This window comes from Lineus longissimus, chromosome 9, assembly GCF_910592395.1.
Source record: "Lineus longissimus chromosome 9, tnLinLong1.2, whole genome shotgun sequence".
Classification (NCBI taxonomy): Eukaryota; Metazoa; Nemertea; class Pilidiophora; order Heteronemertea; family Lineidae; genus Lineus; species Lineus longissimus.
Genome location: NC_088316.1, coordinates 564813 through 1696278, shown reverse-complemented (window position 1 = coordinate 1696278; position 1131466 = coordinate 564813). Strand labels below are relative to the sequence as shown.

The 1131466-nt window shown below is 41.6% G+C and overlaps 56 protein-coding genes and 9 long non-coding RNA genes across 161 annotated transcripts; 28 read left to right on the top strand and 37 right to left on the bottom strand.

Annotated features, from left to right (window-relative positions):
* The first annotated feature begins 15746 nt into the window (after positions 1-15746).
* On the top strand, positions 15747-23096 carry LOC135494114 (proton channel OtopLc-like). 2 transcript variants are annotated; one of them, XM_064781873.1, is made up of 7 exons: positions 15747-15832; positions 16853-17009; positions 18461-18581; positions 19021-19429; positions 20354-20514; positions 21008-21149; positions 21588-23096. In XM_064781873.1, the coding sequence occupies exons 2-7, from the start codon at positions 16909-16911 to the stop codon at positions 22574-22576; spliced, it is 1923 nt and encodes a 640-aa protein (XP_064637943.1). In that variant the 5' UTR covers positions 15747-15832; positions 16853-16908; the 3' UTR covers positions 22577-23096. The 2 variants fall into 2 exon arrangements, with proteins under 2 accessions (XP_064637943.1, XP_064637942.1); XM_064781872.1 differs by lacking the exon at positions 15747-15832 and adding an exon at positions 16406-16590.
* Positions 23097-23112: 16 nt separating this feature from the next.
* LOC135494113 (glutamate receptor 1-like) lies at positions 23113-132614 on the bottom strand. Of its 7 annotated transcripts, none has more exons than XM_064781865.1 (13): positions 131966-132614; positions 50844-50972; positions 45361-45597; positions 44033-44071; positions 40516-40572; positions 34954-35144; positions 34415-34468; positions 33680-33886; positions 32674-32904; positions 31819-32022; positions 30718-31547; positions 27265-27552; positions 23113-25153 (listed from the first exon to the last, which is right to left on the bottom strand). In XM_064781865.1, the coding sequence occupies exons 1-13, from the start codon at positions 132141-132143 to the stop codon at positions 25117-25119; spliced, it is 2682 nt and encodes an 893-aa protein (XP_064637935.1). In that variant the 5' UTR covers positions 132144-132614; the 3' UTR covers positions 23113-25116. The 7 variants fall into 7 exon arrangements, with proteins under 7 accessions (XP_064637935.1, XP_064637937.1, XP_064637934.1 ...); XM_064781867.1 differs by lacking the exon at positions 44033-44071 and adding an exon at positions 43356-43379; XM_064781864.1 differs by lacking the exon at positions 44033-44071 and adding an exon at positions 38729-38770.
* On the bottom strand, positions 72174-77154 carry LOC135493626 (uncharacterized). 3 transcript variants are annotated; one of them, XM_064781100.1, is made up of 3 exons: positions 75739-77154; positions 74715-75481; positions 72174-74344 (listed from the first exon to the last, which is right to left on the bottom strand). In XM_064781100.1, exons 2-3 carry the CDS (start codon positions 74970-74972, stop codon positions 73334-73336), a joined length of 1269 nt encoding a protein of 422 aa, XP_064637170.1. In that variant the 5' UTR covers positions 74973-75481; positions 75739-77154; the 3' UTR covers positions 72174-73333. The 3 variants fall into 3 exon arrangements, with proteins under 3 accessions (XP_064637170.1, XP_064637172.1, XP_064637171.1); XM_064781102.1 differs by having other exon boundaries at positions 76191-77154; XM_064781101.1 differs by having other exon boundaries at positions 74715-76536; positions 76880-77154.
* Positions 108104-115215, bottom strand: LOC135494115 (uncharacterized). Of its 3 annotated transcripts, none has more exons than XR_010448347.1 (5): positions 114815-115215; positions 114194-114474; positions 110081-113025; positions 109153-109725; positions 108104-108506 (listed from the first exon to the last, which is right to left on the bottom strand). It is a non-coding gene; the product is annotated as an uncharacterized LOC135494115 (long non-coding RNA). The 3 variants fall into 3 exon arrangements; XR_010448346.1 differs by having other exon boundaries at positions 114194-114772; positions 115066-115215; XR_010448345.1 differs by having other exon boundaries at positions 114194-115215.
* A 1211-nt stretch (positions 132615-133825) lies between the features above and the next one.
* LOC135493684 (uncharacterized) lies at positions 133826-137596 on the bottom strand. The gene is made up of 7 exons (XM_064781193.1): positions 137502-137596; positions 137036-137211; positions 136384-136507; positions 135810-135909; positions 135113-135265; positions 134740-134846; positions 133826-134309 (listed from the first exon to the last, which is right to left on the bottom strand). Exons 2-7 carry the CDS (start codon positions 137203-137205, stop codon positions 134229-134231), a joined length of 735 nt encoding a protein of 244 aa, XP_064637263.1. The 5' UTR covers positions 137206-137211; positions 137502-137596; the 3' UTR covers positions 133826-134228.
* A 1907-nt stretch (positions 137597-139503) lies between these two features.
* Positions 139504-144371, bottom strand: LOC135493446 (uncharacterized). Its single transcript, XM_064780801.1, has 7 exons — positions 144265-144371; positions 143427-143596; positions 142811-142919; positions 142245-142362; positions 141339-141488; positions 140643-140749; positions 139504-139840 (listed from the first exon to the last, which is right to left on the bottom strand). The coding sequence occupies exons 2-7, from the start codon at positions 143588-143590 to the stop codon at positions 139766-139768; spliced, it is 723 nt and encodes a 240-aa protein (XP_064636871.1). The 5' UTR covers positions 143591-143596; positions 144265-144371; the 3' UTR covers positions 139504-139765.
* Positions 144372-152959: 8588 nt separating this feature from the next.
* On the top strand, positions 152960-159990 carry LOC135493742 (protein ABHD18-like). Its single transcript, XM_064781284.1, has 11 exons — positions 152960-153038; positions 153706-153874; positions 154214-154399; positions 154758-154836; positions 155394-155478; positions 155757-155784; positions 156066-156204; positions 156661-156750; positions 157114-157218; positions 157414-158198; positions 158782-159990. Exons 2-11 carry the CDS (start codon positions 153789-153791, stop codon positions 158906-158908), a joined length of 1710 nt encoding a protein of 569 aa, XP_064637354.1. The 5' UTR covers positions 152960-153038; positions 153706-153788; the 3' UTR covers positions 158909-159990.
* A 516-nt stretch (positions 159991-160506) lies between these two features.
* On the top strand, positions 160507-184216 carry LOC135493978 (la-related protein 1-like). Of its 3 annotated transcripts, XM_064781685.1 has the most exons (19): positions 160507-161572; positions 162068-162118; positions 167637-167701; positions 168027-168246; positions 168820-169116; positions 169418-169571; positions 169884-170049; positions 170375-170555; positions 170718-170926; positions 171215-171517; positions 171769-171810; positions 172113-172257; positions 172498-172750; positions 173531-173670; positions 174322-174466; positions 175365-175474; positions 175661-175794; positions 176204-176325; positions 176573-184216. In XM_064781685.1, the coding sequence occupies exons 1-19, from the start codon at positions 161197-161199 to the stop codon at positions 176763-176765; spliced, it is 3306 nt and encodes a 1101-aa protein (XP_064637755.1). In that variant the 5' UTR covers positions 160507-161196; the 3' UTR covers positions 176766-184216. The 3 variants fall into 3 exon arrangements, with proteins under 3 accessions (XP_064637755.1, XP_064637756.1, XP_064637757.1); XM_064781686.1 differs by lacking the exon at positions 162068-162118; XM_064781687.1 differs by lacking the exons at positions 160507-161572; positions 162068-162118 and adding an exon at positions 165286-165406.
* A 6829-nt stretch (positions 184217-191045) lies between these two features.
* On the top strand, positions 191046-196776 carry LOC135493275 (uncharacterized). Its single transcript, XR_010448218.1, has 5 exons — positions 191046-191218; positions 191608-191680; positions 192109-192324; positions 193054-193301; positions 193665-196776. It is a non-coding gene; the product is annotated as an uncharacterized LOC135493275 (long non-coding RNA).
* Positions 196777-198618: 1842 nt separating this feature from the next.
* LOC135493179 (CREB-binding protein-like) lies at positions 198619-222211 on the bottom strand. Of its 4 annotated transcripts, none has more exons than XM_064780222.1 (25): positions 221674-222211; positions 220170-220828; positions 217561-217777; positions 217030-217143; positions 216556-216825; positions 216141-216244; positions 215466-215659; positions 215114-215231; positions 214623-214773; positions 213524-214360; positions 213065-213183; positions 212188-212358; positions 211654-211811; positions 210122-210232; positions 208534-208590; positions 206315-206392; positions 206017-206084; positions 205547-205694; positions 205020-205166; positions 203769-203882; positions 203282-203447; positions 202755-202970; positions 202308-202466; positions 201600-201881; positions 198619-201308 (listed from the first exon to the last, which is right to left on the bottom strand). In XM_064780222.1, the coding sequence occupies exons 1-25, from the start codon at positions 221807-221809 to the stop codon at positions 199269-199271; spliced, it is 6834 nt and encodes a 2277-aa protein (XP_064636292.1). In that variant the 5' UTR covers positions 221810-222211; the 3' UTR covers positions 198619-199268. The 4 variants fall into 4 exon arrangements, with proteins under 4 accessions (XP_064636292.1, XP_064636291.1, XP_064636294.1 ...); XM_064780221.1 differs by lacking the exon at positions 208534-208590 and adding an exon at positions 207619-207675; XM_064780224.1 differs by having other exon boundaries at positions 210122-210202.
* Positions 222212-225647: 3436 nt separating this feature from the next.
* LOC135493181 (adenylate cyclase type 9-like) lies at positions 225648-279509 on the bottom strand. 2 transcript variants are annotated; one of them, XM_064780225.1, is made up of 6 exons: positions 277324-279509; positions 236479-236562; positions 235855-235982; positions 232486-232557; positions 230366-230456; positions 225648-229888 (listed from the first exon to the last, which is right to left on the bottom strand). In XM_064780225.1, the coding sequence occupies exons 1-6, from the start codon at positions 278786-278788 to the stop codon at positions 228243-228245; spliced, it is 3486 nt and encodes a 1161-aa protein (XP_064636295.1). In that variant the 5' UTR covers positions 278789-279509; the 3' UTR covers positions 225648-228242. The 2 variants fall into 2 exon arrangements, with proteins under 2 accessions (XP_064636295.1, XP_064636296.1); XM_064780226.1 differs by lacking the exon at positions 232486-232557.
* A 552-nt stretch (positions 279510-280061) lies between these two features.
* Positions 280062-327934, bottom strand: LOC135493274 (C-Jun-amino-terminal kinase-interacting protein 4-like). Of its 34 annotated transcripts, XM_064780432.1 has the most exons (36): positions 327475-327934; positions 321347-321467; positions 320677-320747; positions 318251-318342; positions 317757-317780; positions 316924-317189; positions 315907-316185; positions 315558-315639; positions 314871-314959; positions 313718-313750; positions 312100-312135; positions 310756-310776; positions 309797-309820; positions 308647-308704; positions 308068-308272; positions 307715-307753; positions 306691-306893; positions 300577-300756; positions 299025-299042; positions 297659-297676; positions 295013-295253; positions 294533-294685; positions 294010-294196; positions 293529-293741; positions 292201-292374; positions 289618-289680; positions 287872-288136; positions 287447-287527; positions 287138-287205; positions 286731-286882; positions 286371-286542; positions 286066-286179; positions 285580-285774; positions 285176-285208; positions 283793-283921; positions 280062-283610 (listed from the first exon to the last, which is right to left on the bottom strand). In XM_064780432.1, exons 1-36 carry the CDS (start codon positions 327775-327777, stop codon positions 283495-283497), a joined length of 4518 nt encoding a protein of 1505 aa, XP_064636502.1. In that variant the 5' UTR covers positions 327778-327934; the 3' UTR covers positions 280062-283494. The 34 variants fall into 34 exon arrangements, with proteins under 34 accessions (XP_064636502.1, XP_064636510.1, XP_064636512.1 ...); XM_064780440.1 differs by lacking the exon at positions 297659-297676; XM_064780442.1 differs by lacking the exon at positions 299025-299042.
* Positions 327935-331158: 3224 nt separating this feature from the next.
* On the top strand, positions 331159-340567 carry LOC135493693 (uncharacterized). 2 transcript variants are annotated; one of them, XM_064781216.1, is made up of 17 exons: positions 331159-331370; positions 331844-332014; positions 332224-332354; positions 332756-332785; positions 333900-333988; positions 334450-334549; positions 334876-334919; positions 335176-335253; positions 335608-335804; positions 336026-336197; positions 336652-336757; positions 337109-337208; positions 337405-337444; positions 337660-337711; positions 338061-338244; positions 338805-338928; positions 339235-340567. In XM_064781216.1, exons 1-17 carry the CDS (start codon positions 331166-331168, stop codon positions 339419-339421), a joined length of 2010 nt encoding a protein of 669 aa, XP_064637286.1. In that variant the 5' UTR covers positions 331159-331165; the 3' UTR covers positions 339422-340567. The 2 variants fall into 2 exon arrangements, with proteins under 2 accessions (XP_064637286.1, XP_064637287.1); XM_064781217.1 differs by lacking the exon at positions 332756-332785.
* A 1078-nt stretch (positions 340568-341645) lies between these two features.
* On the bottom strand, positions 341646-342679 carry LOC135493699 (uncharacterized). Its single transcript, XR_010448276.1, has 2 exons — positions 342509-342679; positions 341646-342125 (listed from the first exon to the last, which is right to left on the bottom strand). It is a non-coding gene; the product is annotated as an uncharacterized LOC135493699 (long non-coding RNA).
* Positions 342680-343562: 883 nt separating this feature from the next.
* LOC135493478 (uncharacterized) lies at positions 343563-349375 on the top strand. The gene is made up of 5 exons (XM_064780843.1): positions 343563-343620; positions 343751-343887; positions 347212-347382; positions 347654-347782; positions 348269-349375. The coding sequence occupies exons 2-5, from the start codon at positions 343854-343856 to the stop codon at positions 348343-348345; spliced, it is 411 nt and encodes a 136-aa protein (XP_064636913.1). The 5' UTR covers positions 343563-343620; positions 343751-343853; the 3' UTR covers positions 348346-349375.
* Positions 349376-352195: 2820 nt separating this feature from the next.
* LOC135493449 (uncharacterized) lies at positions 352196-361281 on the top strand. 2 transcript variants are annotated; one of them, XR_010448244.1, is made up of 4 exons: positions 352196-352276; positions 353700-353761; positions 358750-358927; positions 359227-361281. It is a non-coding gene; the product is annotated as an uncharacterized LOC135493449 (long non-coding RNA). The 2 variants fall into 2 exon arrangements; XR_010448243.1 differs by lacking the exon at positions 352196-352276 and having other exon boundaries at positions 352440-353761.
* Positions 361282-362148: 867 nt separating this feature from the next.
* Positions 362149-371232, bottom strand: LOC135493182 (ribose-phosphate pyrophosphokinase 2). Of its 2 annotated transcripts, XM_064780227.1 has the most exons (7): positions 371041-371232; positions 370015-370198; positions 369513-369736; positions 368989-369162; positions 368447-368606; positions 366929-367045; positions 362149-363614 (listed from the first exon to the last, which is right to left on the bottom strand). In XM_064780227.1, exons 1-6 carry the CDS (start codon positions 371229-371231, stop codon positions 366953-366955), a joined length of 1026 nt encoding a protein of 341 aa, XP_064636297.1. In that variant the 5' UTR covers position 371232; the 3' UTR covers positions 362149-363614; positions 366929-366952. The 2 variants fall into 2 exon arrangements, with proteins under 2 accessions (XP_064636297.1, XP_064636298.1); XM_064780228.1 differs by lacking the exon at positions 366929-367045.
* Positions 371233-371419: 187 nt separating this feature from the next.
* On the top strand, positions 371420-377066 carry LOC135494007 (ubiquitin-conjugating enzyme E2 K-like). The gene is made up of 6 exons (XM_064781735.1): positions 371420-371625; positions 372462-372611; positions 373129-373211; positions 373497-373660; positions 374024-374094; positions 374713-377066. Exons 1-6 carry the CDS (start codon positions 371551-371553, stop codon positions 374791-374793), a joined length of 624 nt encoding a protein of 207 aa, XP_064637805.1. The 5' UTR covers positions 371420-371550; the 3' UTR covers positions 374794-377066.
* Positions 377067-377692: 626 nt separating this feature from the next.
* On the bottom strand, positions 377693-381289 carry LOC135494005 (bifunctional phosphoribosylaminoimidazole carboxylase/phosphoribosylaminoimidazole succinocarboxamide synthetase-like). The gene is made up of 7 exons (XM_064781733.1): positions 381166-381289; positions 380412-380788; positions 379974-380181; positions 379540-379709; positions 379092-379269; positions 378787-378945; positions 377693-378456 (listed from the first exon to the last, which is right to left on the bottom strand). The coding sequence occupies exons 1-7, from the start codon at positions 381185-381187 to the stop codon at positions 378257-378259; spliced, it is 1314 nt and encodes a 437-aa protein (XP_064637803.1). The 5' UTR covers positions 381188-381289; the 3' UTR covers positions 377693-378256.
* Positions 381285-383361, top strand: LOC135494008 (mitochondrial import inner membrane translocase subunit Tim10 B-like). The gene is made up of 3 exons (XM_064781736.1): positions 381285-381459; positions 381788-381883; positions 382243-383361. Exons 1-3 carry the CDS (start codon positions 381418-381420, stop codon positions 382507-382509), a joined length of 405 nt encoding a protein of 134 aa, XP_064637806.1. The 5' UTR covers positions 381285-381417; the 3' UTR covers positions 382510-383361.
* Positions 383362-385315: 1954 nt separating this feature from the next.
* LOC135494006 (probable G-protein coupled receptor AH9.1) lies at positions 385316-388457 on the top strand. Its single transcript, XM_064781734.1, has one exon. The coding sequence runs from the start codon at positions 387350-387352 to the stop codon at positions 388370-388372; it is 1023 nt and encodes a 340-aa protein (XP_064637804.1). The 5' UTR covers positions 385316-387349; the 3' UTR covers positions 388373-388457.
* A 1-nt stretch (position 388458) lies between these two features.
* LOC135494004 (uncharacterized) lies at positions 388459-402440 on the bottom strand. Of its 3 annotated transcripts, XM_064781729.1 has the most exons (20): positions 402268-402440; positions 401064-401228; positions 399051-399172; positions 398428-398484; positions 397083-397247; positions 396732-396892; positions 396392-396548; positions 396098-396181; positions 395671-395801; positions 395156-395216; positions 394702-394819; positions 394483-394556; positions 393702-393833; positions 393316-393379; positions 392900-393036; positions 391886-392095; positions 391472-391507; positions 390410-390463; positions 390135-390224; positions 388459-389836 (listed from the first exon to the last, which is right to left on the bottom strand). In XM_064781729.1, exons 2-20 carry the CDS (start codon positions 401140-401142, stop codon positions 389615-389617), a joined length of 2154 nt encoding a protein of 717 aa, XP_064637799.1. In that variant the 5' UTR covers positions 401143-401228; positions 402268-402440; the 3' UTR covers positions 388459-389614. The 3 variants fall into 3 exon arrangements, with proteins under 3 accessions (XP_064637799.1, XP_064637800.1, XP_064637802.1); XM_064781730.1 differs by lacking the exon at positions 391472-391507; XM_064781732.1 differs by lacking the exon at positions 393702-393833.
* A 2257-nt stretch (positions 402441-404697) lies between these two features.
* Positions 404698-406547, bottom strand: LOC135493689 (uncharacterized). 2 transcript variants are annotated; one of them, XM_064781203.1, is made up of 4 exons: positions 406496-406547; positions 405877-406044; positions 405545-405679; positions 404698-405328 (listed from the first exon to the last, which is right to left on the bottom strand). In XM_064781203.1, the coding sequence occupies exons 1-4, from the start codon at positions 406517-406519 to the stop codon at positions 404966-404968; spliced, it is 690 nt and encodes a 229-aa protein (XP_064637273.1). In that variant the 5' UTR covers positions 406520-406547; the 3' UTR covers positions 404698-404965. The 2 variants fall into 2 exon arrangements, with proteins under 2 accessions (XP_064637273.1, XP_064637275.1); XM_064781205.1 differs by lacking the exon at positions 406496-406547 and adding an exon at positions 406228-406413.
* Positions 406548-419098: 12551 nt separating this feature from the next.
* LOC135493721 (uncharacterized) lies at positions 419099-428203 on the bottom strand. Of its 2 annotated transcripts, none has more exons than XM_064781253.1 (5): positions 428088-428203; positions 422755-423544; positions 422209-422517; positions 421942-422083; positions 419099-421785 (listed from the first exon to the last, which is right to left on the bottom strand). In XM_064781253.1, exons 2-5 carry the CDS (start codon positions 423533-423535, stop codon positions 419637-419639), a joined length of 3381 nt encoding a protein of 1126 aa, XP_064637323.1. In that variant the 5' UTR covers positions 423536-423544; positions 428088-428203; the 3' UTR covers positions 419099-419636. The 2 variants fall into 2 exon arrangements, with proteins under 2 accessions (XP_064637323.1, XP_064637322.1); XM_064781252.1 differs by lacking the exon at positions 428088-428203 and adding an exon at positions 424529-424681.
* A 7006-nt stretch (positions 428204-435209) lies between these two features.
* Positions 435210-443729, bottom strand: LOC135493927 (uncharacterized). The gene is made up of 7 exons (XR_010448321.1): positions 443625-443729; positions 442951-443114; positions 440944-442187; positions 440477-440548; positions 439834-440049; positions 438858-439105; positions 435210-438494 (listed from the first exon to the last, which is right to left on the bottom strand). It is a non-coding gene; the product is annotated as an uncharacterized LOC135493927 (long non-coding RNA).
* On the top strand, positions 440793-443067 carry LOC135493928 (uncharacterized). The gene is made up of 3 exons (XR_010448322.1): positions 440793-440822; positions 442565-442646; positions 443016-443067. It is a non-coding gene; the product is annotated as an uncharacterized LOC135493928 (long non-coding RNA).
* Positions 443730-446759: 3030 nt separating the features above from the next.
* On the top strand, positions 446760-451178 carry LOC135493418 (lipoyl synthase, mitochondrial-like). The gene is made up of 9 exons (XM_064780757.1): positions 446760-446866; positions 447029-447186; positions 447488-447581; positions 447810-447890; positions 448246-448402; positions 449204-449390; positions 449538-449683; positions 450088-450270; positions 450583-451178. Exons 1-9 carry the CDS (start codon positions 446762-446764, stop codon positions 450678-450680), a joined length of 1209 nt encoding a protein of 402 aa, XP_064636827.1. The 5' UTR covers positions 446760-446761; the 3' UTR covers positions 450681-451178.
* Positions 451179-451490: 312 nt separating this feature from the next.
* Positions 451491-460521, bottom strand: LOC135493781 (calpain-15-like). Of its 4 annotated transcripts, none has more exons than XM_064781345.1 (13): positions 460353-460521; positions 457703-458829; positions 457088-457293; positions 456620-456803; positions 456216-456360; positions 455924-456002; positions 455327-455452; positions 454922-455083; positions 454451-454612; positions 454001-454197; positions 453494-453636; positions 453105-453283; positions 451491-452789 (listed from the first exon to the last, which is right to left on the bottom strand). In XM_064781345.1, the coding sequence occupies exons 2-13, from the start codon at positions 458789-458791 to the stop codon at positions 452609-452611; spliced, it is 2853 nt and encodes a 950-aa protein (XP_064637415.1). In that variant the 5' UTR covers positions 458792-458829; positions 460353-460521; the 3' UTR covers positions 451491-452608. The 4 variants fall into 4 exon arrangements, with proteins under 4 accessions (XP_064637415.1, XP_064637414.1, XP_064637416.1 ...); XM_064781344.1 differs by having other exon boundaries at positions 460360-460521; XM_064781346.1 differs by having other exon boundaries at positions 460433-460455.
* A 193-nt stretch (positions 460522-460714) lies between these two features.
* Positions 460715-490139, top strand: LOC135493213 (GRB2-associated-binding protein 1-like). 5 transcript variants are annotated; one of them, XM_064780310.1, is made up of 7 exons: positions 460715-460891; positions 469330-469356; positions 479427-479721; positions 480832-482031; positions 482606-482696; positions 484096-484216; positions 486444-490139. In XM_064780310.1, exons 1-7 carry the CDS (start codon positions 460796-460798, stop codon positions 486777-486779), a joined length of 2166 nt encoding a protein of 721 aa, XP_064636380.1. In that variant the 5' UTR covers positions 460715-460795; the 3' UTR covers positions 486780-490139. The 5 variants fall into 5 exon arrangements, with proteins under 5 accessions (XP_064636380.1, XP_064636379.1, XP_064636378.1 ...); XM_064780309.1 differs by lacking the exon at positions 469330-469356 and adding an exon at positions 464857-464922 and having other exon boundaries at positions 480832-482013; XM_064780308.1 differs by lacking the exon at positions 469330-469356 and adding an exon at positions 464857-464922.
* A 3702-nt stretch (positions 490140-493841) lies between these two features.
* On the top strand, positions 493842-496167 carry LOC135493701 (uncharacterized). 4 transcript variants are annotated; one of them, XR_010448278.1, is made up of 4 exons: positions 493842-494119; positions 494740-494939; positions 495312-495486; positions 495703-496167. It is a non-coding gene; the product is annotated as an uncharacterized LOC135493701 (long non-coding RNA). The 4 variants fall into 4 exon arrangements; XR_010448280.1 differs by having other exon boundaries at positions 493846-494119; positions 494828-494939; XR_010448277.1 differs by lacking the exon at positions 493842-494119 and having other exon boundaries at positions 494545-494939.
* A 12414-nt stretch (positions 496168-508581) lies between these two features.
* LOC135493960 (uncharacterized) lies at positions 508582-518395 on the top strand. The gene is made up of 6 exons (XM_064781655.1): positions 508582-508782; positions 509496-509536; positions 512604-512806; positions 513508-513803; positions 514071-514131; positions 514424-518395. Exons 3-6 carry the CDS (start codon positions 512647-512649, stop codon positions 516445-516447), a joined length of 2541 nt encoding a protein of 846 aa, XP_064637725.1. The 5' UTR covers positions 508582-508782; positions 509496-509536; positions 512604-512646; the 3' UTR covers positions 516448-518395.
* Positions 518396-520202: 1807 nt separating this feature from the next.
* On the bottom strand, positions 520203-521854 carry LOC135493920 (large ribosomal subunit protein uL6-like). Its single transcript, XM_064781584.1, has 4 exons — positions 521784-521854; positions 521150-521400; positions 520811-521021; positions 520203-520357 (listed from the first exon to the last, which is right to left on the bottom strand). The coding sequence occupies exons 2-4, from the start codon at positions 521396-521398 to the stop codon at positions 520245-520247; spliced, it is 573 nt and encodes a 190-aa protein (XP_064637654.1). The 5' UTR covers positions 521399-521400; positions 521784-521854; the 3' UTR covers positions 520203-520244.
* LOC135493918 (protein YIPF5-like) lies at positions 521855-667038 on the top strand. Its single transcript, XM_064781581.1, has 7 exons — positions 521855-521955; positions 524267-524404; positions 525376-525551; positions 525740-525774; positions 664535-664645; positions 665040-665221; positions 665657-667038. The coding sequence occupies exons 2-7, from the start codon at positions 524274-524276 to the stop codon at positions 665817-665819; spliced, it is 798 nt and encodes a 265-aa protein (XP_064637651.1). The 5' UTR covers positions 521855-521955; positions 524267-524273; the 3' UTR covers positions 665820-667038.
* LOC135493914 (leucine-rich repeat-containing protein 24-like) lies at positions 526102-531337 on the bottom strand. The gene is made up of 2 exons (XM_064781566.1): positions 531267-531337; positions 526102-530119 (listed from the first exon to the last, which is right to left on the bottom strand). Exon 2 carries the CDS (start codon positions 529968-529970, stop codon positions 528267-528269), a length of 1704 nt encoding a protein of 567 aa, XP_064637636.1. The 5' UTR covers positions 529971-530119; positions 531267-531337; the 3' UTR covers positions 526102-528266.
* On the bottom strand, positions 540796-630487 carry LOC135493912 (leucine-rich repeat-containing protein 24-like). Of its 3 annotated transcripts, none has more exons than XM_064781563.1 (2): positions 630356-630487; positions 540796-548778 (listed from the first exon to the last, which is right to left on the bottom strand). In XM_064781563.1, exon 2 carries the CDS (start codon positions 544234-544236, stop codon positions 542233-542235), a length of 2004 nt encoding a protein of 667 aa, XP_064637633.1. In that variant the 5' UTR covers positions 544237-548778; positions 630356-630487; the 3' UTR covers positions 540796-542232. The 3 variants fall into 3 exon arrangements, with proteins under 3 accessions (XP_064637633.1, XP_064637632.1, XP_064637634.1); XM_064781562.1 differs by lacking the exon at positions 630356-630487 and adding an exon at positions 575384-575446; XM_064781564.1 differs by lacking the exon at positions 630356-630487 and adding an exon at positions 575170-575241.
* A 962-nt stretch (positions 667039-668000) lies between the features above and the next one.
* On the bottom strand, positions 668001-672035 carry LOC135493811 (protein YIPF6-like). The gene is made up of 7 exons (XM_064781391.1): positions 671976-672035; positions 671215-671322; positions 670911-670989; positions 670689-670731; positions 670357-670488; positions 669894-670051; positions 668001-669679 (listed from the first exon to the last, which is right to left on the bottom strand). Exons 1-7 carry the CDS (start codon positions 672003-672005, stop codon positions 669561-669563), a joined length of 669 nt encoding a protein of 222 aa, XP_064637461.1. The 5' UTR covers positions 672006-672035; the 3' UTR covers positions 668001-669560.
* A 17-nt stretch (positions 672036-672052) lies between these two features.
* Positions 672053-675019, top strand: LOC135493810 (coiled-coil domain-containing protein 134-like). Its single transcript, XM_064781390.1, has 6 exons — positions 672053-672262; positions 672562-672683; positions 672971-673058; positions 673178-673356; positions 673656-673727; positions 673972-675019. The coding sequence occupies exons 1-6, from the start codon at positions 672142-672144 to the stop codon at positions 674095-674097; spliced, it is 708 nt and encodes a 235-aa protein (XP_064637460.1). The 5' UTR covers positions 672053-672141; the 3' UTR covers positions 674098-675019.
* An 800-nt stretch (positions 675020-675819) lies between these two features.
* On the bottom strand, positions 675820-680561 carry LOC135493740 (telomeric repeat-binding factor 2-interacting protein 1-like). Its single transcript, XM_064781282.1, has 11 exons — positions 680443-680561; positions 679835-679890; positions 679586-679696; positions 679182-679307; positions 678797-678911; positions 678507-678645; positions 677259-678250; positions 677060-677132; positions 676871-676932; positions 676467-676569; positions 675820-676058 (listed from the first exon to the last, which is right to left on the bottom strand). The coding sequence occupies exons 1-11, from the start codon at positions 680497-680499 to the stop codon at positions 675913-675915; spliced, it is 1980 nt and encodes a 659-aa protein (XP_064637352.1). The 5' UTR covers positions 680500-680561; the 3' UTR covers positions 675820-675912.
* A 2016-nt stretch (positions 680562-682577) lies between these two features.
* On the bottom strand, positions 682578-712992 carry LOC135493090 (arfaptin-2-like). 7 transcript variants are annotated; one of them, XM_064779955.1, is made up of 9 exons: positions 712855-712992; positions 697722-697961; positions 697074-697097; positions 696758-696790; positions 694517-694933; positions 694273-694366; positions 693634-693808; positions 690491-690635; positions 687909-688047 (listed from the first exon to the last, which is right to left on the bottom strand). In XM_064779955.1, the coding sequence occupies exons 2-8, from the start codon at positions 697936-697938 to the stop codon at positions 690516-690518; spliced, it is 1080 nt and encodes a 359-aa protein (XP_064636025.1). In that variant the 5' UTR covers positions 697939-697961; positions 712855-712992; the 3' UTR covers positions 687909-688047; positions 690491-690515. The 7 variants fall into 7 exon arrangements, with proteins under 7 accessions (XP_064636020.1, XP_064636021.1, XP_064636022.1 ...); XM_064779950.1 differs by lacking the exon at positions 690491-690635 and having other exon boundaries at positions 682578-688047; XM_064779951.1 differs by lacking the exons at positions 690491-690635; positions 696758-696790 and adding an exon at positions 696030-696059 and having other exon boundaries at positions 682578-688047.
* Positions 712993-713487: 495 nt separating this feature from the next.
* Positions 713488-716298, bottom strand: LOC135493688 (gem-associated protein 8-like). 6 transcript variants are annotated; one of them, XM_064781199.1, is made up of 5 exons: positions 716203-716280; positions 715352-715526; positions 714743-715220; positions 714385-714453; positions 713488-713906 (listed from the first exon to the last, which is right to left on the bottom strand). In XM_064781199.1, exons 3-5 carry the CDS (start codon positions 715218-715220, stop codon positions 713683-713685), a joined length of 771 nt encoding a protein of 256 aa, XP_064637269.1. In that variant the 5' UTR covers positions 715352-715526; positions 716203-716280; the 3' UTR covers positions 713488-713682. The 6 variants fall into 6 exon arrangements, with proteins under 6 accessions (XP_064637269.1, XP_064637270.1, XP_064637268.1 ...); XM_064781200.1 differs by having other exon boundaries at positions 715405-715526; XM_064781198.1 differs by having other exon boundaries at positions 715409-715526.
* A 5599-nt stretch (positions 716299-721897) lies between these two features.
* LOC135493687 (TBC1 domain family member 19-like) lies at positions 721898-728489 on the top strand. Its single transcript, XM_064781196.1, has 16 exons — positions 721898-722403; positions 722798-722870; positions 723083-723204; positions 723332-723406; positions 723589-723652; positions 724056-724155; positions 724479-724539; positions 724671-724782; positions 725025-725137; positions 725562-725699; positions 726077-726239; positions 726537-726646; positions 726832-726923; positions 727361-727476; positions 727651-727721; positions 727876-728489. The coding sequence occupies exons 1-16, from the start codon at positions 722305-722307 to the stop codon at positions 727942-727944; spliced, it is 1578 nt and encodes a 525-aa protein (XP_064637266.1). The 5' UTR covers positions 721898-722304; the 3' UTR covers positions 727945-728489.
* A 1099-nt stretch (positions 728490-729588) lies between these two features.
* LOC135493911 (protein dachsous-like) lies at positions 729589-775362 on the bottom strand. Its single transcript, XM_064781560.1, has 18 exons — positions 772989-775362; positions 749095-749281; positions 743750-743977; positions 743363-743596; positions 742834-743009; positions 741560-742655; positions 740169-741164; positions 739780-740019; positions 739460-739594; positions 738931-739140; positions 738460-738829; positions 738011-738209; positions 737418-737820; positions 736677-737174; positions 736146-736432; positions 735871-736009; positions 735527-735698; positions 729589-735200 (listed from the first exon to the last, which is right to left on the bottom strand). The coding sequence occupies exons 1-18, from the start codon at positions 774762-774764 to the stop codon at positions 732500-732502; spliced, it is 10047 nt and encodes a 3348-aa protein (XP_064637630.1). The 5' UTR covers positions 774765-775362; the 3' UTR covers positions 729589-732499.
* Positions 775363-777675: 2313 nt separating this feature from the next.
* On the top strand, positions 777676-782701 carry LOC135493915 (E3 ubiquitin-protein ligase RNF14-like). Of its 5 annotated transcripts, none has more exons than XM_064781571.1 (7): positions 777676-777808; positions 778254-778439; positions 778827-779002; positions 779374-779937; positions 780144-780372; positions 780750-780922; positions 781272-782701. In XM_064781571.1, the coding sequence occupies exons 2-7, from the start codon at positions 778262-778264 to the stop codon at positions 781470-781472; spliced, it is 1521 nt and encodes a 506-aa protein (XP_064637641.1). In that variant the 5' UTR covers positions 777676-777808; positions 778254-778261; the 3' UTR covers positions 781473-782701. The 5 variants fall into 5 exon arrangements, with proteins under 5 accessions (XP_064637641.1, XP_064637642.1, XP_064637639.1 ...); XM_064781572.1 differs by having other exon boundaries at positions 777689-777808; positions 778208-778439; XM_064781569.1 differs by having other exon boundaries at positions 777689-777859.
* A 2250-nt stretch (positions 782702-784951) lies between these two features.
* On the bottom strand, positions 784952-791878 carry LOC135493913 (multidrug and toxin extrusion protein 1-like). Its single transcript, XM_064781565.1, has 14 exons — positions 791744-791878; positions 790676-790892; positions 790281-790382; positions 789879-789996; positions 789391-789490; positions 789128-789170; positions 788758-788802; positions 788048-788145; positions 787712-787809; positions 787358-787539; positions 786953-787061; positions 786614-786759; positions 786054-786281; positions 784952-785768 (listed from the first exon to the last, which is right to left on the bottom strand). Exons 2-14 carry the CDS (start codon positions 790874-790876, stop codon positions 785349-785351), a joined length of 1890 nt encoding a protein of 629 aa, XP_064637635.1. The 5' UTR covers positions 790877-790892; positions 791744-791878; the 3' UTR covers positions 784952-785348.
* Positions 791879-793204: 1326 nt separating this feature from the next.
* Positions 793205-874132, bottom strand: LOC135493917 (glutamate receptor-like). 3 transcript variants are annotated; one of them, XM_064781578.1, is made up of 12 exons: positions 873647-874132; positions 872915-873070; positions 870048-872569; positions 827840-828004; positions 825904-826152; positions 813537-813742; positions 812333-812386; positions 810169-810330; positions 809256-809453; positions 808039-808146; positions 800264-800374; positions 793205-800066 (listed from the first exon to the last, which is right to left on the bottom strand). In XM_064781578.1, the coding sequence occupies exons 3-12, from the start codon at positions 870127-870129 to the stop codon at positions 799902-799904; spliced, it is 1500 nt and encodes a 499-aa protein (XP_064637648.1). In that variant the 5' UTR covers positions 870130-872569; positions 872915-873070; positions 873647-874132; the 3' UTR covers positions 793205-799901. The 3 variants fall into 3 exon arrangements, with proteins under 3 accessions (XP_064637648.1, XP_064637647.1, XP_064637649.1); XM_064781577.1 differs by having other exon boundaries at positions 872915-874132; XM_064781579.1 differs by lacking the exons at positions 872915-873070; positions 873647-874132 and adding an exon at positions 849969-850004 and having other exon boundaries at positions 870048-870083.
* Positions 833690-834753, bottom strand: LOC135493921 (uncharacterized). Its single transcript, XR_010448320.1, has 3 exons — positions 834613-834753; positions 834248-834313; positions 833690-833838 (listed from the first exon to the last, which is right to left on the bottom strand). It is a non-coding gene; the product is annotated as an uncharacterized LOC135493921 (long non-coding RNA).
* Positions 874133-879494: 5362 nt separating the features above from the next.
* Positions 879495-898851, top strand: LOC135493916 (large neutral amino acids transporter small subunit 1-like). 4 transcript variants are annotated; one of them, XM_064781573.1, is made up of 11 exons: positions 879495-879621; positions 882824-883370; positions 891815-891940; positions 892270-892369; positions 893488-893532; positions 893764-893887; positions 894280-894383; positions 894620-894716; positions 897084-897233; positions 897742-897919; positions 898100-898851. In XM_064781573.1, the coding sequence occupies exons 2-11, from the start codon at positions 882842-882844 to the stop codon at positions 898171-898173; spliced, it is 1527 nt and encodes a 508-aa protein (XP_064637643.1). In that variant the 5' UTR covers positions 879495-879621; positions 882824-882841; the 3' UTR covers positions 898174-898851. The 4 variants fall into 4 exon arrangements, with proteins under 4 accessions (XP_064637643.1, XP_064637644.1, XP_064637646.1 ...); XM_064781574.1 differs by lacking the exon at positions 879495-879621 and adding an exon at positions 880429-880544; XM_064781576.1 differs by lacking the exons at positions 879495-879621; positions 882824-883370 and adding an exon at positions 887967-888423.
* An 89-nt stretch (positions 898852-898940) lies between these two features.
* LOC135493919 (uncharacterized) lies at positions 898941-907343 on the bottom strand. 2 transcript variants are annotated; one of them, XM_064781582.1, is made up of 7 exons: positions 906812-907343; positions 906124-906311; positions 902800-902923; positions 902088-902184; positions 901831-901989; positions 900967-901076; positions 898941-900062 (listed from the first exon to the last, which is right to left on the bottom strand). In XM_064781582.1, the coding sequence occupies exons 1-7, from the start codon at positions 906812-906814 to the stop codon at positions 899991-899993; spliced, it is 753 nt and encodes a 250-aa protein (XP_064637652.1). In that variant the 5' UTR covers positions 906815-907343; the 3' UTR covers positions 898941-899990. The 2 variants fall into 2 exon arrangements, with proteins under 2 accessions (XP_064637652.1, XP_064637653.1); XM_064781583.1 differs by having other exon boundaries at positions 901843-901989.
* Positions 907344-909635: 2292 nt separating this feature from the next.
* Positions 909636-914622, top strand: LOC135493970 (zinc finger and BTB domain-containing protein 41-like). Its single transcript, XM_064781671.1, has 7 exons — positions 909636-909768; positions 910162-910364; positions 910991-911068; positions 911188-912054; positions 912339-912454; positions 912607-912856; positions 913025-914622. Exons 2-7 carry the CDS (start codon positions 910226-910228, stop codon positions 913840-913842), a joined length of 2268 nt encoding a protein of 755 aa, XP_064637741.1. The 5' UTR covers positions 909636-909768; positions 910162-910225; the 3' UTR covers positions 913843-914622.
* Positions 914623-914968: 346 nt separating this feature from the next.
* Positions 914969-917346, bottom strand: LOC135493637 (F-box only protein 39-like). The gene is made up of 2 exons (XM_064781123.1): positions 917224-917346; positions 914969-916922 (listed from the first exon to the last, which is right to left on the bottom strand). The coding sequence occupies exon 2, from the start codon at positions 916888-916890 to the stop codon at positions 915424-915426; it is 1467 nt and encodes a 488-aa protein (XP_064637193.1). The 5' UTR covers positions 916891-916922; positions 917224-917346; the 3' UTR covers positions 914969-915423.
* A 236-nt stretch (positions 917347-917582) lies between these two features.
* LOC135493474 (zinc finger CCHC domain-containing protein 10-like) lies at positions 917583-948483 on the top strand. 2 transcript variants are annotated; one of them, XM_064780838.1, is made up of 4 exons: positions 917583-917634; positions 925639-925800; positions 945439-945486; positions 947179-948483. In XM_064780838.1, the coding sequence occupies exons 1-4, from the start codon at positions 917597-917599 to the stop codon at positions 947429-947431; spliced, it is 501 nt and encodes a 166-aa protein (XP_064636908.1). In that variant the 5' UTR covers positions 917583-917596; the 3' UTR covers positions 947432-948483. The 2 variants fall into 2 exon arrangements, with proteins under 2 accessions (XP_064636908.1, XP_064636907.1); XM_064780837.1 differs by lacking the exon at positions 917583-917634 and adding an exon at positions 924841-925034.
* Positions 948484-951213: 2730 nt separating this feature from the next.
* Positions 951214-959008, top strand: LOC135493886 (leucine-rich repeat-containing protein 74A-like). 2 transcript variants are annotated; one of them, XM_064781528.1, is made up of 10 exons: positions 951214-951499; positions 952521-952858; positions 953290-953501; positions 955249-955353; positions 955880-956023; positions 956263-956430; positions 956667-956957; positions 957181-957462; positions 957868-957953; positions 958130-959008. In XM_064781528.1, exons 2-10 carry the CDS (start codon positions 952537-952539, stop codon positions 958725-958727), a joined length of 2208 nt encoding a protein of 735 aa, XP_064637598.1. In that variant the 5' UTR covers positions 951214-951499; positions 952521-952536; the 3' UTR covers positions 958728-959008. The 2 variants fall into 2 exon arrangements, with proteins under 2 accessions (XP_064637598.1, XP_064637597.1); XM_064781527.1 differs by lacking the exon at positions 951214-951499 and adding an exon at positions 951751-952094 and having other exon boundaries at positions 958130-959007.
* Positions 959009-959048: 40 nt separating this feature from the next.
* LOC135493888 (malignant T-cell-amplified sequence 1 homolog) lies at positions 959049-962726 on the bottom strand. 2 transcript variants are annotated; one of them, XR_010448313.1, is made up of 7 exons: positions 962661-962726; positions 962066-962218; positions 961610-961710; positions 961135-961268; positions 960686-960753; positions 959464-960460; positions 959049-959193 (listed from the first exon to the last, which is right to left on the bottom strand). XR_010448313.1 is itself a non-coding variant. In XM_064781529.1 (6 exons), exons 1-6 carry the CDS (start codon positions 962669-962671, stop codon positions 960379-960381), a joined length of 549 nt encoding a protein of 182 aa, XP_064637599.1. In that variant the 5' UTR covers positions 962672-962726; the 3' UTR covers positions 959394-960378. The 2 variants fall into 2 exon arrangements, 1 of the variants encoding a protein (XP_064637599.1); XM_064781529.1 differs by lacking the exon at positions 959049-959193 and having other exon boundaries at positions 959394-960460.
* A 1299-nt stretch (positions 962727-964025) lies between these two features.
* On the bottom strand, positions 964026-969800 carry LOC135493245 (ras-related protein Rab-9A-like). Its single transcript, XM_064780381.1, has 2 exons — positions 969648-969800; positions 964026-968320 (listed from the first exon to the last, which is right to left on the bottom strand). The coding sequence occupies exon 2, from the start codon at positions 968194-968196 to the stop codon at positions 967555-967557; it is 642 nt and encodes a 213-aa protein (XP_064636451.1). The 5' UTR covers positions 968197-968320; positions 969648-969800; the 3' UTR covers positions 964026-967554.
* Positions 969801-970306: 506 nt separating this feature from the next.
* LOC135493244 (uncharacterized aarF domain-containing protein kinase 2-like) lies at positions 970307-976517 on the bottom strand. The gene is made up of 11 exons (XM_064780380.1): positions 976422-976517; positions 975143-975989; positions 974808-974910; positions 974525-974626; positions 974056-974237; positions 973513-973662; positions 972888-973118; positions 972431-972511; positions 971927-972097; positions 971347-971475; positions 970307-971181 (listed from the first exon to the last, which is right to left on the bottom strand). Exons 2-11 carry the CDS (start codon positions 975911-975913, stop codon positions 970999-971001), a joined length of 2103 nt encoding a protein of 700 aa, XP_064636450.1. The 5' UTR covers positions 975914-975989; positions 976422-976517; the 3' UTR covers positions 970307-970998.
* Positions 976518-976794: 277 nt separating this feature from the next.
* On the top strand, positions 976795-980646 carry LOC135493457 (methylmalonic aciduria type A protein, mitochondrial-like). Its single transcript, XM_064780820.1, has 7 exons — positions 976795-976817; positions 977073-977729; positions 978114-978236; positions 978339-978509; positions 978792-978878; positions 979128-979276; positions 979609-980646. Exons 2-7 carry the CDS (start codon positions 977168-977170, stop codon positions 979963-979965), a joined length of 1449 nt encoding a protein of 482 aa, XP_064636890.1. The 5' UTR covers positions 976795-976817; positions 977073-977167; the 3' UTR covers positions 979966-980646.
* Positions 980647-981344: 698 nt separating this feature from the next.
* Positions 981345-983221, bottom strand: LOC135493770 (DNA-directed RNA polymerases I and III subunit RPAC2-like). The gene is made up of 4 exons (XM_064781320.1): positions 983145-983221; positions 982372-982472; positions 981940-982096; positions 981345-981698 (listed from the first exon to the last, which is right to left on the bottom strand). The coding sequence occupies exons 1-4, from the start codon at positions 983184-983186 to the stop codon at positions 981636-981638; spliced, it is 363 nt and encodes a 120-aa protein (XP_064637390.1). The 5' UTR covers positions 983187-983221; the 3' UTR covers positions 981345-981635.
* Positions 983222-985883: 2662 nt separating this feature from the next.
* On the bottom strand, positions 985884-989105 carry LOC135493969 (uncharacterized). Its single transcript, XR_010448326.1, has 3 exons — positions 988969-989105; positions 988202-988289; positions 985884-987256 (listed from the first exon to the last, which is right to left on the bottom strand). It is a non-coding gene; the product is annotated as an uncharacterized LOC135493969 (long non-coding RNA).
* A 1767-nt stretch (positions 989106-990872) lies between these two features.
* LOC135493476 (multidrug and toxin extrusion protein 1-like) lies at positions 990873-1001093 on the top strand. Of its 2 annotated transcripts, XM_064780841.1 has the most exons (19): positions 990873-991086; positions 991591-991670; positions 992097-992198; positions 992399-992467; positions 992804-992852; positions 993161-993260; positions 993470-993512; positions 993860-993904; positions 994170-994267; positions 994780-994877; positions 995328-995441; positions 995613-995680; positions 996250-996358; positions 996680-996755; positions 997383-997452; positions 997665-997797; positions 998249-998343; positions 999222-999294; positions 999658-1001093. In XM_064780841.1, exons 2-19 carry the CDS (start codon positions 991599-991601, stop codon positions 1000029-1000031), a joined length of 1788 nt encoding a protein of 595 aa, XP_064636911.1. In that variant the 5' UTR covers positions 990873-991086; positions 991591-991598; the 3' UTR covers positions 1000032-1001093. The 2 variants fall into 2 exon arrangements, with proteins under 2 accessions (XP_064636911.1, XP_064636912.1); XM_064780842.1 differs by lacking the exons at positions 990873-991086; positions 991591-991670; positions 992804-992852 and having other exon boundaries at positions 992100-992198.
* Positions 1001094-1001505: 412 nt separating this feature from the next.
* Positions 1001506-1006469, top strand: LOC135493805 (tolloid-like protein 2). Its single transcript, XM_064781383.1, has 6 exons — positions 1001506-1001805; positions 1003278-1003365; positions 1003656-1003761; positions 1004556-1004680; positions 1004958-1005116; positions 1005383-1006469. The coding sequence occupies exons 1-6, from the start codon at positions 1001791-1001793 to the stop codon at positions 1005655-1005657; spliced, it is 768 nt and encodes a 255-aa protein (XP_064637453.1). The 5' UTR covers positions 1001506-1001790; the 3' UTR covers positions 1005658-1006469.
* A 1175-nt stretch (positions 1006470-1007644) lies between these two features.
* LOC135493479 (protein ZNRD2-like) lies at positions 1007645-1009116 on the top strand. The gene has a single exon (XM_064780844.1). It carries the CDS (start codon positions 1007866-1007868, stop codon positions 1008577-1008579), a length of 714 nt encoding a protein of 237 aa, XP_064636914.1. The 5' UTR covers positions 1007645-1007865; the 3' UTR covers positions 1008580-1009116.
* A 1073-nt stretch (positions 1009117-1010189) lies between these two features.
* LOC135493615 (putative aldolase class 2 protein PA3430) lies at positions 1010190-1012748 on the top strand. The gene is made up of 5 exons (XM_064781088.1): positions 1010190-1010476; positions 1010757-1010865; positions 1011063-1011231; positions 1011590-1011834; positions 1012179-1012748. The coding sequence occupies exons 1-5, from the start codon at positions 1010196-1010198 to the stop codon at positions 1012338-1012340; spliced, it is 966 nt and encodes a 321-aa protein (XP_064637158.1). The 5' UTR covers positions 1010190-1010195; the 3' UTR covers positions 1012341-1012748.
* Positions 1012749-1014061: 1313 nt separating this feature from the next.
* Positions 1014062-1018483, bottom strand: LOC135493955 (mitochondrial ornithine transporter 1-like). 3 transcript variants are annotated; one of them, XM_064781645.1, is made up of 6 exons: positions 1018465-1018483; positions 1017420-1017682; positions 1016860-1017265; positions 1016335-1016507; positions 1015953-1016105; positions 1014062-1015479 (listed from the first exon to the last, which is right to left on the bottom strand). In XM_064781645.1, the coding sequence occupies exons 2-6, from the start codon at positions 1017505-1017507 to the stop codon at positions 1015355-1015357; spliced, it is 945 nt and encodes a 314-aa protein (XP_064637715.1). In that variant the 5' UTR covers positions 1017508-1017682; positions 1018465-1018483; the 3' UTR covers positions 1014062-1015354. The 3 variants fall into 3 exon arrangements, with proteins under 3 accessions (XP_064637715.1, XP_064637713.1, XP_064637714.1); XM_064781643.1 differs by lacking the exon at positions 1018465-1018483 and adding an exon at positions 1018100-1018221; XM_064781644.1 differs by lacking the exon at positions 1018465-1018483 and adding an exon at positions 1018035-1018112.
* A 513-nt stretch (positions 1018484-1018996) lies between these two features.
* Positions 1018997-1021865, bottom strand: LOC135493713 (arylsulfatase B-like). The gene has a single exon (XM_064781243.1). It carries the CDS (start codon positions 1021224-1021226, stop codon positions 1019595-1019597), a length of 1632 nt encoding a protein of 543 aa, XP_064637313.1. The 5' UTR covers positions 1021227-1021865; the 3' UTR covers positions 1018997-1019594.
* A 7305-nt stretch (positions 1021866-1029170) lies between these two features.
* On the bottom strand, positions 1029171-1125239 carry LOC135493473 (putative carbonic anhydrase-like protein 2). The gene is made up of 10 exons (XM_064780836.1): positions 1125016-1125239; positions 1060475-1060522; positions 1046352-1046488; positions 1045488-1045679; positions 1043086-1043181; positions 1037955-1038021; positions 1034509-1034663; positions 1034186-1034314; positions 1033536-1033575; positions 1029171-1033322 (listed from the first exon to the last, which is right to left on the bottom strand). The coding sequence occupies exons 1-10, from the start codon at positions 1125074-1125076 to the stop codon at positions 1033300-1033302; spliced, it is 948 nt and encodes a 315-aa protein (XP_064636906.1). The 5' UTR covers positions 1125077-1125239; the 3' UTR covers positions 1029171-1033299.
* Positions 1125240-1131466: the final 6227 nt, after the last annotated feature.

The following is a 1131466-nucleotide window of genomic DNA, read 5'->3' as shown; positions in this document are numbered from 1 at the left end:
TGCTTACCTTGCTGGCACCCCGCTGGAATGAAAGTTCAAGCTGTAAGTTATATCAAGAATCTGACTATCATTTGCGTATTTCACAAGCCTGATATATGCGTTTAAATGATTTCCAAACTAAGGTTCTTAGGTCAACACAAAATCCAGCGTCAGTCGGCTTTATATGGCAGTCACATTTGGACACGACCTCTGTTTTCAGAATGATATCATGGATTTTCGAGTGCCATCCATAATCAAGCGTCTGACTTAGTTTTGACAGTTTTATTACATTTATTACCTCGCCCAGATATTGAACACTTTGCGTAGACGCTGATGACAGAAACACTAACACTATTAAGGCAAGGTTTGAAAACTTTGAGCAACCTAAGCTATTTTGATGAATATATACAAAAATGTGACCCATCACAGCAAAACCAGGCGCATGTCGCACAGAAGATGAGCCTAAATGACACCAGGAGATAATGGAAGAAATTGATGTGCTCATATTTCACAATAGGCAGACAATAGAGAAATGAACAAACAGTCCGTCTCAACCTGCCAAGCTCAGAGCGACATGCGCCTGCTTTTGCTGTGACGGGTCACAAATGGATCTATTGGTTGTCAAACGTAAATGTAGGTAATATCACAGGCACACCTCGCCAGGCCAAACCTTTGGACGAAATGACTGGCAGTTTCACTTTTGATCTTACCTTTTTTTGTGAATTGGATGTTGGGTCCCTCTATACTCTGCAGCTCCTTCTCTAGACAAGTACTAAACTGGAGGTAGCAGGAGCCATACGAAGTATCACGGTAATGAAACCCCTTGCACTGAGGGTCCTTCGAACATAGTTCCCTACATGGATAGACGCCCCCAATGGAACTGATGACGTTTTTAAGGCTATGGCCACTGCAGTGTGCATACTGGAAGTCGTATTTGCACGTGGATACCTCTGCAATGAATAGAAACTTCCTTTTTAGTCTTTTTTTCGCCAAGGTGCCAGTGCCAGAGCTCATCACGAAAAACCTTTGCTCGTCCAAATAATAGTTTGCCTATTATTTCAAGATACACTGTGTAGACTGCATTGTGTAAGACAATGAGCTACTTAACTAGATTAATTTCTAACTAGAATTTCTTCAGATGCTAATTAGAATGGTAGCAGTCAGTATGCACATTTCTTGATGTTTCAAAGCTCTCATGCTTAAGGGTAGAATTCTAGAAGGTCTGTTTACTCCTAGGATTCATAAAACTATATTCAATGCAAACCACTTGTTCTTTACTATAAGCTTTCCCGGATTTTAGCCTCAATCAAGAGAGACAAATCACGATTTTTTTTAGTATTTGAAAAAAATTAAAAAATTTTTTGCATTCAATCAACATAAAAAATTGGAAAAAAAAATTTTCCCCTTAATTTCCTTGTACTGCACAAATAAAAAGACACGAAAATTTGGCCGTTTGGAGTATTGGAGAAAATAACACTCCTGGAGGCTTTTGACTTTATTCTATGGCTGATCAGTCTATGGCCACGGATCAAAAAGTAACAGAAGTTTGAAAAAGATTTACCTGTTGTGTATGTACAGTTGTCTGAAACAGATGATTGATTTTATTAAGAAAATGGGATATTTTACTTGTTTTGACAAGGATGATTTTTTCTGTCATATGAAATGTATAAGTGATGATTACTGTGAAGTTCACATTCAACATATTATTTTCTTATCAAACAGTTCATCAACAATTGGCAATTTAAGATGGCCACTGTGGTTCAGTAAAAAAAGGTAAGAAAAAGTACAAGAATCAGGTCACTGCAAGTTTTTGTTTAACATCTTTAATCACTTCTATTTTATTATAACGATTCAAATTGAACTCATCTGCGAAAAAGGGTACACATATTCGTACTTTCTAACCAGATTTTGCAATATAAAGCCAGCTAGCGAGGAACAGAACTCTCTAATCCAGTCGGATAATGTCGTTTTGTATATTCACGCTTCAACATGGTAGAAGGGCGTATTAAAATACGTCAGTCTGTACTCACCAAATGACGTGAGGGTATACTCCCTAACCCAATCCGCATCTCGGTTCAGTAATTTAGTCTCTGGGACGATCGTCTTCCCCAGTTTACATTCTCGTCCCCAGTAACTGAACCCAAGGCAGTCGATGCGGTTGCTGCATGCTAGCTTACACGTGTCCAAGTCCAAACCGTTAAGGGTGGTGAGGGCCGCATTAGGATTCTGGCCAGGCACACTAGTGAACGTGCATCTTCTCACTGAAGATGAAATACAAAACGCCACGGTACAATATGATAAACTGATGAATTATTAACTTCGAATATCCTAGAGTGAATATCATATGTTACTTTAGAATTCCGCTAGGCAAGACATGATGAAGATAATATTGTTAAGTTTGGAGTAAAGTTGACTGAATCGTCAAGGAATTTGCATTACGAAACAAAATTACTCTCCTTAAACAATTTGACAGAAACAACTTACCTGGTTTTAACAGTGAAAAGTCTAGAAAACAGAAAATGAAAAGAACATGTTATAGGATTTGTTCAGTTTAATTTTATTAAAGTTTGATCCATGGCCAGGTCTTACGTCGCCAACATACGATAGGCAGGTTACGCAACCCCTACAAGCGACGAACCATGACAGTATGTTGCGTGATCAAGTTCTATCAAAAAACATATACGCGGCACTCGTTGAGGCTTGACCATGGGTACCATCATATTGTCTATAACTCGAAATTCTAAAGCAACAAGAAATCTTTCAAAACTAAGTGAATTGCAATTTCAGCTGTGGTATTTAACTGTACGTCTGCCCTGTTTCCCAGATCTTAACCAAGTGAAGCATGGAGTCCTTACTTGTGTCTTTGGTAGCCATATTGATAGCAGGAGGAGCAACCTTGGTTCCTTCTCTTGGAATATATAGGGAGGAGGCTGAACTTACCCTTTTTTACATAATATCTATACGTCCCTGGCACGGTTGTGGTTGCTTTATTTTTTAGTTCCGTAGCCTTGCAGATGGTAGATTTGAGATGGCAATGTCTATCGCTTAACCGATGTAACAATGATTTACAGTCCAAGCGGTCAGCACAAAGAAGTTTACACGTGTCGATGTGGATATTAGCATAGGAAATGAGATCTGAATCAACACAGTTTCCATCAACAGGTGGTTGGAAGTTTGCAGATCTTTCATCTGGAAATAATATGAGTTACAGCAAATACTTCATTGCCTACACTTCTCTGATCTAAGCTTGTGGTATCAAAGTGACCAGCTTGGAGAAGGTTCTTAATCCAGATCATCATCCTGCACATCAATAAGATGTACAGTTACTTGGACAGAAATCTCGTTTGCCCCCCCCCCCCCCCCAACCCCCCCTATATTTACGACATTGGTTTAGGCTAAAGCAGGTCACCATTCTCTTCAGAATGTTACAATTTGTTACAGGTATTGCATTACCCTTAGTCGCCATTGGAAATTAGGTTGGAAATGAATGTTGTCCTAATTCTATCTCAGACCATATTATTGTTGTCTTTGTCTAGGTAAAATGAATACTCCTTTGAAGTCTTTGAATCATTACCACCATCAGGCAGAAGATGGGCAAAAGTCTCTGAATTTTGTTACCGATTAGGCCTATGATTGACTTCATGGGAGTTCTTTTTTAAACATACGTGCAACCGGATTCAAAATCTAAAATTAACCTCTGCCACACGTAGCGATGATACGAAGTTCTCAAAGGAGGAATTACTGGGCATATTTCTACTTGGACCCTTTTGAGTACCTCTCTTACTTACATTGAGATTGTTCAGCATAGTTGTCTGCCAAAAAAGTAATAAGTGTAAAATAAGTGAAGGAAAAAAGGTAAACAGGTACAAACTGATTATAGACAACTACAATTTCTTGGAAAGACCCTTTTGGTTATATGCAACTTGAATCCATACCTCATAATATATTCGTTTCTGATAGATTAAGAGCATTATCGTTAATGGATGAATTTTGATTTGACGGGCAGATTGAGGGATGAATTCCAAGACATGAATATTCAGTCACCTCAAATAGTAATCTGTTATGATGGTCCATAGTTACCATTATACTACTTACGATGGTTCTCATGTGACCCCTATACTACTTACCTACTCTCTTGAAATACTTGTAGCGCCGTACATCCTCCGCTGTTGCATATTTCATATCCTTTGTCTGGCATATATAATATTTCAACCAACACCAAGTTTCGCGGAACTCGAACCCAAGACAGTTGATGGTCTTGGAACACTCAACATCACACGCCTCGACTGTTGATGATGCTAATGTTTTGACGTCCGGCTGATTTTTCTTCGTTAGAGGATGTTGGCAATAGCCGTACTGGAATTGATATGTCGCGAGTTTTGCTAAAAAAAGAAATTAAATGAGTACGTTGGCAAAGCAAGACAGCAGATATAATCTCGTTTCACCAGTCTAGGACCAATTCTGAATATTCAATTCAAGCTACATATTATGCACATGGTCTTTTAATACCATTCAACACGTTCAGTTTGGAAAAAAATGGGATGGCGACAGCCGTTTATCGAATGGTCTTGATACCATGTTTAAACATGGCACAAAAGCTGAAGTCAAAGAGTTTTGTTTTCTTACAGATGATAGTAAGCTAAAAAAAACAACATTTGGAAAAAGGGGATAGAAACAATTACTCTATTAAACCTCGACAAAACTGGTGTTTTTATATATAGATCTAGTACGGACCTACCTGGTGGACACACGGCTGAAAAACAATCGTACAGATTTTAGTGAAATTTTCAAAAATAAATTTCACGAATTTTTCATTATTCTTGAAAAACGGAAAGAAATGAATGGTTACATGACTCTGAGTGGTTACATGGTTCTGAAGAGAACCTCTGAGATGAAAATCTCGGAGATATTGATGCTCATGAGCTCCATAGAACTATATTCCATAATCTAACAGGGCAGGACACTTTTACAAGGCAAACATTTTCGACTTCTACACCGGCATAAGCTTACAACAAAGTAGCTCACATTCTTTCAAGCACTTACATGTTTTTTCAAAATATTGATACACATACTTCCCCTTGTCAGTAAGCTCATCATCAGTACAGACCGTGTCTTTCAATTTGCAGTTTCCATAGGCGAAATTGAAGCTCTTGCACGTGGTGTGTTTGTCGCACCAGAGCATACAGCTCCACATGTTTATAAATGCTTTATTTGCGAGTTTTCGTCCTGGGCACCGGGCTCGGACTGGTGCCTTGTACTTGCACTTTCTCATGCTCGTCGAAACTAAGTCAAAATAATAAAAAATGATTATTATTCATAAACATGATGATGATTATAAAGAAGAAAAAAAGAAGATATAATTTTCGTTTCTCCCTCCTGATTTCTTTTGTTAAGGAAGTTAAATATTCCTTTTATGAATTAAATAAAAAGGGTCTCAAGCAAAGTAGACGAACGCCATATCTAACTTATTTCCTTCTAGGGTTTAAGGATATAAGGATATTGATCATACGAAGAACAGTCTATCTATACAAGTCAGAGTTAATTCGACTAACCACTTTCATTTCATGGTGGATGATTTGTAAAATGTGTATTTGACTTCCCTTTAAAAAACCCGAAGATGTCGTTTTTTGCATTGGATCTGACCTCTTTTTCCTCACCTCAACAAACACTTTTAGCTTTAAAGAGTTCTACAAGTATACGCATATCTGCATTGAGCACATCCTATCAACTACATGTATGAATTGAATATGCCCAAAAAATGGAATTATGGCTGCAGTCAACAATGATGTCCAACAGTTTGTACCATTTAACTGGTTAAGTAATCAATCAAATGATACGTACGGGGTCTCCGGATACATGAAGATACTGAAAGAAAAAAAAAATCTTGTAAGAAAATAATTCTTATGACTGAATGGTGTACAGAGCTTTGGATGATCAAGAATGATAAATGATTCAAAAAGTTGTTTGTTCACTTATAACAACATAATCCACGCTCTTCTTATTATGTCATAAGCGTGGGATTTGTAATGAACAAATGATTTTCTGATTGGATCTTATTATTCGTTCATTAACAAATTCATCATCCGATAAGTTTTAATATTGTATTCATATCATCCTTAATAAATTCATCAGCCAACCAGTTTTAGTTTAGTATCCATACGGATCTTAACAAATTCATTAACCTATCAGTTGTCATGTTGTATGAATTCACAGTTCAACTAATTAACGTGTTATCTTCATACCGCCCTCAATGAATTCATCAACCTGCCAGTTGCCGTGTTGTATTCTTACTGCCCCTAATAAATTCATTGAGCTACTTATGTTTTCGTACAGTCCTCAATAGTCCATTAACCTACCGGTTTTAATGTTGTAATCATACCGGCCTTCCCCTTTCTTCGTCAGAGTGGCATTGGTGCATATTGCAGTTTGTAACACGCATTTTCGATCCTGCTTGTCATAACTGAAGCCAACACATTGGTGTTCTCTGAAGGAGCACTCGTTCGTACATATATCAAGCTCGACATCTGTGTAGGTCTGCCAGTTCCCACTGCTGCAGAGGCCATCCAATTTAGTGTAATCGCAATCCATTCCTGTTTGAAACATGAGATTATCAATCAAAGGTACTTAACAGGGAATCTAAAGAAGGAGAAATCTGGCAAGTTATTGATCAAAATGATGTCATTCAATGTGAATTGAAGGTAATTCTTCGCGTACAACTAATAATGAAGGTCTCGCAAGGCTGACGATATGCCTTAAGAAATTTAAATGTGGTTGAAAACGTTGCTTTGGGACACCCTAATGTGTTCTAATGTGGTTTGTTAAATGTGAGAAGACATGCGTGATATTTCGCTTGATTTCTAACGACACCGCCGATCACTCCTTTCGCATTCAGCATTTCATTATCGGCGGTGCGAAGCTTATCAATCTTAGCTCCTTCCTTAAAGACAAGTGACACGAGACGGATGATAAATCGCAAGCCATTCAGCCATCTTCCATAGTCTTAAGTCCGAATATGATTTTTTAATCCTACATGTTTAACATGTTCAAAATAATACCTGACCTGGGAAAACACAGGACGCTGAAACAGTATGAAAAAAGTTCATTAGTTTAAAGTAACACTTGAGGATGTTCATTGAATAAAAACCAGTAAATACTTTAAAGGAGGATCTAGTAAGGATAACTCGGGATAAGAAAGGCCCGCATAAATTAGTGATGCATAAAAGGCAGTTGTGTGCGGTTACAAAAAAATGTTTACAGACATTCTACAGATTGTTTGAAGACTATGAACTGCAATAAACAATGCACTAGAACGGGTTGTCACATTAGGCCTGCCTGAAATTCGCAAGTCAGGACCCCAAACTGCCTTCCAACACTGGTGAACATCGTTATCAGAGAACGGCATCAGTGTAGTACTACAAGTGGCGGCGCATGGTGTCAAGTTGGCACATTATCTTCCTGGCCAGGTTAATCACACGCCCAAGTTGTCCCTTTAAACAATGAGGGCAGAAACGAAAAGAATCAAAGAACATTAAACTCTCAGACAGGCTTTTTTTCTCGAAGCTTCACAAAAGATAGTAATCCAGTCTATTCAAATGAAAAAAAACCATTATGATAAAATGACGTAAGAATATCCTATTCTAGAATGAAACAAATGTCCTTTTCATTAATAAGAAAAAAGGCAATAATGGGTTTAAGAAATCAAACTATGCCAAAAAAATGATAACGGAATATACCTACATTCCTTGACATACATGTAGACACCAGCCATCGCATTGATTTGAGCGGCTGTGCACACATACTTCTTCAAGTAGCAGGCTTTGTTCCCTACATGAATGTAGCTGACACAGTCCGACCGCGACGTGCAGAGAAGCGCACAGGATCGCGAAGTAATGGGGTTTGCCGGCTCTTGAGGGTTCAATATGTCATAAGTAGGGCAATCTCCCGCAACTTTTTGTGGGAAGCTGCATGGTTGGACTGTAAATGAAAAAAGATAGTTTCACCGCCCGAAGACTACTTCATTGATTACTACAACCTCGACACAAATGTCCTGACAGAACACAACGACATGACCATCGGAAAAGGATTGGTCTCACCGACCCGTTGTCTATTCGAAGTGATCATTGTAAAAGCTATATCACTAGTTGGAAGCTTTTTCCGACATCTTAACGCCTTCTCTAACTTTTTCCTGATTAATCAAACGAATTTCCGACATTGTCCGACTTTTCCCTGAAAGGTCTGATAGGGCTTCCCAAAATAGGGCAATAAAGATCAAAGGCCTATATTAAATCGGGTTAATGACGTGTGAACCAAACACTCGGAGTGAACCAGAGTGTGAATACTAATTAGCACACTCAATCAGGTCAGCTCATTAACCCTATTCCACATTGGCATTTGATCTTTAAGCCCTATTTTGGGTAGATCTACTTTTTCACTTATTTTCGAAAAATTCGACCTTTTCGAGAAAATTCTACAATAATAATAATAATAATACGAGTCTTATATAGCGCAGTATCCAACCATTAACTGGCCGCTCAAATGTCGGACTTCTGTCAGAAAAATCAGGAAAAAGTCAGTGAAACTGTTAAGAAGTCGGAAAAGCCTCCTACTAGTGTAAGGATTCTTGACAATACAAATGTTAAAAGGTCTGAGTTGGTCCTTTAAGCAAGTAGGGATGTTTTGCTTACATTATACATGTACATCTATTACGAACTTTGAAGCAAAAGTTGCGACTTGTATGAGGAGGATAAGTGAAGTCCGTGAAATTTTGAATATACTTATTCGGCTTCTTGGGATTGATTCAGCTTCATTGACCATATTGTTTTCATTCACTTACCAGAAATAGGACATGCATCTAAAAAGAAAAAGAACGGATTATACCAGGTGTATGTTATTTTCTTCTGAAAGTTATATGATTTGTGTAGGTTTAATGGTGTGTCAACGAAGATAATGATCGCAAGAACAAGAAAGTCGGTGATGGTGGAAGTTTGCAGTGTTTTGTTTGTAGGTAATAGTAGAAGTTTGTACTGGTGTTTGTGGATAATGGAAGACGTTGGTACTGTTTGTGGGTAATGGAAGAAGTTGGTACTGTTTGTGGGTAATGGAAGAAGTTTGTACTGGTGTTAGTGGGTAATGGTAGAGGTTTGAACTGGGTTTCGTGGGTAATGGAAGAAGTTTGTACTGGTGTTTGTGGGTAATGGAAGAAGTTGGTACTGTTTGTGGGTAATGGAAGAAGTTTGTACTGGTGTTAGTGGGTAATGGTAGAGGTTTGAACTGGGTTTCGTGGGTAATGGAAGAAGTTTGTACTGGTGTTAGTGGGTAATGGAAGAAGTTGGTACTGTTTGTGGGTAATGGAAGAAGTTGGTACTGTTTGTGGGTAATGGAAGACGTTGGTACTGTTTGTGGGTAATGGAAGACGTTGGTACTGTTTGTGGGTAATGGAAGAAGTTTGTACTGGTGTTAGTGGGTAATGGTAGAGGTTTGAACTGGGTTTCGTGGGTAATGGAAGAAGTTTGTACTGGTGTTAGTGGGTAATGGAAGAAGTTGGTACTGTTTGTGGGTAATGGAAGACGTTGGTACTGTTTGTGGGTAATGGAAGACGTTGGTACTGTTTGTGGGTAATGGAAGAAGTTTGTACTGGTGTTAGTGGGTAATGGTAGAGGTTTAAACTGGGTTTCGTGGGTAATGGAAGAAGTTTGTACTGGTGTTTGTGGGTAATGGTAGAATTTTGTACTGGGTTTTGTGGGTACTCTGCTATACCCATGGTATCCTCTTTCGTAAAATGCTGAAATACTCTTATACCAGAACACTTACCTGATGACGTCCTCCCATTAACTGAAAAACAAAATGAGAAAAAATCATGACCTAGGCGCAAGACAGCCGGCCATCCGGTTTGATAATGATGGAATATAGCCTATCCATACTGTAAAAACGCATTTAATAACATTTTGATTCTTGTATCTTGTAATGACATCAAACTCATTAGCCCTACATAATTTCTCTCTCTGTGAATGCTAATCATTCCGTAAATATATTGCTTACGATTTTTAAGTGTCATCTGAAGTGTAGCCAGTTAGCAAGGACTATACGTTGATTTAACCGTGTCCAATACAACTGGCATTCGAAATGAGAGATCTTGCATTGAAGGGCGACCTACGTCGAAACAAACGGACCCTATTGTCGACGGAAACGCATGTCAAAGTTCGCTTCCCTCTACCGAATGGTAAAAGCCGTCCATAGTGACGCGTCACGCATACATGTTCAGTTCAAAACAAACTTGGATCAATTACGGGCATTAAAGAGAACTTTTGGGGACCATACTTACTTAGTTTGTTCCAAAGTCTATATCGATGCTCAGTCTGCTGTGAAACCTTGTCCGGATAATTTGCTCCAAATGGTACTTTCTTCAGATAACAGTGTAAATGAATGACTGTGAAGATGATGGCCGCACAGCCAGACCGTAGAGAGCACTCGTACTTGCATGTCTCTTCAGTTAGCTGTTTTATTAAGATTATCGTTTGTTCACTGGAGAAACCATAGCTTTCGAACTTGAATGTGCAGGTTACTGGGGAAAAAAGAGTACACATTAGAATCATGGAATAAGAAGTCAGCCGAGCTATCTCGGCACAGAGCAATGTTTTGAAGTGACTAATGCACAACCTTTGAAAAAGATGCTTTCGGACCGCGATTTTTTTGATATGACTCATTATCATAGTTTTTTTCCTTGCTTGAACATGGTGTGGGCCATACCATATAGACTCAAGTGTGACATACAAGGGGTCCATTGAGAGGAGCTGATTAGTATTCACATTATGGCCACTCTGCGTGTTTGGTTCACAACTCATTACCTAATAATAATGATAATGATAATTATAATAATAATAATAATAACAATAATGATAATAATAATAATAATTATTATTATTATGAATGATAATAATAATAATTATCATTTATATTTTTATTATTATTGCCCTATTTTGGGAAGACCTAGTTATTTTTGCTGTTTTTTAGAAATCCGACCTTTCAGGGAAAAGTCGGACTTTGTCGGATAAATCAGGAAAAGTTTAGAGAAACCGTTATGAAGTCGGTACGTTTTATGAGCAACTCAGTGTCTCAGTAGAGACTTATAAGGATAGAGACAGATCCTAAAGCCGCCGCTGTTGTAATAGTGTGTTATCCTAGTAACACACCACCTTGATATTGAATTGAGGGTTTTGTGACGTAAGGTACATTCATGCAAACAAATCGATTTAAAACTTGTCAAAACTTGTATATTTTCAAGTGCTCTAACTTCGTGTGACAAAGTTTTGTTGAGAGTCGAGTCGATTTTGCTGCCCCACTTGAAGTGCACATTATTCGTCATAATACTTGAAATAAGTCCAAATATTTTTTTCACTTGTTTTTTTTCTGCTCAAACCAGTAAAAAATGGAGAGCCTTTGAAGTACCAGACGAAAACTATGTCAATTTGCAGACACAGAAGCCCAAGATGGGGACCAGGGTAATCACCTCAACAATTCTCAAAGGAATCGATATCCAAAACCGGATGACCAGAACTGACCTTATCGGTGACCCAGACATATGAATACTTATGCACAAAGGGTGGCCTCGGGATATATGACTGGTGAATTGCTCAGCTAAATTTATCATCAGTTTAGCAGTTCAACAGAAACTCGAATGATTGGCTGTGATAGTGTACGCCTTCAAACTGAGAGGGACAATATGCAGAAGGGTCAAATTGGTCATCGCCGTCATTTAGTCGATAGTTTGTCGTATTGATATAGCTCTCCGTGATTTCGAGGGAGAACTTGAGTGTAGGATTTAGGTGACCAGGAGGAAAATGCACCTATTCGCCTCCATGTGCCTTCTCATGTAGCAAAAGACTAAATGCTGATCACTAATAACGATTTCCGCAAGTGTTGTGAGGTGGTTTTGGACATGTCTAGGAAATTCTACAGTTACATTCAGTTTTGGTGAGATCTTCGCTGCAGTCTGAAATCAGTGTGTACTTGAGTTTGTAAAGTTCGGGTTCAGGGGTTTTCAAGATAAAAATGATATTGATATTAATGATGAATATATATGTACATGAATGAAGTAAATAAAGCGAAAAAAAATGTTGAGGATACACGGGGAGTCGAACCCGTGACCACCAGACCGAAAGTCCAGCATTCTAACCGTTGAACCACAGAGGTTTTTTATGTTTGGGTGGAGATTTTCTTCGTGTTTTATAGCCAGGCTATGGCGATATGAACCTTGTGTGAAATAGAGCGCCAATTTTACTTCACACTAGCTTCAGATCCTGATGATGTTGAATTCGTTGAGAATTTTTTGTGTGGTTGTCACTTTGATGGAGGACCAGCCAGCAATGAATTATACAAATGTACATCAATTTCTTCAATTATCTCCTGGCTCATCTTCCTTGCGACATGCGACTCATTTTGCCGTGCTGGGTCACAAATATGCATGATGTATCATATCAAAAACTTATTACTTCAAAGTAATGAGTTTTTGATTATATGTATTACTTATTGTGTTCTATCCGAAACGACGATATAACCAAAAATCACCAAGCTGCCGCAGCACAGTTAAATTCATAAAGTTATATGAATAATTATATGAATAACTCTGACACTTACATGTTTCAACTGTGATTGTCCGTAACACTAGAAGGAACAAAAGGACCAAGAACGTCATTTTGGAAGATACCATCTTGATATCATGCATCTCTTCAGACATGACTGTAAATGAAAACGAAAGATAAGCTTGAATATTTAAAGAGGAAGCGTTCAAAATAGCCTAACTATTGCATGTTTTTGTTAATGTTAATGTTTGCCTATTGTGGCTTACATAAGGCTTGAACTGACATATGCATAAGTGCAACTGATAACAATTTGACATAGGCATTTGCCATCACTGACTTAGGCATTTTCCATCACTGACTTAGGCATTTTCCATCACTGACTTAGGCATTTTCCAACAAATATAATGTGATATAAATGTAAGCTTTTACTGAAAAACTTTATGTACATTTACACTGGACCTTTCTGTAAAACGCTGAAGAATAAGCATTTGATAGTCTTAGTTCGTACTCACCCGATTGTTTCGAACCAGCATGTAGATAGCGTTAGGTGAGAAACTAACATTTTTCCTTATTGACTTAGTAATATTTCAAACGATACTGTAGATAACGTTGGAAAGTTACGTGTGTCCTCCTTCACTTTGTTATATCATCAACAGTATTGTAGATAACGTTGGAAAGTTACGTGTGTCCTCCTTCACTTTGTTATATCATCAACAGTATTGTAGATAAAGTTGGGAAGTGTGTCCTCCTTCACTTTGTTATATCATCAACGGTCTTGTAGATAACGTTGAAAAGTGACGTATGTCCTCCTTCACTTTGTTATATCTTTAACAATCTTGTAGATTGGAATGTTATGCCGGTTATCCTTGACTTTACCTGTTATTTCTGACGACCTCAGAGACAACTCCATTGGATAACACTCTTCTGCTGTTTGTGGCATTTCCGATTAGAAATGAAACAACAAAACAACACGTGACCTCTTCAGCCTAAAGTGCATGCTAAATAATCTTGTCAGCAACAACCGATGTTGATCAGCAGAAAACGAAGTGGTCATGGGTGTTAATATTGATATGGGTGTCCTCACGATCGCCGGCTCGTTAACCAAGGATGGAACGAAGTACGATCGGTTCGGTGAATGGTATTCACAAATGTACCCAAAACACCAATGCCATGAATAATCTAAGTCCTTACGATAAAGTGTTAGTTCAATGCAGTTTTTCTTTGGAAACGAATCGATGGATTTCGCTCCACACGCTGTAAATAAAAATTGGCCATTGGTAATTCATACAATAAGTAAGCCAGGATATATAAATATTTGATAGAGACAGACGACACACGTTTTGTATTGTCCTTATCGAAACAATCGAAATATCTAGTCGTTTTACAAATTGTTTATGCAATGCTAATTCCACGTTGATTGCATTGTGGACATCACCAGAATTATCTCTTGTACTTGTACTATAGTGGAACCCCGGTAACACGACCACTCATGAGACCGAGGTTGAACGGTTGCGTTACCGGGTGGTCGCGTTAGCGAAGTTGAAAATCCGGGGACAAAATACATAATTGGGTTTTCCCGCCAAAATTGCCGACCGTTAGTGTATGCTGCTCGTCCATGAGTCAGATCAATACCAGCGCATGATCATCTAAATTTACTCCAATCCCGCAGTCCGCTCTTGGACCCCAAGTCCACCTGAACAATCGACAAGAGTCTCCTCCATAAAATTAAAAACGTTACCAACCAATCATCCAGCAATTAGATTCGATTACCATTCAGACATTGACCAATGAAACTGTAGGTCATAGTAACCAGCGCAAACATGACATTGGGACAACGTATTGACATATTTTGATTACCCGCAGACTTGAGTCCAAGAAAACCCACTCGAACTTTAGCAAATCCGCCAGGACTGACATTATTGGTGCCAAAAACTTTATCTTTATGTAACTTTTCTAATAGCGTCAAGAGTGTGCCGAAATCTCCCAGCCAAGCTACTATAGGACAGGACAGAAAAAGTGTCCCATCCTCGGTCAGTCTCTGTGTCTGCATATTGACATAGTTTCCGTCTGGTTCTTAAAAGGCTCTCCAATTTCTTACTGGTTTGAGCAGAAAAAAAACCAAGTGAACAAAATATTTGGACTTTTAATTTGTTCATCTTTCAATGTTGAATTTTTTCATAAGTTCAAAATTCTGAAAATGTTTCGAAGCCAAACTGTTTTGGGGGCTGACGATGCTTCTTCATTTTGAGAGAGAGTAAGTGAGAGTAAGCCAAAAGGTGAATGATGTAGTGTACCATGACATTGATATTGTTATTATAAAGGGCGTAGCACATTCCGGCTTCCATCTCTAATGCTCGAACCCTTACTCACTTTATTGAACCAATTTTGAGATAATGCAAAAACAAGAGCCACTTGTGTTTTGCTTCTGAGTCCTGCGAGAGTATGTCGAGCTGTTTGACTTTATCAAGCCTACCAGAACATGTAAAGTACATTCAAGAGTTTGACGTTGTCTGCTGTCATCCATAATTTGGGTTTTGAGAACAGCAGAAGTGCTCTTATCACTAGGCATGGTAAGGATGCTTCCAGCCTAATTTACTGCGATTCATGTTCGTTATATACAATTCATGAAGTGATTCGTCACTGTGGGCATAGGGCCAGAGTCCTGCATTGGTGTTTGCATACAATCTGTGTACATTCTGTGTACATAGAATTTGGTCAAAAGTACTCCTATGTTGTTCCAATCATTACCATAATTTATATGTGTCATGATGAACCATTTAACAAAACAATAATGAAATTTCAATACCTAATGTCTGAGAAAAAGCGATTTGTGTAAATCGCCTCAACAAATTGACGCCTGGAGTCTAAACAGGTGTGGTCAAGCTGGCCTGTTTAGACTCGAACTCGTATTTTAGACTCGAACTCGTATTTTGGCTGGCAGTAATCACTGCGCAGGCGTCAATTTGTTGAGGCGATTCACACAAATCGCTTTTTCTCAGACATTAGGAATTGAAATTTCATTATTGTTCAAGCTCAAGCCACAATGGCACTCCTTGCTTTGAATTGGCCTGGAGTTATAAACATTTGTTCGGGCCTGATCTGTTTTTCAAACGCAACGGTCTGGCCCACTTGTTACTTTATCAATAACTCTCAAAACATGTTCAACGATATTTAAGAAAATACGTCTCGGGGCTATATAGATGCATTGTACAGGTTCTAGTTCAACAGCACATACTTGTCTCGCGAGTGAACCGGAGAGTTTTCCTACGACTCAGGTAGGCCAAGGAATGTATTGACCTGATGAGGATACCTAGCTCCATCATTACTATTGCATTTTATCTTATACCACCTGGTGATAGGCCCAGTGCTGAGAGCCTTTAGAGTGATTAGATTGTGCATGCAAAGAGAATAGGAAGAATACTTTAGTAGACAGGTTAGAAATCGCCGATAGTTGCTCTGTTATCTCATATCAGAATTGTTCACATTGTACAATTTTTAATCACCTTGTCAAACCAGGCCTTATCATATAGTAGTCAAAGTAGATACCACTATTTAACCCTCCTAGCCAGCTTCCTCCAACACTGTTAAAAATGAAGGTGTTTGCGCTTTTGAAAAAATATACACCCTAGAAGTTTTTTCAGTGTACAGTCGTCCTTTAAGCCACTATCCTAAAGTCATGTCAACCTGCTGAGTAGGCATATCCTGGTTATATTTCACGTTTTTTTTAACCTTAGTGGCCCTGTGTGATGTGCACAAATGTGACCTGCAAGTTCCTAGATAAAACATGCTCGATACCAAGGTCTAGTTCATCATTTTATCAATTCAGGTCATATATTCTTATATTCTAAACTGCGAATATCACACCTTTGTGTTTCTTTCGATGGTATTTCACTGCTCAGTGTATAAGGATTTCGATCGATGTGCTCAACAGATGTCAGTGCTTGTTTGTGCTTCGTCTGTGTTCAGGGCAGTAACATCTTTGGATTTCGAATTGGGACCTACATATACACGGCTCCATTGCTGAGTCAATTTGGTGAATAGTTTTACTATTTAGCAGTGCAAGCGTTCCAAATTAAATATACTGGTGACGGCTGCCGGAAATGATGGGCTAATGAAATTAGGGGGGTGGGGGCGAAAAAAACCGACAGGCGTGCCTTTTCACCATTTCGCCCCTCAATTTCACCAGCCCAGACAGGATTCCGTCGAGTCCATTTTCTATTTCCGGCGGCCCGTAAGCAGTATATTGATAATTAATCGCCACACTGAGTGCCCGTACGGCGCTTCTTTTTTCTCAGACTATGGATTTGATTTTTCTCGTCGTCGGCTGATTCATGCGTGACGTATTCCCGATATGGAGCAGAGAATGTGTCGTCAATCTTACCACAGCAAACATGAAAAGTACGATGACTTTAAATGGAGGCAGCATCACAGGCCAGTTGGATCGAAAGAAAGGTGAGTTGTTTTGCATCAATTTCGGCATATTGTTATCAAGAACATATACATGCATAATGCAGTCGTCCAGATAACTACAAGCGCTGGTTTGAGGTTTTTATCAACCCGAGACGGAGGGTCTATTTTTGAGATATCAAAAACCTTAAATGTGGAGAAATTATTTTAAATTCTGGTCAATGCCAAAAAGCAGTACCGCCGCTACTACACTCTGGACGCAGTGGACCAGCCTCGTTCCTCGCCATCAGGAGTCCAAATTAGGATGACGCAATGGACTGCCCCGGGAGTCTATTCCACGAACCAATTCCAATAATGGGATTTCCTTGTCCGACATGCAACATGTTTGATATAAAATAAACATGGTAAAAATGTTCGCAAATACGGACAAAATATTCTTGACGGAATTAGGGCCATATGAGCGTGAAGGTAGCACCCCGGAGAATTGATATACCAGACATTACGAGATTGGTTTGGATTTGCAATATGAGCCAGACCTATTTCGGTTTGCACAGATTAGAGCTAAGGGTTACCCATTAAATCTGACTTTGGCAGCAAAAGGGCTAATACACTCACTGTTAATATACTCTATTCACAACAGACGAGTTTTTGATGCTGTACACTCCGATCCCAGGGGATACTGAGAATGATCTAAATGTAATGCTCATTGTGTACCAATTACATGTGTTGTCCCAAAATAACTTTCAAATTTGAATATTTCATCGAAATGTTAGTTCGGAAATGTTTATGATAAAGATCAGACAATATTATGAAAAAACAATACCAGAGTGAATGTCTCGACCAAAATCATTGTCATGTCTGGTCCTGCTCATCGATTCCCACGGGTAACACGAGCTGATATAAAAGTCAATGAACACATGACTTAAATGTTGATTTTCTGAACTGCCGCTGGTTGTTTTGAATGCTGATCTAAAGTTGACCCAGACTTTGTCTTTCTTGACACCTGCTGATGAACACAATTAGGCGAATGTCTTAGTTTCGTGAACCACCTCGGGGTAGTTTCAGTTATCAAAACTCTCGCGCATCTTGCGCTCAGTCAGATCTGCCATACCTCAGCAACCTCCTCAGTCGCTCCTTTTCTGATATCAACTCCAACTGCTACCATGGCCGAGTCTTTCAAGTGAAACATCACCGCGTTCTTGCCATTCGGACAGGAGGCTGAATATCATTTTTTACCAACAGACTGTGTGACCTGATGTGTAGCATTCGTGGCAGATATATTCATGATTAAAGGACCCTCAAACCAACTACGACATCCGAGTGCCGATATCTGAAATCCCGTCACGGTCGGAATTGAAATTGATAGTCCAACAAAGATGGCGGATCGCACGGTTCCTTTAAAGTGACTCTTTATGCATGGTCTAAGGTTCAATATTTCTCTCTCATTATTTTCAGTCAAGCTTAAATTACTTTAAATGAATTCATATTTGTTCCAGGTCTGGTCTTACCAGGACATTATGCGGTCTCTATTGCATGATCATGAGCGTATTCGGCACTGTGTTCCCTATCAGTGATGCATTGTCCAAGACTGAAGGAGTCCACACATATTACACTGAAGTAAGTAAAAAAATTCGTAAGATCAAATGTTGCCGATTTTTTACAGTTCAAAGAAGGTGCTCCTAACATGGTTTTACTGTTTTTGATAAGGGATCCTTTCAAATGCAAGCACGATTTTGACCAATTTCTCGTTGCTAACCTGGATATACACAGGAGAATATCGCATAAGCAATGTGTTTTTACTGTTCATTGCGTTAATAGTCAGGGCCGTATTTAACTCACTGGTCTGGGAGGGGGCTAGGTACGGCCAACCTAGTAGGCCACTGAGAGGGCAGCCTACTCAGAAAGGCTCCATCATTAAACAGACAAACAGTCATCTATTCGTTGATTCTCGAGTAACTCGCCGTAATGTTCTACTTTTGACTGTTGTATCATCAAATTCCAATCAACAGATCAAATGCATGAGTACATGTTAATTTTCTTTTCCACTCTTTGGCAGATTTTCCACACTTTCCTGTACAGCGTCTCTGTCGGCATGCTGGCCTATTTACTATTCTACCTCCTGCGCCAGAGAATTGACCCAAACGGCGATATGCAAATGAGCAATACGTCACCACCTCGTACACCAGAATTCGTTCCGAGCGATACAAAACAACGTGAAAGTGTTCCAAATGTGTCGAATCTAGATCAATCAGTGGACCAACTAACCAAAATAACGGACTCGCACGACTCCGAAATTTGGAAACAAGAGTCACATGAACAAATTACTGATGTAGCCACTCTTCCGTCAAAAGGACCGGTTTGCTATAATCATGACGAGTCCTGCAGTGAGCCACTTCCACCATCTCTGATTGGTGTGACCTTCGATTCAGAGGGACTTAATTTCTATCTGCGTTTAGGAGCCGTTGGTGAGTGGCGACTAAGAATGTTGAGTCATATAAGATGGAATACATTTGAAAAGATTCGAAAACATCTTTTTCCTAGAATCACTTTCATCGACAAGGTATATAGTCCAAAAGTATAAAAACGCAAAGGAAATTAAAAGTTCATTTTAATTCGTTCTATGACTGTCTTCTTTTGAAGATGGATAGACCTCAGTTTCGTCATTATTTCATGACTGAAACAGCTTGGAACACAAACCACAGAACTGGTTAAAATTGCTTGCAAGTCTAGTAATTTCTTCCCCGGAATAAAATAAAAGGATTTCCTTACCATTGGCGATACCACAACCATATCACATATACTTCAAAGTAATTTGTTATTGCTATTACTTGTATTCTCATACCAATACTACTCATCCTACCAATACTGCATTGCTAGGTCTAGTGTCAAGTAACAGAATGCTGAACAACTATTTGCACTTTGCACTGAGCGCCAGCTGCTTTCTGATCTAGTTTAGTAGGCCCCTCCTGCAGGCATTATTGTAGTGATATTTGATACTGAAGGAAATCAGGTGGCAGTATCCGCCGTACGTTGAGCAAAAGAGAACATAATATGGTCTCTCATATACATGTAGTGACAAAAAAGTGTATGATATTGTTAATTTCCTTTTCTGAATTTATATTACCTCTCCTGTTTCCGCCCTTATACGTTTTTTTTGCGCACTTTCCAATAAAGCCGTACGTCATTCTATTGACATTTGAACAGTTCAAATGATTTGTCCAGAGCGAGTTTATGTGTATATCTCCACACGTACAGCAGGCGAGCTCATAAAGGCGATTTTGTCGCGTCACATATGCTAGGGTTAAATCTGAACGCAGAAGAAGAAGAAGAATCATGCGAGCTTTTCATGCATATCCCCGATGATTAAAACATATACTTCTTTGTTGCAGGTTTTGGTTTAGGGAGTATGGTCCACAGCGGATTCAAGATATCTGAACCTTTTGAGAATCCAGCAGCAATGCGCTGCCGAAGTATACCATTCTTCGTCAATGCCCTCCTGTACCTGATACTTGTCTTCATGCAGACGTTCTTCATCTTCAAATACCACAAGGTAAGGCAACTGTGAACTGGTGTCTCTATTGCTCTTCAAGAGGACAAGTGGTAGTGTAGTATCCAGGCATCGTCTTCATAGCTGGGTACCATCTTGGTTTTTGATTAATCTTGGGCATGGTAGGCAAATCCGCCTTTGATTATACCTTTTATTTATGTGTATCTTTCAACATTTGTCCGAAAGCAGGTGCGCAAGGTTCGTTTGTAAAGTTCGGGTAAAGGGGTTTTCAAGATAATAACCATAATGATAATGATACTACTATATGAATAACAAGAAAATGAAGAGAAAAATGTAGTTGAATCACGGGAAGTCGAACCCGTGATCACCAGATCGAAAGTCCAGCATTCTAACCGTTGGATTTTCACGAAAATGAAGATCGGGTGGACTATGAAAAACGTCCTGCTTTTAAAAATTGAATATCTAAAATGTTATTCCATAATGTGCTATATTACAAAGTACAATATATAGCGATATGAAAATTAAACTTTTGCAGGTGATCATCAACAAGCATAAGCCTTTTGTCCGAATGGGTCTTGTCCATTTGATCGCTACTAATCTGGCTGTGTGGTTATCAACAACAGTTAATGAGACAGTTGAAGACATTGGCAGAGTGTATGCAGAAGAAAGGGCTGAATGCAAGTATCATTGAGTATTTACACAAGCATCGTATTTCTCACCTCAAGTTTAAAGTAGGTCACCAGTATAAAACCTGTACACCTGTATCTGATGTATACAAGTGATACGTGACCTACTTTAAAGTTAAGGCGAGAAGTTCTTCAACAATTATTCCTGTACATGCGGAGTACCTACTTGCATATGATCGACCATGGATTGCTACTGCGACAGATGAATAGGTGGTCATATTTAAAGACTGGGCCTTTACGCCATCCCTTAATAACGGAATCATTTCCTCACAGGGAAAACCAGCATGCCTAAGTGAAAAATAACCCCAAAGTTTTCGTTGTCGCAACTTCTATTGAATATCTCCAGATGCAATAAAAGCATAAGATTAAGTAACCCTTGTGAAGTGTTTTTGATTACTGTAAGAGAATTTAGTGCTGTATTTTTTTCAGTGAATAATCAAACACAACAGGGGGCGGAAGTGCACGTATCCAACACCACGTCGTTTCTACAGTTCGACACAATCATTGGAGCACACAATCAGGACACTAGCTGCCACGATATTCACACCCTTTCTGACAATTCATCAGGGTATTTGTTCCCGTGCCTGATTGAATACAGTCTCATTGCAGCCGCAGTTTCGTACAAAACCTTCCAAAATGTCGGCCGAAACGTGATCCTGAATGCGGAACGAGAAGAGCGAGACGTAGAAATGCCGGAACAGATTGAGTGTCACAAATCCAATTTAGGCCTATTTGCCGGGCTGACCATGATTTTGCTGACCTTGATCAGCATTGCATTGTTCTTCGTCTTCCAAGATTACAAGCATTTAAAACAGGTGTCCGCCGTCATATTCCTCGTCTCAGAAATCTTCTTGTTTTTACTTGGGATCTTCGTGTCAATCAGCGGCCTCATCAGGACGAAAAGACTTCACTATGTCGGTCAAACTGAAGGAAGTTTTGATGACAAGCTTCTCCTGGTGGCTCTATTTGGAAACTACGCACTAAACACGTGCATCGGGCTGTCGTCTGCAAGTCATCTCATGTCCGGTAAACATCTCGGACCGGAAGAACATAGTCACATGATTTCTGCGTTGTTCCTCGTAATGGCGTCGCTGAATTTCATCGAATCGACGACGCAGTCGATGTTTATACTTGATGGACTGCGGCGGTGCGCAAAACGTGAAGAAGACATTGAAAGGAAGCCTGGGCGATCGATAATTACATTTCTTCTCGTTTGCAACCTTGCGATGTGGATGATCAACACCTTTGAGATGAAGAAATCGAAAGGTGCTGCCGTCCACGTCAATTTCTATAACTACTTACCTTGGAGTATCATTATGCACTTGTGTCTTCCTCTAGTTATTTTGTTTCGGTTTCATTCGAGTGTGTGTCTGTCCGATATTTGGCAGAAAGCCTACGTCATGGTAAAACAACATTGAAGAAACTCCATGGCAAACAGTACAATGAAAGCTCCCTTGTAGTGGACACCTCTGTTATGCAGGACAACCTCTCTATCAAAAGACACGGATATTTGTCCAGAATAGGGCATTGTCATTCAGGCAGACCTCTCGTCACCGCCAATTGCGCCAAACGTAAACTTTACGTCCGCTCAACGTAAACTGTGTTACACTCCATGATTAAAGACAGTACAAGATGGTTCCAAGAGCCCTTTAAATGGATACGTGAACTATATCGCAGTACAATTATGGAAACGCTTAAAATTGAACGGCTCGGTTAACACAAGGCAGGAATAGGCTTACTTTGATAAATGTTAGCAGTTTCGAGTTCCTCTCAGGGAGTTGATCATGAGAGCTTGCGTCAGGTTATTACATGTATTGCATAATGTAATGGACTCCAGTCAATGAACTACGCAAGAGGCAATCTCTATTTTTTCTGTTATTTATCCTACCATTCACGTACATACCTCACTCTAAATAATTAAATGAATAACAAATCAAACCAATTTGGCTTACAAATATTTTATTGGCAAAACCTTACATGTTTTATACTTTACAATATCACTTCGAAACATTACTATAACAAAGGTCAGCATCTGCAACGCCCTCGGTTTGGTGAGGGAAAATCTGTTCACCAGACAAATATCAAGAATTTGTAGACTAGTCTTTATTAATTCTTGCAAATATTGACAACAAATCGCCATGATTGGTACAAGAACGCAGCACAGATTTGTGGCTAGATCAGTCGTTTTCGTCGTTGTAATATAAACTGTTAGGACCTGTTCCGTTCGACCCGTAATCTGAAAGACATCTAACTCATAAGACATTTCAATACGATAATTATTTTTGAGTATTTTAAGATATCCTACAAAGGGGCCTACAAAACGTTTACGTACAATGACGGAGGGCGTGTACAACATTAACAGAAATGTGTACAAGCGAGAGCTAGGTTGTTCAAAACAACGTTAACTTAAACGGCGTCGTTAAAATTTCAATGGAATCAACTGAAAGAGATATCATCGTTAAGGTCACTTAACCGTTAGGGATGACGTGACTTTTGTGCTTTTGAACAACCGGGCCCTGTATAAGTTGTCCCTAATTTGAAGTATATCGGGACAAACACTATTCCTATCTGCGTGAAAGACTCCACAACGTTTCGCAGTCGACCGAGCCTCCTGGCCCAAGTGGTATTATTTCACACACGAATTTTATTGCTTTTGTTTAGAAACACATGTATGTACATCTTGATTAAACGTTTAGGTTCGGGCGGCAGACCGTCCCGGGATATTGGAAGACATACCATCCATGGGATATCCTGCCAGTTGTAACAACACCTTTTTGATATATAAATGAGAAGGAAGGGAAACAAATATCAAATGGGGACCATATTTTAAACTTTTTATGTACGTAAGTCAAACATGTATATCAATAGGACCGCCGAGTGCAGAAATAGTCTTGTTCGCACAATATATAGTTTTCGGCTTCTGGAAGGGGCGGTACCACTTGAGGCGTTTTATTTTGAAAAGTATGCAGGATTTTGCTCACTCCGCCCTATTTTGCTCACAGGTTGAACGGTGACCTTGTTTCTTTCTGGTTTGCCATAGACCAGATCAGCCAGTAAAAGATATCGAAAGCTGAAATTCCTACTAAAACACAGAGAATTGGTGGTTTGTATGGGTTGGAATATCAACCGACCCTAAACTGGTTAAAAGACTTGGAGAATACAAAGTCTCTCTGTATAGAGGTATGGGTTGGAATATCAACCGACCCTAAACTGGTTAAAAGACTTGGAGAATACAAAGTCTCTCTGTATAGAGATGAGCATAAGCAAACCGAAGATTGTCTAGCTAATGTTTATGTGGCCCGCTATGATGCTGTAGCTTCATTCAGGTGAAATGTTCCCCTCACACTGTCACCCACGATAGACCCACCAAAGAAGGGTGCACGCACTGAAAACGTGCTCTCGTGAGCCGGCTAGGTCTCCCAATGAGCTGTCGACAGAAATAGATCGACTGCCGAAAAAGGTACGACGAATTAGAAATCCCGCTTTTAAACGCATTGAATGCACGATCCTGTACAAGTTGAGAGGACGTAAGACCGAGCTTTACCTCGCAAGAAAGGATAAGACAGAATGTTTACCCATTTTATAGAGAAACTTGATGCATTAGTCGTGTGCCCCGTTTTAAGCAGTCTCTAGTTTTTTCACTCGTTTGGTTCCAACATGAAGTCAATTTACTGGTGGCGTTCATTCTACCCTGAAATCGGCTGACGATGCGCTTAACGGGAGTTTAAAGCCCATGTGGATTATCCACATTATGACATGACGCTCAACCCAAACAGCGCCACCGCCTGTATGTGGCGTCGGTTCAGTAAACAAATCAGTTGCTCGAATATTGCATAGCACGGTTCAAACACTCGTACAACTTGATTTTCTCATTGTCTCTGAAGAAATATTTACAATTTGAGCACCATGATTGTAACAAAGAATATCTTGAGTGATTTCTAAGTCCGTATTCCTTTTCCTACATTGGGACGTCGTCCATGTTAACCGCGTAGAACCTGAAAGTACGTTTCTAAACTCTACTAATCCGAATGCCGAAGGATCCTAAGAAATAAATAATAATTACGTAATCACAAGATAGATAACGATAACTGAATGGCATACATGTAGTAAGAATAAAGTTATTGTACTATCACGTAAGCGTCCCGATTCGTTATAGGACCGCAGTGTTTTCTTTCAAATGCACAAGTATCATTATTTACGTGCTATATTATCCTTGCTTATAACGTAACAATTAGGGCTATAGCGGGACACATGCTTGCCATACTAAACACAATGGTTCGGGCAACAGTAAAAGTGATGGGAAAGCATGAAATAAGTACAGGCATTTCAAACTTTGGCACTGGTCTTACTATGTTGACCATCCTTACGACGAACGACGAACGAACGATTGTGGGACACTCGTAAATCGGCTCCCGTACTTACACCACTAGGACGCTTCTTCCGACTTCTCAACGGTTTCTCTAACTTTTTCCTGATTTATCCGACAAAAGTCCGACTTTCCCTGAAAGGTCGGATTTCTAGAAAACCTGTGACAAATACTAGGGCTCCTCAAAATAGGGCATTAAAGATTAAAAAACCCGTCGTCGTCAAAATACACCTACATGTTTCGCACTTCGTCGTTCGTAGCTCTTCGTAAGACTATTGACAAATTGGTACAAAACATTTACAGGGAGATGGTGGATACATTTAAAGGTTGACATAACGGCGAGGTTGGCGATACAAAGTCATGCTTCTGACAAGTGGTTATTTCTTAGCTTGAAAATGACTCTGGTCTAATGACTCTGTTACTTCCCCCTATCATCTCGCTTTTAAAAAAGAAGGCGTTTCAAGTGCGCGGTGAAAGCTAGAACTCGAAACACGACTAGATTGCATTGCAGTGTCCGAAGTACTCTTAAACCATAAAAAAGTAATTTTTAAAACCGTCCGTACTTTCTGTCTTTTGTACATGGTTCAGATAAGCACAGCCACACTTAATGCGGTTCCTTTCAAATACATCCTGACTTATCAGGCCATTTCACTCGATACATACTTACACTCGTTCCCTTCGGAACACGCGGCGTAAGGGTGGACTCCTACCGTACACCACGTTTGTAAGAGACTGTTCAAATGCAGTATAAACCAGAATCTCTTTCAAGCACAAAGTACACCAAATAATGTATTCGAATCCTTGGCATTCGGTGACTGTAAACATAAACTAGGATGATCGAAAAGGTTTAGGTCAACATTGAACACATACTGAGATCGCTATCGTCAAAAGTACTTGAAATACGTACTCTGCTTTCACCTCTATAAGGTCAGTACCAAATATCAACATCATTGCCCCTAACAATTTATTTTGCATCAAACATGCTATTGTCTGTGGAGTACAATACGTAATCTTGACAACGAATGAATTGATCAGGTCTTGATATTGTGGCTAATGCAGTGCATGATTCTGATGAGGTTGTTGATATAAAACTCGCCTGACCTTATACAGGTGAACCTAGAGTATTGTCGCTGGTGTAAGCGACAGACTGATTAACAACAGCAAGAGGGATCAAACAGAGATAGGCCTATTTACATGATGGAAAAAGCAGGTCGTGGTCAAACCCTAAAGCTGATGAATGTATGTGTGCATTAGAAGATGGGTCGACTACCATCATTGTGGCCGGCTAGAATGATTGTCTCTCTGAACTTTTGGCATAAGGACATGATCTTGCCCCTAGGTCAAATCAAGGGTCAAATTATGGGTTGACCCAACCATTTTAGCTGGAACTTGAAATCCTAAAGGAACTAGAACTTCTTCAAAAGGAAGTGATTGCCGATTTAAAATCTCGGAGGCTGTTATCTAGAAAACAAAGAATTGACTTCCACCCTAGAAATTGCAGCCAGAAAAGGTTACTTTAGAGAAAAACAAAGGGGAATGCAGATTTTTGCTTTTGAGTGGCCACATCTTATTACTCGCTGAATGACGTCACAGCATCATTGTTTACCTGTTCGATATACAGACAATACGTGATGGAGGTGGAGGGTGGGGACTGCCAATGAAGCCTAGAGCAGCCATCAGCCTAAGGGGGACTACGACCAGGTTGTAAAATCATGGCAGAGCTAAACAGGGTAACCGTACTCGGAATTGCCGTATTCGGTATTATAATTCAAGCGACGGAGTTCCTTGCTCTCTGAGTTATTGTCCGAGTTGGTGTCGGCGTGAGCTGCCAGTCCCCGTTTTTTCTCTTGCTGTTTCTTCACCCGCTTTCTCAAGTATTTAATTTTGTGCTCCACTCCCCAACCAAGGAAGGAGAACATGATGCCGCCGACGAAGACGAAGAAGACTCCCGCTACGTTCTCGAGATCTAGTTCAGGCGTCTCCTCGGGGTGCGGAGCCTCATCGGAACACGAGGAAACGGCCCACCATCTGAAACACCAACAACGATATTTGATTGTTTTAGTCTTGTCGGCCATTTTGGCTTCGAATTACAGTGACCTACGTTTGACGTTTATTTCATGAATAAATATTCCTAACGAGAATACAGTGCTGTATTTTCTTTAAATGCTGTCCTTTTCAACAAAAAAGGTTTATTTCTCATCATTCCTCAATAAAGTAAGATGGTAGAAAGAAAGTTCAACGGTCTTTCAATCTTTTATTTTTATATTGTTTCGGTCTAGAGCAGAGTTTCTAGAAATTATACCTCTGTAAATCTAATTTTATTGCCAGACAATATTCGAGGCTTATGCAGAGTTTGTATTAAAGATTGCAAACACTTTTTTTAAATTGGCGTCATCAAGTCGCGACTGTTTTCAGTATAGCTGTGTAAAAAATGACAATTCAATATTATCAACGAAGAAATCTAACCTACACCCCTACAGCTAACGTTAAATATTAGTATTAGTATGCTTTAACATATAAAAGCTTACCAAAATCCTATGCTGCTTATACTTACGGACGAGGCCATTTCTCTCTGGAGGGGATGGGTACAGTTAAGCCAATACCACTACCTACCGTTACCACAACAAGTGGGACTGAAAAAATCATGCTGGATGATATTGTAAAAACGATAAACGTCATCCAGCGAGCACAAACGGTAATGACGTGATGCACAAGCATTGATGACGTCACTCAAGCTGCCACAGGAACGAGCATGTCATCGAAGCCGTTAATTGCAGGTACACAGGGTATGACAACGAGATATGGAAAACAGACATATCCCATCTGCTCTCGTAAGTGTTAGAGCGTGAATTTGCCCTCCATTTCAAACGCATTTCCTTGCAAGACATAAAAATAAATCATGTAATTCTCGATTTCTGTCCATGGGTGATATACATTCGTTTCCATATTAAACGATGTGTTTTTTTGTAGACAATTATTTTACGAAGCTAGTAATATTGCATGACATCATTTCCTGTCTGGTAACGTACGCAGCGCCCTCTTTGATAGGTGGCAGCCTTTTGGCAATTGATAGTGAATAAGAGTTCTTATATAGCGCTTTTCCATGTTTCCCTGTTCAAAGTGCTTTTGTGATACGATATAATTACCCCGGTCTCCACAGAAATCAATCAGGGGTTTCAAGGAGCAACCCGAACGCACTCACTTGAACTTGACCAGTAGGGCACCCAATGAGTGAGTCGGCCGGGAGTCGAAACCACGACCTCTTGATCATGAGGCCGACTTTCGTCCACAACGCTACCGCTACCCCATGGTGTCTTATTCAATACATACCAGGTGACAGCAGTGTTCAATATTGAAATTATAAGTCTAACTCACTACATGTAGAAAATCCACTTAATAATGCTTTTTAGGGGTGAAACTTAATAATAAACGCTCATTTTTCAGAGATATTAACAAACTAGCATTTGACCAAGTATGATTCAAAGCACATCAAAGAACACTTAAAAATTGCCACGACGTCGATAGAACAGGAAATGATGAGCATGCCAAAAGTTTGAAATATCTAATTTGTAAAGAAAATAATTTAGATTTAAAAAAGAAACATTATTAAAAGCCCAACACATATTTTGAAATATGAAGTCGTCCATTACCCATGCCAGAGAAACTATGGATGTTCTGCCTACCTAGGAGAGATATCTAAAGTTTTGAGTTGTACTTGTTTGAAAAAATAGTGTCTTAATGCGGTTATTACGTCAATGCATCAGCGTTAATGTGTTAATGAATAAAACTATTATAAACGGTGTGATGCGTAGTGAGTGAGTGATGAATTGTTATTTGTACCATTGCCACAAACTGTCAAATATTGGTAGTGTAATGCTATCAGTCTTGCTACTGCTAAAATTGATTCAAAGATATGCAGGAACTGTGTGCGTGCGTGGACAGTGATGAACAAGTATTCATGAAAATGCCAGTGTGTGATTTTGGGCACGCGAGTAAAATATGCAAAGTATAATATGCTAGGTCTTTGGGTGTCCATAATGCGTTTCTAATGCAAATCAAAATGCATTGGTCGGTGTATGCAAGGATGCAATGAAGTCGCTCTTAATTCGCCACTTTCCTCGAGCTGAAATCATGCAGGACTTCCTGTCAGGTGGCAGGTTTTGACCAATCAAAACCCCCGAATGGCCGTGCCGTACAAGCATGATAGCTTTCTTCTGATTGGCCAATACCTGTCAGCAATTGGTCCAAACTGCTGCTTGAGGAAAGTGGCAAATGCTCATAATCTGTTTTTGTGTGGATAAAATGTAAGTTAAGTGGAGAGAGCAGTGACAGATTAGCTAAATTTTCGAAAGATCTAACCCATCACCTAAAGTCGTGCCATACCCCGAGGAACATCCTCGCATGCGCAGTTCAGAGCGCGGCCAATCCCGAAGGCAAGATTCAGTGGTCCAATGCGGAGCGAGTATTTTAATTTGAGAAAATAGGTTTCAAAGAAAACTGTATTGCTCTGTTATCTCAAATAATTCAATGCCTAAAATGCTCGTCAATAAAAGCTAAAGACTATCTACAACTGGTGGTAGGCTTTAGGAAAAGCAAAGAGCTTTCGCATGTTTTGGTATAATTACTTCAAATAATTACCATCGCTCGACATGGGATGGGGCCATGAATCAGTTGGGGGTCAAAACGATGCTGGATTGACGGGTCAAATTGATGCTTGTTTGTTATTCTGACATCAGGACGAGTCTTGATACGCTGCCGATTTTATGTGCAAGCGACGAAAGCCCCTCCAACGACAGATACGGTAGGTTTTCTAAGATACAACAGTTCTTGGTTGGTGTTTCAGTAATAGTTTAAGTATAGTTTTAAATACAGCTATAGAACTAGACAGTAGTCCAGACGTATTAAGGACAGGGCGAGTAAGATCAAATTCAAATACGAATCGTTATTTGCAAGTTACGAGACACCAAAAAGCAGTAAATGCTAATTACTAAGCTTTAAAATTCAGATACTGATAAAAAATCTGTTAGGAGCAAAAAAACCCCAGTAACTTTTTGATTAACTCCACTTCATATTTGCCTAGTTTTTCAATTTTATATTGTATCGACCCGTTCTGATGACGCATGCGCCCACGGTTATGCCGCTTGAAATGGGATTGGAAACGCTCTAGCCCGAACGAGTACAATTGACCTATACCTGTTTTCTATTTCCGCCAACTTTCCTGTGTCGCTGAGGTTCAAGATGGCCATGGTAAGATCGTCTAAGTAGGGCGCCCCGGGAGGGATACCTATCCCAAAGCCTTTCATATCAAAGGCTGGGTTTATCTCGACCAACGTACAATCCTGGTTAGCCTCGTATTTATTCACAGTGCTATCCCAAAGAAAAGCATAATTTCCCTCCTTAACTTTCTCATAGCCTTCCTTTGAGTTATTTACCATCGAGTTTGGCTCGAATTCCTCCATTTGCGCCCACATTTTAGCGAATACTTCAATTTTTGAATGTCTTAAAAAGTTCGTTATACCCGAATCCTTCACGGTCCCGTAGCGGATTTTGTTTTGAGAGACTAACTCCGAGACGGAAGATATCGGCGCGTTTATTTTTCTGACTGTTAGAAATGCGGCCAAGTTGGCAGTATAAGAAGAGATGAGGATAAGAGAAAAGAACCACCAGGCGCTAGTCAAGATTCTCCCGGGGACAGTCACTGGGGTAGTCTCCGTGCTACCCTGGGCGATGGCCCCGAGCGAGAACCACAAACTCTCACTCAAGTCAAACATCACAGCGTCACCGCGAAGCTTCTTAGAAGCAGTTTCAAAGAAATAGAGTAATAATGCAAAAACGACTATTGCAAGAAGAACACATATCCAGACTTTGCTGTCCAGAGGGTTGAGAAATTGGAAATATGAAGTCTCTGGCCTGGTTTTCTTCATAAGGACGTTAATCCACCTTGTTTTGAATGGCTTTGTGAAGTCTACTGCCCGCTCTCGTTCCGCATTGATACTGAGTGGGGCAACGGACATGGTAGCGTTCTGAAGAGAGACAAGAAAAAGAAGAGAAAAAACATAAGAATTAGCTGCATTCGCTTCGAGCGGTTTGGAAAAGATGACTCTGTCGATTTGGAAACCAGATGTTGATAATGATATTGCATGATCAGTCGTTTGCGGTCAAATTCGCCCCGTTATTCTGCAAGTGATATATTGCCTCTTCTCTTACCCTGACCCTGATCATAACATCTCCATGGGCACAACAAAATTATTGTTGATAAATCGAGAAGAAAACGTCATATTTTCAAGTCCTTACCCCTATCAATAATTCCCTTATGATTCCATTCCACTCGCCAGTGGAATTCCTTGCTCCAAACTTGCCATCGGGCACCTCGTAGATAGTATACTGAAACTTTAACATCTTACTGATTTCCTCTATCAGGTCAATTGAGAACCCTTCGTATCGTTCATTACCCTCGTACTTGTCTGCGTCCTTCTTCAACATGATGAACGGTCTCTCCTGGAAAGTGATACGAAATAACGCTGTGGGTTGAGTCCGAAAAACAACTTAGGTATATTCTCACGTTGACAGAGTCGTTATTACTGTGACGAATTGACACTAGTAGGATACTTTTTCCGACTTCTTAACGGTTTCTCTAACCTTTTCCTGATTTATCCGACAGAAGTCTGACTTTTCCCTGAAAGGACTGATTTCTAAAAAATCAGCGAAAGAAATAACAGAGCTTCCCAATTTTGGGCATTAAAGATCGAAGGAATATGTTGAATGGGGTTAATGAAATGTGAGTCAAACACTTAGAGTGACCTAATTAGTGTGTGAGCTAATTAGTATATACATTTAGGGCACACTGAGTGTTTGGTTCACACCTCATTAACTCCATTCCACATAGGCCTTTGATCTTTATTGCCCTTTTATGAAGCCCTCGTATTTTTGGTCGAATTCTGGCCTCGGTTAGTACACGGTCTATTGTCTTTAAACAAAGCCTGTTCGCACCAAGGCCTAAATTCCCATTGTTCTACTATCTTATCAAAGGCTTATCAGGACAAATCTTGATAACATCGACCCCCCACGAAACAACTTCCACGGCGGTCGATAGGTTTAAACTGGCAAGTGCAAATAAAAGTAATGACTAGAAAGTGGTGATATACCCACCAAGATCACCACAACTTTCGCCTTTGTGATCCGTAGTGTCTGTTGGTCTCTGTCCTGCGTTGAGGCCTCCAGCCATTTTATCCGACTGTCAAACACTGTCTCGCGTTGCGTTTTCCACTCTCCAACCTTATCACGTTTTGGAAAGAGAAAGGTTTCAAGAGACAGCACGTAATCTTCTCTCTTTCCGTCTTGGTTGAACTTTATGTGGCCTGTAAGACCGGTGTAGTTTCTCTGGAAATTAAACTGTATGTGTGAGAACATTGCTCGATGCGGATGTGTGTTCGATTATTACTAATATCAGGATAGTATCGTTGAGCATGGCACGTAAGCCAATCAATAGGGGTTTTTCGCGAAGTCCCATAAAGGCTAACCCACTTTATTGTTCGGCATCTTGATAACAAATGTCGAACAATTGGATAGGCGTTGACGTTGACGTTTCGGGGGATTTGCGATAACTCACTAATAAGTCCAAACTGATAACGCCTATGGCAATGTAGTCAATAATTCGGTAATGGACCAGCAGGCCCAAGTATGCTTCGCCGGTACTGCCATGTTCAAGAAATTTAGCCATCTTGACAATGGTGTTTGATGGCCCAATCCTTACTCCTGGAGACTTTCTCTGTTCCTCATTCGACACGCAAGTGGCTGCATTCGTTGGCATATATGACAATATGATTGAAGACCCATTGATAATGAGTTATCGGTGTTGTTACAAAGTGTATCACCTCAGGTTCTCGATCGATGGCCTTCGAACCCCTCGCCCGTGCGTGAAATTACATGTCACAGCTGTATCTGGTGAGAAACACTCATCTAAGAAACACCTGAACTCGTCCATAATCCATAAAATGGTAAAAATTATCACTCGGATGACATTGTCACCTTTGGTCTGCATGGCCTCCGAACAATATTTGTGTGATTTTTGGTTTTTGAAAGAGTTCTGGTGTTCCTTAGATTGGTAAAATGGAGGCTCTTTTGTTTCACCTTAACACTATAATCGTTGTCATACCTCTCTGAGCTCCTTCCTGATAAACGACGTCTCAACGGGTCCTGACCTGGCGTCTTGCCGGATGTTCTCAATCACCTGCACCGCGTCTCTCATCTCCAGGACATTCCGCCCCATCGTCGGCTCTCGCAGGGTGTCTTGAACCATGTTAATCTGGGTACAGTTGGCTATCAAGCTCTTGAAGACATCGAAGCCAAAGTCCTCAGATCCCTTGAAATGTGAGAAAGAGGGTTGTTTCAATAAAAAAAAACTACTTAGTATTTGGCCTACTTCCACTCCTGACCATCGTTTACCGGCTACGTCGCCGCCGCGGAAGAATCTACTTTCGGCCAAAATGGTAATGTGATGTGGATTCAGTGTATCTCTTCACGATTTCATCGGTCCGTTTCGCTACTTCCTGATACGTACAGTCTACCCATTTGAGAACTTTTAATTAGCGCCACTTTCGTTGGTTTGAAATGATTGGGAATAGAATATCCACTGGGTTTTTTATCCGTTACGCATGTGCATGGGCGAGAACGGTAGCAGAATCTCTTATATATTAGCTCATGCGCATGCGTATACTTTAACTGAATACAACATCTGGTAACTTCTCTAACTTCTGCCGATCACGATGCTGATTTTTACAGTCCTCGAAGGATAATGATACTGTCATAACTTGTTTTTATCTTCTGTAGGTTTGCTTGAGTTGTCTTTTGTTTAATCTAGATCAAAACAGATTCAACTGCAACTACATACCAAGTTAAGAACTATCCACCGGTAGTGTACTCCAAGTACTGTGAGGTAACGGGCCTGAAAAGATTTAAAAATCTACTGAATATCAAGAAAATATCTTGATATCCTGTAAATTCACGTTTTTGAGAATCTTGGAAAACGAATATAGCGCTCGGGTCGTAAGTTGAATATGGTGGTCAACGCACAGTCAACGGTGGTCAACAGTCTCGGTGAAAGAGATTCTGGTGTATCAAAGACTGTTGACTGTGGTAGTTAACAGCCTTCGACAATGATTTTAGAACACATATTACCATTTTGACAATCATCTGTCATTGATATTGATTTCGCAACACGAAATTTGCCATATACCATTTTGATAGTGATCAGCCATCTGTAATGATGTCTCAACAAAATTACCATTTTTGATAATCATCAGTCATGTGTAATCAGTTTAAATCAAGAAGTTTCCTTTGATCATGGCAGACATTTGTATTGAATTCACAACTCGATTTACCATTTTGGCAGCGATCAGTCATTTGCAATGACGTCACAACACAAATTACCATTTTTAATATCCTGCCCGTAAGTCTTGCGCCGGTCAGTGTGACGAAGTTTGATATCTGCAGCCTAAATGCGAGCTGCATAAGTACGAGTTTGAGGTCCCGGTCCGAGAGGTTTGGGTTCAAATGTCTGCTTGTGATGGATCGGGCCTCCGCGGCCGGCTTGGACATGATGTTATGTTTCACTTTCCCCCCTGAAGAAGTAAAAAAAAATCATGTCCTAGTTATATTGTAAGTGATGGTGTCCGGTTAATTAGGGACTGGCAAAATTAAGGCCGTCGCTATGTGGCGCTGGCTGTCACTAGGATATTGCATTATTGTGAAAGAGAAGGGACATCAAGGTATTGCTTCATCTAGCCTCAGAATTTAAACTTGAAGGTTATGTTATGACCTCAGACATTAAAAATCCAAGAACATTCTTAAATTGTTTTAACATCTTCGTTGATAGCCTTCAGCGCCTGCCCAGCGCTTACACGTCATCTAACTTTGAAAACAATGTTCATTTGCAATGTGATAAAAATGGTGATGGCGTATTTGAATTCGGTTGGACTGAATCTATCGTAGAATGGGAGTAAAAAGACGTAAAATGTCCAGCAAAACACCATTTATATGATGACAACTGTGATTTTTTTTCCTCCCTTATAAAAAATCTTAGATTTCCCTTTTTTCTCAAAAGGTTGTGAAAGTAAGTACTAAGTTACTAGGTTCTTCCAACCGAGTTTCATCATCTCCAAGTTACATATAACTCGCCAGCCTGCAAGAAATCATACATAAAGTTGAGAGACTATCTGCCAAAATCTGAAAAAGCCAAAACCCAATATTTCATCTATCAAACGCCTATAAAGCAGAAATGGTTAATGAGAAGACGTGCATTAAAACTGCCTCTAAAACCAACTATTAAATTAAATGTTAAGCTGAGTGCGACATGTACAAGGCACATATTTATGGTAAGACAAGTGCAAACATGTCCTGAAAACAGAATGCAGCCACGATGCACGGTAACATGCACAGTACAGATGACGCACAGAGTGCAGACATACCCAGACGGGTAGGCCTGGGGCACACGACGCATATAGGACGGTTACGCTCTTAGAAATAGAGCGTTTTGGGCTTTTAAAAACAGCCTACACACACTGAATATCCCGATGCACCCCATTTGAAGCTTTCCAAGAAAATGAAAACAAACTGGAGGTTTTTGAGAATCTGATAACCCCCCCCCCCCCTCAATTGTTTTTCATTTCGCTCTCAAGAGCATATATGAGTTGGCCGAACTTTAAAAACAAATTATTTCTAAGAGCGTACCCAATTCAATCATTTACGATTCATGATAAATGAGTTCTGTGAAACAGAGATGATATGATATCTGATTGGTTCACTGAAAAAGAATTCCCTTCAAGATTAAACAATCAATGATTAATATTGCAAGAATACTGAAGTTTCGCAAGATTTTTGCGCTGACGCTGCGGCAATGAGACTCGAGCCAAGAAAAGCGGCACTGTACCCCTCACTCCGTTACCAGAAAAATACAAGTCTAGATGCCTGTACGCATCCCAGTGTCCTTCTTCATTGTACACGCACATGTACATTTATGTTGATCGGATATATACTTAGTAGTCTCCGTATTTTGAATATAATAAATACCGGATATTATAGTGCCTTGTACAAGCTAAGCATGCTCCAAGGCACTTTACAATGGAGTTAGAAGCAAATATTTGGATTTAAAACAGTTTGATAGTGGTAAAACAGATTGATTAAAAAAAAAAAAAAAAAAAGTTAACATTGCTTCGATTCTCTTGAGACAAATACATTTCCCACATAGTGCATGTATATTTCTTTTTGGGGGCGATTATATGGGCATAAAACTAATTGTTGGCATAAGAATTGCCAAAGGCAGTTTTTAAGATCATGCTTCGAAGTTGTAAGTCATGCTAGCAATAGTTTTATTACAAATCGTCTAACCTGGAGTAACCAGACTACTCTAAGGTCAAACCAGCTCAAGTAATACATGCGCCAAATATGCAAGACCTTTGTTGTCTAGTGTAATTTTACTGCATTGTGCATTCCAGTGTGTACTTATTAACTGGTGGTTGCAATTTATCATATGATATTCAAGGTACCTTCTTTTTGTTTTTCTTCTTGGATTTTTTTTCACAATTTTAAATTTTCAATGGTGAGGTTTTTTGTTGTCGTTTTTTGGGAGGGGGGTTATACATGTTATAGGACCCATGCTAGATTGAATAACCAGCACTGTTCTGTTTGTAAGCAGAGTACGATAGAGGGCGAAATGTTTTTGTAGTAGTAATAGAAAGAAGATACATGTAGGGAACGAATATAGAAATCGAAGAAAACTTTTGTCAAAATTCATGTTTTTTTCAGAGATGGTTAAACATGTATCACCTTTCTAAAGGTTTTTCAGAATAGCAAAAATCCTTCATCAGATTTTTATTTCGCTGAAAACCCTTTAAAGAGTACATATTCTTGTTGGCCATGAAACCTTAAATACATTTTAAATGGTCACAAAAACCTTTATTTCTAAGTGTTCAGGGCAAATTTACCCGAAATAACTGGTGCTACCGAAGAGTTCTCTCCCACCTATTGCCGTTACGTCGTTTTTTGCATCATCATAGATACTCTTTAACGTATTTATGATGATATCAATCAGGGAATAGCTGAGTGTGCCAGCTTAAAAAATTCTCGCTCTGGGACCGAAGGCAACAACGTGAACAAGAATGAGACCTGAACCATTTCGGCCCTGCGATAAATATCAATCCAAGCGATTACCGATTACCCACAAACGAGAGACATTTTGTCGCGAATTGTAGGGATTACAACACTGCAGGTTACTGCGATGAAAATCGCTCGTTTGCGTGGCGCTTTAGCACCGAAGGCCTGATTCTACAGAGGCGTCTTCCACCTGTGGTCAAAGTGTCCGCTCTCCGCACCAGTAAGAGAGTTACATGACATGGAGGATGGTGTCTTTCAATGATTCTACACCCCCCCCCCCCCCCCCCACCCCCACCGCTCTTGTGGGGCTTCGAATTACCAAACACCAAATTGGGAAGGGCGTAGTAGTTCTTCCCGCTGCGGTGTCCTTGGCCGAAAAAAGCCTCCGTGGAATAGGGCCTGAACGAAGACTACAAACTGTACTTAAGTGTTACTCACGCACACAACTCTGTTAGTGTTTTAATCATGGGGAAGCGGCTAGTTTAGCCAGAAAACCTTTTTCTTCGTCAAAGCGAAAGACTGGTCTGACATTATAATATTTTCCTTGAAAACAATTTGACAATTTCCAATGCAGGTTCTTCAAAATAATTAACTAAAATATGGCAATTAAAATCTTATAAACATATTATACCCAGTTTCGTTATTTTACCAACAATTACCGTTTCGACGAAGAAAAGTTTTCAGTAATAGTATCTAATTTCAGGCAGAACAAAATTTTGAAGAGTTAAGATTCGTGAGGTTTTGCCAAAACTTTAAAATCATCAACCCATTCGCAATTAGAATGCTACCCTTCCGCCAAAAATGTATCAAATATATATAGGTCTCCCTGAAACTTTAATCATGGTTTTTCCGAGGCTCCAAAACCTTTATTTTTAAGAGTGTGGTGTAGGTTTGTAGAGGCGTGGGACTTGGGGTGGGTTATGGGTAAGTGATTTAAGTCTGGGAGTTTTTAAACCAGTGTCCAAGCAACAAGCTATTATGCAGAGCATGTGGACCTACATGTGTCCATTATCTATATAGCATACTTCTTTTTGAATTCGAATGTAACACTTACCACCGGTTTTTTCACCATCTTTGTTTAAACCGTAAAGCTTGGCTTAAATAAATAATTAGACAGGTGAGGGTCGACAATGGAACCACTAGAGACGCTCATATCATTCTCGTTCTAAAAACGGCGATAGATTTCTAAGGAACTACAAAGCAATGCTAGTTTATATTACAAAACATATCTTACATATTTTATCATACCAGATATTAGATTCATTAACGAACAAGATACGTGTTTGAACATCCCACCACTCTGAACTTTAGAATAGTGCATGGTGTATGGGCGGTTATTTCCGCATAAATAGAGGTTGTCTCAAATAGACATTTTATGTCGTGTAATGACTCAAATAGACGGTTACCAAGAGGTTCGACTGTAGCAAGCAGTGTTCAGATGTTTACAACTTGTTTTGGGAGAGCAACATCCGTGGCGTTTAAGTGGGTCGAAGTAAACAATGCTCGATCTGATTAATTGATGATTGGTCGTCATCTGTTTCTTCACTGATTTTGTAAGCACTTGAAACACACTTGTCTGTAGTTGCTGTAGCTGGTTTGGGAAATGAGACTCAGTCAGCAAGTGTGAAAATGTCTGCTAAAATCTCGAAAAGTATTTTCTCCCTCTTTGACATTTCAAACATTTTTCTTGCTCGAATATGGATCCGGCCTGCCAACCCAAACATTGTTTTAGAAGTAAACTTCACAAGTGCATCTCTTGACGTAACCGGGAGCGTGTATGCACAAGTTGATTCTTATAAGATATTATCAAGAATAACAAGTAATATTCTTGATGTTAGCAAAGCATATCTTGCAAGTTTTTCTCTGCTAACTAAATTGTACTGCATGGTGTCACTGATAAAAGTTTTTAGTTGTATGATAATCGCAAGTCAATGACTGACATTACGGCTGACCTTGTTTTAAACCTACAGATAGGATATTACCTGATACATATACAAATATACACCAAAACATCGACTTCACATACGGCATAGAACGCAGCAAGAACGCGTAGACGCCGAATACGCCCGATCCTCACTCCAATCGCATGTTACCACATTCGATTCTAGTCGCCTGGGCCTTAGAGCTGACTTCAGTCGCCTGGGACATACGGCGGCTTCCGATCGCCTGTGACACACGCTCATCGGAGTAGGAATCGGCCTGAAGCGTGCAGTTGGTGCATACATTGATTGTCAACAAAAAAAACAGAGTGCTGGGGTTCTGGCCATTCTGATTTCCATTTAAGGTTAATTATGTTCTCAGTAATGTATATCTATCATATTATCTGGTGATGCATTGTGGATGAGCCAGGACTGATGTTGTGATCAGGGCCCGTTTGTTCAAATCAATTCCGGCGCTAACTAGGCTTTGAAGGAGTAAGTTTGTAATTACTGGTGGTCAAGGAAAACATAAATCCAGTTGTACACATGATGCCGTAGTGCAGTTATGATGTACGAATCTGCTGAAACTTGAAATTTATATATTAAGTACAGTGTATGTGTATATCTGTCTACATGACGATAATGCTGAAAGTTATATCTAGTTCGTATTTACCCATAATTGAAAATTTTCAACTTCAATTACAAGTTTCAAATTTTCAACAAACGGTGTTGGCCTTTAACTTGAACACAGTACAGTAGTGGACTTATAAGCCAAGTTAAAGTTAATGCCAACTGAGGACTTAACCTCCATCAATGCATCACCAACAATGACAGTTATCTTGATACATGTATATAGTTGAAGGTTTTATAGATTGGGCTTTGATTGTGAATGAGTTGTGCGATACAAAGTGCTCTTCCCTACCTGAGAGCGCCACCATATCCTCTATGTGCTTTCTCGCACTGGCAATAATAGTTTCACCTGAAACATGAACGTAACGGAAAAGGTGGAAGGTTACACAGAAAGCGAGCAGAGCCAAAATGAACAAGACTGACAGGGGCGACATTTATGCTGCGAGAAATCATAGTTTATGCTTTCCGAACTGCAGCAGAAAGCTCACGAGACAAATTAACGTGTTTTGGAGCGTATTTTGCTGAAGAGAATGTGAAAATTGTTTAAGGTTGATCGAGTATTACAACTATTTGTGTGTAGATAGAATTGGGTGCTGGTGAAGATAGAATTGGTGTGAACTGAACATGTAGAAGTGTGAGTAGCTTTTAGAAGTTGTTTCAGAAATGTGTGCAATTTGTAAATGTGTATACGAGTGTAACTGCATTAGTGTGATATGTGAAGTTTTTTAAAAAGTGAGAAAAAATCACTGACTTCATTGTAAATGAGATACGTGTGCAACCGTGTTAAAAAACCTGTCGACCAATGCACGTTTCTAAAACCGGCCATGAGAAAAACCCGACACCACTTTGACCGTCTGACATTACACGATCGTCAGCAAAAAAGTGCAGTAATAAAACTGTCCTGCTAGAATTACAAAAATAAGGTCATTCCATCCCAAATTTAGTAATTGTGTTACCATTTTGTAATCTGTTTATGAATTCGTTCCAGCTCTTGGCACCAACTTTTTCACTTGGGTCACAATAGTTCGTATTCTAAGCATCAACTAGTCATAGCGAACACCAACTTGATGATAGAGTTACGAATGCTTTATTGGATAATCTAAGAAAAGATTATTACATTATGGCGTCCTCCATCCATTTCATTCTTGGAACAAAGACCACAAGTGAGATATACTATTTCGAACTCAATAAAAATTGAGTCAAGAAGCCTGAATTCATGTACATGTTACTTCTTTGACATCGCTAGCACGACTTTTAAACACGTGATCAAGACGCAGCATTCTCATTGGGCAATTCAAATTTAATCGGGTCGCGGCGCCACTCTCCAAGCCTCGCAAGTGGTTACCGTCGCTAAGGTTGAAAAGGACGGTGAGGGAATAATCAATGTCATGTCACACAGCCAAGCAGTCTCCACACATTGCCACCATCAGATACGAAAAAAACGTTACATGTAGCTACCCACCTGTCATCCCGTCATCAGCCGTTGTTGAAATGAAATAATGCCTAACACTAATTCTGAGCAAGGGTTCTAACATAACGAGAGTTTAAACACTGAGGAGGTATAAGCGAAACCAAATGGACGCCACTTTTCTTCTACCGGGTACTATTTCTTTTCTAGTGGAAGAAAAAAAAACCAAATCGAAAAATGCAAAAAAGTGTCAGCTAAGTGCAGTTAAGTGTGATTCTTTTTCATTGGGTCACCCGATATATCGCGAAACTTCGTTACTACGAAGTTATGTCACCTTTTGAGAAATTTCGTAAATTGCATTCCCAACTTCATGGCGAAATTATGCAGTTTTGAAAATCAATTTGTTACAGGGGTGTTGTTCGATATGAGTGATGTGTGTTTATCAAATGAGTGTTTTTCTTTACGTGTACGTAAATATTCATGCACATAAAAAATATCATGTCCATATTCATGCACATTAAGAAACTAGCTGTGTCAAAAAAGTTCTAGTATTAAACAACAGTGTAGTATACAAAATGTAGTACCCTATATAATATCAGAAACAGAATTTCAATGTGAGGTACCCTAGCCACGTCTATTTTCTATTTCTAAACAACTGAAATATTCATGCGACTTCATAAATCTACTTCCTATTCATTCGCGAACAAGGGGCTAAAACTTTATTCAGATGATGTAACCGCATACGTCCCGATACTTTTGCAAGACCGATGGACTTGGGTTTCATCTCGAAGCAAGACCACTGTACATTCTCGCATCTATTTACAACCTTCTTACTTGACAGAATGTATTCAGTTCTTACAATGCAGTCACTAGCAGGAGACTTTTTCCGACTTCTTAACGGTTTCTCTAACTTTTTAACCCCATTCAACACAGGCCTTTGATCATTATTGCCCTATTTTGGGAAGCCCTAGTATTTTTCACAGGTTTTCTAGAAATCCGACCTTTCATAGAAAAGTCGGACAATGTCGGACTTTTGACGGATAAATCAGGAAAAGTTAGGGAAACCGTTAAGAAGTCGCAAAAAAACTCCAAATAGTAAGTACAACCTCGCTATATCTAACGCCTTGGGATCCTAGCAAAATAGTGTTCGTTATAGCAGGCTTCGTTATAGCGAGGCTCGCTGTAGCGTTATAACGAGGGAAAACGCATTGTAGAAATATTCTGAGTCGTGAGTAGGAATGATGCCACCACTACATATGCATTGCTCAGGTGTTGACAATGGACAATGGCCATGTACAATGTATGAACGATACATGCATTGCTCAGGTGTGGACAATGCACAATGGCCATGTACAATGTATAAACGATACATGCATTGCTCAGGTGTGGACAATGCACAATGGCCATGTGCAATGTATGAACGATACATGCATTGCTCAGGTGTGGACAATGCACAATGGCCATGTACAATGTATAAACGATACATGCATTGCTCAGGTGTGGACAATGTACAATGGCCATGTACAATGTATGAACGATACATGCATTGCACAGGTGTGGCCAATGCACAATGGTAATGTACAATGTATAAACGCTACATGCATTGCACAGGTGTGGACCTGACTACCAGGATGGAACTCACGTTTCCATGACGTATGCGATGGACACCAACGTCAATGAGACAACGGTACTACAAAAAACTACGAGGGTACCAAGACACCTACTTTCAAAAGACCGCATTGCATGCGCTGTTTCAGATAAAAAGGGTCGAAAAATGACATTTCAAGCAGGGTTGGATTAACTCTTTAAAGGCTGGAGGCGCTTGAAAGGTTTTTAAAACAGTATGGCGATATCGCGTAGTTCAGAATAAAAAATATATACCCGTACTTCATCATTCTTTCCTTATTTTGTGGTTATCCCCTTCTTTTGAGTTCGTCAAAGACAAAATTAGATAACGAAATAGAAATCAAATGTTGATGAAATTGAGGGATGCAAAGTTAGTCTCTTTTAGGCCCAGTTCCTCTGAGCCCTCAAAGAGAAATCGAAAACGATAACTAACGGCCTACTGCTATCGCAAATGAACGATCACATAGAAAAGGCTCTCAGTGTAGTAACAAAGGCCGTCCTCCTAACTTTTTTTTCATACAACTTGGACAATGGCTTTTGGGCAAGTTCCGTCTTGTTTACGAATATATTCCATTCTCAGATAATTTCACAACATTCAAAGCTCCACGTAACTAACAATTATGGTTTTGAAAACTGTGCACACGTTCCACGAAGTGTATACGACGCCATACAATTATTGCACCAAGTGACGTATTGTGATGACGTCACAGTCATAGCAATCATATGATCACGTGCAATGACGTCATCACCTTACCCACTCTGGTATTTGACTAACCTTCCATTATCTTATCCCCCAACTTTTCAGAGTTAATCTCTTAAATATCAATATAAAAATGCTCGATAAAGATTAATGTATTTTACATCTCATCAAATCATGTTCAATGAAATTATGATGTGGCTTGACTGGTGTGTGGGTCACATGGTTTTATACAGAATAACTGGAATTGCACTGTTGATTTGGTAAATAAAGTTCCATGAAGTAATGCGATGCTGTTCTCCACATCATTTGAACAAAAGTATGATTAGAAAGTGAGAGCATCTGCCACAGGCAATTGCTCAGATATCTTTAACCGTATTTTCCGCCGACTCTTTGTTTAATTTCACATCTCATGTTTCAAACTAACAGACGCCAAGGATACAGCGATTTGAGTCGTTTATGATTTTTGTTACATCAGTTATGGATGTTTGATATTCAACCAGCTATTTTAACGGAGCCATTGTATAAATTATATACGATAACATTACGATTATCTCCATTTGGCATATTGGGCAGGTTATTTGAAGCAACAGAATTCTTTCTCACCATGGACTGGTGTATGACCCCATTGCTGGATTTGAAACAACTTTGGTGTACAACATGGAACTTCAGAAATTATGCCTTTGGTTCGATAATCAGTTTTTTCTGCAACTATCTTGATAGACCTTCTTAAAGCAAGTTTAGTTTCGAATCATAATCTTGCAGAAGCTTCAAAAACAAGCGAGACTAAAATGCCTAAAAATGTATTCAAAAACAACTGCTTTAAACGTCAGCAAACCTAGCTCTTTGAAATATTATTTGAACCGCAGAATAGAAAAGAGAGGTTAAGAGAGAAACCATTCAGCGCTGGCATGAACCTATACGTAAACGTTAAGTATGCGTCATATGGATTGTTTCTCAACCTCTCTTAAACATAGATAAATTGTGTTATCACTGACAACCACCTAAATACAACACCCACAATGTTAGTAGAATTGGAAATGCATAGAAGGACACGAAATACTCCCAGTGAGTATCATGGAACAAGACGATGCTATTGGCGGAAACGTGTTCTTGCATTTCCGGCAAGGAGGGTAGCGTAACTGCGTCACGTCGAGGTTCTGGAGTACTTGACCTATGTCATTTTGTGACTATTTCTGTATCGGTACGGTCTTCATCTCGGTCGACGGAGAAGATAATAATATCGTGAGTGACCTGAATCGACAGAAGAGCTCATCTGTGGTCCTGTGTGCAAAATTGTTTACACGAAGAACTCGGAAGTGACGTTGTCACGCTCTCCTCCATCTGTTCCCCAGAAGCAGAAGCACGATGAATTGTGTTCATCAAATGAAATCGAAAATGCTCACCACTCTCGTCACTGTACAGTATTGCTATATTTGGCACGTTGAAGTCCATGACCATGTCTACAATAGCCTGGGCAACCTCATCTGGGGACGGGAGTAGACAAAATTGGTTGTTGTTCGCACAATTCTCTATTGACGTCACTAAGTATGGGATTCTCCTATTGGCTGTTGCTAAGGCGATGGAGTCGTCGGCAGGGCCAACCACGATGGCGACTTTTCGATCATGTAATGTCTGATGAACTGGAAAGATACGAAAGTAGACATTTTGGCGTAAATTTACGAAGACTCCCACGATGCAGCTTTGCAAAAATGAATGCCACGAAAGCTGAAATAAATACTATTCAACACTCATTATAGGCCCCGTGCTGGAATATATTTTCTCGTTTTTCTTCGAGTTAATCACACCTTACTATTTCCTAAATCAGAGAACGAACTGGGAATTATCTTTTTCCCTCTGGACCAGCTACCCGAGTTCACTCGACACGGACCTCAATTACCATATCAGGCTAAGCGAAAGAAATTGAATTGTAGCGAATTGGGTAATTGCCCAAGAGATTTGAGCATGTTGGTTAAATATGCAGCGATTTTTCAACTGCGGGCTTGTGTTAAGCAGTGACAGTTGATGGACCGGAAGGTTTCAGGGCCGCATTGAGTAATTTTGCATCTCTATTTTTTTAAGGAGTATCATACATGTACATATTTTGACTGATCGCAGGGGAAAACGAAATAACACTGCTATCAACCCTGTGACTGCCCTTAGTTTTGGCTTCCGATCAACACATTTTCCCGGTTTAGCAAAAGAGCTCTGAACACCGTAATTTGACTGGCCGCGGTCCATCTTTAAACTTAGGTTAATAAAGCAAATATTCATTGCACCATATGACCTTTTCACCTCATCTTCCTCCCGGAGTTCGCTAAAGTGCCAAAATCAGCGAAGATGGAGGTTGTTTCAACCACAGTCCATGGCGTTCACGTCCCGTTTGCAATCCCGATAATGGACAACCTTGTTAGTGAGTGTTTGCGAGTCCTTGGTAATCGAATGAACTGTCGTGATACGGTAATTAGGCAGCTGCCCATTACCCAGTGACGTCCATCACAGATTTATTGTCATCATCAAACATATCGTTTACGCCGACAGTCCAGAGCAAAATGATGTCATCTAGCGTGACAAATCAGTGGAAGTATGCTCAGCATCATCACCCATTAGCTTAACAACACGAACTGTCATTGTTGTTCACTTATCATCGATGTTTTTCAGGCGTTCTGACGAGCTGCTTAGTAACGTATTAATGTAAATTACACTTTAGAGAGAAATTAGTGATTAGAGATTATGGTCATTTGCAAATGGGGCGTCATATATGTCTTAACAGAATGTCGTGAATCCTTTTGAAATTTGAATAACGTAGCATTCGAAATTTAGCACTATGTCATTTAATGCGATCATGATAGTGCTTAGCTCAATTTGTCAGATTATTAGTGTATCTATTATTGGCAATATCTTAAATACCTCTTGTTTAAGTAAGGGTTAACTTGGACATTCCAAGTCGAGTACCATTACCTTAATAGACGATGTTCATCATGGTGATGATCTAATGACTGTCCAAGTCGTCAAATAGACGGATAAACCCGTTTGACCACCTTCAAATCTCTTATAGACGTAATATTCATTCCTCTTGTACATGACCGCTTTAGTTTATTGGCATGGACATGTAATGGTCAGAAAGGATGTCCAGCAAAATAGTTTTGATGCGCTGAGGAAGTAATGATGCGAACATTTAGCGTGGTTCTTTTTTAAAGGTAACCAATTGAGTGATCATGATCATCAATCGGACAATCAGCATAAATCCTGATAACATTTTTCAAGTATAGAAAATATTTTTGAAAAAAAACCCAGCCTACTAAATGTAATAAAGTCTGCAGACCGAGGACCTGTCCTCCTGGTTTCCACTGATTCCTACCAGTCCTCTTTTCCTTCGTTTCCTCTGATTCCTCTGTTTCGACGTGGCCCTCGTGGTTACTGATATACTGTTTCTTAAAAAGCGTTATTCAGCTTTACAAGTAGCAAGACTCTTTTTGATAAATCAAGACTCTTTTTGATAAACCTTACTATCGTTGTTGTTTAGCTCGCTTTCAATAACTTGGATGCCAATGCATCCAAATGTTGCCTGTTACCAGCATCGTTAAAAACCAATATAATCCACATTAAAGAAACACCTTTAGTGCAGATTACCCTATAACACAAATGTAACCATACATCAGGGACATTTTCCCGATTTCTTAGTAATCTTCCTCATGTAGCGAACGTGACCAGCATGAGGTTTTTTGTGGCGCCGATAAAGGGGAGTCTGGTTTTATGTCTCATTACTAAGGATTTATAATTCACTGATTGGCCCATCAATTCATGATGAAATTGTAAGCCGCGGGGGGGGGGGGGGAGTAAGGGTACACTCAGACAAGAAAATACTGATCAGTATCTTTTAAGAACCCAGGTTTATTTTACTTTGAACGAATCTAATACAACACCCCGAGGTGTTATCGTAAAGAATTTCATGTAAGATACGAATGTCACTTCTCGAAAGAATCTCGTATGATCTTGTAATCGTTTTTTACAACCTTATGAGAAACTCGTAAGATCGTGATATCATTAGATTATTGTAAGATTATGATGTTATCTTCATAAGAAGCTGGTGAGGTCCCGGACTCATATCATTAGATTATTGTACAAATTCCTGGCTTCATTCTTATTAGAATCTTGTCATCTCTTCACATCATTGAAAAGCACTAGTCGGAGGTTTTTTCCGACTTCTCAACGGTTTCTCTAACTTTTTCCTGATTTATCCGACAAAAGTCCGACATCGTCCGACTTTTTCCTCAAAGGTCGGATTTCTAGAAAAACCTGTGAAAAATACTAGGGCTTCCCAAAATAGGGCAATAAAGGTCAAAGGCTATTGTTGATTCAGGTTAATGAGGTGTGAGTCAAACACTCACAGTGACCCTGAGTGTGAATACTAATTAACTCACTTAATAAGATCACCTCATCTTCATATCATTATACTCTGGTGAGAACCTGAAATAATTTCTTGTGAGAAACTTGTAAGATCTTGATGCGATTCCTCATAAAAAAATCGTGCAAGATCATGAAATGATATGAGAGAATTTGCCGTTTGAATGTCGTATACATATGATACTCTTTTTAATACCATGATTAACTATATATGTTTGTCTCTGCGTTTGACATTGAATCAGAACCATGGCAGTCATGTTTCCAGTATAAAAAATGACAGCTTCATCCAGATCATCTCTCTGATGTCATGTCGCTCGATTGGTTTTGCCGAAATCTTTGTATTTTGTCTTACATTGGTCAGACGACAAATCAGATATGAAGAAATCCACTGACGTGTTTCCATCGCAACTGTCCAAAATAACAGATGCCATGTCAAATGACTTGGGCGAAATTGGCCTCTAAAACGGTTATGTGGCGTTTGGCCTTCAGCCGATACCAAATCAGCTTGAACTTTCTGACTTTCAGCCGGACGGGTACTGCAGGGAATACTTATAATTGACCTCTGAAAAATATGACACTTAGCTTTCCAAATGGGCTTTAAAGTACTGCCATCCTCCTAGATCAACTGAGACTAAAGTTATGGCATCTTTTTTGATCATCAAAGGGTGCACACCCAAAGTCATACAATTTAGTTATGTCACAGTGATTCCTAATATGACCCCATTATGTTTATTGGGATTGTTTAAGGGGACATTTTCTGTATTCCCATTAAGTGGTTGTCACACTGATAGATCGGATGTTTCGGACAATATTAGATTTGGGATGGCCATCTATTCGCTGTTCGGGGATGGTAGAGATCTAGATAGATCTATTGATATTGCATGATATTGTTTGTTTTGGCGTAAGTACAATGTAGTGTTTCTTTCTTATCTAGGGATCGAGCGCTATGGGTGTATTCGCTGGAATTTGGTAAGTTTTGGCCCATCAGGGAAAGACTTCGGCGAGATGCTGCTTGAATAACAAGTCTTGATTATGAAAAATAACTCATGTCATAAATCACAGAATAAAGCAAGTAACTGACCAGTCGCTCCTTCTAGATCATGATTATGTCTATCAGAAATCAAACCATCAAAGCCGTTAACCCCTTAATCATTGTGTGCGTGCTCAATATAAAGATACAGGAAGGCCGGGATTATTAGTAGGCATCAGCATCAGGTCTTCCAATTACACTAATAGTTATTGCCTATTCTTAAAGTATCCAGCACCCTTAGATCCTGGTCCTAAATAACTATGATTCCCAGATTGGATCTTAGTGAGGATTTATGGTCGCGATCGCCATATCTGGAAATCCTCACGAATCCTGTTGGAAGGTTCCCAAGGGGTGTTGTGAATTTATGACAACGTTGGAGTCTTCACTGTCGAGCGTGGTTCCATTTACTCCAGGCTGATTACAACCCCAGCAAAGTTGGTGAGCGAGGGATTGCCGTTTATACTAGAAAACTGTCAACAACTTCTTATTCTTATTCTTCTGCGTAGAACTTTTTCAGATGCACGCCAGACAGTCAGTCCGTTTTCGGTAATGAAGTCGGCTGTCCTAGAGAGTTCCGCCACAGAGCCCTAGTCCGAGAGCGGTGTCCTCGGCCAGAACTCCTCTCTATTCTTCATTAGGGAGCAGGTCTGAAACACATGAGCTGAAAACTTGCCAAAGGACATTTTGTGACTTTTCCGTTTTAAATACCGTGTTGGCAACAACCCAATAAATAACATTAAGCGTTATTAAGCCGCCTTCTTGATAGCGTTCTGAGTAATGCGAGCCCTGGGGTACATTTGGGGGGGGGGGGTCTCTCATGTCCTGATCATCGGGCGAAGCGGAGCTCATCAGCAACAGTCGAATCGCGAATAAGGCTAGATATTGAATTCATTAGGGATGTTAATGCCTTTGCAACTCTACTTTATCCGATCGAGCAGACGAGGATCGTCAATCACAGTTCATTAGTTTGCCCAGAGGTCAAAGCAATCAGCTGATGTTTTATGCACATTTCGAAAAAGCGGATGTAAACACTATATACATTTATAGGTCCGATATGTTGCTGTTCATCTTGGTAAAGGTCTAATGAACCGCTTCTCCATAGTTCTACCACCAAGGTTAGCACCACAGTATGACTGCTAGTCTTTTCATTGGAAGATCCTACACTCTTCGAAACTTACAATGGTTTTTGAGCATTGAAAAAAACCTTAGAGGGTCGTTCGGCCGACACAAATATGTACCACAAAGCTTTTTCAGCGAAATGAAAAACCTTTTAGGTTCTGCGTTATAACAAAAACCTTTAGGGTTTTTCAATCTCAAAAGCCTTTATGAGGACATTGTAATGGTTTGGCGATTTTACCAGTTTGACCCGCAGATATAGTTTGTCGTGCATAGCGATTATAATCGCAAAATCGCTCGTCTGCGGGAATATCAAGAGTGTAAAATTAGTCCTACCTTGCGTTAGTCGTGTGTACTCCTCCTTTGGGTCGTTAGCACGCATTTTAAGTGGCACCAGTTCTATGTTTGATATGCTGCGATTGGCTAACACTTCTTGTACTAATGAGACATCACGTTCTAAAACACCTGCAGAAAGAGAAGAGGAAACGTATCGTCAAATTGATGAGATTTTAACGAACTTCAGTTATAGAGTTTGTTTAGGATTAGGTTAATGGGTCTTACTTTGATGGGTGAAATCCAGCTGCAAAGCAAATTAGGTTACAGAACTGCAAGGCTGATTGAGTCGTGCGTACGGCAGAACTCATCAAAGGGAATAAAATCATTTCTTATAATTTTTTATGAAAACCTAAAAAACCAACGATTTAAAATGCGTTTTTTTTGTCGTCCCAAGAATATAATTTCAGTAGAACCTCTCTATTAAGGACACCCTTTGGGACTGACAAGTGCTGTCCTTAAAGAGAGGTGTTCTGATAAGATAGGTCAAATTGAATGGAAACGACCGATTTGGGACCAAAACTAGTCTCCTTAATAGAGAGTCAGTCCTTGATATAGAGATGTGTCCGCTAAGGGAGGTTATACTGTATTTGTGATGAAAAGTGTCGTTTTTGTAGTTGTATATCAGCGTACACAACGGCATTGCTAAAATTGATATTAAGTGGTATTTGCACCATTGAACATTTCCACAGTCATGTTCAATATTTGACAAAGTTTAGTAAGCAGTTATAAATGAGTGATGGTTAGGCGGATAAATATTTAAAAATATCCACCAGCAAAAACAATTATCAAGTGAACTGCCTAGTTTTAGCGAGAGAAGTCTTCAAGATGATCAGACGGACACTATACGTTAATTTGTGTTGCTCACTGTGCTACTGCCGTATGTATTTCTGATTACCTGTGGGACATATAAAAACAGGATAAACAAACGAACCTCCTCTTTAAATACGGTAGTTCCATTCCTATTGTTCTGAGAGCTCGTCACAAGTAAAAAATAAGACACTCCAGGCGTTGAAGGAGAGGAATGTTGCGGAATATTGAAGATGGTATATATTTTGAACAAAGACATTATTTCCCAGCCAACAGCGAGGAATGCAAATAACGTGAAGATGACGCTAACTATCACGGTATATTTCCCAAGAGTCGCCATTTTATGTAGTGGTATTTAATTGCTTGCTACAGGCAGTAACATGAAACCTAGACGGGACTATTGGTTGTCTGTCTTGGAAAGGTCATTGTGCCGAGTTCATCCCGAGTGACTTCGGAATTGCCGAATGTAGTGCTCTTCGGAGCCAAGGCATTCATTATTCGCTGTTAATCCAAATGGTAAAAGTGTTCCATATTTCCGATTGCGAGATGAGGACTTGCTTGCCACTTCATGAAAAAAAAACTATCGACTGATTCAGTCCATAGTTTTTTTTCAAATGTTTTTTAACAATTTACTGCAACTTATCACACTGGTAGCGGAAAGAGTGAATCGTCTAAAATCCCAAGGTGTTGCCAAAAGTTTCATTCGGCAACCTGCGCGTGTCCTAATTCATGCTCGGAAATGGTCGGGACAACTACTCGGCTGGGTGATGTCATCAGCCACATCAATGTCACCATTAATCATATTTGATAGCTGTTGAGAACGATGACCGATGAAGCACTGATCACTTGCCATTCATCATTTAAGCCATTTTGAAAGGTGTCAGGGGGTATTAGCACGAGGTCGGCTTGATTATCTGGACCACTCCGGCACACTCATCAAACGGATTTCCGACCAGATATTTCTAACTTTTCTGTCAATTACCATGGCAGATGACATGTTATATAAAATTAAACTAAAGGTGACGATGATTATTGACATTTCCCATTAGGGCTTTCGTTTAGGAAGTTGATAGCATCAACGGTCGTCCGAACAAGTGACAACCGGGGTCGTCTCGGTAAAATGTGTTTGGATTAGGTTGGATACGGACACTCGTAATAAATAGGCCGCGGTTTTGGAGAGTCGAAACATGTTCAGGCTGAAGCCCTTGTTTCGTTTTTAAAACTTAAACCAGTCAACTAGTGCATTGAACCAATCCCTGTTTCCATGTCCTGAGGGGAAGGACGCTATCTTGTTTGCGCTTGTTCATTTTGGTTGGAATGTTCTCGGACCAGAAAAACATTCTTAATATTGACACACAGCCAGGAAGTAAACTCGTCTCATCCGGATGCATGAGCTATCAACCTCCTTTATCTTTCCTCAGGCAGACAGTTCGAAGTCGTTTCTTGTCAGTGATAATCCGTTGGCCGGATCTAGGCCTGGCCAGCGGTACTACTTAGTATTAGGAGCATTGTCGTGGGTATTGTAAGCGGTGAACTTTCATGTTTCAGTATCTAGAGATACAAAAGGTCATCTGCTTTACCATGCAGGAGAGACCTTGTCTGTGGATCAGACAATAATTAACACCCTTATCAGTCTGCAGGTCCGATTGTGGACCAATTCCTAGGAACAGATAGACAATTTATGTTGGGGAACTGAAGAATAAAAGCTGCTGAGCTATACTTATCTCCATTAGAACGAATCGAAGCAGAAGTAATGAACACCTAAATTATTTCTCTCTCACTTGAGGATCGATCCTGTTATCTTATCACTAGTCGAGGGTAGGTTTATGAATACGTTAGCCAAGTATGCCTTGTGCCACTCTTCCTCGCCGTGAGACCATTTTCTGTTGCCGTAATTACGAGCTGAAGTAGTCATATACTCTCCAGAATAAAAAGAAGTTTGCCAAAGTCGCTCTTTGAAGCGTATTGTGTCGGGGAACTGCCAGATTAGCCTTGCTACTTCACAGGCGTCGAAATACCTGTATTACCATCAGTGTGATTGCCCCTTCACAGGTCGCCTCGGACTGAATAGGACCTAAGTGGTGAGATTGCTCCTTCACCCTACTAGATTACATGGAACCTGAGCAGCATCACTCAGTAGGCTAGACGCAATGCTTTTTATTTCACAGCGGTCCAACATATCAGATATGCGCTGTTGCTCTCTGATATCGCGAGAAACCATTGGGGCTATACGAAGACTATTAAAAAACGCATGGGTGTAGTTTATCTAGTAACTGATGCCAAGTGAAGATTACTAATTTCGTCTAATGCTCTTGTATGTAATAGGCAGTTTGCGGTTTGGAAAACGCTCAATTCTTTTCTAAAAGCAATTTTCTCTTAAAGTCGGGCAAAAACATGTGGCTGGTTCCTTTCGTATTTCTGAATTTCTGGAAATATACCTAGCTGTTTTGTAATCTTCAGCGAGGAGGAAATAAAGATAGATATAATGAGAGTAGTCTACGTCAACGATATTAGCCAATGAGATGGCGGCGCTTTATTAGCTCCGCTGTAGTATCTGTAGTTGCAGAGACCATGGCTTTTCAAAATGGGGAACACGGATAAACGTGTCGATCTATCTTTCACCGTTACCAGACAACGAGAGGACCTCAGAAAGAGAAACACTAAAAAACGTTACACTGGGGCCAAGAGTACGCCAAGTCGATCACTCAGCGACAGTTACAAACTTTGGGAGTGCGATATTACTGCTGAAAATCTTTATAAATCACCGACTTCCTCTTGAATAACTTCACCAGACGTCTCACATAACTGCTCCAATGTAGTTAATTCGATTTAAATCAGAACTTTAAAGCATGATTGATCGAGAGATCTTGCGTAGGCTTACAAGTCTTGAAATATGTCTCTAGCGGATTCTTGAAAAAAGAATTCATGATCAGGTTGGGGGATGTCATGATTTATATCATAAGCCGTGCCGATTAAATAGCTTCACGTCCAAAAAAATATCTTTTTTACACACCGGCTGTACCATCCTGATTAAATCTATTTTTCGCCAAATCCGATCTAAGCCTTAAATTGGCTTCTTCCCCTACCAAATTATGCCGATAAAATTTCCGACAGCCGAAACTACCACTATAAATGTGTTACCTTAAATGAAGTACTAGCATCGCAATTCGGCGATATCGACATTTCAATCGGTACCACTAATGAAGATGCTACTCCGCATGAGCGGCGGTCGATGCTTCTCAATCATACTCGAGGAACGGCTGGTGTAAAACTTCTCGAAAGATGATTGAATTTAAATTAGTTCTGACAAGGTGTATACGGAAATATCCTGAGATTTAACGAAGACTCATCTTGGGAATAAGTTTTGATCAAATGTGTTCAACAAGAAATTGCTACCGGGACAGACGACAGTCCCTAAGGGATCATTAAGGTGGTTGTGGTGAACCACGAAATCAACAACTGAGTCAACTGTTGACCTGACAATAAATGGTCGCATGGCTGCTTTTAAAAGTTCTTTTTAACTAAGTTTCATTAACATAATGAATTTGGCAACCCAAATCTTCTAAAATGGACAATCTACCAATGAACCCAATTTAAAGGACTGTGTGCCTGTGTTTTGTTTTGCAATGATTCAGAAACTACTCCCCAGCCTGCGTGCTGTAAATCAAGATGAATCTTCGATCAACTTTCTGCCGCATCTCTATGGTTTTTGGAATAAGCAGAACTTTTTTTATATAGATTATAACACGGAAAACTTTAATCAATACTCGGTTGGCTAAAGAGTAGCGTATATTTTAAAGAGCTGGCGTCGTTTTCCCACCGACGTATCATCGATAACGTGCGAAGATATTTTCACTGGTTAAAACAGCCACCGTGATTGACCGAAAGCAATTGAAGTGTTTTTTATGTTCAAACATTGATCTTCAGTTTCGATGATCGTAGATCGAAATTAGACGATGGTGGATTTTTTCTAAGTGTCAATATTTGCAAGATGGCGTCATCAATACTGATTTCGAAGGAGGCTGTTTGTAAAGAGAAATGACGCAGAAGATAGTGTGGGGGTGTAAACAAATTAGGCCGTTAACTCTATGGACGTGTTATCTTCGCCGTTATTCTTTTTAGAGCGAATTTATTCCCTTATTTACTTGAGAGTTGATGACTGAAGAAACCAGGCATCATTAACTCTTAGTTCATTCCTGTGTTATTAGGTGAGCTAATTGGTGTCCTGTCGTCAAATTACGACTTTCGCCGGGTGGTATGTTGATTCGGCGGAAGTAACAACTGGAGTATGACCCTACGCATGCACAAAAGAAACGAATCCCCAATTGGTTATTTGACAAGATTTTGACGGGACAGTATTCTTCAGAATGTCAAGTCGAATATGAAATCACTGCGCAGTAATTAAAGTGAGATTCCCTTCCCACTACTAACTGAGTCCCTTGATAACATAATACCACAGGACGTCCTGCTGCAAGGTCATATCTAGTTGTCGAGAATTTAGCAACACATCGAGTCGGTCAGCTGTAAACACCTTGTTAGATTAGAAAGCTGGGCCTCACTCTATAAGATAAGAATACGAATTGTCTAAACCACAATTTCCTTTCTTTTCTTTTGCTATCTTTACCGTCAGTATCCTACCAAATGGCCAGCGAGACATTTCGTTCACCGAATCACTGATTGGCCAACATTTCACCATCCGCATTCATTACCATTCCAATCTTTGCTCGATATTGACTAGCATGTAGAGCGAGTTACTTTGCTACAAGTGGCTTCAACAACATATTATTGCTGTTGGGAATTGGCGAGTCTACCTGAAGTTTTCTTCGAAAGCGAACAATAGTTTATTGGTGTCAGAAAGTTATCTCAAAGCATGTTTCTCAGGCATAGCTACTATCAAAAGACGCTTGGTTACAGCGTTCATTCAACAAGTTGTATCTGATCAATCAATTTAAGATTAGTTTCTCTCAATTCAAGCCCCTGAGGATACCAACTGAACCGCAAGTGTCTGGCCGCCATACCATGAAAGGAGCCTGTATCCCGTGACGAATGAAGTCAGTAGCATTCGACGACTTCGCGTCAGAAATAACTCTCCGTGTCAGACCCCTGTGCTCATTTTTGATTAACCTTCTGAGAAATACGTTTTCGCACATCTGCGCACCAATCTCCCAATGGGAGGACAAGCTTCCATTTGCTGCCCAGAAGTGACCAACCGGAAGAGGTCAAATGTACGCTATGGTAAATGTCGATGAGATTTAGCGAGATACCGCACTTTTTCATACATGTATGTGTGAAATGCTGTACATGCTGGAGATTCGACCACGTGTCGGAACAGCTTTAGTGTTAGCTATCTCCGTCACACTGGTAAATTGAGCTTCGCAGGAAGAGCTGACTATCGTCGCTATTTCTTCTTCGCCAAAGCGAGTGGAAGATGCTTACAATTAAAGCAGCGACGACAGCTGGAAGCAGCGTGAATCACTTCGAGGATTCTTGCCTTACTGGTTAGCTTCACCAGATTCCGATCGCATCAGCTTCACACCATGGTCTCCAAAGTAATTCCTGGAAGTCTTTACAAGTTCGAACTGAATTACGAAGCAATTCCGATGAAGTGTTTTTCATCGATTCTAATGCATATTCATTTCGTCCGAAGTGTAATTCATCACGCAAAGCGTCTTAGCCAGATCCATCCGGTGCACGCGAGTGTTAGCTTTACATATTGGCGAAGTAACTTGTTACAGGTCTCTCAAATACAAATGGCCTGGAACGCAAACTGTACTTAAACTACCATGTATCTATCTACCTGTGCTGTGACTGAAAAATTATCAGCTCAAACTTTCATTTTTTTTCTCAACAGTTTAGAGCCAGGTAATGAGAAGGAGGAGTGGTCGAACATTGGGGAAAATTTGATCGGAAGGCAAACTTCAAAAATAAGACTTTTTCAGTAAAATCCAGGTACAAGGGACCACGGCTTTTAGTCTCATCCGACAGACCCTCAACTATTTCATACGTTTTTAATATACGTGTTGTGAAGAGCCAGGAATTTTAGTTCCTTGAAAGCCACGCCGGTTCATCCGGAAATACAATCCTGGGTTCTCTCCGGGATCGAACCCGGGCCCTATTGCGTGATAGCCAGCAGTGTTAACCACTAGGCTATGAGGCTCCTTACTAATATCTTCTGTCAAAAATCTGCTATCCTTCTCGCAATAGAGATGTTACTCAACTAAGTTGTCACGAAAAAGCACTTGGCCAGCTTATTTTACTGGCTTCCTCAGAAAAACCAGTGGGACTTTACAAGATTGCTCTATCTCGGTTGACATGAGATTTTATTGATGGCAGTAGAAACAGGCATGTCCGAAAACCCCAAAGATCAATTCGACAACAATTGCGGGTGCCTAAAATTCATGCTAAATAAACTCAGTTACTCAGCGACCACGAGGAATACATATTTAACAAGGTTGTTAGGCAGAACATGGTCCCAGCTGGTGGTGGCCAAAGTAATCGAACAGAAACTTGATAATTTGACTAAATGTTGCATCGAAACAGCATTACGTTGGCGTTGTCGTTACAGGGAATGGCCTCAACACATTTGGCGTCCCTGTTGTGCTTTCTAAGTGCCGTCAGTGATTTGTACTGGTAAATATGGCATATGTCAGGTCCTTCGACCGACATTTTTTACAAATAAGCATGTTTGCAGACCTGCCAAGTTACAATGTACAGGCTTGTACCTGTACATTGCTCTGTATACATTTACTTGTCTCTCACGCGCAAGCATTGTTTCCTTCCCAAACGTCTTGGCATTTAAAACCAATAAAGGACTAGTTGCTTGCATGGTCCGCGTCAACCGCTAAAAATGGCATCAACTACTCAATTTTTGCGACATCTCCTTCATCAATTCCATACACAGCGTTAACAGGTAACACCAGCGTTCTAGTGTTAATATTAACGCCAATAGTGCAACTCGGCCACGAGTCGATGTTGAGGAACCATCTTCGGGGAAACTCGAGCAGCAGCTGACCAAGGTTATTCGTTACATGAACACCACAACACGGAACTCGGCACCATGTTTATAGCCAAAGCTTGGTCGCTTTATCTGTTGATCCTTGAACAACTTACCTTGTTGCAGAGCTATTCAACAAGCCTATTTGTTATCAATCATCAAGAAAGAGGAACCTTTCCTTTGCGCTCCACATGTTGTTGCGATAGATATGAATGGAAGCGAAACAGTTTAAGGTACTCCGATATTTTTTCCAAGAAACATTTGCTATTTCGATTGTTGACCTTGCGTTTAGCCAGCTACTTGTTTTTCCCTTGTTTTTGTAAATTTTTGCCTATACCATCACGGTGGGTAAAGGTATTGGTTTACTTTTGCAACACAATAGAAACAAGGCCCTCCCATTGCAGTGTTGGAGGGGTACAATCGGATAAAAATAATAAATGCGGGCCTTATACCCCTCAAAATGAACTAATCTGTTCCGTTTGTGTCGTCATTTTTCTCTCTCCTCTCCGATACCTGTAGCCACCCTGTACACACGTTACAATATAGGAGGTACTGCCAAGTTCTTCTTTACCAAATAGAAGAAGTCGGCTGGTGACTGTTTGATTTATGCATGCAAAGTAATCAACACGCCACGCTGCCGCTGTGCTACATCGCATATAGGCAAACGGATGCTTGGCAAGCACGTTAAACATTGCATTCTTCTGCAATATTTTCGTGTAACTCTATAGCAGTAACTCTATAGCAGTAACTCTATAGCAGTAACTCTATAGCAGTAACTCTATAGCAGTAACTCTATAGCAGTAACTCTATAGCAGTAGCACCTGTGCCGTAAAGAGATGACAATAGCTGACTCATTTGGCTTTGACCCCTGTCTCATCACCTCACGCTATGTATTTGTTTAACATGCTGCGATGAAATTTCAGCAGTAAACCTAAACAAGAGAGATACAAGTTTCATATTCTAGACTATACAGTGGCCAGATAGCTATTAGGGTAGACGAAGGGATAATTAGCAAAGGTAGACGAGTATATGAGAAACTACAGTGTAATTCCTAAGCCACGGGGCAAGCATGTTGAAAGCAATCTTTGTTTTGCTTACAAAACACCTTGGTCGGTTTTACTTTCAAAAATGCCAAAAGCAATTTCGCTGAATGTCAATTTTGTTTCATTTCACTGGAATTCAAGTACATGTACGAATTGAAAATGTTAAGCCCAATCAAATAAGGGAAGATGTCAGCCTTTCGACGCTTTAGCATGTTACCCCAGTTACACGGCTGGGCAGCCTTGAGGCTAACTCGAGATAATAACCTTTTCAGTGGTTGACAATACTGAAACCTTGTAAAAGGACCAATTTGTGATTTGAGTGTGTTTAGTAGTTTCAGTAGGCTACACTAATAAGAATCCACCTCTACAATACAGATGTATGTAGTGATGCGGTAACGATGATCGGAATATGATATTTGTTAAATGTGTCCTTTTGTCCTTAAACACGCCCTAAATGGTTGAGCCCTTGCAAGTTTAGTCCTATCGACCACCATGAAAGCTGTCTCGTGGGGGTCGATGTCATTAAGATTTGCCCTGCTAACCCTTGAAGGGTAGAACAATGGGAATTTAGGCCTAGTTGCGGCCAGACTACGTGTAAAGACAACATACCGTGTATTGGGCCTTCCCTGCGAAGTAAGGGGCAAAATAACGCTATGTTTGCCCTCCCGGTCAGTAACACATCTTTCGAATATTTCGTTCTAAGTCAATGAATAATATTGGCTTTCTTCAGCGGTCAACCAAGGTTAAGATCTTTGGTCGAATCGGAGAGGTAAGACGACCTGGAGTATTACGGAAAAACATCCTCTACCGAAGTCTAGCCCTTGAGATAGTAGAGATAAGATTTCTGTAACATGCACCTTATCTTTCACCAAACACTTCACATTCATTGTACAAAGACGAGGGCATGTTCAGAAAAATGTCAAGGACTCCCATAGGAGCCATGGAATGAATAAGCCAAGATAAATAGTTACAACGGCTGCATAACATGCTTGTGCAAAATGGCGTATTGGTAGGCGTCGTCGAAACCGCCGCTCTGTATCAGGATGACGCTGTTGTTTCACCTAGCTGCCTGCGATTGTAGCAGCTGCTTAGTACGTCAGAAGGATATCTCGTCTTCGGATAAAACCGGTAATCGCTTGTTTTGATATTGACTCGCATGTTGTCGCTGCGACCTGCGATGACAACCGCAAACGAGCGATTATCGTCGCATGCGATCGCGATATAAATCGCAGGTCGCACCAGTTTAAATCGCTTGTTTGCGCGGCAATTTGAAGAGCCGTCTATAAAACTGTGATGCAAAAAATTACACGCAGTACGTAGTTTGTTCAAGTTGTTTTGTCTGACGTTTTCAGTACTAATAAAGCATCACAGTAATCATGTCTGCCTCGTACTAGTCTCTTCTTTTTCCAAGCGAGACAGGTAAGTTTATCTGTTTACATACATGTAACATGTATTTTGATATGTTTCCTACATGGAAAATGAATCATCGCTCCCCAACCTCTGTTCTGTAAGTTTATATGAGGCAGGCAATGTTCATGACGGACTCTAAAAAGTACTTATAGCAAAGTCCCTCGTGCACACTGAGCCACTAATTAAAGCATTTCTGCCTCCCTCAAGAAATGTCTGACCTATAACATGTATAGATATAAAATGTCTGGCCAATATTTCTGTCTGTATGTGAATACTCATGACATTTAATTGGTTTCTGAGCTCTCATTCCGTGACTTCGTTGTTGAGGAGTATTTCCGTTCAAGTATGCTGAACGGCTTTTAGATTAGGTTTTTTTTAATGAACCTAAAAGGGGCTTGAATAGGCTAACATGTCGAGATGTTGATATTAATTGCGGATGCATTTGTCTTACGAACCAATGGTACCGAATGTTGTAATAAAACTTACGGGAGGTTACTTTTTCCGATGCTCAGTTGAACGAAAAAGCAACCCTCAAGAAGCCCGTGTTCTTGGACAAAAATGATTCCAGACTATATAGTCGGCGACAGAAAAGGATTCACTGCCAAAAGAGACATAAATTTGATACTATGTTTGGGTCCCAATGCGCAAACTTCCCACTGCGTATAAAATATCCCGAATCTTGTGCAGACATTCAAGCATGGGACTTCAGCAAACTTATTCAAACGCAATTACCTTTCATTTTAGCTATCATCCTGAATCTGAGATGCTTTAAGTGTCAGAGCCAATCACCTAAGAGCCATAAACGAAGAAAAAGAATGAACAAGTTGCGAAAATTTATCCTGTATCCGGGCGATGAGCCGTCTGTTTCGTTTTCAACAAATTTTTTTATTGTTATTCCTTGGTGTATTTGTGGATTCATACACCACCATAGGTTCTCGAAACTGAATTCCTGTATAGAAGGATTGTTTACAGAATACGTCATTCCAGCGTTGGTATATTCTCTGTTTAATATCTATTACCTATCTTGCCTTATTTTTAGTATCCCGTCACCTTAAAGTATCTATATATTGGACGGGTCGATCACTTTGGATTAAAATCATACGGACCCGACCAGCAAAAAATGCGTTTGGTTCAGTACTTGTTCAACTGTGCCGTGACTTCAATGTGAATAACATGTACTATACAGTACACTCGCCAAGATGCTACTAAACCGAAACTGAAGTATATGTTGAAGTATATGTAAGTCGCGTTACACAAACTTGATAGAAATCGGTTAATTTGAAAGCGTCTGCTTGTCGTGCTAAGCTCTTGTAACTTGTTTGGTAAGTAACGAGCTCCTTTTATCCCGAAATTGGCGGTCTTAGGTCAAAGGATCAAGTCTTGGCGAAGTCTACCAAAACCCAATTTGAAATTGGTTTCTCATTTCTTATCCCTTATTCCCGATTCTCGAGTAAATTACTTATTTCTCGTTCCCAATGTGAGTCAGTAAGTCATTAGTCTGTTGCTACATGAGGAGGCGTATGGAGGTGAATAGGCACATTATCCTCCTGGTCACATAAATCCCACACCCAAGTTATCCCTCTAAATCACAGTGAGCTATATAAATACGATAAACTAAGTATATGCAGACTTGATTCCAAGACTCAAACTCGAATGTAGATTCGTCAAAACTTGAAGCCTTCATAATTTCCTAAAAGCCACATTCAGATGGCGTGCGTTTTTCTCGATATGCAAATGTGGCATGACATGTATAACAGCCAATCAGAATACGTCTGACAGACGGAAATGAAATCAACCTTAACTGCACGTAAATTTACTTACGTTTGGCAGCAAACGGTATTTTCACTGGGGGATCTATTCAATCATGACAATTTATGAACGGGAAAGATGCCTGAATACGTGTTTGTTTTTAATATTTATTACACCAGAATGAACCTTTTCGATAAAGACAAGCCAGGGCCCAAAGAAAAAATGCGCATACTCAGAATACGTCAGATGGCCTATAAGCAGACAATGTCATTAGCCACTTTGACCCTTGTTCCAAGTGAAAGGCACGACTGGTCAGCCCCCAAACAAACTTTTTTGAAAATATCTATAAAAACTAAGCAGTGCAACAGGCAGCCCTGAATCCAAAATGTTGTGTGATCATGGGTATAGAGTCTCAAAAACCTTTTGGGCTTTTTTATGGGGTTAGATAAGGGGTGCACTGTCTTAGCGAGAAACCTTTATGTTTTTTTTCAAAAGCTCAAAAACGCCGGCCAAGAATTGAAGTATATAGGCATTCTCTACAGACTCTTGCTACGCAATTACAACCAGTAAAGCGTGAAATTCAACAACCCAGTCAGGTAACGGTTCCAGAAGGATTACATCTAAACCTGTTTTTTCTGCAACATTTTTTTGTCTGGAAACCAGCCAATTCCAGTGAGCTTAAAAACCCCGGTTTCATTTCCTTGCATTAATGACAGATGTACAAAATGAACTAAATTTAAATAAGTTCTCGCCTGCCGATGCTCCAGGCTTTGCCGCTGAACTTTTCAAATCTTGAAGCCAATTTTTCTTTTCACACTTTATTGCAAGTTCTCAAATACCACTAGGGATTTAAACATTAAATACATTTGGTAGTGATGTGTGGAATGTTCTAAGGATCCAGTGCGAAACGTACTGACAGGAGCAGAACTGTTTACGACCTCATGCGTTTGCTAGAGGATGATCGTGATTTTCCCCCTCTGCGTGAAGATTAGTCAACCAATGTGTTGCCTATAAATAAAATTAAAGTTCATGCCTTGCCTCAATCGACGCAGAGTCAGAGAGTGCGAGCGCTGCGAGTTGCATATTAGAGGTTGGCGATAGGTTCCATTCTAGTAGGCATCTCAAGCCAGGAATCTCATGCCAGTACAGTTGTTTCCATCCGCAACACGTGTGGATGAGACCTTAGTGCCATCTATATAATTGAGGGTCACATTCCTTTTTCCAATGCATAGAGGGGGAGGTCCCCAGGAGATTCCAAACGAACGTTCACCAGATCAATATATTCTGCCTGATACAGCGCTAGATATATTGAGAAGTATACTCTAGGTGACTAAATTCTGTTTGCAATTGATCACACCCCGGCGACTCTAATGAACCTCGGACCAATACATGCACTCAAGAAGAGACGAAGAATAACATTCACTTGTAATCCCAGATGAAGCTAATCTTGGCTGATAGCAATTGTTCGTGCTTTAGGCGACTTTTGTTTTTGTTGTGATGTATATATGCGGTCATAGGCCAGGCAGACGATGATTGCCCCCCCCCCCCCCCGGGGTAAATTGGTAACAATGCTGATGCCTGGCCGGTAATTGACACGAGGCCATGCCTGTAATGCCTTTTGGTCTGATTGTCCGATAGAAGGTCTTGGGGTTGGGAGCATATTTGGTGTGCTTATCGAGAAAGACCGCCCATCACAGACTATTTCTGCCCATCTCTCCATCCCGCAGTAGCATACATTTCACCTTCAGAAGGTCACCACCTGCAGACGGACCGACGACTGCGCAATCCATGCTTTAGTTCAACCTTTCTTTGTTATGGCTATGGAGTTTCTTCCAGTCCCGGCCTGATATGAGGATCAACGCTTGACCCGAGAACGCTCTGTCAAAGGCGCTCTTCCAAGGTCAAACCATACGGATAATTGTTTTTATCTTCAGACCATTCGGAGTAGTTCCTGTCGTTGTAAAGTAAATTACACAGCGAAAGGTGTGAAGGCTATTCTTCGTCATAGTTTACAAATAGCGACTATTCCAGCTGACGCTCAGATTAAGGCCTCACAGAATTAGTGTGGCTGCTGCGTCTCAATGTATTAACTGAGCCACAACTCACCTCATCCGTTAAATTACTCGAAACCGATATTTAATCCTGCAAATCTGTCATTTTTGATTGCATGCCCCAAAGGCTGCGCTACTGGCAAATTAGATATAGATTTCAGTCATGACGAGTCAGTCAATTCGATGTTGACTACTTTGGTAATTAATCACCCTGTTATTAATTTAACGAAATCGGAGTACATGTATATGGCATTGGTGTGAATAAGTCAATGTGCTGCATAATGCAAAGTGTGCCGAAAAAGATTAGTGAGAATTGTATATGATTGCTTCTTTAAAAATCTTTGAACCTGGAACCAGATGATTTGCATATCACGTGACACATCATGTGACAAACACACTTTGGTTTCACCGACTGAATATTCGATGTACTTGAGACATTATGCACTGGTCACTTGGCGCCATTCAAAATGTCCAATATCGATAAACAGTGGGTTGGCAACACCAATTTTCAGAACGCTCAGACATGTCAGAGTGACCCTAAATGTGAATACTATAAAATACATGTAGCTCACTCAGTTAGGTCACTCTGAGTGTTTGGCTCACACCTCATTAACTTCATTCAACTTAGGTCTGTGATCGTCTTGATAGCCCTATTTTGGGAAGCCCTGGTATTTTTCGCAGGTTTTTAGAAATCCGATCATCAGGGAAAAGTCTGACTTTTGTCGGATAAATCAGGAAAAGTTAGAGAAATCGTTAAGTAGTCGGAAAAGTCTCCTTCTTGTGCATTTTACGGCTTAACGTTTTAGTTGATGGCATAGGCGTCATCACTCTCCTAGTCCCCAAAGACACATTTATTTTGTGTCTGTTAACACGGACTGCCATTACTTAAAAGGTCAATATGTGAAGATGTACTATAAAAGCATCTGCTAGAATCCACATAAGGCACTTCAAGTTCTTTTACGTCAATACTCGTTATTTCGAGCTAGAACGTAGCACGGATGAAAAAAAAATCTATGCAGGCAGCCATCTTATGAAATCAACTCGTTAGCCAAGTAATTCTCAGCATAATGGGAAGGTTGAGTATCGCAATATGCATAACGAGGACAATAACCCTCCTGAATATTTTTACGGTTGTAATTACAGCAAGGAGATGTCCGTTTATTGTCATATAACATTTACAATGTGATTAAGGACGAGTAATCCGACCTGTCGCGGGATGATACCGAGTTCTTGGGATAACAAGTCGTGTGTGGCGGCAGAGCACAAAGGTAGTAGATGCAGAGGGTCCAAACAGGTCATGTGCACGGATGCAGTTACTTAGTAACACTTAATTTGAGGAAATGAAACAGGTTATATCTCTGACTGTTAGGCCGAAGTTACATAGACCTCATTCGTTCATTTCCCAGGACTCATTTTCCCCTTTTGCTTTCGTTCCCCTGTAAAAAGCACGGCCTTGTGGCGTGCTTTCGCCGAGGAATGAAAGAAAAACCCGGAAAGTGACTCGTGGTAAATGAACGAATGAGGTCTATGTAACTTCGGCCTAACACCACAAGAAATTTCATTTCAGTTAGATTTCATTTTACTTCGAACCTCCTGACTGTTACGACACAAGAAATTTCATACTCGGTAGAGATTATATTTTCCTTCGAGCCCTCTTTTCTAAATCTACATCGCCTGTTCTTGACATTGGCTGACCATGCCCCATTCCTAATCGAACCTCAGAACAACCTCATAAGGTCACCATGTAACCAGATTGCGAGCTTTCCCAATTCCAAGCGATTGCCCTCAGAACGATTCCGTATTTCCTACGACAAGTACAGTGCCCTTCCCTTGCCTCAGTAGACATCAAAGCATCATCAAGTCATACGCAAGTTACTGAATGGAACCCTATTGTCCGCGTGTTGAGCAGACCTAATTTGGCTAGCTGATCTGCGCCAGACTTATGAATAGAAAATGAGACGGTTCAATTGATCCCTTTGCGAAGGCATCACAGGACTGACGATAAAAATATCTCTACACCCAATTGTTTACATTGTTGCTGCTCAGTCGTGCGCAGGTAATGGGGCTTGTTACGTTGGGCGGGATTGCCGTTCAATCGTGCGCACAGTTAGTGTTTGATCCAATTTAATGGGGTCTATTTCCATTGGCCAACAATTCTGTCATGATTGTGATACCCGTCTGGTTTATACACTGAGACTATCTCATGTTTGTACAAACATTTTTTGGTGTTTTCAGCCAAAAATTTTGACTTTGAAAGTTTTTCAGAATTTTTAACTTTTGAAAAAAATTCAACTCTGAAAGATGAAAAAATCTTGACTTGTTTTTTTTCTGCTCAAATGAAGAAACATCATCGGTCCCAAGAAATTCTAATTCTACCTCAATATTCAGATTTTTAAATGAACGGAATATGCCTTTAAGCAAGTTCGACAACTTTGTAGCAGCACAAGAATTTAAGAGATCACGGTTCCTCATGCACTGCAAAGAGCCCACTAATTGTCATCACCTTGCACATCGCAATGTCAAAACAAATGCATTTGCTAAAGGCAAACCAATTAATTTTCGCAGAAGTGTAATTTGAAGCGACAAAATTCATTAAAACTAGATTAAATTTCTAAAGTATCGGTTATTTTTGGTGAATTTGTGTTCCAGGTTGTCCTGCTACACGCCATTATCGCTTTGCTACACTAATCCATGTGACTGTGCTGAATACGAAATTCAGAGGTTTCAATGCAACAAGAAATTGTTTAGAACTCTCTCATCAATCAAAGAAGACCTTCTTTAAGACAGGACAGATGAGGAAACAACGTCTTCGTTAACCCACTCGAGATATAAGAAGTAGCAACAGTGTATGACCAGCCAAACACTGATGGAAGTAGGCCTAGCCGCTATCTTAACAGGTGCAAAAAGGTCGTGTAAGGGTTCGTAAAGTCTAAACAATGGTGGCTAAAGTTGGTCCAGCCTTATAGGATTTTCAACGGACGAATCAAAGGTCTCTCGCGTTTCTCTGTGATGTCCCCCGAATTATCATGAGAAAGCCATAAATGCGCTCGCCATTCTAAAAATGGCGAATACAACGCTTTCACTAACTGCTGGTCGTGCCTGAGGGTATGTACTCATATGTCCATGGTTAGCACTTAATATTTAGTGTTATCAGTGCAAGACGGGCAGCCAAGCTAAGCTGACATTGTATACCAGTCACGTAGTCCGCATTGTCTTAATATAAGTCAATATTCTAGAGCAGCAGCCGAGAGCATTTTTGTCAAACGAACAAGGTACCAATATCCGAGTACAGGAACATTCATGTGTTACCTCGCATATTCAGGTATGAATGCGCGCTACAGCCTCTTCGATCAAAAACGCCTCACAGCTCATAGCGAATACTGGTAAAATTACAGCAAATTTCGTGACTGGAAAGAGACCCAACTCTGCTAAGAACTGTTGTCTTCATTCAACTTAAAGCGGACTACTTCAAATGACGCATCGGAGTTAAGGCGCATCCTAATTAAGCCGTCAACTAAAGACCAATGCAATTAACTGAGCAATTAGACGATTTGAAGGAAATCCCGTATGTCTCCATCTAAATGGTATTGCCTGTCAGAGATGTCGTTTATTCCGCTTTCACTTGTTAATGTTCCGACGTCAGCTACAGTTCGAATACAATGTAGGTGAACAAAGGATAATGCGCATCCATTGACTTTGAACGATGACGATTTGATGAAATAACAATATTAAAGGGGGACTATAGGCAGGAGCAGGGGGTTAACTTTGCCGTCTTCAGGAGACTATAAACAGTAAAGACACCGGGTCATGTCAGATTCGGCACTATTATTATATTCCTCGTTCAAGCGTGAATGGGTCAAGTATACACCTTTCCAGAAATGGGGCGCTGATTGTCCGAAATAGTGATGTCGTAAGGGGAAACTTGGTCTTATGTTGGAGGGACAAAGGAGATAGTCATGGTTGACCAACACACTTGAATGCCTTAAATGATGGACAAGGGGGAAAAAGTTAGTTCCAATGCAAGCCACCAATTTCGGGAAGCATGTATACTGCTCCCGATAAAGAGCGAAACGCGCAATGTGATCTTCGCTGAAATAATGTGTATCCCATTCAATCAGTAGTTAATGATTAAACGCCACATTTTTCATTTTCCGTAATGATTGCTTCATAGATCATTGCAATTCCTTGCCTGTGGCAGTCTCTCTTGAGGAGACAGTGCGACTTTCTAACCATGCCAATACTGCTTCTGGACGGTAGTTGAATTATGACTTTCGGCCACGTTTCTTTCACCACGTCGCTCAGCCAGTTATCACTTTGTCCCATCAAAGCCAACATTATTTTATCCATACGGGATATCTCTCATGCATAACTAATTTTGGTTGTCGTATTCGCAGTTAATCTGGCAAATGGAAGGGATGTAGGGTGATTTACATAATACGCCGATTAGTTCTGCATGAGCGAAATTGCGTATTAAGAATGAAATAATTTTGTGTTTGATTGGAGACTGTGAGTATTGGCCAGCTAACAAGGACAAAAATTATATCAGAGTGAATGCATGGCGTGACATTTAAAGTCACATTCCGGGAGGTGACGTAATGACATCACGTCACGTGATTTGATGCCAAATTGGTATTGATGTGCTAAAGTCGTGCATATGAGTTCTACTAACTAAAAGTAAATTACTCCTTTGGCTCGAAATTGCGTTTACGCCTCCGTCTTGAGTGACACTCCGAGTCAATTCACGTGACCTATGGCGTTCATACAATTCCCCCAGCGTTAGCTAATATGTAATCGTGTAGTATGCTATGCCACTTGAATGAATAATTTAAGCTCTGTGTCCCTTAATCGAAAAATCAGTGTGATACGGAAATATGTATGCAGGTATCGAATATGTCATCATCATAATGCGGGTTGTTCTGACAGGTTGACATGTTTCGCTGTGCAGTAACGAGCCCGTGGAGATGTATCAATGATGGGATGGGTTCATGCGCTTTGAGGACGCCTCTCTTCCCTCATACCCCCGGCAACCCACACAATCCTCCCAAGGGAGCCTTCCCTGATGTTATTCATGAAATCGGCTTGTCAGCGTTATCGTAACCGTCATCATGGTTATAACACCCATTACTTTGATTCGTTGACCCTACTCCTAATCTCCAGAGATATATGGAATAAGATAGCATACCTGTCGGAATTGGTGAGTAGTATTCTGTGTAATTTAAGAACAGAATGCCCAACCATGAATCGTCAACTATACGCCAAGTTATTGAATCGTGGGCTGACGTATTGGATTCGGGTGCAACCCATCTTCAGGAATTCCGCGGGGGTAATTTTCACTTTTGCGGCCGTTGGCCCAGGTTACCGTGTTTTTCTTTTTTTGTTTCTTTATTTTCTGTCCAATTCTGTTTAATCAAAAAAAGCGCTCAATTTTGTTACTATAATTATACAACTTTGAAGAAATCGACCCAGTAGTTCTCGCACAGTGACCCAAGAGCACATGGAGTTTTATTTCTGAAAAAGCTTCAAATCACACGAAATTGCACAACAGTAAAATAAGGGAACTAGGTGTTGGTCATAAACCTTGATACCGGCATAAAAGAGCCATTAAGAACAGCTGTTCCAATCGTTATTGCTAAATGCGGAAGCATGCTTCTAAAACCGTTATGTAGCGAAGAGCCGTTTCGCTCATTATTGCCTCGCTACCTTTACAAAGAACTTCAAGATTTATACAGCCAAAAGGGTTAGTTTGATTCACGGACTCTCTATAATAAATAGAATCACGGGCGATATTCTGCCGGTTACAAAACTTGTAAACCGTTATGTGAAATTCTATCAGAAGACTTTGATTCTCCATCAATGGTCATTCATTACGTTCATTTAGCCATACCGGTTTGGCTTATCTATCCCTATGAAACTGTTTCGTGGGGGTCGATGTCATGAAGATTGCCGGCCCTGATAACCCTTTGATTAGACACTGAGTAGAACAATGTGAATTTAGGCCAAGGTGCGAGTGGGCTTTGTTTAAAGACAATAGACCGTGTATTTGTGTTGGCCTGAAATCTTACTGCGAGGTCAGGGGAAATAACGTAATGATCACAATCAGCCAATCACAAGAATGCTGTTCTGTTTTTGTGTAAGTTGCTTTGAAGCTTCAGGTCCACCTATCACGTGACTGATATTCGGCCAGGCTGGGACACCTTCATGACCCATTTTCTCCTCGTTTAATGTTGTACACATGCGCATCTCCCTGCACACGCGTAGTGATACTGCAAATAGATCCTTAAACGGTCGTGATAAAAGCTATTTCAAGGCAGATTTTTAATCAAAATTATTTCAAAACAAAATGTTTGAAGGTTCAAGTAGAAAAAAGTGTTTAGGTTGCTGTTGATATCAAAATCATCATATCGAACCTCAATAACGGTGGGGATGCTGCCTCGCCACAGGTGGACCAGTTTCTTGACGGAACCTCTTCGGTTTATTCGGAGGCTTTGGGACGAGTATACTGTTTTATAACAATGGACTACTTGGCTTCAGAAAAGAAGGCAACTGCATATGTCTGGCCACATGCTATCTTATAGGAGCAAGTGGGTAATTTAGCCAACCTCACAAATTATTCATGAGTGCAATTAACTTCAGCCTGATTTTTAAAGAAAGTTAATGGAATGAGCTGAAATCAGGGCCAGGTTTTATTCGTGGGAAGATTGCTAAACTTGCTGAAGTGTGCTTTCATGATAAGTTGGCTTTTTCTGAATCACCTTAGAAATTCAACGTCCTGTTGATGACAAACTGCGAGTACATTCCATATAACTGGCATCGGTTCAACTTTTTCGTTAACTGCAAGTGCTGCTGGCAGCAGGTATTTTTCTATTGTCTGCTCCAAGCTTATTTGGCCAGTAAAACCCTATGTACTATAGACACAAAAGATTTTTTGGAGAAACTTGAGGTGACTGACACTGTCACTCCTGTAGACTCGGCTATAGACACGGAATTTCTCATAGAAATGAGTGTCTAGGTGAAATTGTCGCCCCGTTTGCTCCAAGCTTAGATATGCTTTGTTCAACCATAAGGTTCTTTGTAAAGGCAACTGACAATGATGAGGAAAGGAGTATTCGCCTCGTTGCCTTCGGAAGGATAGTGGAGCCGAGAGTTGGTTCTTTGTAAAGAGTACTGATTATGATAAGCGAGAAGCGTAAAATGTTGGCTGGCCCCAGACAATGACAATGTCAGTATACACTCGTTTTTAATCAGGGACACACTCGAATATTCCTATAGCAACTCGTCGGACTTACCCTGGTTTTATATGCAAGAAGGGGCATTGTTGCTCTGCATATTAAAGTCATTCGATTGCCATTTACAAACTAAAAAAGTGACACATGAGATTTAGAACTGAAATCTTCGACCTACAGTTATGATACCGAAATGACGTCACAACATTTGCGGCCAATAATGGCAGCCTGAGAGAGAATAGGCTGGCTCAGTGAACACTGCAAGAGGGCAAAGAAGTAGCTGGCACTTCTATCAGAAATTGTCGAGAATGTATACATGATAATGGACGTCCCGTCTGCACAACGATGAACACCATGCAATGTATCTGTTATTGCTATGGTCAGACGACAGTCCAATACCAACGGCTGCAAAAAAGCAGTTGCTTCCCATATAAATCATCTTGGCCCTCAATGTATTGACATTGCTCAGCTTCCAGACAACACGCCGAGGCTACGGAGGCAATATCACTGGAAGTTCAGAATGATATACTTGTATATTGTTATATCTAGTGTGATACATGGTTTGATATGGGCAGGCTTCACAAAGCTATCGACGATCTATGGGCGACGAATAACGAAGTAATGTCATTTATTTTATAAAATTTCCCAGATTTCCCAGATAATATATGTGGGCCAGTTTCACGACACCTACGAGCGAGCGAGTTTGAAATTCGAAATGCCGTGTCATCAAATCAGGGGCTAAATTATTTAGGGGACTTACACTCGTAAATCATCTCCTAAAGAGAAATCGGGACATTACTTTTTTTAAATGTCATCGATAAATATCTCTAATACGTCAAATACGTTAACCAGATACATGGATATCGACACTAGTAACCAAAAAAGTATTGCTGACAGAAATATTTTAGTTCATCACTTGCCTCCCAGGCGGCAGGACTTAAGGAAACAAGTTCTGCCACCATAAAGTGAAATTATGAACTAAGATAACTGCATTTTGCATTCTTTGGGTATTCTCGTGATTTAGTCAGTATCCGGTTAACAGGCACCTATTTTTGTGGGACTTTATATATGGGATATTATCACTTAATTCATCATTATAAAGAGCATTGTGGCCAACGGCCCATACTCACGTCGCTTCGAACTGCGCGGAGAAGTGCAGTGAAGTGTTCGGGGAGATGCAAGACCGATCAAGTTTACGACAAGTTCCTCTACCTCAACGAACCGCAAGATATCGATTAACTTTTCGGAAGTGGATTTGTTTCCTTCTGCCATGCTCTTTGACGAATGTGAGTATTTCATCGCAATGGCTTATGGCAGTGTTCTCGGCAAAGTCACGCGAGAGGCTTGGAGAGGGTCTTAGGTAGAGCTCCGTAAAATATACGACCCCGTTTGCGGCGATGCCATGGACCTCGGTAATCGATGACACACTACCGCCGCTGCGTCCCTTGCTGCGTCCTCCTGGGACTCGGACGAAAAGGAGATGGTTAGGGTCCTTTATGTTTTCATTCTTTTGAGGATAATCATAACGCGTAAGACTCCCCACAAATAATCTGTTAGCATACTTCCCGGAAGAGAAGCATAACCTTACAGTTGAATCCTTGCGATACATACCATGCACGAAAAAGTTTCGGTTGAGGGTATAATATGTGCCATATCCTTTGTATCCCTTCAGGCAGAGCAACGAACTATCCAGGATGTGCCCTCGGTTGAATACTTGGACAATAGGTTTGTCGTACGACAAGTTATAGATGCTAACTGTCCTCATTTTTTTACCTTCTCGGCAGCTGATCATAGCGACATTTCCACTGAGACTGATCCGAGTTCCTTTTAGTCCCATTTTACGAGCGCAAGGGTTACCTTTCGGCAAAACTATGGTGTGTTTGAGTTGACCGTTATTTTTTAAATCATAACACAACAGCTTAATGTGTACCTGACCTCTTGCTCCGGGTTCTTTGGCGAAAATCAGCCACATCCTCGCCGCGTCAAAACCGTTAAAGAGAGCCTCTGGTCGGCCATGAATGAATATACTTGATTGGATTCGAAAAGCGTTGTCTTCTTCACGGTACACGTAAATCAAGACGTTATCTGCCTCCTTCATGCCATCAAACCAGAATACAGCCATATCGTACTCTAAATTCATTGCCATTGCATCATATTTCTTATTGAGAGTTACCGGGGGTTTGATGAAGGCTGGCGGTCCCTTCTTGTATACTTTTGTGTCACACTGCAAGAGGAAACCTGAATTAATGACAAGACATATAGCAGTTTCTGCCAAGTCATACATTCAGGGGGTTACCTTGCATTAAACTACAATGACATGTGACATCATAAAATGTATTTGCTAACCCATGAATACCTCAGATGATTCAGGTAAGCGTCGGTGGGTTATAAGCTCTTGATTCGGGCTCCTAGATCTGCTGTGTTCTTAAATAACATACGACTGGAATACCTGGCCATTTTGGAAGACCCACATAGACCCGATGTAAAGCGGATCGAAGCCTATTTCATTGGGCTAATACTGACATTCTTTCTCGGTAATTTCAAACCCTTTCTTCTTAAGACATCGGCAAGCACGCTTTAACACCTGTACTTACCCTTCGCTTAAACACCTTGCAACCTGTTTGAATATCATCTTCCGCAATCGGAAGGTTTCTATTGTCCATCTGGCACAGGCTTTTGTTGCCACTAGGGCACGTTGCCATGGACCTGCATCCTCGAATTCCAAGACACAACACAGCACACCTCAAACCAGATATGACCAAAAGACTGCCGATGAACGGTTCTAGGATTGCCATATCGGTCATTTTAATGTCATAGCAAGCAGATCTCAACTGGTCAGCGAGGAGCCTCATAGCCTATAGCGGTTAACACTACTGGCTACTACGTGATAAAATCCTTTCTCGATCCCAGATAAAACCAGGATTGTATTCTTGGATGAACCGGGGTGGTTTCAGGAACTATAATTCCTGTGTTTCCCATTCTTTCGAATGAGACGCAAAACCGAGATTCATTGTATCTGGTGTCTATGTAAGAGCTAGCAAGATACCTGAACGGAAATATCAGATCCTTTCTCAATCCCAGATAGAACCAGGATTGTATTCATGGATGAACCGGTGTGGTTTTCAAGGAACTTCGAATGCGACGCAAAACCGAGGTTCCTTGTATCTGGTGTCTATGTCAGTTCTAGCAAAACCTGAACGCTGTGAGAAACTTGAGTAGTTTGCGTGGACTCTACCTCCGGCCGTAGACGGAATCACGAAACCCAGCTGGCGTCTAACCGTAGTGGCACGTAAAAACGCTGATCCTGCCTTGGAGGTGGAACACTCCTTGGAGAGGAACACATCCAAGTGCAGAGCAAACGCTGAAGAACAAGAAGATGAAGACTTTCCATTTATAGTGTCACTCCGAAATGCCAAGTTCAACACACGGTCTACTGTCCTTTAACAAAGCCAAATCTCCACTACAGGCCTATAAATTCCATCGTCCCACAGTCGTATCAAAGGGTTATCAGAGAAAATCTTGATGACATCGGCCCGCAGGAAACAGCTTTCATGACGGTCAGTAGGCCTAAACTTGCAAGGGCATTTAAACGTAAGGTAATAATGTGTAAGTGCTCACAGTGTACTCCTGTGCAGCCAGACCCGGAAAAAGAGTTATTCGCGATAGTTCCGTGACTGCCAACACTGAAGTAGAACTACCACAACCTTGGCGATCGACAAGCCCTTGATTTCCAGATTCAACCTCTTCGAACAGACAGTACACATACTACTATTTTGTGTTCATTGTCTGTCGGCTGGATATCAATTAATTGGGCGTTGAGTATATTCATTCTGGTATTTTCATTCGCCCGTGATTACGTCTTCAAATGGAAGTCTACGTTTGGCAGAGTCACTGTGAATAGCCTATGATCCGCTTGGAGAATGACGGTGCAATATTCAACAAGAGCACATGGTATGTTTTTCATGTAACCATTGATGTCATAAAGACCAGCATTTTCACACAGCGCCAAGTTTTGTTTTTTGTCAGCTCGCGGCAGTCTCAATCCATGTCTAGTTCCAACTTCAACGTACCGCGGCTTGTTCTACTCAAATCCAGGCGTTGGTCATCATTTTATATCCACAGCTCAAGTAGTTTGATGGCCACCCAAGGACTACCTGCCTTCACGAGTTTTGTTTCGTCTCGAATCTCCGGAGATGTTGAGGAAAGCATTTCGTCGGTCAAACTGCAGTTCAATGTACGTCTATAACAAACTACATCTATTCTGAATTTGCGTGATACTCCTTGTTTCAATTTTCGTGAATAAATGGTTTTCGTCTGGCAACCATCCATCGCAAAAACTGGGCAATGAAGCGCCGGATTGAGCTATAACCCGTCTGTCAGTGTCTATATTCGGTCATTATGTGGCAATACTCTTTTCTGAAAGATGAAAGTTATCTCGTCGCCTACAAAATAATGCTTAAAGAAAGATCTGCTTGAGATACCTTAACGTTAGGATTTTCGGCGATTTTAGCGATTAAACAAATGATTAGTGGGTTACTTTGGGATTAGTGTTTGGGGTGAGGGTTAGGGTTAGTGTTAGAGGTAAGTTTCGGGTAAGTGTTAGGCTTAGGCTTAGGATTAAGTATCAAAAAAAGAAAATTGAGAGCCAGTTGTTTGTATGCATAATGCATTGGAGGCTGTCGGAAGAATAGCCAGGTGTTTGTGTACAAAATGCATTGGAGGCTGCCGTAAACAGACATATAAAAACACAGCCCCTTACCTTTCGTAGAGTATACACTGATAAAGATACCTGACAATGACATACAAATATTACGCGGCGATTCTGATAGGATATTTTGGTACTTGCTAAAAATAGCGCCACTGAATAGGAACAAGTCCATGCGCCTTTCATTTCTGATATGAACAGTTTTAACATAATCATGAAACAACGTGTAAATATACCCTGAGCAAGTTGTTTTTGCTATGATTGCTTCACGTGCTTTGAATGCGATGTAAAACCAAGATTCCTTCGATGTAAGTGCTATTAGGGCAAGCAAAGTATTCCCTATTCAAAATATGAGAGTGGCTTGCAATAGGAATTTTCCTCTGGCCTCTGGCCGCCGTCCTAAGCCGCTAGCCTTGCTAATTACCCTGATTGGCGCGTGACCGCTTTGGTCCGAAAAATCCCCATCCAACTTTGGGAAAGGAATACTATCTGGAGAATAAAAATTGATTCCACAGTGGTTTTTATTTAAAGCCGCGGCAGTTTGCTGTCCGAACTTTGCATTTAAAACTTCGCCGCAACTGCAAACCGCGGTGGTTTCCCGATGTAGCGGAAGTAGACCCTGGCTCCTCCGAGAAAAAAACCATCAATGCTCTTTACAATCAAACATTGTATGGATAGGCTCCTAAAGTCGGGTGGCATTGATAGGCTGCCAGTGGTAGCTAATGCAAAGTGTCTTATGAAGACTAGTGCAACATAGCCAAAGCTACGTTGTAACCATGTGATACACGCTCCCCAGAGAACCAGTGTAGCAGTCGAAAATGTCCCCCTGGAAAAAGTGTCCAGCCCTATTACATTCTGACGGTGAAGGGAAATGGTGATTTTCGAGACCACGACCGTCAATACATTAGAGGTTAAAAGTGCAATCCTTTGTTCCCCGAACAGTCTATCCGAAGACATTTTAACTTTTACACTGGCCAAATTCTTTCATTGACAAGATAAGCACTTGTGCGACGCCTTGAATGTTGTGTTCCACGCGGGACGGTTTTTCAAATAGATGCAGGCCCTACTCCTTCCATCTACTTTACTGCTAAACACGTGTACATACATTTTATAGAACTAAGCGATTCGCGGCCAAATGCGTTCAAGTATTTTCGCAATTTTTCTTCTACGATCCGTGTAGATGTCGTGTAGACAATTCGCTGTGAGATGCCGGTGGATTGATACCAAGATCGCCAAGTTTGCTTAAGTACAATGAGATTTTGAAGAATACAATATAATATGGCGTCGAAATGCGCCATTTGACTACAATAGGCCGAGAATTTTCAAAATTGTATGTTTCAACAAATACATGTCTCACATCAGTGTTAAACTTAGATGTAAAGACGAAGTCCCAATGAGCAAATTAAAACTGATCTTACGAGTGCAGCTCCATGTTCGTTCTTTCCCAAAACTTTTAAAAAACTTCGCGAGTTTTGGTCCAGTGATATGCTGTAGGCCTTTACGGAGTGGGCAACGAAAGTGGTAAACTGTACTAGTCCAGTATCGGAAGGATTTATTAAGACCACTCCTGTCACGGGATTTAGTTGTGGCCTGCTCTCTCAATCCAAGCGTAATGGGTTCGAACCTTGGTCTGTTTGCCGCTTTTTCCTTCACTGGTTGAGCTCTGCAGGTGAGTGTTGAAATGGCGGCAGCACACCACGGCATCCGGACCATTGATTGACAAGCGATTTCGGTCGACCATGGTCGGTGGAAAGCGCTTTGTGAAAGCCGTCATTATCAAGTAATGCAAATAAGTTAGCGGCATTCTTCCCACATGTCCGTCGACTGTCGAACAATCCCCTATTCTGGATTCCTAAGAGCAGAATTCTGGGGCATTCTCCACTGAGAGCCACTGCATATTTACTCCGTAGAGGTAAACTGTAATCGAGTAAACGGGCCATGGGCGGGCTATCAATCACTGGGCCACTGTTACCAACGGCAAGGAGATTTCGGGCTTCACATCAAAACTTCCACCCAGTGGGCTACAGTAAGCGAAGAAAACAGTCTCTCACTAATTTTTACCATCTTGGCAGCGCCATGTTGCTTGAACGCTCTCCACCATAGACCCAGTATTTCTAGATCCGAAACAGATATGCCGGGAGAGAGCCGTTTTGTGGAGTACGATGGAGGTGGGCTCGTAATTCAGGAGATGCTCGGAACCTCTTCATACTCTTTAGGACTTTGAATATCTAAGGGGATACCACTGATGAAGTCAATCCTATAGTAGCAATATTATTAGTATATAAAGCTGCTAATGGGTTTAGATAAGTTGGCGTGTTAAAATCAATACGGATCGATATGCCATTACGACCTGATCGATAGTTGTAGTAGAAGAGTTATCGATTTTAACACGTTGCATTATTGTTTTGTGGGTATTTTCTCATAATTGTTGGCAACAATTGCAGATACATTTGATAAAAATCACCATACACAGCCGATTGATAGCGTGCTACTTGTGAGGTCATTGTTAGTGTAACGGTAATGAGTGTCCTCCTGGAGAATTAGTCCCACCCTATTGTGTTACATGGCGAATTTAGGGTAACCAACTCAAAACGTCTTACAGGTAGATCAGACGCCCGTGGAGAAGTAATGATATACATTGCATTGAGGTTGTAACTGTGACTGAGCAAGCCTAGACTGCTAATGATGGTACACAACCACACAAATCCGTTAACTGGAGTCAAACATTAAAACGTGCTTCGAGACTATTTTGTGTTTAATCCAGGAAGTCATCTGCTCCCTTGAGCACTATGAAATGTACAATGTGTAACACATCACCTGTGTATACAGTGACATCATTATCTACTGATAATTACACTTTCTATCATTCCCTGGTCGATATAAATCACCACAGCACTGGGCCAGACGCGCTGGCATACCTAACAAAGAAAAGTTGTGTCCATTTTCACAATTATCAGACGTGGTTTATGGATTCCGTGAAATACTCGCTACTCGACATGCTGCCCTTTGAAGTCTATACCTTCACAAAAGCTAATAGATCATGCAGACCGAACACCAGCACCATGCACAAAAAAGCATTATTTGAGTAGCATAGCTTTCGCTGCGGCACTAATGAGGAAATGGAATGGCACATCAAATGTACTATCCTGTAGATTAGGGCACAATGCACATGAGTAAGTGTACACCGCAGCCGTATGAAAAAAATGAAAAGGTCAATTTCATGACCAAAAGTACATTATTTGGAAAGATAATTGAGAGCTTTCGAAGCTAGAAAATCATTTACTTGATCGCGAAAAAAAATCGGCAGCTCATTTTATCGCGGTGAAAGAGCCATACAATAGCAACATATTATTTACATATTATTCAATCAAATTAGCATGGCTTTCAGAAAAGTTTTGTATTTTCATTTTGCTGGAAAACTTCTAAAGTGCCGCACAAACGAGTGATTTTTGTCGCTTCGAACAGCAATTATAATCGCTCGTATGTACGACAAAAAGGCCTCTCGTCTGTGGGTAACCGATGATCTATGGGTTTGATTTTGACCGCAGGTCGGTGCGATCAGTGCGATCATCGATTTTTGTCACAGGCACCTACTCTGACCACCGCAAACGCGCGATTTTGTTGCATGTGATCATGATCGCCGGTCGCCTCGATTTAAATCGCTCGTTTGCGATCCCATAAGGGGTCCATATATGTCTTGGTCGAAATACCTTTAAAGGATTTTCAAAAGCTCAAATAACCTTCGTTTCTAAAAGTGAGATTAGCTCCACATCCCGGTTGAAGAAGAAGGATTAAGATAAAGATGACAGATCACGCCTAAATTGGATAAAAATCCCCGCAGTCTTTCCACGACCGCAAATGATGTCCTGTTATCAGACTCAGTACAGGATTTTGTCTTAAGGTTGCCTGAAGCCCCTCCGGAAACTGGCCCCAGTCGTTCTGTATCAAGTCGATACTGATAACTGAGCACACTTGATATTTCTTTAGAGACTATAATCTCAAAATGGGACGTATGACTGTGGTGTGGTTTGTTTGAATACTTCTCATAAATATGTTTATGATTCTGATGGGGGATGCAGGATTGTGTCATTTCCGAGAAACATCAATCATATTAAGTGATTTAGGAGCGTGTTACCCGATCATCCTGAATACTCTTGATACATACACATATTTGTGTGCAGTTGGTTGGGAAGGCTGTCGTGGCAATACACATTGTGCAGTTAAATTTACTTTTTGATACAATATACAATCATGCACCCCCCCCCCCCATCCAATTTTATAAGCGGCGTCCATGCGCGCGTCACTGGAGAATATTTTGTAATTTGGCTTCTCGAGAACTGTTGCTTGTTTCCCAGTCTGACCTATTCTTACACCGCCGAGCTCGAGGATTGATGGCCATTGGTTTACTCTTCTTTCTTCTTGAAAAGCTATAGTTACGAGCCAGCAATACAGAATTCCGTTTGAGTATTCTTCGCTGCTTTCGTTATTAGTCCGGTTATTTTTTAGTGTGGCCAAACAAACACTTGATGCTCGCATCTTGCTGAGCTTTAAGTACCGCCGCCGCCCCCGTTAAGACCATAATTATACTCAGCTCTCGCACAGAGAATCATCCTGATGTTAGATTTGGATTGATAGGAGCACATTGCCGATGTGTTGTCCGCCGGTCAAGCCGCCGCGTGAAAGGAATCATTTCGAAATGCGGTGTCTGGTGATCACGCCCCCGATATATCGACAAGTGAAGTATGTTCGAACACTATTTTGGAACATGGCCATGCCGTGTTACATCTGCCTGATATATTAGTCAGGCTCGGCAAAAGCATCAGCCCATGTATTTTTTCCAAATCAAAAATTATTTAGCTTCGTATATTAAAATACTCGGTAAGCATGGATTAATGGACATGGTCTGTTGAATCGGTGTCTGATGCCCCCTAAAATAAAGAAAAAAAATGTACAAATTCTGCTCGACCATTCACGGCCTCCCTCCGATCTATCACTTGGAAGTAAGGCCGACCATCATTTTGCAGCCTGTCCCGCTATCTGACCTATGGTAAAACTCGGCCCAACTCCATTACAACTGCGAGTGAAACATGGATTAACTGACATGACCTGTTGCGTCTGATTATCATGTACAATACGAGAATATAAAGTTCTGCCTCATTCTCGGCCTTCTTTCGTTCGTTATTTTGAAATTTGGTCGTCCAATGTTGCAGCATGTATGCTGCTTTCCGACATATTCGTATAACTTGGCCAAGCTTTAGGACAACCCGAAAACATGGACTAATGGACATAGCCTGTCCTGTTGATCTTGCGTCTGATGTCACCATCTCATAAACAAAGACGACAGTGCCAGATATTACGCGAGCATTCACTGTCTTCCTCAGTTCGGATATTCTGAAATATGGCGGACCAGCATTTTGCAGCGTGAACCGCTGCCTGACCAGCATGTGGTAAAACACGGTAAACTCCATGACAACTGCCAGTGAAACATGAATTGATGGACATGGTGTGTTGATCTAGCGTCCGATATCGCCACTTACGGATACAAGACAATTATTAATCGGTATGATACATCCTTTATGAGTAGAAATGTTTGCACAGCAATCTGAATCAGTGCTCTACAGATTTCCCGATGGTTATGAAAATGGCCAAAGGTCGTCTGTCACGACATGTGTTAATCTAGGATATGTCATGGGCCGCGTGCAAGGTGACATGGGAGAGGGGGGTTGTCTCTTTAACGGGGATAAGGTCTGCTGAAGTTTGATTCATGTCTAAAACGGGCTGAAGACATGACAGTAATGCGTCATATCTTCCCGTCAAGGTCTACTACAGAAGAAGAAGAGAGAGCGGGAGGGGAAGTGTAGTAGAAGAAGAAGAAGAATGAGAGGAAGAGGGAGGTGAAGGAGACATATCCGCTCGGAGGAAAATGAAATCATTGGTAACCATCATATTTGGGAAATTCAAAAATTGAGGAGTCTGTGACGAGAACTGTCACGTTTTCGTCTCTGCTGTCAACACGCTTCCTCACATGGAAAAAAAAAAAAAAAAAAAAAAAAAAAAAAACAATAGAGGAGGTAGCGCTTTGAGCAGGGTGACCTGGAAAGGCGCTTTACAAATTCTATATTTATCTATATTATTATTATTTATTATATTATTATAACATTCAAAAGCTGTCACCTTCCTATACTCTTAAAAATAAGGGTTTTTCAACCAACACAAAGATGTACCCTGTACAGGTTTTTTAGGGAAATGAAAAGCCCTTTTAGGTTTCTCACGGAATCAACAAATTACAATGTAGTTATTTACCAATTCTCTGAAAAACCTACAGAGTGTGCATATCAATTGTGATATACATGTACATTTACGGAAGACGACCGAGCGCCAATTTACACCAAAAGTATTTAAAGGAAGTCTACAGGCAAAAGCTAGGTAGGCCAGATTAAGTTACACAAAGTCGCCGCAAAGTCGCTACAAAGTTTGCAATCTGACTGTACATCAATACTACTGATGCTTGTATTAGTAATCCATTTTATGCTGGGCCGGATTAAACACAACCAACGCCCCTAACTGTGCATATAAGTCGCCTGAAGATGAATGAATGAATGAATGAAAAGCATTTATAGGCGGCGCCTTTCCAAGAGCCTGATCAAGGCGCCACCCCGTTCAAAACCGAAAAAATCATTCAGAGAAGTGCTTCTTAAAAAGCCACGTCTTTAGCTGAAGTTTGAAACTGGTGATATTTTGGCATGCCTTGACGTGGCCAGGGAGGGCGTTCCAAAGAACAGGTGTCCAATTTCAGCCTGTGAGCCCCCTTTAAACACATCCTTTCCCAGAAAACAATCAAGAAGACAATCACCCATCAAGAAAATGAACCTAAACTTAACATAAAAACGTCTATATTTATGACTAGGGTTACACTGTGCAGAACTCGGGTACAATTCGTTACAGGATACCAACGCCTAATTGATGCTTTGGACGATCTGGTAAAAAAACTCCAATAAACTTATGGGCCACTAACTATACCCCGGGGAGAAGGAGAACGAAGCAGTTCTGCATTAAAAGACAATTTGCGGCGCAAAACATTTAGTTTTTCTGTAAATCTAAGCGCGTTGTGTTACTTAGCTGATGAATTTCTTTATTTACTCGAAGCCAATTGGCAACCAGTGTTGCCCTCGTTTGTCAGTTTTCCCAAGAATCTGTGCAACGTGGTCACGCTAGTTCGCAACGATATTTGAGAATGATTCGGACGTGCTTGCCGTACTTCATGCAGCGGTCAAACCTGTAACCCGCTTCCCGTTCAGCAGTCAACACTAATTTAGCCAGTGAGTGTCCAAATAGTGTCGACTTCTGAGGAGTCGCTAATTTTTTCGCATTTTACGGTAAATATCCGTCGACCTAACCAACACTTTTCATAGAAAGTTTCTTGTAATCAGTATAAAATATTTTGATGAATGACGGTGTTGGGTCCATTGGTGCAGTGTCTAATCCGCCAGGGCCTATCAAAATGCTAAGTGTCTACTACGTGTCCATCGCCTGACTGGAGAGGGTACACGGTTTACACTGACCGCGGCACTTTAATTTGGCATTTTTCAAAAATCAAAAATGGCGTTTTTGACACATTTGAAGGTCAGGGAGGTGAAATATAGCCCAACAAAAAACATGTCTTTCCACTTAACACTTTACTATTATGAGAGTGATTCTTTAGATTGTGTATAGAAAGAAAGTGCTTTTACTTTATGACATTATGTATACCACTATTGTACTTTCTGCCAGCAGGCCTATGGTTTGATAACGACAATATAAGGACACCCGTTACTATGACTTCGATGAAAGTCGATAATATCTCTCTAACAGCCTTACTAGACCAAGTTATATGTGAAACGATATTTTTAACGACATTACGTTTTCAAGCCTAGCCAAATACAGGGTCTATTGTCTTTAACACAAAGCCTTCTCACGACCTCAGACTAAATTCCGGTGGTTCTACAGTCCTATCAAAGGCGCTGCTCGGCGTCAACACCGAGACTTGGGACGCTGGGACGCTGCCGGGGAGCGGTGCGTGAGACTTTGGGTCAGGCAGTTATGTGCATCAGCCACACACGAGGTTCATCGATCATTATGCAGCATCCAAAACCGGGAACCGAGAGATTCCGGAGATTCCAGCCTTGGTTCACCGTATGATAATGATGAAGTTTCCCCCATAGTTTGACCAGAGCCTCTCAATCAATTTATAAACCTATTGAAAGACTCTGGGTTGACTGACATTCAAAGTCAAGAACAGGGTCTGGTTTAGGCTGGTTATTCTGGTAGCGATAGTGGTGTCACAACCTTCCATGTATAATGTCATTGTCCTTTTGGGCCGCTGGGCGAAAACTAGTCGCCTGATTTCATCAAAAAAAAGCTTTTTCTTAAATCTAACTTTCCGACCGAAATTTCCTTTAATCAACGTTTCGGCGATCAAACACGTAGACTTGTTACTGTTAAAAGTCCGTTAATATACATAATTGATCGCTGAATTTATGATGGATCGTAAATTAAACTTAAGAAAAATCAAATTTTGAGGATATCGACCAGGTAGTTTTCGTACAACAGCCAAAAAGTACAGTGACGTTTTCTTATGAAAAGTACTGAGAGGAGATAACAGCACATTACCCATCTCTTTCGATGGCGGTGTATCTAGTCAGATGTCGAATATAAGGTTTCTTTTTTAAATCCTCCCATACACCAAGTATCTCATTGCAATGACTGAGGGTTATGTGGATGTAGGTAGTAGCCGCATACCTTGGAGATGGTATGAGGGAAAATTGCCGAATTCGTACGGAACCGTCCGTTGAGACGCCAAGAACCTCAGTAAATGACACCAGACGCCGCCTTTCATCTCTTATTATAACGATGTGTTCTTTACTATCATAACGGAGAAGATTATATGAAATAGATAAGAATGGAAAACCTAGATTTAATCTGCCTTGAATTCTCCTCAAGTTATGACGCCGAGAATATAGGTAAATCTCTATATTCGGTTGTTTATAATAACCAACAAAAACGTAAAAATTCCAATCAAGCAATTGAGTTGTCCTACCCCAGTCTCCGCTGAAAGGCATATTTATAAGAGTTCGTCCTTGATTTAAGTAGAGAACGGCTGCATCAAATGTTATATTATAGATTTTCACCTCCAACCTTTTCTTGTATTGGCAGTCGACATAAAAGATATCGTCTTCATGTGAATATATAAACGGATATCCCCTTTCTTCTCTTCGATTATAACACGTATCACCTGCCTGCGAAAATATTGAATGTAACAGTTGTCCATTCTTTGAATCATATAACAACACTTTGAAGCTGCGCTGGCCAGTTGATGATGACGTGAACGTTCCCAAGGTCAGCCACATTCTGTCGGCGTGCAATTGAAGAAAGCTATATGGACGCTTCTCTACTGAATAATTGTATAGAACTCGGAAAGAATTGTCTTTGGCATTGTCGTGGTAAACCAATACTTTAGCTGACTTCATCGCTACAACCAAAAAGAATACGAACAGTTTGTACTCTCCATTACGAAACCACTGATCCAATCGTCCCAAGGTCACAGGGGGTATGAAAGGAACCGATGGCAGTGTCTTTCTGTATTGTTTAACGGCACACTGTGTGAATTCGTAAGAAATTTGGTAGGATAGTGCATGATCAAGTACGGTACGCTTTATTCGTGACTTTTAAAAAATCCTTACCAATGGCGTAAAGCTCAAATAAAGCTCTTTCAATGCAGTAATTGGCTATAGTTCATTCGCAAATGTTATGGTCGCATCGTTTGGGGCTCTGGAGGTCGAACTTCTGATCGGATTTCTTTGAAGTTTGGTTTTTTGATCCTTGCCACAAAGTCCAACTATCGATGTTTCTGTCCGTTAAAGACTGTAAAGAAAAGGTCTGTAACAAAAGTTTCAGACTCCATTTTGGAAATTTCTTGAAACAGTTTCAGGTGGGGCTAATTGTTAGATAGATTCTTGTGATGATCAACTGATTTTTTAACAAAAAGATTACCCTCTGGTACTAAACGAAATCAAACCATCTACATTTTCTACCATTTACCAATGAATAAAAGCTTGTTGCATAATTGACACAAAATGGTCGTTTAGGTCACCAGGAATAAATGGTTTCAACTGCCTGTCAAGGCGTCAAGGATTTATGTAGACCAGCCGTTATTAATTCTTGATGAAAAATATGGTTAATTGGTGGTTATGTGCAGTAACCATCGAATATTCGAGATATCTATACCTACCCTCCTACAGTATAATCTCGACCATCTTTGATGTTCTACACGTGGGTACTTCTGTGCAGCCATCTGACACATCGTCTGGTTGCCAAGGGATTGTGTGTCTATAGACCTACATTTTTTAATTCCCAGGCAGAATGTAGCACAGTTCAAACGAGATGTAACCAAGAAACCTCCTATGACTGGTCTGACGATGGCCACATTGGTCAAAGCAATATCGAAGCATGCTGCTTTCTGCAGGCCTCCCATTTTCCTCGGAGACGTTTCCACCCTCGAGAATCAAAATCCTAATATGAACATCGAGATATTACGAGACAAACTCATGTTCCGAGCATCTCATATATATTCCTCAATGAATTCCAAGTCCCTCCATCGCTCCGCCGCAAAAACTCTTACTCTCCCCCCACCTTTCTTGTAACTGCGTAAAAAGCTTATATATATTTGCTTTCGGGTGTGTCACTAAATGAATAAGACAATAATCACTGATTTCTGCAAGCATATTGTTATCTCGTGAATGGTGTTTTACTTCAGTACGTTTGTATAATTTTCTTTAAAAATTGTTTGACATTTCTCCAATTTGTGTCAGCTCTAAAATATAGTAGAAAAGTAAATGGAACGCGAGAAAAGAAGTTAAAAGAGCTCAACGAAACCCAACGAAACTTACAGGTAAATATCGGGCTACGGACAACCCAGTCAAAGAGGAAAAGACAGGCAAGGTACTCTTAAACCAAAAGGACCAATGGGGCAGATTGAAGGGGTACTTTGAGGAGCTCCTCTATTGTCCACCGCCCACCATCTCATCAGCAGAAACAACTCTCCCCATTTCTACAAATAGACCAAATAGCATGGAAATCAGAGACAACTCTGATCGTCAACCTGATTCGCAACACGTTCAAGATGTTCAAGTCCAGTCATAAGAATGGAATTCTTCTCTCTACATTACCTTCGTTGACTTTGAAAAAGCATTTGATAGCGTCGATCGACAAACTCTGTGAGACACCTAGAACATCATGGTATCCAGGGAAGATCGTCAACCTGATTCGCAACACGTACGAACTCTCAACATGCCAAGTAATCCACAAAGTGTTTCGTTAAGGATCCCAATGGGTACGACAAGTTGCCTTCTCTCTCCATGTTTTTTGTTCATGCAGTTTAGATTTTGTAACTGCGTTACGTTTATATGTAAACGTATGCATATGATACACAACAAACTTATCTTCAAATTCATGTTTGGAATTTTTATTTCGATTGTTCACTTTGTCTTGTTTTCTTTTGGTCGTTTCACCATTCGCACACTACCTAATCAAATATGGCACGCTATGTGCAGTCGGAAAAAGGAGGAATTTACTATTGCGAAACTGACCTCTCAAGTCCGCGGGTAGAGTATGCTGGCGTGGATGGAATTCCGGACGACTAATACCCGTGTACCGTGGTGGCCATCGATTACGATGCCGGATCTATCTCTGAAACAAATCTGACAAGGCAGTCTGCAGTAAAGCAGAGATATATACTGATAACAATGGGGATACAGCCCAACAACATCTATTCTTGATTGATACACTTGTTGGAAATTGATAAGGATCAATACCTTACGATCGGTAGGCTTTTTTCCAAGTAGAGGAGATTTGAAATCGCATTGTATCTTATCATAGTTATCCTATAGTAAGGATTGCATTATCAACTGATTTTTTAGAGCAGTTAGGCCTATTCACCCTGAAAAACACCCCGTCACTGAAATGTCATCCCTTGCACGAGACCCATCAGGTTTCCCACACATACCGCTGAGATTGTTATCTATGAAATTACTGTTATATTCAGTTTCTGATATGCGTAGAGTCTTTACAATATTATAGAATGTTCGCAAGAATCATGTTAAGATAGTCCTCTTTCTGTAATCAAGGACATAGGACAAATACTCCCGCTAATATTGTTATCTATGAGATACCAGTTTCTGATATATGAACGTAGAGTCTTACAGAATCTAACAAGAATCTGTTCCAATTGTCATCCGTCTGCAGCTAAGGCTCAGCATCATTCATAGCAAAGTTTACATCACAGATATTCTCTTTAAAGGCATCTCCGTTCGTTCAAAAATTTCAAAATAGAACTCGAATTCGAAATTTTGTAGTTGTTTCAATACATGTACTTATACAGTGCACGGACCTAAATAAACTGACCTTATATATTATTTTGGTTTAAGTGAAGAAATCCCGGTGGTTTAAATTGAGATGGAGGATCGAGAGACGACGGGGCGCTGATAGGCGCCAACACCGTGTCTATTAGGACGCGGCTGGGGAGCGGTGCTTGAGACTTTTGGGTCAGACAGTGATGTGCATCAGCCACACACGAGGTTCATCGATCATTATGCAGCATCCAAGGCCGGGAACCGAGAGATTCCGGAGATTCCCGCCTTGGTTCACCGTATGATAATGGTGAAGTTTCCCCCATAGTTTGACCAGAGCCTCTCAATCAATTTATAAACCTATTGAAAGACTCTGGGTTGACTAATATTCACAGTCAAGAACAGGGTCTGCTTTAGGCTGGTTATTCTGGTAGCGATAGTGGTGTCACAACCTTCCATGTATAATGTCATTGTCCTTTTGGGCCGCTGGGCGAAAACTAGTCGCCTGATTTCATCAAAAAAAAGCTTTTTCTTAAATCTAACTTTCCGACCCAAATTTCCTTTAATCAACGTTTCGGCGATCAAACACGTAGACTTGTTACTGTTAAAAGTCCGTTAATATACATAATTGATCGCTGAATTTATGATGGATCGTAAAATTAAACTTAGGAAAAATCAAATTTTGAGGATATCGACCAGGTAGTTTTCGTACAACAGCCAAAAAGTACAGTGACGTTTTCGTTTGAAAAGTACTGAGAGGAGATAACAGCGCATTACCCATCTCTTTCGATGGCGGTGTATCTAGTCAGATGTCGAAGATTAGGTTTCTTTTTTAAATCCTCCCATACACCAAGTATCTCATTGCACTGACTGAGGGTTATGTGCAGGTAGGTAGTAACAGTATACCTTGGAGATGGTATGAGGGAGAATTGCCGAATTCGTATGGAACCGTCCGTTGAGACGCCAAGAACCTCAGTAAATGACACCAGACGCCGCCCTTCATCTCTTATTATAACGATGTGTTCTTTACTATCATAACGGAGAAGATTATATGAAATAGATAAGAATGGAAAACCTAGATTTAATCTGCCTTGAATTCTCCTCAAGTTATGACGCCGAGAATATAGGTAAATCTCTATATTCGGTTGTTTATAATAACCACCAAAAACGTAAAAATTCCAATCAAGCAATTGAGTTGTCCTACTCCAGTCTCCGTTGTCAGGCATATTTATAAGAGTTCGTCCTTGATTTAAGTAGAGAACGGCTGCATCAAATGTTATATTATAGATTTTCACCTTCGTCCTTTTCATGTATTGGCAGTCGACATAAAAGATATCGTCTTCATGTGAATATATAAACGGATATCCCCTTTTTCCTCTTCCATTATAACACGTATCACCTGCCTGCCAAAATATTGAAAGTAAGAGTTGTCCATTCTTTAAATCATATAACAACACTTTGAAGCTGCGCTGGCCAGTTGATGATGACGTGAACGTTCCCAAGGTCAGCCACATTCTGTCAGCGTGCAATTGAGGAAACTTCCAATATGGACGCTCCTCTACTGAATAATTGTATAGAACTCGGAAAGAATTGTCTTTGGCATTGTCGTGGTAAACCAAGACTTTAGCTGACTTCTGTATCATCACTACAACCAAAAAGAATACGAACAGTTTGTACTCTCCATTACGAAACCACTTATCCAATCGTCCCAAGGTCACAGGGGGTATGAAAGGAACCGATGGCAGTGTCTTTCTGTATAGTTTAACGGCACACTGTGTGAATTCGTAAGAAATTTGGTAGGATAGTGCATGATCAAGTACGGTACACTGATTAAAGCTTTATTCGTGACTTTTTAAAAATCCTTACCAATGGCGTAAAGCTCAAATAAAGCTCTTTCAATGCAGTAATTGGCTATAGTTCATTCGCAAATGTTACGGCCGCATCGTTTGGGGCTCTGGAGGTCGAACTACTGATCGGATTTCTTTGAAGTTTGGTTTTTATTGATCCTTGCCTCAAAGTCTAACTATCGATGTTTCTGTCCGTTAAAGACTGTAAAGAAAAGGTCTGTAACAAAAGTTTCAGACTCCATTTTGGAAATTTCTTGAAACAGTTTCAGGTGGGGCTAGTTGTTAGATAGATTCTTGTGATGATCAACTAATTTTTTAACAAAAATATTACCCTCTGGTACTAAACGAAATCAAACTATCTTTATTTTCTACCATTTACCAATGAATAAAAGCTTGTTGCATAATTGACACAAAATGGTCGTTTAGGTCACCAGGAATAAATGGTTTCAACTGCCTGTCAAGGAGTCAAGGATTTATGTAGACCAGCCGTTATTAATTCTTGATGAAACATATGGTTAATTGGTGGTTATGTGCAGTAACCATCGAATATTCGAGAAATCTATACCTACCCTCCTACAGTATAATCTCGACCATCTTTGATGTTCTACACGTGGGTACTTCTGTGCAGCCATCTGACACATCGTCTGGTTGCCAAGGGATTGTGTGTCTATAGACTTACATTTTTGAATTCCCAGGCAGAATGTAGCGCAGTTCAAACGAGATGAAACCAAAAAACTTCCTATGACTGGTCTGAGGATGGCCACATTGGTCATAGCAATATCGAAGCATGCTGCTTTCTGCAGGCCTCCCATTTTCCTCGGAGACGTTTCCACCCTCGAGAATCAAAATCCTAATATGAACATCGAGATATTACGAGACAAACTCATGTTCCGAGCATCTCATATATATTCCTCAATGAATTCCAAGTCGCTCCATCGCTCCGCCGCAAAAACTCATACTCTCCCCCGCCTTTCTTTTAACAGCGTAAAAAGCTTATCTTTGCTTTCGGGTGTGTCACTAAATGAATAAGACAATAATCACTGATTTCTGCAAGCATATTGTTATCTCGTGTTTTACTTCAGTATGTTTGTATAATTTTCTTTAAAAATTGTTTGACATTTCTCCAATTTGTGTCAGCTCTAAAATATAGTAGAAAAGTAAATGGAACGCGAGAAAAGAAGTTAAAAGAGCTCAACGAAACCCAACGAAACTTACAGGTAAATATCGGGCTACGGACAAGCTAGTCAAAGAGGAAAAGACAGGCAAGGTACTCTCAAACCAAAAGGACCAATGGGACAGATTGAAGGAGTACTTTGAGGAGCTCCTCTATTGTCCACCTCCCACCATCTCATCAGCAGAGACAACTCTCCCCATTTCTACAAATAGACCAAATAGAATGGAAATCAGAGACAACTCTGATCGTCAACCTGATTCGCAACACGTTCAAGATGTTCAAGTCCAGTCATAAGAAAGGAATTCTTCTCTCTACATTACCTTCGTTGACTTTGAGAAAGCATTTGATAGCGTCGATCGACAAACTCTGTGGAGACACCTAGAACATCATGGCATCCAGGAAAGATCGTCAACCTGATTCGCAACACGTACGAACTCTCAACATGCCAAGTAATCCACAAAGTGTCTCTTTTTAGGATCCCAATGGGTACGACAAGTTGCCTTCTCTCTCCATGTTTTTTGTTCATGCAGTTTAGATTTTGTAACTGCGTTACGTTTATATGTAAACTTAACGCATATGATACACAACCAAACTTCTCTTCAAATTCATGTTTGGAATTTTTATTTCGATTGTTCACTTTGTCTTGTTTTCTTTTGGTCGTTTCACCATTCGCACACTACCTAATCAAATATGGCACGCTATGTACAGTCGGAAAAAGGAGGAATTTACTATTGCGAAACTGACCTCTCAAGTCCGCGGGTAGAGTATGCTTGCGTGGATGGAATTGCGGACGACTAATATCCGTGTACCGTGGTGGCCATCGATTACGATGCCGGATCTATCTCTGAAACAAATCTGACAAGGCAGTCTGCAGTAAAGTAGAGATATATACTGATAACAATGGGGATACAGCCCAACAACATCTATTCTTGATTGATACACTTGTTGGAAATTGATAAGGATCAATACCTTACGATCGGTAGGCTTTTTTCCAAGTAGAGGAGATTTGAAATCGCATTGTATCTTATCATAGTTATCCTATAGTAAGGATTGCATTATCAACTGATTTTTTAGAGCAGTTAGGCCTATTCACCCTGAAAAACACCCCGTCACTGAAATGTCATCCCTTGCACGAGACCCATCAGGTTTCCCACACATACCGCTGAGATTTTTATCTATGAAATTACTGTTATATTCAGTTTCTGATATGCGTAGAGACTTTACAATATATTAGAATGTTCGCAAGAATCTTGTTAAGATAGTCCCCTTTCTGTAATCAAGGACATAGGACAAATATTCCCGCTAATATTGTTATCTATGAGATACCAGTTTCTGATATATGAACGTAAGTGTCGTACAGAATCTAACAAGAATCTGTTCCAATTGTCATCCATCTGCAGCCAAGGCTCAGCATCATTCATAGCAAAGTTTACATCACAGATATTCTCTTTAAAGGCATCTCCGTTCGTTCAAAAATTTCAAAATAGAACTCGAATTCGAAATTTTGTAGTTGTTTCAATACATGTACTTATACAGTGCACGGACCTAAATAAACTGACCTTATATATTATTTTGGTTTACGTGAAGAAATCCCGGTGGTTTAAATTGAGATGGAGGACCGGGAGACGACGGGGGCGCTGACAGGCGCCAACACCGTGTCTACTAGGACGCGGCTGGGGAGCGGTGCTTGAGACTTTTGGGTCAGACAGTAATGTGCATCAGCCACACACGAGGTTCATCGATCATTATGCAGCATCCAAGGCCGGGAACAGAGAGATTCCGGAGATTCCCGCCTTGACGCAAGGGCCCAACGCGCCGCGTAGCGGCAAAAAAGCGAAGCTGGCGAAACATTTATAACGGGTCACCGTCACTTATTATTGGACTTATAGCGCATTTACGGGGTTGCAACTATTTTGCTTTATAGTGTCACCAGGAAAGAAAAGCATGCGACCTAACGCCGATCTATTTGTATAAAGTGATAATTGGAAGGTATATAGTAGGAAATATCAATAAAATAATCATTCCATGTCGTCTTTTGAGGGCATTTTTGATTGTAAAAAATATGTGTGTACGTCACCGTAGTCTCTGCAATGATAATTTTATCAGAGCAGTCTCGCGCAAGTAGAAGTTCTTTACCTATTAGTTCTTCACTTATTAGTCTCAACGTCTGGCGCAAAGCCAGACGTTTTCCATTACGATTTCACTACGATGTTTGACAAGAAGGAGCAGTGCGCGAGATATGCTAATGAGCAGACTTCCCTCGCTTGAGTTTCTGAAGAATGTTCCATATCGCGCTAAGCTCATCACTGCTGATTATGACAGGCGTGCAGCGGTAGGTATCTGCTCCCGAACTTCCACCCTAATACGGTACAATAAGTTACCATTTGATGGGAATGGGACAATGCCCTCACTGTGTATGTGTAACAGGTTCAATTTGAACAGTTTGAAGAGTTTATTCCCCCTTTAAGTCTGCTATGACCAATGGTTTAGCTCAGGTTATTTTGGGCCTTCACGGTCCCTGAGCCTTATGTCATTTCATTGTATGTGCTTTATCAGCTATTATTGTTTGTATAGTTTTCCTGGTCTACTGAGTTTCCCTCCAAATTCAGTTAGCCTTGGGATCCCGAACTGTGTACATGCATGTTGTAGACCTGGTCAGATGAGTTTAATATAAACATTTCTATATATTTGATTTCTTCCTTTTTCATCAACAATGTCACAAGGATTGGAACAGTGAATCTGTGGACATGAAGACTGATATAATACAGTATTACATTTGGGGGCTCAGCCGTTTGAACTTTATTTGGGTATAGGTATTCCTTGGACATTCTTTTGTGATTTAAAAATTCAAGATGGCTGACGGGTGTTTCCGAAACCTTCAGGAGGAAGTCGTGTGTGCTGTCATGGAGTCGTCGACGTGAAGTAATTTCTATCGTCTGCTGCCAGCAGTTGTGTTTTTCGTAGTGGGAGTGATTCGCCCAGTGATCGTCTGGTTTTTTTCACATCTTCGTGATGTTTTGACTTTGGCAGACCGCCATTGTCGTTTTGACGTCGATACATTGTGCACTTGCGACACTGTTCTTTCTTTTGACCGGTCCATCTTTAGTGTTCGCCGCGTTCCCGCATAAATTTCGCGTTGTCTCGCGCATCGCGCTGTGACTTTTGACTCCGTGTATTGCTTGACTGTGTATTCCGCGTATTGCGCTGTACACCGTGTACATGACTGACTCGTGCAAGACTTCCGCTGTGGACATCCGACTTTGACCATTGACACTGACATTATGAACTGACTTTTTCTGTGTTCGTAACATGGACAGTTTTGGTTCTCTTTGCTAACTCATTCATCATTTCATTTTCATTCTTCATGTATTCTCATTTCATTTGAACTTTTAAGTTTATATTATCTTTGATTTGTCATTTCTTTCTGTTTGTAACAGAATGCTTGTGTGTTGTTGTATTCAGTTTGCATGTCATTGTAACCAATTTATGTAAAATTCTGTTTGACACATTTTCAGCCATGCAGTGTAGTTGGGTTTTTGAAAATTTAAAGGGAAAGTGTACCTGTGTTTTTGGTGTCTAGTGACACTTGGGGACTTTGTGTCTTTACTTGGTTTTGCTGTGGGTGCCTTCCTTTCTGGTGACATTATGCTGCATGCTTGAAACTTAGTGCATGTGATTTTGAGTTATTTTGGAAATAATTTATTTGACAATTATTTTCCTTTGGTGTCTTTGTGCATCGCATGTACTTAGTAGTGTATTATTTTGCATGAAGATTCTTTTGGTTTCCAATGATGTGTTTAGGTCATACGCAGACAGGGTAATTTTTGTTGACATTTAGACGGTTTGAATTTTGTTGACTTTGTCGACCTGGCCGTTGCGTAACTTGCCGTCATTAATCGAATAGGTTTCGATAATGTTCGCTTGAATTATGATAATAACTTTGGTGGTACTACTTTGAATTTCTTGGGTCATTTTGGATTTTCTTGTGGTTTTGATTTAGTTGTCAGGTACAGGGTGACTCGGTTTGAGTTTACTTTGTTTTGGTCAGGTGATCCTATGTATTTCTTTGATGGTACTTGGTGAATCTTACAGTGTGTGGAATCACTTTGATGTTTCTTGGTGGACTTTACAGTTCATTTTTGTTTCAGCATAAAGTGTGTTCCATATTGTAGTACAACTTTATCATTTATACAGGGTGTCCTTTGTGACTTTGGATTGATTTGATTTATCATCATTGGTATTATTTGTGAGTCTTTAGTACTTGCACTTATATTATTGATCATTAATTGTGAACATTTTACTTTGGCAGGGTGATGGTTTGGTACTTGGTCTCCAAGATTTCTACACCGTGTTGACGTGGACTTCTGCCTGGTTCATTGATCTGCAACTGCAACTTCCACTACAACTGTTACAGCTGTCTGGTGGATGCCGATCATCTTTCAACTGTGAGATCTCATTGTGTTTGATTATTTTACAGGTCATCTTTGTTCATCTCTTTACCCAGAGTGTTGTATGCTCTCCAGGTTTTGGAGTTAGTATTTTCTTGGGTGAAGACATTACAGATATTTATCATACTTCTTTGCTATTCTTTCATCTTGTACTTTGTAATATTTTCTTGTAGTTGGTTTTGGTGAAACAATACTTACTCTATATTATATTATTTCGTACGTTGACATTGTCTATTAGTAGGTTTAGGTAAAACTATACTTGCTCTTAGCATTTGGATTATACCATACTAGTGATATTTGCATATGATAGGTTGAGGGTGTCCTCATACTTATACATATTTGTTGATAGTCGTCTGATATTTTCATTCACTCCTTGTCTTCGCTGTTATGCGCCTGATTTTCCAAATGGCAACTGGTGATAATTTCAAAGCGGAAGACATGGATTTGACTGCTACTACTGGTTCTGGTATAGGGTCCAATAGGACAGAAGTTTTGAATATTTGTTTGGAGATGATAAAAGATCTCGACTTCAGTCAAAGGGAGGCCCTCATTAAGGCCTTGGGTGAGTCGCAGCCCAAACCGAAGTTTGAACCTGTAAGTGCACACCAACCTGTAACTTCAGTTCCTGCAACATCGTCTACCGTCTCAAACCCAGTTAAGACAAATGCAATGGGTCGTGGACATATTTTCAATTTTACTTCTCGTCCTAATGATGGACGGGGTAGAACGATGGGAGATTTGCTGCGGCATAGTACGCCGCAGGGTGCTACTGCTACACCTCAGTCGCCCCCACCCCCTGTCCGTTCCCCTGGTGGGTATGCTGGGGTCAGTCCACCTCATATGCCACCATCTACCCCTCATCCTCATGCATCTTCCCTTTCAGCTGATCATGATAGTGATAGTATTAGATCAAAGTTACCACCTATAGGGTCTGAGAGAAAGAAACTTTCTTTTCAGTTGAATCAAACTGACAGTTCAAGGCAGCCTCGTTATGTAGTCAGTACTCCACGTTTAGGTTCTTTCTCTGGCGACAAAAAGTCAGAGGTGTCATATCGCCAGTGGAGGGCTGAGGTAAAGGGATTACTTGCTGACCTTGGACTACCTATGCAGACCATTGTAGGTGCTATCAGGAGATCATTGAAGGGTATGGCTGCAGAATGTTTATTGCAGTTTGGGGAGGGGCTCTTCGCCCCGCATGAGGTCATTGGGGAGTTTGACAAAATGTTTGGGGAGGTATTAACATCTGAACAGGTGTTGGCGAAATTCTACGCGTCGTCGCAGGAACCGGATGAAAACGTTGCGGCTTGGGGTTGCCGAATTAGGGAGATTCTTTCTAGGTGCCCCGATGACACATATTGTACCGGTCCTCAGGCCCAGGCCATGTTGAGACAAAAATTTTGGTCTGGCCTCAGGTCAAAGGATGTGAAGTCGGCAACTAGGCACTTTTACGATGCAGGTCGTGGTTATAGCGAGCTTTTAGTGGCGGCCCGGCAGGTGGAGCAAGAGATGGGTTTAGGGAAACCTAAACCGGTCCAACAGCTTAGCAATAGCTCTACTGCCGCGGAGGTAAACAAGCTTGACTTGATTTTGAAGAAAGTTACTGCTCTTGAAGGTGAGTTGGCCACTTTGAAGAAAGAGAAAGCTCGTGAGGCTGCTAAGAGAGCAGATCAAACTTCTTCTTTTGCAGATTCTACTACCACCTCTACACATTCTTCTTCAGGTGGAAAGTCCTATTATGCAGGTATTTGTAGTTACTGCAAGAAGAAGGGTCATCACATCGATGATTGTTTCAAACTACAGAATAAGAACAAGCGGTTGGGAAACGCCAACGCACCCTTGATCGGGGGCGGTCAAGGGGACAAAGAGTAAAGCCCCACCCCCACAATTCTCTGATAGGAAAGGCGTCGGAGACCACTGTTTTATTGAAGGAGACAAATGTTGATTGTCTTCTCGATACTGGTTCTGTGGTCTCCACCATTTCTACTACTTATTTTTCAGAGAATTTTCCCGATGAAGACATTCATCCTTTGGATGATTTTATAGATATACAGAGTGCGACAGGAGATAAATTACCCTATATGGGCTATGTCAAATTACCTTTGACCCTCGGTTCCTGTCGCCTCGACATTTTACTTCTAGTTGTGCCAGATACAAATTATAACCGTCTTGTTCCACTTTTACTTGGAACTAATGTGCTTGCTGAGTTGGCTCCGGAGAGATGTAACGTTGAGGATTCTGTTTGGCGTGATACTTTACGCAGTTACTGCCTGTCCGGTAGTACTGTAGGGAATGTTACAACATGTAAGTCTGTTACAATTAACAGCAACTCTCAGATTTCAATAAAGGGGATTACTCGTTGTAAATTAGGTCACTCTGCCAATGTTGTTACTGAATCTTCCAGGCCACTTCCAGGTGGACTTGTACTTGTTTCTTCTCTTCAGAAAGTGTCTTCTCGCAGTGCATCTCAGAAAGTCTCGGTTATTTTAAAGAATGTTTCGAATACTCCAGTTACCATACCAAAGCGTTCCGTTCTTTGTAGTATTTCAGAAGCCAACTTAGATATTTCTCCGCCTACTATGGACATTGAAGATACTTCTTTTCCCAATGCATCTGGGATCGAGACTGCTGCAGAAGTCTCCGATACCTCTGATGAAATGCCTGATTCTGATTTTTTTCAACTTTTCAAGTTTCAGTCTGACATGGACTCAGCACATTTCTCTGAATTGAAGAATCGTTTGTTGAAATGGAAACATGTGTTTGCCAAGTCAGAGTCAGAGATGGGCAAGACAAATGTCTTGAAGCATCGTATTGATTTGTCCGATGATAAGCCATTTAAGATTAGGCATAGGAGAATTCCACCGAACATGTACGAGGATGTGAGGGTTCATTTACAGAAAATGTTAGACACGGGAGTCATCCGTGAGTCTAAGAGCCCTTACTGTTCTCCTGTTGTACTAGTACGAAAAAAAGATGGGTCTCTCAGATTCTGCATTGATCTGAGGGAACTTAATAAACGGACCATCAAGGATTCATATTCATTGCCTAGAATTGATGAGACTCTAGATTCTATTGCTGGTTCTTCCTGGTTCTCCTGTCTTGATCTGAAGGCAGGCTATTGGCAAGTGGAGTTAGAGGAAGAACATAAGGAGAGGACTGCGTTTTCTGTGGGACCGCTGGGTTTTTATGAATGTAACGTTATGCCGTTTGGGGCTACAAATGCTCCCAGTACATTCCAGCGTCTCATGGAGCTGGCTTTGCGCGATGTAAATCTTGAGATGTGTTTAGTGTATTTGGACGATGTCATCATTTTTAGTCCTACTGTAGAGCAACATTTAGACCGTCTTGAAATCATTTTTGACAAGTTACACAAAGCCGGACTCAAGTTAAAGCCTTCTAAATGCCAGTTCCTCTTAAATCGAGTCAAATATCTAGGGTATTATGTTTCCAAAAAAGGCATTGAGATGGACCCTGACAAAGTTCAGGCTGTGCGAGACTGGCCACCTCCTCAGTCGGTTGATGAACTCAGGCGTTATCTCGGTTTCACATCATACAATCGAAGGTTCATCAAGGATTATGCTAAGTTAGCTAAACCTTTGAATTGTTTACTCCAAGGTCATTCTACTCAGAAAAGGCAAAAAGACAAGCCGTCGTTTCGCTGGGGAGAGGAAGAACAAACCGCATTTCAAAATTTGAATGAATCATTGTGCTCTCCCCCAGTCCTTGGCTTTGCAGATTATTCTTTGCCATATGAGTTAGAAATAGATGCTTCGAGAGATGGCCTTGGAGCTATATTATACCAGTACCAGGATGATGTTAGAAAACCTATATATTTTGCTAGTAGAGGACTGTCCGCTTCAGAAAGGAACTACCCCACTCACAAGTTAGAGTTCTTGGGGCTGAAGTGGGCAGTGACTGACAAGTTTAAGGACTATTTATTCGGGGCAGAGTTCAGAGTCAAGACTGACAATAATCCGCTGACATATGTGTTGACGAGTGCGAAGCTCGATGCCACAGGACACCGCTGGTTAGCTGAGTTGTCAGCTTATGACTTTACCATCGAATATTTTGCTGGAAAGAGCAATGCAGCTGCAGATGCGTTGTCTCGTCTTCCAAGAGAAACTAGTCTGATCAATGAGGATGTTGTAAAAGCTATTTCACTTTCCCTCACTTGTCAAAATCTCTCTGCTGTTGAAATTCTGAATGCCAATATTGATTCTTCACATTCCCTATACCAAGTTGATTCGCTCACTACGGATTTTGTTGATATTAAGTATCATCAGGGGCAGGATAAATATATTTCAGATATCATTGCTTCTCTGGCCAGAGGTATTCGTCCTGACCCCTCTCCGGAGCTGAAACCTTGGTTACGTCATTTTAACTCTTATCGATTGAACGACAAAGGTATTTTAGTAAAACAAAGTATGTTGAATGATCAAGTTGTTGATCGTGTCGTCTTGCCATTGTCTCTTCACACATCTACTTTGAAGCAGCTGCATGATGACATGGGTCACCTTGGTAAGGATAGGGTGATTGATCTTGTAAAGTCCAGATTCTTCTGGCCGGGTTATGTCAGTGATATAGAGAATTACATTCAAACTTGTGGTCGATGTTTACGCCGAAAGACACCTACTAATGAGAAAGCTTCTCTCACCAGCATAACCACGTCGCAGCCTCTGGAGATGGTCTGTATGGACTATCTCACAGTTGAACCTTCCAGGGGTTGTGAAAATATTTTAGTAATTACAGATCATTTCACCAAGTACTCTGTAGCTATTGCAACAAGAAATCAGACAGCACATACTACTGCCAAAGCTCTTTATGAAAATTTTATAGTTCATTATGGTTTTCCTGGTCGGCTACATAGTGATCAGGGCCGTAATTTTGAATCTGCTGTTATAAAGGAATTGTGTGCTTTAGCTGGAATGACCAAGTCTCGGACAACTCCCTACCATCCAATGGGCAATGGGCTTTGCGAACGGTATAACCGCACCCTTTTGTCAATGTTGGGTACGTTGTCCGAGGACAAGAAGAGTAGTTGGTCGCTGTACCTCTCCACGTTGACGCATGCGTACAATTGTACGCGTCACGATTCTACTGGATTCAGTCCGCATTTTCTAATGTTTGGCCGTGAGCCACTTCTTCCTGTAGATATCAATTATGGTCTCGGTACTCCTGATGTTGGCCCTAGTGAATCTTATAGTTCCTACATTAAATCTTTGCAGGAGCGTCTTGATTATGCATTCTCTATGGCTATGAAAAACCAGGATACCGCTTCATGTAAGAATAAAGGGAGATATGATCTCAAAGCGAAAGCTTCTGTTCTTCAGACTGGTGATTGTGTTCTTGTCCGCAATGTCCACTTACGCGGTAGACATAAATTGGCTGACAAGTGGTCGACCGATGTTTATACTGTTGTGGGTCAACCAAACCCCAATATTCCGGTATTTTCGGTTCGCTCCTCGAAAGGAGGTAATCCGCGTGTTTTACACCGTAATTTGTTGATGCCAGTTGGAGAGATTAGAGATGAGGAAGTTGTGAAGACTCCGGCCCGGTCCAGTCGTACTCGCCCTGAGAAGGAAGTTGTTGTACAGCCTGCGATGAGTGATGACGAGGATGTCGATGTGATGATTTTGCCACGTGTTGATGAAGTTCCTTCTTCTTTTGCATCCGCTTCAACCGCCGATGTTCCACATGGTGACAAACTTCCATCTTTTACATCTGTCAGATCTGATGCTGCACCTCCTTCTGATATTGTTCCGTCTACTTTGTCTACCGATTCTACCCCACCATTATCCATTACAGATGTCGTTCCGGTCCAGCCCGCTGTTGTTGAGCCTGCGTCCCAGTCTTCGGTTGATGTTAGTGCGTCCGAACATGCTGCTGTTGAGCCTGCGTCCCAGTCTTCGGTTGATGTCAGCGCGTCCCAGCCTGCCGTAGATGCCAGTTATCCTACTACAGATGTGACCGTTCCTCCTCCAATGATAGATGTCGATACGCCGTCAGGAATTGCGCTTGACGTGACTTCGATCGATGATGGTACTGTTCCGCCTCCAGTGGAATTTGTTGATGGTGGTACTGTTCCGCCTCCAGTGGAATTTTCAACCGTTGGTCCAGTGGATGAGACGGTCCCTGTAGATGTTCCCCCTGGTGAATCCTCTGCTGAATTCCACACATCCCAGGATGACGAGGAAGAGAGTGCTCCGGAGGACAGCCCTGTTGCAGCCCCGAGGAGATCTAAGAGGGAACATAAACCGCCTAACCGTTTCAAGCCATATCAGATGTATCAGCAACAGCCGCGCGCGCCGCCTGAGCCTTGGCGATCCAAGGTTGATTATTTTATGTCGCTTGCAAGCAAGCCTGAGTTTGTGCAAAATCCCGCTATTCTTGACAAAGTTCTGTCTTTAATGAAGGATTGAATGATAGTTGGTTTTCAATTTTGCTGTAGACTCGTGATTATTTTCTGGTTTGAAATATATATAACATTTTGATTGAATGTTGGCTGGTTTTGGCAGGCCATGTCAATCAAGAGATTGTTTTCTACTTGAGTGTGTGTTTTCTTCTTTTGTTTCGATATTTCGTGGAGATTTATATCAAGTAATTCTTGGTATTGATATTTTGTACTGTATGATTAGAGTCTGTATAGATTCCATAGATAATTCATCAGTACTTATTCTGTTGCATCTCTACTCATATCAGTTATTCAAGGTATTGTTTGACAGTTTATCAATGTAAATCCCTTTTGGACTAAGGGTTTTTGGTCAAACAGTTACTAATTAATACCTTCCAGATGTTTTGTAAGTCATTTCCCTGCAATTTTCCTTTTTTCCCAATCTTGTATCATCTTATTGATTGTTGTTTTGTGGTGTGATGGTAAGATTGAGGAGGTCATTACCCCTTCTCTTCTATTATATCTTCTTGCAATGATCTTCAGCAAATCAAACAATACTACAATAGTTCTTCACAGTACCGTATTCTGATAATGATTCTAAACTTATATATTTCAGTATCTTGTCTATTCGCCTTAATCTCGTTCTGATTCGTGCGATACAATTAATTTTCAGTGTGAACTCTAGAAGTTTACTGTTAATTTGTAAATACAATAATAATTCCATTTCTTGTAGCTCTTTACCTTATGGTGTTTTTCAGTTTTCAGGATGCTGGATTGAAATTTTCACTTTTCAGTCTTTGTCTTTAATGATTCTGAATTCTGCTCTTTGATGGTTCCATTCTTCCCTTCTTATTGTTTGAAGGTTTTGGTTTCGCATCTTTCTCAACTCGGTTTCGTTTTGAGTTTCACCTGGTATTTTGGGTTACATGTTTTGTATATATGGTGTACATTTCTTTTTATCTTTGGTAAATGTCAGGAGCCATTTTCTCTTGACAGGGGAATGTGTAACAGGTTCAATTTGAACAGTTTGAAGAGTTTATTCCCCCTTTAAGTCTGCTATGACCAATGGTTTAGCTCAGGTTATTTTGGGCCTTCACGGTCCCTGAGCCTTATGTCATTTCATTGTATGTGCTTTATCAGCTATTATTGTTTGTATAGTTTTCCTGGTCTACTGAGTTTCCCTCCAAATTCAGTTAGCCTTGGGATCCCGAACTGTGTACATGCATGTTGTAGACCTGGTCAGATGAGTTTAATATAAACATTTCTATATATTTGATTTCTTCCTTTTTCATCAACAATGTCACAAGGATTGGAACAGTGAATCTGTGGACATGAAGACTGATATAATACAGTATTACATATGGAGTCATAGGGATAAGAAGACATTATTCATTAGTGTTGGTACAAGTGATTTTGCCCAAAAAGCATGCGCATTCAAAAAACAAAATATGCAAGGTATCACGTACATGACCATGACGACGTGCAGAAAGTGCACTGGCCAGTGCATACCCTATGGCTATGTACTAGTAAACATGGTAAACATGAACAACATCATTATTCATCGGCAGTTCATTTTACTCCGAGCTTTTCCTGAAACATATAGCCATGATGATTAGGCCTACCATGTCCATGACAAATAACAGCACTAGATCATGTAGATGTCAACAAGTTCACATGAACCGTATAATCCTGCATGGCGCATGTGGGGCATGCGTCTACTCTAAACCAAAGCCCCAAAATCACTTGTTTTGGTCTATTTCACTTGTGTTTCCCCCGTCTCCCAGTCCATAATACATTTACAGTTTACAATCCCCGATCATGGCCCAACAAAAGGTCATCGGTTGACTAAAGGAACACAACTGTTCAATGGATTTATAGTTGAATGCGATCAAACTACGTCTTTTCAATCGTGGATTGTAAATTTAACCCCATGGGCCTAGGGAAGGCCCTATAACAATACTTTCGACACAGTTATTATCTCCGCTCCCACCACCATGTTACACACAGTGCTCACTGCTGATTCTAAAATGCGCCACCTAGTCAAAACAGGACATATGTTCTTCTAGGAAAAGATCTCTTTCCAATATTTCGTCATTCCACTATCGTCATCACCTCATCATACTTTCATTGACATTACAGGCACACATCCACAGAGCACTCTTCAAATCATCTACACAGTGGTTATCCAACTAGGATTATAAAGGTAATTTCTTAGCCCCGCACAGTGGGTTTCAGTCTTGATAAAGGGGCACTATTGCTAGCAGCTAGGTAGGCAAGATAAAGTTAGCCGAAGTAGCCGATAGGGGTCTCTCACCCCTCAAAGTCCGTCACAACTATTCAAGCTTGTACAAGGAATACATGCAGCGCTGACTCTAACAAGACCCAATGGGAATGTCGCACAGTCATCTGTCAAAAACAAGACCTATGTTGTAGTATGATCTCTTGCCAATATTTAATAATTGTACTATCGTCATCACCTCATCATACTTCATTGACATTACAGGCACACATTGACATAGACCACTGTTGCAATCAACGACACAGTCGCTATCCAAGTAGCATTATAGAGGTAATTATCATTATCATTCATACCTCATTAGCATGTGAACCAATCGCGTCGCGTCCTTTGCGATCACGGCAAAGCCTCATGGAATAATGTCTTTCACCGTTGAATAATTTTTCATATTCCATGCCTACAACTTCAATTTCTTCATATTCCATGGCTAGAAGTTCAATACTAATATAATATCCAAGATAAAGTTACAAGAAGTAGTCAATAGGGGTCTCTCACCTCTCACTGTATGTCCACACTATTCACGCTTGTATGAGGAATACATTCAATGCTGAATCTAACAACACCCAGTGCCCTTACTCTGTATATTAGTCACTGGAAGATGGCCCATTTCACTCCTTGCTTCTACTTCACCTATAGTCTCATTGCAAACGCCTCAGTTCTATGATATCACATTCACTTTCAGCTGTCATGCAACGCAACAACTGTGCTATTTGCCATCGCACATCAACGAAGAAGTGCAGCCGCCCACATTCCACCTCACGTCTGTCCGACCAGCTGCAATCCTCGAGGACGCCCCACTGTACCACGATTTCACTACGATGTTTGACAAGAAGGAGCAGTGCGCGAGATAGGCTAATGAGCAGACTTCCCTCGCTTGAGTTTCGGAAGAATGTTCCATATCGCGCTAAGCTGACCACTGCTGACCATGACAGGCGTGCATTGGACTGGTACAGGTTGGAACTGAACATTGAATATGCTGGTGGTGACGCTTTCTGATGAGAAGTTGGTCGTGACTGATGCAGTATCCTTGGACTTGTCCACAGCATCGTTCAATCATTGCTCTCTGAGCTGCCTTGATTCTGTACTTACCCAAATACTAAGACCAAATGCCTGTTGACTGTGCTTTAAGAGAGACTGGCGCCATGCCTAGAGATATGACTGACCCCTATTGGCAAATTTGTATGACTTTATCTTGCCTACCTAGCTGCTGCCTATAGTCTCCCTTTAACTGCGGAACACTTCAAAGTCGATAAAATGCCATGTTCCACCTTTTAATGTGTTCAGACCGCCATTTTCAAAATAATGAAGTCAGGACACTGCCTTCTAGTCTCATAATAAATTTTGCTTTCCTCAATAATAACATTTCTTCTTCTTCAATGCTTTCATCATTCCAAACTTCTCCTCCTCTGACTTTTACAGGGGTACAGTCATGGCAATCAAAACCCAAATACTGAGACCAAATGCCTGTTGACTGTGCTTTAAGAGAGACTGGCGCCATGCCTAGTCTCTCTTAAAGCACAGTCAACAGACACCAACCCCCTCAGACTCAGAAACCACAAACGCCCAACCCTTCCTGCTACCTTAATACTTCTGGGTTCACCGTATGATAATGGTGAAGTTTCCCCCATAGTTTGACCAGAGCCTCTCAATAAATTTATAAACCTATTGAAAGACTCTGGTTTGACTAACATTCACAGTCAAGAACAGGGTCTGGTTTAGGCTGGTTATTCTGGCTAGACTAGTCCCAATATACGGTGAAATTGCACATGCACCTAATGGTGCTCTATGTGTCGTTTTGGCTGCAGCGATAGTGGTGTCACAACCTTCCATGTATGATGTCATTGTCCTTTTGGGCCACTGAGCGAAAACTAGTCGGCTGATTTTTTCCAAAATAGCTTTTCTTAAATCTAACTTTCCGACCCAAATTTCCTTTTTCATCTACGTTTCGGCGATCAAATACGTATACTTGTTACTGTTAAAAGTCCGTTAATATACGTAACTAATCGCTGAATTTATGATGGATCGTAAATTAAACTTAAGAAAAATCAAATTTTGAGGATATCGACCATGTAGTTTTCGTACAACAGCCAAAAAGCACAGTGACGTTTTCGTTTGAAAAGTACTGAGAGGAGATAACAGCGCATTACCCATCTCTTTCGATGGCGGTGTATCTAGTCAGATGTCGAATATAAGGTTTATTTTTTAAATCCTCCCATACACCCAGTATCTCATTGCAATGACTCAGGGTTATGTGCATGTAGTTAGTAGCCGCATACCTTGGAGATGGTATGAGGGAGAATTGCCGAATTCGTACGGAACCGTCCGTTGAGACGCCAAGAACCTCAGTAAATGACGCCAGTCGTCGCCTTTCGTCTCTTATTATAACGATGTGTTCTTTACTATCATAATGGAGAAGATTATATGAACCGGATATGAATGGAAAACCTAGCTTTAATCTGCCTTGAATTCTCCTCAAGTTATGACGCCGAGAATATAGGCAAATCTCTATGTTCGGTTGTTTATAATAACCACCAAAAACGTAAACATTCCAATCAAGCAATTGAGTTGTCCTTCTCCAGTCTCCGTTGTCAGGCATATTTATAAGAGTTCGTCCTTGATTTAAGTAGAGAACGGCTGCATCAAATGTTATATTATAGATTTTCACCTCCGTCCTTTTCGCGTGTTGGCAGTCGACCAAAAGGATATCGTTTTCATGTGAATATATGAACGGATATCCCCTTACTACTCCTCGGTTGTAACGCGTACATGTATCGCCTGCCTGCCAAAATATTGAATGTAACAGTTGTCCATTCTTTGAATCATATAACAACACTTTGAAGCTGCGCTGGTCAGTTGATGATGACGTGTACGTTCCCAAGGTCAGCCACATTCTGTCGGCGTGCAATTGAAGAAAGCTATATGGACGCTTCTCTACTGAATAATTGTATCGAACTTGAAAAGAGTTGTCTTTGGCATTGTCGTGGTAAACCAAGACTTTAACTGACTTCTGTATCATCATTCCATAAAAGAAGAATACGAACAGTTTGTACTCTCCATTACGAAACCACTTATCCAATCGTCCCAAGGTCACAGGGGGTATGAAAGGAACCGATGGCAGTGTCGTTCTGTATTGTTTAACGGCACACTGTGTGAATTCGTAAGAAATTTGGTAGGATAGTGCATGATCAAGTACGGTACACTGATTAAAGCTTTATTCTTGACTTTTTAAAAATCCTTACCAATGGCGTAAAGCTCAAATAAAGCGCTTTCAATGCAGTAATTGGCTATAGTTCATTCGCAAATGTTATGGCCGCATCGTTTGGGGCTCTGGAGGTCGAACTACTGATCGGATTTCTTTGAAGTTTGGTTTTTATTGATCCTTGCCTCAAAGTGCAACTATCGATGTTTCTGTCCGTTAAAGACTGTAAAGAAAAGGTCTGTAACAAAAGTTTCAGACTCCATTTTGGAAATTTCTTGAAACAGTTTCAGGTGGGGCTAATTGTTAGATAGATTCTTGTGATGATCAACTAATTTTTTAACAAAAAGATTACCCTCTGGTACTAAACGAAATCAAACCATCTACATTTTCTACCATTTACCAATGAATAAAAGCTTGTTGCATAATTGACGCAAAATGGTCGTTTAGGTCACCAGGAATCAATGGTTTCAACTGCCTGTCAAGGAGTCAATGATTTATGAAGACCACCGGTTATTAATTCTCGATGAAAAATACTTGGTTAATTGGTGGTTATGTGCAGTAACCATCGAATATTCGAGATATCTATACCTACCCTCCTACAGTATAATCTCGACCATCTTTGATGTTCTACACGTGGGTACTTCTGTGCAGCCATCTGACACATCGTCTGGTTGCCAAGGGAATGTGTGTCTATAGACCTACATTTTTGAATTCCCAGGCAGAATGTAGCACAGTTCAAACGAGATGAAACCAAAAAGCCTCCTATGACTGGTCTGAGGATGGCCACATTGGTCAAAGCAATATCGAAGCATGCTGCTTTCTGCAGGCCTCCCATTTTCCTCGGAGACGTTTCCACCCTCGAGAATCAAAATCCTAAAATGAACATCGAGATATTACGAGACAAACTCATGTTCCGAGCATCTCATATATATTCCTCAATGAATTCCAAGTCCCTCCATCGCTCCGCCGCAAAAACTCATACTCTCCCCCCACCTTTCTTGTAACTGCGTAAAAAACTTATATTTGCTTTCGGATGTGTCACTAAATGAATAAGACAATAATCACTGATTTCTGCAAGCATATTGTTATCTCGTGTGTTTTACTTCAGTATGTTTGTATAATTTTCTTTAAAAATTGTTTGACATTTCTCCAATTTGTGTCAGCTCTAAAATATAGTAGAAAAGTAAATGGAACGCGAGAAAAGAAGTTAAAAGAGCTCAACGAAACCCAACGAAACTTACAGGTAAATATCGGGCTACGGACAACCCAGTCAAAGAGGAAAAGACAGGCAAGGTACTCTCAAACCAAAAGGGCCAATGGGACAGATTGAAGGGGTACTTTGAGGAGCTCCTCTATTGTCCACCTCCCACCATCTCATCAGCAGAGACAACTCTCCCCATTTGTACAAATAGACCAAATAGCATGGAAATCAGAGACAACTCTGATCGTCAACCTGATTCGCAACACGTTCAAGATGTTCAAGTCCAGTCATAAGAATGGAATTCTTCTCTCTACATTACCTTCGTTGACTTTGAAAAAGCATTTGATAGCGTCGATCGACAAACTCTGTGGAGACACCTAGAACATCATGGCATCCAGGAAAGATCGTCAACCTGATTCGCAACACGTACGAACTCTCAACATGCCAAGTAATCCACAAAGTGTGTCTTTTTAGGATCCCAATGGGTACGACAAGTTGCCTTCTCTCTCCATGTTTTTTGTTCATGCAGTTTAGATTTTGTAACTGCGTTACGTTTATATGTAAACGTAACGCATATGATACACAACCAAACTTATCTTCAAATTCATGTTTGGAATTTTTATTTCGATTGTTCACTTTGTATTGTTTTCTTTTGGTCGTTTCACCATTCGCACACTACCTAATCAAATATGGCACGCTATGTACAGTCGGAAAAAGGAGGAATTTACTATTGCGAAACTGACCTCTCAAGTCCGCGGGTAGAGTATGCTGGCGTGGATGGAATTGCGGACGACTAATACCCGTGTACCGTGGTGGCCATCGATTACGATGCCGGATCTATCTCTGAAACAAATCTGACAAGGCAGTCTGCAGTAAAGCAGAGATATATACTGATAACAATGGGGATACAGCCCAACAACATCTATTCTTGATTGATACACTTGTTGGAAATTGATAAGGATCAATACCTTACGATCGGTAGGCTTTTTTCGAAGTAGAGGAGATTTGAAATCGCATTGTATCTTATCATAGTTATCCTATAGTAAGGATTGCATTATCAACTGATTTTTTAGAGCAGTTAGGCCTATTCACCCTGAAAAACACCCCGTCACTGAAATGTCATCCCTTGCACGAGACCATTCAGGTTTCCCACACATACCGCTGAGATTTTATCTATGGAATTACTGTTATATTCAGTTTCTGATATGCGTAGAGTCTTTACAATATTATAGAATGTTCGCAAGAATCATGTTAAGATAGTCCTCTTTCTGTAATCAAGGACATAGGACAAATACTCCCGCTAATATTGTTATCTATGAGATACCAGTTTCTGATATATGAACGTAGAGTCTTACAGAATCTAACAAGAATCTGTTCAAATTGTCATCCGTCTGCAGCCAAGGCTAAGCATCATTCATAGCAAAGTTTACATCACAGATATTCTCTTTTAAGGCATCTTCGTTCGTTCAAAAATTTCAAAATAGAACTCGAATTCGAAATTTTGTAGTTGTTTCAATACATGTACTTATACAGTGCACGGACCTAAATAAACTGACCTTATAACACCGTGTCTACTAGGACGCGGCTGGGGAGCGGGGCTTGAGACTTTTGATACTCAGACAGTGATGTGCATCAGCCACACACGAGGTTCATCGATCATTATGCAGCATCCAAGGCCGGGAACCGAGAGATTCCGGAGATTCCAGCCTTGGTTCACCGTATGATAATGGTTAAGTTTCCCCCATAGTTTGACCAGAGCCTCTCAATAAATTTATAAACCTATTGAAAGACTCTGGTTTGACCGACATTCACAGTCAAGAACAGGGTCTGGTTTAGGCTGGTTATTCTGGCTAGACTAGTCCCAATATACGGTGAAATTGCACATGCACCTAATGGTGCTCTATGTGTCGTTTTGGCTGCAGCGATAGTGGTGTCACAACCTTCCATGTATGATGTCATTGTCCTTTTGGGCCGCTGAGCGAAAACTAGTCGGCTGATTTTTTCAAAAAATAGCTTTTTCTTAAATCTAACTTTCCGACCCAAATTTCCTTTTTCATCTACGTTTTGGCGATCAAATACGTATACTTGTTACTGTTAAAAGTCCGTTAATATACGTAACTAATCGCTGAATTTATGATGGATCGTAAATTAAACTTAAGAAAAATCAAATTTTGAGGATATCGACCATGTAGTTTTCGTACAACAGCCAAAAAGTACAGTGACGTTTTCTTATGAAAGGTACTGAGAGGAGATAACAGCGCATTACCCATCTCTTTCGATGGCGGTGTATCTAGTCAGATGTCGAATATAAGGTTCCTTTTTTAAATCCTCCCATACACCAAGTATCTCATTGCAATGACTGAGGGTTATGTGCATGTAGGTAGTAACAGCATACCTTGGAGATGGTATGAGGGAGAATTGCCGAATTCGTACGGAACCGTCCGTTGAGACGCCAAGAACCTCAGTAAATGACACCAGACGCCGCCTTTCGTCTCTTATTATAACGATGTGTTCTTTACTGTCATAGTGGGGAATGTTACGTGAAAAAGATATATTTGGAAAACCTAGCTTTAATCTGCCTTGAATTCTCCTCAAGTTATGACGCCGAGAATATAGGCAAATCTCTATATTCGGTTGTTTAGAATCGCCACCAAAAACGTAAAAATTCCAATCAGGCAATTGAGTTGTCCTTCTCCAGTCTCCGTTGTCAGGCATATTTATAAGAGTTCGTCCTTGATTTAAGTAGAGAACGGCTGCATCAAATGTTATATTATAGATTTTCACCTCCAACCTTTTCTTGTATTGGCAGTCGACCAAAATGATATCGTTTTCATGTGAATATATGAACGGATATCCCCTTACATCTCTTCGGTTGTAATGCGTACATGTATCGCCTGCCTGCCAAAATATTGAAAGTAAGAGTTGTCCATTCTTTGAATCATATAACAACACTTTGTAGCGGCGCTGGCCAGTTGATGATGACGTGTACGTTCCCAAGGTCAGCCACATTCTGTCGGCATGCAATTGAGGAAAGCTATACGGACGCTTCTCTACTGAATAATTGTATCGAACTCGGAAAGAATTGTCTTTGGCATTGTCGTGGTAAACCAAGACTTTAACTGACTTCTGTATCATCATTCCATAAAAGAAGAATACGAGCAGTTTGTACTCTCCATTACGAAACCACTTATCCAATCGTCCCAAGGTCACAGGGGGTATGAAAGGAACCGATGGCAGTGTCTTTCTGTATTGTTTAACGGCACACTGTGTGAATTTATAAAAAAATTGGAAGGATAGTGCATGATCAAGTACGGTACACTGATTAAAGCGGTAATTGGCTATAGTTCATTCGCAAATGTTACGGCCGCATCGTTTGGGGCTCTGGAGGTCGAACTTCTGATCGGATTTCTTTGAAGTTTGTTTTTTATTGATCCTTACCACAAAGTCCAACAGAATTTTTGGTTTTAGTAGCCATGGTAACGAAATCATTTTTTTATGCGTTTGTGTACATTGACGTGGTGCATTGAATTCGGACAGGAAATGTCCAGGTTATAACTTTTTGGAATCTATCTACTAATTTTTTCGAGCCGTGTAAACGGAACCTATAACGGCGGAAATTCTTTTTCTTTTAAGGAAAATTGAGTCTGCACGTGACAGACTAATGCTTTTTTGCCTGATCGGCACAGCTGGATTTACATAGGGTTAAAGTGCAAGAGGAATAAAATGCAAATAAAGTAGAACCTCTCCATCAGGGACACCCGACTGACAAGTGCTGGTCTTAATGGTGAGGTGTCCTGATTAGAAAGGTCAAATTGGATGAAAACTTCCGCTTTGGGACCAAAACTAGGCTCCTTTACAGAGAGGTCGTCTTTAATACAGAGGTAAGGGAGGTTCCACGAGGTACACGATATCGATTTTTCTCAGTGTCCGTACATGACTGTAAAGAAAGTTTCTGGTTCCATTTTGGAAATTTTCTGAAACGCTTTCAGGTGGGGCTAATTGTTAGATAGACTCTTGTGATGATTAACTAATTTTTTAACAAAAAAATTACGCTCTGGTACTAAAGAAAATCAAACGATCCATATTTTCTATAATTTACCAACGAATAAAAGCTTATGGCAAGCCGTCTGTATAATAATTAAGAAAACCTGGTTTTATTGAAAAAAACCTGGTTTTCTTCCATGAAACCAGGTTTTTTAAGAAGAAAACCAGGTTCTTTTCAAGAAAACTAGGTTTTATTAATTATTGGACGAACGGCTTGCCATAAAAGCTCGCTGTATCAGAGACACAAAATGGTTGTTTTGGTTTCAACTGCCTGTCAAGGAGTCAAGGATTTATGTAGACCACCGGTTATTAATTCTTGATGAAAAATACTTGGTTAATTGGTGGTTATGTGCAGTAACCATCGAATATTCGAGATATCTATACCTACCCTCCTACAGTATAATCTCGACCATTTTTGATGTTCTACACGTGGGTACTTCTGTGCAGCCATCTGACACATCGTCTGGTTGCCAAGGGAATGTGTGTCTATAGACTTACATTTTTTAATTCCCAGGCAGAATGTAGCACAGTTCAAACGAGATGAAACCAAAAAACCTCCTATGACTGGTCTGAGGATGGCCACATTGGTCATAGCAATATCGAAGCATGCTGCTTTCTGCAGGCCTCCCATTTTCCTCGGAGACGTTTCCACCCTCGAGAATCAAAATCCTAAATTGAACATCGAGATATTACGAGACAAACTCATGTTCCGAGCATCTCATATATATTCCTCAATGAATTCCAAGTCCCTCCATCGCTCCGCCGCAAAATCTCTTACTCTCCCTCACCTTTCTTGTAACTGCGTAAAAAGCTTATATTTGCTTTCGGATGTGTCACTAAATGAATAAGACAATAATCACTGATTTCTGCAAGGATATTGTTATCTCGTGAACGGTGTTTTACTTCAGTACGTTTGTATTTTTTTATCTTAAGAAATTGTTTGACATTTCTCCAATTTGTTTCAGCTCTGAAATATGGTAGAAAAGTAAATGGAACGCAAGAAAACAACCTGGAAGAGCTGAACGAATCCACAACGAAACCAACAAGTAAATATCGGGCTACGGGCAACCCAGTCAATGTAAAGACAGGCAAGCCAAAAACCAGAAGGACGAATGTGACAAATTGAAGGAGCTCTTCCACTGTCCATCTCCCATCACCATATCACCAGCAGAGACAACTCTCCCCATTTCACAAGGTGGCCAAATAGGACGGAAATCAGAAAAGTCATCCAGATGTTTAAGTCCGGTAAAGCAGCAGGACCTGACGCAATCCCTCCACAAGCACTCAAGGCTGACACGAACTTCACAGTCAACATCTTGTATGATCTGCTTGGTAAGATCTGGGAAAGTGAAGAAAACACCACTGATTGAAAACACGGGCACACAGTGAAGATCCCCAAAAAAGGAGACATCAAGGAATGCAAACAAGTGGAGAGGGATCACTGCACTCGTATCTTATATTTACAGGCAACAGTCGGGAAACAGCCAACCTAATGATAATACACTGATTGGAAATCGATAAGGATCAATAACTTAACTATGGATTTTTTTTTATATTAGAGGAAAGTTGAAATTGCATTTTATTTTATTATAGTTATCGTATAGTAAGGAGTACATTATCTGCTATTTTTTAGTTAGGCCAATTCGCCCTAAAAAAAACACGGGCGGATACCCGAGCGAGTCCAATACGTACTGATTGTCAATTTCAGTATTGCCGTTGTGTAGACAGATATACAAATACTACAAATACCAAGTTTCACCAAATTTGGATGCATAATAACTGCTCTATGACGATGTGTATATATCTGACTGCATTTCTGTTTTCCGGGCCCACAAGTTATAACGAACCACGTACCCCTTTAAGTGTTCTATGTTATAATAAACAACGGTATTTTAGCCCAATCGACCAAGGTCTCGACTGACTTAAGAAAATAACACATCTACGAATTCCACCATCTGATGTTCCTTCAGGTACTTTTTTGCCACGGAAGGATTCAGAAATATGCCATAGCTCAGCCGAGTAATTGCAAATGTCGAATAACGTAAACGCAATTGCCTTGACGTCAAAAAGAACAAGGTAGCCATCTATTCATTGGGCATGTTGACTGTAACTCAAAAGTAGCCGGCTACCTGTAATGCACTTATCTACATTCATAGCAATAAAGGTTTTTGACCTTCTGAAAAACTATTAATGGTTCTTCGGCCATGCACCTCGTACAGGTTTTTTGGTGCAATGAAAATCTCCAAACGGTTTTTGAGTTCGTAAAAATCTCTCCAATGGTTTTTCACTTCGCTGAAAAACGCATATTTGTGTTGGCCAAAAAACCATTACCAGTTTCAACAGCTGAAAAACCTTTTTCATGGGTTCAGTAGGCCTATTAGCAAAAATTTATAAGGCGTGCGATTATAGTTTTGGTATTAGGTTCGCAAATAACGTCTCCGTCGTGTGTAATCTTGCTTTCAAAAAAATATTAAAAAATATATTTATATTCTGGGAAACCCTAGTATTTTACGCAGGTTTTCTAGAAATCCGACCTTTCAGGAAAAAGTCGGACAATGTCGGATTTGTGTCGGATAAATCAGGAAAAGGTTAGAGTAACCGATTGGAAGTCGGAAAGTCAAGAAGTCATTGATTGAAGATCAGCCAAATTGTTAGAGGGTGTAGTCAAGGGATTTATATACTGATTGGATAAGGCCCCAGACGACCCTCTGCCCTAATATTCGCCTCAATTCCAATAGGGTCACCCGATTCACTTCTATTCATTAACCTCGCAGAAGTTTGACAGCCACTTATAAAATTTATCAAGTTTTAGTTAACTGTGAATGTTAGTCAACCCAGAGTCTTTAAATAGGTTTGTGAATTTATTGAAAGGCTCTGGTCAACCTGTGGGGAAACTTCATCATTATCATACGGTGAACCAAGGCGGGAATCTCCGGAATCTCTCGGTTCCCGGCCTTGGATGCTGCATAATGATCGATGAACCTCGTGTGTGGCTGATGCACATCACAGTCTGACCCAAAAGTCTCAAGCCCCGCTCCCCGGCAGCGTCACCAAGTCTCGGTGTTGACGCCGATCAGCGCCCCCTGTCGTCTCCCGGTCCTCCAAAACCACCCGGATTTCTTCACTCAGACTTAAAATTAAACATGCCATGTGAAACAAAATGATCTAAGGTCAGTTAATTTAGGTCCATGCACTGTATAAGTACGATAGTCTATGGTCCTGTTACCCCGCGTCGCTTTAACTGAATTATCATCCAGTCTGAAACTATACAAAAAAGGTTGGGATTCTCGGTCGGAAAAACTGTTCGGCTGCAATCAGTTTCATACTGTAGGCGGCAACTCGTGCCACATACTTGGAGAGTCTTCATTCTTTACCAATAAAACAACAACATGGCCAAGTGGTTTTCCTACCACCGTCTCGTTTGGCAAGATGTCCCCAGGGGTCCACAAACTTAGAAAACCTTGCCCGTTGCTTCTTTACAACCAAGCTGCATTCTGTAGGAGCAACTGGTGTTAGCACAACTTGCAGAAGATATTGTTTCCACAGCAACTGGTGCTCATCTTGCTTGTTGTGTCTTGCCCAAGTTGTCCCGAGGGCAGATGCAACATTAGGAAGTAAAAGTTTGCATATTCTTGAGAACAAGTGTTGATTAATTCTTGGCAGCGAGCATGATAGACAAGGCTTGTTTTTTGGCGAATATCGGATTCGGAGGTCGAGTTAAGAGGACTGGAGAAATGTGTTTGTTTCTATTTTTGGTGGCTATCGGCGGATATCTTACAGCCCAACCTCATCCTTAGGGCATTTCTGTTATATAAGGGGCACCCATTCCAATAACAATTAACACAATGGCGCGACTGTCATGCCCTTGTGTTGAGGTTGCCTTTAACCATGAATAACGCTGAATACATGATAATGTTATCACATGTCATCGAGTATAAAAAGTAAGACCAGGCCCCCACCCACCTCACCCATGACACGCACGCACCATCCTACCCACGACACCAGAAGACTATTTGAATAGACCATGAAAAATCGGCAAATAAAGGTGATAAGGTGGGGGTCAGTGGATTTGACTGAAACTTTTACCATTGGTTGGTCTTAGGACTGGAGTGTGTTCAGAATCAAACCGGTCAACGACCCTAAATGCAGTTTTTGTTGAGGTGTGGAAGTTAAATCACAAAATGGCCGCTGTAACTGGATGTCGTTCTGGCTTCCGTTTTTTGAGGTCAGACTCCGCTTAAAATGAGTGCACATAACCTAGACGCAGGTTCTTTATCTGTACATCCGTGCAGAGGGACGAATGGATAAACTGATTGAAACAGACACGATACGAAACCAGACCATCAGAACAGCGCAACACCCAATTGGTTTTGACTATCACTTCTTCGCGATGAGCTGCCCTTATCATCGCACCAGCAATCCCCCAGGGGGTCTACGCCAAAGTTTTGCGAAATGACAAATGACAGATACTGAGAATGGTTATTATAGAGATACATTCTACTGTTGTCAAACAAACATGGCGCGTCAAGTAGCGCCAAATGTTCGGCTTTCCCCGGCGGCTGTCTTATGGAGATTAGAGAGCTGTGCAGCAAGACAAATAAACTCCTCTTAGGGAGGAAGTACTACACGCAAACAACTTCGCTACACTTCGAATTTCTTTATCAATAGCACTAACAAATAGAATATACCAAGTATATAAATAGCACTTTAATCTCCCAGAGTCCTTCTTAAACTAAATGTAGAATACAAAAACTTGTGGTTGTTTCTCCCCTTGTTTTAATTTAAAATAGTGCACACTAGTGTACAAAGCAGACATGTATTCCAGAAAAATCAAACTACATGTATGTGAATTTGCATGCAGTACTTTCCACTACCTGTAGGCAATATCATGGCTGTTGAAAACAGAATGGCGTTTCTTTTGATGGTGTAGTTTTCCACTAGGATATCGCATTTAAACTACCTTCGCTAAGGTGCTGATAACCCTTGAAAAGTCCGATACGCGACGAAGCGTTTAGTAGAATATCGTTGATTCCCTTATTCATCTTCCATGGAATATGGGTCGTGGAAAAGGCATCAATATTCTGTGATTTTGTACGAACTGGGGATGGTATTAACCAATCAAAAGTCCTTAATTCGCAATCACTGGTTTAGACTTGAAAATGAACCAATCACAAAGCATCTCAGGAGACGGCTTGTCAAGTTTGCTTCAAGAAAACTCCAAGTAGGATCAGCCACGTAGGCTAGATTTTGTTGCACGAAGTTACCGATAGGTGTATTACCTGTCTCACAGTACATCGTAACTCTTCATGACTACAAGTTTCCACGGACGCTATGGACATTCGACAAACGAGCGAACTAAAGCACATGGTAGTTTGATCCCATTCAAACAGTTCAGTTAGGAGGGAAAATGGATTGTCGAATCCGATGGTCATAATGTCACGTTCCGACTTGGCCTTGGTGGGTTTCACAGTAAATAACTGTCCAATCTTATATCAATCAAACTAGAGTGTATACTTAAAACGTTTACACTGTACACATTCACTGAAAAAAGCTGCATGTACATTACATTTAATGTTGTCAAAACTACATCTGATTTCTGTTTACCGTTTTTTTAGGTAGGCGGACCAATCAATTAAAGGTCATAGAAAATCAAGGCAATTACTCGGAATAATATAGTTATAGTAATTAGATTGTAATCATACTTTTTCCGAACTTATTATCGTCTGGGACAAGTGATAATGTATCAAATATACACATGACACTGAGTCAGACCGTGTTGGACATGTTGGCATCGACAGACTTTTCCTATTCTAGAAATACTATTTTAGGGTTCCATGAAGTTTAATACTTCCATATTACTTACTGATAGACATGGCTAGAAGTACACGTGTATCTCAATTGACTGATAGACATTGATGGAGGATATATAAGTTTGGCTAACTTTGTTGTCGAAAAATAGTTTAAACCTAGCGATAAGAGTAAGACTTGTTGAGCTTTGGAAAATATTTTCTGGTTTTTCAACCAGCACGAATATGCGCCCCGGAGAGCTTTTTTTAGGGGAAAAATAACCCTTTGGGGTGTCTCAAAGTCTCAAAAACCTTTGCTTTTTTCAAAAGCTCAAAAACTTTCATTTCTAAGAAACTAAGTGCAGTTGCTATTCCCGGGCCGGCTGCTCTTCCTGTATACTTTACACACTGAAAAGGTAGAAGCTAGACGGAAAGAAATTAGCGCAGTTTTCTCGCCATTTGGCATACATTTACCAAGAATGAAGAATGCACTTGTTCCTTGACAGGGTAATTTTTAAAGAGCTGAGTGAAACTCGGACTAATGCATCAGACAGAAGAGGTGATATCGAGCCTTTCTCGCCACCCTTGGAATAAGGTCGGTGTGCATTTCAACCCGCACTAGCCTGGGCAAAACGACTAGTCTGGGTAGCTTTGCTGTTTGTTTTTATTTCATTAGAAAACGGCATATTGAAAAAAATGTAAACTTTCGCCAATTTCCTAAAGCAAGCAAAGTCGGTTATTGGCCAATCAGAAATCCCGTAAGCGGCATGGTCCATGCTGTCCGAGCCGAACAAGCATGGTAGGGGTCTTCTGATTGGTTGATACCAGTTTGGAAGTGCCAAATTCCTGCATAAGGAAAGGCGTATACTGACCTCACTGATGTCTCTACAGAGGTAGATGAACTTTCGCTTTCGGATGCGCCAGCCTTAACGCAAAATAACTCCTCCGCTCAAGACTCTAAAGCTGACCTCTTTGAAGGGGTTCGCCGTTCGTAGTTACTGATGGTTGAGGAAGATAGAAATGCATTTATACACGATGCCGTAGTGTAGTTGTTATGCATTCAAATTTGCTGAAACACGGTATTTGTGGTATTTGTATATCTGCCTTTACAATGGTAATGCTGTGATTCATATTCAGCACGTATTTTCGCAATTGGAAGTTTTTCAAATACAATTACATATTTCAAAACGGCGTAGTCCTTTAAACACATATGCCGTAGACTGAAACCGCGTGTTGCAATAGGGCAAACGAACAAAAAACTGCTAACGCACCAACCAAGCTACTCTTCTCTGGCAGGCGTTATACCATTTTCTTGTTAACCCCATGCATCATATACCTGTTGTGGGCTTGATGTTAGGAAATCTTCGTCTAATCTACAACATTTGCCGTGAAACATCATGCCGTCAAGAAACAGGGAACATGCACTTTTAGACAGATAAGACTTATCGCAGAATGAGATTCGGCCTTGTGTACTGTCCGACGCCTTGCCGTTGGGCCTGATGTAGCCTTGGTCCTTATTCATTTATTGCTGTATCTTCGTGGTGAAGTGATGTACGAGTGTTCTTTTTTGCTTAATCTAGGAAAGCCCAATATAGGTTTCAAGAATTTATTCTTAATGATGTATCTTATTGAAAGGAAAGATGGTTCTTGCAAGGAGAAACGCGATAGTACATGGGTTGGGCCGTCTTAAATGCAATTGTATGTTCTTGTGGTTCAGGTTAATAGATATAAAGAGTAGCGGATTTATTATGCACGCAAATTTGCTGAAACTTGGCATTATAATGTATTTGTATATCAGCCCAAATAACGAGAGGTTGAAATTGACATTCAGTACGTTTTTCCGCAATTCAGAAATCTTCAAATTCAAGTTAAATTTTCAAATTTCGGGATGAACGGAGTAAGCCTTTGAAGCGAGTGGTAATATAAGAATAAGTAACCCTAACTTTAATCACCTCTGATTGCATTCGCCGACAAGTCGAAATAGTTACTCGTGAATGGCACTCTTGTTCCTCTTGGATAACAAGCAAGTCAGACGTTCCACTCATGTTTATCAGCAATAAGCGTGTTGTTGATAAACATGGAATGTTTTTATGGAACAAAAAAAGGAGTGAAACAAAGTATGTTGCTTTCTAGATAACATGAGGTCAATCAATCTCGGAGGCATTCCACGAACCATTTTTCTTCAAGTAACGTACATGTAGATGTAACGTCGAGAACCTTTCGGGAAAAGTTTCAAGGCCAACGCCGTTCGTTAAATATTTGAAATTTGTAATAGAATTGAAAATTTCAAAAAGTGTAAATACGTACGGGAAATGAATTTGGCAATGCCGTTGTGTAGACATTGTACATTGTATATACACTGCATTTCTATTTTCCTGGACCACGGCGTAATATACCCCTTCAACACAACTCAGCCTCGGAGTCTTGATATTTTAAAGATGGCGACGGTGTTTTTGTTAACGCTTTCAATGTTTATGTGTGTCTTGCAGCTCAAGGTATCTATTTACTAATATTGATACGTTCTTGATGGGGTTTTTTCCTTCGTATTGCAAAACAAGAAATCTAAGAACCGGCACCGCAGAAAGTGGATGTGTGTCTTTCATCTATTGATTTACCGATAAATGAGAAGCGACATTAACGACACTGTAATCATCTCTTCTCCTGCCCCTGGCCGTTACTTTATAATCACGTACAGATATTAACAATTCCATGACTAATTTTTTTGCATCAAAAACACCCTCGTTGCAATGTAGCACTGTTTACAGTGTATAATGCACAGCACCTCATTTTGGCGGCTGCGGTTGTGGTTGGTGCAAAATACGGAAGCCTTTAAATCTCATTTTAGCGTTTAGCTGGAGATTTTTGAGACAAGAAATTGAAATGATGCCTCTTGTTCGGCATCGATCCCTTTAGCACTGAATTGGTAAGGAAAGAAAAAGGTAGAAAATGTTTTCCCCAATCATCTTGCTGAAGGCTCAAAGAAGGTTATTATGATTAGTTTGAAGTGCAATTAAAACAGTAGAGTTGAATTTCACCACCTTAGATTGCTGTAACGAGGGGCGCCACTTAGCAGGAAACAAAACCCAGTTGGTCAAGATGAATGTCACCTGCTCGAGGCACTGCATTGATGAGTTGAGTACGTTTCTTTGCACTGCACTGCCCTTAGCAAACACAACCAATAATTAGTTTCTTAGGATATGAGGTAGGCTATGGGTTAAGCCAGATACAGCATTTTCAAAGTAATTGCATTTTTACTGACGTATCCGTTGTAATATGCGCCGAGTTGGTGAATAAGTATGGCTTTCTTTAATCACGTTTTAACGGGCTATGCAGTTGCAAAGTTCACGTTATTTGCATTTTAAAGATCGCTCTAAAGGTACATGCAGGCCAATTAAAGTGAACTTGTCCCTGCATTCTGTTTATGACTTAATCCTCAAAAGCCTAATTCGGACAAACTGAGATCATAACAAAACACCACAGAATCTCTTCTCATGCAACACAGCGATGAAGGGCCATTTTTGTCTCCCAACGAGCGCACTTCATGGCAACAATGGTCGTTGGGCTCAGCCAGACCTATAATTAAAGGTCTTCAAGCTCATGTCCAGGTGCTTTCATAATCAGAGTTCGAGCGAAAACCACTGAATTATCGAGTGCAGGGTTAGAGTCAACGCATCAGACATCGTAGAGCTAAAACATAAGAAGGTTGTTTTGTTGGCATGTTTCCCCTCGCCGCCAGCCATTGCTTTTGAATCGGCCCAAACTACGCTCCGGACGTATTAATATTGGCCTCGTCCCTCACCCCAAAAACAAAGCTATGATGACGAAATCGGCTGCTTCGGGAGCGTAGCCCAATCCCGCCAACAAGGATAAAGAACAAGTTATTTTAATGAGGAAATGTCATGTGATATTCTCCTTACATCATTTGTTCGTGGCTGCTTAACGCCCAGGGGGGCAATGGTTCTTCCTGAAATGGTGGTCGCTACTGGGCTAAAGATCCCATTTTCATCCAGGCGAAGCAATTGATGTTGATCCCAATGAAGGCTATTATGCATTGAGTTTCGTTATGCACGTATAAGAACTCCATATAATGGGGAATGGTTTATAAAAACTATGATATAACATCGTTGGTGTAATGAAGCCGTCGTAAAAGCGACGTAGGCTGAAAAATCGCAAACACTGAAGATTCAAAATTCAAAATTCGAGTGAAATGAAAAAAAAACCTCCCACCAGATCATGGCACGGCCTGTAATGATGAGATTATCCCGTGCGATTTTCTCCTAATGTCAGACATTCGGGCTGCAAGCAACCTGGAGGCAATGAATGCAACTTGGCAATGGATATTGAATACATGTCGGGGAAAGCATTATGCTTCATCATGTGAAACCTGTAAGATTGGAAACATGGTCCTTTACCACTTAACGTGATGACACACCATTGTGGGCTACATTTTGTAAAGGAACGAGATACAACCACGGTTTTTTTAAAACAAGCCCTTCGGCGGAAACAATTCACTTAGTGAGGGATTGGAGGGAGAAGACTTAGCCAGGTACAAAAATATATTCATGGGCCCTTGAATTTTAAGAAGGATGGTTTCTCAGGAATAAAAATTATCCTTGCCGCGTGTTGGCTATGCTATTGTCTTCGTACATAACACTCTCTATGCAATTCTGCAATCGGCTTAGGAGTCCTGATAGAGTCACATTCAAAAAAGCGAAAACACAATATATTTCCGGATACTTATCATTTTACCATCGCCAGCAACACATTGATGATGCCTCTTGCAACAACACTTCTCATGACATCGCCAAACAATCTGCCCTACAATATTTCATCCAATTCATTCTGGCATTGATTTATGATACCCGAGTGAATCGAATTGTTTTCATTGTTGTTTCCGCTTCTTTTCAAATACCACAGACAATTCTTTGGTGGCTCACTTCCCTCAACATACTCATCTGCCATCGTAAATCAATATTCAATTGAGAAAATTGAATAAAACAAATGCAATTGAGCAGTTAGTCGTTTAATTATATCATTCAATCATGACAATTTCATGACTTTACAGTTGTTCGTTAACAAATTGTGAAAATCATTACTGGTTCTAATGTGTGTAATTATAAAATCTATGGCCGATTTACACCCAGAAGTATTAAGGTAGCAGGAAGGGTTGGGCGTTTGTGGTTTCTGAGTCTGAGGGGGTTGGTGTCTGTTGACTGTGCTTTAAGAGAGACTAGGCATGGCGCCAGTCTCTCTTAAAGCACAGTCAACAGGCATTTGGTGTCAGTATTTGGGTTTTGATTGCCATGACTGTACCCCTGTAAAAGTCAGAGGAGGAGAAGTTTGGAATGATGAAAGCATTGAAGAAGAAGAAATGTTATTATTGAGGAAAGCAAAATTTATTATGAGACTAGAAGGCAGTGTCCTGACTTGATTATTTTGAAAATGGCGGTCTGAACACATTAAAAGGTGGAACATGGCATTTTATCGACTTTGAAGTGCTCCGCAGTTAAAGGGAGACTATAGGCAGCAGCTAGGTAGGCAAGATAAAGTCATACAAATTTGCCAATAGGGGTCAGTCATATCTGTAGGCATGGCGCCAGTCTCTCTTAAAGCACAGTCAACAGGCATTTGGTCTTAGTATTTGGGTAAGTACAGAATCAAGGCAGCACAGAGAGCAATGATTGAACGATGCTGTGGACAAGTCCTAGTGTGCTTATATTTGCCATACACATCAAGGGAACATACTTGTTGTTTCATTACTAGTTAATATAATTTGTTTGAATTATCCGTTCATATCCGCCATATAAATCATTCGCATGCATCCGCGAATTGGGGCAGGTTGAAGTCCGATGCTACGCGACTGAAAGTATCCTTGTAACTTATGAAAATAGGAAGTTGCCGCGTTGATCAAGGTGAGCAATATCAGATAGAATTGTCTGGAGACCAGCTTTCGACGCTACCGTGTCTTCTTCAAGATCACCCAGAAAAGAGCTTTACTAAACATCTAATTTAAACCAGCATAATAGTACAGTGTTTGTAGGCCGAATTGGAGATAAGACAAAAATAACATAGGCTTTTAATAACAGTAGGAGCCAGAGAATAAAAGGTACAAATTCATGAAAATTGAATGTTTCACAGTAGCCCATCTGACAGCACTTGCTTACAAAAGCCTTGTAACACATATCACAATTCTTAATTGCACTGACTGAATTGCAACCATTTGTCAGATAAATCCAATTATCTGCCCTATCCATCACGTATATGTACTTGTGGCTGCCTCCCGAGACCCAAGGTCGGTTCTGGCGGTGATAGTGTCGAGTATTCGCGCATATTGTTTTAACCTTGGCTACATAAAATACTACACAGTGCAACACCCTGACAATTTTTTGTCGTTTCTGCCATCACTTCACCGAAACGTGGCTCTTCAATGTAAACCGTGCCCCAGAGAATGGCACCGCCATAATTTTAGGTTTCAAAACCTACAAGGTATGTGTATCCCTCTTCGGCCGGTGTAGAAGTTTGAAATGTCCCGGGGAAAAAAGGATTACACTATATGGTCTTTCAGCCCTGATCTACTGACGGTCTTGCTCATTACTATCAAAATCCGCGTCAAAATGCAACAGGACCGGACACTTTAGTGGGACATTTTCTACCAACGGTGAAACGTTCTTGAGTAGGCCTATATCCGTTTCTGACTGATTCTCTTATCTGTTTGGGGACCGCCAAAAAAGTAATTATGTAGAAACGTTTGTCTCTGTGCCCCGGCCTGCTCATCAAATGTCATGGTCTCTCTAGCGCCCTATCGTTTGGAAAGACTCGCAACTGGGAACCAAAAACGGTACACCGGCACATGCCGAAGACGGCGTTGTGCGTCGGTGTCCCTCCGAAGACTATAGGACAGACGCACGCAGCCGGTAAATCGTCATTCGCAGGCAGGGCAAAAGAAATTCATGAAACCAAATTCGACCACGACGAACAGCGCACAACAAGACCCTACAAATAGCAACATATAAATACATGTAGCAACACAAACTGATACCATTTTATGATCTTTTCATGATTTTTCAAATGCCCATCGAACAGGATCACTGTTCTTGGAAAACCTTTTGGCCTTATTGTGTGAATACTGTCAACCTGTTGCATCGCCAGCCGGTGAACGATTTTAAGCACAAAAAGGTGATTCTTCACCGGCTTGCCTACAGTTTTAATAGCAATAATGATATGAAACAAACTTATAATGCAAAACGTGCCACCACTAATTTCTAAAAGCATAGCTGGTTCTTTTAAATATCAGATTAGGATGTATAGCTTGTGATATTGGTCATTTTACTGAATCCAGAGTGATCAAATGATTTGAATGATCTAAATGCTACGAGTTTGAACCTTATCAAAACTAAAGCATGTCATATCTGGATAGTCGTCCTCTTGACCCCCTCTTATAGTCATGCCTTTGGGGCGTTGGCCGCAAGTGTTTTTCATGTAGATGTACATGTTTTTAATGTAGACTTTGGCAAGCTTTCAGACTAACAGAGGAAAAAAGGATATTTCAGAACAGAATTTACCAAGTGCGGATAGCCATTCTCTTGTACCTGGCAAGCAGAAACTAGGTCCGATTCAATGGCCAACTGGCGATATCCTTAGCTTATCAATTGGCCTACTACGTGTTGATTAGCTGTTCATCAAAAACTGTTTTACCGCTGATTGGCTGTCTTATCACATTTAAACTTGTTATTGACAGCTAATTGGCTGTGGCATGTTACCTCCGGTATAGTGAAGTGGCCAGTCGAAGTAAGATTTACACTTAAAGGAAAAGAATTGAAATGTAATGTAATGAACAGTGAGGGTGAAGAATATTGTTCTCTCACAATCGACACGCTTCTCTGATGCTCTGATAACAAGTTACAAAATAAGCCGGGCATGGTTCAGGAAGCTTTCAGGAAGCTGAACCCGATTGCCTTCCTCAAACTGCGGCAAATTTGGTGATCAAACATTGGAAGTGGCGTGCTTTGAAATTTTGTATCGACTTGTTAAACATTACATTACTTTGCTTCTTACCTTGCCGCAGAAAGGATTCAGGCCTTACCCAATACCCGGACTATTGTCTTTAAACAAAGCCCGCTCGCAACAAGGCCTAAATTCCCATTGTTCTACTGTCTTATCAAAGGGTTTCATAACATCGACTCCCAAGAAACAGCTTCCATGGAGGTCGATAAGCCGACACTGACAAGGGCACAGAAGGCTCTGCTATTCGACATTGGTACATCGGTTGAGGCACGGTGGTTACACATGGGAGTTTTCACCTGTAATATGCCTATATTAGCAGACGCGTCTCAACTGGCGGCTTAAACATGTCGACACAGTCCCCCATGTCGACCTTTTCAAGCCGGTTGATGCGCGTTTATTATACACAAACGCCTCAACTGGCGGCTTAAATACGTCAACCCAGTAACCATATATCTACGTTGATAAAAGTACCTCCACCGGCTTAAACCCTTCCACACAGTATATTAAGACTTGGAATGATCATAGTTTAGGACTATCGCATTAGTTACGTACCAATATCAGCTCATAGAGAAAAGCAGTCAACACATTACAAAGGTCGGTAGATACGTAATATGGGGGTGAAATACCAGGGTGATATAGGCAAACTTGATATTGATGAAATGGCTTACTTGTGCCAAGGTATTTGTATTCATATTTCACAGTAGACGTGACTCAATAACATGGAGTCCCATTGATTGAATTTGGCGCGGTGTTGGAGGCCCGTATCATGATCATTTCGATATTGCCATTTCTGCATCGCAGGAGAGCAGATTGATTTGACCAACGTGAATGTGATGCTCTTTGGGTCGGAAACTGTGTGACATCTGCCAGTGTTTCCAGTCACGCGTTGGTAGAAATAATCCACCTCGCGCTCAAAGGTAAATATTCATTTGTATCAAATCACACATCACGCCCTGTTTATTGGTCATGGAAACACAAAGCCTAATACATGTATGGAATCTTAATATTTCTACATCAAAAATGAGAGAAAGTGCCATGAAAGGAGCCTCCCGATTGGCTCATCGCTGATGCGGCTTCGGTGATGCAGAATTTGGCGTTTCTGATTGGCCAGCGCAAAGAAGACTGCTTTGAGAATTCAGTCGACTGTTATCAACTCAGCATATTTTGCACTTATTAAAATACTGAATCCCTTCCAGAAATTCTACTTAGGGCTTTGGTTTTATCCTGTCGGATTATCAACAGTACAGAAAATGGCGCCGTATGCATGAACATGCATATCACCCGGGTTAGTTTGTTTGGTGTTTTATTTCTCATTTTCTTGCAGTGGCTCTACTTCGAACAAGAACGGCACTCTGGACTTAAATTCCCTATGAGATATAGACATTTCATGTTCGCTAAATGCTGAATCTGACGCCGAACGCACTCTGTCTGTCCCCGATACAATACCAGACGTCCATTTACATGACTCTCAAATAAAATAAGGGTCTAATATCAACAGAACAAAACCCATTCCTGACTCTGACGTGCGAAATTATCCCAATGGTATAGGGTGGATTTTCAATATCAAACGAAAAGCTTGGCAGGAGAAACTGTCTGCGAGGCGGCTGATAAGGCGTACGTTATATGATAGCAAGCGTTTTTAAAGCTGACCGTCAAATTATAGCTAAAGTAATTCTTGTTGATAAATTCACGATTCTACCATTTTTCGATTGTTTTCGGTTTGTGAACGTTGCAGAATTTATTGAACGTGAAAATATCATAGGTAATAGACTGGCGTCGATTGTCAAATAACATGACAGAACCAGTGATGAGGCAATGAGTGTTCAGACACTTTATTTTTGCTATCAGCAAAAAATTCTAAATAACTGAAAAGTAAAGCAAGCATTGCTCCACTGAGATCAGCTGAGTGTGGTTCACTACCCGATCAGATAGACAGTGCTGCATGCTCGAAGCATCTGCAGGTATAGGGAGATTGCTACTACCAGTGATAAACTGCTGTTAATGTGATTATTTTGTACAGAAACCCATGGGGATTCTCCCGGCTATCTCCTCATCATCACTTTACCTTCATAAATATTTAAAACGCCACTTCACACCTCCACCTCTGCGTCCCTCGCCGCCATGTTACTGTCGTCTGCCGCCAGATTGATTCATCAGACCCTTGAGATTTCGGCGACTTTTTACTGACTCTGCGATCGCAATTGTACATGTTTCTACATTGGGGAAATTGATATTAATGCCACTTTACCATAATGTGGGGACTCATTTAATCCCCCTGGGTTAACAGTAGCAATAAAGGTAAACCTGCGTTTTTACTCATTTCTGCAGAACAATTGGAACGCTTTGTATCATGTGTCCGTACCTGTGTGTTATATGGCGCAGACATTCCTACCGAATACGAGAAGAAAAGATTTACCTCCTGCATGTTCACCGCTGTCCAGCAGTTTTGAGTGGTTCATCCCGCATAACTTCCTCGGTGAAGCAGGATTGGGTGGTTTCATTAGTTGATTCCCACATCACAACCTCGGTGAAGCAGGATTTGGTGCTAATTTCCATTTGTCAATTTTCACATCGCTACCACGGTTAAGGAGAATTGGGAACTTTCTATTGGTCGATTTTCACATCACTACCTCGGTGTAGCAGAATTTGGTGCTTTCCATTGGTCAATTTTCACATCACTACCACGGTGTAGCAGAATTTGGCGCTTTTTATTGGTCAATTTTTACTACCACGCCGTAGCAGAATTGGGTGCTTTCCATTGGTCAATTTTCACATCACAACCTCGGTGAAGCAGAATTGGGTGCTTCTCATGGGTTGATTCCCACAACATTGGTAAAGCTGGATTGGGTGCTTACCATTGGTGGTTAATTCTCATATCTGCGGCGCAGTTATTTTCGAAGAGTAATGAGGCAAAACGTATTAGATGTAGCAGTTTAGAGCTATCAGATTTTGGACAGATACATTTGCAGACAAAGGTTATTATAGAACGTATCACATTTGCGGTGCTCGATGCAATGGGGTTTTTTTAAGCGTAACACTTTTTACTCTGAAACAACGTAAACAATTTGGCCTTCAACACATAGATCAGGGTAAATCACCTCGTTATATATTCCTGCTGCAACTGTTAACAATTTCAATGTATTGAAAGAAAGTAGAGACCCCTATTGGTGATTTTGTGTAACTTTATCTTGCCTACCTGGCTGCTGCCTATAGGCTCCCTTTAATTATTGAGCAAGTATTTGCTCATCTTTGCATGACTGATGATAGAGGATATTTTTACCATTATGTGCTTCACCTGTCGCGGTACCTGCCAAAGAAGTCAGGTCGGGTTGAAATACGGGGCTGCACGGAATTATGGATATGAGATACTGACTGGCCTACTAATTGATATTTGTCCTCCCAAGTAGGGCAACAGCTTGATCTACATCACAGCTTTTGGTGAACCCGCCGCCTGGCTCTAACAAGACAGTTGCCAGCCTGATTAGGTAATCTAGTTGTCAAACACATAAATGGCTATATCTTCAAAATAGATAGAGCAAATTGCATGGAGTTTTCTGTATTGTATAAATTGTCAGGTGCACTTTTGAAAACGTCTTACAGCAGGAAATGGCAAAATACCTGGAGGCCTTTAAATAACGACAACTTTTAGAGACGCTCAAACATGGCTTCCAAAATCCTTTACTGATATCAATTTTCTGGTGGTACCCGGACTCCGTACATTCCGAAGAGAGTGAATAAGTTGCTAAAACAAGTTCCGCTGTTTTCACGGTTATTTCAGTTTTGCGGATTTTGAGTGGAGAGTGAATCAGTTGCTAAAATCATTTCCGCTTTTTCGCGGTTATTTCAAGTTCCGCTGTTTTCGCATTTCCCCCGTTCACGTAGTTTCCGCCGATTCCGTTAACTTTCCTTGGCCATTAATGGTTACCTATTGCTGTAACTGAGTTTGATTCACTACATTCATATCCATTAAAACTCAAAGAGCCATTCACACATCAATAGCAATGACAACACAGGTGCGTTGAACGCTCAAAATGTTCAATAATATGATCACCTCATATGTGGCAAAAGTGTCAGATGCATGCAGATGCAGCAAAATTATCGAGTGACACGTACCAGGGGCGTATATATATAGCTAGCGCGGGGAGGGGGGAGGGGCCAATATCCCCCCCAGAAGTCACTAAACAAAGAATTTGACCGTGAATTTGGCCCAAACATTTCAAAGAGTGCCATTAATTGTCCACACCCCCCCCCCCCCCCCCCCGAGACCAAAAAGCCAGCTTCACACCTGGACATAATGTTAATCGCCGTACGACGAGAACGGGCCTATGAAGGTTAAAACACTAAAAAAAACAGCAAAAAAATTGTCTTACCTATTGTAACTGTGGCTGTACTATCCTGAGCAATGACTGTCGGTAATCCAAACACACAGAATAACCAAGTTACCATCCACATCGTTCTCCCGAGGGATATAAATCCAGGTTTCCTTCCACACGCGCAGCACATCACGTTCAAACGCATGAAAACACCTCCCGTTCCAAAGTTATCCATCTTTGAGATCAAGAAATTATCCTAACATGAATGTGAGCTATTAATCAAAATTGTTGTGAAATTCTCTACTAGCGGGTTCTTTCAGTTTGGAAAAACTATCACGATAAACCATGATTGCGTTGAGTATTAAAATTATTCACCTCCTCTTCGGCACGGCATTCTGGAAGTGACATCAGTTCTGAAAACTTTTTCTCCGCGCAGCGCGCGCAGTGAGTCAGGCGCGTATCCGGTTCCGAGTTACACTAATGAAGATCTTAGCGACTTAGGACATCAAGTCCGCGTCTCCCGTCCAACAACCCATGAACTCCAAACTCAGGTCATCATTGTCATGTTTGTCTATATCAAGAAAATCGAGGACAACCTATACTGTGTATTCACGATGGCGATAATTTGATAATAATTCCCCGCTGATAAATGGGTCAGTCGGACATCCTTAATTGTTGAGGCGATTTGAGACAAACTAAATTGATATTTTTCTCAAACCATTACACATCCGCGTCATCCATCGTTTGCTATAAAACTGGCTTAATGAAGTTGCAGCCGATAACGTTAGACACTGCTGGTTTTGCAAGTTGGCAGTAGATGGTAGGACAGATTTACAACGATCAGGTGTTCCCAAGTCTCGTTAACCAAGCTCCAGAAAGATGGCAGTGGTGTATGGGATGTTTAATTCAGCGCAGGGCGTTTTTTTAAAGTGGTCATCATCGCATTTGGCCATCACCAAGCGTTTTAATGTCAATTTTGAAGACATGTGACATATATATTTTACAAGACTAATTTACATAAACTTAAAGTATGCATTCTTAGCACTGACCCACAAATCTATTTATCTGAGCCACATGGTTCTGCGAACTATGACGAAATGCGTGTAGCTTTTCGGCGAAATTTCCATCCAAAACGTAAATACTTGCTGTTGCCCGGCTCTAACATTTGGAGAAGTGACGGTCTTGGTGGAAGCAAGTTGTGTAAGAAAAACCAACACAATATGTATCCCATGCTTTACTTGTCCATATATACTCCTTGCGCAGTGATAGTATTGTGATAAGGCGGTATCCTGCTAATATGCTTGAAAATATGTTTTGGAGAATGCCACTTGTTCTGAAACAACTTACAATGGCCACTCTCCTCAGATGACCGTGGTACACTGGAAGCGACAATCCAGCTTCCAGTGCCAAAAAGCTCGGCACACAGCATCCCAATCCTACAGAGTCTGCAGCACTGATGCCCGCCAGTGACATCTAACGTAACTAATATAAACAGTTTCACCTTCGCAGAGCAAGCGGGTGCGTCACATCGGCTGTTTCTGTGGTATTTCGTCTTGCAGCTGCCGTCTTGGACATAGACATCCCACAGTCGCAATCAGTCCTCCAGTATTAGTGCTTAACCATGGTGCAAGCTCGGGTGCTAGTGGCGTCCTTGTTAGGATTTCGAGGATTAAGGAATTGTCGCCGAACAGAATGAAGACTTATTCATTGTCTCACCAATCACCGCGAGGGTTGAGCTGAAATGTATGCCGATATCAAAGCTGGATTTTCTATATCAAACCCAAATTGGTACAGTTCATAAGAGCCGTCTGGTGGTTAAAAAGTAAACTCAACCTCCCAGTACCAGTGCGTTCTGATGTGAATCCTTTATAGTCATTATGACTTTATGGCCAACAAACCAGGAAGAAACGAACCAAATCAGCATCATATACTTTATTCTGAGAAGACTATCTAGAAAAGTCGTGACTTTACTCGGAAGGGAAAAAATTAATTAATTTCTGTCGTATCATCACAGGCATTTTTAGTTGTGTTGTATATCAAACTTGAAGAGATTATTTTCAAATAACGCTAGTTTCACTGCCCTTAGATCGGTGAAACTTGAGTTAGTATTTCGACCCTGCCATTCTTAAATACACTCAATGTTCATGTCCACAGTGAATGTACTTTAGAACAGATCAAGGATACTGTTTTATGGGAGGATGGATATGCGATATCGTAGTTGGAACATAAAGGTTAATTTCGAGGAAAGTCTTTGGTGATTGGACGGTTTGCAGTCAGCAATCATCTTGATATCTGGCATCCGATGTGTAAACGTCTGCTGCTAACGGCGGCCACTCACGGATTCCCCGGCTTGTAGAATGATCGCCGACAAAACCTCCACTGCTTTTTCAGCAGGAGGGATCTGTAAAATACGGACGTTCATTTATTTCCAGTTTTTGCAAATCGCCGGAAACGTCAACGCGAACGCCAATCCCATTGTTCGACATCGTGATCAGGATGTCGAATTCGGAATAGGCGTTCGCATTGGCGTTTCGGGCGATTTGTAAAAACTAACTATTGCCTCAAAAAGTAAGAGACTCCCTAATACAATCGTCTTCCTTTACCTTAAGCCTGCCTAGTTGGCAATCATTGCCAAGAGCATGAAATCAACAAACGGGAAATATCATTATCTCTGGTGCTTAAACAATACATCCTGAGATTTTGGAGTTTTCACTGCTTCGTGTACGTATACGTCATTTACAAAATAGTATCGAGATCTGATTATATAAGAACGGGCATATAATAGGTCGAATCAGTCCTTTATTTTGATATGATTTGTAAAATCGTCATACCTTCAATGCAGGGCGTGAAAAAACTTTAGGGTTATCACAGGGCGCAAGGAAATCGTCGTCTTCTACCTCAAGCTCAATGTTAACGACCTCAAACTTCTTTCCGAAACCTGAAAAAAATGGTGAAATCATGTAATTTCGTTTTTCATCTCGTTGCCTATTCCAAGTGGTGCACGAAAAAGCATTCATGAGAGTCGAGAGAGTCGATCGGCCTAAAACCGGCAAGGGCAAATATGTGATGAAATATTCCCTAACGTTTTCTGCTTTAGCAGGCATGTCCAAGCATCCGTCAAGTGGCGGGCGAACCTGAAGCCATACTGCTTTCAAAATCGTCAGCCATTTTGAAAATTGTGCCGCGAGGACTGCGAGAACCTACTTCCGGTATCGTTGGGCAGTGTGGTCACCGCTTGGAGGAGTGTCGGGACACAGTTTGCGTCAAGGGCAAAAGCCAGCTGGCTCTTCCCGTCAACCTTCTGGTAGATAGTCATCCCAGATGTAGTCGCCACTTCCTCAAAACCAGAATGATTACCTGAAATTTGAAAGGTTCCGATTTCTACCTAGAATATTATAGTAGATATTATCTTGGCACGCTTGCTCCACCCGTAATAATCTAGTCATCTAGTTCTGTATCGCTCCGCCGGTGTGATAGTTCAATGGCAGAATGGCCAAAGTGTGCTTTGCAAAATGGCGAAAAGTGATGTGTTTTCCCGTAGAGTGACTCAACCACTCTCTTGACTACATTGCAGAGAGTGGCCCGAAACTGGCCAATAGTGGTTACACACAGGTCACCTGGTGGGAGCTTATACGTAGGGACAACGTTTACTACAGAAGTTGGTCGTCGATTTTCAAACATGGAATATTTTATTGAATTAAATCTGCTTGTCCATACTAACAATCAAATTTGTGTAATTGATGACTGAAACGGACAACTCATATGAAAAACCAACTGTTAGAAATATTTTGCGTCGTTAAAAAATTAAACTTATTCCGAGTCGAAGATCCTGCCACGCCACACAGGGATCGGCACAGAAGTAGGGCCGATCACAAGACAGTGTGTGGGATGATAAACTCACCCAGAGTGCACTGGTATTTGTCCGTGAGTTGACCTTGAACTTTCAATGACAAACATTCGTTGGTTTTGATGGGTCCATCTGTATTCCCTATAATCTCTCCCTGCCATTAAAAACAACAAAGTACCAATCATTTAAATTTGTTGGCGTGAAAGTTTGAGAAATGTTCGGAAATTGTCAAGATTTTACTTCCGGTAATCTTAAATAAAGAGTCACATTCTCCTCGAAGGGTATTCACTCTGCCAACACAGATACACAACTAAGGTCCCGGATGTGTCACATGCGAGTGACGGTATCAGAATCAACAGATCAGCGACCAATCAATCACCACAAAACCTAAAGAAAAGCGCATAAAACAAACACTTGAGAGAAATACATATGTAAAGTACAAGTTGAATCCCATTTTGCCCCTCAATGTATTGACACTGCTAAGTTTTACAGACAACGCGCGTCCAATTTGAATCCGGGCTGATTGATCGCTAAGATTCTGGTGTCATGACCTACCAGGTTTTAGTACAATAGCTATTTAGAAAGATGCAGTTGTGCGATTGCGCAGGAGTCTAAAATTGTCACTTACCTTGGCCAGGTCAATCAGGTAGTAAGCCCTTGTGACTAAGGGGTATTCTTCGAACTCATTTACCTTCATCATGATCGGGCCAAACTTAACCGCAAACTTCTGCGCAGTGAAGTCCCATGCAACGCTGCAACCGGATCAGACATTTCTTCATCATCATGACAAACTTAAGGCATCGGCAGGTGGGCCAAATTCAGTTACACGAAGTCACTGATAGGTGTAGCGATAATCTCACAGTGCATTGGTTCTATTTTTGCATGTGCTAGAACAATCTTTCTCTCTTTAACTTTACCAGACCCTGCAGTTCCATAACATAATCACCTCGAGACCAACTACTTGACCCCCTAGCTCCTGCCTATATTCCAACCTTTAAAACTTGTACTCAGACGGAGCTGGAATCAAGCCGGTATCTCATAAGTGAAAGGCGTTGATGTGTCCAAAGACCGGTCTGGCCCGTCCCACTACAAGAGGATGTACAGCCTATTTCTATGGGCTAATGCTTTGACGCCAACCCGACAGCCCGCATTCCACTCCGGGCGCTAGCTTTGAGGATTTCAGTCAAAAACCTGGTGACCCAGCAATGACGTAGGCTAATACATGTAGTTTCGACGCAAAAAAAAGTCATCACCTACCAAACTCCCTGGTTTCTACTTACGCTGCTATGCCGCTAGTCCCAATAGTCACATTATCATTAGGTTTCGTCATAATCATGTTAACCTCGTAGAAAATGTCCACCTTGGCCCGGTCCGGAAGACAACATGCCTCCGCCATCTTTGTTGCCATAGCAACCAGAACAACCACCGCAAAGGTATATACACACTTCATTTTAATCTGAAGAGTATGAGGTTATATCGATATCAAAATACAACCGGCCCAGCGGGTATTTGGTAATTCAAATTACCCGCTTGCGCAGTGGGTAATATTTGCAATTACCAAATAACCGCTGGAACCGAGTGTAGCTTTCAAGTGCCGCGGAAAATCTCCCGTGTGCAATCAGAGCCTGGTTTTTCAAAACAACTTTTGTCACGAACGCTGGCGCTTTCTTAACTAAGCGTTATCTCCTTCAGGTAAGCCCTTAGACTTAAGGCCTAGTTAACGCCAGCGTTTGTGACAAAACTTGCCTTGAACACCCGGGCCAAGGTATGAACCCACTTATACAAGAATACAGTACTTCTTCTCCAGAAGCTCCGAAGCAGCCGCCGTAAATTTACCAGAAGAATATGATGAAAATGACTCTCGAGTTATGTTTGCAACACATGTTATAGGTTACTTTGTTTTGATAATAAACAATGATGACGATAATGACAAGACATGACACTGTAAGAGATAAAATCGTGAGAAGAAGACATTTGGCTGTTGCGAGCGAGACAAAACAAACACAGATATCTTTATGATCGAAGTTTGCCGTGTATTGAATTTATACAGCTTTAAAATCGCCGGGTTTTCAAAATAAATCCGTATAATTATGCGTCTCAACTGACCAGTTCGTGCCGCAAAAACCTCCTCGGGCATAATTTTGTTTCGGGAATTACTGACCGCAAAAGAATATACGTTGGTCGATTTATGAAACCACACGAAAGCATGAGAACAACCGAAGCCTGCAGATAAAAACTTTGCCTGCTTGACATTATTATTGATGTTTATGTCATACTAAACTAGTCTCCGCGCATACTCCTACTCTTGACGCGGGTTGTCTGGAAGCTGGGCAATGTCAACAGGGTCAAGATGGTTTATGTCAGCTCGGGCTAAAGTTCCTACAAACTGGTGCCCCGCCGTTCCCTACGACAAGCGATAAAATTCTATCACTCGTCAGCGGGTACAACTGATATTGCTGGTGGGGTTGATATTGATTGCAGGTCGTATAGCGGCCATGCACCGATTCTTGTCGCAGGCACGATTGTCACCGCAAACGAGAGGTTTTTGTTCCAAGAGATCATGAGCTCACGGTGCAGCGACAATATCGCCCTTGACGGGGTGCTTAAATCATTTCTTATTTTCTTTTTTTATTTGCATTTTTGTTGTGCTTTTATTAATGTGGGTTCTTAAACCCACGCACCTACTCCCGGTCGTCCTTTAACTCAGTAGGAAAAGTTTCGCCTCACCCGATTGGGAAAGTCTATATACCGGCCAGGAGTTTGGTTTGGCTCATTTATCATAATGTCATTTCGGAACCGAGGAGCGCCACTATCGGTATTGAGAAAAACCAGGTTGCTGGGCAAGACATTTCGGAAATAGCCGAACCAAACCAAACGATAGGTAAATAGCACTTTCCCAGCCGATTAGACGCCCGGGGCAGTCCATTTCGTCATCTCATAGGGACGAGGCCGGTCAACTGCGTCCGGAGTGTACACACGATCTGCCCAAGCAATCCCTTTGACTCCTGGTTGGGTTCCAATTCGGCCGAACGCGGGCAATCGTAATCACCTCTCCCGCCATACGCAAATTACTCGAAATTGTTGAAAATCTGGTTCGTGATTTGGTTAAATATAACAGTACGAGACAAATAAAACAATTGCCCTAAACTACGCTTCAACAAGGGATGATTATCCTTATTTATTTGTGCAATTTTGCCGTTTGATAATTTGGCAGACTCATGGCAAATGTCAACAGAAGTAGGTCAATCACAGGATGTTGAATTGGTTTTCGCCAAGTTGTTTGGCACAGACAGCACGGCCATGATCACATACGGGGGTTTTGATTGGTCAAAACTTGTCACCTGAGAGAAAGGCCGACATGATTTCTGCTTGCTTGCTGTTTTCAGAGAGGTTCCTTCGGGGTGCTTCCTTCTCTTTCATTCGTTTACAGAGTTTCCTCTGGCCACGGAAAGGTCCCTCGCGCTGTGCGGAATGAGCTTCGTCCGTCCGTAAATTCTTCATTTATTAAAGGGAGACTACAGGCCGGAGCCAGGTAGGTCAGATTAAGTTACACGAAGTCGCCGATGAGCGTCTCCACTTTCTCATGGTTGTATGAGGAATATGATTCGCGCTGAATAAAACACAGCCCAAGCCCCTGACAGCGCATCCTAGTGGCATGATGACTACCAATTCAACCCCCTAGCTCCTGTATATAGTCCCCTTTAAACCTCAGGCCTGCATAAAAAGGAATGAAGAGCGACCAATGAAATCAGCTTATCATAATTCTTATTTTGCGAAAACTACACAGAAAAGTGGTCATGTTTATTTTTTAATTAGCCCGGTATCTCACCTAGCAATCGCTCGGAAAGGAACTAGTCTGAATTTCTAACACTTTCAACATCAAACTTGAAATAATCGATAGATTAACTGCTGAAATTGATTTGCCAGTTTGAATCAGTCACCAGTGATATGATTAGCTCTCTGGATCTGACGTCATACATCCGGGAATGGTTCATCGTCGCGTCTGCTGATTAACGGCGGCGCTTCTTTTCTTGGGCAATCATGCTTGAAGATAACACCTTCAGTGATTCCTCAGGAGCAGGGACCTGTAAAGTATGGAAGTGTAACTTCCTAGAGTGCTTTTTCTGTAACCCGGAGCGAACGAAGTTAATGAAGTCAAAACAACCAACATCGGGCATATGCCGAGAGGTAGAAATCCACGTCTGAGATTTGGGCGGCTGGCTACTACAGTCCATTCGTAAGTGTTACGTCCGCGTCGTTTGTGGCTCTGGAGGGTCTGATTTCTTTGAAGTTTGGTCTTTATTGATCCTTGCCACAAAACTAATCGAGATTTTTTTTATTCTAGTAACCATGGTAACGAAATAAAACAATTTGTATGCATTTGTGTACAATGACGCAGTGCATTAAATTCGCACATTTTCCGTTCTGTACAGTTTGAGTTTTTTTTTCGTCCATCTACTCATGTACCAAGAATGAATGAGAAATATTCAGAAACAAAGTATATGTATGCCTATCCAGGGGACACCCCTAAATGACCATTGGACTTCGCTGAAGAATTTTTTATTTCTGCCTTGAGAATGCTGAACCTCTATTACCATGTTTGATTTTGAGGCAAGGATCAATAAAAACTAAACTTCAGAGAAATCCGATCAGCAGTTCGCCCTCCAGAGCCCCAAACGATGCGGACATTTATGACTGGACTATAGTCTTACTAAGCGGCATCTTTTTCTGTGGGGTTCTACTGACGAACAACATCACTACATCACTACATCACTAAATCACTACATCACTACATCACGTTTACATCACGCACATAATCTGAAACATAGATCTCGGAACGCATTCGAACCCACCACACATGCTACATGCTTCAAAACATCGTCTCACCTTCATCGAAGGTCCAGGCAATGGCGTGGGATTGTCACATGGGGACGCGAAGTCAGCATCTTCGACCTGAAGCTCGATGTTATCGACCGACATCTTTATATCGACAGCTGAAGAAAAAAATGTTTGATAATGTAAAGTCATCAATGTGGTCTTTTTCGTATTGATTTTCATCTGCCACAGGACTGAAAATGGCCGCCACAACAGATTCGGGGTGACTTTGGGGATAAAATGACAAAACCTTATGCCGTTTTAAATAATACAATGTCGACTAAAATGTTTGAATGTAAAACTTCAACCATTTCACAAACTTTCCGGTGACTAGAAGCTCCGAACATCTTTAATAATGCAATAATCATTTAGAGGCAATGGTGGCCAATTTAAGCAGGGGCAGTACGACGTCATCAATAGAGTTCCGGTCATGCGCAAGAAGGATGCGCAAGAAGGATCTTCGGACGAGTTGAACAGCCAATTCAGTGGCCACCATAACCCAAAGAGAGGATAGCTAGCATTTGCTGCGGAGCAAAAGTACGCTAGCACCTTCTCCCACACTTTCAGTCACGGACCACGTATCACTAGGCAACCGCTACCAATGGCGAGACTTGGAGATTAAGTGGGCACCAATACCAAAATGGGAAGAAAACAAGACGTGTGCAAAAGAACTGCAATTCCTTTGGAAGCGCCTCAGTTAGAACTTACCTCCCGTGTTATTGGGCATTGTGGTCACAGTCTGAAGAAGTTTTGGGATGCAGTCGGCGTCGATGCCGAGGGTAATCTGGGTATCATTATCTGCCGCCGCATATATGGTCAACTCCGGCGTGCTCACTACTTGCATCAAGCCAGCATTATCTGAGAGAATCAAATAAAAAGGTCAATATCTACTTAAAGTATAATCGGATACAACGCAGTCGGGTGCTCAATCTGAAGTGACTGAAGTCAATGTGAAAACCGGGTTATTCGCCAAGGAAAGATGTCCATTGGTCCAAGGTATTTCAATACCACGCGGGCACGTTTGCAAATCGGCTATACACCGGCGGTATTAAAATGTGACAGGGTATGCTCGTGATGCGTTTGTCCACTGCAGACTGTAGGCCTACCCAAACGAAAATTAACAATTTTGAAACCATCGTATTGCTTAAAACCGCATTGAATTGGTGCGTTAGTTTGCGCGATATTGCATGAGTTAGCTGTTGCTACCATATGGCTTGCGAATTTCAGGTTGACCGATGGTTACGTTCCTTTCTATGTGTTCTTTTGCAGTTGACGATTTTTCTATGAATCTTTTAGAAATAAAGGTCCTGTTGGAAGCCATTTTTTATGAAAAACGAACATATCTCATGCCCAACTTGTCTCTTAAAGGGATAACTTGGGCATGAAATATGTTGGTTTTTCATTCAAAGATGGCTTCCAAATGGGGGCGTAACCATAAGCATGCCTGAAAAGCACAACCCGTGTCCAAAACTGCCTCGCAACACGGGCGAAAATCCTTATCAGAGATCAACGTAAGTGTAATACTACAAGTGGCGGCGCATGGTGTCAAGCAGGGGTATTATCCTCCTTGCCAGATTAATCCTACACCCAGGTTGTCCCTTTAAACTCACTCACCGATATAGCACTGGTGCTTGTCAGTTAATTTTCCTTTTATTTTATTCGAGAAACACTGGTCATCTTCATCATCTGATCCAGGAACGCCTGATCCAACAACGCTCGCGGTTACCAGTCTCTGGCAGAAAATCCGACAATAATTAAATGATATCGGTAAGAATTGATGAAGACTACAAATGTAGAAGCAAGACTACAATCTTATCTAGCACTAGATGCCAAATTTGTGAGCTTTTCAGAAACCTTTTAGGATTTTCAACCAACCCAAATATGCACCCCCCCCCCCCAGATATTTTTTAGGGAAAAGAAAAACCCGTTAAAGGTTTTAAAGCTTGAAAGAGGGGCAGGGTTTCATTTCCCTGAAAAGTTCTACGAGGTACATATTATTGAGTTGACTGCAAAACCATGGAAGGTGTTCCAAAAGCTCAAGAGTATACTCTACTCATGAAAAAGAAAAATGATACGCAGTTTCAGGCCTATTATTAGGCCTCGTGATGTAGTCTCGAAGGTCAGTGTCATATTAATGCGCCACACCCCATATTTTCTCTTCCGGAAATCATAACACTTACCTTTGAAAAGTCCACTACGAAGCTAGCCCCGTTTATGAAGGTTTCGTCTCTCGTGCCGACCCTGCCTAACACGAACGCAAACCTCTGTCCTTTGAAGTCGACTGCGAAGCTACAATGCAACAGGATTAGACATCAATGAGCATTATTTCTTAAGGGATAACTTGGGCGTGGTAAACACCTGGCCAGGAGGATAATGACACTGCTTGCCACCATGCACCGCCACTCATAGTTTCAGACTAAGTTATTGTTAGGGAGTTTTTCCTAAATGGACGCGAGGACGTAACATCTATCTTAAATTGCGTTTCCGAGGCGTTTGCATAAGGACAACCCACTCGTGTCGTATATCACTGGAAACGCCCGATTCCCCTCTTTCTGAAGGTGTTTCCTTTCTTCAAATAAATCATAAGCGTCGCATTGGCTCCTAGCTCTGTTCACCACCCCATCAATTGGACCGGACAATCATGGCCGCATGTGCGCAACGCAGTGTTATATTTTGAGGGGCTACAGTCTGTTTGCGTTAAACATTTATGGGCAAACCGTCCCATCGGCACTTTATCCGAAGTTCCGAAGTGTCTTATACTCATGGAGAGAGTGAATATGTATTATATGTACTTACTTTCCCATTCCGTTGATCTCCCTATTAAAAGTTACACCGGGCAACGTCACAGATATATTCATTGTGAAGAACACGTCCGCCTTGACCTCGTCCGGAAGACAACACGCCTGCGTCATCTTTGTTGCCATAGCAACCAAAACAACCACTGCCAAGATACACTTCATTTTGATCTGAAAAGCCGAGATAAAATTCAGGTCAAAAATCTTGCTACCATTCGCTGTGCACAAAGTACTCGATCTGCAAACTTAATCTTTTTGTAATTTAGAAAATATTTACTGAGCATATGGAAAAGCAACAGCATTGTTAACATTAATTTTCAGAGAACTGATCATGCAAACACGGGCATAGGCCTACCATGCAGAAATGTGATGGAGTGAGAGTTGGTTCTGAACGCAACTCCATGTCAACACGGCCAGTAAAATCAACAAGTCTTTGCCTAAAATGACGAAATTGACTGTTGGAAACTGCGCTATATAAATGCCCCGCTTGCTTTGCCCTGCTGGTGATTTTCCTGTCGGCGAGGATGGGGTCATTGACTCGCTTAGGTCTCTCCTCCTCGACGACAGCTATTGTAACCCGGGCTGTGATGGGCGGGGTCTGGTTCGATTATTGATTCGAGCATTCTAATGATTTTATCATGTGTTAACTGTAAATAATTCTCAATGTTGTATTGTTTTAACGAGTGTCCTTGCTTGTTTAATAAATAATGATAATAATAAATGTGTTATTTGTTATTATTGTTATAAGCAAAGAAACCAAATACAGCTTCAAACCCATGAAACTTCCGAGGCAGGACTGGATTTATTTCTAGAACGGTTAAAAGATGATTTCTACTCACCAAGTCTTCCAAATCAGTACGACTGAATCCAGATTTGTCTCCGACGCGAGTGCGACCCAGACAAAGCTACCTCGCCTTAAATACTCAATTTACTCGAATCTGCGAATTTCTGGTCAGTGCGTGCCTGATTAAAAAACCATAATGAAACAGTCAGGAGTTATTATGTTATATTATTTTTGCTTGCAATTGGGCTATTTCGATTCTGGTCATTTACTAGGCCGTATAGGTCGGTGTAATTGTATGCACTTCTCAGTTCCCATTTGTCTTCAAATGTTTATGAAAATAGTTAATGGCACACCGACGTACTCAATCATTTTTGGATTTTCGTCTGCAAATAGTCATCAAATGTTCAGTTCAATGGCAACGAGATAGAAATAATGACGCGCGGTGTTTTTTTTAAATATCACTCTTGAAAGCAAACATCAAACACATTGGCTGCTATGAATAAAGTCTAGCAAATGCTTTTACTTCAATTTTGTACAGAAAGGCCTAGTGAATTGCTAAAGCCCGTAGCACACTAGCCGCCAACTTCGGCGTTCACAGGCGTTTTTTGCCTCAAGAGTCCTAAACGCCTGAAAAATCCCTAGTCTGCTACGAACGGCGTCGGCGAACGCGATTTGCCGCCACTTGCCGCAACTTAACGCCAAATATCTAACATGTTTGATTTTTGACGCGTGTCGCCGCGTTTGAACGCAAGAAGAAGCCAGGTGTGCTACGGATTGCCGCCTGAATTGGCGTCGGCGGCGAGGCTATGGCCAATCAGTATGCGTCTTGATGTCACATGATTTCAAAATGGCAGCCTAAAGTGGTGGAAAAGACGCTCTGGACGTCGATTCTGGGCAGGTGTGCTCTGACCGGGATCCACTGGCCGCCAACTTCGGCGTCTAGAGGCGTCAGCTGAACGCTTCTTGTCGCCAAAGTTGGCGGCTAGTGTGCTGCGGGCTTTATGGAGTTTTATATAAAAGTACTTGCTGGTCTTTATTCATATCACCCATTGATTCATAAATGGAATAAATGCCTCCAAAGCGACAATGAACGGCAGTTGGCCCCCAGATAACAACCTGAGATTAGGCTTTTTTACGCCCATGTCGTAAAAATCGGAGTATGAAAACAACGGGTGCCAGGATGCCAGATAATCACTTGTGTCTGGTCATGTCATCACCGCCCAAGTGATATTTCCTTCGGCCTCCTTACGGAGGACCCAGCGTCTGTATATATTTGATGACGTGGTTCCGTACCTGCATGAATTGGCTGACGTTGCTTCCGATCGGCGTAGGCTAGTTGGGGAATCATTGAGTTACATGTAAATTTCCCTTTAAGCCTTATTATGAGTTAGGCCATACTGGTTATTTTGGCCTAGTTATAAGGTGCTAACATGTTTGTTATGTGTGTTGTGTGTGTTTGTTATTATTTTATGTAATCGTGTACGGCTGATATACATGTATGTTGGATTTAGTGAATAAAGTCAGTTGTGACTAAGATTTTTTGCTCAAAAACTGAAAATGGCAGATTTAATGGCAAATGAATTCAACTGCATTTATCATTGTGAACTTTCTGCATTAATCACTGTGAACCAATTGCATTAATCATTGTGAACTTTCTGTGCCTTTCATGATGTCGCTTTATTTTGACGATGACTATACGCATATGACTATATATATATATCATGAACTTGATATGTAAAAGGTCACCATTGCTCAGCATTTTCCGATTTGATGTTTAAATCGTGATATGTTTATAATGAATGTCAAGTCCTTCCCATACAGTGCCTAATCTAAAAAACAAATTTCTTTCTCATTAATACGCAGTTGAGGCAGTCATTTTGTACAAATATTGTTCAATCCAATCGTGTCAGCACTGATCAACGTATGGCCCTAATTATTTCCGTTTCAGAAACAATCATAGAACAATTATATACCATTCATGCTGCATAGTAGAAAAACAACAACAAGGTCTGTACTTAAATCCCGATAATGTCAACTTTTGTATTCAAAAGGACCTTTTTTATATTAAACAAGTATCGATTTTCAATTATATTGATACAATAAGTTTCATTCCGTGCAAGATATCTGCTGTAACTGCACTCACACTCTACTGGTGGTGTGATGTGCAGCATAGTGGAGAGTATTTTTTGGTTACATGTATATATCGGTGCATCCTGACTCTCATGCGTTTGAGTCACCACTACCGAGCTTGGGTGAGTGATTTAGCGATCTCAAAACATTGCGGCGGGGCAAGATGTTAGTATCGGTGCCGCAAGTGTCACAGGATTGGTGTTGAAGGTGTCATCCCGAACAGTTGGCGGGCACTTGGCGCCATTCTCATGTTCGTACAGACCGGGAACAAACATGGCTGAGCAACCTCGGTAAAAGTCGGAATTCTCGAAATTGTCATTTCGTGGCTATTCGCCACATTCGCTAGAACTAGAGGCCATTGGCACAGACAAGGCCATTTTATTATTCTGAGATTTTCAAAAAAAGTTATCCATGGATGGATGCCTTTGGCTGTGTATGCTGGCCGAGAATATGCTTGACCATCATGTCAGCTTTCGATCAGCCTTTGAAATGGAAGCCAAGTATACTTTCTTCCAGGTGTTACCTATCGAAAGAGGAATCATAGCATTCTTGAGAATAATTGAAGAGAAGGAATGGTCACTACGAATGCGAATTACGAAAACGTGGCAATCGATTTCATAATCGTCAAGCCACTGAATAGAAACATTTTGATTATATCCCGTCTGAGCTGTGCTACCCTCTGTCTCGGAATTCGAGGTTGCAGAAGTATGGTCATGTGTTTCCATGGCTATAGCGTGATGTGTCAGACGGACGGACGGAAGTTTCCACGTGATACAAGCAGACAACATGGATGTCGTCTGTTCCGGCGAAGGGTTTGTATATTTCTCGCCTTTCGGAATCGTTTGTTAGATTGCAGATTATAAAAATATCTGTGACAGTGTGTTTGTTGTTAATATAAAATATTTGATAAGTTTATCAATGTTACTGTATGCTTACCTACTCAAAGTTTATTAGCCATGGTCCCTAGCGTGTATGGCTCTTCCCGATTAAAATGATTGGTATCTAAATTGAAACATCGCCAGATAATAAGTAGGGGCCCACATGCTGTTCAAGTCTGTATTCTAACTTAACGTTACAACAACATCGATATTGACAGTTCCATTTTTCTCAAAACAACTTTAGTGTGACAGAACGTTGTACACGCCCGCTCGAAGTATCACATTTGTACCACCAGTGACCTTGACCCAATACGACGCCTGGGGACGCGACGTCGAGTACGACATGGTCGTATTCTTCTTTACTGGAATTGCGGCGCCGGATAAAATCAAGATCTACCAGTACAGCATCATTGAAAACACTTTTCGGGAGAAATCCAGCTTGTTGATAGAGGACCGCCCAGATTCTGTCTTCTATACCTTTTACCCAGAGAAAATGTGGGTGATGTTTTCATGTATTGTAACACGAGCAGATGAGCGGGTCAAATTATTTGTTTACAGTTTGAAGACTGGGCAACGCGTGTTTACCCTGATTTGGCAGGAAAAAGATCGATGTTTTGGCCAAAAAGGATCGAGGCATGTCCCACCTCTTTATTTGCGCGAATATAGTAAAATCTTCGTGAAATGCGAAGGGAAAATAATAAAGATGTACAATGTGTCTTATGATGCACCTGTAATTATCTTGGGTCAAGGTCAAAAGATCGCAGATGGTACTGTACCCTGTGTAGCAAGTCCAGAAAAAGCGTTCGGCACATCGCAGACTCTTGATGGTGACTTATACATTTTTGGATTATTCCCTAAGAAATCCTCAATAGATATGTGTCAATTTTCGTGGCGGCGTGGTTACAGGAATATACAAGGAACCTTTCGTCTTGATGACGCAAGCTGCCGGGAGTGTGAAATTTTTGACGGAAATAACGACGTCTTTTTCGCGGACGACGAGAAGGGTCACGTTTTCAGATTTACAGAGGTTGTTGACATCTCAGACAACGGGTCCGTCGGTTTAAGGAAATTCTCCATCAAACCACGCCCCAAGCATACAACGGCCTTTGTGAAGAACACTGCTCTGAGTAACTGTGACGAGATAATGACGTTCGTCGTTAGAAAAGATTACAAGAAAAAAGAGAAACATTTTAAAAGTGTGAAAAGATACGTTGCCATTTGTTAGGGAATTTACTTATTGCCATTGTAAAAAACAGTTTGCACATCCCAAAGCTTCGTTTAAGGAAGTCACTTCTCTTCATTGTTATAAAACAGTATGCAGGCCTCCAAAGCTTCGTTAAGGAATTCACCTATTTCCATTGTTATAAAACAGTATGCAGGCCTCCAAAGCTTCGTTAAGGAATTCACCTATTTCCATTGTTATAAAACAGTATGCAGGCCTCCAAAGCTTCGTTAAGGAATTCACCTATTTCCATTGTTATAAAACAGTATGCAGGCCTCCAAAGCTTCGTTAAGGAATTCACCTATTTCCATTGTTATAAAACAGTATGCGACTCCAAGCCTCAGCATGCACCGTTAGATGTCGCGTCGAGAAACTAGGTATCAATCTCTCGTCGCGGGCCTTGCAGCTGTGACAACCCATTACCTCTGTCGTAATTCTATATAGTGATTAAAAACGAGTAGAACAACGCTATTCAAGGAGATGTGCATGCATACAACACTAAACAATGAGAAATAATGGCCAACCTTCCTCAGGTCTGTCCAAATAGAAGACGCAACTGAAGCCTTAGTGACTTCTTTCCGAAAGAATTGGCTGGAAGTCGCTCCGAAATAACGCCTGTGATTAGCTAATTTCTATAACTTACTTCTGATGCTGCCAGTGAACATGGCACTTCCGCTTTGGAGGATACGACCGGAAGTCTTACCAAATATTCGATTCGGAAATACCTGCAACAACTGCTTTGCCTACGCTCTGTTGCATCCTATCAGAGCTGGCCTTTGTATATTTTCTTAAAATACGTAGGTTATAATGAAAGTGAATGTGAGCGTATTTTAGAAACGATGCAAAGGCCGGTCATTGGTATACTCCGGACGCAGTGGACCGACCTCGCCCGTCCTGAGATCCAATTAGGATGACGCAATGTCTAGCTGGGAGGAGGGTTTCTTGACTCGATCTCGACTGCATGACTGGTCGTAGACGGCATGGCCCGTCCCACTAGGGGAGAGCGTATTTCTTCAGCCTCGGCGGACTGGACGTGTCGTCAGTCGCCCCCACGGTGGTCGCACAAAAAAGGGTCCCATTGCTATTGAACAACCACACAGTTGCAATGAATCGCTTTAGTGTGCGGATGCTAACCTACCTGAAGCAAGATACACACCAGGGCAAATTTGAGAACTAAACTTTTTATTGGGTCGTCGCCGCATCCTTCCTCGGCCGGTTTTTGGGGCGGTCTTGAATCGGCCAACCGATATTGCAATAAGGCAGGCGGACCAGAAATCTACGCAGGTTTGCGGAGCAATGAGATGCAGTGCTCACTGTTGGACCAAGCTGAGAAAGGGTCACGTCTCGTCTTTCTCACCATGGTTAAACAGAGCATTGGGCGCTACCGTCTTTCTGCAGAATACAGCAATCTTGCTTTTATAAACGTAAGCGGCGAAATACAGCAACCTCACATTCCATAATGTTGTCGAATACAACAACCTTCACTTTCCATAACGTTCTTGAATACAGCAACCCTTACTTTCCATAACATTCTGGAATACAGAAACCTTTACTTTCCATAACGTTCTGGAATACAGCAACCTTACATTCCATAACATTCTGGAATACAGAAACCTTCATTTTCCATAACGTTCTGGAATACAGCAATCTTTACTTTCCATAACGTTGTGGAATACAGAAACCTTTACTTTCCATAACGTTGTGGAATACAGCAACATTACTTTACATATCGTTGTGGAATACAGTAACCATACGTATAACTAGGGGTTTTCAAATCACCCCACCTCTCGTTAATATTTTCTACATCAGATGTGACGATTTCTGTTTATTTTCCAATAAAGCTACAACCATCTTGCCAACTATTTTCCATTGATTTAATTTGCTGGCTTTCATCTTTGTCATGCGACTAAGAGACAGCCCCCACATTAACCTCTTTTTAGATTTTCTTTTAGATCTTCTGATTGCTTGTAAAAAGCCAACCACAGGCACGTGCCAATATTTTACGTGTGATGTCAGTGTGTGTGGGGGCGGGGGGGGGGGGTTACGTCGATTAGGGGGCTATTGAGCTCTTATTTCCATGTGCCTGTGCCGGAGCCAACTTCAATCAAGGGCTTCCTGGGAGCATCTTGACCACCAAGGTTTTTGATACCCTACATTTAAAGGGAGTAGATGTTCCGGATGCGCTAGGAGAGGCAGTTATACACCATATAGGCCTGGCTAAGTTGACTTTTTACACTCAATCACCAGACCCGCCTGTAGATATATCAGTCAGGCGCCGTCCCGATTTTCGTATTTGGAAGGTAATCGCCGTCATAAATCATTTTTTGGAGGAACCTTTTTGTTCTCATCGTTTGCATTTATGATCATTCATCATCATCATTCAGGCACTGTGACACAGAATTTGGGCATTTGCCTCGAGTTTTGGTTGGCGTGGGTCTTGCAACCATTGAAAAAAATTTTAAAGGGCCAACTTGAGCATAACTACGGTGGCCCATAGAGGATATGCGTTTATTTTCAATATATTAGAATATTTTTCTTTTTACAATGCGTTTTTTTTCTCTCGAATTACAACCGCCGTCGGATTTATTTCTCACCGCCGAAAAAATAATTTCCACCGCCGGGTAAAAAATAATAATTCCCATCACCGCCAAGGAAAATAATATCCACCGCGGTGGAAATAATATCCACCGCGGTGGAAATAATATCCACCGCGGTGGAAATAATATCCACCGCGGTGGGAAGTAATATCCACCCGGTGTCAATAACGAATTAGCTCCCGCTCCGATCTTTCTTATGTTGTTACTCTCCTTGACCTGATACTAGTCCAGCCACAATCGTGGTTGTAAACATATTATTTCCACCGCGGTGGATATTATTTTCCATAGCGGTGGATATTATTTTCCTTGGCGGTGGTGGGAATTATTATTTTTAACATGGCGGTGGGAATTATTTTTTCGACGGCGGTTGTAATTCGAGAGAAAAAAAACGCATTGTAAAAAATAAATTCTATTATATTGAAAATAAACGCATGTCCTCTATGGGCCACCGTACATAACAGATGTTGGTTTCTCATACAAAAATATCTTCCAGCAGTACCTCAACTTCTCCAAATAGGATCATTGAAAAAGCGTTGGACTCAGTGCAATCTCCAAATCTTCGGTCTGTCTGTCGAATTTTACATGCACCCGCTGAAATTCTCACATAGTCAGTAGGTCGAGTGAGACTCAAGCGTAAAAGATCACCATTGGCGATGCTTGGAGAATGCTCTTCATTACAATCTCCTGGGTGCCGGGCCAAATATACAATTTACATGCACCCACTGAATAGTCAGTAGATCGAGTGAGAATTGAGAATAACGATCACGACTGACGACGCTTGGAGAATGCCTTCATCAGGTGGCACTCGTACACAGTGGGGAGAGAAATGTGGTTCTTAGACGCAGGCCCTTTCCATGTTCATGAATGGGTCCAACCTGTTCCAAATACTATTTACTTTGTCGCCCTGGTCTTAGTCTCCATGGGATCCTAGGCGATTTTATAGGCCTAGAATCTGTGCCATTTGAAAGCGGGTCTCAATCCCCAGTTTGGCCACAATGTGTAACATACCTTCCACATGCCACGCGAGGTTGGGCGTAGTTGTGCGAGAGTCAATTATGCTCGTCCACATTCTAGGCCTCAGCAGGAACTGAAAGACTACCCCGTGTCGGTTGTCCGGGGCCTACTTAAGGTCTCGTTAGGGAGTTTTTCCCGAATGTACGCAATGATGACGTTCCCCGTTAACAGGACGTACATCTATTTCAAAATGCGTTTCCAATGTGATTGCATGAGGACAAACCATTTGTGTCGTTTATCACTGGAAACGCCCGATTTCCCTGATTCTGCAGGATGTTAAATCGGGCATTTTATTTCTTTAAATAAATCATAAGCATCGCATTGGCTCCTAGCTCTGTTCACCATCCCAAATGGCAATATTGCCCATTGGGTCGGACAATCACAGAAAACCCAAAATATTATACATTTCCTCCTGTATAATTCTTACAGTGACCATTCTCCGTGAAAGACAGTTGCTTACGCTACACGAAATCAAAAAAATCGAGGGTCAACCATTGAACTTTCGAGATATGTTGAATTTTGCACAAATCAGCGAAAAACGCACCACGACATTTCAACACGGGCCCGACGCACATCCCAAGTTCAGTGTAAACATACGTCGGCAACAACAGTAAAATGCGTAGTTTCTTGTTAGCCGCCTATTGAGTAGCACTTTAGGTGTCTGAAACTCCAGATAGCATGTCTTTGCCAAAACAACTGCTAAATCATCAGTGGCATACTGTGAGAACCAAGAAATCAATGATTTTTTCGGAACTACGGTTGGCCGTGCATGAAACAAAAAAACTCCAATGAGACCTGATGCTGCTCTTGATGCCGTCCTCCGCACTGTGTGGTGCCACCTTACTGTACGGTGTCGCCCTCTATCATAAAAATGGTACACTAAATCAGAACGAGGTCGAACTGCTGTGTGGGGTCAAGGTTGAGTCTGCGAAAACAACGACGTTTTTGTCATTTGAAGGTCGAGATATGTTATAATTTCATGAAATTAGTAAGTTGTATCAGAAATCTATTTGACGATATGGGTATTTGACAGCTAGGTTAAGGTGTGCCTATTTAATAGGATGTTTTACCGACCCATTTGTGTGATGAATCTGTGCAAAAATGATTCAGATTGGTCATTCATTCTTCCATCCGTGATCCATCATTCATCAATATACTTATATAGGCCTATGATGGCAATGATGTAGGCCCCCCTATTATTTATCATGTAGATTGTAGGCCTAGGCCTATGTTACGTCATATGCATGTAGTTTACGATTGATATCATTCATGCACCGTCAACTGCAGTTTGTAATAGCGAGAGCTGGAGCATATGGAAAACCACTTGGTGCCGAGGATGGCCTTCACCATGAATTCGTCTGCTTTTCCTTTCAGTTCACTGCAGCCAAAATTAACATCCCGTAAATCACCTCATTGATGCGCTAGGCTACCCAGTGCCGTGCGTAATATATGCAAATCATAGAGGGATAAGCACGTCACTAATGCGTCATTGGCACACAACTTGCACGTACGTTGCCCATCACTGACGCAAAGCAGGACGGATGTCATTTGTGACTTGGCCTCGGGGGGAAAACCCTGTGGAGAACCCTGGTTCTACTTCTTGACTTAGTTCATTACCAGATCTTACATTTTCTAATGTCTTTTTTTACACGCAGATGATGTGATATAGTCAGCGCTGCCATGCTGTAGCCTGCTTAGTAGTCGCCTTCTTCCTGCTGCCCTGTGATACGCTACCAAAATGAGTCGCCTTGACCAATTTTATCGAAAGCTACTGCTCACAAAATTCTTCACAAAAGGATGGGGCAATCCTACCAGTCTCAAGAGGTAGGTACCGGCGTTGTGCAGGCCTTCACGTAGGTCGGGACCCCAAACCAAAAGGTGTTCATCTCCACCCACAATCGGGAAAGTCCTGGTGCCCACAAGTTGATAGTTTTTTTTATTTCAACAGACCACTTGTTATTGTTACAGCACTTGCCATACTGTTAAGGTCTGCGCTGCTAAAAACAGTGTAGGACAGAGGTAGTGCAGTGGAAGAGCGTCTGCTTCATGTTTAAGAGGTTGTGGGTTCGACTCCCAGCTGAGTTGCTGCTTCTACTAAGTTCTACTGGTAGAGTTCAAGTGCCTTCTTGTTACTTTGAATGACAGGGACCTTTCTTTCTTCAGACTCTTCGAGGTCCAGTCTATCATGACAAATCGTGACAAGTGTAAACATGTCGTGCCAAGTGACTATCCCATCCACATCGACAAGGAGGAGTTGTCCGGCGACTGTCGACTCATTGAAGGACACTTCCTCAGCCCGTTTGAGAAGATGCTGCCAGGAATCATGCCAAAAGAAGTCAAAACTGCAAGGTAAAGTCTAAAGATTCAAAACAACAGGGAGTTTTAGCTGGGGCCGATTTCAGGCTCGTCTGACTTATTTTACATATGGCAACTTTATGAAAAGTGGCAGTAATAGAATGCATAATTTCAGTCTCTGCTCTTGAAAAATGAGACTATTTCTACGCAAGATTTAATATGCATGCCGTGATGTAAACTGCATGATGTGTACACCCATGAAGGGCACTCACAGTCTAGATGTACACTTGATACTATGCAATGGTCTACATGATGTGATATTGTTACTGATAGTGTTTTGTGCTTCCTGGTCTCTGTGGACAAATTCTCATGATGTGATTCATTTCTTTAAAGTCTACTCTTGTGTTTCCAGGTTCCAAATGCTGTTTCCGATTCAGTGGCGTGGCAACCTGAAACCTACTGTCCTACACCTTGCTGGAACCGGAGATCATGTAAGTCTACTGCTGTGATCGTCAATATGACTTGAAGATCACCTCACTATCTATGCCAATAATGCCAGGGAAATCATGTCGAATTCCTCTGTCTGGCACAGAACAACATACTATAGACCAAAAAAAGAATTGCAACAGTCAGACATACAATAATTAGGTCAAGGGGTCAGATTGTCAACAAGGCTATTTATCATCAGCAGCATTTCCAGTGTCATAATCCTTTTGGAGTTTTGCCAGATGTCTGGAGTTCACATCGGGAACTGTTAAGCTGTGTGCTGGTCTGACCACATGACCACAACTACTAGACAAAGTCTGATGTCATGTGGAGCGTAGAACCCTCTTTATGTTGGGGGAAAATAGAACTTGGGGAACACGGAGAACCTGGGGAACATTGAACCAATAGAAGTCAGTTCCACATCTGTTTCTCTAGCGCAGACATGGTGCATTGATCTGGCTGTGTAACACAGGCTAGACATGCCCAGATTGTGTCGAAATTCAAATTCTGAAATGTGAGATTTGTCCTCAGGGTATTCTTATATTGTTTTTTTCCCTTTCAGCATTTTAATCGACGTCGCTTCCTCCTTGCCAGACCTTTGCTCAAAGAATACGGCATCGCCTCCATCATTCTGGAGAACCCTTATTGTATCCTTTTATAGGTCTTTTCGACCAAGATGAATCAGCGCCAAAACAAATCAAATGTCAAAAGGCCTAAGCCAACTTCGGACAATGCCACTGTGACCCCTTTGTTCCAGGTGAAACGCATGACTGGTCAGCACCCAAACAAACTTCTTTGAAAATATCTATTGTTTGGTTACTGGTGCTCATAGGAAATGAGTGTCCTTAGTCCTCAATTGCTAAGGATGCTAAACTGCCAGAGGAAAGTTTTCGCCGTAACCAGCAGTTCCTTAACTCTCCACCAGATGGTGTGCGAAAACCTCCTGCTCAGCTGTAAGTATGTAATGTACTTTGAATTTTATATCACGTTGAACGGTGTAACAGAGATTAAATAGGAAAAATTTAAATTTGAAACAATCAATACACAATGACGGAGTAAAGAGACAGTGGTGGTCGTACCACGAGTTATGGCTACCTCTTTCTTGCTCTCTCTTTCAACTTAGAGGCTTTTACAATGTTTCAACCCCTGACTGACCCCTAATTCAGTGGCCTGTGATCCCAGGGATGTCAGTTGCCAAGATTGCTCGATCTGAATCTACTCAATCCTTTTCCAGGCGTTCCAGTCTTCATAATGTCAGTGATCTGTTCGTAATGGGTGGTGCCCTAATCTGTGAGTCGGTTGCTCTCTTCCATTGGTGTGAGAGGAATGGCTATGGCCCGCTTGGCATCAGCGGTTTATCAATGGGAGGACATGTAAGTTATAAGCAAGATTTCACTTCTTGAAGGTGATATTGTTGGGTCTCATTGTAGTTTACAGGCGGGGAGATGTTTGGGTTACCACCTGGCTTATAGAGTCACTGGGTAGGTAATGCACTTTGTGGCAAGTAGGAAGTCGGCATTTGGCCAGCAGGAAGAACCTATATTAGGTGTTAGCAGTAGTAGATGGGAAGGACTGGGAACTACATTGTGACTCTCAGAACTGAAAGACAAAAACTGAAGGGGCCGGGATCCAGGATGTGGTTGTTCAAATCAAGTTTTGCCACAAACGCTGGGGTCATCTCCTCCAGTTGAGGCCATTAGACTAAATGCCAAGTTAAGCTACACCAGCTACAGTGACAGAACTCGTTTTGAAGAACCAGGCCCTGTTAGGAATACAGAAATTATTGGTTGGCCTTTGATGATAGTTCAACAAAATTATTCCTGTTTCAGATGGCATCAATTGCAGCCACCAATTGGGACAAGCCACTGTCCCTTACACCATGTCTCTCCTGGTCGACCGCTTCAAACGTTTTCACCCAGGTAAGAATACTAATTCCATGGAACTCGAGCGGTGATGAATGCTGAAAAAGATCTCAGCGTAACCCTTTGGCTGCTGAAGTGCGTCGTTGTGGCATACAATTTACATCAGAGACTGCCAAAGTCGCACTTCTGCAACTTTTGGACTGACCCAAATGCACCTTGGGACAGATAAATGCTGTCCTTGATGGGGAGGTGTCCTGATCACAGAGGTTAAATCGTAAAGAAATGACGTGTGAAGGACCAAAATCACTGTCCTTAATAGATTCAGAGAGATGTTCTCCTTACTGAGGTTTCCACTTCAGGGAGGTTCCACTGTATTTCCCATTTTCCGTTTTGATTATAAATCTTCGTCTTCCGATGCAGGGCGTGATGAGTGGGGCCATACCGTGGCATCTCCTAGAGTCTCAATACGTGGCGGACAACTTTTACAAAGATGAAGTCGGGAAGTTCATCACAGATCCTAATGAGGTAAGAAGTTGGCCTGAAGTAACTTGAACAATGAAGTAAGGAAGGTCATCCCCTGAGGTATTTGAATTTGAAATTGGACTCATGAATTAAATGGATTCATAAAACTACTTATGTGGTCATGACATCAACAACCTAGTTCTGCAATTTATCTGTATTTTGTAATCTCTCTTTAAAAAGTTCATATTGTCCTTCCAGAGTCTCAAAAAGAGGGCCTTTATTCTCGGCAAAGAGTTTGCGGAGAATTATGAACAAAACGTCGACGATTTAGAAAAGTATCACCAGGATTACCTCGACGATAAAGCCACTCAGGCGGGCATTCATGAAATCATGAACATGTCATTACGTAATCCAGATCCAAGAGATGATACGAGTGCCAAGAAGAAAACTGTTGTACGGTCAGACATTGGAGAGGATCAGAGCGACATTGAGGCCACCACTTTGGCCTCTGATAATCAGCAAGGGGGAGTTCAGGCCAGTAGAACTCTCACCATGGCACAAAACCTTACGAGCGATAACAATCAGCCAGCAGGAGGTGAGGCCCCGGACTCCAAACGCAGCCTCAGCGCTAGCGGAACTCTCAAAGCTGCACGCAACCGTACCAGTGGTAAAAATAGTCCAGCGCAAGCTTCTGCCAGCTACAGCACTGTAGCCAATGAAAAGAAAGCATTTTTCGATCGTTTTGACTTTCGTAAAAAGTCGAAGGAGCCGAAACGTACGACTGAAGTTAAAGGTGAAGACCGGCAGATGTTGAAGGCCGAAGTGCTAGGGTTTATGCGGGGAATAATGGATCAGTGTACGCATCTGGTGAACTTTTCTGTCCCCGTCGACCCGAGTCTAGTCATTGTCGTTTCGGCAGAGAAGGACGCGTATATGCCTCGTGATAAGGTCATCCCCATGCAGGACATTTGGCCAGGCGTTGAATTACGTTATCTCAAGAATGGACACATTGGTTCATTCTTGTTTCATCAAGCTGATTTCAGGTAGGTACATATTAAAAGGACAGGATGCTCAGTTATCTCAAAAGGTCATCGGCTTTGCAGTATTCTTCAATGAGATGAACTGTGAATACTTTCCTTGGTTTACTGAGTAGCAGTAGCTGATTGACAGTGGTGTGTATTTCCAGCACAAAAGTATTAAAAGAAAAAATGCACAGCACTGCTTCAAGAAATGTCACTTTTAGTTATAAGAGGAAACAATGTGCTGAGGTGTAATAAAGCCTGCATGTGTAACTGAAGCCAGTGTTCTCCACAAAGTCATTTGTCAGGGCGTTCCACTCTACCTAGGCAGGTTACTACCCTACTTTGGAAGAGTCGCCCCTAGAATTTTGTAAAAGGGTTCTGTGGGGCACTCTACCTGAAATTGCTGGCCACCCTGCCTTGTGTTGCACACTGGCAAAACCTCTTGAATGTCGTAGGTACCACCCTTTGAGAAAACCCTGTGTTCCACACTGGCAAAACCTCTTGAATGTCGTAGGTACCACCCTTTGAGAAAACCCTGTGGTGAACTCGGGGAGCGACTGCCTTTTCATCAATATGCATTAGAAGATTCTTGTATCTTTTTCAGGAAAGCCATTCATGACAGCATGAAGAAACAAATCGACAAGTACTACCCAGACACAATAGAAGCCTACGAAGGTCTTCTGCCATATAAAAAGACAGGAAAAAAGAAAACCAAACGCGCTAAAAGCTAATATGTATACAAATGGACTGACGTCTTGCATCAAGACAGCTATGTTAAAGTTGTATTTATACTGTCTCATTCTTTAGTGGGATAAAGTTAGTTGATGCATGATTTTGGGTTGGAGCATTGGGTGGCATTTTGGACTTATCCAAAATACCCGCTGCAGTGTCTGTAAGAAAATTAGTTGAAAACTGTAACTTTCAAAGTTTTCCAGACGTTTTGCTTTGTCTTTGCATGATAAAACTGCATAAGGCGAGCTTATGTATTTTTGATTTGATCCATCTTGTCAAGATACAGGGTGGTCCACAAAAAAGTTACGTTTTTGGTTTCCAAAAAAGACACTCAATGCTCTTGCTCTCAACTGCTACTGTCTAACCTCTCAAAGAACGAAAGACCCGTACTTCATATATATTTATTTATTTTGCTATGTATATATTGTGTGTGCACGGTGCCAGTCAGAAAATGAACTGGAAGCCAGTTTTGTATCTGAAATCAAAAGCTTTGTCGTACAGAGCCTTGCATACTTGCATTTCTCCAAAAGAAGCTTTTATCTTTTTAATAGGTAGTGGATATGTATAGTTTAAGCCGCAATCTGATAGTTCTGCACACTTGCTTTTTATGCCCATCCGAGAATCCGGCCTTTTTCAGTAAGATAGCAAGGTTTCCAATAAGGGTGGACCAAAAAAATCTACAAGTATATTTGCATCCAATGTCTTCAGCCTCAAAGCCCCAATGTAACAACCTGGCCCTGTTTATGAGACATATCTAGGTCTAGCTGCCCTTAAGTCGACCTTGGTTCCCCACAGTGTGGCCTTGGTCTCAAGATCCTCCGGCATGGTCATAAGAAAACAGAAATCACTCAATCATTTACTCAACAACCTTGATCTCAATCACCTCTGATGCCAAATGCTTGAAACTACATGAAAATTGAGTTGTAGGCCTATCATCTCGTTGTCCAAAGATGATCATCACCAGCTTGAAGCAGCTTTTGTGCTCCCCTTACCAATGGCATACCAATAAAAGGATGTGCTATAATAGTATACATGTACAGGATGTATGATGATGTGTGTTTGCTCCATAAGATATAGAATAAAGTATATTGAATTGTATTCGGCGTTATTTCTTATAATCATAGGATTCAACTATTAGATTATTTTAGATGGATTAAAGGAAATTTTTTAAGTTGGCCACAGTTAAAGTCTGAGTCCTGCTATTCTTGCGTCAACGATGAACTGCTTCTCGCAAGAGTGAACCAAAGAATTAGCAATGATTACTGTATTATTTGCACCATAATAATTACAACGAGGACGTCTTCTTGGCCCACTGATGCCAGAGATTGGATCGAGTCCGAATAACATAAGATTCTTGGGTGTGGCATGGCGTTATGAGTCACCTAGTGCAGCGATAGTTGTGCTCCAAAGTATCTCTCTAAAGTATATTTAGAAATAGCAAAGGTGACAACGCATATAATTCTGGTGGTTGTGGTACTAAGTGGCACTGTGGAGGTGTCATGTGGCCAATGTTTACAAACACATGACCACGTGGAATCTCATCACGTGAGGTAAATGGATTCCGCGCATGCGCATTTCATTCCCTTCCCTTGCGCTAATGGCGACATGTGCTAGCGAGGAGAAAAAGCCTAATTTTTCTCATGCCATGTTGTCCAAATCGCACCGATTTTCGTTGTAACAATTTCGTCTTCCATATCCAGAACTTACTAACTCCTCACAAACTCAATAACAGGGTCTGATACATCCCTGGAGATTGTAAACGAGGCTTATATTTTAGGCTGTAAAAACGCTCAAGGAACGTGCATGCGTGTGCGTGGACTGATTTCTGCACGAAATCTTAAAGAAAACTGAGGCACACTTCTGAAATAATCTCAGATTGTTCGTAAAAGATACCATCCCTATCGTGTGGATATCATTGACAACTATCCTAGGATATTGCTTGTGTGTCTACGTGGTCTTGGTTGTGTGTGAGCTTGACAGCTGGGAGATATTCGGATAGTTATCAAGCTTCTGTGACCTAGAAGTGCAAGGTTATTTGCTGTGTGGGGCTTTGAAGCCAGTGATTATTGCAACATATTGTTGTGGTTATACCAAAACTTTAGCACTTTTCGGGCCTCTGTGTTACTTATATGGCGAAAGTGCCATATATTGAACCACTATTTGTGGGTGAAAGAGTGTGTTCTTTTTGGATTTGCTAATCCAAGGGGCTCAAATTTGGTTGTGGATCTTTCTGAATTCACAGATACTGTACATTGCACAGTGCATTTGTGTGTGAGCTGAATCCAAAATGGCTTCCACAGAAGTTGAGGCTGCCCCTTGTCAAAGTCAGGCAGATTTAGGGCAGCAGAGCAAGGAAGTGACATTACAAGGTGATAATAATAAACTTGAATACGATAACAAGAATCTTTCCACGAAACATGATGTGCAGACTCTCGTAAAAACAGAGGAAGCAGTGGTGGATTCAAATGATATTGGTCAAGTCGATGTTGATGGTGCTGCGACAAGCAAAAGTGCTAAAGAAACGGCAAATAAGGAAACAAAGGAGGCCAAGGACTTGAAACTCTTCGACAATAAGACATATGTTGAGGCACCAATGCCAAAAACCAACCCGTGGAATAAGACTGTGACAGTTTCTGTGGGGAATACATTGGACACGGACTCTGGTAAGTATTTGGCGTGGTGCCAGGGTCAGGAGTGATTGCGCAATACCTCCATTTCTAGGCTCTCGCAGTGGACCATGCCCTCCAAATAGTGGGCTATGTTACATGATGTCTTAGTCAAACTTCCTAAAAATGTTGCAGAATAACATCAACACGATGCTAAATATGAAATAGGGATCAGAATTCCTTGACAGATGTTCTAATAGACGAATTCGAAGAACGCCAAAACAATTCAAATGCGCTCAATCAGAAGGCCTAAGCCGATTTCGGACAATGCCGAGAGACATTGAGAAGGCGATCCTTTGTTCGCGGTGAAACGCATGACTGGTCAGTGCCAAAACAAACTTCTTTGAATTCGTCTATCTGTTGGTACCATCTGTCCCATAGTACAATCCATCATCTATGTACTGGTAAATGTCCAGATATGGCTTTATTTTGTCCAGTCAACACGCTCTTGTTGTATAGTCAGAGTATAGTTTGGTACTTTCTTGTTTTCAGGCATGTCACATGGCTCTGCAGGCCTTGGCATTCAAGTTCAAGCAGAAATCAGTATGTTTTCATCCCAAGTTCATAGTTTTTGTGTGAATCCCTAACATAGTTACAAATCTAACAACATAATCACCTGTCTTGCCCTTGCATTGGTTTGGGTTCTTTCAACAGTGTTGATGCCAATGAGGTAGTGACTAATTCAATACGCTAGGAGGCTCAGTCACTCATGTACCTTTTCACAGCTTTTAAAGAAGTTTATTTTGATACCAGAAAAATAACGTACAAGATGAATCAGGCGTGGAGCAAAACCAGACACTTCTCGCAGGGACCACTGCATTGTTGTGTTATGACGCATCCTGGCTCTGGTCGCTTGTTTCTCTTAATGTCATATGACATCATTTACGCCATCAGCAGTTGGCGTTGTTGACCTAAATTCGATATTTGCACAGGCCTCAAAATGGCGAAAGTCCGCTACCCCATTACTGTACATGTACCAGGCCTTGGCTTGGGTTGAGAAGTTAGTGTTGACAGTGGCTTCCATCAACTTGAGTTGTAGGACATAGGACACCCAAGTCAAAATGGCATCGTCACCCCTGGCCTACATGTAGCTGTTGGGTTTGCATCTTGGCACACGGTGTGGTGAAGTTGATACTGGTCTGGTCCAGTTTGGTCTTCTCAAACCAGTGGTGGAGGGATGGTGCAACAATTTCTAATTCTTTCTTGCATGCCATACTGCGGTGTTCAATGCAATGCACCATCTGGAGTCTCTCAGACTCACCTGTTTTGCAGATGAAACTGCATGGCAGGGTATCTTAATTTTGTAGTCTAGTTGACCCCTAAAACTACTATGTACAACGAGGTACAATATATTTATGTGTCTGACAGGTAGGTTTTTCCTCTGGGCCTTATTTCATATCATCATGGCATCAATATTGTGGGACAAAGTACCAGGGAGTTGCAATAGGTCACGAGTTGGTTGATTGCTGGACTAACCTAAAAGTCGTTAACCGGAACATTGGTTGTCCGGATTATTGGTCAATAAACTTGAAAAAACCCATTGAGCATTGGGCTACTTGCATAATATCAACTCATACCTGGTATTTTGCCCCAATAACATGTTTTGACCCCTGCTGACATAACTAATAACATCTCTAGCATTGTACATTTGCACTGGTGGTGGCTGGAGAAGGCATTGGTACTTCGGAGTACTAATGTTATTTACTCCAAAAATGGAACCTCCAAGTCAATTGGGGACCATCTCAAAAGTCATAATTTGGTGTCAGGGTGTGAAACACAGAATGCAGTAGTCTTGTGCTTTTGAACACTGAGACAAGGCTACACTAGGGTGGTATTTATGTATCAAAAAACTACTTCTGAGATGGTCCCTTAACAGTTCCAGATTATCTTGTGGATTGATAACGATATTGATACTGTTACTGCCCCTGGCCTTCCTCCTCATGGTACATTATGTAAATGTAACATAATCTTTTTCCAGGGAAATTCAATGATCATTTATCGTAAAATGGTCCCGTGTTAGAATAATTAAAAATTATGGACTCAAAATGAAAACGTTGAACATGTTTTTAAAACCCTCCCCTGGGGAAAAGGTTGAGGTAGACAGGTCACCTTATCATTTGCTGCTTGAGCACTACAGCGTGAGGTTCTCAGACATGTCAATTTACATTGCGTCTTGCATTATGGTACTGTGCACTATAGAAGCTACCTGGATAAGTCATCATTGGGGACCTACTGGTCATTCACCAATGACCCCCCTTGTCACTTGCACCTATCTTCCGTTCTGATGAGGCTTTGATGAGTTGCCGCAACATCCTTCTAGGGTGCAGGTTAGCAACCAGCACCTCGTGTCCTGCAGCACCTCCCAACAGCCAAACTTTGCCTGGTAGACATGTCACGACCTAGTGATGTCACATCCCTTTGAGACGTCACAACCCTTAAGCATTCACTGCCATGTTCATACCCTATTCTGTTCAACTACAAATGTAAACTTGTGAGGTGCACGTACTTGACATTATAATAGATCAAGTGATCAGGTTGGTTTGTACAACGTGTTCGACCTGCTTTCCCTGCTTGATTTAAAGGTTAGGCCTACTGGCCATGTCTACAGTAACTGCCAAAATGTGCTTTTCCAAGGCTGTAGTACATTGCATTGCTGCCTACTGCAACTGACTTTGGGATAGTTCATTGCTACACATTGCCAGGCCTGTTTAGGCCATTGTAACATTTTTGTGTAGGCTTCATTTTTGTGTAGGCTTCATTTTTGTGTAGGCTTCATTTTCTGTCTTGTTTACTAAGCTGCATGGAAAGTGTAGGTGCAATGGTTAGACTGGGCGCTGATCTGAAACCTATTGGTCGTTCAAATGAGCATTCAGACATGAGTCGTGTCTCAAAAAATTTACGACAGGGGGCTTCCTAATACAGTCAGTACCTGAAACATTGAGTACTGTGGATTCTTGACAACATCTGTTTGACAAGAGTGTGCAATGTCCATGGCACCTTTATCTTTATCAACCCCGCTTTCAAAAAAATCAGTTCCACTTGAGTGTACTGTGATCTTGTTCCACGTAAGTGTGCTGTGATCTTGTTCCACCTGAATGGGAGCTTGTGGGCGTTTCTGTCTTGCCTTAAACAATTAGTTCGCCAGTTTTTAGCTAATGAGGCTAAAACTTGGCAGAAAACGTCCAAGAAGTCCCTGATGATGATGGTGGTGATGAAAAATCGTATAAAATGCAACTTGGTCAGAGTCAATTCATAAAACTGGCCAAGATTGACACCCTGGAGAATCTTTTCCCCAGCTTGCTGATTGATGGTCAGGTAGGCCTTCCATCTTGCCGAGTTGGTGTGTCCTGGGAAAGGGGAACGTTTCTCAAAAATGTTAGTCCTTCCAAGGTAAATGGGATGGGTGTGCCTCAGAATTTCGGGACTGTCGAAAATTTCCAAAAAAGTTTTTAGACCTCGCACCTGCCATATGGCATTCCAAATAAATCATCACAAGATTCATTCATCGACTTCCCGAGTGCCAGGTGTTCAAGACTTTAATTAATGCCGACAAATACTTGTACATCTAGGCCTATACATAGGCCTTTCGTCTATATACATGTACATGCAGGCCCCTGCATTCTCCATTCTGAATGTAGGCCTATCCAAGCTGAATACAGGTTCCCGGGTGTCGTCCTCCTCGAGTACCATCCACGTTTCTCATTATGCATGCAGTACATCCTGTCTAAACCTCTACCTGGCATTGCCGAGGTGTTCTGTTGAAGCCGAGTTCTGGCCTATCCTCACTACCGTACTCTTCCCTCGTGAACCGGTTTCTTGGTTCTAATGTAGGTATGTATATTTCACGTTGATTCAGTCCTGGCAAATCAACAAGTCTGAAGCCAGTATATTCTCTGTTGACTTTCATCTGCTTTGTGTAACAATATGGTACTGATTTGCTCCTACATGTATATTTTTGTATGCGGGTGCTTATGTTAATCATTGTCAACTGTATGTAAGATGTGGCGTGGGTGCATGTTCTGCAATGGTAATTGCCTGTGCGCATTAGCTGTGCATTGTCACATCACATCATGCAGACGGTAACCATTTACTACGTCTAATTAGCGATGATAAACATATAATGTAGAGAAATTATCACAAATTAATCGTCGAATTAGTCAGATTTTTTTCCACATGTGTTCTACAGCATGTCCTTAAAAAAGTGCTGAACATGTGTGCATTATCCTCTTAAAAGAGCAGTTTTCTCCCTCATGTTTCTAGACAAACTGCCTTGCGACATCCTTCATAAAGTGCAAAAACCTTGCACTATTTTCTTGCAAGTACCCCACAGATTTGTTACTGTAGCCTATGGTTGTGCGGAGTACCAATCGTTGTGTGAAAAAAGGCATATCCCAATCTACTTGGACATTGCCGAGTGGTGTATTGTCATCCCTCCTTGGCAATGCCAAGATGTGGTTGCCATGGAGCGTGGGCCCTCCTGTGGATTTGCTTTCACTGAGCGTAATTACGGCGTGGGCGTCCTTTTCGCTGTCTTGCCTCAAGATTTCAATGATAATTGACAATCGTAACGAAAAGAAACTATAAATCCATGTCATCGGGTGTTTATTGCATTATTTGCCCTTTAAAATGTTGCATATATAAGCCTGAGTGCCGGCACTTAGACATTTCAATGGATCCACCCACTCCCATATAAAATCTGTTGGAGACTTCATGTTGACATTTCTGTTATGAAAAAAAAATGAGTAAATGATCAACTGTGTTCACTTTCAGCATGTTACTCAACATGGATAGTATTGAATTCAGTAATCTGCAGGTTTTTGTTGGAGATTATTTCCGTGCATCTGTGGTGTAAAAACAGCCGACATGGGAATGTTTTTAAGAGCATCCACTATGAATTTGAAAACAGTCAGTTTTGAAATAACAAGCCATAATTCACTGACTAGTCTAAAGCCTTTTAGTACCTGCTCTGTGTTTGGCTGGTCTGTATCATGCAGCTCATCTGCAGTACAAAATGTACATGATACAACTCCCCTGTTCTATAGTAACCCAGTTGTTGGTGAATGCCTTGAGCTGGGAGCCGTGTTGTTTTCATGTAAACCTGAGTCTACCCAAGTAACTCGATTTGACTCGTTGGGGGTGCTCTCAGAACTCACCCGTTGGTTGGCTACTATACCCTCGGGCCTTGTTCATTTGTTAAAGTGTCAGTTTCCTTTCTACAAACATAGACATGCATGCTTCTAACAATGTCTCAATAACCAGTTGGCTTCATTACCTCACCACACATTGTTCAGAGTCAAAGCAGCGACTAATCTGCTGTATTCGTGTTTTGAGTTATTCTGGCTTAATGTCACAGTCCTATGAACCAGGCAACCAAATGAATGTTTTGGTGCACAGATACTGTATTGCAGTGTGTGTTGTTCCCAATCTTACTCTGAGATGACCCCTCTATTTGGGTTATGAACCAATAAACTATACGACTAGGTTGTGGACTCGCCCTAATTATATTGTCTGGTTATTATTCTCATTATATCAAGCATCACTTCATCACCAAGTATCACTGTGACTTGTGTGACGCTACCTAAATATCCCAAAAGTGCCATATTAGAGTTGAGCAAAAGAACTACAGTAGAACCTCTCCATAAAGGACACTCCCAGGACTGACAAGTGCTGTCCTTAATAGAGAGGTGTCCTGACTAGAGATGTCAAAATGAATGGAAACAACCACATTAGTACCAAAACTAATCTCCTTATAGAGAGAAGTGTCCGCTAAGGGAGGTAGGTTCCATTGTAGTTTTAAAAAAGAGCTTTTCTTTATCATGTTTATGCGCTAATAACATAACCTTTTCTTTCAAGTAATGCTACAGTGTTTGGTCCCCCTCCCCTGCCACCGCCCTTCCCCTGCTCTGCACCACCGTCCCCCCTGCTTGTGTGTTCGGTTTCGTGTTCATCCCACAACTTACTTTTAAAATGTTATTGTTTGAATTTCACGTTGGTTCGGTATGCTAATTGACAATCTTAGGTTGTTATCAAGTTTTCAAATTGTGTGTTGACCTTTTTTCAGATGGAGAACCCCAGAAAACCAAAGTTATCAAAGTGTCTGGTACTACCTCTAAAAAGAGTGAAAAGGTATGTGAATTAACCAAGGGGCAGAGCTGCAGGATTCGTGCCACGATCGACTGAAGTTGATTTTGAATCCAGTGGCACATGTGCATGCCGGATTCTTCTACAATGCTCAAGCACATGCATAACCAGATAAAGTCTGAGCATTCTATTCTAACTTCTTAACGTGTGGAGTTAATTCAAAGTCCTCAACTGGACATCATCCTTGCTGATGTTGAAATGAGTCCTGTTTGTTACTTAGGTGATCATTGCCGATAATCATGTTATAGGATCTCTTATGCAGTTCTACCTTTTCGAAATGTTTTTAAAATTTCTTTGAAAATCTTTCCAGGCGAGCGATTTTACCGACATGTCTGCATGGCCGACGTTAGGAGAAGTTACCGACGTGGCGCCATTCCAGGCTTCAAATAAACGACGCCCGAAGGAACTTTTGACGCAGAAACAGTTGTCGGCAACCGATTCGGGAGGAGAAGGTGACGACTCCTCCAAAGAAAATAAAGACAACACGAGCGGCAGTGGCGACGAGAATCAGAAGACACCAAAGAGAAAATGTACGTGTTGTGTCTGGATCTATTTGTCCGGACATTTTACATGTTGGTTCTGTCATAATTAGACTGGTTGGAATTACGTATTTGCATTGATAGGAATGGACACCCACAACTCAGGCAGCACCACAGCCTTACCCATGGCTATCAGGCGCGTTCATGATTGTGGAATAGAAAATCACTGTCTGTCAAAAAATGATGTCTAACATTGTTACTGGCTGATTCTGAAACATGTTCCAATCAACATAGCAAATCCTCGGAGGTTTTGAATTGAAATTGACACCCACAACTCAGGCAGCACCACAGCCTTACCATGGCTATCAGGCGCGTTCATGATTGTGGAATAGAAAATCAGTATCAGTCAAAAATTATGTCTAACATTGTTACTGGCTGATTCTGAAACATGTCTAATTTGTTTGAAGGTGGCAGCACTGTGACTTATTTGAGTAAAATGTTACTCGCCATTTGTTGGGGTGTCATGTTATTACTGCTCTGTGGGTAAGAGTAGAGAAAGGATAAATCAGCCTCTGAACTATCGCCATCTCTTCAAATGCTCACCAGATATCGATCTCTTTCCAGCCAAGGCCAAGTGGGTGCCACTGGATATTGAACCGCCCAAGGGTGGGCGAACGGGAAGGAGAAGTAAGAGTCGCGATGATCTGCGACGCGATGCACGACGAGGGGAACTGCCAGCCAAACTAAGAGACGACGCGAGAGGTTCCGATTCTGCTAACTGGCGTGACGAGATGAGGGCGCCAAGTCCTCGAGGTACTCACCGTGGGATGAGACGGGGGCGTGGACGTGGTCGAGGACGCGGCGGTGGAAGGTCGCCGAGGAGCGGGGGTGATCGCCCAGAGTTCAACCCTGCTTCATCAGGTATGAATACAATAGAATCTACCTTTGTTGGATTTTAGTTTCAAAGTTCTGATTGAACTTTAAAACCCTGTTAAGGTTACAATGGTCAAATCTGCTTTTAAAGAACTAAAATGACATGAAGTTTGTCTTATGCTGGTGCCAAAAGAGACTGGTTTTATGGGTGGAAATAAGCCTAAGCAAGGTGTCTCCAAAATGATATCATTGAGAGGTCTCTAACAGTAATATTTGCCTCATTAGCTGTACAAACGTCTCCACTGTCGCAAGATTGTGATATCTCAAGCTTCATTCGTTCCCATTTCAGATTTCCAGTATTATAATAGTTACGATGACCAGTTCTTCGTGGAACCCGGTCTAAACCAGATGATTTCTGCACCGTATGGCACGGTATATTTCAACAGCCAGTTCCCTCTCGGTGTTGATGCACAGATTGTCAAAGAATACATTAGGAAACAAGTGTAAGTATGATGAAAAATACTGTTGAACTTAAGCGAGCATTTCATTTTCACCTGTTTAAAGTGCTTTTGGGATACCATATAATTACCTCAATCTACACAGAAATCAATCCAGGGTTTCAAGGGCTGACTTGAATTTGATCAATAGGGGAACCAAGCAGTGACTTGGTGCAGTGGAAAACTACCAGAGAGAATTTCCTAAAAAACTTGCACGAATCCCCCCTCCCCCCCCCCCCCCCCGAAGATTCCTGGAAGCAAAATCTGAGCAAGAAATCACAGTCAGGTTTTGATCTTTTAACTATCTTGCTTTTGCAGAGAATACTACTTCAGTGAGGAGAACTTACAGCGCGACTTCTTCCTGCGCAGGAAGATGGAGGTCGGCGGTTGGATCCCGGTCAGCTTGATAGCGGGGTTCAGGCGTGTGCAGGCGCTCACACAGGACTTGAATATGATGGTCGAGGTGGGCAGCATGATTATAGAGGTAACTTAAAAAAACAGGGCTCAAGAGTACAAGATGTTGTGCTTGCTTGCTCTCTATTAAAAAAAAACCAACCAATCCATATATATTCTGTAAAATATTTCTGAATTTGGAACCCTTAAGAGTGAATCAAGATGAAAAAGTTCTACCTTACAACAGGAGTTTTCTCCAGCCAAGTTTGAATAGAGTTTTGGCATGAATACCGAGTGTCGGTGCTGGCCCTTGATTAGAAGGGCAAATTCCAATGCAATTTTAAAGTTAATGGAGCTCTGATGGGCAAAACCAAACGTTATTTAGTGACCCATCATCCCCTCTTTTTCACTTCCAGTCACTAAAGGACAGCGTGGAGTGTGAGATGTCGGAAGATTGCCAGAAAATTCGCTCAAAAACCAACCCAGACAAATGGAGGATAGAAGTTCCAACGATTGCGACGTCGACGTTGCATCCAGACGTCCCGGAATTCGTGCCGGGACAGACGTATTACTTTCCACCATCCGGACAGGGTACAGGTAGGCATGAGGACATTGCATTCAGACATCCTGGAATAGACTAAGATCAACTGAAAAGTTCACCTCGACATTTCGGCGTCTGCTCCAAATGTATTCAAGGTTTCGTTCCTCTCTTACGGCGTCTGCTCCAAAAATATTCAAACTTTCCTTTCTCTGTTGCAGCGTCTGCTCCAGAATCGCCACGAGATGCAGCAGACGACGAGGACGAGTCGCTGGAAGACATGCAGGAGGGTGGCGCGCGGTCAAAACAGAATCGGCCAGATTCTGGCGCGCAGTCAAACGTTTTATCATCCAGCGCCCCCGAGAGGAGGGACTGGTCGGATGAATGGAAGGAAGTGAAACGAAAACCAAAAGTACCAAAACCAAAGAAAGTAAGTGGTGTCATTTTGAAAGAGGTCCATTGGTGAAACAGTCAGGAAGGGTAATTTTTTGGGCTGCTGAATCAGCGCAGTGAAGTTTCTTGCAAATAACAGAGCACAGGAAGTGTCCTTTTCAATGACAGTCTCAGGGATCAATCTTCTCGCTCTTTTTCATCATTCCAAACAAAACTGATTTTAATCAAGGAAAAAGTTCCTCATCACTCTTCATATAACCCCCTGTGAATCTATCTATGAGGCTTCCATTGGACTGATCAGTGAAATCCTTTGCCATCCTTTCAGGAACGTCCACGGGAAAACCAACAGGAGGAGCTGGACTTCATGTTCGATGAAGAAATGGAAGGATTATCTGGGAGGAAGAACCAGTTTACAGAGGACTGGTCCGACTCCGACGATGAACTTGAGGATATCGACATCAATAAAATTTTAATCGTGACACAGACTCCGCCGGCATTCCGCAAGCATCCTGGCGGTGACCGGACTGGAGATTATACGTCCAGGGCCAAGATGACGTCAGAGTTGGCCAAGATTATTAACGATGGTTTGGTTTATTATGAGGATGACTTGTGGGAGGAGCATGTCAGGGTGAGTAGTCCGCTTCATGTCCTAAATGGACTTAAATTGGTCTGACTTCAGGGGGCGCACATTTAAGGGAGTTCCCCCCCCCCGGATATGCATTTTCCTGGTATTTTGGGACAAGAATCGAGGCCTTTCTAGGCAGTAAAGAATGCAAGCCTTTGAGAATCAGACCTCTTCTGCTGTTTTTTTTTACGCGGAGCTGATTGTAATTGTTGATATTTTGTTGGGCTAACTTCATAAAATCTTTGTTTTTCCAGAGAAATCCATACAGTTCGCTTCAAGAGTTACATGAATCTTTCGTAAGTATTTATCAACTTGATGCAATCTTTCAACGTTCATACCCTCAGTATACTGTACAGCAAGAAGATTTTGCATGCGTTTTCAAATGCTGCGAAAAACAAAATTTATTCGACATCACTGTTACAGTGTTAAATTTTGTGTTTTCAAACTTGGCGAAAATCTAAATTTAATCGATTTTAATCCTTGTATCATCAACCACCTTTGATGACAAGCTCTAAAGGACGTCTGTGGTAGCAGAGAGAATATCCCGTGATCTGCTTGAAAAATGTTCAAAAATGTGATGAGATATTTCTGTTTTCAGCATGATCTACAGCAATACAAAACAGTCAAGACAATAAGCAAGGAAGAGTACGAGAAAATCCACCCGATGGCAGCACCAGTCGACCCGAATCAGAAGGTCCCACCACCACCTCCACCAATGGTAGACGCCGATGATGAGGATGAAGGTAGCGTCATCTTTTGTTGTAATTCTCAAATTCCTCCCCGGAGCCAATTTCTGCAACGATATGTCATGACTAGGTGTTCTAACGCCCAGTCCACTTCAATCATCAAATCATCCATTCGTCATATCTTCATTAACTTCCTTTGACTGGGAAGACAGAATGACTGTCAATTTTTCACTCGGAGAATACTCTTTCAAAAATAGAATTGCCTGATAAATTCATCCAATGCACTTTTTCCTGCAGAACTGACGGCAGAGGCGGAAGGTGATGACGACGCTTTATTAAACGAACGAGGCTCGCGGACACCACGCACACCGAGGAGTCGGAAGGCACCACGATTCTACCCGGTGGTGAAGGACGGCAGCGCACCACAAGACCCACAGACGCCTAGAAAGAAAAAGACCAAACATAGTCAGAACCCCGTGCTAGAGAGCCATGTTGGCTGGGTGATGGACTCCAAGGAACATCGCCCGAGAACGCAATCATTATCACAAAGGTATTATTACGTTTTTCATTTTCATCAAAATCTGTAGGTTTATTTGTGCTTTCGTTGCCTTTGTTACTTTTTGGTAATCCGAACCATTTCACCAACTTGCTAAATTAGGCCAGACCAGCACTAATATATTGTTCTGAGTTCCTGTATAGAGGGCTTTTTATCTGAAGAGGTTGAAAGTGTATGTGTGCACAAGAGCTGTAGTCAGTTTGTCAACTAATCATCCATGACTCAGATACTGATTTCGAAACTTTACTGGTGTTATATCATGGACATCAGACTCTTTTAAAACATCTGGTAACACAAAAATCCTTCTCTTTCACCCAAAGGAGTGCAAGGTCAGACTTGTTTTCGATCGGTTGTGGATGGTAGTTGGATTTTCTGCTCATCTTATATGGGGAAATCAGTTTTCCCCTCAATCAGTTGTCTGCTTAGTCTTTACATTTTCTGGTCTGTCTGATGATAAATATATCCACGTCTCTTTTCTTGGACTGAGTTTTCTTTCAATATATCAAAGAGGGTTATGGTATTGTTGTGTTGCAAAATAATTTGACACAGTTTCGAACTTGTTTGTCTGTTTGTGGTGTTGGGGACATGGTTAGATTTCCTTTGGGCAGTTGGACACTCATTCCTTACAACATTTCGGCAGTCATTTTTTTGCGATCCTGCTAATTTGACAGACGAATCTGGCTGAAATTCCATCCAAATGCTAATTGTAAGTGCTGTCTTTATACACTTTGTGCTTAACTATCACCACTCATTTCTCTGTATTGTATTTTTCAGTCCATCAGAAAGTCAAGTTTCAACGAGTTACGGCACGCCACATTCCTTCCCCGCCTTCCAACATCCATCACATGAACTGCTCAAGGAGAATGGATTTGTCTGGCACGTCTATCATAAATATCATGCCAAGTGTTTAAAGGGTAAGTCGACATGATGTTTAGATTTCATTTCGAAGCTCATTGATGTCCTAGACTGATTTGACACCTTTCTCAATATCTCTAGCACTATTTCCTTGCCAGGTGAGCACGTATCTTTCTTAGACAAACCAATACCTTCAACCACCGGGTTATTGTTTACATAGAATTTGGGGGGGAAAAGTGACCAACTGCAGCTTGTAAAGCCTTGACTTGTTCAGTTCAGTGACTGGTTGAGGACGAAGAATCTGCTAGAGTAAAATGTAGCAATACTGGTTTGGGGTGATATAACTATGTCATCTTGAATAATCATCGCTACTGACACGCTTTCATAAACTGAGTAGAAAAGCCAATATCAGCGTCAACTCCACTGATGTGGCGGTTTCTGTAGTGGATTTATTGGGAACTTGTGACGGTGTGCAGCTCGTAAAGCCTTGACTTGTTCTGTTCAGTGACTGGTTGAGGACGAAGAATCTGCTAGAGTACAATGTAGCAATACTGGTTTGGGGTGATATAACTATGTCATCTTGAATAATCATCGCTACTGACATTTCGTTATGATTTCTGCTAGCATTGACTAGTCATGGTACAAAGTGCAGCAAAATTTGTGGAAGTGACCACAAATGTTTCCTCTCATGCCATTCCGTTGTATTTCAGACCGCAAGAAACTGGGTATCGGCCAGTCACAAGAGATGAACACGTTATTCCGATTCTGGTCCTTCTTCCTCCGAGAGCACTTCAATAAAAAGATGTACCAAGAATTTAAATCACTCGCTGTCGAGGATGCCATCACAGGATACCGGTAAGTCGTGTGACTGTCCAGGTTATTATACCCACAACTCAGGCAGCACCACAGCCCTACCCATGGCTATCAGGCGCGTTCATGATTGTGGAATAGAAAATCAGTGTCCCGTCAAAAAATGATGTCTAACATTGTTACTGGCTGATTCTGAAACATAGCCTGAGTATTTGGCCAATTGCAAATCGACAAGTTTTGAATTGAAATTGATACCCACAACTCAGGCAGCACCACAGCCCTACCCATGGCTATCAGGCGCGTTCATGATTGTGGAATAGAAAATCACTGTCCGTCAAAATATGATGTCTAACATTGTTACTGGCTGATTCTGAAACATGTTCCAATCAACATAGCAAATCCTCAGAGGTTTTGCATTGAAATTGACACCCACAACTCAGGCAGCACCACAGCCTTACCCATGGCTATCAGGCGCGTTCATGATTGTGGAATAGAAAATCAGTGTCCGTCAAAAAATGATGTCTAACATTGTTACTGGCTGATTCTGAAACATGTTCCAATCAACATAGCAAATCGTCAGAGGTTTTGCATTGAAATTGACACCCACAACTCAGGCAGCACCACAGCCTTACCATGGCTATCAGGCGCGTTCATGATTGTGGAATAGAAAATCGGTGTCCGTCAAAAAATGATGTCTAACATTGTTACTGGCTGATTCTGAAACATGTTCCAATCAACAGAGCAAATCGTCAGAGGTTTTGCATTGAAATTGATACCTACAACTCAGGCAGCACCACAGCCCTACCCATGGCTATTAGGCGCGTTCATGATTGTGGAATAGAAAATCAGTGTTGGTCAAATATTGATGTCCTGTTCCCCCAGTCATAGCCACAAATATTTTCTGGTTTGCTATTCTTCATATCATAACGCTTGTTTCTTCTAGGTACGGCCTGGAGTGCTTGTTCCGTTTCTTCAGCTACGGACTGGAGAAGAAATTCCGAGTGGACCTTTTCAAAGATTTCCAAACAGAGACAATCAGGGATTATGAAGCTGGTGAGTGATCTTGACGTCAAAAATATGATATGACAGGCAGTGTACACATTATTGCCTTTTTCTACCAGGCAGCAGACGTGACAACAATATGGTGAATTCCGTGAATGGGTTGCGTCTGATATGACAAAAAACCTGCTAAGTTAAACTTTCATTTAGTCGCTGATCTAATGAATTGCTTGTTTCCAGGTCAACTGTATGGACTGGAGAAGTTCTGGGCATATCTGAAGTATGCCAAATGCAAGTCAAAGTTGACGGATATCGAACCAAAGATATCAGATTGGCTTGGAAAGTATAACAACTTGGAGGATTTTAGAGTCGTGGTAAGTCCTTGGTCTTCGAATTGAAATGTGTCAGGTCTGGAGTGAGCATTCTGTGTTTCTTTGGAAAACTTGGTTCACATAGTAATTGGTACCATCGGTGTCCATCATAAGATTCCGACGAATGGTCATACCTATCCCGCTCGCCAACCCCTTCCACACACTGGGGAACTTTAGGGGTACCAGTACTTGTACCAAGATTTAAAAGTATCCCCCTAAGGCCATAACATAGATTGCTATACAAATATATATGCCAAGTTTTAGCACATTTGTGTGCATAATAACTGCACAATGGCAATGTTTATATCTATTGAAGTGAGACACAAGAAAGTAGCATGTACACGAATGGCATAGGGATTAAGAATGACCTCTTTTTTGACTCGTCCTGTACAAACGTGTCTTGTTTTTCCAGCCCCCACTTGGTGACGATGGCAAAGTCATGCATTCCAGTCTGTCACAGTCAGAACCGAACCGCCAGCGTCATATGTCGGAGAGTGGCGGCAGACAGAGACACTCCTCTGGTGGTAGAAAAAGGTACTAACATCATTTTTCTTGTTTCACTCCTATCCACAGTCCTTGGTACTGCGTAACAGTTTTCATAGAAGCGATGACAGATAGACTGTGCCAAGGGCCATCAATGATTCTCTGATCAAGAGGCTTCCGAGTTCTAATTGCCTTAGGATTTCAAGCTCCAGCCAATACGTTGGTGCCTATGGTCAACCCTTGAAACAACTGTCATCCCTTCATTCCTTAAGATACATGTCTTGTTTTCTTCCCTAAGGTACTCAAGTCAATCGGATAAAGGTCACGTGAAAAAGGGCGGCCAGGGTGCGAAGAAGTCAAGCGACGGAAAACAGAAAGCGACAGATAGTCAGAAAGGTGGCGCTGCTGAGGGGAAATCGTCATCGGAGTCGGCGGGGAAGGTTGAGGGTGCGACGGCAGCAGTGGCGACCTCTAGCAAATCAGAGCACTGAACCAAGACACTGAGGGAGTAGTTTGAATTCGTGATGCAACGCGGGCGGGGATTTGTTATGACGCGGAACAGATATTGTACATTGGACTTAGAAACTTTGACGTGATGGTGCGATTTGGAAACTTGTGACGGCATGGAGATATTGTGAATTTGAATTTCTGTGGGCAGGTTTAGGCAAGATTTTAAAAATTTGCCGCAGGCTGATTGAAATAATGATTTCTGATGTCACATTGTGATGAAATATTAAGCGGTCTGTTTTCCCGACTTTTAATTTGAGGAGGGTATTGGTCAAGCTGATTAAAAATGCTGATGTGTTTTTTGAATCATGAATAGTATTGGACAATATGAAATGACATGCTGCCAAAACGGAAAATGGTCTGTTTTTGTGAATACGAGTCGGGATGAGAATTTAGTTTTTTCGATGTATGCATCAGTTTGTTAAATATATCCTTATCTTATTGGTGGCGGCATGGTGCGTTATCTGAATCTGATAACCATGGTGACCAGAGAGATATGACAGGAAAGATGCTGCTGCGCTGATTTCTTGGTATTGAATACTTAATGTGATCTGAACGGCGAGCTAGAGAAATAATTCAGAAGTTTGTGAATGATGAGGTTGAGATTGTCCATGTTATGCTAATAATTTTGAAATCATTGAATTGTTCATGAAAAAAGTACATAATCTGCTAAAAATCACGGTGCGACGGATGCCATTAGAAATTCATCAATTAAAAAGTTCAGAATTTGACCAGTGCTTAATGAAAATTGTTCAGCTAGAAATTCAGAATTTGACATACATGCGCTGCAAAAAATTCAGAATTTGACGAATGCTATGTGAAATTCATCCATGTTAAGCTTATGATAAGAAGTTGCTGACGTCTCGTCGGGGTTGAATGTACCAAAATTTGACGCTGGTATCTGTGATTGAATCGTGACATGTCCTGGTTTTTCCAGCAGTTTGTTGAGTAATCGTGTGGAAATTGGCAGATCGGGTGGGCTAGCCTGTCTATTGCCCTGGTGGACCCAAGACTCTGAGAACCAGGTGCGGCCCCTCACTATTCAATATTTTGACGGTCAAAATTGAAGAAAATTTGAAATTAGGGGGTCCCGGATCCACGGCACATTCTGACGAGCACGTGTGCCCAAGAAGTGAAGTCACGGTCCGTTGGGACCGCGTCTTCATGGAGGAACTCGATCAGAATTATTGTCAACTTGATCATGATTTGAAATATACTCCCGTCTAACACCACAGAATTTGAGGACTAGTGCTATTGCTCCCGATTCAAAAAGGTGTGATGCCCTTAAATGTCGAGCTCTTCCAACAGTACAATGTTTATGTTTTGCAAAAATATCGTCTGCACATGCCTGGCAGATCGATGGCACAGGGTTGCGTGTACCTAACTGAGGTGTTGTTGGCAGTTGGAGGCTTTTCGTGAGAACTGCCAAAAATGAAATTGGTTTGAAAGTTATCTTACCGGCTGTGTTATACCCTGCCTGTAGATCTAACCAGAGAAATCAAAACCAGTCCGATTGCCGCTTGTATATCGTTGGTATCACACCACGAGTGGTGAAGCAGGGGGCGGCACTGGTAAATATCCTTGCGATACATATATTTTGCCTTTAAATTATTTTTGCAGATGATCGCATTTATCTCGTAATTGTAATCATAGTCACATACCATGTCACATTGTAATGTAATCATTTCATGATGTCTATCATGTAGAAAACCAAAGATAATAATCATTAGTTGAAAGAGAACTCAAAGTGTAAGGTAAAGTGGTACAATTTTAGCCCCAGTACAATTATAGCTCCTACAGAGTTGAAGAGTTGTCAGTGTGCATGAATGCACACGGCGGCTATAATTGCACCCTGAGAGTATAATTTACTGGGGTGTTAATTGTAGCACCTTACCTTACATGCTTCACTGTTGTATCTGGTCCATCAGACATCAAATCTTGGAATACGGCGTACGGGTGTTATGATAAAGATGATATCACGCAGAACCACAACTTGACCTCGGCCAACTGAAAGTGCGAGACGAGAGATGGTGGCCGATGATGTTCAGTCATACTCGGCATCCACTGGTCCATTCGCAACGTTAAAATCATACTGCCTCCTACCCCCTTGCCATAACATCATCATAATTGACAGCTTCCTGAAGGTCATATTATTACACCTCAAGGTTGGGGGAGTTGTGTAGATAAGTCATGTGTTAAGCATGTTTTGTTTTGATTCACAAAACCAGACAAAATGCACCTCGCGTGTTAATCTTTGAGCAGATTTGATAAACCTGATGGTATTTGGTTTAATAACGCTCTTTGGGAACCTCGAGGTGTGGTTACGACATTCAGCAGGACCATGGTCATCTTGCGATAGGAATGCACCACTGCTGGCCAAAAGTCATTTCTCAGAAAATTTCTACCTGACTTTATATTTTATCATTTTATCACTAAAGTGGTGTTGGATGATTTATTTGCATTCAATCTTACTCTCATTATCACCGGTGTCGGTCAGTTTACATTGGTCCAGTTTTCACATCGATACATTTTCTCAAACCTTTCAATCTGCAGTACACCTGTGATTCGAAATTTGAGAATTTGGAGTTCCCCAACTTTCGAACTTCGAAGTCCTTTCAACTGTGATGCTTAACAATCTTTGGTGCCGACCGTTGTTTTTCCTTCTGTTTAATCTTCTGGTGAAGTTTTTGTAGACAATTGACTTGATGAGTACGTGTAATGGTCAGTTTGAGGTTTCACTTGAAATATTGCTCCTCTCCTTTCCTTCGTGACATTGGATGTCATAGTGTTTCAGCAAGAAATTTGAAAAGGCGGGCCAGAAACACCACATTCTGAAATAGGCAGGGTGCTGTGCCAGGCCATTAAACTCTTTAGCTGAAATGCTGTGTTACCATGGTGGAGTGTCAGAAGGTTGTGAAAAACTCCACTAGAACTTTTGGATCTTGTATGCCAAGTTGTTCGTAGTTCGGTGATTTTTGTCTAGTAAAAGTCTAATTTGATTTCTAAATGATAGTAGTACCTTGGTCTATTTTTCCGACACATCAAATTCTGCTGATTGCAATACTAAAAAAGTCATCATATACACTTGTGTTCTTGTCTGTAAATAATCATAACAATCAACCTACACACCCTCAGTTTCTTGAATAGACTCTCCTGATGTATTAACTGGGAGAGTCAATAGAGTGACATGGGGGTGTATTGGTTTCAAACTGTAAATAATGCTGGACTATGGTATAATCAACCGTCACACTAGGTGAGCGGTCATGCTCACAAAAAAAAGATATATTTTGCTTATGATACTGAAAAGTAGTACTTGTAATTAAGATTGTAATGTTTTGATTAATTGTTTGTATTGACTAATTAATACATGTTATGTTTGATTGGTAATCTCTGATTTCTTAACGAGTTTGTCGTTTTCTCCTCATAATAAGGTTTAAGATGCTATACATCAACTGTCAGTGATCCCGCTGTGATTGATTCCTTTATTGATTTGATGACATCGGTACGTTTTGGTACTTGTGCATGTAGCCTGCACCAAATTTTAGATTTATGATTGACAGACCGGGTGGTTAGTCCACAGAACATCACTTATAACTGTAGGTGTCATTAGACGCTGTTATTCTCATGATTCAGTAGAAAATTATAGTATGTAACCGACTTCATTTGAGAAAACTAAGAATTTATCTTTAGCGCGAGTTATAGAGTAGTTCTTGATTTGGGTAGCCATCAGAATAGCCTCTGAAAGGACGTTACATGCTAATTTCTAGTCCTGATGTCACTGAAGTCGTTCAGGACAGGGTTTTTTCTCAGGAATTTTAAGTTGCTCATTTAAAGTAATAGACTGTCTTTGAATTGGAGTAATAGTGGTGAAAAAGTGCTCGATTCAAAGCCTTAGATGGTACCATTCATTAGAAAGCTCTTGATGAGCACTTTCCGATGGTACCATTTGTAAACCTGTTGACATGACCATTCATTAGAAAGCTCTCAATGAACACTTTCTGATGGTACCATTTGTAAACCTGTTGACATGACTATTCAATAGAAATCTCACAACAATCACCTTCTGTTGGTATACTTAACAACTGATTAACCCTTTGGTATCATTTTTGTCTCAATTGCTCTGCTGTAAATCCTTATGAGAATGTACATTTTAGCTGTACCTTGAGATTCTTATTATCATTTAGTTTATTTCGCCTGGAGATTTAACAATACAGGGCTTCCAAATATAAAAGTTGTTATTCTTAATTAGCATCCTTTACCTGTTGCTGTCGTTAATTACCACGATTATTTGTGTTAGCGTTAAATTTGTGATCTTTCTGTAAAGGTTAACGTTATCCTACCGGTCTATGAACTTCCGTTGTATAATTTTGTTGAAACACTTTAAAGTCCCACGGTGTTCTCTTATCCTGAGCAGTAATATTTCCACCAACAAAGCGCTCATCCTGAGCAGTAATATTTCCACCAACAAAGTGCTCATCCTGAGCAGTAATATTTCCACCAACAATGTACTCATTCTGAGCAGTAATATTTCCACCAACAAAGTGCTCATCTGAATATCTGCTGTCACTTTAGCATGTCCCATAAACAGCTGTGCTTTGTAGAAACTGTGGTTTGGGATCGCCTCGATCTTATCAAATACTTGACGAAATCCGAAACTAATCCCGCAGCAAAACTCATCCAGGTATTAATCTGTCAGGTTTTTTTTGGACCAAGTGTGGAGAGCTTTTAACTCAGTGGGGCTTTAATGGGTTGCTGTATAATTTCACTTAGTCCATGAAATCTTCTCGATAAAACTGATATTACTACATGTAAGCCAGATAAACTACAGAAGTATTACACTGATCTTGTTATTGTATAATAGATATTCGGGTGCTTGCTGTGCAGTTGTGTAACAGCCAGCACCTTGAAACTCTCTTCTGCACTTGGTGATGGGATAGGTTTTTGAAAAGGCTGCACTGGTTTAAACTTGTACTTAGTCGCTCAATAGTGTTTAATATACTATGAATTCCTTATCAAATAGTGGTCGTCGCAACCTCTTGGCACAAAAAATTTTCTGTATTTCTTCATATTTACATATCATTTTGCACCAATTTCGACCCTATCATGCGGTGTTCACTGCTACCAAAGTCAGTTTTAAGAACGTTTCTGCCACAAGTTTATCAGGAATATCTGTATTTTTTTCTTTGCCCACCAATGCCCATATTGTCATAACTGTGTTTGGCTGGATATTATTAACCAGACAGAGGTACTGCTTCAGTCATGTTACAACTAGGGCCAGAACTCAAATCTAAGTCGATCTGTCACATGATACACTGTGGACTATGACTGCTGGCTAGCGGTCAAGAGGTCCCTGGTTTGATTCCTAATGTCGGCGTGAGACTATAGGCAGGGCTCTTTGTCAAACCTGCCTTACTCAACCGAGGGGTATAAATTGGTACTATTTAATTTTGAAGATTCTCGCTACTGTAGCTTTGGTTGAGTTCGTTTCCCTTAGTTCTGATGGCTTGTTCGCTCGTCTAGTTTTGTTAAGATTGTGATTTTCTTCTGCATTATGATTATAATGACCTCGTATGTTTTACGAATATTAAAAAATGTGCAAAAAAATATTCAAAAGTCATCATAAAAGTTGAAAAACATGGACCAAGTTTGCTATTATCGATTAAGGGTATGGTATAATATCTTTGTATAAACATTATGGTTATTATAGATTGTGTGTATATCTTGTGGTCAGTTGACTTCAAAAAAAAACATGTGCGGTTGTCTCATTTATCAAAAATATCTTAGGTTTATTGCTAGTTATAATATCTTGAAAGCTATTTGTGGATTTTTATAATTTGTGGTACAGTCCTCAATGAATTGTTACCCTGTGTATTAAATTGTGCATTTTTTGGGGTCTGCCGTGATAGGCGTTATTATATTGTTTTAAGACATTTTTAGTTCTGATTTGTTGGAAATGTCAGCTACTATACCCTTTCATAGGGTAAAAATCTGACACTACAGTTAGAGATGTGGAGACGCTTTTCATATTACTCTCATTTCTAAACTTGCTCGTCAAATTTCATCCAACCTACCAGTATATGTGCCTCAAATGAATCTGTAAAAGTGTAATCTCAAATGACATCTTGTCCTGCCGTTTTAATCCATCTCCATCATTGCTCTGACAAAGAACTTTTCCAACAACGCGCAGTAAACTCGGCTACACAAAATGTGTACCTTCTGTGATTACCAAAACTTACATGATATCTTTCATAGTGTTGTACGCAGAACAAGGTGTCTGTCGTAAATACGTCATTCAGCCCATGGTTGCCAATTGCATTTGGTGAAGGAAAATTATCTCACAAATGTCATCATTTTTGACAGGGGTTGATGTCGGACTGAGGTTTTGAATGAATAAAGTCTGCAGGACAGGATGTAAAGATTCATTTGAGGTCAGTTTAGTAAATCGCAAGAGAAATTTTACAACTGAGTGATATGAAAAATGTCTTAGTATGTCTTTGTAGCGGTGGCTTAGTAAAATGGTTACCTGAAGCGTCCGCACATAGGTAATCAAAATGAGTGCGAATGTCACATCTGATCTGTTCCTAGAATATGTCGGGATGAAAATTGATTGAGAGTTATGCATGAAATTGAAAATCATTGTAGATATTTAAGAGGGTATTATTTATGGTAAAATTACAAGTCCTTGTTTATGTTCTGGGTAGCATGACATATATTGTTTGTGGCCAGAGGTCATGGGGTTATGTATCCGTGTGATTTTTGTTTTGGTGACTTAAAGGGGGCGTGATGCTTTGAAGGGGTTAATTAGTGCTGAGTTGTTGGCAGCGTTTAAATGTTCTGTCTTGTGAAGTGAACTTCTTGGTGGGTCTGTGCAGCTCTGTTCTCATCTTCAGGAGTTAAAAAGATAATGCATACTATTAGTCTTTCTAATTAGCTTGGATATTAATTACATGTTGATTGATTAATGCAATAATTGACTGTAGTATTCATCAGGATGGCATTTTATACAGTGAGGGGTGAAATTTACAGATTGGGCCTGTCCGATGTTAAGATTTTCTAGACCTGAATTATTGGATGAAAGCTCTATTTGTTCATTGAGAAAAGAATGAAGATCCTCTACTGTTTCCAGTCCCAATCCCACACAAAATAATGTTTTCATCCAATAGTTTTGTGTCTGGTCATACAATTTACCGCAGGGTGGTCCTTACCAAGGCTTCTGACAGAGTTTACTTCAGGTGCTGTCTATGTTTCGGGCAGATCAATTGAGGATTACCAATTTACGTGTATTTTGTTCATCTGTATTCATTTTTGCCTTATCAAAAAAAATCCTGCTAATCTTTGTAAGTACTGTGTATTGTATTCCTTAGGAACTATTAGCATTGTAGGTATAATAGGCTTATTAGGGGCTATTTCTGTTCAAAATAAACCAAAAACATCACTTGTGTCTTAGTATTTTTCATTTCTTTCTCTTGGAAACTCACCAAATAGCAGGGTAGTTCTAGATTGTCGGCATTGCAGACATGCAGAATAACCCAATGCACACACAGTGGATCTGTTGTGCACACAGAGGTGTCCGCAAAGGCTTGAACTGTCTGTCCCTTCCATATTCGAGTACAGGGTGTACAGACCTCTCCCTTTAGTACTGGACTGGATGTGTTCGTGAAGGACACAAACTTGTTGCGATGGCTATTGCTCTGTCTGACCATTCCACACGTGTCTTACCTCTTGAAGAGAACAAGGACAATACGCAATGGCACCCAGGTACCTCCCAAGCAGAGAGTCACAACCAGAACATCGGAGACAGCTATTGCCCTATCTGACCATTCCACAAGTGTCCTATCTCTTAAAGAGAGCAAGGACAAGGCACCCAGGTACCTCCCAAGAAAAGCATCACAACGAGAACATCGGAGACAGCTATTGCCCCATCTGACCATTCCAAAAGTGTCCTATCTCTTGAAGAGAACAAAGACAATACATAATGGCATCCACGTACCTCACAAGCAGAGAGTCACAACCAGAACACCGGCAACAGCTGTTGCCCTGTCTGACCATTCCACGAGTGTCCTATCTCTTGAAGAGAGCAGGGACAATACGTAATGGCACCCATGTTCCCCCAAGTAGTGTGTCACAACCAGAACATAGGAGACAGCTATTGCCCTATCTGACCATTCCACAAGTGTCCTATCTCTTGAAGAGAACAAGGGCCATACACAGTAGCACCCAGGTACCTCCCAAGCAGAGCATCACAACCAGAACATTGGAGACGGCTATTGCCCTATCTGACCATTCCACGAGTGTCCTATCTCTTGAAGAGAACAAGGACAATACGCAATGGCACCCAGGTACCTCCCGAGAAGAGCATCACAACCAGAACATCGGAGACAGCTATTGCCCCATCTGACCATTCCACAAGTGTCCTATCTCTTGAAGAGAACAAGGACAATATGCAATGGCACCCAGGTACCTCCCGAGAAGAGCATCACAACCAGAACATCGGAGACAGCTATTGCCCCATCTGACCATTCCACAAGTGTCCTATCTCTTGAAGAGAACAAGGACAATATGCAATGGCACCCAGGTACCTCCCAAGCAGAGAGTCACAACCAGAACATTGGAGACGGCTATCGCCCTATCTGACCATTCCAAAAGTGTCCTATCTCTTGAAGAGAACAAGGACAATATGAAGTAGCACCCAGGTACCTCACAAGCAGAGAGTCACAACCAGAACATTGGAGACGGCTATTGCCCTATCTGACCATTCCACGCGTGTCCTATCTCTTGAAGAGAACAAGGACAATATGAAGTAGCACCCAGGTACCTCACAAGCAGAGAGTCACAACCAGAACATTGGAGACGGCTATTGCCCTATCTGTCCATTCCACAAGTGTCCTATCTCCAGAAGAGAACAAGGGCCATACACAGTAGCACCCAGGTACCTCACAAGTAGAGCATCACAACCAGAACATCGGAGACAGCTATTGCCCTATCTGACCATTCCACGAGTGTCCTATCTCTTAAAGAAAACAAGGACAATACGCAATGGCACCCAGGTACCTCCCGAGAAGAGCATCACAACCAGAACATCGGAGACAGCTATTGCCCCATCTGACCATTCCACAAGTGTCCTATCTCTTGAAGAGAACAAGGACAATATGCAATGGCACCCAGGTACCTCCCAAGCAGAGCACCACAACCAGAACATTGGAGACGGCTATTGCCCTATCTGACCATTCCACAAGTGTCCTATCTCTTGAAGAGAACAAGGACAATACGCAATGGCACCCAGGTACCTCACAAGTAGAGCATCACAACCAGAACATTGGAGACGGCTATCGCCCTATCTGACCATTCCACGAGTGTCCTATCTCTTGAAGAGAACAAGGACAATACGCAATGGCACCCAGGTACCTCCCAAGTAGAGAGTCACAACCAGAACATCGGAGACAGCTATTGCCCTATCTGTCCATTCCACTCGTCTCCAATGTTCTGATTGTGACACACTACTTAGGAGGTACCTTGGTGCCATTGCATATTGTCCTTGTTCTCTTCAAGAGATAGGACACTTGTGGAATGGTCAGATAGGGCAATAGCCGTCTCCGATGTTCTGGTTGTGACTCTCTGCTTGGGAGGTACCTGGGTGCCATTGCATATTATCCTTGTTCTCTTCAAGAGATAGGACACTTGTGGAATGGTCAGATAGGGCAATATCTGTCTCCAATGTTCTGGTTGTGACTCTCTGCTTGGGAGGTACCTGGGTGCTACTTCATGTTGTCCTTGTTCTCTTCAAGAGATAGGACACTTGTGGAATGGTCAGATAGGGCGATAGCCGTCTCCAATGTCCTGGTTGTGACTCTCTGCTTGGGAGGTACCTGGGTGCCATTGCGTATTGTCCTTGTTCTCTTCAAGAGATAGGACACTTGTGGAATGGTCAGACAGGGCGATAGCTGTCTCCAATGTTCTGGTTGTGACTCTCTACTTGGGTGGTACCTGGGTGCCATTGCATATTGTCCTTGTTCTCTTCAAGAGATAGGACACTTGTGGAATGGTCAGATAGGGCGATAGCCGTCTCCAATGTCCTGGTTGTGACTCTCTACTTGGGTGGTACCTGGGTGCCATTGCATATTGTCCTTGTTCTCTTCAAGAGATAGGACACTTGTGGAATGGTCAGATAGGGCGATAGCCGTCTCCAATGTCCTGGTTGTGACTCTCTACTTGGGTGGTACCTGGGTGCCATTGCATATTGTCCTTGTTCTCTTCAAGAGATAGGACACTTGTGGAATGGTCAGATAGGGCGATAGCTGTCTCCGATGTTCTGGTTGTGATGCTCTGCTTGGGAGGTACCTGGGTGCCATTGCGTATTGTCCTTGTTCTCTTCAAGAGATAGGACACTTGTGGAATGGTCAGATAGGGCGATAGCCGTCTCCAATGTTCTGGTTGTGACTCTCTACTTGGGTGGTACCTGGGTGCCATTGTGTTTTGTCCTTGCTCTCTTTAAGATAAAGGACACTTGTGGAATGGTCAGATAGGGCGATAGCTGTCTCCAATGTTCTGGTTGTAATGCTCTACTTGTGAGGTACCTGTGTGCCATTGTGTTTTGTCCTTGCTCTCTTTAAGATAAAGGACACTTGTGGAATGGTCAGATAGGGCAATATCTGTCTCCAATGTTCTGGTTGTGATGCTCTACTTGGGAGGTACCTGGGTGGTACTGTGTATGGCCCTTGTTCTCTTCAAGAGATAGGACACTTGTGGAATGGTCAGACAGGGCGATAGCTGTCTCCAATGTTCTGGTTGTGATGCTCTACTTGTGAGGTACCTGGGTACCATTGCGTATTGTCCTTGTTCTCTTCAAGAGATAGGACACTTGTGGAATGGTCAGACAGGGCGATAGCTGTCTCCAATGTTCTGGTTGTGATGCTCTACTTGTGAGGTACCTGGGTGCCATTGCGTATTGTCCTTGTTCTCTTCAAGAGATAGGACACTTGTGGAATGGTCAGACAGGGCGATAGCTGTCTCCAATGTCCTGGTTGTGACACACTACTCGGGAGGTACCTGGGTGCCATTGTGTATCGTCCATTCTCTCTTTAAGAGATAGGACACTTGTGGAATGGACAGATAGGGCAATAGCTGTCTTCAATGTTCTGGTTGGGATGCTCTACTTGTGAGGTACCTGGGTGGTACTGTGTATGGGTTTGTTCTCTTCAAAAGATAGGACACTTGTGGAATGGACAAACAGGGCAATAGCTGTCTCCAATGTTCTGGCTGTGATTTCTGGATGTGCTATAAACAATGGCGCCGTGACGGCTCCCATCCCATTTTATGGCTTTTCCATCTGCTGCCGAAGGAAAGCGGATACGGCTCCTATCCCATTTTATAGCTTTCGCATCTGCAACGGAAAGGGAAAATGGACCCGCCCAATGAGGTTTGGGGGGAGGGGGTAGGGATGAATGAACTCTCACAAACAAAAAAAATAGGGTCATTGCAGCGTTTTTTGCCAGAGATATTTTCATCCTTAATTCATAGTCAGTTTCAGGACCCATACGTGGTTTGTAAAGCCAAAAAACGCCATTTTGAGGGTTGATTTGTGGACCCAATACCCCGCCAAATTTGAGGACCATATTTGGTTGTTTCCAACCAACGACATCGCGTCTTTGCTATCACGTGACGCCCGCACTCCTGCACGCCGTGGACGCAGACGATATACATTTCGGAAACTTTTGACATTTCGTGGTTATTTTTGGTCCTCAAAGACAGTTTTTGTCGGGTAAATAACCAAGGGGTAAATAACAGAAGTTTTATGTCCGAATTCTTGTTTATGATCTCGTGTCCATAACAGGCCCATTCATTTTCATTTTAGTCAACTTGTTCCCTATTTTTTCCGTCGGAGAAGTTAGCGTGATGTTTTTTTCTCGAAATGCGCAATGCGCCAGTTCGCGTCACATGCTCAGAGCAAAAATCGGCCGCGAAACACCGACCAAATCCTTCATCATCCTTGTGAATTAGCACCAATAATACTTATTTTGAGGTTCTTTGTGAATTTCTACATCTATAGGAACAAATACTGTGAAAAAGTATTCGTACGATATCATATACAAGGGATTTTTGAAAACGGTAACTTCGAACGACGGCAAGTTCTTGATGTAGATGAATACATTGTTTCGCGCAACAGTGATGATGATTTCATGGTCGTTTTCGATCATAAATCAGCCTGGTTTGACAGCTCCAAACTTGATAACTAGTAAATATAACTTGTTGTTCGTCATTGTAAGTCGTTCCTTTTAATTTTCAGGTTGAAATCTGCCGTTTACAACGGTTTTTCGCGAGCTTATCCCGTGACACGTTTCGTTTTTCTCGTGGCCGTCTTAAATGGCATCTCGCCTCCTGGAAATCGTAGATCGAATTGGATAAGTAAACTGTTCAGGAATTAACACACAGAATAACCATTGGTAAGCAGTTAACATTCGTATTTCTATTCTGTTTTTCGTCGATTTTGAGGCGAGAATGTAGGTGTGGCATTTGAAATTCGCAGCTGAAAACTCTTAAAAAAACATGAACGTCTGTGCATCATGTGTGCATCATGTGTGCATCATGTGTGCATCATTCAGTGCATTCACCATTCAGTTCAGTGCATTGTGATGCTCTGTAGCTTATCCCTCCATCCACATTAAAATACTGCCCATCCATGTGGAAATAGACTTGGAAGCCTATATTTCTTATTATTTAGAGGAAGACAATTCTTTCGAGGTCGCACTTTTAAAAGCTATTTAGAAGAATTACTCTTTCGACAAGGGTGATGTCAATTGTCGTTGTAAAACTTGCGCTTCCTCAAGTTCCTGTGAAAAAAATGGCTGATATTTAATATTTTCGCGAACAGCAGCAGCATAGGCAAAGGTTTTACAGCCTAGTGTATTTATTGGAATCCAGATGTCAGGAAAAAATATGTGGCCCATATGTTTCTGGGGGACCTCATGCTCAGATCCCCCTTGCAAGATTTTTACTTTCACAAGATTTAGGGCTAAGTCCCCAATGTCCACCTACCCAAGATCAAGATGAAGATGTTGAGTATTGTGCTATTCTTAAAAATGTCTGACACTCTAGTCTTCAGCAATGAGCTTGGTCGAAGGAAAAGTTGAAAAGGTCTTGGATGTATTAAACAACATTGTGGATGTATTAAACAACATTGTAAATATTCTTCCATCTTCTTGATTATAGCAATGAAACGATCAAGTTTATTGGTGATGCCCATTGTTGCCTGAAAGCACAGTTGCGGAGGAAGCTTTACTTAGAGGAAGGTGGTTCCCAGCCTGGAGAGCAACAAAGCCAAGAAGGGATCACTCAACTGAAAAAAACAGTATTTCCAGATGAGTACCTGACTGACAATTTACAATAAATACCAAATTTGGCCCACCTGATATTTCATACAGTGATTCATAATCAAACTGGGATTGGACAAGGCCCTTTTTGTGCTTCCATAGTTAAAAATTTCCCAGATGTGCTGATCAGTGGAAGCCTAGGGTCTCCTCATCAAAATATCAGGATGAGTTGACATAGGTTTACATTGACAGAGATTTTTGAGTGTCCTCAATCTTTGGGCGACACAATGAAGTATTAGGTGCCTTGCTCAAGGACAACGAGATGAGGTGGCACAGATTATGTGGGAGTTGAACCCACAATATCCTTGTCATTGTGATCATAAACAACCAGAAACTCTGGTATGTGGACTGGAGGGATGACTGCTTCTTAATTTTGTCTTAATTCACAGAGTTCGATATGTGTCCTTTGAAACATAAAACTTGGCCTTGGACCTCAATCTTGAAATTCTTTACTTCAAAGCTGTTGGTGTTAAATGACTCTTCTGATTTTATAAAGCTTAATCTTTGGCAGAAGAACTTGATGTGGAAAGCCAATGTTTCTACTCACTGTTAGTTTTCGGGCCTCAAAATTCAGGATTTTGCCTCCAAAGCATTTCTTGAAAAAAGTGCTGTGAAGGTAGAGGCCTCTCAACAGCAATTTGTCCCTTGCCCAAGACAAATTTGCCTCAGCTTATTTTAGGCATAGCAACCCTGCCAGAGTGATTGCGGAGCTCCTGGCAATGCACACCTGGATCCGGAGCCTAAGAACTGGGGCTGTATAATTAGAATAAGGCAGCCTGGCCCATAACTTTGCCGCGAGTGCCGTGGAGAATTTACCATTCAGAATCAAAAGTTAAGTGAGAACCATTATCTTTTTCAGCCCCTCCACCTGATGACCCACATTAACAAGGAAGGAGATGAAGGCATTCAGATTTGGTATGGCATCGTCATTCTACTGACAAGCCATGGCCCGTTAACAAAATTTACCAAGGACCACAGTTCTTTGCTGCGACATTGGCTAGGTTTTGCTGACCACAATACCATTTGAACTGGAAATGTTGTTGCGAGAAGAATCCGTCTTGGGATACAAGGTTGGTGTGGAATCTGCATGATATTTGATGATGTAATAAACAACTTTAGAAAAAGTTAATTGTGTTACCCATAAAGAATGGGCCAGCCAGACTTGCTATATGAGATGCTCCTTACTTGCTATATTCTTTTCTTACATGCCAAGTGCGTGGCGAGGAGGCAATCTGTACCCACTTAATTTATCAAGCTAGTGGCTAACCACTGGCCATATCAGAAAAGGATACCAACAGGGCTCAAACCCTCTCCCATGGCAAGACAATGAGGATGATGTTCAAACGGAGGAGATTGGAAAGCAGTCGATCAAAGGATGTACGCTTAGCGAGATATCAAAGACTCTTGCATGCAGTAATAGCCTGCATTAATTATGATAAATCTTGATGTTTCTTTTCAGCCTAATAGCAAGATCAGAGGGCATGGTTCCCACGAAGGCTGTCCAAGGGAGATTCAGCAACCTACTTGATCAGGTAGATGGAGCACTTTGGTTTGGCGTGGCTCAAGTATGCAGGCAAACTGTCCATCAAAGGAGGTGGAGGCCTGTGTGCCGTGAAGTTACCTGTCTCTTTGTTTAGTGACATTCATTCTGCTGTAATTCTGCAGTTTAAAAAGTGCTTGCTTGTGATCTCAGGTGAAGTGAAAACCCGCTCATATAGTGATAATTGGACTTGTGATAGTGAAATATTATCAACAGGGACAGAAATTAGGGTTGTGCCGCCTGGGAACATATCTACGAGATAACCACCACAGCTAGGCAATTACCTAGCAGTTGCTAGGATGAGATATCAGTAGCCAGTCGATGATAGGATGGATGCTTCCAGATGTCAAAGTGACCGAATTTTTATGTAAAATTGTCAACAAATTTATGATTATTTAAATGGTTCGTGTTGTTTTTCAGCATGGTTTCAAGATCATTGGGCTTGGGTGTAACGGGGGCCTGGAGAAACCATCACGTTGCATGGATGCTCGGAGACACTTGTCACCCCTGGAATGCCTGCTGTGAACAAGAGCTGGGGCTGAACCAAGCTAAGATTATTGACAATCCCTATCATGTTGCCAACGTCACCAATGGCAGGACTGAAGATGGATCCATTGGAAACTAAAGGCTTTTCCTGTAAGTTTTTAAATGTATTTAGAGTTTTCAGTTTGAATAAATATGAACTTTGTCCCTGAGGTTGTCCAAGAGAGACTGCACCACACAGTAAAAGGACAGGTGGTTTAGTGACAAGTACAGGTACCCTCTGCTGTAAGCATGCATTTTGAAATTATTCCATTTGCCTGTGATGTGTGCTAGTTAGGGCTTCAAATCATTGCACTTTGTGAGACAGTGACAGCAGGTTGGGAAGACGACACATCAACATATGTACCAGAGCTTCTGTGGATTAGTTGCTTGAACTCCAGAGGCCCATCATTTGAACCTTTAAAGTTGGCATGAGACCTGTGGCAGGTCACTGTCTATCTTGTTTAACTCCACCCAGCTTTATGAATAGAAACGCTGAGGTTACTTTTTTGGAAAGACTGCCGTTGAAAGTTATGACACCAGACCATAAGACCATAATTTTGGATGCAGTCAAGAAGTCCTTGTGGTAAAATGTAGGTTGTGCCAAGTTACACAGTGTTTGTAGAAGATTAAAAGGAATTTGGCTATGGCCAAGACTCCCTTGCGGTATTAAATTGGAATTGGAATTGTCCCAAATTTACAAGGTGGCTGAGTTTTGATTTTATCTTCAGAAATAAAAAAACCAAGGGAGGAGAGGATGACCTTTCAAAATTTCAGAGAAACGGAAATCGAGGATTGGTCATTCAAAACTCTAAATTAAATGAATACTATTGGTCTTTCCAGCAGCCAACACCTCATGAACTAGACTGGAAAATAGCACAGGTGATCAAGACTGATACCGCACAATCGTCCTCCTGGTTAACAAGCTAAGACCAATCCAGATGGGGAGGGTTGGCCCTCCAACACCACTACCAATGCTCTCAGCTGGGATCAGTGGACTGCAGCAATATCTTACTGAAGACAAAGATGAGGGAATCTACAATGTTGATGCAAGATTGCCCTGTGATGTCCAGGCATCTTTGACTACAACGGTTTGTTGATTGTTTATAGCAGAACTTGTGTTTTGCGGTATAGGTCTAAATATGGCTGATCTGGCTGAGGCCTAGGCAAGCTCAGGATACCCTTCTGTGACTGCAACTATCATCCTAATGATGACATGGTTGCACGGAAGGATAGTCTGTGGTACATGATTCTAATTTCCTGCCATGAAAAATTCAAGGACAAAGTCACAACCAGTCTCCCGTGATAATGCCACGAAAGTAATTTGAGTATTCGATATGACTGATATCTTTCGGTACAACATCTTGTAAACATCATGATTGACGGACACCTTACAATTGAATGGGTAACCCTCATTTTCTTCCACTCTTAATCAGTTGTTATCATTATTTCAGCTTTGGTTCACCAGTAGGTCCTCGGATGGTAAAGTTTGGACACAACATCCTGAGCATGAAGAATATTCTGAAAGACAGCACAAACAATATTTGGACATTCAATTTTTCAGCTGAGAAGGACCTTTTTTCAAGTTAGGACTAAAGCCCCTGGGCCTGCTTTAGGCCTATAACTGTAGTTTGTGCTCTGTAGTATGTGATTTGAAAAGATTGGAGTAAGGATTGTACAATGGAACAAGTGTTATTTTGTTTGCCACAGTAACTTAAGCCAGAGATTGTTGGACTGGGTCCATTAAATGTGACAAAAATATCCAACACCTATTTACAAATGAAGTGAGGGGGTCAGCCTTTTGGTGTAACTCCATATAACTGTCTGGTGATTTCGCTCTGGGCTTGTGACATTCTGATCGGTCTGAAATAATCATTGTCGCCCATCCCTCAATTTGAGGCCTGTGTCCCGATGGTGGCGTTGAATGGCAAAATCAAAGGGGCATGACGGCGGTTAAACCTATTGCGAATGGGCAGCATCACAACCAGTTCTGAGATCTGGGGGTGGTGTAGGATATCTGGTTACCACGCACACATCTCTTGAATCTGCGGTGGGTTGGTACCCCACGCTACGTAAGGGGAGGTTCTGGGTAAGACTTGGTCCACGTGAATAGGTTGTACCTGAAAGATGAGAAGATGCGAATGGTCGCCTTAGAATATGTCCTTCGACCAGCTAGTGCTAACCCGGTCACTGTCTCCAGGTCACCACACCTTGGTCAATGAGCGGGCGAAGAACCCAATGGCTCCATCAGGAGTACATCGTCAACTTCAGCCCGTAGTCAAACCGGTCCACGTACAAATATCTTAGCTGAGAGTGGGGGACGTACTTGCTTCTCATCGGGGTAATACAGTACCACTGTATACAATGACCCCATTTTAGTTGGATTTTACTGAGGAGTGGACGATAATGAGAATTTCAGGCCAGTCCGATTGTCACCAGTTCAGAGGGCGATTACCCGATAGTTATGTGGCATTCCATCAAACGGTGAACTCTTTCACATCCTTTGTAAATTAGTGTTGCTTGTTACATGTCACATTCAATGGCTCATTTGAGGATAGTTTCTGTGATTCTACTTTACCATGAGCAGGCCCATTAAAACCTAAACTGTGTAGTTTGTGCTCTGTAGTATGTGATCTAAAAAGTTGAAAATCTGGTTATTGTAGTAAAGATTGTAGAATGGAATATCCGCGGGATGCCCTAATCTGAGAGCCAAGAGCCAAGACGCTATTAAAGAGCCAATTAAGTGCTGCCAGGAAAGCCCCGAGCCAAAGAAAAAGTTTAGGCTAATGAAACTTTGGGAATCCTAAGCCTACAGGTACCCTACTGGATAAAAAATTAATTTATTATGTAATCATTTATGATATTGTAAGAAATCACCACCTTGATAGCTATATGGTTCACAGTCTACCATGCCAGGATTTTTTATTGTACTCTTGTTATGCTGTCAATACAATAGGGCAAGTACAGTGTACATGAGTCTGCACTTCATACACTGTGTACAATCGCACTTGTTTGTCATTCCTGCCGTATCATGTAGCCTTGCGCAAATAGTTCAATCAAAATTGTTTTAAAAAGGCATGATATTGCTCAAATTTGTAAATTCTTGATTGAAATCTGCCAATTCAAGTAATGAGATAGCGGTACTCTGCTTATCTGTACTATAAAAAAACCGACGGTTATCGCGGCTCTTGGCTCTAGGTTTAGGGTGTCCCAATATCCACACCTGGTATTCTTTAGTTACTGTGTAGTGACCTTTTTGTTTTCACTTTTAAAAACCTATTCGATTTGCCGCACTGAAGGTCCCTCCAGAGATTGTTGGACTGGGTCCATTAAATGTGACAAAAATATCCAACACCTATTTACAAATGAAGTGAGGGGGTCAGCCTTTTGGTGTAACTCCATATAACTGTCTGGTGATTTCGCTCTGGGCTTGTGACATTCTGATCGGTCTGAAATAATCATTGTCGCCCATCCCTCAATTTGAGGCCTGTGTCCCGATGGTGGCGTTGAATGGCAAAATCAAAGGGGCATGACGGCGGTTAAACCTATTGCGAATGGGCAGCATCACAACCAGTTCTAAGATCTGGGGGTGGTGTAGGATATCTGGTTACCACGCACACATCTCTTGAATCTGCGGTGGGTTGGTACCCCACGCTACGTAAGGGGAGGTTCTGGGTAAGACTTGGTCCACGTGAATAGGTTGTACCTGAAAGATGAGAAGATGCGAATGGACGCCTTAGAATATGTCCTTCGACCAGCTAGTGCTAACCCGGTCACTATCTCCAGGTCACCATACCTTGGTCAATGAGCGGGCGAAGAACCCAATGGCTCCGTCAGGAGTACATCGTCAACTTCAGCCTGTAGTCAAACCGGTCCACGTACAAATATCTTAGCTGAGAGTGGGGGACGTACTTGCTTCTCATCGGGGTAATACAGTACCACTGTATACAATGACCCCATTTTAGTTGGATTTTACTGAGGAGTGGACGATAATGAGAATTTCAGGCCAGTCCGATTGTCACCAGTTCAGAGGGCGATTACCTGATAGTTGTGTGGCATTCCATCAAACTGTGAACTCTTTCACATCCTTTGTAAATTAGTGTTGCTTGTTACATGTCACATTCAATGGCTCATTTGAGGATAGTTTCTGTGATTCTACTTTACCATGAGCAGGCCCATTAAAACCTAAACTGTGTAGTTTGTGCTCTGTAGTATGTGATCTAAAAAGTTGTAAATCTGGTTATTGGAGTAAAGATTGTAGAATGGAATATCCGCGGGATGCCCTAATCTGAGAGCCAAGAGCCAAGACGCTGTTAAAGAGCCAATTAAGTGCTGCCAGGAAAGCCCTGAGCCAAAGAAAAAGTTAAGGCTAATGAAACTTTGGGAATCCTAAGCCTACAGGTAGCCTACTTGATAAAAAATAAATATATTATGTAACCATTTATGACGTTGTAAGACATCGCCAGTCTGATTGTCACCAGTACCTGATAGTTATGTGGCGTTCCTGTCAAACTTTTAACTCTTTCACGTCCATTGTAAATTAGTGTTGCTTGTTACATGTTACATTCAATGGCTCATTTGAAGATAGTTTCTATGATTCTAATCCACCATAAGCACCATGTGCTGCATTTCTACAAGTTCTAGCATTGTCGGGGGCATAGCTAGCGGAAGAGGGCAAATGCCCGCCCCCCCCCCTCCAGACGTCACCAAAAAGTTTGTTTTTGACCACGATTTCGGTAGAAAAATTTGAAGAAGTGTTATTTTGCCCCCTAAAGATCTAAAAGCTAGCCATGCCGCTGATTGAAAAAGATATGCATTGTAAATTTAGTTATTATCGGAATTGAAAACTGCAATAAGTACCATCTTGTTTGCTTAATTGTACAGAATGACTCTATAGGATTGACGCTGCAGAAGTAATATGATGAAAATGGGCAGAAGTAATAAGATAAAAATGTTGTTGCTGCATTTTAGGTGTAGAATATCTGCAAAATATGCTCCGCGCCTGTAAATGGTTTGTGCAAGAGTGTCTTTTAACTAGTTGGTAATAGTTGCTGTATAAATGGTCTTGCCATCACTATAGGATTGGAGCTGCAGAAGTTATAAATAAGATAAAAATGGGCAGAAATTGTCGTTACTGCATATAAGGTGTAGTATACCTGCAAAATATGCTCTGCGCCTGTACATGGTTTGTGCAAGAGTGCCTTTAAACTAGTTAGTAATAGTTGCTGCCAGTTCTCTGGAAAAACTAATTAATAGCATTTCCGGAAATCTACCTTAAGAGCCCCTCCTGCCTTGCATACCTGTATTGTTTGTGCAAGATGAAGCCCAGAATTGTCCTTTCAACAGTGGCATGGCTGGGACCAGGCCTCGCCTGTAGAACAACCTGTTGCATGTTATCAATGTGATCCATACAAGTAGTGATCACAACCTCCAAGGTCATTATACAAATAGTGGATGTTTGGGAGTCCGATATGGAATTTTGCTGGACTCAGCCTCGTCCGCCATGACATTTCTTCGTCCATCAAAATTCCATATTGGACGACCTTAAACATCCACTATTTGCTCTATTATGCAACCAAATGTCTTGGCAAAGAAATCAATCCAAAGGAAAATAATGAAACAATTTGTTTTTAATGAAATATACAAAATGTATATTTTAGGATCCGTTACGACATTTTTTTGGATCCGTTATTGCTTTTTTGGATCCGATACGATGTGATGACTTGAAATCACATGATGTGAATCGAGTTGCACTATTGGCCAAGAACATTTGGTAGCATAATATTAAGCATTGTCCTTGTTCTCCAAACACTCAAGATAGTATCCAAGAAGGGTGCTCAAGATTCAAGTTGGGAACTCGGGATTCTGGGGGATCCAAGTTGGTGACTTGAGATGCAGGTAAGGTTCTCGAGATCCCAGTAGGTTACTTGGGATGCAAGTAGGATCCTGCTCTCCAGGAAGGTAAAACGGGGGAATAGTTGTCTTAGATGTCCTGGTTGTGACTCTACCCTAGGGCTACCAGCATGACCAGATTTGGCATTGACCTGGTGCTGGAGATACAGTTGGGGGGGGGGGGGGGGATTTGAGATGAAATCACTACATCAAAAGCACATCCAGCCATGTCCAGGAATACAAATCCAACGCGTTTTCCATGTAAGAGGTGTTGTTACTAATGTTGAGAAATCTTACATGGACCTAGCAGTCTATTGCAGTGTATCAGGGGTGTAATGTTAAAGAGTAGATAACAAGTTAAAAAGGCCCTACATTATATGACAAGGTTTTCAAACTGAACAAGATGCAAAAACCTTGTTGGTCAAGACACACGAATGAGACTGACATGAAAGATTTCTCAACACCTCTCACAACACTTCAGTATCCTCCAGAAAAAAACAAGCTCAAGAGACACAATTTTCTTTAAAATTGGAAAAGTGCACACATTTATTCAAATAGATTATGATACGTAGGAAACATAATGTGCGCTCTGTACAATTCTTGATTCAACAGGACTCAGATGCATGGAATTACAAGTATATGTAATGATTTTGAGCCGGAGAAGCGCTCATGACTTCACACATACTTCACAGTCACATACTTCTATACATGCACATTGGCATGGAATAGTTCATGGACTCTCACAACGAGACATCTGAAATTAAAATTGCTAATCTCCTAAAGGCTAAAATCTAACCGATGATGAAAATGAATATTTGACCAAATGACGCGTCGAATATGCACAGGATGATTGACATGACAATGTAACCATGGTAACTAACTATACAAATCTGTCTTATAATGCAATAGCTATACAATTAATCATAGTCTAGAAAAGTTCATCATGTTTTGTCTTATATATATTATTTACCAAGTAAGTGACATTCCTTTTCTAGATGACGTACTCTAGCCAGCTTTTATAAAATAAAAGATTATTAATAAAAACATACTCGATTTCCTCTCAAAAAAATCTTATAGAATTTGTTCTGAAAAACACAATCTTATATTATAAAGGCCCAATCTCTATATATTTATAATTTATACACTATATTCAGTCTGTGCCATCACTATAAAGTCTCCACGAACCGTGAGAGTTGGTCCTGTGGCGTTAGAGGAGCAACCTCTGGCGGTTCTGTCGGCCGCCCCAAGTCTGTGTTCATCGGACTCTGCAACTGATTCACCACCTGGCCTTGTTGGCCTTGTAGCTGAGGAAGCATCACCTGATCAGAGTTCATTTGGTCGGCAGGTACGCCACCTGCATGGGGATGTGGGGAATGCGATTGAGTAATATGATGCGGCGAAGGTTGCGAATGTCTTGGCGACGGGACAGGTTGCGGCGTTGGCTGTTGCCGTGGTGACGGTGTCGGTTGCGGTGACCGCACCGCTTGCCCAAGAGAGGTAGGTGGAGATCGTACTTGCTGCATAATATGTTGTGGTGATGGAATGGGCTGTTGACCCATCATCTGTTGTTGCGGACTAACAGGCTGCTGTCCCACCATTTGGTGTTTTAACTGCACTTGCTGCTGCCGAACCTGGATCATCTGCTGTTGCTGCTGAAACTGGAGTTGGCCGTCGCCTTGGAAAGATTGCTGGGGGAAGTTGAGCTGGTTTCGTTGTGGCTGTGAATAGGGTGGAGCTTGAGGTTGCTGGAACTGCGATGCCTGCTGTCCTTGCTGCTGCTGCTGCTGCTGCTGCTGCTGCTGCTGCTGCTGCTGTTGTCTCTGTTGCAGCACCTGTTGGATGCGCTGTTGCCATTGTTGTTGTTGTTGCTGTTGTTGCAGCTGTTGTTGTGGTGGCAGTTGTTGAGGTGCAGCAAGCTGTTGCTGTAATTGCTGTTGTTGCAACTGTTGGCCCGGGATCTGCATGGGTTGTTGTCCTTGCATCGGAGGTCCAGCCTGAGACTGCATGGATGGTTGTCCCTGCATGGGAGCAGCACCAGCCTGCGTTCCCTGCATCTGCTGCTGCTTCTGCATCTGCTGCTGATGTTGTGTTCGGTACCGGATGATCGCCGCCATCAGCTGAGGGTTCGACTTGATGAAGTTGAGAGCTTGTTGCTGCTGCTGTGGAGACGTTGGCGATTTAAGATTCTGCAGCAGTTGTTGGAATGATGCTTGATGCTGTGCAGGACGCTGTGGGGGGTTCATGCCAGGATTCACGTTCATATTCTGCTGTGGTGGTTGTTGCAGCATACCCTGGTTGGGACCAATCTGGCGCTGTGGCTGGGGTGGTTGAGATGGCACCTGTTGAGGCATGGGTTTCGCCTGAATGCCTGGCTGGTTAGATGGAAACATATCATTCCTTGACATCTCCTGCCACCGTTGTAAAGACGGTAACACTCCTCCCCCTCCTCCTCCTCCTCCAACGCGATTTGGGTTCGGTAACTGCATTTGATTAATCGGGTTGGGAGTGGGCACCTGAATCTGCTGTGGTGGTGGAGGCATGGTTGCCTGAGCCTGCGGTTTACTATATGATGCTTGTCTTTGAGCTGCCATTTGAGCTTGCTGTGCTGCCTGTAATGCACCTTGAGGTGGCGTTGGCTTTTTGCCGACAAACTGCGGCTGTGGTTTACTAGCAGCAGGAGGTTGAGGCGGTTGAACAGGTGGCACAGAGTTTTGCACAGGTGTAGGCGTTGACGCCCCAGAGTTCGGCACGCTTGCCCCTCTTTGCTGCATAGCAGCCATACGTCTGCGGAGCATTTGCGCTTGCTGCAACCGCTGCTGAAGCTGTTGCTGGCGTAGTTTATGTTTGATGTTAAGACAGAATGGCACAGGACACTTTGTCTCTTGGCAATGTTTGGCGTGGTAACAGCACAGTGCGATCAACTGCTTACAAATCGGGCAGCCACCGTTCGTTTTCCGTTTACAACTCTTTGTATGAGCAACGACGCGTTTCATCTTTTGACAGCTCGGCAGACGACAGTTAGCATCCCGACATTGGCAGGCGTGCACGAGTGATTGGATGCACCGTTGAATAGATAATCGTCGAGATTCCTGTGGGTTTTGCTGTTTATCCTCGGAGACGGAGCCGTCGTCCAAGTCGAAGCCGAGTCGTTCCATCTTGTGGTGATGTGACTCCTTCTCGTAACAAGGTACGCAGAGATCAAAGTCCTGGAAAGACATGGAGAGCAAATGTAAGAAACTGTGGCATAATCAACTCAAGAATATCAGGGCTACTTTTTGTCGAAAACAGAACACCTCACTGATAATAAGAGATGACCAATTCGACCCAAATATCGGCAAGTTTACTGCACTGTCACTAAAGACTGGAGTTCCACCACACAGGGTAATTGAGTGATGTCCACTTCTCCCCGTCTGCAGACCTCCACACACCAACAGCTCTTGGACAAGAATCCCATTGGAGCGTTTTCACACTGATCTAAACCTTGAAGTTATACTTACTTCACAAACAGTACAGTGGTATCGTGTCTCAACATGGGCTTTGCAGCTGTTGCATGTGTAGACAAAGTCACCCCGGCCTTGGTTGTGCAGTTCATAAAGCAGTGCCATCGTAGAGAACATGGCACGTCGTAACGATGAGAACTCATAGTGTTTATCACGGGCGATAGTGAGGAAGGCGTCGCGGCCGTCCATCAGCTCACAGCTGACATACGGATCTGGATCCTGGATTGCTGGGATATTGGCAGCGGTCTGAGCAGAATGAAGACGGATCACAAAGAACACCTGGAAGGAGAGAGAATGTGGTCAGGCTCAATGCATTTTAACCTTTACACCCCAATTTTCTGCAATGGACTCTTCTAATGCATCAACCTGAAGGGTCTAAACTGGGAAATTGGGGTCTAAAGGTCCAAGTTCATATACAAAGCAATTGAGATGCCCTTAAGCTTTACACCCAAAGTTTTAGGAATGGACTCTTCTAATGTCTCAACCGGAAGAGTCTAACCAGTGAAATGGGGGTTAAAAGGTCCAAGTTCGCACAAAGGACTAAAGATTACACAAAGCAATTGAAAGTTCTTAACTGTAGGCTCACTCACTGCACGCAGTAATTTTTCAGCCTGTTGACCTATTGGCACATCCAAGTTTAATTTTCAATGACTGTGCCGTCACTGGAACCACGGACTGAATATTTATAAGCAAACTCTTTCTCACCTCCTTGTGTTTTTCCATGGTCATGTATAACTTGGTCAACAGATCATTCCCGCCAGGTGGAAAGTTGGGCTTTTTACTATTTTTCTTCTGGTTGCTGTTCTTTTTATTGGACTTTTTATTGCGACCACTTTTCTGGCCCTTCTTTTTGCCTTTGACACCCTGAAAACAAAGAAAGTCACGTCATATCAGATACCTATTTGAAGTCAAGATCCGATGTAGATTTTCTATGGAGAAACCTACATCAATTGCCACATCAAGGTCGAAAGTTATAACATTGAGGTGCTAACTGTACTGAACCTTTACATCAGCCTCACTCATATAAGCCTGAGCACTGGCAAAATAGAAGCATAATCAGATTTTAACAACTCCTGTAAGATCTTATCCATTGAGGACCTTGATACAAAGATTGACAATAGGGGTTCCACAAGTTTGATATCATCCACTTACATCAGGGCCTTCTTCCACGTCAGCCACCTCCATACTGTCCTCAGCCACAGCAGCAGCAGCAGCAGCCTCTGCCTCCTCCCGTTTGCGTTTCTCTTCCTCCTCTTGTTCGAGCTCTTTGATGCTCTCCTCGAGCACGTTTGGCCAGAAGTCACCCTCGAAGTACGGCAGCTCGGCGGGACTTGTCAGGTTGTTATCGATGGCATCTTTTAAGATGTCCTGTTGAGCACAAGAGAAGAGGAAGAAATTAGCATAATATTTAAGCACTTCGAAAGGCCCTCCTGGTACATCCGATTTGGTGACATTGCCCGATTAAGTGACCTGACTGAAACCGAATAAGTGACACAAAATCAACCAATAAAGTGATCAGATTTTGTTGGGTTTTTTTTTGTTTTTAGGGATAGGAAGGAAAAAGTTTCAATAGACCACTTTCTTCATTTTTTTCTCAAATCGTTTTGTCAGGTTTGGCAGACGACTCTGTGCAAGATTTATCATGGCATCTCCCCGGAGAGCCTGCCAGACCATCTTACCTTGTAATCAATGACGACCCGCTCTATTATGGCTTTGTCCAACATTTTCTTGTACCAGTCCTGCAACCGTTTGGGCTTAGGAATTTTCTGTTCCGGTGGATGGCAGTGAAATATGTAGTCGTCACCTTCACTTGGAGGACAGGCCCAGATATGTGCCATAGTATAACTGGAAACGAGACAGACAAATACATGAAATAATACTGCAAAACCTTCAAGAGCTTACTACTACATTTGCTATTGAACCTAAATCTAACCTTGTCAAGGGAAAATGCTTTTTAATGATGTCGTGATTGTGTACTAATGTCCAAAGTGGAATGAAATCAAGTTAGCATCGATTGATAATTGATACATTTTGTAATTGATGATCAATGTCACGTAATTTACCCTTTTTTGCACTAACATTGCCCTTCTTTTTACCAGAAAGTAACCAAATGCGATAGATTTCAAGCAGCAAGGATAGAGCAACAACCAAATGTAAACTACTCACCCTAGCTGTTTGGCATACTCAAGGTAACCTATAAGGATTTCATGATATACAGCTGTTCTAAAATGCCTTGGCTGGAAGAAGTGGACGCTGTCCAAATATGATATATACACACGCCTGCAAAGGAAATGGGATTCGAATTAGAACACTGGAAACACTGGAAAACATAAAAGTTCAGCCTTTCAATTTCAAGGATATGGACTTGTTTAACTCTTTACATACGCTAGACCTGCGTGCGTCATAGCGTCAAAGTCCTGAATACACAGCGTCATTATTCTGATATAGTTTCCCGGGAGCGCGTCACTGACGCGGCCGTATTTCAGGTAGTGTTTACATAAGTGATATTATCTCCGTTGCTGTTCATAGTACAGGACTAAAATTTTGGGGAGTAACTAAGAATTAAATTCCGCATAAACTCATGTAATTTATTTTGAATTCTAACGAAAAGTAACCGAGAACAAGGCCTGCAAACTTGGAGAGAAAAAAATTTCTACAAATCGCCGTAAACACAAAATGTTTATAATAAAAATCTAAGTCCCAGTCACTATCATCACTTCCTACCGAAACATTGATATCTGAATCTGCAAAACCTTCAAATTCTGATCCGGAGCTCGAATCAAATAAATCTATCAAAAATAAACCCAGCTGGTCCCGAACAATGCGGCACGTCAATCAAAAAAAAGATTAAAGAAACGTTTAAAAATGGCCAACGAGGTCAACTTCCTGGGGAATCCCGCCAATACATCGTTATTATTCATGCCTCATGAATACTAAATTAGAACGGAGTGACCTGAATAGAAAATAGAAGCTTATCTCTTATTGGCCATTCAAATAGGGTCACCATGGAGCCAGCCAATAAGAAATTACGATACATTAAAGTTGGAGTAGCTTGTAGTCGGCTTGCCGGAGTTTCGCACTGTTTGAATGGAGCCGAGTAATGGCGGCTCCTGGGAGAACAGCGTAAGTTCTTTGCGCCGACCAGCGGCGGCTAGCGTATGTAAAGAGTTAAGAAAATATCTTTGTTGTACCAAAATTTCATCTACCACATAACAAATACTGCCACCAAAAACAGCCAATTAACAGCTTCCAAGAAACGTGGTAGACTTTTTGGGGTCAGCACTCAATGCTTCAAATACCTCCTGATATCAATGTCGTTGTGACGTTCCACACTTCATCAAATATCTGACCACTGTTACTTCTGTCATAAGTCTGGCCCATATTTCAGAGGAATTATCAACTTGTTCATCTACTTACTTTGTATTTGGATGTTTCACATATGATCCATATTCTTGTACATGCATACCAAAGAAACAAACATCCACACCGTTGATCTCTTCGAAGGCAAACATGGCTTTCGACCGGTACGGAAATGAAGCACACATCTCGTTCGTGTCCACATACCTGCAAAGGAATTGTTTCAGCATAAGACGGCATTCGAAGACGCATGTGGTGTAGGCTGCGTTTTAGTCAAATTGAAACACACATACGAGATGGCTTTGAATACAAACTATTTTCCCCCTCAAATGATAAAGAGATTGGGTTTATTTCTTGCTTAAGGAGACAGAAATCAAAGAGGGGTTGTCCTTTTGAGACGGAGAGTCAAACTCAATATCACCCTGAGTATGATCCTGACAATCTACCCATTCCACTGATTGAACTCGACAGAATTTCGTCTCGAGGAACCATCCTTTGATTAGCATAATTTGATGGGGAATTTCAAAACAAAACGATCAAAGGCCGCAAGACATCTTCTCCAAAATGCACAATCGCATGTAACTTACCGCGCCTTCATGCCCGACTTCACCTCGACGTCTTTGTCCGTACACGATAACACGCGTATCGTGACATCTCCAGCACCACTGTCTTTCTTCTTCAAGAATGAATTCACCCTATTTTCTAAGTATGTACCCAACTTCGTCGACGGAAGTCCTGAAATCAGTAAGAGGTCAAGAGTAAAAGCTGTAAAACTAACAAAAGATATTTCCACATCAATCTGAATTGGGCCATCTGAGGAAGTGAGTTAGTTTTTTCTGTGTCGGATTTTATTATTTTCGACGAATCAACATTTATTCTTTATATTGTGATATGAACCGTAATGCAAGACAGGAAAACGAGATATCCGGCCGGACCAAAGCCAAAGGCTTGGTCACTGAAAATGTAATACGTCTCAGTGATAAAGTTCAAGGAAACGAGCATCATCATAGCAGATTAAGTCCGAACAGGATCTAGTGAGATTTCACCTAGCACTTACGTTTTGCACCATATTTATTTTCCTTCCTCTTCAGTCCCTTTGCCTTGAGACAATTATCACATGTGAAGCTGAAACACAAAATATCAAACATTTCAAATATTTCATTCCCAGTTGACGTCACTGCTAACAAAAGTGGTTCTCCTCCGACAAATAACAGAAGCTTTGACCGCGATACCAGTATAAACATTTCCGTTTCAAGGACTACGGAAGACATCAAATGAATCTAACGCTTACTTGGGGTGGCTAATATAGCCATCAAAGTGGAAGACATTATTTTTATTTTGACAATTTTACTCACCCTTGCGGCCAAATCGGCTCAAAGTGTAAAGCACAGATTTGATGCAGCTTCCTACCACACTCCAAACATTCAACGAACCTAGAGAACGGGAAAGAAAAGAGAAGATGCAGGACGTAATCTTTGGAAGTTACCAACAATTGCCTATTCCCAGACGAACGACCTGTGCGACCGGTGGAGTGGGCAAACTTCACAGAGTCATGGCGTCAGTCTCAGTTGGCTTCCACATCACAGCCGACTTCATGGCAGAAGCATCAAATGCAGCTCTTCTGTTCCGCCAAAATGTACTGTGAACGAGCGTGACACCAGCAGACAGTGCTATACAGACAAGAAGTAACGTCCAATGGCCAGATTCTTTGTTATCTAGGTTGGACATGCAGTCCTTTTCATGCTGTTGGTGTATAGCTGGTGTGTACACACCCGCCCGAGTGAATCGACTCAGCATAAAACAGAATATGATGTCATTGATGAATGGACTTTTCTTCTAGCACTGTATAGCACAGTACACCTGTGTAACAGAGCTCTGCCAACAGGGACGTTGATCTGGAGAGGTGAACTGGATCTTCAAATCAGGTTCAAAGAATCGTTCATTTCAAAACAGCGTAAAAGCGGCATTATGGTCAATCTTCCTCAACCTCCAGGCTGTGGCCTATTATTTTCATGTGTTTGATATTGTTATCAGGCTTCACATAAATACTTCATCGAGCTTACTTAATATTCTAACAGCCCAATTATATTCTGGTTGGTTATATTGAAGGTGCGTATAGAACCAGGTTGAGGACTGGTGAAAGATGGCCAGGACAATGTAGTTGAAAGACAAATGTTGTTAGTCACAGTCACACTTAGTTAGAATATCTCGAGGGAGACTACATTTCTGTCTCGACCACATTAGAGTGCGCTTGTGGTCAAGCTCAAACTAGGCATGCGGACCACGGACATTACTATGAGAACTATGAAGCTAACACGGTAGGAATGAAGTGCAGAATCAATGTGGCGGCAAAATATCACACACTGTGTCGATGGAAACGGACAATTACTGCCTGACGAAGTGAACAACTAGTTAGGAAAACAGCCCAAGAATGACCAAGGCAAATTTTTGATTTCCAACTCTCCACTTTCAATACTTTTCTCTTATATTCTTAACTGGCACATTTTCAAAAAGATTTCTTTCCTGAAATATCAAACACCTCCCCATCTTAGTGAGAACCGAAACGAAATTCGTTGGCTGGGGAAGTCTTTCCAAAACGACTACCATCAATTGTCCCGAGCAAGAAAAGAAGAATTTTTGAAGAAAATTTCAAACTTACGGTTCATAGTCTAATTGATCATTCTTCTCCCTAGTAAACTGAGCTTTCTTGATTTTACTAGAAGAAAAAACCAAGCACAAAGGGTGGATTGAAAATACGGAAAAAATGCTAAGTCTACAAGATCACTGACTGAAATTGCAAAGAGCTAGTACGAACAGTGAACTTGTCGCAACCAGTGCTAACCCAAAATCTTGAAACGGCAGTGGACTGAAAAACACAGAAGAAACAAGACATCACCACAAACAGGATGGGTGTCGTGAAACAGAAAATTGTATCGACTTTAGTCACAGTTTCATCCCAATTTCTTACATTCTCAATGCAAATTTTCAAAGACTTCCAAAAAATTGGCTCCATTTTTAGAAGTACAACATTTCTTTTCAAGTTAAGACAGGGTTAGCACTCGGTAGCGTAGCAAGCTACAGTAACATGGGCAGACGTGTTCAAAGTTGCAGCAGTCTATTCAAGCTTTGGTGAAATCGAGACAGAATTTCGCAGAATATCAGAAAAGGTTTTGACAAACTCCACAGAGAGATAGTGGTTCCGATTGAGGTCAATTTGTTTTTCTTGAAAGATTTCATAAATGTTTATCAAAGTTTAGGTATGGTATACACAGCCTGGTGAAGACCGTTTAAAATTGAGAAAGGTGTAAGTTTAGAACTTAGCAGCAGAGAAAATTGATCAGTGCAGAGAGATCAACGACAAAGTACAATCTAATAATACGAATCTGCTAAAAATTGAAACAGACATTCATGCGAAGTTGGCGCAAACACGAAAGACAGAGAAGACTTTTTGTGTACGATTTCAAGCAAGCTACTGCCAAGACTGCTACAGGCTTATGAACGTGGTCTGTTCATGCTGAACCATTGTGGTAGCCCGACAGCTGCCAAACCGCATGACTGCGCAGTGCCAACTTACGGTTCTGCCTCAAGGTGATCATTTCGCGCTTTGACGAATTGATCTTTCTTTATTCGACTGGAAAGAAATGGTAAACAATGACTTGAGTCGGCGTCAATGAATTAGCCTCAACATTTGTCATCTTCATCAACATTGCACACTAAAATGCCCCCCTCCCCCCTCGAGTTCCAATACCTACTTGCTTGACTATATCCCAAATGTTTTCCAATCTCAAATCAAATAGAGCAACATAAAAGTTACTTCAGAGACAACCTTCAGCCTTTTCAAATTTTCAAATACTCATTAACGACAGTCGAATTCTGTCATATATATTTCCCATTTCTGTTTTTTTTCAGATTTCTTCATCGTTTACTGTTCATCAAGTCTTTACGAGAAAACAATGTCCACAAATTGTGCGATTATGACAATATTCAAGATCCATGAGATCTCCATTTCCTGCGGTACAAGTTGAAGATGAAAATATTTAAGCCAACATAATTGAACACTAACATTATGGTTGATCCACATCAGCTGAAACTCGAAAAAGATTCGAATTTAGATTTTTAAATGTGAAATGAAAGTTTCCAAGCACTGACTCCAACATCCAACACAAGAGCGCACATCCTCAACCCCCCCTTCTGCTCACAATTTACCCTACTGCAAAGTATTTCCTACTCAGCTCCATGCCATGTGTAATGATACCCAAGCAATTCCTCAATCGGGTAAATGTTCTTGGTGAAATCAGAATACCAATGCAAGTTGCTAACTCATCGTGTTTTAAATACTGACTATTTCCCCAAACGACATGGAATCTCTTTCATTTCATGATAATGGATCAACGAGGTATATCTCACAACAGACAATAGTCAGGAAAAGCAACTGCCCGACTCCAAGTGTGTGTACGAGGAGATTGCATTTTTGCATTCTACATCAACTTCACAGGGGTTTCGGGCAAGTGCTAATCCTGTCTATTATTCATATCCAACAGCACAATAAATACAGCTCAATCTTGAATGGAAAGTACACTGTCAGCAGGAAGTGCAAAATATGATACTTATAGCATGAGACAAAAGTTTATTATTGCCAACTGCTTTGGAATGTGAAATATAAACCATGCAAACTTGAGCTGAATCCACTGTCCTGAGGATGGACAAAAATATATTCTTAATGACTTAATAAGACCACATTTTCAGGTCTCGATAACTGTTGCCAATCATTTGAATTCTCAGCACTGACTGCATCGATTCCTTGCTTAGCAGCATCATTATCATAAACGCCGGACTTTTATGGGGTGTTCAAGGTCCTCGCCATCCCGACTATCACTATTCACTTGGCACGGATAACTGCCCATCAACTGACTAACAACAGACCCCATACTGGCAACATTTTCATATCACCAGTCTCATGTGATTACTTCTGCAACTTAGGTTCCTGCTTAACCCACAAATGTTACCAACACGAAAACGAGGTCAGGGCTAGTCAAGTTTCGTTAACAAAAATAGTGTTAACGGCAACAGAGAAACTAGGCCAAATTAGTTAGCGCTGTCACAACAGCTTGTGATAGATTTTCCCACCTGACAAAAAAATCGATAAAAGATGGTATACTCACGTCACAGGTTGCGTTGGGTCATCGGACAGCTCCACCTCGTCCCCATGGATGTCGTTGAAGCACTTCTCACAGTAGACGTACCTGTCAGCGAGAAGACCGTGGCCCCTTGAACTGTTTGTTGTCATTGTTGTTGTTGATATGACGATGACGAGCAGACGACACACACATCACACCGATAATGAAAGGGGAGAAACGAAAGCAAAAGCGAAAGCATTAGCAGGTGTGAAACGAAAGATGTTAAGACTCATGCACGATGTCTGCAACCTCCTCCAGAATAGGGTACTGGCATCCCAATAGGGGGCGCTGGTTTTCACTAAATGATTATAAAAACTCAAATTGACATCATGTCTATGACACCACAATGCATTAATTCAGTGACGGTCAGCGGTAGCCTTTGTTGCACTGGAACCTTCAGTCTCCTCGATCCATTTTTCTTCATAGAAAAAATTAAAACAGACGATACGAGTAAATGTCTTCTCCAATATTATCCATTGGCTTTGCGATTGTAATTTAACCGACCTCAAAGTTTGTGGAACGTGTGAAACCCGCTGCCATGATCTCTAGGGAGGAGGTCGCAGCACCACTAAGGAGGGAAACTAAACACCTAAGAAAAATAGTGTCGCTTCCAAATAAAATGGCCGGAGAGAGATGAATTTGCAGGAAGTGTACAGTAAAATGATCCACAAGAAAACGACAAGGAAATATCATACGAGAATGTAACACCACCTAGCTCAAACGTAACGCGAGCGAAAAGTGAAAAGGGTATGGCCGATGTTTTAAAAGGTGCCTCTAACAAAAGCTTATAATCATCTCTAGAGGCTACAGATGAAGAAATTGGCTGCATATTTTAGACCTCTACAGTTAACAGAATATATTTTTTGATTTATAAGCTAGAAAATAATATCATGGGAGTTGCAAAATTAAACAAGAATTCTTAGATGAACTAAGGGTTCTGGTCAGTACTCAAATAGTCAAAGTTACCCTTATCCCGCTAAAGGGTACATCAGGGTCTACATGTGACAAGCTATTATAGCGGTCGAACTTGTGCAAGCTCAGGAATATGAGGATGAGCCTCAAAGCAAAAGAAATTTATTTTACCAAACACATCCATATCATAATATTTCACTCCGATGTTTGATAAACTCTATTTTTTATAAAAAGGGGCTTGGAGCATCTACGATGATCACATGCACTTACATCAAACATGAAATGAAGCATGAAGGATGAATGATACAAGAACTCTCCTCTCAGACAACCCACCGCAATGACAAGTTTAATTCTAAACACGTTTTTAAATCCATCGTTTTTATAATTAGTTCCTAACAGGATCTACTCCTGAAAGATACAACTCATTTCAAAACTGAAGATGTGAAAAGACCAGATTTCGGAAACCCGCGATTTAATTATCCCCGTTTTTCGTTTTTCTTTTACTCTGCTGGCGGACCAGATACTGGTATGAATGAATAGATATCAAGAAGTCATTATCATCATCATTATTATTATCATTACTATAAGTAGCTAGATGAACTCACCTGTTCTGATAAGTGTAGTACATTGCATCTCTCGGTATCGTACACAACTGTTTGCCATAACAACAGAGAACCTGGGGGTGGAACACGTACTTCCTCCCGCAGCAGTAGCCTAATGATTGCATCACACTGTCTATTTCACCCTCAAACACCTCGGCAAGCTGAAATTGAATAGCAGTGCGTTGACTAGACTATCATACTTAGGTGCAAACGAAAGATTTGATTTCAATAAGAACAAAACTCAGCAAAATTTCAAACCTTGCAATTAAACACAATTCTGAAATTCAACTTCTGGTGACAACATTTATGTTTTAACTTGCACAAAATGATCTCGTCCGAGCGTCAAAGTAAATATTCAATCACTTCCAGACAGCAGAATTTCAAAAGTTCTATTTACATTCACTTTTTGATTTATAGTCTGGGTGTTCTGCATTCACTCTTCACTCATACAGTCCATAACTGCAAGTCCTATTACGGCATAAGGGCCTAGTGGCAGTGACTTCAGAGATGGGCTGTACCCCCACGGCGACAACATACCTTTGTACAATACTTGTAAACTCGAGACGTTTTTCTATTATATAACCAAGCGTTGTCGAACATGAGCCACACATCATCCACATACTCCCAGGGATCTTTGTAATGTCCCGTGTCCAGTTTGCGTTTGATTGAAGCCAAGTCCATCGGTTTCTTGACTATTTCAAAGTAATCCTGAAAAGAAGAATTTGGTGTCTTTTTTACCTTCTGAAACGGGAAAAGGGGAACCCTTTTGACTGCCAGTTGCCGAGGGATGAGTTAAGTTTACAACACCGAAAAGAACAATAAATATATTTTACTTCAGTTTTAAGATCCAGGAACTGGAGCCCTGAATTCAGGAATCATGACCGAATGTTAACTTTTTGTTCATCATTTTAATGTTCATCATTTTGTTCATCATTTTTTGAAATAAATATTGAATTTTAATTGATTTTGAAGAGCATCTGAATTTTAACAATAATACACTTTTGCCCAAAATTAATTTCTCTCATCCACATTGAACTTTACTTTTTCGACATTGGCAGAGCTTTCAGTCAAAAAGGTATCATACAGGGGTACATCTAAATGAAAAATGGCATAGTTAGTGAACAATCAAGGACTGTAGCACCACGTAACCACCATCAAGCTGACCCAAAGCAACCCTTAGCAAAGCAAGTAATGAGAAATTCTGCTTGTAGTTTTAAGTTGATTTTTCATCTTGAGTTCTGACCACAAGGCAGCAGTGGCCAAGAACATCATACAAGAACAAAGATAAAGTTGATATTATATTTTTCATCAAAGCAACTGCACCTAAAGCTAAGTGATTGGAGCATTCAGCAATCTGACATCGCCAGTGTTCCTTCTGAGTTTGATAAGAGCTTTTACTTGGAATAGTACTCACTGGAATTTGTAACAATAGAGGATCGACCGGCTGTCGGAAGGGTAGAGACTCTGGGTCTTGTTTATACAGCTTCTCAAGTGTTGGCATGAGAGCTTGCCGTAGTTCATCAGGCTTGAAAACTGGAAACAGAAAGCAAATAAGTTAACAAAATGCCACCAAACGGGCAAGACAGAAACATTCTTCATTATAAAGTAGTAAAGGTCCCTTAGTTGTCAGAGCCAAGGCACAAGACAACACATTAGGTTGCTACCACGAAGAAACTGGAGTACAGGGTGGCTCAGAAATCAATCAGAACTGTACATGGTCTGCTGTCCAAGCCTGAATTCCTAAAGCTATCTAATAATCACAGACATGGTTTCAAAAGAGAAATAACTGATGGAATTGTCAAAGATTTCCCAAAATTGTGAAAAAAACTCAATTCACATTAGAATGATTGAGAGATGTAATACATTGACTTACTTTTCTTCTGTCTCGGGGCATCCTTCTCAAGTTTGGGAGTCAAGGCACCGTTTGAAGGGAGTTTCATATCACCACTTCCATTTTCACCTTTCCCAGTACTCGTCGTCGACTGAGGAGACAAAGACTCCTCCTTCACAGAAGACGTGTCCATTTCTTGTTTGATCTCTTTCTTTTCCGACGACACCGACGTCGGCTCTGATTTCCCTGAACCTTTCCCACCAGAAGACAAAGGCGTCAGCCGAGGTTCGGTTTTTATTTCATGCTTGATATCTTTCATATCCTTCATGTCTTTGCCAGCAATATCCATCGATGAATGTTGCGACGTTGGCGTGACAGATGCCGGAGGCTGCGACATCTCATGCTGTTGGTTTGGCTGCGGCGTTAACTGTTGCATCCCACCAGGCGATTTCTGGTTGGGAAGATGTTTGCCTCCCGACTGTTGCTGTGATTGGTTCGATTGTGGCATTTGTTTTTGTGGTGTAGGTGGCTGTTGTGGTGTCAGAGGGCCACCTTTTTGCGACACCGGCGTGGCTCCCTTTTGAGGCAGGTGCTGCGATTGTTGTTGCTCCATCCGTTTCAAAGCCTCCTGGAATTGTTGCTGTGACTCTTTCAATGCAGCACTTTGACTTGTTGGGTTTGGATTTGGTGGAACAAGACCAGCCAGGTTTGGCGGTGAAGCAGTCCGAGGGCCAACAGAATTAGGTCCTGATAATGATGGCCGTTGCAACGGAGCACTTAGGGGAGTCGATGGTATGAGAGCGTATGGATCGCTTGGCGCTGTCAGATTTGGCGTGGGTAACCGGGGGTTTGGCGATGGCAGTAACGGTAATGGTCCATCTGAAGAGAAAATAAGTCGTTAAATCTAAGAAGCCTCCAGAAAATCCAGAATTCGTGATTGATCCGGACAACCATCTCAATCAAGGCAAATCTTTAAGATATGCAGTCATTAGCTTGAAATATGAATATCAGAGATTGGATATGTCCCACTCATGAAAAAGAATTTGAAGATCATCTTTTAATTTCACTGTAATACAGAGATTACTGTGTCTACAATAAAAGACAGTGTAGTTCAGATTTGAACTCTAACCACAAAACTTACTTGAAGAGATAGGCCGCACAGGTTGGCCACCCGGACCAGGAAGACCCCCTGTCCCTCCTTTTTGTTGTTCCTTGAGTCGATTCATCCGTTTCTCTTCAAGCTCCTTTTGAATTTTGTAAATTTTTTCCGCCAGCAGGTGATAATACTCCTCCTGTAATTGAAGATTTAAACGGTTGAATATAAACGTTAGCAAGCTAGGACAGGGAGACGTCAGACTGAACTGTGTTTCACAAGGTAAACTACTTGAGGACAGGACACCCTCTCTAGTGGTGACAATAGGTTGTTTCTGTACAATTTGATCTCTGTAATCAGGACACCTCTCTGAAAAGAACCACGTCAGTCAGTCCTTAAGGTGTCCTTGACAGAGAGGTACTTCCGAGAGTGCCCTCAGTAATATCGCCTTCTGCACAACACTACTCAACAACTTGTCCTGGGACGCCATTTCTTATTCATGTCAATCGTAAAACTACTGTACTAGTAGACCGACTTACCCTACTATTTGCAGTATTATACATGTCCCCTTCCACCTTACGAGCGTACGCGACTAGATTATTCATTCTCTTGTCCTTAAATGCTGTGCGATCAGGAGTAGGAAATATTGCCTGAACTCTGAAATGGAAAAATGTAAACACGCATCAGTTTGGACTCTCCCTCACCCTCACCCTCCCCCTCCCCTACCAACGTCCATCCGTCCCTCCCAAGTCCTGACGTATCTACAATCAAGGCCTGAAATGATCACCAAAATGTGTCTTTTGAAACATGAGACTTGGCCCAGAACGCTAGAGCGCTTTTGATCCACCATGACCTGATAAAGTAAGACCCTGAATCCTTCTTTCAACTTACAATTTGTGCACTAAGTGGTTCCGCAGATCCTGAGTCACATGCTGGTGCCACTCTTTCGTGCCCCGATTGGTCTGTGCAATATTCTGGCCATCAGACGGCATTATGTTACCTAAGCCTAAGTCAGCTGGCAGACGATTCCCTATATCACCAAGATTTGGAGGCAACCGGTTACCTAATCCTGACGGTGGTCTCACCTAAAAAGAGAGGTATAAGATTAGAAACAGTGAGGTGTACCAATCCCTCAACCGCGAATAGACCGAGAGTACTGGTTGGCCATCAGTAAAACATACTCCGAGGCAGGCCCAAAGCCAATCTGTTTTGTGGGGAAAGACTCTGCTGTGCTGAGTAACTAAATACCAAGGGTCAAAACTTGTCCCAGTGGCGCTGTACATTTGCCTTGAAACATTTTTCACTTGAAAATGCTGTCCTTGGAACTGCCCCAACTTGCAAAATCCCGACACAGACAGAATGTTATCATGCAGACCAGCATCACAGTATTGACACCATCCAATGCCCTTCTCAGCTGAGACAGTTAGAGCAGCACTACAGGATCAGTCTATAAATGGATCACTCCGCCTCAAAACCTTACACAGCCAGTCATCATAACTTTCATGCTGATAAGAAATTGACGCTTACATCACTGCCCCATTTTGACAACAACTAGATTCTACATACCGGCTGTATTTGCTGCACAGGACTTTGAGGCGGTAATAATTGCTGTGGATTTTGATTAGGTGGGTTCATAGGCGGTGAAATTAGTCCACTACTATTTACCTGACCTGAAAATACAACAAAGAGAAATGGATTAGTGGGATGAGGATTACTAATAATAATATACTAAACTTCTTATGCCAGATACCTATATGCTTGCAACGGTTTTTGAAAGTGGCCAGCACCCATTACAGTAACTAATAACATGGATGCAAACGCTCCTGATAATCTGCCTACAAGATGACTTCTATGATAATACACTGAATCCATTACACCTGAAGCCCGATTTATAATGGACAACTCCGAAATATTCTTATTACAGAATCTTACTGAGGAGTCCATAATCCACATTGATTTAAGAGGTCGAAAAGAGACATACCTATACCTCCTGGTGAGAGAACATTTAAAGACGCAGGGTTAACGGCAGGGCCACTATTGCCATTTCCAGCTCCTCCGACACTGACAGCGCCCGCATTGGTGCCAGCTGTGCCTCCTCCTGATGCCACGGGTAAGCCAGTCGGTGGCAAGCCTAACGCTTGATATGCTCTCTGGATATCGATGGGTGCTGGACCGGCTGGTGGCGCCTGATTACCAACTCGAGGTTGTGCAGCCTGGGGCTGCAGTCCTCCTGAAAAAAGAAGTTGCATCACTAGAGCAGTGAGCGTCGCTCACAATTACTGTCAAAGATATTTGAAATAGTACAAATAATGGTATCATATGGTTTTGTAAACATGAGTCTTAAAATCAACTTTGGCAAGGACAGCAGGACATTACATAATTGAGGACTACCACTTCCAACTCGGAAGGAAACCGCAACGGAGATCGAACTTTCCAGACCGGCATATAAACTCACCCGCAGAATTCCGCCGATCCGATGCATGCTTGAGCGGTAAACAAACCGGGCAGTCATTCCGCGTACAATTCTTCCAATGTGATATTATTTGTCGAGACGAAGCACAGTGAGCAACTGAAATAAAGATGAATCAAAATAAAATGCAGTGATCAAACAGGTAACTAGAGGCCAGTCAGCCAGGGAGCTTAGCTTGGTTCATCAATAACGAGTTGAAGGTTGTGACAGCAGGTACATCTAACATTACTAATTGCGATGGTAGATTTGACCGTCACAATCCAGTAGATGCATGGTCACAACCCAGCCGACAACCAGTAAATGCAGTCTGGACCTTAACATCAAATCCTTGGAGTTCAGGTTGAGACAAGCCAGTCCAGTAGATGTGTGGTCACAACCCACATTTAGAGACAACCAGTAAATGTAGTCTGGACCCACCAATTCCTTTGAAGTGTAGGTTGTGACAAACCAGCCTAGTCGATGCATGGTACATTCAACGACGGGATATGCTATTCAAACTAAAGAAACGTTTTATACCTGGACAGGATTTGCCTGCATTACATGTGGTCATGTGGTTGAGTACATTTTTCATTGTTCGGCAGTGTGGCAATGAGCATCTAGGGGTTTCTCCGTTGGCTTGCTCCCGTCGCTGACACTTGTGTGCATGCAGCAAGAGCACCAATTGTTGCTGTATAAGCTTCCGCTTCTCGGGATCGGCGGCAGGTTGCTGATTCAGCCCAGCCTGACCTTGCGCCTGAAAGAAATAATGGATCGATTATGATTTTGTCAACAGTCATCAAGAAAAAAGGGTTTGCAAGTTCCTAATCCCTGTCAAAAAGTAAGCTGATACTAATATTTGATTTCAACAAAAGACAGACAAGAAGACATTAACCATCAGAAGCGAATGAAAGTGGACAATTGTGAGAAGAAACCAATATCCACACTGAGCACTGTACATGTACAAATGTACCATGTACAATCTCAGCTTCTACAAAGCATATTGAGAATCCAGCACCAACTCCGAGGTCAATAAATCATGCACATTCACCGTGGCACCGGAGCAAAACAAAACATTTGACGGACTTGGTTTGTTCGTGTCATTCATGGTTTGGAGTTGTTGAAATAAGTCATTGACCGATTGTGACTAGCAATAACTGTTCAGCGCAAGTTTGTCTCGCCGAACCAGATTTCTGGCACCAAGCCAAGTAGTTGACTGGGGCTTAGCACAGTTCATGCACATGGTGATAAAAGCAGACAGGTTCAAATGTTTTGAAATCATTCACCTGTTCTGTTATCTGTAGAAAACAAATTCACAGAAAAACATGAGAAATGACAGAACAACATTGCGATCACTTGGTCAGAACAAGTTTTTTCTGAGTTGATGATGCATACCTTTCCAAACTGACAATACTCGCATTCTAATCGTTCATTTATAACAACAACACCAACACAACTCAATGATACAACGAACAAACAATATTATATTAGGATGGCCTTGTTTGCATATTTACACAGACAGTGGATGAGCTCGGCATCACATTGGCAATGCAGTTTGCAGTAAAAGCAATTTTAAAGCACACAGTGTATGGTTTCATTCAGCGTTCATAAAGTAAACCAATGCTGAGCGGCCAACTTGAACTAGAAGCCATATAACTTGATGAGGAAGCCCAAAACTGCCACAAGACACTGGCTGGGTCTCAATGTCAAATCAATTAAGGTTACAGAACGAGATGTTAACACTGCATCAGTGTATGGCACAGCAGCAATCAGGATGCCAGTGTATCAATGAAGGGATGCAACCCGGAACACCACCCAGACACCTCTGCTGAGGATGCAAGGGAAGACATGGATCAGAATTCACACAATTCTGCACAATTCCATCATCCCACCGAGCGTACACAACCTCTTTTTATGTTACCATGGCAACTCACAGAGACTAAATGGACCTAATGATAGCATTACTGAAATGCACACTCTGCCTTAGTGATTTGTGTATCCGTATGCATCAAAATTTGGATCTCACCGTTAACGGTCGACAGGAAATTTAAATGATAATCGCGCGTCTGAGAAGAGATGGTACTGTCTGTAGATCGACGGTTGAATGACCAACAGATACAGGAAAGGAAAGTTGAGGTTGCAGGCCAGTAACAATTTTCTAAGCAGTGTTCATGTGAAGTGTGATCGAGCTGGCATCAGCAAGGCCTGACACCCAGACTCTGAAACACCCAGTTTTGTTTGAATCACCTTTGTATGCTGCACTGTTGGGTTTTTTTTATTTCAAATTTTTTCAAGTTATTTGCAAAGTACATTACGTTACTCTCGAGTTCTGGAGCCCACACTCACTCGATGCACAGACGGAAACAGGTCAACGCACAATATCAATGGACACATCATGGACTACACCAATAATTGAGCCACTGACTTCATTGTGTAAGTGGCAATACAAGGAAATGGCCTACTGCAGTAGACTGACTTCAATCAAAGTTTGTTTACTATGCTGTGACCTCAGTGTTACAACTGACATTATACAAACAAATCACTCCGTTCAGTGGGAAGTATATCACCACCTGAGTACATTCAAGTAACTAAATTGAAACCTGCACCAAGATCAAGAACAACAAGCTTATGACTGGCTGCAGTGGAACTGGACATTCATGACTTCTTCATTGCAGTATTGCACAACTAATGATGACATGTTGATTCAAAATCACATGCAGAGGATATACCAGGTCATGTTCTTCAGGATGACCAAAGCATCACAAGTTCCAAGCTCCACAAAGTCAGGATATTGCAGAGATTTTATATTTGGATCTCTGTAGTCTGTACAGGGTTTTCAATCCATAAATTTCGCACACCACTAAAGGTCAATCTTTCTCCTCACAAACGCACACACACTTGTAAAAAAACTCTTGCAGATGCCCGCTTTACTGATCAGAGCCCATAATAAACTTTCTCCCCCCCCCCCCCACGTCATATACCCAGAAAACACTGACATGTCTTGTGAAGCTGCATTTCAGCAAAGAGGCTTGGCTAGCAAGCAACAATAGTGGAGGCCCCAGGGTAGTCTTTTGGTAAGGATGTTCAATAGTTCATACATGTAATATCTCGCAGATTCAGGTAGTTTGAGAGCTATGACAACGACCTACCTTAATGAGTTGTGTTTGCTGTCCCTGTCCTGCCGTCATATTCGGGGGACCCATCTGCGGTGATCCTAAAGAATTCACTAACATACTGCCTTGTGACATACCGGTCATGCCAGTGGTCGACACAGGAATTCCCACTGTTTGTCGGTTACCCACACTAGGCAATGGTCCGTTAGCTATTTGCTGCATCCCTGGTGAACTTGTATTCAATGTTTGTCCCCTACTATACACTGTCATGCCTCCCATTTGAGAACTCGTAGTGCAATTCGTACTACTTACTAAACTCCCAAGGGAAACACTATTTAAACTATTCAAGTCATTGCTTAGCGATATTGAAGTTTTGTTTGTGATATTTGAAGGTGATGAATTATTTGTCATTGTCATTGGACTTTTTACAGCGTTATTCAAACTATTCACTACCGCCGGGCTCAGTTGAGACGGCATAGTCTGTGATCCTGATAACACATGTGAATTAGCGATACTGGAAGGAGTTGATACACTGGATAACAACTGAGATAGCCCTGGATGATGGTTCTGAGTCGAGCTGTCAATCTGCGACTGTTGATGCGGATGATCAGCCGAACCATTCTGGTTTCCATCCGTGCCACCTCCTCCCATCAACTCATCTGGGAGGAGTTCCATCAGATGAAACTTCCCCAAGTCTGAAACGAGAAAAGAACAGAATTGGTCTCAACAGAAGCTCCAATGACTTTCCAACATCTCCAAGTCAGAAAAATCGAAACTTGTGAATGTCTGACTCTCTAGACTATCCTCTGATGAAGGTGATTTAATAGTATAGAACATCATCCCATAAAGTCAACATCCACAAAAGTTTTTTTAGAAATATATTTGAGATTTTTTTGTCTTGGTAGGCCGAAAAACTTGTAACAGAAAACTGGGAAGTCAGCAAAGTCCAAACTCAGCCAGTGAAGATCCAAACATAAAATGTCTTTCCTTTCACACAACTGACATGTTAGTTACTTTTGGATGAAGGAACTGACCATATTTCAACAGGTTGTGAAAGAAATCCATACCAAACAATTGCTGACAATAGAAATAGCAATACTGGCATGATTAATCAATGTTTTCATTAACCACAACTGGAATTTCCAGTGGTTTCTCCAGTTGTTTCGTTTTAGTTCATTGCATAAATTGCAAATTTGTAATTGACTGAAACTCTGCATCTCTCACATTGCCCCACCTAAATAATGAACAGCTAAAACTTGTAGACAATAAAGAAGAACAAGAAACGAGAAATTAATTCACATAGAAAACATTTGCGCCAAAGATAAATTTTCAAGTAAATGGATGACAGAAGCCCTATGTTTACAGGCTTCCATGTGCATTTACACATGTATTCACACACAAACAAGGCCCAGCCGCAGCCCCAGACCAAAATTTATTGGACGCCAAGTGCTCCAAAAACAGTCAAAAACAGTTGATAAGTCCAGGTTTTTTGGGCCTTTAGGAGACGATAACACACTTGACTTTGTCCAGCGATAGTTACCTGCATTATCCGGCGTTGTTAGGGTCGGAGAATGCCCTAATTTTTGTCTCTTAGTTGGAGGCCCGTCCACGAGTTGGTCGGCCATGTTGTGTATTGAAGATATGTCGACGGCACTTTTCGATAAATCCGCAAACATTCACACTCTTATTGAGGTAACTAGTTGATCACAATAACACCCCTTTCCCAAAGGATTCCAAACAGAACTTGTTCTTTAAATTATCGTGATAATCCAAGTAAGTAGAGAACCTGTCTGTACCCATCTTCGGAGATTTTTTGAACCAAGTGATGCTCAAAGTTTACTCCACCATTTTCGAAGCACAAAGCCGATATTCCCTCGATTGAAATATCATCCGTGTAGCTCACAGGTAGCTTCAAAAATTCCATTCAGGTGTTAGCTTAACTCGCCATAACTTCATCTAAAACCTTGAACGCCAAATCGTGATCCCGACAAACCGTTAGAAGTAGAAAAGATGGTAAAAAGTGGAAATTTTGATGGTCAAAATCGCACAAAATGGCGGCTGTTGATGAAGTTTTACGCTTGTCACAGAAAACAACGAAGATTCCCGAACTAGGAAAACTAGTCACGGAAACTAATTATTCATAAAAATGACGCCCACGTGACCAAATCCAACATTTCAATTGGCTGTTGGATTGTTCGGATTAAATTTGCTAAATTCCGGAAAATTCCGAGAAGTGACGAAACTTGCAACATGGAATCTTGGGTATAATTAAATACCCAAGTGACCTTGTACATTCACCATGCAGTATGCATTCGGCTGTGGGGAGTCGGCGAGTCGGGTTGTTTCACATTTCTTAGTGCACCCATTGACTAGCTATGTGACACAATTGGCGCGCGGCGGGCTATTGTACTGCTTGGGCATCCTTATCAATGCTCTCACTTGTTTTATCAGCTGCTGGTTATGGAATGTAACATAATTTTTTTGGGGGACTGACATTTTTGCAATCTGACCTGAGAAGTACCATCTGAAGGTATTACTTAGTATGGTCCCTGCTAATCTTTGTAACTTACAGTATAGTGTAGCAGAATAAACAGTTATGAAGCCAGCTTTGGGTATGTGACAGATAAGTGAATTGAGATGTAGAGACAAGTTCCAGAAAGAATAGAAAGTCATGAAATGTGGATGGGATGGGGTTGGATCGGATCGGATTGGATTTGACTGAAATCAATTCTCTTATTACCATTCATCACATTCATAATACTTCGAATTCATCTTTTCAGTGATGTTGCCACCCAACTCCGAAGAGTGCAGACCCCACCTCATACTACCAACAGTTACAATTGTTGGCCTATATTGTCCCTTGTAGTAAATTCCAAATTTACTATCTTGAAGACTGAGCTGACCCGACCTACATTTTGCCCTCAGCCTGTTTACTTTCAGCTCCAATCAGCCAAACAGTTTCTTCAATTGACCCAGACCAAGTCCAGTCAATTCTGATTATGGGCATGACCTCTTCTTAGTCTTTGAGTTGTTAATCCCTCTCCATGGCACTTTTCCCTGATCTTGTAGATTTCCACAATACGGATTAACCTGTTCTGAGGACAAGCTATGTTTAGTCTCCATAGGGCCAAAACCATGGCTTGGGCCTACTTCAATGTACTATTGTTCAGTATTTAACACAGTGCATGCCCCACAAATAAGGGTTAAAAAACCTGTCCATAGTTAGTGATTGCCAGTTTATTGTGATATTGCTCACTAAAACTTTTTTTTTCGAGGCTGTGACTTTATATGTCCGGTTGTGACTTTGTCCTTCCAACTGGTCACAACAAACGTTTTTCCAAATTCAGAAATGTGGACCATATAATGGATGTGACAATATACCTCAGGGTCTCTGTAGTCAGTTAACAGTTAGAGACCATTGGGTGTTGTCTTCAAGTAGTGTCTGCTATTGGTTGTGACATTGTCCTTATCATCAAAGACCTAACCGGGTCATGAAGCCATTATCTCTATTGTCTATCACTGTCTTTGCTGGTTGTGAAAAAAATATTGTTGACGTCTCCATTCACTGGTTGTGACACTGTCCACATCGTCTGTCTCCTTTGTGGGTTGTGACATATATCGTCTCGGTAGGTTGTAAAAAACATACCCTCCCTTATTCATTGGTGTCCTTCATAGCGAGAGTGTCCTTAATAGAGGTGTCCACTATGGGAGGTTCCACTGTATACCCTTGAATCCTTCATTCGCTGGTTGTGACACTGTCCACATCGTCAATCTGTTTGTCACAGGCTGTGAAATGTGATGTCTCTATCAAGTGTTAATTTGAACATAAATGCTATCGCTCACCGTTTAAAAGATGTCTTATTTGTGATGTGCTTCAGCTTAAAGCATAGTTTTGGTCATGATTCATCCAAGTCTAGTCTCCAGTCATTTGTCTTCACGACTTCTTGTCCAGTTCCCCTAAATTGACACGTAGAAGCTGTGTCCTTGTCTTTCCATTTGGTTGTGTGTTTGTTTCTTTGGGGATGGTTCATGGTTGTGATTCGAAATTTTGCAACCTGGCATGCTGATCATAAAATGCAGGTGTGGAACACCTAGGACTTGACCCCTTTGCTGAGAGTGACTTGCATAGCATGTCATGCATAGGTCCCCACTGCGTGCAGGTGACCATGTGTAGCATGTCTTGCCCTACTGCAATTATTATTCAACAGCTCTCTAAACATGCCTTACGGATTGTTTCTGAGGCTCAGGGTTCGAATCCCTTGTGACCACACTTGGGGACAAAATCTAGTCTCTTATCGTTTGTGAATTGGTGACAAGAATAAAGTCAAATGATTATTCCTTTGATACGGCACGAAAACAACACACAAGCCAATTATAATTCTATTCATATACTATTTTTATTCATGAGTAAAATGATACACCTACACTGATAGAGTTGCAGCTAAGTTAGTAGTCATAAAAAACAACATATTTACAGAATCATTGGAACTCAACCTTAGTATAGTGTAGGATGATAGGCTTGTTACTTATTTCGGGAAGCCAAAATTATTAGAACTGATTGAGAAAACTGTGAAGGACAACTTGCAAAACAGGGACCCTTGCCCGACTGTTTATGCCTTGATACGTGATTTGCCACAAAATTCCCAAAGGCACCGAGCTCAAGACAATAGAACAATAGTGATAGGATTCACAGGTACCATTCAGTGGGTATCATTCGACACATTGCAGCGTAATCAGCCACAGTGAACAAAGGCTTTTCCCGAGTTAAGTGGACATTTTCTGCGCATTTTAAGTGCAGACATCGAATAATGTGCTACTTGCTATCACAGATCACATCAGAGCATCTCAAATTCTAACGGTTGTGGATTCAATCTGTAGCAAGAAGACCGGTTCAAGAAGACCAATCATAATCCGTGAAATCTATCATCACACTAGCGCCACCATAGTATTATGCAGGGTTTTACAAGAAGCAGTCGTCCAACTAGAAAAGAACACAAACTACAGCAGGAAACCTCTCTATTAAGGACACTGGTTTTGGTCTCCGATTGGTTGTATTCATTTGACCTCTTTAATCAGGAAACTTCCCTATTACAGACAGCACTTGTCAGCCCCGAGGACTGCATCCGGTTCACCAATACCATTTTGATTAAAGTGACACTTAGGACAAAATAATTGGCATCAAAATTCGGCAAGATATACAGTAGAACCTCCCTCAGTGGACACCTCTCTATCAAGGACACTAGTTTTGGTCACACATTGTTTCAATTCAATTTGACCTCTCTAAACAGGACACCTCTCTATTAAGGACATCACTTGTCAGTCCCGAGGGTGTCCTTAATAGAGAGGTTCTACTGTATATGTGATGTCCTTAACATTACACAATTGACAACATAGTTAGGTTACACTTTACATCAAGTCGTGATGGTTATACAGGGTGTTGGAAGAAAGAAGTTGGAAGATAGAAATTGCGATAAAATCTTACAAAAAGAAAAACAAAATTTTCCAAGCTGCTAGTTTTCATTCGTGGTGTCCATTTTAGTAATGATGCACATTCGAGTCTTAATTTGCTATTTCTATCTTTCAATGTTTTCGCAACGCCCTGTACTAAATCAATGCATTAGAGATGTACAGTATGTTCTATATGAAATTGTAACATGATTTTACATGATAGAAACAACTAATTATATCACATGTATACATCATGATAAGCACAACTTTACTCAGAAGATGGTTAAATTAGAAAAATATCCTTTCAGCCTGCAGTACAATAGTTGAGTAGCTATGAACAAAATATTTTGTGAGAAAGAATGCTGGACGAACATAAATCTGGCCCAGATTGTTTTATGAAGTCAATACACTTTTACACTTTTTACTTTTAAGGGATCAGTGTATCGTAATATTAGTGTACCAGTGGTCAGTATACTGATAGTAACAGGGCAGAAAGTGACAGGGGAAACTGATACACTATTTAAACTGCGTCAAACTACTCTGGACCAATTTATGGTAGGCCTGTAGTCTATATGGCTATATTTTTTTACTCCTAGTTGCACTGTACATCATAATACACACAAAAGTTTTGCAAAATCTATATACTTTAACATTTACGGGCGTCGTAATACCAGTGTATCAGTGTTCCTTATCAAGTGTACCATACTGTAATATTAGTGTATCAGTGTTAGTTCACTAGTAGATGAGAGACACTGATACTCTACATGACGCTGCGTCAAGTTAGGGCATATTGGAAGGCAGACTCCACCCGCCCGCTCAGTCGAAAAAATTATTCAATTCTGACGCCCCAGGCCTGAGAAACAATATAAAACATATTCGAGTAGCTGGGGACATCTAGTGTCGTCTGGAGGAACCAAAATACCTTGAAAATTTAGGTCGTAGATGTATGATCTTTTTCTCAGTGGGAACCCAGTTAAGATCTAATCTACCCTTCATGACACTGCCCAAACACAGATCTGCCATGAGTAACAACGATACAAAGTCAACCTCGAATCGGGCATTTTCAGATGTATTTTGAATTTGAGAAACGTCAAATTATATTACAAGCTGCGGGCAAGATGTACGTGTACATAAATCCTGTGCATCCTACAGAGCGAGCACATCTTGTCACGTACAAATAACAACGCTACTAAGAATACTCCTAACTGATATTGTTATAAGTCCGTCTTCTCTACATTATGACAGGACTAATTCTCATAACACTCTCTACTATTTTCAAACACCTATGATACAATTTGAATAAATATTCCAACGCACGTCTAACAATCTTTTTAACTGAAGAAATATAATCTATGGTTACAAGTTGATTTATGAGAAAATAACATTTTTGTATCGTTAAGTGTCGACCTGAGGCTTGCGTCAATCCTTACATGGCAAACCCTGTTCTGTGGAGGAAAGGTTGTGACATTGTCCTGCCCAGGCAGAACAAAGTCACAACCTGTCCTCTCGTTGTGACAAACCATACATGTTTGGAGGCATCAATCCTTACATGCAAAGCCAAGTTCTGCAGAGAAGACAGGTTGTGACATTGCCTCACCTGGGAAGGACGAAGTCACAACCTGTCCTCTCTTTGAAACAAACCAGATGTTTGAAAACTCCCAAAGTTTTCATGTGAGACAAAACAGGACAGCGAAAAGATCAGGTTAGTTACATCCTTAGATTTTACAGGTACTTAGACAATGCATTTTCCTATCTCATACCAACAAAGCATATACAATACTTTCATTTTCCAACCAATACCATAAGGTACCGATAACCTACAAAGGCCATTGGAAGTCTATATTAAAACAACTACTCATACAAAGCCCTAATTTTGAAACACCTTTCAAGAAACAAAACATTTGCATGGCAGCTAAAGTCTATTATATGTACAGCTTGAAAGTACAGTGGAACCTCCCTTAGCGGACACCTCTCCATTTAGGACAACCTCTCTATTAAGGACACTAGTACAAGTTTTGGTCCTAAATTGTTTCCATTCATTTTGACCTCTCTAATCAGGACAACCCTCTATTAAGGACAGCACTTGCCAGTTTGGAGGGTGTCCTTAATGGAGAGGTTCTACTGTATGTGGTGTTTTGTGGAGATATATACAGTGGCATATTGGAGAGTAACATGTGACCCGTGCAGTTTTAATCTATGTCAGGATCGATTGTAAAATTATGTTTTATTTGAGCTTTAGACTTATGCAACATTATCGTTTTGTCATCCAAAGCCACATGATTGTCGTCAAGTGTTGCCATCTACATGAACAACCCGAAACGTGATGGTAAAATGAGGCATTGTTTGTAATGAGATTCTGCGTATTCTCAAACATCATGTTATGTCGAATAAGTGTCAATTTGCCAATTCCTCAAGCAGGAATTTGGGACTGCTGAACAGGAATTGGCCAATCAGGAGACAGCTATCATACTTGTTTGGCTCAGAAAGCACACCATGGTGCTTACATGGCTTCTGATTGGTCAATACCTGAGCAGAAGTCAAACCTGCTTGAGGAAATTGGCGTTTTGTCATACGTTGCTCCTACTTAGTATCTAAAATAGCATCTTTTATAAACAACAACAACAACAGCAACAAACGTTTAAAAAATTACGCCAATTAAAGTTATTCCCAGTGCGCATCATCTTTCTTTTTCACCATCAGGAAGGTTTCTAAGTCGCCCTTGCCTTTGACAAAGACGGGGCCGCGATATTCAAATTCAAACATGTCGGACAGTTGCTGGGAAACATCCTTCGTTACTTGGATACGCCACTGGCATCCGGTGGAATACATCCTACTTGCCACATTCACCGTATCCCCCCAGATGTCAAAGAGAAGCTTCGTTGTTCCGATGACACCCGCGGTCACCTCGCCAGTATTGTATCCAATCTTCAAGATGAAGTCAAAGTTGAAGATACTCTCGTTGAACCGCTCCATGACCTTCAACATGTCATTGGAGAATTCCATCAATGCGTACAGATGCGCTAACTCCATTTTGTTTTGTGCTCTGCTCTGTTCGTTTAATCCAGACGCAGCCATAAACGTGCTGCTTATCGTTTTGATTTTCTCGACATCCTTGTATTTCTGCAAATTCAACAGCTCCTCGAAATCGGCGACCAACTCATTGAGTACGCGGAGAAATTCTAATCCACCCTCAAACGATTCATCGTACATTTCGTCGAAATTAGTAATACATGCGAAAATCACACCGACGTGCTTATGATTACGAGAGTACTTCGATGTGAGCTTCAATTGCTCCGATACGTGCTCAGGGATGATGTTATGAAGTAGCCAATCAGCTTGCTCCTTTGCATCTTCCATTTTCATACGATCGTTGGCGGCTTCCACGTCTCCGTGGAAACCGAGACGGTAAGTGATCTCAAATTCACGATTCAAGAACCACACCAGAAGCAAAATCAACAACATATCCAAGATAGCTTCGAAACGTAACGCATGTTGTCCGTGGAATAGTTGCTCCAGCACGGTGTCGGAAAGATTTGATCCGACAGTGCTATAGACAGGAAGTGGAGTCGTAAAGTTTGCAAGCATCTGAACATCAGCAGACGGTGCTAGTTGACAGACTCCGATTCCAAGAAGAATCACCAGGATAATCCCTGCGACAGTCGCCAAGACAGATTTCATCCACATGCTGTACATGGTGAAGTTACAATAGTGCATCAATGCTGTCACGATCAAGTAACAGAAATACGACTGCGTGATTGTCCACCGCGTGAACATCACGCACGAGAAGTTAGAATAGACGGCCGCGACCGGAATCGAAGAGATGAGGACGCCAAGGAAGTGACGTGGATACCAGTTGGACAGAAACTGCGCAAACTTGCTCTCGAAATTCATAACACGCGGGAAGCATATATGAAGAATCAACGGCGTGACACACAGCAGCTCCAGGATTAACGACATCACAAACACAATGATCCACGAAATCTGAATCTCGAATCCGATGAAACAGCAGATGGAAATCATGACGAAAATCAACAACGAGACGATCATATCGAGCATGGCGCTGAATCGTGGCGCAGCGAAAATGTTCGTATCCATGTCGTCCTCTAAGTAGTGATCACGGTATTCCCACTCGAGATCCGGGTTGATGAAGTTTAACGTGCACTGGTTAATCGGTGGTTTGTAGAAGTATTCCTGCGACGTCGTGTCCTCCTCGATGCATTTGATCAGCTGTTTGTCCGTCTGGTCGTTCATTTCCTGCATCTGCTTTACGACGCTCGGCATCATCACACCGCCGTTTTCTTGCGTGTCTGTAAAGATAACAAACTCGTCAATCGACCGCGGCTACTTTTACGCCCGTCACGTGATCTACAGCAGAACCTCTCTATCAAGGACACCCTTGGGACTTACCAGTGCTGTTCTTGATAGAGAAGTGTCTTGACTACAGAGGTCAATATGAGTGGAAAGGACAGGTTTGGGACCAAAACTAGTGTCCTTAATAGAGAGGTGTCCGCTAAGAGAGCTTCCAACGTATTTCCTTTACCAAATAGGCCATTTTACGCGAGTTCTCATTTCAGTTGAACTAATTTAGTTGTACACTGGTTCTTGCCAAGGTGGAAGTTCTTGCCAAGGTGGAAGTGCGTATGCACTCTTTTTTTGCCCAGGTGGATCGTTGATTAGTGCAACCCAGTGTCTTCAGATAAGGAGATATTTACTGTATAATAAAGACTGGAATAGAAGTTCCAAATGCCTATAGGGGCGTCCTCAATTCCACTAAATCTACCTACCCTTTTGCTCATTGGCGAGAGCCTCGTCACTACCAAACTCACTGCCTCGACGGTGGAGTAATGCAGCGGCATTCTCATTGTTTACATCACCCTGGAATACGCGAGAAAAACAATATAAATATCTAGCGTAAAGAAAGGCAAGGTCTTTAGTTAAATACATCCACTGACAATTTTGAATAGCATCATTGCCCCCCCCCCCCCCGACACACACACACTTTTAGTTCTTCAATATATCAATGCAAAGTGCCAGAGATCTGACCTGAAACCAAACATCTGTTGTACAAGGTAAGGGGGTACAATTATAGGTCAGGCAGGTCACCAAATGGCTTCTTCTCATAAACTTGTCCCACAGCAATTATACATTTCTCTTAAAGTGTTATGTAACCACCCCAAATGTTTCTCAACAGATTATAACCTCGGTCAATGACAATCGACTGAGCACGGTTGGGAGGGCAGAGGTGCTAAGGCACCAGGATTATGTTATATTTTATTTTCTGATATCTTTATATTTGACTAATCTTAACCTCTCTAGTCTTGCCGACTGATACTAGCCGGGTGCAGATTCTAATTCATGGTCGATTTCAAAGAATTTTTCACAAGCAACTACCATGTTCATGTCCTCAATTAACACCACGTAGATCTACGTGGCCAATTCCCTCCCTCTTTGAGCTGGTTATCGGAGTCTAATGGACTTCATGAAAGAACTACGCCATCGCCATCTTCAGGGCAAGGCAGGAACTGAAAAGACCAAACGGTATTTTCAGTTCCTACTGTGCCCTGAAGATGGCAATGGCGTAGTTCAGAACTTTAAATGACTTCATGAAAGAACTACGCCATCGCCATCTTCAGGGCAAGGGAGGAACTGAAGACCTTTTCTTGTCTTCTCAGTTTCTCCCTTGCCCTGAAGATGGCGATGGCGTAGTCCTTTCAGGAAGTCCACGAGACTCCGATAACCAGGGGGGATTTGGCCCACGCAGATCTACGTGGTTCGGCGCTGAAGGTGTTAACTTTACTTTAAAATCAATCTGATCTGATCCTGATTCATGACTGATATCATCTAATTATTCATATTTTTGGTCACTATCTCTGGCTTCATCAGAAGTGTTAAAGATGGCAGTTCCAGCTGTACAGACAACAGCACCAGTCTGTCTCATATATTATGCTAATTTACCCTCCCCCCCTCCCCGTTTTCATGAAGGGAGAAATTGTCAAAGCAGTCAGTGCTGCCATCTGATGTCACCATAACACACTACCAAGGACATCAGTACTCGGGTCAGCTACTGTGACGTAAAGATCAGGGTGGAACAAGACATTACTTAGCACATCTGCTCGCACAACAATAACCATGATATATTACCAGTCATTAAACACATTTTCTAGCTATTTTGATGTCCTGCTGTTTGGGGGCAATGACCTGACAATTGACTTCTTGTTTGTGATTATTAAATATTTAAGTCAAATATTCAACTGAGCAGACGAATTAAAAATAGCACAATGACATGCAACCGGCCATTCTAAAATAACAAAATATCTAAAAAAAATTTGAGAGATTTTAATGCAACACATATAAATTTTTGAAATAAACTGATCAACTGATAAATTTGCAATCATTCTTTCAAGGTTTGCAGTAGAACCTCTCTATTAAGGACCCCTCAGGACAGACAAGTACTGTCTTTAATAGTGAGGTGTTCTAATTAGAGAGGTCAAATTGAATAGAAACTACCAATTTGGGACCAAAACTAGTGTCCTTAATAGAGAGGTTGTCCTTATCAGAGAGGTGTCCGCTTAGGGAGGTTCCACTGTATTTGTATTGATGGTGTCTAATCCTGTCAGCAATGCTGTATGCATTCTTTATTTAAAGTTACATTCTGGTGTGAGATAAGCACATAACTGCGTCCTTTTCACAGGCGGTGATCTCCCAGTTGGTTAGACATGTTAGTATCCCTCACACCGCCTGTGAAAACATGGCAGACAAGCGCAGAATCCCCAATACGCCAAAATTGCAGAGTGTTATTTTACCAGAAGCACAGCAAATGCATTATTCTGAAAAAGGTCGCAACTTGCTCTAATTTTTATAATGCAATAGCTGGCCGTCAAACTGCATAAATTATGCAAATTACCTGTGTCTCCATATGATTAGTTATCATTTGAGTCCGCAGACTCGATTTTCTGACCGGCTCAGGACTTGGTACCTAATTAACGATAATTAATACCAAGCGTTATATGACTGCAAGGTGTGCGTGTGTTATGCAGTGCGCCACCTAGCTAGTGGTTGGTGAATGAGGAAGCTTAGTATGCAGATCGAGCAGCGTCACAGGTGCGTCATAGATGCGTCATAGATGCAGGTGTGTTTTTGGCGTTGTCATAGTTGTGTTGGCTTACTGTATGAAGCGAGTGCGTTATGGTTCCTTTGGCCAACAAAATCACAGAGGAATTATGCCCAAGTGAGTTGCAAAGAGCCTCGAACGCCATGGGCCGATTCGAAACATCCAATCTCGTCCCCAAGTAGACCCTCTGAAGTTTACATTGCATCACTTATGCACTGATTTGACACAAGGAACGAGTTGATTCTGGTAATATAGCAGGAGAACTACTTTCCAAACGAAACAAGGGAGCGAGATTTGGCGACATCCTGGTGACCTCTGAGCCAGGAATCAGGGCAGCACTGCAAATGATCTATTAGTCTGATAAGAGGCAGTTTTGGGGTATCAACCTCCAGCACCGACATCATTATTTTGCTGGTTGAAAAATCATGCATTTGTCCTGTATATGACATGGTAGTTTGCACCTCATTACCATACAGTAAACACACCACAATGACTGATGGAAGAACTTTATAATAGTATGGTGCAAATTTGAAGATCCTATTTCTAACATGAACGCATATGGACAAACTGGGAACTATCAAGCGTGATGTGGACGAGGGTTGGGTGTTTTCAAGTCAAATTTTATGCTCAGATGCAAAGTTTTCTATTAACAAGCATTCTGACACTGAGAATTGGTCTCTTTTAAGAGAGCAGCAGTTTCCATTTGGTCATTATTGTTTGATCTCTGATTGAATTACCCTACGCCTGGAATCACTGTGTTCATCAGTTTGTATTGTTCTGTTTAAGGGGAGTATGTCCATCAATCTCGTCCCCAAGTAGACTCTCTAACATTTAGACTGCCTCACTTATGCACTTATTTTACCCTAGGAATGCTACCCCAAAAATCGGAATCGCTCCACAAATATATTTTTTTAAAATTTGAAATTCAGTTCCATTTTTACCCTGAAGATGGCAATAGTGTTGTTTCAACAAGATTTTGGTGGTATCAGCTTTATAGATTTCAGAATGTTATGTTATGTTTAAAAGAAAATTAATTAATTAAAAAATTTAAAGATACTAATCATATCAATCAAGGTGAATAATTTGAGGAATTAATCTGAGAATTTTTTTGTCTCACCCTGTGTACTTGAGGTAATTGCTGAAGTAAGGACAAGAAACATGAAGAGAATCAAACCACTGAAGGAAACGGAGGATAGGAAAAAACTTCAAACCTGGAGTCAAGGTTGTCTGTCAGCAGGTGAGAGCTTTTCTTATACCCCCAAAGATAATGCGGTGAACAAGCAGACTAATTGGGTGCATGCAACTGATAGAACAGCATGCAACATTAGCAGCGGGAGTGCAAGCAAAGGTGGAAAGAGCGAGCATGATTTTGACAGAAATTATTTCAGAGCAGTGTTGAGAAATGAAGTATAGAAAGTGCCCAAAAAGGACTGAGAAAACACATGAACATTTCAAAATTTGCAGCCACTGTGAAATTTGCTCTTATTCTGAACATGACTTTCACATTCCAAATTGGTCAAGAGTGTTAAACCATGCATATTGATATAGGTGCTGAACCTATTTTTGAACTTAAATCTGCATCAGTCCTTTGTGAGTGAAAGAAAACATTCATCAAGTAAGGTAAGGAGGTACAATTATCGTCCCAGTACAACTATAGCCTATGTGTGCATTAATGTCAACTGCTTTCTCACAGTAGGGGCTGTACCAGGGGTATAACAGTACCACTCTACCTTAGAGGAATCTATGGAGCTTCTCAATCTATACTTGGATTCAAACCAAGGTCATTTGGTAATGGGCATAATCAATGTCAATCACTCACAGTAAACCCTACTTATTGACACACTAGAGTAACATTTTATGATCAATGGAGAAACATTTCAGTGCATCAGTTCTTCCACAAGTATCTAGGTGGCAGCACTGTGATTACAGAGCTTCACCAACTTCAAAAAGACTCTCAAAGGATCAGCCTTAAAGGGGTAAACCTGCAGTTGCCATCATCATTTCAGGTACATGTAGCACCTTCTCCTCGGTGAGGAGGTTCACTCATACATATTGCAAGATCATAATCAAGAGAAGCTCCACAGACAGACAGAAAGGTTCATCTGACCAGCTCTGGCTAAAGGTTACACGTGTGAACATTTTGGAAATGAGTCATTATTATGAGATGATTCCTTACACAATTATCTTTACAATGATATACGATGACAATCTCTTAGGATTGACTGAGATATATCAACTTCGTAACACATCAGTCATGGGTTCAGTCAGTCAAAAAATGCTCATTTTTTCCCCCTTTTCCCCAAATGCAACATGAGCATCCCTAAGCCAGAGCAAGTCACATATGATATTCTACACAATCTACACTTAAAACCATTTGAAGAACTCAGAACAGTTACTGATTAAATCTAAATTACGCATTCGCACACTAATTGTCTTTACTAAATCAGAATCTACGCAAAAATCTATTTTCTGTTAAGTATGAGTGTTGAGGCTTTGCAATAGTAACAGGAAGGTCATTGCAGTGATCTAGTTTTCAATAAAGATTCACTCATCTTTCCTAGGTGACATGTTACTTCAGATATCATACAAGGAATTCCAAGAAAACTTTGCGTCCATTGTGAATTTTTTTCACATGACACTCGTTGCCCGGTCCAACGCGTCCGGTCTCACAGGAAGTTGCAAGATCTGACGAGAACCATAAGTCCTGAAGAAGCCACTGTTGACAATGGTAAAACTGTTGACAATGGTAAAACTATTGACAATGGTAAAACTGTTGACAACTGTAAAACTGTTGACAACGGTAAAACTGTTGACAACGGTAAAACTGTTGACAACGGTAAAACTGTTGACAACGGTAAAACTGTTGACAATGGTAAAACTGTTGACAATTTCAAGTAAATTCGAATCCAGTGAACAGACTGCACTTCTTAAATTTAGTGTCAAATCACCTGGATGACTATAAAAGGACTGACTAGGACTTTCACTCTGTTCATTACGTTTTGGCTACACTCCGATTGTTAAGAATTTTGGCAAAATCTTCTCCTTTATGAGAATTTATACAGGAACAAAATTTCTCATGGAACTTCCGTGCTGTATCTGAAGTAATGAAAAGCATAGAAGGCGTTGCATCACTCTGACGCCAACATCAGACCCCCTGCATACCTTGCCCTGTTCAGATCCGTCCTCACTCGCGCTATCGTCATGGAAGTCGTCTTTGAAGGACTGCGGTCGGCTGTCACTGGTCGATCCGACTTTTGGTTTGCGCCCGATGATGAAATATGTCTTGATGACTGGAAATATGAAGCAAAGGATTAATAATGATGATCCATGGACTCCTTAACTGTCCAGCAGGTAGACCAAAATCATGTCCATGCAGTGGTGCCCTCTTTACAAAGTTGATGTGAACTAGATTTGACAAGCAGTTCACTGCTGACAGTTATGGCCATCTATTGATCATTTACAACACTACGATGTCTTCACTACTGATTTCTGATCTTGACAACTTAAGCACATGCACACAAGCAATTTAACGACCAAAATCGCTGTTTGCTGTTGTCATCACAAAAGCCTGTGATAAGAATCAGTGGTCGCATTATCCTGCAATCAATATCAAACATAGCCTGCAGATAAGAGATATTTTTATTGCAAAAAGCAACAACTATAATCGCAGGTCGTAGCGATTACACTTCCTAGTTTGTGGGGTGCCATCAAATCTCCCTCGCATTTGTGCTCCACTCTTTAGCAACACTTCTTCGCGAGCTTGCGGTGAACGTTTTTTGTCCTTACCCAGGTCATCCTGTACGTGTCTTATCGTGTAGCGATTCGTCGACGCATCATAATCCTCAGTCAACACCTTCACCACTCGGTCATCTGGAAAGAAACGGAAGAAACTTTATATATTCAAATGACCTTGAGAGCAATTTGAAGGTCAAAGGTCAGCTAGAAAGATCGCTCTCAGAAATGCTGATGTTTCGCAAAAATAATGACGAAATTGTTTGACATTGGTGCTAACTAAGTCACAAGTCCGTTGTATATAGTTATGTAACCTTAGTAATTAAGGTTATCTCTGCAGCTAGATGTAATTTCTGTAACATTGTATAGAATATGTAACAGATGCATATGTATCCCTACGACAAATTCATTCCCTCCTGATCGAATATGCCAGGCTGACAAGAAGAATCTTGTGCGTCTGTTGACCTGGAATATTGCCGGTATTGTTGTCTCTCAGCGGTTTTGCGATGATCAGAGCGGAAACCCCCTGGTGACCATTTCACGCTCTGTCAACGTAAGCTATGACAGGCGTATTCTCCTGAGACTCGTCCGTCATGCCGGCACATCTAAAAACTCATTTTACGTTTTTCCGGAATGATCAGAAATGCGGGAAGCATGATGTGTGGAAGCTTCGAACCTGATAGGTTCAGATGAGTTCAATGTCATACATCTGGGTCCAGAAAATCCTTAAAATAATTGTGCGTAATTGAAATATACAGTGTAACCTCTCTATTAAGGACACCCTTGTGACTGACAAATGCTGTCCTCAATAGAGCGGCGTCTTGATAAGAGAGGTCAAATTGAATGGAAACAACCAATTCGGGACCAAAACTAGTGTCCTAACTAGAGAGGGTGTCCTTGATAGAGAGGTGTCCACTAAGGGAGGTTTACAATGTAATTCCTTACCACAAACTATCCCAAGCAGAGATGCTTGAAAACTGAGTGCTAGTCCTGATATGACATTTTGTTGAAGCACCATAAAAGATTTTAAGGAGCAGACTTTCAAATGAAACAACATCGGCTAACATCACCTGCTCTGCTTCTTTAATGGATTTTACTGGAATCAGGCAGACGTCATACTCCTAATAACATTTCACAGAAAGTCCTCCTCTCTGATGATCCATCATTTTAATGGACAAAGTAATAATCAGCTGCAACATTTTGAAGTCTTCATTTAAAACAAGACAATTTTGAATTGTTTTTAACCCTTCTGTGTGCAGCGGCTGATTTTCTGTCGTAAAGTGAGAGGTTTGAATTGGTTGAATTTTGAAAACAGCATTCCGGTAAGCTGTTCTACTGTCCCCCCGGTTTGGGATAAATAGATTCCATTCCTGGCCACCAATAACTCACTTTAAACTTCTTAGATTCATCACATCAATACGACCTAATGATTTTCACCACTAACTGACACATCAATGAGCGCTGTCAAGATATTCACTTTTTTACCTGCGAAGCGAAGCTTCCACCGTTCAACAAGCTGTCAATCATTCTGCGTGATTGGCAGTCGACTACTTCATGTTTAAGAGTGAATGAAATCGAGAATTGGTTGCTTAAAGGAGAAGTGTCCCGAGGTAAATAAGTAGCTCCTTCCAGTTCATTTCGCCTATAGACGGCTAGTTTTACGAAGTATGTCGTTGATAAATGCCAATATCACCTGTGGCAATATTCGCTCCGTCTGAGCTCACCAGGAACACCAATCAGAAAGAGGAGAAAGAAATATGGAACAGATTTTATCGATGTCCTTAAAAGCGTTCCCAACCATTACCTAAGCTCACAGGATTAAAATATACTCGGCCTGATCCAATATCTTTTTTCCTTTTTATCTTCTGTCAATAAATATATCAGGTTTGGCATGTTTTTGTGTTGGGTCTGTCTGAACGTTATATTAGACTGCCTTGGGAGAAAACTTCATTTGCAACTGATACTAGCGATATTCTTTTTTCTCTCAAATGGCATTTTCCATCAAACATGGAACTAACAGTATCGAATTCTCACTTTGCATCAATAGTCTTCGCACGCACTGCTCGAGACTAACGCTAACGCCACAGTTGTTGATTACATTTCGCTCTTCACTGAGTCGTTACCGGTGAACAATAGGTGAACCCAACGAATCCCCTCGGCAGGAAATGAGAGCTAAAGACCATGCCATTTTTTCTCCATCGTCATGACGACAGAGGAAATGGAAAGAAAATTCATGACTTCGACGGCCGTTCATGTTACGATTCCTTATGAAAACAGCCAATGGCCTTATGACATTGCTAAGTGGTTGGGCGAGACTTCACTTATGGCCGGAAGTCGGCGCAATCTTGAGCCAAATGTAATCATGGAAGGTGAGAGTAGACTAGTCCTGGACTCTTTATACTTATGAGTATAAAACCTGGTATTGGTTCTGTTCTGTGTGTCCTTTGGTAGGATGCTTCACTCAAATACTCCACACCTCGTGAACTTAGCGCCACCAAGAGGGGACTAATGGTATTAGGCTAACTTGGAAAATGATGGGTCAAAGTGTCAGTTCTTTGTTTTCAACAGAGCAGACTCCCACCCTTGAAATTGGCATTCACTTCATTTTGAAGGCATTCTAATGCCTTTAGGATTTCTAGCCAAAATGGTGGTACCTGTGGTCAATCCTTAACCAGTAAGCCATCGCACTCCACCACTCCACCACCTCTCACACCAGACCACTTTCTCTCTATCCACAATATCTCACTTGGCTCAAGAATCTATACTTTGATGTGCGCGTCTTCACTCAGAGCCTTGGAACATATCAATTTCCTTAGCTGCTATGTTCTGTGAGGTTTTAATCGAAATGGATACTCTCGATATGAATTATATGCTGGGAATAAAATTAGATTGCGTGTGATTAAAGGTTGGTTCTGTTTGATGGATATGGCTGTGCCTTCAGGCGCACGCATTCAGAGTTTTACTTTTAAGTAGATTTATGACTGTACGTTGTGAAGTTCAGCACATTTGATATCAACACTAAGGAGCCTCATAGCCTGGTGGTTAACACTGCTGGCTACCACGCAATAGGGCCAGGGATCAATCCCGGGGAGAACCCAGGACTGTATTGTGACTCCGACTTCAGCCAGAGGTAGAGTCCACACAAGCTACTCATGTTTCTCACTTGGTGGGGTCTTTAACCTGCCCTGGCATAGACACCAGGTACAAGGAACCTCAGTTTTACATCTCTTTCAAAGGTCTATTAAACTACACTGTAAGTAACCTGCATAACATTTGGTTCAACTCCTGCATTTTCTGTTTAAAATCACCAAAATTCCACGTGCGAAACAGACTATAGCAGGCACTGCCATTTTTACCAAAGTGATGCTCACCGTCGCCATGGCGATGTACTGCAACAGGAACCAGCAAGAAACAAGATTGAAGTCCGATCCGGTCATCACCGAGATAAAGTGGAATTAGAGAAAACTCGTCATGAACAATTTTAAATGTCATTTCACGTGCTTGGCCAAATCAGAACTAATCGGTCTTCGCCAAGTGAACTTGTGGGATTGCCTGGCATTCTGAATTAGATTTTGTTGACGGCATGAGAAGTCACAAGATTTGTGGAGACAGTTTATGTTTGTGGAGCAGTATAAATTTTAAATCAAGATACTTTGACAAGATGTAAAAAGAATTGGTTCGCCATTCACGGGAAAAACAAGCAGTGAATTTGTCTCCATGTTCGATGCAAATCGTGCTTAAAGAACCTGGTCCTCAAAGGGTTAGTACAATGCAGCGTGTCTTCACCATAATGATTCATTACACGGTAATCTACATCGGGACAAATGAAGCTCTCTCATAAAAAGCAAAGCGGCCTCATCACATGGATGATGTCATAAAACATGCAGCCAGAACATGAATAATTCAGACTTATTCGTTACGGTGCCATAATTTCTCCATCTGTGGTATGATATAGGTCCAGTATCACCTCCAAGGCTCTGCCTTATGTTGACTGGTTGTGACGATGTTGGAGAAAATACGACATCGCACCCTGCAATTTTTGTATAGATGCCATCAACAGCGACACCTTGGACAGAAAATGGGATGCCACTAAAAGTCCAAAATCAGGAGGTCAGTCTGTTCGACACTTGGAAAGATCATGTTTTTTGCTGCCAAAAAACGCCTGTAAAAATCCAACAGTTTGCAGAAAAATAGTCAGATCACTAAATTTTTAATCATATGACACCAATGGAGGGAGCGAAAACAAGAATTCGACTGCTTTAAAAAAAGGCTTTATCCAATCTTTTATGAAACCTCCTTGAGGCTGACATTCTCACATCGGCACAACAAACGTGGGGAAAATGTCAATAACCACTCCTCCTCACATCCATTCTCCAAGAGACCACCTCACAGTCGAGCTCGAGAAAGGGTATCGCAACCCCGAGGCTTCCTTATCAGAATAGTCACCTGCCGAAAGAACCATCGCAGAATTTAATTACCATCTAATGCATTTTCTATCAGGATACCCTAACGTAAAATATGCACAATTTTATCTGATTTAACGCATGCCTTAGCTTGCGGAAGAGCCCTTCCTCTGGCAATGCCGGTGGTGCATATCTTTCTTAATCAGAAACCCTTTCCTAAAAAATTGTAACAAGAGGCCCAATGGCCTGGAGCTCAGCTGACAGATAGCATCAAAAGACTCACATGCTCTCCACAAATACTTTAAACCGGTAACCGGAAAAACGCCGACCGACCGACCGACCGACTGACCGACTGACCTGCCAACCTACCGTCATATGCAGTATCCCTTTCGCTTCTCTATAGCACATGTATGTGTAGTGCCCAGCGCAATGGACGTGATGGAGTCCGACGTGTCTGACAGCAGCATCTCCAGTCAATTATACCGGGAAAACGAGCCCACGCGGTAAGGAACTGATAACGATACTCTAAAGATATGCTTTGTCTACATGGTCGGTGGATATAAAAACATGATTTGGGCCTATGTAGTTTTTCTACTCGAGTGTCTCGACCGATGCAATGCATGAACTGCAACGCGCAACATGCATTTGTTGTCATTTGACCAGCTTACGTGCGCTTGTTTACAATTTCATTTCATATGACCTGCTATCGTGGATTGGATATATCACATTGACTTATGAGTAGGTTGGCAGGTCAGTCGGTCGGTCGGTCGGTCGGCGTTTTTCCGGTTACCCTTTAAACCTGGTAATATAAGCATGGTTTCTATAGTTTCTCACCGTTTACCTCAGAAAGGGTGCGAATAGCCTGAGGGTTTTATTGGAAATGTCCTCCTCTTGTAACTCTCAATCTCATTACAATCTAATGCATTTTCAATCAGGGTTTGAGTAATATATGTAGCAGATGGGTGAGTGTGCCCCCTAGCAGGGCATAACACGACGGAACTATTGACAGTAGATCTCAGTAAACAGATACCTACTGTGTTCATCAAAAACAATATCGGAACTTCCCAACGCAACCAAATTAGATGCAATAGCAGCATCGAATTGCTGCTGAGAAGAAATGCTATCCATCAATACTGAACTGCTTGCCCATGTCATAACCATACCCGGCCCTGATTGGAGGAAATAAACGTCTAACGAGCATTTGGCCTCGGTAGTCAGCGGAATGGTAAGATAGATTGACTTATCATGATTGCATCAGTTATGTGCGGCGCTGACCACTGCCATGGGTCCTCAAGGTGCCGTATCACAGAGAGATCGTGATTTTTGCGACAAACAGAGATGAATCTTTTTATCATGATTTTTTTGCCTTTGATCTGATGATGATTGGAGAACGGAGAAAGCTAAGTTACCCTGACTGCATCAGCTGTTTGCTGCTCTGGCCAACACCGCAGGGTCTTATAGGCGTCAGATTCCGTGATGATTAGAGTCTATAGGGAAGAAACATCAAATAAGAATTCACCCTCATATCAGCAGTCAGCCTCTGTGCAACACTGACTGATGCCATTGGCTCTTGGAAGTTGCGCCTTTCATGATGAAGAAATCAAGATTTTTCAGTGAATGCCACAGAGGTTTTTACTCTTTTGGTAGTTAGATTCGATGATGATTGATGATGATCGGAGTTTGTAGGAAAAAGCGTCTAACAAGCATTTGGCCTCAGCAGTTAGCCGGTAGAGTAAGACAGATTGGATTATCATGATTTCATTAGTTGTCCGCTGCACTGACTGAGGCCACAAGCTGGTTGGACGTTCCATCTCTCGCAACAGATAAAGCACGATTTTTCAGGGAATGCAATGAAAAGTTTTTATTCGTTAGTCAGTTTGATGATGATGATTGGGGTTTGGAGGCAACAACTGTCTAACAAGCAGTTGGCCGCAGCAGTTAGCCAGTATGGAAGAAAGCCACAGTAGACACACGCTACTTTCGCAACAGATAAATCAAGATTTTTCAGCAAACGCTACAAATTTTAAAAATTCTTTTGGCAGTTTGATGATGATTCGGGTTTGGAGGAAAGAAGCGTCTAACAACAATTTGGGCTCAGCAGTCAGCTGGTTTGGACAGATAGATTGAGTTAACACAATTGCATCCAGTGCAGGGTTTTCTCAAGGTAGGGTGGTATCAAGAAGTGTTTCCAGTGTATAGCACAAGGTAGGGTGGCCAGCCATTTGAGGTATGCTGGCCCTTTAGAAACCCTTTGCGAAATTCTAGAGCAAGGTAGGGTGGTGAGCTGCCTAGGAAGGGTGGGCCACCCTGACAAATGGCCTTGTGGAGAGTAAACCTGTTCACAAGACCATTTAATTGACAGCTCTCAGTCTCACTGAGTACTTTCTGATTGTACCATTAGTTATCCTGGACACAAGACCATTCCTTGGAAAGCTCTCAACAAGCACTTTCTGATGGTATCATTAGCAAACCCATTGACATGACCATTCATTGGAAAGGTCCCAATGAGCACATTCTAATGATACCATTAGTAAACCTGTCTAACTATTCATTGGAAAGCTCTTCCAATGGTACCATTAGTACACCTATTGGCATGACCATTCATTGAAGCTCTCAACGAGCACTTTGTGATGGTGCCATTTTTCATGAATGTCAAGGTAAAGTTTCAGTGAAGTATTCCAAAACTAACTCGTCTTATAAACAGTCATTGACCTTCACAAGGGGAAAATTTGTCCGGTCAATGACCCTTCTATCATTATCAATACCATTTGCATGACAATATATATTCAATATGATATGTCACCTGCCTTTGGTTTGTTTGCTTTGATCGTCAATCTCGTGAAATTACGTCCTGCCCTGAGTAATGAAGATAACCAAGCGCCATATAATCCTATTTTCCGACAACGTCATCCATAACCACGGAAACCGTGGCGCTCACGAAACATGCTGAGAGACCTGGGAAAAAATCCCCTCAGTTGACAACACACGGTTTTCAGAATCGCATTTGTGGTGACGTCAGAGCTAGCCTAGACGATAGCGCAGGAATTGAGAGGGAGGCTTTTAATGGCACTAACAGGGCATGAAATTGGTTAGCTGTTATAAGCTGAGAACAATTCTGTACGCGCATTGGTGCCTCAATGCATTGATATACTGGTGAAGTTGAAGTGACATGGACTGGTTTGTTCATTTCATCATCAAGCAATATCTGCTCCTTTTATATGGATTGATGGCGATATGTTGCTATTACGCTCAAGAAATCATAGTCTTGTCCATTTCTGCATATTCGGATCTCATCGGACTTGATGTTAGACTTAATGGTATATCATGAAAAAATGCACCTAATCCTTGAAAGAAAAATCTGAAAAGGGTGTCCTCACAAACATTTAGGGTTACGAAAATGAAATTGTGCAGTTTCACAACAACAGGTTTCTATCGATGACAGCAAAGTCTCTCGCAACAGCATCGATTCCACGAAAATTTGATTGGATTGAAACCAAGTTGATTCAAGAGACTCGGAACAGAATTACACTTTCAAATAAGCCACAAGCGAAATATCTCGAAGAGGTTTTATAAATCAGCCGCTTTATGTTACGTGAATTAGCAATTTTCCAATACTTAGCACAATTCTGTACTTTGCCGCGGGCCAGGTAGAAATGTTTTTTTCGAATGAATGTGTGACGGGAGAATCATTAAAATCTCAAAGCAGCGGCTATACTTAAGATTTGGACATGTTCAATTTCCTGGTTTTGGTTAATTCTGAAGTGCCGCTGTGGTGCAGTGGCTCAGACTCTCAGCAAATGGTGAAGAGGTCCCTGGTTCAAACCCCACAGTTGGCATGAGACTCTAAGCAGGTCTCGCTGTCTTTCTTGCCTAAATTCACCAAAGTGTATAAATGGGTACCCGTCAGAAAAGTTCAGGTTGTAGTGCTCACTGAGCAGGCCATCTGAGGCACTGAAAAGAAAGGCTCCAGGCAAGAACGAGATGAATTGTATAGTCGGATGCCAATAAGCACGATTGGTAATGTAGTTGATATCAGACTCTAAGCGACTGCTGTGAAAGGGTTAACTAAACGCCCAGAAACCTACAAACTTTTTCATTGAAAAGGCCGCAAAGCAGTCATTTAAACAGGAACTTGTCTGATCGTTTCTTGTTGGCCTCCAGCAAAACTTTGAAATACTTTTTTTCAATATCGCGACGTTCGGTTCTTGAATATATTTAGCTCTGTGAATCTGGGGAAACATTTTTATGAGGATGAGAAGGATTTTATCACCAAATAGGCTCAAGGAAGAATGTCTTGATGTTTTCACAAAGGAGGGAAGATGAAAGGGTTAAAACTGGTGAAATCCTGGGCATGTTTGACCATACATTGTCAGAGGGACGTTCAAAATGTCACCTCTGATCACAAGAAAACCTTTTACCTTGGGACATCCTGTATGGCGATCAATACAGGTATCATCACCTCTGATTGGTCAACGACCGGAGTTGCCACGGGAACAATGTCTCACTGCAAACCAAAGGACGGAAGCTTTCTAGACAAACTGTTATGCAAAGATACCCTGGTTTCATCGATATAAGACTGCTTACTAATTCGAAGTTGGTACAGAAACCAAACGAAAACATATAACCATCAGACAAAATGGCGTCGCCAACCCATTTTCACGCCAAATATATGTTGAATGCCACCAAACGACCAAGTGTGCATTTTGGGGACTGATTTGAATATTTATAAACGGTCTTAGATCGGTGAAATAAGAGTATTACATTATGCCAGGACAGTGGCATCTGTCTAAACAGTGCACCTATGATGACTCTGGCATACGAGATACGGTGGTATTTGAAATTGGTGACATCAGGAATTGCCATGCCCCAAGAGGACGGATGATTCCAAATGTCATCCAGCATCACCAAGGTAACGTAATGTCAAGGTGAGCATACGATAGCGGCGACGGCCGGTGGCATGTTTACGGAACTGTTACAAGCAGTATAATCAGCCCACGGGGGTCCACACTGACATCATCATATTGAACAGGATTGATATCAATAATTTGTAAGGTAGACCAACAGCTAGAAACTGCCAATTTTGCAAGCATTATATTTTCGCATATTAACTATAAATTTGTGGTTTGAAATAAATTTCGGAAAATTTTTGATTATTTTGATCGGAAAAACCACCAGAATATTCGTAATATGCCAAAGATTTTTTTTTTTTCTGAAAAATACATAGGCGCAAAGATTTTGCAGTTTTTAATATTAATTAAGTCAGGTTTACTATGGTGTTAGCGGTCCAGAATCATGTTTAATGAACCTTCATCAATTCCACCATCCAACTTTCACCAAGGCCTTTTGAGATTTTGGAGCCAAATTTAGTTTTTTCACCACGAATGCCGGGTTATATGGAGCAAACAGTTCATAACGTTCAAACCTAGTTTTCTCAAAATCACGTCAAACCAATGGAAACCTATCAACAGCAGCCACACGACCTCTGACCTTTTCACGCTGATTAAGCAGTATCGTGCCACGACAAATTACGCCCAGCTCCGATCAATCGGCGGCAGGACACAGACTGTCAGACTCAGATTCCGAAATGTTGACTTTGCGGTAGAGCCTGTAATAATCTCGAAGAGTCACGATGAAACAACATGTAAATGGATTGCGCGGAAGGGAAGAACTCAAATGTGGCGTTCAATTTCTTGTCATGCACAGACCATTATTTTGACTTGCTGATATCAAATTGATCTGACAAACTTTGATGCTCGATAGTATTCTCATAATCTTTTTCCGTAAACTATCAAATTTTCACATTCCTTAAATTTTGAGACTTGGAACTTGGCACATTACAAAATTTTGTATCATTATTTTTGCTTGAATAACCTGGATGGACAAAAAGATAAATCAGACCAGACACAGCTAAAGCTGCTTGGGGAACTATAAATGAAAGACTCACGAAGATTTGCCACTTTACAAAGACAGAAGCGGCTTATTCTTGTAGAAGACTGGTAATTATACAAATGATCGGTGTAAATGTCCCTCTCTTAATCCTTAGCCATTCATCTGATGTAGAATGGTTTCAGCCAGACATAAATTCTATCACAATCGGGGCCCAGGAGTAGCTGATGGTGATTTTATGCAGGCATTGATTCGAATGGACCTATAGCAAGTTTTATTATGGCAATTTCGATACGAAGGATGCTCAGTTTTGATCAACACTTGCGTTGACTTGTGCAACTCTACACTTTGCAGAAAGAACCGCCCATGAAAATTGTGCGGCTGACAGTACTTCTACTCAACGGTAGTATAGTTGTCAGGAGCTACAAGCATTTGAATTTAAACACAGCAACGCAAACATTGAAGATGAATTCCAATAGAGGTGATTATAACCGTTTGAATAGAATATGAATTGACATGGAAAACTTTCTCCCGGGATGATGTTTTCAAGGATTAAATCTCCATTTAATTTTCAAGAAAAACAGACAGATATGATTGAGTATTATTTTAAATCCAATATGTTTGTTTGAATTCCTTAGAAATGCTCGTAAAAAGCTAAAAATACTAAGTACATGCAGAGAAAAAATGGTAAGGAATATGTATTTTTTATTTGGTTTTCTCGTAAAACGATGTTATGAAAACAATTTATTGAATACCTTCAAGATATTCCTGCTTATTAGAACGCTTCCTTATAATTGTGATAATAACTTCAAAATTGTGATAGAAATGGATAGAGGAAAGTCTCATTATTTTTAGCCTTTGGCATTGCAATCGTTAATGTATTATCGTCTTAGTAATACAATGTCCCTGAGGACTTTGACAAAGTTTTAGTCATAATTGTATGGTGAATCATTCATCGTTAAGGATAACGGGCGCATACAAGCAGATAAATTACCAGTGAGACCTCATAGATAAGTCTCAAAATCATGTTTCAATCACAAAACCTATTAAACTTTGATCATCACCTTAACCACTTGTGCTTGAGAGCCTGAAATCATCAGACCCAAGCATAACTTTTGGGACACCCTGTAAATGCAATACACATGAGTAATAAACTAAGTGCAAACGCATATACAATGTACATTTATTGCATGTTGCTATCGGCCAAGCGATCGATAGTTACGATATAGTATCAGTAATTTCCTCAAATTACTATATTGGCTCAAAGTGGGCGACAGCTTTCTATCTCGGATCTATAGTTAATGATCGACATTATCATCCTCTGTGTAGGTTTGGATGCAACGGGGACCTGATCTTTGCTGCCTAATACACCAAAGCTGAACATTCAAGTTTTTGTGAAGGCAGCAATTAAGTGTAATTTCTTTCAAAGTTTACTTAAACTTAAAAATTCAGAATTCATAACCTACGGTGGAATACTAAAAGCATTGATTTAATGATGATGATTGTTATTTTTCAGACAATGCACGCCCACACGTAAACAGATCAAAATATTTGACTGAATATCGAAAAACGTCTCAGCTCATGCATAGAACTGCTGAAACATTTACATAGTAGAATATGGCGGCTTTGGGAAAGATAGGATCAAGATGGATTACATCTGTCATTCCCAGCTCCTGAAGATAAGCAGAATTGGTAGTATTTACTTCAAAGGATTGCGATGAAGACTTTGTTAATCAACACCCACACCAGGGGCCTCGCGCTTCTACATGTATCAAGGAACTAGTCTTATCATAAGGGCGATCGAGCTCGTGTCTTGGCGAACTTAGAATGACTACTAGCAACACGAGTATGCCTTTCACCACAATTTATTGGATATCAAGAAATTGGCGATATCATCGAACCTTGTTGTGAATTTGTAACAATATAAACCTTATCTTGCAATCCACAATCACAAGAAATCATTCGACTTCACCTACAGCCATCACTAGATATTTGTCAATACGTGATCTGCTAACCCCAAGTCGGTTACAGTAGCAATCATGACAACACATTTCATCGGAGCAGAAGACAATATTTGCATATGAGGAGGTATTACCTTTCACGTTCATGTGTTGGCCATCCAGGGGCCGATGTGGCTCTGTTTTCCAATCCAAATGTTACAACTAATTGCGCAAATGCGTCACTGCACTGTCAAGGTTTTCAGGGCACGACTCTCAACTTGCCATCTTGGATATGGGATTTTTCTCCATTTCCCTGGCCAGGGGAAAAATGTCTGTCAGAAAAACCAGTTGGCTACCAGCATGAGTATGGGATATCTCGCACTGAATACTGAGGCTGGCAGTAAAAGGCTGTTTTTTAATAACTAACCTGAGCAGGTTGTAGCCCTGATTGAGCAGCTCATCTGAGTTCTACTGAAAGGTTTCAGAACAGACTACGCAGGTGTCAAGTGAGATAATAACTTCTTCGTGTTGATATCAGACTGTAAACCTAAAACTTTACAGCCCAGCACAATGTTTAACTGTTTTTCGTCATTCCGCAAAGAAAAGAGCAGCACATAGATACACTTTGATCTGGTACCTAGCAGTATGTGCTCACCTTTCAAGAGTAAGACATCAAAGAGCTTTGATATTCCCCAAAGAACTTTCCCTCAATATCTCTTGTGCTGTTTTAGGCCTCTGTTTTTCTGGCCAGGGTCTTCTTCCACTCTTACCAATAGTTCACCTCCAACACTTGTACTATAAAGTGCATTCAGCCAGCCTTATGATGTGCTCCCTCTATCCAACATATTTTGTTTATTGTGAACCCATCCGTTGATTGTCGTGTCTATGGCATGTCTATTTCGTCCAAGAGACGCTTTTCGTTGAGTTGCCATGTCTACATGTGCCCCACTGAGCTCCATGGGGCTCCACAGGGGGTCCCTCCAACACAAGGTTACGTTTGGCAACCATTTTTAGATAATCAAGTCAGCCATATTCTTGTCACATGCAGTAAACCCTCTCTACTAGGGACACCCTTGGGACTGACAGATGCTGTCCTTAATAGAGATGTGTCCTTATTAGAGAGGTTAAATTTTGTACCAAAATCAGTATCTCTAACAGAGAGAGTGTCGTGCCAAACAGAGGTGTCCGCTAAGTGAGGTCACATATATGGATTTCGGGATTTTGAACGACCGATACTTCAACATCAAGCACACTATAATTGAACTCGCAACCGAATAAATCAATCTTTCATATAAATTAATACAAACATTCAAGCCGGAGAATCAATTTAGAAATCTCGTGACACGGGCAGGGAGATGTGACCATTTTACATAAGCAGTCATCTTAATGAAAAAATCACCATGCGGTCCCTTCAATCAGTCATCCCATTATTGGTTCAGCTGATCAATTTTCAGAGACGGATTCGAGGATTACCGGGCTCTGATCGACAGACGGCACTCCGCTGATTTGCTGATCAATCAGACATTATTGATAAAGTTCGGGGCGACCTGGGTACAGATCTGGTCAACTGAGAGAGCGACAGAGGGTGACTGAGGGTTGCGGCTGCAGGGGCGACTGAGGGAGGGACGATGAGAGAGCACCCCGAATTTGCGTGTTATTGGTGGGGATCATGTCAATTCCACAGAGGAAGATTCTCATACAGGTACAGAGTGGATACACCATCAATTTGTGGCAAAAGCACCCTAAACTGCTGCGCAGACAAGCAATATTAGTTGCTGCGACCTACAATGGAACAATAACAGTGTGACAAATGTGTTGGAATGTGGCCACTGAGGTGATAGCGCTGATGTTCTGATGGCCCAGTCCGGCAGCACTGCGCCACTCTGTTGGCCCAGTCTGTCAGGCATTGCTGGGTACGGTTTTCCGATGTCTGAGCTGACCAGTCCAATCGTCTTTGTCCTTTCGCAATGACCACAAGCTGCACAGAGTTGGGACATCCGCACTCATTTCATTCTTCTTCCGTTGCTCATTAGGTCTCATTTATCATGATATCGATGAAAGAGAAAGGAATTGCATTGTCAAGGGGAAACTCCTTCACCCTGGTCTGTGGAACCCTGGCCTCTCACACAGCCATACACAGAGTCTGCCTCGATAAGGGTAATCGTCCCCGCGATCACAGGAAGTACGACTTCCGACATCAGCAGTCGTTATATTCTTCATCAGTACCTAATAAGGCCTCATTAGACGTACGCCACAAACAATTTCGATCACTTAACTGCATAGACGATGGGAAAGAGAGCTTTGATCAAAATGATCCGCTACCAAAGTAAACAAGATTTCCTTACTTGCTTTAGAACTGTTGACGCCATTTTGAAAAACAAGAAAACCAGTTCTGAAATGCCCAAGATATGATGCATCAAGTTAACCAAACAAGGGACTTTTCGACTTAAAGTGATCTTATCCAGGCATTCTGGGTGCAATTTTGCCCTCAAGACTGCTTCGGGGTGGATTGAAATTACACCAGACACCACAGAATCAGTCTCCGTGGACCACTTTCATTTTAAATTTTGAACGGGTTTCTAACTTTTTGCTGGCAAGATGACAGCTTATCAAAGTTTTGGCATCAGAGAAAATTCTGAATGACGTGATAACATCCCTTTAGGAAAAATCTTTTCACTAATCTTTTGCAAAAACTTGCAATTTATGAATCCTGACATCTTTGCTTTTTGTACCAATTTGTATTCAGCGCTTGATCAGAAGGCGCTCTTTTAAAAGCCGTCAAATGCGGAGAAAAAAGATCAGAAGCAGCCATCACGTCTATTTTGTATGGATTCGTCGATTTTTCTAATTTCTTCGGTTGCCGTTAACCGGCGTTAATCCTTCGTGAGATAATGCCGTGAGCTCCTCATGAGAATTTGTAGATTTTTTTAGAATGATTGACATTCACCATGGTTGCCAACTGATGCAGTTTTTGAGAAATTAAAATAACTGCACTCAGCGACACCGAACCAATAAGATGAGGCAACAGTCTAGTTTTATTTCAGTTTCCATCTCGTAGTCTGGTTCTCAATAAACTCAGGACAAAGATGACATACTGAAAGCCTCTCCTCAACATCCAAATGCAGACTGCTGAAAAAACTCAAACACAAAAATCCAAATTACGCAAAAAAAACCCCAGAAAAGAGCATATTGGAATTCATCAATGCGTAAGAAATGCACAAATGATTTTATTCGCACGGTCACCCCGAACACCACGTCGCTATTTATAGTTTAAAGCCTTCCTTCCAAGCGAGTATGCAAATTTTCCACTTGATTACTCATCTTAATTAAATATTAATTTGCGATTGGTGGCATAATTAATTGCCCGATACATGACTGGGCTTTGCTAATGAACGTTTATCACGAGAGCATTCTGATGCTGAAAGCCTTTGATTGTTTGGCATGCAAGAAATCAGCATCAATGGACGACTGTGACGGAGTGGTGTTGGTCTGGAGTACACTCCGGAGGCAGTGAACCGAGGATCTGCTGCCGAGGGAGAACGCCCACTCTCAAGCAACATCAGATTGTCATCCAACCAAATATGCAAAATCCAACGACTTGTTTATTTCCACTTTCATCTCAGACATGTCTGATGATAAAGGTAACTATTCTTGACTCTTGATTAATCTCCTCCCATACAGAGGTAGGAGTAATTACTTGTGGTGGGCCTTTGTTCGCAAGGAAATCTGAGACAGCATTAGGGGGGATTGTCCTTCTTCGGGAGAAACTAATAGCCCTATAGCTTTGATGCCACTTGCTGGATTGTCTAGCAGGTACACCAGACAATCTTTGGCTCAGCTGACAGGCTTGTAAGTTGTGACAGGTACTACTTAACCCTTTCACAGTCGGAGGGTTTGGCTGCTAAGATACCGAAAGGACTCCGCCGCTTCTTCATATTTTAACATCCCATCAACACACCGCAACCCCACCAAACATTGGGAAGGAGGTCTGCATAATGTGACATGATATTTCAATGTCGCTAACGTCGCTATGATACAAAATAATGATGCTAATCATGCCATCATTTAAGCAAACAAGGCTGATTTGAGATTCGTGTATTGGATGTCAGACAAGAATGGAACACAATTTCTCGTGATAAGAATTTGACATTTCCGTTTCTTGTATATTCATAAACGGTCTTAAATCAGTGAAACTCAAGTTTTTTCCATCTTGACAGACTTTACCCTCAAACAACTGACACGCTTAACATCGCTCAACACTAGCTAGCCCTACAACAACAGCCAGCTACAAGTAATTGCATCTCAATCAACGGCTGTGATAAATCCACATAGTAACGAGTCGCAACATTAATCACAAAAGAACGCCGCGGAAATTAACTTGCCTGGTCAATCTCGGCTCATGAAAGAGTCAGGGCCACTTCCGAGGCACACTAAGTGCTGCCAAGGCAACTCATTTCTTCTTCCGCATGCACTCTTAAAGGCTGACCGCATTGGTGTTCATTGTTTTTATCGTGGCTCAGGTAAGCAGATACAAACATTGCCGTTGTAGAGTATTTATGCTTGAAAATGTGCTTAAACTTGGTAACTATAGTAGTCTTCACAATGGCATTGTTGAAATTTATATATTTACAAAAAATATTTGTAAATTTTGAATTTTTTTTTTTATAATGGTATTGTTGAAATTTATATATTTACAAAAAATATTTGTAAATTTAGAATTTTTTTCTTCATTAAATGGCATTGTTCAAATTAATATATTTACAAAAAATATTTGTAAATTTTGAATTTTTTTTCTTCACAACGGCATTGTTGAAAGTTATATATTTCAGAAGTTTTTCAAATCACAAAAATAAAGGGGCATGGTAGTGCTCAAATACATAGTAATGAAATATAGTCCCATTATTGTGTATTGGAATTTGGTGGTTATACGAGTTATTTTGTTCATCAAATAAACTCGTATCCATTCTGAGTAAACCATTTCCCACCAGAATCGCTTTCTAATATCCTGACCTTATCATTGGAGGAGATACTCTCCCAGAAGGCTTTGCACAAAGATCACGGAAACAAAATACAAAGCGAAAAGTAGAAAATCGAGATTCCAATCTATGAAGACCGTCTCTGGACGCCACGGCTCACATCATGTTATTACTGTTATTCGCTCGGCTGGGTAGGATTAGACCTCCACTCACAGGAGAGCTCGGATTGATGAAAGTACGAACATCGCCTAGAAACGGATTGCCATCTTTCAAACCTCGGATCAACTATCAACACAACTTTTGTTTGAAACATGATAACGACAAAAGGCCCCGATTCTGATGCCTACCTCCACCCATCAAAAACAACCTCAGCGTCGCATACTTTGAATAACGGCAAGGCTGTCAGTTTCAGCTGGTTATTTTTAAACCAGTAAACTACTGACTAGATATGTACAATCCTCTCTTGAAAAGCTCAAAGGAAGTAGTGCATGGATCTCCATTCCCTTGAAAGATACAGCGACTGATGAGCCAGCTAGTTCAGAGAAAGTAGTGCATGGATCTCCATTCCCTTGAAAGATACAGCGACTGAGCCAGCTAGTTTAGAGAAAGTAGTGCATGGATCTCCATTCCCTTGAAAGATACAGTGACTGAGCCAGCTAGCGCAGAGAAAGTAGTGCATGGATCTCCATTCCCTTGAAAGATACAGTGACTGAGCCAGCTAGTTGAGATTTTAAAGTTACATGAAGCTACCAATAGATGACACTCTCCTTTAGTATGAGGTTGTAAAAAGATATGATGACAAAGTAAGATGCTGACAGTGACTGAGATATCCCCTCACGGAATAAAGTAATCAAATAATGCGATCAATTCTGTTGCCTGATAGACAAAATGGCCAGTGGTTAGTTATGGCGTCCCATTTCTTGCGTGCATGCTCGATGGGAAATCTTGCACGATCACCCAGGGCAAAATTGTCAGATGGTCTTTTATTGGTGGCTGTCTGATGTGAAGGTCGATCAGTGGCAAAGTGGTAAGAGCACCAGGCCCATGATCAGAGGTTCGACTATCTGAAAGATCGCTGCTGTTTCAAATCACACGCATGTCCCTCTTATCCCTTCAGTTAGGGAAGAATTCTCAAGGTTCCCACTGCCAGTCATGCTGAAAACTCTTCTCAAGTTATCAAAACCCTCTTTATAGCAACTCCCACCACAAGGCGGCCTATAAAGTTCTTGCAAAAACAGCATCAAAATCGAGGCCAAGTGTTTGACTTTGAGATATTGTTACTACAAACCTCAACTCATTCATGAGGCAAATTGATCGCCAACACAATATCAACAATATAAATGCCTTTTATACCTATTCATATTATCGGGAATAAACAGACATTTTCTATTCTGACTTTGAACGGTTCTGATTGAAATAAATATATTTTCAGTTTTGCCCGAGCATGCTAGTAGTCATGGAACACATCAGCCTGGCTAACCAGTATTCCAACTTTCTGCGGCAAAGACCATGGACAGTGGATGGTTTGTCAACTTGCCGTGTCACAGGCCTATGCTGGGAATGAAGAATCCTCCAAAAATTGTAGAAATGAGCTCTTCGCAATGGTAGTATCAAAATGAAAGTATTTCCATCCTTATGAATAACAACATTATGCCAAATGTCAAAAAATTCTCAAATCTCAAAACATACCATCTCGGCAAGCTGGAGTACCAGCCTGATTCTCAGCAAGCTGGGAATTGGTGACATAGTAGGTTGTACTCTCACTTTCTTTAGTCTGTTTGCACAAATAATGCCAAATTTAATGCGTATTGGTTTTGTAAGTTTTAGCTAATGTTGTCAACAACGCTAAAATTTTTGTTTTCAATACGGAAATAACAACAAACAAGTTGAATTACCTCATTGAATAGAACTGTTATTTGCCTCATGGACGTTGATAAGGGATTAGTAATGAAAACACCCACTTTTCTCACAGAACATGCTAAAACTTCGATAGGAATCACTTGTAGCTAGCTTTTCACCTTCTTTTAAAGGTCAATTTTGCCAATTCGGAAAGGTTTTGCAGCGAGCGCTCGATCTATATTTGATATGGAAAATACTACATTGGGACTAAAAGAAGTGTCCTTAATAGAGAGGTAGTCCTTAAGAGAGAGGTGTCTGCTAAGGGAGGTTGTACTGTCAGTGAAAGTGATATATCACTGAACTGGCTGGCTGGCAGGCCCACAAGACACAATGCACAGGTCAATGAAGGTTAAAGTTCATTCATCAATGTTTGGGCCCCGGATTACCAATAGTGAGACGACATCAAAATCAGTGTGGTGCACAGAAGTATAAAACCCATTGATCAGTGGTGCTCCCACAAAGAGCTCCTCATAAATGAAATATGGGTCATTCATCATATGATATCATAATTCTGACAAAGCTCCAGGGCCTATTTGCTGGCAAAGAAGACATTTTCTAAAGAGTGCTTATATGCACACCATGGATTCTAAATGCTCTTATGTGAAAAGACACCGTATATATAAGGACGTTTTTTGATCCACAACAACTGATGAATAAACTATATTACAACAGGCAACAAATTATTATCAAGAAAACATATCGCCATTGCTTTCAGAGCAGTAGAACTAACTCTGCCTGCTGGTGTTCAAGCATTATTCACTAAAAGACTGCTCTGAGGATTCACCTGTTCGAAGAGGCTTGAATTGTAGCCAACTAGCAAACCTACCCGTAACTATTAATCGCAATCCAATCATTACGTACACCCTGTACACTTGCAGCAAAGTTTTCCTGAAATGTCCAACAAAACTTCAAGATGGAGTTGAGTCTTCTTTGCCAAAAGGCTGACTATTCTGTTCCATTAGGAAGTAATATCTTAAAAGCATTGTTGTGGACTTTTTGCATATTTTTTATATCATGTAAACAGATTTTTCGATGTACTTTCTGGCTTGTGCATCTGATCAGCACACCCACGATATCCAAAACAGACCTCACAATTGCCAAATTTGTATCCGAGGCAAGCCATTATCGAGGAACACCTCATGCATCTGTCGTAAAAACACGAGAAAGATATCTAACGAACCATTTACATTAGTTCTCTCATCGTAAAAAAACGACCAACAGCCAATCTTCGGGCACACCCGACTGTACGCTGAAATGTCACAGGTGATGTATGGTATTTTTAGCAAAGTACACCCAACAATTGATGCGTTGTCTTTGAGAAAAAATCCATCGCTCGTTAGATACAGACTGAAGTAGTTAGGCCTACGGTTGTATGGCGCGGTTGGAAAGAAACTCTTTGTCGATATCTCGCACGGATTCTTTGAAGAGCTCGCTGTGCGGATGTTGAAGACGTTGGTAATCGTATGATACATGGTTTGAGGACGACGCCCTCTTTGTCTTTTGCACTCTCGACATCTTAGCTTTCGTCTAAGATGTTACTTGACTGGCTATTTTGAGGTTGTTACCCCTCTTCTATATGTCATTGCACCCTGACATTTCCACCATATGAGAGTTTAAGACGTTATTCGACTGGCCATTTTGAGGTTGTTACCCCTCGTTTACGTTGTGTCACTGCAGCCTGACATTTTGACCATGTGAAGGTTGACAACATGACTGTCTGTTGGCTTGAGGGCATTACTCCCCTCGTGTTGTGTCACTGCACCCTGACATTTCAACCATTTGACGATTTAAGACGTTACTGTCAGGTAGTTTGAGGTTGTTGCCCTTATAATATCAGTCGTTGCAGCCTGACATTTCGAAAACACATCAAACACAGCAATACCAGTTTTAACTGCAGACAAGTGATTGTTTTGTTGCACATAGCAGCGATGAAATCACTTGTTTGTCAAAACTCAATTGCAGCACTCAGATGAGTGAACAAGTCAGAGACATTTTTCTGATAGCCATCCCTTGGGGAAAACAGGATATAACATTGACCAGTCAGAATCAGATATTTGTCAATAAAGAATGGTACGTCATGACCAAATTGGATACAGCGCCCTAGGCAATAACATGCCCTGTCATGGGCGAGAAAATAAGCCCGAGGCACCTCAATTCCTGCCTGAATTTATCGGCGAAGCGGTTTCTGTTTTCCCGGTAATGATCTGGGTTATCATGAGATGGATGGACACGAGAATGACCAATTTGTGTCTGATTTGAGACATGAAGTCTTAACCCCTGGGAGTAGGCTTCTGTCAGCACAATGCAAGATTGTAAACTATTAGAACACACCCATGCCTAATTACCTCCATTATCGTCATTAAATAAACACAATGTGATAGAAACCAACAGGACCCAAGTTAATTAGATGTTATCCACATGATCAAGAAGACCTGGTAGGATTACATTCGTGACATGGCCCATTACCGCCCTGTCCATAAATAACTTTGCTTGCTGCGTGCAAGAATACATTCTAGAAAGTCTATTTGGGTGGTGATCATTAGTTTTATTGCACTGCTACCGGTAATTTAGACTTGGTACTCCGGGTGATTATGACGCATACAACGTCAGAATGACATGTTGCGTACTCCAAGCTAGGTTACATTTGAACAGAACTGTAGAAGGATGCGAGTCTTACCTGGTGCAGGAAGTATCAAGAGGTGACATATGACATAATCTTACCTGAAAAGACAAAGATGGAAATATTTTTACAAAACAGAACAACATATTTTTCGCAGATCCTCATTTTACCACCAGAGGGCAGGGTGGTTATTTAATACCATTTGCAACCAAAACGTGTTTTTTTCGCAAATCATGTTTAAAGCAAAATCCGCCAAAATAAAACATGCAAATTTTGGGGGTTGAATTGGATTATTCTCAATTTGAAAGTAAAAGGTGCCAACCCCTCAAAATGCCACAGCCATTTTTACACCGTTCATTAAAAAAAAACGCAGCCTGCAAATTATACCGCTCAGCAGATGATCGATACCAGGCGTCAATACCTGTCGTCTGCTCGAATAAGATTTATTGGAAGCCTTTCATTTCGTCGTATTCATTGAAATCGTGCAGTTCAAGTCGACGAAATCCCATTTAAATTCACATGGAAATTACTCAGCATTGATTGCGCTGAAAGAACACGTTTATTCGCTTGCATACGGCACTAATTGAATCCTACAGCTCGGCGATGATGGGGCGTTTTTATGGCGGAGCCAAATTAGAGAGTGCCTGGATACGGCAGGGAGTCTCAGTAAGATGCGGTTTGGATGACGCGATTTAGTTCAGAATATCGTAATGATTCGACTTCAAAGGAAGCACCCATTACCATTATTAACACCATTTTGTGATGTTACCCTAAGCCAGATTAACGTAGGATTCACTTTGTCACTGGTCACAATTTCAAGTGTCACATATGTCACTTGTCAAGAGCATGTGAATCATCATGACTTACGCTCGAAACAAAAATACATGAAAGTGACAACGTGAATCTCAAGTAACAAATGAGTTGTTCTTTCTCTATGTCACATATGACATGTGAAAAGTGAAACATTACAAGTGATGACGTGAACTCTATGTGAATCGACGTGAGGCTGGTTGACATAGGATTCACTGTTTTGTTACAGTTCACATGTCACGAGTCACGAGTAGGTTTTGTTTATTGACTTGAAAACATGACATGACAAGAGTGTCACAGGTCACATTGTAAATCTTATGTATCCGCTTTTTGGAACCAGCTTATTCATTCTTTAGGTAATACGTTACAAGTGACCATGTAAACCCTTATGTAAACCAAACTTAATGAGACAAAATAAAACTATTTCTGATGTCAGTGCAATAAATTTGAGTCTCTCATTCACCAACATCATTACACCACACTTCTTATCATATTTCTTCCTTGGTACTGACTGTATCCAGACACTGAATATTTGCTCAATTCTGTCTACCCAGACCAATACCAATATGAACAAAAATAACACTCCGCACAGATTGATTCCCTTAAATTATCATTATCGAATTAGCTATCATTAGCCTCTTGTATTACAGCGTTCAGAATAAACGCAATACTGGCAATAACACATCCTGTGTCATTTGCTCATGTTTATATTACGAATAGCTTTCGCAATAGGGTTTGCGCTACAATTTATGACATATATCTTCTCCATCTCTGGGGAACATATTTCACAATGGCAACATTACAATACCCGTTGCGACATTGTCATATTTTCGTTACAAACAGCTTTTCTGCAATTGGTTTACTCTACAAATCAAAAATCGGCAAATGTTCTTTCCGTGCGGAGACGGAAATGTTTTACAAGATTAGGATCCCACGGGAGAGAGAGAGTCTGTCATCGTATGTCGGAGGATGTATATCTTTGGAATTCAGTCATGAGTCAGGAGCTCCATAGCCGCTGCCTACAATGTGATTTGGCCCGGGAAGAACCACGGACTGCAGTTCTGGATGAACCAGTGTGGCTTTCAAGGTTCCTGGCTCTTCACACTCCTTTGAATGAGACATAAGACTGAGGCTACTTGTAACCGGTGTCTTGAAAACCCGCTGCTGCAATCAGCTCTTACCACAATCAGTCCTTCATGACAACACCTGTCGCTTTCATGTTACTTTGAGACCATAAAACTACCAACGATTGTCTGTACATCAGGGACAGGAGTCCGGTCTGTCGATTATTGGCCGGCTTGATTATCTCAGAATGGCGCAGATGGAGAGAGTAATCTGTTTAGAGGAGACATTTCCTTCTAAGATTGAGCCAGAAAGTGGCTTTCATCGTCATTGCTAATAACCACCTGAGAACTCATTACAGAGGCGCTTTACAACAACTATCTAGAGGAGAACTTTTGGGTGCCTAGAAAGTGCTCAAGCAGGGCTTCACCTGTGCTCGAAGGCACATGGTGTCATTGCCAATGCATGACCAGCACACAACCAATAAGCAATTCACAACAACCATCACAAAAAGCGGCACTTCAGGGTATGAAGATAGTGCTTATGCAGTCCTTCACCGGAGCATAAAGCCACGCAGTTATGAACACCGCAGAACCAATAAGCACGTCAGTGTGCATGATCTCAATGTGAAGTTTACAACTTGTCAACCACCTCAACTCAGAAAACATTATAAGCGATCACGTAACTCATCAAACTGTGAAATACATGCAATCACATTCTAAGTTATTGTCATAACTTCCTCAAATATCCACAAGTGCCAATACAATAAATGTCACAGTTACAGCCTGACGGCTTATGACGTGCTTCAAGCCAGCAATAACCAACCACTATACCCCTCCTCCCGTCGATATCTTCATATCATATGAAGCCAGGCTTTCGAGCGGAGGAAAGGAATGGTCTCGGTAAAAAGAAACAGACCTCATCTGCAGTTCAGGTTGGAAAGTCGAGTAAGATAGGGGTGACATTGACAATTAAGCTCCAATTGTTATTAACATTATTGAAGCTAATTCTGTAGAGAATGTGACTGACCTTTGTGTCTGCTTTGAGAATGGGACGCTGGGAAATCCCTAAAGGTCAAATCAGTCGTCATACCGAAATAACATCCCAAGTTTGTAGACCACGCATCAAATTAGTCTCCTCTGCCATCGATATTTTATAGCGTGTGCGCAACAAAAGAAATGCATCGATAAGAATAAATGAGTACTGCTCGGATGTGAGACAGGCGTGCGCCATATAATAGATCTTGCGACAGTTATCCGTAGAAATGGCTACATTTCTATCAGGATGTAGAAAGATGTCCATTCTGATACGACGGTGCCACTCATGCATGTGATGGGGATGAGATTGGGGCTGCTGGGACGAGATTGGCTGGATGATTTGGGATTCACATCAGACATCTTTTAATAGCAGATTTGGGATGCGTCCAGATTTCCCTGAAACCACTTACTGGGAATCAGGACAGGGACTTTTTTATAACACGACATCAGGACAGATTCTGCCTCCCTCACATAGAGAAAGAATCTGGGGCTCATCTAGAACACAGTCTCCCGATAGCGTAGTCTCAGACGAATCCCCTACTTGGTGCAGTGAGGCCTTCTTTTCCAAGGCTCGTACAGCTCAAACCTAATGCAAACCCCATCAGTTTTTCAACTTAAGGCCATCAAGGGCGACCTCATCATACACAACTCTCCACTACACTTGAAGGTCAAACGATGTCGATACGTCAATGACCGCAAGTTCAAATGGAGCAGATCTCCAAGGGGCGGCTAGTTAGTTGAAACCAGACGTCAGACCAAGACCTGAAGCTGTTGATCCACCCTCATCATATATATAGAATCAGATTTCTCAACTCATTTAGCAGTCTGGAAGGGGATGGATTTCCATTCTTGACGGGGAAGGATTCCATACCTGACATTCTGATATGGATATCAAACACCCAGATATCACCCTTTTGAATTATCATGATCATCTCAAATATCAAGTATGGATGATCATCTCAATCAAGTATGGATATTCATGCCATCATATACACCACAAGTATGGAAATCCATACCAAAGTAGAAATTATGGATATCCATATCAAATTGCTTGTATGGAAATCCACCCTGTTCAGGTAAAGGGCAGAGGGGACCAATACATCACAACCTGTGAAAACAGAGGCGGCTAATAAGTTGAAACCCAAACTCTTCCTGGAGCAGTTTCCATATCGTCTGTTATGACTGCTATCAAAGATCGAATCGGATCATCTCCCAAACCCTGTCGTCTGCAGGGTACAGGATCCCAAAACAACCAGTGTCAATATGATTGGTTGGGATGACATGACATTGGAACTCACTTAGGAGTGTAGCCAGGATCTGCTATTGTCATATTATTGGGCACGGCTGTTGCACTTCCCAAGACCTGATAATGTCACTGGTTATGAATTGATTACTCGTTCCTTCAGTCAATATCGTCAGGTCACATTATCTGACTTGACTGTGCAGCAATAATCGTCGCAGCGACAAAACTTGCTTGACCCACAACCTGGCCAAACCAAAGCCAAGTAAAGGTTTGGCCTAGACAGAGGGTGTTTACACTCCTGACCTGACTGAGCCCCCAAGCAACCAGCATCCCAACCCGAGTAACTCCCAACACAGAAGTCTGGTTGCATCGTGTTGATCGATGCAAAGATCAATCTCCCCAGACACAGCGACGCGTTGATTCAAATCTCCCGGAGCAATATCCGTATTGTCGCATGGTAATTCACACTCAATCCTGTATTTACCTGCTATGTTTCACACCAATTTATTGGCGCGGCAGCATTCATCGCCGACGGATCATTAGTTTTGGACGCGTAGCACGTTCCGCAACCTTGTTTATCATGCCATCCAATCCCTTGGCGGTGTGACCTTTACTTTTCATTAGCCATGTGAGCGGGGACCCATGAAGTATTTCCTCCGTGGATTGAATAGTATACCTGGGTATGGATCCTGTACGTATATTTTCTACACATAATCGTACTCAATGACGCTATTTGACCCACTTGGCAGACCAGGCCAGATGACAGGGTATGATATATTCATGGAGTGGATACTACACAATATCCCTTGATAAACAAGGTTGATTGTAGTGATATGCAATGAATATAATACATAAATAGCGGTACGAGAACTTGAGCTGTTTGAGACCAGCTGTGAGCAAAGAATACTATACTCAGCTATAACAAAATCAGCATTTTCCCTCAGACTCACCATTTCAACCCACAGGACCTGTGACATTTGATCAATATGTCAATCGCCCGCTAAACTATAAATAGCATGGCGTCTTATCTTATTAAAACCTTGCACGACTCAATAAAGAGCGCTCTTTAATCCCCGACTTTGCATCCATATCAGGTGTATGTCAATTAAAATCAACAACTTCACACTTGACACTCATTATCGCACTCTCACCAGAAAGGATTCCTCGCCGTTTTTTTTAAGACTTCAATCTAGTGCGTGATGTGAATAGAAGACTATCCACCTATAGCGAGTGCTGTTAAAGGGATATGCCATTCTTAATCACTGGCGGTCCAGGAAAATAGAAATGCAGTTACACACAATGCCTTAGTGCAGTTATTATGCATCCAAATTTGTTGAAACTTGGTATTTGTAGTATGTTTATACTGTCCACGTAACGGTATTCTTGAAATTCATATTCAGTTTGTACTCATGCACATTGCATACAAGTGATTTCAATTGCAGCAACGTGCAATAATTATCACTCTGATGAGCAATAAAAGAAAAGTTGGCTGGGGATAAAATTGCTTGTCATGTGATGAAATCAAATAGGTAGACGTATATTGCAGAATTGACCAATCTTGCAGCAGCGACTCCCGCCCAGAAGCGAGCGATGAAAATCTCTTGTTCAAAGGTTTTCATCTGCATGCAGTGCATGTTCACAGCTTTATGCATTGAGTCCTGTATCTGATATCTTAGGAAATTGTGGTTTATCAAGCATGCTTACCAATACCAATCACTGACATCACCATCTGTGGCTCATCAATAATTTCCAGATATTCTCATGGAAACATTTTTGTCCTGGACAAATATTGTTAATTCATTAGAAAACAGCAGCTGTTTAATTGTGTTGGATACGATTTATCTTGATATTTTCTGCATTAATGGAGTGGACATAGTAGAATTTACAAGTGAAGCTTGTGGTAATATCATTGAAGCTATCATGCAGGTTCCCCTTGGGGAGTAAATAAAGAAGCAGTGGATGAGGGGGTCTGTGGGCCCTCCCCTAGATTTTGTTATCTAAGTGCCAAATATGTGTTTTCTGGGCAACCGAAGGCGTTATTTGATTTGGGGAGATGCACCCTTAAACACGCTGCGCTCTTTTGAAAAGGGGGATTCACGCCTCATGTCCCAGCCCCTTAATTCGTTACTGACAAGGATGGGTTCCTTTCAGAGAACGCTACTGCTGTTTTAAAACTGTGCCGAATTCTTGTGATTCACAATATATAGCTTTGTTTACATTCTTGTTGAATCATGCTAGACAGGTGGCATCATACCGACCTAAACACAGCCACCGAGTGAACATGTGAAGCAGAATTTTCCTCATTGTAAATAGATTCCCATTAGACATACCTCTGCAAATAGTTGTACACCTTTTCTGGATGAGCGGAGTACATACTAAAAGCTACCCGCCAGAGGGCAAAACCAGCTGCCAGATGGTCAATAAGGAGATAATCTGTGTTGTTCCGCTACGGGTTTCAGACAAAACTATTGGAGATCGCTTTAATCCCACCAGGTGTTTGTAAACATTGATACCCGCCAATTTACCATGTTCTTCCGATCAGCAGGTTCATATGGTCCAGCTCAAGTGTTGGATCAGCGGGTTCAGTGGAGAGTGCTAGAATGTCTTCAGCAAGGGCAGAGGGTGGTGGATGCTGAAGCAGACACTCCACATTTGGGGCACTGAAGACTTGAAGGGCATCAGCAATGGCAGAGGGTGGTGGATGCTGAAGAAGACACTCCACATTTGGGGCACTGAAGACTTGAAGGGCATCAGCAAGGGGAGAGGGTGGTGGATGCTGAAGAAGACACTCTGCATTTGGGGTACTGAAGACTTGAAGGGCATCAGCAAGGGCAGAGGGTGGTGGATGCTGAAGAAGACACTCCACATTTGGGGCACTGAAGACTTGAAGGGCATCAGCAAGGGCAGAGGGTGGTGGATGCTGAAGAAGACACTCCACATTTGGGGCACTGAAGACTTGAAGGGCATCAGCAAGGGCAGAGGGTGGTGGATGCTGAAGAAGACACTCCACATTTGGGGCACTGAAAACTTGAAGGGCATCAGCAAGGGCAGAGGGTGGTGGATGCTGAAGAAGACACTCCACATTTGGGGCACTGAAGACTTGAAGGGCATCAGCAAGGGCAGAGGGTGGTGGATGCTGAAGCAGACACTCCACATTTGGGGCACTGAAGACTTGAAGGGCATCAGCAAGGGCAGAGGGTGGTGGATGCTGAAGAAGACACTCCACATTTGGGGCACTGAAGACTTGAAGGGCATCAGCAAGGGGAGAGGGTGGTGGATGCTGAAGAAGACACTCCGCATTTGGGGTACTGAAGACTTGAAGGGCATCAGCAAGGGCAGAGGGTGGTGGATGCTGAAGAAGACACTCCACATTTGGGGCACTGAAGACTTGAAGGGCATCAGCAAGGGCAGAGGGTGGTGGATGCTGAAGAAGACACTCCACATTTGGGGCACTGAAGACTTGAAGGGCATCAGCAAGGGCAGAGGGTGGTGGATGCTGAAGAAGACACTCCACATCTGGGGCACTGAAAACTTGAAGGGCATCAGCAAGGGCAGAGGGTGGTGGATGCTGAAGAAGACACTCCACATTTGGGGCACTGAAGACTTGAAGGGCATCAGCAAGGGCAGAGGGTGGTGGATGCTGAAGAAGACACTCTGCATTTGGGGCACTGAAGACTTGAAGGGCATCAGCAAGGGCAGAGGGTGGTGGATGCTGAAGCAGACACTCCACATTTGGGGCACTGAAGACTTGAAGGGCATCAGCATGCCTGTGTAGGAGAGTGATACAGCTACCTACCATCCATAGGAATTATTATAGCACTAAACTGAGAAGTGATTTGTGGGGCATATACCTATCTTGCAGTTTGCTTGAGTTCATGTGATTCCATTCAAGGGGAAGCCTGGAGTCAATGATCAATTGCTACTTTGAAACATCTACTTTAACAGCACCCATACTGTACCAAGGAAGCATTCCAGGTAACTTATGAACCAACCAACTGATGGATATTTCAGTGATATCTTCCAGCATGCTTTCCAAAATGGTATAATTTTGGAGGAGGTTTTGGATATATCCACAGTTGAAGAGATTTCTATTTCTAGATTTGCTGGTATGGGTCGCAAGGACCTAAAATTCCTGGTTCTTTACTGCCCTTCGGCCAAGGTTCGTTGGACGTGTGCATATGGCAGAGCAAGCGAAAGATCCTGCCAAGTGAGAAATATATGAGTACCTTACAATACAACAGAGTCGCCCTCCTTGGACGAAGGCCATGGGCAAATGGTCAATATAATGATCGGATCCAAGTTAAACCAAACCAGAATCTTGCAATCCAAAGACAATCAGTGTAGAATTCAAGTTGATTGAACACTATTCATGTAGTACACAGAAGTCAACCAAGCTGAGAATGTGGTTCCATCACAGTGCCTCTCTACTACTTTGTAACCATGATAGGAGCTTGGCCATTAACTAAATCAGACCTGATATGCCCCATCAATACAATACATGACATTTTGTCTCCTGAGAACGTGACATGGCTCGCCTGATGTGGGTCTAATAGCCTAAATCAGGTGCTCTGACAACTGGAAATGGTGTTTTATTATGGTTCCTGAGCTATCCTGGATTTCGTAAAAGAAATGGGTGTTGCTTCAGACGAATTGGTGTTGGACACACAGTGCCAGAATCTCTTCAACAAGGGCAGAGGGTGGTGGACACTCTTCTGGGTATCGTGAAAGCAATCGGTTGTGCTCCAGATGTAGTGGTGTAGGGCCTGTTCATCCGCAAATTGCAGATCTAAGGAATGATGAGTACTGCATTTAATTCACTGCTGATGATATGCGAAGAGAATGTAAAATACATCTATAAACCAACTCACCAAGTTGTCAGCCTCTCAGATTGGTATTGAGAATTTTGCTTCTCCAAAATTTGAGTGCTAAATAATCCAAATTTGAGGAGGCCCTGAAGACACTCATTTTTACACACACTTCAGCCCAGTTCAAATCATGGACTGACCCCAAAAACTGTTGGGAGCTAATTGCTCAATTGAGTGTCAGAGTCATGTGACCCAAGCTCCCCACTTCATATACTCATTTCCATACACACTATACTCAGAATCTTACAATTTTATATTGAAGACTCTGCTATAATCCGGTGCAATGTATGGACTAAGCCCTTTGGAGTTAATTGATCAATTAAGTGTCACTGTGACCAAAGCTCCCTACTTCATACATAGTAATACTGTCAATCATACAATCAGAAACCACCACATACCAAATGTTTTTGTAATAGCATCTATATCATGATACACATCAGAACTGTGTCCTAGTTACACTCAAATGACTAATTTACGCCATTTGATGGACGCCACTGTATCGTATAAGCTCCCCTGAATGGTGAGCTAAGAAAGCTTAACCCTAGAAGCTGTTAGACCTACCATTTCAATTGCCATCATATACCTCAAAAGATCTAACATCACAACCTTGACGAGTGGCCAATCTGTTGATCCATCGCTGGAGAGCATATTCATACATCGAGGCATTTATGACATATTCTCCAATATTGTAACATTTATGACATTCTGGTTCAGATTAGACCTCCTTTATGGTCGATAGGAACCATAGGCAAGGAAGACATGTTATTCACACTGTGCTGAATGGTAGGCAAATGCAATGTCGAGTTCTTAGAGATTATTTGTTGCCATGGCCGATAAACAGAGTTTTGACTAAGTATATCTTTCTTGCTGTCAACAGGCAACAGAAGAACACATAGACAGCTGGAGTCTGCCGGACTTTTTAAAACATGACACTGGATATCTGTGTGACCTTTGAGTAAAACAGGACACACACAACACCCTCAACCCGATCACCAACCTTACGGTTGACTGCTGAATGAAGCAAAGGTTGCCTGGACTCCCACTACCCAATGATCTTCTTATCTACATCAAAGAGAAAAATATCTAAATGTACGTGACGCCGCTTGGTTTTAACACGTTAATGGAAATGTGTATGACCTTTATGTCTCACAGGACTCCCACAACACCCCTAACCAGATAAGAAACCTTTCAGTTGACTGCCGAATGAACCTACAGTTTGACACTGCTGGACTCCAACCAGGCAACATTTCATCTACATTGACGCAAGTATATCTGATCATATTTCAAGCATTCACCAATCCATCTGAGGAGAGGAATCTGCAGAACCTGGCTTAGAAACATGATATGGTTTGCATCGACACACCAGTGACTGCCTTTTGAAAAAGCCAGGTGCATGGTTTTCAGTGCACCATAAAATCCTAGATGCACTGTTTTTTTTACCACCAACCAACTTTTCTTCTGGTATCCATCGACAACGTTAGTCTGGTGGACACGAGGTTGGCCTTAAACTTGCTTGAAATCGAAAATTTGGACAACACACGTGTACTACAGCGCAAACGGCAGCATTCTGACATATAGAAACATGTGGTCTGATTCTATTTTTACTTGTCACTAAGTGATCACGCGTCCAACCTCGTATGCAGGGTAATGTGGCTTTCTCATTGGTCGAACGTTAATTTTGTTCACAGCCTTATAAGGCACTTGAGCGCAACGCAGTATTTCTCTGAAGGAGAAAAGCTTGATGGGTTATATCCGGTACGCGCGAGACTACCGCAAAGATATTTCCAGAACTGCGAGATTTACGTCGGAGTACCGGTATAGTATGTCTTCTCTTGAGTATATAATTTCGGCGGGAATATTGCATCTCGGCTCGTGCACCTGCGGCAGTCGCGTCCGGTTTCTATAATTTCTGTCTATCATGGCCTAGTCTTTAGCACAAAAATAGTTCGATAATTGAAATGTCTGACTTACTGACCCCTGTGTAATTAGCATCACTTTCCACTGCGTCGCACATCATTTTTTAGGCGCGCGATTTTTTAATGCATTTTAAAGGGCAGGCGCGCGATGTTTCATTCACCTAAAAAAAATTGAGGCGCGCGCCTCAAAAGGCAGTCACTGACACACTTTTGTCCGACTTCAACCAACACTTTCATGTCACTTCATCCATCCGACTAGAGGAGTCTGCCGATTCTGGCTTCGAAACATGATACCGATACATTTCTGCTAACTTTACGCACTAACATCCTCACAGGACCGCAAATCTGATAACAACAATGTCATCTTTTCGATTTATGTAATCTATACCATCATGAACCATAGATGATTACACGTGTCTGCCTTCTGGGCTCAACGTGTCAGTGGATGGTACCTTCGGGCTTGAGACGAAACTCAACAACCCACCACAACACGTTGGTCTACAAGGAAATGGATTACAATGACAATAAGGCTAAGAGCCCCTCTCTCTTTGATCACCATCCACGCCAAGCAGATGGTACTCAAGTGTCAGTTAATGTCCGCAGAACCTCTTCATGCATAACATTAATGCATTTACGGTCACCCGATGCGATGTTGTAGAAATATGGGGATAGAATGCAATCCCTCACCATATCACTCCAGAGAGTTCAACATCAGCCTTCAGCCCCAAGACTCTGCTTAACTTTCAACAGAGTAGACCATATATTTCATCCGATATGTTCTATCCCATTTCCACTTTAAGCAGGCCTGATTATGCATTGATGAGGGAAAGCATTTCCATCTTATCTCCGGCAGCTATTTCTCCAGATTACCATCATGGTTAGGAAGCTCGTCACATCGGCCACAGCAATCTTGAATAAATAAATCTAAATCGTGGAGATTCGTTGATGAAATCCAGCTGTTTACAGTACGGTATGGTAAGGTGGTGTCACATCAAAAGCAAAACATTAAAGCAATGAAAATAGTCCCAGTCGTCTGCTACTGACCAAGCACGCCAAGTCCATCACAGGAGTGTATCAACTTCTTACAAGACAAGGTGACTAATACACCAGCGTAACACGGCAGCCTCCGGCAAAATGGCCGCCGCCTAAGTCATGTCATGGATAATTAGATATGGAGTATCCATGAGCTAATGTATCAACTGATGAAGAGATGCTGTGAATGGGAAAAGCTTGAGCGATGTCGCTGTTGATGGGCGAAATGGAATAGCGTTCTTGCCGCTATCTGGGAAGACCGCCCTTGCTTTTTGTTTGGAGTGTTGAAGGTAATTTTGGTTGTGCTGAATGCTAAAAGCATTCATGGTGTTCTGATATTCTTGTCACTTTGTGGACTGAGGCTACTTTGGCTGACAACTCTGCTTTGGGTTGCTGTTAAATCTTCCAGTGCATTCCCAACACCACCACGATCATAGCCTTATACAAAGAATACATCTGAAGTCACATAGAACTTCATCAGCTTTTGATAGCAAGAGATCTTAGGACCTCAAGTATGGTTTAAAAGTCAAGATTGGGTTTCATGGAATCTCATCCATAAAGTGATAAAGTGAGTGGTATTGGTCAATATATGGTATTACAGCAGAATCAATAGGGAGCTGTCAAACTCAGGACTATTGTTTACATGCCTCTGGCGGTTTTCTATGACTTGGTTGAGTCAGTTGTTTTGAGCTGCAGGGAAATCCTCAGTGGTGCTTTGAAGAACGAAAGGTGACTGATGCTTCGAAAGTTTACAGTAAGAGGAGGAAATAATTTGGCTGGAGGTTCTTTGGATAATAGGTAGCGAGGTTGTCTTCAGTAAATCATTAAAACTTCCCCAAGGGTAATCGAGTCTTACTTTCTATGAGGCAACAAAATCGATAAAATCATCAATGTAGAAGTTGCAATCCTCATATTGGTCATTGAAGAACTATTGATTTTAAATAGCTGTCAAAGCCAGGACAGACTTTAGCAAGCCTCGGAGGGTTCCCTTGAAGTAACGATATATTGAGGATATCGAGGGTTTGAAAGCCAAAGTGACATATGGACCAGGCATGTAGCAGAAATTCAAAGGTTGGAGAAGGAGGGACTCAAATTGATATAGAAGAAGGAAGGTTATCATCATCAGCTTGAATTAGAAAGTACGGACTTTAAGACCCGAAACAAAGAAGCTTATCATATTAGGAACAAAAATTTTGAAAATTTTTGACGATAATATGACATACATTTTGCATCTCAGCCCTGAGCTGTTTCCCTGGTGAACACTCGTGAAAAACAGTAAATTTGAGAAAATTGAAATCAGCAGGTGGTTGTGTCAAAGCCATTAGAATCTCCTGTTGCTGAGCAACAAGGCGCACACTTCTAAGAATTTCAATAAGGCAGACGTCAGCCTCATTATGCCAGTGTCATCTCCTCATTTCACTGATGGATTCAATCTAAATGGCTTTTCCAGTCAAATTACAGCAACTTATCAAAAATAAACATCTAATACAGTCTGTAAATGACATAGACGGTTTTCATCATTATTCGAACGAGGGTGGTCTCAAGAATGGGTTCAGATGACAATGAACACTTTGAAAGGCTTTCCGATGCACACCACATTTATACTGAGTGCAATTTTCCTCTGCCCAGGGTGATATGCCCGTATATTCTCAAGTCTCCAATATACTTCAAACAATTTGGTTGTACTTTCATCACGACCAACGGCCAAAATAAGACTTGGCTAATGCGTTATCCAATACCCCTGAGTCAAATGGAGTCTGGCTGTCGGGCCAGGAGAGAAACATGAAGAGTATCTGTTGGTACAGATCAATGTGAAAGAAATTATTGGATAGAGCTGAGCCCCAACTTGGACATTAATGATATATTGCTTGTAATGCAGTGCACTTGAGGGCTCCTGGTCACTCCCTGATGGTATCATTCGAGCAGTGTTCAGTAATAGCTCTCTCAGTACAACAGCAGTGTTCAGTAATAGCCCACTCAGTACAATAGCAGTGTTCAGTAAGAGCTCTCTCAGTACAATAGCAGTGTTCAGTAATAGCTCCCTCAGTACAATAGCAGTGTTTAGTAAAAGCTCTCTCAGTACAATAGCAGTGTTCAGTAATAGCTCTCTCAGTACAATAGCAGTATTCAGTAATAGCTCCCTCAGTACAACAGAACTGTGTCCTTAGCAAGTCCCCCTTACAGCATATTTATCCGTGAGTATGATGATCAACAGCTGGCTTAGTGATGTAGGTTTCCAACTCTTAATCCTAGGGTTGTGGGTTCAAACCCCTGCCTGGTCACCCCTTCGTCCTTTTTTGGTGGAGGTGAAGAGAGCGCTAAACTGAAGCGCCCTGCAAACTTTTGTTCTAAATTGCTGCCACCTGCGATACAAATCGCGATTACCAGTTTTATCAGCAGTTTTACCAGTAGAACCAGAGTGTTATATCCATGTTAACAAGCAGCCTTCTGAGCATACGAAAAATGTAAACACACCATTCTGTGCTTCTCGACTTGAAAAAAGCTGATACCTCAGGTAACAAGAGTCACATTTGAGCTGCCATCAATCCAAGCTGTTCGACATTTCCTTGGGAAAAATGTTATGAGTGAGGAATTCACACATTATAGCTGGCCTTCCGTGGGATACAGGTATATGGAGCTGCTTCAATCCAACTCAGCGTAGTAGTTGCCACACTGATCCAAGAAGCAAGCAAAAACCATGGATTCAGTGTGAACTGATTCAGTAGACAACCTTGCACCCAGCCTTCCCACCTGCCTGTAGCAGAAGGTAACTGGAAGTTTAGCTGTTAAGTTACTTCTAGCTGCCATTTTATCCAGCAGCTTTTTACGGCTATGAACGGCAGGTAGGACTTGTTGAGTGACGAGAAACCCAATACATCCATGGAATGAACGAATGCAGAACATAAAACGCAGCTTGAAGTTGAACCATTGATTACTTTTAGAATAGACGATGTGGCACTGTGTTGAAAGTGTAGGGCCTGTTGGTTCAAAACTTTTAGGGAAGACACTGCTGCCGTATGGCTGGGGTAAATCTGGAAGGACTTACTGATGGACGGGCAACCCCTATACATCCACCGAAAGAATGCTCGAATCATGTTGGATTTCATAACCAATAGCCTTGATGGTATATACTGGTTGCAATGGCTGTATGTGCAGAGGGAGGTATCTCATTTGTGACCAGCAATACATTACACAGCAGAAACTTCTAACAATGTAGATGTCAAGCAGATAGCACAGCTAAAATTACATTCATTTTTCATGAGGCAATGACGAATCTGTAAAAATCAATATTTCCCAGACTTCCATTTCCAACCAAATGGATCAGACATTGAATCATCAACACGATCTCATCATGACAAACAGACAAAAACAACTCCACCCCACATGTTGCACGGATGATTACATCATCTCGATGTAGCTTAATGAACACGCTTTTGCAATGTGTCCATTGATCTGACAGCAGTTACACACGACTTATGTCAGCAAATCCCCAGATATGACTTCATTATCAAGAGTCATCAATATGTGGCCAGTGGCTCCATCCTAAACCAGCCATTCTTTATTTACTCTACCCCTGGTGAAACAACACCCTTTAGACATCACAGCAGACAGGATCACACCAATCATAACATTTTCAGTGCTCAACTCGTCCAAGCAGTCAACAAATGTGACCCGCTCTACCAAAACTAGGCGCTTGTCGCATCTGAGCTTGACAGGTTGATACGGACTTGTTGTTCATTTCCCTATTGTAGACCTTTTGTGAAATGTGATCAAATCAGTTTGTAATAGATTTCACAAAAAGTCTACAATAGGGAAATGAACAACAAGTCCGTATCAACCCGTCGAGTTCAGATGCGACAAGCGCCTAGTTTTGGTAGAGCGAGTCACAAATCGTAGTTGACTTAAGACCTGCAAGTTGTTTTTGTGCCAATCTTGTTGACTTGGAACAGGGAAACCACACTGATACCGACAATCATTCACACAAAATGGGCTTAATCTCATTTTCCTATCAAATGCTGTGGACATGGTGGAAAGAGTGCATGCAATCGTAGATTTAGTGAGATTTATGGATAAACTTGCCATCGTCTGCACTGCAGGGAAAGGCAGCCCCGAACAAATGACATAGATCTCCTATTCGATTGATTGAATGAAACACTGCACACCAGTGTCAACCTGCCCGCTAATGATTCTCTAACGTAATCAGTTGATTGATCTAACTACTGCCAACCGAATCAAATAATCGCTAGGACACGAGCTCCATGCTGAAACACTGTTCTTATCAACTTTAGGAGGTGACCTTTAGAAGGTCATGGAAGACTAGGGTTTGGGTAGAACATCTGACTGGGCAAGCAATACCAATGGTCAGTCATCTGACACACTAAATTGGCATCATTTGTGTACAGCGGTGCATTACCAGCAAACTTCACTTGGAATAAGTTTGTATATAGATGCATGCTGAACTCATTACAAGGTATTGACACACGTTGTCTGAAATCTGAGCAATGTCAACATTGAGAGTCAAGATGCAATGCCATTAGCAGATTGACATTGATGTTGAAGATGGACTTAGTGTTCGTATTCTAGTAGCAACGATGATCCTACTACATGCAGTACTTCAGACGAATCTAACAAAGGTACAGTATGGACTCCACTCCCTACGGCGAATGGATTCAGAAGTACATTCCCGCAGAATGGACATCGCTCCAACTGGCAAATAGATGGGAATTAGAGCAAATACTGGGCAGAATGGATATCACTCCAAAGGGCATATGAATACAGGGTCTGGAGCAAACATTTGGCAGTTGTGAAATCATCAACATGTTCAACACAATTGCAACAACTGTGAGAAAAAGTATACATTCAATCAATCAATAAGGACTGAGAAGGGTTGATAGCGTACTCTCGTGTTAATGAGTCTCCTATCTCTCTGATTGATCTATTTCCTAATCAAATAAAGTGATAGCGATGGCACAATTGACAGATGCCACTCTAATTTTCCATTCACCGAACTTGTAATTTGCCAGGCGGTGAGGGGAGGCAATATTTAGCTTGTTCCGATATATAGCAGGATATATAGCTCATCAACTGATTGCCTGCTAAATAGCTAGTAAGGGCAGGATCTCTAGCTATCTCAGCTACCACATCAATTCTCCATTAGCATGATAGGCTAATCCATTCAGCAGGCTGGCAGAAAGAGTAGCCTAATGCAACCCACACCAATTTTTTAGCTCCTATTCTGAAAAACACCTACTTAGTTCACTTTCAATTTCGTTCAAAGCATTTGAACCACCCTGCCAGCTGATGGCAGCAGCTTCGAGGAAAAGCAGTTCATTACTGATCGGAAATTACATTTCTTTTGCATGAGGTGTGTTGTCCCGGTGACACGTCACCTGAACACTCAATGAGTATCACATTTGCTTAGACAACCAGCGAGCCCAGATGCAATTGATGACATACTAATGAAGATCCCAACCAGACCGATACTGAATTAACTGACGGCTTACAACACACCACCAGTAAATCAACATCCTAAAAAACCATATCGCTTGGAAGTTTTCAGATTATATTTTCGTCAGATGCATTTCCATAATCAATGTAACGTGAATGCATCACTGCAAACTGACGGCATCATGAAAATGCTCCGTTTAGTGGAATCAAGACAACTTTTATTAATGCGGTGCATGGAGGCATAATGAACCTCAAATCCATTCAATGAGATTTTTTAATTTTGATATATGCTTTGCAAGTAGGCTTATAATTAGTCCATGTACTACAAGGACAACAATAAACTATCGTAAATAGAAAGGCATGTTGCTAAAAAATAAGTCAATGGAACAACAAAGAAATCGAAGTCTAACAGGTACTCAAGTTTGAACAACAATGAACACACTAAAAGTGTAATCTACATTGTTGACATTGGGCCACTTAGAAAATTAAAGGTAAACAATTGATAACAATAGCCAAAAGTTGGTAGGACAATGTATTCCCACGGAATTGCAGCTCATATCAAGTTCGCTGCAAAGGGCTTTCAAGCCAGCTTGAAGCTCGGGAAACGACGGAGCAGGCCCTATCACAGGTTCTTTATAGTTCACCTTCCACGGTTAACACAGGTTGCCTCGGTGATCAGATCTCATTGGGTATTTTTCTTGTCGTGTACGGCCCTTACTTCCCAGCCACTGGTTTTATCAAGCAAGCATTTCGTATGCCCTTTCGATACATTTTTAAAGAACATACGTTTCAAGCCAGCCTTTTCGAAGTCCCTTTCTATAGTACATAACATCAGCAATTACTCTGTGATTCAGAAACAATCTGTGGCATGTGCCATCCGCAGATGAACTCAATTTGTTGGAAACAATTTAGACTGCATAATCATGTTGTAATACAATGTAGTATCGAACACCTGGTACATGTATGTCGAGATGTGTACATGTAACACATTGAACTCGACCCTCAACAGTAAACTAAAGGTGTGTCGATATGGTGGATAGACCTGGGGGCCATCTGATCAAAAATTCAGCCAGGCCACAGAGTCCATGATACCGTCACTTAACCCTTTGGGGACTGGATTGTTTCTTTCTACTGTTGGCAGTGTTGCCAATTGTGGACTTTTTCAATATTGCAAAGCATCACAAAAAATTATATTTCAAATGCAAGGAGTTTTGTAAAGTCACACAAATGGGCAGTTGTTGTTGGAAGAGAACGGTTTCAATTGCTCATACAATCACAACCAACAGCATTTAGCAGCGCTATGATATGGATGACCATGACGCTTGGTCTCAATTAGTCGATGTGTACATTGTGCCAGTGTTCCGCAGGACATCATCTCTCGTTGGCATTCATATAAAAACGCCTCCCTATTTTACATACTCGGCTTACAATAATACTATATACATGTATTGGCCTACTTAAACAGCAGGCAAATTGTCAACTGCCATGTTAAATCATTCAATCATATCCAACAGCACTTAGCAGCGTTACATGTATGATATGAATGACCATGACATTTGATATTTGTCTCCTGCTCTCGATGTGTAAATACTTGATGGCATTATGATGAACTGATTTGCACTCTTGAATTATTGCATCCGTAGCATATTGGATCCCTACATGTAAATCTCATAAGCAGAGAGATACTGGTCTTCTTTCTGCAGCACCTTCCTTGGACAAAATGAAAAGAAAAGAATTACAAGTGAAATTACAAGGATCTCACCTTTAACATCCTGACCCGGATCAACTTCATACTCGTCATCCAAACACTTGTACGTAAATTCCGAGATGTGGACACGACCTGGCTGTCCACTCGACTCCATGAAATTAGCAAACGTGACGTCATTCGAGAAGACATCAAATTTGAATCTTTTCGTACCGACAATTCCGCAGAGGACGGTGCCAGTATGGACGCCCACACGCATGTTGACCTCCTCGTTGTTATCCTCGTCGAATTTCTGAATCGCCTTGATCATGGCGAGGCCCATCCTGACGCAGCATTTTGCATGATCCGGACGCGCCTCCGGGCAACCGGACACGCAGTAGTAACAATCACCAAGAGTGGTGATCTTCTCACAGCCAGACTTTGTACAGATCTTATCAAAACGTCCAAATAAATCGTTGAGAAGCGATACGAGATGTTCGGCAGTCTTATTGGAACTCATCTTGGTAAAACCAACAATATCTGCAAACAGGATACTGACTTTTTCCATTCGATGCATGTTGAATGCGCGGAAACGAATCTCACCCTTTTTCTTGTTGTTTTTCTTCCTGGACCTTTTTACTTCATGCGGCTCCTCCTCTTTATCGTCGCGACTCTTCATCGCCTCCGCTGCGACGCTCGGCGGCATAAGGGAGTGGATCATCTTCTCTTTGATCTGTTTCTCGACAGAGAGATCGCGGCGTGACATGATGGACTGGCCAACTTTCCAGAACGTGTTCCGCACACGGACCTGTGACATCATACAGATATGAATCCCGACCAAATGGATACACAGGTGAAGAAGAATCTTCCCGATGATCAAATTCACGGGACTTTCCTCCTGAGTGACGGCGGACAGAACCTCGAAGACAACAGAATGTATCACACCAATGATCACACTGACATAGAATGGCATCGGGATGACCGTATACATCATAATGATAATCTCTACGGAACCGGTAAAGACCCAGACATGGCTTAGGTCCGGGTCCTTAAAGGCAAAGGACCCTAACAGCAAGGCACAGAGAAAGAGTGATATCACGAGTGAAACAGGCAGCATAAACCGCTGGTAGAAACGGGTATACGTAAATATGACAACCAGAATGGTGACTACGATGACAATGACGTCACAGACAACGAACGGTACCCAGTTTGGGCCGGAAGTGCACGCGAAGAAAATCCCCCATGCTGTACACGACGCAATGATGTAAAACATCGCATACTGAAATCGTCGCAGAGTTTGTGGGAAGGAACTTTTCTGGTGTTGTGCCTCAAGTTTTTTCGAATCGAATTGAGGATTCCACCATGTCCGCGCGGCACGCTCAAACAGGATTGGACGCTGGCTTTTCTGGCCGCTATCATTGCTTCCCAACCTCGTTCCCTTCAAGCGGTTCTTTGACGGTGATCGCACAACTTCCACTTCCACTTTCTCGGGATCCGTTTTGGCGTATTCCACCGTCCCCTCAATAAACTTTTCGTCAGCCATGATTGCAAGTAATCCCTTATCGGAACTTTGTCAGAGAACGAGAAGATTAGCGCACCAGATCACTGCAACATATCCAGTTTGAGTTAGGTCTTCATTCGTCTACCCTTTCAAACCTCCAAACAGATCCGAGGCCTGGACAACCAACAAATTGTCAGATCAACATGTAAATGTGACTGGCTAGGCCTCTGTTCGATTACTGAATAGACTGCAACGCTGTCAATGAAGACACTGCTATACAGTAGTAAATAGAGAATTGGTTGTTTGGCATTCCCTTTTATTTCTATGCCGCTACTGGCCGATTGAATAAAACCATATAAAGCTGTCTAAAGGTCATTGAAAGTGACAGTAAAGCACCTTGACAGGCCCAGTCACAGTAAATATGCCACTCCAGAGCTATTCAACGTTGGTTCCAGTTGAATGAACAGCTTTAACAGGTAGGCATATTTTGCAGATTTTCAAGGGAAACCTTTTTGACGCAACACTTTCAAATGCACTACAAATCCACATACAAATCGTAGTGTATCCCAACAGTGTGAGATCATCCGTAAAATCGGTTCGTTTTAAGCCTTATCACGTGCGCCATACCAGGGTTTGACCTCTCGATTTAATCCGTCAATTGTATTGTCCTATCTCCCCATGGAAGTGAGGGAAACTGACAACAGACGGTGACAAAGCGGTCTGACAACCTGTGCACCGGTGCAAGGACCCTATTACGGCAATGGTGGAGGTGGCTGTTCCGTTTAGAAACACACGCCCTCTGGGGGCATAACGAAATCAGTAAATCTAATATGTGTGTGCCTGGAAATATTACATTATTTCACACTCTCAATCTAGAATGGTATCATTTTATTGCACCTTATTGATTTTTGGTCATTATTATTATCGATTTCAGTTTATTTCTTTAATTCCTCAGGGACACCAGGGGAGTGCGTCGGAAAGATGGGACAACAGTAGTTACATAATTTGTTACCAGATGGCAGCTCTGTGCAGAAAGAAAAGTGACAACGGCTCTTGGCTGATTTTACAGCATTTTATCTGGGCAAACCAGATCTCTGGGACCCGGCTAGATAAGACAGGAAAGGATTGGTCATTAGCCGCCAGAAAATGGCCCAATTACTTTCTGGTCAAAAAGGGGCACATACTCCCATCAAACAGGCCTCAGAGAGAATTAATGATCATCTTTCATCATAATGCACTGTCAACTGTCAACCAGCATTCGACTGTCAATTGTCCTCAACCAGGAAAGAAAGACGAGACATAACACCAATTGCTACAACAAGTAGCCTGTTTTGGCCTTTATTTTATATTCTCCATTCACAAATTTTTAGCAAATAAAATATCAACAATTTACCAGACAATAACCAAGTTCGCCATATTCCTACAAGCTTAAAATGCGGACGAGACTCGTGACGGTGTCCACAAATCTTCCCTTGGTTCACTTCAAAAAGTTCCCGGCGCAATAAGCATGTTTCTATGAGGGACAACATTGTTATAACTATTCACAGTGCAACTAGGATTCACCAAGATACTGTGAAATCAGTCAGGAGCAGTTCTACTGCGACATTCCATTATAAGCCGGGTGTAGTATTTTCAAAGTTACCACGTCTACTGACCAATTTTACAGTGCTTCCGTCTGAAGGTTGACAAGGCAGTCAGGATTTTCTGACCAAAAATCAGAAGAAACCAACATACCCCTTTTGACAGAGACACTGATATGGGCACCTTCTGAAGTGACCTCAAGGAAAAAATATCATGACATCAGAAATATACACCAAAGAATACTACCTGACAGTAAAAGTAGTGAAGTAGGAGGAAGAAGATTGCTCCAAATGAACAATATTCTTCCGATGCAGTCGAAACAAGTTTGGCAATTCTAACAGGTGAAATTGTTGAGCTTCATAAGCAAAGCTCGTTCATATGCATTTGTTTGGCAGTGCCCCACACTAAGCCAACCAAAATCCCATCAAGCTGGTTGCAATTGGTTTTTTTACACATTGTCTTTCCTTCTATACGAAAAACCTACACTTGTTTATTTGTGATGTCATGGCATGACTGTTATATCTGATGAACTATACACTTTGATAATAACAATTATATTGAAATGAGTATTAAAATAAAACCCATGTTTCTTGTCTAACCACGAAAGAATAAGGACATGAGACAAACTTCTTTTGTATTATTTCACCACACTTCAATTCACATTTGTGACAAAATAAGAAATTATCAAGAAGATGAGGTGTGAGCTGCACAGAAGTGACTGTCCTCGGCGAGGCGGATCAGGTCACTGGTCTGCCTTCCAGCCCAGTGCATCACGTCATCCATTCAAATTCTCTTGGACGGCCGCGTCAGCAGCTACCCTCCACTGTGCCCTGCAAGATGGTATTTGCAAGTGTTCTCTTGGCTCTCGTGATATGGCCAAACCACCTCAGCTTTTTCTTCTCGGCAACGGTTAGGGGTTGCCTCCACTAGTTATCAGTTAATTGCACTAGCATCTGCCGAAATCTTGTACAACTAGAGTCTGGTGTTTAATCAAGAGGGCAAAATATGATATGAGAAAGTTATTTCACCCATATAATAGTCCATATCCCTATTCTTTCACACGATCACAATACATTTCATATGTACTTTAACAAAATCCAGCTGCATTCAAAACTAATCACAAATTTACAACTAGCTTTAATTTACAAATGAAATAGAGTGCGTCATGTTTAATTGAGAACAATGTATATGACATACATCATACACTAGAATAACCAACTAAAGTGAACATGGACAATACTGGGTGTCCCAAAAATTGGCAAAGGAATTTTCAAAACTCTTCAACGGCCGATTTTTAAGACACTCTGACTATCCATCTTCACTGCTTCATAGATTTACTCCTCAGCGCCGAACGTGAACCAAATCCCCCACCCCTTTGAGCTGGTTATCGGAGTCTCGTGGACTTCATGAAAGAGATACGCCATCGCCATCTTCAGGGTAAGGGAGAAACTGAGAAGACAAAACGGTCATTTCAGTTCCTACCTTGCCCTGAAGATGGCGATGGCGTAGTTCAGAACTTTAAATGACTTCATGAAAGAACTACGCTATCGCCATCTTCAGGGCACAGTAGGAACTGAAAAGACCGTTTCAGTTCCAATCTTGACCTGAAGATGGCGATGGCGTAGTTCTTTCATGAAGTCCATGAGACTCCGATAACCAGCCCAAAGGGGAGGGGGATTTGGGCCACGTAGATCTACGCGGTTCGGCGCTGAAGGTGTATCTCGATATACTCCTCCTTAAACTGGTGTTGTTAACGAGTGAGCGCACGGTCTGAAATTTTGATATACTTTGATACAATGTATTTACAAGATAAATAATTGACACAAAACAAAAGAACAGTGCAAAAACTTAACCCATTGCAGACTGGGGTGACTTATGATAGTCCCTCAGGTTCTTACTACAGTGCATTGGCCCATCAGGATATTTCCTGCAGGCAAGATCAGAAGGTGGTGGAGGAGAGTCGCGGTTAGTAACTGAGCAGTTTGGTACGTTTTAGTGTAAGGACATTTTCTCAATCACCCCGACCTTTCTGCCATCAGCCATGCAAAGCTAGCAGGAAAGCTGACCCCCCTTCTGCATCAATGCAATAAGCTCAACCCATGAAAGGGTTGAAATAATCAGACCATCTTTACAATACAAGCATTGCACAATTAAAACCATGCAATCATAGTTTTGATATCTATCGTAAAATATGATTACCTAGTTGGTATATTTACAGATTTCATATCGGCGTTTTCACGAGTTGCACAGAGCCACTGGTTGCATGTTTGGACAAATGAAAAGTTTGCCTCCAAAACAAAATATATGTTATGTCATTTTGTTGGCAACAACTTTGTAAAAGATCAGTCCCGACTTGAACTTGTAATAAGCATAAGACCATGAAGTAGTCAACTCTGAAATACAGAATGGTGTTCATCTCCATTTGTAAACAAACTCTTCACTTCACTTGTGTTACATACAATAGGTAGTTATACAATGTACCACAGGTAGTTATACCATAGGTAGTTATACCACAGGTAGTATACCATGGGTAGTTCATCATTTTTCCTATACCTGAATATCTTTCCTTTGATTATAATCAAAAACGTAGCCTATATAACTGACTAGAATACTACAAACGTGTTTTTGAAGATGCCATCGCTGGGCAAAACCCGGCAGCATTTCATCCTGAGGCTGAGATCTAGTATTCAGGCCTACCTCGGGTATTATGTCACTTCGCCACACTATGACATAAGGTGTCGTGCTAGTACAGAGGCATAACTTTGATAGTAGGCATGAATAGATAATGAGACATTTCCCGCACAATCAACAGTTCAATGCACATCACCAAGGGAAAATTCATACTCTGTTGCAGACAGACGCACAACCAAAACTCTGTTGGGACTTTGGCGGACACTTAGCCAAGTTTGGGACTTTAATTCCAGTGACAATTGTGCCATGGTTGGGTGACATCACAGAGAAGTCACTGACCAAAGTTTTACAAAGCTGAAATCCGGCAAAAAACCAATGAAAACTTGATGAGGGTCGCCTGTGGCAACTGTCCTACACCTCACGTCTCGGTTGGTCACGCGCACCAGAGTATGAATCCACCTAGAATCTGTTCCCCAGCAACCCCTATGGCCATTCACTGAATCGATTCCATCAGTACACTTCCATTGTCAATTTCCTCACGTCGCTGACGTCACCTGCCAGACGACCAAATGGCTACGATCGCCCTTGCTGAGACCTCCCTTCTTTTCCTCCGCCTCCTGAGCAGCAGCAGGGTCATCATCGTCACCATCACCTGAAAAACATTTACCGATATTTCAAAACATACCCAAGGAATGCACAGGATGTGTCACACTTGCCATTTCAGGGCAACTTCAGGTCATTCCTCTTTCATCTTCTGTCATTACTAAAACTTGGTCTGCAGCAAAAACACAGGGCGTCTCAAAATATTTAGACTTGCCACTTCACAGTACATACCAATTCTAAAGTCGACGTATCCTTCACCTCCCGAGATGACCAAGATGGACTTGAGGGGCTTCTCTGGTTTGTCACCCTTCTTCGGGTCAGGGACGTTGGAGGCCGAACTCAAACCTCGACTCGGAGCACCTGAAGATATTCAAATATTACGAATAAGCTGGGGTCCAGGATATAAGTCAGACTCAGTCCTATGCTGCACATAACCTGATATCTGAGGACTAAAGTCAGACTTGGTACGTATAACCTGAGATCCAAAGACACAGATCGAACGTCGACAACTTTTTTCCTCACCAAGTACAAAAGAAGTTAGATGACAACTTAACTTATGCTTTTTTAAGTCCAGCAAGGTATAAAAGTATAAATGCCATCCTGGCTACAGAAAACCTTTTCCAAGAGGAAGTAGGTAAGGGACGCTTGATGTATTTCCCATGAACCAACAGGATCAGATCCATTCATATCAACACCTTTATGCTTATAGGACCATTCACATGCAAAAAATATGCACAAATGAATAAGTACTGTGAATATGGAAATATTTAGTTGATCTCTATATATATAGAGAGATCAACTGAGAACAATGTTTTTGTGGTGAAAAGCAAGGCGCAAAAACAAAAGACTGAAGCAACATTTACACACTGACAATAGCCGCAGAGTTTATCCTCAGAGAGGCAAATTCCCACAATTGGCCCCAAAACCTGGTCCACATCTATAATGAACAATGCAATAAGCACACATGACAAACATAAGTTCCTGAGTTGTGGGATTAGGGACCGAGGTTGAGAACAGCAACTTATCACGGATCCTTATACGTATATAGATAAAACTCTGTAGAAAGAGGCCTAATTTTGTGTACTTTTTTATGTGTATTGTATATGTATATGTGTATTGTATATGTGTATTTACCGTGATAAGTCACTGATCTCAACCTCCCTATTAAAAACCAGGCACTACACTGAACTATTGCCCAACAGACATGCAGCTTTGGGAATCGGGCTACACTAAATGAAGGGGATTATGGCGTCTCCATCTAGATTTATCTCGGCTTGTACGGCTTCTCTGTTTCTGGAATTGATACCGAACTGGAGGTACTGATTGTCTTAGCAAATTCATCAAGGGAGGAGCTAAAATATCGGCCAAACTGAGGCATCATGCCAAGGTTTAGGGTGAAACGAAAGCCCCATCCCAGGTCACGAAGAGAGTTGGTGATGTGATCGAATGATATCACCTGTCACTTCTTGAGTTTAAAGCTTTTTATTTTCATTGCAACTGGGCAGTTCCCAAAGATGACAATTCTCATGGTTTTTCATTCAATGAAGCTTAGATAAATCTAGATGAGACCTTTTGAGCATGAATTTCTTTTCAGAACTGAATTTAGCCACAAACCTTCCTCTGGCTCAATCTGAACACATTTTTTCTCTACGAATAAAGGTAAACTTCCATAAGAAACAGTACTGTATTTTTTTAAACTCACACTCAGCAACAATCAATTTCCAAAGAAATTTGTCAAATTCTAACAAAAAGTTTAAGGTGCTAGCTGTATTCTTCATTTAAACTTCTCATGAATGACTAGGTTTTCTATCACCAATTTGATGTTTTTTTTCTGGTAATAGAAGTGATGGTACAGTAATTAGTTAAGACTACTGGGTTCTAAAACAAACCAAGGAACCAAGGTTATGGCAACTCCAGCAGGCAACACCAAATCCCCGCCCCAGTTGCCAATGGTTAACATTAGCTGCCTGCTAGCGCCTCCAATGAAGCAAAGCGACAACAACTAAACGAATGCATACTTTCGCTACCTGGCACAGCGACAAAGAACTTCACCGCGTCCTTGTGTCCGTGGAATGACAACTGTGCCTGCGCCATCGAGCAGTACGGAATGAAGCTGGCCGGGGTGACGCTATCTGTTCGACTATCACTGTAAACACGGATACAACCTCCTGGACTGCGACCGGTTTGGTTTGGGGTCATCTGCACTTTATTTGCTGGAAGAAAGACGAAAAGGTCAAAGGTCGGGCAATGAAACTTCACATCTTGCCTGAAAATATTGTAAACCGACAATTTTGCAGGCAATTTCGTGGATTTCACCAAATTTACTGATTTGCGGTCCAAATAAAAATTGCGATCATCTGTTTGAAAGCTCTCAATGGCCAATTTCTGATGGCGTCATTTTTGTCATGTGCAATCTTAAAATTTGGTTGACCCTATATTGCTTGAAACCAGTAGCGATGTTATCCACACATAGGAGAATCTCAACATGCTAGTACTCCACCTACTTTCAGAGAGCGGCACCGATATGATGACACCGTTACCCGTGCCAATCCACAGCCGACTGCTTGAAACCAACAGAGACGTTATCCTCACAAAGGAGAATCCCAACTTGCCAGTACCTGTAAATTATACATGAATATTTTAAACCGAACATTCAGCTATGAGACACCGCCAAAAGCAACAAACAATACCCTGATTTGATTCTGTGATTAACCAGGGTTTCTAGAAATTTTCAAATTCAACTTAAAATTTCAAATTTTTAACAAACAAACCTGGCTTTTTATAAAAGATTGCGATTTCCAGAACCTACCTAACATTTTACTGACGTATGGCTCAATATCGACATCCTGAAGGTGTTCGTGTGTGTACGCATGGTACAACCTCAGGGTGCTATCCAAACGGATGGACACCCAAACACCGTCTCCAACCCAGGCAAGCTGGCGCACCTGACTTTCCTTTCTTGGATGAGCATCGAAGGATTTCTGAAAGGATTATAGAGATGACTTATCATTCAAGACCACAAGGTTTTCTTCCTTCAGAAATAGAAAGAGGACACTACACTGTAAAATTTTGCTGCCTGATGAAAATCTGGCGAACAGAGTTGACTGTCTAAAGAGTGAACACAAAGAAGAAGATGAAGAGGTAAAAAGTTCTACAAATCGTAACCAACCTTGACAGCCATGGTCTGTGGGTCGACCACATGTATCCTGTTCCTGTAGCCACACCAGACGTGCTTGGTCCCGACCACACACATACACCGGATGGAGTGATGGGGACGCCCGAGGTCCAGGAGGTGGTAGTTTGTCAAATCCCACTGGCCATCTGGAAAAAGAGTATTAGAGACTTCTTCACTGAAGAAAAATCTAAACAACACTATGTGTCCTGCTGACTGTAGTCCATTTCATGAAAAAATGGGACTGAGATTTGTGGCCATTTCAAACAGAAAATGCAGTTAATCAGAATTTCACCTGAAACTTCAAAGTCTGAAGTGTCTTAAAGTACCTTCTTTGCCAGAATCCAGCAAAGAATGATCAAGAACAAGCCATTTGAAGTGAAATACTGACTTGTTGTACATACCTTCAGCCCTGTGGAACACAGCCACTGTGCCATCAGCCAAGGCAGCTAGAACACGACCCTTGATGTGTCTGCAACAGAATATACAACAATAAATGGGATAAAAAACAGTTGTATTGTGTCAATCAAAAGAAAAAGATCCAATATTTCTCGAATACAACTTGTTATGTAGGCAGTTTTTGAGATTCTAGATCAGAAATTGCTCTTACTAGGGCTACCATCCTCAGGATCATCCAGGCACTGGGTCAGCTTGGCAGACCAACAAGCTGCCCACAGTAGTTGACTACCCCTGCTCAATATTGGTTTACTTACACAATGCTAAGGACAGAATCCCTCAACTTGACAGAGTGCAGACACCTCTTCCACTGTGAGACAGCAGAGTGAACGTACAGGCTGAAACGAGAAATGATAACGGTTGGGTGGGGTGGGGTCATTTGCCTGCCCTGGCACAGACACCAGATACAAGGAACCTCGGTTTTACATCTCTTTCCAAGGAGCATGAAGAGCCAGGAATTGTAGTTCCTTGAAAGTCACGCCGGTTCATCCAGAAATATAACAATGAGATCTCCCTTGGATTGAACCCGGCCCTTTTGCGTGTTAGCCAACAGTGTTGACCACTAGGCTCTGAAGCATCTGTGAGATCATGTTGCAGTCATTTACCTCTGTGTGCTCTGAACTTAAGGCATAGTAGATTACAATTTGAAACTAGTTATCTGATTTAATTGGGATTCCTGTACCTTCCACTCTGAGAGCCCATCCACATGGTCGGCATGACACTGCTCATCTTTTCAACCTCGACCATCATCATATCACCCTCCATAGGCACCGCTGCAATCCCGTCCTTCAACAAGTCCGTCTGCTCCTGCTCCTTCAGCAACCGTTTATCAGACGATGACGGCGCGCCTGGCGGTGTACCGGCACCAGACGACGCCGGGGAGCCCTTGGCGCGGACGACGGTGGCCTTGACCTTATCTTCTGTTACAGCACCGAGGGGGTCACCAGCTGAAAGTAGTAGCGGAACTGAATCCTGGGAATATGGGAATGCGATGGGGAGCAAGATTTCAAATCAAATATCAATTTCGAGTACACAGAAATCCTCAGCCTGTAAGGTCAACTCCTGCATATAATTAGAGAACTCAATAAGGATCCTCATCTCTGGTCCAATGCTGATGAGATCAACTGGTATTCAATAAATTTTCTGCCAGCATCACCTTAGATTTTGCTCCAATTTCAAATGGGGGAAATTGTTTGTAAAGGTATGTTTACGCAAGTAAGCAAAAAAAATCAAAACAAATTTGAAAAAATTTGAAATAACAAATTATAGACTTTGATATTGTTCATAAGGATTTGAACGTGAACATCACAACACCACCTACCGCTGGGTAAACCTCCTTTGTAGCACATTAATATTTCAATATGATGACACAAGAACAAACAGAGCATGGCAGGTTTTGGCTGGCCCCAAAAAGTCTTGTTGAAAATATTAGATTTCGGTGATCGAAATAATACAATGAATATGGGCATGCTGTTAGTTTGGCCTCTGTAGCTCTACACATGCAGTGGCTTGAGTGGGTTTATCAGATTTTTTCGACTCTTCTAAATTCTGAATTATCCTTATCACTTTGTTGATATGATGAAAATAGCCTTAGGTGTGATTAGCACTGGCAGCAGGGTTGCAATAGCTATCAAGAATAGATAAAGTCAAGTCTTTATAAATTCTTGTTTAAATGTATCGAAATGCCACTGCAAGCTAGAATATGAGTATCAATTGAGCATCAACACCTTGATTTCCCAAGTGCAAAGGGTGATGGGACTGTATCTATTGAGGTTTGTTTGCTATGGAGTGCTGTTCTACACGATGAACTTTGTGAAGATCTAGCGTCGTTGTGAACAAATAACTATAACGTGTGAACAACTAACTATAACGTGTGAACAAAGTGATCAGAATTTGAACAAGAGATTTTGCACTGCATGAAATTTGATCTCATGTTGATATTCTCGACTAACTGGAGAACACACATATTTCTTAAGGTGGTGAGAAGTAAGCTGAGAACAACGTGTAAAGTGCTGAAAATGAAGCTAAAAATAAAACAAGTGCTGAGTCGGGTAACAGGTACACACTTTTGGCCGGTCACAGCAAAACCAGCCGCTTGTCGTTCTGAATTTGGTAAGTTGAGACCGACTGATAGTTCATTTCACTGTTGTCTACCGTTTGTGAAATCTGAATACATCTTCCATTATCTCCTGTTGTCATTTTGGCTCGTCTTCTGTGCAACATGCGCCTGGTTTTGCCGTGACGGGTCACATTTAGTACGTGGACTAAATAAAAGAGGGCACAATTCAGGGACTTGAACTGAAAATGATGAATAATTGAACTGATGAAAGCACGGTGGACTAAAGAGTACGATAATTTGAACTAAAATGAACGTATGCTAAAAGTAAAAGGCATGTTAACGTTAACGACGCGTAGCATTAACGTGTACCTGAGTCATCTGATGGCTTCTCCGTCATTTCTATTTCCTCCACCTCAGTGTCGGGGCTACCCTCTGCATTAAAAGTTAGAAAGAGAAATGTTAAAGTTGCCACCTTGAAGTTATAGGACTGTAAACCGACAAATTTCTGCGGGCACTTATTTTTGCAGATTTGTGAATAAGTTCTATTTTTCGGGTGAAAAAAATCACAATTTTTTTCGAGAAACAGACAGAAAATTTGTTACTTACCAAAATAAAAATCATTAAATTTTTTATTTTTTTTTTTCATAAATTTTTCCAAATCACAAAAATAAAATGAGCAAAAATTTCAAAGTATACAGTATTGCTTTTAGCACCTTATTTAGCGAGGCTTGACACACCAAGGTTGGAAAGAATACAGGAAGAATTTTGGACAAAATTACTTTTTATTTTTGGTGCAGTGATGAATGTTTAATATTTCTGGCTGAAGTTTTTTACTTGTTGGCCTTTTACCACAAGAACATTCTTGAAACATATATTGCAAGTATTTGGGCTTTTCAACTGTATTATTACACAAGCAAGATATTTGAACTCTTTCGTTACCGCACCAGGTATATACTGGGTCTTTGCACTGCACACTATTGACCCAGCTAAAATTTCCCCATACCAAAGTGTTCGCCCAAGGGGTTAGTTACACCTAAGAAAACGAGATGGCAGCACTGCATTCCATTCAATGCTGACTCTTTGAGTTGTCAAGTCAAGTTGGGATTCAAACTCCATAGCCTGATAGGATTTAGAAGTTTGTAATTTCATCTTTAGTTAAAAACATGCACCTTTGGACAATAGTAGACAGCATGCCATGGTCTCAAACTGGGAAAGGTACTATGTAGCCCCGTAGTACAGTATTCTTCAAACCTTGGTGCTGCTTTTTTAGATACAAGTGCAGGGCCGGGACAGGTGGATAGGCAAGCTTAGCAGGAGTTAAGAGGTTTTCAGACAACTTGTATCCATATCCTTATGACCCATTTGAGACAAGCAGCTTGGATTGATTACTGAAACTTGACAAATGGTTAGTTCTGGACCAAACAACTGATGGAAATATATCACTCAAGCACTCAATCATCTGATAACATCAAAGGTCATTGGCCTGTTGGCCTATAGGCTTCTGCCCAGCTATGTGGGATCTTGCACTACCTCAGTTACAAGGACCGCACCTTTTAGTCTCATCGATCAGACAGACGCTCGTGATATTCATGGATAGATTTGTTGTGTTGTGAAGAGCCAACAACTCCTTGAAAAGTGTGATTCTTACCCTTAAGATTAATGGTTAAGATGAGCGTGATTAGAGGGTGTTTAGTCATTATACACCACTCACACCCAATGTGATTAGTCCAAGGGCCACAACCGAAACGGACTTACATTTCTTCAGGCCTAACAAGCCACGCACGAAACGCTTACGAAACGAACCTGAAAGAGTCCCATGCCACTAGGTTCAACGTATGATCCACACGCACTGACACTCACCAACTCACAGTTCGAAATTCACATAATCTTGGGCTTCAAATTCAAGTAGGCATTGGAGGCCTCGACACCCCCTTTGGTTGCCACAGTACCCTGATATTCCTTCCTCCAGAAAGGTAACTCTTGGTTCATTATTTCCATTTGAAGCACTGCAAACTCAAATATCCACAGCCAAAGTGATACAAAGGTAACCTTGTTACTTCGTTCTATTTTTGGTTAATTTTCACATTTCTATTATTGTCCGAAACAAAAACTCTATTTCAGGCCTCTTTGTTGTTAAAAACAACCTTTTTGTGTTAGTAATCTCAAAAGCAGTGTCTTACAAAATGCAGTCATTAAGCAGGATTTACAGTACCACAGATAACACAAGTTAATACATTAGGATTTAAGCCAGAAGGGCACTCTAAGCATACAACAGATTATCTACAAGACAGAGGGTCTATGGGTAAAGGTACACAGGAGGAAATGGGTCAGCCTATGTACAATAGATATGCAATGCCAGATACATATTCTATTTTCGTATAAATAACATGAAGGACAAGGTTGCACTGGGATGAAATGGACACTAAAAGAGCAAGCAGATTGCATTTAAAATTGTTCTAAACACAATTACCATTCAAAAACGGACACAAACTCGTAACAAGCTCAAAATGAATTTAGTCGCACTCAAAAACAGACACGAACTTGTATCGAACTCAAAATGCACGACGTTCCAGAAATTGGTAAATGCAAGACATGACATTTGAATAAAACAAGATTGCATTCCAGGGATCATCACAAAAAAGAAAATGGATTCACAAACACAATGCACCTCAACCGTCAGGTGAAACTAAATGCCTAGTTAGCTAGCAAACTAGCAGCTGTGATGCAGAGGAAATACAGCTTGATATTTAGATGTTTCTGGCAACACATCACCCTTCAATGCATCGAAATGTGGAATAAAACACCAGGGCTTTCAAAATTTTCGCGAACTTTCATTCAAAGGATAATTTAGTTCTGTATTTCCTCCAGTGTTATAAAGCCATTCAATCACAACCCATTCCACTCAAATGCTTCTACTAAAACAGTCCGAGTCATAGCAAAAACGAAATCTACCTTTGCTATCGCTGGCAGACGTAAGGGCCTGCACCGCCGCGCTAACAGTAGCGATGCCGGCTTGAGCCTCGGGGCTAAAATCTAGAAAGAAATTCCACTCAATGTTATCGGACGCTTCTGTCACGGCCTTTGCAGCTGCAGCCAAATCCTCAACCACTTCCAGTCTGCGGCGACCTGTTGAAAAGGTCGAAGGTCAGAGGTGAAAGGTAAAGGTCATAACAAATTTCAGGTGAATTTGAACAGATTCTTGAAGAAGAATTCTACTCATTTGGAACTACATCTCAGAATTTTCACTCAGAACCAATAATACGAGTAGGGAAGTGCTGTCTCTAGAGAGTACAGAATGGAGATAAGTGTCAAACCATTACCTAAACTAAACTTCCCCCACAAAAAAAATACTGGATTCAGAAGAAGTGAGGAAAGGTCTGCAGCTGCAAGTCGGAATTAGGTCACTCAGGAAAGGTGATAGGTGGAGGGACAGGGTTGAACCAGGACAGGACATGAGGTCAAGGGGACGAGTGGCTACCAAGGTAGGATGGGCCGCCCTGACAAATGGCCTTGTGGAGAACACTGCAGGGTTGTACCGGAACAGGGTAGGAGGATTGTGCAAGGAGTGGAGACTCACAACACACAGAGGAGAATTTTAATTTATAATCTTCATACAATACAATGGAACCTTGATGTTTTAAAATCACAAAATGTGGTGTTTCTACCATGCGAATTAGAATTACGACATCAACTTCAGCTGAATAACAACACTTAGAACAGACACACGAGTCTGTCAAGAGAGAGATTGGTTAAATTAAGAGTGCATTTAGCCAGGCCGAATTATCAATTTGATAATTTTCAGATTTTCACAGATTTCGGTTTGTAGTAGCAACAAAAGAAGCAAGCAACTAAAATTTCGAACAAATTATGTCTCTATACCTCCACTAGAGTGACAGTGGAGTGGCCGAACCTTGCCAAGAAATGGGACGAGCGATGTTGAAAACGATGCCCCATCACAGTTTCCCTGGATTGACGTGGTTTTCAAACACTCAATCTCTCCTCCGCTAAGCTGGAGCGAGGCAAACTGTTGCAAAACAACATGCCTTCACAAGCAGACGCTCCATACCAGGTGACCAAAAATACATTGGCCAAAAGCAATTATTGCAAGTCTAACCCAACTAAATGCATCCTTTCCGGTCAATTTCAAAAGACATCACATAATAACCTCATTCCCAGGGTGTTTAGCGCTACCTAGATAGCACCATTATATCTTGGCCTGAGCTACTGGGCATGAGGTCATCAGACACAAGATCACGGAGCATGCATATTTACATCCTAACCTCTCAATTTAGGAGAGCCAGCAGGCGACGTGGACGTACTGCCCGCCTTACTTGCCGAGCCTGTCGCGCATTTCACAAGTGTTATTCCTCCGATTCCACCTGCCTCACCGGCACCGTTCCCAACAGCCGGGTCTGCGAGGACGTCCGAGTCTTTTGATGTCTTGCACTTGGGTAGGTCTTCGTCACCAGCAGGGTAGTCGCTCTCGGATGCACCTGGTAGAGAAAGTTGGGTGATAGGAGTTTTCTAGGACCTAGAGTTCTGTCCTTCAAGGTCAAAGGTAAAAGGTTTCCGTTCTGCAAATTTTTCAATCTTTTTGGAGTTCGAGATGAGGGTTTTGGAGTCCAACTCACCAGGTTTTGACTCAATATCGCCTAAAGTGTTGACCTGATGTGAAGGAGCATCCTGCAAAATCTATCCATTTCAAACTTTGACCATACTTGTCATACCAATACGTCAAATCTATTTCAGGCGAAATTTTACCTGGCACGCTCGATATACAGAGAATATGCGACGATGTGACGTGGAAACTTTCCAAGATGTCACCAGGGTTGTTTGCGTCGATGACGGTCACGCGGCTGGAGGAGTGAGTCGACGTCACGATCCAGACAAGGGAGGACATCCTCTCGGTTTGTTCCGCCTCGTGGTCTTTGATGCCTTTCTCATGATCCTGCAATCCAAGAAACCAGTCGAGTTACTCGATTCTTTCAAAGGAGGACAACCGGACCACACAAACACTCTGAAGGATTTCGTTTAGAGTTCCAACCACTCTCTTACAGATTCCTTCCTCAACCTAAATAGGGGGTTGTCACAGTGGTTTCGGCTGGTGGCTTTGACTTTGGCTGATTAAAGGATTTCTAGACTACAGCCAACAGAGGTTTGACATTCGTACGATACGTTTTTCAAACCCAGGCATAGTAGAGAGAATCTTTGCAAGAACAGCAACATTATTTTCTTGGAGCCCACCCAGGACATCAGAGACTGGGATACAATACAAGGCTCATACCTTCAACTCCTGATCCAGCCTCTCCACCTCGTTCTTGGCTTCCTTCCTCTCCGTCACATCCCGAGGGTTAGAGTAGAACACGCTCGCCCCGATGATGGAGCCACCGTCCCGCGTCCTGGCACCTGTTATATTCACACCAGCAGCGCACCAAATCTGTGAGAAAAGGTCCAACATTTATTTCAAAATACATCGCAAACAGCCTCATCAGTTTCAAATGGACCTTAGACAAAAGCAAACCAGGGCCTTAGATCCATCTCCCAAGGTAACCGATTCCCCAACCAGATCTAATGGCTTCAGGACTATAAGGGGAACATCCAGCCAGGTAGGCCCTCAAGTATCCCAAAGCCAAACAGCTAACTGAGGATGATGGCCTTGGATCCTTCTCACAGATGACCAAGGGTTCCACGACTCACTCGCCAGATACCACATCTCCAGTATTATAAGGGAGAAATACCCTACCAGCCGTAGCTGCGTACATACCTTCATACCAGGTTCTTTGTCCAGTAATGGCCTACAATAGACTGGTACTGGTACAGGGACATGACTCTTGCTACCTCCTCCTCCGCTGTTGGACTCCGAGCGTGGGATGTGTGGGACTTTTGCAGGGAGGCTCCACCCATAGGCCTGCATCCTGCCGTCATCTTTCTTGACGTGTGCCCGCACGGCTTTATACTGCTCCCGACGTTCACGTTCTCGCTCCTTCTTGGTTTTTTCGCTGAGTCTGCAAAAGAGGAAACAAAATTCAAGTAACTGCGTCTAATGCCTCGTGATACAAATATCTTTATAGTCGATTTGTATTTTGTGATATTCTACTGAATGCACAGGAACGACTGAACCAAGCATATGTGGTTTATCTGTTCTGAGGTAAAATCCAGAGATTTAATCTCATCGTCATCATTATAGGCATCTTGCGCTAGAAAGGACCTTTGCCTCTTGAGAACATAAGACAAATACTAAGAGTACTTCTTGATACTAGTCAAAATATGTGGCTTTAGTGATAAACATCCTTAGTGGAAGGAACGACAATAAGACAATCATTGTCAAGGAATTGTTCAGAAAGCAAAAAAGGGGAGGGACAGCAAGATGTGCAAATTTGACATGCTGGGACAGCAATTAGTTCAACTGATGTTGAAAGTCATGGAAGTTCTACTAACGCACAGCATAATGCTGGATGATAAACAATCCAAGAGGATGATGACTGCAAGGGGGGGCCGTGCGTTTAGCAAAACCACAGCATAGCAAGACAAACATTTCTTGAAATATTTTCAATTTGAGGGATTGTGACAGCAGGGATTTCAGAAGCTCAAGTCTTGAAGGTAGAGTTTGTTTGTTGTTTGTTTACTACATCAACAGTAGAGTAACGGTGCTGGAAGATACACAGGACCTCTCCCCTCCAACACTTCGAGCAAAATATGTAGTTCTCTCTCAGTCGGATTCAGCATTGTAACATTCTGAACTCGAGGAGGTATTCGGTCCGTTTCCTCCAAACATTTGTAACGAAGTCTGAGGAGAGAAGTTGTGTTCAAAACTTGAGGGTCCAGTGGTTACATAATCCTTTCAGATCTACTCCGAGTGAATGGAAAAGTCACAAACACACATGTCATTGTCATTATGATGGTAGCAAAAGCATGTCTTTGCAATGGCATTAGCCATTATGCCAAAGGTTTGGGGAGGGTATTTTGAGCAAGATTTTGTACAGCATTTCACTCCTGGGTTTGGCTGCAGGCAGTTAAATTGGTGAAATAAACCTACGATTGCATCTGGGACAAATAAGCTTCTGGGTTCGCAGCGCCCAGCGTTCGCCTAAAGCAGAGAGATATTAGAGTCAACAGAACTGTGCAGCAAATAGGCAAACATAAATATCAGGTTAAAATGGTGCGACCACAGGTTAGGTAAAATGGGGTAAAGCTAGCCCTTCTATTGTGTTCTACTAACAATCCTCAAGTGTGTGAATGAGAGGGGCTTCCTTTCCCCATTTTACCTTATTTTGGTCACAGTTACAAGCAGACGCAATTTGCTTATGTGCAGGACAGAATAATCAGATTATAGGCCGAACAACTGATCTACTACTGTAATCATACTCATAACACAGCAGAAAATTGTAAAATTTACTGACCACTCCTTTACTGGGATTTGTACTAATGTCAAAAGATTTGAGAGTGCCAAGGATGAAGTGTACAGGGCAGTCTACTGAGAAGGATGGACAGTAACCATGGGTTTAATTGGGGTTGCAAAGTTTTTAACAGCAACTCTTCTGTGTAATTTCATCATAAAACGCTCACTATAAACCCTTTATCTGCCATCGTCGCTCAATTGTGACGAGCGCCTAAGCGATCATTTTGTCATACATAGCAGCAGTTATAATTGCAGGCAATGCAATTTAAATCGCTCGTTTGTGCAGGGCTCTAAAAGGAGCGCCAATTAAACTCATGGTGACTGTATCATATACCTTGGCTGCATCTCATTTGGAAGAGAGGCATTCCACAGTGTCTCCTCTCTTGAGAGTGATGAAATTGACAATTTGACAAAATGACATAAGTGACACATTTCCTGAATCACCAAAATACAACATGCAGACGACAGGCAATGACATCGACAACAAATCATTTTGTGCTTCAATGTGTAGCAAAATTGAAATGCTTGCAAATTTTTTTCCGGTCACAGTATTCAGTTGGAAAAACATGCTTGGAATTTTCATTTCTTACCGGCCAATCAACGAAAGTCATAGTCATTTTTCTAAAATGGGGAGGGGAGGATACAGGATCATGCAAAAGTTCCTTCATACCACGCAACGCAAGTAGGTTCTTGTCACGGTGTGCAACAGTGGTGTTCCTTCATTTAGCAGTTAAACAACAGCTAAATGTCTATCAAATGTGGTCGCAAGTCATTGGGGGAGGGGGATGATGATGTTATAAGTAAATGCCATGCATCATGCACGCAGAAACGACCTCTCAACCCAGGAGATCCAAAAACGGAGGCCATTAAACCAAATGTACCATATGATGTGTTCAAAGAAAACACACACCGCCCAATACAAAGGGTGATGTCTTGAAGAAGAGCGCAAGATGAAAAAAGTCTGATATAAACTGATTTCTCTTCATGCACAAGATAACAAAATTCAAATACCCGATAACTTTTAGAGATCTGCATAAAAGAACAAAAACTTTGGTTTGGTTTTGATAAATTTTGAACTGGGATTAGCTCTTCTCTACTCTTAATTTGAAGTCTCAATCATCAAAATCAATTACATCATTCTTTAGAGAATTTTACAAGATCTAGTCCAACTTCTTGATAGACCTGACAGTATGCTCAGAAATGGGGGATTTTACACATCTGATAGAATACAAGACTGTTTCAAGGTTCAAGAGTCGAAGCCAAGCAGACGCCACAATATCAAGTGATTCATACACCAGCAAAACACATTCCTGCAAGGCAAAACCATTACAACAGATGATACAACAATACAGGATGTCCCAGAAGTAATGCAACATGCTGAAATCCTTGTGATATCCAACAATCAAGCAAATTGCTGGACCCGATACTGCTTCTTTGGTGGTGCTTTCTAGGCAATAGCAATTTCAATGCCATTTCTATTGGTGTTCTTTTGTAGTCTTGAGATTTGTAATGTTATTTTCTTCTGAGACACCCTGTGGCTGTTTGAGTTAATCATTCTATAAATATTTACAGCATAACAAAGTACAATTTGGCTGTTTCCATCTGTGTTTTGCGAAGATTTTGATGAAGAGGTCATTTCCATCTGTGCCTGGGTAGGGCCAATATCCACCTTGTTTGTAGTATGAAAGGTAGCATAAAGGCAGGCAACTCTAACATCAGCTGATTTCATTTCAGAGCCAACAACAGGCGAGGTTTGAGCACTTTTACACCCTGTGTTGGGTCATTCACTAGCCAAGGTGACCCCACCTTACTGTATTTGAGCGCTAAACTTAAAGGGAACTGGAACCGCCGAGTGATTTATTCAACTTTTCAACTTTCACCGCCCGAGAAGGTCAAACTTCCAACTTCCTGTTCGAGTTCAGATTTGTAGCTCCGCCCCCAGTGCCCGAGCATGCGCAGTTCAATTTGTTATTATTATTGAGAATCATGTGAGAATCACGTGAGTCATGCGATCTTTCATTCACGAGTTTTCGTAGTAAATTCCATAGTAGTGACGTCACTCAATGATTGACAGCTAGGCGCCATGTTTCATTCATGCCTCGTTCTGATCACCCGATACGCGGGAAATGAAAACGAGGTCATACGAACTGCCTGGGCGGTTTCAGTTCCCTTTAACCAACAGTTATAACAATTGTGTTAATCCTAACTTTCTCATGGAAACTGCCAAATCCATGCAGTGAGTTAAAATCGAGTAGTGCTCATACACAAAATACATCGGAGAAGAAAAAACTACTTTGGCGACCCTCAGAGTATGGTTACAAGACTGCAGCAAACAACTGCGCCTAGTATCTGCCTCGACTCGAAAACGCAAACTTACCCAAGACTTTGCAACATCCTGATTGGTGGAAAGAGATACATGTTACGAGAATACATTCAGATGTCGTGATTGTCCCAAGATAAGAAATCGACACCAGACTTTGAGGGTCTGAATCAGGTTGGTACAAAAACCGATAATGCTAGGTCAAAATATGAAACAAGGCTAAGATATCTCCAAAAAATTTGAAGTCAAATAGTGTAGTTCATGCATTGTTTCCCATCATCCCAAACAAAAAATGTATATCGTTAACTGAAAAGTGAATATTAATGGAATTATCCTTCTATGGAAATAATATTCAATAATATTCAACGGTCTTAAGACTTTATTAGATGGGACTATACAGCTCCCAGTTGTAAAGATATGAAAATTATGATAACTAAACACACCAAAGATCTTAAAATAATTCTTGGCAAAAATTACAGCTGAGAAAGGTTCATGATATTTTTCAGTATTGTCAGCGAAACATGTTCCTTGAGGTAATGACAATGATTGATATGAATAAAGACTAGCAAATGCTTTTATCTAAATCTCCATGTACATTTACACTAGGCCTTCCTGTACAAAACCGGAGTAAAAGCATTTGCTAGTCTTTATTCATATCACCCAATGATTGTACAAAGACAGCCGGGGAAAAGTGGACAAGACAACATAATTCTAAGTGCAAGACACGAGGAATTGGACCGCAACACGACAGGGCTAATATCTCAACTATGGGAGAGAGAAGACAAAAGATATAACACCCCAGCCCCTTGATTGGCAATTTCAAACAACAAAACAGGTCTGTACGCTTGAGCAAAACTTTTCAGAGATTAGTTAAAGTGCTATATGACATAATTCCTCATTGAACTGGGAAACATACATATGGTACATTACCGTATTTGTTCTATAAAGCATCCTCACAATCTATAATGTCTTTTACAACCGTTTTGAATAGATTTCCCAATGGACACTGATTACAAAAGAAAGTAAATGTAAGAATTGGTGCTTAAAAATGTTAAGGTGCATTTTGTTCTATCAATTGTCCTCATACTAATCTCTTTTCTGCGACTGAAAGTTCACAATACATTTCTCAATGGCACTGATTACACAGGAAACTGAATGTAAGAATGTGTGCTTTAAACAGTTATGTGTGGTGCGTAGGAAATAATTAGACCAGAAATCACAGACAGATGCCGACTGAACATTACAAACAGGCAGACATTCATGAGGATAGTAACAAAACGTCCCAATGGTTCAACTTTAAGGTTACAAACTTTTTAGAAAGGATTGTCAAGAATCTTTCTGAGATTTCGATTGCCGTATAATGGCTTAACACTGAAAACTGTCAAATTTTCATGGGCATTGCATAAAGCCAAGTAGATTAGAGGTCCTTGCAGACAACCTATTTTGGACAAATACCCCAAACTATATCAATACAGTTTGATTATTTTAACTACAACAGAAGTTGAACACATTGGACAGGAACACTTTACCATAGGAGACAAAGTCTTACAAGTACACACCTAAACACTGTTGACGAGGTACACCAAAACATAGGGACAAGGTCACTTACTCTTCTTCCTTAAGAAAGTCATACGCTTTTCCCTTGCCACCGAGGTTGTACTTCTCCCGCGACTTCTTGTTGGGGTCTCCGACGGGTTGGACCTGGGTGGTCGGTGCATTGTAGCGGATGGTCGCGTGGGGGAGAGCTTTCTTGCTGGGTTTGTTGGAGGTGTTGAACAAGTTGCTGAAGCTAGAAAGGAGAATGAAAACATAAAACTTCCAGTAGCCAGGGGTTTTGTGGCATAAGACTGTATTCCTCCGTTACAGGGTAGCACCCGAAGTGGTCGACGGCATGATGTTCCGTACTGGCGTTTAAGAGAGTGACGCCAATGGGAAAGAAACAAAATCACTTGAGTATTCAATGGCCAAAGTCTCTCTTTAAAGACATCCTAGAGACAATGTCACAACATAGTTCTAAAGGTCCAGTTCCCAAACTGTGCATGCATCGTTTGCAAGATACCAACAATACAAATGGAACCCATTGCCACTGGCTTAAGTCTCGATTTAAAGACACCAATTGTCACAACCTACAGCCATATCCAATGAAGTCACAACCTTATCATGCACAACTTCCAAGATGTCCAATAAGACAACTGCAATCCAAATTTTGTCAGCACCTACTTCCTAGACTCCCAATTTGGAAAGAAAAAAAAAGCGACTCCCACTTTCACCATTTCATGCCCACACAAGGTTATTGAACTCCATGACCTCAAAGGTAGTTCAGTTAGCGAGTTCTTTGAAATCGACATTGAACAGTGTCTTTCAGCCAAGTTCCCTGTGGGAACACAGTACAACACTTATTACCATATTCTGGCCCTTCAGCGAGGGATCGCTCTGAAACTTTCAGTATGGATCCATCAATCTTTCATTTGGTGTTATGCAAGTGGAATTGCCATTATTGGCCTTCTCCCCTATAATAAGCTAAACATCGTCTTCTGAAGGACCCCATAGTAGGCAGACATGCCATTAGGTCGCATTGGGCCCCATCCATGTCTTACACTCATACCAGCATGGGTGAAGTCCTGGGTATCGAGTAATCTGTCCATTGATACCCGTTAGGTAGCATTCATTTACTATATACGCACCAAATCCAGACTTGTAGACCCCTCCCCCCGACGCACCCTGTACGTATTGGCAACACCTCCCCCTTCCGTACGTACATGTCAGCCAACTTATGCCAGACCGTTAATGACAAACTTAGTAGTCTGAATTTGGTAGGCCAGTGTCTGCCATAAGTGATGTCGCATGTGGTGTTTGCCAAAGTGTAGCAACTCATCATAGTGTACAGACAGGTCCAGCTCATCAGTCATCCATATTAATCCACAAGCAGACTGACCCTCCAACCCCTGACCCATCTATATGCTTTGTCAGAATCCCTCTTCGTTGCGGACATACTTTATGAGGCTCTATCATGGAACTTCTACTACTAGTCTAGTTTCCTGAAATACAGAGTACTGTCGAACCTAAAAGAAAAACTCTGCAAATTAAGCGAGAATAGGCGAGTGGACATGAAATCAAATCGACCATTCTAACAATGCACCAAAAGCACACACCATGTTGATCCCAAAAGAAAACGAAAACTTTATAACAAATGCAAAAATAAACCAAAAGACCTTTTTCATCTTTTAGAATTTTTTAATAAATCATAATCTTAATTATAATTACATTAATTTCTGTTTTTACAATTAATATTACAATTAAAATGGCAGCAAATTAATTCATTGATTCACATTTGTTTACATTGTCGTCTGCTTAAAATGCCATTTATCTTGTGTCAATGTGTTTTGCTTGTGTTTATCAGTGTTGTTAGTCACTTCAAGACAGTTTATTTCAGACAAATTTTGGTTCTTTCCACAGAAATCAGTAATAGTCCAACTTCGTAGACTTTCAATGATAGAAAAAGTGTTTTTGTCACCGATTCACGATACCATACAAAACAGGAAATGTTTTGGTCAAATTTTGTTTGTTTTCGTAAAAGTGAGTTCTGATGAAGTGCTTGGATGTGTGGGTTGCGTGTATATAATCATTTATCGAGTACCATCGGACCCAGTAGCCCCCTCTCCCCCATACAGTCAAAGGGATAATAACATGCCTTGTTTTATAACGGATGCTTAAAACATTTTACTTGTAAAACTGATTCCAAAGCATTAAAGCAAACAAACAATAAACGTCCTATTTTAAGCAGACGACACAAACTGATGAGATCTATGTTGACACATCGAACAGATGTAAACATTCTCTCAAAATAGACTTAAATCAAAGCTAACAACATCTTTAAATACTCGTTCCAAAGCGCATCAACAATTGCCAGAAAAATGGACCAAAAACCGTCTATTTTGGCTTCCAGTTGGGTTTTGCAAGATGAGTAAACAAAGCGCTCCTGTTTCAAAGTCAGCATGTTGTGCATTTCAATATGAATACGAGATCGGATCTCACAAATTTGGAATATTTCGCAAAAATAATAATGTCAAGATTTCGGTGGAATAAAATTCTGCCAAACTATTGATTTTCGATCTATTTTGAATTCAGTCAAACTCATCTAAAAGTTTTTGAATAAAATGTTTAAATTTTCAGCGAAAAGACCAATGAAGTTTTGACTGACTGAAAGACCTTCCATGACCATGCAAGCAATGAGGCAAATGCAAATCATGCGAACCCAGCAAGCCAATATCACTGATGATTACCAGAGACATGCACAACTCCTGCTGTCTGTATGTTTTGCCAAGCAAATCGAAGTCAAATTATAGAAACCCTTTCTGTTAAATGGTTTAAAATACACACCTTTCCTGCCTGTGGAAATGTCAAAGGGAGTTATCAAATGAGGATACTTTCAATACTTCATGAGATGATAGACTGATATTGGCCAAGTTGCGTTCAATTCAGCAGTCCAAAACAACAAGCTGAATGTTATATTTGGCCAGTTTGGATGATTTAGAATGCATCAAATGATATCATCATACTCAGGCTTTGATACTCCTATTTCATCTACAAATATATTGTGAGACTGAGTGTATTGAATACCACTGGTGCCAGGCTGAGGATACTGATGCAGTAGAAGGATTATCACCGAAGGAGTGTTTTATTGGTGCGACCTGCGACAATTATCGCAGCGATGAGCGATAAAAGGGATATTCAGCTTGATATTGATTGTTCATGCACTTTGGAACGAGCAAAAAAACTCAACAAACGAAACACGAATAGGGATCAACATGGACATGCAATATGGCATTGTTAAAATCAAACATGGCGCGGAGCACCGCTTGGTATCGTCATGGCGACGGAATCCAAAATGGCCGCCAATCGTATCAATGGAATGTCGTTGCTGTTGAAGAGATCAATATGATCCATTAGTATATCATGCTCAATATGGATCAATAAGAAATACCCCTCAAACTTTAAAATGGACCCTTCCGAACCAATATATTTACAGTACTTCGGGTCAGTTCATTTTAAAGAAAATCACAAAAGTATGATATTTGACAAAAAATCTGTATCCTTGACAATAACTATAATCAACAAATAATGTCTGCCTCTTATTGATCCCTATTGTGCCATGTTATAATCTACAAACATTATCAAATATCACCCCTATCATTTCCAAAAATAGGCAAACTGTCTTTAATTACCTATCATTTTGAGCAAATAAGGGTGACTGGTATTCAATCATTACGTTATAGGAGGACATGCCAATTATTTCAATGTTTGGGGCCTCCAGCAAAAAAAACAATACACACACACAAACAAGATTTTCAAAACTTTTCTTGCTGAAATATTTCAAATTCCTCAAAAATTGGTGCAGATACTTTCAAATAGTCACTTCTGTGTGCCAGGAGCCCCAAACAGAGAATTATTGGGCATGGCCTAATGGTTCAATTCCTGAAAAGTGTCAATATTTCTGGTTTTGTGAAGCAAATACAGAACCGGTTTCCTAAAAAGGCCAAAAAAGCCTTAAAATTGAGAGTCAATTGCTTTTCGGACACTAAAACAGAATATTCACAGAAATTTCTTGGTGAATTTCAATCTCAGTCAGAAGATGATACTTTACAAACTTAACGCTGTAACAAATTCCAGATCTTTTCAAGAAAAGACACAACAGTTATGAAAATCATTCGGAATGGATGGAATCTAGTGAACAAATTGTTATTCATGTTTTTGACCAAGTCCCACTCACTCCCTCTACAATGGAGGATTAAAACTTATTGCAATCAAATCTAGCCCTTTACCCAACCATTTATGCTGAGCTGAGCACTCCCTCCCACCCCAAAAAATTAAACAGAACAAGTCAGCCTATTCAATCAGAGATGAATCAGATTCAATTCCTAAATCCGTAATTCCTCCCCATAAGACATAAGACCCATACAGTCATGCCCCCAAGCTCAATGTAATTCCAAGCAAACTGCCCTCAATATTACATAACTGGATGACTAGTTAAGATGACTGGTCTTTCACTCTTCTGGATTTTTCTGGATTAGCCACTACACTCATGAAAGGGTTAATGAATACATCATTCTTAGAGTCATTGAGATTGAGTTTGCCTACACTAACAGATGGCTAGCAGATGAGATGCGCCACGATATGAAGTAGATTGCGTTGCTGCCATATAAAACTCTTGAAGAGACACTCAAAATATCCTTAACTGTCAATACAATTACAGTGGAACCTTCCTTAGCGGACACCTCTCTATCAAGGACAACCTCTCTAATAAGGACACTGGTTTTGGTCCCAAAGTGGCTGCTTTCATTGAACTAGTTTCCGGCGAATCATTTTCCATTTATAGAAAATTTTTGCTTGAACCCCCAAAAAATTCACAGTTTTGATATACCACAAAGGTACTGAAATCGGTATTGTCACACAACAGATTGGATGTTTTGAGCATCTTGGTACAAAATGCATTTTAAAGCACGAACACACAATGTTAGAAATACCAGTTTTGCCGTGTCTTTTCCTGTCTGGGTTTAAAGATACATCTTTTGGGGGGTAACTTTAGTCTAAATCGCTCCACCTAAGTGTGACCAAGAGCCCTGATCTTACCCTGCAGTTCCCCTGACCAACCCACAGTCATTTCTCAAAACATTACACCCCTCAGTATCCCAGACCTACCCAAGATCAATTCCCAAAACATTCCACAAAAATTTATTTCCCCCTCTCCACATAACTCATAAATCTGTTTCTCCCAGCTGGCCCTTGGACATTTCTAACATGGTGTGTTCCCACTTTGGATGTGTGCTATACAATCTTCGGTGTGCCCTGTATGTGTTTCTTCTTGGGCTGTGGCCTGGGCGGGCTCTCTGGTGCCGCCGTCGAACCTAAACCACTGAGATTACCAAAACTGAAACAGAACAAGAACATTCGACATGAATCACGTGCTTTTAAACATGCTTCTATGTATATTCTATGCCTTCTTCTTCTTCGACGGTCAACCTGCCTAACCTGTGGTGGAGATGATGTGGCTGGACAGGGAACAGTCTATTTCTATGCAAATTGAGTGTCCTTTTTGGTGCCTTGAATAATCAGGTCTGAAGGGGCCAGAAAGAACACCTGTTTGATCAATACGCGTCGTTATTCTATGATACTACCGTGCAAAAACTAAGCAATGGCTGGAATTTAAGATAAACAGCGACATTTTCCACAAAGCCTGAGGACTGATTATTCCCATTTTTTCTTCTAAATACTTGCAATTCTCACATTAGCGAACACCTTTGGTAGCATCATACAACAGGCCTGTACCCGATATGACCCCTACGCTACTTATCCATGACACCAAGGGATCCTTAGCCCAGTTGACCCCTGCAGGGGAGGTGTATGGCCTACCTTACCTATCATATCCACTAAAATTGAAATCAATTTAACAAACTTCAAAGTTTTTTAAGATGAGCAACTGACACATTTAATACTATTTCACATTTACATCATTACCTGTACACAATCACTGATTTTAAAAGCCTTCAAAATTCTTAATTCTGATCTCAACATTTGAGGGCTCAAAAAAATTCCACATCCAGGGACTTTTAAGTTTCAAATTGAAATTTTTCTCATTTATAAGTCCTTCAAGTATTTTTCCACTATTTTCAAAGAGAAGTCAGATCCTAAGGAGTGCATCATGAAGTAAACCAATCATACTCACAAATTCCATATTGTTGATCTCTTCTTTGTACCACCACCTTGGCCTACTAGTTCGGGGTGTTCTCTCGATGCCCGTATCATCTCAGTCCACCTGACCGCCTCCTGCAGCTCCATCAGTCGCTCCTTGTACTGGTTGCGCTCCATCAGTACGCGTGCCATCTCTACGCGGGTGAAACGCTTCCTCTGTGCCATCGGGACGTCCTCCTGTGAAATGAGACAAAACAGGGCCTAAAGTGCTTTTCAGAGAGATCCAGCCAAAGGTACTTGGCTGCACTTTGTCACTCGATTGTAGTGTGACCACAAATAGTAATGTTACACAGCCCTGGGCATCCAGTGTCATAGTTGACTGACTTTAGTTGACACCATGAAAGAGCATTAGTTAGGCCGCCTCTAGGGTAATCTATAATCTATAATCCCTGGAATACCAACGCAAGTTGGCGTCTTCTGAGGCTGAACTGTAACATCGTCACACCTCTCTGCTAAGTCACGTCAATCCAACACAACAATTTTGTTAGGTCCAGTGACAATTTTGTCACTCGAGCAGCCTCACCGGAACAGCAAGGATGCAATTCTAAGTTCAGCCCCTGACTCAACTGCCAAGATCCAGAAACGTGTAACCACATCAAGGCCAAAAAGAGCCAAGGTCCACGGACATAAGTACGTCTCCAAAAGTTATCTCCGTCATAACATTCTACAATTAACACTCTCACCACGGTGCAGATATTAAGGTTATGAGATTTTAGATTCACACCAAAGTCTATGTGTTACAGGGTTTTTAAGAAGTGTCAGAAAGACAAGTTTAAGATTACCAAAGAGCTTTCATACACCAAGACAACCTGTGATTCTTCAATTTTCACCGCTTGACTAGTAGAAACAGAAGTAGAAGCATTGTTCCATTACGTGACATATTTGTTAATAGGATTACTTGTAAAGGAATTCCACAACAGCCAGTTGTCATCGGGAAAGAATCAACGAGGACTGATGAAGTTGTTATTTTTTTACAATTGGTCGGAAACTTAACTTACCAGCGCTGCAAAGTTCTGCAGCTCATATGATGATTGTAACTAAGATGAAATGGTAGTCAATTGATGAGAATTTTAACATCAAACGTTTTTTAATTGTAAACTTTTAGATACTTTCCAAGAAAAAAAGCAAGATTTCTTGAGCATAGCTAGCTTCTTGGTCTTGGGGGACAAAATCACACTTTTTGAAATTTTTCGGCCAAAATCATGGTCAAAAACACTTTTTTGGCAACATCTGGGTGGACATTTCCTCCCCCCAGCTACGCCTATGTTTAGCCATTTTCTCTTTGATCTTTATATGAAATTTGTCTATTGTGTTCGTTATCTACAAATATTCTGATTGAAGAGAAACATACGTCATCTTCCGGATTCATCTTTTTATTCATCTTGTCGATTTCTTCCTTCAGCTTCTTGATTTCATCTTCGAGTTCCGTGATGCGGAGCTTGAAGCGCGACTTGACGGCCTGCAGCGACGTGATCTCCTCACGCAGAATCTCATGTTCGCTTGTCAGCTCGTCGACCTTGGCAATCAAATCATCCTTGACGATATTCAGAGCATTCCTGAAAGATGGAGCGGAGTAAAGTCAGAGAGCGACATCATTACACCCCAATGTTGATGGGCTAGAGCAGTATCAATCCAAAAGAAAATGATGGCAACTCAATCCTGATCGTACTGAAAAACAGTGCCAGGCCTCCTCCTCTGCATCAATGTGGAAACTACCACATTCAAAACCAACAACCCACAAAAGTGTTCTGCTGTTAATGCACAGGAGGAGGATTTTGAATATGCTCTTTGGCGAGTGCTCCTGGCATTGACCTCACAAAAGAGACTGCAAAGCTAAGTCTCTACTTGATTTCCTCTGCTGGGTGAGCTCCTGTTGTGATTTCTAGTAGTCCTATGAAATCTTAAAGTGAAATTTAGTGAATCCACTTACTTGGTAGCAAGGAGTTCCGCGTTTTCTTGAATGAGGTTTTCAACTTCTTTCCCCATGCCTGAAAAGACAAGTCACATTGTGAGACTAAGGAAGGCATTCCCATGGGCCAGAAGAAAAAAAGGTAATTGAGATATTTATGACCAGCTCTGGTAAGATTCAGCATGTCGTATTAAGCGAAAAGGAAGAATTAGGGAAAAAGTGAAAAAAAAATTTGGAGAAAAAATGACTTTACGACTTTCCTGAGAAACTTCAACTGTGTCTAGAGGTATCTTGAGACCACTAAATGTAGTATAAAATGTATTATGTGATTAGTGAATCCAATGAGTATAATCATCATTCAACCAGCAGAAATGATTTTTTTCATGTTATAAAAGAACAAATGCAACAAAAGAGGAGCTTAAAATGTACAAAACAAAACAATCAACATGAAAAGCATTGAAGACAAACAAGTCATCGCGAAATCAAAATAAATTCCCCAACCTCCTTTTTGCAGAAGATTCAAAGATAAAAGCAAAAAAACATACAACGCCAACTTAGTTTGAGCTAGACTCCAGCCAGACCCAGAACTATATTTGGTCGATGGCTCTCTTCAAGACTGATTACTAACTCAGACCGCCATTATTGAAGTTCTTCTCCAAGTGGAACTTCAGTAATGGACTCTTTTGCCAAACTTTGCTTGGGTGAAGCTGCCATTTTGGATAAGACGGAGCCCAATTGCCATATTGAAACAGAAGCACAGATGGGAATTGCAAAAGATAAGAACAAAGTCTTTAATTCTCTCATTTGGAATAAATACTATCAAATTCAGTATAATTGTGAGACAGAATCAAGAGTGTATCAGAAGATTGGATGAAAATTTTTCGCCACTACCAAGTTTGAGTTAAAATGCATTTCTGGAATAGCTTTTTGACCAGTAGCAGATACCCGTATTTCAGTGAACCTATTGGCCTGAATCACTAGTTTATGTCAAGGTTCTCTTATCATTGTATTGACATTTGTGAAGGGATGTCTCTTTGAAAGGTCCAAATATCAATTTCACATTTACACATGATGGAATACACTTTTCAATATATCATTTTCATGAAGAACTAAATAGTTTTCAAGAAATTTGAGAGAATCAAAGATACAACACCGAACATTTTAACCTTACCAAAAAAGTTGTCACTGCCGGCTGCTAAATCCACAGACGCAGGAAAAAATAGCTAAAGATTAGTTTCTACCGCTTAAACCATCAGACCAATACGCACATCGGGTAAAGGAGGTGCCATCTATTACCAGTTCATTCGGACAACACATTGCTTGACATTTAAAAGGAATCCAATTTTTCAAATTCACATACAGAAAAGCACTGTAGCAAGAACAACCATGTCATTTTCATGCATAACTAAATTACTACAGTGTCATCGGCCAAAACTATACTATAAAGCTCCCTCCTAGTCTAAAGCTTCAAAATCAAACACATCTTTTGCAAAACTTATATGAACAACATAAAACATGAAGACTAACAAACATGTGGCAAACACTCCTGTTTGAAGCAACTTGTATTAACACGGGACTAAAGCGCTTTTCTGGTGTCATCAACTTGGGAAGGGGAAAAGGGAAAATTGAGCAAAAGCACTGAAAACCCAAAACCACAGAACATCTTTTTGACCAAATTCCCACAGAAAGATTTGGCAACTTTTGTGACCAGATGAGAAAATAAGTCAGATTGGAATTCAAGTATTGCAAATGATTTGAAATGTTTATCAGCTCAAAAGGTAATTTTGTATGACTCGTTATCTTGTAGGAGGAAACCAGAGGTAGCAATTTACACCAATCATGTCAAGGGAGACGGCCGTTTCAATACAGGAGAGCTGCGACCAACTTGGGATCGAACCCATGACGTGAATGTGACACGTATATTGGTAATGCTTTGGCTTTTCAACCACAACAAGGACTTCAGTTACCCTACCACCGTCGTTCGCAGGAAACTTCAATTGGTATAGCTAGGAAAAGCAAATGACCAAGCGTAAAGGGTGAGGGGAGGTCAGTTACTGATGACACCAGTCCTGTACCGGAGTTAAGCTGGTTACCGCACCCTAAATATTCTACTAGAGTACGCACACATACCGAAAGAATCAGCATCGTCATCTGATACGGGCAAACAACAACGTGCAAGAAAGAGCAAGAAAATAACGATTACAACGATGCAATGTCATAACAACAAAATGGCTGCCAGAGCTGGTCGAGTACACACAAAGTTGTCCGGTCATTTTGGTTGATCTCAGTGGACTAAGCAGTGTTTCAATAATGAAGCAGTGTTTATTTTGATATGGGACCTGGGGAGAAACAGAAAAATCTTTGTACTTCTATCCTTAATCTCATAGCTAGGATGTCTGGGGTGATTGGACAGATGTATACTCCTTCTAAAGAACTGCTGTCAAGAGGCATTGTATGCATGACATTGAGTCCAACAGCCTGAATGAATAATTTTGCTGGATCCTATCACAAGGCGTCCTATCATTTGATCAAATTGTCAACGAACATGGACAACCTCAAAGAAGTATCAGCACCAGCTCTGGCGCCCTGAATTAAAGTAACTAACATAAATCTGAAAGAAATCTTTGATTAACAATAATCATGCATAAGCAGCAACAACAGGCAAGGATGCAAATTCATTTCAAGCTGTTCCTTGTTAATTGCATAGTACCGGGACTATGAGGCCCATGATGCATTTTTGAATTTGTGAGAGATGCATGCGGTGCGTCGAATGAGGTGGTAGTTTTTGATGACAGAGAGACCTGTGCAGTTTGAACTGTATCTTGAATGAGCAAGCAAGCAACAGAATGCAGGGTCAAGATGGCTCACGAGAAAAGCTATCGAGGACGTGCAGATGACATCACAGAAAGACACAATTCGGACATCAATTTTACTTCAGTGACCCACATGGCCCAACCACAGCAACCGTGAAGTGTGGTGACGTCACTCTCTTAGCAGGGTCAAGGACATAAATTAACGTCCAAAATTGATGCCAAAGTTACGTCACTGCATCAGCATGGCCTCTATAGGGAGTACATTTGTTCTTAATCAGTCACAACATGGTGGACAAGTATATCAAAGCTATACCGTAAACACAAAATTTCTCCACCTCGTGAAAATTTCAAAAAAAACATTTTTTTCACTTTTTCTAATAAAAAGCAAATTCTTGAATTTATCCTCATGAATCTTGGTAAGTCGTGATATTTCAGCAAATCACCAAAAAAGGAGGTGTGAAAGTTTGGCAGTAAAGCTTTGAATGACCAACCACCATGCAGTAAAGACAATAATAATCCTTTTTCTTGTTTTCATTCCGACATAAATGTGCAATTGAGGATTGGGAAACACATCTTTTTGATGTGAAACGTGCATAAACAAACGTCGCAAACGATCGAAATTTCCATTGAATTGTGGGTAAAAAATATGTTAATGACTAACCAGGTGACGCAAACTCTCCGGGGTGAATGGCGCTGCCTGAGAGGAGGAAAGCAGGAAAGAAAAACACAGAGAAATGATTAGAAATTAGTTCAGAGAAGCGGAGTGATTTTGCTGGCATAATCTAATACAAGTGATTCCCTGATAATAAAGCCAAACCTCATGATTTTAGCATTTTGATCCCACCCCGTGAAGAAAAACGCCCGCCAAAAACTTCCTCTGAACCCTAATATATTGTACTCAAGAACTGCCCAATCAGAAAGGAATAAGCAATATCCAATTCTGTTCTAAACAAAGGGCCAGGAAAAGCAGTGTCCCTTTGATGACAGAATCTGATGGTCAGCCCCTCAAAAAACAGGAACTAAAAAACAAGTTAAGTGTTAGAGGACACCAAACTCGAAAAGTTAAATCAAAACTTTTTCACGAAGACCACAGTAGGGTCTTGTTCTAGGAATACACTGATATAACAGTTTGTCCATGGTTATGGGACATCGTACAATAAGCAAGGGGATTACAACACTCATGCTTGCTCAATGTGCGCTCGGTCAGTTGTAACCTGACCGCAACAAAATCTGTTGTACGAAATTGTATCCAAATTAACTCAATATAGGCCTTTTATGATTAGTTGACAATTAACTGAAATGAAGATCAATTACAATTCTGGGATTGAGTGTGATTTCACTACAGTCCTCTAAAAGCAGGAAAGTAACTAAAATTACCCACTATGACACCACGAACTTGAAACATTGAATTTGGTTCCTGTGCCCCAATGGAATAAGTATTTCAGATAGCAAATATAAACCTTCTAGCCCTGAACTAGCTGCATGGAATATACTTCTAGAGTCTAGATGCTGACAATGGAATGTAGTGCTACCAAAATGGCAGTAAGTAACCCATACCCCTGAGTTTGAAACCAAACCCATCTACAAGTACACGTAAATACTGAAGTAATGGGTTTTTGCCAACACTGATAAACTTTGGGGTAGCGCAGAGAAAGTCATAAGAAACTATAGAGATTAAGCCATCACCTAAATTCTCAAATGGCAGGGGAGACGCTTTCAATTCCCTCAGTGCCAGACCCAAGCAAATTATGCATTTTTTCATTTCAAGAGAGAAGAATGAGAAAAGGGAATTCATACTCCACCGGCAGTGGTAGACGTTTGTGACAGATGTTTGAACAATAGTGCCTGGATTGACCCAGCAAGGACCGAGAATGAAGGGTCAGACATGTGACAGTTGTGTCGGTGGCTAGACTCTGAATATGGCCAAAGTCAAGAGGTCAGATTGGCCTCAAGGAGATAAAGCGATTCGGTTTTTGTTGACACGTGGTTGAAGCAGTGCTCTGATTTGAAAAGTTGCGGTCTGCGTTTGGGACATCAAAGAAGTGTACAGATTTTGTCAGTCATATCGAAGGTGTGTCAATTTTGTGACAATCTTACAGACGAACAACATATCTTTTCAACAAGTGATTTTTTGTATTGTGCGAGGACTGTGCAGTGGTAGGAAAGACTACTTGCAAAAGCATATGTATTTTACTTGTGAACTACTCCTACAAATTTCTAACACAATTGCTCAAAGATTGTAAGCTTGACTGATAGTTTTGGAAATTTTAAAAACACACCAAGATCAGTTTTATACTCTGTTTCAGGGTCTTCTGCAAGAATGAATGTCAGAATTTTAAAGGGCAATGCGATTCTCATTCAGCACACCTAGATAGTGACTGAACTTTGCCAAATTGTTGAAATCAACAACCTCCCTGACGAACAGTGACGTGATGTCTACTCAAAAATCTGCAAAGTTCTGCCACACAACCACTTAGTGCGCTGATCTTACAAGAGGCGTAAAAAGGACGCTGGCTATCTAAACTACATTTCTGATTAAAGTGTATTAAAATGTTATCAAAGCAGTAGCCAACTTATTTTCAGTTCAGTGTATGTACCAGTAGAGTACCCAACTTATTTTCAGTTCAGTTTATGCATCAGCAGAGTACCCAACTTATTTTCAGTTCAGTTTATGAATCAACAGAGTACCCAACTTATTTTCAGTTCAGTTTATGCACCAGCAGAGTACCCAACTTATTTTCAGTTCAGTTTATGCACCAGCAGAGTACCCAACTTATTTTCAGTTCAGTTTATGCACCAGCAGAGTACCCAACTTATTTTCAGTTCAGTTTATGCACCAGCAGAGTACCCAACTTATTTTCAGTTCAGTTTATGTATCAGCAGAGTACCCAACTTATTTTCAGTTCAGTGTATGCATCAGCAGAGTACCCAACTTATTATCAGTTCAGTTTATGCATCAGCAGGGTGCCCAACTTATTTTCAGTTCAGTTTATGCATTAGCAAAGTAACCAACTTTACACTTTCTGTTCTAATTTTAGATCAAATTCATGTTTCACATCAGTCGGAAATTGATAACAAAGAAAGCTGAAACCCCATGCACCGATAAACCAAGGGAAAAATTTTCAGTAAGACAAATGCAGGCTAAGCATGACATACAATAAGATTCACACGACAAATTTCGTTGGTCTATCTTTGTCAACAAATAATGTTATGGTCTGAGTTGTAGTTATGATTGCATGGTATATCAATTTCATAAAACAACATTCTTACATTACAAAATGTGCATAAGTTTCATTGCAATAATGTCATGGCTCGAGTTGAAATTATGATTGTCCTTGCATATCAGTTTCATAAAACAGCAGTCTTTAATTCAACGATTCAAGCGAGAACCGACAATACATGAGTTACGCAAAGGAAGTTTTCCATCCATACCTGTTATATCAGCCCCATCGTCCATGTCGCCAATGACATCTGAGTCATGGAATACCAGTTCTTCATACAACGACTGCTCATTCTTTTTACTGTAACGAGGAGGATGCAAATGAGTTATGCAAATCCACTCTCAGCATCAACATACTACCGCTTCAAATAACGACTCTGACGCAAAGGAAACTCATTTATGGAAACTCATCCCTGGCACTGAGATCTAAAGGTCATCAGAGTAGATGGTAATGAGGTGATATAATGACAGACATTAGCACCAGGAATGTTATCTATGAGGGTGCACCTAACTCTTTTCAGCTATTGCCTTCATATACAAATAGAGAGTAAGGCAGATGCCCTATAAATCTAGTCTTTAATGAAGAATAGAGAGGAATGCTGGCACCACCACCCTCACCACAATGCTCCAGGGCTCTTGTGGAACTCTCTAGGACATCCGACTTGTTACTGATAATGATAAATGTCTAGCGTGCATCTCAAAACAGTGCTGATCGAATCAGGGATTTCATGACCGCTAGTCAGAGTCGCGAGCAACTACACCACTGTGGCTCCTTGAGGGGGACCTGAGGATGGCCAAATCACTTTGATGACCAGACTTGGGAACAAATCACAACGCTTGCATCATGAGTCAGACGCCTACCCGGTACACCAAGGGTTGCTCCAGGTAAAATCACTTACACATGTTTCTCAAAGTCGTCCAAATCTTCAGCTTCTGGTGTTGATTGGATCATGCTTGATTGTTTCATCGGGTCCATACCAGCTGCAATAGAATTGATTCATTAAGTTGCCATCCAAGCATTTTAAAGGGTAGTCAAGATAAGTGTTCCCCCAGAGTTGGATTCTGGCTGGGTACTAGAAAACAGGCACTCACTCACACCTCCACCCTTTGGCAGTAATGCAGCTCCAGCACAAGGCAGGTGAGTATGCCTATGGACAGAGCTATCTTCATCAACTCAAATTAGTATACCGGTACTTTTCACACTGGCCACAGCAGCCCACGCTAACTCAACAGAACTCATCGACTCACCAGGACTCATAGAAAACTCAAGACTACTCGTAAAGTCGCTATCACTCATCGCTTGTCGGATATCCACCGGCTTACTGATAACATCATCAGCGGTCGTCACCGCTGTTTTAGCACCTTCGACATTTTCAGCATCGCCAGTTTTTAACATCGCATTCTCCTCACTAATGCTCTGATCTGTTTCACTATTTTTATCCTCTATTTTTGTATCAGCAGCCTCAGGTTTTTCACTTCCATCTTCTGCTTCTTCTGTTTCTGATTTACTTGTATCTTCAGGTTTTTCTGGACAATGACAAGACAGAACAAAATACACTTATAAATAAGAAATAAATACACCAAAAGCTAATAAACAACTGAAAGATTTGATTTATGTTAAGTACAATAGAACCTCTCTATCAAGGACACACTTGTGACTGACCAAAGTTGTCCTCAATGGAGAGGTGTCCTGATTATAGGGGTCAATTTGAATAGATATGACTGGTCTGGGACCAACACCAGTGTCCTTGATAGAGAAGTGGCTGCTGAGAGAGGTTCAACTGTCAACTCGTAATGACAACTAACTTTCATTTTGCCAAAACAAGTTTGGTCGTAATGCTGATGAGGTGCGTGATGAGAGCAAAAGGATCACAAAGGAATTCATGGAGAAAACAACAAAATAAACACACGGACATGCATAGTGAAACTTAACTCAGATTGGTGTTTTAAGCAGACGTGATTGTGTATTTTGAACGAAACTGACATTAAGTGAAGATATAGATGATTACAAAAACCGATTACTTCTAGCAATGAATAAGGGGTTGTTGATGCTAACAGGAGGAGTAGTGAGGAGTAAATATGCAGATTCGAGGAAAAATAAACAAAACATACCGTGGGTGATTTCACAAAAATGTTCTTCATCCAAGGAAACAACCAAAAGAAAGACATGGTCATACATCGACCACAAGACGAAGGTAAATCTACAACTACTTCTTACGAATTACGACAAATCCAGAATGGAAGCACAATTCTTAGCTAACTTACTTGAAGCAGAACTGACGGACTTCGTGTCAGTCATCTGGCCCCTGTCCGTCATTTCCCGCCGATTATCAGCCGCCACGTTACGATTAGGATCAACATTATTATCGAAGTCCTTGAGTTCATTTTGGAGGTTTGTGGCATTGTCTGGGCCCCGTGTTGGGGTCGGGGTGGAATACCCTGGTGTCATACCGGACTTGACGGGCGTTGGCGTCTCCATGATTCCCATCCCTGGGAACGTTGGACGTAGATTAGGAAGAATCAAACCACTCCTAAAATTGGAAAATTCAAGAAATAGTTACAAAAAGGAATAAATACCAAATACTGTAGGCCTCTTCTTAGATCATTCCCTGGGTGATCTTTGTGGTGGGGAAACAAAATGGCCTACTTTTGGGGTCAGCCTTTTATATTTTGGACATCAATCAGCCGTGATAATGAAATCAACGAAGGCCGAGGCCAATACTCAAGTGAAGTTCGGGAACTTCACCACAAGAGGCACTCATCTGGCAAGAGGCAAGTGACTAATTTAAGTTTAATTCGTACACCTCTGCCCCTTGAAAACACTTTCAGCCTCACTTGAACTTCGATATGAAGTTTGTTCACATCGGATTAATGCGTCTGCCATCATTTCAAATCAAGTTGGGAATTGGCTAGCTGAAAAGGAAGCTGAAAATCGAAAGCGAACACGTGCATACACCTTAGGTCAGTCAGATTCATCTATCTAAATATTAGTCCCGTACCATCAGAAGCGCCATCTATCTATAGACTTTGCAGTGAAAAATTGCTGAAAACGCAATCATTATTCGGTGCACTCTACAGTGTGGAATTACAGTACTCACCGAGATTTTGGCCATTTTTCATTACTGAAAATACACTGTGACGATGTATGGCCGAAAAAATCATAACACCTTTTCATATATTCAAGAAAAGACTCTATACACACACTGTAATCTTCGACCGTAGACGAGAAATAAGACTTGTGAGAAATGTGGGTTTTTACAACGCTGCACACCTTCAAGTTAAGGGTTGACCATAGGGACCGCCATTTTGGCTGAACTTGAAATCCTAAAGAACTTCTTCAAAATGAGGTGAATGCCCATTTAAAACCTTGTAGGCTGCTCTCTGGAAAACTATGAACCGACACCCACCCTTGAAATTGGCATTCACTTCATTTTGACAAAGTTCTAAATGCTTCAGGTTTTCAAGTTCAAGCAAAAATGGTGGTAGTGGATCATTTCAACGAGAGATGGAACATTGAGCACCCTTGAAGGATGTGGTGATGGATCCCTCTCCTCGAAATAGGATATTATGATAGTTCTAAGTCCCAACTCACCTTCCTCGAGGGCTCATGCCCATCATGTCCATGCGATCTGAACCCATCAGCATTTTTGTTCGTTCCATGTAATCCATGTGAGTTTTGAATAACTGGAAGGAAAAGGAGCAAGAATTAAGAAAGTGGGCACATTTTGATATGGGACTTGCTGATCTTTTGAACACTATGACATGAGAGGAAACACAAAGGAAGAAGATGAAGACATGACGGTTGACTAGAGCACTGGGCTCATATCAAGAGGTTGCGGGTTCAACTCTCAGCAAGATCTATTTCCTCCTTGTGTCCTCAGGAAGTCACTCAACCCTCAGTGGCTTTGTCTCAAACTGAGGTTCTTTTTACCCGGTGGCCATGCCTGGGCAAGCTTTAGACCGCACTAACAGGGCTTGAATTCAGCCTCTGCCACCGCTGCCATGGCAGTCAGTGCCCTCCAAAATGGCCTTCTTGTCCACCCAATCTTCTTTCACATTTTCTAGTATCCAAGGCAAAAATGGCTCTAACAATGGGTGCCTTAGTAGTTTTCGAATTCAAGGCCTGCACTTAAGTTATACATGGGTAGCTTGCGATTGACCACTCTGGCTGAAGATAGGGTCACTGGGCCAACAAACCCAATTGGCACCTAACCGTGGTGGCACGCAAAAACGCTTGGAGGAGGAACACACCATGGAGAATAATGCCTCCAAGTGCAGAGCAAACACTGAAGAAGGAACCATGCTTCATTGCTAATCATGTGAAAGTTCACTCAATACACCCCTCAAGTCTGTATCATCTCCAATATCATGAATTAGCAACAGCTCGTTAGCCAAGAGATCAGACAGGCAGTGAGGCGGAAGCGCCAACATATTGATGTGTTATAGACCAAAGATACGCTTCAAACTTCTGTAGCAAAGCAAGCAGTTAGTGTAGTTCAGATTATCTGCAAGTTTAGCTCAGCTGCAGTGATTATCGGTTTTACCCGTAGGCGTACACCAGAGATTTTTTGTCTCATACAGCAGCGACTATAACTAGCAGACAGATCGTTCATTTCCGGGCGCTTATTTGATCTGAGGGTAGGTTTACATAGAGCTACACAGTGGACAGACAGGCCGGCGAACCATAACATCACAAAGGGTTCATGACCATGAAACCATTGTTTGTTGTCACTCTATACAAATGCAGCCTTCATCTAATAAACAGCTGCCAATAGGCATTGATTGATTGTGCAATCAAACATGATTAAGCCAGGTTAATTAGGCCTGTGAGTAACTAATCAACTGTACCCTCGACCACATATTTATAGTAGGAGCCCAGAGACTAAACCTCATTGGTGCTAAAGTTTACACCTTTCCAGAAATGGGGCGCCGAGTGTCCAAAATAGTGATGTCATAAGGGGAAACTACGCCTTCTGGTGGAGGGACAAAGGAGATAGTCATGGTTGACCAACACACTTGAATGCCTTTAATGACGGACAAGGGGGAAAAAGTTAGTTCCAATGCAAGCCACCAATTTCGGGAAGCATGCAGAGGGCCTTTTTTCAACCTTGAAGCAGAGAGCAATGAGACTGCATGAATGTTCAATTAATCTGACTCCACCACCGGTTGAGGGAAATGTTGCACTGAGAGTCAGTTCTGCAGATAGAAGTGACTACCAGATTGGTGCAAAAGTTACACTTTTTCTTGAACACTGAATCAGCGAGTCTGTGTTGTAGAGATAACACGCTGGGCATTGGGAGATGCAGTAATTTCCGACACCTGCCGGCCACATTAACGGGGAATAAACCTCGTCTCAATCATCAGGTGGCCAGTTTTCGACTTTGAAGATTCTGAGAAGTTTAACCCTTAGTTGAATGGAGATTTTTTCCGAAATTTCCAGAATATGCAAATCCTTGCACAAATCTGGACTGGTCCACCACTACTATCTGGAAGGATCAACTTTTTCATCTTGATATGTTCACCGATGTTTGGACAATCTCACTTGATGTGTACCCTACGGTGTCTGCAGAGAAAGCCTCGCTTTCGATTCGTGCACTGGGGGTAATGGGTATATTCAGTGGAAGATCCAAATGCACATCATGAACAAAACAGAAAGCTTGGCTTTAGCCTTACTCGGGAATGTATATTTGACCCGTCAGCTTTAAGGTTCTATTTTTCCAACAGATGCAAATCAATGCATTTTTTCACTGTTTCTGTGCAGTATTTCTATTTCAACACCCAGGCAGACGCATTGCTCATTGCTCATAGCTTCCAGGTTCACAGTTTTTACAACTGCAAATCAATCTGGCTCACTAGACAACCACTACCAGCGGAATAGAAACTAATCAAATGCTTTTTTCCTGTTCTGGTTGAGTTGATTAGGCCAACGTGTCTGAATTTTGGAATTCTTTCGAGTTGAAACTCTCGCCCCTCTCTACCAACCTCACAACCAATTCACTCTCAGCATGTGCAGCTTACCTCTGTGTATCGTTCATGGAGTTTGTTATATTCTTTCTTCATTTCTGATTCTTTTTCTTCGAGACGGTTCACTGTGGGAAGGAACAGGTATAAGTAAAAGGTTAGTTAAAAGTTGTGTAGAAATGAAATAATATTTCCCACACAACCCTACACACTTTGGACTGTAGAAGCGTAAATAATGTGAAGTGAAGGTGTTGAAGCAAAGTGGTTGATTTCATGTAAGCTTGTTTGGATTACTTCGGCACACTAAAAATCCCCCTGGTGAAAACGACATCGAATCGATACGAAAAGTATCAACTTAATATGCAATAGCATGACTACGTTTTTCGTCAGGACACAAAATTGATGTTTCCCAAAAACCAGTTACGACACGTTCCAAATGAATAAACTGAGTGAAATCCTTCAATAAAGTTCTCAATTGGTTTGAGCCAGTCCTGAAACTAGGCAGATTTTTCTGCCTTGGACTGGAGGAATGAATTCTATATTGGTTGCACGCAATTGCTCTAGTCTAATCTGGTTATACTTTTCTCGATTTCTAAAGAGTGGAATGCAATCAGGAAGCTAAATCAAAAGTTGACATTTTTGAGAAACCCTTTCCTGGGGCACTACTGCCTGGAAGACAATGACCGCCAGTCCTATACCCACTGGGCTCAACTCCTCCTACCCTTACCGTGATCTTGAGCATTTTTCCCCTTCAGTTCGAGCATGCGCACTATCGACTCTAAACTCTCCGTTTTGCCCAATAAATCTTTTTTCTCCTCCTCTATGGCATCTTCAATTTCTAATAATTTCTGAAACGAGAAAGATGACACGGAAATGAGAAGATCACTCAAAAGCCAAGACAGAGAGATTTTGAAATCAGGACTATAAATGAAGATGAAATCAGATGAGGGTATTGATATCTTCCATTGACATGAACAAGACAGAATATCTTGACCCAAGAAATGTCTGAGGTGAATTTCTCTTTAAGGGTAACAGCCTTATATTACAGCAGTCAGGGCCACAAGTGCCCTGGCTCAGCCCTCAGCCACTGTATTCTCAGAGATATTGGACGGTTAAAACCAATACTTTACTGTTTATCAATACATTTTGTAAGTAAATGAAATCAAATAGGCCTACACGTCCAGGTGTTTTCAATAAAATATTCAGCCTATTCCTATATTTAGCATATAGGCCTACATGTAATGAACATTGTACATTTATGATAGCAGCAGAATGTGAACTATACATCGATCTACATGTACTGTGTGCCACGTACATGCAACAAGGAACCTACGTCGATAACAGTTTTTTACCGAGGCTACGAGCACGGTACATTCTAATAAACATCTGTAATATTATTATGAAATGTGGCATGATTGGATATTATTGCATGGCGTACTAAGATAATTAAAGAAATCAATCACTTTACAGATCACTGATGAAGCAATCGCCCAGAGAGACAGTTGCTAATGGCAACCCATCTTTGATACTAGTGTCGGTTTCTTGGCTGCTGCAGTAAGCAGAGAGATTGGATTGGATGATGCAATGAATCATGTACAGGATACTCCCTGCAATGAATACTATATCTAAGTTATTGGCCATCAAATTTCAAACGTGGTTTTTCAACCAATTCATCACTGAATTTTCTTTTCCACAGATTTTTTAGCCGAGTTTGAGAATCAGAAGTACCAAGATGTTCAGAATTATGTGGCACGTTGCGAGTTTTGGTCTCTGATATTTTGCTCTGACCACTAGTCACTGGTAAAGCCTTCACAGAGGTACCCCTGCTTTCTGGACTTATCAATCCATCCCTGTGTAACAGTCCTTCCCCTTCCTCCCCCAGTGTGAGTCTTGACGTAAAAATAATCACCTTCTATTCAGAATGCTGCAATATACTTGTTCTTCTTGCCAGTAATAGTACAGTAATTTACATGCAAGGGGAGGGGGGCAATAGCACCCCCTATCTTCACCTGGTGAAATCCAATAGACAGATCAAATTAGTCACAGCTGGTGACATCCAGACCCCCAACTTCAGGCAACCGATTCTCCACTGCCGTTGATTCAGACCATGATTCATCCAAAACATGGGAACGGCACCAGACCACATACAACGACTGCTCTAACTGATACATCTCGATACAAATACTAGCCTCATTTCGTAAACAGATTGGGTTGCCTTCAGCGGCAGCAGGAGGAGGGAGGAGCAAAATGTCATGTCACCGCTAACACTTACTGTGGCAATAAGATAATCCAATTGTTACTGTACTGTACATGTACGCTGATACACTAACATGACTAATGGCTACATCTTCGATACAAATACTCTTGTCCAGCATCACTTCGTAAGGAGATTGGTAAGCCAGCAAAAGGACGGGGGCAAAATGTCATATCAACCAAAGCTAACCACTCACTGTGGCAATAAGGTAATCCAATTGTTGCTGCACCATGTGTACTGTACGCTAATAAGCTAATAAGATAAGGCAGTCATGAAATGTACACAAGTGACAGCTCTCCCTAGCGGATTTGATAAGCCACTTCCTCATTCCATCCACTGAATGAGACAACGCCCCCCAAAAATGTGATAAATCATCTCAGTGGGATTATAATGTTGACACTAGCCTCCCAAGACGACAGTAGACAATACCATTGACGAGTCAGTCATCAGAACTGATAGTCCATCCCTTCTAGCAATTCATGGGATTGGTCTTTTTTAGGACACCCTGAAAGGGATCCAAGATGCACAAACCAGTAGCATGTGGCATAAGGAAAGAGGGGAACAGCCTTCTCCTGGACCATTCAATCATATCATGTCTATCACCAAATGAGACACGGTCCACAAAACGCAATAGATCGTCTGAGAGCATGGAATACAGTCGACGCTGGCCTGCAAGGAGGCCAATGATCAATATTCCCGTACCATCGATGAGTCATCAGCATTATAACTGATCCGCTATAGCCATAGCATTTGTCTCATTGGATGATAGAGTACACGACGGTAGCAGAGTGGCTTGGTCATTGAATGCGAGGGGAGCCTATTTTTTGCTGTGATTCTTATGATAGAGGGTTGAGTTTGCAAATGAATAATCTGTCCTTCCTCTGGTGCATCATCGCCAAATTTCCTGTTCCGAAGGACCCTCAAGATGCAACAACTCCTTCAGAGAACGCCCGTTTCAATCGAAATTTGTTTACATAGTGTTTTACTAATTTTAGCGTCGCCACGGCGATGCCAATAGAAACAGTTGCTAACCAACAAACGGCTAATCAATGCAGCCTTCTGCAGGAAGGCAGACTGTTGAAGAGATGCAGATAAATGCAGACGCATGTACATACAGTGTGCATTTGTACATGTACGTATATTACAATGTACCGACTCAGATTATCGGATGCACAGACAAACAAAATTTATGTATGCAGTTATAGCTGATGTCAAGAAATTACTTGATTTTCAGCCGGTCCAGCTCTAAAGGGGCAGATCACACCCTAATCTACTTCAAATTCTGATTCAAACAGATCAACCTTGGATCGTAGGGGAGACAGAGTCACTATGTCGAAAACCTTAGTGGTCAAAAGTATGTGCAAGTCATCAAGCTTTTCATAATGTTTCATAATTCATACATTGTACATTGTATATTTGTATACAACACAATGTATATTCCAGGCCTGCATATGACAGTTGAGTAAATTCTACCAAGCAAACTGAAACATAGTATTGATCGAACCTATTGTTTAGCAGCCAGGGTTCAATTTCAATAACAATCTGATAAAGACAGCATACCCAAGGCGATTCTGAAATTATTATCTTAGTTCATGCATTCAAGGTGCTTTTAGGCACTAGAGGCCTACATGTAGTAGCAGCCCCGATAGCTCGGCAGTTTCAAGAGATTTGCATCCCTTAGAATTTAATTTTTAAATGCAGATTGCAAATGCCCGCAACAGCCATGAAGGACACCGAGGAGGTGTGGAGGGCTCAATATCACAGCTTGACCCAAAAAACATCCACAACCCATCTGCAATGTACAACGTATTTGTACTGTTGCATTCTTTCATCTATATGATTGAATGTTGTGATCTCGACCACAGATGGACGATCATGGACCGATAAAAACCATTTGGAATCGAGACACACGTGGCACAAGGCGACATTCGATCCTTGGACGACCAATAGTCTGAATAACAGCTGGCGACTGATCAATTTTAAAAGGTTTTTCTGAAATACCTCATTATTGACTTGTAGTACATCCAGTCAACATGATCATGGGGGGCTGAAGTCAAGGGATACCAGTACTGAAGTTGTGAAGTGTACCAGGTCATGTGACCAACAAATACTGATATTCTAAATTTCCATGGCTTCCTCCTAAGTACACGATGTTTATCTGAAATATCTCTAAGGACTAATGTAGACTATAGACAACTGTCTGGCTGAGGAACAGACACCTAACGGAGATGTCATTATCACTAGGGCTGGAGTCAAGAGATTCGAGTGGCAAAGTGGCAGACAGTTGCACCAGATAATCAAAATTATGATGGACAAGCAAGCATTTCCTCAGCTTTTATTCTTGTCAATGTTGTTTTCCAGTTTGTTTTAAAAAAGTACAGAACATTAGTACAGCGCCACTAAATGCCAGTGTACAGTACTTGTATGTGTCATACCACCATTCTATCTCCCCATACATTCAGGTATTCTATCTACCTCTAATGTACATGTATACATCTCATTCTCAAGACTTATAATTGTGGTTGTTGTGTCAGAAATGATTACAGGAAACCATTGGACTCTGTTCAATGCAATGCATGTTGATGACCTATTGCTGTACTCGATTTACAGTGTGTGAACTTTTATGTGACTGCAATATACACTCAGTGTTCTATACTACACCACATCATTTGATTCAATTATTGACTGCAGTAGCTGTGTCCCAATTCATTCAACATGATTTATTAGATTGCTAGTTGTAAGTCATACCATGGATTTAACATAAATGACAAAGCACATTTTTCAGTGTTGGTTTCACAACCTCACTGCTCTTCACAGTGATTACTTTTTGCGACACCGACAAACAAGATAAAAAAACATTCATAAAACAGTCACGTAATCAAATCACGTAAATATTTCAAACTTTTCAACGGATATGTTGATCAATAAAATGAAATGTATGATGAATCATTCAGTATCACGTTAAAATCAAAGTCACATGAAATTTGGCACCTTGCCCTAGTTTCTGGACAAGATAATGGGGGTCGCCACTTCCTAATATCGAAATGAGGCAATACAAACAATATTATGGACATTGAATGTTTGAAGTGCGCTACCAAAGGTCTTGCTAGAAGTATGACTCAATGAGTGTGAGACAGTGACCTTCTCATTGTTCAGAGGGTTCACCAAATTCAACAGGAGTACAATACATACATGAAGCAGTACATCACCAGTTATTTACTGCCGATACATACACACATGTACCTTATAATATGGCAGGAAATGTCAATCACCCAAAAAGGTCAATTAATACAAAGAAAAGTGACAGGTCATAATTCTGTCCATCCTCAAACTGAAATCATAAAATCTTGTCTTTCGCTCGTCATGAAATAAGTCACCCATCTTAGACAAAGTCAGGATATGTTGTGAAATTGGTATTTTCAGAATGCCAAGGCATGCAAGGGGCAGATATCTAAAGAAGATGTAGGCCTATATTGCTAGAAAGCCAGTCAAGAAGAAGATTTTAATTCAAATTGGTATTTGAATGGTAGGCATATTGGTCCTAAATTGCAATGCATACAAAGTCTAGAGCTCATTCTACTGTGGCCTACTAAGCAAAACGCATCCCAACAACACATGATGAATACAAATAAATCAACACATTATGTAGAAAATCCCCTTTTTATGACTGAATTTATGATTATCTCCTTCATTATACATGTACATGTACATGTATATCTGATTAGAACAAGAAAGAAAAAAATGAAGAATTATATCCTATTATTAGCGCAAAGCCACTGTAATCTTATCCCTAGTTTATTAGTGATTTTTAAACCCTTTAAAAAACTTAACGAGAACAATATTGTTAACCTAACAACAAATTGAGAGAATGTCAAAGGGGCATCATAGCTTGGGTTTAAGACACTGCTGGCTGCCATGCAATAGGGCCCGATGGAAGACAGGATTGTGTCTCTGGATGAACCAGCATGGCTTTCAGGGAGACAGGCAACAGTCAAGAAGACTTCTTCAATACCCAAGTTTAGACCATACTCTTTAGCTGTTGACAACCATTCTCCTGTCTGGGCGCTGGGTCTTTGTTTGTCAACAACCCTCAAGTCGAAGGAGGCGTGGAATTCTGTCTGCTATGACAAGCAAGACACATTTCCACCTGAAAACAAGCCTATGCTTGTTATAGGGGTATGGCCTGACCTTGTGTATTGAGAATGGAAAATCATGACATGGAATAGATGAAGCTGTTGTATTGCTGAAGTTCACTCTACGATGAAGGGGACCTCTACTCTTACTAGCAACATTTCGATGTCAGTAATCTGTGATCTGCTGGTCAGATCATTTGTCAACAGTAAGAGGCGCACCTCTTAACCCAGGAAATGTGAATTTCAGCATCAGATCCATCAACACGTCGCTATGGCTTCCATCTGTTCTACGACTACGTCATAATTATTTGTCATCGTTGGCCATTGCTACAAACTGTTCTCCGTAAAAAGTATCATTATTCCTGCAATGTGACCAAATTCAGTATTTAACGTTAAGTTCTATCGGTGAAACTGATCCATACAATTACAGACCATCCCGATAAAGGTCATCATGGAATGGAAACAAACCTGTTCTGCTCCTTTCCGTAGCTGTTTCTCTCGTTCATACTGCGTCAATAATTGTTCATTATCATCCCTTAAAAGTTCTAATTCCACATCGTTTTCTTGTTTGTCCGAAAAGGACGTGTCTAAACTTTCTAAAATCCCCACAACCAGGGGCATCAATTCTTTTACGACGTCCTCATCATATTTTTTAATCATCCGTTCAAACTCCTTGTAAATACTGCTTGCCAAACTCTGAACCCTTTCCGACATGACATGGGTGTCAGACTCGTGAGTTCCGTACACCGTTTCACCCAATTCCGTCGCCATGATCGCTTATCCTGTTATTCCTGGGCTAAGGTGGCATTACTACACAGCTTCTGGTGCAGTTTTGGGCCAAAAAGATGGCTTAGATCGCCTAAAATTGAGAGAAATACGGTGGAAAATTACTCCTGTGTCTTCACGATCTTCAGCAATTTCCCTGAAGTTCCGATGTCCACCAATTTTATGGGGAAAATCAAACATGGCCGTTCGTCAGCGCAAATGACGTCACGGCGTGGAATTCCGTTCATTATGGTCTCGTTAGGGAGTTTTTCCCGAATGTACGCGATGATGACGTGCCCCATTAACAGGACGTAACATCTATTTTAACACCTTCAGCGCCGAACCACGGATCTACGTGGCCCAAATCCCCCTCTTTGAGCTGGTTATCGGAATCTCATGGACTTCATGAAAGAACTACGCCATCGCCATCTTCAGGGCAAGGTAGGAACTGAAAATACCGTGAAAATACCGTTCGTTCTTTCCAGTTCCTACGTTGCCCTGAAGATGGCGAGGGCGTAGTTCAAAACTTTAAATGACTTCATGAAAGATCCTGTACTCCTCAACATGTGCCATTTGGACAGCCCACCTGCTTGACTACAACAGAATGTTTCAACAACAGAGTCGCAACAAAGTCTATAACGTCACAACGTCATTGAGAAACCACCCCCCCCCCCCCCCGAGTCATGATGTCATTCAAACTGTGAACTTCGAACAAGACAGATGAAAGTCAACCCCAGCCACCCTGATGAAGCCTAGAACGCGCGTCGGTGGAGCAACACAACAGCCCAACAATAGGGACCGATGGACATTGTTGTAAGGTCTCGTTAGGGAGTTTTTCCCAAATGTACGCGATGATGACGTGCCCCATTAACAGGACGTAACATCTATTTTAAAATGCGTTTCCAAAGTGAATGCATGAGGACAACCCATTTGTGTCGTATATCACTGGAAACGCCCGATTCCCCTGATTCTGCAGGATGTTAAATCGGGCATTTTATTTCTTTAAATAAATCATAAGCGTCGCATTTGCTCCTAGCTCTGTTCACCATCCCAAATGGCAATATTGCCAATTGGGCCGGACAATCACGAAAAACCCCAAATATTATACATTTCTTCCTGAATAATTCTTACAGAGACCATTCTCCCATGAAAGACAGTTGCTTACGCTATACAAAAATCAAAAAAAAATCGAGGGTCAACCATTGAACTTTTGAGATATGTTGAATTTTGCACAAATCAGCGAAAAACGCACCAACTGGCACTGGACGGCATTTCAACACGGGGCCGACGCACATCCCAAGTTCAGTGTACACATACGTCGGCAACAACAGTATAAATGCGTAGTTTCTTGTTAGTCGCCTATTGAATAGCGCTCTAGGTTTCAGAAACTCCAAAAAAACATGTCTTTGCCAAAACAACTGCTGAATCAACGCTGACATACTGTAAGGACCGAGAAATCAATGACTTTAGGAACTACGGTTAGGGGTTGGCCGCGCATGAATAACAAAAAAAACTCCCTAATGAGACCTAAACTACAGTGACGGTATCCAGTTTTACTTCTACTATTCATGAAAGAAATACGCCATCGCCATCTTCCGGGCATTTATTTCTCTCCAAAAAACCCTTTCGGGTATAAGAGGTTACATGATTTAACATTTACATATGGTGGACCAAGCTGATGAATTCTTTACAAAAACTATGAATATTGTCTAAGTTTACCCGGGAACATTTAGTCATAATGCGATGGAAAAATTCATGATAAAAAACCTGAGGTAATTCTTTTAAGTTTGGAAACAACCTTACTCGCATGTGACGGAAATACGGACACGTAATAAAATAATGAAGTTCGTCTCTTACACAAACCTGGTCACAAAGACCACAAATATTTTCTGCAGTTTCATTTCTATACATTCTGGTTACTGTTTCTGGGAATTTTATAGATCCAGTACGAAATTTACAAATACTGACCGTTTGATATAATGGTAATTTTTTAACATAGGGCTCCATATTCAGGTTTTGTTTAAACATTCTATAAATTATACATCTGAAATCGTTATTTACCTCGTTTCTCCATAGTTGTTCACACTGGTCTCTCATTATCTGTTCAACTACAATTTTCAGTTCTCGTAGGGACAAAACCTCGGGAGTATACCAAATTTGAGTGAGGCCACAGCCGTCTAGAACAGTTTTCACACTTTTACACCAGCCTTGGTTTAAATAACCCTTGTCTAAATGCTCCCTAGTTATGTTATAAAAGATATAAGCCCATTTATCTGTTTTTCCAATTCTGAGTCTGTTCCAAAAAGATAACATTTAAGTTTTGAACTACGCCATCGCCATCTTCAGGGCAACGTAGGAACTGGAAAGACCGAACGGTATTTTCACGGTATTTTCAGTTCTTCCCTTGCCCTGAAGATGGCGATGGCGTAGTTCTTTCATGAAGTCATTTAAGTTTTGAACTACGCCATCGCCATCTTCAGGGCAACGTAGGAACTGGAAAGACCGAACGGTATTTTCACGGTATTTTCAGTTCCTCCCTTGCCCTGAAGATGGCGATGGCGTAGTTCTTTCATGAACTCGACGAGACTCCGATAACCAGCTCAAAGGGGGGGGGGGGGGGTTGGCCCACGTAGATCTACGTGGTTCGGCGCTGAAGGTGTTAAAATGCGTTTCCATAGTGATTGCATGAGGACAACCCATTTGTGCCCTATATCACTGGAAACGACCGATTCCTCTGATTCTGCAGGATGTTAAATCGGGCATTTTTATTTCTTCAAATAAATCATAAGCGTCGCATTTGCTCCTAGCTCTGTTCACCATCCCCCAAATTGCAATATTGCCAATTGGGCCGGACAATCACGGAAAACCCCAAATATTATACATTTTTTCCTGAATAATTCTTACAGTGATCATTCTCCCATGAAAGACAGTTGTTTACGCTACACAAAAAAAAATTGAGGGGTCAACCATTGATGTTGAATTTTGCACAAATCAGCAAAAAACGCACCAACTGGCACTGGATGGCATTTCAGCACGGGGCCGACGCACATTCCAAGTTCAGTGTACACATACGTCGGCAACAACAGTAAAATGCGTAGTTTCTTGTTAGCCGCCTATTGAGTAGCGCCCTGGATTTCAGAAACTCCAGAAAACATATCTTTGCCAAAACAACTGCTAAATCAACACTGGTATACTGTGAGGACCAAGAAATCAATGATTTTGTAGGAACTGTGGGTTGGCCGCGCATGAATACAAAAATCCCCAATGAGACCAAAAGTGGCCCATGCAATGCTGCCACCTATCCTAAAATTGATAGAACTAAAAGTTGTCCGGTTGCCTGGCCAAGCTGAAATTTAGTAATACCCATAGTGCGAACGGCCTTGACCCCTCAACTATGGCGGCTGCTTTTGTGAGATCGAAAGTGCCCTTAAGAGGCTTAAAAACATCAAAATATACCTGTTTCCTAAATTCAGATTTCCAAAAATGTCATGCAGCATCATACTTTATGTTGAGAAGAAGCTATAGCAATAATGTTTCGTCTGATAAGAAGGTCCGAATCGGTTGTGCCAGCGCTTTTTGGGGAGACACTGCTGTGGCTGGTATGCAAATTCTTCTGTTAGGCCTAAGTGTAATTAGGGCCTAGTGTTTGTTGTTTGGGCCTACATTTTGCAAATTCTTGAAATTTCATGGTCAGTCATTAATTTCATCATTTTCAGCGGTCAGACATGATGTCTCTTTAGTGCAAGAAATGACAGGCATTCTTACAGCGATAATGACCTACCGTCAAGGCAGCTCCCAACTGTCATTGTCAAACCGACAAAAACATGATAATTCATTGAATACGCAATTGTTAATTAGAGAGTGATTTTCAAGATTTCTCAACATCTTTGACAAGACTAGGATACTACACAGTCCTGGTGGTTTCAACATAATGAAGAAGACAAACTCGTGAACTTAACTTAACACATCGAAAAGGCCTAAGCATACGTCAGTCAAGGCAGTGCCATATCACATTAGTCTTTCTTAACGTCTTATTGATTAATGAATAATGATTTCATGTTCACTTTTACAGCGCCGCAGCTCATACAGAAAGGCAATGTTGACTATCTCGTCTTCGACTACCTATCTGAAATTACCATGTCACTTCTTACTGCGGTGAAAAGTCGTATGCCGGAGATGGGCTTCGCGCCAGATTTTATCCATGTTGTCATCGCTCCCTTCATCAAAGATATCAAAAGCAAAGGTAGTACAGACAGACATGAAGTATGATCCCGATGGAGGCTGGCTTCAGCATCCTGATGTCCCCTGGGGGAGCCTGGTAGTTTTTTGGTCCGTCTTCAACAGCTTGGTGCCTGAACAGGAGGCTTACACTACAGTAGTATGATAGCTCTGAGCTCCTGCATCCATTCTTCCTCATCGCATTCAAGGGCATCACAATCTCATCTCTTTCAGGGATTCGAGTAATCAGTAATGCCGGAGGTGTGAATCCTCACAGCTGTGCTCGAGCCATCAAGAAAATCTGTAATGATGCGGGGATTGAGATGAAAATAGCAGTTGTAACTGGCGATGATATCATGCCATTGGTGAGCCTTACGTTATATTGTTTCCAATCACTTTACATCTAAACCTTTGTTATGTGAGATGTTAATTGCAAGGGTAGGGGCCATCCATCTTGATAACATTTTAGAAATTGTATTGCTTGACCAAAAAAATCTTGATTACAACGAACCACAATAAAGTATGCCATCTGACAAATATTGCATTGTGCACTTGGCCACGTGTGCCAGTCCTTAAAAAGTTTATGCTAAAATGTTATCTTCTAGGTTTATCTTTGGTTCGGTGACGAATGTTCTATTTTCTTTGCTATCACGGTAGTTTGTAAGCTTCTTGTTCGTTTTTAGCTTTATATCTCAGCTGAGCACATGTCCCTTGGGCCTCTTGTTTTAGCTTTACAGCAGTAGTTTTTTGGGTGTTTTATTTTTAGATTAATGAGGAAAGGGTCGAAGCCTTGATGGTAAGACAAGTAAGGTGTTGGAACCTATTCAAAGTATCATCTATCTCTCGCACTTAATAACACAGTCATAGTTTTCTTCTTAACTAACTTACTTGGGAATCTCGGGCAATTTTGTTTTTGTGTTTGGGCAAGGTTCTATTAATTTGTTCGTACCTGTGGTACAATATAACAATGTAGTGTGCTTGGAGCTCCCATACTGACCAAGAGCCTTCAAACCATACTAGGGCAAGCTTACATTAACAAGAAATAAGGAAAGACATCTTGAAAATGACTGTATAGTAGTCAGAAAGCTGACACGAATTCAGTGGAGTGGTGTGCTTGGCGCCCCTACACTAAAATACCTGTCCAATAGACTTCGAACCATGCTATGGCAAGTTTACAGTAGTAATAAGAAATAAGAAAAGACTCACTGACAATGACTGCTTCAGTAGTTATCTTGTTCACCAAGATCTTGCTCTATAGCTACTGGTAATTTCTGTATGCATGCTTTCAACTTAGATTCCTATTAGCCAGTGCTTCCTCTCATTAGCCTGTCATTCTCTTCTTCATGTACATGCATGTTCCCAGTAGACAATAGAGATATTAATATTCCACCTCCATCTTTACAATAATGTTTTAAATTCTCTTGAAGTTATAGGCGATCTCCACTTGGAATGAACATGACTTCACTATTTCCACCTTATGAACCTTTGACCGTGAATTTCAAAGATAATGGTGCAGGACCCCAGTTTGTCAATGTGAAAATGTTGGTCAGTTCAGTTGAATCAAAGTTGTCATTAGACGACTTTAATTCTTGCTTGGTGTATGATCTGTTCATGTTAAGTTGCAAGTCGGGCAGTTTTTGTTTCAAACTCGGAGCATGTCACACTTATCGTGGGTGTGAATGATTTGTTTTCAGTCAAGATGAATGTAGCGGTAGGTTGGGCTTCTGCAGGGAAAGCTCCACTGAAAGGGGGCTTTTGACCGCCCAGATGCCCCACTTGTTAACCCTAATTAGCAACCTTTGCCGGCCAAAACCAGGACACAGATATGCATCCCCAGATTTGCTGGGGATACCCTGGGGACTCGCGAGGTTGGGTTTTCAATGATATTGGTTTCATCTTCCTATTTTCAGAGAAAGGAAATCAGTCAGATGGGTTTCAAAGATCTCGTGTCAGGAGAAGCTTTTCCCAGGACAGTTCATAGCATGAATGCATACTTGGGGTGAGTTAAAAACAGATGGTATCCGAAACATGATAATTGCCACTTTAATCACACACTTTAATCCTGGTCTGTTCTGAAACCTTTTTGTGTGGAACTCAGATGAGCTGCTTGATCAGGGGACTTACCTGAGCATTTCTGACTTCTGGGTGGAGTTAGGCGTGTAATGCAAAGAGACTTGCCTAGAGTCTTAACCGTAGGGATTGAACCATTGACTACCTGAGCCACTACAGCACCACAGCCCCTAACGTGAGTGCTATCTGTGAGTGAAAAAGTGTGGAGTAACACCAAGGACTGGGACCAATGACCTATCGATTGTGATGTAAACATCTGGTGCCATCTGGAAGTAGTGATTGAGAGCATTAGCACAAAAGATCACAGCAATGAGTTTGACAGTTCTTAACTTACTGGGGAAACATTTCTTTGTGAAAAAATGTTGTCAGGGGTCGATCGCTTTCTTGCAGTGCTGGTCCAATAGCTCGAGCTCTCGACCTCGGTGCGGACATTGTCATCACAGGAAGATGTGCCGATAGTGCCGTCGCATTGGGACCATTAATACATGAGGTGAGGCCAGTACTGTATCAGACCACTCATCATCGTCATCATCATCATCATCATCATCATCATATCTGAGAGTGTTTCTGACCCTCACAGGTCTTCAACCAACAACATATGTTTATCGTAATTTTATCCCTCAAGCGAGTTTAAATCTGAGACCGTGGCCATTTTCAGTCCGATTATACTGCGCGATGGCAATGTACGCTGACCAGTACAGCATGGAAGCTAACACTGGCGGAGAGAATATACTTGAACATTATGACTGCTTTGGAGATTGGCTTCACTGTTTGCAGCTTGATCTGGAGGACTGACAGCTATTTTCTCTGTTTCAGTTCAAATGGGCGAAGGATAATTATGATTTATTGGCTGCGGGGAGGTAAGTTCAAAAAAAGAATACTGTAGAAACTTGCTGAGTGGTTACCTCTGTAAAGCAGGCATATTGGCTTTGCTATGGAAGATGTTAATTTCTGTCAAAATTGGTTGTTTTCATTCACTTTGACCTCAGTAACCTGGACACCTCTTAATCAAAGACAACATTGTCAGTTCCAATATACATGTATAGAGGTTTGGTTCTCTTAGGTTTACAATCAAGGAACTTTGTAAAAAAATTGATTATGCATTATATTTTTCAGCTTGGCGGGTCATCTTATTGAATGTGGTGCTCAAAGTACGGGGGGAGTATTTACAGACTGGTTCAAAATCAAAGATTGGTAAGTGAAGCATACTGCACATATGACCCGTCACACCAACATGGGTAGTAAGTCGCTTGGATGTAACATGATGATAATTTATCACGTTTATAGCACTTTTTCATAGTATCGAACACTGGTCAAGGCGCTTTTGTGATTAATACTATCCTGGCCTCATCTTTCTGGAGATTCAAGGAGGTTGGCTCTCTCTCACTTGAACTCAACCATTAAGGGAACAAAGCAGTGTGTCCACAGGGAACCAAACCCACGATTTTTTGATCAGGAGTCCAATGCTCTTCCTCTCCCCTGACAACCTCTGGTCCTCCATATCTTGCATATTGCATTTACTTACCGGATTCACCTTCTCGTTTGCAGGGATAATATCGGTTTCCCGATCGTTGAATGCTCAAAGGACGGCAGTTTTCTCTTGACGAAACCACCTAAAACTGGCGGGCTTGTCTCACCGGCCACCGTCGGAGAGCAGCTCGTCTATGAGATAGGAGACCCTGCTAATTATTTACTGCCTGATGTTGTCTGTGATTTTACTCAAGTCAAAATTGAAGAGATTCCAGGTAAATTTTTATCCTTATTTCCGAAGTTGGATTAGAATGGTGTTCCTGAAGCATTTAGGAGACTATATCTAACATTTGATTGTTTGAACTGCTGAGTGATTTCAGTCAGCAGACATGCTTTCTATGCAGAAGTATCTGAATCGTAGTTAAAAGAGGAAGAGAGGAAATATTAGTAAGCTAATTCAGATAATGTTAAACACCTTGCCCTTGCGGTTTTTCAGGGCGTATTGGCCAAGCAGTAAAAGTGACCGGTGCCAAAGGTTATCCTGCCCCCAAGGATTATAAAGTATGCGCTACATACTCTGACGGTTACAGGGCAACAGCTGTCTGCCTTGTCGGCGGGCCGGAGTCAGTCATGAAGGGTAAGAAGACAGCGGAGGCTATCTTAAAAAGGTAAGTTCAGGTACAGAGGAACCTCCCTCAGCAGAAACCTCTCTAAGGACAACCTCTCCATCAAGGACACTGGTTCTGGACCTGAATTGGCTCTTTCCACTTAATTTGACCCCTCTAATTAGGACACGTCTTTAGTAAGGACAGCACTTGTCAGTCCCTCCCAAGGGCGTCCTTAATAGAGAGGTTCTACTGTAAATGTTACCTGTTCAGGCAGTTAGTTCTAGGAGGTATCTCTGCCATCTACAAAGTTAGTCACAGAGTTCTATGAGAGATGGTCCACTTACTTAGGCAGTTACAGAGTCATGCCAGTTTGCCCTGTCGGGCGGCACCAATCTGTAAACATTCTCAAAACAATAAAATTGATTTTCAATGGACCAATAAAAGCAAGAAACCACATGAGGATTGATATATCAGTGGTTCCCATTCATTTATCGCTGGCATTCCTTCTTTTCAGGACCAGAGTGATGTTTAAACAGTTGGGAATGGAGGATTATATGAATGTCAATGTTCAAGTAATTGGTTCCGAGTCAACGTATGGAAATCAAGCACATATCAACTATGTGAGTCAAAGGCGTTTTAATCCTTGACTTTTAGAAGTCAGGCTTTACAACTAATTCAGCTTGGACTGGAACAGGCAAGTTCTACTTGACCTAAGTTATATGGGGCGGTGGCAATATCTGGTTAAAATTTCAATGCAAGGTCCCCTACAACTCTTTAGTATGTCACAGCCCTCTATGGTCTTTGATAGAAAGCCTATAATTCAGTAAAAGTTCTGTTACAATTTTGTAATGCAATGCAATGAAATTTGAATCGAGTTGTGCTAGGATCTTATTTTCAGGATGACAGAAGAGATATGTTCTATTTGTTAAAGTTTATGCATGAGGTAATAACTGAGAATGTCTCTTTTGTAGGACTTACGAGAATCAGCTGTTTGGATAGCAGTTCACCACAGAAACAAAAAGGCACTTGAGTTTTTTGCCCGAGAGATTGCTCCTGCTGGCACAGGCATGGGTAAGTTCATGTTCCTCTTCATGTCCGGTATAAAATAGCGTGGAGTGGTGTTGTCTAGAACGTGTGCCTCACCGAGGAGTGGTCAGTTCACTACTATTTTCTTCGGTCTGAAATTTCCCGAAGGTGCGTTTTGGCTACAATCCTGCTGAACGTTTTGCTTCATGAAAATTCATTAGAATATGTTATTCTGTTACAGCTCCAGGTCTGACAACGATTGTTGGAGGGAGGCCTAAAGTGTGAGTTAAGTTATTCTTTCCTGTCGTGAAAAGAGGTTCCAACGTAATTATACAAATAAGTTTTTTGGCGAAGATCATCAAAATTGTCGTTTGAGGGCCGTAGACCATGAGCTGTGTCTATTCATTAAATGAAAAGCAAATCAGTTTCCACTTTTGTTGGAGATTTGAAAAAACGGGCCTGTTGTTAGTTCTTGCACTAATTTTTTTTCTTTCAGATCCCCAGTTCTAAAATTGTTCTCATATTTAATTCCACGAGACATGGTGAAGGTAAATATCAGATATTTGCCATTATAATTTTCAGATTCCTAAATGTGTGCTGAAAACCTGGGCCTACGTCACTCATGTTCAATATATTTTCTTGTGGCACAGATAATTAAACATTTCTACCTGCCGTAGTGCAGTTATTGATGAGTATGCCTGCGAATTTGCCAAATTACCATTTAGAGTATGTGTATTTGTATTTATCAGTCTTTATGTAAATCCATGTGAAAGGCATTGTTGTACTCTATAATCAGGGCATACAAGTCTCTTACACAATAGGAAATTTCAAAAATTCAACTTAAATTTTTGAATAAAGGTAGTAGGCTTTTTACAGTGCATGGTTCTGTTGTTACAGGTCGAGTTGAGTATAAATGACGATCACCTAGAGATCCTTGAGGAGCTGGCAGTCAGTGAGTCTCAAGACCGAGCTGCCCCAGTGCCTGCACCAGCCCAACGTCTTCCCCGAGGTGACTATACATTCAGACTAGAAGAGCTCATCTATGCCAGGAGTGGTGACAAGGGGAATACGGTTAATATTGGTACGTTGAAATAAAAATCTAGGTGTAAGTTCTTATATAGTGCTTTATACAGTACAACAGTCTCCAAGTGCTTGACAGTCATTCTCAGCCTGTAGAAAACCAAACAGCGGCGCACACTTTCTGTTCCAGGCCAGTTAAATGGACCAAGTGGCGCTGGCCGTGCCTTGAACCCACAGCCTCCCGATCACAAGTCGGACGTTCTTGCACTGTGCCACGGCACTCCCTTGGAGGGTTAACCATCTTATACTTGTGTTTCAATTTGTAAAAGTTGCACTGTCAACAGTGAAATTATGTATTCCGCTTCAGTTAGACACCAATTTCAAGTCCTGACCTTGTGACTGCAGTTTCGACGAGGGGTAGTCTATTGCAAACTACTCTCTACTTTGCTAAGGGTCCTTTGGTTTGCCCTTGCATAGATACAAGCTACAAGGAGTCCATCGAAAACTAGTGTCTACTTGGATGAGTTCTTTTGTTGCCCTGGCGTAGGTACCAGGTACAAGGAACCTCCAGTAAAGATTTTGATGGCAGAACCTGACATTCAACTCATTTTCTCCCTGCAGGCATTCTTGCCCGCCATCCATCGTACGTGCCATACTTAAGACAAGCCCTGACGCCTCGAACTGTGGCCAGGTTTTTCCAGCATCTCTTTGAGGATGGAGAAAACCCAGAAGAATGTGTGGAGAGGTGAGCGAGGCTTTTATTGTCTGACTCTGCATGTTTAGTGTGTCAGTTGATGTGGTCTGAACCATTGCTCATTGGTTGATTAACTCTGGTATTTTCACGCGCCTGTGATGACATGCTGTTATGGTAGTCTGTGTTGGCAGAGAGGATATCCTTTGATCTGCTTGGAGAGTGGTAACTCTTTGTTGACAGGATATCCTTCAATCTGCTTGGAGAGTGGTTACACCTGTAGTAGTAGTGTGTATTGGTGGAGGATATCCTAAGCTCTGCTTGGAGAATGGCAATACCTTTGAACCTTTTCTATTTCAGATATGAGTTACCTGGTATAGATGGCTTTAACTTCGTGTTAAAGAACGCCCTCGGTGGTGGTGGGATCGCATCGTTACGCACAGACCCGCAAGGAAAAGCTGTCGCTCAAATGTTCTTGGACTTCAGAGTAAAAGGTGTGCCAAACTTAGTCAAAATAGCCAGAGACGAAATGGAAATTAACTTATAGTATATTCACACAGACACTGTAGATGACTTTGTATATGATTTGTTTTAGGTAATTACTACTGTTAAGGCCTTTAATGGGACACTTATTCTATACCTCTGATAGATCAGACTCGAGCATTTTCTTCTTTGGAAGCAAGGTGGAAAAATTGACCTCAGGGATTTTTGACCAAAAAGGAAAAAAAATTCACAATGTTCTGTTCTGAAAGGTACTGTGGAACTTGGGACTGGGATTTGGTCTTCTTGAAATAGAGGAGTCTCGTGATTGCACAGGTTAAATTAAATGGAAATTACCAATTTCAGTGTCCTGAATAGAGAGCATGTTCTACTTACAGAGGTGTCGGCTGAGGGAGGTTCCATGTATGAGAGGGCATAATTTTTCAATTTCACAATTATGAATGGATAATCGTTTTTGTTGGACCTTTGGAGGTAATCAGGATATCAAATTGACCTGTGATGACTGTCGTGAATGAGTGATTTTTGTCACGTGCAATCATGATTGCAGGTAGTAACAGGGATTTAAATTGCATGTTTGCGAGCCCTTAAACTCCTTTAAAACTTGAAATGGTTTTTTGATGCTTTTCTTGAGAAAAATATGACAGAGTGTTGATCTGGTCAAATGAGTACCTCAGGTGCACTTCAGGGTAGTTAATTTATGTTAAATGAAGACATTTTGTGAATAACCACTTGGCGTTAAAATACATGTACATGTAAGCAATTTGTTACCATAATTGGTGTTAGGTCAGGTGGTACTATATAGCCCCTGTGTACATTTACGCGAATTGCAAGCTATTTTTGACACCTCTGGAGTTAATTGTAGTACTACCTTACCTTACATCGATGTAAACCACATATTGTTTGAGGGTATGTTACAGTCCCAAAAACCTAAAGTAAAATTGTAGTTTACGTGGGGACTAAGTTTGTTAAATTCTGTGATATATTGTTGTTTATATTCAAGGCCCCTTTGAGGACTTTTGATTTTAGGTGGATTTCAGACTGACTTCTTCCTCTTATAAATGCTAAATTTGATAGCTGTTGATGGTAATTATTCCTTGGGTAAGGAGTTGATAGTGCTCCTTTATGGGACATGCGATGTTGTAAATGCTAATTCTAAGAGTGTAAATAAAAGGAATATGTGGTTTGAAATGAACTTATTGTCTTGACCTTGTTTGTGATCTTGGAGTGAAAAGAAGCATCTGGTGACATGAGGTAATTGATTGTCCCAAAATACACTGAAGCAGATAAGTAATTTTACCTTAACACCTTCATGGCTGGTGTTTCACCCTCACCTCAGACCCCCCACTCAGTTGGCCGCGCCCCCATTTCCGCGTAATTCTCTCGCCCAGTACAGATGGCACATGGTACACCCTGTAGCTACGTCTCACACCCGGTCCCTGCATAGACAAGGCACATCCAGTAGAAACATGGCACACCCTGTAGACAAATGGTGCACCCTGTAGAATGGTGCATTTTGTTGGGAGATTACATATCCAGATCAGATAGAGTAAGGGACATGGCACATCCAGCAAAGAATATTGGTGCACTCTATAGCAACAATGCCAACGTGGTGCGCTATGAAGGGAGAGGGCACTGCATTTAGAAAGACATGGTGCCCCATGTTACTGACACACCCTGCAGATCAAAGCAATGGCATCATTGGGCACAAGGCGCAACAGGTAGCGACATGGAACATCCATTGGAGGGAAGGACCATGCCAGTCAACTGCCTCATTGGCAGAAGTCATTTCTGAAGAACATGATCCTCCCCAGTTGATATACAACATAGAGCCACGGTTGAAGTTGTGCATGTTACATTTTTTCAGTTATGTAACTAATTTGCATGAGAATTCACTGCGGGGAAGCCTCGGAGTTTGCCCCATGAATTCTGTGGACACCTCCAGTCACAATTGGCAACTCTGTTCATTATGAGAATGAAGTCCTGACAGAATTCCTTCATTGAATGTGCCAATTGATCCGTGAGACGACTGGAGTTTACACTTGGGGGCGGCAACAAACTTGAGTTGCCCAATGTAATATTCAACCACAGAACAGAAAATACCGGTCCCAACTGCTGGAAAGCAAGAGTGGAGAATGGTGCAATCCCACAATCTATGAAGACCTAGACACTCGTCTAGCAATGGATGCAACAGATATCAACTGGCAATAGAAGTATCGTTCCAACATGAGCAAATCCTCTGCACGCAACACAACTCAAAGAAAGATGACATGTCAAATGATACAAGGATTTTAATGTAATTATTGAAATTACCATAAATAGACAAGACAATGACAATGTAAGGAGTGTACAACAACTCGGTTAATTCAGTGTCAGAGTACCTCTGACCTAGGGGGTCATGTGTACAAAGTTTCAAGTTCTTAGCACTAGTGGTTAAGAAACGTGCCACAGGATACGACGACGATGACGGACACGGGGCTATTGTATAGACTCCCCTAACGGTGAGCCAAAAAGCAAAAACCCCTGTGATCATCGGTACACTCCAACATTCTAGATACTATCAACTGGTACTGACAGTGAATTGTCCATTCCTCGCATCCTGCAGACAAAATAATCCTGTTCAATTAAGTTTCTTTTCTATCCATCCTTATCTCTGCAGCAAGATCTTTCTTTCTGCAAGTCCATTCTTGGTCCCTGGCAGGTTGATTCAAATGCCGATTATTAGTCGAAGATCTTGGAGTAAATAATGGGAGCTGGAAATGAAAGTGACTTGTTCTGTACAATTTTGATAAGAAGACATGCTGGCACAAAAATTTGGTCTATTTTTTCAAAGACTTGGCTAACCATCCTCATCCTGCTCGCCTGGGCCATCTTCTTCTTACTCATCTCTCAAGTCTCAACTCAAACTGGTCTGCTGGGCAAACCATTTTAACACACTACTGACTTGACTAGGAAACCTGATAGGTCCCTCAGCAACAAGAATTAAAGATGACCTCTTCTGACCCAACCTGTATACATGTACAGAATATGTACATGAATGCACAGTCAGACAGTGTTTTTAGTATACATACATGTACGGTAGTATACTATAATCGAGAGAAAGCCAGTCTCTTGCCGTAACAAGATCCATTTTTACCTGCTCTTAGGAGAATAATCGTTCCAAAGAATAGTGCTGCATTTTGTACAGTATTTTCCCTTGCCATCCTTTTCTCTAAATCAGGATCAACCTTCTCACGGGGCTGCATTCGCATCATTTTGCAAGATTTTTTTTAATCAAAACTGCGAAAACGTGAGATAGTGGCCTTGACCTCTTTACTGATTCATGATTGGTTTTCATGACGTGCCCAACATTCTACAACTTGTGGCTTTTTTATTTCTCTATGTTCTCAAAATTACTTATATTTTGGGATAAGAGCTAATTGAATTGTTTAATTTATCAAATCATCATCACCCTAGACAAATATTTTACGAAGAATGCAAAGAAAAATAAAGATAACGAAATGTTTGCTGACATAAGATGCGGTACATCATCAATACTTGACTTGCCAAACTCAGCTCGACGCCGAACTGCAGCGCCACTCGCGGACAAAGATAGAACAACTCGACATTTTTTTCACCGGTTTTCTCGCTGCGCATGCGTACCAGCGGAAATCAACAAAAGATGACGCTGGCACGCATGCGCAGCGAGAAAACCGGTGAAAAAAATGTCGAGTTGTTTTATCTTTGTCCGCGAGTGGCGCTGCAGTTCGGCGTCGAGCTGAGTTTGGCAAGTCAAGTATTAGTGAAAGCGCCGTCTAGTGTCAAAAGAGTTCACAAGCACCCAACTTTGACCTACTTCGTGGTAGGCAGTTCTTGACCTCCAACATCGGTAATCACATGGTACCTATTAAATTCTTGTGATGGCGCCACTGCATACTGCGCACGTCATTTTTACGTCGCTTGTTAAAAAAATATTTGAGGTTGGTGGCGGGAGATTTGAATGGGTGCGGTTGATCATATAGCTGTCAACTTAATGAGGATACGAGGGCAAGTTTCTGAAATAATATGCCTGTTTATTTCAGTTAGTGGAACTCAAATGCCGTTCCAATAATATATACTCCAGATGTCCCTTTAAATTGCTGTCATGATGACGTTTATTGGTGCTAGTGGCGCCTCTAACGGCCTATGGTATAATTAGTCATTATACCGATGTTGGGGGATACAAATTGCCTACTTACTTTTGTCCTGATAGGAACTGCACAGATTCAGGTAAACTCCACAGAATCATTGTTTTCTCTCGAATTCCAAGTGCGATTTCTTTACTTTCACATCTAGATTGAATTTTATAATAGTTGTTCATGGTAAAGTAGTTTTCAGAGGTTTAATTTGTTTTTTTCAGGGGTTTTGAAGGTTGTGAAGTTTGGTGCCGTTTTGGTTGTGACTTTGTCCTCAATCAGCTGGACTGGGTTGTACATTCTCATCTAAATCACAATTTTGACAACATGTGGATAAAGTTTGGCCTCTTTCTTGTTTTTGGTAAGTTGATAATTACTTTTACACATCTTAGACAAATATATATCTATTATTGGAGTGAAACCACACCCATTTATCATCATCGATTGTTGTCTTCATTGATGTGACATCAGTTTGATGATAGTCATTTGGGTGGCAGATCCAGAAATTTTGGAAGGGAGGTGCAGCCCAAACCAGTGTACGATCTTTGAAACACAGGAGAGTTAAGGGTGCCTCACATGTACCACCCCCCAAATCTGCCCCTGAGCTGTGTGTGCTTGTTCACTGTTGTGCCACGCTGTTGTCTTGAGACAATGTTTCTTCTAATCCTGCAAAGATTTAAGTTTAGCTGTTGATAACACCGAACAAACTTATCATGCTGTGGGAAGGGAAGCGGGATCAAAGTTAGCCCTGTTTTGTGGCACTGGTGCCCTCAATTTCATCTGTTAGTTTCAGCCTGTGCCACCAGAAAAGCTATACTCAACTTTAATCTCTCTGGATGTCAGGCGTAAACACTGCTTATACTAATACCCGTAGCCCTCCATGTAGCTATTATGAGCTCTCCATGGTTCATTTCCCAAACTGTATTTGAATGTACAATGTGCTAAATTGTTTATTGTCTGTTAGGGCACTGGGACAATTGTGGCTACACTAATTGATCCCAGCTTAGGACCTTGAATTAGGTCCGGGTTAAGGACAAGCAAGGAACAATAAAACCTCCCTGGGATGTTGAATACTGCACTGCCTGTCTCTCTCCCCTTGCCCCCCCCCCCCCCTCCAGCTCACTTGTAGTATTCTGCAGGCAAGGCACCTTTGTACTGGTACAGCTAGTTCCAGAATGACCCTCTTGAGGAAGAGAAATGTCTAGAGAGGAGATGCCTATCCCTAGCCCCATGGGTTCTACATTCTTGAGTGTAATGATCACCATATTCAGGTCAAAAGTCATTCTGAACATGAATGGTCCTCAAGCTGAAATTGTTCATTCAATGACCAAGCATATAAGACAGAGATAAGATCATAACTACTCATTATACTGGTGATTCATTGTGCACTACCCTGGAGATTCTACATTCATGACTTTGTGTGAGAAAGTCTTTGTAAATTTGATTAACCATCATTACACCAAGGCTGGGCTAAGGTTTAAGATGAAGAAAGTCAAGTTGGTGTTTGCAGGGAGGTTCTAATCTATAAAACTTCCTTGTTCTTTGTAACCATAACCTTTATTATTTATACCAAGGCTACAGAACATTTGCACATCTCCTGTCAATCTTTTGGAAAAGTCCTCTGGCCACAATTGCACAAATGACGGTGATTTTAGACTAAGAAAGAGATGAGTGGAGTTTTAGTATTACAGATACATGTATTTCTCACCCCAATAGCAAAACGAACTCTTTCAGAACAGAGTGCATCTTTTGTAGTGTGATCTATTGAAATTTATCTTGATGATGCATCCGGATGTATCCAGCATGTTAATACCTGCTTGCTTAGATGCTAACCAACCTGAGTGAACAGATGAGTTAAATATAGCCTAGCAGTACAGTCAGTTTCAAAGCTAAGGAAGTACAGTAGAGCCTCCCTTAACACTAACAGACACCTCTCTATCAAAAGCACCCTGTCTATTAAGGACACTAGTTTTGGTCCCATTTGGTTCCATTCAATTTGACCGCCCTATTCAGGATACCTCTCTATTGAGGACAGCACTTGTCAGTCCCGAGGGTGTCCTTAATGGAGAGGTTCTACTGTAAGTCAGTGCCAACAAAACCAGTGTTCTTTCATAAATATGTCTCTGTAATAGACGTGTCCACTTAGAGAGGTTTACTGCATTTCTGTTTTCGGAAGTTACCCGAGTTCTGACTATATCTCTATAAAAAACTTGCCTGTTTCTAAGTGTCCTGTATGAAATCAAACAAAATATTTCCGCCCACTTATTCTATGCACTTCATTATTTCCTCTTATTGTGTTTGTCAACTGCTTTGACTTAAGAATTCGAAGTGACTCATACATAAAAACTAGCTGGGCACCATCTGATCCCTGTTAGTCAGTAGTTTTGGTCTCAAATCAATATTTTCGCAGCAACTAGACCTCTGTATAATCTGAACTACTTCCTATCAGTCAATATAAAGAACAGTATTTGCCAGTCAAAAGTGTGTTCCACTGACATAGTATTGAAAGAATAACATTTTGATGGAAAAACTTCAATTCATTTGGCTTTGGAGTAGTGATATTGGGATGTAAAGCAGTGCAATAAAATGCTGTGCTAACTTCATCGCCTAGGCAGTAACATGAGTAATGAGAATATTCTGATCATGATGGCCTCATTTATATAGCAGGCCTATTATCTTATTAAATGTGAGAGCAGTTCATCTGAGGTCAAGTAGATTCAATGACATCTCATGTCATACGAACTTTGCTTATGTATACAGATAGTTTGTACCTGTCAGTCAATGCTCAGAAGACAGAGAACAGAATCAGTGTGAGGGTCTGTCTATGCCATTCAATATGGCGATAACCAAGCTATCCCATTATCATACTGTCATTTTCTGGCTTGATCTTCGTGTCTGTTTTATCATAAAATGAAGCAGTCTTAAATCGGGAAATTAGAGTAGGCGTATAACTTCAGCTGATGGTTGCAAGAATGCGTGGAATTTACAACTGGCAGTAATTATCTGTGCCATTCTTCCATAATGTACACACTTCCTGGGCAAGCTGGTATTCCCTTCCTGGCCATCAGGAATTTGCTTTAAAAAATCGCTGGAAATTTTTTTCCAAGTTTTGCTGCTCGTGGCAATGATTCGAATCCTTCGAAAGGACCCATTTGGGACAAGACCTACTGTCTCTAATAAAGAGAGTGTCCTGCTAGAGAGGTTTCCACTAAGGGAGGTTCCAGTGTATGTTATTCGTGATGTTGTCTATTTCTCAAAAGGCATATTTTTTCTCTGTATCCCCCTGTGTGGCATGTGTCTTTAACAATAACATCGCTCTTCCACAAACTCTCTGCCAATAAAGTGTTTGGGAACGTCATGTGGTAAATTGGTGTGGAATGTCACCTCTGATCCAGGATCTGATGCTGCTGACAAGCAAAGTAAACGTTGTCACTTTTTATGTCTCGTCCAAGAAGTAATGTCAACACTATGACAGTACAGAGGTTGCCTGCCAGCCAAATAAGAACCCATGCCGAGGTGATTCTCTTTTCGTGTCTGGCATCATCGGTTGACTCCTTGGGGAACTTGGTTGCGAAAACAACTTGGCACCCTCCCCACTCCCACTCAGTGCAGGGCAGTCAGGACATTCAGATCCCCCGCAAATCTATCAGATTTTTCATCTGCATGAAATATCATTTACTTTCAGGTCTGTTCGTGGTGACGACTGCAAGACATCATCATTCGGGGAGAAAGAGCTGCGAAAGACGATTCCGAGGTTGTTCCGTCGCTGCCCGCCAATGTGTATGTGGTACGGCCGTAGATTGTCATAACCCTTTCCCCTACAAGTCACGACATGAATGTCAGGCTGATATAACAGGTACGTCATCAGCAGTTAATTGAGGCCGTTTCCATCTGACCTATCACCCCATAATCCATATGAGCAAAAGCTTATGCCAGATGGACTCTCGGAGCTTTCCGAAAGGCCCTGAAAACTTACCTATTCAGGAGACACTGACAAGTGGGGGTGCTCTTGAACATTCATATACCAAGTGGAAACAGTATCATACCAATTTATTGTTACTTACTTTAATACTAGGGCAAAACCAGCTTTCTAACATTTTCATAAATTTTTGTTTTTTTATTTCTAGGTGGTCTTGACAAGTGCCAGCATGTTGATTGTGGAAAGGGAATGTGCCTCCAGTCCAAAAGATACAGCAGGCGGAAGGCCATCTGCGATTGTTGGGGAACTGGATCCTGGGGGAAGCGATGTGAATATGGTACGTGCTGGAAATATCGGCATTAAATTGAAAGGCCCGACATTTATTGTCAGGTGGCTATGCTAGAGAAATTAGTGAAGTGATTCAGAGGCAGAAATTTTGCTTACCCGTTGACACCAAATTTCTTCATTAGCATTCACTTTGTGCCTTATTTGTTGATGTTTTCTGCTAAACCTTGTGCAATATCTTTTTCCCGAGGTGCGAGTGTTTAGTGACTGTCCATGATTTTACCGTTAACATGGAACTTGTGAGCCAAAAGACAAGCAGAGGTATGACAGGCTTGTACCGTGTGGCTAGTCCAGGGGCTCAATTAGCTTGGGGCAGGGGGCTAATCCCCTCCCCCCGCAAGTCACCAAAAATGTGTTTTGACCATGATTTTGGACAAAGTTTCAGATAGTGTCAATTGCTCCCAGGAGAGCCTGCAGCCCTTGATGCTGGATGGCTGTAATGATTGCTTTTGTGAAGAAAAGACTGTCCTAATTTCAGAATGTCCACCGGTGAAGTCGTACATTGGAGAAAATGGAGTGATGGATAACTACCCCGAGCAGTGCTTGACCATCTAAGGCCAAGAAGTGACTGATAACTACCCCGAGCAGTGCTTGACCATCTAAGGCCAAGAAGTGACTGATAACTACCCAAAGCAGTGCTTGGTTATCTAAGGCCAAGAAGTGACTGATAACTACCCAATGCAGTGCTTGACCATCTAAGGCCAAGGCAACATCATTATTCAATCAACAAGAACATCACGAGGTCACAATTATTGAAGTATCTGTTGATCTTCCCTTGCCCTTTGAAAAATAACATTTACAGTACATCAAAGCAGCTGATTTAACCCCTTCTATGAAAGAAGTTTTTACGACTCGAAAAATTCACTATTTTGGAAGATTGCTTATGTGAGCTAATAGAGACAATCTCATTGACAGTATTATGTAAATTTTTGTACGTTTTATAAATTTCTTAATTAGATGTATATTTTAATGCTTTTCTCAGGATATTGGCTGTACAAGTATTTTATTTGAATATAAGTGGTATACGCCTTGCTCCCTGGAACAATACTCAATTTGTGTATAAACATTTTAACAGGTATTTTGATGAAACTAGCTGTACATTACTTGAGACATACATGTACTTGTAACTGCAGGTAGCTTTGTTTGAGAATCAGATTTAATTGCCATAATTAGTTCAAAAGTAGTTCAATGAAGTTCAAAGTGAGTTGATAATCTTTTTAGGCCTTTATCGCCATAACATGCTCAAAAATTTAGTATTCTTCCATTGTCACTGCCAGTAGACATTGGCCAGTATTAAAATGCAATTTAGTGTACACTGCAAAGTCAACTCGGTCTTGTCCTTCACATAGCCATTTACGAAATCTGTCAAAATGCCTGCTGAAATTGGCAGTTTACAGTTCAACATGGACAAGACAGACAAGAGTTTGCAGTACTTTGGAGAGTTTTTAAGCCGACGAGGCCTTTGAGACGGAATCTCTTTTACCTCAGAGTTTTTAGAGAAGTTTTTTGACGCCTTCAGGTGATCACTGGAAAGCATAATTTGTACTTTTATTATATGGAATAAACTGCTGAAGTTGCTGATTAATTGAATATTGTGATTATATCTTCCACTTGATTACTGAGTTCACTCGAGGGGTAGTTTGGTCTTATGGTTGTGGTGATAAACTCATCATCCAAGTATCATGCGTCCATAACCCCATGCTTATACATTGTTTGAAACCTTGGGTGAATCACTTCAATTCCATTGCCACATCCGGTAAATGGTACCTGGCTGAAGACAAGAGTCACAGGGCCAATTCACCCAGACAGTGCCTAACCATAGTGGCCCATAGTCCTCGTGGTTACGAAACTTGAAAAAGATTATGGAAAACGATGGAAACTAGGTAGCCTTATTACTTGCCAATTGGTCATCCCGTAATGAAAATATGGGCGGTTATTACCGCAAATAAAGACAAACCAAAGCAAAGACACTTGTGTAGCATATCAAGGACACGTAGATTGATACTCCAATGTGTGCCACATCAAAGACATCAAATGACGTCACGTTTTCCTGGCAATGCCTCTTGCCAGACCAGTCAAGCTTTAATTCAGACAACGTTAGAACCAGAAAACGAATATTATGTTAATTTGCAAAAGTAAAAGCAGATTTCACCACTAACCAGTCAAATCGGAATACGACGGCGCAAAATGTTCTCGCTTTCCTCCTGCTAAAAAAACCTTGTTCCCGCACTCCTATTTTAATTTATGCCCAGGAATATGATGTGATCTGTTTTCACTTGTTTGTAATTAAATGGTATTCATATAATGAGATCAATAGTAGTGTTCCTTCAACCACTGGTCAGCAAGAGTACACGATACAAAGCCACTCAACACTTCTTCTCCATGAACAGATCCCATCGTTCAACTAGTCTTCTCTCCCCAGGTGCCTCACGGACCTTCAGGTTCCCATACTCAAGACCAACTCTTACGATATCGCCCTCAAAACAACCCTGGAGTCATGAATTCACAGGTGCTCCTGTGAAATCTCAGTTCTAGTATTCACTGCATTTGCGGGAAAGTACAAGTGTCAAAGTAGATGTGAGGGTTGTACATTCGACATTGCCGCCTTTTCTGTATGATATGTCGTCTGCTCTCACGTTGCACCACGTGGTACATTTTCCAACTGACCTTGGGCGTGGTCAGGCCTTTTTTTCTCGGCAAACATGCGCAAACTACGAGTCAAGTAGCTGACCAACTTATGCTGGAGGAATCTGACATGGATAATGCAGACGAATCGGTAATGGGTGCTGATCCTTCTGATAAAGATACTAGTACCCCTGATAATGCGGCAAGCAACGAACGTGCAGCTGGACCAAACGATAAAACCTACAGATGCGTCAGAAATGAGGGCCTTGGGCACGGTCTGAGTCAGTTGTTGTTTGCAAGTGGAAGGATAAACGAGAGGTATTCACCATAAGCAATATGCACCGCGTTGAGATGGTGGAGGTCCGCAACCGGAATAACAAGGCATCGCATTACAATAAGGGCATGTCTGGTATGGACAGATCTGATCAAATGCTGTCATATTACTCAGCTCTTCGCAAAACCATTAGATAGTACAAGAAGATGGGGCTTTACTTGCTTGAGATTTGGGTGTCGAATGCCCATATGTTGTATTCTGCTGAAACTGGCACCGCAATGCGCCAACGACTCAAGTTTCGCGACACCATCATCAAGCACTTACTTGGGCCAGAAGTTATGGAACGCATAGAGAGACCACCAGTAGCAGTTGCAGATGCGGACCCCTTTCACTACTTGAATTCGATTCCACCATCGGAGAAGAAACAACGATCAACGAAACCTTGCCGCGTCTGCACACGACGGGGTATCAGAAAAGAAACCAGGTACTTATGTCCAAAATGTAAAGACAAACCGGCTCTGTGTGGATGTTTGTTTCAGGCACTTTCACACTGTTTGACTGGCATAAGTTGGTAGAGTGGAGAAAGTAAGTAGTTACCTATGTACATGATGTACGAGATGTTAAAAGTGTTTCAAAATATTTTGTTATTTTACAGTAATTTCCTTCACAATATTTTTTGAACCGCGTACACTTGGAATCTTTGATGACACCAACCTTCATGGTGACGAAAAACTGCACGGGAATGTGCACTATTTTTGAATCATACTTTGTTGAATATATGATGTTATGCAAAGGGTTCTCCATCCATTTCTTTAGTATAGAACTTTTTCAGGAAAATGAACAGCCTTTCAGGGACATACAGGCTTCATGGTCACTACTTGTAACATGACTTCCTGGTGACGATATTGTAACATGATTTTTTTAATAAAAAATCGTTTTCGTGAGATACGTGTATTATTTGTTATTCTCATTGCCCATACACTAAACTATTGACACAAGGGCAAAAATACTGTTAAAATGTCCCATGGGGTGAAATTAACGATTTTGAAGAGGAGTTACTGTACTACGTCTTACTACGAATTTACTCGTAGTCGGCCACCAAGGGTGACCTTCAACTACGAGTAAACTCGTAGCTGGCAGTCAACGGGTTAAGCCTCTTGGCAATATTGTCTAGTTCATTGATGGCTATAACCACCAAGGTTTTTTCCATCATAGCCATGAATCAACATACTGAAAAACTTAACTGACCGGCCGGAGCCCAAAAACGCCAAAAAGTAAGTATCTTAAAACTCACTCCCAACAGGATTCGAACCCACGCACAATTAGCAACGATATCTGTCAGTCCGACGCGCTATGCTCTGGGCTAAAGTTGCTCTTGCGCGTCGAGGCCGACAACTTTGGGAGGTTTGATCCGGGAGTTTGGTAATCCCTTTCTTTGACAATTTGCGCATGTCTCTGTCACCATTAACCGTTTGCGCATGTCTATACAACGTCACTGCGAATTTTGAAAGAGCACAGAACTCATTCACTCCCGATTTCTCATGAGGGACAGGTGGATTTCGTGGAATTTGACGGAGCTCATCTGATGTAAGTTCCATGTTCACTGTTTATCTGCCGTTTTAAGTCTCTCTTGATTGTTGAGGCCCTAATATCATGTTCTAAAGCGTCCAATTTTATTCAAACTTCGAAATCAATATTGATGATGTAGCGAAGTGTACACCGACATGACCGATCGAGCCGCCATCTTGGTTTTTGGCTTACCTTTGGCTTTTGAATCATGCCGCGGCAGAATATCGAGGAGCAACTGCAGAATACCCGGGACACTCTGTGCTAAATGATAGGAATGTGTACATAATGTACAGAGGGACAGAGTGTACATAATGTACAGAGCTACTACTGTCCCGGCTTTTCTGCAGTTAGGCCTATTTCTAGTCCTGTAAATAATCATAGCAGTTACTACAATTTTTTGGTTTGTTTGAAATTACATGTACATGCAGTTGCCGCATTATTTGTGTGTTTACTGTCACTGTGTCTTCATAACGCATATGTCTCTGTTTTCTTCAGAAAACTAGAGCGCTTTTGGACCTCTGATTAGCTGTGCTGTAACGATAGCAACGTGGGATTGTGGTTATGTTGTAAATTTTATTGTTTTGATATTTTGATAGTAATGTACATTTGTATTTGTGTTTCGTGCCTTATATGCAAAGATTGTGTTTTGGCCAATAAATTTCATTTCATTTCATTGCACCTGGGTGCCTGCACCCCATGCCACATCCTGACGGAACCATGTGGTTTAAAAATATACTCCTTGATATTTGTCAACTAGGTAGGTGTATAGCAAAAACCTAAGATCAGGATGAAAGGTATAACCCCATTCACTTTCTGCCAACTCTTGCTATTCACATTCCAATACTGTATTTACATGGCTATGCTCAAAATTACAGAAAGTTTATTGTGTACATGAATGTTTATGAATATATTTAGTGCCAAATCAAACATGTCCCAGTGCCCTTACTCTACATATTAGGCACCTTAATTGACCCACTCACGCCTTCTTTTAAGGTCTGCTCGGGTTATGACTCGTACACACTCATACTCCCTTATTATCTTTTCAACTGTTTCATTGTTGATATCGTCAGGAATATATCCTTTATCCTTCAGCACTATCACTGCACCAACCATCACTTTACTCACCTTCCCTCCCGTGCACTAAAACTGCATTCACCATGCATCAACCCCAGCCCACCCCCATCCTGGCACATTAAAGAATATAATCCTGATTGTATCGTATGATGAAAGAGTTGTTTATCAAAAACAAAGTTCGAGTGCAGAGCCAGATTTCCCCTCTCCTCTAATGTTTCATCCCAATGATGACAATCAACCCTAACCAAGGACAGAAGGGAGAACAGCAAGGTAGTATTCTCGATCCTGCTTCAAGGTAAGGTAATGTAAGGTTAGATGTTAGTTTGTAAAGAGAATGAGATGTGATTGTATGCTTGTATCTTTCAAGGCAGCTTCTTCAATTGAAGGATGGATGACCAGCATTGCCAGGCAAGAAGGAAAAAAGAGAAGGTAGGAGTCTCGATCCCAGACAATGCTTGAGGTCAGGAAATGGCTCAGGCAGTCGAGTTTCGAGGATAGGTAAGATTATGATGTAGATGTCAGTTTGTAAAGTGACAAAAGATGCGTAGCTTTAAAATAGCAGGCACAGATCACTTTTTGCAGATTTTTATCATATATCTGGCTAACCAGTAGGTTATTTTTGCATTTGTGTGCGACTGTATGCTTGTATCTTTTAAGGCAGCTTCTTCAATCGAAGGAAGGATGACCAGCATTGCCAGGCAAGAATGAAGAAAGAGAGGGTAGGAGTCTCGATCCTAGACAATGCCTGAGGTCAGGAAATGCCTCAGGCAGTCGAGTTTCGAGGGTAGGTAAAATTTAGATGTTAGTTTGTCAAGTGACGAAAGATGCTGGCTTTAAAATAGCATGCACTGTTCACTTGTTTGCAGATTTTTAACATAAATCTGGCTACCAGTAGGTTTCAAGCATCGCTTTAAAATAGCATTGCACAGGTCACTTTTGACAGATTTTTAACATAAATCTGGCTACCACTAGGTGGTATGTGGTTGTATGCTTGTATCATTTCAGGCAGCTTCTTCAATCGAAGGATGGATGACCAGCATTGCCAGGCAAGAATCAAGAAAGAGAAGGTAGGAGTCTCGATCCCCGACAATGCCTGAGGTCAGGAAATGGCTCAGGCAGTCGAGTTTCGAGGGTAGGTAAGATTTAGATGTTAGTTTGTCAAGTGACGAAAGATGCTGGCTTTAAAATAGCATGCACTGTTCACTTGTTTGCAGATTTTTAACATAAATCTGGCTAACCTGAGTAGGTTTCAAGCATCGCTTTAAAATAGCATTGCACAGGTCACTTTTGACAAATTTTTAACATAAATCTGGCTACCACTAGGTGGTATGTGGTTGTATGCTTGTATCATTTCAGGCAGCTTCTTCAATCGAAGGATGGATGACCAGCATTGCCAGGCAAGAATCAAGAAAGAGAAGGTAGGAGTCTCGATCCCAGATAATGCCTGAGGTCAGGAAATGGCTCAGGCAGTCGAGTTTCGAGGGTAGGTAAAATTTAGATGTTAGTTTGTCAAGTGACGAAAGATGCTGGCTTTAAAATAGCATGCACTGTTCACTTGTTTGCAGATTTTTAACATAAATCTGGCTACCAGTAGGTTTCAAGCATCGCTTTAAAATAGCATTGCACAGGTCACTTTTGACAGATTTTTAACATAAATCTGGCTACCACTAGGTGGTATGTGGTTGTATGCTTGTATCATTTCAGGCAGCTTCTTCAATCGAAGGATGGATGACCAGCATTGCCAGGCAAGAATCAAGAAAGAGAAGGTAGGAGTCTCGATCCCAGACAATGCCTGAGGTCAGGAAATGGCTCAGGCAGTCGAGTTTCGAGGGTAGGTAAGATTTAGATGTTAGTTTGTAAAGGGACGAAAGATGCTGGCTTTAAAATAGCATGCACTGTTCACTTGTTTTCAGATTTTTAACAGAAATCTGGCTACCAGTAGGTTTCAAGCATCGCTTTAAAATAGCATTGCACAGGTCACTTTTGACAGACATAAATCTGGCTACCACTAGGTGGTATGTGGTTGTATGCTTGTATCATTTCAGGCAGCTTCTTCAATCGAAGGATGGATGACCAGCATTGCCAGGCAAGAATCAAGAAAGAGAAGGTAGGAGTCTCGATCCCAGATAATGCCTGAGGTCAGGAAATGGCTCAGGCAGTCGAGTTTCGAGGGTAGGTAAGATTTAGATGTTAGTTTGTCAAGTGACGAAAGATGCTGGCTTTAAAATAGCATGCACTGTTCACTTGTTTGCAGATTTTTAACATAAATCTGGCTACCAGTAGGTTTCAAGCATCGCTTTAAAATAGCATTGCACAGGTCACTTTTGACAGATTTTTAACATAAATCTGGCTACCACTAGGTGGTATGTGGTTGTATGCTTGTATCATTTCAGGCAGCTTCTTCAATCGAAGGATGGATGACCAGCATTGCCAGGCAAGAATCAAGAAAGAGAAGGTAGGAGTCTCGATCCCCGACAATGCCTGAGGTCAGGAAATGTCTCAGGCAGTCGAGTTTCGAGGGTAGGTAAAATTTAGATGTTAGTTTGTCAAGTGACGAAAGATGCTGGCTTTAAAATAGCATGCACTGTTCACTTGTTTGCAGATTTTTAACATAAATCTGGCTACCAGTAGGTTTCAACCATCGCTTTAAAATAGCATTGCACAGGTCACTTTTGACAGATTTTTAACATAAATCTGGCTACCACTAGGTGGTATGTGGTTGTATGCTTGTATCATTTCAGGCAGCTTCTTCAATCGAAGGATGGATGACCAGCATTGCCAGGCAAGAATCAAGAAAGAGAAGGTAGGAGTCTCGATCCCCGCCAATGCCTGAGGTCAGGAAATGGCTCAGGCAGTCGAGTTTCGAGGGTAGGTAAGATTTAGATGTTAGTTTGTCAAGTGACGAAAGATGCTGGCTTTAAAATAGCATGCACTGTTCACTTGTTTGCAGATTTTTAACATAAATCTGGCTACCAGTAGGTTTCAAGCATCGCTTTAAAATAGCATTGCACAGGTCACTTTTGACAGATTTTTAACATAAATCTGGCTACCACTAGGTGGTATGTGGTTGTATGCTTGTATCATTTCAGGCAGCTTCTTCAATCGAAGGATGGATGACCAGCATTGCCAGGCAAGAATCAAGAAAGAGAAGGTAGGAGTCTCGATCCCAGATAATGCCTGAGGTCAGGAAATGGCTCAGGCAGTCGAGTTTCGAGGGTAGGTAAAATTTAGATGTTAGTTTGTCAAGTGACGAAAGATGCTGGCTTTAAAATAGCATGCACTGTTCACTTGTTTGCAGATTTTTAACATAAATCTGGCTAACCTGAGTAGGTTTCAAGCATCGCTTTAAAATAGCATTGCACAGGTCACTTTTGACAGATTTTTAACATAAATCTGGCTACCACTAGGTGGTATGTGGTTGTATGCTTGTATCATTTCAGGCAGCTTCTTCAATCGAAGGATGGATGACCAGCATTGCCAGGCAAGAATCAAGAAAGAGAAGGTAGGAGTCTCGATCCCAGATAATGCCTGAGGTCAGGAAATGGCTCAGGCAGTCGAGTTTCGAGGGTAGGTAAAATTTAGATGTTAGTTTGTCAAGTGACGAAAGATGCTGGCTTTAAAATAGCATGCACTGTTCACTTGTTTGCAGATTTTTAACATAAATCTGGCTACCAGTAGGTTTCAAGCATCGCTTTAAAATAGCATTGCACAGGTCACTTTTGACAGATTTTTAACATAAATCTGGCTACCACTAGGTGGTATGTGGTTGTATGCTTGTATCATTTCAGGCAGCTTCTTCAATCGAAGGATGGATGACCAGCATTGCCAGGCAAGAATCAAGAAAGAGAAGGTAGGAGTCTCGATCCCAGACAATGCCTGAGGTCAGGAAATGGCTCAGGCAGTCGAGTTTCGAGGGTAGGTAAGATTTAGATGTTAGTTTGTAAAGGGACGAAAGATGCTGGCTTTAAAATAGCATGCACTGTTCACTTGTTTTCAGATTTTTAACAGAAATCTGGCTACCAGTAGGTTTCAAGCATCGCTTTAAAATAGCATTGCACAGGTCACTTTTGACAGACATAAATCTGGCTACCACTAGGTGGTATGTGGTTGTATGCTTGTATCATTTCAGGCAGCTTCTTCAATCGAAGGATGGATGACCAGCATTGCCAGGCAAGAATCAAGAAAGAGAAGGTAGGAGTCTCGATCCCAGATAATGCCTGAGGTCAGGAAATGGCTCAGGCAGTCGAGTTTCGAGGGTAGGTAAGATTTAGATGTTAGTTTGTCAAGTGACGAAAGATGCTGGCTTTAAAATAGCATGCACTGTTCACTTGTTTGCAGATTTTTAACATAAATCTGGCTACCAGTAGGTTTCAAGCATCGCTTTAAAATAGCATTGCACAGGTCACTTTTGACAGATTTTTAACATAAATCTGGCTACCACTAGGTGGTATGTGGTTGTATGCTTGTATCATTTCAGGCAGCTTCTTCAATCGAAGGATGGATGACCAGCATTGCCAGGCAAGAATCAAGAAAGAGAAGGTAGGAGTCTCGATCCCAGACAATGCCTGAGGTCAGGAAATGTCTCAGGCAGTCGAGTTTCGAGGGTAGGTAAAATTTAGATGTTAGTTTGTCAAGTGACGAAAGATGCTGGCTTTAAAATAGCATGCACTGTTCACTTGTTTTCAGATTTTTAACAGAAATCTGGCTACCAGTAGGTTTCAAGCATCGCTTTAAGATAGCATTGCACAGGTCACTTTTGACAGACATAAATCTGGCTACCACTAGGTGGTATGTGGTTGTATGCTTGTATCATTTCAGGCAGCTTCTTCAATCGAAGGATGGATGACCAGCATTGCCAGGCAAGAATCAAGAAAGAGAAGGTAGGAGTCTCGATCCCCGACAATGCCTGAGGTCAGGAAATGGCTCAGGCAGTCGAGTTTCGAGGGTAGGTAAAATTTAGATGTTAGTTTGTAAAGTGACGAAAGATGCTGGCTTTAAAATAGCATGCACTGTTCACTTGTTTTCAGATTTTTAACATAAATCTGGCTACCAGTAGGTTTCAAGCATCGCTTTAAAATAGCATTGCACAGGTCACTTTTGACAGGTTTTTAACATAAATCTGGCTACCACTAGGTGGTATGTGGTTGTATGCTTGTATCATTTCAGGCAGCTTCTTCAATCGAAGGATGGATGACCAGCATAGATTGAAGTTTACAGCAATGACTGAGATATTATGTGATATGTGTATGATACATTTCTGCTGAACCATCCAATATATTCAAGAACATCAAAAAAGGATTCCAACAACACTGTAAAGATCTAGAGGAGAGAGATTTCCAAGGAGTTTTGAAAAGTCTTGCTTGAGATTTTATTCCAAATTGAACGCATCATTCTTATTCTAATATTTTAATGCCTAGGATCACATCTGAATTACTGAGATCCCCATTCCATAGGACTTCAAAGGAGAACCCATCAAAGATCGTCTCGAAAGACTTGCCTTGATGAGGATACGCTGCAAAACCACTGACGAGGAAAATCACTTCATCACCATCATTGTGGAAGTTTTATAGCCCTTTTGGGTCTTCAATTTATAAGGTTTGTGAAAGATCAGTGCAATACGTCTATTTTCCATCTCAATTCTTTAATGAGGTATCCTCATTCCTTGTCTTTTATACTGAGAGTCATTATCAAACTGGTCATTCTCTGTTATTGTTTGTATATCAAAATATGGTGCCTACACAGAAAACCACAAATAGACCAGGCGCTTTATAAAAACACGAAAAAAAACAAAGTACGGTGGGAAAGTGGTCTCACTTGTGGTAAAAATATGAACGTTTATCTTTCCAGAGATTGTCTAAACTGGTTTTGAAAGTGTCAAGTGTTTCTCTTTGCAGCTACAACACAAGGAATACTGTTTGGAACGAACCTGATAAAACAACTATCCATGCACGTTGATACAGAGCAGGACAATCCCCTTGATGCTCTTGTTTGAGGCAAGTGCCAATTCGAGCGCTGACATCACAGGGAATCCCCTATTGACTCGAGTGGTAGCATATGAATTGTCCACAAAATTTTCTTTTATTTCATGAAAAGTGTGAAATTTGACAGAGTTTTTGAACAATGGCGAGCGGGGAAATCTTGGATATGATGTCATAACATGCTAATTAATGAAAATTTTCAAAACATTCTAAGTTATCCTGAAATTACATGTTATAAGGTATTACAATCTACTAATAATTCAATTTCATGAATTTGGTCCCTACCGGCCTTTTTGCGTGGCTGGTCACATATTTGTTTCAAATTGCAACTTCCACGATTTGTTCCAAAATGTGATTTACCTACATGCTTGAAGATCACCTGTATGTAACTGCACATAATCTTGCACTGTGGCCCAGTGTGTTTTGCACCCTTGAAACTAATGTAATTTAGACCTTTCAAGCCTGAATGCTCTTGGGAGCGCCTTCCTGTTCTCAGATAGTCTGTGAATCAAATAAGCCACTAAAGTATGTTGATAACTTTATCATTTAATACTGTGTCATCTTCCTTTGTCCCACATCTTTTATCATTTTTAATTTTTTAAAATTTTTGCAGAGAATTTTTTTTGCATTACAATTTTTTCCTTTAGTGGTAAATGTTGGTCATTATAGCTAGATTAGAGGTGGGTTAGGCCTACAGGGTTTTGATAGCAGTAGTACAACATTAGTTTATTTCATGACTGGCAGTTAGTGCCGTCATCCGTAGCCACTTGTAGTGTAGCTGTTAGCGATATGATTGAGACTAGTGAGTGTAGTAGGTGTAGGCGCAACGTAGCTAAGGTTAGGCACTCACTGGTCTTTATCTAAACTCCAGGAAGATGACACACTCAGGGTAACTGTGGCCAAGCTGAAATACAATCTTATCACTGGTTTTAAACTTGCTTGAACCCAGTTGTTTGCTTTATTTGGGAAAAGTTTGTTATCAGATTTCAAAACTCAGAGGCTCAGTGAGCATAATGCACAGTTTAATGGTAATAGCAGCTCTAAATCGGCACTGGGCTTGAAAGGTTTGAAACATTCAAATGTGATAAAAAGGGTAAGCAAAGGCAATTACTTTTTCTCACCCATTTTTTCTCAATCAAATATTGTTTATAAAATGTAAAATGTATGATGTAAATAATGAAGTACAAAATGTATAATTTTGATGTTTCCCGCGGCACAGCATGGAGCGGGAAATAGTTGTCTCCGCGGGGCAGTTGCCTTGGAGGCGCGTGCGGCACGTGATCAGTGCTGGTGGGCGGTGCAGTGGCGCCACTAGTTTTTTCGGAGCAGCCGTCGTAGTCACAACCAAGTTTCTTCAGTAATATGTTTATAGCATTTGGGCAATTTGCATTGTTTGTGGTTATAGCCATAGTACTATATTAGTGTAAGTAAGTGTTTGCTATGGTTTATGTTGCTCCGGACAAATGTTCAAATTTGTATTTGGTTGTCTTTGCAGAGCAGCTGAGAGGTGTGGCAATCGCCTATGGACGTGCATTTGTATTGCTCCACCTCCCCCTCCCTTAAAATAAGTAAAAAATAAAACGGAAGTTAGGGTTGGGTGGCAGGCTGTTCATCTTGGCTTGGCTGTTTGTCTGGAAGACGGCTTCTTTTTCATTAGGTTAAGGGCTTTTTAGGCGGAAGGTGTGTTTTTCGGTTGCATTTGTCCGGTTCAATTTGGTTCTTGTACTATGATCCATGTTTTCAGCCAAAGGTGCTGTATATCCTGTAACCTGTGGCTGCAGAGTACATAGTAACGATGCAGTAGTTAATAAAGGCTGCGGCATCCTGTTGTATATATATTGACGTTGTTGTTGTTGATTGGCCTCCTTGGGGGAGCCAAGAGGAGACCAAGAAAGTACCTAATTTAAGTTGGCGTTATCTATGTTATTTAAAGGTTAAAAATGGATTACAGGCCCTTACTGAAAACTCATCTAGGAGCTGTCTGAACCTTTAATGTGGCAGCACCAGTGGGACCTACTTGCAGGCCCCCACTGTGAACTCACCCAGGAGCTATTCAAGCCTTCACCTCTTGATCTTAATACCATTAGGCCCCGCGTGGTGGCGCTGTATGCTGTATCAAACAAAAACAAAACATGCATTCCAGATGTCTTTGATGTGGCACACATAGGAGTATCAATCTACGTGTCCTTGATATGCTACACAAGTGTCTTTGCTTTGGTTTGTCTTTATTTGCGGTAATAACCGCCCATACGAAAACCCCATACAGATGGAAACAGATGGGTTGAACCTCTCGTGTCAGCTGATTGGACTCATCCAAGAGGTGGTGCCATCTGCCACTATGAAATGGAACCAGGCTACTAAAAGTCGTGCATGTTGGTCCTGCCGTGCACCCCACATGCTGGTAGATACACTTTGGTTATTACAATGTTTTAATACCATGGCAATAGGTATTATTAACTTTCATCACATCATATGACCTGCATGAGGCCATACGAGAGGGCGTTCCATGCAAAAATAACTTGGCGTTTCAGGAGGGCACCAAAAAACGTGGGTTATCTCGTAATAAGATACCGACGTAAAGTGCAAGTTGCTTTGCATGTTGGGTACCAGCTCCCAAGACCTGGAAATGTTTGACATAATATCCCATCTGAGCTCAAAGATCAGCAGGGGCAGATCCAGAAGCCGGAAAAAGAGGAGACGTGCTCATCATAATGCCTGGCGTTTTCTTAAATTTCATAGCCAATTTCAAAGATTTTTCATGAATTAGGGAGGCGTGCCTCTGGTGTGCCCCCTTGGAGCGTAGAGCGCCTGATCAGAACAAAGAGAAAGAAACAACTGTTTAAAAATCAACCTGATTTCTTATAAACAACATATTCATGTTCATGTTATTGTTATGTAATACAAACTTGAATTAAAACAGGAGACAAATTGAACACATGACAGGAAAGGTTCCAAACAAGTTTGGTATTCATTTCGCTACAAGTAACGATACAATCTCTCGGGATGGGTTGTCTAACGAAAAACCAAGAGATTCAAAGTAAAACATGCTAAATGCTAAGCCGAACCTGAACAACTTGGACTTGGCCAAGCGTTTGGACAAAGCGACTGCTTCAAACTTGTAGTGTTTGGTGAGACAACCATTACCGACAGTAACAATTTCCATTCTGAAACACCTAATTGAGTTTAACTGCTTTACGACTCTTCCATATTTTGAACCAGGTGGTTTTGGTTACAAAACGTGAAACGCAGCAGCTGAATGATGTTTCTTCTTTACAAAACGACACTCCATAGCAACTGAGATTTTTAGTATATATACTTGAAGAATTAGGAACAAAGACAGTTTTACTGAACAAATAACGGATTGGTTTCCCGAACATAACGTCAGAAACATGCCACTAGGTCGATTTTGATGACATAATCTTTATACATTTTGTTTATATCGCGAAGTTATTTCGAAGTGCACTGTCATGGTACTGGCGAGAAGGGCTTCCAACTGCCTGTACCACAGGCACATGGAAATAAGAGCTCAATAACCCCGCACTCGACTGACAAACACACACACATTGAAAACACACGTGTGTTGTCAGTGGGGGAATCAAAGCCAGACAAAAAAATAAAACTCAACAATAACATTCTTTGACGGAACAACATGATTTCATCTAGAAACAAATATTTTGAACCAAAACCTGGTTCATCAAACTCGACATGATTCAAAACCATCAACATTTGTCGGATTTAAAGAGAAAGGGTCAGACATACGAAAGCTATTTAGAAACTGTCACACAATTCTCTCAACTCTCAATGCAAAATAGATCATGGCAAAAAAGCAATAAATCTAAAGTTTTAGTGTGCTTTCATGAGCTGAGTTTTACCTCAACAAATGTTCTCAACTGAGCACACAGAACACTTTCTCACTTTTCTCTCTTCATGCGACAAAAGTGTCTTCTTTTGCCACAGCAGGCTATTAGAATCAGACATACGACATACCCTGTCACAGAAGTTTCTAATAAGGAATATTAACAAAATTATAGACTTGAACAGTTTTACTGGACAATTTAAACGAATAAAAAGTTCATGAGGTCTTTCCAGGTCAGTAGGGACCATTATAATCAAGTTCTCCCGTAAATCTCCATGAAATATCACTGACTTCTTCCCTCTGTGATGCCCTCTTACGGCATTAGATTGCATTGAGATGATGATTTGATGTTGGGTTATAAAGGAACATTGCTGAAGAGATACGAGACTGACTCGCCATTGTGCGTTCGGCGAATAGCCTCTGCCAACATCATGGAAATGTCGATAGCCTGGAACGAGAGACCAAACAGAATATGAATGCGGTGCAAATTTTGAAAATGAATGGATTAAAAAACATCAAGATGAAATTTTGAACTGTGGAAAAAGAATTTTATACCTAAGTTGAAAAAGATTTGAAGTCAGAAGTTTAAAGTTAGACAAAGAAGTTAACCAAGGGATGTGGGTTGGACGTTAAAGATTTCAATACTTAAATTTTTTTGACAAATCAACCATTTTTGTTTCAATTCTTTCCATTTCTTACCTTATGACTGACTGGGCTACAGACAGAGAGAGAAGTGAATGCACCGGCTGCAGAAGACTGCAATGCCGAGTCACCTTCTGCTGTGAAAAGTTGGTTACCATGGCTTCCACCTTCAGTTATTTTGCTACTATGGCTACCACCTTGTTTTAGTTAGTAACTATAGCAACTACCGTGAATAAGTTGTTACTTTAGACAAGTTTCCAGGTCTCTGGATAAATATGCATGCCAGGTTTCAGGGCTTTCCAATTTCCCCTCCAATCAACCTTCTCCTCAGCTTGTTCAAGGTCTCACACGTCAAGATAATCCCGCAAAGAATGCAGAAACGGCCAACTCACTGGACTATGGACTAGACTTGTTTATACTCATTCGCCATGTTTGGTGGCTAAAATGTGATTTGGAGGGAAAAAACAAAAGAGAACAATTTGGGGGAAAAAAACGTTTTTGCACCAAGCTGCTGGGGTCAGCAGCCTGGCACCCCCGGTTCAGCTTAGCGCCCCAGGAAGCTGCTGGAAGAAGTTGGAAAGTCCTGGATCTGCATGGGAATCTCTGCTCAATGTTGGTCTTGTTTTCTACATGTAAACCGAGGAAATTGATTCCCACTGTATGCTGCATCTTTTTCAAGAGCTGATTTATATCAATAGTCATGTGGTAAGCATGCAAAACCAAATGGTTAATACTCTTTGAAAATCTATCCATTCTCAGACACAATAATAAATCAAATCTTAAAATGCTTTGAAAATGATCCTTTTTAAATGAATGGTAATTTCCACAAAAATAAGGTCTAAAACTTGGACACAGGAATAAAACTGTACATCTGTTGTTAGTAAGAATTGTGAGATATGTAGACTATGAGATTTTTTTTTAATATGGAACAAGCACTTTAAATAATTGGATGAAAACTCTACACTGCAAATGCAATGAGAAACCTGGAAGGAAAAAATAAAAGGTGCATGATCATGAAATAATCATTCCATCCCCAATCAAACGATCCAAGCAAAGTTAGATTGATTTTAACACTGTCACTATTTCTCTGGGACTGTAGCCGCATAAACCATATTTTGCAGGCTATTTTGACACGAGTTCACGTCACACAGGTCACTGACGCCAGTATTAGTATGTGCACGAGGCAACATCCTGACCAAGGTCCAAGTCTAGGAGGCCATGAAGCCTGACATGATGATGATGATGAAAATGAACACAATTTGCCAGTTGTTAGGACATTTGCTTAACAAATAATTTGCAAAAAAGCCGGCATATTTATACAGATTTTAGGCGAATGCATCATATTGAATTGGGGTTTGCACATAGAAATACAGGCCTTTCACCAGTTTGTGTTGCAACCAGGCAGCAAGCACCGCGCCAGTCACGTTCAATTAACGAGGAGCATAGAAGTTAGCGAGAATCAGAGATCTGAAGATTGTTGCAGGAATACCAAGGTTTTCTGAAAAAAAAAGATTTACAAAGTACGAAACTCATTCAACTCCATTGTTGCCATTTTGAATTCTGGTCAGTGTCATGTGCTTTTCAACCTCAGACAAAACATTGTCAAGATGGTTTTTAAAGCATGATCAGCTTCTCTTCGAAGAATTCTTCACCCATGCCTTAGTTTTTGAGAAACTGCAGACAAACTGTTGCCGTCTGCCTAAGTCTTGGGTTGAATGATTTATAAAAAGTTTGAAATTTAAAGGGGTAAGATAAAAATCTATGATGTAAATTCATTTATAGCACTTTATATTGAACAATTTTCCCAATGCGCTTTATTTCCTGGTCTATTCCAAAAGAGATGAGCTGCTCAATCAGCACTACAATCCGTTCACTTCCAACCGGTACCAATCAATACACATGGGTGGAGTAAGGCATTTTAAGCACAGAGACATGCCCAGAGTTTGATGCTGACAGTGGGGATCAAGCCAGGGACCTAAGAAGAGACCCGAACCACCACGGAGCAATTTGTGGGGTAGGTAGGAAAAATGCCATCCTGTTCCTCGGCCATTTGGATCTGGTACCATCCAGAGAGAGATAAAGTGAAACGACACCACTCATCACTGAAAGGTACAAGACCTAGAAGCAAAGAAAACAAATATGATGAAAATTACGGGTAGGGGGGTAGGCGTGATGTCTTGCTCTTTCCTGCGATTATGAGTAGGTTGAGCGTAATCAGTCTGAAGAAAGACGATTATTTTCACAAGCACAACATCTAATGCCTAATAATTGTTTGCATTTCGTATTAGTACACTGCACTGGGTGTGCAGAAAGGACAAAATATAATTCCCTGTGCCTAAATCATCCTGAAAAGAACTTTTTAACACTACAAAGTGCACATTTGGAAAAAATGATTGTGTGAGATGCGTTACAACCATTTTCTGAACTGTGAAAGAGGAAGCTTAGTTGAATGGGAATAGGCAAGCACCTCCTCTGACACAAGGAATATTTTCCAATCACCTATATGGTCTTCAACTTTTAAACCATGACAGCTAAACAAATTTTAACAACAATTTTTGTCGTCAACAGAACGGAACTTCTGGTTTCCTGCAACAAACTTGAGAAATCTAAAGGGAGAAAAACGCGTAAGACAGAGAATAAAAAAAGGATTTTAGTGATTCTATAGGAAGCGAGCCCCATGCAATAAGAGAATTGATATACAGCGTTCGCCACACTGAAGAAGAGTCCTGCCTCTCACAAGTTTTTAGCACAAGACTTTCAACATTTTATTTGACAACAAATATTTCATTCAGAATTCATGACCATAATAATCATCTGGCTGGAAAATGCAAAAACCCGCCAAGGACATATCAGTTTCAACCTTTACTTTCATCATGTTGCAATAATTTTCATAGCAGCCCTTTTTATACTCACTACAGTACTACTCAAAACAGATGACCACACTTAGAAATAATTCCAACAAGAGGCCCAAGGGCCTGGCACTCAGCTGGAATACATGGGTCAATGTACATGTACTTAACATGGAATGTTTCAACTTTCGTCAGCCGAGCTAAAAACGTGTAAGAAGACAACACCCCCGTAAAGATGCGCGGAGAACGCCGCTAATAACCACTACCACACCTTAAAAACTTGCTGACGCCGACGCTACAATGGAACATTACTAAACAAGTAGGACACAGATTCACCGTTGTGGGTTCGTCGTATTGCTTCAGCTAGAATCAAGCCAATGTCTATCATCTACAAGAAAGGAAATCACACACGTTATCATGGACAACATGAGAAAACAACGCGCTGAAATTAGAAAGATAATTCTTAAATTCTCTTCCTGGCCTTAATAACATGAATTGGTAAATGCCCTTCTATCCTAATTGCATCGCTCAGTCATTTGCACTCATTTTTTATACTATTGCACTGCCTACGCACAAAAAATATTTTTCCCCGGCCCCCCAAACCTGTTTAAACAACTTAATTGATTGGTGACGTTTTTGTACATAGGAGAAGAGGTGACAATTTTCATGTTCAGAAAACACTACCATGGGGAATCGGGCAGTGGTAGTTGTCATGTTTTATTTCTTGCCTCCATTATACGGCATGTACTTTTAGGTAACTGAGTGGATTTCGTCATCTCCAGGGAATTGAATCAGGACTCAGGGCCACAATTAGTTAGTACTATGCAGAAAACTAGAGGTGATGACACAAATAACTTATTGGCATGGCCTTAATGATGAACAGATGTGGTTACACCTTATATGAACCCGCACATGAGGACAACAACAACTTGAGGGCTAATCATTTTAACTGTTATAACCAGGTAATACAATAACACAATATACCCACATTATCTTTTCAAACTATACAGGCAATGCACAGTGATAAACACATTTACACATATAGCATTCTAAAACTACCCACACATAGAAAAAATTGAAAGGGATTGTACCAAAATCGTAGATGACAATCCAAGTTTTGCTTAAATATTCACATCTGAAGAGGTTGACATGAAGCAGCTGTTCAACTTTTTTTCCAAACCTATTATCTATACCATCCTATCATCTATTCATGAACTTTGAAAGGCTCATAAAATGAATAGTAACTGAATGCCAAAGTGTGACATGACGACTCAGCCATGTGATTCTGAACAATTTCAACTGTAAAGTAAATCTGCAGACCAATCTGATTTGTCTATAATCTTAGTACAGTTACAATGTTATAAGTTTTTAGGGGAATTTACAGCAGGTCAAGAACCTTCGGCAAGTCAGTCAAAAATCAGAATACAACCATAACTCCACTTTGCACAACGCTGCACCATGGCTAAAATGGCATAATATATCATGCAGAATCTTTAACCAAGTGTTTAAGCTGTAATCTAACTTGAATTACCATGAGAAATTCCTTTCATTTGATACTTTTCGCCCAAAAATGCTGTCAAAGTTTGCCATTGTGTACGAGTCAGCCCCAACCGTGAGCCAATGCATAACACAGTGCAGGACAGTCCATTGCAGCATACGGCAATGTACTGCACTGTGCAATGCATTGGTTATCAATACGCAACTCTGCAACAATAAACAAGACATGACAGTACACCAATCCCAAGCACTGCTCAAAGCATCTGCCTCACATTAACCCTCTCCCACCTACCTGCAGTTTACTTGTCTGTTTCATGTTCGACTCCTGTGGAATAGTGTTGGTCACCACGACGGCTTCAAATAACGAGTTGTTGATACGAGACAGTGCGGGTCCCGACAGGATGCCATGGGTACAAACAGCATAGATCTTTGTTGCTCCAGCCTCATGCAACCTGAAAAAAACAGGCATTTGTATCTCAGAGGAACTTTCCAGATAGAAAACCTCACCAAGCCACCAATCCAGGTCATAACATTTCATCTAAGGAAAGGGTTTTTGGTCCCGACGAACTTTGTTATTCTCACCATTCTGCTGAGGACAGCAGTCGCAATGGTTTCCCACACTGATTTCCCCTCACGTTTTTCTGCAGCCAAACAATAAAAGGCTCAAATCTTAATGATGGCATTTTTTGGGACACTCTCTTCACACATGCAAGAAGCATAGTCTCAGCCATCCACAAATCTGTCTACTATACTATATATCATTTCTCTTTCACTTAAACAAAAAAAAAAGCGTTGCTGAAGCCGAATTGAATTCAAACTCAACTCAGCACTCACTTCTGAGCAGCTAAGCAGACTGTGCCACAAGTGTCTGCCATGTCATCAACTAGGATCGCCACACGATCTCGCACGTCTCCTACCAACGTCATCGACGCTACTTCATTAGCTTTTCGTCGTTCTTTGTGAATCAAGGCAAAGTCTACATTCAGGCGATCAGCAATTGAAGTCACACTGGAAATAAATTGCAGAAGAGTCACAAAGTTTCTTATTACTGATTGGCATATTTCATCGAATTCCTCTTCAGTGCATTTTCTTTCCAAAAGTGACTCGAATGATTGGTGCAGTCACTGGCACCACTATCAATATCTACTGCTGCTGGACAGGAGCCAATGTTGAGTTCACTTTCCCGTTCTTTTCTTAAACTCGTCTTGAACACAACTGTTCAAATGACTTCAAAAACATGCAAAATCATTATCATGAGGAATTTTTCCCGATTCCTCCCCTTTATCCGTATGCAACAAGCACGTTCTTCTGCTAGTGATAGTCTTGTCCTGGACTTCTATGCAGTATGTCGAACCTACCGTTTTGCACCACCAGCATCAGGTGATACAATACAACTGTTCTTCCATTCTGGAATGTTCTCACGAATCCATTTCAGAACGGCAGGCTCAGCGTAAAGGTTATCAACAGGAATGTCGAAGAATCCTTGAATCTGTGAGGCGTGGAGATCCATAGTAATGATATGGTCGGCTCCAGATACCGACAACATGTTGGCTACAAGCTTGGCTGATATGGGAGCTCTGCTCTGTAAGGAGGTGAGTACAAGTGTGAACAAGAGCAAGAAAATGAGTAAATATTTGGTACTAACATCAGCTTTAAAGCTGAACAAGCAGGTTTTACCAAAATTAACATCAGGGAGATGAACAGAAGAACTCATGTATGGATAAATTGCAGATTTTGGACAGCTTTCACCTCAGGGCGACCTTGTGGGTGATGCTGATTGATATTGCCGAATTCATGTTTGCCAGACCTTTTGGTCAAACTGAAACCAGTTCAGACATGTTATTTGCGAAACTTTTTCACCTTGTCTTTCTTGTCTTGTCGAGCATAAGGAAAGCACGGAATGACGGCCGTGACACGACAGGATGAGGCAATCTTGCAAGCGTTGATCATGATCAGGAGCTCCATCAACATGTCGTTCACCTCACCACAACCACTCTGGATGATGTAGACATCTTCTCCACGTACAGACTCACCAATCTCGACACTGGAAAGAAGAACAGCAATCCTTTTGTCAGCAACAGGCCTAGCATGGGGCAGGGTCATAAATTGTCAAAGACCCCTACACACCAAGTATGCTTTCCTAAGCCGACTTTGGACAATGCCATAACATACAACATGTGAGCCTGTTGCCAATATGACCCTTTGTTCCAGGTGAAACGCATGACTGGTCAGCGCCCAAACAAACTCCTTCAAAATGGTTGATAGGACTTGCATAAATAATCGGGAGTGCACGCACATGATATTTACACTATATTACAGTACAAATGTGCTGCAACGTCCTCAGATATCCATCTATCTACAGTAATCTATGCATTGCAATAAAGCACGACTTTTTCTTTGATGTCAAACTTCGTTGTTGGCATCTTCATAGACTGACGAATTCGAAGAAGTTTGTTTAGGCGCTGACTAGTCATGCATTTCACCTTGAACAAAGGATCGCTGTGTCTCTACTCCCCTCTACGCACAGTCCGAAGTCTTAGACCTTCTGACGTATTCTGAGTCAGACTCAGAGACTGAGTCAGTGAGTGTGTGCAAAGTGCCGATTTGTCTTCTTCGAAAAGAATATGATATTGATAACAGATAAAATGCCCCCTGGCCCTTGACCTTGGGCTTGGGCCATGCATGTTTTATTCATGAAAAAAAGAAAAGACCAACATCACATTTTCAGATTTTTGGAAAGAGCATCATTTGTCACGTGGTCATACTGTGTCGACATACACATCCACACAACACACTACCTCATGTAGATTGCACAGTACTGCCCACTGCGTACATTTTGTAGTGCATGATCATGGATAAAGCTGCAAATCAATGTTACAATCTTACCAAGTCTCCTGGTTGCTGAATTTCTTGGAGACAACCTTCCCAAGCTCGAGTCCCAGACGTGCTGCAACATTATGTGCCAATTCAGGATGGGAGGTTCCACCAAATATTTTGATATTGGGCATTTTTTTAGGTTTTATTTCGCAAACCGTTTCCAGAAAAGTTTCCAGATTCTGAAATCGGATAGCGGCCATGCGGAATCTACTGCGCAGAATCAGAATGAATTATTTTCAAATAAAGAATTTATTTAGCTTTGTTTAAGTATTTTATGCAGAATTTTGACTCATTCAAAGTGTTAAATACATTTTTCTTTGCATCTATTTGACCAAAACCTAAAAGAAAGTGATTTTTGCACCATTTCCGGGAAGCCAGTGACCTTGACAGTTGGTTGACGAAGGCAGAAGTATTTCTGTCACTTTCTGGAATTTTCGCATGTAAAAAGCAATAAATAACAAAATCGTCAAATCAGAAATAAAGTTTGATTAGTCTAGTTGTTTAAGACAGTGTAGAACAATGGCTAATCTTGCTGTAACGCGAATCCAGAGAGAATTCAAGGAGGTTATGGGCGCCAAAGGTCAAGGAAACGAGGTCAGCTGAGTTTACATTTTGAGTATTCATTACATTTGCACATGCAGTCCATGTTCATGCAGATTAATAGATGTATTATTCATGCATGCATTATGCATAACATCATTGGGATGTTGCTCATGATGTTAATGCACTGCCACATCCAGCATTGGCTTATAATATGTACAGCATAACTGACATATTAGTATACTGTATATTCATTATTTATCATAACGCATGTATTGTATTTGGCACCCACTATTGCCACGTTGTGTCATGTGTGTGTTACACGTAGCATAAGCGCTACTTTATGCCATGACGTTAATTTCCGAAAATACGCACTACCTTTCAGGCGATGTGGCGATAGTTGTCTGACGCGTTAGCCCGACCCCGATACTTTGGTGTAATGGTGCAGGGCCAACTCGACCTAACACCAACTTATCCCACTAACACTTGGTCTTAAAACCTCCCTCCCTGTGATGATGAGGTCTGTAATGTTACTTGACTTACTGCACCTCCTAAGAGGGCCAAATGTAACTAAAGGAATTTATGAAAAATCCACTTTACAGTAGAACCTCTCTATTACTGTGTATTAGTATTAAGGGCACCCTCGTAACTGACAAGTGCTCTACTTAATAGAGAGCTGTCAGGTCTAGAGAGGTCAAATTGAATGGAAACAACTAATTTGGGACCAAACCTAGTGTCCTTTAGGGGAGAGAGGTTGTCATTAATACTGATAGAGAGGTGATCACAAAGGGAGTTGTTCTTCAACCACATTCTCCATCAACCAGACAGAATAATGAATTACGAAATGATTCTGTCTTAATATGTTTCATACAGCGTTTCATTCTTTGCAGGAGGAGTTCAAGGTGAAATTAGAATTCAACAATGAGACATGTACGAGTTTGAAGGGTGAAATTGACGGACCCCCAGACACGCCATATGAAGGAGGCGTCTATAAATTGGACATTGAAATTCCGGATACATATCCTTTCACGCCTCCAAAGGTATGTCTAGTGATCATCTGAGGAGTGCCAATATGGTACTACTGAGCCTATATGACCTTGTTCTGGATACCGTAATGACACTGATAGTGATATGCAACAGAAACATAGATGAGACTCAATCCCCTGGAAAACGACCCCTAACATCGTTACCACAGTGAAATTATGACTGCTGAAGCAACAGCCTGGCTCCCCAAGGTGCCAGACTTGCTCCCCCCCCCCCCAACAACTTGGTGCAAACACATGGTAAATGGGTATGAAAAAGCTTTTTTCTGCCTCAAAACCTCCCTTATTAGTTCAAGTATTACTTACAATCTATCCCGAAAACCAGTTCGAGTCGCCGTGCATCTTTTGTGGCATTATTGCCACATCAGAGATGTTCAGTAACGGGCCAAGTTAAAGAGAAGTTGGAATCTGTGAAAATTTAATATGTTCCAGATCTTTTCTGCCAGAATCATCACTTGGATGTCTTGTGACCGGGGATGCCTTGTATGTTCTTTATTCTCATTCATCCTTTCAGGTAAAATTTGTTACAAAAATCTGGCACCCCAACATAAGTTCAGTCACTGGAGCCATCTGCCTTGATATCCTCAAAGACCAGTGGTAAGTAAAATGATCTGTTGAATTTATCAGCTCGCCATGACAAGCCTGAATAGAAAAAAAACATGTCCCCAAAATAGGCTAGAAAATAACAAGGTATAAACGTTCACATATTTTGAAAGGCCTGAACTCGCATGAGTTTGACTGATGCAAATTCTTGTTTGCCTGCTTGTTCATGACTCACAGTGCACTGTAAACTGTCATTTGTGATTACCCTGACAATGCTGACCAGGTAATTTTATCTTCATCTTGCCTTAATCACCAAGATATTGTGTTGTCTTTCTCCAGGGCAGCTGCCATGACGTTACGGACTGTTTTACTTTCATTACAAGCATTGATGGCGACGCCAGAACCGAACGACCCACAAGATGCAGTCGTAGCAAACCAGTATAACTCTGATATAAACGCTTACCGAAAAACAGCCATGCATTGGGCACGTGTATATGCTGGTGGTGAGTAGAATGAGAACTGGAACTCTTTGAAAAAGGCTGGAGAAATATGATTTTCAGTTTGACACTCCAAAGTGAAATTAGGATATGATGGATTTCAAAACTTTTAAAGAACTGTATTCACATCAATTAGTTCTGACAATTCTTAGCGGCCAGTTTGACAAATCAACTTTATCCTGAATACTTCTTTTCAAGAGGTGAGCACATGGTTTATCAACCATTCATTTAGATTTGCAAGAGAGAGAGGGAGTTAAACCCAATCCTAACATTGTAAAGATTGTAAAACTTATTGATGTTTCCTGTCTTACATAATTGTTTGCAGTCGTTGTTCTTCCGTTACAATTTGTTGATTTGATGATGTTTCAGCTCCACCCCGAACTGAAGAGGATGAGTGTACACGAAAAAAATCACAACTAATGGACATGGGATTTAGTGAGGTAAGTAACTGGAGACTGGCCTGACCGAGGGAGTTTCATATTACAGTAGAATCTCTCTCTTGAAACTTGAAATAGTTGAAATTTTCAATCTTGTTGATACACATTGAATATGTATCAGAAGTTTTCAGTGGTGATCCCAGAGTTAAACTTCTGTTGAAGAGTCTCTATCACATGAGTGTACTGGGACTGGCCGGGAATTGAACCCAGGATCTCAGAGGTGATAGGCTGGTGATAGGCTGGCCGGGAATTGAACCCAGGATGTCAGAGGTGATAGGCGCGGATGTTTCCACTGCGCTGACTGTCCATCATCATGTTGACATGTCTGGTTACTGTACAGCGGCAATGTTTATCTCTATTTACTTGTGCTACAAGTAAATACAATCTGCACAGATAGTGTCGAGGCCTTCAAGGACACTCCAAGAACTGCTGGCCTTAAAGGCCGACGCTCTCTGGTTCATCGTACTTTCTCATGGCTCAGGTGAAATGGAAATAAACATTGCCGTTGTGCAGAGCGAATGCTTAAAAAGAAGGAGAAGGACCGACATGACAGGGTTGAGTCACCAGTACAATAATGAAACTGTCTTAACTTTTCAGAACTCTTTTCTTCATATCTTTCAGAATCAAGTTTTAGTTGCATTATCAACGTGCGGCTGGGACGTAGAACGTTCCATTGAAATGTTATTTGGCGGCAACATTTGATAAGGTGTACTAGTGGCTTGAAGCTACATTTTGACATTTCATCAACTTCAACAACCTATGCTTGATTGAGTCGCAAACACTAGGAGACGCCCCACCATGGTTGGTGCTGTCACCGTGGGAGACTTGCACGCAATGATTGCAGCTTTACATCCCTGGCACAATTTCTGTGAGTGCCTGAGATTTCATCGAACATCTTTTTATAAATCCTAGACTGTTCATACACGCAACGTTGATGTAAATGAGGGTGTCGGTCAACTCACCACAGGCAGAAGACATGTGGAAATATATTGTAACGCCGCCTATGAACCAGTTGGACATATGATAACCTTTATCTTGAATTCACGGCTCTAAACTACTCAAAAATGCCTTCAAAAGGAAGATTTCTTATAGTGCGTTTTGATCCCTGATCACGAGAAGCTATGAAAAAAGTGGGTTAATGAAAATCTGACGGCCTTTTATGCACAAGGTGTTTCCTTATTGGGTTCATTGGTGGTGCAAAAGTTGCAATTTCCCAAAACCGCGGTATAAGATGGCTGCGAATATTTCCTTGTGTACAGTATGGCTTTTTGCAGATATTTATAAGATTTTGAGTGTAAGGGTATGGAAGTGTCATCTTGTGTGTCCTCGTGTTAGTTTTGCCCAAAAGATGCAGCGAACGAGGATGATATTCAGCATGAGTACAGTTTTATCCAAGTCGCTTGTTCCTCCGTTGCGGTTTATATTGCCAAGCACAGTTAGGAAGGACTCGGTTATAAAAACGCTGGCTCAGTTACACAAAAAAATTGTCTACTGATGTGGTGTTAGGTCTTAACACCGTCACTGGGATTTTAGACAGGTATAACTTGATCTCTAAGCCTGTCACAACATATGGCAGAAGACCTATGTCTCTTGTTTGTTGGCCATATCGAGCAATAGATTTGTCAAGAGGCAAAGAGAGGTTATTGGAAAAAACTGGAGACCTCGGTGTTGGAGATCCCGTTTTTGATGGGGATTTTGATTGATTGACTAACAAACCTCATAAGGGACTCGTTTTGTTCGTTTGGCCAGTTGGTGATAGCATAGTGGTTTGAGGCACGTGATGCTCTCTGTGCATTAGAAAACATTAGCAATCTTTCTGAAGTGATCTTTGGGTGGTTAGTTCATTTGGATCAGTTGTAACACCAACGTTGGTGAAAAATGTCATTGTGTCACCAGCCCTAGGAGTTGTTTATGTTTGAGAAGCTCTCCAAGTCGTATAACATTTCATTTTTTGATGCTGGGTGGGGATATGACGCCGTAGAAGACTTTGAGGCTTAGTTAATTACTTGTAAAAATGTCTGAAATACGTTTTTGATGAAAATTTCAGAATTTCCAGCTTATGTGGGAGTATTATGCTGGTGATATTTGATTAAGTTGAGATTAAAAGGTGTAATGCATGTCATATTCTTGTGAGGGGCGGGTTGTTGTTTCCCTCAATTGAAACCAATTACATATGCAATCTTGTACAGACTTATTATTGGTGTTTGTGTGTTTGTTGTTCAGTTAAAATTTTGTTTTGTTTACTGATTCTGAGGAGAGATTGTTCCACGACTCAATCCTGTCATGGATAACATCAGTTAAAGAAAAAAATAGGGATAATAACAGTGCGGTCAATAGACGCTTTGCAATATGCATCACAATGCCCCCCAAGATGGCCGCGAACAGTGCGGTCACGAGCGCGACGCTATATTGTGACGCTTTGCACAAGTCCTGACGCGAAGTCCTGAAAAGAAGAAAGCCAAAATCATCACGTTATATCTGGCCCCCAACATGGCCGACATCGTGACGTTATTGCAAAGGGTCTACACTTCGTGGAAACTAATTGAACTAGTCTCATGTAAAGGTAGTTTTCTATTTGAATTAATGCTGGCTCATCAAATCTCTGTCTGGTGGTTCTTTTCTGTTATTCAAAGGGCATCTCAGAAAAAAAGAAACCATTGAATAAACAAGTGCCTGGTTGTTCAAGACAAAACTTGTCACTAACCCTGGTGTTAACTTCTTCAGTTAAGCCCTTAGTCTTTATAATGCCAAGTAAAGTTAACGCCAGTGTTTGTGACAAAACTTCTTTTGAACAACCAGACCCAGCATTTCTCCTGCAGGTATAGTCAATGCCTACGCTCCCAAGAGTCGTAAAAACTTTGTTGGACTTGACATTTTTGAGATGATCCATTGATCAGTGGCAAAAAATTTCAGGATTTCAACAGAGACGGAATGTACAACATCATCATCATTTTGTAAATAGAATACATCAAGGATATTCTTGTCTTTGTTCTTCATTTTAATGTTGATTGCTAATGTTCTGGTTAAGGAGCAACTGTTCTGAGGCCACAACATTATTGAGCCCACGGCCTAACCGCCTGGCATACTCCAGGGCCGGGCGTGGAAGGTGCCCTTCATTATGAGTTTGTCACAATACACCGACCACGTTAACAGATAACAAGGTTAAAAACATTTTGACTGGGAGTGACTCTGTCATATCGTCTTAACACCTTCAGTGCCTGTTTCACCCCCCTTTTCAGACCCCCAGAAAAAAAAGTATAAGAGATTGCTGCATAAGGTCTTTTGCAGTAACTTCTCAAAGACAAGGTCTTCTTGAATCACTAGAGTTATGTTAGCTACACTCCTTTATTTTGTATTTTATTTTTTGGTTGAAAAATGACCAACGGCATTATAAGATTCCGGTATCCTCCGATGGTCGACTCGGACGAGTCTTGGATTTGGCAGCTCCAATATAAAAGTTAGATCGATCACAATCTGCTTGAATTCTACCGTATGATGATGAACTTTTCGAGGACATTGCAGTCTCATCACCATTAAAGGAAAGATAAATTCACGCCAAGAAGTTATTTGAAAATTTATAACGTTTGTTTTTTTAATAAGAAACTCAAGACCCTTTGGTACAACAATATAATTGCATTGAAATTGTTTTATGGCTTTGGTCTGGTCCAGTTGAACATCATTACAACGGGACTGAAATTGGTTCCTCGAATCAACGAAAGTTCAATATATCTAGGGTCAAGATGGATGCATTGTATTAAGGTAGTTCACCATAACCATGTATTCACTGTAAAAGGTGTTCACTACAATGAGATCCCACTGTACGACCTAAAGCTTTAGCATGATTTTTATTTAGAAAAAACAAACTTCAGCGCTCATGTTCACTGGTTTTGAGGCATCTTTGGCAAAAATATTTGGAGATTCATAATCCCACACAAAACAATATGTATTCTGAAACCTGAAACCTTTCCTTGGAATTGTTCAATACACCTTCACATTCACAATAAACCTTATCCAAAACATGCACAACTAAAAGACATTTTCTCATTTCTGCCTGCAGTCTGCTGACAATATAGAATGGAAGAAAATTATATGGCCACATGCAAAATATTCAGTCCAGATTCTTAACTATAAATGCATAACTGGCTGAACTTCATAGAGAACAGTCCTAATGTACTCCATTTGCCACCCCTTCATTTTGAGCCTGCAGCTTCTTTACGAGGTCCTGGTCAGCCATTTTCAATCCGACCCAAGTGTTGAGTTGTTTAGCTCGGAGGTTGGACCAGACGACATGGTCAGACAAGGCAAGCATCTGCGCTGCAGCGACTGCAGCTCCATCTGGTGTGATTACGGTCCCGCAGCCAATACCTGGAAAAAATATGCAGTTGTTGAATAATGGAATTCCCTTATTTGCTACCCTTATTCAATTTTGTTTTGCATAATATGATTTTCATCAAGACCGTGTGAAAGAGAGGTGGACTTCCTCCAAAGGTCCACAGGGGTCCTCTCAAAGCTGCAGTTTTCTTTGACTTTACACAGCTTTGTTGACAATATAATTTCTAGATCTAACATTGTCCCAGCCAATGCTCAGCTTTCCATTCAACAGGACACTTTTGATTCACCACTAGTTACATGATGATAGATATTAGTCTTGTTGATGGTGTGTACCACATTTCTTATCAGGAAGATGGAGTTTACCTGAAGGAAGTCTCAGAGATGACCATACATCTTCCGAAGCCCATTCTGGAGTGAGTGGAGGGGCGTTGATGACGGGCCAGGTAGAGTTGCCAGCGAGGACGGGACCAAGGCCGTTACTGCGACCAGCGATGGCGATGAACACAGTAGGAATACCAAGACCTAGAAAGTAAAGGAAACCACCAAAATTAGAAATATGCAAATCATATAAGGCAAGTCGGGATTGTGACCTCATGCTGAGCAGCTGTCCATAATTGAAACTTGATTATTTTAGGGTAAATTGTCCACTTTCAGGAAGTAGTCCTCACCTTCATAATCGGCCAGAATCCTGAGTGTTGCATCAGTCCCCTTGTGAGCAGACGATACCCGGATATCATAGGGAATAGCAAGACTTTTCAGGACTTTGCCGATCTTTTCTCCATATGAGAGGTCAGTGGGAGAGCCCATCACAATCACAGCCCTGGCATGGGGTTTTGGGTGCAAGCTCTGAAATGAAATAACAATGATATCAAAACACTCCAAATTCAATTCAATTGTCCAATTCTGAAATGCCACCTTTACTTTCTAGGTCTTAGCATTCCTACTGAGATTCCACAGCCTTTCTGTCAGCAAATCAGGGTCATTCATAAAAGTACAGTGTTACTCAAAGAGAGTTTTGAAACAAAGTTTTTAGATTGGTGCTAAAAAAGAGATGCAATTCTCACTAAGCTCTTTGTGTAAAACTTATTTATTCTCTGCGTAGACACGTATTCATACCTTGACCTGCTCAGCAACCCACGCAAAGTTCCTCTTCACCGTATCCAAGGCCTCTGACGTGACCGTCTTCAAATCACGGTAAACCTGTTTGTCCTTCATGAGTCTCTTGTCACCGGCTGGCCAAAGACGCCATGAATCACTATCGATGATGTCAGCCAAAAGAATCTCGCCTGCAGGAATACGCAATGAAATAATGTAACCGCAAAATTTTAGTGGGCGTGTAATTTTTGCAGACTTTACAAATAATCTCAATTGGCGAAATTAAAAATGAAAAAAATGTTTTTTTATATGAAAGGAATTCGTATTCCATCAAAATAGAAATCTACAAAATTGACAATGACATGAAAGCAGTGTCCTTGATCATGAAAGGGTATTCACATTGTATAAGAATAGAAATGCTCCCCATGGACGAAAATTATCCCGGACACACTTACCAGTTTCCTTATCGATTCCAAACTCTACCTTCATGTCAATCAGACTACAATTCAACGACTGCCAGGCATGTTCGAGGATCTCAAACACACACAGTGTCATCCTCTCCATGATCGCAACCTCATCAGCACCGATCACATGCCCACCGATGTCCAACTTGGCATCAATCAGTTGCTCGTAAGACCACTGGGGATCATGGTTCTCATCATCCTAGACAATCAAAACAGAAGAAATCAAAGTAAAAAAAATCAAAGTTTTGCTCTTTCATATCGGTTCAAGAACCAAGAAATTTAGAAGTACAGTACAACCTCTCTAATGCGGACACCCATAGGACTGGGGAGGTTCTACGGTATATACTGGTAGTATGAAAAGGACCTTGAGCCACGTTTTTAGCGTTTTATTTCTAATGTGAACATTGGACTTGTCTTATTAACACAAACCTTGAAGAAAGTTTCCTGTTTCGGAGGGCAGAATCTGAAGCCCTCTTTGACGCCCACATGGCGACGCAAGAACGATCCCGTAGCGACCCGTCTTGTTACCCACTCAATCGGAACCATATCACAATGTCTTGCAAGAAAACTCTTTTCCCCATGTTGGCGGATGAAGTGCGTCTTAACACCAGCGTTGTTCAAAAATTCAAAGATCTTTGCGCATGTTGCCGTAGAGATTGCTGCCTTCCCCTCCAAGTCATGTGACCTCGCTCCGTCCCCAGCTGTTATACGGTCTTTCGATACGAGCAATACTTGACCTGGATGTGCTGGAACTTCGTAGACAACTTTTGTTTTGCCCTCGATGACCACCTTCCCAAGGCTGAGACCTAAAAGAAAACATGGACAGTGATATTCATGACATGACATGCCGACAATGTGGGGACATGTTCCCTACAGAGCCCTTCTGTCACGGTAACCTCAAGTTGCCTGTGAACATGTTCTGTTCAGGCATTGAGGCATGACAGAAAGGTCATTTTTGAATAAATTAATCATCAAAATATCATGGAAAATTGAATGGTTAAGGGACAAAATCAAGCAAATTGCTTGAATAAGTTTTTCTGTTATCATTGCGATACATGGTCAACTTCAATTGCCTGTGACCGAGTCATGAGCGAAAAGTGCTAATCTGGGTCAGAAATATTCCAAAGATTCCTTTCAAAAACAGTAATGGCAACGTGAAATGTAGGAAGAAAGATAAACCTACCATCACCTGCACCGTCATTCATCGTTTTGTTTTGTTTGGCAATCGACAAAAACTATATAAAAGCAACAAAATTGCTCGAATGAGCAGCAAATTTCCTACAACACGTGGCAAGCGTGCGGCTGTGTATTGGAAGAAATCGCCGCCTATCGTGAAGAAGAAAACTAAATCCTATTTCTCGTTTTGGGTTTTTCGCTGAACAAAAACCTCTTTACATGCTAACTTGTTCCAAAGAATTTCAAATACAATTATACAATGCAAGCAGGAGCACCAGTAGATCAGTCAAATATTAGAAATGTGAGGCTGTGTTCTGTATTATTGAAGTAAATTCACCTTGAAAATAACAACAGTCAATGCTGGTGGTGTAAATGTAAATTTATTCCCCTGCAGAATAGTCCTACTCCAATCTTACTATTTAGTGATTTGGTTGATTGCAGGGCTTAATTGAAAGATGGAGGCCTACTTGCCCTTCAACCATGAAACCTATGACTGGTCGGAGCCCAAACAAATGTTGTCAACCTCATTTATAAATATCATTGTATGTATATATTCATTTGCATTTGAAGGATCCAGTTCAAACGAATTTCGTCGAATTAACTCCTGGCTACGGTGTTTGTTTTTTCAGTTTCGGGACTTCCTGTTGCAATATAACAAGTTGACAGAGAATTGTTTCAATGTTTGCATCAGTAATTTAAACAGCAGGAAATCCACAAAAGAAGAGGTAAGTACAGTAAAACCTCTCTATTAAGGACACCCTCGGGACTGACAAGTGTTGTCCTTAATAGAGAGGTGTCCGCTGAGGGAGGTTCCACTGTATTGTGTTGAGAAATATTTGATTCGGAACTGAGTCACACATTGAAATCTACAGGTGAAGGGAGATTTTGGAACTTGTGTGATTATTATATGACAGTTGTGAGTCTGTAGATAAGAGATTGTTTTATTGCACAATACTGCGATTATTATTGCAGGTCGCAGCAATCTCCATGTAAATCGCTTGTTTAGGCAGTGCTTAAAACCAACCAAAGACTGTAAAATAAATTATAATGTGCCTTTATTGATGGTCTTTTTGTTCCCTTGCAGGACTCATGCATCGATGCCTGTGTCAATCGCTTTGTCCGCTACAATCAGAGGGCTATGGGCACATTCGTTGAAGCACAGCTTAAAAAACGTGAAAAAGAAGCTAAGGAAGCGGCAAACCTACCGTTTAATTTACAACCAGTGGAACATTTAGAAGGGGCAACAGAAGTAAACGCACCAGTCGGGTCTGGCGATGTGAAAGTTGATCCTGTTTTATCAGAGATGAATATTCCTGTTAGTGAGAATGAAATTGCTGTAGAGACAACATGAGAAAATGATGGTCTGGTAGTGGGCTGACCCTAGATAGACATGATAGATGAGAGGTTCAGTGAAGACATTGATTTGTTGTGGAATATTAAAGAGGTTTAAAAACAACTCGATTGGAGTAACCAATGTTTGTAGTATAAACCACCATTAGAGAGGTTTAGAAAACATTTGATTGGAGTAACCAATATGAAAGAGAGGTTACAAAATGCCCTAATAGGTGTAACCACAAACAAAGAGATGTTTTAAAATGCCTTGACTGGAGTAACCAACATTAGAGAGGTTTAGAAACACCATGATGGGAGAAAACGGGTAACCAATGTTGAGTTAGAAACACTTTGTTTTGAGTTGCCAGTATTAGAGGATAGAAACATCTTGACTGGAGTAGCCAATATTAGAGAGGTTTGAAATGCCGTGATTTGATTGGACTAGCCAATGTCAGAGAGGTTTGAAATACTGTGATTGGAGTGACCAGCATTAGCGAGGTTTCAAAATGCCTTGAATGGAGTTACTTACATTGGAGAGGTTTAGAAACACCTTGATGGGAGAAACCAGTGTTGACGAGAGTACCCAATATTAGGCCTACTACTATTGTATGCAAGTTAGAATAAAAACATTTCTGTTGTTTATTTGACGTGCTAAATTCATTCCAGCAATGCAACCTCTACCTGTGACCGGTTTATACACAGGAGAAAAACTCTTACTCACGAACCCTGTATAAAACTCAAGCTATCAAATGTCATGCTTCTAAAATTTGTTAACCAATCTATATTTATGATGGAATAAAACAAAAGCTATATTATTGTATCAGGATATAATTATGTTTATAACAGGATTTGTCAGGAAAAAAATAAAGCGAGATGCTATTGTCTGATATGTTTCTAATTTAATCAATCATTTGAGCCAAGTTAAAATCAAAGAGGAAATGAAAACTAGCCCTGGGCGAAGACATCGGCATTGATAGATGATATGAAGTGACAGTCAGTGCCGCCAAACCAAGGACGTCGTTATATCTCACCTGTCGCGCATCACCTGGGCGCAACGAAGCCAGCGCGCAAGTTACGATTTTCGTCGTGTACGACGACCGCCGGTTCTCGTCTGTGTTCATTGTGCGATCGCGCGGTTTGCGGAGCATTTCAACTAATTTGGACGAAGGTGACATGATTGTTTAAACAGACCTACATGTACCAAGACAAAAATCTTTGTAATGGAAGGCGATTCCAAAAACGCCACCGGGCCGCGAGAAGTCGTTGACTCTTACTTGGTGATCCTGAAATATTCCCACTTGATGCTTGTACGCTGTGGTCCTCCGATCATCATAGTCATGGGAGTCGTTGGTAACGCTCTCAGTCTTCTTGTGTTGACCGGCCAGCACTACTCCACCGCCAGCACGACATGGTACATGAAAATCATCGCAGCTTTCGACATCATTGGTTGTAGTGTCATCGTCGGGATAAGATGGACAACAACGCAATATCCGAGCGTTTCGCTAGCTATGGGGGACGCCTACTGTCAGGGGTTCTTTTTCGGGGCAAACTGGTTGATAAATGCGTCTGCTTGGACTCTCGTCTGCATGACAGTCGACCGGACCATCAGCGTCTGCAAGCCCCTCCAAGCGAGTCAAATCTGCACGGTCTCTCGGGCCCGGAAAACTGTCATTGGCTTGAGTATATTCTTCGCTCTGTTGTCCGCCCCGTCCTTTACTCGAAACTTCCGGGTACAAGAGGGAGCAATCTTTCGGGCCCAATGCCCCTTCACCCCCGCTTGGATGTACGACGTTTTTTACGTTACTACAGTTGTGGTAAGGCTCTGGGCTGCCCCAGTGGCCGTCTTATTGTGCAACATCATAATTATGTCCGCCCTCTTTCGCCGGCGCAAGATTCGCGCTGAAATGTCGCAGGCGATTGACAACCGTCGGAAGGAGGCTCAGTTGAACGCGATGTTGATGTTGGTGTCCTGGGTATTCGTCATGTGTTATTTCCCCAACGCCATCGATATTCTCGTTTGGACTGTCATAAAGCCCGCTCCCTGGTCGCCGCGAGAGGCCGCTATCCGTCAAATCACGAACGAGATTTGTGATGGCATGATGTTTATTAACCACGCCTTGAATTTTTACCTTTATATTCTTGGGGTCAAAAAGTTCAGGAATGATTTTATTAACCTTTTTCGACGCAGTTCTTCACAAAAAGGTCACCCCAGTGCACATTCTGATAAAGCACCATAATCTGATCTGGTCAGTGTTAGTAAGACTCCTGCAGTTCTTTTTGTCATCCTGCATCGTCCGGCGACAGGACGAGGAGGGTCCACTGCATCCGGAGTGTACTGTGTTTGTATGAATCCGAAAAATGTCAGAGCGCACGCTGACCCTCTGAACTAGTGAGCCATTATCAATGACAATGGAGTCATCCATCAGGGAGACTGTGTGCAGCTCAACTGCTTAATGCATACTGGACTTCCAGCGGTATTGCCTTGATCGTAGTCTCCGCCATCTTGACGCGCGTTGTCTGGAAGCTGAGCAACGTCAATACTTCGAGGGTCAAGATGAGTAACAGCTCATCGAGAAGACTTTGACGCAATTCAAACGGCGCCGTTACTGCTTCGAAAACGTCTTGCTTTGCCTCAAAGTTTTCACGGAATAAATGACTACATGTATTGCCCAATTAGAATTCCCCAATACGGCGTCATCAGGACAGTCTTCGCAATGGAACCAGTCGAATTCGGTTGATGAGACTTCCAGACCAGTATATTTTTCGATTGCTAGGCGCACATGATGTACTTTCATGAATGAATAATGCAGCAAGATGGAATCATCATCATCATCCATCATTCGGTTTTATGAGCGTTTGCCAGTTTTATCGCCTATTTCAAAATGCGTCGCAGTTTTTTCTCCCATTTTCCTCTCAGATACGAAACAACACCATCGCCAGCTCGGCTGGCTTTGTATCATTTTAGATCTGGGTGGAGAGTGGAATAAAACACGCACAGCAACCAGTATTTTAGAAAATTCTTAGCTGTCACGACTCTGCCACAGCGGAGCTATCCTGGTCGATGTGCCTCTAGTTAATAGTCGAGCGGGGTTCACAACCAAATCTTGACACTAGAGGCGCTGATTTCGTTCCTTCCAACGCCTCTGAAACGAGTAAATTGCCACCATCTTGAAAAGCAGTACCGCGGATATAGAAAAGTAAAGAATCTTTCTTATTATAATGAGGCTACGCATCACCACTCAAGCCCGCAAAAATGATTGCTGCACTACGCTGCGTTTATAGTTCTCCATACAATCATCTTAAAACCCAGCAGTAAGTGTCAGATATTATTTATAAAGATCATATTTTCTTAGTTATGAATAGAATAAAACGTTTCATTAGAGAAAGTGGCACTAATTCGGCCTGAATAAGATTTACAGTCCGAACTGGTGATGCAGTGGATGACGTAGGATTATCAAAACCCTGAATCTCAGGAAGCCGACATCCAAGATGGCGGCAATTGATCAATATCAGTGTCTGAATTTGTTTAATTGCGGCACTGGGGCGAGTTTGTTCATAACCGTGCCAGTTTTAACCTGAGATTCAGGTTTTTCACTCCTTACGTCATATACAAAATATCGAGAGGAGGAGTATATTGAAAACCACAGATTCCTGGATTTGCCAGCGTTGGGCCTACTTGCGTTTGGTCTAACGTTAGGCCTAAACAACTTCAGAAGAATCTGAACCGACCAACACTCATAACGATCATTGAGATTGCCAGGACCAAACAAACAAAACCTCCAGTGTCAGAAGTTAGGAAGAATTGGAAAGGTACCTCTAGCCCCGCCTCTAGCTTAGCATATACATGTACAAGTCATTTATTTGAGACAATTTACTAATGTCCCCATACTGTCATTGGTACGCTTTTTCCGCTCACAGCGTTGAAGTCATAATATGTACATGTATATTATAAATTAGACTAAAATACATTCTCCTGAAAACAGAAATACTTGCATCTCATCTTACACGCTGCTAAACTTAATCGTGCCACAAATATCGCGATACTCATTTTACAAACCCTAATATTAACTTCCAGTATGTCTACAGCAAGTCATAAACCATAATTAACTAGGTATGTTACAAGGCAAAGTGATTGTATATCGACCGGAGATTCTTTCCATTTGCCCATCTGTGAGAAAGTTGACTGAAAATCACCCTAGAACAGGCCCAGAAGTTGGTTGGCTTTCCGATTGTGCAGAAGAGTGGACATTCAGACGCTCTCTAAAAGTCGCTGGCCCCTGAACCGGGTCGCTGATAGTGTGTTTGCCGGTCACAAAACTATCAACCCAGGCTGTGGCGTAGTAGAATAATGTGAATCGCCGTTATCAGCAGCATAGGAAATGCGACTTTCGATATCCCCATCCGTACGGCCGAGGTTCATCAGTTGGATTGACCCCGGCTACATGAGGTTCAGGATGATCAGTTGCTGCGCCACATTCAACTCGGTTATCGACCAAACGACGACGCGAAGTGTCCGAATGCTAGGCGCGCGACGGTTTTTGTCGGTGTACATTGTACGATCTTGCGGAGCTAATGCGCATCTTGTTGATTCAACTGAACTGGAGCACATGCAGGTTTGGACAAGGGCGAATTGATTAAACTGCATACTGGCCAACAGGACAAGGTGTGCATTCTTTATACCATTGCTCACGGTTTAAAAAAGTCCGCATCACATGTCCTCATCCAATATTTGTTAGGAACTATACGGTTAAGGGTCGTTTCAGAGCAATATTTTCACGCAAATCGTCTAATCTTTTTTTCTACGACGCTTGATTTCATCGGTGGAAGTCTTTAGCATTATATAGCGGCTATCACTCATTATGATGCCAGGCAGCTTTAAAAACGCCACAGAAATCTCGAACCATCACCAGGTTGACTCGTATCTGGAGGGCCTGGAATATGCCGTCACAATGCTAGTGCGGATTGGTCCCCCAATTGTCATATTCATTGGGGTCGTTGGTAACGCCCTCAGCCTCCTGGTGCTGTGCGGTCGGCATTACTCCACCGCAAGCACGACCTGGTTCATGAAAATCATCGCAATTTTCGACATCATCGGTTGCAGCGTCGTTGTGGGCATAAGATGGATTGCAACCCACTATCCGAGCATTGCAATCGAAATGGGAGACGCCTACTGCAAGGGATACTTCTTTGGCGCTCATTGGTTGATCAACGCGTCTGCCTGGACTCTCGTCTGCATGACGGTCGACCGGGCGATTAGCGTCTGCAAACCGTTGCAGGCGAGTCAAATCTGCACAGTCGCACGCGCCAGGAAGACCGTCCTTGGCTTGAGTGTATGTTTCGCATTTCTGGCCGCGCCGTGTTTCACTCGAAACTTCAGGATACAGGAGGGCGCCATCTTTAGGGCCCAGTGCCCTTTCACTCCTGCCTGGATGTACGACGCTTTCTACGTTACTACTGTCGTGGTCAGACTTTGGACCGCTCCAATCGTCGTCCTTTTATGCAACATCATAATCGTCATCGCTCTCTTTCGGCGGCGCAAGCAACGCGCTGAGCTGTCACAAGAAAATGCCAAAAGCAGGAAGAAAGAGTCTCAATTGAACGCCATGTTGATATTAGTATCCTGGGTATTTATCTTGTGTTACTTCCCGGTCACTTTTGATATCCTTTTCTGGACTGTCTTTCGGCCCGCTCCGTGGACGCCAATCGAAGCTGCCATCCGTAAAATCACGAATGAGGTTGGGGATACCATGATGTTCGTCAACCACGCTGTCAACTTTTATCTTTATATCCTTGGGGTCAAAAGATTCAGAGAGGATTTTATCAAACTTTTTCGTTGCAGCTTCATCAAAAAAAGACCACATATTTCTGACGAGACACAATGACAGGGTGATATAGGAGTTTATGTAAGACCATAAATCTATTTGATTTTGGTAACTCATGATGTGATTCGATCTTTTCACCTTCTTTTCGCCTTCTTTTCGCCTCGAAAGTATTGCTCGTCACTTTCCTTGGGAAGAGATGATTGGAGACTTCCTGTCATGTGACATGTACTGCTTTACATTCGCCATGCAAATTGGCACCCAACATGCACCGCGTTAAACCCTGGCTTCTTGCGGAGGCGTGGAGAACCAATTTGCTTGGCCATGCTGAACTGTGCAAATTACGTCACAAACAATTGTAATACTTCAATCATTTATTTTAAAGTCATTCGTACAATATCAAGATAAACCAGGGTAGTGTGCCTCCATTTTCGAATGTCATAAAGTACATGTATAATGACGTCGATGAATGACGGCACCCTGACGTTGCACTATCACGTCTAATGAAATAGCAGACGACGATTTTGTAAAGCGCTCCGCAAACGAGCGATTATCGGCGCGTGCGATTTAAATCGTAAGTCGTAGCGGTTTAAATCACTTGTTTGCGGGGGCTTTAAACGCGAACATGCAATTCGCGAAAATATCATTAAAATTTTTCACGATCAGGATTTTTGTTTTGGCGGATAACGACGTAATTTCTTTCCGTTTTCCAGTGAAAAAATATTTTTACTTCCCAGAATCTCGATTATTTGCGAAAATAAAATTCCAGGAGTGAAATGTTACGGCGGATAAGAAAGGTGTATTCATTTTGTTCTATACATCCTGGAAATACACCTTTTACACATTTTACAACACTGACTTTTTCGAACTTTTAGCTTTGTGTTCTCCACATTCCTAGAAGCCTCGTCGCTTAGTGGTTAATGCTGCTGCTCTATATGTATCACGTAATAGACTCTTCATGGTCCATTGAATGAAACCGAATCGAGATTGCATCTCCCATAGCGGGCCTTTGGGTTGTTTCGAAAATACACTCACATACAATGTACTTTGAGTCTATTTTGGGAAAGATACAAAGGGTTGCTACCGGAGGATGCGAGATTCTACAGCCGAGGTCCTATCTTCCCCAGAGCAGGCTGAAGATCACGCGGAAGGTAACTTTGTAACGAGAAAAAGGCTTCCTGTGGTAGGCAATCAGGCACTCACATCCAAAATAGTCTATCGTATTATATTAGCCAATCAGAAGGTCGCAATCCTGCTTCATCGGGTTTGTTTTCTGAACTGACCAATCACAAGTGAGGGAATAAATTATTTTCGCGGGGACCTTGAAACAAGCACCTCACTCCCCATTGACCGGGGTGTGTGTCCTAATGGTGCATCTAATTGACTTTTCGGCTTCTTATGTTTCGGTGAATGTTTTTGTAGAACTTTCTTGACTATTCGTTGCATCAGCACACTCTTGTATTTGGACCAAACCTCTTGCTGATAGAGGGCGGTCTTGGCATCCTCCTTATTCAGGTAATGTTTATGCTAAAAAGGAAATGAGGGTTCATTCATTCAACATTTTATAAACACTTCTTAAGGTTCCTCGATCTGATCAATCAGGCCATCGTTTCCTGACTGAAATTTTGAAATCAACCAATTGGAGCAGCTATAGGTTTGGGATCACAAGCAAATGCTAAACACTGACCAGGAGCCACTATCTCCAGGCATACGACTTCGCAAATGTCAACGATTTGCCGGATCCCAGTCTCTATGAATTGCACGGTGGCCGATTGTACAGTTGATATAAGATAGACGAGTCCATCGACTACGTGAAGATTCTTACCAACGTGTCCACCTTGAGCATGGTATTGTTCTTGGCATTTTGTAAGAAGAATCGCTTGCTTATCCTGATCACCTCTGCCCCATCGCTTACCTGAAAATACAGTTGAGTTATGCTACATTTACAGGACATACTCTGGGCACGTTCATATTCGCTTCTGTTAGAATATGGCTATAGGTAGACTACAGTGAGCAGTGAAGCTATATACAGTAGTGCCATACTAAACTCTGTGTAAATGTTCTCCGCGAAGAGCGTGAAAGACATATACATGTACCTACCAAGCTGAACCCTGGACCTTCCGATGCAACTGGAGCCTCTATATGTTCTAGGCCCTGAAATAGAAATGTCAATGGTTATATTTATTGATATCTAGCACTCTTGGTTAGACAACAAAGGAATTTCTATTCTTAATGGGGCTCAAAGTGAACCTTTACCACCAAATTATTTCCTTGGTAGCGACACTAAGGACCGCTGTGATCAACGAGGTTTGACTTATTTTTCATCATCTTGTGACAGAGGCGTTTTAAATCTTCAATTAACTTATAGGCATCCTCTGCTGCAGTGATCTTTGATTAGCACACGTTCTATATTCTTTACCATTAGCTTTTTTGTCTAAAACCGACAACCATGGGCGACGCCAGCAGTTGAATCATAGCAATCAAACACAAAATGGATGAAACTACTAAACACAAGCGTGTCCAAATCAACTAGCTGAAATAACATGACTAAAAAAGCAAAATCAACACCAAGGAAAACGGCTTATGTCATTGGAAAAGGCTGGAAGAATTAGGCAAGGATGCCCGAAGGCGAGTTGCCGCCCGAACGAGCTATGTCGTCCTTCGCATACGATAATTCGACCAGCCGCGCCGAGTCTGGGGTCCTGACCGCACTCTCGCCCATCTCATTTCTATAAGTTTGCGCAAAGAGGGCACATTTATACTTGCTTACGTCCTTTCTGGTTTCAATAATGATTTACCAATTCACTCAGTCTGTCTATTGGTGTGGTTACAACCGGCAGCGGTAAGATTCAGCGAGAATTCGCTCACTTTTTAAAATGTATTTGGATACGTTTTCCATTTTGGATATTCAGCAACGTGCTAGCATCGCTCCGTCAAACCCCCGATCGAGGTAGGTCTATATGCCGTGGTACCTCCTGTGTCGATCGAGGAATTTCGATATGGTAGTCCGATTAGGCGACAACTGGCAAAACGGGCTTCCTTGCCTGACTGTTGAAGGAACCTCCAGTGTAATTTTTGGATAGCAAAACTACCTATCTTTAAGGGGAAGAAGCAAATTTGTAGGCACAGTTCCTATTGTATAGCTAGTGTTATATACATTACCTCTTTATCCGTACCGAAATGTATTGTATCCAAGCCCTGAATATGCCAAAATTATTATCAACACTGATTCGGAAAAGTAAATTACTCGAACACACAATATTTTTTATTCTTGTCAACTGGTCAATATAGTATTCAAATTATCATTTCCGTTGTACCAAAAAACTTATTACTTCAATTTTGGTTGTATAACCTAGCTGGGTCCGTAGCACTTTTGAAATGAAATTGTCAGATAATCTGTTTATTCCTAGTACAAACTACCTGTACATGCATTCATACATGCCTCTCTTCGTCCCCAGTTACCGAACTCATGATGACTTCCTTGTATCATGAAAATCTTAATGTAACCTTTATATCAAAACTCCAATTGTTACTAAGAAGGTTTGAAAACGTCAACATGACGGGCTTCCGACTTACAAAGACATCCCCCGCCTTCAAAGCGCCGAGCTGCAGATACGCCCTCCTCTCTGCCCTCTCCTTCTCCTTGCTCGCCGCGGGCAGGATCACGGACGAGGCACAAGTCTTCTCACGGGTCAGGTAGAACGGGTGGGGCTGGAAATCTGATGGGTCCATTTCGGCCATCGGGATGTTGATTGGCGGGAGGGCCGAAGATTCTTTCCTGATTCGCTGAAATATTAGAAATCATGAATATTCAGCACCAATCTTCAAGCCTGGTCTTGGTAACGGTTGCGGAGTGATACTTGCACCGTGCATATAGCGTAGCCTACTTTTTCTCCGCAGCAAATGCTAGCTATCTCCTCATTGAAAGATTGATCCAGTACCAAAGCTTCCGTTCTTTGCAAAATCTGAGCATCTCATGTTTTAAGAGGTTCCAGCTTGACATTTTCAGAACAAGACTTCTGATCAGAAGATATAGTTGCATGGCTCCTCTCCTGTCTAAGGTGCCACTGTGTACGAACGCGCTAAAAGCAGTTAAAAGCTTTGTATTTTGATATAAGACTTAGCCAGCTCGCCTTCCCACGACAGTGACAACAGCTTGGGCATACAGGGATTGTAGTAGCTTTGAGAAAGTGTGACTATTGCCGACTATGCCTCAACAGTGCCATTTCCAAAAGAAACAAAGAGTGGCCGAAGTGTGCAGCTCAGCACTTTTGATTACAGACTGAGATGATCAACTTACCGAAGATGTTCTGGAGTAATTCGAATCTTGCTGGATTGACATCAAGAATCTACGTATTACCACCAATGCTATAAAGGTTTGTATCTCTTAAGGGACACTGACTTATTTAAACAAAGTTTAACAATGTCTTGGTTGCTTTTCCTTCTGTTCAGATACACCAGAAAAGTCGGCATCGTTGGCGAAGTGACATACGGTGTACTCATTCGGCTTTATTTGGTAACAACGCTCGCATTGCTTTATTTCATCGATTCAATGTTGAACTAGGAGTTATCATGAAAAAATAAACCAACCTTCATTCTTATCCCGACAGAAAATGGAGCCAGCAGCTTGTTGGTATCGTTGCTATTGCCTCCCTTCACGGACATGCCGACAAACTCGTCCTCGGACTTGGTCTCCTCAGAGGCACTGGCGGCGCCACTCTCGTTATCTATCGGGGAAATAGATAGTCATATTCACACCTAGTCTGTGCACTCATTCTACATGTACATCTGAACTGACGTAAGCGCAATGAACTTCAAGGGCTATACTCCTTTGAAGGGAATCAGCGCCTCGATTGGCTGAATTTGGAAGATAAATTCCTGATTTTATATCCGGTTGCGCGTGCGCACGAACGAGTACCGAGTAGAGATGCGCAGGATACAAGATTGGCATATCGATACCCATGAAAGCGCTTTCATGAGGGTCAATGTTATCAAGATATACTTACCGACTATGTGTGGCTCCTCTCTTGGCTCCAGTGACTGGGTGACGAGGCTGTTCGTATGGGAGAGCTAGACAATGTCAGAAGATTACATCATTCTTGTAAATTATCATTACTACTGTATAAATGGATGAACAATGGATACCTTTATGTATAGTACAGCAAGTAAACGGAGGGGAACGTGTGTGGAGAAGGTGACGTTTTCGCATCAGTTTGAAATCGTACGTATCAAAAAGGCTGAAAAAAGCTGAAGCAAACGACACTATGCACATTGAGAAGGTCAGGCTATGAGACGTGAAGGTTGGGAAGAGGAGGGGAACATGTGTGGGGCAGGTCGATGCGTCCAAGGCCGTATGCCGTTCCGACACAGGAAAATTGTTGTAATGCTGTACCTGGTCGTCCTCTGCATTCTCTGACAGATTTTCATAGTCTTCTTCGCCGATAGTTTGTAGCACTGCGAGGGGTTCGTCGCCATCGAGGGTCTGCCCGTGGGGGTTAGTCACCAGGTCCGACTGGTTACTGATCTGAAAGGCAACGGAGCTGGGTGCAAACTTGGTGCGAGCAGACGCAGGTGGACGGTGCGGACAAGCTGAATGTGACGGAAGATTCTACGACTATAGGGTATTTCAAATGAAACCCATGCCGACCTACCGGCGTTGTGCGTTTAGCCATTCTTAAAAGGGGAGACTTAAGGATTGACGTTTACCGCCAGTAAGTTGGCATGAATAAAACCTCTCAAATTGAAGGTTCTGTTTTTTGAATGCATTGTACTTCATAAAATCGGCCTACAGGCGGGCACTTCGGGTGCTTTAAATGAGAAATGGTGATGATGAAGTGGCCGGGAAGTGGGGAAGACTGGACCAAGATTGGACCGAGAAATAGCTGTTTCAAACTTGATGGATTGTGATGTTCTTATAAGCGCCCCGCAAACTAACTATTTAAATCGCTGCTACATGCGAGTTATATCGCATGCTACGATTATCACTCGTTTGCGGTGGTCAACGCAGGTACCTAATTCGACAGGAATCGGCTGCGATCAACATCAAATCCAGCAAATACCGGTTTTACCTGCAGACGAGAGAGCTTTTTGTCACACATAAGAGTGATTATAATCGCAAGTCGCAGCGATTCAAATTGCTCGTTCGCAAGCCGTTTTGTTTACCAAACACCCACCTCTGGTAAGCTGAGGGTGCTCTTTGCCAAGTTTTCCCTGTTTTTCTTCTGTTTGTAGGAGTAACCTAACATCGCTGTAGAAAAGATTAGAAAATTAATCGACAGTTATGATAAGACAAGCCTGGCGGCGACTGAAGTTCAGGTAAGTACCCGTTGTAGTTGCCTTCAAATGCGTATAAACTAATTTTCACCAAGTTTATCATAAAAGTACAAACTTACCGTTCGCATGGCTCGGGAATTTGATGCACCCCAAAGAATCCGTCTCTTGTCTTTCGAATGTTTCCTGGTCACTCTGGGTGTCTACCACGTCTTGGCGCCTCACAACTTTTATTTGACCCTGAAATGACGGATTCGTGGGTTCGGAACAGGTTGAACGATGGATATTGTATCAAGAAAAGAAGAAATCAATTTCCTATGGATGTGCAATGACTTCGGTATGAAAAGCCAGATTAGGCACATTCATCACTTCCAAACTCCTACTTCTGAATACTAGGTGCCTGGCGTGAAGGCAGTTTGAACCGAACATATAACTAGCTGGCAGCTAACCAACTGGCCCCATCGGAAAGGCCTACCAATGGACCTCGAACCTTCGACCTTCCGTTGACGTGGCGGACACCCCTTAACCACTAAGCCATCGGAATCGGTGTATTAAACAAGAACTTTATAAACTTACCGATTTAACTATGTGTAACCACGGCGTCCGGTTTGTATCTTTCACTACAACTTTATTTTCGCTGAAAAAAGTAGAAATGACATTGGTGGTCTCATTCGATTGAGGTCCCCTGGGTCAAACACTTGTTGGGTCAAGATGCTAAAACTATACCAAACAAACGAAGGAGACACCGTTAACACCTTCAGCGCCGAACCACGTAGATCTACATGGCCCAAATCCCCCTCCACCTTTGAGATGGTTATCGGAGTCTCATGGACTTCATGAAGGAACTACGCTATCGCCATCTTCAGGGCAAGGTAGGAACTGAAAAGGCAAGAAGAGGTCTTTCCATTTCCTCTCTTGCCCTGTAGATGGCGATGGCATAGTTCTTTCATGAAGTCCATGAGACTCCGATAATCAGCTCAACGAGGGGGGATTTGGGCAACGTAGATCTACGTGGTTCGGCGCTGAAGGTGTTAAATGAGTTGTCTCTTGGAGGGCCCTTCAAGAGAGAAATTTTGCTCAGCTTCACTTACCCGTAGTATTTGTATTCAATGGATTCTTGGTGTGTCATGAATTCATCGATGGGAAATTCCTCAAACAGTTCTATGTTTCTCAGGAAATCTATCGGTGGACCCTCGTTCGTCTGAAGTAGTTCTTCGAAAGCCTAAAGCGAAATCAAAATCAACATCACGACACAACATTATTCAACTTTTTGAGCCTGCAGGGTAAGAGGAGAAAATATTTCATTCCCATACTCTTAGAAAGAAAGGTTTTTGAGCTCCTGAAAAACCGTTCAACCCCAAATATGCACACCATAGAGGTTTTTTGGTAAATGAAAAACCTCAAATGATTTCTTAGATTGTGAAGAACCTCTAACGGTTTAGTCGTCTTCCCAATACATTTTATGCTTCTTCAGTATTCACGTTCACCGAACACTCAGAGTGGTCAAGGTTTTCTTACCGACTTATGTAATATTAACACCTCTACTGCTCCTTTGGCGACAAGATTGTACTCACGGGGTATACCCTGCTCGAGTTCTTCCGGCTGAAAATTTAAAGGATAGTCTCGTCAAAGTCATATATATTTGTCGAAAATGCAAATATAAATTGCTTGATATGTTTCTGAAACCGCTTGCATGGCATATATTGCGAACACTGTAAAAATATATCGTACCAATAGATCCGAACCGGAACTACTTTTATGTAGTATACGCACTGTTTTTGAGAGTATACGGTGATTTTTAAAACTTCTTACTTTAGTTGTCATATCCTTGGACAGCGTCCCTATCGATTTGGTCACCATACCAGAATTCAAATCGTACTGACGTAACATCTGTATTTTACCGGAAATGACGTAATAGAACCAATCTGGGGCTCTTCCCTGGTGGGCAATAAGCCGGCCATCGTCATATCTGGAATCAAAAAGGGATTTTATTGATACAACATGTAGCGCACTGCAGCACTCTTGTCGACCATATTAAAGTTCCATTTAATATTCATTTGACTACAGGGTGTATAAAAAAACCCGAAACACTTTTGCTGTTATATCTGGTACCAAAATGTTGCATTTTTATTGATACACCCTGTAGCTTTACCTTCCATAGCACACATGTCTTGCACATTCAAGTTCCATCTCGGCAGGGAAGAGATGGGTGAACGCCCGGGTCGCCCGAAGAATCCAGGTGATCATCTTCAGATGTTTGTCCGTCCTGAATTCTGGCCTGGTGTACAGACTCAGAGACATGTCCCAACCGAGCTGAAAAAACCCCACAAAATCATAGCATAAATGAATAAACCGAAAAAGAAGCAACTCTCTATTCTCGCAGGCATAATACTCAATCATGGCCGTGTTGTCTGCGAACAAATTTAATAGCTCGCTCCTGATTGGTCAATAACTGATAGGAAGTCCCAAAATGCTGCTTGACGTAAGTGGTAAGTGTACTTACACTACTTTTCGTTCCTCCTTTATTGGTAAGTTCACTTATTCGCTTCACCTTCCCCTTCCCGACAGGACCGCCATCAACCGACTCCCGCAGGTATCGTTTTCGGGAATTACAAGCCTTTGCAATGATGAGCGCCATGCGTCCAGCATATTGGAACATATTGGGTGTCTGACAGAAAAAAAACAGAAACCTCTTTTATTTCATAAAATGCAAACACAAATGCTGAGTTACTTTCTGTCAATATCAAACTTAGCTATTTCCGATTTTACCCGAGAAGTCATTTTGAATCGCTCGTTCGCGGGGCGCCTTAGGAGGTTCGCCATGAGAATTGCAACGGATTGAAAAGTCGTATTAGTGGCAACTTTACATTTGATGGAAATCAAAGCCGAAAATTAATCGGACGTTTGATTTGATTTGACCTTCTGCCAGCGTAAAGAATATGCCTAAATAATAAAGGTTGAGGCATGTTAGGAGCGACGGGCCCTATAAGCTGGCCTGTTAAAGAAAGTCCAGCCTGTGGAAATTCTTGTTTTTGAATAGGAAAATGAATGGTTTGACGAATTTCATGGCTAAATATATGTATTTTGTACTGATAAATGCATCTGTAGTTTTATTCTGAAATCAGAAGTGGGATGTCGACACAGGAATTGAATTCAGTACTGGTGACGTTTCTGCTAGTTCCCCGTCTAGGTTTCGTGCTGAATACCTTTAAAATATCCGTCTGGGTTTATAACGGTTTTATACAAACTATAAACACGAACTTGTCATGAGCGTAATTTAAGTGGATTTAAGTGGATTAATTACATGGGAATAAATAGAGATTTGCAACGTATATGCTGTGAGGTGTCATAGAGTATTTGGTAAAAAAATGCTGCTCTGAAGTGGTATAGGCCTACATGGTGTTATCTTTCACAACCAGTTTAAAGGGGTACGCCATTCGAGTTCACTTTATTTACTGGTGGTTCAGGAAAATAGATTGCCATAGTGCAGTATATATATGCATGCAAATTCGTCGATAAACTGACTTTATTCACGAGAACAGTCTGAAAGCAGTTGTTTTCGTTCCACACTTCACTCTAATGGGGCAAAAATGCTTCATTCAGCCCTGCCACCTAGGGGTCAACTTAGGAACTAAATCATCCTTGCAGTTGAAATGAGTTTTCTGGTTACTATCAATATCTCTGGTTTGGGAGCAACTATTTTGCGCGAAATTTTGGACTATGTGAATTAAGCACCTTACTTTATCACGATAACAGTATGACATATACTCTGCCCCCAAAATGTTGTTGCGAATCAAATTATGCTCTTTTGGGGTTTGGCATATGGCCTAAGAACAGTCAATTCTTACCTTCCATCCCTTCCGCCGCATCTTCGTAAACTCTACTGGTCCAACGTCGATCATTCGCTAAAACAGAAGGGAAGATGACCTGTTAATGGGAAGAACTCTCACTTAATAGTTTCGGAAAATTAAAATATTAAGTAATCAATGTAGGCGATACGCGTAAAAATCGACACGGATACGTCACACCAGCACGAAATTCGTATCTGTCAGACGAAACTCGCTGATGTATTCCCCACGAAACGTATTTTGTAATTCAATCTTGGCCTCGTAGTTCAAAACAAGTTTAGTCACTTGCATTGAGCGTTAACTTTATCTTGGCGTTATCTTCTTCAGTTCAGCAAAAAACCGGCGCAACTATTAAGAAAGATAACGCTATACGTAAAGTGACTAACTTATCCCTGGTTCAAAAGCGGGCAATATTTCTGAAGACACAACGAAAGCTGATGAGGCGGCAAATTGAATGCTTTACTATCAATTGAATAAAGGATGCACTCCTAACTTCTCTGATTATGGTTAACCAGTCTTTCCCAAATGGAAACTTTCGACAGCTTTTCCAAAATTGGCGCCAGAAATCCACTATTCGACTTAAGATTTTTTTATCACAGTTTGCCTATAGGCTATATACTTACCAATACTCGCTCCTTGATCTCATCGTCCAGTTGGTCAAAGATGGAATGTGGCCGGATGACCGGCTTGGTCATCTCTGTTAACTCCTTAAACCTGCGCTCAACCAAATCAGGTAAATCATCCTCTGGAACAGATATCATTAATTTAGCAAAGGTTCGCTCCATCCTCTTCACCCGTTCCTCATTTTCCTTCCGTAGGATCCAATTATCACCCAACGAAAACACAGAATCTATTGTCCGCGTTGATTTCGAGCTGAACTTCCGGTTAAGGGTTGCACGGCTTTTGCTTGGCGATTTGGACCCAGATTCACTTTCTTCGGGAATTGCGAACTTTGTAAGCGCGCCAAAGCCAGTCTTTCTCCGCCGAACGGAATCGCCCAACTGTTTCTCCGCCTCGTTTCTATTCGCCATTATTTCTCCATCTTTGAGATAAATATTTGGCAGACGACTACAAGCAATCTCTGGTTCTGTCTTCGTCCTGCGTAGACGCCGGGATCTCAGCGCCAGGTTATCCTCTGAAACAGCCTGAGTGAGTGACGACCGTCTTCGCTTCTTCTGCTCAGCCAGTGTGGGGACACTCTGCGAGAACGCCATCAACCGCTGAACATCACGGGACAAACCATGCTTCCTATTTTGGGTACTGATTTTACGTTCTCTCGCTGTCGCTAAAGGCCCGACGCCTGGGTCATCATTGACCACCACCTCGACTTCGGGTTGGACTGGGAAAGTTCGGTCCAAATGGTTTGACACTAATTTTTCCAGGAGCTTTTCCCGGCCGGCCTCATCAAATCGCGAGATCTTCCTTTCCCGCGAAATCTTTCTGGAGGGCTGGCGAGTGACCTGCGGGCGGGCTCGGCTATGGCCAATTGGCCGGGACTCCTCTGCCATCATACGAAATTGTTTATCAAATAAAGAGGCCATTTTGATTGTAATTTCACCTAAACTTGAAAAATATTGGTCGGTTGAATGAAGTTATTTTGAAAAAGTTCAATTTGCAAGATAAATAAAGTTAAAAACCAATCTCCCCGTGCCCATAAGTTCGCGTTCAGATATATTTTCCCATGTTTTGTTACAAATGTTTTTGTATTGACACGTTTTGTTATTGTATTGATTACATTTACGTCAAATTAAAATCAATTCCAACAAGAAAATTAAATTGAATAGTTATTCCTTGTAAAAGACTTGTTTGGTGTTCAAAACGCTTCCATCCATTCAGTGGTTAGGAACCGAAGGTTCACAACTCAGCTCGAAGTATTGTGGAGAGATCCGAATTCGCGGAAGCACTAAACAAATATAACAATATCCATTCGTGTTCCTTTTCAATTAAAATCAAATCCTTTTCGAGCAGATCGGGTCCGTCAAATTCGGAAGAGTAATTGAGAATCGCGATGCAGTCACTGCGACAGTTCCAAACCGCAAAGAAAACACCATCCCTCTTGTGTTATCAATTAGGGAGGAATGGACTCCCACGAATGTTTTGAGGAATGGCCTACCCACTGCATGTAGGGCCACTGGGTCCGTTAAATTTGCTGGTACCTTGACTATCGGGAGCCCCCGGTGCGACCTTATACCCCTTTATAAAACCTCCCGTAATGATAAGCTATAACCCTTAGATGACCAAACTACGTTGTGCATACATTAATAATCAGGATTAACGAAAACATTGACAGTTTAAGCTTAAATGGACTACGTCAAGAGATAATCCAAATCCTGGCCTAATATTAATTATGGCACGCTTTTTTTTACATATTCTGTTATCATCAATTGTCTTGTTGATGTGTAGTTACTCGGCTGTCGACATGACTGTGGTCCTTGCACGGATTATATTATTTACAATAAAACTCCACCAGGGGCGCTTCAAACAAATTGCTGATGTTATGGTGCTTTTTTGACCACAAAGGCCCGGTTCCACTAGATCTTTTACCCGCTGTGCCGCCGAGGAAAAATCACGCTCGGCCCCAGCAGTTACCGCGGTTGTTGGTGCTCGGTAAGTCTACGTCTGAATATCATACTTACTGTTAAATGCCCGTCTGGCTCTTGCTTTCCTTTCTTCTAATTCCAACTGCCTCCACTTGTTGCATGTCAAATGACTCATGATGCTTGTCTCATTGATCGGGATTTTAAAGGCCGCGGCTGTTCGTGAACTTTATTAACATGTGGCCCGCAGGAAGTCAAACATGGCTGTAATTGCAGTAGATACACAAAGTAGGATTGATGACTCTGATTTAACAGATGTTAAAAAATTGAAGTTAAACATCAATGAAATAAAATTTGGTCTTCTGTAGAAATGTGCACTGAGAAATGGTTTATTTATCTGCTCATTATAAAAGCACTGTACATGTATTCCCAAAATAATATGCTAATTTCAAGTTCTACTGCGGCTTTGTGATTACTTAGGCCTATGGTCGAGGAAGATTTTGACAATTTGGGGTTGTTTTTCATATTGTATTGCGACGATATTATCTACGTATATGAGCATTATATTCCTAATTCATCAATCACCTATAGGCCTATCTGATAGACTTTGCGATCTTGGTGAGCAGGTGTTCTTCTTTTTTAATCAGGCGTGTCTTTGACTTTATGCTAGCGTGATTTCATGATCCGGTAATCATCAAGATGAGATCTAAAGGCGGACATGCTCGAAAATCCAAAATATGTGATAATTAGGTTCGTGTGGTCGTGGTTGGGCTGGCAACCAGTCTAGCGTAACTTCCGAACGCTCTGGTTTTCTTATAGGCAAAAACTAACAATTATCTATCAAGTCGAGTCTGTAGCGAATTCCGAACAAATACAGGTATTTTTCATGAAAAGTATTTTTGGCAAACCTGCCTTTTTACCCTATCTAACCAGTCTGGAGGTAATTCCGATCATGCTGGAATAGGTTTTTTAATAATTACCAAGATTCTCGGCTAAAAATGAAAAAGGCCTTTTTGAGCCTATATAACCGAGAATTCCTAGCATGGTATTTCTCATTCACTTTTGTAAATTCTTACTGAACAACGAGGGGAACATTGGACACGGATATAAAAGCCAGCTGTTGAGATGTTCGGCGACATGAGCTGACTTACAACTGAAAAACAGGTCACACTGACCTATAGCTCCAAACATCAGCGGATCTCCTTGAGTACATTGTGTACACTAGCTTAAAACCATTCAAATCAGACAACACTTTATCAAATGAAAAGGGTTTCGTTGCTGATAAAGATTAAAAGAAGCCTACCTTCTTTCAAAAGTTGGGAAAAGTCTAAAACTGGACGTGAATTATTATTTCACTGAGCGAAGTATCCCGAATATCGGAAATTGTCACTGTGTATTTATTTCTCGCCGGGGACATATTACTTATATCCGCTCGTCTTGATTATATCCAGTCTCGCAGATGTGATCTCTAAAATATGAAGAGCGTCTGAAAAGAAAATTCTCATTCTCATATACTTAGCACCTCGCTGTGTTTTCTCAAACAATTTTATGCATGATACCTTGCATGAGATCATTAGACATTATCAACACAACAATGGAGACCCCAGGTTATTATACCTCAAGTCCATTATAAATGCCCAGATTTAACCTTAGAAGCCTTTGACATACATCTACTTTTGATGATCATATCCGATTGGGTGTCATCAACAGAATTAGATCTACCATTTTTCGTCGATATTTTTCATCCTCTTGCGTTTTTGTCATGCATAGCGTGACAAGGTAACCCGCTGGCAGAGGGTGGTTGTTCCATCGTCAGTCCGGTAGTCCCATTAGCCTAATAGTGTTAAATTGTCAGAAAAACTTGGCCTTTTCAGGTTGTGTAAAGGATACCCCGGCTGGCATCGGTACATCAGTCATCTGACGCTCTTTTAACTTGGGTATGGCTGAGGACGCGGTAGACCTGGACAACGCCCCAAGGGTTCAGCACCACAACGGCGAACGACGACCTCGAGCATATTGTAAGTTGAGTGGGAGTATGATTCCAGCCTAGCCAGGGTTGGACCAAGCTCGTTCGTGCTCATACGGGCCATGGTTGGCCCAGGTGCGGCAAGACATTGGCGAGGAGTGATATGCCAGATGAGGACCGAGGCTTGCCAGTGAAAGTATGCCATCACGGCCAGGTTGTATTCCCAGGACCAGGGTTGGGCCATGTGCCAGTCAATCTGGAACACGGATGGCATGCCTGGTCACACACATGGCTAGCCAAGAGGTGAGGGTTCCCATAAGGCCAATCAGAATTTTTCATGGTACGCCAGATCTTTTTCTGACACCAGTACTCTGACTGGGGTCAAGTTTCTCCGGAGACTTCCACCAGGTGCAATGGTAGTCATATCCAGTGAAACAACCCTGATAATTCTAATTTACCACAAATGAAAAATACCCGATATTTGTACTTGAGTGAAACAAACAATGGTGTGGTGCCGAAAATTAAAATAAGACAATCTGCCTGCATCTTAAACACGTCGGTTATACAAAATAGGACGCATTTTTCTTTCTTGACTCGCTGTATGGCATGTATATGTATTTCTTATACAAACAAACTGGTGAATTACCAATGCATTTTTTAAAGACGTTCTTGCAAATGCAATGAGACAGTTATGACTGTAGTGCACCATATCTCTTCTGGATGTGCCCTCCCCTTCAAAGCTCGCCATGTTGCCAGAGAGTGTACCACGTCTTTGCTGGATGTGCCATGCCCCTTCACTATGCGTACTCTGTCTGACCTAGATGTGTACTCTCCCAACGTAGTGCACCATGTTTCACCCTTAGGATAAAATGTGACCTGGCCCACACCTGGCTGCCCAAGGTCAGTGAGCCACCCTGGGCCAAGCCTGGTCCTGACCTGGCTATATTGATGTCTTTCTGGTTGCACGTTCTGCATAAGAGAAAGGACTTTGGGAGGATTCACCAGTCTTCTAAGATGACTGTGGTCCAAAGTGGTACTCAAGTTGTACTTAACACCTTCAGCGCCGAACCACGTAGATCTACGTGGCCCAAATCCCCCTCCCCTTTGAGCTGGTTATCGGAGTCTCATGGACTTCATGAAAGAACTACGCCGTCGCCATCTTCAGGGCAAGGTAGGAACTGAAAAGACCAAGAAAAGGTCCTTTCAGTTCTTCCCGTGCCCTGAAGATGGCGACGGCGTAGTTCAGAACTTTAAATGACTTCATGAAAGAACTACGCCGTCGCCATCTTCAGGGCAAGGAAGGAACTGAAAGGACCTTTTCTTGGTCTTTTCAGTTCTTACCTTGCCCTGAAGATGGCAATGGCGTAGTTCTTTCATGAAGGCCATGAGACTCCGATAACCAGCTCAAAGAGGCCAGGGCGAATCAGTCCTGGCTGCTCCACCGTGTTCACAGCATGCTTAAAGAGATGGGACGGTTACAGCGCGCCAGGCCGAATCAGTCCTGGCTGCTCCACCGTGTTGACAACATGATGAGAGAGATGAGACAGTCACAGCCAGGCCGCATCAGTCCTGGCTGCTCCACTGTGTTGACAGCATGACGAGACAGATGAGACGGTCACAGCCAGGTCAGGTCTAAAGCACCAAAATCAGGAATATCACATCAATGACCAATATTGGACCAAATGCAGTGTGTCCTAATAGAGATATGGTCGCCAAGATAGGTTCCTCTGTATCACTAGCAAATAAATAATGAACAAAAAATTTCAAAACCGTGTTTATTTGAAACAAAAATGATAGCAAGGACATCATCAAAACATTTTTGGTCAAGTTTTCCCATTTATTCATTAGACACTTTCAGCGCCCAAGTTTTGTCCCCAAACACTCTTCAGACCCTCAGGAAAAAATCTATCGAAGAGAGCTCAACAAGATTTTTTGCAATAGCTTCGGTAAGGTAACTGCAAATAGACATTTATAAGGCTGGCCTTACAATCATAGTAAACTAGCTGAAATCACAAACTTGACAAAAGTCTCAAGATCATTTTTTCCTCAGTTCGTCATTGTAACGATACTCCTTTCCATCCTGATTAAATTTGTATCGATACTGCGCTGGGTGGTACTCGGCAAGGAAACGCGATCCATCCAAAACCCGCTGCAAATGCTTCTTCTTCGTGTCGAGATCAACAAGTCCCTTTGGATCATCCTCAACAATTTGCCCTTCAACTCTCGGTTTGACGATAAATTCACCAGTTTCCTTCAAGAGTGTATGAGGATAGTCACTTTCATCTTTTGGAAGTCCATTTGGAAATGTTATTGGGACTATTTTTATCAAATGTTTGACCTTCTTCAAATTCTGGGCATTAAATTCCGAGTTTTTTACGATGACATATTCACTTGGGCCCTGAAATGACAATAATAATAGGATTGCTATTTTATTCAGTGATGTAGTTTCAATCATTTTTACTCTTATATTCGGAAAGGTCGTCCTGCTTAAAGAGTTAATGCTTGAAGTGGCAACTTGCCGGGAAAAGTCTGCAAAACAATTGAAAATAAATATTATTTGTTGATTTTTGACAGCAAGACTCAAAATGCACAATTCTTTGAAAACAATACTCGCCTTCCGATGTTTTTCTTCTAGAAAATATGTCTTCAAAATATATCGCTCCCTTTTTGGAACACCCTTTAAACTTTTCTTGAGTCGGCTAACTGCGAAGAGTTTTGGAGGTTCACTTGGTATTTCTTCCTGTCCTTCCTAAAATAAAAGGTTTAGAGAGATGTGGTTACCATGAATTGAATGGTTGCAACATGACTGATGGACACTTAATAGTTTCCCATAATTTACATGATGGTCTTGTGATTGATTGAGTTTAAAAAGTCTTCTGAGATTAAGAGAACATTCTTGCTCAGTTGAGGAACTGATTCTCAAGGGTGAGGGATGAGGCTACAGACCTTTTCAAGTTGTTCTTTCTGTTGTTCCAACAGAGGCCTTGCCCATTCCAATCTACCAGTTGCAAATTCCAGAGGTCTTTTCTGACGAGGAAGCCACGGTTTGGCACGCCAGTCTCCAAGATGTCTCTCCTGACACCGTATCAATCTTGGTAAATTTTGCAAGAGGCACTAAAAAAGAAATTACATCATGATAGATAAAGACAAGACTTAAGTCTTAAGATGTCACTTAACACTTGTGAGTAATGTTGCAGACAGCTGAAGTTTGTTGATTGTGTGCACACCACTCGACTTATCTTGACCCGCACTGGAGATACATAGGAACCTTGCATCATTAATTAAGCATTAAGGTACCTTTTGGCCTACAGGTAACATGCCATGCCTATTCAATGTCAGGAACAGTCATTTGGTGAAGACAGAGACGAATTAGGGACATGTCGAAATAAAGGTCAAGGTCATCAACACTCAATCTTAATTTTTTAAAGACCTAAGCAGTTTCATGCCACATATTTAGGTAAGCTTAAAGCTACATATGAAATTATTTTGCATTATAAGATTCATGGTATCATATCATGGTCTGAATAGAGGAAAACGACGATTTTTGAAGCAAAAATTCACAAACTTTGCATTTCGTGGTGGCTGCCATGTTTTGGAATTCCAGGGATGAGGAGAAACGACTACTTCTTTCTCAGCAAATCGAGCAAGAAATATAATGAAATAAGCGGAAAAAATAGGGAATAATATTCAAAGATGAGTGAATGTCTTCAATAAACCGTTAATGCGTGATAAACGTTAGCAAAATGAGAAAGAACATTTAAGGATCGCGCATGCGCACTTTCCCTTATTTTGACAGCGCGAGATACAAAAATGATAAAGTTCTTATTTTGCGTTTCTAAGACCTGATCTGGTGATTCTGTCCAAAACATATAAGCTAAAACAATACATATAACATAAAGCGTTGTTTTACAACGGGGTGAAGTCAAAGAGAAGCTGAAATTTTGAAGAAATCGTACTGTGTCCGATAATAGGTAGGCCTACACACTAGAATATTCTTCTATTCTACACAATTTCTACCATCTGTTTGTTGGATGCCTGTCAAAATGTTGACAAGTGTGAACATTCATGGACCTTTCCCTCAAAAAGACTGGGGCAAATTATACGTCGCACCGCGCTGAAAGGGGTGTAGATTGTAGCTGGTCATAGCCGGCTCCTGCCTGCCGAATGGCCTTTGAAATATTTTTGTGTACACTTGGATGTGCAGTCAGCAGTGTCGGCCTAGGCTACCCCTTATTTGTGAGTCACTCCCATTGGGATCCCCGGCCACTCAGGCTATGGACCCTTTTTTCCTCTGAGGTCTTTTGTTTGCAGTTGCTTTGTTATTGCTCTATAGTATAATCCAAAAGCTTCCTCCAGACCAACATAACAATACACGCAAACCTTCTGCATCATCATATCTGGGGCCGAAGTTCTTAAGTGTCGTATATTAAGGAACGCACTTGGTGTTTGTTTGGGCCTGCATACTTTTCAAAGGAACAAGGAGTTAGATTTTTATGACTCTTTTCTCTTCTTATTTCAGGACCATCAGCAATTGACATGATGGATGAATTGTTTATAACTGATGATATGAGCCCTAAGCAGTGTTGTCTTGGAAACAACACAGTTTTCACCTATCGTAAAGACATTTGGGAAGAAGGGTCCCCACCTGGACGGAACTTTATAAATCAACATACTCGGGAGACAATAAATGGTTTGTATTTTATTGGCATTATTTGCACTACGGACCGTAATATATAACACAGTATCTTTCACTTAAATTAAAATGGATTTGAGGTAAATTGTCGTTTTTTAAGGGTCCTCTTGAAGGGCTGCTCATGTCAGGTTGGCATAGGGGGTTTATAGCTCTGTGTTGAGAAATACTCGGTCACCTCACCTCAAAAGTAGGTCAAATGGAAAAAGGGTGAATTCCTTCCAACCTCATTTTGTGATGTGTTTTCAGAACTGGGCCCAGCCTCTCCAAACTGGTTTGAGGAAGCTCTCAACACTACGAACCCCAACAAGGGCTACATCACTCCTATTCAGGTAAGTCAAAATTGGTTCAAGTATACATGTGTAGTCTTCTTCGTCTGAAATAGCGCAAATCATTCATTGCCAAAAATCTTTAGGGGCCCTGAAGGCTACCTCAAATGCGATAAAAGCAGAAGTAGGCCACACCATTTTATACCTTGGATAGCCAACAAAACAAATTTGTTATGTCTTTGATTGGCGACAAACTCTCAGGTGGTAACAACAAAAATATGCCTCCTCTCCTGCTGTCCAAGGTATGAAATTGGTGTAGCCTAAGAAATTGGATTTTCTTTGCAGCAGTCAAAGGAAACTTGTGATTCCTTTGAAACCTCTCCTCCATTGTACAGCTCAAGTGAATCGGACCAGAAGGTCAAGCGAGCTGGGCTGCTACAGACACCAATATTATTAGATGGTAGGTGTTAAAATGTTTTGAAATAGTTAGAGTTTTGGGTTTGTAGTCTGATAAGATACCAGTTACTGTTATTGTGGATGTTACCATCCGACTTCACACTTCAAACTTTGGTCTGTCCTGAAACCATTCAGTAGACCTCAGATGAGCTGCTCAAGGCAAGCTTGCTGAAGGCAAGTCAGACAAAGAGACTTGCCTCAAGTCCGACACTGACTGTGGAGGTCGAACCAAGGAACTCTTGACCACTAGCTGATTTAGACTTGGAGGGTAGGCCTCAAGAACTTGTGGGATTGTTTTTCTGCGAAGTCAGTAATATAAGGCAGTTCGTTTTCTTTTGGTAAATTGTCAAATTTATCTGATCTAGATTTCGACCCCGCCTCCCCAGGGATTTTCACTACTCCTTGTCAGGCGAGAAGGCTGTCTAAATCACACAAAAACAGGCCAGGCAACTTCACTTCAGATACACCGCTCGGGACTGAAAGGTAAATTCTTAAAATTGATACATCGTCAGTTATTTCTCTGTCATGCAGAAAAAGTTGGGCAATCGTGACAATATAAAAGAATATCAGTTTTAATCCACTTTCAAAATTTGAAATGATAAACCTCATAAACACCATATATAAGTAGTGTCATGGTCACATATCTATTTTTCAGCCCCTCGTTAATACTTGACACCGCTGCCCAGGGAAGGCACAGTACACCAACATCATTTGCTCGGCTTGCCAAGAGCCTTGGAATGGATCCCAATACATCACAGCTCTCCTGGACAAGCTCGTTAGCCACACCACCTAGGAGCACAGCCAAGTTTAGTAAGTTTCTGGGGTTTGTTGATCAAACCAGTTTGGATCTTACCCAGGCAGTGGTGCTTTAAATATCTTGAAACAAACTGCAGAAACATTGTTCAGATGGCTAATATGAAGATTTTCCAATCCACAGCTTAGTTTTGTGAAAATTGTGGCGGGAAGTTTGACTGTCATCTGGCTTGGGTTGTTTGAGTTAAGGCTGTTGGATTGCTTGTTGACTCACAATATTCCCTTGGCTGGATAAGTGGATATCTCACTAACCTTCTTTGTTAGTCCATCTCCTGTATCTTCCAGCATCATCAGAGGACGAGGCGACATCTGATGATGAAAAGTTCAAATTTGGCATGGTGAGCATTATTGTGGAACCTTCCTTAGCAAACACCACTCCATCAAGGACACCCTCTTTATTAAGGACACTTGTTTCGAACCCAGATGTGCTGTTCCCATTCAATTTGATCTCTGAAATCAGAACGCCTCTCTATTAAGGACATTACTTGTCAGTCTCGAGGGTGTCCTTATTAGAGAGGTTCTACCATATTGATGATTATAGTGATAGACTTAATCACCTAAACAGTTAATGCCGTTTGTGTAAATTGTATTAACTTGTAGCACTCTTTCTTGCAGGGTCCTGCCAGAGCCTTGTTCAGTCCACAAACGACCCACTCGGATGAAACCGACACAGACATGGAGTCGCTGAATTTCACAATGGAAGCTGTGAGCAACGAAAGCTCGAGTGGCCCGCAGAAACTAGCCAAGGAAGAGTCACAAGGAACAGAGCCTTTTAGTGTTTGTTGTCCACCGTCGCAGGAATCATTAGGAAGGGATGAGCTGTCCATGAATAGCTCTGGTGGTATAGAGTTCAGCTGCCGGAGACCTGATCCCAGCAATGTGGAAATGTTTGAGTCCAATGTATCCTCTTCAAGTAAACATGTTGGAGATGATAATTCCGGTACTTTTGATCAGGAAGAACCAGACATTTTTGATGCAAAAGTCATTTCTGAAACTGGTTTGAAATCTGGTTGCGTTATTACTGGTCATATCGATTGCGAGTCGGAACTTTTTGATGCTGATGTCATTTCTGAAACTGGAGTGATAACTGACAATAGTGCCAAGTTAGAAACAGTTCAACTTTCTGAAGGAGTTTTGGATACTGACTTTAAAAGGGATAGAGGTGTTAAATTTTGTGAAAATATGGTACAGGTTTTTGATGCTGTATCGAGAAGTCGTACTCATGAGCAGGAAAAGAAGGAGATAGAGGGAGTGGGAAGCTGTGATGGGTCGGAGTCTGTGGACAGAGTGGTTTCTGGAAGTGCCTCTGTACAACCAGTGCCAGATACTCCAAGCAGTGAAGATGTGTTGTCATTGTTGTTTAAGTCTCCACCAGGGGGCAGTGCAAGGCGTCTGCCTCCGAAAAAGAAAAAGAGGCTGTCGACTGCAGAAATTGAGGCAGGGATAATCATGACACATCTTGGAGATGGTGCTGATTTAGGACACACTTCAACTCTGAACAATTCTCTCTCTACGCCAAAAGATTCACTCTCTTTGCCAAAACCAAGTGCATCTCTTCCATTTTCTGAAAGATACTCTTCAATTTCAGAAGTACCAGTTGCAATTGATGCAGAATCTACTGATTTCGCAACTCTGCAAACCTTGTCTGTTCTGGAAGAGGAAACAGCCAACTCTGTATCGACAAAGTCCAGTCAGGGGAAATCTGCTACACAAACGTTAGTCTCCTCGGAGTCTGCTGCTTCTTATTCGAATCCTAGTCCCTGTGTTTCGGGTATGGAAACGCGGACCGGATACCTTACAGATGGCACAACTGAATTGTCAGAAGATATCTGCAAGTCCAAGCCAGTCTCTCTGTACAAGACACCAAAATCGTGTTCAAGTTCAATGCGTATCTTGGACTCTAGTGTAGTCAGTCCCTGTGATGACTTTTCTCAAATCTCACCGTCCACTCTCCAAGCCGTCTGCGCGCTTGAAAAAGAGTATGAGGCGAGTTCTGTGGTTGTGATGTCTGCTATAACATCGGACAATTGTAACAATTCTCTGAAGACAGTATCTGAGAAGGATGGATTCAAAACGCCTAATTTAGGGGCCTCGAACGTGTCATCAGTAAAGCCCAGCAATATTTTTAGCCCAGATGGCGGAATGTTCTCTCAGATTTCTCCCTCGACTCTTGAAGCTATCATGAATGAGACTGATGCAGTATCCGAGCAGCATTCCAAGAAACTTTGTGATCCGACTCTGAACTCAGGGTTGAATTTTGGTGAACGTTCTGTTGAAGATTTGGTTGCTGGTAGAATGTGTGACAGTGTGGGCCCAAGGAAGCCACAGCTTTCAGAGTGTCGAGTGAAAGAAAAGGATGGTGTGAGGATTATACCTAACACAAGTCTTGTTAGAGTACGAGATACTAAGGCAAAGGATAGTCTTTGTGTCACACCTGTCAGATGGAGAAATGTAGAGACTCCTGTGGTTAGGGGGGAAGCAGAAGGCAAAGAACACAAGGGGAATGACAGCAAAGCAAAAGTGTTTGATGAAAAGGTTTCTGAGTTGTATACAACGTTTGACCAAAGGAAACATTCAGAAATTAGTGTTCATCCACCAGCTCCTGTTTCTGTGTCTCTTGGGAACAAGTCTAATGATAGGAGTCTTCTTGGTAGAAAGCGGAAACGCTTCTCCTACCCCACGTCTAGTCAAATCACAGAGACTTGTCCAAGCAAACGTTTCTGCTTTGGCAATGAAGGAAAAACTGAAGACACTGCTAAGCTTGAGACACCTCCTGAAGCTGGGGTGAACTCAGATGTTGTGGATGACTTGGGTACTACGTTGATAAAAGATGCTGTGTTGCCAAATACTGTGGACTTGAATATGTCCAGTAGACAAGATAACTTAGATAAAAGTCACAGTGCGGATGTAGGTCGCAATTTGGATAAAAGTCACAACTTGGATAAAAGTTTTAGTGGCCCATCTTTCGTTTCAAGGAAAGTGTCTCAAAAAAGGTCTGGCTTCACAACTTTCTCATCATATCAGAAGACTTGTCCGGACAATCGAAGTCCTTGCAAAACAGTGCCAAAGAAGTTCGATGAAAATCAGAATGTGTGTTACAATTCCCCGAGTTACTATCGTGCAGGTGCAAAGTCAGTAGATAGTAATCCATCTCCCGTTGGTCAAAATTTGGAGAATAATTTTGAGAAAGCAGTTTCCAGTAGCTCAAAAATGATGACAAATGAAAAGAAACTAGGACTGTATTCTCCTTCTCTCTGTTGTGAGGCTGCTGGTGAGAGCAGAGGAGGTAGGCTAGAGTATGGGGCTGTGAAGCTTGAACGATTGGAAGGAGAGTCTAAACCTATGGAGCTCGGGGGGAGGGATGATAAACAGGGACTTCAGGGGAATGTGAAGTCAGAGTTTCAAGATAGAGCTAGCCATTTTACGAGTACTAACATTGATCTGGTAAAAACGGAAGGGTTTGATGGCTTTTTAACTGCTTGTGGGAAGCTAAAAGTTCCTGATAAACTTGCAGAAATCTTGCGTGATTCAGATCAACAAAATCACAAGGAAGATGATCGTAATCAAGGCAAAGGGGCAGATACAAAGTCAAAGGATGATCTCTGTTCTCCTGGAGTAAGAGTTGATTCATCTGGAAAACATGGGCTTGCAGAGTTTGGGGGATTCTCCACTGCTGGTGGAAAGAAACTCAAAGCTTCAGAGAGTGCGCTGAAGTTGGCTTCAAAGGTTCTCGCCGAAGTTGAGGGACAAGTACCCATTGATGAAAGTGTTGTCTACAATCTGAGAGGAACAAGTGCTAATGATGACAATTTCCAAGGTTTTTCTACTTGTCATGGCAAACCGGTTAACGTTTCAGGCAAATCGTTGAAAAAGGCTGCGAAACTTTTGGATGAGGTTGAAGTGCTGGGAGCTGCTGATCCCAAGTGCAGTTTTGGTAAACCAGTGCTAGGCCTTGGTCGTGCAGGCCTTTCGCTAGGAACTGATGCTAAGTTAACGATATCACCTTGTGCATGGGAAAAAGCAAAGACTATCTTTGATGATTTAGATATGGATCTGAAGGATGATGAAATGCTCATGCTTGATGGGACTGCGGATCAGAATCAAAGAATTCATGTGGAACATGACAAACCGAAACTGGAGAACAAAATTGGGGGCTTCTCACTTGCAAGTGGAAAAAATGTCAGCATTTCTGACAAGCAGTTGAGTAAGGTCAAAAGTATGTTTGATGATATTGGAGAAGTTGATATGGAGTATCTGAAATCTGAATTAGAGCCTGCAAGAAAGTGTCCAAGAACTGAAAATACTGAAGGAAGTGATGCAAAACTTGAGGTGGGGAGATTCTCAGGTTTTTCATTTGCAAGTGGTAAAGATGTGGAGATATCAGATAAACTGATGAACAAAGTGAAGAGTTTGTTTGATGACATTCCTGTTGAAGATTCTGGGAGTGTTCGAGGTGTTTCAGTGAAGTCTGAAAAACAGCAGACCACTGAGCAGCAGACAGATGTTAAACAGCAGACGGATGTAAAACAGCAGATCCATGACAAACAGCAGACGGATGAAAAACAGCAGACGGACAAAAAGCGACAGACACATGAATTGTCAAGAGGATTTTCCTTTGCAAGTGGTAAAAGAGTAAATGTAAGTGACAAACAGATGAACTTGGCAGAGATGATCTTAGGGGATGTTCGAGATGACGAGCTGGACATGGATGATGTTTTAGGTAACAACAAAATAGGATTGAAGGATTTCGATCAACAGTTGCATGGAGCTAAGGACATTGAAGGTGATGACAAGCTAGTTGCCGAAGAGTTCGAAGGAAATGATGGCGTGGACATGGCCCTGGATGAATTCACGGACACCCAGTTCGTACGACACCTTGACAATACTGTGGACATTGACCAAACGATGGAGGACACAGACACACAGTTCATACAACACGTGAACCATGCGATGGAAGATTTTACAGATACACAGTTTTGTGCTATTACTGAAACCATGGATGATTATTATAGCAACATTGTAAATTTGCCACTGGTGCCTGTGGTCAAACTTGAAGAAGAAGAACGGGAGGGTGGAGACGGGCCTGGGACACCTTCTGCAGCCCTGCTGCGTACCTCCCAGAATCATCCTAGCCCTGCATCTCATTCAAAGGAAGTACTGGAATCTGATCCTCCGCCCAGTGACAATCATTTGCAGAATCCTCGATCTGATGTCTCCCCTGAGTCCAATATGTATCCATGTGTAACATCTTCAAAGGTTCTGAAAGCAGACGTTTCAAGAGTAAAAGCGGCAGACATTTTGAGCGAAAGGGCAGCACCCATTGTGATAGATGACTTCCAGTCAGATTTCCAAACAGCATCTGGGTATGCAGTGAGCATCTCCAAGATGACCGTGCAGGCTTTCCAGGAAAGCTTCGACAGTGATTCCTCCATACAGAAGTCGGGTCAGTCGCGGAAAGATGAGGAATTTGATGACTTTGATTACCCTGTGATTAACCAAGATGGCAAGATTGAAGCAGACGATACAAATATTGTTGGGGTGTGTGCAATGAGACCTTCTAGAGGCAAAGAAAGTCATAAAGCCGAATTCGGAGGTCTCATGACTGCAGGAGGATCAAAGGTCAACGTGTCTGAGAAAGCTCTTCAGTTGGCCAAGGATAAACTTGGGGACTGCAACACGGAAATGTCTCCACTCCGAGTAGGCAGTGATTTGATATGTGGTAATGAAAGTCATAAGGCTGAGTTTGGAGGTTTCATGACTGCAGGAGGATCTAAGGTGACGGTGTCTGAGAAAGCTCTTCTATCTGCCCGGGATAAACTTGCAGACTGTGACACTGACAATTCATTGGTCCCAGAAACCAGCAACTTGACCCCGGGCATTGATAGCAGTGGTACTGGGTTCGGTGGTTTCATGACTGCAGGAGGATCAAAGGTGAAAGTGTCTGAGAAAGCGTTACTTTCTGCCCGGGATAAACTTGCAGACTGTGACACTGACAATTCATTGGTCCCAGAAACCAGCAATGTAACTTCAGGCATTGATAGTGGTGGTACTGGGTTCGGTGGTTTCATGACGGCCAGAGGATCAAAGGTGAAGGTTTCGGAGAAAGCACTTCTATGTGCCAGGGATAAACTTGCTGACTGTGACACTGACAATTCATTGGTCCCAGAAACCAGTAATGTAACTTCAGGCATTGATAGTGGTGGTACTGGGTTGGGTGGTTTCATGACTGCAGGAGGATCAAAGGTGAAGGTTTCTGAGAAAGCACTTCTCTCAGCCCGGGATAAACTTGCAGACTGTGACACTGACAATTCATTGGTCCCAGAAACCAGTAATGTAACTTCAGGCATTGATAGTGGTGGTACTGGGTTCGGTGGTTTCATGACGGCCAGAGGATCAAAGGTGAAAGTGTCTGAGAAAGCACTTCTATCTGCCCGGGATAAACTTGCTGATTGTGACACTGATCATTCATTAGTCCCAGACGTCGTTGATAATGTAGGTTCCGTCATGGACAATAGCAGAGCAGGATTTAGTGGTTTCATGACTGCCAAAGGGTCAAAAGTTGACATATCGGAAGCATCATTACAAAAAGCTCGGGATAAACTGGCAGATGGCAAAACAGATGGAGATGACTTTTGTATCATTGAGGGATTAAGGATGACAGAAGATAAGCCAGAGACGAGGGATTTGTGCAGTTTGATAGAAACAAATCAGGCAAAAAGTGGTACCGGTATATCTGGAATGAGATCGCACCTTGTTACTTCTGAGATTATGCCTCGTAAACCAGTGTTTGTCAGAGCTACTCGGAGTGAGCAGACGGGTTCAAAATTGTCGTCTGCTGATGGAACTATGGACAAAAAGCCTTCAAGACTTCTGATGCAAGTTCCCAAACTGCTGAGTCATCATCCGTCTGTCATCGGCGAGGCCACTGGATTCCTTGGCGCTACTCTAACTGCTAGCGACTTGACTGGAGCAAGAGATGCAGTAAAGTCTACCCCTGAAAGTAAGACATTCTTTAATCAACATTTGCTGAAGCTGGTGAAAGTCCTTTGTGATTCCTCGCCCCTTCATTGAAGAGCTGAAATGATGATCAATTTCAACTTGGGCACCTTATCATTCTTTCTTGGACTTCCTTTCAATTTGCAACTTCAGTCGCAAGTCTGTCATCTGCAGAGATTATTGTTGGAATATCTAGGAAGGATTCTTGACCTGAATCCAATCTACATCTAGAACTACTCTGATAACAAGCACTTATGCTGCGTGAGTACAGATTGAGTAATTTTGAGTTTGCTGTAAACTGCCTTTGACCTTGTTGACTAGATTTACTTAAGTCTATGTTTATTGATATCTTCTGTGTTGCAGAAACACTCCATGACAGCAGTCATGTGGCAGGACGTCCAAGGTCTTCTGTCTTGTCAGCTCCTCATGGTGATAACAAGTCTGGCAGGTAAATTGAGATGTGGCTCTGTCACTTTTGCCTAGAATGGTTCAAGAAGGAGTAATCATTGCATCCTATACCTCATCCTATTCCTAAACCTTGGAATTATTAAAGTGCCGAAAAGATTGCCTAGTTTGTTTTCACTTCAAATGAGAAAATAAAATGATTGTAAAATAGTAGGCCCTTGATGCTTTGAAAACTTCAATCTGATTGTTATCCTTTCACAGATGGCATCAAACCAGCTTCAAACCCCACAATCTGCCGACTTCTAAACGTCCGTCATCGTTCATCACTCCTACAAAGAATGCCGCAGCGTCTGCTTCCAAGGCCTCACCATCCCCTGGCCCGCCCAGCTCCTTCAATACCCCTTACAAGAAACCTCAGGATGGGAACTTCTCAACACCAGTTAAAGCCACCCCGGATGGTAGTTTTACGACTCCATTCAAAGCCATGCCAAAGGGAAAGCCAGAGGAAAATACTGGCAGTGAATCGTCTCCAAGACCAGCACCAACTTGTCAAGTGAAGCGAAAGTCGTTAGATTTCTCCGAAAGTCAAAACTCTAAAGAAGTTGATGAGGCCACTCAAGATATTTCTGATACAACTATGGTGGGAACTTCTGCCCCAGACAGGTTGGTTTCAATATTTTGAAGATTTGAAGATTGGAGAAAGATGAAATACTGCATGTTTTATTAAGGTGGTCAATGTTAACCCATGTCCTATGAAATGATGTATGGACCCTGATTGTTGAGGATTAAAATAGTCTCCTGGTTGGCAGACGTGGTTCATGTAATTTTTATTCTTTTTCATTCATTTTGTTTGTGCAATTTTCAGAGAAAATCATTCGAACTCTGCATTTTGCCCTGAGACTGTTGAGAGCCTAACGTCTGCTTGGCAGGAGGAGAGGATGGGCCAGGACTTTGTCATACAGAAGAAGAAGAGGCAGAAAATCGGAGCGATATCCGGTAGTTTGTTTGAGAAGAAGACGTCTGCAAAAACACGGATGAAATTTAGAGATGCTGTTCAGGGTGGAACGCCGGGAACATTCTCAAAACACCAGGTCAGTTCTATCTCTCAGACCACAGGGTATCCCAAAATAAATGTATCATTCAGATTTTTGTTCGGATCTGTGGCTACTTCAATAGATTGAGAATGAGAGATTGTTTGAGAACTGATCAGAAAGTACCAATTGAAAGCTCTTCAACAAATGGTCGTGTCAGTTAGATTATGAATACTTCTTTAATTCCAGCTCCACCAACATGGTGTATGTGACGACACCCTCGCCATCACAGCAAAGACTGCCGAAGACTTCTCTTTCAACATCTTGGAGTTGTACAGTGAAGCCATCCTGACAAGGCATTCTCATCTACTCCTGGGGGATGGAGCGCGGCTGGTACCAAATGATAATGGAAGGGCAGGAAAGGATGAGTTTACCAGGTGAGTTACTAACTGACTTACTTAGTCCTCTTCTTCCCCGGAGGGCACATAAGGCTTCAATCATCAGTTCGGTTGGCAGCCTGTCTGTAGAAGTTCCCAAGGTCAGACCAACCTGCTTCATCTCATTCTCTCTCATACAACACCACATACGGTGTCCAAAATAGAGATGTGTCCACTGGGATGGTTCTGCTGTATAACATAAAATGAAATCCCTTCCAAGATCAGGAACTTCTCAGTAATTGATGTTTCTTTATACCCTTTCAGAGCTTTCCTGGCCATGCCTGGCATCGACCCTCGCCTGATCAGTGACGCTTGGCTCCATAACCAATACCGCTGGGTCATCTGGAAGCTTGCTGCGATGGAAGTCGCCTTTCCCTATCACTTTGGAGGCAGGTGAGTATCAAAGGAGGAGTCTACCAAGATACTACTTGTCTTGTTCTGACTCAGATGAGAAGTGGCTCTGGCATCCACGCTGGCCCTCTTCCCCGAGCATATCCTAAAGCAATCTGAGCCCACTACAAGTGATCCTCCCAATCCATTTGAGTTGATATCCATCTGCTCTCCCCCTGTAGAAGTACCTTTACACTTTCTCCTCTGTTGACTTCCTACTCTAGCATTCTCTCCATGGACCAAGTCGTTGTCTCGCTCTTAACAATGTTGGGCAAGCACTGTTGATCATGAGAGCTGCAGTGTTCTTGTAAAGTGATCAGCTCTTGTTGCATTAGAAAATGTACAGACTTTTTGTATCTATGGTGCCATCTACACAGGAACTCTGTAAACCAAATCTGTAATATTACTTCTTTGCAGATGTCTGACTCCAGAGCAGGTCATGCTACGGTTGAAGTACAGATATGATAGAGAAGTTGATCACTGTCAAAGGTAGGGAGCTTCTCATCGTTGTAATATAAACCTTTTGCTACCCTTGACCTGCCATGCAGTACATAAATGGACACCCGAACAGCACCACTGACTGGCAGAGTAGTACATGAACTTTTATACTTTTTGTTTTTGCTTGAAAGTCAAAGTAAGGAGATGAGACCTTTATTCCTTAGTTTGTTTATTCTCTATTAGTAGATGGAGGACCTGAAATTTTCATCAATAATAACTACAGGTATTACTGCCAAACTAAAGTAAGCTAAAAAGCCAAACTTATAATTCACTAATGACTAAATCGCAAAATAAAATCGCAGCTAATATTTCCAGGTATTAATCACATGTTTGCTGTTATCACAGACAAATTGAGTAAATCTAATTCAGTATTTATACTGATTGATTCAATCCTGATATTGCAATTAATTGGCACAAATCACATAAAATAGCTGTACGGGGTGTCCCAAAGTGATGTTATTGTCATTTCTTCTCAAAATTTCCCTCATGAGTTCTAAAGATTGCTCACAATCTCTCCATAACTCTGTGTTTATTGCACCATTGTCTCTCCATCAGATGTTCAGCAATGGGCTGAGTTGAGGAGAAGTTGGAAAGTCAACAGCAGAAAGCTAAAAGCTAAAGGGTTACATAAATGGCATATGCACAGGTCTTAAGCAACAATGCGTGGCCATGACTATTCTGGCCTTATGCCATTGTTGGCCTCTATTGCAACACAACTGATTTAATCAGCAATGATGACTGCTCGGGCAGTCGGTGGCCTACTGCTGTCCTCAACAATGTTTAACCAAGGGTGTTTATAAGCCATCATCAGCCCCAGGTAACTGCTGTCAAAGTAAGACCCCAATAGCACCAGTTCCCTTAAAGTCTTATTAAAAGACAACGCCTGACTCAGCTGGATGCACCCGTCTGGGGTGAACTCGTTTCGACTCAAGTCAAGCAAGCGCAATCGGTGGTTGAACTTCAAGGCCTCGGCTAAAGCTACTTGGCCTGGTTTGTCAATGTGGGCATCCCGGAGGTTTAGCTCCGTGAGAGACTGGTTCATGCGTAGGCCTTTCATGATGTATCTAAAGCACATGCCCTCGAGGTGGATATTCGTAAGGTTGAGGGAAGTGAGCGCTTTGCTGTGCTCTAAGTGATAGCTGAGTTCTTGTGAGGTGACAGGGTTGAACGTGCAGCTGGTTAGGTCGAGGTGTTCCATCGTGAGAGGCACGCCGTGGATCACGCTGTTGACTAACATGGGCGCTTGGCAGTCGAATAGACTCACTTTCTTGACGTACCTCATGCTCTTGCAAGCCTTCTGCAAATCAGCTCGGACTGTTGCTGGGACGGAACAGGACTCGGCTGAGCTATACAAGTCGACGAGTTTCACGCAATCTATCGCAATATTCTCTTGGAACAAAATTGATAGAAACTGTGCAAACAAGTTGTCCGTTTTCCATTCGACTTTGAGGAATTTCACTTGGTAGTTTGAATGCATTGCTTTTGCAAGTTGCAGCATTGCATTCTCGCCGAAGTCAGTTTGCGAATCAAACAGAATCTCTAGTTCTCGTGGGCCTTGTGTGTTTATTTGGATGATCCTAGATAGGCCCAGTATCATGTTCATGCAGGAGATCCCCCGGGTTCGTACAATCAACTTCTTTGGCAAGGACTTCGAGATGATCTCGCACATGTCGTCTCTGTCAATCATCTCATGCAGGCACTCTAAACTCAAGCTAAAGTCCATCATTCTGCCCTCAGAGATCCCCAATATGACCCCCTTCTCATTACGCATGAAGCATATCTTTTTGCTGTGTTTCACATTCTCGTCTGCTAGACATGTCACCAGGATCTTCAGGGGCTGTAATACCTTGTTCATCCTCCGTAACCCGCAGACGTAACGACAAGTGTCATAGAACCAGACATCGGTAACAAGACGATCACAGTATTGCTTAAATTCCGTTGCCCCCATGTCCTTTAGATGCTGGGCGGCCAGGAAATCTTGCAGCACCTTACAAACGAACGCACATCTAACATCTCCGTCAATGCGATTGAGTAAGCCAAACTGATACACGAAATTGTTGTCGTATTCATTCTTCAGTTGATCGCAGGACAGGACCTTGCTGTGCTCCAAAGATGCTTGCAGTGCCGTCTGTTGCAGCTCGTGAAGCGTCCTAGTACCCAGGTTCTTTTTCTCGCGGGTGTTTCCGCTGTGTTTCAACTTGATGCAATCCACAAACTGCTCGAGGAGTATCATCTCTCTCGTAATCTTTGACAAGTCGACACCATTTGTGGTCGCCACTGTGCACAGACACAAACAGAAGAACGGCTTGACGGCGAGTTCACGCAGTGTCTCGTCTTGCAACGCTTGAAACAAGTTGGATACCTGGTCGAGCAGCGCGTTGCTCTGCTCCATGTATATACGCACCAAATCGGTAATATTTCGCCTCACTAACCCTAACAATATATGACGCTGTTGAAAATGCTTACAGATCGCGGGGGTAGATATCGACGTCATAAGGACGGAACAATTTGGCAACATCTTTTTCATGGCGATCTGATCAACTTCGTAGTTATCATTACTCATGTCATAATCGTCGAAAATGAATAGAACGTCCTGTTGGTTTGTCTCAATCACTTGCCAGAGTTCCTCCTTCCCTAATTGTAGCTCGTTTGTGAACTGCTCGAAGATGTGATCCTTCACGGTTCCCTTCATCACGGACAAGTCCATGTAGAACACGAGGTGGAACAGGTTGTGTAAGAAGTGGTTGTCGCTGAGCCAATCGTGGATGAGTCGTTTGCATAGTGTGGTCTTTCCTGTGCCACTTTGGCCAACGATGAGGACGGACTGCGGGTCATCTGGGCTGAACAAGTCTTGTAAGTCAACAGCTTGGCTGGAATAAAAGGAGGTATCATAAATTACTGTTCTTGCCCAGAATGTGACAAAACTTAAACACATCAGCCTGTCTTATCCACTCTGGGTCACATAAAAAAGGATAAATGCCGGCTTATAAATTTCTGGTCAAATCCAGTCTGACCAAAGTTCTTACCCTTGTGAGCTGATTATCTGCTGCTGAATGTAGAAGTCTCTGATCGAACACTTGATGTTCTCGACCCAGGGAACGGCTTTCCATCGTGAACACATCGCCCGTTGATGGGATCGGAGCAACTCTGACATGAGGCGTAGGTTATCTGTAGAGGTGAATGTCATATGTCATATTTCAGCTCACAAAACTGGTCTGTTATTCCGAAACACCACCAGCGAATACTCCTGTGTAAATATCATGTTATCAAATGGAGTGTTGACGTCTGCTTACCTGGTTTGTTGTTCATTGATTCTTTCTTGAGTGCCATGTACGTCCTGTTCATCATCTCGTAAAGATGCGAGTGTTTGAACTTGATGGCTCTGACAAAATACTGGTAGGCATTGGCGGGTTTCTTGTACAAGATCGTGATCAGGGCATCCATCCGTTGTCGGTTCTTCTCATTACAGTAGATGGCGTTCTGCTCTTCGTGGGTGAGAATCTCGTATTTGACGAGTTGCTCGATGATGTCTGGGACCTTGACGTTGGTGACGAGAGGTTGGTAGAATTTCTGGAGGGTTTCGCACTCTTCCTTTGGTAGTCCTGAAATAGTTTGGTTTATCACGATCAGTCCCAGTGTCATCCCTGACTGTTTTGAATGTATCGGGCTAATGTTTTTTCTCAACTATTGAAAAAATTAAATTTTTTCTCAATAAAAATCATGATTTCCCCGAGTCATTTGAACCATCATATGATACACCCTCAATAGCTTTTGGCAAATCTAACATTTGCAATATTTCTGTGTCTCTATTTGGGTTACTCCACCAGTTCTTAACTTACCCCCTTCAACAGAATGAAGCCGTGGCCTCCTCAACCGACTGCTACCCCCTCTATGAGCCGACCCGACACTCGTCAATCGCGGCCTCCTTCCAGTCGACACAGCATCTCCTGACGTAGACACGTCACTTGCTGCACTATCCAGACGTTTGCGGACGTACGGATTCCGATGCCACTGATTGTATTCCTTCTCCTGCCACGTCTGGAGCCGGCTGATCCACATCTCTTGCATCTCTTCCGTCATCACCTCCCGGTAAATCTTATCCGCTCTCGGCAGACACTTCTCCCCGCCGAGTTCTAACAACGCCCCAAGAATCACGGACCAGTAACGGAGGGCTTCATCATCAGACATTTCAGTCTTCGACAACAGTTCTTTCCTCAACGCGTGGACCCGAGCAATGTTTGCAGAAATGCTGCAGTCGTGTTCCTCAGGCATCAGTAACCAGCCGTTGGGATACGGGGGACTTAGGTGACATATCTGTCGCAGCAGTATTGACAGTAACATCAGATCATAATGCTCCGATGCAATCCGTTTCTTATTCTTAGGGTACAGCTTCTTCCATTGGTATTCCTCAAATATTCCTCTCGCGTGGAGCGTCTCCATACGTTGTCTTAAATTCGGCGACGCGAGTTTGTCGGCGAGGGTCAGGGGTGGGTAGAACTTGTTGAAAGTCTCGCGCATTCCGATGAGGCTTCCCTCAACCATCAGGCTGCAGAGTTTCCCGTACCATCTGGTCGCCCGCGCTGATAGTGATAATGGGAACGTTACCTTTTTCTCTGCCATCTCCCCAGACTGAAATGGAGTGAAAATCTTGTTGAATGAACGATTTGTGGAAATAGGCAGTTTTAACAATTTTTACCCAATATGACCAAATGCTTAAAGGAATATGACCTCCAGCAGGTTAATAATATTCCTTGCTTAATTTTTAAACAGGGAAGTCTGAATAGCAAGAAAAAATGAAATCATTTTTTCATGGGAATGTTATCTCTCAATGATTGACCATAATCTCTACCACTTGACACATCACCAATTTGACAACTTGACAATCACCAAAGGTGAAAGATTGGCTGTCCAAGATGTATGGCAATAAAAATGATAGTGAAGTCTTTTATCAGTGTTTTCAAACATGAAAAGTGAAAGGACTGTGAATGTTATCTTTGTACATCAATAAACAATTGTGTGTGGACTTGATAAAAATAAAGATAGCGGTTGTGTGATTTGCTTTTTAGTGATTTGTTTGGTAACTATGGAGCAAGAAAGGGTAGTTAAAAGATATATCTTTCCTAATTTATGAATGGATGGTATTTCTGGGTCTTGATTTTGCTATTATGGGAGATAAAAAAAACTTCATCTCAGCAACATAACGTTTGTGTTTATAGTCTCATACCAAGTATTCGGAGAGGTTAATATCCGACTATACACTTTAACCCATGTCTATCCTGAACGTTTTCAGTAGAACTTGAATGAGCTGCTCATCCAGTGCTACAACTCGAGTATTTCTCACCGGTACCCATTTATACACCTGGGTGGAGAGAGGCGAGTGAGACAAGAGACTGGCCTAGAGACTCATGTCTATGGTGGGGTTGGAACCAAGGGCCTCTTGACCACTAGCTGGGAGTACGAGCCACTAGACCAGCGACTCCTAAACGCATGGCACGGGACAGAATAAGTTTGGTAGTATGGAAATAGCAAGGTTGAGGTCACGCTCAATTGCCTGGTGCCTAAGACCCACTCTGGTAACTTCATCTTGTATTCTGGAACAAAGGGTTAACTCACCATTTCGAATAAATCCTCCCCCTTTGACATCCTTATAACAATTGATTAATTATTCAGTAATCCTAAAGTGGCATTGATTGAGGAACAGTTTATATTAGGATCATTTTGTTGGACACTTGACACAAACACTGCTGTCTGAGCAGGGCTGGTGAAATCATTATGACTTGATTACGGCATGGCTACGATAACACCCCTACACTCTTTTTCAAATTTTCGTGTTTGAGATTGCCCAGCTTACGTGCTATAATCACTCTAGTGAATATTGGAGTCCGCTTTCCAACTTGATGAGAATCATGGTATTAGATTAGGCTTCTCAACTTGTTGAGAGTAATATGTATTAGAGAAGGCTTCTCAACTTGTTGAGAATCATTTAAGCAGGCTTCCCGACTTGAACAAAAGAACATGTGGTATGCGACATGATGTGGTCATTTGCTTGCAATTGGTTTGTTACGGCCTTCAACTTCCAAAATTGCAATTAGCCTCTTTCCATGATTTCGTTACGGACTATACTAAAACACATTGTGTCAGAGTTGTCTCCATGCTATAAAATAACAAAGTCCTACAGATATGGTATTATGATTATATTAAGTGATTAAATATTTGACAAGTGGCCTTTCCATGTTGACAAGCACTCCTGTGCCTAAATAACGATATATTAAATGTTTGATTTTCTACCGCGGCTGAAGTCTTTTCATGCTCAGAACATCAAGGTAATTTTGATAATTTCATGTCGGGGTTCATCTCAATAGAGCCAATTATAAGGAGAATGTGTTTTTCTGGACTGAATGAAATGGAATCCTCACTGAACGAATAATGAATTGTTTATTTGACCTGGCAAACTTGGTTGTGACAATGTCTCTGATCTAGGCAAACAGGGCGTAACGATATCTTTCATGTAGTAATGAAGTAATGTTTAGTTTTTTACCATGGTCATGCATGGTTACTCTGTTCTCATTCATGCCCAAAACTTCAAGACAATATTGATCATATGATGGTAGGGTTCATCTCAATTGAGCCAATTATGAGTAAAATCTTGTCTTTGTCGATTTGCAAATTGAAAATTTATCTGGCCGGAATGAAATTGATATGTTGACAGTCGACAGTTGACACTCCACAAATTACCTTGACACTCCACTCTAATCTAGCTTGGCCTTAAAACTTAGCTATTTCTTGATACTTAATTAGTGTTTGTGTTTTTTATTAGGCCCCTCAATGTCATATTTGTTATTTGCAAGTCTACTGTAAGCTTTCCAACGCACATAACAGTTTGTGTTTCCCTTCAGGCAAATATTGGTCCCTTTTCCGATTCTATACATCAAACATTTACTACTGACGGGCTGTCTGCGGAAAGTGTATTCTTTTGATGTGTTTCCAAAAAACTGGCAGTTAGATGTTTGCATGGTTGGCTATTTGCCGTTCTGGCTCACGTCAATAGTTATTGTATCAGAATTTCCACACTGATCCATTGACTAAATTTGTCAAACTTTGAGTGCAGTTCCGCTACATTCTTCAAGCAGGCTTTAACTAAGGACATTTTAACCAAATTATGATTTATTTTTGTCTCTTATCGAAAGTGCTGTCGTTACAGGTCTGCTCTGAAGAAGGTCTATGAGCGAGATGATACTCCCACCAAGAGGATGGTCCTGTGCGTGGTGGGGATCATATTCCTTCCGGAGAATAACCCACTGGGAGGACAGGTAAAATCCTCTGTTTTTAAAAGAGGCTGCTACCTAGCCCAAGAGTTTTTTTCAACTCAAAAAAATTAAATTTTTTTTGATGGATTTGAAATTTTCTCCCCATTTCTTAAAATGAAAAAATATTTTTTCATGACTTTTTTGTGATTTGAGGTTATGAGCAAAATCCACAAAAATTTAAATGCCAATGAAATTTTGGTGGTTTACACGTTTTGCCGTTCTTAAAATCACTGCTGGCATCCTATAGCAGCCGACCCATGTTAATCACTGTAACCCTGAGTCAAAACATCTCTTTCTAGGCTGTGATTGAACTGACAGATGGCTGGTATAGCATCAAGACCTTACTAGACAAGCCGCTGACAGGCCTATTTCGAGCTGGCAAGATCGGGGTTGGGCAAAAGTTGTGCATCTCTGGCTCCGAGTTGACAGGGTCTCAGGATGCTTGCTCCCCATTGGAGGTTTGTATGATAACTGTTAGCAAACTTATCACTGGTGTTACTAGTGGTGTTATACAAATACACACATTGAATAGAGTTATGTTTCTTTCTATTTACTTGTGGCACACATAAATACAATTTAAATGATTAGAGGAGCCTTTAAGTTTTCTTGTTGTGAAGCAGAACTATTACCATTCAACCAAATGGTACTCTATTGGTAAACATGAAATGTCACTGATCCATCGATGCACGAAATCACCCCTGAATAAACACCATGCTCTAATTGTCAAATCTCTTTTAACTAACTTGTAATTGGCCTGATATTTACATGTTTTAGTCAATAGATACAATACTGTTATCAATGATCAAAGCACTAGACAGCTTAATGTAGCAAGGCCTTGTTGACAAAGAAAGAATCATTGACTTGTTGTACATTGTAAGTCAGAAAATGGTTTAAGGTTTGATCAAAGGCGCAACCATGTTGGCAAGAACTTGAAATTCTAAAGTAGGTGGAACTCTTTCAAAATGAAGTGAGTGTCAATTCTGAGGTTGGGAGTCAGTTCTTTGTTTTCAAGAGAACACCCTCCTGGGTTTTTAAAATGAGCATTCACCTCATTTTGAATGAGTTCCATAGTTGCCAGTTGTAGCCAAAATGGTGGTGCTATGATCAACGCTAATCTGTAAACAATCACTACAATGGGCTTGTTGTCAAGTCTTTTGGGCAACTTTGTAAATGAGCAAATGTCTTCATGTTTATTGAGACAGTTGACAGAATCGAAAAGTGATCAAAGTTAGTGCCCATTTTGGTCGCTTTGACTTTTTTCAACAGTTATTTTAATTGCTTCAAAAATGGATATTTGCTATAAAACTACGAACCAATTTTCGTGATAGTCAACCATGTTAAATTTCTTTGCACTGCTTTCGATTTGGCAGGTCACTGTTGCTTCATGACCAAATGTATTCTTATTTGTCAGCAAGGTTATCAAGATGAATAACACACATTTCAAAACTCTTCAACTGAAAGTATCCTTTCCTTGAATTGTTGTAAATGGAATTTAGTGACAGGTTAGATGTGCCCCCCAGCCAATGTCATATCTGGTGAACAAACCAATTTTAAGGATTTGACCATGAAATGATTGTGTGAGTTTCAAAATCAATGCTGTACGAAAAGTCTTTTTCAAAGAAACTAGGTGACATAGAAAAAACTCTCTGATCTTTAGAATTAGTTGATAAGTTTATCTATTTCGTGTTTAATCCTGCATGAACTTTTTGTAACCTTTGTTCCGTTTGGGCGGAATTTTATGGTTGATTTTATCACTTTTGATCGCAGGTCAGTATTCGATTTTAAGATTTTATGACGGGTGGAATCGAGGTATTTCTTTTATCTTGGATTGTACATCGCGTCAAATCAAAGAGATAATGACTTACCTTAAAACTTTATGTATTCATCTCCCCGTTCTCTTTACGGATATCTTTCCAAATCACCTCGCCCTCAATATCTCTGGTTTGTGTGAGAAGTTTTCAAATCTCCGTCAATATGCGCTGATGCATCCCAACTAAATGACCGAGGCTTAATTATTACTTTACAGGCTATTAATATTGAATGGCGTTCTCGATATCCGACATAGTTATATTAACTTATTGATAGCTGCATGGCAACATGTCGACTTGAGTTGTTAAGAAAGGATGTCTTTTCTTCTTTGGTTGCTTGTTGTCTTGAGCAAGCCACTTTACTAGGCTTCCCAGTTCACTCAAATGATTAGCTGTATACGCAGTTCCCATTTAGACCTTCAAATACCCCCTTGGGACTGACAAAAGTTGTCCTTAGTAGGGAGGTATCCTGAATAAGAAGGTCAAATTTAACAGAAATGACCAATTTGGGACCAAAACTAGTGTCCTTGTGAGGGTATCCTGGTTACAGAGGTGTCCGCTGTATTTCTTCTCTTCCTCTAATCTGTGCTATTTGTATTGACCAGGCTCCTGCAGATTTGCTGCTGAAGATATTTGCCAATTCTACCCGTCGCGCCCGCTGGGATAGTCGCCTAGGCTTCTGTGACTGCCCCCAGCCTTTCCCCGTACCACTCAACTCACTTTTCCCAGAGGGTGGGCTCATAGGCTGTGTGGATGTGGTGGTGACCAGAGTTTACCCAACCCAGGTAGGAATCACGACAACTTCCCTGTGTACAGCATTAAAAAGAACATTCTCTACTGAGATGTTTCCAATAATCATTTCGTGCTCAAATGGGCAACTCCGTTACCCCTTTATATCAAGAACTGTTCCTGGTAAGTGCTTTGAGGTAGATGATAACCAGCCAAGCCTTCCTCTTGACTGAACAAAAAGATCTAGGTAGATCAAAATTGATTAGATTAGATTAGATTAGATTAATCCATACTTAGTAACAAGGAATATTTATATTAAATTGCTGTATTTCTTTCGTTATAGTATATGGAGAAGCTCCCAGATGGCAGTAATGTGTTCCGTAGCGTCCGCATGGAGGAGAAGATCGCCAAGCTACACGAGAGGAGGAAGGAGGTAGCCATGGAGACGTTACAGGCGAAGCTACAGAGACAGTTTGACGATGAAGAGAAAAGTGGTAAGTTTGCCTTGAAGCTCTGGTGAGTTTCTTGGAGATGCTGTGTTGAATTTTCAAGGGTGTGACATTTCCAATTTTTGGTAGATTTCCCCCAGTGGAACAGCTTAACCTGCCGGCAAGTCTTGATTAGAGAATCTTTAATCCATACGTGCTGCCGGCCATAGAGGAATTCCTCTATGGTCTAATGGGTGGCGTATTGTCTCCAGAGCTTGAAGTTGAGCAACATTGAGCGCGGTCATCAATCAGATTGGTGACCGGTGCATATCATACATGGGGAAGCACACAGTTGTTTTGTTAAGCAAGATAACTTCTTTCATTCTTCATTTAGAGAGAACCAAGACAACCTCCAGGGGCATGAAAAGATGGAAAAAACCTGAAGTTGAATCCCTCCTAACTGGTTACGACATCTATGAAGCAATGGAGCAAGCGTCTGACCCTGGCGTCGTCCAAGAGTACCTTAGTGACCACCAGATGTCTCTCCTAGCTGAATACAGGCAGGAACTGATGGAGGAACGGCAGGCAAAATTGAGGGCAGAGTTCCAGAAAGCTGTGGTTGACAGCGAGGAAAAGGTGGGTCAAAGTTTTCGTATGCCGAAAACCCGGGAATATTCGCGTTGCCAGCCACCATTATTGAAGTTCTACGCCAATAACAAGCGCAGGAAGATACTAGAATCATAGTGTCCCAAACACTGAAACACCGAAAATTTTATTTTCTATTCTGTGCCCTTTCAGGCCTCTTTAACACGACAGGTTGTGCCACTGTACAAGGTCCGGGTAGCTGGGACTGCCACAAACGATATGGATAGGACCATTTGTAAGTAAACATAACCTTACTAAGTTAGCGTCTCCTGTGTCAGACATTTCGACTGAGCTTCTAATCTTTTGACCATCCTCGCTGGTCATTAACTTTTAAACCTAATCAACAAATCCAATAATCTAATCTAATATGGCTTGTTTGAAAGTGACTTTCTCGAGCCTTTTTCTGAATGTTTTCTCTTACTTCCAGCCACGTTCCTGACTGTTTGGAGGCCGTCTGAATGTACCACACAGATGCTATCCGAGGGGAAACGGCTGAAAATATTCAACCTGTCTGCAGCCCCTGGCAGGTATGTTGAAGACTTGATATGTCTAAATTCAATACATCCCATTACGGCTTTGAAATTATTTGATGATGACGTCCGACGAGCTTAATTTGTTGGGGCTGAATTGGGATGAGGCGCAGTGGGCAGCCAAGGATGAAAAGCAATGAAGGGCATGTGTTGTGGTCTTATGGCCCACTTGGGACGAAGAGCCTAAGTAAGTAAGTAAGGGTCGTCCTGAGTAAGCTCCTGATGATCTTTGCCCAGGGTACAGGTCATCCTGAGAAGCTACCGACCATCTCATGACGTTTATTTTTCAGAGGTTGGCAAAACAAGGATACCAGTCTGACAGCTACCAGGGCGACACAGTACCAACCCATCAATGCTGAGGAGAACTTCATTGACCTCATTTATGAACCGAGAGAGGTTAGTACAAGATTTGGAGGTTTTTCAAAGTAATGAGAATCAGTCCTTGTCATGGCTTAGTGAATGGTTTTGTAGTGGTATTTCCTTCATACTGATGTGGTGTGGTTCTTCGCTGGCGAATTTTGGGACAAAACACAGGCCAGTTTGAAATTACCGACAGGCAGTTGCCGAGCCTTGAACCCACGATCTCTGGTCACAAGTCATACATTCTTTCAGTATACTTCCCATATAATGATCAGCCTTCATTCCCTGTTTATATAGGTGTCCTGTCTGGGGAGTATGCAACACGCCCCGCTGTATGGAGAGTTGGACCTTGCTGGTTTGGTTGTGAGCGTGCCTCCAGACACGCAACGGCTCAAGTAAGTAGACTGGAGGAGCTACTCATCTGGATGAGTGTTGGCCTCATGGCTCCATCTGTGAAACCAAGACGGAGCAAGCTGGAGAATCATCAGTTTCTTGGCAGATCCTGGCCCGGCTGTAACCATCCCTGGAAAATTTGGAACCTTCCTGTTTTGCTTTCAATGTCCAGGGAGTTTCTCCGGTATGAATCGACCCCCTTTGACTGATCCCTTGAAACATTCCTTAGATAAGAGTAGACTTGTTTTATTTCAACAGTTTTTTTCTTCAACTTCTTACACCATTGCTCTCTTTTTAGTGGTTTTGAGACCGTCCTGGCGTGCGACCACGCTGGAAATCTTGCGACTATCAAGTTCTGGGGCGGCCTGCAGAATTACGGTGTCGAGGAGATACTCAAGCCAGGGGTATTTGTCGGAATCTGCAACTTATCTTGGAGGCGGGATAGCATGAGTGGGCCAATAAGATGTGTGTATGTCTCGGAGTCAACTCACTTCACGACGAAACCTCACGAAGAACACTTGAGAACTGCTTTGGACAAGTTGCGACGGGATATTGAGGTAGGTTCTGTAGGCAGTGATGAAAAGATTAATGGTTGCAGAGGCCTTTGTCAGGGCTTTTCAAATATCAACTACTGTAAGCAGTCTGTTGAGGTGCCAAGCTGGTCCAAGGAGCACCAGGCTACTCAACCTCTAAACACATGGCAAATGAGAAACAAGTCTATTTCAGCCTCAAAATCTCCCTTGTTTGTGCCCTGTAGAATCTCATGTGCCCAATGCTTGCTTATTTACAATCTTGCCTCTCTTTCCAGAACCCGAAGACCATGATTGAGGAAATGAAGAAGAAGGTAGACGATGTCATGATGTCATATGCAGACTTTTCACGAACAACACCCACATCGAATAGGCAACTGAAAGCGTCAAATTTGAACACTCCGCAAAATTCAAAAGTGCTCTCCGAACTCTCCAGTGTGAAATCGTCTGCATTAAAATGTGTTAATTCGAATGTCACCGGGAGTTCGAACAGGTGTCCTAGCCTAAAGGTTAGCAATATTGCTATGGGAACTGATGTGTTGTTGATGAATTCTTCACCAAAGAACGAAACTTGTGGTGCAAAGACAAAGTCAAAAATGCATTCAGCTCTCGAGGATTGTCTGTCACCGATGGGAGACGACTTTGAAGATGTTCGACTCTCCCAACAGAGGTCACTACAACGGTCAAAGGCAAAGAAACTGGAGATGTACGAAGGTGCTGGCTCAAGTAGCCCATTACCACAAGTGCTGCAGATGCCTACGCCAGTTTCTAGCAAACTGAGACGTGATTTTAAGGCACCCAATATGACTCCTGTTGACTCGAAAATCCAGACTGCCGTTTCGGAACGGAAAGTAGACTTGGTTGCGAAAAACTTAGGGAGTGATTTTGAGGATGTTTCAAATGATGTAGATTGCGATGAAGGGAAAAGGGAGACACCAGATTCTCTTCTCAGTGTGACAGTGACACCATTAGTGAGGACTGGTTTGATGACAAGGGCGAGGAGAATCGGTCTGGTGTCGCGAAGGAGAAGCTTAGTGCTTCCTCCTAGTGATGTAAAAGTGAGACATGAGACTGAATGCACTGGAAAGAATGATTCTTCTACAACTGATTCTGTTGTAAAAACTGATAGCTCAGATTCAAACATTTGTAAGACCTCTGTTGCAACGAATGTTGTGGATGACCCTGATCGAAAGTCTGGTGCAAAATCTGCTGATCCCAATGCAGGTGCTGATTCTGATCACACAAAAACAGTGTCTGGGGACACAGTTTCTACCAACTCATCCAAGGATAGTCAAAATAAGACTTTGCTAAAAAGTGTCGGGTCTGGGGACTGTTTTGAAATGTTAACTGAAAAGAATAAGGATTTAGGTCTTGGTGCTGATCAAAATCCTTCAAATAGAGATATGATGTCCTTGCCTGATTCAAAGGTGACTGATTCTGGTTCTCAGGACAGTATCGGCAACCTTGGTGCACCTGTTGGTGAGGCTGATATTGTGAGCACTACAGAGTCTTCGCAGTCACAATTCAGCGACGGTAGTGCAGCTGGTGACAGAACCAGAAATAAACGGAAACATTCTGAAAGTTCGAGTTCTGATAGCGCCAAGCGACGACGATCCTCTCGGCTCAGTCGCAGGAGATGAAGTGTTTCAAACAGCAGAATAGCAAGCGTATTATTTGCAGAAGTAGCAGTTTGCCAGAGGGACTATTCACCCCCCCTACAACTAGAGATCTGCTTCGAGTATGCTATCTATCTCTTTTCAGTGTCTTTTTTGGACATTCTAAAGGAGGAGATAATGTGTGATAGAACAATTATCTCCATGTCTCGTCCTTTAATGGGCATTGGAGTGGCACAGTGACTATGATCGATGTAATGTACATGTATGAAGTCATTATGGTCGTAAGCGCTGTGCCTGTCACCGGCGCCGGTGTGAATAAATCTACTTGTATGAATGGTCAATGGCTCACGACTTCATGAAATAATTGCGTCACGAGGAAGGAAACAATGGGAATCACGTCCGACGTGGTAACTGTGGTTGCGGTGCGTCGGGAATGCAGGATCGGCCAACGCGCCGCCCGTATGGAATGCGACAAACTGTACCGGAACCAGAATTGTCATGGGTCTGCACAATTTTTTTCAGAGTCGATGGACATGATGGATATATGATGGATATATGAATTTTGTTTACACTTTATACATACGTAACCATTACACTCACTGAATAAGACACAACTTGGGGGTTTTACGGGCCCTTTCTGTACTTGCATATACTAGGCTTGTTAATAGAAGCTAAGTCTGCCTATCAGAAAAGACCACCAAGCATTAAGCAATGATGGCAAGACCTCTTTACACATTAGTGTCACATCTGAGGACAAGACTCATGTGCAGTCCATTGTCATCCCGATTGTCCTTCCTTGATGTATCAGGTACCAAGGCCAAGCCAGTTCATTGCGTCCAGAGTCTACTTGGAGCTGGTTCCTCAAAAGATTTTTATCAACAGGCGCTGGATTTGGGTTGGTGGACATACAATGCACAGCTAGTAAGTTGTCCCCATTCCCCGAAATCTAGACTGTGCAGATCTGGGACAATTTGAGCCGTCTCAGTTTGTTGTCTTCCATGACAATACCCCCATGGCGTAGCCAGGGGGCAAAAACAGCCTTCAATTTGCAATGGCCTTGGAGGTTGTGATAACTACTTTGTATGGATCACATTGATAACATGCAACTGGTGTTCTACAGGCGAGGCCTGGTCCCAGCCATGCCACTGTTGAAAGGACAATTCTGGGCTTCATCTTGCACAAACAATACAAGAATGCAAGGCAGGAGCGGCTCTCAAGGTAGATTTCTGGAAATGCTATTAATTAGTTTTTCCAGAGAACTGGCAGCAACTATTACTAACTAGTTTAAAGGCACTCTTGCACAAACCATGTACAGGCGCGGAGCATATTTTGCAGGTATACTACACCTTACATGCAGTGATGACAATTTCTGCCCATTTTTATCTTATTTATAACTTCTGCAGCTCCAATCCTATAGTGATGGCAAGACCATTTATACAGCAACTATTACCAACTAGTTTAAAGACACTCTTGTACAAACCATTTACAGGCGCGGAGCATATTTTGCAGGTATTCTAACACCTAAGATGCAGTAACAACATTTTTATCTTATTACTTCTGCCCATTTTCATCATATTACTTCTGCAGCGTCAGTCATGCTGTACAATTAAGCAAACAAGATGGTACTTATTGCAGTTTTTAATTCCGATAATAACTTAATTTACAATGCATATCTTTTTCAATCAGCGGCATGGCTAGCTTTTAGATCTTTAGGGGGCAAAATAACACTTCTTCAAATTTTTCTCCCGAAATCGTGGTCAAAAACAAACTTTTTGGTGACGTCTGGAGGGGGGGGGGGCAGGCATTTGCCCTCTTCCGCTAGCTATGCCCCCGACAATGCTAGAACTTGTAGAAATGCAGCACATGGTGCTCATGGTGGATTAGAATCACAGAAACTATCCTCAAATGAGCCATTGAATGTGACATGTAACAAGCAACACTACTTTACAATGGACGTGAAAGAGTTAAAAGTTTGACAGGAACGCCACATCACTATCAGGTACTGGTGACAATCAGACTGGCGATGTCTTACAACGTCATAAATGGTTACATAATATATTTATTTTTCATCAAGTAGGGTACCTGTAGGCTTAGGATTCCCAAAGTTTCATTCGCCTTAACTTTTTCTTTGGCTCGGGGCTTTCCTGGCAGCACTTAATTGGCTCTTTAACAGCGTCTTGGCTCTTGGCTCTCAGATTAGGGCATCCCGCGGATATTCCATTCTACAATCTTTACTCCAATAACCAGATTTACAACTTTTTAGATCACATACTACAGAGCACAAACTACACAGTTTAGGTTTTAATGGGCCTGCTCATGGTAAAGTAGAATCACAGAAACTATCCTCAAATGAGCCATTGAATGTGACATGTAACAAGCAACACTAATTTACAAAGGATGTGAAAGAGTTCACCGTTCGATGGAATGTCACACAACTATCAGGTAATCACCCTCTGAACTGGTGACAATCGGACTGGCCTAAAATTCTCATTATCATCCACTCCTCAGTAAAATCCAACTAAAATGGGGTCATTGTATACAGTGGTACTGTATTACCCCGATAAGAAGCAAGTACGTCCCCCACTCTCAGCCAAGATATTTGTACGTGTACCGGTTTGACTACGGGCTGAAGTTGACGATGTACTCCTGATGGAGCCATTGGGTTCTTCGCCCGCTCATTGACCAAGGTGTGGTGACCTGGAGACAGTGACCGGGTTAGCACTAGCTGGTCGAAGGACATATTCTAAGGCGTCTATTCGCATCTTCTCATCTTTCAGGTACAACCTATTCACGTGGACCAAGTCTTACCCAGAACCTCCCCTTACGTAGCGTGGGGTACCAACCCACCGCAGATTCAAGAGATGTGTGCGTGGTAACCAGATATCCTACACCACCCCCAGATCTCAGAACTGGTTGTGATGCTGCCCATTCGCAATAGGTTTAACCGCCGTCATGCCCCTTTGATTTTGCCATTCAACGCCACCATCGGGACACAGGCCTCAAATTGAGGGATGGGCGACAATGATTATTTCAGACCGATCAGAATGTCACAAGCCCAGAGCGAAATCACCAGACAGTTATATGGAGTTACACCAAAAGGCTGACCCCTCACTTCATTTGTAAATAGGTGTTGGATATTTTTGTCACATTTAATGGACCCAGCTCCAACAATCTCTGGAGGGACCTTCAGTGCGGCAAATTGAATAGGTTTTTAAAAGTGAAAACAAAAAGGTCACTACACAGTAACTAAAGAATACCAGGTGTGGATATTGGGACACCCTAATCCAAGAGCCAAGAGCCGCGATAACCGTCGGTTTTTTTATAGTACAGATAGGCAGAGTACCGCTATCTCATTACTTGAATTGGCAGATTTCAATCAAGAATTTACAAATTTGAGCAATATCATGCCTTTTTAAAACAATTTTGATTGAACTATGTGCGCAAGGCTACATGATACGGCAGGAATGACAAACAAGTGCGATTGTACACAGTGTATGAAGTGCAGACTCATGTACACTGTACTTGCCCTATTGTATTGACGGCATAACAAGAGTACAATAAAAAATCCTGGCATGGTAGACTGTGAACCATATAGCTATCAAGGTGGTGATTTCTTACAATGTCATAAATGATTACATAATAAATTGATTTTTTATCAAGTAGGGTACCTGTAGGCTTAGGATTCCCAAAGTTTCATTAGCCTTAACTTTTTCTTTGGCTCGGGGCTTTCCTGGCAGCACTTAATTGGCTCTTTAACAGCGTCTTGGCTCTTGGCCCTCAGATTAGGGCATCCCGCGGATATTCCATTCTACAATCTTTACTCCAATAACCAGATTTACAACTTTTTAGATCACATACTACAGAGCACAAACTACACAGTTTAGGTTTTAATGGGCCTGCTCATGGTAAAGTAGAATCACAGAAACTATCCTCAAATGAGCCATTGAATGTGACATGTAACAAGCAACACTAATTTACAAAGGATGTGAAAGAGTTCACCGTTTGACGGAATGCCACATAACTATCAGGTAATCGCCCTCTGAACTGGTGACAATCGGACTGGCCTGAAATTCTCATTATCGTCCACTCCTCAGTAAAATCCAACTAAAATGGGGTCATTGTATACAGTGGTACTGTATTACCCCGATGAGAAGCAAGTACGTCCCCCACTCTCAGCTAAGATATTTGTACGTGTACCGGTTTGACTACGGGCTGAAGTTGACGATGTACTCCTGATGGAGCCATTGGGTTCTTCGCCCGCTCATTGACCAAGGTGTGGTGACCTGGAGACAGTGACCGGGTTAGCACTAGCTGGTCGAAGGACATATTCTAAGGCGTCTATTCGCATCTTCTCATCTTTCAGGTACAACCTATTCACGTGGACCAAGTCTTACCCAGAACCTCCCCTTACGTAGCGTGGGGTACCAACCCACCGCAGATTCAAGAGATGTGTGCGTGGTAACCAGATATCCTACACCACCCCCAGATCTCAGAACTGGTTGTGATGCTGCCCATTCGCAATAGGTTTAACCGCCGTCATGCCCCTTTGATTTTGCCATTCAACGCCACCATCGGGACACAGGCCTCAAATTGAGGGATGGGCGACAATGATTATTTCAGACCGATCAGAATGTCACAAGCCCAGAGCGAAATCACCAGACAGTTATATGGAGTTACACCAAAAGGCTGACCCCTCACTTCATTTGTAAATAGGTGTTGGATATTTTTGTCACATTTAATGGACCAGTCCAACAATCTCAGGAGGGACCTTCAGTGCGGCAAATCGCATATGTTTTTAAAAGTGAAAACAAAAAGGTCACTTCAGTAGCTAACCTACAGTAACTAGAATACCAAGTGTTGGATATTTTTGTTACATTTAATGGAGTCACTCCAACAATCTTTTGAGGGATCAATGCAGTTGATCATGATGGCTTTGTAAACTGAAAACAAATGGGTCACTAGCACTGCCTTATGTTACTGTGGCAAACAAAGTGACACTTGTTCCATTGTACAATCCTTACTCCAATCTTTTCAAATCACATACTACAGAGCACAAACTACAGTTATAGGCCTAAAGCAGGCCCAGGGGCTTTAGTCCTAACTTGAAAAAAGGTCCTTCTCAGCTGAAAAATTGAATGTCCAAATATTGTTTGTGCTGTCTTTCAGAATATTCTTCATGCTCAGGATGTTGTGTCCAAACTTTACCATCCGAGGACCTACTGGTGAACCAAAGCTGAAATAATGATAACAACTGATTAAGAGTGGAAGAAAATGAGGGTTACCCATTCAATTGAAAGGTGTCCGTCAATCATGATGTTTACAAGATGTTGTACCGAAAGATATCAGTCATATCGAATACTCAAATTACTTTTGTAGCATTATCACGGGAGACTGGTTGTGACTTTGTCCTTGAATTTTTCATGGCAGGAAATTAGAATCATGTACCACAGACTATCCTTCCATGCAACAATGTCATCATTAGGATGATAGTTGCAGTCACAGAAGGGTATCCTGAGCTTGCCTAGGCCTCAGCCAGATCAGCAATATTTAGACCTATACCGCAAAACACAAGTTTTGCTATAAACAATCAACAAACCGTTGTAGTCAAAGACGCCTGGACATCACGGGGCAATCTTGCATCAACATTGTAGATTCCCTCATCTTTGTCTTCAGTAAGATATTGCTGCAGTCCACTGATCCCAGCTGAGAGCATTGGTAGTGGTGTTGGAGGGCCAACCCTCCCCATCTGGATTGGTCTTAGCTTGTTAACCAGGAGGACGATTGTGCGGTATCAGTCTTGATCACCTGTGCTATTTTCCAGTCTAGTTCATGAGGTGTTGGCTGCTGGAAAGACCAATAGTATTCATTTAATTTAGAGTTTTGAATGACCAATCCTCGATTTCCGTTTCTCTGAAATTTTGAAAGGTCATCCTCTCCTCCCTTGGTTTTTTGATTTCTGAAGATAAAATCAAAACTCAGCCACCTTGTAAATTTGGGACAATTCAAATTCCAATTTAATACCGCAAGGGAGTCTTGGTCATAGCCAAATTCCTTTTAATCTTCTACAAACATTGTGTAACTTGGCACAACCTACATTTTACCACAAGGACTTCTTGACTGCATCCAAAATTATGGTCTTATGGTCTGGTGTCATAACTTTCAACGCCAGTCTTTCCAAAAAAGCAACCTCAGCGTTTCTATTCATAAAGCTGGGTGGAGTTAAACAAGATAGAGAGTGACCTGCGACAGGTCTCATGCCAACTTTAAGGTTCAAACGATGGGCCTCTGGAGTTCAAGCAACTAATCCACAGAAGCTCTGGTACATATGTTGATGAGTCGTCTTCCCAACCTGCTGTCACTGTCTCACAAAGTGCAATGATTTGAAGACCTAACTAGCACACATCACAGGCAAATGGAATAATTTCAAAATGCATGCTTACAGCAGAGGGTACCTGTACTTGTCACTAAACCACCTGTCCTTTTACTGTGTGGTGCAGTCTCTCTTGGACAACCTCAGGGACAAAGTTCATATTTATTCAAACTGAAAACTCTTAATACATTTAAAAACTTACAGGAAAAGCCTTTAGTTTCCAATGGATCCATCTTCAGTCCTGCCATTGGTGACGTTGGCAACATGATAGGGATTGTCAATAATCTTAGCTTGGTTCAGCCCCAGCTCTTGTTCACAGCAGGCATTCCAGGGGTGACAAGTGTCTCCGAGCATCCATGCAACGTGATGGTTTCTCCAGGCCCCCGTGACACCCAAGCCCAATGATCTTGAAACCATGCTGAAAAACAACCGAACCATTTAAATAATCATAAATTTGTTGACAATTTTACATAAAAATTCGGACACTTTGACATCTGGAAGCATCCATCCTATCATCGACTGGCTACTGATATCTCATCCTAGCAATTGCTAGGTAATTGCCTAGCTGTGGTGGTTACCTCGTAGATATGTTCCCAGGCGGCACAACCCTAATTTCTGTCCCTGTTGATAATCTTTCACTATCACAAGTCCAATTATCACTATATGAGCAGTTTTCACTTCACCAAAGATCACAAGCAAGCACTTTTTAAACTGCAGAATTACAGCAGAATGAATGTCACTAAACAAAGAGACAGGTAACTTCACGGCACACAGGCCTCCACCTCCTTTGATGGGATAGTTTGCCTGCATACTTGAGCCACGCCAAACCAAAGTGCTCCATCTACCTGATCAAGTGGGTTGCTGAATCTCCCTTGGACAGCCTTCGTGGGAACCATGCCCTCTGATCTTGTATTAGGCTGAAAAGAAACATCAAGATTTATCATAATTAATGCAGGCTATTACCGCATGCAAGAGTCTTTGATATCTCGCTAAGCGTACATCCTTTGATTGACCGCTTTCCAATCTCCTCTGTTTGAACATCATCCTCATTGTCTTGCCATGGGAGAGGGTTTGAGCCCTGTTGGTATCCTTTTCTGATACGGCCAGTGGTTAGCCACTAGCTTGATAAATTATGTGGGTACAGATTGCCTCCTCGCCACGCACTTGGCATGTAAGAAAGGAATATAGCAAGTAAGGAGCATCTCATATAGCAAGTCTGGCTCAGGCTGGCCCAGTCTTTATGGGTAACACAATTAACTTTTTCTAAAGTTGTTTATTACATAATCAAATATCATGCAGATTCCACACCAACCTTGTATCCCAAGACGGATTCTTCTCGCAACAACATTTCCAGTTCAAATGGTATTGTGGTCAGCAAAACCCAGCCAATGTCGCAGCAAAGAACTGTGGTCCTTGGTAAATTTTGTTAACGGGCCATGGCTTGTCAGTAGAATGACGATGCCATACCAAATCTGAATGCCTTCATCTCCTTCCCTGTTAATGTGGGTCATCAGGTGGAGGGGCTGAAAAAGATAATGGTTCTCACTTAACTTTTGATTCTGAATGGTAAATTCTCCACGGCACTCGCGGCAAATGGTAACCCCAAAGTTATGGGCCTGGCTGCCTTATTCTAATTATACAGCCCCAGTTCTTAGGCTCCGGATCCAGGTGTGCATTGCCAGGAGCTCCGCAATCACTCTGGCAGGGTTGCTATGCCTAAAATGAGCTGAGGCAAATTTGTCTTGGGCAAGGGACAAATTGCTGTTGAGAGGCCTCTACCTTCACAGCACTTTTTTCAAGAAATGCTTTGGAGGCAAAATCCTGAATTTTGAGGCCCGAAAACTAACAGTGAGTAGAAACATTGGCTTTCCACATCAAGTTCTTCTGACAAAGATTAAGCTTTATAAAATCAGAAGAGTCATTTAACACCAACAGCTTTGAAGTAAAGAATTTCAAGATTGAGGTCCAAGGCCAAGTTTTATGTTTCAAAGGACACATATCGAACTCTGTGAATTAAGACAAAATTAAGAAGCAGTCATCCCTCCAGTCCACATACCAGAGTTTCTGGTTGTTTATGATCACAATGACAAGGATATTGTGGGTTCAACTCTCACATAATCTGCGCCACCTCATCTCGTTGTCCTTGAGCAAGGCACCTAATACTTCATTGTGTCGCCCAAAGATTGAGGACACTCAAAAATCTCTGTCAATGTAAACCTATGTCAACTCATCCTGATATTTTGATGAGGAGACCCTAGGCTTCCACTGATCAGCACATCTGGGAAATTTTTAACTATGGAAGCACAAAAAGGGCCTTGTTCAATCCCAGTTTTATTATGAATCACTATATGAAATATCAGGTGGGCCAAATTTGGTATTTATTGTAAATTGTCAGTCAGGTACTCATCTGGAAATACTGTATTTTTCAGTTGAGTGATCCCTTCTTGGCTTTGTTGCTCTCCAGGCTGGGAACCACCTTCCTCTAAGCAAAGCTTCCTCCGCAACTGTGCTTTCAGGCAACAATGGGCATCACCAATAAACTTGATCGTTTCATTGCTATAATCAAGAAGATGGAAGAATATTTACAATGGGTAGTCTTGTTTAATACATCCAAGACCTTTTCAACTTTTCCTTCGACCAAGCTCATTGCTGAAGACTAGAGTGTCAGACATTTTTAAGAATAGCACAATACTCAACATCTTCATCTTGATCTTGGGTAGGTGGACATTGGGGACTTAGCCCTAAATCTTGTGAAAGTAAAAATCTGGCAAGGGGGGTCTGAGCATGGGGTCCCCCAGAAACATATGGGCCACATATTTTTTCCTGACATCTGGATTCCAATAATACACTAGGCTGTAAAACCTTTGCCTATGCTGCTGCTGGAATATAGATGGTTCGCGAAAAATATTAAATATCAGCCATTTTTTTCACAGGAACTTGAGGAAGCGCAAGTTTTACAACGACAATTGACATCACCCTTGTCGGAAGGGTAATTCTTCTAAATAGCTTTTAAAAGTGCGACCTCGAAATAATTGTCTTCCTCTAAATAATAAGAAATATAGGCTTCCAAGTCTATTTCCACATGGATGGGCAGTATTTTAATGTGGATGGAGGGATAAGCTACAGAGCATCACAATGCACTGAACTGAATAGTGAATGCACTGAATGATGCACACATGATGCACACATGATGCACATATGATGCACAGACATTCAAGTTTTTTAAGAGTTTTCAGCTGCGAATTTCAAATGCCACACCTACATTCTCGCCTCAAAATCGACGAAAAACAGAATAGAAATACGAATGTTAACTGCTTACCAATGGTTATTCTGTGTGTTAATTCCTGAACAGTTTACTTATCCAATTCGATCTACGATTTCCAGGAGGCGAGATGCCATTTCAGCCACAAGACGGCCACGAGAAAAACGAAACGTGTCACGGGATAAGCTCGCGAAAAACCGTTGTAAACGGCAGATTTCAACCTGAAAATCAAAAGGAACGACTTACAATGACGAACAACAAGTTATATTAACTAGTTATCAAGTTTGGAGCTGTCAAACAAGGCTGATTTATGACCGAAAACGACCATGAAATCATCATCACTGTTGCGCGAAACAATGTATTCATCTATATCAAGAACTTGCCGTCGTTCGAAGTTACCGTTTTCAAAAATCCCTTGTATATGATATCGTACGAATACTTTTTCACAGTATTTGTTCCTATAGATGTATAAATTCACAAAGAACCTCAAAATAAGTATTATTGGTGCTAATTCACAAGGATGATGAAGGATTTGATCGGTGTTTCGCGGCCGATTTTTGCTCTGAGCATGTGACGCGAATTGGCGCATTGCGCATTTCGAGAAAAAAACATCACGCTAATTTCTCCGACGGAAAAAATAGGGAACAAGTTGACTAAAATGAAAATGAATGGGCCTGTTATGGACACGAGATCATAAACAAGAATTCGGACATAAAACTTCTGTTATTTACCCGACAAAAACTGTCTTTGAGGACCAAAAATAACCACGAAATGTCAAAAGTTTCCGAAATGTATATCGTCTGCGTCCACGGCGTGCAGGAGTGCGGGCGTCACGTGATAGCAATGACGCGATGTCGTTGGTTGGAAACAACCAAATATGGTCCTCAAATTTGGCGGGGTATTGGGACCACAAACCAACCCTCAAAATGGCGTTTTTTGGCTTTACAAACCACGTATGGGTCCTGAAACTGACTATGAATTAAAGATGATAATATCTCTGGCAAAGAACGCTGCAATGACCCTGTTTTTTTTTGTTTTGTGAGAGTTCATTCACCCCTACCCCCCTACCCCCAAACCTCATTGGGCGGGTCCATTTTCCCTTTCCGTTGTTGCAGATACGAAAGCTATAAAATGGGATAGGAGCCGTATCGGCTTTCCTTCGGCAGCGGAGGGAAAAGCCATAAAATGGGATAGGAGCCGTCACGGCGCCATTGTTTATAGCACATCCAAAGAAAGAACATCTGCATCTAGGGGTTGTCAAGCGGGGTCGGGGTAGTGCGGTGCATAGGCCTACTCAGGGATTGTTTCATGATATCTTTTAAAGTCATTACATCAAAACCAGGCGAAAAGATATATAAATATATAAATACGCAGCCCTATTGAACGAAGGACAAGAGAGGAAGACATTGTAACAATCTTACTCGGCCACAATTGTTCGGTACTGTCGCAACCTTACTGTCTCAGAAAAGAAGGAGTATTGCCTCAAATGACTGACATGGAGACATTTTCACAACCTACCTCTTTCAGAATTGTAAGACATGCGATTGAAATCTGCGCCTTCGCCTTGCAATAACAGAATAAGGTTTGTATAGACTACAAATGATCATGGCCAGAAACAAAAATACATTGTCACAACCGAGTTTTCCAGTGTATACTGTTGCCTTCCTATACAGAATGTCTCTGAAAAGGATCTGCTGGTTGGCATACCGTTGGAATCGTTTGATGTTTCTCTCTACTTGCAGTCTTAGACTGTCTAGTCCCGAATAAGCCCCATCTCGTCAGGCTCATGAGCTGCCATCATCTTTTGCCGTATGGTCCAGAAAATATATCCATAGTGCCTTGTTCAACAAGGGCTCAACATGTGGACATCCTCACAATCGATGCCTCTCGCATCATTGAGACATGCAGTCCGCTTTGCTATGTACAGGACATCTCAGAAAGGATCGACAAGGCTTTCAAAACCAAGGACCTGACATGGAGAAATCATCACAACCAAGCTCTCTCGCACCAGTTGTAGACGTTTCAATATTCCTTGCTATATACAGTCCTGGTCCATCTTTTTCTGTCCCCATATTCGTCGCCTGCTTGTCCACATTACCAATCTCTAAGAAGCCAGCCAGTGTGTCGGGAAGCTAAGATCCCAGCTATTTCTTGATCTTGCGGTGGTATGTTGGGACTTGTCTCCTCAATGTCCACCTATGTCTGTCCCCGTAATTGTCGCCTGCTTGTTATCCCCGTGACCAATCTCTCAATCTGCCAGCCAGTGTGCCAGGGAACTAAGAACCGAGTTGCTCCTTGATCTCGTGGCGGTATCTTGGGACTTTTCTCCTCGAGTCTGTCCACAGTTTCGTCGCCTGCTTGTCCACATGACCAATCTCTCAAGGAGCCAGCCAGTGTGGCAGGGAACTTTGGAACGAGATGCTCCTTGCTGTGGTATGTTTTGACCCGTCTCCTCGATGTCTTTCTATGTCTGTCCTCATATTCGTCGCCTGCTTCTAGTCACAACTGTGTTTTTGGGACGTCTCTTGAGCAGGAATGGGGCTACTAACACATTGTGCTCTTAAAGACAGCCACAACCCTGACGGTGAAGTCCCTGGATGTGACCCAAGATAAAGTGCCACAATCAAGCTATGGAGACAGAATCAAGTCAAGTCAGATCTACACACACAAGGGAGAATGATTTTTGATGAATTATCACCAATGTAATGAGGGGACATATAAAAGTTACACTTTTTGTAGAATCGCTTGCCAATCTAATGCTGCCAGCTGGTTAGTGCCCTATGATCAACTGGGGATGATGTTTCACTGTAATATATTCATACTGGAGAAAAAACTTTCTCATGTGCTAGTTTGTCCTCTCTTCTCAACTGTTGATGCTGCTTTACTGTTATGTATTCATATTGAAGAAATACCATTCTAATGCCACAGGCAGTCTCTGTCCAGAGTAAAGTCATATATGTGGTGTTACTGTGCGATCTATTGATATGTTCGCAGTAGGGTGTCAAAGTCGGAGAGAAGAAGAGCCACTCTTCTCTTGTAGGGGGTTCACTTGGAAGTGTTTGCATTTGTTAGCCTATAAACACAAGATTTTAATCCTTCAGTCTTGGGTTTGGCGGAGAGAACTAATCTTACATAAGTCCCAGAACAATATCATATGTCTTTATGGCAATATTTATTACTGTGACCCAGTACAGTGCCGTTCTGTCCAATATTTCTGGGGCTGTTGGAGAGGCTTCTTGTCTAAACAGTGCCATTCTGCCCCCTCTAAGGCATATGTTGGTAACTAATGAATTGACTGCGAAATGAAAGCAGGTTAAACACAAGGTGTTAATTCTTCAGTCTAGGGTTTGATGGAGAAAACAAATCTTACATAAGTCCCAAAATTCCCAAGATTTGCTCAACTTAGCATCGTTCAAAAGTCTTGAACAGACGTGCTGTATGTAAACAGTACAAATATAGATATTCTGATGATAAAAACACTATATTTTGGCAGCATTTTCCGCAAGTCGGTAAAGGTCGGGGTAGGCCGGGAATTAGTATTTAACCGTACATGTACTAGTAATCCTCAACAATCAAGAATGACAAAATGCTTGAAGTTGAATAAAAGGCATTGATCTCTATATCTAATTTTTGTGATCGAGTGTTTTTACATGATAACCCGTGCCAATCCTTAGGAAAATATGTCTCTATTTAGTATTTCACCATGGTGACTTGGTTTTACCATGGTGAGCATGGTGTAAATTCAAGCCACATTATAAAACAATAATTCATTGTACCATCCCCAACAAAAAGTCCCAGGGAGCAAAACGACTTCGATATGGAGCGAAACGACTGGGGGCGAAAAGGTCACGGAGCGGACACTTTCACCATGGCGTTTAACATGGCTGGCAGAAGCTACAATCTTCTGAATTTACATCAGAAATATTCTCTTTGTCAACCTTTCATAAGTACGATCGTAGATAAATTTATTACAGTAAGTTATCTTGTTGGTTACTCTTTCAAACAGATGATTTGTTGAGTCGATGTTGCGCTTTGAGTCTCGCAAAATTTACAATAATATTGAATAATCTGCCAGAATGAAGCCATTTTTTCAAACTTTTTTATATCAAACAACATTTACTTTTATCTGATCTAGCAAAGTGGAGCAGTTGTCTGTGTTGGAGGCTATGCCACACTTTCTAAAGAGAAGAAAGACAAAATTGCCAATGGACCAGACCTAGGAGATTTCATATCCGGCGATGCCTCGCCAAGTCTGAGCTACTCGGGGAACTTGATTAGGAAAAAGGGTGAGAGGTAGGCCTAAACACTTATTTTTGCCATTTGGTCTTCTCTGAGTGTTCACTCTGCACTGGGAGGTGTTTTTCTCCAGGTAGTATTCTGCCTCCAAGGAGGGATGACCGCTTTTCCATGCCCCTGCAGTTTGGAACCAATTTGGTTTATTGCCATTGGCCTAGTAGTGACTCGGACTGTGTCTTCACAAAACTGCCAAATAAAATGGCCGTGAATGTTACCAGGTTCACCGTATTCCCCCATTCTTCATTGTTAGATACATGTTTGAGTAACAACACTGTAACTTTGCTTACAATCATTTCAGGCTGCGTCTTCCCCCTTGGCTGAAGACAGAGATACCAGCTGGGAAGAATTACACCAAAGTAAAAAACTCCTTGCGGAAGTTAAAGCTAAACACGGTAATGACAATACTTGTGTTCCAAGGAGGTAACATTCTGCACCGTTGTTTCGTCTTTGTCTCCTTGAGCTAGACACTTAACCCTATTTGGTTCTCTCCATCCACCCAGGTGTATAAATGGCCACCAGGCTCGCCGGGGAAGTTGACCTGCGATGGCTTTAGTAAAGAGTAAGTTTTCTCAAAATCGACTCAAACTTTAAAGGCTAAGATGACTGGGTGTTTATTTCAGGTATGTGAGGAGGCAAGATGTCCAAACATTGGAGAATGTTGGGGAGGAGGTGAAAATCAGACAGCTACTGCTACTATTATGGTGAGTATGACAGATGCCCTAAAGCGCCCGCAGATGAGCGATTTAAATCTCTGCGGATCAAATGCTGTAGAATTCTCAGCGAATCTATGTATGTATAGTTGCAACTTTTTCCAGTTGTAGCTTAAAAGTAGAGACGAAATGACTGGTTGAAACCCCTAACCCGGCCCCCCTAGATCACAAAATGTCATATTTTGGCGCTTCAAGGTATTTGAGCTGGTCCCTAAGTGTCCTTCAATGAACGTATTCCTGCAACAGCTCCATCTGAAGAATCTGCAACTGCTTCTTATTAAGGATCTCCCCTTTCCATTCCTCTAAATCAGTTAAATGTATGTATGATTTACGTTCATTTCTTCAGGTCCTTGGCGATCAATGCACAAGAGGATGTCGATTTTGCTCAGTAAAGACATCACGGAAACCACCTCCTCCCGATCCGAATGAGCCTGTCAACACAGCAACGGCCATAGCTGCTTGGGGTCTTGATTACGTGGTGTTGACGTCAGTTGACAGAGATGGTAAATACTAGCTTTCTTCCAGTTCTTGTGAACTCTTTCACCTCTGGTTGCTACTGTGGCGGTCACCGAACTAACAGAGGTCATCTTCAATCATGGCAAGAGAACTTAAATGGTAGAATCAACTGAGCTGAAATGGTGCAGAGTGTTCTGATTTCTTTCAAAAGGCAAATGACCTGACATCTCTTTAACAAGATTGAGATGTCAACAATGGTACTTCTGCTGGCTTGATGCCACATCAGTCATAACAGCATTATCTCCAGGACCAGAAGCTCAAGAAACGCGTTCAGGAAAGGCCAATAACCTCCAGTGGCACCCGGGGAAACAAAGAGAAACACAAGCTAATCAGAACAAACACGTTCGTGGAGAAAAATTGTGCTCAGTTTCTTGGCATTGGTGGATTATCCTTCACCCTGGAAGCCAATCAGATATACGAGATTAGTGTTAGGTCGCTGACTCCAATCAGGAAATCCTTGGTGGTTGATCCTGGCAACGCCTTTATAAGAACACAATCTCAATCCTGTTGCATCAGAAACTTGCTGATTGCCAACGTTGACACACCTCAGTTTTAGTTCATTTTGTAATATTCATTTCTGCGGACTTAGTCACATTTGTGCTTTTGTGCTTTTATCTTCTCCGACCATGGTTCTGACAAAGAGCGTTTCTAACTTGGTTGATTTCAAGTTGTTCGGTAGGTTTTTGATTTCCTGATTTCAGACCAATGTAGTTGATATAAGCCTGTTAACATCTAACTTTAAATTTTTCACCGGTTGATGATTTCCCCATATTCATTTCTATTTTCAGATCTCCCAGATGGTGGAGCTCGACATTTCGCAGAAACGGTTCGCCAGATTAAGACAAGGGACCCCAGAATACGTGTGGAGTGTTTAACGCCGGACTTTCGTGGAGATTTGAAGCAAGTTGAGACCGTTGCCGACGCTGGCCTCGATGTTTATGCTCACAATGTCGAAACAGTCAGAGAATTACAAGCGTGAGTTGATGTTTATTGAATTTAGTTGTTAGTTGGTTTCAAGCTCTTGGTCACTGTGTAATACTTAGCCACACTCCAAATCTCTACCTATCGTCCCCAACTGCAATTAGCAGATTTCTTCAATCTAATATTTTTATTCTCTTTCAGATTGGTTCGAGATCCGCGAGCCAATTACACACAATCTCTCTCTGTGCTCGAGCATGTCAAGAAATACAAGCCAAGTTTAATTACCAAGACGTCTATTATGCTTGGCTTGGGCGAGACTGATGACGAGGTCATGAGAACAATGGAAGGTAAGAATTCCAAATCATTCAGCTTAGAATTTAAACTATAGGGGTAATTTTTAGAATGTGTCCAAGTTGAGCAGAAAACCCCAGTTCTCATGCAAAAAGTGTGACAGTTTGTGACAAGATTGAATTCATCGAGCTACTCTACGAAAATGACAAAATAATTACCGACAGAAGCATCCTTGTTAAAGCGCTTACATTACATAGGTGCCACCAAATTCGTTCTTTATAATAGTTTTTTATCTATTGGGTGGTAATACTCTGATACTGATCATGTCAACCTGATAACGAGGGTAATTTTCGGTACCAAACTATTTCATACATCGTAGACTTTTACCTGAAACTACTTGTCCCAAACACTGAAGTTATTTGAAGAAACTTTATGAAAATGCTTCCATTTTACCTCCCAGATCTCCGTGCAATAGATGTTGATTGCCTGACACTCGGCCAGTACATGCAGCCGACCAAGCGACACCTGAAAGTCCATGAGTACGTCACGCCAGAGAAATTTGACCATTGGGAGAAAGTCGGTGAGAAGTTGGGTTTTGCTTATACAGCAAGTGGTGCGCTAGTCAGATCTTCATATAAAGCAGGTAGGATCATTAACGCTTCATCAAAAAATCTCCTCAAAGAAAATAGAGTGGAGCTTGCTTAGGTGGAGACACCTCTCTTTTGAGGGAACTTCTCTTATTTGCTCCTTTACTATTTTCTGTAACCATTCCTAATGTGCTTTTTGTGCTCCTCCTGGATTATGAAGCTTGCATCTTGTTTGTTGCATTGAGACCACCGTATTAGATTGTATTTGGTATCATTGTAGTCATCATTTCAGTCATGACTTTTTTGGTCATGACTTTTTTTGTCAAGTGGCAGTTATTGGGTGCTAATAGTCCACATCATTTTTCCAGGTGAATTCTTCCTGAAAAATCTTGCGGAAAAACGCCAAGCTGGGTCAGAGGAAAGCACGATGGATATGGCTGTCAGTAAGCCCATGGTTACAGGGTAATCGACCACAGATCTCAAAGACACTTGTGATGGCTGTCACAGCAATACCAGGCACATGTCACTCTGAGCTTGGCAGGTGGAGACAGATTGGTTGTTCATGTCACTGTTGTCTGTCTGTACAAAAGAGGGGTTACCACATCAGCCAACTTGGCAGTAATTTTCTGCAGTTTAAATTATAAAAAGGGCAGTTGTGTGGGTTGACTATAATTGTGTTGATCAGTGTTCTGTTGTTTCTATAACCTTGACCCCGACCTAATTATTTATTCAGAGAAACAATGTATCCTATGTCTTGAAATTTAATACTTTGGGGCTTCAATTGGTACAATTTAGGAGGTGTGTTCATAATATGAATATACTTAATATAGTGGGGCTTTCATTGATAGTGTTTAGGAGATGTGATCCTAATGTGCTTTATTTGTGCTGCTCCTGGATAAAGAACATTTGGATTGTTAATTTTATTTTTACACTGTATAATACACGAAAATCAATAAAAGAATTGAAAGAATAAAAAAAAGTTTTGCTGTTTGTTGATGTGGTAAGGTAGAACTTCTGTATCAAGGACACCCTTGGGACTGACAGTGCCTTGGTCACTATCGGTGATCACAGCAAGCAGCTATCAGGATCAAAGCCAGACTCTCTTGCACATCGCAGTGATTATGATCAAATGTCCCAGAGACAAATATCGCTCGTTTGAGCAGATTGAGGACAAACGTGCAAAGGCTGAACCGCAAGTCCATGCATCAATCGCACAGAAGACGGATCGCTGTCTGAAATACCTTTCCATATTTTAAGTAATTAACAAAGACCAAGGTAATGTTAAGATATATATTTTATTCAAACAACCAAGTGAGAAAATCAACTGAACGACAGATCTAACTCTCACGTCTTGTGATCCAGAAATTCCTTGGTGCCCTAGATATTACCCGGAGTTGGAGGGTACTTATCATCCACCCCGTAGAGACCACAACCAATTACTAAGTAGCCGCCTTTCACATAGTAAGGAGGAGGAATCTTCCTGACTACAGACGGAAGAAAAGTTCATAGGTTGGAGTCCAATTCTCGACTCCCATTCTAGGGTATAAAAGGAGATAAGGTCCAATACATTGTTGATTGTTGCTTAAACAATCAAAAGCTTACACAAAAATAACTTCCATACGTAAATATCAATAGCTGCATTATGAATAAGCAAAGGCATCTATACATATTATGACCTTCTTTTGCAAATCAAAGTTCCCTTACACCTTGATCAAGTATACACCAATGTTACAAATTGGACAGAGATGCAGAATGCCATGTTGCAAACTGACGCACCATATTTACGAGGAGACAACACTCGGATTACCAAATCACTAGTTTTGATTCAGAAGTACTTAAAACAACGTGATATCTATATCAATCAGAGACATAAAATAAAAAGATATGAGAAGTCCACACAAATGAAGGTTGACCACTTTCCTCAACATTCAGATAAACTTGCAGAGAAAGCAACATAAAGCCTCAGCTTACGATCACAAGTTCTATTCATGAATTCCCACCATTCATCGTCATAAACACAATGAAAAACTTCGTCACAGAAAGACCATCAGAAAAATTTGCGGAAGGACAAGTCCTCCAAACAAATATATATTTTATGATGGCCATCAACAAAATATAGTTAGGCGGGCAATCCAATGGCTTCCCGATACAGTCACAAACAGGTTTCTTCGGCCACCATGATGTCACAACATTTATTCCCGACACGTTTGGTGGATCATCCTCATCATGCTGACTAGACTGTGACACATCAAAAGTTTGTAGGATAGTAACAACAGCTGGCATAGCTTGAAAGAAGTATTGAATGGATGCCAGTGGATGGCACAGTCAGAGGTAGCACAAGGACAACAGTCCATGATGTCTTTAAATAACATCACTGATATCGTCTGCTTTCTTTTATAATGGACGGGGTTGATGAAGACCATAGACGTCAGGCGATAGTCTTGGCACGTTGTGGCAATCCTGAGAACTACTCCATTCGCCAAGGTCCTGATATTGCGACATCCTGTGCAGCAACCGATGCGAGACCGTGTAACCTTCACTCGCCTCTAAATGCGATAATGCAATTAGGATTTGACTGAAAGAAAAGATGAGTTTTTGTGAATTGTGTCCTTGAGCAAGACGCCCAACATACATTGCTTCTTCCTCTGAATGAGATGTAAGACTGAGGTTACTCATATCGAATGCCTAATTCATGCCAAACAAAAGACCGCATTAAAAAGAGGACTGTAAGTTGAGAAGGATGTTGTTTGATTACAAAAATACGCAATTCCAACTAAAGCCAACAATAGTATGGCATCCTCGAGTTTTTGAGTATCGGCAGCCATTTTGTAAAACTCGGAATGCCGAGTATCTGCTGGACCTGATTATGTGAAAGCGGATAAAGTCTTACCTGTGAAGAGGCGGTACACTGTCAGCCGTCTTATAACTGCCTCTTGTCGACACCAAATTATGACTCTCCGTGCAGTCACATTGCACCTGGATGTAATAGTTAGGGTGGCGGTTCTCGACCACGACAATGATACCAGACCAACCTTGTGATAAATAGTATGTCGTCATTCCTTCGCGCCCCTGAAAAAGATGGCATGTGCATTAGGCTAACTCCGGGTATTTGATTCATGTTTCACTTTGCATTTTCACATCATAAAGAACAAGCATGTTCGTCCCTTGATTTACGTCTGACCCTTAAAAACATGTGAACTCCAGTGGAGCCTGCACTTTGAATCTGATTATTTTCATTATTCTTTTCACACAACCATCCTAGTATGTACATGCTCTCACCTCATGTGGCCTTCCCTTGGCAGCAGCCAATCGTATCACAGCGTCTGCTAGCGTGTGTTCCGGACATAACTTCTGCTCGACCATGATCTTTTTCGAGCTGTGTAGTGCCAGGACGTACTTCGGGAAACCATCCAGCGGCACCACTAGAATATAAATAATATGCATCAATACCACAATCTTCCAAACTCCCCAAAAATGGAACAGAGGCAGTTTTGTTTGGAAAGCGTATTTGCGAAAATGCACCATTTCCACTCCCTGGATCCCTGAAAAACACCTTTGTGTTCAATTTTGAACAAAATTATCTGCAATTTCCGCTGTTTTTAAGAGATATAATTAACCGAGGGCAAAAACCCCAGAGACCGTGGTCACCAGGCACACATTTTAATCCAAAATAAGCTTCGTCATTGATAGAAGCCGCATAGACAATTGAAACAGACTCCCCTGGTTTTCTAATTAATTGGAAAGCACCACCTAGGTTGGCATGTCAGAGATTAGCTAGCACCTTACTTGGAGTCCACTGGTTGAATGCCGTGCATACGACAAGATATTCTCCACGCTCCAAGATGGCGTTACAGGTCACAAACTTCTTCAAGACTCTCTTACTGTTACATACAAGTGATCCGACACCAACCGCAGACGATCTTGGTGCGTGGAAGATCAGGATGCACAGATCCATGATACCACGTTTCTGACCGTCTTTTCCCCTGGAAAAAAAAGGCACGTGATCACCATGTTTTGTTTCTGACAACAGATTTATAAGTGATAATAGTGGCTTAAGGAGAAGACCTGAGTCATTTTCCTCTGGTTCATTGGTCAAAGGTTCCGATAGAGATATCTGTACACACCTTTGCAGTAAGAGAATCATTTTTGCCATAAACTCATCATCTATTGCATGAATATAAAGCATGTTATAAAATAACATATCAAATTCATGGGATTTAGCTAAACATTCCTTACCTGTCCCCACTCTGGTAGAGGCTAAAATCAACCTGCGTGTTCTCAAATATGGTCAAGGCTGCCGCCCTCACTGGGCCCTGTCCATTCGTAGGGAAAGCGCCATCTAGTCGAACCTCCTGCCAACCGGGGCGAACTTTACAGATGTCAATACTGTCAAAATAACTGGAAAAGATGGACGATGAAAACTTCTTACTTTGTCAATTAGCGTTTAAAATCATCTTGACAACATAATCTTAATGAAATAAAAGCATAAGGGGTGGTTCATGCTTATAATGCAAACATCACGGTTATGATAAAAGTAAGGCCAAATAAATGAGACATAAAACTGAGATTTAATGTACCTGGGGCCTATCCCAGGGCAAGAAGATCCAATCTTTGCCACCTCTGGTCACCTGTTCGATTTCATGAAGAAATGAAACCAAAGGTGTAACTTTCTAACACTATTTTGTATGAAATCAACGCTCTACATACTTCAACATATCACCAAGCGACATCCAGAACACCCCCTCGTTTGCTCCATGTACCATTAGTTGGCTCCGCACATCTGGTGGGACATCATCCCACTTCCGTGATGTGTCCGACCAGTCGCCCTTCCACGAGAACTTCCCCCATGGGTTACGCAACCTCAGTAATCTGCAACAGAAACAGGACGAGTTTAACAAAGTGCTCCCAAAGAAGCCTCATGGTCTATTTGGTCAAAATACTGGTCTTCCATGCAATAGCAGCCAGGCCTGCATGGGTTAACGTATACTTAGTTCTGTACTGCTGTACTTAATAGGGAAGTGTCCTAGAGAGGTCAAATTGAATGGAGAGAACCAGTTTGGGACCAAAACTAGTGTCTATAATAGAGGTGTCCGCTATGGAGGTTATACATACCTGTTTCCACAGATACACTTCACATCAAGGATGGAGTAAGCGTGGCGTGGTCGGAGGCCTACTGTCTCATATACATCGTCTTCTGTCTTCATGTTACCAGCACCGCACGACGTACCCATTAAATATCTGCAAAAAAAAGAACTGGTTGACGAATATTTTAAGTATAGAAATGCAGGAACAAATTGTCAGAAGACAATATTTTCTTTCTGGAGTCCCTCCCCATTGGGGCTACCTTCTTAGCGCAGACCCCTTGGCGTTCCACTGAAGCAAGTGTAGCATCCTTGGGGGGGACTTTATGTTTTTGGTTCATCATCCGCACAATTCTCCTAGGTTACTCCAGAGCAGTGGTGCCTTCAGTCGCCTGGGGTAGACCCTTTGCTTGGGGCCCAGCAGTCTTCCCTTCAGTCGCCCGGGTAGACCCTTTGCTTGGGGCCCAGTAGTCTTCCCTTCAGTCGCCCGGGTAGACCCTTTGCTTGGGGCCCAGCAGTCTTCCTGCCTTGTGAGAACTTCACTGGGGCCACACTCATTACCCATATAGATGCACATTGTATCCTGATTCTAAAAATATAGATAATCTCGAGTGACTTTCCTACTTACCCCGATTCATGAGAACTAAGTAGCTGTGCCCAGACTAAATCAGCATCTACTGGTTCATCCCGACGGTCCTTGCTACCTGCTGTGGAAAAGGAAATGACAATTGTTATCAATTATTCTTTAAGACAGGTGAGATTTGAGCATGTTCATTATTCAAATAACCTTGAAATGCTAAATCTTAGATATTTAATGAACTTTTTAAACTTTTTTAGCATTTGCTACCATTCTTTTCATGACAAAAAGTAAACAAAAGCAAACAAAATCTCTCAACGAAAGGAAAGATGTCACAACTTACTTTGTAATGGGATACTCTCGCAAGGTGCACCGGTCAGAACGGCAAGACCTTCGATACATTTGCCAGCAATAAGAGCCTCATAGGACCCATGCAGCTTGGCCAACGCCTTCTCAATGAGTGGGACCCAGAGCTGGCGGCGACTAGCCTGCAATCGAGATTTGGACAAATGAGCAGCTTGCAATTGCAGGCAGTTCTTAAAGGAGTACTCCCTTCAGAAAAAGAATTTTACATCAAATTTTTTAAGAGCTGTTATTTTTCCAAGTTTTGATCTTTGGGCCTCTGATTTTCAGTTAATGTGGAAAAAGCCATGTTATAAAGTGTCTGTAATATGAGAAGTACAGCCTTTGTACGATTTGTACAATTCCATATTTGGGAGTGTAGTCATTTTTGCGGCCGATACTTACATTTGAATAAAGCAACCTCCCTCTCTCATCACAGGGCAATAAATCGTCTATCACAACCGTGGTCCATTTGCCATCTTTACAGAGTCTGACGGCATAAACACCATGGGGACTGAATTCCTTGGTTAGCATCACCTTTTCCACGAGCTCTGGCCTCTCAGCGATTACAGCTAGCGATGACAGGAACCTGTCAATTAGTGTCAATTAGAAGGTGATTTCTAATGATCAAAAAATGCATGCATAACAATAACAAAATGTGCCTTGTGTCAATGCAACAGAGACACTGCCTTATAGAACCAGCAACTGCACTGAACTGGTCTGATATTAAACACATGAAGACACCCGACGCTTTAATTTCAAGAAGTCTTGCACAACACACTGAACTGGTTAAATACAAATAAACGTCTGATATTTCAACACGTGTACATGTGACTCGATCATCACATTTTTTAACTAGTCTCGCACACATACCAGCAATTTCCCAATAAGCCTTGATTGATGTCGGATGGTCGAGGGGACCTGAACACACGCCATGGCTCCGAGCCAAGGACTGGGTCTGGTGCAATCGAGCTCGGAGCCAGCCATTGCACATAATGAGAAGACGACGGGTGTTGTGGGTCCAGGTAGAGCGAGGACGGAAAGGGTGGGAATGAATCATCAACAAAAGAATGGCCGTTCTGAAATGAGAAGGAACACCTGAATGTAAACAGAGCAAAAATAAAAATGGTTTGAATGATTTGTCATTTCTGGAAAGCCAACTGAACTTCAAAAATAAAATCACAAAGAATTCAAATCGACAAACTGGATTTGGATTCTTGCCTTTTGGAATCGAGATTATCACTTTCTTTGAATCTGTAGGCAAACTGTTTTTAGAATATTAGGGCCCAACACTTTTGTAGAAATACAATATGATACAAAGTAAAACACGATACTGAAATGAAAATCTGTGTTCTGTCGTCAACTCAATTTTACAAGCCACAAGCTTTGGAAAGAGTTACATAATGTAACTAATGCATGTAATGTGAGATCAGTTCTTTCCAAACTTTCTTTTGCTTGGTATCTTGGTATCAATGGTAGGTAACTCACCTCCTTACAAAACGTGATGATCTCCTCCATTTGATCCAGAGCCTTTTTTTCCTCCGTTTGACGCAGTTGATCAACCAAAACTGTCTCTTGCCGCTGTAACTGCCGACGACTTTCAGGGGGGGAAACTGGGGCAAGCGGGTCACCATTGCATTGCGAACACTTCCGAGACCTTGGGTTGTTCATATAGGTGCACTTAGGGCAGTGCCAAATGTCCCCAGAAGGTGCAGAAGGAATCACAGAACTTGTTGCCGATGGAATAAAAGTTGAACTAGCAGACGGCCTTGAACTGATCTTAGCTGGCGAGTCTGCATTGCACATTTCACATTTTTTGCTTTTAACATCGTTGACAAAAGTGCATTTACTACACTGCCAACCTTCATGACATTTGGTATCGAGTAAAGATACAGCAGGTTTGACGACACTAACATTTGGTTTTGGAAGATAGCGCACAGAATTGTTTTCCATTTGAACTGGAGATTTTGGAACCATGCCGTTAATTGGTCTAGGTGTGTCACAAGTGTCACATTTCTCTGACCAGACAGGGTTACAGCTAAAAGTGCAATGTTCACAAGTCCAATGTTCGTCAGGCATTTGTCCCGAACTACCAGATGATGTTGGTGAATCATTCGGCCGAATAGACGGAAGGAGATCACGTGCTTTGTTTAAAACAGATGTAAAGGCTTCACCAATTGACAAGCGGGCTGATGGTGTAGTTGCTTTACCATTGTTAGAGGTCGCTGGCGTAGCACCAGGTATCGGTGGTAGGCTTGTAGGTACATTTGAAACACGCGGAGTATCACAAGCGCTACATCTAGATGAAGCGAATCCGTTTTCTAAAGTACAGCGCCGACACACCCAGATGTTTTGTTTCGAGTCCAACCGGCCTTTTCCCTGCAGTGGGGTTGGTCTCTGCCCACTGATGCCGATGCCATTCATTTCATTTTGTCCTGTTCCATACTCCTCATCCATATCTTCATCATCACTTGGAGAACTCACTGGTTTGGTAGCATTACATATTTCACATTTGTTGACCCGTGCTTTGTTGAAGTAAGTGCACAGCAGACATTGCCATTCTTGCTGGGAGCTCATTTTCACCGTCTATACATGAATAGGAAGAATACCTGTGTCTGAAAGAAGAGGAGAAAATGAGTCAAGATCTGTTTTGAATAAAGTACTTGATAAAAGTTTTTTAAATTACGGAATGAAGCCAAAACAAAATTACCATTTGCAATTTCTTACTTAGGCTACACAAAAATAGAAAGTGAGAATTACCACTGAACCTTTGAAAATGCATTGAACCATTGAACAAGTAGGTCATTCTGTTCTTATAGAAATAAAATTATTTCAACAGCCTTTCACTGAATCTCTGACATTGGAACTGGTACTCCACAAGAACAAAAACTGGTAGAAATTGACTTTGGTTGACATATAGGTCTACATACATTGCATCATACTTGCACCTGATGTTACATTTGTATGTAGTGATTTAGGAATACAAACAAACAAACAAAGTCAGGAAATACAGTTTCCAGGTATTGTGTTTTTTTAGTGTTTAGTTCTGAACTGAAAGTACTAGTTACAGTGTCCCTGGCATATATATTTATAAATTAATCTGTGTCAGAGCAAAGATAAAGGAAATCACTTCATTCTGAATCAAGTGGTCGATGGTCAAAGGTAGATTAGCACCTTGACAGATCGACGTCAGTTTGTCGATACATCCTCTACCTTAGCTGCAGACTCTACAAGCAGGAGGCCTAGTTTTGGAAACCTTATGTGCAAGCAATTTAAATCGCAGGTAGCTGAAATTTAAATGGCTTGTGTGCACTGCGATTTAGTCTGTGACTGTGGACCTGCCTGTTGCCAGATTTTAAATCGAGACTAAATTTTTATGACCTATTTTTGCCACAAGACTTATTCCTTTCTAATACGACAATCAAGATGTACAGACCGGGGGAGCTGGCTGTACGTACCCATAAGTCTTTGCGGTAGTCTCGCGCGTACCGGATATAACCTATCAAGCTTTTCTCCTTTAGAGAAATACTGCGTTGCGCTCAACTGCCAATTATGCATTAGTCTGGTGGACACGAGGTTGGCCTTAAACTTGCTTGAAATCGAAAATTTGGACAACACACGTGTACTACAGCAAACGGCAGCATTCTGACATATAGAAACATGTGGTCTGATTCTATTTTTACTTGTCATTTAGTGATCACGCGTCCAACCTCGTATGCAGGGTAATGTGGCTTTCTCATTGGTCGAACGTTAATTTTGTTCACAGCCTTATAAGGCACTTGAGCGCAACGCAGTATTTCTCTGAAGGAGAAAAGCTTGATGGGTTATATCCGGTACGCGCGAGACTACCGCAAAGACTTATGGGTACGTACAGCCAGCTCCCCCGGTCTGTATATCTTGATTGTAGTATTTGGGACGTTACTTTCAATAACAGGCCAGAATTGCAAGCGATACTTCATGTTTTTGCTGTTTCATCATTGCAGACGATATGCAATGATGTCGATGTCAGCAATTATATTACGGCGATAGACGATCGAGTAAGACCTCCAAACGTTAGACGCTGAATTAAGGCAAACTGTCTTAAAAACACAACAATAGGCCTAGCTATTGATACCGGTCAAGCCAGACTGGACTTTACCTCATACCTGTCTATCAGAACACAACACAACGGGGTCGTCCTGAAAAATCCTGTTTTTTCGGCTTAATCTCAGTTCTCACCATCTATTTTACAACTGAAGGATATTCAGTCTATATCAGATATGCTATTAAATTACTATGTTTACTCATTTTCATGTGGGAAAACACAAAAAAAGCATATTTCCTCATAAAAGAAACTGGATTAATTGGGAAACCCCAATCAATTACCATCACCATAGAATTGCAAAAGCAGTAAATTCATTGGTCTAATTTGTTGTACCTTTAAACTTTCAGCGAATGGGAGTACTTGTTTCAGCGGACTCCATGACGTCACCACAGGGATTCCCTACGCCATATTGCAGTAACTTCCTGTTTTGGTGACTTCCCAATTTCTGGTTTTGCCATGTAAATATTTGCTAAATGTGAAGGATTGAAGTCGAAGGGATGAGTTCTGAAGAAGTGATTGTCAAAGGGTGGTTAGTTAAATCTCCCCCAGAGCGAAAGAGTTCACGGATCGCCTGGCGTTTTGTGTTTAGAGCGGTAAGTATTTTCGGTGTCTACTTCAGAAATGGAACTGCAGGCTTGATGCACAGTGAAATGCACTAAGTCAAGCACTGTCTGTGTCAGAGACTGTGTGTGTGTACTGTTGGTCTATACTAGGCAGGCCTATATTTTTTAAATTCTATGTCACTATTTGGGTTGAATTGTCATGATAACACTTACTACTTGACAGCAATGAAAGTGTTTACTGTCAGTTACTGTGTTGATTTATACTAGCTGGCCTATTAAAGAAGTGAAGGATATCATATGTTGCCCAACCAGTGGCACCACCGACCACTCCTCAGGACAGGCTGGTTATCAGAATTTGTAGGTTATGCCTATTATCGAAAAATACTTCATATTTTATCATGTACCGGTACCAAATATAGAATAGAAACTAATTATGAGACGTCGTCTGGCTATGCAGATACCCGCTTCAGTCTTGCAAGTCTCCAGAGTTGTGAATGTCGATGCGACCGGACCTGCTGCTTACAGCTGACCATCCTGATGTTGTCAAGTACCTTCTGATAAATCTCAATTAAAGAGCTGCCATGCAAAATCTCTGTTACCAATGGCAATACATCAATCTACCACCCAAATGGCGATCTCAAAAGTGTACCATTGCTGCACAAAGCCTAGTACTAGTTGGTGCCAATCATGGCACTTACTATGAAGCCCTTATCAATTTACTCATGGTGCTGCAGATTCACTTGTAGGCAGGTGATAGACAAAGTCATCATTCGTGTCATCTTTGATTGAAAAATAGAAAGAGTTATAAAAATGATACAAGTTGCATTCTTTGATGTACTTTTTAATTTCTTTTGTTATAGAATTCTTCAGTAAGTAAATAACGTATTCATCTTGAGGTTTCAGTGGAGGAATCATTAACCAGAAGAACTAACACACTTTGCTTGGTGAAAGAGTGTGCTGGGGATTGGAATGGGTTGTAGGCCTTTCAATTACATGTACACCTTCACACCTTGTAGGTTTTATTCTGTATTCAGCATAATTTGGGGACATCTTGTCATGATAATGTACTGAAGTTATTCAGAATTTCAGTTGCCAAAAGTTCAGAGTATGTCTTTGATACTACTGTCTATCTCTAGCAAAAAATGGCATATTTGGGATTTTCAGGCAAAAAATTATGGGATTTAGGAGCAAAATTGAGGTTTGGAAAATGGGGTTCATTCAGTTATCCCTAGTAAAAACAGGACAAATTTTTTGAATAAAAGTCCAGTGAAAAAACTCTTCTATTATAATTTGGGGACAATGTATTAATTGTAACCTTTAAACAGTGTGAAGTCTACGGATGTATGCAATTGAAAGGCCTGGGTTTGGTGAAAAACTGTGTGTACTGTAAACCTCTTCCTAACAGTCCTGTTTTCTTCAGCCCGTGCATCACTTCCTAATAAGTAACAATGGGTTTTGCTTGTAGTCCTTTGCCAGCATCTTTCTAAGGAAACAACTGGCACTTTTAACGACTGCATTCTGTGGAAATTGGGGGTTACTGTTCGCTCCTCGGTCCACTCACGCAAAGGCAGTGACGAAGAACAGCGGGAGCTAAGAACTTTTGCTGAAAATCTCCAATTAAAATCGCTCATTTGCGTGATGCTTTTGCAGTTCATGTACAGACAGTTGTTTTTCTTTCCCATCGCTGTGTTTCATGTGAATTTTTTTTTAAAGATAAAGGAGATTACATATGACCAGTAAAAATGGAACAAATCTGTATAAACCCTCTCATTCCACATGCACGTTCCCCCATTCACAGGGTAGTAAAGTAAACATCTCATGTTTCTTTATTGAAGTTTACATCTTTCAACCTAATAATAGATTTTTACCCTCAGGTCTTTAAATACAAAATTTTTGCAGCTAAATCGAGAGTGCTTTGTTCTAAAAGGCTGGGCTAAAGGACTTGTGAATGTACAGTAGGATATCTGGGACTCAGGCTGGGCTAAAGGACTTGTGAATGTACAGTAGGACATGTGGGACTCAGGCTGGGATAAAGGACTTGTGAATGTACAGTAGGACATGTGGGACTCAGGCTGGGATAAAGGACTTGTGAATGTACAGTAGGATATCTGGGACTCAGGCTGGGCTAAAGGACTTGTGAATGTACAGTAGGATATCTGGGACTCAGGCTGGGCTAAAGGACTTGTGAATGTACAGTAGGACATGTGGGACTCAGGCTGGGATAAAGGACTTGTGAATGTACAGTAGGACATGTGGGACTCAGGCTGGGATAAAGGACTTGTGAATGTACAGTAGGACATGTGGGACTCAGGCTGGGCTAAAGGACTTGTGAATGTACAGTAGGACATGTGGGACTCAGGCTGGGATAAAGGACTTGTGAATGTGGGACTCAGTTAATGTAAAGGAAAGAAGTTCGCACTGGGAGTTGCTACAATGTAGCTGATTACCATATTGACCAAAAAGTTAAAAACTTTTTCAATGGCAAGCCATCACTCAGATTTTTGTCCTCCTTACTAGAAAAACACCCGGACATGATTGTCAGTTTATAGAAAATTATGAGAAATTTCCTATTCACTTGAAGGTCAGAAATTTGTCATTAATTTGGTTGAATTGGATCATGACTTGTTTAAAGTATGCGTGGAATCAGTCAGAGATTCCGTCATTTGACGTCTTGTCAGGAAGCACATGGTGTGTCATGCCTCAATTGCCCAATTTTTTTCTTGTTTTCAGACAAATCTTCTTAAACCATTCTTTCTTACTTTTGCCCTTTCTTTTATAAAATATCTCCTTTACTTAGAGTCGAAGGGTATGGAGATGGTGCCATACATTGTATTTGTAAGAGGGCTAGCGTGGTAACCAGGAAGTCAAGGATGCTAACATTTTTCAGGTGACCTAAAAAAGGTCTTCCTCCTGTTGGTGGTCTGGTTGAGCCACAATTTATGCCAAATACAATGGGATCTACTCCTTCTACATTTGCCCCCTCACAACTTTCTTATTAGATGCCATTTGTACGCAGGCATGCAAGAATTTCAACCAACTTGGCTTCATTCCAGTGATTTCCAGATCTATTTTTAAATTGTCTTGCAGAAATTTAGCAGGATGTGATGCTTCCTTTTCTTATTCTTGTGACTTATGGTTTTTAAGTCAAGTGCTCACAATGGTGTCCTTCCCTCCATGTCAAGATAAAAAATGAGCCGACAACAATAATTGTGTTTGTGCATCCAAATATCTGATGTCATTGAAGATTTGAGAATTGAGCATTATAATTCACTCTCTTTCAAAAAAGCTTGGGATGGACTCACCACTTTGGCTACTGAGAACAGAGAGACCAGTGGCAGAGTCACTGAGTGGTTAGACTAGAGCACTGGGCTCATTCTCTGATGGTTCAGAATGACAGTACCCCAGACAGTAGAGCTCATTTAAAGGGGACTTTGCGATCTCAGAGCCTTATGTGTCGAGATGCCTTTCCTACTGACCATATACAGAAGGAATAGTCAAAGATGTGCATTAAGTGATCATAGCGTTTGATAGTTCAGTTGAAGAGATGTTAGTTCATTGCTGTGGTACGCTGAGTGAGTAATCACTGCTCAGGAGCCCCTCTAGTCCAACATGAGCATGTCCAAGGTACTAGTACAAAGCAAGTTGCGAATTGTCTAGTGAAAGGAATGTGATAAAGATAGTTTACTGTTTCCTTCCAAGTCATGTTTCATCTCCTTCCACAGTTGTTTTGTCTTGCTCACTATCTCAATTTCAGTGTCAGTTACATGTTTGTTGGTTTGCTTGGGAAAGGTACTTAACCATGCTTTCCATTCTCCCTGGCTCTCTGGCAGTATGATTCTCCAGAACTTTTCCTCTTGACCAGTTGATTCAAAAAACATGTGAAATTATTATTTACACCCATCGGATTTCTTTAAAAAGTATTGTAAAAATGTTAGAACATGATGAGGCATGCCATTCTCTCCAGATTAAAGACTGACATTGCTGATTTTTTCCAGGCCATGGTGTGCAAGCATCCTCGTTTGTCCTCAATCGCCGAGGAAGCCCCCTACAACAATTATAAGGTGTTGTCTCTTTATTGTTCTTGGAATGCTAGCGTTAGGTATATCAGCATCAGTGATGAGACTTTTCCTGCTGTAGAAAGAAAGATTTGGTATAGAATATCCCAAGTTGTGATAGAGCAATATCATATACAGTGGAACCTCCCCTTGTGGACACCTCTCTACTAACGACACCCTCTCTATAGGACACTAGTTTGGGACACAAATACACTGTAGGTTGTTTCCATTAAATTTAACCTCTCTTATGAGGTCACCTCTCCATAAGGACAGCATATATCAGTCCCTAGGGTGTCCTTAGTAGAGAGGTTTTTACTGTATAATAAGTCAAATGTTGACCAGCCCTGCAGTGAATGCCGTTAGTGGTCTTGTAACTTCTTGGCTTGACTACAACAATGGGCTGCTTTACGATTATGGAGAAGACTATGCATCTCTCCAGCGTATTCAAAACACGGCAACGAGACTTGTTTGCAGAACACGTAAGTACAATAATATCCCACCAGTCCTTCCGCAACTTCACTGGCTGCTGGAAGTCTCGTAAGGTTCCGCTGCATTGCTGTAAGCAATGGGGGGCAGCTGGTTACCGACAGCTTCTGCTCGCAAATCTTCTCGCCATGGAAAATCGTCTGCTCTGAGCCCCGTGTGGCAACCAGAGTGACCAGGACCTCGTATGGGGACAGAAGCTTTTCAGCAAGTGGCCCTTTCCTTTGGAATAAACTGTCTTAGAATGGCAGATATTTCAATTCCTTTAAGCAGTCATTGAAGATGTGGCGTTTGAGATGATTTGCAGAGCAGGCTCCTTGATCCTGTCAGCACAGTAGAAAGGTGTACTTTCCAACTTTTTACATTATGTTATGTCAATCCGTCAGTCTCATCGCTACGGAATGTCTGCTTCCCATACCCTCCGCTGAAACCCTGTGTTGGTGCTGGTCGTCCGCACGCAGCTATACTTGTCCTTAGTCAGTCCTTGTGTTCTGAGACTCCATTGATACTCCCAACCCTGGCAAACCCTTTCTTTAAGGTTCCTTCAGTTAAACATCAGTATGGCATGCAGATTATAGTTAGGGGCATGAGGAATTTTGTATCGTAGAGTATGATCTTCGAGGTGACTTGACGTCGCTTCGGAAATCTCCAATTTGCCTTTAGTCGGCTACTGAAGATTGTATGACCCAATGCGAGATTCAAGTTTTTTTGGCTTGGGGTTTCCTGAGCCGTGATGTGCTTGGAAGTTGGATAGAGTTAGACTAGAGATCTATGTAAAAATAGTTGCATGAAATATTTGAAAAGTTGAGTTAAGGTTGTCATTCAGATTATAATCAACATGGGTTTTCCGAACGGGCTTGTATTCTGTCTCAAAAACGAAAAAAGACAGGTTGCTATTATGAAATCAGTTGGTCTAAAAATAAAACATGATCTGTTTGAGTTTGACCGAGATGTGGTTTTGCCCTAATTCGAACTACATTTACTTCCCTGTCTGACGAAGTTACGCTGGCCACAAATTAACAATTAGTGCCAAGAGCTGTGACAAGTCCTTGTTCAAAGCGCTTTGGCTGGAGGCGTAATGGGACAGGTCCTTGTTCAAAGCGCTTTGGTAAGAGTCGTAATGGGACTGGTCCTTGCTCAAAGCGCTTTGGCTAGAGTCGTCCAGGTGACTTTGGCAGAATAACATGGCCGCCGAATATTTCCGGGTTTATAATAGGTTACCTGCATAAAGAAAGTTCAGTGATTTGGACTTGTGGTGTCAAGAATGTCAGTTATGTTTTCCAGTCATTCTTCGAGTTCAAAGAATCCATTGTGATAGAAATATGACTGGAATGACTTTATGATTTCTCATTCAATATTACTGTGTGTGTCATTTTGGAGCCATATGTATACATTGTGTATGTGCACTGTTTGTGACTTTCAGTTTCCTCCAGACTCACCGATTAAAACTAAAAGATTGATTGACCCCTGAAATGTTTTCTGGAGATTGAAATGATGCTTGTCCCCTTGGGTGATGTCCGTTAAGGGGAGCTATACTTTGATCGCAAATCCCAGTCTTTTACTTCCAGTGTATGATTTCATCTGTCAACTCTCCCTGCACACACTTGATCCTTTGCCCAGGCTCCTCTTGTCCCTCATATTGTTTATTAGCACAAATCTATTAAGACTATGTACACAGGCTCAGCTATCGTCACAACATGTAAATAACATCATGGCAGGTCTCAAACAATATAATAGTCATGACAGTGGTCAAATAGAGCAAATAGCTGCCAAATCGGCCTGTGACCACATATTATTGCTGAAATATCGAATATCATGCATATGACAGATCAGTTAATGTTCTAGTGTACATATGCTGTTATGTACAGTACATGTACTGTATTATGGTGTTTTGTTTTTTGTTGACAAGCTGTTTTTCCTATCTGACTACGACATTTAAGTGTATCCAGGCATCTTGTCCAGGGTTGGGTGCTGACTCTTTTGGTTGTCGGCCAGGATAGTCATCGAGGACTAGTGGATGGTAATTAGCATGTGCGTCGTATCTGAATAGTCTCCTCCCTGGTGAAGAACAGTTTGATTCGCCATACACTAAAAGCGTTGCTTTCTCGACCAGATCCAGTTTAGATAAGATAGAATATTAAATATTCATGGTGTGTTGTCTAGTTGTCTTCCAGCTGTAATCTGGTCCTGGTTACTGGTGACCAGTGGTAATCTCTCAAAACTCTTTAATCTTTTCACAGTTTGATAATCAGATCTCACTATCGATGTCTGGACCACTATGTAGGCCTATTAGACCATAACTGCTCCCAAGCTTTATACTGTACAATGAAGTTAGGCCGACTGTTTTACTTGGTAGGCCTATTATTACAAGCAGCAAATTATGATAGGGCAATTTAGGTAGTTTTCATTGACCTGCAATTTTCAGTGCAGGTCAATGCAAAAACTGTGTGCCTGATTCTCGTGTTGATCTTGTTTGGTAGTCCATGAGAGCCAATAAAGGCGATGTTTCATCTGGGAATATCGTGGTAAATGGAAAAGATCCATTTTAATTTCAGCTGTTTCGATTACGATTTTCAATTATTTGGGACACTTGCTAAAAGGTTATGGCCATCGAAAGCCAAGATGTCAAAGTGACTAAAAATTCTCTTTGTCAAGACAGTGTGGCCAGGCATTGCTATGTGTCCGCCAAGACGAGGAACTGTATTTTCCTCATTAAAAACATGGAAACTTGAGCATACACAGTATTGGGGTTGACTCAGATGAAAGGCAAAGCTCGTGGAAAAAGTCATCTTGACAATTCAATGGCATGAGATCCAATTAATCTTGGAAAAACAGGTCACCTGTCCAATCTTGGCGTTTTATGCGCATTAATAATGTGGTTGTGGGTGCAAATGTAGTACAACTATCAAGAATTACCCCCTCCCCCCCCCCCATAACAATTCGGGCTCTGCCCTGTCTCAAACTGGCCAGATCTGGCATGGTGTATCTTGGACCCTCTCCTCCAAATGTTTGCAAATTCTAGAGTTAGGTTAGAAACATGCTCTGAATGTAGACCTATGCAGATGTTTTTGCTTTTGCAAAACATGGCAATGACTAAAGCTCTGTTTACAAAGGACCAAACCCATCAATAGTGACAATACTGGTCCAGATACTTCGGAAACCAATAGCGGTCTATTTTCGCTATTTGACCTCTGTGACCATGAAAAGTAGGTCAAATCAAAAACTTTGGTGATTTGTGAATCCAGGTATTCGAGGCGGGCCACTCTGGAAGATGGTTCGATTCAGCGCCAGGCCTGAAAATATCAAGGCTCAAATGCATATGGTGTAAACGTCAATAATAGAAGTTATGCAGTGGATTTAGCCCAAATAAAATTGATGATGTAACATTCATTGTTATTTTTCCACTCAGTTTCACATGCCCACTGACATACTTGACTTCTTTTATTGTTCCTTCTCAAAGCTTTAACCTTTGGACTTCATTCAGGAAATGTTTTGAAAAAAGTAATATGTTGGTTGTTTTAGCAGGAAGAACACCAAATCTATTGTTTGAAAATACTGAGTGGAACAAATGGAATTTGTCATTTTGTCATTGTCATGACGTACGTGTATTTATAGAGCGGGTGCTCCAGATGCCTGGGTCCCCGAAAATTGTCATGAATTTGGGGAAATTCACATAAAAAACATCTGGGCGCCTCCGTCAAGACACTAAGTCTTTTTTCACGTAAAAGATTTAAAAAAGATATATAGGCTCAGAATAAATACCCCTTTCCCTGACAACTTCTTATAGGCTAATTGTATTTGTCTTGTTATAATGCACAAAGTACTTTGGTAGAAATTTCAATTGAATGCTTTTTCTATTGGGTTAATCTGTTGCTATGACAATGGCTTCATTCCCAAAATATTTAATTTCTATTGCTTTCTCTTGCCCAGCCATTCTGTTTTGGCGGTAATTTATTGGTGAGTATGGCTTTTATTTCATAGATGGCAGCACTGCGTTGGCCTTTTCAGTTTAGTGTTGTTGCAAATTCCCACCAGATGTCTCTGTCTCTGTGTCATTGTTGGTCACTTTTATTTTTTCCCAGGGGCGGTGGGGGGGGGGGCACCAGTTGCAGTTGCTCCCATTTACTGATGATTTTGGAGATTTGGACTTCTACTAAAAAGGGTCGAATTACTTGGCATTTATGGGGTGGTATTGGTAGTGAACAATATCTTTACCCCCAAAAAATCAAGAATATGGAAACATTTTGATTTTTGTCTTTTTTTCGAAAATTGGTGTGTTACCCGAAAAATGACGTTTTAGCTAATTTTTATTTGTGTGCTTTATATTCTTTATTCTTTATTCATCATTCAATATTCCTTGTTGTCAATTGTTGTCCTGATGTTCAGAGCTAATATACCAAGAATTGATAAAGACTAAGAATGTGGAAGCAATTCTATATCGCCTATTCTAGCTCAAGGTACTAAGTTATAGGGGTTCAGCCCCTATGCAATAGCTATCTCTACATTTGACTGGCTGTTGCTTGATTTCTGTCACAAATTACAGACCTCAAATAGTTTAACGAATTTTTGAGTGGTTAGTATTAGCGAATGTGAAAAAGGTATCAATTAAAAAATCAAAATCCAAGTTCAGGAAATGTCTGGCTGCTTTTGAAAAAAGACAAGTTTTGGTGACTTCTGAAGTTTCAAGTTCTTAGTCTTGATTATTCTTTGCAAATATCAATACGTTACTTTGAAATCGTTCTTTCTAATTCTTTGTTGTTTCTAATTCTTTGTTGTTTCTAGCTTTTGTTAAGCTTGTTTTTTTCACTCAGCTGATTAGATCACATGCAACTCATTGGCGACATGTTGAATCGCTTTGATTTTGACCAACGAGCAGTTGCTCGGGAAGTCATTTTCAGTTTCACCAGTGGGTTGCAATAAATTCAGGAAGGTGCTTGTTTTGACCGATGTGCAATCACTAGAATAGTCACCCATGAGTAGCCATAGATTTAGTTTCCCCTGTAATGTGAGGTTTAGGTGTTGGACCCCAAGGTTCTGTTCCAGCATGGTACATTGGTTCACCCCTTTCACCCAATCCCATCCTGCCAGGAATTTTCAAACACAATATTTGTTTTTCCTCTCCAAATTCTCTAAAATTAACCTTTTTCTCACCACAATGGGGATAAGCACATTTTTTTCCACTCCAAATTCTTTAAAACGTTTCATTTTCTCACCAAAACTGGGGCAGCTACATCTTTTGATATTTAAGCATGAATCTTTGGTGTGGCACTATTTCATTGTTTCAAGTTCACTAATTACTGTCACATCATTCAGTGTTGTGCGATTTACTCTGTCCCAATTTCTCATTAAATTAACACAGGTATTTAGAGTTCAATTTTTTGGACTTTTCCTCGGTTGAATATTGTGTTGTGTCCAGCGCTATGAAACTTGGCATGTCTAGTGTGTCTATATCATCACGAGCAGGTCAATTTGTAACAAAGCCAGGAAAGGTGTACTGGCCCTTTAACCCCGTGACTGTTACAAGCATGTTAACTCCTTCTTTGTAAGCTAACAAGCATGTCAATGGGACTGTAAAGCTCATTGTTGTTGTTTTCATTTGTAAAGGAAAGGAATGCAGACCTTTGTATTTTGTCAGGTTTACGCTTATCATAGGGTCACAAAAGATTGTGATATGAATTCCTCCAATTTACAGGTGCCAATAGACCTATTTTATAATCATTCATTAGCACATGGTAGTACGATTCATAAAAAGTGGAAAATCGTTTAAGGGGTCTTCAAAAGCAATTTCACGTCATTTCTGACTTTGAAAAGGGAGCTATGTGAAATTGTGGTCAGATTCGTATCGATTTGATCTGTATCAATTGAGTGGGTTTGATTTCCAGAACAGCACCTGCAAGTGCTACCACCTATTGTTAAGTGTTGATATCATAAATCATGTTCTATATTTGCCCTCGGCCTCTGTGATAAGTTTTCTATTGAACATATCCTGCGTACATAATAACAACGTCCTCCGCTGGCTCCTAGACACTTAATTACACCGACAAGAAAATATTGCATTCGGAGATAAGTTTATAGCACTTTGGATAAACAGTAGATCGAATTGACCGGTCAAATACTGGGCCCATTGGAATATACTGTGTAGAATACAATGGATAAGTCGTCTTAGAAATCGTGCACTGTGTTTCAAGTGTACACAAATTGGATTATTACTCTATAGCAAGTGCATTTTACCTGGAGAGCTTCAACATGCACAGGTGAATTCTCAGTTAGCTTGGTGAGTTTTTTTACACTGTCTAGATTCTGTGTTGGGCTTTAGTGTTATGAATATTGAGTATACGCTGCAAATGGAATGCATCCTGAGCTTTGCGTTTATAACGTTGCTACAGGGTTGCATGTAAATCATGATCGTCATGTGCAACCTGATGGAGAGGCTCGAAACTGTATTCAGATCAGAGCATTCAAAATGAGCCATGCACATGCTTAGTTAAAGGGGGACTATAGGCATGAACTAGGGGGTCAAATGGGTCTTAAATGCAATGGTATTTTCGCTTGATTTTCTGTAATTTGATGATGGGTGTTTGCCTAAAGTTAAGGGCACTGCATGGGATTGAATCAATGGCGTTGGCCAGTGCCAGTTAGCTTCTTTTGAGATGCACTGCTGCATTGGGAATGGTCTTTTATGTGATCCAGGAGGGTATTTCAATGGTTTCTACCAGATTGTATTGTCCTGGTATTCAAGACCATGACAGCATCTACCGCAATGTCGAATATAAATAGTACAGTAATTGTTGTCTTCAGTGCAATTCCAACACGCTCTAAACCATGTCAGTGGCCCTGATATAGCTCTGTTAGAAACACCTTTCCCAGCTTGTAGGTAGGATTTCAGAATCATGCAATCTCATGCCAAGAGGCAAGACAAAATCATGCAATCATTATCCCTTCTGCAAGACCAAAATCATGCAATCATGTGCCGCAATGCAAGACCAGAATCACGCGCCAAGAGGCAAGACCAGATTCATGCAATCACGCGTTGTGATGCAAGACCAGAATCATGCAATCACGTGTTGTGATGCAAGACCAGAATCATGCAATCACGTGTTGTGATGCAAGACCAGAATCATGCAATCACGTGTTGTGATGCAAGACCAGAATCATGCAATCACGTGTTGTGATGCAAGACCAGAATCATGCAATCACGTGTTGTGATGCAAGACCAAATTCATGCAATCACGTGTTGTGATGCAAGACCAGAATCACGCAATCACGTGCCAAGATGCAAGACCAGATTCATGCAATCACGCGTTGTGATGCAAGACCAGAATCACGCAATCACGTGCCATGATGCAAGACCAGAATCACGCAATCACGTGTTGTGATGCAAGACCAGAATCACGCAATCACGTGCCATGATGCAAGACCAGAATCACGCAATCACGTGCCATGATGCAAGACCAGATTCATGCAATCACGCGTTGTGATGCAAGACCAGAATCACGCAATCACGTGCCATGATGCAAGACCAGAATCACGCAATCACGTGTTGTGATGCAAGACCAGAATCACGCAATCACGTGTTGTGATGCAAGACCAGAATCACGCAATCACGTGTTGTGATGCAAGACCAGAATCATGCAATCATGTGCCATGATGCAAGACCAGAATCACGCAATCACGTGCCAAGATGCAAGACCAGAATCATGCAATCACGTGTTGTGATGCAAGACCAGAATCATGCAATCACGTGCCATAATGCAAGACTAAAAACAAGTACTCCATCTGTGGTGTTGGATTAATTCGATCAGGTTCATTCTATAATTGAGCAATAACATTGAGTTCAGTAACATTATTCTTGGCATCAATAACAACTCATACCTGGCCCACACTTGAACTTTCCCAAAAATTAAATTGTGCTATGTTTTTTTCTGGACATGTCTGGCAATTCTGCATAAAAATACGTTTGCAGTACTGATATGTGGTGATAAAAAGAATTCAATTGTGTTCGATCACAGATTCGTAAATTGTGTTGGTTTTTTGCTCGATTGTATTTTGGACCCGACTGGTTTTCATTGAACCTTGGGATTGTGCAGATTAGGAGCCTTGATGGCCTACAGGTTTTGTGTCTATTTAACAAGCTGCAGCTCCCGGGATCGTGTCCTGGGCCTTTTGGGTGACAAACTTCAGGCTCTACGTCCATCGAATAGAACAGTAAGCCATGGTCCGTTGCGTCTCGTTCCCTGGGCCATTCGGGCTAAAAACCCAGGCTCTTTGTGTGCGTCAGATCAGAGTAAACAGTGGTCTATTGTATCTGGTGTTCCGGGCCAATCGTTTAAAAAACCCAGCTTATATAATTTGGTGACTTTCACATGAAGGAGCATGTAAATGACTCTGGTTTAAGTGGACCATGATTCATTTCATGCGTTACAGATTGATTACTCCAAACGAAATATCTATGATTGAAATGTGGTTTTTTTTCTTATTTTATGCCGTCATCCTTTGTGTATGGAAATGTCCGTGACAACTGGTTTATAAAGTGAGGATGTCATCTGCGTATTATGCTATTGTTTTCATATCACATGACGATGAATAATCCCGGTACATCTGTTCACGTTGGGTTGGCTCCATCTCATGACATCAAAACATTGTAGCGCATATATCTAATATATCTATTCATAATTGAGCCATGTACCTTATGATTCAACACTGCATATTGTAGCCTTATTTAGTGGAATTAACAAAAGCATTTTTGCTCGAACAATTTCGAATCTGTTCAGGGCCGTATATAACCTGTGGTCGAGGGAGGGGGGGAAAAACAGCACTTTTTGTCCCAAAAGTGGCCAAATCTCCTTGAAATGGATGTTTTTCAAAGACGTCCAGGGAGCAGTTGCCCCCCTGCCCTCCCTGCTTAAATCCACCCTGTTGTTTTGTAACAGTGTTTCCTCCAAAAGTTACATCATTACCAGGTGGAGGTGTGGGAGGGGGAGATGAGATGGGTGGGCGGACAGATTAGTCAAATTTCTTTATCAAAATTACAAACAATCAATATATGACTCTTGAAGGGGGCCCTGCCCACCCTTGACAAGCTGTGTGTGACTGACTTTCGTCATCCCATATTCACTTCCGACGAAGTACGAGTTATGAAGGTCTTTCATGTCATCAGGTCATGTGCTAATGGATATACGCGACACTCGTAAATTATCGTTCGTGGAATCGGAAACTTTTTTAAAAAGTCATCAATAAACACATTTGCATATTTCATACTCTGTTTATTCATCGCTCTTTGTAAGTATTGCGAAACCTGTGTAATAACTCTTGTTAGAGTGACTAAACAAACCAAACGTGGCGAGTCTGGTTACACCCAGTCACGACTGGTTAGTTTGATACAGTTCATCTCCTCATCGCCAAGTCATATTGTGTGATTATTTTCACATAGTGATTGATCAATAGCGGCGTTCATTTGGAAGGTTTGGGTAGTTTGTGTGCTCTGAGAGTATCATTTTAAAAATAACTCTAGCTTTCCAGTTTATTATTACCTGTCGTGAAAAATACATATCAACAGCAAACGGCCATATCAAAAAATTTTGACTGTGGTGAACGTCTTTGGAAATTGCCGATGTCATCCGGCCGAAATGGTAACCGGTATGGACTACCTAAGGTAGCACTCTCTCTATGGCAGACACCTCTGAAATCTGGTTCCAACTTCTGTCACCAGTGGCGCTGATTCAAATGTAGCATTTACGTAGACTTGTTTATCAAAGGTATGTAATCACCGAGATCGATTGAATCTACTAAGTATGGACCGATTCCATTGAAAGGATTTTCTGTAAGCTTTCTCCCAAACCAAAATTACGAATTTTCCTCGTTACGTGAAACTTTGCCCAGAAGGTTTGTCAGCAGTGTAATTCACTTAATTGTTTCTTTCCAAGTGTATTATCTTGCGTGATAACTCAATAAAATTGTTTGCGACGCCCACAGTTACTTGGAATTTCCCGCCCTTCAAAGTACTACCCTTTGGCGAGTAATTTCTTCCATTATTTTAAGGGTGTGTTAAGTTCGTTCTCGTTATCACACTATCCAGCTTCTGTGGAGTTGATTTCTCGCTAGCGTTCTTGGTGGATTGACATAATGGCACCATTTTGCCAGAATCTTCTTCCGATCGGTCATTGATGCTACCTGGCTGTGGGTCCAGTCCCCTCGCCCTTGATCTGTTGTACTTCTGGTGATATACGGCCCATTAGAGATTCGTTCCGTCATTCCCAACAATACCATGTCACGGACCAATGAGGACCAGCTATAGGTGCAACTTTTTGTAGACCATTTGATCTGTAAAGATAATTCCTGGTGACGATATGTTCTTTTTGTCGGGTTATCATAGGTCATTCTGCTGACAACAGTTTGGGGATAATGTCAGGTGTGCTGTTTGAGTGTGAGAAAATGTTCCCTTGCAAACAGTCAAGGTTAGACAAGCTAATGTGGCTGCATGATGCCAAGCAGCTACACAGACTGCGATTTTTGTCACGTAAAAAAGCCACAAATATTTCAACGAAATATTTTTAAAGTATGAGTTGATTATGTCATATTTTCAAATCAGTACACTTCAATGTCTTAGATATGTCGTCATTTCTTGTATGTGGCCTGGAATTTGAATTCTAACATCATGGCATGTGAAGGTTCAAGTTGATAGCAAATAACACACTTACTTGCAAATAGCTTTGGAGTTGAGGAGGAAACAGTACAGTATTTAAACTGTAGATTGTAAATGTATTTCAGAGACATTTGCATAACCTGCATTTATGAAATGCAACGAATATAGGTTTTGCGGTTATCATGAAAATATTTCAAATTTTCTAGGTCTGTTTGATAACATGATTTGATTTAGAGGGAGAAGTACTTGTTCATTTAGTTTGTGTGCCTGGTCTTACCAAAGTCATTGGTAGAACATGTAGAATCTATACTAAGGTAAGAAGGCAATGACGTGTGATCAGGACAGACTAGCCAGCCATTTGGCACTTGCGTCTTTTCCAAAACTACTGTGGGTGACTGTTTTGACCCCTATACCAGGGGGGCAATAGGCTCGAGGGATTTGGGCTATAGGCTCAAAGGAGGGGCATAACAACGCTTTTTGTCCCAAATTTCCATGAAAATCATGTTTTTCAATAGTTCACCCTACACACTCACCTTGCTGCGTTCGCCTGACACAAAAACACTGAGGGTCAGAGGACATTGTTTCTCGCTCACACCGATCTTAGACTGGCAGTCATAGAGTACATTCTCGCTTTGTAATCGTTCTATTGATTTCGTGTAATAATAGATCACGGTCTGTTAGATGTGGTCATCACTTCGCTTTGTTGTTTTCCAGCCCTGGATTTCCAGCTTCTGTTCTATCCTCCAGGGAGTTCACTGTTCCGCAAGTCAGACGCAATCAGGGATGCAAAGACGTTTGGAGTATTTCCATTTATTTCTCCTATAGAAAAGTGTTCAAGACAGCAAAAATGAAAAGGTCTTTGCTTCAGCTCTCTGTTTAACCTTGAATCTTTTTAATCGGACCAAAAATAAGCATTTTAGACTCACATTTTTGTAAGTAAGAACAGTTCAAAGGACAAGATTTTCAAACGGATAAATGTCTTAGCTTTTTCTCTGACATCCCTGCACTACATGTTTGTACTGGTAGTATAGATCAAAATAACTTTGAACTTGTTCCAGGTTGAAATAATAGTCACCTCCTGTAGACTGTGACATGACATGAGTTCATTGTGGTCACAAGTTTGAAACTGTGGCAGATGGATATCAAGGTGAATATGCAGATACCTGCTGGTGTATATTTGCCAAGATAAGGCATTTCAAGATAACTTGATGAGAGGGCAGGATACTGTGAACCACTCAATGTTTGTGCATCCTTTTTTGCATTCACCAAAAAATTCAGAAATGATTACGATTTCAATTTTTTTCAAAGAAAAAAAATTCTCAAATTTTATTTTGTGGGTCATGGTTGTTCGTATTTTAAGAGATTTTACCAAAGACTAATAAATCGCAAGTGAGCAGACGGTTTGATGTATGGGTTAGTGAAAGGTTAGTGGGAATATTGATAAGAACAATAGTCTATAGTACCTATTAATCACTCTCCTCGATGTGTTGCCTTGAAATATCTCATGGGAATGTGTTGTGATAAGATAAACCTTGATATTTTAAAGGGGTACGCTGCCGTTTGTTGTAACTAGACTGGCTTGAGTTTCGGAACAACTGTAGGAGCCACTGGAAATGAGTTAAAAATCCAACATGATGATAAGATAAAATGACCCAAATTCCCAGTGTCCCCCACATCAAATACATGTAGTGACCCAATTCTTTGCTCATCACCTATTTCGCAATGTAGCCCACATTTACTGGAGCCCATCATTTCCTAAATTAAGGGTTGACCAGATTGGTACCACCATTTTGGCTACACTGTGAAATCCTAAAGCAATCAGAACTCCTTCAAAACGAAGTGAATGCCAATTTCAATGTTCTTTGTTTTTCAGAGAACAGCCTCCCAAGTTTTAAATAGGCATACATTTCAGTTGAAGAAGTTCTAGTTGCTTTAGGATTTCAATTTCTAGCTAAAATGGTGGTACCTATGTCAACCCCTTAGTTAACTGGTCTTAGATGGGCAAGTCAAGAGCACGTACTTCTCATCAAAGATATGTAGGCTGTAAGAATCTACCATATCTTTAGTGTGTCAGAGGGGTACTTGGGATGTGTGGGGGAGGTTCGGGGCATGGCATCTCAACAAGTTGTTGGAGATTAGGAGTGGGATTTGTAACGTTGCTTGTTGGAAAGCCTTTGCCATGACTCTGGGGATTTGGCTGCATCTGAAATGTGACTCTAGGCACAACTCAATGCACAAATGGCCGACTTCTCATTACAGGAGTCTACCATCGTATCAGAGGAGCACTTCGGGTGTGTAGGGAAGGTTCCCCAGTTGCCAGTTGGGAAACCTCGTGAGTCCTACATGCTCGTGAGTCCAAAAAAGCAATTCAGAAATGGTCTATTATATACTACTTATCATCAAAAGTATGAAGACTTGGAATCAGCCATCGTATCAAAGGAGCACTTCTCGGTGGTGGGGAAGGTCCGGCATTGCAGCTGAAAAACTTCTTAGTTGTGGGTGTATCGTGCTTGGGATAGACTAAATCAATGCAGAAATGGCCTATATTACTAATCGATAATATGAAGGCTGTAAGAATCGGGCATATCTTGAGTATGCCGATGTCAGAGCACTTAGGGAGTGTGGGGGAGGCAAGAAGTGCCAGGTGGGTGAAGGAATGCTAAGCAGCCAAGGCAAGCTACGCAGGAGCGTTATGAGAAATGGCAAGTTTGTCTCCTACTGAAGGATTTAGGTTTAGACCTACAGCCATTAACAAACTGTCTCCTACAGTAGGTTGAGATGGAATTGAGGTTCAAGGAATTGATACGGAACTGGAGGTTTTGTTTGTCTTGTATCTAGACTTTTTCGTCAAACTATTGATAAAATATTTAACGGTGATAAAAAATGTGTGGTTTTTCCACATATGTCCGCCGTGGCCGCTGAAACGTGGCATCGATCGTCAGAGATTGATGATCAATCATTAATCAGATTCTGCGTCATTTGTATGGTAATTCTGTCCTCTACTTCGTTCTTACAATACTTGATGAAGGAATATATTATTGATTAATGGCCTGTCCTCCACGGGGTTGTGGGGCATTAATGGCGTGTTTGCCTGAGTGATGGAAAGGACAGTTTAACCCATTCAACCCTTTTCTAACAAATGGTCTTGTCAATTGGTTTTGACTTCACAATCGTCGCATCAGGGGATTTAGAATATCAGTTGTAATAGCTGTTTACTCAGAAAGTGTACTTAATTCAAGTTTATCTTTTTTCAATCCGCCTACTCTTAATTACTTGTCCAGAATAATTGATTTTCAGCACAAAACAAAGCTATGTAGATTTATTTAAATTGATCGTTAATTGAATTACGTAATAAAATAAATCTCCTATTGTCGTCTCATTACAGAAATGGCGTCGACGTTATTTCGTGCTTCATAAGCCTCTGGGTAGTCTCCCCGGATACTTCGCACTCGATTATTACGAAGATGAGACGTGTCGTCGTAAGACAGGCAGCATCGACTTGGAACTGACGGAGCAGATCATCTCCTCGCTTGACTCCTCTCATTATGCTCATCTCTTTGCAATAAAGACGAAATTCAAGAAGAAGGATCGTACATATTACTTGGCGGTGGATTCGGAGAATGAGATGAACAAGTGGGTCGAGTGTCTCTGCCAAGTTTGTGGACTCAAACCAGAAGACGGTACGTACAACGTTTCTTATCTTTTGTTAAAAATTGCAGAAAATGTGTCCAGTTGTTGAGGATTCTAAAAGATTTGGTTGTAATCAGTTACCCGGAGCAAATTTTGAAACTGTGTCTTAAAGTGTTAACAGACGTTGGACGGGAGGGGGATGTCTGCAGCAGGAAATGAATGGGTGGTGTCGTCCTATAGCACTACTCAAGAGGTCCAAAGTTTAATTGTGTAATGAGCTGAATCAAAAGGGCAGACCAAAAATATCATGACTTTTACTAGTACTCACTAGTAGTGTAGTAAATGTAGTCAGTATTAGCCACACTTTTCCCTGGGAGTCTGAAGAAGGGCTTTGGTTGGGCCAATCACATGGTGCGGAAAGTGTTGTGCTTTGACACCAGTTGAATATGCTCATACATATTCTGGTTCGATAAAACTTGTTGTGTAGTTGATGCCACTGAATTATGGAGTGTGTTGACAGCCCTGCCCCTCCTCTGATGGATGTCATCTTGCCCCACATCTGTCATGGGCATCAATCACTCGGCGGTGCCGCCCTCCTTGGTTTGTAGTAGATTCTGTAACTATTTCTATGCTCTGTGAGAGGTAGTTGGCCTTTCGGCATGGGGCCTGGGGGAGGGGTGTTCCCATAGCTCCAACGCCAGTGCGGGTGTTGATGATTGAAGCCTCAAGAAGTTATAAACGAAATGGTAAATCTAAAAATAGTCGCCTCTCTTGATTGATAACCGTCTGTTGTGCTCCGAGCTGGGAGTTCGCGACCTTGACCTTAGGAGGAGACAGCTGCTAAATGAAAAACAAGTTACCGGTATATATTCAACACGTTTACCATAATATGGCTCCGAATTGTCTGTCCTGAAGTGGAGCCACGGAATGGGCTAAACTCGGACTGGCTGGACTTGGACCCCTCCATAGTCCAAGACATGGACATGCCTCCATAAAGGCAGTGCGCTCATCACACGGCCAGCTGCCCGAGGACTAATGTGAAGGACTGATTGTAGCTGCGGGATGTCACTTGGAGACAGCAGCTGCAGCACATAGTTCATTATATTATCTTATGATCATATTTATGCACTGTTTACAACTTGTTTGACCTCTATTTTCAGTGCCTGATGCGGACCAACCAGCGGCGCCACCTGTGGACTCTGTAGACGGGTCTGTTGACGTCCGCACGGTCCAACCACACACAGGAATGGGGGCACAACAACCAGAAACACCTTCAAGCATAGCTGAACAAAATCATGCCGGATCATACGTCAGGCTGGATGTTTGCGTGAGCACTAAAAATGATCCAGCACCGGTATCGTCACCGGAATTCGACCGTCAGAGTGTAGACAGTATTCCAGACACACCACCGCCACCGATTCCCTTACCTGTTGATCCATCACCAACCACGGATAACGCTTTCACTTTTGAGCCGAATTTATATAGCGTGCCGCCACGCCGGCCGGATATACCCGTATCTGAAGGCCCGCAAGATTGGTATGATGTCCCACCGCCCCAAAGTGCAGTGTTCTCATCGAACCTACGACGGGATTCCACGTCATCGAGTGCTAAGAGAGACAGTTCTGTACGTGGCTCAACCCAGAGCACTTTATCTGAGCAGTCTTCAATGTCGGGACCGAACGAGATATACGACGTACCGCCGACCCGCTATCAGTTGGACGAAGTAGCAAAAAAAACAAGCGAAGTCAGGTTATCGGCACCAGAGGATATGTATGATTATCCGCCTTCGCGGATTGACAATTCTGAGCCGATGGCGCCAGTCATCCCTGACGCACCTCCTCGACCGCCAAGACCTGCTCCGGGCAAACCGGCGCAGATAGAGACAAGATTGGCTTACCAGAATGTGCCTCCAAATAGCATGGCGCATCCGGCAAACAGAAAGCCGGATTTAACTGAATTTAAACAAAGATCGTTTGATGATATTTACGACTTTCCAAAACCGCAACCGAATAACGGTTGTTTATCAATGTCGCCACCGCCAGGGAATGTTACGTCGAATGTGACGACTCATAATTATATTAACGCTTCCACCACGGTCGATAATGATGACGATGATGCGTTTGCCCCGGCTGACAATAGTAACAATAATACCAAATTAGGCAATGACTTATTCTCTGTTGTACCGACAACGAATCGAAATGGTGACTTACACTTACAGGCTCTTAGAGACTCGGCCGTTAATGATAATATTTACCAGATACCGCCGTCGAATGCGCCGATTACGAGCGCACGGCCTCAGGTCACGACACGAGCGACGCCTACCAAAAAACCAGCCGCCAAGGGTAGGTCCTACTCCGTCGGTTCGTACCATTCAGCATCAGCCTCTCTTGATGTTGTATGTGATGTCCCGTCTTTTTGTGATCAATTTTGCACGTCATGATTTGCCTCTCACCTTCCACACTTTCAATGTAACCTACCAGGAAACCTATAAATCCTCCACCCAAATGTTCTTTGAAAAAAAAGTATTTCGGAACTTGCCAACAAAGTTTGAAACCAGTAACGTCACCTGTTGGTTATTTCAAATAACGCCACATGATGTCATGCGGGTCATGTCACCGCTGTAAGCTAACAGAGCCAGCAAATGACGCTACAACAATGGTATGGATCTTGCAAGACATGATTGATGTCATCGTTGTCATTTCACCTTGTTTGTTTTTCTTGTCCACCTAGTTTGATGATTAAACACCAGCCTCCTGAAAAGGTACACACGTACCTGCATCCCCTACCTATTGTTATCATCCATTTCCAAGGCTGTCCACCCAGCTACAATCCCTGCACTCGGCATCGCATATCAAGTGTGTCTTTGTCACTGTAAAGGTTACATTATCAATTCATTACAAAATCTTATAATTCATTTCACCATCCTCACCCCAGGTACTCTTCCCGAGGATACTTACGCCATCTACCCGACCGCACGGACACGAAGCTTTAAGAAGGAACGAGTGCCGACGCCACCTATGAACAGGTAAAAACAACTTTTAGCTTCATTTCTGACAGCTTTGATCGGCAAGGACTTTTTCAATCTGTATTCTGCCCCTCACTGCGATATAGTCATTCAAGAACAATGATTAGAGGTGACCATTTTCGACCTTTGCTATTACTGACCAGACTCCACGATGTTAAATTGTACGATCTGACTGTAACAGCTGCCCGACTCATGAATAATTTACTTCTGCAGACAAGACAGTGTGTTTTTCTTCTGCAACATTCGTCTGTTTGTCCAACTTGAATAATTTATCAACGTCTGGAGGCAAGATCAAAAGGACTAACCAAACGCGAGGAAAGTGCTGGCCATTAACCCAAAGATGACTGACATATAATCAGGTCAAGACTGGCCTAAGTTAAAACCTACGCGGGACTGGTCTTTGACCTGTGCAGGACTGGTATTTAACCTGTGCAGGACTGGTCTTTGACCTGTGTGGGACTGGTCTTTGACCTGTGTGGGACTGGTCTTTGACCTGTGCAGGACTGGTCTTTGACCTGTGTGGGACTGGTCTTTGACCTGTGTGGGACTGGTCTTTGACCTGTGCGGGACTGGTCTTTGACCTGTGCGGGACTGGTCTTTGACCTGTGCGGGACTGGTCTTTGACCTGTGCGGGACTGGTCTTTGACCTGTGCGGGACTGGTCTTTGACCTGTACAGGACTGGCCTTCAATCTGTATGTAACCTTGCAACAGTTCATCATGTGAGTGTCGAGGACCAAGGAATGTTGCGTCAATATCCATCTGACTGTTCATTAGGAAAGTCCGGTATGGCAAGATGACATGACAAGATTGAAAAGATTCCAAGATATATCTAAATCCTGAGCAATTAATTTCTTGTTAATTAACACTAAGCAATTTTAGGTCATCAGACAAATTATGACTGGAACAAGGAAGTTAATAACGGCAGGATATGGGGTGATTGTTCAGAAAAATGGGCCAGATTTATTGTCGTACAGGATGTCTCGTAATCAAAGGAGGTCAAGGAGGTGGACATCACTCATAAAGTATCCCCCAAATAAGTGATGAACGATTATCTTCACCACGCCCTGCAATTTTGATCTCATGCAACAACATCTCTTGTGTGCGATGGTCATCATAGTTGCCTGTTACAAGAATCTGCGGTCGCATTGACCTGCTATCAATATCAACCACAACAATAACTGGTCCTGGTTTTGTCGGCAGACAGGAGACCTTTTTATCACAAATAGCAAAAAGGTGTATGATTGTAAAGAATGAACGCAGTGTTTTCATAATGCTTCTTAATTGGAAATAAATGGTTTTCTCTAGTTTTAAAGAAACTCGGTCCACTCACATTGCAAAAACGTATTTGTCAACTAATGGCCATTTTTTGCTCGCAACTAATCTAAGAGTCATTTTCAGGTCGACGAAGACGCAGGCGGCCATCAGTGAGATCGGTATTCCTACTCCGACACGTATCGGCAGTGATGACTCTTCCAGTTCAGATGACGACGACTCTTTGTCGGAACAGTTGATAGCCAAGGTGCGTGTATTTTCATCTTTCTATTTAGAAAAGAAAGGAACATTTGGTGATCATTTGCCTCACCATTAGAGCATGGGAGAGACAGACATGCATGCACACATTCATGCACACACCCATACACACAAACACATGTCTGCTTCAACTGAAGAAGCAAATTAATGACGTCTGCTGTCGCTGAAGAAGCAAATTAATGACGTCTGCTGTCGCTGAAGAAGCAAATTGATGACGTCTGCTTCAAATGAAGAAGCAATTTAATGACGTCTGCTGCAGATGAAGAAGCAAATTGATGATGTCTGCTGCAGCTGTGAAGCAATACTGCTTCAAATGAAGAAGCAATTTAATGACGTCTGCTGCAGATGAAGAAGCAAATTGATGATGTCTGCTGCAGCTGTGAAGCAATACGATGATGCATAGCCCTCCTCATCCTGCAGTAGTATTTACCCACCATGACTCATCACACTTTGCACTCAACAAAAAATCTCTACCGTTAGTCGCGGCACGTTTGCTGTGAATAGATCCATCGAGCAGGTACTCGTACCGATCGTCTGCTTCTTCAAGGGTTCGTTTTGATGAAGATGAATATCAATCATGCTGGACTAATTTTGTAAACATTAACCCTATAAGGACGGTGCTGTTTCGGTTAAAACGTGTAAATTTCTGATTTATGCCAAAATGAAAGTAATCATGCTGGTACCAACAACACACTGAACCCGCTATCTATTGACATGCAGTAGAACCTCTCTATTAAGGACACCCTCCATATTGACCAATGCTCTCCTCTATGGAGAGGTATGTTGATTAGAGAGGTCAAATTGAATGGTAAGAACTTGGGACCGTTAGTATTGTCCTTAATAGAGAGGGTGTCCTTTATAGAGAGGGTGTTCTGAATAGAGAGGGTGTCCTTAATAGGGAGAGTTTCCCTAGCAGAGAGAGTTCCCCTAACAGAGAAAATGCCCTCAATAGAGAGGCGAGTTCCTCTATACTATGGAACTCATGTGAGTACCTAAGTCCACAATCAAGCAATAATCAAGAAACATCAGTATTAAGTCATCAACATTTTAAAAAACTCAAAAAATCCTTTACGACTGATTTAAACAGTTGACTCGAGTCCCACATGTGACCTTCACAAATGTGACCTTCACACATTACCGTAATTTGACGCTACATCTCGGTTTCTTACAAGAGCGCCGCGGCGACTCAACGATTAGTCACCCGCTGCAGAAGAATCGATATCGCTCTCTCGTGGGTATTTCAATTTATAGATCAGTGTGTCGCATCTTGTGTATCGAAAAGCTCCCCGTTGCTACGGTAACCGCCTATTAACTATTAACTGAATGCAGATCAACAGAAACATTAGTTTGACCTTAGAGGTTTTTTAGAGGGAGACTGTGGTTTTGTTATTACATCCTGGGCATGAAACTCTAGTTTCACCAATCTAAGACTGCTTTATTAATTGTTGTATCAAATATTCCTGATGTTTCACACCAAAAATACCAATAAAAAATTGACAAAAGATTCTGGAAGGTGTTATTCTGGGTGTACCAAAATTATCTAAAAATAACCTTGCTATGTCCTACCTTGTGTACATTACCTTAACAATACTACACAAAAACTCCACCGATCACTTTGTGAGTTCAATAATAGATCTATAATTGATTGAATCCAGGCCAATCCAGGTTCGTTATGGAGACTGACATTTCAAACCTGAAGATCGTTCCATCCTTTGTTTACATGTCTAAATGTACAGTCATGTGCAGTGTTCTATTGACACACTGCTGCATTGCCGGCCAGGTTGGGTTGGAGTAAACGTCGAAGCCATGTTGACGTTTGTCTGGTAGCATTACAAATGTAAATTCACCTTGATATCGGAACATGTGGTTAAATGCTCACATGGATCACAAAACGATGCAATTAAGTCTAATCTAATGATCGTTTGTACTTTAGTGCAGGGGTTGATAATGCAATTTATAAAATGTGAAATACGTTTCAAGTGTTACATTTGAAAATAAACACTTTCTGTGATGTTTATGAAATGAGTACTGCCATCTAGGGAGTAAACTTGTAACTATTCTATGCTGAGCGGCTCTGTATTGGCTGGGAGGCTTATTTTGGCAATTCGGGAGGCAAACGAAAACATTAGCACTCATGTGGTTTTACTGCTGTATCATACATGTTGATATTATCCCAAACATCTCATTGTAACAATTTCTTCATGCTATCATTGCAGGCTAGCCGGCGTTCCCATGCTAACAGCCTCACCCTCCCCTACAATCACAAACCGCCACAACAGAAAAAAGAGATCCAGTATCTTGACCTTGACCTCAGCGGACCTAAGGGCAGTGGTGATGAAATCCAGTACCTTGACCTCGACCTTCAAGCGACCCCGGAGAAGAAGGTCATCAAAAGGTCGCCGAAACTGTCAAAACCTGTAACTGCTGGGAACGTCTCGCCGACGGAATATAAGGAGATAGACTTTCTTAAGACGCACGCGCTGAATGAGACGAGAAAAACTCTGGAAAGTGAGCATAAGCGGAAAAACAGCGATGCTGTTGCACCCATATGACTGCCACGTTAGGCCACAGCAATATAATTCATTGGATAGCGGGCCGCTGAACCAAACCCTAAGGGGGCAGGCAAATTATATACAAAAGAGCACCCTTGACTCTCTTACAATCAAATCTCATTGCCAGCTATTCACCTATGTGCCTTCAAGTTCTATGAAAAACTGAAGAAATTATCCTTTTGCCCTCAGTTCCAAATTTCCTATTTCCATCCTTTACCCAAGAATAGTTTCCCTGATCACCGCTATCTAATATATTATATTGGTGTGGCCTTAAGGCCCGTCTCCACTTAAATATATATATCGCTGCTATTTGCGAACAGGCCACAAGCATTCACACCAACAACAAGTTCTGTGCTTTTCTCTGCCTAAATACAGTTTCATTTGACAAGAGGAATGGAAGTTTTTTGCCTCTTCTCAACTGTGCGGAACTTTGAATTGATGAATAGTTATGTGGAGATGGACCTTTAGGGAATCACTTTACAGCTTCCCGACAACTTTGAACATTCTGAAACCCTAAATGCGCCCTTCTACCCACAGACAAATCAGTGTAAATTAAGGACTTATTCAGAAATTCCTGGATCGCGATTCTAGGTCAAAAGTTTTTCCACGGTTTACACCGGTTGTCTGAAGGTGGAATGGCATAAGGGGGTTTTAAACCATGTGAACCTGATTACTCAAAGGGTACTGTACCAGTTTGTCAGGATCCTGTTGTCAATAATCAGGGTTCCTCATGCTCTCCAGACCATCAGCGCGGCAGATTTATAGATCAAATGAGAAAAGTGTAATCATGTTTTTTTCTTGCCACAGTCTTCATTCTGTCTTCCCTCTTGAAATATCTTGTCTTCATCAATTTGCTGAGTGGCCTTTATCTAAGTAAAAATTGGTATTCAAGTTCAAATAAGTCAGAATGTGCTCATTAAAAGCTTTCCAATGAATGGTCATGTCAGTAAGCTCTGACAAGTCGTAATTTTCGAGTAATTTTCTCTGCCATGGCAATTGTTCAGATGTTTTTAGAATTAATTCTACATGCCAAGAAGCGTGTGCTATATATAGGATATGTTGCTATGATGTTTTATTAGAACATAATGTCAAAGAAATATTCCTTAGAATGGTAATTTTCCTCGAATTTTTAAGATATTTCTTGGGATTTGGTAGATTTAGATGACAGTTTGCCTGGTTCTTTGGGTGAGCAAACTTTTGAAGTACAGAGTGTATCAATGAGAATGATACGTAATTGGATAGGCCTATCAATAATGACCAAGTGACCTACCCGAGGTTGTCATCGGAGGTGCTGATACGAACACAATGTATAGTAGTTTATTCAGAGGATTCAACTTCCATTTAACAAATACATCGAAAGTTTGTATAAAGTGACTTTACGTAATTGAATAATTATTTTTACATATTTAGTTGGACATTGGTGTGCAATACCAGGTATAAAGTGGACATACATTGCAGCCATTTGATTCGTAATTATTAATGTGTGACCCGCCCTAGATAGTGGTTCACATACTTGCTGTGCTGGTTGTTGCATAGTTCCTTTAAATATTTGCAATGGGCTTGGCCAGTGTGTTATGTTAATCCCAGTTGGAATGCTGGAGGTAATTTGTGCTTTGTGTACATACAGTGAAATTCAGATTTCTAATATAATTATAAATGCTTAATGAGTGGACTACTTTATGATGTCATAGGGGAATTGTCAAATTGCTCGGTAGTTACCTGTGTTACGCCAAATCTGCAAAACTCTTTGAAGAAAGTAAAACTAAGATGTTTCGGTTTTGCTACACCCTGTATGAAACGAGGGCATATATCAGGGGAAGTGATTGTTTATTTCCTCAATGGCTACTATTTTTCTAGGTTCAAGATATTGGCATGTTCTTTTGCAATTGAAATTAATGACAGAAGAGTTTACTTTAACACGTATAATACTCAAGTAAATGTCCAAAATTAACAGATTTTAAAGAATATTTTAGATTTTTAATGGGTCGTCTGTATAAATCTTATGCTTACCTCTAATTTTCATAGTTACACTCTTTCTGTTTATGTGATCTACCCTGTCCAGAGGGTAGAGAATTTTTATTGACCGCTGCATTATGATGTGTTCATATGGATACTACATGTATGCATGTAGCAAGCTATTCAGCAAGAGTGTAGCTATGCTATCTTGAAGGTCCTTGTAAACACTTCTCTGAGCCCACCGACCATCAGATTTTATGATCAGCAGTTCATATTGAAAAATTAGGGATCGTTCAACATTTTCACCAGAGTACAGATTCATGTGACCACAAGCCCCTGGCTGTGCTATTTCTCAGACCCCCTCCCTCCCCAGTAAGAGTAAAATGTGGATTTCTACAATATATTTTCACTTATGTACTGAAGAATACAGCACCTGCCACCTACCCCCCCCCCCCCAAACCCCACACCCTTTATGTATAGTCTTTGTCTTTGTCCTCTTCTGCCAATGTTGAAAATGCTGAACCTCCCCTTCTAGGAAAGTGTGCCATTTTTGGCAAAAGGTGCAACTTCTATTTATGATTCAAACGATTTACTATACATGTATATATACTATATCTATATATGATATCACCCCAGAGATGTACATGAAGTTTGTTATCCAACATGGTGGCTACTCAGCATGGTGAAAGAGCAGTTAGCAGGGGGGGGGGGCTATATCAAGGCGTTATGGTGTTTTTGACCTTTTAGTTGAAATTTATACATCGGTTAAAACCAATCCCTCTGCTGGGGTAATTTCTAATACCTGTTCTTGGCTACGACAACCTTAAATGTCTGCATACGTATATATATATATGACGTTACGATACAATGCAGGTGAGTGCATGACGTGATGCATTGCATTGCCAGGTTTTTCATGCACTGGAGGGAAATATCAGTCCATGATATGTCTGACAAAGGCTTTTTACCCATCATACACTGCAAGGATGTAACGCCATGCATTCTGTAATGCATCGTAGTACATTACGTCATCACATCATCAAACCAGCGTATAGTCTGCCATAGTGAAGTGGTTAAATAGATAGATAGATAGATATCACAATTTAAATTGAATGCCAATTGTATTCTAATTAGCGAACAGTGTCCAAAAAGATAATTTTGTGGCACACGCTTGAGTTCCCCCCAATACGACTGTGCATTGACGCTTCTTCCTGCTGCCTGTTCACCATGTTATGATGCTAGATGGCAAAGAACAATTATCCAGGGTGACGATACTATAATGATTGCTGTTGTTTCGACATTTTGAAGCACGACTCAAAATAATAATGATAATGATATTTTTATGAGTGAATGTGTAATATATTACCTTTGTCATGAAAGGCAAATAAACATTGCATGAAGATTTTAGATTAGACTTAGTTTTTATTTTCCTTGGTAACCATTATTTGTTGCTGGTGATTGGCCTGGCCAGCTGAGAGAGTTTTGCTGGTTAAATAAAACGTGTGTGTTCGGACAGGTTTAGAATGCGATTGGAAACCTTTGATGAGACACATGTTCTATCAAAAGTATGAACTTAAAGAGGGAACTCGGACGGAAAAGACTTGGAAAGAGACGATGGGACAACCAACCTCCAACAGCTGGTTATCTGACCATATCTACTGTCTCGAGTGACAACCTTAGAATACCAAACTTGTCTCAGTCATAGCTAGGTATAAGAGGCTGCAGGAGAGACGATGGGACAACCAACCTCCACCAGGTGGTTATCTGACCATGCCCGTTGCCTTGAGGCACACCCTTTGAATACCAAACTTGTCTTAGTCCTAGGTAGGTATAACAGACTACAGGAGAGACGATGGGACAACCAACCTCCACCAGCTGGTTATCTGACCATATCTACTGTCTCGAGTCACTACCTTAGAATACCAAACTTGTCTTAGTCATAGCTAGGTATAAGAGGCTGCAGGAGAGACGATGGGACAACCAACCTCCAACAGCTGGTTATCTGACCATATCTACTGTCTTGAGTCACTACCTTAAAATACCAAACTTGTCTTAGTCATAGCTAGGTATAAGAGGCTGCAGGAGAGACGATGGGACAACCAACCTCCACCAGCTGGGTATCTGACCACATCTACTGTCTCGAGTCACTACCTTAGAATACCAAACTTGTCTTAGTCCTAGGTAGGTATAACAGACTAAAGGAGAGACGATGGGACAACCAACCTCTGCCATCTTTAACAGACCATGTTTGTTGTCGTAGGCACAACCTAAAAAGGCCGATATTCCTTTGTTGTAAGTTACCATCAGGCATTGGAGTACAGGAGAAACAATCAAATCATCAACCACCGCCAGCTGGTAACAGGCTGAGTCTGTAGTTGTGTCCGTCTCCTCAGACATTCCCTTTAACAACATGCGACACATGGTCAGAGGCACGTTCTTGAGAGAAACACACAAAAATATTTCCATTTCATTTAAACTTACAGTGTTGTTCTCCACCTCTACCCAAGTTTTGGAAGGGATGTGTTCCTTACAACTGCTACATCATCTTGTCCTTGTCTTAATGAGATGTGACATTTATAAAATGGTCAGACACATCAATATGGTTGTGATGCTCTACTTGAGCGCTACCTAGGTGCTACTTCATGTTGTCCTTGTTCTCTTCAAGAGATAGGACACTTGTGGAATGGTCAGATGGGGCAATAGCCGTCTCCAATATTCTGGTTGTGATGCTCCAGTAATCAATCATATGGACAGTCTCATCAGTCAGTCAATCTCTTCCGAGTGGTAGTCTGTCCAATTGACCAGGACCAAGTGTCTGATTTATAGTAGGGGCCTATATGTAGTCTAGGCCTGTGGTCTGCTGGTATGACCCATATTTTTGGTATTGTAAAATCGTTATGACAAATATATTAAAAAACTCTTACATTAGAATATTAATCAGTGTAAGAGGTATCTATCGATAAAATCAAGATCACTTTCAGGTTGATATTTCTTGAGATGAAAACGAAAGAACATATTAGTGAAGGTACATTAGCAAAACCAAAATATTGATCTTTCAGAAATTAGTTAGGTATCAAACTTCCGTTTCTCTGCTCAACGTATTTGAAGTAGTCGTAATCGCGTAATAGACGAACGCCTGCTGACCTAATACTCGCAGCACAGTGACATGTGCATATCTTTGCTTATTTTGACTATTTAGCTATACAGCCATAGTATGTATATAGTATACGGCTATGGCATAAAACAGCGGCACCCCGTCATGCTCGGCGTCTTCTATGAGAAGGAAAAGGAGGTCCTAATCATCGAGATAGCTGTCAGCTCCGACAGACACGTCCTAGCACGTGCGGAGGAGAAACGATCGAAGAACTGTGGCTGTGACTATCTCATCTCTCTCATCATGTTGTCAACACGGTGGAGCAGCCAGGACTGATTCGGCCTGGCTGTGACTTCCTCATCTCTCTCACCATGTTGACAACTTGGCAGAGCAGCCAAGACTAATTTGGCCTGACTTTGACTGTCTCATCTCTCTCACCATATTAACAACTAGGCAGTGCGGCGAAGACTGATGCCGCCTGGCTGTGACTGTCTCATCTCTCTCACCATATAGACAACTTGGCAGAGCAGCCAAGACTGATTTGGCCTGGCTGTGACTGTCTCTCATCTCTCTCACCATGTAGACAACTTGGCAGAGCAGCCGAGACTGATTTGGCCTGGCTGTGATTGTCTCATCTCTCTCGCCATATTAACAACTAGGCAGTGCGGCGAAGATTGATGCGGCCTGGCTGTGACTGTCTCATCACTCTCATCATGTTGTCAACACGGTGGAGCAGCCAGGACTGATTCGGCCTGGTTGTGACTTCCTCATCTCTCTCATCATGTTGTCAACACGGTGGAGCAGCCAGGACTGATTCGGCCTGGCTGTGACTGCCTCATCTCTCTCACCATGTTGACAACTTGGCACAGCAGCCAAGACTAATTTGGCCTGACTGTGACTGTCTCATCTCTCTCACCATATTAACAACTAGGCAGTGCGGCGAAGACTGATGCCGCCTGGCTGTGACTGTCTCATCTCTCTCACCATATAGACAACTTGGCAGAGCAGCCAAGACTGATTTGGCCTGGCTGTGACTGTCTCTCATCTCTCTCACCATGTAGACAACTTGGCAGAGCAGCCGAGACTGATTTGGCCTGGCTGTGATTGTCTCATCTCTCTCGCCATATTAACAACTAGGCAGTGCGGCGAAGATTGATGCGGCCTGGCTGTGACTGTCTCATCACTCTCATCATGTTGTCAACACGGTGGAGCAGCCAGGACTGATTCGGCCTGGCTGTGACTTCCTCATCTCTCTCACCATGTTGACAACTTGGCAGAGCAGCCAAGACTTTTTTTGCCTGGCTGTGACTGTCTCATCTCTCTCATCATGTTGTCAGCACGATGGAGGAGCCAGGACTGTCAAACAGTTGTGTGAGCTCACTAGAGCTTGCACTTACATAATAGTGTAAAACTAAAATTTATATAATATATATATATGTATATAAAACCGTCATCGGATGCGCATCCGATATGCCACGAGATTCTTTACCGTCAATTCCCTTACCGTCTTCGGATGCGCATCCGATATGCCACGAGATCCTTCACCGTCAATTCCCTTACCGTCTTCGGATCCGATATGCCACGAGATCCTTCACCGTCAATTCCCTTACCGTCATCGGATGCGCATCCGATATGCCACGAGATCCTTCACCATCAATTCCCTAACCGTCTTCGGATGCGCATCCGATATGCCACGAGTTTTTTTGTTACTTCACCGTCAATTCCTATACCGTCATGGATGCCACCAGCTTTGTTGTTCGTTGTAAAGGTTTCGGGGATACGACTAATGCATGCGAGCACCGTCGGCGGAACCCCAAACCGCCCTCTCGATCTATCCGTAAGAACAAGCCACTCTCGTGACCGTCACAGTTACGGACTCCGGACCTCCAGACTTTAGAGACCGAGCTTTTCTTTACCTTACAATTAATGTTTACTCGGCGCCTCACTTATATGTGTTGTTTTTTTCACATACATTGTTCTCGTGGTTTACGGAAAAGTAGGCCTAAAATGTTATAGTGTCTAAAAACAATATTCAGTTAATGGAATTACACTTTTTTCCATTACTGCTTGCTTGATATTGCCCTAACAACTTTTTCATGAATCAATTTTGAGCATTATGTTTACAACGTAGTTATTATAGCACGAATTATGAGTCTAAAATGCCAAATACTTGCAACTATTATGTTAATCACTGAAATCTTAGTGTACTAATTGCTCGCTATAAGCTAGGTTATTGCGCCCCTAAACCAACGTACTGACAACGCTACCTCCCCGGAATTACTCAAACTTTAACGTGAGTTAATTGTAATCTTACTCTCTATATACCAAAGTGATTTACCTAGGAATACAGTTGCACTTCACTGAAAACTAATGATGTGTTGATGAGTTCAATCATGGAGGTATTATTAATAATACCTCCATGGTTCAATGAATCCTTCGATTCCTTTGGTTTTCTTGGCGAACTGACGTCCGACAATCAATGACCCGTACGTGTACCTGCAATACGCCATTGCCGTAGTGTGTAAACAGATCTATTTTTGGACGAAACTCAGCCCCTCACAAACTTTGGTCCATTTCGCCAATGATGACACTGCTTCTAGACTGTACCACAGCACTTTAAGCTGTAGCAGCGCTAAGCAAGAGTCAAGACAAATGTCCGCTGCCAGCCGCTGCTGGACCAACCCCCTCGCCCACCCCCCATCATGATATCAGATTCAGAGGCCTGGCTGCAGAGCCCTGTGATTTAGCCAAATTCAATATGATTCTTTTCTACTGTGATGTTAAGGCCCTTGTGTCATGCAGCGTATTCGGTAGCACCGGTACACAACTTATGTTAAACCGCGACGTCTGCTGCAATTCAAATTGCATATGACGCCAACGGAATTGTGACGACTTGTTTCTCAAATCTTTTAGTGAACAGTGATCACGGGCTGTGGGAATTGCGAAGGGATGGTGTAGAGTATCGCCACAACAATGTTGATATGATCACTCGTCGTTTCAGCGGGCATGACTTGGTACATCCAGTGACCCAGCAAAAAGTAGCCTCGGTACAGCCAGAAGTAGCAACAAATCTCAAAAGGGGATCCTTGTCTGACTGGTGGCTGGACCACATGGTAGGTCACCATCAAATAAGGGAGTGGATCCAGCACAGCTGGATAGAGGGGGCCCCGTTGAGGGCGAAGCCTGAATATGGTGAGGGCTCGCCCTCACAATCACATGAAAGCGCAGTAGGCGCTCACCCACGAAGGGAGGTCTGGGGGTCTCCAGCAGGAAAATTTTGAAACTGAGATGCTCTCAGATCCGTTTCCCAAGTGTTTGAGAGACGATGTTTACTCGTTAATTCACTGCAAAGAAATGCATAACGAAAAAGCCACCTAGGTTTTCTTCTTTGGGTTGTGAGGAGAATATTTCAAATCATTTGAGCAGCAGTGTCTAACCTACAACGCCGTCAATGATTTCCACTGTTTTTGTTTTCACTGTTTCAGACACTTGTTGGAAAAGGAAGGACCAAAGGTGCCATCGTCGAGGGCCCAGATAGATGAAGAGATTGAAGCCTGGGCTGCACACAATCCTGTTAGTAACAAAAAAAGAAGGAAAAAATGCTGTCCCATTTGTCCATATGCCCAGCGCCAGAACCCATTTATACATCTGGGTAGTGAGGCAAGTGTCTAAGAGACCTGCCTGAGTCTCTCACCGACTGTAGGATTCGAACCAGGGACCTCTTGACCTCTAGTTGAGAATCTGAGCCACTAGTCCATAGTGTGTCGTGTAGATTCACGCTGGTCTTGCTCTTCGATCTTGTCACGTCACATCCTTGTCCCTTGCTCTGCCACAATCATGTACTGTATTGAATTGAATTCTATTTTCTGTCTTCAGAAAATCTAGGAAGAAGTCGCCACCCACTGATGATCTCATCCAAGTTTACCAAAGACTCCAAAGCAGTGTAGGAGAGGAATGGTGGCCTGTTCGAACAGGCATGGACTGAATCGCCAGCTCTCATCTCCCTAGTCACTCTGATGGCCACGTGTCGCTCCTCGATCAACAGCGATTTCAATGACTGATGCGTTGATGTGGGCAAAAAGTGAATCCTTTCTCGCCTTTGAACTCTGGTGTTCGTCGTATCAATCCATTTTGATTGTCGAGCAACTTGTGGGCACACCTCAACTTGTTAGTGGGAAGTAATTTGCAATAGAGTGACTTACTTTTATTGCTATATTTTATTGTATTTTTTCACTTCACATCATTGTTATTTTGAAAAATCCTGCCAAAATTCTGTTGACTGTTTGTTGTCGACAAGAGTCTATGTTTCATGAATAACAAGGCTGTGTTCTGTACATTGTATTCCGTCTTTAGTCTCCTGTCTTTGCATCTGTTTTCATTATTTTGTTGCCTCAAAAGAGGGCAACGTTAAGTCGGTGAATTGGTTTGGATGGAGATGACCCTTAAGAAAAAAATCTCAGATTCACCATGGTAAAATCGGAGTTGACCATGCTCACCATGGTGAATGCAGCGTTCACCATGGTGAATTCAAAGTTGACCATGCTCACCATGAATGTAGAATTTACCATGCTCACCATGGTAAAATATTTCACCGTCCCAATTCACTATGGTGAAGTGCTGTCAGATTGCCATGGTGAAATTGAGACACATTATTTTATCCTTAGGGTAGGCCCCCTACACCAACACCTAACACTTTCTCAACCCCAATACTTGACCTGACCCAATGTATGTCTGCCCATATCAGCCCAGAAACTCCCCAACCCAAGCAAAATCATGAAGCCCATCGCACTATTGTCCGTCTTCTGTCATGGTACAGGCAACGGCAATTGCGATTGGTGAAATCCCAATATCTTTCTGGCTGCATGGTCTGTGGGATGTGGAAACAATCAACCTCCACCAGCTGCTTATCTATTCAGATTGTGAAGGCCTTCACACAACATAAAAACTCTGACGCGAAACAACTACCCTCTGCCAGCTGGTTATCTGGTCAGGTTGGGAAGACCTTGACACAACCTAAAAATTACACTAAGGTTACCGCTAATGAACTTTGGAGACGACAGGACAGCCTACGTAACAACCAACCTCTTCCAGCTGGATATCTGGTCAGGTTGGGAAGACATTGACACAACCTTCAAAGGGTCCTTTAGCTGTACAAGACAACATTAAACTGTGATACAAGACAACTGATTTGGTTGTACCGTGGTAATCATCTCACAAGGACGGAAAATGGAACAACCAACATCTGCCAGCTGGTTATCTGGTCAGGTTGGGAAGTCATTGACACAACTTCAAATGGTCATTTAGCTGTACAAGACAACTGATTTGGTTGTACCGTGGTAATCATCTCACAAGGACGGACAAATCCCCGAAAAATCAATAAAATAGGGGTGTTATTACTGCTATTTTCCCTTCAAAAACTGAAAATAGGGGTATATTTTCTCATGTTTTCCTTCCCTGGGTCTTCTAAGGATCCTCAGCAGCAAGGAGATGATGTTCAGGAACACGTTATGCATTTCCATGAAGATCCTGATGGGGATGTGAACTTTGCTGCTCCAGAAGAGCAGACCCAAATTAGACATGTTGCTCAGGAAGCCCTTGATGATGATGAAGAGGAAACACAGCCTGCTATCACCAAGGTATCAAACACAATCCTCGGGGTAGGGATCCAAGACTCCCTTCAATTAGGGGGGTAAGATCAAATCCTTCCTTCAAATAGGGGGTCAATTTCCTCACAAAAGCCCGCAAATAGGGGTACAAAAAAATGCTGTTTCCTTCCATTAGGGGGTGATTTTAAAACTTGGGAACAAGCCTATGTACCCCCTAAATAAGGGGAGTGGGGGGGGGGGGGGTGCCTTGCCCGAGACCTGGCTACATGTAGGAGGAGCACGCATTTTAAAGTTATAGTAGTGATAGTGCAATTGGTTCGAGCCATTTGGAGGCCGACATGTGAAGGCCTATCTCAGTATCTGGGTACTCCTTCTCCGTATAAAAAGGGGCATTGCTGACGAAGGAACGAGGCATTGGGTGATATGAATAAAAGACTAGCAAATGATTTTACTTCAATTTTGTACAGAAAGGCCTGGAGTAAATGTACATGGAGTTTTAGATAAAAGCATTTGCTAGTCTTTATTCATATCACCCATTGCCTCATCATCTCTATCGAACCATGGAGGTATTATTCTTAATAATACCTCCATGTTCGAACCAACTGATACACTTTTATATGCACGCATACAGCACGCCACAGCTAGGTCCGAGTCTGTGGACAAATAAAATGGTTGGTTTTTTTTATATTGCATTAGATTTTCATTGCAATTCAATCTATTCAGGGTATAGCCCATTGAACCTGCCTGCGCCACGGGGCAATGCTTATGACTTATTGTCATATTGATGGGGGGGGGGGTTAAAATGCTCCAGCATGATGCCTGAGCAGAAATCCCCCTACAAGCAGCCTAACAGTATTTTCGGGGACCAGAGTTAGGTCTAGAAAAAACAAAGACACTTATGAAGGACTATATGATTTGAGGGACTATCTTTCACTTTACACCACCCATACATGCGCTGTGTGCAGCTGATGTTCGCCGTGGTGATCCCCATCTATTAATAGATTTCATCACAAAACACGGCCGTACCACAGAATTGGGGGACCAAATAATGATCAGCCAACAAGCGATTTCTGGAGATGCAGGAAAGTTAGTGCTTTTACCTATTCCATGCATTCCAGGTGTATCGCTGTAAGTATGATATACCATTTTTAACAACATGTTTATCTGAAATTCTTATGTTTCTTGGACTTATTTTCGAGACGGATTACTACAGAAAAGGTGTTGTTGGGCTTTTCCGGGTCACCGGCGAGAAAAACGTCTGCTACTGCTAGCCTACTCGATCCATCTTTTTGACTTGCGGTTGCGCTGTGTATTTACTATTTCAGTATTTGGGTTGTTATTTTCTTATACTGGTCATACTGTATGTGTATGTATGTATGTATGTATGTATTTGTGTGCCAGATTAGCAAGTTGTCTAAAATGCACCACCAGCGTCCGTCTACCACCCAGTCAACGGCCATGTTCGATTTGACTTGGAGGGTATGATGGGGCTTCCCAGTATTCAGACCAGTAATACAGGAGCCTTGTGATTTCAGACAACATCTCCCATATCTTAAACCTATAGTCGTAGTTCCACCTATCACAAAACCCCGTGTTTTTTCAAGACCCGTGTCTTCGCCGTGTGTCAAAAAACCCGCGGCGCACAAGTTTTCACCTATCAGTTTGTTAGATAATGGTAAACAGCCCCGGCGACAGGTGCGCGGTAGGTAGGGAGCTCTCCTGTGTTTTTTCCCCGTTGGAGGGGGCGCAATACCGAGGCAACAACACCACGCCATCTGTCGCCGGATCTTAGAACTTGCAATTGCCGTGTCTATTCAGATTCCACCTATCAAAAAACCCGTGTTGAACACGGGTCTAAATTAGCCCCCGATTAGCCCCATCGAGCGCGATGGGGCTAATAGACACGGGGATTTGACACACGGGTCTATTTAAACACGGCAATTCATAGGTGTAAGCGCAAAAGACACAGGGATTTGATAGGTCATGTAGGTGGAAGTACGACTTATATGTCATGAAATTTTCAGGAAATGTGTTTTATGGTGTATTACGTTTATGGCTACTTAATTTTATTTGATGACTTTATACCTGACTTTAAACCTGGTGGACGCTGTTAGTGATGACCGCTTGCTAGTACAGCCCTGTCAGCAGTCTTAGTCCCCTGGGATATTCTGTTTTATTCTTCTTCCGCGTCTGGAACTCAGGCCAACACTCAACACTAGCGACCGAGCTTTAATATAACGTGCACGAGGGATGGAGCAGGATGAACTATCCTAGATCATAGAAACAGAGCATCTATTCTTTGCATACAATGTTAGATCTGTTAGTGATACTGATAGGGTGGTCGAGATGTATTTTCTTGTTGTCATAATCAAATGATCAAGTTACACTTACACTTACAGGATTCTGTCATGTGCTTTTGTTTTTGGCATGTCTGGTGAATGCATCTAAATTAGAACTGTAATCCACTAAATTCATACTCAGTTGAAGGATATCTGATGTTTGAAATATTGCTGCTTCCAGAAATGAGAAAACTACGGTCGCAACCTGATACATGGAGAGTGTACTGTAGTAACAGAAATTGTCAAGTCACTTTGCTGAGAGTGAGAACACTGCATGTCACCCATCATTCCACCACTCACTGACAGCTGACTTTTTCAAGCAGTTGGCGTGTTTGATCAAGCTTCCTTTTTGATGCTGCAGAAACCAAGGAGCTGACTTTCTTTTTTTCTTCTTAGCGATGACTTTAAATGAGATTTTTCTCATAGCTTTACATGAATAATGCCTCCAGGTCTTGATGACATTTATCATTAAGATTAAGAAAAGAGCAACAATGATTTTTGTGATATCTTTGTAAAAGACGGAAGGCTTTGTGTAATCTGAATTTTGGTTGATATCATATTTATTATTAGTCGCAATCTTTTGTTTCTCTGCGGAGATAATAGTTAAAATTTACATTCTAGGATATTTCCTTTCAAAACACCTTGTCCACCTCGGTGGTTGCCATTTCACAGATCTACATGTAGCACTGATCCGAGATTCTGTGGTATACTAGATTGTGTGTCAATTTTGTGGCTTCGAATAACCTGAATCGTGCTAGGGAGTAACTTGCCATCAAATCTCCAGTGGGCTCTGTAGGTCTCATTCATTTAGTATAAGGGGAAAAATTTTAAAGGGTGTCAACAGGGCACAGCACCGTTCTAGGTATGCTTGGACTAAACACTTCAATTCTGCGCTGCCATTCAGACTTTCATCCTATTATTTGAACAGTGTTCATGCAGATGGATCATATTCATATTGAGCCTTAGAAAGTGATTGGTACCTTGGGGCCTTTTCATTATCTAATGGAATGAAGATGACCTTTGTTTTAGTTAGCTTGTTTTGTTGATCAACAAATTATTGATCATTTGGTGTGCAGTCTGAATAATTAATTTATAATGGAAAGTAGAGAGGTTAATACTAATCTAATCAGGCTGGTTTCTGTGTGCCCGAATTTTCATTTCAACTAAAATAAACCATGGCAAATAACTTTTAAAAATAAAAAAAATCTGAAATAAAATGTCATGATATTTGCATCTAATTTCATTCAATTTATTGGTAAACGTACCATTAAACCCAAACGTAAATTTTTAACTTTTCAGTCAGTTTTGTTCGATTAACTTTGAAATATAAAGAATTTGACTCTGTTTTCATAGGACAAATTTTTAACACCCGCAAACAAATGATTCAAATTAGTGCAACCTGTAATCACAATCAAATGATGGAAATGTCACCATTGGCATTTGTCAGTGCAGCGGTCCCTTTGACAAGAATCAGTGAGTGCTGTGACCTGCAATCTTTATCAAGCCCAGCAATTACCGATGTACCCACAGAGGACAGATCTGTTTGTCACACAAAGCAGCGATTAAAAAATCACAGGTCGCAGTGATTTAGATCACTTGTTTGTGCAGTGCTTAAGAACTGGCTTCATTTCACCATTGGCAATCAGCAAATGGTTTTGACATTTCTCACTTAAAAACTAATAAACGTGATAAAGTGTTTACTTTTACATGTTTTATGTGGATTGAACAATTCAAATGTCAGAATCAGATGGAGACATTCATGTGGTATATCATGTTTCAGTTGCATTTCACAGGTTTTTGTGTCCATTACTTACGTTTTGAATCCAATTGTAAGTTCAAGTTGTCCTGACATACCAGTCTTAGCATTCTGTTCATGTGACGGCTCTAGCTACATGTAAAGGTTAATGTCAAAACTTTTGAAAATGAGTTGTCAATTATAATGGGATGATTCCTCACACAAATCTCTTCAGATATATGATGACTATCTCTTGAGGGTTGATTTAGATGTGGACCTGGTACATCTCTCTCTTTCTCAAGTTTAATTAAAGAGTAAGAAGGAAGCATTTAAAATCGTTCAAAATGCAGTTTACCCTTGAAACATTAACTTGATATATCACAGCTGACTAAATTTCTGGGAATATTTCCGTATATCTTACATATTGTTAAGCCCCCCCCCCCCCCCCCCCCCATTCGGGATATGTCGTTAAGAAATTACCTTCTCTCTTGATTAAGACGGATTGCTCTCTGATTCTTTTTTGGTATTGTATGTTATAGAAAGAAGCGGTCTCTGTAAATATCAGAGTTCGTGCGTTGTTTACAATACATGTCAGCAGTTGTCATACTTGTATGGGGTATTCAGAAAGAGGTGTGGACTAGACAAAGCACTTAAAGGTACATTTGAGGTTTAAGAATGGTCTATGCAGGTATGTCCTAATGTCAAAGCTCTGCAAGGCCGCACCAATTCAATCACTTTCGATTGCAGGCCCAGCTACAAACCAACAGAGTGTTTTCACGACCAGCCATGCTGGGGGCTTATTCATGAAGCATTCGTAACTTTGCGAGGACGCTAACCTTTTGTTTGACAGACAGTACACAATAGGGCAACCGCAAGTTAACAATAAACTGCGCACTGCGTAAAGTTGCGAGGGCTTTGTGAATACGGTCCCTGGAGGGCAGAACAATGATGTGTCATATGCTGTCATGGTCATTTGGGCCGTCCCTCCAGCTTGGCAGGCGATCATATCATGTGAAAACATTCTACTTCCTCTGTGTGGAAAGAAAAATTTCATAACTCCCATCGACCAGTATTAAAAATTGCACCTGTTGCCACAAAATGAATTTAGAAAACTCTTGTCTTGGTTGCAGAGGTTCACTAATGACATAGAAGTTTGATGTTGTCAACGAAAGTCAAGTGTACTGACATTGAGTTGTTCGCAATATGTTCTGTATTCTAGAGTCCAGTGAGCTTCTTTTTCCCTTGCTCTGACAAAAAAATGGCCTCCTTGCCCACTATCTGTGGTATCAAATTGGTGTGACCTAAAGAGTAAACATAATTATCAGTTTGTGGGTATTTGAAGTCATTTTGTTGTTTCTAGGTATCCAGGGGAGTGTCTAGACATGGTTCTTGTTCTCCCAGTTACAAAGGGACATTTGAGTTTAAGAATATCGAGCTGCCTCTCAGCGCTAAGAGCCTAAGTAGGCGTAAATATCAGAGTTTTTGGCTGTCGTAATCATGATCCAGGTATACAGGTATATAGGATGTATACAGGACTTTCTCTTGTCCTCAGATAAACAAACAGATTTGCCACAATCACCCCTATCCCATCGTTGATCGAGCCTGGTTTAAATGTCCCCAACTCCTAATCAACCTGATTAATACCCATGTTAGGGGAGCAAGCTGTTCATTAGCTCACCTAATGAGCCAATATATATTCAAGTGTTCTTGACATTGATGAAACAAATGTTTCAATCTTGCCACTGATCTAGCTTTAAGCCGATGTTAGAGGATCAATGTCCCGGACAAATGGCTTGACGATCTTTCACATGGATACGAGACGGAGTTGATGCTTTCACCTTTATTGCTGTCATTGGCAATGTTTAAAAGGAAAGGAGATTGCAATAGGGGAGGGGGGGACCTGTCCCAGTGTCCCATTATAGATATGATAAATCCCAGTCCCCAATGTCCATTTCAGTCAATTCCAGAATCCCGCTAAAAATATGCTTACTGACAGCAACTCTTCTCAATACTTATTACTCTACAACTATACGGTCTAAAAGCACTTAGCATTCGTTCCCCAGCTTCTGTAGAAACCACACGTACTGTGCTACACTGGACCAGTTGAAAGTACCGTGAGGAACTCGCTGGGCCTTGAACCCATTGCCTACTGATCACAAGTCGGATACCCTTCAACTCTGCCACCGCACTTCCAGTTTCAGCACGTGAGTGCAAACCCCAAGACTTTTAGGGTTAAAAATGATAATTACGATATCAGAGATCAGCTTGCTGGGATGGTATAACATGACATCCCAGATAGATCTGTGATAATTACCGTTACTGTGTTACTGTTACGGCAAGATAATCCATATATCCGTATGGTGAGTGAGGGCGATGCATGATGCTGATGATGCGTCAAGTACTGAGTGTAAGGCTGAGGAGGGGGCTGGGAAATCTGCTGGTCTTGGAATACCTGGGTTCTGGGAAATCTGTTGGTCTTGGAATACCTAGGTTCTTAGACATCTGCTGGTCTTGAAATACTTTGGTTCTGCAACATCTGCTGGTCTTGGAATACCTTGGTTCTGCGACATCTCCTGGTCTTGGAATACCTGGGTTTTGAGACGTCTTCTGGTCTTGGAATACTTTGCTTCGGGGACGTTTGCTGGTCTTGGAATACTTTGCTCCTGGGACGCCTGCTTGACTTGGAAAGCGTAGTTTTGAGACATCTGCAGGGCTTGGAGACTTGAGATGCTGTTATTCTTGCACAGCTGCTCGTCTTTGAATGGTTTGTTTCTGGGACATCTGAGAATAAAACATGAAAATAGACAGTCCTTTTGGTGACTGTCATGACTATAGTTACACATTTGTGAGCCAGATTATACAGCCTCTTTGGGTAATAATGGGTACTCATGCTACCCGATCTCCCTGCCAATGCGTTTGACTGCCTCTGCTCGGTCCACCCACATGCATGGCTTGGCTAGGTAAGAATTGTCATCATGTTCAGGTCTCAAACATCAAAATGGGATTAGTGCCAGTGGTTTGATGTGAGCTACGAGTAATGCCCGACGCCATGCTTTCTCTGCGGTAGGTTATCCATCGAGCCTTCGCTTCTTCAGCATCTACCCTCACCTTGCTGTCGCTGACCTCAGAAGTTCAGTGCCTCGAAATTGATACCCACTGATGCAAAACATGAAATAGATTCGTATCGTCAATAGCTTGATAGACCATACCAGTACTACTATTCATCAATCCAGATTGAGATCCAGATCTGACCATTGCACTGATGGGCAAACATCTGATGATAGTATTCATCGATTTCATGTCAGTTGTGCATTCATCATGCTTCGGGATAATTTGCTAGAGATCACCTTCTGATTTCAAATGCAGTGTGTGTTTTTTTTCTCGGGAGATCTCAAGTGCTTTGTAAGGACATAGGTTGGATGTTTCCGTGGTGGAGTAGGAATCCAGACGAAAGTTTTTCTCATGAGGAGTCAATACGAAACTTTGTAAAATCATCCTTCTTGTGTCAACTAAACCCTTCTAAACCACTTCATTCAGATCAATGCTAAATCCATCTCTCCCAATGTTCATAATATGAATATCTTAGTGCTCAGTCTAGGAATATTTTGAAGGGTGCGGCATCCCGCCACCCCCAGTTTCTGATTCTGAAAGTAGTCAAATTTTGTCCACTTTTGGTCAATTTTCCAAATCGGACACGCAAGTATGCCTTTTTCAGTTTTTGGCCTAAATTGCCCTCTGCCCTTTTCCATCAAAAGGAGAAATACCCTGGCTTTTTCAAACCCTGGAAGAAGCATCTGCTTGAACTGTAGAAAAACAAACCATTTCGTAAAAAGAAGATATTACCCAGTACTAAGAATCATAAATATAATATCTTATGAATCTAATGCTAAAGCTTTCATATTTCTTATGATGGCATATCAAAAGATTTCGTAATAATTACTTATGATATGTAGAGTCAGTTATTACTGTCTGCCAGTTTGTCCCTGACTGCCTGGTACATTGTCCCTAATTTGGTAAGTAGTAATCATTATGTTCAGAGTGATACCGTCAAAGTCAGGATTGCATTAGGGCAGACCAATGATAAAGACGTTTCGCATCCTGGCCAGCAGGCTGCACTACATAAAGTTTACAGGCCAAGGCAATATTTAGCAGTGCACTACAAGGAATTAAGGTTTTTCAGCTTATGAAAATAACACCATATGCACCTCAAGAGGGTTTTCAGAGAAATGAATGGATTTAACTGGGCATGAGGATAATGACTCTGCTTGCCACCAGGTGTCACCACTGATAGTATCACATTTATTCTGGTCTCTAATACTGATCAACGCCAGTGTCGCGAGGCAGTTTTGGACATGATTTGTGAATTTCAGGCACTTCATGGTTACATCTATTTCTAGTGCATTGTTAAGTGCAGTTCAATGATATTCGATTCCAATGTTTGGAGAAGTCTAAGTCCTGCTGGAAGCCATTTCATTCGAATGAAAAACCACCAACACATCTCAGACACAAGTTGTCCATTCAACCAACAAGTTATCTCCATTGTTTCTGTGTAAACCAGGGACTGACAAAAAAGGAAGTGATTTTTGTCCTCACCTTTCCTATCTCATGTAGACATTATCTGTTCACAATGTATTGCCAGCTAATCAGGAAGCCTTCCCTATGATAGAGGCAATGATTGCGCAGGTGATTAGTAAATGTCATCTTGTTATGATATTGCTGGTGGGGGGGGGGGGATTATGTATCTCATTGTGTACCTTGTCATAGGTGTCTCGTCCATAAGAAAGGAAGTGTTGGCAGCTTTGTTGAGAACTGACAGTTTCTATTTCCTTTCTTTGAGTGCAGCATTTGGTCCAAGGCATTTTATATGAAAGTACGTATTCATTTCAAGACAGCATTAACTGTGGCTTCTCCTCTTTATCTCATCCAACAAGAAGGTAATATTGTGAGCTTCGCAGAAAAATGGTTCTTACTATTTCTTTAATTTGAGTGCACATCTGCTTAGCTCCTTCTTCTTCATCTGCATTCACTCTGCACTTGGAGACCTGTCTTATTCTCCAGGGAGTATTCCCCCTACAGGGCGGGATGAGTGTTTTTACGTGCCACTACAGTAAGGCGCCTATTAGTTATATTGGCCGAGTGACTACGTCTTCAACCTGAGGTAGAGTCTATGCAAGCTTCTCATCTGCTCAGCAATTTTTCGCCATTTGTTTGAAATTTTGTATGTAATATTAAGTCTGTGTGGCTAAGTCACGCTCCATACATAGGATAAGCTTCCTTGTTTCTTCTGTCGCCTGTCGTTTCGCAATTTATATTTAGCCTCAGAGATTTGTGTGGCATTGTATCTTTATCGATTATCTTCTTTTTTCCTGAGTATCTTTTACCGTCATATTCTCGGCTCTCTTTCCTGTGCCATGTGTCACAAACCGGATCATGTCAGAGAGACTTTACAGGATGTCCCAAGACGTTAGGACAGACATTTTGATCCTTTGATCATTGATCCATAGATGGAATCCGTTATAGATTTGTTGCCAAATTTATATCCGAACTGGTGAACCATTCTTATTTTCAAAAATTCTGAAGACTGTTCCTCAGATGGGTGTTTACCTTTCTGCTTACACACATTTTTATGGGACACACACGTCACAAGACGTGAGAGTGTGCTGACACCAATTACCACACTATAAGGCCTATTATGTAAAACTCTCCTTGCCAACCTGAGATCATTATCTAGGTGACATTTGAAGTGTCCTGGTAATATTGATTACATACCAAGGGGCCAGTATTATTTGGATCTGCTGGTTAGTGTGATCAGTTACATGTCAGGTCATGAATGATGGGAAGGGGGGATAGGAGGATTACTTTTAGATACCAATCCAGTTGTGTTCCAATCATAAACTTTGCAGTTTTGAATTAATTATACGTTCAATACATCAATTCAATTGGGTCGTGCCGAATTTCCCCGGCCCTGTTCATCGGGCACTTGGCCTCTCCTCTTGCCACCGCCAAGCACAATGATACATAACAATATCATTGCGGCTAATATGATATTATCAGTCCCAATTTCCATCATCTATGAGTAAAAAATATATCAAATGATATCTTGATATCAACGTATTGTGAAAAAGATGAAATGTTTCCTCTTTTTTTGGTGCACAGTACAAACGCACCGACTTAATTGAGGCAGCGGCCCCATCATACTGTTTTTCCACTCCTCATCTTTCCCCATTAATACTGTTTGCAATATAGTCGACAAATACCATAATGATAATTTCCTCGACCATCCCTTTATTATGGACGCTCCTTTGTCAGATGGAAAAATATTGACAATGGCTGGAATTGTCATGTACTTTGTAAGGACCAACGGAGTGATCAGGGGCATCAATGCCAAGCTGTCGGCTGCCCCTGGTCACCTTCCACTCTCCTGTATTAATTCCCATCATCAAATTGCTCTTAAAATGAAAAAGTTCAAAATCGGACTGAATTATCAAGCGATTCCGATTTTCATCCCAAAACTGGACACGAATGAACTCTCGAGTTCAGAGGTCATCTTGATGCATTGTCAATGTGCTGTGTCCACAAACTAAGCCCGATTGATCAATGTCTATCTCTGCTAACCCTGTCCAGGACCCATCAATCCAGGGTTATGTGACCCTCCAGAGGCCATACCACTAATTGATCAGTCAAAAAACATCGAAAATAATGTCTTGATACAACAAGACAAGCGATGATGTGAAGTCTGCCAACCTAAAAACAAGATAAGAGAAGGCCAATGCTGTTGCACTGTGATCGATGATAACTCGCACTTGCATGACTTGGGCATGCTAGGTGTGACATCATCAACGTAGGGTTTCGTTGGCTAATAACATCTTCATGCAAGGGAATATTGTGATAGAAATTGGGTTAGCACTTCACTCTGAGCAAGCTTTATTGTAAGTTTCGGTAATCATACTTTTGTCAGTTCCCCTTTAAGTTACCTTCTGCACACAAGTGTGTTTCTGCCGTTGTCATGCCAACTCACAACTGAGAAGAACTCATTGCTTGTATTTCCCATGAGTCACTTGTTACGTTGCGTTCATGGTGTGATAACGACAAAAGCAGCGGCTCAGTTTCAGTCATTCCACGGTGTTGTCCTTACCAAGTGGATCGAGGAGGTGGTGATCGACTGGATACTTGGTTCAGACACGACTCTGTTCTTTGATTGTTTTTTAAATTTTGGCTATCGGTGTATTTCTTTGTGCTTTGGATACTAGCTTCTGATTCAAACATTCAAACTGTGGTAAGTTGTCTCCTGAATACTAACCTCTTTATTTGTGTGAGCCTAGTATTTACGTAAGAGAAATACAATCGCAAACTTCAGGGGCATAAATTCAACTTAATGGTTTTATCAATAGAAAGTAGACCAATTTGCAGAAATACACAGGAGCGAAATCAACAATGGGTGTTTTGGCAAACATATCAGGCTGTGAAAAGTTGTTTACAGGATGTCTAAACACTCATACTTGCTATGGCCTAGGGTTGATGCGCACTTGTATTAACAAAGGTAACAGTCATTAAAGTGGTTTCTATAGATTGTTTTCTGTACCAAGTTGAGGAGGTTGAGAATTATCGCAGACTGAATTGAATTCAGATGGTTGTGTTCTGGAATTGTTGGAAGACTTGATTGGCCTCCTTGCTGATTCCAAGCGTCTTGTGAACGAGTGATTTATGAATTGCTGCAGTTGGTGAGCATGATTTGTGGCCTCGGCGGTCACTGTGAATGCAAGTTACACAACCAAGATTAGACATTATTGGTGAAATTGATGACATATTGATTTCTGCCAGAAGTTCCATTATTCACTGTGCAGAAATTGTTTTATTTGCGCGAGTTTCTGTGACTGTAATATTTAGTTTGACTTGATCATCGTGAACATAAGTTGCGCAACCAAAGTTAGACGTCATTGGTGAATTGAATAAGGTAATATAATAGAGCACTTATTGTTTTCATTGCAGGAGTTCCTGTGACCACAGTCGTCAATAACGTCATGAAACAGGTAATCCATTTCCCCTAATTGTCTGACATCATAGCATTAACTGGAAGCTAGGTTAATAATGTCAACATATAAATAGTTTACCGTCAGTACACAAAGCCATCATGAGGTGACATTACACAAAGCCATCATGAGGTGACATCACCATTCGCTTTTCAACACATTTTGTATTAGACCATGTAGACACATATTGAGCTCCTTGAATTTTAGGTCTTATTTGGGGTTTTAGCTTTTGCTTGCTCGACTCCTAAAATCCTGGCTGTTCGAGGAAGCATTTCTTGGTGGGGAGGTAGCGCCTTGAGCAGGTTTACCTGGAGTTTGGCGCTCTATAAGACATTGTTGATTAATTGATATATTTTTCTGCTTAATCTGGGCAGTTCAGAAACAATAAGTAGAGTAGGTCATCACCACTTGGGTGACCTAGATCTTGAGGAGGCTGAGCCCGAGATTGATCTTTGAGCAACAACAACCAATTAGACTTGTTCTGCTGCGGAAGTGTCAAAAAGTGTGTTGCGCAATAACCAATACCGCTAATAAGATCCAACAACCTAGAAAAGAATGTATCATTCTCAGGTACATGTGGCTGAAGATTGGTATATTTATGAGAAATGTTTGTGGAGTTATGTGTCATGTCGTCGTTGGAAAGCCAAGATTCCCAACCTGATGAAACGCCACATCCTTTTGATACATATAAGTTGCGGATGCACGCACAAAATGATTTATTTCACTCACAGTATATCACAGGGTACCATGATATGCAGGAAGATGGTGGAGTACTTCAGTGAGCGTAATTTGCATAATTGGTTACATGCGGATATGCGTGGACTAATTATTTTGAATTATTGGGAAGAGGGTTTATAGTCCCCATTGGTTTTCTTATGTGATACACTTGGATCTAGCCATTATGGTAACTTATCGGAAATTATTCTCTGAAATCGAGGGGCTTGCCTGGATTAACTTAATTATCAAACGCATCCTTGTTGGGATTTATTTACCATATCTATGTTTCCAAGTATTCAGTCCAACCTTGATATAGGACATCACTTGTAATTGGTTGGCAATGGCATAGAAAAATGTGGGTGCTGCATGGTCAACTGTCCTTCATGTCCTTGCCAAGGGCACTCGTAGACTCACGAGAAACTCCACGTGCAATTATCATGCAGCTATGATTCATGAGCCATTGGTGTAATGTTCTACGTTGATTAAATGAAATATTGGTGCTTCTTTCCTAGTGTCAGCAAATTCTTACCAATTTCCCATTCAGATCATGTTCTTATTGACGGGAAGAGGATTGGGATGAAATGTGGAAATCTTTTCAAGTCTGCTTCGCATTAAGAGACCATTAGTCATGAGCGTAGCTCGCAATCTGATCAATATTATGATTGACTACCACTCTCTCCGCTCTTGCCCATCCTGAGTGATATTGAGGAGGTGTCGTGGGCTTTTTCCCACACCAGGATAGGCAGGAGATCATGATATATCTACCCAGACATCTTAGTGCCATATTTTCAGCAGGATTTGGGACTATCAGTTGATTGCGACAGGGTTCGTTGAAAATTGTCTAATCATGAATAGTGCCTTTATCGGAGTGGTTGGACAGATCCCCTGTCCCGGCTCATTGAAGTTTATGTCGGTCTGAGGACTGCAACTTCTTCTGCGTTTGATGAACTTTCATCATCACAGCTTCTTCTTCTTCCTCAGCGTTCGCTCTGCACTTAGAGGTTGGAGTTGCCCCCCCCCCCCCCGAAACAGGATATAGCTAGCATAAGCAAGAAAGTTTCAGCCTAATGTTTTTAAAATGTGTGCATTGAAAATCTATCCCTGTGCTATAATTGGGTGACCTATCCATTCTGATGGACCCTTGACATTTTGCTATGGTATGTCTGGATAAGGTTACAATTGCAGGGAAGGATAACTGACAGGAACTCCCCAGTTTATGGCAGTCAACTTTGTATTACTTTAGTCTGGGAAGGTAAAGTAGAGGGTGTTAAAAGTTAAAGTTCAAGTTCTTGCAGCGCTTTGTATGCTGGTAATCTGTCATTATAACAAGAAAGATATTTTGGTAATCCGTTATTATAGCAAGAAAAATATGATTGGTGATCTGTCATTAAGATAGGCTCGTATCAGAGAAAATGACATTGATAAATCAACTAAGATAATAGAAAGATTTCAAGACAAATAAAAGCTTTCCTTTATAAACACTGCTCTGACATTGCGTGTTGGCATAAGGTGGGATGTGATTAGCTATTGGATGTTGTGGGTGACAGGACGTGAGTGCAAATTAACGGTGTGACAAAGAGTGTGACACCTGAGAAGGTGATTGGTTCCTGAACAAATTGATTCTCTTGATTTAACAGACTGAACACAAACAGTCATGATGGCTGTCATTTGCTTAATGTGGGGACAGAATTAGCCCAGATTCATCTGGACAAGACTTGATAGAACTAGCTCGATAGATGGTCCACGTTGAATTCGGACTAGTCCACATGAGTATTAATGCATTTTTGTTTACTGGAGAAAAATTTGGAATCGATAGGATCTCATCCGGTCTTTCTCTTGTTGTGTATTATGTACATGTATGTCCCACCCCTTGCCAATTACTTCGGGATGATCAAACTGTTCTATACTGGCAGACACTGCTCGTTACAATAATGTCTTTTCAATTTTGATGGCAATTATGGTAATTTTGATACAACATGATTTTTTCCCCAGAAATTTTGCTCATCATCGTGACAGAATGATATCGCTTCAATTCATGTTAACTTGGATGGAAAAGCATATAGATCAGTCTATACCGTTACAATAAATGCCTGATTCAATTTGAGTTGAAGTCTTCCCCTGGATATAAGAAGCTTGATTATAGAAGATGGCACACTTTGAAGTATGTGATGTCATGTATTCACAAATTGAAGTGAGTTGCCTTCGTTATTTTTATTTTTGCTGGCATTTCAGATACGAAATAAGAAGTTTCAGGGAAAATTGGACCCAGGTATTGGGTGAAGGTTCCTTGATGACAGTATTGAGCCCTACTTTCAAGTTTACTTAAGTTGACATCATAATGTATTTTCAGGTTTGACACATGACGATCTGTGAGTCCCCGCGTCCATTGGAGGATGGACCGACACGCCACGTCCCTCGCACTTGAACAGAAATATGTCTACAAAGTTTACGACAGTATTGCGCCCTACTTCAGCCACACCAGGCACAAGGCTTGGCCGAAGGTGGCAGAGTTTCTGGAAAATCTACCGGCGGGATCGTTGGTCGCAGACGTCGGTGAGTTAAACGTGGCCGCTGGCACCCGAGCTGAACGGCTCATCTGGCCAGCACTTATCCTAGATTCTGTAGTTTGGGGCACATGGTTCTTCCTAGAAGGGGTTCTGTGAGAGTCAGTAGATTTTGTTCAAGGACAACAGCTGTTGTTGATCATATTGTTGTCAACAATATTCTATGAATAGAACAGTATCAAATATAATCTATAAAATAGCTGGCCGTACTTTCGCCTTTTTCAATCGCCCAGGAAAAAGGTTACTGTCTGCTTTACACATCCCCTTCCAGATTCAAGTGAGCTATCATAGAGAGTTGTCAAAGCTCAGGCTCAATCTTAACCGGGGCCAGGGGACCAGGCAATTAACCCACCTTAGTGGCAAATATACTGCAATCTTTCTCTCCTCTGATGAGGTTCTTCTGAGAACTTATTCATGTTGTTTTATTCATGAGATGCAAGAGCCCATTTGATTATTCTGTGCGTAATGAGATCTGTGTACATGACCATGTCAACAACACTAATCAAAACAACACTGCATAAAGAGATTATCTTATTAGTCACTAGGGACATATTTAGTGGGAAGGAGCCAGTTCCAAGATGGACCTCTGAATAACATATATTCTTGCAGATTTGGGACAAAATGTGGTGTTCTCAGTGTTATCAGAAAGTTTGAACGAAAGATCTCCAGATTTGACTTTATATGTTCCAGGATGTGGCAATGGCAGATACTTTGACGTCAACAAATCCATTTTCAAATTCGGCTCTGATCGATGTCAGAAACTGGTCGAAGCTGCTCGCAACGACCGCCACGAGGTGATGTCATGTGACAACTTGCAGCTGCCGTACCGGAACAACGTATTTGATGCCGTCATATCCATCGGTGTCATTCACCATTTTGCGACGGTGGAGAGGCGTGTGGCGGCACTGCGAGAGTTGGCGCGTATTATTCAGCCCGGCGGGCGGATCATGGTGTACGTCTGGGCAATGGAGCAGACGAGGAGAAAGGTCAGTGCTGTGTCTGGGAGGTTCCTCTGTATATTAGTAGCTTGTTGGGGCACCAGGCTGAATCAAGGGGAGAAGAAAACTGCTGAGCTGTCCCAAGGGGTGCCAAGCTGCTCACTCCAGCAGTTTGGCGAAAAATGATAAATTTTTTTCAAAAATTTTTTTTTTTCGTTTTTGATTTCCCAATCTCTTTTTAACCACAAATACATGGCAGATGAGTAGATAGATGTCTGTGTCAGGAGTTATTTGAAATGTTTCTACACCTTTCAGTTTGATGCTCAAGATGTGTTGGTACCTTGGAACATGCAGACGAAGCACATGAGAAGACGAGGTAATTATTGATTACAATCAAGCAGGAACCGTCGCGATTTCCCGCTTTCCTAGTCTTGGCCGACATGTACCTTAACTCACATCATTGTTTAACCAGGGCCTGTGGGTTCCTGCTTTCAAAACAGTTTCCCTCTGCAGTGGAAACTATGCTCACTCACTCCAGCAATGTGACATTTCTATGTCAACTAGGTGGAAACTATAAGTCTAAATTAGGCTTATTGTTGAAAAGGTTTGACAACTTTTTGTTGGAAAAGTTCTTTTCGACCTCCATATATCTTTAAGTCTTCTTTTAGGAAAACTCCTGCTGGATAAGAAAGATTCCTGCAACCACAGCACAAGTTCGTTGAGCGAGGACGAATTCGACAATACCATCCTCGGGTTCCCCAAACACTGTGACAGCGTGGAGGTTATGAAAGAGAAGGAGAAAATCTGTCAGGATATCGTGAGTCTGGTCGCTATGTCGGGTGCTGACGAGGCAGTGGAGCAGACGTGGTGCTCGAAATGTTCAGGTCTTCAAACAGACGTGCTTCAGCTTGGTGGTTCGGGATATAAGTCAAAAAAGTTACGCTCCATCCCACCGAATATTCAACTGCGTTCGCCGTCGAATCCTTCCCCGTCCGATATCCAGGCGATCGCAACTGAAGCGAATCTGAATTTTGAGCATGCTGAGAAAAAGAAGAAAAAACGTAGTATTATGACGATGGTTCGTGGTTCTGGCCATGTTTCTGGTACCCCGAGCTCCGATAGCACTCCAACCCGCCTCCCTAGTGATAATACTCAAGAATCTAGTTGTGAGCAAGAAAGAAAGATGTCACTGCCAGATCGATTAAAGGCAAATTTCATCAATTTACTCAGTCCTTCAAAATCTTCCAAGAAAGGCTCGCGGCATGAGAAAGGTCAGAAAGGTGAGGAAAATCAAGATGAAAAAAAAGATGTTAAGGATCATTTGTATAAAGAGTTAATTGATCATATCGCTAAGAATGAGTCGCATATTTTTGATAAGCCGTGGCCCCCGATAGATTCTCCCACGCTCATGCCTGATGCGGCCCGTGGTCAGTCTTTTCAGGTGCGGGAATTTCCGCAGAGCAGTCGGCCTCTCCTACGTCAAGAGTCGACAGAAAGTGCCTTATCGTTTTTGCATAGTCGCAGGAATACCGAAAAAGGCCATACAAGTTCTGCCGATTTTGCATCAGATGAGCAGAACTCATCCATGAGTGATGATGAGGCTAGCGATGAGGTGTTTGCTGCAGTAACCATGACAACGGAGAAACAGTCATCCCACCAGAGCAAGAAGAAAAGTAAGGAAGATGGAGATGGGAAAGATGAAACAAAAAACAAACACAGAAAGCTGACCCTTTCAAAGTCTGTACCTGCAACAGTCGCAACGAACGATAATAAAACAAATGGGATTCCTGCTTCTGGCAACATCGAATGCTCCCATATCAGGAGTGGGATCTTTGAAAAGGTGACAGAGCCTGATTCACTCACACGGCGGTCATCAATGGATCAGCAATCTGCTGTTGACTTGCGTAGAGAAAGTTTGAAGTCTTTCAGAGGACGTATTTTCTCGGACCCTACTTATAATGAAGGTGTGAAAAAGGACCAGTTGAGCATTCCCGGTCCAGGAGGAGAATTACGGGAACGTGACGGGTACTCCGCCGACGAATCGTCAATCGATTCTTCCATGATTGATCTCTGTTCCATAAATAGTTCACACTTCTTGAAATCTGAATCTTTATCGAGGACAAATAGCGAGGAGAAACCGGAACGACCTCTGAATGGTTTTTCTTACCCGCCGCCATTGATGGACCCTGTTGAGGAGAAGGGCAGTACAGAACAGTCAGAAAAGGAGCAGTTGAGCCCTGATGAGCACTGTGACATGCTTCCCAAACTCAAACACAAGAAACTACATACCATCGAACAACGACGGAAATTGAAACGCCACAGTTTTGAGTTACAGGCGTTACGCCGCCATTTGGATAACATGCCTCATGTCGACCAATCACGTCGTTCTCTTCCTGTAGTGAGTACGCAGAGACGGTTTGTGGCAAATGGCTGCGTACCGGAGTTGTCCATGATGACGTCGGTTGACGCAACGAGTACGGAAAGTCTTCTCGATCAGCGGATTGAAACGGATAGCGAATCAACGGAGCCTGGACCTAAATCTCCAACCTATCATCGCTACTACCATGTGTTCAAAGATGGCGAGTTAAACGGCTTGATCACCAAGTATGTACCTGGTTTGAATGTTGTGGACACGTATTATGATCACGCTAATTGGTGCGTCGTTGCGGAGAAAGCTTGCCCGTCCTCCTGACACATGTGTCTAGAACACACTGTGTCTCACAGGTTCAAGTAAACTTTACGATTAGCACTGACGGCCAGTGCCAGGAACAAAGAAATAGTCCCAGGAAATGATATTGACATGATTGATTTCTACAAGTTAGTTATTTTGGAGCATTTTCTATATATCCAAACTCCATCAACCCTGAAGTAATGTAATTCAAGTGTGGTTCATGAAGTCAGTAGATTAGTTCAATCATTGAGTTGAACCTGCAAAAAAGTTTTGAATCTCATATTTTAGCTTCTTGCCTGGTTCAGCATACAGCTTTTACGATTACATATCTTTTCTTGTTCTTCAAGAAGGCAAGCCTGAATGTATGCCTCTCTTATTAAACTATGTTTTTCTATCCGAGGTCATCCAGCATGGCAGTGACGCTGTCCCTCCAGCTGTGCTTCCCTGATTTGAATGGCAAGGTCTTCTTTGACCTTGCTGTTACTCGTGGATGTCGACCATACAGTGGGGTTCCCATATTGCAGGGCTATATTCTAATCCTGATCACACCATCGCACCGTAGGCAAGCTCTTCTGTACCCCTGGGTGCACCTCTTAGGTTCTTCAAAGGAAGGTCAATGATTTTTTTTGTTTGACAACCTTTTTAATATGAATTCTGTAACTTATTTTCCAATATTCCTATTGTTATATTCCCTGCTCTTTTAGTGTAATCCTTCTGTTGTTCTGTTGTGTACTGTGTATTGTGTTGATGTTAACCTAATTTATTAACTAAGTTATGTTTAATAATATATGTATTCATGTTTGTCTGCAATAATAATCTACAATGTTATGTCGGGTTTTTTGTAATCTAGTAAAAAAATCATTTTTGCAATTAGAATTTTTCCAAATGACTCGGCAGAATTTGTGCAAAAACATAGACGCTGTCGGATGGTGACCTTTATTGACTTTGGCTCTCTTGGAAGAATTGTCTCATTATTTATTGACTGAATATTTGACTGGGATACCTCAGGGGAAAGTGCCAGTTGGTTGCAATTTTTACTTCTAGTGGTGCCGTTTTGTGCATTGTGTATATATGTTTACAATATTTATGTTCTTTATGTGCAATAAACTCAAAAGGAGCATCTGAGATTATGAATGGTGATGAAAAGGCAGAGTTTAGGTTCACGGATGGCTGCCTACTTAGTCTATGAGTACGATCTCTCTCTCACTGCCAAAAATGTTTGTGTTAGAGAACCAGTCATCACTTGTTTGCTGAACACAAGATCTACTACAATCCATAGATATCGAGTCAACAGCTCTTTGGGAGCTAGGTGTGGACAGCCACAGCCTGAATGTAGGCAAATTCCAGACCTGGCAGTAAAATAGTTTAGATTGTTAGTATACAAATCTTCAGGGCCTTTTACATCATCGAGTTTTGGTACAGTTGAGCTGTCTACCAAAATTTACTTAAAAACGGTGCCAGATTTGCAGCGACTGACTTGTACTGGAGCTGATTTTGAATAATTGTTTTGGTGTATTTACAATTGTATTTAGAGATTGTGTACAATTAGTAACTACAGTGAAACCTCTCTATAGAGGACAATGTTGAGACTGACAAGTACTGTCCGTAATAGAGAGGTGTCCTGATTAGTGTGGTCAAATTGAATGGCCACAACCAATTATAGACCGAAACTAGTGTCGTTGGTAGAGAGTGTGTCTTTATTAGTGAGATGTCTGCTAAGGGAGGTTCCACTGTATCTCTAGTCCAGGTCAGTTATATCATAAAATTTGCTTAGACCAATAACTGAAGGCCCTTAGTTTAGGAACTTAGTATAATCTTGTTTATATTCAGGTTTGTGTCATTGTTTATGATCGCCTGTCGGAGATTGAAACACTTTTAGAACAGTGATTTCCTGTTATACAGAACATATCATCTTTTTGTGAGATTGTACACATTGCACCGCACATTATGAAATAAACCTTTACCAATACTTCTGTGTTTCTTGTGTTTTTCGTGTTCTTGGCCCGATTGGCTAAACATCATACTGAACTTCTAGAGGTATTGCCTCCGTAGCCCCCCTCCAATGTGCTTTGTCTGGAAGCTGAGCAATGTCAATGCATTGAGGGTCAATAGGAAGTGGGAAGGTGGATTGAGAATCTGATCTGAGGACAAACTGGAAGATTGGTTGAGATGTGCATCTGATCGGAGGACAAACATTGAAGGTAGGTTGAGATGAGATGTGCATCTGATCGGAGGACAAGCTGGTAAGATTGGTTGAGATGAGTATCTGATCTGAGGACAAACATTGAAGGTAGGTTGAGATGAGGTGTGCATCTGATGTGAGGACAAGCTGGTAAGATTGGTTGAGATGAGCATCTGATCTGAGGACAAACATTGAAGGTAGGTTGAGATGAGATGTGCATCTGATCTGAGGACAAACTGGAAGATTGGTTGAGATGTGCATCTGATCGGAGGACAAACATTGAAGGTAGGTTGAGATGAGATGTGCATCTGATCTGAGGACAAACATTGAAGGTAGGTTGAGATGAGATGTGCATCTGATCTGAGGACAAACATTGAAGGAAGGTTGAGATGAGGTCTGCATCTGATCTGAGGACAAACATTAAAGGTAGGTTGAGATGAGGTGTGCATCTGATCTGAGGACAAACATTGAAGGTAGGTTGAGATGAGATGTGCATCTGATCTGAGGACAAACTGGAAGATTGGTTGAGATGTGCATCTGATCTGAGGACAAACATTGAAGGTAGGTTGAGATGAGAGGTGCATCTGATCTGAGGACAAACATTGAAGGTAGGTTGAGATGAGGTCTGCATCTGATCTGAGGACTAACATTAAAGGTAGGTTGAGATGAGGTGTGCATCTGATCCGAGGACAAGCTGGTAAGATTGGTTGAGATGTGCATCTGATCTGAGGACAAACATTGAAGGTAGGTTGAGATGAGGTCTGCATCTGATCCGAGGACAAACATTGAAGGTAGGTTGAGATGAGGTGTGCATCTGATCTGAGGACAAACATTAAAGGTAGGTTGAGATGAGATGTGCATCTGATCCGAGGACAAACATTGAAGGTTGGTTGAGATGAGATGTGCATCTGATCCGAGGACAAGCTGGTAAGACTGGTTGAGATGTGCATCTGATCTGAGGACAAACATTGAAGGTAGGTTGAGATGAGGTGTGCATCTGATCCGAGGACAAACATTAAAGGTAGGTTGAGATGAGGTCTGCATCTGATCTGAGGACAAACATTGAAGGTTGGTTGAGATGAGGTGTGCATCTCATCCGAGGACGAACCAAAAGTTGGCCAAGATGAGATGTGCATACAAATCTGAGGACCCCCTGCAAAGGACAAATTGGGAGGATGGTCGACATAAAGCCAGGAGCATCAATAGGGACCAATCGCGCAAGTCTTTTTGGATGGAGCTGGACAAGTTGCAATCAAAGGCCAGTCTTTTTTGGAGGGGCCTGGAAAATCCTTGTCCATGCCAAATCGTTGGTAGCATAATTGTGGTGGTCCTTAGTACTGTGAAGCAGTCCTTGCCATAGGACACAGGAATGTGAGGACTTACTGCAGTAATGGAGGGCATATTCCACAATGTCATAATTTGCCCACCAGGACAAATCACAGAGGTGACAGAAGTCAGTTCAGCTGGGAAATGGCCTAAAAGTCGACTAGTATTAAAGGCGGGGATCACACGCCTCCAAGCCATTTCCCACTTGAAGTGGTCCAGTGGATCTATCTACGAGCTCATAACTAAAAGACGCAAACAAGACGAAAAATATTTTACAGTCATTTTTTTCTTCAATATTTAAATATACAGTTTAGCATTCTTCAGGTAACTGGTCCACGACAGTTTTCTCTGACACGTAGATTCCGTCCAAGAATTTACGGATATCTTTTCGCTTGACGGTTGTTGACTGCTGGATCCTGGCAGCTGAAAAGAGGAAAAGACAACAGTGAATTTGATGCCATTTTCAAAGGTAACCATGGATACAGGATGTACTGCCCGTTTTTTTCTGCTTGCACACTGTTTTGCTTGATCCACAATGCTTTGCTTGCACACTACCCGTGGTCTGATGATCAAGTTAGGTAAATACTAGATCATTAGACCATTGAAGGGAATCAGCAAATGTCATTGACAGCAGAAAACATCTCTGAAATCGCGTCAGAAATATCAAAGAACAGTCGTCAATGTTTATTTCCCTGGTGTTTACTACATACAATGGTACGCGGAACCAGAATATGCGAAATGTCCAGGTTATTTTGCCTTTTACGTAATATACAAATGAGTTTTGTTTTTCCTGCCTCTCCAATACTACATATCTGGCAGGTTTTCTCTCCAACCAATTTGACGCCAGACAGACAATGGCTTGAGAGGCTAACTTACCAGATTTTGAGACTGCTTCAATATCATTGCCGACGATCATGATTTCGTCCTTTGTACCAGTTTGTTTGGCCTGGACTCCCTTGCCCATTGGTACCTTCCTCAAGAAACGTTCACCCAAGAAGTTCCTGATCTCAACGCTGTCACTGGTCTCAGCAATTGACACGTTGATGGGGAAATGGGCATACACAGACTTCATCTTGTATTTGTAACCCTGGAATAAACGACCACCTGATCAGAACTGGAAACAGGTTTTTGCTAACAATTGAAAATATTAAGATCAAACAAAGGTTTATCATGTAGCTCCAATTCGATGATTTCCTCTTGAGAAACATTACGCACCTGTCTGACCCCCTTGATCATGTTGGCGATGTGAGAGCAGACGGTATGAACGGCAGCCAATTCCTTGCGGGTTCCATACCACTTGGTGACGGTCAATGTCTTGCCTGTGGCCGACATCTCAACTGCAGCATGGTGAAAGTTGCGGTGCAGTGTTCCACGTGGCCCCTTGACAGTCACAGTTCGTGACTTGCACTTGACGGTGACCCCATCGGGGATGTCGATGCTTTCAGTGCTATGAAGGGTCTTCATCTCTGAAATAAGTGGAAAACAATCAGACAAACTGCAGTGCAGTGCAGTGCTCTGGTGGTGCTGAAGTCGTTCACCGATTGTTGAACAAGATCATGCAGTTAGCACAGCCATCATGATCCCTCAATACACTTCACAGCATGTACGTACATTGTAACTTGTTTACATTACTATCAAACATGCATCAGATCCGCTAAAGGTCTATCTGAAACCTCGCAATTTGCGACATGTTTTCAACTACTTCTCGAAGGATATTTACAGAACTTCTGTCAAAGTTGAATAGATATATATCTCGTATTTAAAACTATTCATCTTTCAGGGCACGATGGCCCTTACTTCATAGATAACTGGCCGATTTAAATTTGATATCAGACAAAATTTGGCTTACTCAACGATGGTCGATTGTAAGAGACAGGAACCGGAATTTCGCCGGTATGGCTCTGCGCTTGCGCGGACCTTTAAACTTCAAACACTTCCGCCACCTGGTCCACGTCGTCCGCAAAAAAGTGCTACAAACTACACTTTTCGGACTTCAGATTTCAACCACATTTTCACAATTTGTAAATACAAATAATACCTAACATCTGCTGTTGATAATGATTTGATTAGTTATTCAGGACCGGAGCAAAACAGCAATGACAGCACTTTCTCTTGCTCTTACTAGGCCTAGTAACTAGGCTAACTAGGCCTAGTGTTAGCGTTTGCCTGTGCTCCCGTGCTGTGTGTGCATAGGAGAAGACTGCCAGAAGAGTGTCACTGTCCGTCACTCAGTGAGGGATTCACACCTACATTTTGAGCTTAGTATGATGGCTGATGCTAGAATATGGGCTCACCCACTGACCCAGTCCAGTTTGTTGTGTTTGAATCAGCTCCAAGCATCTGATCTTTTTCTTGGCGAGTATGGTTGGGTCTCGGCGACTGCACACACGCAGTAGGCCTAGGTGTAGAAGTGTAGCTAGAGCCTAGGCGTAGGGTGTTAGGCAGAGTGTAGTATTCATTGATTTAATGTCAATACTGATTACGTTCTGTGATTCTAGAATACCCTGTGTCAAAATGTGGCGTGTCCGACAATAGTCGCAAATGGGATATAGACCATTTTGATAAAGATTGTTTGGGTGCTGACCAGCCATATGTTTCACCTGGAAGAAAGACTAAGAGCCACAGTCCTTGGGACCTGTTCTCAGTGTGCGTGTTTGTTACCATTTGTTTTGTTAGGGCTCAGGTTTGTCACTGTTGAAACCATTCTTTGGGGAAATGACACAAATTTCAGATGCTGAGTTTTGTCAGTTACTCATATGGATCACCTGAACAATGCTGTGGCCTAGTTTCAATTGGCCTTTTTGACAGAGACGAATCAGAGCCCAAACAAATCAAATGCGCACACTTCAGAAGGCCTAAGTTTACTTCTGACAATTAATGCCATAAGCCTTTGTGACACTTTTTTCCAGCTGAAACGTGTGATTGGTCAGAGCCCAAACAGTCTTCAAATAGGTCGATAGAGTTTAGACAAGAAGGAATGTACCATGTGCACTTCATGCATGGAAAGTATTTTTTCTACAGAATAACATGGAAAGAACCAAGACCCTAGGCCTAGTTTCTATGATATTGTGGACTGAGACTACACAAACCTCATCAGGGTGCAGGTCACGCAGCTGTTGAATGTAATCCTGTAAGAATCTGAGAATATCCATGTATTTCCAAATCAAGACACTCATTCCAAGCACACACTGCACTTCACTCCAAAGCAAATCCTAGACTGATTCCCTCACCCCCAACTGGTAAGATCTGGTGTGGGTGAAGTGTCATGTGACCAAAGCTCCTTCATTGACTATGAATATTTTAAAAATCCTTATTGTCTGATCTGGTTAGCCATTGTCAAGGTGTCAAAACAAGCCAGCTGTCATTTTATGCATGGTCTTTAAATTCATTGGACATAACCTAAGTGACATAACCTCGATGCAATTCACTTGTTATGGATTAAGGGGTCGAATGCTTGGGAGAGTCAAGTGGTGGAAATGAAATGGTTTATGGACCATGTGCTCACCTAGTGTGATTTTGCTCCTTTATCTTAGAAAGAGCACTTATTTTCACTTTTTGAAGAAATGATGTTTAACAAACTGGGTGAATATTTGCTGCACACCAAAGAGGAGGCCTCCCTCTATGCAATTGAAATTCTGCCCCTAAGATTGACTAAAGAGCCAGTCGAGCTCACCTGTTCCAAAAGTCAATATTTAAAAAAATTGTATCCCTGGCAAGATGAGAAACAACAGGGAAATGGTTCGTCTTCTGCCCAAAACTGGCAACGGACAAAAGCAAAAAACAAAACAGTCCAAGAGTATAAAAGAGCAGCCAGTCTTTCTGCCTCATTTGTGAGTGCCTGGAGAGACACAACTTGAGCACGGTCTGTTACAACCAGGAGAAGTCACGAACTGGGGGCAGTCTGGTCAGTCTCTCACAACCAGGAGACAGTCACAACCTGAGGGTAGTCTCGACGTTCTGTTACAATCAGGAGACAGTCAAGACCTGGGGATGGTCTCAACAGGCTGTCACAACCAAGAGAGAGTCATAATGTGGGGGTTGTCTCAATGGTCTGTCACAACCAGGAGACAGCCCTGACCTGGATGTGGTCTCCACAGTCTATCACAACCAGAAAAGTAACATGTTTATGTAATAGACAAAAAAAGTTCTATGAACACAACTGCAATGTTGCCATTTGTGTTGAGAAACAACTGTTCTTTCTGCGTTCGAAACACTCGCCCAAATTTAGGAATTGCTTTAGGATTTCAAGTTTGAGCAAAAATGGTGGTACCTACGGTCAACCCTGAAATAACTTTGGTCTACATTGATATGTTCCATTTTCCTTCCTTTCAGTATAAACATGGCTGGACAAGGCCAAGGTCAGTTTGGCACAGATGATGGCTTCTTCCAGAGCAGCTATGATGCTGGAAGCAGTGGTTATGATCTGGGAGGAGGAGGAGGAGGAGGACAGGAATACACACCTCAAGACACGTAAGGAGATTTTATATTGAAAAGAAGTTCCATCAGTTTGCATTTGCAGCATACATGGTTATCATCATTATTCGGGCGGCTTGCAACTTCAAATGATAATTGACGAAACTTCTTTTTCTTCTGTGTTGAGATTCACGCTAGACAGTCGGTCCGTTTTGGTATCAAAGTCTGCTGTCCTAAAGAGTTCCACCGCAGAGTCCCAGAGCTGTGTGGTCAGGATGGTGCCCTTTGGCCAGTGTTCCTCTCTATTCTTCATTAGGGAGTGCTGATGCAGTTTCATTGCTCAGAGCACTTCAAGTCATTAAACCAACTATTGGCCAGTATGTTCTAGATTCTAGCTCAAATCTCTTGTGATTATCACATATCTGAGCTGCATGTAAGGCTCAGGACAAGCATTCACATTTGGCCATCTCTGCCAGCTGGGGAGCCATTTACTTCTGGGTGAAGAGGAACAAATAGGGTAAGTGCCTTGCTCAAGGACATAAAGATGAAACACCGCTAGTCCTTCCGAGAGTCAAACTCATGACCTGCTGATTATGAGACCAGTGCTCTAACCACAATGCCCCTGGTCTCTCCTTACTTCAAGTTTATTCAGAATCGAACTTGAGTGCAAAATTGAGTGCCATTGAAAATGCCATCTTTGTCAAAATATCATTAACTAGGTGGCAGCACTAAGTTTTATCCATCTATCGAGTCATCTGTTCAGAAAACCAAAACTGATAAACGTTGTATACAAATTAAAGGCTTATGTCATTCATGTTCATTGTATTTTCTAGTGGCATATGTAAATAGAAATAAACATTGCCATCATGTAGTTGCATGTTCATGCAAATTTGCTGAAACTTTTACTGTATCAGTCCATAGTGGAAATATCAGAACATATTTTTACCATTTTCAAATTCAACTTAAATTTTCAAATTTGTGAACAAATAGGCATCACGTTATCGTTATGAAATCTCCTTTTCTTTCAGTCAATTCGGTCAGTTTGACTACAATAGTCAATCTTACGGCTATGACCAGTCCGGTTATGACCAGTCCGGTTATGGACAGCAGGTTGGGTCACCTTACGCAGGGTCCATCTTGACCCCTGACCCTGTTGGACCACCAGGAGTGGATAACTTTGAGGATGAGCTGCCGCTGATGGAAGGTACGACTTTGTCTTTCACTTTTTAATTCCATTTTAAGGCTCAAATAAAGCAGAATTTGATGCTTTCCTATGACGAAGAATAAAAGTATGGTCCGTAAAGTTTTGTAAACAATTAATTATATAAGATTTTTGTGTATTTGACAAATAGTAACATACTATTAAATTCTAATCAAACTCTTCAATTTCAGAACTCGGGATTAATTTTAACCATATCATACAGAAGGTAAGTCATTTGTTTCTACATTCAGTTTTGAATTAAGCATTTTGCTGCACGTGACTTGCACCTTGTGTCGTACTGTCATTTCAGTTAATCAGCTGCAGTCTCTCTAAATATGCACAAACATTAGTTTGATCCAAATGCTATAGATGGCAACTCATTGAACATAAACGTAAGCAGTATTCAGCATCTCAAATCGCAATCCTCAAGTCTCTTTTCCAAGCCTGGCTCACTTTTATGAAAGGTAATTCCCTGATGAGGTGATATGCTTTGAGAATACCTTATGAAATAACTGACTTGAAATAATGTTTTCCAGAAATGTGCATATATTTATTGAAATTAATACATTCTCACATGCATTATGAAGACATTCACAGTGGCATATATATACTATATTTATGATTTTAAGTATATAACAGAAAAAAGGCCAATTTGAGGCCTGCTATGGGAATAACTGAACCCTTAGTACCTCGTTCTTGCCATGAACACGATGAAATGATAAAAAATACAATTTAGCCATATTTGCATCTAATTCTGTCTGCCTTGATGCTTCCCCCAGGGGCTGTTTCATCCCGAATCAAATAACGATGGTTCATAGAACATGAATTTGTGACTCAGTAAACATCTATCCTGGTTAATGTACCCTGCAGTTGTAGTATGATGTGTTGACGTTTTTCCTGGACTCTAGATTTGATTATGAGACTTGAGTAACAGGAGAGTATCAAATGGTCAACCCATAGTACGGAGTTCAAATTAATCTTCATGTCCTTGAAGCTATGTGCAGGACGAAGTGATGATGAAAACAAAAACATTGATTTCAAATGTTTTCAGGGTCATCCACACATGACAAGCAAAATGACACTGTCATGTTAAAAATAGCGGGGTTATTATTGGTTGTGTGGTCCGATCGGTCATGCCAGCGCTTTTCAAATGGCAGCTTCACATAAGAAAAAAACACAGTTTTCTTCCCACCTCCCGAGTTCTCCCAAATCTAACTGAAATAAGGGTGTCAATCCCGTAAAATCCATTTTTTGGTCCTTCCCATCATCCCAATATAGACCATTCCTGCATGCATTTTGAAATTCTTGTGAGAATGCTTCAAATCACATTCAGTGTAAAAAACGGGCCGTTTTGAATTTTGAATTCAAATTATCACATCATGATTTGGACAAATAATCAATAGCTATTTTAACAAATTGTGTCAAGTTTCACTGAAAAATACATTATTTGTTTTCCAATTCCGTGGAAATTAGGCAGCAGAACTCTATCATAGTCATGATGCCAATGATACAATCGGGTCCAAACTTGTCATTTTTTCACAGAGATTTTATTGACACTGACTGTTGATACAGGATAAGGAATTGTTTGCGTGGCATAGTTCATAAAGATGGAAATTGTTGCAATCTGGTTGCTGGGTACATATGTAAACCTATGTGTGCCACAATCCAATTTTTAACTGGCAATTTCTGTTGGGAGGGGGGGGAGCTGAGTCACCCGGCCAAGTACAAATCTAAAAAAATTTGCGTTTCTGTTCTCCCCTAAAACTTGCATCACAAATTGCCAAATATTATTGATGCCACGCCTGAACTTGCACTGTGTGAGACTTGACGTCAAAGGGATGAGTAGCCCAGTGAAAACATCAGCGTCTGTCACCTCTGAGGTACCAGGTTTGATTCCCATCATCCCAGTATAGAAATGACAACTCTCTCGACGGCAAAAGCTTCCTTTAGGATCGCTGGTTTCCCCCTACTTTACATTACAAATGATAATAATACAGATAATGATGACCTAGTTAATGCCCAGCTTGGAAGGCCTTCCCATGGTTGGTAGATTATCCCATTCAGCAGTCCCAAAGCAGATACTTCTCAAAATAAGTTGCTGAAGTTTGCGCTGGAATTATTGCTAATTTCTCTTTTCTTGTTTTGTGCCAATTAATCACTCAAGGTCTCCCCTAATCAGAGTAGTTAAAAGTGTTTAACTAAAGCTCTCAGTCCACGCAGGAAAGTTTATGATACGTCATGTACAGTAGAACCTCTCTATCAAGGACAAATTTGGGACAAGTACTGTCCTTAATAGAGAGGTGTCCTGATAAGAGAGGTCAAATCGAATGGAAACAACCAATTTGGGACCAAAACTAGTGTCCTTAATAGAGAGGTGTCTGCTAAGAGAGGTTCTACTGTAATGATATTTTCAGAGAAGAATCATAAAACTTTCCAATTCCCTGTATTTGTTGTCGCTGGCATGTGACTTAGTTAGTCGGATCAGGTCATGTCCTAACAGTGGTTTTATAGAACAGCGTCATTACGGAACAAATATTATCATACTCTATTTTCACTCATACGAGGGTTAGAGGGGTGAATTTGGTTATTGGGACCGCCTAATCCAGTGGTCTGGGATTCCACTGTGTTGTTTTTCTGCATTAAACATAAAAGAGAGGTTAAAGTAGAGAGGTGTCCGTTAAGAGAAGATCCACTGTTTTTGCGTTTCATTTGGCAGTATTATACATAAGACAAATTCTCCTCAAAAGGAGCTGCCTCGTAAATGTGATATATCGGATCTGAGTTTAGGGAGTTCCTTGGTAGCGACCGCGCCTTGACGGCGTCATACTGCGCCATGCGCTCTGATCGTGCCGAGTAGAAAGAGTCCGCTGGTCGGAAGGTTGAGCGATTTGGCGTTGATGTCGCGCTTGACCAGTATACTTCATGATAAGGTGACGAACCGTTTCGGCTACGACTGGGGTCGACGCTTGCGGTTTGCCGTGAACCCGCCGTGTTCCTGACCCATGACCTTATAGGGGGCGGCGGTGGCTCTGGACTTACAAAGCCAAATGGATCTAACTCCTCGTGGATACTGGGCACAATTTCACTTTTCGCAGCGTAAATTTTATCGCTCGCTATACTAGCCGCTTGCGATTGTGCTTTGCGTAGTTTGCCGCGTTTACGACTTATCGCGCATGATATGGAAACCGTCAAGATTATCAAAAGTAGCACGCCACCGCCGACCACCGCTGCGATGAATGTTCCTGTATTCATCCAAAGGAGGGAGCTACTACTTGAACCGGTTTTAGGATCTTTGATTTGTAACTGGACTGTCGCGTACGCTTCCCCGGCGAAATTCCGTACTTCACAGCGGTAATCGCCGGTATCGTTAATCCCAGCGTGCGTAATCAAATGAACCATTGTAATATTCCTAATGTCAGTTTTCCCATGTATCATGTCGTCGATGGTTACCGCCTCACCTTTGACTGTTTCCTCAGAGAGGAGAAACCCGTGTTTATACCAGCGTAAGTTATCCGCGGGATTGGCGTGAACGTCGCACGATAGGTTGACCAATGAGCGTGCAGCAACGTTATAAACATAATGTTTTGGTACGATCGTGGGCTTACAGGCAAAATGATTGATCGAAATCGACATTAGGTCACGCCCCTCTAATTTCTTTGGGCCGGAACACATCAGCATATCCATCTCATTTTGAAGGATCAGTGATTGGTCCTTTCCATCCAACCATTTACGCAGCCAGCGTAAGTTACAATCACATATCCATTGGTTGCCGAAAATATACAGAACACTTAGAGAATGAATCGTTTGTAGACTCCGTAGCATCGAACTGTCTAAAGTATTCAAACGATTGTATGATAAATCCAGTGTCTTTAAGCGATCTAATCCAATAAAGGCTTGTGGGGATATTTTCTTAATGTCACAGTGTTCCAAAGATAACGTCTCAAGTAACGGTAGGCCCAGAAATGCAAACTCAGTGAGCTCCTCGATTGGGTTATAGCTTAAATATAGGTGTTGGAGCGCACGTAAATCATGGAAGATGTTAAACGGAACTGACGTCAAACGATTCCCTTCCATGTTTAAGGTTTTCAAGTCGTTTAATCCAAAAAACGCCTCTTGTGTGATAGATTTTATTCCACAGTTTTTGAATCTGAGGAACAACAAACTTGTGTAGCTCACGAAACCGTTATCCTGTAGAACTTGCAGGGAGCTGTCCTCGATGAGTAAAGAATGGACTGTATCCTTTTCCAAAATTTGTGGCAGGTGTCGTAGATCACGACAATTCATGATGCGGTTGCTGCTGCGGTATTCCTCGGTGCAGGTCGCGTAGATTGGGTGTGCGACAACAAGCCCGATCACTACCGTTATCAACATTGTCACTGGCGCGTGAAAGAGAGACACAGCTTTGACGATGCGCCCAAACATGTTTTTGAAATCTGAAGATTTTTTTACCGAAGGAATTATAGATAGCGTCTGAGGTGATCTTCCATTGATGACGTTACTCCTCGACGACGAGGCGTGCGTCTATTCGGTTACAATCTCCGCCATGGCCGATATCCATCTTTCCTGGTTTCCTGCAAACAGAAATTACACATCCTCAGAACCAAGTTACGACAATCGCTTTGATCTTTTGACATCGAAAGCTACACACAAATATCATGTTCGGGTTTGGTATGATTCGATTATATGAGACTATAAAATGTGTATCATTCCTCGAACAAACCAACCTCGTTATAGCTACAACGATTGTCATGCTATGAAGAACTATAACTTCTCCGTGGTCGGGGGTAGCTTCAGTTCTTCATGTGGATCAATGACTTTCCTGTTCCTTGTTTTTCTCAAAGTATCAAAGTACAACTAACCAATTGATGTTTTGATCTGCTATAGTTCTCGTCTGGTTTGTTCCAACCTTGTTGCTGACTTCTCAGACACAAATTCCCTGATGGAATACACAACTTATTTCTCAACTTGGGTTGGAATAGTCTCATTGACCCGTGGTCTCTGGTCTTTGATCAGAGTTTCAGTCATAATTTTTTGTGAAAGGCAATAGTGATGTTTGATATTGGGAAAGCTATTTCTTGTAAATGTCTGAAAAATTATACGATAAAATATTCTGTTTTGTCTATTTTGTTGGCAAGATAAAGTGACCAATTGTGGTTTGGCCTACTGTCGTAGTGTGTGGTTTCTCTTGCCTTAAGCCTTTAGCCACTTTATAGTAGTTAAAACATTGGCTTTTCCTTTATCTTGCATAGCTTTAAATGAAACTAGTGACTCCATTTTGCCAAACTTAGAAACATCAGAACTCTTTCAGACACCAAAATCAGGCAAGATATTGTTCGGATGAGTAGTGGTGTTTCTTAGATTGGCAAAATGGAGTCAGTATAGTTTCACCTTACAAGTAAAAAGATGCAAAATCTAACATTTAAGGGATGCTTTTGAGTGTTCGATAACCCAATCCTCCCTCCCTTCCTATTTTAAATGAAAGATTCAGAGTTTTGACATAATGAAGAGAATCTTTACAAACTCTCTTATCATCTATTTTCTCTGTGAATGTGAGAATGAAATTTTTGGAAAACCTTAAAATGGTGTTGGAGCCACTTTTTCATGCTTTTGAAGCATCGTGCTGATGCCATTTGATGCTGGGTGTCCAAAGATCTTTTAGAGGCCATAGGGCACGATTTTCATTTGAATATAGTATAGGAAATCCCAAGCTTGACCTACCTTTATTGCTTAAGCTCCTCTCCACAAATTTCCACGTTTTCGTAAATCAACTTCTCAATTCTCGGGATTCCTCGTGGTAAAATCAGAACCGAGTGTCTCCTGGTTTTCAATGTAAATCAAACTTCCCTGGAAAGAATTCCTACTCATCAAAACTCGCCCTGAAAGAAATCAGTTCGTGCGTCATCCCATCCTAATGTTTTGTGCCCCTATGCACCCAATTTTCACAACTTCCCACATAATTTTGACCATATTTCAAAATTCCACTTGTTGCCGTCGACAGGGCATGATATGCTCAACACAGATTGCCAAGTTACGTCATAGTTAATTACAAGGAGCCTTATTAGCCTAACGAATATAAAAAGTGCGGGTCAGGAATCATTTTGTTATGCTATCCTAAATGAGGGCCTGCTCCATGAAACAGAAGTTTGCATTAGGTTGTAAACTATTGGTAATCACATTCGAATAAAATGAGAGAACTATGTATCCCTGTGTATGACGTTATGGTCTATTTGATATTTTGTCCGATGACAGATATTTAGGGCGGATGTAAATTTACCAAATGTCACTTGTTCGGAAGAAGTCACAATATTGAAAACATAGATTATTACATCTGTTATGACGGTATAATGGAACTAGGTATCCTATCGATGTCTGACTTCCCTAGGTATTTGATGTCGTATTTGGTCTAAGATGTTCTTGGCCGACATAAATTTGTCGAAATGTGAGTTTACTCCAAAAAAGTCACAAAGTGAATTGAAAGTGTATCCGTATGTATCCCTATCACTGTCTAACATGTCTGCATATTTGATATGGTACTTGGTCGAATGACAAAATGTTTCAGTTGGTGTCAATTGGCCTACTGGAATCAATTCTACACTCCGTACAAAACTGGTCACTATTCCGATCAAACAGTCATCGTGGGATACTACGCCCATGTTTATGAAATTAAATTCCGCCACAGCAATGATATTTAGCTGCGTTATCAAATTAGTGAAATCCAGCCAACTTGCCCGTACTGAGTTAGGCCAGACCAACCTGTTTTGTTGATTATTGGTGAATAGGGTTACGGATGGCAGGTTGATTGGTTGTCAGTGGTGAAAAGTTTGACGTACAGTGTGGTCCAAAAAGGTTAGACCTTTTAGTTTTAACCCCGCACCCCTCGACCAAAATAGGCTGAGGGGTATTGCCGTCATATCAGATGTTGGTCAAAGTGTACCTTAAGCTGTCAGTTCGTACATCTGTCAGTAATTTCTTTCTCACTGATTTCCAAGAGATCAGCTTTGACCAGCGATTCAATATTTTGTGTGTCCAGGGATCAAGCCAGTCCCCCTTCCTCCGGATGTGCAGTTCGAACAAAACTGGTTGGTCTGGCCTTACTCAGTACAGGCAAGTTGGATGCTCCTGAGTTTCATTGGATGCAAAAACAAAGAATTATTCTGTCCGGCCTTTGGAACTTGATTATATTTCCTTGATGTGGTGCGCTAATGCTAAATGTTGTTTTGGGAGTTGGGCCGGGTTGGGAAATGAATAGCCATACTCTTTGATGGAAGATATAGCTGCATGGTATTAAGTGACTATGTGCGTTATATCATTCATGTTCAACATGTGGCCTTTTGATACATGTCATGGAGAAGCCGCTCTTCACAACAGAACCAATTTGAGCAGGACCTATCTACTAAGGACACCCTTGGGACTGACAAGTACTGTCCCTAATAGAGAGGTGTCCAGGTTAGAGAGGTCCAATAGAATGGAAACCACCAACATTGGATCAAAACTAGTGTCATTAATAGTCTGGGTATCGTTATAAGAGAGGTGTCTATGAAGGGAGGTTCCACCTACACAGCTGGCTATCAATTTATCATTGGAGCAACACCATCTCCGTCTTCAGGGTTAAACGGGAACTGAATTTCTTGATTCGTTTAAAATGATTATTTTTTGTCCCGTCTAATGCTGATACTCTCTCTTTAGATATCTGTGTGTCATATGATGCACAGACCCGCATCTCTAGCGAAATTAACTCTGATTCAGACTTTGTGAATATGTCATTTTGCTTTGATTATTACATCGTTGATTGTTATGGTGCAATAGTTATTGACGTGGGCTCTTGGTATACCATGACCTTGTGATAAATGTTGTGATTTGGGTAACTTAGGCAAATTATCTCATGATGTATCATGCAGGCGACTGCTTTAGTGATTTATTGTCCAATTGTGCACCATGGGCCACTGGGGGCAGGGACCATTTAAAAATTGGGAAAAATGGTCTAATTTGATATATCAGTTGACGATCTAGTGTGAATCTCAAAATTCCAAACGCAGAAGAGAAGAGGAAATATTGGTTGCATTCTGCACCATTTATCTCATGACGTCACTCGGCCCAAGATCGCTGTTAGTGGCTTTAGGAGTTGTGGTAGCTCCCTGACTTTTAGGTGGAATCTTGGGGAATGAGTGGCAATGTCACAATATCATGTTCAGCATTTTTAAGTGTTGATTGTTCCAGAAATATTTTGTCCAGATATACAATCACTGTCGTAAATTTTGTTTTTTTGGTACGCTGTGCATTTAGCAGATGGCAGCGCTGTCTTTGCTTATAGGACCTTGGCGATAAGCTTGAATTTCGAACGCTGACATATTGGATGGATTTATTAATTGCTAACATGCAAAGACTGCTCAAATACAGTAGCAACCAACTGAATTTGATCTGAATTCAAGGGCGGATCGGGGCGGGGGGTCAGCTTTAGAGATGTCTTTCAGTACTGAGGATATTCATGTTCAAAATTCTAAGATTTTTCCCAGAAAGGAAAGATCTTTGACATTGAAATTTGACACAAAAATCCCTTGATTGTTTTTGTATTGAAAATTGCCTTTCCCCAAAGCAAAGAACTGACTCCCACACTTGAAATTGGCATTCTCCTTGTTTTGAAGGAGTTCTGATTGCTTTAGGATTTCAAGTTTTAGCAAAAGTCTTGGTGCCTGGGGTCCTTAATAAAGAGGATATGTCCTTAATAGAGAGGTGTCCGTTATGGGAGGTTCCACTGTGATTATTTTGGCAAGCTGTTTCAAAACTCTGACGTAGAATTCACAATTTTCACAAGTCCTTTCCATATTCAGACAGTTTTATTTTAAAGTCCTTCAAAAATGTTCGACACGTTCTCTGAAACAGTTGTCATTCTGAGACAGACAAGCCTCCAGGGTTCATTGCACTTCAAATGACAAAACATGCTGTCTCAAACATCTTCGGGAAAATCCGTGTGGGTGGTTTTTCCTATCATTGGCTGTACTAATACAAGATAGACATCCAATATATATCAGTTTTTACACAACTCAGTTTTTTTATGCATCCATTTTCTGGCTAATATTGCTAACGCAACAAAACATCACCAGAGAAAAACACCTGACGTCTCCGTGTATTCCGTTTCAACAACACCAGGAAGAAATTCAAATCGCTTGGTACAGTCTGTTCCATCGGAGTTGGGCTGTTTTTTCTCTCGTTACCACAGAACAAGGTATGAATGATCCAGTAAATTGATTGACACCACCTCCTCTCTATTCTGCGTCTTTTTTTATCGATCGCAGTCTGAGGTATTCATGGCAGTGATACTCACGCTACGATACGCTTTTTCCTCGGCAGCGATATTACATCATTATTCTGGTAATCGACGTGTGTTCTTAGTGAATCAGGAGTCTGCCGGGATTCAAAGATTTATGCAGAACACCTTACGTTCCTCACACCAAAATCAACCATGTTAGTCAATCTCTTCAGCATGCACGTCAATCTGCACATCGACCCAGCAATTTTGTCCAGCTTAGATTGAAATTGAATTTAAGACCTCATCATGATCAAATCACCGCTCAAAACCCGTTGGAAAATTTCTCATTATCATTAGGACAAAGATGTCGCTGATGAATCATGGGATACATCACCACAGGAACCCAGCGTACGGTTAGCTGCGTCTGTCAACAGAACACGAGTCGTTTAATTTCTTGGCTTATGTTCCATCAGCGCATTTGATTATCAGTGTTCTTCAAGCAGAACGCTTCATCAGTATTGGTTTACCTCGTTTAGGGAGCTGCGAGACATGGCATATTTTCTCACCGAGTCCATGGTGGAGTTTCCTTCCTTCAGCAATGGTATCAGAAAAATTATGCTGAAATACTTCATTGATGGTGTACCGCGTTACAAATATATGGGTGTAGCAAAGGGATGGTTGCATGACTCCCTACTTTTTTCCTGAATTACCAGTTCGCACAGCATACCCCTCTAATTGACTTTCAGAACAGAAATATAAACCATCAAGAATCAACAAACAAACATTTTTCGTTCTAAATAGATTTATTGTTCATTCACATCAATCATTTGAAAAATTTAGCTGTATCGAGTCACACTTCTAAAACACGTTACATCTCATGTCATATATCCTATTTTACATAATTGATAACCTGTGTTGTCTGTTTTTGAAGCAAATACTTCTGATCTAGAAACTTCTGTTACTCCAGTCTTTAATTGTCTTGTTTGAGGCCACACCAATTCAGTTAGTTGGATATCGGGGGGGATGAGTCACTTTTCCCAAAATTTCGAGGAAAGAAAGACAAACATTCTAGGTTATATTGGGGAATGGAGATTGAAGGCTAGATGACTCTTTTAACTCCCCCCAAAAAGTGACTTTTTTTCTCATAGCCCCCCCCTCCCCCATGTGGCTGATCCCTGGTTCAGAAGTCACCAGGATATCGCCAAGTGTCAGTCTTTCGTTTGGTCAGTAAAGTGGTTCTGCTGAGATCTTACCGCAATCTCCTCAGCCCTAGGGTAAAATGAGTGCATAGATGATGCAATCAAAGGTTAGAGAGTCTAGTTGGGGACGAGATTGATCGTCCCCTGAACCCAAACAGTACAAACTGAAGTACACACTGATTCCAGGCGTTCGAGGCTGGCCACTCTGTGGGAAGGTTGGATGGAGATCAAGGCCCCTCTTGTAGCCCCCATTATCCAACTAATTAAATTGGTGTTGCCTTATTGACACACTGTATAATAAACAGCGCTGTTTACATGCGTAACAATAATAAAGGTATTGGCACCTCAAAAATTTGTGGCGAAAAATTGCAAATCATATTTACAAGTGGGAAACAAAAAAGACCAACATGGAACCAATACATGTTTCAAACCATTGGGATTAGTCTAAATGAACCTTAAGCACCAAACTCGCTGCAATCTTTTTCTCAAAATAATATAATTACACAAAAATGTGAAAAATTACATCACCTGTCACTAGAAGTAAGAGACATGTCAGTTTAGAATATGACCTATGACTGGACATCCTGTATCTTGTGGTACAATGGAAACTCGTTAGCTCTAACCAGTGGCTGATATACTGATAAGATACCCTTAGATGGGGTGACATTGGCCTAAAGTAGCGTGATTACTTGAAACTATAGTTAGTTGACTGTGGTCAGAAGGATTCTTCCCCGCACTTCATTGGCTGAGTTGCTGTCACATGACTACATTGTCATGTCATCTTCGTTAATGAGTAAACTGGTAGAAAACTAGTGTAGTGCTCCAGAAATGAATGGGGTGTGACCTGCATGCGACTTGGCAATCACTACAGGACAAATTGATGGCGAATTTATGGACATCTTGATTGCAATGTACTAATGCCTCCAGTGTATAATACATTACACCTCGTTTAGATGTGTTTAGTCATGCGGCGGTTTCAGTGTCATCACCATAACCACTGTGTTGGGTACAAAATATGGAAGTTTTCAAAAGGCAGTGAAAGTCATATTTCAGTGTTCAGTTTGTGTCAGAGTGTTTGGTGAGATGGCCGAACACAATTGTCGTGTTGTTAGGCTACGTCGCAAGTCGTGTCATCAAAATCGCACTTTACGGAGTCTGATATCTGAATACCTCAGCCTGATACCTTAGTCTAAATATTGGATACATGTCGCATAGTGTACTTATTTGAAACTTGTACTGAAGAGATATCCCTCTTAGTTTTGGAAGATTCGTTTTTTTGTTTTACATGTATAATTGTACAATGTGATGACTTTACAGGAAAAGCTCTTAACACAAGCCTTGCACTGAAATATCGTTGACCTAGAGATTCACCACAAATAGCACGCATTTGTCTGGCTGATTGGTCAAATCAAATCACTGTAAAAGGTGAATATGTGACTCGCTCTACCAAAACTAGGCGCTAAGCATCTGAACTCGACAGGTTGATACGGACTTGTTGTTCATTTCCCTATTGTAGACCTTTTGTGAAATCTATTACAAACTGATTTGGTCACATTTCACAAAAGGTCTACAATAGGGAAATGAACAACAAGTCCATATCAACCTGTCAAGTTCAGATGCGACAAGCGCCTAGTTTTGGTAGAGCGGGTCACATATATGCAAATGTTTTATTTGAGAATTTCAACTCATATTCACTGACTCAATAATTGCAAACCTTAGCTGCAAATGTCATAGCATAGTCTATCGCCAACTGAAAAGAATTGAATTTGCCTTCAAGCAAATGTCACGCCAGATATTTCACAGTGATAATATTGGACTAAATACAGCCAGAGGTGTTTTTAAATTATTAAGGCAAGGTGCTGTTTGATTAACGATACAACAACACGATCATTGCCTTCTAGACAACAGAATAGATTCTCGTGATAAATAAATGTAAATGGGTTGACAAAGGAAACTTCTTATAAAAAAATACGACAACAACAGTTTGGTGCTTTTTTCTCTTAAGTGAGCCTCGTTTGAAGCAAAAATACCACTATTAAATGTTCGACGTTTTTGCATCAAAAAATTCGATGCATTGTCATTTTGTTGTGAACCATCTCCAGATACAGACACCGTTTCTCCCAGAGCCTTTGCCAGTCTTTGAAAAACAAGGCAGACACCATATTTGGTCGTTCCATCCATTTAATCACATCATCTCATTCTCAAAACAGATTATCAACAATAAACAAACACATATTTCATTTGTGATCGACTGGAAGGTCCTTTACAGCATATATGTCACTCACGAGCTCTGTAATACAAAATCTCCAGCTAAATGTTCTAATACATCCTGCAAGGATCGCATTGTAAAAATGTTTTTCTGACAGCGTAACATGATTTTCGAGTGGGTCAAGCAAGGAGAATTGCGAGAACAATTATATTTACCATCTTTTGCGATTTGGTGCTGGGAAGTTATGAATATGAAGGTTTTACCATTTATCTTCTTGTCACACATGTTACACTTAATAGCAGTTTAAATCGCAGGTAGCAGCAATTCAAATAACTCGTTTTCCAGGGGCTTATGGCTGGCCGGCAATGGTTGCATGGATTTGCTGCATTAAAGTATCAAACTTGTTCGCGTTTCACTCATGACAAACTATTTACGATTTATTGTATTCCAATTACGAATTTATTCCACAAATGAATAATATAAAGTAAACAAAAGATCATTACTTGCATAACCTCAACCAGTGAAAGCATTGGAAGTCACAGAGAAAATATGTAAATAAAACAGATCCTGTCGATTGCGCATCGAGAATGTGAATGCCCCTTTCTCTTGGCGAACTTATTAATAAAATATGCATACCATTAAAATGAAATTGTTGGCGAGTTCACACAGCAAAAGTTTATTTTTCAAAATTACTTGAGAGAAAAAAATTTCTCAAAAAAAATTTCTCAAAAATAATTTTCTCCAAAATATCTTTTTTCTTAAAAGAAATAATTTTTCTCAAAAAAGAAAACCCCCCAAAATTTCTCCAAAATGAAATTTTCTCAAAAAATTTGTTTTCTTCACGTATTAAATTTTCATCCAAAGTAATTCTCAAACAAAAACTTTCAAAAGTTTTTCAAAGATTTCGCCCCTTTTTCTCTTTTCTCCCTTGCAACAGCCTCCTACTGCCAGAGTGAGCTGCAACGAAAGCATCATGAAATAACTCGCTTATTAAGGCCTTTCTCCACAGAAGCACTTTACGCTCAGCATCATGACTATTGTTACTTGACACTATGCTGCACACACGAACAAGTGACTTGTGCATGAGACACAGCGTGAAAAGACAATGTGTTGGAAGGCCTTTTACCATTCTTTACCCTGAAACCTAAATTACATTATTCGTAACAGGAAACTTTTACTGTGTGAACGAGACGATATATGTGCCGGGCAGTCAAAAAAGTGTGTACCATTGATCTGGGCAAATAGATAAAATATTATACCATTGAGTGTGACTTTATACAGCGATTATTATTTCGTGAACTGTTATGATATTATATTGTATACAAAACTCCACAGCACACCTTTTCTTTCTAAGAATATAATAGTTTTACTCCATGCAGCAAACTTAGAAAACACCATCAAATGTGACTTATACAGCAATATATGTGGTTATTTTGAGAACTCGTATCATATTGTATCATTTCAATAGCTTATTTGCGAATAATATAACAGTTGAAATCAATGCAACAAACTTATAAAATGCAATCAAAATGCCGGAGTCCATTCAGCAATATATGTGTGCTAGGCAAGAATTTGCCACAAATAAAATCATTTTTGAGAACAAAATGTCAATGGCCTTATCCCAAAAGGGCCTTGATTATCTAAAACACTTAGGCCTGTTTGGGATGAGGCCATATATATATAATTTATGTCAGAAATCATACACTTGCGATATTAAAGGTTTGCAACTTGTTCCAAGAAAGACGGTCTTAAAATCTGCTTCCCAATATCAACCTGTGACGGAATTTGGCGAAAAATTTACCAGCAAACATCAATAAATATACAAAATAGAATTTGCAAACAATATACACTTAGAGTTATGTAGTAATGTGTTCAAATTCATTGGCAAATTAGTCATTTGGAGATTCAGGGAATTTTAAGCATCCAGAAGACACTCATGATAGTCAGTGAACACTTGCGTTTGACCAGCTTTTTGTTGGTGCACCACGGGGATAATAAGAATTATATCGGTCTTATGAACAGGACCAATTTGAAATTTCAAAATTTCTCCCCCAAAAATTCATAATTTAAATACACAATGCATCAATTCAAAATAAAGATTTCACTGGGTGACGTTAATGCAGCCTCAAAATTAAAGTCGAAATCAGTGTCTGAGGCTCATAATTAAAGTCCAAGTTGGTGTTGTAATGATACACAAATCCGGTATTATCTCAATAACGCACTATAAACCAGCTACTACAGCAAACGTTTTCAGAATTGTATATGTTGTAAAGATGGAAGTTCAGCTGTCATTATTATAGGCAGGCTTAGACAGACTTGGTGTGCAAGAACCCTCGGTGGAATCAATTGTCTATATACTTGAAATGACCATAGAGATAATTCATAACCCCAAATACTGAGATCAGGGTTGGTTGGTATAAAGAGTAATACATCCATCTTGTGATGGCTCGAGTGACCCTACCTCCTTTCGGTCATTACAGCTCAAAGGGCATGAAAAGGTCGATATTATAATAACCATCTCGGTGAATAAATTACACAAAGAATTCATCTGTACCTTTGAGGTCAGTGCAACAGGAGGCCTGTCTTGACAGTTTTGAAAATACACCTAATTAGGCCGATATCAATTGGATTACTTTGTAAACAAAGTTACACTGACCTACCAGGACACAGACTGAAACCCTAGGTATATTTCTACAGGAAAAACTGAGTCAATCAGAAATCCTCTCAATTTTCTAAATGGTACTAACCTGGTACTGAAGTCTATCGTTGGAGTAAGTGTTGCCTTCTAGTAGTCTGGATGACTCCTGACCCGTTTGAGAACGAATAAGTATTCTCAAAATGGTTGAAATATACATACATAGTATAGTGATCGTTAGAGAAAGGTTTCTTACTTTTTTAAGAAGTTACTTCAGCGATAAGATCCATGGATTATGGAAGATACTAGGACATGTAGGATAAAGATTATCATCTTTCGGTCGCCTAATGAAGAAATATTCAAAATAGAGGTTTTTTGGTACAGATTGGTGATCAAGTTGCTTTATTAGCAAAAGGATAGGAGTATGCAGCACTATGCCAGGCTGGGATTTCTCAGAAGCCACATTTATCATATCATGTGTCATGACTCAGGTGAACTGAAAAACAGTTGTTTTTTGTCGCGTGGAAGAACTCACGTGACCTGAAGAATGAACAGCTGTCTTTGTCACGCGTAACACTTGCTTGATAAAGTATAAACAGTAATTTTTATCACGTGAAAGGACTCAATTAAACAGAAGAATCAATGTTCATCTTTGTCACGTGTTAGGAATCATGTGATATGAAGAATGAAGAGTCATTTTCGTCACGTGTAACACTCACGTGAACTAAAGAATGAACAGTCCACTTTGTCACGTGTAGTCTGTTGCGGAGAGATGAGGCATTATAAGAAGAACTGTACATGCAAGCAACAACAGTATTTTAGCCATGCGTTGAGCTTCTGATCACAAAGTAAAATATACAAACATTTTGCATCCAATTATTTACAGCAAACGTATTACAATTATTTACATTAGTGCTTTTAGAGACAAAAAGAGGGCGACACGGTCTCCTCTCTGGAAATTATACAGTGTGTCTCGATGAAAAGTTTCACTTTCTAGACTGTAGATCCAGAACAAGTCGGCTAATGGGCTTGTAAAAAATCTTGATTCACTTTCTATTGATACTCACTGGACCTGCTTTTGGAGATTATATGTTGGTAGTGATTCTGAAGCCCTATGGCATGAGGCTCAGATAAAGAATGTAAAATGTGTAAAAATGTCAACCCCTTATTTTGCCAGATTGAAATAAGGGTGATTTTCAGTGGAAGATTCACAATTACGAACCACCGTGTCAGATATACTAAGAAAACAAATATAGAAAGAATCCATCAGAGGGCAATAACGAGGAAGAGGAATTGTCGTGTTTAAAGGCAAACAAGGACGATGATAATAAGGGTGTTACAATACTATTATGACTGATACTGCAGCTCGTCTCATATACATCAATACAAAAATCTTATACAATCGTCCCATAATAATATGGATCATCATCTAAATTCAAGTTTTGTGTATCCGTTGTGGGTGTATAGGTGGAGCTTTGGTAGGATTCAGCTGGCGATAACGCTGGAACCGTCGAAGAAGTCAGATAACCGCTTTCCGTGTAACCAGTCGAAGAAAACGGTCTTTCTGGTTTAAAAGTTGAGCGAGGAACTGTATTAGATGTGGGGGACCTGTTGTCATGGTAACCAGTATCCGTTTCAGGAATTTTTGGCGGGATTGGTCGGTGGTTAGACCGATTTGAACGGACTGTATCAGCTTGTGACCGGTTTGAACGCATGGTCTCTGGTGCTGACCGGTTTGAACGCACCATCTCTGGTGCTGACCGGTCTGAGTGTATTGTATTAGTTCCTGACCGGTCTGAGTGTACTGTATTAGTTCCTGACCGGTTAGACCGAATGGTGTCCGTCCCTGACCGATTTGACCGGATTGTGTCCGAACCGGATGGATTAGACCGGATATTATCTGACCCGGATGGCGAGCATGGAGAAGCAGTTGGATTATGTACACCTAAACTACCTTGCCACTGGCGATGTTGCTGATTACTAAATATATGTGTTTTTTCTTCATCTCCCTCCTCGGGGAACCGGTAAGGGTCCGAGTAATAGGTGGAATTATTTATTTTGACAGTACAAGTCGGTCCATCGTCCTCCTCGAATAAATCCGTTTTTGTATTACTTGTATAAACTATATCTCGTTCAATACTTGCAGTTTTCAGTTTCTCAGCCTTTTTGAGTTTCTTTTTCTTTTTCTTATTGCGCCGTTGAACGCACACATAACACGCGATCACAATTAAGGCAATGATAATAACAGCAGCTAAGATTACGCCCACGATCGTACCGATATCAAAATATATGAAATCTAACTGAGGTTTTCTGGTGCGTTTCATTACGAGTACCTCGATACTTGCCTCTGATTGGCCAGCGTAGTTCGTCCCCATGCAGTAGTATTGTCCAGAATCGTTGATATTTACGTTATATAATTTCAAAGTAGTAGTAAAATTATAATCATTGCCATACATGTTTACAATGTGGTATAATTTTTGTTCCTCTAGTAATTTTGTTCCTTTGTACCACTTTGCTGTTCCTTTTGGCTTCGCGTAAATCTCACATGTTAAACTAACGTTCGTCCCACTAAAACTATTCACTATCGCTGTGCTCGTCCCGATTATGGGCGTGCATGCAAAGTGATCAATTTGTAAATTCGGCCACTCACGTCGCTCCATCTGATGTGGCGAAACGCACGTCGGCACCCGGTCACCGACCCACCACGTTATATCATCCTGTGCCATCTTTAACCAGATTTTAATCCAGCGAATATTGCAGTCACAGTGCCAAGGATTTCCCCATAGCTTTAGAACCTCCAAGGAATGTGAATTCAATGTCGAATGGACCTCCGAACTTAGTGTTGTTAACTCATTATATGCTAAGCTTAACTCCTTTAACTGGTTTAGACCGAGGAAAGCGCGTTTTTTTATCGTGTCTATTTGGCAATGTTCTAAGGTGAGAACCTCTAATGCTGGAAGGCCGGGGAATGCATAGTCTTGAATGAGCTTTAGAGGATTTCTGTTGAGATTGAGGTGTACGAGGGATGTGAAATCATGGAAGACATCGTAGGGGACCACATTTAGCTTATTTCCCTCCAAATCTAAACTAATCAGATTCCTAATGCCAAAGAACGCTTCGTGCTCAATCCGGCTGATCTCGTTAAAACTTAAATACAAATGATGCAGATCTTTGAAATCTAAAAACATATTGTCGAATAGTTTCGTAAGTGAGTTGTTTTTGAAATCGAGTGCTTTGATATCGTGCGGTAAACCGAGTGGTATTTCCATCATACCTCGCCCGGTGCAGTCTGCCGTATAAATCCCACCGGACATTAACGTCGTGCACGCCAAAATAACTCCAGGTAGGAAAAGAGGAAGCAATATAAAAATATTAAATATCACAAGGTGGTATTCCATCTTGTCGCTAGATCCTGCCTGCTGTTAGTAATGTTTGCCAAATTTGCGGAAAGACTATAAAAAAATTCACACCATGTTCGACCACGCTACGAATGATTCGGGTTCACATTAGAACAAGACATTCAGCATATTTTACCGGTCATTTCAAAAGTTTTGCACCTTACTTGCTCAAGTCACTAAAAATGTGCAGAATTTGATGGCCAGTTTAGATCCTGGAATACACCGGAAAGTTCATTTCGTGGTGTAATGCACTGTAAAGTTCACTTCATGGAATGCACGGTAAAGTTCACTTCATGGAATGCACGGTAAAGTTCGATTCATTGGATGCACTGTAAAATTCAGTTCTTTGAATGCACTGTAAAGTTCGGTTCATTGGATTCACTGTAAAGTTCAGTTCCTTGAATGCACTGTAAACTTCTCCTCTTGGAATTGCACTGATTTACTGTAAACTTTGCCAGGATTTAATGTAAACTTTGACTAGGATGCTTATGCACTATAAACCTTGTCCTGATTTACTGTAAATTGTTTTTTGTTGGAGTTTGGTGTAAATTTCAATTGGGTACCAGAATGTGCAAGAAAAACTAAATGTCTGCTCCGTGCGCTGTAAATCCTACAGATTTGCCAAAATCTCTGTAAATCCCTCTCCTAAGAATGCATTGTAAACCTCTTTGAGAGACAATTTACTATAAAAGTGACTTGTTTGCCCAATTTCACTGTAAACATCTGGTGTAAAATTCACTTCAGACTCAGGGTTTCCTAAATTGTACTGGAAACTTATAGTTTTCTTGATTGCACCGTAAACTTTGCTCAGCTTTAAACTCAAATTGTTGTCAAAATGCACTTGAGAGTTTGTTTGCCTGGTTTCATCACAAGAGCATGTAGGAATACACTGTGTTTGCCCACGACTGTAAACTTTTGCACTGTAAAGTTGAGTTGTAAACACTTTGCGAGAATGTAAAAATTCGATGAATTACTTTTATAAGTAAATTTCCTAACGCCTGTGATACTTGTTGTTGGAAGTGTGTTACAATCTATAGACTCACTTCGATAGATATCAGTTGTAAACTACAGTCAACTGGATATCGATTCTAAATTTGTAAGTTATAGTTTGTATTTTTTTGTATTGTCTCCTGTTGGTTTTCACATATTTCTTTTGTTGTCCAACCTTTTAACATTCAATATCAAGTATAATCCGGTTAAAGCAGAATTGACATTTTCAGATCTGCTTTATAGAGTCCATAAGAGACTCATTGTTCACTCACTGTCTCATAAAATCGTTAGAAATCTTTAGAATGACAGTGAAAATGTCCCTGACTTTCAAAGACCTTGAAAATTTGTCTTCATAGTCCTTTATATACTCTTCCTGCTTTGATACAAGTGGGATTCCTTCCTAATGCGAGACTATGACTGGGAAGCAGAATTGTCGCTGATTCTTGGCTCATTTCTAAAAAGATTTTTTACACCATTTAAAAAGATTTCCTTTCTCTTGGTAGTGACCAAGATCTCTAATGCAATGTACGGATCACAGCAGTTCTATGAAACAGTCCATTTCAAATGAATGTTGCATGCTTTTTACTAAGTCTTCAAAAATGCTATCCTTTGCAGATCCAGGTATCGAAAAGGCTATCCTTTGCAGTTTCACGTGTCAAAAAGGCTATCCTTTGCAGTTTCACATGTCAAAACGGCTATCCTTTGCAGTTTCACATGTCGAAAAGGCTATCCTTTGCAGTTTCACGTGTCGAAAAGGCTATCCTTTGCAGTTACACGTGTCAAAAAGGCTATCCTTTGCAGTTACACGTGTCGAAAAGGCTATCCTTTGCAGTTTCACGTGTCAAAAAGGCTATCTGTTGCAGCTTTTTTTGTCAAATATGCTATCCTTTGCAGTTGCGTGCGTCAAAATGATACAATTTCACATCTGACATGCCTGACACCATCACCTCAAATACCCTCTAACATTTGTCTAATAACAACCATAATTTGGATCCAAATACAGCTGACATGAATATCCATGATCCTGTTAAATACCATCATAATCATTTAGACAGCTTTTAATTGCTCATCTCATTACACCCTTATGACTTATGATGTGTTCACGCAGCTGCCCCTAGTTACTGAAAACTATTTGTAATTTCAAGCAGCTTTTCCCACTTTTTTGAATATTGACCATGAGATCGCCTGATGCCAGAATATCCACCAATATGGCTTTGCGGTTCAGTAATTTTTCCGAGTATTTTAGAGTCAATTATTGAGATATTTCCTTGAAAGTGACCAAAATATTTTATCATTGCTGTACATAATCTCCTTGAATTCGCGAAAGTATTGCAACAGAAGTATGCAATAGTTTGCTGACACTGATCCAACACTAATTCAACACTTATTCAACGCTTATTCAACACTAATTCAACACTTATCCATCACTCGTTAGTTGTGGGTTATAATCCAGGCTGGTGACGATATTTGAATCAGCTCTAGCAGAACAACAGCAGTTCCACTTAACACTATACCGACACTTATCTGAATCAAATTTCACAGGATGCGATACGAGTCAGTAAAGAGCACATTAGTGATCTCTGAATCAAGTTCTCCATATCGATGGCAGTACCATCGAGCTCAGCGCTGACTTTACGAATTTCACAGAATGCAACGCTCGTCGCGAACTCAGCACATAAAGAGCACACAAGCAATACCATCAACACTGATAAGAATCGCCGTCAACTTAATCGCAGCTCTTTAAAACGTAATCATAGCATCATGATTCGATCTTATAGATATCGGATAAACTACTTTTAATGCGAAGAATCCTGGCTTGATCTTCGAGATCAGAGATTGTCTCTTCAAACAGAGCCTTCTCTATCCTTATCTTAATCCTGCTCCCAGTAGCCCAAGTCAATCTGAAACATATCCACTCCAGTTAAGATATCGTGATCTCAGAACTCTGCCTATCCTCGTATCCTCATTATCAGAATCAATATTCCTCACCACTTGAAATTGACACAACTTCACCTTAAATTGACACAGTAAAATGACACAGTCATTCCTCAGATATCAACTTGGCATCTTTTATTGCAGGTCATCCAATATCTGTCAGTTGTGACATTATAATCCACATTTTTTGAAAGTTTTCTTTGATCTAGTTTCAAGAATGCTAATTTCTGACTGTTATGCCTAATGATTATGTCATCCAAATTGACAAGATTCTCATACTTTAGCTATGAAATTTCATCCGAGTGAAATTTTAGGTTTACTTGTTGGTGTATACAGAATTTCAGTGTACTACAATCTCAGTGTTGAGATCCTTTTGGTGTTATGCTCAGTTCAGTGTTAAGTCGTGAAAGTTTGAAAGGATAACACTCCTGTATGAACAACAAGTGAATGTGACTGCAAATCTTGACAATAAGTTTTTGTTGTGACGCGTTTTCCGATAGTTTAGTGGCCTAAAAATTTCAGCCTACTCAAAGCATTGTTATAGATTTCAAAGTCTTTTGAGCTTAAATTAGATAATGTTTTTGCAAAATTATGAAATATTTGCACTATAATCCAGTAACTTTATCCAAATATCAGCAGTTGATATTTTTCAATTTAATAAATATTGATCTTGTAGTTTATTCTTCTATCGGCTGTATTCTTGTAAGGTGCGATGTTATTGCATCGGTTCCTATGCTATTAAAGGTGCAGCTCAAATAACGTAGCATATTCCTAAACCAGTCCAAAAACGGCAGTATTCCATGAACGAACTTCGCCCCTGTATCCTTGCATAATTTGAAAGCTTCAGCCTAATCCTATTGTCTGTTTTTAACTTGCTCCCAATTTTTTCTCAAAATGCTCTGTTATCCAAATATCAGTTTAAACATGTTATCTTATCCGATTGTATATTTCCAAAACTGGCTTAAAACACTCTGTTTATCCCAAACTCCGGTTAACTTGCTGCATTCCTAGTTTTGGCTTCCAAATATTGTGTAATGAATATCGGCTGCAATATAGTTCTCGACTATAGTGTATTCCAAACACAGGCTGCACTTAAGTGAATTACAGAATTCAGCTGCACTATAGTGTATTCCTAACATATGCTGCACTTTAGTGAAATGCAAAATTCGGCTGCACTATAGTGTATTCCAAAAGGTGGCTGCACTATAGTGTACTCCAAAGATGTACTGCACTATATTATCAAATTCATAACCTTGGCTGCACTATAGTTTATTCATAACACTAGCTGCAGTTGAGTATATTCCAAACATCGGCATCAATATAGTTCATTTCCTGAACCATAGTGTATTTCAAACATTGACTGGACTATAGTGTATTTCAAATGTTGACTGAACTATAGTGTATTCCCAAAAATTCCGCTCTCCTAAGCTTTCTTGGCTGTTCATCAACTGAGTCCCTTGGAAATTGCTGAGCTATTAAGCCAGCTGTGTCTGTTGATGATTAGACAAGATTATTGCCTCGTTGGGTCGTTGGGTTGACTGGCACATATCCATGGCGACGTATCTTTTTCCCCGATGTTGTGGTGTGTAGTTCAGGCCATCTCCACTAGGGGTGCTCCTGTAATGATAAGAATGAACGAAATATTAGTAGCCAATATCATGGTCTGTAGACAGGATGTTGGAGAGGGGGGCAGAGAGAGGAGACGGTGCCACGTGTCACCTGCGAGGGACCCGTAGACAGCTGGCCACACAACTGAAGACAGGGGCCATGATACGGAGGGGACTGGTAGCGCTGATAGCGGGGTGAGCATTTTTTTCCGTGCCACTATGGCTAGGTGCCAATTGGGTTCATTGGCCCAGTGACCTTGACTTCACCCAGAGGTAGCGTCCACCCAAGCTACTCATGTTTCTCACTTGGTGGGGTCTTTAACCTGCCCTGGCATAGACACCAGATACAAGGTCTCATTCGCAGGACCATGAAAAGCCAGGAATTTCTGTTCCTTGAAAGCCATGCCGGTTCATCCAGAAATCCTTGGTTCTCCCCGAGATCGAAACCGGGCCCTATTGCGTGGTAGCCAGCAGTGTTAACCACTAGGCTATGAGGCTCCTTCATTTAGTTCAGTTAGTTGGACTGATATAAGATACAGTTAGCGATGTGTTAGATCAATATCAATATCAAAATCCATGTCATTTTCAACATCGATCTGTCTGTTCGCACTGTACTGCCTTAAGATCAATATGTCATTGATCCTGCGAAGGGTAATGACCACTATTTTTGCTGTCATTCATCGTATATCTCTGTTAATTTTCCCCAGTCTTCTGTTTACATACTCTTGTTTCACTGATATAAGACCGGTTCCAGCTCAACACCCAGGTGAGTATCACATGTCTGAGCTCAGGAAGAGCATCATATTTCACCATCTCTTCCAGCTATATGCCCACTTACTCCTGGGTGGTGAGAGGCAAGTAGGGTTGAGTGCCTTGCTTAAGGACACAAAACAAACAGTGGTGATCCTTCTGAGAATCGAGCCCATGACCTGATTATGAGCCAGAAGATCTTCATAATACCACTATGCCATGACCTCCACAAGAAAACATCTTACGCCACGGAACAACCTTGGCCACTCTAGCCAATAATATCTGTACGATTATATCTCATTGATTTCCTCTGTTATTCTACTTTCAGGTAAGTAAGCACTTGATCTGGGTTGTGCCCATGCTGTGTGGAGATGAGACGATTAATGTATGTATCGTGATCAGACGGAGATATCGATTTTTTTTGCTTGCCTTTTGGGGAGCTCATGCAATACCGCTGTGTCCGTTATCTATTCAGGTTCATAAATGGAGACCCTTTCGCTTGGCCATAGGAATGAAACTTGGTGTGATGGTACCTTAGGGCTATATGCTCAGATGGATTTTCGTTTTTCGGCCTCCAGACCACCATTTTGGGAATATTTTTGCCGTTTTGAAGCCAATGGTGTCACAGGGAACTTTTCACTTGATTTTCGTTTTGTGGTCTGTGATCAAATTGCAGACAAAATTGTGACAAATTCATTTGCTATGGACTTTAAAAAAAACTTAAAATTTTTAAAAAAACTTTTTAAACAAATTGCACAACACTCAATATATCGTTTGAGAGCTTTAAGTGGCATTACCTAGAATATATTGATCTGAAAATAAGGATTTCCATAATCCGCTCTTCAGTTGGTTAAAATGTTCTCAATCGTTTGATGGTAAAGTTTGCCAATAGTTTGATGGATTATCTCTGTAACGATTAAGGTGGGAATAAGTGCAGATCAGAAGTTTTTTTAACATATTGGGATGTATATGAGTAAGCAAAAAAACTTTAAAATTCTAAAAAATTTTCAAAGCCAAAATTTTTTTGGGGGCTGATGATGTTTCTTCATTTTGAGCAGAAAAAAAAGTGAAAAAAATATTTGGACTGAGAAAATTTTTCTAACCCTAATCCTGTCATTAGTTCAAAATTTTGAAAAATTTTCAAAGTCAAAAAAGTTTTGGAACTGATGTTGTTTCTTCATTCTGAGCAGAAAAAAAACAAGTGAAAAAAATATTTGGACTGAGAAATTTGTTTGAACTTTCCTGATGTCATAGTGGGGTGGTCGCTGACCGGGGTTCCACTGTAGTAGGAAGGTTGAGAACAGCGACTTATCAAGGATCCCTTTTCTCAGAAATTGGTACCGAGTGCTAGATAAGATGCTTCCACATTCTTCGTCATATTCTTCAAACTCCTAATGCACGAGCTATGCAGTTTGATCGCAAAACCCAAACTTTCTCAATGCAATGTAATATCTGGTGTAATTTGGTGCAAAGTAAACACTTCAGACGCTTCAGAAACAAAATTATTTCTTAATTTGAGAACTCATGCAGTTTTCAGAGTTGAGAGTTATTAAATTTTTCCTTATCAGTTGAGGCTGCTTTGTGTTGTAGTGCAGTGATCAGCCAGCTGATGAGGTTTCTAGTGTTGTCATCATCACTAAAAGGAGTTCTCAGGAACAGCACTGCATTGATTCAACTGTGACATTAAGTTTAGATTTCTTTTTCTTATGAAGGCCAACATGGATTTCAGGTTACAGACTTAGGCACCGATACAGGGGATGGCTCATGCCCCCCCCCCCCATTGAGTGCGAATTTTGGTAAAAATATCACCAGGGCACCCCTTTTCAGAGTCCATAAATTCCCCAAAACATCAGTGATTAATACAAAAAGTACAGTGAAGATCCACTGATTTTCCGCTGGGGTAGTTATTTGAGTCGCGATTACAAAATGTCCATTTATAAAAACTAATTACAAGACATGAAATACAGAATCCAAAGACACCGGAGGCCTCCTCAACCGGATACTATTGATAAATTCGCCTCTCAAGAAACAGACAAATATTTGATGAGACTTCCAGCGGAGTATATCTGTTGACCCAAGGGTTTAGAGGTGGCAAATCACTGAAGGCGCTGTTGATCTTGAGCATTTCATTTCCCAAGGCGGTGCAATGATTTGTAAATTTGGCACATTTCTTCAACAGTATGATTATAGCTGTGTTTGAATTTCGGTCTCGGAGTCATGATTTTGAGTTTCTTGAGAGGTCTATCAGTAACTGATTTGTTTCTAGATAGGAGAGGTCTATCAGTAACTGATTTGTTTCTAGATAGGAGAGGTCTATCAGTAACTGATTTGTTTCTAGATAGGAGAGGTCTATCAGTAACTGATTTGTTTCTAGATAGGAGAGGTCTATCAGTAACTGATTTGTTTCTAGATAGGAGAGGTCTATCAGTAACTGATTTGTTTCTAGATAGGAGAGGTCTATCAGTAACTGATTTGTTTCTAGATAGGAGAGGTCTATCAGTAACTGATTTGTTTCTAGATAGGAGAGGTCTGTCAGTAACTGATTTGTTTCTAGATAGGAGAGGTCTATCAGTAACTGATTTGTTTCTAGATAAGAGAGTTCTTTTCTTGGGTGTTGCTAACATTTCATCAAAACCCTTCTCCTCAGACTTGTATTTTCAATACATTATAGAATTTTGGTAGGTCCTGTCTAAACCAGGACCCTCTGCCTCGGGGTGGATCTAGTACAGAAAATGAGAGAAAGCTGGTGTTGACAGTATCCACCTTGATACTCGACACATGTTTCAGTCGGCTGATGTGTGGACACTCTCGTCTGACCATTTGATTATCGCAAGACTGCGCGGGACAAGTAGACTGTCAGGTCACAACAGGCAGAATCATCCTTAGACATGATCAGTCTTCAAACATATATCCTTCACCTCTAATCCTAACCATACAATAAAGATGGCAGATCCATTGAAATAAGACCCAGTTGTATCCAGGCCAGTGAGAAATCTTACCCTCATGATACGTTTGCAAGTCTGAAATCTTTGGTGTGGGTTTGAGGACATTGAGGAACTCAATAAGTAAGATGTTTATCGGAAAGTGCTATGCAAACTGGTCATTTACGTTACTGCGACGTGCAATTATCATCCCTGTGACATGCAACAAAAAGATCTCAAGTGTGCGTATAAACCGGTAACTGCTGGGTTCGATATTGATTGCAAATAGCTGCAACCAATCGAATTGCAGCAGGTCACATGTGAAGTGTGTGAGCCAATGAAATGTTGGTGAAAATCTCACGACCAAGTTGTCCCTTTAAAACAAACACCAAAACAATATATTGATGACATGAGACTTTAACATATAAATTGACTGATTGGTAAAATGACTCTTCAAACGTTTCAAACAAAAGTTTCTTGTGTGACATGTTAGAAGATCTAATTATCGGAGAACATCTCCAGTCAGCAGTCAGTTCACACTTGAGTCGTTGAGATGTGAACTCGGTGATTTTACGAGTCCTAAGTGCCACGGGAAAGTATCGGCCATGAATAAGTAACTTGCTAGCGATACTGAATAGCGGGGCATATGATGCCTGTGTCTCCTTGGAGTGTCATCATGAAGATATAGAATCTGCGTATAAGGGTTTCAGTGATGTTTAGTGGTACATCTGCTGCCAAGGGCCTGGGGCTGTCAGTCGTATATCAAAATATATTTCGGATTCATTGTTACTTCAAATTTGCGAGAGCATTCTCCCTGAGCTGTCAGCACAAGGAAGTTAAGGTTTCAATGATGTTTTGCAGTCCTTTCAAGGTTGCAGTGGACTTGGTGCTGTCTGTCATATATCAGAGAAGATCTTCCGAGATGGCTAAGGGCCTGGCGCCATCTGTCTTCTATCGGAGAAGATACATATGTTGGATTCAGTCTACTTTCCAAGTTCCTGGCTCAGTCTCAGAGACTTGTAAGCAAAACACTTTGGAACAAATTTATGTAAAATTTTGTTTTCTTTTGGCTTGGCGAATAATATCTTCCATTTTCAGCTCAATTTCCATCTCTGTTCCAGTGGGCGGCCCTGCCTGGTTTGCATTAGATGTAAAACATGCAGCCTAAGCTCATATAACATTACATATTGCATTCTGATACCAATACCAACCAGTTGTAAAACCACGCGGAACTTCGTACCAATCTGGTTAATTTTTTCCCTTTTCTTATCTGTGGAATTGCTTTGATCAAATATCGGCTTGATTTTATATCAAAAGAGTTTTTCATCTCGTGAAGGATTTATGTGCAGTTTATGCCTTACAAATTGAAAACGATATTGGAGGACGGATTTTGCACATGTAGCGTACTAGTTTTCAAACTTGAATTGGAATTTTCGGTTTTCACGATATTTCTATCGTAAAGCCGGGATTTTGTTGTGTGGGTTTCAAATGTTTATAACATTATTGAGAAAATGGTACTGAAAATGAGAAATGAGAATATTCATAAGATTGACAAAATGAGAAAATAAAATAAAAAATAAAGATTCTGGTGTCTTTTAGATTCGTTGGTTTGGATATAAGAACAAGAGCCACTGTGGTCTAGTGGAGCAGACTCTCGACTAGTGGTCAAGATGTCCCTGGTTTAAAAACCTGAGGTCGGTCTTCGCGAGTGTATCTAATTGTGCCGATTTCGTGAAAAACAGCGATTTGCAAAAAAATCTCAAAACAAATTTATCATAAAATTTCGTAATCTGCCAAAATAAAAATTATGAAATTTTAATTTTTTTCTTGAATTTTGGCAAATCACCAAAATAACGAGAATTTTTTGCGGTTTCCCAGTAAACATCTTTATGATCAGCAACATGCTCACAATTACCCTTAACGGCGGTCGCGCCTCATTACATATTCCCGCCACATTCCGTTAGCCATAAATCCATCGTTAGGTCCACACCGACCATTATGCACTTCCGAAGCCGGGTATTATCCTGTCAATGATATATTTTATTATGCGGCCCTGTGATTGCGATTTATGTTGCGACGAGTTCGGTTCGATGGTCCGAACATGTGATGGCTGTCGTGACAAGTCTATCAGAAAGTCAAATTCTCCTGGTGTTATTCATCACCAGAACTTGCCAAAATATTGTCTAAATAGCCAACAATTGGCAAAGTTTCCCTTACATGCTCTTGACACAATATTTTCAAATTATCCATGACAGATATATGAGATAATACAAAAGTTTGACAGTTTGATGACAACACTGGTGACTAGTAAGACAATGTGAGATAGCCGAAATAAATGCAGTGGCATTTTGTAACACTTTTTGATATGCATGTTATATTCGCAACCTATTCTTTCCATAAAACATATAATGAAGCAAAAACAAAAGGCGAGTGCCTCTGTCACTTGCGTGGGAAGTTTAATGTCACAAGTCAGTCATTCATCATGCCATGGCTAACATGTATGATAATATGCAGTGTTTGCTGTTGCGTTAATTAGAAAGTTGTGCCTATTTTTGAAAAACACACAACAGTCTACTGATTCTGTGTTAGCTGGGTCTTGTTAATTTGTATCTTGAAGATACACCCGCTTGGGTGTTATTTCTGGCTAGGATGATGTTTCATCAAGTATTCATATACAGTGGAACCCCGGTAACATGACCACTCATGGGACCGAGGTTGAAAGGTTGCATACCAGGGTGTTGTGTTAGTGAAGGGGACAAAATGCAAGAGCTTTGCGTAGATTCTGCTGTAGTGTAGGGGGGGGGGTACAGGATAAACATTGACGGCTGCATCAGCTGAGGGATGATCCCACTGATGACACCTCTGTTGAACGAACTGTAAAATAATTGCCAAAATATTGCTCTTTGCCAAAGATGAAATGTTTGATGGCATAAAGACGAGGCGTGGATTTCACGAGGATATTGCTCCAGACAGGCAGACACCAGCCTGCTGTTTTTCTGTGAACATTTCAATCTTCTGTACATGTATATTCAGGAGGTACAGTGTTTAACATGCATATTCAGAAGATGTTGTGTTAAACATGCACATTCAGTTGAAACCGAGCCCAATAGTAATAAATATTCATACAATTTGGTGTAAAACATGTATATTCAGAAGATGCTGTGTTGAACATGTATATTCAGTTGATACAGTGGCCAACAGTCATGTATATTCAGTTAATTCAGTGTCTAACATGTATATTCAGAAGACACATAAGTGCTATGCATGTTCCTTAGTCATTATGAATTCATCATGAATTCTTGCTTGTATCAACAAGATAATCTTCTTGTCAGTAATTCAGATGGGGCAGGCAATGTACCAAGCCGGGCACTTTGACAATACATGAGCACCCTAGAGAATCAGTTCCCTAGCGGGCAGAGAACATTATCATAAAGGGAGAGCACCGGGCTCTGACAAACCATGCTCTAGCCCGGCAGGGGAAAGTTAGCTTTTGAAAACGAGATGTCACCACTTCCAGCAAACCCAATTCAAATCTCATTGAAGTGAATATGCAGGGCGTGATCCGTACTAATGCCAATGCTTAATAAAACTACATCACCAGTGCATGTATTGCGAGCAATTGCATAGCTCTAGAGTTAGAAGACCATGTATTTGATGAGATTCTGGTCATACTAGTGTCAGTTTTTAGGTAGCATGTTGTTTTTAACAAAGACTTTCTTGTCACCTTTTTCACCTGTTTTTACCATTTGACGCATTCAGTGTTGGTGTGGAAGCAGTTTCGGTTGCCTGGTCATACGCTTGTGACAGGACATAATCTTTGATCTGTGGTGCGTTCTCGGCAGCAGTGATGGTGCTTCACAAATAAGTTATGAGATGCTTCTTATGAGCTGCAAAGTACTAAATGCATGAGTGGCTCTTTAGCACTTTTGTCTGCACTAAGCAAGAGAGTGGTGTAGCAGCTGGTCTGTGAAGACCTGATGGAAGCTGACAGTGATAGGAGACAATAGCCAAGGTACACACTCTGTACACAACTCCAAAGCATGACTCATATTATGATCATATCTTGTTCCATATAAGTCCCTTCCAATCGAAACCATCACCAGATAAAAGAGAATCAAATTCAGCATGTAGAGAATGCATTTCGGTGTGAGTTCTATGTAATGTCTTAAAGAGGGTAGAGTAGGTGTGGCAGCAGGCTGTCACCACACCTCTGACTACACAACTTTTGAATGTATTTCATTCAGTCTTGTCAGAGCAGTCCGTCCAACTCCACAGACGCGGTTGTCTGGGCCTTTTCCTTCTACTCGCGATTGAAAGTAAGAATATTACATTTTGGCAAATTGATGTCGGTTACACAAAATAAAAAAACAATTTGTGATTTACATCATTTGGATTTAGAATTCTTGACGTCTTCTCTGAGTTCATACCGGTGGAAATTTCCATACCCTCATCATACCGTCAAAGTATGCTCCTTGTTCTGTATGATAAATCACTTACTTTCAATTCTCCAGAGTCGATCTCGAGTAGATTTATCGTACCGAGCCCCGTGGGCGATTTCAGTGTAATTGGCGGTTCTAGAAGTGGCCGTATAGAAATTTCAGAATAACCACAATTTGGTCTCAAGATAACCACAATTTCAACGCAAGATCATGTGTGACATACAAAATGTATCAAGACTTGAACGAAATTTAAAGGCATGGTTCTTCTGTGTGTAGGACTTCGTGGTTGAGTTGAAAATTCTCAAGTTAGCTGTTGCTCCTTTTGGACAATTGATGATCAATGAAGTTCTGATGTGCCTTCTTTCCTGACTTATACCCTTCAGGTTTCTTTTTGGTATGTCTACAACAGTTAAAAACCCATTTTCATCTGGTGATGACAAATTTTTCATCTTCCCATTTTGGCGATTCTTGCAGCAGCAAGTGTTTCAGGACCAAATCCAAGAGAGCCGGAGACGAGGCTGTGCCAAGAATGTGCCAAGAATGACATGCGTTGCCAACTGCTGATTTGGCAAAATCTTCATTGTAGTAGACAAGTAGAACAGACTATTCATGTGTGATGTTAAAATCTTTGATCGAATGAACAAGACCTTTATCACATATGAGATTGAAATACCTTTTTTCCATGTCAGAACCGTAATGAATATAAAAATTCCCAAAAGGAAACTTCAATATGTCGTTGAAGGGTATTTATCATTGAGATGGCATTTTGATTCAAATAGATATCTTTTCAAGCTGAATTTATTTCATTGCACGACCGTGTAATAAATACTCAAATTCCCCACTGAACATTTCATCACGGCTCGAATTACGAAATGAATTCCCACTGCGAGTCTAACGTATTGCCATCACTTTGGTGAGTGGTTTGATATAAAAAGTGACCATTCTCGCCGACTGAAACCACAATAGGGCTATTATTTCATGTGATGGAGTATTATCGTCGATGGGATAACTACAGCGTTTTGACGGCTGGCTGTAATATTTTGATTTAGAAAATGGACCACGATGATTATATTGCTTCGATGCTCGCTTAATCCAAAATGACAGCCCTGCAGTACCATTCCTGTACAGTTTATACTCAATGCACATGAGATCTTTACCAACTTACATTGAAACCGAGGTCGCCGCTGGACCCATACCATCTATAATATTAACTTTCAATTAATGTTGAACTTTGGCATTTCGGCTGTAATTCCTTCCAATATACCAACCCTGTTGACAGTTGAGTTGGGTATTATGAGCTTACAAACTGTTTTTGGCATAATAGGTTATGACAATTCTTCTGCCAGGTATTTGGTCAATTAATGAAATGTTCTCCACATGGGAATGAGAGACAAGTTTGCTAGAATTATTTCATGATTTGCTGATGGCTATGTCCACCAAATTGAGGAAAGGAAATATTTCCGCACTGAAAATTTTGGATGGAAAATCTATTGACAAGACCATTGGAAACACTCATTTATGTTTACAAGTGGTACGATCAAATAGTGTTGATAAAAAGCTGTCCAGTGAACCTGGTGAATGGTCATCACAAAAGGTTTACAAATACTACCATCAGAAAGTGCTAATCAAGAGCTTTCCAATGAATGGTCATGTTAATAGGCTTACAAATGGTACCACCAGAAAGTGCTGATCAAGAGCTTTCCAATGAATGGTCATGTCAATAGGCTTACAAATGGTACCATCAGAAAGTGCTAATCAAAAGCTTTCCAATGAATGGTCATGTTAATAGGCTTACAAAGGGTACCATCAGAAAGTGCTGATCAAGAGCTTTCCAATGAATGGTCATGTTAATAGGCTTACAAATGGTACCATTAGAAAGTGCTAATCAAGAGCTTTCCAATGAATGGCCATGTTAATAGGCTTACAAATGGTACCATTAGAAAGTGCTAATCAAGAGCTTTCCAATGAGTGGTCATGTTAATAGGCTTACAAATGGTACCATTAGAAAGTGGTGATCAAGAGCCTTATGATGTCTGGTCAGTCAACCATTTGTCACCTGGTTTTGAAACTTGCAAACCTTTAGAATTTTTGGGACTGGCTTGTCTGGCATGGAACACAGATGGCATGCACCACAGATAGTATTCTGTGAATATTGGGCACACAACTTCTTGTGGACATACCAGTATCTTGCCTGAAGTCATTCCATGAGACTCGTAAGAAGTCAAAGACATCATAAGTGACTAAATGATTTAAGATTTCAAGAAACGTGATTCCGGAACTCCTAACAGCTTATAAACCATTCAGTGGAACCTGACTCAGTCTCGGAGTCTTGTCGCGTAGCCTCGAGCAGTGAAGCATGAGACGATATCTTGACTTCACTGCTCGAGGATTACAGAAAGGAAACAACGAGTCGATTTAAATCAGCGGGTTGCTTTGTGTTGGTAGAAAACGTCAAAGTGTAGGGACGTAACATCCTGTGGTGATTCACCATTGTCATATCCGGGTGTTTGTTTGAATAACAGCATGGTTCAGTAACTTGAAAGTAGAATATGCTGATTTGATATCAATCAATAAATCTTGCCTCTCTGGCACGATAACTGCAGGAGGAAAATTCCTCATCTTTTGCTGCGGCTGAAACACAACCCTACTCTGTCAAAGCAATTTCATTCCGTCGCAAGTATGCACTCAGCTCACAGGAAATGAAAAGCCCCTATCGATCTCTATCATTTTGGCCTAAAACCATTTAAGTTTTCTCACCCACTCCAAACTCTCTTAGAGTGTAGGACCCATTGTCATCTATGTTTATAAAAGTGATGACAAGACATGAGAGCCTTATGTTGTTGTTTTCGTACAAAAATGGTTTCCAGTAGGACTGAAATTTCTGCATACTTGCACATCCTTCTGGAATGATTTACCCGCAAAAACAGGACACTGGAACTGAATTTATAAGTAAGCCTATCTGAAAATACAGAAGCTATTTCCAAGTCCACTTCTACAACACTCAAAGGGGGCCAAACACCTGTTTTAGCCTTACTGGCTTTTAAGGCAAGTTCTGCATACAGGGAAATCATTTTCAGTATGCTTGGGAATGTTGACTGGGTTACAATGAGATTAGATGTTGAAGAGAGTGTACTTGACCTGCCAGCCATACTGAAACTGCCATCTGAATACCAGAATACCGACCACATCAACTTTAATAACAAATGTATAACAAAAGACAGTGATCCAATTAATCATCCTCCATTCAAATTACCAAGGTTCGTTAGCCTCAAATAAAGATCATAACACACGGAGTTAATTGCCTCTCGCAGCCCGTATTGATATTATGACTTTGCCATTCAGTGTCCAACAGTCCTGTATTCACCAACGCTCACATGTCAAACTGCAATTAATTAATTTTATTAATATCCTTATGCATTCTTTATCGTGGTTTATAAATGTTGGGCACTTTTCTACAGCAGTGAATAGTCGTTGATTGCTATGACGCCATGTTGATAGTCATAATCAAAAATCGATTATCGGCGCCTGGTGGATTAAATTGATTGATTAGAGCGCGGGCGAACATATTCCAGTAAAACATGAATGAAGTACGAGGGATGGGGCCATCATGAAAATAATTTCTGAAATTTTTCTGATGTCATTTCTTGTTTATTCTCTGTTCCTTTGAAATGGCAGGTTCCCATCCAAAGCAGGTGCTTTAAAAATGCCTTGCAAACGAACGATTTAAATCCCCAGGTCCTGCGCTCATGCATCCTGAACCTCATGGTCTATAGGCTACTCCCTTTAAATGTATCCAGGATATATCAAAATCAATATCTAACTTTGGTAAGATGCAAAAACCTTTGTGGTCAAGATTGCAACCATGATCACATGTGATAAAAATCAACTTGAACATCACTTGACGGTGTGTTTTGAATTTTGAATTGTGCAAATAAGATTTTGAGTGGTGGGCATTGAGGGCGGTGTGATGAAATGTCTCCATCTCAAGTAGCGCCTCTAGGCCATAATTTGTCATCATGACTATATGATATGACATAAAACGTGGGTTGTAATGATCATCATAGATCCTACAAAAAACTTTTGTCATAGATTCTATGAAAAGATTTGCCTCCCACCCCGTCCATTAAATGATAAAAGTAACAAGAACATCTCATTGTAAAAAGATGGCTGCTCCGTTAAGCATAGAGTAATATGACCTTGACGACTGGATATCATTTCGGAGCAACAATGGAACCATTATGTTGTAAACATGCCCGCTAAGTGATTTACCAATATACAATAATACGAGGTCATATGACACTGACTTGGGAGACGTGCGAGAAGGGAAGATAGTACATTACCATTAGCGGATAACCGATCGTCCATTCAGCAATCGGCACATTCTGCAATCAGCGTTGTCGATAGGCCGCGACCTTCATTCTACCAGAAAGATAATTCTATTCGTGTCAATAGATAGTATCAATGCAAATAGGTGCGGTTTATTTCAAAACTTTGCAAATGAAAACGAAGTCGAACTCTGAAATTTGCAATTGACAAACTTCCTGGTGGTACAGTTTGCGACCATTTGTTCAACCAATTAGCCGCCTTATCTGGGGACCAATCTGCTCCGTCATTCATCTTGGGAAATCGAAGAAACCTGTGTTGATTGCATTCTTAAAGAAATGCATATCGATGTTTGCAACTGGTCGTTTGGCTATCAGGCGTAGGAATCGGCTGATACGAAGATCGGCCTTTGAATATGCAGATACTCGGCAGTATGGATGGCGACTGGTGTCGGAATGGTCTCTGTCAACATCACCATAGGCCTTAGTGCCTTTAGAGGTGACCAATTTCATTTGCAACAAGTCGTTCCCTATCAGCGGTAGCAGTCATTTGATTTGACACTTGGCCTTCAATATCGCTGATTCTCATTGCTGTGTACTGCTATTACTAAGCCTAAAGTAGTGAGTGCCTCAAATATCAGTCAGTTTTTGCCACAAGTTCTTTCAGTCTTTGATTTCTCTGATACTCAGTGGTGTGTGTTGGTAATTCGTATCAAAATCGTTTCTAGCAGATCACCCATGCCTGTCCTAGTAATTACCTGGAACTTCAGTCAGTTATATTTGCGACAAGTTCTTTCCCTACAGCGGTCAAATGACGCTTATCCCACTTCTTCGATTCACAGCACTATCAGGCTAGCGATTGGTTTGACTAACTCGAGTCCTCTGTGAATGAAAATCGATGTTGGAGGCATGTCCTTGCTGGTAATTGGATATGTCAGACTTGTTGCTTGCTGAGTTACATAGAGAGCTCTAATGAGCAGGTCACTTTAACTCCTGGGCTTATGAGGAGAGCACAGAGTGAGACTTGTTGCTTGCTAGGTCACATAGAGAGCTCTAATGAGCAGGTCACTTTAACTCCTGGGCTTATGAGGAGAGCACAGAGTGAAACTTGTTGCTTGCTGAGTTACATAGAGAGCTCTAATGAGCAGGTCACTTTAACTCCTGGGCTTATGAGGAGAGCACAGAGTGAGACTTGTTGCTTGCTGAGTTACATAGAGAGCTCTAATGAGCAGGTCACTTTAACTCCTGGGCTTATGAGGAGAGCACAGAGTCAGACTTGTTGCTTGCTGAGTTACATAGAGAGCTCTTATGAGCAGGTCACTTTAACTCCTGGGCTTATGAGGAGAGCACAGAGTGAGACTTGTTGCTTGCTGAGTTAGATAGAGAGCTCTAATGAGCAGGTCACTTTAAATCCTGGGCTTATGAGGAGAGCACAGAGTGAGACTTGTTGCTTGCTGAGTCACATAGAGAGCTCTAATGAGCAGGTCACTTTAACTCCTGGGCTTATGAGGAGAGCACAGAGTGAGAGTTGTTGCTTGCTAGGTCACATAGAGAGCTCTAATGAGCAGGTCACTTTAACTCCTGGGCTTATGAGGAGAGCACAGAAGGAGACTTGTTACTTGCTGAGTTACATAGAGAGCTCTAATGAGCAGGTCACTTTAACTCCTGGGCTTATGAGGAGAGCACAGAGTGAGACTTGTTGCTTGCTGAGTTAGATAGAGAGCTCTAATGAGCAGGTCACTTTAACTCCTGGGCTTTTGAGGAGAGCACAGAGTGAGACTTGTTGCTTGCTGAGTCACATAGAGAGCTCTAATGAGCAGGTCACTTTAACTCCTGGGCTTATGAGGAGAGCACAGAGTGAGACTTGTTGCTTGCTAGGTCACATAGAGAGCTCTAATGAGCAGGTCACTTTAACTCCTGGGCTTATGAGGAGAGCACAGAGTGAGACTTGTTGCTTGCTGAGTTACATAGAGAGCTCTAATGAGCAGGTCACTTTAACTCCTGGGCTTATGAGGAGAGCACAGAGTGAGACTTGTTGCTTGCTGAGTTACATAGAGAGCTCTAATGAGCAGGTCACTTTAACTCCTGGGCTTATGAGGAGAGCACAGAGTGAGACTTGTTGCTTGCTGAGTTACATAGAGAGCTCTAATGAGCAGGTCACTTTAACTCCTGGGCTTATAGCGACTTTAACTCCTGGGCTTATGAGGACAACACAGAATGATACCGAGTGAGATGCTCGAAATGGAGCCTGACATGCCTACAGATCTTGCTGAATGCGAAGACAAGAAATAGGACTACTTCAAGTGAATCTGGTTCCTGCCACAAAACTGTTGTGCCAACAGGAGCCCATCAAAGGACGCACCTTACAAAAATGAAGTATTGGTAATGTCAGAAGATCTTAGATTCTGAAAAACTGAACTCTGACATGTCTAAAGATCTACCTGAATTGGGAGAAGAAGAAGAGGATTCTCTGGTAGACCCGATCCCCGACACAAAACCAATAACCAACAATGTTTCAGATAAACTGAAAGAAATCTGTCACCGGCAATAATAGCTGTCATTTATTCACGGGAGATCTTGATGACTGGTTTGAAATATCACTCCGGTGTTTCCAATATTGTATTGGCTCATCATCTCCATAATCAACCATCATCTGTTTCTATGCTTAGCAAATTACCTGTGATGTGGGCAGGTTGAATTGGGCTATACAGTGGAACCCCGGTAACACGACCACTCTTGGGACCAAGGTTGAATGATTCCGTTAGTGAAGTTGACAATCCGGGGACCAAGGTTGAATGATTCCGTTAGTGAAGTTGACAATCCGGGGACAAATTTCTTGATTAGGTTTTCCCGCCAAAATTGTTGAACTTTTTCATAAGTTCAAAATTCTGAAAAAATTTCGAAGTCAAAAAAGTTTTGGGACTGATAATGTTGGTTCATTTTGAGCAGAAAAAAAAATGTGAAATGAATATTTGGACTTAGAAATATTTTCTAACCCTGAGCCTTTCATAAGTTCAAAATTTTGAAAAATTTTCGGAGTCAAAAAAGTTTTGGGACTGATGATGTTGGTTCATTTTGAGCAGAAAAAAAACAAGTGAAAAAAAAATTAGGACTTAGAAAAGTTTTCTTACCGATCCTTTCATAAGTTTAAAATTCTGAAAAATGAGCTGTACACTTAGATGACTAGACATACCTTTTTGTCGGTCAAAATGTATTAAATTACTACATAAAAAGTGGCCTACTCGGAGGTATGAATGTGTCTGTGAATACTTGACTGACTATCGGATCATATGCCAGAATAGCCTAGCTCTAAAGAATCGCTATTAGATAATCGCACCGGGATATTTAACGAGGACGTCCCTATATTCCTGGCGATATCGCGCCTAATGAGACCAATTACGCTCCAAAATGTGCAAGAGTGTCAGAGATGGGAAACAAGGCAAGGTAGTCAAGCTGCTCACCGTCGGCTGGAGAAATGACAGGTGTCTGGCTCCTTCAAGGAGTAGGCAGATAATCCCTTCAATATGCGTGTTATACTTCTGTTTTATTAGACGATTTTTCTGAAAGTGTTGGACATTCAAATTTTCCATAATCGTCAATTTAATAACAAGGCATGAAAATTTGGTGGTTGACAGTAAAAAGCCCAGTTTTCACTGGAAAACTTTTAAATTGAGGCAAAATCTTCTTGATGAAATATTCCTCCGAATCTTAAAGGGACAAAAGACAATGAAGACCAAGCAATGTAATGGCTTTTTGGAATAGAAAATCTATTAGTTGTTAAAGGTTCAGACCATTAATTGCTCCAAAAGTGCATGTCCATTAACACCAAGAAGTATTCGAACATCTAGCCATCTCTGGTGCACCAGCTTTTTTTCCCGATCACTGTGAAAAAATCGAGCTAATGCACCAGTTGAATTGAGCCATTGTATAGAAAGCAAAAAAAGCATATCCACCATTTGCGGGGAAAAGCATTGTTTTCAGATATGTTTTCTATTCTCTAATGCACAGTTCCAAGCCATTAGACGTGATATCTTTTGGATTTATAAGTCATGAGCATAGTTCAGAAAAACCTTGATATTTGTTTGAAGTTTCCTCGCCAGTAATCAGTAATCATCGCTGATTGCTGCAACAAAAATCAGTGATCATGTGACCTGTGATCCATATCAAACCCAATTACAGGTTTTACCCGTAGACAAGCAATCTTTTATTGCTCATCGCAGTGATAATCTTCAGGAATAAACTGTTGATTTCACCCGAGGCCACATTCCCCTAGCCATTGTTAAATGTGCTGATTTAAAAAAGCAACCCTGTTAGTAATAGCAGTAGATTGCATCAAGGGGATAACCTTAATGAGTAATTTAAGAATGTTTCTTCATAAAGACATACGTGTAATATCGTTATAATATCACCATACCCGAGGTACACATCATCACATAAAGAAGTGATTTCTTCTTATTGGTTTACCTTTCAAGGCTGAACCTCTAAACACTTAAAAAATCTATAAAAAGACAGGTATTGGAAATATGTCAGTTTAAAAATAACTGATATGGCTATAATTCTGTTATAACATGGAACAGACCAAGTTTCAAGTTGAGCGATGACATCAAAAAATAATGTAAAGACAAGAATATTGGAAAACCTGAAACGTGAAGACTACCGATTAGAGGTCCCAGCACCTGGCTATACTCCTCCTTAAGTAACCTCAGAGTCTATTAACACGGCCATTCGTTAGAAGGGCCTATTGAGGAGATTCCAATTGTCCAACTGGTCAAACTTGTTGATTATTTTTGGTACTATGTGTACACTTCCTCTTTCTTAAAGGGGTGAGTTTACATAGAGTTAACATTTACATTTGCCAAGGCTACGGGGTTTACATAGAGTTAACATTTACATTTTGCCAATGCTACAGGGTTCACATAGAGTTCACATTGTCACTTGTCGTGGGTCACCTGTTGGTCTGGGCTCAAGTCATTTTCGAAGAGCGGGCTACATACAATTCAGGATGTGACTTTCCACCCTGTTTTCAAGCCTAAGTCTATTAATGAACATTCTTTTGAGAAGTGACATGTGAACCTTGACAAGTGAGAACAGGAATCCAATGTGAACCCAGCCTAATGGGTTATTCGTGATATTTATGCAATGCCTCCGATGATGGGTAACCAAGAACTACATTCTCTTTAGGAAGTTTGATATACAGAACACTTTTTATGCAGCTTACAAGAAAAATGACATTATCCGGGTGACCGAAGATGACACACACGATGAACCTTTGGCTTCTGTGACACCATACAAATCCCGCGATTCACATTTTATTCTGTCCGCTTTCACATGATACAGAAATGACCCTATTGTTAATATGATATGAGCATAAAGTATATAGATAATGCAATATACAGTAACTTGACTATATCTCCATTAGCTTTTAGTATTGTTCTCAGCATCATTCCCTTTGGAATTCATAACAATAATCACAAAACATCAAAGAACAGGAAGAAAATGTGATCCAGATATAGTACGCTCGATATGACAACGGCATGATAGTGCTAAACAGCTATTGAGTGACAGATAGTATAGATTGGAGATCATCTTTCCAAATGTCTTCTTTTTCTTTTTGTGATGTTTGTCGTGAAGTGGTTGGTTGGTTGTTGATGCTAGTGGAAGGATGTCACCAGTGGATGCACTGGTCCTCCTCTCTCACGTTGTAAGTCTTGGTCCTCCTCCCTCACGTTATAAGTCTTGCTGCTATTCACTTATCATTGTGAAGGCCAGGTGGCGCTGCTGCTTTGGGCCTGACCTGTGATGGAAGTCTAGGACTGGGGAGATTCTCAGACGATCATTACCAATGCAATACTCCTGACCAGCATAAATAATGGGAATCTAACAGACAGATGCCCTGGCCTTCGTAAGACCAACCTCCCAAGAGAAAACATGCCCACTGGTCTGTAACCTAGACAAGAACCATCTTGTCGTACCAGTCAACTAGACAACTTCGCAGACTATCATTACCAATGTGATGTTCCTGACCAGCATAACCAACAGGTTGGGAGTCTAATAGTCAGACAAGACACCCTGGCCTTTACAAAACCAATATCTTAAGATAAAAGATATCATTAGTCTGTGCCACAGACAAAGAACTATCTTGTCTCACCAATCATCTTGGCAAATAAGCATTTGCTTCAGTTGGTACGATCAATAACGTTGATGGTGTTCCTCTATTAACAGCCACTTGGCACTTTCATCTTGGATAGGTAGGCTCGCAGCTGTTTTTGGGTCTTGTCATTGCTTTCTGGCAAGTCTTGGACATACTTTTGGTCGAATATGATATGTTTAAGTAATGGCCAGACACCTTTTGGTCCGCTGCTATGATCATGGTTATGTTGGCACTGGCTTGCTTTAACTTCATCTGGTGGCCCTTCATGATGCCTGTCTTTAAAGATCAAGGGACTGTTCTCATGCTATGACATATCTTGTTACAGTAAGAGCTTTATTTGAGTCAGGGCTGTTGGGGTAATGGACAGACACCCTTTGGTCTTTGTCATGTTGGCAATGCCTTGCTTTAACTCAGGTGCTTTAACTCTCGCCAAACAGTCCTGTAATGATGCCTATCTTGAACGATCAACAGACTTTCTCCTCATAGTGCCAAATCTTGTTAGCAGTGTGAGACCTACTCAAGTCGGAGCTGTTCAGGTATCGGATAGACACCTTTAATTCCCTCTGCAATGATCATGGTCATGTTGGCACTGCCTTGCTTTAACTAAGGTGCTTTAACATTGACCCGTAATGATCCCTGTCCTAAAACACCAAGGGGCTTTTCCGCTTGCCGTGCCCAATCTTGTTAGCAGTGAAAGACTTACTTGGGGTAATGGACAGGCACCTTTCCATCCGACTTTAACTCTGTTACCCATCTGATCAAGGCATCACTTTGACTTGATCAGAAGGCCGCCCAAGATTATACAATAAACACAAAGACCTAAGGACCTAAGGCGGGGTAACGTGTTTCAGATCAAACATCTCAATCAAAGTCAGGTTAGAAGTGAATTTGACCTTGCCAAAAGGCAGCCCAGGTTTCTGTGATAAACAATGAGATTGAAGGTTTTTTGTCACATTTGTGGTTGTTTTGATTGCAGCAGTAACGAGGTAAATCTGCTTAAAACAGATTGCAATAATCTTCTGACACTTCACACCACAGAAACAATTCCTATCGAATTCATAGTGAAACTGCCGTATCAACTCTCACTAATCCTTATGCCGCCTCGAAGCAAATTCAGCCAACTCCTCTGATACTTATCAATTCAGAATACCACCAATTTTCATCAAATTCAAAGGACTCGCTGCAAATGATGATGGATTATCGTCACATATGGTATTTCTCTCATTCTTTCATGGATAAGAGTTGCAATATTACGGCTTAGCTTTGAAAGCTTTGAAAGCTTTCAAACTAATGGCTCCTCCATTGGAAATATAAGTTGCTTTCTTGATACTTGAGGTAACCTTTACTGTGACATAAATTGCAACTTCCGTGCCAGTTTGAAAGCTTTAGATTTGCTGCTGCCATTCAGGAAAGTTATCGGAAACCTATAACTTCTTGCTTACAATGTTTATACGCAACAAAAGGAATCTTGAGACCCAACCTTTGACCCAAAGTACCTTACTTATATTACAGAGACAACTGATATATTGTAAGTTACTGTTTACAGCTAAATATCGCAGACGTTTAATTTTTTGTGAGTATGGTGTGTTAAGTTCAATTCCATCATATCTATATTTAAGAGGTTGTCTGCACAAACTATGCTGTCTTTGGCTGTGGATACATTCTGTCGAATCTAACACAGCGCGTGGAACTCAATCGTTCCACCAAAATCTTGACCGGAATACTCGGACCGCTGCCATCAAAATGAGGTGCTGTGTTCTTGGAGTGCTAACCAGTGCTACATTGCAGTTCAGTTGTGTTAACATTCTCCGCTACATCCACCGATAGTTTATAAAACTATGTGTATATAGAGTACCTGCTGATGGATCTTTATAATATCCCTTAGCACCACTCCAAACAGACAACAGCCCGGATACACTGAACTAATTTCTCCACTGTAGCATAATGTCCCAACCAATACCATCAAGAAGTACACGGGCAAATGTGTTTCTTACGTTTTTTGTCTCATCTTGGGAGCTATTAATTACTGCTTACCAGACAAATTGGAAAGCTGTAGTGGGCAACATGGGAGGAATGCTTCATTTCCCGCCTGGCATTTCCCACACTGTTCCTACTCATCACGCTCATTCAAAGAAGAGAATAGTACCAATGAAGGCTTGATGTTAAAACATTTTTTCTGGGAAAACATGCTTGGTTATTAGTGGCCTGATAGTGATTCTCCCCAGTGGGGTAAGATCTGTAGTCTTCCCTACTTGTTGGCTTGGGAAGCCTACCAAAAATAATCGATATCAGCTACATGTGGTCAAAATTTGATAACTCATTGATTGATATTATGGGAGCTTTTCAAAATCAAAAGTATACAATATGTTTCTGTCATCTAGTATTACTTGATTATGCATTATTCTCAAAGTTTCCTCAAAGTAGTTGATGATTTCATAATACGTCTGCTTTTAAGAAATAGCCTAACGATGTTGTGTCTGCATTTCAGCGATCAAAGCGCAGACACATGCAGTGTCAATATCTAAAATAGTCACTTGCTAGCTTGGTAATGGCCCCAAATTGGGCAACCTATCGATCAAGAGGAGCTGAGCACGCCAGTGATCACCAGGGGCCCTCGTTACCCAACAAGTCAATCATTACAAGATATCCGGCAATGGAGAGCGATCATTATCTCGCTTGATGAACGAGAAGTTGCGTCAACGTTTTGTTTGTTCTTTCTCGTCGGGAGATTTTGACGTTGACGATTCTAACGTCTGATTATGATCTTGATTGATCATGATTGGTTAGACCTTGGAACTTAACGTAATAAATGATAGAGCAGGTTTGAGAATGAATTGGAAATTCTATGAAAAACTACAGCGCAGAAATAGCTTCTTCTCAAACCAAGAATACAAGCATCCCCAATTTTAGACATAGGCACTTCGGTCACTACAAACGAGTTGACATCTCATTCCTTCGCCCTGCAGACTCGAATATGAATAACCAAAATTTGATTATCACACATCATCGCATTCCTTTGCGCCCTGTAGGAGAGCAGATATATTGGTTCCACCTGCTGTTGCCAAATCAAGTCATTTCCTATTTGGGCCCCAGATTAACCCATTGAAGCACAAAGACAAAGTATCCTTTGTGGTATGATATGATATCATGTGCATCTATCAATAAGACATTGGGGAGAATTTCTGGGAATCGACAGATGCGTACACAGAATGTCATAGCCAATTACTGGGTGGGTTCGAAAGATCACTTAAGGGAACAGGATAGGCACAGGGTTTATCAAAGGATGATAAGACTCTTCCCTGTACGTCTATTTCCCCCTTCCCCAAACGATAGTTCCCAAACTGAATGAACCTAGTCATTCGATCGAGTGCCCATGACGTCATGTCGCTTAGGATATTCAGAGGTGTTGGAGTCACATGTTGACACTGAAAACCAGTGGACATCTAGCAGTGTCTAGTGGCTCCTTGACATTCTCCGACTCTCTTATGAAGAACCAAAATTTGATTATCACCCATCCTCACATACTGCCTCTGAGCCACGTAAGAGATGAAAACTTCGACGCTCAACACCGACCAAAGGCACCTAAATCAAATCACTTCTCGCATGGCTTCGGTGGTAACCCTCAGACTATGTGAGTTCAATGACCTGCTGGGTCTGGTTCCGCAGAACAAGTTTTATCAGAAATGCTTGCGTTAACTTCTCTTGGCGTTATATCCTCATTTACGTCCATTAGACTTAACATCAAGTTAAGTTACGGTTAAGTCCAATGCCAGTTGACTCAACTGAAGAATATGATGCCATATGTAGTTAACGCCTGCATTAGTGACAAAACTTGTTTTAAAAAACCAGGCCCTGCATGATATCCTTGTGGCGTTATGATTCTTTCAAACCAGGCCAGTTTGCGTTGTAGGATTGAACCCAGGTTTTTGTGGCAAGGTCAAATAGGTCGCTGCTACAGAAATCACTTGTTTGTATGCACTTTAACTGCTATCGAATTGGCTATGATCAGCGTGGCTACCTGCCTTTGATGTGTAAACTTCATCAGGAACAAGAGGACACCCACCTTAGCTTATTATTGTCACTAATTAAGTCAGACATGACTTGCTTGCGGCACCAGACATCATCCACACCAAACCATTTTGTTGGTGAGCAACAATCAGACCTTTGCAAACTCAATATCTTTGCCAGACATTCTGGCTGGGTTTCAACTTGGATGGCTTTGAGTGTCGGATGTCTGAAGCAGGTGAAAGATGCATGTTGATATTGATATTGTAGATAAAGATATGAGTGACAGTTGCATAAAAGGCAAGGTGATGGTGTTTCACTGAGATCCAAGCCCTTGGTGATTTAGTTTCCCAAGCTCTAGTTTCACCGATAAAAGACCCGGTTGGTTTATTTATCTTACTAAACTGAAAGTGTCAATATACCGTGATACTAGCTACTATGATCTTTTATTTGTTTTGAATTAAATCTCCTCGGCTTTTACCAAATTTATGGTATTGCCCCTCTTAAGTATGAAACCACTCAACACCAGTGGCGTATGTCCAATTCCTGAAATCCGAGTGACAAATACTCGTTTCTGAACATCAACTTCAGTTATTGGCATTTTCCACTCAAATACCGCCCTTAAGTTTCAAGTTGTAATTTTTCCAATAGGATTTTACCACAAAAGCTCTCGGTAAAAACTTGTGATACCCAGGAACCGGAATTGAACATTACTAGGATGTAGAATTGTGCAGGTTTCCGATTTTTGTAGTTAAACATGTAAAAATGGGAATTCTTTTAAGAGGAAATAACATGTGTGCATTTTGGGTAACAAATCTACAAAAGTGGGTTTTGGTTGATAGTAATCTACAAAGGAACATACAATAGCAATCCCGCTGAAATATACACAATAAACATGTATTCAGGTTGGTCAATATATTCAAATTAGTTGATCGGAGAAGAGCACAATACTCTTAAAAGACAGGCCGTTTTTTCCAATGACCCAATATAATATAGTCGTTCCAATAGATAACACCTGGGGCCCTTGTTCAGATTACACTTTATGTGATACAAAGCAAATGTTGATTTTCTATTTGAAAGCAATGAGTTCATTCAAATAGCCATGCAGTGATTATCGGAAGGTCGCAGTTATTCTTGATATGCTGTAGGCTTTGTGAAGTTAACAGCGATGTATTTGTATACAGTATACTGCGACCACCCCTGTAACGCGACCACCCCGCTATGATGTCCAAGAATCGGCGGTCCCAAATGGTTTCCTCTCTAATTACCATAATAAGGCCCCTGGTAAAACGACCAACTCTGAAGGATGAAAAAATTTCGAAGTCCAAATATTTTTTTTACCGGTACTTGTCTTTTTTCTGCTCAAAATGAAGAAACATCATCAGTCCCAAAAAATGTTTGGCTTTGAAAATTTTTCAGAATGTTGAACTTATGAAAATATTCAACTCTGAAGAATGAAAAAATTTCAGAGTCCAAATATTTTTTTCTGTCATGAGATGGGTGCCATTCTGCTCCACAGTGTCCCTAAGAAGGCTGCTGGAGGACCGGAAGCATTTAGAGCAACGATTCCTTGGAAAAGTGTGCAATGGAATGTAAGGATTGGATGCACCAGCTATACTTAAGTCATTGCGTTCTCGAGCATTGTGCCTTTAAGAAAACATAATTGTGATTTCATAAGAGGCAGCAGGATCTGATAATATGAGCTCAGTTACTTCTGACTGGTACAGTGTTGAAACTGGAATGCAAAGAATTGCTTTTGATCGAATCATGCTTCAAACAAAGAAACAGCCAATAAAAAATGTGAGTTTATAAATGGCATCACGAGTCTGGTTTGGTACAAGGGCTCTCAATCATTCAAGCTGTCATCTCAGAAAAGTCGCAGCATCAATCGATAGGCCGGGAGATTGAAAGATCAAGACCCCGGAGCGTGCAGCCCTCTTAACGATATTCATAGATTTTATTGAAAATCATGCATGTGTTTGGTCTGTGTACATGAACATGTTGACTCAAAAGTATCAGGGTAAAGATGATTATAAGTAGATTGTGTGGTGCATAAGTTTTCATCGTGGAATAGGCCCGGGTGTGCCAACCAATATCCTGCGGGGTTGACCTGTTCTCCGCAGCTGCTTGGAGATTGAGATGATCAATAGAATGTCAAACCGGATCCATTATTTCAGATCTTATGCAAAGTAATAATCGTTACAGTAATTAAAAGTGCAAACTTGGTGAAGGTTGGTTGTTATGCAAATCAAGATAGTCGAGCGAGTGTATTAATTAAATCTTGCCTTTATGAACGTGGAGAATCAGTTTTAATTTGATTAATGAAACCATGAGAAAGATAAACACCAGAGAAAGTTATTCAGGATCGCGCTAGAAGTTTGATTGTAATCTATTCATTACACTTTGGTGGAATATAATGTGATGTTTTGTAGCTGAGATTGTTTTTGGACTTCCTCTTTTCACAGGTTAGGTGAAGAAATCGTCCTCAAGAAATTTTGAGAAATGATATCAAAAATGAAAAATTGAACTCTTGCAACCCCATGATATGACCATTCATTATGACGGTCCTGATATTCTCTTTCTTATTAAAGGCCTATGCTGTTCATCATTGTTGTATTTTATTGTGGTGCAGGTAAATTGCAACAATGATAGTTGTCAAATTCTGATAATGACGGAGGACAAACAAGGTGATTTGCTGTTTACACAATTGGTCATTTTCAAACTCAACCTCTGTTTTCAAAGTTTTGAATGGACACCGTAGGCGTTGAAGCTTTCACCGGTTCTTGCAGTACCAGGCAATATGAAGTAAATAGAACAGAAGGGGTTGATGAAGTAGCACCCATTAACAACAAGCACTGGTCACTTGTTCACACTTCACGCGTGAACCTCACACATGTTCCACGCTAATCACTGAACTACATGCCTCAACATTCAGTGCTACAAGTTAGTGCCTCCATCAAAAATCAATTTGTGTAAATCCGAAAACATGATTCTGACAGTTGATTGCCCGCCATGGATTTAGAAATCAATGTTCCAAAAGTGTGTTGTCTTCTGCTTATAATCCACCACATTGAATTCCGACACACCCCGATCGCAATTGAGCATTGGTTTTTACGATTCATTGTGCCTCATTTTTGTGGCAGCGGTCACGATTTTTCGATCGAGATAGAATGGCACAATCGAGTTGCACGCGCTGTGTTGGGTACGATGGAAAGGAGCCATTTGGTATTTGAGACACCTAAAGCTATCAGTGAATGAAAAACTGCTTATCGTAGCATTGTCGTAGTGATAGTATGCGTTTTATCATCCTGTGTCTATATTCACATAAGAAGAAACAAGAAATATGAAACCTGGTCCCAGAGCGCCATAAGATTATCAAAATAACACTGCGTGGCCACCCCATTGTTGATTTATTTGAATTCCTCTCATCCACAAGAGAGCACAACGGTGTAATATTTTAGTGGAAGTGATATGTGAGAGCTTGAACAATACTTGGGATTGTTGGCATTCTTGGCAAAACCCCAAGAGAAGTTTTCGACCATTCATATGCAGACCATGCAACTTTGAATTGAGCGGGTGCCAACTTTCTGCGCTGTCAACAGCGTGGGCAAACACATCATTTTGTCACCAACCCTGGCATCATCTCCTTCAGTTAAGCCAGTTAAGACTAAATTTAACACCAGCATTACTGAAAAAACTTGAAAAACTTTGCGCAGTTCTATAGACAGATCTTCTGACAGACGGTACCCTTGTGGATGGAAGGCATGTCTGTTGACGGCTCAGGAGACAAGATAATGACAACATTAAACTTACAATAATTGTTGCTTCCTATTGTATGAAAAGTCCCAACACAACATCGAAACCATGTCCCCGGGCTAACGGTATTGAACATGGACTACCTGCATGTAGCCGTGGCATTTTGATATCCTGTTATATCCACAAAAACATTGACAACCGGGAATACCCACTCAGTGTCATCTGACGAACCTCATCGCGTGAACGAGATGATAACACACTGATAACTTACGCTTTTGATAAGATCCGATTGTGTGGTTAATCCTTGAAAGATACCTATTCCTACTCTTGCCCGTTCCCGAGCTCAACTAAATCCATAACGACTGCACAATGGCATTATATGTCGGGGCTATGATGAATAAGTCTTGGCGCTGTGTGCTGGTGAGATCGTTGAGGGAATGGTGTCGCGTATTTACTCTGCACTGGGAAAGTGTGACACTGAGATGAGAAGGTCTTGTTGAGAGGTTGGATCGTGTCTCATTGAGTTTTAATCCAGGTGTTGGTTTCTTTGCTAGCCGTGCCTATCCAATATTCCATTGGCCAAGTGCTACTTAGAGAGCTGTCTTGAGAAGTTTTAAGCTCAGCATCAGTTAATTGTTGGTTGTCTGAGATTTTCTTGTTATTCGATAGCCAAGTGCTATTGGAAAGTTTATTCATGGTCTTTAAGTTGTCGCATCGAGTTTAAAAATCCTTCTCTATCAGCTGGGGGTCTCAGGTGTTCCCAATACACAGAGTGCAGTAAAACCTCTCTATTAAGGATGCCCTCAGGACTGATAAGAGCTGTCCGTTAGAGGTGTCCTGATTAGAGAGTAAAATTGAATGCAAACACCCAATTTAGGACCAAAACTTGTGTCCTTAATAGAGAGGATGACCTTAATAGAGAGGTGTCCGCTAATGGATATTCCACTGGAGTATCAGTTTTCCCCATTTCTCAATAGGGAGATTGAGAACAGCAACTTATCACGGATCCTCATACGTATGTGGATAAACTCTGTAGAAAGAGGGTGGATTTTGTGTACCATTCGGTCTGTATAAGGATCCGTGATAAGTCCCTGATCTCAACTTCCCGATTTAAGTGTAACTCCTGGGTCCTTTGCAGTGTATTTTCCAGTCCTAATTGGCCTACTCTTGATGTGTAACACAGAAGTTGAAGTGCTATTGGAGCTATTCAAATATACTGCATTATGATGGATATTTCTGTGTAGGGCTATTTAAGAAGAAGAAGAGATAAGGAGCCACAAGAGATGAGGAGACATGATTTGTCTTCTTTTCTACAACAGAAGACATTTTTTTGTCATGTCATAAACGTTCTCTTTGTGCCGCTAGCTGTAGGAACATATTTTCCTAAGTGTCATTTGGGGCGTGTGATATCATGAATGAAACATAATATCATTCATTCTAAGGGTGGAACTTGAAGCTAGCAATGTGATGTTCTCTCACTTGAATCTGTGAGTATGAAGACTTGGCATGAATGAAAGTATTATTCTATTATCAAAGACATTTTCAAAGTCAAAAAGGTTTTGGGACTGATGATGTTGGCTCACTTTGAGCTGAAAAAAAGACAAGTGAAAAAAATATTTGGACTTCGAAATTTTTTCATCTTTCAGTGTTGAATTTTTCATCGATCATCATCATCATCTTGATGAGGTCTCAGACTTGAAAGGGTTAAGTCATTCTCGCTGCTGCATCGGCCGTCTGGAACAAACGGGATAAACAAGGGATTATCTTAAACAGGGATTATCATCTTCACCGCATCGTTGTCATGATTAAGCCAAAATTACAATTGACATGTTCGTGGGTACATTGCATATTGAAATGCACAAGTTGACAAATGACCCAGCAGACACGAAGGCGTGCTATGAGCTCATCAGTGGAATTCATCAGGAAGTTTGTCAGATGTCAATACATTCATCACGGTCTTGCTTGGCGTACGTTAGTCCCTGGAGTGGTGGTGCTGATACGAATGTCTCCCGTCTTAATCAGCTATGAGGAGATCGAGATCGATCAATGGGTCTGCCGCTTTTCCCGGAAAGTGCACTGGAACTTTTGTTACAGTTTTCCAAGTTGTCTAAAACCTCTCGGGATTGAGATTACCTTTGCCTCTGGAATAGCTTCACCTATGAAAACCTTGACCAAAGAAATATCTGATCAATGAATGGATTTGCCGATGAAGTGACCTTGACCAGTAAAAGGAGTTTGACCCAGACATGTGAAAGAAAATAACTTTGAGCTATTGATGCTATGGTCGTTTGCTTGCTAATGAAAGTGACCCTGACCTGTAAAGAGAATTACCTTGACCTTGACACCGTGACCTTGACCTGTAAAGAGAATTACCTTGACCTTGACACAGTGACCTTGACCTGTGAAGAGGATGGCCTTGACCTTGACACCCGTCCGAAGAAATAGAAGACAGAACCTGCCATTCTAAAAGAATCGACTGAAACTGTCGCAGAAGGTGATAGTCTTACCTTTTATTCCATTCCATCATCAGAGCAGTAAATCTTCCTTGATTACATGCATGTAAGATGGTATGGCATTATTACTCTCTGAAGTCGTTAATCCAGATTAAATGTATCCTTGAAACCATCTGTCATGTCCTTAATTTCTAAATCATTTCCGCACATAAAATTCAGCAAAAAGTGCTGAACATTTTTCAATATGTGCAATAAGGCTAACTGAATGATATTCCTTGTGTAGCGTATTCTCTACAAATTCAACTGAGAGGGATGTTATCCTAACCCTGACTCCACCCCTGCACATGTGGCATAGAGTGAAAAGGGGCTGTCGTCCCCTCGGGCCGAGCTACAACCCCGCAGTCAAGATCCCTGCCAACCCTTCTCTAGTTTGAAAATAGACCCCAATAATCATCACAACAACGGCTCTATTCATGTGTGAAGTGCTCGCATCTCACTTTTCACCCCTCCTATTGTTGAAGAGTATCTATAAAGGGATTTTCGAGAACCCCTCCTGATTTTGCGATGATCGTTGTCAGGATCAAGGTTTTGACATCGGTGGACATCTGTTCCCTTAACAAATTCCAAAGTAAGTCTCACATCAATATTGCCCTACCTTTTCAAAGATTGAGTGTATTGATATTGATAATCGGTATCGTCTGAAATGTGTTGAAACTGCATTTTCCGTTGAGGCGAAATGTACACTTTGTACTTTAATTTTATGCAGCTAAACGTATCAAGTTCGACACGAGTCGGACTGTCCGACAGTCCGACATGTTCAGTTACAGCCAGGAAAGGCACTGGGTTAAAATAGAGGAACCCTAGATATTTATATTTGCTATCAGATAGTCTTGGAAATTGTGGTACTATACATATATTAATGGGTAAAATTGTTTTGAGACACCCTGTAGTGTAATTTCTGTCCAACTTTGGTGAAACCAAATGAAACGAGATAAAATAAGATCATGCGATTTATGGCTGTGTTAATATATTTTCAGTGGAATTTTCTTTCTTGACGATCTATTTTAGAGCGTTATCAACATTTTTGATATGAAAGCATCTCATTCTTGATCACAAATTTAGCCTTAATCTGTTAACTGATTCGGATGTGAGATCTCGTCAAATCATGGCCGCGATGACGGAATGCGTGCCTTGGGAGAGATGAAAAGAGCTTCCATGGTGATTTGAAGAAATTATTTAGCGCCGAGGGATTTTAACGCTTTGGATGCTGATGACGGGAATAGGAGAACTAAACCATGAAATGTTTGGGGATTGGCTCTTTTTAGCTCAGATGTAAGCTGAGCCAGTCAGATCTGTATTGAGAAGCTGGAAGTCTGTCTATCTGTTAATCGGCTTAAACATTTTAAAACTGTTTGGCTTGATACTGCGACATGTGGCTTACTTGGTAGAGCTATTTTTCTGCTTCTGGCCAATTCAACTTTCTGCCATTCACGAAAGGTACATTTGTATGGATACAAGCCCTAAGCCTGAGAATGATATTGCGAATCAGTAATGCCCACCTCAGATCTCTTGGTACAAATCTCAACCTGAATAATTCTCCCCAGCGGCAAATTCGACACATTTAACCAAATTACTCCTTTTAAGACGTTTCCGCAACTTGCTATCCACGGTGAGCTGAATAAACAATCGCTTTCATCGTAGTGTTAAAACTTAAATGGATAATTGCAAACCTGAGGCCACCAACTTAAATCCATTTCTATCCATCCGCTTGCATCTCTTTACTTACTTCTGGAAGCAAGTCAAGTGGCAGAGTCGACTATCAACATTGATAAACCTTGCATGATTCAGATTCTGTAGTGGAGCTACTGGTGGAGACTACCAATATGTAATCAGAATTCATACATTTCTTCAATTGGCATATATTTTGATTTTCATTGCTCCTTCAAATTAAATATTTAAAACATGTTCTCCGTCTTATAATTGCAGGTAAGAAATTGATAAATTGCGAGGAAAGAAGGTAAGGAAGAAGGTGTCTTTACCCAATGTGTTCACCCTGGAATACTTTTCACACAGCTCACACAAAAACAAATCTAATTTTGCCAAATGAGCTATTACAAAATCTGTTACTTAGCAACCGTCTGGAATATTTTCTTTCTGTTTTTTTCATGTAAGGTTCTTGTAATGCACAACAAGCTAAATTAAGATATTCCTATCCTCAAATTTTGTCTTATTTCATAAAACACTGCGTAATCATTTTAAAACCTTTTCCCCAAATCCTTTACGGATCAACTTTGTTGCTACATTGGAAATCTGCCTGAATTATGAACTGATCTCATAAAAGCTCAAGGCAGATAGATATATCTAACTGTTCTCATTATTTCAAAGAGACATTTTAATATCCTAGTCTTTAGACAGCGCCGTTTGAGCTTTGATAAGATCTGTTGGATCTAGCCTTCTTAATAGTAGAGATATAGGTGAATCGTCAGCCGACAGTTTTAAAGGAGTACACCATTGATGATCATTGTTATTATTGTTGGTTTAGAAACAATGAAATACTCAATGGCATAGTGCAGTCATTAGTCTTGCAAATTCCCTTAAAAATTGGTATTTGTGTTAAGTATCTGTCCACATGATGGCTTGTAAAATGTATATTCTGTACACATTTTTAAAAAATTTAAAAAATTTTCAAATTCGAGAATAATTTTGAAATAGTTGAATCTTTAAAACTATGACACTAATGAGAAATATTTAAAGTACAGTACCATAAATCATCAGTTTTTCCTAGAGATTGTATTTAGAATATCTATTGCATTTAACTATTCTCATAACCTTAAATCAGGAGGTGCCTCATTCTAGCTTCATTTAGCCCTGTCTCTAATGAGATAGATGGCTAGTCGGACAACAGTTTTGAAATGATACCACTAGTGAGACATATTGGAAATAAATCATTGATTCTTCCTACCCATTTCATTTAGAATATATCTATTTTACGAAACCATCCTCATTATTTTATTCAAATACACTGATATCCCTTTAGTCTTTCTTTCTGATTATGCTATCCGCCACGATAAGAAATCAACCTATTAAAGGAGTACGCTCTTCATATTCAAACATAGGTCAGGAAAATGGAAATGCAGTTGTACACAATGCCATAGATTGTTTATAACTTCTACAATATATAATAGAATAACAGACTGACAGCAGGCGCGTTCAACGCCAAATTTACATCTTATATTCATTCTGAGGTGAAAGCGCCCAGGCCACAATCTCCAATTTCATTTTCCCGACAAAACCTGCTATCAAATGGCGTCTATGTCCCACTGTCTTTCCACACTACAATCACAACCCCCATGAGGTTTTCATCATTGAAATTTTAAATTTAATGACGTTTCTATATTCATATAGGTAGTGAAATATGCTGGCTTTAAGTGTATTTATACGTGTGTGCGGAATATTAAAGTAAGGTTTGTAAAAGCATCTTGAGACAGAACATGAACAAAATAAAACGCAACAACGTCTGTTGCATTTAAAGGGGATTTCGCACAGCCAGCAATTCAGCCTATATTTTCCATCCATCCATCCGTCCATCTGTCCATCCGTTTCTATATTCATATAGGTAGTGAAATATGCTGGCTTGCAGTTGGCGTTAAGTGTATTTATACGTGTGTGCGGAATATTAAAGTAAGGTTTGTAAAAGCATCTTGAGACAGAAGTTGAACAAAATAAAATGCAACAACGTCTGTTGCATTTAAAGGGGATTTCGCACAGCCAGCATTTCAGCCTACATCATTCATTCATCCGTCCATCCATCCATCCATCCATCCATCTGTCCATCCATCCATCCATCCATCCATCCATCCATCCATCCATCCATCCATCCATCCATCCATCCATCCATCCATCCATCCATCCATCCATCCATCCATCCTTCCATCCGTCTTGCCGTCCATCTGTCCATCCATCCATCCATCCATCTGTCCATCCATCCATCCATCTATCCATCCATCCATCCATCCATCCATCTGTCCGTCCTTTCATCTGTCCATCAGTCCGTCCATCGGTCCGTCCGTCTTTCCATCCATCCACACATCCGGCCGGCCGTCCATCCATCCTTTGTCCGTCCTTTCTTCGTCCGCCGTCCTTTCTTCATCCGTCTGTCCATCCTTCGGCATTGTATTGCTTGTACAATATTTGCCGTAATATCCAGGTGGGAGAAATATCCAGATGCACTTTAAAGGCCAGCTATGATGGAAATTGAGCTAAATATTGGCATGGGGGGGGCAGTATTTCTATGAAAGAGATTGAATTGAGCACCGAGCTTAAACTTCAACAGATTAGAAATGTACTATGTCGATTTTTTTAGGCCTATCCATGGCCTGTACCAGGTGCGCCACGAAGCTACATCTAAGTCACCTTGGGCATAGTACCATTATGCATTATGTGAGCTTTTACCTGTGGTGCTTAAGGAGGGAACGGTAGGGTATCTGTATTCAGCTGCCTTCTCTAGCCGACCAGAGTCTTTTAGTGTACAAGACCAATTCCATAGAAAGGAAAAGTCTCCAATTTCTACCAATGTTGATGCATTGTGAAACCTTTTAGTCTAATGTCTCCTAGGAGCCTGCTCAAATCCTGTAAATGTTAAGTAATCAAAAACAATCGGTTATACAGCGTTGCCCACAGTCATGGTTAATCAAAATATTGCCTTCCTGATCCTCCAGATAAAACCGATTGTTATGCAGACTTTAGACAATACCAAACCAGTTTCCCAAACAAGGCAAAGAATTGACAGGAACCCTTTACGGCTTACTCTAGTTTCACTAATATAAGACAGTGAATGCCAAGAAACAAGTGGAATTATCCACATGTTCATTCAAACTCGTTCAAAATGTCTAAATTTAGATGGACTGTTCTACAAAGCAAACAACTTAATCGTCAAGCATAATTCTCCAGTATTAGCAGCAGTGGATGACACTGCTGGTATAAGCTTCCACACTGTCTTAAGGGGAGTTCATACTCCAATCAACCATCAGCATCCATATTCTTCAGTGTTTAACAATACGAAACGCTATCACAAATTGTGCTGCATCGGAATATGTTTTCAGCCTCAAGCGTTTCTTTGTCTTGATCATGCGAAAAAGATGCTTTTATCAGGATTATATGCTGTTGTTCATTCACCTAGCTATGAGCTGACTGTTGTCAGATGTGTTTTTGGTTTCTATGAGAAGATCTAGCCGGAGGCATTGTCACCAGGTCTATATAAGGCCATAAAGTTATCCAGGACTTAAACAGGACTTCCACAGTTACTACGTTGAGTCTTCAAAATTCTGAAAAATTTTCAAAGTCAAAAAAATTTTGGGACTGATGATGTTTCTTCGTTTTGAGCAGAAAACAAAAAAACCAGTGAAAAAAATATTTGGACTTAAAAATGTTTTCATCTTTCAGAGTTCAAAATTCTGAAAAAATTTCATTCAAAAAATTTTTGGGACTAATGAAGTTTCTTCAAATTGAGCAGAAAAAAAACAATTAAAAAAAATATTTGGACTTGGAAAAAATTTTCATCTGTAGGATGACGAATTTGCTGCTGACAGGGGTTCCACTGTATTTCCAAAACCAATAACTTACCAAATTCCTTTTCAATTTATATCCAAATGTACAAAGAAACAAAAAGTATTACAGTTTATTTCATCAAATATGGATGAGTGCGCTTGTGCTGTATTCGATTTTGCTCGTATCGATAAGAAGTAAATGAATAAAAGTAAATATTCAATAGACAGATATGCTGGATAGATATTAATTTAAGTTTAATTCGATGATTGATCGATTACTCTGGATTTATCCACAACTGTGTGGCATACACCTGGTGTATTCACAGTAAGGGACTTCTGAATACGGGACTGTCGTTTTTGTTCAAGCGCTCGTGTCTACAATCTTAGTTATGTTTTCAGGTCCAATAAACTTTCGATCACTTGATAAATTTTGTGTTGCATGACATCATGGGTTATGTCAGACATGTCACGTTCTAGGTATGATGTTCCTGAGGTCACATGTATCATCACGGAGCCCTCGATGTGTCACGTGATTGGAACATTAGAGGCGTGTTCTGGTTTGTAATTTGTAGGATTCGTGGTCTAGTTGATGAAGATGACATCCATTGCTGCACGTGATACACAGCTTATTCAAGGAAACTTTCATCCTTCAAGATGGAGGAAATGTAACTTTCAACCATCCTGCTCTGAAGATTATATTGCTTATCCGCCCGCTAGATGACTTCCTTCTCATTGTGCTTATTGCCCGATAATTGTCCGAGGCCCGGAATCATAGCCGGCTAGTAATCTCTCAGGGGACCATTCAGATTGTACTCAGCAATTAGTCTCTGCAGCTGAACTCTTAGCCTGGCAATTAGGGTGGTAAGGGAAAATATGAAAGAGAGAATTGATTAGCATCATGCTTTGCATTGATGATCTCTTGAAGCAAAAATCTGAACTCGACAAACTCTTGACACGGAAGCTATGTCAATTTCAGTGCAGATGCATCAACCACAAAAAAGAACATTACACACTTGGAACAAAAGACTCTGTTATAAATTATGCATTTGTTCAAATATTTATACGACTGCTGACAAAGGTTGTGCACCACAAAGTATCTCAGAATAAACACGCGAGTAAATAAAGACTGCAGCTTCAAACATGAGAGCGGCTTTACGCTGCTCAGTAAGAGGAGGTGACATCAGCATGGGAGTATTCCTTTGTCAATAAAAGGAACATTGAGCAAATTTGGATGACACAGATGATGGCGGTTTGTCAACACTTAAATGTTGACAGTATCATTCATAATAGGCTCATTTCTGTTCTGTTGGTTCTAAGTGCATTTTGGCATTTGATATGGATAGTTGCTGGTTAAAGGCACAGACTATACTTTGTTCAAGTTGGAATCGACTGAACTTTTGCAGATGCATTCATGCACTGCTTGACTGGCACGCTAGATAAATGTCCTGCTGATATCGCATGCAAATAGTACCACAGCCTTGGAGCCAAGTTGTGGGTTTAACACTTCAAAGGTTGTTTCACCGACTTAGCACCAAATTAGTGTAAATTAACAAACCTGCTTAAAAGAGTTGAGGTTGCATGGTTGTTTTTAAAGATATTTAAAAAAAATGAAATTTCATGGTCAATTTCAAGGAGTTTTATTGAGCCAGTAGCGAGTTCACACCTGATCAAGGATTCTACTGACCTACTGACCTAGAAGTAAACCTAACCAAGCATCAAATGCCTCCATATAGAATCGATTATTTACACCCCACGGGACAAATTACGATGACGTCATCCATCATTACCTCCCAGCCTCAGTTAAAATCCATTTCATCAATTATACCCAATCATCCAGTGTCAAATTTTATTTGCTTTTCCAATCGCTGCGTTTTTTCTCCAGGGTAGATCATGCATCAATCATTTATCATTTTCATCTCCTGTTGTAGAGAGGCGAAAGCTGAATTTTAAAGTTGAATTTCAAAGGGACAACTCAGTGGAAATTTTTAGAATTGGGTTTGGCTGACTCATGAGTCAAATTAAATTCTCTGTCTTGCTTGCATTTTGTGATAGGCGGGTGTCTTTTGTAGTTAGGTTTTATGATCCGCCTCGGTTGTGGCTTACATTTTATGCCCCACCCTCGCAGTTTTAGTGAGACAACCTCAGCTATTTTACAGATATCCACGCAAATGTTTGGCCGCAAAACAAGAAAGTAAATGAAATTACTGTTGGAGAGTCAAATTGCTATATTAAAAGTACCCAAAGGTTGCATTATCACAAAACCACAAAATGGCCGTGAATATTTTCTGGTTTGCACCTCGGCATATTTGTTCAGAGCAAATTTTGACACTGATGCTGCTGTTGACTTAACTTGGAGCTATCTCCCTCAGTTGATTAAGTCCATTAACAAAATGGGTTTTGAACAATCGGGCCTTGGTTTCAGTTTCCCATCTCTCTGCTCTGCCTGATGCATCCAATCTAACTCACAAAGGCAACATGCTTCGATGATACTCTAGTTTCATTTGTCTAAGACCTGTAGTTCATTACTACAAATTCGGTAATTGAAACTTTAATAAACTTGAACATGACGTGACATGATCTGACTACTCAGTCTCACCAACACTTTCTATATCCAAGTTAAACAAGTTAAATGGCATTGACCATATGTATAATGTAACCTGAATGAACATTCAGTACTGATCTTCATTGAAACCAGAGTTTCATATTTGTTCTCCTGACACACAGACAAAAATATCTTGCATTCCTGTGATGAATCATCTCTGTGATAATTTCAAAAAGTCGCCCTTTCAAGCCAGCATCAACAAGAAAATCGAGAGCAAGTGTCTCTCAGATCTTGATACAGTCCATTATCTTTTCCCTCAATTTTTTTAATGCTCCCCTTTGTCATCCGAGAAACTGCTTATTCTGACGATTTTTACGTTCTTTGTTGCTTTGGGTGCGACTCTTGCACTAATGTGACACTTGTTTTACATTTGTCTTCGTCATTCTGATAAAAAATTAAAAGTGTTGTAGCTGCTTTCATTGCAGAGGGGGCTTTCATACAACTATAAGCTGCCTATTGGGGCACCAGGCTAATCCATAGGTACCAGAATACCAAAAGGCCGCCCAAGGGGGGGGGGGCGGGCATCAGGCTACTGACACCAGCAGCTTGGTGCAAAAGTGTCTTTTCAAATTTTTCAAACTTTTTCCTCAGTTTCGAATAAACTTTTAACCACCAAGCACATGGTAGATGAGTATAATCAATTCTTAGCCAAAACCCTGGAGTCTTTAAAATTAATAGCAGCCTAACTGTTCAAGTTTCTCACTATAACATCCATTAGTTAAATTAACTTTTGAAAATATACTATTTATATATCTGAGAGGTCTCCAGACTCTCATCAGTCAAGAAGGCTATAACTATCGGCAACTCATAACTTTACCGCCATGCCCAGTTTTAATACACCCTAACCTCAATCCTCCTTGCGCATGTCAGCTTTGGAGATTGGCCAACCTCTTGGCATTTACAGAATTTTCAGGAGGTGTCTATACTCTCGTATCAGCGCTATTAACCCCCAAAAACTCTAAACCAGTTACTTCCACACTTCACTGCGTGTGTCCTCTGCAGGAATCGCCCAATTTAAACTCTCGTGCCCAAAAGCCTAATTGGTGTTATTGTGGGAATGTTAGTTGTTATTAACTGCAAATTAAAGTTGTCGAGTTTAATTGGTATCTGGCTTAACACGACAGGCTCAATATTAGCGCTTGATCAAGTAATTCTCAATTAACGAAAGAAGTTGTCTCGTGTCTGGAGGTCAGAGGGTGGTAAAGAATGATACTATTTGGCGTGCCCTCTTATCATGTTCAACATGTATACTTCATTATTGTGTTGACCTATAACTTTTCTACAAATAACACCTAAAAAAATCAAATATTTTTTCCCGAAAATTTTTACTCAGAAAACATTTTATAGACCACTTTAAGTCATTTAAAAGGTCCCTTAGCATGGGAACTGGAAAAATATTATGTTTTTCAAAAAAAACAAAAATCGAAATTGGTCTCCTTGCAAAAAAACGTAAGAAAATGTTGGTAGCAAATCCAATAGTTCAGAATCAAAATTGAGAGAACACACTGTTATTGTAAGACCAATCATTTTACAATCACCTTACATTGTAGTGCGGTGCTTAGAGTCAGACGATCAGTTCCATTCTCCGCAGATAGAAATAATGGTAAAAATACAGTACGACTAAATCACAGGAGCCGTTCAATCTAAGACACGAGGAGTATTTATGGCAGTTAAATTTCCATTTTGGTGTGATTAGGAACGGAGAATCTGTGGGTTTCATACCAAACGTCGCTGTTCAAAAATAAACGGAGCGAGTGCGATACTGGGCAGAATACGAGATGAGATGTGGGTCTCCCAATGGTTTGTTTCTCTTGAATGATGGCGCGATTTATCACTTCGGGGTCTGGCGTAACTAATATGTGGTTTGGGAAATATGTGTAGGATATGACTACTGTGAACCACAGTCATTTGTTTTCTGAATTTATGAGTAACTGGTTCGTAAAAGAAAAATTGTGAAAGGTTTCATGAAAATAAAAAAAATGTTTTGAAAAAATATTTTCTGATTGGAAAAACGGAATGAAATTTCATAATCCACCAAAATGAAATTTGTGAAAAATTATATATTATTATTTTTTGGAGTGAAAAGTTTCACGCAAATAAAAAAATATCTTGAAAAAACGGAAAGATATTTCATAATCCACCAAAATAAAAATTGTGAAATATTATATATTTTAATTTTTTGGGAAAAACTGGAATAAAAAATTAACGAGGCACGAAAGTTAGAAGTATACAGTACTTTCTAACTCATCTCCAATCCCCCTCCTCATCAGCCAAGTGAGGGAAATCACAATGAGCTTCTGCCACATCTATTGCGAGCAACCATTATCTAATTGCATGAAATGTTGCAGATATGAATGAGATGGAACTGAACAGAATTACTCTCGATCGGAAATGAACATGAGACTTAAGTTTTACAAATCTCACCACAAAGAAAAATTCTTGATGCTGTCTATTGTCACCTTAGGAACTATTACTGCATTAGACTTTTGGCAATATTTCCATTAGAAATGTTAGAGTGAGTGCGACCCATTAACAGATTACTAACAGGCTGTGATTTATTTACTTATATATCTGTACTTGTTGCACCTGAAGTTGCAACGTGATTCCCCCTACTGGCTGAGTTCAAATAAGCACGTTTTTGAAGCCCTATGGGGCAAGGATCAAGACACCGCAAATACATAACCCCGAACCAATATTACATACAAAGCTTTCCATTTCATCAAAGGATACTAGTCTGGAACCGATAATCTGATTCACTTTTGAAGGTTTCATCGGTTTTGCACCAGTAATCCTTGTCATTGGCTGCACTGTGGCCAAATGGGTTGGACTCACAGCGCCCGATCTAGGAATTTTGTAAGGAAAAGGAAGATTGAAGATATCATCATCTCACTTTACACTCTGATCTCTCCTGAAAGCTTTCAGTGGACCTCAGATGAGCTGTTCCATCAGGGCTACAAACATCTTGACCCTCAATGTATTGACATTGCTCAGCTTCCAGACAATGGGTGTCAAAGTTGGGGAGTTCTGTCTGGTATCCATTCATACACCTGGGTGTGGTACTAAGGCAGTTTGGACAAAGAGGCTTGCCTGTACTAGAGTCTCAGGCCAACTGTTGGGTTCAAACCAGGGACCTCTTCCAAGAGAATCCAAGCCACTAGACCACAGATACCCCTTACACTGTCAAGGCTGTTGGCTGCTGTCCCTAGATGATCTGGTTTCCCTGAAGTCCTGTCACCATCAAAACCTGTGTGAAAGGAAAACCTCTCCCGTTCAAAAACTGGCACTAAGGGACCCCTTGCATGAATGACAAACATTTCTAGCTCTACACATCAGAACTGATGACTCGGGCCACCATCATTGCATGCATAATAAGCTGGGAATGAGCTCATTACCGCGGTGTAATTGTTTTGAAGTCAAACGAAGCAAACATTGGCATCGAGTTTTAATCATGCACCGAATGTATTAATGTGAAATTCATTCTGAGCAAGCTGTCACTAACGATGATGTTAGAGAAGCAGAGAGAGCAACGACCCAATAGCCAAGATGTGATTTTTTTGGCTTGTGGATTTGTTGTGAGTGTGTGTGGTCTGGTCGGATTTGCTGAAGGGTAAGGTGTAATCAGAATAAAAGGCTCTTATTCTTGGAGTCAGTGCTGTAAAAAGCATCAGTTTGAACTCAAAATTTCCCCGCAAACAAACAATTCGAATGGCCATGACCTGCAATCATGATAAAATGTAACAAAATATTCTGGCTGCTAAAATCGAAGCAATCGATTTGTCTAGGTGCTGCACCTGGAAAAAAACATTTCTGGACTATGACATCAGCATGATCAGACACCTCACTCTACCAATCTATCATCAGTCAACCAACATCATGAGATGATGGTAGTTTTCCCCTATACCACCTTATAAATTTCCCGCAAGAACATGTGTCCAATCTCTAATTAGCATCAATGGCAGCATTAATAAAGTCGTCCTTCACAATGTCTCCAATCATTAGATGTATGACAGTTTCAATCATCAAATGGATTCGTTTCTCTTTCCGCAAAGAATTAATTTGATATTAGTCCGGGTGATTTGGCGAGACACCCTCGAGTATTCGTCTGATAAACGATCGTACTCTGTTGTCTTATTGGCTAACCTAACCCTTTATCTGCCAACTTCGATGATGGTTGACAAGGTTTTTGAGTCATCCTGTGCCAAAATACGACCCCCGGTTGTTTTTGGACCAATGGCCTGACTATATTGATGGCTTTGAGTTTATTTGCTAATTTGGATGGAAAAGCCATTCATTAATGTGCATCAGACTGAGACAAAGGCATAACAGCTATTGGTAAGAACTAGCTTGTATCTCTATCATATTTAAAAAAACTCATCAGTTTCAATTAGAATTTATTGTTGTATAATTACACCTAACTGCTAAAAATGCAAATGCCTTCCAATATAAATGGCATGACGTCTCGAGCAGGTCGTTTTGAAAGCAGCTGTTGTGTTGAAACAGACGTGCATATCTCACTCACTGAACAGACTGTACATTAATCGTTCCATCTCTCTCCATCAGCCTAGATTAACTCAGCTCGTGCGCTAATGTCATTTCCTATGAAATGCTGATGATGAAACAATTCGCTGTTGGACTAACGACCCTTGTTCTTAATTACTTCGGCCAATCGGTGTCCAGGATATGGCCGTCTCTCACCAAGGAGGCTGAGATATTGTCTTGGGTCAGGTCATGCTATCTGGATGGCTTGGTCTACCAGATACTCACTGGTGCGAGAACAAGACTAGACAAAATAATGAGATGCAAAGCAAAAGTTTCCCTAATAGCTACGACTCCAGCCACGAGCTACCCATTCGGTGTATAGTAATGACAGACTTATATATCATTTATATTCAACTATAGTTCGTGGTATGTTCAATCAAGGACAAAAGTGGACTGCCGTTGTCGAAGTGTCTTTCCATGATCGCTACAATAACTACCCACAGACTGCCCCGTTAGATAACGACTATCACTAACATCAGACGCAAATATCCGGCTCGGTCGAGAATTTTCATGAAGACATATCTCTTCTTGTTTGCTTCACTTGGGAGAACATTGGCCAAAGTCAATATATTCTTGTCCGGCATACTTTCACACAGACTGACCCATTCCTGTGCGGGCCAGATATCTGCAATTACCTTTGGGGGCATGCTCTTGCATTCTGATGTGGCAATCTGATGGTTCGTGGCTGTTTGTCACCAGGGGCGATCGGAATAAGATGATAAGGTGTTTGGTGGTTTTCTCCATATGGGCAGCACGAGGCGAAATAGACATTCTATCGTTTGTCAGATTATTAGATCACGTCGAGGAGTATTTATGGAGAAACTCATGAAATATGATGTTAATTTGATGACGGGTAAATAGAATTTAGTTAGCAGATGTGAGACTTGACTTGTGGCAGTTTTGAAGTTGTGTTTGCAGTGACGTTTTTGTGGAAAATGAAATTAGCAATGTTGGGGTTGTAAAGAAGCTGCTCCTTGACTAAACGTTTTTTGCTTGCGAGAATGTTGGGTCGAAGTATTGTTTGGTAAGTGGTGACCTTGAGCGACATTGTGCGTTCCGTGACTAACATCAAAATCAATGAATGCCCCAGAGGACTTTAGAAAAACTCATCCCTCTCCCTGTGAAAACTGAATCAACTCAGAAATTACGTTATCAGTGTTAACAAGTCAAAGCTCATGTGCGTATCGAACGTGTAATTTAGTTTCGTCAATTGGAAAATCAATCTGGAAGTTATTTCCGACAAAGTCTTAAAAAATTCGAATCTGTATAGGATTACCCCTGGTTTGTATCTATGGGGTCTTTCTCTCAGAGACTCATGGATATAGTTGGGTGTGGTTTTGTTAAGTAATCTGAAACCTCTCCATGTCAATGCACTGTTCTCGTTAGAGTTGATGCCGTTTTTCGAATTAGTAGTTTTTGACTGGCATTGCCACTAGCATCGGAGCTTAACTCTGTTTTATCATTTTGTGACGGAGTTATGTTTTGATCTGTTTTGGTTCAACCTTGGTTGCATCTATTGGAATATTGAAATGGTTGCGTGCAACTTTGATTAGAAATCTGAAACCTCTCTCAGAAGACTATGAATCAGTTTGGAGGATTGCAAACTTTTTAGCTGCACTTGCCACAGGCACTGTTGTATACCTTGTCGTCATCATCAACATCATCCTGTGGAAACAGATCTTTTCTGAGTAACTCCCACCACTTCGAGTCAAAGTCAGCCTCAACAACTATACTAAATGAACTAAATAACTCATTGCACCAAATGATATGAAGCATCTGAGTCAAACACTCTGCATATTCCAATCATCATTTACCCTGATACATCGGCGATCGACTCATAAAAACCTGAACTGGCATAGACGTTTAGAAAAGATGATTATGTACGCGTTGTATCTGACCTAATCAGGCATGGCGTGTCTCGGAAGTGAAGCAACTGACGACATCACCATCAGGAAATTGCGCTGTGGGAATGAGGCTGGAGAAGACGTGTAGTGTTTGGCAATCGCTGTTGGTTGTTTGTTGGGGAAAGTGTCGGTTCTGTTGGGAGCCGCCTCCGATACAGGCCCTCCACTTGGGAATGTTGGGTGCCCACTCATCAACAACATTTGTAGTGTACATGTGATCTGCTTTTGAACTTGACTCATATGGAGAAAAGGTGGTCGATACCAATGCTAAACAAAACCAATACCACATCAACCCTTAGCATAACAGAACCACAGCGACTAGACATGGTGGTCAGCCCCTGGCCAAAACCAATCGCCACCAAACGATATCACATCTTAGCATAACTGAACCGCAGCGGCCTAGAATTGTGCATCGCCGCCAGCCATCATTTTCCACCAATCAATATATAGATATTTCCCATAAAGAGCGGTGATTATATTGATGAATTGACGAGTATTCGATTATGGATCGCTCCCGGGCATTGAGATGCAAAATACAGCCGTTTTGAGAACAGCACGTCCATGTTATGGACATCTTGTTGGAGAGTGGGACTGCAGGGTGTACCAAAATAAACTTGAGAAAATCATATTTTGGAGATTACGAAATAAAATGATACCATCACAAGTCTTATTTTGGCAAATTGAGATTGTCTGTGATATCTGCAAATAAAATGTCTGCAAATTTTTGCAATTTGCAGTAGTTCATCAGACACAAACCCTGGGGCTTTTTGATGCACCTGGATGTGATGTTTGTAACAGGAAAACACCAAGGTCTGGTCTGGGTTTGAACCCCAGACCTATGGCTTAAAAAGCCATCAATCACACAGTGAGATTCCCTCGATGCCAATATTGCATGTTTCTTCACTCAGCAATACCAAGGCTTACTATGGGAGGATGGCTTCAAATCATAATGATACACCCGCCCTTCTAAAAAGCAAAGGCTGAAGACCAAAAAGCAGCTGCAGCCCCCTAACTGCCATAGACAGCACCTTATCTCGGGCGTATCCTAGTAAATTCTCACAATTACGGAGCCAAGTCCTCATGCAAACCAGCAATTGACCAGTCAATTACTTGAACATGCACCGCAAAGATTTCCGAACACAATCACGATATCGTCACGATAAAAATATCACATCGCTGATTCACATCGTTCTCATGTCGATTTCCGCGGCATTTGCAGACATACTTCAGCATACATGACATGCTTTCTAAGCTCAAACATGCTTCAGTGCTTTTTGTAAAAAATCCATTTCTGATGTTATTTCACGCAAACGTGTCTTGTATGGCTCCTTTTTGTGACTGGATTTTCATGCAAGTTTTATTAGAATTGTATGTATAAAGAATGTGGGTGTCGTGTGAGTGAATAAAACTCTTTTATTCATTCGTGATTGAAATTGACAGGCGATAAATGTCAAATGTAATTTCTTTTACGATATAAACAGTCAATATGAACCCTGTACCCCCCCCCCCCAAGGTCAGGGGTCACCACAGATTTAATGTAAATTAGAGTGCTGAACGAGGTTTTTTTGCCTGTTGACTTTCTGTCAACCAGAAAACATGTTTTGTCAGATATCTATTGACTTCCTTGATGAAATCATTGGTGAATTAGTGTGTCCAATGCTGGCCTGAGAAGAAAGTTCCAAGTCATGTTTTGGATTGATCAGTAATAGCCTTATAATCATCTTTACCATTGCTGTTGATTTCAAAAACCTTGTCATCTGTGTGTAAGAAAGGTGGCCATGGGTGATGTTACTTCTGACCAGGACTAACAATTTAGCGCATTCAGCCATGTATTCTCTCGATATCGATTGGATTGATTTGTGGTAGCCTTAATGATCTTTACCACAGCTAACTCTGGTCGATCGCTTCTCCTATACGAGATATACTCAATCCTGAAGGTCAGAACGCCCAGGGTGCTGCTCAAAATATTAGCACAATTTCAGTCAGATCATATCAGGTGGGAGGTCGATGAATGTTTGTAAATGCTTTGCTTAATGGGCAAGAGCTAGGGGGTCACATTGCATCTGTCACTCAATTTCTAGGCTGGATGCGATTCGGAACAGTTTGCATAGAGTTGGCAGTTTTACATAGAGTTGATTCTGGCACCTGTAACAGTTCATATAGACAGTTTACATAGTGCCACGGTTTTGCTTGTCACAGTTTACATATAAAGTTGGCAGTTTCACACGGAGTTGATTCTGGCACCTGTCACAGTTTAGATAATGTCATTGGTTTTCTTGTCTCAGTCTGCATCGAATTCATGTTATCACAAGTTTGTTTCTTAACCCTTAAAGCGCCAGAGGCGACGATCGTCGACATAAGGGGGAAAGCGCCAGAGGCGACGATCGTCGACAGCAGACATTTAGTTCCACCTGTCTGCTAAGAGATGGCAGTGAGTGTGCATGTACGCTCTTTGGTACTTCGACAGTGATGCTTAGCACAAAATGGCATCGAAAAAATTTCAAGTTTCTATACAAGATTTTGAGTATTTTATCAAAAACTTGAAGCCCCATTTTCGCGGGAATGACGTCATCAGGAGTAATTAGCGCTGCTACGACTAATTAGACGGATGCTTCGACCAGGAATCGGATGGAAACGATGTATTTAGACCCAGACTTCATATTAAAATACCAAGGGAGGTATAAAAAGCTGATGGAGGTATGTTCTGGCCATATTTTTGTTGATTATGGGTACTTGCACTAATTAACCCCTAATTAGTAAATTTTGGCGGGAAATGTCACAAAAATCGACGGGAATTACCATTTGTATAAAATCATCAGTACATTCCATGGTGTTTGTAACAAAAATAACGTTGTTATTAATCATTTTCAAAAATGCTCGGTTAATTCGGCGCTCAGGGGTAATATGATTTTGTTAATTCGGCGCTTTAAGGGTTAATTGACTAGCTTGAAATGACATGTTTTGGATAGTTTTGGTGGGAATTTTGAAATATTTACAATTATTTTACATGGGTAAACAACTTATTTTCAATGAACCAATCAACCACAATGATATTCCTGTGGCCTCAGCTCCCTGGATCAGTTTCATTACCGCATCAAGATAGATCCATGAACAATCGACCTGCGACAGCAAATCGAATCGCTCAGTTGAGATATCTGTCAGAATGTCGATCAATCGCAGCATTTGAGCGATGATACGATCTGATTGCAAGTTCGTATTGTGTGGTTTCGATTGCCATTTTGTTGTCAGCAATTGTTTTCTATTGATAGTGATATTAAATGATATTGGTTTTATGGGGTGTGATATCAGTCCAACCAGCAGAGGGATTGTGGTTTAGTGCAGGAGAATTTCATTTATGTGAAAGTTGGAATATTGGCAAGTTCGTCAGGACTTTTGTGCATCTTGGCATGATTCTATACAGTTTGGCACCAATTAAGATTATTGGCCTGGTGACCCTGTTGTGGGCAAACATCTGGTATCAATCTAAACCTCCTTTAGCACAACTGGAGTGTCCTAAACTGGCATCATACCCAGGGCATCATATCATATCAACATTTGTTTTCCGTTGCAATTGGAAGATTGGTCATAATTTTGGTATGAATGTTCCATCTAATGATACTTCCCAGCCATATTTTGGTGAGTAAACACAGTCAGCTGTCAGATGGGGGGTTATGACCAGTTTTGGTAAACATGCCATAAAGAAAGGAATGTGGCCAGGCATTGGACCAATGCCCAGACTTATATGGCTCGAGCATCCAATATGAAATATGAACACGCTGTGTTGTGTACCAGAACAGTGCCCCGTAGCATCAACATACAAACATTAGCTAATATTTATTGTTGTTCTGTAGGAAGCTAGCATTGTGTACAGGCGTGATGCTGGGAATCCAAAACAACCTTACCAAAAATGAAAAAAAAGTGAAAAATTATCATTCTCGAACCTCTCTAATACCCCCCTGACATTTCCCCGTTTAGATCGTATCAACTTTCTACCGGGCAATTTTAAATCAACAACATAAAACATGACCTTATACTACTTACTTGAGGTTCGTTTATAACTCTTTGAATGACAGTTGAAATGAAATATGAACAATTTTGCCCCTAGAGTTTTAACAAATTTCTAGAGTCATACCTATTAAATGTAATTGAAGTATGATCTTCCACTGTAATATCATTTCACCGTCCCATTTGATAATAATATTCCTTTTTGAAAAATGATGGATGAAATACAAGAACATAGAAAATAACCAGAAAAATTATTCAATTTATACAACGAAATTCGACCTTTTTGATTTCAATAAAGGCAGACAAGTAGTATGATTTCTCATTCGAGGGTTTGATGTTACTTTAGATGACAGTTGGAATGGGAGATATCCTCAATTGACATCCAGGGACTTGATTTAATGTCAGTTGTGAATGATTTGATGAATTTCTGTACAAAAGTATTGGTAGTTTCTAGAACAATGCTAATTGTGATATAAAGCAGAGCCATGAATAAATATAAGGGTATAGTAATGGTATTTTCTGTTGCAATATAAATTCAACAGGACTCATCGTTCTGGTGCAAGGTTCACCTCAACTCTATACTCTGCTCAAGAATCGCACGTTCAGGACAATAAAACTTCTGGCCCAATCGCCACAAGTCCCACATTGAAGGCTGTAGAAGAAGCCAATCTGGGAGAACATTTAAACCATCACATCTCATCAGCTTCCATCGCTATCCCCGTGTCGGAATCACCACTGCTCCCAAGTCCAAATCCCAACAGCAACCGTTCATATTTACCACCACGCCAACCCCCCATTATCTCTACGACCCATCAACTCCCCTTACACGTCAAATACCAATGTATAGTTTGAGTTCCATACACCTGATTATCGCCTGAGCGAAACGATGGCTGTGTATCCGAATTGCTTCGACCAGCTCACATCATCCAACTAGTATTCTCGTAGTCTGAGGAGACATTACCATCACAGAACAGGATAATTCATCCTTACTAAATGGGGTAATTAATCACTGGGTGACTATTTGAGATCTTCAAGATGGTATTGTGAGCTATTGGGCCGACTGTTACTGCAGATGTCACTGGATATGACAGAAGACGTGACAGAGTTATTTCATCATATTTGACAGTTGTATCATGACAGAAGACAAAGGTTACATCGGTCCAGTCGTTTCCATCTTTACATTAATCTTATCCCTGATATGACTATTGGGGCTACCTCCAGTCTCCATTGTGGACTAATGCATCACAAGCATACCGTGCTATACAGGTAGACATGACAGTTTAATGCTGTGGGTGTATAGCTGGTACAAGAAAACATTTTTGGACCTTGATCTTGAGAAAAGGTTTTGGTGCTCAGGGTATGGAAACCTGATAAGTAAACTTATACTCGTTATAGAGACACTACTGTCATGATCTCTGATTTATATACAGAACTTTTGATGAATACACAAAGTGTCATTGGGATGAGAAAGAAATTACCAATGAGAGGCACTGCATCAGGTGGGAATATTCGATATGGAAAAAGCCTCGCTCTGCTTTGAAAACAGCTGCTATTTGTTGCTGACGCGTTCTTTGATCTGTGAGAACCTTCTCGGTCTTCAAGAAAAAATGGTCTATTTTGAATCTGGTGATGATGCAAGATCAGTTATGATGCAAGACTATTAGTTGGCATTTTGCTAGCTCAAGGCTTGCACCAAAGTTGCGCACTGGGATAGTTCTTCTTTTGACTGGAAGGATAGGGTATAAAATCAGTAAGTTGTACAATTTCTGCCAGGCCAAAACATGAAAATATATATTAAAAAATCTTTTAAATTAATTTCACTTCAGTTTTTTTTGCAATCGGTGAATTTGTGTTGGATACAACAGTTATTAATGTAGCTGACTGCTCTTTTTATGCAGAGCTCTAGCGATCAGTTATGCAACACCGACATCATCTGATATGTGGTAGGCTTCTGTTAATAAACTCATGTGATCCTTAAAGTACAAGTTGGCACAAAATATAGTAATCATGCATCAGATTTTCTGACGATTATCATGTTAGATATATTAGATACACCACGCTTTAAATTTCGGTCGACTTTGATCTTTGACTTGCACAACATTTTGGCATGATCTCAATTTTGTAAATGGTTTGAAAATAGCATCCAAGAAATTTAACGCAGTCCTTTAGAATGAACTGTCATCACATTTATTTATAACTTTGATTGAAAAATTTGCAGATATTAAAGTAACTGTGAACCCGAAAACGCTTTTGTGCCTTTTATTTTTGGATTTTTGATAATTGCAAAAATTTATGGTAATTAAAGAGAAAATCTAATTGAAATCTTCAAATTGCCGTTTCTGGGTTGTCTAGTACACCAAAGTTGCATTTTGCCAAAACATGAAATAAAATTGCGACAACTTAATCATGTTAATACTTCTTGGTTTTCAGCAGCATGGAATACATGTCATAAGTGGCATCAGCAGTATATGACATTGCTGGTGGCATATTAAAAAAACAGGCCATGTTCATTTGAAGTAAAAAACTGCATATCAGATCAAAAATTCCTGCTAAACCATTGCAGATTCAAAACATATTCAATTCACTTTGCCTGAAACTTGATCCAAATTACTAGTCAATCGAGAATCAGAACTTCAAATGAAACATTATACCATCAAAGCTTTCCGTATTGTCAACGTTATTGAAGTAATCTTTGCCATTGTCGGGTTGGAGACATTTGAAAGAAATGCAAATGCAAAGCCTTGCTTGGGGGTGTTGTCTGCTTTTGAAGGTAATTCCATGTGCAGTGCAGCACTACGATGAGCCAAATTCGAGTCAACTTTTTATTTCATATCAAATTTTCAAACAGAAATCTGATTGAATTTTTTTCCAACTTTGACATTTTAAGAACAGACAGTTGAAGAACGAACTTTAAAAATCTCAGTGCAAAGGTCCATAACGCAAGTGCTCCGCAGATGAGCAATTTTTATCGCGACTATGACCTGCGACATAGCTATGGCAACAGGATGATTGTGATTGGAAAGCGGCCGCCGTTAAGTCTATACCAATTGTTTTGTGTTGCTATATGTGTCCTTTGTTTGATAATGATCGCAGGTTGCTGCAATGACTGAGTATTGTCACAGTAACCTGCAAAAACTACTGCAAACGAGTGATTATAGTTGCAGAGTGAATTATCAATCATTGGAATGGTCTTTACAGCTGCACAGATATTCTTCAATTTTCTCAAATTCACCCCCTCCTCCCCAACTAAAAGAGTTAAACCGTGACTTTGATGTGATGATGCGCAAGGTTTCATCACTAGTATCAGGCACGTAAGGGAGACTTTACGCCCCGCTGCGTAATTGCATTTTCATATGGTGAGAGGATGTTAGTAGGTATCTGTCTGTGTCTCCAAGACAAATGGAATCTTATTCCCTTGTGAGGACAGATGATTATAGAAATGGAAGAGACATTGAATAAGACATTGTCAGGTGACACGTGCTGTCAGGCTGAGCAACTTTCTCTTCTTCGACCCGGAGTGTTGATAAAGCTTTTCTACCAATCTGTCCCCAACCGTGCAAGTCGCATTTTGTTGGTAAGAGGGTAACTGATTCAGCAGTATGGTAAACCGAAATATGTTCACAAAGCTAAAAGTTTGCAAATAAGCTCATTCTGAAAATTTTCAAAGCCAAAATTTTTGGGGGGCTGATAATGTTTCTTCATTTTGAGCAGAAGAAAAACAAGTCAAAAAAAAATATTTGGACTTAGAAATTTTCCACCCAATCCAGTAGTCGTAGCCTGGGTACCGGGGTGGTCGTGTTACCAGGGGCCTTGTAATGGTAATTAGAAAGGAAACCTATTGGGACCAGCGATTCTTGGTCGTCATAGCGGGATGGTCGCGTTACTGGGGTGGTTGCCGACCGGGGTTCCACTGTATACTGCCAGTCTTTTAGAGTACAAGACAAGAAAGGAACATTATCGTCACTACATCTTGAAAGTACCACATCTCCGTGGGCTATCGTAAGCCCTCCGTTTCCGTGAATGAAGAATGGAGTCAACAGTGCAGAAAGATACAAGCAGACAGATGAAAGTGATCAGATGTAGCCAGTTTTATCAAGTTGTGGCTCGCGGCACAATTGTACTATAACTGATTTTATATGGAAAGGATGTTGCTTGCGGTGAAAGCAGACATTCTTTGAACTTGAGCTAGCACTGTCATAAGGATTCACTTTGAGAAGTGAAATCGTTTGGCATTACCTCTTTGAAATTGAAATCTTGGCTTCCTCTAATCTATCCTTTCCACTCAGTTTGGCTCGGAACACACATTTTCCCATGGTGATCCACAACATCAATGTTTTGGAGTATGAGACATCAGGAAAATATCGTCCCCACATCTTGTTTGTACCACGTCTCCTTGAGTTATCATTAGTCCAGCGTCTTCATGAATGAAGTAATGAAGTTTACATTAGGTGGAGAGATGAAAGCCATAATTCTTACCCTCTTTATCAAGATGTGGTTTGCGGCAGTGGTCTTTCTAAAACTGGCATCGTAGAGAAAGGATGTTGTTAGCAGCTAGATCAGAATGGCTTTTGAACCAGTGCTAGCGTAAGGATTCACTTTTGGAAGTAAAACCTTACGGGGGTAACTCGTTGATATCTTGGTTCCCTGTAATCCCAACGCAATAGAAAGGCATTGTCTCTTCATTTCCCTTGTTTTGGCCAAGAACAGTCATTTTCCCTGGGGTGGTGCACAACATCGATGCTTTAGAGTAAGAGACATGATAGGAAACTATCATCTCTTCATCTCAATAGTGCTATGTCTCCTCGAGTTATCCGTGAATGAAGCAATGGAGTCAACATCGCAGAAAGATAAAGTAGACAGATGAAAGCAATCAGTCTTCACCGGCTTTGTCAAGATGCGTCTGGAGGCATTGATCATTCTAATGTGGGCTTCATTGAGAGGTGATGTGGCTGTCATAAGAATTCACTTTCAGAAGTGAAATCAATTGAAATCCTAATACTCTTTGAATACAATTCTTCTGCATGCAGCATTTTTGAGATGCAAGTTAGACAGTCTGTTCGTTTTTGTAACCAAGTCAGCTGCACATTCCCTTGGCTATATCAGAGCACAAAGCGGTTTCCTTTGGCTCTATTCTTCATTGGGAGCAGGTCTTAAATCTTTAAACACAAGTCGCCATGCGCCCATCCCACATGCTTCAAGTCATCAGTCATGACACAAAACATACCTTTCCATGTCATTGTCACAATGTCAGGATGATCAGGGTGGTTTCCCTTATCCAGTATTCCTCTCTATTCTTCATTTGGGAGCAGGTCTGAAATCTTCGTCACCTCGGCCCCCTCCTACAGTCTTCAAGTCATCAGTCATAACAAGCTGCATACGTTTCCATACCCTTATGGCGGTGTCTCCAATATCATATCAGAAGCCAGCTAAGTTCGTCTCGGTGAACGAAACACAATTATTGAGCCACTGTGGAGGTCTAGTACATGTATAGTGCACGACTGTGGATGGTTTTAATCATCATAACATGCTTTGATGATAGAGTTGATATCAAAAAGTGCATTATTGTGGCGCCAGTGATTGTAAAATGATGGTCTTCTGTTGTTTTCATTTGATTATATGATGAGATTTAGATCGGCAGCCAGTGTGTGAATCTTAGCCTAAAGTCAGGTAACCCAGAGTCCCTATTCTCCCAGGGCCCACTCCATCTACCACTTCTCATATTTACCCCTGCTGATATATTGTCAAGAGAGCTCTGTTGATCAGGCAAACATGGTTATGATGGTTAATGCATGTTTACTGATGAAACCTTAAGGAGAGTTCCATAGATGGCAGATTTGGCTGTGTCTCCAGTCATTACCTCAATCAATTTTGCTACCCCGACGCGACCTGACTCTCTGGGCCAGCAACCTCATCTAGCCCTGCTGATATCCCATCACGACGGGAGTGCTATTGATCAAGCAAATATGTGATGGTTACATGTTTACTAATGAGACCTTAAGGAGGGTTCGGTAGATGGCAGCCTCAAGTCTCCACGCCTGCGTCACCAGTCCGTATCTGTGTCAGTTTGAAACCCTGGCCCTATCATGTCTGGGCCCACTTCTTTATCTCGTCCTGCTGATATACCATCACGAGAGGGCAATTGATCAAGCAAATATGTGATGGTATATGTTTGCTAATGACACTTTAAGGAGGGTGCTGTAGATGGTGGACTCAAGTCTTATCGGCTGCAACACCAGTCAGTATCTCAAACAGTCTTGCAATCCTCACCCTATCCTCTCTTGACTGCCCTGCTGATAAACCTTCACAAGAGGGCTATTAATCAAGCAAACATGATGGTTACATGTTTATTAATGAGACCATAAGGAGAGTGTATGTGTCAGATGCATATCCTTGCTATCGATAAACATGGCTTTAGGTTTGGTAGTCCTATTGTTAAGATGTCGCACTTGATGGAAGGGATGCCGCCACCATCTTCCTACACTTAATCAGAGTCCGCAGCAGAATTAGTGCAATGGCTGAGCTGAAGAGCATCGAACTTGTGATCAGAAGGTTGTGGATTCATTGTCTGCTTATGCCACTGGGTACTTCAACTGGCCTAGAATGGCCAAGTGCAACACAGTATTGTGCAATCCTTGATTTCTACTGAAAGGTTCTGAATTAGGCTGAGGAATGAACATATAGAGCTTTGATATTGTACTGTTGTAGAGTATATAGGGCTACATTAGAACTTGCGTTTCATTTTACATTCCATCATATTGATGTGTAACATGCAAAGGCCTTCGGCCAAGGACGAGGAGTCAATTCCAAGCTACTCAATGCCGAAACTAGGTGGGGACAGGTACAGGATGCCAGGTACAAGAAGTCAGTTCTGTGTCTCATTCCAAGGGATGGTCTATCGCAATGGCTATTGAAAGAGATGGTATAGGTATGTGACCTAGCTGCTCTCCTGTAAATATACTCTTGTTGCATATGGAGAAAAGTGAGAAAAAGGAAAAAAATGAGAAACTGAGTTGGCGTATAAATGAAGTTATACACAAACATCATCGACATTCATAGCACGAACACTGGATGAAGAAGAGGAAGAAGATTTATCTCACTTCCAGATGATCAACAGATAAAAAGAACCGCTCACTGATGTTTCAACACCTCGTTCTTGATCGTGATGTACATGTCTGCGGAACAATGTTTTTTCTCCGAACCCATTATCCCCTTTATCCCTTTGTGAATCTCACCTTTGCCGACATTTTATCTCTGTTCATAGCCCAATGCAAACACTGCCTCAAATATTTATAGAGGAAGCTCTCTGTATTTACATAGCGCTTGTCGAGTTTTTACTCATAAGTCATATATCAGGAAGTTGGAAGGACGTGTTTGCTGTTGTCAGCAATACACCCAGCATGTCACTTTCCCAGTTTTCAGATGACTTTATGATAAGATTCACGGCATCTTACTCACTTAAACAGTGTTGCTGCTTGCTGTTTTTATTGGCTGGAACTCTTTGCTGATTGTTTCGTATTAAGTTCTGTTTCAGCATCTTCAGGCCAAACTTTCTTAACCGCCCCGCAAACGACACCAGCTCATCCTCTTCTAGAATTGTGTCATCTGTAACCATTGGATGAAGGTGCCGTTGTATCTTATCAGCCACCTTAGCTGCATACTGAGACACGTTTTTTCTCCAGTATTGTTGCAGATCAGTTTTTCCACCAACTTTCCATTTAGCAACATTACGCAGATGTTTTCTAGCGATGCATTGTGAATTCAAACACCTTGGGATGTTGCTCATTGACTCAAGATTGATTTTTGTTGCAAGGGAAGTCACAGCCAGTATCTTTTTTTTCTTAGACTCCATATCGGAGCTTTTTTCATCTTAGCTATTGTCTCAGATCAGGTTTTTCAAGCAATCTTCTCATTTCATAGCATGACTCAGGTGTCGACTTGGCATACTTGGTGAATCAAAACAACTTGGAAAGGCTGGTTGACTTTGAGATTGGTTGGCATTTCTTCTGATTTTGGTTTTCGTCTTAATAGTTGGAAGTTTATTCGAAATGCTTTCAATATGCAAAATTCATTTGGAAAGTACATTGTCCATAGTTTCTCAAATGAACTCAGTTTGATAACATGTACTTGAGGATCAATACAAAGGCCTGCTGTAGGAGTGCGTCTGTATTTTGGTCAATATGGGGGAACAAAGGTGAGGACCTTTTAACTTCGGAATGCTATCATCATTCAAAGCTGAGGACTTTTCAACCACAGAATGCTGGAATGCTATCAACATTAAAAGCTGAGGACATTTAACCTATTAGGATAATATCAACGTTCAAAATGAGGTCCTTTAAACCTCAGAATGCTGGAATGCTATCAACACTAAAAGCTGAAGACATTTAACTGCAGAATGCTATCAACATTTAAAGCTGAGGACCTTTGACCTATTAGGATAATATCAACATTGTAACATAAACAGCATGATATTTTTATACACTGCACTTGTATAGTGGCATAGAAACTTGTTCTCCGATAAAAAAACAGACGTTGTTCACTTAACAAGAAAAGAAGTCACGCCATGAACCAGGATCAAACCCAATCAGATGTTTTCTAGCTACTTTTCCTCCATATGAGCACTAAATATTATTGCAATTGCATGTTTTTATGACCGTCTGGCAATGAATATTATCGGTTTTTCGGAGATGAAAGAAATGATGTGTGTTTAGTTTAGGTGCAACACCTGCTCTCCCGATGTCTTTCTCAGGGAGGACGAGTATCTACTTTAATAAATAAAGCTCCTAAAGGGGTACGCTGTTGGTAATTACTGCTGGTCCAAGAAAAAAGGAATGCTTTCATACACAATGCTGTAGTGCAGTTATGATGCATACGAATTTGCTGAAACTTGGTATTCGTTATATTTATAAATCTGTCTACAGGCATTGTTGAAATTGTTATTCAGTGCGTTGTTATGCATTATTCAAATTCAGTTACAAATTTCAAATATTTAACGAACGGCATAGGCCTTTAAGAAGTTGCCTGTGTGTGCCTGGGTTTGGATCAAGAAGCTTGTTGTAGACTCATAGGATCAAGCGGAAATCAATCTGCTGTAAAAATCGCTTGTTTGCGGGAAAATGATAGAAGATGGTGATGCACTCCAGCAAACCTCAAAGACTGAGAGTGGTCACATATCATTTTGCATGTTTTAAAGGTGGTTTTGTGTACAATCAGCCCATGCCAAAAACTCAATATCTGTCTTTGAGTCTAAGTGTCCACATTTGCCAAAATCACAGATAAAAAAAGAAAAATTGATAAAGGAAAGTTATCCACTTGGAGATTTTTCTTTCTGATGTGAAATCAAAGCACTCTAGAACAAAATGGCATGACACCAACCCTAGACAATTGAATCTCTGGTGTGAACTCGAATGTCAAATTGACTCGATCGTGATGGAGAGAAAAAAGTGTCCTGCGATGTTCAATATTTGCTTATCAAATGATGTGAGGCAGGTGTCATGTCTCTATGCTTCTAAACAGGAGGTGTAAGAAAACTCGAAGTGGAAACATCAGGTAAAAATCTTTGATTTGTCAACATTTTCACGCAAAATTGGAAACTTATTGTCCTGTAGAGCAACCATGCAGTTTTTCGAGTTTTTCACCGGAGAATGTTTGTGGCAAACGCAAAGGGGACAATGCTGGACTTGCTAGATGGATTATGTAGCCTGGGGTGCAGAGAGCTGCGAGTGAGATGATGAAAGAGACAGGACCGTAATACCTGGAGGGATGTCACCTGTGGTGGCACAGTAGACATAGACATGTCAAGTTGCAGGAGTGAGTGAGTGAGTGAAGGGTTAAAGTAAGGCACTCATCGATCAGAATTCAACCAAGACACCTCAGCTTTGAAAGCAGCAACTAATCAGTTTGTGGAGTTCTTAATTGATGCTGTCACATTCACTCACTCTGATGTTTCCTCTGTAATTAGTTTATCCTGAAATTTTTCATCCCAAAAGGTAAGGGTAAAGGGAGCAGCTGTATCGCGATGTTAGAATCTGTGGTATCAATCCCGTCAGTCAGAAGAACTTTCTTACAACTCAGTTTAGAAAAGCTTCGAGTCTGATGTTTTGACACCAAGCACGTTTTAGAAAATCATTTGGTTTATGTCAAGGAAATGCATCTCGAAAGGAGGGTTTTTCTTAGAACATGTTGAAATCAATGACGGTCTTGACTATAAATAAAGGAAGCCAAATATGACTGATGTTATTTATGCATGTCATATTTGATGAAATAATTTGAATTTTCATAGATTTTTTAGGTCTAAAAGCATTGTTGAGATGAAAAGCGACTTATTAATAATTCTAAGATAAAGTGATGTGATGCAGTTAGAATTGATTCATTGAGCATTTTACTCCTAAATGACAAATGGGTACAAGTTAAAGTTTGATTTATTCTCTGATATCAAGAGCGGTAGAGCTCTTTCATGCAACTCCAACCCTGGTTTTTTCTCAAACATTTCAGCAGACTTAGTCTTTGAGCTGCTCATTCAGCAATTAATTTTGAGCAATGCTGCCTACTGTGGTGTTGTGGTTCAGACTCTTGGCTGGCGGTGAAGAGGTCCCTGGTTCAAACCCTAAAGTTGGAATGAGACTCGAGGCAGTTCTCTTTGTCTTACTTGCCAAACTAAGTTGTAGTCCTGATTATGCAGCTCATCCAACGTCTATGGTAAAAGTGGGAAGTCAAATGATAACCTTGTTGATAGCAGACAACCTGAAACTTAAACTTTTAGTTCAGGTACTCATTATATACCTTGGACGAGTGCGGCTAGTTCGGTAACGAGACCTCTCTTGAGTCTCATACCAAGAGTTAGGATTGAACCAGGCACACCGTGACAGCTAGTCAGAGACCCGAACAACTAGGCCACCATCAAACACAGAATTGTTGCCGAGGTTTAAGCAGCAACCCCGATGCAGCACTAATCAGAACTTCCACGGAGCAATTTTAAAAACTTTCCTGTTAATCAAGAATTGTCTGTTTGTTTTAAATCAAGGCATCGCTAATTTAACGCCGAGCTAATTAAGCGCGGGAAGGCACCGACTGCATGTGACAGGATGCCGGGGTAAATTGATTGATTTTGTTAATGTTTTAGGTGATGTTGGCATGAAATCACAAATTACCAGCCACGGTATAGAAATGTTGAGAAGCGTCTATTGGAGGGGAATGTTCAAAGAATGGTTAAGATGTCAGCAAATATTTGTGACCAGATTTCTCAAGATGTTTGGAAATGTTTTGCAACTAATTAAAGATGCTCATCTATTGTTATCATCTGGTAAAGTGCAAATACCTTCTGTATTCAAAACATTTAAAATAAAGCTGAACAAATTGTTAGGTCTCAGTTTTAGTACTTGGAGGGTATATTCCCATGTACCATGGTGTTATATAAAAGTGCTGATCAAGAGCTTTCTAGAGTGGCTGATAGGATACGTAGCTTGCTGGGTCTCTGTTGAGGAAAACTCGAAACTTGTGCCATGGTACCATCTCAATGTACATCAACATCTAGAGCTTTCTAGAGTGGCTGATTCGAGAGGTCAAATCAAATGGAAACAACCAATTTGGGACCCAAACTAGTGTCCTTATTAAAGAGGTGTCCACTAAGGGAGGCTCCAGTGTAATTGCAATAGTCGATCTGATATATAACTGCTGACAGTGATGTAATCATGCTTGATGAAATGCCCATTATCCTACGAGCAATCTGGCAGATTCGGGGTCCAATTTGTCAGAAGTGGCAGGGTGAGGTACGACCACCCACAGGTTGTCGACCGGCTGTCAGAATCAAGATGGCAGATCCCGAGAGGCCTGATTAACTATGAAAGGTGTACATGTTTTGAGCAAATTGGTAAACGTGACCTGTCACAGGAAAACCAGACGCATTTTGCTCCGAGTTTGGCAGGTTGAGACGGACTGGTTGTTCATTTCACTGTTGCCTTTTGTGAAATTGGTGAACATCAAAACTTTCTGTTTTCTTCTGGCTGCGACATCCAACCGGTTTTGCTGCAATGGGTCACAAATGGTAATATATTGTCATGCCAGATTAAGTTTTCCCCGCAGGATGACATCCTTCCTATCAAGGACGCTGATTATGTTCTCAATTGGCCATTTTCATTCAATGGAATGTTTGTGCCACGGACACCTCTCTCTTCAGGATGAATTTTGTCAGTCACAATGGTATTTAACATGCTATGTTACCAAAGATATGATCCAACATATAACTGTGATGTGATCAATCCTGGCATTAATGTCCATTACCCAGCAGCAATCTGACAGATTCTGGATCCAATTTGTCAGAAATGGTAGCACGAGTTACGATAAGCCCGCAGGTTGTGGACCTGAGCTATCAAAATCTGGCTGCAGGTTCCTGAGGGGCCGAGTTATCTCTGAAGGCTGTATCAAGCAAACTGTGTAGAATATGTACAGAATTTCAGTCGTGGTTGGTTCAATTTGTCAGAAATGGAAGCACGAGTTACGATAAGCCAACAGGTTGCGGACCTGAGCAGTCAAAATCTGGCTGCAGGTTCCCAAGGGGCTAAATAACTCTGAAGGTTGTATTGAGGGAAATCAGTAGAATACCTTGCATGGTATTATGTTTTCTGATGAGTGCGGTTTATCAACTGATTTAGAGTCCAGGCATGCTGCTGCTGGAATGACGATCCTTACCATCTTCTTCAGCTGTGAGTTCTTCAGAGTAACAAGATACAAGACGAGGATGAACTTGACCCACGAGGCACAAATTTCACCACTTCATTCTCGTGAAGTAGAATCTTTGCTCATGGCTGAGATTTTTGCACTTTGTTAAGATTGATATATTCTGTCTGGACCGAGGCCCTTATCCGTTCGCGGCTCTTATCCCTTCGAGTAGTTGGTGTTCTGAGCAAGCCCGATAATGCCAAGAGACTTGTTGCTCATCTAGCACGGAGATGTGGGGTTATCATTCTATGTTGTATAATGACACCTAACTGCTGAAGTGCATTAGAGTGGCCTTCCAAATATGTGTTGAGGGTAGATGATTTTGTGAGCAGATTGCTTTGAAAACGGCTATTGTGTTTTTAACAACAGACGCACTTATTAGTTTGCAATAGCAATATGCACGAAAACTTATCGTATTACTATATCCCTTAATGGATCCATCATGATTGTATCAGATATATTTGAACTTCAAATTGTCAACAAGCATGACTAGTAAGCTGATAAATTATTGATATTTCATCGGGCCATGTTCGAAGTATATCAGTAGTGTGACTTACAACAAAGACATTTTGTTCATGAAGCTTCAGACCATTCTCTAAGCAGACATAGTATTCTAGTGTATTCTCTCTGCCATACCAGCCCATTACAGACAGACATGTGCGAATACAGCTTGTTTCAATTTTTCAGGCATTATATGAGATGTCAATTGGGTCCTTGACCTGAAAAATTACCTTGAAAAGGGAAATTAATGACCTTGATCTATGATCATCCCTTAAAAATAACATGAAAGGCATATCCAGGGCATGTAGCTACCTCAAGGTTTCCCAGACGTTGTGAAAAAGGCTCAGATGGGTCATTTTGAAAAAATGTTGATAGATTGTCTGACATCAACTACTTGAACAGCTCTAATATGTTTGGTTTCCTCAGAAGCTTCTCCAGAAAACCGTTTGTAACAAGATCCACGGACACCGGGAATGGCCTCAAGCGGAAGTAATCAACTTAATGACATTCTAGCCATGTTCGGTTTCAAAAAAGGTTACAGAGAATGTTTGTAATCAAGGGCAGGAGCAGCTGCTTTGGTGATGTGCTAATGTCGTTGATAGATACCAAGTTCATCCCTCTCAAAAGTTTCTCTAGGTTAGAAAAAGAGAGGCTGGTTGCTGACAATGCTGTCAGTAATTTTTGGTCACAAGAGCTGGAAAGCTCTGGTGGTGCTCCCACTGTTACAGAAGGGTCATCCCTCTTCAGGTTCTAGGATAAAGCCTATTTAGTTTCTCAAGGGCAGACAAAAGTCAGTTCAAGCTTGGCTGAACATTGTCAAGAGTATCGGTCAACAAGAACAGGAATATGATAGATGGGGTATTGGGTTTCTTCTATCTCTTCTTTGAGGGAATATGAAAAAGAACCACAGACTCCGAATCCGGTCTTGGCTGACAATGGCCTTGGAGGAAGTACTCTTCTTAATGACATGAAATACGAACCTTCTATGCGCCTTAAAAAGCTACAGAAGTTTGTCTGAAGGAGGGCTGGCTCAAGGATAGGAAGAGATCTATCTGGTGGCATTAGCTGGGGCCATAGCTGTTGTGGGGATGTCCATGGCCGCAAGTAGGATGGAGGGCAAGATCAATGGTAAGCATGAGTGTTGGCTGAAGGATAGGAAGAGGTCCAGTGGCATTAGCTGGAGCCATTAGCTGTTGTGGGGATGTCCATGGCCGCAAGTAGGATTGAGAAGCAAGGTCAGTGGTAAGCATGATTGTTGAAACCTGAACCTAATTCCAGCCCTCTTATAGGCTTCTTTTTAGAACAGTCGTACAAAAAGTGCAACCTTCCCGATGTCATACACCGAGGATGTTTTGCACGCATGAGAGGCCATGTGTTTTTTTGTCTTGACTGAATCCTCTACTAATCTACCCGACTGAAACTCAGCCCTACTCATTCCTCGGATGGCTTCATATCATGATGGTTGACAAAAGAAACTGATGAATTTTTGAAAGTGACCATCCTTTAGGATGTGGTCTGATACCGTCCCGTTGACTGTAACCTAAATCTAGTCATCCTTTTTATAAAGTTTACTTTTTATGTGATGGTCTTAGTCAGAGAAGAAAGTTGACATCCATGAAAGGATGAATTATTGAGAGTGAACTTCAACCGAGAGTGTTGTGTGATGCCCTTTTTCTGAATATAACTGGTTTGGCCTACAAAAAGGTTTCCTGTTGATGAAATTCTGTCTGGTGACATCTTATTTTGAGTAACCATTTGCTTACATTCCAAGGTACCAACCCATTTAGGGCTTTCCGGATGTTTCCTAGGCATAAATAGACTGGTAATACTTACCTTACATCACCTAAGACTGACTCGAAGGCTTGCTAGTATAAAAAAGTCAGAGTACTTTGTACTCGGGAAGTATTTTTCGTATTTTCAAGTTCAAAACTTTTAGAAGGAGACAAAGTACCTTGTAGACAAGTTTGGAGGATCAGCTTAAAAGAGGAATTATGGTTTGAGGCACTTAAGTTTACTTTGGAAAGTGTACCTTGAGGGAAAAACATGCTCCTACCTTTTTTGAGATGAGCTTTTGAAAAGGAAATGTCAAATACTTTGTACTGATGTTTGTAGACAAGTTGGCAATATCAGCTTTTCCAAGGAGAGAAAGAAAATCTCTGAAGCAGTCTAGTTTACTTTGTTGGTGGTACCTGTAGGGTAAGAACCTGCTCCACATCTTCAATGAGCCCTTATAGAGAAAGAAAACGCTTATCTTGATGGTGAGGTGGTCGACACACTTGTAACAGATTGCTTGTGGGCTTGGAAGCACTCCTGCCTACTTTAGTAAAAGTTTCCAAAGGTAAAGAACCTGCTCCACATCTGGAATCAGCTTTATGGAGAAAAAAGGATAAATTGCAAGTGTGTGATACTGCTATTAGGGCAGTTTAGATCGGTGCTGATTCCGATAACGAGTCGTGTCCCTGTTTCTGTGTGATGGCATCAGTTTCAGTGATGTTTCCCCATTCTAACTCATCAAGATGGACAGGAAAAAAATGAATGAGTGCTTTCCGACTTTGATGAACTGACTTCTTCCACTCATTGACTGGTGAAACTTTCTTAACCACGAATGCGTTGCGCTGTTTCTGAGATTGACTTCATGTTCACCTTGTTCTCCTTCTCGCGAGCCAGGGCCGATCATCCGATCTTGACCCTCCTAATATCTGATGACTCGCACAATCGACAGGTGTCCTCCGTTAGTGCCATCACCGTCTAATCATGCTTTGAAAAAGAGTTTGAGAGGGTCTTATGTACTCCTTAGCCAGTCAGTAAAAAGTGAATGAGACATTTTTCCTTTGGTGTGTAACAAGAAAGAAACAAAAAAAGCGATTTCCCATTTCTGACGTAAGGAAATTAAGTATATCCCATTACTACGCCAGCGCCTGCAGCATAGAGGATCTGTGGTATTTTCTTTCTTTTGATATCAGGCCTGGTTTACCGACAAGCTGTCAGCTTTGAAGGGCTTCCGCAGATTACAACAGCGCTTTTTGTGTTGGTTGATGTTGTATACTATCACTGAGTCTGTTTCAGCACCACTCCCTGATTCGAACCTTGCTGAACATTGCTGTCGGTGTGTGACTTGAGACTATTTGTCTGACTTGACTTACTCCACTCAGGTCTTTAAATGACCAGTCAGAAATGCTCAGGTTGAAGCACTGATTGAGTCGCTCATCTGAGGTCTACTGAAAGGTTTCAGGATCCCTCTCTCTCCTTTTCGGCGTTAAATTGTGAAGTCGTATAATGGCCTCTACCAAAGTTAATGTCTTTAATCTCCAACTTTGAATTCTTCTTAGCTTGCTTGTTGGTCATAAGACAGTGATTGAGGGCATTTCATCGTAGCAGTCTGATACTTTATGAAAGCAAATGGTTCATTGGAACAGACTGTTTGTATTCTCAGGTTATCTAGTTTCAAAGACATTATGAAAATTGTAATTAGGATTGTCTGATTGTGGTATTTTTTCCCGAGTTAGATGTTTTGCTTGATAAAAGTGTGGATATTTGAGAAGAAATCTTCGACTTCTTCTAGTTTGAAAATATTTCAGCTTTCCTTGCTTCTTTTGGTGTTTTCTTGCTTCCAATGTTAAAAACGTCTCTTTAAATAATGGAGAAAATAACAAAGATACATTGTGATATGATAAGATTGTTGATATAAGAGGAAGACTTGTTGATGTCAAAGGCGTTCTGATCATTTTTGCCTCACTTTGAAAAAGGTGCCTCTACTTTTGTCGATACACTCTAAGTTGCTTTGGTCTTGACATATAATCAAGTCTCGTGAGAAAGTGGTAATGGCCTTTGATAATACCCATTTTATCACATAAGATCACTGATAGAACATTTTTTGAGCAACTTCGGTCGTGTTTGAAAATATCTCTTCAGCTTGCAAACAGTTTCTTAGCTTTCTTTCACAATTGGAGTTTCACATGTCTCAGAAAGCTCCCTTTTATTATATGTGTGTCAGTTTTTGACAATGGCTAGTTCAGATGCTTTGCTATAGCAATACTGTTGATACGTCTACTTATTTTCTATCACAAGTCAAGTTCACTGATGGAAATTTTCTGAGTTATTGCGATCCTGTTCGACAACATTCCTTCGAATCAAAGTGCATACAGTTTCTTAGCATTCCTGCAATTGGGAGTTACATGTTTCAGAAAGACCCTTTTAATGCATTTGCCATTTATGTGAGTTGGTTTGAGACAATAGGAATGATAATGATATTAAGTTCTTATATATCGCATTTCCATGTTTCCCTTTTCAAGTGCTTTTGATGTACCATATTATTATCCTGGTCTCGAAATCAATCGGGGGGGGGGGGGGGGGGGGTCAAGGAGCAACCAGAACTCGACTGTGCAGTAGGGGAACCAAGCAGCGCCTTGTCGTGGAGTCGAACTCACGACCTCTTGATCATGAGGCCGACTCTCTTCCACTGGGCCACCACTGCCCCAATGTCCTGTTCAGATGCCTTGCAATAGTAATACACCTGATCTGTTGATTTTGTAATTCCAGCCGGATTGGCTCGAAGCTGCTAATGGACAAATTGGGCGAGACTGATTCGATTACAACCTCAGTCCACCGTGCGAAGTTACCCAGTCAGCGCTAATCAGGTTAGCCTCCTGGGGGCGCCTTTTCACTGGCGGAAAGTCGCTAGAGTACGTCGTCGAGGGATGATGACGATTGTTTTGAACCAGCCTTCACGTATCTCACAACCAGGTCTCGCCCTTCTGAACTTGATTCCAGCTTTCGTAACTTCCTAATTTCATAACTTGACTAAATTATCTCGGTGTATTATGAAATCAAATATTTCCATGACGTCCTCAGATTTGCAATTGTCAAAGAGGCATTCATAACTCAATTCTAGTTAACCTTTTACCAAATTAAACTCAGGCGTTTGAACTGCCTACCTCTAAAAACAAAGGGCTTTGACTTATAATCACATCTGGAAGGAAATCCATTAAAACTTCACATCATCTTTTATCAAATGTTACCCAGATATTTCAAAGCCAAACTTAATCAAAAATGCAAGTGCAGAAGAAAAATGTAAGGAAAGAAATAATTCTAAGATGGAATAACATGACAATTTTACATTTTAAAACTTGCTTTTCAAAAGCCACATCTCGCCAAATAAAAGTTTATCCAACTTCTTTCAAAGTCATTATTGGATGTATTTCATTCAATTACAACATTTTTTGAGTTATGTTTTTAAGTAGTTACGTATCTATTTCAATTCGATTGAGCCAGGTTCAAATTCCATTTTGATCCAAAAAGAGAAATCTATTTGATTTATTATAAATATAGTACTAAAGTAGTTGCTTGATGATTGTGAATAAGATAAGATTAGTGAAAGTAAAGCTTTTACTCTGGTGTCACAAATCTAAGACCAGTTTGATATTCTATTCAGGCCAGATATGACGATCTTGTGATGACATCTAGCATGTTCAGTTTAGATAGACGAGGAGTTATGATTGTCATGAAGCATGTTGGCCTTAGGCCTGGGCATTAGAGATAGGAGCTTGGAAGTAAAGAGTGTCTCATAAGCCAAGGCCGGCTGGCCCTTTCATTAGGCTTGTTATGTGTAACACTATGACAAACAAACTTTCCTTGAAATACCCTCAGTCATCCAGCCTTAAAGGGTTAGCAGTCTTAGCATCAATACTTCCATTAGCTAGCCCACTTCACTTGTCATCTCTGTGAAAGCCTCCACTGAACATGTCCTTGATTGTTCATTTCTGGATTTCAAGAGTCTTGGATCCAATTCGTTTATATTTCTTAAGCCCACTTGATTGGAGTGCTCCTTAGCCAAATGGGAACTGCTTGCAATTTATGATGCAGAGTAACTGTGTTTTGGTCACACTTGTATCGGGGTACACAATCTTGAAATCTTTATTCCATGTGCAAAATTGATAAATCTCATGACGTGGTGCCTTCTGAAGAATAGAGAGGAATACTGGCCAAAGGACACGGCCTGATCACGACGTTCTGGGCCACTGTGGTGAAACTCCCTAAGACAGCCAACTTTGCTACCATAAATGGACTGACTGACTAGTGTTATTCCGAACGTAGGAGAAGTAGAAGAAGAAAAATCTCAGAGTCAGCTTGAAATTTCAAATTTTAAAAAAACAGCATACATGAAAGCCTTTAAAGTTGCTGGAGTACATGAGTATCATATTTCAGATTCTAAGACAAAGTTCTAAAATGTGCAGGACTGTTACTTTCAAAAAGAAGATACATTACCGTTAGAAGCGACTGTATCTGTAGGAGTGGAATTCTCGGGAGTGGTTGGCAGGCACAGTTCGCTGACATTTGAAGATGTGAGCACACTGTTCGACACTTTGAAATTGTATCTGCGTTGTATGATTCTCTTGCCATGTTTCATATCATATTCCATACAGATATATGTGTTGTTTCTGGAATATTCATTCTTTTAAGAATTATACCATAATTCTGCATTAGGAGTAAATATTTCTCTTTCGATAACATCACTCTGCAGTATGAGCTAATATGTACCAACCAATAAAGCTTTGAAATAAAATGAACCATTTGAGCCGGAATTTGAGTGGATGGCCAATGTTTGATATCAGAAGGTGAAGGCACTAACATCTGACCAGCTAATAGCTTCTTGAGCATGTTGAATGATACTTAATACACCGCATCACTTGCTAACTCCTCGAATAGACATCTATAGCCTCTATCTTTGCCATCCTTATGTTTGCACACCAATTATACTGCAACATAAGCTAATAGTAGCCTAGCCCCAAGACTATTAGAGTGGGCGTTGAAGATTTGATATCAAAAGACACAAAGGGAAACATGTACAACTTCAAAGGTTTGCTTTTTATTCGAGGAATATGTTATACTCTGCGCTACTATCTTAATCATCATAGTGTGCTGTATAAACATGGACTATCATTCTTAGTCAATATGTTTGTAGCAATCCAACTTAAGATAATAGTAGCGATCTTCAGACCATTTGAGTGGGTGGGTGTCTTATGTAGAATTAAGTGTGATAGTTGTGGAAGGTTATCTTATATCTAAGTATAGGCTATTCAATAAATGTATATATGGGCGGGACTGACATTCAGACAGAGGAAGTTGCTGTTAAGAAATTGTAATAGCCAATTGATCAGGGCCTGCTTTCTCAAAGCAGCAATATCTCTTGTCCCTGGATTGTCTGTTGTGAAAAACCACCGTTAGACCGATAATAAAGGTTGGGTTGTTGGAAGCTCAGATAAACTTTAACTTGTGACAAGACCACCAATGATAATCAGGGCCTAGTTGTTCAAAGGAAAGTTTGTCACCAACGCTGGTGTTAACTTGGTGTTGTCTTCTTCAGTTTAAGGGTAACTCATGTCAAATTTCACCATATAATGTTTTAGCTGTTTTTGACAAATGACTACGTCACTTTCTCATAAATCGGTAAGGTTTTCGAATCGAAATGCACATTTTCTAGAAATTGATGGTTTAATCCCGCCCGGACGGCTCGCTTCGATGCCATTTTTGTTGATGACGTCACAACATGAACATTTTCGCGGTCGCGGTGGTTTACATTCAGCGATTTTATAATAAATCTAATCAAAAATGGAAAATTTGAGCTTTACATTTGTGATCAACAATTAAAAACAGACGTATTTCCGCAAAGTTGTAAATCACATCATAGTATCACTTTAAGTTCTCAGATTAACTTCAGCATTAGTGACAAATCTTGTTTTGAACAAATGGGCCAAGTACTTTTGAGCACTGATAGACCTCCAAGAAAGGCTGCTCAGTGTGATAGGGAGCACTGATAGACCTCCAAGAAAGGCTGCTCAGTGTGATAGGGAGCACTGATAGACCTCCAAGAAAGGCTGCTCAGTGTGATAGGGAGCACTGATAGACCTCCAAGAAAGGCTGCTCAGTGTGATAGGGAGCACTGATAGACCTCCAAGAAAGGCTGCTCAGTGTGATAGGGAGCACTGATAGACCTCCAAGAAAGGCTGCTCAGTGTGACAGGGAGCACTGATAGACCTCCAAGAAAGGCTGCTCAGTGTGACAGGGAGCACTGATAGACCTCCAAGAAAGGCTGCTCATTGTGATAGGGAGCACTGATAGACCTCTAAGAAAGGCTGCTCAGTGTGACAGGGAGCACTGATAGACCTCCAAGAAAGGCTGCTCAGTTTGATAGGGAGCACTGATAGACCTCCAAGAAAGGTTGCTCAGTGTGATAGGGAGCACTGATAGACCTCCAAGAAAGGCTGCTCAGTGTGATAGGGAGCACTGATAGACCTCCAAGAAAGGCTGCTCAGTGTGATAGGGAGCACTGATAGACCTCCAAGAAAGGCTGCCAAGTGTGATAGGGAGCACTGATAGACCTCCAAGAAAGGCTGCTCAGTGTGACAGGGAGCACTGATAGACCTCCAAGAAAGGCTGCTCAGTGTGATAGGGAGCACTGATAGACCTCCAAGAAAGGCTGCTCAGTGTGACAGGGAGCACTGATAGACCTCCAAGAAAGGCTGCTCAGTGTGATAGGGAGCACTGATAGACCTCCAAGAAAGGCTGCTCAGTGTGATAGGGAGCACTGATAGACCTCCAAGAAAGGCTGCTCAGTGTGATAGGGAGCACTGATAGACCTCCAAGAAAGGCTGCTCAGTGTGATAGGGAGCACTGATAGACCTCCAAGAAAGGCTGCTCAGTGTGATAGGGAGCACTGATAGACCTCCAAGAAAGGCTGCCAAGTGTGATAGGGAGCACTGATAGACCTCCAAGAAAGGCTGCCCAGTGTGACAGGGAGCACTGATAGACCTCCAAGAAAGGCTGCTCAGTGTGACAGGGAGCACTGATAGACCTCCAAGAAAGGCTGCCAAGTGTGATAGGGAGGAACTACTGAGGCAATGACAAGTGAATAAAAAAGCTGTATTTCTGATTGATCAAAAGATGCTTGCCATGCGTTACTCAGACAGCTACTGCCATTCAAATCAGTGCTTCTAATCCGCTGAAGCACTCTTAGCATAATTGAATATGCTTTGAAGTACTTAGAAGTAAGTTAAGTTTAAAAAAAGTTTGGGCATTTTAAGATGATTGTCCCCCTTCACTGTTTCAATTGCAAGTATTTGGTGCTACTGTCTTGTTTTCAACCGAATTTTATAAATTCTTGCTAGATTTCTCTGTCATGTCTTTAGGTTTAACATGTTAATACAGAGTTATGATAGAGAGGAAAATGAGTAAAAAATTCACAAATTCCGCAAATAACTGAATTGGCAAAAATATGAATTTAAAAAAAAAGGAGTTTAGTTGGGGAAATAAGAAAGAAGTTTCGTAATCCGCAAAACTAGATAGCGTGAAAAGAAGTTTAGGCGAATTGCAAGTATAAGAGAGATGCAAAAATTAAGCACCATACACTATTCAGTTGTTGAAGTGTCTTGTCTCAGAATAGAAATCTAGTTCCAAGTAATAAAGTCTATTGAAGAAACAGGTAACACAGCTTGAAAAAGCAACTTTGCAGATCTCATGAATGCCTGGGGCTCGTCTGTCGCATTCACACAAAGTTACCCCAAGGAGAAGACTGGAGTATCAGTGAGAGTATCTTGTGTCACAGATGAAACGATTCCTATTCAAATTGTTATCATGTCAAGGTTGAGAATTTCTGTTGATGAAATGAAATCTGAGCTGTGTCTCTCAACTCTTGTCAGAAATCTTCATAAATGATAGAGAGATTAGTCATTTTAGCCACCTAAAAGGTCAAATCTATTGCAATGAATCTGAGAACTTTGGATCCAATTTCTTGACAACAATAACTTTATATTCAATGATTTCCCCTCTGGTGGTTAGAATTGTGTATTTTTGGTACAGGACTTGTATTCTGAATTGTAAGTTTACTCTATTGACAAACTGACAATAGCATGGATCTCTATAATCCAGCTTATCCATTGCCTTAAGGGATTGAAGAGTAAATGTCCTCTTTTGTATTTCAATCTTGTAAGTTTACAGTCAAACTATTCATAGCAATGTCATCATTTTGTAGAAATCTTGCTTGAATGCCAGTATCGTAATCGTGTGGTGTCGGCAATTCTCTTGTGGGGAAAAATCAGTGCCAGCTTCAACTGTGCATGCGATCTAGAATGCCTGAGAGTGAGACCTTAGGGTGTGAAAAGTTTAGAATTGGTGTTTTCATACGAATGTCGAATGGAATGCTTGATGATCATGATTACATTCATTCTGTCAAGGCCTCCACCGGAGGGTACGGTACATGGTATGTTGGGTTATAAAATCTCACTTACAGGGAGACGATAGGCAGAAGCATGCATGCTGGCAAGATGAAGGTACTCAAAGTCACCAGCAGGTTTCTCTTCTATCTCCCAGTACATGGGCACTGTGTACACTTGTACAAGGAATGTTATCATTGCCAAGTCAAGGAATGTTATCATTGCCAAGTCAAGGAATGTTATCATTGCCAAGTCAAGGAATGTTATCATTGCCAAGTCAAGGAATGTTATCATTGCCAAGTCAAACCAGAATTTCTTTACTTTGTTTTGCCTCCTGTTCTGCCTTTAAGCGTCCTTCGATTTTGTTATGAATTCGTTTTGTATTCAACACTGATGTAGAATCACGAGTGATTTCAGGCTTTAACCCTCCCCTTAGCCTCACTAATCAAGGGTTAACATTCACCTGCAAACAGACTAGCTCCCCCCAGAAACCATCAATCGATTGACCATGACTCTCAACATATCAAGCTAATCTCCACAAACCTTGAACCAAATATCACAATATCATGTTACCGATATTCATCACAAATTGATAGCATTATTGAAAAAGAGACAAAAATAAGCCCGAGCTTGTCATGCACAGATGACTTGATGAAATACCAGTACACGCCAATAAAAAGCACTGACATCGACATGTCATCAACTTGTCAATAATCTTCGATGTGATTTCTGAAGTTTTTGTGTTGCTGACATATATTGACTTGTGAAAAAAATGCAATCGTATTTTCCCAGACGTGATATTGATATTGGAGGCGTTATGAATCGAGGAAATGCTAGCTCCTCTGAAAGTATATATTTGATATGTGTGTGTTCGAGTCAAATTTCAAACATGACATTTTGCCCCCTACCCTCCCGAGAGCATTTAAGAAGATAAAATTCCATAGCTTGATGTTTGTTCTGCCACCAAAGTTTCTGGTAGTATCCATTCAACCATCCATCCATCCAACATACATGCATGCTGTGCAATAAGTAGTGTATTATGAGAAAAGGAGCTACAGGGCACATCCTAATACCACCAACAGCTGCCCCGAATGGGTCTTATTTCCCAGCCAATCAGCAGGTGGACACATATGACCCAAATCCCAGCCCTGGTAGAACTCCCCAGCTAACTATCAACACAGCGATAAGGTTGACAGCGCATTCTAAAGATAGCTGCAGCTATTATCAGTCTCCGCTCCTGATTTAGGGGCTATCTCTCGATAGCTTGCCATCATTTGGGAATAGCGCAGGATACAGCGACGAAGCATTGACGGAATAATGATTGCTGAAGTTGGTGAAATCAATTGCATCTCAGCGGGGCGACTCTACCCATTTCAGTGTTTGGTTTGATTGGAGAGTTTTCCTCAAAATGGAAGTAGGCCCACGTGTGGCGTTTATATTATTGCAGCAGCATGATCGTGAATATTTTATTTGTATAAATGGGGTACTCCATGTTTTACCTATGTCCTCTACAATGATAGGGCCAATATTTACCAAATTTCGCCTGGGAGGCCGGGGTTGATACCGAGCAGGGGTCGGTTTTAAATTTCAAAGAAATTGACTTTTATTGCTACTGCCTTATGAGGGTAACTTTGCAAGTGAAAAGCATCAGGTCTTGATTAAATAAACAAATCTATATCTGACAATTCCATACAATTTATAATTTCAGTTAAATAAACAGCTACATTTATTTAGCGAGTACTTCTATTTGGTGTCAGTACCTTAAATCAAGGAAAGGTTAACTTTCTAACAATAAGTCTGATCACTTGTCTTGATTAGCGCTTAACATTGGGAATCATTATCAGATTTCTCGCTGCTGAATATTGAATTTATATCCCATATTACCAAAATCATAAAAATTCTTGCATTATTTGACAAGTTCAGCTATTGAACCTTGCTTCGAGCAACATGATATAACTCAACGAGCTAATCTGAAAAATACTTTGGCTCAGTTCGATACTTTGTACAATATTTTCATCTGGAAGCTATACTATGAAGAATATTTTTATCTTGAGCTTTTTAAGACGAAATTTGTGTTTGCTAGCTACAAACCTTGTCTTTGTAATGTATGGGTGACTAACTGCTAAGTTCCTTTCAAACTATGTGCTGTTGACATTCTGTAGGTCACATTAAACATGCTAGTATTTCTAATGTTTGGATTGTTCTAGAACGACGGAGATACGTATAATCTGTTTTTCGCACTGGCTCCCACTCATTAAAGAATGTTGTAGTTGTGTTTATTGATAACATTCTTGTATCGAGCAGACGAGACCAATTGATCAAATGATGAGAATGATTGAACATGTTAATGAAACTTGAGGTGTTATTTGTAACTTTATAGTACTTCGCATTGTAAAATGAAAATTGTAAAAATTTGTTTTTCTCAGAAATTTCTGGAACCATAATTAAATAGATGCAAAAATTTATAGTGCAGAAAGGTATATTGGCATTGGTATATTTAGCAAACTTGCATATGATTTGAGGAATTGATACTGAACTTGAGGTATTGGAAAATATATGCTTTCTCTGACATTGGCACTCTGAAGCGTGTTGGATTTGTGATGGCCGTTATGCCAGTTATTCTTTCCCCCTGCAGGTTTAATCAATTACAAAATAGATACTGTAAAATAAGACATGTAATGGCGTAAAATAGGTGTCGATATTAAACCAAAGTGTTAGCAGGTATGTCAAGTTATGGTAATAGCCTCTGACTGCAGTTGATTTTACTACTTCTACTATAGTCTAATCACAGTTTTGTAAACGACGGAGGAAATGTTTGAGTGAAACAAGCCTGACTGTCAGGATGCCTTTAACCTGATTCTTCCTTTCCTTCATTGAAGACATTGATAAGCAAGGCCTCTTATATCACGATATGTACACCCGGGTTTCGAGTTTGTTTCCTTAACGTACAGTCAGTATCCTTTCATCTGAAACCTTGGAGTCATTTGAAGAGATGCTGATGTTGATCCTTTTGTCGTGTCGCATAGAAGCTGCATCGAAATCTAACGAGTCTTTGTTTGATCACATGCCTGTGCTCACTTAGCGCACTTCAGGGTCTCAAATGACTAGATGGCTGCCTTTGTGACCTCTTGGAAAAGTTAAGACATCACCGGAGTAACAATGGCAAAGTAATAATGACGCTATATCCCAGTGTAAGTTGATAAATCTTTTATCTAGCTGGAAAAAGAGAGAGGGGAATGGCCTTTTCAAGGATCCCGGTACAGAAAAAAGCATCAAGGATTTTTGACTTAGACACAGATTTTCACCGGGATTTGGAATTAAAAAACACAACGCTGTCAATTGTTGTTGAAATGGTCTGCTCTCTCATGAACATAGCAGAATTCAGAAGCTGTGCTCAGTACCTCAGGCTAATTATCTAAGATGTCAGCATGCGACCACGACAAAATTACACCACTATTGACAGCACCAAGAATTCCAACGCTGATCCACTATGCTGATTTTGTTGAAATGAGCTGCTCTTCAATGAACCTAGGGAGACCAGGAAGCTGAGTTGCCTAATCAGGGAGGGTATTCAAGGTGGTGTCAATAATTGATTGAATTCAATAGAGTCATTATATACAGAATATATTAATAGAACGTCCACATCCTTTTTGTACAAAAGATGACAAGGACAAGAAAATGGAGATTGATTTACGATGGCTGATTTACCTGAGAAATAGGAAGAGCTTTTTGAACATATTTGATTAATGTTTTAATAAGATCAAGGGCTTTATGCTGAGGAAGCTTTCTTGCCAAAGCCCCCGGTAACACGACCACCCCGGTACCCAGACCACGACCACTGGATTTGGCGGTCCCAATGACTAAATTCACCCCTCTAACTTGACCAGAGGGCCTAATTGCCATAATCAGTCCGACCACGTCTCCAATTAACCCGGCATAAAACACCTCGGCGCAAAGCTCTCTCGACTATTATAACGCCACGGACAGTGGCTATCATGAGAATCTATATGAAAACTTTTATACAGGCAGTTACTATCATTTGAAAACTAATAAACTGCGTTTTGCTAACGTTTCAATTTTGAACTTATGAAAAAATTCAACTCTGAAAATTTCTTAGTCCAAAATTTTTTTTCACACTTGTGTTTTTTTTCCACTCAAAATGAAGAAACATCATCAGTCCCAATTTTACTTATAATTCTACTTATTGCCCTCTTGGTCTTCTATATGGATTTGGGAGATTTTTCCTGATGTTTTTTCCTCCATTTGAATCCCAAAGTTTGAGGTGTTTTTGGGACAATCATGGTATCTTGGAGAGAAAAAAGACACACTGGTCCTGCACTTATATGGGTATAAAGCGTTATGTAGATCATCTGCTTTCTTCAGTACATGATCTAGTGCCATGCGACGAGCCCTTTCCACGTTTTTCATTCATGATTATCTTCATGCATAATGCATAAAACCCACCGCAGCGTAATATATCGTAATAAGAATCTGCATACTGCCATTGCGCATAAATGAATCATAGTTCAAATCTGTCACAGACTACTTCTCAAGATCCATTACAAAATTCCTGCCTAGATTTTCACCAGACGGTTAAAAAAGCTAAAAAAATTGCAAACGTTTCTTGATTGAATTGGTTTAGGTTTGTATTTCATTGGTTAATCTCATGAATTATACAATAGATTGCTTTGGAATGAGAAACAGTGCGATGTCACTGCTGCCATATAAATCTGAGTTAGCATGCAGGTTGGCCAATCTGTGGTAACATTGGTGTTGACCCGAATGCTACTGTTATAAATTGATGAAATTTGCTGAAGGAGGTGACACTAAATTGAGCTCTCGGTGTCTGAAGATTTTTTGTGGGAACTGTTTTCTCTATGGTGCTAAGAGGACACTGTGATGATGAATAAGAGCTGGTCCAGTCAAATCGTTGATAAATAATTTATGTTTAGAAATTTCACGGATGTCTTACAGCTTTCATGTTTTTATTGGTTTCTCCAGAGATTATAGGTTATTCCTTTGATCCTTGGAGAAGAATTCAATCAAGCATGAAACAAGATAAACTACTTTGAAATCCAATAACCATAATTCTGCTGTACAAAGATTGGTTTTGATTGAACTTCGATAAATATCTGAAATATCTGGTCAGTCTATCGTCTACCTATAAATATGTTCTAATCATACAAAATATATTCACTGATATTTGGCTCTTATCAACTTGGCTTTTGACCAAAATCAGAGGCCTTGATAGAGAGGTTGTCCTTAAGAGAGAGGTGTCCGCTAAGGGAGATTCTACTGTAAGGTGATATATGATGGCCATTTATCATAAGTTGTCGACAAGAGGGACACCAGAGTAGGGAATGAGTGGACAGCAAATATCATCGATGACCAAGAGGTAGCCAAGTGGAAGTCTGACGATTCTGATGAAGAACTCTGTCCATACTTATCAATCACCTCTACACTTACTAGAGCCACAGGTTCTATTTGCTTAGCCTTAGAGAGCCTGATAGGGTTGTGTTTACCCCTCCACCCTCAGAGGTATTTTCATGACAAAGCAACAAAGGGCCAAAGAAACTAACTCCTCCTCCTCGTTTGTCTCCGAAACCCTAGTACTGAACTTGCTCTTGGCTATAGCATTAGCTATGAAACCAAAGACACAGAAGCTCAATTCCTTTGATTCAAAAGATGCCTGCTAGCTTGTATAATGTAATCTTCCTCTGGTTGGGAATATCGTAATTGCAATTATTGGTGATTCAGTTACTATATTGCTGCTGGCAGGAGACGTCAGTGTGCAAAGGTCAAGTGTCTGGCCAGAATATCGGTTTTTGCTCGAGAAATATGCTGTTACCTTTGCCGCATTCATCATCCCAATAGGAGTCCGCCCTCGATAAGAAGGAAGAAAAGCAATACTGTTATTCTTTCTGGTTCTTTATATGCTTGTAGAGTCACCAGCTGTTGGTGACAACTCGATAGGATTATGTGTAGTAAACTATACTGCTTTAGTTCAGCCTGTCAAAGGAAATTTAACTTGGACTTGGCTGGTCCTACAAGAAGTTGACTAGACCGTCTCAAGTTATCCAGACCGTCTTCCTACCAGACTGTAGCAAAGGCAGAACTCGATATGATCGTATCACCATATCATTTACCGCCATCATAATCCTATTGGATTTTGCCAGAGGTATAGACTCCACAATAGGCTGCTGTCCACCTTTGTGAGATCTTTTACTTGCCCTGGCGTAGACATGGAGGTACAAAGGACCACAACTTAAATTCTAATCCCACAGACTCTCGAATATTTGATATGCTCGCATAAGCCCTGCAGAGCGAGAAATTTTAGTTCATTGAAAGCTACAACGGTTCATCTAGAAATACAATCCTGGGTTCTCCCTAGGATCATGCCCTCTTGCATGGTAGCCAGCAGTGAATCCACTAGGCTGTGGGGTTCCTTGCAACAAGACAAATTTGAGGGTTTTTTGGCAAAAGGAGATTACGAAGACTTGTTTAGTATGACAGGCAATCATCTAGACCACTAAATATTATCCATCACCTTACTGTCCATGTTATCAGAAGTCAAACATGATTTGCCCAAACCCATCTGCATGTTAGATGAGACATTGATCTCCTTCTGTTATGGAACTTTCATGGTCAAAGGCCAAATGGTCACCCTAAGCCCAGTCTAGTATGTGGGCGACGAAGGCCACTGTGGACTAGGAGTCTAGACCATCTCATGTCATCCATCTTCTTTACTGTTCATATCATCAGTCGCCAAACATAATTCACACAAACACCTCTCTAGGTTGGTTAGGGAAATTGACCTTCCTCTTATGCGGCCACTTTACTTGTCATTCACAGGCCAACGGTCACAACAAATGGAGGAGGACACTATGGCCACTGTAGACTCTGCTGGCCGATGAAGATATGGTGCAAGAGTCAAGACCACCTATGTTATCTGTGTCCCTGACCGACCATGTTATCAAAAGCCAAATACAATTTGCACCAACCCACCTGATGTAAGATAGAGATGGTTTGGTCTTCTTCTGCTGCACAACCCTTTGCTGGTTAAGGCCGACCTGTCACCCTCAACTGACTCAAATGTGTGTAAGGCAGACTATGGGTTAGGTGGCAGACCATGGGTTAGGTGGCAGACTATGGGTTAGGTGGCAGACTATGGGTTAGGTGGCAGACTATTAGGGGTTAGGTGGCAGACTATTAGGGGTTAGGTGGCAGACTATTAGGGGTTAGGTGGCAGACTATGGGTAAGTTGGCAGACTATGGGTAAGTTGGCAGACTATTGGAGTAAAACTGCAAACAGATCTCACAATATGATCATCGAAAAAAGCATTTCAATTTGCAGAATTTGATATTAGCCAGACCCGAAAAGGACCTTTTTGCAAAGATTTAGGGCTGCAAAAATGAAGTGATTTACAGTGTATTCGCAACAACAATTGCTGGCAGCATCAAATCCAGCATCCTGTTATGCGGTCGGTTTTTTAAATCCCGAATGGCTAGTGTTGAGATATGACCAGTGTAGGGACGACAGCTACAATGCCAGCAGCGTTTATGTCCGATTGCATTGATATAAAAAATCATGAACAACAAATGATAGCGATGTTGTACATGATTGCAATGGTTGACCGCAGCTATTGTATGGCTGCACTAGCATCAGTTACCGGGCTTCAAATATCGCCTTATATACTGTAGGTTTTCCCTCTCTTGCTCTAATAAGCTGGACAGCACGATCTTTAGCTTATTTATTGAATCTGTGAATGGTCCCCAAAATGCAGTTGCCAATGCAAATCCTGTACCCCCTCTATTCAGGAGATTGAAACTCGGTCGAGATCTCAAAATATTTGTTTAGGATCACTAGGACTCAACACATCATCAGCCAGGATGTCATTACTGTTTGCCATAAGATGAACCAATTGCCAGGAAAAAGTTGGTAGAAAGGTTCAGAACTCCCCAGGGAATGCTGTCAATTCCCACGTCAATCTGCAATCAATCCCTGAACAGGGGGATGCAGGATTCACATTGCCAGCTGCATAACCCATCTTTGTATGGCTTCAGCATGTCCAACTTTGGCATTTCCCTGCTCAATGCAAAAATAGGTTTATTGACCGTCATTCAAGGAAATTTTTTTTCAAAGTGAGATCATGGTATTCTGATTAGAAGGTGCTTTGGCCTTTATAAATAACTGGCTTTAATTGATATGGATTGATATGGATTGCAAAGAACTGAGCAGTCAATTTGCAGCCATGTTGGTATTTTTTGGCTTGAATACTCAGTAATTGAAACAACACTTGGTTGGTGTTGTGTAGAGGCAGACCCAGGTGTATGGGAGGATAGGTCAACCTTGAGAAAGTTGGTGGGGAACCTGGTGTTTTTTGGTCCAATTTACCACAATTCGTGGCCATTTGAGCAATATTTAAACGACAGGGGGGTTACTCTTCACCTTCCTTTGGATCTGCCACTGTAGTTGTCCACATGTGCTTCAGGTGGTGTATTGAGATAAAGTTGGAGCATAGAATCGTGAATCGCAATGATAAAGAGGTGACTGCAATGATATTGCAGCTTAAAGTAATCAGAATTGCTCTAATAATCCTAAACATATTCCTCTGCCAAGCTAAGATACCCAAAGACAACAACACAAATGGAGAAATTTCATATTTTTAACTTCTGAATCAGGAATGCTCGCGTGAAATACAAACAAGTCAAATAAAGAAAAATCCTCTCTATTCAATCGACTTTATTTACTTCTTATCTAGCAACAGCAGAATTCTTCTTTTCGTGATTTTCCAATTCTGCACGGTGCAGATTGATAAAAAGACACAATGGGCTATTTTTCTTCATTCATTTGCAGTTCTGTACATTTATTATGAGATTCATTTTAAGATTGGTTCATTTGATGTTCATTTTATATGCGCTCATCTGTAAAAACAGAACTGGTAACCGAGCAACGCTAAAATTCTAATCAAACTTTTTAAACACCAATTAATTCATTTCTTATTTCTTATGCCGTTGGGACATTGCTTAGAATTTAGTAACTCTTTCACGATGTTTGGTAGCCGTATGAGAGAGAACAAAATTGACTTGACAAAATATCAGAGTGGCAAGTATAGGGGTGTCATATATATATAGATATATGTATGTGGATTTTTATTAATAACTACCAATGCATACAATTACATGAATAGAAACTCAGGGCTATTGCTTGCTAGCATTTGCAGCTCGAGACAAAAGTAAAATTACAAAAATTGTATTGGCTTTAAGAGAAGCATTAGCAGGAATAAATGCAGTGGAGGTCTGAGTGAGATCGATGACAAGTTGCAGGAAAACAGAAGGGGCCAGTCAACATAAAAAGGACACTCATTTACATCAACAGCAGCACAAATATTGTGGATAAACCTGCTGACCCTAATGGGCCCTCACGACGATAAAGAAAAATCTGCTGGCGACTTCGACAGGCAGGATGGAGAACCGCAACAGGAGGTCTGGGGTCATCCACGTTAGATCTCGTATACCTTTGGTGAAGAACAGATTTTCTCACTGGTCGCTTCACTCAACTTGGATCAACATTCCTACGCATCTGTAAACATGAATCTACAGAACTTTCGTGTCATCTTGGGTTGAGGCCGTTTCCTTGCTTATTTTGCTGGTCAGTCTTGGGGGAAATTGAAACATAATGAAAGTTGTGACAGGAATAAAGCCGGCTCATTTTCATCCCAAGTGTCAGGTCATCGTTTCACGTGGATGATTCAGTACATGGAAGGTTGCGACCTGTGGGGGTGTTCGTGGATGTGGAATTGGTCAAGTGGCGATGGAAATATAGCCAATCGAATGTCAGCAATATTCGAGGTTGTCGCAAAGCCACCCTACCAATGAGCAATTCTAATCATTACGACCTGCAATTTAAAATGCATACGACACTGCATTTGATCTACAACTACACTGGCAACATTTTTCATCCATGAATCTATTATGGCCCATGGACGTGCCGTCCATGTATTCATCAAGTGTCCCGTGGGAGAACTTAACCGTGGATTAATACCGCATGAATCTTATCTTAAAGAGATGCTATTACCATAGTCATTTGCTCGTCTCGGATAGCAGATGGGGAGCTGTCGTTAACGATGTTCAGTGCTCATGTCTCAAGGCCTTTTTTCTCACAAACTGTGGCCCACTTGTTGCCCACTTGTTGCCGTTGTCGAATCTCTGTCAATCTTTCAGATCCTACTGGGTTTTAGTTTATTGAGACCTTTGTTTTCATTTTCAAGATCGATAAGCATTTCCTTATTACTGCGCAGTTGTGGCTTTTTATCGAGCCCACGTAATAATCGACTACTATCAAGAAGAAATCACTGCTTTTGATACTAGACACTTTACAACGCAATACTGATGATATAACGACCAAACGCATGCCTCAAATATGACACAGTAGAACCTTTCTGAACAGACACCTCTATGAGCGGGACATCCTCTGTTTTGGATACTAATTTTGGCACCAAATTTGTCATTTCCATTCAATTTGACCTCTGTAATCAGGACAACCCTGGTTTTGAGGATGACAGTGTCCTTCATGGAGAGGTTCTACGCTGTACTTCTAAATTATACTCATTGGTGACAAGAATATAGGTATTATGCCAAAGACATCTTGACGTTAAGGAAACCCTGGTTTGTAATTTGTAATCCTTGGTTAAGACATCATCAATATGGAAGACGTTAACATTGCTAAGGTGGGATATTGGTGTCACAACAACACAACACAAATACATACCTAAAATAACTCTTATTCCTCGTTTATTCAAATTAAACAAGTTATCCGCAAAAATATCGGCCAAAGACGTTGTACTTAGGGAAATCCAGTACAATTTACACAGTGTGTACACGGAATTGAGAAATGACGGTACACCAGTCTCGATGTCTCTGTCGAGAGCGTGGATGATTTTCACGTTGAAATGGTCGCACGCATGCCGTACAAATCATTTTATAGAGGACTGGATCTGCACAGTTGTCTTTGATGGTGCTCGTGCTATATTAAGATGTGCCTTTTTGCAGTGAGGGTGGCCTTATTGCAGTGGACTAAACGTTTGCGGATTAGGGCTGGAAGTCGAATGTTCAGTGACGGTTAAGGTTGTATTTAGTGTAAGTTGGTTTTGAGGTGCAGGGCTGGATAAAGTGTATCTTTACAGAAGATTACCTCCTGATATATGAAGCCGCTGTATTGTAGTGGCTGGGACTCTCGACTAGCGGTCAAGAGATCCCAGGTTCCATCTCCACTGTTAGCGTCAGACGAAGTCGGGTGTCTTTGTCTTTCGTGCCTTTCTCCAGCCAGGTGTAATTTGGTACCGGTCAGAAATACTCAGACTGTAGCGCTGGTTAAGCAGCTCATCTGAGTTCTACTGAAACGTTTCAGGACAGACCCGGTTTAAAGAGTAAAGGCGTTGTATAAATTTCATTCAAATTTTTTGCTCTGTTTCTGAAACGATGTTTTGAGTTTGTATCAATCCTACTTGTACATCGGCAAAACTCAATTATTATAATAGCCTAGAAGCTATCTGATAAATCCAGGGAATTAATCCAGAATTTAATCAAATTAGAACCTTGTCTTTTTGAAAACTATGCCTCAAGTCTATTAGAACACGCTTAACATAATGAAGAACATACTAGAAACTGCCAGTTTTAAAAATATTCAAAACACTTCAATATTTGATGCAAAATATGTAAAAATCAATTGGAAGTTTAAACAGCATTATATTATTAACTGATAAACTCAAAAGAGCAACTCAGAATTCCAATAGAAAAACACTGATCGATGATGGTATGTTTGCCCAGGAAATTATCCATATGAAGTTGTATCATCTCCAGAGATAGCATATGAAATATTTAATGTACTGTGTGTCAAATAAAAGAAGCATGACATATTCTGATATACTGTGTGGGCCCTATTGCGTGGTAGCCAGCAGTGTTAACCACTAGGTTCCATGAAATATGTAAATGAACAAATATAATGGCATTTTCATGAGCACCCTCCACGGCAACGATTCTGAATCAAGCTTCCAATCAAACTAACAACAGGAGAATCTAAACATCATTACACATGTATACTCAATTAAAATCTCCTGTTACAAAAGGCCATCAAAAAATCATACTTCATCATGCATATACCCTCAGGGTGCAATAATAGAATTCCAATAGTAAGGCAACTCCTTGTGTGTTTTTTCCAACAACATTACTACGCCCATGGGAAATTTCAATAAAATTTCATCTCAAATCAAATCAAATGCGCTTTGTATCTTTTAAAGGCCTTCACTGTTCTTATTATGTGTTGCTCTGGTAAATGAAATTAGTCTCTACCTTAGTGCAATTATCATGCATACAAATTCGCTGAAACCTTGCATTTATAGTATTCTTATATCAGTCTTTACAGTGGCATTGTCGAAAAGTATATTTGTTATTTACCAAATTGGACAATTCCAATTTCTAAACGAAGATATTAGACCTTTAAGACCTGATTGTCAGTAGTGTATAGTTAGTTCATTGATCCCAAGAGCTTTATGTAGTTTACTCAACACACAGTGATTCGATTACCAATCGTTGCCAGCCAATCCTGCTCCCTTATTGCTCTATTATCTGCGCCAAATCAATAGTAAGCTAATTAGGATAGTATAGCTGTTGTTTTTTTTATCCTTTGCGTAATTTTTGTATTCTGAATACTATAAACCCGTTAATTTTGCCCACACATATATTTGCGAAAACGTCACTTTCAGATTTTGCGTCTATTTATTTCAGTGTATAGGTACATTTCTAATGATAAAACAACAAAGTCAAATGTTTTCACATCGTCTGCAATTGTACCCCCTTTTGTGAAGTTATTAAGCTAAAATAATTAAGGGATTTACAGGAGTAACCTGTCATATTCTCAAGAGACCCCAAGGCTTAATGTCGGGCCAGGAACTGTCCAGATATCCTGACCAACCCTATCCCTTACTCTTGCCATGTTAGCATGTTTAGTAGTGACGGTAACCTGTCATATTCTCAAGAGACCCCAAGGCTTAATGTCAGGCCAGGAACCATCCAGATATCCTGACCAACCCCATCCCTTACTCTTGCCATGTTAGCATGTTTAGTAGTGACGGTAACCTGTCATATTCTCAAGAGACCCCAAGGCTTAATGTCAGGCCAGGAACCGTCCAGATATCCTGACCAACCCTATCCCTTGCTCCTGCCATGTTGGCATGTTTAGTAGTGACGGTAACCTGTCATATTCTCAAGAGACCCCAAGGCTTAATGTCAGGCCAGGAACCGTCCAGATGTCCTGACCAACCCTATCCCTTACTCTTGCCATGTTAGCATGTTTAGTAGTGACGGTAACCCGTCATATTCTCAAGAGACCCCAAGGCTTAATGTCAGGCCAGGAATCCTGTAAACAAGCCAAACATGACTGATGTTCACATCTCCAATTATCGCTTATCGATTCACCCACTCAATCCGTCTGTTGTTGATTAATTTTCGGCAGACAAAGAGTTAATCCCATCAGGTGATGCTGTGTGTCACCTGCCGTCAAGGAGGATCTGTGGAATGTGGAAACGATTGCTTTGATGATTTGTAGAGGTATAGGTGAGGGGTGAAATGGGGGTAGCTGACCTCCTTTCATGCCATAGTCTCTGATATGCTATTGCAGCTCTTCCCATTGCAGCCAACTGTTGATCACAAATCTTGAGCACACATATATGTATACCACGGTTCCAGACTTGGGCAGTCCCATCTTGATACTGCTGAGGCTAGTTGAAAGTATCAAGGACTGGCCAAGTCTGGAACCTACAACCTTCTGATCACAAGTCAAGTGGGATGCCCTTTCAATGTGCCACCACCCTCTCTGCTTTACTTGCCAAGAGTTTATAAACATGATGAATGATATTCCCCAGAAGTTTGTCAATACCCATTAATGCTTAGCCCATGGCTATGTGCTTTCCCTGATTACAATCTCGTCCACCCTGAGGTGATGTGTAATCACAGCACCCCTGCTCAAATATGACCAGGCACAGCCTTATAGAGTGTTTTCACAGCCAGCCGTGTTGAAGAGCAAAACACTGATTTGTTGTGCTTGACTACTAAAAAATCTAATTCTGTCTTGGTCATTTGGACTTAGTTTCTGTTGTCTGTCCCTCCAGCATGGCAGGTGGTGACGTCACGTGATACTTCTCTATAGTTCATTTCACCAGCAGTTGGTAATGCACAGAGCAGGAATGAGACCTTTCCGGCATTTGGTGGATTTGATTTTTTTTCCCTCTACAAGGGTTAATTTGACAGCAGAAATGGAATGGTCTATGGCATACCCCTTAAACATCAAGCATGGTGAGAAAATCCATCTTGAGCCTCCCAGTCCTGGCTGGTTGTCGACTCGCTTGTAAGTTCTGGTCAGACCTGTTCTCAGGGTCTATTTCATTATACATGACAGCAGGGTCCTGAGGGGGTACTAATGGCCCTGCCCATGAATGATGTATTCGTAGGTTTTGACTGGTTCCTCGAGGCACAGCAAGTGATTAGGACAGGACATGGTATGAGCAGCTGGCTTGGGAAGCAAGGCTGGTGACTGCCAAGAAATAATCACGGCCGACTTACATTAAGATTTAATGAATACTGACAAAAATGGTTTTATCAGAAGGGGTTCATTGAGACCTTTTAAACGAATGGTCACATCAGTAGGTTTTTGGCAAGTTTTTTCATCATGGTGGGGTGGTGTTGGGGTGTTGGAGGCTTATGTCTTCACCCTCATGATTTTGAAGACGATGGTTCCTTGAGGCCAAGGAGAGATGTGCTGAGCAAGGAACTGTGGAAGCTGGGTTAGTGACTACTAAGTTCGATTGCAACCGTTTGATATGGAAGTATCAATTCTTGACGGAAATGGTACCATTGGAAAGTGCTCATCAAGAGCTTTCCATTGAATGGTCATGATAGAGGTTTACTAGTAGAACATTTAGAAAGAGCACACCAAGAGCTCTCCACCGACTGGTCATGTCATAGATTTCAAACTTGCTAACCTTTTTGGCTGGCAGCTGTTTACTGTATATCGAACATCCAGACAGTATCATGTTTGCTTTAGTCCTCAATGTACCAGGTTCCGACATTAGACTTTCTAATTCCGAAATGTCAATACCCTACCCTGATTCAATTACTCATAGGAGAATGTGATACTATATCTATTTTCAGGCTGGTGAGCAGATGAATTCATTTTGTAACAGAACCTTTCTAAAGCAGATACCATAGACCTTTTGGCAAAGAAAGATCCCTCCGAAATCCTAAACTTTGAGACCCGATACTGTGAAATGGGTGCGGCCTGTCTGTAATTTTCCCAATGTTTGATGACGTTTTGAAGGATGTGCTTCAATTGATGGGTTCGAAACTTTTAATAGGAACTTTGATATGATAATAGGTTTGAATGATGTTGTGGGTATGGTTGACTGAAGCTTGGAGGTCGATATGAGGCCAGTTTTTGAAAAGATACTGCATATTCGATCAGAATTTGATACTGAGACTGACAATCGTAATCTGAACCTGTTTCAGTTAAGGATATGGATTAATGCTATTTGCAGAATATTGGAGGTCATATTAATCTTGTTAATCTGATCTTACTCACTCTTGTTACGAGGCTTGATGCGCAAAAGATGTGACGCAGTATTATCAAGGGTCAATTGCATGCTCCTCCCCTTGAGTACGTTTCTGACCCAGTTCAAAAGTTCAGTTTTTTTTAGCTCACCATACATTTGCTACAATCTGTAAGTTAAAGCCCTTGGCTGAAGCCTTGCCAGGACTTGCCAGCTTTGGCCAGCTAAACCAAGGCTGCCTCCCGGTTGAAATCACGGGATTCCACTGCAGACCAAGATCCACTGATAGTCAGACATCAAAGAAGTGCCTGTGATCTTCTCAAGTTCCGGTTATCTGTTGCCCCCAGCGCTTGATGGATAATTTCCTGGACGGACATCCGTGTGAAGTGGCAGTCATGTTACGATGTTATCATTATGGCTAAGAACAGTCATGTGTATTCTGATTCTGACTGAAATGTTATGGCTGGATTGACTGGGAAACCACAATATGTAGTGTGTTTGTAAGGTAAGGTGATACAATTATAGCCTGAGTACTATTAAAGCCTTTGTGTGCATCAATGTGTAGTGCCAGTGAACTGTGTTTCACACTGTGGCAGCTATAATTGTACCTGTGATATAATTATACCCCTTTATCTTACCATATCTTTGTAAACTTGTCACAACATTTGATAACATCTTATCCAGCCTAGTCTCCGGTCTCCCATTTCTCCAAATTTTATCTTCTGTGAACTTCTCTTCGATCTGTCAGTATTGTCTGACACATTCATATCATATTTTTCAATGGCTTTCAATGCCAGCCATCTAAGTAATGAAATAGCTGTGCAAATGTTCCACTTTCAAAAGTCCCAATATATATTAGAGTGATATTTATACTGCCTGACCCAAGCTTGGTTCGAGTTTCAGATAATTTCCCTCCTTTTGTAATTCCTGGATCTGCCCTCATGCTGACCATAACATTTTCATTGCGATGATCGGTATCGCTGGGTCTTGCTTCCAGACATCTTGGCAAGTAATTAATCGGCAGTACACGTCCTGTGGCATGAATCCCATTGCCAATCTCGCTGTAATTGAAACCAAATATGTGCAACAATGCGACCTATCAACCGTGATGCAGCCGCGTTGATCACGTCTGCCCTACAGCAAATCATTCAAGTAATTGCGTTCGCTATCTTTCAGGCTTTACGAAAAAGTAACTTATATATCGATGGCATCAAGACGACTGTAATCAACCCCAGTGTCGTATGCTAAAATATTTTTCATAAAAATTGAAGAAACTATGTTCATTAGCTTATATGATCAACTTTTCTTCAAATATTTTCTCATTCATTTCTCACTTCTTGAGAAAATGTGGGAACATGATGTCATCTGCTCGGCATGAAAAATATCAAGAAACATTGTTCAGAGAGCTAATTTGATCAACTTTTCTTCAAATATTTTCTCATCCATGACCTCTTAGTTTTTGAGAAAACATGTGAAATGTTGTAATCTGAGTCTGACGTTTTAAAAGCCACTGCGTGTTCGCCATGTTGATCCTGTTAGAAGAACCATGACAACATGCAATTTTAATGAAAATAACAAAGGATTTTAGTTATGCTGTCAGATTGAGTTATTTTGAAACTTGCACAAAGTTCTTCTTCATGTTCTTCAGCGTTCGCTCTGTAAGTGATTTTCTCCAGGGTGTATTCCTCCTCCAAGGTGGGATGAGTGCTTTGCGTGCTGGTACAGTTAAGCACCAATTGGGCTTATTAGCCCAGTGACTTCAGCTTCGGCCAGAGGTAGAGTCCACGCAAGCTACTCATGTTTCTCACTTGGTGGGGTCTTTAACCTGCCCTGGCATAGACACAAGAAACCTCTGTTTGAAATCTCATTCAAAGGACTCCCTTCACTAACAGGACACCCCAGTAACGTAACCATTCAACCTCGGTCCCATGAGTAGTCGTGTTACTGGGTTCCACTGTATTTCACTTTGCATTAGAAGGCTACCTGGATGAGTCATCACATAGTAGGGTCTACCCTGTGCCAAGACAGGTAACATCCATTTCCAGGGAACAGGTGAATGGGTACTGCCCAATAGGGGGTCACCTGTATCCGCAATGCTCATGCAATGCACTACAAGTACTACTAGGACTCCCCTGTCTGGCAAGTGGTTTGCCCATCTCGTGTTACCCTTTAAGAAGCCGGGGGGGGGGGGGCTGCCATTACCAAATCAGCTCCCAATTGGCTCAAGCTTGGTCCAGTGTTTGGCATCTCATCCAATTCCATCAAATTGAATAACACATGCTCTGATTATCTCAAAGCAGTTTCTGTTAGTCGGATGAAATCAGTGGGATAAAATTAGGAAGTGATTGCTTAAGATTAGGGCAAACCAACGATGGTAGCTGCAGCGACCTTCGACCTTTGCTTGAAGAATCTGATCCCCTAACCACTAAATGAGCATCTATATTTCATCAAACATTCCTGCGTGTTGCAGCATCTGATCCAATCCCATCAAATTCAATTACACCGTTCTGTTTCGTCTCAAGGCTGATGTTTTGGAATGAAATCAAACTTTTTTGTCCTTCAGTGGTGTAAGCGCAGTTACATTGACTCATTTAGTTCATGATTACAGAGTTAAATAGCTGACCTCACCATAATAATTGAGTGCTCTAACCACAACATCAGCATCTATATTTCATCAAACATTCCCCACGTGTTGCAGCATCTGATCCAATCCCATCAAATTGGATTACATGGTTCTATTTTCGATCATCTCAAGGCTGTCAGAGTAGAACGAAATCAGAGCTTTTTTATCCATCGATGGTTTTCTTGAAGTCTGTTCCATTAACACTTTAACACCAGTCCTGGTTTTGCTGTGACGGGTCACATTTGTTACTGAGATGGTCTTGCCGATGGGAAATCCACGTGTTTTGCTGCTGACGCCCGAGGACTGTGTTTAGCACTTCTGAGATGACCATAATTCTGGGATTCACGGTCGGTCGGCAAATCAAATGTTATGCGGTCTGAAGGCAGCATCGATCATGGTGTCTAGCACGTAATAACAGCGCTCCGACCATCGGGAATGTCAATTTCAATTTTCATTGGATTTTATTGATTCTCAATAAATTCTCCTGGCAGACTCTCCGTCTGCTGATAAATTCTTTGAATTTCATCGCACCATTGGAACAGGATAGCTTTACGCAGCTTATGGTGTAAATTATCCAGGATCATGAATTTCAAAGGTCAAGGGTATCACTTATCGAGCAACGATATATGTTGAGAGAATTCTCAATCTCACTGCATTAGCTGCTCAGATGATTTGAACCAAGGGTTTTACAAGATGGTTGATGTTAGGCAGCTTTCGTTGAATGGTTTCACCGATGAAGCCTACTGAGGCGGACATCTTCAGACAAGTTTCAAACTAGACGGCTACTGTTGTTGCCATCTTGATTTGCCTTCCTATTGAAATGGCTATTATAGCGGCCATCTCGTCTGGGTGTTTTATGAGATGGTTGATGTGAGGCATGTAGCCTTTGTTGAAGGGCCTACTGAGGCGGACATCTTCAGACAAGTTTCAAACTTGACGGCTACTGTAGTTGCCATCTTGATGGAGTTGTCCGGAAATGACACACAATGATAAAATGCCTGCTGCACTCTGATTAAGATTTAGCCTCTGCATTCCTGAACTAACATCACAACCTCCTGAATTCATTTCTATCTCAGATTTATAGAAATCATTCATCATCTGCTGGTGATGAGACTTTTCCTTTTGCATCACCTGCCAGTTGGCCGTCTGCCTTCTCCTCGTCAATCATTATAATCCTCTGGTGACATTTTGCTGATTTAATTTTCATAGTCTGGTTCTCAGCGCAGCGTTTCTACAGCATTGGATCAAGAAAGGTGGCTTCTACGTCCGCTCAAAAATTTGAAAATTAAAACCTGAATTGAAAATTTTCAAATGTGTAAAAATGTATGGAACATGAATCCCAACAATGCAGTTTTGTAGACTGATATACAAATTCTCTAAATGCCAAGTTTCAGCAAGTTTGTATTGATGATAACAGCACTACGGCAGTGTAAATTGATCTTTACCTGAACCACAAGTAAATACAGTGACCATGAGTGGAGTAGGCCTTTAAGAAAGTAATGCAGTAAAAAACACTGGTGCTGACACTGCACCTGCCAGGAGTTTTTCTTGACTCAGCTCGTAAATCATTGTAATCCAGCGAGGACAAGTGCACTATTTGCGGATTCAATTGTCTTGGTGGGAGTTTTAGCTCTACAAGTATCTATAGCATTGTGCTGGTGATGGATTTGACAGTGCAGAAAACCTTTGAATCAAATAGAGGCCACGTGTTGACATCATTCCGACATCCATTTTTTGCACCAATTCTTGTCCTTGACCCTGCTAACGTCACCAATGCTCTTAGAAATAAATGTATTTGAGCTTTTGAAAAAGCTTTTAGCGTTGTTGATATGAAATATTGTTACCAGTGGTTATGGTGGAAGCACCGCTGCACTTCTCCGACAAGCGTAAGATTCCGCTGATCGCATCAACCTGTCAGCAGCCAGCCAACGCATCATCAGCCACAAATGGGTTAAAATAATTTGTGATACGTTCCGGGTAATCGTAATGGATTACCTGTCCAGTTGGATATAAAAGATGGATTGGGAATAATTCGGGCGGCAAGCAGGCGCTCGCCCAAAGCGTCAGTAATCACGGTCTCCTGGCAGAGATATTTCTCATATGCCCGGAAGGGAAAACCAATCCCGCGTCATGATATCTCGGTCCCCGGCATTGAAATGCACATTGCCGGGGGCGACCCAATATGCGTGATATTTGGTAAATCCGATCCCGTCAATATAATACTGACAAAATTGATGGGCTCTTGATAAGCCCCGGGTTGTCACGGCTGCCAAATAATGGCAACCAAAGATTGAAATTCGTGAGGCAGACGTTGATAATGTTGATGTCAATCATGTCAGTCATCAAAAATGTCCATAAGTTGTCAACACCAATGCATAGAAAGGATTGCTTACCAGTTGAACCGTTTCAGAAATACTGATATCAGCAATAAGAGGATGTAACAGGACATGTATTACTTATACATGTAGGGCATGTACACTTTGTTAAATTATAAAAAACTGGTGTTGCTTGAATGGTTGATACCAGAATATAGAAGCCACAAAGCACATTTTCAACCCATTAACTTTTTCGATTATACCGGAATCGTGTTTGTTGTTTGATCTGGTTGCGAGTATTTGTAATCTCTCAATGAAGAGATCCGATAAAGTGGGTTGAGGCTACCGGTTTGCTTTAATCAGAGTCCAAAAGCTTCCGGCAACTTTAATGTGCTTGTTGGCGTATTTGCCTGTAATAAGATTACATGTAACATCCAATTTAGCAAGAAGGAGTGCAGGTTTTACTGGGTAAAGCAAAATCTTTATTTTAAACCAGAGGACGATTTCTTTACTCCTTTTTAGGGTAAACACTGACTGGTAAAGGATGGAGTTTTATATTGAGCATTCGTAAACAGTTTAAGAACGCTTAAAAAAGACAAGTATTCGTTCATCCTTCTTGCTTAGGTAGTTTTGACATATTGAAGGCAATTTTCTACAGCTTAATACGAAACTGATTTGTGTTCAATGGACCAAATGATTGGAAACGGGGTGATTATTGAACCAAATTTTACAACATCTTCAGAATCAGATGATTTGAGATCCCATTAGCGCGACCAGTCGATACTTTTTACGGCACTATGACTTTAAATTGCCCATTTTTACGGCAGCCAATGAGGTGCGTGATCTGTATCCCTGAGAGATAGTTTAGTGTATGCATGGTCAAGCATTGCAGGAAGGGGACTATTAAGTAATCGTCTTCAGCGACACGAGAAAAAGTCAAAGCCTGAAGTTATTGGCAGAATCGGTATCGATCACTGTCGATTCTGTTTGGAATTTAAAACTACAGTGGAACCTCCCTTAGCAGATACCTCTGGAAGCAGAAACCCCATTACTGGGGACAGTGATTTCGGTCCCATATGTGACCCATCACAGCAAAACCAGGCGCGTGTCACTCTGAGCTTGGCAGGTTGAGACGGACAGCTTGTTCATTTCACTGTTGCCCGCCTGTTGTGAAATCTGAGTGCCTCGATACCTGAAACCGGCAATGATGATATATTTGCCGAAAAAACTGAGCCTGGTGGTAGTTCTATCATAACCAATGTTGACCTAATGAGGTCCCAAAACACCTGCTTGTGGACGTAATTGCCTTGTCAATGGGTCAGTGTCAGCAAAAAACATATTCGATCAGGAATCATAAGAACTGCTGGACCAACGTGTGATGAAGAAGAAGAGGAGGAAGAGGAAGAGTGCCGAGTTTATGACTTGGCTTTCTCATGGTGTCTCATTGTGGAGATATGTTCATGGATTCAGCACAGAAATTAAGACTGTGACGCAATTAAGTACAGGAAACCTGGTCAACTGTATGCAACACAGCAGTTACTGATTGAGTTTTCGGTATCCAACAATCATTAAAACTGCTGGACCAAGATGTGATATGTGGCCTACTTGAAGCATGGCTGATCATGTGTGCTGAATTGATCACTTTGCTTTCGCGTGGCGTCTCATTCCAGAGATGTTTTGATGCATTTCAGCAATATTTTTTACTGCTCCAGGAATTGATTGCCTCTGCACAAACTATTGGAAGGGAGATGTCAGATTGTGTTGTGCTTGACCACGCAAACATGTAATGATAGTTGTTTGGGAACAAGTCCAGTGTGTCAGGTGGAAAATACAGAAAATAATGTTTCCATTACTATGGAACACACGGCAGAGAGAAAAAAGTGGTACTAGCTAAAACCGGGTGCGGGATCGATTATGATGACACATGTACAGGATGCTTGACCTTCTTTATTCAGTACCGGACCAAATTCTTTGTAAAATTGACCAAGGATTTGGGGAAATTGACTGAAAAACGAAGAATATGCCGGTTTCAAGGGTAGGAGTCAGTTCGTTTTGTTTTCCATAAACATCCTCCCAGGTTTCTAGCCAAAATGGTGGTGTCTATGGACAACCCTTAAAACTGAGGAAATCTTGTATAACTCTACATTTTTGACTCATGCCATCACATGCTATTAGAAGTTTGCTTCAAAGGATAGAAATCAGTATTCCTTCTTCAATTAGACCAACTTTCTGTGAAAATTCTTCAGCTCGATCTAGCCCTCGATCATGTGACCCATGTGAGTCAGCTGGCCCCTTGTAATCAGGTTAGCAACCTCGCGAGTGAGGGGGCTAATAGCGCATACTGAAATGAGTCAACTACAGAATCTGAAAGTTAATGGGATTAACTCCAAGGTGCAATTAACAAAGGTGGCAGAATTGATCTCGATACTTACAATACGCAATTTCCTAAGATCTTAGGCCAGAAGGTTGACCCTGGTTTCTTTTATTAGCATTCATCATGTTAGCTTATAGCCACTGATGACATGAGTCAACATCACCCCACCCATTTTTAAAATTCCGGAAATGAACCTGAGATGTATCAAGGTGGTAGCCTACATTGCCACGAGAAGCCATTCTTGTCCCACCTCTTGTGCTCTTCCCTTTATTGATTTAGGCCAAGCTTGTAAGAGTAAACCAGATCCCTCTGGCAAAGTGGATCACTGTTAATAACGTTAGGACGCACGGCCAAACTTGAGCAAATCTCATTTCCAATCAGCGGACTGGAGCAACACTTAAATGCAGCGCAGCTTCATTATTTGATGCTGCCAAGAGTTATTTAACTGATTTTTATGGGTGTGGGGTTCTAAACTCGATATTGCCACAAATGTAATATTGGTAAAAGAATTTGTGGCTGGAAACATTTCAATTGTTTTTGTAGATATGTTTGTCTGGTTGTCTTGTTGGTGATTTCTAGCATTGTTAATAAAGTAGTACAGAAATCTATTTGGCTGTCCTAATGCTGAGAAGCCTCACAAACTTGAGCAAAAGCTATAGAAGTGAAACTGTTTGTGTTTCAGAGTGATAACAGGGAAAAAATCTTCCTGGTCTTTACCGCATTACGTGTCCTTCCCACTGCTCATTGCATTCTTGTTCTCAGAATGTCCTAATGCTACACTAACCTCTGGATAGGCTAGTCTGAACTCCTTTTTTCCATAGTAAATGAAGAAGCATGTTTGGGTGAATTTCATCCCCATAGGTTTGGCGGATGATGGTAACTTGTGCTAATGCTCTACATAGTTCACCCTTCCTCTTTGATGTTATCCTAATAACAAATATGAGCTATGTTTGGAATTACAAGATATTATCTGATTTTTTGGTGCGTGTCAGGTTTTGGGCTTTGCTGTCTATGGCCTGGAGCAAAAGAACATTCAAAACATTGACCAGCAGCCTTTGTCATGAAACCCCTTGAATCTAACAAGTAATTGGTCGACTGAAAACAGATATTCCTGGCCTCTCCTCTCACGACTGAAATATCACAAAGTTGATCAGGTCAGAGAAAGCTGGAGGTTTGGAAAACCAGATACATCAAGAGCCATTAGCCGTACATTGATTTGTCAATAACTTGCTTAGGAGATGCCTACAGTTACTCAATTGTAAAAGGGTATTTGGCTCCTGGTAGTTATTGTTTTTTTGGCGGGAGGGGGGAGATTCTCACTATTCAAAATTTCAGCTTTTCAGAGGGCTTATCAAAAAATTGTTAAATTCCTTCAGATTTTTAAGACATTTGCTATGTTAGAAACATATCTCTATTCTAAGCATTCCTTAGCATTCCAAGTTTATCAACTCAACAACTTTCTGAAATATTTTGAAATTCTTATGATGAAATAACTGACTTATGCAGAGATATGTTTGAAGAAAATCTTTTGAAATGTACACATTCTAAAGGTGTTTTCAGTCTATGTTTGAAGCACAATTCCTCTGCACACACTACGGAATACCAGCTACAGCAAGTCTCAAAATGTTTTAAAAGAATATCGAAAAAATGAATTTCTGTATGTGTAAACATGATAAAGGCTTGTTTGAAGAGAAAATATTTTAAAAGTGTACGTCTTTTTAGTGTGTTGTCAGTATTAAATCATTTAAAAAACATGGAACTTTTTAAAATTTGCTATGCGTAGATACCCGATCTGTGTTTATAATCATAAATGCCTGAATCAAGGATGCCTATCTAAGGACATAACAAACAGAGAGCTAACAATAAACATAGCTCAAGTTACGTTGCACCTGAAGGCTTGTTACAAGGCCTTGGTTTGGCAGGACATGTTCTAGTACGCCTCTTCACTTGTAAGTCAAAGTTACAAGGCCTCGGTTTGGCAGGATATGTTCTAGTACGCCTCTTCACTTGTAAGTCAAAGTTACAGGGCCTTGGTTTGGCAGGATATGTTCTAGTGCGCCTCTTCACTTGTAAGTCTAAGTTACAGGGCCTTGGTTTGGCAGGATATGTTCTAGTGCGCCTCTTCACTTGTAAGTCAAAGTTACAGGGCCTTGGTTTGGCAGAATATGTTCTAGTACGCCTCTTCACTTGTAAGTCAAAGTTACAGGGCCTTGGTTTGGCAGGATATGTTCTAGTACGCCTCTTCACTTGTAAGTCAAAGTTACAGGGCCTTGGTTTGGCAGGATATGTTCTAGTACGCCTCTTCACTTGTAAGTCAAAGTTACAGGGCCTTGGTTTGGCAGGATATGTTCTAGTACGCCTCTTCACTTGTAAGTCAAAGTTACAGGGCCTTGGTTTGGCAGGATATGTTCTAGTACGCCTCTTTACTTGTAAGTCAAAGTTACAGGGCCTTGGTTTGGCAGAATATGTTCTAGTACGCTTCTTCACTTGTAAGTCAAAGTTGCAAGTTCATTGCAAAAGGTTGAAAGAAGAAGAAGAATGAAAAACCACAAGATTGTAGTAGCTCATATTTGGAGAAGTAATAATCCATACAAGTTGAGAAGAAGAGTGAATGAATGAATGACCTGAATTGAATTGAATCGAATGCCTTTCCCAGGCTTGCCCAGGGATTATATACCCATCGGAATGCCTTGGTTACCCAATAAGATTTCCTTCATGATCTCCAGCTCACGGGTGGTTTGAAGGTGCTCCAGAGCTGTGTTTCAACCAAATAAGGTACACTTAGCAGCCTATGCACTGATTGAGGAGAACCTAAAAATATGCTCTCTCAAAAATTCCATACCTTATGAGGAAGCCTTCTGAGGTGCTGATGCGTTCACAAGAACCTTGAGATGAAATGACAGATAAATTACAAAAAGATAGCTTTGAGTATATAATTAGGCTTCTATGATAGCCAGGATGACACATAAAATAACTCTTGTCTGTACTCAACTGTAACACCTTGTACATCAAAAGATGATGTACTCAGTGTCCTATAGATGAATCAGGTTGCCGTGTTCATATCTGATGTTTCACTCAAGTTGTTGGGTATGAGAGGTGACAAAGCTGATATGAAATGGAATCATGAATAAAATCATGTTGTCTTCAGAAATCATTTTTACTGCCCTGAGTCACTTAAACCATCATATAGATTTCCCAGACTCAAAAAACAAGTCCATAAAAGAAGTTTGGGTGACGAAGGTGGTGATAAAAGTCAGATAAGTAAATCTCGTCTGAGTGCAAGAATATTTTTTGATTGGAAAAAATGGAAGAAATTTTGTAACCAGCCAAGATAAAATTTCTGAAAGTTTCACTTCTCGTACAAACTCAAAAATATAGAGGTGTCAAAATGTGCAGGTTTACATTAGGAGAATATTGCCATCAACCTTGATGGTAAAAGGTGGTGATAAAAAAGCAGATTAGCAGATCCTAATGCATGAAGAAAGGAGACATTTGGGATATATATATGGAGATAAAATCTGCTGTGGTTTATTATTTAGAGATGATAGATCTTGCCCGTGACCCCTGCATTAGATTAATGAGCAATACATCCATTTGGCATTATGGACAATGTTGATGACAAAGGAGGAATTATTTGTAGGTATTGACATAAAAGAATTCATATGACCTTTACCTCCCGAGATAAAAAGGAGGCTGAGAGGCATTGTCCCTCTGTATGGTTTATTTCATCGATACCTAGTGTCTCATATCTAATGTGCTGATGCGCAGACTGGTATAAGCTTTCATGCCTTTGGTTCTAACCATGGACCTGCATAGACTAATCGGCTTATAAATCCATTTGTTGGTTATATTCATGACAAAAGAGGGATTGGTCCGAATAATTCCTCGATAAAGATAAAAAGGGCTTCTTGGACTCATCCTCTGCGGCAATGCAGTAACTTTTTGGGTTTTCATTGGGTTGGCTAGCAACCCATCTGCCACCCTGTTGAGAATTTAAAAAAGCTTTGATTCAATTGGCGATGCTGCGACAAAGTTAATCAATTCGTGTTTTGCATCATTGTCACTAAACATCAACGGAGCGACCATCTCACTCTCCAACTACATCGAGCAACGTCAGACCCCTGTGATGGAGATTGTCTCTGATCTTGCCTATCTGTTTGAAGAAGTAAACAGAGAGAAAATAAAGAATTTTTCTATCAGTCTGAAAATCGCTCACACGCTTTTGATTCGTCTCCATGTTTCAGAGATAGAGATATAAAAAGGCTTCATTTGACTTTGTCCATTGGTGGCGAAAAGGGAACAAAAGAGACATGACAAAGATAGAATTTCTCCCGATAATTCTGAGATTCTGGAACCATACTGTACTGAAAACTGCCTAAGTTTCACTGGCTTATTATTTTTGTGAAATGAAGTGGTGGCAAAATATGAAATGAAAGAATTTTGGCGCCGGCCAAAGTTATGGCAGCGTTGACAAGAAACAAGTGATTATTTTTACCTGACCTAAGCAAAAAACAAAGACGTTTGTCGTTACTTGTCAATATCATATGTCACTCTAACGTGGGCAAAAGGGTTTTCTAAAGGAATCAATATATTATCCAATCCATTATTATGTGCTTCTTTCATATATTTTTCAAGAACTGCGGCTATTGCATCAGTTGTTGCTAACCAAATACTTTCTATTGATGTTCTGGCTTTACTTGACTGCAGCGGTAATCCCCAAAGCTATTTTTATGTCAGTTTTAGTGGAAATTTCAGACTATCGGACTATTGGACTTTCAAGCATTTTCCTTACAGCTCAACCACATCAAACAGATTCTTTCATAGTTTTCTTACAAAATGCATGTCGTTGTGGAGCCTGTCTTTAGTTAAGATGTGCCCCAGGCATCACATTTTCATCGTGCAATAGTGAGGATAAAATCCCCTGATCCTGACATCGTGACAAGGACATGCAAAGGTATTTAGCTTGTCATGACTGATGATTTGAAGAATGTGGGAGGGGGGATGGCGACTTATGTTCAAAGAATTCAGATCTACTCCCCATGAAGAATAAAGTACTGAAAGCTCTTGGGCTCTGACTCTCTTCCGTGTATCTCAAAAACTCCAAACGCAAGAGAAGAAGGACAGGTGGGCCCAAAAAAATAAAGCTGTCCTTTGGTCAGCGCTAGTTGCACTCATTACCATGTTGACCCACGAGGCTTACAGCCGAGGAATCAACAAAGAAACAAAAGAACAAACAAACATCCAACACTGGCATAAAACAAATAAGAATTGTTTGAGTTGGCATCGCTGATCCAAAATAATGGATGTGCAATCTTGTCATAGCGGAAAGGTTAATATACCATAAAAATATCCGGCCAACTATCTGACACAGCAGAAAATAACCTTTGCGTGGATATTTCTTGCTGCATCATAACAGAACAGAAGGCAGTGGAACCTCCATTCACAGACACCTCTCTATTAAGGACAACCTCTTTATTAAGGACACCTGTTTTGGACCCTAATTGGTTGTTTCATTTGAATTTGACCTCTCTTATCAGGACACCTCTCTATAATTAAGGACATGTCCATGACATGACTATTCGTCGGAAAGCTCTCAGTGAGCACATTCTGATGGTACTAAAACTAAACCATTGACATCGCCATTGTTTGGAAAGCTCTCAGTGAGCAAATTTTGATGGTACCATAGCTAAACCCATCAAAATGGCCATTCATTGGAAAGCTCTTTATGAGCACTTTCTGATGGTACCATATTAAACCTATTCATTTGATCATTCGTCGGAGAGCTCTCAATTAATGCGTTCTGATGGAATCATTTGTTAACCTATTGACTTAACCATTCATTGGAAAGCTCCCAATGAGGAAACCTATTGGTATGACCATCTGATGTCTGACCGACGCAATCAGATATAGCCTTTGGCTTGGAAAGTATAGTACAGAAGAAAATGTTTTCCCTCTCCCTTCATTTGTTTCTAATGTCGAAGTTGCTACTGTTTGTACTTTTGCTATTGGAATGTCTGCAGTTTTCTGACCGACGCCATGAGATATAGCCTATTGCCTGGAAAGTATAGTACGGATGAAAAATGTTTCCCTCTCCCTTCATTTGGTTCTAATGTCGAAGTCGTCACTGTTTGTACTTTTACTGATAAGATCCCTCAGCATGTCCGCAGTCTTCTGTTATGTTGTGTAATACTTCCCGCTGGTGGTACATTTAACTTCCCGTTCATTAATTTTTAAAGATGTCACTTTTCTCATATCGCGAATTGGTCTCGATGCCTTTGTGTCAACCAGGCATAGCCTTAGCCCAAAAGAAGCAAGCCAAACAGTTTTTTTCTTTCTGTAGCTTCCTTAGGGGCCTGGGTCAGATTGTTTTCTTGCCAACAAAACTAGTTGAGTGACTGGGGAAGGGATGAAAATTGCATAATATATGATAGTGTTGACTGGGTTTTATAAGTTCTGGTATATACTCTAGTTTCACCGGTCTAAGATCATTTCTGATCTATTTTCAGGAGATATCATGCACACTATTATTCAATGCCATTGGCAATGTTCAGTTAAGATAAACAATGGGTTGGCCCCACCAAGTTTCCAGTGGTCATAACGTCATTTTCCAGCTCTGCCTTTGTATCATCTTTGTAGTATACTAGTGGTCTTACATCAGTGAAAGTAGAGTATTTGTTGATCTTTGCTCTTGGGTACATAACTCTATGAGTTATAAATTACAAAGTTTTCCGACATAGCACTTTTCGTGGATCTCCCTCAAGGGTTAGAAGCTATGTTACATGAAAAAGAAACTGATTTCCACGGAAAGGTCCTGTCTGCCCATTTGGTGAAAAACAGAGGTAAAAAGGTTCCATAAGGCAGGGAAAATTTGTCCACCTTCCAAAAATGTATCCGGGAGATTGAGGTCAGTGACTTATCACAGATCCTTATACGGATTGGATGGTACACAAAATCCGCCCTCTTTCTACTGAGTTTTATCCATATACGTATAAGGATCTGTGATAAGTCACTGTTCTCTACCTCCCTAATTAGCCCAAATGTATGACACTTTTATCCAACTGAATTATCGTTTAACTATCTTTTTGTACAGTGATTCAGTTGAAATAAAAGGTTTATACAAATATCCTAAATTTCAAGTTTCAGCAAATTTGCATGACTGTACTATAGCAGTGTTCAATGAAAGAATACAAAGAAGGCAAATGCCAAAGAACCGCATTCTTAAAACATGATGCTGTGTAGACGCCCTGGGCAACTGATCAAAAGAAGGATGTATTCAGACTCAGATCGTAGCAAGCAACAAGAATACAATACAAGATAATGAGCCAACAAGACATGACAGACAACATGCAGCTCATCAGAATAGATAACCAAATCAAAGGAGATTTTCTCCAATGAAATGAAATTTGCCAATAATAGGTTGTCTATTTCCTCATATCCTTTCATGCTTGCTTCGTTAATGCTCTCTTAATTACTTTTGTTAATTAGATTTTTCTTCTTGTGCATTACATGTAGGTGATAGACTTGGTTGTGCAATTCCAACATAGGTCATGGAAATGGCTTTGTGAATTAGCTGAAATAGTTCCATTCAAAAGAATTGTAAAAGTTGATATTTTATCAAATTTTCCTGCATGGAAATTGTTGTGGTTTACAGCAGTTATCTTCAGGCAATGTTTGTAAATGCGAAACTGAAATAGAAAAAGACCACAGATGCTTTCTTTATACTAGTTTAATAGAAAACTATAATCTTATATTCCCTTTGGCCATAACACCGCCTTAATCCAAATCTCCTTGGTTACCATCAAAACATACAATGATAAATTTTGATTGCGTTGCACTTTGTGCAAACCATACCAAAATCCAAGGAAGAATTGGAGCGATTAACATCTTTTTGTCATTTGTGAAGGAAGCCTTCGGATAAATCAACATCCGCTGGATTTATCCCCAGGAAATGTATGCCCAAGCGATAATTGGAAAATATAAGGAGGCGTTGTGATATATTCTCTTGTTGATTTAAGCGATAGGTACTGTAAGGGATTTGGGATTTGCACTGTTCAATGTCGAATGTGAACTTTTCAAAATTCAAAAGGTTTACTGCCAAAATTTAATTGATAATTCATATCCTGGCAAAGAAAGTACTGGACGGACGGACGACGGACAAGATGTGATGGCATACCTCAGCTATATGAGTTTAAAAAACATGCGTACCGGGCTATACACTCAACAATTCTTCCTTATGCAGGTATAACCACTCAAGCACGTTTTCATATTGGCTATACCCCTGCAACATTAAATTGGGCTCTTGTTGACCCTATGTAGAAAAGGGTACACCCATTGGGCTGGTCTTCCTCTCTGTATAACAGGGTATGCTTGTGAGGCGCTTGTCCACAGTGATTACTTGTTAAGCCAAGCAGTTTGGTGTTTTTGCATGACACCTAAATCTTCTAGTTAACAATAGGACATGACTAATTCTCCAGGGGACAAACTTTACCACCACACTGGTATTAACAGACAAAGCTTGGTCTGTCTGAAAGGTGTTAAACAAATTATGAGATGACTGCATCAAGTGAACATGGTTGCCACTTATCGTCATGGGAACCGAACAGAAAACATTCCTCAACAAACCTGACAATACTGGCCGGAAGATATGTTTTTAGACGGTGCATTAGCCTGGCGGCATTGAGTCACCGTGCTAAAGAACAGACCGTGTAATTGCATCTTGGGAGAAAAACACCGTTAAATCATTGTTTGCAAACAACAGAGTCGATTTTGCGATGGGGCAGTGTTGGACCTAGGGGACACTGGGGATGGTGTGAGTTTTGACTGGGGCAGTGTTGGACCTAGGGGACACTGGGGATGGTGTGAGTTTTGACTGGGGCAGTGTTGGACCTAGGGGACACTGGGGATGGTGTGAGTTTTGACTGGGGCAGTGTTGGACCAAGGGGACACTAGGGATGGTGCGAGCTTAAGGTTGACGCACAGGTGCAACTTAATTGAGGGCACATGGGGATTGATAGGGTGATTTTGTACAGCGATATCGTTAATAGTCAAATGTTTGCAGGTGTTTTATTTTTGAGTGTTCAGTAAATAACAGACATTAGTGAAGAAGAAAAAAATCCCGAAATAAAACATTTGGGTTGGAAAATTGAAAATAGTGATTTTTAAGGTATTTTTCAATCATTTTTACCATTTTAAAACTCTGTATCACGGTTAGACAAATGCTATCAAATCTCATCAAAATGTTGCATTCAAAGCACAAACTCAATATATCCTCCTCTTCAGAAACATAAAAATTTCATCAAAGCTTACAACTAATCTATGAATAAAGTGATTCTAAGGGGCTGAAATCTTTGTCGGCGAATTCTAAAGTGGTATTAAATAAATCAAGAGTGTGTTTCGCTGATAAGTTTGTTGGAGTCCCAGATGGATGAGAGAAAATAGCTCAACCTTAAATTGGTATTTGAGTGGTGTGTGCAATTTGCAATTTTTGTTGAGATCAGTGGACGATTGAAATTTCTTATTTTGTATTTTATGGCCCAGGATATTTGTCTCCTGGGATGGCTGATCCATCAGTTTTAATGTGTGGTTTGACTAACGATGTGGTGAGGGTTGCTGCCATGATAGGGTAGTCACTTGAATAGTCGCATTAGTGGAGTTGAAAATCCAGGGACAAAATTCTGAAAAATTTTCAAAGCCAAAAATTTGTTGGGGCTGATGATGTTTCTTCTATTTTGAGCAGAAAAAAAAGTGAAAAAAATATTTCGACTTAGAAATCTTTTCAACCTTCAGAGTTGAATTTTTTCATCAGATCAAAATTCTGAAAAATTTTCAAAGCCAAAAAAGTTTTTGGACTGATGATGTTTCTTCAATTTAAGCAGAAAAAAACAAGTGAAAAAAAAAAATTTGGACCAGTCAACATTGCTCATCACAACCTGAATACCGACAAGTTTGGCCAATCAATTCATTGTATGAAGGGACCTTGGCCTGTTTAATGCATATTCTATAGGGGTGGTCATGCCTTAAATTCATGAACCAGTTTTATATCGGTGTGTCTAGAGTGATTTATCTCCTGTATCACCAAAGACAAGCACATGTGTGATTGCTTAATAAAACAAAACAGATACCTGTTTTATTACGATACTCTTCCTGGAAACATGATTGTTGTATTGTTTGAAGGCATTTTGTGGTTTGCAATATATTTTTTTTGCCCCAGGCATTTTGTGCATTTCATTCTTTCGGAAAAATATAGATCATAAATAACAAATGCTATTGTGTAGCGTGCTAGTCGTTTAGCAGCTATTAGCTGAAAAAAATATTAACCTGTAAATGTGGACTGTATAAACTACCTGCTATGAGCTGTTTCTATTATCATCCTGCCAATATTACGGTTCAGCCCTTTCTTTTAGCGAGCCTGATATTTTTGCAAAAAGGGGTACAATCGCAAACACTACAGCAAACATATAGTTATTGGTACGAAAAAACAGTCCAGGGTCATTGATGTTGAATCTGGATCCAGCCTGAAACCTGCCTCGGCAATGTCCTTGCACATTTCTTTCAGTTGCAGAAACCTTAACAAACGATAGAACTTTCTTCATCGTAAATTTCTACACTGCCCTGTTGCTGTCGCCAGTCGTGTCCAATATCAGGTCTAGGTCGCCATCTTTGTTTATTTTATTATCATGGTGACTTTTTTAGAACGGCACTATTGTGTTTGGGAATTTCTCTATTGATCATGGTCGCCAAATCACATCATGGGATCGGGGAGATTTTTTTCAATCGTCAGTCTCTGTACTGCTTTTTAGCTCGTGCCAAACTGGATGACCATTTCATCGTCTGGTCAGCCATCTTTAATAACAGGTTGTCGTGGTGAATTTTTGGACGTCACTTTATTGTCTTTCTCCGTTCTTTACTTTAGCCAGAGTCGGGGACGTAGTCTTGGCAGCAGTCTATTCATTCTGCGTGGAGCATTCTTTGACAATGCAATAGTGTTGTCCTGGTTGTTTTCATCGCAATTCCTGGAGGCAAAACCAATGTTGGAGAAATGTCTAAATCAGCCTTTGTGCCATCGTTGGCGAAGCGTATATTAGTACTTTATCTAGCCGCCGTGTACAATTTGAAAAGCGATGTTAGTACAAAACCAAAATCACTGTTCCTGCCAATGCCAGGGGAAGATACGAGAAAAGATAAGTTGTTTGTCCGATAAAAAGAGTGTTGAGATGGCGGAAACATCTGGTGGTATGCAGCCAATATTTACCACATTGTCGCTGAGCCTACTCATAGTGAAAGTTTGGGAAGTACTAGCGATCAATTTATCGTTATTTGGTTACAAAAGAAGTTGTAGACCATGTGAGATCACTACTGTTTGTGCCCTTGAGCAAGGTGCCAAACATCTCAGGCGTTTGCGTTGGTGTCAAAGCTGCTTTATTATTGCAATTCACTAAAAATTTCAAAATCTTTAAAATTTCATGATTTTCATTTTTGATGGATATTCCAAAGAAAAATCGGTTTTCCATTCAAAAAGTTTTTCAAAATTTTATTTTCCCGAAACTAGGTTATTAGCGAAAATCACAGAAAAGAAAACTCGAACAAAAACTTTGCAGTTTGCAGTATCAGTTTTCAAAGATGTGAGTTTTTAGCATAGATCTCGTCTAGCTTCAGCGCATTCGTCGAAATTTTTCATACCTCATTACCTCGAGGAAACTTCAAAGATTCCGTCCAGACTTAAAACATCTCATCGGAGAAAATCTTGTCCTACATGTACTTTGTATTTGTTTGAAACAATTCAGGAAGTTTAAAAAATGCGCTGCTTGTTTTGAATTGCTGGAATCTTTGGAGTGTTTGACCAGAAACCTCCTGCAAACTTAATAACCAGGGCTATTTTATACTATTTTACCTTTGAGACTTCCATGCTCATAAAAAACAACTGACCTTGCAAAAATCTATCCATTTGTAATATCATTCCTACGTACTTAAAAGATCATCCTTCTGAGTCAAGCCTTTGTTGTTATGCCACGTAAGTGCCTTGTTTGACGATTTGATATAGAATATGAGTTGGTAAGTGGCTTCTGCATGACGCTCACCTGACACCAGTCCCGTCAGCCTCCATCGCAGTAAACATAAGTTGGTCAAGTAGATTCTTCAAATGTCACATTACTAACTTTTAACGGGAAGCTGTTTTTTGTGAATATATGCTGTTGTATGATATGGGGCACTTTGAAACCAAGAGAACCCTTTGCGCAATCCAAAGATAAAAATATCATCTCCGCAATGATCATCTTCAGTGCATTCTGCTCAGGCTTTTTATTTGTTATCGAAAAATCGTCACAACATTTTTGCATGCACACGCTTATAATGCAGTTATGACCCCAGTGATAAAGTTCTTGACAGCGCCATCTACACCTGTCCGTACTACCTCAGCCATGTCCGATTTACTGGACGTCCGTAATAAGAATCCTAATACCATTGTAGCAAGCAATTTCCAACTCTGGCATAAAGCACCTGGTCCCCACACCCAAAAGGCTTGTTTGCTAAAAAGGTGATTCAGAACATGGACGGTACCAATCAGGAAAAAGTGATTTAATCTTGCACATGCACCTGTCTCGGTGGTGGTGTAATGATCTGGTTGATAGCATCTGGTCATGATTGTTGGTTAAGGAATTGCTACCAATGGAGGAATTTGTTGTTTCAGCAAAGACTGGGAGGGTGGAGCTAAGATTTCAGTCAAAATCACTGATTGCAAGAATGTGTGTTACTCTGATCGATCGCTTTAGTTTGACAACCTAGCTAAATGAAATGTGAATTCTGCAAAAAGCACCCAAAATTTACAATGCAAGGATGCATGTGTATAAGTGAGCAGAGGCACTGGCCTTATATATTTTTATATGAGGTACTTTCAGTTAAGTAAAACAGCTCAATTTCTCCACCAGTGCCACATCTCATCACACCAGAGAAAACTCTTCACCCTTCTATAGAATGTTTGAAAAACAACTGCAACGATTCCTCTACCAGATCAATAACAAATCATCCCAGTATAGCGTGACAGAATCGCTGAAGCTGTGATTTAAAAATTGTCCGTTCTGGTCATGCTGTCTGATCCAGATGCATCATGGGATGCTGATTGATTGATTGAACTGCCCTCGGCACTTTTAGTAGAATCTTTCGAATTGAAAGTTACTAGTGTGTCGAGTTTAATTTTCAACCTTGAGCTGTTTATAACATGTATGTTGTTGAACCAACCAATATCGGTATCAATATCCAAAGTGATTCAATCTAATAATTGAAAATCCTATCGATTAAGTCAGTTTAATTTCATATGATGCCCGTGACGATTTAGAAAAGTATTGGACCCCGGCTATTTGCTGATCTAGATTCATTTCAGCGATTCATCGTGATTGATGACGGTGGTCATGCTCTTCCACTGAGGTTTGAAAGATTAATGGTTCTTAGTTGAAAGTTTCCTTAGAGTTCCAAATCTTGCTTTTACCATTTTAGAGTTCCAACATTTACTTTTACTTCTTTAGAGTTCCAACATTGCTCTTACTACTTTAAGAGTTCCAGCATTTACTTTTACTTCTTTAGAGTTCCAACATTTACTTTTACTTCTTTAGAGTTCGAACATTGCTCTTACTACTTTAAGAGTTCCAGCAATTACTTTTACCAGTCAAATCCATCGACTATTGGTTTGCTTTAAACGACACTGGAATATCAATCATTCTTGATAGGGCGTTCCTTGGTGTTTTTTGGTGGCTAAGTTTAATTTTCATGATTATTAGTTTTCTTTCGGTTTTCCAAACAATTTTGTTTTCAAATGAAAGTTTGCGGTCTACAGTGTGAGTGTGTCTCAACGGATCAATACCAAGATGCTCGTCAAATTTTTAAAAGTAAGATTTTATAGTCTTCATCAGTGTCTCTATTCTGCTCAACTGATCAAAGCCATTCTGCTAGTCAATAAAAGTACTCCTGATATCCACGACTGTATTAGCCCTTCTGACCTGTATTGGCAACCAATCAAATACTGTCTGGAAAACTGACAGCTATGGCTGATCTTTAACCTTCATTCCATTTGACCTTGAGACGATGGTGCAAGTTGAATAGGCGCAGCGAGAGATTAAGCTCTCTGAACCGTGTTTCTTCAACTGCCCCAAAATATTTGGTCAAGTCGTGCAGACGACACTGCCTGAGGTCTGGAATTGTGAGACTGGGGTTGAATTGGTCTTGATTTGAGGCTCCCTGCCTGCCTGCCTGCCTATGGATCGGATGGGTGAGGGGGTATAGTCTCGGTCTAGAAATTCGTTTTCACGCTGGCAAATGTGGGAAACTGTGTTGTTTCTATAAGCATTGGATTGAGGAAGTTTCCTTGCTTCATTTTTGTTTGCTGCGTCCTTTGAATGAGAGGTGAAGCTAAGTTACCTTGTTGTTGGTATCTATGCTAAGACAGGCAAAACAAAAGACCCCATTGAAGTCGAGATTAGCTTGCTACAGAATCTGATTCTGTTCTCTGGCCCAAATGGGAGTCAGTTGACCTATAACTACAATTGGAGTGCAAATGCAGTGGCACGCAAAAACGCTCATCCTGCCTTGGGTAAAGTACTGCGTGAAGAATAACTCCTCCAAGTCAAGAGGGATCGCTAAAGAAGGAGAACTTTCCTTTCCATTTTCTACAGCCTCTTTTTACCGTTGCTTGCCAGGCTCATCCAAGACACCATGCAAAAAAACACCTAAGGGACAACCTAACGCATTACACCATCTTCCAAACACCAATGTTTTCATGCCAGCTTCCTTGGCGAAATGCAATGTTTTTCACCACTTTTTCATCATTAATGCAATACGCCTGATCAAACTTAACACGATATCGAACATAAAGATACACATTGTCTCAGTTTTTATCGGCGCTATGAGACTGTCATGCATATCTAAGTTTTAGCTTGGCAAATCTGTCACTATTTCTGTTGGCAAAAAGAGATGTGCTGTAATCATTTGGGAGATGTTATTGTTTGAGAAAGGTATCATTGGACACTGAGCCCCGAAGCAGGGTCCCAAATGATAAGGGGATGTTTTATGGAGTATGTGGCAAACTGCCTACGAAGAGGAACCTTCTTGCCTGCTCTCTCTTGTTTAATGGTCCCAAAGGACACCATCCCTGACCACAAAGCTCTGGGGCTCTCCAGGACAGCTGACTTTGTTACTGAAAACAGACAGACGGTCTAGCCTTCATCTCAAAGACTTCAAACGCAGAAGAAGAAGAAGTTTGATGGTCACTTTAAGATTTTCTTTTGCAATATCTAGTACCTGGAGGAGATTATTGCTGAGGTTGGTTAGACTGCACTATTTGCCTAACAACTCCTGTACACTTGCGCATACTGTTGAGCCTGATCACAATGGCGTAGTGATGCAACAAATAGATCCTCCAGTTTTTTCGAATGAAATTAGAGATAAGAGAACTGTGTAGGCCTTTAAGCCTAGAACTGCTTCTTACGTCTTGAAAGTTATGACCAGCGATGGTATGTTGTCAACCTGCAGAGGAGTACCTTCACCCCTGACATCGATTGCGAAGGGAATTGGCACACGGCAGGAACTGACACAGATTTACGTCGCAACAGCTCTCGGCAATGACTCAGTACCGTTGGCAATCACTGCAATAATTGGCCGGCCGTCTAGTTGATAACCGAATGAAAACATGCAATAATACGCTAGGGGAGCTGCGATAAAGGAGGCCGGAAACCCAAGAGGGATGCGATAACACTGAATCAGGGAGGAAGATGAAATTGTCATGTCAAAGAGTTAATTGGATAACTGACTTGATAGTAGATAACGGGCGGCCGCCAATCATCTGTGCTGGTCAGTAAAAGAAACATGGCGATAAATGCCACTTGGGTTTTATGTGCTGTAACAGGCGTGAAGGCATTATGTTGTTATGTGTGCTGGTCAAGGGAACTTGGAGATGATGTAGGCCCTGTGGAGCAACTTGGGAAAAACCAAGGTTGGCTAGCACGCGGTGACGCAGTTACGTCACAAACCTCAGCTGCATTTCCGTCCCCAGGTATGCTACCAGAGAGCTACAGCGTTCATATGTACGCAATGTATTACAGAACAACTTATTTGAGAAGACAAGAGGACATTCATGTTGTGTGGTAGTCAGAAGTGTTAACTACTAGGCTATGAGGCCCCTCAAGGAAACATATTGATATTAAGGAAATACAGAATGCTTGGACAATGTTGGAGAAATGACATGATATATCTACCAACTCTGCTACCTAATCAGTACAACTTGTAACAAAGTCAGTCACAATTGCACATTCTGATCACAAAATTCATCACAAAATTGATGATTAACTGAAACAACAGCTCATGTCGACCATTCGCCAGATTCTTATTTTCATCTCGCCATGAAATTGAGCTATTAATCCGTGAATTATCTGCGTCATCTATCTCAATTTTGCCGTATCGTGATCATTATGTCCGGACTTGTGTAATTATTGCCAAATGTCCGTCTGTTTGATGGAGATCACGTCCGCTCGTAAATCTCTACGGGAAGTCCGAATGACTCACTTTGGGCATGTCTGCTTTCTTAACCCTTCGGACTACGCCACAGCTGAAGACAAGGCCACTTGACCTACATGTATCTCCCCTTGGAACACAAATGCTCGGCAAGTTTCATAAAGTGAATTCCATTTACTTTACGAAATCTGTTAAGAAATCTGTTTGACTGGAGTCTTTGAAAATTGTGTCTGGTATAGCTAAACAGTTATCGATGTTTTAACCCAAAAGAGCCTGACAACACGGACAATAGAAAGTAGGGTTGGATGATGAAATCATTCTTCTATGAGTGATGACCATAGATACCAATATTTAGCCAGCTTTTGCGGAGTTTCTTGAGGAGTACCGGAAAAATATGACACTGAACTAGAATTCTATGAGGTCATTTTTGTCTCTGATGAAGCTACTGAATATGCTATCACTGGCTGACATCTGTCAGTTGAGTTCATTGTCATCATTCTTCTTAAGTGATGATGAGCTATATGATACGTATGAATTAATGTGTGAGTTGCTTCTTATGGAGAGATTGATATTGTTGCAGCTTGATTGATTGGGGTGATGGTTCGGTAGACGTGTGTCAAAATTAAGATTCTGAGACCGCTAAATTTAAGCCAGCGTAAGATTTTCATGAATTTCCCTGATAGTATAGATTGGAAAATATTTTTGGCTCAGAAAAACTGATAGAAATTCCATAATTTGTCAAAATAAATAAGAAAGGAAAAGGAACCAGGTGAATCTCAATCTTTCTGTTATGGGCCTATCTGAAAGTATGAAGGTTAAAACAGCGTCCCTGTCAAAATATTCTGAAATGTTGCACCTTTGTGAAAAAAAACTAAATTATAAATTCTTAATTTCCTATCAGACATGATAGAAAATGCTTCGTAAAAAATCTTCAATATCTATTTTTTGCATGAAAATCTTTGATGCAAATGAAAATCTATGTCGCTATTCTAATCCTTTGGAAAAAAACTATAATGTTCATTCATTGAAATTGTTAGGTACATACGCCCACTGCCAGGTTTTCAAAATGTGAGCACAAAAAGGACCCCCTCCCCGTGACAATTGCATCCCTTAGGGTTTGATGACTTTTATATGGAACATCAAACACAGACAAACAAAGACATTATCGAGAAAAAATCTCTCTGTAATTTTCTTAAGCCTTGTATGACAAAGTTTGCTTTGCCTCCAAAGTCGTACAGCGTTGATACTGGGTTCTGTTTGAATGATCAGGAGGCTACAGAGTTTCTGTTTTCCTGTTCTTTTGTGAGTAAAAGATATGATAATGTCCCTTGTTAGTTTCTACTGGCTGTGTCGGCCGGCAAAAAAGCCTTTTCTATTATAAGATCTTACTTTATGGTCTCGGAAGTGAAGGATTTAGAAACCAAACCCACTTATACCGCTCCCTCTCTTGACTCAACGGTTACCACACATTTTGTGTCAAGTGCCAAGCCAATTTTTTGTCCCTGTCAAATTTCTGTCAATTAGAAAATTAAAATATTGTCAAATGCGCTTGTCGACATTTTCAACTTCTAATAAAAAGTAAATAATCCAATGTTTCATACTAGAATATCTTCATCAAAGAAGCAGGACGAGAACCTTATACTTCTGCCTTAACAATGCCAATTTGGTTAACAGAACCACGACAAAAGGCCCTGTCTAGTCTCATTTTATCACCAAGCACCTCAAAACCAACCAGGCTTTGTGTTCTGCACAATTCAATCATGTTATCGGTTGTAAAGTGGATATTGTGCTTTGAGATGTCGTTCTTTAAGGTAATAGGAAGTTCATCAAAGACAGATCTGACAATAGGCTATAGATACATTTTCAAATAATTGTCATGATTGTAGGAGATATTTACTTTAACGCTGTTATTTCGCAGTTCGTGATTAAACATCATTTTCAGAATTTTGGACCAAAACCAGTATCCGTATTAGAGGGTGTCCTTATTGGAGAGGTGTCTGCTAAGACAGGTTCTACTGTATACAGAGTACAAGATACAGAAATACTCCCGACCCCTGCACAGCCCCATATCTACTTCGTTCCATGACTGCCAACTCAGGCCGCCATGTTTTTCCACCTTCTCCAGGAGTAGATCACAGGTGCTTGAAAATACTAGAATCACCGGATTCTCAAATCCCTGTTGTTTTCAGTTCAGTTTTGGCCATGTGGTGTGGTGTGCATAATGTTTCATACAACACATTCAAACGACCACATGCAACTTTGTCACAAGATCCTAGCTGCTTTGATATTGTCAAAACACTATCCCCTTTCCACTGTTACAGTGTGTCAGTTATATGATATTAGTCAAACTCGTGACATTCATAAGATAAATAGCCATTTTACGCTAATCGACACAGCACGCTACCTCTACTAACATATAAACAAATATCGACAATTGTCAGAATGCAAACATCGGGGGTTTCCGCTGAAATAGCCAGATCCTTTTGACGGACACGCTAGGAGTGGTAAGGTTACCTACCAAGTCGCCACGTTACTGAAAGATTGGTAACTCAAGAGATAGCATGACAATAATAGTATTGTCAAGTATCGTGGAGAGTGCACAGTGTTGTGGGTTTGAACTTTTCAACGTCCAAACGCAACCCCTCACTCTTTAAATTCTTGGGGGAAAAACACTGCCAGGTGTAATTTGTCTCGGAAATTCTGGAAGATCACCACCAAATGAAATATTTCTCAGTGGGAGACTGAAATTTCTCAAAGAGGTGTTGAGGTGAAACATTGCAGATTTTTTATTTGACTTTTTTTTCTCTGTCTTTTTTTTCGTGTGGCGCTAATCACTAATGGAATGGACAATAGCCTATTGTTATTCAAACACTTCGCGAACAAACTTTTGATCAACAAGTTATAATTCCAGCTTCCGGTAACTCAGTTTCCCGACAATTTTCGCCTGGCCCCTCGTTGACCACTATGTTATCTTAGCCGCACTGAAATAATAATCATTGATTGGCGATCAATCTTATCTTGATGACAGCGTCTTTGTCATATTATCCGCGAGATGAATCGATCACATGATCACGTTGCCAGATAATGACGGCCGTGATTACAATAAAGGATAGTGTTCCTTTTGTCGGTGAGGAGGGTGACACGCAATTTCTGGGCCCTGAATTCACCCCCTGGAATCAGTATCTACCTTCCTAAGAATCTGCTCCCTCTTTGAGTCAGGGCCAACCACATCGCCAAGTAAATCAAGAATACCCTAACAGAATGTTGATTGGAGAGATCAGAATGACTCAATAAAGCTGTTTTTGTCAATTTATATAAACCTCCCCTCACTATCACAGAGAGATCGAATGACGTCTCAAAATTACAGAGAGAATTCATCGTCATGCGATGCACAAAAACCATCGCGAAAACAACGCGGCATGAATTTATCAAATCACGGAGCGAGAAATGAGAAAATAACGAGAGTGTATCACCGGCCGGGTCGGCAGGTGATAGCAACTTGGCGATCGGCCATGTTTCATTTCCCACGAATATGAAAACAAATCGTAGTTGGCTTTGTGCCATCACGTTCAGTTGGTTACGAGTCGGTCTCAGATACATGGTGACACGAAAAACATTTTCTGTGCCTTTCAGAGAAATTGCTTTCACTGCCGATGCTCGGCAATGTGGGGAATTGATTCTCCAGGTTGGGTATTGCATGAAGCTTCTAAAGCTGAAAGTATCGTGATGAAATTTCTTAAAAGGCGAACATCACAGTCCCAATGTTAAAAAAACTCAATACTTGATGTGCAAAGTTCATTATAATTAAAAACATTTACTGTGCATTTACGAAGTGCACCGTTGAAAATTTCCTGATTCAATTCACAAATAGAACGTCTAAAGTGCTAATGCAAGAAAATAATAAACTGGCTTTCTTTGCAATCTGCAGTCAATAAAGTGAAAGTCACACCCGACAAAGGCGAATAAAATTCAATTTAGTTTGATAAATTGACTCCAATAAGAGGTGTCATTGATTTTAATGCGCTCATTCTCTTGGATGGGAGAGGGGAAATACTGGCTGGGCGACATAAAAGGATGGGATCACAGCAGCAGAAAGCTTGCCGTGATTTATTTCCTCGTTGCGTCGCAATGAGAAAACTCAATCTCCGGTTTATTTTCTCCGGCAGCCGTATAGTTTCTGCCGTTAAATTGTCATCGTTTGAACTTGATAAGAATGATTCACCACCTCAGTTCATCTTGAACCCCATGGTGACAGTTTTGGAGAGCTACGAAGGTACTGGGTGCAGGGAGTGGATCTAGGAGATGGTCCAGAGGGGTAGCTTTTGCTGTGTTCTGGAACCCCACCACAAGGAAATCTTTGAAGACTAGGTTCTCAGAGATGTGATTTAGGCCATTTTTAACATAAGATGTGTCAGAAGACATCAGAAAGCCGACTTGGCCTATTTTTGTAGAATTACCGAAAAACATGTTAAGATAAAACTATGGTGACTCCATTTTGCCAATCTTTGGAACTCAGAACAGTATCAAACACAAAACATGGGATAAGATATTGTTAGTAGGCCATGCAGACTAGAGGAGACAATGTCCTCCAGGTAATACTTTACCATTTTGTGGGTTTTGGATGAGTTCCGGTGTTTCTTAGACTAGCAAAATAGAGTCACTTTCGTTTCACCTTAACCGTGCCGATTAAGGGGTGTGTGGGATGGACACAAAACGCCTCCTCACAATCACCCTGGGTGATACACGGGGGTTAAGACAGCCTCAGTCATGTCAGTTCAGACACAAAAGTCATCAAACAAAACTTGTGACGATCGTGAAGTTGCATGGACATGAACATCTCGAATGGAAAAGATCATTAGAGAATAATCTGCTGGAAAACACGCTGAGATGAACTTTTTACCAAGAGAAATGACTATTCGTAGCATGCATGCGTTTTTCCATTCAAGACAGATTTTTAATTGCTCAACTTCAAAAACGCATCATCGGAGAAATGAATGAATTTTCCTGACAGATAAAAATAGTAAATGACAAAAACTCAGAATTTTGTAATTACATTTGTGCATGGAAGCTATCAAAATATCAAAAATATGAACATGATGAAAGTTTTATGAGAAAAAATGATTTTAGGTGTCAAATGCTATCATTCTCAAAAAGTTTCACAAAAATGTTTGCTACTTTGAGAGATTGGACGTGTAAAAACTAATCAAAAATATATAAAAAGTTTTTTTAGGGACAACCTGGTAGCAGGTAATTTTGATCAACATGTTATTTCATCAAAAATTACACTAAAATCTAACAGTCATGTCTAATAGGGTTGTATATTAAAAGTTGAAAGTTTGATTCCCATGAGCACCTGCCTCAAGGACTATGAAATATATGAATATTGCTATGAATAGATGCATTCCTTTCTATTTTCAGACCCTTGCTGACACCCTTAAAGAACCCATCGCAGCTTAGAACAAAACAGTTTTTGCCGGACCACATATCATCTAAAGTACCCAACGTTAATTGTTCACCTCTGTTTATATTTCTCTACTTGCAGACCCTAGCGGTGTTGAACCCCCTCAAAGAGCCTGACACCAGCATCCTCAATGATACTGATCTTGCCGGACCCCTCGTGTTCTGCCTCGCATTTGGTGGCACTCTTCTCCTCGTAAGTAAAGGGTTTCTCATGCTCGAGAGGTGGAGAACAGCGACTTATCACAGATCCTTACGTATATGGATAAAACTCTGTAGAAAGAGGGCGAATATCCGTATGCCTACAAGTATCCGTGATAAGCCACTGATCTCAACATCCCTCTCATTCTGGCAAAGGGTACTGAACTGAACTCAGAAAGGTAACCAGATCACATTTGCCAAAATATCATGGTGTTGCCTGACACAAGATTATCCTCAGTGTAGGCCTAACCAATGCTAAAGAAACAGAACACTGGCATCGTGAACTGGCCTTGTTGGAACCAACCCAAAGTAGGGATAGGCTAGCACCAAAAAACACGCACCGCACTGTAACATAGCCATGTATTAATGATTTGAATGTTTATTTTCAGTCCGGGAAGGTGCAGTTTGGCTACATCTATGGCCTGGGTTTGGTCGGCTGCCTGGCTATGTACTGCCTCCTCAACATGATGAGCCTGACGGGGGTCAACGCGAGCGGTGTGGTGAGCGTGCTGGGTTACTGCCTTCTCCCGATGGTCATGCTCTCGGTCGTGGCCATCTTGCTATCTTTAAAGTAAGTATAAAATAACTCTTTGCTGGAACTTGCTTGTCTATCAGTAAACAAACCTGTTTGTATGAAATTTAATTTAGGTAATAATGATGATCAAACTGCACAGACTCCATCTCTCATCAGTTCTCAAAACTGCTGACCTTTACATTTTCTGTGGACGAAATTCGTCAGTCATTCTGCAAAGTGTAGTTTCTGAAATATTGGGTAACCACCTGCCCCCTCAGATCCTCTTGCTGAAAGGGGGCCATGCCAAATGTTTTTAAAGAGATCAAGACTATTAGATCCCCCTTAAAAGTTAACCATTGTGCACACATAGTGATGGCCTTAGCTCATAGTGGACTCCTGTCGGCCACTTTGTACAACTCTGACACACTTGGCCCCTGCTTACAGTCTGCCTTTAACATGTTTAAGATTTAAAGAGTGTTATTTCCTTTCCAGGGGCATGATAGGGATAGTGTTGACAGCTCTGACAGTCGGATGGTGCAGTCTCTCGGCGTCCAAACTCTTCGTGACATCACTCGCCATGGATCACCAGCAGCCACTGGTCGCTTACCCATGTGCCCTAGTTTACGGTGTATTTGCACTTCTGACAGTCTTCTAAGAAGAATCAATCGCAAAATGGACTTGGACTTCTGATGACATTCCCTATATGAAAGGATAGATTTTGTGAGCTCAGAAACAACTTGTATGTTCTTTCGGTAGTTGCAAGTAAAAAGATTTAGAAAATTCAAGACCCCAATGACATTGCAGTTATTTTCAAAAGTGTTCATATATGCCATAATAAAGTTCACAAACTCTGTTATTAGCTTAAGGATTTGTTTATATGACAAGTAACAAGTTTGAGTGCAGATTCAGACCGAATTCCTAACTGTGAATTTATGTCATGGAGAGCTTATAAAAAGCACACTGGAAACAGTCAAAAGCACATTGATACCTCATTGTCAGTATTGGCTGTCTTACTTAGAACACTGCTTGGGTGGAACTGTGATTTTGACAGAAACGTTGTCAAGGTGCCTCATTTTTTGGTCCCATTTCAACTCCACCCTGGCAATGTTTGACAAGGCAACTATTACCTACAGTTCGGTATCAATTCAGATGGGATTTTAGCCCTTGCATGATAACAACAGTCATCAAGACCGAGTTGTTATAAACTCTGACCGCTCCTGCCATCGTACGTCTCCAGGCGATACCTGGGGATCCCAACATTGCCCCAGGAGACAGTTGTCTTCAGACCTCAGGGATCGCCCGAGGTCAAACGAGGGGATGAGCTCAGATATGCAAACAGGGGCAAGTTTGTTTCTTGCTTTGTAGATGTGTATAGTATTGTTTTGAACAATACGTTCATATATATGTTATTCTCAACCATCAAATCAAGGTGTTGAAAGCATTGTGCCTCTCGGTAACGTTCCTGTCATGCATGACATGTGTTGTTAGGTCCGCTTGGAAGCTGTTGTAGTTCAGAGCAAAGAATATGTACAGTCGATGCCCGATAATGAACGAGGAACCACAATGTGGCTGCTTGCTTTGTAGTGTGGGCAGACTGACTCAGACAGTAAAAAGGTGAAAGCTGTAACTCCTGTCAGGCAGTCAAGACTAAAATGGACTGGATGGGGTATCTAGGACCTGGGTGTTCTCTGGAGAGAGGGGTGGGGTGCCCTTTGCACCTGCAGCATGAACATCTGGAGGTGACCAACCGGCATTTCCTCGCAGCAAAGAACACCCTGTAGAAAGTTTAGAAATGTCATAACACATCCCATATGGTTGATTTGTGTTTGGTAATTGTATTTTGTATGCTATGTTCAATTAAATCCCACTGAAATAAACAAGTTTTCTTATTAGATTTCTTTTGGAGTCAGGAGGACCAACCTGATCAGTTAACCAGCTGGCAGAGGCTGGTTGTTCCAATGTCTCTCCTCTAGTCACCAATGGTTATCTGATAATGTTTGTTGTCTGAAGCTCTACCTTAAAATAGCAACATTCTCTTCATGGTAAGTTACCATAAGGCAGTCGAGACGACCAGAAAGGCGATGGAACAACCACCCTCCACCAGCTGGTTATCTAAACACGTTGGGTCTGAGGCACAACCTAAAACCATCAAGGGCCTTGATGTAACAAGTTACCATTGGACACTGGAGACTAGAACCAGGACATTGAATATGGAACAAAGTACAATTGATAGGCAACGATTCCACTCGGAGGGGGTTAATTTTGAGGAAAAAAGGTATATCCTATTCATAAGGCTAAAATTTTGCAAAAAAAAAATATTCCCACGGTCCAAGCCGAACGGGTTGAGAGGGTTAATGGAAACCTTGTTCCTAGGAAAAAGTTAAAAATTTCCTAATACATTGCTCCTGCAATTTTCATTTTTTGATCCTGGGTACAAGGTTGTTTATTAACCCTTGCAGCCCGTTTTGCTCAGACCGTGGGAATATTTTTTTTGTTGGAATTTTCATCGTTAAGGACAGTATTTAACTTTAATGGATGCAGGAGAGACAATGGAACAACCAGTCGCAGCCAGCGGGTTGTCCGACCATGTCGGGTGTCTGAGGCACAAGGAACAACCAACCTCTTCCAGCTGGTTATCTGACCACAATTGTCGTCAAAGGCAAAAACTAGAAAACCTCGGTTTCTCCTCCAATGAGTAACTGTTTGGGTTTGGAAAGTCGACCACACTCCTGATGCACCAGATTTGATCTCGGACAATGCTTCTAATCATATCCTCAATCACTTCTGTCACCTTCATCAGAGATAAAACACCTCAAAGAATTTGTTCTGAGAAATATCATGTATCAGTTTATTTACAATTATTTGCTACAAATATTTATTGACCAAATAAATAGTCAGTATGCATTTGTACATGACAAGTAGATGAAACATTGAAATTTATACCCCAGTGCTTCCACCTGGAGGATGGAAGTTGAACAACAGCTGAGCTCAACTTGCACAGCTGTGAAGCACTTCAATAAGTGTTTGTATTTTGTGCTGGGAAAGGGATTCCACAGCTACCTGAATACTTCTTCTGTAAAATTGGTTCAAAAATAAAGAGGTAAATGTTACTTTGGCCAGAGCAATACCTTGTGAAGTACACATGACGAGTTTTTAATTGTTGGCATTGAAAGCAGATGACAGTTGACCATTATTAGTACCCTTTGCCGCAGATGTGCACACCTAGAGTGAGCCCCTCCCCTCCCCCTGTCCCCTGCTTGCCCATTGACACAGTCAAAACAAAGAGGGTGGTGAGGCAAGCAAGTATGGCAAGAGGCCAGCAAGGAATTTAAAGAGTATTAGGATGTACAGGAAGAATGACTAAATCAATCTAAGATCAACTATTACATCACATGTTGGAGTTTCTATAGGGAAATCCGTTTTTTTTAATCATGGAAACACATGCGTAAGCGTAAATAAACCCTGCACCTCGAAAAATGAGAAAATCATGAACATGAATATGACTGCCAAGTCCTCAATGCCAGAACCTCAATAAAACAATCACCTTGCTAAAGCTGAACAACAAGTCAAATTAAAGGACGCGGAAGTGACCTATTATTACACAGGTCCCGAGCTAGACTCTCGTGACAGAGAGTCAATCCATTTTTTGACAAATCTCAGCAGTCCAGTGAGAATTTTGAAGTCACATACGTAACAGTTTCAAATTTGAGGTTCCTGGGTCAAGTTTCATACCAAAAGACAATTTTCAGGGGTTATCTTGAGCCCTAATCATTCTCTTCTTAAAAATGGCGCTGCTTTTCCCTTTGGATCTATATCCAACTATCCCAAGTACAGGCCAGACCCAATTTTGTAGTAACTTACAAAGTGACTAGTGGATAATTCCTTCACTGTGAAAATGCTTGATTACAAATCTGTGCCCTGCATACAGAACAATAAATAATGAATATGTACAACACAAAGGGCAAGTCAACATAGAGGTAACACCCTTGGCACCTAATAACTTGGCACAAAGAAGCCTTATATAATGACTAGAAGTAGTAGTCAAGTTATGAAATCCAAGCTGACTTAAAGAAGGGAGTACTCATAACATCCCAGAAACTGGCCACTTCAAGGGCATTCGTTCTCAACTGTCAACCACAAAGTACAAGCTTGCTTGTACACTGACCAGCGGTGATCAATAGACAACTTCACACATTCCCATATAAGGCTTTATTTTGGCTGGCAAATGCACATGTTGGTCTAAAAATAGGCCCGAACAATGGAAAGACCATGTGACATAGAAAGCCAAAACAAACATGGTGTGAAAATGTCTATAACTTCCATCGTTGAAATGTCACCTTAAAAGTGTTTGTTTTGTTGTCTGCGATCCTAATTGTCCAACGGAATCTCCTCCAGTTCAATTGTGGGTGTGCGAGATGATTAACCAACTGATGATGAAATAGAAGAGGAATACTGGGTAGACGACGAGGGCTTTCCGATGTGGCGGTTGACTATCTATGAAGAAGGCAGTAGAGGCTGGAATAAGAAGCACACATGATTAGCCTACCGCAGGTGATAAATGAAGATTGTTGTAAATAGCAAAATATTCGCTCAGTCTATTGATTTTGTTGGAAAAGAGGCACTAAATTGTATGCTTCATTTCCTTTCGCTACTTATCAATGCATCTCAGGTTTTCAGATCGCAAGCCTATTTCAAACAGACACCAACCAACACCTATCATTATACTTACCAAATGTGGAATAAGCGAATGCGATAATCACAGTAATAAATCGTACTACAAATAAAGCTGTTGTTCTTGGCGCTAATAAGATGATTCGGCAGACGATGAGGGCGATGGTAAGAGGCAACACGCAGTAGCCAAGAACACAAACACTTTGGAAAAACGATCTGAAACGAAAATGAGTGACGTCAGGTTGATTGTCAAGTATATCATTATTGGTGTAGTGGCTCAGGTCTCTGACTAGCAGTCATAAGGTCCCTGACTCTATCCTTAATGTCAGCATGAGACTCTGGGCAGGACTCTTTACCTTACACGCCACCAGTTGAAAATGCTCAGGTTGTAGCACTGATTGAGCAGCTCATCGGAGTCATACTGAAAGTTTTCAAGTCAGACCAGAGAATAAATGTAAAGCGCTTTGAGAATCTTGTACATTACAAAGCGCTATATGAGAACTAACTGATTATATACTTACATAGAGCCGCCTAATAGTTTAACATTTAGCGTCACAATAACTGCACCGACCCAATATATCACAAACACTTCAGCAAACTGAGGCCCTCCATCGTTCATATCATTAGCCCTTTCTGTGGAACCTTGCAACATCCTGAAAGTGAACATAAAAAGGTGTTTACTGAAATGCAATTTATCAAGTTCAAGTTTGAAATCACCTTGCCATTCAATCAGCAACTTTTCCTCAGGCTATTTCTTCGTGGCATCAATAATAGGCCAGTGTCTACATCTTCAGGTGGACAACTAGATAGCATAAATGCAAAACAAATCTTTCTGATCTAACAATATACTTACATCGCCATAAATACACATAATATCAATGGTCCCCATAAATCCCCTGAAAAAGCAAAAAGATACTACAAGTTCAACAATTTTTACTTAGAAGGAGTGTTACCAAGGTTCCATTGTAGATACATGTACTTGAAAACTTGAATATGATAATATTTACCCACGGACAACCATGAATTTCAGATTCAGGAGCAAAACAGAAATTTGCCTCAGGGACGGTTTACTTACATTCTTTCAATAAAGCTTTGCTTTCTTTTGGATATAAAACATGGAAAAATTTCTTCCCAACAGCTCGTAAGTCTCTCATCTGAAAGAAACAGTGACAAATGAAATGATGGAAAAGAGACTGTTCTTCTCTGCAGTCATTACACCTGATTACACACAGATTGTTTGTCAGTGACTTGGCCTATTCTGTTTCTTCTTTACGTATGTGTTATCAATCATCACTGGCCTAAATGAGACAGTCACCCAATGAGAAGTTCACTAATGTCTCCTGCATCTTTCTATTACCGTAACAGTCTAATCAACTTACGATTGTTTCTCTGACTGGCTCATCGAGAGTTGAGAACTCTTGGTCTTCTTTCTCAGGTGGTGCTCCAGGGACTGTGATGTCCCCCTCAAGGGGTACATCATTCAGCATCTGAAAACAGAGGATGCTGTCAGAAAAATGTGTACAATTCGTCTGAGCCAGATTAACGTCTGCCCTTCTGACTGTTTCAGCCACAGAGGTAGATTGGTTATTTTTAGAAACACAACCGAACCTGTACTAGCTGTAGCCTAGGGTCAACATGGCACTGGGGATGTGACCATCACTCAGGCACCATATGATGATCGATGAATGCTTTTATGTTTATGTTTTATGATCTGTCAAACAAACTTGTGACCTCGCAGTGTCAATGTAGGGCACCCCCACTGGCAGCCCCGCGCGCACAGTCACTAGTCAGGATGTATATCAGTCATAACGCGTGTTACCTAACTTTGTCAGAGACTCATATCTGTTCAAGACGTGCATTCGTGTTTCATTGACATACACATCTACATCTCTCTGCCATGCACTGTCTGCCATTGTCATTGTGCATGGTATGTAGTGCAATATTATTTGCATTGTGCGAGACTCACTGAAATCTGTTGGGGAAAGTATGGGGTTTCTCAGCGAAAAAGGAAGAAAGACGCAGGGTTGATGTAATGTTTTTATGCACACATTGATCTATAATTTTACTAGAATCTTCAGAATTAAGTTTCATTACGCTGTAAAAGAGAGATAGACCCCAAAAATAGTACGTTTTCACGCACCTGTTCTCTCTCAAACTCCACGTCAGCCATGATGGATTTCCCTAAAATGCCCGGATGTTCGCAATTTCCTGAAGGGGTTTCCCCAAACGCCAACCAGCAAGTCCCACGTGTACACTTTGTTTACAAATCACGATTTCATGGCTGTTGTCAATGCATATTTAGAGAAATGCTGCTGATTACGTTCTTAAGTATCCTCTGCATCACTGTGCAGGAGGAAACCGCCGGCAGAGATGCCCAGAAGGAGAAAACAGTGGAGAAAGACCAGAAACTTTCACAAGAAGACATTTGTATCCATTCTAAAAATAGATTTGTAAACACTATCGACATGTCTTGTCTTCATGTGGTAGTTGATCACTACAATAATTAGGCATGCCACTGCATCTCTTCTTCTATTTTAGTCGTCTGATGCTGTCAGAGGCTGGGACGGTGGGCGTTGTGGATCCGGGGGAGGGGGGGCTATCAACTGTAATCGGCAGCTAGCCGATGTTGTAGGGTTTTGGTCTGACTGAGCCAAAACTAAGAGACACAAAATCAGCAGCATTTCAACGACAATGGTCTGTTCTTGTTCCTTAATAATATCAACCAGATCTTCATCTTTTCCATCAACAAAGATTAGCCCATAAAGATGCCATCAAAACAATACTTACTCTAGATAGTTTTGAAAAACAACATAAAATGATTGGAATTGTTCTGGAAAAGTTATTCAAAGTAAGTTCCTTTCATAACAAATTTTTGGCAATCTTTTCTTTTCACAATGTGTTCAACCGAGGGGTCTTAATCTACTGATGGAGGGTGGAGACACTCTCAGATCTTGTCACAACCAGACTGGATAGTATACACCATAAGAGGACTGGAGACACTATGAGTCATTGTCACAACCAGACTTGAGACGCTTTGAGAGATTGTCACAACCAGGCAGTGGTGGTGCAAGTAGACGATGACTGTGCAAGCTATCAATTGACTTCACTGATGCTCTTGCATTTTGTTCTATCCAGGTTCTCATCGATGCCAAGACCACATTGACCGTGTTGGGTTTTATTCCTGGAGATCCTTTTCCTAGTAATAACGACACTATCAGGGATGGTAAGTATGCCACTCTGATGCTGTCAATCATTGCCATATTTCAGTTAAACTGAAGTTATTTTCAGTTCAACTGACACTACTTTAAGTGAAATTGATTATTCCTCTTCTTTCATTTCCAGCCTTGTCAAATATCGCAGAGAACACTGCATTCTTTGGCGACCTTATCCTACGACTGCCAGATATAACACACAATATATTTGATAGGAAAAAAGACTGGAACATTCTATTAGGCTGGAGCATTGGGTTCTGTAACAGCACTGGCTTGTTTCATGGCAATGATGCACAACTTTTACACTTGGTCAGTATAAAAACTCTTTTCGGGACACGAGTTGGATTGATAAACACTAATTCCACTTTTTCTGTGTTCCACATGCTTTGTGGTCAGTTACAAACATTAGGCGCAGCCAGTATGTCCAAAAGGTGGACATTTTCCAGAAAAAGAAAGGCATTTCACGGTCAATTTTTTAGAGGTACTTCAGTTTGATCTCAATGATTCTTGTCCGAAAGATGATTATTCCCACCCCCAACCCTCGGGCTATGCCTATCACTGATTTACAATCCAAAATCTTAATTTGATTTCTGTCTTCCTTCTTGCAGATGGCGCAAGAACTGAATTTTATAGAAAGGGATGCTGATTATGTTAATCCTTACTCGGAAAAATACACAAAGGTGAGTTGGACAGGTGACTTGTGGGAGAACAGCGTGGTTCTATTAACAGAGAGTTAGTAATATGATCAGATGTTAGCCTGGTGCGAGCTGCTTATCAAAATACTTGGGAGACGCTATTTAGCAGTGTTGATGCGTCTGTTTCACATAGGCCTATTTCCCGTATTCTAGGCCTTTTGTACAGCTGCCGGCTATAGTGTCTACATGGTATGTCTGCAGCACATCATGGAATTTTCTTCTTTTTCAGTTAATGCGAGACATTCAACAAAAGAAATCATCGGAGATTAAAAAGCAGAAAACGAAGAAAAAGAAAAAGAAGAAGGAAACAAAGAAAGGTCCGAAATTAAGCAGCCCAGGCCGAGTTGAGTTATGATTGTTAGCTTTTTAGGAATTTTACACAAAGTTTTTTTAACAGCTTTTTTGATATCTAGTAAAATGATAGACTGTATCCGTTTTTTTATGCTCTGTAGTTTTGGGGGAAGGTTGTCTTTGTTGGTTCCTTGGGGGGGATACTAGGCCAAGTATGTTTATTTGTGATGTTGATCTGTTATGAAAACTAGAAGCTTGGGCAATTTAGTATTTTTTCTGTAATACAATATTGTTACAGACATTCTGCAAGAAGCATGTGAAGAAGAGGTGTCATTTTAAAACATGGAATTGTTTTAGTCAAATCTGGACAAGACTGTTGTCCATTTGTAAATGCTTTGGCTGCATCATTTGGGGACACTTCATTTGATAAACATACTGTATGTTGTGAATTAATTGTCTATGCACAGTGTTTTGTTGTGGCAGACGTATATATTTGTCACATACATGTATCTACACACATGGGTTAAAAATCTTAAAAACAAGTGAATTGTGGGAGCCTACATCATTGGCCCCTCTCTAAAAGCAAGACATAATACCTCAGTGAAACTGCCATTGGGGTATGTCTCATAAGTCAAAGAGAGCAAAAGATAAATAAATGATGGTCTTCTTCGGATTTTATGATCATTTTTGCTAACTATTCACTTGTGAGATGTACCCCTGTGGGAACAGCCATCATCTTTATTGTTTCACCCGTATTGTCCTGTGCAAATCACTGTGGTTGTGCTGCGTACTGTAAAATCAGTCCAGGGCTGTTACAATTTGATTGATAGCGGTATCATGTAATGATATAGGTGCTTACACTTTGAAAAGAGTGAGGGCTCCTAGGCAAGTTAACAGTCTTCTTACAATTTTGTAAACATTTATGAGATAAGTCCGTTATCGCAGAAGATTTACCCAATATTTGTTTGAATAAAATCAGTTCTTTACATAGATTCTCGGAGTTTATTTCATGTTGTGAAGGCAAATAGTAGAGGAATAACTTGTGACGAAATGTCTGGTTGCTAGGATTTGGAAGCAGAACAGGTAACTTTTTGGATTTGGAAGTAGAAGAGCAAACTTTCAGAAGGTTCAAAGTTCTTGTAAAGCCCTTTATACTGTACAAGTACTGTCTCAAAGTGTTATAATCCAGAAAGGTTTCTGTAGGAAGCAAGGAGTGCATAGACTGCATGATACTTGGCCATTTTAGCCGAGCATAGAGTAGTGTTGGCCGAGTCATGAACCCATGACCTTCTGACCACAAGTCTAACTCTCTTCCATTGTGCCAATGCATTCTCCACGTTTAGCACTGTCAATCAAGACCCTTCCGTGAACACAGTGATCGCCAGAAACTGAAAGTGTCGCTAGAAACTGAAAGTGTCGCTGTCTGTTTCTGTAATCAACCCTTTTCTCTACCCAAAAATGTGACCCACTCTACCAAAACTAGGCGCTTGTCGCATCTGAACTCGACAGGTTGATACGGACTTGTTGTTCATTTCCCTATTGTAGACCTTTTGTGAAATCTATTACAAACTGATTTGGTCACATTTCACAAAAGGTCTACAATAGGGAAATGAACAACAAGTCCGTATCAACCTGTCGAGTTCAGATGCGACAAGCGCCTAGTTTTGGTAGAGCGAGTCACAAATACGGTACCGACAACTGTTACCAGATGGCATTCATATCCCTCGGGAGAAATTGGTGCATAAAATGGACAAACTATATTGAAATAATATGTGTATTTACATGGTTGCAATTTCTCAATACAAAATATAAAATTGTCTTTTGGTTCAAAATGTCTGTAGTTAAATAATGACAAGCATCGACAACGTTTTAACTGTTCCTAACTCATGTTCACATACGTTTTTCTCACAGGTCTCAAGAATGCCAGCCGGGCCTTCTTCTGACTGCAAGTAAATCTGTCCAAGCTCTCAGGGTTTTCACCAGAACACAAATTCTCGTCATCCTGCCGGGTCCAGAATGGCAAATCTGTAAAAAGGGTAGTTTTGAAATAAGTAAACTGTAAAAGTTGAGGCTAGAGTGAGAACACATCATCCGACCCGGGATTGGTCAAGAAGGATGACGTCAAAATGAATACATCGAGCATACACGGGCACATTTTAGTTGAAAAATATCGCAAGTCCAAAACCTGATGTTGCAGGGCCTATGTGCCGATCTAAATCCGTACATCTTGTGAAAAAAGTCTCAGGATAAAAAAGTTTTCTATTGATATGCAAATCTTAAACATCTTTTAAATTTTGAAATTTTATAAATGATTGTAAGTTCTTCTAATGGGGAAAAACAGTTGAGTGTCTTTTGTTATTTGTATTCCAAATCCATTTCAAAATGCCTTGTTTACAGACTAAGGTACATCCATGTTACTTTTATTCTACCTACCTGCTCCCTGAAGGAAAGACACTGCATCTCCTACATTTCCACTGAATGACCATAGTATTTCCTTTACCCTTTCTGGATCTAACTCAAAAGACGACTCCATGCCCTGAAAATCACAAACATGTTGAACTAAAAACTTTCAAAGAAAATATACTGTGAACCTCAACATTTTCACAATCTAATTTTTGTGTTTTTTCTTTTCGTGATTTTTCTTACCGGAATCTCAGTTTTTCTCAAAATTTGCAAAAATAAAAATCTTGCAAAATTCTTGGTCATGCTTTGTCCGATTCTGACAAAGTGTTTTCAGAAACTTAGGCCTTGGAGAAAACATGTGTGTGACTCTTCTATTTGGAATGCAGCTTAAGAAGAACTGATTCTAAAGTGATTGTACAAATGACAGAGCTTACCTCCAACACCTCGTCCGCTTCTGATTGTGATAGCCGCATCGGTCCTGCATCACTTGCATCGTCTGCAACAAGAAGGACATCTCATCAATACAAGACTAATATAAGGACAGTTTGGTGCGGTGGGTGACCAACTGAACCAGGTCATCGACGTCATCCAATGGGATGACATCGATGTCTAGTTCAACTTACCATCATCACTCTCATCAGAATCCAAATGCAGTTCTCCTTCTTCGAACGTTTCATCCATCTCCTCGGAGCCACCCTGAAAGACAAGATACAATTGTACTCGAAAATATTTTCTGATAGAAGCAACCAAAAGAAGTTATACTTTTTAAAATCACTGGTACGTATTGAAGTATTGGAAATGTTTTATACCAAGCAGCCATACCTGTTCATCCTCGTCTTCAACTGTCTCTTCTACATGCGCCTGCTTCAGCATTGGCGACGCATCACTGTCCGAGCTCATTGTTTCTTTCGCTGTCTCCATCCCACCGCTCTCATCACCCGAACCCATCGACTCCCTTGCAGTAACACTGTCTCCAGTTTCCTCACCAGGGCCATCAGATTCCCCCGTGGGTAACATCTCTTCATTCTCACACTCACTGGAAGACAGCCCAATCTCTGACCGAGTAGCACTAGCAGATGGTGGTGTTTTCTCAACATTGACAAAATATTTCGATATTTTCTTATGATTTAAACTCTTCTGGTTCACCTGTGGTGATAAAGTTCTAGCTCTCTTAATAGCATTGACTCGGCCCCCTGGGCTGTCAAAATCATCAAAGTCGTCACATTCCGAGCTATTTCCTGCCGTGGATATATTGGAAAGTGTAGCAGCATTAGAGTCATCTAAGATCCGCCGTCTTTTGCGAGAATTCGCTTGAACTCGAACCTGATTTTTGGAAGTTTTTTTAAGTGGTGTTAGCTTGACGGGCGTTTTTTTCTTTTTGTCCTTGTTATCATTACCACTCAGCCCCGGCAAATCATTACCGTCCCCGATGTCAAAATCCGTCCTCAAAACAAGTCTTTGTTTCCTTCGACGCGACATTTTATTCGAATCCTTCACAGCATCGACATTATCAGACAAACTCGGCCCATTTTTGTTCGAGTTCTCCTCAACAGGTGCTTGAAGACTGGACATTTTCTTTGGCGGCGTTTGCTTGACTGGCATGTTTCTGTTCTTCCTGGATTCTGCAGATGTTCCCGTTTGAGGGTCAAGGTCGCTACCATGGTCACCATTCCCAGTAACTATGTTTGACGATGAGGAACAGGCATCTGACTCTGCACCTCCTGCTGCCTTCAAAAGTGTTTCGTCTGTTGCACTGACCTCTGAGATGACATCAGAATCAGTTGAGGTATCGTCTATCTCAGGCTCCTCGTTGTCTATAATGGGAAAAACAGAAAAGTAATGAATAGAAAATAAAGAACTAGTCTCATCATTAATTTATCTCATATTTAGCCGCAAACTTGTGTCAAGTAGAAGCCAGAAATTGTAGTTCCTTAAGGCCATTCCAGTTCATCCAGAAATACAATCCTGGGTCCTCTGACTTATCTGAGGGTCATCAGGGCAAAGCTTCATCATACCTGCCCCCAAGGAACATGTTTCATGGGGCTTGTTTGGGACAACAATCATAATTACCTTTTGGATTAGTCTTGAGAGCTGGGTAAAATCTGCAGAGGTCCTTGGTGACTTTGGGCGGCAGATCAAAGGCTCGCAGGTTAGGCTGTACATATTTAATGTAATGGTCCTTCATCGATTGCCAGGTGTGGCTTGTAATCTGAAGAAGAAAAGAAAAATTGGACATTTTTTTAAATCCCGAAACCGACAACATCAGTGAATCCTTACTAAATGGTTAATACACCTAGTAGCCCTGAACCATTCCATATATTCCTTTGCAGCTGATAATCAGCTTAGAATTCATTACTTACCCCGAGTGACTCCATTGTCTTCCAAACCGCATTTCCATTCACCTTGAAGAGTTTGCGATTTTCCACGAGGTAGGTTATTATAGCCTTGTCCTCATGTACTTGATACATTTTTCTCCTGCGGAAGTAACAACGATATTGAGAATTGAGTAGAGGAGGCCTTGAGCACTAGGCCTATATGTATTATGCTCTCCCATAAGTAATCGATTTGCAATTGGCATGGCTTCTAGGAGACAGGACTTTGATTTGGTCATCAGGCTGTGTTTCTTAATCATTCTGTCTCAAGAAATCATGGTGTAGTTGTCGACATGTCTCAACTTGTACTCAATTTGTTCGTTAACAATGTAAACAACTCTCAACTACTGTAATAATACCATGTAATACTAACCCCTTCATTGTTTTGCTATTGTAAGCAATGAGTGTGGGCATCAAGTCATCAAATTCATTTGTCAATTCATCCTGATAGTCCAGGTGCACCTTTGAATAAAAGGCCCCCTTTGCGTCAGCAGACATTCTGAAATTAATTCGAAAAAATCTCAAACTCGACGTTAAATTTCAAACGACATACATTGTTATTGTAGGCCTTTAAAAACATTAAAAAGTCATTTCTATAACAATATCCAGCAAGGAATGACATGTTTTAGAACATTACGTCTAACTTGAAAAAAAACCATTGCTTTTCAAGGGACACTTTGGAAAAGCTTAGAGCAGCATTGTTGACAGTAGCTGAAAAAACGCTGAGTATATCTACAAAACTTAAACATTATCATTTATTATATATATCATCCCCACCTGTAATCCTCCAATTTCAACTTTTTATCTTTGTCAGTAGAATCTTTGATGAAATTTATTGAGAAGAAGTCAGTAGCACCAGACGGCAATGTTGCTCCCTCGGTCGCCATTCTGGAAAACAGAAAAGAACAAGCTCAAAGTAGTACAACCATGACTGGACTTGATGCCACAGTGGACTCACAAACAGATATCACATACTCAGAAAAAATTCAACCTCAAAATAAATATAAATCAGACACAGAAACTTACTTGATGACACCTTCCATCTCCCTCTCTGTAGTCAGAGCAAATCGTCCACCATGATGCTGGAAGAGAAAATAAATCATTGCAGTTTGACAAATTAGAGACTGAGACTGAGAGAGAACCATTCAATCATTCATTGAGATTATCTATTTGATTCTAATTTCTTGTGTCAACAGAAATAGCGACTGACAGTCTGGACTGAGTCAGTGTGACATTCCTATGAGGAAGAGGATCAGTATCGACAGTGAGGAGGGAATCCATTGATGACAATGACATGTCCTCGGCTGTTGGATCAGCACGTCACATGACACAAGTCCAGGCAAAATCCATATGTAGGGCAGTGTCAGCCAGTGAGATTGGCAGACGTTGCTAGCCACACCCAGCCACAGAGAGTCAGATGGAGAGAGAGAGCAGCATCCAGATTAGATGGAGTATGAGTAGGCCCTACTGCATGGTACTCACTCAGTCGGTCAGTCTCTTACTTAGTGTTGGCATGCATAGGCCTACCTAGGCATGTAGGCTAGCCTAGGCTACAGTACCACAAGTACTACTCAGTCTATTGTGCGTGTTGAAGGCCTAAATGTAATGTTTGTTCCTACAGTAGGGTAACTTACAAAAACATCGGCTCTTAAATCAGCCTTTTCACTGCTTGGGGCCATATAAAATGACATGGGTTCCCCATTTTCGTGCACAAATATTTTTTTTGAAGATTTCTTTTTGGCACCGTCCGCCATTTTGACCTTTTTGAATTTCCCGCTAAATATTTTTTGCAGCCGGATTTTCGAAATAATAAAAGATACGTTTTAAAATATACAACAAATGTTCTGAATTTGATACTTCAGCATTTGTATCAATATAGCTTTATTCATTGTTAAAACCAATATATAGATTTTTATTAGGTATGTAAAAATTCCACATTTATTCTATCTTGGGCTAAAAATCTAAGATTTGACAAAAGGGGTATCCGATCGTTTCGCTCCCTGACCTTTTCGCTCCCAGTCGTTTCGGTCCCTAAGACTTTTACAGTACAAAACCCTGGGTACTCAATCCCAACGAAAAGTCCAAGGGAGCGAAACGACTTCGATTTGGAGCAAAGCGTCTGGGGGCGAAATGATTATGGAGCGAAACAAACGCAATTCGACAAAAGGTCAAGGTTATCCTACACATGTTGTATCAAAAAATTGCAAATTTCTCATTCAAGCTCGTTTTTAGGGTCGAAATCGTGTAATAATCTGCGATGGATGCAAGTGCACTTGGAGCAGCAGGAAATGACCCCCAATTGAAGCATTTCATTGAAACAGAAACCCAGAGACAACGATTTCAGCAGCTAGTTCACTCCATCACTGACGAATGTTGGGAAACTTGTATCGACAAACCCTCAAATAAACTTGACCGAAAAACAGAAAATTGCATCACAAATTGTGTAGAAAGATTTATTGATACAACAAACTATGTCGTCAATCGGTTGGAATCAGTTGCTGATACGTCGATGAGTGCTGCTGCCGCTGGAGAACAGCCAGGGTCAAAGTTCAAATGGCAATGAATAAATGGGCAGAAATAAATGAATAATGGGCACCCGGCATGGGCATGGCCCTGGGGTGATGATTTTGCATTGCCATTGACAAGCCTTCAAATTGATTTGACAGGTAATTGCATCTTACATTGCGTGGAGAGATTTATCGCTACAACAGACAATGTACACAGACGAGACCAGCAACTGCTGGTGAAGCAACGGATGCTGTCAGACCGGTCTACATTGGCGTTACTTTATTTGTGTTATAGCTGAGTGATGCGATAGACTGATTTAATGAAGCATTCACTTGATTTCACTACGGAATTAAATTTCTTGTCATGGTGTGTGGATTGCAGACATTTCTGTTTTGGAAAGGGGAAAGGACATATAATATATCATGAGTCAGGAAGTGGACTATGGTGCAATGAAATGGTGATGGGATGTCGAAGTTTTCTTTTGTGAGAAAAATAGAATGTAACTTTGAAGGTGGACTTTCAATGGAGACAGAACGACAAGGACAACTTTGCTGCTCGGTACCATTATTGCTGCATATTGGCATTCATTACAATCGAACCTTGCCATCATGTTTTTTGTGGTTAAACTATAACATATATCTGTCTCGACTCTGATCTTGTAATAAAGTTTTCTGACGCAAATTGTCATCAATTTTCTTCGGATATCTGTATGTGACTTATTGCATTGGACAGTGTCTTGCATATATGCATTGTGATCTTTTTAACAGCAAAATGAAGTCTTCGTCAGCTCAAGGCAGATAGTCTGTCATCTGAGGCCAAGAACATGTCCTCCAGAGAGTTGTCCGTCTTCCTTTACCCTTGCCAGTATTCATCAGGCATCAGGCAATTTCTGCGATATCTTCCCATCACAACCTATCCAACAAGCACTTTCTGTCTCCACCATTCATGAAACGTCATCTCAAAGACGTCCTTGCACAATATCTTGGTTGTGGCACTCGCAGTGTCTTCCACGCACAATCGTATGGGAGATGGGTTGATGAGTGATGTTCGTGGCAAGGTGGTGACATGGTTGTCTGGCATGCAATGCAGTGGGATGGGCTGTGCTGGGACAACTTGTGTACAGAACAGAGCAGAGACGGATTACCTGGGATGAAGTTTGTCACCTGGTTGAGCTGGGACTTCTGACAGTTTGGAGTAATGTTGGGTGGGACACCTCACGTGTGGTCATTCTGGGACCTGGTTGTGACATAGTCTTTATAGACTGCAAGGAGGAGCAGCCTGCAATTTAAGCCTGGTATTGCAAGGCTAAGAAGCTGTGATATTGCATACAAGGTCCTGGGATGGGTTGTGCTTGGGCAACTTGTATCAAAAAGTGCAAAACAGAAGACATAGCTTAGCTGATGCAGATTTAATATGCTTTTCATGTTCACTGGAAGCATGATAAAATAATATATTACATCTTGAACTATTCATGACAATTCCTTAGGAATTCTACAGGACTGACAGGTATTGCTGATAAGGACTAATGCTCATCTGGAGACCAGCTGAGATCGTATAACTTTTCCATAACATAGAGAGCAATACACATCACACCAACAACCAGCCTGTGAGAAACAATTGTAGTGTTTCATCACAAAATGAAAAGTATCCGTTTGGCAAATCTGAGCAAAATGGCCTAGTTTGGAATTTATGGCCACTGAAAATAAATCCAGGATATATTTTGATATCTTTGGACACCACAGTTTTACTGTTGGCCCGAATGTTCTGAAATTTGAATTGTCTACCCAAAGTCTTGCATGATATTGCATCTCTTTTTTGTTATTTGAAAAGCCTTACCTTTCAGTTAGGAATATTTTAGGAGTCCCAAACCAGCTTTAGGCCTTAACAGCAGATCTGACGCATTCAAATAAATTACAAATTTTTTTCTTGAAATAAATCATAATTTCATTCAACTAGCAAAGTTCATTTGAACTAGAAGCAAGATTCTCAAACAAGAATTGCTTTTAGTTCGAGTAAAAAGCATATATTTGACCACTTTCCCAGTTTTTTCTTTATGAATAAACAAGTTGGCCCATACTGCCTTGAAACTCTTCCAAACAGCATGAACTAACCAAATTTTCTTCCTCTAGTGCTCTAAATACAGTACTAAGTTGGTTGGGAGAGCTCACAATATTTTTTTAACTTTTTATCGAGAAATAGGGAACCTACTCTTTTCAAGTTGTACTTTATTCCCAATCCTTTATATAAAACTTCCAATATACATACACAACAAATGGCTTGTTTAAACTATTTATAGATATCATACACCGACACCCCATTCATGCAAAGCATGGATAGTTTTATCCCTAAGAGGACTGAGAGAAACTGCCCAAGTTCTGCCAAAGTCAAAGCTAGTCAAATTACATTAAAGGTCAGGTATGCCTGGGTACAATGTATGCCAAATGACGACTTTCTAAAATCAACAAAAGACAGCCACAAACAAAATTTAAACAATTTTAGGTTCTGACGCTCTGAGAATCCCCGGGTTTTTCGAGACACTCTCAGGAAGGTTTTCGTCCTCAAAGGGGTAAATGCAGAGTAACAGACAAGAATAGGTGAGGACATTTACATAGTATAAAACACAGGCTTTCTTTAACATAGAAATTTGATGTTCCTTGAATCAAAGAGAAGTTGATTTGGTCCAAAAAGATAGGAAATTGGTTATATATTTAAGGCAAATGAATAAGAACAGTTTTACAGTAATTGACTGCTGAATCAAAGACACGCATTTAGAAACTTCAAATTCAAATTGCAAACAGGAAAAATGTTTTCTCACACTTTATCTTAACACTTTCAGCGCCATCTGACGTAATTTTACGTCTTGCAAGTTCACACGGTTGAGCCATCCGACGTAATATTACGTCGCGTTTTTAAATTTCCCGCTTTGTCTTCGAGGCGACTAGCAGCGCAGTATAGGGGAAAACAATTTAACTATACAGCGCTTGAAGTGATAGTATGATGTTCAGCCAATGTGCTATTTATAGCCAAGATTGTCTGCATTCGAATAGGCGCAATGGCGGGTCGAAGATTGATGACGGGGGCAGATGTAGCCGAGAGTATGCCAAAAAGTGGGTATTCGGAAAGACACCAGATATTACTGTTCTATGTGTGGGGTACCATTGTGCAAAATCAAGTGCTTTGCTGACTATCATTCCAAATTAGCATTGTAAAGAGATCTAACAAAGAAGAACCAACACAGAAAATTTCATGTAATTATCTTTATTCCTTCTATTGTTTTCATAATTTTGAAAAAGGGTAAAAAGGGGCGTAACCTTGGCCCCTGGGGGAAGTACGCTAAATATGGCTGGGCGCTGAAAGTGTTAAGACAAGCACAACAAGTTTGTTATAAATTAACCTTGGCCAAACGGTACACATAGTTTTCCACACCTCAGTGGGTGTTTAAGCTCACAAGTTGCTGAGAAGTTGAGATTTCTACAACAGGAATGTATTATGATGACACAATTTGGGACAACATGTAAAAAGATCCAATACTTGAAGAAAAGGGGCTCATAGAAAACACACACACACACCAGAACACCATTTTCAATGAATTAGGGTGATTTTCACACATTACACCAAAACAAGATTTGTTTACTTTCATCAGGGAAAGTAAGTGTAAACAAATGAGCTAAGATGTCTAGGTGCGAAAGAAACGCCACACATGCAGAATAAAATGGAAACCAAATTTGAAACGGATGTTTTTTTGCAAAATTTTACATGTTGGGCCACGAAAATAAAGGGCTTCACAAAGATGACTGAAAACACTAACACCCACGGCTAATAAACCAGCAACAAACTAATCATATAATCTCGTCAACATAGACTCTGATTTGGCATCTCATTCTGCTAAAATAAATATACACTCGGCCAACAGCACATTCTAGAAAGCAGATAAACTGGTGAATTCACAAAGTCAGTTGGCTCGTAAAGAATGACCTTCCCAATAATAAATTGGGTTCTAACGATAGGCAACGGGTTCCAAGTTTTATGCTGGCACCTGCCACCCAGTATCGTCGCTTCAATAAGATGTCATTGTCAGCCTACAACATGGACTATTTCATATTGTACTCAAACCCAGTTATGTAACATTGTAGGCTGACATCTTATCAGCCTACATAAGTGGGTTTGAGTACAACATGAAATAGTTGCTGTCTTCAGAAACTTTCCTACAACAGCATTTCTACAGTGTCACTTTGAAAGCATTCATGTAAAAGTAGATGTAGTTGACACTAGTTATCTGCTGTCGTCTGTGTACTGTTTGCTATACTGACCCTACCAAGAAAAAGGACTGTGTCCACAGCTCACATGCAAGCAGGGGCATCCCAACACCGCAAATATCTTACATTTCTAATCAACAAGACGGCACCACAACAATAAATTACAGTGAATGAAATGATTACATAACAACTGCCATAATAAGGATCAATTCGAAGAAATTCTGAAAATATATTACACGCAAATCTATACACAAGTAACAGAAATATGTTCTGAATTCTGTGAACTGATTTTTTGTACACCCAGTACAAGAATGGGCGATAAATGACGTGATGCCATTGCTGCAAATCAAACAACATCTAGGAATGTCGCTTTCAGAAATCTCCACCGTCAACAAAAGCCAGCTAACTAATCAAAATAAAACTCAATAGTCAAGATTGAGAAACAGCAACAGTAAAACATAAGAGAAATGTCATGCCTAAATAATACAGGGTGTATCTAAATGCAACAAACTAAACATTTAGGGTGTAGATTGTTCTGTGAACCAATTAAGTTTCAAGTAGTGAAATACACACATCTTAACTTTATACAGCCCAAACCCCTAGGATTTATATACAATGGAAAGTTGTCATATTTTTGATACAAATTACCTTGAAGTCTAGAACTCAAAAATAATCATATGTACAAACCTGAATTTTGTTATGATTCATGACTGTTCAAACAATCTCATGAGATTCCACGCTTTTTTACTCAAATTGCCCCATTCTGATAATTTCCCTTCAAGTGCCATAGCAACAGCTATTTATATTCTTGGGTGTCATAAATTATTATTTCAAGGTAAAGAATCGATGAAATATCTGTAAAGTTTGAGATGACAGGCCAGCATTCATTGAATAATAACTCTGTCTCAAATAGTTGTAACAATTTGAGAAATACCACAATGCAACAGTCGCTGAAGCCCAGACTTTCCAAGTTATTGAATGGTTACAAATTGATTACTTCTTAGCCCTCACATATACATGTATTGTGAGTGAACCAAACGCTTCTCCCTAAAGCCCCAAATCCAACCAAATAAAGGGTACCGTAATCTTAACATTTACGAACACAACAACAATACACTGAATCAGTTAAGGTGATCGTGCCAACACCTCAAAAACAATCTTATTTGTACAGCAAAATACACTTACAGAGAGCCAAAAATAAAAAATTTCAACAATATTTTCTCGCGTGAAGATGCAAACATGGACAGTTTATAATGATAAATTCTTCTTTTGGCTATGATTAGAGGTCATGCAGAGACGTCATTTCGGTAGCCATTTTGGACGTCAGTCTGTGGCTACGACCGTGCTGATATTACCAACAAAGTTTGCCACGTGAAGATAACGTCTTTGTTGACGTTGCCACACATCACTACTGCAATATTTGTTGTAAATCTGACATCCAAATGGCATATTTATTTGATGACGTCATGTGCACGGCCTCTTTTGACTTCATACAGTAGAGAGCTCACTGATTCAAGATGACTATGACCAGAATATGGATAGGCAAGCTTCAAGAAGACGGCCAAGACTACTGGACAAGAGAATGACCAATATCATACGAACAACTGTTGAGCCCTTGTCTGGTGTTGTAGCCCGTGAAAACAGTGCAGCATCAGTCTCAGGCAGGCTGACCATTTTCCAGAATTGTGTCTATTCAAACTGCTTTACACTGCAGGCATTCTTATTTCTGTAAGACTTACACATACGCATCGTGATCAGCTTACCCCAGCAAACCTGTCTGTATATAACTACAATGTAAGGCAGCTGAGATCAAGTCATCAAGTCACAATTTGAAGTGGAGTCAGGATGTACTCATATGGAAAACCATACAAATACATTCCACCCTGGCCCTGCATGGAAAACCACAGCAGGATGCAAGGTATGGAAATCCATACAAATACATTCCACCTTGATAATGTATGGAAAGCCATTCAAACACCTTCCAGTCTGACCCTGTATGGAAAACCATACAAATACCTTCCACCCTGGCCCTGTATGGAAAACCACAGCAGGATGCAAGGTATGGAAATCCATACAAATACATTCCACCTTGATAATGTATGGAAAGCCATTCAAACACCTTCCAGTCTGACCCTGTATGGAAAACCATACAAATACCTTCCACCCTGGCCCTGTATGGAAAACCATACAAATACCTTCCACCCTGACCCTGTATGGAAAACCACATCAATGTACACAACCGTCCAGCAACTTTGGGCAAAGAACAATATATACACATCAAAGGCAATGTACACAGTTGCAGCAGCAGCGGGCAATCTACTCGTGTTGTTCCAACCAAGAGGGTGTGGACGCATTTGGAGGCTGCAACTTGATGCTGAATCGCTTCATGACTGCCTCCAGCTCGGCCTCGTTGCCGGAGAAGTACGCAGCGATGGCATTGTGGAACAACAGCAGCTGTTTATGCATGACCTTCACCTGGAATAGACGACGGCACATTAGTACAGAATACTTTCCTAAAACATGAAGTTGAGAGCCAAGGGTTGACTGGGACATCTTTTTTTAAAGCTCCATAAACAATATTTGGTAATCTAATGTGATTGCTAACTTCAGCAGAATCCTTTGACACTGTTACCATTTCTGAAATCCTGGCAAAGGAACTACATATCAGTACTTTACCTCTTACAAAAGATGACAATAACATATCATGCTTTAAGACACTTACACCCATCACCTGATAGAAAAGTACTTCATGCAAACAAATAGACAATCACACTGCCCTCGTATTGAGTTTTCCCCAAACAAACAGCAACCTGGTCAGCCAAACTGAAAGTGCAACCGCCCAGTCCACAAAACCATACAAAATGCAAAAACACCCCATCAGACAAGACAGTCGATGTGACGGCCGGCAGTGTGAGGAAGCAAAAGCAGTTAAAAACTTTCAAATATTGAGCTTTTTTAAAGTTATCAAAAGTTCTGTCCGTGAAAGAATGAGTTATGACGCATCGTACCTTCTTTATAAACTCTTGGTACAGACTCCTAAGGAGTATTCTCCAAGCAGATCGAAGGGTATTTGCTCTGCCAGTACTGACTTCCATTACACCGTGAGGTCCCGGATGTGGCACAGGCACGTGACGGTCAACAGATCAATAGCAATCGATCAGTCGTGACAAAACCCACAGAAAAGACACATACATTGTATACCACTGGACACAAAAGAGAGATACCGCACAGGAGTCTACAGTATTCAGTTCATAGTTCTTAAGAGACTTCAGAATGGATTTTGTTGGTGTGATCAGGACTTTTGTTTTAGAAATTGAGTTTTAATTTGTGTGAACTACTGTATGATTCACAATAGGAATGTATCATGGTAGTGCATAAGCGTTTTACAACACATATCGGGAGGCGCCCATTTCACTCAAAATGCACAACAAGGACAAGATTATACTAATATAAACACACATGGACAACAAAGGGAATGCTGACCAACTATAAGCAAACGGCTCTGGCTAACTGAGGCACATTTGGTTGCTAACAATTCTGAGAACGAATTATTAGAGTGGGATGGCTCCTCACACAATTCTTTCGAGATGATGTCCGATACACGGAAGATTAACTCGAATATTGAGCTTGAAATACATCTCTCTAGAATGTCACAAGTTTTGAAAACCTTCTCCAAAGATATACATCTAGACACAATTGAGATGTTGTCTCACTTTCCCCCCTCTTCTTTCCTACATGCATCAATTAGCCAGAGCTTGTATTATACAGTACAGTGGAACCTCCCTTAATAGGGGACACCTCTCTATTAAGGACACTCTCTCTATTAAGGACACTAGTTTTGGTCCCAAATCGTTTTTTCCATTCAATTTGACCTCTCTAATCAGGACACCTCTCTAATGAGGACAACACTTGTCAGTCCCGAGGGTGTCCTTTATAATAGAGAGGTTCTACTGTATATGGTTATCGCTGATTCAATGATAACTCCATTGACCTCCAATTAGCTCAAGGTCAAGGTGGAGAAACAAGGTCATGAGTTTTTCAACACAGCCACAAAACAAAGTTTGATATATTTCAACAATTACATAGGTTCTAACAAGAATGGGACTGTACATGACGAACGGCAACTGCCACTTGATGGCCTTACACCAGGGGAGGAGTGATGCACATGCAGAAGAGGAGAGGAAGAGGTTAGTAAAGGGGGCGCTACCATCTACATGCACCACCGCCAATAAGCAAAAAAATTTTAACTGGTTAACATTAAGGTGTACAACATGCTTCTTGCTGATGAAGTGCCAACGTATTACAAGGGTTATCTGCAACTGACCAAATAAGACCAGTTGTTGCATATGTTAACACCAGGCGATTTTCCCCAAAGTCAAGATAAGGCTTTTGATGGACCAAACCCCACGTCTACGACCCTCCAATGAGGTCTGCAAGCTGGTACTATTAGCACCAGGTGATAAGAATTTCCAAACAAATATTATCCTACAACTCACATTTCATCATCAGAAATTCTCTTGTTAGAGTCTGGTGAGCACTATAGTCCCAAATCTACCTGTTAGCTTGACATTGCAAAATATAACACTATACAAAAGTGTCCGCGGGCAATAATTGCATAATTTGAGAACACATTACGGTTTAAATGTTATTGGTGAAGTTAGGCTATGACAATTATTACACAAATTCCTGGTGGTTAACTTAATAATTCAATATACTATGTCAATGTAATTAAGCTTTTTGAAGCGTGTCTGGAACACATTGACCAATTACAAGTAAAATAGGCCTTTTGTATCCTTTTGTACAGGCACACCTCAGCTGGCTTCAGACATTGACACAGTATGTATAATCAGAAGAGGCAACATTTACAATGATGGCATTGATCAGCAAGGAGCATTTAGCAACTAGATAAACTGCTAACCTCTTTGTTCATAAAGCACAGTAACTCAGTTGGAGTTTGGAAGCTGGAGTTTGGCAAGTGTTTCATTTAACTCTTGCTCATTTCCAGAAAAATATGCAGCCATCGATTTTTGGAACAGGACAAGTTGCCTGTGCATGACTTTGACCTGATAAAGAGACAAAGACAGAAACTGGTGACATGAGGCGAAAAAAACAAGATCGTCCGGTGGAATCGGCAACAACCGCTCCGAGGGTCTCCCACCTCAGCGAGTCAAGGCCAGCAACCTCTCCAAGTAAATTAAGCCTCAGTCTCTGAAACAAGGCCCTTGACCCTTGTAATGACCATACATCCGACTTACAGCTTCCTCACTGTGGCGAAACTATGCCAGGACATCCAAGGACTCTAACTGATGTTGAATCTCAGTCAAACTCTAAAGACAGAGATTCAACATGATTTGAAAGCCGAAACACAACTCCTATAGTGTCCTGGCATAGCCTCGCCAAAGAAGAAAGCTGTAAGTCGGATGTTTGTTTCATATACGGGCCTTGTCAAGGAGTGGCCTTCGGTCCGAGGCTGGATTCACTGAGACACAGAGAGGTAGGAGATTCTCGGAGAAGTTGTCACTGATTCCACAGGGTGAAACTTCAGCACTAATATAAATCTTCTGGATGGCTTTCAGTACCCTAGTTCTTTTCTGGCCTCTGAAACCAACAGAATCCTTGCAGAGCAAAGATCAGTCCCAGCTCAGGTACCAACACAGCAATTCTTAAGGAAACACATCATCACTAGTCAGTAAATTTCGACTTGTATTCATCAACACATCCACACTTTTAGAGTTTTAGCCCCCCCCCCCCCAGTTCTTTGAATTGGAACATTACTCCTGCCTTTTAGTTAGCACCTTCAAACACGTTCTTGAAATTGAGTGGAAGATTGATAGAACCCACAAATTATCAGCATGGTTGAAGTCGTTCTTAGTTTGTTGAGTTAGGACACAGATTAAGGCTTCCTCTCCTACTGTGTCAAGACAGTTCCATTAACTTTTTTTCTTGATTCTAAGAGGGACAGGGCCTAACACAGACTTCAATGGTATACACTGTCCTAACAATAACACTTTCTATTCAATGAATAACCCGAGGTATATGAGGACAACATTTCACTGGAATAAGAGTATTGACTGACAGAAACAAAATTCATAATGAGTGAAAAGTTTGCATGGCTATTGGAGGTCAAATTCTTGTACCAAAGTTACCCTTTCCTGACCATTCTGACCACTCTGCAGGTGCAGTATATCTCAACAGTTTTCAGGTAGGCCATGTTTTCAATTATGAAGTTGGCTGCATAGAAATTGGAAATGAGCCAGACAAGCAGAGGAATTAGAACCAGCAACCATGCTTCCAATCCAAAAAATAACCAATGGTAATCCATGGATTATGATTTCGGGATGATGCATGTGGATTCTTCCATGATGGGTATGAGTTCCAAAAGCCGAAGTTACCGATATTTTAAAATAATAAATTTCTCAGATCTTGGTAGAGCAACTGTAAAACTGGGAGCACCATGCAGTCACAGGCAAATGAAAATACCAAATTCAATAATCAATGATCAATTTTAAACTCAAAACCGACAGAAGGTTGAAGGGTGGCTGTACAATGCCTCTGCTATGTGCAAGAGGCCTATGTAAAACAGACGCACCAAAACCGGCTAAATAGCGTCTAGGTAAGTATATTTTTGTATGTTGTGTGTATCAATTAATTTGGGACGTTTTGATCATATGATTCTGGTATCTTCACGCACCTGTGAATTACTCCAAGTGACCCCAAAACGGTGCCCAGTCCTGGCAGTCACAGAACAACGACAATCTAGTTAACTGGGGCTGCGCAGAATTCAGTTTTGCTATTTCCACTTTCTACGTCTAAGGAAGGATATTTTGACCAGGGTGTCATGTTGATGGCAGAGGAAGAATACTTTCCCACGCCCTGATAGACCATACCATCCAAATAAACTGTCTCATTCATCCAATGAATAGGAAAGGCATCTCTGTTGATGATATCAGTAGGACTAGGAGGAGGGCCAGGGGCAAGGAATCTATATCTGATCGACACGCTTGTTCTGAATAACAAGAAGGCTTCATCCAAGGCAGCATACCTAGGAATTCTAACAAGTTTCTGGCGGAAAAACTTCAAGACATGAAACTTGTATTGTAATCTGGATTTTTTTACCATGTTGCTATTCTTATGTGACAGTAATGATATTCCTGTAGGCTATTTTAACGTCAGTTTTGGTAACGCATGTGCATAGCGGAAATTTTGGACTTGGCATTTTCCTGAGCCGAACCAGCTCAATCACAACAAACTGCTTCATTCATGCACACATACTTTACGTAAGTTGAAAGGGTAGATGAAGTTGGAATGGTAGGTGAGCCAACTGAGAAGTCAAAATGTCGTAATTTTTCAAATTGCACTTTTTGTAAGTGCGGATGTGTGACTGACTCTCACCTAGGAAAGCCTACAAGAAATCATTCATGGTCACGTAAGAATAGCCACAGGGATTATTTAACATTGCTGCCACATTTAAGCGCGAGTATAGACAGGTAGTGTGTGCTGTGACGAGTGAGAGGAACTGATACTAAGCAGGGTGCAATAGATGACACTCATCGATGCTATTAGAAGATATCAAACATCTAGGTGCAAACATTTTTGAATTTGAGGAAATGTTGTCTTTGTGAGTGGTTGAAATAGTCACAGTGCTACTAGATTTCAGGGTGTCTGCTTGTTTTTCAGACCCTCCCAGGAGTTGAGCTGGTACTGGAATGTTCAGCCTATGGCCAGGGTCGTAATTGTCAAAGCAATCTCGACAAACCTGAGGCTCGGAAAGCACGACATGAAATTGTCATCATGGACAGGTGATGCTTTTAGGATTAGGAATGCAGGCTTATCAAAACATTCTGCACACCAGGAGGTTGTTAGATTCAGGGCCACAAAACTTGTGCCTTATTTCTAAGGAATGATCTGACAAAGACATGGGATTAGGACAAGCAACAAGACTCGGAGCATAAGACTGTTAACCATTTCACTGCAGTAGATTTTGGGTTATTTTTGCAAACTGTTAGTCTTAAGTATAAGTATGATGCATTGAAATGTCCTCTTAGGAGGTGGTGTACAAACCTTGTTTTCTTCCAGGAATTTCAATTTGATGGAAACGTCGCCACGGAGACGATCAAACTTCTCCTTGTGTTTCTGGAATTGGACATTTGCCTCGGCGGCCCTTGCTTGGGTCGTTGGATCCTTTGGTCCCAGCTGGAGGGCTTCCAGGTCAGCGCGGTAAGCATCATACTCAATTCTGGAGATGAGAGGACATCAATGAGGCCAACATGTATTTAGCTGATCCAGCACCGGTTCCAGGTTTGGGTTCAATTCCTGACAGATTATTTTTGGACATTACTTCTTTTCTCCACTTTAGCTGTGAGTGTGATGTGAGGGTTTGTTGCCTGCCACTTTCACTTTTGCATGAAAATTTCAACTCGAGTTCATGATTAACTTAGAAAATTCCAGCAGCAGAACTGGAATTTTCTCTACGACCACTGGGACTAGTGACCCCATCTTCCACAAGACAAGGAGAGTCTCATCACGTTTCTCAATTGGAAGAGCCTTCTACTTGCCCTGGTACAAGCAACAGAAACTGAGCACAGGAATCTCCATCATCAAATTGGCCTGCCCTAAGTCACAAGCATTCTGTCTATCATGGGTTTGCCAACAACTATTGCATCATGAGTTGCTAAAACTATTGGATCACAAGTTGCTTACCTCGCTGTTTCATACGATTTGATCGTTGTCAATGTATCCTCCATGGTCTTGTTACATAATGTGTTGACACCAGACGTAAAGAAATTCATTGCCCCTGAAATCAATAATGCATGGATTATAGCATAAAACAAATAGCTGACTTCTATAGTAACTCTTTCTGCTGCGCTCAAGAAGTTGGGTTCTCACTAAATGATATCAAATGAATCTACAGACATAGCCTGGTCAATCCTACCAACCCACTTACCTAATAAAGTTTCTCCATTTTTACATAACGATCGCTGCGTGTCGGCATTGTAACAGAACTCCTCCTGCAGCTCCGGTGACTTCTGCGCCAAATCTGAGAACGCGTCGCCCAACAGCCGCTGCGTCTGAACCACGTGATAAAAATGACTAGTTAAAGCTCGAGCGAGGCGCAAGATGTTGGCGTACTTGCGCTGCGTGTCTCGTAAGACTTCGATCTGCGACTCGAGCTCGAGATCCACAGTCCTTGAAGCTTTCCCTAATCTTTCCGATATTAATTGCCGCGTACACTTGTACGTGTTCATACTCCAATTCTTGATACCTTCCAGTTTTGAGGCGTTGAATCCTGAGAAGTCAGGTTTCTTTGGTCGATTGCCTTCTCCGTTTCGCTGAGGACTCGTCAATGGAACATTCGTCGTGGCTGCAAACAACAAGTTGTGATGAATTACAAGTCGCTGACAATAGTCGATTTTCTCCATAATCTGAGATGCTTTGACAAGTCAGCTTTTTGCCACCACAAGCTCAGGAGGGCCACTCTCAACAATATATGTAGAGGATCCTTGTACCCTGAATTTCTAATAAGTAATAGGCCCCCTCCAACGGGTTTAAAAATCTGAACCCCCATGATTTTCATCCCCACTTACTATTACTGCAATACATTCACTAACACAACCCCTTAGACAGGTTCTTATGTTATGTACCACCAAGTTTGGGGAAATATATGACTTGAGTTTGCTGTCTGAGCAATGGAGAGTTCATGGCAGTGGTGAGGTTCACTCCTGGGCTTATTGAGGGGCTTGACTGGTCCAACTACCCTGCACGGGTTATGCTTTGTCAACCAAAATGAACCCATCCCATCACGCACAAGGATGCTCTACACATGTCATCAAAAGTTACTGCCCACGGACTGCAATAGGCAAACCGCAGACATTATGTGGTCTCACAAAACATGAGGATCAAAAGCAATTCTAAAAGTCCAAAGCAAGTTTTGGCACAGCAACTTAGAAACTAACATCACCACTCTTAAGAATCAGTGAGTGAGTGACATATATTACAGGGCTGAAATTTCTCTGCAGCAATTCACACCAAAGCTCCTTGTTCGCGGGGCCTTATGCCCTAATCTGAAGCAAATTTGTCTAAAGAGTGCTGCAGTGCAGAGATTTAAGCCCTATTTCTACAACAATTGGACAACATTTTGACAGCAGTATTTTCTTCGGGGGGGGGTACGAGTTTGTTCCTTGACAAGAGTATCCGTTGAGACTGATTGCCTAATGCACAAGATAGACTAATGCAATTATCCCTACCTTTACTGGAGAATGCAAGTGCGGTCAAGATTATGAGTGGGGGACGGGGAAATACTTTAGCTGTCATTGACATACATGTAGACGCAGGATATGGCAACCTGTATTGCGTCTGCTTATGCAGGGTCGAGTCAAAAAAGAGTAGGGGTTTAACTGAGGTAAACTAATCTATGAACTGAAAGACATTCAACTCAGAATCAAGGTGATAATATTGACCTTGTTGTTGACCTTTTGCTGTCCAATTATCTGCTTCAAGCAACCAAGATTTGAAAAGAGAAAAAGAGAAAGACATAAATGTCAATACATACACCTAAGCATGCAAACATGCACCAAGCCAAAAAGTTCTATTCCTGTGTTAGAGGGCAGTGTGTACAAGCATACCATGCTATACACTCAAGGTAAAGTGTTAAAACTGATCATATACTTTGTTATGCACGGTATTTCTAATCACTTTTGGTGTGATATCAGCTATACACCGGCCGCATCTAAAATATGTACTCGTTCACCGTTATCAACAAAGGCCGTAGATTGGACTGGTCTTTCTGTCTATAAAGCAGGGTATGCTTGCGACACACTTGTCAACAATGGTGGGAATCACCTGATGGCTATGACAAGAGGAGTGCCTTGCTTTTATGTTCTGGTAAAGTGACAGTGCATGAGAACACTGCACTGTCATGTCTGTGTAAGTCAACACAACGAAATGCTGAGGCAAGACACTATTCTGTCAATGTCATGACCTTACATCATCACACATCCAAATCCCAATAACCCCAAACGTAACCTGCCACCAATTATGACCCAACACACACCGTTCACACTAACCACCTGTAACCTTCATCGTGTAACCTTCATCTTAGATTATTCTTAACCTGCCCAGTACCCAATTACATGAACGTTTTGCCCACATGCCCATCACTCTCCGATTATCTTCTTGACATACTCACCAGAGACTATTTTATTTCTCAACGCTCTCAAAGCTAAACAGAAAATCATTCATAATAGTTTTTGTCCAAATACAGTCGAACCTCCCTCCCAGCAGACAACTCTCTATTTAAGGACATATCTGACAATTGCTGACAACTGTTTTTGCGAAGGCAGAACATGTAGGGGAGAGGAAAACATAATACTAGTACCATTACCACCTTAAGTCACCTGTGGTGAATATTCATAAATAAATAGGGAGGGGAGGGGAGGACAGTAGTGCCATTACCACCATCAGTCACCTCTCAATATCATGGAAAACTAAACCAGGTCGCTCACCAGTCGATCTTGACCAAATTGTGCCTATGGTAGGAACAGACATTTCATTATTTTTCAAAGTGCTTTCAAGAATCACAGACAAGCTACTGTTGCCTAACCTGTTATCAATGAGGTAAAACTTTCTGAAACAGTGCGACTCAGACCAATTATTAAGTACTGAATGTCACGAATATAACTACGCGTACACTGGTTCCTGGACCATCAGACGTTTTTCATTATTTCGTCAGAACATTTATATTGTATGGTAGGCCTATTGAGAATCATGAATGGATGTGAATCAAGTGAAGTGTTAGGCAAAGCACACCTACACTGTATGCTCTGGACACAACAACCACACAACAGCTGTGTCAGAACTTATGCTGTGCTCGACGTATGCAGCCATGTGACTAAAAGCACTCACTTTATACATACATGGATCAGGCAATACCCCATTAATGTCTCTGAATCAGCAGATCTCAATACAGACTGAATATAGTGTTTGTGGAACACTGCCTTGAAAAAACACTGAAATCAGGTCATTTCATGTGCAAAATTGATTATTTGACATCGCAAAAGGTAGCATGCAGAGACCACAATAGAATTTAAGAAGTTACTCTATACACGCTTCACTTTTTGGCACAGCAGAACTGTAGTTGGACAAATACCCACCAGGTGGCACAGTGTAGGACCTCGGTATCGTAGACTTCGGCAAGTTGGTCGGTATCCGTGCAGATTCTGTTTCATGCGGGTTACCATCCTGGATGCCAGAGCTATTATTGTCGAGGATCGGACCGTCTTTCAACATGTCTTTGAGGTCTTGCTCAAATGTATCGTCATCATCATTCGCGCCGTTGGCAGCGGGGACTGGTCTCGATACGTCTGTCATGGTTATCGAGATCTATGGGAGACCTGCAAATACATGATCGGGGGAAAAACTTAGGTTTGAAAATATTCGAAAAATGTTCCAATTCCAACTCTTCTGTCACCACCAAGGTCCATCATATTATTTCTCAGAGCCAGACAAAGACTACATATTTTGACAGCAGAGGACTGCAGACCCAAGTCTGTACAATTCGGAGCATACAACAGTAGGCCTTTTGGCGCTCTAGGTAGGGTCTCAAGACTTTATGACCGGCTGCCCCTTGGGAATCAGTATGCTCAGGTCCTGTGGCTCTCCAGCGGTCTCGATAAACATGCAAGATACAGGGTAGGGAAAACATTGGACATCGTTGTTTCCCAACGGTACATCTCATTGAAGGAATCTTCCAAGCATGGTACTCGTTGAGGCTATTCCTAAAGGTACTATTCAACCTGTCCTTCTTCAGTCTGTCAGAGTGTACCACTGAGGTTAAGAGTCGAACATCATCAGCCCTCTTCGGTTGATTTATCGAGGCTTGCCCGAGTGATTTCTTCTGGTTCTTGGCTGGAATGTCACAGCGCTCGAAGTGCGTTTCGGCAGTGAGTCTTGTATCACCACAGCTTTAGCACAATACGGGGTACTAGACACAAACACTAGATGTAATTTTATCCTTTGGCAAAGATTGAAAGATAGAGGAGGGGTGGAGGTGGCACGTCCCTCTTAACTGAGAAATCTCTGAAACTCACAACAAATTTTGGGAAATTGACATTAAAACATCCCCAGTTGCCCCCTCTATCTAAGACTTCAGAATTCGCCCATTCTTCAGCCTACGGTAGAAGTCTCCAAGGGAATTCTAACAGAACCTTAACCAAAACTAGTCATTTTTTTCGATTAGGAATTTCTCCGCACAAAGCTTTGAGAATAGATAAGGATAAATAGACTGCAAATAATCTTAGAATGATATGTTCAACTTGCAAACTGGATTCATCCAGGCTGAATAATCAGCACAGTTATCAATAAATCTGTAATAAGACTAATCCTCGTAAAATTCATTATAAGCCGTCATTCTTCTGCCTGTTGGACAAGTAATCCTATTCCTATTTTGTGGTATGAACTGGGCTGCCAGTGTTACACATTTCAGACATATTCGATAAGTGATTGACTCTACTCCATCAGTGTGGCTGAGTTCCATGCCGGCCAGAGCAGTCCCAGTTCCCGCCGCCGATGTTTATCAATATCAAACAACCTGTGGAACATTGTTGCACATTGTAGATCATGATTCCCATCATCAGCATGAGACGGAGTCCACAGATGTCAGATTCAGAATCAGGTTACTTATGCTCTGGATGGGAGGGCATTGTCTGACTACCATGACTCATTTTATTAGATGCGAGCAGACTAAAGAATGGCTGTCCTAATGTAGGGTATTGTCTGCTATAAATTATTCATATCGCGTCAACTGGGACTGCTGTGGTGGATATGGAGAAAGAGTGAAGTCAATCAAGTAACGAAAGTGAAATGTACGACTGTGAACAATAAAACCTGACTAATTAGTAATTTAGAACCTAGATGCGACCTGAAACTGCAGATTGGCTACTCGTCGGGTACAACCATCATGGAAGCCGAGTCCCAACTCCACTGGCTGCCGGTTAAGTCTCGTCTATTCTCATCAAAGTTCTGCTGCATTGCCAGTACAATGTTGTTCATGATGCGCCACCTTGATACCCACAGCTTCCATCTCCGTAAATCTTCTCGCCATAAAAGGTCATCTGCTATGAACACCTCAAGCTACAACTAAGGCGAATGAAGGCCTCTATAAGGAGTGACGTTATTCAGCAAGTGATCAATTTCTTTGGAACCAGCTGCCTCTTACTTCATTGTTTATTCAAAACCTACTTGAGTTAAAACTTCCTATAAGTCACCAACAAGAAATTTTTTAAATGGCAAATCGTCAAGCCGATTTCATTCTCCTATCTAGTGTTGAAATGAACTGAAGGTGAGAGTACAGTATTAGAGGTGATAATTGATTGGAAATGAGGTAGTTGGCAACCTTCAGTAGCGGCAGGTGAGGGCAATGAAAGCTTCACGAGGCAGGTGTAACAAGACCAGGGCATTGGCACTTTACCAGAGAAGTAACAAGTAACAAGCCAAGTCAACATTTCCACAAGGTTTTTTTATGAACCTATAAAATCAATTCTTCATTACATTCATTTCAGCAACGCTCATACTTGTACAGGTCATCCATCATGGCACGTGATGACGTCATGTGAAGCCACTCCATACTAATAAGTGGACACCACATAAACTCCCCCCCCCCCCCCCCCCCGTTCTGTCCACGCAGATGGTCACCTGATAAGCCCACACCACTGCAACAACACTATACAACATGAAGCAACGTCATGATGATAATCCCAGCCCGGTTTTCTCCTGATAAGCAAATGAAACGAATCCAGCTGATCACTAGCCACATCTTCCATGCAGCAATAATAGAAATATCAGTCATGATCTTTTCAGCATCATGGGTAACACTGATTTCAATCCATGGCAGGTAATCACATGAAATCTGTACAGCAGACAGCATAGGTTTTAATTGCGAATCAATAGAGGAAAACACAGGTGTTGTGTGTGCCTTCAGGAAAGATCACTTGAAGCCCAGTCATGCCAGTAGCAGGTAATAATGGATAGTCAATATCCCAGTGAAGCAGAATCTATAGGAAGAGCGTGGTCAACAATCACACCATAGAACTAAAAGCATCACACACGTAACAAAACAGTTTTCAGGCTTTGATTTTGTAAACAAGAATATGTGACCCGCTCTACCAAAACTACGCGCTTGTCGCATCTGAACTCAACAGGTTGATACGGACTTGTTGTTCATTTCCCTATTGTAGACCTTTTGTGAAATCTATTACAAACTGATTTGGTCACATTTCACAAAAGGTCTACAAGAGGGAAATGAACAACAAGTCCGTATCAACCTGTCAAGTTCAGATGCGACAAGCGCCTAGTTTTGGTAGAGCGGGTCACATATGTCAGAATGGAATCCACCAAACATAGTTTCTGGGCCAGATGAGACTTTCAATTCATCAAACTTCAAATAGTCGCGAATCCGGGGGGGGGGGGGGGCACAAGAATCATGCCCACTCCAACGAGTTTTTTTATGAGAAATGCAGTGCACGCCCCCCCCCCCATTTCCCGGCTAATGGATCCGCCCCTGTAAATATCCCAACATCACGGCGTTTAATTTGAATTCATCTATTCATTACAAGTAATTCTAAAACATTTCATTCCTCAGCAGATCATTGCCGTTATGCAGGCAACAAAATGTTTTATGTAGAGAAACTTAGCTGAAGTGTGAGGAGAGCCCTTGAACATGAAGGCAGCTACATGTAAACACAAGTCTAGAACATGTTGCGGGGTATTGATCAGGCTGGATAACATTAAACAGGGCTTTCTAACTTCTCAACTTGGCCTAGAAGTCTCCCATGGAGAATACATGTGATGACCCCAACTCACTTTTAGGGATAGATTGAAATATTTCGCAGTGGCAAGAGATTTTGAGGCTGAAAGACTTTTACTCAATTTACCATGTGTTTGGTGGTGAAATCAAATGTGACCGAGATGTGAAATATTTCGCAGTGGCAAGAGATTTTAAGGCTGAAAGAGACTTGATTACAAACTTTGACTCAATTTACCATGTGTTTGGTGGTGAAATCAAATGTGACCGAGATGTCAAAGCGTTTTGGCACTTAACTGCGGGGATGGTAGTGCGGCCCTCTTCTTGGCAGTCTTGGCACGCTTATAGTAATGGTTGGAATGGAAAGCCTTGCCAGTCTGGTACAAGTTGAGCTGAACCTCCCATAGCGACAACCTCTCTACCATGGACAAACTCTCTACTATAAGGACACTAGATTTCATCCAGAATTGGTCATTTTCATTGAAAATTGACACAAGTATTTTGACCTCTGTAATCAGGACACCTCTCAATTTAGGACAGCATTTGTTAGTTCCAAGGGTCCTTAATAGAGAGGTACTAAATATGCAGATGACTGAATAAATATAACACTACAACTTTTTGTCAAAAGACAAATCACTTGCCAGACATTTTGTCCCACAAACAAAAGGTCAAATTTCTCGATTCTGCAGACCAACTGCCATTGATGAGTTACAATTACAATCACATGAATTACAATTATTCATCATTCATACTCATAATGTACTGCATGACAAATTTACAATTAGGTCCGAATGCAGTTCATTATGGTGTATGCACAGAGTAAAATGTGTACTCATGACTGAATTTTTGATTATTATTTCTGTTAGGGTTTACTAGTATACTGGTACTTTTGACTGAATTATGTGTCTGATGGCAATTAGCTTAGGTCAGAACAATGTGCTACTGTCAGCACCAGCAACTAAAAAGACTGCCGGGAATACTGTAATGTACGAGGAGGCTATGTGATCAGACATGTCAGATAGGAACCTGATAGCCTAGTGGTTCACCCTTGGCTACCAGGCAGAGAGGTAGCACATAGGTCATAATTATTTAGTCTAATGATACACAGTACATGGTCATGATCAATGACCATAATTTAACCCTCCCTACTCTCGAAGAGAAAAGCTATCAGTCATCATGCACTTCGCAATGAACACAACCTCTGTCATTTCCATGATAATTAGGATAATGTAGTATATTTCAACATTATTGTCTTTGGTTAATTTGGCTAAATTGGCCACTCAGGTTAAGGTTTGTTGTTGCTGCACTGCAACAGGGCTTGCGTTGGTAACCGTATCCAGGCTGCTGGAGGCTGCATTGTTGCCTGGATATAAAGGGCAGCTCTCACAACAATCTGGGACAGTTTCCAAGCCAGTCAGTCAGCTCCTGTGTATATTGAGATTGAGAAGTGATTATTCAAAGAGGTTTAGAAGAGTTATAGAAGAAGTGTAGAAAGGTAAATACAGTTATATCATTATTTAATGAGGTGTTCGTGTGTATTGTTTACCTTTGTTGTACAATCAGCTGACCATAGAACGAGACGGAGGTCAAGGACGAGTGACACAACGGACAGCGAAGTAGGAATATTACATTGGTGACAGCAGTGAAAACAACTGAATCGTGTAGCCTAGCTATATACGGTAGCCTAGTGTTTGTTAATTTAGATAAATATAGGCCCAGCTATGAATAGAAAGGATGAGATATCCTGGAATAGGCAGAATGAGAGTGACGGCGTCCGTGAAATTGGCCGTGATGGCCGCCCATTGCCGTCACGCATGCAATCGGCAACAGTTTTCAGATCGGCTTCAGACGCATCAAACACTAATAATAGTCACGATACGATTCAGTTCGGACCCGTTATGAACAGAAGATACCCCAATTCATTTTATGCCGCCGATACCTTGGTGTATCAACCGGTGGAGGTTCGCCAACAGGCCGATAGTTGGGAAGATTTTCCCGAGGCAGGGAGTTTGTTGACTTCGAGCGGTAAAAGGGGGGTGCGAAACGACGTTAGAACAGCCGTTGGTGTAAACAACGCGGCTCCGAGTGAGCCGTCTCAGAGAGCTGTCTCGGCTGTCTTCGAGACAGAGATAAGGAAACTGCAGGAGGAGATAAAGGGGCTGGAGTTAGAATGTGCTATGGCTATCAGTAGGGGACATTTAGTGGGAGAGGGTGGCCTGAATAAAGCCACACGTGCACCTGTGTCTCCTTCTGAGCAGCGTAAAGCCCATATTTATGATAAGAGCTGGCAAACTGAAACAGAGCCTCTAAGTCAAAAAGAAAGGAGGAGGGAGAATGGGGATCGGAGCCTGAATAAGGCTAGATCAGGGCAATTTGAGCACTTGGCTCCGGAGCACCGTCAGCTCCAGAGCATGACTCAAAAGGAGCATCTGACTCCGGAGCAACAGCTCCGGAGCCGAGTTGGTCTGGCTCCAGAGTACCAGCTCTTGGGCACGGAGCATTTAGCTCCGGAGTACTCCATCAGGAGCACGGAGCATTTGGCTCCGGAGTATCAGCTCCAGAGCAGGGAACAGCTGGCTCCACAGTATCAGCTCCAGAGCAGGGAACAGCTGGCTCCGCAGTATCAGCTCCAGAGCAGGGAACAGCTGGCTCCACAGTATCAGCTCCAGAGCAGGGAACAGCTGGCTCCACAGCATCAGCTCCAGAGCAGGGAACAGCTGGCTCCGCAGCATCAGCTCCAGAGCAGGGAACAGCTGGCTCCACAGCATCAGCTCCAGAGCTGGGAACAGCTGGCTCCGCAGCACCAGCTCCAGAGCAGAGAATATCTGGCTCCGCAGCACCAGCTCCAGAGCAGAGAATATCTGGCTCCGCACCGGAGCATGGAGCATTTAGCTCCAGTGCAATGTCAACTCCGGAGCAGGTCTTACCTGGCTCCAGAGGAGCAATTTCAGCTCCGGAGCAGGGAGGCTGAACAATGCAGAGACAACTTGGAGCAAGTTGCTCCAGAGCAGTATCAGCTCCGGAGCAGAGAGCACTTAGTACCGGAGCAGCATCAATTCAACAGTAATGAGAACCAAGGACAACTGATGAGTACGCCAGTTAGAAGATTTGAACAAAATCCGGCTCCGAGAACAAATGTGTCTTCTATGTGCATGGCTCCCAAATGTCCTATAATGAAGCCAGACACGTACAACGGGTCAGGAGCATTAGAAGATTTTCTTTCTCATTTTGAGGTGCTCAGTGATTTGAACATGTGGGACAGTCAATTAAAAGCGAAGTACTTGGCAGCGAGCCTAAGAGGCCCAGCTCAAAGTGTACTCAGTGATATTTCTCCTGAGAGTAGGAAAGATATCAACGCGCTCACTGCAGCACTAAAGAGAAGGTTCGGACAGGAGAACCAAGTAGATTTATTCAGGGCGCAGCTCAGGTCGTTCAGGAGGAAAAAGGATTCGTCTTTGGCTGAGTTAGCCCAAGACATTAGAAAATTAGCAAGGAGGGCTTACCCCGGGGTGTCCGAGGAGATGCTCCAGTCCTTAGCTAGAGATCAGTTCATTGATGCGCTTGAGGATACAAATCACAGGTGGTTTGTTAAACAGTCAAGACCTCTCTCTCTGGAAGACGCTGAGAGGACAGCCACAGAGTATGAGGCGTTTCAAGCGGCTTCAAATGGGCGCGCGGGTGACCATGGGAAGGTCAGAGTAGTTGGAGCACAGCAATCAATGGGTAATGACAGCCAAGACAAGTTGTCAAACACTCTTGCTGAGGTTCTACAGGTTGTAAAGGAGCTTAAGAACAACAGGAACAACCAGGTGCCAAGGGCAGAGTACAACCAACACAGAAGCTCCAGAGACATAAAGTGCTTCCACTGTCAGGGAAACCACTTTAAGAGGGATTGTCCTAAGTGGAAAGTTGAGCTAGAGAAAATCAAAGCTCGGGGCCAGGGAAACGAGCAGGTGTCGACCTCGGGGGCCAGAGATCGACAACAGTAAATGAGGAGGGGCCCGTCGTTGACATGAGAGCCATGGGGGCGAAAGGGGAAGCCGGAGATGACGGTCTTTATATCAGAGGGTGCCTGGCGACCTTGGAGGTCGAGATTTTAGTTGACTCAGGGGCATCGGTGACTTTGCTTAATCCAAAGACGTACAATGACATTCCTGTTAAAGAGAGACCCGAGTTAGAAAGTTCTGGTGGGAGACTAACAGCTGCAAATGGTGACGTTATCCCATTTGCTGGGAAAGCTGTTTTTAGCCTGAACTTTGGAGGGGTACAGATTGATCACCTATGCTGGGTGGCGGACATACAGGACGACGTCATTTTAGGACATGATTTCTTAGCAAAGTATTGCCAGGTTGACTACATGAAAGATACTGTGATGTGCTGTCATCACGAGATAATAGGCACAAGAGGTAGTGTTAAAGACGTCTGTCGGCGGGTGATTTTGCAGGACAAGGTGGTTATTCCAGCACGATGCGAAAAAGTTGTCTTGGGTGAGATGACTGGCGCACGTTGGGGACCAAAAGATGGTTTAGTTGTGCCTGCGTCGTCACTTATGGAAAAGAGTGGTATACTTGTCGCCAAAGGCTTAGTGGACATGTCAATAGAGACGACCCCAGTTAGGCTGCTTAATCTATCCGAGGAGCCTGTAGTTTTAAGACGTAATACAGTTTTGGCATGGGTTGAACCTGTGTCGGAAATTTCAGATGAGGAAGTCATCAATGAAAAGATTAGGAGAGTACAAGCTCCAGAATCTCTGGAGGCCAGTTTGAGCCAAAGCTCAGAGAAGGGTGAGCTCTGGGTGCCAGAGCATGTCAAAGATGCGTTTGACAGAAGTTCAAAAGGGAAAGACCACAATAAGAAAGTGGCCATAGCCCGTCTTTTAAGAGAATTTGCTGATATTTTCTCGAAAGACGCCAGTGATATTGGTAAGACGACATACGCCAGACACTCGATAGATACAGGGGATGCAAAGCCAATTAGACAACAGTCCAGAAGGCTTCCCTTGGGACAAAGAGGAGACATAGAGGGGGAAGTTAAAAGTTGGCTTGATCGGGGAATTGTTGATAATTCTGACAGCGCTTGGTCAACAAATTTAATCCCAGTACGAAAAAAAGATGGAAGTTTGAGGTTATGTGTGGACATGCGTCCGGTTAATAGCGTGACAAAGCTTGATGCATACCCTCTGCCTAGAGTTGATGATTGTCTTGAGGCTTTATCAGGGAGCAAGTGGTTCTCTACTCTTGATCTGAAATCTGGCTACCACCAGGTAGAGATGGACAGCCTTGATGACAAACTTAAGACGGCTTTTTCTGTGCCAGGATTGGGACATTTTCACTTCAATGTGATGCCATTCGGTCTAGTAAATGCAAGTGCGACGTTTCAGCGTCTGATGGATGCCGTACTAAAGGGTCTTCCATGGGAAGTCTGTCTTTTATATCTGGATGACATAATCTCACATGCGCCAGATTTTGACAAGGCATTGGAGAGACTCAGAGAAGTCTTTGAGCGGCTAAGGAAAGCAGGTCTCAAACTCAATGCAAAGAAGTGCAACTTGCTGCAGGAGGAAGTGTCTTTCTTGGGACATATTGTAAGCAGTAAGGGAATTGGTATGGATCCTGAGAAAATCAGGGCTGTCACGGATTGGCCGACTCCAAAGAGCCAGAAAGATGTGAGATCTTTCGTAGGCCTAGTCTCCTACTATAGGAAGCACATAAACAGTTTTGCGACAATAGCCAAGCCTCTCCATAAGTTAATGGAGAAAGACAAGGAATTCTCATGGGATGAGGAGGCAGAAGTAGCCTTTAAAAAACTTAAGAAAAGTCTGACAGAGGCTCCCATCCTTGCTTACCCGATACCTGATAAACCATTTATCTTGGACACCGATGCCAGTAACTGTGCCATAGGTGGTGTGCTTAGCCAGTGTCAGGAGGGTGAGGAAAGGGTAATAGGCTATTTTAGCAGGTCGTTGTCTAAGCCAGAACGCCGATACTGTGTTACTCGGAAAGAGATGCTAGGAATTGTTGACAGTATCAAACATTTCCACCACTTTCTCTATGCTCAGCCTACTTTCCGCGTAAGGACCGATCATCATGCACTGAAATGGATGATGTCTTTCAAAAACCCAGAGGGTCAGACAGCCAGATGGTTAGAGTACTTGTCACAGTACAGATTTGAAGTTGAACATCGGGCTGGTGTCAAGCATTCTAATGCTGACGCTCTTTCTCGGAGACCAGACTACTGCTTAGATTGCAAGCAGTGTGATAGGATGGAAAGACATGAGCACGATCAGGACTCCGTCTCAGACTCGGGAGACCTCCTGAAGGATGCACACAGGGTGCAAGTAGTGACTCATGATGTAGATTCAGTGCAGGGAAGTCAGAGTTTCACTATTGTCAGTCAGGACTCACAGGAGGAAGAGGAATCTAGTTCGGAACCTCACGAGGTTGATTGGCCAAGTAACTCAGAGGAGTTGAGACAGAGCCAACATGGGGACAAGGACATAGCCCTGATAGTTAAACTCCTGGAGGAGAAAGACGCGAGACCACCGTGGACTGAGGTCTCTCCTCAGGGTGTGATCCTGAAATCCTATTGGAGTCAGTGGGACTGTCTTTCTTTAAAGGAGGGTGTCCTTTACCGACAATGGGAGTCTGACAGTGGCGATGCTCGCAAAGACTTATTGGTGGTTCCACCAAAACTTAGACCCCTGGTAAAAAAAGAGTTGCATGAGGTACCCACAGCTGGTCATTTTGGTCCAAAGAGGACTTTGGCTAGAGTCAGAGAGAGGTTTTACTGGGTAGGGATGCGCAGGGAGGTAAACAATTGGTGTCATACCTGCATTCCCTGTCAGTCTAGGAAACCTCAGGGCAAGAGTCCGAGGGCGCCCATGAAGCAATTCAATGTCGGAATACCCCTAGAAAGAATTGCATACGACGTCTGTGGTCCTTTCCCAGAGACGGACAACCACAATTCCTATATACTGGTTGTTGGAGACTATTTTACCAAATGGATTCAGGCCTATGCTGTGCCTAACCAAGAGGCCACTACCATCACAGATCGCTTGGTGGACCATTTTATTGCAACCTTTGGTGTTCCTGATCTGGCTCACTCCGACCAAGGAACAAACTTTGAGTCTCACATCTGGAAAGGTGTGTGTGAGCGTCTTGGGTGTACCAAAACAAGGACTACACCGAGACATCCGGAGTCGGACGGCATGGCAGAAAGATTCATGAGAACCCTTGGGGACTTGTTGTCTCTATACTGCAGTGAAAACCAATTTGATTGGGATGTTCACCTAAGTCTCCTCATTATGGCCTACAATTCATCTGTACACGACACTACTGGTTTTTCTCCCGCACAGCTCATGTTTGGTCGTGAAATGACGTTACCAGCAGACATCATCTTCGGGACAAATCATCCAGGGGCCCCAGAGTGTCATCCGTCCGAGTATTTGGACCGGCTCCTGGAAAAGATGGACAAGATACACAGTATTGCGAGGGACAAGCTAGCGATTGCCAGTAACAGGCAAAAGGAGTACTATGACAGGAAGGCGTCATTTGTACCGTTTGAGGAAGGGGATATTGCCTGGTTTCATGATAAGCCTAACGTTCGGGGGAAGAGCAAGAAGCTGCAGAGGCCGTGGAGGGGTCCTTTCAAAGTGACAAAGAAAATTTCAGACTTGGTGTACCGAATTCAGCAGGGCCCTAGAACAAAGCCCAAGGTTGTCCATTTTAACCGGATGAAGCGGTTTAAGGGACCCGCTCCTGAGTCTATGAAATGGAATGTGACAGTCAAGGAGATTGCTGGGACGGGAGAGAATATCCCAGTCCATGAGAAACGGAGTGAGGCACCATCAAGGAGGGGTACTAGGTCTCGGAAGAGTGTGTCTCGCCTAGATCTGTAAGAAGTAGGCCCTTCTTGTTCAGTATGTCGATTCGGTAGCCAGGGTAGCTAGTAGTGCTACTGTATTTGTAAATAGGTTATTACGACTAGAAGTCCCTAGAGATAGGGCAAAGATGTCACATTTCTAACGCTTTGTTTTATTTTAAGAAATGGCGCCGCCGACAGACATCAGGAGAAGTCGGAGTAGAGAAGTGTCGCCGTTTAGATGTAGTAAATGCTCCTTCGAGACGAAGAAAAGATCAAATTTGGATCGACACGTTGGTAGGAAGCACGCTTCCGGCACTGTCAGGAGCGAGGTCGGATGCGTCAGTTCACCGGTGCTACGGTCTCCTAGGGTTAGAATTTCGGAGCGTCGCTCACGTTCTCAGAGCGAGGATTCGATGAGACATATCAGTAACGGAGAGAAACGGAGACGTCTTATGTCAAGTTCACCTGTAGCCACACAGAGGACGACGCTACCATCAACTTCGAGGTATACATCGAAGCAGGGAGAGTCTTCTTCGTGCAGTGAGTCATCCAACTCATTTGAGGCAACTTGTCTCAGGAAGCTGCCACTTTGTCTGAAGGCGATCATAGATACGCTAGAGATCGACATTTCGGACGCGAAGATGACGCGCATGATTGTTCGGAAGTATTCGGTAGATGGGGCAAGAGAGGAGGTTCAATTTGACTTTGTTGCATAGACTAAGGCATTTAATCAATTAAGGGTCTACTCCTGTTTATGAGAGGGGACAGGTGTAGGGAGATGCATGGACACTATAGAGTTTGTTTTTTTTGTTTGGACATTGAAGTTAAGGATTGTATATAAAAATTGTAATTCTGCTATGGACTTTTGATGTACCGCTTCGTTTTGGGTATATCATATTTCGCTTGTTAATATATTGTACATTGTATATAGGGTGTATCGGATATTTTAAGGTGTACATTTTTCATGGTACTGTTTTAGGGAAGTTTAAGCTTTTATTTGGGAGGGGATGATGTAGTATATTTCAACATTATTGTCTTTGGTTAATTTGGCTAAATTGGCCACTCAGGTTAAGGTTTGTTGTTGCTGCACTGCAACAGGGCTTGCGTTGGTAACCGTATCCAGGCTGCTGGAGGCTGCATTGTTGCCTGGATATAAAGGGCAGCTCTCACAACAATCTGGGACAGTTTCCAAGCCAGTCAGTCAGCTCCTGTGTATATTGAGATTGAGAAGTGATTATTCAAAGAGGTTTAGAAGAGTTATAAGGCGTTTTTACACGGTGCGGGTTCAAGCCGGATCGAGACTAGTTCAGGTACCAGCCGGTTTATTTTCCCTCGTGTAAAAGCGAACCTACCGTCCTGAACCCTCCTGGTCCGAGGCGGGTTCCGATCGCCGGTCTCGGGTCGGTGCAGGCCGGTGTAGGCCGGTGGAGGAGGGTTTATTTATGCGTGTAAAAGCGAACCGGCTCCGAGCCGGTTTGCACACGGTACTCGCGTGACGTCATTCGCGGGAATAGCTGCCGTGTTCCTGGCATGAAATTTTCCGCGGAAAGAAACTGCTGTGAAATCTTCAATTTATCGAGAGCAAGAGCTTTCTTTCCATACAAATGCTGTGTACAAAGCAAAAACTCTGCATCTCACCGGCGCCATCGTAAACCATTTTGTATTATTTGTTATTGTGATATTTTCGTAGCTCCACCGCCAGCAGGATTGATCAGCGCCACCAATTGACGATGTTAGTGACGAACCGGCCTGGAGCCGGATCGAGGCCAGATCGTCGAACCGTCCCCGTGTAAAAGCGAAATGAACCGTCCTGAACCGAACACGCCTCGTGACGGTTCAGGAGGGTTGTCTTGAACCAGCACCGTGTAAAAAGGCCTATAGAAGAAGTGTAGAAAGGTAAATACAGTTATATCATTATTTAATGAGGTGTTCGTGTGTATTGTTTACCTTTGTTGTACAATCAGCTGACCATAGAACGAGACGGAGGTCAAGGACGAGTGACACAACGGACAGCGAAGTAGGAATATTACAATAATATCAAGATGTCCATTGACCTTCCACTAGACAGATAATTGAGGAAATTTTTGTCAATACACGCAAAGGGTTCTCAACTACATGCACTTTGACTATGCTTACTAGTCCAGGTGCAGGCCAAGACAATTTCACATTTTCCATTTAGCACGGAGACAAGAACTGATTCTGTGAAATGGTTTACTGTTTGAGACCTGGCTGTCAACCTGGAAAAAACTATAAATTTTTATAAGTCCGAACTGTGCCAAAATAAAATCGGATTTCGAAAAAACTGGGTCCACTCACCAAAGAATTACTGTGACCTATGAAATGACACACATGCCTTGAAGAGAAGTACGAAAGATGATAACAAATTCATGCTAAGCCTGAGTGAGTGTCAACAATGACAACTTCCACACTACAGATAAGGATAAAGACTTGGGTGAATCAATAGAGAAATGTCCATAATCAATCTTTGTTTAACTGGAACTGTTGGAGGACGTCCTTATGAAGATCCTTGTGCACTGGACATGTATTCTTCAAGACATGGACATATTGATAGGCATTGGCTATGAGGACACTGACCAAAGTGCAACATCTGTGACAACCACTTGAAACCACACAAAACAGAGCATGCAAGCCAACATTGAATCTATACTGATAATGAAATATGCATGGTGTGTTTAGTTCTAAAGAATACATAGAGGATCAATCATGCACTGTACAGTGTGCATTCTACTTCCACTCAACTAGCCTACAGCCGCCAATATTCTCTTGTAGGCCCTGCTGTCTAAAGCTAAAAGGAAAACATATTTCTCCCCAAAATCTTCTGTTTAAAAACAGGTCAGCCCCTGTATGAATGGTTTGACCTGATTTTTCTGTTTGTAGCAATTTAAGCAACAATTTTGCTGCAAAATGAATGGTTTGAAATGCCCCAAACGGTTGAATCTGTGAACGGCACGTGTGCTTATTACCAGCCTGAATACATGTTCTGCAATTGTTATCCCCATTTTCACAGGCAACTGGAGATAACCATGACATAACAGTAAATGTAATTTAATGTAATTTGTCAAAATATCAAATACGATAGAAGACATGGACAACTTGATGTATATTTCATCGACCCTTTTGAAGGAGTTTGTTTGGGCACTGACCAGTCTTGCATTTCACCTGGAACAAAGGATCACAATCACAGTGGCCTATGGCAATTGTCACAAGAACTTCGGTACTGGATATGCTTATCAGCTAACAGAGCCAGCAAATGAAATGGAAGAAGACTGATCAGCGCCAAAAAGCGAACTTCTACCCAAATCGTCCATGCACTGTGATGCTACGCTTTTACAAAACGACGTTGATCATTGATGTCATACAACACTACACACTATACGAAGCAATATGTAGCAAAACTATGTGACATTTGTCAGTTGACTGCGGGGCTACTGAGCTCTTCTTTTCACGTGCCTGTGATCAATGTACTGTGCACTACATCATACATGTCATACAGATACATACATCACCCATCATGACATGCACTGCAGTAGGACCTGCCCTCAGACACCGGTTTTCGGAGGGCATTTTTAACAACAATCTCACAATTTCTAAAGAAATCTTACCAATAGATAAGTACAGCAGTTAGTACAGTTACTCGCCAGCCCAATAGATTTTGGAAAAAGTCAACGGAATGCACAAAATTCGGCAGATTTATATACAAGGAGTGAAATGTATCCGATTTTACTCCATGTTATCCTCCCGATGACGTCATGTCATACGGGTATTTCTTGCGAGTCGTGGCACTTTATAGATGGCAGCACCGCACAGGGTGCCTGGTTTTTATACTGGGTGTTTCAATATAAAGGAAACATCAATAAAATTATAAAATTGTTTAACATTTTTACTGTTTGACATTCTTGTTATTCTTCTTCCCCTTCTCCTCATGGCCTGACTATTGATTAGACAAATGATTTCTGAAAGCGATTTACTGACTGATGTCCTCAATGCCAACTGCTTCCAACGGCAACAGTGACTGTAACACAAATCCAAACGTGTTCCCGATTCATCCTTTTTTATCAGTGATTACTGTCATTAATTCCCTACACTTTCCATGCTCTACCAATAGCATTTTGTGACAGATGGGGATAAGGTTTCATACACTAGTCGGAAGAGCAGCGAGAGTTTTGAGGGGAGGTAGAACTCCTGTTTCTATGGCACTGTGATAAGACTAAAATATACCAAACAAACAAGACATATCAGTTTCAATACTTTTTTATTCTCATCTCCGTAAACATGATCTAATTTGGACTTCAGAAGTTTCATCCAATATGTCCAACAAAATTGCAAAATTAATGAAATGAAAAACAAAACTATATGGCAGTGAAAGGATTAATCATTTCAACACTTTAGCATCGACTTGTCATTAGATATTTCACCCTACACAAAGTTCATCAATCCTTTTGTCCAAATTGAATATTGAATGGCATAATCGGCCAAAGAGTTGGCTGGAGAATGTCACAATTTCGATCAAACGTCATCTGAAGAGCTGTTTCCATCCCATGAATCATTGCAGCACTCTTGCCGTAAAGTTTTTTCATCTCCGCTGTTCGTCGTACTCCGGGCCGTTCATTGGGAGCCTTGGTTGTGACGTCTGACTTCGTTTTCTGGACAGATGCTGGAATAAATAGATTTGATAAAAAATTTATCCTGTTGAGGGAAATTTATTTCTGAGAAGTGTTCAGCAGGCTCAACTTCTTTTGCGCAGAGACCAGGAATGAAGACACTGGTTTTGGTTAAGGAATTAACACGGCACTGGCTGGTCCCTGTACAAAAATCAAGATCGAGAGGGGGGCACTAAAATGTAAGCCCAAACTTAAGGCGCTTTAGCAGAAGTTAGGGGCAGAATTGTGATGAGTTGTCCACATTACTTGCAACGTGACGAAATCGTCTAAAGACATAAAAATTTGAGACTGCTAGCGCATAAAAAAGACACTGTGTACTATAATACATGCCACATGGTAATCACATGTGTTATAATCTGGAATATTATTCCATGTTTCCAGTCATCTATCTATCTTCTCCTTTCTTTTGAGGTCAGCATTTGCAGTTCAAATGATGTCCAATGACAGAGTAGTTTAGGGTTTTATTCTCACCTGTAGCCAAATCTATTCGTGTTTGTTCTTTCTTGTCGCCATTGTCATCAGAGGAGGCGCGTGCTGCATCTGAAATGCACACATTTTGAAATTTAATCTCAATTTGGTTTGTCTAATCAGAAGAGCCGGGCATTGTTGGCGATAATGAGGATAAACTCCAGTCTATTAAACAATTTGAAGACCAACTGACCTAAAAAGACACCAACTACTGATGAGACAGGCACTCAGACACACCAGAGATGAAATTCAAGTGCGATTTTTTCTATTTTCCAAGCTGGTGTAGATACAGCAGAACTCCAGTAAAGATTAAATTCGGCGGGCATTTTAATATGCCAAGCTGGTGTGGATATAACTCTACCTCTTTCCAGTCTATGCTGATGTGACTTGGTGAAGAACTCCAGCATCTCATTTGTAATTTCCATTTCAAAGTCCTCCGAATCTTCCTCCGAATCTGTGTCAATGTCATCACAGTCATCAGTATCACCACTGTCTTCGTCTTCATATTCGTATTGGCATCCCCTGAACTGCTGTCGTGGGGGATCAAACTGATCAGACCGGAAGTTTTCCTGATGATGGAACATCGATGTCGGTTGTTGACTCTGGGCAAGTACTCTATGCGACCTGTGGTAGAAATCATTGGCCTGCTGATGGTAGCATCTCTGTAGCCTGCTCCACGACATGACAGAGTGATAGTGTTGCCAGTAGCGACTGAAGCACGGCTGCTCTGACCAGTTTTGATCCGACAAGTCTGGAGGCCAGGGTGTGCCATGTGGCCTGGGAGACACTGTGGCATAACCTCTGCTACGTCTGGTTTCTGGTTTTGTTACAGCCGGCATCTAAAAAGAGATTGAGACTGTTTAGACAAACACAAGAAAACACTATTTCCTGACATGTTTGTTTAAAGACATCTTGTGTTTTGCGCATTCGATGAGACCTTGGTATGATCAGAGAACTGGTTTCAACCTACAGTGTATGTCCAAACAAGATATTCGTAGGTCTAATTTGATGGTGACCACTCACTGACCAAGTTCAAAGTGGTGCAGTCACCAGTCAGAGAAGGATCCCTTTTGCGAGTTGCTGCTACTTTTGGCTGTACCGAGGCTACTTTTTGCTGGGTCACTGGATGTACCAAGTCATGCCCGCTGAAACGACGAGTGATCATATCAACATTGTTGTGGCGATACTCTACACCATCCCTTCGCAATTTCCACAGCCTGTGATCACTGTTCACTAAAAGATTTGAGAAACAAGTCGTCACAATTCCGTTGGCGTCATATGCAATTTGAATTGCAGCAGACGTCGCGGTTTAACATAAGTTGTGTACCGGTGCTACCGAATACGCTGCATGACACAAGGGCCTTAACACCACAGTAGAAAAGAATCATATTGAATTTGGCTAAATCACAGGGCTCAGCCAGGCCTCTGAATCTGATATCATGATGGGGGGCGGGCGAGGGGGTTGGTCCAGCAGCGGCTGGCAGCGGACATTTGTCTTGACTCTTGCTTAGCGCTGCTACAGCTTAAAGTGCTGTGGTACTGGTACAGTCTAGAAGCAGTGTCATCATTGGCGAAATGGACCAAAGTTTGTGAGGGGCTGAGTTTCGTCCAAAAATAGATCTGTTTACACACTACGGCAATGGCGTATTGCAGGAACACGTCAACGGGTCATTGATTGTCGGACGTCAGTTCGGCAAGAAAACCAAAGGAATCGAAGGATTCATTGAACTCATCAACACATCATTAGTTTTCAGTGAAGTGCAACTGTATTCCTAGGTAAATCACTTCGGTATATAGAGAGTAAGATTACAATTAACTCACGTTAAAGTTTGAGTTCCGGGGAGGTAGCGCTGTCAGTACGTTGGTTTAGGGGCGCAATAACCTAGCTTATAGCGAGCAATTAGTACACTAAGATTTCAGTGATTAACATAATAGTTGCAAGTATTTGGCATTTTAGACTCATAATTCGTGCTATAATAACTACGTTGTAAACATAATGCTCAAAATTGATTCATGAAAAAGTTGTTAGGGCAATATCAAGCAAGCAGTAATGGAAAAAAGTGTAATTCCATTAACTGAATATTGTTTTTAGACACTATAACATTTTAGGCCTACTTTTCCGTAAAGCACGAGAACAATGTATGTGAAAAAAACAACACATATAAGTGAGGCGCCGAGTATACAGTAATTGTAAGGTAAAGAAAAGCTCGGTCTCTAAAGTCTGGAGGTCCGGAGTCCGTAACTGTGACGGTCACGAGAGTGGCTTGTTCTTACGGATAGATCGAGAGGGCGGTTTGGGGTTCCGCCGACGGTGCTCGCATGCATTAGTCGTATCCCCGAAACCTTTACAACGCGAACAAAGCTCGTGGCATCCATGACGGTATAGGAATTGACGGTTAGGTAACAAAAAATCTCGTGGCATCCAATGACGGTATAGGAATTGACGGTGAAGGATCTCGTGGCATATCGGATGCGCATCCGAAGACGGTAAGGGAATTGACGGTGAAGGATCTCGTGGCATATCGGATGCGCATCCGAAGACGGTAAGGGAATTGACGGTGAAGGATCTCGTGGCATATCGGATCCGAAGACGGTAAGGGAATTGACGGTGAAGGATCTCGTGGCATATCGGATCCGAAGACGGTAAGGGAATTGACGGTAAAGGATCTCGTGGCATATCAGATGCGCATCCGATGACGGTAAAGAAATTGACGGTAAAGGATCTCGTGGCATATCGGATGCGCATCCGAAGACGGTAAGGGAATTGACGGTGAAGGATCTCGTGGCATATCGGATGCGCATCCGAAGACGGTTTTATATACATATATATATATATTATATAAATTTTAGTTTTACACTATTATGTAAGTGCAAGCTCTAGTGAGCTCACACAACTGTTTGACAGTCCTGGCTCCTCCATCGTGCTGACAACATGATGAGAGAGATGAGACAGTCACAGCCAGGCAAAAAAAGTCTTGGCTGCTCTGCCAAGTTGTCAACATGGTGAGAGAGATGAGGAAGTCACAGCCAGGCCGAATCAGTCCTGGCTGCTCCACCGTGTTGACAACATGATGAGAGAGATGAGGAAGTCACAACCAGGCCGAATCAGTCCTGGCTGCTCCACCGTGTTGACAAAACATGATGCGAGTGATGAGACAGTCACAGCCAGGCCGCATCAATCTTCGCCGCACTGCCTAGTTGTTAATAAGGCGAGAGAGATGAGACAGTCAGAGCCAGGCCGAATCAGTTCTGGCTGCTCCACCGTGTTGACAATAATTATGGTGAGAGAGATGAGACAGTCACAGCCAGGCCAAATCAGTCTTGGTTGCTCTGCCAAGTTGTCAACATGGTGAGAGAGATGAGGCAGTCACAGCCAGGCCGAATCAGTCCTGGCTGCTCCACCGTGTTGACAACATGATGAGAGAGATGAGGAAGTCACAGCCAGGCCGAATCAATCCTGGCTGCTCCACCGTGCTGACAACATGATGAGAGAGGTGAGGAAGTCACAGCCAGGCCGAATCAATCCTGGCTGCTCCACCGTACTGACAACATGATGCGAGTGATGAGACAGTCACAGCCAGGCCACATCTAGTTGTTAATATATGGCGAGAGAGATGAGACAGTCACAGCCAGGCCGAATCAGTTCTGGCTGCTGCACCGTGTTGACAATAATTATGGTGAGAGAGATGAGACAGTCACAGCCAGGCCAAATCAGTCTTGGCTGCTCTGCCAAGATGTCAACATGGTGAGAGAGATGAGGAAGTCACAGCCAGGCCGAATCAGTCCTGGCTGCTCTACCGTGTTGACAACATGATGAGAGAGATGAGGAAGTCACAACCAGGCCGAATCAGTCCTGGCTGCTCCACCGCGTTGACAACATGATGAGAGTGATGAGACAGTCACAGCCAGGCCGCATCAATCTTCGCCGCACTGCCTAGTTGTTAATATGGCGAGAGAGATGAGACAATCACAGCCAGGCCAAATCAGTCTCGGCTGCTCTGCCAAGTTGTCTGCATGGTGAGAGAGATGAGAGACAGTCACAGCCAGGCCAAATCAGTCTTGGCTGCTCTGCAAAGTTGTCTATATGGTGAGAGAGATGAGACAGTCACAGCCAGGCGGCATCAGTCTTCGCCGCACTGCCTAGTTGTTAATATGGTGAGAGAGATGAGACAGTCACAGCCAGGCCAAATTAGTCTTGGCTGCTCTGCCAAGTTGTCAACATGGTGAGAGAGATGAGGAAGTCACAGCCAGGCCGAATCAGTCCTGGCTGCTCCACCGTGTTGACAACATGATGAGAGAGATGAGATAGTCACAGCCACAGTACTTCGATCGTTTCTCCTCCGCACGTGCTAGGACGTGTCTGTCGGAGCTGACAGCTATCTCGATGATTAGGACCTCCTTTTCCTTCTCATAGAAGACGAGCATGTCGGGGTGCCGGTGTTTTATAGCCGGGCCCGTGGGGACAAGCGAGTCCCAGAGCAATCTCAGCTTCCTTCCAGGGTACGAGTGGTCATTGGAACCGGCTTCTCAAGACCACATACCGATGGTATCCATCAATATGTGTCTCCTTGACTGATGTAAACAGTACCGGTACCATTATATAGAGGCAATGGCTGTATGGGAGGATAGGTCATGCCCCAGACATCAACAATCGGTGATCCTCAATATTGGTCACCATGGCATGCATGCATGCATATCTTAGAATAAATTAACTGTGTTGCATATACATGGCTGTATAGCAAAATAGTCAAAATTAGCAAAGATATGCACATGTCACTGTGCTACGAGTATATGGTCAGCAGGCGTTCGTCTATTACGCGATCACGACCACTTCAAAACGTTGAGCAGAGAAACGAAAGTTTGATACCTAACTAATTTCTGAAAGATCAATATTTTGGTTTTGCTAATGTGCCTTCACTAATATGTTCTTTCGTTTTCATCTCAAGAAATATCAACCTGAAAGTGATCTTGATTTTATCGATAGATACCTCTTACACTAATTGATAATCTAATGTAAGAGTTTTTTTAATATATTTGTCATAACAATTTTACAATACCCAAAATATGGGTCATACCAGCAGACCACAGGCCTAGACTACATATAGGCCCCTACTATAAATCAGATACTTGGTCCTGGTCAATTGGACAGACTACCACTCAGAAGAAATTGTCCCAATGTTTATTAGAAATGTCTTTAGGACCGACTGACTGATGTTAGGCTACTTGTAGGGGGATATCTGCTCAGGCATCATGCTGGAGCATTTAACCCTCCCCCAAATAAGTCTTTCTGAGACGCTTAAAAGGACCAAAATATACAATATTGGTTCTAGTTCTTCGATTTACCGCTAGGGTTCCGTCGTTGGATGTCAGCTTATCGGCCACGTCGGTTGGCTTTAACCTGCCTGGCATTCCAGGTCTGACCCAGACCTGGCCTGGCATCTTGCCCTGCATTTGCAAGAACGTCTTTAAAAAAATGCAGTGGGAATTCACCAGTTTGTTTGTATAAGAAATACATATACATGCCATACAGCAAGTCAAGAAAGAAAAATACGTCATATTTTGTATAACCTACTTGTTTAAGATGCAGGCAGGTTGTCTTACTTTAATTTTCGGCACCACACCATTGTTTGTTTCTCTCAAGTACATATCTAGGGTTCACACCTCGAGTACTACGAGCTTCGTCCAACCCTGGCTAGGCTAAAATCAGGTTTGGGTCAGCCCTGAATTCCCAGACCTACTGGATCGACTCACAAAGCCGGTCTAGCCAGACCTGGACCAGTCCAAGGCCTACTCTTCAGTGCTGGCTGGGACGTGTCCGAAGAGGAGGATGAGGTTGACCGGGAGGGGCGCGACGCGAGGATCGGCTTTATTAGTAAAATATCATTCGTTTGTACTGTATATGTACTTAGTTGAATACAAAATAAATTGATGAACAATAATTTGGTTTAGTTGATGTTATTTGCATGCGCATGTACGGGTTAACACAAACCTTTATCTGCCAGGAAGGGGTGAATGAGGAGGAAAAAAGGACAGCCGCTCTACGTCGGCACAACCGGATAGGCCTGCATCATACTCCTAAAAATACGCATAATGACATTTATCCCCCGATATGCTGAAATATACCGAAAAGATTAACTAATTATACTATAAAAGAACAGGTAAATAATTCCCATCGTGTATACGGCCATCCTGAGGAAATCAGGGGTTAATGTTCGCTTCTCTGGCCCTGCACACAAACATTAACCCCTGATTTCCTCAGGATGATATACTGCAGGATATCTCTCGGCCTCAATATTTGTCAGCATTTCTAAATACATCCTATCCATTATACGGTCAGTATTACTGACGTATCCTCACCATGTAATGACATGGAATAATGCTATAATGCGATTAATACTGGGTGTATAATGTGATTTCTTAAGAATACTGTCCATATAATGTGGTATATATACTGTGTCAGGCCCCTATGATGTGAGAATACTGGAGAATATTGCCACATTATTACAAATGGTTACAAATGTTCCGGATCATTTATACTGCATTGTACTGACTCTTGATACTTTAGGTATCCAACCAATATATCTCATTTTATCTCATAACATATATGCCTTATCTGACACAACAGCTCGACCCTGCTACAGAGAAGACCGTTATATCGTATGTCTTCTTCAGATTGAGTCTTGATTTGAAAGATTCTTGTGTTTTGGCTTCTCGGTCTCCCACCTTCCCAACATTATTGTATTATAACTTATAGCTTGACTATCATTGTGACAATTAGGTTACAACCTGGCCTACCTGATGACCTGGTGAGACACCTCGACGTGACCACAGAGAAGACAGTTCACAGCCTCGCTGCCACAGAGACAATGCTGACTCCTAGCCTGTCTGAAAGTAGACATCCCGACCAGGCCACGCAAACGACAGTTCCCTAATATAACCTAGCTGTCACAGATAGGCCTACATTTACAACCTGCCCCAACTAAGGCAAGAAACTTCACCCAGCTAATGAGAAAGAGTGAACAGCTGACATAACCTCTGATTTCCTCAGCATGACTGTAGATAACCATCAATAATTAGACAAGACTGATTTAACAAGTCTTCACTCTATATCACTGTAGGCCTACTTTTGGACAGCAGTGCGAAAAAATACTGAACCGATTTCTTCAAAGTTTTTTTTTCAAAAGATGGTTCCTAGACGCCATAATAAGTCCCAGAATAAGTCCCAGGTCTCACTCATGATATGACTGCAAGAGAAGGTAGACTTGCCCAGGATCACACTCACAGTCTTGATGACCGATGAATGATGAATAATGAAAGACAAGTGACCTGCCAAAGATCACACACGAGATGACCAAACGATTCCTTCTTTGTAGATTTGACAACCCTTGAAAGCATATCTTCTTTGCCATACTTTCCCGGGTACTTTCTCAATCCCAACAAAAAGTCCAAGGGAGCGAAACGACTTCGATTTGGAGCGAAACGACTGGGGGCGAAAAGGTCAGGAGTATAAAGATGGCCGACTTGGTCAAAATATTTTATTTTTCTCCAACAAAATCGCGAATTTTCTAAAGATTGGGCATCAATTAAAACTAACAATTCAGCAAAAGTTTGAGGTAAAGGAACTGGAGGGTGAAACTTAAGATATAAGAATTTACATCTTTACTTCTCTAATATAATCGGCGAAACCTTGGTTGTTGCCAAGGAAGCTTTCTGATTTCTCTCTCGTTCTGTCAAAATCGACAATGTAGTAGCGTACAGAGACTCCACCATACATTTTCAATACATACACCTGAAGGAGCAGTGCTGTGCTGATCGACAGTTGCTACATCTAACCTGTTGCCTTAAGTTAACTTAGAGTGTGACCACTAGATAATTGACTTAATGTCCTGGTGCTTGCTATTTGAATGACAAGACAACAAGAAGATGAATTCGACAGAAGAAGGACTTTCGTTAATGATAACAGAATTGATCGAGGATCTGCAGAAGTCAGTCATCTATTCTCAGTTGCAGAAAGCTGCTAGGGTAAGAAGTGCAAGGAATGTTCAGTTTGCCTATTTCTGGATGATCACTGACATTGCCAGGGTAGGCCTATAGGGTCGCAGTCGGTTGACTCCAATGTCATGACGAATGAGACTGACGCAATGTTGGTTACATCATAGGCTGACCCCATAAATCAGCAAATTTTTCCTCCACAGAGTTTGATCACTGAGGCCAGTAAGGGGAATGATCAGGAAAGAGACGACTTCTATGCTAAATCTATGGTAATGATACTGGTAGCTCTCCAAGTGTTAATGGCAGGCCTAGTGAGCAATATTTTACCATAACTGTTCTATATTGAATAGAACTTAATTCCCCCTAACTTTTTGTTTTATTCTTCTTGAATATAGGGATTTTAATATTTCATTATGTTTTTCAGTTTGAAGTCAGCAAACCAGGATTGCGACTTGTTGATTTGAAAAAAGGTGTCCAACAAGCGCTGATAAGTTCAGGTGAGCCAGAGATTCCAGCAGTAACTTTAGAAATGAAAGCATTCTGAAGTATGAGTACTTTCTCAACATCTTAAACTGAACTGTCAGTAGCTTGGTAGTTAGCAGTCAAAGGACAGGATTGAACAATTAGAATTTGCAAACAGAAAGTAAAATCCTGACTTTCTTTTGATTTCTTGCTATGGAGGTATTTCATTTCATGTATGTTGTTTCAGGATGGGAGAGGAAGTTAAGGAATGAAGTGTATCGCTTCATGCAGAAAGCTGTTCAGCCACCACACCCAGCTGTCCCTTTGGAATGTTCAAAGGAGCCGCTTGCATTTCTCAGAAAGGCTCAGGTAACTCAAAGATATTTCAGCTAATATTAATATGACAGCAAACTGCAAATCCATTATTTTCTGTACTTTATATAGGGAGAAGCAAATTCTGAGAGTTGTTTTGAAATGTCGTCTGTATATTTTTCAGTTAAATTGGGAGAAGCGAATTCTGAAGAGTCTGAACTCCATGTGTACGGAACTGAACACACCGCTGGCGAAAAAGGTAAGAAGGAGGTTGAGGAATGGCTTGAAAAAGTCCCTGTTTGCAAGCCTTCAAATCCATTTCTTGGATGTAAGACTCACTTGACTCAAACTGATAATGTTCACTCTCTTGCTCACTTAACTGCTTACGGTTATTATGCCTCGTTACACAGTGTTAGAAAGTCATATGATCTTCTTTAACAGAGGTCAGAAAAGGACCAGAAAGAACTCGCTGCCAGATGGACGGAAATTGGAGCTGATTTACCTGGTATGGTCATCTTTTCTATTTACTCTTCCGCTTGACTTATTTCTTAATTAATTGCCTGTGTTCACCATAAAATAATGGCATCTTTTCATATTTGGGATTCACAACAACTGTCCAATAAAAATTAAAAAAATAGAAACAATATCAATTTTTGCAGATCATGCAATTTTTCCTTCGGCTGTTTCAATCAAAAAATTCTTTTTTTTGCAATTTTTATTTGTGCAAATTACTGTTGCTTGCAAAATCCATGAAAATAAAATGCTCACGGAGATTGGGTGGTTGGCAGTAATTGTCTGTAGGAGGTTGACATGGAACTGAAATACAACACACTGTATGGTGAATTGCCCCTTGAAAGGCTGTGGGGGACCTGGCATACAATTCTTATTTGCTTTCTTTCCCATTTTAGATCTGTCTTCCTTCCGACCTGTTTATGCTCCGAAAGATTTCCTGGAAGTCTTGGCGAGCGTGAAGAACACAAACTGTGTCAGTGGTGATGGAACAGTGGGGTAAGTTAAGTCAGAAACACCAGGTGGCTAAGCTCAGACTAGCTTTTATCAGATATAAAGCTGCTTTCTGTGGAAGAATGAATTGAATAGATTTAGGATAAGGATAAGTATCGAGTGCTAGAATGAAAACAAAAGAAGTTGATCATGGGAAGTGTTTACGTTCTTTACCACAGGTTATTAAATAACTTAAATTCAAGTTTTTTTCAAATATTTTAGCGCACAGAGTTAGCCTTTAAATTTCCAATTGAGAAAATATAAACTGACTATAAATTTCAACCTTATATTGTGAATGTCCTCATTTTGATTTTGTCTGTTTGCCTTAGTTTTCAGAACATGTGGGGTATCATTCAAGTGAATTTAAAAATCAAAGATATACATGGACTGGTAAGTGTCTTCTTATCCCAATATCAGAGATTAACAGTTTTCTTTCCATCTAAATTTCGTCAAGATGATCTTTCCTGGCCAATTCTTATGTTCCTTTTGGTGTAATTGTATCATATTCTTGCTTGTTTTAGCGTCTTCGTTACAACGAGATGTCAATCAATCAGTGTCAGACAGGCGTTGACGACAGTCAAGATATTCCACTGGAACTGTTTGAACAAGAGAGGACGAAGCTGGCCAAGAAAGGTAAAATACAGCAAGGGCAAGGGAGTCCTAATCTAAAACCTGATCCATACCAATTTCTATCTGTATTCATTCCATTCCAGTGCTGGCTGTCAGTCACAGTGCATTCACTCAAGAGTTTGCCAAGAAAGGTTGTCCTATTGGTCAGAGGGCTGAGTGGTGATGTCCATCTAATCCATACCCTTACCCATCTTGCTATTTTTTCCTTTGCTTGTCAATTTCTATCTGTATTCATTCCATTCTAGTGCTGGCTGTCAGTCACAGTCCTCTCACTCAAGAGTTTGCCAAGAAAGGTTGTCCTATCGGTCAGAGGGCAGAACTGTGGTGTCAAATGTTAGGAGTCACTATGGATGACATCGTAAGTGGGTATTTCGTGATTCCTTTGAAAATCTCTGGCCCCAGTTTGTTTGATGCAATCACTGAGGCTTTTAGCTACTTCTTACATTCAATGGACCAAGATTTCTAACCTGCATATATAATGTACAGCGTTGAAAACGTACATATCTCAGCCAGATTTTTGTTCAAATTGTTCTTCTGTGGTAAGATTACCATAAGCAGCAGAATTTTGAAGTAATTTTGAACTAAATTGTAAAAAATTTAATTTGTAAAGTAAATATTGTGCTAGTGTCTTCAGAAAGTGCATATTGTGAGCATTCCAACAAAAGGCCATGTTTTAGGTTTGGACAATCTGTCTGCCTTGCTTATAATGTGCCCAAACTACCACCTGGCATTGATATAACTGTAAATTGAAAAATAATTGTCTTTTGCTTGTTTCTCTCCAGGACCGCCTATACTATGAACAGTTAAAACAATATGTGTTACAACACGAGCTCCTCATCGATACACTCATCCATAAGGACGTCAAACTGACTGCCACGAATGACGACCAGTACTTTGTCTTCGAGGATTATCTCTATCAGGTAGAGTAGTAGAGTAGAATCAAAACTTTCCATGTCTTCGAGGATTATCTCTATCAGGTAGAGTAGTAGAGTAGAATCAATACTTTCCATGTCTTCGAGGATTATCTCTATCAGGTAGAGTAGTAGAGTAGAATCAATACTTTCCATGTCTCAGAAGAGAGAACTTTCTGAAAAGACTTAACGCTCCCCTCAACTTGCTCATTTAGTCCTGGTGATAGTTTCTCACCTAGTCCTCTGAAGCATGTTTTCTCGGGGATCAGTGTTTGCTGTCTTGGGTGGATTTATCTTTATCAGTTAATGTAGAATGAAGATTTTATGATTTTTACAAACATTATATAGTGGTGGCATCATTTAACACTCTCTTATTTCCATTCCAGATTCTCCTGCCATTTGCTCGAGACACTGCTGTCCTGGAACATTTCAAATCTAGTAGTGCAAATCCACCAAAGGCCTTTATTCGAGGGAAATTGGGAGATGAAGAATTTGCCGTGAATTACCCTCCGAATGGCATTATACCATTTCATGGATTTGCCATGTACGGTAAGAAATCAGCCATTTTTGATGGAATGGTGAAATTATGAGTGTATGAAATACCCCCCCCCCCAAGCTTTCCCTACACCCTGGAATTCCCCAGCTTGCAGAGAATAGGGCAGGCCTGCCAACTTTGCGAGCTTGTCCTGGGAAAGGCAGAAGTTTGTGCTGAGTCATGCTCATGACCAAATTCCAGTTCGCCAAAGGGCAATGGTTATCAGATATCCACTTGACTATTGGAAGTGACGTAGAGAAACCTTCATGAATGAGCTGATTGTTACAACTGACATGATTTATTTCTTGCAGTGACGCCAATGTGTTACATCTACAACGACCCGGTCAAACTCTACTTCATCTTTAGGGAGATGTATCTGAGATATTTTTGTAAACTCCATACGATCTCGTCACATCCAGAGGTGAGTATATTCAGCTAGGCCTGTGACTGGTTGTACACTAATGTTGGTGTTATCTACTTCAATCAGTTAAGCCCTCAGACTTAATGCCCAGTAAAGTTAACTCTAGCGTTGATGTTGGTGTATAAAAAAGATTATATAAAAAAATAGATTGCCATGTTACATGTAATTTGTATCTTTTTTTCTAGGGAATCATGTCATTGTGTCGACTGTTTGAAGACCTGCTGCAGACCCATGAACCCCAGCTCTTCCAGCATCTCAAGTCGTGTGGCATACAGCCGTAAGTCTTACAACAATCCTCCTCTTTTCTCTGATGTATAAACAATGATGGCCTTTTGTTTAGGTTGAACAACATAATATTTGCTTCACTGGAGTTGAGAAAAATAGACCAGCAGTCCGTGTTGTTGGTCATAACAATAATGATATTAATATTGAGTTCTTATATGGTGCTTTTCCATGTTTCCCTGCTCAAAGAGCTTTTGTGATATCATATAATTACCCCAGTCTCCACAGAAATCAATCACGGGTTTCAAGGAGCAACCAGAAGGTGCTCACTTGAACTCGACCAGTAGGGGAACCAAGCAGTGACTCGGCCGGGAGTCGAACCCACGACCTCCTGATCATGAGGCCGACTCTCTACCACTGGGCGAACGCAGCCGCTGCCCCTACTACTGTTAAGGTTGTTGCCCTAACTTTATTTTATTGTTGTTATTGCAGACTGAAGGTCGCTTTCAAATGGATGTTTCGAGCATTCTCCGGTTACCTCGCCAGCGACCAAGTCCTCCTTCTGTGGGATAGAATCCTTGCCTATGGTTCGTTAGAAATATTGGCTGGTGAGTTCGCAAATCTATCATCTGAATCTTCTAATAGAGTCAATGATAATTTGATTACGACTGCCTTGGGACAATGGTATTATGGCGATTGGCATAATAGCATGGGGAGTCAGTAGTTTGACTGTCTGATTCTTACACAGAAATGACCTAAATGTTTGCATCTCTCTCTTGCAGTCCTAGCCTTTGCAATCTTTTCATTCCGTAAGACGAATCTGATGCAGGTTGAGGCCTACTCTGCGTCTGAGGTGAGTACATTGTGTCATTTGTACTTTAAAGGCCTACGCTGTTCATTCAAACAAAAATTGGCATTTTAAAGTCTCTACTAATATATTGAACTGTGATTTTACAGCCCATGACTTTCAAAATGTTTCTGATATCAGTATATTTTCTCATTTTCAGGCTGTTCTTGCTGACCTTACCACGCTAAAAGTGATTCCACTCATTCAGCTGAGTTTGTTCACAATATGAAAACTGAGCTGGCTGAAAAAATATGGCGTTGAAGATTGAAGATTGTCTATGACGATACACTGTACTTCTGAATGATAGTTCACAACAATGTCCATACTCTATGTGTGCATTCCGAGGAGGAGATTGAGGCTCATCATTTGCGACATCATCATGTCACACAGCCATGTGGCCATTGGGGCTATCCTGCACTGCTGACAATCCAGCACACGTCATGGTTCTGTCCTCAGTGAGAGAGCATGTCAAAATCAATCTGAATGGCAAATGCATTTCTTGTAACAAGTTCAATTATTGTGAGCTTCTTGAACTTTTAGTGAACACTTGCTGAGCTTGATATCTGTGTTAGTATCTGCTTTAGATTCAAACTACGCATCATAATAGGCCGATCAATTTCAGAACAACATTTAATTTTTGGACCTAGGTTTTTACCCCGCTGTAATAATGTTCACATTGTATTCACTCAATTTGGTGAGGTAATGTTAATGTGTGTCTGTGAATGGCAGACACACATCAAATGAACACTTTCCAATAAAATCTTATTCATCAAATTTCATCATGATGTTATTTATTGCCATAGCTGTCTCCCTATCTTCCCTGCATTTGTTTTTAACAAGGGGGTACCTGTCACAATGTCCCTTTAAAAAATCTCATGCCCTAATTCTGGAAAAGGTTGTCTCCAAATCCTGTGGGTGAGTTTCGGTCCATCCCAGGATCCCCCCAAAATATCATTGCCCACCTTTACAGTCCGAGACCCATTGGCTAAGTTCAGTCACTAAGTTGACTTGACCTGTTTCGGTGTCTGACCATTCTACAAGTGCTTGATCTCCTAATGCGAACAAGGACGACAGCAGGTTGAGCCTAGGTGGCTCCCATGTACCTCCCTGAGACAGCTATTGCCCTATCTGACTCCCATGTACCTCCATGAGACAGCAGGTTGAGCCAAGGTGGCTCCCATGTACCTCCCTGAGACAGCTATTGCCCTATCTGACTCCCATGTACCTCCATGGGACAGCAGGTTGAGCCAAGGTGGCTCCCATGTACCTCCCTGAGACAGCTATTGCCCTATCTGATCATTCCTCGTAAAGAGAACAAGGACAACATGAAGTTGAACTCTGTTAGCTCCAGTAGTGCATCAGAATCAGAACAGTGGAGACAGCTCTTACCCTGTCTGACGATTCCATAAGTGTCTCATCTCATAAAGAGAAGAAGGATCATACAAAGTAGCACTCATGGACAGGGTTGTATCGTGTACGCTCCTTCGTTGGAGTGAGATGGGCTCTGACCATCTGCGACATGTCTCCCCCAATACTAAAGGGACAGGATTGTATCTCATCGCCACACTAACTTGGTTAGGGACCCCATCCATACCCAGATTTGGGTAGGGTTTGGGAGCAGCACAATAAGTTTGTTTCTCATGTCTCGTCCAATACTACAGGAACAGCGTCTCTAACTTGGGTAGGGACCCCATCCCTACCCAGACTTGGGTAGGGTTTGAATGCCATGGGGAATATGTTGGAGACTTGCCTATGGCCGTCTGTGACACATTTCATCCAGTACTGAAGGCACATGGTTGTAACCTCTTCCACCACTGCATACACAACAACAAACTTAGTTAACAAAGAAATTCTTAATTGTATCAAATTTATTTTTTCATTTTTTCTTCAAGATATTTACACTGTACGTTTCTTTTGGCAATCAAGAGAGATCTACTCTAAAGTTTCCATATCAAAAGATATATTTACAAATTATTAATATTTATCATCCTACACGTATAAAAACATCGCATTCATCATCTTTAACTGCACATGATTATTGCATTGTTGGTTCCAGACTCCCTGAAGAGGGTAGGAGATCAATCCACATCAACATCCGCTGCCAATGAGAGACTTTATATGGAACCAAAAGGTGGCAGCAGTAGTTATCAGTCAAACCAGACACAGACCCTTGTGGATGAAATGGACATGGACTCGACCACTAATTACTGCTGCCATCTTATAAAGTTCCTCATCTTACCACAGTGTTGAGAATGGGCACCCCTGTCGACTCCTCGTATGAGCATAGCCACCAGGCAACGTCAGTCAGCAGGGACAAACATTTCTCAAGTTGAAATTTACAGAAATTGACTTCAAAATTCAAAACACAGTAATGGTGTTACATTGGTTCCTACCCGTGAATGACAGGAAGCTCCAGATTGCAATCAGCAACAAGCGTATGACCCCATCTTCAAAGATCCCATCCCAACATGAATGAAATTCTGAACCTGGGTTCAGACACGCAAACCCCAAATTTGGTGTAGTTCACTTCAATATAAATGTACAGCAGTCTTGATAGAAACCTCATTGCATCTATACAGTTCATACGCATAAAGATTCTGAAATATTTCATACACAGGGTGTCCCGAAAAGAGAATCAAATTGAATGCATCAAAATATAAGTAGTGTAAACTGCCAAATTTAAGTGGGCATTATATTTTCCAAAATTTCAAGAAAGAAATAAGTTTGATTGGAAAAATTAACGAAATTTTGCATTCCATGAAATTTCATGGTTTATAGTTTATAGTACCTGTAAGTCAGTCTCTTGCGCAACCTGAGAAATACAGACTTGATTTTAAGTAGTGTGATCCCTCAGTAGTTGTAATTTACCAAATCTATGTAACATAAGAAATGTAAGAGTCTAAAAGATATAAAATTTCAAACCTTTAAAAATCTCTCAATAGAGAGAGAAAAATCTGATCCTCTTGTCGTGACACTGATATTCTGGCTGGATATTGATACACTCATCTCATAAGAATAAGTCTTCATGACTTCTCATCTACCGGTAGATTCAAAAGATATGTCTCAATGCACTGCTATGCAGCGCCATCTTTATACAAAGTTACAAATAGCTTGCAATGTTGATTTACAAAACACATACTGTGTCGATTCTATTAAGCCAGTGAAAAAAATGTAAAGTAGGCCTTTTGTCCAGGCGGCCACCCCCCAACTGACTTATTGTGTCGACGCAGTGTGCCTACTTTTATATCAAACCCTGTGAAATATGGAGCCCAGGAGCAATGGGAACCAAGCCGAGCACTTTATGAAGCAGTCTTATATTTGTGAAACTAGAGTACATGCACTTGATATGCACATTACACATGATATAGCATGAGATAGTCAACGTCCTGGATAAAACATGGTTTTGGTTAAAATGAATATCTGATAAAAACATATCTCACACAATCGAATAGTTTGGCCATAACAAACTCACCCCAAGCAGACAAATATGAATAATAAAACTGCCCAGTACAAAAAGTTTTACTGAAGATTGTGAAAATAAGAAAATGTTCTCAAAAGAATACAACATCTTCGTCGACCGCATGGACCTGATTTGGTCATGATATGTTTTGCTTTATTCAGCGCTGGTTTTGTCCAAGTGCCTCAGCATAATGTAAATAAACTGTTCCAATGTATAATGTGAAAGTGCACATGCATTCTGTTCACTAGATACCGGTAACTGTTTGTTGCTAGAATTTGAAAGAGGGGAAAGGTTGCCCTAAGTAGTTTTGAAAGATATGTTGTAGCACGAAGCTCTTTCATGAAATATATCCACAACTTATGGTAACGATATTCATAAACTAGACATATCAACTCGTAGAATGCACAACACGTTATTCACGTCTCCTCCAGGAATATCGGGCAATAATGTCTCGAAAAGCCTGACCAAATGATTCAATGTTAGCAGTGTTCCACTTCTTTCAGTGTTTGACACTGCAAACAATCTTTCCTGGAGGAAATTATGATCTGACACTAGATGTATAGCAGCTTTAAGCCTTGTAGAAGAGGTTATAAGACACACTTTCAGAACTTGAACTGTTCAGTCACGAATACCAGGCTCTAGATCACTGCGCCTGGTTTTCTCTCCTATGTTAATAAAAAAGAATATTTATAAAGTGCAAATGTAAAGTAAGGTGGTACAATCATTGCCCCAGTACAATTATAGCCTCAATGTACACTGATGTGTTCCATCAGCTCATTTTAACACTGTAGGGACTATAAATGTACCACTTTCCCTCAAATAAGGTCTAAAATTTGTTCTTCATTTAGTGCAAATTTAACAATTACCTCCTTGAACTTCCAAGTTCTTGAGATATGTACAGACCCAGTGCGAAATCCCTTACAAAACAACCTTTCACTCTGAAGTACTTTCTGCCCCAGAATTCTGATCAATCATGGAAACTGGGACTAAGGGTTCAACATGATTTAACAATGGGAACTTCTTTCATTTGCACTTTATGAACGTCCCTATCTTACTCAATTCGACCTCACAAAATATACACCTCAAAATGTACACATAATGGCTGCCAATGGAATTTTGTGAACATCTTTAAAAAATGCCCAAAAGTGGCTGAAGAATTGGAAAATTCTCCATCTTCTAACACAATACGTCTCTGAAACTTATCGAGTTATAAAAATATAAATATTCACATCAAATATACCACGCCAATCATCATATCCACAATAATCCAATCGCTTTCAACCGAAATGTTTTAATCCGCAATGTAGATATGGACATCCAAGGCTCAAATACGAAATTCCTGTTCCGAGCCGGATAAATGTGATAATGAATTATTTGATCGAGTGCGATTAGGTGCGCTGTGAGTACTGGAGTGTCCTGAACTGTTTGAGGGAGCACCGCGTTGTGACATATTGTAGCCGGGAATGGCGGGCGCCCGCATGCCAAGCGGAGAAAGGGATGGAGTGAAGGACGGCGTATACGCGTGCGATTGGAATGATGAATCATGGGTAATCGGTGACCGCGGCGAAAAGGGAATCGGCGGTGCCGCATGATTGGGCGGAGCACTGTTCTTGTTTGACCTTTGAGGGAGAGTGTTTTGTTGTGACACTGTGGAGTTACTTTGACTAGAATGAGTGGAGGAGGGTTTGGAAGGGATTGAGGATGACAAGCCAGGTAGAGGGGGCATATCAGTGATCATCGGAGGCGGGTAAAGCTTCACTTTATTAAGTCCTGAATTCGACCCCTGCGACGGCCGCAGTGGCACAATTTGAGTCACTGGTTGTTTTTTAGGTTGGATGTTCTCGTCTTTTAGACGAGCGATCTCCGTGAATACGTCAGCTAATGGCTGATACTGCGGTCCCCAGTCGAGTAAATAATCCCAGTTGTAAGAACCGCTGAATTCCTCTTCTGAATTGATCACACTCGAGAGAGAACCAGCGTGTGCAGGGTCCGCACTATCATCGAAAATCAACTCTGCTGATCCCGTCATCATCGACGACAGATCGTCTGAGCTATCCATTTCACCGAGTTTCTGATAAATGATATTTCCAATGTCCAAACCATCACCTTCTCCTCCACCCTCCTCACTGAACTGGTGAATGCTCTCCACAGAATGGGTTAACCCTGCAGGTTTGGGATCAGCTTTAATCTTCGACACATCGATACCTAATTTTGCCAAATAATCCTTATGATTTCGGACGGAATGTTCTGAGATATTGTCATCGTCATTCTGAATACCAGAATCTGGCATTCCTTTCCGAAGCATGTTCTGGGATTGATTCAGAGGACCAGAATTAATTTTACGGATTTCCTCATCGTCATCCTCATTGTCCTCGACTGAACCTCGTCCACTTGACGCGGAGTGCGATTGGTCGGATAGCTCCGAGGTTGTACAGTTAGCATTGCTAATGCTGTAATGGTGGATGTCATTGTACTGAGGTGGACCACTATCCTCACGTGCCACTAACGGTGGCTGGTCAGGTGACATTAGGATGCCATGAACGTGAACGGGATCAAAACTAGTATCATGGTGAGATCTCGGAGGCGGGGGACGGCGCTTGGCTCTCCTGCCACGAAAACATAACAAAGCCGTGATGACGACAAGAATCACGCCAACAATTGCAAAGACGATCGCCAAAACTAACGCGGGACCCTTGAGACCGGATGTGACTGGCGCCACCACACCGCAGCCAGCACAGGTACGGTTGACCGCAACTTCTGCCTTAACCTCGACACTCTTGGAATCCGGTTTGCCAGAACTTGCACGAATCTTCAACTGCACTGAATCGGCCTCTAAAGCCCGTTTTGCCCGCCTTAGAATCACCTGATCTGTGTAGCGATTAACCCATCGCTTCCTCCTTCTTGCATCATTGAAAGATCTTTTAACATACACCACGCCCGTCGTACTGTTTATCGTGAAGTAATCGTTACTTTCGCTGAAGGAGTAAACGAGTCGGCCATCTTCACCTCCGTCGTCATCCTGGGCTTGAACCTGGCCGACGACGTCACCCACCACGGCGTTCCCACGTACAGAGAAGCTATAGGTTGTCTGTAGAAACCTGGGCACATATTCATCCACACTCTCCACATTGACAAGAACAGCTATCGTGGCAGCGTTGCCTCCAATGTCAGAGGCACGAATCTTGAAGCGATAGTTTGTTTTTGTTTCATAATCAAAGACAGCATTGGTCGTAACAAGTCCTGTGTCTTTGTTAATTTTGAATAAATTAGTCGCCTCCAAAATTTCGTACTTCAATTTTCCAAAGATGTTGCCATCCTGATCCTTGGCGTGTGCTGTGAAGACGGACGTTCCGACTACGGAATTTTCTGGAACAGACTCCAGGTACATCATGATTGGGAATGTTGGTTTATGGTCGTTAATATCTGTGATGTTAATTACCACTGTTGTATAATTAGCCAAACGATTCTCATTGGTACACATGGTACAATCCATCGCTTGTACGATAAGACGATGTTCTGTCTTCGTCTCATAATCCAGAGGCTTCTCAACAGTAATCCAACCCGTCAAACGATCAATCTTAAACGACAGATCATCGTTTCCGGACGTGATGGCGTACTCGATTACAGCATTCTCTCCAATATCTCGATCAGATGCCGATATCTGCACGACAGATGTTTTAAGTGTGACGCTCTCATTCAAATCAACGTAATATTCTGATTTCGTAAACTCGGGTGCCCAATCGTTCACATCGTCGATAATAATCCTGACAATTGTTGTGGACTCCATGGAAGGCGTGCCGTGATCCCTGCCGCGGATCGTGAAGTTATACGTCGAAACGGTTTCTCTGTCCAGCTTGCCCGTCAAGAAGATTTCCCCGGTGTTGCTGACCATTTTGAACTTCATATCCTGGTTGCCCGTCAGGATCGTGTAATCGACCTTCTTGTTATTGCGTGAGCTGTCACCGTCGTTTGCGATGACAGTGACCACAGGGGTACCCTCGGCAACATCTTCCTTGAGATGGACACTGAAAGAGAAAGCAATATCTCCATCAGACAGTTACTCATGAATTTCTTGCCAGAAATTTCAATGCTGTGGCTCACGCTGTCTGTGAAGATTTCTGGTGGAACTCAGAAATAGACAAGCACGGTTATTGCCCAAAGTGGCGTGGTAAGAACTGGTAAAGGCCGACCTCAAAATGATCCAAACTTGAATTGAAGAAATCAACAGCCATACACATCCCTTGCAAATTTCAGGTGAAATGTTATTCAAGCTTGCACGGACTGAAGCAAGTCAACTTGTATTGAACATCTAAGAGAGGTCAGAAGAGTTAAGAATGATTTTGGTACATACGTATAAACCGACTTGGTGAAGACTGGTGCGTGGTCGTTGACATCGATGATCTGAATGCGTACGGCGACAATGGCGGTCCTAGGTGGTACGCCACGGTCAGTGGCCGTCACAACAAGCTGAATGGTTGGCATCGCTGGGTTGAATTTCACTGTCTTGTTGGTGAAAATAGTCCCTGCAAAGATTTGGTTTTGGTCAGATGGGCGAAAAGAAATCGTAATCCAAACGAAATAAGCAGGAAACTCAAAAATCTGAGGAGGGTTCGTAATACAGAGTTTCTATGGTGATTACAACATCTTAAAGAGACCTTTGAGGAGAGTTATTTGCTGTGTTTCCTAGCAACTAACCTGTTGTCTTGTCGATGACGTATCCGTCCACTGGGAGCCCCATTCCATAGACTATCTCGGCATTCTTGCCTGAGTCCTTGTCTGTGGCATTAACAGTCAGAACAGCATAGCCGGGCCTGGTCAACTCATTTAGGAAAACCTGTCAACAGAAATTGGAACAATCATGAACAAACTCTAAGGATAAGGGGCATTATTCAGACACAGAAATGTTCCCAAAAGGTCAAGAATCATCAAATTTGAGCACCAACCCCTGATAGGAAAATGACAATACATACCTCGTACGTCTCCTCTGCAAAGATTGGTGAATTATCATTATCATCTATGACGTTGATATCGACCTCTGTCTGCGCTACATGCTTCTGATCCGATGCTTCTAACCGGAGCTGATACTGTGTTTCTTTCTCATGGTCAAGCGGCTTGGCCAAGGTGATACGGCCGCTGAATCTGTCGATGCTAAACATGGCGCCTGGGTTCCCTTTGGAGGCAAAGTTGTAAATGATGGTCGGGTTAGCGTCGACATCGTTAGCAGTGATGGTGGTCACCACTGTGCCAACTCTCATGCCTGGAGTTATAAAAGTGAAAAATCATCAATAATTAATAAAACATGCTGAATTCTTTGCACTGGAGATCTGTAGCTTCATATCACACCAATCACTTGGCTCAGATTCCAAAGCGAACATTCAAATTTCCTTTCAAGTTGTTTGATGAGCAGATAGTATGTATACTTAGGTCAAAACTCTGGTCTCTCAAGGGAACACTCTCTGATTTTGTGTTTTTTTAATCGAGTCTGTGAACAGACAGCTTACCTTCGTGTATGTTAACAGCAGCAGGAAGTGGGAAGAAGGGACTGTTGTCGTTCAGGTCAATGACGGTGATCTTGAGCGTACAAGTGCTGGAAAGCTGTGGGCTTCCCATGTCCACCGCCTCAATCTCCAACCTGTACGTTTTATGGACCTCACGATCGAGGACAATATTCGTCTTGACGATCCCGCTGAATTTCGATTGAAGGGTAAAAGCATTATCCTCGTTGCCCATGATGATTGAATAGTGGATTTCTCCGTTGCTGTTCTGGTCGGGGTCCATGGCCGAGACTTGTGTGACGTACATCCCCCGACTTCCCCCTTCCCTCACAGCACCAACATAGCGCTCCTGGGTAAACTTCGGCGCGTTGTCATTCTGATCCTTTAACTGCACCCAGACCGTCGCGTATCCATAGACACCGCCACCCTCCGCCATGACTGTTAGACGGATCAAGGGCCGAGTTTCAAAATCAAGCTTCCTTGGGTCGCGCACTTCAATCAAACCTGAAACCATAAAGAATATGCAGGCATATGAAAAGGTTATTCCATTTTCAGGCATGAATTAGATTTTATAATGTGGGCCATAATTGTACCAAGGCTATAATTGTACAAATTTACCTTACACGTAGCAAATCCACCTGTAAAAGGAATCTATTCATGTATCAATATTGCTATATTGCTAAAGACATCCAACAGCTACGCCAATGAACGACTGAAGAGAATCGTTCTTCAAAGATGTCGGCTTACCATTTGTCGTTATCATGAAGGCATTGTCCTCATTACCGCTGGCTATGGTGTAACTGATCGTCCCGCCAGATCCACTGACATAGTTTGCCGTCACCTTTTTGACCGTCGTCCATTGTGGTGATCCCTCGTTAATACTCGTATTATAAACCGAGTTCTCGAAACGAACGGTTGGTCCTGAGGGGCTCCCGACACGGATCTCTACCATTCCTTGGGAGGAGAGTTGTGGGTTGCCCCCGTCCCGCGCAACAATCGTCAGGGTGTGGAAACTGATTGCCGAGTTATCCAGGGCACGTGTGGTCTTGATTACGCCGGAGGATGGATCGAGGCTGAAGTACGATGTCGACGTGGATAAGCTGTACATGATGACTGCGTTGCTGCCGACGTCTGGGTCAGTGGCCTTAACCTGCAAGGAAAGACGAAGAGAAGATATTAGAGAGTGTTGCACACTTAAGTGAGGGCCAGCACTGAACTCACCATCAGATCATGGGTACCCCTAAGGGAAGAAGTGATTGGATGGTCTGACCAGAGCACACATCACAGTATTGTCACATGAACAGATTATAATGAAAAAGGTCTGAGATCACCATGCTCACCTGTAGTATGGACCTGCCCACCGGCTGACTCTGCAGAATATTGGCTGTGTATGGTACCTTTTCGAACACGGGCGGGTTATCATTGACATCAGATATCGTCACATCAACACTGACGGTGCTATTTCTGGGACCATAGAGGCCTCCGTCAGTCGCCATGACAACAAAGGAGAACCTGTCTCTCTTCTCTCGGTCAAAGAGACTGGAAAAACGATGCAAGAAAGATAAGAAATTGATTCAATTGTTGACTTGATCATTTATCAACTTATCCTTGCAGCAAATTCACTTCAATATCGTTTTCTACAATATTTTTGTTGCCATTAAGTGAATACAGTGTAAACCTGCTAGAACTTATTGTCCTAACAAAGTTTTGTAATCTGCTACAGAACCTTTAGTCATTTTTCGAAGGTGACAATTACGACCCAAATAGCGTTGAATAAGAGAACACCTACCCAGTCGTCTTGATGACACCAGACTCACTATCAATGGTGAACATGCCGTCTGTATCATTCCCCAATGAATACGTCACTTTGGCATTCTCTGCTTCGTCACGATCGGACGCTGATACCGTCAAGACCGGTGCACCAAGCGCAACGTTCTCTGGTAAAACTTTGGTATAACTCGTCTGGCTGAATTGAGGACTGTTGTCATTTTGGTCGAGAACTTGGACGATGATTTGCGACGTGCTTGACATGGGGTTATCACTGTTGTCTTTAGCGGTGATGGTCAGGTTATAGGAGGCAACGGTCTCACGATCCAGCGCAGAGCAGGACAGCACCCCGGTGACGGCGTCGAGAATGAACTTGTTGTCGTTGTTGCCCGCTGTAAACAACAGGAATATCAATAATAATAACTAGAATCAGACATTGGACTCGGACTTGAAACATGAAATGACGCTAAGCTCAGTAAATGTTCACACTCACCAGTTATTGAGTATCTCACTTGACCGTTCTTGCCAGTGTCCATGTCCACGGCCGCTACCGTATGAATGCCGACAAATGCTTTGCCTTCTGGGACGCGGAGTACGTACGAACTGGTTTGGAAGACCGGTTTGTTGTCGTTCATATCCAGGACATTGAGCATGAGAGTCGTTGTGTCATACTTTGCCGGGAAGGCTCCATCTCGCACATACGCTACAAATAGAGAGATTTGTCATCATTAAATGATTTCTGGCAGTCAGTGTGGGGCAGGGTAAACATCAGCACCTGGTACCTCTGAGGTCCCGGGTTAGATTCCCCGATCAGTCCCGGTACACTCACCTGACAGATCGACTCTCTTCGACAGCGTAGGATTACCCCCTAGGTCATCGGTCTCCTCCTCCTGAGGTCATGATAACAGGACACAACGATTTAAACCGCTGTCTGCAGGTTGCTTTACGAAGTGGCACCAACGAATGGACACAAGAGCACATGTAGAAGAAATAGAAGATAAGTGACTTGCCCGACTACATACCTGTTATGATGTACGAACTGAGCTCCTCACGGTCAAGGACCTTGGCGGTCGTGACTACACCAGTCTGATTGTTGACTGCAAACTTGTTTTCAGCAATCCCACTGGGGATGAGGTAGAAAAGCTCCGCATTGGTGCCTGGAAATAAAGTAAGTGATAAAGGTTTTCCTATAAGCAGCTATCTGACATACCAATTGGCAAATTCATCAAAAGATTTGATTTGAGCAGAGGACTTCATCTTTCACACTAGGTTAGAATCCTGCGAATGTTAACCCTGCTAGGTCAAGTGTACCAACAAGAGAAGTACATTAAACTGCTCCTACCAGTATCATTATCTGTGGCATGAATCGTCACGATGTACCGATTCGGATTCGCATTCTCCGAGACGTTGGCATAATAGATGGAATGCTGGAAATGAGGCGGGTTGTCGTTGACATCTTCAAGATTCACAACCAGTGTCTGCCAGACGACGTTCGGTTGGTGGCCGTGGTCGGACGCCGTGATGTTCAGCTGGAATTGTTGCTTGGTTTCGTGGTCAAGTGCTCTGGCGATGGTCAGGAGGCCTGGAAGGACGAGACACATATTTCATAGATGATTTTCAAGAAAATTCTTATGTTTCATATCAAGAGGAATCAATATATTGTCAATGAGTTCAAGCTCTCCCAGATTCTACTCCAATTATACTAATTAGCCTAATATTTCGTCTACCAACCTGTTGTTTCTTGAAGAGCAAAATGTCCATCCTCGTTGCCCTTGACGATGCTGTACGTGACACGGCCATTCTCGCCAGAGTCGATGTCAGATGCCAACACGTGTAACATCGGGAATCCAACAGGTTCGTCCTCCATCACGTGAACAACGTCCTTGGAGAGAAACACGGGTTTGTTGTCGTTCAAATCCTGGATGAGGACGCGGACCGTGATAGCCGTCACATGACGCGTCGCCTGCGGGCCTTGATCGCTCGCTTCGATGATGATAGACATCTCTTTCAGCTGTTCATGGTCAAGTTTGGATTTCGTTTTCAGTTCTCCACTGACAGCATCAATGGTGAAATAGTCACCGTCAGGGGACATGCTCTTTATACGATAACGCACAGTCCCATTGATACCAGAGTCACGATCTGATGCGCTGAATGTCCAGATACTGCGTCCAGGAGGTGAGTTTTCTGGCACCGTTATGGTGACATAATCAGCGCTGAAGATCGGTGCGTTATCATTCAAGTCCAGGACAACGATTCGCACTGTCATGATGCTACTCTTCGGATTCAAAAGACTGTTGTCTTTAGCCTTAATCGACAGCAAATGGGACGAGCGTGCCTCATAATCCAGATTCCGCACCGTATAAATCTGCCCATCCGACATATTGATACCGAAAATCCCCATGATGTTCCCGCCAACAATATAATACGTCACACGGCCATTTTCACCGGAGTCCCCATCTCGGGCTATGACTTTCCCAACGTTGGTGCCTTCTGGGACGTTTTCCACAACTTGGAATGTCATCTCGGGTGACGGGAAGGCTGGGCCGTCATCATTGTCGTCAAGAACATTAACTTCTACAGTCCTCGTGGACTCACGCCGAGGATTCCCGCTATCTCTGGCCACGACTGTCAGGACATACTTAGAGCGCTTCTCATGATCGAGTTCCTCGCGGGTGGTGATCCAACCGGTTTGATCATCGATGACGAAGGGAATGGAACTGGAGTCTCCTGCAGAGAGAACGGAACATATCTTATGGAACCGATTGTTGCAGTTTGATTGGAGTGACCCATTGGCTTACATCAACATTGACAGACACCTTCGGCTTTGAGTGAACTTGGTGTCACCTCCTTCAGTAAAGACTTAACGCCAAGTGAGGGTAACGCCAGCGTTAGTGAAAAAGCTAGTTTTGAACAATTGGGATCAGGGTCCAGGAAAAGATTTGCCTGCAAGCAGAAGTTGGTGTCTGCACCACACTGGTCATGAGACCTTCAAGTCCAGCAGAATCAGATTACTATTTCCCAAATTTTTCGAAATTACCTGGTTCAAGAGCCTGTACAATACAAACTCTAGCCATTAAAGTTCCCTGTTAGATTTAAAGATATTATGATAATAAAAGACTTACGAAGATAGTAGGACACTCTCCCATTGGCTCCTTTGTCCACATCCGTGGCCGTCACTTGTATGACCGTCGTTCCCTTCGGCCGATTCTCCCAGACTCCAACAACGTAGTTTCCACTCCGTACGAATGATGGACTGTTATCATTGACATCGTTAACAACGATGCGTACATCAACCGACGAGCTGAGAATCGGATCTCCTCGATCCCGGGCGACAACAGTCACAGAGAATAGTTCCTGGGCTTCGCGATCGAGGGCGTTCTTTGTTGTGATTTTGCCACTTTTACTATCGATGGTGAATTTTTGGCTTGAGCCTACAAACGTGTAGCGTATGTCTGCGTTTTGTCCTGAATCAGCATCTTTGGCAATGACTGTCCCGACCTCGGCACCTTGAGGGCTGTTTTCGTTCACACTGAAGTCGTACCGCTTGTTGTCAAAGACCGGTGTGTTGTCATTCACGTCGATGAGATCGATGGTTACGGTTGTGTACGCCGAGAGTTGTGGCGAACCATTATCGACCGCGATAACCGACAAAACGTACTGATTCTGATCCTCGCGATCTAAAGCCTGCTTCACGTAGAGAAACCCGTTCTCGGGGAAGATGCCAAACTTCTGATTCGTTTCCGCAAGCCGGTAAATGATCCTTGCGTTATTTCCTGTGTCGCGATCTGTGGTATTGAGCTGTTTAAACTTTGTGTTCACTGGTGTGTTTTCATTCAGAACCACCCTGTAGTCCTGCTCCGTGAAAAGTGGTTTATTATCGTTAACATCCTGGACATTGATGACAAGTGTCATGTCCGCCTCCTGGGGCTGTGACCCGAGATCACGCGCGCGGACTACCAACGTGTACTTCTTCTTTGTCTCGTAATCCATGGGCTTTTGGACGGTAACTTCGCCGGTGACTGCGTCGATTTTGAACACACCATCCGGGTTGACTTTCAAATTATATCGCACCTTGCCCTTATCGCCACTATCCTTATCGATGGCGTACGCCTGGTAAATGGCCACGGTCGATTTCACATTCTCCTTGACGGGAATTTCGATTCTACTGATGGCAAACTGAGGTTTGTTGTCATTCACATCAAGGACAGTGACGTTGACCTTGAAGAACACAGAAATGGAAGATGATGAGTCGAATGACATCAAGAACATTTTACTCAGTTACCACTCAGTTGAAATTTTGACTAAAATTTTGGCCAAATTGAAATTGCAAAACCCTTTTAAGGGGGATTCCAACTGTACTAAGAATGTGAAAACATGAATATGATAAATTTCTTACCTGTGCTTTGCCATAGGACGGTGGATTGCCGCTTTGAGCCTGGATGCTGAGCAGGACGTACGGATGTATCTCGTGGTCCAGAGACCGTTTGATCTTGATGTCACCGGAGCTCGAATCAATGCGGAAGTAATCCTCAGGGTCGCCTGCCTCAATGGAGTACGAAATAGCACCACTCCCTGGAAGAGCAATTACCACGTCACAGTTATACTCAAGTAAAGTTTTGCAGAACTGCTAACCTGAGAAATATCCAATTATCATCCCAACTGGATATTTGAGTATTTTTTCCGATATTTTCTCAGTTTTGGAGTATATTCTTGTCATTTTTTCCAATATCCTGACTTTAGCAGACACTGTACTACCCATCCTTTTAGAAAAAGTAAAGTTTGGGCGAGAAATCTTGAAGAAATGTTGATAAAACAGACCAGTTCAACAAAATTTCCTCAATTTTTGTCAGGTAAGACAAGAATATCTGCCCAAGTTCACAAATTACAACACTAGGGGAGCCTCTTTGAAAATTCTCTTCACCCACCTGAAGATTGGTCCGCGCGGACAGTTCCAACCGGATCGTTGATCTGGGCGGCTTCGTTCACTTGGAAACGGTACAAAGCAGTCTTGAACACAGGTGGTTGTTGGGACGGATCAATCACGCTGATATCGACGATGGCATTCACGATGGATGTGAGGGCGCCACCATCTGTAGCCGAGATGCGTAGCTGGTAGACTCGAGCTTGGTTGCCGGGCGAGGCCAGGAGTTTGATCACACCTGAGGAAGGAAGAAACCGACAATAAGTGATAGAGCAGTAATGAGGAGACCGGCTTCAAAATGACAGACTTTTATTTTTGACCTTTTGCACAGCATAAACATCAACATAAACTCAAATGTAAACTAAAAGGAGAAACTTAAAGATAAACATACCAGTGCCTGGATCAATGGTGAAAATATTCGTGTTCCCTGAGACAATCCTATACGTAATGACGCCATATTGTTTCGAGTCGGGATCAGTAGCGCGTACGGCGACCACCTCCTTCCCTGATTGGCTGTTGGTCCCAAGATTAACGCTGTATTGACTCGGATAGAAGACTGGCCGATTATCGTTGACATCCTCCACTGATATCTTGACCATGGACGTCGTATCAAGACCATCTGAAATATACGAAAAATAAGATTTTTGTGAAATATTTGTTTGAAAAGAAAAAAGGGCATTGTCTATGTTCCTCTGAGGACCTGAGGGCCAGAACGAACAGAAGTTTATTTTGAACCCAGTTTTTCTCATGGTACCTTCCCCCTCCTCAGCTGCGGGATACGCCAATGACCTCAAGTTTTGCCCAGTAGTGGCATGCCATAAACCCTCCCAACAGAAAATATAGGAAAACGAAGACAACAAGAAAGATGTCCATCACATTCTCTATGCCAGGCTGAAATCGTCTCAGTGCAAGATTCAGCATAGTGGGTTATATGTGCCAGGAAACAAACTGAATCCAACATGAAACAAGATATTGTCCGCTCACAACTTCATCACCCCTCTTCATAACAAATGCACATGGCATGAAATGATTCTGACAAGGGGACCTGGCCCCGCAAGATTACACTAATTGTGCAACCAATATGTTTGCGATCGCTCAATTTGAGCCAGAAGAGACTTACAAGGTATCGTTTTAGCACAGCACATTCTGCACGTTTAATTTACCGGAATCAATTCGGGTATTTTCTGGCTTTTAATTATGCGCGTTATCGCTGCGAGCATCGAATGCAGCCACAGACAGTTGACTGCATCCGCAGAATGTCAACGTGTTTATTCCTGGGGTAGGGGGGCGCTGATGATGCCTTTGATGTTGACAAGATGGCACTGGCTGTGCTGGTGCGATGAGGACAATTAGAATTTAGAATTATGCCTGAAAACACGACGCGAGGGTGAAAAATGACATCATGAAGCATATGTAGCCAGCTGTTTGGTTGTTCATGTCATGTATGAAAAGTGAACAGTTTCAGGTCACATTCGACAACATGAACTATATATCATCGCAGCCTTTGAGGACCTGTCTCTATGATATAAAGGCTTCCTCTATCCTAAACCAATTATTATTCACTTTAACCAAATGTAACATGATATGTGTAGTCGAGCCACTTACAACTCAACTGAAACTGGGGTTGATATCCTTTTATCTGTTGTTTCATTTCTCTCTTCATAATTAGTTTCATTACAAAAACCTAACAAGAAGCACCAAATCAGGAAGAAACTTCACCAGTAAAGTAACGCTGGAGACTGGTAAAATAATGTCATTTTCGCTCAACAGGAGATTGTTTTTCAACTGAAAGGTCAGCTGCACTGAAGTTCTTATGAGTCGAGTCACAGCAACTTGAAAAGAAATAGACAATGTCTACATATACAAGACCTTTCCCAGACAAACACTTTAAAAAACACGAATGTTTGTGGGAATGACATTTCAGTTTCCAAACAAGAAGTTTCTAAGTGTACTGAGTGCAAGACTATTCCGTTCATTTTCAACCACTTTTTCTACCAAGAAGCTGTCTCTGTGGTGCAGAAAGTTGATTTTGAAATCTCATAGGCTTTTACAGGGTAAGCTCTAATGCATGGGTGCTTCTGACTGCACGGTGAGCTTTCCACCGAGACAGGGATAGCACACTTTGCAAGCCAAATCCGGGAGAGGCGATCGCTGAAAACCTCAGATGAAGTTTGATCATAATGAGCGTAGTGTGTGGTACATCATTTGCTAATAGACAGAGGTCATGACTCCCCACAGCTACGCTAACAATACCACGGACCCCAACAGTGTATTCTTGACAAAACATGGCAGTCTAAGGATCTTTTGTGAAGCTGGTCATCAGCTTGAAAGGCGTGTCAACGAAATCTAATCTTCAAATAATGAAATGAGATCTCGAATCCCTCTTTTGTATAGTGTTACCTTGGAGGAATTTCGAAGAATTTGCACAGAATTTTCGACAAAAACTCCGGGAATCATTTCGAGCATCAGTGTTATCAGATTCAATCTCAGTCATGAAATTTCATCCGGTATTTTGCTAAAACCTTTGCAACAAGATAAACACTAGTCAAGGAATGCAAAAAATGCCCCTTCCAGAAAACTCCAGTGTGTATCATTAAAATTCCACGCTGAGGGGTCTATTCATTATCGAGATATTCAAATCATCATGTAACTCTAGTAGCTAGTTGACCTGCTGTCTGGCGCATATCATACCGATAACAGCTGCCCGATTGTTGGTCATCCAGACACGTCTGATATTCAAAACCACTTATGAATATGAAGCAATTCAACCCCTTTCTGGGCTCCTATTTCTTTGACACAATGTCATTTTGAGGAACACCAGAAACTGCTTTTTGGCTGATTTCCAGAATTTGTAGCTAGTTACACATTCACATGTTGGTGCTTATTCATGTACATGCATAAATGGATAAATGGGTCCAAAATCTTGAAATTTTTGTCCCAACTTCTGTCGATTGCGGCCCTTGAATCAAAATTCTCGAAGGAGAATGACTTGACCACATTTTATTTTGTTAAAGAAGTCCAAAATGCAAGACTGACACCTGTCCACCCTGTTAAAAAAGGGGGCAAACCCCAGACATTTGGTAGGTCAGCCATACTGATTTAAAGGTCCGAGCCCTCCAGCGCAGCATTATGACATAATAACACCGATACAACAAGAACTTGACTCACAGCCAATGGAATAATGGCACACTGAAGCCACCGCTATTCTGGCTAGCCGCTAGCTATTAAAAACAAGGGACACTAAATAATGGGTTTGGACATTCCAGCCATTGTGTCAACAAGCAGTCATGACCAGTGTCAACATGGGTAAGAATATGGACTGACCAAAACAACAGAAATGTACAGTTTACCAGATTTACACTGGGGTGTGCCATAAAAACATACAGGGAAAAGCTGCCCATGGTAAAGCTACTCATAGTAAAGCTGCCCATGGTAAAGCTGCCCACGGTAAAGCTGCCCATGGTAAAACTGCCCATGGTAAAGCTGCTCATGGTAAAGCTACTCATGGTAAAGTTGCCCATTGTAAAGCTGCCCACGGTAAAGCTACTCATGGTAAATCTGCCCATGGTAAAGCTGCCCATGTTAAAGCTGCCCATGGTAAATCTGTTTTTTGTCTTGTAATATCTACAAAGTCAACTTCCGATGGAGTGATGCATGTGGTCAAGGTGGTTGACTAATCTGAACAGGTTACATCTTCAAGTTTGTCTCCTAAATCATGAAAATTGCCAAAAATAAAGTGGTTTCTCACAAGGCTGATGCATAAGGAGAAGAACATTGTAAGACAGCTCATTCGCCCGGTATAAAGTTGAACCTGAACTCTGCCTGAGCTGAGAAATGAAATCAATATGCCAATAATGAACATTAATCACCAAGAAATGTGTGAGTTCACCCGTCATCGATATTCAGTCAATATGGCAATAACAATGGGCAGTTTAGTAATTAACGACACATTTATTAATTAGTAACGCCTCGCTAAGATCAAAGGGATAGTGAGACGCTCGATGGGCATCGACCTAATGTGATGGAGACATTTATCAAAACGTGGTCTGGCAAAAGTAGAGAACATGAAAATAATGATATGGTCATCTCTATTTGCATATCACAGGCTTGTGTGGTGTAGCGGATAATTTATCCAACTGGTGACTCAATCATTGTGGCTTTGGTGTGTAATGGCCTTCAAGTGGCTGAGAGTCGAGCTTACCTTTAACTCGGTTTCATTTGAGAGTGGAGATTACCTTTAAATGGTTTCATTTGAAACCCATTCACCAAACTGAACACATAATCTTGTTCACACAGCCCAAGGGCCAAACCAGTTGGTCGCCTGGACAATACATTCTCAAATAGAAAATCTCCCCTTTGTGCGCTGGGCAGATCTGTGTGTAACTCAAATAGAATGGCAATAAAGACCAATACAGGGCACAGAATAATGTATCTTAATATAGTGTAGATTAAGTATGTGTGCAATATGGCAACTCAACTCTAGTCCAATAACAGCTTACCACATTAGAAAATATTCGCCCTCATTATTCAATGACTTTTGTTGCACGTGAAACCGTTATTAACGCACATTGATTTTCTATTAGTCATTAGCAGACTGAAGTTATCTAAAGCATTGGCCAATTCCATTACTTCTTCAATCTTTTGTCTTTCCGTCAGACACATGATAGTCAGGTAGTGTTCATTGGTTCATCAGCCCTGACACAAATGTGACATCAATCTCACCTCATGAACACCAGGGGGCAGACCTGACTCCCAATTGACCCAAATATGTGCATTTTGATTTTAAGCCTCAGAAGAAGAAATTGAATGAATTCCCTTTGTTTCATCTCAACATCTATCATCTCTGCTCGGAAATCCAATTCGAAAAGACGGCCAGGTTTTTTTGAGACACATGCTTGGTTTCCCCAAAGAAGGATCAAGAATCAATGTACAGAACACCGAGAGCATCAACAAAATGAAATTCAGATGAGGCTCAAAATAGCTCTCTCTGGGTCAAGGGGGCTACCCAGAGGCAAGGGGTTGTATACGTAAGGCCCGGCTGCTTCATCTCCCCAGTCTCATTTATGCAGATCAGCCTGATGCTGGAGGGGTAAACAGACAGGCAGGCCATCCTTATGGAGGCCTATTGTCACCAGTGCTCTGCCAGAGAGGCATATCGCACCATTAAGCAATGACAATCGGCCCGACCTACCTAACCGACAGTGAAAATTGTGGATTTCAGTCTCAGATAATTGGGGTGGATTATTCTTAAAGGGGGTCACATCCGTGGCGAGGCGAGTAGTTGGTGTAATCCCGTAGAGGTCAGATAGGAAATGACACGAATGATGTGTTTCACACACTTCTCGTGAAACCCTGTGTTCTGTCTGAGTCTGGTGAGATTGAAGGGCGTTCGGCAAAAGGATGCATTGTGATTTTCAATCCCTGGTGAATCATTGGAATTTCAATGACTTTTCAATAAAATATTGGCATCAGTTCACCAACCACCATACAACATCGATTCCTCTGTTAACCCCTTCACTACTGCTAGTCTTCAGTCGCACTGTGCATAAACAAATGCCACTGAACTGCCTGCACCCTGTATCAGGCAACCCTATGTTCAACTGAAACTCTATAAAAGTGGCACCATCTGCATATCCCTGCTTGAACAATGTCATCTGGCAGTCAGTCCTCAAGTTGCGATGTTTGAAATTTTTAGTGCTGGTTCTTGAATTTTTTATTTTTTGTTCAAAAACTTACCAGCATCTTTTGCTATCACACGGAATTCGTACATCTGCCTCTTCTCATAATCCAGAGGTTTCACAACACAAATATCCCCTGTTTTGTTGTTGATTGAAAATTCAGCAGGATACTGGAAGCCAAGGTTTGTGTCGATTGCGTATGTGACTTGAGCATTTACACCGCAGTCGGGGTCAGTGGCCGTCACCTGGAAAATACAATTGAAGTCTGTATTAGTCAAACTGAAGACAGATTGATCAAGTTATTTTTAAGATTCAGTCGAATTATGAACAAAACTAGATGGATTTCGAAGTGCGATAGGGCGACAGGGCAAGGGAATCTAGGCTTAGATCAGGGTCCGCCCGGTCACCTGGAAATAACACTGAAGTCAATATTAGCAACATTTTTGAGATTTGTGACTCGCTCTACCAAAACTAGGCGCTTGTCGCATCTGAACTCGACAGGTTGATACAGACTTGTTGTTCATTTCCCTATTGTAGACCTTTTGTGAAATCTATTACAAACTGATTTGGTCACATTTCACAAAAGGTCTACAATAGGGAAATGAACAACAAGTCCGTATCAACCTGTCAAGTTCAGATGCAACAAGCGCCTAGTTTTGGTAGAGCGGGTCACATTTGGTCGAAGTGCTGTCAGCGGGACTTATCGTTGACTTTATGCGGGAAGTCTTACTTGAACATATTTTTCAGAGTTATTCAATGAATTGCAGAAATAAAAGTGCCCGCTGGATTTCACTTTTTGAAACTTGTTATTAGATTCTTGATACCGACTAAGTTCAAGACGGTTTGACTCAGAAGCAGTTGTTTTTCGGTAGGTCAGGGTTACGCTGTTATGAAAATGCAGTGAAAGTTTGCTGTTGATATGAACCGAATGAACGTGTTTTCGACAGGAAGGCAGGGGGAGGGGATGACCTCATTCAGATTGTATCAAACCAATCGCTCGTTTCCCCCAGTGTGCACAACATTACCCGAGAATAAAGGCAACTCTTATGAATGATCCCCCCACGGTTTGCACGGCGAGAAATATCGTTTGATACCATAATGATGACTGACCTATAGAATTATGATCTTTTGAAAGTGTAAGGAATGCCACTGATATTTGCCCAACTAACCCTAGGATCTTATAAGTGTAAGGATCATTATGATTGGTCCCCTGTGATGGAGATCGACCCCTATTTAGTGGATCAGTGGCAGGGAGAATATCCTTCGATCTGATTCGAGAATGCATCGGTCCAAAACTAAGCCAGAGATGAAAACGCACGACCTAAGACCACATCAGATACCAAACTGAACCTGCCAAACCCATCACATAAAACTGTCAAAGATGCCATCTTTTTCTTACAAGCTATCAGGTTAACATGATATAGGTGTTGACACTGACAAAGGGCAACTCCCACAGATAAATAATGGAGCATTTTAATGGTCGTCAGGCTTATCACCATGGCGACGTAAAGAAGCCACGGATGATATGCCAGTTTTTTGTCATCAAATGTCAAAAGGGATCTCCATAGAGTATCTGGAGGTATGATAGTACACCTAATGTCGATAGGATTTTTTCTGCATTAAGCCTCTGTTTGTCGCTGAAGATTACATATCATACTGATAGGAAAGAAGAAGGATGAGACACGTCAAGAAAATAAGTCTTCATATCAATATGGCGTATTTTAAAATTCTGAGTTTTCCTAGGTAGACACACTCTCCATAGAGGTTACAGTTTTTGTCAGGTTAGATTTTAACTTTTTAACCTCCCCTGTAAGAAGGATCTGCCATTCTTGAAATCCTATTCCTACACTGCCAGTACCACTATATGGAATGTTTAAACAACGTCAGCCAGACGAAAGGATCAAGGTTCTTGCAAACGTCATGGGCTCGAAGTCTCCCCCAAAAAGATGTGTGCTAAAAGGCACATCCCAAGCAAACTTGTGATGAGCATTCCGGCACTCATTGTTTGAATGCAATCAATATCAGCCTGGAAAAAGATGTCTGGTATTTGTAGTATTTCTGGTCACCTGAGAACTACAATTAATCATATATTTGTAGTATGGAACTTTACTCCGATAGTAACAGTGAATTTGAGATGCGACAATTAACGCCTCCGTGGTTATAGATCGCTGGCAAATGCCACAAAATATCTCTCTCTGTCACGTTGAAGGATATTCATGCAGGTGGGATGATCATGCCCTCCCATTTAAAGACCATGTTCAATTGTCCAAAAAAATTCAAATTGATTTGAAGGTTTCTAATTACATAAATATGCATTGAATATAAGTTTCAACAATGCTGGTGTGTAGAATGAAACAGAAGCAAAATACATGCCAATTGTCATGGAACTGGCATGTCTAGTTATTTCACTATGGCCATGGTTACTGCCTATCACCAGTGGGACACATAAAAACATTGCACAAGAGGGAACTGTGCCTTCAAACTCACTAATAAGATGACCTCTCATGGACCTTTACCGGTAGTCCTCCACACAGCTCATCAAAACCCACTTGAGCTCCAGATAGACTCAATTCATAATCGGTACGAGAAATTTGAGCTGTGCTTTAGTTTTCGACTGTATGGCGGCCATGTTGGTTGTCCGCATGACTACCTCGGGCTTTGAGACTCAAGTGTGCTACGATTAGAACCCATTGTCAGCTTGGTGATGGAATCCAGCGTTTTCTAAGTTCACCTCGACATAGGTAGTCTTGTGTGACATTCTGACAACTCCTCCCTGAAATGGACACTTCAGCTACAGAGCTTGTCTTGTCATGTCCTGTTGAAGAGAATCTTCACCCCGTAAACAACAGGAAGGATATCAATGTAGGCTTAAAAACACTAAGATGCACCTGAACTGGTGATGGGTCGAAACTACGATATCAACTTGAACTATATGACCATGAAACATGCTCACCAACTAAGGAAAATAGGTGCAACACTCACTTTTATGAAGGGAAAGTGGAACTGTACAAATGACTCTCTCTAAACCTTTCCAAATTTGCCCTCAAAACTCTTCTCTGCCCAAGTACCAAGACCCCTAAACCAAAACTGCTGTGTTGGAAGATAGTCGAGTTTGGACATCTCATTCCCCCATTATATCATCCTGACTCACAATGTCTGTGTCGCCTCATACCTTCCCACATGGAGCACACTTAGGGGGTAGCCATGACAAAAGTCTTAGATCAAGATGCGCTTCATCTCCGGCGTCTCAACATGAACTTGAACCACTGACCTCTCAACACCTCACAAGTACTTGCCAACCACCGCACCACCCTTGAGTCTGCCTCCTTAGCAAGCAATTAACACTGTTATGGCCGGTGGCTTCCTGCCTTAATGAAGGACCTACAGGCAATCACACATCACAGTAGGGAGGGATCAATCCGACACACGGGCAGGGAATTATGCTTTTGGGCAACGGATATTTGAAATTGTCACATTGATAAGCGGCAACTCACAGTCATAACAAGTTTTTGAAATGAGTTTCAGACAACAGATATCACTAGAATCAGTATTGTTTGTCTCATCAGACACTCCGGTGGAACAGTCCTCTTACCCAAAGACTTGGCTGCCCATGACTCGTTTCTTGGCCTACACTTTAGCTCCTCGCAATGTTTGGTGAGCTAACTAATACTTCCCGTTCAGTATCAAATCCTAAATCGAAAGACGGCACACAAGAATCATCACGGACCACTTCCTTCTGCAAATTGAAAGTGATGGCAGCTGCCAGTTTAAATTGAATTCGTCTTAAAGCGAAATTGAGCTATCACATTCAATTTTGAAAATCAAAATGATGGAGATTTTGCAAAGTTTGTTGACTACACAAGATTGACGGCCGTTTAAAACTAAAGAGTCGAGAGTTTTAGCTGTATCCCTGAGCAAAGTCATTTTCTTAATCTAATTGGTAGCTGTCAATTTGCACCTGTCAATCATTTTAGTGATTTTTTATCAAGTGAAAATGAAGTTAACTGCATCGTTTTCAATTAGTAAGAGACAAAGAGACGGCGGCTGAAGATTTCGCCTCAATTCAAGTCTTTGTCGCCCTCACTTCAGGAAATTTCTCAAACAGATGAAAAAAATTTGAATCTGAGCATGAAATTCTGAAAGGTGAGCCCTATGCCACCTTGTGTCTTTGATTCTGGATCAAACTCCCCCCCCCCGCCTTTATTTTGTACTACAATAATCTTCATGTACAGATTCTATGCTTATAAATGTGAACTTTTTCACCAACACCTTTTTTCAATACAATTACTTATCATAATTTGACTTGGATTCAAATTAAGAATTCAGATTCACCCTGAATCAGAAAAAATTCTTTTTCACAAAATGTTCTGAGAGTTTTGAAAGTGATTTCACTTCTCCATACCCCAGCACTGTTTGAGACCAAGCATATAATTAGGTGGGATAATTCACAACTGGTGGGATTTTAATGTACAGCTACTTACAAGCTAATACCATACAGAATACAATACAAAAGTGCTATTTATGCACAAAAGAATAAACTATAAAACCAAATCCTTCTTTTTCAAATTCAAATTCTGTAGTAAGGCCAAGCAAATGAGTTTTTTAGTCGAGGCAGATTTGTGGCTCCAAATTGTATGTGCTTTTTCATGTTTTAATGGCAGTAAATAAAAAGTCTTTTTTAAACAGTTGGCGAGATGTCTGGGTCAATAGGCTCCGATAAGTTCAGATCAAAGGAAAAACCGATAATCCCCAATATTTAGATGATACCCAGTTATATTGGATTGTATAATTAATAACACCCCTACTCAATACTTCCTTGATGAAATTCAATAAGAATTAAAGGCCTATTCCCCTGACCAATTTTACCACTGATTTGAATTTGAATTCAAAAATCTCAATGCCACTTTCTTGTGAAAAAGGTGACTATAGGTGACTATAGGTAGGTGACTATACGTTGAAAGCCCTTATTATTGAAAACCCTTCTTATTCATAACAAATGTATATGACTGCTATTTCATGCGGCCTAATGCACCGGGGTAAGAAATGCATGCTAATGTGTGTAAAACCTGTACAAACAGGACTTATGGTGTTGTGCATGAATATTACATGGTGAAAGGGAACATTGTTTTCCTCCCCATTCTCAAATCAACCTTACATAACCCCTCGCCAAGTAAGCATGTAAAGCTCCTAGCGAGTACAATAGTTAAACATGACTGTTCTGGCTGACCCCGAGTTAGCTTATAAATTACTTATTTCTCTTTGGTGACGAATTTCCTGCACAAATTGCAGGCGGAGGAAATATGCTAAAGTGATGTAAGGATTTTTATGTGTTGGTGTGGATGAGGACACAGGGAAATTTGAAATATGAATAGAAACTGTCTTACTTATCCGAAAAAATTATCAACAGAATTATTTACTTTACCCGTGAATAACCCAATTACAGATGAAGCTTTTTAAAATAATTCTGATTTTTTTTCACTGAAAATATCAATAATGTTAGAGAAATTTGATGAAACTTGATAAATTACACCACCTGTCGCAATAAGGGCTATCATGACAGCCTAAGTGGTGTCCGCCAGGCCACCAGAGGCCTACCCCAGCAAAGTGTCTCGCCTTCAAGACACTGGGCCTAACACGGTAAACATCAATTCCTAAATAAACCAAAAACAGGTCGAAAGTACTAGTGGCCACAGAAGTGGACAAAAGCTCCAGCAAGATACAAACACTTCTGGTAGAAATTGAGAGCTTGCACAGTACTTGTCAACTAACAAGACAGACTTCTTGCCGCCGTGTGGCAAATATAATGCTCTATGTGAGACGCTTCTAAAAAGGCTTAATGGTTCGTGAAATACATCCGCAATATCTTTTCTTTTTGATCTTGTGTAGGCCTAAATATCACCAAAAGTGTTGTCATAAATGTTTCTGTAATAATGATTAAATCCATCTGGCCAGTTGGACATGGGACTTGGGCCAAAAAGAAGCGAGGGAGCTGGTAGGAAGAAGTCATCTTGTCATAATCTGATGGAAGCCACAGGCAGTTGGATGAAGTATTGGCCAAGAAACCAACAGAGATAGCACAACCGGTCTTTAGTAAGCAAAACTGCAACAGAAGCATGGCGCATCACCTGGGACTACCTTATTCAACGTAAGATCTCAGCGATATAAAGATATTCATCGCAAACCGAAAACAAACGCACAAATCACGAAAGAAGATTCAATATGCCATGTCACATATCAAAAGGTTATTGTAGAAATGCTGACAACATGAAGGCATCGTGTAACCTTTTACTCTATATGATATGCTCGCTGAGTCATCTATGCATTAGCATTTTTCGCTGATCGGCCTTTTTAACATGACATACGTCGTATTATTCAAATGTCGCTACTTGAGATTTCTTGATACTATGCGTAGCATTTTTGAACATTTCACAGACTCAGAGCTGGGTTGGACATCAAAAAGTAGGCACTAAATCTCTACCGGTGTCGAGGTTGTGGCCAGCATTTGAAGCCCATCCTCCAACAGATCTTACTCTATCTGCTGATGTAGGCCGATCGGAGACCTAAATCAAAATGGTCGCCATGCGACATAACGCTGATTGGTGACTTGGCCCTGTTGTTATTATGGGAAGGACACCACAGTCCAGTGTCAATACAACTAACACTCGTTACATGCCCAAGTTGAAATTCTGTCTTTGGGTGAAGAAAATACAAAACTGTTGAAATACGAGATGTCTGAGTGTATCATCCAGTTGGTTTCACAGCGAGAAAACACCACGCAATTATCACACCTCGAGAGAGGGACAAAAAACGAGAGCACACAATGCGTCCATTGCCAAAATCATCCGATTACATGTCTGACTGGCATCGAGAACATTTTCCAAACGCCCTATTTGGGACGCAATTGAAAATTACACGCTACGATAATAATTGGCATACTCTACACCATGGGTTGAAAATTTTCATATCATAATTCCGAATAGTTAATTTTCCATATGACTTGTTGTGTTTAGAAATGAGCGGTGGTGGATTCAGTTTGAATGAATTCTGGTTATCGCAACGAGAAATTCACATCTTGGCGATAATTTCTGACTCATTTGACCAGATGCTTACTCCCTTGGGGTCGTAGCAAGAATCCCTTCTAGGTATCGGGTGTGCTTATCAAATTGCTGACCTCATGCTCAGCTTGATATTCGAGATTGTCCAGTTTCGATGGCTACGGCTTTAAGTTTAACTTGTAATCAGAACACCTCTCTACTAAGGACAACACTTACAGTCCCGAGGTGTCCTAAACAGAGACGTGCTATTGCCCTCGTAACTGCTTTTTGAAGTATTGCCAATCTAAAAGTCTGGCCTAACAACTATTTGATAATACAGACAATATATCTCCTTATCTGTGGAGATATGGTGGTTTTTGTCTGGAAGGCTGTGACACCAGATGACACTGTCTAACTAAGAAAGTAAACAAACCTTAACAAAATATATCCACGCAATGTCCTGCCTGATATTTAGATTATATCACTGTAAATTCACTTTCCATGATAACATGATAGATTATAACAAGAATAGATAAGGACAATTTTGATTTATTTACTCTTGATTATAACTTATACTGTCTGATAGCGGTAACAGTACATCATTATTACTGTTGACACTGGTTATTCAGAATGATTGATTTATCAGCATTATAAGATTAGTTTAAAACAATGAAGATGTCATTTTGAACTTGAGGGCCTGATTTTATTAATTTTTGAAATCCTCACAATGTCATGGGTAAATATTTGTAAAACCACGAAATGTACAAGCGTAAATTTCACAGTGAACAGTCTTTCTTGTCAAAAGATGGCACCATGATCGGCACATTAATTAGGCAAGTCCTGACCGTGTCAAGGGGTTAAAGAATTTGTCACACAATGGTCTGGAATCCTTGTTACAATAAGCCAATAATCCAGCTAAGAACACCTTCATGAAAGCATTACAGTTCAAAGCTCTAAGCATGTATTTTTAATGGTTTAGAGTAAATGGAGGACCTTTTGTAAAAGGGTTTATTCCCAAAGCACATATACCTTGCTTATATAATTATAAGCCTTTGTGGTCAGGGCTATGACATGTTTTTCACTTGCCCGGTAGGCCTTATCGTGAATGTAATAGGCTTCATTCCATTTGGTCGTTATTCAAAACTAAAAGTATGTAGTTGTCACATAAACTTTAAAGCCAAACATTTTTCAAAACTCTAGGGACTGTAAAAATAGCTCGTTGGTATTTTGGTCTCGGATGGCATTTTTATGCCTTCAACTCGGGACTTTGGCTGTGATAGCTGATAACCACATTTTCTCAAAAATAAGGGGCCAGAAAATATTTGAAGGAAGTTGATTTTAGTGACCACCTGAACAATATTTCTGGAACTTCTTCCAACCAAACTATTTTGTCAGGTTAAAGGTACCTCCTACGAGACAGGATGCAACATTACATTACAATCTTGGCCGCAAAGGACACTGTAGAAAGCCGTAGGTAACTATGGTCAAGGAACATCTCCTGGTGTAGTGATTAACATCCAAACTTGGGCAGTAAAGGGTTGGGGATCTAACAACACCTCATGGTTTTATTCCATACAAACACAGGTTCATTCTATGTTCTCACACCACACATCAAATTTTCTGAACTTGCCAAACAAACCTAAGATCATTCAAAAATAATCATTTTCGTCAACTTGTGGCCTGGATTGAATGTCATGAACTAAGAAAGGTTGAGTCTGTTAGAGGTCTTTACACAAGAAAGCTTTGATTCGACAATGTTTGATCGACCTTGTTATTGTTGGTCTGACATGGTACATAAGGGAGGCACCACTAATTGCTTCGCTAAAGAAAGGTGTCTGCATGAAGGTGGCAGAAATATGACCAGTGGAAAACCACTGCCTCACCAGTGACAACTTGCCTCACTAGTCAAAAAAGCCAACCTCAATGATGCTGAATTGTAGCTCTGAAAATCTGACTTCGGATGACAGGGTCCCCGAGTTGTCAGGCAGGACACATGAATTACAACTTGCCCTGGGAGTTGTGATCTCAATCTGGCATCTCTACATCTTGACATTGTATGTGTTTCGAGTAAATTGATTTTTAATTGGTTTCAGACAAAATATGTTGACCCCTCCATTCTCTGGTCCTGTCTGCTCCACTTTGTAAACACAAGGGTGATGTAAACACAGGACTGTAATTCCCCTAAATACTAAGAACAAATTACCCCCTTTTGAAAAAAATGTCACAAGCTAACAAGTGAACAGTACATTCCATCTGTCCAACTAGACAATGTCCTCGGGGAAAAGCCCTCAATGCCCTCCAACCTTCAAGCAGCACAGCTCTGTCTCTTGTAAATGGCATAACTCTAATCATAGACGACAAAGCTTTACAAGGAATTAGAATTTAACTCTATTGGAAGGGCACTTTACTTTAATTGGTCAAATATTTCCTTCTTCAGTTCCTATTGCCCACACCACACACACTTCTTTCAAGTGTCATGGTCCCTTTTCAATGTGTAGTCACAAAAAGAGGAATTTCGGGTGAAAGTTTTCCCTCTCCAAGTCTCATGTGGCGCTACATCAGATGAGAGAATATGCTTATTTGGAGAATGTGAGCGAGATTGTGTTCCCACACCAACTTAGGGATCAAGAGAGTTGACTTATTAATCATTACATGTTTTGAGCTAATTGAATAAGACCAAACTGTGAAGATGATGTCAATATTGAAATCAAAGCTAGGTAAATTTGCAACAAACATCGCTTTGTGTGCGGAACTTTTAAGTGGGATTTTCATGTTTATTTGAAACATTTTACGCAACATGTTTTTCTGCAAAAAGATCCTTTGAGTAAAGAGAATGAGGTAACCTAATTTCATAATTTATGTATCATGAAATTGTTTGCACACCAGAAATCAGTGCCCACAGGCATCCTGAGAACTATGGGGATATATAACATTGTTCTTTTCTGGACTCTAGTATAGATCTTGAGCCATCTGGGATTTTCGGTGACATATTTTTGCCAGATTTCTGCCAATAATTTCTCTCTTGCATTGGTGTTGCATGCTAACTCCCCTATGCACTCAAGCAGTGTGCATAGAATGTATACATGCATGTACATGTTTGGGGCTAAATGTTGCTTTTGAAAGGTGGTGCTTCAAAGGCAACAATTGTCACCAAAATGTATACGTATACAGTATATGCCCATACTTGAGTTCATTGAGACATTGATGTGCAAAAACGATGCAAGAGGGAGAAATTATTGGCAATATTTCCAATATGAATTCGTACCAAGTCATAAAACCCTTCACACCCAGGTGAGAAAGTTTCAACTGCCCTAATCCAATAACTAATTGGAAATGGAAATGATTATTTCATATTTCATGCCAGGTAATGGATGGGTTTATTGTTCTCAAGACCGCCCCAGGGTTGACCTCTGGCTGCACAGTCCTTGATTGGGACTGGAGATAGCCTAGGGGGTCGGGTGGACTGCAGGATCACATTTGACAGATTACCAATGCAATTTTCCCCAAGTTCTGCAGAGTAAAAAATACCACAATTCTCCACAAAGGAGTCACTGGCTAATAAGCCAGGACTGGCAAAAAGCCAGGACAAAACAAACCTGGGATTAACGTTTGCAAATAAAGGTAAGGGAGTTGGGTACTTCCCAGGAAAATGGCTGTGTCCACAGGGTGGAGGTAACGCAGGCGTGAACCTGTCCACTTGGCCATATAGGGTCAAAGATTTAAGGCGATTGCATTAGTTTGAGTCAACAATTCCCTTCTTCCTCTCAATAGGGCTGCATACAACACAACGAAAAGATTCAATACTATTCACTGAGGTATCATACTATGTCTGTACAATATAAAGCAGGGAATAGGCTTAGTAAAATCAGATCTTCAGTTGTGACGTAACTGCATGAAATGCACCCACAAGCAATGACACACATTTTTACCGAATTTAACTTATAAATCTGAATTATACATCATCAGCCCCCAGTCCCTGAAAAACGCTTCCACAAAAACCAGCACTTTAGGCATGTCGCTGCCTTCCAGCTCCCACTGAAAGTTCAAAAAAAATTTCTGCCTCCGAGCCCATCATGTTCAATATCGGGAAATGGATTCCCTTGGTGATCTATGGCATGTCAGTTCCTCTGTAGGCCTAGCTACATTAGACACATCGATCATCATAGGCCTACTGGTGATGCATTGATCACCGTCCTCTTCAAACAATGACGTCTAAAATAGTTTCCCGTTATCGATCCACTATTTTTCAAGACAGACGAATATCCATTTATTCGTTTGCAGTTTTGATAACAATATGAAGGATGACGATCTGATCTGCCATGTTGTTAGTAGAAAGCCTAAACTATTCAAATGTCTCGGGGAATAATCAGGGAAGGACGGGTATTGGATGCTGGCAACCTCAATTGTTCCTATTGTCTCACAAATAATGAACTTTCGAAGCCAATATTAATAATTTGAACTGGAACACCCACTCTAAGCCTTTTTTACGAGATGAAAAGTTTCTCAATGCTGAAATTTCAAGGTTGTCAGGAACACCAATAGCCTTTGAAGGAGGTACATGTAACATCAAATTTAACCCTGTTGGTAGAGAAAAACTGAATTTCAACCTGCTCTTAAAACAGCAGTTTTCAGGGATTTTTTCTCATCTTTTCATTACTTATACACCACACTGGAAATATGAAGACAATGTGTAAACCTTCCCTTTCTCCAGAAACCACAAAGGGGATTTATCTGTTATTCATTTCTTCTATGCTACCAAAGCATTTCTTTTGGCCGAGTTCTACCAACCATTAATGGCTGCTGCCTGCACCAATTCGGTTTATGGTACACTCGGAAGAATGCGCTGTAACCATTATCTCGGATTCTGTGATAATTTTACCCGTCTTTTGTCCACCTGATCGACCCAAAGGTAATTTGGTTTATGTTTGCTGAGCGAACATCAAGACTGAAAAGGCTGCATCGAAAATAGAAACCTTGGTTACAGAATGTCTTTACTCGCATTCCTCAAACAATTCGCTGAAAGGTTTCACCGGCTTTATCACCGGGTTGTAAAAGTTCCCATTCAACTAGTCATGGTAACAGTTATGGCGTCTTAGAGTGAAATGTGCGCTTGCATAACTTTACAACTTCCTAACCATCTGATGAGATTATCGAATAGTTTTTATGTTAGGAGAATTTTTTGATGTTGACGCATTTGTTCGAGTCCATGCCAACAAAAGGTTTATAAACTCCATCGGGATATCTTTCAGTGAATTATATTAATGGCCGGATCCCAAATTCTCCATTGTAACTTTCATCTGTTCCAAACCTTGAGGCAAGGTTTAAGACACCCTTTCTAATCCCCCAATAGGCATCTCAAATTCAGCGGGGTCTTTAGTTAGACAGAACAGAGGCCGGTCATTTGATTTTATGAGCTTCTGATTATAAAAAGCGGTTGATCACACCTTTTGGATATGATTCTTTCATATCTAACAGATTCTCGTCTTACAGTCAGATTTGCCGATTTCATTTTTTCATCTCTTTTGTTCAAGTCACACCTTGCTGGTCTTTGACGATATTTAGTATTCAGAACGCGATCTCACTCGGTGAATCATGATCCTGTAATCCCCTTTTTTACGGATTAGAAACAACGGATTTTACGCCTTGAAATGAATGCATGCAGGTCGTTTTTTCTCTCAATATTTTAAAGGTGATTACTGGCACTCATCCGTCACTGTTTTTACCAGCAGATGAGTGATCTTTTTCTCACACTTTGTAGCAATAATTGTATCAAATCACAGTCCTTTAAAAGAAGCAATAGTCAAAGAATGCCTGACTTGCTATGAATCATGGCTGGGTGACCAAGTCCACACATCTTTCTGCTGTCAGACATCAAAACCATTGTTAAACTTGGTCCATGAAAATCCACCTTCCAAAAATAACAAACTACACAATAGAGTTATGTAAGAACGTGGTTGGTTAAAGAGGGAGGAAACGCTATAACTGCAGGTTGGTGCATGTTCATAGGGATGCCATGGAAAGAGTGGTCAAAAGAATACACTACTTCTGGTTCTCTCTTGACTAACTCTGCACAGTGTTGTAGGTCCTACCCAGACCTAAGATTGCAGTGGTGGTTTCAGGGGCTGGGACATGAGGTGTGCGTCCCCCTTCGGCAGTGATCAACGTTTTTTAGGGCGCCTCGCCCCCAAAGCTGATAATACTTCTAATTCTTCCCTCAGATGCTTCACAAACACATATTTGACACTTTTTGGAAAATTTTTCTAGAGTTGGACCCCTTCGTTTTCAAGATTACAGCATGAGTCTTTGTAGGGTGGGGCTCTATCCCCCCTACCACTGCCAATATACAGTTAGTGTACATTTGCCTTTGTTCTGTTCAGATGGGAATGCCAATCCATAACGCAGCAGGGTGCCTCAATCTGCCAGTACAAGTCAGGTGACAGTTGTATGAAAATATTTATTAAGGTTTTTGTTGTTTATCTGGCTTTCACTTCGTGCTGGCAACGTGTGGCGAGGTGTTTGAATATTGTTGTGATTGTTGTCTTCAGATGGGACGTGATCTAAATGAGTGTTTCAGTATGACACAGAGACACGCATTATGGTAGGGCGCAGAAAAATGTTGAAATATAAACATAAGCCAGGATTTCGAGACATGTAGAGCGGATGTCATTTTGCGATATCCCCCTAGAAGATATTTATTCATTACAATGCGCAGGTGTGCCCTTGTTCAAATTTTTTGATATCATACAAAAAGTAGATATTTTTAGGTAAAAAATTGTTTGCTATAAAATTAGCCCCAGGATAACTGAGATGAGCAGTTGGTAGTCTCTATGGTGATGAAGTTGCCTTGAAAACGACGCCTAAGGTTAAATGCGATTTTTTCTGTCAATATAAAAAAATTCTCCTTTTTTCAGGAAAACGACACCCTCAAGGTTTTTGAGGTTCTAAAAACCTCAGTGTTTTCAATTTCATTGACAACCTCTAGGGGTGTATATTCATGTAGGCTGACTAAGCAATGCTCAAATATCTTGAATTCTCAGAGTGTACCATGGACTTGAAGATCCATGTCTTTGAGTGAGTAAGGTTTCTTTAGTTTTTCAAATCATTTACGTTCTTTGATAATATGTGCTCCTGCTAGGGCGCCTTAGAATGGTAAAAGTGTACACCAGGATTCTCATTAACAACAGGAAGTTGATTTTCTAAGGGTGTTCCGCCAATTATTTCCTAACTATGAATAAAATTCCTCCAAGATAAAAAACCAAAATCGACAAAAAAGAATTTTGTGCCAAAACAGAGGAATATTCCACCCTATTTTGGGCTAAAACATGAGAATAATATCTAGCGGTCTTGTGTATAGATTTGCGAAATCTCGTGTGAAGCCAACCGCAGCAGGGCTTTTCTTCTTAATGATCTAAAGCAGAGAGTTGCGATAAAAGTCCATTCCGAGATTCGAGTGTGAGATACAAAAGACGCACTTCGTCTTTCAGATCATAACAAGGACCACAAAATAACACGCTGTATTTTGGTCTCGGTTTTATTCTGTGGATCTTTGAAACGTATGTACGCCCACCCCGTGAGGTTTTGTTTGAAGACATGTACGTTGAACAACGGGTCAAGTTTTCAGTCTGAGTGGCGTTCATATACTTCAGTCATTCAATCGGGCGCAACTGCATATGAATACCTCGTTTCTATTGGCTTGCGTGTTCCTTGCAAATTTTTCAAGAGGTTTTCAACGTTGTATGATGTGTACATAATATACACATGGTAATGGGTACATAATGTATGATAGTTCATGAGTTGTCAATAAACGGATGTGAATTCACTCGCGTTGTGAAACAATTTGTTCACAGTGAGAATGCTGGAATAGGCTGTATGAGCTTTGAAAGCTGTAGACTATCTTTTGAAATCCAAAGCTTGACAGTGATGTGTCTTAGATGGAAAATCTACCACAAACTTCAATTCGTTCACAACAGCAATACAATCAAAACATCAAGTAAGAGGTGTTTCCTCCAGTGCTTTTATCAGAGCAATGTGGAGAGACACATCATAAATATTAAATGGTAATTGTCATTCAATATTTGGGGACTTTTGTCAAACGTGACCCTGGCACATGAGTGACAATTCCATATTTGCTGAAACACGCATGGTTTGTTTCCCTATCAAACAGTGAAGGCATTCGCAGTTGGGTGAGACATCAATCTCATGATACCTTCCTTTGAGTGGTGGAACCTGAATATCGAAATATGTTTTGTGAAAACAATTTAGAAAGTTTTCAGATGTGCCTTTTTTACGAAAACAACATGTGCCAGGAAACGTGATTCATGGCCAAATCAACTAGTCCTGGCATTCGCAGTTGGGTGAGACATCAATCCCATGATACCTCCCTTTGAGGTGAGACCTTAATATCAAACTTCTTATTGTCAAAATGGTCCACCTATTCCAAATATCAGACCATTCGTGACCAACTCTAAACTTATTTAATATTGCCATCCCTGGTATTGTTATCTGGACCTCCCACAAGTTTTGGTGGCAGTGCACGATTTCCTAAACACTTAAGAGTTTTCGGTTGGAGAGTTTGAGGGTTGCTAAACGTCCATTACCAAAAAACTTGTTCATTTCTGCCATCAGGGAAAAATACAATCTACATCTGAATCAAATCATCTGCGACATGGTCTTCAAAAGGATAAATGTGTCAATTGTCTTGGATTCTTTGGAAATCTTTTCTAAACCAAATGACATAAGCCAGGCCATGTTTATGTGAATCAGTAGGCTGTCAACTAAAGCAGTTTTGGCCCCCACATCGATAGCCATCCGAAAACGTTTCTTCTATATTTACTAACGAGTGCCGACTTGACACATTGTCTGGGTTCTTTTTGTCCCAACCGATTTCTTGCGTGATAACGACCAACTTTACGATAATGTGTCGCCATTTTGACTGAGGCGTATTTAGAGCGTAGAGCAGGGCGCTTTCAAAGCAGTAGGGGAAGAAATGAAGGAATACTGAAATTCAGCAGTGTACAGACATCATGCATACGCTATTTCATGTATTTAGTATTAGTTAAGTGAATGGATGAATATTCGACAAGTCTTCCTGATTGTCCAAACAAGGATAAACCATTAGACACTCGGACAAGCGATAAGTTCATATTCTACACCCAGTAGCCGTGAACATTGTCAACGAAGATGGGACAGCTGGCCTGAAGAATACGAGCTGTCAATCAAGCAATGACGATCTGAATAGAGAATGATCTGAACGCAGCCATAATGAGGTGGAGTATGTCACGGACTGCGGACTGCAGCCGCAGAATGCTTCAGTGCATGATCCCGTGAGACGTGTGGCTGCATGACAACGTGGCCATAGATCGTTTGCGACCTTGGTGAAGCTTCTCATGGCGAAAAATGAAAACGAATGCAGATTATCGCACTTGCGAATGTCTCCATGGGGAAAACTAAGCTGACAAAGCAGAAAGAACCACTGTTGTCCATATCGAAAGCTGGGAGGCAAGAATTGGAGATCCTTTGCCACCAGTTTGCTCACGTGCCGCACCTAAATACTACACAGTCTAGAGAGACTGACCAGGTTTGGGAGGCACATTTCATGAATGATAGGAAAGCCTTTGTATACCTGAATACAAGACTGAAACCCGATATCGTTTTCAACATGTTCCTTGAGTCCCAAAATACCCTTTTTGCTCAATTAATCAATTCAAAATGACCCAACTTGAACTGAAAATGGGCACTAAGATGTGTAGACAATGCATAGCCAATGTGAGTGAAGTTTAAAAGTTGAAGGAAAGGACCAAAGAATGGCTGTAGATCACGTCAGATGGGTCCAAAAATGGCTCGGGTATCAATAGGATGACACTGACAACCTATCATTAAGGATAAGGGTATCAGCACGATAAGGGGTTCTAGAGAAAATAGGGGTCGAAAATACACAAACGAGGGTATATCATTGTAGGGATCCTAACATAAAGGAAATCATTGAAGGGACAAAGTGAAAAAGGGTTTTATCAGAAAATACAGTCATATAAACTGGAGTGTCGCAACATTTCGATATTGAGGTACCACACTTTTAGATCATAAACGAGGGGGGGGGGGGGAGTCCAATTCAGGAATAGGAGCAACAAAATTAACACACCAATTCATTCTCATATTGCAAGATGGGAACTACACTCGGTAAATCCTTTGGGTGGTCACACTCGAATTTTTATTTTTATTGGGGTTTGGGATGTCAAACTTTGTGATGAATCTCAAAATGGCTTCACACAATCACCAACTCTCGCTTACCCATGAAGATTCAGGGTTGATGGGCTGAATGAAGAAAGATAATTTATATACATTTTGTCGGCATGTTTCAAAAGGTTCCTACAAATTGGAATTTGGAAAGCAATGGGCAAGAAGGACTGTGGTGGGTTGGATGGAGGGGGGAGGGTAAAATGATCGAAGAACTTATCGCAAACTTTTCACATTATAACTTCACACCTGGCCACAGTTTCGATATAAACAGTTCATATTTCTCGAGATTCTGAAAATTTCAGAGTTGGGGGGGGGGGGGGGGGGAAGGGGGTAAGACTAAGAGGATCAAAGATGCAGCCTTCAGCAAAGTGTAACAATTATTTCTTCACACTTTGACGTCTTTGTCTGAAACTGTTTCATATTGACATAACGTAGCATTTCCCAGACAATACAACATAGATTTTTCATGAGACGCCCTTTATATTCGAGACACATTATCAATATCGTACCGATCATATTTCTAAAGGTTGTACTTTCCACTAGTTCACGTAGGCAGCATAGGGGTGCAAACCTTCCAATGGCCTACCAACAATACGATTCAAACAACAGTCGTATTCTGAAAGAATTGTCACGTGGTTCAACTCGAACATATCCCACCTTTCTAAACAAGTTCTAAACTGTCATTTAGGGACAGTATTGCAATCCAATCCAGTACATGTACGTGTTCAACTACTGCACTTCACAACCACTTCAGAAACAGTATCTGATGATTTGATGTTGCCATTTCAAATATCATGGCAGTGAAAGCGGAAATATTGGTCTGCAAATAGAAGGAGTATTTGCTTCATTCTGGACACTTCATTCGAACGATAAGTTTTCAGAATGGCACTGATATTATGACTTTATGTATCAGGCAAGCTCCTAGACTCAATAGATTTGTTGTCAGACAGAACAGTATGCGCCCAGAAATGAGATAGAAGAAGAAGAAAAGAAGAAAGAAGAAAAGTCTCAAATCTTTTATGCCTATCAGGGTTAACCCTTGTGCACCTTCTGTTCCATGCCAAAGTTTGTAAGATAAGAAAGACAGAAGATCGTTTTCAATGTCAGAACCACAGACTTTTCCAGGGTGAAGATAGTAAGGAAAGGATCAAATGCAGCCTGCTGGAGCAACTCTCATAAACAGGTACTTTGCCTGGCGAGTCGATTGTCTGATAGTGCATGGTAGATAAGACAGGACAGGGGAGCCAGCATGAAGAAAGCTTTCCCACTTGGTGTTCTGGTGAGAGCCACCAGTAGAAGATGCCCAGAGCTACGGCCCAGTTAACTCCAAATAGCGCTAAAGGTTGGTGGTTCTCTCTGAATCTCAGTGGCAGGGCACAGACCTGTATTTTGCCAGGAGTCATACTTGTCTGATAAGGCAGGGTAGGGGAGCAACCAAGAACGCTTTCTAACATGCATGGTGTTCCTAGGATAGAGTCAACAGAGGAGGCTGCCCTCAACTACAAAACTACACAAGTTTGGACTACAAACATTATGACAGATCATCTTGCGCCAGACTTTCTCCTCCAGGCCCCAAAGATAGGCCTAAATTATGTGGAACCTACTTCTGACAATGTGAACTCTAGTAAACAATATTAGTTTACAATGGTATTTGTCATTAAGTGGTGAGACTTCTGTTTTATGCAGGGTGACTCAATGCATAGTAACCAACCTCAGGCTAGGAAGTTTTGCCTTTTAACGAAATTCTTGAGAACAAAGACACGGATATATCATGCCCCGAGCTTGTGGCTTGTCAAACATTTGAGCAGGGAAAGCATGCTATAAATAGAACCAATATGCGGATCAAGATATCGCCCTAGTGTTTTCGATAGTCCCATATCGGTGTTGACAAACCGATGAGATTTCCATTTATAAGAAATCCCACATATTCCTGCATAATGTAGGCTTAGGTATCTGCAGCAGTATTCACCTGCTCATACCTGCACAGTCTACTCGATCAGACATTCTATTGACGAATTCCACTCACTGCTCATGAGGATGCATGAGGCTGTAACAGCAGGTTTATGCAGATGGTTACTGCCTCTGATATACTGCTTGTATCAATTAGTGCACTAGATGATTCCACCAGAAATCAATCGTTATAATTTTCTAATCTAATCCTTGGGGTAGATGAACAATTATAGCTGTCAAGATGATGGATATGATCACCACACCCGCGACAGATCAAGGCGACATTTATTCAGGTTATTGACGAGAGATCAATAGAATTTCCTCAGTGAAATGATGACTACTACACGTTAAGCATTACTTGTCAATCTCTTATGCTTCTATTTCTAATTGATATTCAGTTGAGTAGAGTTGCAGTTGAGGTGTAATTCACAATGGAAGATTACTATAGCTTACAAATTGTTTTGTTTCTCAAGCCAACAGTTAAGCACACCACAATCGAACAATTTCTATCAGAAAGATGTGCAATATATATGTGACTCGCTATACCAAAACTAGGCGCTTGTCGCATCTGAACTTGACAGGTTGATACGGACTTGTTGTTCATTTCCCTATTGTAGACCTTTTGTGAAATCTATTACAAACTGATTTGGTCACATTTCACAAAAGGTCTACAATAGGGAAATGAACAACAAGTCCATATCAACCTGTCAAGTTCAGATGCGACAAGCGCCTAGTTTTGGTAGAGCGAGTCACATATAATAAGTTGCATTTCAACCAACTTGTAGGCCAATTAAAGCACTCAACACTGACCAGTAACACTTATCCACCTGAGTGTTTTTAATGCTTTTGCGTTCACAGTAATAAATTGTTTCTAACACTTTCTGACACCTCTAGCTTTGATGTAGCTTGTTTCTACAGCTGTACTTTTCAAATGCTCTGGGTGCTTTCATAGCACTCAAGCAAGTTCCTCACATGATTCTCAGCATTTACTTCGGATTAGAACCTGATCATTACAATTACAACAACTTAATTGTAATGCAGTAAACTAAAGCTGAAAAAATGGGCAGTGCCTTTCTTTATTTCTGGCATCACTTTCCCTTAAAATATGAACGAAACATTGAAGATTAAATTAGATTTTTAAAAATAACTTCACCCTGCCTGGTACCCTGACCACAACGACTGATCCGCCCAGTCAATAAGGCGCCTCACAGCTTCGACAAATACTCGCCAAGTAGAGATCAATAATTCTCGGAAGAGGCGGTGGCCTCGCGTATGGTTGCCGCCATTGACAGGCAAATGCCGCAGAATAAATTACGTTAATTGTTACCGGAGCTCTATGAAATGATAAGTTTGTGAATTTGTCATGTTAATTTTATGACTGTTATACAAGAGGGAACATAGCCTTTATTAAGGCAGCTGGCGTTTGATTTTAATGTACAAACTTTTAGATTGGCTTTATGAGTCAACTGTAATTAAGGTTGGTTACAATCATAATTTAGAATAAATTCTTTCTAAAATCACAAAGAATTAAAAAAAATCTAAACAAAATTTCATTCAATTAAATAATTCATGATAAAAGTATTATGTCCAAACATTTGTACTATTTTTTCATAACCGTTGCCTGATTAAGTGTGTTGCGTGTACAAGGGTTACATAGGGAATATTTCAATTGCATCAAAACTCACTTTTTTCTTTCTAATCTGAGGAATTTAAGAAAAGTAGGAGTATACACATGATATGTACATGAAGAAGTTTTTGGTTCTAATAGGTCGGCCAACAGCCTGTAAAATGTCCCTCAAAAATTCATCTGAAGAACACTCCTCAGAGTAAGTAGGGTTCGAGGATTGGGTTGGACATCTTTTTTCAAGACAAAGGCAAAAATCATCCCCCTCAAATGATGTAAGAAAAACATGAGGTTTCTACAAATCCAATGGTTTGGAACAAACTAATTTTTTCGGTAACATCACTAATTACAGACTAGAATGTGCCCAAGACACTAAAACGTGTTACTACAAGACTCCCTGTGGGTTCGTCTCGAGGACACAAACAGTTTGTGTGGGGATCTGGATGAATTCGAAGGGGTTCACTGGCTAGGGGGTCTTATTTTGAAGGCACTCAAATCTATCCAATATCCTTGTATTAGGGCATAATATACAAGGTGGAACTACGTGTATAAGGGCCATAGATAAAAGTGAAGCCCTTTATAGTATACATATCCATGTGACGCATGGGACTGCTATATGAAATAGTCTTGGAGAAAACTCCCAAGCTTACATGGCCCCTGTTAGCCCCAAGGGAACCACAGAATATTTACTAAATTAAAAATACAATTAGTGACATTTTTCATTTAACTTGGCTGTTTTCTCTGATATAGTTTTTCATCAACGAAAGTCTAAAATCATCCCCCCCCCCCCAACACCACCACCAAATCATTTCCTCACATTCTTCTACACAGAGACAAATCAACAAACATAAATCACATCAAGCACAGGAATTCCCAGTCGTTTTCTATTTGTTGATAACTTCATATTTACAAATGAATTGTATTTGAACAAATTGAATTTGTTCTATTCAAATATGATAACATTATCAAAAGTTAAGGTGTCAAGTTGAAGGGTGTGGGTGGGCAATGCAAGGACAGATAACAGCTAATGTCACAAAAATCAGGCTATCTGAAATATGTGACAACTTCGACATGACTGTTTCACAAATTGATTAGGCAGTGTGTATATAAGTCCTTTCTATGACTCAACTTCAAAATTCCAAGAATGAAAATTGCAAGTTTCTGGTCACTTGGAATACAATGAGCCTGCATCATTTGATAATAGGATTAAGAGCTCAGGGACATTCGTTGTCCAAGCCACATCCCATATTCAAACCATGCCATCTTATGACTAAGCGCAAACTGCCAAAGTTAGGTTTTTTTCAATTCAACCCCTGAGAATTTCAATTCAAGTGAAATTCCTATTAGTACCCATTCAATGGATATTTTGAGGGTAAATGTAAGTGTAATTATGCAACAGAAAATCCTTTTTAAAACACCCCAAGATTTCTGCAGGCTGGCCTGTGTCCACGAAGTCTTGGACAATAACGTGCAAAAGGTTTGAGATTGGCTGTGGCAATGTCCCCACACCCAACATGGTGTGAGTCATTTGTGGTTGATAACAATTAGCCTATAATATGCACGAAATAAGGTATCATGTACATCATCAGAATAGCTGATACAAGAGCGCACTGAGGACCCAACTGAGATTGACCATGGGGGTTGTTTGGGGATTTGCTTTGAAGATTACAACATAGACATGTAGAGTACGTTGTAGGCCTATACCCAACAGATAGTCCCTTTCTTGTCACCTTGAGTTTGTACTAGGCCTATTTCCTAAAGTGCTCCCCTCCCTGGAAACCCCAAGTCTCCAGGCTTTCCTGCCTTTTGGTGTCAGGTAACAATTATCATGATTGCCAGGATTAGACCAGTATGTGCACAGCTGCAAACCTGTGTCCCCTTTCCTATTGTTTCCCAATCTCTTCACACTTTTGGGGATTTTCTCGATTGCCCTGCAAGTAATGGAGTTGTATTGTTTTCATCCAAATACCATTAAAGTGATTCAGGTATTGACACCAGTTGTCCCAGTCTGTGGGCAAGAACAATGACAAATTAGTGCTACTTCACGGCAACACAGGGGTCCCGATTGTTCTTTTCAAAATCTGTTTGGCAAGGGCCTAAAGTAAGCCTTCCTTTGTAGGGCTTTATGAGCATGTCCACATATGTCTCCTTCTCAACTCCAGAATATCCACAGTGTGCAATGCCAGACATCACACATTGAACAAAGCATGAAAAAAGACCAAAATAAGATTTTTCCAATCGATTCATGAGACATTGAACAAGATTCTATCGCAGGCATAATAAAGTATATTACATCAATAGACGCACACCAGAAATACCTTTGGAACAAAAAACTTGCTCAACACTTTTGAAAGGAAGCATGCATTATTCTGCTCTATCTGTAGGTCTTTGTCAGGCAAATCCTGCCTTAAGCCTAACATTTGACAAACATTCCAAGACAAGATTGGGTTTCTCACCCCGGACAGCGAAAATCATGATATTTGAATACATGTCATGAAGTTATGTCCCCTTACAACCACATCGCAAGATTGCTCAATTTCTCTAACTGATTTGGTTTATATAATTTTGCATGTCTGGTCTTCAAAGACAAAGTCTGATAGTTGTTTGTGACAAAGGAAAGCGCAAAAAGGATAATTTTGATATGAGAAGTTCATGATATAAATCGAGACAGGCACCATGTCTAAAGAGAAATGCTAACATTGTACTTTTTCTGTCCTGTTTAAAATGATTAGATAGTTGATTGTGTGAGGCTACACCTGCTTAGCAAGGTCCCTGGGAGGTGATCTTAACTGAAGACAGGTTTTTATACACTTTCCTTGTGTTTGCCACACCTGCTACCAGAAACACCCCGTTTATAACAAATAAGGAATGTATACTGTTAGTGACACTAAATCGGTCGGCACCAATCACAAAATGGCAGCCATCAGAAAAATTGGATTCTCTCAATAGAATTAGAATTATCAATAATTGAAAACCAAAGTAAAACTCTATGTTTTACAAATATATGCAGAGCAGAAAGATGAAGAAGCATATTTGGGATCTCTTCCGCAAATACAAGTAAAACTTTCAAGACAGTTTAAAAATCAAAGATAGATGGCGTTAACTCACCTTCAGGATACATCCACCGACTGGTTTATTCTCCACAACCGACACGTTATAGTAACTCTGATCGAAGACGGGCTGGTTGTCGTTTACATCCAAAATAGTGACGATAACTGTTGCATTTGCTGAAAGAGGTACCTCCCCGTGATCTGTCGCTACGACCGTAATTGTTGGTTGCGACAGCGTCTCGCAATCCACCTTTTGTTTCGTTGTGATGAGCCCGCTTTGTTCGTCTATTTTAAACCAATCAGAATGCCTGTTTGGATTTGGGACGATCGAATACGATATCAAAGAATTATTTCCAATGTCAAGATCTCGTGCAGTAACTTGAATCACAGAAGAGCCCGGTAGCGCCACCTCTTTGATAGTGGCGTAGTAGACTAACTCGGTAAAAATTGGTGCATTATCATTGGTGTCGATCACTTTAAGGACGAAAGATTTGGTTGTTTGCAACGGAGGGATTCCTGAATCAGTGGCGATGATAGTTAATGGATACTGAGGGGACATTTCACGATCTAATGGATTGGACACAATCATGAGATAAACGACATTGTCCTTTGTCGTTAGACCAAAATGTCCATCACCACCACTCAAAGTCACATTGACGTTCGAAAAATACCCTGGTACGTCCGGATCACTAACTGATATTCTTGCAACTAAATCTTCCGCGCCTGCATTCTCGGATAATTTTGGCGTGCCGTCTTTTGAGAGAAAGACCATGTCTATCACAGGAGGGTTGTCGTTTATGTTTTCAACTTTGATTGTCACAACCGCCGTTGTCTGGAACTGGTCGGGACCGTTGGGTCGATCCTTCGCAACAACGATCAGTTCATAGGACGACTTCTTCTCGTAATCGAGTTTCTTATTCAAATGGACTTCGCCTGAGTCTGCGTTTATTGTGAAGGTTTCCCCTGGATCACTGCGGGTTCGGTCAATGTGGTACTGGATGTGTCCGTTCTCCCCGGAATCGATATCCGTCGCGAACACTTGTACCACACTCGTCCCAACGGTGGCATTTTCCATAACCCTTGCCGAGTACCGACTCGTATTAAATAGAGGCTGATTGTCATTTGCGTCCTGGATTTCAACAATCACATGCATGGAACCATTTCTTGGCGGCGATCCACCGTCAAACGCAGTCACAGTCAAATCATACCGATTCTCTGTCTCATAGTCTAAAGTACCCTGGACGACTAAATCAACATATAAAACTGTTCCGACTCTGCGTGTCGACAACCGAAACAGACCTTGTTTATTCCCTGCCATGATTTGGTATTTCTGGGTTGTGAATAATCCCAAGTCTGGATCCACCGCGCTCCCGATGCTATGTTTGTTATCATTTGGGTCCAGTTCGCCGATTCGGATGGTGATCTCTTTCTGCGGGAATGTCGGTGAATTGTCATTTGTGTCGGTAACCTTGACCTTTATACTGTGATAGGTCGAATCGCCCATCGTCATAGCACCAAAAGTATACTCATCTTTCGTTTCACGATCTAATCGTATCCGTGTTTTGATTACACCCGTAGCTCTATTAATATCAAAAACAGCAGCCGACTCGCCAAGGAAAACTTCGATTGGTCCCCTCCCTGTGATGTTCCCGACAACCGTACCTGTCGGCTCATTTTCTTTAACATGTAACGTCTCGTAAACTGTCTCGCATGTACCATGCTTCACTAATAACAACAACGTCCATAATGTCCAATAGATGGAGCACTGCTTGGTCAGCTTCATATTGAATGTTCGCTTTATCTCCCAAAAACGTCTCAAACTAAAATACTCCATTTTTCACCCCAGTTCACTTTACTCGATGAAACATTTCCTTTGCATTGCTGGCAAACTTGTATCCTTCAAATCCCCAATGCTACTTACTACACTCATAACTGAGGGCTCAGCTGAGGCCTACCTTCTGAAGTCTAATCCACTGTGGGTCACTTTTTTGTCTCTTTAGTCAGAATGCGAACTTGCAAAGCTTACCCATGATGACGATGACATGGAATACAGTGAGCATGCCCCAGAGACAATAGGTTCCACTATATATATAGTTAGGGTATAAATATATATAGCCTAGTCTTCAGAATAGGGGCAAAACATTCCTCAATATGACCCTCAAAAATTGGTCTAATCCTTTTGGTGGTTTACCACTGCACTACTTAGTACACTACACTGGTATAAGCAGCATTCCATTATGGCAGTTTAGCCCAACGACTAATTCGGTTCACTAACTCCATAAAATCAACATAAATCGACACAAATATTCCCCAAAGTTCTGTAAATATTCCATCCTTATAGAACCCTAATGGTTTTAATGAGATTCAGTACGATTTGAAGTTACAGGTCCCTAAAAGCACAGGACGAAGCGTCCCCTTAATTGCCAAGTGGAGTTTAGTGCACAACTAGCAGACGAGAGTACCAAAAGGAGATTGGGAGCTGAGGAAGTGACCGGTGTCACTTTGGTAATTAACACTTTACCGTTAAGGTGCGAATTTGGATTGAATATGTAAATGAACAATCAGCTATAATTCTGCAATGATCTTGGCATTGTTGATACTAAGAATATTGTTAAAAAGGGAGATGCAGACTGTCATTGTCATTTCCCAACTTATTACTGGTTCTCTATAAAAGTCCTAGTCACGTGGTCAACATTTGTCCTCCCTGGTTGTGACAATTGTTTGGGACCTTGGGTATCATGCTTGGGTAGGCCTATACACCTGACTACCATCTTATTGGTTGTGTAGGACTTGGGCAACACTTGACTATATATCATGCTTGGGACCTTGGGCACCTCACTTGATTATTCTACTCTCATTTGATCTTTTGCAATACACTTGATTAATGTTCTTTGGCTGGCCCGGTTCTGTGGGAATCCTCACGAAGAGAAAAGATCTCAGATTCACCATGGTCGAATCTGAATTCATCATGGTGAATTCAGCGTTCACCTTGGTGAAGTCGAAGTTTACCATGCTCACCATGGTGAATAGCGCACCATCCAAATTCGCCATGGTGAAGTGCTGTCAGTTTACCATGGTGAAGTGCTGTCAGTTTACCATGGTGAATTGTGGACTCGATTTACCATTGTGAAAATGAGACACATTTTTCCTAAGGGAACTCTCATTGATCTCGTGTGGGGAGGGACACAGGACTACACACACTTGACAAAGATCTCATAGGTTTTCTCTTGGTCCATCGGCACCCCTTTAAGCACTACCAACTACTATAAAAATGTGTCTCGGACGGCCTAAGGGCACTCAGACTTGGGCCTCTATCCTTCTCATTGGCCTGGTCACATTATAGGTTCAGTATGTTTCAAAAAATGAACAGTTGAAAATTGCTCCGAAGTAATCTTTGCTATCAAGCTCGTTCATTGATCTGCTAGATAGATGATCAGGTGTCGATCTGCTCGTGCTGCCCTTGGCTCTGGGTGTAACAGCATTTGTTATCTCGCCAGGTCTGGTTGTGACTCTGCAAACTCATCAGGTCTAGTTGTGGCAGCATCTGCAATCTCATCAGGTCTGGTTGTGCCAGCATCTCCTGTCTATCAGGTGTACTTGTGACAGCATATGCTGTATGATCAGGTCTGGTTGTGGCAGTATGTTATGGTATGGTTGTTGTAGTATCTGCTGTCTCTTCCGGTCTGATGGTCTGACTTCATGCAATCTCCACCTAAGTGTGGAGACAAGGTCCACCCTGTAGAAACATGGTGCACTACGTTGGAATCGAGAGTACACATCTCGATCAGACAGAGTACGCAAAGTGAAGGAGCATGGCACATCCAGCAAAGACTTGGTACACTCTCTGGCAACATGGCGAGCTATGAGAGGGAGGGCACATCCAGAAGAGATATGGTGCACTGCTGTCTCATTGATCGAAAGTCATTTCTGCAGGTAACAGTATAGAAGTAGAAACCGAAATGTCCTATTCACTTTCGCTCTGATGTCTTTTCTTGTCAAGCTGGCAAGTGCTGCCATCTGAGCTAAGAGAATGGAACTACGCGATTTATTAAAATTAAAACTTACCCGTCATAGGGTACGTTTCAGCTACGTAATTGTCTGTGCTGCCACCTATAACTAGTAGTCCGGCTGGGCAGACGCTGTTGACTTCTTCACACATGTTGTACACGTTGTGGAGTTTATTGAGGTCTTGTGTGGGACATTGGACAACACATTTGACCATAATCTCATTGGTCTTGTGTGCGAATTGACTATAATATCGTCGGTGTGAGTAAGACACTTGTCGACTATCACCTCTGTGGTCTTCTGTGCGACCTTGGGCAACACACCTGACCATGATCTCATTGGTCTTCTCTTTGTAGGTCCTTGGACAACACACTTGACTATCATAGGCCTACATAATATGGTCGCATTGATCTTGTGTGGAACGTTTGAAACCACTGTGTTACGCGTTTGGGGCCGTGGTCATGACTTAGCATTTGTGGTGACATGTGTTTGAGCATTAAACCAATAAACCAATGCCACACACTGGTATTTTGACCACCTCCTGGATTCGTCGGGGGCTGGGGTGCATACACTCTCTGGTTTGAACCCCCGGGTTCGAACCCTGGACTCCAAGGCTCCATGCCAAGCAACGCGGGAGGGGCAGTGTCGACAGTGCTGCGCCCTGGTTACACGCCGATTAACCAATCTCGTTTTGTCTTCGGCAAATACCCCCGGCAAGCCCGGAATTTCTTTCTTGTGTACTTCCAACGACGATCAAAGATGGTTTCCTGATGGTTTTGTAACAGGGATTGAGGGAAAACTTGGCGTTTGCAAAGCTATTTGCCTAGAAATCGTGAAAGCTGTGCATTGTTGCATCGGTTGCATCTGTATCATGTTAGTGGACGTCAGCTTCATCCGCAAATATCCTTAGAAGAACCCATTTTGGTCAAGCAATCGCTTGAATACTAGCTCCTGCTTCAGGTCATTTCTGCTGACTAGAGTCTAGTCTAGTGCATGTCTCATGAGTGTATCCTGATGAGCAGATAAAATGAGTGACACGCCCCTGCCTGACTCATGAAAGGGACACAGGCTGGGTACACGACATGCATAGTGGGGGTTTGAACTTTTATATGTTGTTCTGCTTGGTCTGGACTCGAGACATATCATTATTTTCAAATAAGATTCTACTGAACTAAAGTTTTGTCGATAAAAATACAGCCCTGCATTTAGTGCATGAAAAACCCACGGCTAAAGTTTTGTTTGTTTGTGCAGATTTTGAAAAAATATTTCAAGGTAATTTCAAGTCTCTCAAAACTTTCCTCTGGTTATTGGACGTCAGGTTCCAATATGTCGGATGATAAAGAAGACCAAGAAGATGAGCTACTTGCCCTGGCCAGCATCTATAATGATGAGACCTTCACTGCAACCCAGGAAGGTGGCGACCCAGGGGGTTACTTCTCAGCCCAGTTGAATCTACCTCATCCGTTCCATGTGAAGCTGGTGGATCAGAGGGAGGCCAGTGCTGGTAGGTATCTGTTTACCAGCAGTTTACTAGAGGTAGTGTCCATCTCCCTACACCCTCATAGCTGCTATGATCTGAGCAGCACTGTCTACCTGATCTGACATTCTATTTATAAATTTCACTCAGCTGGTCTCAGTGCACCAAGCAGAAAACAACATAAGGTGTGTTGCTGACTCCATTAGCTGGCTCTGCTAGTTCATTCAGTGTGATGTCGTCTTGATGTCATTTATATGAGCAGTTGACATTGTCAGTATGATGTTTCCATGTACATCGATACGCCTTGCTGTACCATTTAGAAGGATTAATTAAAATTTCACTTCCCCACTGTTCAGTTTTGCACATCATTTGTAAAAGATGACACCTAATTTTGAGGTTGATACCGTATTTCAGAATTGTCCAGCCAACCCAAAGTGGATAAGGAACCAACCAAGAAAAACCCAGTCAAGGATCTACATGAAGTGGAATATCTGCCTCCTATTATCCTGAACTTTCAGCTGCCTGCAAACTACCCATCAGAAAGTCCTCCAAAATATACTGTATCCTGTAAATGGCTGACAAGGCAACAAGTGAGTATTCGTATGGTGAGAGTTATGGGCAAATGGTTCCACTATCAGCCGGGTGATAGCGAAATTATTTAGATTTTTGAATTCTTTTACTGACTAAAAGCTACTACAAATAGAAGTTGTCTTGTCAGAAAGCAAGTCTAATACCCTTTAAAAAAAAGGAGTTCTGTGTTCTCCCTCCCCTTTGAGTGTCAGTTACATTTGGAGTCATTGGACTATGAAGCGACAATATGCTTGCTTACATATTCATTTGGCTGTACCGAGGCCCCTCACATGTGGATGGGGTCTTTTGCTTTCCCTGTTGGAGACACCAGAGTTCCATCGAAAGTTAATAGTTCGCTTCCAAAAACCTTTCAAAGTTGTTCTTATTTCAGCTAACGCGACTGTGTCATCAATTGGACAAAATCTGGGAGGAAAATGTCGAGATGGTGATTCTTTTCTCCTGGTTCACATTTCTCAAGGAAGAAACGTTTGAATTTCTAAATATTCAAAACCCGCTCGACCTTGGGAAAATTATACCGCGACGGAACAGCAAGCAGGAGAGTGTGCTGGATGGTGCCAATAAAGCTGCTGAAAATGTTACAGAAACTGTGATAACGTCTGCTCATAATAATGACCTTGACCTGCATGACCTTGGGCATGACTTTGACCTTGATCCAAGGGCAATCCAGGATATTGCTTCCCAGGCCTTGCTTCTTCCAACGATCAAGGACTATGATAATCAACAAAAGATACAGGCATTTGATCGAACTTTGTTTACATGCAATGTGTGTTTCTTGGAGAAACTTGGTGAACTCTGCATCAAGTTTCATGAGTGTGAGCATGTGTTCTGTAAGGAATGTATGTCGGGTTACTTTGAGGTGCAGATTAATGAGGGAAGTGTCAAGGCACTGACTTGCCCGTTTGATAAATGTGATACGCAAGCCTTGCCATCTCAGGTAAGTGTTCATTGTAGTTGTTCAGTGTTTGCTGGTGCTAGTTGGATTCACAGATATAAACACATATTGAAGTATTCATAAACAAAACCAACACACCTTTTATATTCCAAACTTAAACACTACAGTAAAAGAGACCTGTCTGATAAAACAGTTCTTCAGAGTCGTTGACTATTTTGCTGTGTGATAACTCACAATTTTATCTTCAGGTCAAACTGCTTGTAAAGCCAGAAATATTTGCCAAATATGACCGTCTCTTACTTCAATCGAGTCTGGATACAATGGCGGACATTATCTACTGTCCTCGCGTCGTCTGCCAATGTCCGGTCATGCAGGATGCTGAGGAGTATATGGGGCAGTGCCCAGCGTGTAACTTCGTCTTCTGTACTCTGTGTAAGATGGCTTACCATGGTGTGTCTCCATGCAGGGTTAACTCAGGTGAGTTGAATGATAGCAAGGACCAAGGTTTGATACAATGGTCATGTGCCGCCCAGAGGTGAGTATCAGCTTTACGACGTCACGGTGCTGGTGCTTTGATTTGTAAAAGATGTAAATTTTTATTTTATTTTGCACACAATCTCTTCAGAGTTTGGTTTTTCAGGTCGCATTTGAAGGCCTGTAAAGAGCCAGAAAGTTTATTTCCTTGAAAGCCACACCAGGTTATCGGTTCACCAGAAATACAATCCTGGGTTTTCCCTGGGTTTGAAACCCGGGCCCTTTTGTCTGGTAGTCATCAGTTTACCAAAACGTTTTGAGGCTCTGCTCCTTATTTGCCCACAAAAGAAGATATCTTTAGACTAAATCTTTTTCTCCAGGCGACCTTTACAAACTGCGAGAGGCCTACTTGGAGGCCGGGACAACGGAGAAAAAGTTCCTTGAAAAACGCTACGGGATGCGAGCGATCAAACAAGCCATGGAAGAAACGTACTCCAAGGAGTGGTTGGATGAATACAGCAAGAAGTGCCCGAACTGCTCAACACATATTCAGGTAAACTTGGCCTTTAGTTCAAAATTTGAAATTTGAAGTTGAATTGGAGATTTTTTTTATTTTAGTTAGTAAATACCCATTAGATATGAATTTCAACATTGCTGTTGTGTACACTGAAATAGATACTGTATGGCTGTATATGGTCAAGTTTGATCACTTTGACATGTCTTGTTATATCCATTCACTTGTGGCACAAAATATATAATGATACTGATGCTGTGATGGTGTACCTTTAAGATCCATCTTGGAGTCAAATACCAGCAACCTGTCATTTTTACTGTAAACTAGATCAAGGGCCACTCGGGCACCCTGAAAAATTGTTGTTTAAAAAATTTCATCTCTCCTCCAGAAAATTGATGGCTGCAACAAGATGACTTGTATAAAGTGCCGTACTTACTTCTGTTGGCTGTGCAAGGGCGTTCTTTCTCGGACGAATCCCTACACCCATTTTAACGTGCCAGATGGAGCATGTTTTAACAGGCTGTTCGAGGGAACCGACCCTGGAGACGAGTTTGAAGAGTGGCAAGAAGGGAACTGGTGGCAGGAATAAATGGAATTTGTTAGTGATGGTGTTTCTGTTGGCTGTGAAAGGATGGTATCTACCAGGTGTGAAGAAATGGTATTGTTTTACATTGGAGACATTGTGACACAACCAGGAGTATATCGTTGAAGACAGAGTCACAACCAGGAGTATGTCGTTGAAGACAGAGTCACAACCAGGAGTATATCGTTGAAGACAGAGTCACAACCAGGAGTATATCGTTGAAGACAGAGTCACAACCAGGAGTATATCGTTGAAGACAGAGTCACAACCAGGAGTATATCGTTGAAGACAGAGTCACAACCAGGAGTATATCGTTGAAGACAGAGTCACAACCAGAATAATCGAGATAGTGGTTTTGTAGGGTGGTCTGGGCGTAGTTGCTAGTCTTTATTTATACTTGGCAGAATATGCTACATACCATTCATTTTGGTTTTTTATTTATTGTAAATATCCCATTTACATGTAATTGTTTGTATAATTATACAGTGATTTCTTGAATTCCTAGTTTTATGTCTTCAGCAAAACAAGGAGCCAGTCTTGTTGAATTTTGAATTGTTATCTCTTCAATGTGATGACAGACCCTCCTCATAATTTCATTTTTCAGATGGACTATACCAGCTTTTGTTGTCTCAGTGAGAATCTGCAAGATGATAATGCAGAAAATTCTATTCTTACTTTGGAATTATAATTTTACAGGAGACCGGAATCAAGCATAAATAATTTGCTTTACTTTGTTGTTTAGGAGGAATGAGGGTGACTCATGTATACAATTAAGTCGTAGTTCCACTTATCATAAAACCCCGTGTTTTTTCAAGACCCGTGTCTTCGCCGTGTGTCAAAAAACCGGGGGCGCACTTACACCTATCAATGTTTAATAGCCTCGGCGACAGGTGCGCTGTCGGTAGGGAGCTCTCCTGTGTTTCTTTCCTGTTGGAGGGGAATTTCGCATGCGCAATACCGAGGCAACTACACCGCGCCATCTGTCGCCGGATCTTAGAACTTGCAATTGCCATGTCTTTTCAGATTCCACCTATCAAAAAACCTGTGTTGAACACAGGTCTTAATTAGCCCCTGATTAGCCCCATCGAGCTCGATGGGGCTAATAGACACGGGGATTTGACACACAGGTCTATTTAGACACGGTAATTCATAGGTGTAAGCGCAAAAGACACGGGGATTTGATAGGTGGAAGTACGACTTTAGTGTTTAATAAAACTTGATTATTATTGAAAAAAGGACTTGCTGTTTGATGAATTTTGAAAAACATCCTTCAAGAGTGACTTAATAGTGAGGCTGTGTGGAAGACAAAGACAGTAACATCCAGACACTGATAGAGGAAAAAGCGACAGACACCGGGTGATATAGAGACTAGCAAATGCTTTTATCTAAAACTACATGTACATTTACACTAGGCCTTTCTGTACAAAATTGAAGTAAAAGCATTTGCTAGACTAGTCATATCAGCCATTGTCACAACGTGATAGTGTGGTGGACAAAGACAGTCTCATCCAGACAATGAGGAAAAGGACTCGTAGACTGTCACATCCTGATAGTAGTACAGTTCAGAGAAAAAATGTCACATCTTGACCTGATAGTTCGACTGTGTGAAAGACAAATAGAGTCACATCCTGACAGTGATGACAATGAGATGTATGTGACGTGCCAAAAACTACGAAATGGCTAAAACTTAGGCTTTTTCCTTTGTGAAACCTTCAGTGGCCACATTCTAACGATTTAAAGGAAACGTAGATTGTCACATCTGCTAGTAGGACAGTTTGAGAGACAAATGTCACACCCTGACCTGATAGTGAGACTTGTTTGAAAGACAAAGACAGTCACATCCTGACAATGATTAAAAGGAGGCATAGGCGTACTCAGTAGGAAAGTTTCAGAGACAACATGTCACATCCTGACCTAAGACAAATAGAGTCACATCCTGACCTAAGACAAATAGAGTCACATCCTGACCTAAGACAAATAGAGTCACATCCTGACCTAATACAAAAAGAGTCACATCCTGACCTAAGACAAATAGAGTCACATCCTGACGATGACGAATATAAAACGTAGGAGGAGAGAGAAGGACAGCTTTGGAGATAAAGTGTCACATCCTGATTTGAGCGCGAGACAATGAGTAGGATGAAGGGTGAGTAAAACAGACAAAGGTTGTCACATCCTGATTAGTAGGACACTATTATATTGTACTGGTCAAAATCGAACGCAAAAGAGTGGTTGAGTCACTCACTCTCTTTTTTGGAAAATATCATTGGAAATTTGACCGTAAAAATCCTCAGTGCTGAAAGACGTCCTTATCAAAATTGACCGATGAAATCCCGCGAATATTGGAAAACTACCCTGCCTTAGGAATTGAACCCCACACGCGTATAGCCCAGTCGGTGCGATGCCTCCCTTCATAGGGAAAAATCGTTGAAATAACGGAAAAAATCCACCGTTTTTTTTTGGGGGGGGGGGGGATATCGACCGCCTCTCAGAAGATCCTTGCTACAACTATGAATAACCATGGTGAATCATCCCATTACTCTTAAATATCTTAAAATAAACACTAAATAAATCACCCGAAGAATCCTACATGACGCGCGCCCGTGCGCCGCCCGGCAGCTCGCGGCTGGGCCTAACCATAGTACGAAAAAAAACCGGGCACGGCCGGCATGAACGGCGAACACATGGTGATGGTTGCTTGTGTTCTATTTCGCTTTGGCTTTTCGCATTGAATTATTTACTTTAACTGCAGCTTGTTGATATGAACTAATGCAGCTTTCCATCAATTTCGCTTTTATTTGAGCCGTTTTTTACCCGAAGCTGAGACAATATGGTAAGTGGCCATCGGTTTCTCAATACGCGACATCAGTTTCGATTCCACTATCATGACTATCATTGCGCATGTATTACATATGTATGCTGTACACAAATGTACGCAGAAGCATGCTCCGTTGTTTAGCTATCCCCGGCACCAGTTGTTTTCAATTCCAACTCCGCCTCTCGATATTTCAAACATTTGTAGGCCTGTATATGACGTAGTATCAAAAACCTGATATCAGGATGTGCCATTCTATCATTTCCTTTCGTTCCAGAGCGACTTACTTTTCGAAAACTTGAAGCAAATTGAAAAGAGTACGAAATCATTCATGAAGGCATTGGATTGGTAATTAACTTTAGTTGTTCCTTCTGTCCCGTTGTGAAAGGAATCGAGTCCCCCTGGTGAATTAGTCATGATTGTTCAGCAATGGTGAATTGCGCAAAAACAGGGCCGAAGAAGGGAACATGAACCCCTGATTTCTTCAGGATGGAAAGACCTTGGATGACAAATGTAACAATATATCATATTCTTCCCTGGACTATCTCTCCAGGGAGCCCATATTTCCATCACACCGGTGCTTATATCATATCCCACCTTCAACTGTAGGCCTATCAATTGAAAGGGAAAGAGCACTTTGCACTTTGTTGCTATTCTGTTTTATTTCATTTCGTTCTATTGCTATATTTTACATTTTATTGCATTTGATTTCAGAACATGAGTTTATTCCTACACCTTCCAAATGAATTTTAACATGTTATTTTCTTAACTGCATCTTCACTCTGGAGAAGCAGTGATATTGTCATTATCAAGGTTCCCCTCTTCGAACAAGACCGATATCTTCTTCTTTCTCTTCAGCTCCGTTTTGACATACTGAAGGTCTCTGGAACTATTGAGCTGGTCGCATGCTGGTTTTTGGTCCACGAGATGGGGAAGGGCGGGAGGCCTATGTTTTTTTTCACATCCCCACTAAATGCTCCGCAGCACTCTCTTGCAGGATTAAACGAAATAAGACTACAACAAGGTTCGTCTCCTACATGTTGAGGCACATCAGCGACAAGTCCAAATCACACACGACAGAGAGGAAAGGTCACGTTACCAACTGTAATCCACGTGCCAGTCGAATTTGTAACATTAGAGACAATTCCAGAGGAATTGAAATTACTCGGAATACACAATGATGTCACATTTGTAAAATGAAAATGAAATCTACAGAATATCCCGATCGCGAGGACCAAGATGGCGGTCAAAACAAACAATGATCGTCTGAACACAAGTTGTGACGTGGAGAGGCGGGTTGATATCCTGGTCGCGATGCTGATATCAACCTGACTGCTGTCGTATTCCCCGCAGTATTTTCGTTGTTGTGGTATCTTGTTGGTTTGCTTCGGCAGCTGCTGTTTCTCTTCGATTAGTAGCGCTGTTGTTTCTGATTCCCTCGCTCTTTCTTCAGCCAGCTTCCGTTTCACGCCCGCTCGAACTTGTGCCTGAAATGAAATAGGTTTAGAATAGGGGCCTCATGTTCTTTAGCTCCACGATCTGGATCTTTAATGTTCAGGTCACTTTTTTTGTAATATCACCGACTCTTTGATAAGTTCAACGACTGAGTAGTCATGACTACTTCAAAGTTTAACAAACCCTGGTCGGAACGGAGAAATCTAAAGCGAAATACTTTGTTGTGAATTCTTTCCATAAAGATCGATGAAGGTAAACATGTACGTGAGGGAGGGATGGCTTCCGGAGGGTGTAAGAGCTCGAGTGGGTATACGTACATCCTGTGCTTCCTTATCCCAGTCAGTCTTCATCACTGCTGTGAAGTAAGCAATAGATTCAATACACAGCGCTAAGGTCACGCCCCACCAGAACCCGGCCGTCCCAAGGTCGGTCAGGAACATCAGGGATATCCCTAATGGTAGGCCCACCAAGTACATCCCACAGAATACTATCATCGCGGAGGTCCTTTGTCTGCCGCAGCCGCGCAGTATACCAGACGAACAACCCTGCAAAGAAAACAAGTGGAAATGTCACTGCGTCCGGTGTGTAGGAAAATATGCGTTGTTGTCCGTGGTTTGAATTATTGAATACATTCAGCCTCTCCCTTAGGAAACATCAACACATCAAATCATGTTTTAACAAAAAGGGCTCATCTAATGGATACAGAATCGTCCGTCAAACAGGAGTCACCGTGATTTATCTTCCATTTGTACTTTATCTACCATTTCTAGCGCTTGGATGCTGTACTGCTGAAACCACCGAATAGTGCTAGCCCTCTATTGTAAAAATGTCAAAATAAGATCTAAGATTATATTGGGACATATTTTTGCATACTTACACATATCATATCGAAGAAGTTAAACAAGGCTAATATCGGAATAATATTGGACGACGTCTTTATCACATCTGGGTCATCAGAAAATATCATTGGAAGGTAGTCTTTGAGGCTCAGCAGGAAAGTCACCAGGACCACTGACTCAATACCTACAAAGAAAGGCTATAACGTTATTTCCCCTTACATCGCAGTTATAATAATTCATCTACAGAACCTTTTCTAAGCTGGCATCAGGGCATATACCAACGTTGGAACAGATGGGGCACCATCGTAGTTGGCCCGGCACGGGCACCGTCACATTGCGCCACCGGTGTTCAGATCGAGGCGGCTTCGGTAACTTACAGACAAGAGCGTATCCACCAAACACTGCACGTCTGGCCTGTTTTGGATTGTTGGCGCCAAGAAGGTGTCCAACTCGTATGTTGGTACCAACACCAGTCCCCATGGAGAACTGAAACAGAGAGATATCACCGTATCAGAACAATTGCGACGATGAGGACGATGTGTAATTATAACTTTAACTGAATAGTTTGAGTTCATGTCCTTGGTGCTCGACGACAGCTTCAAGTTCTATGGCTGCGACGAAATGAGCGGTGGAATTTAGGTTGGCTCCGTCAGGCTTAGTCAGTTCTTGGCGTCTCGATCATATCGCCATCAGGTATAATTGTACAGGACTTGAGACAGAGTGCAGCCTTGGAGGATGTGGCGTACACCAAGAGCAACAGCTATGGAACATGTCTAACTTACGCAAAAGGTGATTGTCTCTATCTGGAATGTAATTGATTGAGCCCCGAGTTGAATCTCCCCCAGTGTCCCCGCCAGGATTGTACCGGCCTCGAAGCCAAGCCATATGAGGAAACTGTTGAGTAGGCCGAACACTGCCAAGGAGAGAAAGTTGCCCCAGTCCTGGAACGCATCCGCTGTGAAACCTGTAAGATGGTTGAAAGACATTAGTGCATAGGTTCAGCAGAGGAGAGATCTTTTTCTCGCCCATAGCAGCGATTTGCACCGTCGATCAAAAACATGCTGGTAAGCGGTGCTAGTCTATCACTAAGCAAGCATACCAATGGCGAGGCTTGGAGATTGAACTCGACAACTCACCCGACCAAGTCTCCTTGTATATTTTGGAAATGAGGATATAACCTAGCGTCCCTAGGGCCAGAGTATATGTTCCAAATATTCTACCGATAGCAGAACCGCTGAAAGCAAAGGGTGAAATGTTATTCAAATATGGTTACTGCTGAAGAGGAACAACATAGCATGTGGTACACTCCGGAGGCAGATCTGCCTCGTCCCTCCCCACAGGAAGTCTACGTCAGGATGACTGGACTGCCCCAGGAGTCAAGAGGTATGTTGGCGCTAGTTGGGATTAAAGGCCCTTCAAGAATTGTGAAAAACTATCAGAATATGTCGGACCTGAAGATTCCTTTTACTTACTCCGTTCCAAAGTCGAGTGCCATGACGAATACGTACTGACACAGCGTGTTGATGACGAGTCCGCAGATACCGATGACGAGAAACGGAATCAAAATACCCTGGAGCGGGAGAGTGAAATTAACTTGAAGGATTGGCCGGGATTATTTGGCAAGCCGCTCGCCGAATAAGTTTCATTTTGTGCGGCGCTCGGAGAGCCGCTTGGCCAACCGCTCTGAAAACATTACATTATTTTGCTCCTTACCTCGCAAAGAATCCAGCCTTACGCAACCAGGATTAAATTTCCATTTTTCTACTGTCTTATCAAAGGTTTTCAGGGCAAGTCTTGCTAACATCGACCCCCACGAAACAACTTCAATGGGGATCGATGGGCCTAAAACCGGCGAGGGCAAATTAACGTAATGAACCAAGCCATGCTTGCTAAACATGCTTGCAGGTCAAGAATCTATGTTATTTCCCCCTGATTCTGACGAATAAAGGTATACTTCTGTAGACTGTCAATACCTCTGCATGGTATTAAAAGTGCATAATGAAATCCTTTGTTACCCGGACATGCTTTCCTAGGACATTTCAAAGTTTTACACCGGTGGTGAAGTGAAGAATTTATGTTGGAATCTGGAAGTGGTTTATTGATAATCACTAGTATTCTCGACTCAGAAATACATATCTAATACCCGAATTAATGTTTTAAAAAGAGACCTTGTGTCACCTACCTGATTCCTGATATATCTGGCCAATACAGTGTACAAGTACATCATCTGCAAAGATAAAAGTAGGACTTCGTAGGAAAAACATGCATATTTCTCACCATCCTGGCACACTAGTATTCAATCTTCCGTCTGTCGATGACGTAGGAGTAAAAAATGCCTTAATCTCAGGATGATTTCTTTATTAGTCCTCCCTCATTCGTACAGTGTATGTACATGTACAGTACATGTATGTCCAAATGACATAAAAGTTATGCGGTGTATGTGCGGCCCAGTTGCCAGTATAGAGTTCACCAGACACGCGAAAATCGTAGCCGGATCGACGCGTGAAAAAGTTGTGAACCACGAAAGAAATCAACAAAGTTGTGACACTCACCGGTAAAGCTGGCATGTAGATTAAGGTAAATTGGCCGGCTATCCTGAAAGTTGAGATACACCTGTACTTATAATGCGATGTGGTCAGAACCGAACAATATTGCTATTGGAAAATTAGCACATTTATCATAAAGTAACCCTGAATATGGCGTTCTCAGGGATATCTCCAGAGAAAATTGGCATTCACTTCATCTGGGAAGAGTTGGGATGAACTCATTCTCCCTAGCTGACGACAGTCAGTCAAAATGGTGAGCTCATTCATACCTTGCAATCTCTGACTCCTGGCCAGTCGCCAGCAGTAGACTTTCCGTGTTGAGGAAAACAGCCCAGCACGGCAGGACAAACAGGCCTATTATCATGATTCCTAAAAAGATATATCATCTAATACTAACAAGTTCATCAGGTATATAATGTACGTACATCGAGGGCTGATCGAAAAGTTATCTTTTTTGCAACAGGGCGTTTATTTTGTAATTGGAATTGGATCTTCATGAAAACATATGTGGCTATATATTCCTATCACTACGGGAACTGCAGCCATTTCCCGACCATTTCTCTATTCGATATTAAAAACAAGTCATGAGCAGCACTGGGAGATAGAAGCCGATATCAATAATTTGTCACTCAAATTAGGGGGACGTGTTGACCAACCGAACAAGAGAGTTGTGCAACATGATTTTGAACAAAAGAAATACGCCATAATTTCATCAAGTATAGATAAGACTATACTTGATGATATTCATACCTATTACCTCTTTGCAGGTAGACACCGACGTATTTCTTATTTCCACTACCGAAGGTCTGGGAGAAGGTTGTGTCACATGCTGTCGCGAGACCAGCTCCTATTGTGGTTCCGGCCACCTTGATCACCTGCAGTAACAAGAAAGTTTTCATCTTCTAGATGGATATGATCGAGAGAAATCCCTTGAGGAAGAGCTCATCGTATATCGAGTAAAATAATGGCGATGACAAACTTAATTGGATTTATGTGACCAGGAGGATAATGTGCCTGTTCGCCTCTTTTCTGTCCTGTAGTGGCTGGGATAGTCTATCATATTGATATAGCACATGGTGATTTAGAGGGAAACTTGGGTGTTGGATTTAGGTGACCAGGAGGAAAATGTACCTATTCGCCTCTATATTCATCTACGTACCGTGGTTGCTAATGCAACCCCGCCCAGCTGCTTGGTGCCAAGATGACCTGAGAACAGTAGAGTGATCGGGCCTTGCATGGTGTTAAACAAAAACACGAGAGCCTGCAAAGGTGAAAATAGGTTTCTAAGTCAAATACTATTTTCTAAACTTCATCAATTATAGCTGTTAACGTCTGTGTGCCATGACCACCAAGTCAAATGGGATGTTCCTTATAAAGCACACTGGGATTTATCAATTAAACCCTTTTTAACTCATTGACAAAAGCCGAAAGAGAAGGTCACATTGCCGCAGAACTGAAAAGTGTAAAATAGGATAGGAGCCGTTTTGACTTGGGGACCTTTTGACTAGGGGGCGTTTTGACAAGGGGCGTTTTGCTTGGATACCTTCGACCTACCATTGTCCACGAAAGATTGTAAACAGCCTTCATCTCCGCTCCGAGCCATGTAGGAAGCCGACAGCAGCATATCCGTCTCTTCTCTACGACTTCGTCGCATCTTGGTTCTTTGTCTACCTTTGTAGGTTCGTTTTCCGAGGCAGTCATTAGAACATCGTCCCTTTGGCTCTCGAAAAGGTGTTCTTCAGAGTCGTGCGTCATGATGGCGATAATAAATCTTGAAATTAGATGCGCTAAGTTTAGTTTTTAGCTCTCTCAAAACGCAGCGTATGTTGTATAAATAGAGCTTTTATGTTGTGGAAAAGATGATATCAGGGTAGGAATAAGGATAAAGGAAGGGAAGGGAAAATAAACTTGGATAAAGGATATCGTTATATGCGAAAAGCGCCTACTATTGGCAGATCGGAGAATACGTTTTCAACGGTGCCATAGCTAAAGGTATCTGTTTGCCAAAGAAAAATACGTGCTTAACTACAGAGGAAATGATGACGACACAAAAGAAACCTACAAAAGATTTGTTCATTATGAGGGGCGTAATGCCCACATTTATTATCTTTATCCGATTGAACCCCTCCAAAACTGCAATGGGAGGGCCTTGTTTCTAGTGTTATGTTGACCTATCATGATATCTCTAGAGCTTAACTTAGGAAGTATAATATCCTATATGAATTATGACTAGGCGTTGGAATTAGTGAAATGCTTGAATGTGTCGTATGCTCGCCGAAACTTAAGATATGTTGTACACTCACACTGATGATGACCCAGTGTAGAGCGGTCCAGCTTAGGCCTATTAGTGAGTAGGTGGTATAATACCGACTTTAGGATAGGCCTGTTAGTCAGCAGGAGTTAGCACCTAACCGCTAAATCCAGGATATACAATGCACCTGTTGGCGGTATTAGACCGAAATCAGGGTTAGTTTTGTAAGACTGGTGAAGCCCAAATCCAGGCACCCTGGCCCTGTTACATGTGTTAAATACTATCGTCATGATGTATAATCAGGTCTAGTAGACAATGGGCCTGAGATTTTTTGCATGAACTTGTATTTTGGATCTTATACGTGTACTCACCTCTATTGAGTGGTATCCTCAGTGTCGACATTGATAAACAACCTCGAGAAACAAAAGTTTTTAGTTATATGGACAAAAATCGCAGTCGGCAATTTCGCAATTTGATGGTTTTGAAACTAGTATTTTTCCCCGTCTCAAGCCTTATTGATTCCTATTATATCAAGTGACAGGTCAATTTCTAGGTTCAGTCACACGCAATCAAAATAGTTATTTAGGTTATCAGTGTACTGACAGTGCAAGGTCAATACAACGTTTTGGTCAGTCAAAGGGTATCCTGAGCTTCGGGCTTTTTTTACTCCTTCGTCATATCGAGAGGCGGAGGATATTGAAAACCACTGGTGCCTGGATGGTTAAAGGGGTACGGCACATATCGTCGGTGATGATGGAGAGAGCGGTAGCCGGTACATATTCAGCACGGTTCACTAGCAGTTCAATGTGCTCATGACGTGCCGAGAGCAAATCTCACGGGTGGGGCGGAAATCCGACATATTGCTGACAGCATCGGCGCCAACAACTATTTCTTTTGACCCTGCCCGAGTCTTTCAAAACAATTCATTGATTGACTCTGACCCTGCTGACCTCCATTTTTAAAAACTTTAAAAAAAGGCCGTTTAAACGCTAAATCAACTGCAAGCATAATCTTTTATATCACTGAGGTATATGAATACGATATGTTGAGAAAAATCTGTACAACTATCGAAATAAACGACTACTTGGAACTATTTCGGCAAATCACTCTGCCACCGGCGCGACCTTGTCACAATTGCGGCGCGCTCTTTTGCATATCGCATATAAGAGGCGAATAAAATCTGCCTTACCGCATGAAAGCCTTGACGGTTTAGCGCTGAGAGTGTTTGACTATGGACCGGCTGGTCACGGGTTCGACTCCCGGTGAATCTGCCGGAGTTCTCACCTTTTTTTTTCTTCTTCCTAATTTTTTTATCTGATCATCCATGTACAGATTTCAACATTTTCATTATTATCAGTATCATATCCCGCACCCAAACTTTTCAAATTGCTGCACATACTGATTCCGGGCGTTCGAGTACTACCGAGGATGGTTCGAATCGGCATCTGGTATGGGGGTTGCGACTGTGCGCGGAGCACGTATTAAATAATTGACCAATGTTGCATATTCATAACAGCATATTTCATCTTTCCGTCTTTCATGTCCTCCATCTCCATACAGGCCGCGTTCTCCTTACTCTGTCAGCATCTGAACCCGGGGCTATTTGAACAGATATTGCTGTGGTGCAGCCCCGTCCCAAATGTCAGACTTGGGACTAGAGCACTTTCTACGTTCAAATATTAAAATGATTAAAGTATCAGTTGTATGCGTAACTGGGGTGTCAGGGTTGGGATTCGGGCTGGTGGTGGTGGTGGTGGTGGTGGTGGTGGTGGTGGTGGTGGTGGTGGTGGTGGTGGTGGTGGGGGGGGTGAGGATATAACAAGGAACACGTATTTTCTCATAAAAGTATTTTAATGGACCAGTGTAACATCATTCATTAACAAGACGATATACACAAGAGCATTGTATTCTCAGTATACATCACGATATCATTGAATAACGAGTGAATCACGCTACATGTATGTATTATATACATGAACAGTGAAAACAATTTCACCTGTTTTAATACCACGATGAGACAAGACCACAATTGATTTTTTAAGCCTTTTAGCAGTTAAATTGTCAATGTTTGACCGCGACGCATCAAAGAACGCGTCAAGTAGTGAAACTGAAATTCGGATATGATATACGGGTTAGTCTTGCGAGTAACTGGTGCGATGGAAATTGGTGATTGATCACGGAAATATTTTTATAATCGACAAATTAGACAGACTTTGATATTTCCACTGTTTTCAGCCAACTGGCAGAAAAAACTCAAAACACGCCCCCTATTACCCAATTAGCAAAATTCGAAATTAATTTTTTCATCAAATAATTTCTTTATATCTGTAGACTTGCCACAGCAAATATTTTTTCAATACCTCTCCAAATATGTACTTGAGAGTAAAAAACATGCACTCGTCTAATTGATAGGCCGCGACCCTCCAACCTATGAATATTCATTAGTGGTCTTGTCTCCGATGTAATACCTCTCAGTGATTCGCCGATATTTTGAAACATTTGTCAACTGTATAACAATCATGTAAGTAACTGTCGCGCATGCCGACTTACAGGGGGTAAACCTCGATACTAAAGTCTCCACCTTTGGGTAATACGCACAAAGACGGTAGATCGGCATGCAGCCGTGATGTCAAGTTGAAGTCTCAGTCTCAGCGAATCGTGTTTTTACTCTACCGTCTATCTATGTTCTGGCTTAATGGATTGTTGTAAAACAGAAAGATATATCATTATTTTTTAAACGGGTGCAGATAAGAAATCGTCGTCCCCTGAGAGCTTATACAGAGAACTCGACATTCTAGTATAAATACTTCCCAATTTCAAGTGGAGGCCATATAGCTTTTTACGTACTAGTAATCTTCCACTAAACAATTTGACAGGACCGAAGGGACTTCATTCACTTTCACAACGACTGTCAATTGCACGGAAGCACGCCATACAATATACATATAAGCATAAGAAATCAAATAAAAAACAAAGATGAAAAAAGGCTATTTACATGTACATCACTGTTGTCAAGATGTTTCGATAACAGGCAGCACATCCTATAAGGACATCCTTTAAGGATGTGCTGTGTGTGATTGATAGCATTGAATAATGTGCTATTTTCGCCGTAGCTTTTCCAATATTATGTTGTGGATCTTAACATTTTTGAACTTTTACGGTGTTTTGCTTTGATTCCCTTTAATTACCTTTGCCGAAACTTATTCACGATATTAGGTCACATCCCTTTTTAATTTCATGATATAAGAAATATTCCGATCACTGATTGACTATAAAAAATGACCGATTTGGCCTTTTGGAGAATTGCCGGGTCGCCTGTCCACACAGGTCCCTCTTATCTTAGCGGTGTCCTTTGTATGTCGTATATGCAGGGTGAACCAAAGACTTGAGCTCGAACATGTTATAATAGAATAATGATATTGTAAACTGTGAGCTCTGAACCCCAAAACCTGTAACACTTCATTTAAATTTTAAAATTATGAACCGAACGAACATGCTGACCACTGATTAGGACCGCCACTTTATTGAAACACCCTGTATACAAAGATTCCAAATGAAGAATAGTTGACTCTGTACATTTTTACACTATTCACACTATACACATGACCTTTATATCCATTGATACAATGTTAGAGTATCAGATTCAACGATTTCAAGATGGCACAACGAAATGACCTAAACTAACAGAAACATTTGACGTTATAGCTTTATCGTTAACGATTAATTTCCCATGGTGTACACTTAGGTAAAAGTGCCGTCCATGTATGGATCAATGACGGCGATTAATCATCTACGTTCCATCCATGGGCCTATCCATGGATGGATGATGGAGAATCCCAATCATAGATCCATGGATGGAACCCATGGTCGTATCTACCATGAGCCCATCATTGATCCATGGATGGAATCAGTTGTAGATATTTTGACGCGCCATCAGAAAATGTATATCAGAATTGGTGAACTACCCTTATTCTCCAGAACTCTGAAGACTGTTACTCAAATGGATTTGTACTTTGCTTCTTAGGTTCATTTTTATGGGCCCCACCGTCATTGGGCCTATGATGGAGCTCCCATCACTGAGACGTCCATGGGCCATCAGTGGGTCTACCATGGGCCATCAGTGGATCTACCATGGGCCATCAGTGGATCTACCATGGGCCATCAGTGGATCTACCATGGGCCATCAGTGGATCTACCATCGGCCATCATAGAATCCATGATGGGATCCCAGTGTAAATCGTTGTTGGTAATGATCATCCTAGATCCATATGGCCCATCAATGATCCATGCATGCACACTTTTGCGTGTGTATGGGATGCAATCGTTTCGGATCCCCTGTGTTATGCACTGAAATTATATATTCTTTATAGCGCTTTATACTGTACAACTTCACTGTCTCGACACTTTACATTAATTTCTTAACCTCAACCTAACAGGGCACATTCTGCACTACACTTTGCAATCTCTGGCCAGTTGAATGTACCGAGTGGTACTGGCCGAGTCTCGAATCCACGACCTGCCAATCACTTGTCGGATGCCCTACCACCGTGTCAAGACAACACACACAACAGTATTGCTACCAATAATTTGTTTCTTAAATAATATGTAAGCTTAAATTGCACTGGGCAACCAGAATCCTTACAAAGAGGTTTTGTGAGGTGCATAAAGATGATTGTTCTCTCACGTCCTGATGAAGCCAGGCAACACCTCTTATCATCGCATGACGATGGACTTTCGGCTGGAGAGATGGCCTAATATAAGGAGATATAGCGGATGGTGAAAAGAACCAAGATACCAAGGCGTTATTTTCTTGGCAAAGTAGAATAATACGCCAGCCTCTTGAGAAGATATAACAGATCGTAGGCCATGCTGATTTGTTGAAATAATTGCATGTGTAAATGGTCTACTGCTGTGGGAAAGTCTTTGGATTCGTGGCGAGCAACAGGAGTAGTTGGTTCTGACCGTTTAACACCAGGGCCGGGTGTTGAACGGGTGCCTCCTTCAGTTAAGCACGTTATACTTTAAAAGGTCAAGTTGAAGTTAACAAAAGGTTAGTGACTACACGTAACTGTTTTTTAACAATCATGCCCAGATTGATACATTAACGTCTTTGACTTTGATATATAATTGCCCGTTATAGAATCAATTATGGGATCCGGGTGTAAAGGAGGTTTGTTATAATCATCATAGATCCATGATAAAAATATTGAGTTCTTATGGCGTTTTCCCATGTTTCCTCTTCAAAGCACTCTTTTGGATACCATAATACCCCGGTCACAACAGAAATCAATCCGGGTTTCCAAGGAGCAACCAGAAGGCGCTCACTTGAACTCGACAAGTATGGGAACCAAGCAGTCGAACCCATGACCTCTTAATCACGAGGCCGACTCTCCCACTGCGCTACTGCTTCACTTATTTTCGCTTGAACGCTGGTCGGATTTATAATACCAGACTTGTCTCCTACCTTGACCTTACCAGGCGTTCTGTTCAGAATAACATAACTGTCACAATTAGCGGCGTCTGTTACAACCATGTCAGTGATATGGCTTCATCGTCTTCACCCGATAGTGACACAAATTTACCATTATCGATAATGATACCCTTTTCACCTGAGAATCTCACCTAACTTCCTCACCAATATACATCGATACACCTTGCCTCCTGAAGATGATACCCACAGGTGTAAGCTATCGCGACCCTTTATAATATGTATTGGTAACTCAATTAAGTCCTCAAGTTTGCTTGGGCTACAGTATAAACAGTTCTTAGTGACACCTCTGCAGTATCCTATAAAAGGATTACACCTTTCCTCCATGTATACCTATAGGCGTTAGCTATCATGAGCCCTTCTTATATTGGTAACTCAAGTAAGTCCACAGGTTTTCCTATGTAAGATAGTTACATCAGCTTTTCGCTTAATTCTCAGACATGTACCCATATCGATAATCGTACTTTAATTTCCAACCTAGACTGATACACCGTGCTCTAGGAGATTGATACGGTGAACCATTGATACAGCTAGCGCCGGAAGATGAAACATCTCGCGCCGGAAGATGATACGTCTTGGTCAGCTTGGTGTTACCATCCTGACCTATTGGAAAGCATCGAGTATTGGGAAATCGAGTCATTGCTTTCATTGAGTGACTTACAAATATCGGTACATATATGATGCGGAATCTGATAATGTTTTGCTTGTTGTGGGTTGTATGAATGTAATACCTGGTTCATAAACCGAGCGATAATGGGATTCTGTGATAATGTGATGCAGCAGGGTTGTCTGAGTGGAGGAAACATTCGGATATATCTGAGTTTCCAATTTGGACCGTTGATTTACGCGCCACGTCAACAGCCAGGCAAGTATACGGTACGAAAACCAGAATTATAGTTATGTGCGAAATCGCGAACGAATAGAAACATTTTGTTTTGATCGGAGGCCGTGTTCCTGTCTGACGCCTATCGATCATGGGTCAGAACCCTACCCCTGGTGAAGCGACGATCTCTCTCAGCTTTGAGACAGTAAAGTTGTACATTATAAAACGCTATAGAAGAACACACATTTCATTTCCTTTCCTCATACACCACATTACTACATTACAAACGCCTCAGAGCGAGTTGCCTGGCTGGTAAACCTGTCGCCTCAGCCGCAATCGCAACCCGGGCCTACCCTCTTAGAGGCAACTATCTCGGACAGCTTTGAGACAGTGGGGTTATACAATATCAAGAGCTATACAAGTACGCTTCATTACATTTCCTCCAATGTTACATTACAGCATGCCTGATAGAGAAATTATCTTTAGTATCTGCTCAGCTCACAACTCAACATATCTCTGATTATAAATCATATAATAAACGAATCATTTACGAAGATAATAAAATACCACCGACCGCCCTTCGTTTGCTGGCATTCAATCTAATTCGGACGCAGAACATATAAAAAAGTATTTCATCGGTTGTCAGTCTGGCACCAATGGGCAATTCAAAAACAACAGTTACCATGGCAACTCCTATAAAACGTGTATTTTTCGTCTTATTTTCCTTGGACATCAAGTATGCATAAACATGATTCTGGCGTCTTTTGGGATATTAACAGTTGGCTTTTTCTTCCAGTTAACAGTATAATACCCATGATATATTTGCGTGTGACTGACTTGGTCTCTGTTTGCAGGATAAGCAGTAACTGTATGCATGGTGCCAACATCGTTTTAGGAATATGACAGGATAGTTCTTGCTAGCATTGGCATCATAGAACTAATTATGTCCTCAACATTTCAATGCCACATTCCTAACTCAATCGCCTGACATCCCGAACCTCATGGCCGGTCTACACTCCCTCTAACCATAGGCGGGGTATATCTTGATAAGATGCGAAAACCTTGGTGGTCAAGATGGACAAGTGACAGTGCAAGAGTTGTAGTTAAGCCGGTACCTCGTATACGAATGTCGAGAAATCGCAACCCGGGCGTAATCCGATCAATTACCTTTTGTCGCTGTAGTTACATTACAATTTTTAGAACTTTTACAACTGTTGCTACGATTTCTAAGCTGAGGTCATCAGGTACTTCAAAATATCAGTGTGGCGCTAATAGGGAGGATTCGCAACCCTTACGAACGACGAAGTACGTAAGTCAGTGGTGTCATCAAGTTATGTGCTTATTCGTTTAAGCTTTCATACTTCGTAGAGCACGAGAAATCGGAAAACTCGTCGATAAAATATACATTTAGTACATCCCTCGTTTGTAGCTTTTCGTCTGGGTTGCGAAACCTGTCTTATGTATAGTTCGGAGCATTGACTGAGTTTGTACCCAAAAACCTCAGACTGGCGCCTCAGTGAGAACTCGTGATTAGGCAAACATAGCGTAAATCAATACAGCGACTCTAATAAGCATTTCTATTACCCAAGATGATTTGTTGAGCCATGAACTACAAGCAGGTTTCTTAGCGTTGGCTCTAGATGTTGATAAGTTTAGAAGCTGGTTCGATTGATGAAAAATATCAGTGCAGCTTACAAGAGAATAGCAAATTGGCACCAATATCATAGCTTTTTATAGCTGTTTCCACAGTGAACTTGATAAAGCAAACACTGTGTCAGTAAATATAAATAAACTCCCAGCCGCAGCCGCGATGATTTATACAGTAGTTCACGTTTTCACATGTAACGTGCCACTGTTCGCCATTCATGTGTGACATGCAGAACGAACAAGTCATTTCCAAAGAGCGGGCTACATACGATTCACGAGGTCACTTTTCACTCCAACATCGTGTTTTCAAGCCTCAATCAGTTAACTCATGACAAGTGAAACATGAGAAGTGACATGTCAAATGCACAGTTTCACAACAATATTTTGTTATTGTGTTATTGAAATAAGCACATTTGTTTCGCTTGGCTGTAGAGCGTCAAGCACCTAACATGTGATAGGTTATCGGACTTTTCAAGCGAACATTTACATATGATGTTCACATTATTCATTAGATCACCCTCTACTTGGCTCTTGATTTTTCAACGTATAAAACAATTTAACTCACGAAACACTACGATAAATATCCAAGTCCTTGTAAATAACTCCATGTACACACAATTGTGATTATAACTGTCCATGGTGTTATGATAGATAATGTTTCTGCCCCATTCCCTCCGCATGCTTCCTTGGGATCGAGTCGTTTGGCTGGGCCGTTGGTGTTATCGCCGAGAATTCGCTGAAAGAACAAGTTAATTCGTTCAAATATTTGATAAATGCATTGCCAAGACGTACGCAATATATCGCCTTATTAAGTAACAGAGTAGTATTGCTGTAACGCAGATGATTTAATTCATTAATCCCATTGATACACTTCATTTAAACATTTTGCAAAACCAATTCAGAACTCGATTCGTTGAACTGTTTAAGGTCTACCTCAATCTCTATCACTTGGTCGGTGGGCATCTCTGGCTGGTCGATGTCAGTCAGTACGTGAGCATTTTTATCGGTGATTTTCAACCCGCGGATGTCAGTCCAGACACCAATCTGAAAATAGTCGAAAACGATATAAATGGATGAGCTTAACACCATATTTGAGGCCCTTGGGTCCCTGGATGAACCTGCCCAGAATGACAACTTGTGACTGCTGGAAAAGAGTTTCATATATATCCAGTGTCGAAAACTGATTACTTCAAATATACGTTTTTGGCAATATCGAATGAAGAAAAGACGTTCTTTGGGAAGAACGGGTTGAAATAAAGGTGACACTTCCTTTCATGAGTATCTACATTTTGTGGTGGAGATGAATAGAGCAATAGAGTTGATTCAAGGGGAAACATGTAGACGCGTTTTCTTGGTATAAGCATGAAGATATCATAAAGTATTTATGTCAGCTTCATGTGTCAGCACTGTTCGTGAAGTCAAGTACGTGTCAGATTTACCACAGGCACATGGATGAGAACGGAAGCCGTCTAATGTATAATGCTGATCTCGATGTTTACTGAATACTTGATTGTGAATTTGAGCTTTCATTAGAGCGATGGGTGAGTTGAACATGCCATTGATTGTCAAGGGCCCGCCGTCTACTTATTGTCTAGAATGCCATGGGAACTCCTTGAGTATGGTTCGGGGTCTAAGGTCCGGGGCGAAGCTAGTTTTCGTGGTCACCTAGTGAGTTTTGGCTCCAAGAGATTATAACACACATGGCATTTTCAGTTGAGGAGGCCAGGACAAAACGTCGGAAAGCAGACACTGTCGATATGCTTTATCGAAAACTGGTATGGACATTCCTGAATTGGTCTGACAGCCACAGACACCGGACATCCGAACAATTAGTTATCATCAATGAGATGATGACGGGAATAAAGGGCCAGCCAAGCGCAGATGACATCTATTAAGATAGCGCGCCGTTACTGAATGATAAATATGCTATTATTATCGATTGTACGCCAACGCGACTGCGAAGGTTGTGCGAGTTACAGAGCAAGCACATCAATTGACTTCCGGAAGCAAAACCAACCGGACCATGACCAACTTCACAGCTATCGCCAACTGACAAGAGCTGAGCGAGTGAACATCTTTGGACTCGGCAGTCGGCAAACAGGATGCGGCGGGGCGACACATACCACAGAGTGAATACTACACGAGTGCAAACTGCAAGAGAAGTTGCCGTATGAAATGAAACGTATCCTGGCCTGTAGGCATCATCATCCAGGACCAACTGTTCGGGAAAGCAATCCAGTATAAGGCAGCATCATACACCCGATGAATGTGATGAAGAGAAAGGAGAAGAAGAATATCAAGGAGGAGAGAAAGGAAAGAATGAGAAGGACGAGAAGGAGGAGGAGAGAGCTGTTGATTGAAACAACCAAAAACCAGCATCTTACTTTATACATCCGCGAGTACACGCGAGAGACTCGCGAGAAAATATTGACCAATCATATCGATTGACACAATCAAGACAATCGACATGAAAGTTAGTTAGCCGCTTTATCAGGCTGCCACTGATGACCGATACCAGGAGATTGTGTCTCAATCGATTCTCAATCAGGAGTAGTAGTGAGGCGAGAAGGATCTGTCAATGGCCTGCTGATATGATCTCCAAGTGACAATGTTCGTGCCTGTTAAGAACTCGGACATGCCACCCAATGAAGGTTTGTTGATGTGAGGTGGGATTCCGAAAGCGTCATGGATTTACACCAATCCGCGGATTCGAACGTATCTCACGGCGACTTCGATACAACTGACTTCCAAAAGTGCCGATGAGCGGTCTGATGGATCTAAATTTAGTTTTATTTCATTACCGTGAGGTTCTGGCAAGCTTTGTACCAGTTAATTTTAGCGCTGACAAGATTGGCCTTCTCTAAGTGTCGAGACAATACCATTTTAACGTCTGTGTGTGTGTCATGGAGATTTAAAATGTCATTCGATACAAAGTCACTATACAAGTTTAATTCGATTGTCACTTTGAAATCCGACGAACGCCTGAAAGCTCTTGAAGTCACATCCCTGGGGAAAATGTGTTGTTGGCTTAATTGTATTTCTCGAAGATTTTCGATTGGAATAGATTTAACCCCAGCCAGGCATTTCATGACGGGAGGCCAATGAATGGATAACAAAATTGACGATTGATTTCAACAGTTTCATCAAGGACAACCAAGTTGCATAATCTTCAAGAGTATTCGAAGCCCTTTCCAACCACTCTGGTCCAGTTGAAATTGCCGCACTGGATGCGATAGTGCTTGTGTTATTTCACGCCGCAAACACTTGCAGTGCTCCCATACATTGCAAATTTCACAACGCATGCGGGTTTTATCATTGTTCTGGTGCAATCAAAATGTGGATTGAAACGTACTGCCGCATGTGACATAGAAATCGCGTTCAGTGTATCGTAAACCTAGGAGGTTCTAGTATAAATCGTCCTTGCCCAAATCCCGGCCCAAACCCAACCATAGCCACTAGCTCAGGGCAGTCGTTAAGGCAGTACTATTCTCCTAAACTGTCTGTCGACCTGATTACCCCCAAATGTCGTTACACGTCGCATCTAATCTTCCCCTCATGACATTTGTGGTTCCCCGATAATCAGCGCCAACCGAGTGTGAACCGGCTGTCAGAGACAGGTCAGTTCACATGGTTCATTGACTGACACTTCCGCACAACGAGCGCCATATAAAGACAATCATAACGTCTATCGTCTTTGGAATGGCCAGGCTACACTTTCAGTCTCCACAATACTGGCCAAGCTGCATGGCTTCCCCCGAATTCCGTTACACAAATGTATTAGTCCCTTCATTAAGTCATAATCAGCATTATCCAAGCGTACACCGCCTGTCAGCGACAGGTCACTTTGAACCATTACCGCCCAACAAGCTACAAATCATCTGTATTGTAAGGTGCGACAGCCACACAGCTGCCGTCTTCTGTTTGCATGGCTGTAACATTCACGGCTGTCGAAGTATAGCTACGTGGATGCTCAAAGCTGAACATCAGCATTACTGCCCCTCATCACAAACACACACAGCCAGCGGGAAACATCCAATCCTTTTGTTGTTTTCTGAGTCATGATTGACTTAACTGATGTTTCTGCTCAATCAGAAAACTAAATAGGTGATGAGGAAGGATCAAACTTTCAAATTAGACATTCCTTTGGGTGGTTCTCTCAAATTACTTGGCTTCAGAAAACAAGAAAGGTCGGATAGTTTGTGGAGAGTAGGAGATTGAAGTTATACGCTCGCTGTCTGTTTCTGCTATGAGTGACAAGCATAAACCACTGGGAGTCAGAATGATACATTCAAGTAACCACCCGAACTGTCGACCGCACAATTCACGCGCGGCCCCTTTTTCTGCCTAAATATTCAAGATTTTTATTTGAGCGGATTACGAATCTGATTTTGCTGGTGAATCGCACAGCACATGCGACATCGCAAAGCAAAAGCTTTTGTTGGTTCATATTGGATGCCGTAAAGTTAATATAACCAAGCTGTGACGCGTGGATTACGCAATCGCACTTATCGCGAAAAAAGCGCTGGTGAAAGTTTGGCTGTTGACAGTATCTGATGCAAGTTTATGATTCGCATCGTCGCCAAGGATATTTGGTACGTGAGTAATCCATTAGGTATCTATAGCTATCTGTCTAACCGTGACTGATACATATCACGTCTTAGTGTCATCTTTGTCTCCATGAGTGAACATCGTCGACTGTCTGGCCATGACATTGGGCTAAGTATAATCCACGGGCACATGTAAGGGGCCCTCATGAATTACAAGATGAAGACCGAGAAGCATCGCTTGAAAATGATAGGGTTTTTGTTGGGATCTTCTTTTACAATTTACAAATTTGGACAAAATGTATTGTCACAAGCGAGGTGCCTCTAGGGTTTCGGGGACACCAAGCCAAACTTCTCCTGGCGGTGTGTCTGCTAAAATGGAATGACGATTAAGATATTGGATCACGATCTCCTGCATTCATGGTGACTACGTGAATGTACTCGCTTGCGCCCATAATTGACGCACGTCCGTTTCCCTCCCTTTGCCATGCTGTTTGAGATTGACCTAATGGCGGTGGCGACCATTTTAAAATCAGCTTCAAGCCGATATCAAAGGAACGAGAAGGCCGCCTTTTTCCCGAACATGCTAAGAATAGTGCCATTCTTCCGTTAAAGGATGGAAATCGAATTGCAGTGATTCAATGTCAAATAACTCCTCAAATCCATAATAACCCTTTACTACCGAACAACATCATGCCGAGCTTATAATCCATTTTGGAGGAGCTGTATGTACATATTATCAAGGTTTTATTGAATAACCTATTGGCGATTCGTATTAATTACCTTGGGACCAATAGATGACTTGACCCTGATCGAATACAGCATTGCCCCTAAAATCGAAAATAAGCATTGCTCATCGAACTACAATTTGCTGATATGATAATCCATTCTACAGGAGCCGCGCTTCGTTCATCGTTTTATTCGACGTGTGGCTGCTCTCTTTCGATGACCTTAGGACGATTACGGGAATTGACCTTGATTAAATATACATTTGTAGGATTGCCCCCTGAATCCAAAATGACCTTTAAAAGCGTTACATTGAGACGGAGAGCTTCACGTCTAATCCAATTTACTTGAGCGGCGATGTATCTTTCAATAACGGACGTGTGGCGCTCTCTACAGATGACCTTGAAACTAATACCTGTCCTTGACATCGGTCAAGGTTACAGGGATATTAAGTATGCACAATGCAGGTTCCCCCTTCTATGCATAATACCAGGCATAACTGCCAAGGAGTTTCAATGAGTCTAAATAGCTGCGTGATACTGCAGAAGAACCCAAGGGACTGGAAATGGATGCCAAATGAATGCCAATTGGTTATCTGTTCCTATGGGAATCTTGATTGCATGAATTTACTTTTGTAGTTATTCTGGAGAAGAACATGATTCAAGTCAACATGTGAACTCTTTTGAGTATGCACTTTAAATTATTAGGAAGTCGTAAATATTGTTTAAGACGTAGCGAAGTTACAACCACAATACCGTCCTCCATAGAAGCTTTTGATGCGGCGTAAATCGTACAGGGTTTTGGGAGTGGTCAAACCGGCGTGAAGTGACAAAGGCCACGAGCGATATATGCCGCGGTAAACCCGTGAAGGCATTGTGTTAAAAGGTGGAAGACATGTAGAATCATGTTAACAGAAAGCCACCACCGAGACTGGCTTCAAACCTTGAAGAAATTTCACTTAAGGTTTTCATCACAATTTATGAAATGGAAGGTACGGGTCACGTCACCATGGCTACCTGTCCTAGCTCGCCAACATCCTGGGAAGTTTCAGCCTCTGACCACTTTGCCACTTGTCAGTGAATGCATCACCATTAATGGTTGATGATAATGTCACCACTGATCAGGAAAGATGGCATTTTGATGAGGCAAATAATCTATATTGCTAAATGTTCTACAAGTGTTCAGATTTTCCATCAAATTGGGCAGTAAACATTCATAATTTAAAGTCACTTCTTGGCCGAAGCTTCATCCTAGCCTTGCCACGAATATCAAACCAAAACAACAATTTCTCCCCAAGGCCACGTTTATTTTTTGAAATGTTGGTTAATGGTAAATTTTTAATCATTCCTCTCAAAGCGCCGATAAGGTACAACGCAGGGTAATCACCTGTAGCAGACAAACCAGTTTACTTTAGCGGCCGTTGATTTGGTACGTGTGTGTGCGGGTAAGGGTGGGGGTTGTTAATCTTAGGTCCATTTGACGTACGCGTGCGAACAGGTGTGTGTTTTGGAAATGCCTGGTTTGTTCTTCGTGTCACGAATGGCAAGTGAAAAGTGACACGACACATTTAAAAACGTGAACTCAAAGAATGCGTCACTCTCAGGCCGGAGTTATATAGGATTCGCGTTGTCGCTTGTCATGTTTCACTTGTCACGAGTCATCTGGCATAGGCTTGAAAACACGACGTGAGGGTGAAAAGTGACATCGTGAATCGTATGTAGCCCGCTCTTTGGAAATGACTTGTTCGTTCTTCATGTCACGCATGAAAAATGAACATTGTCACGTTACATGTGAAAACGTGAACTCTATATAATCGCGGTCTATGTGTGACGTAAAGTGCATTATCCATTCACTTTGCGGGCAGGCTTACTGGTGTTACAGAGGGATCGTTTGTGTATTCTGCCACAATCCGAGCACGTTTGGCCAAGTTATCTCCCCGGCACTGATGGAGCCTCCCGATTCAATGAGAACATATGGGTAGAATCCCTCAACAGTTTGCCCCGATGTTGGGCCAAGTCATGTCTCCTGCCCGCTTACAAGACAAATGGGTTGCATTAGCAACCATTTGTTTACAAAGGCTCTGAGGATGAGAAATTGATTTTTCTTGCTAACTAACGCCGGGACTGATTGAGAGGATCAAGGCTGTGGCTTTATTCTGTTCCAACAAGTTATTGTGAAGTCTTTTTTTCATTGATAGCCAGAGAGATAGTACACGCAGGGTCATGAGTGAAAGGCTTGGCGTGCGAGTAATCTAATTTGGGTCTTTTCCTTTGAAAATGATGCCCAATTTGGTTACCCGCCGCAGAGAGGCGTCTTTTATACTTTACGATTTGAGAGATTATCATGTTATATGGTTTCATCTTAGCAAATTGGTCAAAAGGCTTGCAATAGCATTTGAAAAAAGAACTATTTTTTACGTAATGGGGAAAACATGTTGTTTTATGTCGATATCTAATTCTTTTTACAATAGTCCAGAGCTTCTTTACAGTAGCGGAGTTTATTGTTGTGGAAAAAATGCGAGGAAGCCTGTTAAATTCTTTTGATCCGATTAGTTATAAAGAGATCAGGAAGCTGACAAGATCTTCTTTCTCGTATTCTTGAGATAAAACAATAAAGCGGGTTTCTTTTTCTTTTTGTTGGTGTTGCGGGTTTATCAAGATATGGAAAGTACAATTGATCTGAAGGGTTCAGATACAAGAACAGACGCGCGTCCCACCTTCTGGAGTTAGATGTCTCCGGGTATTCGCCACACAAAGTAAAGGCTATCTGCCAATTTCATACTAATTGCACTTACCACTTTCATTTCACTGTCAGTAATGTAAACTTTTCTAATGCATTTCAAGCATTATTCTCAAATTTACGAAAAAAAACCCGGAGATGTTGGTCAGTCGTTTTTGCATCTGAATTCTTTAATGCTGCATAGGCCTATATCAAATATGGTACTTACGAAAAAACTGGACCTGACCACCTTTTGTTGCACCCCTGATCATAATAAATCAAACGCTATTCGAATAGGTAGAAGATAAGAAGGTGATTCATTATTATGGCCATGACACACAACTATTTTGCTATATAGCCCAGTATGTTAGACCCAGCCCCATCGGCGGTCAGTTTATAACCCCTCAAACCTTCAATGACTTGGTAATGACATGATATCAGGCCGAGGGAATTACAGATATGCAACATCTTCATGACACTGATCAGCTCATCTACTCCGTTATCCCCTTCGCGTGATGAGCTTACAACATATTGTGTCCCTGTCACATGATAAACTCCTCGTGATAGAGTTATGTCATGATGGCTTAGGGTTGTTTCGCCGTTGGTAAATTATGGTGGTCCAGCGGAAAATAGAAAGTAATATATACACAATACTGTAGTGCAGTTATCTTACACGCAACATTGCTGAAACTTGGAAAATATAGAAATAAGTACGCTTACCTTTCTCAAAGATGCCCTATTGTATGCCGTCATAATGGTCAACTTGTAATTTTTCCTCTGACCCGAATCGGTAAAAACTACTCTACCAGTAAGTCCCTGAATATCAACCTAAAAAACAAGGCAAGACTTGGCTTACTTGTACTACGAGGCATTATAAAATACATTTGTGACTTCTGAAATCTAATTTAGACGAAAAAGTATCACGTATACGAATAAGCTTCTAGTATGGTAACGGTGTCACTGATAATTGAAAATGTTTTCAGTGAAAATATTGTTTCGTCACGGTCGGCAAAGGTTTCAGAGACTGGTGTTGCATTTCATGACAGGAGGTTGAACCCGCTAGGCATTGATAACTTGAAGGAGATCTTAGAAAGTAATTTTTTTGCTAAGTGTAAAGTTTAGTTTCAGACACACAGTATGTTTGGTGTTTGCCACGCAAAACATACCCTTTCCTCAAGAGCTACAACCAGCATCGAACAAGAATCACTCAAGTACTTACAAGACAGTAGAAATACTCTATCTCAAAAGGCATGTTGAAAAGGTTTACTCTTGTGGAAACGAGATACGCTATTTATAACAGTGTTGACATCAAAATAGTCTTCAAAGTCGAATTCTACTTTGATTCGACATCAATATGTGAGCTTATACTATTCCATTTCTGCATTCGAGTCGTCTTAAAGATTTGACCTTGAAGAAATCTTGTGTTCTATTGAGACGGATTTTCTTTGCTGCGTAGCGTTTTGAAAGCTCGCTATGTAACAATAGTGTTGCTGAAGTTGTTCAGTAATAACATGACGTAATTCTTCTTTAGGATCTCCGATTTACGTAGAAATCCTTATTGTTCTTTGATATCATTTGTTACATAAGTTCAAATGTATCTCGTACTGTCTAACATTGCTGCATGCTTACACTAGGACGACTGCCGCACTGCTTGTCTGACATGAACAGACTTAAAAAACTGTAAGAATATGGTGCACACGAACGTATATCAATAATTGTTATCTGTTGAAAATTTTGGCGAGAATACCTAATCATGCATATTGTCCCCGGATTTTCAACTTCACTAACGCGACCACCCCTGTAATGCGACAATTCAACCTCGGTCCCATTAGCGGTCGTGTTACCGGGGTGCCACTGTAAATACATGTACAATATACATGTATACGAAAGGAGAAGGCCTTTGACTAAATGTTTCATGATGAGGAAACTATACAAACCTGTTTAAACCCATCTCTTAGCATTATCCCATGCATCCAGGGCCGAGGTTGAACATGACACTGGATGCCTTTTTCATTATTGTTGTAAACGAGACCTCGCCGAAACGTATTCCGAAATATGTCAGCGTCCTTTTGTAAAAAGCCGTCCAAGACTGCACTGAATACACTGACGGCGTCGTATACTAACGCCGCTGTGGACTGAAAGAAAGGAAGGAAGGTTTTGCTAGACTACGTAAGTCAAAACGTAATTCTGTGGAAACTCACTAACAAAATTGTCGGGCATCATATATTTTCCATCAATAATGATGTTTTGTTCAGAGAGAAATCATATATATGCGTGTATATATCCTCTGACATTTTGCCCGGAAAGGAGGATGACGAGTGGCTGACTAATTTCCCTTCTTGAAATCACTCCGGTGATTGAACGCCAAACCTATTGTTATCCTTACTCAAGTAAAGGGAAGCAGTCACCGTGTTGAAATCACCGCACTCTCCGTATTTCGATAATTTTATTATCGTTTTGCATATTTCATTATCAACTTGAGCAAACCACCCAGCCTAGTTCTGCCCATTTTATCAAAAATGGAAACATGATCGGTGATCACTGCCTTGAAAACGAGACACATCGTATATCATGTACAAATTGATGCTACATTGTAATCGAGTCGTGTTAGAATGGTGTGTTGACCTTCCAGTTATACGGCTGCGGCAATGAGAGGAATTCCTTAATGGCCAGCCTTTGGCGTGTTGGCCTCAGAGCTGGTATGAAATGATAGGTGAACGACGCGTTCAATACAAATGGATGGCCAGCCTTTGGCGTGTTGGCCTCAGAGCTGGTATGAAATGATAGGTGAACGACGCGTTCAATACAAATGGATAACACAGGATCAAGAGGAACATAAAATAACCTTACCGTTACTTGTTTTTCTCCTGCGCCCGGCCACTGCCTCGGGTCAAGCGATGACCATCCATCTAAGAAGGCTTTCACCTCGTGTCTTGATTCCTCTATCAGTGTCATCCCGGTTACCCTGGCTCCTGTTGAACTTAGGCTTTCATAGTCATACGATTTGACATCCTGCAAGTGATGGGGACAAGTGGGAAATCCAAAAAGCTTATTGGAGCACTACACTCTTAAAAAGAAACGTTTATGAGCTTTTGAAAAACCTTTATCGGTTTCTCGGCCAACACAAATATGCAGCTCGTAGAACTTTTTTGGTAAAAAACCTCTAAGGACATTACACTTGGCTGAAAAACCTCTATGGGGTGAATATTTGTGTTGGTCGAGAAACCATTAAAGATTTTTCAAAAGCTCAAAGCCTTTATTTCTTAGAGTGTATAGGCAGGAGGTAGGGGGTCCAACTGGATGTCTCCATGTGATCAGTATGTTGGGGAATGGGACCGGGATTGACTTGGTGTTATTTTAGGCATACTTCACGAGCAAAATGATCTACCTACTCCCAGGGATCTGTAGTACCGATGACCTGGGGAATGGGAAATTTGGACACGTCCATCGTAACATTATCAGGAAGTTTTACTGGCATGAAATAGTGCTTTTCGGCAGCTAAGCTAGTCTATCCTTTGCGTTGGGTCAACATACCAACAGTGAATAGCGAAAAAAGATTCTGAATTAGTTCAGAGCTCCAGACAGTGTACTTTAGTATCATTTGGCTTGTTTTAGATTCAATACTGAAATTTCGCGTCGAAACCAAATTGGAATCAAATGCAACAAGTACACTCGCATCAAAACCATACCCGCATCCATCACAGCAAGAAGGCAATAACCTCCATCAACGGGTGTCAACCCAGCTACATCTTGACCCTCAATGTACTGATATTGCCCAGCTTCCAGACTGAGAACGCTCGTCAAGAGGCTACGGAGGAAATACCGCTGCATGGAAGTTCATTATGATCCAGCTATGGCTATGTTCAACTGTTATGCAGTAAAACGATATGAATGATTATCTATCACATGTTGTTGCTAATGAAAACTGTACCAGCTAACCTGGTTATTATCATCAGCCGCAAAATGCCTTTTTTGGCAGAATTATGAACTTGATCACACCTTTTCCCATTACCATGATTATTGTAATAAGCAATAAGTGTAAAGCAACCCATTTGTCTCCTAAAACAATTTGTTTTCGGACCCATCATCAGCGGGGAAAAGAACTCATCAGGCTACTGACGAAAGTTTTCATATTTTCAGTGCACTTGAACTTATCCATGAAACTCAGGAACTTGTTGCGTTGGGAGTCCTCTGTTCGATTCGCGGCTATTCCGTCATCGGCCTATTCAGTTAGGAAACATTGAGATATGGGCTTATTCTGTTGAGAAATGCACTGAGACACGGGCTTCCGTCAATCTTCTGTTAGGAAAAATTAAGATATGGGCCCATACTGTTAATCTTTTGTTTGAAAACATAGAGATATGACTTTATTTTGTCAATACATGTATTTTGTTTGGAAACCTTGAGATATTATTCTGTTTATCTTTTGTATGGAAAGGAAACAGCGCGATATGAGCTTATTCCGTTAAGCTTTTGTTTGGAAACGCTGCGATAAAGGGGCAAACACGTTACACCACTTTTACTTTTCTCTCTCGAAATAGTTAGTGTTGTTTATCAGCTTTTTACATATGTCACTCAAGCAACACAGGATAGCAGTTTTGTCACTCAGCAGGATAAAGGTCATGATATCATTTCCATCAAATTCGCTGTTCTTTTTTCGATATGTCTAAAAATGTAAGGATATGGTATAGATATATATCGTACATGGGCAAACCATCCGTCTTTTTACCACATGGTTAAATAAAAGAGATATGGCCAGCGCCAGTTGTGTTTCAAATTTCAATCTATTGGGACAAACCTGCGACATATCATAACGATGTTTCAGATAACATTGGTTAAAAATTCATCTGTGACCCCGCAAAAGAAAAGGGAAGTTCATTTGGAAAAATCATCAAATGGAGACTGGATGATAAGTTACTGGTGATGTTTGAGAATGTCTTATTGATATATTAGTCTCAGTTAAGAAGTCTTTGCGCCATCTGATATCTATGAGATTCTTTCGTCTTATACCTACCATGCCCGTTATTAGGATGTGATATCTCTTTGTGCTCATCTTCATATCGACAAGCTGCAAATAAGGGCAAAGTAATTGTTAGATGTCAAAATGGCGGGCTTTTGCGCTGTTGGTGTTTGAAGTAAAAGGTGTAGAGTCGCTAAGTAACCTTTCAAAAATGGCAATTTATTTCGAAAGGCTTGAAAAAGTCAAAGAAATGGTTAGAGACATGATACGGCAGAGCTTTCCAATATGTGAAGTATTTATCGTTGTGTGTCAAAGAGTAGCATTGTCAATTTCCAATGTCAACTTTATTTGTATTATTGAAAAATTGTCATATCAAACAGAATCTGCTCTATATCAACGATATAACGTTAAAGAAATGGAAAAAAGTCATGACCAATAACACAAGCTTTAAAGTAACAACAAAAGACATGTGAGTTTACCTGGTGACAAAAAAAGATCACACAGATTTGAATTTGAATACCTCCTATGACATCAATCATAGATTTACCAAAAGTTGGCAATATGAGGCTGAGATCTACATGTATGTTTTGTTTCCAGTTTTTTAAAATCTCATTTCCCGCGTCAGTTTTTGCGCAAAATACACTTCAATTCTAAGACACTTCTGCTGATGAACGGGTTCAGTTGGGTGTCGGTGGTCACTTATCAACGAAAGAGATACTGGATCTCGAACGGGAAAAAGCGCAGTCTGATGACGGCACATGGCAGGGAATATCTTCAAGAAATCTAATGCGTAAAAGTGACCAGAGATGACATTACGTTTGATCGTGAGTGACATTGGACCCTAACCTAATTACACGGTCACGTTGTTTTTTCGTTTAGGTTTGATGTTGTAAGAGCAGGATGATCGGCTCCTGTAGCTACAGCAGCATCGTAAGATGATATCTGCATGGAGATTGGACGGAAGAAGGGGTTTGTCATTGCCTAGGATTAAACCAAGAACCAAAATGACTACAGAATATCTCTGCATGGAGAATGGATATCTGTATTATGAGAGGACAAAAAGGTGTTTGCTAAAGGTGTGTGTCTATTGCTAAAGGTGTAACCGAGAACTGAAATGACCTACCGCCTTATCAATGACTCCTGCTTAATAGACATCCTGCGTCTCTCAGTCCAGTAAAATGTTACAATTAGCGTGCGGCAGTAGCATTAAGGAAGTTGTCTGTGATCGGGGGGGGGGGGGGGGGGGGCTTCAACTTACCGCCTTAATGACTGTGGCTGTGTCATCCTGCGTCTCCAAGTCTAATAGTATGTTACAGTTCGCGTGAGGTGTTAGCATTAAGGAAGTGTTGATTTGTCGGAGATCGTCGGACACGTTGCGTAGCTCCCGGACTCGGATTAAGGAGACGTCCACGTATTTCCCTCGTTTCCGTAACGCAGTCCTGAGCTGCTCTAAACGGTCCAGGGCTGAAGAGAGAAAGAAGAAAATGCTTTGTTGTCACTTGTTTCAATAAGGGATTGTGATTTCTTACATTTAGCCACGGGCCATACTGACTCTGTACCCTTCGACAAAGAGGCGTTTAACGTATGTTTCGTCATTAAACAAGGCAGGACACCTGTTCAAGGGCAGCGCGACTGATTCATGTTACACTTGTTGTTGTAGAGTCAATACGCGATATTTCCAATATGATCTACATCATCGGTTGGTTAAACCAATCAATGCATTATGTCACGCCTGCTATCATGACAGGTTCGAACAGACTCGCACAAAGTGCATTTTGTAAGGGAGGTTAAAAAACTGCCTTTTAGACTCTGCCAGTGATCCAGACCTTCCCTTTTTGTCAGATAAAAACTGATGTTCTTTGTAACATAAAATGTACTTTGAAAAGTCTGGATTTGGCGTATCAACACGTAGACGAACATCTTTTATCAAAGTAACAGTGAACAAAATCCCGTTTTTCTTCTAAATTTCAACGAGATCTATACTTCAAATGCGCTGAGCTGAATATTTCATCAGACAAATATACAGTTATTTTCAATATGACGTTTTTTTGTAAGCGTTCTCAAATTCTTCATATTGATTGAATGTAACGTTACTTGGTTACAAAAAGGAATGTTCGTCTGTTCCCGGCGGCGTCTCCGGTTACCTCTTTCACTATTACACAAAGCCACATATTGTTTATAGAGCTAATAATGTCATACATCTAGTTGACATCATTGTCTTCGGCTCTCGACACAATATATTTGTTCGTCCGTTCTGTTCTGTGAATGTTGCACAATTCAATGGCTTTCCTCTACTTATTCTAGCATTTTAGGTTTTAGCAGAAATTAAAGCTTTGCTTAGTGAGGTTGGTCCTTCGAATGAGACGTAAAACCGAGGTTCCTTTTATCTGGTATCTAAGTGAGACGCCTGAGTCGACGCATCCTGGTATAACCAGTGGATTTCAATGTACCCAGTCTCTCGATATATCATTTGTAATGAGGAAGGAGTGAAAAAATGAATCTCAGGACGACGTGGACTCTAAATTTGGCCGCCCTGAAAACTGAGTCACTAGGCCTACAAACCCACTGGTGAAGCAGAGGCTGACAAGGTTATAAGCGTGAAATGGTGCTTTATTGAACTGATAGGTTTAACCAACCGGTGGTGTAGAGTAAATTGGAAATATGACCTATTGATTTTTTTACCGCTGCGATGGGCCTTAATGTGATCATTTTCTATGACAAAATCATGTAGTGTGAATTCTCCATCACTAAACCAATCTAGGCTAAAATAAAATTTTCATCTAAATAGCATAGCATATTTCTATGCAAAGCAGCCATGCTGTGGTTATGATCAACTTATCAGCGTAGCTTGAAAGCAAATGTAAGGCCAAAAAATATCGATGCGCTGTGAACTCCGTTTGCCTCTGGTGAAAAATGTCTTCGTAGTAGACTATTGAGGCACAAACACACAGCGATTGACCACTGCGTCCGGATTTAGCACTGTTTTAACTGTCCAATATTGGCCATTTGGAATTATTATCTTATCGGCTATTTCGTTTGACAGCCATAGGCTGTACCGATCCCAGCATCTATTCTCAGCACGCTTTTGTCGAGTGAATGAGCATCAAATTATAGTTTATAGACCAACATGACGGGTGCAACCAACCGACAGCCCGGGGAAAGAAAAAGTGCCGCATCGTTCATTCATTGATTGATACAAGGAGCTACATTATAAACTCACTCTCTGGGTTATGCAGGTACTATTTTAAGTGATATAAGGACATGAGCGAATGGTAAAGAAACGAATCAATCACAAAATTATTTGACAATTTCTGCGTGACATTTCCTGGAAATACTACACGTGGTTAGCGTAGTTCCGTACTTCACTCGACAACATTTTCCAGATAAAACCGTAGATTTTCCAGATAAGAAGGCAGTGTCATAAAAAACAACAACAGGAAAATAGTATGTAGGCCTAATGTGATGATAGTTCTTCTATCTTCTATCTAATTTTCTTCACGACAAGAAGATGACATTATCTCTATCTCTCGTCTGTTGATGCACATTGATTTCAATTCAACTGATGGGATTCACGAGAAGCATGAATAATGGGGTACGTTGAGGCTAACGAAATCAAGGCATCAATGCAACATGCATGTTCTGAGGGAATTGTCTTTTAAAACAGATTACACGATGTTTTTTATTGAGCAATACATTAGCAGGAGTACGCATGAATGTAGTACAGATATCAGGTTTCACCACACTTCACGTGTACCAATCACATCACGTCATTCGCGGTCACGTGGCCCATTATCCAGCAGCAAAATAATTCAGGCCTAGCCCAATACACGGTCTGTTGTCATTAAACAAAGCCCGCTCGCACCAGGCCTAAATTCCCATTGTTCTACAGTCATATCAAAGGGTTATCAGGGAAAATCTTGATAACATCGACTCCCGAGAAACAGCTTTCATGGCGGTCGATAAGCCTCAACTGGCCACGGCAAAGAAACGTAAATTGGTCAGTGGCAGAATCTGCTGTTTTTTGTCTCATCTATTTTCATTCCAAACGATGGCCTGTCTGCCCTGTCTCTATACTACAGAGTGAGACAGATGACCATGCGCCGTTCTGAGACCTGACCATATTTGTCAAACCTGTGACTTGTACCCATGTGGGAGTTGGGTTGTTTGGATGTTATTCTTGTCTGATATGGCGGTTAGTTTTGTCTTATGTGACGGTAAACACTTATGAACCACTACTGTGTTTACATTGGAAGTCAACTTCACCCGACTTTGAAGATTCACGTGGGAGAAGACATTTTCTTCAAATGATACCAGTGTGTTTTCAGTGTGAAAACACCAAAATTCCGAGCGCCGATTTCTAAAACTTCACTGCCAATAAAACAATTTGAGATCCAGCCCAGTGCATCATCCTAACTGATCTACCCCTTTTGCTTTATTTCCTGCCTTCCGTATCTCTTCTTACGGCTGGCTTAGCAATCTTTCTGCCATACCAGAGGCTAATAAGGCGGAAATTAATTGACATCGTCCAGCGACTAACGCACTGTGGCAAAAAATAACTGTCTGTGGCGTTAATATAATGATCGTTGACAGAGATAGCCTCCGTTCGACCAATATGAATGAGTGTCTAAAATGGCTTGGAGGCCCCGCTTTTTCAGAAAAGAGAAAACGCATTCTTGAAAACCGAGGTTTTGGAAAAGCTTTTAGGTAGAGAGGGCCAACTTCTCGGTCCTTTCATGTAGAGAGACAACGACATGGAGAAGAAGTGAACTGTTATGGCAGACCTATCAAGTTAAAAGAGACTACTTACTGAAAAAGCGAGCATTTGTTTCGAAAATTTCTGGTTATTAATTCCTGGGTGCAATAAAACATCATTCAGCTCATAATCTGAACATATGAAAATCCGACCCTTGCTAATAGGTTACTTGTACTGAAAATGAAATAGAAATTGTCGAAATTACGATCAAATATCTACTCGAGCTACTCGAGAGGATCCAAGGCACCTGCCAAAGTCGTTACTCTGCTGTTGAAGGCGAGGCAGTATAATTTGTAATGATACCTGACATAAGTGGTTTTTGGTCGTGTCTGACATAAGTGGTTTTTGGTCGTGTCTGACATGAGTGGTTTTTGGTCGTGTCTGACGGAAGTGGTTTTTGGTCGTGTCTGACATAAGTGGTTTTTGGTCGTGTCTGACGGAAGTGGTTTTTGGTCGTGTCTGACAAAAGTGGTTTTTGGTCGTGTCTGACATAAGTGGTTTTTGGTCGTGTCTGACGGAAGTGGTTTTTGGTCGTGTCTGACAAAAGTGGTTTTTGGTCGTGTCTGACCTGTTTAAATATGCGTCTAGAGTCGGCCAGAGCGAGGGCGTGTTTTTGACAAGAGACAGAGAGAGAGAGAGAGTCTTAGTTCATGTTAAAAGCTTTCCTGGCTCAGCGGTATTGGAATGGAGAGTGCGGTCTCTATGCCCAGATGGGAATATGAAACTGATATTAGGTCTGGATTTAAATCTGCAATCTCACGAAATTGAAATCTAACACGTAAATCCACGATTTCACCAAATCTAAATTTAACACCCCTTTGAAGAACTTAACAAGTTATTCATAAGATCATGAAATGAGCCATTATTACAAAGTGACTTCTCGCCAAGAATCGATTTACACATTCTCGCTTATGAGAACTATCCTCGCGGGAATCTGATTTCTATATTTGAGGCCATTATGCCGCTTCTCCCCAGCATCTCCCGGGCCAAAAATCGACTCGCTTTTCCTGATTTTACCCCGTGACTAACGAGGTTAACTTGGAAGTTGCTTGAGGGAGATGATTGGCATTTGCACTAGAAATTAGATTGGTTTTGATCATCGGAGCGCTGCAATATAATCTTAAGATTGAATTTTGTCTTTCGGTCTTCTCCACTCTTAGATACATATAAATGTAGAGAATTCAATTTGACGGTTGAGAGAGTGCTAAGACAAGGAAGCATGATACCCGAAACGGATGATTATCAAAAAGACATCGAACTGATGTGAGCGGGGTTATGGAAGCGTGTTAGGAGCCAATCTTGATATCTTGATGTTGATTCGATACCAAGTCTCGCCGCTAAGACAAGGAGAACGATATCTCGCGAAAAGGAGAATTTTCTAAACTACACTGCACTGATGTGAGCTCCGTCGTTTTTGCCGCCATTGTCATTTAAAACGAACAAATAGGGCAAACTGGAATGGTTTATGTTGATTGTCATCGTTAATCGATTCTAACGCAGCTTGTTTCCCTAATAAACGATGCTACTAAAAATGACATACTTTGACCAAGCCGATGTTCAGCTCTGATTGAAGTGAGAATGAAGAGACATCTGGGAAACAACTCTCGATTATCAAGAAGAAAGAAGACCGTGTTTCACCAAAGATTGCCCAATGATTGTTCCCATGACCATACTGCCTCTTACAGCGCTATAGGCCTAGTAGACCGTGCCAAGTTGATGACAGCCTCAAATCGCTTACTTCGAGTCTTTTTGGTCAAATGAGGCCAGTTTCAAAAATGGCATGCCGTTTAAATTGCTCCTTGTGGATTAGGGGCTTGCTATTCTTTGATGGGGATTTCACAGCATAAAATCCTATCACTCCGATTTCAGCTGCAGGGAACAGTTTCAGAAAAAAGCATTAAAAAATATTTTTCATTTTTAAAACTGGCAAGATTATTTTTAACACCCTGTATGCTTCAAACCAGTTTACTTTTCTCTTCTGTGAAGATCCACATTTGATACCCTCTCCCACTGCCCTCGGGCATAGTAATATGCACATCAATGGCAACTTCCTAACTTAATACGTGACTCTCACATCTCCAAAATGAATACATGTATTGAAATTTGAATCAGAAGAATTGTCCTCGAGGAACGGTCCTTTAATCTCTAGAGCCATTATCAATGTGATATAGGAAGGGTCGATATGTTATAGGAATGATCGATATCTATTATTGACCTTAATGTTCATGCTTCCCCAGGAAGCCACCTGGGCAATGTGTCTTACAGCCGGGCCTTCTGCTGCACTCGCATTCTCTGATCGTTCATTAAAGGAGAAATGAAGAGCGGCATTGTACCGAATAGCATTCCGCGAAGTTACTATTTATAGCTCACAAGGTCATTTGAATAAGATATTGATGACGCTTTAGTCACGTGACAGTCGGACATCGACACTTATTTCTACGCATTTGAGCTTATTTCAAAGTCAATTATCTTTGACCCTGCATTGTTTTTAGCATGAATGATACCATAGAGTCAGAGAGAGAAATATTCAGAACAATTATGTAGTATTTCCAACACTCGGACATGTGCCAGATTGAATCTAACTGCCCTAGTTAGAAAGCCTGAATCCATTACGAAACCGCATGTTTGTCCGATATTGCCTGTAATTCAGCGATGGGGAAATAGAGGGCAGCAGCTGCAGTGACGTCATCTTCGCGGAATGCCTTTGTCAGTCAGGGATTCAACGCTACGGCGTCACGTTACATATTGGACGTTTAATAGGATAGCCAGGAGTAACACTCTTGAAATTAAAAAACGGTTTTGAGTTTTCAAAGTTTTTAAAGGTTTTCAGCAAATTAAAATATGCACCTAGTTGAGGTTTTTCTTACGAACTCAAAAACCTTTATTTGTTTTTCATTTCTCCGAAAGGGGGTGCATATTTGTGTCGGTGGAAAAACTGTAAAATGTTTTTCCAAGAGCAAAAAAAAATTGTCTTGGTCTACTTGATTCAGCGATCGACATCATCCTCGTAGAATCGTCAATAGCTTCGATGTGCTGTGAGATTGGAGAACTTTGTGTAACCTATCTAACCAACTTGGCTCCTCTCTACAGACATCGTTTTTAAGTCTCATGCCTCCAAGGAAGCCAATACCTGGTCAATAAACTGTCTCTACCAGTCTGAAAGCCGTGCCTTCTGCTACTCTCTCAGAGCCGGGATGGGCCATTTTTCGATTATGCGGACTCGCATGTCAAACACAAGAAATAGTTAGACAAATTGTTGATATTACTTGTACACATATTTAAATAAAATAAGTTCGCCTGAATTTTTACCAATGTAATTATTATCTTTCTGTTCAGTATGGAAATTCGACTTGATTTTCGTAAATGGAATGTTGCTGGTATAAGACTTGTACACGTACATAGAAGCGTCGCCACACTAGTGTTTATAAAGAGAAACTAAACAAATACGATTATATGATCTTCCAATATTTGGTTTACTACATTTGACGCCTGCAAAGATTTATATTGTCCAACCCATCTAATCTTATTAGCTGTTTCTACGAAGATGTTAGTTTATGGGCAATGATGGCAATAACACTGCGAGCCATGGCCAGTTGTTGGGCTTGGCTGTGAAAGAGCCTTGTTGTTTATCCCAGTAACTTCTTCGGGGAAGGCCGCGTTGTCGGTCCGGCAGTTTCATGAATCAATGAGGTGTCGTCTATTAAAGGTCGGAATATTGCCAAACATTTCTCTCTCTTGCATTGTTTTGAGCGCTAACTGGAAGCCCCGAATCTCCTAGATATGCAACACATTTAAGCCCCAAGACATGTACAAATACGTGTACATTCTATGCACGTAACTTTAGGTACTCTACTAAGGTTGATAAACCGTTGACGTTAAACAAACAATGCAAGACATATAACTTTAATGTATTGGCAGAGATCTAGCCAGAATGTGTCACACAAAAGTCCAAGATGGCTTCCATCTTAGACGCAGCCAACAGTCTGTAGTGACCTCGCGGTTACACTGTTGACAAAGCTACATTTGTTACATAACATGAATGAATGTTCCATTCACCATTGTCTTCGTTATTTATTATGTAGGGTCGTCAATTGAACTCGGCCCTCAATAAGGCTATAGATCGGCCGCATTGTGTACACTCGCTAATCCCCAATCAGAGTCTTTCTGAAAGACCCTGCCCTAATTAACTAACAAAAACATAGTCAATGTACCCTTTCTTCCTGTAATACCATATAGTGGTTTCACGAGCAATCATCACCGGCCATGCTGGAGGGTCAGACAAAAGAAAGCACAAATGACCATGACAGCATTTGATTCACGACAAACAACTGTACCGCCCTCCAACATGGCTGACCGTGAAAACACTCTTATTGGCCACAACGATGATCAACAACCATCAGCACATCTCGTTGAACACACAATGGGTGATATGAATAAAGACCAGCAAATGCTTTTATCTAAAATTCCATGTACATTTAAACTAGGCCTTTCTGTACAAAATTGTAGTAAAAGCATTTACTTGTCTTTATTCATATCGCCCAATATCAGCGTTGTCTGCCGATTTTTGATCTTTACCAAAGCCAGCCTCTGAACGACCGCATTGTGTGTCTATTAATATATCTTCCATATTCATATAACTTTCAAGATGCATACCAATCTATACTTGAGTGAGTTATTCAGTAGAGCATCCATATTAATCTGGCCCAAGGACGCAGGGGTCACATAATGGACCCAGGGGAAACATGGGAATAACAATATGATATCGATGTACTCGTACACATTAAAAATACATGTTCCGGTTAATCGCCATGCATTGGAGACTACCACCATTTGCCAAGTCACGGATTAATAAAATGAAGCCAATGCACATATACATGTACATTAAAAATACATGTTCCGGGTAATTGCCATGCATCGGTTAGATTACACCATTTGCCAAATCACAGATTATGTTCGAGGCTGATTTTGCACCATTTCATTTTGACTTTTCTCAATCGCAGATCTTCACCTAGACTCCTCGTTGACAAATGTAACTTAAAAATTGGTTGTTTCTGCAAAACCCCGCCTGTGATGGTCCAAGTTATTCAAAGCACCTGAAATTCCTAACCTGCTGACGTTAAGTCTACTTAAGTTAATTTCAAGGGTGGGAATCTGCTCTTTGTTTTCCAGAGAGCAGCCTTCGATGTTTTAATGGGCATTCACTATATTTTGAAGGAGTTCGAATTGCTTCAGAATTTCAAGTTCTAGCCAAAATGGTGGTACCTATGGTCACCCCTAAAGGAAAGCTACTTTCGATTTAGTAGAAACATTATAGAAAGAACACAACACGAGTGCAAAAATCCCACACGATATACCACAGTCCTAGACAAATTGCGCCCTTCAAACAAAAGCTCTATTATGTCCCGTCATATAACATCGTATTACCCGTCAGGAATAACGAGGCAGCCATGGTCTAGTTTATCATCTTGTAACAGAGTCGTACACAACTGTCGAACATATCATCTGAGAAGACGTGACTTTGTCATAGGCCGTCAAGGGGCAGCAACCAATGAATAAAGAGCGAGGAGATGATTAATGAACGCTCCCTAAGGCACTTAATGTCGGATGCTGCGGAGAAGCTTGCTCAAGTTGGCCGTAGGCGATCACAAAGGGAGATAAAGGCCGCACTGACTGCCCGAGCGCACTCTTGGACGTGTCTCTGTTATTTTCTTTGATTGCTGAGGAACCTGAGCCAGCGAGGGAGCTGTAAAGGTTTGGCCTTCACATGCCATAGCAAACATGTCTTCATCACTGAAGCAGTATTGCAATCTCTCCTAAATGTAGCCTCCCGGGGTAAATAATTCCATTCGTAAGGTATGTTCGGGGCCGGTTTTGTGAACCTATAGAACCATACATTAATCCGTCACCACATGTCAAAATGGGACCCCCCAAATATTCACACGTCGATCAATGTTCAATATGATAGACATTGGGTTGGCAACACCAATTCAGAATCTTATTCAGTCTGTTAATTAGATCTGGAGTGGCACGTTACATGTAAAAACGTGAACTCTATATAAACACAGCCAAAGGGGAAATGACTTGATTTCCGGACTCCAAAATCAAAATATGATGCTTAGGTGTCGTTTTGTTTGTCGCCGTGAGGCTACGAATATCAAACCGACCCACGGAACAGAACTCGGCGAACTTGGCCAGAATAAGAATCATCTGACATGAACGCTGCTGAATATGTCAAAGCTCGCCCTTAATAATGTTGAACTAATTCAATCAGTTAGATTTAGTTATGACGCGCCGGGAAGGAAATGCTTTGATGTTCCAGTTGGGAGTCCACCGGGCCTCCGGTTGCAAATGTTGCTGGTCTTGCTACAGACTGGGAATTCAACCAATTCAAGACTTCTGGCCGATTATTCGTGGAATGAGAGACGGTAGTCACAATACGAATAAAAACAAGTAACGAAGAATATAACTGCTATAGTCTATTCCACGAGAAAATGACACTGGGCTTTTTGGTGGTTTTACTCAGAACACGCAGTAGTTTATGACAATGTTTGATATGATGTGAAAACTTTTGAGTGCGAAGTTTCTGAGGATTTTCTCTTTGCCAGAATCGGACAGTACATCACTGACAACGAGTCATTTCACACGAAATACTTGGACAAACTTTATTGGCTATTTCGGTCATTTTTGTTTTCAGATGACCTTGACCCAAGATAAAATAAAATTCGCCCCTGCTGGTGAACCATAGAACTTCAGACCGACATGTGGTAAATGGGCTACATTTTGCCAATCACTTCCTATTTGTGGTCAGTTCTGGTTAAAACAACCGCGTCCAAAGCTACTGCCACATGAGCGCTTTTTAAAAAATGCAACAACCCCTGTCGTTAGATGTCTGTGGAGCGACCATCTCCGACATTAACAAGCGACGTAGTAGGAACTCTGTGACGGAGATTGTCTAACCTGTACTCGGGTGACCAACGTCTGATGATGTCTATCGCTCAGAATAAGAGAATAAACAAGCTATGATCAGTCCACCACAAATACATTAGTATCGGTCTATTTTGTCTGATTATCAAACTGCTTCAAACAGTGCCTTTATGTGCGTATGCTTCAAACAAACACGTCTCCAAAGAACATGATAACTTTCATACGTTTCAAACAAATGTTGAGACGAACTTGGACATTTTGCCTTTGAGCTGTCTCGCATCGGGAAATAATAAAAACATAGTCTTTCTTTATAGATCTGGTCATAAAGGATGAGATCAAAACCTCCTTCCCATTTAGTATCAAAGAAAAAGGTTTGCCAAGCAGTACAAAGGTCTCGGGTTTTCTCGAACGGAAAACTTAGCAAAGATAAATTGGCGTTTTTCCTGTTAATCAACAACACAACTTTGGTAAGAGTGAGTGGGTTGGCAGGCAATGTTCATAACCTTTTCATTGCCTCTGCACCGTCATCGTGACTGTATTCATAACAAGGATATTCTAAAAACGCCATTACAGAGAACAGATCTCCATTCCCTGAGCAGTCATAACGTTGTCTATGAGATACCTCTGCAAAATTCAGAAAATGGAGTCGTCATCACTGTATTCACAGCAAGGGTATCCAACAACCTGTCATAACTGCTCAACAATCTCCATTCTCTGAGCAGTCATAACGTATTCATCACCTTTGCACCATTCAGAACGTGGCGGCGTCATAACTCTATTCATAGCCAGGACTTCCAACAACCCGTCATTACACCAATCTCTATCCCCTTAGCAGTCGTAGCGTATTCATCACCTCTGCACCATTAATAACATGGAGGCATCATACCTGTATTCATAGCGAGGACTTCCAACAACCAGTCATAACAGTGCACCAATCTCCATCCCCGGCGCATATGGTCATAACGTATTTAATACCTCTGCGCCATTCAGAACCAGAAGTCCTCTTCCTCATTAACTCACCGCCTGGAGAGGACGACTGGGAAACCGTGTCAATTTGGCTAGCGAACCTACGAATTAACCCAAGCCTCCTTTCGCCTTGTATATGGCCAGTAACTCTTCTTTCATAATGGGATTTCTTTTCTTTGGCATGCTCCAGATTGCTCCAAGAGGACCTCTTGAATAAGAGTTGATGACGGCTGTCACTGGTAATGCTATAGGGCTATTGCTGGCGCATGTATTTGATCACGCTTCGAACCTTTGGAACAGTTGTTCTGAGGGAAATGGCTAGAAACCAAGTGCTTGAACCGGCTAAGGGGACCGGTGTATTAAGCTGATATTACATGTAATAGTATGTAGAAAGAGGTTGAGTAGCCTCAACTGAAACGTGGACGCAAACTAATCGTTATAAAAGTTGACGTTAAATAGCTTCAAAATGAGCAGCTTTAATCGATACGTTACGTTTTAGCTATACCCCGGAATCGCACTAACCTTTCTATTTTGACTGAATCTGCCGCATCGGTAACAATATGGAGGAATGCTTTGAACGCTGCAACAATAGCCTCAGCTTTCTTATAAGAAAGTACACAAGTTCGTCTTGTCAATCGAGCGGATGCCGGAAATACGAGTTTATGTTGCTGCGTTTTTTTATAAATCTCCATCAAAGAATACTTGAAGGGTAATCCGACTTTTCTTGTTAAAGGTCTTCCTGTTATTATTGGATATACTGTCGTCTCACGTTGAAACTGGTCAGTCGCAATGTCTATCATTGCCCTGGGCCTGCTTGTTCAAAGCAAGTTATATCACTAACGCTGGCGTTATCATTAGAGTTAATACCAAGTTAAATTAACGCCAGCGTTTAAGGAACAAAACCAGTTTTGAACAACCGGGCCGTAGTCATTGTATTTCTACACAAAAAGTACCACTTTAAGAAAATATTAATCACACTTACCTGGGAAAATATTGTATACAAAATGAATTTTTCTCCAGTTAAAAAAGTCTATGACGTCAGCTAAAGCATCAGTGTCAGGCGGCCGCATACTCATGACGTAACTCTCCTTGTCTTCCTCTGGCTCTGTTACAGGAGCGACAGTAAAATAAGGCATGTGGTAGGCTGCACTATACGATTTAGCTATATTCCATAATGATGGTTTGTGGTTGGCTATGAGAGCGAACGATCCACTACCCATCATTTCGCAAACTGCAAGAAAGAAAAAGGAAAGGATAATATATGGGACTGATGATGCTTCTTCATTTTGAGCAGAAAAAAAACCAAGTGACAAAATATTTGGACTTAGAAATGTTTTCATCTTTCAGAGTTCGAGGCGAGCCACTCGATCCTCGAGGATGGTTCGAATCGATGCCTGGGGTTTCATGCTTCCTATGTTGCAGAGATCACAACATGCCGTTTACGTCTGCGTGAGATTTTATCCGACTACAAATATGTACAGGACAAGAGAAATTTACCTAGTGTGGAGTTGCGACTAGCGATAAAAGGGGAACATTTTTCAAAGTAAATTACAAACTTATGGTCAAAAGTCTCCGCGGGACCATTTCCTCAAGGCTGTAACAGAAGCCAAACAATGCGGACAAAGCCCGCTGACCGGAAATTATAGGCCAGCCAATTTCATGGCGGCTGATTACTTTTCCCTTCTTTGATTTGGCTTCGATACGTATTAAAGGCCAGGGAGAGATTGACCACGTTCCACCATTACTGTATGATGTATCATTTCCTATCTATATGATGTCTGAACCAGATTATATTCTGTCGCTCAGAAAGAAAAAATAATATCATCGTACGTTTCCTATCATAAGAAAAACATAGTTTACTCGCTCTAATTTCTCTTGGGAAGGTATTGCTTGGTATGTTTTGATTATATCACGATTTTGGACTCTTCGGCGAAATGAATCGAAAAAATCCCTCGTTTTTAGGCCTGATAAAATCTGCGTATGATGAACTGAGCTGGAGGCCATTCTGCTAGGAAGTGCAGTCAATTTTCATTAGTTACAACAAAAATAGATGTGCACGTTTCTAGGCTAAGGTGGTGCACTTGGAACACTAAGCGCCAGTGTTTTATAAATAACAGAGCATAAGCTAAATGATACGTGGTGATTTCAATTTTTCGCGATTTTTCTAATAACTACAATACGCTGGGACGAGCTCCAGTTAAATAAACCTAGTTCTCCGTCTCTTTTCCTAAACCACCAGAAAATAAGCTCATTTTAAGCATCTTTTTAATGTACCTTACGTATTTGGTGCATTTTTGTTTGCCAAAATGCCGGGTAAACCTTCTAGATCATTTTTTTTTTTTTTTTTTTTTTTTTTTAAACCGTGAAAGAGTCCTCAAAAATCCGTAACACATCTCGCCTCTGGCGAATTAACATGAGTAAAATCACAACTGAATTCCTTTACATTGCGGATTTTTACCTCTATTTTTCCGAAACTTGTGCTCAACTGAGCTGCCAAATCGCATTAATCATTTAGCTTACTGGAGGCAAAACAGACCCATTTGTCTTCATTAGGGATAGACAATAACGTATCATCTTAAGGAAGAAGAAGATATTGGTTTAGTAGCACAGTTTTGCCTTTGAGCTTTTCTCGATAGGTTTTCAAGCAATTCAGATACGTTTTAACGTCTGCGGGGTATCAGGATGTATCGCCATCAGCTTATCTTAGGTCCCAAATACCAAAGGTAATTACATGTACAATATAATTCGCACCCCACAGACATCAGGCCGTGTAATGGGGTCAGCTCTGAAATCTGTGAGGTGAGGGGATCGTAATGACACAACGTTAAAGTTCGATGCATTTCTTATCACCGCTGCACTAATATCAAGAAAGGATAAAGACAACTCTTCACTAATTCTTGCTGTACGATGGTACCTACCTGATGTTATATAGGTAACAGCGTCATCCGATTTTGAAATTGGCTTGAAAGATGTGGAGTAGTATTGGAAACTAAAGGTAGAGTCTGTGCGGTTGTTGTTGTGTATTCCTATCGCGTAACGGAATGCCACTGCCGCGGGACCATCGGGATCTTCAAATAGTGGACCTGGAACGAGCAGAATGGTTGACAGAATTAGACTCACTGGTGTCGGGTTTGGGCTGGCTGGCTGGCTGCACCACAAGTAAGAAATGCATAATCATGGTAACTTCATGTTTGACAGGATTTTAGGAAATCTAAACAGGACAATACCATTCCTTTGTGTGACTCCCTGCTTCTACTCGAAACAAACAAGCAGGTGTTTTAATTGATCGGTGGCCCAGGCGATCCAACGTTTACATCCAAAACAGCCTCATCTCTCGTTGACTGTAACTCAGCATGACATCGCGTTCAATAATGCATTAACTCAGCCCCTGGCCAGAGAGAAGGTCAAGAAGTCTAAGTAGTTGGGTGAAAGACATAAGGGGATCTTAGCCATGAAGCGGCAACTAAGAGTCAGGTTATTTCTTTCGCTGGTCAGTACCGCGGACACTTGAATGTAACCAAGTGGCTGTGCAGTTCTGTATGCAGGTCGGAGTGGGCTGGGTAAGGGTTGTCTGGGGGAATGGCGTATGGCATTCAGGGCCCAGTTGTTCAAAATGAGTTTTTCAGCAACGCTGGTTAGGTCTATTTGACTTAACTGAAGGAGGTAACCATTACTTTATTTGCCCTTTCCGCTTTAGGTTTAAAGCCTTGCAGGATATAAATTTGACTTCGGAGTGCATTTCATGATATCTGACCAGGGCCAACAACCGAGGTGATTGGTAATGATAATCAAGTTAACTCGATGTAGCCTGTCCGTTGAAATGAGCTGAAGCAAAAAACTTGCTCGGTGGCGTGAATCCGTCCTCTATCATCCCGACCTAATGGGGACTAATGCAACCTGCTGGTGCTTTCCCACAGTTGTCATGTTTATCTTCATTACGGACAAGTCAGACAACGGAAAGTCATTTGCGGATGAAAGCCATTGTTTTTATGACTCAGGGTTTGGGCAACGAGACCTGACAATTGCAAGTACTGAACAATCTGATCCTGAAAATGTCACGTATAGCTTATTAAACTACGGCATGTGTTTCTGAGAGGCAATTCTTTCATCCATGTGAAATGCATTATCCTGTACAACCGTTCTGTGTCAAAGCGCCTTATACGCATTCCCCAGCCTCATCCAGAATTCTTTTTGTAGAAACAAAGGATAGGACATACTGCGCTACGCTTCACTATTCCAGGCCAGTTGGAAGTACTGAGTGGCACTGTCCGAGCCTCGAACCCACGACGTTCCGATCAAAAGTCAGATCCTCTTCAACCGTGCCTCCCATTGCTCAAACGTCTGAAGGCAGTGATGTTGATAGCATTCTTCTACGCGATGCCCAGCCTCTCAGATTTGACCGATGGCCGCTAGCGAATGTTTTAGTGATTCGGTTAAGTACCGTAAATTGTTCACTAAAGGACGTCATGTCTTTATTGATTAGTGTTCAGCCTCGATAGAGAGCGACGGCAACTATGGGTGTTGAGAAAAAAAGGATGAGATGAAATAAGTTTATAACCATCAACTTACTAATTGTTTTGATAAATTGGAATCAAAATTGGTTAGAACTAACTCTTGACTTTTTCACGACACCAAAGATCCATGCCAGCACCAAGAATAACTGCTTCGACTCAGAGTAGTGTTGTTGTAAAAGAACATCGGCAAATCCGAATAACAATTTACAACTGAAAAACACATTTTCCATTTTTCGAATGACCCGGCACATGATTTGATGCTGTAACACCAGTCATTTGCTACTTGCCTCTACCCGAATCATTGCCGTTTCGCACCCATTTCACTTGAAGCCCTGTACTACTAGTATTGTCATCAACATATCTTCCCCTCTTGATGATCACACATTTTTTTGTAATCGATTTCTCCCTCTTTCTTTCCTTCCACGGTCCAGCTTGGTATCAACCTGGCTGAAAGTAATTTTGACGAGGTCCCTTTGAGCAGTCACTGCGTGATAATCCGCAGTTCCAGCATTGATTTTTCGGTGTCGTTAGAAAAAGATGGTTGTTTCAACGGGACATGTGTAGATTCCCGATCAATCCAATTTTCGAAGAGTTACACGTTTTATCTCAGCGTCCTTTTTGACACCCTATATAGTACATAGCGGAGAGGGAATGGCGTACCATAGAATTCGTTAATTAAATAACTGAGGAGACGGTTCCACGGTATCGTGACCTTGCGGAATTCCGCACAATAATCTAATCATGATTAATACAACTACCTGTCTTCCTCTAACTTGTTTGTCTCCGCATTCCGTGGTGATTAATGTTTGAACAATAACCATGGTTACCAAGTATTTAATACACTATAAAGGAACGCATGTTTAATTTACACATACCAATTGTCATGTATTTGTCAGTGAATCGAAACCACTCAGCGAGATAATCCTTTCATTTGATAGGACAGAAGAACAATACTTCATATTTTTGCCTTGGTGCGAGCGGGCTTTGTTCAAACACAATAGACGGTGTATTTGGCTCGGGCCTGAGTTCTTTTAACTGTGAGGTAAGGGGAAAGAATTGACGGATTATGGTAGATGGTTACAGCGTATAGAACATAGTAAAATCCTTCCTCGGACATGCTATCCTAGGACATTTAAAACGTCTACACGGCAAAAGCAACAGAAATTCAGTTGCCAGTAACAATACTCCCTAAAAAGATGCACGATGTGAGCTGGGGAAAGGAGCCAACCTCCAAGCAGCGGCGGTCAGCGTATAACAAGAGAGCTTTCGACCCATCCATGCTCGCCAATCACTGCGAGAAGTGATTTGTGCTTGGTCAAGGATTCAATCATTGCAGCGAGGGTAATAGGGGGAAAGTGCACTGAGAGAGCAGTGAATCATACGACCACTTCATGCTCTTAACCAATAATTCGTTAGGTTGGTTTGACCGATCCCCGGAGTTGATTTACAAGCCAATTCCTGCTTGATTGTTCGATTGAGTCATGTGAGGCACTTGGACAATAATTTCTCTCTCTTGCATTGCTTTTGCACGCCAATAAAAACTTCTTTGACATACTCGAATAATGAGCGTAGAATGCACGTAAGTAGCCAACTCCGACTTGGCGAAAGCAACAGCGACTGATATAGTACGCGTAGTTAAGAATTGCCAATAGGCGCACATGATCTTATCTTTACCACCGTGCTGAGAAAACTAACCTTATCTCGCTGGCAGTTCAGGAAGCTATCATGACCATCACAAAGCCATCAACCTCCTAGCCTGATGGACCCGAACTCGCCCCAGACAACCTGAGCCACTTCACGCTTTCTCTTCATTGTGGCCTAATAGCTTTACGGGTAATAATCTGAATGGTTTCGGCGCTTTCTACGACCGGATCATGCTGTCGAGTCAATGTGCCTGGTGAAGAAATGGTCACCTTAGACATTTAAGGAGACGCTTCCCTGGCAGCGATACCTTAATCACCGGAGGCAGATAGAACCTTTCCGGTCCGAAGCATGTAGTCTTAGCTAATAGGGATTACACAGAACAGAAAAGATTCGACGAGACGGAAGCCCGACGGGGATTTTCTCGTCATTACAAGGCGAAGCAATGACAAAAAAATCACCGCAGTCAGCAGTCATCATGAACCTAGTTCCGATTTGATGGTGGGGACCTTCCTATCGACAGTTCAGGTCTCATGCCTTTTGTGCTGACCATTTTCTCAGCAATTTGAGGTTTCAATTAACTGCTGTGCCCCTTTCCTGTCGAGAGTTCGAGGCCTCACGTAATTGGTGCTGACTATTTTCTCAGCAGCGCATCTGAGGTCTCACTTTACTGCGCTCTGACCCTTTTTTATGGACAGTCAGAAGTCGTACTTTACTACTGCGACCTTTTCCGACGAAAGCGTCGAGCTTGGGATCCTTGTCTGTCGACAATTTGACATATTACTGTGCTGACTCTTTTCTGTCGACGGTTCAAGTCTCATTCAACTGTTAAAACAGGTTCGATTTCCGAAATGGTTTTCTCTATCACATGACTTTCCTGATACAATTGAAACTTGTTGAATGATATCGGAATGTATTTTGAAAACCAGTATTCTAGCCCGATAATGATGCCCTCTAACTACTGAGAGAGTCACAGCTTCTGGATTCACCGTTAGATATCGTATGCAAATCAGATTCATTGACGAGGCAAACGTTCATAAACATATTCCATCGGAAAATTTCAAGTAGCCACTTCTTGGAGAGTCAAATTGCCTCTTCGAGGTCTACTTAACAATTTCAATGGTCTCGAGATAGTCATGTCATATCACCGATATGTGCGGGTGTAAGGTTATAAACCTGAGATTGTGTCATTCGAGATGTTAGGGATCGTCTATAAACATTCTTGTATCCCCCCCCCCCCCTCCGACAGCATAGAACATTGAACTCCCCAGTACCCAGAGTTCACGTTGTCACTTGTCATGAGTTCACTGAATTAGGCTTGAAAATACGACGTTAGGGTGAAAAGTGACCTCGTGAATCGTATGCAGCCCGCTCTTTGGAAATGACTTGTTCGTTCTTCATGTCACACATGAAAAGTGAACAGTGACGTGACATGTTACATGTGAAAACATGAACTCTTCATAATCGCAGCCTGGAGCAATGTTCTCTCTGAAAATACAATCCTAACAACATTGTTAGGACTCGATGTTTCTTGACGATCTCAGTGAAACCCCAAAACCCAGTACAAAAACATAAAAGAGACACTAAGCATATTTTATGGGCGACATCCCACGATATGTTATCTTCCTGGTCCGAGACGTTAATACCACCCTGGTCAATATCCAGGAACGCTAATGGACCAATGTTTTACCTGAAAAGACAAACCTAACAAGCCCTTTACATCATTTGCCCTTAGTAGTCTTGTTAGGATCTGTTAGGAGTGTGTGAGGTATCGGACATGTATTTATCGACGATCCCTTAGCTGCTCATCTTTCATCGGATGACATGCTACTACCACTCCAGGGAAGTATCCAGAAGTATTAAGGTAGCAGGAAGAGTTGGGCGTTTGTGGTTTCTGAGTCTGATGGGGTTGGTGTCTGTTGACTGTGCTTTAAGAGAGACTAGGCATGGCGCCAGTCTCTCTTAAAGCACAGTCAACAGGCATTTGGTCTCAGTATTTGGGTTTTGATTGCCATGACTGTACCCCTGTAAAAGTCAGAGGAGGAGAAGTTTGGAATGATGAAAGCATTGAAGAAGAAGAAATGTTATTATTGAGGAAAGCAAAATTTATTATGAGACTAGAAGGCAGTGTCCTGACTTGATTATTTTGAAAATGGCGGTCTGAACGCATTAAAAGGTGGAACATGGCATTTTATCGACTTTGAAGTGTTCCGCAGTTAAAGGGAGACTATAGGCAGCAGCTAGGTAGGCAAGATAAAGTCATACAAATTTGCCAATAGGGGTCAGTCATATCTCTAGGCATGGCGCCAGTCTCTCTTAAAGCACAGTCAACAGGCATTTGGTCTTAGTATTTGGGTAAGTACAGAATCAAGGCAGCTCAGAGAGCAATGATTGAACGATGCTGTGGACAAGTCCAAGGATACTGCATCAGTCACGACCAACTTCTCATCAGAAAGCGTCACCACCAGCATATTCAATGTTCAGTTCCAACCTGTACCAGTCCAATGCACGCCTGTCATGGTCAGCAGTGGTCAGCTTAGCGCGATATGGAACATTCTTCCGAAACTCAAGCGAGGGAAGTCTGCTCATTAGCCTATCTCGCGCACTGCTCCTTCTTGTCAAACATCGTAGTGAAATCGTGGTACAGTGGGGCGTCCTCGAGGATTGCAGCTGGTCGGACAGACGTGAGGTGGAATGTGGGCGGCTGCACTTCTTCGTTGATGTGCGATGGCAGATAGCACAGTTGTTGCGTTGCATGACAGCTGAAAGTGAATGTGATATCATAGAACTGAGGCGTTTGCAATGAGACTATAGGTGAAGTAGAAGCAAGGAGTGAAATGGGCCATATTCCAGTGATTGATATACAGAGTAAGGGCACTGGGTGTTGTTAGATTCAGCATTGAATGTATTCCTCATACAAGCGTGAATAGTGTGGACATGCAGTGAGAGGTGAGAGACCCCTATTGACTACTTCTTGTAACTTTATCTTGGATATTATATTAGTATTGAACTTCTAGCCATGGAATATGAAGAAATTGAAGTTGTAGGCATGGAATATGAAAAATTATTCAACGGTGAAAGACATTATTCCATGAGGCTTTGCCGTGATCGCAAAGGACGCGACGCGATTGGTTCACATGCTAATTTGGTATGAATGATAATGATAATTACCTCTATAATGCTACTTGGATAGCGACTGTGTCGTTGATTGCAACAGTGGTCTATGTCAATGTGTGCCTGTAATGTCAATGAAGTATGATGAGGTGATGACAATAGTGCAATTATTAAATATTGGCAAGAGATCATACTACAACATAGGTCTTGTTTTTGACAGATGACTGTGCGACATTCCCATTGGGTCTAGTTAGAGTCAGCGCTGCATGTATTCCTATACAAGCTTGAATAGTTGTGACGGACTTTGAGGGGTGAGAGACCCCTATCGGCTACTTCGGCTAACTTTATCTTGCCTACCTAGCTGCTAGCAATAGTGCCCCTTTATCAAGACTGAAACCCACTGTGCGGGGCTAAGAAATTACCTTTATAATCCTAGTTGGATAACCACTGTGTAGATGATTTGAAGAGTGCTCTGTGGATGTGTGCCTGTAATGTCAATGAAAGTATGATGAGGTGATGACGATAGTGGAATGACGAAATATTGGAAAGAGATCTATTCCTAGAAGAACATATGTCCTGTTTTGACTAGGTGGCGCATTTTAGAATCAGCAGTGAGCTCTGTGTGTAACATGGTGGAGGCAGCGGAGATAATGGGTGATATGAATAAAGGCTAGCAAATGCTTTTACTTCAATTTTGTACAGAAAGGCCTAGTGTAAATGTACATGGAGTTTTAGATAAAAGCATTTACTACTCTTTATTCATATCACCCAATAACTGTGTCGAAAGTATTGTTATAGGGCCTTCCCTAGGCCCATGGGGTTAAATTTACAATCCACGATTGAAAAGACGTAGTTTGATGGCATTCAACTATAAATCCATTAAACTGTAAATGTATTATGGACTGGGAGACGGGGGAAACACAAGTGAAATAGACCAAAACAAGTGATTTTGGGGCTTTGGTTTAGACGCATGCCCCACATGCGCCATGCGGGATTATACGGTTCATGTGAACTTGTTGACATCTACATGATCTAGTGCTGTTATTGGTCATGGAACATGGTAGGCCTAATGGCTATATGTTTCAGGAAAAGCTCGGAGTAAAATGAACTGCCGGTGAATAATGATGTTGTTCATGTTTACCATGTTTACTAGTACATAGCCATAGGGTATGCACTGGCCAGTGCACTTTCTGCACGTCGTCATGGTCATGTACGTGATACCTTGCATATTTTGTTTTTTGAATGCGCATGCACTAATGAATAATGTCTTCTTATCCCTATGACTCCATACACAGTGAGGGCATTGTCCCATTCCCATCAAATGGTAACTTATTGTACCGGGGGTGGAAGTTGGGGAGCAGATACCTACCGTTGCACGCCTGTCATAATCAGCAGTGATGAGCTTAGCGCGATATGGAACATTCTTCAGAAACTTAAGCGAGGGAAGTCTGCTCATTAGCATATCTCGCGCACTGCTCCTTCTTGTTAAACATCGTAGTGAAATCGTAATGGAAAACGTCTGGCTTTGCGCCAGACGTTGAGACTAATAAGTGAAGAACTAATCGGTAAAGAACTTCTACTTGCGCGAGACTGCTCTGATAAAATTATCATTGCAGAGACTACGGTGACGTACACATATATTTTTTACAATCAAAAATGCCCTCAAAAGACGACATGGAATGATTATTTTATTGATATTTCCTACTATATACCTTCCAATTATCACTTTATACAAATAGATCGGCGTTAGGTCGCATGCTTTTCTTTCCTGGTGACACTATAAAGCAAAATAGTTGCAACCCCCTAAATGCGCTATAAGTCCAATAATAAGTGACGGTGACCCGTTATAAATGTTTCGCCAGCTTCGCTTTTTTGCCGCTACGCGGCGCGTTGGGCCCTTGCGTCAAGTTTACCAGTCTTAGAACTGAAATAACTATTTTACCTGGTTTTGCATCTAAAAGATATAGAACCGACTTACTGCGTTCTTCTTCAGCGTTCGCCCTGTACATGCTACTATACTCTAGGGAGTGTCTTCTCAAGGCAGGATGAGCGTTCTCCTTGACACTACGGTTCGGCGCCAAAAGGGTTTCGTAGCCTAGTGACCCTGTCCCGGCCAGAGGTAAAGGCCACGTAAGCTACTCGACATGTTACTGACTTTTGATGGGGTATTTTGCTCGTCAACAACCTCCTGAATTTGAGCTCCCAGCGCTCTACCACCTCTCTCTGACCAACACGTTCTTAAAGTGAACTACTTGCAATGCATAACTGGCGGCTCGTTCAACTTCAACTATGGGACTTATAATGAAGATAAATCTCTCAAATGAATTTTGTAACTAATTTTGGTATTCAGATAGGCATGTTAGATTTGTCGTGTTTTATCTTTTCATTTTCACGTCATCGCGTTCGATGTAACATTAAACTGGGAACGGCAAATACAAATTTAGGATGTCGAATTTCATTATTCGTAATTTGGTTTGATAACCCCCTTGGTAACATTAACATGCGATGCACTTAAAACATGATACTCAAAAGCGTTAATTGTATTAAGCAACTTGAGGCTGAAACGCCTCAGAGAAAATGCATTTTCGTTTCGAACATAACTACCGTTAACAAGACGAATCTAGGAAATTAATGTTAGACAGAAAATGGATTTTCGTGTCAAACTATATTACCATCACATGTCTTAATTGGACGTATTTACGCAGTGATATTTGTTTGAGGATGAGTGGGGTTGTGTGTAGATATCCGTGCTGCAACATACGTTCTAAGAAATAGAGGTTTTGAGGTTCTGAAAAACCTTTAATAATTTTTTCGGCCAGCACAAATATCCACCCTGTAGAGGGTTTTTTGGGAAGATGAAACCCCCGAATGGTTTTTGAGATCGTGAAAAACTTCAACAAAGGGTTTTTCAATTTACTGTAAAACTTCTGTAGGCCGAAAAAAGTGAAATGAAAAACGATAGCAGAGCCAAGGATAGACCTCAGTCGATTTTTCTCTGTGGGAAGATGGATGGAGGTATTCATACATTAGTTTGTCCTTTACCTCGCAGTTAAAAGAATCCAAGCCTAGCCCAATATACAGTCTATTGTCTTCAAACAGAGCCCGCTCGCACCCAGGCCTAAATTTCCAATTGTTCCTCTGTCTTATCAAAGGGTTAGTATATCAGATCTTAGCCCGAGGAAGAACGCCAGTGAAAAACGGTCCAAGAAAACGATATGAAAACTGACGCTGAAGATGTCCGTGTATTGGGTTCATTATATACATGTATTGTAACTGTATAGAGTACACCAAAGATAATCCAGATTACGTGACTCCAATGCACGGTAGGCAATAACCCCCGTATCGCATTTTTTTATTCTGAAATTTGAGCCACTGACTCTTACCAACTAAGAAGAAATGACGAACAGGAGCAAGTAACTTGGAAGAGAGTCATATTGCCCTCAGAACCAGCGTGCACATAAGTGGCCTAACTTGAGACTGTTGTTCCGGAGTAAAAACCTTTATAACTGAATGATTAGGGTGACATAAGTTGACTTGTATTATGATGTGACTATTTTGCGGACATGAGGAGCTGGTAAGGTATGTAATAAGAGGCTCTACTTCAACTTTTCAAATGTGCACGATATGTAGCCATGGAACGACCGGCTCATACCGGAAAGACCATCTCTGATTTTTGAAATTCCATCAAATTCAAAAATGCTTCTATCACAAGCATGATCCCCGTTCCCCAAACACCGGGGGGGGGGGGGGGGGGTAGTCAGAAACGGAAACACTCAAAACGTTACACTGGCTCCCGTTGCCTCGTTGCCTTTTTAAACTTTGGTAAAATAGCTTGTTTCATGCTTCTGACCACAACATCTCTTGCAATAATCGGGTGTAGATTATGTTGCAGGTTCTACTGCAGATGATGTTGGCCATGCTGTGTTCCACCGCAGGCATCATAACCTTATAAACATACGGGCATGGCGAAGAACAAGCTAGGCACCGATGCCGTCAGTGCGTATTCCGTTATCCCCGCCTACTCGCATCCACGAACAACACATGTTTCTTCGCCGAGCAGGAATTGAGAAAAACGATTTTATTGTCAACTACACACTTCCTAAACAATCCCGATAAGAACTATACATTTTTATCTTTCTTGCCATCTGGTATTGGCTTCTAAACAAAACACGTCCCTATTTTATTCGCACGTATCCGAGAACATGTCCGTAGTCTATTCGCGTGATTGTACTGATTGTCGGCGCATTGATGTCTAATTTGGCCATTTACGACGAATCACTGTCAATTAAAGTCATATGCAAATCATGAGGATCAGCGAAAAACAGAGTAATTGGAGAACGTCGCTGAAAACAAAAATTTGTCCTTGATTTGTTCTCAGATAAGCGGAGAAAAATCCTGAAACATTTGAGTGGAGAAGACCTCAGATGGCTCAGTGGTACTATTTGAAAAATTTAAAATCGCTAAGAACTTAATATACAATTTTTATTATTTTAACAAAGAGGGGTCCTTAGTAAAGAGGTTTTCAGTACAGACCTCGATCTGCTGAACAAAGGTAATAATAGAGGATACACTGACAACCTACAGTGACGAGTTCTCTTCTCGATAGTTATCGCATAAAAACATATTTCAACTTGTTGATGATTTAAGAAAAGCGACTAAAGAACTCGTTAAGTTGTCTGTACGATCGTAATAGAACCAACATAAATGGGAGGAAACAATTTAAATCTCATCTCAATCCAACAAATTGTTATTGAATTCTTGTTCTCGGAAGCTCTTATCGCTGAAAGGTTAATGGTCGGGTCGAATATCTAAAAGATTGAAAAGGTTAAAACGTCTGTACTGGATCGTAAACCGGTAGTGATTACTTTTAATCCGTGATGATACTAGTACAATTTAAAAGACGCTTCATGGTAAAGCATCGATTTTAAAGGGAGTTCATGGTAAGTAAACAGGCGCCATCACCTGTATGAGTCTGGGATCCTGACCTACTTCTTTTTGTATTTGTTCTGTCGTTACTGAGCGCCGAGGCCAACAGTACCAGGCTGTGATGGTAATACTCTCTTCTACGCCATTTGGGGTCTGTCTCAGTAGCCCATGAAGCCCGATGTTCAGGCCAGTGTCGCATGGGCCCCTTCGCTGGCGTTTCCACAACCCAACCATCAGAATAATATGTGTGCATCATGGATTTCCTGTCGTTTAAATAAGAGTTCACATTTGCCCATGATGTAATTGTTCGCCATTCATGCGTGACTTGAAGAACAAACAAGTCATTTCCAAAGAGCGGGCTGCATACGATTCACGAGGTCACTTTTCATCCTCACGTCGTGTTTTCCAGCCCAATTCAGTTAACTCGTGACAAGTGAAACATGACAAGTGACAAAATGAACCCTGTAGAACTCCGGCCTTAAGCGTCACATGGTTACGAACTGGTCATAAATGGCCGTTTTTCAAAATAACCCAGGCCATACCGACCAAAAGCAAGACAGCCGCAACAACATCACGAATGAGATACCGCCCGATGGCCATTAGAATCCCCGTGTCGTAACCCATTACGCTGCGACTAAACAAAGAAATGGCCGGTGGCCGTCATTGTATGTTATCTGATTTCTATTGCCCTCCCATGAGTGTCACATTCGATTCCCATCAAGACTACGACCATTTCTTATTTATGACCCCTCCCCCTTCCCCCATTCGTCACTTTCCGTGAACAAAAGTAACACACTGCTGATAGATAACGGTTTGGATGCCTTCGATTTGCGATGAAGTTCGCAATGAAGTTCTCGATTTCATTTGTCAAATATGAAAGTTTGGGGAAAATCATAGGCATATGTTCTTCTCCTTCGCTTGAACGGCAGAGCGCCATCATCTTGAGATTCTGGTTTTCTCTTCGCCTCCATGTCATACAAAGAACATTGAGAGTTGAGTATAGGAGGATAAAGCGCTATATCATAGGCATGATAGAGGGGTTGACGGAGGGGGGCAAACGGTCAGGACAGCCGGTCAGCAAAGGCAGCAGTCTTCATGGTTAGGTTGTTCGCGCACCAAGACTACTGGTTGTGGAGCCGGGTAGTGAAATCTTAGTAGAACCAACTTTCTCTAAAACAGTGAAGTATAGAACTGGTACCGTACATTTATTGTTGAGATGAGTGTACCGCCTGTTTGTCTGAGATTATGGGTGGTATTAGGTTAGATGACAAGAGGACAAATCCAATTACTATGTGATTTCTACTGAAATATGCCTTGAAACAGCCCTTGTATTCTGATCAGCTCTGGTGAAATGGAAAGACTATTTCTTTTGGAGAAATTTGAGTTTACGATGTTAATCAAGACCAACATGGCTATAGAATGCGTCAATGAGGGAAAATAAGATTGGGAGGGGCTGAACCACACACGATCATTTCTGTAGAAAAACGTATCAGCAAACAGTGTACGGGAGATGGAATTCTATTCACTCAGCAGTGATTTGATGAAATCAAGTATTATTTTCTGTCCCGGCAGCAAGCTACCATTGAAGATGCAATAAAGTCACAAGCAAGTAACGCCCACTTCTATGGGTACATGACATGCTGGAAATCAATTCAGCTCCAAGCAATAAAGAAGAAAAACTTGTTGGGGAAGATGTGCACTAAGCCACAACTAATGCGGATGCCTAAACAAGTTGTCCCCATTATCCTCTCTATTAGATTTTCCACAAATCGCACTCAAAGTAAGCCAGAGCCCTGAGTAACTTTTTGTATTCAGCATTCTGGCCTCGGCTACCTAAAGAGCAATAAAGGCAATGATGTATGCCCCCCGGTGCCTTTCATTGCCTTATTACTGTAACATTTGCGGTGATCTAGACCCCATATTCTCAGTCAATCTACTGTGGGGGAAAATTCACTCCCGGCTATGAGAATACAAAGCAGTGGTGTCATATGTGTATACTGGGTGTTTCACGAATGTAATCGACAGTTTTGATTTCGCATATTTGTTCAGTGGTTGTTTTAGAATACATTGGATATTTTTTAACCTAAAATATATATCAAAAGCAGATACAGAAACGGTATTCGTGGAAACTGTGGTCGCTTAAAATATTCTTTGCAATAGTGTTTTTGCAGTCGAAAATAGGGGCCGTAGGAAAAGGTGCGACAGTTTAAGAACTCATTTTCTAGGATGTCAGTCAGAAAGCGATTTTTATTTTGTTTTAACGCAGGATGATATCAAAATTGTTAAATGTATTGCGAGACACCCAGTAGTTGGTCATAGGAGGAGACAGGGAAATTGAGACCACCGACAATAATGACTTCAAGACGGCAGTAATTAGTAAATACATTACCAACATCCCTGGAACAATTTAGCGTCTTTGATATATGAAGCCTGAAGCTTTCTAAGTAATTAGTTTTTAAAGCCGACAGCAATGTTGAGGTGATTTTCTTCTTCAAGTTGGAAAGCCAGTCTGCATTTGTATGGCATTTAATCAGGTGGTAATAACACAGCGACTTCTTCATACCGAGGTTTGTCAATTCTATTGTAGGCATAAATAAGCAACGAAAGAGGTGATGTGCATGGATAGTAGTCACTGCAACAGGAATGTGATTCCCCTTGAAGTGATAGTCCCCGTACGATACTTTCATCAAGTTTTAGCGAGTTTAAAAACTGTATATATTGCAGATACCTGAGCCAAATACTAAGATATGTTTAACGATGCGAACATTCCATTTTTATAGTTTTTCGCCCCCAGCAATGACTGTTAATTTTCCATTTAGACATGTTAAGGTTTTGAATGACAAACAGACGTAGCCTGGTTTCTTTAAGAGATCATATAATGGCGTGAAAGCACATTTTTTTACAAGCAACGGGGATTTGAAAACGCTGAACTTATTCGAATGATCCTCGAGGTGAAAGGATACCTGACGCAAAACAGTTTTTTAAAAAGTGAGTTTTGGACGGCCCTGTAAAAGCCGAAGGTGGAAAAAAGTCTGATTCTGGTATAACTGTTTTATACTGTTTAAAAAAACTGAAAAAAAATTAAATTATGTATTTCCAATGTCACTTCAGAGCATCTAAATTTGCACCGAGTCAGCTTATGCACTAACACACAAGAACTTTCACAGTAATTCGATCCGTCAGCCAAAAGGCCTGAAAACGGGGGACCCACAGTAGATTTCCAATTTTTTGCTCTTTTTTCGAGTTCACTGAATCATTGGCGATCTTTTCTGAAGCGTTCTCGGGTGGGGTAGTTAGTTGGTTCAGTTTAACATTGGTTTGTTTTGACAGTAACGAAAATATAAACGAATACAACTCAAATATACCCCGATAAATGGAAATCTGTCCAATTAGACTTCGGGGATAAACAACGATATAATTATATAAATTATAGACATTACTGTTTAAAATCAAAACTGGTATATATGTCAAAGGATAATATTGCAATGATTTTTTGAATCATTTTGTCCAATTAAGTTGTTATTTTTGACATTTTTCACAAAATCAATCTAGTTATTACGGTCATCCAGGGACAACAACCCATCTGTCAATGTCCGCCCTCATTCAGTCATGTTATCGTGTCTCACAAGCCTTCCCGCGCTATATGAGTTATATGAAGTTTGTGAGTGGCGAATGATAGTGGTCTTGGTCGATCTGGCGAAATAGGGAACAGGCTTTCATGTCACACAACCCTGAGAACATCAAAGCAATAATGGGTAGATTGTCACTGCTGGATCGCTCTAACTTGCTCATACGAAGCAAGAACAATTACAAGACTGGTGGCAAACACTGGGGCCTCAGTTTACCACTGTTGTGTGGGGTATACTCCCCCATACCCCCGTATAACTGCCTCCCCCTTTACCAGTTGTGCGAAGCCGTCAACCATCTGTTCGAGCCAGACTGGCCACAGCTCCGTATCACGCATATTTGCCCAACGTGATTAATCTCTTTGGGGTCCAGCATCCAATACAACTAAAATGAGTTTGAACCAATTTCGCCACCAGCATTAGCGTTGTCCGTCCCTTGGGTGGAAGCAGTAAAATACGGTCCAGACCGAGGGAATATGGCGTATAAACAAAATGATTTAAACATGACCGTAATCACATTGTGCAGATAAATACCATTCGCTTCCACTTTATTTGTGGTTGCCCGGTAAATGAACTGTGATGTGCGAGCACTGCACCTGTACGTGTATGGCTGGCGCGAGTGGACAGAATTCAGAATTATGCCACGGCATAAATAGGAATTGTGGTGCACCATAAATCGACCAATCAAAACCTCGGATTTCGTGAATTATGCCGCGGCATAAATAGGAATTGTGGACGGAAGTGTCATTTATGGAGGACGGAAGTAAATCAGAATTGTGGTGCACCATAAATCAACCAATCAAAACATCGGATCTCTAACATCCGGCGTCCATAAATAGCACTTCCGGCGTCCATATATCGCACTTCCGGCGTCCATAAATCGCACTTCCGTCCATAAATTCGGCTCTCTGATTGGCTGTCTGCTATTACGAATATAGTCGTGGGTCTAAAACGATTATAGTCGTGGGTTGATTCATTTATGTCGTGGTATAATTCAGATTTAATGGTCACCATAATTCATGAAATGCGGGGTTCTGATTGGCTGTCTACTATTATGAATATAGTCGTGGTATAAATCTGATTTATCCCGACCCTTAATTCAGATATTTGTCCACTCCCGCCAGCCATATACGTGGGCTGCATGGCGTGTTCGACCGCGACCAAGAAAAAATACATCATCCGGTTTCATCAATGTTATAGGGAAACGCACAGGTGATGTGGCGACTGAGTCTGCTAAGTGGTAACAATTCACATTCTATCGGATCGTCGTTGGTCTTCGTCATCAATTGCTATGGGATCATCCCTATGTTCTACTCTACTATAGATCACAGTGTACAAACGAGCTTGCGATATCTGCCGGAAGTAGAGTCGCAGACAATATCGTCATGTCCAGTCAAACCAGTGAACCTACTCTCATCTCTCGTAGTACAATAGAGAAAACTCAGATACCTCACCAAACGCGAACAACACAACTTCAGAGATTATTAACATGACCTGCACTTTATTACATCACCTTAAGCCAGCGCACGCATAATGCACTTGCCCACCCATGGAAGCGTTCAGTTTGAACACCCATTGTCATTCTCCACTCTGCATTGTCTGTGTGCTCCACCAAAACATCTATTCTGGCCAAACCTTTTTACTACGTACCTCACAATAGAGAACGACCTGATCAAGTGATGACGTAACGAAGTGCATGTATTAAATGTCAGTTCCTGTCTAAAAGGCAATGTGAACACACGTTTTGTGTGGTCGCTCATATGGATACGTGGTAGGGCAGATATACTCGAGTTTCGCACGCCCAACGTCCAGCCAGTGGACGATAGGCGTGCGAAACTCGAGTATTTTCAATGTTTGATCGTCGCCGCAATTCTTGGTGATATATTGAACATACGTTGGAAGTACTGGTGAATCCTGATGATATAGTTGGGCTCTTTGGTATGGTTCATTGTGTAAAAAGACACGTGAGATTCTGTGATAAAACAGCACGACGTGTAACAGCGTGCTCTTAGATTGATATTCAGGATTTAAGTTATTCTGAGATGATCGTGTCCCAAGCTAGGATAGTAGCTGCTGCTAGAGTGATAGGGGAATGAGAATAGTTGGTCCGATCCTGATTTATCCGACAAACCCCGCTTTCGTTTAACATTTCCTAAATACGTCAGAATCTTTGCAAACCGTCTGCTGAAGATGGTTTCAGCGACTGTTTAGAAGTGTCCACGCCAAACCAAACTTGTCCCCACGTCGAACAGGGCTATCAAGCGATGTCTGCTCTTTCCCATGGGCCTTTCTCCGATACTCAAATATACTATCCGTGAGAAAAACAATTAACTTTTCAACATTAAAGCGCGCGTTGTAATTGCAAGCAACACCTTCTATTATTAGTTCCTAAAAATCTTTACACCACTTTTATACTTCCTTGGGCCAAAAGGTTATCATAGGTTGACCATGGCTCACGCTAGCTAGCCTTCAAAATATCCCCCAAGGTTATTGTGCGGCCATTAGCAACCATGTTAACTTTCTGTCACAAGATATAGTTATTCGGTTACCTACAGGTCATTTTGCACTAATTGCCATTTACTACGACTGAATAAAACTCCGTCTCCCAAATCTAAGATGCGTTTTGGTATATGTGCGCATACCAGAAGGATGTCAAATAGTGACGTCGGACTCCGTAACGAAAATTGGCCACCAGTCTGCTCAGTTGGAAAATATAGCACGCAGTGTTATCTTATACGGATATCGTTCCCAGCCACACGTGAGATGTGCTACATACCAATCACTAGAGGTTATATGAACAAGGACAAAGCTTTGTCGCCTGGGGTACTGGCCACTAAGGATTCATACGAACAAGGAAAAGCTTGCTCGGCGTGATAAATCAAGCAAAAATCGTGTATGTATCAATTCAAAGTGTGTAATTGACAGCCATTTTGGATTTTGGCCGCCATCTTCTACTCTCAGATAGCATTGACTGGAAAAATGAGTTTTTCTTGGTTGTTTAGCATGACTGAATATTTCATGAATTTTTTGTCTATGTTTCCGATTTCCCAAAGCACCCTGTGACGTCATTTGTCTTATACGGTTCCTTCCATTTGTGATACAGCCAATCAAGACAAAGGAAGAAATAAAAAAAGGTAAATTGCTGCCTTGAAAAACCAGACGATCGATGCAGCTCCGCCAGCCCCTAGCCTGAGTCTGCATCCAAATTCGTATCATGTGAAATGAGACGCTCATGTCGATGAACTCAGCTAATGAGAAAACCAATTAACGGTCATGAAAAATTTAACAGCAATTTCCCATTCTTTATGTAGCTTAGTTTATCTCCAGTTTTATCTGAAATGAGTTGATAAGCTAAAATTGAAAATTTAACAAGAAGTGAAATATAATTTTGGGGAATTGTTTGCCTCGCATTGATATTATCAATAACACCAAAATTATAATTGAAATAATGTTCAGCATTTGTTTGGCGCTCGTATTCAATTTACATTTGATTCGATTCACAAGCGCTTTGCCGAATATGTTACCCTCGCTTTATCGGCTGGTGCATTTCTGCTCAAGCTTAAATTCCTAAGAAGAGAACGAAATTTTAAAAAAATTAAAAATAATTTACTATTGTTATGAAACAGGAGAAGAACAAAATATGTTGAAGGTGTGACACATTCCTTCAAGGGAGAGTGCTGGGCTCATAATCAGGAGGTCTTGGGTTCGACTCTCGGGAGTATTACCACTGTGTTGTCCTTGTGTCATTGAGTGAGGCACTTACGTGACTTAACCCTACTTGCTTCTCTCCACCCTGAAGGAAAAAAAACTTTTGAAGCCACGTGAGATGACATATTTTCCATCTATATCCGAATGACAAATGGTAGCATCTGATTCAACAATTTTCATACAATATTTTGGATGATGCCGGAAGTGAAAAAGACAAACTTTTGGCCGGGAAATTGGCTACCAACCTCCCCCCAGATGAAATGTCATCCATTATCAAGCGGTTTTGGTGACAGATCCCTTATCAAAAGCCACAACGAATGATCGCGATAATGCCTTCAACCTAATCAACTCAAATCACTTCCAGCATCAGCTAATATTACCGTAGTCAACACGATGTCCCATCCTACGCTCGTTTCAGCGTGTTGACTTTGTTGACAGCGATGATGGAGGTCTATCCTGGGCTGACAGAACCAAATTGATCTGTCAAATGTGCCTTGTGGATAATTCCTTGATTCGCTATCAACGTCAAATGGAGATGGATTGATTGTCATCAAATCAATAATCAAATTACTATCACGCCATTGTTTCGGCAGTATTACACGTCCCGATGCCTCCACAGAATTGTAACAGGGTGGGTAATGAAACTGGTAAACAATCTCTCACACCTCTGTCGTACGTAGTTCGACATAACAAATTCTTAAAATCAACAGCTATTTTATATAAGCATAACTTCCATTATGCAAAATACATGGGCAATTTGTGATTAAGTTTGAAAATGAGTTTCATCTCAAGGGGTTTCTGGGTTTTTTTCCCAAAAGGGGTCTCCTAGAAAAAAAAGGCCACTAGTATGCTCGCTGTAGATACTTTTGGTGAATACGTACAGTCTGTGGGCCAATATTCTTGGCATGATCAAATGGTCATTTCATATCGTACGAATAAATGACCTTTCTCTGAAATTCGACCCTCGGGAGCTATATTTAGCACATTTTTGGCTAAGTTACATTCAAAGGAGAGAATCAATGCCCCGAAACATGCCAAGTGGGCACCGGAGAGCCATACACACGGCCTGGGCCGTGTTTTATCGTCACCTCTGCAGAAATAAGATGTAGACAATTACGACCAATCCCACGCGAGCTTTTTTTCTGAATTATTAGTCGTAAGGTCATGATACACTTCCACCTCGTGCCATACATGCTCTCAAAGAGGTCAATGTAGGCGAGATCAGTACTCGTCGCAGAAGTTTTCAGTCCCCCAGTTCCGGCCAGACCCTTGTTGATAAACACATTCTTGTCTCCGGGTAAACGTTCAATCTAATGTACAGTACTTGATATGGACTGTCTCACATGGCCTGGATACTATCATAGGCCTAGGTCAATTTCAAACAGGCCTTGTGTCCATCCTTCAGAGTTGAATTTTTTTCATAAGTTCAAAATTTTCAAAGCCGAAATTTATTTTAGTGTCAGCATATAGCATTAGCATGATAACTGCACTACAACGGCATCGTGTATTTTCAACTCTTCCGCCACCAGTGAATACGAACGACAAACCCCTTTAAAGAGTCGTCTTACAAAATTATGATTTCCGGCAATCTATCTTTTTGCTCCATTGTCGGTCGTAAAATGTCACGATTTACTATCGCATTGAATAAATAATACGATTTCTAGCGAGCGTAAGAATTATTACCTGTCGCGTAAAGTGTCATGGCATAAATTTGATTTCAAAATTTACCTCCAAGCATTCAAACCTATTATTTTACAGTAGTTATACTTGAATAATATGAAACCTTCAGAGTAACAAGTATTGGAGAGAACTGACATATTGGTTGAGACGGCGAATCCTGAGTTGGGGCTGCGGGCAATTGGACTATTGCAATTCTATATTGTTACGCAGTTGCTTACAGGTAACTTACACAAAATGATGTTTTGTAAGAATTTTTTTCACCAGATTTCATCATTTCTGGTACCTCATCATTCCCCGTCACGCATGGCATCTGCAATTCTTGTACTGTGTTTGGCGGTGATCGCATCAATTGGTCTGACCACAACCACCTGAATGAAAACAGTTGAATGTATCTGGATCAGGTTCCCAAGAAAACATTTTTAGATTTGCTACTTGTGCGTCGGTCTGATGGCATCCATTCCTTAATATTGACCAGGAATTGGCACCACCGCCTGGTATTTTCTATATCAGGTCTCAGAGAAATGAATAGATGCTCTTTCCGACACGCAAGGGACTACTTATGAAGGTGAAGGACACGCTAAATGGCCGGCTTGTCGGCGGAAAGAGCCACGATATAGATTAAACCATGCACTGCGAGCTGCACTTCCAACACGCAAAGTTAATATCGCGACGCTGTACACTGTATCCCGCTGGCAGATCGTTACGTCTTTGTCTAAAGCTCATCTGCTTTGGTCTTAGAGAACACTGTTCGTGCCTAAAGGTATGACAGATATATTCACACTGGACAAAATGTCAGTCCGTATAAAAGAGCAGGTGGTATGGCAAGGACATACATGTGTATATCGCGTCACCAGCGGAGATTCGCTTCTTTTCTACTCTTAAGCCCAGCGACTTGCTGTAGTTCGCGGCAATGCGCTCTGATTGGCCAATCTCGGTTTAATATAATTCACGAACTAAACCGGCATTGCCCACTTCCCATTGGACGGTGTATCATCACCATTATGCATTCGCCAATCGCCGGCGAGACTGTTTATACAATAGGCAAAGAAAAACAAATCTGTCAACAATTCAATTCAGTAGTAATATTCATTGATGAATGGTAGTTTAATACTCTTTATAACATCATTCACTTACGTGATGACGTAACGTAGTGTAGTCAGTTCCTGGCAATAGGGCAAGGTGAATACACGTTTTTGTGTGGTCGCTCCTATGCATACATGGTCATGGTGGTAGAACGTTCAGCGTGAATTTCCGAATTTCGGTCCGATTGTCTTGTGCATGGTGATACATTGTTTGTTGGACGTGTTGATTAGTCCTCGTAGATCTTAGTGATATATTGAACATGATGATTCTTCTAGTGATATATCAAACAGGTTGGGTTGTTCTTGTGAATGTTAATGTAAGATGGTATAGTATGAATTGAACGATATTGTATCATAGCATTGGAAAAACAGCTGGTTTGAAATTAACTTGCCAATTGACATCATGCTTGTACGTATATGGCGTGTTAAGCAGTCAATTGAATGATATTGCATATAGCTGACCATCTAGTCGGGTAGAAATGGTCAACAATCTTGATCATAAGTATGCTGACTTGACATTTTCAATATTGAAAGATAAAATTTGGTCATGACCTTACTGACCTTGAGGCCGTGTAGACCAATCTGTGAAATGACTGAGCGAGCGACGCCTTGGCCAAAGGCTGCCGTAGAGAAAGTAATAATATCCAACAGGGCAAGTATCAATATGAATAATGTAAATGGCGCATGATAAGGACTCTGTCAGCCTCGGGGCCATAGTCGCCATTTATTTGACACCTAATTGCCAGCGTCACTTACTTGATTTGATGACTGTTGACTTAGTTCTTCAGTGAACTAATAAAGAAAATAAAAACAGTAACAATGAGGCGTGGGATAGACAAAGTGAACGTCAACTTCTGGATATAATTACCAATGAGCAGTTAGGACAAATGATGAACAATTAACTATTCTCAGTTGCTAATTTGCTTCATGCGCTGAAGGGCGACGAACACGGGTCAACTTAACATGCGGCCGTCATTCACAGCGGCAAAAGATCATCATCTTACAGGCGAAAAAGGGTCAACCGACGACTCAGACAAAAGATAATATAATTCATTGAGTCAAAAGGAGGTGTTATGCCTGACGTACCTGCTTGTCTTCACATGACATGAAACAAATGAATTGTTTGCGACGATCGCAGCTGCAGGGCACAGGCACTATATCATATCATACTGAAATCTGTTTTCGTATCACGTTTCCTATGATTGAACAAAACTTCCCATTTAATTACTACGATTCATGGATTATCATCGGTGGCTTTAATAATGATATCGTGTGACTGATATCAGACAAAAGAAAAAGAATCATATTCTAAGATGCTGTTCCTTCTATATTTCCTTTGTCAAAGTATCTTCTGTATTGTCGCATTGTTTAGTCGATTTGGAAGCTCGAGAAGCAGAGAGATATTAAGAGACAAGACCATGAATTGAATATTACTTTGAAAAGTTGGAAGGCAATGGCACCACTTTTTTTCAGTTGTGGATATTGAAATTTGAGATAAAGCTTAAGTGAACTTTTGAGATGGCCCGTTTTCTTATAGCGGTATAGCAAATGGCAATATGTTGACCAAATGAAGACACCACAGTGTTAATGATATTTAGTGGCAAAGTACCGCCAGGTATTGCATCACAATACATTAAAGCCTGTTTTTCGGCCAACTCTGATATTCAGCCCTAAAGGTTTTTCGGGAAAATGAAAAACAGCCAAGATTTTTCAAAATATTATTTTATTGTGTCTATTTTCTATATCTCTTTCTCGAAAAAAGAGCTTTAGGGTGTATGGAAAAGAGCTTTAGGGTGTATGGAAAAGACCTTTAGGGTGTATGGAAAAGACGTTTAGGGTGTATGGAAAAGACCTTTAGGGTGTATGGAAAAGACGTTTAGGGTGTATGGAAAAGACCTTTAGGGTGTATGGAAAAGACGTTTAGGGTGTATGGAAAAGAGCTTTAGGGTGTATGGAAAAGACGTTTAGGGTGTATGGAAAAGAGCTTTAGGGTGTATGGAATAGACCTTTAGGTTGTATGGAAAAGAGCTTTAGGGTGTATGGAAAAGCTTTGAGGTGTGTTTCACTTTCTCGAAAAACCTTCAGTGGTACATATTTGTGATGGCCTTTCTCAAAAGCTCTGAAATTCATTTCGAGAGTGTATATTCTTCAGACGACACTTATACTGGTTCTTTAGATGAAGAACACTGTTTGGTTCCGCTGAGGCAATTCCGGTACCAACAATTTGTAATAAATAACCATTTCAGAAACTTAGCCATTCAAAGCTGTTTCCGATGATTTAGTGTAAGTGGAACCATCACGATTTCTAAGACATCAACATTAATCCAACTTATCAGTAGACATTGCCGCGGCCGCCTTGTTGGCTATTCTCTTGAAATGAAATGGAAATATTGGTAAAACACGATGTGAAATATGAATGACGTTTATAGCCACGGTTTGACCTAACTCATATCCTATGTCTGTAATCGCATAAAGAAAATTACCTCGAAATTGATTCTTCAGGTTTCTGCCAAGGAAACCTATTGGTAATAATATCATGGGAGGCAAGTTCGAAGGGATGGAATAAATTGAAATTATTGATTAAAGCATCGAACTGGACTGATCAGCCTCGAACGGAAGGGCGCGGGAATATAGGTATCATGTAACGCAGCATGATCGCAATGTGGAATGTAAAATATGCGACGCCTTCCGTTCGCGGCAGCGGTCTAGATTTTTTTATCGCGATAAGGGTTGCACGATCGATTGACACGCGCGGTGTTTGATATGAAATGAGTTATCTGAAGAACAACTAATTCAAAAGGAGTATTTTTTCATTCAGGGGCGACGAACCAAGCCTTTGAGTGAAAATATAATCCGCTACAAACAGAAATTGACGGTGATGCATAGAATAGGTCTATCACTGGTATGCCGTATGGAGTGTTTCACGTGACGTCATCACCTGCTATGCTGAGGGGCAGACAAAGAAAGCCCAAATGACCATGACAGCATTTTATTCAGTTAAGTCAGGCATGACAGATCATTGTTCTGCCATCCAACATGGCTTGCTATGAACTCACTCTATTACAAGAGTTCACAGCGGTGTGTCGGGGCAGTGGTGGGGATCAGGTTTTTCTGCATCACTTTTAATCCAGTGGCCGTAGGCAGTTACCATTTGTCTTTATTTATCATGGCCAGTCTTATAACTTATTCAGGGATTTCTGTGAGCAGAAATCGGTGGACAATAATTATATTACACGAATTGTGTTCACTACACGCAAAAACAAAAATGGTCAGGAAAATCTCGTTCCTGGAAGTGTTTTCCGTTGTTGACAAAGTGAGTGTTAAAGTTCAGACTTAGATGCTTCAAATACAATAATACATTTTGATCAACGTCTGTTTCGGCTGTGTAAAATACGGAATTCAAGTTATGGCCAAGATGGTGGTGCCTCTGGTCAAGCCTTAACCACTGGGCCATCGGGATCGATGTAGTATTTTGAAGTTGCTTCCTTATTAGGACCTTTTCCAGTGTCATATTGGCTGTCTTCGCTGATACGCAGCAGACAGCCACTATGACTTAGTCCCAGGTCTTGTGGCGATGCCAGACATCCATTACTGGAGTAATCAATAGAGTTATCATTGTGTCCTCCACTTTACACTTGACTGGCCATGTCGATACTGGGAGACACGTCTGAAGGTCTCGCTGCTATAAGTGTACAGGCGCATTCAATATAAATTACATCAGAAAGAGCGAACTGTAAGCCCGAATACGAAGTCTAAAATGATAATTTTTATCCTTGTCAATTCGACTTCCGAACACAAAGTCTGAAAGGGGAACGTTTGCAATCGATGATAAGCCTACTTCTTAGGCTTCTGTTGAAATAATGATTATGATCGCTTTTAATGTTCCAGGCGCACCGTTCGTTTCTCTGTACAGTGCTTTGATCAACAATTGACATATTAAGTGTTTTTTCAACCATGCCACCAAATCATTGTTACCAATTGCAAGATGGTTGCCGATAACTAATGCCTTAAAACAAGAACTTTCTATCAGTATCATACTTCATCATATCGGAAATGTCACTGGTTGTATTTTCATCTTCTGAACCTTCGAAGCATTTTCAACAGCACTAGGGTATAACGAGGCTTATCTGGCGGGGAACTTCCAATTTGCCACGGTGAACGGCTTGTAATTCGATACTTCTAACTATCTTAGTAATGAGGTATGGAGATGTCGACTCGGTCATGGAATATTTTTCTTTTTTCTGACTACAAATGACATTTCTGACTGGTTTTATACTCGACAGTTTTGTGATGATACTGCCAATTAAAAAGGTGGTCTTTTAACTGGAGGCTGGAAGAGTGCTCCGCCCTTAGCCTTGATGAGGCCCACCACAAGGTACATTGTACTTTTGTTGATGGTTCCTATACCCGCGTCTCGAGGAGCGAGGGGCTTGAACCTGCATCAAGGAGTGACGAATGCTGTCGCCTGTTTTACTTCGTCCTGGCCACGGTAAAGCTTTACGGTCACCTGGACGGATTTAGACAGACGATAGCACTCGTCACCATGCAACAGGACTGTCTATCTTAAACTGAGAACGAAGAGAAGGAAGAACAAGAAGGAGGTCCATAAAACTAGAGTACCATGCTTGAGTACATGCATGATATATTTTATCGTTACAAAATATCAAGTTTTTAATATCAAGTATTCAAACTTGTTTAAAATTGTCCTCATGGAATCAAACGAATGGATACCACTGACGACATTTTAAAGCAAATCTAATTTGTACACAGACAGAATGGTAAATTGAACCACACTATAAGCAACTTCGCAGACACAAAGTTTCCCGGGAGAAGAGGTGATTTATCAGAGGTAATAGAGAAGGCGTGATATGATCACCAAATTCGTGGCTACTTCACTCTCCTTGCGTTTATCATTCGTAACGAAAGCTATTTCATTGTACAGTTACTTCAGTACCTGATGATGACATTTGTAATCTGGCCCCTGCCTGACCCCCGTGTTGACAATGCGAATCTTGACAAGACATGTCTTAAGCTACTGAAAGTCGCCACTGAATAAAAGCAACTCCGCCGCTATATCAGTTCCATTGGGATTGATTTCACTTCGCCGCATATCCGAATCATGCTGAATGTAGTGACGCATCATGCATTGATCTGCCTGTAATAAGATTGTCCATTGTCCTTGCATGGTATCATCAAATCAAGCCAAATCAACTTACTTGATCATTCAACTGTGTCTCATTTTGTCAATGGGTCTAAATCCAACTCCTAAACTATTGTGCTGTTTGTTTGGTGACGGGAGTACATAGAGCTAATGGTCCCAGGTTTGGTTACTGAAAGCTGTCCAGAGTCTCATTTTATCAATGGCTTGAAGCTATCACCAATCTAGCTAATGTGTTCAAAGCTTATTTTGGGACTTTGTGCGCTAAGATCAACCAAGGAAGTTTTATAAGGTAGAGGCGCCTTGGATCAACCTTTAGGATACAGAATCAGTATCCTATTGTAGCTCCGAACTGAAAGTTTCACTGAATATAGCCAAATCTGAGGAATGATATCGATGTTGAATTAATTTCACTTCGTATATCAGAATCATGCTGATTGTGGTGAGGCATCATGTATTGATCTCCCTGTTATGGAATTGTCATCTGTCCTTGCGTGTTACATCAAATCACGTTACTTCATCATACGAACTGCGTCCCATACTTCATAAGCTGATACGTTTTTTTGTTAATTAACGCTTATCGAGCTACTGTCGGCTCAAAATCGCTGATGTGTCTCATTTTGTCAGTTTGTTTGCACATAATATGCTAATGATAATGATAAAGACGAAACTTTTAGGCTGGTTACTCTAAGAAAGCAACGAACCCAATGTGGTTCCATCGTTCAAAGTACTTAATTTTTACCCTTTGCTATTGGGCTGGCCATTCGAGATTATAATTTAATTATGAATCTAGTGCTCTACCACTATGTCACTCCTCTCGCCGGTACCTAAGATTATCAGGAGGATAGAGACACTCGCTCCAGTCTCGCGCCTTCTCGCCAAAGACGTCAACAACACCAGCGGTAGACTAATCTTGTCTGAGCCGTGAAGACCCTTTGGTGCATTCTATCACGACCACTGTTTTTTCATTTCTCGCCTTCGCGCGCTCTAATGAGTCGCCTCATAAAGAGAGAATCATACGTGTCGTGACTACATCATTACTCGTTCTGGAAGCAAGGGAGATCATGACTTTTCAACAGGGAAAACACAAAAAAATGTCGTGTCAACCTTTCTTTCAGCGTTCCGTTACTACGAATCCAATGTTCTCTGCCAAATCTTCTGCCGATATAGATCGGTCGGCAACTCCCGCTGGAGACCGTTTAGAACCGGACAAATTATGGAGGAGTGTAGAGACGCGGCACGTCAGTGCTGGGTACAAGATAATGCATATACTCCCCTACGATGAGCCAAAAGACTCTGGTCGTGACTAACTGCCGGCTGGCCTTGTCAGAAGTCCATTTTCACTAACAACAATTCTTGGCCCTGCAAAAGCAGACTAATCTTGCTATTAACGACACAGGCTCACAAAACAATCAAACGTTAAAAGCATTCTTCATCGCAGTCTGACACGACTTTCTTCCCAGTTATTCTCATTTTTATCTCGTCCTCGCTCTTATGAGTCGCCTCGTGAAAGCATCATACGTGTCATGACTGCATCATTGCTTGTTCTGGAAGCAAGGACTATCCTGTTTATTCTTTGGCGAGGTTCACCTCTGAGCTGACTATTCGTCGAGTAACTCAATATTGCCTTGCTATATTGTGGTTATTGCATCCTAACTGTCTTGAGAACTTATCTCGAAAAAATTAATGGCGTTTCGTGTCTTAAATGTGATCAGAACTTGGGGGCGAATTTTAGATGAAATGAAAATGTATCATAAAAATCTGAACAAAATTTGGTCGAGCATTAAATTTGTAAGGTAAAAATGGTAAAACACAAGATGTCGGTGATCAGACCTAGGGTTTGCATACAAGTATATTACATATACTTGTATCTAATCGAGATTCCTACCCTTGCTTGTTCTTTAGGCATGCGGCAACAGCCAAAGGAGAGCATAAGTTTGGCGGATTCTTTTCGCGAAAGGTAGCCTACCCTTATAATGGGAAGATGATAGTTCGCCCGCTTTTGACAGATGTTGGAGTTTTACTTGGTCTGTGATCCTAACACGCTTCCCTTGTTTGATTCACTCTCGCAGCAAATCCACAAGGGAACAAAGCTTTGACTTCCAATGCTTTGAACTTTAATCGGCAATTAACAGTGACTGATGAGATTATCTTGGGTATGGGCCCCATATCAAGAATGCAAAGGAAAAAGAAAGCTACGGGAAAAGCATACGTCATTGGAGACTTCTGAAAGTTTATGGCTTCATTTACGAACATTTTGATCGCTAAGTGCGGCATATTCCTTTATGGTAGGAACGGTAACTTGATAAACTGGCAAATAAGTTTAACCAGCAAGGGAGGTAGTAGACTCTGTTCGTTTCCTCCTCCCATGAAAGCTACGGAGAAAGCAAGGGTTATATCTGAGAGTTGGTTGCTTAAGGCTTCAACTTCTTGTACGCGAGTAACGGTGAACCTGCAAATTGGGGGGAAAAAGGCAGCCGGCGAGAGAGTTGGATCGACAAGAAACGTTGATCATCATTGCCACGGATTTCTTGACAAGTTCTGTGTACAAGTCCGTGTCATTGCTCTCTGTTCATTCGAACCCTGAGTAACATTTCTTCGCCGATGTTTGGGAAACTAGTGTGTTTGTTGGATAAGCAAGAAAAGTTGAAAACTTTAAGTGAATGGAAATCCGTTCTTCCCTTTTCCTCACATCAACATCAAGCTATAAACATTAAAAGGATGCTAAGGGTTGGACTTAATTGGCTTCATCCAACTCTAGATTGAACTTCGACAGAAGTAACGGAACAAAGCAAAATGGCAAATGGGCATATTTTTAGGTAAACTACAAGGTAATTGGATAAGCAAGCTATTAAACAGACCTAACCGGTTGAAACTTTGTTCCACTACATCCATCCAGAAGGTTGATTGGAAAAGCGAGAAAGGTTAACAGATCATATTTTCTGGAGATCAGTTCGCCAGTTCAAACGCAAAAATTTAAAATTCGATAAAGCGAGCACAATTTAAACAGTTTAATCTTGTTTGAAACTTCAGTCGCTCTACCTCGGCAGATTTAATTGGCCCTGGTTAATTGCCTAATCAGGAAAAGGTCAATTACCCCTCTGCTTCCTGACTTCGACATCGGATGTTAGGAAAGCCGGGGAGCAGTTTTTCGGGAGGCCACCATTCTAATAGAATACTCGCAAAAGTAAAGGTTTTTTAGCCCTTGAAAACCCTTTTATAATCTCGACCAACACAAATATTCACCCCGTAGAGTTCAGCCAAGTGAAAAACTCTTAGAGGTTTTTCAAAATCTCAGAAACCATCTGGGTTTTTTCCATCTCACCAAAACACCCTTTATGGGGTGCATATTTGTCAGCGATGGCCGAAAAACTTGTTATGGTTTTTAAGAAGCTCAGAGGGGCGTAATGAACTTCTCATACTCTTCAATTTCACCAATCGCAAGGATTCGGACGGGTTATTGTCATCGAAAAAGCTGTTCCTTAGGGTCAATCGGTCAAGCGATTTGGCACCGCGTGAGTACTCCCCAACGCTCGTCAGTCTCAATCTTGCACAAGCGCCAAAACACCAAATGCCAAAGAGACTGTTTCTTAAATTCACTACTGTCATCTCAACGTGACCCACTTGTTGGTGAAGCCACCAAATCCCAGTGAGACCATGCATCAATTCAATATGTATTCTCGAGACATTCAAAGACAACAGTTTGAAGTGTTCTTTGGTATTTGTCTCAGTGATTTATGAGCTACCACATCTTTTGACTCTGATGATACGAAGGTGTCGGGGCAATTGGAACAAAGCGATGCGCCATCAGTCACCCGGACAACTTTCACATTCCTGGGTCATCCTAAACAGCGTCCACCAACTACGCCGTGCGTTCAGTTAGGTAAAAGGCATCAACAGTTTAAAGTTTTCCTTTTTATGTACAATTTGATGATGGGAACTTCTGAACTGTAGAGTGTAAGGTGACTGGGCAGCCGACAGCTTAGTGATAATGCCCGTAAAAACTCCCTTGGTCCTTTAGTTGTTTTGTTCTTACAAATGGATGGGGTACTGAGGACAGAAGATCATCCTTTGACTTATAAACTGTCTCATCTTAAAGAGCAGAGGACGAGGAGTAAACAAATCTCTCAGACGTCTTCCCAGGGGACCTTTCTTATATCAATAATCAATCCGTTCAAACGAATGCCACTTCACCACGTCTGTTCACATCGATGTCCTTAGTTCATATCATGCAAAGTTTGAAGTTTTTTCAGGTTAAGTTTGATATCAACAACAGCAACAACTCTTAAGGATGAAAAAATTTCTAAGTCCAAATATTTTTTTCACTTGTTTTTTTCTGCTCAAAATGAAGAACCATCATCAGCCCAAAAAAAATGTTGGCTTTGAAAATTTTTTAGAATTTTGAACTTATGAAAAATTCAATTCTGCAGGATAAACAATTTTTAAGTTCAAATATTTTTTTCACTTTTTTCTTTTTTTTCTGGTCAAAATAAAGAAACATTATTAGCCCCCCCCCAAATTTGGCTTTGAAAATTTTTCAGGATTTTGAACTTATGAATAAGTTCGTCCTCAAGAATTGTATAGAAATGAATTTGCGATCCAAACCTCTGTCCCTAATAGAGAGGTTGTCCTGCCATCAGAGATGTCTGCTTAGAGAGACACCACTGTATAGTCACTTTAACCTCGAGAATAGTTGAGGCTTGTGTTCAATCAAGTGTACTCGTATCCTTGCTTCCTCAGCCGACAAACATTGATCATTTCATCTCGTATATTCTTTTTTTCATCATAGTTTATTAGAAGAGAATCAAAAATTCTCTCGCAGCTATTAAGTGGTTATTTGAGTGGGCCTCGAGTGAAAAGCGATCATGATATGACGCCTCACCACTTATACAGAATCTATTTGAGCGAAGACTTATTAATTTCATGGCTATGCATCGGCCCCTTAAGAAGTAGAAGTTATCAATATGTCAATTCAAGCATTATGCGCTGTGGCCTTTTGACTTACAGACATTTTCTGCAAATAGTCTGATGCACTTGTTGAAATATGAGTCAGATGTTGCCCTGATTGCGCATTGAAACAGGAAAATGTGGCCCATCTTCATACCCTAGAGAAGAGCTTCCCCAAACGCCGAGGCCAACTGAACTAAGGAATATGAAATTCCAGCCAGGGTGTAATGACTTCAATCCTGGTGTATTTTCCCCTTGCCCCGTTACTCGCTCGAACACACCATTGCGTTTCTCTGCCCCTTGCTTAGCAGTTGATCCCAGCCTAGTCAAATACACAGCCTATTGTCTTTAAACAAAGCTCGCTCGTACCTTAGTCTAAATTCTCATTGTCTACTGTCTTATCAAAGGGTTATCGGGTTGAATCTTGATAACATCGACCCCCATGAAACAGCTTCATGCGGTCGATAGGCCTAACCGGCAAGAGCGAATAGGCCTACTGACGTCTTCCTGTAACAGGAAGTTTTAATCTATTAGAGGTGTATAGACTTGTCATTCATCATATGATGTACATGTATATTAACATGACAAAAAGCCATTAGCGCATGGTGAACCAAGCAGCTGTAGATCTTGGATGGTATTTTTGTCACATATGGTCGATTGTCATGGTATAGTACGGTCAAGTAGGCGACTTGACGTTGAGATCATTAAGTCGTTAAGGTGGCCAGGAATCCCCACTTGGCTACACCAGTAGCCGTAATGACACTCCAGTGAAGAAAAAGTTGTGCTATCGTATTGACATTCGATGCGAGTTGGTGAGAACTCGAGAAATTTCCATTTCAATTCCCCCAAGGGGCTGTTCCATGATGTGGAAATGCCCTCATCGAAAAAACGATACCGAAATGGTGGTTTTAATTAAAGATTACGAAGCCGGGTGCGTCGGTTTGCCGGAGCACAACACACGGGCACATCAGGCTAGCTGGGGCTACCATCTTATAGAGGGTGTTCTCAGAGCACTGCCATCAGGTCAGGACAGCACCATGCTTGGATGCTACAGCATTGTAAGGTTGATCCCCTCCAGATCAAAGCAATATCGAGCATTGTTATAAAACAGTACGAGTTCCAAAAGCCTCCACATAAACTGTTGACTGGTAACAATCTCGCGCAGGGGGTCGTGCACAGGTGGTAACACATCACCACTGTTGTAATTCGATAAAATGAATGTAATATCAACGGCCAATTAAAGCATAAAGTCTTCCACCATAAGTTCTTTTGATAACATAAAGTAATTTTGTTTCAAAATCTGCTTTAAAATTGCTTTTGAGCTCAATCGTTGTTATGATCTATTTGATGTACGCGGGTGCACATCATTCAAAACGGAGTAAAGGCGGCCAACCTGCCTCCGGTTTGTCCAAATATCAGTCACGTGAGGTGCGTATTGAAGCCTCAATGTAGTGCCCTGTTGTCTTGAGTTTTTTCACAGCCAGTGTCCACTTATTACACCCACAGAGAAGTCGACACAATAACGCTTTAACCTCTTTAGATACTAATAGAGCCTGTCCTAAGTGTCCATGGTACAAATGTCTGAAAACCTAGCTCCTGTTTCGACCCCCAAAGGAACAGGATTGTTTTCTTCTGATGACGGTGAAGCAAATTGGCAAACTTTGGCAGTCTTACAAAAAAAGAGAACAATGATTACTGGTTACAAAGTAACTATAGCGGGCCCCATAATGTACTGCGGCTCTTCTTACACCGAACTGGAGGTATCGGTTTTTTCATTGTTTTAGAAGACTACTGCATTAGTTTTACTTCGGATCCCTTCAGCCTTAAAGGCCTACGCCGTTCGTTAAAATATCTGAAATTTGCAAATGAATGTGAAAAACTCCCAATTTCGTACTTAGATACGAACTGAACATAAACGTTGGCATTGCCGTTTTGTAGACAGATATGCTGATACTAAAAAAACACAAAGGTCCAGCAAATTTGCATGCACGATAACTGCATTTCGGTATTTTGTTTAACTGCATTTCTATTTTCCCGATACACGATCAAGTACGAACGGCGTACCTCTTTGAGCCGACGAGTTCGCGCAGCACACAACCGTGTGTTTAGCCGGGAGTATTTTATGTTAGCAACTAAGCAACCTTATTGTACACAAACTTCTACTTTGAAAAACAACAACATTACGAATAGACGTTCAAAGAATGGCTCCATCTTCGCAGTCATTGACAACGATCAACCGTGTTTATGAATTTTCTTGACGATGTGTTCATTCAGCGAATTTACAAATGGCCGACAAATTGACAAATTTGATATGAATCTTTAAAAAATTCTTAGTTGTGTGCATTTTTTCGCCCCACTAGCGGGCTGAAAGAGTGAAGATAAACATATAGTAGGATGTCATGTTGTTTTTGACAAGAGTGAGATGTAACCATAGTTCTGACTTATCTATTAGCCGCTTTATAAACAAGTTTTTCCAGCAGCCTGGCAGTATCAGAACTAAAAGCTTTCCTTTTTATATTTTGTGCGCAGCTGCGACAGCGAGGCCAGGCTGTAATCAGTTTCTAATTAAAACAATGAATGCAAAGATGTATGTCAATAGAATTCTGATTGCTTGAGACAGACTTGAGGCGATATTAAGTAATTTGCCGTTTCTGTATGCAGATTGGCTGTACAATACATTATGCAACCGCCAATGCATACTCTACATGCATCAAGCAAAGACACAATTATTTTATTCGTACGCGATTTCGCTCATGCATAACTAGTCGTGGTAAATACTTTTGTAGTTGTTCAGGCAGGTAGCAGAGATAACAGCGTATTGTGTAATCACCTTTCACCCCTTTAATCTGCCAGATTAACTGCGAATACGACAACCCAAATTAGTTACGGAATTTCAATTCAATTTGATAAAATTCGAAGGGTCTTGCAGATCGATTCGTCATAGTGTATGTAGTTTACATCCAACTGACGTTAGCTTTACAGCGGCTGTCTGCAATGATTGTAATGACACTGTATCACGGCCTGATACATCATAGACATCAGCTAGCCTTTTAATTTGCAATCTGATGTAGTTTTCCTTCCCACGCACCTCAGCCTTCGAGGCCAAATGCCCAAGGGGCCAGACAAGATCAAATTCTCCAACCTTGATCAAAGCTTGAACAACCTACGTCTATTCAATCGACGTCATAATCAATTTGTTGTACCGAGTAGAACATCACATCTTCGCGTGACAAGAAGTCATAAAGCTCTTGAGCGCTGGTTTCAAGAGAAGAAAATGGCAATTAGCGCGTGAACGAGCTTGGCATTACGACGCTCTTCGAATAACCTGCTCGCAGACATCCCCAAAGAGCTGGCGTCTCCCCGGAGGAATCGCATTAAGGAGACCTGAATCCTTTCACTCTCATCAAGGCGCTTGGTCTTTCCCCGGGACCAAATCGGCTTGAGGTCGAATATGACTTTAAGAAGCTGTAATTGAATTGACGATCTACGGAGTTGACATTCATCACGCATTACCAGCTATTGCGGGCCTAGCACACTCTGTTTTGAATAGAGGGAGACTCCATCATTCCTATTGTTTGAGATTGGAAAGGTGTGAATTAATCTGGCAATTAGCCTCCTGTGCATTGGTGCATACAAACACTAAAATGTTTGGTTTTTGCTGATTTAGGGTCAAATAAATCAGCCAAAAGTTTTGAAAGCTTCACAAATGATTGTTGCAAGGAAGTCCTTTATGATAGTTTGCGAAATTTTGATAAATTCTAGGTGGAAAGTAATGTTTTTCGCATATTTGTTGGGAAAAAAAATTGAAAATCCTCCAATTTTCAACCCCCCTATGGACACTATGAATTGTTCTCCAATAAAGCTGAAATCTTGGGAATATAATCCTAAGAGTTATATCAACCACGTCTGAAGTCGGGAGTTTGTATCAAATGTATAGTTTCGGAGCTAGCGCAGCTAGAAAAGCCCCCAAAACCCACTTTCTCAGGAATTTACACTACGGGCTACGAGTGAAGCATTACAGATTTACCAAAATTTTCAACCTATAGATGGACACATCGAATTTCCATCCAAATCACTCCAAATTTTGCCAGTAAATACCTAGACATATATAGAATTGTGTCAGAAGTCGGGAGTTGGGATTATTTTAACACCCCGCCCAAAAAGCCAACTTTATTGATATTTCCTATGCATTTTCCATTAGGCTTGCCAGGACCAATTAAGCAGGTGCACTAATTGGCTTAATTGGCTAGGCCCGCAATAGCTGGTAATGGAATGCCGCTCGATGATGTCTCAAAGGCATCCATGCAGCCGGGGAAATCAAGACACTGCAAGCTGCAACGCACGGGCCTCAGGCTAAACAGTTTGCTGCTTCGTATGGCTAATATAAATACTTAATGATATTTTCTTTCCGAAATTTTTTCACGTAATACGTTCATAGCGATATTTTTCAGGCGTTAATGATGTATTTTCAAAGACATTTACAAAAAGTAGCAGTGAGTGCACTCGTTTTTTAAATGTTACTTCAAATCTCTTCCAAAAGCAACCAATTGGGTATGATTCGGTTGTTCCGCTGAAGATAGCGTTCTATATCGTGACAGTGCATGCATTCACCATTACCACTTCAGTATATTATCCATAAGAATTGAATTAACTGCATGCAAACCATATGTGATATTGCCTCCAGCTATTCCCTTGCCAGTATAGAAGCATGAACAGCTTGCAAACGAGTTTATAGTAAATTATTGCAAGCACGTTTCCACAGAACTCTCGTGCTTTTTTCAACACCACGGATAGCTATTAACGGGAGTGTAGTATCGCCAACTCTGTGGCCGATCAAATTCTAAAATGCTTTGGACTCTAAAGTCAACGCCAGTCGAGTTGGCTTGTTATTTTTCGTCACCCCTTCAGCTATAGAATCATCATTTAGAAACCTAATTACCTGATAAATACAAAATGCTGGTTTGCCTTTCTTAGCGAAGGCAAAACGCCGGAGTAAAAATGATGTTTCACCTTTTCCTAATAAAGGCAAAACGCTGCAATAGACATGCTGGTTTGCCTTGTCCTAATGAAAGCAACAAAGGTTGGAATAGACACCGTGGTTTGCCTTTTCTCAATTAAAGCAAAAACGGTGCAATAGACAGTTAGGGAACATTTTCCAAATGAAGGCCATGTTGTTTGCATTTTCCGAATAAAGGTAAAAAATTTGGAAAAGAGATGCTATTTTGTATTTTCCTAATAAATACAATGGTCTGCTTTTCCTAATTGAGACAATATTTTCCTTTTCCTAATAAAGAGCAAGTTTTTCCTTTTCCTGGTATAAAAAGCACGATCGTGATTGGTGTGAGGTGACAGGGGGCATCCTAAACTAACATGCCATACATGTACTAAATACCTGGCTTATGAAGTCGAATCTAGGGGTTTCTCGCAAAACGGGCACCCGTTCCTGCCGGGTTACCACACTAGTGCCTGGTCCCAGGAGCTTGGTACTGAACCATGTCAAGGTTTCACCTTATGTTTTGATTAATATGTTACATTAGCTCTATTAAAATATTATCTAGATATCCAAGTGGTTATCATTCGCGGCACGCAACATTTTGTAAACTAGCTCTTTTTAGGCAGACTCGTAAATTATGATACATTTTGACGCAGCATTAAAATTATTCAAATTGGGCCAATTGCCTCTGTATTTGTGCCGATGGTAAAATTACTCCGTCCTGAGTTTTCAGCTACTGGGATTAATTTCGCAGCAAAAGCGAAAAAAGGTGTTTCATCACTATTGGCGTGCACATGAACAACTTTACACTAGCTTTTCTAGGTCACGGTGGGTATGGCTGTGTTAGACAGCAGGGCCAACGGAATGAATCCATCCTTTAATTCGTCAGCAAAATACGAAAAGCTCAAAACCTGACTCTTAAAACATGACAAAAACTTTGCACTTTCAGTCTTTAGAATAGACCGATGAATACAATAGGTCCAGACACTTTCCAGGTGGACATTTTCGAACGTCACACCTGCCTTTAACGCGTACCATTTCTCAAGACCTCCACAATCAAACCAACGCGACTGACGAAAAAACACAGTACTATGCCGTCTTCCTCGGTCACTTCGCCATCCTGAGCGTCTTTTATTTCAGCTCCCCAGCTGCGCTAGCCATTTTATAGCGCCATTGTCAGTATCGACGTGTTTTTTTGTTATTTCGTCGCCAATCAAGCTTCTGTTTATTCTGTAATAGCTCGGCGATATCCAACGTTTACGTTCCACTTAGCCAGTGTATTAGACCATTGAATTCGCTCAATCAACTGCTGAGCTGAATGAGTAGTTTGTCGCCGCAGTCTGACTCTTGTCAGAGTAGGCTTTTGACAATATTGCCTTCCGTCATGCGCAAGGAGGACGCACCTCTTTTTAATGAAATGAAATTCAAACCAGCAACTTTACTAGTAGTCGGCTATAATTACGCTTATGGCCTGTGTATGGGTTCACGTTGTACTGGTCATGATTCACGAGTTAAGTGACGAAGGTGAACTCGTGAATCGTATGTAGCCCGCTCTTTGGAATGACTTGCTCGTTGCTCTGATGTCACGCATGAAACGTGAACAGTGACACGTTACAAGTGAAAACATGAACTCTACATAATCCCACGGTCTTGATGTGAATAGATAAATACAAGTCTCAGATAGCGCTTGATAGTGTTTAGCTCTTTTCCCAGGTCTATCCGGACACCTTTCAAACGAACCCGACTTCTTGGCTTCAAACTAATCTTGACGTGCTTCCTTATTGATTCTCGATGAGGTATAGTAAGTATGTCAGGGAGAACATGGCCTCGAATTTGAAAATATATGAAGATAATTTGATAAAACGATACACGAAACATTTCACATTCAAACAAATTGCATTATTTGTCAATTAACAGCGATTTAGAATCGTAACCATGGTAACCTTATGGATATAATGTTACAAATCAGGTACCGAATTTCACACTCGGGAAGATTTAATTTCGTTCAGTGGCCGAAGTACATGCCAAGCTTTTTTCGTTGAACTTTCATAAGAAGAAAAAAAACAAGGTTTGATTGTTGATAAATGTATTATGATATAATACGCATGTGATGTGAATTACAGGAGACATGTGCATATTTTATCTTTGTATGTGAGCCAGCTCTTGCTGCTCATTTTCAAAGAGAGTCATTCTTTTCATTTGGTTTTTGCCCCTTACGTCGCTGTTAAAATTATTCAGGCCCAGCGCAATACACGGTCTAATGTCATTAGACAAAGCCCGCTCGCACCTCGACCTAAATTCCCATTGATCTGCTGTCTTATAAAAGGGTTATCGGGGCAAATCCGGATAACGTCGACTACCCGAAACAGCTGTCATGGGGCCAATAGGACTAGCTGGTTATTCATAATCACAACCCATTAGCAAAATATTAAACTTTACCAGTTACAGCCCATCTCTTCGTTGCCAGAACTCTGCTTCTAGAAAGTGCCCCCCGCGGCTTTTGGTCTTAAGGATGACATGCATTTTTATGATAGATAATCACCACCAATAATGAAAGATCACGCGTTGAAAGAGTTTTTAGTCTGCTTTGATAGAAACTTTCGTCTCCTTTCAAAGTTTCTATATCCAAGGAAACTCGTTCCACCCAATGACACATGATAACACCTTCCTAATTGCCCTTCCTTTCCTATCAGTATGTCACAAAGTACAACTCGGTAATACAAAGCAAGTGTGGAGTCAAATCATCCCTCTAATGGCCTTTGATATGGTTGGAAACGAGCTCGTATGTCGCTCAACTGTCACTATCATGATTGGCTAAGTTTGAGGAAGTTTCTAACTTCGTCGATCAAAGAAAAGGTTTATTTTGGTGGCCTTAATATGAAAGTAACTAAAAGTTAATGATGCCGTCTTCCGCACGAGTTGTGAGGCATCTTTACTGATGAGTATATTCATACGTTATGCAGTATTGTCATCATAACAAATGCCGTGTTTAAACTTTGCCCTGTCTCCAAATATGGCAACGAACACATGTGACACCTCACACAATGCGGGTAATAGTCATTGTTCTCTTCGACTCAAAGCTTTGGACATAAGATCCTACTGCCAAGAAAAGTCGGTGGTATTTCAAACGTTGCTCTGCATTGTAAGGTACGTGCATCAATCATCCAATCATTATTTAATCATTTAACATCCGTAATAAAATGTTGGCATCAACGCATGAACAAAAGGTCAGACCACAGTCCATACCTTTACTTCATTAGTGCCGCCATGACAAAATGTCAACAAATCAAACAAACACCCTGCAGACCACAAATCATCTCACCATTACAACCGATTCTTCATTTGCCACCATGATACAATGTTAACACATACATGTACTAGGAACAAACGGTCTGCAGACCATAATTTTTTTCAGCAATTCCAATCCATTCTTCATTTGCCGCCATGATAAATTGTGAATATAAACACATGTACTGTAGCAAGCAAACGTCTGCAGACGACCTTTGTTGATATTCTTGACACGTTTACCAATTTGCGGGTTTAATTCTCCAGCATGTCTATGAGGTAAATAATCAGGAGTCTGGCAACAACAGACATGCCAACTTATGCACATGGTTCCTGTTAATGAGACCCAGAGGAAAATAAGTATTTGTCGATGGTTTTTGGAGTTGCAATGGGCTGGGATGGGCTGTTGTCTTCACTTATACTGAACTACCGTTAATGTTAAATTCCGAACCACGCAGCTAGCGCGATTTTTCTTTGCGATGGGCTGGGTGAAGTGAAATAATAGGCGCAGTACGCAATTTAGAGATGAGTTGTGATTAATAACAGTAATAATTCTGAAGCAGCTAGAGTGGTTGAGTGGGACTGAAGTCTTCAATGACACTGAACTATTAAAAAGGCGATGAGTGCAGAGTTTTCAGGCAACAAAAAAGAACAGCTAGTGATTTATATGAAGTTGCGTCGGGTTGAATTGCGTGGATGTCTTCAATGACTTTGAACTCGGCTACGAGTCTTTGCGTCTCTCCCCCAGTGGCTGCCAACTACTAGTACAAATCGGAAGCAGAAGTTCACTGAATGGCTTGAAGTGGAGCTACAGTCGGGATCACGTTTTTGATTGACTTCAGCTTAATTAGCAAAAAAGTGGAAAATGGTTGAATTCTAAGTCAGCTGAGAATATATCGAACAAAGACCACCTTTGTATTCAACCGCCTTTTGACAAAGGAACTACCTTGGGAGTTTGATATTTATATGTATGTGAATCATTGAGGATAGACATATACGAGCTTCTAAGTACTAAATTATTCCTAATACTTCAGGTATCGTGTTATAAGCAGCTTTATCATGAGTTCAAGTTATATCGCCAATAACCAGCTCGGTGACGTGGGTTTTGTAAAGTATTTGAATCATATTGATGGATAATGAAGCAAAACATACTTGAGGACATGTACGAGCTTATCAGTAAATGATTCCTAATACCGCAGGTATCGTGAAATGACCAGCTTTATCTTGACTTTAAGGTATATCGCCAAAGCCAGGTTGGTGTCGAGGGTGTTGTAATGGTCGTAACAACGTGATTGCCCCTTCGGTGTCATTAATGTCACTTATGCCAGTGATAAACTAGCTCGGGTTATAACGAATATGCATATGCGATGGCCATTAAATCTCACTATCAAATTGGACCACCTCTGTCTTAATACCGGTAAAGTTATTTTCATATCGTTCTGGCCAAAGGGCGCTTTCTCAGTAGCCGAGCGAAAGGTTACCACAGTAGCAAGCGGAGAGACCCGAGCCGGTGAACTCTTTTTACAAAAGAGAGAAACATGATGCTTGTCAAGTCCCATCCTTGAATACCAGGGTCAGTTGTATGATCCTCGGAAGACCCTGGTGAACAGCTCTAAAGATTAGGATGGTCACATCCCTGTCAGTACACACGCAGAGACAGATGGCCTAAATCTCGCCTCTTTAATACTATGTGATGACTTTCTGACACACCATATCAATAGAATGTTGGGTTCCACGAGATTAGTCAATCACAACTGCATGGTGTATGTGGCCTAAAGAATTGCAGCCATAAGGGGAAAATTGTCCTGTTCTGATGAGTATGATGTTACAACTAAGACGAACAGGACTTTCTTCATAAGGAACGCGAAGAAGAAGATAAGACTCCATAATACTACAATGACGAGTTTTCCTTCGAAACGATATTTAAAAGCTTTCTTATCGAATATCTTTATCTCCATCTAGCAATGAGCAAGTTATCCCCACACAGTGGGTGTTCACCAGAGCAATAGATCTACAGATCCAGCTGCGTGCCTTAACGATTTCAAAGACCATATTTTCATTTAGGAAGTATCGCCGTTCCCGGGTATCAAAGGGCGAATGGTAGATTGGCCTTTCTGATCCTCTGGTAATGAATGCCCTCGTCAGTTAAATCGATTTGTCGTTATGCATAGTTGATGAAAAAATACCTTCTAAACTAATGAGATGAGGGGTGAATTTAGATCTCAAATGCATTTTTACGACTATGGCAACAAGGTGTGGGCCTACTGACAACGATTCTTCATATTTACGACGTATTTTTACGTTTTTTTACCATCGCTGCATAAAGCTGTCATGAAATACTGAAAGATATTGGGTGATGCATATTTACCATTCTCACTTAAAGGTGGCAGAAAAGGCTGTAATATCTATGCATATATTTACCACCCTCATTGATTTTTAAAATCTTACTTACCTAGTTGTATCCTGCTGAGTCTGAGCGCACCCGTCCAGTGACAGGCCAACATCACCATCACCAGTATGCAAGTACAGTCCATTTTGTATCCTTTTCGTTGACAAAATGTCTCCAGCTGCAATTAGCGTGGCCTACTGGATTTAACAGCGGTGGCCTAGTAGCTGTCAGTCAAGTCGCCCATTTGCAAAAAAAGTTTTATGATGGCCTGTTTGCTGCAAACCACAAGACCATTTGCTGTAAAGGTACACGTCAGATGACTTTCTTGCTGCCGGGACGGTTTAAGTCCTGTGGCCTTTTTGCTGTCAGTCCAATGGGCAATTTGCTGCAAGTCACAGAACGTTTTTGTTGTAAAGGCTTACTCGCTGACAACCCAGTTGCCAATTTGGTCACAAGACCTTATCGCTGTCAATCCAATGGGCTATTTGCTGTCCATTCATTGAGCAATTTGCTGAAAGTCACAAGACCTTTCTGTTGTAAAGGTGAACGTCCAATGACTTACTCGCTGACAGCCCGGTCGCCAATTTTCAGCAAGTCACAATACCTTTTTGCTGTAAAGGCAAACGTCCAGTGCGCTATTTGCTATCCATCAAGTTGCCCATTTGCTGCACGTTCTATACAGGTGTAGGCCTATTCCAATGACCTTACTCCAAGACAAGTGATCTATTTCTTAAAACTTTACTTGCTGATTTGCTATGAGCCCGGTGGCTCACTGATGAAGAGAGTAATAATCCGTCATTGCCTAGCGACCGGTCTTCTCGTCTTCGAGTAAGAACAATACGATGATCATTCCAACTTGGGAAAACTTAAAGCAAGAGAATCACTTTAAGAGCGAATTAACGTAGTCCCATTGTGAGGCGACTGCAAATCCTCCGCAGCTTATCGACTACACATGTCACAGCGCTACCGAAAGTTCAGCAGCGCGCCTGTCCGTTCCCGCCGACAGCCAAGAGAAGACTGACTCTATCATAGTGTAGCAGCGACTGTTAGGAGCATTGGAGGTGATCAGTGACAACTATGGATAACATCGGAATGCCAATGCTGACAGTTAAAGCTACAATAGTTGTGAAAATAATAAGTTTGTCAATAACAGTGCCAGTGCTGTCTTGTCTTCGTAATGCAGGCAGACGTTTTATAAGAGAAGTGTCGTCATTGTTATACAGGAATACACTTTATTGTATGTGTGTGTTGTAGCTTACATAGGTAGACACTTTATTTGAAAGTGTTTTATTTCGTTACACAGGCAAATACCTTATTAGATGAGGGTTATCTTCGTTACACAGGCAAATACCTTATTAGATGAGGGTTATCTTCGTTACACAGGCAAATACCTTATTAGATGAGGGTTATCTTCGTTACACAGGCAAATACCTTATTAGATGAGGGTTATCTTCGTTACAAAGGCAAATACCTTATTAGATGAGGGTTATCTTCGTTACACAGGCGGACACTTCATTGGACAAGTGTTGTCAGATCGAATTCGAAAATCGTGTTGTTTTTTTCCACAAGATATTTTTTTAGACATGCTAGAGGCGGTATCGACATGAATGACATAATCGAATTGGTGTTTAGGCCTTCATTCTTGACGAGCTTGAAAACATTGTGTTGGAAAACGATGATATCCAATGCTCTCGGTTTCTGTTAAAGGCCACTTCCCGAATACACCCAGGTCGGAATTCATAGCGTTTGTTCGAGTCAAAGCAATCAGTAAAGATGTAGAAATAGCTTGGCCCTCAAAGGTAATAAAGCACCATGCCCTTGCCCGGCAAGTTAAAGTCAGCTTTTCAAAACGTTAGATATCACCTCTCACTTCTTGCAAAGTCAATTCGAATCTTGTTCAAATCTCGGCAAACCAGTACCAAGTTTTTATGAATGGACTAGATTGTCTCAGAGTTTTTCCATAATTTATTATTTCTAGATGAAGACTGATTGTATCCCGGAGTCATGAGCGTTGTGTGTAAGCTGACATGTATTGCAATGATGAGTCTGACTCGCACATGATATGATAAAGTTGTCGATCATTTTTTATGCATTGCAGTTGACGCATGGTTGTAGACGATACAGTTAGTAGTAGGTATCTTGTTGGTTTATATTGAAGGCCATTTCAGCTAGTATTTACTGGGGGAAATCGGTGCATTTGCGGCTCTGCTGAAAGCTTACAAATGCTAGGCTCCACTGCTACTGTAGACGTACAGATCACCTGGTTTATCTTCGAAGATGGCCATCATGTGCCCGCGTAAATACATCATCAAATAAGGAACAGATGTAATATTAATATCAGTTAATATACTTATAGTTTTGTATTGAAAAATCGTCATATTTGAAAAAGCGCTATATTCGTCCCTAATAAGATCGATCTGGAAAAGTGCGCGGCACTCTTTTTTGGGTCCCGCCGTGAAGAAGTTGAAGCTGGCGCCATCTTCCGACCAAGCTAGAGATGACGCTCTCGTTGGGGAGGAGAACCCGTCTCTTTTCACGAGGACATGGTTCCGGGGTTCGCTGATTCTTGAGAAGTAAACAAACCTCTGAAAGGATGGATATAGAACGATTAGACTAGTTTCCCCATCTTCAACTTATGCGTAGCGCCACCACGCCACCAGCCTAGGAAGATCTTGGTGTTTGAACTCTTGGGGGTCAATTTGCTGACTCTCAACATGATTTCTATCTACTCACTGAAAATGTCAACCGTAGAAAATAGCGCCGTGTTGATGACCTTGCGCCGAATGCAACAATTTCCTCTATAGTGCTGTCCCAATTTCAACTTAAGGTAGATCTTAGGTGAAAGCTCTCAGTCCTGGAACAAGAAGTTTTTCTCAGAAGAATCAATGAAGGAGTTTTGATGGTTTTTTTTATTGTTGTTGATCACTTACGTTCATAACGATGGCCACATCCCCGTATTTACTGATAGCGATCCTGGGGCTGATGCAGTGTCCAGTCTTGCAGAGAGAGTAAACTTCATTTTTTAAAGGCCTCTCCGGGAATGTAGTCACGTATTTAAACCTAGGGAGTGACGCCCGTCCACTTTTCTGTAAAACAAGCAAGATTGTTAACACCATCCGCAAGAGGGCGTCTCTACGATGAAGACAATAAAGCTTGTACATCTTTTGACGAGAGATCACGTGAAGAAGGCTTTTTCCGACTTCTTAACGGTTTCTCGCACTTTTTCCTAAGGGCTTCTCAAAATAAGGCATTAAAGATCAAAGGCCTATGTCGAATGTGGTAACGCTAAATTTAGTTCACGCCAGCGTTATAGTGAAAACAGAACTTGAGGCTTAGAACAGACTCTGCCAGAGGAGGAGATGACCGTCTGCGTGCCTGGTATTTTCTAACATTTCAGTTAATGTGAATCATTCGTGCCATATGCGCCAAGCGAAACGTGTTTCCGTTCAACAGAATTTCGCCTGATGCACACTGTACAAATTGATGAAGTACATATGATATTAAAGAGTATATATAAATCTCGATCATAACTCGATCAAACCTCGATCAATAAAAAGCCGCCCATTCCTTTAAGATTCCTGGCGACCGCTTCATTCTGGAACAAAGTACATATGTTTCTTTTTACGGCAATAATAATTTTCAAAAAATAGAAATCAATTTACCCTCAATGCGATACTATTTTTGTCTTCCTTATGTAAGTAAAAAGTGTACCGGTAGTCATGCCGAGGTTTGTAAATGGACTGGTATGTTACGATAACAAGCGAGTATTGAAAACTGTCTAAACTATACAGACAGTGCCCGTATTTCCGTTTAATGTTGATTTTCCCGATCCAGTCATGGGTTTTGGCGTCGAATGCATCAAGAAATGAAGAACTCATTCGTGCGATGTAGAAGCCATGAAAATGGATTAAATATGTGTCCACTGTCTCTTTGCGTATAAAGCGAAATTTTTTGTATATCTTGGTAATTGCATTTTGGTCATCTAACTTAAAGAAATAATAATTGAAAAAATTTGTTTTTGGTTCAAAGAAGTTTACCCACATCATGTCCTGTTCCGAAAAAAATCCCATGTCACTACGCAATAATTCCCAACCTCTTGGGTTGATATGTACATGTACTTTGGATTGACGACCGAAATGAGTTTTCCTGCCTGGTTTTCCTGGAAAATACAATTTTAGAAAGAAGAATTGCCATAGGTATCGAATAACGGAATTTGGCCCAAAAATATGGGAATGATGCATCGTGTCTTCCAGTCTAGAAGTGTAGAACATTGCTCCGTGTGCAAAACACTGCGCCCTATTTACTTTTCATTGCCACAACTTCGAGAGAAGATCATAATCTCAAACTCTGTGAAGCTTTTTTTGGATCAAATGGGTGATAAGGGAGATTTGACGATGGAAACTTGACATAGCATGTTACAAACTTCCAGTGAGGCTGCAGGGATAAGAATCCACATACGTTACTTGCTACCTGAGCACTGATAATGCATAGCCACGCAAGATCTCAAGTTTGCTTGTAATGGGACACTTGCAGGGAGAGATAACCAAAAACATTCATACCCTACATACCTGGAAAGGCAATTGCTTTTTCCGTGTAAGATTTACCCTGTAATAGAAACATCGACTTTATAGGTCAACTTGACCTAAACTTCGCATTGGGGGCTATAATAAACGTCATACAGGGATTTATCAGCAAATGAGTACGTGTATTTTGACTCGCAACACAGTGGCTTGTGGTATTCGACTCGATGACTCGACGACGCGATGACTCGATGACGCGATCAAGTTGGAATCTTTTTAAAGAATATCACTGCCTGGACTGTAATTTATACATAGAATCATAAGTGGAGGAAAATAAAAAAGAACCGATCATTACCAACCCCTTTCCAGCTGTTTTCACCGTATCTAATCCGACCATTTTTCGTTTCCTACAAGTTCGCATTTTTGATAAAACCATGCGCCATGTTGCTATGCAAGCTTACCGTCAATACCAAGGAGGATACCGCGGTGACGTCACGGCTTTTCCAAGATGGCGCTGCATATTGTAAACAAACTCGATCCACGGCCAAGGGAAAATCAAGTCATCAAAAAAGTTAGATTTTTCGCATCAAATCAGAGTTATTAGTACTTTTCTGCTATGAAATAAGTCTTCAGACAATAAGCTATCATTTGAATAATGAAAAGTGCTGTTTTGATGGGGAAAATAGGGTTTTTTAAACCAAATAGCCGGGCACCGATCTTCCAAAATTAGCGATGGTTTCAAAACAGTCTCCCAGATATGGGGCAATCTCTTCATTATCATAATGGGATTTGGAGGCATGTTTACAGATTTTACAAGTTCGAGACCTGTAATACCTAAAACTCGCATAGATCCCCATAGATCCCCTCTATTTGTCGAGTTAGCGCCCCTGTAAGATCATGCATTTTCGGACACTAGAACGAAATCTTCCTGCGGATATCGCGGTTTCGGTGATGATTTAAGGAGAAATTGACTGTTCTTAGAGTTGTATGGGACAGAAATGAGTTCATACTTCATGAATACATGAATATATTATGATATGGGCGGGCTTCTAAGTCAAAACAATAACAAACTCAACTGCATCTCTACTGTATATTGCGTAGTGCATTGCCTAGTGTATTTCGTAGTGTATTTTAGCGGAGACATTATTTCCGCACTTTGGCCACGCCAAACGTCTTTTTTATTCGTGGAAGTTAATCTGCTCTGTAAATTTGATTTTACACAGGAAGAATCCATACTAGGTATTGCAATATTTCATGTCTATTGGTGTTTTTGTGTACAAAAGCGCACCAGACAGTGAGACGTGGAGATGTGTTCAGTACTGATGCTGTCAGTAGACTGAATCTGATTGGCCATAGCGATCACAAATATGGGTCGGGATCACGTGATGTGACGTCACCGCGGTATCCTCCTTGCGTCAATACAGCTAAATACACCTAAATATAGCTGGTTCAGATCAACCTCCTACCCAGGTTCTTTACGAGCAGAAATTCCAATGTTAAAATGACACGCGAGTTCCTGGAGACAAGGTTGGCTCTGGATATCCGTTCAGCACGGCAATATTAAATGTCCTATACACCTTTCCAGAAATGGGGCGCTGAGTGTCCGAAATAGTGATGTCATAAGGGGAAACTAGGCCTGTGGTGGAGGGACAAAGGAGATAGTCATGGTTGACCAACACACTTGAATGCCTTTAATGACGGACAAGGGGGAAAAAGTTAGTTCCAATGCAAGCCACCAATTTCGGAAAGCATGTATAGGGGCTGATGTATTGGGGGGGGGGGGGGGGGCAGATGTCAAGGGGCGGAAGAGGGACTGAGTGACTGAGTCTAAAAAACTGCACATATGCGAAATTCCGATTGTTGACAGACTACCACATGACATCTGACATTGGCCACTAGAAGCTTGTTTGTCAATTAAATCTCCGGTCATTTTGCATGCTATGAAACTTCCGCGAGTCCTTTAAATATCAAAATCAATCGCGGGGACCAATCTTCAGTGGCCATGGCTGGGGGGGGGGGGGGGCACATCCTTCTACATACCGTAGCTGGGTATGGGAAGGCCGAGCTAAAACCTCTGCTGTTGCAGCGGTAGCCCGGAGACCAGGATCATGGGATTCCGTATTTTAGCAAAATCCATAGCAACGATCGCGTCATCGAGCCATCGCGTCGTCGAGTCATCGAGTCGAATACCACAAGCCCAACACAGTAGCCACGGCCAACTCCTGCTCTCTCAATGATCAGCTGGCGTGGTGATAATGTGTAGATCGCTGGCCTGATTTGGAGATGTATGGCATCCGTTGAGGGAGTGTAATTTGATACCTCCCAATCAAGTAAAGGCCAACGGACATTGTTTTACTGTTTCTGTAGAACATGTAAAACGATCTCACATACCTGCCAAAATCTGTCTGTCCCACACGGAAAGGTAAAGGAGTGCAGCAGCTCGCGTCTGAAGTGACTGCAGCGCCCCGTAGACCACGGATAATTCCACTGGTTACAAATCCCCTGATTCCGACAGAGGGCTGCGCAGTGGAGTATCGATCTTGCCTTGCACTCAGAAATCAAGGTGTCGTTCTTCTGGGGATAAACCTGGTCCATAGAGCTCTCTGTTTGCAAGAAGGTCATATCGGATATTTCGGCCGATTCCGACACAACTGAAATCTCGTTCAAAAACACATAGAAAGAGAGTTTAAGTACGATTTGACTGACCATGGAAAGGTGTTGCTTCACCATGTCCCTTACTGTTGAATCCCTTGAGGCGAGACGTCCAATTATCACCGCCATCACATCCAGGAAGACAATAATTTCATGATTGACCGCTTGCCGCTTTAATGATTTACAATAATATTTGCCAGTTGAAAACCTATCGGTTCCCTTCCAGTCTTTGTCGTTTGCTGGTTTGCGTACGGGTTGGTTACAACAAAACGCAGTCCGGCCGCCAATTTGAATACTTTCTGACTGGTTGCATAACCATAACCGCTGAATTCAAAACGGTGCATAGTGTATTGACACTTTATCTCGTGGTTTATTCTAAATCCAGGTGTTTCAGAATTGAAAACTAACGCTTTTTCGTAAATCTTGATTTACATACATCATTAAGTGCCTTGAGTGTATGTAACTCTACAGATCCGAATAAGACGCACGCCGAGGTTGACATTTATTCCCTAAATTGCATTAGAGACCAATGATTTACATTAAGAGCGTACATGAAAAAAGCCTTTGTCAGGAGAAACTGTTTCCTTGAGACAGGAATTCTTTTCGGGGTAACTTCAAACCAGATGCTCTGATTCGACAGTCCCACTTTTCTTTCCCGCCCGTGGCTTTCAATCTGTTTAATTCACGGTCCGCGTGTCGCCACCAATTGGTAAGGTGTTCGCCACTCCTCGACCACTGACATCATCACGAAAGCGCCAACATTGACGTAGTAGTATGCGACGAATTCGTATGTCCATATACTGACAGTTTCCTCATCCAGCATGGCCGCAACAACCAGAGAAACCTCATTTCAAAAAGTGTGGAACAGGTGCAATCAATATCCGAGTGTCTCCCACCTGTCCGACTCAATGCCGACTACCTCTCCGAGCTAATAAAGCCTCAAACAAGGCCTGTGCATTGACTTACAGCCAAATTACACTTCCTGCCGAGGCTATGTGTGGACACCAAAGGTTTCCAACTGCCAGTGAGATTTCGCATCTCGGGGTCGAACGTTTGAAGAGAAACCAGTTAAGAATTATTCTTTGATTCCTGCGGTACGAGCAATGGTTTTCGTTCAAACGCTGAAGCCTGAGATGCAACATAAGGTCCAAAGCCTGAGTGTGGTTCCTTGGGTACCACCAGAACCAGGATGATGCGAGCAAATTTCAGTTGAACTTTGGATGATGTTTAAAGTTAAGCTTATATAGTCCTACCGTTTTAAAAACAACATCGTTGTCACCAATCATGAATTATTTAAGTGAAAACCTTCGCATCTTTCGCTTTTGTTGACCTTTCGGATAATTTCGTCCCTATTTCTACAATAAAAGGTTCGATTTACGCCCCTCTCATTTTCATGCTTGGCTAAATCTTTTTTCTAAAATGTTGAGAGAAATACCCTGTCAACATGTAACTATTTGATAATCGGGTATTCATCAAATCAACAACTAATTTCAAATTCTGAATTCACGCATGGATTATTTCTGTAGACATTGTTATTTGATTTTGCTCCCTTCCATCCAACGAACTCGTTTGTTTAGTTCGCTGCTAACATCGAAACAAATTTCATTCAGAATTAAGTGGTATTTTCATTTCGCTTGATTAAAGGCTCAGTTTGAATTTCTGAATTTACCTAAAAATTGTTTACCATGCAAGGAAGAAAAGTAAATATTTTTTATGAATCATAACAATCAACGATATCGGACGCCATATATAAACAAATATCTTTGTTCATTTATACAATGCCCAAGGTCACGAACACAGCCAATGGGGACATTAAAGCAGTATTTGAAATACAGTATGGCAAATGGAAGGGATGACAAGTGATTACATAATACGCTGTTACCCTGCTCCCTGCCTGAACAACTGTAATATAATCACCACAATCAGTTATGCTTGAGCGTGTTCGCGTACGAATAAAATAATGTTGTCTTTGATTGGAAACCGTGAATATACGACATACTCAGTCTCATGAAAATTATCTGATTTGATTTTTCAGAGTGGGGCATCTGCTCTCTTGCTTTTGTTTCGTCAGTTCAATATTTACATTAGTTTTAATTAAAGATACGATCAGACAGTTCAAGAAGTTATTGTAATTGGTTGGGTGACCTTATAACTTTACCCTCGTCCATAGCCTGAATAGAATTACTCTTAAGGTGTCATCCCGGTCGTTAGAGTTAATGGAAACGAAGTGTTAGGATCTATATGACACAGATATGACATTGTCCGTCAGTAGACTTTGACCAAAGTGTAAAGATATAATCATATACTTGATACCATTAATTTGGCATTGCCCAGATATGATAAATGTCTTTTAACCAAAATAGGAGTCATGCTCAGCACACGGGTAACAACAGCGTGGCAAACTGGTGCATAATGGCGAAGATGATTGATACAAAGAGGACTTTTGAAAGCTACACATAGTTAAGGTAGGCAGGGGTTCTGTTACTGGTAGCTCTGAGGGTCCAGCAAGTGCGTTAAGTTTTTCCTGAGAAATTTTCTTCCGATTGTCCACTTGACGAGAAAGTGTCATTGCAAAGTCAATAAGCCTAGAATGGCTGGGAAATGCTGTTGATATTGGTCTGGTGCAGTAGTATCATCTCCGTTATTACTGAGGGCCCGGGTTCAATTCCCGGTCGTTCACGGCAAACTCATATCATAGATAGGGCGACCGAGAGCGACTTTCTTCGACAACGTAGGTTTATCCCGGTGTAACATCTGTGGTTGTTCCCCATGTGTCAGTGTTTCCAAACAATAGGCAGCTAGAGAGACCACGACTTTTCAATAGGGGGGATACACAGAAAAACTTGTCAATCTATTTTTGAGCGTTCCCAAACAATGAGGGGAAACACTCACACACGGGAAACACTCAAATATAATACACCGGGTCTCTGGTTTCCTCCTACTTATTACGTGAATATTATTTAACTCCGGCCTAAAAGAGATCAAATGATTTCAGATGACGGATATGCACGAGTTCGCTCGGACTGAAATTAGGGACTATGAACATGGTGAAGATTGTGTCACTCAGACTCAGTCTGTTTGCAAGGTTTATTCAAAATATGTTATCATTTTTGATACGATTACATTTTCGATGATTCACAGGTAATCGATAAGAATTTATCACTTGAACACCTGGCCATCCCACGCATTGTCATACAATTTTACGCGAGTGTACGGTGTAATTCCACATTCAAGTGATCGTGCATTTCAATGAAGATTCTCGCGAAATTGACATGTTATGGACTGGGATAGACTGCATATACTCGGTCTCAACCCAATCATTACTAGGGTATATCAGGAGAACAGTCTGGACTAACAACTATTGGCTGTAGTCTGTTTTCTTTAATTGGTAAGTCCACCCGTTAAGTCATTCACTGTAGGCCTATCTAAGCCTGGGTTTACATAATGTAACATGTCGCTTTAAAAACAAAGAAATCATATAAAAGAGTGAACAAAATACGATTGACACTGTCATTTCTTGAATTTTCACCCTTAGATCGAGTCGTGACATATTTTCAAGTCAATCAAGAAACATACACGTGAAAAGTGACTTGGGACAGGTGACAACGTGAATCCTATACAAAACCGGAGTGTTGTCCAAGCATCAGTTCAGTGGTGCTGTTGGTTTAGCAAGCCCAGTGTGTATCTTAGGCCGCGATTTGAGAGCTCACGTTTTCACACGTGAGATCGGATTTAATACAAGGTTCAGGTTGTCACTTGTGATGATTTACTTGTCACGAGTTAACTGACTTAGGCTTGAAAACATGACGTGAGGATGAAATGTGACCTCGTGAATCGTATGTAGCCCGCTCTTTGGAAATGACTTGTTCGTTCTTTATGTCACACATGAAATGTGAACAGTGACACCTGAGGTCTCCAAATATGTGTTTTTCATGCAGAATTGGGCCATTTTCCGACGGAAGGTGCCCCAAGAACGGACTTCACGTCCAGGAGTTCGGTTGGTTCATATCAAGCGATAGACCAGGGTTAGCTTATTGGTAATCTGGTGTATATTGTAATCCGAAACAATATAGTATATATGGCTGTGTGATATTACGAAATGAGTCGTAACTTATCTGTGATATTAAATATATACATGTACAGTCTTAACTGTACAGTTAGGAGACTTTGAATGACCTGGTTGGCCACCTGCATACTGTGTTTAACTGGAGACTATTGGTAGGACGCAGGTAGATCAGATTTAAGTTGGTTACTCTAAAGATAAGTTACCCGCAGTCACCGATGGAGGTCTCTTTTATCTCAAGTATATATATAATACGATATTGGATCACTGTGTACATAGAGAGTGGATGCTGGTGTACAGATGTACAGGTGACCCACGGAAACCTACTTTCACAGAACATCGAAACCTCATTGTATTTACGCTTGTACGAGGAATTTGATCGCTGATTCAAACACATCCTGAGATTCAGAGTTTTTTCACCCCTTCCTCATTACAAAAATGAAGTAATAATTGAAAAACCAAGAAAATGAAATACAACGGAATCGCCCAAACCTGAGGTCACTAATTTGACCTCACAACAAATTCAAAGTCTTTGGGATTAAGATGGCTTGAAACAGTGTGTGTACTCTGATATTTGTACAAGGGCTCTGTTCATTTAGGTTGGGCCGGATATTCCATTCATTCACTATCATATTGGCCCAATCAATGAAGCTATTGCTCGTTGATTCTATTCGCAGATGGTGAAGTACTTTCATGTGTGATCTTTTCGAAGGCTTTGGCGGCATTTTTCCTGGAAGAGTATTTTGGGCGTCAACACTGTTTCATAAATATGTCAGAATGTACGGATGTGAAGTATGTTGTGAGAACCATCACCATCACCTCTTCACTTTTCATGAGTGACATGAATAACGGACAAGTAATTTACGAAAAGCGGTCTACATACGACTCACGAGGTCACTTTTCACTCGAACGTCGTGTTTTCAAGCCTAAGTCAGTTAACTCGTGACAAGTAAGTCATCACAAGTGACAACGTGAACCCGACTATGATGAGTCATTTTGTGATAACGGTAAACTTATTCGAAAACTAGGAAAAAGACTAAGAGCTTATTTCCGTACGCTTGGACGTCAGTCCCTGATAGATTCTGCCATGCGCAGAACGGACATGATCTGAGGGTTGTTCGCTTCAATTATTGCCAATGGTTGATTTAGCCTTCAAAATTCATGCGCATTTTACTCTAGACTGTTGCCAGAATTATCAGTGGAAAGCATAATGCATTTTTTACCAGTGTGTTTCAAGACCGGAAGTTAAAAGTGCCTACATTAAGAATGCTTTGATCGTTTCTCACTGTGTAATGGTGCATATTGATAATTCCATCCTGTATTTTACTTTGATCAGTCATTTTGAATGGATTGCCGAATTGGTCAGGTGTCATGGCCTGTGGGAACTACATGTCTCATGCCTTTTCTCGTATTAACAGTGGGCCAGAAAATGCTCAGAAATGGTTAGGGCAGTTTGCAGTGTAATAATCAGAGACACAAGCCTTCTATATGAAGGGCCGGGCCATACGTCTGGTAAATGCGATACGAGCCTTCAGAGGAGCCAGATGAATCAACGAGTCTATAACTTTTATTTCAGTAATATCATGATTGTTTGCTTCTTTCAGATACACTGAAGATCTAAAATGGGGAGGCGACAAAAACAAACCTTCGATTCAGGAACGAAATCTGTCGCCGCTGAACAAAATGGCGCCATGACACAACAAAATGGCGGCCACATCGCCGAAGAGCGACACGAACAGAAAGTCGAATTAAAAGCGAACTTGAACTTATTACACGGAATTGCTATTATAACCGGAATTATAATTGGCAGTGGAATATTTGTGACTCCAGTTGGTGTTTTAGTTCGAGTTCACTCGCCAGGGTTATCATTCGTGATATGGGGAGCTTCCGGTTTATGGTCACTACTGTGCGCGCTCTGCATGGCAGAATTAGGAACTACGATTACCCGTTCAGGAGGGGAGTACATCTACATTAAAGAAGGACTGGGTGACTTTCCAGCGTTTGTTTGTTTGGTTTTGAATATGCTGATAATCGCGCCAGTTCCCCCTGCCGTCTCATCACTGGTCTTGGGGACGTATATCCTGAAGCCTATTTTCAACATCTGTGATCCACCGATGATAGCCATACGGTTGATTGGAGCCACGACAATCAGTGAGTACCTTTAAAATTTCCTTTCTGATAAAATTTGCAATATATTTTGATTACAAATTAATTATCATTATACCGTATGTTTTATGTGTGTTTCAAGAATGAAGTAATCTGATGTGTTGATCCTATGGCGTCATTCGAGATCATTGTAGTCTTTGCTTCCAGGTTAGGCAACTGTTACACCAGAGTGCGTATGCACGGTAGACAGGTATAGACCCTTTAGCAAATCACCTAGCAATACTTATATAATATATTAGTATAGTATATATATATATATATATAAGGTAAGAAACGATACAGGATTACACAGTTCAATCAGAATGAATAAAAAACATTCCAGGGTCAAGTGGATGTGTCATCGCATCTATGTCAAGTTTCCGATTAAAATGCAATCTCGACACTAAGGCACTAGACTGACACTTATTAACATGCAATCTCGACACTAAGACTCTAGACTGACACTTATTAACATGCAATCTCGACACTAAGACTCTAGACTGACACTTATTAACATCCGTAAATTCTGCGCCTCGCCGGCTGTTTTTGAACTTTCATTTTGCACTCTCTTACTGACTTAGTCTTCCTCGTGCCTATAGAGGGCGCATAAGGCTTCAATCATCATTCTGCACCCTGTCCGGTCTCCGGCCTGTCTGTGAATGTGGAATGATGAGTACTAAAAAGACGAATGCTGCCATGATCCATGCTAAGAAATTGATTGTGGCAAATTTGTCATGCTACTTTCAAGTCCAAATATTTTTTTCACTTGTTTTTTTTTCTGCTCAAAATGAAGAAACATCATCAGTCCCAAAAAATTGTTGACTTCGAAAATTTGTCAGAATTTTGAACTTATAAAAAATTCAAGTCTGAATGAAGACTGAAAAAATTTCTGAGTCCAAATATTTTTTTCACTTTTTTTTCTGCTCAAAATGAAGAAACATCATAAGCCCCCAAAATATTTTAGCTTTGAAAATTTTTCAGAATTTTGAACTTATGAATAAGTTTAACAATTTTGGTGGGAAAACCTAATCATGCGACCACCCCGGTAACACAACCAATCAACATCGGTCCCATGAGTGGTCGTGTTACCGGGGTTGTACTGTAATTGATATCATTCTTTCGCCGGCTTAATTGGACTGAAAAGAAGAAGCATTCTGAAGGGAGACTTTGTCCGATAATTTTCAGTCGTCTTCCTCTGATCGAGGTTTTAAAAACAAATCCCCGGGGGCCCATTTTTATTTATCAAGTTCAAAACATCTATATTGATAAGTGTACATTAACCGTTTAACGAATCACTTAGTATTAACTTATTATTAGAATTTCCGACCTTTCCGACACTTTCCTTTATCTTTCGATCTGTATCTGTGACAGTTATTTTCCTAACTAATTCCGGGCGATTCGGCCAAGTTTTCTTCGAAGGCATGTTAAACATTTCTAGAGATTGGTAAATGATAATCGAGTGCTGAATAAACATATCCAACCATAACGACGCTTTGTGCTCCAGTGTATACATGAAATATCATATTAACCCTACAGTTGCCAATAAATTCACCAATTATAAGTTATATTGCCCAGGCAATTTCAGACCTCCAACTCTGACGCATTTTCGTTGGTGCGTCGTTGCAATGTAAACAATATAACTTTCACCATCACTTTTCCTTTTACCAAAAGACTTTCTGGCAAGGTAACCAAATATTTGTCTTAGGCTGCATATTTTATATTTCAATGTGACCTGTGATCTGTAGAGACGGCGATCTTCGCCTAAGTGACATGAGTGCATGGCGCTGGCAAACTGATTAAGAGTTTGATATCATAATATGATTACTTCTTATGATTTGGTTTAATAACTGGTCTACTCAGGACAGAAGGGAAATGACGGGGGCGAGCAAGGGAGGATACTATTGGTTCTTTGGCGAACTCAGGTGGAATGTGACGAATCAAGATGGGACTTTGATGCAAAATAAACTGGAGAATGCGTCAAACTTGTGTAGAATCACAGTCATTTAAAACTTAGTAGTTACTCAAGGAACGAAGACAGATGTGCATTTGGTTCATGGTAATTGTGTCAAAGGATTATTTGCACGGTTACGACCAAAACTTTTGCTTCCATGATATAAATGAGGAATTTAACCAGTTGGATAGTTAGTGCGATGCACCTATACTTACTTTACAAAACACGTGCTTTAATAGCGTTTTCAAAATAAGGAGAGCGAGGAGCCCTTTGTGGCAGGACTGTAACCCAAGCGCGGGTTAAGAGCGACGACGGATGCCAGAGATACGGACCTACATATGTCATTATGCGGCTAGATAAAAAGGATTATAATATTGAAGAAATCTTGTGGCTAAAGTTGTAGGGAGGAGATATTTCGGTACTCAAGTCAGAGAACAGCGCAACAAGGCCGTTCACGGTTTTACCGGTACCGAAATTGCATGGGTCTTGGGAAAGTTGGATTGAGATATCATATCTGGAGGTTGTGATGCCAATGACAACATCAAAACGCAATCAAGATGTCAAAAAGGTGGAAGAAGAAGATGTCAATCAGTTTTGCGATGAAAAGAGACCTGGGCCTTCTCGACAGTGTCGGGATTCTCGTCGGCGGGATGATAGGATCGGGGATCTTTCTGTCGCCGTTAGGCATACTCAGGCGGGTCCACTCGGTGGGTTTAAGTCTCGTGATATGGTCCTTCCTTGGGCTGATGACTCTCTTCAAGGGCCTATGCTTCGTGGAGCTTGGACTGACTTTCCCAGAATCCGGCGGAGAGTACGTCTACATGAAACACGGACTTGGGAATTTCATGGCGTTTCTTTTGCTGCTGCTCAAGTTTTTTATCTGTGTCTTGAGTAACGCTATCATGGGGCTCATGATCGGAGCATACATTCTGCAACCGTTTTTCGGACACTGTACGCCTAGTTTAGACCCGATAAGGATTGTAGCTATGCTGAACATCAGTGAGTATCTACATTGTATTGTTTCCTTTTATTCAGTTGTAAAACAGTGCTAGTTATTTGAAGCATGCAGTCTTGTTTGGTCATCGATTGAAGGATGAGCTAGCTTTGTCACTGTATTTTGCTTAAATCGCATGTCGATTGGCCTGCGTCATTTCTTTCAGTGAACTGAGCTTGACTTAATGGGAAGCCTACCATTCAAAATCTCAATATCTTGCTTAATCTTGCCGAAAAGAAACCCTGCCAAATGTCTCAAGACATCGCTACAATACAACGAAGATATGTCGCTCCTCATTACTTCTTCAGCTAAGTCCATGGGACCAAACACCAGGTTATAGTAAACGTCAAGCTAGTGTTGAACATGTTTTCAGCAGCTGGACCCTGTTGGGAAAAGCTTATAAGCAACTTGCATCAGAAAAAAAATGAAAAGATCGTCAGTCTTGAGTAAAAGCGAACCACATTTTAAGACTTCATGCATATGTTCAACCGGCTAGGTTGTAAGCCGTAGATCATGGAGGAGAGACGAACGAGTTGGGTTAACACAGAGTCGTAAACACATTTATTTGACAAGAAAGAAACTTACTTGGGAGACTCACACGTGTGAGGTTGGCGGGACCGGTGTCTTCTAGGATGGCGGAGATGAAAAAAGACCTAGGATAGAATTAGTCCCCGGCTTATAAAGCTGACCCAACCCTAATCCTAATCCTTGTTAAACCCTTAGGCCTACCCTAGCCTTTAACACACACACCCCCCCCCCCCCCGCTCTGCCCAACCCCCTACCCCGCCCCTCGAGCACATCCCGCATACAGACCCACGCACGGCCCTCATCACGCACTCCATCCAGTATACAACCCATCGATAGTTCGCGCTGAGCCATCGACCGATGCTTGCACAAACGACAGATCCATAGATGGCGCTGCGCGATCAATCGATAGCGCAAATCGGTCGATAGCGCCTAACACATACATGGTGACAGATCAATTGACTGGCAGTTCAACACATCGTATAGGTTCTGTCAATATTGTACACAGCCGCGGAATTTTAAAGATGACTTTACTATACTCATGGCACCATGCAACTCGGACCTGAGTACCTGACACAAATCAGTAAAATGATTATTTGTCTGCGTTGTTATGTAAATGCCTATCGACCCTAACGAAAGTAGTTTCGTGGGGGTCGATTTTATTAAGATTTGCCTTGATGTGATCGGGCTTTGTTTAAAGACAATAGAATTTGTATTGGGCTAGGCTCTAATTCTTTCATCTACGAGAGGTTAGAGGCAAAATGACGTAATGTAAAAAGCCGCTTTAACTAAACTGTGTTTTGTCCGAAAAGCGCGCAGGGGATTACTGCCGTTCCGCTTACCACTTTGAAGCTTCAAATCGCATCTCACAACACTGTCAGAGCGCAAAAAGTTCGAAACAACATTCGATTGTTTCGTGCGCAATTATTTGTCAGAATTTTCAAATCGACATCTTGATAGCACCCATTTCGTCCTCAACAACCGATAAGATAAATAACCTAATTTTCTTTCTGGTACCTACTTCGTATACATCTTGATATGCCTCAAGTATAGATTAATCAATACTATCAAGTCGAGTCAAGTATTTCAAGCTTTTATTTTATCACCTACGCTTTTACGACATCTTTAAAGTTTACTTCTCCCAGCCGACTGAAGACACAGCATGACAGTTGAAAGGATCACCTTACAACGCCAACTCGGTCTACTGCACGCTGTCGCGGTTGTTGTCGGTGGCATCATCGGTTCCGGGATTTTTTCCTCACCTGTCGGGGTCCTCCTGCGAGTCCGGAGCCTCGGTCTCAGTCTTGTGATATGGGCGTTGCTTGGAACAGTCAACATAGGTGGTGCGCTATGCTATGCGGAACTCGGCACCACGTTCAAAGAGAGCGCGGGCGGGGATTACTATTACATAAAGCGGGGTCTAGGGAATATTATGGCCTTCTTTTCTCTTCTTGTGTTGTTTTTGATCATCTGCTGCGTGGCCAATGCCGCCTCGTCCATGATTCTTTCCACCTACGTTCTACAGCCATTCTTCCCCCATTGTGAGCCCCCGTTTGTGGCGGTGAGGCTGCTGTCTGCGGGAGTTATCAGTGAGTATCAAAATGGCGGCAGTTAACACCCATCTGCCAAACCACGTATTATACGGAGTACCGAGTAAAGGTGCCCCCCCCTTTCAAGGCCTATTGAAGCTCAATGGAAGGAGGCGCTCCACTCACTTGAATTTTGATCTTACAAGATCCTCAGTTGAGCAACACGGCCAGCGGTCATGACAATATGCCGGGTGCAGGGGGAAGGAAACACTCTCATTTTGCAGAATACCTATAATCATGTGAAGAAAATATCAAGCACAGCCTGGAGCCAGAGTGAGTGTTCCTGTCCTGCCTGTATGGCAGTGTTTCATCTACAATAGACCACGCTTCGATGGTTGTTGTTCGGATAGTGGTTGCTTACAGGGGGAAGACAAAAAATGGGGAATAGCCACAGATGTTACACTAGTTAACCCATTTAGTATACACCTGAAGAGTTTTTTGTTTCACGCCATTTTCGAGGCCACACAGGTCAAAGTTCAAAAGTTCATTTGCTCCCTTAACTAACGACGTAAATACTCTAACTTGAGTTTTTTTGGAAAATCACGCCGGTCTGATTCATGCTTTTACCACCAGAGGGTGTTTGCTGAAAACGGACAAATTGCTTTTTCCTTTACAAACCCACGCAACTGTATGAAAATTATGTGGTAGGTGTATCTGCTGAGGATACATTGTAATACGTCATACGAGTTTTTCGTTATACCCAATTTTCGAGGTCATCATTGGCCGGTCCCTTGACTAATGACGTAAGCGCTCTAACTTCAGACTGCTTTAAGATTTTCTTTTCATATTGAATAAATGTGTAGCATGACAGTCGGCGCTGTTCGCTATCGATCTGGTTCACGGCTTCAATGTTTTCCGTCATTTTGTCTGTCATGTGCGCATGGCTTAATACTGCACACAATTTCAGCATCTCTTCTTCAATATGCATCTGAAACTCAACTTAGTTTCGGACCGAGGGGTGTCACGTGCGACTAAGCACGGTATTTGTTATTAGTAATAATGGTGTAAATCGTCTGTATTACACGTACTGATTTTGTATTAATACTGTATAATACCTTGTATAACACCTGTATATGTATGACATTTATCGAAATAGACCGTCATATATATTTTTATTCGTACACAATGGTACAATTACAATTGGTGCATGACAGTTGGTCGTGATTGACACAGGGCCAGATGTCTGTCCATCCCAGACATGGCTTATACATGTGTAAATCACATAATTTAAGTTTCGGTGCCGATGGTTAGAAAGACATTTCCTTCAATGAGTCGTGGACAAAAGTCACAACTCTTTCAGTCGTTTTCCCGGATCCGTTTTGAGCCGATTTGTTAGAATTAACTTTGGAATTAACAAATAAAGATGAACCGAGGAGTCGAAAGGGTCGAGTTAAAGCGCCAACTGACGCTTCTCCACGGTGTAGTGATCATCGTCGGCGGGATGATAGGCTCAGGGATATTCGTGTCCCCGGTCGGGATCCTGCGACACGTCCAGAGCCCAGGCATGAGCCTGGTGGTGTGGTTCTTACTCGGTCTCATCTCGACAGGGGGCGCTCTTTGCTATGCGGAGCTAGGGACAACATTTAAGGTATCAGGAGGCGAATTCGTGTACATAAAGAAAGGACTGGGTGATACCCCTGGCTACATTTACCTTCTGAACACACTCGTCTTAAACTTCGGAGCCGGGTTGACAATCTCCGGGCTCGTTTTGGCGACGTACATATTCAGGCCTGTTTTCCAAAGCTGTGAACCGCCGGAAATGGCCGTAAAGCTCGTAGCAATGCTGGCAGTCAGTAAGTAACCGGAACATGAAATGCATCTTGGTGGCTAGGAATGGAGTACCACAACGTGGAAGCAGGGAAAATAAACATGGGTCTGATTGTTCAAAACAAATTTGTCACTTACCGGGTACTCTGGCGTTTGTTGCGTTAATCTAACGTGGCGTTATCTCCTTCAGTTAAGCCCTTAGAGTTAACGCCAAGTTAAATTAACGTCAGGTCATCCCCGGGGACAAGACTTCTTTTGAACAACTACCATGAGGGGGCAGAAGAATGATCTAGTAGTTTTTTCTAAGACCTTTTATCGGTTATCTTGGTTGTTATAAAGTTTACCTAACGGTTTACTCACACTTATCTTTCACTTTATTGCTACATGTGCTTTGGTATATACTAATCATGCCAAAAGGCCTATGAAAAGTTTGCAGACAAGACCTAGACCCGTTTTGTTATCTTTTGAGTGTGGCACATAGCATGGGTTGGGGCATACATCTGGCATTGCGTGAAGGGCAAGTTATAACAAGAAGTCTTACTCAGTATTTGTCCATCAAATGACATTTTTGTTACTTTTTTGTGCCAAATTTGTGAAGTGACCCTGTGAAGTACAGCATCTGACAGGATATGACGTTGGGGAGCGCCGGGAAAGTGGAGTTAAAGCGTCAACTTACGCTTCTCCACGGCATAATGATAATCGTCGGCGGGATGATAGGCTCGGGGATCTTCGTGTCCCCGGTTGGGATCCTGCTGCACGCGCGGAGTCCGGGGATGAGTCTTATTGTGTGGTTCTTGGTGGGGATCATCTCGACGGGGGGCGCGCTTTGCTGGGCGGAGTTGGGGACAACATTCAGTGTATCTGGCGGGGAGTTCATGTACATTAAGAAAGCTTTCGGTGACATCCCAGCTTTCATTTACCTTATGATCAATCTTTTCTTGATGTTGGCCCCCGGATTCACTGTATCCGGGCTTGTCTTGGCGACATACATCTTGCGGCCCGTCTTCCCGACCTGTGAGCCACCACAAGAAGCCGCTAAACTCATAACGGTGCTTACAGTGTGTAAGTAACGATAAGTCTTGTTGGTTTGCTGACCATTCTGGTACGGAATGTTTTACTTATTAGGCTCAGAGAGCAGAAGGAAATCCTGCCCTAATCAACTATCAGCCCATTCCTTTCCCTAAGATACTATAAAATGGACACTTTTGCATTAAAATCGGGTACAGTGAACCCGGTAACACGACCACTCGATCATGGGACCGAGGTTTAATGGTCGCGTTACTGGGGTGGTCGCGTTAGCGAAGTTGAAAATCCGGTTACAAAAGGTATGATTAAGTTTTCCCGCCAAAATTGTTCTAGTGTTTCTTAGATAGGGAAAATGGAGTCGCTATAATTTCAACTTTACGTTTAAACAGGGTTTCCGCTCTCTATGGCCAGTGTCACAGTTCTGGCGTCGACCGTTGTTGTTGGAGATTGCGATGGTTGCTCAACAGTAATTTGCTGCCTCTGAAAACACAAATATCAGCTGCAGCGCCCCTAGTGGCACAGGTTGCTGTTTGGAGATATTCAAGATGACTGTATAGATTTAAAACTAATTTTCCTTCAACTGCTTGTCTCGTTGTAGCCCTGCTAACTGCCATCAACTGTTACAACGTGAAATGGGCGGCGAAAGTCCAAGTGGTGTTCACGGCGTGCAAGTTGCTGGCGCTGGGCATCATCATCGTCCTTGGGTTCGTCGAGATGGGAAGGGGTAAGTTGTACACGATTCCTGAATTGGATGCACGTGATTCAGACCTTCTTGTGCCACGGAATAATGCCTCTGATAAGTGTTTATACCCGTATAAAGTCTTATCATGACTTATTCCTTCATCCTCCAAGACATTTAGTCAATATCGGTCTGTCCATTTTCTGTCGATAAGAACCGATGTGGTTTTCAGCATCCCGAGGTAAACAGTTTGTGTGTAGGGCCGGGGAAGCGAACACTATCCCATGATTTCCTCAGGATGGGTTTTCAGTAACAATCACAATAACACAGCTGTTAATCCCTTGACATTCTTGTTTCCCTCCTATTTGCTGTAGGCCGACTAGAGAACCTACATCATCCGTTCGAAGGCAGTGACTACAGTGCCGGGTCATTAGCTTTGGCGTTCTATTCGGGAACATGGGCCTTTGGAGGATGGTAAGTGTGTCTTACACAGGCTCGTAGCTAGAGGGAGAGGGGGGGGGGCAGGGGACAAATGCCCCATCAACGGTCACCAAAAAAGTGTTTTTAAAGTAGATCTTGTCCGATATTCAGAGTCACCGAAACCAAAGTGATGTTTTGCTGCCATTGAAGTACACACTGATTCCAGGTGTTCGAGCACTCCAGAGAATGGTTTGACAAGTCGGCGCTAAATTCATTATTAGTGATGAGCATTTAGTTTTTAACTACTGTGATGAGCAGGCGGACAGATTCAAATTACATATCATCTTTCTGGTCACCTAAATCCCACACCCAAATTGTCCCTTCAAATCACGTGCACGGAGCTATATAAATATGATTGCCTTGTGCATGCACACTTCCGACTCCAAAAGAATCGACTCGAATCTTAACTCAAATTCGCCATTGCTGACATCATTGGCGCCAAAGACTATTTCTTTTGACCCTGTTGACCTCGCTTCTAAAAACATTTTTGAGAAAGCCATTCAAACATTAAAATCAACTACGAACATTATCTATTATATCACCGAGCTATATAAATACGATATATCAAGAAAAATCTGTCGCAATATTGAATTATACGATTAGCTTGGAACTATTTCTACCGAATTACCCTTCCGCCAGCGTGACCTCGTCACAATCATGGCGCTTTTTCAACATGGCGACGAGCTGGACAACGAAAATCCCGTTCTATCATTAAAGCCTTGATGGCCTCGGCGGTTAGACGGTTGCACTATGGATTGGATGGTCATGGGTTCGAACCCAGCCGTAACTATTTTATCGTGTTTTTTGAAAAATTTCTTGTTATCAATCATTTTGTACGTTTATCAAGCTTGTCAACAGCTGCAGATAATTCGCAATTGTTAATTCGAAAAAAGATAGTTGAAATATGATGTTCAATTACCGATCGCGTGCGGAGTCTTTAGCTACGGGTACGTTTGCGCTTACGGATCGAAATCATATGCATTTGAAGCCCATTCCTTAGGCATTGTCCCACATTCGAGGCGGTAACTCAACCTCTCTATTGTATATGTTTACTTTCAACATACTGTTGATACAATTACGAGTATGATCATTTTCATGTTTCACTTTTCCAGGAATTATCTAAATTTTCTGACAGAAGAACTCAAGGACCCAAATAAGTAAGGATTCTATCTTGATGAAGTGCATAAAAATCTTAGATGCTTGGGAAGATTTAATTCGGTCAGTGGAATTGTTGGTGATATCCTCCAGCCAGTTCAACCAACACGACGGATGACGTTTATAGAGAGGGTGTGGGCTTTCGAAACGTCTTTGAAAAACGTGCTTTTCATGCTGATTTTGGCCTCAGGAACCAGTAACCTGTAAATGATCAAGAACTATGTATTTTTCAGAAATCTCCCCCGGGCTATTGTGATCTCCATACTGGTGGTGACAGGCGTCTACCTGCTGGCGAATGTCGCCTACATGACTGTCCTCAGTACGGACGAGATGCTGGAATCTCCCGCAGTGGCAGTTGTAAGTTTGTGCGGAATCACTTTCAGACACGAGGATTCGAGAAACCAGACAAGGGTCATAAAAGCCTTTCAGTCAAGCCCTACAGCCCACAAGACCTAAAAATTTTGAACTGTCTCAATGATGAAAAAAATGTTAAGTCCAAATTTTTTTTTTCTGCACAAAATGAAGAAACATCATCAACCCCAAAAGTATTTTGGCTTTGAAACATTTTCAGAAATTTGAACTTATGAAAAAAATTCAACTCTGAAGGATGAAAAAATGTCTTATTCCAGAGTGGTCGTGTTACCGGGGTTCCACTGTACACTGATATTTCGTGTGCATATTTGGTTGTTGGTTGTTTTCTCAATTCTCAAACGATTCCTTCTGAGTGATGGATTTCCTTTCTCTTGCAGACGTTTGCCGAACGGACGCTTGGCCCCGCAGCATTCATCATGCCTCTGTTCGTAGCTGCCTCGGTGTTCGGCGCCATGAACGGTGGCACACTAGCAATATCAAGGTAGGAGGAGTAAACCTTGTTATGTCCACTCCTCATTATCGTCACACACCATGCGGTATTACCATGTACATTAACCATGTACATTAACGTTGGATGATGAGCGATTTGAATTCGATGTTTAGTCAAATTTTGTGTATGGTTCATCTTGGAATCCTGAGCACGTTGCAAATGAAATCTCAAAGATAAAACCACTTCTCACTTACGATTTCAAACTATGCTTACATTTCTCTCTCCAGGGTATTTTTCATCGGAGGCGAGGAAGGACAACTTCCTCAGTTCTTCTCCATGATCCATATGAAACGACTCACCCCAGCGCCCTCCTTGCTTATCATGGTAAGAAAACTTATTTCAGATTCCTAGGCGGATGACCAACTGGATCATTCCCAAGTCAGATAACAGCCACAAAGGCAAAGAGAATGCAATACATGTAGCTTGTTGATGCTCGTGTGAGCATATTTCAAATGGAATTGTGAACTATCACCATCGGCTATTTCCGTCAACGTCTCGATGAGTATCTTCCATACCACTCATGTCAGCGGAAGAGAACTTTGAGTTAGCTCACTCTGGTGATATATTCTACCTTCTCTTGCAGTGTATGGTAACTCTAGTCATGTCAACCTCTGGTGATATATTCTACCTTCTCTTGCAGTGTATGGTAACTCTTGTCATGTTAACCTCTGGTGATATATTCTACCTTCTCTTGCAGTGTATGGTAACTCTAGTCATGTCAACCTCTGGTGATATATTCTACCTTCTCTTGCAGTGTATGGTAACTCTTGTCATGTTAACCTCTGGTGATATATTCTACCTTCTCTTGCAGTGTATGGTAACTCTTGTCATGTTAACCTCTGGTGATATATTCTACCTTCTCTTGCAGTGTATGGTAACTCTAGTCATGTTAACCTCTGGTGATATATTCTACCTTCTCTTGCAGTGTATGATAACTCTAGTCATGTTAACCTCTGGTGATATATTCTACCTTCTCTTGCAGTGTATGGTAACTCTAGTCATGTTAACCTCTGGTGATATATTCTATCTTCTCTTGCAGTGTATGGTAACTCTAGTCATGTTAACCTCTGGTGTATATTCTACCTTCTCTTGCAGTGTATGGTAACTCTAGTCATGTTAACCTCTGGTGATATATTCTACCTTCTCTTGCAGTGTATGGTAACTCTAGTCATGTTAACCTCTGGTGATATATTCTATCTTCTCTTGCAGTGTATGGTAACTCTAGTCATGTTAACCTCTGGTGATATATTCTATCTTCTCTTGCAGTGTATGGTAACTCTAGTCATGTTAACCTCTGGTGATATATTCTATCTTCTCTTGCAGTGTATGGTAACTCTAGTCATGTTAACCTCTGGTGATATATTCTACCTTCTCTTGCAGTGTATGGTAACTCTTGTCATGTTAACCTCTGGTGATATATTCTACCTTCTCTTGCAGTGTATGGTAACTCTAGTCATGTTAACCTCTGGTGATATATTCTATCTTCTCTTGCAGTGTATGATAACTCTAGTCATGTTAACCTCTGGTGATATATTCTACCTTCTCTTGCAGTGTATGGTAACTCTAGTCATGTTAACCTCTGGTGATATATTCTACCTTCTCTTGCAGTGTATGGTAACTCTAGTCATGTTAACCTCTGGTGATATATTCTACCTTCTCTTGCAGTGTATGGTAACTCTAGTCATGTTAACCTCTGGTGATATATTCTACCTTCTCTTGCAGTGTATGGTAACTCTAGTCATGTTAACCTCTGGTGATATATTCTACCTTCTCTTGCAGTGTATGGTAACTCTAGTCATGTTAACCTCTGGTGATATATTCTATCTTCTCTTGCAGTGTATGGTAACTCTAGTCATGTTAACCTCTGGTGATATATTCTACCTTCTCTTGCAGTGTATGGTAACTCTAGTCATGTTAACCTCTGGTGATATATTCTACCTTCTCTTGCAGTGTATGGTAACTCTAGTCATGTTCACCTCTGGTGATATATTCTACCTTCTCTTGCAGTGTATGGTAACTCTAGTCATGTTAACCTCTGGTGATATATTCTACCTTCTCTTGCAGTGTATGGTAACTCTAGTCATGTTCACCTCTGGTGATATATTCTACCTTCTCTTGCAGTGTATGGTAACTCTAGTCATGTCAACCTCTGGTGATATATTCTACCTTCTCTTGCAGTGTATGGTAACTCTAGTCATGTTAACCTCTGGTGATATATTCTACCTTCTCTTGCAGTGTATGATAACTCTAGTCATGTTCACCTCTGGTGATATATTCTACCTTCTCTTGCAGTGTATGGTAACTCTAGTCATGTCAACCTCTGGTGATATATTCTACCTTCTCTTGCAGTGTATGGTAACTCTAGTCATGTTCACCTCTGGTGATATATTCTACCTTCTCTTGCAGTGTATGGTAACTCTAGTCTTGTTAACCTCTGGTGATATATTCTACCTTCTCTTGCAGTGTATGATAACTCTAGTCATGTCAACCTCTGGTGATATATTCTACCTTCTCTTGCAGTGTATGGTAACTCTAGTCATGTTAACCTCTGGTGATATATTCTACCTTCTCTTGCAGTGTATGGTAACTCTAGTCATGTTCACCTCTGGTGATATATTCTACCTTCTCTTGCAGTGTATGGTAACTCTAGTCATGTTAACCTCTGGTGATATATTCTACCTTCTCTTGCAGTGTATGGTAACTCTAGTCATGTTAACCTCTGGTGATATATTCTACCTTCTGGAGATGATGGGATTCGGATTCGCCACAATCTTTGCCATGGTCCTAGCCTCTATGTTGTATATGCGATATAAACTACCAGATATACCAAGACCAATAAAGGTAATAAGTGAAAACAATCTTTCATTACGGAGTGTAACCCGTCAAATATTCGAGTGCAGTTTATTTTGGTGTACTTCGCAAATAACCTCGATTCCTGAAAAGAAAAATGGATGAAGACAAAAATAAACAGTTGTCAAGTGTGTTTATCATTAGGATAAGACATACGTTATAACTGGTTAAGAAGAGGCCTACAGACTACTTCAGATTGTTCTGTGCCTTACATGTAGGGTTACTACCTCCAGTTACGAATGCCATTGACCTCATGGACTTGTCAAATGCACAAGGCTGTAATCAGCACCAGCTGGCAAGTTGAATCTGAATAAATAATTTTGTTCCGTTTTTTTGGTCATTGAAGCATATTATTATTACTTTGATGGTCTGCTAAGTCCTTAATGGATGTAGAATATTTATATAAATGTCTTTAGACATCACATTCCACTCCATGCATTTTCAAAACTCAGGGTACTCAGTTGACAATCTGTCTACAAATTTGACTCGCTACTTGCAGATGCCCATCGTCCTCCCCATTGCCCTGTTCATATGGAGCCTCATTCTCCTCTCATTGACGGTTTATGAGAAGCCTGTTGACAGTGGTATATGCCTTCTCATCATGATTGGGTCACTTCCGGTCTACTGGATATGTGTCTGCTGGAAGAACAAACCAAAGTTCCTAATGAGGAAAATAGGTAAGGGGGGGGCATAGCGCGCGAGGATTTGTGTAATTTCAATATGATTATCAAAATATCTTCTGTCTTTGGCAAGTGTTAGCGAAGCAAGTGCAAGAAAAACCACCTGCTGCCAGTGTGTCGGCCATCTTGGATGAGAGTAGCGGAAGGTTATGAAATTATTTGATGTTTTTTTTGCAGATGCCACCAATAGGTTCCTTCAAAAGCTTTTACTGGTTGTACCACGTGATAAGAAGTCAGAAGATATGGAATAACAGGCTGGCTAAGAAGTCTTAGTATTATAGAGGGCGTTGGACTCACCACCGACCAATTTTGGTTATTCTAGTCGAAAAGTGTTGCATTAGTATTGCAGTGTTTGCATAATAGGCCTGGTCTGACTGACCCGCGGTAAAGATGACCCTACCAGACATAAAACCCTGCAGTGCCATCATATTTAGGGTGCGCTGATATTTCTGGAGGCACTCTTTCATGGGCAGACGGAGCGAGCTGGCCTTTGTTCGTGGAACGCTCGGTAACCCAATCTGTGCCACGTTGGCTAGTACGATGTGATCAGGTTCAGCAGTACGTAGAGGCGGGTGTACAGGAGAAGGTTGGGCAAAAGGTCCTGTGGGTTAACCATGCTCGTCAACAAAACTTTTGCACTTGCATCATGATTGTACCAATTCACTCGTTCCCTGAGAACTCAATTTGCCTGTGTTTACTAGCGGTGTGCGGCAATCCTGATAAAGTATCGAGTTATACCGACAAAACGATAGATGGGCATGTTGACGGCTGCAGTAACCTTGACGAATACAAAACAAGGCGATGATCGCAAGCTTTGGGTATACCATGTTTACTGTTACTGTGTGCCACAAATTTAAAAACAAACTAGACGCTTATGTCCATTGATTTATTCAAAATAAATAACTCTACATTTCTAACTAATAACAATACATTTCTAATTATGCATTTACTTACTCTCAGTAGAATAACACTTTCTGTGCGAGAGGGCTAACCTCACCGACGCCTTAAACATTTTTACATGCATGATGAGGCCCAAATAATACCTTCTCAAACTAACGATGTTCCATGAAACAGGCCCCTACTCCCTGAACGAGAGCGAGATAAACGCGAAGTTGGTCTCGGAAGTCGGCGGTGAATTTTCGGTTACGATCATTTCACCGCTTCGTGGTTGGAATTGCCAGCTTACGACTTAAAGAACTGCACGTCGTTTTCTCGCCCGCCTTGACGACTTGGAACGGGAAACCCAATTGAAAATGATAACGTCGAAAAGGGAGTCGGGGCCGATCTAAACCTCCACTTGTTGCATTTTTCGACCGAGAGGTCTCAACATGCAGTCTCAGAGCTTTCTGGGCCGGGCCGGACAAAATAAACTCATGCAACTCGGTGACTCATATCACACACTCGGGCAGTATTCTCATTTTTAACGACCTCCCTCAGATAAATCGATTCGATGTTAAGAATGAACACTTCTTTTAGTCTCTATTCATTGTTACAATTGTAAAATAGTTACATTTCTATTCGGCATTTAATAGCTTGGTGTCGGCCAGGTTTTAAAGACGACCACTTTTGAACAACGTCCTGTACGTACAAATAGTCCAACTCAACAAAGTTAAACAGGCACGAGACAATAGTTCCTCATAAAGTCACCCTAAACCATACCAGAAAGTGTAATTTCCATATCAATTGATAATACAAACAGTTTCATGAAATATATTTACAGTTTAAAGCGGTGACGTCATTTTTATTCTTGAAAATTTCGCACGGCGGAATCTCTCGTTGAAAGGCAATGCATAATGCAATAGACTCGTTAAATAGGCGTTATCAAGCCAAAGTACGCATACCATTATTTGTTTCTGTACATTCAGCCAGAAAATAGTTGCGTACTTGAGACCTAAACACTGAAAATTGTGCGTACTATTTTTTTCTAGCGCAGGTGCACAGATCGGCGATCTGGGGATCTTAGGGAAAACGAGCTTTCACTGCATTTGTTTTTTTACACCATTCATTGGTTAATTAACCTAAGAAGCCATAGTTGATTAATTTCCTTTGCGGGTCATGAAAGAAGTCTCTATCTTCCTCGAGCAAACTGGGTGAACCAGCCAGTAGCCAGTGTCTGCCTCATTCTTTTAAAGGAAGGAATCTGGAAAAGCAGTAAACAGAATTAGTTAAAAGGCAGTAAAGGTTCTCTGCTTACCACAGTCGGCCCAACATGACGACTGTGTAATTTGGCCCTTTGAATCTTAGGATTCCGAACTGTAAAACGATTTGTAGATTGGTACATGATCGTCCCACAAGATGGCAGCACGGGGACGAAGGAGACGGTCGGTTATGCCTGCCATGTTATTGTATCTATGTGCCATTTCGATTTCGTAGACCTCTCGGACCGTAATGATTCCATCATGTCACATGCCACAGCAAGCGTATGTTCCAGATTGGCCGAGAGAATTTGTTATGATGACGTCACTTGTACGTGCTTGGCATCACATGATCATAAAATGGCAGGCATGACCGATCTATCCATTCGTCCGGTGTACTGCCAGGTTTGAGTCGACTGGGTACTAATCCAACGGTTCAATCCCATGATTCCTCACGCCAAATACAACTTCGTCTCCGGTTATGTATGCAAAAATTTATACAGGTAGAAAACATTGGTATGTCTCATCTTGATCTCGACACTTTCATCATGTTCATTCGGATCCCGAGCTCTTTCAAGAGAAGCAGACGCCTTGTTAGCAGGTTAATTAACTGGCACAGAAGTTAATCATTGCAAATTTACAATTTACTAGATGGGCGCACAAATACAATCAAATTACTAGCATTATGGCCACCACGAAGGATCTGGAACCCATACACCGATGTACACAACCTTTTTGCCAAGGCTAAGTGCAAATTCTTTCGGATGTGGCGTGGCGTGAGACGATATGTTTCTCCAAACTCTTCTTTTACCCCAACCTCTTCCTCCGGGGACTCATGATTAGCAATTCAAAATGGCCGCACCGTAGCGAGTGCGCTGACCCCTGGGGGTAGAGGTTGTCTTTACCCACCTTTATTCGCTTGTTCGATACTTTCCGTGGCTGGTCACATGGTTTTAAAAACTTCCGCCTGCTCAGAAGTCGCTTCCGGTTGACAAATTTGAGACTAGCCGTCAAAGTCACTGAAAAATAAAAAAAAGTGGAAGATTTCAGGGACAATGAATACATCTGCCCGTGGAACGAGTTTAGGATCCCCGATCACACCCCAAAAAAAGGTCATCGGTTGACTAACCAAGCACCACTGTTCAATGGATTTATAGTTGAATGCGATCAAACTACGTCATTTCCTATCGGGGATTCTAAAGTTCAGCCGAATCGGAACGAATCGACGATAAACCAAGTATGGTCATTGTTAATATGAGAACATTACCCAACTGTACCTGGTAATGGCCAATGAATTGAAACATGACACAAGAGTTGAGTAATATGAATAAATGATGTCATATTATTTCTCTTGGTTTTTGTGCGTCTTGTCACGTGCTCTTACTTATGGTCAGGCTTCCGTTCCGATCCGCTTTGGTCGAACTCCAGATCACGCTCGAACTCGGCCAATGACCGCAGTTCATTGACCAATTCATGTACTATTTCGTGCTATAAGTCAGCTCATTTCGTCAGCCTCTGCGGGCTTGTGCTCGGCCATACTTCGAGTGTATCAAGTATTTAAAGATGACAGCAGGAATTGGTGGTCAGTGGATCAATACCTTACAAACAAATTGGCCAATACATGTATATAGACATGACAAATACATCTATACGGGTGGTCAATTCATGGTAATCGTTTGAACAATCTTTGCCGTAACACTTGCATTTCCCGAGCGAAACCTTGAGTAAAGGAGAAATGAATTGAGTCAATGACCCAGGTGGTTTAAAGAATACCTCGCACTATACCTCGTCTTGGTATCTTCACTACCTCTTTCATATGTTTTGGTCGACATTTATCGTCCATCTCGACACGTAGTGATGCCCGTCTCATCAGTCGCAATAGGTAAGTCGTGACGTCATCATCGCGTTCGACGATCGACGAAAAAGGAGTATCTGAAGAGTTAAAGAAGAATTGGTCAACAACAATATTTGCGTGTCCTTGCTATCCCTTTTTTGCTGCCCGTGAACTGCTGCAACGTGTCTGATCTTACCTGTGAAGCATTGGTAATCTTTTCCAACTTTTCCATATATTGGCACTTCCATGCAGTTTGAGTTACCGTGAGCCTTGACGTAGGCGGTCAGTACACCCTAAAAGACAATAAGTGATAAAGTATAGGGTAAAAAATGCGTAGTTGATGTCGCACGTTGACCATTGACTAACCAGACGTTAGCAGCGACTCCCGACGAGACTCGGCTATTTCTGTGTATAGAATTATCGGGGACTCTCAATCTCCATCCTCTGGCGAAGATCCTGTGGTAGCTGTGTTGGAGTGTGTGTCAGAGGGTTTACTCCTTCATTGAAAGTCTAATTGTCATCTAAAGCAAACATCGGTGCATAAAAACTCAAAAATGTTTTGCTTTGATGATTAAAAATGACTGTGGTTGAGTAACTATCATATAACACATGGTATTGCTGGAAACACTGATGAATGGGGAACCCTGATATAATACACAATCTCCGTCTCGGCCCACCATTATATCATGATATAGAGTTCACGTTTTCACATGTAACGTGTCACTGTACACTTTTCATGCGTGACATGAAGAACGAACAAGTCGTTTCTAAAGAGCGGGCTACATACGATTCACGAGGTCACTTTTCATCCTCACGTCGTGTTTTCAAGCCTCAATCAGTTAACTCGTGACAAATGAAACATGACAAGTGACAACGTGAAACCTCTTTAACTCTGGCCTAATACTTACACCTCGTTTGTCCAACAGAAAGCTCGCCTCATCAATCAGGGTCAAAGGTCGACCCCTGGCCTTCATCATCACCAGTGGACCGAGATCGATTCGGAAGTTTTGTCGACGGAAGTTCGTGTGGATGCTGAAAGAGTGACGATACATGATAGTACCATGCTGTACGACTGGTTGTAAGTCACGTTAGGAGCCGGCTGGGACTCTTTGGTTCGATCCCCACCGTCGGTATGAGACTGTAGGCTGGTCTCTCTGTCTTACTTGCCTCTCTGCACCCAGGTGTATAAATCAGTACCGGTCAGAAATGCTCAGATTATAGCGCTGGTTGAGCAGCTCATCTGAGGTCCACTGAAAGGTTTCAGGACAGACCGGGTTTAAAGTGTGAAGTCAGAAAATAACCTATATCGTAGTTGATATCGGACTTTAAACCCAGAAGTTTAACTTTTAGCTTTTATTACAGCAGAGTACTTAAACTGCACTCCTTTCCCAAGAACCAGAGTGGAACAAAACTGGGCTCGCCGAGATTGAGGACATCTCTGCCCTTCACTCTCAGCCACTGTGTGCCACCAATAACACCAGTCGTCACTCTTCGCAACCAATACACTCACAGTAGTCTAGTGCAGTATCGTCTAAGATCAAGATCAAGATGCACTCGTCACACTTTAGGTGATCAAGTACATGTTGCTTGATTGATGCCAGGTTATTTTTAATGGCCAATTGACATTGGCAGGTTTCGCAACCATTACGAACGACGAACTATGAAGGTCTGTCGTGTCATCAAGTTCTTTGAAGCTTCACATTCCCAAGACACTCGGTGGTCAGATGAATCTGGGAAAATTCAGAAAAGTCGGGGATGAAATACGTCCTTCGTGGCGTCGTTTGTCATTCGTCGTTCTTACATATCGTTCTTCGTAGGGTTGCGAAACCTGTTTAAATATGACACACAAGTCAGTGTTTGAGGTAACCTATTATAAGAAATGTATTTCAGTTTCCTAAAAGAAAATCACTTAATTTAGCTTTGTTGGTGTGAAATTGAGGTTGGTGCTTTTTATAGTCGAGGGCGCACCTTTTGAAATTAGCTGGTCGTTAGTTTAATAACTTCTGTTGATATGGTGGGTTCAGTTTTTTACAAACGAAATAAAAAGTAAAACTCCTGAATAGTAAGGTTGGTGAGCTGGGGCTGCGCTTGGGCCTGCTCTACCAAAGAGCTCTGTGAAGTCGAAGGTAAGATGATTCAATATTTTGATTGGAATGTCTGTCTTTATTCTCATGACTTAATATCCATAGTGGTATTCCAGTTAATTGAGGTGCACACAATCCTTCCTGCCACAAGGCCTATATACCCATTAAAAATGACAAATCCTTCCGGTCTCTCCCATGTCGCCAGCTTAGTCGTTTGTCGGCGAAGCCGCAAGAATGAGTGACCCTTCAAATTCAGGTGGTCAGTGCATCGTTGCTTTGACTAAAATCAGGTGGTCGGTTTTATTTCGTCATCCTATTCATATGGTTAGGGCGAGGGACGCGGCCGGTCCACCGCGTCCGGACTGAAGAGAAACCTGACCAACATGACAAGTGTGTGGTCGCGAGAGAATGCGCAGCCTGTAACCAATTTCCGGATTTCTTCAATTTAAGTGGAATATTTTTGTTGTTAGCATAACATTACAACAATGTACAATGCTTGCATTCAGCGTGTTTCCGCTGGCGGTGATTTGAAGTGCAGCACTTGAGATATATGCAAGTGATTAAATTGCCCTCGACACTAATGACCAATCCACAGGGAACTCTAATTGGCCTAATTGTAAAAACCTGTCATTTAATTATCAGAAGTGGTAGTGCGTCTGATTTAGGAATAATGTCTAGTTGGACATTTATTTGTAATTTGCTGACAACTGTGTCAATGTTTCATATGATTTGTATGGACGAGACACCCACTAACCATTACAAGTATTTGAACGATCGCTATGAACTATGTTGGCCATCTGTCAGTGTATATTATACCTATTAACAGTTAGTGTTCTGTCAGCGTATATACTCTTGTGGGTTTTTTGTCGCAAAAATTAGAGGTTCGTGTAGCCCGGTCAAGATATCGCCGCTCGCCAGTCATCCTGCGGCCTGTCTCTACTATACCTCGTGCAGAGTACAATCACCACGCCAACGAGCCATTTAAATCGCTACGATCTGTGATTTGTATCGCATGCGATGATAATCGGTCGTTTGCGGTGGTCATCGCAGGTCGCATACGACTTGAGAGTGAATATCAATCCAGCGATTACTGGTTTTACCCTCAGACGAGAGATCCTGTTGTCGCACATACATGTAGCGGCGGTAATGAGCCTTCTTCATTGGGAGGGACTGAGAAAGCCGGTCCACTGCGTCCGGAGTGTCTCATCCCATTGTTCGATCTGCCGTGATAACGATGTCCAACGATGGGACTGGCGTTGGCGTTGGTGTTTAAGGGGTTTTGCAAAATTCCCGACTGCCAGCTTACTCGGCCTACCACATGGCGATCGAGGATCATTGCTTACGGGTACATTCTGATGATCTTGTGTTATTTCATCACGCTAAAAATAACATTCCCTGCAACTGGGTGCAGTGTTGACGGACGATAGAAATAGTCATGCTCCCATAGCAATGTTGATAAAACAATAATACGTGACCGTCAACAAACCAACAAACATACCAAATGCCGTGGCCATTTCCGATATATGCAATTATTGCCTGACATTATTGAACGTATCCGGGAGAAAGGCTAATTGGTTTATATTACGCTCTTTCGATTAGTGCCAAATAAACATGATGGAGTCTGCTTATGGAGTCACAGTTGTACTGCTGTCATGGCATTCCAGCATATTGTGGGATCATGCCGTAAGCCATTCCGTGATATGGCATTTAGTTTAACCAGTCTGGTTTGATCGCGGTCATGGCATCTTGACGAAGTGTTTCCCGCGTGTTCTTCCCGCCATTCTTTTGGCAACACAACAAACAGTATGACACTCTTCTCGCCGCTGTGTATAAGACAAATCAAGCCGACAACAGCGGTAAGAAGCATTGCTAATACCGAGGAGGGCATGCAGCAACCCTCGACCTCTACTGGTTTATAACCTTGGCGAATACATTGAATCGTGGCTCAACTTGCGTTTGTGAATACTCGCATGTTCACCGCGCTGTGATAGTTGGCGGTAGACGGGGACTAGTGACGTCCAAGAGAAATCAGACCACCATAGCAGGGCCCTAAGAAGCATTGCCAATATCCAGGGGGCATGCAGCAACCGACATGTATGACCTGCTGATTTCAGGTTAAAAACTTTTGTGAATACATTCGTGGCTCACCTTGCTTTTGTGAATACTCTCATGTTCCACTGCTGTGGCATTGTTGGAGGGAATGTGACATTGACGGAGACGCTGACGTCCATGGAGGAGAAGTCCGGGAGACAACATCCTCGGGCGGGGGGTGATATAAGGCAGAGGAGGGTGGCAGTAGTGAGAAGTATCAACCTCACTAGTTCATCGGCATTCATCTAAAAACAGAGAGAAAGGGTCGGAAAATGACATAATCAATCAGGAGAGATGCTTTTCACATTCCATCATCTCTGTCGACTTTTCGTCCCAAAAAGTCAAGTAGCCAAGGGTATGTGAATGGAAAAGCTATTTTGCTTCCTTCAGAGGTCTCGTATTTAGCTAGCCTTCCATCGGCTGGCGAGACATCTTTGGAAGCTGCTTCTGTCCAGGGTCGAGGAAACCAAGTGAGAATGTCACATTTACGAAACGCACATGATGAGACTGCCCCATGGTAGGACATCCCGAGGAAATCAGGGCTGGGGGTTAATGTTCGCCTCTAGTGTCCTTTAGTAGAGAGCAGGGACGGGGAAGCGAACATCAGCCATGATTTTCTTAAAATTATATTTAAAACTCACGAAAAACCCAATCGACTGGTGCAGAGAATAGACAAAGAAGTCTTGAGACAAATGGGTTTATGATAGTTTCGCGTTTAAAAGAAAGAAAAAAAATCAGTCCTTACCATGCTGCCGACGCAGTCCCAAAAATGGAGAATGATGATAAAAAAGTTCGGAAGCGGTTGAATTCCAAAGTGTCCGATGTCCAGTCGATGGGAAAAGAAATGAATTTTCAGCGGATCAAATTTTCTCCAAATCTGATGTATCTAGGTTATACTCCGGTTTGTCAACAATCTGAATCATCGATTTCTTGTCAAATATCCGGGTAAAAATAACAATTTTCCTTGCCGTGTCCGATCTGGAAAAGTAGATATTTCAAAACCACTGTTTTCCAGATCTAACAGAGAGTAAATCCGCTGTTTGATGTACTCCACCGATTGCCCCAATCAGTTGATTCCGTCCGACATAATATCAGAATGTGTCGTGATTGGCGTTATATAGTCCTCGGTCGATATTATGCTCCGAAAGAGCGGCTAATGAGTAATCGGGAGTAATTACTGCCTTGCTATTGTTTACGCAGCCAGACGGGATAAACACTCGCCTATATTTGGACCCGTGAGTGACAAATGGGACAAACGTCACAAACCGGAACTACTGAGGATCGCCCAGAATCAAAATAAAGGCTTTCTATCCATTGGAGTCACGTGACCAGCAGACGTGGGAAAGTGTCTTTTAAAGGGACTCTATAGGTAGGAACCAGGTGGGTCGGATTCAGTACACGAAGCCGCCAATAGACGTCACTTCTATCTCACGGTTTATACGGATACATCTATTTCATTCTCGTTTTTATCACTTGGTCTAATCAGACCCAGTTTTCTAAGCGGGCGTGGGGGACACCCCTATTGGCGACTTCGTGTACCTTATTCGGACCTACCTGCCTCCTGGCCATAGTCTCCCTTTAATACTCCGATGATGAATCCACGGTGTAACCGGATTTGTAAAATGTTAGAATGAGACGAGGCCGATGATATTGATCTGGTAAATCAGATAATGCGATGAATGAATGGACATTGATGAATATCTGGGCTACTCCCGGCACGGCCCATCGATCCGGTCCAGACCAATAGACGTCACTGCTATCTCACGCAATTATCGTAGGAGGATGACGATGTTCATGAATAGTTTTTGAATCTGTAGCCAAATAGGTTGGGTTGAAGTTCAAAAATTAATTTGGATTTCAAATTTAAAGGTGATATGGTGCATTTCATCATTAGTGCGAAATCTTTCATATTATGTCGCCGTGAACGGGTCTGTGGGGGCTATGATATCCGTGTGCCGAGATCGACACACCATGCACCGTCCCACATACTAGTATGCTACCAGTAATCACATCCAGACATGCTGGTGACAAAACAATCGCCTAGGGCAAAGTGCAATTTACTTCCAACTATCTGAGGCAATAGGTCACAACCTCCTCTTGCTTCATTTCCGATTTTCGTCCAAAACTATACAAATAAGACAATCGTGTTGTTTTGCCAATTGACCTCAAATTTTAGGTCGGGTTTTCCAAACTATTTTTTCAATTGTATTGGGATTCGAGGAGATGACTAGGAGAATTTTCCGCATAGGCCAACCATGCAAATATGGCCCACTGAGGCTAATCACAGTAAACGAGAGTGAGCGCTGTCCAGGGTACGGGTCTATCGTGTTGCAAGTGCACTGTAGTCGGTCGTTTGTACCCGGAGTTTGCACATAGCTTGGTTGCATGCTGGTTTGTCTGGGACTCATTTCGCTGTTTAACCAAACCAAGGATGGGGGTCCAGGGGAGCTTATTGCAAAGTACAGTGGTGGCGACGGCCGTCTTATGTTAACGGAGCGCGCCGCTCCGTTACAACCATGGTTAATCTAGGCCGGGGCTTTGGTCTGGTTGTCACAGTCTCACACCGTGTATGGTGCAGCGACGTCTCCCAACATTGGTCTGGTTGTGACAGTCTCACGGTGGAGCAGCGACGTCTCCCAACATTGGTCTGGTTGTGACAGTCTCACACCCTGGAGCAGCCATGTCTCCCAACATTGGTCTGGTTTTGACAGTCTCACACCTGCATGGAGCAGCCATGTCTCCCAACATTGGTCTGGTTGTGACAGTCCCACACCCTGGAGCAGCCATGTCTTCCAACATTGGTCTGGTTGTGACAGTCTCACGGTGGAGCAGCGACGTCTCCCAACATTGGTCTGGTTGTGACAGTCTCACACCCTGGAGCAGCCATGTCTCCCAACATTGGTCTGGTTTTGACAGTCTCACACCTGCATGGAGCAGCCATGTCTCCCAACATTGGTCTGGTTGTGACAGTCCCACACCCTGGAGCAGCCATGTCTCCCAACATTGGTCTGGTTGTGACAGTCCCGCACCCTGGAGCAGCCATGTCTCCTCTGGTCTGATCTGGTTGTGACAGTCTCGTGGTGGAGCAGCCATGTCTCCCATCCCATTGTTTTGGTCTGGAGGAAGACCATTCGCATAAGACAATTCTCATTGTATATTCATACTCAATATGATGATATCTCAAGGACTATCCCTTGGATCTTGGAGATGGGTGATTGTTATTGTCCTTTCTGTATGTATGTTAAGGGACATGAAACGTATTATAAAAATAAAATATTTAAAAAAAAGATGTTGTCCACACCCGGATTCGAACTCGCGACCTTTGGATCGAACATCGTATTCTGCCATTTCTGACGACTGCTCTGAAGTTTCTAAGACTTCTAACGTCATGTATTTGTCGAAATCTGATTGGCTGAAAGTCCCTGTCCAAGATTCAGGAAAAAAATTCGCGGCCCGGACCTGGCCCCGGCAGCGGCCGCCTCAGGGCCACCATGCGGCGCATCATGGTACTAGGCTAGAAACTTCTGAGACAGCCCCTCGAACAACAACCTTCGAGTGGCGGCGCTACCGGTGTTTTAAAGAACTACACTGAATTTATTTATTAAAAAAAATCCCGATTTTTGCGTGAATTTGGCCGAATTGTGCGCAGTAAACCGAGAGAAAGAAAGATTAAGTTTCGTCGATTGTATTGATGCAGACCACGTAAGAGTTCAACCTATTAGATGTATTTGATCGTTGATATTGTGCACCCTCGTATTTTTCAACCCGCAAGATGGCCGATCACAGGCAATACAAGTAGATGTATACATTGTTGCACAGGCATTGTGATGTACATTGGCCTGGTTTCATTGGTGGTAATCTGGTGTTAGGTGTAGATGCTGGCACTTGGGGAGGGCTGGATCGAGGAGTCGATTAAAATTTACAACCCCCCCTGCCCCAACTCATCGGAAATGAGGTAGGCTATCGGTAGTTTGATTGCATGATGATATTCAACCAACCATGGTAAATGGCATTGATTTCATCAATTTATCACATATAACCTTTCTTCATGTTCTTTATCTCTATTCTACTAACTTCGAGGTTTATATCTTTCAGGTGAGAATTCAGCGTCTCCTCCAGCAGTCATAGTATCTTGCAAACCCATATCCATCTGCTCACCATGTCTGATGATGCCCAACCCCAGCCTGTCCCCATGTTGGAGATCGGCACGCTAGAGTTCTACATCGACTTTGAGATCTTGAGGTTACTCTATCAAATGAACGCAGGCGAAGATTTGGACATCAATGTTGTTGATCAAAGTAAGTTGTCCAAAGTTTTTAAGTCCAATATCACCATGAAGAATCAAACTCATCCAATCCCCAGACTTCCAAGAATCAGACAGGTTTTCCAGTTTGCTGAGCTGGCCTGTCCTGGGAAAGGAAAAATCATGAATTCTGAGCTGTGATAAGTGCACTCAAACGACTCTGACAAGTGCAACATTGATCATAATTGAGGTCTTTAAAAAGAATTCGATTCTTTCATGTTAGAAAGGGATTAGGCCTGGATTCCAGACTATTAACCTGTTACCATGAGTGGTCATTATTACAACCATTGACAACATGGCTTATGTAACTGCACAATAGGGCAATTTTGAGAAAATTGCCCAGCAAGCTGTCAGATTAGGCAACATAAAAAATCGCCGGTTGGAAAGAGTTTCATCTGGTGAACTACCTAGCTCCAGTCCTCTTTGTCCAGGCCATCCCCAGGTTCTCATGAACAATAGAGACACTGGTGCATAATGACCCAAAAAAATGTCAAGCCGCAAATTGTTAGCCACAACTCGGCATGTGGGTCCATAGCATGGTTTGATTGAATGCTATGTGATGGATGTTATTGTATTAGAGATGAAGGGAAACTAAAGTGAGCCCAATTGTTGATATTTCAGATGAGAAAGTGTCAGAGATCCATGCCATGAGGAAGAAGACCAGGATTGACAGAGAAGTCAGCGTCTTATCAATAAAAGGTATTTATTCACTTCTTATCAAGCTATTCTTTTTTGAACTGCTATGCATCCCTTTCGATAGTGGTGTCATCCATCATATGGTCTCACCATTTTACTGGTTAATTTGCCTTTCAATTCAGGTAGCGATGTTCTCAAGTTTTACTCTGGGGGTTTGGCGCGATGTTTACTCGGAGAAGAAGTCGAGTCGAACATGGAAAATCAGCCGAAGGACTTTTTCCCTGGGTCATCATACGAGTATATCTATTTGGGTGAGGAATCAAGCTCCAAACTTCCGGGGACCGTCTCAGCATCGCAAAGTCAGAAGGAGACTCAGACTGAACTGAATCTAAATGACATCAATTCTATGCAGAAATCTTTATCAGAAGGACAGCATAAAACTAGTTGGGATAAAACTGGTGTGGTTCAAATGAAATGTGATTCTGATTTGGTCAAGACTAGTCTCCAGGTGCCTGTGACACAGAGTGCATCAGTTGTTGAAAAGCATGATTTGACCCCTGGTAGCTCTACAGCGTCGAGAAAACGAAAAAAGGGGCGGCCAAGGAAATTTGAGGGGTCAAATGATGCAGACGCCAATACTGTGGATGACGGTGAACTCAATGATCCAGAGTGCGTCAGAGGAACTGATCAGAGTTATCGAGATTTGGAAAAAAAAAGTGATGTGAATTTGACTAAAAGTGGCCGCAGGGTAAAGAAACCGTCACGTGGTTCATTTGTGGACTATGATGAAATGGAGGACGTCACAGGAAAGGAGTTGGTTCAGGCTGGATCTGAACAACCGTCGCAGCTACAGGAATCTGAGGAGAAATGTCATGATGCTGAGTCATCGGAAAAAGAGAGACGCAAAAGGCCGAAGTTGAATGCAGCTCGGGCAGCTGATGGCACGGATCAGAAAGCTAGACCAAAAAGAGGCCGTCGAAGTGGACAGCAGTGTCCTGTATGTGGGAAAATCGTCAACAATATATCGTCTCATATCCAGATTCATGGAGGTAGGTGACTCACATTGCTATCCTCTTCCTTCTGCTGTCTTAGGTCCCCTGTGATCACACCACACAAAGCCACTCACTCAATCCTGGCCAATTTGGTGGTGACCTACCCCAGGCTACAGGCGACTCGAACAGCGACTGCTCGTGACTTTTATCGATTCTTTGTCCACACAGCGTGTTTGTGAGGCTTGTAACCACTTTCACATTGACATACCATCTGATCGTGCTCTCCTGATCAAAGTAACTGGTGTGGCTTTACTGATGTTGGACTGTCTTATCTTCTTCAGATCCTTTGAAATGTAAGTCATGTGATAAAACGTTCACCCAGACGCACAACCTCCTGCGCCACATCTCGACGATGCATCAAGGGAAGTTCCCGTTTACATGTCACATCTGTGGAAAGGTAAGGGTGTGGCCTGTCTATTTTATGATAGTGTAAATCATGAGACTAACTATAATGATCTACCTTCCCTAGTTTGGGCGTTCTCTAAACACACTGTTAACAGTCTACATGAAGTTCTTGAGTAATTATGAAGTTTTCCTCCTTCACCCCAGGGCTACACGTGGAACAGACCTCTCCTCGAACACATAGCAGTCACCCACAACGATGGGAAAACTGACCAAAAGACGTTCTTCCCTCGAGTTCACCAGTGCGATGAGTGCGGCCGAGGCTTCAAGAACTCCAGCGCCCTGAGAGGTCACATTGATGCCATCCACAAGAAGCTGAAGTCCTTCGCCTGCGAAATGTGTCCGAAGAAATTCGCCAAACGATACCATCTGAATGTTCATTTGAGGACTCACTCAGGTTTGTAACCAACCTCTTCATGCTTTCTCCTAGCTCCTAAATTGAGATGCCCACCAGACCTTTGTACCATTTGATTTTTCATCAGCATTTTCATTCCTTTTGTGGAAAAAGATTCGCCGACTTTTTTTATTCAACGCACAGTATATATTTCAACCCGTAAATTTTCAGGTGAGAAGCCCTACCTGTGTTCTTTCTGTGGTAAAGGGTTTGCTGACAAAGGCAACATGGATGTCCACATTCAGTCGGTGCATCTCCGTCATCTGCCCCACAAATGTGATGTCTGTAAGATGGAGTTCCGCCGCAAGAAGTTCCTGGTCGTGCACCAGGAAAGAGGCCATGACCAAAATGGTAATCCCTTGCCGACTCCAAACCAAACGACGTCCGTCCGAAAAAATCCCACCGCAAGAAAGGGTTTGAAAAGTACGGACAGCTTCCAGATTGTTCACTACCAGATACCAGATGGTAGTGTTGTGCCGAGTCCGTATGATGCGTTGCAAATTGCTGTGGAGGAAATCAAAGATGACGCAATGGAGAATTTAGAGGAGCAGCATTTAGCGGTGCCAAGTGCCGTAAAGACTCCGCCACGTTTAGTTGAGGACATCCAGTTGCGGAATGCGATCAATACTGTAGCGGTAGAAGGGGTCGAGCAGTCTGACGTACCTTCCCAAAGTTTAACACTCACTGTGGAGAACTTGAACACAAACGAGGTATTGGAAAGTACCGACAGTGAGGCGCCACAGTTCCGGCAGTTACTAGGTGGCACTGCAGGTCAGTCGACGAATTCACAACCTGGTGAGGCATTGCCGATGGATGGAAGTGTGGAGTATGTGTCTGAGAGTGTGGAAGCCATCATAACCAGTGAGAGTCGCCAGCAGAGTCGTGGCCCGCCGCAGCTCAGCATCTTAAAGGTGGAAGGAGACGACCAGCCGTATTTTCTAATCCAGGGACAAGGTGATAGTGTCAGTGGTAAATATATGTACTGTTAGGCCTTCAAATAAGTATAAGTTATAAATTCATTTCTGTTCAACAAACGGGACAGAAATCATCCACTTTCAGTTTCGTTATATGGTCCTTGGTGTTAGGGGTAACTATTGCAGCAACACTAGAGGTGAACTTCAAGCAACAGTTTAATTTAAATGTGTATTTATTTCAATGTTTAACATTCCATGTTAGTCAGTGATTTGACACTTAACTAGTTCTGTGACCATTGTTTGTCATGGAGTTGTCTCTGCATCCCGGATTCTATATGCGCCATTGGGTTGTGTCCTTGATCAAAAGGATGTTCTATGTGTCCCAGGGTCTATACGTCTCCAGATCAAAAGGCTTGATTGTGTATCGTTGGAGAAGGTTGTGGTTAGTGTTAGGCTGCTACAACCCGGGACGCATGGCACCTTCGCATTTATGAGAGCTGTAGCTAGATTACAGGTTCAAGCCATGCTTGGTATGGCCTTATTTCAGCCAAGAGTATCACATTGGCACCGTGTGAATCTACCGTTATTACACCTTTGAATGTCAGATCACGAGATGTTTTAGGAAATGAACTGTGTTGACACATTTGAGCTTTTTTCGGGGCTCGTGTACAAAAGGCCTATTTTACGTGTGTGATGTGTGATGTGTAATAGACATGCATTATCCAGCTTAAACAGGTTGACACAGCATAAGATAAACTGCATTTTAACTGTTGTGCAATAAAAATTGTTATTTATGATTAATGTACTGTTGTCTATAGTATCATAAAGCTTGAAATACTTGTTTGAATATTAAAGTAATTTGATAAATCGATTTGTTTGGCGTTTTCTTCTTCCATGTTCAATAATAACATGAATCATAGAATAGACAGTATTCGGCTGCTTGTAGAAGCTATGATCCCCCAACCCTGGTCAGAACGTAAAATATCTGACAGAATATGAAGGTCTGTGGAGACACAGTCGTGGCCAGGACTGTGGGAGTCCGACCACAGCTGTGGCTAAGACTCAGTCAGAGCTCTCGTCATGAGATGAGAGACAGCTCTTTTGGAGACACAGTCCTGGTTGTGACGTCTCTAGCACATGCAGCCAGCAGGTCTTTCCGGATCCTTGTGATGACAGTGGAAGAGTGTCGGACTGTATATCAGAAGGTCATGGGTTCTAAAACTACTTCAGGTTAACAATATTAACTTTATTGTGCAAAGTGAAAAGGCATGTCAAGCAGTCATGATTGTCAAGTTCATACAAAGACTAGATCTATGATTAAGATGATGATTAACACTGCATGGACGTTCAGTACGTGAACATACAATTATTAGTATTTCAAAATGTAAACAATCCAAAATGCTTTTCCTCTTAACAGTCTGGTCCTACAGTAACTTATTGCACTCTCCCTGCTTCACTGTGGAGATTAGAGTATTACTGTACACATCACACACATACTGTAAACACCAAAAGTTTCACACCTTATTATTTTTGTGGACATTACAGAGGCTATCACAGCTAAAGGCTATATCAAAAACTTTTCATAAAGGCGTTAATACTGAGAGTAATATTTTGGCAACGTGTCCTTCATGTTCAAACATGAGTACTTAAAATGGTTCAAGTGGATTTGGGCTCAGAAAATGGTTTCCAAGAACGACCGATAGACTCTGTGACAGACTCAACCATCACTTTGAATCGTTCTTCCTTTTCTTTCAGAGATTTATCCGTGTCCCCCCACTGCACCATATCAGCTTGGTAATACTGCCCAGTCGCATCATCATAACCTAGGACTAGATCTGGATCGAGCTTCTTAGCCTTCAGATCTATTGTATCATTCTTAACGACAAACTGATACCATTTCTTACCCTTGGACTCGGCCAACTCCATCACTGTTTTAAAATTCAACGGACCGTAAAAGATTAATGTGTGCAGAAGAGTACAGTTCACAACAAGGCTAAGAAGAGCGACATCAGCATCAAGAGTATCATCAGAGTAGCTTATAAACTTCTTCAGGGTCTTTTGATATTTGACAGCCATGGCATTGATATCATCAGCACCAAGTCGAGCATACTTCATGAAATACAAAACACTCACAGGCATTTCAGACTTTAACATCTGCGCCATGTTAAACTCTGGGACCCGGCTGTTGAAGACAACTTCAACTTCTAACTCGGGGCAAGCTCTATGCAACGGTCCCCAAGATAGTCTAGGGATCTGAAGATTATCATCACTGTTTGAGAAGACGACCAGAACTCTCATGTTCTCAAGCCGAGCTCTATTGCCTTTCGCCAGCTGATCTAGAAGATCCTGGCTAATCATATTGGACGGGAGACTCAAGTGAGTCAGGGCAGTGAAGTGCTCAACAACCACAAGTGCATGCTTCTTGGTCTGATTTGTCCGAAGACCCACCCAATTCTTCTCCGTTCTATCGGGCCAAAACATGTGCAGCTTCCTCAGCTTCTTATTATGCTCATTTGCGCAAAGCGCTTCTAAAATCTCATTTTTATCAGGTTCCGCTTTACGAGCAGGCCAGCTGCGTAAACTGAAGGATTTCAAACGCTCGCACGTTGAAACCAAGGAACAAACTGCATCATAATGCTCCTTCAATCTGTACACATTGAAATTTGCATGATTGAATTGCTTAGTCTCAACAAAATACACCGATATGACTAAACTTTTCAGTCGGCATTTCGAATTCAGTTTGTCAATCAAGTCTTTGATGTCCAGGTTTATTGGTTGACAGTATCCAGTGTAGTAGAATTCCAGGTCTTGGAAATATGCCCCATATCGCTCAGTCATCGCAAGATATCTTGACGTCTTGAAGTTCTCATTATGCAAATCAGTATCTGAAAGAATGTCCATCCTGATCTTGGACCAAGCAGCTGGATGGTTCATAATCTCATTCATTCTCTGACAGGTTAAAGCAGCACTGTAAAGATCGTTGAAACCTAGGTAGGACATGATCTTGACTAACACCAGGTCGGGTAGGTCAGTCAGGTTCATCAGGTTCATGCCATCCTCCTGGTCTGTGTTGCAGTTTTCAGTTTGAGTTTCAGGGATCGCCGAAGGTTGTTCTTCTGCCATGTTTTTCTCGTGAGTTTTCACACCAAAGATAACTGAAAAAGAAGAGAACTTTAAGTAAATAATTCGCACAGTGTTTGAGTCAAACATTATTTTTTATTCTTCTTGTTTCAGGCCGGGCATGTAGGTAGGGATGTCTGTTAAAATCGATACCGGAACATCAGCCCTACTGCAACAAGCTGAAACTCCCTGATGATTCTTGACATCTGCACACACACACCATTGCCCCCCCCCCCCCATGCTCCATGTTGGCTCCGCCCGTCAGTAATACTTGATCAGAGAGACTATTTGACATGCCTCAGCACAATAGTTCCTATCTTCATGACACCAACTTACGCTGTACTGGTTTATCAGACTATTCAACGGTTTAAACTACAGTATTCGCCAATAATTGGTCAGAATATAAAGGTTTTGAGATTCACATCCAAAATTTTCATTTCCTGGTTGTTGGTGCTCAGCTAAATTAAGTACCACCGCTGGTTTTGTAGAAAATTAGGACTGATAAAACATTTCGTCATATTTTTCAAAAGCCAAATACTCATTTCTCATAAGATATTTCAACCTTATAATGATAAGGTTTGAATATATTTAGACTTTGGAAAGTGAACCATTATGAATAGGTCATAGAAATGTCTATAAACTCAAATATCGTGAGTTTAGAAAATTGGCGTACTTGAGGATTCTGAGATGCCCCCTTGAAAAATCCAAGATGTCTGCCTCCATGAGACAACATTTGTTGAAAAGAAAGTAAGTTTTTGGCCGATTTCTTCGACTTTTGATCATTCGATTGTGATCAGTGAAAATCATTGGTCATTCTAGAACATTCTGATACCTAAATATTTGCAATCATTGTTGAAATGATGTGTTTATGGCGTTTTGTTGATGGTGGTTTATTCTCTGTGTACATTTTGTACACACACAGTACAGGCCATGGAATGGGTACATTTACATGTATGTAGGCCCTATATTGCCATACTGATGCTGTATTGGGAGAATCTAGTGCCTAGAGGGATCTGTAGAATTTCTGTGAATCTTGACTCTTGTAATCTACTGTGCCCGTCCACATTATTGGTGCAGAAAATACGGCTCCTTCAATGCCACTTTTTCTTACATGACAGCTAGCGACCACCCTACTGTAGCCTTCCGCCTACCGGTAGGCTATTTGGGTCTCTGTTTTTAATTCAGGCCCACACTGGCCACTACCACACGGGTAATGTGCATATTGACTCGTCGTCTGGTAATCAGTCATGTCTTGAAACAAGTTTACAATCCCGATCACGGCCCCCGAAAAGGTCATCAATTGATAAAATGATAAGTGCCACTGTTCAATGGATTTATAGTTGAAGGTGATCAAAGTACGGGTATGTCATTTCCGATCGGGGATTGCATTGTAGAGCATGTTTTTTACCCAGTGCCTCGCTAAGACCCGGACACATTTATCAACATGTCCAAAGATGAGATGCAGAAACAGATGTATTGCTACATGGCTGCTAGTTCATTGTTTGGCCACAGGGGGTACAGCAAGAGCTCTGCCATGTTTGCCTGTCTGCTGCTGATGTCATTCACCAAGCCACTTCTTATTCATCCCGTCTTCAATAGCTGGCAGCACTGGTCCTACTTACTTGGGAATATCTTCAGCAATATCATGACGTGCGTGCTTCATTGTCGTCTAATAACGATAAGTCTAATCAGTTCTGATTTCACATTTTGATTGTACTCGATTTACATTGTACATGCACATGTAAAGGGAAGCTTAACCAACATTCAAGTTAGTTCTTCAAACTTCATACTGACAAGTTGTAACTTTTCTTTGGAGTTATTGCAAGGGAATTGAATTGATTCTGTTTGGACACACCCATGATTATGTATCAGGTAAGGCTCACTGTCTTGCTTTGCAGCTTTTTGTATTTGATATTTCGCTATTACTTCAAAGTATAAAACAAGCACTGAAGAATCTAAAGTATAATTCTATCTTGATTACTAATACTAGTTGTTGGTGAAATGTTAAGGAAGCAAAGTTTAAAAATGGGTGGTCACAGCATATATAAATCGCTCCTTTGCAGTTTTCTTTATCCAAATGAGGAGAGAGATTGTCTTGTCTCCGCCAAGGGTGTGATTGATAGACGTCTTTTAAAAAAAAGTACTTTTACAAAAAAGCCATTCATTGTAACCCACAAACATGACAAATCTCCCGATATCTGCAATTCTGTATTGCAATCTACTGCGTATTGTCACATCACGCCATTGTGAATATATCTCCATCGATGTTTGCTTAGTGAAGTATCTCGTTAGGTCCTAGTTATCTCCAAATCGATAGCCGATCTTCAATATACGATACAGCATCAAGTGTCATTGAATATGATGTCATGGACGTCACTGCAGCGTCGGGCCAAATGAATGTGAGGAAGTTCTTATTTCTCTTTCAAGGCTTACAGATACGTAGATGTCTTGTGATGACTCGTGATGTCGATGACTTGGCAAGGTTTCCAAACCAAAGACGGGTGAAGTCTGATTCCTCAGAAGTCCCACTTGTGTGGCTTCGTGCATGTCGTGTATAATCCAGAGGTTGTGGGTTCAAACCCCTGCTGGGACCATGGTGGTCATGTCTCTGATCTTTGCATTTTGACCTCCTTGCGTGATACCTGAAAAAATGAGGAATTGCAGAAATAAAGGGCTTACAGTAAAAAAAACATTTGGTGTGGCCTCATGTCAGTGGTGGTGGGCAGCCTTGGTTTATTCTGTCTGTCAGAGGGTGTGTAACCTGCATTTGACTTGCGTCAGTTCTTCAATATTCAGTCACCCGATAAAGTCGGTGAATAAGCTTACTGCTTTTCAGGTCATCACCATGAAGTCATCACATCATCCTTATCAAGAGTGGCCTGAAATTGACAGTATGACAAAGGCCGTAATCTGCATCTTCTCTCGGGAAAATCAATGTTTATCCACTGGACTGATCATCCAGTAGTGTCGTCCTATTTGCTCATTGGCTGGTTGGGTTCCTTTTTCATTTGGTCAGCAAATATTAGGCCATCGAGTCAGCCACTTTGGTTTGGTGATTGATTTTAAAGTATTGGTGTTGCGTGCTAACTCAAGGAAGCTCCCAGTGTGGCCATTGCCCAATTACCTTTGGCTAATGGCCAATTACCTTTGTCAACTGTGAAACTAAGGAAACTGTCCTCAATGTATAACACAACAAAATTGGCATCTGACGCATAAATCATAAGCAAGGGAAGACACTGTCCTCTGACAATATCGTCTTAGTAACTCTTAGCGAACAAGGCCAATCGATATTGTTGATATTTCAGCTGTGATGTGGACCATAAAAACATGTAGCACAATCTCGTCAACAAGATACCATGGTTCACTTGTTACAGCACCGATCCCTGAGATCAATCGGGGAGAGCACAACATGACCAATCAGTGCGAAATTGCAATCGTCACTGACTGAATGAGATGATCCAATCAAATTCGGCAAACTGTCATCCTCGATTGTGGCTCTCATCAACCTCTGGGATCAATTCACACCAATTTTCCATCCCGCAGCACAAATATTTTTTACCCAGTTCTGTATCTGCTTGATTGCGGCCAGATTGGACCTCGTATCATGAGCTCCTGCATTGTTCCATCCGTCGCAGTTGGAATTGGTGGTTTCTTTTTTTCCCAGAGGCGTTCAGGGATATCGTTGGTCATCTTGCAAGATCACTGATCATTTTTCTCTGATTCCACATTATTTTCCTTGCGTCTCGCAGGAGTTTTGATGCGACGAGATCAGCTTATTCTTTTTCCCAGGGTTCACCTGGTTTATGGTGCAAGTCTCGCCTCGTCATTGGTCTGATTCTTCTTCCATACGTTGATGAGTACATGTATATCATTTTCCATAGCTAAAACATCATCAGAGTGTTGACTATCATTTTCTTTTGTAAATCTCACTAACTTTGCTCAATAGATCCCGCCTCTTTCACTCTTTCAGCTGCTCCAGACTGTGTATTCAGGTGAAATTAGTTGGCGCAATCTCCTTGAGCGTGGACGATCAAGGAAATGAGCCCAGCAGGGTCTATCCAAGTTTCATCGATCCGTTGTCATAAATCACCAAGTTTTCTATCAGGATGCCAATTCAGGACGTTCGGGTAATCTTTGGAATTTCGCGCCTCGGCTTAATCAGACAACCAAACATTCCCAAGTGATTGATGGTATCGTCAGAAAACAGTTCGGCACGATGATTGCATTTATTGCCCGTTACTGCAGTAGTTGAGATAGCGAGGCTAGTGAGAGTCGTAAGATGATTCACGATGGTACTTGGTGTGCGGGCGTCGTTTCTTGATAATTTGATGGAATTTGCTAATTAAAGCATAAATTTTCAACACTTTTTGTCGTTTCTGAAAGGCCAGTGTGTGCAGTGTAGCAGACGTGCTCGGGACTATTGAAGCAACATGCACGGAATAGACTATAATTTTTGAACCGCTTCGAATTTTTTCATGAAATAAAAAGTGCTTCCATCAGAAATATGCCACACGTAAATTCGTTACGACATAAAACAGGTTCACTTAGGACTGCATTGTAAAAATATTCAAGAAGATTCTTTGGCATTCATTTCCTAATTGGTCATTATAAATAAATTTCTGATTAGGAATCTCAAAATGTCGATTTCATTTGATTAGTTCATTTTCCGCATAATCTGCTTAGAAATAGAGAATCGGGAATTGAATGTGACATTCTTGATGCACTCATCATATCGGCTGAGCTCCGCTAAATCTAAAGAATGATCCAATCGAATGCGTCTTTATTTCTTCAATTGAAAATTTAGTGAAATTGAATCAAAAATTGTTCGTGAGTGCAGCGAAATGACAAGAGCAGACTGCATTGTGTTGCAAATAACTTTTTTATCAATTCAACACAACGAGATTGCGTGATGCGAATTCTGTAACACTTAAATGAACCATAGAGTTAAGTGCTTTCGATATTGCTGAAGTTTTCCAATATATGTGAGCTGTATTGGATCTAGGGTGCTCCAAAAATGCTTCGATAAACGTACACGTCAATACGTTATTTCCTGGCATGAGATCTAAAAATACAGTTCAGTTTGAACCAAGGTTGCATGTATGACTAACCCCTCCCCTCCACTCCTAAAGCCACATACTGTACGTGGAGATGATGATTAAATGAGACGTCATATCATGCAAGCATGGATCCAAGGGGGGGGCATGCCAGACACACACCCCTCCCCTAAATCATGAAAAATCTTTGAAATTTTGGAACACACCTGGAATTGTATGAGAAAAGCTGTGAACGCTCTTTCCGTCTCCAGGATCTGCCGCTGTCATGTGGGAATATGATGCTGCAAAATCGCAAAAAATGGCCTTGATCTTGTGGCTTGCCGGAGGCAAGATGGCAAGGAATTCAAAGAGGGTATTATGGACAGAGGATCGCCACAGGCAGTGTCGGCAAATAGCCAAGTGGCGATATCACATTCCTAAAATGCTCAGCGAAGATAGAGTAGAACCTCTCTATTAAGGACATCCTCGGGACTGACAAGTCCTCAAGAGGTATCATGATTAGAGAGGCCGAATTGAATGCAAACAACCACTTTGTGTCCTTGATAGAAAGGGTGTCTTTGATAGAGAGGTGTCGGCTAAGGGAGGTTCCAGTGCAGCAGCAGGGGGTAAGTTACCCCTGCAAATATAAACATGGTGGAGGCCAGAGCAGGGCTTTTGATTGCGAGCAAATAATCGCTTTCGCCATGCATGCCATGATCAGACAAATGTCATGATATTCATTTATCGGAAAATAAAACCACTTGCATGACAGAGCAATGACAGTGGTATTTGAAAATTGATTTCAAAATCCATTGAGTTTGTCGTGCGACAAAATAGATAGATATCAGTACATAGTTCAAGCTTTCAACTTGGTGACAAAAAGATGCGACCATTTTGGCAAAATGACTTGTACGATACATCATCCTATCGCCCATGGTCGGGCACTTGCGAAAATGCTACATGGCCGTTTAACTTATAGAGGTCGGTATGAAGCGTTATAGACCATCTTGTAAATGGCGGCCTTCATGCAAGAGTGCGGTCTTTTTGGTGGGAGTAGCCTGCCAAACATCACTCACATCCTACTGAGCATGATCTCCGTACAGACTGACTTCTGCTTACACACGCAGTAGCTAACTCAGTCTGATCGGGAAAATTGGTCGCTGATTGTAGTAGAAAATTGTAGTAATTGAATGATTTCAAGGAGAAATCTAGAATCGTCTGTGGATTTGAAAACAGGTTATTTGTGGAATGAAATTATTGTTGTCGTGTACTGTTCCTGCTCCTTGGGGGAGTGGGTCTCAGACTCTGGCATGTGAGCCACTGAGACAAGGGGGGTGTTTAGCTAAGCTACATTTGGAAGGTTGTTTCCTGTATTAAAGACAGACCATGATTTGGTGGCCGGTGATGATGGTTCAGGTCAAACCTATGAATACATATGCGCACCTCTTTCACTCTATACAAGATGAACACTGCTGTACATGCCAGGAGAACAGTCCTTTGATGATGTGTTGTCAGTGCAGCTCAAGCAGTGTTTAGATATCCAGTTACCTATTTCGTGTGTCACGCGTCACAAGCATAAGACGTAACAAGAAAAATCTGACAAGCCAATAGTCTTTGGGTACGCAGCCTAAGGGAGCAGTAAAGAGCTGGACTATCATGATTGTATTGCTCCAGTCACTGGCAGCTGAGCTGAATCGTAGTTGCCTCTATTATGATTTCCCGAGTGAGCTATTAGTCTGGAATCGGGGCGAGCACTAGCCTTTATGAGTCAGATGTTGCTGCTGGGTCTCAGTTGAGATGAGAAGTGGCAAGCAACATTGCATAAGTCAACGTACTATCAACGTTTTTCATTTTGATGTGTTAGATGATTGTCATTGTGTTTCTCTGGCCCTGATGGAGTTGATGTAGTGGGCTTAGACTATCGGCTCAAATAGAAGACAGAAATTTTGTTGGGAAAGTCCGCCGACTCCTCTAATGACTGTTCCAGTAGATTGGTGACTAACACATTAATAAAAACGTTCACAATTTCATCTCAAATTGCAAACTAATGCAGTCAGAAACAAAAAAATTATATAAAATAGCGTGCGCACCAATATTATGGTTTGTTGGTTTTGTGATGAAGGAGGTCTATATCAGAATGTTGCAGTCATTCGTTTTTGTTTCTCAATCATTGGATGCGGATTAGGAACGGCCAAAGAATGAGCTTCTCCTCTCTTGGGATATCCAAGTTTGGTTTTTTCAAACTTCGCAACATGATTGCATTGGCCATGTTGACTGTTCTAATCAATGACCATCAATGTCAGAGGATCAGCGTGGTTTTCTGGTTTCTGGCTATGGTTGCATGATCACTATGGTGGGTTTGATTCGTAGGCTTTTTGCTGGTAACTGGTAAAAGTTGGGATGTATGCTTTGATTTCTACTTCGATAACGTGAACATTGGTCCTTGCTGACACAGCCTTGTCACAGTGAGGAAGCTGAAGTTAGATGTCCAGTCCACACAAGGACCTTGTTATGAGTCTGACATGTCTAAGGCTTGATTTTACTAAGAGAGGTTTTTGGTTGTGACTCAGCGAGGTGGAGACCCCCAGAAAGGTGGTCACTGCTTCCACCATTGCAAGATGCACGGACAGTGACCCCTGACTCTTGCCCTATCAACAGTTTTGATTATCGACACATCAGCAGACCCCCCTATGCAGCTTGTCGGCAGACCCCCCCTCGGCAGCTTCTTTCACCAAGCAGCAAGTGTTTGGTTCACATCAAGCCTTGATTGTTGTTCAATACACACCACTAATGACTCTGACAGTAAATCGATGGCCTGCACACGATGGCTTGAAACAGCTGGCGTTAATATGCATGCATCAGTTTTTATCGAGGAGAATTACTTCTAGATTGACATAGTTTCTGTAATTAAGGCTTTACATGTACATGAAGCATGAGGTGACACATTGCAAAATTGATGAGAAATGCACTAGAAAACTACAACAGTTGCATTCTTCATTGGGAGTAGAATTCTCTAAAAGGGAGGCTGGTGATCTGCTGTGCTATCGTTGCTTGTAGCGTGGTCATCATGATGAGTACCGCTACACAGAGAGCCAAAATGGAAGCTGCTCATAAGTATGCTTTTTATCCAACTATAAAACTTAGATCTCCTCCGCTATCTTCCTCCAATCTACCTCCTTGGTGGTTCTGTGTTGCACAGATGGATTTTAGTTCCTCGTATTCGGTACTAAAGTTGTTAGTTTAGACGTGAGATGTGGACGTCCCAGGATGGGCCTTAGATTTATGAATGCCCTGGTAAAGCATCTTCTTCTTCTGCGGTCAGAATTTTTGGGGAGCTCGCTGGACAATCGGTCAGTTTTCGGTAACAAAGTCTGCTGTCCCAGTGAGTTCCACCACAGAGCCCTAGAGCTTTGTAGTCAGGGCAGTGTCCTTGGCCAGTATTCCTCTCTGTTCTTCATCAGGGAGCAGGTCTGAAGCCATAGAGCCCCAGAGCTTTGTGGTCAGGGTGGTGTCCCTTGGCCAGTCATCCTCACTGTTCTTCATTAGGGAGAAGGTCTGAAGCACAGGAGCTGAAGTCTGGTCTCAAGCTCCACATTGAATGTCTATTCTTATGTATTTTAGGCTGCCAAAGAGAAGTATTGAATTCGCACCGTGAATCACAGACCACAGAATAGAATGTTCTCTCTTACTCACGATGTCATCTCTTTCTGTTTTGTAGGCAGCCAAGTGCTGAGAACGTGACCTGCCAGAAATGCCTTGAGAAGGGCCACTGGACGTATGAGTGTACCGGCAAGCGGAAGTATGTACACCGTGAATCGCGTACCACGGAAATGAACAAGCGACTCAAGAAAGAGGAAGAGAAACAGAAACTTGACACGTTGTAAGTAGTTTATGGGTCACTTTGGGAAGATCTGGAATCTCGTGTTTTTAGTTAGAAGAAGTACATCCTGGGAAACTGCAAACCTATTGTCATTCCATATGATGTTGACGAGGCAATTTGGTGTCCACTGCGCCTGCATGTCCGCAACTGAATCAGAGTGCATTATTAATGGGCTTCAGCTCCATGAAGCTTTCATCAGTGCACCCAGCCCCTGTGGATTTCATGTTCCCAAGGTAAGTATATGTACATTGCCACGTCATTTAAACCTGTTGTTATTCCAGGCCACTTTATCCTGCGAGTTTGTATCAATGTGTCTTTGGCATACCTTTAATCATAGTTTGAAAATATATTGTGTTCGGAGAGCTGAGCTTCAACAAGGACATTAATAGCTCTGTAAACAATATTGGGCAATTGCAATGTAAGTAGGTGGAAACTGGAGACCCGGGAGGAAAAACTACACTGTTGAAGAGAGTCACCCTCTATCACATTAGCGTACTGGGAATCGAACCCAGGACTTCAGTAGTGGGGGCTGTTGTTACCACAGCGCCTCACCGACAGCCCTTTCAATTAGTGTTTTGATGAACAGAGAGCAGTAATTCCAGTTGGATTTCTTTGCAGCCGTGGCACAATTGTCAATGTGATTGAAAGCAATCCTGTCCAGATAACAATTTAATTTCACGGCAGCTTGGACACAAATGAAATACAGAAGTGGTTTACATCCCTGTGGAGCTTCAGGTTGAATGCTTCAGGTTGAATGCTTCAGGTTGAATGCTTCATCAAGCAGGATGCACGTTTTGGCTGTGGCAAGCCTCGTCTTTTGAAGCCCCATTCTGTTCAATTGGCATCTGCAATGTGATGAAGAGCAATCTTTAAAAAAGCGTATGATACATTATCTTCCCTTGGGGCAAAGTCAGCTTGTCCTCGAGCTACTATCGTACCTCAATGTGTCTATGCCCGTGACTCTACTCCGGGAGTTGGCCTTCTTGGTCATCCGTTGGATGTCTTTTAGTCCAGGAAGTATACATCTTTTATTCTACATGTGGGAAATATACAGTAAAACTTCTCTTGAGGACACCCTCGGGACTGACAAGTGTTGTCCATAATAGGGAGGTGTACTGATTAGAGAGGTCAAATTGAATGGAAACAACCAATTTTGGACCAAAGCTAGTGTCCTTAATAGAGAGGTGTCTGCTAAGGGGGTTTTACACTGTGTTCATATGTGTTTGCCATGTGTTTTATTGGTGTCGTCCCTCCTCCTCAGCCCTCCCTCCTGCATCATCAAGCCAACATCAGCGGACCCATTTGACCCAGCCGGCCGTGACTAGATGAAAGAATTCCTCATTAGAAGGATATTACATTTCTTAACCCAACTTCATATTAGGTTCAGTTGCTCTGGGGAATTTTGGAATGCAATTAGACAAGCTCAAAGCACTCTTTAAGATGAGAGAATGTCATATCAGACAGATGTAAGATTAAAGAGCGGCTGTACTCAGCTCGGTTGTTTGTTGTCATCAGTCAGCTTGTCTTAAGGTGACAAAGATGTCTTTCTCAGACAGGCTGTCTTGCTGTGAGAGTTGTTGATAGATTCTTCTGCTTCAGATCAATTACTAAGTCAGTGGAGAGTTTCTGCATCGGTCACAAACAATGACGAATAAGACATTCTTTGTAAACGAACCGATGACATGCGATGAATTCGTCTTTGTAAATCGCTGTGAGTGAGTGATTCAGAAACTCACTTTTGTCTTGACAGCCTATCTGGGACTAGCTGCAGAAAATTGGCCCCCTCTCCTGTGCCAACTACTTCTCAGTAATGTTACAATGTTCATCATATATGGCCCATTCGGCTGGCAGTAAATCAACAAAATGGCCCAAACTTGAGGCAATCTGTCATCGTTTATGTCACAGTTTACTGGGTAGATTGCCTGTTTGTCTTATAAACCTCTCATCAACATCGGAGGAGAGTGTTGCAGTGTTATGATGGCTGCTGGGCTGTGGTCTCCATAACAATAACGATCAAGTCGTGAGGCTCTATTACTTTTCCAATTGTCATGAAAATACTGTCTCACATTCTATTATGTTTACAGTGTCATACAGTGCATGGCAAGAAAAGACTCAAATGGTCATATTCTTTGTTATACACCTTTCCAGAAATGGGGCGCTGAGTGTCTGAATAGTGATGTCATAAGGGGAAACTAGGCCTTATGGTGGAGGGACAAAGGAGATAGTCATGGTTGACCAACACACTTGAATGCCTTTGATGACGGACAAGGGGGAAAAAGTTAGTTCCAATGGAAGCCACCAATTTCGGGAAGCATGTATAAGGGGTGTATGTCGTACCAAATTACGAATGTATCTAAATCTCATGGGGAAGCAGATGAATGAAATATTCTCTTTGATTAGGCTTTAGAAGGTAATACTGGCAGAGAGATGTTTGAATATAAGCTTTGAGAATGGCTGAGTTGTACTGATGTGGTGCTTGTCTACCCTTGAAGTGGTCGGCTACAAGACGCACGACGTCGCTACTTGCATTTTTAAGGTACATGATGGTAACTGGCTATTAGCGATGACCAAGAGGAGGCCTTAGAAGGGATATTGTGTCTGGCAGACGTGACAGAATAACCTGCATGTCCGCAAGTGGCTGTCGACAGTTTGAAAGGTTACGGGCAAAAACATGTACAGAGATTGATAGAACCTTTCACTGTACATTATGCCAGGCCATTTTTGTGGAGTTGTGCATCAAATCGCTCATTGAAGCTAAGTGTAACATGTCCACCTTTGAGAACTTTACCAATAATTCTTAAAGAATCCTCTACGAATATAGTCAACCGTCGTCTGTCATCTCCCATCTTGCCTCGGGTATCTTGTTGCAGATTATGTCTGGTGATTTGTCCGCAATCCTGATTAATGTGTGCGGGTCCTTATCTCCTTGTAGTGTCGTGATCAAATAAGCCAATGGATCTCTTACCACGGCTCAGCTGATCTTGAGATTGGTACTGCGGGATTGATGGGGTACCCATAGCCAATTGGTAAATAATCTTCAGTGGTTACTGGGAACCAATGCATGTTTAGATGTTGGCTGGCCAATTGATGAATAATCTTCAGTGGTTACTGGGCACGTGGTGCATAGTTCAGATGTTGGCTGGTTGCATGATATGCTAAAACAGTATAAGTCAATGAATAGAGATGTTGCTCTTGCGGAATGAATGTCTGACTGACAGCAAGTCCGGAGAAAGGAATTTTGGTTTTTTTTGACAGGACCAATTGCCAATTGCTAAATATTAGTTCAAATTCCTGGCTACCTGATTGGTATTTGAGCATACATGTAACATAGGTTATCAACAGCAATCTGGCAAGGAATGATTGTGGTGTTGACAGCCAACGGCACCATAATCCTCTCTGTTTGGCATTGTTCAGATACCTAAGCTCCCTGATTGGTATTCCAGCATAACTCAGGTCAAGGAATAGGGGTCTGTGGGATATGATGGGGTACTGATAGTCAGTCCGGAGAATGGTATTGTGGGGTTTGTGGCGATAATGGCAGCCAATTGCCACATCATCATCATCACTGATGTTTTGCGTGAGCGTGATGAGAGATAATTGTGACGCAGGTCATCAAATCCTTGTTAGTTTCTCTTGTTATGCATATTTTTAGGAAACCTGATGTTATATATGCTAATGGCCACAATAGCTGAATTGGTATTTGGATAATATTACAGGGCTGGGACTCCTGGGGCAGTTCATAGTCTGTTATGGTACAACTGTAGAATGAGGAGATATTGATTCATAAATTCCTGTGATGAGAGGTTGTTATTGTATGATTGAGTCCCACAGTCCTTCAAGAGAGCCACGATAGTTTGCATGTCAAGATTACTATGAACTGAAAAACAATTTGCGCATATGCAAGAATTTCTGAAAAAATTTTCACAACTTTTATTTTGTCGTAAAAAAAAAATTCCGATCAAAAAATTTTTTTTCCCAATATTTTTATTTTGAATCAAGGTCATTTGCAGAGATAAAATGCCAGCAAAAATTTTGAGTTGCAGTATTGCATTCTCTTGTCAAATGACTGGTCTTGGGCTCAAGTCACAGGCAGTGCTAGAAACAACATAATCAGTTGATCTCACAGACATTTTCCTCAGTGTGCTCCAAGCTTTCTCAGACAGATGTTTAAACCAGGACCTGACTGCTCACTCTCTGACTTGTCATATTTGCCTCAACGACGATCAATCATTCGCCACCATGCCTCAACCCACAATCAAATTACTGGTCTTTATTTGAAAGTGTGCGACGAGGGGATAGGGAGTTATCGCGGCACTTTACGCTGTTATCCTTCTTTGTGTGGTCAGTAATACAATCTGCTTTGATCTCCGAAAAAATCATTGCAGATGCTTACTAGCTTTGATGCAAAATCCATCTAGTATGTCTCTGCAGGCAGATCTTTGGTGCAATATTCAACGGAGAGATTAACGGTTGACGCCAGTCATCCAAAATTTGAAATTGAATTTGAGATTTTTCAATTATGTGAATACTCATTGAAGATGAATTTAAACATTGCTGTTGTGTGTACCGATATGTACTCAAAAAAATGAATAAAAGTCATGAAAACTTTTACCAAAAAAAGAGGTGCATTGCGGATTACACTATCAACTTCAACTCCACATACATGTACCTCAATATCAAAATACTTGCCTTTTTCCAAAAGGCCGCTGAAAACAATTTCCTTCTGTTCGTTCGTAGCATATTGCAAGCCTGTCACCACAATTTTTTTCCGGCAAGACTCCACTTCAAAGAGAGATTATGTGTCCAATACCAACCGCCAGCTCTATTGATATGTTATTGATATTCCTAGGCAACATGGAGCATAAAAACTCTATTCACCGCAGCTTATTTCATCAAATACCAGGAGCCGATATTTCTCAAGCGCAGCATGAGACGCTTATCATAACTTCGAGGTTCAAAGTTTTTCTTTGGAAAGATCCCATTTTTCAAAGCCATTGGTTCCAGAATTGGCCTAAAATCACATCTCGGGGCATCTAGATTTCAGCATTTTCGGGTGGTAAAGGCAGTACACTGCCACCACTAAACAAGTTATAGTCTCAACGTAATTTACAAGGCATTCTGGTGTGGTATGGAATACAAATAGTCGTCTCACTTGTGTGATCTATTTAGTTGGATAAATACAACGACCACAGGTTAATGACGCCAGTCAAGGCATGGACTGATTAATGGTGCTGACCAGCGACATCACACATGTGGGAAATAGCTCATCCATCCTGGCATGACTAGTTGACCTCCATCACACTTTTGGGACCAGCTACTTGAAGGGGTTTCATGTCGACTTGTCGGTGTCTGTCCCACGAGGAACGATGACTGTTTAGAATCACTTCCAATAATCGAGCTGATCAGTGCCAAGGCACTCTGATGCAATCATTGTTTTGTGGTGTTAGCCAAAAGTTTGGCAATTTTTGGGGAGGGGATGGGGATTGCTTACCCAGTGTGTCAAAAGTATGAACAAAATCTGAAAATGATTACATACGGGACTGCAAAAATAAATGGGTTTACAGTAATTTTTGCTCTGAATCGTTGGAGAATTGACTCGAGGGAACGCCTGACTTAGCAGGTGTACACTGGGATTGCATTACAGCATTTCCCCAGATATTTTTTCAGGAAGTCTCGTTATTTTCCCATCAGTTACTCTGGTTGTGTTGTTGACAATTGTAGTCATGGTAACTAAGGTATGGCAACAATCAGTGTTGGTAGATTCCCAAGGGGTGTAACAATATGTCATCTTGTCAAAAGAAGACATTTTTTGCGGCAAATTTTGTTGCTGCAGTCGTGTCGTTTCCAACAGTTACCTGATAGGATTTGGAAAATCTCGTTAATTTGTCAACCAGCTTTCTTTCTTGTGACGCGAATGGGCAGTTAAGGAAGTTATACTTTGTGGATGGAAATCCCATGTGATCATGAGTGAGTTAGCTTTGGGTGCTCGCTAAAGCTTTCCTTGTTGAGTAGCGTAAATAGACTCTAGAGGTTGTAAGCTACATGTAAAGCCTTTTCCTGTGTAGAGTTGGGGAAATAGACTCTAGAGGTTGTAAGCTACATGTGAAGCCTTTTCCTGTGTAGAGTTGGGGAAATAGACTCTAGAGGTTGTAAGCTACATGTAAAGCCTTTTCCTGTGTAGAGTTGGGGAAATAGACTCTAGAGGTTGTAAGCTACATGTGAAGCCTTTTCCTGTGTAGAGTTGGGGAAATAGACTCTAGAGGTTGTAAGCTACATGTGAAGCCTTTTCCTGTGTAGAGTTGGGGAAATAGACTCTAGAGGTTGTAAGCTACATGTGAAGCCTTTTCCTGTGTAGAGTTGGGGAAATAGACTCTAGAGGTTGTAAGCTACATGTGAAGCCTTTTCCTGTGTAGAGTTGGGGAAATAGACTCTAGAGGTTGTAAGCTACATGTGAAGCCTTTTCCTGTGTAGAGTTGGGGAAATAGACTCTAGAGGTTGTAAGCTACATGTGAAGCCTTTTCCTGTGTAGAGTTGGGGAAATAGACTCTAGAGGTTGTAAGCTACATGTGAAGCCTTTTCCTGTGTAGAGTTGGGGAAATAGACTCTAGAGGTTGTAAGCTACATGTGAAGCCTTTTCCTGTGTAGAGTTGGGGAAATAGACTCTAGAGGTTGTAAGCTACATGTGAAGCCTTTTCCTGTGTAGAGTTGGGGAAATAGACTCTAGAGGTTGTAAGCTACATGTGAAGCCTTTTCCTGTGTAGAGTTGGGGAAATAGACTCTAGAGGTTGTAAGCTACATGTGAAGCCTTTTCCTGTGTAGAGTTGGGGAAATAGACTCTAGAGGTTGTAAGCTACATGTGAAGCCTTTTCCTGTGTAGAGTTGGGGAAATAGACTCTAGAGGTTGTAAGCTACATGTGAAGCCTTTTCCTGTGTAGAGTTGGGGAAATAGACTCTAGAGGTTGTAAGCTACATGTGAAGCCTTTTCCTGTGTAGAGTTGGGGAAATAGACTCTAGAGGTTGTAAGCTACATGTGAAGCCTTTTCCTGTGTAGAGTTGGGGAAATAGACTCTAGAGGTTGTAAGCTACATGTGAAGCCTTTTCCTGTGTAGAGTTGGGGAAATAGACTGAGCTAAACATGGACACCAGATTTGCAACAAACCACAGCTTGTTGTCCAATCAGACAAACGGATGTTATACTTCGTCCTTAGTTGGCTGATTTGTCGTTATATCATTAATAATGATAACGATATTGAGTTCATATAAAGAGCTTTTCCATGTTTCTCTGTTCAAAGCACTTTTGGGATATCATATTATTACCCCGGTCTCCACAGATATCAATCACGGGTTTCAAGGAGCAACCAGAAGGCGCTCACTTGAACTCGACCAGTAGGGCCTCTTGATCATGAGGCTGACTCTCTTCCACAGTGCTACATGGAACATATGTAATGCTGGTCACGGATAGAGGCACTTGATCCGGATGTGAATCCCAGATGTGACGGATGTATAATGAAGAGCCTACGATAATGCCCTGACTGGAGCAAGTCTTAAGGAAACATTGATTTTATCAGAGATCGGTTCCTGAGGTGCCCTTCGATGTGAGGTTCACATCTCAGCAGTGGAGATGCCTGATTGGTATTCTAACCATGCAATCAATTTCCTTCTCCATTTCCTCTCGTTCTTAGAGATGGTCGTTATCTCAATGAATATCAAGCTGAAAGTGACGTTCCAGTTTCGTCCCAAGTTGGCCGGAATGTCCTTAGATTCTTGTATGGTTTCATCAAGAAACACAGCTAATGCTGGTCAGTGATGGATGGCACAGCACGAGACGATCGCTTGTTCTACGATGTAAACTATTAACAAGGCATGTTCATCATAAGGAAGTGTGGCGACCGCAAACTGCCAGAGAGTTTGGCAGCTTGAACAATCTGTCTGCTGCTGATCACCAAGACAATGTCATTGGGTAAAGACTAACCATATTATCACCTTTTTGTGACTGGCCTGTTTGTGGTCCTGTGGTTAAGTGGTTAGTGGACTTCATGACTTGAATACCAATGACATAACAAGTGCTAAGTCAAAGTGGCTAGGGGCATGACTGAACAAGTGTGGCCTCCTTCAGTTTTCTCTATACAGCTTGTTCTCTCTTCTAGATTTGGAGAGAAAATTCCCAGATTTCTACTGTCGTGCTCTCCACTACACAGATTTGATTCTATGGATTACCAATACGTCATCAATCAGGCTTAAATTGATTTGTAAATGTTTCCGGTTTTGATCCCGGTATAAACCGAGTTAAGAATCAGATTAAAATGAAACTTGGTCTGTGCGCTCATCTGGTGTACTGTTTCTTATGGAAGCCACAGGGAGCATCTCAAGAAAGGTTGGGTCTGTGTGCTCATCTGGTGCACTGTTTCTTATGGAAGTCACAGGGAGCATCTCAAGAAAGGTTGGGTCTGTGCACTCATCTGGTGTACTGTTTCTTATGGAAGTCACAGGGAGCATCTCAAGAAAGGTTGGGTCTGTGCACTCATCTGGTGTACTGTTTCTTATGGAAGTCACAGGGAGCATCTCAAGAAAGGTTGGGTCTGTGCACTCATCTGGTGTACTGTTTCTTATGGAAGCCACAGGGAACATCTCAAGAAAGGTTGGGTCTGTGCACTCATCTGGTGTACTGTTTCTTATGGAAGCCACAGGGAACATCTCAAGAAAGGTTGGGTCTGTGCACTCATCTGGTGTACTGTTTCTTATGGAAGTCACAGGGAGCATCTCAAGAAAGGTTGGGTCTGTGCACTCATCTGGTGTACTGTTTCTTATGGAAGCCACAGGGAGCATCTCAAGAAAGGTTGGGTCTGTGCACTCATCTGGTGTACTGTTTCTTATGGAAGTCACAGGGAGCATCTCAAGAAAGGTTGGGTCTGTGTGCTCATCTGGTGTACTGTTTCTTATGGAAGCCACAGGGAACATCTCAAGAAAGGTTGGGTCTGTGTGCTCATCTCGTGTACTGTTTCTTATGGAAGTCACAGGGAGCATCTCAAGAAAGGTTGGGTCTGTGCACTCATCTGGTGTACTGTTTCTTATGGAAGCCACAGGGAGCATCTCAAGAATGGTTGGGTCTGTGTGCTCATCTGGTGTACTGTTTCTTATGGAAGTCACAGGGAGCATCTCAAGAAAGGTTGGGTCTGTGTGCTCATCTGGTGTACTGTTTCTTATGGAAGCCACAGGGAGCATCTCAAGAAAGGTTGGGTCTGTGTGCTCATCTGGTGTACTGTTTCTTATGGAAGCCACAGGGAACATCTCAAGAAAGGTTGGGTCTGTGCACTCATCTGGTGTACTGTTTCTTATGGAAGCCACAGGGAGCATCTCAAGAAAGGTTGGGTCTGTGCACTCATCTGGTGTACTGTTTCTTATGGAAGCCACAGGGAGCATCTCAAGAAAGGTTGGGTCTGTGCGCTCATCTGGTGTACTGTTTCTTATGGAAGTCACAGGGAGCATCTCAAGAAAGGTTGGGTCTGTGCGCTCATCTCGTGTACTGTTTCTTATGGAAGCGACAGGGAGCATCTCAAGAAAGGTTGGGTCTGTGTGCTCATCTGGTGTACTGTTTCTTATGGAAGCCACAGGGAGCATCTCAAGAATGGTTGGGTCTGTGCGCTCATCTGGTGTACTGTTTCTTATGGAAGCCACAGGGAGCATCTCAAGAAAGGTTGGGTCTGTGCACTCATCTGGTGTACTGTTTCTTATGGAAGCCACAGGGAACATCTCAAGAAAGGTTGGGTCTGTGTGCTCATCTGGTGTACTGTTTCTTATGGAAGTCACAGGGAACATCTCAAGAAAGGTTGGGTCTGTGCACTCATCTGGTGTACTGTTTCTTATGGAAGCCACAGGGAGCATCTCAAGAAAGGTTGGGTCTGTGCACTCATCTGGTGTACTGTTTCTTATGGAAGCCACAGGGAGCATCTCAAGAAAGGTTGGGTCTGTGCACTCATCTGGTGTACTGTTTCTTATGGAAGCCACAGGGAGCATCTCAAGAAAGGTTGGGTCTGTGCACTCATCTGGTGTACTGTTTCTTATGGAAGCCACAGGGAGCATCTCAAGAAAGGTTGGGTCTGTGCACTCATCTGGTGTACTGTTTCTTATGGAAGCCACAGGGAACATCTCAAGAAAGGTTGGGTCTGTGCACTCATCTGGTGTACTGTTTCTTATGGAAGCCACAGGGAGCATCTCAAGAAAGGTTGGGTCTGTGCACTCATCTGGTGTACTGTTTCTTATGGAAGCCACAGGGAGCATCTCAAGAAAGGTTGGGTCTGTGCACTCATCTGGTGTACTGTTTCTTATGGAAGCCACAGGGAACATCTCAAGAAAGGTTGGGTCTGTGCACTCATCTGGTGTACTGTTTCTTATGGAAGTCACAGGGAACATCTCAAGAAAGGTTGGGTCTGTGTGCTCATCTGGTGTACTGTTTCTTATGGAAGCTACAGGGAGCATCTCAAGAAAGGTTGGGTCTGTGCACTCATCTGGTGTACTGTTTCTTATGGAAGTCACAGGGAGCATCTCAAGAAAGGTTGGGTCTGTGTGCTCATCTGGTGTACTGTTTCTTATGGAAGTCACAGGGAGCATCTCAAGAAAGGTTGGGTCTGTGCACTCATCTGGTGTACTGTTTCTTATGGAAGTCACAGGGAGCATCTCAAGAAAGGTTGGGTCTGTGTGCTCATCTGGTGTACTGTTTCTTATGGAAGTCACAGGGAGCATCTCAAGAAAGGTTGGGTCTGTGCACTCATCTGGTGTACTGTTTCTTATGGAAGTCACAGGGAGCATCTCAAGAAAGGTTGGGTCTGTGTGCTCATCTGGTGTACTGTTTCTTATGGAAGCCACAGGGAGCATCTCAAGAAAGGTTGGGTCTGTGTGCTCATCTGGTGTACTGTTTCTTATGGAAGTCACAGGGACCATCTCAAGAAAGGTTGGGTCTGTGTGCTCATCTCGTGTACTGTTTCTTATGGAAGCCACAGGGAGCATCTCAAGAAAGGTTGGGTCTGTGCACTCATCTGGTGTACTGTTTCTTATGGAAGTCACAGGGAGCATCTCAAGAAAGGTTGGGTCTGTGCACTCATCTGGTGTACTGTTTCTTATGGAAGCCACAGGGAACATCTCAAGAAAGGTTGGGTCTGTGCACTCATCTGGTGCACTGTTTCTTATGGAAGCCACAGGGAGCATCTCAAGAATGGTTGGGTCTGTGCGCTCATCTCGTGTACTGTTTCTTATGGAAGCGACAGGGAGCATCTCAAGAAAGGTTGGGTCTGTGTGCTCATCTGGTGTACTGTTTCTTATGGAAGTCACAGGGAGCATCTCAAGAAAGGTTGGGTCTGTGCACTCATCTGGTGTACTGTTTCTTATGGAAGTCACAGGGAGCATCTCAAGAAAGGTTGGGTCTGTGCACTCATCTGGTGTACTGTTTCTTATGGAAGTCACAGGGAGCATCTCAAGAAAGGTTGGGTCTGTGCACTCATCTGGTGTACTGTTTCTTATGGAAGCCACAGGGAGCATCTCAAGAAAGGTTGGGTCTGTGCGCTCATCTGGTGTACTGTTTCTTATGGAAGCCACAGGGAGCATCTCAAGAATGGTTGGGTCTGTGCGCTCATCTGGTGTACTGTTTCTTATGGAAGTCACAGGGAGCATCTCAAGAAAGGTTGGGTCTGTGCACTCATCTGGTGTACTGTTTCTTATGGAAGCCACAGGGAGCATCTCAAGAAAGGTTGGGTCTGTGCACTCATCTGGTGTACTGTTTCTTATGGAAGTCACAGGGAGCATCTCAAGAAAGGTTGGGTCTGTGCACTCATCTGGTGTACTGTTTCTTATGGAAGTCACAGGGAGCATCTCAAGAAAGGTTGGGTCTGTGCACTCATCTGGTGTACTGTTTCTTATGGAAGCCACAGGGAACATCTCAAGAAAGGTTGGGTCTGTGCACTCATCTGGTGTACTGTTTCTTATGGAAGTCACAGGGAGCATCTCAAGAAAGGTTGGGTCTGTGCACTCATCTGGTGTACTGTTTCTTATGGAAGCCACAGGGAGCATCTCAAGAAAGGTTGGGTCTGTGCGCTCATCTGGTGTACTGTTTCTTATGGAAGCCACAGGGAGCATCTCAAGAATGGTTGGGTCTGTGCGCTCATCTCGTGTACTGTTTCTTATGGAAGCGACAGGGAGCATCTCAAGAAAGGTTGGGTCTGTGTGCTCATCTGGTGTACTGTTTCTTATGGAAGCCACAGGGAGCATCTCAAGAAAGGTTGGGTCTGTGCACTCATCTGGTGTACTGTTTCTTATGGAAGCCACAGGGAACATCTCAAGAAAGGTTGGGTCTGTGTGCTCATCTGGTGTACTGTTTCTTATGGAAGCCACAGGGAGCATCTCAAGAAAGGTTGGGTCTGTGCACTCATCTTGGTGTACTGTTTCTTATGGAAGCCACAGGGAACATCTCAAGAAAGGTTGGGTCTGTGTGCTCATCTGGTGTACTGTTTCTTATGGAAGTCACAGGGAGCATCTCAAGAAAGGTTGGGTCTGTGCACTCATCTGGTGTACTGTTTCTTATGGAAGCCACAGGGAGCATCTCAAGAAAGGTTGGGTCTGTGCACTCATCTGGTGTACTGTTTCTTATGGAAGCCACAGGGAGCATCTCAAGAATGGTTGGGTCTGTGCGCTCATCTCGTGTACTGTTTCTTATGGAAGCGACAGGGAGCATCTCAAGAAAGGTTGGGTCTGTGTGCTCATCTGGTGTACTGTTTCTTATGGAAGCCACAGGGAGCATCTCAAGAAAGGTTGGGTCTGTGCACTCATCTGGTGTACTGTTTCTTATGGAAGCCACAGGGAACATCTCAAGAAAGGTTGGGTCTGTGTGCTCATCTGGTGTACTGTTTCTTATGGAAGCCACAGGGAGCATCTCAAGAAAGGTTGGGTCTGTGCACTCATCTTGGTGTACTGTTTCTTATGGAAGCCACAGGGAACATCTCAAGAAAGGTTGGGTCTGTGTGCTCATCTGGTGTACTGTTTCTTATGGAAGTCACAGGGAGCATCTCAAGAAAGGTTGGGTCTGTGCACTCATCTGGTGTACTGTTTCTTATGGAAGCCACAGGGAACATCTCAAGAAAGGTTGGGTCTGTGCACTCATCTGGTGTACTGTTTCTTATGGAAGCCACAGGGAGCATCTCAAGAAAGGTTGGGTCTGTGTGCTCATCTCGTGTACTGTTTCTTATGGAAGCCACAGGGAGCATCTCAAGAAAGGTTGGGTCTGTGCACTCATCTGGTGTACTGTTTCTTATGGAAGCCACAGGGAGCATCTCAAGAAAGGTTGGGTCTGTGCACTCATCTGGTGTACTGTTTCTTATGGAAGCCACAGGGAGCATCTCAAGAAAGGTTGGGTCTGTGCACTCATCTGGTGTACTGTTTCTTATGGAAGTCACAGGGAACATCTCAAGAAAGGTTGGGTCTGTGCACTCATCTGGTGTACTGTTTCTTATGGAAGCCACAGGGAACATCTCAAGAAAGGTTGGGTCTGTGCACTCATCTGGTGTACTGTTTCTTATGGAAGCCACAGGGAACATCTCAAGAAAGGTTGGGTCTGTGCACTCATCTGGTGTACTGTTTCTTATGGAAGCCACAGGGAGCATCTCAAGAAAGGTTGGGTCTGTGCACTCATCTGGTGTACTGTTTCTTATGGAAGCCACAGGGAGCATCTCAAGAAAGGTTGGGTCTGTGTGCTCATCTGGTGTACTGTTTCTTATGGAAGCCACAGGGAGCATCTCAAGAAAGGTTGGGTCTGTGCACTCATCTGGTGTACTGTTTCTTATGGAAGTCACAGGGAGCATCTCAAGAAAGGTTGGGTCTGTGCACTCATCTGGTGTACTGTTTCTTATGGAAGCCACAGGGAACATCTCAAGAAAGGTTGGGTCTGTGCACTCATCTGGTGTACTGTTTCTTATGGAAGTCACAGGGAGCATCTCAAGAAAGGTTGGGTCTGTGTGCTCATCTGGTGTACTGTTTCTTATGGAAGCCACAGGGAGCATCTCAAGAAAGGTTGGGTCTGTGCACTCATCTGGTGTACTGTTTCTTATGGAAGTCACAGGGAGCATCTCAAGAAAGGTTGGGTCTGTGCACTCATCTGGTGTACTGTTTCTTATGGAAGCCACAGGGAGCATCTCAAGAAAGGTTGGGTCTGTGCGCTCATCTCGTGTACTGTTTCTTATGGAAGCCACAGGGAGCATCTCAAGAATGGTTGGGTCTGTGTGCTCATCTCGTGTACTGTTTCTTATGGAAGCGACAGGGAGCATCTCAAGAAAGGTTGGGTCTGTGTGCTCATCTGGTGTACTGTTTCTTATGGAAGTCACAGGGAGCATCTCAAGAAAGGTTGGGTCTGTGTGCTCATCTGGTGCACTGTTTCTTATGGAAGTCACAGGGAGCATCTCAAGAAAGGTTTGGTCTGTGCACTCATCTGGTGTACTGTTTCTTATGGAAGTCACAGGGAGCATCTCAAGAAAGGTTGGGTCTGTGTGCTCATCTGGTGTACTGTTTCTTATGGAAGTCACAGGGAACATCTCAAGAAAGGTTGGGTCTGTGTGCTCATCTGGTGTACTGTTTCTTATGGAAGTCACAGGGAGCATCTCAAGAAAGGTTGGGTCTGTGTGCTCATCTGGTGTACTGTTTCTTATGGAAGTCACAGGGAGCATCTCAAGAAAGGTTGGGTCTGTGCACTCATCTGGTGTACTGTTTCTTATGGAAGCCACAGGGAGCATCTCAAGAAAGGTTGGGTCTGTGCGCTCATCTGGTGTACTGTTTCTTATGGAAGCCACAGGGAGCATCTCAAGAAAGGTTGGGTCTGTGCACTCATCTGGTGTACTGTTTCTTATGGAAGTCACAGGGAGCATCTCAAGAAAGGTTGGGTCTGTGCGCTCATCTGGTGTACTGTTTCTTATGGAAGCCACAGGGAGCATCTCAAGAAAGGTTGGGTCTGTGTGCTCATCTTGGTGTACTGTTTCTTATGGAAGCCACAGGGAGCATCTCAAGAAAGGTTGGGTCTGTGCACTCATCTGGTGTACTGTTTCTTATGGAAGTCACAGGGAACATCTCAAGAAAGGTTGGGTCTGTGCACTCATCTGGTGTACTGTTTCTTATGGAAGCCACAGGGAGCATCTCAAGAAAGGTTGGGTCTGTGCACTCATCTGGTGTACTGTTTCTTATGGAAGTCACAGGGAACATCTCAAGAAAGGTTGGGTCTGTGCACTCATCTGGTGTACTGTTTCTTATGGAAGTCACAGGGAGCATCTCAAGAAAGGTTGGGTCTGTGTGCTCATCTGGTGTACTGTTTCTTATGGAAGCCACAGGGAGCATCTCAAGAAAGGTTGGGTCTGTGCACTCATCTTGGTGTACTGTTTCTTATGGAAGCCACAGGGAGCATCTCAAGAATGGTTGGGTCTGTGTGCTCATCTGGTGTACTGTTTCTTATGGAAGTCACAGGGAGCATCTCAAGAAAGGTTGGGTCTGTGCGCTCATCTGGTGTACTGTTTCTTATGGAAGCCACAGGGAGCATCTCAAGAAAGGTTGGGTCTGTGCGCTCATCTGGTGTACTGTTTCTTATGGAAGTCACAGGGAGCATCTCAAGAATGGTTGGGTCTGTGTGCTCATCTGGTGTACTGTTTCTTATGGAAGTCACAGGGAGCATCTCAAGAAAGGTTGGGTCTGTGCACTCATCTGGTGTACTGTTTCTTATGGAAGTCACAGGGAGCATCTCAAGAATGGTTGGGTCTGTGTGCTCATCTGGTGTACTGTTTCTTATGGAAGCCACAGGGAGCATCTCAAGAATGGTTGGGTCTGTGCGCTCATCTGGTGTACTGTTTCTTATGGAAGTCACAGGGAGCATCTCAAGAATGGTTGGGTCTGTGTGCTCATCTGGTGTACTGTTTCTTATGGAAGTCACAGGGAGCATCTCAAGAAAGGTTGGGTCTGTGCACTCATCTGGTGTACTGTTTCTTATGGAAGTCACAGGGAGCATCTCAAGAATGGTTGGGTCTGTGTGCTCATCTGGTGTACTGTTTCTTATGGAAGCCACAGGGAGCATCTCAAGAAAGGTTGGGTCTGTGCGCTCATCTGGTGTACTGTTTCTTATGGAAGCCACAGGGAGCATCTCAAGAAAGGTTGGGTCTGTGTGCTCATCTGGTGTACTGTTTCTTATGGAAGCCACAGGGAGCATCTCAAGAAAGGTTGGGTCTGTGCACTCATCTGGTGTACTGTTTCTTATGGAAGCCACAGGGAGCATCTCAAGAAAGGTTGGGTCTGTGCACTCATCTGGTGTACTGTTTCTTATGGAAGTCACAGGGAGCATCTCAAGAAAGGTTGGGTCTGTGTGCTCATCTGGTGTACTGTTTCTTATGGAAGCCACAGGGAGCATCTCAAGAAAGGTTGGGTCTGTGCACTCATCTGGTGTACTGTTTCTTATGGAAGTCACAGGGAGCATCTCAAGAATGGTTGAAGCCCAAAAAGGCTAAATTTCAGCCCCTCCCCCCTGCTCTAAGACTAAGAAGACTGAAAGCTGAAACTTCACTTCTTGGATTTATTCAATTATTTCAATCTGTTTCCAAAGGCAGTTTGCAAGCCATCACCTACCTGTTTCTAGCTTCAACCTCTTTTGAGATGCTTCCAAACAAAACGTCCCATGCTAACAGAGACTGCCTGATTGTAAACGCTCCCCTTTTGTATAAACAGGTCAGCTTACACAAGGTGTCCTACTCATGTCCCTAAACAACTCCTCTTGGAAATTTCAGGAGAAAATCCTCTGATTTCCACTGTCATGGTCTCAGCTGATAGGATAAATTGATCGGATTCTAATTGATTGCCAATATGTGATCTATCAGGCTTAAATTGATTCTCTAATCCCGCATGAGCAGAGCCAGTTTGAATCCGGGTTTATAGCGATAGTTGACTTTGCTGAATGGCTTGCTCAACACAAGATGAATAGAGTGCATGTCCTGTCTCTTCAATCAGATACAGTTTGTTCAGCCAAAAATGAGAGATTTGAAGAATATTATCAGAAAGTAACCATCCACTCCCGAAGAAAAAAGTCAAGTTATTACAGAATGGATTGACCAGAATGTGCTCATTGAGAGCAGTTCCCAATGAGTGCTCTGGTAGTGTGGCACTTCCCTCTGGGGGGGGGACCACCTTTAAATAACGACTCCTTGAGGTGCCACACACTCTTTTCTAATTAACGTTGTCGTATTCTGGACATCCGCCTGTTTTTTGTTAATCGCCGTCACAAATCATGTTAATGACGCCATATCTCTCGGAAGCAGAGTCGTTTGCGATAATGAAAAACTTGCTTTATATCATGGTGATGTTTCTTTCACCTGTGAGTAGTCAGTCTACTCTGGTGTTAAAGCAGCCGCATGTTCACCTCTTTACCACAACGACGCATGCACGATTTGGTGGTTAATGCGTTATTCTCAATGCGTGTCAGTGAACCAGTTCAGAGAAGTCACTGTCCAGCTAAAAGCTATTTGCGTGATAAACCAACACCTCATGCTCAAGTTGTCCCTTTTCAGAAAGATAAATCCTTGTCCAAGTGATAACGTGCTCTATTGCTAATCAGTACCTTACCATGGCATTGGGCTGTAGCTGTAACTGAATGTGACGTTATTGGCAGGCGGGGTCGATAGCGATGCTAGGATATCTCATCCCTATGACAAGTGATGGACAGGTGGAAGTCAATACGGATCAGTCTCGTATTGAATATCGAGAGTTTTATCGCAAAATGCGATATGTGCCACATCCATTGTCTTGAGTAATCCATACCATATCAATGCATAACAGGTACATGAAGGGTTAATATGATACTCTGCCTGTATTAACCTTATATCTGTCCTGGCAACATCGACCATTAAAAGCAACAAGGCAGAATTGCCTCCATAATTCACCATCAAAGATAGCCTGCTGATGTCTTTCGCCTGGGATTCGGTCGGTGACACGCCTGTTCCATGTAGGTGCTAATTATGGAGCTTTATGAGAAGTGAACATGAATGATTGACTCTTGCCACGTAATTTATGATCTAAGATAGTTATCAAAGGTCACTACCAAGACCTACTGATGTTGTGTGCCAGGGTGTCACCTGCTGTCATGACCATTCCTTGCAGGTGTGCGAGTTGTGAGAGATCTAAGTAATGAACATGATTGGCTTGACGATTGTCATGTTTGGCTTGATTAGAGGCTCTAGTATGTATCATCGTCTCCGTTTATCATTTCGACCTCTCCTGTTTGGCATTGATTGGACATTTGAGGGACGGCAGACTTCTGGTTGACATGTCACAATCATTCCTCTTTGAGAAAGGTCTATCGCCAGTGCTTGCCATTTGAGGCAGTCAATGCCAAAGTAGCCTTATTTTCTACTGGCAACATTGGCCTAAGCGTGACAGGGGAAACCTGGGCCATAACTCAGGATCAAAGGTACATGGAGAGCTCCCAATTGGAGCTGACTGACGACACACGCAGGTCCTGTCGTTGTGCAGATCGTGAGTTATATGAGAAATGAACATGAATGGCTCATGTTCAGCTTCAAACAAGATCGGTGTCTCTTGTCTGCTGTCTGATCTCTATTCATTTCACCCTTTCATGTTCCAATATCAGAGGTGGGGTGACGTGGAAATAATTTTCAGAGAGTTTAAAATTTCCCATTTAAGACAGATTTCAGACTTCTTCCTCTTTAATAACAAATGCTAATTTTGATAGATGGAATTGAATGATATCTGTCTGAACTCTCTGTGGATATTTCAAAATTGGACCAAAAATAAGCATTTTCTAGGCATTTTGTGCATATGAGTGGTAAAGGATAACATTTATACATGAAAAAAATTGAGACTTTTTGCCTTTGCTCATTGGCATCCCCGAATTTAACAATGCCCAAATGTTTGAACAAGTGCTTCAAATGCAGGGAAAGTATAACAGCAGAGCTATCAGGCCCCCAAGCCTCTAGTTCAACAACTCGCTGTGCTTGCGAGGCAATGAAGCAGATAAAAATCATTATCAGTAGAGCCAGCAGACCTGAATCAGAATATTCTTATTCCCATTTGAATTATTTACAGACTAATTTACGGCTGTCGTTTTAGCTACAATTGGGAATAAATGGTCTCGTGAATTCATAATAGGACTGCTTACTCGAGCAGATGATTTTAAAACACATGGTGGAATTGCAATAGATTTCAGACGCTGAACTCTAAACCTCCTACGGTTTTCGCTGCCTGTTTTCCGTTTTGCTGGTGATATACCTAAAAATCAAAAGCTCTGAAATATTGATTGTGATGGAAATTGATGAAGGACAGTCTGTAATCTATGAAGTTAAATAACATTTTGGTGGAATAGAATTGTGATGCATGGACATTTTTGTTTGGGTAGTAGCGGCATAACTATTTTGAGTGACGCAGATTGTGGTCCAAGATGGCTGAGCAGTGAGAGAGACAAAGACTTGGGACAAGATAACGTCAACTTTTTATTCCCACTTGCAGGATGTTTGACCAGACATATATCATGAGGTTGATCGGTGCGTATCAGAGAGTACAGTGAGCCACTCTCAAACTACAAAGTATCTTTAATCCATTCTTGACTTTCTGTCTTTACAGGGCGAAGACAACTAGCATATCTGAAAAGAAACGCAAGAAAAAGAAAAGGTAACTATTCAAACTAGATTCAAGTGCAAAAATATTGCTCTCAATTCAGCAAGTGACTGGCAAAATCATTTCCGAATTTGACATATCTGTCAGTTACCATCAAGTTCCAAGCCTGTTTCTGTTAGAAGTTGAAGTAAGATAGGTTCTGCTGTGCCATTCCGAGGTAGACGGTTGTCGCATCAGCAACTTGTGCTGGGAGAAGAAAGCAGCTTCAATCTTTGCGTGACGATGTGTCACTCTTGCAAAGACACAACAGACCCTCTCTTACTTTAACAGGAACCCGTTGGAAGCTTGGTGGTAGGTTGATAAGAAGTTGTCCCAAGCTAAATCACAACGTAAGTCTGATATTCTGTTCCCATTATCTGAATGATTGTCTGACAATACGCCGTGATGTCTCCTTGTCCTGGAGGCCAACGGATCAAATGATCACTTGGAATGATGGCTATCGTGTCCTCTAATTAACTTTCATCTTGTGAATGGCATTGAAGCCTGGAGCAACTCATTGAGCATCCTTTCATAAGCGGGTCTCTGCAACACGCAGATGTTTGATGGTGACATCACCCTGTACAGGAACTCATTGAGCATCCTTTCATAAGCGGGTCTCTGCAACACGCAGATGTTTGATGGTGACATCACCCTGTACAGGAACTCATTGAGCATCCTTTCATAAGCTGGTCTCTGTAACACGCAGACGTTTGATGGTGACATCACCCTGTACAGGAACTCATTGAGCATCCTTTCATAAGCTGGTCTCTGCAACACGCAGACATTTGATGGTGACATCACCCTGTACAGGAACTCATTGAGCATCCTTTCATAAGCTGGTCTCTGCAACACGCAGATGTTTGATGGTGACATCACCCTGTACAGGAACTCATTGAGCATCCTTTCATAAGCTGGTCTCTGTAACACGCAGACGATTGATGGTGACATCACCCTGTACAGGAACTCATTGAGCATCCTTCCATCAAACACCTGAGATAAGACACAACAGAGTCCCTCCTCTATCTCAGGTGTTTGACGTTCGGACCTGCAGTTTATTCAGCGATATTCTCACCGGGGTATGTCACTGCATTTCGACATCCCTTGACTCACAAACTCATTCATTCAGGCCTCAGCTGTGTGGGTTTATTGCTTGAGATCAATTTAAAGACTGCCCGGAAATTGCCTGGCAGCCCAATGCCCAGACTTAATCATAATTCCACACATTCATCATTTTCTCATAACAGTTACAGGTTTACTTGACACTTCTGGGTATTTCAATATGAAATCGATTGTGACCACTGATTTAAATCATCTGATCGGTGTCAATTGCTTAATTTCTCTTCAATCACTCACCATGCACTGCTTTCATCTGGTGTTACTGAGACAGACTAAGGTCTCAGCAAGGTATGGGTATCTGGTGACGTAGTGCGTAGTTCCAGAATTTGCTGTTAGGAGAAAAAGTAAAAAATGGGGATTTGCACTCCCAGTTAGATGCTGGTATGGCTGGTGCAGTCTGTCTTGGGTCTGGTTGGTATATCCCAACTGATGAGCCAAGACTCAGAGGTGTCTCTCCCTAGACTGGTGGCCTACCAGGGCTAATAAGGCTGTCTCCTCCAGAAAGATGACCAGGGATTAAATCCATACTCCTAACCTCATCTTTAGGTCCCCCATTCTCCAATTCATGCCACTATTCCGTGATCTTTGCAGGTCTGACGACAGCAGTGAGAGTTCCTCCAGCTCGAGTTCGTCTGACAGCTCTGACTCGGACAGTTCCGACGCCAGCATGAAATCAGACTCCGATTCCTCCTCCTCCTCCTCTTCATCATCATCAAACTCCAGTTCATCATCATCATCATCGTCCTCTTCTGATTCGTCCTCGTCAGATTCGGCCAGCGAATCAGACGCCTCAGACAGTGAGACGACAACGTCCAAGAAGAAGAAACGACGGTCGTCCTCTTGACCGACGGAGGATAGCTATTTCTACAGTAATACGTTGGGAGGAATTCATAAACTTTAATGTGATGGACTTCTGCAGTTGAGTTCATATGCCTGAACATTTAGGACGCCATGACTTTACCTTTAGAAAGGGACACTCATCTTGACATTGAGGACATTGGCATTGAAAACCTGAGTCGACTGAGTGACAATTTGGTCGAAAATGAGTAAAGTTGATGTAGCAACGTCTGTCTCTGACAGAGGCTCATTTGTGTAGTTTAATCCATTTCCTCATAGATGGCAGCACTCCACTTTCCTTTACATGAAAAATCAGAAGTTGAGGGCCCAGTACCGATGCATCTTTCTCAAAATTGAAAGTCACTTCAGTAGACTCTGGTTCTCACGCCCTCTATTGTTATTTTTAAGTTAATGTGTCTGGAGGGGGACATTGTAGTAGCATCTGACTGTTGCTATTGCATTCACAGGTCTTGAGATAAAACGCATGTATGTTTTGTTTGAAGAAAGCTTGATATTCGCATTATACTGAGTTTATACAATTTGAAAATGTTAAAATGTTTGTTTGGTAGTTTTGGCCCAGCACTGTTCGATGTCCTTCAGATCTTATGATGTTGTATTGGACCTGTTCTGGCTGAAGTAGCGGCTTGTTGCGTTTTGAGAAAATGGATAAAAAGGACAAGTATTGGTAAATATTCTGATGGCCCTGTCACAGGTTGCCATGATTCGAATCGCTCGTTAGCGGAATGAAGTTGTCCGTCAGATGAATAGTCTGTTCAAGGCAAGAGGACAAAGTAGAAAAGTGAAAGCTGAAAGCTACTGCATACCGTACCTGGGAGTTTTCGCACCTGAAATTATCTCTTGAAATCTCCTGGCTGAGAGAGAGGTATCCTAAAGTGGTTCCAATGTTGACTTTTCCCTTCACATGGTAAAGAAAATATATCCCAACTGGATTGAAAGTTCACCTCTGCTTTTGATGTATACATAAACACGACCATTGATGCATTTGATAATTTAGAGACTTGTACATACAATTTATCTTAATGAAATGATGTATTTTAATTTTTGGAGTTCTTGGTTTTGTTTGATGGAAACACACTTGGCACAGTTGATATGTGACAATGTCTTCAAGAGAAATAAGAAGAAGATGTGACATTGTCTCTGGCAAGTCTGGTGCATCTCCCTATGAGTAGTGGAGTTGTGACTTATACAGACCGACTGGGACAAGTCACAACCATGAGAATCCTGGAGACCATGTAACAAACTGTACCCATTCTCAACCAGACTGGGAATAACATCTAAGTCACAATGTTGACTGCTCCGAAGTTCACGACTTGCATTGTCTCAATGTTCAGGCAAGGCCTGTCTTCAAGAGCACAATGAGTAGCACTTCACAACCAGAGACAGCTAGCTGGCCGTCCCACCGACAAGCATTGGCTCTCATTCAGAGTACAAAGACAAAGCGAATAGTGCTCAAGGACAGAGATGTACCCCATATCTACCATGTCTACCAGTGCTGAACTCACTTTGGTGTCTTTCTCTCACGAGATATGCCGCAAACGGTCAGAGGGATTCCTTGTTGGAGAACAAGCTTCTGTCTTTTGAGACACCCTGAATATCCATCCAGGACGTCTCGCCTTGGAAGGGAACATCCTTCTTTGTCTACCTATCCAAGCACACAGGGTCCTTGAGGAAGAACAACCCACTGTCCTCAGAGACACCCTGAAAAGCCAGTCCTCCATTCAGGACATCTTGGACAGAGAACAACCCACTCTGCCTTCAGGGACACCACCAGTAGCAGCTACAGGGAACTCTTCAGCAATACATTTTGTCTTTGTTGGCGACATGAATACTGTCTTCTTCTTGAAGTCAATTGGGACGCCATAAAGAACCAACCGCCCAGCCAGAACATCTCGCATATGTAAGGTTACAATCTTGTCTTGAGGGAAACCGCGAATACAAGTACATCTTGTCCTTGTAAGAGAACAACCTTCTGTCTTTTGAGACACAATAACCGGCCGTCCGTCCAGGACATCTCGGCCTTGTAAGAAAACGACCAACTCTGTCCTTAGGGAGATCACGAATAGCAGTTACAGGGAGCTCTGTACATCTTGACATAATGTTTCGCCCTTGTAAGAGAACAACCTACTGTCATTTGAGACACCCTGAAAAACTAGGCGTGGGCCTTCATTCAGTACATCACGCCCACGCCACGCCAACTACTGTATTTTGTCACACCACAGAGTATATCTAGATCTTTGCCTTGGTGGAGAATTGCCTACTGTCCTTTTGGGATGCCCTGTATAGCTAAATCCATTACGTCTTGCCCTTAAAGAGAACAACCGACTGCTCTTTGGGACATCCTTTAGCTACGTCTTGTCCCTGTCGGAAAACAACCTACTGTCTTTTTAGACATCCTTCATAACCAGCTGTCCAACCAGTTTATCTCGGCCTTGAATGGGAACAACCTACTCTGCCTTTCGGTAGACCATGAATAGCAGATACACGGAGCTTTTCAGCAAGTACATCTTATAGTTGTTGGCGAAGTAAATACTGTCTTCCTCTGGATGAGAACAACCCACTGGAGGTTGGGACGCCCTGAATAACCAGCCGTCCATCCAGGTCAAAGACAAGATGTACTTGATAAGGAGCTATACAGGGTGTCCCGAACGATACATACGCTTGATGTGGATGCTGTACCCAAACTGGTCTGATGAAGACAATGTCACAACCACGAGACCAGGAAATGAGAGGAGTGCTTTGATCGGTGTGACAGAATTCTAGCGACCCCACGAAACTTTTGTGACTGGGACACCTTCTTTGAGGACTATCATTTATCCCACACCTGTCTTCAGTTGTCCTTTATAAAGACAACTCCCCTCCCTCGCCTTTTGATATGCAGACCTTATTGACAAAAACCTTTCAACTCGAAGTCTTATGAACGAAATTCGACTATTTTATCTTTCAAATCAACACAATATAGTATGAAAACGTGTTTTAATGTAAGAAATAAACCTCTCTATCCTGGAGGACCTGCCCATTTCTAGTTTAAGGCAACAACACGCCTTGTTCACACTACTGTCAGTAGACAGCCGACAAATATTAAGGAAGCCTTGTAGTTCCGACCTCAGACCCACGTCATCGAAATCTTTCACATCAATAAAAAGACAATAAAAACTGAACATAATTTAAAAAGTAAACAAGATGTAACAAGGCGTATTAAAGGGTACACTGTGTAACGAGTAAGACGAAAGTGCGTGACGTCACAGCGTTAATTTATCGCAAAAAGTCAATGTTTAATTTTTCATCGAGCAAAATTAATCTTCTTAAAAGATTTGGTCGCGTTTTTTTTACAAATCCTACTTGGCTTAATTGGTTTACTGCTTATCTTATTCCATGCCTGTTAAGAAGGGCCTACGGTAGGTGAATAAAACAATCTATAAAACAATTCAATTGCCTTGTTTTTCTAAATAAATATCTATGTAAAAGAACTGTAGGTTTCCTTTTATTGCCGCGTGGGCCTACTTTTTACCGTTCTGGACGGTTTAACGTTGACCAGGGACATTCTGAGGTAGGCCTACGGTCACAACCATCCACTAGTCGGAAAATCCGGGACACATGTATTGATTTGGAATTCAGTAATCAACCTCCTCCGTCACATCACTGGTCTGCCTTGACTTTAGTACAGAAGGGCTGGTTGATTTAACGAAGGACTTCGACGGGACACTGTCACAACCAGTTAGAAAAGACAACGTTTCGTCAGCTCTGTCTTCAGTTGGATGTCGGCGGATGAAGACACTTTATAGTTGGATGGACATCTGTTTGACTACATGAGTTGAACATGATTTTGACTTGCGGAGCGTGTGTAACTAACTGAGGACGCTGATAGGGCCTCGGGTGTGCACTTAACTTGGACAACTCCTTCGGACAATATTCAGCTGGAATAATTTCGTATTTCATGCTCGATTTTGCGACGGCTCGAATCTTGGGTTGAAGAGAAGCCAATTTGCCATTGATGATCCTTCGTTTATGGAAGCTGAGAATGGCGGATTTGTTAAGTCTCACGAACGGATTAAAGGTAATGTAAAAAGTGGGACCGGCTCCGCATATGTCACAACTAGGCCCAGCTGTTCAAAGTTAGACATTAACAAGACACAATTTGCATTTGAGATTTTTCATTAACTATGAAATGTTTTCATATAAATCATTTCAAAGTTCGTTGCCTGAGGCGTCAACATCACGCCGACCAGGAAGCGTCCGAGGATGCGTGAAGTCCCAATCGCGAGCGCTAAGTCACCAACCTGTCCGAAGACTTGTCTTCCTTTCAAAACTATCACAATTACCACAAAATCATTCGAGCAGAGATGAGTGACACAAGCTATAAATTTTCCTACGAAAGATCACTGGATGCTCTATACATATATGACTTATTTCTTGTTTGAGTATACGTCAGTCACAAAGAGCATAAAAGCAATGCGTATTTACAAAACGCGACTCGCCAATTACTTTATAAAGACGAACATAACGTTGGCACAGTTCTTCACCGGTTCACAAAAAACACCAGTTCGTTCCTGGATGCCGGCTAATGCTATGGATCTGCGAAATGTGTTCAGATGCGACTCGCTATTTGTGAAGCCCCGAGACCGCTGACAGCAAGGATGGAATAGGTTTTGGTAAATATTTATTTCTGTCATTTCGGATACCCTTCTCTCTTCCATTTGTTCACAAACCCATGGTTCAAAGTAGTTTTCCCTCCGATGCATTAAATATCAAGTTCAAAGTGTTGTCGTTACGTCTATTTTCCTATGCCCGTTTTCGGCCTATGGACCTCATTGAGAGATGTTTCGTGGTGGTCGATTATCAAGATTTGCGCTGATGACCCTCCGATAAGGCCACAGGACAACAGGAATTCAGGCCGAGGTGTGAGCGGGCTTTGTTAAAGACAACAGCCTATGTATTTACTCGGCCTGAATTCTTTTAACTGCAAGGTAAGGGGCAAAATGGTAGAGTAGAAAGCCTTCCCATCAAGAATAAACTCTTCCCAACTGGTGGTGTCCCTTCTTTCGTTAAACATAGGTTATCGTAATTGTGTTTTTCAGTTTACGAGAAGCAATCATGACGATGACTCTACAGCCGGAGTCTGAAGACCCTTTCTTTCTTGACCGACCCCAGACAGATCGATCAAGCGGGCGGCAGAGCACCCGGGCGGTCACCCGCCCCGGCATCCACAAGGATGACACGCATTTACACATCCCGTCCTCGGGGCCGAGGAAGCCGTCCATCCGCTACGGGAGCCTGAACATGACCAAGTTGAATACCTTGGAGAAGAAGAAGCAGAATATCATGATTGAAAACGAGGTGCGGAGGATGACTGGCTCCTTCAGCCACAAGAAGGAATCCGAGGACGACTACTCTGATCGGATCAAGGGTGTTTTGGGTAAGGTTTTGTCTCTTGCGCTTCTTTGCGCTCTCTCCTTATCATAGTCAATCCTGTTCGTCGGCTCCACCTTGTCTCCGTAAAGTTGGTCCTGCGGGGTGACACCATTTTGTCAGATATCTTGCCTGATGGATTCGTGCAGTGGACAGTACTGAGTACAGAACATGGGCTGTCGCAATCGGTCCCGTGTTGCAAGACCATTGAGAATAATCATCATCATCACCTTGCGCAACTATGAATTAGGTGAGGTGATTTAAAATCCTGTGGTCAGGAATGCTCTTGGAAGGACAATGTCACAACCACACTCACCGGAATTGTCCTCATTCCGACTGCTGAGAAAACGACAGCATTGCGTTCCAACCACATTGTATTTCGATCCCAAACCATTTTGTCAAACCTAAGTTAGACCATCACTCACTTTCTTTCTGTAGATATAACATCCTCCTCCAGGAAACCCACTAAACTTACCGAAGATGACTTGGAGGTGCTTCACAAGAGGAAGTTGTATAAGAGACTCTGCACGCGCATGAACCTGACCCCGAACCTAAAGTTCCTGCGGCAGCTGGGCTTCACCACGCATTTACATCTAACTGGCTGTAACCTGCAGCCAGAGGGCATTAAGGCCATTTGTGTTCTTATCATGGTGAGTGAGTCGGTTTCTGTGGTCAAGGAAACCGCTTCTTCTTCGTCTTGTTGTTGTCGTCGCTGTTGTTGGTGATAATGATATTGTTCTGCTGTTTATTTTCTTCTTCTTCTCCTTCTTCGTAGTGTAGTCTTCTTCTTCTTTTACTTCGCCTCCTCCCTCTTCTTCTCCTACGAGATTCTCCACGTGTATCAGCGACTACATCGTTTATAGGCATAATATCATCGTAATATTTCGTACTGTTAATTCTATTAATTCGCCTTACCCGATAAGTAAGTAAGATAGCTTACAATTCCTCCAAGCGATCGCCGAACTCGTGACATCTACACAAAACGAAACCCCGTGGAGTCCACCTTTACAAAATATCACTCGATTGACCAAAAGGAATTTCGTGACTGGTACCTTCAGAAGGGAATTATATACACAGTTCTGAGAACTAGTCTCAATACGGTCTTGCTGATATTGTTGAAACAAATAGGCTATACATTCAGTAAGGTTCGACCTTTATATACAAATGACACTAAAAGCAATCTTTTCATTGGATTCTTATCATCTTATCATTTCTTGCGGCTCAAGTGCGATAGGGAATGAAATAATATGCTTGTCGCTATAGTATTAGAGCGAAAGGACATTTTGTGTGACTGGGTCACTCTGTAAATGTCCACTTAGAGGAGATTCAGTCATAATAACAGAATGTCCTCGTGCTTTTGATGGCACAAGTAGGCCTTATAAGCAAGTGCAGATACTGAAGTCTATAGAAAGTGGCATGAACAATTCTGACTTAAATACATTGATAAAGGAATATACATTAGGTAATTGAGCGCTTATTACCTAATTCTTAGTGAGACATTTATGTGTATTCCTTTATGATGCTTTACAATACATTCCCGCCTCTTGGCCCACAGTTACACGGTTTGACTCAAAGAAAACGTGTGACTAATACTTATTGAATGATAGTATGAACTTTTAGGTGATTTATTTTGGGCTGGTACATAATAGCGTGTAATAAAATTTAGGCTACCAATATTATAATATGAAATGAAATGAAGCCAAAAATAGATTTCTAAATTTCCAACCAGACATTATGACTGCTATGAACAGGTAACACGTGGGAGTATTATGTTGGTCTATTAACTTTGGCCAGCAAAGGGAACTATAGACCGTTAACTTAAAAAATTCAATAAGAATGTCACATGCTCGTTCTAATCATTCAACCGAGACTGATTTGAACAAAATTAGGATGATTTAAACCAAAGTACCTGTCTGAACGCAATCGAACCATAAAGACATTCATAAGTTGTCATGGTCAGAATTTAGGACAGGAATAAACTTCCTTAACAAAATGCTGTCAAATGTGACACCATCCCAAATCTACCATACAAGCCGTCTAGCGTGAAGTTCAGACGACAAACACCTCAGCTGAACTGGTATGAAATGAATCCTTGGGTCCTTTTTGATGCGAGATTCAAGAAGATAATTCCGGGTCCATTACTGGGTTCCTCCTAGTTGCTCTAACGAATGTTTGCGCCGTAACTGGCGTTCAAACTTGACGTAAATTGAGAAAACTAAAAAGGAGACCGCAGCGTTGTAGGCCTACAAGTCGGAGTCGTTTAGAGCAGGGTCCTGGCGGGTAGATACTAACTAGCCGCGGGTTGCTATGCTCCATGATGAGCAAGGACTCTCACCTACCTGGACTAACCTTAACATAAACTAAATAACATCATGAATACATATTTATTCCTTCCAGTACGAAAACCTTCGTCTTCTCGATGTCTCGGGGAATAACCTGGGCATTAAGGGACTAGAATACGTCCTGGACGTGGTCAGACAAAGCAACACGATCAACACGTTGGTAAGCGGGACTACATTTCTTAAACGTGTCGAACGATTTCCGCATCGGTTCCCGAATTGTTGTTCATTTCACACGTTTTGCTTCAAGAATTTGATTGGCTCGTAATATGTAATGTACATTATGACATAGCAAGTCTGAGCGATACAACCATCGCAGACCCATCTCTCTTCCAACCTTGAAGACTTTCGAGTATGCGGATCGACTACTCGATTACACTGCCAAGTAACGCTGCTCCTTAAAACGGTATTTTCCATACATGTCCCCTTCCGTTGCTCATTAGTTTTAAGGAGATAGATATAGATTCACATTAAGGGCCTCGAAAGTCACTTAGACAAAGTGATACTATCGAGGGGTGTAGCTTTCCTGGGGAGGGCCCCTACTTCCTCAAATAGGCTCGTTTCAATAAATGGTTCACCTACCCAGGGTGACCCCCCCCCCCTCCACTGAGTCAGACCAGCCTAACCCTTTCTACGCCGGTTCCCTTTTCATTGCTCAGATTCTCCCATTCCCTCTTATTCTTTGACAGGACATTTCAAATAACCAAATAGGTTATGGCAACGTGAAGTATATCACTTCATTCCTGCTGAGACAGAAGTCGATTAGAGAAATAGACATATCGGGCAACGGCTTCAACGACAACGATGCGAAGGGGATGGCAAAGTTAATAGAGGTAGGCAAGATTGTAATATTCACCATCCTTCTACCAAATTACTTGGAAGTTCTTACGGCAGGCCTATAGTGTCGCATCGATAGGGACTGTACCGCCCACCATACTAAACGTGTTCTCTGAACAAAGTCCTTTCATCCAATCTTTCTTCGGGTTGTAAATCCATAACTGTCTTCTGTGAGTCTTACGAATTGCTTTTTCCCGGGTAATTTCTACAGTGCTTGAATAATGTATTGTTTCAGAATGATGACTTCCTCCTGTCGTTACGCGCCAGTAATAACCAATTTGGCGACTACTCGGGCCGGCTGATCGGGGAAGCATTGAAAGAGAACCACACTATGCTCGAGCTCGACCTCAGCTGGAATCATATACGGGGCAAGGGGGCTGAGGAGGTAGCTCATGGATTGATAGTAAGCTGGGGGCGAAAGTGGTCAAGAGTAGGCCTATATCTGAGCGTAATGGGTTTGATTGCCGAAATGAAACCTCAACTGACACATCGCCATGCGCCTCGTGTCTTGGAGGAGAAACATAGATTCGTTCTATCTAGTGCCATCATCAGAAAATAAGTAAAAACTGCCTCCAAGAGAGAAAGATAACATGTGACCCTCCCTGCAGTTTCTAAATCCCACTGTTGTCCTTATTCCAGGATAATGTCCGTCTCATCAGCTTGAATGTCGCATGGAATGGTTTTGGCCACCAAGGGACCTGTGCAATGGCTCATGCACTCATGAGCAACACCACCCTAGAATTCCTCGACCTCTCCCACAACCGCGTCCACCAGAAACAATTCTTTGAGCTCCTGGAGGGGCTGATCAAGAACAAAACACTCCAGGTCCTGCGGATAGGGCACAATCCAATCCCGGCTGTGTTCACCAGTACCTTCTTGTATAAACTGAGGGAGGCGAAGGACAGTGGTCTCAGAGAGCTGGATATGTCTGTAAGTCATCACTGGGGCCGACGAGTCTTTACTGTACAAGCGACTCAGAGTTGTTCAGAGTTGACACTTTAGCTTAAGGAGGCACCACCATTTGACTGGAACTTGAAATCCTGAAGCAATAAGTGTTTCTTCAAAATGAAGCGAACGCCAATTACAAGAGTGGGAGTCTATAAAAAACTGACCGCCACCCTTGAAATTGACATTTACTTCACTTTCTTTCCAGGGAGTTATCGTGGACAAAGAATTCGAAGCCGTCTTAGAGGAGATACAGCAGGACCGCATCTTTGTCGCCAAATTCGACCACAGCCTCCCCATCAATGTGGAAAACTGGAGCGACAGATTCAAGACGCTTCATGTCAAAGACGTTGACAAGACGTACACGGTGGATCCCATCCGGTTGTTCTTCTACCTGAAGTCTAATCTGCGCGTGATTGACATGTTTCGGGAAATCGACATGGATGGCGACGGAATGTTGGCAAAGGAGGAGGTGAAGAACAAGCTGGTGGTGAGTCGGACAATGACTTAGGAATTGTCTGATTGCGACATTGTCCTTTAATGGCTAGGTTGTGACATTGTCCTTGATGGCTAGGTTGTGACATTGTCCTTGATGGCTAGGTTGTGACATTGTCCTTGATGGCTGGGTTGTGACATTGTCCTTGATGGCTAGGTTGGGACCTGCCCAACCTGCAGTTTACTAAAGACACCGAAGATGCATCTGGTATGGGATGAATGATATATCAGCTACACTGGTATCTAACCTGCCTCACTCCACCCATGATTACGAATGGGTACTAGTCAGAGTACTCAGGATGTGGTGCAGTTATCTCTGATACAGTTGATATCGGACTTTGAAGTTTATAGAACAATCAATGACAATCCTCATATTTCATCCACCTCTTTTTCATTGCAGAAAGATGGCTTCCCAGTCAGCAGCAGAGCGTTGGATATCTTATTCAATTTCTTGGACCAGGATGGTGATGGGATGATAAACATGTTGTAAGTGTGAACATAATGGTATCTTCATACAGGCATGTGAAATTAAGAGCTCAATCGGGGGGCTGTGTGGGGGCTAGCTCAATTCCACGTGCCTGTGGTCTGTACGCCAAAGACCTTTTCTTATGAGTGCCAGGGCCATTCCTAATTCATGAAATGTCCATTTAATTGTATTCCAGAGACTTCATGGAAGCCGAGCGGAAATACAAACGCAAGGTGATATCCGACCGTAAGACAGTAGCAGAACCACGCAAGAGCATAAGTGCTGCGTCCGACCCACTTGCCGGAAGTAAATACTCCTCCACATTCCATCAATACATGACAAAGGTGCATACGAATGAAAAGGACAGAATTGCGGACAAAATTTCAAAAATTATGAATCCTGTAAGAGAGAAACTTTCAAAGAAAATAAGTAATTTGCCTCCGATTCATTCTTTAGCGGATTTATCTTTAGAAAGTCGTAGTCTTGACGATGACGATTCTGATAAGAAATCAGAGTTGTCTGATATACTTTCCAATGACCAGAGTGACATTTCAACAGATCAGTTGACCTATCACGCCCCTTCGCCCATTTTGGAGCCAAGTTTTACTTCAGAGCTGCCAGAGATTAAAGTCACACAGCCAAAAGAAAATGGCAGGAAAAGTAAACAGCGAAAAAGGACAACATCAATCACACCCCAGACCTCGAGGCGGATATCTCCGATTCCAAAGGGCAGAGGCCAGTCCATGAGACGGCCATCAGTTTCAAATGTCTCCAAGTTGCCAAAAATAACGTAGCGTATTGTACAACGCCAACCTCCAAATAGACATTCAGCAGTTTAAAATCAGTGCAAATAAGCGATGTGCACTCATCACACACAGCTACATTGGTGTAAGGGTCGGCATAAAGCAAGTTCTGTAAACAGGGACCTTTACAGTTTTGTGTATGCACCATCAAACTCAAACAGCACCTAACTTTCAACCAAATGCGTTAAGCATTAAATCACAGGACTGCATGCATCAAGCTTTTCAATCACTCAGTTAGGATTGCGAGAATAACGGGGCAAACAGACTGACTATCTATTCAAGAATAAAGCAGTAGAATGAATTCAGATGTTATTTACATTACTTTAATAAAGATTCGTCATGCAGCACAATAATAATAACATATCACTCCACACGGAAGTGATGTCAATATCAATACAGGGGAACCTCCCTTAGCGGACACCTCTCTATTAAGGACAACCTCTCTATTAAGGACAACCTCTCTATTAAGGACAACCTCTCTATTAAGGACAACCTCTCTATTAAGGACAACCTCTCTATTAAGGACAACCTCTCTATTAAGGACAACCTCTCTATTAAGGACAACCTCTCTATTAAGGACAACCTCTCTATTAAGGACAACCTCTCTATTAAGGACAACCTCTCTATTAAGGACAACCTTTCTATTAAGGACAACCTCTCTATTAAGGACAACCTCTCTATTAAGGACAACCTCTCTATTAAGGACAACCTTTCTATTAAGGACAACCTCTCTATTAAGGACACTGGTTTTGGTCCCAAATTGGCTGTTTCCATTCAATTTGACCTCTCTAATCAGGACACCTCTCTATCAAGGACAGCACTTGTCAGTCCCGAGGGTGTCCTTAATAGAGAGGTTCTACTGTGTATATCAACTTTGACAAGAGACATTCATTCCTAAAAGCAAGTGGGGAAATTGCGATGTCGCATCACAACTGGAGAAAACCTACCCCGACGAAGGAAGTCAACCTCTCCATTACATAAGTGTTCCGGGACTGACCAGGAATTGAACCTGGGACCTCAGTGGTGACAGGTGATGTTTGCACTGCACCACCTGACAGCCATGACATGTCTTGACAAGGTAGCCTGCTCATTGGAAATCACTTGTCAGTTCTTAAAATTGTTAACTCTCTGTAAACCTGGACTTAACCACCTGCACTGTGTTCCTACAAGCGACACAGAGGGTAATTCATCCCAGTCCCTCTATATGGATACCCAATGGTAATCTGGATTGAACCAAATGAGATAGTTTGTCCTTCCAAATCTCCGTTCTCCCAAAAATATTGAAATGGGTTCAAGGTACAGACAAAATGGATAGAAACAAAACAGAAAATAGATACCAGTTTACAGAGCAACCCACCGCCATTGCTTGCCCGATAAAATGGGGACAAGCTGAACGACAGCACATAAATACAAACATGTCCTCTTTTCTTAGACCAAAAGCAAAGCTACTCAAACTGATAAATAAATATTCTATGATAATCAATGGTTTGATATTATTATATTTGCCGCAGCTCTAACCCTGAGCATTGTTTAAAAGGACTTGAGAAAGTTCTTTCTAATGCCATCCTCCCAAACACACATTCTGTCACAACCACATCTGTCTGAGGTCTTTGTCCAAGAAGTGACGATTTACTGTACGAGTCTATCTGAGCGGTTTCATCTTCCAAAGTCCATCATTCAAAAAATGTGCACATTCCACTCCTATTCCTTTGTTTTTTGATAATCTGGAACAGAATAATAAAATATTTTATTATCAGGACAGAGACAACGTCATGGGTCAATGTAATGATCATTTTTGCTTGGGGTAAACTTATCGTATCTTCCAAGTTATTTTTTCATCTGGTGTCGGAATTTATGACGTACAGTCGGTCAGTTAGCATTTTTGACCAGTACCCATTTATACACATGGGTGGAATAAGGCAAGATAGACAAAGAGACCTATTACTTACATATCTTCTGATGACATCGTCGTCAGTCCCACAGCTAACGCATGTTCCTTTCCTTCCGCCATTACAGCCTGGGCACAAGGTTAAGGAATCAATCAACAAAAGCGTGGTGACAGAGGAGAAGAGCGCTCATTTTGTGGTCAGAAGGTCGTGGATTTGAGCAGCCAATGCCACTCAGAAATTTTAAACGGCCTGCAGTGGCCCAATGTAGCAGCGCAGTACTGTAACCTCAGAAATTTGGCACTTACAGGTTGTAACGAAAAGGTATGCCCGCGAAAAGAAATCTAATTGAAGTTAGAGTTACCGGGTTGTCAAAACACGACATTCTAAAGAAACACAAAAGCTGCAATTTCAAAATACAACTCTCGAGCAATTACCTCGTAATCACTTTGCCAACCAAAGAGTAACCGTGGCAACTGCACTTTATTTTCCATTTGATTACAATAGGATACAACCACTGTTCCCTCATTGACCATGGTCATCCTGGCTCCGGGGGACGTCAGACCAGGACACATGATGTTAGCACCTGAGAGGACGAACCGGATGGCGCCCTTGTCCACTTGCATGTGAGGTAACATAAACGGATCTGGAAATAAGGCACGGAGAGAAACCAATAATTTTTTCGAACCTGCTCATCCGAACAGCTGACACTGCTTATAACAATAGTTTTTAGACCACTGTGGTCTGGAGTACTAGTAGCAAACTGAGGTGAAATATTGGGAAATGCAGGGCAATATGACAACACAATACAGTGATTCACATCTGATAACAAGGGCATTTTTAAGTGTTGATTTATCAAGTTTCTCATGAGAACATTCACTGGAGACAACTGTCATACGGATAAACCCTAAAATGATGATCACTACAAAACTTATCTTCAGATTCAAATCGACATGAGCCTCTAATTGGTAAAGTTACTTTACTTACATTTATGAAGAATTCTGAGTGTAGGATAATAATCTCCATCCCTATGTTTGAAGAATAAAGGCTGGCCAGCCTGACTTGCTACTAATTCAATATGATCAGGCCTGAAAAAAGAATAAGATTCCATATGAAACTTGGACTGAGTTTGTTAATTTCAACTTTCTTTTATTTCATCACAAGAGGGACTTTCAATTAGTCAATTTGTATCTTAAAAGTATTTTGAAGACAAATTAAAACTATCAAATTCGTGCACAACCACCAAACTTTTGAGTTGACGTCACGCGAGCAGTTCAGGAGTTGTGGAGAAAGATTTTACTTGTGGACTCGAGGACTGATGGCAAATTATGTCTCTTGCCAAATTGTGAAGGAAACAATACAAATGTCCAGTCTGATCTGGAAGGTAGATTTTCAGCAGGGAGAAATCATTGAAGAATTTCTTGGCAGCCCTCATATACTCACAATTTGACCAATTTCAAAGTTTCCTTCTTCGGTAATATTTCATCAATATAATCTTCTATGAACGGAAACTGGGTGATAACCTTCGCTCGAACTCCTCGTTGGACCGACGACTTCATGTTATTCACCGACGGCGAATGTTCTTTGTCACTGTACCTATAAGCAAAACATACGAAATTCAATGATGAACAATACATGATCGATAATCCCGGAAGTGTTTTGACCAATATTCAATCAATGTCTTATTGTCTATGATGATGACTGAGCCTGAGGGCAGTGAGGTATAGCTGGTGCAAGTGCGTAACAAATGTATCACACCTACCTAGGCCTACTGATGACATCGTGTGCAATCTCATTAATCTATCTGGTCACACACGACATGGGATGCATACTACCGGTAGGCAGTACTATGTAGGCCAGCAGTCCCAAGTATTACTCAATACATAACTGTACCTATCCATTAAATGACATGAACGATATGCGCAGGCCTATATGCCTACATCACGATCTTACTCTAGTAGTTTGATTTTTTACTTGCAAAAATACATAACAATGATATTAACTATCTTTTGGATATAAAACTGCCATCATTGCTTACTTTTTAAACATTTTGTAGAGTAAAATAACCGGCTTGTGGAAAACGTGAAATTCCGGAAGCACAAAACTGCCGCCTATCAGAGACTGGTGAAACTACCATACTGTCTTTCTTTTAGGTCTCGTTAGAGAGTTTTTCCCAAATGTACGCGATGATGACGTGCCCAGTTAACAGGACGTTACGTCCTGTTAAAAAATGCGTTTAAAAAATGCGTTTCCAAAGTGATTGCATGAGGACAACCCATTTGTGTCGTATATCACTGGAAACGCCCGATTCCCCTGATTATACAGGATGTTAAATCGGGCATTTGATTTCTTTAAATAAACCATAAGCACAGGCCCTTGAGTATTTATAATAGGGGTAGAAGGCGTAAAATAGGGGTGTGGCGGGGATAGTAGTCCTAGGGCTGATAGTCCGTGTAACAATAGCCCGCATTGCTAAATGTTTTGGTTAGGGTTAGCGGTACAATAGATCATGCTGCTTAATTGGTCAAATACAATGCTACCGGACTATGACTCCAGGGGGACTATATCCGCTGTCACAGGGGTATAAGCCCAGGAACTAGGCTAGCATAGAGAATTGCCAATTGGGCCGGAAAATCACGGAAAACCCCAAATATTATACATTTCTTCCTGAATAATTCTTACAGTGATCATGCTCATAGGTGGACCATAGAGAGAATTAGGCCTACTATGGACTGCCTTATGAGTCTTCCCTAGAAGTTTGGATTTTTCTAAATATGTCCGAACTATAATTCACCTTTGATATTTGCAACCAATTAGTGACCCAGTAAATGGACAATCAACAAGTTTGATCGTGCACATGACATTGGTTTTATGACCCGTTTTATCAATAATCATGATGGCTCAATTCCATGTGATACAGAAAACACATAAGTTGTCAGCGACCTTGAAATGACAGTCAGGCCTCGTGCCTATCTATTTAGTCAGTTAGATTTTGAGTTCAACACTGCACTTCCTGTTTGTACATGAAAAGATCAAGCTGGCTTAATGAGTCACAATGAGCTCTTTTAGAATTTGAGACCATATTCTATCAGAAACTACCCATTCCCCTATGAGGCCTACTTTGTCAAATTTTGAATTCAGATGGAGATTATGCAACTGTAAGTTTAGAAAAGGTTTAAGCTGTTAGATACTTTGTTCAGCTTATTCGAAGCCACTTACTCAAAGGGAAGATCTGCGCAATGCGACTTATTTTGCCAGCACTGGTTCGAATTTGGTATTTTGTCATGTAATATCATGGGGGGGGGGGGGGGGAATGGGCACTGTCAGAGATTGACACATGAGGAAGTGATCCATGACCTCAACAGGTTAAATGTCAGCACAGATATACAAGAAACAAACCATGAAAATGCAAGACTTTTATTACATCTCAAATAATTTCCAATTTATACATAGTTAGTAGTACTGCTCCAACTGGTACGGTGTCAACCTACTTAAAAAATAAAGCTTCCTCAAAGCAATTCATTTCATAGTCAATTGGACGCAAATAAAGGGAACTGCACTCTGAATCAAAAATTATTGTTGAAAGGGAAAATCTCCAAACCAGAAGCTGGTGAGATTAAGCGAGGCAGCATCCCCAGGACTGCCTTGAAATGGACACCACGGGGCAAAAGAAATCGTGGTTGCCAAAGATTGACATCCTGCGATGAGGTTTTGCTATACTCCTTCCTCCTATACAGTATCGAGAGGGGGAGTATATGGAAAATCACTGGTTATGTCAGGATGAGGATTGATGACAGCTCTGGATGCAGTGGTCCAGCCTTGTCTTGTCGCCCCGGAGAGGAAGGACGATCAGGATAAAAACAGGATGACTTGAAAACAGGTTGTCAGTAGACTTCATATGTGATGTTGCAGTCCAGAGATCTCTGTCTCAGGGCATGGTACCAACATATAATGATGCAAAGTGCAGTAAAATAATTTCCCCAGGGATTAAAGCATTTTCTGGTAATTACAAGCTTCAGTTAAAATATGTCATGAACGTGAACTCCATAATTTCATCTGAACTAATCACAGGCATAAGCAGACCGAGCAAAAGTTGGACGCAATTTCATACAGAATATTGAAATGGAATATAAAGACAGGCCCTTTCTTTCAAGGTGCACATTGTAAAATGGCAGTCTAAACATCTACATGAAACCTACTTATTTTCATCTTTCCCTCACCATCGTGGCCAAATACAAGAAAAAGACAACCTGTCCACGTTTGTTTGAACCACCATAAAATATTTGCGAAGTTAAAAAGTACAACAGTAGGACTGTACATGTACGAGAACTTGTGACATCTTTCATGTCTGTGGAAAATACTGGAGGATTTGAAGTCCGGGCTCCCATGACTAGTCTTGGTGTCATGAATCTTTAGCCTTCTCCTCCTGCTTCCAATATTTTGCACTATTACAATACAAAGTACACTGAAGCTACAGGCTATCTTGACCGAGTTGTGTCCTAGACCTACTGACCAATTTTTAAAGTATCTTCATATCATATCAATTCAAATGTATTAAAATAAAGATTTAGTTCCAAACTTTCAGGCCACACCAATTTGAGTAACTCCGGTCAGTGAGTAAGCTTCTAAGCATATATATCTCCCTTCAAAAGGCATTTTTTACAGTACAATGTACTAGCAATCCAGTACAAATTGGTGTGGCCTTATACAGTACAAATAGGTTACATGGAATGAAATACAAATAAATAACTGAACTAGCCCGAGGCCAATTAATGGATAATTTAAAACAGTTCTCTGATTGTCATAACAATCAATTAACAATTACCACATATGTGTTCACACATTAACATAAATACAGTAGTAGAGTAGTGGGGTAACCTGGGGTTGGAGAATGAAAGTTCAGTATAAAGCACTACAACTGCATGTGTAATATTTTAATCCCCTGGCCTGGTAAAACACAATTCGATATCCGCATCGGAACTGGTACCGAACTGGAGGTATTGGTTTTCACAATACCACAGAGGTAGATAAAATATCACCCAAACCTGCAGCAGTTTGCTGAGGGTTTGGTTTCAATACAATAACAGGTCCACTCAAGCAGTGTTGACGATGATAGTATAAAACACCTCAAACTATGAAATCTGATGATGACAATTTAGATTTCATGTCTGTTCAACATTGTTACCAACTCAAGCGGTTCTCAGTTGTGACACAAAAGATGCTGCAGCAGAATGAGGCCTGATGCATTTTACATTGAAAACCTTGCTTTAACGAGATGTTTTAGTATTTGATGCATCATTCTCCCTCAACTGTTCATGTATCCCATGAACAATGGTTTTCAGCCTTTCTTTTTTCCAGGGTGAAACACAAGACTTTTGACTGAAGTCTTTACAAGGTTAATACCAATTCAGCGTGTCTAAATATGCTGAATATTGGAGTACTTTAGGTCAATGAGGGTTAGTAATTTAGTTTTTCAGCAAAAGTGATGTATTACTGTTTACATTATTGTTACATCGCACAAATTACAATCATTACAATGTAGACAAGAAGTTGATGGGTAAAAAGAACAAGTGGTAATTATCTCGAGGTCAACATGCGAAAATGCAAGCTAGATGTCAAGTTAGTATTATTAGTGGTTAGACTTAGAGATGTTGAGAGATCTTTGATTTTGCTCTATACCTAAGAGTTGCTGCAGGTGCAAATAAATACAGTGGAACCTCCCTTAGCAGACACCTCTCTAATAAGGACAATCTCTATTATTGACCTCTTCAATCAGGACACATGTCCCGAGGGTGTCCTTAATAGAGAGGTTCTACTGTAGTTCTTTCTTAAGCAAACTGATGGGCTAGCAGCATCTACCAAGCCACTGCATTGCCCAGTGGCAGAGGCTGCATGTTCAATGGTTTGGAATTATTTCAACTGAATACTTTCGACTATCTTTCAGTAACAGTTATCAGGCTTTGAAAATGGTTCAAGCAAATCTCGGAGCTAGACAAGTATGTATGTATCATCATGAACATTTATGTTCAGTCACAATGTTAAAAATCGTTGTAACATGTACTGTAATAGTACAACTTACTACAACTTAATGTCGCATTATACATTTTTAAATATAACACCTGTTCCGTAATGATTTTTTTAATGATAAGGGTAATCAGGCCACATCGTGTTCTTACCACTCGTGACCTGAACTTGTTGAAAACGAGAGATCAATCCAGGCCCAGATGTTCATAGTAAGGACTTGATAAGTACAGTGGAACCTTTCTTGGCAGACACCTCTCTACCAGGACAACCTCTCTATTAAGGACAGCGGTTTTGGTCCCGAAGGGGTGGCTTCTATTCAATCCAACCTCTGTAATCAGGACACCTCTCTATTAGGACAGCATAAGTCAGTCCCAAGGGTGTCCTTAATGGAGAGGTTCTACATACTTTATTTATAGAAATCGTTATCACCCTTGCCCACATAAATCATTTGTAGCTTTACTTACAACATTGAGCATGGTCTCCGCTTGGTTTTATTTTGAGGGTACTGGGGGAGGCGGTCAAAGCAATTTAAAAGAAATATTTCACTTTTTTATTTTAGAGATGTACAGTATTTTCCAGCTGATTTTTATCACAACTGTTATTGTCAACTGGAATTCTCATTTCTAGGAATAGACGTGTAAATATAATCAGGTAAACACATTTCTCGGTCTAAAATGCAAAGATGGATGACGTTCCAGATTCTGAAATTCCCATGATGAACATGCGCTCCAAAAACGAATGTCAGGAATATCATAATCGCAAGAGTCACATCGGAACTTCACAGCTTTCTTAATATTTCAAAGCAATAGTTACAATACAATATTGAATAAGGTCAAATTTACTGCTGTGAGTCGAATCCCCAGTTAAGATGGTTCATATTATAAGTTAGCTAAACTACAATCACTTGACTAACAACAGCCCCCACCCGCTCGTTGTAACTTCCTGGACAAGTCGACCGTATCACTGTGCAACCCTCCTCGTAGATCTAAGTTGGCCTCCATGGTTATCACACGTTTCACAGCTTCAGTAAATGCTTCGTCCACGTTAATCGCATCTTTGGCACTAGTTTCATAATAGGGCACATTACCGTTGGCTTGACACCAAGCCTGTGCCTCATCTGGAGTCACCACGCGATTCATCACGTCCACTTTATTCCCCAGAATCACAAATGGAAAGTTATCACCGTCCTGGACATCCGCATAATATAAGAACTCCTTCCGCCACATTTGAAGATTTTTAAAACTTTGCATATCGTCGACGCCGAATGTCAACAAGCAGCAGTCAGCACCACGATAGAACGGAGTTCGTAAACTTTTGAATCTCTCCTGTCCTGCCGTGTCCCATATCTGCATCGTATAACTCTCATTGTCGACCATCACGTCCTTATTAAGAAATTCTACTCCGATCGTGTGAAACGATTGAGAATCAAATTTATTACTGACGAATCGGTTCATGAGGGAACTCTTGCCCACGCCACCGTCGCCAAGGAGGACGACCTTAAGTAACTTCCCCTTGGTCATGTTTGCTGCTCGACCGTTAGCCGCAGGCATTGGTACAACGCTGTCGGCTGCAACCCGCCCCAGAAAGACTATCCTGCTTTTATATTCTGAATCTGATGCCCGTCAGTGCACTGGAATCTGCTGGCAGCACATTTCTTACTCTTTAAACCATTATCTGAAAACAGTAAAGAAACTACTCTATTAGATCAGTTATCGCACAACGATCAAATATCAAAAGGTTTCCATACCTTTGATAATCGGACCAATATTCAAGGCAACATTTATGCTGTATTTGCAACAACTACAAACAACATACACAATGCAAAATGTAGTGGATAGAGCCGGAGGAGAAAATCAATGACACAAAATGATAGAGTACATGTAGTCCACAGCAGTGTAGGTTTTCCAATATCATTCTTAGCCGTGCATCTAAAAAACACAAACATTTTATTGGGAATGCATGTAACCGTAGGGTGCAGATCCTCCAAAAACCTGAATGAAGTCAAATTGGCTTCACGTCGAATATGCATGACAATTGACATGAACACTTGCTCGTGTAAAAGGAAATTGGGAATAAATTGCGGCTAAATGTATAATGCTACACCAACTACTGACATTGCAACGATTGCGGAAACACGGTTAGGCCAGACTTTTTTTATAGCTTGGTTATATAAAACGTACGCTAACCAAGGTATAAAAAAAGTCTGGCCTTAGTCAGAATCAATCCACTAACACCCAAGCACATTAAATGTACACTTCGCCTCACACAGCGCATGACACCTGAAAACTAACAATAACCATTAAAAATTAAATTGGTAACAGAGTTATCAGGCATTGACACAGAAAATCAATACACGTACTTCATGATTAATGCTGGCGATGATGATGTGACTTGTGCGTTATTCATGTAACCACTTTCAAAGGATGTTCGAGGTGGTTATTGAATGACAAGTTGGCTATATTTTGGGCTGGTGGAATTTATACAGCTGCTTTGACGTTGACCAGCACTTGGTCCGTAGCACTGGGAATCTGCATTTGGCAGTTTCAGGACTGAATTTTTTCTGGGACTCAAAAAGGCTAGAGTCAGAGTGACTGAAGTGTCTGCTATGAAACCAAAAACATGGGTTGACCAAAAGCATGCAATTGGTCCGAAGTTGTCCACGATTACCAATGTTCATAATATTTTGAATGCTTTTGGTGATGATTTGATTTAAAAAATGTACACTTTTATGTCATGGTAAAGTTACACTGCTTGTGAAAAGGACTTTTCAAAATGGCAGAAATTTATTTTCGCAATCCGTCTATAGAGCGACTCTTCAATTTCCTCCATCTTCATCCAACATATTCCATATTGGATAGTGCCAGTGGAAATGCACTGCTCTACGTGCACGTTTTATGATTTTTTTCTAGAGACAACACTTCCTGTTACACCATTTTTTGCCAATTTTTTAAGTGGTTTCCACATCGAATTTCTCGCAAACGGCTGGAAGAGCAATACCTACCCAACTTCTGTTTGATGAAATGGATAGAAAACAACTTGATCGATCAAATTGGAAGGAGAAAACCAATCGGAGTTCACCAAAAACACGCTTTATGTTGCAAAAACATGCAAAAATGGAGGAAGTTAATTTTCTCGCGTCACATGACTTCGTTGACGTAAGGCGCGACAAATTACCAACTCGCCGGGGGAATGGAGTGACAGTGTCTTCGGGTGGGGAAGACGGGCGGCCGCGGACGGGCGAGCCGGCGAAGTCTGTATTTTCTTCGATATCACGAACAGTAAAACGACCGAGTGTCAGAAGACTGACCCAGCCAGTCCATTCAAATCAAACCATCACTGTCAGTGGCATGGTAGCACAATCATAGTCGAGGTCTAATCCTCTTTTACTTGTGCCACTGCACACGTCGTTGTCACATTGTCACATATGTCAATGGCACACAGTTGAACCTCGAGCTGTTTAGAAACCCATTGGGACTGAAACTTGCTGTCCTTAAATGTGAGAGAAATGCGTCCGTTGAATAATAAAGAGCTGGCCTCATTGTCTCAACAGGATGTTCCACTTTCTCAAATGACCGTCAGTGGTCAAGACGTTTCCTGGTCACTTCAGAGACATAGTCACAACCATACTCATTCAAAACGCAACAAAACAATCAACCGAGATGAAGTATAGCATTGTGAATTTATTGTCATATAAATCACTTTATGTACATTTAGCTGTTATATACATGTTGCTTCAATTAAAATGTCATGATTGAAATTTAAAACTTAGTGTAAACAAAAATGACAGAGATCAAGCACACAATCATACTAAATGCAAATGTCCTCCCCCTTTAGGATGTTTAGGTCACTAGTGTGTAGATACCTCTTCCACCATGGCAATTTTACACGAAGCTGCACTGATGAAATCAACAGACATAAACTTATAGTAGTGAATAAAGCATATGTCCTCGACCTGCTTTTTAGCAGTGAGTGGACTTTAACAAAAGATTCCCTTAGAGATATTCATCCTGGGCCTTTATTGGCGTCGATTGCCTAATCACCCAAGGAACTTCAACCAAGCTCTGGCAACCGACATACAGTTCATGTACATCTTATGCCCACTGACCTGACTGTGTGTTCCTTCTCATAATGACTCAGATTGGAAAACTGTCAAAGTAGATTCACCCCTCAAACAAATGTCCTTGAATGACACTTTTTGTGTCAGGGACTTGCAAATACTCTAGAAACAGAATGAACAAAGTTAAGTGATGACAGGCACCGTAAGACACATTCGCTGTGCCACCTAATAGGGTTCATCAAAGGTCAGCTCTCTCTTGTATTGTCCCTTGGATTTATGTGCAGTATGGCTATTATCATGATGAAGAGAGAAGCATGGGTCGAGCCTTTTCCAGTAGATCCAACTCGGGATCTAATACGCGACCGAGTCCTTCCAGAACCATGATCGCAATGACGATCGAGGCAAAATTACTCTCCAGTTTCACTTTGTGTCGGCTGAGTGTTGAGAAGACACTAGTTAGAAGCTCGGCAGCTTGGATCTGAAAAGAATTAGAGACTAAACAACAGGAAAGCTTAACGTGCAGGAAATATTTTGTCTCATTCAAGTCTCCTTCCTCTTCCTTTTCTCTCTACATGCAGCCCTACTTTTGATGAAGCAGGTCAAACACAATTTCCCAGTTTAACAGAACACTGCCTGCACCTACCTTCCCAAGTTTTATCGTTTGCTTTCTTGCCGCATTCACGATGTCAGCGATGTCGTCCTTGAAGCCTTGCATATTCACACACTCCTGATGACACGCATTATCCAGGAGCAGCTCTCCTACCTTCTCACCCTGAAGAGACAGGATACATCATCACAATTTCAAGGGATAGCAATACGAAGTCTGCGGACGAGGTTAAGTGTCAAGTTGATTGGTCCACAGGACTTCGATAATTTTCCCAAATGATTCGTGTACACCTGCGTGTACTGGTGGACCTTTGCCAGGGGAGATTGTGAAACAGCTTCGAATTCTAACCAAGAAACTAGTCAGTCTAGTTGTCACTTTGACCAACAACAGGGAGAGCAATGAAAACCAGAGACAAGATGCAGCTCAAGGCTAACAACCGATACACAGTTAATTTGATAATGTTTTTCAGTTGAACAGATTTTTCACAATATTGAGCAAGCGTAAAGTAAAAGTGTCGGACGGAATTCACTTTTTGAAACTTGCCCTAATTGAACAGCTTTGATATACATAACAAAAATCGTGAAATTTTGAACAAAAATATCAAGTGTTGACTTACTTCGCCGAGGACGACAGCCCTGAATACCTCAGTGAAGTTCTCTTTATCTTTCTCGCTGAGCTGGGAGACGATGCCGACATCTAACAGGACAAGCCGCAGAGGACACTCAACCGGCTTGACGTTTATGATCAGAGTATCGCACACGTCAACGAGGACCAATTTCGAGTCGTCCTGGAATAACAACATGACACAAATAGAATCATACATTCTGTGATTCTGGAATGTCACATGAACATTTGACCCCCCAGGTTAGACAAATTCAGCCCCCCAGTCTAAATTATCAGAAAACTTTGTACAGAATCTAATGTACAATAATAACATGGTCTAAGAAGTTGCATATTGCAGTAGGACAGCTGACTGACACCATGCTCATCAGTACATGTATACATGTAGTAAACCAGAAAACCTGAACTCCTAACACTAACAGTCTCCGGAAATGAATCTGACTCGGCTAAGCAATAGCCCCACAGTTAATTTTGAGAAATACATGTCATTACAACTTACTTGTTGTTCAAATTCAGCTGCATTCATTATTAGGATATTCCCAGGATGGAGGTCTCCATGGACAAAGTTATCTTGAAATATCTGAAAAAACCCAGAAAGAGACATGTAATTGACTTGAAACACCACAATTTGTATCCAATGATAGTTGCTGCACTAGCGTGTGCTGCTGGTGTCAATTTTTGTTTGAAACAAGTTTTTTTCTGTTGACAATGGGTGATATGAATAAAAACTAGTAAATGCTTTCATCTAAATCTCCATGTACATGTACATTTACACTAGGCCTTCCTGTACAAAACTGGAGTAATAGCATTTGCTAGTCTTTATTCATATCACCCATTAACTCAACTAGGCGTTATCACCTTAATCTGAGTCTATTAGACTTAACACCAGCATTAGTGACAAAACAACCAGGACCAGTACGACTAAGGTACTAAGTACACCAAGGCACTGAACTTACCATTTGAAGTAAGGCCTCAATACCGATGGAAGCTATCTTCTCCTTCAGCCCCTCAGCAGCTTGGATATCTCGTCGCATGTACTTAGACATTGGTTCTCCCTCCTCAAATGTCTCAACTAGGATGCTCCTCTTCACGAATGGACGTACTGGGCGGGGAAAACGGATGTTGGGGTTATCTTCGAAGTTGTCGTAAAACTTGTCAAGGCATCTGGCTTCAACTCTGAGGTCAATCTGAAAATATTTATAACAGGTTCTAAATGTTATCCTTACAATACATGTGTGTTCATTATTGTGTCCATGAGCAAGAAACATAACCCGAAAATTGCTTTGTCCTTTGATTAAATGAGGCGTAAATCCAAGGTTCCACCTAGTGCCTATGCCTATGACAGGGTAAGCACAAGACCCCACCAATTGAGAAACATGTCTAGCTTGCGACAGACTCTACCTCTGGCTAGAGACAGTCACTAGGCCAAGAAATCCAAATGGTGCCTAACTATTTGCAAGCTTCTCTTGCCTTGGAGGAGGGACACCCCCGAGAATAACACGTCAAAGAATGGAGTGAAAGCTGAAGAAGAAGACGGGATCGTGAACCTGATGATCCTGGAGTTTTCCCCATCGGATTTACCTGTCTCTCCATGAGGTCAGCAAACTCCTCCACACACTCTCTCACACTCAGCCACTTCAAATTCGGGAAGATGAACTCGACCACTTTGGCAAGAAAACGCAGTATCTTTATGTCTCGTTGGACAGCGCGATAAATGCCGGGATGAAGCACCTGAAAAGTCGAAAGATTGAGAGCTTTTAGCTCTAATTCTGTGACTAGACCATTTAGTTCAGGCTACTAGAAACAAGTGCAGAATGGTATAGTGACCGATCAAATCCACCAGGAAGTGCTGTTAGGGTTCATGTGACATCATCAGAGGCAAAAACATATAACTTTCAGGTAACAATACGTTTTTGTTAAAGGTCAACGACAGACGAAATGTCATCAGCATGGGTCTTCTTGCTACGCTGCATGTTTTTACGAAATATTTAAATGTTTTTTGTGTGATTTGCAAGGTTTTACTTACTGACCACTACTGTACTGCAGTGTACGCAAAATTTGCAAAACAATTTCCCACAAAAATTTGTCAGTTTACAGTTTTAGATGTCGTAAAAGTATTTATACCTTGACAGCAACAGGGACGAGGCCAGGAGGTGGTCCAGAATCTCCTTCCTTGCTTGGTGGTGCTTGTGGGCCAGGTCGGGCAGGAGGTGGCTTGGCTTTGTCCAACTTGGGAGGTTTGATCTGTCCAGCTGTCTTTCCAGCAACAGAGGGCAGTGGCACAGCATGCGGCCGCTTGGCAGTCTCTGCAGGAAAAAAGGAAAATGTCACCAAAGGTGAAGAGAAAAATATTTCACAAAATTAGCAAAAAGATATTTTCACATGTGGTGCAATCATTTTTGTGCTTTCATTTACTGGTATTTCCCTTCAACTGAGAGTCCCCAATTAACCTGTTAATGATGTGGTCGTCAATCCATCCTTGGTTTTTCACAGGGGGACACAGCTATCCACTGAAGTGGAAAATAAAACTGTCGGACGGAATTCACTTTTTGAAACTCGCCCACGAGACAACACAATCGGAAACAAATCTTACCGACATACGGCTTTCCCTCAAAACTTGAATTCGCATCACTGTCGTCATCTAATCCCTTGTCGATCTGACCGATGATGTCATGAAATCCCAGCACCTCAAACGCTGAAAAAGGAAGCGTATCATTATGAACAACAGATGGTAGTGTTGATCATAGTGACCTGGGCACCCGAGTTAAATAAAGTCATGAATTGAGGCCATTTTTAGAGGTTTTAGACCACAATACTGGTCCGATCATTAGGATTTAGAGTATGTGTGAAATTGGCAATTTTTAGTCCATTCTCACCGTCCATAATTGTTGGATCATCATGATCTTCGATTTCGAGCAGAATTTCGTTGAGGACATCATCATCTAGCACCATCTCTTGGGGCATGTATGCCTTGTAAACCTGGAATTGAGCAAGACATACTAGAACTTTCACAACAAAAGGAAAAATTTGAAAGTCCACCAGCGGTAATAAGAAATGCTCAACATACATGCCAGTGTATAGAGGCTGCACATGTATTGGGGAGGGGGGGACAGAGAACTATTTTGGTTCCACAGCCTGAACAAGGGCACTAACTGGTCTTAAAAGTTGGTCCACAAACTAGGATCAGTAATTTGTTGTTGTTCACCCTCACCTGAGCAACACATCCAGAACCTATCGGGTGATGCTTGTCATCAAATTTCAGAATTTCCTTCCAACGCTTGCCGAATCCCTTCTCCAGTTTCTTCTTTGTGAAGTACCATGAATGTGGTTTCGTCCGTCGGTGAAGTTTGGAAAGTTTATTGCAAAAATTATCAGAGAAGAGATCACGCCTTGTGCTCGCCCACTGTCCGAGCTTAACAAACGTTGGCCCAATAGACTGGATAGCCAAAACTAGCAAATTCCACCATTTTTCATTGATCCAAACACTCGTCCAAGTCAACGGATAAAAACAGAACAATGGCACTAAAGTGCAAATAATTCGTATCGTCCTGAACGATATCCGTAGAACATTCCAGAAGAAGTAAACTATTTTCATGAGAAAACCAGGCTCTCTTTTTATTATTACGACTTCCTGATATACTTCCCTGGGTATATTGTCATCATTACCAACCGTCGGTATAATCATTTCCTTATTCCCCAGCAGTCTGTCAAATGCGGATTTGAAAGATAATGGCATTGTTAATGCAACCATAGTTTTCAAAACTAGGGGCCCGGGTGCCCTGACATGTGAGCAAAGTTTAGTTCCAGTGCCACTAGTACTGGTGCTAAATTTCTGAGGAATTTTCTGCAAATGAGGATAGGTCTTTGTCGTAATTTGGAGTTGTGACATCAAGATGTTTTGCGAGAGTCCACCACACTTGAAAGAGGATGCATTCTTTATCCCTCTACAAAGTATGGAGTGAATCCGACACATTGACGACATTATGGATTTCAAATTGAAAGTAGTAAGAGGAGTCGACGGCTACATCATCATCGCGATTCATGTGGAGAGATGGTTCCTAAAAAAAGAATATGATGTTACCATAATGAGCCCAGGGAAAAAACGGTCAATTCTAGTAAATCTATAAGCTAAATGAAATGTACATCACTTGGACTGGTCAGGACTTATGGCCCCATCATGGCCATGACGATGTCCTGGATGCTAGGCCACATGGCACATCAACAAAGGATCTCGTTTACAGGCTGATGGCATAATTCTATCAAACCAACCAGTGTGCACCCAAACCCCATGCGGGATACCTTTAGTCTAGTTACCCTAAGGGGAAACATGCCTTGCTTTGTGATGCTCTTGTTTTTTTGTTTATTGATTGGAATGGAAGTAAAGTGTGGGAACTTTTTACATTCCTTCAGCTTATTTGGGAAAATGCAGCACTACTTCTTTATGAAATATATACATGGTGCACGTCTGATGCAATGTTGATATATCTTACTTATTCTGTTATCAAAATGATTCGATCCAATATGATTTAATTGATGTTTTAATTGCAGACAAAATTCAGATACAGTCATGTACATCAATGTACGTGACGCGAAGTACACACTTTTTTTTCGCCGAGGCAACCATTCCATTCCAGTGATTCCACATTAGCCGCACGCACTTCAATCTTGGTCAAAAATATTAAATTCACATGATATAAGCTTAGTTATTTTGATATGAAAACGAGGGAAAGTGTTTTATTGATATAATAGGGATAGAATTTCAATGATGGATGTGTATTTATGATATTGTGGCCGTGAAGACAAGGTTTTTGAAAACGGCAGAGACGGAAATCGATCTTGCTGAGGTGAAAATAAAAAGTGACCTTCCGAGCAGACAGCTTTTCAACGTTTGTTGACTAAAAAAACCCTTACATGCTTAATCTGTTTGAGTTGGCCATCTAAAAAGGATCGTTCAAAGATACTGAAGTGTTGGTTTTCCAAGAGTTTTGTAGCTGTTGCATAAATAACCTGAATTGAAGTGCATTACAGCCGTTTTGAAAATTTATGTACTTAAAATCATTTGTCGGATGAGACTTGGGCCTATAGGTGACCTTTTTCGGACGAGGCTGTCGGGAGCCTGATATTTTGTTATTTACTTTCAGTAAGATTGATAATTGGGAAAGATGAAAATCTACTCTTTCATGACTTCTCTTTGAAGACCACCAGCAGAGACGGCCACAAAGATCATCATAAAACCATGACAAGGATTGTACTTGAAGCCTTTCACTGGAGGACTGCTGTTGTGAAGGTCTCGTGCTGGACATCGTCCTTGAGGAATTCAACCCTTCAAAGACAGTCTGTCTGGACATGTCTTCATCAAAGGAACTATTTCACTGCTGCTTCTTATGGAAAGTTCTCTATGGATTACAAGGAACAAGGATGGGGATTCAGTAAGCTTGAATTACGTTGCTATCATGGAAAGAAGTTTGGTGTTAGATTCTGTGATTCAGTTTGCCCAACACCTATTTTGAGCCAACCGTGTCGTCACCATCAACAAGGCATATTTACTCACTCTGTTGAACTCCCAAACCCTTACACCATAGATGATCAGACAGTGACAGATGATAACCCAATGGTCAACGAGTTGTATGAGGGTATACTTGATGGGAAAAGGGCGTCGTTGGCAAGGGGTATCACACTGGTTGAGTCAACTCATCCCGGTAGAAAAGCTATGGGACAGGTTCTGCTGACAAAGATACTTTTGCATCAGCGAGAAATGATGAAGAAAACATCACAGAAAGTTTCAAGTTTTAGAATTGGTGAGTTGTTAAAATCTTAGTCCTAAATGGCTGGCTATATGGCTTTCTCAGTAAGGCTCTCGGGTGTTTATGGAGTTGGTTTTTTCAGTGAAGTTGCCAGTAGACAGTCAGTGAATTGAATCTATCATCCCTCCCCATGAGTTTGGTTGGTAATTGTATAAAAAACAGGTCGAGCTCAACTATTGAACATGTTGTTGAGAATATCGCCAATTGGACTGTTTTTTTCTAAACCTATAATACATGTTCATCCTTCCCCTAAAGATGCCTTTGAGAAAACAAGAAACATGTTGTGGGCTATAAAACCAACTCAGTTCATATGATCATCTTTATCAAAGAATTTTATACTTCTCTACCATTGTTACCGGTATTGTCTTTTCATTTCAGGCTTAACTGGTCCCCCGGGAGCTGGTAAAAGTACTTTCATTGAAGCAATGGGGAAGTTTCTGACATCAAAAGGTCATAAAGTTGCTGTCCTGGCAGTTGATCCATCTTCTTCTACAACAGGAGGTAAGATTTTTTAACCTTTATTATTCAAGTCAAATAGGAAAACTGTCTGTAATGGAAAACTTCAAAAGTCTTAAAATTTAATTTTAATTTTTCCCATCACAGGATCTCTACTTGGCGACAAAACGAGGATGCCACAGCTGTCTGTTGATAAGAATGCATACATCCGCCCTTCCCCGAGCTGTGGGACTCTGGGCGGTGTAACAAGGAATACTAATGAAGCCATTGTACTGTGCGAGGGAGCAGGATTCGATGTTATCATGGTTGAAACTGTTGGTAGGTACAATAGTTTACTCAAAGCTGCCAAATTTGCACGCCTCTTTTTGCCAAAATTTCCAAAATATGAGTTTTTCACAATTTTGAATTGGGACAATGGAAGTTCCTGAAGTTTTCCTATCAAAAAGTAAATTTTGGCAATTTCTATTTGTTCCAATTGATGTTGTTTGCAAAATTTGTAAAATTTGTGTTGTTACCAAAACTGTTAAAATGTCTGACAGTCTGTTGTTTTTTTTGACCAACTGTGATATAACAATGAGACTTTGTGTTGTTTTGCTGCAGGAGTTGGCCAGTCTGAGTTTGCTGTGAATGATATGGTAGACATGTTCTGTCTGCTGATACCTCCAGCTGCTGGCGATGAACTCCAAGGTAGGAGCATGTTGCTGTGGAAGATATTGTGGTTGCTTTGAATGACTTTGACTCGGCCATTTGTCAATGTTTCCTGTGTATTGTTTTGGGCTCTTGGTCACGAACTACTTGTCCGATGTCTTTGATTGATGTTGATAACCTGTTAGAAATATAAGTAAAAACAGCTTTGAGAATAATTGATCAAACGTCATTATCAAGTCTAGACATTGCTAAACTGGCCTAAACTTGATCCATCTATTCTCTTCTCAGGAATCAAGAAAGGCATAGTTGAGGTTGCCGATGTGGTGGTGATCAACAAATCCGATGGTGATCTGATCCCAGCAGCAAGGAGAATACAATCTGAGTACTCGAGTGCTCTGAGGCTCATCAGGAGGAAGAACAAAGCCTGGAGACCAAAGGTGAGTAGGTGAATCCAGAACGTCCTTTTTAGCCAACCCGTGTGATGGAAGTAAAACTGGTACCACAACTGTAGTTTACAACGATGTCCACTGGTCCATATTGTTGGACTGTTGTGCTGCTCCACCGACGCGTGTTTCTGCCCCTCTGGGCTTCATCAGGGATGTTGGAGTAGACTTGCACTTCAAAGAAGACAGGTGCAAAGCTAACAAGTCGTTTTCACATCCAAGTTCACTTGGCAGCCTTGAAGTTGTACCCGTAATCAATTTCCGACTCCAACTCGGTGCCTCTTGGGTGTCAATTTATAATTCCTTTCATTTATCATTGAATTTAGATCACTAGAGTATCATCCAAATTTGGTGACAGAATCTCTGACCTTTGGGACATCATGGAAGACTTCAGAGAAACAATGTTAGAAGAAGGAGAATTGGAACTACGTCGCAAACGGCAACAAAAAATCTGGATGTGGAGTCAAATTAAGGAGAATATTCTGGACATGTTTCGGTCATCTAAGCAGGTCAAGGCTGTGATACCAGACTTGGAAACGCGAGTCATGAAAGGTGTCATAACACCGGGTCTGGCAGCTGATATTTTGATGAGAGAGTTTAAGAAGTCGTTAGAAACAGAAGGAAATCAATCTGTTGAGCAGGTTTCATCTGTGTCATCTGTGAGAGAGCCAAGACAGTCCTGAACAACGAATTGATTTGGTGCACATGACGATGTTTTGATGGCTGTCAAATTAAAAACGGCCCCTGGTATCGTGTTATTTCTTGAGCTTGTAATGCAATTCCCCAAAGTGTTAAACATGTGTGACACTATCAGGTTTGTAGAAGTGTAGTGGTGCTAGGAGCTGCTGTGATCTAGTGGCTCAGACTCTCGCCTAGTGTTGTCAAGAGGTCCCTGGTTCGAACCCCACAGGCTGCATGAGACTCTAGGCAATTCTCTGTGTCTGACTTGCCCCACTCCACCCAAGGGTATAAATGGGTACAGGTCAGAAATGCTCAGATTGTTGTGCTAATTGAAAGCTCATATATGCTCTACTGAAATGTTTCTTGATAGACCGGGGTTGTATTGTGAAGTCGGATGATTACCTCCACTGTAGTTGGCGTCAGACTATAAACCAACATTTGTAACTCTTAACCTTAGTTGAAAGTTACAAGTAACTCTCCAAGAAAGGATGAAGTAGACCACCTTGTCTGCTTGAGCTACTCGGCTTGACTAATGTCCAGTCCTTTGTTTTCTATCTGCAGTGTTTGGGTCTTTCAAGGACAAACTATAATACAGTGGTAGATAATTGATTACCGTACACTGAAAGATAATTATTGGTGACTGATAATATATATAATATTATTATAGAGATACGTATTCGAAATGGGAGTTCGTAGAATAAAATGTATTTATTTGAAGGGTTTGTCCTTTCCTTATTTGTGGCAGATATTATTATGCTCTCCTTTGAGAAAGTATTTGGAATACCATGTATACTGTAAGATATAATAACCTATCACTTTTATAATGGGCTCATTTAAACGTGACCAGTGGGGGAACCAAGCAGTGACTGCACGGAGTGCATTGAGATATACTGTATACTGCTAAAAATGTCAAGGTTGTTGGCTGATAGGAAATTGTATTGAACTGAATATGGAAAGTTTGCAGCCGGTCTACAGCAGTCCCCCCCCAAGTTACACTGTCCCACCAAAAGTGGACTTTTAGAATGTGCCTTGATGTCTGGTCGCCTGAAGTACTCATTCGCAGGTAGCAGCTGTATGAGAGCACTAGCCTATTTGGTGTTCTGGGGAGGTTTGCTGTGCCCCGTTGATGGAGAATTGAGACAGTCTCACGTAAAGCCGCGTCAGGGTCTTGAACTCCAGTTGTGACACAGGAAGTGCTGTTGGCACAATGTCCTGATTTTGTGAGAAAGTCAGCAATACTAAATGCGTGTTGTGACAATGTCTCCAAGTACCATTAGAATATTGTGCCAGTGTCTTGGAGACAGTTGTCACCCTGGACTGACTTGGCTGTCGAGAAGCAAATGCAGAAAGCCAGAACAAGAAAAAAGAAACATAATTTGTGAATCAAAATCATGTTATTTTCATGAAAAACCTTTGTACAGTTTAAAAGGAGAGGCTTGAATATATGATAACTTGTGCATTTCACCTGAAAATCTATATCCAAATGACATCACATTTACTTGTAAAGAGAGACTTCAGAACGCCTCACAGAACATGTTGATTCCGTTGTAGCCCATTTGAATATGAATGTCAATGAAATGTTAATGGAGTTTTCTCTCAAACTAGTGGATAAATGACCATGTCTTGCTCAAAAAATGCTTCCTGGAAAGTTCTTTTTTAAATGTTAAAAGAATCAGCTGTCCATCAACTCTTCTTCTCGTTTTTCCTTCTGCTTCTTGTACTGTGAGCATTTATCCTGCAAGAAAGGAGGACTGTTTTAAGAAATTGGTACAGTCACAACAGACTTAACTTGTGTATGTGATGCGCAATGTACATTTAACATACAAGCAACCTATGGGCAGGCTTAATGCACGCTCAGACCACTATCCTCTGCATTGCACAGTAGGATCACTGTATGTTTTGCGGATGTTAAGATGTGCAAAATTGGATTTGAAATTAGGAACTTTACTTAACAAGCAATTTACCACTGAACTTACCTCAAATGTGCTCAAGACATGTTCACAGACTGTTGTCAGTTCAGCCAAACCTCTTCTCAACACATCTACTGCAGGTGGACCATTCGTTTGGATCCTGAAATTTATCCTGTTTTCGGATGGATGTGGGACACTGTAGCCGCAGAACTTGACATCTGGACTGAAAGAAAGATTGCAAGATGGAATTGAAAATGAGCATATCTCGAGACTTTGAAAGAGACATCTTTTAATGGGAGATACCAGTTACAGTGGAACCTCCCTTAGCGGACACCTCCCTATAAAGGACACTAATTTGAGTGGTTTCCATTGAATTCAACCTCTCTAATCAGTACACCTCTCTATTAAGGACAGCGTTTGTCAGTCCTAAAGGTGTCCTTAAAAGAGAGGTTCTACTGTACCTTGATTTCCACACTGTTGTTTCTTCTGTATACTTACTTTTTGATGACCATATACCGGAGGGCATTGCCCAACGTGTGATCCTCATTGTTCATTACAAATGTTCGACACATGTCATCTTCTGGATCGTCCGTCTCCACCTGAAAATGTATTCAAATTTTAACACTCAAGTCTTCTGAAAATCTCCTCGTTAGGCCAGTTCTGTTTTTGAAATTTTCTGCTCCTGATGACCATGCTGCGAAATTCGCATTCATTGGCTGTTCAATGTGACATAAAAGAGACCCCATATGTGTACTTTGAATCACAATGTGTACTTGGAATGCAAGTCACATTCAACAATAAATCATTTTAACAATGGCACTTATGTTGTCAACTAATGACCTTTTTTGGACCGTGATCAGGGATTGTAAACTCGTTCGACTTCAGCATGGTGTGAGTGAGACGTTCAGCCTCAGCCTCAGGTTAAAGGCCTATTCCTGGACTGGTGGAAGGTTTATCCTGGCTGGCCGTCCTTTGCAAGACTGACATATTTTACAGTAGAGAGCACAATGTAGTTGGAAAAGACTAACCATCGCTCATATAAAGTCTAACAAAATTCTCCTGCACTACAACTTAGACCTTAAACCATTTTGAGGCTTTTTTCGAGCACCCTGTATACTATATATTAAAAAAAAAACAATATAAATATCAATATCTTCAAAATGATGCGTCGGATTCTCATCAAACTTGGCCAAACTATTGACCGACTATTCATCTAAAATACTGTAAAATGTCGCCTAATTCCATTGCGTTGTTACAGAATAAACACTTACAACTTCAAGGTTTTTCGTTTTCTTCTTCCCTTCGTCCACCATGTTGTTTTCGTTGTTGTTATCGTCGTTTGTTTAATTGCGATGTTACCGGTTGTGGTAGGTACTCGACCCTTTCCGCCGCGCAGCAGGGGTCGAGGAAGCCTCGTTGATTTACCCGAGGCAAGTCGTGCCGTGCATACAGTGGATGGACCGTCAATACCGAGCTCGCTGGTATTCCTTGGATCGAGGTTGCCCGTCTTTGTTAGAAACAGGTACCGGACAACGGAAGCTTACGCCCCCTAATCTAGTCCATGACGAGTTAAATGCCGTCAAGTACCAGTCTCTGTAATGAGTGAATGGAAGAGACTGGTGAAAGAGTCTCCGTGCCATTGTACTCTTTCAGTTTTGAGAATGTTACAATTATGGCCCGCAAGAATGCCTTCAAAATGTTGTAAAATATGAAAAAACGGAAATAAAAGATAATTTCACCAATGTTTTATTGACTTCGCCCATCAGTCATCTTACAGTTACAAGCCAGTTATACTATTTTGGGGGTGGCAGATATTGAAGCAACCACTAGGGCAAAGGGTGCAATGTACTTTGCACTTCGACTTGACACAATTTATTTCACACCCTCGTTACTGTCCTAATCATACGTGCATCTCAGTCTATCTGTTCATCACGATTAACATGATGATACTGACTATCATTCCGGGGAATGCGAATGTCGCCGTCACCTCGCCCCGGAATGAACATATCAACACGAAAGTCTCGAGTGGCCGGTCACCTCCAGCCATCCGTCTCCGACATCTCCTGTCTCCAGCGGTCATCTCCCCCCTTAATAATAATCCTGAGACTTATATAGCGCTAAATCCAACTGGTTTCAGTCGCCTAAAGCGTTACCCCTAGCTATGTCTCCGTCCAATATCTTGTCAATGTCATAAGTGGATTTGAATAAGTTCCAATGATTCTCAGTTGTTTTATTAGCGTTTTTGTGAGACAAGTCAGAATATGACAAGATGCGTGGCCGTGTTTCATTGATAGACACAGGCGGGTGAAGATACCACAGCGATCGATGAACCAGGACTTTAATGCACCCAACCCAAAAACTCGACACGTCTTTTATGTGCAGGTGTTATGCGTGTTTCCCACAGGTTTTGTGATGACTGATCGACATCAGGTTATCTGTTGATTCTGATATCGTCATGCTCCTTTGAAACATCCGGGCCATCGGCATGGTGTAAGGCAGGGGATGTCTTCGATCTGCTGGAGAATGTGTGTGATCTGTATGCCTCGCCGCAGGAATCCGTGTGAATGGATTTCTCGACACCATTCTCGCTAGATGTCTCTCAATGCGAGCAGTGATAGATCTCGAAACATCTCCTTTTAAAAATGGTGCAAGCCGCGTTACATTGTGGGTATCTGTCGACCGGACATCCAGTGGTACAGCTAACGTGTCTTTGTTCGCAGCGGGCGCATTCTGCAGCGTTGGCGGCTGATGACGTCACGGCACTGAGGCACATCATTAGGAGGGCGACCGAGAGGATGACCTGAAAGAAGATGATGGGATTGTCCGATTTGTTTAACTATTTGATCTAGGTTTATTTTGCCCCCAAAGTCATGGCATTTCCAGCCCCCCCCCCCCCTCCTCACACACACACCCACTAATCATATACCTGAAGGGGATTACGCCCATAATTACGGCTGCACTGCTTGAAATGGCGTCTTCGGCTTTCAGATTTGAAACTTTTCCATATGAAGAGGGGATATACCCCCCCGCACTCTCCTCAGGGTTTTTAATTATCATGTACTTCGGACCTTCCTCCGCTCGGAATCCTGGACACGCCCCTGTAAGTTTGATATATATTCATCCTGGTTTATTTAGTGGTTTTCAAGACATGCAGACTCTCGAGCTCATTTATCAATGTTTTTGTAATGACGAAGGAGTGAAAAAACCCCGGAATCTTAGGATGATATATTGTGCCTCTCGAGTAAACAACAAATAAATTACAATAGATTCAAATGCTGAAGAAGAAGAACAAGAAATGTCGAATAGATACTCACTCGTGAATTCATTTTGCGGATGATTGCGGATGACTGCTTTTCAAGACGCTATCCTCAAACACAACCGTGCATCAAGAAGTAAGTGTGTAAACCATTCGTATTGTGTACTACTAATTTAAGGATATAACTTGCATAACCTGGTAGTGGGTGAAAAGGTGACACGATAATAATAATTACAAGATAAGACATAAATTCCTTTGTTATCAATGTCGCCTTGCCAAGTCTTTATTTTTGTTATTACGGGGCAGCATTAAAGGGGCAACTTCAAAATGGGCACACGAGATCTTGGTTTTCCATACCAACCGGCTTCCGGTGGGGTGGTCGCGTTACCGGGGTGGTCGCCGACCGGGGCTCCACTGTATCAGCATGTGATACTACAAGTGGCGGCTCATGGTGTCAAGCAGGGGTATTATCCTCCTGGCGAGATAAATCCCATGCCCAAGTTGTCCCTTTAAATTTGAGCGAATGGCATACTTTGTAAATAAAGGCAGTATTTACAAATATCAAGTAGAAATTCGAACAGTAGTGTCACCTTTTGATCACCTTGAGTAATACCGGTTACCATCGCAATTCTCCATATTTGACTGAGACATAGATAAGTGTCGTGCCAGGCATGCCAGGATGTTTACATACTACTGCAAATTTTGTATGAGAACAAAGAAATTGTCAAAACTAGAGGGTTTATGAGCAATTTGCATTTATTTCGTCAACAATCGTCGCGGCCTGCGTGGCCGGCGAATTCCACAAACACGTTGTTTATTATTGATAGCTATTTTTAACAAAACCACGTGATATGCAGTTTTTACGTCAGCAAAACAGGCTTGCTTTGACATCGAGAACAATTGCGCAGAAATTTGTGAATATAGACTTCTTGGATGAATATATATTCTAGGTTAGCACCGAATAACACGCCTTGCAAAAGATATTGATATCATTCAGTCATTTATATTGATGGGCCAGCATTTCAAACTATGAATATATTATGTAGGGTAAATATGTCGGTTTGTAGGTTAACTATTGGGCTACTCCTTTAGCTGGTACACCGAATATAGTTTTCTGGGACAGACACGCGCTTTTTGTCGGTCAACTCGGCATTCAATCTCCGATGGCCTAAATAATGGATTATGACCGGACAAACCAAGGTTAATAATTGGGTTTTTGACGAACAAGGCCTGAAGAGAGGTCTTTGTGAGATCGAGGTAAAAGAAAGTAGCTCAACGTTTAAAACCATTGTTGGCGTGGAAAACCTTTCTGAACTGAAAAGGAATTTCACCCGTTGATATCACACAATTGTCGCTGTTGTCTTCAGGACTTTCCAGAAGTTCTGACCGACATCGCGGGTTCTCTTAGAGCGCGGTGTTTCCATTCTCCAACTTTGAACTAGCGCATCGAAAGATACTTTTATTTAGTAATCTCTCTGCCATTGCAGCTTCCCATCATATCGTGATCGGTCGGATGTGGCACAAAACCAATCTCAACTGAGCAACACGACTTTAACCAAATCTCGTCTATTTTTTATAAGGAGAGTGTTATGTTGAGAGAAAGGTTGATAAATTCCAATGTGTCAAACTCAATATATTCCGACTCCACACTTGTGATAAGATGATTTAATCTGTAAAATATAGGCACTATTTCGCCCTCACATAAATAGTTCTGATGCTCGCGCATGTCGAAATGTCGTCATTTAAAGGAGCCAATCAGATTACTCAGATTAAAACGCGTCATCATGTTTGAAAATCAGAGGTTTGATGTCATGCATGCCTACTGTGGGCAGAACGAGGCGCTTCGTACCTCAGCCTGACGGAAGGTGCGTGTTCGTCGTCAAAAACGGGACGGAAACGAAGTCTAAAGCTGACGTATGCCGAACATTCCCGATGAATCCCAATCATGAAAGAAGTGTTCAATTCGCTCGCTAGGGGGCCTGTCATTTCATTATCAACTGTTCCTCAGTACCATAAATCGACTGAATAATCCTAAATTCAGTTTTTTACTTTTCTCAAATAAGTCTCTGTCTCTTTGTTCATCTAGAATTTCATCTTCAGCGTCAATTAAAGGCCTTGTTTCGTAATCTGAAACCAAATTAGAAGAAAGAATTACTTTCAAATTATCAATAATATGTTCGGTCTCGTTAAATTCCTTCTAAGAAGTCAATAACCAGGCCTATGACTTACATGCAATTCATAGGCCTGATCATCAACAAAATCATCTCCAAACATCAACCAAATCATACATCATATAAGGGAGGCTAAAGTAGGAGTCAGGTTCGAGCCACATCACTTGGTTATGCTCGATCATTTCGCTCCTGCTACAGTCATGAACTGAAATCTAAGTCGCACGAAAGAATCGTGTACAATCAAAGGCATTTTAAAATTGGAAGTGACTACTTGGCAAGCCCCGCTTACCAAACAGCGACTTTTTCTTGTCCTGAATGGAGAGCCGAACTCATTAATATTAAAGTAAAGTCTCCAGCTCGCCAAACAGGGTAGATTTTTTACCTGTTTGGCAAGCCCGGCTGGCCGAACAGGGTGGATTTTTGGTGCTGTTTGGCAAGCGGCTCTCCAAACAGGACAAAAAAGATGCCTGTTCGGCGAGCGGCTTGCCAAATAGACCCGGCCTTTAAAATTTGAGAGAATAGCTCCAATTCATCCGACAATCCCACTCTGACCTCAATTTAAGTAGAAATTTAGTATCAAAAGCTGTAAAAGTTCGTGACTCATGAATTTTAGGATCCGAGAAAAAGTTCCAAAACTCTTGAGCAATCCTGGACAAAGGTCAATCACATCTTAAGCGTCAATTTGTAATCATATACATGTATATGTTTCAAAAAGCATACGATTTCATAACAATTTAGAAGAATTAATTGAATACCGGTATAAAAAAATAATTCTATACAATGCATGCAGCAGCCTGAGAATTTCATTAGGATGTAGCAAAACAGCTCGCTATCTGTTTTTGAAGTGTAACGCGTTGCTTCTTTAGAAACTACATGTATTCCATTTAGTACATCTGCTTACCGTATCCATAAATGTAGCTTGAAATCAGCATGGTCAATTTCATCAGCAGTCTTCCCACTGCAGTGGGTAAGAACGCCAAGATAACAATCTGAAGAAGGAGGTAAGTAATATGTAGACATCTGGATTGGTCGAATCGATATCCGTATGGGACATCTTTAAGATGTCTAATGGACATCGAGCGATCTACCATGCTTAGATTGGTGATGAACAAATACTTTGGGGGGACCTTCATCACTCTTTGGTTCATGCCATTTACACTTTCGTTGATGTCCATTACACTTGATGTCCAATACGAATTTAAATGACATCCATTACACTTTCATTCATGTCCACTGCACTTTGGTTAATGACCATTACACTTTCGTCGATGTCTATTTCACTGGATAAGAAATAACAATATACGTCGGAATTGTATTTCTGTCATAAAACAGTCCTCGAAATATCCTTAAACTCTCTTATTCACCAAAAATCAATAAAATTAAAAAAGAAAAGTTTTGCGTTCAGGCAATATTTTTCCCCACAGTTATGGATGATATTTCTTTAGGCTAACAGTGTTTTATTTTTTAAAACTAAAATCTCCAAAGGAATATTGTACAAAAACAACTGAGTAACATTTCTTATGAATTTCAGACATTTCTTAAAATTTTTCAATTTTTCAATTTACACCATCGGATCCCCTATGATGGCAAGTAAGGGAACATTATACACCTATAACATATGATATAACCTCAACCAGAAAGAAATGATACTAAATTAAAACTACCTACCATCGTGTAGTGAATATCCACCAAGGACTGAAGCCGCGTTCAAAATCGGGGCGTTTGATATCTAGGCTCCAATTTCTTTACTAGAGAAAGATCTCGTAACCAAGAAGTAGAGCGCGTGTCGTGATGACGCTCTCGGGTCAAAAATAAGTGGCAGGTGGTTTTCAAATTCGAATGATTCATTGTAAATGCTAGTATTGTCTGTGCCTGTTCAAAATGTGACCTTGACCTGAGGTGTGACCCAGTGACAGTGCCCACGTGACCTTTGCTTGCAGTGTGATGGTCTCTTTGGGAGTGCGGGTGGGGGCGGCTGCTGGTTTGACACCAATTTTTACCATTGTCGGTCCCAAGTCTTCAAAAACATTGAAAACTTCAAAGGTAGGAAAAAAGAAAACAGACAAATACTTTGTCATATCATTGCCATCATCATCATCATCATCATCATCATCATCATCATCATCATCATCATCATCATCATCATCATCATCATCATCATCATCATCATAAAAGGGAGAAAACATAATGAACTATTGGACAATATTACGTCATATCATCATCATCATCAACAGCGACTTAATTCTGCCTGGATCTTTGTCATTATGTGCATATATTGAAGTACGTTATAAAATCTTATATATTTTTTGAGATATGCGAACCAACTATAGCCGAAAATAACAAGCGTCGTTAGACATGGATTGATCTGGATATGCCTAAGATCACCGAACATATTGCGTTCATGATGACGTAAAACTCGTCACCATTTCATGCGGCCGTCCTCTCCTGAACGTGGCTTTTCAACATTATGACAGTAAAGTGTCTTATATCCTTGGCTTGCTTGTGTAAGTCACCAAATGTTCTTGGCAGGAGTCCCATATAGACTTGCCTTATTTGTGCGGCAGGCGTGACCCAACGGGAAAAAGCAGATCTGGACTATAATATGTAGATCAAGTTAATCACGCCGCAATTGAGAAAAACATGTGAAAAATGGGAAAACAACTGAAAAGTGCACTGGCACTGTGCAACAACATCTTTATTCAGTCTAAAGGGAATCAGTGGTCTTCAGCAAGTCGCGTGTCATGCTCTATTGTTCCATGTATGGCTACAGAAACCGATGACCGTCATCACTTAAAAGAACACTCTATATTGTTCCGCACATTTTCGCCTGATAATCTTCTTCGTTCACAAGGATTCTGGTTGGTGCGCCCCTTCACTGCTCTCGATCATGGGTGGAGTTGGCCATGTTAGCAGGATGCCTGGAGATAGACTTCTGTTTTGTAGCAGGTCGACTATTACAAAAAATGAATAAAAAATAGAGGTAGTAAAGAATATAAAAAACGATACTGCTGAAAACTGTCTCGTAACATCCTCTGTCCCTTTTGAAGTTTAGCACACCAAGATATCGTCGCCTCGTATGCACTTTTCGCCCCAGGAACTTCCTGGACATCGAGAGTAACGACCTTTACAGAAACGTCAAGGACTGAAAAACTCGTGTCTAACCCGAAGCCCCGGGACTGTGTGCGCGCAACCGTGATATCACGACCTCGTGGGCGCTATGTCCTATTTCTGACAGATATCAGACTATTCCTCATTGTGATCTGGTGTGACTCTTTTCTCTATTCATACCAAGCTATTAAGAGGGGTACAACCAGGAAAAAGATTAACATGTAAATTTTGAGACTCTTCGATGGCTGCGGTATTTGCCTGTCGCATTGACAAATTTCGATATGGCGAACGTACTCTCTGAAGTAGTGCTATCTATCATTCAATGTCATAACTAAGCTGGTGAAATGTCTCAAAAGAATGAGTGGTTAAAATCCCGATAAGTATCAAATCAGTTCCCAATCAGTCAGAAAGACCGTGATCCAGTTTCCTTATCGACTTGACCAACTAAACGATTGTTCTATCACCGAAGGAGGGTCAATGTCAGTTTAGATAAACAATCTTTCACCTTTGTTAAGGTATGTTATTTATTTGTCACACTATAATTGTACTACGATTTCATGTGTGGTGTGTGTCTCACTGTCTGACAAGTATCATTTACCACGAGGCAATATAGCATTGTAAACATTTAGAGTTAGGATATTTTTTGTTAAATCTTTGGGAAGCAGGAGGCAAGAAAAGGTTTGTATATCAGAAGACCGCTACGAATATCAGTGATCAGGTGCAAGTCATACAGGCCTTCACTGACCTCTTTGGCCACTACATAGGATTCATGTGGTCACTTGTCATGATTCATTTGTCGCGAGTAAACTGAACTTGGCTTGAAAACCCGACGTCAGGGTGGAAAGTGACCTCGTGAATCGTATGTAGCCCGCTCTTTGGAAATGACTTGTTCGTTCTTCATGTCACACATGAATGGCGAACAGTGACAACGTGTTTTTGACAGCTACGGATTGACTCAAACATTTCATGTAAGCTGCTCGCATTCTCTTTCCAGTCACTATCATCACGGATCAATATGGTCTGTGATCTTATCGACTCATTGGCTTGATTGATATGATTTATTCCAACTAAGAATTGATAAAAGATCTTGAATTCAGACGTTGTTAGCTTATTGTTGTTTGATTTCATATTCTCGGCCACGAAGTGATACCAGTTACTGATAGATAATAACTTCTTCGATAGGTCATATCATGGGTCTTCCAAAGGTGCCACACTGGTTTAAGGATGAACTAAGGGAGGTCTTCAGTCTTACATGGACTATGGTATGCATGAAAAGTATTCTTTCCCAAAAACTGTTTTAACAATACTTAACCTGTTAAGAATTAAAATTCTTAACAGGTTAAGTATTGCAATCAGAATCTCGAAGTGTGCAAGTCCATAAGAGAGTATTACATCCAATGGACAGTTACCTGTATCATGACCGAGCCCCTCTTTGGTCAAAGAGTTGGATAAACTAGAAGCCAATAAACCTAATCGAAAGCCAACCGTAGTTGCACTTGACAAGCGTGTACAAAGAGTAGACACTTAATGAGGAAGATAGTATATTCGGCGCTGTTCTCCTTGTGTTCGACAACCACTCCACAGTAGACCGACCTGGCTGGCCGTCCCACTACAAAATGTACAGCGGACCGGAGCCTATTTCAATGAGCTGAAATCCCATATCCAGTGGCGACAACTCATCTTTCCAGATGGTGATCTCGTTATTCTCGAACCTGATGGGACCAATCAGCATCGCATTCTGTGGTCATCTCGGCACCAAACAACTGGACGGAGTCGCCCTGGCTAATACGGTGAGTCTTTGTGACGGCCAACAATTCCCTTGACCTTGACCAACATTGACCTTGACTTTTATAAGCCATGATCTTGACCTTGGCCAACATTGACCTTGGCCACACACTGACCTTGAATACCAGATCTAGAAGTGAAGGGAAACAAAGGTTAAGTCTAAGATGTATACTAATTCATTGTACTTATGTCTTTTTGATTACAGCTGATCAATGTTTCGGGAGTTTCTATCAGTCTCGGCCTTTCAACAGCATGCGACACATTCTTCTCTCAGGTGAGACTAGTTTCTCTACAAGAATAGAAAGAATGTTAGAAAAGCCTTCTTGTTTATGAACTAGTTTCCCTACAAGCCGAGAATGGAAAGAACGTCAGAACAAGCTTTTCTAGACGGGGCGGCCCGGTGTGTATGCTCCTATCATCTCGTATTTAGGGTGAAGTGCGTGAAACCTTGTCCCTCGGTTGTGTTTAAAAAAAAATGGTACAGTTATTCTCCAATTCTTAGATTCTTATTAGATTCTGGTTACGTATCATATTTTTATGAAGACTTTAAACCAGCCTGATGCGGTACCTCACCAATCAAGGCAATAAAAATTGTGGTATATAATTCCAGTCGTTTGGAAGTCCGAATAAAAAGATGGTCGGTGTTTATCTTCAAAGAGGTAAGTATCAGTGTTGTTAAATCGACGTTATTTTACCTTCCTCAGCGTTTAGAAGTTTGGGGCTTCCAAGTTCAGACAGTCAGTCCGCTTCTGGTAACAGAGTCTACAGTCGTAGAGAGTTCTGCCACAGAGATGAGAACCCAAGAGTTACGTGGTCAGGCTGATTGGCCTCCTTTGGCCAGTTCGCCCCTATTCTTTATGAAACAGCAGCGCTGGAGTCTGATCCAATCTCCAGCTCCAAATTCACATTGATCCCATAATTTGTGTAAACTTTCTTTTCCATATCATACATGTATATTCTGTTGCAGCAATATTGGTTTTCTCACTCTTCCTCTTCCCTTGCTGGGCTTTTCAAATCAACACAGAGAGTTTCCTGATACTTCTTGGTCAGGACAGAGAAATAGCCAAGTAAGTAAGGTACACTTTAAAATATAGGTTTTTGAAAAAACTTTTGAGGGTTTTCAACCTCTGAAGCTTTATAAGCTCGGGAAGCAAAAACACCTTAAGGTTTTTAAAAGCTCACTTCTGTTAAATAGCTATCAAAATAGAATAGTCTCTTCTTCAAACGCTTTACTCGCACGATCTCTTACTCAAACTTAGCCATGTTTTTGTTTCAGAATAGCCGGCCAATACATGCTTATATTCACGCCTGGTTTAATTGTAAGTAGAATTTTTTTTCTAGGATTCAACGATTTATTTTCTCTCTTGTTTTAAAAACCAAAAAATACTAAAATGGGTTTTATCATATACCCGGCCGTGCTTCGTTCGACAAAACAGATGATTTTTGTGATCTCGTGCGATCTGGTGACTCCGATCAGCCACTCGTGCAGTTTTCAGTCCGATCTGATTCTTAACTTGGCCACCAGCGGGCCAGAAGTGGAAACCTAAAAAGTGTGATATCTTATCAGATCAATGCACCACTTTCTGGAAATCAGAATGCCGGGGACATTTCTGGTACTTGAATTTGCCTTCAATTCCAAGAGATATAATGTTGTTTTATTTTTCAGGGTATTTTTATGCAGAATGTCCTACTCAGATACCTCAGAGCACAGGTATGTACTGGGAAAACTGATATAAAATTGGTGGTGTAGGAACCACCACCTCTCAACCAAAGAATCGTGGGTTCGAACACCACTCAGTGCAACACTCAGTCTCCAAGATGAAGCTTTTACCTGGTAATAATGCCACTGATGTACGGCACATACATAGCTGTACAAACGTGATAATACACACTGGCAAAACGTAGTATGTTGAATTGGTTGTAAAACGTTTTGTGAGAGACCAATATAAGCAGTTCCAGGGATGGTCGTTTTTCAGAATATCCTCTGGCCGACCATGATTATCGGCTGTCTCGGCGTAGCAGTCAACGCCCTTTCACACTATCTCCTCGTCCTCGTCGCTGAAATGGGAACCGAGTAAGTACACGGTCTCCAATCAAAGACAAAATTATTTCATTTGTATGCGATCTCGCTCATGCATAACTATCACCCAATCGTGGTTATTACTTTTACTGTTGATTAGGCTGGCAGCAGGGGAAATAGCGTATTATGTAATCACCCGTCAGCTCTTCTAGTTGCTAGATTAACTGCGAATGCGACCAAAATTAGTTATGGTTTTTGAGCGGATATGATGAAATGCAAGTGCATATCGTGGATGGCATTTTAACGGGGTCAGTGTTGCACTCTACCCCTCTTTCAACGAATGCAAGAGAACTAGCGTTTAATGAAGTTAACTTATTCTAACTGAAAATCATTGTATTGAACCCTTGGTATATCTCACGCACCTGTGATCAATTCCAAGAATCTTGATGTACTACCTCCAAAATGGCGGCGTGTGTTAGCAGCCATGACACGCCGTCATCAATGAATCTAGTTCCGGGGCTGCGCCGGAGGCTAGCAAACAGTCAGAATGCCATTCCTATTTTCAGCGGGTCTGCCATATCTCAAGTGTTAGCCTTCTACAGCATCGTCTTTGGGTGCCTGGTTTATATCATTGGCTTCAAAAAATACAAACAAACCTGGGGAGGTAAGTTACTAAAATTTAGATGGCAAGCCCCTAGAAAGCGGCCGGGTCATTCTTTAATATTGGTACAAACACTGCCCCCCCCCCCCCCCGATCATGCTGATGCGGGGGAACAGGGTAAGCAAGCATAGCTGACGGGTCAAATATACATACCGGGGTAAGGCCGAAGCTGAGCACTCACTAATCGTTGGACTTTTAATAGCCCTTTTACATTGAGAATTGGGTGTAAGGAATGTGGATTATTAAGAAGCCAACTTCAAGCTTTATTAGAAAAACAGCTTGTGTTACCAGCCATCCCTGTTTTTCAGTTTTCATCCTTGCCAAACGGAAACAGGCGCCATCCTTCTTTTGTGCGCACGTGCAATGTGTTTGCGTGCTTACATGGCATCATGGATTTTGCTGTGTGGAAACATGAATATTTATTTTCTCTTCATTCATTTATTTCATTTTCAGGTTGGACATGGGATGCGTTTCAAGAATGGGGTTTGTTCCTTAAACTAGCACTCGGGGGAATGTGTGCAGTTATGATGGAGTTCTTTAGCTTTGAAGCGGGCACGATTCTAGCAGGTAGTTTGTAGTCATCATTCATATCATTCATTCGGCCTTTTCTTGGTTAAAGTGTAGTGTCAGGGGTCCACGACACATTCTCCTTGCTGGTGAAGATCACTAGTAGAATAATAATTATATGATACTGTCACTTTATGATAATTCATTACCGCTGTGCATCCTCCGTTTCAGGGATCTTAGGCGAGGTTCAGCTGGCCGCACAGTCGATTATGTTTCAGATTGATATCCTTGCATATATGGTAAGTAATCTACCTAAAAAACAAAACTTTGGGGTAGTTTCAGCAGTAGAAAACCATTTTCCAAGCAGGTCGAAGGATATTCTCTCTCTGCCATCAGAGACAACTATACAGCAAGTCATCACAGCCGGCTAAATGACTATGTGAATTGTCTGTTGGTATCAATCAATTCCTGGTGGAACAATCGCTATGATCGAGTCTGGTATGGCCGCTTGCTTTGTGGGCAGTCTTGTGAAAATTGTTGCAAAAACGTAAACGACCCAAAGGCTGCGATTATATAGAGTTCACGTTTTCACATGTAACGTGTCACTGTTCACTTTGACATGAAGAACGAACAAGTCATTTCCAAAGAGCGGGCTACATACGATTCACGAGGTCACTTTTCACCCTAACGTCGTATTTTCAAGCCAAAGTCAGTTAACTCGTGACAAGTGAAACATTACAAATTACAGCGTGAATCCTATGTAGGCCTAACTCCGGCCTTAGAGACTTGCCCCTTCAAGAAAGTTGCCAATCATTGCCAAAAAATGCATTTACTTGTACTTGATGTAGCTTTAGTTATCCCTTTCCAGATTCCACTAGGGGTAGGCGTTGCAGCCAACATCCGGGTGGGTCAGTTGCTAGGGGCCGGTGATAAGGAACAGGTCAAAAGGGTCATCAAAGTCGCATACCTATTAGTCCGTAAGTGGTCTTGCGTATTCTTTGTACATATATCGTATTCAAATGAAATGGTTTTGGCGGCGGTATAGTTCAGTTCAAAGGGTATCATCAGCAAAGTTCGAAAATCAGTGGTCTTCAAATGTTCGTCTGGGTAAGACTTTATCAGGGGATTGATTTCATTAATGGCGGCATTTGCATTCGGGTGATTCTCTTCAACATCGACTCGAATGCTGCGGTTGTTCATCTTCAGATGCAATTCATATGGTCAGAATCTCTACAGACAACTCACTGATGATAAAATATGATTTGTATGTGTTTTCACGATAATGTATCTACTTCCAGATATTTTTGTCGTAGTTGCCGCCATTCTTATTGTCACTCTGAGGTTTGAGATTCCAAAGATTTTCTCAGGCAGTCCGTAAGTGTGTCTCCGTTAGGCTCCAACTGCGAACCTTCTTTCTTGGTGCTTACTATGAAGCGATAGCTCGAATTTCCACTATAAATTGACTTATCGTGCGTGATGAGCGCAGATTGGTTAGGATTACCAACTTCCATGCGGACCAGGTTCAATCCCCGGCCAGGTTTACGTTGCTGAGTTTAAGAAAGGACGCGTCAGTTAGCTCGGTTTCTCTCCCATATGCAGAGCGAGTAGAGTTCCTCCCCTCTGTACCTGCGTTTGGTCGACCCTATCACCAGGGCTGGGTTGTTCAAAACAACGTTAGCTTTAACAGAGTCGTTAAGCCTTTACGTGTACATTTTAAAGGGTTAAACTGAAAAAGATAAAGTCCTCAAGGATGCTTACATAAGGATAGTAATAGCGTGACGTTTGTGGTTTTGAACAACAGGGCCAGAACTTACATTTTGGTCGTACTTGCTTGAAGCTGCGTTTTGGTCTCACTTGTCAGAAAGTGACTCACAAAACGCACGGCTCTTCCCACTAACTTCATTATCAGAGGTAGTTGGAAGAGATGGAATTTGGCACGCTTCTCTCCGGGCACGCCCACGTTTTTCTTGTCAAAACGAGACCTGCTTTATCTTTTTCCAGGGCGGTCATCGAATACACCTCGAACCTCATGATTATTACAGCCATCTATTTCGTTATTGATGGCTGCGTTGTAAGTATACATTTGGAAATACTGATGAAGTACAACGTTCTTGTTTCCGTCTCTGTTCCTTATGTTTGGGAACGCTGAAAGGATTGGCACGTTTATCTATGCTGCCCCCTATTAAAAAGTCATGGTCTCTCTCGTTGTCTATTTTGTGGAAACACCACCACCACCACCACCACCACCACCACCACCATCATCACCTTCTTCTTCTTCTTCAGGCGGTGGGTCAGGGAATCCTAAGGGGCAGCGGACGACAATTGACCTGCGCCTTTATCACTCTCGTCGCATTCTACCTAATCGGTTTGCCAATGGGGATACCACTAATGTTCCTCACTAGTATAGAGACTGCAGGTACAGTAAACAATCCTGAAATTCAGGGCCTTTACTTTGGTACGCTCCGCCGCACTGCCTTGTCCTGCAGAGGAACTGCACTCTACAAACTGCATTTCTGCTGGAAAGTAAATCACTGTCCCTTATCTGCATAATAGGGATTCAAAGAAGCAGTTTAGCACCCTCTATGTATCCAAAATTGGAACTAAGCACTAGTTCTTCTGAACGATAGCATTCTTCCCTAATCTGTTCTTGGTATGATCCCCAGGGCTCAGTTGTTCAAATCAGAGAAGTCACAAACTCGGGGTACTTTCAAACTTGAAGTTTTCTACCTTACTGAGTTTAGACCATTAGATGTACCATCAAGTAATGCCAGGTTTTAAAGACTAACATTTTGTTGACAAGCCGGGCCCTGGTTATGCCAAGTCTACTAAGTGACATGACCTTTGATGAAGTTATTTGTTTATTTCAGGCTACTGGTGGGGTCTGGTCGCTGGTATGCTGGTAACTGGTACTTCATTACTAGTAATCGTTCTCCGGACGGACTGGGACGAGATGATTAAACTGGTAAGATAATGCTTGCCATACACTAGTTTTGTGTGAACATGTTGAAAAGTGGTTGAGAAATGGCACATGACCTTTCGTCCCATTGGGTGAAGTTGTTGAGCGCAGGCTTTGTCAACCACCCTGGATGTCCTGAGGCCGTTACGAGCTGTCACTGGCCAGGTATAAATAGGATACACGTTGTCACTTGTCATGTTTTGCCTGTCACGAGTCAACTGAATTAGGCTTGAAAACACGACGTGAGGGTGAAAAGTGACCTCGTGAATCGTATGTAGCCCGCTCTTTGGAAATGACTTGTTCGTTTTTCATGTCACGCATGAAAAGTGAACAGTGACACGCTCACGTGAAAATGAGAACTCTTCATAATCGCAGCTTTTGACGAAGCAGAGATGATTGAACCAACTATGGATGACAAAGGCGTGAGTGCTTGAGTAGCAACAACCATTATTCAGCAGTAGAATGTATGACTGTTTTATCGTCTAATCTTTCGGGATAATGACTCCATAATGGCTTAAAGGGAACTGAAACCGCCAAGCCAGTTCGTATGACCTCGTTTTCATTTCCCGCATATCGGGTGATCAGAACGAGGCATAAATGAAACATGGCGCCTAGCTGTCAATCATTGAGTGACGTCACTACTATGGAATTTACTACGAAAACTCATGAATGAAAGATCGCATGACTAACGTGATTCTCACATGATTCTCAATAATAACAAATTGAACTTCGCATGCTCGGGCACTGGGGGCGGAGCTACAAATCTGAACTCGAATATGAAGTTGGAAGTTTGACTTTCTCGGGCGGTGAAAGTCGAAAAGTTGAATAAATCGCTCGGCGGTTCCAGTTCCCTTTAACTCGTGATGCCTTGTTTTTCACTGCAGGCGAGGGAGAGAACAACTGTGAAAGACAGAAGTGCAGATGAAATTGAAGACAATACCATACATGAGACAACAGGTTGGTATAGTGTAGTAACACTGTACATCACGTTAAACATTTGAAATTTGTAATAAATTTTTCAATTTTTAAATTTTCAATTGCGTTACACGTACGGAATAAAAATGTGCCTTATCGCCGTTGTGTCGAATAAACAAATACTGCATTCACCTAGTTCCAGCAAAGTTACCCGTATGATAACTGATAACTTTTTTGGAATCATTGTTGTCAGTGAATTATCACGAGTCGATTGGGCAGTTTTGCGCCACGCATGGGTTAAACAATAACTTGATCGCCGCCGACAGTGCAGAGGAAGGAGTGATGTCGACCAAGTGCGGATGAACATAAATCGTATATCCATTACTTTTTCAATACACTTTCCAGCTCTTCTTGCCGACAAGCGGGAATCAGAAGACGAATATCCCGGTGGAAGACACATCGCCTACTGCGACAGGGCCGTGTCGAGCAGCGACCTGAGGAAGCCCCTCCCAACACCACACTACGAACCATTCGGACCACAACTACTCTTCAAAAGGACTATTTTCATACTACTCATGGTGTTGACACTTGCTTTAGGAATTTTCATCAGGTTTAACTTTTACTACCCGGACTTGCCAGCACCTATGGAGGTTTTATGTACCAATGGTACATCTAACAATGGTACATCTACTAATGGTACATCTACTAACACTACAACTACTATTCCACTGAGTACCATAACTTTACCATTATGCAATTACACAACAGTTGTTCTGTAACTCTGCTTATTTTTCTCTCATCAGTCATATTGTAATTGACGCTCATTTATTCAGATACAGGGTGCATTATACAGCTCAAGATCCTCATTGTGATTTGACTTTTATGATGCATTTTTGGCATTTTATCTAAAAAAGCATACTGCTAATTTGAAAAAAATACTAGTAAAAATATTTTGGTGGTATTGATGTTATTGTTATGACTCTTTTAGAAATAAAGCTTTCTGAGCTTTTGAAAAACATTTACCTGCTGATTTTCGGTAAAGTGAAAACCCATAGCTCTTTCATATTGTGAAAAACCTGGAATGAGTTGGATACTTTTTACTTTAATATTTTCTTCTTCTCTTATTTCATTAGAAAACTACAATACTGAAAGTCAACATAACCACAAAGTACTCAACAAAATGCCCAAAGTCCAGTTTTGGTTCCAAGCAGATCTATCTAACATTACGTGTCATATCTATTGTTCTGTCAGTGCGAGTAATCTTCTTAAAGACGTTTTCCTCGTTTTTTTAAACAAAAAAACAAGTGCATGAACGTAATCGGATTTTGATCCCGAGAGAGCAAGAATGAAAGACATTGTTGACAAAACTCCTTGTTGTTATCCCTTTGAACCTCCGACAATAGAAACACCCAACAACGAAACCTAATGCGGATTATCACAATTAAAACGGTCATTAAATGATTGCAAGTGTTACGATTATTATACAAATCGAAATTTTAAAGGTTTTGATACCCCCTACCATTCCTTTTCTGCATTTTAAAAGACATTATTCTAGCTTTTAATCTTTAAAAACCTACCGACTTTGAAAAAAAGCAGACTGAGCCAGGCCTTCAGATTCAGATTCGAATGGTAAACAGCTTAACTCGGTCACGGCGGTGGGTTAAAATCACTATCACAGTTCTTCAATTTGTTTCTTATTTCAGAAACTGACTTTATATTAGCTAGAAGCTGCAAATCTGTGGAGTGTACATCCATCTCAATGTATGTACATCCATCTAAATGTATGTACACCCATCTAAATGTATGTACATCCATCTAAATGTATGTACACCCATCTAAATGTATGTATGTACACCCATCCAAATGTATGTACATCCATCTGAATGTATGTACATCCATCTGAATGTATGTACATCCATCTGAATGTATTTACATCCATCTAAATGTATGTACATCCATCTAAATGTATGTACATCCATCTAAATGTATGTACATCCATCTAAATGTATGTACATCCATCTTAATGTATGTACATCCATCTAAATGTACGCACATACATCTGAATGTATGTACATCCATCTGAATGTATGTACATCCATCTAAATGTATGTACATCCATCTAAATGTATGTACATCCATCTAAATGTATGTACATCTATCTAAATGTATGAGTTCTTCCGCATCAGAGCTCACAATAAAACGGAAGTCCATTAAATGCAGTAAATATCGCCAATATTCAATAAATAGCAATAATAAATTACGGGTGCATTTTCTTCTGACCAATATTCATCGATTTCCGTCCACTGCCATTATTGAAAAACCTAATATATCTTCACTTCACTGGTCATTACTTTGCAATTACCACCTCAGAATAGCTGTAGCTAGATTTATGGAATGCGTTGATTGCATTCAGGATGGTTGCCAACCATGCGAGATTCATGTTAACTGAGATATAGGAGCTAGACAAGTCGTTGCCACGTGTTTTGGATTCTGAAAGGAGACGAAGAATGGGCGGGTTTGATCTCACATGATATTGGTATGCGATGGGATAAAGTAAGTATTGCTTTTCTTCAATGTCTACCTCTGTGCCGTCGTCGTTGTTGGTGCGGGTGCGTTTAGCCTGAAGACAGGACCGGTTGGTGGACGGGCCTGGTGAATACCGTCTACAGTACTGTTGTGGACACCTGTGACAAGCTCATGCATTCTTCCGTAACGTCCAGATTCAACGTATTCTGGCCAAATTTGTTCCATTTACGTTATGGAGGAGAGTTAGAAGATAGCCCCATAGCTGATTTACTTCTCATCACTTTTCATTGCTACTCACTGATCCCAACATGGCGAGGCTGGAGTCAATCAGATCTGCGACCATGGGTTTGCGAATTGGTCAGCAGATTATCCATTTTTGTGTCATCGCTCCTCAGTTACTTGGTGAATGGACATTTAGGCATTGTCTAATCTTCCAGTCATCACTGTTTATAAATCATTTTATTATACATGTATATGGCATGAAATGCCATGCTTTTAATGCATAACTTATAAAAATAGCGGTACAGACATAAGGATCTAGATGATGTATTTGTGTATAATCTTGTGTCTTGTGCCCCGACCGAAAAATAGTTGTCCAGGAAGGACAGAATTGAATTCGACCAGCAATTGGCATAATCCAGTGCTTGTTATTTAAATCGGCCAATGTACACGTGCACCCTGTACATTTCGCATTGCTTAACTTCAAAATCGTTCTACAGAAACAAGCCAGTATGCAGCCGATCAGTCCAATCAATCAACGCTCACGCAATGTTTCAGTTTGTTTTTTCAACCCACGGTTCAATAATGCCACTGCTCCAACTCAGCAAGGATGGAAAAAGCGCATAGTAATCTGTCAGCAGCTTATCCTTATAATAGTGGACATGACTGAACATCATATGTGGCTGTATGTCGAAGGGAAAGGCGACGTTACACCCGGATGACCTATTCCAACCAAAATACTGTCAACCCACACTTTTTGGTGTAAGGACTTCTCAGTTGCGAATTGCGAATAAGCTGAGGCTCTCGAGTAGCGAACGAAAACGACTTCAGAGCAAATGCTCAAACACGTCGAAATAAACGAAGTTTCCGGTGTAGAAGTTTAAAATGTCCTAGGATAAAATGTCCAGGAACAAAGGATTCTATTATGCGCTTCAATCTCTGAGCTATTGACGGTCAGGGTCTCTATAGAACCATATTGCAGAATACAATAGGGCCGGACACTTTTTCCAGGGGGGACACTTTTTACTTTTACACCGGTAACCTTAAATCGCATAAATGACTCGCCGATTTTCTCATACATCATATTACAACCACCCAATACTTTCATCCATGGAACCATTCCACTGGCAGAGAATATGCAGCAAATAATATACTTTCTCATAACGTCTGCCTGCATGCACTACTGGTCGTCATGATGAGCAGTTGGAAGGATGAGGTATTCAGCTGTATCAAAAACAGCGGATTTCATTATTGAAAGGAAGCCTGCATTCTACTTTCAGAAACAATATGGCTTCGATGACATGCTGCTGGCTATCACTCCTGCTGTGTGGATAATGATGACGGCAGCCATGGCAACTCTCCAAGAAGGTAAGACAGCTGAGGGAGTAAACAGACACACGTGGCCATTCTGGACAGGCGAAGAATTCAAATGAACCCAGGTGGCCTTCAGATTTGATCATGAACGCACTCACGCGCCAACAACCATCGCAGAAGGCCGGCTTTACATAGGACTCATTTTGAAAGTGACATGTTACAAGTCAAAAACTTAACTCTATGTAAACCTCGCCTTACTGGAATGAGCCAATTATCAGCTCAGTAACGAAGTCAAGAGGAAAAACACTTTCCCCTGACGAAATCGATGTGATTGTTTCTTTCAGTTGAAGGCATCATGTGTAAAGGTGTCCTGACTACTGACATACAACTCTACGCCAAGTACGACAAGCAGAACCTGACTTCTCCCAACTACCCACGGCACTACGATGGGTAAGTACATGTAGTATAATCCGGTGTCTTCTTCTTCTTCTTCGTGTTATTTGTTTTTCTTCTTTGCCTCCTCCTTCTGCTTCTGCTTCTGCTTCTTGTTCGTCTTCTTCATCTTCATCGTCGTCTTCTTTACCTTCATTGTCTTCTTCTTCTTCTTCTTCTGATCCATATTCGTCTCCTGGTCATACAAATGGCCGCAAGAGTAAAACAAACGAACTGTTTACAAATCATAAAATAAATGTGGGCACTGGGTAAACACGACTGCATCCACTTCGTACACGCAACACCACAGTTAAACTCATAAATAATATAGAATTCATCAGTAGAAGTAATTAAATACCACATTTGGGTTGTTTGGTATCCATAGGCAACTATAACACTTGACCAAACTGTGTTCTTGGCGCCTACTGACCGAATAGGGAAAGCGGAAACGAATGTTTGGTCCAATTACGCCCATGTCAACGTATTGATGGACGGAGGCAGCCGGAGAATCAACATTCATTCCTTGAGTTATTGACTCCGTGTTTTATTGCCTCTTGGTTCGACAGCCATATAAACTAAGGGTGCAGAGTACCTTGACCCGCTACTTAATGGATGGATATGTAGGGAGGCCATGATAAGCATGATAACATGCAAGTGACAATGTAATAAACTCGATGTAAACACAAGTTTAAACCACAAGTAGACACAAAATATAACCTAATTGCAAACATTATTTGTTATCAAGACTTTGATCCCCAGATCACTTGATCACTTCTCCTGCGGTCTTATCAGCCCTGACCATTCCTTTCCAGGAACACCCAGTGCCGATGGCGAATCAGTTCCGACACGAAAGGAGATCAGATCGTGTTAGAAATCAAGGACTCCTTGATACAGAATAGTAGACCCTGTAGCAAGGACTATTTGGAGGTCAAAGATGGTAAGCTGCTTTTGCAGGATTTAAAAACCCGACTTCAGGGTGTAAGGTCAGTTGGGACAGTTATCCCCTACAGGGTGGACAGCTGGTAGTACACATACACAAATAAGGTTGTACTGCATACCTTACTCGGCCATAATGATTTTTAAGGTCGGAGTTATACACGTTGTCACCAGCGTTAAAGGAAGGCAGTTAATAGGCAGGGGCAAGGTAAGCAAGATCATTGTGTTGACACCATAACATCTTTCTCTGATGAGATGTCTGTTTTGTTTTGCTTCAGGTGCGCACATATGGGATCACACGATAAAGCGATGGTGTGGGAACGTGGTACCCTCTAATCTCATCAAGAGTAACGGACGAGACCTCCTCGTCACCTTCAGGGTGGACAATACAAATAATTACAGGGGCTTTCTCATGTTTTATTGGAAAGAGCCGAGACGTGAGTATATGGAGTTGAGGTACATCGTCATCATCATCATGGTTATCTTCATAACAAATTTGGTAGCTCCAAAATTGTAGGTTTTTCAACAGCTGCTGCAAAGCCATTCGTCTTCGACAACTGCTACAAAGCTGTCGGTCTTTGATAGCTTCTACAATGCTGTTGGTCCTCGACTGCATGTTTTCTTTAATTAATCATCAATTGGCAGTCAATACAGCTGCCTCGTGCTTCAGATGAAGATGTAATTGCTCATTTTTCATTTTCAGCGCTTACGTTTTACTCTCCAGCAGAATACAGAACATCCAACATCGTCCTCGCTATCCTCTCAGGGGTGGTAATCTTCTCCTTCCTCGTGTCCTTTCTCTTCGTCTCGATCAAGTCTGAGATCCGGTCCGCACAGATGCGGCTCCCCTGGCTGAAGTCCACCCGGCTTCACCCCATCATACATACGAACTCAGTCTACCGTAGACACACAGACGAGGAAAGCGCTTCCTGCACGGAGTTGTCATTTTCGACGCCTCAACGAGCATCCTTTCCATAGGGGAAACTCATGTGACATGCTGAATCGAGTGCTGTCGATTGGTGCGTCCCCCTGGCCGCACAGATCCATCCAGCTACACGCTATCACATGAGAACGACTGCTAAACAAGCGGATGAAGAGAACGACTACTGCACGGATTAATCATTTTTGACGCCTCAGGCATGGGAACAATCTCTATCTCAAGTTCGTTGCGCATGCTCCACTTGGAAGTGAAAACATGAAATTTTGAAAGTAACGGACGTCTCATAAAATTTCATCTGAACCTCTCTATTGTCGGCGTATTTTGAGAAGATCAGAGTGGTCCATCGTATAGTCAATATTGCAGTGTTGGCATACAGAAGGAGAATAGCCTAAGCATTCAGCTGTAGATCACGGAGTTTTATGTCTCATATCAGTGGATGTGAGAACATATGTCGTATAACCCACCAACAGTAGAACTTTGCCTGGGCTTTGTAGGAGTTTCTAAACTGCGCGGCAAACGTGTCTTTTGACTTATTCGTAGATTCATCTTAGCAAGTATGTATAAAGACAGTCATGACAGTGAGCCATGCCAAGATAGCGTACCGAGCAGAGTTCTCAAGTCAAATTGCTCTTACGCTTGTGATGCAATATTTATTTTCGGATACGGTGCGGGGAAGGATGGAGAAGGCCGTAGGACCATCACTCCATTACCAGGGAGGTGTATGACAACTCCCTGCCATTACTAACTTTACAACTCAAACCACGGAAATAGGCTCTGAAGCGGAGTACGTTTTATTGCATTGTTCGCACCGTAACCAACATTATTGTTCAAAAGTCATAATAATGATTATAGAAAATGTACGTTGAATAATAAAACTATGTATATATAATATAAACAAAAATCTGCTGTTAGTTTCCATCTTTCTGAGAGTTATCATTGTCGTACTAACGTTTAATTTTTCTGCACACATTTCATTTTGCATTTCTGCACATATTTTGAGATGGTCCCTCATTTTCATCCTCGAATCCAGGGATGACATCATTCGTTTTTTGTACTCGGCTGCACGATGGCATTCTTCCAGCATGGCCGATGTTTCTGAGTGGCCCGAAACTCGCGGAAAGGTACTCGAATTTCTTTTTATTGGCATAATTTAGTCTCTTCTAATGAGGTTTATCATTAAGAATGTACTTTTTGGAATCTTTTAAACATTAAACATAGATATTTTGCACAAAATTTTGACTGTGCAGAGCAGTTTTTAGCTCGTAAATTTATGGATTTTTGAAATGGTACTACTGTTCAAAGCGAACCATGAAAAATATCTTTGCGATGAGGGTGCCTTGATGTATAGTAGTTTTATTTCTGGTGATTCATTCAGGATAGTTTTATAGAAAGGGATGGAATGGAGTTCTTGTATTGACTTATCTTGTCTTGCTCGTCTCCTGCAAGTCCCACACACCATGTTTGTTATGGCTTTCTACGTCACCTGGTCTTTTGTTCGGGACTACTTTTAGACCAACATGTGCGTTTACTAGCCGAAATAAAGCCTTTTATGGGCATGTGGGTAGTTATCTCTTTGATGCCCCTACTATACTAGTGGCCCTGGCCCCATTTCTTCAGGTTCTTCTTCTTCAAGCAACTCTGTAGACCACCTTTTGGCATAGAACGCAGAGTGTGGATGAGGTGTGCATGCTTCAAGACGTTATGTGACTACAATATTTCTTGTTTAATTTTCAGACTTGGAAAGAAGCTCAAGCTATTATTCGACAAAGTTACCCAAATATCACAGTAAGTATAATACAGTAAAAGGATGCTACTATACTTGATTGACTGTAATCTTACGACATCATTAGTCTTCATCCCCAGCTGTACTGTGTCTCTGCTTAGCTCTCATTGAAATTATCTTTCAGATTCAGGTCCTACCAGAGTATTCCGCTACAAGTCCTAGCCACCCACACGACTTCCAGACTGATCGTGTGAGAATCTTCGTGGATGCTGACGGCGTTGTGGTGCAGGTCCCCAAGATTGGATGATCGAACATACAATTCCAAATGGTCAAGATTGAAAATCATATCCACGACCTGACCTGTGTTCTAATCCTGTCTGAGTTACTCAAAAACTTCATCAGAAGCCAATGACTAGGCTTCACCATAAAACTGTTTGGAAATTGGCTAAACCCTTCCTGATATAAAGTTTCCAAGAAAGTATAAACTTTGAACTTTTCATAACGCGCTTGTCATCCATTGAAAATGTCGTCATTCATGAACACACCTGAAGATGAATGGGTTCCTCCGACAGAAGAGGAACAGCAGGTTATGCGAGCTCGTCAGGTCAGGTCCAACAAGATCAGTAAGATTCTCGGCGAGTATCTCTTGAAGGGCTACAGGATGTTGGGGACAACTTGTCCTGATTGTGACACCATTCTCCTCCGAGACCGCCAGCAGAAAGATTTTTGTGTTGCTTGCACGGAAATCGATGTGCTGCCTGATAACAAGGAAGTAGAACACAGCGCTGGTAATGCTCCATCCAGTGCTAACGGTGTCCCTAACGTGGAGTTTGAATCGGCTGAGCAGATTCTGAACGGAGACGGTTATGCGGGCGCTGTCTCTGATGAACCTGCGCCGTTTCAAATAAACGGGCAGCGTCCCAGTCAAGAACCCCGGATCATCTCCCTAACACGTGAACATTCCAGATCGTTGAACAGCAGTTTCCGTGCCGTGTCTCCGGTTCCTTTGGACTTTGTAGATGGAGCTCACGATCCAAGGACACCGATATATACAACGTCGCCTTGTTTAAGTAGGACAAAAACTGTCCTGGAACAGAAGTTACAGTGGGCTACAGATGAACTACAGAGAAGTCTGAGTGTTGAGGGTAGTATACAGTTGTGCACTTTGATTAAAGTGTCTCTAGAAACGCTTGAAACTTTGTCCAAACATCAAGCTAAACTGGCACCAGAAAAGTGAATAACTCCACAGTAGCCAGCTACAAAATGTCTAAAATGGGAAGTCTTCCACTAGGTTTTCTTGAATCTCCTCACCTTAAAACCAGGTCACCAAATCCTGTTAGTATATTGTTTAAACGTTCTCTTCGCTGAAGTGTCATGCATGTCCACTTGAGCACCCTTGCATGTTTTCAGTATTGTCCTGCATGTAATAGGGCCCAAAGAAGACTTTGATAGGAGGGAAACAACAGACAGGAGCCAAATGAGCGAGGTTAAGTTTCATGTTTCAAGTAAACAGTAGTTTACAATACATTGGCGGGCTTGTACGAGAGATGGTTTACCACTATTGAGTTCAAACTAGACCCAGTCTCCTAATTTGCATACCAGTCCTCGGGTGACCTCCAATTGGATGCTTTGGCCCTCTGCCTATAGTCTCCCTTTAAGGCCCAATCTACTCTGAGCTGGCTGAAATATCTCATTGTGGTGTGTGTTCAGCCAGATTCTGTTCCATGTACATAACGCACATAAAATGGAAAAATAAAGCCCATTGGAGCTTAAATGAGGATGTTATCAGAGTTTGTCTTTGGTTGTGACAAGTGGAGACCTAGGAGCACGTTATTTGAATTTGTCTCTGGTTGTGACGTTATTTTAATATCACAACTGGATCAGTACAGGTCCTAACAGGCTTGGCTCTTATCAAGGCAAAGGAATTCGGCATCTGCAATGAAAATCGTGCATTGTCTTCTCTTGTTGTTGCAAGAATCAGTATTTCTCTTTACAGAACAACATTGAAATGATGTAAGAGTGAAATAGTTGATCATATGGCAAGCATGGCATTTTTATCTCCTTGGATAGTGGTGTATCTAGTCCCTTACTTTCTGTTTAAAAAGGCCTAGTCGTTCACAGGCCATTGTTTTGATAAAAAGATAACCGATCCTTAAAGCTGCGTGACGAGAGATTCGCCATGTTCGATCATAATTTCCGAAATTGGTCTTCAGAGGACAAAGTCACAACCGAATGGTTAAATAAGTTCGCTTGAACTGGTTGTGGCATAACAGTGCCCGTGTGGACTCCGAACTCGTCCTTGCATAAGTAGGATGACTGAGGCTTATTTGTCTGAGGGACAAGACTTGTACATGTGATGGCAGCGTCTGAACTCATGTCGACCCCAAAAGTTACGGTTGTGACTTCTCACTAATGAAAGACGTGTCTCTGCAATGTGCAACTCCAACTTCTCATCTCTTTGTTTCCATGGTGTGATAAACTGCTAACTGGCGAGGTGGTCAATGTCACCAAAGCTTTAACGGAACCTAGTCTGTTGGATGCGACGAAGCCGCGGTCCCTGGCTGGTCACGTAAAATACCCAATAGCCTACATGTAACCTGTTCAGTGGCCAAATCTTTAAGGATGGATAGAGATCCAGGATGATGAGGATGCTGATCATGGTAGAGTGCCATTACTGTGTGTGTTATTGCGAGTCCGAATTGATTTCAGCTTGCGGAACGATATCGACAGATTGAACCTACCAGTTATCTTTCACCTTATCTATCGACCAGGTCGTGAGTCGATGATTATGCCACGCATTGAGTAATTTTAATCTCTTGTCTTCCGACTATCTTGATATCCTAGTTTCGACATATGTTGACCTGTCCGTCCAAATATTTTTGGTGGTCTCTTCAAGGTGTTCAGGAAAATATAACTAAGAGGGTCGAAATGTTCCGCAGGGCCGCGCAATCTTTGGGAAAGACAGTCTTCCTGACGTCCCAAACGTCACTGAGAGCACAACCTCTCATTTCAAGCATAGGAACATGTCGGGGACGACGGACACTTGTGACCAAAGCTTCTGCCACCGAGGATGCGGCTGCTGTCAACAGAAAGGCGAGGCTGGAGCTTGCTGTCGCTTACCGAGTCCTAGACAGGTAAGAGACACATCCGCTTATGCACCTAATAATATAGCTACTCCGTTCGTTTGCGTGAAGTTGGATAGCTTGGAGCTCAGAAATGTACGCTCGGCGCATTAGTGGATGTTGTACTGGGTCAACATCTACCCTGCCACAGCATCGCCCGACCCGTCACCGGTCACAGGAAAACCAGGCGCATGTCGCTCTGAGCTTGGCAGGATGAGACGGACTGGCAGTTCATTTCACAGTTGTCTGCCTTTTGTGAAAGCTGAGCGCATCGTATAATCTGCTGTTTCAGATATGGTATGAATGAAGGCGTATGCAATCATCTAACCCTGATCACGAAGGCCACGAATGGAGAGGGCCAGGTCATGCTTCTGATTCCGCATGGGAGACACTGGAGTCAGGTAAGGCGGTGGGGCAGAAGAACACGTCCCCTTGACTGCAAGTCTCCAGACAATTAACTTGTGTCAAGACTAAGACGCAATTGATCTTGCCATTGCTAACCTCAGTCACAACCCGATAGTCGTTAGTCACATCGTGCCAACACACCGCGACCGAAAATGGTGGTTCTCACGTGAACGAATTACTATATCTTTCATAGGTTACCGCTTCTTCACTGATCGGACTCAACTCTCAGAATGAGATCGTTGAGGGCGATGGACATAACGAATTGGCTGCCTCCACCATCCACCGGGGGATCCACAACATCAGGCCAGATGCCAGCGCAAACTGCGTCATGCACTTACATTCGCCATACGTAACTGCTTTGAGTAAGACATGTCCATTAATCCTTGTCCTTTCGTCCTACGTTTCGGCTACGTTTCGGCTACGTGTCTCATTCAAGACAACAACACTGACGTCCAACCAGATCGAGTTTAGGTGCGATTTAGGTGTCTGCAAACTCTCTGGATTAGTTTCACCGCTGCGATGGCGGTGATAGCGGTTGAATGAGATTTATCTATTTGTTTATACAACTCGCTGATAGCTTTGACGAGGTATGTGCACTAACAGGGTGCTGGCCATGGCCCGAAGCTGTCATCAGAGGTTTGAAATCGAAATATGGAATATTGGAGTAAAGTTTAGGATGTTCCTCTAACGAAGACACCTCCATACTGTTCCTTTTTTCAGGTTGTCTCGAAGACCCTCGATTCCTTATGATTCACCAACACATGATGCGTTTCTACAAGGGCGTTGGCTATGACGATAACTACTGTGGCTACCCAGAGGCCGTGGCGGAGGGGGAGAGGCTGGGGGCTTGCATGAGGGAGGATGATGTGCTCATCATGGGCAACCATGGCCTGGTCACAATCGGGGGGACGGTGGCTGAGGCTTTCGACAAGGCCTACTATGTTGAGAGAGCGGCTATGATTCAGGTGAGAGACGTGACGGCACGCTTTCTTGACAGTAACACTCACATTGTTGGCTTTGCTAGAGTGCAGCCAGGATGTCCATTCTGTGTTGTATCTAACATTAAGACTGCTACCACGACACAGTGATGGGCGGTGTTTCGTCTCATTCGGTCGTTTACAAACCGTCGGTTCAATGCATCATATGGGACTTTGTGACATTTACCATGATAGTCACGTATCTGCATTATAGACGATTCTCACTCAATTAGGTTTCTAGCCATTGCTTAATATCCATTACAACTGTATGTACGCTTGAAGGTTGTCTCCTTAAAACAGATTGTGACAATTACTACTTCGCTTCTTTCCAGTTGATAGCAATGTCATCTGGCAAGCCACTGAAACACATTCCCAAAGAGGTCTGCGAGAAAACATACCTGGACTCACGAAAAAAGCTGGAATTCTACGCTAATCAACACTTCAATGGCATGATGAAAGTCATACTGAAAGAAACTCCTGATGTGGCCGACTAGGCTATTGTCACTTCTATCAGGAGACGGGTGCATGGATTGGGACTAGTTTTCCTTTGATGGTAGAATATGAATTTGTCTCTATACGAATAGGATAGGCCAGAGTCCCAAGGTTGTGCATATTTGTCCATGTAATTTCAAATGTCCTCACTGACTAAAGTCACAACCTACTAAAAGGTAAGGACAGGGTGAAGACAAGTCGAAGGCAGCTCACACTTTATCTAAGGTAATTGGTTTTTGTAGGCATGCATCTCAAATCCTTCAAGGTGACGATCATGTTTTGGGTCACACCGGTATAACTCATTGACAAATCTTAAATGTATGGGTCTACAAAAATAATAATGTTTGTGTCAGGAGCACATAATAAATCACGTCAATTTGTCTTTGACTGCTATCCCTATTGTGTCACGGAGAGCAAGTTTATGGTCTTTGATTGCAATTTCCATTGAGCCCAATTGGTATTGACGACAAAGTCACAACCAGAAGACCGGGTCGTTCAGATGGGATTTCTTTTGCCGTGCGACGGACGAAACAGCCGGATTTACAGTCACTTTGCAACTTAGGTCAGCCTCACTATCATAATGCACTGCAGGTTTGAACAATCAGTTGTTTTTCATTATAATGTATGTTTTGTTTTTTTGTTCATTGTGTTAGTTTGTTTGATAGAGAGAAATTTGTACTTATTACCCGACTTATTATCTTGGGAACAATGATTGGTCAAATCTTGATAAACAAACCAGCTTGAACTGAACTGAAGGCCCACTTCAAAAATCTCGGTCAAAGCTCCAGCCCTCGAAAACAGAGATTTTAGGATGGTCACAAGCTATCTCAAGATTTGACCCCAATCCTTCCAAATTTATCAGTACAGTAACGTTCTCTGTTACAATGGCAAGGGCAATGTGCTGATCTGGGGCACAGAATGTCGTAACCTGTCGAAGTAGTTCACATGGTTAAAGCCATGTATATCAACCTGGGCAATTTGTGAGTCACGACGTATAAAAGCCAGTCAGAGTTAGTGTCACAACCTACAGGAATATTTTTCACAACTTACATGTACAGCCATCCAGAATAACGTCACAACCTCCTAGACATCAGCCATTGAGGTTTAATGTTGCAACTAACGAAATCGCCTTTTTACTTAATGTCACAACCTACGGTAGATAAGAACCTTCTTACAATTACGGTAGTTTTGTTTGCTTGGCTTGGGTTGTTACTTTCTAGGTTCCACTTTATCTGAGAGACAAGTAGCAAGCAAACATGAATGCGTTAAAGACAAGAAAACCAAACGCAGCACAGGAGGCATAGCTTGGAAGTTGTCTCTCCTGGTGATGGTGAAAATGGTTGGGACCGTCTCCAGGCTGTGCCTGTCTCAAGGTTGTGACAATGACAGAGTAGCTTGCCTCCTTGAGACGAATGAAGAGTTCCCTTGATTGTGACTGTCCACAGGTTGTGACAATGACAAGGCAGCTTGCCTCCTTGAGACGAATGAAGAGTTCCCCTGATTGTGACTGTCCACAGGTTGTGACAATAGCCAACCTTGGGTTATTGCCACAAGGAGCTACCAAGGCTGTTGATTGTTATGGGCAATCTTAGTCTTACTGGTAGTGGTAGAGGACACATCTGTGGCTCAGTCCCACGGAACTTTGTCTGTCGGCTTCAGAAAAAAGGTTTTAGGTTTGAAATGAGCTTAATGTAAGAAAGACCATCAACAATCGAACAAAAGATTTCGTCAGATCATTTAGATTTATTAGCTTCCAAAACTTGAACACTTCCTTTAAAATCTCACTTTGCATTTGCTTTGCATACAGAACCGCTTTGACATCAACTGTTCACAGGGTGGCCCCAAAAAGTCCCTCGTTTCAACTCTAAAAGATTGTCGTCACTTGTTATTTGTTCAATACAGATATGAACTTGAAGCGTCAACATGGAAGTTATAATACAAGGCTAAAGACCCATTCTTCCCTATAGATAGCAGAGTCAACTCTTCTTGCCATTTTATGCTTAAGCACCGCATTGAGAGGTCCGCATAGTACATCATGCAACGCATTACGCAAATTGACCTATTCAGATTCCTCCTCTTTAAAAATATAAACATATGAGATCACCTTGAGCTTTGAACTACCAAATAACCGGGATAGTGGGTAAAAAAACAATACAAGCTCAGAGTAAAACTTTGTTTTTAGTGACAGATCCCCAACATTGAACATCTCACGCTCACACTGGAGGTCGCTGATATGAATAGCATGCTGGATAGCGTTAAGATGCCCGACACACTCCGGGTGATCAAGCCATTTACTAAAGCACACAGTTGCTGACCTAAATGCAGAGCCCAATGCGAATAGGCCACAATTTCCTTTTAAAAACAACACTTGATATGAATAAAGACCAGGTAGTAAATGCTTTTACTTGAATCTCCATGTACACTTTGGGCCTCCCAGTACAAAGCTGAAGTAAATGCATTTACAGTCTTTATTCATAACACCCATTAAAAACAGTCTTTCTGCCAACATTTTATATTCCAGTTAAAATTCTACTTAAGTTGAAAAAAACATGCAGTCAAAAATTCCTCAACCAGTGTAGATTATAGAAAACACATGATATGATAGACTAACAACACAATCAAAGACCACATTCCACCCAGAAAACATTAATGGTTGCACTACGCCCAGTGCATATGTGCTCTAGACCCCAAAATTGCTAGAATTGGGGTGTTTTTTCCAGTTCCATCATCTTTCCTGCACAGCCACAATCAGCTCCCTTACTTTACCCTGTTTAAAGCCCCCAGAATCGGTCCTCGGCTGGATGGATGCGTACAACTTCCCTGGAAGATATTCATACTCACAGTAACCATTCACTGGTCAAGACAAACACAAACAGATCTTCCAACCCTCCATGGGGGCTATCATGACATGAAAGTACTGATGGGTTGGCAGACTTGCCAAGATGATTGCTGATGGCTCACAGTCCAGACTTTGATTCACCGATGCACTAAAATTAACCTAAATATCTCAACTGTATCACTGGTTCTTTAATAGATATTCTAAACCTCGCTTGCAGTACTCGTACGAGAGGAAGAGGGCACCACTTGCTATAAATGTCCTCACCACCGTTGGACCAAGTCCTCGGTAGAGAGCAAGCACACCTGAAAATACAAAGATAGATATTTCAACAACACTTGCTAAGAATTTTCATATTCAAGTAGACTTGTGGGACAGTCCAGATGAATCATGTCTCTTCCAAACACTAAATAGTTCCTTGGCTTTCAGAAACAGGTCTTCACTCTCTGTTCCCTATCAAATTAAGATCACACTCTGCCTAACACTTGACAGCAGAATTGAGAAGCCCAAACCCATCCCTGTACCCAAGAGCCTCCTTTGATAATGCTAACTTTAACGGATTAGTCATTTGAAGTTGTGAATACACAGTTTTGGTGAATGTTCTTAGAGGTAACTCATCCTTGCTTCATACTTGTCTTCACTGATATTCGGACAAACAGTAGACCTACTGGCATGCTGTTATCATTATGTTGAATATACATATCATAATTACATCTCTATCTTGTAACAACATGTCAGAAACTCCGGTCCAGACTGACAAACTTCAAGAGAGTCTTACCATCTTCTCTCACTACCTGCATGAACGTCCCGGCAAACGTGGCACTTTTCCCCTCAGAGATTTGGATCCTTGACTTGACAACGTCGGTAGGGAAGATTGCGACCCAGAGGGAGACACCACCGATGCCACCACATAATACCGTCTTCAGCGGTCCTGGAAAGGAAATATGACACAAACAGTGAGGTTTTAACTCATTCTCCACGCAGACATAATATTCTAACACCTTCTCCTTATTTAGCCGCCATGGTCATTGGTCTGAAAGTTGTTAGACATAGCTATACATCGCGTCGTGCAGTGGTACCTGCACTTCAAATCTGACTTATAGCTCCTCAGCAAACTGATCAGTTCTTTACTCAATGCGATGGAATGCAGAAATTCTCACCTATGTCATCAGGAGTTTTTCCCGGAGGTGTGAAATAGTTCCGACTGATTTCGTAACCACCAAAAAAGACGAAGTATCCTGGCATCTCTCGACCTAATGTTGGCCCGAGTCCTCGGAACATACCGCGGACACCCTCCGTCTTGCAAATGTGTTTTGTTAGTGCATATGGCCCACTGAAAAATAGAATAATTTCATCATGAAGTTTCAAAATTTGAAATGAGCCTACTACAGCTGTTCCAGATGCCTGTTTACAAACCCCAGTGATTTTGGACTTAGAATTCCAGCTCAGGGAGTACTGGTCAAGGGAGAAACGAACAGTGCTTGTTTTTTCGGCTTCAATATACTTTTGACTTGTTCCCTAAAACATAGGCAGTGTTGGTCAAACTTGTTCACAACATTTAAAACCACACTTTTCCCCTCCCAGGTTGTGTCCCAATCAGGCCTTACCTCATCCAGTAGTCCAATCTCCACACAGATTGAAAGATACTCTCTCTCTGCCAACACCATTTAGGACACTTTACTCACCTGAATGTTTTTGATTTTTCCAGTTTTCCTTGGTCGACCATCTCTCTCATAGCCTGCAGTTTACACTTGATCAGCTCCGTTGGGCACAGAGCAAGAGAGGCAAAAAATGCCGCCCCACCACCGGCAAATGCTTTATGAATTGCTTTTAAATCATTCTCTTTCTCTACATGCACCAGTTTCATCACGGATTTTTGACAGATACCATAGAACATAAACAAGATGGCATTTTCTGCAATGTTCGCTGCGAGGGCCGGGACCGTCCCGGCGTACAGTCCGTGGAAGAAACCATCAGTTTTGTAAGTTTGCACAAAGCAGTGGAATGCATTCCTGTACAGAGTTGGAAATGTCTGCATTTTGACTTTGACTGTGTCCAGCGGCTGGCCTGAGAGGCAGTTGGCCACTCCGCCTGAAAATGAAATTGAAAGCGATATCAACAGGCTTTCTCGAGAAATTTGTAAGTGAAAAAAATCAAGCAACTCGAGCAAAGTCCTTGCGATGCATTTGATATTTTTGAGGACACAGATCAGATATTCTTTTTAATCTGTTCTTTGGAAACTTACCCACAGTACCGGCAGCGAGATCGACTGCAGTTTCCAGAGCATGATTCCTGGGGATGTGAGATCCCTCTACCTCCCCTGTGGTAGCCATCTCTAACTTTCTCAGCCTCTGAATAACTCTGTTCTTTATTGTCTCTCTACGTGCACTCTTCGGAAACCTCACTTCACTCCAAGTAAATAGTCTCGTAGTCTTGGTGTACGCAGTGAAAGGTGCCGCCTTCTGATTCTGCAGCCTGTGGGCTACCTTAATCAATTGTCATTTGGAACTGAAATGGAAAAAGGCCATTATGTGAGCACATCCTTTGGGAACTCCATGAACTCTTGTCTCCAGGTAAACAGGTGCTTGTCTCAATGACCTAACATGGCTGCCATGGTGACGGTCCAGGCAATGCAGGAAGGACGTGAAATAGGCTTTAGGCCCCTTACAATAAGTCAATACATACGGTAACTGTCTTGGATGCACTTTTCATGCATTGAAACACAGTATGCAACTATAGCACACAACTACCATATTATTGTTGTAATTGTTATAGGCTTTGTAGGCCTACAACATCATACATTGATACAAGCTAATTATATCACCTTTGATATTACATGTATTATCGAGGTAGGGATCACCTGAACTGAATACCACCATTCAAACTAGGATCGGTCTAAGCATAATAAACTTAGTATAGGCCTACCACCAAGGTCTGTGTCTTATTTCATTCAGATTACTGAAAATCGCCAAAACAAATGGGACATTGATAAAACAAGTGCCAACTCATGTATGCACGCTGTACATTTAGCGTGTTCGATTACTAGCGCCACGCTTACGCGAGTAAAACGCGAGTGAGCGCGAGTAAGCGCCAGTGCGTTCTTTTTCGTACTGGCGCCTCATCTCGTCAGGTTGGGAAGACATTGACACAACCTTCAAAGGGTCATTTAGCTGTACACGACAACATTACACTTGCGTTATACATGGGTGATACAAGGACGGACAATGGAACAATCAATCTCTGCCAGCTGGTTATCTGATCTCACGAGACTGGTTGTACCGAATATCTACCCGACAACTCTTTAAGTACAATTTGAGTTCTACTTGGGACCACAGTCATCTTAGAAGACTGGTGAATCCTCCCAAAGTCCCTTCTCTCATATCATGCAGAACGTGCCACCAAAAAGACATCAAAATATACATAAAAATCAATCAATCTGTCTACAGCGTAATTTTGGAAAGAAGCCCTCAAATTCGTTCTGGCGCCAGAGCGTTCGGGTTCGTTTCATACTGGGCATGCGCTTCAAGGCCCGAGATCGGGTGCTTACCGAAGCGCGGCGCTATAAATCGAACGCGCTAATGGTTGTATACATGTGCCACATGCGTCTGTATATATTTGTCAATGGGCTCGAGGCTGGTCCTTAGCAGGGGGCCGTCTCAAAATGGGGGCACCTCAACATTTATTATAAATAAAAAAGGGCCACTAATGGACTACACAAGCCATTGTCTTCAATAATGGATTTGATGCGGGTCGGATGCGGGTCTCCACGTTCCTCATGGAGTCCAAAATAGGATGACGTGAAGGTCTGCCCAGGGAGTCTAGATGCGGGTGGCTTGTTATGGTGCTAGGCTATTATTTATTGTCTAATGAATAAAATCCAAAACTGATGAATGACTATCGATCTATATCACACAACTTATCCCTGTAGTCTGGGCAAAACACCTCTTTTGTCGTGCACCAGCTTGAAACGTACCGAAATTTGCCGTGAATGAATACATGTATATGTATACATTTTTGGGTTTTGGCACATGCCCCTTCCCAGCTCATTAAATTCGTATTTATTCCCTTGGTAATAGAATATCCCAGAGACAGTTTTAGAGTGACCACAGGAGCTTAATCGCCCCCCCCCCACTCGACTGAAAAAGGGCCTCCTGAAATAAAGATATAATTCGACTGGTCTCGAAAAAACTGAACTTTTGAAATGCGCACTATTTCAAAAATAGAAAACTGAGTTTCAAAAACTACTGAAGTATAATCTTATTTTTTCATTATCAACTGTCCTTTCTGCTGAAATGTCTTCTATATTTCGTGGGACATATAGAAACTACATGAATTCAGATTCTCTGGTAGGCCTTCCACGAATTTTCAAAGATAGCCAATTTCTACTCCGTGGATGTGATGATCGTAACTTGGCGTGTGTTTAAGCCCCCGGTGTGGCCGCCACTGGAAGACTTCGCCCGTCAGAAAGAACACAATCTTCAAAAACTTTCGAAAGTTCGAGTTTCAAGTCTTGCAAAATACGGGGGTGACTCATTGAAATATCTTGGAGTTCGCCTGGGTCATCGTAGAGGTCAAACAATAGAGTCGCATTGCTCAAATCAAAATTAAAATCCTTGCACTTATCGCTCGCGAAGTATTTACGCGCATTGAAAACACAATTCAAATTCATGTCTGTTATATTAAGTTTTGACAACACCCTTCCTTTATAATCGGCCCGAACTGGGTTCCCGATGATGAGTTTATACCGCCCTCTCCGAATGACTTTGACATTTTGACCTTTGGTGATCACAGATCTGTTGGCAAAGTCGTTAACTAAAAGGCTCCAATAGTCTACGCCATCGGTGACATTTAGATTTGGCGTCATCCCTGCAGCAGACGAGAGGGTGGCTAACCAATCCACGGCGTGAAATAGACCGCTGTACAGGGTACTGTTCCGTAGTTTCTCGCTCCGCATTATAGTCGTGGCACGTGTTCCGCCCTCCCATTGGGTAAACTTCCCTCCACGCAATGGAGAGTTGGAACCAGCCTCGTCCACAGCCGCACCACTTGTAGTACTGAAGATGAAAATAGTGTCTTCGTCGATACCGGAAGATCGGATTTCGTCCAACACTCTACCAACTGCACTGTCCAGAGCGTAGATCATTTCATAAACTCTCCGCCGTTTTTTCCAGACATTTGGATGGTTCTCTGGCATTCTATACATCACTGGAGGCGAGGTTGGCTCTGCGATGGCTTGGAACGCCAGATAAAGGAATAGCGGACTGTTGTCTTTGCCAACAACATGGTCTCGTATCTTCTGCACAGCACGATCCGCAAAGACGTCCGTAAGAAATGTCCCGTTATAGCCATCGACTTGTTTGGCATTTTCCCAATGATTTGAATACGAGTTTCTATGATTATAATAATCTACCTTGCCTATGGAGCCAAAATATGAGTCGAATCCAATATCATTTGGTAGAAAACTGACATTTTTATGTTCTATATTCCAAGCCCCGATCATGTGTGTTTTATAACCAGCACCTCTCAGAACATTTGGTAAGAATGTAGCGTTTCGCGGCAAACAATTTGCTGCGGAAAAATGTGGATATAAACCGGACAAAATGGCCTCCTGGGTCGGTTCATCTGCATCCTCAACATATGACCAATTGAAGACCACGCCCTTTTTTGCCAGACGGTTCAGATTAGGTGACCTTACTTCCCAGTTTCTCCATCCAACGTCGTTCCAGCCTAAACCACTGGCAGTAACAAAAACGATGTGGGGCTTCTTTGTTATGACCTTCGTTTGACCTTCAGATACACTCTCAAGGTTACTCACGTCATTTCCGCCACTGGTGCTGCCACCTTGCGGTGTCCTTGAGGGATATACAGCAATTGAAAGAATAATTATCACAACAACTGAACAAATTCCGATTAGAATTTTGTAGACTTCTTTCATTGGAGCGTAATCGTAGGCGTAGTCACCTGATTCAACCTCGGCTGCAGCCTCCTCTGCCGATTCCAGGAGACGAGTTTGCTCATCCGACGCTTCGTCGTCGGATCCCACCGTCGACATTGCAAATTATATATAAGGTGAACGCGAAATTTGTACTAGGATCATTACGTCACTTTTGTTCAGGTCATTTCTTCCGTGCTCAGACATGGAAAGATCAAAAATCCTGCCTTTGTGGTAAATTGAAATCCCATTTCTTCGCAGTTGACGAAGTAGTAGGTGTTATCCTTTACTAGAACGTTCCTTCAAATCAACTAATCCAAAAGTATAAGAAGTCTTCAATGATAGGAAATATCCTCTCCTACTGCAAAGCAGAACAACATGTACCCGGTAATAAGAGCATGCACGAAAACTGTCCAGTTTTAGTTCGATAAATATATAATGGCCAGTGGGAATCAAGATTTGATTTATCTTGGTTTTATTCTGATTAAATTCACAAGTTTCTTATCCGTTTGCACCATATGTTTAATTTCCACAAATGTTAATGAATTTTCTGATATTTAATGCACGACTCCCGACCTCCCGCATCGCTCCTCTTGTCAACATAGCCACCTCGCGGCTTTCGCTCTATGGTGTGATTTTACCGAGTCAATACTCGCAGGATTCTCCTGGGTTCTGGCTGCTCCCTGTAGAGCAAGCATATATGTCACATAACGACCGAGCATCTTTCCGACCACAAGTCCATCACAGCTGCTGCTATAAACCCTAGGACAGTGAAAGGACAGTGCGGCAGATGTGTTGAAAGAAGGCCCGTCTCGAGATTTGAGAATTAAAAAAATACAAATGTTGTTGGGAAATTGTGTCCAACCTAGTTTAATCAATGACTACTAATGGTATACATGTGTATCGCATTTGTGACGCTTTCCCACTGCGCAGCTTTCCAAGATTACATAAGGATATGTGGTATATTATGCATTACAGAACATTCGTTTCACTGTTCATTTATAATTAGTCTTGCTTGAGATGACCCCTAATAATTAATTAATTGATGAAGTCGCTGCACCTTCATTTAATTGTCGTGTAAAGACTAGATACTTCGCCGCACCAGGTGTTCGGTTGTCATCCTATGAACGGAGACTGATATAAATAATCTATTATTGATCCTGGCTATTCTCTGGCAAGTAGGCCTACACGCACGCCCATTCTGTACATTGTATTCATCCATGCCTTCACTATATTTAGTGCGCGTATCCAACACCAGGTGACACCATAGTCAATTGCACGCGTGTCTACAGACCGGCTCTGGCCCGCCATTGTATCAGATCTCTGGGGTATATGTACGTGTGAATCTGCCAAAACCTGTGACCGAGTGTCATTTTCATCACAATGAGACCACCAAATTGAATAAATGGCGGAGGCCTTTAAAGGAAGTGTCGTGCGCATATACCCGCTTGGGTGTGGTAGTTTTCGCCTAGGCCAAGATCTGATATATCGGTGAGATCCTACTTCTTTAAGTTAGAAGTCGTCGTAGTAGATATGTCAGTAACAGCGTTAAAATACACAACATGCGTTTTGGACGTTTTGTGTTCACTCACTGACGCTATCGACAAGGGTGCCTGCAGCGTGCTAGGACTGAGAGTCAGTTCCTTTGAACAGCCCTGAAAAGTCATATCCTTCTCGGGGAAAATATCACCATTTTGAGGACCATGATTATTTGCGATTTCAGATTTGGGGAAAATATCAACTGTCATCTCATCATTTTCGGGGAAAATAGGCCTATCAGAATTTGGAGGACTATGATAACTTGCAACATCAGATGCAACTTCAGTTCCGCCAATAGCATTCGATGCGACTCCGGGGATAGACGTTTCTCTCCCAATGTCACGGGAATATTTTGAATTTATCACGTGACATAAAGGTGTCGCTACCCGTGTGTTTGATGATTCGCCAAGTCCAGTCATTTCGGTTGGCAAACTCTGAGCATTTCGATCGCTTTGTCGGTCCCGCGTTTGAAAATTAGGCCCAGGCATCGAAAATACTGGCTTATGTCTCCATTTATCAAATCTCTGTTGAGCCATCGAACCGTTCCCAGGATGCACCTGTCGCTTCCTCTTCCGGCACTTTTTGACCAATCGATGCAAAGCAAACCGGAAACGTCTGTTGCTAATGGCGTAAACAAATGGATTGATCACACTTTGAATACAGATACTGACGATTGCCACAGTCATAGCAATTCGCGTTTGTTTTGATTCAACTTGAGTCTTCAATACAACGCAGGTAGTGATAACGTACGGAAGCCAGCAACACAGGAAGAGTATGACTAGAGAGATCAGCCGAAGGGCTGGACGGAGTCCCCGCCCATTTCCCGCGATATTACTCTGTTGCGACGCATTGCTGAGATTGTCGCCCGTTTGCTCCTGGCCTATCATCTTCGGATCTGCTATCTGGCCGCTTGGAACACTAAACATAGAAGCATGGCGGAGCGGGTCAATGAGAGATCGAGCGATGAATCCATTTGGGTCTATTGCCGATTCGTTGGCGTAGCCACGAATGTCCATGATTCGCCTCGCATGTGATTGGGCAACTTTCAGAATTCTTCCGTAGCAATACATCATTAAGATCCCCGGTGAGCCAAATGCGACAAGAAACATGACTGCACCATAACTTGTATCAGAAGTCCAGGATAAACCGCACAGAAATTGAGCGGAGTCGTACCGGACCGAGCCCCATCCTAACACTGGTGGAAGGCTGCAGAGGACCGCCTGCACCCAGATCCCTATCACCATCTTCACAGCGTACGGGCCATGCGGCTTGGACCAGTATTCGAGGCAGTGGACGATGGCTAAGTAGCGGTCCAGGGCGATGGTTGTCAGGGTCAGGGTGGACCCGATGGTGAAGATGCTCACCAGGAAGGCTTCAATCTTACACCAGATCTGTAACGAAAGAGTAAGAGTTCTAACATTCAGCAGACTCATTGGGATTACATGTCGCGTCACATTGACGTATATACTGAACCTTCCTTTGCACCACTGAATTATCGCCTGCAAAAAGCATCTGGAGAGTAATGTCAGTGGTTGAAGTTTTTAGCTGATGTATTACACTCTTTGAAATACGTAAAAGTTTTGGAGGTTTTGAATAGCCAATAAAGGTTTTTCAGCCAGCACAAATATGCATACCATAGAGGTTTTTCAGCAAAGTATCAACAAGACTTAGAGCTTTGTCAGAGTATGAGAAATCAACTGGCGTTTTCATTTTACCGAAAAACCTCTACGGGGTGCATATAATATGCATTGTTGGCCGAAAAACCTTAAATGTTTTTTCAGGAGCTCCAAAACTTTTATTTCTAAGAGTGTAGATATTAGACAAGTCGGCATTTAGGCAGAAATGTCTCTTGGCCAGGTTCTTGTACGCTGCGTCTCCCATTCATATCGATTATTTGTTCACCTGTGACAACAAGAAGCCAGTGATTGGTGTCTGGATCAGATGGCTATCAGTTCAAACTAGTTAGCACATTGGTATTATCACGTTTCTGACTGTTTCGTCCCGTTGTTTATGGACACAAGATACAGAAATTGCACGTCTCTCTATGTTTCCCTCTTGAATAGTCACGGTGGACTCTCCAGCTGTCTCTGAAGAGTTGACCATATATAGGTTCCACGACTTTGGCTAGAAGCAATTCGAACTCCTACAGAATGAAGTGAATGCCCCTGTTCTCTTGAGAACAGGAACGGCCCTATTGTATCATGCCATCCATCCAACGACGAGCTACGTTCAACTTTGCTTCATTTTTCAAATTCGGTAATGGGGACATCCACACCAACAACAAGTCATAAAGCATTTCCTTCATAGCCGGGCTGGTAATTAAGGGCAGGCGGGGCTGATGCATGACATCCTCGAATACCAGAGTCGGTCGTATCGGAGTCTTTCAACAAAGACTCTGGTATATGCTCCTCGCCTCGCACATGTTACTCACTTCACAAGCTCGGTCATTAGTGCCAAGAGCTGCCCTGGAGTTCAGGATGGGCTGATTGGGCACAGTACAGAGCCATCCATCACGCTAACATATAATTGTCAGCTCCAGATTCTGTGTTTGTCCTGAGATTAGCAGATATTAATCGATTGGTTTACTTGACTGGTTGATAAATCAGCCTTCGAGGCCCAAGCTTGCTCTCAGTAGCTTTCAATGACATTGGGTTTTTTTTGCAAAAAACATGTCGATCTTAACGTACAATATCATTCTAACAGAGTCGATCGGTAGGTCGGACTACCACAAGTGGGTGTGAACCCAATCATAGGGCAGTTTACACGAGGCAAAACCGATCTAAACCGGTCTCGTCTGCCCTGCAAACGCGCACGAATGTGGCCTGGTCTGGTTTTGTATGTACTTGGAGATAGTGGAGACACATATCGTCGACTTCGTGCAACTAAATCGGCCGACCTAGATCCTGCCTATAATCCCCCTTAAGACGCCCCTGAACGGAAATCTTTCTTCTGGCGATATGGGCGCTGTATAGATTTGCTATTTACTTTACATTACATAGCAGCAGTGTGCAACTGGGCGTGACGTGACCTCTACTAGGTAGCTATCCATCATTCTTACTCTATCATTCCCCGTCTTCCGGTTTCTGACACACTGCTAATGTCACATTACCGGGACCGATTTCATCATCGTTTATGGATCTGCCGAGCGATCAGAAACATGATACTCATGGATTGCACTGAGTCGTATTGCAAAGAATCAAATACTATTTTCAAATTTGAGGTAGCCCTCAAAGTATCTGCATACTCAGTATAAGTCTCGTGAGCTGATCGGTCCGTCTCAGGTGTCCATCTGAACGTAATCAGATTAAGTAATAATACCCTACCTGTTGTTATTGAAGGGATGGCCGCATAATATTGAGACGGGATTGACGGTTTAGATTACGTGGACAATCACGTATTTTGAGACCGAAGATTGGACAGGTCATTATCACCAGCTAAAGGTTGGTTAACATAACTCGGCCTAGTTCGTACAGTACATGTAATCCATCCTTTTATGCATATAGGGACAGGGGGCAGATCCCCAGAAGTAAAAAAATCATTGTTTTTTACCGTGATTTTGGCCGAAATATTTCAAAAAGTCTCATTTTGCCGCCCGAGAGAGCCTTTTGGTTAAGTTTCTCACTTACCTGAGATATTTCTGACGTATTCTCGAGCGCGTTCTTAACCATCTGTGGCATGACTACCAACCCCACCATCAGGTCACACACGGCCAGGTTCACCAAGAACACCGACGTCACAATCCGTAGTCTCTTTGACGCAAGAATTGTTACAATGACGAGAATATTCGTCAAGATGGAGACCGTAGAAAGCGTTGTCATAGTAACGGCTAAACCTGTCCTTGCCTCGGAAGAATATAAATTTGTTTCGTTGAGGGATTCATCTTTGAGATTCGTTGCGGCGTTTTGAGTTCTGACCTTTGGTGGGGCTGAAGGTGTTGGTCCTTCGTCCATAATCCGTATTCGAGGCAACCTTGTAGTTAAAAAAGCTAAATCGGCCATCATGCAGCTAAACCGGTCACCTAATCGAAATAAAATGCATTACTCCTCTGCATGCAATTTCATTTTGGTGCCAAAAATTCCACCGACATTTTATGTATCATTGAGTTCCCAAGCTCATTGGTTACAGAAGGTCCCTACATAGGCATTAATGTGTAGTCAACATGGGTAAAAGATTGTCAAAACGGAAGTAAATACAGTCCATATCGAATAGACCAGTGGCGAGCCAGTTCCTTCGTCGAATACCACAGGACCAGCCTCGTCCCAAGTCATTGTCAATTCCTGACGCAAGGTTGGATTGTAGTTACGTTTACACGTTGACCGGAGCGATCAACCACCCAAATATCTCGAGATCTCTCCAGGAGACGTGGTTTTACCAGGCTGTCACAGGACAAGGGCCTGGAGAATGGTTTTGAAGAACATCGGACGTGATGAATTAAATCCAACACTGCCTGACTTCAACATGAACACACCGATTCCTAAGCGTAATTCCCCGCATCCTTACTCGAAGCAAGTCCATCACAAATCGTGTTGTCATGAGGTATCGCGGATCACTGATCAAATCACTGCTGCCAGCTTCCTTGGAAGAAGACCAATCTCCGCTCTAAACCCTCCACGAGAACACACTCGTATAGAACCGATTCCTTCAAGCAGCGATGTAATTGCACCTTTTCGCATCCACTTGGTGAATGACGCACAAACCCAGCAGTGTCATTCGAGACTGGCGCTCGTCCTAACTATCTGTCACTAAGATGCCGACCTCGTTGCCAGTCTTTGATATGTCTCTTTAACTACTCAAACGTATCTTTTACTGGAGTCACAAATGCATAGCCAATTGACAATCCGGTAAAATGAAGACTTATTTGTCCTGCGATATCAATCGATCAAATTAAAGGTCTGATTCTATACAAGGGTGTTTCCCGCTGCGTTTCGCCCCATGCGGGAAATCCTCGCACGACCCTTGGTACTTGGTCATACAAATACCCGAAAGCGGAAGTGTTATTCTTTAAAAGCGCAAAAAGCACTGGTAGGTTATTTTTAGGTATTCACTGTATCTATTTGGACCGTGCGTAGCTTCCCCAGAGCAGAAATCGCAGCGAGAAATAGCCTATAAGGCCTTTACTGAAGTTGTCAACTCTCATCCTTGATAAAGTTGATTGACCAGCAAAATGACATCCAGCTCAGGTTGTTTCTTTCAGAACTGGTACCATCGCGGGCCAGGTACGACGCACGCACCCAATCACAGAAGATAGCTATTTTCTTTCTATGTAATATCATCCTGAGATTCAGGTTTTTGAAACACCTACCTCGTATACTAATATCGAGAGGCGGCGTTGAAAACCACTGGTGCCAGGATGATGTGTATTTCTCCTTAGCTGCCATCAATAAAATTCACATTAGAACGCATCTTTATCTCCAAGCCACTCTATAGAATTACGCTGCTTCACCCTAGCGCGGTCATGAAGAAATGTCATGCTATGGAATCACTTGTCATTGATCGAGACATTGATCGTAGAAACACAGCGGTATCATATTTAGACCGACGAGTACTGACCTCTTGTCCCAACTAATTGTGACAGTAGTCCTAACTACCGTCTTCGGGTGTGTCTTGGTCTGACGGTTTGTACATTCATGACCAGCGTATAAATGTGATGTTGTTACTTGAACCCAACATCAGTCCCAGAAACACTCACAGCAGGGACGGGAGTAGGCCTACAGTCACAACCAGTGGAGACATGAGGACTGTCAGAATCGGTATGGTGTGATGTTGTTCCTCGCACTCTTGTCTCCACTGGTTGCGCCTGTAGACCACATTCCGTCTCCGATGTGAGTGTCCGATGTTTGGTACAAGGAACAACATCTCAATACACCACTCGCCGGTGTACTCCTCTTCCAACCGGTTGTGACTTTAGGCCTACTTGAGAACGAGGAAGAACATCCCACTTTTCCTTTGAGGCTGCACACTTGTCTCCACTGGTTGTGACACTAGCTGTCTCGTATATTCTGTTTGTGAAGCGCTACGTGACCTGGGCACTGAGTTCGCTTCGTGAGATCTGGCTGTTATGGAATGGCCGAATAGGGGAGCAGCTGTCTCAGGTGTCCTAGTTGTGAAGAGCTACCAGCAGTTTCGGTGCGACAACGTATTGTCCTTGTTCTCTTTATGAGAGCTGGCACTAGCTCTAAGAAATGGCACTGTTGCAGTGATCGGAGATGAGACAGTCGCAACAACCAGACCGCACCAGGCCTTTGCTGCTCCATTATGTCGCCGACACGGTGAGAGAGATGAGACAGTCACAACCAGACCGCGCCAGGCCTTGCTGCTCCATCATATCGCCGACACGGTGAGAGAGAGATGAGACAGTCACAACCAGACTGCGCCAGGCCTTGCTGCTCAATCGTGTCGCCGACACGGTGCGGGAGATGAGACAGTCACAGCCAGACGACTTGAGCCTGGCAGCTCCACCGTGTCACAAAAACGACTCGACTCTGGCTGCTGATGATTTGAAAAAATCCAGGGTTATTTTCACTTTCAATTTTATTACAAAAATATTTACATATCGGTGGTGATTACATAATGTCTTACAAATTGTTCTTTACTTGGAATTGGTATAACATGAAGTAACTGGTCAGACTGCGGTTTCAGCCGCCGATAGTTCCTGATACATTTAGAGGAGTTATTGACGGCTGGGTTTCGCAGGCTATATTCCTAGTCTATATTTCTATACATGGTTCACTAGCCAACAATACATACAATTTAACAAAGACAAAATCTCTAAACACTAACGGTCGAATAGTCAGTCATAAGGCTTTTTATGGGTGCTGGTATCTTAAAGGGGGAGTATAAGCAAGAGATGTGTACTGTTTGTTGAATAGAAAAGTACTACCTTCTACAACTATGGGGACGCATGAGTAAGATTGATGAATAAGGGGTGTCCCGTAAATGAATCAGCGCAGGACTTGATGTCCACTGACCTTCATAGTTCGTACGTCGTCGCGAGGGTTGCGAAACCTGCCTATTATCATGGCAGCCGCTCTGAAATAAAATCAATGACACACTAAAATTCTACCAGAATCTTTCTACTGTCTGGAGAAGCACAATAAAGAAAAGGAAAGTGTATAAGAACTTGACACCAATGAAAGATTTTTGGTGAAATAAAACATACATTTTAGTTGAAACGTAGGTTGAAATTGGCAATATGAGACGTGGAATACCTTTAATTTCTGTTTATATGTTAAAGGGAGACTATAGGCAGAATCCTTATTTCCGTGACAGTTACATGTGATAGGGAACTGATTTGGTTTGACTGAGTGACTAAACAAATCCTCGCAAGTGCACTGACAGTGTCGATGTACCTACTGTGAAACAGCAGCTACACCTGCCGGTTGTTTCGTGTATTAACTTCATCGACCAACACCTGTCTACAGTCTCTCTTTAAATGCTGTCAAGCTCTTAATTCCTTTCAACTGTTCTCATCACTTAGAAAAGCTACATGACACCACAAGGTAAATGTTCTACAAATATCTATCATCAATAACAAACAGATAACTCTTACAATGTTTCTCAACAACAAACATAAAATTGTGCACGATTACGTTAAAATGCTACATTATCTTTGCATCGTCTTTTCATGAATGTCTACAGTATACTAAAGTGCATTGACCAGGAATAAAGTGACGAGTGGGGCTACATGAAACGAAACATACATATTGCCGAACAGCAGGGAAGGAGATGGGATGTTATATTCCCACGTGCCCAAACTATTGACCGGACGTGATTGGGGAATAGATTTCAAGTGACAAAATAGATCCACCCGATCTTCTGTGACTGGTGAAATCGATAGGTTAAAGCACCGTCAGTGCATTACCCCTCTGACATCCGTTTGGAAAATATTCGGGGTGTCTATTTTGGTCCATTACCGGTATAAACATTCGTTTCATTGGGTAAATTTGTTTCATTGAAAACGTACCCATGGCAGTGCCACCTGCTTACGGAACACACGTGTTTGTGCATGGATCCACGGTATGTTCTCAGATGGTGCCTCGGTAAAAGTGTATCCACACGGGAGAAAGGCCATATCTGTTCACCATCAATCTAGCGCGTGCTTTCACTAAAGTCACTGGCACCGGTTGCTGTTTGCCAGAACTTGGCCGTAACTTGAGTTGAAGATAAACCTTGTATATATAAAAACCTGGATAATTACAGATGCATATACATGTATACCGTACGTCAATGGAAGAAAACTTACTAGTAATAATATAGGTAAACAGACGGTGGACACCACGACAGCACATTTTGTATGAAATTATAAGTTTGACATGTATTCCTGATTATATTCGGAGGCGTTATAAAAGATGGGACTAGAAAAGACATTTTTCCTTAAAACTTGCTTAACCCAGTACAAACATCGAATCAGTGCGCCTGTTGATAGGCCTATACCCTTTTGTTATACGAAGTCAAAGTCAAAGTTGTACTAAACCTTTAAGTACTGGTTGTTTTGTATATAAATTTTTCAGTTCGAACTCGATTGAATGACAAGCAGTTTGCATCTACTCCTCCTTTCAGAAGGAACCGCCGTAGCTAAAATGCAATGCATTACACACGACAATGCATTGCAAATCATATTGAGGCAAAACGCGCTCCACAGTGCACTAGTCGTGATGCATTGGTTCATGGTTTGGGTCTTCTCAAACGCAAAACCACACTTTGGCAGAGTTTATGGTCATCAAATAAAAGGTATTTTCACAGAGCTATTCACGTTAGCTTGCGAGTGAACGCTTGTTCTTGCAATTTGGCAAGATAACAAAGGAGTAAATGCCGTTTTGGCCAAGGAAATTACTTCTGAAATCTCAGTCTATGACTTGTACAATCCGCAAGAGACTTCCACGTGGACACCACTACCTGCATGCGAAATGCCTTCAAATGGTAGCATGTACTGTTTCGTACATCTTTGGACTTCGAGAAAGTGCTACATACACCATGATTTATTTTCGAACATCTTTGCAAGATGCAGTGCTGTACTGTACAAAGTGCTATTTCAACCACAGAAAGTATAAATTGAACAATATATTTGTTCGTTTGTACAAAAGCACCTCAAAGTAACAGGTAAAAAATACATGGTATCGTTACTATTCTAGTGTATCGCCCTGCATATTGATACAGTGATCGAAGCGCCCCAACCCCACCCTGACCCTTATCTCCCGATACACGGAAATCACTGGCCCATTTTACATGTACATTGCTGTAGATGTGTAATCCCGCGATTTTACTGGTAGTTTTCTTAACTATTCCACGGCCCCAGCCCCATTTATCCACCTTTGCCGAAGCCTCCAGCTGCAGAGTAGGCCTATACTGACACATCTGATAATCCTAGCGATACAAACCAAGTGAAAAATACCCCTTGGCTGCTTTTGTGCCCCTCTCACATATTTTCAATCCAAGGTGCCATTCATCTTTGTTTTCATGTTGTTTTCTGCCGGCCTCGTAATAAATTGTACCAAGGCACGAGGCCGGCAGGAAAGAGTTTGTGCGCGTGCGCATAAAACAAAAATGGAACCCATGTATAAATGATGATATCAAAGGAATGCAATTGTAGCGCTTGCAATTTTAGAACCTCGTCAAAATGTCTCAGCCACAGTCTACACCAGAAGGTTACTTATATCGTGTCATAGAGCTGGAAACTTGGAAGGCACCCACCACCGGTATTGTCCAGGCCAGCCAGCATGTTCAATGCCAGTTCTTTTATTTTTGGCCATTTCAGCAAACACATCACCCTGCCAGCATCGACTTATGAGAAGAATCACTTCATGACTGTCAGATTTGAGTGCTTTAATGATGTGGCCACCTCACGTAGCCAACTGTTACAAACCAACGTGAAAAAAGCATCTTACGAAGCCGTAAAAAGTAATGATATTGGCATGTTTGGTCAATCCAACAGATGCGCTATGGCTACAGGTCAAAGTTGCTGCGAATCTCAAATCTTTCCTACCGCGTTGGTAAATGTCCAAGTGACTGTCGAGCCAAGAACTCATCATATGCAATAGCTTACGATGATATGATTACTTTAGCTGTGAGCAGTTCTGTGTGTGTGTGTCATTTGGCTACTCCCTTCTTTGTGTGACACGACACTTACTTGTAAACACAGCACTTGTCCTATGGATCAATCAGACACTTGACAACCCACAGTGTAACCTATCCGAAACGTCGCCATAAGAATGAGAAAGCATAGCCACAACTCTCTGACTTCACGACTAATGCCGGCTGCCTGGCGTTCTTTCTATTCCAGTCGTTCATCATTTAGCACTGCCTGTATCGTCATTGAGAAGTCCAACTACAGTGAACCTAAATGCCAAGCATACCACAGTCCAGACATTACTTTCCAGTTACGACTCGGCGCAACCCTACATGCAGTTGCTCTGGCGCCAGAAGCCAACACGAAGTCACGTGCGTGTCACATGACCTACACCGCCGCCATATTTATCGTCGGCCATGTTTTTGGTCCTGCATAAGTCTTCTTTTTCTTTTCTGTGCGGTATTGCATCATGCGGTATGCAGCTCGGCGCCATATTGGTCCAGTAGCCCCGACCTCACCCTGCATAGATCTGATCGCGCGTCTGCTGAGATCTCTGCCGTATTTTACTCTTCATGTGATCTCATATGCTCATAGTCTCTCCGGGATATTGGCTGAAAAAAGGATATTTGCCGATGATCATGCACGTCTATGGAAATTGTACAAGGTCAATTCTTCACACACTTTGCGCTATGATCTGATGAATTTTGTCAGTCTACGTTGCTTTATATATTTGATTATTTGATGCTAAATAAAGTATTTACAATTTTTATTAGTTAGTCGTGGCGATTGCACGCCTACTTCCAGCATCATCTATGCATGCCTACCTTCATAAAATACCTCCTTCTCGACTGAACACAACCGGGTCTGGAATGAATAAACAACGCATAAAATAAGTGGTCTAATTAGTAACTTTATCTATAAACAACACTGCCCAATCGATGTATTTCTGATCGAACTGAATGTCATTCTGAATTAGTCGGAAGCGTCTTTCATTTTTCTGACATCACATACACTTACATACCGAGGGAAGGAGTTTGTAGAAACTCGCACTGTACATGATGAATTCTGACAAAGATGTGTTGATCAAATACATATTATTCAAATGAATTATTCAATCAGATGTTTCGATAAATTGTCGAATCTGTGTCTGGTTAGCGTTGATGTATCATGCGCTGCCGCTATAAGCTTCAAAAAGAATTGAACAGCGAATGAAGGTTTTTTTATTTAACTACTCGGTCCACTGTTCTATCAGAGTCTTTCAAATAAAAACTCTGGTCATACCAAGTATTCATAAAGATATGAATACTTAGTCATACCAATAACTTATTGAGAGTCCCCGGCTTTTTCATCTTTTTCCATCCATCTAGTTGAACTTTATGAGTCTAGAACAATAGTTTTCCAATGTTTGCTGTTCTAGTGCAGTAGTGATCATAACTTATCCATCTTGGGAACCGCAGAAATACAAATAACTCACCGGTTTTGGAACATTGATATTGGTTCTCACGCCTCGACCATTCATATTTTGTGTTGGTCTATTGTTATTGCCCATTGATAACTTGGGGACGTCTTCTGTGCCCCGATTTAATTGCCGGAGTATGGAAATCTAGAAGAATAGATGAGAACATTTTGAAGAGAAAGATTTGTCTTTAGCGGACAGCTTGGTAACTATTCACGCATATGAAGTGCATGGGTCTAGTAGGAAGAGACGGAATAAATGTAAGTCCGCAATTTGAAGACTGATTCACAAACGATAAATTAAACTTTGTGTAGCTTTGTCAAGCGAATACAAGCACCAACCTGGTCACGTGATATATAAACAGGTTTGTTGAGTAAAATCCAGGTGACGGTTTCCTGACAGCCCGGGAATGGTAGTGAGCCGTCGTATGTGATGTAATGGTTGGTGGGAGGCAGTAATTCATGGATGGAAATAGACGGCACCTCTTCTTCTTGGCCTGGAAGTAAGAGGAAAAGAAAGTAAAAGCAGATGAAAGTAAAAGCACGTTAAAGTAAATGCGCATGATAGTAAAAGCAGGTGAAAGTAAAAGGATCTGATAATGAAGCACCAGAAGAAAAGACCGTTCGTTGATGTTAAATCACATGCAATCTGATGAAAATACACGACACCTCCTCCTTTTGGCCTGAAAGTAAATTCAAAACACGTGGAAGTAAAAGCATGTGTATGTGAAGTGGAAGTATAAAGTTACACAAGGAAATCGACGGCATATCCTCAGCGCCAACCTCTGTTTATTGCTACCGCAATATACCCAACAGAATGTTGCGTTATCTTTTTACTAGTTCTCACTACCCTACATTGTACAGAAATTCTACTTCGCCACAGTGCTAAAAGCGGCTGGATTGTACATGCTACGAATTACAATACTCTAGCGAATATTGTTGGTAAAAGTCATCCCTGTGCATTTCATTTTTTCTGATTTTTGGATAGTACCAAATGACCCAACTTGGCAATACGATAATACCGCGATACTCCTCCCATTTTTCTTGCGCGCCTTTGAAACATGAAATCCACCGCTTCGGAAGAGTAACACTTTTATAATTCTTACCTGATATTGATGTAAGGCTAAACTTCCCATTCTCATGGTTTCAATGTGATAACGTTTTTCAATGGATATGGTGGAGTGGAGAATGTGTAGAAACCACTTTATAAAGCACAACCCAGTTTAGAGTAGGCCAGATGGAATGGCAAGCAGGCATGTGCGTATCGTGATCGAGTGCTTCCATAACACTCTCCTTGTTCGGCTGACGGTATAATGCAGCTTGTGAGAAGATAGGTAATCAATCAGTTGGCTGTAGCACTGCTTGCCTGGTCTGAAGCTCCTTTTTCATTGAATAGCATCATCCATCATAGCCATAAGAATAATATTCTTGATCAAGACAACCCCAAACACCATTGCTCCGTGGCCATTGACTTGGGCACAAGGCACTTTGCTGTTCTTCTTCAAACTTTCGAGAGTGTCCTGCTTTTTATAAAGTGTCGGCTGCGGGAGGTCCCACTCCCATTTGTCTTGACAAAACCTTACTAGTGATTGTATCAGCTCTAAGCGATTTAAGAACCTCGGAGTACCGATGGCAGAGCGATAGCTCTTGAAACAACATCCCAGTTGAAAGCCGAGAACAATATGAAATTCGCAGCCTCGTGACTGACCAAGGCTTCTTTTCATTTCCGTGGCTCAGGTTCATCTCGACCATAAGAGTGATATCTTATCGATACTCTCCCGATCCTTTGTTATATCTTAACCAATGTTTTATTGACTTGAACATCACAAAGCTGTGGAGCAGATGATTACTTTGTGAAGTCTGTTTTGGTCTCCCTTAGGTATCCCTATACCATTGAGGAATATTTTCAGACCCGTCTTCGTTCGTCAATCTCGGACCCAGCCAATAAACTCAGAACACCGCGAAAAGTGACAAGAATACAACACACTTATTGGCAACCCGTCAGGTGTTTGTTACTGTATAGTTTCTTACTCTCTAGCCGATGAAAGAGACATTAGAAGGGACTCACACCCAGCTCAATGAGCGTTAGCAGTAACACTGGCGTTAAGTCTTAACGTTATCATTATTGTAAATGAAGATTTCTCTAACGTCGATTGAGCAACTGGGTCCGGACGAACAAAAAAGTCAAATGAAATGTACTAACAAACCGGCGAACTGTCACGGAATTACCGAACATACAAAAAGTCAAACGAGTAATTTCTCGCTCTCGTCTCACATTCGGTCGATTCAGTGATGCGGCGATGGTCAATCATTCATGGCAATGATTCCTACCTCCCCGGGGCGATGTGAGGCAGGTCAGCCTGCTTTAACAGCTGCTGATAGCACATATAAAACCCGACTACTCCTGCTCATTAAAGTAAAATTCCTGCATCACCTTCCCATTGCCCGCATCACCATCGCAGAAAAATGTGCATCGACGAAGGAGTTCAGTCATGATTGAAGGTTAACCGACCAACTGCCGGATTTTGCAGCGGCAGAAACGGCATATTCTCTATACTTAGTCAAATTTGGATGACCAAGTGTTGATTTGTGATATCCTTTGCTCCTAAAATACCTTTAATTTTATATTTTGTGCCAAAGATCGCTGCTGAACGGATCTTTTGTGCCAACATAGGGGTATCAATTCATAGGAAACATTAATACATTCAATTCTCTCGAATATAGTCACAATCACTGCGGTTGGAGAGTATTGCAAATGGCCACTTATATCATCTTTGGCACGATATGCAGTGCGCCCTATTGGTCATACACTTAACCTCGTTCCTTTCACCTTGACCTTAGTGAGATAAAACTGAACATTCCACAAGAGGAAAATATAGTGTATCGAACAGCAGCAGCAATGTCTTTATTCTAATAGCAAGTTGTTTTCTGTTACATCCAGGAGCCCAGTGCCAAGCAAGCCAGGCCTCTCTTTGTAACCCAGTCCGTCTCGTCTCGCCTCAAAGCCGCTGCAGCCAAACCTCATGCTGCATTGCCTGCCCAAACAATCCGTCATATGTCATGCTCAGTCAAGCAGCGCCAACAATCTTATATTCCGCCCAGCTGGAAGAATGTGTGCAATGCAGCAGACGATGGGAGCATGGTTCGATTCCTCGGAGGATTATGTTTCAACATCGAATGCACGTCCTCCATATCTTGGCCGATACCAACCACCAAACAGGCGATGGGAATAAGGATACATGTTCGTATTGTTGGAGGATATTTCTTCTATCAACTTGCAAAAGACTGGCCATAAAGGAGACTTGATTGTTGGTGAAACACTATGACTTGAAAATAGCAAGAAACTACTGGGAGTTTCAGACAGCACCCGCCATCTTTCTTCGGCAGATTGGTACGACTGTTAGATCACCGCACACCAACGCCATGAACTCTCGATCGCGCGTGGACAGAGTACATCCAGGCCGATTCCATTTCCTATGTATTGTGAGCAGTATCCCAGAGAAGACTCACATTTGATTTTTCAGTTTGCTCCAATGCCGTCACTACACGGAAACGGATACCGGTAAATCAACATTTGGGTACGCTCAATCTGAACTGCACAACAGTTTCCTGGTGTCGACTTCGATCTTCCATTTCTCACTTTGTACTCAACCGAATTTCATAAAACTAACAGTTAAATGTAGCTGTTACTGTAGGCCAACACATGACAATATTATTCAAGCAATGTTATTCTCTAAATCACTAAGGACTTTAAGCTAATGAAGTGAGACCACTTTAAAGACACCTACCTTGATATTTGATCGCTTTGAATGCTGGTGTTAACAACTCTAATTGTGAACTTGATGTTTCGCCTATCTGAAAATAAAAACGCAGCTGATTGAGCAAAATGTCATCCAAGCAACATATCAGATTTTGCCATTATGAAAGCTGACTTCACCATGGTAAACAATAAAAAATGTCTCCATGGCAAAGAATATTAGCGCCATGGTGAAGCAACTATATTGCCATGGTGACTTCATATTCATCAATATCATGATGACGAATTATATTAAAGTTTCCTTCCGTAGGCTGTCACAATGTTAAAGTAAACAGTTCGTCATGTCTCGATATGACCACGATTAGCTTTTACGCCAAGGTAACGTTTTTATCAGGGACGAAGATGTGGCAATATTTACTGACGGAAGGATATTGTACATATAATGAAGTAACAGTTACTCCTTATTCGGGTAAATGTGTCCGCCGAACCCGACGCCAGTTTCTGCCACAGTGGTGTACGGAAAAGTTCGGAGTTCATTTTATTTTGTAGCATACTCTATAATGATTCCTCGTAGAGTACACTATAGTAAATTCCATCATTTAGATTAAACCACCACCGGGTGTCAATAAAACAGGAACCCTGGCGGAACGTGCGGCAATAATTGGCAAAATGAGCCATTTATTGACGACCTAACTTAGTTTGCGAACATTAGGACCTCTAAATGCTCAGTAATCAATTCAAGCGTCTAAAATCAAATATAAAATTTGCACATCAATGGTGGGTTATCTATCGTTGACTCTAATAACCATTTCATCATTTTCGTTCCGGCTTTGATCCGCAATAATCGGTCACGTGACCTTCTCGTTGCTATCTCGTGTTTACAGTTCACGGCCCAAAGCGTTTTCCGCTGTCACGTGATGGGTGACATCGTCGATGTTATCTTCTTCTATAGTGTGGTATGGCGGGAATAATCGGCGTTTGTCGTGTCGGATGTCAAATCGAATCCAAGTGGCGTGTTATACTATATTCAAATGCACCTATTGGTTACTAACATTTCATTTTGAGGACTCAACATCAATGTCAAGGCTTTAAAACTCCTACGAAGTATGTAATGTTACTGCTTTTTTCACAACAAAGCTGACAAAAAATGAACCATTTTCAATTCTGATGATTGGTTCACTTCTTATGACGACCAAGGTGAAACGGGAATAAGTACCTCTGATTGGTTCTTATATGATGACTAAACCCGGAGAAACAGGATTGAGCACTTCTCATTGGACAATATGACTGGAGGTCGCTCAAACATACAAAAAAACTAATCAGAGTCATATAAACATCCGTAAATTTGAATTGAAACGCTAGGGAAGGTGGACTTCCTGCTAAGCACATGAATCATGAAACATAGCAAATTTTATAAATTGAACAAAACCAATCGGGAATAAAGCGTCAAAACACTGTGAACATGAGGCAAATTTAGTTCAAGTGTCCCTGAGGTGAGGATTGAGGGAAAAATCGGAAAAACCTCTGATGTTATCTTCACCGAACAAATAGCTACAACGTGAACTGGTTTCGTGAAAAAGTCATGTTGAATGGTCAAAGTGGGAGTTGTTGCTGAGGAAACGACATTCGTTGGCGGCTGTCTCTACCGAACCAAATCGACGGCTAATGTGTTTGCTGATGACTGTAAGCGATTCCATGATGTGACATTGTGATACCGGTAGATTGACAAGTGATGGAACTTTTTTTCTCTCCAAAACCAGATTTTTTTTCTGATAAGAAGTTAATTTTGAAATCTTTTGAGAAAACAAACTCGTGTCAGACTAGTTCTTTCGTTGTTTTTAACAACAATGTTGGCTGGATAATAGCTTGTCGAAGGCATAAACTGGAAGTGTGCCACTCTGAAGATGAATTTCAACGAAGATTAAAATATCCTAAGTAATTATCGATTCGCTGAAGAAAGTAATTGGCAGAGACTTAATGTTGTCAGTAGGATGGTGTAAGACGATGGCTTGGGCTTATGGGATTATTAGCCAATGACAGGCGGTGCATCTTGGCCATGGTCAGCATTTGAGTGATTCCGCGGCGTTCCCCAAACACTCGCCGATATTGAAGCCACAACATTTCCAGCAGTTAAATCCATCCATTTTTTTCAACTCTGTCAATGAGAGTGGCATCTGATTTCAAAGTGAAGCGTTAGGAATCGGGCTCTGAATCTCCGATGCATTCACCGATATGCTACTTTTTCTCCCATCCATTTCTTCCCGACCAACCAAGACCATGGTGTCCTCCAACGTGTTGCTTATCTTTCCACTTGGATCGTTTGGGACAACCGAATCGGCCCATCAATGGACGAGGCCTGCATTTGAATGAAGCCAAAATAATGGCTTCATCGGTGTCGATACTAATGGGAATTTCATTGCAATTCTGTTCCGTTCTCAGGTTGCGAAAGAAATGTTTTGCGGTAACATTTAACGCGACACTATCTCAATAATAAAGAAATTGACTGAAAATCTGATCATCGCTATCTTTCTTTTGGGGCAAGGGCAATACGGCAAGCGGAAAAGAGCTTGCGATAGACCCTACTCTGGCCACTGTAGGAAGCAAAGATCGGGATCGCCAGGTCAAATTCCGCGCGGCAATTTATGTGCAACCGTAGTACCTCGCAGGAGGAATCTCACTGGAAAAACAGTACATCCAACTGTGTAGTGAATGCTGAAGAACACGACGAGACATAGACAGATTTGGTATTATGTTTACTTCGCTGTTTTCGGCTGTATGTGAAGCATCACAGCTGAGCCCGCTGCTGCTGGCGACTCTTCACCGGATACGCCTGTAGTGCCTAGAGTCGGGAAAACAAACCATCTTTGTTTTCCCCACCCTAGGTGGCACAGGCGTATCTGGCAAAGGGCCCACTGTCACGCAAAACCTACAAGCAATGATATGACACAGTATTCCCATTCAAGCATGTCAAATCCATGTATCCAGATCGCACTTCTGGTAGATCATGCCCATGTTTCCCGCCATGTTCCGCCTGGTTTACTCTGCCGCTCCGATCGAAGGAAACTGATCTGAATATGATAGAATATCATTGTGAATGATGAAGTAGACATAATGACTAAACTGTCTGTTTAGATATCGTTGTCCGGGCTGACGAGCTGTTCTGTAAGGGCTTAGACGGTGGTACTGCGTGGTGAAGGACGAGGACAGTTGGTGCACGGTCAAAAGGTGATTCCATGACGGACAACACTGTTTTGGGTGGGCTCTAATAACTACACGACTCTCGAATTTCTTTCACATTCCGCCATTTGCCCTTGCCGGTTCACCTATCGACTCCCATGGAAGCTGCTTCATGGGGGTCGATGTTTTCAAGATTCGCCCCGATAACCCTTTGATAAGACAGTAGGACAACAGGAGTTTAGGCCTAGGTGCGAGCGGGCGGCATTGTGTGAACACAACAGACCGTATATTGGGCTTCAGGCTTGAGGGAATGCCCATATCTCCGTTCTTTGTTTTCCAGAGACCAGCTTCGCAGGTTTGGAATAAGCATTCATTTCATTTTGAAGACGTTCTTATTACTTTAGGGGTTCAAGTTCGAGGCAATGGTGCCTATGGTCAAGCCCTCAACCGGTCGCCTCCGAAAAGCCTGTCAGAACTACCATGGCAAGCCTCCAACGATTCTAATGAAGATGATGATCAGCAATTCAGATGAGGCTGATGAGATTGATGTTGAGCCGCTCATTCCGCCCGTCAGAACACACTTAAACATGTCGAGGCTAATTCAATTTGTCTCATTCTTGTCGGAGATGGCAAAGGTTTATGTTGGAGCCTTGGTCTTATTCACCGGAGCTTGTTTCTTGCTGGGGTCGGTCTATGTCGGCAGGCACGAGCAGCAGGCAATTCGATGCCCATCTTGACCCCCCCCCCCCCCAAGTCTTTGGCAGCGCATGCTTGGAAACTTCAGAAGGACCCGATTTAAATTCTCAAACACCTTTGTTGTCGCCAGCGCTGCTTACAGTGTATGATAAAGCACGTACACTGTGTCTTGTTATCGTCGCAGCAATTATGGTTTACATCTCGAAAACTTAGAATCCGATAAAATTTACGGAAATTTCAACTGTCTTGCACGACTCCCGGTAAAGTCGGACAACGTCACTTCCAGTGCACTTGGCGTTACGATTGTCCTTTTAATCGCCATTTCCGTCTTGAACTCGAAACATTACAAAACACAATAAACCTACTCCACTTAAACGTAACAAAATGTGTTTAAGTAATCTAACGATCGGTAGACGCTGTTAGTTAGATCATGGCCGTATCATCGCATAACCGATGATTCCATGCAAAAAATCGATAGCTCCGCGCGCCTTATAAAAGAGTCATTGGAAAAGGTTGAGTGTTTTGAACTGATCCTGTCAGAGACACTTTATTTTTAATGGAATCTTTCGCAGTAGATGTTTTTGATGGCATCTGTTTTTCTTGTTGCGGCTCACAACATCATCTTAAATTTTTCCGTGGTGTGTTTTTTAGCATAAACGGATTGGTAAGGCTGTGACAGTACGAAACCGACTTAGGGAGTGAGATGTCACAGCGATATGCAAAGACTATAAGGCGAGAGGGTAAATGCTTTTTAGGGGACTAAAATGTCTTTTAAATAGTCTGGTCTAGCTGAGCGAAGACAGATGCAACGGATTCTCTGGTGAAACAACTGTGACACGGAGACGCAGAACCCAGGGGCCTTCACGGTTGTGTGGGGAAACTCGACCAAGACAGATTTTATCTTGCTTTACCAACCTTTTAAGTTGACAACTTTCAACCAAACTTTTATCCAGCTATTTGTATAAATGCGACATTTGTATAAATGCGTCACCTGGGCGAAGAATTCACATTTCAGATTCAGACACTGACAAGTCGATTTCAGGTCGTCCTCAAAGATGAGTCCTTTAACCATGCAAAGAACGACGTTTATGTTTATGTAATCACGGAATGAGGACTGGATTGCTTCAAGGAATCAAGAGCTAAGAATCAACTGAGAAGACTAGCATAAGAAAGAAGACACAGTAACGCCGGAAACCACATACATTTAAAAAGACTTTTAACAAGACCAATCAATGTCCCAACATTTTTTTCACACTTCTAATCAAATATCGTAATGAAGTATTCCTTACCTGCATAAGTATGGAGAGCGCTGTCATGCCATTTGGTGACTCTATTGCTTGTGACATGTTCTGATAGAGATCTGTGTTATATGCCATTATATGTATCTGCAACGAAAAGAAGGGTATGCATAAATACACTTGCGTGGTGTACGCTTACGCGTCGTACACTGACGTGACGTCTTTCCGAGAAATAGAATCTTTACGCTGAGGAACGTCAAACATACGAATACTCTTTTAAATGGGGTGGTTACAATCATACCTACCCAGCGGTGAATTGATGGACGCCGCCGATAAATCGACATGAGTACAATGAAATGGGTTACACTCATGAATATATTCTTGATCATGGTTTCTCTCATAGAATGCTCGACTGTTATGTTTTCTTTGGCTGGCGATGGCATCACAATAACTGCTGCTGCTATACTCAGTGCGTTTATCGCTGATTTCAAAATGTCCTTAGACGAGAAGAACTTGGTAAGGTCTGGTTGGACTGCTCTCCCAGTCAACAGCATGCCCACCATTATAGGGCCTCAAAATCTGTCTTTGTCGCATTGACTAACCCTAAACCTCATGGTCTTGTACTCCCTTTGGACGTAGCCGGGGTAAAATGTTGACCAGATGCAGAAACCTTTGTGGTCAAGATGAATAGATTGGATGGTGTTCTGGGCCAGTTTCGCTACATAGATTTTGTATATTTGGTAAGACTGACTATCAAAAACAAGTCTGGACTATCAATCTCCGAAACACAGCAGAGTTCGTTTGTGGACGAATGGACCAGAGATATTTTAACCAACCTTTGTCCAGTAAATGATTTGATGTAATCGTTTGCCTTTGATGTAAAGGTTGCGGCATGGTCTGTTGATCGCTAGGATTTATCAGTTTTTCTCAGCCACACAACCTCCTCCCGGAGGTTCCCCGGCCTGATTTTTGACCAACAGACATCAAAGGAGAACCACATTTCCACCTCACAACATGACAGGCCAACAATACCCAACCATTACTCCATCGCATGTCCGGTGACCTGGCCGTTCCATGTTTTATGATGGATCGGTCGTCTGGTCCCATGAGCCACGCGCGGCAACGACATCGCCTGATCAATTTCAACCTGGTCCACGGGAATTCCGTATCATATTGCAAGGCATAGTTTTCAATACAATGTAATATCCTGGCAGCGAATCTGGATAGGTTTCTAATAAACTTCCCCAAATAAGAAGTCGCCATGGTGAATGTGTGTTTCAGCGATTACCTCCTCACAACAAACACATTTATTCGACAAGACGAATGATATCGAAGTTCGCGAAGAGGCAAAAAAAAGCTGACCGCGTTTTCTTTCATCACGACCGGGACATTGTCCTTGGATTAAAGGGCATAGGGAATCGCCGTAGAAGATTACAGCAAATGAAAAACAATTCCATTGTAAAGCAACAGATACATTAGACAGCATACCTTCAATTCTGGAAAACGTTATGGAGAGAAATCTTTTTGTTTCTGCACAAAGCAGCTCTGATTCTTGTATTGTCTCAAGAACGGAGGCATCACTAAGAAATGGTGGTGCAGCAGGATCTTTCCTACCACTGCCTCGGGGGGCCATTCATCGGTCTTTGTACTCAGAGTCTTCGTGTAGGCGGTAATGTTATATTTCAGAACAGAGAATCCGCGGTTCACAATAACATATCACAATTTTGACGTTGTATACAAAGTGGTTACTCCACCGTTACGATTTTATCAGCTGAAGCAGATAGCGACCAACCAGGATCAACCACAAATAACAACAAGAACTGTGTTTCTAGCGTTACCAAACACAGAGGAGAAGCACTCAGAAACGGAGACGCTCAAAGCGGTACAACGGTACGACTTCCTTTCTTAATGAGACTTTTATGACCACAAATACCAGAAAGATACTGTATCGCAAGAATTGAAATAAGCAATAATGTATTCTTAGGACCAAGTTCTGACATATTCTTGTTTCAATGAGAACTATATAATATCTCTTGTCTCACACGGTACAACCTTGAGATGGTTTTAGGCGAATCCTCCTTTATCGGCTTTGTCTCAAGTTGGCCGTGTTTCCTTCCGCATTTGATCCAGCTCAGCTATGTGAACTATATCTCTCGCTGAATCAAAGACAGGCCCCTTACTGTCAGTATATATCTCGTCGCCTGAAGACTACTCAGTTGACCACCTAGCCCATTTCTATAATCCCCTTTAACATGTTTAAAGAGGCTCAAGCAAGAACCACTTTGAAGAAGATTTTTGAATGGCCCGATTAACTACACCAACATCCGCTGGGGGTCGCCAGGTGGGCCACTCCACAGGATCGTTCAATCGAATCGACGGCTGGAATTCAAGTTTCGAGGCAAGTGTACCACTCTGAGAAAAGAAATCGTAATGATACAGAAAAGCGTACTTACTTCACCAGGAAAAGATTGTCTATCTATCGTGTGTTCAGATCCTTTAAAATCTATGCTGCCGAAATGTATCGTAAATCCCGTGATTCTGTATTTGTACGCTAGGGGGCCAGCAGTAATGTTTGGAGCGTGTGGAAGGCTTGGATCCACAAGGAATTCTACGTAATGGCCGGTATTCCTCAGGGTACCCCGCACCTGGAAAGGAAGTAAATAAACAAATAGATATTTGAACCAGCTGCGTATGTATACATGTGCATGTTGAATTCGTCCCTATTTTCAGATGTGCTTACGGCCACCAGTGCTGCTGTTAATGACATCAACTGAAACTAGTGGGGGATGTGAAGCTGGTGCGGATCAGACTATACCAATGTCAGGAAGAAAGGAAAGGCTGCTTGGCCGCTGCAATGATATTGGAGCAGGCCAAACCTCGCCCTTGGTGTTTTGGATTGGGTAATGCTAATACATGTAGTCATCAACAAAAAAAAGCATTAGGTTGTGTGTCGATTTTAGGGCTTTGAACCTGGTAACAGAGGCTGATGGTGGTAAGAACTTGTCGCGTACTGAAGAATTGATTGAAAAAGTCAGCAGGGCCAACGCAATTGTTCGCTACAGGACCCTTGACGAAAGCAGCCAAACTGGCATCAACCTTTGTCAGTCCTTTTGGATCTTGGCACTTCAGAGTAATGCCTTTTGGTATGAAAAATACTCTTAAGCGATTCACCAGGATAATGACTTTACCTTCAACCAGAGTCTATGAAAGACTCTGTTTCAACCAACCACTTCAAAAAGTGACGATCAAGAACTCTTTATGCTTCAACTGTAGTGTAAGACTCATTGCTAAATCAAACTTTATTTTGCAATACATACCTTATTTGTGTCAATGGATATATTTCCTAACGTTGTGTCAAATAAAAGTGTTTTGGGGTCTATGTTTATCGGGGATTGGCGCCGGCCTTTTTCACATAAGTGCCATTCTGTGTTGAGGATGCCCCAGAAATGAGGTCCTGAAAGATACAATGTTTAGAAACAAATCATAACATTACATTAAACATAATACAGTACATAAAATCGGATCTCTATTTTCTGAAAATATGAGGTCAGGGTTATGCCAATTGCTACTTTAGAGTGCAATGGAACCACCTCTCAGCTACCGATAAGGGGTTCGATCCTTAACCTCTATATTCACCGAATCGAAAACGGGCGCCATTTTGGTTTCCTACTGAGCTTGGCAGAAACTTTTGCCAATAAGCTCTTGCTGTGGCCAAGCTGGTATGCTCGAAAATCTGTCCTAATACACCATACCTTACCATAATACAAACCATAGAACTCAAGTGCATGTATGGTCATATCCAGCAAGGAGTCTGAAACATGAGAAGTTCGAGGAAACCTGGCGTACAATGCACACGGTGCTGTTATAGACTATGCAATACGAACTGGTGAAACAACATCTCTCGTATTTACGATTTCAGAACACATTCAAGAAAAAAAATTTTCACTCGCTTTTAGAATTGAAGGATAAACTCAACATGTCAGGAGCTCGGAGCTCGTTCCCCCGAAAAACCTAATCCTCTTGATATTTGACGTGGACAGTTTGAGGATTACAATACTTTTCATTGGTTTTTCATTTCGAGAATAAACATGAGCGCTGATGATGCAGAGTCTTGGGAATTGTTCTTCCATTCAGAGCTATTTATGTGTCGTCTCCGATGTAAGCGCGGCGGTGCATTGTTTACAGTTCCGGACTCTTGGTCGAGGTATCGCTGGTTTGAACCCCTTCGAAACCAACTTGTTCTCTCTGACTGCCTTAATACGCTTTCAAGAAGTCTCTCGACATCAGTTAGAGGGTTAAGAAACGTATTCTCCTGACTGAGAGTCTAAGTCAGTAAATCGACTTAACTGTTATGTTGCGCGTTCCATGATATTTTACCCTCTTCATTGGATTACAGGGGGACGTAAAAAATGATGAAACAGCGAGGACGTACTGCGCGGAACAGAGTCACAACAATCCGCTTTATGAATGTTTGAAAGTATCAGAACACGCGTATGTAAAGATTGTAGAGACAAAAACCACCACGACAGTATCTGGCCATTTTCAAAACGTGAACACGTTTATTGGTAAAACTCCCATAACATGGTGGGTTAATAAATGTATTGGTTCGCATGGGAAAACGTAAGATAAAACCTATATCACTGCCTATAACACAAGTTAAATCCAGTCGATATAGAATTCCTCAGTTGTTATATCCAACTCGTTATTGGAACTTTCCACAAAGTATCAACTGGCGACTGGCCGGGATAATGTCCGTATATGTCTAAGGAAATGCTTCGAGTATGTCATTTCTGGAGCATGATGATCAGTCTGGACGTATTTGATTGTTAGAGTTCATTGTACAGTTCGATAATGACCAACTTCATCCTGGTGGATTTAGATTCATTGCGCCCAGCGGGCGGACGGGAGGTCGTTGGTTCAAAACCCAATGGCAGTCGGGGATGGCAGCTTGTTATTCTGATGCGACCAGTCAGTTAGACGCCAGCCTGCGATGCCTACTACCATAATAGTGAAGTGAGAATGATATTACACGAGCCCCACTACACATACTTTCTGTAGGCCTACCCGTCTTCACCGCCACAAGGACAACAACATCTTGCCTGGATGAGCAATCGGATACTATTGTCATGCACATCAAGTCCAACAAGTGCGATGTGAACTCCGTTTCTCCAGTGTACAATAAGAAGACTGAAAACCTATCATTAATCGTTTCCAATTTTCCTTTATTGTCTCTAATATTAAATAATCAGGCCCAGATGGTCCATAAATCAAGTGAAGCGACTTCAGATCACTTTGCCCTCGTTGTCAGTTAGCGGCGATGCCTCTTCCCCGGGGCAGACCATCACCTCGGGACATCGAAGCTATTAGAATCATACAGATGGAGGAGATGTACTAATTGCCTAGTGTTGTGTGGGACTGAATTTGTTAGTGATGTGTGGAGATCGCTTTCTTGATGAAAAATGGAAAAATTGGTAGTCACTGCTCTGTCCTGACAAGTAAAATTCGGGATTGATAGTCTTGTGAGCCTGCATTTCTAATGAGATTTCACAAGCAATACAAGTACAGTGCTAATTCAGGCCGGGGACATAGAACCTGGGAACATAGAACTCGGGGTCATATAGGACCGTGGAATATAGAAACCGGGGTATATAGGACAGTGGAACATAGAAACCGGGGTATATAGGACAGTGGAACACAGAAACCGGGGTATAAAGGACAGTGGAACATAGAAACCGGGGTATATAGGACCGTGGAACATAGAAACCGGGGTATATAGGACCGTGGAACACAGAAATCGGAGAACAATAGGATAATGGAAACGCAGATACGCAGATTCCGAATGAGCCAGACATGCTGACCTGGCGACAGCCTTCACACCGTATGTCTTTCTAAAAAAAGGCAAATCACACCCAGAAGGCAGATCAAGCAACATGATAGACAAGAACAGACTAGAGCAATCAATGTAAAAATAACCAGGGGAAAAATAGGCTCATGGAAGAGAGAGGCAAGGAAAGGTATACTAGTAACATGATATATATGGGTGAGGCAGTATTGCACAATGGTCATAGGGGCCTACATGGATAAGAATCATCATACAGAGCATCCAAACAATGACATAACGTCCCATGGCAGTTTTGGCCAGCATCGACACTCATGAAAGCTGTTTCTTAGGAGTCGATGTTAACAAGATTTGTCCAAAAAACCCTTTGATGAGACGTTGGAACAGTGGGAGTGTAGGCCTTGTTTAAAGACAATAGGCCGTGTATGAGACAAGGCCTGAATTGTAACTGCGAGACAGGGGACAACCTAACGTTAAGGAGGGCAAGCACCGAGAAATTTGCACCTGTGTAAAAACATCTTTCCAGCCTGTCTGATTGGCGTATACGAGACCTCGTTGTGAGAGAAAAAAATCACAGACCTCGCCCAAAGGCGTCACTAGCCAAACCCATTCTACATTAATCACTGCCCAGTTCGCCACGGGTGATGAGGTTGATGCATCAGGTTGTCGTCTGCCTGATTAGCGTACGTGACCTCGTTCTGAACTATTCAGGCCACGACATCAATATCCATAGGATTGGACAAACTGCTAAATCTTTCACGGTTACTCAATTACTCAGCATCACCAAATGGTCCAAATGGCCCCAGCTAGATCTAGAGGATGGCGCTATTGTGTGAGGCGAATCTTAAAATGGGATTATGAGAAGATATGCGTCCACTTTGATTAAATTGAGTCCCAATGCGACGACTTGTTGGGATATCCATCCGCCTTCGCACATGGCTCATAAAGAAACATCTTCAAAAGGTAACCGGATGAAGCGGTTTTTGAGATAGTTCGCAGATCATCCAGGTAACGTTGCACTTAACGTGTTTTCGTGAGGTACGACGAGAATTGGGTTTCATCGCTGGCGGTCGGTGGCCGTTTGATCCTCTCTCGCTTCTTTGTCCTTGAGGGTTTCGACGTATCGATCCCATGAAAGCTGTTTCATGCGGGGTAGATGTTCTAAGTGGGCCACCGTAGTTACTGCTCCCATCAAATCCTATTTCCTCTTCAGCCTCCATCTCTCCCGGCAAGGCTTAGCTGACATTCCGGCGATTGTCAACAATGGGTTTAAACGCCATTGGTAACGGGATAAAGAGACAAGGGGATTAACTGGTATTTGGGGGATTAGCTTCTGTTTGGAAGGAATGGTCAACATCCGAGAGATAATGGCTTACAGACGTGGAGAAAGGTCGCGAACAATAAGATGTAATGGCCATTTTACCTCAACAAGTTAATAGTCCAAAGTCACCTTACCTCCATCATGCCTCTGTTGAGAAAAAGCTCTTTTTTGCGCTTTTTACTCTGCTGATGTTAACTTGTTTTTAGAAAGAATAATCTGAGAACTTGTCAGGTTACAGAGTGGTGAAAATGCAGACCTTCCAAAGGATATGGGAACGCCGTAGATGTTGGTAGTTACATGTACACCAGAGAGCAATACCTGAGACAACTCGTATTGGGATGTTTCCTGATACAGATAACCCTCTATCAAATCGTCCTTTTTAATAGATAATGAAATGCCTATTACATTAGCTTAGAACAATCGACCTGCCGCGCCAATTCAGCCAAGCGCAAATGACATGATCCCAACATCACATTAAGAGCCCGGAGACCCTCATTTCCTTGTTCATTGCGTATTTGATCTATTACCAATGCATTTCCAGTTGACAAAACAATGGCACATCAAGCATTATAAAAGACATTATTTCACGGTTTCCCAGAGATCCCGAAAGAATTGTTGGTCGGGCTGACAGTGACACTGACATTACTCTTGCCGGTTCAGACCCCCATGAAAGCTGTCTCGTGTGGTAGAGATATGATATAAAGATTTGCCCTGATAACCTTTGATAAGGCAGCAGAACAATGGGAATTTAGGCCTCAAATGGTGGGGGCGGGCTTTGTTAACAGACAATAGACCGTGTATTGGGTGAGGCCTGAATTTTATAAGTGCTAGGTAAGCCTAAAGGGGCAAAATAACGTAACGTACCCAGGCCTAATTTTCCATTGTGCTATTGTCTTATCAAAGAGTCATCAGGGCAAATCCTCAACACAAACCCCAACGAAACACTTTTCATGGTGGTCGGCAAGGGCAAAACAGGTAACGTATGTCATCAACAGGAGAAATACTGTGGAACTCATAAGAGATTTGTCTAAAAGATAAGTTGTATCATTAACTGACGCGACCTAATAGGCAATCCAGTATTCATTTATTTCCGTAAGCATTGAGATATTCGAAATCGCAGCAAATGCGGTGATCCCGAGACGTTCCACGCCGATTAACTGATGGCGAATGGGCTCGTTAGGCTGACAACTCAGAGTGTGACCACCATTTGACTACTGGTCACATTCCTGTCGCCATCTGGATTATCCATGCCAGTACCTAATTCCATTGAGAGGCTAAACCTACTGGTGCATCAGCGGGGTAAATTATTGAATTCCCGAGATGTAATCCCTCGTGTTGTGTATCCTGTAGTTCCTGACAGTGCATTCGACGAGCGTGTATCTGGAGCATCGAACATCAGCCAACGTGACGAGTTCAACGGTAGCCAATCAGTTGTGACGAACGGGAGAGCTACTTTACTTCCGATGGAACGTTTTTTAGTGTTTTCTATTCTGTGTGTCTCCGCTTGATGTTTGCGAAAGCTGTGAAATACCGAGTGAGAGACTAGTTCTGCTGTTTCCCATAAAGAAAAGTCAGGGTATTTCTAGCTGTCTATAAACACTGAAACATTGGGAACAACGCACAACGTTACGCTGGGAACCGAGTTGCCCAATTTTCTTGCTGTGCCTGGTTTTTGACACATTATTTCACTCTTAGCTACTTCTGACAACCTATTCACATTCCCTGATCAAACTGTAAAGAGCTGAAAACGCGTCATGATTTCACGTGCATGTATTAAATTCCTCCTCATTATAGCCAAAAGTACCATCTTTTATTCATATCATCACTTCCACATGGGACTTTTCTTTATTAGTTGTAATTTATCGTCTCAGAGTTACCACATATCAGTTCATACGAGGCTTGGGACTATTTGTTCCACTCGCAATAAAGCTTCTTTCAAACCCGAGTAAGATTGAGAATCCGTTTCACGACAGTTTCTATTAGTGAAAATAGGATGGAGAATTTACTGCAAACCATAAACTAGGCAAATACGTGATCGGTCACTGGGGCACGGTCACTGGGGAGAGGTGTCTGGGAGATGTATCCGTCTCGAATGGAGTGGGTGCCTGCACTTAAATCATGTTCAAATTTTTTAAAGGAATAGGTGGATCATCCCTTCAATATGCTTGTTATTCTCTTGCCTCATTAGTCCCCAGTAAACTAATAAGTACCAGTATCATTTTTTAATTTCTTTCGATAGTAGAAAAACGCGTTGCAGTATTTTTAAATATTTAGCACGCACCACTCCTGGTACTTGAAACTTCGCGCCTCGCGAGTACTAGTGATTTAGCAAAGATGGGTTACTTTGAGAACCCCTGCTACGCCAATACAAGCCTTAAAACTTTGCTAATCACCGCTGATTGACAGGTCAATTTACGGCGCAGTGATTTCCCTTTCGGTTACAAAAGATCGGACCCCTTACAGCCGTAGTTTCGTATTAAAGAACCATTCGCAACATTCGGCAGGATATTAAGGTCCCTCCCGAAGCTACGAATCTATGGCGGGTTGATTGCAATTATATAATGTAACCGGAGAGGTGAGAAGAGAAAGATAGAACATTCAACTTGGCTATGAATGGACTACGTGGGGATTTTTCCATTCAACTAAATATGGAACCTTAAAGTTCAGACATTTAGAAGTGTTTCATTAAAGCGTATAATGGAGAGGCCATTTCCTTTAAAGCTACGGTCATGCCGGCGTTCAAAACGAGGCTTTGTGCGTAAACTCAAACGGAAGTGCGTCATTTGTAATATGTCCAACCAGGCGGATGGTGCAAAGTGAACCGACCTGGTCAAAAAGCGAATCGTATAACTTTGCAGAAGTAGCCTATCCGCACTGAGTGATTTTTCTAATAGCCATTCTATTACAACATAAACGTGATACCGGTAAAGCTCCTGACGGAGATATTTATGGTGAACCGATTTCATTCGAACATTTGCCAAGATTTATGTTTACAATAATGACATAATGTTTTCGTAACATCGTAACAGACTACCACTTGGTGATACTATCAGTAGCTGCAGTCCAGTTGAGGTTAAGTGCACATGATTTATGACGAAGAACTCAATGATTTATGACGTAGTTCACAAAAATTGAAGACGTACTTCGTATTATATTTACGTGGAGGTTTCAATCTTAAAGATAACACATTTGATTAACTGTCACCTCTCAAAATACGTCCGCCCACTGATATCAAAACCTTGTGCGTCGAGATAGACACATGTTATAACTCAGCGTAGTTTTAGCCTGATTATTTTGTATACTCAGCGAAGAGAGGTCTTCAATGCGAAATCCCTCAGCAATATCTGATTTTATTGAGATAAGCGAATCAACTAGAACAGTCTCTTCCGCGATAACTAGTTTCAGGTGCACAGCGCGAGAAATTCAATTTAGGAGATGTCAGGATAAATTTGTAGCGATTTGTAGGAATCAGTGCCGTCAATTGAATGGAATGGGTTGCGGTAAAAAGTCGGACCCCCCGGCAGGGAATTTGCCCGATCTATCGGCAGTAATGCGAGGGTTATGGTCGATTATATCCCCAGTCAGTTTAGACGCAATGGGATAGCTCGCTATTTTTGAAAAGGTATTCTTACTGGTTTAAGCAGAAAAAAACAAGTGAAAAAAATATTTGGACTTAGAAATTTTTTTCATCTTTCAGAGTTGAATTTTTTTCATCAGTTCAAAATTCTGAAAAATTTTCAAAGCCAAAATATTTTTGGGACTGATGATGTTGCTTCATTTTGAGCAGAAAAAAAAGTGAAAAAAATATTTGGACGAAAACCCCACGTAACAGATCATTTGCAGAACAGAAATCGATAGAGGTATCGAGCATGACGTCATCATCGTTCATTGTCGGAATCGTGACACCACCTCTCGAAACTTCTACAGAAAACTTCGCCTCTCTTACCAATAAAGTACCAATTAAGAAGATCTTAGGACTCAAGTTAAAGGAGGATTAGTGACAGTCACAAGAATTATCGCCAACTAGTCTCTCTACCGGAAAACTTGCATAATTGGCGTGAGATGTTTGGTGAACCGATGACTTTGAAGGGGCACAGTCGGCGAAGAGTAATTGAGCATCCTCCTGGCCGAATCTTGAGGGCCACACATTCCTCTCGTCTGCTTATTAAGAACTGCTAATGATGTAAACAAGAAGATATCCAGTATTTAGGAAAAGGCCAACGCTTTTCCAGACTGATGCGACTAGAATGGCAGGAGATGGGTTGTTATATCATAGAAGAGGCTTCCGGGATGACCGCGACCTCTCCAAACGGGATCCCTTGAGAAGGTACCAAACGAAACGGCACTCATTCCTACAAATCGCTACAAATTTATCTTCTCGACTCTTAAGCAAGGTATAAACTTGATACCTTTTAAATGGTACTCTATCAACTTTAAAGATGCTCTGTTGAGAAACCCATCACATACCGAAGAGTTTATTAAAATCTCAAGCTTCAGTAGTGATTCAAATGTCATCATTTTAATGAAGTACGATTTTCGAAACTTTGTAGTTGATAAGTTGAAATTGAAAATCAGCAGAAATTCTTCGATATTTATAAAATCCGCTGTATCATATAAATTTTCGGAAAATTATTAGCAATTATGGTCATTTTCAGACGCTGAGTATTGGTTGGAAAATGCTCCAAAAGTATGAAGAACCTTTCAAGATGTTGGCCGAACCGAACTGCCAAAAGCCGTGTCGTAGTCCAAATCTATGACTTCAGAGCATTCCTTGGCAAGCTCTTGATCAGTAGTATCAGAAGGCACCATGTCAAAATTTTGTTTTGATCGAGTGTAACCCAATCCTACCGCGACAACGCCTTAGGGATACGGGCCGCCAACCAGTCTAAATATTTGGTAGAATATACATTTTCTTATAAAAGTGTCTCACAAAAGCAGTTCTAGCACTTCACCTTCTGATATCTACCAGTCTCATTTAACACACCATGCACGTTTTTATCGCGCGAAACAATCATAGTATTCCATTTATTGTCTACAGCGTGTGACTGGTGCTTCAGGGCGTGCGTCGAGGGACGCTTCTGCCCAAGTGGATGGGCTTGCTTTGGTTGACAATGGTTGCTGGGTTGCGAATCGTGGGTGAGATTCGCCTTGTGCGCTTCGGCCCGAGTTGCTCAGTGGCATTGTTAAGATCAAGATGTCGACATATTGCATGATACGGTACAGAACTAAATTTTAAAACACTGCACCATTGAATTTTTATACGCTCTTTCATTAGAATATTCCTGTTCCATAAGGTCTTAGGACCCAGACAGACCACAGCAAGGGCGAGTCAGGCTTGTTTTGTTTAGCATCTATTTAGTGACACCTATTCTAGTCGTCCTCGATTACATACAACCACAAACACAATTGATAAAACAGCAAACAGTACATCCATAATATCAATCGACATTGGATGCATTCGGATACATGTATGTTTGGAGTTTGCGGGTTATATTGCCCTGACGCCATCTCACTACATCGCCTAATCGAGACCCGGCTCCCTCCTGATTACGCTTTCAAACTGATTTGATCTGTCAAATTTAGTAGTAATATTCCGCATCGAAGTGATTGGCACCAACTATCTCTGGCCATATGCCACTGATATCGCCCGATAACCATACGACGGCGTGCCTATATTCCATACTGATATGGACATGACTTGTTAAGTGATTCCCCTTATATCGTTCGCTAACGCTGTTACGAGCTGGTGATATGATGCCTTGCGTGAAAATTTCATCAGGACTTGCATATTTTCTGCAAACCTTTAAACGAAATAACTGCGCAAAACACCATGCTTTAATTATTGTTCCAGGACTGGAACCTATTCCCATACGTTTAACCAATCAGCCTTCTTTACATTTGTATAGGCGCATCCGTTACGACATGTAGCCACGGTCAATCACATCACAACCTCAAGTGTATTTATCGTGAAGCGATTACAACAACCAACTCACGCCCTATGCTATTAACTTCCCTTCGAAGAGGGGAGATTATGAATATTAAACATATACTTCAGCATTCTCTATTGCTCAGTTTACAAGTATAGTAAATTGTCTTATTCCCAAGGTCTCCAATAAACCATCAACATGGCCGTATTACTTAGTTTACGAGCGTCCTGGACTTGAGGATGCTACGGGGTCGTTGTTAGCCGGATATCACGCCGGGTTGAAGTTGCCAGGGAGGACACTTACTGCTGAAACGCGCTAAGTATCCAGAGCAGCAAAGCTGTTATTCTGAGGCACGAGTTGGACATCTATGGATCACACCTTACAGAGCCTGACTAGTTTTATAATCATACTTTGCAGCTGTTGCCCTCTCACTTCACCAGTCGAGGAAGAATAAAGTTCGACCAATCTTGAACAAAGAAGATCATGCGAACTTATTTTTCCGCGTTCCCCTCCAAGCCTTTTTAGAACACAAAACACTTATAAGTAAGTTTGACATTTAGCATATTTTGAAACCAGACATTCACCAAGACAACGCCAACATTGGTGATAAAAATGCGTAACCCGGGGGATGATATTTCAAACTCAAACAATACTGCCATATTGACAGCTGCCAGGGCAAACAATTCTCATCCACGTACACTTCGTTGCCAGTCGGAGCGGGATTCCTTAAGAGTGACTTTTCATTGCGCATCGGCCGCATGCACAGCATCTTCCAGTAGAGTTATGCATTAGTAGTATGCATTTAGACGAGATGAAGCAAAACTGAAATTCAATAGATTTCCATGGAAGAAAATACAAACAAACAAAAAGAAGTTGTATCAGCAATGGAAACAAATCAACCGATATTTTGGTTATCAGTGCAATAATTGTGTTGCACTGATGATCGCTTCCTGGCTGTCGTCTGCTGCTCTGTTCACTGTAGACATACGTAGAATCCAGTCAAGAGTTCGACACCCACTTTATCTTCAACTACCCATCATGCCCTAAAACTTAATACGAAATTTTACTATCGGTGCATTCACTCGCGTGCGGTACATCACTTACAGGATCTCGGAACATCTTGATGGATGTCGTCTGCTCTCCTTGACCAATGAATCCGCAGCAATATTGACAAATCATGGCGCCATGACTGATTCCAAAACAAATGCTTCGATTGCTCTCATATCGTTTCATTGTAAACCCCGATACGAATTGACGGCGGGCAATCATCTGCTTGACGGGTCGTCTGCAGCCGAATCTCCAATCAACCTCACTGCGACACCAAGATAAGGTACAGTTTACATTAAAAGGTTTCCGGCTGATTACGCTAGGTTTAATGTTATTAGTAAGAGGTTTTGATAACTTTTGTTTAGTGTTATTACCTCGCCGAATCGTATTGATATTGCCCCAGCGGCCATATTGATTAGGCGCTCTTCAGTCTGGAAGGCTTGAAAGCTTTACAAATTGTACTCCCAGAATGAAGAGCACTTGAAGCCACGCGCTATACAGCTTTCAAACTATATGGGAAGTGCTCAATGACAATACAAATGGCGCATCATTCAGTTGATTCAAGAGATACTAGAAATTGAATTTAGACAATTTGTTTTTTGTGTGATTGTGGTTAGTCACTTGGAGAGGATCTAAGTCAATAACTCTCGAAGAAGTTGAATGGGTTGCATAATCAAACGAGACAGCTTAGATTGCAGGCGGAATTGTTGCATGGACACAATGCGCAGATTTCATTACGGTTTATTTCAACCAATTCATTCACGTTTGAGCGTCCAATAGGCAGGTTTCGCAACCCCCTACGAACGCCCAAGTAAAACCTACGAAAGTCTCAAGTGTCTTGTCATGAAGCTCCATTCAGTTCACATGACGGAATCCTTTGACACCATTAATTCGTTATCTGCCTGTGTATCATAGCACTGCTTCGGTTTAAGAAGACCTACCATGGAGCTGGGCTGTATACATGCATGTAAAGCCGCATATCATTGACCACGTTAAATAGAATTGCCATACAATATACAAAGTCTTATAAATTCGCTCCCAAAAAACCGCCAGACATTCATAGAGTTCTGTTGCCTTTGATAACGCCCCTATTTCCGTCCACAGACGCAGAGATGATTTTTTTCTTTTGATACTTTTGAAATAGTCTTCTCATTAGCGAGGAATAAGCCGTACATAAGAGAGGGTGGCTTCCGGTAGAAAATGGAAGCATGAGATACGTGGGTGATGCTCGTATGATCGTGAAGAATGGCATTTCTCGTATGACGTCATTTGGCCGCCATATTGGATTTGCTATCTGTCGCTTATGATAAGCCAAATACGTGAAGTATCTGCACTCTGATGACCCAGGGAAAGACGAGGGATAAACCACTTGCAGTTAATTAACGAATTATGGTATTAATTACTAAACCCAACACCATCTGTGTCATAATAATCCAACGAAAATGGCTATATTATTGACGCAATTTCTTCCGAGTTGTGACAATGATTAAGTAATTGAAACAAGATATATTGCAATAGAAATCGTTCAATTTCGATTATTCGCTTTGGTTTCTGATCTGATATTGGTAGTGTGAGTCTCCAAGTCGACCAGTCTGCTGGATTAATCCAAAAATACCCATCTATCTTAAAGTGCAATTATTCCATATCCCAGGTCTAACGAAGCAGTCAGCTTTTACAACAGTGCTTCTACTGTACACTACCGACACAGTGGATCGACCTCGTCCATCCCATAGGAAAAATAGCTTTATGTGTATGATGACAAATGACCTGCCTCGGGAGCATGGAGCATCAAAAGATTTGTATCTCGACTCATCCCTCGCCAACAGAGGTCAGTGATCCCACCGTGATTGGCGCTTCCCTCACTGGTCTCGGCTCAGCGACGATTTTCATCCCTGCAACCACGAAAATAACAACGGATTTGTCTCGCGCCGAATCCCTCGGCTCCAGAGGTCACCAGTCTAATGTTTCAACACGATGTTCGAATCGATCCAATGTCAATCACGTTGCATTAATTGTAATTGGCCGAGGGTAATCTATCATCTAACTGTAGTTTCATGTCTGCTCTATGCTCCTTTAGTTTCGATCGGGAAGAAGGCAATAATTGTGAGGTTTAGAGACGTTGCTATTTCCGTAACAACCAACCAATAGGAGCGATAGCTATGGGAAAGGAACCATCATTCGAAAGCTCCCTTCTGTCAGAATTTAAGGTGCTATAGTATTGATTACATATCAAGTCTGTATTTTTGCTTTGAGCGAACTTTGGCTGATGCACACCCGAATGTGGTCAAATTAGAATCAATGACCAGGCGTACACCAACAATGATGGTATCACGCCATGACTCAGAATTATAATGGGTGAATGTTTCAAATTAACGATAGAAATCATTGATTATTTGGTGGGGCATGTTGGACATATTCCTCTGCTACCGTCGCATTGATTAGCGCCCATCCCCCGAGGGTGAGGATGTGCTGCCTATCACTGATATATTGGCTCAGTGACGGGGGCCGCACTGGGACGGTTTGAGCTGGAGGCACGTCCGGCACTGGCGGCAAAGGGTCCGGATACCACCTGTCTACTTCCGGTGTAGTCTGGTCTAAAATAATGGACTTAGTTTGTAGCTCATGTAGAAGTTTGCAAGCGCAGATTAAAATTCGGCGACTGCAGCATCGCCATGGGCGCTAGGGGTCGATGATAGTAAACACCACCATCCAAATAATTGTCTTATGGATCTTATCATCTATGTCTTTGCTATGAGATTCATGGACTTTGTGCTACACCATTGGACGATCGTTAAAAGTTCATACCTGCACTTCCAGTAAATTCGTGTTAAAATGATTCCAAAGACTCCATCGATAACATCGTCCTTCGATCCTGTACATGGAAACATTGCCTTTATTTGCACTTGCTGTTTAAGGCCATCGACCCCCATGAGAGTTGTTATATGGGGTCGTTGTTATCAAGATTTACCCTGATAAACCTTTGATATCAACAGTCAAGCTGGCTTTGTTCAAAGACAATAGACCGTGTATTGAGCTGGGCCTGAAGTCATTTAGGTCTCGGTGCGAGCTGGCTTTGTTATAAGACAATAGACCGTGTATTGGGCTGGGCCTGTATTCTTTCAACTGCGCGACAAGGGACAAAAACGATATGAAAAAATGTCAAACCTATGTGTATTCATATACAACTCAACATTTCACGTCTTGCTAGTAAACTGTTGTAGCAGACATTAGAAACTGTCATCAATGGCAAAGCATAGAGTTTGCTACAATGTAAAAACAAGCGAAGGTGGCAAAAGACTATCTTACCCGAGATGCCGTCATATGACCACCAAGACTGCCAAATAGAACCGAGACCTGCAAAATAGAAAAATAGGCATGGTGAGAACAAGTTTTCATTTTCTACATTGTCCACTGAGAGTAGGAGAAGAACTGGCAGCATCACTCTTCTTCAAAGTGAAGCCTTGTCGCCGCTGGTATACGGACATGTTGTCCGTATCGAAGAAGACGGACTCCCCAAGAAGCTGCTGAACTGGCGCCCGGGACAAGTTTGTGGCAAGGGGAGAAGGGCAGGACACTTGTAAGATGGCTTGATGCAGTTGTTGTTCTTGGTGAAGTCTTGGTGGAAACTCTCAATGACACAAGACGATGGGAAAGGTCCCTCCTGGTGGCTTTACAACATATATTGCAGCAAAGTCGAGACGATAGTTATAAGGATGAATAGATGGCACGCAAAACGCACATTTCGCTCAGTTGACAACTTGTCAAAGAAAGTGTATTTCTCTAAGCCGAATATAACGAACAACTCATATCATAAAAAGTGGAAACATCTTGGGGATGAAGCTTCCCGAGTTACGTACAACTCACACGGTATGAGATACATTGTATGTGCATTAACTAAGACAACTATGTAATTGATACTGCTGCCTTTGTTCCGATGGCTTCTGGCCATGTTTGACAATGACAGGATTTAGACGGTCTTGTATTATAGATACGATTAAAAACGTTGCATCAGGGCTAAGATTGGTATCGCAAACATCACATTGTCATTGGATAAGTAATTTGCTCAGTGAAGCTGGTAACGAAGACTCTGGCTCCACCATTGTGTAAAACCTCCTGGGAATACACTAACCCATCTAAATTACTCAATTAAGCTAACAGTGCAAAGTTGTAAGATATCCGTAATTGTTTTTCCCCGGCGAAATTCCATCAGTGTTGGTTTGAATGCGAGAAAGCTTTACAATTCTCTATCGCACCCGGGGGTACACTGCGAGCTTTGGGGATGGGAAGGGCTGGATTGCGAAATGGATGTTCATGGTTGGGTTAGCTGATTTCTTAGATGGTACCTACAGCTGAACGATTCAACTCTCGATTAGTTTGTTATATGGGTTACATTTTCTAATTTAGTTTTTCTGCTTTCATCGAATGGTAAATTAATGTACATTTCCTGAAGAAAGATAAACAAAGGTAAAAACCGCCCGTGTAACAGTGATTATTGTCCCCTGAAAATGTACTTGATGTTCTTTGACAGATGAAGGTGACCTTCGATTTGAGTTTAAAAGCGTACTGAAAAGTTAGTATAGCCAAAATTAGGTATTTCAAATTCAATTTCAAACAACTGGCAGCAATTCAAGTAATCTTTGTCTGTGAGTTGGATTTCACTCACTGAGTGTGCATTAAGTGGCGTTAAAGCAAAGCATTCCTGTTTCTTCTCGGTTACTCTCCCCTGGGGCGTGAAGCCGCCAGCGCTTAGCAATCAGCCTTGGAATACAAAACTTGACAAAGTTCACCTGCGTGAGTTTCTGAGGTAGAAATGGCATGGCTGGTTGAGTTTATCTGTGAACTAGAAAATCTATGAGTTGATCAAAACGTAGAACACATATTTTTATTTCAAACATGATCTGGGCCAAATGATCTGTCTAAAATTTGGTAAAAGTTGCACTGGAGTGGAGCTCAATACTACTAACACATACCGTGAAAGTAGATTTCACAACTACACAGGCCTTGTGGCAGTTCTATTCTGTGTCCTACGCCAACGTCCGACTGGTTACAATAACTACAAACTAATAAAGGGAATCGATCCACGTCAAGTGACATCTATGCACTACTTTTTGCAACAACCCGGCTCCTGATCGAGTGAAGAAAAATAAGATAAGGGGTCTCTCTTTATGGATGGTTTTCTGGTGACTCAAGAATTGAGTTGTTTATGTTATCCTAACGTTTATGAACTGCAACCTGTAAATCACTAAACGTCCATGTACGGGAGGGAGAAAACACCATACATTTGTGAAATATCATACTCTAACCACCTATGTTACGTCACGCGAGATGTGACATCTTCCGGCACTACTTTTATTGGGCGATTACTCCAGAGTGTAGCATAAAGTAGAGCAATTCGCCCAAAGCGCCAGTTTCCTTCCGATGATGAGATAAACGTACAGCAATAAAGAAGCACTCTCTGAGGGATAGCCGCGGGGAAGAATGGTCGCGCTGGATGGCGACTCCTCGCCAACTGCCGGCACGTGAATCACTTCTTGACCGGTTAATGAGTGTCTGGACAAGATAACGTCATTGTTAATGGTGACATCTTCTTATTCATGGCACCTCTTGCTGAAATTTGCCATTTCTTGGTAATTCCTCTCATATTTAGCGACAATGTGATGCAGTCCTAAACGATTGACATTAGCATTTTATAAGAATGATTTCTTTCCCAACTAAAAACCTGATATCCTAACCTTTACATTCGTCAATACAGCAAAAAAGCGCTTTGTTTCTCCCTTTGGTATGAATTGGATGTAGTTATCTCGTGTATAGACTCGCCTATACGTATCTGCGACCGCCCTTTGTCAGCGGCACAAAGCAACCGCGAGAAAGGTAGGCCTGCGAGTGCTGTTGTCAGCAAAAACAGAAGAAGACAGTTTGCTAAGAGAAATGATAGACATTGTCTATCGCTTTTTGGAATAAGCAAAATGCGATTGTCCCTCAAAGCGAGAAATGAGAAAGAAAATGAGAAACAGGAAGACATTGTCAATAAAGAGATAATTCTCTAACTGTGGTTTTGGTATTTGGACGCATCGCACCATGATAAAGGAGACACAAAAGCAACATTAGACGGATGTTACAGATAACTGTCTGTCATAAACATACTCCATTGCCGTTTTCTATGGCTTTGCCCTTTCACCACTTGTTATTGGAAAATGGTAGCCCTGTTATTCACCGTACTGTATTGTCAGCATGAAACCAACTGCTTGGCATCCTCCTTCAAAGGGAAAATACGAAGTTGCTTGCTCACCTTGTATCATCAGTTCGAATAAGTACGTTCGAATTCCGAGGAAAATTAAAAGTTGGTTGAGGAAAAAATCGCGCCAAGCCTAGCTTAGCATGCAGAGTGATTTGTTCCAAACTTTTCAAAATTCTCTCATAAAATCCTTTCGATCGTCACATCACCAAACTAGAAGCTCGTTGTGTGCGTTAATGACCGTACTTTCGTCTCCGTCAGTTTGAGATGTGTAATTAGCTAAGTGCTCCACGTTATCTCTTGAAGTAGCTAGTGATGTTTTTAGTAATTGGTTGGTTAGACTGTCTTAGGCCGTGAGCCGTGTGGGGAATGCTGTCATCCCGGTCGTAAAGATAGGCTGGGTAAGCAGGCAGGACTCGGGGATGCAGGCCGCAGCAAATGACTTTTTTTATGAAGAACCAACTTTGTCGTCAATATGGACATGGTGGTCGCTCAAAGGGACAACGAATTCATCTTGAGCCTGCATTCGCCGAGTTTGAATGTGTAAAGTACTAAATTGGCTAAAGCTTGCCAGAATGTAATTTCAACGGTCACAGCAGCTGTACGGTTAGTGGCGAGTTGAATCCAAGGAACCCAATGACCTCGGGCTTTATCATAATAAACCTGACAGCTAAGTTAACCAATATCACAACCGTTTCCATCTTTTTTCTGTTTTCATCAACCTTCAAGGTTGCTCTGTAATTGCTTAATGCACATATACCTTGCTTCAAATACGGAAAAAGTGCAAAAAAAGATGGATCGCGATCGGAACTCAATTCAAAATTAATCAGTATGACTGTGTATTGTTGGGTTGTTGCCTCACAGTGTTCAGCTCCACGGCTTTTCTCATCTGGTCTCATGCCTTTCAGAGTGAAAATTGACGGGGAGGATTTCGTCTCGGCGGAGACGGCAGATCTTCAGTTAGTTATGAACTTGTTTTGAACAACCAGGTCCTAATGTACTTTCATATTGCCCGGGGCATGGCGATAGAACTAGACTAAGGCCGATGAAAAGCAATACCTTCTAAATGTTGTTACTTAACCACGGTCTGGTTAGATATAAAAGATGTATGTCCTTCTGAGTGATACATTTGTCACGTTGTTACCAATGACGAAAAAGCTATCCTAAAAGATTGTACTTGAAACCTTCTGGAAATGATCCATAATGCTTCAAGTCAATCCATATTAGTCCTGCATGCTGACTGCGTGATCTTCGCTTGTGCTATAAGTCACGCTGAAGAGGAGATCGTACATGCATAACTCGTGGCAGCAAAAGGCGGTTTATGATGACAGGATTAGATACGACAGTCGACCATCACTCGTAAACTGTCAGGTTGGATTTTATCGTATGAAATGTGAGCGGACTGAGTGGTTTCTCTGTCCTAAAAGAGAGGTTCTGCAAGCTCTCGTTTTGATTCACGTTAGTCACAAACAAGTGATGTCAGCATTTGCGGGAGAGCTCTCGAAGCTGACACCTTTTTTGACAGTCTGAAATAACATGTGTTTCGCGATCAGAAAATCATCCCAGAAGCTATATACATTATTTTCAAGCATCTGAAATGAACTCAACAAATACGTGTCGGATTACCAATGTAAGTTGCACCTGGGTTTAATCCCCGATATAATCCGTTTTCCAATGGTTTTGTTTTCCAAGTTATGCAATATTTTGGTTACAGTTTGAAGTGCATTGTCCGGGGGCTGGCTGGGTGATGGTCAGAATTTAAAATATTACCAGCGGAATTTTCAAATTTCATTTCATATATTGTTTTTCCTTACTGTTTACACGTTTACTGGATGGCTTTTAGTCAACAATTCCCTCCGTGGCTATACAAAGTTAAACAGATACGAGAAGCGAAAACTCAACCTTTCGAGAAAATCTCAGTTTTTAAGGCTAAATTTCTTAAAGTAAGAACATGCAGGTTGCATCCTTTGCCATTTGATAAAATTGTTTTTTCATTTCTTCCATAATCCAATCCCCACTGCCTATGAACCCATACCATACCTATTCAAACAACTATTTAGCCCCAGGCAAATGTAACAAACTCTAAGAAACTTCCCAAAGTTTGCCTCGCCACACAAACACGACAAAGGAAGGAATGGCGAAGATCTTACTCCCGTTACATTTGCGAAGTTTCTTTCTTTCGGATAGAACATTGTCAATTTCTAATGTGCTTCCATCTCTCCCTATCTGAATGGTTTTTAGATAACCTGTTGCTAGGGGTAGATCATAATGTAAGCCGGTTAGCTAGCAAGCCGGCATCGCTCTTTCTGAGAGTTTCCCTCATTGTTTGGGAACGCTGATGACAGAGTGACACGTTTTATACTGTTTCATTCTATTGAAAGGTCGGCGTGTTCTTTCTTGTCTATTGTATGGAAACATTGAAATAATCAACACAACCAAAATGCCACACCGGCAAACACTCTATCCCAATTCTTCAGAGAATTCAACTGAAACCATTCAGAGAGTTTCAAACAACGCAAAAATAAGAACCAAAAGAATCATTTCATCGATTCTTCAAGGCAGCTGTTGCAGGTTTGACAATGAGACGTCATCCACCCTCTTGTGTATACGTGTATGAGTCGTGGCCAGTCTGAGAAGAAAACTGCCAAACTTGACTATAGCTTGCAAGTGGTTTGTTTCTCCATCTCCTCATACTCCATACCGACAATGGATATGTGTTTCCCAACAAGACCAAGAGGAGTTTTCATGATGACGGAATATCGGCCTCGATTATTGGTCTGTACCTGTCGCGATCGGTGATGCTGCTATGCGAACTCCATTTGCAATATTATATGTTATTTACAAACGCATTAACGATCCATTTCACAGTTCTACAAAGTTAATCCTAGCTTTTCACATATGGTAACTTGATAGGTAAATCTAATATACTTTGAAGCTACGACGACGTATTGGCATGTTCGTGTGTTGTATAATATACAACGCGATGCACTCATGACATCGTAAGTTTCTATAGTTATCTTGATATGTGACAAAATATACTGTAATTAACAAATGTGTGTTGATGCTAGATACTACATTTTGTTATTCATTGAATGGGAAATTTGATAATGGCGACACTAATGTGAATCTTATGATTCAATAATGCTTTATTTCTTGTGGAGTTACCGAAATCTTCGCAGCATTCTTTCTTACAGAAGTCACATGACTGTCACCTGTCAAAGTAATCCAATATGGCGGATCGTGACCTCCGCAATAATAAAGTTTTTGCACTTTGTTGATGGGAAGTCGATATATATTGCCACAATCACAATGCTTTGCCGCGAGTTGGTCGATTTTTAACATGGCAATGATGGAGTGATCATTTTGTTTTTGCTCTTAATATTCAGGTCACGACTTCTGGTGTAAAAATCGCTATCAAGCCGACAAGAAGAAAACGTAACCGATGATAACGGTGTCACGGGATTGTTGTTTTTTCCCTGAGACTGAGAAAAGGTTTCACCAACAGGCTGAACAAGTTTTCTTTTTTGATTCAGAAATGGTTTCTATAGTGGACACAACATATTTTCAGTGCGTGACTCACTTCTAGATTTCAGCCAAGGGACTGCTGAATTGCCAGGATTTTGCTGCGTCCGCCATCAGATTGATATGATCAGAAGCTAAGGAGCAGCCCTAGATTAAATTCCCTTGAAGAGCCAACTTAGGTGTGACTACGAAACTGCCATGGGGTTTAGAGGCCCAATCTTGAAAGAAGAAAATATCAGTTATACGCATTCACCGGTGTCGTTTTCGCTAAATCGGATGAGTAGAATCTGTTCTTTCGCCCACGTTTCATCTTAAACCGGTATATTTCCACTCAAATCTTATAAAACCCACGATGGCAGCTGGCTAACCAGTAAAATTTTGCTCATGAATTCGCTTCTTCTTTACAGTATAGTTCTAAGCTTCAGTTTACTTTTCAACCCACGTTTTTGAAAATGCCTCCCGTTGTAGCCATCATGTCCTTAATCCGAGGAATATGATACATATGCGGATACGTCCGCAATCGGGGCTAGGATCGAATGAATTTTTAACAAGATCCCAGAGACTGCCTTTTCGAAGTTTCGCCTTACATTTCCTATCTGGTTAATCTGTGAAATATTCATAAAAGGCTTGGGTTCTTGGTGGATGTGAGGATAAGAAGAGTTGGAAGAGCCGAAATGGAACCTGTAATGTTTTCTGCCAATGAGGGGCACCGCTGTAGCTGGAGGTTTCTGGTAACCTAACGCCGCGCGAAGCTGGACCTAAGACCTCGACGAGGTCTTGGGCGGAATATCAACAGCTCCGCCTGAGCGATATCATATCATATTATGTGAAAATAGGTCTTTGGTACGAGTAACGAGCAACGTAATGGATGACGACTGTTGTACGACATACTAGAATGTATCGACCCCTTGATTGGCTCGCCCGGTCATTCATCACTACCAGCACCAGCCATCACGGCCCACGAGGGACTCGTCCACCACGTACCAGAGCAGTAACGGCCCAAAATCATGGCGTGTGAACCGGAATGTCCCCGAAGACTACGTGCTTGCGTCCATCGTTGTCACAAATAGCGCCATACTGATTAGATAGATAAACAAACTGCTTGCATGACAGTTACCAAGTTCTCGCCATTATCGAGTGTCAACGGTTGTAAGTGATTTATGTAACGGGAACGCAGGGCACATCCAAGAAAGTACCGAAGATGATAAACTATTTCCGATCAGTCGAAGACAACGCTGAAGTTTCTTTGAATTCAAGCGTTTAGTAAGTTTTATTGTCTTGTGAAGACGAAGAAGATTTTGATTACCAGTAGTTCAATTCATTTTCTGTCGCTTTGGTTGAAATTTATGATCATGGTTTGATATTCCTATACCAGCAGGTCTTACTCGGCATGCTACTAGACTGCTTTGATGGTTTGTTTAAACAAAAGCAAAACAATAAGACATTATGTATATAATTGCTTTGCTTTTGCGGAGTTTTGAGCAAACCTCATTACAGTTAACAGACCATAACTGTTTCACAGCATTCCCAGTTCGATGGAGGAACACCATTTGATTCTAGAGGAGAATGCATTAAAAACTATTGTACGATGTTGTTGACTCCTTGTTCACTTACTGACCCACTGTGCACGGCTTTACCTGTCCTCCGCCATTTTCTAGATTGACCAACTGGCATCGCATTTCACGTCAGCCTCGTCGCTCTCATCGCAAAGCAGAATGCAACGAGATTATAGAAAGCCTGATATCGTTAGGCGACGCTGCGCAGGGACGCTCACAAAATGGCCTGTTATGCCAGACTTGGATGGCGCTCTCAAGGGGACCGTAATAGGATACTATAATTTGCTTTTTCGGTTTCAGAGTTGGGAGATCCTCGGGGTGACATGTGTACCAAATGGTCTTATCGTTGCGCTGATTCTCATAACGCTCACAATTTCATCTGTGCATTTCATTAAACACGGGGATAGGTCATCACGCGATACAAACACGGTTTTGTTTGTCTGTTAGTCGTGTATTTCATGAGATACGAGCAAAAGTCTGACTCTCGGGATCAGGGCTCTCATGGTCTTGCACCCGGAGCATCTCGCTCGCTACAGCGTACGAAAGTAGTTGCAATATCAAAGATTTTTAGGGTCAAGATGGATGGCCGATGCCATTGGTCATGGTGATATGGCTAGACATGTTTTATGTCGTGGGGCGAAAAGCTGTAGTGTTAGAATGAAAAACTCATGGTTTCTAATTGCGATGTCTATTAGCTAAGTTGCTGCTAGCTAAGCAAGGTCAGCAGCCCACCATGCTTGCTAACCATGTCAGGTAAACAGTTTATATACTGCCTACTCACATCTAGACCTCTGGTATTACTTCGATGACATGGCACGGAGAAGAACCTTCTCCGAAGTCCCCGCAGGCATGTGTGGAGTTGCATTCATTTTACTCATAATCTACATGACAAATCTCATAAAAGAACCCACAACAATAAGCAGATAACCTGGCTGGCTAACTTAACCATGTTAAATGTTTGTCGAAATCCCAATTTGTGTAACTTTGCCGCTGCGACCCTCCAGAGACCCACAACATGATTCTATAAGCTGCTCCTGAGATTTTGCTCCCCAGGGTCTCGAGTTTGCTCAAGTTTTCTTTCCCCGCGCTGATTTTGAGCGCCGTTCTGTAATTTCATTCACTGTGGACGTCAAAGGGGAAACAGCCATCAATTTATTCATAGGCTGAAATATGTTGACACCTGTCGTTGGCGTCTGGGGGTTCACAGCAAAACAAATTACACAATATACGATACACCGGGCGACTGGTCATTATGATTGCCTTTTTGAGTAAAGTTACCGATCGGCAGCCGCTAGAAAACGCGTTGATGGTTGACGTTTCTGAGATAGGTTCAAAGTGTCGCCTCTAGGGAATTTATTTTGCATTCAAACTCAGGAGATCTTCCTTCATGAAAAATACTTAGCAAGTGCGTGGCTGGTCCGAGGCCATTGTAGAAATTTGTTATGGTGACATGTGGCTGACAACTGCACCAACAACAACATCAAACATCAGCAACAACAGCAGTATTTATTCAATCGATCTTTGACCGAACGAATAAATACGACTACTTTGGAATAACGACTCCACCCCGCCTAAACTCTACATGTAGGTCGTGACACACTTTTAAGCGGCACGATCAATGCATTGGGATGACACTACAATGCATGATCAATGCATGTGCCTTCACCCTAGATCTGTATAACACTTGTTACCGCTCTGAATAAAACATCAACTGTCGAATGATGTATTGTCAACACAAGGATATGTCGTGGAAGCTAATATTATGGTCATTCTGCCTGAGTTGACAGAAGGCGATGACAGTTAGTGCCAATAAATCATCACCGTCCAAGGCAATAGGAAGTTGTAGCTTTGTATTCACTGTGGTGTACTCCGTAGGACTGTAGGTTTCGTACCACGTACATACGGAGGGCTCTGTAGGTTTCGTACCACGTACACACGGAGGGCTCTGAAGGTTTCGTACCACGTGGATACGGAGGGCTCTGTAGGTTTCGTACCACGTACATACGGAGGGCTCTACATTTCGTACCACACTGTATAATGTCGAGGCCAAGGACAGTTATTGTCAATATAGCATCACGGTCGTCCAAGCAAAGTGGATCTAAAGGACCTTCTAGAAGTCCTGTGAGGAGTATAGACTTGCCGGAGTAAGATAGAGCTGTGCCACATCCGGCAGAAGACTCCAATGGTTTGTGAAAACTGGACACAGTGGTGTAGAAGACGGGAATCGGTAGAACTCGTTTGCGATGAGGTTAAGAACAAATTGAGCTAAGCGCGTCAACCAGACAACAAATGTATCACTGACAATGAAGACGGTTATATTAATCCTTTTTTTTCTTATTCCGGCAATAGTCCTTTCCAAATTGGAAGCGAACATTTTCTTAGAATACGTGATGAGATGCAGTAAGCTTCTCTTTCGGGCTCAATTAGTTAAGTCGTTTTCCTGAATGTGACCCATTTGTTTGATTATCCTAACTCCACTAAAACAGCCTAAGGTCGCTTTATAAAGATGGTGAGAGGGACAACTATTCTTCTCTTACTGTGCTTAGTTGTCTTTTCCATTTTGGAATAAAAATACTTACAGCGAAACTTGTTGTTCTCTTAGATATTAAGATAATTATCCCTGATGGGATGCAATCTTGTCACGGCATTTTTCAGATTTGTGTTTTTAAGGTAATAATGATGATTGGATTAACACTAAATTAATTTAGTCCACAGCCTTTCTCCTTGTTTTCTCAAGGCGTCTTGGGGAGTAACGATGCACCTTGAGTCTGTACGCAGGAAAGCTAAAAATATACATCATTCTACCCTAAGACACCCTTGAGCAAACAAGAAGAAACTTTGTTAACTATAAAACTACCTCACAGTCAATCCATACAGCCATTGTTGTTCCTTTATCATACTTTTTGGACGCTGCGTTTGACCCAAGGAACCAACTTCTCCTGGTGATGTTGATATGCTTCACTGAGGCTATTACGAATCTAACCAGCTACCCCAGAGCACTATTCGCAAAAAGATGCCAGTCTACCAACTGGTCATCTCTCTATCAATCACCCTTCCACTCAGCAATCAAACTTATATCATCAGTGCCATTGATGTGTTTCCCGAAAATGAGGGTATAGAAATGAAGGGATGGCTATGCTAGTCTGTCTAATAACAAATTAGACATCATTCAAAAGGAAAGTTTGACTCCTTGTCCTACTGCTTCCTCCAACTGACCCACCGGCACCACTAAGTCACCACTTATTGCCTCAATCAATTTCAATAAATAAAAATGAAATTGAAGACCGGTGGACGAAGAAGGCTCTACCTCCATGATGCAATCGGACCATGCCGAGTGACAGTCCGTGCTCCAAACACTCGCACCACCCAATATCAGGCTAAACTTTAGAATCCCCGATCGGAAATGACGTAGTTTGATCGCATTCAACTATAAATCCATTGAACAGTGGTGCTTGGTTAGTCAACCGATGACCTTTTTTTGGGGGTGTGATCGGGGATTGTAAACTCGTTCCCAATATCATCCTAGCCAACCTCCTTTGATCCACCAACCCACCACACGAACACCACTTATGTTTCACTGCCCTCATCTGCTCCCGTCAATCAAACATTCCGCGCAGGTATATTCGACATAATCATCCAATTTCAACCAATTTTGAAAATGCCACACATGAATGAGTATTGATTTATCGTCAAATCGAGAAATCTGGGATATTTCATTATAGTTGAAGGGTTTGCTATCGTGTAATGGAACTGTAGTAGAAAATGTGAAGTTAGGGATAAATCAATGAGAAGCAAGAATCACACTGGCTTTTTCTGACTTCTTAATGGTTTCTCTTACATTTTCCTGATTTATCCGACAAAAGTCAGATATTGTCCGACTTTTCCCTGAAAGGTCGGACTTTTGTCGGATAAATCAGGAAAAAGTTTGAGAAATCGTGAAAAAGTAGGAAAAAACCTCCTACCAGTGTCAGCAGAACCCGAAAGCTTGTGAAAGCAAGTTTCCATTTTATCAAACAATTTTCGTATTTGTTGACATTATAAGTGATTACATGCTAGAATTGGAATATGAGTTTTTATTTATCCAAGACCAGAAATAAGACAGTGCAAATTGATTTATCATAGTGGTTCGTGGAGTAGTCATCTTTGTGGTTGTGACTTCATGATCGATAGCCAAGTTAAGACGCGTACTAGCAGTGTTCAGAAGATGTTGACTTACTATTATCAGCTACACGATAGCTTATCAGGGACATTTCAATTCAAAATATTGAGAGAGTAAAAGCGTTTAATTAGTTTAACTGTAAGCAATACTGTCTGATGGAAATGCCAAAGTTTGCAAAGCCTGCTACACTGAGAAATCAGCCGGGGTTAGCCTTGAGTCACCTGTCTTTACTGGGACAACGCTACGACATCACGATGATTCAGACTATACCGGTCACTCTCGGTTGCTGTTCGTCAAACCTTCCTGTTTCCAATGACAAGCGAACAATTATCTAATTATCTAAATGCCAAGTGTCAGACTCAATGGTACTGATACAAGACGGGAACCAATACTCTTTCTTTTTAGTTCGCCGACTATGGACCGGCTCAGACGAGGCCTTTTATCGTGTTCTGAGAAAGGTTTCAGACAGGATTGTCTTCGATTTTCAGAAAGCTGCTATGTACATTTACGTTGTTCACACTCAAGAATGGGGCAAGGTCACAGGCAAACCACGCCTAGCATAATTCCTCACATACAGAATGACCTATCACGAATTTCATTATCAGAAGTAACAACGATGGCTCTTTTTTCCCCGTCGCAAGAACACCAAATGACCATTGTGCGAAACTGCACAAACCACCACGAAATCAAATGCTATCACAGGTGATCACTCTATCTGTGGTACAAGACTCTCGTGTCGAATGGTTGTGCTTGCTGGGAAGGCTTTGCGAAAACTTGAACGTGGCGCTAGCCAATATGATTTTACTTCTGCCGTTACAGAAATGCATAAGATTTCAATGCAACATATCCTACACTCTGCATTAGTACGTGCACTGAGTAGGTCTCCGGCGCCCCTTGCGTTGGTAAGGCGAACCCATGCCACTTCCACTGGCGAAAAGACAATACCTTTAAGAAGACTTATCTCTGGTCATTTTTTCTGACCTGATCAATCCAATCTCCATCATGTAGTAGTTATATGATAATTTGGGTTGAAGACACCCTCAGAAAAAAGTGTACCTCAACCAAGCCACTGACGTGATAGGTTGTCGCTGAAAAAACTCTCTATGAGTGATTAGCCGATAGCCACATTGAAAGAAGCAGCATCACCAGCAGACGGTAGCACCCGTATTTAAGGCTATAGGTCTCCGCTTCGCCCACAAGATATCACTCTCGCAGCTCGATTGCAACAAAGTGTGCGGGGAGACATCAACGAAAGACAGCGTAAAAAGGAATTTCTGTCCCAATGACCTGCTGTTCCTGGAAGTATTTCCTCTCTAATATAGCTTTATTACAAGATCATAAGCTTCTACAGCGTCAATGGTTTCCAAAGCGTTTTTGGTTTCTGTCGTCATGCATTTATTTCGTCTTCGAAATATAAATGTAGGATATATTTTTTTAGGAGACGCCGCTCTTGTAATTGCAGAGAATCACCAATGTTCTTATATCCTAAAGTAACCACGCCACACCGTTTTGAGTAGTGTTGGACGCAACAAGCCGCCAGTCTAACTCACGAATTCCAAGTCTGTGAACTCTGCACTGGTCCATTCGTCAAGAGACCGGCATTCAACTCAATGATGGCACCATCGATATCATCCATAAAACATGAAGCCATGATTCATCATCTCTCAGAGCTAGAAATATGTCGATTTTTCATCTTGAACTCTGTGACAGGATCCCGGGATTCGCATCTCGAACCGCGCATTTCATTCAATAGTTAACCGATAACATGCCATTTGTGAGACTGACGGCGATTGCGCAGAGAAGTGGGTTTTCTCTCAATGCCTCGGCAACAATTACGTTTCTTTGACCATGCCAGTGTAGGCCCATCGACCTCCATGGAAGGTGTTTCGTGGGGGTCGATGCTATCAACATTTGCCCTGATAACCCTTTGAGAAAACACCAAGCCTGATGGCTGCCGCAAAATGCACTAATCAATGCATTACAGTGTATATTGTCCGACACGGTGAACCATATTGGCCCTCAGTCCTACGCAGTGTGTCACTCTTTCTCATTAGTGCTTGAGAATACAACACATGATGATGTCTTTACTGAAAACCCGTCTTTCCCCGTTCTACGGTGGCCCATTAGGGACATCATGTTTTTTTTTAGATTCAAATACGATTTTTTTTTCTCGAATTTTCTCCACGGAATTAAGTATTTTCTCCGCGGAAATAACATTTATCTCCACGGAAATAAATACTTTTCTCCACGGAAATAAATACTTTTCTCCACGGAATTAAGTATTTTCTCCGCGGAAATAACATTTATCTCCACGGAAATAAATACTTTTCTCCACGGAAATAAATACTTTTCTCCACGGAATTAAGTATTTTCTCCGCGGAAATAAATAATTGATTCCGCTGATATGATTGGTCCTGCATTTTAGAGGACGAGGTCAAGGTGAAACTATTAACCCTTAAACCCCAACCTTGCGGTAGGCTCGGGAACCAAGCTGTACAGGCGCTGCCCGCTGGAACACGAGGCCGCTTGTCAATCCCGTTTGACATTGTCAGATCTGACTATACGTGTATAGTGTTGGCATGAAGACTGTGGAAGATGTAAGTAACACGATGATTGTCAGATTTGATACGTTTTGAATCATAAAAATGCAGTTGGTAGCATCTTTGTAGAGTGGCCTAGTATCAGTGAAGAAAACGGTACGTGGAGACCCACTGCCGATGTTATGTATAGCTAGCTACTGCGCGCGATAGCTAGCTATACATAACATCGGCAGTGGGTCTCCACGTACCGTTTTCTTCACTGATACTATAGGCCACTCTACAAAGATGCTACCAACTGCATTTTTATGATTCAAAACGTATCAAATCTGACAATCATCGTGTTACTTACATCTTCCACAGTCTTCATGCCAACACTATACACGTATAGTCAGATCTGACAATGTCAAACGGGATTGACAAGCGGCCTCGTGTTCCAGCGGGCAGCGCCTGTACAGCTTGGTTCCCGAGCCTACCGCAAGGTTGGGGTTTAAGGGTTAATAGTTTCACCTTGACCTCGTCCTCTAAAATGCAGGACCAATCATATCAGCGGAATCAATTATTTATTTCCGCGGAGAAAATACTTAATTCCGTGGAGAAAAGTATTTATTTCCGTGGAGATAAATGTTATTTCCGTGGAGAAAAGTATTTATTTCCGTGGAGAAAAGTATTTATTTCCGTGGAGATAAATGTTATTTCCGTGGAGAAAAATATTTATTTCCGTGGAGAAAAATATTTATTTCCGTGGAGAAAAGTATTTATTTCCGTGGAGATAAATGTTATTTCCGCGGAGAAAATACTTAATTCCGTGGAGAAAAGTATTTATTTCCGTGGAGAAAAGTATTTATTTCCGTGGAGATAAATGTTATTTCCGCGGAGAAAATACTTAATTCCGTGGAGAAAATTCGAGAAAAAAAAATCGTATTTGAATCTAAAAAAAAACATGATGTCCCTAATGGGCCACCGTACCGTTCACTACACTGTGGGATAAGAGTTTTACATGAATATGTGTACATCAAGAAAGTTGTACAACAAGAATATTTGTATTTCAATTATAAGCAAGTCAGATATTTCTGATTGTATTCCAATGTAATTGCTTTTGTTGAATTGGTCCCAGACATAGTATGGCACTTATTGTTGACAATACACTAATTGGAATGGTTGAGAGCTTTGTGCACTGGTCAAATTAGAAAGGGTTGCGTGCATGACATAATCACTAACTTGGCTGGCACTGTTGGACATGCATTCCACCATGCAGGGGAGTAACCACAGTTCTGTTTTCCCTTCATTTCAAATTTGGTGCCATTTTCAAACTTTTTACAGGTTTGATAAAGTGTCGAGCATCCCAGGAATCAAAGGTTAGTACTCTTGATACAGTAGGTCTCCATTAGGCATATAAAAGCAGTGGTTTTGATTTTCTGATCAAAGTTCGTTGGCTGTGGTTTGGTTTATCGTCTTGATGCCACAGCTCACCAAGTTTAATCTCCTGGTCAGTGTGATTAGACCATGATTTGGTCCACCGTCTACGACATGTGGTCCAACAGTTCTGGTGATTGTCCCGCTCGTAACACATGTGCGTGATCAGACTTAACAGTATTTACAGCAGCAATTGTGTTTTTTAAAAAGGTCCCAAGTATGACTATCATACCAGAGGACTCTTCAAATAGAGTTTGCCAACTTGGCCTGTCTAACTGGCACGGACTGAGACGGTTTTTTGTCGTCGTTGATTGAACGGATAAAGCAGTAGACCTCAGTCTACTCCAGCTTTTCACATCATGTCGGAAGGCCTCACTGACACTAGATGCAAGCCAAGAGTTGCTTGCTTTTCGACATCCAAATCTTGAAAGCCCTGTATTAAAACAATAATTCAGCACGTATCATTAAATAATAATGATTGGCGCCGTTATCCCGACTGCGGTGTAGTACCCGAACATAACAAGTGTAAAGGGAATATGCTGTTATGGATGTCAGATAGTGGTTCCTTGGTATCTGCAAACACTTCTGGAACAACACCCCGCGGCGACACCAAGGACCGCTCGCTAATCAATTGATTCGTCCGCAACGGTGTCAAAGTCGGGGACTAGCGAAAGGCGACTCGCTTCCTGTACAGGGTGCCGGCAGGTGTTTGCATTTGCTAGCCTATAAACACAAGATTTTAATCCTTGTCTTGGGTGTCTTGGAGAAACTGATCATACACAATTCCCAACCTACTCGTCAGCCATTGCTGAAAGATTACCTGGGTTATACGTGTTACTGGGATGTATTCAATAAGATACCTGGGGCTGTTGGAGAGACTTCTTGTATAAACAGTGCCATTCTGCCCCGTCTAAGGCATAACAATGGTGACTACCGGTACATTAAGTGAAGGTGAAATGAAATCCTTCGGTCACAGGGTATGGCAGAGAAAACCTGAAGGTTGTTGACCTCGTGCATCAAGGTAAGGCTGACAGGCTAAATTAGCCAGAACTTGAAGGGAGAAAACAAAGGCAGGATTCTCCATTCTAGATAGCTTGCCCAATCACAGATTGGTGCAGGCAGTCTAGTCTCAAGGTAAGGTTAGGACAGATGTTAGTTTGCTAAATTACAAAGAGACTCTGCTTTAACACAGCAGTACTCAGTTGTTTGCTAAATTGCAAAGATGCTTTTGCAACACAGCAACACTTAGTAGTTTGCTAAATTACAAAGAGGCTCTGCTCTAACACAACAGCACTTAGTTATAAATCTTGAGGAGATACTACAAAAGTTGATTGTTTCTTTCCAGTAGGATGAGCCACTCTACAGAGGAGACTGGAGGATGCTGAGGAAAGATTCATTATCACGATTTCATTATTGTTGTATTGTTTTACTGACAGGCCTTTTCTGTTTGTATATTATCGAAATATCTGATTTGATTGGTGCTTTGATCAAAATCTCCATCTTGCTCGAGGATGGCAAGAAGGCCATCGCTTCCCTTTCCTAATGACCATGACGCTTACTAGCTTTAAGGTCACAGAATTTAATAGAGTTTGAAAATAAGTTCCTAAATTAATCAGATATTTCGACATGCCCATCATGAGACACAGGGTCTACGTGGAACTTGTTGCCTTTAGACCCCAGGCAACAATAACACGTGTGTTTCTGATGGAACCTTAGGCCTTTTATAAAGATTTTTCTTCAATCTGTAAAAACTTGTATGTAAAATGTTTTTGTAAAAGATAAAATAAATCGTATAATGATACGGGGGGGGGGATATTTTGAAGGACAGCTAGCATAAGCCATGTTCAGCCCTGGCTGTTGGAGAGGATTTCACAATGGATGTTTTGGAGTAATACTGTCTGGACGCAGGTAAAAAGAGAGAAGGATACCCGGAGTGGCTGTGTCGGTTTGGTTTTATCCAGGGACGAATGATTCGATTGGCGAATTGGCCCTTTCGTTATTTACATATGATCCCAAAACAATGACGTGCTGATCTAAGATCGATGACGTCATGATCTATTGGCAGCCATGACCACTGTAATGGTGTGCGCATGACATGCTAAAAGGCGTGAACAATAGCCCGACTTGCTTGTTTACAAATCACTGCAATGAACGTGGCGGTGTAGCAGATTAAATTGTCCCGCTAGAAAAAGTGTCCGTCCCCAATGAATGGTGACTGGTATATGGTTGGACAGAGACAATTGCCGTCAATGCTTCAGAGATTAACAGCCCACAATCGAATCATTTGTCCCTGGACACTTAATCTCGGGACACTTTAAACATCAACATCGATTTTGTAGCCTTAACAAGTGTCAAAACAGTAATATTATATGTAAAAAATCTAAAACTGGACCGGAATAAAGTGTACTACAATGGTTGCCGCTCATAACAACACTGGCCACTCCATCATGTCCACGTCCCACTAACGAACAAGCTTGTCGAGTACTCCCTCGCATCGATCTCATTCCTTTCAATAGACTCTCAATTTCACGAAGAGTAGGGCAATTTAATCTGCCCTCTGTCAATTAATTTACCCCATATACCATGTGTACTCGATGGATGGGAAACATTGCTTGGTTAGAACTGCGAAATTTCCTTTTAACCCTTTTGGGCAGCGTTCGCGGTATCAGACGAGAGCGAGCTTGGCTCAGACAACCAAGAGGCCATTCTTTGTATTAGAGGGCCCTGCCATCGCTCGTTGTTGTCATGATATCAACGGACGAGAACCATTGCATAGTTTGAACGGCTGAACCTCCTTTTAGGGATGATTCCGATATCATATCTTGCTACGTTTGGCTAAATACCCAATGCCAGTTTGTCCTTAGTCAAAGCTTAAGGAAGGAGGCTGCAAATTCATAGTCTACAATTCGGCAGACCTTCACCCCCAAAGAAGGAATTTGTTTTTAAGAGAGCCACTCCAATGCCGAGGGTCTGTGGTGGGTCTCGGATTTCACCTAAGAAGCAAAGCTCATGGAAGCGAACTAAATACATCCATTCTCTGAAGTTTGGTAGAGCAAAGACCTGCACTTAACCTGTCTTGCTTCTGCTGTGACCAAGACGACAAGAGTGTCTTTTCATTGCCATGCGTATATGTGGTGTCACGCAACCCTAATGAGGGCACCTAACTGCACAAATGAAAAGTTAAGCCAGCACTCCGAGTAACGAGCGCTCGCGCCTCCATTGAGAGGAGCGCTTAATGTAAGGAAATCACTCGACAAGCATCAATCAAGGTGTTGGTGTGAATACTGATGGAGAGGGCGAAGATATGCGTAGGCAGATCAATCGTGTAATGTCTCACTTTGGGGTGACACTCTAGATTTTCACGAGCGATGCGTCAATTTGCGCGACACACGACATGGAGTCCAAGAGGATCAGGGGTCACAAAGCAAGTATTTCCGTCCGTTGTTTAACACGAAGAGATTGTCATAGGTTGTAAAATATCTCCTGACGAGAATATGGTCAATATCATAACTAAGAAAAGAGTGATACCTGCGGGAATAAAGGTGCTCAATCTAGATACAATGAGCAGACCACACATCTAAGCCTTGGTTGTGCGGTCTTAGTCCATTGAATTACATGTCATATAGCAAGCATCTGCATTCAGTTTGCTACGATGACAATGTTGGTGTCGGTAACTGCAGACCTATCATCAGACCTATCATGGTCTTAAAACGCCTTCACAGAATAGGGTTACGAGAACATGCTTATTATGTGATTAGAATGTGCTTAAGACCTGCTCCTTGATGAAGAGTAGAGAGAAATACTGGCCAAAGGACTCAACCCTGACCACAAAGCTGTAGAGCTCTGCGGTGGAACTCTCTAGGACAGCCGACGTTGTTACCAAAAACTGACTGACAGTCCAGCGTGCATCTCGAAAATTCTGAATGCAGAAGAATAAGATCATGGCCATATCTTGCTAGATTCCCCAAGGGCTAATTACAGTCCTCAACATCAATTCTCTAAGATGATGCAGATTCTCATTTCAACGTTCTTATTCTTATCAATATCTGAATAGCTTTCTGAATCAATGAATAGACACTTAATGAATTTGTCATGATATTGAAAGAAAACAGAGAATCGCATAGTTCTTTCTGGTAATTGAAACTGGTAATCTTGGGATTGATGTAATGCGTCTTTTGAGGTGGTCTTCTAAGGTGACATCAGTGAATGGCGAGTATTCGCTGGTTTGTGTCATATTTTACTCCATGAGCATTATGTTACAGTGTCTCTCAGTTGTCTACAAACCCAACCAGCCAACTGCAGCCATGTACTTGTGAGTTCAGCCTCTTCAGTCCTGCGGCGGAGATGATGTGGCTTGTTGTTTCGAGGTCTTACTGCTACCCCACAGTTTTTTGTCCTCGTACAATAACCGATACACAAGTTTCGCGTCAAGAAATTCGCACAGGAATCGATGTCATTAAACAGTCATGTCACTTAAGAGGTGACCGGTTAGGTTTCCATTATTTTTGACTGATCCATTTTGGAAACGCTGCATAAACGTAGACCACAATCAGAAAATCTTCACAGATGATCAAACTAGCATCGCTTTGCACTTTCTATGAATGAAAACCGCCTCTCAAGCAACCGACTGATTCCGAAAAAGAAATCCTTGGCATGTCTTCTGATAACGGCGGAGTTGATGTGTGGTCTGCCGACGTGAGGAGTATAGATACACCCTTCAAGGCGAAGGCAACAAGAAGATAACCCCCTGAAGAAAGTAAGCGTGACGTTTGTTAGGAAATATCTGATTGGATCGCCTCGTCGATTCCGATTTGATCAGTCAGGCAGCTTTAGCCAAAAAGTACACTCTCTTATATTTCTTTTGTGTCGATATGAAGGTGTTGGTCCCCTTGAAGAATATGTTCTACCCGATGTATGAAGACCGACTCAGCTTCACCACAACATAACACGAAGAGAATATTCTTTTCTGTTCGGTGTTGGCTGTATACTAGTAGTACCATAGTGTTCATCCATCTTGTCCTAGGACGTATTACTATATGTAACTGTGGCCGCTCAGCATTAAGTTTGTTTCTGATAGGCTCTACACTGGTAGTAATCACACTTATTGCCAAAGGATGTATAGTACTACAAGTGAAATACATAACGTGGGCCGCTCAACATTTAAGTTTCTTTCTGATAGATTCCCAATCAGAGTGTTATTGAATTGATAAGGTCCTTGCCTGTAGTGGTATATCCCATTAGCTCATGACAGGATGACCGAGTAGCTTGCAGTGCTCTGCCTGTCAGTATTACACCCAATATATCAGCATGACACGATGTAGACAAGTTATATGTATATATGTAATATACTGTGTGAAGACAACAAAACGGCGGTGGTGTCGTGGCTCGGTCTCTGTCTAGTGGTGAGGACGTCTCCGGTTTGATCCCTGTCGGCGTGAGACTCTAGAAGGTCTCTTACCTGGCAAGTCTCTCTCCGCCCAGGTGTCTCAATGGGTACCGGTCGGAAATGCTCACACTGTAGCGCTGAATGAGCAGCTCATCTGAATTCTACGGATTCCGAAGGTTTCAGGACAACCAGGGAATAACTGTAAAGCGCTTTGAGAATGTTGTACTTTATGAAGTGCTTCGTAACAACTTAAATCTTTCTTTATCGCTTGAAAAAACCTACCTTGATTTGTTGGGACAGTTTACAATTGGTAAGAAAGAAAAACGGCATTTCTGTTCCTTTGATCCCAAAATATCTGAAAAATATTCTTATAATTTCGTGTTATAACAACAACAATCCCTCGATATAATATCATCAGTGGATATGGTATCTGCAATAAGCCATCAATATACTTAATCTATGATACTAAGCCATTTATCCAATCGCGCCTTCGTGGCTAACTGGTAACTGGCTATAGGCGTTTTTACACGGTGCGGGTTCAAGCCGGATCGAGACTAGTTCAGGTACCAGCCGGTTTATTTTCCCTCGTGTAAAAGCGAACCTACCGTCCTGAACCCTCCTGGTCCGAGGCGGGTTCCGATCGCCGGTCTCGGGTCGGTGCAGGCCGGTGTAGGCCGGTGGAGGAGGGTTTATTTATGCGTGTAAAAGCGAACCGGCTCCGAGCCGGTTTGCACACGGTACTCGCGTGACGTCATTCGCGGGAATAGCTGCCGTGTTCCTGGCATGAAATTTTCCGCGGAAAGAAACTGCTGTGAAATCTTCAATTTATCGAGAGCAAGAGCTTTCTTTCCATACAAATGCTGTGTACCAAAGCAAAACCTCTGCATCTCACCGGCGCCATCGTGAACCATTTTGTATTATTTGTTGAAGGTTGTGATATTTTCGTAGCTCCACCGCCAGCAGGATTGATCAGCGCCACCAATTGACGATGTTAGTGACGAACCGGCCTGGAGCCGGATCGAGGCCAGATCGTCGAACCGTCCCCGTGTAAAAGCGAAATGAACCGTCCTGAACCGAACACGCCTCGTGACGGTTCAGGAGGGTTGTCTTGAACCAGCACCGTGTAAAAAGGCCTTATGAAGAAGGTTTCGATGGGGTATTGCGATGCTAGCGATAACAGATATCGCCTTAAAAGCTTTCCTTTGCGTAGGAGCTGATGGACAAAATGCTTAGTAATGTTCACGCTGGTGCAAGAGTGTCTCGTTCCTTAGATACCGAGCAATAGTTGATAAGCTGATGTGCTACCAACATCAGTACCGTAACGTGGCCCGGGGGAAGTTGTCCAACTCCCGAAATCTGATTTGGGTCAAATTACGATAATTTCAAAGTCCTATGAGATATCTTTCGACATCTTTTTGTACAGTGATTCAGTTGAAGTACAACCATCCGTGGTTTACGCTGTCGGGTGAAAAATGTATGGGACTATTTCATCCCACTTTGGGCCAATGTCACCCCGTCTTACGGTTGCTTATTGACGGAAAAAAGTACCAGCCAGGTCGTTTTATTATAGTCCTGTTGTTGCTCAGGACGGGTTAATATAATATCAATAAATATGTCCCACACGCACAAGTCACTTCATGCCGAAACAAGTGTCCAATGTATTTTCTTCCATCGCGAGTGTTGAAACCCAATTCTCTGGATCGCACTCCAAACGCGGGATGTACAACAATCTATTCAGTGCGTTCGAAGTGAGACAGACGTGAGTGCGAGGGAGAGAGAGCTGTTTTCTCATCCGTTCATAGCTGCTGCTATATTTCACATGCAAGTACATGACTGTATGTGTTGGTCATTAGCATGTTGACATTCGCGTGCATTTGGGCCTCACTTGGATTTTACAGGACGACGGATTGGAGCAGGGATTCTAATCACACCAGGATGGCTTAATCCTAAAGAATCTTAAATTCATACCAAGCTCCCCCCCCCCCCCCCCCTCCACACACACGCACACCAGTCATGGCATGACATCTTTATAGAGACGTGAAATAATGTGGAATTTCAAAGATTTCGGAGAAAGCACCATTCCTATACATATGCTATGCAGAACGAAACATATCATTCAGCCTCCCTCAGCAATAAAAAATTCGAGACACTTTCTATGCAGGAATTGGCGTAACAGCCATCAATACCAGGAGTGGATGACCCTAGAAGACATTCAGACACTAAAGAAGCAATCGTGGCCAATTCCTGAGCGATACCGCGCATCAACAAACAGATCCATCGATTTTTACGACGAAAAGCAGTCATCTGCTTCACGGACCGAGGTCCGTGGCTGCAAAGCCACTTTACGATAATGCGGGGCGCAACCTTAAGAAATCAGGGCTAACATTGAGTGAAGGTTTGGACAAGATAACCCCCCAATATAGCCCAAACACCAAGGAGACAACTCTTTGCCAACTTCTGAACGATACTTAGCATTCTACTCATAGAACCCATAGATTTTTACGACAGACACGACGTGGCGTATACACATTGCTGCGATTTACGATGATGCAGGCTGCAACCCTATCACCACAGAATTAAGATTTAGTGAAAGTTTAGAGCAAGATATAAACACAAAAAAGAAACGTTGCCAATTCCTGAACGATCCCGCACCCACAAACAAAGGCTATCGATTTTTACGACACCACGCCAGTCGTTTGCATATACCGCTTTACGATGATGCGGAGCGGTTTATCATGGCCCTATCAACTTAGGCTCAAGATCTAGCGAAATATCATTCCAGATTTGTAACATTTTGACATTAATTGAAATGAATTCACTATAAGATGACGGGATGCTAGATCAGTGTCGTAAAGAGGTTATACTAAACGTGTTTGAATCGACCTGTCGGGGAGTTGAGTTGATGGCTGCTTGGATGGACTGAGCATCGCTGGAAACGTACCGCTATGAGCAGAAGGTCTTTTATTGAACACTGCTCAATAAATCATTGGGTATAGGAGGTTAATCTGACAAAAAAGGTTTTCGTCCAAGTACACAGCCTATGCTATAGATCACTTCAATGAAGAGTTTACTGGAGAGTTTTAGGAGTGATAAATTAATGATATTCTCCTTGGCTCGTTGCACAAAGATAGAGATATAAAAGATATAAAACTGATATAAATGTAGTTCTATAGCTGTCGTTTAATACTGGGAGTTGTTTTTTCCAAAGTTTTCGTAAATAACATCAGATGTTGGTCAGACTATACCTCGATGACGTGTACTTTTATCCAACAAGCCAGGTTACCATTTTACAATATTTCTTCATCAATTTTTTTTTGTTTTCTTCAACACACCTTGGCCTCTCCAATAAGCCAACAAATAAAATTAAAATGCCTCAGTCAACGGAAACTCTAACAGATCCTAGTTTACATATCCCCTATACCGCTTCTTCAATATCCACTGGGGTTTCGGAGACCGCCTACCAACACAAGCTAAACAAGTCCCAATGAACAGGTGGGATAGATCAGCAATGTTCGTTTCGGCTTACTGGAGTTGGTTCATGTTTTATACACCACTGGGAGCGTGTTCTTGATAGTTTACGTGTAGCGGTAGTGTTACTTCATGGATAGTTCATTTCAGCCTTGAAGGAGGGGTATCTCGAGATAACGATGAAAAAATGCCCTAACAACTTAATTTTTTTATCCAACGAATTGAGTGCGAAAGTTCCACTGACCCTGGGTTCTGAGCCATGTTGAAGCGCAATTTCACCTCGCGTTTCTAGTCAAGCAACATGAAGCATGTTACAGCGACTACTGAGCCTTATCACACATATAGATGCCTGAATCCAAGAAAGTTGCAGTTCATCCCTGTAGCACTAGAATCTGGTATCAGGCATTGTCCATAACTCAAAAAATGTTGTTTTGCAAAGCACCATTCGGCGGTTAGATATTACGTGTTTGGTGAAGACTACCTTTAACTTACCGAAAGCTGTTAAAGTTTTTTAATATTGCTTGTTTTTCACGCCTCAACGCTGGTCAGGTGTTTAAGGGAATTAAGTTATGTTTGTAATCAGACTCTTTCAATGATAGGAATAGCTCCTACTTTATAGAACTAATCCATGGAATATCACAGGATGGATCAAAACAAGCATGAGAAGCATTAAAGGTCACATTCTTACGTATAACATTTGAAATTTGAATTTTGAAATTGAATCAGAGTTTTTTTCAGTTCAATTTTATAAACATCTTCATCGAATCAATATATTACAAGGTTGCTGTATTATGCACTAATACAGATACTCTGTAGACTGTAGGTCAAATTTCATTACGTTGACATATCTCTATATAGTTCAGCGATAATGTTTATTTCAACGTACTTACAGAATAGACAAAAACAATGTATACAAATGGCCTCAGCCTTTAACAATGCTGCATCTTCGGGCTCAAGCATTTGGTGGAGGAAGCCACGATTCGTCACAGACTAAACACTGGGTTCAGTGTTCGCCTGTAGCATTATGCTTGATCAGTTAAACATTCGCCGGCAGCCATGAATGGATATCCGTAGTACCCGCAGGTGTTTCGTAAACAATGCCAACTTTTTAAAGGAGTCACATCAACAAAACTTGCGATGGTCAAAAAGATGCGTAGAAGTTTCGAGCACTTCCGCTTTAGATGGCGCTCCACAGACGCCTCTGCAGCCTCGTTCTCGTCATGGCATCTTTGCATCTCATTCTGAAATAACTACGTCTGCTGATCTGAACGGAGCGATTGACCACCCGAATATCACGAGATCTCACAGGCTTACGATGGGTCAGATCAACGACAGCAGCCTATTTCTCGTTTCCACTGTCAGTGGTCTATTACAATTGCCGAGCAAGGAATGCACATCGAAATTTATTCAGCTCCGGTGAAACCCGCACGGCCGTCTCCCACTAGTGGAAGCTGAGTTCAATGCTTTCACACTGCTATACCACGACATATATTTGCAGCGCTCGTCGGACTGGGACCTCATATATTCTGATAGACAGAATTTTCCCGCTGTTTGTGTACCTTTAAGACGAGCAGCGTATCAGGAACAAACATCTTAAGCGTAAGTGAAGCCATTCTTGAAAGAAAATAAAGCGAACCATTCCGTAGCGTTGGTTTTTGAATGGATTCAGCCAGGCTCTTTCCACTTGTTTACAATGCTTGGTCGAAAACACCTGCAGCCGCCTAAACGTCTTCATTCACTCCGGGAGTAAAGCCTCTATTAGATAAACACAACAGGAAATGTCTTTTTTAAATTTCTTCAAAACCTGATAATGCCTGAAGCTTTTTACAGAACTAAACATTACCATTCTGTCCCCTCCAGTAACACTTGCAACCTGGAAAAGCCATATCGCGCCGGATCTATCGCAAAAACTTCGACTATCAGTAGCAGAAGTTACTTGCACCTACCACATATGCCGCACTCGACTTATACAACACGAAATGAAATCGCCTACACTGGCTTCGAACCCTATACAAAACAGACTTATCAAAATCCATCCCATTGCCTTTGGTTGTGATTTTGAAAATGAAGATAGTGAAAAAATGTCAGCTGAATTTTCGAGAATTGTTCCGTACATCTTTTTATGAGTGTTATACTGTGAATGAAACAGGTTACAAAAAAGATTATCTGTGAACATTACGTTACATGTATCTTACCATAGCTCGCCCATACACGGTCTATTGTCTTTGAACAAAGCCTACTCCCACCTGGGCCTAAATTCCCATTGTTCTGCTGTCTTATCAAAGGGTTATCAGAGCGAATCTTGATTACATCGACCCCCCCGAAACAGCTTTCATGGCGGTCGATAAGCCGGAATCGCCAAGGGAAAATAAACGCAATGAATGCCCAAATTGTACTGCGATATTCTGAATGGTTGCACCCATGAACAAAACAGCGTATTGATACTTGTGAACCCAAACCTATGAAAACATGTCCGTGTATCTCGCTGGAAGCCTATATTTGATGAGCAAACACTCAAGGCCCTACTTGGACATTTCTCCAACTAATGGCGACATATTATATATAAATAATGTATGGATTCTGGCTTGAGGATGCACATATGAAACATATCAGGGTAATATCGATGTTATTTCAGATACTCTGAGAGAAGCTTTCAAACAAGACACTGCAGTGGTAATTGGCGGTTAAAATAGGTGAGCGATCGTATGAACTTCATATTTCGGTGGACAGACCTGCTTAACTGAAGCCTCGGACCCAGTTGCTCAATCGGCGGTAGGACGAACGCCAGTATTACCTCAGCTAACCATTATCTCCTTCAGTAATCTTATTTACAACTTAAAGCCAACGTTACTGCTAACGTAGTCTGAGCAGCCGGGCCTGAATTCAACTTGAGGGTTTTCCAGGCGCTGCAACGAAACAACACTAGTCTCCTGCGGTTCTTTGGGAATGTGAATTACCAGCTGGCAAAGTCGGTCACGTTATATCGTCAAAACTATCCAACCGCCAGCGGATAGTTTTGATTACCAAAGAACCGCTGGAGCAGAGATATGTTTTGTCTCAGTGGCGATTGCATCTCTAGTAGAATCAGGCCTTGATGAACAGTTAAGATGGACGGTAGCCAACAACAATACGACCGGATAAATAGGTACTCCCGTAGACTGAACAAGCATGCTTCCAAAGATTTGGTCAGCGGTTTCCCAACGTGATTTCCGAAAGCTGCGGATGCCTGTTAACCGTTCTCTTCACTGGCAACAGGGTGCTTCTAAGATTGCTCTTATTTCGATAGTTTCGTCATGAAAACTAGTTCAACCGCTGAAATGTCCACATGTACTGAACATTCCAGTGTGGTGACGGAATATTTGGTATATTTTAGTATACAGCAACTGCAGACCACTGATAGAACACTGAGATGCTTCTAAAACCTGCCTGTTATTTCAGCTCACTTGGTTCAACCATACCAGGACGGGGAAAACAGTTGAAAGGCCCACGTACCCTCTACACCCAGTTAGGTACTAATCAGGTACTTGTAGATCATACACGGGTATAAGGTGACTTTATTTGGGTTGGAGTTTTGTGTTGTATTTGTGCAGCATATTGAATGTTCAAGTATTAATAATTTATCACGCCAATCTATCAGCAAGGTCCTTGATACGACGAGAACGGTACGTGTATATATGATATCAAAATCTAATATTTATATTACCGACATCTCCAAAACTACTTTGCCAATTTCAACACCGTTTCGGGATATTGTCAGAATTTGTGTTGGCTACTCCAATGTGCGTTGGCAGAGCTTCAGAGGCCATAAGTTGATAGATGTACCTTCATTATTTGATACGCCTTTTACAAAGATTTGATACAAAACTTTTCTACTTTCAGTAACACTTTTTAATTCGTTTCTAACTAATGTAACGAAGAGGAAAGTAAACAGACTTGCTAGTTAAATCATAGTTCAAGAGTGAAAAGTGTAAAAACTTGGTATTGATATTTATAAGGACAAGACTGTACGCGTACCCTGGGCTTATTCTAGGACAGGTCGGCGGGGTTTGGGCTGCTTCCAAAATCGGACCGTGCTGTTAATATTTAATGATCTGGCTTGTCATTATTGGTTAGAGTCGTCGAAGACGTTGAAAGTTATAATTTATTAATACATGAATACAAGTGATACCAAGTTTAGATTATTTCCCGCTAGGTTTCTTGAGGAAGTGACTCCCCATGTAGTTTCTTGACGACGGACTGTCCAAGGGACACACACCATATAGCAAGAGCGTACAGTCAGGACCCATAGTAATCGTCTGGCTTGGTGTGTTGATAACAGTATCAGCTGACAACTTCAATACCTTGTCCACTCAACTGGTTGCCCCATGTCCATTGTAATAACCCCAACCAACTTCGTTACCAAGTCAAGGCACATGCAGCAACAGGCCAGGGATGCTGGCTTGATTAGCCGGTCGATCCGTGCCTGTCAATGCATTCACTTCAACGAGGCAGCCACAGCTTAATGAAATATCTCCCCATCAGCGAGAATCCTCGAGTGGACGACAAAACTCTTGTCAAATTTGCTTCCCATTTCAAACATGCGAAAAGCGAAGATACCAAACTGTATGTAACATTAGCGCTATCAACATAGTCAAACTGCCATCGGTGCTCTTCGGTAAGTTATTATTACTTTTCAAAAGTGCTCTTGTCCCGTTTCTGCGAGAACGGTGTGAGACAATCGTGAAAAGGAAGCAAATACTCAGATGGGATATATTGGAAAGAGAAAGAGTTACTTGGTACTATTGGACCAGACAAAGTTATTAATTCTAAAACTCTATGGACGGTGCCTGGTTTTGGCAACCATAACCGCTTGCTTTGGTGCAAAATCCAACGTTAGCTTTAACGGCGCCGTTAAGTCTTAACGTGAACATTTCAATGGGTTTAACTGAAGGAGATAACGTCCAAATGGATACTTAACTTGACTTTTGTGCTTTCGAATAACCGGGCTCATGTGTTGGATACATTTCCCGCATGTTATTGGATCGGCAAAGGTAATTCAAATGAGAGAGGATGACACTTCTGTTAGAAGCATTTCTAGAACAAGATAACCAGGCCTGTGATTGGTGGACCAATGTTTTCTAACTTGTATCAACAAATGATAGCTACAGAAGACAAAGGTGATACCATTGCGCATGACCCGACTTGATTACCTGATTCTCGAGGAGAACTCTGATGGCCAGAAATGTCAACACTGGACTTGCTTAACGTTGGAGATAATATGTCAAAGGTGTTTTTCTCTCCTCGGACGAAATACATCTCTTAATACCACTTGTAAAAGAATACGTTGTGTTCCTGATGACTTTATTGGTTTCATCAACGTCTCCCACCTTACGTTAAGAAGCGGAGGACAACACGTATTGTTGAACAGATGAAACCGACCAGGTGGAAACCGATGACCTTAGATTTTTAATTTGGTTGGGCAACTCTTTCTCTCCCACGGATCTGTTCTTCATGCGGGGTAATAAAAATGCATTCATCAGCTCCCCCGTTGTTTTATGTTCGTTGATATTCATCTTTATCAATAAGTAGACAGTTATTACAGCAAGCTGCAAGCAAGCTCCCAAACTCGATGGGAATTTACCAATTGCAAATATACATATTGTTCGTTATTATTGGGAAGATACTTCAAGTTCACAGGATATTTTATTCACAGTGTGACAAGAGTTGGAAATATCTCGACCATTCAAGGTGACGGAAATATTCTATCCAGAATTTGACTTTAGGGCCATAATTAATTTCGTCAGATGATGATGCGAAACTTAATGAATACGTATTCCACAATATGCTGAGTTTATCATCGATTGGTTCATATTAGGACAATTTCAGGCTCACTTCGAGATAACCACAAACGTTAAGGAAGGTCGCTTCTAGTAGCTCTTATGTTATGACATTGCTTCGGCTTGAGAGGTTAAAAATACAAGGTGAAACAATAACGTCTTGGTACTTTTAGAATTGAATAACTTTGTTGATCATTTTAGCTCAAACGATTTCATACAGCAAAAAACCCGATTGCACCTAATGAAATCCTTCCGAAAAAGACCAAGCGATTCACCCACAATGAGCCATTCAAGTGACATGTCCCTTATCAAATCGGCCTCAGTTGTCAAAAAGCCCTCAATCAAACATGTTAAAGACGATTCGTCTTCCGGCGATCAAACAACAAAGACGGTCGGCGAGGATATCTAGTTCGCCAATCTTGTGGGGGTTGCTATATATTTCCGAGTCAACCCACTCCTGCAATGATTTCAAAGGTTCAAAGCGAAGGAAAACAGTTACCTGTTTTTGTGGCAGGGTTGGACACATACTCACTTTATACTCCAAATCGTGTGGGAATGTAACCTGAGCTGTCGCCCGTACAACTTTCTCTGCGGACTCAAGAGGCCTATTGACGCCACTGTTGACTGATACCCATCACTTCTCTCAGTGTTTTAACAAAGTGCATGAAAAGTAGATCCAGATAAAGACTGACCGAGTTACTTTTTGTAATTCGGGGTTTTGCTACTTTGGCATCGTCAGCTGATTCGACGAAGCCAAGTTGCCTTCCTTATTACCGGAAGAGGGGAAAACTATTAGAATGGTACGAATAGCCGCTCGTGTCGGAATGGTCATAAGATGAAAGATGATTGATATATGACCCCCTCCTCGTCCATGAGTCACTAAATATCCATCACGAGGCCGCCTACAGAGAGAAGAGTATCTGACTTTGCGAAAACGTATCACCAAGACCATGTTTAGAATACCGGTGGATCGGATCTCAATCACAAGGAACCCGCGTCAGCATCAAGAATGAGCAAGCATTTCTTTTGTGCAAAATATCGCCAAGATCAGACTCAGTATATCGTCAAACAAGCTCAGAAGATCGTCAAGACCAGGCTCAGATGATAGCTAAGACCAGGCTTCGAATATTGCCGAGACTAGAGTTAGAATGTCGCCAAGACCAGACCTAGAATACTGCCAAGACCTGACCTAGAATGTCGCCGAGATCAGGCTCAGAATATTACCAAGATCAGGCATTCAGATTGCCCAGATAGTCAATCGACATTGATCAGCATGCCATACGGTTATCCCATGCGGATATGTTGAGTTCTGGCTGACAGGCCATTCTAATCCACATTTGTTCTTTGCTTGACGCAGATCGATCATATTTGACACCTTCCCTGGGCGATGATGGACCGGGATCGTGTACTCTGACAGAAACCAAGACGAGGAGGTGAAGACCTTACAGAAAGCACTCTGTTTGGCTGATCATGATCATGATCGTTTAAGTAAGGAAACTTAATTGTGAAACTGAATGTCTTAAGATAAAAACAGGATTTCATATAGGCTAGTTACGTTTAACTGCGGTTTAAGATACACTTACACAGTACTACTGATCACCCTGTAAAGTAACTGATGATACTTTTTTCCGGACACCCCGCACAACAGCAGATGATAAATGCGGTACACTAAATACATTGCCAAGGATCAGCCTTTTCTGGACCCCCTGTATAACAACAGATGATATATGTACACTAATTGCTCAGACTAATTGACGGGAAAACAACCACTACCGTATTTTGAGAAAACAAATGGAATATGAACACTCCAAATACTTCCGCACATATATCAGTAAAGTTAGACCACAGCTGTTTCTTTCTCAAACAGTTAGATTTAAATTTAAATTGACAGACCAATTGTATTTCTCGCTTACTAAATTTTTCCTTGCGATGTTCATTGTAAGGAGCGACTGTAGTATATACTCCTCGTTCTTAGCCACCAGCCAAGCAACGATCCTCGCACGGTTGGTCGTCGCCAGGTGAACCCCTGGCCCCTCCAAACAGCAAATGTTGAACCGTTCACTCCATGAGAGGCTTCATTTGCAAATCAAGACGGACAGAGCTATCTGAGACCACAGGTAGAACAGTAAACCAGACGAGTAAGTCACCTAACCACTGTTCTGAGCGAAGGTTTTCAGTAACAAAAATAATAAACTCAATGTATCTAACTGGAAGAAAGAAGAGCACAACATTTACTTGTCAGAAGAGGTGTTTTCTCAGTAAAAACGGAGTTATGTTGAAGGATGTTCAGATTGTGAAGGACGGGCTGAGTTGAGACCACTACATGGCCATGAAGACATCATCACACATGATCGCTTAGAAATCTACACAGTTTTATTTGTACACGATTGCTTAGAACTTAGTTTTGATTGTTCATGATCCGTTTTAGAACTTAGTTTTGATTGTTCATGATCCCATAGAACTTTTGCTATGTTGGCAGTTACACAATGCCTGTTATTTGCCTCCTGTTGCAACCGGGAGGGATGTCACATGTACTGGCTGCAACCAACAAAACGTATTGTATGTGATGAAAATGGCAACAGAAATAAATCTATTTAGACATGTTTAATAAACAAAACGTAAAAAGGTGTTGATATTGGGAAAGCTAAACCTATTTCCGGTGTTTTAATCGCTAGTTCCCCAACTTATAATGTAATGTCATAAGTTTTTACTCGTCCTGATTGAATGTTATTCAAACTGTCTTTCTACTGAAAGGTCTCAAATTCACCTGTTCTCCCGAAATGTCACAGAATGTGAGATGCACTTGTGGCTATAAGACTCATTGTCGACATAACTTTGTCTTTGTGCAGGAAAACTAGCTGAAATAGCTGACGGGCAGATTCTGTGGGAAAGCTCCGTGCCCCTTGTAAACAAAGTCTAAGCTTTTGTTCCCAGGAAGCATATTTAATAGACTTTTTTCATTATAAATGTCACCGTCATTTTGGGCTGCTGTGCAAATTTGAATACCATAGGTTAGTCCCGTCGGCAAATTTCACAATACGAAAACCTGCTTTCAAAAGTTGTTTGGTCTTAAATTTATCCTGGCTATTGTTTCAACTACAGAAGGCTGCTTTTTATCATCAATCTCTTCTTCATATTTCGTAAAGGGCATCAAATACATTTGTTATTGCTTATCAACCCGATAGGTCAGCATGTTATCTGATTTTGCCGACGTAAAGGACTGGACTGGGCGGAATATCAGAGACCTGAACCGCCTTGCAGAGGACAGAACCATATGGTGCCCAATCGTCAATAGCTCAGAGTCGTTCCAAAGGTTGATGGACATGATGATCATGGTGGCGATGATCCTTTTTTGGTCGTTGAGGTGAGTTAAGTCAAAACGACCAATATTTGATCAAAGTAATCGTACAAACGATTACTAACAATTTTACTAAAACCGTTTCTTTTCCTCAATGGACATCACTTCATTCGCCTATTTCCTGAAGCACCGATTGGGACTTCAGATCGTGAAATGGACAATGCTTGGACATCTCAGACAGCATGGGCCATGGAGCTTACGATGCCTCTGATTATACAATACCTCGAGCGGAAGACCCACTTTCTTGCTTGAGAAAGTGGTGATTGGTCATGACAAGCCAAGCACGCATGTCTCAACGACTCCAGAATTCACAACCATAGGTTAGATATTCAGGGTTCAATCCCATGCACGATCAACGAGATACTAGTGTTTACTCGAAGCAAGCATCTGCCGGTCAATGGACATCACTTCTGCGTGGCTATTGATCTTACGATTGCCTCCTTGATTACAGACCACTCATTGACGAGATACCACAATCATCATCGCTAGCAATCTAATGCTCATTAGGCAGATTTGGAGGTGAAGCGGTCATATTAAATTGTGAAGATGTCGGCGAGGCAGGGGCAGAATTCTGCAGTATAAGTTTAGGTTAATTGGATATTCTTTAGGGCATAACCTAGCAACAGGCAGGGTCAGGGATCTGCCGTACATGTTAAGATTTTAACATGTAAACCAAAGCAAGTTTGGATTAATGTGTCACAAGGCGGAAGTCGGTTCTGTTGAGGAATGGGATTCAAGTGTCAGAGGTTACTGGCAGCGAGTTGGTGTGCAAATGTGGCGGTTAAACAAGCAGGCCAAGACCTCCTACTGCTCTTGTCCATATACTAGGCGGAACGAGACCAAATTTTATAACCGGGAAAAATAAACTCGATAGTTGGTTTTGTATTCCGATATCCTGGCTGAGGAACAAAACCAGATGACCGTAAGGAGAGATACTAGCCTTGTCGGATTACATCGCTAACAGTACAAAGGGGTTAGGTTCTAAGCTAAGTGGGTTGCTTGCTTCTTTTAGGAGTGATTTCTAAGGCCCAGACAACAAACAGAGTCTGGAGAAAAAGTAGGGCGGGGAGTACGACCGCGTCCATGAAATGATGGCGACCTGACTGGAAAATGACCAACAGGATGCGGCACCACAGATTCCACCAGTACCGAAGAGGAAACACTGCCCAATAATGCTCATGCAACATGGGACTGGTGACAACGACGCCAAGCCTCGGGGCATGGTTGACTCTGTATGGACAGAGGCCACAAATGCACACAGCAAATTACTAGCAAAGCTTCTGTGCATGGTTAACTCTAAACATAGACAGCAAAGTACGCCAAGCCTCAGTGCATGATTGACTCTGTATGGACAGAGGCCACAAATGCACACAGCAAATTACTCGTAAAGCTTCTGTGCATGGTTGACTCTAAACTTAGACACCAAAGTACGTCTTGCCTCAGTGCATGATTGACTCTGTATGGACAGAGGCCACAAATGCACACAGCAAAGTACTAGTAAAGCTTCTGTGCATGGTTGACTCTAAACATCGACAGCAAAGTACTCTAGCTCAGTGCATGATTGACTGTCTGAAGGCGAAAAGGTGAAGAACAGAAATCTCCTAATATGATCTCACTATTGTTCCCGTTGTCCAGGGCACAATACCTGATACTATTGAAAGATCATACAAGATGGTCCCAGACATCTAATCAACTAGCGCCATTCCTATTTATTCCGCAACATAGGACAGTGTAGGATCTCGGAATTGTTTGATGAATGTTGCGTGGTCTGCAATCATGTCTGGATGAGAGACAGAGGTCGGCTTCTGTAACCTAAAACTATGCTTTGGTCTTAGATGATATGGTTGATTTACAAAAGGGGGGTTAAGTTTGAAATAGTCGCTGCAGACCAATTTGACTCCGGTTACACCATCTTTATTGTATCTGTAGGATATTATTTTCGGGAAGGAACACACCGCGTACGGAACATCCTACATTTCTTCGATCAAATTGACCAAAATGGTAGTCTGGTTACTCTAAGCCGAGATGCATTGGCTGAGCCCGACGGGCGACAAGATGGCCAGGTCCGTAATGCCAAAATAGGCAAAAATGGAAAGAGATGGTGTCGTGACCTTATTTCCTGGTGGATGAAGAGCATCGAGTCAACAAGAAATGTATATACATTTTTTTCATCAGCATAGAAGCACGTCAGAACAGTGCATCGAGGCGGCCATGAATTGTTCAAGCCACGTTTTGCCTGACATTGCCATCATCTTAACTCGAACCAGTCACCATAGCCCCATTCCTAAAACTGGGGAAGCGGAACAGTTTAGTCTCAGTCACCACCTCCGCGCAGTAGAGTGTAACGGTTTGATACTATACCGACTGTAAATTGAATTGATGATAAACGAGGAGCGGCTTTACAAAGCTCGAACAACATTTGTAACCGGAATGTTCGATTTGAATTCGACTTCATCGCTCCTTTTTGTGAAAGCGGAAGCGATGGATGTCAGTCACTCTGTCAACTGGGTATCAGAGAATGAATTAAACAGCAGCCGTTTTTTACGTGGGGTGAAACTGACAACCGTCGAACTTACCAGAAGAGGTCGTACATGATGTCATGTGGTCTATTACAGAGATCTCGCGGGATTACGAGATTACAGAAAAATGTCGCTTTATCTTCCGCCCCAAAGGAATCCTTCGGTCAGAAAGCCAATCTTGATGTCGCAACATCCCTAATCTCTGTGTTATTGCCACGTGACACTTGCCAATTAGACTAATTAGTGGTCATCTTCAGAAGTCATTTCGCATAAAGCCAACCTTGGCTCAAAGAAGAAGAGTCGTATTATACTTGCAGATGAAATATAATAAGCTGCCGCAATGCCGCAATATCAAATCTGCAAACCTCAGCTGCAGGTGCAGGAACTTAAATGCAACTATGTACAGACTTGTCGAAAATAAATGACTGCCATTTATCATCTACTTCCATCATCAATAAATAGTCTTATTCGGGAGTTTATGTCATATTGAAAATTTACGCAGGGCCCTCATGAAGATGGCGTTATGTCTTTTTCAAAGTAGTGCTATCAGCATCGATGACCTTTTTTTGTTCACTTTCGACCAAGTGCTCAGGGGGTCAAATTTGTAACTTATGTGAACCGTCATTGGCGTTGGTCTACCCTAACTTCCTTATGATGATATTCGCCGTATAGGCCTGAATACTGCCAATGTACTTTGAGATAGCAGAGCTCCCTTTCACCGACCTTCTCTTGCTCATATATTCCTTTTAAGAGAAGATATAATAAAGGCCTTGGTTCCGAGGTTGCGTAAGTCGAATAAATATTGCGCAGCTTTCCTTAAACCCCTCTGCATCGAGGCAAACAGTTATCCTTTGAGGTCCAATACAATACGTAATAACCCCCATAAAAATGAAAGCGTCTGAGACGCTTATACCAATTTGTTAAGTGCGTTTCCTCGGTATAACAATCGTGAGGTGTTTTTGATGTGGAGGATTAAGGGTTTTGTGTTGATGTCTTTACATTGAGGGATGTATATTGTTACCTGATTATCTTTAGACATTTTTCTGATTATAAGAAAGAGACAGAGATGGGATTAGGGGACACCTTACCTCGGGTGGCTTATGTATGCTTTATCTTTGGATGAAGAAGTGATCATCATCTAAAGGTGCGTTATTAGATTGATGCATAATAAAAGTATTGACCTATACATGTATCCCATTTTCTTTTGTTTTTAAGAAATATTTGGTAATCAACTAATGCAAGAATACAAAAAGACTACATGTAGTTCCATCTGTTTTAAGTACATACTTGGCATGAAATAATTTAATGTAAGTGTCGGGTAGACAACGTGTTATCATGAGAAGTCTTTGTTTGAGGTCAAAATGTCAATCAATTTAAAAGAGGGAACATTTCCATTCAATAAATTCACTGATATCGTGCACCGAAATCGACCGCGCAAGGATGTGTACTTTGTATGATGAGAAGACAAAGCCCGGGGCTGTCACGCACCAATCAGTTCATAATTTAATAACAGATACTGGTTACCTAAAACGAGTACAAATTTCAAATGTTTAAATAGCGTGTCAAATTCACGACAAACTAACGTGACGTAGAGCACTCGCTCACGTGACAACAACACTTAGTGTGTACAAGGATGAATAAAGTAATTGGTTGACCGTAGAATAGATAACACGAGGTCAGGATGCGGAGGCTGCACATTTTTGTCTATAGTGTTGAGACTTACACGCAATGCAATTAAACGCGACAGATTTCCTTCTTTCAATAGCATTGATTACATTTTATCTCGGTGTGTCAACAGTTTAAGACACCTTTGTGTCGTGTGCGAGCAGTTCAAGTCATGTCAATAAATCTAAATGTACATTTTTAGACGTACGTCTTTCGGCATAATTGTGTTTATTGTGCATGTTTTATATAGAGTCCCATGAACCCAGAACACGGTCTGTTCAATGCGGCCTCTGGGGAACGGAATTTGCTGTACTTCATCGCGCATGTGAACTTTAGGAACACACAACTTAAACCCTCTTTGTAACATGGTAGCACAGCATAGAACGAGAATTGTAACATGGTAGCAGAGCGTAGTTTTTAAACCAGAACGCGTTGCTTCCCGATAATGGCACAAACTGGGTTAAAGTTCTTTTTGCGTTTCTAACGACAGCGAAGACACTGACATAGATAATCAATTTATCCACCAAAGGTAAAAAAATCGCGGTCTTAATAATAAATAGCACCGGATCACCTGGGCTTTTCGTGCGGCCAGTCTATTTTACTATAGTTTCTTCATCCATTAGTGAATTATTAAAAATCAAGGTAGATTCGCTTGATTAGCATTGATCACCATACAAATGACGTGAACGTGATGCACGCAGCACCTTTTAGAATGTGAAGTTGCGTGCATTCAATGCACATGCATACATGCACGAATTCCAATCGCACACACCGCCGCTGCATTATGGTCAATGCACAAAGACGGAATGAACTGCTGTCGTCTGCACAGGAACGGGACTGCAGTGTGTAAGAACGAGTTCAGAATCGCTGATCAAATCCTATTACAGCACTGGCTGCCCTGACACGGACCAACAGTATCTCCATTTCGGTATATCGAACTACGTCCCTTCCGATCGCGGTATAGTACCCGATTCGATCATGATGGTCGGATGTACAATGCTGTATAAAGTTGTTTATAATGCCTGTCTCACCCTTAGAGTCAGCGTCGCCAGTAGTAGCCACATAAGGTTCCAACGCTACGAAGGCAGACAAACTGTTCAGATCAATTCATTGTTTCTAGTCAATTTCCGGGTTACATTCCAAGTCGCCCGTTTGAACCCACCACAGCGCAATATCATTGAAATGATGAAAACATCCTCCAATCTGCCGCGGGCTTCTAATCAACTAAAGAAACGACTCAATTTCATCATCTAAATGACTAATAAAGAATTCAATTAAGCTCAAAATCATCCAATTCCAACCTTTTTCCCCCGGGCCCGTAAAAAACGAATCGAAATATCGTCCTGCCGGCACGCGCTGTATAAATCCGCCAGTTCTCGGTGAACATCTTTTTCCGGTAGAAAGAATCCTTCCGCTTGGGGAAGGCGGTTGTTTGTCGAATAAAACTCATCCGCTCACGCATCCGTTATTTGAATTTTCCGTGATAAACATCTTTTTTGAGTAATTATTGATGAACATGGTCATTTTTTCTTTAAATATCAGAATTTGCAGTTGAAATGGAATAGGTTTTGATAAAATAATGAGAAAATGGCGCAGGCTTTTTAGAACCAAGTTTGCGACCACTGAACCTTGAGACAACTAAAAATCTAGTCCCATAAATGACTACATGTATATGAGCATGTTCACGAGCCCGCCAGTTAATATCGCAGCGATGCGGTCTTGTCCCCGACGTAGGAGCCCCTCACTTCACTGCACACAAACCTTAATGATTTAACGGTTCAATGGTTCGAAATTCCACTGCATAATATATTAATTTTGAGAGTCAGCGAATTGAGATTTTCTAAAGAAATCGTAACGTGTGTCTGGAGTACATTATGATTGTGAGTAGGAGTTTTCGAGCCCTAAGATCTGGCATTGCTGGTACAATCAATCAATATTCATTTGAAATATTTGATAGGTCTTTAAAATATCAGTTAGGATGAGATTTCAAGGATCAAACGAAAATTTCGGATCATCCATTCCGTAAGAGGCTAATTTACTGGAACCTTTATAGCGTACACGCTTGCGTATAACGCTAGTGTGATTGAGTCTCTCCACACTCATTTTGGTTTGTCTTCAAGAATAGCTTTGGAAAGGCCCCAGTTGTGGTTGGCCAAACTAAATGAGCATTACGGTATTGTGTTGAAGATATCGAGGCTGTCTCGTTCAGTCAGCGAATGGACCCAAAGAAATTGGCATGCACATTCGAACTGATGAATAAGCTTACACCTTGTAATCAAGGGTCTCAACTGATGACAAGTTAACAAAATGAAGTCCTAATTGAATGAAAGAGCGCAGTTTTTTATCAGGCGGAATTCTCTACGAAAACGGCATGAGCAGCTGAAGAAGCCACCAGCCTTTTCCATGTTGTTGTAATCAGTTCACCTACAAGAGTCTGATCTTAAAAGAAAGAAATCAATCCACATCAAAGATGGCAGAAGTTCCTCGTTATTACAACTGTTCATTAGAGTACGATTAAAAGGACGAGATCAGCTTATCACCACCTACACAAGGCAGTAGTGGCTTCTCAAAGGAATGCTGGAAATCAAGATTGGCGGGTGGTGGTTTGGTAGAATCACCAACTAGGTCCTCAACCTCCAGCCGTTCATGATTTGAGAACAATTTCTATATAGATTTTCATAGATTCTATACAAATTTCTTGACATTGACATTGACATTGTATCGACATTCTAAACGGAGGCTGGTGTCTAATTCAACCAGTTGGTGCGTGTTATGTTCAGCTGAATCAGTCCCTTCCCCATGTTACAATCAACTCACTCGACCGGGGTCTTGTCTTTAAAGAATAGAGTGAGCAGTTAGAATGAGTCGACATCAAAAGATGACAAAGTTATCACAATTGCTCATTAGGGTAGAGTTAGAAATACGAGATCAGCTCATCGCCATGCACGAGGCGGAGTGCTAGATCAAAAGGAATGCTAGAGTGATGGGATGATATCTGGGTAACATGAACCGCAAGACGATTGGCGACCGGTGGCAATAGAGAAAGGTCACTTTAGACTTATGGAAGAATGGAGGAACGGATCAGAACAGAATAGAAATCGGAAGCAAGCGGCTTGTGGTGGTTGTGACCAATGTTGTGTTTCAAACATCATAAAGAGAAACCACATCGACCTGTTCCTATCATATCTGTGTCCGTTTCGGTCCATCACCTCCCAGCCATCTGAAGCCATTAGAATTCAAGAAGACACCCTCATCGACAAGATGGCTCCATAAATCCACCCCTTGGCTATTACGGTGGTGATATACCTCTAAATATCTCTACGGTGTCCCATTACGGTGCCGGGTGTACCTGGCATGGGTCTGGTTTCCAAACAAACCAATCTCGTTTTGGCAAGTAATGGTTCTATTGGTCCTGTCTTCATGGGCATATTAACCCATAGGATCTGCCGACTACCAACAAGGGTTCAAATCGATGGTAGGTACCAACGTCAAGAAGTTATGCTTAACGACCGCGGCCGAGTTTCTGTTGCAAAACAGACTGGGATTAGCCCCAACGACCATTGGATTGTGATTCAGGCTTTAACTAGAACGCCACCGCGCTCCAGGAGCTAATAAGATGCAAATCACTAAAACAACTTGTACTGGCAAAGACCAGATCTTTTAACCTGATGACTGAACCTGTGATAAAAGTAAACCTCATCACACAGCCTCCGGATCCCCCGCCGTCTCTCATTCACCCAATGATTAATGGCGTCAAAAAACAAAGGCAAGCTTTCATTATATCAAGCAGCCGATCATTACATCAAGCGGGAGTTAATAGATTTATCAAGTTGTGACACGGGATACTGGTACCTGCGGCGGAACTGTAAGAAAGTTTACAGGTCTTTAGAGATACATGTACATTTGTTTGTATTATTACGTTAGACTCGACAATGTAAGAGCTGGATGCGTGGTCTAGCAGTATATATAGCCTTAGGTAGGACAGCTATCATATTTTTCTTCAGCTGAAGCTATCGGCAAAACCTGTAAACAACATCCGCGACAAAATGCCCAGTGTTGTATTTGTGGAATGGTGCACGTAACATCATGTACATACATGTACATAACTTTGCTTTAGATAAAATAAACATTCATATCTCATCAGACATGCATAGCCTCCTCAGTCATTTGATTGATGATAATATTCAAAAAGGCAGAGCTTTAATATGTATTTTTTACTTCAAAGCATTACCGATAACTGCTTATTTATGTCTGCTTCGACTAAAATACGTATGTGTAGGTATGGGTGTATTTCATGATTTCTTGCTGAAGGGGGTAGGTTTTCCTGCGGAACAATACTCAATATCTTGGAAATCAAGCGTTTTACAAGAAAGATGGGTGGAACATGTCCTAATCACCCAACGTGGCAAACATACACATACCCTTATATACTAAATGCACTTGATATTCAGCAACTTGGGGTGAAACCAATCACGGAACTGGCGGTTGTCGATTATAATGGGCCATAATTTTAACGGCATTTCCACGGCGACAATGGAATCGGTCCATAGGGATTTATATGAAGATTTCTGAGGCCGATTTCGTCTTCGCGAGATCATTAGATTGTGACTCCGTCCACGTCTTCAGGGAGTTATAGCCGATTTTCTAATAAATATCCTCTGTATGCAGAATCGCTTTGAAGATGAATTCGGTAACTAGGTATTTTGGGAATAGTGCAAGGAATTATGTCCGACTAGAGTCAGTTTCCCCCATATGTCAATCGATTAGGTGTAGCAGGCTTCATAAATTCTGCTTCAAAAATACTATTTATGAGCCGAAGACGACGAAGCATTCTGAATATGTAAATGTTGGGAAGAGAGTTGCCGGTTTATTTTACAGAAGAGGCGATGTTGCAGTGATGCCTACGAACAAATCAAAGAAACCAGCAGAGCTGTTAGTCTATCACAACAGTCAGTTAGAACTCTTTGAAAATGCGATGATTTATGAGGTGGATTTCTTAGTCTATACCATTTCAAATAGATGCCCTGTGGCTTTAAACAATCGCAATCAGACGACAGATACCTAAAGATTGCGAATTCCCTGTACAGATGTATTTTTCAATCTCATGTATTTCGCCCCAGTTGACTTGGATCCGACTCTACGTACAAGTAATGGTCCATTAATCGTCACCCCGGGGGACGCCGAACAATGTGATCCACAATCACCAACAACCACACTGTGGGGCTACAACATCAATACGTGGAGACGCTGACAGCACAGTTAACACTGATCAATCTGACCATCGCGTGGTTAACGATGCTTGATTTGTATAAATGTGGCTTCAATGTAGTAATGGCCCTTTCATTAGGAATGATTCCCTTCTACTGACAGGAGTGGCCTTTCATTGTAACTGATGGCCGAAATGGTGCAGATATCGGCTGAGATGCAGTCACTTTTCTTTGTTTACATCGCAACGACAGGTATTATAGAAAATGTGGACTGCTGTGGAACGATGGTTTTTTCAATGTTCAGAATTAGCTTTGATGAACAGCGTGAATAGTTTTGTCGCAAGATTATCTTTAGTCACTGGCCAACCCTTTACGATAGGCACCTTATATGACAATATTGAAGACTACATTATCATCCAGACCAAACAAATAGATAGGGCTAAGGCATATCAACTGTATTTTTTGGAAGTCAAGTTTTACTCCGTGAGGTATTTTGTCCCGAGATCAATCTTTTTTTCAAAACTGTTTCAGGCAACCCACGGGTGTTGCCTGAAATCCAAGATGGCAACCAAAATCCAAAATGGCTGCCAAATAGCTCAAAATTACCTTTGTGCTTCATTTTGTCTCATCCGGCATATCTTTAACTCTAAAACTGAGTTGAACTTCCTGACATCAAAAAAGAAGTTCATTACTTTGAGACTTAGGTTACCACATCTTAAGAATATCTATCGAAGTTTTCCTCACGTGACGTCAATCAACAAATTTAAGCGGTAATGTCCCATAGGTTATCAATAACATGCAAACAAGAGGTCTGTTAAGAGACACGCCATCGGCAAATTATAAATAAACCCCTGTATTATCGAGATAATTCCATCCCGGACAGGACCCGTCATCTCTCCACCTCTCAGTCGTTTCGGGATCACTTCAATTAATTTCAAGTTGCAATGTTTTTCCAATTAGTACTTGGAGGCTCTGGAACAATTTGAAGGATTATTTGCAGTTCAATAGTTGTCTGTCTTCCGTTGATATCATGTTGGCACGGTGACAATGTTCTTGAACATTGTTTTTTTTTAATTTTTGAACCAAACGTTTCAGAATCGTCAAAATCCATACGTGTCCAAATAGTCAAAAACCATACGTTCCCAAATCGTCAAAAAATGACTCTCTTCTTTTGGGCCCTTCTTTTGTCACAATGGCCTCTCAGCGTCTATGAAACCAGACTCGTCAACATGGCAGACCAAGCTTGACTCTTTGACCAATATACGAAGCTACGCTTGTGATAGATACTTTTTTATGGTGGAATTCTTATTCCTTTGTGTTACATATTATGTTCGTTTTTGCTTTAACAAGATCGATACTCCTTACAAGAATAGTCGCAACTACTACACTACTATGGTATGAGAACCGACAGCTGGTCGAGAGGAGTGAAGTTTGGGTCTTCTCGGTCTTCCAAGGGCAAGATGGCGAGAAGGAGTGGCCAACTCGGTGTCGTATTACAGATAACTTGGTGCGAATGTGTGTACAAGTTGGAGAATGTCCCTATGTTTCCTACATGTATATACGTCCAATGTCTTCAGACTTCGCTTTACTCACTTTTCCAATAGGTTCCCGGGCCCGAAAATCAGTCATACACCGCCAGGTTGCAATCACGAAAGGAAACCAAGCTAACACCATCGAACGGAGCAGAGAGTGAGGTAACCGAAGACGCTGTTTGACTGTGTTAGAGTTCGTCCTCTAAACTTGCAATAATGAACATTAAAATGTGACTTTATCAAGTTACTTACCTAAATTTACCAACAACATCGGCACATCAATATGAAAAGAGAAAGAAAGGTTTGAAATGAAAAATGATTTCAACGAATCTTGACGACGAAGAAGTCTTTGGTGAAATATTTTTTAAGCCATTGGACCTCAGACAACAGGTAGATGATGAGTTTTGTAAGTGGACACTTGTTACGTGTAGCTTTTTCTCGGCCTTTGATGAGAGTCAAGCATCAACAGGGTCAAGTGTAAAATGCTTGTCTTGGCCTCAGATTAAAGCACCAAAACTATAAAGCATATTAGCGCTGAAAACCAAACGTACAATTCCCACAGCCTCATAAAGCATCAACGGATATTAAAGTGTTTCCTCACAAAATACGCCAGCGTTAAAACGAGCAACTCAGCTGCACGGAAGGCTGGCAATTAAGATGATTGGCCCGGCAGTAAACTGCTCCAGTCAAAAGACCCTCACAATGACTGGCCGCGGAGGATAAAGAAACTGCAAGGAACATCAAGACTGCATTAACGAAATGAGGAGCATTAGGATTCCGGGGACGGTTTGCAGAGAACGACAGACTCGGGATGCTGGAGGAATTTCTAAGAGCAATGCCTTTAATTACTAAGTATCTTGGTTCATTACGTGTTGTTGCAACTTGACTTCGGAAAAAAAGTATGTGATTTTCCTGTCCAGAAAGTACTTTCATTACAAAGTAAACTATATGGACTGTTTTGTCGCTACTTTAACTTGTCCAAATCCTTTTTTCATTTGTTTTTTTTCTGCTCAAATTGAAGAAACATCATCAGTCCCAAAAAATTTTTGACTTTGAAATTTTTCAGAATTTTGAACGGATGAAAAATTCAACTCTGAAGGATGAAAAAATTTCTAAGTCCAAATATTTTTTTATATTTTTTTTCTGCTGAAAATAAAAAAACATCATCAGCCCCAAAAAAATGTTGGCTTTAAAAATTGTTCAGAATTTTGAACTTATGACAAATTTAACAATTTTGGTGGGAAAACCTAATCATGAATTTAGTCCTCGGATTTTCAACTTCACTAACGCGACCAGCCCGGTAACGCGACCATTCAACCTCGGTCCCATGAGTGGTCGTGTTACTGGGGTTCCACCGTATGTAGGCGACTAGGAATATTTCGTCACCAAGTCGAACCAGACCCGGTCCAAGTCCCAGTCCCACCTGAATTCCGATTTTGACCCCCCCCCCCCTCCGCTCCTGTCTATAGCCGCTTTTGTAATTCATTTCTTCGAGCTACAGCAGAGAATGTCAAAGTGTAGCATACAATGTTCGATTGAGAGAAAAAAACTGTGTTGATTAATGACCACTCAGTTGAAATAATTTTGATTTTCATATCCCATCGATTTGAAGTGCAGCTGAAGATTGTTGTACAAATGCTGTCCAGCCTCAGTATTTTTCCTTTAGAAGCCATCTATACTATTAGCGAACCTCACCAAAAGACTCAAATGACATGGCCGAACCGCTATGGTTTATTAATTTCTGCTAGCTTTACATCGCGTCGCCACGAAATGATTCTTCTCCGCATAAACATGAGCTTTTCAGAGCTTCCGGTCTTTTCAATCAACATTGCGCCGCAGCAACTTCTGAACGGAAGTTAGGTCGCAATATAACCCCGTACACTTCCGGTCGCCGGCATGACTTCTATTTGCTGATAAATATGTTGCGTAAAATTTGACGCTCAGATAGAGCTCTGTCATGGAGAGAATTGCATTTTCTTACGATCTTTTGACTAGAGTTTTTTTCTTCTTTATAAAAACCATTCCTTCTACGTCAATTTCAACAGAACTGCACTGATTAAAATTCATATTCAAAAATACAAGAATCTGCACCTAATGACACTTCAACCGGAAACTGACACACAGACAGGCATGTTTTTGCTCTCCACGACTGAACTAACATTAATTCTTTCTTTATTTGTAAAGTGATGAAAATCACTCAACTGACATTTTATTTTGACTGTCCCCCATCAAAATATGGAAAGAGTTGATGTCCCACAGTGGTCCGAGCAGTAGACTGAGTACCTGATTAACGGATACCATTCACTGTAAACAATACGACAACCAAGAGCTATATTTTGTCAATTTTTTTCATCCCAGTTGGAGAGGAAGCACTTCGTGAACCCAACCCAATGAACTTACTGCTTGGTGGAGATGCCCAGCATATGTGATCATGAATATTATGCACAGGATTTTCTACGAAATCAACCATTGCTGACATGTTTCGTGAGAACATAACTTGCCCGAACCAAGAATTACTACTTCGGTTATTAGACCTTTAATTGGTTATCGTCTGCAAGTGTCTGAATTGTGAAGGAAGTCAATAAACAACTCGTGTTTATTAGTTGTACCACATCACTTTGCACTCGAGATATTGAAGATATTGAAGATGAGAGGCATCTCCTATTTGCGAATATTTCATGATTACTACTACGTGTTTCCAAATTTATTTTACATTTATCAATTCTATTATCTCCGAGTTAAAGATGATGAAAAACAAACCTCTGTGAGAGTGTCAATTTTGTCTAACAATAGTAACAAAACATTCCCTCACTTATCGTGAATCATTCTTGCAGCCATAACACACCAGCATGGAAGTTCCCCATACCCACTGTCATACACATGATGAACATTTATGCAGCAGCCTCTCCTTTCTTTAATATGCTGGTAAATGTCAACTAAACAAAATCTTGTTGTTTTTTTCGTTTAAAGTTATATGAGTTTTATTTCTATTAGAAATTAAAAGTGTCAAATATGTTTTAAAACACGCAGTAGCAGTGGATGCGAAATGTATCAACAGACGCGAAACCATTGGACACCGTTCTGTTTAATATTTGGCAGCAAAATTGACTTCAGCCATCTTGGCTACACTCCTGGTTTCAGTAAATACCTGAAATACTCACATTGCTATCAAGCAATGTTATTCGATCTTACGTAGTTTGGAATTTGGAGATGAGACGCATTTTATATTAGAGAGTGAAGATGTTGTAAGTAGTAATCAAGAGTCGTGGAAAACAGAGACAAGCCAACATACGTTCATCTCAGGAGATTTTGTACTTGGCGGAAGCTTTGGCTTCAACCCCCCTCTTCACATTTCTAGTTTACAGTAAATAAATACTTGATGTTTCAATTTTGCCATTCAGCTCTGTAACATAATCTTCAATGATTTTCATTTCGAAATGTAAGACCTTTCATTAAATACTATGATAGACGTATGTGATGTTTTGATTTGATAAATTTTCTTCAACAAAAAACGGAAGAAGTGACGAGAATTGAATTGAGATATGAAATATTGAAGTCTCCCTATCCTGCCGATATAGTAGTACAAACACTTCAGGGGTTAACAATCACATCAGACTGATTTGGTGATTGCGAAAAGAAGCACCATTTCGTGCGAGTTAAGAAGAAGTAGGGAAAGGCATCAAATCTGTTAAAGTGGAGTGTAAAATAATCAGACAAATGCCTTCTCTGGTGTCATTGATTCTTTGATTTTAAAGACTGCAGTCCCGCAAAGAAGAAAAACGTTCGCCAAATTTTCAAATAATGCCAAGGTGAAGATTAGTTGGTAAGATGAAACGGACTGGAGAGGTTTACCATTTGACACCAAGTATTTTGATTTTGAAAGTATAACATATCATCATCAGGTTAGTAAACGGTTTTTGCATACAACGTGATGAGCCAGTGACACGTAATGATTCTATATCATGATCGTCATCATCACCATCATCATCATGTCCCTCAGCCATGCGGCCATCGGGGTAACCCGGGATACGACAACACACGGTTCTGTCCTCGGCGAGGCTATATCTCTGTATCACAGTCTTTTATTTCGCGTGCACAAGGCCAATGGGGACGGTCTCGCATTGCACAAAAGGACCGCTGATGCTCGTCAGCAAACACAAATATTTAGTTCCAGGAGATGACAAGTGCTCTATGGTAATCAGTGTGACAGTCAGTTATATTTATCATTTTGCCTGGCCAACATCAGCCAATGTGCGGACGTTTTCACATACTGATCAATAAGTCGGAAATGTTCATTTTCTGTGGCCCGCTTTTCACGCTGTTCAGAACAAAAGGCAATAATCATATTTTATTGGGATTTTTGCCGCTGATTGACCAGGATCATGTGGGAACTGTTATGAGTGCGCTTTCATTTCATTTTCCCCATATTATGGCAATGAAATGAGTATCACACAAACTAGCTGCTGACACACTTAGAGTGCATTTAGTGTTCAAAAAGTGCTGAATGCAGCTGTAGTGATCAGCTAAAACAAAGCGGGCTCTGTGATAATCATGGAAGTGACCAACAAAATGCACGCGAACTCTCGGCGCATTGAATGATGCTCTTTTATCAGCTTCATCCCAAATCACTTTTTGTGCAGTTGGATGTAATAGCGGAATACATCCCCGCAATCTTTGTGGAAGGCGATGTAACAAGGTTTGTGCACGGTGGCTTGTGCAAATGCATCAATTTGTAAAGACGACAATTTTTGAAGACTTTCCCAGTTGCTCATAGTTAGCGAATGACGCATTAATCGATTCGCACAGGAATTCATGACACCACAGACCTTCGTACTATGTCGTTCGTGAAGGTTGCAAAACTACCTGATAATATTTCACACCTCTGATTGAAGATTCGGGCTCAGCTTGATGTGGAATCTGCTTTAGACTTGATCATGTATGCGATTTGGGTATAAACAACATGAAACCCTCTTTGTAACATGGTAGCAGAGCGTAGTTTTTGAACTAGAACGCGTCGCTTTTTCTTCCTTTAAATGCCACAAATTGGGTTAAAGTTAATTTGCGTTCGTAATTACGGCGAAGTTATTGACATAGATAATGAATTGATCCATCATAAGTCTTTAAAAATGTCCTAATGATATACATTTATAGCACAGGGTCACCTCTGGGCTTTCGTACGTCCACACTCTACGGCTCCTACCTCCAAACTGAAAGATGTTTACTGATACCAAACATACTTTAAAATCCTTTCCATAACATACGGCACGGGCCTGGTCATTGACTTCTCAGAAAGGAGTTTACGTTTCGCGCAATGGGAAAAAAGGCTGTTAATACATGTAGCAATCGATGGGCCGTTTGCAACCCGCGGGTCACATTTTCCATTACGACGTCCTTGTTTGGGTGTATAAAAGGGAAATCACGGCCGGAAGTCCAATTATCCTACTTCAGGCGAATATGAAAACATGGCGAAATTATTGGATAACAAGCTCCTTCGTAAATGAGAGTAAAAATCACAGCGGGTTCAGCAGCAGCGGTGGATATTAAAGGTTGAAATATACTACAGAGAAGTTGGCGTTTTAGCTGTACACTGCACTGGTTTAGAATGCGTATAAAGGTTATGTTAGAGTTTGCGTGGTTTGTTTTTAACTCTGGTAATTGGAATTGCATATGACCGTATGTAAGAGAATGCAATCACTTTATGCAGAGAATTCGAGCAAAGTCATGTATTTAGCTCCCCACCCCACCCTCTCCCCGCTCGCTACGGCCTTGACACGGGTGGGCTTCTTTCTTGAGGAGATACAATTATCTACAGACTATTAAGACCCCCTTTAGGAGGGGCTCTTAAGATACACGTGTGTGCGGGAGTATATAATGTAAATGAAGTGAAATAAAGAGAGTAAATATTGTATATCCTACAAACAATTTTTTTTGGTATTTTTCTGAATTAACTCCGTTGAGTTTACCGATTTCTCCGCGATCTTCCGGTGGTGGTTGCTATCCCATTGCTTGAAATTAATTTAAATTAATTTAAATCTTCATGGGAATTCGCTACATCATATGCCTAAGAAATTGGCCAATTATATTAATATTTTTATCAGAGAAATATCCGTCCTAAATAATGACAGAAAAGGGTGGTTTATTTCAATTTTGTGTCGACATGATCGAGGTCACGTGACATAAAAACAAAACAATCGCACACACCCGTCCAAAAAAGGCACTTTAAGAAAAACAAATACGTTTTTCCAGCTTAAAACCACACTGACGACTAAGTTATATTGGTCTACTGCCCAAATCTGAAGTATCAAATTGAATCACAAACTAGAACTAGCTCTATTTAGCTATAGTTGCGTGAAAAATTCGGGTGAGCGACGTACATTCTGTACCCTAGCGGCCAATAATTAAACTACTTTCAGCCGTCTGCTCCGGTCTCGTTAGGGAGTTTTTCCCAAATGTACGCGATGATGACGTGCCCCATTAACAGGACGTAACATCTATTTTAAAATGCGTTTCGAAAGTGAATGCATGAGGACAACCCATTTGTGTCGTATATCACTGGAAACGCCCGATTCCCGTGAATGAGGTCAATCACAATGTATTACATTACCAAAACAAAAATGTGTCGGAAGGAACTATATGGATGGTCCCATCGCACCCCCCCCCCTCCAGCAGTATGACACAGAAGGGCTAGTTGACTGTCCACCGGGGGGGGTTTGGGGGGAGCTTCCCCCCAACGCACTGGTAAAAACCTATGTCGACGGAGGGGGTTTGGGGGGTGTCCCCCCATTGTAACAGCTGTAGTTGTTAGAGCTTGCACTTAACATATGCTCGTAGGGGGGTTCGGGGGAGCTCCCCCGACCTAAAGGGGGGCTCACTAAGTTCTTGACTTTACATATTAGTCAGTGGTTAATCAGCGCCACCCATGGAGCCTAATGGTAGGCTACAGCATGGAGAATGCACAATTCCCGAGAGGCCGTGATGGTCCCGAAGACACTGGTTGTGACTCACAGCACCACCACCTCCCCAAAGCAACAAAACCTGTGATAGTGAAGACACAACAGATGTTCAATAAATGTGGGTGAATCTACCGCACTGTACCCGTCAAGGGAGACAGCCAGCCTCATGATAGATGAGTCGGAATGTCAGGTACCATAAAGTGCTGGATTAACCTCGAGCTACTTGTGAGGGAGACTTTCTAGACTGGATGTAATGCTCGATGGCTGCTCAGATGGGGAAATTCTTGATGAAATATTGTTGTACTGATATATACACCGGGTACTAATGCATCTATCCAATTTGCTTCTTCAATTAAATATTGTCATCTACTAATCATATATTGGTCCTTTAGAACTGTGTCATGAAAGAGAGGACTAGGGAGAGTTTTAAGGTGGTTTCCGTCACGTCAAGTGTATTTTCTGTGTAGTTTCCCTCGAATTAAAACTCAGTCATCCAAACAAAAACCCGACGAATTCTTCCAGGGAAGAAAGTGGTCAAAACTGAAAATCATGTTCCATGTTCGACATGGCCTTACAGCAGAAAAACGTGCTATATTTCCGTATGAAGATGTAGAAGTTGACTTTTCAGGATCTTCACTCAAAACCGTTTAAAATTATAGAAAAAAATATTAATTGAGAAGATACTAAGATGGAGAATCATCGTCGATGTTGGAAAACAGGTCGGTACACCGGATTCTAAGCCCGGTGATAGAGTACGAATCAACCTCGTCTAAGTGATTGGAAAACAGTCATTGTTTTATACCAACCAGTACAATGTAGTGGCCTTGTTAGCGAGGTCGGCAATCGTCAGCGGACATGCGATAGCCGCCATCAAGCCCGTTCTATGAATACGATAAATAAGTAATCCGTGTTTGGGAAGTTTTCGTGTCGATTTTAGGTTGATTTCAGTCCCGTGGGTACCGTTGGAGGAAGGCAAGGGAATTATCAAGCAACACCAACATGTGTGTATACTATCATGTACATTTGCACACGTCCTTTGTAGATTCTCTGTTGGGGAATCACGTGACAGATACTTATTTCCGGTGGAGAAGGATCGCCATGTTTTCAGCGCAGGCGCATGGGCATAAGATCGCCCGACAGAAAGTTTTGATGCCTGTCTAACTCTTTTTGACCCTTTTGACCAATAATTTTGCAGATTTCCACCTGGATGTGGTAAAGAGGGCGACTCGTCTTTAGCATAGGTTTCCTCCAGATGTCCTGGTTTCCGCCTCGTCGAAATATACTGATTATATGAACGGAGCAAAGAAATTTGAACTGACGTGCTATCTGTATAAAATTGTGTCACCTGGTTTTTTAACTTGACCAAGTTTTTTTAACTTTTTCAACTTGATAAATAACGTGACCTGGGTGAACATTTTTATGAGGTTTGGCATGAGTGGAATATCCTTGTACAATTGCATATACGAATCAAACCAACAAAGAAGAGGGCACATTTCCCGATTCTGGTGACAAGAACTTTGCAAATATCAGAAAACAAATATCTTGAGTAGCAAGCTGATATAATAACACCTCTTAAACCCCCGTTATCGGCCTCGATACAAAACCTCTTAGCGCTCTCTTCCACATAATCCAGCCCCGTGAGATTATCAATAAGCGATGCTTCAACGTCGCGCTCCCAGTGGATCACACTACCAAGTGCTAATTTACACCGAAGCAATTTCAGCGCCAACCAAAGCTCATATTAGCTAGTTGAGATTCATTTCCGTTAGATCACGTAGGGGACGACCCGATTTCAGTACAATAGAAGATGATCACATGCCCGCCCTGCATTTATGATACCAGTTGAAGCACGGACTTAAAGCTGACATGCATGTATAAAAACCCAAACAGCCACGTTAGAAAATTCAAACGCCCGACCATCAAACGACCAACTGCACTTGAAACATGATAGACACCCAGCGACTGGTCTCACTTGACTGCACAAACAACAGGTTCATTGACGAGACAAATCACAGAGACGCTCTCGTGTAAAGAAAAAATGAAAAAGATTCCTCGAGCGGGTTCGAACTCGGAACCCTCGACACTTGATCCATGCCGTCTTATCCAATATGCCATGGAGCCATTGTTGTAAACAAACATATCTTTCAGTTATTTATTTCACGAACAAGCTTGACAGAATGGCGTCTTTTGTGCCATCTGTACCGTTTTCAGTTTCAAAGTGGCCTTTAAAATATGCCCTTTTACAATATTGGCAAAGTGAATTCATAAGATACATCATCAGGAGATGAACATGACACCCTGTGATGATTATAGGAGCACGCAGTTATTTTTCGAGTTTTAAAGACGCGAAACAACTTCCCGCTTTGTAGTATTAAAACCATGCGTGTATTGAGGAACTGTCTGATGAGGTGGCATTCGATTTCGAACTATGGTCTCGCTGTGCTCCACATCCAGTGGTCTGTTGGTAGCGCCACTGCGGCCTGCTGGTCGTCTATCATATCTGAAGGCGCTTGAAACATGGCGGACGGGTCAGATTGAGTCGCGTGAAGACCACCAATTTAATCCCCAGCTCTTCCCCACAGACCCCCTTTAAGCATCCTAGAAAATCACACTCATGCAATGCTTAAAGGGAACTGGAACCGCCAAGCCAGTTCGTATGACCTCGTTTTCATTTCCCGCGTATCGGGTGATCAGAACGAGGCATGAATGAAACATGGCGCCTAGCTGTCAATCATTGAGTGACGTCACTACTATGGAATTTACTACGAAAACTCATGAATGAAAGATCGCATGACTCACGTGATTCTCACATGATTCTCAATAATAACAAATTGAACTGCGCATGCTCGGGCACTGGGGGCGGAGCTACAAATCTGAACTCGAATAGGAAGTTGGAAGTTTGACTTTCTCGGGCGGTGAAAGTCGAAAAGTTGAATAAATCGCTCGGCGGTTCCAGTTCCCTTTAACTCAATTCCAAATTGTAAATTATAGCATCATTTGGTACGTTAGCAATCTCAGCCGCGTGAGATGGATGGGGCTGTCCGGTACTTGATATTGAGGTGTCGATCCCAAAACTTAGATATTTTCAAACCAAAAGTGCGGTTTAACGAGCTTAATGAGTGTTTGTGACTCAACCACACAACATACACATCCAATACCTTAACCAGTCTCTTGAATATGAAGCAACAACTGCGATCGTATAGAAACAACTGTATCCGGTATCGCTTTTTAAAAATGTGGTACTTTGAAATGTGCACGTCAAGGATATCGTAAATTATCGATGACGCTACTGCAGAATGGAAAATGCATGCCTTTCAATCGATATGATTGAAAGAGAAGATACAATTGTTAGCGTCTCTATTAATAATGCCGAATTTTGAATTCCGCCTCCGTATCATCATCGAGGCCGTGGCTGTGTTGACATTCTGTGCAGCACGACATTTTTCATAGCAACGATTTCAAAACAGAATCGGATGAGATTAGGAACCTTTTTGAAATGCAGTCCGCCATCTGGTTTTTTGGTATAAAAATGCCTAAATCATGATATTTTCCGAGATAGGCAATTTTACTTTGTGTGTTAAATTGCCTAACTCACATAACTGAGATAGGCACATCGACATATTGAGCTGGATACAGGGTTCTGATTGGTCAATGACTTAGGCATTTTTATTGTGGGTGCCAAGCTTTTGGAGGGGTGACTTGGGAAAAAAACTCAAAATGGCCGAAAAGTGAGTCAGGCAACTATCGCAGGAGGGTGACGACATTAAGAAGACATAATCGATTGCAATAACTACGACCTAAAGATACCCATGATGACCAATTTATCGAATTCATCAAATTCGTTTAATCTTTGATTCCGGCTGACCAAACACCCTTCCTCACCTCCGCATCGAACATAGAGGCAGGTACCATACGCGGTACTCACCTCGGGTTTTATCAGGTTGGCTGTACTAGCCAATCACAGGGCTTCCACCATTGCATCAACAGAAGTTACAATCATGCACTTTAAGCTTTCTTTCCCAATCATCAATTTTTTAATTTCACAAATACAAATCGAAACTTTTTCTGTCGTGATTTGTTTACAATCTATTTAAATTCAGCGTAAGGCCACGTCGGTCTTCCCGGGATCGGAATAATTGCATCATCGCGTGTTTGCTCCGCGATGAATTAATAATCCTAAAAACACATAGAGCGTATTGACGGAATTCATTTCGTCGACAGCAGCAGTTTGAATTTCAGTAGTATCGCTTACTTATTCAATATTTGTCGTGATGGTACCACTGATTATTGTAGGGAACCAACCAGTTGTAGGAGCGGCACAAGTGTTTTTGAGAAGACAGCAAATTGCACAGAAAATATGAAGCTGTTCTTCAAAATCTACTGTTAACTTCAGACATTTAAGCGAATATAAACAGTCCGTTTGCGAAGAACATGACTGTACTTAGGGGTTTTTCTCTTCAACATAGGATGTGAATGCACAAGCCTTCAACAATACATGTAAAACAATAGGATCTCTCTTGACATGTACACATGATACGACACCTCCCGCTTCCCTCGCTGATAACATAAAAGAGCTTTCGCCAAGGGCAAATGTCAAGACCACATCGTCGAGTACCCAAATTCTTCCGGAGTCTTTGTTCTTGTCGTCAATATATGCGTATGCCCTACGCCTAACGCTCGTCGCGCTAGGCGACGTTTCCTTTTAAAATTTGGCTCCAGTATTATTTCGATCGAACCCTGAAGTCACTGTCAAGAACACATGGGAACAATGGCACTCATATTGCCCTTTTATCTCTCTGTAGAGAGATATCAAAATAACTGCCCTACATATTTTGTCTCCTTTGCCCCGACAGGCGCCGCGCTACGTCTGTACGTCCGTCGTGGTATAGGCGTCATTTCCATTAAACTCTGAGGTCATGTCAAGAAAACGGAACAACAAATGGTGGACAGCAATTGGATCCGACTACATGAGGAAAGTAAACAAGACGAAAATCCGGCGTGGATCCTTTTTCTGAATCGATGTCTAAAAAATAATTTGAAGTACGATTTGTTTTGTCGCCTAACGAGAGCCGTCATTTCTTGTTCAGTTCTTGCACCTGAATACAGAGATCAAAGGCGATCGGCCGTCAAATCAATGTGTTGGCTCCAAGGCCATTGGGAACTTCTGTGGGGAGAAGTGACGCCTGTCGCGACGGGTGGAAAGCGATGTACTGCATGGATCATGACAGGGAGCTTCGCTTTTAAACAACTTGTTTTCAGAGTATTTTTCACTTTGAATAGATTTCAATGGATTCGACTTATGAATGCTGGTGAGTTGTATTGTGAGTGCATTAGTTGTTAGTGTAACTTGAGATGATCAAGATACACTTTCCAATAATGACTGGAAACTTGAATCCAAAATATTCCTTAATAACATCTCAAACATAGGTTATACCCTGAGTAGTGTTTACCGACGTACAAAGGTTCCAATCATGCATAGAAACTTAAGGTTCCTTTCATCTTAATCTCAAAGCTATCATACATGAAGACTTCAAGATGGTGAACGTCAGTCCAAATTAAAATACACAGCAGTTTGTTAATTTGATAAAAACTCATATTTTGATGTTTGATATTGAAATGAGCCACGTCTTGTTCAATTTACACTGACGAGCGGATAACGAAACGACACCATGTCGCATGTGTACATTCATCAACCTTGGAAAAACAGCCCGACGTTATTTTTTTGAAGTGGCAATATTTCTAGAAAGCTGTGTCCTGTAAGCCAACTTGTATTGCTATGAATGATGACCGAGTGGGTTAACTAGCTTTTATGCGCACAACGCAAAAGATTTCCCTCCTATGATAAATCCAGTAAGCTTGTTTAGCGGCTGAAGCCAGCTGCTCAAATATCCTTGCATTCTTTCGCAAACCACATCAGCCGTCGCGTGTCTCAGTAGCTTGGCCGGCCGAAATCCGATCGCTTTGAGAGACGGCAAACGCAGGCTTATCCGCTCAGTTAAAGTGGATGCGACCAGTTGTGTTTTTGCGTGGTCGTCAAAGCTTTCTTCATACATTGATAGAAGGGCAATGAAGAAATCCCATGGGTCACTTTTAAGGTTCTAGTTGTCTCCTGGTTAAGATGAGCAAGGGCCGTCCGACTTTTGAAAAATGAAGTATTTCAACGTATGAGAAGATATTGTTTCGATTTCTTTGAAGACTTGTAAAGGTCTTCTTCAGGGACACTCTTTTGTGGTTAGATCACATGCCACTTTGTCCTTCACAGGTCAAGCTCAGGTTCTGAATGACAGCAGCCAACGTGCCTCTGTCAGACCTAAAGTGACAGCTGTTGTGAAGGTACCCTCGCCAGTGGAAAACACTATAAAAACCGCCGTATGTATCATACAACGTCTCACTTTATGAAATCATGATTCATGTGATACAAGAGTACAGGTTATGGATGGTTCCTCACTGAGAGAACATTGTCTTTCTACACTAAACATTGGACCATGTGCTTATTCTCGAGACTGACTTGAAAACATCACCGACCTATCTTAGATCAGTGAATTTAGAGTCTTTATTCCGTTCCACTATTAACATTACTTGACACCGCTAGAATAGCGATGGTGATCCCGCCATTCACGGCTTCAGCCCAATCTAGACGAGAGAGATACCCTAAGAAAGGATCTCGTTATTTCTGAGGCAATTTGATCAAGCCGTTTGCGCAGTGGGCGATAGGGTCAATGGAAGACTGACTGCCTAAGCTATTGGATTAGCGGCGGAGGCGTTAACTGTAGCAGTCTGTACGGTAAGTGACAAGTGAAAGGCCCTCAGGCTCAGGATGGCATTCCAAGGCTCATGAATTTTCACTTAGGATTACAGAAATCTTTAACCAATCCAAAAGTGGTCATGTTTTTTATGTAATGGTGATACAATGTACACAAATGTTTTAAAGAATATGCACTGGCTTTAAAGATGGCATGTTAGGACAGACCAGAAGGTTCTAGGAGACAGAAACTTAAAAAAGGATGAGCAAGAAATTTGAACAGTGGACAAATCAGCTCCGATGAAGGGTACATAATCGTGTAGCATAGGATGGAATGCCATGGTAACAGCAATGGTTTTAACAATGATGGAGTTCGGTTGCCAAGAAACTATTAGCAGCTTACGGTCAAATGAGACAGCAAGGTAAGGCAATCAGATATCATCTCAAATGTTTTGGTTGCAGTCAAAGTAAGAGGATGTTAAGCACTATAACTGTCATGACACAATTTCTTAAATGATTGGAATTTTCCACCATATCCCTCTTGTCAATGAGTCCACCGTACACAATGACTTGACACTCATGCAACACTGACCACGAGCCTGTTATAAGCTATTCTCGGACGATCATCTCTCTGTAAAAAGATAATCTTCACCTGTTTACGTGGTAATACGAGGCTTACAATTCCCGGACATGGTATTTTGTTCATTTAGGATATCTGGTGATACGGAAAATACAAGATATGGCATTGTGTACCTTTACGAAAACGAGTACACGATATCACATCAGGAATAAAGTGTGTTGTCAACCACTACGACCAAATCTGTTTTGTGTAACATCCGATATCGAAGAACAGAGATGGCATGATATAAGAGCAACGTGAAAAGTGTACTTTTATCGGACGATGGCATTCGAAGCAACTATTTGCGAGGTTCCTATTGTTGTTGTTGATGTTGGTCATCCCCACCGCTACACAACCATTTAACACTTGGTGGAATCGAACTGACAGGATGTCATGTAGCGCATGCCCCTGCCTCGTGCCAGGAATGCATACGACGCCATTCCGGGCTGAGATGGGTGTCCCTATTGACCGGCCAGAACAGGAGAGGTATTAATGTCATTTTGCATCAGGAAGACTTTTCATAACGTGGGATGTCGCCTATAAAAGATGATTAGTGTCTCTTTTATGTTTTCGTACTGGGTTTTGTTATGGGATAGTCCATACATCAATGTGTTACACATTCGTAACAATGTTAGGGAGGTGAAAGGACTTGCTAGGATTGTATTTTCAGGTAAAACATTGCGCCATCAGGGCTCCTGTACAAACTGTTTATGTTAGGACTCGGGCAGGGGGAGGGGAAGGTGTCTTAAGGCAATTATACCAGAACTGGTAGAAATGATACTATATTTTCCTGTAGCCCCTGCTCATTGAATCATATATACACCAATAATTTGTACCTGTGTCCAGTTGTTTAAAAGAAGTAAAGTCACCAATTCGTTGCTAACTTTAACTCGCGGATTTCCTCCAGTTAGGTCCATCGGACGCCACGTTAAAGTTGACACCAAGTAATAGTGCCTTACTTGTTATAAACGATTGGACTGTTTTTACTGACGCAGTTGTGGAACTTATAACTCCTTATTTCGCTGAAGCACTCATTTTATCAAATAACCGCTGTGGACTACGGCGCTAAATACAGACCAGAAGATGATACCAGAAAAAAGCTCTTCAAGATATGACAGTTTTATCCGTCGGCTACAAGCTGTCTGAGGCATCCTGTCTATCACGCCCTGCATTACAGGCAGCTATTCCATGAGCGCTGATGCTGGCTTTGGAGCAGAAGGCTGGAGCCATAATTTCTGATCGAGCTCGATTGAGCCGACAACTTGGGCAGTTGACTATGTACAAGATGTCACGAAACATTATCTTTATAATTTGATCTGTAGATTATTCCCTTATTCTAACAGGAATGTGATATTTGGTGGCCTCAATACATGTTACCTTTCATTTGAGTACTAAATAGAAAGGTAGGGCCTACATGTACAGACAAAGTTCGTTTTCTTTACATCAGTTGCAACCTGTTTACAATGCAAGTGAAAAATGTAACCAATTTGAAATCAACCGGATATTTTATTTCAATTCGTACCCTTACATTATTAATGAATTTGAAGCAATTAGCATGACTGAGTTGATGGTGTACATCGAAACTGACAGTTAATGGGCCACTCAAGAAACACAGAACGTCTCCGTCTCGGCTCAAGTTCTTCTGATCAAATGCAAAACATTTACATTACATGTACAGTACTGTTCAACTCAAAACTTCCTTAACCACCATTTAGCTCTAAAATAAAAAGATATCAACCCCATTATATCCAACCAGCAAAAAACACTTTCGATTGTTTACAGGTTAAACATGCTGCCTATTTTAACGCATAAACGCCTTATTTTGGGTTAAATGCCTCTTAGCGACGTGTGAACGACAGGCAAATAATATGTAAGTTTTCAAAAGCTTTGACAATATTTTTACTAGGCCCTTACAATGTCACTTCAAATCATAACAGTTTGACGCCAATTCTCCTTTAAAGTGCTTATGTGGTCATAAACATGGGAAAACTGAGCACTTGACTTTAGATTAGCGGTGTAACTGTCAGCGATTACATTTGAGAGAGTCTAAAATATCACCCTTTGTAAAAATCACATGCAATTTTGCTTGACTCATACAGCACAAGCGACATCGCAAGGCAAAGGCTGTTGTTGGTTCGGTTCGGCGGCTGTGAAACATGAAATAACAAAGCTGTGATGCGGGCGTTCTCGCATTGGCGCTCGAAGGAAATCTACCCTTCCCTACCCTAATTGGGGTGGCGCCTGGTTATACCTTTCCACATTACTTGATAAAAATATATAAATCATAATAGATATTCAAATATCGGTGAACTACTGCAATCTGACAGTAACACAATTAACTAACACTCATATTTCTAGTAAAAATACTGATGAAATATTGCTGAGTACCAAATGGATGTGAATGTATTATTTGATGTTTTTAGAACCGTGTGGCAGTTGTGAATGAATGGGTTATTTATGTTGACTCTCTGAGTCAAACGCCAGTGGAACTGTCCCCGTGTACCAAAACAAATGTTGGCGAGTTTCGTACCAAAGGATAGGTGTAACATGAAATAACAATAAAAAACGTGTATCAAATATTTATTATGGTCTGGAAAATAATTGTTTGGGACTATGTAACATTTTCTTTATCGAATGACTAATTACAACTGAATAGGTATAGAAATAATCTTTAAATGGTCCAATGATCTGAAGGGGCACGAATAACCTTGCTTCAGCAAGATCAAAAATATGACAATTTTTGGTGATATGCACAATCATGACAGTTTGATTTATGTACAAAAGTTTCCACAGAATCTAAGGGATGTTTTGGCCCAGACAGCGGGATCAGCAACACAGACCTTACCCCAAAGAACGGGAAACACACCAATCGCCATAATGGTTTGAAGACGGCGCTGGATTGGTGCCGAATGCCACTATAGGCACACTTCAAAGGATTGTAGTCCGATGGACAGCACACTGAACTTCCAGCGGTATTGCCTCCGTAGCCTCCGCCCATCATGTATTGACGCGCGTTGTCTGTACGCTGAGCAATGTCAATACATTGAGGGACCGGGTTGAGGGTCAAGATGGATGGACAGCTGACTGGAAAAGAATCGTGGCCGCCAAAAGAGACCTGACAACCAAAACGGTAGAAAAGGAGAGAGTAGCTTAACATCGAAAGACGAGGTGCCTCCGAAGGCACGACTTGCCAGGACTAAAGTAAGTAAGTAAGTAAGTAAGTATGTGCAACGTATGTAAAGAATAGAATAAGCCAGCAGTAACTACTATGAAAAGCCAAGTAAAGATATAGGTACAGAGAAGGAATGCAAAGCAATAATCCAGAATGAAGCGTCGCCAACTCATGGTGAGGGTCGTAAAATAACTGGAGTCTAAACAAAAGAAAAACTCATAGGGAAACAAGCCGTATTATTTTTCCTTTGCGAAGTGTATATAGTACGGTGTTCTATCTGAAATCGGATCATAGCTTTACTAGGCCTATAATCAAATCTCAAGCTTTAGTTCACCTTTGACAGCAAGTATGCCACTTGACGGGCTAAGTCGCACCGCAGGTCAACCGTTCACGGCAGGACTAACGTAAATCCCTCCCCGCAAAACAACAACATTGGACGGTCGGGTATTTCTGAGATATGGCACGGGATGGACAGACATTCCCATTCCTTATTCCCGATCCTAGGCCTCCTTAAATCTGATTCTCCGCTATTATTCAAGTATTCCCGATTCTCGGACAGTGTGGGATGCTGGTACAGAAATCGACAGTCAGTTATCTCTCTAGCATTAGGGAGATTGATTTCAGGGATTTATCGCCGATCCTACGGATGGGAATGTACACAAGATTCCTTCCCTTTTCTAAAGAGTTTATCCGTACGTACATAATAAGGACCCGTGATAACTAGCTGTTCTCAGCCTCCCTATTAGAGTGATGGAACTAATAACAACTAGCAACGAGAGTTTTTGCACCTGGTAGAATAAGATATAAATCAACTTATTTCTCCGGGAATATCCCATTCCTTCCAAGGAAGTTCGATTAAATTACCTCTCTTCACAATCAACACCTAGGTCTTTGATATCAGGTAAAAATACACCGTTACAAGAAACACACTTCCACTTGCAAACATCCATAACTGCCTCGATCAAAATGTCAATTTGGTTCTTTAACAAAAAGTTCTTCGTTTTGTTGCACAGAGATTTATTCAAAAGGTTGCTATGTTTTTTCCTGTTTGGAATCAATATGTTATCTTGAATACCCCAATACCAGACAGTTAACCGATTGAGTGGCATATTGTGAGACTAATAAATTTCTTATGGAAAAACAGATACTATAAAACTCGATAAACAAAATGCAAAATGTCCTTTGCAACGAACAATTCGTCAGTATACAGGATGTCACAAAGAAAAACTGAAATGTTCTGTTGGCAATCGCTTTAAGTCGTCCATCTCAGAGGAACTAAATAGGTTACGAAGAAGCTCCATAAATGCTGGTGTTAACCTTGCTTGTGTTATTCCTTAAGGGTTGGCTATAGGTACCACCATTTTGGCTAGAACTTGAAATCTAAAAGCAATCAAATCACTTTCAAAACAAAGTGAATAGCAATTTCAAGGGCGGGAGTCAGTTTTTGTTTTCCAGAGAACATCCTCCCAGGTTTTAAATGGACATTCACTTCATTTTGAAGGAGTTACAATTGCTTTAGGATTCCAAATGTTGGCCACAATGGTGGTACCTATCGTCAACCCTCACCCTCTACTGTCTTTTTTTTTCAAATCTTGCCGTCCAAAGAAATCAAAAACTACTACGAGCCCAGGGGTCGGTTGATCGAAAGGGCTACTGGGTTACTACCATCAAAGATATTAAGACTGCGGTGTTACATGTCTGATTGTCAAACAAGGCCCGATTGCCCGATTTATCGCCGCTGTCCGACAATTCTAAAGTCTCCAAGGAATTCCGAGCGGACGCACAACGCCGACAGACCCGCATTCCCCACAGCGATTGTTCAAAGAATTTTAAACCAAGTGTTGAAATGGATGGTACTGATAAACTTAAACTATTAAAATGACCATCGGGTACAATAAAACTTCCTTGAAATGACATAGGACAGCACTTTTCTGTTGCTAATTTTAAATGATCAATCATGTTAAATGTTATGTAATTTTACTTACATTGGTTTAGGAATCCCATCAGAAAAACCACAGCAAAACTTCGAATCGCGTGAAGATACATCCTAACTTTGTTTGCCAACAGTATACATCCGTTTATCCAAGTCGAAAAGTGACCAGAAGGCTACGCGATAAGCTTATCAGTAACTGGAAAGCGAATTAGAAATTGCCATGTGCGTGAATCTGTTCATATTCCTTTGAAAGTATTGGTTTCCTTGCATGTGGCACTGAAGGCGTTATGTCAATAAGTAGCTCCGATCGCTTATTTACGCAGCCATTGGTTAAAGCTCAGGCGGTGCGATCATGACGATATGATATTCGCCTGGTCTGCTGCATAAAACTGATTGAGTAGTGGCTTCAGCGTTCAGACGCGAGTTGGCGGACTCCGGCAGCCGAGTAAATTGCTTCACGTTAGAATATGATTGAAATGCCGCATGCCTGACACAGAAAGAGAGAAACAAGGGCGGTGTCTGCATCTGGTTATCGGTGCAGAATGGCGATTAAATCAAAACAGGCAATAAGTGTACGGGACAACCATTTTATTTATTTCTTCCTGAAAATATGATTTTTATATCGTATGTCCTGGAGCCCGCATTTTGATCATAAACGTCCAATTGTGCTTGATTTTCTTGCCCCTTAGCGTCGGTTTTTAAAAAAGGAAACAACTTTAGACCTGGTAATCTCGTCCGTCCTGCTAGATCTGTCCTGGGGCCGAGATACTTACAAAGACTGGCAAAAGAGTCTGAAACGCGTATGCCTACTTATTGGTCCTTTTCTCTCCCTATAATTCTCTATAAACTTAGTGAAAATCCTGAACTTCATATGACAGACAGCCCGAGGCTAGGGTTCTAAAGACATATTGTTGATGTCGGTGTCAGCGTTTTCACCGCTACCATCTTGCAGAATCTTTAACAAAGGCGCGCAAACTTTGAATAATAGCCCGAGTTGGTTGCCCTGGTAACGAAGTTCTTGCGATACCCAAGTAAGCCTACGAGTTAGGCTTTCCTATAAGGCCTGTCATTTTACCAATATGATGAGTATTGTCGCTACCCGTTGGCGTTTTTTCTAAAGGTTTACTTGGTAACAGATTTGACGGGTTTGTCCGCAGTGGATGTATTCTAAGTGATGGAACCGCTTTCTTGTGTACAACATTGCAGACGTAGAACCTGTAAACTTCGTAACGGGGACAAGCTAGGCAGGCTTCAAAGCAATTGGCCTGAAATACGGGCATGTTACCACCGATGAAACGTTGACCCTAACGGTTTAACATCCGCCCGAACCACCCGTCAAAATTCTCCCGTATAAATGCTAATATTAGAATAATGGCCAATAACCAGTAATAGCTATCTATATTATGACCTTATAAGAATACGTCCAGAATAATTTCGGCGAATAAAAACCATTTATCTCCTTTCCGTGGACTAATCACTGCTCATACAGGCAATTTGTCCGATTTACGGTTGGTGCTGAGCCGGAGGGAACACTAGCTACTGTGTCGGTGTAACCATTCATAGTCCTGGTTATTTGGTTAATTCGCAGAGGAACAATAGCCTAATACTGTCCTTAAGTTACCTTACTAGTCATTTACGTGAATATCTTGTTGGTGTTCTAGGGAGACTGCCAGCTATCTCTCGTACAGTGACAATACTTTGGGAGCAACAGGTCAAAACAAGGAGGTATGAAACCTTGAAACCATTCTGTCGGAACCTGAACGTTCCCGTTGGACTGGGATATACACCAATAAAAAATGGCCGCTGATAACTTGTGAAACTAAATGGTGTCGGAATATGGGTTTGATTTCAGGCTATCATCACTGGAGACCACGTGCGTTGTCTTCTGTAGCGTACAGAAAATATTCCAGCGTCCGTTGCCCGCCATGAAACACCGAGTCTCAGTCTGCCCGCCGTGATTGACTGCGCGTCAATAGCCATTTACCCCGCCCCCCAGGGAACCCAGAGATTGGTCTATGGTCATATCGTCAGCGAACAGACCTGCTTTGGGACACAAACCATCTAGAATGCGATCGACTGGCTTCCCGAAAGCCTCATACACAGATTAATACTTTCAACGGATAAAACCAAGTGACAAAAAGATCGCGTGCAACCAGCGCGGAATATTTTAACTGAATTGATTGGTCTAGAAAGCTGCGATTTGATTGGTTGGTTTGTCTGAGATTTGAGATGGATAAGAATTGTTGTGGTTGTTGCTGAACTAAAGATAGGGGCTCTGGTCCGTATAATTGGTGCCTTTATTTGCGAGGGTTATCCCAGATAAGAATCAGATCATGGCTTATAAATGGAGTGATTGAGTTGTCTTTTCACGGTGGTTTGGTGGACAAAGTATGGAAGGACATTGATCTTGGAGTTCGGAAAGTATCACACGCGAGGTGAACGACATATTGACAGAATACTAAACTAAATACTTCATAAAACGCATATAGTTGTTTACGATTAGAAAAAAGTAGTCCGCCTTTTTGTGCGATGTGAATTGTTTTTCATGTCGTTCTGGCCAAAGGTACTTAGATGAACTTGGGAATGTGACCAGATCACATTTACCAAAAGATAGTGGTGTTGCACCACACTAGATTATTCCTAGCGTATTTCTTAGCTTTCCGAAAGACGAAGTCCCTCTCACTTCTACGAGTGCTGATCGGCCCGCGCCAAATGAGCAGCCATCATGCCACGTGGAGAATATAGATGGCGGTATACGCTGAATATACTAAAGGGTTAAAAAAGGGCCAGCTTTTAATGACAAGTTCACTGAATTCCCCGCTGTATTCCTCACCACAGAAAACAGCTCTCTAACCTATCTGAATTCGTTACTGACAGACAGACTTACAAGTTTTTGCACGAGGCTTTCAGGATCTAATTGAAATTCCTCCGCATCCCAGTCGATACATCTGCAATTGGCACACGCATCGGTTCAGCACGCCGCAACAATGGCAGAACACTGGAATCAATCGGCAGAAGTTTGTCCGATTTCTCCTGCTTTGTCGAGCACGGTATCCTCACTGGTCGATACACGTGTTTGTGACAAGGCTTTGTATCCTCGCGTCGGGTATTGAGCTGTTAGAACTTAGAAGATACCTAGTGCAACAAGGGACATGAGAGTTTTTTTTGGCTCTTTCTCGATTTGAAGATGACTGCCATGTTAGAACGCGAGTTACATGCGCAAGTTAAAAGCGTCAGAGTTCTTCCTTCTCACCTTAATTGGGTGTTCATGATCGACAGGGCCACGGGGTTTTTTCTAGAGCAGCTTGCAATGGCGGACCGCGGGCTTCTCACTTCTCTATCAAATGCTGCGTTACTCATGACATCTTGGCCACCAAGATTTTGGCATCTTAACAAGATATACCCCGGCTTTGTTTAAAGGGAGTATAGACTATGAGGTTCAGGATGAACTCATGTATATGTCTTTAGCATTGCGTAAATACGGTGACAGTTCAGTAACACAAACACGACTTATTTGAAAAGTATAATTGGCAATCGTCACAACACTCTCCATCGCTTGCATATCCATCAGACGGAGATACCAACACCAGGACAAAGACACATTTGGCTTAAAAACCCCTGAACTACAAGCTTCCAGAACCAATGACAATGGAAGGTCGGGCTTTGTTATCAGGAAAACCGCTTCACGATTCGCTCAACAATTATCTGAAGACGATGCATCAGATCCTACACAAAATGGTTTTTATGCCTACAGATACCGCAAAAATGACATAAACTGTATTCCTCATTTGTTTTTCTTGCCATGATAATTGGAATGGGATTTCTGTAGCACTTATGGTCCAATGAACAACAAGCATTGTCGATGTCTGCTGCGGCGTTGGCAACGAGAATTGGAAGTAATTAATGTACATTAGACCCAAATCTCGCACCCATTGGTCTTAAAGCTACACAACCACCTCTGTAATAGGCCATAGACCGAACTGTTTTGTTTTTTGTTTATCAAAGTCTCTTTTTACTCTCCTGTTTTTCGTTACACGAAGCAAATGCATTGCACTTGTCAAACAAAATATCTAAAACACCAAACTGCTCAGGTGCAAGGCACAAAACATGGCTGGAATCAACAAGCTCGCCAGGATGCAATAGATCTGGAAGAAGGTAAAGTAAGTGAGAAGTCCACCAAATAGTGGTCCGCAGGTACAGCCAACGGTTGTTGAGGCGAAGAGAAGCGAGAAGCCCTTTGCGTTGGGAGGTTTGTGCCTTTTCTCCATGATTCTCCCAAGCAGATTTGGGAAAACACCCATGCTGATCGCATAGCCAACTCCCTTGATTCCCACAAGCGGCAAAAGGGTGAACCACACGCTCGGACATAGCGGCATTATGATGAGACTTGTCATCATGGTTGTGACACTCGTGAGGACGAAACGCCACGACAGCGGAAAGGAGAACATCCTCCCGAGAAGTCGCGTGCATACAATCTGGGAGAGTGCGGCGATACCTAGCACTACACCGAGCTCCCAGAGGTTGGCCCTGAGGATTGAAATGGACCAGTTTGTGAATGTTGCATTAACTGCGAATGTTACTAACCAATGGACTAAGTTCACCAACAAGACTTCCATGATGTAGATATCAGTCAGGAGGCAAAAGTATCCATCGCCTTCTCCCACTACGTCCCAGTTTTCCCGCAAGGTCATTGAGTGCTGGATATTGGAGGTCGATGCCACACGCCGTCTGCGCCAGACGGAGTCTCGCTCTATGTCGCTTTCGTAGACAGTCCCATAGGAGGTTCCTCGCGACAACCAAATATGTTCCCGCCCTTCGTAATCAGAATCCATGTCACTTTCTGACGACACTTCGGAAAGTCTTGGTCTCTGACCATATCTTGTGCCCGAATCATTTCTTCTACGAGATATTCGCTTCTCACGTTCTTGATTTCGAGACTTTACGAGATCCTGTTTCAGTTCGTGAGGTTTCGTTAGGTCACGTGGCATCGGGACTTCAAAATCTTCGGTGTCGTCTTCATAGTATGTGGCGCCACCTTTTGAGTCTAACGTATCGCGTCCTTTCGTCAACAAAAGATCCGGGGCTGCTGGATTGTCCTGTCCACATCCTGGACCCCGCAGGTTGTCAACAGACGCATCTCTCCTGTATCCACTTGTGCGGTAATTCAAAGTCACTGGTTCTTCCGGCATATCACCATACTTTGGGGCAATGAACATTCTGAAGACGCCATCTACGACAGAAAGGGCGAATACGGCCCCAAGGATGACCTCTCCTCCGGCAAACTGGTATGCGACTCCGCCGAAGCAGAAAGCCGCGACAGACGCAACCTGATATGTTATGCCATACGAGCCGGTGATCACATCCATCCGGGCGTCGCCGGAGAAGACCAGATTCACCATCAACAATCCGCTCACATCCAACATCATGGAGGCGAAACCCTGCATGCACCGCGCAAGAATCAGCACTATAGCATCCGGCGCAAACAGGAACAGCACTCCGCCGGCACACTGAAAAACCGCCGCGATTATAAAACCAGCATGGTATCCAAACTTCGAACACAGCAGTCCCGCGATGGGTCCCATGAGAAATTCACTAAGAGGCCCTGCAGAGTTTAGAAGATCGATGGGCTCTGCCACTTGGCCCATTATCGTCCAATCTGTCCAACAGGAAGTAGAATTCGTCAGCCATCTTGGACAGAGATATGTCGGTTTCTCAGCAATGTGACTTGAGTTAATCGCTTCCTTCGCTAAAAGAGTCCGGTTCGAAACTTCATCGAAATGAAGGTAGGGTGTTTCATCTATGATGAAATCGCCTTTGTGTACTGTCGTCGAGTTTGAGACATCCTCTGAACAGTTACAGGGTTTAAACTGCATGGACCTCACCACAGCCGGAGCAAGCAGAGTGTAGACGGACAGTAAGACTCCTTCCGTAAATAATGCAAAGAAGTAGACAATCGTCACCAGCTCCTTGTTGGAGCGGAAGTTCTGCATGTCGTCACAAACAGACATGGTGGGCATATTCTGAAAATAATAGATTCAAAATCAGTGACAAGCGGTGATGAGGCAATTTTCGGCAGATATCAGGGACCAAGCAAATTCCACGCAAAGACGGCCGGCCCAATCATGGGAGCAACCGAAAATGTGGAAGCGGGTATAATTGCTAACTGGCAAAGCGAGGCTGGGATCCAGCGCGTTTCAATCCATTCTCCATAACAACGATAATATTCAAGCATATTGTGTAGGAGCGCCTCACCACACAACCATCACTGCGCCGGAGTACAGCTTCAATCCTTTTCCCCTTCAAGAACAAGGAAGCTAGCGACATCACTGACGATACCGCGCACTGGACTTTGAAGGTCGACTTATGCCGTGTGACCTTGCAAAAGGTTCCTTGTGACGTTGTAAAAGGTCAAATGAAAAGTCCTCGTCTATAGTGACAACTTGGTTGTTATTGCGAGGCATTCATGAACAAATGGCACCCTCGCTGTGCAATAGAACGGATTC

What these genes read in the sequence shown, in the direction of transcription:
- LOC135493473 (XM_064780836.1), bottom strand. Translation starts at nt 1,125,076, where the DNA reads ATGTATCTTCACGCGATTCGAAGTTTTGCTGTGGTTTTTCTGATGGGA. An exon ending in CAAAGCGATCAAATATCAAG is followed by an intron (nt 1,034,664 to 1,037,954) that starts GTAGGTGTCTTT and finishes TCTTACTTCCAG; the next exon opens with GCCAAGAAGAAGAGGTGCCG. An exon ending in ATATCAATGTTCCAAAACCG is followed by an intron (nt 1,033,576 to 1,034,185) that starts GTGAGTTATTTG and finishes TATTCATTCCAG; the next exon opens with ACCCGGTTGTGTTCAGTCGA.
- LOC135493920 (XM_064781584.1), bottom strand. Translation starts at nt 521,398, where the DNA reads ATGAAGACCCTTCATAGCACTGAAAGCATCGACATCCCCGATGGGGTC. An exon ending in TGATCAAGGGGGTCAGACAG is followed by an intron (nt 521,022 to 521,149) that starts GTGCGTAATGTT and finishes CGTTTATTCCAG; the next exon opens with GGTTACAAATACAAGATGAA. An exon ending in TGAAGCAGTCTCAAAATCTG is followed by an intron (nt 520,358 to 520,810) that starts GTAAGTTAGCCT and finishes TCCTCTTTTCAG; the next exon opens with CTGCCAGGATCCAGCAGTCA.
- LOC135493770 (XM_064781320.1), bottom strand. Translation starts at nt 983,186, where the DNA reads ATGGTGGACGAAGGGAAGAAGAAAACGAAAAACCTTGAAGTT. An exon ending in AAACGAAAAACCTTGAAGTT is followed by an intron (nt 982,473 to 983,144) that starts GTAAGTGTTTAT and finishes ATACATTTTCAG; the next exon opens with GTGGAGACGGACGATCCAGA. An exon ending in CGGTATATGGTCATCAAAAA is followed by an intron (nt 982,097 to 982,371) that starts GTAAGTATACAG and finishes TCTTTCTTTCAG; the next exon opens with TCCAGATGTCAAGTTCTGCG.
- LOC135493478 (XM_064780843.1), top strand. Translation starts at nt 343,854, where the DNA reads ATGTGGATAAAGTTTGGCCTCTTTCTTGTTTTTG. An exon ending in TGGCCTCTTTCTTGTTTTTG is followed by an intron (nt 343,888 to 347,211) that starts GTAAGTTGATAA and finishes ATTTACTTTCAG; the next exon opens with GTCTGTTCGTGGTGACGACT. An exon ending in GGGGAAGCGATGTGAATATG is followed by an intron (nt 347,783 to 348,268) that starts GTACGTGCTGGA and finishes TCCTAATTTCAG; the next exon opens with AATGTCCACCGGTGAAGTCG.
- LOC135493476 (XM_064780841.1), top strand. Translation starts at nt 991,599, where the DNA reads ATGGGTCTTCCAAAGGTGCCACACTGGTTTAAGGATGAACTAAGGGAG. An exon ending in TTGATATCCTTGCATATATG is followed by an intron (nt 995,681 to 996,249) that starts GTAAGTAATCTA and finishes ATCCCTTTCCAG; the next exon opens with ATTCCACTAGGGGTAGGCGT. An exon ending in AGTCGCATACCTATTAGTCC is followed by an intron (nt 996,359 to 996,679) that starts GTAAGTGGTCTT and finishes ATCTACTTCCAG; the next exon opens with ATATTTTTGTCGTAGTTGCC.
- LOC135494007 (XM_064781735.1), top strand. Translation starts at nt 371,551, where the DNA reads ATGGCTAATCTTGCTGTAACGCGAATCCAGAGAGAATTCAAGGAGGTT. An exon ending in CCAAAGGTCAAGGAAACGAG is followed by an intron (nt 371,626 to 372,461) that starts GTCAGCTGAGTT and finishes CATTCTTTGCAG; the next exon opens with GAGGAGTTCAAGGTGAAATT. An exon ending in GGCACGTGTATATGCTGGTG is followed by an intron (nt 373,661 to 374,023) that starts GTGAGTAGAATG and finishes ATGATGTTTCAG; the next exon opens with CTCCACCCCGAACTGAAGAG.
- LOC135493955 (XM_064781645.1), bottom strand. Translation starts at nt 1,017,507, where the DNA reads ATGGCTACCACAGGGGAGGTAGAGGGATCTCACATCCCCAGGAATCAT. An exon ending in GAAAAATCAAAAACATTCAG is followed by an intron (nt 1,016,508 to 1,016,859) that starts GTGAGTAAAGTG and finishes TCTATTTTTCAG; the next exon opens with TGGGCCATATGCACTAACAA. An exon ending in GCAGGTAGTGAGAGAAGATG is followed by an intron (nt 1,015,480 to 1,015,952) that starts GTAAGACTCTCT and finishes TTGTATTTTCAG; the next exon opens with GTGTGCTTGCTCTCTACCGA.
- LOC135493213 (XM_064780308.1), top strand. Translation starts at nt 460,796, where the DNA reads ATGAGTTCTGAAGAAGTGATTGTCAAAGGGTGGTTAGTTAAATCTCCC. An exon ending in CCCCCTACAACAATTATAAG is followed by an intron (nt 464,923 to 479,426) that starts GTGTTGTCTCTT and finishes GTCTCATTACAG; the next exon opens with AAATGGCGTCGACGTTATTT. An exon ending in TGGACTCAAACCAGAAGACG is followed by an intron (nt 479,722 to 480,831) that starts GTACGTACAACG and finishes CTCTATTTTCAG; the next exon opens with TGCCTGATGCGGACCAACCA.
- LOC135493914 (XM_064781566.1), bottom strand. Translation starts at nt 529,970, where the DNA reads ATGTTTGGGCGCATCGTCAAAGCTGTGTCTCTCTTTCACGCGCCAGTG.
- LOC135493886 (XM_064781528.1), top strand. Translation starts at nt 952,537, where the DNA reads ATGACGATGACTCTACAGCCGGAGTCTGAAGACCCTTTCTTTCTTGAC. An exon ending in GCAACACGATCAACACGTTG is followed by an intron (nt 955,354 to 955,879) that starts GTAAGCGGGACT and finishes ATTCTTTGACAG; the next exon opens with GACATTTCAAATAACCAAAT. An exon ending in AGGTAGCTCATGGATTGATA is followed by an intron (nt 956,431 to 956,666) that starts GTAAGCTGGGGG and finishes TCCTTATTCCAG; the next exon opens with GATAATGTCCGTCTCATCAG.
- LOC135493182 (XM_064780227.1), bottom strand. Translation starts at nt 371,231, where the DNA reads ATGGCCGCTATCCGATTTCAGAATCTGGAAACTTTTCTGGAAACGGTT. An exon ending in TTCAGCAACCAGGAGACTTG is followed by an intron (nt 370,199 to 371,040) that starts GTAAGATTGTAA and finishes TCTTCTTTCCAG; the next exon opens with TGTCGAGATTGGTGAGTCTG. An exon ending in GTCTGCTTAGCTGCTCAGAA is followed by an intron (nt 368,607 to 368,988) that starts GTGAGTGCTGAG and finishes TGTTTTTTTCAG; the next exon opens with GTTGCATGAGGCTGGAGCAA.
- LOC135493811 (XM_064781391.1), bottom strand. Translation starts at nt 672,005, where the DNA reads ATGGCTGACGTGGAGTTTGAGAGAGAACAG. An exon ending in AGCCAGTCAGAGAAACAATC is followed by an intron (nt 670,990 to 671,214) that starts GTAAGTTGATTA and finishes TGTTTCTTTCAG; the next exon opens with ATGAGAGACTTACGAGCTGT. An exon ending in ATTCGCTTATTCCACATTTG is followed by an intron (nt 669,680 to 669,893) that starts GTAAGTATAATG and finishes TTCTTATTCCAG; the next exon opens with CCTCTACTGCCTTCTTCATA.
- LOC135494113 (XM_064781864.1), bottom strand. Translation starts at nt 132,143, where the DNA reads ATGGATAACTTTGGAACGGGAGGTGTTTTCATGCGTTTGAACGTGATG. An exon ending in TCAGGAAGGAGCTCAGAGAG is followed by an intron (nt 32,905 to 33,679) that starts GTATGACAACGA and finishes TTTAATTTCCAG; the next exon opens with AGAAACTACACCGGTCTTAC. An exon ending in TTGGCGGAAATAGAAAACAG is followed by an intron (nt 27,553 to 30,717) that starts GTATAGGTCAAT and finishes TTGGTGTTTCAG; the next exon opens with ATGGTGGGCCGTTTCCTCGT.
- LOC135493179 (XM_064780222.1), bottom strand. Translation starts at nt 221,809, where the DNA reads ATGTTTGCGGATTTATCGAAAAGTGCCGTCGACATATCTTCAATACAC. An exon ending in AACAACGCCGGATAATGCAG is followed by an intron (nt 220,829 to 221,673) that starts GTAACTATCGCT and finishes TTCTCGTTTCAG; the next exon opens with ACTTGGGGAAGTTTCATCTG. An exon ending in CTGTGCAGCAAATACAGCCG is followed by an intron (nt 215,660 to 216,140) that starts GTATGTAGAATC and finishes CTCTCTTTTTAG; the next exon opens with GTGAGACCACCGTCAGGATT.
- LOC135493418 (XM_064780757.1), top strand. Translation starts at nt 446,762, where the DNA reads ATGGCGTTTAACATGGCTGGCAGAAGCTACAATCTTCTGAATTTACAT. An exon ending in GGAAGTTAAAGCTAAACACG is followed by an intron (nt 447,582 to 447,809) that starts GTAATGACAATA and finishes TGTTTATTTCAG; the next exon opens with GTATGTGAGGAGGCAAGATG. An exon ending in CAGCTACTGCTACTATTATG is followed by an intron (nt 447,891 to 448,245) that starts GTGAGTATGACA and finishes TCATTTCTTCAG; the next exon opens with GTCCTTGGCGATCAATGCAC.
- LOC135493810 (XM_064781390.1), top strand. Translation starts at nt 672,142, where the DNA reads ATGCTGCTGATTACGTTCTTAAGTATCCTCTGCATCACTGTGCAGGAG. An exon ending in TTCTGGAAAAGTTATTCAAA is followed by an intron (nt 672,684 to 672,970) that starts GTAAGTTCCTTT and finishes TGTTCTATCCAG; the next exon opens with GTTCTCATCGATGCCAAGAC. An exon ending in ACTCGGAAAAATACACAAAG is followed by an intron (nt 673,728 to 673,971) that starts GTGAGTTGGACA and finishes CTTCTTTTTCAG; the next exon opens with TTAATGCGAGACATTCAACA.
- LOC135493693 (XM_064781216.1), top strand. Translation starts at nt 331,166, where the DNA reads ATGGCGGCTGCTTTTGTGAGATCGAAAGTGCCCTTAAGAGGCTTAAAA. An exon ending in GATTTATTGGCTGCGGGGAG is followed by an intron (nt 334,920 to 335,175) that starts GTAAGTTCAAAA and finishes TATATTTTTCAG; the next exon opens with CTTGGCGGGTCATCTTATTG. An exon ending in CCAGAAGAATGTGTGGAGAG is followed by an intron (nt 338,929 to 339,234) that starts GTGAGCGAGGCT and finishes TTTCTATTTCAG; the next exon opens with ATATGAGTTACCTGGTATAG.
- LOC135493274 (XM_064780429.1), bottom strand. Translation starts at nt 327,777, where the DNA reads ATGGCGACGGAATTGGGTGAAACGGTGTACGGAACTCACGAGTCTGAC. An exon ending in GGCATGAGCCCTCGAGGAAG is followed by an intron (nt 317,781 to 318,250) that starts GTGAGTTGGGAC and finishes GTGTATTTTCAG; the next exon opens with TAATGAAAAATGGCCAAAAT. An exon ending in GCGGAACTCCTTGCTACCAA is followed by an intron (nt 308,273 to 308,646) that starts GTAAGTGGATTC and finishes TCCATCTTTCAG; the next exon opens with GAATGCTCTGAATATCGTCA.
- LOC135493740 (XM_064781282.1), bottom strand. Translation starts at nt 680,499, where the DNA reads ATGTCATTTTATATGGCCCCAAGCAGTGAAAAGGCTGATTTAAGAGCC. An exon ending in TTGAAGACGAGGATGAACAG is followed by an intron (nt 677,133 to 677,258) that starts GTATGGCTGCTT and finishes CTTGTCTTTCAG; the next exon opens with GGTGGCTCCGAGGAGATGGA. An exon ending in TTCTGATGAGAGTGATGATG is followed by an intron (nt 676,933 to 677,059) that starts GTAAGTTGAACT and finishes TTCTTGTTGCAG; the next exon opens with ACGATGCAAGTGATGCAGGA.
- LOC135493911 (XM_064781560.1), bottom strand. Translation starts at nt 774,764, where the DNA reads ATGGAGTATTTTAGTTTGAGACGTTTTTGGGAGATAAAGCGAACATTC. An exon ending in CCGCGCGGACCAATCTTCAG is followed by an intron (nt 743,010 to 743,362) that starts GTGGGTGAAGAG and finishes TTGCTCTTCCAG; the next exon opens with GGAGTGGTGCTATTTCGTAC. An exon ending in GGTGTCATCAAGACGACTGG is followed by an intron (nt 738,210 to 738,459) that starts GTAGGTGTTCTC and finishes TCGTTTTTCCAG; the next exon opens with TCTCTTTGACCGAGAGAAGA.
- LOC135493781 (XM_064781345.1), bottom strand. Translation starts at nt 458,791, where the DNA reads ATGAGCTCCCAGCAAGAATGGCAATGTCTGCTGTGCACTTACTTCAAC. An exon ending in TCGCTTGGTGATATGTTGAA is followed by an intron (nt 454,613 to 454,921) that starts GTATGTAGAGCG and finishes CATCTTTTCCAG; the next exon opens with TTATTTTGACAGTATTGACA. An exon ending in CTCTACCAGAGTGGGGACAG is followed by an intron (nt 454,198 to 454,450) that starts GTAAGGAATGTT and finishes TTTTTTTTCCAG; the next exon opens with GGGAAAAGACGGTCAGAAAC.
- LOC135493637 (XM_064781123.1), bottom strand. Translation starts at nt 916,890, where the DNA reads ATGGCAGAAGAACAACCTTCGGCGATCCCTGAAACTCAAACTGAAAAC.
- LOC135493742 (XM_064781284.1), top strand. Translation starts at nt 153,789, where the DNA reads ATGAGTCGCCTTGACCAATTTTATCGAAAGCTACTGCTCACAAAATTC. An exon ending in GTTTATCAATGGGAGGACAT is followed by an intron (nt 156,205 to 156,660) that starts GTAAGTTATAAG and finishes TTCCTGTTTCAG; the next exon opens with ATGGCATCAATTGCAGCCAC. An exon ending in CTTCAAACGTTTTCACCCAG is followed by an intron (nt 156,751 to 157,113) that starts GTAAGAATACTA and finishes CTTCCGATGCAG; the next exon opens with GGCGTGATGAGTGGGGCCAT.
- LOC135493978 (XM_064781685.1), top strand. Translation starts at nt 161,197, where the DNA reads ATGGCTTCCACAGAAGTTGAGGCTGCCCCTTGTCAAAGTCAGGCAGAT. An exon ending in TACATTGGACACGGACTCTG is followed by an intron (nt 161,573 to 162,067) that starts GTAAGTATTTGG and finishes TCTTGTTTTCAG; the next exon opens with GCATGTCACATGGCTCTGCA. An exon ending in AAGTACCAAAACCAAAGAAA is followed by an intron (nt 170,927 to 171,214) that starts GTAAGTGGTGTC and finishes CCATCCTTTCAG; the next exon opens with GAACGTCCACGGGAAAACCA.
- LOC135493915 (XM_064781567.1), top strand. Translation starts at nt 778,148, where the DNA reads ATGAAAAACCCACGGCTAAAGTTTTGTTTGTTTGTGCAGATTTTGAAA. An exon ending in TCCATGCAGGGTTAACTCAG is followed by an intron (nt 780,373 to 780,749) that starts GTGAGTTGAATG and finishes CTTTTTCTCCAG; the next exon opens with GCGACCTTTACAAACTGCGA. An exon ending in ACTGCTCAACACATATTCAG is followed by an intron (nt 780,923 to 781,271) that starts GTAAACTTGGCC and finishes TCTCTCCTCCAG; the next exon opens with AAAATTGATGGCTGCAACAA.
- LOC135493916 (XM_064781573.1), top strand. Translation starts at nt 882,842, where the DNA reads ATGGGGAGGCGACAAAAACAAACCTTCGATTCAGGAACGAAATCTGTC. An exon ending in GTTCGTCGAGATGGGAAGGG is followed by an intron (nt 891,941 to 892,269) that starts GTAAGTTGTACA and finishes TATTTGCTGTAG; the next exon opens with GCCGACTAGAGAACCTACAT. An exon ending in ACATGGGCCTTTGGAGGATG is followed by an intron (nt 892,370 to 893,487) that starts GTAAGTGTGTCT and finishes TCACTTTTCCAG; the next exon opens with GAATTATCTAAATTTTCTGA.
- LOC135493912 (XM_064781563.1), bottom strand. Translation starts at nt 544,236, where the DNA reads ATGGAATACCACCTTGTGATATTTAATATTTTTATATTGCTTCCTCTT.
- LOC135493684 (XM_064781193.1), bottom strand. Translation starts at nt 137,205, where the DNA reads ATGAAGTGTGTATATACCTTTGCGGTGGTTGTTCTGGTTGCTATGGCA. An exon ending in GGGACTAGCGGCATAGCAGC is followed by an intron (nt 136,508 to 137,035) that starts GTAAGTAGAAAC and finishes ATCCGGTTGCAG; the next exon opens with CGTTGCATGGGACTTCACTG. An exon ending in ACTGCCCAACGATACCGGAA is followed by an intron (nt 134,847 to 135,112) that starts GTAGGTTCTCGC and finishes CATTTTTTTCAG; the next exon opens with GTTTCGGAAAGAAGTTTGAG.
- LOC135493721 (XM_064781252.1), bottom strand. Translation starts at nt 424,558, where the DNA reads ATGTCAAAGGGGGAGGATTTATTCGAAATG. An exon ending in GGGAGGATTTATTCGAAATG is followed by an intron (nt 423,545 to 424,528) that starts GTGAGTTAACCC and finishes ACTCCATTTCAG; the next exon opens with TCTGGGGAGATGGCAGAGAA. An exon ending in GCTTCATTCTGTTGAAGGGG is followed by an intron (nt 422,518 to 422,754) that starts GTAAGTTAAGAA and finishes AAACTATTTCAG; the next exon opens with GACTACCAAAGGAAGAGTGC.
- LOC135493457 (XM_064780820.1), top strand. Translation starts at nt 977,168, where the DNA reads ATGACAAGGATTGTACTTGAAGCCTTTCACTGGAGGACTGCTGTTGTG. An exon ending in AGTTTCAAGTTTTAGAATTG is followed by an intron (nt 977,730 to 978,113) that starts GTGAGTTGTTAA and finishes TTTTCATTTCAG; the next exon opens with GCTTAACTGGTCCCCCGGGA. An exon ending in ACAAAGCCTGGAGACCAAAG is followed by an intron (nt 979,277 to 979,608) that starts GTGAGTAGGTGA and finishes CATTGAATTTAG; the next exon opens with ATCACTAGAGTATCATCCAA.
- LOC135493090 (XM_064779950.1), bottom strand. Translation starts at nt 697,938, where the DNA reads ATGACAGACGTATCGAGACCAGTCCCCGCTGCCAACGGCGCGAATGAT. An exon ending in GAGAAATAAAATAGTCTCTG is followed by an intron (nt 694,934 to 696,757) that starts GTGAGTATGTCA and finishes TGTTGTTTGCAG; the next exon opens with CCACGACGAATGTTCCATTG. An exon ending in AAATCGTATGAAACAGCGAG is followed by an intron (nt 693,809 to 694,272) that starts GTAAGCAACTTG and finishes TCTCATCTCCAG; the next exon opens with AATTGAGTATGATGCTTACC.
- LOC135493917 (XM_064781577.1), bottom strand. Translation starts at nt 870,129, where the DNA reads ATGGACTGTACTTGCATACTGGTGATGGTGATGTTGGCCTGTCACTGG. An exon ending in ACATCCTAATAACGGGCATG is followed by an intron (nt 810,331 to 812,332) that starts GTAGGTATAAGA and finishes CATCACTTGCAG; the next exon opens with GATGTCAAATCGTATGACTA. An exon ending in TAAGAGATGGGTTTAAACAG is followed by an intron (nt 808,147 to 809,255) that starts GTTTGTATAGTT and finishes CTTGTTTTTTAG; the next exon opens with GTTGATATTCAGGGACTTAC.
- LOC135493918 (XM_064781581.1), top strand. Translation starts at nt 524,274, where the DNA reads ATGGCTGGACAAGGCCAAGGTCAGTTTGGCACAGATGATGGCTTCTTC. An exon ending in TTAACCATATCATACAGAAG is followed by an intron (nt 525,775 to 664,534) that starts GTAAGTCATTTG and finishes CTCTACTTGCAG; the next exon opens with ACCCTAGCGGTGTTGAACCC. An exon ending in TTGGTGGCACTCTTCTCCTC is followed by an intron (nt 664,646 to 665,039) that starts GTAAGTAAAGGG and finishes GTTTATTTTCAG; the next exon opens with TCCGGGAAGGTGCAGTTTGG.
- LOC135493244 (XM_064780380.1), bottom strand. Translation starts at nt 975,913, where the DNA reads ATGTCGTCAATGTGTCGGATTCACTCCATACTTTGTAGAGGGATAAAG. An exon ending in GTTCTGGATGTGTTGCTCAG is followed by an intron (nt 974,911 to 975,142) that starts GTGAGGGTGAAC and finishes GCTCAATTCCAG; the next exon opens with GTTTACAAGGCATACATGCC. An exon ending in TGAGGGAAAGCCGTATGTCG is followed by an intron (nt 974,238 to 974,524) that starts GTAAGATTTGTT and finishes TTTTTCCTGCAG; the next exon opens with AGACTGCCAAGCGGCCGCAT.
- LOC135493245 (XM_064780381.1), bottom strand. Translation starts at nt 968,196, where the DNA reads ATGCCTGCGGCTAACGGTCGAGCAGCAAACATGACCAAGGGGAAGTTA.
- LOC135493689 (XM_064781203.1), bottom strand. Translation starts at nt 406,519, where the DNA reads ATGGCAGCCACCACGAAATGCAAA. An exon ending in CAGCCACCACGAAATGCAAA is followed by an intron (nt 406,045 to 406,495) that starts GTTTGTGAATTT and finishes TTTCTTTTTTAG; the next exon opens with TGCCTCTTGCAAAATTTACC. An exon ending in AGAAAGAACAACTTGAAAAG is followed by an intron (nt 405,680 to 405,876) that starts GTCTGTAGCCTC and finishes CTTTTATTTTAG; the next exon opens with GAAGGACAGGAAGAAATACC.
- LOC135493626 (XM_064781100.1), bottom strand. Translation starts at nt 74,972, where the DNA reads ATGAGGCTCCTCGCTGACCAGTTGAGATCTGCTTGCTATGACATTAAA. An exon ending in GCAAGGTGTTTAAGCGAAGG is followed by an intron (nt 74,345 to 74,714) that starts GTAAGTACAGGT and finishes TTCCTCTTGCAG; the next exon opens with TGTGACACAAAAGTATACAA.
- LOC135493687 (XM_064781196.1), top strand. Translation starts at nt 722,305, where the DNA reads ATGAATTCGACAGAAGAAGGACTTTCGTTAATGATAACAGAATTGATC. An exon ending in ACAAGCGCTGATAAGTTCAG is followed by an intron (nt 722,871 to 723,082) that starts GTGAGCCAGAGA and finishes ATGTTGTTTCAG; the next exon opens with GATGGGAGAGGAAGTTAAGG. An exon ending in AAGTCGTGTGGCATACAGCC is followed by an intron (nt 726,924 to 727,360) that starts GTAAGTCTTACA and finishes TTGTTATTGCAG; the next exon opens with ACTGAAGGTCGCTTTCAAAT.
- LOC135494114 (XM_064781873.1), top strand. Translation starts at nt 16,909, where the DNA reads ATGGAGCAGAGAATGTGTCGTCAATCTTACCACAGCAAACATGAAAAG. An exon ending in TCTGCGTTTAGGAGCCGTTG is followed by an intron (nt 19,430 to 20,353) that starts GTGAGTGGCGAC and finishes TCTTTGTTGCAG; the next exon opens with GTTTTGGTTTAGGGAGTATG. An exon ending in TCATCTTCAAATACCACAAG is followed by an intron (nt 20,515 to 21,007) that starts GTAAGGCAACTG and finishes AAACTTTTGCAG; the next exon opens with GTGATCATCAACAAGCATAA.
- LOC135493919 (XM_064781582.1), bottom strand. An exon ending in AGAGTATTCACAAAAGCAAG is followed by an intron (nt 902,924 to 906,123) that starts GTGAGCCACGAA and finishes TCACTCTTTCAG; the next exon opens with CATCCACACGAACTTCCGTC. An exon ending in AGATTACCAATGCTTCACAG is followed by an intron (nt 901,990 to 902,087) that starts GTAAGATCAGAC and finishes TTAACTCTTCAG; the next exon opens with ATACTCCTTTTTCGTCGATC.
- LOC135494004 (XM_064781729.1), bottom strand. Translation starts at nt 401,142, where the DNA reads ATGAGTCATTTGACATGCAACAAGTGGAGGCAGTTGGAATTAGAAGAA. An exon ending in ATTCCCGAGCCATGCGAACG is followed by an intron (nt 394,557 to 394,701) that starts GTAAGTTTGTAC and finishes TCTTTTCTACAG; the next exon opens with CGATGTTAGGTTACTCCTAC. An exon ending in ATTTCGGTACGGATAAAGAG is followed by an intron (nt 390,464 to 391,471) that starts GTAATGTATATA and finishes TTTCTATTTCAG; the next exon opens with GGCCTAGAACATATAGAGGC.
- LOC135493688 (XM_064781197.1), bottom strand. Translation starts at nt 715,546, where the DNA reads ATGATCACTCGTCGTTTCAGCGGGCATGACTTGGTACATCCAGTGACC. An exon ending in ACTGCACCACTTTGAACTTG is followed by an intron (nt 715,221 to 715,408) that starts GTCAGTGAGTGG and finishes ATCTCTTTTTAG; the next exon opens with ATGCCGGCTGTAACAAAACC. An exon ending in TCAGCATAGACTGGAAAGAG is followed by an intron (nt 714,454 to 714,742) that starts GTAGAGTTATAT and finishes TGTGCATTTCAG; the next exon opens with ATGCAGCACGCGCCTCCTCT.
- LOC135493913 (XM_064781565.1), bottom strand. Translation starts at nt 790,876, where the DNA reads ATGACGCACGACTCTGAAGAACACCTTTTCGAGAGCCAAAGGGACGAT. An exon ending in TGGTGGATACGCTCTTGTCT is followed by an intron (nt 786,760 to 786,952) that starts GTAAGTTACCGA and finishes CTTTCTTTGTAG; the next exon opens with GTATTGAGTCAGTGGTCCTG. An exon ending in ACTTCTTCGATATGATATGT is followed by an intron (nt 786,282 to 786,613) that starts GTAAGTATGCAA and finishes TTTTCTTTGCAG; the next exon opens with GGTTGTTCGTCTGGTATACT.
- LOC135494005 (XM_064781733.1), bottom strand. Translation starts at nt 381,187, where the DNA reads ATGAATGACGGTGCAGGTGATG. An exon ending in GGGTTGCTGAGCAGGTCAAG is followed by an intron (nt 379,270 to 379,539) that starts GTATGAATACGT and finishes ATTTCATTTCAG; the next exon opens with AGCTTGCACCCAAAACCCCA. An exon ending in ATCTCTGAGACTTCCTTCAG is followed by an intron (nt 378,457 to 378,786) that starts GTAAACTCCATC and finishes TATTTTTTCCAG; the next exon opens with GTATTGGCTGCGGGACCGTA.
- LOC135493181 (XM_064780225.1), bottom strand. Translation starts at nt 278,788, where the DNA reads ATGGCTGACGAAAAGTTTATTGAGGGGACGGTGGAATACGCCAAAACG. An exon ending in TCCGGGTCAGGATGTTAAAG is followed by an intron (nt 236,563 to 277,323) that starts GTGAGATCCTTG and finishes GTTTCTTTCCAG; the next exon opens with ATGACCGAGTGGTGAAGGTG. An exon ending in ACGGATCTGAACAGGGCAAG is followed by an intron (nt 232,558 to 235,854) that starts GTATGCAGGGGG and finishes ATCGTTAATTAG; the next exon opens with GTACCAAGTCCTGAGCCGGT.
- LOC135493970 (XM_064781671.1), top strand. Translation starts at nt 910,226, where the DNA reads ATGTCTGATGATGCCCAACCCCAGCCTGTCCCCATGTTGGAGATCGGC. An exon ending in CATCAATGTTGTTGATCAAA is followed by an intron (nt 910,365 to 910,990) that starts GTAAGTTGTCCA and finishes TTGATATTTCAG; the next exon opens with ATGAGAAAGTGTCAGAGATC. An exon ending in CATGTCACATCTGTGGAAAG is followed by an intron (nt 912,455 to 912,606) that starts GTAAGGGTGTGG and finishes CCTTCACCCCAG; the next exon opens with GGCTACACGTGGAACAGACC.
- LOC135493888 (XM_064781529.1), bottom strand. An exon ending in ACTTTGAAATTGGTCAAATT is followed by an intron (nt 961,711 to 962,065) that starts GTGAGTATATGA and finishes TTCTTTTTTCAG; the next exon opens with GCCTGATCATATTGAATTAG. An exon ending in TCAATGAGGGAACAGTGGTT is followed by an intron (nt 960,754 to 961,134) that starts GTATCCTATTGT and finishes CCTTGTGCCCAG; the next exon opens with GCTGTAATGGCGGAAGGAAA.
- LOC135493713 (XM_064781243.1), bottom strand. Translation starts at nt 1,021,226, where the DNA reads ATGTCGACGGTGGGATCCGACGACGAAGCGTCGGATGAGCAAACTCGT.
- LOC135494008 (XM_064781736.1), top strand. Translation starts at nt 381,418, where the DNA reads ATGCAAGCAGGAGCACCAGTAGATCAGTCAAATATTAGAAAT. An exon ending in ATCAGTCAAATATTAGAAAT is followed by an intron (nt 381,460 to 381,787) that starts GTGAGGCTGTGT and finishes TTGTTTTTTCAG; the next exon opens with TTTCGGGACTTCCTGTTGCA. An exon ending in GGAAATCCACAAAAGAAGAG is followed by an intron (nt 381,884 to 382,242) that starts GTAAGTACAGTA and finishes GTTCCCTTGCAG; the next exon opens with GACTCATGCATCGATGCCTG.
- LOC135493960 (XM_064781655.1), top strand. Translation starts at nt 512,647, where the DNA reads ATGGACCGACACGCCACGTCCCTCGCACTTGAACAGAAATATGTCTAC. An exon ending in TGGAGCAGACGAGGAGAAAG is followed by an intron (nt 513,804 to 514,070) that starts GTCAGTGCTGTG and finishes TACACCTTTCAG; the next exon opens with TTTGATGCTCAAGATGTGTT. An exon ending in GAAGCACATGAGAAGACGAG is followed by an intron (nt 514,132 to 514,423) that starts GTAATTATTGAT and finishes GTCTTCTTTTAG; the next exon opens with GAAAACTCCTGCTGGATAAG.
- LOC135493446 (XM_064780801.1), bottom strand. Translation starts at nt 143,590, where the DNA reads ATGAAGTGTATCTTGGCAGTGGTTGTTTTGGTTGCTATGGCAACAAAG. An exon ending in GAGATCAACGGAATGGGAAA is followed by an intron (nt 142,920 to 143,426) that starts GTAAGTACATAT and finishes GTTGCATTGTAG; the next exon opens with CTTCGCAGTCGACTTCAAAG. An exon ending in TGCCTGGACCTTCGATGAAG is followed by an intron (nt 139,841 to 140,642) that starts GTGAGACGATGT and finishes CATACTTTACAG; the next exon opens with GTCCCTGCTCCTGAGGAATC.
- LOC135493474 (XM_064780837.1), top strand. Translation starts at nt 924,988, where the DNA reads ATGATGAGTACCGCTACACAGAGAGCCAAAATGGAAGCTGCTCATAA. An exon ending in AAACAGAAACTTGACACGTT is followed by an intron (nt 925,801 to 945,438) that starts GTAAGTAGTTTA and finishes CTGTCTTTACAG; the next exon opens with GGCGAAGACAACTAGCATAT. An exon ending in AAACGCAAGAAAAAGAAAAG is followed by an intron (nt 945,487 to 947,178) that starts GTAACTATTCAA and finishes TGATCTTTGCAG; the next exon opens with GTCTGACGACAGCAGTGAGA.
- LOC135493615 (XM_064781088.1), top strand. Translation starts at nt 1,010,196, where the DNA reads ATGTTGACCTGTCCGTCCAAATATTTTTGGTGGTCTCTTCAAGGTGTT. An exon ending in GCTTACCGAGTCCTAGACAG is followed by an intron (nt 1,010,477 to 1,010,756) that starts GTAAGAGACACA and finishes CTGCTGTTTCAG; the next exon opens with ATATGGTATGAATGAAGGCG. An exon ending in GCCATACGTAACTGCTTTGA is followed by an intron (nt 1,011,232 to 1,011,589) that starts GTAAGACATGTC and finishes TCCTTTTTTCAG; the next exon opens with GTTGTCTCGAAGACCCTCGA.
- LOC135493479 (XM_064780844.1), top strand. Translation starts at nt 1,007,866, where the DNA reads ATGTCGTCATTCATGAACACACCTGAAGATGAATGGGTTCCTCCGACA.
- LOC135494006 (XM_064781734.1), top strand. Translation starts at nt 387,350, where the DNA reads ATGATGCCAGGCAGCTTTAAAAACGCCACAGAAATCTCGAACCATCAC.
- LOC135493805 (XM_064781383.1), top strand. An exon ending in CTATTTGGAGGTCAAAGATG is followed by an intron (nt 1,004,681 to 1,004,957) that starts GTAAGCTGCTTT and finishes GTTTTGCTTCAG; the next exon opens with GTGCGCACATATGGGATCAC. An exon ending in TTATTGGAAAGAGCCGAGAC is followed by an intron (nt 1,005,117 to 1,005,382) that starts GTGAGTATATGG and finishes TTTCATTTTCAG; the next exon opens with CGCTTACGTTTTACTCTCCA.